A 1,153,433-nucleotide genomic window follows, 5' to 3' on the forward strand; every position below is an offset into this window, starting at 1 on the left:
ATCCTGACAGCAAAGATATCTGAAAATTGTTGTAAATCCAAGCATGCCATTAAACATACATTTGTGATAAACACTGTGAAACAGTTACAATTTTCCATTTTAGAAGTGTCAGAATAAATTATTTTTTCTTTTCTGCATTACAAAGTTCATGTTCTCAAACTACTACTTTGTAATCTGGTTCTGGAGTTAAATCAGAATCTAGTCACAGCGACAATCACACCACAAAAATTTTTAAAAACAATTTTAGCAAAGGATCTTAAGCAAATGTTTAGCTTGAAAAAATATTAGAAATCATCATTCTTTCCAAGAAGCTGCATGTAAAATAGTTTTAAGGAATATATTCTTGCAGACTGACTTCTGCCTCCTAAAGAAGATATGCACATATGGAATGATGTCTTATATAAATACCAGATTTGTGTGCACAGATGCAGCCGTGTGCATGTCTGCAAGCTCAGATCAGTCTCCAGCTTTCAAAAATTCAGCACTGGAAGCTGAGCACCTGATTGAACCTTTCCTATTTCTGCCCTGGAGGGCTTCATTTCAGCAGGGTTTTTTTCTAGACAGTTGTTCCTCAAATAGGTGTAGCGGTGCCCTAAGTGCCTCTTTGCTCAGGTACATTTCTTTCTTAGGAATAATTTCATGGATGCAATGTTTAGCTTGCCCAAGTGAATCACTGGTATTGCAAACTAACGCCTTGCTCTGAGGAAGTGGGGAATGGAATATTGTTTCTGGAACAGCTGCCAGCAACCCAGAGCCCAGAGGATTTGAAGGACTCTGAAAAGACTACCCACAAGCTATATTTTTATCCCAGTATGTGAAGACCACTTCCAGTTCACACTGCTACATATCCTGGTGCTTCTTGACCTCTTCCTTGTCAGCTCAGCTGTACTGGTTGATATGATTCAATGGATAGAGGGTTGGCTTGTCCATTCCCTTTAAGGTGGAAGAAAGAATGATTCCATGACTTACACCTGCATGGCAGGGTTTGTGATAAGGTATTCCCTGCACAGTCAGCTAAAGAAATTTCTTATTCTCCTATATCCTTTCATGCAGAAGAGCAAGACAAATCCACTTTATTTAGTTTTCTAGAAAAGAAGTTAATTATAAACCTTCTCCAGAAATAACATACTTTTGTCTAATGTTTTCCACATTTTTTCCCATTTTCCTTTACCCTTTCCTTTACACTTCTGCTGCTTCTCTGTTTCCTAAATCCTAAAGACCACACCATAACACAAAAGGTGATACAAATGTTCATACATCCATGATCAGCTGGTATATTTCTGATCTAAAAAATTTAGTAGTGATGCTACTAAATAAGAACAGAAAGTTGTATTAAAACAGATTCAGGCAAGTAAAGCCATGGGGCATTAAGGAAATTCAGTGGACAGGGATGGACCCTTGCAGCTGGATGAGCAGGATAAATGAGAACTAGCTTTAGTGAAAGCAAGACTAAGCAGCCTTCACCAAGGTAAAAATGTTTGGAATGCTGTATTTCAGCAATGCAAAGTCACAGAACAGATTATCCAGGAGTTTAACAACAATGAAATTAGCTTTAGAATCTCCAGAGATTTACAAACAACATTAAAATAAAAAAATAAATAAGTAAAATATATAAAATCACAGGTAGTGTATTTCTGCCTGCATATAAACAAGCAATATTATACTACTCATTTCTTAATTTAGAAGTTATGATTTATTTGTAAAATAAAGATAGAATCCATATTCATGGAAGTGGAAAGACTGCAATGCATATTATGAGAATTTGTTTATTTGTTTATTTAAATGGTGAAAAAAACAATCCATGTATATACATCCATTATGCATGTAAGACATAAATGTATATTTATAACTCAATATACCACATGCACCCAAAACATCTGAACTAAGCAGAATAGTCTTTGCTGGTCAACCCATCCTTCTTTGTGGGAAGATATTTTTAAGTATCAGATCCTATTGATTCTTCCTGTAATGGCATTTCAGGTAAACTAACTCAAAATTAAACCACAACAGCATCAACAAGGAAAATCTCCTAATGCCTCTGTTGTGGCCCATGTTAAATCTTTGTTGATCTGAAAACATATAAAAGACAAAAGCTGAGACCAACTTGCATTTCCATTGAGGAAGCCAAGAACTCTTGGGCAGTTTATCTTTACTCACACAGTTCTTTGCCTTCAAAAGCAGAGTACAGGTTGATTAAAATTTTTACAAAGCCCCCCCTTAGTTCTTTAGATATAAGTAATTACTCCAGAGCAGACTTAAGACTCACCAGTAGAACTGTGTATTAAAAAAAAAAAACCCAAAATGTCATTATTTGAGTTCAATGTACTTATTAAATAGAGAATTATGCTTTCCACATCTGTTAGTCCAGTGCCTTTCAATAGAACATCCAGCTGAAGTCTGGTAGAGAGAAATAGCTACCTTCACAAAATATGGTACTTAATTTCAGAAAAATAGTGATTCAAATATGGAGAAAAAAATTAACTGTCCATTTGTATGATTATTACCACAGCCCTTCAATGACAATAAACCAAGATTATCAGCAGAAGCTTGACTCTAGCCTTGAATTATTATTTTTTTAAAATTGTAATCAGATAAGATTTCCAATTTTCCCATCCCTTAATTTGAAACTTGATTTCTTACCTGTGAGGTGGCATTTCAAATTTTGTCTTTCACCTAGCTCACTAATGTTAGTAGGTTTAAAGTGCTTCAAAATAAAAAATTGATTGGAAAATGCGGGGTTTTTTGCATAGTCATTGTCCTTCTTATTTGCTAGACAATCTCATTGTGATAAGATCACATCTTCTCTTCAAACTTCTCAGGGACATGAGATCATATTTGTAAATGCTTTCAATTTCAATGTTGTAAAGCCAAGCCAAAGATACACAGATAAAGAATATGTGGAAGCGTAATAACACTTTCAAGGCACTGAACAACAGCAGGATAAGAGATATTAGAATATTAACAATTTTTCTTCAACCCAACAGGAATATTTTTTAAAGGAGCCATGTTCAAAAAACATACATCTTGAGGGCTTTTCTGGCTGAATTTCTAGTATTATCTTTTTTCTCACAAAAACTCTTAAAAAAAATATATTTTAGGACAAAAAAAGAGAATTGAGGACTGAAAACTGAGTAGTTTGTTTGACCCTACAGGAATCTTGCATTATTTTTCCAGAAAACCTGCTTTGCAAGAGGTTTTCACTTACTTCATTACATACATGGAAAGAGGCATCTTTTTTCTGAATTTCATTCATATCTGAAAACATCATTCCTAAGTTTCTAGCAAAATACCCTCTCCTCATCAAATTAGAGTCATAGTTGACATTACTTGTGTTTCCCCGGTTATTTGCCTAAAACAACAATTTGAAAACGATTGCAGAAAGATTGCAGCTGAAGATGTGTCCACAGAAGCCAGAAAAAACCATGAAAAAGCAGAAAGTGAAGCAAATCAAAATTAAGTAGTGTATGCAGGTTGCAGTCACAGTGAGTCTTTCAGTGCTAGACTGAAAAATAAGTATTAATATTAACATGGATATTGATGGAGATTTACAGGCAATTTCATTTTTTCTTTGCATAAAAATGGAGATTAGAACAAATCAAATAAAGGGAAGGGAGAATAGTCACAAAAGTAGGTTTACAGTTACTGCTGGTTTCCTCTCATAGGTTAAAGAAATCACTAGATGTGAAAATATTATGGTAAGAAGGACAGAGTTCAAGCATAATGGAAAAGAAAATGTAATCTCCCAAGAACTTTGGAACACAAGTTCTGAAAAGTAGTGCTGTTTAAATGTTTCACCACTGGTTTTCATTCCCAGTACTACAAAATTATAGCTAGAAATGTCCTTTATAAGTTTAAGTTAATGCTATTAATAAACTCACTGTACTTTCTTTTATATACTTTAAAAACCAACAGAAGGAAACATCTTGCTAATGAAGAAAATAAACTCATTATATATTTAAGCTTTTTCACACACACAGAAAAAATATTATTCTTTAAAATATATTTGGTTTTAAAAAGGAAAAAAAAAATCATGAATTTGAATCTGTCAGGCAAGAAATCATACACAGCCTTCAGGACTTAAAATGTTACCCAGTCTGGGGGTGCAGAGAGATCACCACCTCCCTTCTGAGGTGATCCATGTCACAAAGGCTGGAGCCATGCAGGCATCCTTGGATAGAGTCCAAACTCTCACAGAAAGCCCCTGAGGAACATTCACCCTGTTTAGGAAAAGTTATGTGTAGCATGGGATGCTCTCCAAGAAAGAGGCTTCATTTGGGATAAAAATTAAGTCTTTTTTATAACACAAGAGGGTGTAGAATGCACCGCTTTGAGCAGTCAATAGATGCTGCTAATTTTGATTTTTCGTCTGTAAGAGCCAACAGATGATTATGTTTTCCATTATTTCAGAGCAATTTGATTTTTCCAGACTATTTACCACTTGCTCAGACAATAAATTGTTGTTGCAGTTCCTTGTTTATGCACCCCTTGGTGGTATCTCAGGCCGCCTCTGGCACCTAGATTCCCACAGTTGTCATTCACACAGTTTCCAGATGTACTTTTCAAGGAAGTTTCTGATTTACAGAGCTACTTCCAGGCTCCAGCTTCCAAGTTGAGAAGCCTCTCTCTGTCACTATTTTTCAGGAGACCTTTTCCCCAATAATTTTATCTATTTAACCAGGTCACCTTATTGCTGCTCACACCAACATATTCCAGAGGGATTAAAGGGTTATCTTTGTGTCCTTTTCTGCTGTCATCACTACATAAGTAGTACATAAGTAGCCCTAGCAAGGTCTGATCCCCTAGGACAATCCAGAAAGACTAAGATATTTAAAAATATAAAAAATATTCAAAAATATTAAAAAATATTTAAAAATATTTTGAATTCAAGGTGCACAGATTAAGTAAAAGAAAATCCTTCCCTCATTGATTAAGCCGATATTAGAAAGTTACAAATTTTTCTTTTCCTTTCAGTAAAGGATTCAACCCTCAGCACTTGATACTAAATTTTCATGAATTTGGAAATCCCACTGAACCAAAGAATGGTCTATCAGATAAAATCTGTGTCAGCAAGTTTGAAGAATGAAACTTTTTTCTTTCTATAATCATCTCTGAGCGAGCAGATGCATGTTTGATGATTTGCAGACAAAATAAAAGACTAAGGAAATGGAGAAACAATTGGTCTAACCATGCAGTCATTTACCCAAGCAAGCTATTTCCATTTAAATCAAAAAGCATTGCTTACCTGAGCAAGTATTTACCACCTACATAACAACTTGCAAAAATGGAATAGAAGTCATCTCAGTAAAGTATTACTCCTGAGCAAAGGGAAAAGAGATGAATAATCTTTCAATGAGATAAGCAAAATTTTAACCAAATTTTATATTTGACAGTATATTAAATGTATCACAGAGCAATCCTCCTGAGGAATCAACATTTGAAATAATCTCTAGGCAACAGAGCACTTTCTCTCTGCTGTACTTATTGTAATGTCTGGTTTTTGAGTTGCAGTTTGTTTGTTTGGACAATTTAATTAAAGAGCTGAGTTTGAAACAAACTTTTCTCCATTGTGAATTCTGTCTAGGATACGCTTCCATCTAGTTTTCTTGCCTTGAAAAATCTATTTAGGAACATAGCTGGAATAAACATTTATATACTCTTTCAAGTTTATCTAAACATAGAGAGATTCACCTACTGAAGAGTGTCTAATGCTACATGAAAACCATTTGTGTTCAAACAGTGAGGTAAGGGGGTAATTATGGATTTTGGCAAGAATGGTGTTTCTTATTTAATAGAATTCCCACAACACTCAATTAATTAAGAGCTAGCTTGAGACAAAAGGTACTAACACTGAAAATATGGAACCATAGGAGTTTCAGACATAGGAACCTTATGATATACTAGCATCAAAGGATGAAAGCATATTCTTTTCCCTATCTTATTTTCAGGAGGTTCAGAAAACCTGAGGGCTGCTTCTGGCAATTCACCTGGATGCCCTTTTTCCCTTTTATCAGTTTCATTGGGTTTTAAAGAATGTACAATGGCCTGTGGTGGCGTAAGGTCACCCACGGAGCCTAAATCTGAGTCCAGCAGTGCACAGAACACACATACACAAGGCATCAGTCTCAGGAGGGACAGAAAATAACTCCTTCAGAATTTAGAAATAGAAAGGCAGATTGTGACATTGGCCTGCACTGGAGGGGGTATGAAATGCTATTTGCTTGTGGGAAAACACTCCAAGCCTTCCTGATTTCTATAGGAGTTCCCAGTTCCTTCTAGATGGTGTGCTTATAACCATGCCCTGTGATTTTAGTCAGCTCTTCCCTATATATCAAACCAACCATAACATCAAAGGGAAGCAAGAACAAAGAACAGCCTGAAGTGGTGTCACACACACAGGTGGCAACAGATCCCTTTTTGCCTTCCTCATTCCTGTGGGTATTCATCAGGGCCAGGAAAAATCTGTTGTTTCTCAGGTTCTACACGGTGTTTTTTTTAAAAAAAAACAAACCAAACCCTACCTACTTCAAAATAAACCACAGCAAACTAAGTCACCGTGAATTTTTTGCATCTGTTCGATACATAATAATGAAGTGCAGGCTCATGGAATTCCCTTATTTTGCCAAGTCATTAGTTACATTGGCAAAGATGATTTCAGGGAAAGGCAGTGGTGTTGGACTGAAAATTCTGTTTACTCTCTAGTTCTGGTAAAGTGTTTTATTATTACCAAAGTAAGTCCTTAAGCCTCAGATTTGTGGTGTTAGAAAATATACATGGACAAGTGGGTTGGAGGAGTGCCTGTTATTCCTTGGGAAAAGTAGGGTCTCGCTCCCACTGCAGAATGAAAGTGTTGAGAGGAAAATTAGGCAAATGTATAACACCATGGAATTTCATGTTAGCAAATTCAGGAGGTTTAAAAGTAAGCTGGCAAAAAGTAGGTACCTTAAACAGCTGTGCCTTGCTGGTGAAAGTTCTTGACTTCACTAATGGTGCTTCACATTCAGCAAATCAGTCATTTGTCATTTTGTGGAAAAAACAATCAGGCATTTTCACTCAGAACACCAAAGAGACACAACAAAAGAATTGATAAACAAAAAGTGAAAGCAAAGTGCAGAATGAGGAAACCATGCAGTAAGTTGGAGCTGCTACCATCTTTTTCAGAAAAATAGAGGTGGAATCCATTGAAAGACAGCTCTGAAGGGAAAAGAGGCTAAAATATTTGCAGGTGTCTAAAGATAACCTCCTCCAAGTACAGGAGTAGTCCATTCAAACTAGTAATATAAATAGTAGGCATTGTGAGTTGCCATTTGACCCGTAAATTAGTTCTAACAGAAGGGATCATAATTACCTTTGTATTAAGTAAATAACCAATCTAATCAAGGGAATGACAGAAATCTGGAGAGGAAAAATAAAATCTCTAAATCTAGAGAAAGAACAACTACTCCCATTCTACAAAATAAGAAATGTGGACTTGGGATAATGTTACACCCTGGTTCTTTTCTCTAGAATATTTCCCAAAGAAACAGAGCTAAACTCTTCCAGCAGTAACTCTCTTTTTCCCCAGTTTGCTCTCACTGCTGTGCTCTCCACCACCCCCATGCTCACACCTGAGATCCTGCACTCTTCCTGTGCTGTTGCTGTGACCATGGGTGCTCTCCCAGCTGCTTGTCCTGCCCCAGGATCATTGACCATCACTCCAGTGTTACACTGACACGTCTGCAGGTGAAGTGTGTCTCCTTATTGCAGAGCCCCTCTTGCACCCACCACTGTCCTCCTAAGGAAGTTGCATCAAACAAGTTATTTGCACCTTCAAACTAACTAAAATTGATGGTGTGCTCTTTCCAGTCCAAATATGATGAAATATTTCAGAGTAAGACTGATTTTCTATACAATCTCCTAGACATGTTGCCTTTTTTCAAATGCCTTCTGAAATGTTTGAGGTTTTTGGGTTTTGATTAATTGACTTTTTAGGTATCTGGTTTAACACTGACGGCTGAAACAAACTTTTTAGCACTGGACCCAGGATAGTCCAGGAGTTGTAAAAGACCTGCTGATACATTCTTTAATGGATTTTGTCACTTACATTTTTTTGCTATAGGATCTTACAAAAGCAGACTTAAATGAGCACAAGATAAAAACTTCTTATATGATGGCAATTACAATATTATTAATAAAATATTCCTATTTTTAAGTCCCAGGAAAAGTGCTATGCTCCCCCCATATATTCTATATATAGTACATGTTTAGATGAAATATATTTTATATTTCTATAGTTTCAGAATTAAAGCATGTCCTCCATCAGAGGGAATTCACTGTAAAGGAATTTATCAATCAAAACAAAAAGCCACACAAGAAGCCAGCCACAGAAGAACTGATGCAGTGTTTGGAGCTGTTGTCTTTAGATAACAGTAATTTATGTGGATTAAGATTTAAAGTTTGATTTTTAACAAAAACAATCTTGGAAGAAACTGTTTGAACTATTTAAAAAAAAATTCCCTATCACACATCTCAAGAGGGAAAGCAGCACAGAAATTCCTTAAGCTGGTTTACGCTGTGGGGAGGGAAGGGTCTAAGAAGTTAAAGACAGGAGAATAAGGTACTGTGACTCACAGACCTCTCATCCTCCAAAATCCTTATGTTTGATTCATTCAGATCCCTCTCATCAAGGGAGAAGATAGTGTTCCATACCATGAAAGCACTGAGACCAGTAATGGCATCCATTGTCCTAACCAAGCTATCGAGGCAGATGATGACAGCAGGAGCAGGAAGGGAACAGCACTGTACATAAACCACCCAGGACTAGCAGAGAAAAACAAATTATTGAGGGATTTGTTGCAAATCCTGTGCCCTGACTTTTCTCCCAGTAAGGAAAGGATGAAAGCTGGGATCTTGGAACTGGTTCTGATATTTACAGAAAGGGCAAGATGAGAGTTATGAGGGGAGAAACAAGGTGCTGCAGAAGTTCCATCAATGGAGGAACAAGCTCCAAGGAGTAGCAAGAAACAAAAAAAGCTATAAGAAGAAATGAAACTGTTCTGTGTATAGCATGATAGCTAGAGAGTTTAACAAAGTGTGGGAAGAATAAATGTTTTTCCCTAAAGCAGAAATGTCAGTGTATCCTCACTAGACCTAGCTGTGTGCCAAGAGCTTCAGCAGTTCCAAGAAAGTGCACAACAGTATACAGTCCATCATTTTAAATATAAGAAGGGATTTTCAATCACTGAGGCCCAATATTATAATCTGAAGGTCAGAAGATTAAAAGAAAAAAAAAAGAACATATGCTACTGCAGGCAAGAGGTCTGAAAAGGAAACACAGGGAGTGCAGAGTGAAAGGAACAGCGCTATATAGGTTGTTATGAATTTTCAGTATGAAAATACCAGTAAAGAAACGGCAAATTTATCTTGAGAAATTTTCTGTGGCAAAAGTTCTCTCCAAGGCAGCAAATAGAAGGAAAGTGTATTTGTTGTGAAAAAAAGTTTACAGCCTAAATATGAACACTGTATTGTGTCAAAAGCAAATATTGTACAAGTTATATGAGCTAACAGGAAAGACCACAGATAATTAATTTACTCTAGATATTAATAAAAGACTAAATATTCATGTATGCAAATGACTAATATTTAAAAACATGTTATTACCTGCTTAATTATCACAGATTAATCAATGATAATTAACAAGTGATTAATCAATGGTTCTCTAAAGAATTGAAAGAAAAGAAGTTCCTACCTGGAAACAAGAATGTAGATAAGCAAACTTCCCAGAAACAACCAAATGCATGGAGATGGTGTTTGGCAAGAAATGTAACTGAGCCCCAATGCACAGGCAAGTGTGAAGACTGACATCCTTGCAGAGACCTGTGGAGTGGAGAGGGCATGGCAGGGCTGAGACTGCACAGAACAATAGCAGTGGGTGGGTGAGAGCAGGGCAGTGGGGACACATCAACCAAAGCTTAGTGCATTTCAATATTAAACTCAATCTACATTGCCCAAATGGGTGTCAAGTGTGCTCAGTGGTACGGTACAGCGGTGACTATGACTCATTTCTCAAAAAAAGGCACAAAGTGATCCATTTCCAGGCAAATTTCTATTAAAAAAAAAAAATAAAAAAGTATTCAGGTTATGCCATAATATCTGCTGAAGCAGCAAAATGGCTTCAGATATTCAAAATAGGTGCAGGTGCACAATTGAACAGCTTTCCTTTGAGGTGATACAGATGGTGCTTGGCAAAAGCTCTGGCACAGTAGGCCAGGGGTCAGGCGAGGCCAGCTGTGAGCACACAGCAGCCCCAGGATGCAGGGGACACGTGCATGATGCAAACACCAGCAGGCAGGGAAAGCACTGAGTGTTGGAAAGGGGCAGCAGCTGACCAAAATTGCAATTGCTCTGGGGGAAACACACAGTCCTTAGGGGGCCACAGAGAGAAATCTGCAGCTGTGATGAAGGCACAGAGGACCCTAGGAGTTCCTGCCAAATCAACAGCAGCCAGCTTACACTGCCCCCCTCCCCTCCTCCTAACCAAAAGGAACAAACAAAACATGTTTCCTATGCAAAATACAAATCAGGAGGGGAAACCTGAGTGGATCAAAATCAGCCATCTCAGTGATGGCCATGGCAAACAAAACAAAGAAAAGATAATATTTTTACACGTCCAAGTGTCTTAATAATAAATTATTGTATGAATAGAACTGTCACCACTAAGGGCTGCATGAAGTGGCATTCAAGTTGCTATTCAGTGTACAAGGTTCACCTCAGGTGAACACTTAGGTGATGCACTGGCAAATGAAGCTGGATTAGAGATGCAGCCTGCTGACCTGCAGCACACAGTTTGGCAGCTGCTGATTCTTCTAAATGCCCCTTGCATCTGCAGAAGAGGGAGATTTTCTTCTTGCTTTCCCAGAAGGAAGCACGTGAGATGCTTAAAGGACTGCTCAGAGTGAAAGTCATAACTGACAAAACTCCCAATTACAAATTCACAAGCCAGCAATACAACTAAAAAATTTCTGCCTAAAAATATTGTATTGTAAAAAAACTTCTACTGCCTAAAAAATATTGTATTTGCTATATGCAGCTGAATCTGCACTCATAAGAGAGCAAGAGGGAATCACACACTTCAAAAACATTTTAGGAAAGAGAGGTCAGAGACGAAGCAAGATGAAAGGAAAAATAATCAGCAGATTTCCCAATACATCTGTAATTTTCCAGATATTTTGGGAGAGAGTAAAAATGTGCAGTGACATGGATTTGCCATGTAAAACTTGAGATTTGCCACAGCATCAATACTCAGTTCATGAAAATGCTTAGAACTTCAGGAGTTTGTGTATCCTGTGGTCTGATGAACATCGTTCTCTCTCCAGGCTCCTTACTTTTGGCTCCTGCTATTCTACACATTGTAGAAACAGCAAGGGCTGAAGGCAGAAATAACACTTTTACCTGTGCACTGCTGCAACAGTGACTTCAAAATACCTGGTGTGCTTTGGGGTAAAGGAAATCCCAGAACAAGTTACTTCTCTGTTAGACTCCTCTTGCAGAAAAGACTACTACAACTCTGTTTTTCTCATGTATAGAAGCTTAAAACATTTCAAAAGTCAGGAAATTTACAGAATTTGGATTCTGCTGTTGCATAATTACTTTTCAGAGTTTTCATCTCTACTGTATTTTAAACTTAACCCTTATGCTTCCTAGATTAAAGAAAATAAATTAACATGTCAGCCCTAAAGAAGATTTTGGAGCTTGTAAAATCCCATTAAATTAAACAGTCTTTTCCAATGTACATCACAGTATTAGTAACTACAAAAAGAAATATTAGTTGATATGCAATAGATTTAAAATCATTTCAGAGGCTATAAAGATTAGCATAATCTTTCACTACTGAGCAAATCCGTCATTGAGGGTAGCCTTAAAAATATCTTGTTGTGAATAAAAATGGGGAAAAAATGTGGTTTTTTAGTCAAAAAAATTTGTTTTGGAGGAGAATTTGCATTTTACTAAAAGAAAGGCATGGATTCATAATCAACATTCTCTGGGAAGATGGGGACGTTAACAGAGTAATTTTCATTTACAGCAGACAGACATAGGACATCAGGAGAAATATTTTCTAACAAGAAATGCTGAAATGCAAAAGCAAATCTGTAGCTTGGAAAAAAACCCACAGAGATAGGTTAGATAACCTTTTGTCGTAGAATAGACTAAGATAATCTCTTGAAGCAATTTTGAATCCTATGTTACTGTAATTCCCAGAAGAAATTCTGGGTTTGTTATATTTCCTTTCATTTAATAATTAATCTTTTAATAAGGCATTTCTTTTTATACATTTGGAGATTTTTCTCTGCTACTGATTAATGTTCCCTCTTTTTAGGTATATATTGAAATGGAGATTATATTAGAGTTGAAAATACATATTTTGTGACTTTTCATTATTTTTTACTGTCAAATTACAGATTTCTTCTAGGTTTGTGACATTTCTTTCTGAAAAGGCCTTGAATTTCTGAACAAAGTTTGCAAGTTGATCCACTTCTTATGACCTTTTACCTCCAAGGGCATTATTTATTACTGCCTAAATATATCTTCCACAAGTCAGTAGTACACACCTCAGGTTTTGTTTCAATTTTTGACAATTTAAATTATCACATGTTTACTGGGAAAGGGAGAAAAAATTACCTAATTGTCAACCAAATCCTAATCTGCAGCTGCACCTTTGTTAAACTGTGTAATAATATGGGTACAGATTATAGCTACTCATCTTTGAGTGCTTCTCAATTTCAGTATCCCAGTCATTCACTCAGAGAGTAAATTTATTTTAAGGAATTTATTTTAGTGATAAAAATGTATCTCTGGTCATAGAGCCTTGCAACTGCTGATCTGTGCTGTTGACATGTCACAACACCTTGCTGAGAACTGACACAGAATTACCAAGGCAATTTTGTCTTCCTTATTTTCTTTTTTTATGTAAAACTAGTAGAGACAGAGCAATCTCACTTGCAATAAAATTCTGGATAGGAGGATATAGCCACGAAATAAAAACTCTTTTGGAGTACTCTAAGTAAGATCTTGCCTCCAGAGGAAAAGAGAGAGCAAACACATCCTTGTGCAGAGAAGGATGACACCAAAACAACCAATTCAGCAAGAACAGCTGTTATCCAGAGTGAACAGCAGAGTCAACACACAGTCTAAATCCAAAGGAAACAAAATGTTAAAAGAAACAAAAGCGTTTGCAGAGCCAAGGCTATTTTTCAAGGCTGTGAAATAAAAAAATGGATTAATAGTAGCTTTACTACAAATCATACTTAATGCTTTATTCTTCCTTATATAGAATATTCTCTGGAATATGATGATCAAGAATTGAGTGAAGGATTATGTTGTCTGTAAATTATGCTGAAAGCCGAATTTAATGTGCTATGTTTGTATAAGATTCTGAGCAGTAGAATATTTAGCTTGCTCAGAGCTAGTACAACCACTTTTGGGGCAGGAACAGCTTCTGTGCTTGTCACAGGGGTTGGAGTAGCCATAAATAGTTGCCAAACCTTTAACAACATCTGAACCACATTCAAAAACCTGCTGGTCCCCAGCAATAGGGCCATGCTGGTTTCAACAGCCCAAGGATATTCAAGTTTTACAAATTCTCAAATGCTATTGCAATTAGCCTGGAGAAGAAGGGGGACATAAAAAGAAGCATTTCATGTAATACCTAAAATTATGATCACTTCAAACAATGTGTTACAGAATGGCAAATCCTTCAAGATTTGAACCTAATGAAATCAAAGATACATAGGCTTAAAACCACTGTTCACATTCAGTCAGCCATACAATTAACTTAGTTGGATATTTTTCATGTTGAATAGATTCTGCTCGTAAATGTCACCACAGGGATATTTGTTCACCGGAACGCGTGTTAGCAATTTCAAACCTTTGAGCAAAGATCCCCTGTTGTGGCACTTCTGCTGCCATCAGGATGTCAGTGGGTTTTGGGATTGCAGCTAAAATCCTGGGTGGAGGTGAAGATTCATTTTCCTGTTTTTAATAACTCAGAAAGGAAGGAAGAAAAGACAGACTGTCAGAAAGAAAGGGCTACTAGCTTTCTGCATCCAGCAATAAGTTATTCCTTAAACCAGTAGACATACCTCAGCAGAGTATACCAAAGTCCCTTAACTCAAGAATCTTTCATTTTGAAGCCAAACGACCCAGATATCACACCATAAATAGGAATTGTCATTCAATTAATAATAAGTATAAAGAAGCATAAGACTGTGTAACAGTTAACACAATGTTTGATTTGTCTGATTTATTCTTGCTGTTTTCTACTCAGTGTAGAATGATGAATGCTTTCTTTTCATTATTGTCTGCTTGAAGTTATGCTTCTAATTTTCTCTCTCAACAAAAGGTGAGAATTCATGTTTGGCACAATTGAATTATCAAAAAAAAATCAAACATGATTTTTAACTATAGATGAATGTATTATTCCTCTTTATCCCTACCTTCTTTCCTCCTGTGAGTCCTTGCCAGCCCTTCTCCCACAATGACAGCACCTTCTTCACATGAGCAAAATACAATAGAATGAGTTACAGCCTTTTTTTGTTTAGGGGCATTCAGTTACAGAAATACTTAAAACAGCTGTTTTAGATTTAGGGTTTCATCTACTGTGAAGTTTATGTATTAAAAATTCTAACATGAAAGAAAAGGGTGATGTTTGTTCTTTAAGTCTGTCTTTTTCAGTGATTTCACTGGATTACAAATTCTCTCACAAAGATGGTATTTTTTATTCAAGTGACCCAATAATTTGAAAATTGTCTAGTCTTACAAATAATTTTATTTCCTGCCTATGTGTCATTTCACAGGGCAAGCTTCATGTAGATTAGGTTAGTACAAAATCAGTTTCCAAATTCTTCAAGCCAGCCTAACTAATCTTTGATTAATCTAACTGATCTTTTGCTGAGCTTCGTGCAATGAATTCTCTGCATATACCAAGCCCCAGCAGTATTAGCACTGGCTTTGGGGCTGTACCTGTTCTTCAAATCATTGTGGCACTACTTCCAATTAAATTCACTGGACTGAAATCAAGATGGCATTTTGGGAAGTAGGTTTGGTTTTCTGTGCCTCAGAAACCAAGTGAGAAATTCTGAGAAGGGAAAACAAATGAATAGAATGCAGTGTGAGCAGCAGCAGTATTCATGATCTCCTCCTTCAGTTTTTCTCTTGGTGTTTCGGACTCCCACATAATCGCTCTTTGACTTCAACTTTCCTGCCAACTATCCCTGACCATGACATCTTTTATTTTATCAGTTCAGCCTCCAATTTTTGAAACAGAATACAATACTGGAGATGTAGCTTCAGTTTTAAAGGAAACAAGGGGAAATTATTCCAGCCTTCCTAAGACAACCTCAGCTACCCCTGTAAAAGGAAGCAGAGCTGTGATTTGTCTGCATAATGTCAGGGTGGCTTTGGTTCTGCTGAAAGCTACTTACAGGAGAGGTAACACTCTGTGACAGTGCCTCTTGACGTGGCTGCCAGCTTTGTGGGAGAGCTTGCCAGGGCTGGCTTGCAATAAAGCTGGAGGAAAGATGTCAAAAGTTTAGGGGGCATTTCCACTACAATTTCTTGAAAGGGAATCCTTTAGGCTTTTCCTTGATTTTCCTGCCACAGTTTTAGAAATTTTGAACTCCCTTTCTAAAAACCAGCAAAGAAGGGTTGAAAGTCCCCTATACATTTCCTAAGGTGCCCCATATGCAAATACCCTGATAATTCCATGTAGCCAATTATTGTCTGCCTCTAACATACACATATAATTAAAAAGTAGAAAATGAATGTTTATTACTAACTAAAAAAATATGCAGCAAGAATTCATTGCATCTTTCTAATTTCCATATCCATCCCAGCTGTTTTTCAATTACCCATGTCCACCATAATCTTGCTCACTCCCAGGCACAGAGTTACAGCATGAGTTACTCTTCCTTTCTGCTTGTAGGACAGATAGATGGCCAGAGAGTGACCCCAAAACACATGCTGCTGACAAGAGGCCCTTATTTAAGCATTTATGTTTTAAATTACACATCTTGCAAGAGGCACAAATACAAACAGCATTATGACTTCTAGAAATACGGATCTCAAGAAATTTCTTCCTATTCTTTCAGTGAAAGAAGTCTCTGGGGATATAATGGTCAGGTGCGTGGTTAAGAAACCAGAAGCAGCCATATAAATGGATGACAGCCACCTTGTCAGCATCTGTGATGTCCCACCCTTAAGGGGAATGGAACACTCAAGATTCATAGATGCTCAGGGTTGAAAGGAAGAACAGAAGTCTGAGAGTCCCAAATAACTCACAAAGTTTTGTTAGCAAATTTCACACTTGGCAAGGAAATTGGTATGTCAGTCCCTGATGTGCTATATAAGGGGCTTGGATACAGGGGGAGGGTAAAAGGGAAGAGTAAGTAAGAAAGAAAGACCTCCAGGGGGTTCTGGTGGTTTTGTTCCCTCCCTACAGCTCATGCTTACTTCTCAATCTCACTCCTGTGCCCGTGCTGTACTGTGTTGTGCTTATCTGTAGGAGCTAGAACAAGGGTGTTTGTCCCAGAAAAGTGCTGCCCTACCTCCCCACGGCTCCTTTCTCCAGCCAAATCCTGCTCTTTCTTACAGTGTGCTATTACCAACAATCCCTGGCTGCTGGTGCCAGCAATTCTTGTTTGGCTTCACAGCCAGCCAGCTGTTGCTGTTTGAGACATACACAAAAGTCTCTTATCTTCTGGGCTTCTACAACATCTTAACAAGACACATTGGTATTGAATACCAAAGAGAGTGATGATGCTACTGCAAGAATTGTCAATCTTGACTTTTCATATGATGTATCTTCCAGGAAGGTAATGTGTTTACATACACACTCCCACATTGTGAGCACACCATGCATGTAATGCAATCCTGGAATTTAACTGAGGTTATATGCCAGCTTTTTAGCAATGCACAGTATCACTATGAAAGCCATCTGTTAAAACTGTGGCAAGATTATAGGCAGTTAAACTGCTAAATGTTATTCGTCCGTCTTTTTTAGTCCCCTTCTGTTCGCTGAGACTCACTGGAGCGTGTGCAGGTGCTATAACTCCCTGAAATAGGAGGTACTGTAATCAGACTTCTATCAGGGAAGCACTATCACTGTGTCACTTCTCCTAAGAGTTTTCCTTAAGTCTCAGAAAATTGAGAATGATGCTACCTGGAGATTGCTTGACTCTTCAGCAGTGGCCAGCTCAGAATCTGAGAATGTACATGGCATTAATCCTTCCAAATGTGTGCTTGCTCTTGAGGTATGAAGAAAGGGTTTAGTCAGTAAAGAAGTACTGGTCAAAGACAAATCTGGACTGTTGGATATCAATTCTGCTCATCTCATCAACATTTTATTCATATGGGAGTTCTCTAGAAAGACTGATGTCATCTCCTTCAAGGAACTGGGAGATCATCTGCTAATTAATCAAGGTAGATCAACAAAACCAAACCTAGTTGGAAAGAAAGCAGCATTTTAAGAGGGAGTGCAACTCAAAACCAGAACATTGTGACTTTTCTTCTCTGTATTTCAAGGGGAAACTTCAAGAACTAGAGGATAAAAGTTATGCAGAGAAGTGGTGGCTTCAAGACTAAACTGAGTGATATCTCTAAAAGCCAAGGGCACTTATGGAAATTGTTGCACTCTTCTCACCTAAGAAACTTTAGGAGGTTTCATTTGTTACCCAAATAAATTATCCTTTCAAGAAATCATCACTCTGAAATACCCATGCTTCTGTTTGAACTCCTCTACAAGTTTTGTGAAACATTCTTAAAAAACTGAAACCTCATTCTCTTTTAAGGTATCAGCCAACCAAACTATGAGGGCTAACATAGAATTCAGGTTGTAGATAAGATAATAAATGCTACATCACCAGGACAGGCTGTAACATATAAAGCCCCACACTGTGAGTGCCATAATTAAAATTAGCACTTTTAACACTACTAGCACTTCATTTTTTTTTCCAAAAGCTCAGTGTTCATGACATCCAGAACTGAAGGTTAATGCAAGCCTGCACAAAATGCATTGAAACCTTAGTTTTTAATGCAGATTTAAAAAAAAAAAAAAAGGTTGCATGCATTCATCTTCCTTCCTTTTCTTCCTTTAACTATGTAAAGAAAACAAGAATAATGAGAAATAAAAACATGGCTTCTTATGCTAATTTCAGATTGCTTTAGCTACCTCTTCAGGCACTGCAAACACCAGCTTTGCTTCAGATGTAGTCTGCAGATTACTTTTTACAATTAGATCTTCAAACTGTTTGAAGAGAATTCCACTAGAAACAAACCAAAAAAAGGGAGGTTATATCTATATTTTATTTGAGTGCTGTAGTAAAGAGACTCCTACAAATGTGAGTCACCAAAACAAAAGAGCATTTTCCATCAAGGTCACAGGATTTTCTCACAGACCTTGCCAGTTGCTACAAACCCAAGGCCCTAACCCCTCCAATTTTAACACAAAGTCTCAATTTTACTTTTTGTGCATCCCATTGAAGTGAGTAATGCTTTTTAAAGTGGGAAGTAGATGCATAAATATTTACAGGAGTGTTGACTAACTCTGCAGAGGACAATTTGTCAGATAAGGAGAGAAGGAAGCAAGCACCCTTGGAGTCACATCTAGGCACAGAAAGCGGTGACATATTCTAGTAAACGCCTGAGAAACACAGTTTATATATAAAGTGACGCTTCCAAGTTTTATAGAATCCCTAAAAAAACACCAGACCTGTTTTCTGACCACACAAATAATAGGCTTAATATTTGCCTGAAAAGGAACATGTATGGAATCTGAAAGTAAGCACTAGAATGGAACAAATTGCATATGTAAAGGGATTGGTAGGGTCTGTTTCAGGGTCTGTTTTAGCCCACTAAACTCTGTGGAAGATACAGCAGAGGACACAGATTTCCTGACTCTGTACAAAGGTATTTCTTTATGTATGATGAGTCAGATGAATTCCAATTGTTTCCATGTGGCATTAAATTCTTATACATCCTAAAATTTTTGGATAAGAAAGTAGTTCAGGAATCCTGGACAACTTTAATGGTTAATGTTTGTGATGTCTATACATGTACCTCTCAAGGGCAAATTTTCTGCATGGTTCATTATTAATGGAAATTGCATGCCTAACTCCCTGTACACCATGCAGAAAATGTACTTCTTTACAACTATCCTGATACAAAAAGTAGGAAAATATTTATTTTCCTATTTTAAAATTATATTCAAAGTATCTCTGATAAGAAGCTAATAAATATGCAAAACAGCTGGAGAGAAAAATAAGCAAAAGTGGAAAGAGGTTCTAGCAACAATTTATTCTCAACACAATAAGATGATTTCCAATATCTTAATGTAAATAAAAGCATTCTTTAAGGCTGTATCTTCTTATACCTGCACAAGACAAAGTATATTTTATTTGTTTCTCCCTTAGTAATTATAGGAGGTTATAGAATGCATATTATGTTCTTAAAATTGCTATTATAGAAGCAGAGAAAAAAAAAAAAATTACAATCTTTTTTAAATGTTACTTAAACATGACAGAGCCCTTCTGGACAAAGAAAGGTTCAGAACCCCAGTAGTTTATTAAGTCTCAGTGTGAAGGGGTCTCCTATTTTAAAAATATTGACTCTTGGATTGGATAGGCTCTCCTCCCAAATTTTCAGTGTTTCTAAGTAGCACTGCTGAAGTCCAAACCAAACTTTCTCACAGCCTAATGTATGAATTTTCAGTCAAAAAACCTGTAGAATCATAGAATATCTCAAGTTGGAAGAGACCTGTAAGGGTCATGAAGTCCAACTCCCTGTTCCTTACAGGATCCCCTAAAACTAAATCATAAACTAAGAGTTTCACCCAGATGCTCTTGAGCTCTGACAGCTCAATACTGTGATGGCTTCCCTGTGGAGCCTGTAGTAAAATAAATGTGAGGTAAGTGTCGCGAGGTAAAAGAATGTGTCATTTTACCGACAGAAACTGCAATATCTCAGAACATCTATCACAATATTAAGCAGAACATCAAACATGTGGCCTGGGTAAAGAGTTGTTATTTGGAAATTAATAAAATATTGTTTACAATAAGAAATACACACAAATATGCCATGAAGAAAATCAGATAAACAGTAGAGGGCAGAAGAAAATTCCCCCCAAAATAATACTGTAGCAGAAACAAAGACTCAGAAAGTGGGATACTCCAGGACTAACTGGAAGCAAAACGTGGTTATGATTTGTTTATGGAGGATGGGCTGGGGGAATGACGTGGTAAAGCCCCTGTTGTTACGAAATAATCAGAAGAGGCAAAGCTAGAACAGATTCCTAACAGTTACTGCAGACCTACTGCCTACCTGATTCCCAAACTACTTCCAGACATTTTAGCATCACTAAAGGGTGATTCTAAGCATCACTAAAGGGTGATTAAAGCTTCTAAGCATGATTCTGTTAAGGGTTAATTAAGGAAACCCAGTGTCATCATAACACTCTCCTATGAAGTTTCCAGCTCTGATATGGCCAGGCTAAAACCAGGTGTTTTAGCAAAATCAGGGAGGAAAAGGGAAAAGGAAAATAACTTCCAGCTCTCATTAGGGTTTTGTCTAACAAAATCAAGTAGAAAGAAGTAAAAGTGTAGAAGTCATTGATCTGTTCTAAAACAGAACAAATCAGTCTTGCAATTAGCCAGATTTCTGGATGGTTTCTGGATGTTGTATAGTTGTATAAAGTTGTATAAACTACACAGTCTTGAAAAATCCAAACAAATCCTAGACTGGCTTTGTCTTCTTCCTCTCTGGACATCCAAACATTGAAATGATTTGCTTTCCCTTTGTAAGTGACTTCTGGTTATGGAATGCAAATGACAAAGTTTGGTCATAAATACCTCTAGTTTGGAACTCAGCACTACAAACCATCTTTACTTCCACAGAAGACAAAATTCATTCAAATTGTTAATTTTGACAAAACCCATATAGTCACTTTTCATCAGCTGTTTTTTTTTTTTTTTAGAGAAATATAATTCTGCTTGAGTCATCTCCTATGAAAGTACTAAGCAGAATGAAATTAAACAGCAGCTGTAACAAGTCATGCAAAATCTAATCTGCAAAAAGTTTAAGAATTCGATCTTCCCATTTCAATTTCTATTTCAAAAAGTAAGCACGGTGGTTGAATGATAAAGTAATCTGACTTTTGTGGTTTGATATGGAAAAGGTACACATATTTCCCTGTTTCCCTTGAGTGTTCCATATAACTAGCTGGGAAAGTAGGGAAAAAATTACTGAGAATTTATTATTTTATCCAATTTTTCTCTCTACCACCCTTTGTCCTTGTTTGAAGGAGTTAGAAGTAAGGTCTCTCTGTTACACAAATTGACTTTTTGGAACTGGAAGTTTTGGTTTTGGTTTTAGAGAGACACTGTAAATATTTATACCAGATTCTCTGCACAACCAGTCCCAATGGTTATCTAGAGCCTCCACTCAGATTAATACAGGCTACATACTGTATTTCTGGCTGTAAAAAAAGTTTAACGCATCAATATTTAAAACACTTCACAGCCAGCCCACATCTGTAGCTGTTTCCTTTTCTGACTGAATTTCCCATGTACATCCCCATCAACATCAGGACTTAAAGATTTTTTAAATCCACACCCCAGTTCTGACCACTGCTTGGTCTTTAACAGGAGCAAAGGAAAACACTCCTCCAAGGTGCAAGATGGAAAAGTAGCAGCAATTGCAGCACCCACCTTTTCCTGGATCTGGTTTCCCATTTCCCCACAAAATTCCAGTACCAACCTGGGGGTTTGGTGCATTTTTCCCCAGTCCCTGGCTCAGTTTCTATCCAGGTCTCTGGGGAGAAAGCTTTAGTGCTGTGCCATCTCTCAGAAACACATCACCTGGCACTTGACCCCCAAGGGCTTCCTCAGGCTCATCCCTGACACTGAGGCAAAGGGCTTAAACTCCACCTGAGGGGGAAGAGGATGATGACTCCAAAAAAACACCCACAGCCACAGAAATCAGCGTTCCTTCCTCTTCCTGACACTTAAGGCTCTGGAATCTCTGCTATTCTGTAAAATCTGTGTCTCAGCCTCAGCCTGAGCCCAGGGACACCTCTCAGAGCAGGTCCCAGCACTAACCCATGTCCCCAAGTGCCACATCCCAACAGAAACCCTTCCACAACACTATTCTATGAAAGAAAAAAATGTACTGGATTATGTACTACACCCATGGATGCATCACAACGCAGAGGAAATTTCTCTCCAATGGTATAATTTCAAAACTGTACTTGAATATTTTGTATAGCCCTTGTCCCTTTCACTAGAACTAAGAAGGAAACCACTGGGATGCAGGGAACTGAAAGTATTTTTCATTCAAATAGGTAAGAAAATTTACATCTTACTTAGGAAAAAACCCCTAAAAATCAATAAAATACAGTATCAGCTAGTGTAGGAGCAAACCAGATTAATTTTCTTTTAATAATCCCCTTTCTGCCATGTATCACACTCTAATTTTTAGGCAATTCTTACTAATGAGGAGCCCCTTCATATTTGTAGGGCTCCTAATTAAGAAACAATGCATACCTGGTTTAGAAATGCATAATTTGACCCAGTTTATTATTCTTAGCTTTGGAAAGTAATATTAGCACCAAAATCAACAGGAACTTTTTTCACTGAACACTAAGATTAGTTTCCTGACACGGAATTTTTAGATTACAATATTATTATTTATCAACTGTAGGGCTGGAATTTTAACACAACACATTCCTTCCACATGCTGAGATCCTTGGATGGGGAGCAGAGAAATTGTCAAGAAACATAAAAGAGCAACTTCATAGGAAAAAGTAATTAAATACTCAAAACCAGATGGTAGAGAAGCTGGTAAATCGAAATGACAGCTTGATTATGGACAAATGTATAGCAAAAGAAGAGAGCTTAGCAATTTCAGAGAAATTTCTGATTGTTTAAGTGTGAACCTCAATGAAATCATGTGGAAGGTGGATGATATATCAGTGCATCGTTCACTATGTATTGCTAAGCCTTTTTCAAGTGGGACAGACAGCAAATTCCAGTTATAAGATACAACAGCCACGTTCAGGACAAGTTTTAACAACACTCTTCCATAACAAAAGGTCCAGATAAAACAAAAATAAAAATACAGAGCCATCACTTCAAAAGGGAGGCTCTTCTTGAAACATTGTAGGAAAAAATCTACTTTTAATACAAGAGACAAGCAATTGAGTTGCACAGCCCAGTGTGAAATAATGATGCCTTATGCACCTAAGAATGCAAATTATTATTTAAAGCTAAAAGTACATTTCCATAGCAAATATTTCCTTCACCAAAAAAAACAACCCAAACTAAACAAGCAAACAAAACCCCCAAATAAGCAAGAAACCAAACCACAAAAAAAACAACACTAGTTTATATAGACTAGGAGTAGTATCACCAGAGAAGTGCAGAACTACTCAATTGCTCAATTGTGAACTGTTTATTGTATCCTATGTAATAAATGTTTCCCACTATTATTAGTTACTAAATTAAAATATCTCAAATGTAATTTTATTACTTTAACATGGGGAAAGTTTATCAGTCTTAACTTCTCAGTAGAAATTACATACTGCCCTGAGGTCAGTATATTTTAAGACAATGGATTTACTTCATTCCACTCTATGAGCACTTTCATGTCAATATTCATGCTTTCAAAAATTTGAAAAGTAGAAAGAAACAGAGTTATGTGTACATTGAAAGGCTAGATTTTCTTCAAGAAAAATCTGTATTTCCTACAACAAAAGGAAAAAAGTATTCCACATCTTGACTTATTAAAGTTATTCTTAAAATTGCAATCCAAGAAGATTTTGTTCTATTGCTGATTTAATGAGGCTTGTTTGGATTTGATAGAAAAGATTTATGGGCATCTCAGCTGGCCCACTAAGTGGACACAAGTGTGTGGCAATATCTTGAGTATCTGAGAAAGAGAAATGAATTTAGAAGCAAAGAGAGAATATGTACCCTAACAATTGTTTTGTAAATTCCTCAGTGGAGTGGTAGTCAACCCCTGCTTTGAGGACTGTCACAATTTCTTCAGCAATAAGAGAAAGAGAGATGAGAGGCACAGAAGGAGAGACAATAGCCACCTGAGCTACAGATCCCATTGAATACTGTTTTCAGAAAATAAATGAGATTCCAAGCCAGAGGATCACAAAATTCCCAGTGAAACTGAAAGGGGGCTTTTCTCCATTCAGTGGTAAACTAAAAAATTGTTCTGCTTAAACTGCTCTGTGCCACAATATCAAAGCTTCTACCCCACCACAATCAGCCAGGGTCATCCCATCCCCTGTGGGAAGATTCTGAGGTGAAAGACAGCATCAAGTAATGTGTGTTTTTCTTATAAATATTTAGTACTTCCACTTTAGCCTTAAATTCTTCCTCTATCGAGCTATTATGACCATACATCTATTATTTGTTTGCTCTAAGTGATATTTATTAAAATTCTGTATATTAATCTTAATACTCCTTGCCAGTTTGCAGGATTTTAATCAGTTTTCCAAGGTGCTCTGCTTCTGGTCAAATGAGAGTTTTCTCCAAACAGGGTCCCAAGGAGAACTTAGTAACAACTTGGTCATGCAGAAAAAGAGAACTTTCTGTCTCGTGATGACCCAAGCAGCAGAGTGAGATGAAGGGAAATAAGGGAAATGCTTAGGTTAATTTCACTAGGTAAAGTAGTATTTGTTTCCTACTGAGGCTGAAATGAATTTGAGCTGGTACATGGAAAAATCCAGGATCTGATAGTTCTTGATTTTCCTGTGTTGAAAATAAGGAGGAATTTAACTCATTTAAAAGTCCCATGGTCTGTGAAAAACAATAAACCTAGAAAAAACATGCTTTGAAAAGAAATTCATTTACTGCAAGTAATCTTCTGAAGGAAAAGTTCAAGTCACAATAAAGAAAGAAAATTTCCTACTAGGTCCCACAAAAATCTTTGCAAATTGTATGTTTTTTTTGTTCCCCCTTGAATTTCTAAAAAGCACAAAAACCCCATTATGCTTTCAGTTATGAAATTTAGACAATTAATTTGAAGAAATCCTTGTAAGTAAGGATAGGGTTATGCCACCAAGCAAGAAAACACAATAAGAATGGCTCTGCAGAACAAAACCTTTCATTCTGAAAATGTTATAAGCACATGGGTGCAGGAGGGTTCCTTAGACTAACTGTAGTCTGGTTTTGTGTATTAAAAAACCCATGAGGCAGTGAAGTGGGTAAACTGTATTCTCAATCTTGCATTGTGATTTAGTTTCATAAAGAAGAAATCCAGCTTTTATAATTCTGAGACCACTCTCTGAAGCTGCACAGAGCAGAGTGACTGTGGATGATCTGGGGGTTCACACAGGATCAAAAATAAAACAAACCAAGGTAAGCACACCCTAATGTTTCCAGACAGTCAGAATGTAGAAAAAGGTCTGCACAGTTTTAAGTACCTGAATGGTCTCAATGGTCTTAGAAACTTGGCTAAGTTTATATATCTATATATATATATATGCTTTTTTAAAATACAGATTCAGTTGGCTAAAATGGTTTTTACATTGCAAGTCCATATTGAATTTTAACCTAAGTGATATCTTTTGAAACACAGAAACATTCTGCCATTTCTTAATATTTAGGTAGAACATTAATTTACCCAGATATTTGTTTCCCTTACAGTCCAGAAGTACTTTCAGGACAGAGGTCTTAATAAGAACAAGTATGGCAACATCCTCCTCATCTTCTCTCAAAATTGTTAAATGCAAAAAACATCAAAATATTTCAATTTCAAGACACTTGGGTTTCAAGTTTCTTTTAATTCTCATTTTTTCATCAGCTACAGACTCCTGTGGACTAGCACAGCCATCAGGGAGTATAATCAGGTAATTCATCCTGCACAGTTGGTCTCAGAATGGTAACATTCTGCTGGTGAATGTCTGTAGGCACAGAACACAGGTCTCCAGCTCTACTACACCAAAAAAAAGTGTTACTTTATACTACTGATCCATACAGCCAGACAATGAGACTACAGAAACACTACAAAATGAAAATAAAGACTGAGTGCGAGCCATTTCATTGTCACATTTGGAAGTGAAAATTATGGTCTTTGAAGACAAACAAAACACTTCTATTGGCACAATTCAAAGTGTCAGACACTTGATTTCCATATGATATGACACAATAAAAATTGTAAATTTTCAGCCTTATGACTGTAACCAACAGTGAGTGACTAATGATAACACATTAACACCACAATTTCAACTAAACTGACTTTGTATGATAATTTATGTAGCTCAGATAAATGTGTTGGCTAATTGTAAATCAATTGTTGCATGGCATTAGTCAAAGACCTAATGCTCACTGGAACTTGCAAAGTTTTATCTGGGTCTCTTTCCAGAATACTGTCAAAAGGATTGTTAGAAGACCTTATGTATTTTTATTAAATTAGACTGTCTAACCTCTCAAAGTGGTGGAGCCCAATAGTCACAGGCTAGAGAGCTTAAAGAGACTCCTTCAACAGTATGAACTGCGAAACCTCACGCAGCAAACATTTCCCTAAAATCCCTGGAGGAAACAAGGCCAAAATATACTAGTGAGCATAGCTCTCATAAGGTCAGACCCCTGGGAACTCCTTTGTCCTTCTAATTTTATTATTGTTCTCAGTGCAAAAGAATAGTGAATGATGTACTTAACCTATCTCAACCTGCTGGATGTGATAACCTACACATAAACTTAGATCAAAAGTTATGCTTTTGTAAGTATTCGGCTGTGAAGGCCAGGAAATTCATGAACATGCTTTTCTCTCTTTTGAAGAGAAAACTGGACCTAGCAGCTACAGGAAAATATATTTGCTTAGCAGCTGTCCCAGATTGTTCTGGTGCCTCCACTTACAGAGTCTTTAGGGTCAACTTGAAACAACAGAGATTTTGGTCTTGGTCTGATGTATTTTGTTAACATCCTCAGAGTATGCTTGCAAAGAGGAGTCACAAAAGGAATGTTTCCCATCATCCCAGATTCCGAGGAGTCATTTAGTAAACTTCATTCCCATTCACAATCCGTCGTCACTTTTGGAAATGTATGTGAAACCATGATGGAAGACAAAGAGAATCCCTACTCCATCAGTTTAATCCTCGTTAAATAGCTGAAATTAAAATAATTATTTTTTAAAACAATAAACATGTATTTAATGATGTTATAGTGATAATTAGTTTTGATGTGATTAAGCATTTTCAAGCATCAAGCTATACTTGGAGTATGAATATTGGAAAAGTATCCGTTCTTGCCTTCTATTTTCCACACATAAAAGATGTTTTAACAGAACATAAGAACTGAACATAAAGTTTCATAGTTTTCTTCTCCGACTTACCTTTTATATAGTAAATAGTTATTGTATAGAGTTAAAGTGAAATATTGAAATTATTTAATTAACCTTTTTTGACCTCAGTAAAATGCAAAAGCTATAAATATGGAGCAAATCAAATTGAGTTCTGCTGTAGGCAAGCAACCAGCCTCCAGTGGATTGCCTGCTGCTCAGATAGCATTTGCTAATTTCAGTCTTTGTACTTCCACTGGAAAAACTGAGGGTACACACACAGTATAGCTGTGTTTAGTGATTTTCTGTAGTTTGGTGTTACAAAAATCATTCTGATTTAAAAAAAAATGAGACATAGTTTAATCCAATTAATTCAGGCACAGCTAAATTTCTGTTGTAAGTGAAAAGTTTCGGACAACTAAAATACAGAAGCATTTTTTTAATGACATTTTGTATGTGTTCCCACTTACCACTATTTCCATACACAGCCTCTAGCAAGAGATAATTTTCAGCTCATTCTAATCTTGTCATCTGACACTAAAAAAACTACTAACAAGCTACAACACCGTCCTGAGATTATTTTAAAAAAAAAATTCAGGACCCATAATTTAGAGCCATAAGAATCAAAAATCTGACTTTACATGTCATTATTTTAAAGTTAGTACCATCTTCTAACAGCTGAAGTATTAATGGCACTGAATGCACTTGCCAAAAATCGATTTTGTGATTGTCAGAGAATTTAAATTTGCTTTAACAAGTACAAGCACCTTGAAAACCTTTTTATAGTTTCTTCTGCTCCTCTGTCATAAATATGTTCTTTTATAACTCTTGCATCTCACTGCTTTATAAACTTGAATTTTGGATGCTAATCCATTAAATCTTCTATATTATAGTATTTTATGGGTGCAGGTAGTGTAACATTCACTTTTTTAATATTCTCAATTCTGTTTTTTCACCTAGGAGTAAACTCTGATTCGATTGTCCTATATCACAATGGCACATTAATAAAACTCTTTCCTGAGCTGTTATGTTTTAAAAGCATTAAAAACTATGCTGTGTTCACTTCTTAAAATGCCACGTTCATTAAACAACATATTAGCAGGTCTAGAACCACATTTCATAATAAATAAAAATAGAAAACTTATAAATGCTTGGATTCCATAGATTTCTGTGATTCACATTTCAATGGGATCACGAATGGCAATGTCCAGCTTCAAAAAAAAAAACAACAAACAAAACCAAAGGTTTATTTACATGCAAAATAATATAGCAATTACAGTAACAAACTCCTCTCACCTACTCTGAAACAGCAGTTTAACAGACTGACAGGTTGTTTTATTTTGCATAATTCCTTCTGGTTTACTTCTTTTCCAGTAGATTTCCACTAATTTTCTTCTGAAGACAGGTGAAGTCAGTTCCACAGTTTGAGCCAAAACCAAGTAGCAATGTCAGTCATTATTTATCTTAGTAGTCATAATGTCAGTGTTCATTTGTGATTTATTGTCTTAATACAAAAGATTCACACTCTTCAGGGTAAAAAATAAATCCTGGAATTTTCACTGACTTCATTCATGATGATTACACTTCTGAGATACAACAAATTTAAAGTGTTAGGCAAATATTTCAGAAGAGTAACTACATCAAAGCTAGTGAGCTAATTAAAAAAAAAAAAAAAAGTAAATAACTAAATCCTAATAAATGACCAATAGATATACAAAGCCATATTAACGCCACTAAAATTGAAAAATCAAAGACTTAAGAAATACCAGGATTCAGAATTGCCTATGCAACTTTAATTTGTCCTCGTTCTGCTGATACATTATAATGAAGTATTTAATTAAGATTAATGTCAAAGGTAACCACTAATTCCAAGTGGCCAATTTTCATTACACAGCTCTGCGTGTTCGTAGTCCAGTTCACACCGGCTTTAGGATGTCTGCAGTACTTCACATTTCTGCAGATAAGACTCTCTGGTATGAAGCTGAGAACTGAGAAAATGAGCATTAATATCAATTTATTAGCACCGTAAAAACATTTGGTCTGAGTGACTTACCTAACATCAGAGAGGAACTCTGAGGCATAGTGGAACATAATCCAATTCTCAGAGGTCTCATTTAGTTACTCAGAGGCTGTCTTTTCCTCTTCTTTCAGACCTCTGCCATATTGAATAAATATTTTCTGTTTTTCCTAGAGATTTTATCTATTGGTGTCTTCCTTCTCCCCAAACCTATGAATCACCTCTAGAGCCTCTTCTTGGACTGATGGAGCCCAAGGCTTTGTGTTATGTGGAGGAGGGATAGAACAGGACAACAGATGGACAAGGCACGGAGGAAAATGGAAGAGCTGCCAGGCGGTTTTGTTTCATCATATAAAAATTCAAAAGCAACATAAAGTTTGTATAACTAACAAGTTAATTTATTTGATTTTGACCATCTCCTAAATGTAAGGCTCTTACATATAGTAAATGTATGTATTTCCCTGAAATTTATGGAAGAGAATGAAGGAGAAAAATGTTATCACACTGATTTTTATGCAGATCAGCAGAAGGCATAAAGTCTTTTAAACCACCTGATATTTTTTCATTTGAGCTCATCACTTAGGGAGTGGTATAGAAAAATTACTGCTTCCTAGAGGAGACAGTAAGTTCATAAATATTTTATCATGTGTATGTTGATATTTATTCAGATATTAACTAAAAGCAGATTCATTATGAAAGTGAGATACAGTGTGTTTGAGGCCCTGCAAAACAATTTGGGTACTGACATTTCTTCCTTTTGTTTAAAGCCTAAAATTTTGTTTTTCTCATTGTTTGTCTCATCTACCAGTGTTACCTTTATCATTCCACTTTCCATTCCCCTGGCTTCTCAACTGTGTAAGTCGTGCTACTTAAATCTTGTTTTTTTCTTTCTATGCTTTATGTCTTCTTTTTTCTGATCTCATCTTTTTTACTGTTGGACTTTATTTTCAGATTTTTCATCACCACACAGTTTCCCTTTGTTACTTGTTTTCATGCTCCTCATCCTGTATGTCCCCAGTCCATTTTCTGGGCTCAAGGAATCCAAGTTCCTCCTTGAAGTTTTGCTCTCTTCAGATTTATTTTATCCTTCTTATTTCCCATATAATCTGCTGGTCCTAAATTCCTCACCTGGATGACCACAAACTCCTTCCATTCTGGGGTCTCACCATGTTCTCATCACTTTGGTTTTCCCTACTAACAACTTATCTTCCCTCAGACTTCAACCTCAGTGTTATGCCAGCCTTTTCCATCCATTCAACCTATAATTTTAAGTCCTAATTTTACCCTGACCTTCCATCACACCTGTACATTTTCTAGAACTAGTGTCCCAAAATAATTTGTCTGAATATATCTTACCTTCCTCCCTTGTGGATTTTTCCTCTGTTCTTTTTTTTTCTTTTTGTACCACATGACATCCTTTTGATTCTGCCTAGCGTCAGCAGATCAAAAGACGACACAAATCTCTGAAACCAAAGACCTGGATCTATTTCCAAATCCTTGGGAACTGTGGTGTCTCAGACTACATCTACTGGGAATTAACGAGAGCAGGGCTGCTTCCTGAGGAAAGGTGAGCCAGGAACAACACGAGGACAGAGGACTCAGCACCCACAGCCTGATCTCACAGTGCTGAAGCAAGGACAGACCCAGAGTTTATAGCAAAGCCCAGCCAGGAGTCCAGGCCATAAGGCAACATCACAGCACTGGAGCAGGCCAGAGATCACACAGCAAAGGCCAAGATTAGGATCAGGGGTCACAGCATCAAGCAATCAATTGAAATCTGGTTCAAAGGATTCCAAAATCAAATAGGAGTAGGACTAAGCTAGAGACATGCACTCTCCTAACACAGCTCAGCTTATACAGAGCTCCTGAGACCACAGGTGTGGGTGGAGACCCCAGGTGAATGGGACCATTATGGGTTAACAATGACCTCAGCATCCATGAAATGAAGAGCAAAAACTGGAGCACAAAATTTCTCATATTCTCTGGTTTCTTTGGTGTGATGCCCAGACACAGCATAGCAAGCCTTCAATAAGGATGACTGTGGCATCAGAGCTGGTTAGACACAGGTCAAGCACAGTCTGCTCTTTCTGCTCCTAATTGTTTTATCTAACACCACCTATCTGACAGAATTACAATATCATTCCCATCCATTGCTGGAAAGAGTACTGGTAATCCAGTATACAATATATAAATATAGAATATAGTATATAAACCCATAATATATGTAAGTATTTCACTGCTAGATCATCCAGTTCTTAGGAGACTGTTGAGCAGAGACAGAATACATAGAAATAATAAAGGCTGTAATCTTTAAAGTCAGTTGTGTGCATTTTTATATTTCCCTGAGGCTTATGCTGTGGGCCAATTTTCATAGAGACAACAAAAGAAATGCTCTTTTCAGAAAGGTCCTCTGAATTCTTAGTCTTGCTTTAAAAAGCATGGATGTGCTTGAACAAATATTTTAGTAGTCTTTAGTACAGGCAAACTGATGTATTTGTTCAATTCTATGAGTCTTACTCTGGATGACTTAAAATACTTTGACTTGTATTTGAAAACATTTTCAATATAGGATGCGCTAATGTGAAAATCTTGGTCTGAAAAAACTCAAATGCTGGATCTAAATGTCTGAAGGCTCCTTTATATTATCAGAACATGTGAGAAAATCATTGTACTGGTGTCAGTAATCGAAGCTGTTCTTCAGAAATGAAAACGGATGACATGATGTTCTACAGAAGGACCAGCTCCCTTCTCACTGAGCACTGAGTTTTTGAATACTTTTTTGTCACTTCAGCTGAGTGCAAGAGAGGTTTTGTGCAATGCATCACATAATCTCTGCATAAGTAATAAAAGGCAAAGAAATTCAAAATTACAAAATATTAGAAAAAAACCCAATTAGATAATTGGATAAATACATATTCCAAAGAGGTTAGCTGGGATGTATTCTAAACTATATGCTAATCTGTTCAACACATTTAAAACACAATGAGTGTCTATTTAATTCCATGCATGAATATGTTTTTATGGCCAACTGTAACATGCACCACCTGGAGAACATCCTGCATTGGAAGGATCATAGAATCAGAAAATCAGAGAATATGCTGAGTTGGAAGGGTACCATCAGGGTCATCGAATCCAACTCCTGACCCTGCACAGGACACTCCAAATGTCACACCAGGTGTCTGAGAGACTTGTTCAAATGCTTCTTGAGCTCTGTCAGGCTTGATGTTGTGACCACTGCCCTGGGGTTCCAGTGTCCAACCACCCTCTGGATTCCACAGTATGGCTAGAATATTTTAAAAATCATGCAGAAATAATGTTACAAAAGCTGTTAAAGTTGTATAACTTCCCATTTTTGTTTTTGTGGATAGGGAACGGACATTTCTTCAAGTAGCTGGTTCTTGGCTGAGGGTTAGAAGGTGTAGGAAAGCACACACTTCTGCTAATTATCAAACACTGAAGTGGGAGACCTAACTAGAATATATGGAGAATCATGTTAGCAGCACCATTTTTTCTGTGTCTTCATTCCACAAATTATATGGATGAGAGGTCAGGTAATGAATAAGATAATTCTGCTTCCACTCATCATTGGTAATTCTCTTCTGCAATTATATTCACCAACTCAAAATGTAGATTAGGTATTTTTCAATGAGAATGATACCAGTGAGGTTTGACCTTGGTTTACTTTGCATTGGCATTGCATTGACAGGGTTGTTTTATAGACTTTTTTCTTCTCCAAAAGTCTGCGAAATATCTCACATTTATAATTGCTTTATAAATGGGACTTCATCCCACACATATTTTATATGTAGTATTCACAGCATGCAATTCCTTTTACTTGCTTCATCTTACTAACTTAACACAGAACAAAATTTCACTGAATTCATAATATTGCTCTGGAACTGATACATTCTGTATATTTACACACCAATATGTTTTATGGAAATGAACACATTTCTTCTCTGGAGCATATTTTCAAACTTCAATTGCTCTTTACTAAAGCCAATTTTTTTTTTTTTTCAAACAGAAAAAAAAAGTGCAATGCGTTTCATGTCTATATATTTTTATTCACGCCAATATATTTTCACAGTTGGATAGATTTAACTAAATTAGTAGTTACAGTATTTGTTCAAAGCATTGCATTTTTGCTGGCATCTGGTAAGTAAATGTTATCTGGGTTTTCTTTATTTTTTAGTAATCAGCTTCCACCAAAGCCAAACCATTAAAAACAACAGCAACTTACCTCAACCACTCAAAATTTCTCACCCCAAAGAGCAACAAAAGCGAACAAAACCCCAACTCTTCTGCTGCAGCTGCTGAAAAACGGTAAGGGCAGTACAAAAGAGAAATGCCCAGATTCCAGTGATGAACTCTGGTGCTCTGATTTCCACATAGGCCAGGAATGGTGCACTAGGTGGGGAAATGCACTTTTGGTGATCCCTCCTGGATCTAGGAACCCTTCACATGAGGGAAGCCACTTTCAGGTGTGGCAGGGCAAACAGAAGCATTAAGCACTTATTAAAGACTACTGCAAGAGGATGCTATACAGCCAGAGATTTCTTCAAGGCTAGGGGCAGCTGCAGTGGGGTTTTCTTATATATATATTTTTTACTGAGCTGTGCAAATAAATCTCACTTTCCAAACTGCTGTTTTAAGTGCCTGAGTGATTAGCAGTTCTGCAGCTCAGGATAGAATCTGTCTCTAACTTCTGTCACTAGCAGCTTGCCTTCTCCTTATTTCCTGTGGGGCTTTTTTAGCTGGTTTTGGTAGTCTGCAACCATATTTTGATGACTTCTTCCCTACCCTCTAAATTTCAAAAAGAAATTACTTTAAAATATATATTATAGGACATAGTACAGAACAACTGTTTATAGAGCTGTTTCCCAGCTTGTAACACTGGAAATTTCTCTCTGCATAAATTGTGTATACATCTTCCACCTTTGATGTATTTGATAAAACCATACTATTTTTCCAAATAGATGTTTTCCTTGGGTTTCCCCTCCCTAATCACTGACCAATGATGCTATCAAGGAGCATCATTAAGAAAACATGATTATCCCTTCAGATTTTGCTTGTCTTTCAGGGCAAACTCTAGAGGTGGCTCCATTTAGAAAAGGTGAAGTTTAGCTGTTGTCTTGGGGTGATTTTATGATAAATTGGGGAACTTTTTATTTACCAATTCAGTGAGAGGAAATACCTGAGGACCCTTTCTGAATCATGTATTGGCATTAAATTATTTTGCTTTGTTTAGCATTAGGAAAATTTGTGCATAGGAATATTTGTACATGTCACCTTGGTGAAAACCAGGATAATGCAGAAGAAGATTTTTCTGGTTCTGATAAAATGCTTGCCTTCTGCATCTTACTTTCAGTGGTATCTCTTATTGGTATTTTAGGGTATTACTCTTTACTCTGTTCTGAAGTGTGTTTCCTGAAGAATCCCCATTGCTCTTTTGGTCTGGAAGCAATGAAACTTCTGGCCATGCTGCTCATGAGCTCCAGCTCCACAGACCAATTGCGAAGTTCTGTGTTAGGTTTAGATATCGGCTGCCACTGGATGTCACAAGAAGTGCTACTGTGCCTACAGAAACCATCAAATTAACACAGCTGAGCTAATCAGGAGAAGTATGACATCGTATCTGGCAGTTGTAATGACTTTAATTATACATTTTTCAGATATATATTTAATAAAAAAACCCAGGGACTTTTGTTTGGAACTTTTTTTTCTCTATCAACACATTGCTAGCTCATTTCAGACCCACCTGAACCAGAAAAGAACAGCAAGAACCGGTATTTTTGGTTATGTTCCTGACATGGGGAATGACATGATGTCCATGGCGCTGGATTCTAGGAAGAAAAGGTCAGTTGGTGTTTTTAAACACTCAGATCAGCTTTTCCAGGTGTACTAATAGGGAAAAGACTTGAAAACCCCACAATGTACAGACAGGCACTTCGTTCCTACACCTGCCAGAGGTGCCACCTTTCTACAGCTTTTAATCACTAAACTAGGAAGACTTTTACATCTTTCCTATAATGTTTCCTGGAACAAGACTACAACCAAAAGTATGTCTTGTCAAAAGTACAGAGCTATCAGCTGTCATAATTAATGCAAAAGCATTTCAGGATGGATTACAGTCCTGCCTTAGTGAAGGATTTGTGGAATTGGTTTTTTAATTCCCTCTGCCACCAACCAAAAAAACACCCCACCAACATTTGTTGACATTTATAGGGCTGCCTTAAAAATGATGACTTGATCCTTTTTGTAAGTCTTCTAAAATAATTTGATAATCATTCCCCATTCATTACTTCTGCACCTGCACTGAACCCTAAGAGAACAATTGTAAAAACCTTTGTCTGCTGTCTTTTTTTACTATGAATAAAAATTTAAAAAAACCCAGAGGACAAGTAAAGGAAATATCTATTAATGCATTAGAGACAAGACTACAAATGTTTCCCTGTCCTAGGGGACATTCCAAGTGCCACATCCTCTACAGTGTTAACCTCACTCTCCAAAGGCATGGAGATGGACGTGATGGTCCTTTGCTACCAAACCATACAAATGCTAGAACTTTAAAAGGTAATTCTTTAATTTGATTCTGTATTTTATGTGAACATCCTTTGGAGACTGGGAAAGCTCAGTATAAATCCTGATGCAGCTTCAACCGCTGCCAGGCATAATCATCGCTTGCTAATGAACAAAGTGGAGGATATGACTACAGAACGCATAACTTCTCCGATCCCACTCCTGTGCAAGCTCTTCAAGGTGAAGTTGACAACTGATTGCACCTCCTTGACAATCTGAGACCATGCCCCCTCCAGAGAAATGAGCTTTTAAAGAACTCCCCTCTCCTGTAGGTGACACTATTTCACTATTTATCTCCACAAAGCTCTTTGCTGTCAAAGGCTGGGACACCAAAGTGGAAATTCAGAGTTACTGTGGGAAACATGCTGCATGATGTTGGAGAGAAAACCTCAAGAGGAAAAAGATGGAACCAGAACTGGAGAAATATCTGGTCATAACAGGCACTTGGGTGCAGGGGAATCCTGCTTTCTATGGGATAAGGCAACAAAATTCCTCCTCAGGGTGTTTACAGACAGATCCGGCAGCTTCAAACCCAGGCATTGGGATTTCACTGAGAGGCTTGTGCAAAAGGTGGCGCATCCTGTGCTAAACACCGAGCTCACAAAGGTGGAGTGCCTGCCTGCCTCCTCGCACTTCTCATGACGCTCACAACACTGCTTTATCTGTCGGAAATAAGCCACTCCGGACCACGAGCTGAACCCTCCCCTAAAAACCCTCCAAAGGAAAAAAACTTTCTCCAAGCCACGCAGAGTCCGGAAAACACCGCGAAAAGTCCAGGAAGCTCTTTATTGCCATTGTTCGGGGGCCCAGCTCATCGCCGCCGCGGTGAAGGCACCTGCACGGGATTCGTTCCCACGGACACGCAGCCAGCCGTTTCATCCGCTGTTTTCGGGGAGGAAAAGCAGAGGGAGGAGAAGGGGTTTGATTTAAGCAAGGGCCGGCCGAAGGGGCCGTGTCCCCCGCATGAGCCCCCGGCCGAGCCCGCGTCCCGCGGCGCTCCCGCCCGGCGCTGCCGCCGCTTCAGCACCGGCCCTGGACAGCGCCCGGTCCCGCCCCGCCCCCGCCGCTTTCGCCGCCCATTGGCTGCGGCGCCGCCGCGCGGCCGCCGCTCCCCGCGATTGGCCCGGGTGGGCTGTCACTCAGCGGCGCGCGAGGCGGGCCTGGCCCCGGGGCTCGCCCCTTTGCTTTGTAACGCGGCTCTTCATTGGTCAGGCGGCCAACTCCGGGCAGCGGCTATTGGGCAGCGCCCCGCGCCAGTCACGCGCCGGCCTGAGGGGCCGGGCCGGGGATGAGGGGCGGGGCCTGGGCGACGGAGGCGTGGTCAAAGAGGCGGTGGGGGCGTGGCCTCGGCGCAGGGTGGGCCGGGGTGTGGCGGGCGGGCGGGGCCGTGGGCGGGGCCAGGCGCGGAAAGGGGCGGGGCGAGGGGCGGGGGCGGGGCCGGGCCAGGGGAGCCTGGCGAGCGGAGGTTGCCCTTGTGTCTCGCGCCGGGAAGCGGCTGGAGCGGAGCGGGAGCGGAGCGGGAGCGGGGTCCCTGCGCATCCTCCCCTCCCCGCCTCCGCCGCCCCGCGGTGGCACGGCACGGCACGGGACAGCCCGGCACAGGCGAGCGGAGAGACGGACGGACGGACAGACGGACGGGCACGCCGGCACGGGCAAGGGGAGCCAGCGGGGGCACCTGGCACCGCTCCGCGGTGGGAACCTGAACCTGCCCAGCAGCGTCGGAGCCAGCGGAGAGAGCTGCTCTTTCCTCCTCCTCCTCCTCCTCCTCCCTCCCCAATCCACCCCCGCGACCCTGGTCCTCCTCCTCCTCCTCCTCCTCCTCCTCCTCACCCCACTGGATACAGCGAGGGAGACACTGCGGCGGAGGCGGCGGCGGCGGCGGCTCCTGCGGGGGGAAGGAAGCGCCCGGAGAGCGGAGCGGCGGGAGGCTGCGGATCTGCGTGCCTGGCGCCCACCCAGCCCGAGGGGAGCCCCCAGGATGCGGCTGAAGCCCGGCGCGCTCCTGCGCTTCTACAGCCTCTGCGGGATCCTCGTACAAGGTACCGCCTCCTCCCCACCCCTGCCCCACGCGCGGGGAGGGAGGGACGCCGGGGGGGCACCGCCGCGGCCCGGGGCATCCCAGATTTCCACCCCCCTCCCACTCCTGACCCGCTCCCCCCCCTCGCCGTGCGCCCCCAGCCTCCCGCTCGGGTAGCGCTATCCAGCGCTGAAGCGCCGCACGGCTGTTAACCCTTCCTGCCCTTCCCTCGTCAGCCTCTTCCCGCCCTCCTTCGCCCTCCGCGCTTCTTCCTCCACCTGCCCCCCACTCCCCCGCAGCCGCCCCCCGACTCGCCGTCACCTCCTCGCCCGCCCGCCCGCCCGCCCGCCGCGAACGTGCCCCCGAAAGTGCGAGTGCAGCCGCAGCAGCGGCGTGTGCGCTGCAACAACATCCCGGGGAAACGTGCGGGCTCCAGCCGTGCCCCCCCGGCGGGGCCGGGAATGGGGGGGTGTCCGCGCCTCGCTGCGCCGCCGCCGGGAGAGCGTGTCTGTGTGTGAGGCATCAAATGTGCACGTAGGGTAATCGGATGAGCCGGGGGTTCAGCGGCGGATCCCTTCGCCATCCTGCTCCAGGCGGCTCATCCTGCAGCTAGTTTCCAGACTGGATGTATGCCCCTCTCCCTCCTCCCCGCCGCCGCTCCCCCTCGTTCCCGTTATCCGGCAAAGTGGGATGGAGCGGCCGCCGCGGCCGCCTGCGGGGGAGCTTCCCCCAGCCCTCCCCGCTCCAGCGGGAGCCGAGCCGCCAGCCGAGCCCACCGCGCTGCGCTGCCGCCGGGACTTTTCCCCCTCGCTGCCAGAGCGGCGGCGCGGCCCCCCGGCCACCCCGCCCGGCGGGGACCCCGCGGTGGCAGGCGGCGCTCGGGGAGCGGGCGGCGGCCCCGCGGCCCGGCGGCTGCGGAGGGGCCCGGGGAGCCACCCCGCTGCAACTCGCTGGCCGTCCCCGGTCCTCCGGGAGGATGCGGGGGGCCGGCGGGGCATCTCCCTTCCCTTCCCTCTCTCGGCGTGCGGGGTGTTTCGGTTTGGGAGGGAGAAGCGAAGAGTCGATTAAACTAAGTGGCCTTGTAGATTTTTTTTTTTTTTCCCTTTTATTTTATTTTTTTTTTTCCCCCGCTCGCCTCCGTCATGCCATTTCACGTCAAGTTTAATATATTTCGCGTTTCACATGGCTGCGTCATGTGTCGGGCGATCTCTCCGGAGGGAGCCGCGGCTGGCAGCCCGGAGCGGGGGCACGGGCAGCCGCCCGGGTTCCCGAAACGCGGGATCCTCACTCCCCGACACCCCAATTTCCCAAACCCCCCCCAGTGCCCCCGCTCCACCCCGCGGGGAAGTTCCCGGTCGAGGACGCGAGAAGGAATGGGAGGGGAAGGGAGTGCGCCGGGCAGGTGCGAAGGACGGGTCCGTCGGGCGGATTATTTGTATTCTTTGCCGATGTTTATGGGCTGCCCGGTACGTCACGGCACAAGGAGCTGCTGTGTTGGTGCTCTACACGATTATTTATGGGGGCATGTGCGGCGCGCTGCACCTGGGGGCTGGCTCCTCTCTGCCTTTTCCATTTCCCTGTGAATTGTCAATTCATTGCCCTGCAACGGAGCTGGGGGTGGGAAGCCTCTGGACTGACTTTCTGTCACCAATAAAATCGGGGTTGCTGCTGGAGGAGGAGGATTTGATCTTTCCTAAGATGCAATCAGCCGCATTCAGCGCGGCGCAGCTTTGAGAGTAAACCAGTGATTAAAAACAGTGATGTCTTTCACTGCAGTTTAGAGAGCGTGCCAGGCAGAATGTAACTCTGTGAACTGCATAAGGTACAAAACGTGTTGCAAGAAATGGGGTGTAGTGCAAATCTGATTGTGACTGTGTGAAAATAACCAGATTGGGCCTGTCCTTGCAGATGGGGAAAAGTGATGCTTAACACATTACCCGGCTTGCCCTCTGCGTGTGTAAAACATCTCCCCTCCCTTCAGTTTCCCATACAATTATTTTTGCAGCTCCCGATTAAAACTTCAATCGGAAATAGTTAGGCTCTCTGTGTACCACACTTCACCAGAGTGTTCTTTCTAGGAGATATAAAGAACCTGTAACACTCAGGCAGAAGTGAGAGGAAGTAATTTCTCTGACCCTCGTTTCTTAAGGTAAAGGAGAATGGAGGAGATGAATAAATATATTCTATAAGGCTGTCCTCAGTGGCAGCTGTATCCAAAAGAATATCAAATTCTTTTGGTCCACCTTAAAGTGCAACTTCATGAATGTTGTTTTTTCAGTCTCTGCCATTTATTTTGACAGAAGTAGCAGACACACCATTAGACACATTTCTTGCTGATATCTTAATAGCTGCATTTAAAAGCGGCTTTTCGTGTTGTCTTGATTTACATCCCCAAACTGTACTGTGAAGTGGCTCAATGGATTTATTAGATTCCTCCAGTTTTCTGTTTGTGGGCCATGGGAGATGCAGGTTTTTCTGTCAGATCTGATGGGAATAACATCTTTGTCCTGAGGATGCGAAGCACTTCTGAACTGTAATTACCAATGGTTTCTGTTGGTGAAACTCACACTAATTAAAGGTATGGTGTCACAGAGTCAAGCTGACATGTGTCCTGTATGAAAGTTTGGCTTTCTGGCAAGATCTGTGGAGAGTCTTGCTTAAGGAATCTGTCCTGAGTATTGATGAAGCATCAGCTGAGGGAAGAGGACATAGAATAATGCTTCTCAGCTTGTGCATGGAATAGCATTAGCAGCAAGCAGTCCCTTCAGAGAGGAGGCAAACAAGAAGTAAAAGAGCCCAGTGTCAACTGCTTGCTGTGAAAGGGGAGTGATGGAGGTGGGAGAGGGACTAATAACATGTGGAGCTGGGAAGCAGTTTGTCAGCTGAGTTCAGGGACGGTATTCGTCTGCTCTGCCCTCTCCAGCGTTTGCTGTGAAAAGTGTGGGATCTCTGGCCGCTGCTGTTGTTAACTTGTGCGCTGTAATGAGCCTGGAGTACTTAAATGATGTCCCAGGGGGTTAACCTGTTATTTATGTTTTCAGCCAGCCTCACATTTTTGGGTTAGTTAGTTTAGTTTTTGTTTTCATTCTGATTGTCTTTTGACTTCACGAATGTAGTCTTACACAAATTTTAACAGTTGTAGGGGGAGCATGTCTTTAGAATAACTCAAGTGCTTCATCTGAGCTGTTTTTATGCAATCTGACGAGTAAGCACGCTATTGTCAAGAGTCGCCACCTGAGAAACTGTAACAATAAAAATAGTTCTACTGGATTCATAGGATACAGACACATGTTCGGATTATCCTGGAATTGTAGCTGCTGTAGCCCCCTGCTGTGTGATAATGCAAATGGCATCTAATGCCTTAATGTGCTTGGCTCCGAGAAGGCACTGGATGCTGCCATGTGTGGGAGCAAACGATCCACTTCCAAGATTTTGCCAACACTGGGCAAATCTTCTCAGTGCGGTTGCTTCAGATGCTTCAAATGCTTGTAACCTGTCTACTAATGAAAATAATGTAGGGACTCTTTAATTTGTCAGGAACTGTGGTCACTGATGCAACAAATCAGCCAAGACAGGTAATTGCTCGCGGGCGAGACTCTTTTCGTTAGCCCAGATCTGTTGCAAGCAGAATAAAAAAAAACTGCAAACAAACCTGGGCAAACATGGATATGACTACTTATGAGATCCTCTAAGCTGATTTAAGATGAAGTTGTTGCACATTACTCAATATCTTGTGTATTTAGACTTTGTTTTGAATTTTCAGTTGGATTTCTGTTAGCAAAACCTTGGCAACCCAAGGCTGCCTGCACAGGGGTTGTCTTGACAGCTGAGTGTTCATATGCTAATACAGTGTACAGCGAGTCAAATGCATGTAGTTTTAATTCTGTAGGTACTGTGGGGGCATACACAATTACATAATGAAAGGAAGTAGTTGTTGCACAGTCTCTGTGTGGAATATTTTAGATGCAAGTTGAAACATAAAATTTTTCACTCTGCTTGATGGTGTCTGTCTTGGTATGACTTCCATCAATCAAGGCTTGGTAGGCTTATTACCTACTTAGTTCTCAGGCTAGTTCATATTTTATGAATTATTTTGCTTGATTTCTTCATGATTTCTCATTGATAGTCATCCTACAGCAGTTAAGGTTTAGAGCATGAAGTAACTGAACAATCCAGATTCCCACTGATGATATCCCACAACTTCCCTGTGGAGTACATGAGTAGGGATTACTCACTCAAATATTTATCACTCTTGCACTCAAAGTATTTATCAGGCTTCTACCATGAAATCAGCAGCAAATAGTTTTGAAGTTTGTCACCAAAGAAGTAATTCCACAGAAATGCTGATCAACAGAAGAACCTCTGTTGAAAAAAATTCTTGTCTACTTTCCTGTTAGTTTTGTTCCTCTTACTTTTTTAAAAAATGTTATTTCATAAACGTAGAATAGTCAATCTGCCTCTGCTTTTAAATTTACTTGTCAGTTGCAATTCCATGATAATGTACTGTAAATGTCTCTAAGTTATAGTTTATTATTATAGAAGCCTTAGTTCTCATAATTAGCTTTCTCATCCCTCTGGCCTCATCCTACTATTGACAAAATGTGCTGAATGAGATTACCCTTACTCTTTCCACCAAAGAATTATTCTCTTAATAGGAGTTATTCTTTTAATATTGCTATGTAAATTGAAGCTTGGATTTTGAGGTGATTTTTCTTTTTTCTTTTTTTTCCCCTTTTTTCTCTCTTTTGTGCATTACAAATGTTGATTAAGTGACTGGTAACAGCAGTCATAGATGGTGTGGACATCGACATCAGGTGCTTGCCTAAAGAACAGCTCTATAACCAACCAAAGTGTGGTTGACTGAGCTAGAACAGTGACTCCCTACCCATCTAACACTTAAAAATGTAGAAATAGGGGATTTTGTCCTCTTAATTCCTTATTCAAGAGAAAGAAGGATTACTTCAATTTTGTTTTAATTGAGTTGAACAGCAGGCAGAAACTCTCAAAAGTTAGGCCCTCTCAAGACAATGCAGGGTCTTCTGTAGAGAAAATGCCACTGACATGCTTTTTAAAGTACACATCCTAAAACAAATGCAAAATGGTAAAACTATTAGACACAGTTTAGTGTGTGTATCCTCTGGGATTGCATCGATATTAAGTATGATCTTAATGAGCATATCCCTTCTTCCCAAGGAGTTTTTGAGGTGTGTTTGAAAGGAAGAAAGGCAAATATCATGTTCCAGTGGCAAGGGATAAATTGTAAAATCATGATTTCTCTCAGGAATTTGCCCTTGAACAATTATTCTCCTCCATAATGAAAACATTTTGGAAAGAACTGAGTATTTTCAAAAAAGGTATCTTTGCAATTTATGTTAATGCATACTAAGATCAGGATGGGTGCTTTAAATATCAATGCATAAGACACTATCGTAATAGCATCCTGAGAGGGTTGAAAGAAGGAAAGAACATTTATTTCAGTGACAAAACACTGGGGGCTGTGTAGCTGTTCTTCCAGTACTCTCCTTTAATGCTGAAGTTTGGTGTGTAGGACTTTTTAGCATGTGGAACTTGGAACAGGCACAGAGGGTTTAGTGAACAATGTAGGTGGCCTACCTATTGTCCCATCTCTTCATCTGCAAGTGTGAAAAATAAAATCATACTTGCATCCTTTGCTATCCTTTTATTTGCAAAATAGAGATCTTGGGACCTTGGTAAGCCTTATTTAGGAATGCTTTTGCTGTCTTGACAAGTTTGGGATTTTTGAAGGACAGACTGTTTCCTCCCAACAGTGAGTTGAGTTGTGTTTACTGCTTTCTAGTTTGATCAAATGGCTCTTGGAAAGTGTGAGTGCTTTTATAACTTTTGCATTTCCAGTAGCAGCAAATAAATTTTAATATAGTTTTGCATTAGTATCAAGTCATGCATTTATCTTTTTTTTTCTGTTTTATAATATTCAATTTAGATTTATCCTTTTTTTTCTTAAATAGCTGATAAATATTATTAACTCTCCATAGGCAGCTGCTCTTCAGTTTCAGAAAAATAATTATAGTGTGTTCCTCAATTCAAACCCCTAAAGTTCTTTTGGAGCTGAGAATTTTGCTGTGTAAGTTTTGTTCATTTGGAGATTCATTCCTGAACTACAGCTTTTCCTTTGTTCTGTGAAGGGAGTTGGCAAGCTTCAGTTTTTTTAATAAAACAACACATATTCAGCATCATCACATATCCAGTATGGTGGTTGTTTAAATAGCTTTGATATTCCCTCTATCATCTATGTGTAACTAGTTTGTTGGGAAGGACAGTGCAGGGGATACTGTTTTCTTATGTTAGAGGTAAAAATATCCTGGTGATTTTTTAAACCTCATGTATACCACAGCATTAATCAAGCAATGGTTCTAGTCATGGTAATTCAATTAATAAACCTCAGGTGAAGGAACCAGGGTCTGCTGCTACATGCAGAATTAATCTGTGACCTCTTATGAAGGTGCAGTTACACCTTTATCATCAATAAATGATGCACTGCGTTATTGCTGCATCTTCTGGCAGAAGCTGAATAGGCAGCACAGCTGTACAGACCCACTGGAGTCTTAAAACTCTGTTTTTTCCCGAAGTTCAGCACTGGAGATTCAAGAACTGCCACTGACTGACAGCTCTGAAGAGAGTAAGACCAAATTACTTCACAGCAGCAGTTGTAGTAGGCACGGGCACTGTGGTATTTGCTGTCTGTTCCGATATTTATCCCAAACTGACCTACATCTGCTGGATTAACAGTGTAACTTGACCTGCTTTTATTCCTGCTATGCTATAAGGCAGGAAGGCTGTTCTGGTTAGTCCCTAACCAGGGGAAAAGCTGTACTAGTTGAAGCAGAAGCAATCAAATTTCTTTTAATTAAAAGATTGTAAAAAGTGTGTTCTAGCATCAAGTTCATTTTATATTTATTTATCCCTTTTCAAGTATTCAATTTTTTTTTTCCTTCCGTGAGTGTTAATATGTTTTTATATGGTTTAAATCTTGACATTCTAGTTGGTGCTTTATTGTGGTACACTGGAGAACAGTGAAGAATTCTCCACTGATTTGCAGTTTATATAGAGACTTCATTTGATAAATGAAAAAACTTATTTTCACTCTTGAATTTTTTTCAACTGAATGAGATTTTGTATGTCTTCAAATACACAAAAACATCGAATTGCAGCCATTTGCAAGTTGGAGAATAATTGCAGTGTCTAGAAATATTACTCATTAAACTGATTACTACTCAAGGATTAACAAAGTATCCCAAATCTGTGAAAGGTCATCAAATAATATACTGAAGTATTCCATTCATATGAATTCTTTTGTTAACAACTAAGATAATAGTAGTGAGAAGGAAAGAACTTCTTGTTTTTGGAGGAAACCTTAAACTAACATGCTGATTCTTGAATGGCATGTGAAGCATCTTCTTGGCATTGCAGTTCACTCATAACTTTACAATTTTTTAACTTTTCCATTGCAGGTTTCTAATAATGTTAATGATGTTCTTCAGGCTTGTATCATGTAGCCTTGTAACACTATGAAAAATAGTTGAGATTTGGATTGATATGGAGGAAGATAGAAGTGCCAAATGTTCAGTGATGATTGTGGTTAATGACAAATTATATGTGTGTAGTCAAAAGGGAATAATCCCTTCAATTTTAACTTAAAACCAATTGTAGCAAAAGTGGCAACCCCTAACACTGAGGTGCTTTTCAGAACTTAAATATCAGGTTGTACAATTGACAGGACATTGTATATTTAAAAAGTGTGTCTCATCTTTTGGTATAAAACCAAATTAGCAGTGAATTAGCTTTAAAGACTGTGTTTTCTCTAAAGGCTGGAGCCCTCAGTCTGACACTTAGGGCATATCCTGACTACTGCTCATATGAACACAGTCAAGATGGTGTGGTTTTGAACCACAGCCAGGGTATAAATAATTTAAGTATGGGTTAGAACCTTGACTGTTTGCTCATCTTCTTCAGAACTATTTGCCATTCTTATTATATGGATTTTTTTTTAATTTTTTTTTTGTCAAGCACGTGGCATATCTGTCCTCAGTAAATGTAAAGTTTGTGGTTTACAAACTTCTGATTAATGCTTCTTTTGGGTGTGCAAAATGCAAAATTCATACTGTTCTTAGACTGAATAAATCTCATTCACTCCCTAAAGAGTAGTCCAAAGCTCACATAATTTCAGTACTTTCCCCATAAAATAAGCCTGAATTTTAGAATTGGACCAGAATAAAATTAAAATGTTTTCAGCTTTCTAAGCCATCTTTGTTTTGCATATTATAAATCGTTGCTGCCTTGCTGCATTCTGAATGGTGAATTTGGGAGCCACTGGAAAAGCATATAATCAATAGAAATATATGGGCCATTTGTTTTTATTTATGATAGATAAAAAACCTCACTGCCTTGTAGACTTATTATTAATGGGACTTTCACATATGCTTAGCACATAAGATTAATGTAATTTCAAAATAGCTTGGAATATAACATTGGTTTAAGTGACTAGGCTTTTATATATTTTGTGGAAGCAATATCTGGGGGCGGGGGGAGGAGAAGTGGTTTTGAAAGCAATGGAATTGTGGAATTTCCCAAGCTGACTTTGAATTTTGAGAAAAAGAGATGCCAGATTTTGTACAGATTTGCTTTTTTATTTTAGAAAAAGAAGTGATACTTGTGTTCTACAAAAGGACTCTCTTCCTGATCCAATGGTAAATTGCAAAATGGAGTAACAGGAAATCTGGATAAAGAAGGCAGTGGAACATGTGCTATAAAGGACAGTCTTTGCTGTGATATCTGTGCCACAGGATTTGGGAGTGCAGATGCACTTAGTGTTCATTAGACTATTGCAAACTGAAATATACCATAAATCCCAACAGGAAAACAGATTCTAGTAGTCTTTATCATTTCAAGTAAACAAAGGAAATGTTTTTGTTTAGAATTAATATAGGCTTTTTTTTTTTCCCCTTTTAATTGGTTGTTAAAAACCTATCATCTGAACTTTTTTTAGAAAGTAAATATCTTCAGAAATAAATATCAAAATATGTGACTGGCTGGTCACAGATGAATGCAGAGTAATCTCCCTCTAGGCCTTGTCTGCCCAGGATACCTGCCAAGAAAAAAAACCCCACTTGTTTCTTTTTTTCCTTCTGTTTGCTGCCTCAAGGCTTATGGTGGGGAAGCAGCAGTAGCCCTGCTCTGTATGCATGAGGGATTTGCTTTCTTAAGATTGTGAGGATAAAGGCCTCAAATTTGGATCCTGTCTAATCTGTTTACATTGATGTGTCAATTCTGCAAGGCACGAGCTGTGCCAGGACAGCGCCTCAGTGGCCTCCATGGATGGCGCCGAGGATGTTGGTGGATGGAGGACAGGGCACGGGGACAGCTCATTTCTCTAGGAATAAAACATCCCTTCTGGAGGTAACACACAAGCCTTTGCTGTGAAAGACCAAGACATCTCTGAGGACCAGGCTGGAGCAAACCCCTGTACGACTGCAGGTTTGCAGGATGCAGTGGGACTTCTCAGCTGTCTCCTGCTGTGACTTCCACTTCTTCCTCTCCACAGCAAATGGAATGAAACAAGTCAAGATTTTAGGGGAAGTGCATTCTCTAGCAGCTGTGAGAGGACATCCTTCTTACTACTTTGTGGAGAAAATACCTGAGATGGATGTGATAGGAGGCTTAGAACTACTTTTCCATTTTTTTTATTATTTGTTTTTGTTTCATTTTTAATTATTAGTGCTGTCTTTCCACTACTTCTCTGCCTTCCTCAAGTGTGCACTAACAGAGGTGAGGAGGAGAACCAGTGGGAGTCAGTCCCTGGCACTGGAACCTGCCTTCTGCCAGGGACACCAGTTTCAAATGCTTTTTTACAGGGGTGGTCATAAAGCTCCAGTCTCTTTTGTCCATTCACCTGATTTTTTTTGCATCAGTAAAGCAAGGAAGACTTCCTACAGGCATAAGCAGGACAGGGCAAATATGAGAGCTGAAAATACTTCAAAAGTCACCATAGGAAATCTGGGAACTGAGATGAACTTACACAGACTGGTACAAATGTACTGCATGAGAGCATTTCAGCATAGCCCCATTTAATTTTCCTCATTCTGAGTTAAGAGAAATCAATTGTTTGACTTGAACATTTCATTCAAATGCAGCTAATGCACTTTGTAGGTGCAGTTAACTCCCATTTTCTCTATTATGCCGCAAGACAAGCCATTTCACTGCAGAATGCAGTGTACCCAGAATACTCAAAGTATCAATGTCACTTGTGCTGTTTCAATTAAGAGGCTTACAGAAAAGATCCAGTGAAATGTATGAGAAATTGGAGTTGACTTATGAATATCAATGTCATAACAGAAGATGTCTCCAGAAATACAGTTCCACTTCTATTATGTCCTCCTGAGCTGAGTGAGAACTTAGGAAATCTAGCATGTTTAAAAAAATGGAATAAGTGCTCTGCATGTGTAGCAATGTGCTTATTAAATTTAAACATTGGCAGCCGTGGTACTACAGCTTGGGTAAGAAGTTTGCATGGTAGGAGTAGGCAGCTTCTTAGGTGCTGCTCTTGCCTTCTGGTAAACTTCTGGATTGTCCCAATACACACCACTCATTCTCTAAAAGGGGAATTCTTCACATGAAAAACTTTCAGTCCAGAAATATCCAGAAATATCTACCTCATTTGTGAAAGGCTTCTGCTGCTTGCGGAACAGAAAAGTATCTGAGAAACAGCTGGCCAACAAGTTGTTTAAACACATTACTGAGGCTCTGGGGATGTCTATATTGTGAATATATATTTTGTATCTGGAACATGTGTATGTGCTATAAAGTGTCAGGTTATTGTACAGGGGAATCAATACAAGTACAATGTTTTGGGTAAATTAAGGAAATAGTTCCAAGAGTAGAATTAAGAAAAGATGAGCAATCCATCCAGTGCTTCTGGTGCTTCAGAACAAGATTTGTGTTATTGCAAGTCTCTGCCATTCTTGCATGTGAAAGTTGTTTTGGGTTTGTTTTTTTTTGGTTTTTTTTTTTTTCACAGTGTACTCTTGTACAGCATCTACATCAGATGCTTTAATAACTCCTGACAAACTTGTTAGTATTGTTTCCTGTGGCAGCGTGACAGATTTTATTGCAGAATACACACACATATGTGAATTTAGATTGCAAAAATAAATCAATGGATGATGATATTTGAAAACTTTTAAATAGAGAACTAGGTGGTGCTGTTCTTTCATCTTTGTTGCTTAGCTGAATTCTTAAGTATGGACTGAGAACACCAGCCTACTACTTCTCAAAAATGAATTTAGCTGTCTTAAATGTTAGAAGTTATTGTTTCAGATTTCATTGAGAGTTCTACTTTAACAGCTAATGATTGCAGAATACAACACTTTATACATTATGGAAAAGAACTTTTGCATTGAACAAATGGTGTAGCTTTATTCAGCATGGTGATAAACTTTTATTTACAGTTTGAATGACTTTGGAGTTAATTCAAATAACTTTTTTAGACTCTATTCTTGGTGTTATATTTAGGATTATTTGTTCTAATCAGTTTAGCTTGTTTGGATGTGTGAACATTTTTAATCCTTTTCCATTGTTGGTTTCTTAAACACTTTGGGACTAATTTGCTAACTTCACAATGAGATCATCAATAATTGCTGGAAGAAATTTGTTGTAATTCTGTAGTAGCAGTATATAAACCACAATTAATTAAACAAGAAAACCAATTTATTAAGTTTCATTCCATTTACAAAAAATATAAATTTTTAATCACTGTCTTGTCTCAATGCCATTAATGCTGCAATAAGAAATAGTGAAGCTAGATTATAATGCACTGCCTAGGATCAAGATAGATTTGTTTTATTAGTGTTTAATGTTGCAGCAGAATAATAAATGTCTAATTAGAATCCAACTCCAGTATGCAGCACTTCGGTAGAAAGTGCCTCTCATTGACCACTGCTTAAACTAAAACGTTGAAAGAACAGATGGAAGATAAAGAAATAAGGGGAAAATGTACTTCTGCACTGAAAAAGAAATGAAAATGTGCTCTGGCTAGGTCAGAGTTAGAAATGTGTCTGCTCTAAGTATGTAATTACTTATTACATAAAAAATAAGCTGCAGCTGTGTGGAGGAGTGTGAGAACACTTTTTCAGGGAATTTATTTCCCCTATTCCTTCTGAAGTGCTGCAAAACAGAGTGGAATCTGAAACAGAAAGTTTGGTTTGTACTTTATGCTTAATAATGCACAATCAAAAAATGCTTTTACTTGACACAAATGGGACATTTAGTCAAGTATCCAAATAATACCCATACAATTGCAAATCATACCTACCAACGTTAAAAGCATTGATTCATTTTATGTTGATTTTTGTGAGATTTTAATGTCACAGAAGTAGTTCCAATGTTTGGAAATCACCAAAAGATGTTTCAATTTATTTTTGGAAACAGGAATGAAACCCAAAACAGCTGCTATTCACAAAAAATTTTTAAAAAATCCCTTTTTATTGCTAACAAGCAAATATTCTTAGCTCTGAAGCAGGAGTCACATTTTATTATGCTCTGTGTGTTAATGGACTTTGTATAGTGTTTATACAAAGTGCATATAGTGTTTATACATAACTTTTATGGTTAAAAACTATTAATAAAAACTCACTGCCAGAATTACTTCAGTGCTTAGCACTTTCTTTATTGCAGAATTGCATCTCAGAGAGAGTGTTTCAATTTGCATGGGTTAGCAGACTATTTACTTTTAAAAGGGCTATGTTAATAGATTAAATGTTCTGAACTGTAATTGGGTAGAGGTGTGCAGAAGATTTCTGAATGACTATTATAAATTGAAAATTATCAAAACAGCTACCTTCAGAAGTTTCTACTTTCTCCCAGAGACCGTAGTTTGGCCTGTGGATTAGCACATACTAAAAATTACTGCAAGTACTTAATTTTTGCAGCATTTTCCTCTTTTTCTCAGGAAGTTTTGGACCCCTGAATCAAGTCCTTCTATGTGCAAGTGTCCTCCTAAAGAAATATTTGACTGGAAAGAGAGAGAATTTATTATAAGTAGTTACTTCTTTACAAGTGTTGTGATTCAAAACCACTAAAATTGATCATTTATGTACTGTGTTGGCGGTGGGCTGTCAATAAATAAATGAAGGACCACTTATAAGCCTTCCTGCACCAGCCCACTCCTTTCAAAGCAGCTCAGCATGGACATGTGAAGAAATGAGGTGTTAGAACCAGAGCTGCTGTTGTTTTACTGACTTTTCTGAGTTTTTCTAAGTTAGTTTTTCTAATTAGTTTAAATAGTTAAAGAATCTAATTTAAGCCCAGTGCACTGAAAATGTCCTGTGATTTCCACAATATTCTGCAACACTCCAAAATAACTTTTTAGAAAATGGATGCTGCTTGATCCTTAGATCTCAGGAAGAGAGAGGTGTATTATTATTTCAAAACAGAGGAAATATGATGAAAATTATCTTCATTTCTTTTGTTCTGTTTAGGTTCTGGGAAATACAGTGATTCCAAAAGCATGAAAGCTGTCCTTGCCCAAGGCAGGGAGGTTGGAAATAGATGATCTTTCAAGTCCCTTCCAACCCAGGCCATTCTCTCTTTCTATGATTCTGTGATCACAAAAGCTCAGATTTGCTTTCTTAGTGCTTTAAAATAATACTTTATGCTTCATTTGTTTTTCCCTCCTGCTGAGTATTACCACTATGGGGAGAGATCTGAATAAGGTACTGAGTTTTAGGTAACTTCTGCTTGAAATCATTTAGATTGGCACAGTAGGTTTTTTCCCTTGGCTTACATTGCAATGAATAATTCGTATGTGAAGTGCAAGATGACACCGTATATAAGGTTACTGTTCTAATCCAGGAAAATGCCACAATGTAAAGGAGCTGTAAAATACTTTGCATTTCTATTTGTGAGAAAATGATATATTTTTTCCAACATTCTTTGATTTAGGCTTTGTATTCTATTTTCAGGTTTTATTCTCTTTATATCTGGGAGTTGATCCCTCTTTCTCTGTCTGGGTTTTTACCTTTCTGTTCTGTTTTGTTTTTATGTCAGTGTGTTGCTATAAGTCCTGATATTTTAAATTCATTAAATCAGCTGAAGAATAATATTGAATAAACATGAAATTGTTGCCTGTTTTGGGCCAAAAGCATGAAGAACCTGTTGTCACCTGTTACCAGTGATTTTTTTTGTTTGTTTTTTGCTTGTTTTTTTTCCCCCCTTTTGTTTGGATTTGAGTAAGGATAATGGGGTAACACTAAGCATTAATGTCTGATTTAGTGAAAAAGAGATCTACACTCAATTTCCATGGTATCTGTGGAAGGGCTGGGAGAAGGGGGCAATAGAGAACTACCTTGTTTTTCATAACATTATCTCAACTTTTGCTGCTGCTGCACCACTTTTAAGTTTTTAGGTACTTTCTTTTGATATTTACAAGTACTTTCCCTTTGTTTTCATAATGTTTCAGTTGCCACAGTTATAGTAGCTGGTTATTTTCAAATATAGTCAAAGCAAGATGGGTTGGGTATGACTTTGGTTTGTTTCTTTTGCACACTTTTAGGCAACTCACACTTCAGAGCTCAGATGAAAACTAAATGGACCTGTACACAGAGAGAATTTTACCTGAAGTCTTTATTCCAAGTATGAAATCTAAAGGAAATAATTAATATTTAGAGGAAACACTGCTCACTCCTCTGTTTCCCTGCTAGTGGGATCTCAGAACCTTTGAATTTAACTTCTTAAAGTTAACACTAACTAAATTGAGCTCTAAGGCTACTCAGGCTCATGATAGTGATACAATTTTTTTTGAGAGTTGTTTCACAGTGTTTGTCATGATCAATTAATCTTGTAAATCTCTATCTGTGCATAACATTGCAAACAGAATTAAATTGAAATTGAGATAGTCAAGGAATTGTTTGTGTACATCTGTTTATATCAATACTGAAAATAAAGGATCAAGAAGATAGGGAAATTATTGCATGATATTTGATGAACCTAATTCAGTTAGTTAGCTGACTCTGTACAAATATTCCAAGTACCCAGGAAAGGAGTTTTTGGGGGTTTTTTTTGCCAGTCACCCTTCTGTCTCCCCACTTCTCTGAAGAATTTGAAGAAACTTTGCCAGCAACACTTAAAATATGAATAAAATTCCGAAGTCTAGCTCTTCTACCATGAAACCAGTTATTTAAAGTGAAGCAGGTTTTTTTGTGTTTTTTCATCTCTGTATTATTTGTAATTCTGTTAATTTTCATTGTGAAATGTATAAGTAATCGGTTTCAATGCTCAGATAATATCAAGGTGATATTGTTACTGTAACTTGTGTGTTCTCTATGACTTTTTGCAGTTGGAATTGCAAGCATGCCCATGTGTCTGCTCTGTACCTGCTTGTGAAAATTCAAAGGTGCAGTCACAGTATGTGAAAAGTCATTCAGTCCCATAATAAAGTGTTGGCATTTTTCTCAACTTGCTGAGTGCATAAGCTGTAAATTTTAAGTAATTGCCATGTAGAAGCCTCGTGCATATAACAGAACCATTTTATCTATGCCTATTTGTCAGCAGCTGCATCCCAGAATGGATTTGTTAAGTAAGTACCACTGTTCTGCAGTCTGCACTTCTACGTGCTTTTAAGTTGTCTGATGATCTCAGCAAATAAAAAAAATCTTCCCCCACCCCACCAAATAGTCTTCTGAGATGGTGTGAGAACTAAAATTTGTTCAGAAAAGTGATATAATGAATAAAGCTTTCAGCCTCCTAAAGTGTTGGCTAAATTTTTGATTATTGATTCATTAATTCTTTTGTCTCCTTGCTGGGTCTGCTGGCAAGTATCTTTCAACATTTTCATTTTTGGGGCTTTCTCATCACAAAATGCCATGACAGACAAAATATCAAGTTTGAGCTCTTCCTTCTGGTCTAACCCTTTTAGTTGAGTATGTCTTATTCCATATGAAGTACATCTTCTGAGCTTATGGTGAGGGGTTAAGGGGCTGAAAGTGGAGCTCTCCAAAGAAGTCCTTGAGCTGGAAACATCATGGGGCTGTGGCTGGTCTAATTAGCCTTGTGTAATTAATCTTCAGTACACTGGTTTCCCTTACTCTCCTCTTTGCAAACACAACCATCTAACTTTTTGTTAATACATGTCCCATTCTTCTCAGTGAGAGTTTTTAGTATCATCTCATCCTAGCAAAGTACTAAACCAGATCTAGTCATTAGTCTTGGTGTAGACTGCTAAAAATGCATGTTGAAATTCAGAGTTTTGAATGAGATGTAGTCCACTTAAAGATGCAACATCTACAGTGGTCATCAGAAATTCATGTGCAGAAGTTTGGAGAAAAGTCAGGTTGCATTTTCTGTTATTTAAGAAAAAATAGGAGGTATAGACACTGCATTTATTTAATATGTTCTAACTACAGTTTTAACTGTATTTGTATATAAACATTTAAATGAAGCTTAACTCTGTATAAACACACACACATAATATATGTATGCATGTATATAATGTCACTTTATTTGCACTGCATTCAAAGCTAATAAATGTCCATGCATGAGTTGGCTTCTGGTGAGAAAGTTGCCCAAAACTAAAGACAACTTAGATGCAATAATTGAAGTGTTCTGAAAGTGAAATGTGAAAACATCCCCTCCAAAATGTGTATTTTTGCTCTTTGTAAATAGAAGCTACGTCCAAAATGTGTACTAATTTAATTTTTTTTTTTAAGTGTTGATGTCAATGCAGCTGAGTTATGGAAGACCTGGTACTGGCTGGTTCAACAGAGTCAGAATTATGCTGTTCCAGGTCATTGTGGGTCATCTGGTTAATGCTGGATGTGAAAGGCCATGCCACATTCCAGCCTTTGTCCTACTTTCGTGAAACAGATGCTCTTCACTGAGGAGACATAATTAATTTCTATGAAATGGGTGGGTGTCCACTTGCCATTCCTTAAATGCATCAATTTCAGCTAGTTTTGGTTAAATTCTGTGCTGTTTGTAGCTGCAGTTCATATTTTGAGGCTGTGAATTTCTTAGACTCCAAGACAAGCTGAACAAATGGAAACGCAAACGCTCAATATAAATACTTGCAGTGCTTTTAAGCTTTTTGCTTATTTTGCAAGCTTTTCAGCTTATTAACCCTATAAAAAGTAATCTGAAATGGTAACAAATCTAAGTGTTAATGCAACCTTCTTTTTCACAAAAAGAACCTGAAATTTGCAACACCAAGTCACTCAAAAGACCTCAAGTTTCTCACTGAATGTGCTTTAATGAACATTTTCTTTCTTCATTTGAGGGTTTTTTGTTAAGCAGTAATTCTCCTGTAGAAGATTAGGCTATTTACTAGCAAGATTAAAAGGTAATACATCCAAAAAACATGATAGCATGAATTTCATTATGCATGTGACGTACATCCCTCGAATTTCCAGTGGCAGATGTGTTGCTTTTATTGTTGGCTTCCAGAGGCTGCAGCGAGGGGAGCTGCCACGCCTGATCTTCTGTAGGCACCAAATCACTGATCCTGGAGTTTCAGGGCTAATCTCCATCACCTCCAGGCCTGAGTGTGCACATTTAGGAGGGGGAAGCATCTAGGCAGGATTTGCAAGGCTGGGAGACACCAGGTGGAAGAGGCTGTAGATGGAATGAGGGCTTGGGTTGGTTTTCTCTCTCCTGGGCAGCACAAAGCAGCGTAGGGATGTTATGGTGAGCAGGAAATGGGGAAATTCAGGCAGTTCTGAAATGCTGGGTGGAAAGGAGAGGAATAGGACCAATACACAGTGATATGGCAGAAGGGAGAGAAACAGGACATGTGGTATGAGGCATGAAGGGTGGACTGCCTGCTGTAAAGTATAGGGAAATAACACAATTTCAGATGTGCACAAAATCCCTGCCACGTGTGAGTTCAGCCTCACTGCACAGTTCAGTCCTAATTTAATTGCAGCTTAAAATGTGTAAATATGTTCATTCCCATCATTCACCATAATAAGAATTAAGAAATTACATGCCTTGAACATGCTTGAGCCTCACATACTTTCTGTAATAAAATAAAATGCTTTTCAGGGTGAAACATTAAGTATTGATTTTTCATAAAAAATATTTTGCAAATTTATATTACCTCATTTCTCCACCTTTTATTTTTTTTTATATTTTTTTTCTCTCTGGGATCTCTTCAGTAATGATATTCGTGTTCCTGTGGTTGGTTCTTCCTGTGCCTGATTTCAGAACAGCTTGAGTGACTTCCTCAATTCAGTTTTTATATAGTGACAAGTATCTCATGCTTCTAATCCAAATGCTGTGTGCTTGACTAGCCTCAATCCAGAGGGTGAATATCCCTCTATGAACAAAGCCTATTCTAATAGCTTTCAGAATATATATCAGCACTGTTTGCTTATTCTAAGCTGCCACATGCTATAGTCCTTTTTATGAACCAAGAATTCATTTATAAATAAGATTAGGAATTTTTTGTTACTAATCCTTCCTTATTTTTAATGTCCACTGCTACTGGATTACTCTGCTTGTCGTATACAGGAACTGTAATATTTGGAGCTCACATTTTTGAGGTTTTTTTTGTTTGTTTGTTTGTTTATTTTTTAATTTTTTTTTCTTTGCTTCCAAGTCTTAAACCAGAAATTTAAAACAGGGGACTCTCCATAATGTGCAGAAGGAATGAATAGCTACTATTTCTCATTTCAGGCTGCTGTATCAGTCCAGTGTTTAAAGTTTAAAGTTTAAGTTTTCATTAAGTTTTTTTTGAGCTGTTAAATTGTGCTTTTTCCTACATTGACAGTCCTTCCCAAATCTATCATCACTAAATTTAATTAGCACGGTCCTACCTATGTGGTAATTGTTGCTCATGGGAATGTTAAATTAATTTTGTCCAAAGATCAGTCTAAGGCTGTCCAGAAATAAGCAGAAACTAGTAGAGTCTGATTTCATATATGAAATATTTATTGTCATAGGAAGATCTGAGAATATTTGATTTCAACCTTCTATTTGTGTGAAAAAATGATAGGTTTTTTTTAATGTGTCCAATGTGGTAGTTATTAAAGTAAAAATATTTGTCTTCTGATACAGAACTTGAAATTTGCTTTACTTTTTAATCAAAATTCCATGCATGTTACATTAAAAATAACTATCCACATGGAAATCATTTTCCTCTTTCAATGTTCCTTATATATTTGTTGCAAGACCTTACTTGTTAACTGTTCTTTTCCTCCTCCTTGTAACCATTAATTTATTCTTGCCTTGTTTCATTTTTGTGATTACATTTTTTGTAATGTTTTCAACAGGTTTAGGTGAAAATTGATCAAAGAGGTCTCTTGATGTAGCTGTCTATTCATTGAAGTCAGAAGCTTCTCAATAGGTTTTTGTGTTTCTGCCCATGGATCAAGATGGTTTTTCCAGACAAACTCTTGTGAAAGTGCTGACCATGAGTATTTGCTGCATTTCACTGTAGATGCTTCAAGTCTTCATTTTGTCTTTCTGAAATGAAAAGTTAGTTGTTTTTTCTTTTTTCTAGTTAATCAGAAATGTTTTTCTAGTTGTGCAGTCCAAGGTTATATATTCTGGCCTCTGATTTAGATATTTGACAAAGCAATATGTGAGATAATATGAAGTCTAGTTGATGCTTTGTGGCAGAAAAACACTAGAAAAGCAACAAAAAAATCCCACCTCAATCAGATTTCTGTATTCCCAATGCTGGTACTCTGTGTTCTTGAATGTGTATCTGGAGAGTTGAAAATGTATTAATTTCTAGTCATATCTGCTGGCAGACCACACTTTGACCAAGCAGTCAAAAGAGATTGAACTTGAAAAGGAAGCTTTCCTACAGGACTTGCAAAGTTCTTCTCTGGGTGGAAGTTACAATAGAAAAAAAAAACAGTTTGGGTTTTATTTTTACTCTTCAATTAATTATAAACGTGTACTTCTGCCTTTGAATAACATTTTTATATATGGCTTTTGCAGACCTGCAGAATTAGGACTTTGGAGTAGCATGTAAAGTTATTTCACAGTAGAATAAAGAAATCACTGCTTTATATAATGTGAATCTTTTTACTAAACCAACGCTCTTAACTTGATACATTATTTTGGCATTTCATTCATTTAACAAGACTTCATCAATTCTTAGTACATATGGTTTTGAAATTGATTCTTGACTATAGTTGTTTCGTGTAAAAAAGTTGACTGGTAAATTTATAAAAGCTTCTCATGACAGAAATTGCATTAATCTGGTGTGTATATGTGTGTGTGTTGTTAGGAATATGTGGTAAATTGAATGACACTTCATTTTCACTCTTCTTTAAAAGGAAAATACGTCTTTGAATCTCTTTACTCACAACAGTTTCATGCAATGTGACTGAGGCTGAAGTTATTTTGGCTTACATTTCTTCCCCTAAAACTTTAGAGCTGTTCATTAAGAGTAACTTTTAGAAAGCAGGTAATGGTCTTAAATAACTTAAATAACTCTAAAGTGCTATTGTATCTTCTGTAGCATACAGATATACTGTAGAAGTGTGTATACGTATGTAAATTCTCCTAGAATATTTTGCAGGCATGTTATTGAACTTTTAATTTAAGAGATATGCAGGAACAATCTTCTGTTTCTGCTTTGCTTAGTCATACTCCTGAAGTGCTTCCTCTGCAGAGCATATTACAGCAAATCTTTTGAAGTGTTTCATCAGAAGCTGCAGGTGCCTAAGACAAGTGAGACGCCCGAATAGCTGCCTTATGAAATCCACTCATCATGTGGTATTCACACAGATTCATGTTTGTTTACAAGTCAATTTCAAATTCAGTTCTTGCAGGAAGCACCAAGACAATGATTAAAGATTTATTTCCATCATAGTTACTGAAGAAAGGAAAACCAATAGGATCAGCTAAGTGATCTATTTCCACTACACTGTTTTCAAAGATTCACTTTACTGTTGGAGCAGATGAGGAAGCAATAGCTAAAAAAGGCTCAGAGCTGTCATTATTTGCTGTGTTTACCACAAAGGGCACATGCTAAAATCTTACCAAATCCAGATGCACATTTAAGAAGTCACTTAACTTGTTTGAATTATTAAACTGGGGATGACAAATTAAAGACTGATTCGTTGTTTATTTTCGTAGCGCCAGTTGCCAGAAAAATTGCTATCCTCCTACATTGTTTCCAAACATTTTTGCTTGGGAGAGTGACCAAATTTTTCATCATTTCTGACTTTGCCAGGATGCATTTGTTCTGTGACTTAAAGCTGTTAGATATGCTCTAAATACTCTGAAAATTACAGATCGCTTGGATGGCACTGTTAGTCAGCATCTTCAGCTGCCGTGTCTCCCAGGAGCTGTTTCAGGCTGATGGGTGGAGCACACAGCGATGCTCAGCTCTTGGGTTCTGAGGAATCCTGAGGGAGCAGGTTGCTCCATCTCTGTCCCTTGGATCCTCCACTTGCCCATGTGCAGCTGGGGTAGGGGGGCCGTGGTGGCACAGCTGCTTTTGGGGAGCTGAGGTGAAGGGGGGAGCAAACACGATGGTGCCTGCAGTAGAGGAAAGTGGAGGAGGATGTGGCAGTGGGATGGGATGAGGGTGAAAGGGAAGAGAAGCTGCAGCAGGCTGTGGTGAGGAGACAAAGGGTGTGTGGAATAGGAGGAGGAGGAGGAAGCAGTGGCCAGGGGCCCCTTTAGAGAAAAGCAGAAGAAATGACTCAGACACTGTGCTTAGGCCTGTGTGAGAGCCCTGTTCCATTGGCCTTTTCCTGCACTGCTGTTGTCTCATTAATGTTGTCTCCAGCATTAACGCCGTTCAAGCAAGAACACACACAAAAATGAGCATGTCTCCTTTGTCTCTTCTGATAGCATAACCAGAAAACCCCAGCATTGCTGGAAGTTTAATCCCTGAGTCTGGAGTTCAGGAGACAGCCAGCCTGCTGTTGTCCTGTGTATATGTGTGTGTGTGTCTGCACTCAGAGGATGTTCCAGGACACCGATGGCTTTGCTCCAAATTTAGGACATTTAAATTGTCTCTTTTCCTAGGCAGAACAGTTTTACAGCTGCCAACGTTTGCAAGCTTGACAGCATCATAGAATTTGTTTCATATGTGCATCAACTTCTAAAGTGTATCCTAACTAGAAATGCTGAAAGTTAATGTCTGTATGGCCTTCCTTTTCCTTTATTTTGAATTGTATTGCTTAGACTGTTCCACACATTGCAAAGGAAAAAGTAATTAGAAATATGGTTGAATTGAGACTTCGGCAGAGTGCCAAATATGATAGAGTTAAAAACAGTATTAAACATGTTTCAAATAGGGATATTGTTATAATTTGAAAGAATATAATATATAAAATAAACCATTATTATTGCTTTATCAATGTATGTATATAAATAAATTAAAATAATTGTATAAATATGCATTTATGTAAGATTCTGGGACCTTATGTTTTTCAAAACTGTGTAGTAAACACAGTCATCCTGAAAAAAACAGGTAGAATTTCTGTCTAGCTCTTTTCTCATCTTCATGCCTGGCTTTTGCATGAGCTAGGAATACCCTTTAGCTATCCATCCTTGGAGCCTGTCTGAAATTGTCACTTTTAAAAGTTAAAAAAAACTTAAACATCCAAAGACCAAAGCTAACACTTCTCCCTCTCCTTCCTTTTTTGCATGTCTTAGATCATTTAGGGTGAAAGTGAAAAACACAAGAAGTAGAAGACGGAGCAAGCTCCCATCAGTGATTTTTCCCTCATTTATCAGTCTGGTATTTGGGAGGGGACAGAGGGGAGCTTAATGTGTCCTTCTGTGAATGCAGCTTCCTCCTGGCTTATGAGACCTATTTTGCCAGTTTTATTTCTTCCTTTAGCTGCCTCCAAGTTTATGGCCCATCTGTTGGACATAAAAAAGCCAACAAGTTGTCTTGGGTAGCGAGAACTGCCTGATTCAGTGGCAATTTGAGGCAGAGCCGGCTGTTGGATAGGGAGGATGTTGTGTGCAAGGACTGGACATGTGCAGCATTGCAGAGGATTTTGTAATACAACAGGTGTTGGGGAGTAGCAAATTTGAGTGATTTGTGGCTGGAAAAAAAAGAAGGAGTGACAGATTCTGCTGAGAACTTGTTCTTTCTTGCCATGGTCAGTTGTCAGAATCTCTGAACCAGCCACATGCAGGCGTTCTTGGAAATGATTACTGTCTTGAAGGTCCTGCATAGAAATAATCAAAATTTTTTATTCAGTTTCAGGGCATCAGGACTCAGCAGGTTCATAAGTTTTATGAAGTCAAAAGCCTTTTGCCACCCCTCCCTGATGTAAGGAAATTATATGGATTACCTGGAATTCAGCTGCAGCCCCAAGGCCCTGTCCTTCCCCATGCTGGCCTTGCAGACAGGTGTTTTGATGGTGAAAGTGCTGATGCTCCTTCTGCTGCATCTGTTGTCAGCTCCATGTCCCAGCACATCATTGGGATGCAAGGCCTGGAGAGTTTTATTTATGAAACAAAATAAAATTATTGTGAAATAGCTCAATTTTAATATTGGTGCTTGCTTTGAAAACTCTAAAATAGGTTGGTTTTTTTATTTTTTTGTTTGTTTTACACAGTAAAATTGCTACAGCAGAGTAGTTTTATGTAAGAATACACTCCATATTTGTAAGGATAAATGTATTCAGCATATTGAGAATGAACAATATTAATTTGATAATATTCATTTGATAATGAACATTATTTGCTTTGTTGCTAGGCCACAGTGGTTGTAGACAATCTTTTTGGACATTAAACTTTTGTGGTTTGGGGTTTTATTAAGCTTTCAAGGTTTTCTGAGTCACCTTAAAAAGTGCTTGAACTTTCTAACAGTTGGTAAAATAAAATACAAAATAGAGATAAGTAAATTTAAGTTAGTGTAAATCTGGAACTTGGATGCCTGGGACCGAGAGGTCAGTATTTACATAACAAAAGAAATCACAGGTGCCTAAATAAATGCATCAAAATGTACTCTTACATTCCAGAATATGCACTAATTTCATGTAATTGTGTCTGAATTTGTAAATCTTGATTTGATGAAAAGTGGGAAAGAGCTATTTGCCTATTCATACAAAGGCAAGCTGAAGTTAGTACAGTGTGCAAAATTCATTGCTTTAGCCTGATGTGCTCATTTTATCTATAAGCTTGAGGCAAATTCTGTACTTCAAAACTTCCCTTATTTTCTTTTTTTTTTTATTTATTTGTTTTGGTTGCCTAATTAGTTTCACTCTTTTGGAGAATTTCTTCCCATAAAGCTGTAGTATTTAAGCAGATAAAAAACTATCAGGGACACTTTGCAGAGTCTTGAGTTTTCTAAGCAAACCAGTTTATTTAATCCACTTCCCCAAGTACTTAGATCTCTTACTTTTTGGGTTTTGGGGTTTTATTTGCTTGTTTGTTTGGGTTTTTGATTGTTTTTGTTGTTGGTTGTTTTTATTTTTGTTTTAGCACGTGGCTTTTACTGTTCTGTGCTATCTCTGGCTTCTCAGCAACACTGTGAAAATTTTTAAACTGCAACTTGCCAAAACAGAAGATCATGTTGATGGTGTAAGTGCAGAAGTGGTCTCCAATCTATACTTGCTACTGTCAAATTGGTGTCTGTAATGTATCAATTCACCTTTCCAGCTTTTGGTAATAAATTGACTGTGTGGCATTTTGAGTTGCTTTCTTGCATTTACTTCTGTTTTCAATATTCCATTTAATTACTTGGCTTAGACTAATACATGGTTTTGTTCTTACATCCAGAAAGTATAGTTTTACTTTAATTGTTATATCTGATTTCACATTAGTGTGCAGTATCCTAGCAACTTAATTCCATGGTAATTTTTCTTACTTCATTATTATTTCTGTGGCTTGACCAACCTTTTCTTTTCATTCTGTTGCAATGTAAATCTAAATATGGTTCTGTCTAATCTGCCATTTGTTTCTTCAGTAAAATGGGGAATATCCAGCTATAAGAAATGGAGTCTAGATTAGTCAAGTCTACTGAAAACTGATGCAATATGGATCTTCTTGCTGTGTTAATGGATTTCTATTCCTTATTGTTTATTCAGATGAGGTAAATGCAGCTTTTTGCCCTGACAGCTCTCTTGACCCTGAAAAGCTGTTTTTTAATCTTTGGTGCACACAGAGTTATGTTCTGCAGAAATTGCATTCACACTGGGGAGGTTGTCCTGACAAGTGTTTATATCTCCAAGGCTGTTAGTTTGGGAAACCAAATGGAAAGAACTCTTTATTTCTGCATTTACCTGATGTGGTAGCAAGTAGGTTTTGTTCATTTGGTATCTAAATAGGTTTCAATTGGACTATATTTTGGTGGGGGTTTTTGGATTGTTTTGGGTTTTTTCTGTGGTTTGTGGGGATTTTTATTATTTTTCTTTTAGATTTTTGCATGTTTGTAGTGATTGTATGTGTCTGCTATTAAAGTGACATATATATTATAATTTATATAGCATCACTTTTCTCCTGGTAGTCCCTTTATTAGAGCACATTTTGGGAAGAAATTTGTTTACATTTTGGGGCCTTGCAGTAGAAAGTAAACATCGTCCTGGATGTGAGATTAACATCAAGCTTGGGGAAAATAGGATTGGAGTGCTGTGCAGCTGGAATTATTTGAAAGTGTACTGGGCTGAGGAATTAAAGGACAGATGTTCTTCCATGTAAACTAATATGGATATATTAAATATGAGAGTAGTGTTGACATGAAATATATATAAAAAGAAAAAGTACACTGAGAAAAAATTTTGAACCTTTTCTGACATAACAAAGTTAAACACCAAAATAAATACAATTTGTCAAACCTATGCATAATACTTAGTTACTGAAGTGCTTGCTAATATGGAGATCAGCTTCACAAGTGTAGCTTGATTTATTGAATTTCACTCTTTGGCTGCAAGGAATTTGTAAATGACAAAGGGGACAAAGCTATTTCTGGGAACAGGGAGAATGTCTATGCTGCTTGATAATTTTTTGCTAAATAAAATTCAAAATACCTCTGGGGAAAAGAATGCCTTGTTAGAAAAAGCATGGCTGTGAATACCTGTTAGGTCAGCATACTTGTCCTAGAGGCTGTAAAGTCAGGAGACCCGAGAAGACTGGAGTTGTTGAGAATCCCTGTGGTCAGAAGTAGATGTACAGAGAATCCCAACAGGAGCATCTCCTGGCTCCTGCTGGGCATTGGGAGTCCTTGGGGAAAGCAGTAAAGCAGATTTAAATCTCATCTCACAAATCTGCTGTGGAAGGGATAAGCCATTGCTTCAGCTTGAACTCTGCAGTTCTCTGCTCTGCAAAATTAGACATTGCTGTAGTTTGCCTTCCCTATATCCCCACTTTCCTGAGATTCTGGATTTTTATCTTTGTGTATAATATTTACTCAGTAATTCATCTTTTCAGCTGATGGATTGAATGCTCGTGCCAGTTCATGAGCAAAGTAAAATTTGTTTTGATCTCCCCAATGGAAGATTCCTCACCAGTCCTTTCTCCTTATGCTTTCAGTACTAAGAGTATTAAGAAAATGTGTAGTTATTATTAGAATTCCCAGGAAGAGAAAGAAGAGTTTATCTGCATGGTAGATTAAGGATAGAAAATATTCAAATAAAAAAAAAATAGTAATCAGGATATTTAATGCATCTTAAGTTGTGGCTTTTACTAATGAAATTTAATGTTATGTATCAACATATTTTTCCAGGCATAAATGAAGAAAAATAGAGATCCAGTTTGTTTTAATCAATTTTTATTAATTCTGCCCTGAAGCTCTTCATGATTTCAGCATGGAACACAAACATGCAGAGCAGCAGACAGAGGGGAAATCTGTCTCATTAATCTCTTTTGGGCAGAGCTTGGTGGAGAGTCATTTAGGATGCAGACAGCTTTTATGGATAACATGCTGTCCATGTTTCCACCCAGGCCAGAAAGGCTTCTGTGTCCTGGTCCAAAAAGGTGCCAAGCTGTGAGTACAGAGACTGCAGTCAGGGAAGGTGTGAACAAAGTTTCCTGTCTTCAGCTTGGGAGGTGGGGGAAAAGGCCAAGGTCTCAGGATTTTCCTTCTATGAAAGGAGTTATTGATATTAAACCACATAACTGTGTCTTATCTGAGGCCTTCAGTACTGGTTTCAGGCTTCTTTCCTTCTAATTGATAGGAAATATTTGTAAAATTGTAAATAGCTGATTTTAAGTGGTTTTCTTTGTTTAAGTTTTGGTTTTCCAGTTTGAGATTAAATATTTTTCCTGGATTTGCTTTTAGGATTAAAAACTCCAACAATAATAAAGAAATAAAAATATTATGGGAAATGCCTTTAAAAAGGCAGGAAATCAACCCCACACAAACCTCCAAACCTGGAGGAGGTAGCAGTCAGTGTTTTAATGAATAGCAGATTTTAATGTGCAGCAGATGGGAAGAACATGATGTGCTGAATAGTTTGAGGCTTTTTAAGGCAGTTTGCTCAGAGTTATCTGCAACTAGAAATCTCCCAGTTTCATTTATCATATTATCATTATTTATTATATTTATTTATTTATTATTATATATTATTATTGATATAATATTTATCATTTATCATATTATTCATTTATTTAATCCCAGTGCATTTAGGATCTCTGCTCCTGAGAAAAGGGACATGGGATCTTGGGCAGAGAAAGGCTCTTCCCTGCCAGTTCACAGGAGCTGATAAATAATTGCTGATGTGATGGCACCATGTCCAGGAATTGCCAGCAGGGGAAGACAACCTCTCCTAGCTCCTGTGCCCTGAAGTTTCTGATTTCATAAAAGGTTAATCACCTTTGAGACATTTTGATAGTATTTAGCATTTTCTAGAAATCCATTAGAAAATAACCAGCTCTGTTTAGAATCAGTATTGAAGTGCAGCATATTACAGCTGTGGAAAATGAGGTGCTAGCCTGTCTCTCCAGTGTGGAATACAATTTATATTACATTTTATAAGTTGTAAGTTATTTTCTGAAAGAAGTTAATATATGATGTAGCTACAGAAAGTGTATGTACTGTAAGAGACCACAAAACTACTCCTGTTGTTACAGGGAGGTACAGATTGAAGATTTGTGTATTACTGTCTGTGCAGTCTGTATTCCTAATCTCTCTCAAAACAAGAAAGTTTTGCTTCATTGAGTGTTAAGTTGTATCTTTTTGGTAACTTCAGTGGCCATTTAATTTTTTTAATGTTTCACATTTTAGAATCTGAAAGGGCTAATCTTTGGAAGAGAACAGGGGAGAGGGAGGAAATCCCAGGAGAGATTTCCATGATTTTCCCGAGAGAACAGGATGGGGAAAATCCCAGCTGGACAGCTCCCTTTTAGTTTGGCTTGATAAAGTGGCTCTTAAGTATCTGCTGGTTTGTTTGTTTCCCTCCTCCTTTGCTACTGAGTTAATTTTTATTGACTTATGGGAGGAAAGAACCCTGAAGGAAATAACAGTACCTAGTTTGAGAGAGGGCAGCTGAGTTATAAAACACTGAGGATTTGCATGGAAATTTGCAAGGAATTTGCATTTTTTTTTTTTAAATATCTTCTGTGTTACCCTTGCATTTTGGCTTTGGAGACTGAGAGTTTGCTGTCATAATCAGTCTTTTTTCTTTGTAATGTGTCTGAGCTCTAAGTCACCATTGTAAACCCTATTAACTGCTACTCTTCCAAAAAGTTAATGTAAAGGAGGATTACAGCCATCATCTTTTGATGTTTCACTACATAATGTTATAGAAATTCTTGGCTGCCTGAGTTCCCTATGTGTCTTTCCTGCCAGATGAAAGTTATCAGGAAATTATGAGTATATTTTTGGTATAGTCTGCTGCATTCTCTTTGTGGGCAAGGAACTCAAGCCCAGATTGGCAGAACAACACTGGTGTAGGAAGGAAATACCTGAGGGATAATCTGTAGTAACTTTTCCAGGATTCTAGATATGAAGGAAAATCAGTGTGTACTAAATGAGCTTCCAAGACATCTCCTATTGTACAAGGACCACCACTTTCTTATCTCATCATCTCTTTTATGCCAAATGAGAGAACAGACCTCCCTGTCAGCCATCAGGGCCTCCTGGCAGGTGTCAGCTGTCTCAGATAAGTGCTTAAACCACAGGGCTTGGAGAATGCTGCTCCATGAATTCCCTCTCCAGAGCAGCAGGTTATGAAGTGTTAGCTACTCAATGTTACAATTCTGATAAGAGCATGAAGTAAAATAAATTACTTCACTTGCTAAAAAAGCTTAATATTCCCTTGGTGAGACAGGATGGAGTCAAACTTTTCTGTCTGAGCAGTGACTCTATACTTCACTATTCTTTGATCATTTAAACCACTGCACTTTTGGGATTCCATGCATCCCACTTAAATGGCAGTGGATCAGCAATACCCAGTTCCCTTCATCTTTCTGTGATGGTAATTTGAAATACAAAAAGGTTCCTCATTTTACAATTCCATTTCTAGTGAAGGCAAATCTTAGACCTGTTTATTTGACAGTGTTAGATTCTCAAGATAGATGCTTAAACCTCTGAGACCTGTGGAATGTAATGAAGTGTTTGCTGTCATCCAACTTGTCCAACTTGTATATTTTCCTCTAAGCTGCATCCTCAACTCTTAAATTGCTCTTTTCTCTGAATGCTCTATGCAAATTGGACCCTTCCTGTTGACTTGGACATGACACTTAAATAATTGCAGTGTAAATGCTGAGTAGTGTTACTCTGAAGTACCATAGTTACCTGACTCTATTAAAGATGGCTTTTGCAAGACTTAAGTTGTTAACAATTTTCTTTTGTTTGAGAAGTTCTTCATAATGTCTTCATAGTCTTCTCAAAATCATACATTCTTCAGATTTGTTTTTATATTTTTTTCCCCAGAAAAAGCTAATACCTGCCAAATGAAATGGTGTGATTACTCCTCACTGCTAGGGAAAATAATTGCCTCAGTTCAGTGCAAACCCCAGGTGATATTTGTACAGAGAGAAGCAACAAGAGAAAGTAGGACTTAAGATAATGGAAATTCTGAATAGCATTTGAAAATTCAGTCCACAGCTGTTATGTATTGGGAAAAATTAATTTTCCATAGAGCCTGCTGTAAGGATATAGGTCTTTTCTTCTGACCACCAAAGTGAATGTTCCAGGCTTGTGCTGCAGCCTGATTAACTCACTGGAATATGAATTTGCTTGTAGAGGTATTTTTAATAGTTGTTCACAGCCCAAAAATTACAAATTAAGTGAGATTTCTGTGAAATTTTTCATGGTTCAATACCTTCATTCTGTACAGGTTGAAAAGCACTGTTTGTCGTTTGTGGACTGTACAAGTCCACCATGGTTTGTGCACAGTGGAAGGACATTGAGCTGAAATCACTTAAACAAGGGAGAAAGAAGAGCTCATATGATTTTTCTTTGAGAGGAAGAAATTCCTATCCTTTGTAATTATTCTTTTTTTCTTATGAGGTTCTTGATTGCAAAAAACCCTTTCTCTAGCCAATGCATTTAAAGAAAGCAGTCAGTGGACTTCGGAAATAAACTCAGAGGGCTCATTCCAAGGATATTTTCATTATTGTCCTCTTTCTTATATTTCCAGCAATGAATATTTGTCAGTAAGTATGTTTCAGTACGTTGAAATAATTTAACTGACTGTTTTCTCAAGTCTTTTTTAGGTGTTGGTGACTTGGACTAACTTACTGATGTGGCTTTAGAATTATATTTATTTTGTAGTTCCATTTGATCTTGATGTATTCAGAACCCTCATAAACAATATCTTGGTGTCCCAGTTGGCTGATTAAAAATAAATATGAATGAATATTCTGTCACTCTTCTCATATCCTTAATTCATACAACATTCTAAAACCATTCACTTCCTAAATATTTTTTTTAATTAGTTGGAACTTGCAAATTGTGTGTTAAGTTTATGCAACAAAGTCTTTTATATTAGAAATGCTCTATAATTACATTTTTTCAGTCATGAAAAATGAATTAGTGCTGCATTTTATGTGATGACAAATTTTCCTGTTTGTTCTAATTTTACTGAATAGCATGCTGTAACTTCTTGGCACAGCCTAGAATAACTCTATTTAGCCATGAAAGTAGGAACTGTGCTTAGTACCAGAAAAGGCCAATATTGTGTGTAAACAATTAACTTACATGGAAGCAAAGCAAAAGTGCTGTGAGAAGGATGACAAGGGGAATTGGCTATCAGACCCCAGTTTGTCCAGGCAACTGGGACCAGTGAAAGTGCCTGGAATGGAGCTTCAGCAGGAGTGCTGGGCAAGTGCTGATATTTGCTCTTCTGGGAATGTTAGTTTATCCCTGTCTAACTTTGTTTTGATAGTGTGGGAGTAGGAGATGGAAGACATCAGAGCTTTTTTTCTGCCTTGCTGAAAAATCTGGTTAGAGACATAACCAAGCTCAGGTAATATTTTTTCCTTTGGGAAAGTGTTGTTTTTGTCTTGCCCATTCCAGATGAAAATGGAAAAGACCCGAGAGACAAATTCTCAAAAGAAAACGCACTTCTGGTCTGTCAAAACACTTTGTTTTGATAAGTGTGCTCTCCTGCTGTATTGTTTTTAACCTTTATTAAAGATTGGTAATCAGGTTGCCTGCTATTTGATGTAGTTGGCTCGCTAGCCATTGTTCTTCCTGACGCTTCCTTGGGTCTTGTGAAGTGTCAGATGGAACCAACCAACCATGCTCTTGTTGAACTCCAGAGAATTAGGAAACAAATAAACAAACAAACCAACCCACCAGCCTGGGTCCACCAAATTACCTCCATTTCACACAGATTTCTGAACTAGACCCAGCTAAAAAGTGAAAAGAAGGGTTTTAGACAGGAGAGAGACACAATAATGACTATTAATGTAATTCCTGAATTAGATTGCTCTTCTGGTGCTGCTTTCTAATGCTCAGGTTAATATCTAGTTATTTGCTTTCCTTTTTTGCCATGTGTGTGCTTTTTGCCATCGAGACACCCTGCTTCTTAGTAATACATATAAAAAGTTCAGAATGTTTTTTATGTTATAACTACTGTAATAAATGCATTGTTCAAATAGGACAGAATATTCCATGCCATTATTTGTAATGGCAGATGAATCTCTTGAGTCACTTAATTCAGAGTTTTTACTTGTCAACTGGAAGGCTTCCTCAGCTTTTAAATCTGAATGCTGTGTCAGACGTTCAAAAGCTTTCCAAAAGTCAATGTACATTGCATTCACTGTGCTTTCCTTATCTGCATAGACAGTCACTTTGTCACAGGGGGAAATTAGGTTGGTCGAGCATGATTTGCTTTTTGTAAATCCATGTTGACTGCTCCTGATTGACCTTTTTAAACATGTTTTGAAATGAATTGTGAGGATTTACAGTCTGTGGCTTATGTCTTTCTTGTTATCTCAGGTGGTTGCCTGATTTCCTTTTAAAACACAACAAACCCAAACCCCATAATGAATAATTTTGGCTTTGTTTAAAAGCCTTTGAAAATCTTTGTAAATTCCTTAGATGGAACATCATTAACCTTGTGCTGTTGTTCCTCACAGAACTGCATTATGTTTCCAGGCTTTTCTTCAAAAACCCACGTTGATTCTTCCAGTATAAATCACATTTATCCACACATTTTACTAACTCTGCTCTCTTTGTGTTCCTTGCTGTTTTGCCTAATGTAGTGATCAGGAGCATGGATCTGCAATTCTCTTAATAAACCATGGAAGCATTTAAAAAAAAAATAAAATTAGCCATTATTTTTTTAACAACTGTCATTTCCACTTTATAGATAGAAAGGTAATTTTAAATGTGATTTTATTGTGCAAGCTATGATATATTGCACAGTAATCAATACACTCTGCTAGATGGGTGGTTCCCTACCAACTTCAGCATTTGTGGGAGTGTCTTTGCTGTGTTTTTAAATTTTTTTAACTGAAAAATATAGTTTGGAGTGCCTTGAAGATCCATCCTCAGTGCCTGGTGCTGATCAAGACATTGATTTGTTCCCAGCTAAATATGATTCTTAAAAAGTAGTTTCCATCCTAATTTAGCAGCTTCAGGCTGTTCTATCAGGCTTAAAGTGAACTATGTGATCCAGTTATCCAATATTAGTGAGCAATGGAGGACAAAAAATGCTTTTGATAGGAAAGTTTATGATGTGCTGGCTTTTCACAGACCAGGAGAGGCTGTCAACACATCAGACAGCTCAAGCACTACAGAAGCAGAAATCTTCACAGTACAAAACTTATCACAGAATAATACAGCAGAGACAGTTTTGTAAATATACTAGCTAAAATAGCTGTCTCCATTATTCTAATGTGACCTCTCTCCTAATATATACAGTTTAAACTGAGGCTAAATGAATTGGATAAGTAGCCAAATGATGCAAGCAATTTGAAATTCTCTAAGTGTTGCAAAAAGCAGTCTCACTGCAATTAGGTGCCTGCCTTGCCTAAAGTAATACTCTTTTTTTTTTTTTTCAGTTTTAAATACTTTATTTTTTTTGCTTAAAAAGGATGCATGTTTCTAGCTGAGTTTAATGGTTTGTCACTTGGGAATTCGTGCTGCTCCAGCTGATGTGAATTCCTAGTCAGAATCTGAAGGTGTTTTTTCCACATAGAATGTAAGACTGGTTATGCCCTCAACAGTATAAGTAAAAAAAGATGGAAAAAGAAAGTAAGAGCAAGGTGAACATCTTTGGTGAAACTTCTCTGCAATATCATCCTAATCTCCAATAAATTATGATTAAGATAATACCTGTGTTACAGGTGATACTTCCTCTTTAATTAGGTGTTTGGTTCATGTTCAGTCATTTTATCTTCAATAGCTGACTTTAATCAGCAAACTTGATTACTTTGCTATTCATCTTTTCTTTGAGATAACTTAATAATGGACCATCCAGTTGCTGTCTTATGGCATTTAATTGAATATCTCCAATTTCAATTGTGCCAACCCTTGCAGAGCTCCACCAGTGACTCCTTGCTGTGAACTCTGGCCATGTGTTACCGCTCTGTTCCTTTGCCAGGTGTTTCCTCCTGCTGGATTTTACACCTGGTGGCAGCTTTGTTCTTTGAGCACCTGGGGAAGGGGCGTTTTCAAAAGCCTTTTGTATAAGTACACCCCTGTCCCCAGCTTTTTGACACCTTGGCAAGACCCCAATAGCTTTCTGAATTATCAGTCCCCATTCCAAAAGCCAGGAATGTCAAACCTTAATCCTTAAACCTCCTACCCCATTTTTAATAACACTTTCTATTAGTCTACTCAAAAAAATACATCAAAATCATGGAGATACAAGGATTTATTTGCCTCAATACTATCTGCAAAGATGAACTCTTTTGAGCTTCCTTTCAGCTGCATTTATTTATTTTTTTTTCTTTTAGTCAAGTGTTCTTGCACCTTGAAAATAAACCAAACAGGAATATTGTTAATAAAAAACTAAGAGAAGTAAGATTAATTCATCTACTTAATGGCTGTTGTGGTGTTTAAATGATGTCTTATTTCAATATTAATTCAACCCTGATGGACAGAAAGGTCCTTGTTTAAACAAATTCTAATTTGTGGCGAGTGGAATAAGCTAAAAAAAAAATCTGTCAGGACCCCAAGGACATTAATAACCCTTAATTGCCCTGACCAGCATCACTTGGCACTGGATCCACAGCCCCTGCCCCTGGAGCTCCATTTAAGCTCAGGCCAGGCAGCTGCTCCTGCCCTGAGTGTTTCCAGCTTTACTCCTGAGCATTGTTGGAATTTCCCTGCTTGGAAATTTTTTTCAGAAATACATTTTTTTCAGAAATTTAACTGACAGCATCTCATATGTATATCAGTTTCAAGGACCACTGTCAAGAGCTTCTCGTTTTGGTCTCTCATTTTTCTTCCTTTTGATGTCTGTATTTACAGCTTCTGTAGATAAATGGAAAGGCTCATGTGATATTCTCACACACACAGACAATTATATTCTAGGTTGTTCAGGTAACAAGCCATTGGACAAGAGGAAACAGCCTCAGGTTGCTCTAGGAGGGGGTTCAGATTGAATATCAGGAAAGCTTTTAACTGAAAGGTTGGTCAGAGATGGGAACAGACTGCCCAGGGAAGTGGGGGGGATCCTTGTCCCTGGAAATGTTCAGAAAATTGTTGATGTTATGGTTAGGGACAGTGATGGTTCACTGATGTACTTGGCAGTTTTAGGTTAATGGTCAGGCTGGATGATCTTTTTCCAACCTAAATGTTTATATGATAATTTTTTGTATTTTTGGTTTATTTATTTTTTGTAAATATCTTTGCATTGCACCTCTGAAGGGTTAGTGATTACACAGAAGGCTCTGGACATCACTGAGAGTCCCACCTGATGTGGGAAAAGCAGGGATGTGTTATCCATGGAGTCCTGTTAGCTGAACAGTGAGAGCAAGAGGTTCAACGCTGTCCCTTATTTAGAACAGGTGAGGAGAGGTTCTGATTCAGTCTGTGTGATGCCTCCAGGCCTCTTCTGATGGACTGTTTTCCTCCTCATAAACACACCTTAGAAAAGCTTAAAACAAAGTTTTTTAAGTTAACTTTAAGTTACTTAAAGCTCAGCACTAGTACTTTTGATCGTCTCTTAACATTTTTTTCTTAGGCAACGCTGTATAAATTGAGTTCTGTGTTCTGTGCATGATACTGGGTTGTGTGGTTAATTATATGGTGAATATTACGGGATGAGGTGAGATAGAATTTCCCTGCTCTTAAAACCAGCTGTAGGCAATTGGTTTTTAAACTAATGAATCCTGTATTTCAGCATGGATTACTGCTTTTGGTCTGACACTGTCCATGTGCTCAGTGGGCAGAGCTAATGATGTCAGAGGAAATAGGCTCATGGCTGCCTACAAAAACCCATTCCAGGCTGGTCTGTTTGAATTGTGTTGTAAAAGTTGACAGTGCATAGTGGGTCAAGAAAAACTTCCTGTATTTTGTAGTATTTATTAAAAAAAAAAAAGCTTGGGTTCTGTCATGATTGCTGCATGCTCAGAAAATGCTGGAAAGAATGTAAAGCTAAAAAAAAAAAAAAAAAAAGTTGCTGCTGTTTAATGCAGGTGTGCTGCTTTTAGCAGCTTGGATGCACAAACATATCTGTAATTGAATTAATGCGAAATTAAAGACATTGGAAGATAATTAAACTAAAAGATGATGATACTTTTTACCTTTTCCCTCTGTATTTTAGTTTTCAGCTTGGCAAGAGCAGTGCTGGCCTGCCTGTTGCTGCTGTTTGCAGCAGCTCCCTGCACAGGGAGGTTTCACAGGCAGCAACAGCAGCAAAGAAGTTTCTCTCCGAGAAATTTTTCCAGTGAATAATGCAGACCAGTCCTAAGTGAATGTCCAGGCTGAAGCTGGTTGCAAGCTAAAAATAACTTAATCTTTTGCTGTAAACTGAACAATCTGCTTATGTTGTTCTCGAAAGTAGTGAATCAGTCCAGGCTGCTGTAACCCTATAGTGGTGCTATTTTTTGGGTAGGTGCGTTCATAAATTAAGTTTTGTGTTTTAGGCTTGTTGATATTTTTGAAAATAAGAAATTTTGGAAAAGTGTCACAAAATTGCCACAAGAATGGACTACAACACTTTGTTTCAAAATTTTTTTCATCTGTTTGTCTGAAATCAAGGAGTAAATCAATCTGAGAATAAATGTAAAGCGAAACTATATGTATTAAAGCAATTATACAAAGAAATCAAATAAAAAACCACTGAAACTTTAAGTGAGGTCTGTTTCTACTTGTAAGAACTACTATGTCACATGAGTAGTTCTGCTTTTGAGTGCTTGGACACCTATTGCAATTCACATTGCTTTCTCACTGTGGCTCTGTCAAACTCCGAGTGGGATTATTTAAAATGGATTACTTAGAATAGCAGGGTACTTTTCATTTGTTTTCCTTCCACATGTAGTTGTCAGAGCTTCTCTTTGCATTGCAACCTCTGCTGCTCAGAGTTAATCTCTGCCAATTATTAAGGATTCAGCTGCCAGCAGGAGCTGAAGTTAAACTGGTGTTGCTCCCAGTCGTTCACCAGACTGGGGTTCGGCATTCTGACAAAAGGCCAGTGGAAGATTCAGAGAAATTCAGTAGAAAATATAAGTGACTTCATGCACTAAGATGTGAAGAACTCTCTCAATTTATTCTAGCATCACCTCCTTTTTACTATTAACTACATTCTTTTCTACTTCCTTAAAGTTGTAGAGAAATCTCTTCTCAAGCAAACTTACTTTTTTATTCAGTAGAGGCAGGGATTTTGAAAATACTGTATTATGCTGCCAAATAGTTTCTCTGGACAAACTCTTTAGGTTTTAGCCCTTATTTCAGCTAGTCAGTGAAGTATTTACAGCCAGTATTCAGTGATGCTGTATTTGTTTACATAACTTTTTTATGTGTGAACTATTTAATAGGACTTTGTTTGTTTGTTTGCTTCTCTGGGAATATTAAACTTCCCTCTTTAACGGGTGGGAAGTTCAGTACATGTGCAGTAAAACCTTGTAAAACTCATGCTTTGTTTCTGTAGTGTGAGCCACAGATGGTACTTACCTCAGACTGTCAAATGTGCTAATACTGTAATTTTATGTGCTGTGTAATTTTGATATGTATGTTTCTTGGAGGCTCATTTAAATGCATACTTGGATTTGATGCATGGTTCAGGGATTTATCATTATTTATATTTAAATAGAAAAGTTTAGAATCTGGCAGCTTTTCCTTCAAAGACAAATTATATTATGAAGTGATTTCATGTTTATGAGCCACTGTTTCTTGGCTGTCACTGTTGTGCTGTGGTATAAAATACTGCCTTTGAAGATTATTTGCTTTAATTGAACAGTTCTTCCCTTTCTCTTGAATAGTTGTTTGGCACTCTTTAAGCCTATCATTGCTGGTGGTTTCAGTGGTTTCTTTAATTTAAAGGTGCTTGGTTTAGATCTGTGTGTGCAAGCAGGATGACCAAATTTTCTGAGCATCAAATTCTGGGTGAGAAAATTTACTGCTGGTATAGATGCTTCAAGTCTTAAATGTGGAAAAATATGTTTCTTGTCTTGCATTAATTAGAAGAGTAAATGCCATCCAGATAAGTACAGAGTTAAAATAGAACATGAAAACTTGCAAACTGTTATGTATGGCTGCATTTCTTTTTTTCACTAAGTTCACAGACATAAGCATTTTTTTTTCCAAGTACAGTGGGGTTTTTTAAGGAACATTTTTAGTTGGTGATCCAACAGCAAGGCCAGAAAAAGTGTCTCTGTGATGGCATGGGTTCTGAGAATTTGCAGATTAAAGCTAATCATTCTGCTAGGTTATTTTGTGTCTGGATCCTTTCCACAGCCCAGAAGCCAGCAGTTGGAGTGTAGGTGGCACAGCAGCAGGAATGAACAAAATGGAATTACAGGGAGAGATGGAATTCCTTCCTTCAGTTCCTTACAGCGTCTCAGTTGATGTGGAGTTACAAAGTAATGGAGACAGAGGAGCTCATCTGAAAGGGGATTAGCTGCCAAGTCAGTACTTCTGAATTATGACAATGGCTCACATTTCACCTTATCATTTCATTTATTTCTGCCTTTGAAGATTTTTGAAGAAATACTTAATTTTTTGGTAGGGGCAGCTGACAGCTTTGAATTTCAAACATCGGCTAAAGGTGTGTTTCAGCACCTAATACTTGCAGTTAAATTAGGTTTTTATTTGGTCAGGCATAAGGAAAGACTTGGGCATGTTCTCCTCTGATTACTGGTTGGCATTTCTTTATTAGTTTGTTTTATTATTTCTACTTCTTTATTTAAACAATGCAGCTACATTAGAATTGTAAATACGCTGGAAAACATCCAGTTGCAGCAGATGTTTCTACTGTAATCTGTTTAATTACAAACAAAAAATAGTTTAATTGATTTTTAAATTTGGGAATTCTGAAGTTTAAATTGGCCTGGTCATAGTTATTTGCAAATACTTTGATTAAAAAAAAGAACCCACTAAAACTGGGAAATAAAGAGACAATTGGATATTTCATGTTTATTTTCACTGCTTTAATGAGACTAGTCAAGAGAGGATCTCCCTTCCTTCAGTTAGTCAGCAATTTCAGTTTATTTAATACTTGTAAGTAAAAAATTACTGCATTTAGTCATACTTAAAATGTCCTGCTCCTCAGGTATTGCAAGAGACTTAACTGCAAGTTAATGGACAGATGACATTAATTTGAGAAAATATTTTATACATACAATTTCTAATATGCTAGCACAGGATAGAATACTTCCAGTTGGAAGGTTCCTTTGGAGATTTCTAACCCATCCTCCTGCTTTCAAAGCAGCATCATCTGTAATGTCTGACCAGGTTACTCAGGCCTTGATCCAGTAGGAGCTTGAAAGCCTCCAAGGACTGAGATTGCACAGCCTTTCTGGGCAACCTGCATTGCTGCCTGCCTGCCATCCTGAGGAGGGAGATTCTCACTCTAGCCAGGTTGGGCCTCCTTCATTTCATCTTATTCCCACTGTCTCTTGTGTTCCCACCAGGCAGCACTGCTTGCTTTGGGCATCTGCCTGCTCTGGTGTGGGATCCTCCCTGGGCTGCAGGTGGATCTCTGCATCCTCATCATCCTCCCTGGGCTGCAGGTGGATCTCTGCATCCTCATCATCCTCCCTGGGCTGCAGGTGGATCTCTGCATCCCCATCATCCTCCCTGGGCTGCAGGTGGATCTCTGCATCCCCATCATCCTCCCTGGGCTGCAGGTGGATCTCTGCATCCTCATCATCCTCCCTGGGCTGCAGGTGGATCTCTGCATCCTCATCATCCTCCCTGGGCTGCAGGTGGATCTCTGCATCCCCATCATCCTCCCTGGGCTGCAGGTGGATCTCTGCATCCTCATCATCCTCCCTGGGCTGCAGGTGGATCTCTGCATCCCCATCATCCTCCCTGGGCTGCAGGTGGATCTCTGCATCCCCATCATCCTCCCTGGGCTGCAGGTGGATCTCTGCCATTCCCATTGTAATAAAAGGAATTGATTTGTGCTAACTAAATTGTAACTGTTATTAAAGTTATTATTAGAAGCAGCCAAAAGAATCAGTGTTACAAAGCAGATGTACCCCTTTACAGATGTTACATGTTAAAATTGAGGTACAGGATGTAGTTTGGAAGATGAGTGATGTCCCAAGATGAAAATGGCCTTGAGATGGACAAAATTAGAATGACTTTAGGCTTTGGGCCTAAAAATCAGTACATAGGAGACTAATGAGTAGCCTTACATAACACAATGCTTAGTACACATGTGCAAACCTGTAAGGTTATCCAAAGGACAAGGAGGAAGAGGAGAAGCCTTCACCAAAAGACCACCAAAAGAAGACTGAAGACCCCTTAACAATAAGTGAGGCATGTGCCATGAAGAAAAGACAGAAAAATCGGAAATAGGAGTAAACTTAAGGGAAACATTAATGAATATGTATAAGCATATAGTATAGAAGTTTATCTTGAAGTGCTTTGTTTTGTATGTGAGGCGGGGTGAGAAGCCCTCCCCCTACCTCAGTCGGTTTTGCTTATGCTTTAATCATAATTAATTACTGGCCAACTATATTCATATATATATATGAATATATTTACTAAATTGTACTCTTTTACTAAATTGTATTCTTTTTTATATTACATTGCTATTTAATATTTTTGTATCCAATTTATTAAAGTATCAATTAACTAGACTTAGTTGTCTGAAATTTGGAAGTCATTTATAACACCCATCATCCTCCCTGGGCTGCAGGGGCACAGCTGCCTCACCATGGTCACACCAGGGGCTGTGGGGGATCTCAGCTCTGGCACCTTGGGGTGCAGTCCTGTCCTGTCACTCCTTCCCTCGATATCTGAAGGGCTGTTCCTCACTGTCACTCCTCTCTCCCACTGCTGATTCTGTCGTGCAGGTTTCCCCCCCTCCTCAAATCTGTTGCCTCAGAGTTGCTGCCATTCCTGGCTGGCTCAGCCTTGCCCATGGTGGCTCTGTCCCACGTGTGGGAGAAGAAGCTTCTGGCATCTCCTCAGCAGCCACCCAAACCTTGCCATGCAAACCCAACCCTGGCAAGTATTTGCTTAGCTCTGGCCAGTTGTTTTCCAAAAGAGGGTAGCTTGATAGAACTGCTGGAATCATTTGTGAGGGTAGTGTTGCTAGGTCTGAATGTACATCAGGAAAGGCGGTGTGTTGTTTCTCCAAGCAACATTTGGTGGTTTTTGGGATTCTCTACCAGAGTTCTGTGAGGATAAGAACAAGAAAAAACTGCTGTGGCTGTAATAATGCAATTACACAAAAGAACCAATAAACAGTTTTGTGTAAAAGATTGTCACAGCCTCTGGACAGGAGCTGTACCTCCTGTGAGAGTGTCTGGTGCACACTGCTTATCAGAAAAGCAGCTGTTGTGTTGGAACTCCAGATGGGAATGCTTGAAGCTGTACCATGGAGGATGACCACAAGTAGGCTTCCTGTTTCCACAGCTGCTCCTTGGAAGTTCAGGTGGTGATAGGAAGGTGGGTTAAGGAGGATCTGGTGTTGCTCTGGTTCTCTGTTCCTTTTGCCCAGTGAGACAGCTCCATGATAGGACATCTGACTGTGCAGCAGCACTGTGGCCACATGTCTGCATCGTGGCCATGGCTCTCTGTGTTTATCAGCATTTTGGAAAACATCTGCTATTTCTAAAATGTTATGAAAAGTGATTTAAATAAGCTTTTTCAAGAAGCTATACTGCCCATTACAAAAAATAAAAAAATAAAAAAAAAGAGAGAAGAAATCATGACCAATGATTGTCTGGATTTCACACAAAATTGTTGAAGTTTATTTGTGTATTACCTCTTCTGAAAAGCAAAATTCTAACCTAAAATACAAGCAGTCAGATGGTGAGTGGTTATATTTCATACTGTTTCATTTTCAAACTCAGTGAAAAGTTTTATACCTGAAGAAGTTAAGTTTAGTGTGTGTGGATATATTTTTTTTCTTCATAGTGTTCTACCACTTTACACTTTTTTTAAATTGCTTTTTTCCCCACTCTTCCATATATGCAAAATTGAATTGCCTTCATTTCTCCACACAGGTTCTCTTAATGAAAATGATCTCTGAGGAGTTGGTGAGGCAAAAAATGGCAGGGACTTTAACTTGAAATCAGCAAGGTTACTTAGGAAAACAAGTGTGTTCATTGAAGTTTAAAGTAGTTTTTTAGTTCCCCTGCTTTTTCAGTGGAATTGGATGATTATCTTTCAGTATTATTGAATGGTGTGGGGATAAAGTATATTTCAAAGTATATTTCAGTCCCAGAGATGCATTTTGCATAAGTTGTTTGATGTTGGACAGTTGCTTTTGGTCACAGAGAGATAATTTGCTTTCTTTGACATAAATCCAGGAAAACATCTTTGCCACTTTTCTCAGCTCCTTCCCAGTGGGCATGTTTTCAACCTTTTTGTACTAGATGCCTGGTTCTGGGGTTTGATTTTAATTTTATTTTTAATTTGCTTCTGACAATTCTTAAAGTGGTGTCTTATTTTTTTGGCATGCCAAAACTGCTGAGAAATAACTTTTTAAGGAATAACAGGAGAAAAGGGCAAGAGACAAGTAGGTAAGGAGAATCCTACCTCATTGCAACACTCGTTCCAGATCTGGAAGTGTGTGGAAACGGCTGTGTTTTCCTGAAGGCTCTACCTCTGCTTTTGCTGCCAGCATCTGTGCATTTATGGCACTTGGATCTGTCAGCCTTCTTTATCAGGACTTCAGACCCCTGCCAGCAGGAAGGAAAAGGCTATGTGGAGTTAAATCCTCTGCTAGTTTGGAGTATTTAGTTCAGATGAGCCTGTGCGTGTCAGAGCTGCCCTGAAATCCTTTTGCCTGCTTGTGACCCGGGGTGCTCTGGGGAGCTGTCAGTGCCAGGCTGGGTGCCCAGTCCCTGCCTCTCCCTGGGGCTGGGGACAGCCTGGCCTGTCTGCCACCCAGGAATAGCACAGCACTTTGCACCTCAGACTTCTTCAACTTGGCGCTGGCATCGCCACAGAAAATTTGTTCCCATCCATGGAACAAGCTGCCAATGGTGAGAACTTCTGTGGAAGCCTGGGGAGAAGTGAAAAGCAGGAAAACAGTGAGCACTGCACTTCCAATATCACTTCGTTCTTACTGGGACAAATTTTAAATTTCGTAAAAATGCTGAAGAAATGAAGTCAAGGTTGAGCTGGTGACATCAGAGCCCAGGGCCTGCCGGTGGCCAGGGTTGCCCTGTGCTGGGCTCACAGCCACAGTGGTCATGGCTCAGGGATAGCTGGATTAAGGGAGGGCAGCACTGCCTGGTGGTGAAGGGAAAAATGTGGGATCCAGCCCTGAGATCCCCAAAAGGACAGGGAGAGCAGGAGATCCAGCTGCTGGAGCAGGGATTCCTCTGCAGCCCTCAGTGAAAGTGTGATGGGACAAATATTCCTGGCAGCCTGTGGACAGGACCAGAGCAGAGCAAACCCCTCTCTGCATCCATGGAGGGCCTCCTCAGGAATATTTTTATCCCAAAGGACTGCAGCCGGTGGGAGGGTCCCATGCTGGAGCAAAGGGAAAGTGTGAGGAAGAAGGAACAGGAAAGAGGAGCTGGGGACTGACCTTAAAATGCTGTCCAAGCTACTCATGGGGGTGGAGATACAGGAGCCAGGAATGAGGGAGCAGAGGTGAATGATGGGAAGGTGTTTAGTTTTGGCCTTTAGTGAGAAACACTGTTTAACTCTAGTTTATTTGGTAATAAATTAATTTCCCCCAGGAGCAGTACTTTTTGTTTGTCTGTTTAGTTTGTAAATGATCTCTCTGTCTTTATCTCGACCCATGGGCTTTTCCATCTTATCTCCTCCACTGGTGAGAAGGGGGAATGAGAGCAGCTGGGTGGGTGCCAGGCAGCTGGTCAAGGTCACACCACCAGGAAGTTAAAATCCATGTATGCTCTTGAGTGTATTTAGCACAAGGGTTTAATTTCAATTGCTTCCCCGTTAAAGCATTTTCAGAATTTGTGTGTTCAAATGTGGCATATCTATGAGATCAGCAAAATATAAGTGATGTTTCATTTAAAATTTTGGAAGAAGTTCTTGAACAATACATACTTCTTCAACTGAGGCATGGAAAAGGCCATTCAGTTCTAGGGTGCCATGCCAGTTAAAGTTTGTTCAATAGAAGCAGCTCCTGTGTTTTCATAGCTAATGCCAACGAGATAAATTAATATTTGGCAAATGGAGAGACCTTGATGTGGTAAATAGTAAGTTTCTGGAGAGGTTTGAAATAAATATTGTAATAAAAAATATGTTGAGAATCATCTTAGAGTGTCTCCATTTACAGAGAACAGATGGCATGGAGATTATTAATGGCATACAAAGCTTTTTACCTCTTGGTCATGAGTTTGAACTGCCATGAGGCTGGACATGATTGAAAGTTGTGGCCATCTGTCTAATGGCCTACATGAAATGAGTTAGTTGTCTAAATCCAGTTACTAAAGAACATCACCTTCATCACCATGCAGATATCACAAATAATATCAATTTCTGTCTTTAATCAATTTTCCTTTTGTGAAGGAAATAGCTTTTCAAGAACAACCAAATCTCCTATGGTTTGCAAATTTATTTTTGCCATAATGTAAATTTGCTTTGTTTTTCCACAGATATGTGACTGAATACATTAATTTAAAATATCCTGGTTTCAAGGAAATACGTTGATTGTGGGTTTGCTGTGTTGAAAGAGGTGTTTTATTTCTACTGGCAGCTGCCAAGAGTATTAATCTGACTCTGATCCCACAGTTATACCTCTGCAGTACCTTTGCTGTGCTCTCTCTCTCCACACAGATGAAATGTTCCAAAGGTTTTCAGGGTAATTTTATTAATTTTTGACTTAGCTTTCTGTCTGCCTAAAAATCAGAATGATTCTAGCAAACTCTCTACTTGGTTCACCTTGCAAAGCAAATGTTGCTGTTTTTCTTTAGAACGCTTGAAGGATGTCAAACAAATAAAACCTTTTTTTCTAAGCAGATGTTTGTAAGAAAGCCTGATATAAAAAGCTGAGCCTTTTGATTCTTTAGCTTTTAGATCACAGACTTAATTTGCAGACAGGAAAATTTCATAAATGGGAGAAAAAAAAAAATACTGCCTTGAGAAGAAAAGAAACAAAAAACCTTTGCACCCCTAACTGTTGCCTTTGATGTGCTTACTGTATGCACTGTTGAGAAGAATTTTTATACAGAGCTGGAAAATTTATTAGGATATTTGACATGATTTCATTATAAACAGCTTTTGGAAAGGCTTGAAATGCTGACTGCTTTCTTTTAGAGGATTATAAAAATACAACAGGTCATGCTGAGGATTCCTATGTTCTGTCTGGAATGCTAATAAGCCAGTGAAAGGAATCAATGGACTTCACTACTCATGTGCATCAGTCCTTGCATGTTTTTCCTGTTCTTTCAGTGACCAGCTCCTTAGTAGGTTACCATGTACTGAAGGAAAGAGAAGTTATAAGGGGACAGAGAGATTAATCTGGATCCACTTAGAATAAAAAACAGATGCTTTTATTTCACTGAAAATATTTGTGAGTACTTGTTTTACTTCTGTTACATTAATAAGTGAAAACCATAACTGAACTCAATAGATATAATCCCACATAATTTGTTCTTTTACAGTTTGATCCTAACTAACTTGTGCTTTTTCACTCTCATTAAGATTATTCTGTAAAATATGTGTAGTATACTTGTTTTGGCTCAATAATTTGATGCATCAATTGGCTTTGCATAGACAGAAGGAATTCTGAAATAACCAGACTTTCTGCACCCTCAGTGGCTTCCTTTATTTAGAGATTAACTTGTACTATATCCAGTGAAAGGGAGGCTTTTCTGGTGTGCTGGATAACACTTCAGATAATATTGTACATGCTGTAGCCATTCTGCATTGTGAAGAATGGGGGGAGAGCTGGGGATTAGCTTGCTTATATCACCAAAACTAAAACTGTTGCTGGACAAGGAACGGTGAAGCAAAAGGTAGTTGAGTGTTTCCTCCTGAAAAGTTGAAATGCCTGTTTCAAAGTTAACATTAGTCCAGGTAGGAAAGAACACTGATTACAACCTAGGGAGAGTGATAGCTTTTTGCAGTCTGAAACCCCTTTTCTCTATTTCTTCTTTTGTCATAAGTCAGTCAAAAAACCTCCAAAATCAGTGAAAGAGGAGTTTGCTGAAGTTATAAAGAAACCCTGCCAAAATGCTGTTAGTTCTATCTATCCACTGCTTCCTGTGAAACCATTCTGAATAGTCAAGATCATGGAGAGACAATATACTATTTATTTGTTCTTAGGTGATAGACTCAGTTGCTGCAGCACCCTGAAAGGGGAACAAAGGAAACAGTTGGTTTTTATACCGAATGAAAGCCTCTGATGTCACTGTCTTCTTTCTCTGTCATGATTCTCATGGTCACAGATGATGTTGGCAGATACTTTCCTAGTGGTTAATGTCCTTCAGGTTTTATGGAATTAACATGAGAGGGACATGGCTTGTGGGACATCCTCCTCTCAACTCCAGAAGCATCAGTGAAATTGCCACAAACAGGACACTTCTCCCCTGGTCCATAACAAAATAAACACTGTGTTTACTGCCTGGATCTAATATTCTAATATTGTTAGCACAATGATATTGTGCTATAATAAATATATATATAAATAATCTAATATTGTTAGCTTTAATGATCTGTTTGCAGATCAAGTCTAGATGCTTTTCAAGTGTTTGTTTTTAGTGGTTATTGATGAAGTTACTGGCTCTGTTAGGGACTTAGTGAAATTTTGGCATGTTATGTGGAAGTGGAACACTGAGGAAAGGCAAATCTTAAAGACTTCATTTGATTTTGAGCATGCTGGTGATAATGCCAGGGTTGTGGATTTGATCCCTGTATGGGCCATTCCCTTAACAGTTTGACTTGATGATCCCTGTGGGTCTTTTCCAACTCGGAATATTCTGCGATTTGTGGCAGGTGAGCCCGGGTGCGTGCGTTCGCTTTTCTTTGTTTACTCCTCCTGACTGGAATGGTGAAAGCAGAGTTTCCCTGTGATCACAGGCAGGATTTCTTTAAGCTGGCACTGACAAAGCTGTGTGTCAGTGAGAAGCAGCTGTTTGAGTTTGTGGGAAGAGAATATGTGTCATTATCTGGGAATGTTTTATGAGGCTTCTGAAGCGCCGTTGAGCAGTGCCAGTCAGTGCTTCAAACACACTGTAACTATATCTGCTCTTGGGAGTGAAATAACATGGGTTTCTTCTTGCAGATACAATACTGGCCATTAATATGCAAGCAAATACCCGATTATTATTTGTCCTGCTGTTTTTGATTCAGGCTCTCAGTGCTGGGACTGGAAACAAGCTCCGTGGTGTGAAAGGTCTCTGACATGCACACTGACTTTCCAAGGATCCTTCAGTCTAATAAATGTTAAACTTACTGCTTTTTGGTAATTTTCAGGGTGTTTGGAAATGAATTTTGCTACAGCATTTGAAATAATAGAGCTAATATCTTTGAAGATTCTTGACGTGTTGCTATTTCTTTTTCAGGTGACTTATAAAAGTATGCTGATAAAATTAATACAAACTAGGAACAATCTTCACAGGTAGCTGAAAAATACAATTGGGTTTTGACTGAGTCTTAGAGCTACTTAATTAGAAGTAATGCAAGTTAATATTTTACAATTCCATGTGAGCTGTGTCTACAGAATTATCAGCTTCTGTAAAAATTACTAACTAGGTGATGCAGAAAATGCAGGTTAGCTTAATAGAAACAACTAGTGGAGAAAAAAGAAACTGATGCAAAGCAAAAATACTTTGTCTTGCTCTAAAATGCACATGGAAAAGGTTTCCATGTATTCTGCCTAATTTCCAGTCTTGAGCTGAACTTGATGCATGTGGGCTTTTTTTCATGTTTTTTACTTTGTTCAGTGATTTCACTGATGTTAAAATTTTTTCCTCATGCCAGCAACAAATTTACTGGGTAACAGAACCAGCCTTGTGCTTCTCTAAGCATAGGACTAACTTTGTCCCTGTTAGAGGACTTTAGGCAAAGATAATTTTTAATTTTAAGTTCTACAAATAACTTTTAAAAAAATTTTAAAAACAGATATTTGATTTTTTTTCCCTTGATCAAGGAAAAGAACTCTAAGGCTAATAAGAATGTTTGTTGCTCCTCTGTCAGCCCTTGTCTTGGACAGAAATGCTGACCTGAGAGGATTTTCACGGTTTTAGATATTCTTTGCATAAATGCACAGCAAAATGTGGATTTTAGTTCCTGAAGAAAAGGTTGTTAATATCTTTTATTTAGAAAAGAAGCTGATATGGCAGTGGTAGTCATTACAACTCAATCCACTCTTCTATACAGGAATCCTAGTAACATTCCTCTGACTCATTAATTTTTTTCCCTGAAAGAGTAGTTTTGTGACAGAAGTTTGCCATGGTTTATTACCACACTAGCACAGAAGCTTTGGAGGGCATTTTGTATATTTTGGGTTGATCCTGGATAATGACTGAGGCATCTGTCACGGTGATTAAGCTTGCCAGACCTTCCTGCTAAAGTGTATTTGCTGTCTTGCTTTGCTGAGGACATGTACTTCTTGGGATTTTCCAAATTTTTTGAAATTTAAGATCAGATAGATAAATAACCTTGGAGCTGAGGCTCTGCTGGGTTTTCTGCAGCCCTTGCTGAATTAATGGGAACTTTGTTAATTTTGAATTCCATGGAAGCAGGTAGGGTGCTATTTGAGAAGGAACTGTGCTGTTTGGGAAGTACTCCCAAATGTGTCTGATGTTTTATTTTGAGTAGTGTGGAACATCATGTGCTGTAAGAATGCATTCAGGCTAGAGCCTTTCACAATTCATGATGCTGTTTATGGTCCCCAGGTAGATCCTTAAAGATTTTTATTTTAAAGCACAATTAAATAACATAATTTTCTTTCCTCTTGATGACTTTGATTCTTGTTAGAGGTGTGAAATGTAACGCTCTAAGAGATGTTTGATGTTAATCTGCACTCTTGATCACAGTATTTACAGCATTCCCAAACTATTTATAATGAGCAGATCTGTTTATCACATTCCAAAGTGATTTTTTCCTTACCAAAGAAGTTCTTGAGGTTTTGTTGGAATGATGAGTAAGGGAAGCACAGAGATAGTGAAGAGCATTAGGTTCTCTCTTACCAAATGTGTGTTAAGGTGCTGCCTCACGTATATAAAAGGTTGTTAAATTTGGCTTATCATGGTAGGTTTGGACCCATTTGTGTACTTACAGTATTTGAATCATCTTTTGGCTTCAGAAGAAGCAGAATATTAAATTTAGCAGTGAATATCTTCGGAAAGGTGGTAAACTTCAAATGATAAAAAGCTTTTTCTTTTTCTTTTTCTTTTTCTTTTTCTTTTTCTTTTTCTTTTTCTTTTTCTTTTTCTTTTTCTTTTTCTTTTTCTTTTTCTTTTTCTTTTTCTTTTTCTTTTTCTTTTTCTTTTTCTTTTTCTTTTTCTTTTTCTTTTTCTTTTTCTTTTTCTTTTTCTTTTTCTTTTTCTTTTTCTTTTTCTTTTTTTTCTTTTTCTTTTTTTTCTTTTTCTTTTTCCCTTTTTGTGACTACATTCTTTCTAAGCATAATGTCCTCTAATTTTGTGAAATTTTTAAGTAAAAGTCTAAAACCCACCACTACAAAGAAAGCATGAATGATGAGATAATTTCTTACTTCATTGACCTGAGGTGGTGTTCTTTCTTTTTAATTGGTTTGTCCTTTGTGATACTGCTTTTTTTCTGAATTAGTTCATAAACATAGTTGTGTTCATAGAATGCAGGTCTAACTCAGATGCTGAATGTTGTCTGATAAGCTGATTTTATTTCTTTAGTTGCTCTCATAGTACTTAGTTAAATGGATTTTTTTAATATATATTTTGAATCCCAAAATCGATTTAAGCCTCAAGACAAAAAATAAATAAAATTATATCATTGCAGCTTTCTAGTTTAGAGAACTCATGAGTGGTGATCTGATATAGTTCATCAATCTATAAAATATTACATTTGTTTAAATTTCATGTCACAGGATGGCATTGTGACAGAAGGTACACCTGTCTCTCTAGGCTGGTTCTGTGTAACTCCAGGATTTCCAGTTCCAGTCCCCTGAGGTGAAAACCTTTCCATGCCCATCCTGTTCCACACCTTGCAATGGACAGCAGACATCCTTAACTATCACCTTTGTGTGGCTGGTGTGTTTACCCACAGTGTTTTCCCCTGAAATGCCAATTTCAAATGGATTTCAAAGGATTTAAATCATGTTGGAATGGGAAAGGATTTATTTTCCCTGCTTCTGTTGTGCTCTCTCTTGGTATGGACGAAAAGGAAGTCACCATGTGCACACAGGGCCAAGAATTTACTGTTAGTCCTATAATATTTTTAACAGTATAAAAATCTAATAATGCAAACTACCTAATTAATACAGGAAAATCTCAAAAATAAATGCTGTCTTCATCTGTATCCATGTAACCAGCAGCCTGCACATATCAGAGAAGCAGCAGTGGATTTGGTTTTGGTGTGGTAAACAAATCTTCATCTCTCAGCCCTTCTAATGAGATTTATTTTGCAGTTTGTATCCTGCACTGATGGGCAGAGAGGATTGAGTGATTCTGGGTTAGGTTGAAGATTTATGAAAATAACAAATGATGGCTTGTGCCACTGCATGTAGCAGCAGCCTGAGAGCTGCAGCTCAGTGCAACAGCCAGAGAATGATGGAAATAAAAGTCATTCAGACACAAATTGGGTGGCTGCTCAGGTTCAGTCAGTACCCACAGAGCAGAAGCTGACTGAATTTCAGTGTGTGACTTACTAAGCAGATGCTATTTCATGGGAGCACACCTTGTTTGGATACTCTTGGGTCACTTTAGGGTGTTTCAGCTGAGATTTAGGTAAAAAAAAAAAAGTAAAAATTGTGTAAAGTGTTTTTCTATATTTTTTTGTCATGAAACTTAGAAGATTTATGGTATGATGGAGAAATACTGTTCTGTCAACTGTAGAGCCATATCAATATAAAAAAAGGACACATATATTTCTATTTTTCTTCTTTAAACCATCCAAAATATAATTGAAACCTGTGCCAATGTATATTTCTGTTTCTTTCTTGAAGGAGTTTTGTCACAATAGGTTTAAATTATTTGGGGTGTTGTGCCCTAAGCTTTTTAGTCATGTGAAATTAATCAAACTTTGTCTAATGAATCCCTTGACAGCTTTGGAAGCTACTTCTTCCAAGAGGGAATTAATGTAATAGTGGGATCTGAATCTTGGTGTACCTCCATTATTTAGAATTATTTACTAACCTTGTGGCAGGCCTTTCAAAAGCTTTGTGCTTCCTCTCAGTTGTGACCCAGGTGGATCTGAATTTCTCTTTGTAGCTTACCAGGTTATAAAGGAATTTTTGAAAAGCAATAGATCTTGCTAGTTGTTGAGTAAGTTTTTTAACTAATATAAAAGAAGTAAGAGGAATAATTGTTTAATTTCAGTTTGGGCCTTTTTTTCTTTTGAGTCTTGGGGATTTCTTCTTCCTATGGTGTCTTTTTGACTTTCAAAACCTGCATTTTATAGTATGACCATTCCCCAAAACCACTAATAACTCATGTGTGTTTATGTACAATAGTTGTGTTTTCAGCCAATGGTTAAAAAATAGAAAAAAACTTCAATTCTAGCAGTGGACAAAGAAGTATTAGTAAGAAAAGAAAAACAGGAACTACACAAATTCATTTCTATAGTTAGAATTAGAATTAGAAATAATTTTCAAAGGGAATAAAATGGTCTGAAACAGAGGAATCGAATGAGAGGAACAATGGTGTGAGATGGGGAGGAAAATAAAGATTTAAAATGTGTTGAATTATGTGTGCTTCAGAAGAACAATGTTCAGATGCACAGGATGCAGCTTCAATTTCTGGAGTAAAGAAATCATGCAAACTGAAACAGCAGGGACCAACAGAGGAAATGCTAGGGTTTTTGAGTTATAAAGAGTTTTCAAAACAAGGCTTGTGTATAAACTTTTCTTTAAGAGAAATATTGTTAAGAGTGGTATTATGCTGATTTTATTTTGAAGTTATTTTTATGAAGTTTTTTCTTTTATTATATTGAGCTAATATTTTTATTTTTGTGAAGCAGTGAGTTATTTTTATGAAGCAGTGAGACAGACATGCTTGCTGAGATCTAGACCTGGGAAAGAACGTATAGTGACCATTATCTACCCAGACACTGGCATCACACTCTGAACCTTGACACATCACAGGATCAGCCAGTGTGGATGCTGAATTTGCAAAGGAGGGCTGCCAAAGAATATTTAATATGTAATTATTAGCCACACTTGTTGAAGCCCAGGGGCACACTGGTTTTGTGGGCTGCTAGCCTGCAGCCACAGGTAAGGTGACAGAAAGTACTCAGGGTAGTTGAGAAATGCAGAGGAGCTTTGTTTACTCATCAGATAGCAGCACACTCTGTGTAATCTGCACTGAAAATCAGATCAGTGCTGCTGGCACCAGCCTGTCAGGCAAGTACAGAGAGCACTGCCAGAGCTGGTGCTTGGAGGCAGCTGGTGACTTGCTGCTTCATCTGAAATTTAAGTGAGTCACACCAAGGAAAGTGTTGAGCATGTAGTTCTGTAAAACAGCCTCTGATGATGGGCTGCAGCCTGCCGGAGAGCAGCTTCACAATAGCAGGTTCTGCATTGTTTTACTGAACTGAAAATGATAAAAAGCATCAATCAGTCCAATTGCATAAAGTTAGCTTTCACAGCAAAGACTGATTTCTTAAAATCTACGTATAAGATTTTAGACCATTTATTATTTAAATAATGGTTATAGACTTAGTTGGCAGAGGATGCTCACATGAAAGCAGAAGATTGTATTTGTCTGTGTTCTGTCTGATCAGACTTGTTGCTAATAATTGGAGATGGCAAATTTCAGTCTGAATAATTCAGTGAATAATGCTTCAAATGCCTCCCTGATGGGTTATTTGTTTCATTGACTGAAAATATAAATGTTGACTGAATCTGGTTAGCAAAAAATTCTAAGATGCTCTCCGTATAACAAACAATATACACCATCTTCTGATGATGGTTTGCTTAAGGCTTAAAGCCAGAGTTGAAGTAATGAATTTGTTTGTCTTAGCTGGAAAAGAGGTAATACTCTTCCTTTTTTATTTATATGATTAGGTCATAATAAAAAGATCACAGCTGAGATACTGGGTGGGGACTCTTCACAAATTAACCACGCTGCTCAATGTTAGATCTTGAATTATATCAAGAAATTCAAAGCAGAAAGAAAGGAAAGCTCATTTGATGTAATTAGTGAGTACTAGGGAATGCTCACTGAAAAAGTTACAGTAGTACTACACCTACAGAAAATGTCTGGAACAATTGCCAAGTTGCAGATGTTTTGCTGTGAAAGAAATGAGCCTAATGAGAGACTGTCTCAGCTGACTGAAACAAAGGAAACTTCCCAGCAGGTAGCAATTGAGGCAAATAACAGGGTTAAAATGTGAGAAGCGTGTAGTAAGGTTTGCTGGGTGAAATCAACCAGTGCAGTCTATTTCTGATTTCTCTGTTTTCAAATCTCAAGGTGGGATAGAAAAATATTTGGGCTTTGCTTATCACTAAGAGAAGTATTTTTATGGATACAGTGAAGCATTAAGTACTGAAAGTAGTTCCTAAATGTAAACAATTTGGAGTTCTTAGGTATCCCTTCTTTTCCGAATTGATGTGATCACGATATCAGCTAAATTATGAATAAAATGTTACTGAGTTGTCAAAAAAACACTATTATTCATTACTCCCACTTCTTTTTGGGGAGTCCATAAGTTTTTTCTTCTATTATATACTATTTTTCCCAGAGAACCTGCACATCAGGTTTGAAATAGTTGGGCTGACATGAGTCTTCAAGGCCATCCTTGAGTGTTTAAGGAAGAGATCTTGCTGGGCTTTCCTTTCAGCTAGCCATGTGTTTTGGAGCAGTTCTGTACTCCAATAAAAGAGCCTCTAAAACAGAAGGCAAGCAAACTGGCAAACTCTGTTTTCATATGGCTCAGAAAGAGTTACAGGGGTTTTTTTGATAGATCAGACAAAGATTTTTGGCCTGAACATTGTGTGGGTTTTTTTTTTTTTTCAGTTTAGGACAAATTGTTTTGTTTGTTGACAAGGACTAAGAAAGCAGCTATTTGGTGCACAAGGGTGCATTTTCTTGAGGACTTGTAAATATTAGCAAGCTACAGAAGCTGAAAGTTGTTTACTTTTTTGAATTTTTTATCTCATGTAGGGAAGTTTGTGGTTGAAGTAGCACATCAGTCTGCATTTCACTTGAGACAGGAGCTGATGCTGATTTACAGCTTAAACTTTCCATCCTGCTTTGAGTTCCCAAATACCAAAATACAGAAAACTTTGTAGCCTAGATCCAGAAGAACCTGTCTGGACTGAATCAGGCTTAAGGACCACATATCATTCTCCTTTCCAGCAGTCAGCACAGTAGCCCAAGTATTTATGATACTTCCCTTAATATCTCTATCTTTTGTGAATTTCTAGAGCCAGATGTGGGGGTTTACATAATTGGCTACCCTCATTTGATTGTTATTCTATGAACTTGCCTAGCCCCTAGTGTAATATTGAGCTTTCACTTATCTTTTGGCAAGGAGTACAGTGGGTTTATCTCCCATTGCAAGCAAACTGCTTCCTTTTGTTTTAAATTACAAATTCATTTTGATAAGTACTGGCTTACATATTACAGTGTACAGTGATACTTAACTGCTCTCTCTGTGCCACGGGTGACTATGGAGAGTTGTAGTCATGGCTTTTAAATGAATTAGCTGTTGCTGCATGATTTTGTCATTGCTGTTGTTCATGGAGTTTTTCCCAATATTTTTTTCCCCCCTGTATTCTTGTAGATAGGTGATCAGCACTTAACACAATGTTCAAGATACTGACAAACTGGGTTTTGACTATGGTCCAATGATGATTTCTGTTTTGTTTGGTTTTTCTAATAATCACTAGCATTTCATTTTTTGGGAAGGAAAAAAAAAAACCAAACCAAAACCAAAACAACAAAATATTGGCTTGCTTTTTATAGCATTATACAAAGAGCCTCATTCCTGAATGGAAATAGTCAACATAGCTTCTTCCAAAAGTGAAGACATGAAGTTTAGGATTTTTGCTATGTGTATCATGACTGGTACTTAAATTCGTGTACTGTCTCACTGGAAACCATAAAGTCTCATTAAGATATTTTGCAAGTCTTCATTTGCCCATTGTAATTACTATTCAAAGTAAGAGCAGCATGTCTTTGTCCCCCTTTTTCTAGATAATTTGTGTGTATTTTGTTTTACTGCTATCTATAAACTTTGCTTTTGGTTGAACTGAAAAACAAACTGGGACTGGAGTTGTCAAGATGGTAATTTGCAAACTATTTACAGCATGGGTCTCTGCCCTTGGTGTCAGATCAAACATACTCCCTTTTGTTTGTTAAAGTCCCTGAAGTTGTTCTTCCTGGTAGTTCCTGCTCAATATCAAGCTTTTTCTTTGTCCTTTACACTAAGTCAGCTCCATTTCCTGGCTGTTTGGAGCTCAAAACTTTCACCCTGGCTGTTCTTCAGGTGTGTGAGCAGCTCTCCATCAACACAAGCATCACAGCACTACTGTCAGCTGTAGATGAGTACAGTCCTTTTCCAGGGACTCCTGGATAAACATTCCAGTCTTGTTTCGAGTCATTACATCTTTATTCAGCTTCTGTGAAATTACATTGAAACCTCTGCCTTATATTCTGTTCCTTTCTCCTCAGGCACAGTCTCTTTTCTGGTTTGTTGTTTAGTTTTTTTTGTGTTTTTTTTTTTTTTCTTGGAGAAGTGTTGAAGTAGTAGGCATTATAGTAGGAGCCTGGTCTGTGTTTTATGAACTCTACTACACAGGTAAATGAAGTCATACAGAAAGCAGCAGCTGCTACTGAATGTAGTGCAAGCCCTTCTTTAATCATGTGCATAAATAAGAATGCTTACTCTAGTTATGGGAACTGAGATTCTAATTTTATCTCTGTTGTTCCATTAGGCTTTCAGGTGAAGTTAAGAAAAAAACCAAAGTATTTATGTTTTCTTTTTCTTCTAATTTATTTCCTAAGAGATTGTGATGTGAATTATGAACAGTAAGCAGGGTAGGAGATTGGTTTTATTTTCTTGCACTGTCTTCTTCTTGGGGGTTGGCTTTTTACATGATCTGAATGCTTAAATGTTATTAGGACTCCTGAAAGATGCCACATTCATTTGTAACAAAATTCAGCCATATATGAGCTGTATGTTGAACAGAGGAAGCAGCTGGGCTGAAGTGAGTCTGCACTGATGTTTGAACTCATGTTTGGTGGTGGGGTGCTCTGCATTTGGGTGAGGAAATGGGCTTGTTGTGCTCAGCTGAAGTGGGAAGAAGGGAACATAAAATAGAAGAGAGTAGGCCACTAGGAATTGAACCAAGAAGATTATTTGGGGGTGATAATCTTCATTAAGAGAGGCTGATGCAAAAGGTCTTGATCTGCTTGAAGAATCTGGAAGCAAATCCAGAATCCCTGAGTCTCAGACTTGGTCAGGTGTTGGCAAGTAGCCATGGCATCCACTAACAGCAAATACATGCCCGATTTCTCACTTGCTGGTTCACACAGCTGCTGGAGGTTATAATCTTTCCTCATTTAGGACTGTCAGCATTCATGTGACTTCTTCAATTTTAATTCACCCCCCATTCTCGCTGTATGTGTTATAATTGTCTTTAATTACATGTGCACGCACTGTCTTTCATTGGATTCTTACTCGGTTTAATGGGTGGTATTTGGAGAATGAGAGCTGTACAGTTAATGAAGCTGTTGTTTCTGGGGTTTCTGCTGTAGCTTGGTGAGGAAATAGTCATGTAGTGAATGAAACAGATGAATCAGGGAGAAGAAAACTAATGGTCTTCCAATGTGAATCATTCCAGAAGATCACTTTTCTCATGGCTTCCAATTCTGAAGCTGTTTAAACCAGTTTTTTCATAAAAAAGAGTTTTTCTAAAAAGCATTGCTCATAAAAGTGACTTTAATGCCTCATCCTTTTCATGGAAGGTGTCTTGGAGTGCTGTTCCAGACACACCAGCACAGGAAGGAGTTACCTCGCTGGACATCTGAAGGAAAGAAGTTCTTTGAACTCACAGCTGCAGGTGGTGCTGTGTTGTGCCAGGGATCACAATCTTAAACTTGTGGGATGCTGATGAAGCCATATTCTACTTCAAGAGGGAAAGGGCTTAAGAGATTTCTGAATCAGAATTGTGTGACTACTTTTGTTTTTTCCCTCCTATCAGTTTTGAGGGAAGTTTGAGAGAGTACCCCATCCTGCTCTAGGCTGGTTTGTCTCACTATCCTTGAGCTGTTTTTTCATATCAATCCAGTGGAAGGAAATGAGAAAAACACACCTGTTCACTACCCACTTTATTCAATAATAGAGGGTATTTGATGTCTTTGTGCTCCTTGAGAAAGAAATATGTCTACAAGAGAATGGCATGAAAGCTAAATGATGCATAGAATGACTCTTCTTGTCAGTGACAGCAGACTTAGGTATGAACTGCATTTGCATGATTAAAAACAGTTGTATTGATGTACTGAAAATAGATTTCTTGATAACCAACTTTGGCATTTTGTAGTAGTTGTGCTTTTCTGCCAAAATGCTACAAATGCACAAAGGTAGCTAGAACTCTTCCTTGGTTCTGTCCCTGGAAACAAAACTCTGATTTTCTGGAGCCCAGGTTCTCCAGGATAGATCCAACCCCTCTGGGGCTTTCTGGCTGTAGGACACTGGTTACCCTGGTGTGAAGTCATGCCATGCTAAGTGGGAACACAGTGCCCTTCCATCCATATCTGATATCATCCAAAGTGAATCGAGCTGTGACTTGGCTGATATCCCAGCATGAAATGTAAAATAAGAGTGGACTGTAAACTTCACATATTGTGAAATGATGTTGCCTTTAAACTAGGGAAAGTGATTTTTTCCTCACTTTTTATAAATCATTTTTTTAAAACAGTGTGTGGAAAAGTACCCTGTAACTAACCAAGCAGTTGTTAAATCTCCCTGAAATTGCCTTCTCAAAAGCCTTTTCTCTGGGAAATTTTTAATCACCAAACATTGTTAGAAATGGTAGCACATTTGTATTGATGCATGCTGAATATTCATAACTTACAAAAAAAGTTAAATCTAGGAGAAGGTTTGCTATGGATACAGAAAATAAGTTCTCTGTAGTGTTTTTATGTGGGGGATAGTTGGTGGTTGTGAGCTTACAGAAATTTTAATGGATCTTCTCCAATATTAACTGTGATGTTTTATTTTCCTAATCTTTGAAGAAAGTCATAGCAACATATATTACCTAATGAGATTTTCTTTGGTAAAAATAAATCAGAAATAAATGAAATGTTTTTAAAGTGCTGAGGATGCATTGATGAAGATGTATAAACTCAAGTGCTTAATTCAGAGAAAGATATTTTTTCAATAAATGATTTATAGGAATGCATTTAAGGATGAGGAGAATTCTAAGGTAATAGTTAATTTACTTTATGGTCTGAACTTTCAAGGTTTTCTTATATAATAGTCTTCTATTTTTAATAGCCTTTTAATCTGTTATGTGTAACACATGTAGGTGTAAGCCTTTTCAAGAAGTTTTTCTCTAAATTTGAGCTACAAAATTAAAATTTTGTTTATGGGTAGTTAGGCTTGATGATATGCCATTATTGTAAGAGGAACATGAACAGAATGTATACTTAATAATGATGCTGTATGCTTTTCTTTTCGATATAATTTAGAGAAGAAGTAAATAAACTCTCCCCTTGTAGGTGAAAAAATGGGGAGTTTTGCTTGCAAGTTTTCTTTTGAATTATTTTCAAATTCTCAGCTATTTCTAGCAAAGTTGTAACTTTATTTTAAGAATCATCATTCTCATGTTATTACCAGATGGACAATGGCACATGGAGAATAAAAGCAATAAAACAGAATGTGAATTTTAAAATATTTACACTAACTCCTATTGCTCAATTATTAAGTGGCCTAGAATTCTTGAGGATGACCTTTAGTTGAGTTTTTAACCAATTCTATTCAGTTTTCTTCTAATTAAATGAAGGACACTTAAAACCTGATATTTCAAAGTGTGAAAAAAAATCAAAGCTAACCTTTTACCTTGTTTTAGGCTTTTTTTTTTTATCATTAATGATTTTTGCTTTTCTCAAATTGCCTTCTGAATCACTGGGTTATTTCAAAGTGATAATACCATTGTGTATTGACAAACTGATTTCAACAGAGTTGGTGTTAACTTTGTTACAAGTTTGAGGAAAATGAATGGAGTAAAGGAAGGGGCTGTGCTATTTTGTGAAATGGAGTTTATTTTAAGGAAGGAGCTGTACTTTTGTTAGGATTTCCCTATTTTCCCCCCACAAACAGGGATATATGTCAAATATGTGCATGGCAAACATGGCTGTGCTCAAACTTGATGCCTTTGATGAGGAAAATGTCTGTATAAGGGAATTCTCAAGGATTGATTGAAATTTAGCTTTTTTTTTAGCACAGTTAGTCCATTCCAGTTGAGCTAACTGGAAGCTCTGGCCACAGTGACCTCGCTGTGTACCTGCAGGTCCCCTGTGAGGTTGGTGGCATGGGGTATCAGCAGTCCTGTGCTTGCACAAGCATTTCCAACTGGAGCTTTCAAACATCTGCACTAGCACAGCACTCTCTGATGCAGTTCCTGGGGAGATGGAAAGGGGTATGTGTGATTTTCCCCAGTCACACATGTATGTTAGGCTCTGTAATTTAATTTTTCTGCAAGGCTCTCCCAGAGAAAAAGTGCTTTGCATTTTTGCAGCTGTCAAAGGATGCTTCATCTGAAGGTGTGCTGATTTTCCAAACCATAGATATTTATGGGGAGAAAGCAAGTTTTATTACTTATTCTTCAACTCAGAATCATGTGGCAGCCTTTTTTGGTCTGTCATGTCTTTTTCAGGCTGAAAGGTCATAGTTATTTCTTCTACAGAAATAATTTGGTACCTTGTAAGTCTGAAATATATTTCCAGCTCAGCTGCTGGAAGAACAAACTCTTATTTAAGATGCATCTTTGGCTGGTTCAGATATTGAATATGAGAAGGGGAAAATTAGATTTAAGTCTTACCAATGTGTTTTAGCTTCAGCTGAAATCAACCATCATAAAAATATATTTGCCATTTATTTTACTTTCACACATCTTATTCAGGATATTACTCTGGATTCTGATCTAAGCTTTATCCACTGAACCAGATCCTTCTGTGATAAGACTGGATCTTTAGAGGTTGACTTGACCACAGGAGAAGTTTGGAAACAAGACTGTAATTAATTTTTTTTTTTCTGGAACTTAGTTGAATCTTGTTGCTTTACCACCTGTGAAAGTACAAATTTTCCACTCAGTACTTTTGCCTTCCTTGGCAAATTTTCTTTTTTCTGAGAGCAACAAGTGTTGTTCACACCCCTCTACAGGAGTGAGTGTCTAATAAGCAATGAAGTCCATAGCAATCAGTCTTTTCCCTGAAAAAAGACTGATTGCTGCTGTACTTACATGCAGGATTGCATTTGGATTTGTGATGTTTTAGGAGAAAAGAAGGTAAACATAGATATTATACTGCTTCTGCTTTTTGAGTAGGAAGTAAAGAGAAGGTAGGTCAAGGCAGTAAAGATGTTACCACATGTTGCACTTTAAATATCGGTGTAGTTGCTAGTGGGTTTATTGTTGGTTTTGTTTGGTTTGGTTTTTCAGTTGTTTTTGTTTTTTTCCCTGGAGTTTTAAAATGAAATTTAAGAAAGTATTTCTGAAAGTATTCTTTGCACCACTGTTGTTGTCAAGTTGCTTTCCAGTTCATTGTTTGCATTAGGACCAACAATTCATAAAAGTAAACTCTTTCCAATTTCAACATTTTCAAAGCCTCTGAATTGTCAGAAAATCAGATGAATGTGGCAGTCTAACAGGACAAAAAAGAGGTTAAGTTTCAATGCAAACTTCAGCTTTCTACTCTTCTGTATTGTATTAACATTTTAGTATCCAGGTATTTGAGAGAGGTTGAATGTTCAGCAGAGCCTGTAGCTCTGTAGCATGTGTTGAAGGTTGTATCTCTTCTCAGCCACTTCTTCCAGTGTAAAGATTGATTCTGGGAAGATTCATGTGCAAAACAAAATGTATTATAACATTAGGAATCAACTCCAAGGCTGGCTGGTAATTTTCAGTAATCAATCTGCTTTTAAAAATCAAACCGTAACATTTCTTCTATTAAAATTCTTTGGTTTTGTTACATTTTTGTCATGACTGTTATACTCTGGAATAATTTGAATGTTCAAAATTATTTTAGTGAATCTGCAATTGAACAAGTCAAATTTATCTCTTGTCCTGCAAACCAATTATAGTAAATTACAGTCATTCAGAACCTAAAAACTGTAATAACTCTGTCAGAATTATGAGCAAACTAATGGGTCATTTATTATCAGATAAGTTTGCTTTCATTGCAAATGAATATATACTTGGCTATTTTTCCTTCTAACTCAAGAATGGCTGTTAAACCAAAAAATCCTGAAAGATAGCCTGCTATATTGTGGTAATACAGTTCCACCTCATACTGTGCTAACAAAGATCTGTTAGATTGGAATAATACTTCACCACTAGCAGAACTGACCAAGTTAATTTTTATTTCAATGGAGCACTTGTTAACACTTTATAGTTTTCTGTCAGCCTGGATAATAGTACCAAGGGGGAAAAAATATGATCCAGTTTTACTGTTGCTAAAAAAGAGTATTTGTATTATAGACTCCTCTCACCTTTTAAAGTTGTCATCCTCACCAGAAAGGAGGGGATGTTTATGTTTAGTAACTTTGCAGGGTATATCTGTGGAGTGAACTGTCAACAGCAAAGCACTCCCCTAAAATTTGACAAATGAAACTATCATTGTGTTTGTGGATAAATTTAAAAATACATGTATTAATATGAGGTGTGAATGATTCATTGCTTTTTATACAGAAGTAGTAGTAATCACATGCAAATCTGGATGTGTGTTCTGTAACACTGGTTTGGTTTCTGTACAAAAAGCTAAAAGACAAATAATTTAGGTTCTGAGTAATGTTTTTATCCATGTTGCTTTCTGGGTTATGGACTTTGCTAGATGAATATTGGTCTGTTACTTGTTCTAATAGTCAAAAGTCTTAAATCTGTGATGCCTTCAGATACATTTCAGGGGAACCTGATGCTTCTTTGATCAATCTGTCTGATCTAATTTGAAATTTAGGTTTGAGCTTTGTGTTTAATTGTGTGCCTAGGAGGGGAAGAACATCAGTTGTCTATAGCTAGAGGCACTTTTGAGAAATGTTTTAATAGGGTAATTGATTGATGTGATCAACCAAGCCTAATCTATAAAATCTGAGGGAGAAGGAAGAGGCTTTTTTTAGTAAAGGATAGTTAACAGAAGGGTTCAGAAAGATCAGCCATCATGATTAATATCAGTAAGTGCCAGGAGAATTTCAGCCTCATTCTGCCAAGGAAATAGATTGCTGAAGGCTGTTACTTCTGCTGAACTTAATCCAAGGGTACTTCAGGCAGGATGACAGAATTTGGAGTTGTTAATAATTTTTAATTCAATTTATGAGACAGCAGGATACTAAGTAAAGGGTAGAGGAAGACATGAAGATGTAAGTAATCAAAATACCTTTTATTCTTCCAAATTATTGGAAGAAATAAAATATTTGGAAGCACCAAAATACTGGGTATGGAATAATATCCAAACAGTGCTTGAAACTAAGGTGTCTCACCATCACCTCACTTTGGTCTCAGATCAGATACAGAGGAAATGCAAAGCCTGGTTTATTATTAAATAGTAATTTTGGCATTGAGACATCCAGCTTGGGAATGTGGTGTGGTGCTGGACTTGGCAGTGCAAGATTAATGGTTGGGCTCCATCTTAAAGGCCTTTTCCATTGTAAAAATTCTGTGTATTGTTGATAAAAACTCCCTGAGACGCTGTCAGTTTGCCAGGGTGAGGGAGAGAAAAACACCTGCTAGGAAAAGCAAACTTTAAGAGATGCAAGGCCTGTGGTGAAAGGTGTGTGATGAAATGGTTGTATTTACCAGCTGGGCTCTCTCTGGTGCTGTCTCATCTGACCTGTTACCTTAGGCAGAGTGATTCTCTGGCACAGGTGCATTTGCAGCTCAGTTTTGCTCAAAGTTCTCTTTCTTTCCCCTTTTTATTTTTTTTTTATTTTTTATTTTTTTTTGCTGTTGTAGATTTCTTTTTTTTCCTATTCTCTTGCTCTTCAGTGCTAGGGCTCTTGAACAAGTGTAAGGTGTGTAAATGAATATATCTTTGATGTGCTCTGATTTGTGATTAGTAATTTTTGTCTTCCTTTTAGTTTTGTGTGACAAAATATGATATATTAGTGTCACATTGTGGTAAAGCTTTTTATATCAGTCTGTTTTTTTTTATCACATTGGTGTTTTTATTAACATCATCAGCTGTTAATGATGTCTGTGGAAAAAACAAATCAGAGTTTAGCTGTTACTAATAATTAAATATTGTTCATAAGGGCATCATGAAAACCCTATTACAGACCACTTCCCTAAGAGATTTTATTTTTGAAAGAAAAAATGAAATGGACAAAGTTTCAAAATAGGAAAGTTCAATCTCCAAATAAATATGAAACAGTGAAATTATCTGTGGTTAAATTCCTTCTTGCTGGTAAATGGATACATAAAATAGCTTGTTTTTACTCTTGAAATTATTTTGACTGTGACATTTAGATAACCCTGGAACTTTTTGTTGCAATGATGATAAAGCACTACCTTAGTCATCTTTTAGTCACTCCAGTAATTATGGACAATGTAAAAGAACAGGAATGTAAAGCCAAATGAAGGCTATTTGAAAAATTTGATATGAAATATTATGTATCTAATAATATAGATATATAATAATATATCTAATTACATATCTAACAATTTATTTAGCTTATAATGAAGGTACAAGGATGGTTTTGTTTTTTTTTCTTTTTGCTCTTTGTTTCTAGTCTTCGAGAGTTTATTTAATTCACTGAATAAACTACCTTAAAGCAGCATTTCTGGTTATTGACAGTTGCAGGTTTTGATTTTTGGGAATTAGTTTTCCTTCACAAAGAAAATAAATACTAAATGCTAAGCTCAGTTGCAAAATGGATCTTCAGTATCAGTGGCAAATCATTTATTGAAGAGTCTGTAAAAAACTTTGTCCTCATATGCAGTGTAAGCCATAGGAGAATATAAGCTTTGTTTCTTTTCCTGTCCTTTAAAGGAAGGCAGGTGGAATCTATTGCTAAAGACAGGTTTTTAAAATGATGAGTAGATAAAGTGACAAGAATTCTGCTAGCATAGGCACCACGGGCTAGAATGAAAATATATCAATACATTAAATAGGTGGTAGCAGGTGTAAAGAGAAAATTAGGCTTTAAAGGAAAGCAAGGACCCTTGCCAACTCAGACTCTTAGATTTTGCTGTTTAAAATTCTGCAAGCTTGTGTTATCTAATGATGAAAATGCTTAGTTGAAAGACAAAAGAACATGATGAAGATATAAGAAACAAAAATGCAAGAATTAATTTGGTAGGAAGAATTAAAATTATTATTAAGGGCATAAGGTTTTTTAATGGAAATTATTGCAAGTTTTTGAGAAGAACAAAAATATAAGTGTCCACATGGGATCAAAGTTGTGCATGTGTTTTTGTGTTTTAGTTAATTTAATTGCTGAATTCATTGTCCTTTATTATAATAAAGTTTATTTGGGAGTTTGCTTAAGGGTTCTACATAGTGTAACTATTTTCCTACTCTTATTATTACATTTATTTTCTTCTCTATATACATAAATAGCTAGATAAACATTAAATTGATCATTTTCTGTATGGGGAAGAAGCTATGATAATATTCCAAGCTAGAAGCTTGTGTGTAGCTACCTAAATTCGAAGTCCATGGACCAAACACTGGTGCTTAATGCCATCCCTGTCAGTGTTTGAGGCATTTGGAAAATGCCCTTAATGACGTATTTTAATCTTTGGTCACCCAGAAGTGGCCAGGCAGTTGGACTAGGAAATCCCCTCCAGCTAAATTACTCTTTTCTATTCTAGTTAACATTGTTATTATCTAACTCATAGGTCGAGAACAACATTATGAGCCTTGAATTAAGTTTAAAAACAGAAAGGGGATGCACAAAGATGCTGACATGCCTCAAAAAGCCTCAGGCTTGCTTAGTTTTCTTTCTTACGTCATTCACAGTATATTTATCAGTGATAATGTCATTGTAGTTGACTTAAAATGACAAACAAGGTCCCTACTGAACTGTTTTTTCACTCAGAACTGCTTGCAGAGTGTTATTGTAGCTAATGGTCACTTTTCCCTCAAGATGTCTTTTTTTCTGAAATCTAGAAATCCCTAATTGCAAATTTTCTGTGTAGTAAAGGCACACTTAAAAATGGAAGAGAAAATGGAAGACTCTCACTGATAGCAGATAAGAAATACAAATTTTGGTTTTTGTGATTTTAGTTTAAAATAGGAAGTGAACAAGTCCAAGATTTTATAGACAAAACTTACTTTAGAGCAGAAGTGTAGATCAAAATCTCTGTTAAGACCCACTGCAAACTACAAGTGGAATATTCTTTCTTTTATTAGTCTTTTCTGTTTGACTATAAGCTCTTTTACTTTTTCAGCAAGTCCCTTCTAATAATGTGGACCCATTAAATTTCATTAGACTTCTTGTACTCTTCTTTTTCAGAAGGATAATTTTACTTCATTTTTTTCCAGGTAAAGTAGCATTATACTGAAGTTATTTTGATGATGGAATAGTTTTATTTAGTCAAAGAATGTCTATTTTAAATATTCCCTTGCTGTTCTTGCGATTACTGAGAACTGTATGCAGCCTAGCAGTAATTGATTATTTCTTGTCTCATGTTGAAATAAGTATTACTCTTTTTGTGTGATTCAGTAATGAGTTGGGGCATTTTGCAGTCAAAGGCAAAAAGGAAAAGCTTTTCAGCAATGATTCTGTCGAGTTTTGTTTTTATTTTTTTTTTTTTTTTGGTAGTAATTTGCTGAAGTTTGGCAGAACTTCTGTATTTCAAGTTCCTGGCATCATTCCTACCCTTCTAGGTGTGTGCCATTGACTGGATAAATATTTCCAATAAAACTTGGTGTGTGGATAAATCTCTATGTAAAATATTTTCAGTTTATGATATGGTGCTAAGAGCTTCAAACTAACTTTCTTTGGTCAGATCTGCTATGAAGCAGAAGCACTGATGCACCTCAGATGGATACTTCAGTGAGAGTTGAAAGCAATTATGCAAGACATTAAGCTCTAGAATACACCAAAATGCTGATCATAACACTGTAGCAAGACTATATTCTGATTGCCACAATAAAAACAGCTTCTGTTAGGCAACCACAAAATATTTTTAGAGAAAAGAAAGATGCACATTTAAACAAAGCCAAAGTCCCAGGAGAGATTATGTGCATATTGGAAAGAAGATCTAATCTTTTTCCTTGAGAACAGTAGACATGGTGTTTTGCAATAAACAGGAACGCTAGTGTTTTAATGCTTTTCATAGTTGATTTGCAACAGTTTTAAAAAAAACTGTAGAAAAATAACATGATGACTGTGCTTTTTTTTTTTTTTTTTTTTTGTATGTTAATCTTGTTTAATTTTAAGAACTGAGGTATCATTTTGTAAACATGGAAAATACTGTATTCACTATTTGGGTTCTCCTCATCTGAACAGCTTTTTATTTTAAAGCTGGTCACCTACTCAAATAGCTTTTTATTTCTCTAGAAGATGGCAAAAGATTCAAGGACTCGTGGCAAAGTACACAAGTGGTGAGGAAGAGTGGCTGCTGCTAATTGGCTGCATGGAACAGTTTTAGTGAAAGATATTTCTGTGGAAAAGCTGATGCCTCCTCCTGTGAACATTTGGTTACCTGGATAAATGCCCGTTCTTTGCACTTAAGGCTGCAAAAACTGCAAATGTATTTAATTACCCACTGACAGCATCTAATGGCTGTGCTATTAGTGATTAGTGAGAAGTTGAAATTTTTTAGTGGGTTTTTTTAATGTTTTTTTGGCAGGGTTTTTGGGCCGGTGACTCACGTGCTGCGACTGCGTAGCTTTTCTTTGGTTTCTTTGGTTCAGATTCCTTGAGAAGTCTCTGGCATACACAAATTCAGTGCTGTTTGATTTTGCAGGTCCCCTTTCCACGTGTGTTTTTCACAGTTCAGTGTGATGTGACCTTTGGATTCCTGCACGTGCTGCTGCTGCCACTGTTTGGGTTTCTCCTAGGCTGATCTTGAATCTCAAGGATTCTGCATAGGTAGCAATTCTCTCTGGAGTATGAAGTGTGTGTTATTAGCCAACAAAGCATGTTTGTCTGCAAAGTCCTGACACTTTTGCACAGTCAGCTGTTTTATTTTTTCCTTTGACCTGTCTCTCCACTATGCCTCAAAAGACGAGGTTAGAGCACAAAGCTGCTGGGTAGCGCTGCCTTTGTGAAACTCGCTTTGTAAGTTTGTTTTTTCGCACTGTTTAGTTGCCTTTTGTGTTGGCTTGCTTTTAGATCAGTTTGGATGGGCCCAGAGCGTTGTTTGTAGCCTGCAAACCATTCCCATGGAGCACAAGTCCCGTGAGGAAGCTGCTCACATCATGTCAGCACAGCGTTGCTGTGTATTTACTGCCCCATGGAGGCAGGTCATTATCTGGGGCACTGCCTTTGCCAGGGGATTTTCAGGTCACAATTGTCTTGTGTGAGCCTGGATGTGATTACATGATAACCAGCTGCAGAACGACTCCTGCCAAGAAGCCTGTTTGAAAGAAAATCCAAATTTTGCTCAGAAGCAGCTGAGATATTTTGGTAGTTTTTTGAGGGCTACTCATGTGTTTTTATCTGGTGATTCAGGAGGTCTTGAGCTCAGGCCCCTCGTTTCCTTTAATCCATATACTTAATATAACTTCTGTACTCTGTCCTGAATTTCTGGTTGGTTTAACATGGGAATGAAAGGATTACAGGGAAAACATGCTGAAAATAAGGCTGTGTTAGCCTGACTCATAGTCTTCCTCCTCCTAAATTACTGTTTTTTTGCTCCAAAGCAACTCTTAGCATGTCATCTTACGTGAGAAACGAAGCCCACTCCTCTTACATTTTTAAGAGTTTACTAAATGATTATAAAGGATACAACATAAAGCAAAAGTAGCAGGCCTGGGTGCGTGGCAAAGCCAGTGGCACACCTACTTCTTCATTTGCCAGTCTTTTATACTCTTCTAGTTGTATTATTTCTTTAGATAACTTCATTGATTTTTTTTGAGCTTGCTGACCACAATTCTTGCTTCAGATCTCTGTTGTGTTGGTGTATTTGCAGGAATTGTCAGTCTAGGGTGGTCCTCATGATCTTCACTTTAGGCTTGGGACTTCTTTTGATCTTTGGTTTTATGCTTATGCTATTTTAAGCATAGTTTTGCCACTACAAGCATAATTTTATTATACAGTTGCAAAAACAAGCAAAATCTTGTGTCTTTTGGAAGCCTGCTTGCATCTCGTGTAAAGCTTTGCTTCCTCTTTTGTTTTACCATCAAATGATTACAAATTTTATTATACTTAAAGCAGTTTAAAGCTTCCACTCACTATTTGCAAACAGTTATAATTTTATAATTAAAACATATCGATTGTAGTGAAAGTTAAGTCCTACATAGCCATTTTTAACATCTTACATACAATCATGTCTCTTGTTCAGAGACCCATTTCTTACATTGCCATTGACCTGTCTTTAAGAGCAATTTTGAGGCTTGTTGTAACAAAAGGCAAAGCAAGTATAAACCCTATTTTGGTAGGGTTGTCAGCTCCTGTTGTGCTGCAAAACGGATGCTGCTTCAGCAGGCAGCTCTTCTGGAAGAAATGCCTTTAAAAATGGAAGTAAAATGAAGTGCTTGGAGTGAAAAAAACCACAAAAAAAACCCACAAAGCTCAATGCAGTTATGATGAGATTGCCTGAGAGCACTGGGAGCAAGCCAGGCGTAAAAATTAAATGCCTATCTGCTTTTTGTCTTGGAGAAATATCTTAAAAGCTGGTGTGCTAGAAATGACCAGAAAAATGATCCAGAACCTCGCTAGGTTGAGGAAAGAGCTGCTTTTCTGAATCTCTGTTAAGCTGTATCTTCTGTCATGCCTCAGCTGAAGTTCTGAATGAGTCAAGTGTGTGTGGCTTCCTTGGTTCTCAGCCTCCCACAAATGTTCCCTGCATTGTGCAGAACAGTGACTTCTTCAGAGAAACAGGATTTTCCAGGTGGCTTTGTACAGACCTCAAGCTGATATTATTTAGTTACATGTAAATCTAACTAGACAAAGAACTTGCAGTACTTCAGGGGCATCTATCAAGCTGGTTTTTATAAGCATTGCTTTAGTTTTGTAGATTCAAAGAAATCAATTGTTGCCTATCTATAATATACCTCAGAAAAATCATCTTGTTATATGGCTTTAATCATCTTGTTAAATGGCTTTCACTGTATGGGCAGGTGAACAGACTTTAAATTTCTTCTTGGTACAGAGCAAATGTAAACAAATTTCAGATTCTTGCGACTCTGTCTTTCACAAAGAATGATTCTGAATTCTTCTGTAGTCCTGTGCTTCTGTATGTGGTAACTTTGAGTTGCTCTTCTCTTCAATGAACTCTGCAGACAGTAGACAGCAAAGAGGGACATTGTAGCTAAGGAATTTCCACATCCAAAATGAATATAACTCAGATTTTCTGCCTAACACATATGCTGGGTATGAGTACTACCAGAGCATTTCAGGTTCCTAATTCTTAGTTGGGCTTTCGTTGTCCATGATGTGTGAGTTGGAATTGCCACTGAGATCATGGTGTGGGAATGTATCCAGATTACTTAAAAAATTGTACAAAGCATGTTCCACGCTGAAATACATGGTAATAGTTACCACAAAGGCTTTGTTTCAAGAGAAACTACAAAAAAAGAGGGAAAACAAACCCAAAAAACAACAAAACAATGAAGAAACAAACAAAAAAAAAAGGGTAAATTAGTTTGGTTTTTGGTTAGATTTTTTTTTGAGTTTTGATTTTTGTCTTGGTTTGGGAGTGTTGTTTTACTAGTGCTTTTTTAAAGTGTGAGGAGTTTTTTTATTTGGTGGTGTTTTTCTTTTATTTTCCCTTTGAAAGGCACACTTCAAATTTAATTCTTACTTTTCTAATGAGCTGTAGTTCATGAGGAAATTAGTGCAAGGATAACACCCCAGCATTGAAGGGATAGGGGGAAGACCCAATCTAAATAATAAAAAAAACCAACAAAACAACAACAAACCTTTTAATTGTTGAATATACTCTAAGATATTGTTATAACACCTTGCTTAAACATACTTGTGTTTACCTGAGAAGCATCAGATGTGGTCTGCTGTGAGATGTAGTGAATGCTTAAAGGTTGTTATCTTTAAAAAAGGGAGGAGGGAAGGAAGTAGTGTGATGGGGAGGGTTTTCATCTGCTCAGTCTGTGCAATAATTGCACCAGCACAGTGTGGTCCATGGTGTTCTGATTTAGTCTGAAGATCACTCCTAGGCAGCTGAGGAGGAAAGTGGACAAAGCCATAGTGAAGACCAGCTCTGACCAGAGATTAGGGCTGGTAAATGGAAATTCTGTCTCCAGTTTAGAAGCTTTTGTGAATATTGGATTTTATAAGCACATGAGGATTTGTAATAAAAATTAATTGTGAGAAGGCATCATCAGCTGCTTCTGTTGGTAATGGTGGGCCATAATATCTACCTGACTAAATGTATGAAAATTGCTTTATTCAGGGACTGCTTAGTATTGTAAAATGCCCACAAATGTGAACATGTGTAAGAATTTTCCTCACTCGCTTTGGTGACTGATGAGGAAATTTTTTCTTTTATTACTGTGTGAAATATGTGATAGTGGCTGTTAAGATACATCCAGTGCTCAGCATGAAACTTGAATTGGTCAATTGCACTGGAAAATTTTCCAAGACATTTTGAAGTTCTGACTCCATGAATTAGGGTACTAGAACACTGAAAACAGTCTAATTTTTTTTTTCTATTTCCTGAAAATAGGCAGAAGTCTAATGTATTTCCTTCACTAATTTTTTAATTTTAATTTTGTTTTTTGTTTTTTGTTTTTTTTTTTATTTTTAGCAAGATCAACAAGGTAAATTGTCTTTCTACAGTGGACTCAAACACTACCTTAGGTATTGAAAGGATTTTTGTGCTGTGTGGACAACTTTGATTCAGTAAGAAGCAAAAACAGCTGAAACATTTTTGAGTTAGAAAATCCAAAGCTCATTCTGAACAAAACAGGTCTAATGAACTGTCCATTTAGAATATTTTTGTAGTTTGCTTGGTTTTTGGTGATGGTGTGTTGTGGGTTTTTTTCTTTTTTTGGCTTTTTGGGGGAGGGAGGTTTCTTTCTTGTTTTCTGTTGTTTTCTTGTTTGATTGTTTTTGATTTTTTTTTACTTTGAATTATGCTACATTTTTCCAATTGTATGTAAGCTCTAGATTGTCTCTTCTGGCCAAACCAGACATTACAGTGAGCAAGGAGAAAGAAATAAAGACATAGGGATGCTCTCCTTTCTCTTTATCCTGCTGAAAAGTGAGCCTGGCAGTTTTTAAGTCATTTCCCAGCAGAATTAGACTGTTCTTGCTCCTATCCTTTCCCAGCCTTTATTTTTTCACCTTTCAGAATTTAGTACATTCTGAGGTTTTATTTTTCTGTTTCGATGATGAAGTAATCAAGTAAATTCTTTCACGTGAGTATTGTAGATGCTGACTAAAATTACTACTTTTTGAGAACTATTACACTGTTAAAACTAACAAATACTGGTATAGTGCTTGTAATTTTTACCTAGTATCAATCTCACAGGTTTTCAATTGAAAAGATTTAGACTTTTAGTATTCAACTTTTGAGAAGCTGCAAAAGACCCCAGAAGCACTGTAGTAAATGTGTGAGTAAACATGTGAAGGAATTCGAATATATGCTAATTAAATTCTCTTACTTTATATTCATGGAGAGGATTTGTCAACATTAATTAGTTCATTTGCAAGACAGTCATATTGGCAAATTATTCCTTTCTTTTTATAGAGTCAGATGTTAGAGTAAAAATAGATGGGGGAAACCTAAGACTGGAGCAGTATTTTAGTAGACCTGGTGTCAAGTCCTGGTTCTGTGCATTTACTGTCAGACCATAGCCCTGTATATTTTCCATGCTGTGCATTGTTTTGACAGTGACCTGATGATTGGAAAACTTCCCTTTTATTCCAAGTAAGAAGCTGAAAACAGAGGTTTAGTTCTGATAAGCTGGAAAACATGAGCAGCAGAGTTTCCTCATTCAGGACATGCTTTATGGAATATTTATACCAAATGCGTGGCATCAGATTAAGAAACCTTGGGTATAAGTTTATAATAAAATAGGAGGAAATTGTTTCTTAGCTCACAATTGTAAATCATTCATTGACTGCTGGAGGGAAAAGAACATGCCTCCTAATTTTGGGGTTTTTTTTCCCCCATCCCATGATGTTTTAAAAGTGGGATAAAGTTCTAGGGGAAAGAAGGAACAGTTTGCCTCTTCCTTCATTTAAGGCTTAGCAGATTTTTCCTTTAAATTCATTTGACATCCACTAACACGTGTGTGTTAGTACAGATGGTGATGCAATTTGACTTCTGCCTTTCACTGGGCCAGGAAAAAGTCTGCATGAAGCAGACTTTAAGCTTGCCTTGAGCTCCAGTGAGTGCATGGCTCTGATAACCTAAACCAACCTTTTCCAAGTCAGCTCTTGTACATTCCTGCCTTGCAGGAATTTGCAGTGGTCGTTTTTGGATTTGGGGCAGCAAACACTTGAGGGTAGGTCAATTCCCTTCCTTTCTCACCATCCTTACTGTTTTTTGTCTGGAAAACAGTGTTCTCAAATATGTTCCCTGCTCCATAAACTCAATATTGGCTAAATCACACAGGCACACGTAAAAGGAATGTTGTATTGCAGCTGTTTCTTCTTTCTCATTGCCTTTTTGGTGTAGTTATTTCAGATCAGAGGAAATGAGATTAGTTAAGCAATACTATGCTTTCATTATCAGATCTGTTTTAATTTTGAATATGATGGTCATTTATCAACATCCCTTTTTTCAATATTTAAACCATGTTTCATTTTTCTTTTCAGGCTTGCTGAGAGCCTAAAATTGGTTATAAACACTTACCAAAATATGCCCCAATTTTGAGACAAGGGGGAGATTAAGTGACTTGACCAAAGTCAGGCAAGTGTCTGTTAACAGCAAGTTCCTCTCTTGGACAGTATATGCCCTTTCTTCATTTAATGCATGTAAATACCAAGTTATAACTAGAGATGAGCTCAGAATACCAGGAAAGAAAACCCCCCATACAGAAAATGGAAGGTGTGTGCATTTCTGTGCTGTCAGTGCTTTAAAAGGAGGGATGAAAAGAGGCAATGCATGCTGAGATGGTGTTTTTAAGCACAGGTGAAAGGTGTAAAGGTTTTTCTCCTGATGAAGTGTGAGTGCTAGGTTTGATTTTCAGAGCTCAGACCTGCAAGACACAGTGACTTGTAGAGCCAGGGCTGTTGAGTGCCACCACTTAGAGCTGTTCAGGCTTGGGACAGCCTTGTCTTGCCTGGTACCCTGGGGTGGTTAAGTACAAAATATCAGCTTTTCTGTCCACTGCCCAGGCAGAAAATGAAGGTGGTCTGTAGCAGGTTACATAGCATCAGCAAAAGCAAGTTAAAAGCCAATTGAAAGAAATTTTCACCTTGACGTAGGTCAGAAGTAATGTGGGAAAAGAGAAGGAGCCAGAATGAGCAAGGGAAAAATGGATGGGCTGCCACTGGGCTCTCAGACTGAGGGGAGAGGTGCATGATGGAGCTTTGCTCTGCTTGGTGATTGGGCTCTGATAAATGTATAATTGGCCAAGTACCTATTTTTCTTTTGTTCTTTCCATCATTTTGGCCTGGATTGACATTCTTTATACAAAACTATTTTCTGTCATCTGCAGGCGTTCAGAGTGGACAGATCTGCTGGTCCTTTCTGGACTTCTAATTATAAAAGTATCTTATGTCAAAAGTAAATGTACATAAAACAAATTAAGGGCCCTCGGTGTGATTGAAGAGTGCACTGCTGATTATGGTAAGAGTTATTAAATGTGGATGTTTCAGCTAGGAAGCCTCCTGAAATGAGATCTGTTGTGGCTTTAGCGCTGCCATCTTCATGCACTCTAGTCCTGAACTCAGAAGGGTCACACAAGCATTCTCAAAATAAGTTTAGGTCACAAAGACCTAGAACATTCTACTGTCAGTGTATGTTTGGGGAGACTCAACCCCTCGTGTGCTGCTGGGAACTCCAGTGAACATCTCAAGTTCACTGCAGAGTTGCATCTCAAGGTTGCGCCACGCAGCCGCCGCTCTTCCCTGGACTGCTGTAGTCGAGTGCTCCCTGCCTGGGGATGTCTCCTGGAGCAGGGCTGGCTGACAGCTTGCACAGGGTCATCTCAGGTGGAGCTGAGAGAATCCAGGCCACGCTGCATGCCGAGTGTGGCTCTGCATTACCTGCCCATCAGCGTGCGACGGTGCCGCCCTTCCCGCGCAGAGCCCACGTCCACTCCTTCACTTAGCTCGAGCAGAGCTGTTTCATGTAGCTGTGACAGCTGAGCCATGTCTCCTTCCAAGAACTGAGGGAAATCCCAGAGTATATGCTATTTAGGGTTTAGTTGTTGTGTGCACGTTTGTTTGGCACCCTTTAATGTCAATGGGTGTTTTTCCTGCTCTCCGAAGGAAGAGCAGGACAAGCGCTTGTTGCTGCCTTGTATTATACCTGTAAATAAAATGATGTGTTTCCACATGGAAGTGTCAGCTTTCATGCTATATCTCTAATATACTCTGTTTTATCTTGTGGCCTTTCATGTGTTAGTGGTTTTACCTTGTGTTTTGTTTGTTTTGTTTAGGCTGTTTCTTTCAGGGGTTGTTTGTTTTGGTTGTTTTTGTTTTCTTTTTTTCTTTTTTTCTTTTTTTTTTTTTCTTTTGGTCTTTTTTAGGTCAGGTACAGATGATGTTTCACTCTCTTGGGTCCTTTACCATGAAATCTTTCAGCTGTAGCCAAAATGATTTTATGTAACTTTTGTAAAATGGCAAAATTGCTGTTAACTAAGGATTGCCATTAACTAAGGATGGGGAAACAAAAGGTTATGATGGGGCACTTTGGCCACAGGGATCTCAGAAGAGATACAAAAGCAGTTTGTAAAATGTGGATGCTCTGGGGAGGCTCAGAGAATCAGTCAAAAATGGCATTTAGATGATAGGAATGAATGACTGGGAAGCAGATTAAAGAGGGCAGAGAAGGAACTCATTATTTCCCCCTTGGTTGTTTCTGACAGAATGTGTTGGAAAATAATATCTCTTCCATAGGAAATCCTGCTTTTTAATTGTCACTCAAATTCGGGGCAGAATTTTACCACAGAAATAATACACCAACAATTTAGTTTTTGGTGTATTGAAGTTTTTTTGCCTAACTGATGTTGAATTATTCCCCTTTTGATTTTGAAAAAATCAAACTATCGTAGATTGAAGTATATGAAAATTCAAACAGAAAAAAAACCCCATGAAAATTCAAAAAGAAAAAAAAGAAAAGTTTTAGCAAAATGAGAAAACCCTAGTCAAGTGTTTTGAAATTTAGAAAATGTTTTCAAGCTGTACTTGAACAAAACCAATTTTGGTAAAAATACATTTTTGATGAAAAAGTATGTAACTTCCTCTTACTGTTTTTAAGTCCTGTGGGCTGTATCACGCACAGATGAAAATGAGGTAGTTGAAACTGTTATCAGACGCTTGTAGCTGGAATGCAGTTGGGAGGATGACACCCTGCTTCTGCCACAGTTCCATGTTGGTGCTGAGCATCAGAGTATCCATTTAAAAATGTACAGAAATGATTGCATGGCTCACAATAGACATCAGCTCCATGTTTTAAAGGACCTGACTTACAATGTTGAACTGGAATTTTCTTGTCACAGCAAGAGATTCAATGGATGACAATCAGGCTGCTTGTAGAGAAGTCCACAGAGTTAGAGCTTGTATTTATATTTGTCTGAAACAACTGGAGGTGAGGGAGTGCTTTTTTTGCCTAAGCAGCTTTTAAGGGATTAATGTAAGGAGATGTCCTGCAAAGCTGGCTGGAGAAACGACACAGAAGCAATCACTTCTATGTTTGTGTACTTTAGCGTGGAGTTTTACTGTCAACAAAAGCAGTAAAACAGACTTTGCAAATTTGTATAATCCCAGAAGAATGTACAGAAATTGTACAGTGCTGGTGATGCACTTAATGAAATAGGTGTATATGGAAATGAGAGGAGCAAGTTTTGCATACTTGCTGTAGATAAAGCAAAAAAATAAAAAAAATAAAAATCCAGGCAAGACCAAGAACTCCTGCCTCTTGTTTCAAAACAAGGTTGTTTGTAGTAAAAGATATCTTTAGGCAACAGTGAAGAAAAGTGCTTTAGAACTTTTCACAACAGTTCAAACTTTTATTTGTAGAGCCAAGCTTCAGAATGTATCTTGGGTTTTTTTTACATGTTTCTGTTGATACTGTTTGCCAAGATTCCTAACAGAATATATTGATGGTACTGTGTTGATCTGTCCCTTCCAATGTGGTTTCATTAATGTTTCTGTGCTTAAATTTTAGTATATATTTTTGTGAGCTGTCATTATAACTTGTAGTTTAAAGACAAGACATCTGCTCATGTATGTTTGGTGTGTGTGATTTCAGCCAGTGTAACAGCAATCCAGATACAAATGCAGAGAAATCAAAGTGCTCACAAGTACTGGCTTCCATGTAACTTTGCTGTAGGTATTGTATAAGCAAACAAATAACTTCAGATAATGTTTCTAAATGAGTGCTGGTTATGTCTTTTAGTCTTACTTAAGAGAAAAAATAGTCTGGTAGAGGCCCTGATTTGAGGGCACATGTCATTTTTTGAGTCATTACAAAGCACTTATGAAGTAGTGAGCCCTATCAAAAAAAGCATCAAATCCCAAAAGTTGAAATCTATTTCAAACATTGAAATGTACCATGAATTAGCATAGATTGTTTAATGTGATTCAGTTCCATATCAGGCTTTTTGGTGTGTTGTTTTTTTGGGGTGGGGAGTGGGTAATCATGGTAAATTGGTGTGTTCTGTAATTTGGATTTCTAGAGTTTGTACTGTGGATGAGGAGAGTAGTATTAAGGTGCTGAATGATGTTGGTTTATATTCTTCTCTAATTTCTCCTAACTTTAATAAGCTAATGTGTTCACCTAGAAAAAGGCAAGCTGCCAATCCTTACCAAGAACACAGTGATATAGTATTTGTAGTGTTTTTATCAATCTCATAAGATAGACAAAGGTCAAAAATACTGTTTTGCACTGGGAGTTATCTTTATTTATTATGTGGTAGGCAGCATTACAGTTCTGTTCTTTCAAGAAACTAATTTTAGTTTATATTTTATAGAGATCATATTCATTTCAGGAAAAAAAATACACCATTGGAAGAAAACACATTTATATAAATGCATGTAAAATAAGTGGTGTTTTACTGTGTTTTCTGATTAATTAACCAATTTTCCCCCTCTGAACCAGAATGTTACTAAATCCTTCCCAGAACACTCTTAAAACATTTACACTCGGTGTATTGTTCATTTATATAGCTTTTGTTCATTCATGGACAATCTCTTAAGATTTAAATGCTGTCAAATAATAAAAAACATTTTTGATCAGTTGATGATTTATAAATGAAGATAACATTTATTCCTGATTTTATTTAGATTGTATCAGACAACTTAGTAAGTTTTTCAATAGACAGCAATTATTTTGAAGTTAGAGTCTGTGGTTGTAGATTCCCTGAAGAAGAGGATGTATTAGTCTCTTCAACTGCTTCATTTTTCTGTTCAGAAATTCAATTTTCGAGAGCATGCTTTTCTGAAACATTCAGCTAATTCTGCAGAGATATTTTACTGATCATCCAAGTCCTCTTCCTAGTGGACTTTTTTCTTTTTCAATGTGAAAACTTCGATTCTGAGCAGGGGCTTAACCTTCCAACACAGGAGATGTTAAGTGATTCAGCCACAGTCTGACTTTTATTTTCTCAAGAGAAGTAAAACCCTTAGGTAAATAACAGGAATAGTAATAATATATTGGAAAGCCCAGTAATACTTTTGGGTTTTTCTGAACCTTAATATTTTGAATAGCCTGGACTCCAAACAGTTTTCATAGCCACTGTCATTTCACAGTTGTCTGTCTAGTCATTATGAAATTCATAATGAGTGTTTATTCAGTGTATGTAATTTTGCATACGAATACCTACAGTTTTTTCAGTGTGATCATCACAATTCTTAAGTAAATTGGACCTTTAATTGAAGTTCCTATTCAGTGCCAATGCTGTTCTTCCAAAGAGATGTGGAGGTAGAGGAGAAAAAAGGATAGTTTTAGCTATGGCTTGCAAGTAAATGCTTTTAGTTTATTAGCTTTCACTTATTTTGCTTGTTCCACAGCCACACCTGTATTACCACAATCATATTGAACGTGTAGAAAGCATTAATATTTTGTGTGGTTTGGTTTTCATCCTTTTAATTGCTTGTTTGAGTGCAAAATTGAGCAGGGCCATTGGATAGCAGTTTGGGTGTGACACATTTGTGGCCTTGTTGGTGATGCTGCTGAGGGCAATGCCCTGCCTGGGAAATGACTTTGGGTGACCCATGCAGGTGACTGGACTGTGGGAAGACAGGAGTAAATGTATTGTTTCTGCTTTACCTAAATTTCAGTATTCTATATTATTATTATTATTATTATTATTATTATTATTACTATTACCGCATTATTATGTCTAAAATGGTGAATATATCATAGCTGGATCCTCATCCTGGGGGAAAGGACACGCTCATCCTGGAAAATGTGATCTTTGCAGAATCTTTGGAAAGAAGATTGTACTTTTACAGTGATGTTTTTTTCTTTTGCTGCATTAGCAACTGGGCTTTCTGTTAACCACAGAAACCTTCAGATATTTTTCTCCTACTTTACTAGAATGTACTTGTCTGCTGGGAGGTTGAGGTTAACTTGATTTCTGACTTGAATTGAAAATCAATTCAACTACCCCTTAGTCATAATGCTATAAACTACATTTGAGAAGCTGATCTAGGGTTGAATTATATGTGAGTTTGTGCTGGGAATTGAGTCCTAGCTTCCTGAAATGGAAGTTTTCATACAATGACAGGCTTTTTTCCCCTTTTTTCTTTTAATAGCATCTGCCTTAATGAGAAGTAACTATAAATTAAGTTTTGCCAAAAGATGGAGGAAGTAGAATTTCCTGACTGTGCTTAGCTGCTGTTTGTGGGGTTTTAGTTGTTTTTTTGGTTTTGGTTGTGTGGGTTTTGTTTGCATGGATACAACATAATGCAATTTTTTATATATATGTGTGTGATACTTTTATGAGGGTCTTTTCCATACATGCTTGTGGTCAGGCTGCAGCTCATAAAGACAAATTCAGTAACCAAGCAGAAATACTAAATGGAAGAATAATACTTAGATGTCCATAATACAGACATTTTTAAAATAAAAATAGAGATTGTATTGGCAGACAACTGGTGTAATGACTTTCTGCTTTATTACCTGTTTTGGCTCAGTAATGTTGATTCTATCTCCATGCAATCTACTTGATTATCTTTGTAGGACATATAATAAACACAGAAAGCTATTTGCTGTGGAACTTCATAAGGGAACACTTGTGATGGTGGTATATAATACCACTTCAAATACTGTTTGCTGCATAAATCATGAGATATAGTCTCTTAAATATCATAGTAAGTAGAAAATGTAAGTGATTACAAAACTGCATTTTTATCATACATCAGAAAGTGATAAGTTCTAAAGAGACCAAATTTTAAGAATCTTATTGTGTAGAATGTGTTGTGAAATTTAAAAATTGTTTGTATGCAGTATCTTGGTTTGAGCCTTCTTGGTAGAACTGGAACAATTGGCAGTGTTGGGATTTTCTCAAGTTTACATGCTTTTAGAGGAGTTGTGTTAAATATCTCTTTTATTTTTCTTAATAAAAAAATTAATCTTACTCTTTTGTTTTTTTTTTTAAGAATGGTGTTCTCCTTTCTCCCAAACTGTAGAGCCTGCTAGGAATTGGAAGGAAGAAGGCAAACTAGCCAGAGCAACCTTCTTTTCTCTCATATGGTTCATATGAATTCTGATTCTTTTGTCCCAATTATCAGTGACAATCAGTGACAACAGCAGTCACATTAAATTACCTTTTGGAAAGTGGTGGGGGGTTTTTGTTAGTTTTCATTGGGGATTTTCCTAAAAAAAAAAAATGTAGGCCATATTTTATTTTATGGTTTTTTTTAGAAATATTAAAAAGAAATAATGAAAAATCCTCTTGAGCAAAATGTGCTGTTGTATCCTCTTAATTTCAGGAAAAAAGTTGGTGAAATTGGAGAAAGTGGGGAGAAGCTGGTAATACTATCAAGGTGTGGAGTAGCTGCCAATGAAGAGAGAAACCTCAACATTTTAATCTGAAGTGAATGAGGGATAGGACTAAAGTTTTTAAAGAAAAAAAATGATTTAAGTGGTAAGGCAAATGAACTGATTGGGAAATAATGTCTAGTACTAGGGACATCTGATGAAATGAGCAGAGATGTGTAAAACTGATGGGAAAAAAAAAAAAATATTTGTTTACACTCGTTTGTGACCTTCTGGGAGTTGCTGCCACAGGGTGTTTGTGGCAAATGGTACCAGTGTGTTCCAATTTGTGGGCAATGGGCACAGAGAGATGCCAAAATGCCTGGGCATATATATATATATATATATATATATATATATATATATATATATATATATATATATATATATGGGGGGATATAACTTCTAGTACACCACAAAATCAAAGATCCAGTCCAACTTGTGACAGCACCATGTTGTGAAGCACAACATGTGTTTACTGTGTTTACTTGGTTTTTGAACACTTCCAGGCAAGGAGTTGAGTATAAAAGACAGGAACCCTGGGTATGATTGATTGTTGGTGTGTTTGTCCTGGTGTCCCCCTCTGCTGACAGAACTGGGTGAGCTAAGCCATTGGCTTGATCCAAGAGAGGATTTTACAGGTAACAATGAACTCACAGCAGAACTCTGAGAATGAACCCCAGTTCTTCTGTCTATAATGATATACAGGAGGCTTTCCAGCAAGAGGCTGCATGTTCTGTCATTTTTAATATTAAGCTATCTCAGTCCTTGAGGGAAAATTGTTAATTTTTGGGGCAGAAGTCTCTGAAACAAACCAAACCTGCTATTTGTCTCTCCAGTGCGAGACTTTCTAAACCTCTTTCCTAATCCTGCTAGGTAAGATTGAGGAACATCCGATTGGGATTTTACAGTAGACATTATTGAAGTTTAAGTGTTGGGAAGTGAAATCATTTCTCCCTCTTTCCTCCTCCTCTTTTGAGTCTTTGATGTGTGAAAGTCTTGGAAAAACCTTGGAACCCTGTGAGCTTTTATTTACCAGTGCAGTAAACTAACCAGTGGGGGAAGACTGCTCTTCATAACCCTGAACTGCAGTCTTCTTGGAGTACATGACATTTCCTTCTTTTGGGTGGTTTGTTTTTATAGAGGTGTTGTGGTTTCACCCCAGGCAGCCACTTGCTTGCTCCTACACCAGTGGGATCAGGGAAAGAATCTGAAGGGTAAAAGCTGGAACACTCATGGGTTGAAATAAAAGCAGCTTAATGGGGAGAGCCTTACACACCAGCAAAACAAAACAAAGAATTGATTCCCTACTTCCCATGGCTGGGCAGGTGTTCAGCCACCTCCAGGAGAGCAGGATCCCATCACACATAACAATGATTTGGGCAGACAAATGCCATCACTCCAAATATCCCCCACTTCCTCCTCCTTTCCCCAGCTTATATACTGAGTGTGATGTCCTGTGGTCTGGAATAGCCCTTTGGGTCACCTCTCCTGTCCCCTCCCAGCCTCCCAACACCCCTAGGCCCCTGCCAGAGTGGCTGTACAAAAAGCAGAAAAGGCTGTGGCTCTGTGCAAGTCCTGCTCAGCAACAACAAAAAACATCTCTGTATTATCAGCCCTGTGTTCAGCACAAAATCAAAACACAGCCCCATACAGGCCACTGTGAGGAAATCCATCTCTACCCCAGCTGAAACCAGTGCATGAGGCCACCCCTTTTTATGGGCATTACAAGGACAACAGCCCCTTTTTTCTGTTCCATTGCCTGTCAGATTAATTTTGGATGTATTAAAGCAGAACTGTTAGTTCCTCCATCAAAGTGGAACCCAGGAGCTGCAGAAAAGGATAGAAAGAGTTCTTGCTGGGATGGATTAGCAGTAGGCTATTTATTGATTGATGCTTCCATGTGGTACCTTATTTAAGTTAAACTGCATCCATACTATTGTCTGCCAGTGTGGTGTTCAAGACAATGACTAAATTGAACCACTTGCAGATATGTGGTTTGAATTTATTAGCAGTATTTTACTTGAATATAAAAGGATCCCTGACTCAAATAGGCTTTGTTTGAGAAACTGTGTAACTGTTTTGTTTGTAGAACAGTACATCCTATTTGACTTTATTTCCTTTCAATGTCTTTTGAAAACCTTTTCAGGTGTTCAATAGGTACACAGCCAAATCCACAGCAGACAGAAGCAGTAGCTGAGTGCACTTATACTTGTTGTTGTGTTCAGTACATCAAATATAATGGGAACATAACAATATACTGTTGTATACAGTGATTTTTTTTTTTTTTCCAAGTCAGCCTCTTTAATAATAACTTTTAATGTTATGGTTTTCATAACTTAGAGTTTGCTGTACCATTCTTTTTATAAGTCTAGTGTTTGGTTCCCCTGTAATTTCAAGAATTTGAAATTGCATGCTGTGTGCTGGGTTTTTGTGGTGTTCCTTTTTTTTTTTAAACAAAACATTCTTGTGTGAACAAGTTGATGAAATTATGGATGTAGGTGTGATGTATTAGTGTTGTCCTTATTCGATTTAATGGCTTTTTCATATTCCAAATACTCTAATGTAAGTGATAAAGGAAGAAGATTATTTTTTTTTGCAAGAGGGGTTGATGATGCCAAGTGTGGCCTCCATCCTTCTATTGGGGCCATGAGCCATTGGGGAGCAGAAGTGACAGAGCTGTGGCAGGTGGCTGCCTGCATGGAGGCCACTGCAGGAATGGAGCCATAATGCCTATTCAGTCTTCACTTTTTCTTGTATCACATGGGCTCATTATTTAAGTCAAATGTGGTTCTTCAATGTTCTGTGTCAGGCACTGTCAGAATCTATTGTACATTAGTATAACACTTTGCTCACTTAGAAGCAGTTTGCTTTGGGGACTAGATTTTTTTTTTTTTTTTTAATTGCATTAAATCATTCTAGAACACTACCACTACAGCACTAATGTGAACATAGGCTTTCCATTGAATTTGATTTTGTATGACTTTTCCTTTCTGCTTCTTAATTCATGTTTCCTTTATGTTTCAGATGATATTTTTCATCATTTTGAGATTTTTAATTTTCTATGAATTGGTTCCATAACAGAGACATTCAAAAGTGTTTCTAATTCTCCTTCTTCAGAGCTACCAGAGGAGCCCTTAGATGTGAAGGAAACTCACAAATGCAAAGCTGTGTATTTCGGCCTGAATTTAAAGGCTTGGTTTCATGCAAAGTAGAGAAGATTGCTTAGATCCATTCCTCCATTAAGTATCCTCCAATATTTGACTCAAATTAAAGACCAAGATGTGTTTGTGTCACAGAGCAGGGGGTAATTTAGGCAGTTTGGGTGGGAAGTAACCTGCAAGTGCCAGAGATCCTAAAATGGCACTTGGAAGGGGATTTTTCTCTCTTTTCCAGGGGCATGCATTTCTAACTGTGTGTGAATTGTCAACTTCAAGGGAGTGGTCAATTACAGGCAGAAGTGCTTTGATCTTTTTAACTGGATGTTTTTCCTCTGAATGCCAAGGTTCTGAAGGTGAAGGGGAAAACTGTTTCTTTGTGTGATAAAGTAAATTCTATTAGTGTTGAGACCTTGGGTACGTAGTAAAGCCCTTAAGGCTGGATAGTGAAAAGAATGGACATGACTCTGAGAACTCAAACAAAAAAATACTGTTTGGCATTTTATAATTTTTAATCTAATCATGAAGTTAAACTGCTGGGAAAACTGAAAAATTGTCCAGCTATGGGAATCTTAAAATATTATGTTACTAATGCAGAAACATTTCACACTTGCTCAATGGATATTTTTTTGAGTCATGCAACCCTTAAGCCTGATTTTAGCGTGGCCTTCTTGATGCACTCCTGGCCAAGGTTGAGTCCATCAGCGAGGGTGGCAGCATCTCTAGGATAACATATTACAGAAAGGAGAGGTGAAAAAAGTCATGTTAAAAGTAAGCTTGATAATAAAATACTATGGAAATCACAGTTTCTAAATTAGCTGCTGTTATTACTCGAGGGAAACAAGAAACACCCTCATGGAGACATTATAGATAGTTGTCCAAAAACATCAACACAGTGTTTAACTCCTCTTACTGAATTTCAGAAGGGAAATGGAATCAAGAACAAGGGAGGAAAGATCAGTGTGTCATTGGAAATTCATGAGCAACACTATCTTGGAAAGTCATAAATTAAAAATAGGGAAGTTGCACAGCAGGATAATGAAGATGTTAATTTTGGAAAGGTTTCCATTTCAGGTGAGATTAAACATAATGGTGTGCACTATGACCTGGAAGAGAGGCAGCCAAGAAGGGTGTAACAGTAGCACTCAGCTATGAAGTACATGGACAAGAGGAACAAAGAAATTTTTTTCACAGAATAATATCTTAGCTTTAATAGAAATAAAATCTCAGGCAACTGGCTTAAATTTACAAGTGCCCATTCACATATTAAGCAATTATTTTGAACTTTACAGATTCAATACCAAACACAAACTCAGAAAGCTGTTACAGAAATTATAACACACATCTGCTTAATGACTCTTCATCCCAATTCCATGTGTGTAGCCCCTAGTACCTGAACTGCAAGTTGTGGGGGATAATGCAGAGCCCTCTGTCGCAAAAGAACCCTGTGTTTTGGTTTATTTCTTCTTTGGGCACCTGTTAAGACATGATTGAGAATGTGGAGCTTTGTTTTCAGCTGGTTGTATGTTCCTTATAGAGGAAATTATGCTACTTAAGAAGAATAACTGTTGCTCTGAATTCCCACTTCACCCATATTTTGACCACTTAGTATAGATTGGTAGCTATTCAAAAGCAAAATCTGCCCATTATTATACATTTGCAGTTTTTGTGGGACTGTGGTGCTTGAATTTTCTGTGCAGGAAAGCCAAGAAAGCTAAAGAAAAGTTATTAAACTCCTAAGTCAAAATAGTACATGAACAGCATCATTCAGTTGTAACCTGGTGAGCAGGACTGTCAGTCTTCAAAGTATGGCTTAATGAGCCTTAAAAAAAGTTGTTTTTCTTGTACAGATAAATCTTCAGTAGGTTTTATAGTTCTAAAGCATGCTGTACTAAAAAAGAAAAATTGAAAGTTTAATTTAGTAGGCAGAGAAAACAATCATTTGCACTAAGTTTGCCTCAAAAATGTGTCTGCCAGGTGAAAAAAGGTGGTTGGCTTCAATACTTGTTTAGTTGACTGATATACAGTTGAAGGTCCATATAATATAGTGTAAGATTAAATGGTCTGTCAATCTTAGTTTTCATAATTGCCTTTATTTACTTATTTTTATATAGCTTCTAGAGATCCTGAGAAGCCTCTTCCTGAATATAGAAGAATATATTTTCTTTGATCCTTTTATTCTTTATTTTGGTGATATGAGCATGTTTATAAAACCTAACATACGAAAATCTGAATAACATTTGCCCTACTAAATGATCAGAAAGAGCCTAATAGAATACAGGAACATTTTAAGGCTAGGAGTGGGGCATTAAGGATAAGTAGGTGGAATCCTTTTTAAAATGTTGTAGCATCTGTCTTATTAGCTTGGGTTGCTATTATAATAGTAAGAAATTAGAAATAGAAGTATGACTTTTTGAATTCTTGTAGCTCTGAGAGAAACTCTCTCAGTAAAGACCAAAATTTTTTTTTTTTTTTTTTTTGCAAATAGTTTAAAATGTATTTACCTTGTTGTAGAAGGGAGCTTATGCAACTCAGGATTCACAAGAATAAAATATAACTTGCAGCCAAGTTCTTAGAATGGAGGAAGGAATAAATAAAAGGATTAGAAAATTTAACTGATTTTCAAGGTCTTCAAAGTGGTGCATGGTCTTCCCAGTTTCGGATTTCATCTACAGCCCTTATGATAATGGCTGTGTTCTAATAAATCAAACCTGTACTTAATTGATTAAGTTTATTTTGTATTTTCAATATAATGAAAATCCTAATGATTGCACACCTACTGCTGGTAGCAGATGTGATATGCTAGACTATAGACAAATTTGTTGATGTTGTTCTTTTTGGTCTCTTAAGTTGAAAACTGGAAAATGGTGGAAAATTTAATAGGCTTATCAGAATGAAGGAATTATGTGACTGCATTTTGGTATGCATACAAATTATCACTTATCACTGATAAGACTTTGTAGGTATTTTTAATGTTCCTGCATTTCTGGAGATAGTGTTTTGTGTTTTTTGTAGTTGATAATTGGAATGTATAATGTATTCCTGTTTAAAAAAAAATGCAAAATTAATTCAGTTGAATTAGATAAACTAGCAGTTAGAATATGTGTTTTGAAATCTGTTTTATAAATTTTTAATGTGTTGTAATTTGTAAAAGGTGATCCATAAAGGTTTTTTCCAGATGATGCAAACAAAAATTATTCTTTCAAATTTAAATATTTAGCTTAGCAGAAATTGCATCATGGATAGTGGCAGAGGATTAAAACATTAGAGGTTAAAATCTGTCAGATTTTGTTAATCAACAGACTCATTTACTGAACCATGAAAACATGTTTATTTTCCATGACAGAATCGCTCATTAAAATTAACATTGTACATAAATAGCCGTGTCACACAAAGAGAACTGTAAAACGTTTGTTCAATATGTAGGGTTTTGTTCACAATTGCAGCATTCAGTCAAATATCATGTCACAATATAATTCCAAAATGTCTTGTATCCAATGAACATTCCCACTTGCTTACTAAAAGGCTGTAAAATGAGTTCTCTTTCATTATATATGCGTACACACATACTTACATACAATTTTCAGGGAAATAGAATGCAAAATGCTAGGCAGTATAGTAAATTAATACAAAATTTTCAATCACTATCTTTTGAAATCATATCAACTTGCTCTTATTCCCAAGATTCATAGGTATATAGAAATGCCAGTGGAACAGAATATATTTAATTTGGCAGTAAACAAGCTAATAATTAAAGATCATGTCCTCTAGTTTGCCAAGGGTAATTAAGACAATCCAGATAATACCAACTTCTTAAAAAAGAGGTGCCAAACAAAACAAACCACCAAACTAACCAAAGCAAAGGAAAAAAAATTAAAAATAGGGGAAGGGCAACAAAACCCAAAGCCTCTGGAAAAAACCAGAAACTAATCTCCAGAAAATACCTTATTCTGTGCTGCTCAGTATCTCCTTGAATGTTAATCAAGTGGGCCTCAAAAAACTGCTTTAGTAAAACTACTCATTTAATGTATTATGAAAATGAATAATTCTGTTTTTGGTTGTTGTTGGCTGGGTTGGGGGTTTTTTGTGGTGGTTTTTTTTTTGTGTTTTGTCAGACCTTGCACTTACCATTGCAGAGAATTCTGGAAACATTTGTTCATAACTCATCTTCATGGAGAAGATTGTTTTGTGATGGAGACTTTGGGCTACCAGGAGCTGATTTTGTTACCTAAGCACTTCACCCCTTGTCTCATGGGTGTTTCTGGTGTCCTCTCTGAAGTTCAGCTGTCTTGGTGCAGGGAGTCCCAGGTCACTTTCGGATGCTGATTCAAAATACCTTTTATTTTGTTGTTGGACAAACTGAAGAGGCAAAGAGCCCTCCAGTTTGGGAGCTCTGGGTGCTTCTTCTCTTTCTTTACAGAGGGTTGTGAGGCAAGCTGGAGAGATGTTTGGGAAAAGGTTAGAAGAGTGTGAGGCTCTGGGGGAGGGAGGTGAAGAAGGCATTTTGAGTGAGAGATGCCTGGGTAGGAGGTTATTCTTCAGGGCCTGTCTTTCTCATGTGTGTCTAATGGTGTATTGTCATTCTTCTGATAAATCCCTCAGTGTCTACATCCACCAGGACCATGTTTCCAATATTTCTGGAGCCAGGGGGGCTTCAATCATTCTTATTCATTGCTTCACTGAGTTGGAATTTCAAGTGCCAAATAATCTTGATTCAGATCAAGACTTCTCCAGAAGTTGTGAGGAAAGAAGTTTGTTCATAATGTAAAACTATATTTATTTTGGATTTTTTTTTTTTTTTTTTCTCATGGAAGGTGGCAAAATAGCACATTTCTTAAAAGTAAGCACCATGGTAATCGTGAAACTCATTCATCATTACTAATGTCAACATTACAGGTAGGAACCATGAAGCTGATATTAGAATAACTTTGATAATTCTTTTTGTTGAAAACTGCTGGGTTTTTCCCCATCTCAGAGATTAGATCGCTTTTAACTTTTAATTAATAAAAGGAAAACTGGCTCTTAAGACAAGTATTTAATAAAATCTATATGGATTTGCTTTACCATTATTGATATACATTGATATATTATTGATATATATATTCATATACATTGATATAATATATTATTATAACGTTATTATTATTTCAATTTCTGTTAATTGAATACAGTGGAGAGTTGAAAAGTGTCCATTGTAATTCCATGCTACTCGACTGTCAGGCACCACTGTAGAGATCTGATCACTTCCTCTTGGATTCCTTGGAGTTGGGTGTTTGAATCTTTCAGAACATCACATGCATGTAGTAAAAAATACATGAAAAGAATGCTTGGGAAATTTGAAAGGAACAGAAGGTGTGACTAATTGTCTGTGGGGAAGATGAGAGATTACAAAGTCCCATGACAAGAGAAATTAGGGGTGAATTTTCCTTTCCATACAAGGTGTGGTGAAGCAAGAGTCACCCAAGTGAACATCTTGGTGCTTCTTTCAAGCAAAACTACAGAAACCAAATGCATTATTTGTTAAAATATTAATCAGTAGAAATAATTTGGTATCAAAACGTGCCCGATTTTGGTGGCAATGAGCAATCAGTTGTGTTATCAACATAAATATATATGAGAAATTTGCACATGGGAGAAAATAACTTTTTCTTTACATGTTATGTGATTTTATAACAGTAAAACTATGGATGATCTTGAGTACCCAATTACATAATATTATTCTAGCCAACTTGTTAATGGATTTTGCTTCTCTAAGATTTTAAGCCCTACTGGCTAAACCAGTATAAAATAAACCAGTATATATTTCCTTTTGTTATAAAAGGAAATGTCATTCTTTTTCAGTACCACAAATATGGAAGAAGTAGCAAGAAGAGATTTCAAGGAGATGATTTTAAATTTCAAGAAAACCCCATAAGCCGACAACAACAAAAAATAACCAATGAAAAACAAGCCTAATCAAACAAACAAAAATCATGCAAACCACGACAACAAAAAATCCCATACAAGTAAAACCCACTATTTAAAAGTATTTCAGGTATTACAAACAAAAATTTTAAGTGATCAGTTAGTAGTCCAAACACAAAATATATTATTTTATTATCTTTCCAGACTCATTAAATAATTATTAATGTCTTTGTTTTAAGATAACAGTATTTGTGTGTTTTAGCAGAAAAACAGCAGAGAATTTATAAAACTCAAGTTCAGCTTTTATTCCTTAATTGTGCTATAAAATCAGTTTATGGCACGTTGTGATTTGAAGTGATAAGTAATGTTTGATTTCATTTAGAAAATTTTAGATGGCACTTTCTGTGTTAAAATTGCTTATTTTACACAGTTTTACTTCTGTGCTCTTGGAAGCACTGGTGTGTACTTATGGCTTGCAGGTCCCCTGTAGGAATTGAAAGTTTACCATTTTTCCCTCCCCATGTAAAACATAAAGGCATATTAGTTGCATAATTCATCATGGAACACTTTTTTATTTTTTAAATCTCAGGACTCTGAAGGAATGTGAATTTAGTTTTAGGCATGATGAGTCTTGGAATTATCTCTGTCATATCAGTATGTTAACGCAGTTAAACTTCTAATTTGAAAGCAAACAAATGTGTTTACTGAAGCTTGTTCTCACCTGTTGTAGTTACCAAAGTGGAAATACAAGGAATGCCTGCATGTTAAATGGCATTAAGACTTTGTGGTAATGATATTCATAGAGTTTAACTCTTGAGCATGGTGCTTTGCATGAGAGGCACGGCTGCTCAGAAGGTGTGTGCAACATTAGCTTTGCTCTCTCGCTGTTGCTGTACACTGTCTTTAACACAGGAAAAAAAGAAATAAACAGAGTAATCTGTGCAGCAGTAGACATGGCTAGAAATCTTTATCTGGAAAAGAAGGAAGAAGGAAAAAAAAAAAAAAAAGCTCAGCTCACCTCTTTGGGATGAGAAAAATTGCTTTCAGACTTGGAACCGTAGAGGGAAGTTTTTAGGGCCTTGGTATTTTTATAGTTCCTGAAAAGAATGATGAACAGCATCTAAGTTCAGTTATGTAGAAGTGTAACTTTGGACACAAAAAAGCCTGTGAAGGAGTATAACCTCTACCACTGAAAGCCAAATTGAAAGGAACATGAGAAAATGAAGTTAAGAAAAGAGAAGCAGAAATGTAGATTTGATCTAGTACATGTGAAAGTATTTCTGCATATTTTGATTCCATTCTTTTAATTTTCTTCAAATACCACTGAATTAAGCAAACGTGTACATAGCTGAATTTCTGCAGTTATTTTGAACATAAAATATTGACTTATTTGACAGAGATTTCATTATTCATAGAATTAAAACATGACATTTATTGTCTTTGAGTCGTACAGTATCTTAATAACTTACAGAAATATTAAACAGAAAATTATCAAATTTGAGACTAAAATATATTTTCAAAATACATTTTTGTAATTTAACTTGAAGTGGCTTGGACAATGAATTTCTGTTGGTCTACTTGAATTAATTTGTTGGTATTCAGTGATTCAGACCCATTCAGTCTTAAACTGGCTCTTCCCCTATGGCCTTTACTTCTAAGATTTCTCCTTTCAAGTAGTGGAAGGAAATGAGAATTGGAAAGGCAGTGATTAATTTATTGCTTTACTTCATGGTTGAGCTGTTGTGGATTATAGGAAGTTGGCATCAATGCTTGTTTTCCTGGAACTGTGGATGGTTACTAATTCAGATGATTCTTTACATTTTTTCTGTGTATATATGTATTGTCAGGGATTTTTTGACACAGATTTTCAAATTTGTCAGAATTTTCAATGAATTTGGCACAGAGCTAACAGTATTTCATGATCTTCCACTTGCAAAATTCCACCCTGATTTAGAGACTTCTTTTGAGAAAAAATACTGTCTGATTTTTAAATATACTTTACCTCTGTCCTTAGAATCTATGTAGATATTTTCAGACAAATATCCTTGTCTATAGCCCTTGCTTAAACAATAGGTAGAAAAAATGAAACCTCCTATCAGTAAATATATTTCTCTTTGTTAACTAACTCTCCATAAAGCAAATTTAAAAATCCAGGTGTTCTAGAAGCTTTCTACTGATAGTGATTGAGGGAATGAGATCTGTTCCAATGTATTTAGAATTCTCATTGTTGTAGAAACTCACCCCAAAGACCTAGATTTACTTTTCCCCTTTTATGTTTTGTTGGTTTTTTTTTTCCTTAAATTGTTTTCCCACATAGGAAAATCATTTGATAAAATGACATGTGAAGTCGCGTTCATGTTTCATTTTGGACTGAGTTTCCAGCCTCAACTAACCCTATAGCTTTTAATATGTTTGTGTTTCATCCAAAATAAAAAAAAAAAAAACAAACCAAAACAATCAAACAAAACAAAAGAACAAACCAAAAAGTCTCAAGAAAATCCCCAAGACTCAAACCCACCTGAATGAATGTCTTCCCTAGAACTCTTGAAATATCGTAAAAAATAATTATTAAATGTGATTCTAGAGGTGATTTATCAACTCATTATACCTTATTCAGTAACAATAAATAGAAGGAAAAGCTAATAAACATTTTCTTCACTAATGAAGTAGTAATTCACTGGGCTCTATGTTGAATAATGGACATATAATTTAAACATTTGCAAACTCAACATTAGCTTTGGAATATGAGATCAGCTGTGCTGTTCTTACGTGTGCAGGGTGGTGTAGCTTGCCTGCTCGGAGTTCAGCCCCTGACTGATTGTACTTCAGGCCTGAGTAATATGTCCAGAGTAATTGTTTTAAATTCATCTTACCCCTTCTGGACTGTATTTTGCCATTCAGTGAGGCAACCCATCCTGCCAAGCAGCCTTTCCACATGGGTATTTTAATGACCCCTTTCAGCACTTTGATGTGAAAATGCCCAGGATCTTAAGCTTAGGAAATGTGCTTACTCTTTTGTTATTTTTTTTGATACCTTTCACAATGAGTTTTTTTCTATTCCAAAATGAAGCCTGCAGAACCGGCTTCAGCCCTTTTTTCTTGGTTCAGCATGGCAGATACTTGAAGGTTATGTCAGGTTGCATTCTATCTGTGATAAATAAGCTCTTAGAAGTTTTCTGTTTGGATTTGGCACAGGAGACTTTCCAGCTGGACACGTGGATCATGCAGTATGGTTTTTGGACAGCATTTGTTGGGTTTGTCATGAGGATAAAGCTTTGAGTTCTTCCCCTGTGTGTGTGCTACTGGGAAAAAAAAAAAAAAAAGAGGAAAAAAAAATAAAAATTAGTTGATCTGAAAGTCTCTAGCCTAAAACCTAGCATCCCCAACCCCATAACAATTTCTCTAGACCAAAGGAAGTTGTACAGGAATAAACAAACCACGAGTAAAGGCATCTGGGAGAGAAGCCAGAAGCAGTGTAGCAGGTTCACACATTAAATCTAAGGTTTCTAAATCTCTCACGAGACTCTTGAAACTTTGCTGTTACTATTAAACTATTTTCTTTCTACAATAATAGCCTTTAAGAGTTTATTGAAAAATCTGGGGACACTGTGTTATATGGATCCAGATCAAGAGAGTTGTTTTATTTTTGAAGGCAGATTTTCTGTGGCAGAAATGAAATAAAACAATCAGCTGGGCTGCTTTTTGTGAGAGGCAGATGTGGGACAGGGAATAAACAAAATGTTTGGTCCAAGGAGTCACTGCAAATGCAGTGGAAGAAAAGGTAAAGTTTTTACAGTAATTATATGAGAGTGCAAGTAAGCATGGTGGTAGTGTCAAACAAGGTTGGAATAATTAAAATTGCAGAAGAAAATACTAAATTTTAGATTAGTATTAAATTTGCATGTAAGTGAAGGAAAAAAGGATGACATGCTGCTTGTAAGGGGTGAGTTTCAGGTGTGACAGGCAGTGGGGGGACAGAACTTCCCTGAGTAGAAGATTTTGCAATTCTCTTTCTCTAGTAGCTTCTGTTTATTTTTCTGGAAATTCTCTTGCTTGGGTTTTTTGGATGGAGATTTTATTTCAGCCTGTGCTCTTCTTGTAGAATTTTAATTCCTTTAGATTGAACATAGAGACTTGACAGCACATCAAGAAGAGCAAAAAAAAAATTGCCAATTAAATCTGTATTAGAACATCTCATACATTGCTATGGAAAATTCATAGGATATGCAGGAGTTATTGCCAAGTCATCATGTACAATCTGTGGTGGTTCTTATTGAAGATCTGTTTTTATTTATATTTACATGTCACCCATTAAGATCTTCCGTTTGTAAAGAGCTTAAAAGTAACCTGGCCACTGATGGGAACCCAAATTTAACAAGAGAAGGGTGGAGGAGGAGGAGGAGAAAGGGTTGTTACAGATACGTCAAGAATTTGGACAACAGAAAGGTGCAGAAATGCTTTAAATTGGAGAAAAAGGAGTAAAAGGTTAAGTGACAAACATAAAGACAAAACTACCTTTTTTACTAGTTAGCTCACCAAACTGTACATGAAGTAGAAAATTAACTCAGCAGAAAGGCAGGTTGGTTTTTTCTCTTCCTTTTCCATCTTGCTTTAAAATTAGGTTGGACCCATTTAGACATGTCTTCAAGAACTTATACATTGCTAAAATGTTTATATGCAAAACCATTCGAAAGAAGTGATCTCAAAATTTAAGCTTTTTTCTATTATTGGGGGAAAAAATCAAAGCATTTACCTGTTGAAGCTATTTATCTGTATAAAAAAATTATATAATTTGTTGTTTTTTTTTTTTTTATAGCTGTTGTGTTCTTGCATGAAAATGTTTGAAAAGGTGTGAACTTTATAAAATGAGAATCAAACACAAGCAGAAGAGCAGCCAGAATGTCTGAGCCTGCTGTGCTGTGGAAATGGTCAGCATGGAGATTTAGGATGGTCTATGTAAAAAAGGCATCAAACCAACAGCAGTGAAACCCAGGGCTGGCAGCAGAATGACATGAGCAAACAGGAGCAGTGTGATGTCTGTGAAGATTTTGCTAGATTAATAATAAATAGCTATACATAAATAATTACAGATTTTGACAGTTTCAATGACAAGTCATCCAAGGGAAAAGGAAAAAACAAAACTACATATTTGGAGTTGAAAAATGACAAGTTGGATATGACAGAGGGAAAGAGGTGGTTGGGAACAGAGACAGGCAGCTTGTCTAAATATGTAATGCTAAATACAGGTGATTATTTTATTTGAAATTAAAAACAAGCCTTTGATTCAGTTATTTTTAAATTGTTAGGCCTTCTCAGCTGCAAATTTTGCCAGGTGCTCAAAGCCATCAAGCACATAACTTACTACTTAAAAGTGACATTCCTAAGCATCAGTGGGTATCTTTCCACTAAAGAAATGCTGTTTAGTGTGCTGAAAAGCAAGTTTCCCTTTTTCCCTATGTAACTTAAGATAATTTGTGGAACTCTGTGATTCAGAAGCAACAAAAAAGAATTTAAAATATTGCCTTTTTCAAATTAATATATTGATTAATTGGGTAACTTGTATGTACTATGGATATATGTTTATATATATGTATTTATGGATATATCTTTATATATATGGATATATTTTTTTATGTGGAAATCTAGAGCTGAATGAAGAAATGCCCTTTTTATCTAGAAAACAATGCTTTTAAATATCACAGCATCACAGACTTTCCAGAGTTGGAAGGGACCCACAAGGATCACGGAGTCCAGCTCCTGGCCCTGCGCAGCACCATCCCCAAGAATCACATCCTGTGTCCAAGAGCATTGTCCAAGTGCTTCTGGAACTCTGTCAGGCTTGGTGCAGTGCCCACTTCCCTGGGGAGCCTGGGCATCTCACATAAATTTGTAAATATGACTTTGTTTCCCACTGTTTTACCTCAGCAATCTCACTCATCTCACTGAAGCTTCAAGTACCGTGAAAATCAATAGACAAAAATAGAAACCTATACTTAATGTTGATACATAACTCCTAAAAAAAAGAAAAATAAATAATAAATCTATGTACAGAACACTCCAAATATGTAAAACCCGCTCTGTTATTCCCTTGTTGGCCTGTGCCTGTTGGATAAATTGATCATTGTTTGAAAGTTGAGTGAATCACAGGAATCTGACAGGAGATGCAGTTGTGCAGCCCCAATGTCTGTGCTGTCTTCTCTATAATGCAAGGGGTGCCCAACTTTGCTGAGCCCAGTGTGAGTCTGACAAAAAAGGAGGAATATTTTATTGCTGTCTGGAAGATTATCATACCACCTCTTCTTGCAGAAGGTGATGGTAAGAATCCTCTTCCAAATTTATTTTTAAAGTTTTGTTTTTGTTTTTGTTTTTGTTTTTTTTAATCTTGGTATTGAAAAGCTAGAAGGTTTGTTAGGTCTATATTGAAATAAAGAGTATCTTACAAATACATACTTATAAACTTGAAAAAGGTAGCTTTTAGGTAATGATGGGTGAATTTGTTATCACAGTATGATGCAGTATTTCAGCATCTCATTATCTTAAGATGCTGCCCTCAGTTTTGATTGGCAGCAAGTATAAAGGTCTAATGTACTATTTGCAAGCTATTTATCTGTTGTAGTTTTTAGTAATGACTAGACAAAGCTCAGCTCAGATAAGCTTGTTTAGTTGTCATACATGTCAGGCCTCCAGTTAGCTGAGGATTGCTTAAAGAGGTTTGCTGTTCTACTTAGAGATGTGTCAAAAAATAAACTTGTGAAGATGATACTGCAAGTGCCACCACCCAGAAACTTTAATGTGTTTTATTTTTCTGTCTTGATTTGAAATGTTATATGGTAAACATTAAACTTAGGAAGAAAACCTGGGCTCCCTTTTAATCTTTGACTTTAAATGCTGTCAACTTTCAGAGAGCAAAACCCATTGAATCCCTGTGTGTGTTTTGGTGTGATGCAGATCTCCCCGTGGTTGTCACTAAACTAAAGGTTTTATTCAGTGATACAGAGATCTTTCAGCTATCAGATCTGGTGTGTTTTAAAGAGTGCCTCTGTAGCTCTGGGTGTGTGTGTTCATCTGGCTGTGTCTGAATATACATGAGCTCTTTTATATTTCTGTATTGTAGAGCGTGTTTCCAAACAGATTTGACAAAATATGTGAAAGCTTTGATCAATACCTTAATTTTATCATATATTTGATCTTTTGATAATTGCAATTGCTTTCTGGTATGCTCATATCCATATTGTATAATAGATGAAAGAAGCACATTGTATTTGGAAAAGAACACAAAAATAGCCTTGTATCTCTGAAGATTATTATGCAAAATATAAGGAGCTAATTATTCACAAAACTGTATTTCTTAATAGTTCCTATTGCTTTTAAGCAATTCTTGGAAGGAGTTTTGATGTTTAGAAAGTGAGTTGATGTAGCTCAAATGCAGAACCTTCAACTTGGAATGGATTTAGAACAGAAACCTGGAATAGAGTTAAGTTAGATGTTTATATTAGAGATTTGTGTCGGATTGTCCTGTAACCTTATAAAACCTAGGTGACCTGTCCACAGAATGAGTTAACTGAGTAAAGAGTTGACATTTTTTTGATTCTGTCATTAATCACTAGCTGCTTGTGGCATAAGCAGATGACCAAAATGAAGCTGGTTTGTCACGGCTCTGGCTTTAGCTCCTGGACGTTCACCTCAGCCCTGCTTGGGGAGGTTTGCTGCTTCTCAGGGCAGTCATTCCTGCTGATGCTGTGTTCCGTGGATTCTGAGCATCACATGACAGCAGTTCTACTGCCTGTACCAGGTTTCTTGCATGAGTGAAAGAAGCACTAGATCTGCAGTGCTGAATTCCTGTTGTTTACTCAAAATTCCGTGTTTAGGTTTTGGTAGAAAATACTTAGTTGTCGATGGAAAAATCCCATCCTTGCTACTTGCTGCCATAAAAATTAGTATTACAAGCAGATGAAATCAACAGCTAAATTGTGCTTGACCCAAGATGACATGCCAAGAGATATTACCCATTTTGGAAGAGCATTGGTGTGTGGAAGTTGTGTGAAGAATGTCACTGCTCAGCCTTTTGTGAAGGATATATGTTATCTAGGACAACTAAAATGATGTTCATTTGTCTTTAAATCATTAAAGTTTTCATTAAGCTTAATTGCACTGGAAATTTGAAGAGTCTGTACAAAGATAATTAGAAAAGAAATGTACCTCTTAACAATTTTTCGCAGTCTTATAAAGAACTTTTTTCAATTAGTTGAATGATTTCTTAAATATCTAATTGACTAGAAAGTTTTTGGGAATTAACCTCTGCCATTAATATGCAACTGTCACATCATTTTTCATATATAGACAGCTGAATGCTGGCTTTATGTGTAGACCTCAAGCCAAATTTTAGGTTTTCTACAGTGGAATTCCATATAACACAGCATTTTCTGTTTAAACTTTCACATAGATTGCAATGTGTTGAGTAGGTAACTTCTCTGTCTTGTGCACTGAGCAGTTGTTTACAGAACTGTTACAGAACTGCTTTTACAGTTTACAGAATGGTTTGCAGAACCATTGACAGAAGGTTCCCTAGTGCTTTAATGACTTCTTTAACTGCCACTATAAGTGAGGTTTAGGTTTACAGACTGCTACCTGGAAAAAAAACCCAAACCAAACCCAAGAAAATGTCTGGGTTTGACCTCAGTTACAGCAGAGAGGGAGTACTGTCAGCCTTGCTTTGGTTTTACTCATACTGACCTGGATTTTGAGCATAACAGTGTAGCTAGAAGATGGTTAGAAGCAAAAAACCCTAAAATCCAACACTTTAAGATGATGTGATTTTTTTATTTATTTTTTGAGATCAAAACTTGGTGTGTTGTTCTTTAACTTTGCATACATTTACTTTTGGATAAAAGTATCCATGTAAAACTTAAAGGGACTGTATTATTAGAACTAAATATGCATTTCTTTGCTGTTTCTTTTAAATGCTCAGTAATTACTAATAGTGACCTTTAAAAAATTATTTTCATTTCCTTTTAAGGAAATAGATGTATTTGGCTTAAGCTGTTTCAAGTATCCTTTAATTTGAAAGCTAATTGTAGATCTCTGGGACAGGAATTTATCATGATGGTAATAAGATTACCTGTGGATATGTGTATCTTCAGCGAAATTAGGCAAGTAGTGTTTACTTACACACAAGACACAGAGAGAATTGCTAGATGGTCCAAAAAAAAAACAACAAAGAGTTTTCAGAGAAGTCATGAAATGCACCTCTCTTCTCTGAAAAGTAACACAATTTTGTACTATCAAAATAGTTTTTAATCTTTTTCCTGTTATCCTACTTGCCAAAGAAGGAAAGAAATAAAATGAGTGATTTCTGTCATGTTGTGTCCCCTCTTCCCCCCAATTACAGTAAGCCACACAATAAATAAAAATTTTGATTAAGAAGACTGAAGTCGAGCCAAAAATTCTCTGGAATTTTTCCTTTCTGATAAGTGCTTTTGGAATTACAAGGCTTTTGTATGGTATTCCAAATAAAAAATGTGTGGAGAGTTAAAATTGTAATGTATAATTATCCCATACCATAGCAATGCAATTGCTGTTCCTGAATAGCAGTAGCAGGTAAATTTTCTTGATGATCTTTGAGTTTTCTGCCTATTTCCACCTGGCTACACTGAAGTTCAGATTTCATATACAGTCCCACATACATTGGAAAGTAACAAGTGAGTATAGAATTTAAAAAAAATAAATTTGAGGTGTAGTTTAGTTTTAAATTGAAGTGTGATTTGATTTAGTCAGGAGCAATCATGAAATAGCAATTGTTTTGTATATTAATATTATACAAGACAGTCTCAAGGTCACTTTAAGCATGTAAACCATTTTATTCACTATTTTTGACTAATGACTACAATTTGCTGTCACATTAATAGTCTGACACTGGGAAATCACAAAAGCATAACGTTGGAAAATAAAGTTGCTTAGAAGATTTTTCACTGCTGCACTCATGTAATTTGAAGGACTTAATAAAAGAATTTAGGGTTTTTTGTCTAAATTACGTTTCTGTTGAGCAGTTGATTTTAAAAGAGTGATTTTTATTTAAAACAATAAAAAAGTATCCTCTCTTAATGATATTGCATCAAGAAAAGCAGTATAACACCTATTAAAATCTCACAAACCTTTTCTTTGCTGGTGAATGACTTTTCCTTTGCCCTTATGGTATCTGGATGTAGAGCACACTTTGTGGTTTGGTTTCACAGTAGAAATTTGATGGATAACATTAAACCATGTGGTAATGGTGAATAAATATTTTAAATGCTATTTGCATTGATTTTCAATTGCTTGTTTAGGAAAATGCTTTGTCTCACTAGTGCTTTATACAGCTGCCATGAGTTTTTAGTGTCCTGAGGTTAGGAAAGCATTATCCTTGCAAACTTAGATGACAAATATTGCTACTTTGACATATAAACTGGAGGGGTCCACAACTGTGCTGGAACTGACAGCATTTGAAGGACTTTTTATGTATAGTACTAAACAAGTTATAAGGAGTAAATAGATGGTTTATGGGTGCCAGTTTAGTTACCTGATACATTTGGAAGTTCCATAGCTGTTGGGAGAAATTAATCCTCTCTCTATGAACAGGGCCAAGTTCTGTGCTCAACTGGATTACCTGTTAAAGTGAGATACTCGGGACTTTATTCCCTGCATTTTTAAAATTTGCTTAATAATTTAATTTCCAGGTGAGTTTCAGGTTGGATATTTGGAAACATTGCTTCACTGCAAGATTGCTTAAGGGTTGGAGCAGACTGCCAAGGGAGGTGGTGGAGTCACCATCCCATGAAGAGCTCAAAAAATGAGTGAATGCAGCACCTCATGATGTGGTTTAGTGGTCATGGTGGTATTCAGTTGAAGGCTGGACTTGATGGTCTTGGAGTTGTTTTTTTTTTTCCCAACCATAATGTTTCCATGATTTGCTCTTGGACCTTTAGCCATGCATTTTTTTCTTCAGTCTCTTCTTAAGCTGTTGGAATGGTGTGGAACCAATCTCACTCTAGACCTAATTTATGTACTTAGGTCTTAGAATTTGAGATGCATCATTATGAACCTCATTAAAGATTACTGCCCTGCAGGAGTATTCAAAATTTCTGTTATGAAAAAATGCTGTGTACTTTTTCATATGTTTACTACACTATTCCACTCAGCAGTTATGCTCTAGATAAATGTAAAATAAAAAGGAAACCTCTTTTCCTAAACCTTGCATGTGTAAGAGCCTACAGTGGCATCTAAGAGCTGCTGTGATATAAAAATTTTGTTAGGTTGTCCATAGTAAGACAGCCCAACCTATTCACAATATTTGCAAGTTTTTTTTCTGAAGAGTTTCTGCAAGAGAACCTTACAGGAGGATGTCAGGGGTGAAACAGGACCAGTTTTAACAGTCCCTCCCACACCACTGGAAATTCTTGTGGATCATGCAAAGCACCAAGTAATCCTACTTGGTCTGGGTGGCTTTGCACCTCACTGTGCAGTCTGGGTGCTGAAGAGAGATTTGTGAGAGGTGTGAGTGGCTCTTCATGCACTCGGATGTGGAAGTGTGTCACTTGTGTCACTAGGTGGATAGCTGGGATCCTTTGGGGCTTTGTGAGTGACATTTCTGAAGAGATAAATTTCAGAGTGCCTATGGGTATGGCGACACATTCCACTAATTGTGGAGTAGTTAGGTTTTTCAGATGTGCTCAGTTTCTAGCAACTTCCATTTTATTCCTTCCTTTGAAGTTTAATTCATTGGCAAATCTCCCAAATTTGAAGGCACAGCCTTTCCTGAAGCTAATGCAATTTTGCGTAACATGCAATAGGAAGATATTAGTGTTCTTGGTAAAGGTTTTACTGTTTATTTTTCTTCTATGTCTTGTAAACATTTAAGATCCCAGGCTTTTTTTAACACATGTAGCTTATGTGTATATACTGTTGAAGGAAAATCTGATTCTGATATTCATAATTGTTTTCCATTTGTGCTACTCATTAATAAATGCTGAATTCATTAAATCTCTAGAAGAACGTATAATTCTTAATACATACTTGGCATTACCTAAAGCATGGTGTGTTCACTATTCTGCTAAAGAGAGAATACAATAAAATAAATAAATGTGCTAGTCCAGAAAACTTGTCTAATTTTATCAGGCAAAACTTTGGGTCTTCCACTGGCTTCTCTGAAAACCTTGAAAGTGATTATGGAAGTCACAGAGGTTAATTACCTTTGTAACTGTGTTAAAATGTTGCTTTAGGTGATGTATTCTGAACTCAAAATCTTTATCCATTTTGGTTTTCAAAGATTTTGGAACTCCTCTTGTCAAAGCAGAACAGAATGGTGTCAGTGCTCCAGCTGAATGAGCTGCTTGGATTTTACACAGATGCAACTTCTAGAGAATCGTTGTTTTGTGGTCTGCTTTGCTGTGAAGCATTTCCATCCCCATCCTTTTTACTTAAAGATACTTTAATTCAAAAATCTCATGAACATGAAAGCTAATGTAATTTACAAATCAGCTCTGCCATGTTCTTCCTCCCACCAAATGTGCTTATCCCTTTCTCTTCTTTTTCCTAGGTGAGTAACTGAAGGTTAACAGAATTCCTGCTTGCCAACTATGCTTATTGCTTTTCTGTAGTACCTGGTGGGTAAGTAAGAAAGATACTGTTTATTATTTTGTTGGTTTTGTTTTGTTTTGTTTTTTTAAATGAGCACACAAGCAAAAATGAATAATTTATGATAACTCCTACAACAGCATTTTAATCCTCTTTGGCGTGTGCCACAATTGTCTGCTATATTAACATGCCATGAAAACATGCAAAAGATTTGAAAATATATTTTATATGGGGAATCTTGGCTTGGATTGGATACTGAGTTTCATGGAATTGTCTGACTGTTGTGTTCTGTTGTTTAAAATATGCTTATAGGGCAGGCTTGCAAACTTGGAATTGTAGATATGAAAATGGTTTGTGCAGGAACAAGTGTTCCATGAAAGACTAAACTTCACAGTCATACAAACTAATTCAGAAAATTATTTCACAGATTTAGATAATCGTTTTGGGCTTGTCTCTGCAAAACTTATGAATAAACGTGCTGTATTTTGAATTTAATTAATGTTCAGCATTATGCTTTGGAGTGATATTTCCTCTGCAAAAGTTATTAGGAAAAAAAATTTTGTCCATAGGTTAATATTCGACTTAGATATTTCTTAGTTGGGATTTGAATCATTTGGGTTTGTTATAACTGGAAAAAAAAAGTTGTTTGTTTTTTTTTTTTCTGGAAGACATTTAAACAAATTACAGCTTTTTCTGGATTTACTTCTTATCAACCACTGAGCGTATGATGGCAAAAACTGTCAGGAAAGACTTTTTCTGTAATCCCAGCCCTACTGGAATGCACTGTACATCATTACCAGCAACTCCAGGGGCAACAGTTGTTTGGAAATGTCTGTTACATCTGTCAGGAATTACAAATAATTGTAATTCCTGTAAACTGTACAAAAATACACTAAAACACTTCAAACTCATAAAAAACAGTTCTGACTTCACATAAATTGGTGTTTGTTTAAAAGGTAGTTAAAATACTTAGTTTGTGAGATTTAAAATTTGTCATGATAATTTAGTGGTTCTTTTCTGTCTGAAAGTGTGTTATCAATGTGGATGGTGAAATTGTCAAATGCTCAGTTGGTTCAAAGAAGGAAGGAAGAAGGAAGGAAATGTTTGAAATAAGCCTCAGACATGGTTCTAGATTGTCTAGGAAGCCTGATACGTGTCCTACCAATAATGCTTTTGGTAAAACTGAAAAAGGTTTATTCAGTTATAACTGTGCATTGATATTCAGGAATATGAAAGGAGCATGTTTCTAGGAAATGAGAATTTTGAGGAGGGGTTTTCAGCCTGGGAAACTTAGAAGTTTTTTTCAGAAATGCTGAGTGGTCCCATGTGATGTGTATAGAAGGATACATGAGTAGAGCACAGAAACATTTAAATATCATGAAATCAAAGCCTCAAGGCAGAAAATTTATATTAAAAAGGTAGTAAATGGGATAAATTCTGGATACCAGAGCCATTTTTTTATGGCTTTCTTATTTGAGCTCTACCATTTTTTGCCACAGCCATGACTTACTTGACTGCTAAACGTTTTATTTGAATGTTAAAAAACAACTTCTAAAAAAGGTGGAAGAAAGGTTATAGAGATATTTTGTGTCTGGTTGTATATTCTTAGGTAGCAGGTTGACTTTTCAAGAACTATTAAAACAGCCTTGAAATTTACATATCTTGTGGAAGCTCTAAGCGGTGTTCTCTGATTTGAAAACTTTGTGTTGTAAAACTTATGCTATCATATCTTAAACTGATCAGTTGAAATACAGAGAAGGCAGTGATAAGCTTCATGAAACGAATGGAAACCTTGATTTTGAGGGTCAGTAATTCATCCCATAGGAAAGTATCCAGTGGTTTTCATTATTATTTTCTTTATTTTACATTCAGTGCTTCCTTAATTAATATCTACAATGTATAGATTATGGATGGAACCAAAATTGATTCAAATATGACAGTAGTTTACAGGATTTAAAGGTATTTTTGAATAATTTCCATCTGCCTGGATATCTGAATCTACCAAATGAAGTAAGTGAAGTGTGATTTATTGTCTGTTCTCTTATCAGTTGTGTTGTTGGGAGTTAGTCACAGTTGCATGGACCTTATGAGCAAACTTAAATCAAGTTCACAAAAGGAAATATGAAGGCCATGGATTTATATCCTTAGGTTGGATTCTGTTTAGAGGCATAGCTTTGAATATGGTAGTCCTGGAATGAGAAAATTAATAAGGAACAAAAAACTTCCTTGTTCTGTGAGTAACTGCTAACATAAAAGCAGGACTTCAAAAAGCCTGGAATTTTTTTGTCAGCATTAATTAGGTTCTGGAGAAGCCTCTGATAGTATAAGTACAGATCCAAATATTGGTGACTTACAGCTCTTGAATATAGAATAGAATGTATTGATCTTACGTGCTGTATAGAAATAATGTGAATTGCATTTAATAAAGTTGAAAAGCTAAGCAAAATACAGTGAAACTTTAACATAGATATGTTAATAAACAGTATTAGGAGCAATCAATCACAAAATATCAATGCCATTTCCATTTTAAGTAGCTACTAAATGTGGATGGATACAGTATGTCATCTAGATACAGAATTTTGTACATAAGTTGTGTTTTAAAATACAAAGTAAGAAGTTTCTACAGGAAATATCTTCTGACATCTTGATTAATTACATCAGCTTTGCTTGCATACTGAAATCAGTTTTGTTATCTTTCTCTGAATGGGCTTGTGGTGTTACTAATTACAGCAGTGATGGATTTTTTAAGTATTTGAGACACTTTATTGCACTATTTAAAAAAGGAAAAAAGACAGTTTTAACTCCCATTTTTGTAGCCAGGTTGCTATTTCTTTCTGGCTTACATAAAGCTTGATGTGAACACTTCATTGGTTTGTAGATAAAACTCTTAGATCTTTGGTTCTATAAACCAGAGAATATCCATCATTCCACCCTACTGTTCTTCTCCCTCCTCCCTCAGACCTTTAGGCTTGGCTTGTGGTATTAATTGAACCATAAAATGCCTGAATATGAGAATAACTAATCACAACAGGAGCATCTTCCTAAATCTTCTGATGAGCAGATTTAAAATTCAGCTGACACAGGAGCAGGCACAGAACTTACTACCCAAACCCAGAGGCATTGCACTCATGATGACTTTTCTGCAGCTACAAAATCAAGGTGCAGCCAAACTGCACAATTCCTGAAGCACCTCAACAATTTGAGCAGCCAGGACTGTGTCTAATGAAAAAGGTGTGTTTCAAATACACCTTGATAAAGGATTTTCTCATCTGCAGGTAACTTTAATACTTCATTATTTGCCCCAATTTTAGATGGAATTTGAATTCAATAGGCTTTTGAATACTGTGACTGTGCCTTGTTTTATTCTGACTAAAGGTAAAAAGAAACTGAAGAAATAATATTTTGATAACTTGTTCTTTTCCTAGCTAGCTTTTTGGTGATATTTTTTTTTATGGGAGGGGGGAGGGGATGGGGTTTTTTTTTGTGTGTGTTGATTGGTTGGAGGGCTTTTTTCCCCCCCCCACCCTTTCAAACAAATGTGCATTGTTTGTTTAAAACAAAGATGTCCCCTCCCACTTTTGTTCCTAAGGCAAACAACTCCTTTAGAATGCCTGCATTGTACTTTAAAGTGAAATAATAGAAGTCTAATACTTCAGACTAGATAAGGTTTTTTTTTAATGTATATATGCAAGTGCTACTTGTGGAGCAGTTTTGAGATTACATTACAATTACAAACCAAATTTTTTATTCAATTGTATGTGCAAGTCCTGTGAAACAAAGATCAGTTCAAAGCTTCTCTGTTTTTATACGCTCTGCAAGAGACAATTTTGACACCAGTTATGTTTGGGTATCCCTAAATAAAAGTTGCTCTTTGGTTCTATTCTTAAATGCTTCTTTGCTAGTACAGGCAAATGCATTCAGAAGAGGGGTTTTATAGGGTGCTTAAAATCAGATTTTATTCCTTTCAATTGCTGCTTTGTACATTTAGCATGTTTTTTTTTGGTTTTGTTTTTTTTTGGTTTTTTTTGTTTATTATCTTGTTGAGTTTTGTGTATACACCAGATAGAATTTTGTAGCACTGGTGGACTAACAGACCTCAGATTTTGTAGCTTTCTGTTGAGAGGTGACAAATCAGCCTTTAACAGGGGCAGGTTTAAGCTGCATGGAGATGAGCTGTTTGTGTGGCATTCCTTATTTATGTGAAGTTGATTCTGTCTGGGGTCTCATGTGCCTGCTGTAGATAGCTGAGGGCAGTCGTGCTGGCCTGGGAGACATGGAACAGAACAGCTGAGTGCAGTGGGCTGAACTGAACAACAACCTGAATAAACAGTCAGACGGGAGGGCTGAATTTGGGGCGGTCACAAATGAACACACGTGTCAGCTGGTGGCCAAGATGTGAGTCTGGAGAGCTGGGACATGCAGAGTGGCAGCAGGAGGAATGGAAGGAAGGCTAGAGCATCAGCAGCTGGCTTAGGAACACTGGGGTGGATGTGACACAGCTGAGGGTCAAAGTGCACAGAGGGTGCAGAAGGAGAAACTTAAGCCAAGGGTGAGCTGCCCTCTGCAAAAAGGGGAATGAGGCAGCTTCACATACCTGAGGGGCTGGGAACACCTCCAAGGCTGATTCTGAGCATGGGATGATCTCCAGCTTGTCCCCAGGTGGGCCAGGCAGGGGCAAGAGCATGAGGAGTTGAAGTTTGAAGAGAAAACTACGGCTCGGTGTTTATAATAGCTCTGCTGAGAGAGTTCATGTTTGTTGGTGCAGCTTTGTGCACAAATATTTTTCCATCTCAAAGCTACCATGTAATGACAACGTGAATTAAGCAGGGTAATTACTAAGAGAAACTTCACCAAGGTTTGTCATGACTGCAGCATTTTTCTGTGCACCGAATGGGAGGTGTTGCTATGGGGCACAAGGTACTTTGTCTATGATCTGCAGCTTAATTGAACATCTTGTTGTGTTTTGGTTTGATTGCTTACAGCACAGAAAATATGCTACGTGACTTCTAATATAAATAAAATATATGATCCTTCCTTCAGCTTGCAAGATGCAGTGTAGGGCAAGTGTAAGATGATAAAAAGGAGCCAGGAAAGGGAATATGTACTGGTGCTATTCGTTGGGAAGGTGTGTTGGTAGAAGAACTCTTGATTTGATGTTCAAGAAATAAATAAGCAAAAACTCTTGAGGGTTTTTTTTATTTCAGAAGTTACACATATTTCAGATGACAGATGTTAACCTGGTCCCTATATTAGCTCCGGAAAAGCAGCAGAAAAATGAAGCTGCCACAGAATTTCTTGAATTGGAGTCGCTGCTTGTTCTTGCAGGTAACTCCAGTCCAGTTTGTGCTGTTTATCAGGATAGATTGAAAACTACTGATTGATGAACTTGCCAGAGTCTCTCTGGCTACCTGGATGCTCCTCTCCATGGTGGTTATACATGTTTTTTGCAGTGGAGACAGGTACAAAGCCAGACTGTCTGATTGATAAGGACTGTGCTAGTTAGGTGTCTGTTCAGTGATGGTGAACATATTCCTGAATCCATACCCTGAATCCATATTCCTGACTCCAGACCCTTCCTATTCTGTTTTAGCTTTCATCTAGTAAAACCCATTTATGCCTTCTCAACTGCCTCCCATACCTTAGTTTATATGCATTATGTTGGTGGCTTTGCTTGTTTTTGAGGGATTTTTTTTTTAAAAGGAAGTATAAATTAATCTCTTCTGCAAGGAATGAGAAAAAGACTTAATTTATTTCTGTCCAGAAATTTCACTCTCCTCTCTCTTTGTGTAATTAAAAAGATGTGAGGCCACCTAGGAAGATGGATCAGATAAAAAGTTTAGTAGTTTCCTTATTTGCATTGTGTGTGGAAACTTTGAGAAAAAAAATATCATTTTTTGGAAGTGCCAGGTGCTTCAACAGGAGTGAAAGAGGCTTTTCAGCAGTTCCAGGCAACCTGTGTGTATGTGGAAAGCTGAGATTTTAATGCTCTTCTGTGTCCCTCAGAAGAGGAGCCAACACATGATTTTCCCTAAATGCAAGATCAAGATCACGAGCAATGTGCTGTTAATGCTGGTGTGAAGTAGTTTTGTCTGTGTTTTTGGACAGAGACCGACCAAATCTAGTTTTAATTAGAAAAATTAGTTTTTCAAACTGCTACATTTTCCAAATAATAACAGCAGAAAGTTAGACTTGGAAAAAATTGTACTTTTTAATGAAAAAAATCATGCTTGATTCAATTCTCATGTTCTAGCAGCAGTAATTAAATTTTGCATGGAGTTTATCTTCCTGTCCTACTATACTCTAGATACAGTATCTGGAGTATTCTATATCTCTTGGCTTTTTAACATTATAACACTTAAATAATTTTTAATCTAAAAATTTTCCATTCCATTTTAAGTTGCTTACATTGGAATTTTTTTTGGATTTTTTTTTTCTTTTTCAGGCTTGTAACCACGAGCTAAATGCAGAAAACTATAAACAACTTAATTGTGTGTCATCCAGGTCCCTGATTTCTTACACATAATCTTTTTTAAAAGGCAGTTAGATATTGTCTTGTTCTAAGTAATTAAAATGTATCTAGTAAGCATGATTGTAAAACCTGAGTCAATGAGATGACCTTTAATTTATTGGCAAATCAATGACGTATTTCTGTTATGTAAGTTACTGTTTAGCTTTATAGAACTTCCAGGAAAAGAGAATAATGAAAATCACTATCCAATATTTCAAGGAAAGAGACCTGTGTGGGTTTTTTTTCTGTGATACAGGTCTGCTTGGGTTTGATGGTGGTTTTTAGCTTTTTATTTTTTTTTTTCAAATTTTTTTTTTACTTATTTTTATTTTTTTAGTACTTGTATGTGTCAGGTGGTTTTACTGACTCTTTTTGTCCCTACTAAATAACCTGGATGAATGGCATTGTTTCATGTACTGCTATTTTAGGGAAGTAATAACAGGTTTCAGATTGTGGTCTCTTGAATATAGTCCATTAAACAAAATGAAAACCAGGGCCGTTTTTGATAATATTATGTATGGTTTATTAATAAAATGTCACCACCTTATTTTGAATATATTCAGGAAAATCATCTTGAGCTCAGTCTGGTTGAATAAAAGCACTGACATAGCTTCAGATGCATTTACTGAACTGGATCAGCCTAATGAATTCCCAAGGTTCTGTGGGACCAATAGGCAAAAATCCGAGTGATTCTGTGTAGATCCAGTTTGTAATAAATTGCATTATTATATTTCATATGCTTGTAGTTCTTACTGGTTGGAGGAAGTTCTTTTGGAAGTGAATTATTATTACTCCTTCTTGTAAGGTAAATTATTCTAGATATTTCCTGGCTCTTCATTTAGACATGCACTATTTCATTTTTGTCTTTGAAATGACTGCACTTGATGCAGTGTTATAAATTTATATATTGCAATTATAGTTTCCTGTGACATGCAGCTTCTTAATCCAGTGTCTATATTCTATTTTCTCTGCACAAATTCTGACATGTGCTTTCCTAGCTTTTGAGTTCCTTCTTTTATGCTTTGTAACAATGCTCTTTCTACTATTTATTCATCATTGCTCCCATAGCAAATTTTCATTTTCCTTTCTCCTTTTCTATACATGGTCGCTTTATTTTTCCAGACTGCTTTGTAATTTCAGCAGACAGTGAGAAAAAGTAATTGAGACTTTGATCCTACAGTAAGCAGTCCTCTCATTCTTTGAGAGAAAATGTGACTCAGTACAGAATGAAGCTGTATAATACTACATTTATTTCATGGATTAAGTAGTGCTAAAATGTTAACTCTGCTAACACTAGAGATCATTTTTAAATTCTTAATTATTAACTTGCTTGGTCCTATGTCAACTGCTGTCATACCTCTATTTTTTTAAATCATTTCAGCTGCAACAATAATATTGGGACAGTTGGCAAGTCAAGTCTATCTTGAAATGTTTCTCACCACATTTTTGGGGCAGAGGTGATAATTTTCTGGTTTTGATTGTTCTATAATGTGAGACAAGTCTTGATTTTGGAGGTGTTCTGAATGGAAAAAGTTAGTCACAATGAGCTAAATAACTTTTCCTGATCAATGATTGTTTCCTTGAAAGCAGAATAAGGCAAATTCATAAAAAATTAGAACAGGAAGACATAGTTTTTATTTATGCAGTGCCCTATTGGCAGATTTGGTTGCGTAGTCAAAGCTTAATACATGGTTTTTACTACTCACTAGAAGCCAAGGCACACAGTTGCCAAGCTCAATCCATCTTAGGGTGCAGACTGATTATTTCCCTAGAAGTTAAACGTAGTTCTTTAAAATGTCTGGTGTAATCAGACATTACTGGTGATTAGCACCTTTGCAGCTGAACTAACAGGTGGTCTGAGTTTTGTTCCTCAAATCAGAGTGCAGCTCCTAGCAAGTCCAAATAACTTTGTGCTGAAGTGAGCAGACTTGGTAATGAGCATCTGGTGCAGTAAGTTTTCAATCATCCCAGCTCACCGTGCCAGAATTCATCTTTCTGTGCCCTCCGTCATCGATTGCGCTGGGCTTTTTGCTCATTGACTCACGGCGGTGTTGCAATAGAAAGTCTTGACTGGCTAAATGAAAACCCTTTTCAAAAAGGTAGTCATGGAATGAAAAGATGAAGAAAAGGGAAAAAAAAAAAATAAAAGAGAAGAGATAAACGAAGGGGAATCTGAGAAAGGGCAGAAATGCTGGTGTTAAACTCCAGATCAGTTTCAGAAAGGAGCAGAAATCAATACGAGCTTCAAGTACTTGGAAAACCTTTGCATCCCTCTCTGGTTTGTTTGCTCTGGACTAGCACAAAAGTGCCAAAGACAGAACAACTCTCCTCAAATCTCTAAAGATGACTGAATGGCAAGAAGGGTCCTCTTTCTCCCTCGTTTTACATATGTTTTCATCAGTCCCAGCCTGGAGTAATTTTTTTCTGTTTACATCTAGGACATAATGCCAGATTCACAGTCTCCTTAATCCCTTGACTCTACTTGTTTTTTGCAAACTTGGACCATGGATTTTTGCTAGTGCGCTATTTTTGTTACAACCACTGTTCTGTTAAACCCAATGGTTTCAGTAGAAAAATTCAATCTATCATTATTTTATTCTGGCTGCTGATGGAGAACTTTGAGAAATGCAAAACTGCATAGCAGAGGTTAAAAGCAGCCATGCTATTTCTCTGTAAAGCGACTTCCTCTACCAGCTTTGACAGGATTGTATTGTGCATTCACCTCACTTGGCATCCTAGAGATAAATGATACTTTTCCCTTGCCTTCCTTTTCTTTTAAATGAAGATTTATTCCACATATAAAGTCAGAGGAGGCTGATGCTTTCCATGCCATAGTGAGCTCTTTTAAGCAGATTATTCTCTTATGCTGTGATAATCTGTTTTGGATTAGATACTCAGTAAATAGTCTCTAATGCATCATACATTGGGCAATGTCATGTGTTCTTTCAGCAGTTTGGGTTTTCTGTTGTTGGTTGTTTTTTTTAAAAAAAAAAATGAAAATGGAGGTGTTTTTCTAATAATAATTGACTGTTTCTAAGATCATGAACATGCTCTATATAATCATGATCTGATTAAACCTTAAATTTGGTACAAATGCCTACTATAAATTTGCATATTCCTATAGCTCTGTATTCTGTTCTGAATTTACTGTCTGCTCTCACTGGAAAAATCTCAGTTTTCTGGGACATTCTTAGGAATTCTACTAGATTTGGAAATGTAAGGGAAACTAATATTCTTAAATCAGGCAATTACCAAATTCAGCCTGTCACTGATTGAAAAATCTTGAGGTATGGATTTTTTGCTTTCATTTTTATTTATGAACACGTCTGTAGTGCATATGTATTCATAATGAGTTATACAAAGCATATTCTTTTAAGGGGGCTCTTTAGTCTCTTCTTCACTCCTAATTTGGTGTTTTAACTTTACACTAGCATCCACTAAAACACCTCTTAAGCTCTTTGAGGTTGGTTTGGTTTTGTTTTTAGTAAATGAGAGAGAAGGCAGTTGAATGGTTTTGAAAATGCTGCATTGAAAAAATTTTAAAAAACTCCAAAAGTTCTAACTTTTTGTAACTTAAACATTGCAAAAAATCACAGTTGTACTTTCACTCCATTGCATGAAAGAATTGCTGTCCAGTGCATGAATGGACTTCTCAGTCTCTTAAAAAGTCGAGAAAACAATTTCTGAGTGGCTTCCTCCTGGAATTCTCCCTGCACCCAGGGAGATTGTTCAGCACACAGTGAATGCTGCAGTTTCTTCCAGGTGTCTTCATTTAACATCCAGCACAAAAAAAACCCAAAAAAAAACCAAAACCCCACCCCCCAAAAAAAACCCACCAAAAACCCACCAAAAATCCTCAAAACCCTAAAAAAACAGGAAAAGAAAACAACCAAAAAAACCCAAATAAAGAAGCAGTTGGACACATCCATCTGTAAGTAAACTTTTTATATACAAATTTATGGCTGAGACCTCTTAATGACTTCAGAATACATTTTGTTTTGAATGAATTGGTGCTGTTATGGTCTAAAAGTTTCATTATTTGCTGTGAGAAGACTTATATGTTGATGGCTACACACTGAACCTCTTTTTCACTAATTATCTGAAAGAAACTTGCTTCAAAGAGTGGTGATCCCTCTGATTTATAGATTCTAAATGCCTGGGGTGTCCTTAGGTGTCATGGTCAATATACCTCAGTGGCCTACGGTTCAGTTTTGTGAAAATAAAGGGGATGTTAGGACAGCCTGAGGCTGCTGACTCTCTCCTGAATAGGCTTTGTTGCAGTATTTGGCAGATAAAATGGTCTTGAAAAATTCCTCATAAAATGCCTGAAAGGATTCATCTGAAAATTGATCTGGACCCAAGACTTGCTTGTCCTCCCAAGGTGGGAAAAAAGCCAAATTATATATTGTTCTTTCAGAGTAACTTATTAAGGAACAGCAGAGCTTGGGTGTATGTGGGGAAATTAATTTTCAAGTGAGAAATTTCTCAAGAAATATTTTCCTCTGATGGCTACTGAATGTAGTTTTAAGCTCCTAAGATGTGCACTATTGTAAATAATTGTTCTTAAGGAAGAGAGGGTATGACTAAGAATTTTCAGTACTAAGGTGGCCGAGAGCCTTCTTTCTAAAAATAATAATGTTTTTTATTGAGCAATGAAACTTATTTCTATGCAGACAGTAGGCAGGATTTTATTTGCTCTTTTTATCCTTCTTGGAGATCCAGGTGTTCTTGGTGGTCTGTTTTGTTTTTTTTAGCACTCCACATTTCCATTAAGGAAAGCAAAGGAAAACTCCCAATCACCCTGTGCCCATGGCCAGTGTTTGAGGCACACAGTGCTTTAATAGCAGGAGAAAATTTGGCTGGGGGGTGTTTGCCTCTGGGAATGAAGGGCTCCAGAGGATTGTCAGGGAACACAGGGAGCAATAACTGGAGTTGTAGAGGGAGGTAGCTGGAAGACCACTCACCCTCCTGCTCAGCCAAGGTGTTTCTGCAGCTATTCCAGGTGAAGGAGTTTTATTCAGAAAAGCCCCTGGAATACTTGCAATTCCTGAATCATCTAAGGTTGGCCTCACTCTGGTAAGCCCTTGGGAAATCTAATTGCTAGCAGCTTCTTAGAGGTCAATATTATAGATTGCTTTTTACAGAAAGATCAAGGGAAAGATCAAGCTGTACTTCTTGTTTGAAGATGGGAGGGAGGAAGGACAGGTAGGAAAGGGCAGGGAGCTCAATAAGAGAATGTGATCTGTGCACTGGGGCACTGAAACAGCTTTTCATTGTAACCTTGTATTTGATTATGGTGCTTCAGAAGAAAAGCCCAGGGGTGAAAAACAGGATGGAATGATTAAGCACCAGCTCTGTTAAACAAATAATTTCCCATGGAGAAACTATTTTATTATGCAAACAATTTTATTTTTATTTTCTGCATCCAAACTGTATTTTCAAGCTCAGTCGCTATAGTTTTAATAAAAGCAATTTAGATCTTGTTAGTTTTTGAGGAAGGGACTCTACTATATAAGTTCTGGTGGCAAATAAAGGACATACATAGATGTATTGAACACTTTAAAAATTATAGTAGCAAAAATGAACTTAATCTGCTCCTTGTTATAAAATTATGAGAAATACCTTGTTCCATAAGTCAGACATGGACTTTGTGTCTTATTTTCCTTTGGTTTTTTTTTTTTTCATCTTTCCTGAGTTTTTCAGTCCATTTATTGTGGGAGTGCTTTAAGTAACCATATGGGTTGACACACAGTGTTGAGCAGTAGTGGCAAGCAGATAAATTGAGTGTGCAGCATAGATAAATAAGACCACAGGATAGTGTTTTTTAAAGTTACATTGTTAATGAGTGCCTTTACTTCTCCTTATCTGAGGCTGTATTAAAAGCTAAACCACGTAGAAAACTGAAGCTATGAAAGTGAAAATTATTCTGCTTTGCAGGATATGTTGGCTGATTAGTTATTTCAAGAATAAAATATTAGCAGATAAATATTTCAATTTATATGACCAAATGCCAAAGTAATCTTCTCAATCGAACAAGAAAAGCAGTTGTGATACCAAGAGCACAGACTCTGAGCTCTGCAGCATGATCAGGCAAGCTTTCAGCTGGATTTCAGTAGAATGCCTGAAGAATTCTAGAAAAAAAAAAGAGTTTCTAAACTGTTTTCTCTCTAGAAAAAAGTACTTGTAGAATCACTTGATAGAACATAGAGGAAGAGTCTCATGCTTCATTATGTGTGGGGTTTTTTAGCTTTTATGGTGAGCTAACAGAAGTTAATAGAGATTTAGTTCACATTTAGGGGGACAATTTAATATAAAGAGCCCTGTTTTATTATCCATATAAGAAAGCACTGGGCAACATAGCAATAGCACTGTAGTATCAAAATTCTGAAAGTGTGCTTTGTTATCATTAATAGTTTTGATTATCACTGCAGTTTTGAGATAACTGCAGTGCTAATCCTGGGCCTGAATTGCCACTGTCTGGCAATATCTGGTCCTTTATGCCTGATTCCTTTTTTTCCCCACAGTCCAGGCTTGGAATAATTCCTGGAGCCGCTTCTCAATTGCAGTGAGGAGGGGAGTGAGGGGCTGGGTACAGATCCACTGCTCTGGCATCACTGCCTGCCTGGTGCACTGGATTTTCCTCACAGCTCTGTCCCTCTACAGCTGCTCTGTGCTTGGGACTGAGCTCCTGAGGTGGGAAGGAGGATGGGAGAGGAGGGTGGGATGTGATGAATGGGGAAATGTGGTGTTGGAGAGGTGAGCAGTATGAAATGTTTTCAGTTTTACTTTCCAGTACGAGGTTTGGTCAAGACCTTACCTTCATCTTCTTTATGCTGTCCAGTGAAATTAGAGCCATACCAAGCCCCTTCTGAAATTCTTCAGGATTTTTCTTAATACTGAGATGTGCCATTCAGGTTTGTGAGCTACAACGAATTAAAGAATGTAAAGTATGATTGTTCAGTTTGCACCTACTTTGATTTGGGAAACGTAAGTCCTCAAGGAACTCATCACAAGCAAAAAAAGAAAAGGTGATAGGTTTAAAAGGGTTCACAGGACATGTCACCAGACAATACCACAGCTCATTGATTGATGCTTCATTAAAGCCTGAAAAGCAGAAATGTAATGGGGCAGCAAGAAGAAAAAGTACAGAAGACCATCATTGGTGTCCTTGGTCCCTGCAGAACCAGGACCCCATTAGGCAAATCAGAGCTCATTTCAGTGAGGACCAAACACAACTGCAGAGGTGAATCTGTTCTGCCAGAACCACAGGGGGATGAAGGCAGGAGACCTCTGTTTTTGTACAGTTGTAATTTCAAGGCTTCCCAGGATGTTTACTGTGCTTAGCTTTCACAGTTAGCAGTGTGCTGTCTTGCCATCCCAGGCTTGATAAAACCTTTACTTGAGCGAACATTTTTCTATTTGCCATTTTGTTCCAATTATCTTTGAACAACACATCTTAAATAATGCTTCTATGTAAGACAAATATTTTTCAGGTACAGTGATCTGTCAAAAAACGTTAGGATATTGTAGTGTAAATTTTACCACAGGTGTCTTACATCCTGGCTTAACTAGTTTAGCATTTATTGTGCTGTAATGATTTCCATTTTCTGCTTGTTCAAATAAGCTTTTGTATTTCATGCACCTAAGTTTTGACTGACACTGGATATTTACTCTAATATGCATTTTGATAAAGTATAGAGCAATTAGAAGGAAGATGACACTTATGAGGGAAGACAAGTAGTTTTCACTAGACAATATCATTTATCATGCTTTTATTAGAAAAAGATAGAAAAGCTGTGTACAGTTCTGGACTGAGGGCAGTGGAGTGTAGAACCGTGTGCCCCTGTCAAATTGATAGAGTAAAGATGTTGAGGGAGATAATGGAAACTTTCTATTCAGTGAGGAGTGGAATAAAGAAACCATTTCTAGTCATTCTTCAGCATTGATTGCCTTCGTGCTTCAGGCTTAGATCAGAATTTGCACATAATAAAGTTGAACAAATATGGAGATCCAGTTTGGGAAATGTAGTTAGATGAAGCTGATCCTTTGGTGTAGAGACATCAGGAAAATATTTAATATGGAAATTTAATGCAGGTGATAACTACAGTGGTGGAAATACAAAGGAAGAAGCTGCAGGCAGTAGCACTGATAAAATGTAAAACATTTAGTGTGTAGCGGAATAAATGGTCCGGTGCAAAACATATGGTTCATTATTTCTGGTTTGACCTTATTGCAAGGAAACAAAGCCCCAGAATAAACCTACACTTCAGCTGTAGCAGTTCATGGTGGTTCTTTACTTGGGTATGTCAGGATTCACTTCAGTTTTCTTCACACCTGGCTGTACCAGTCAGACAAACACTTGCATATTCTACACCTGCTCCTGCCTTGCCTCTGCAATCACTGTGGCAGCGATGGGTATGTTAAATTAATCACTTAGCAATTTTATTATGCAACCTTCTGAAGCTTTAGCATGCTATAACTTTACAGCAGTGTCATTATGGTTACCTGCTGGGGCATTTTATGTTCAGTTTTTATGATGCCTTGGCATTCATTATTTGTAGTTTAGGGTTGTCCTGAAGACTGGATTTTGCAAGGCTTTGTACGAGGAAATAGGAGCACAAAGACTTGGAGTCAGAACACCTGGAAGCAAATGACAGGAAAATAATCAATCAGAACATCTGCTGCTGTAACATGTACAAGAGTTTGCTGTTCCTGCATCACACTTAGATTATTTGCAAAATATTAAGTTTCTGTTAATTGACACTGGATTTATTAGCCTGGGGTCAGGAGTGTTCTTTACAATAGAAGTGGTGATTGCTGTAGTTGAGAAAAACTTAGAATTTCTGTGAGTCACACAGTGCAGACATTCATCACTTTGGGATGCATTCTTCTACAGAAAACAATATCTGTGAGTTGAAGTGTAAATAGAATAGAAAACCACCGTAGCATTATGAAAAATATTACCTTTTTTCACTAAAGGGTGGGGGGCTCGAAGCAAGATTAGAAGACAAAATTGCAGGTAGTGGGAAGAGAATTTTTCACCAAAACCTGTTTCTAAATGGAGAAGGTCGTAAATTAGAAAATTTAAAAAAAATAATAAAAAAGAGGAAATTTTCATCAGCAAGTGGTAATAGTCTAAGGATGCAATAAAAGTTGAATTATTCGTGTTTTGGTAATTCTTCTGAACTGTTGGGTTCTTTTAGTGGAAACAGCTCAGCTGGTTTTTTGTGATCTTTCTTTTCCTTTTGTGTCATTGTCCTCCTCTTACACATGAAAAGATTTTTTTTTTTTTAAATTGTAGGAGATATCAAAATTATCCATAATTCAGTTTGTTAGTATGTTCACTAATGGATCAATTTTTATGTTATTTTGTTCTACCCTGACATTGGAGGAAGTAAGATAGAGAGGTGGATGGTCAGAGGAGTTTCGTGAATGTCTTCTCTTCTTTAGCCTACTATTTAATGACAAAACACATCGGGTTAATCTGATTTTGACAGCACACTTCAAATGGTTGTTACCCATCAAAAGTTGCAATTTAAAGGGTCTATTTCCCTCATTTTAGGACCAGCTATTTTTATCCCTGGCTTCAAGTCATAATTGGCCTCTGTCTCACTTGTGTACCATTTTTTTCTGCATTTCTGCTCTTCAGCTTTGACACATTTTTTTTCATGTTTTCACATTTTGACTTTTAGGGTTTCTTCTCCAATTTTTAATTGAAAATTACAATGTTTCTAATAAGATTCAAGCTACTGTAAACAAGCAGTGTTTACAATGTAGCTTGTAAATGCAAATATCAGGAGAAAGGAATTTGCTATTAAAATTTCTGATTTTAGTAGGACTGGTTGTATTATGGTAGAAAATCCTGTTTCCTAGCATGCTTTCACTGTCTGGTTAATTATTCCCATCAATTAGTATTTTGTCATATGCTAGAGTATCTCTGTATACCTGTTTGTGGAATGAAAGAAATTAGTAGCCTAAATCTAATTAGTTCCTGTATCTAACATCTACTTGTGAAGAAATTATTTTAAGTGTGGAGCAATCACTGAGCATCAGAAGCCTTTTAAGCTTTATTATGGATCATGGCAATGGGACAAAGTATTTGTTGAAGATGTGATACAAATCCTAAACAAGTGGCAATATAGTAATGGGATCCAGTCTATTAGCCAGGAATATCTGTTATTTTTGCTTTATGAAATTATTTTTTTCTTAAATACCTTCTTGCATTTCAACCCTGTTTTTTTGCTTACCTGTTGCTTTAGTAGCAACACTTCTACACTAAAGGTTACTCTGCAGGAGATTCACGAGGTTAACCTTTATGTAGGCCTAATTTCTGGGAAAGGTATTAATCTCCCATTGAAAAAACAAAAACATTAACAAATAATACTTCATATTTCAGCTATTTTCATTGAATAACTTCCTTGGACGTTTCCATCAGCGATGGAAGTTGATATTATTGGAGTACTAATATATATTGAAGAGTAAAGTATAATAGAAAATGATGTTTTATGAGTTACTTAACCTAATTTTGATGTACTTGAGAGACAAAGAATCAACTTCCTGGAATTTTTCGGTGTGTAAGAGGGAAGGACTTTCAGTGAGCAACTGGGGGGACTTGGTTTTTTTTAATAGCCATTCAAGAATTAATTCAGGTGCTAACAGGAAGAGAAACAGCCAAAACCAGAAAACCAGAGGGAGAAATGGGAGGGAATACATAATACAGTTTTGTTCTTGTGGTAATATTAGCTTTTTCATCAGTTTAATGACTTTTATTGGCAGGCATAATGCATTGTGATAGTCTGAATACAGTGTGTCTGCTGCTTGTAATGACCATTACACCTGTCAAATTCTTAAATCCAAATCGGTAAACTAAATGAAAAGTCCTGTGCATAGGTATAAAGGAAAGTTATATAGGTATAAAAAATTTGCAATGTGGGAAAAGGAAGACAGACTTTCTGTTTTGTTTAGTTTTGCCCAGAGGAGGAGAGTACTCAGTTGTCAACAACAGATTCTGTAAGAGTTTTAACAACTTAATATTAACAGTGTTTTGCACTGCTAAAACATCTTCCCTTCCTTGATTTGAGGGAAGGTCACTGTGACAATCATTTTGTTCTCTGAGATTCCTGAACTTTATCTGTTTCTAAGAAATTGGTTGAAAAATGTATTTGTTGACCTCCAGTAACTAAGATGTCATTTGGCTTTTTCTTTTTGATTGTTTGTCTTATTTTGATGGTTTCTTTTTTTTTTAAACATCAGTTGTATTTTATTGGACTCTCATCTTCTACTTACCCTACCTTCTTTTATTGGACTTTTACTAGCCTGCCACTATCTTTATTGGATTATATTAGTTTTAGCCTGAATGTTTTGCTCTTGCTAAGGAAGCTGGGGAGATGGCATGGGGAGAGCAACATTTTCAGCAGGATGAAGAGATATGTCTCTTTCCTTGTGTGTTGGGCTCTCCTGGGGCAGTAGATCAAAGGGAAGCTGTTTATGTGAGCTTGGTAATTTCCTGACAAATAATGAGAAGTTAGCTCTCTGATGTTCAGCTGAGCACCTTGTAAAGTCCTGAGCTACTTGTGACATGCACAAGTCCCAAATGCTTCTTGCCACCAATCTTGCTGTGAGTTGAACTTCTCTTTCTGGGGGAACATGTCAGCATATTCCACTTAATTGTTATTTGGGAGTTAGACTAGCAGAATACTCCAGAAGACTTGAGCTGTTCCTTTACTAGTTTACATGGAGACTGATTACCTACAATTTGCTATTGCTTTTCTGTGTTTTTGGGCCTTGTATTGGCAGAGGTGACTGAGATAGGGCCCTCTTAAAATAACTGGGAAGATGCTGGTAGCAGTGTGAAATTGTGAGAGACATCTGAGTCGAGGTTTTTCTGTCCTTCATCTGAATTTGTTAACCTGCCAGAGCACCACAACTTCACTCTCTCCCTTCCCTTCTCCCCATTTTTCCAGCCCAGCACATGTGAATGCTCTTTTCTTGTGTTGTCAAGGAACGAGTGGCTTGAGAATGTTCTTTGCTGTAGGCAAATTGCTTTGTGTTTCTACTTGTTTAATATAGTACAGACATGTATTTAATGGCAGTTTTTAATGGGTTTGGGTAGCAGCACAAACTTCTGAAGCAGGGAAAGGGCAGACTCCTTTCAATGTGAGAAACTGATAGTCTGGATTTGAGGAGGGGGAAAAAGTGGCTTTCCTATCAGTGCTGTCGATCTGATGACATTTTCGGTGGGTAATGAGTGACAGTTGTTACCAGCTGATGGCTGTGTGGTGACCTGTGGGAAAGCAATTGCAATCATGTTTGGTTTCAGAGTCTACAGGTGCCTACACTGCAGAATAAACCAACAAAACTGACAGTAATTGGCATTGGTTTCAGCAGGCTCTGCGAAAGGTCAAGGACAATCCAGCATTCCAGGACATTGCTGGGGCAGTTTGGACCTGTTGTCTGAGAAAATTCCTGTGGTTTTCCCAAGCTCTAGTTGCACTGAGGATCAAGAGAGTTTTGTTTTCCAGGAATGTCAGTTCCACAATCTTCAGAAAGACTGTCTTTCCTTTTAAAAACAAAAGCAGTGGAAGGGAGGAAGGCAAAATTATAATCTCATTTTGAAAGTATTATTTCCTTCCTAGATATTGGAATTGTATCTTTCACTTTCCATTAAATGAAATAGGAAATTAGCTTCTAATAGTGATTCTGATTTCCATCTTAATTAGGAACAATGAGGAATAATAGCTGCTTTTGTGAACATGTGTGTATCTATGCATGTGTATATGTGCAAACACACGTGGGTTTTATGTGCAGCAATTAAGCTCAGCATATTGTGTGTAATTGGTGATTTACAACAGAAAGTGGCACAATTAATAACAATTAAATGCCAATAAATGCTTAATTGCACCTTATGGTCTATAATTGCTCAGTAGTTTCATTTTGTATTTACTGAAGATCCAGCTATCATGAAAACTTCTAAAATCCACCATGAGCCTGTGTATTTTGTGGATAGAAAGTGATTTTGGGGATTTTCTTTATTTCTCTTGGGTTGGAGGGCCCTTGCTTTGAGTTTCAGTTGTGAAAGATGATTTTATGATTATTTTGGTTAGAGACTAGTTTAGTGGTTTTTAGCCTCACCTTTGTTGTCTTGTTCTGTGATCATTTAAGAAGCGATAGCAGAAGTTTGCCATTTTCATATTGAAATGTAGCTATGTTGGAGTTGTGGCAAGGACACCTGGAAGAGACTCATCCAGTGTCTGATGCATCTTTCTGCCTTCAGATATTTTTATTCTTTGGAGAGAAAGACAGACAGTGGAAGGAGAAGTGAGGAATTTGCTCCTTTCCATTATAAACCAAAGAGTTTGAATGAATGATTATGTCAGGTTGGTTAACCCAACCTCTTGCAAGATGATAAAGCCTGGGATCTTGTCAGCTGAGACAATCATCCTCTTTTCCAGGTGTTTGGATTAGAGTTGATCCTGATGGTTGCAGCCCCCCTCTTTGTGCAAGGCAGTTATGGGTGCATTCCTTGCTCCCAGAATTTTACCTGACAAAATTCATGTGACATTTTAATAGCATCAGAAAAAACATATATTAATTAATTCATTATGCATTTATATTTTTCTCTTTAGTGTTGAGTACCACAAATATTTAATCAGCTAGTTGTAAGTACTCTTTAAATCAAAACTTGTGCCAACTCCTAGAAATTAAAACATACCTTCAGAAAAGAAAAAAAAAACCCAAAAAACAAACCACCATTGGAAATGTAAGTTATATCTGTCATAATGGTTATCTTTTTTTGATTTACCTTTCCTTCAAAATTTAGAATACCAGAGGTTACTGCTAAATTGGAAGGGCTTTCTTTAATCCTTCTATGTTTAAGAAATTAAGAATTGATCTGTCTTTCTACTGTCATGAATTATATTTGGTGCATTTTTTCATCTCATAAGTTGAAGATTTTAACTTGAACATTTAGGATTACAATTGAAGCAATAAAGACATTTTAGCACAGTCTGGATGCTTACTCAACTTCCAAGACCTGGTATGAATTTTATTTGTTGTTAGTTTAGACAATTTAGGATGAAAAAGGTGCATCCAGGTACTTCTCACAATTGAAGTACTCACTGAAGAAGTGTAAATAGTTATTGGCTGTCAATGCTATTAAACTGTTGATGAACCTAATTCAAGTGTTTCACATCAATGTTATCTCTCCCTTTGTCTTTCAGTGCTGAGCAACATATTTTCATTACTATGCATTTACATAGAACCAATAAATGTGTTTTAGAAGTATATTAATGCTGTGGTTTTGAAAGATATTTTAAGACTTTGCTCTTTCCTGTTATGAACAGCCTATAAACAAAACCAAAAAGGTGCATGATAGAGAAGTATTTTCTCTTGGTGTTATTACCTGTAAGAGATCTATTTTAAGATATTTGACCCTGGGGGACAAGTAGGAAAGGAGAAATGTATTGATGAATGAGGACAGAGATTTCTAGAAATGTAAAGCAATGCTCTCAAGGCAAAATAGGTAAGGCAAATGAAATATTTGGGAACTGCATTAAAAAATCATTGAAAGAAAACTACTTTGGATGCATGTCCAGTCTGGTTTGTGTGCAGAACTATGATAAAGAAACTCCACTTCAGGGCTTAAGAGGAGGTTTGGGAAGCTAGGATGGACTTCAGGGTTTGGATGGTGGAATAGAATCCATTCAATGGCAATTCATTCATTCAAAAACAGCATTTTGAGAAGGGAGTAAGTAAGACTTTGTTGAATTGTTTTAGTTAAAGTGATGCATTCTAAGTCTGTTCTAAGCCTGAATAGCTCACCCAACAAGAGAACCTAAGGCATGCTAATCTTTTATAGGGGCTGTTGGAGAAGAAAGCAGTATGATCATCCTTTGATTTCTACAGTTCAAATAACCGGGCTCTCATTCATCTGTGGATTAAAAAGGAGTAGTTTCTCACGTAGGTTCAGAGCAAGGCTGATGCATGACTGAGTTTGTGGTGAGAAGCCTTAACTGTGTATTACTGATAGGAAAAGTGAGTCTAAAGGTAACCCAAATTTGTTGCAGATCGTTTCTGATTGAATCTTCTGATTGATCTGATTGTGATTTCTGTCACAAAAGAAACAACACTCTTCTGACTACGAAGTGGAATCTTATAAACATATCATGGATCAGTAAAAGTAATACACAATATAATTTGTAAATATGTGCTCTAGCATCACATGTAAGGGATTAAAAGAGAGTATATCCTTGCCTAATCTTTGCCTTCTTTATTTTTGTCTTGAAAGTTAAAAAAAAATAAATTAATACTGCGGAACCTCTTTGCTCTAATAACCTTTTTTTTTTTTTTTTTTTTAAAGTTTTCTATGTTTCTGTGTTATTTTGCTCTTGAGTCTTTGCCAGGTTTTTTTCTTTGCCAATTTCTTTTCTTTCTGACCAGCTGATTTGATGCATAGCTTGTAATTCTGTATATTTCACTTGGGTTGGAGGAAACACAGGTGGAACTCATTTTACTGCTTGCATGAAGAGGCATTTTGATTCTTGTTATATTCCTTGAATCAGCTGTATGTTTTTCTCTGTTTGAATTTGATGCTACTTTTTACTATAATATTTATAGATGATCTGAGAAATCATTGATCAGTATCAATTTTCTTTCCTTTCTGGAGTGGATTCCACCTTCTCTGAATGTACCACAAAATCAATCTTTAAATTAAAAAGTCTTCTTGGTTTTCATTTTATGATGAGGAAAAGCTGACTTTGTCACAATTGAGACAGACCTGATGACATTGAAAACTTGATTATGGAGGATGTTTTCCCCCTTCTATTCACAGGGGAAAATGTTTTTATTGTGGAAAAAGTAGAACCTAAGTTTAAGACTAACAAGTTTATAGATTGGATGTGTTCTTAAACTGCTCTCTCCTATTATGTCAGAAATTAAGCATTCAGAGTTATGATGTTCAGAGTTATATTTTCATCTTTAGATGAAGGGATTTTGATTCAGTTGGAGCAGTCCTGCCTCTGTTACGAGTCACCCACTCTTTTGTGATCTCTGGAGGGAGGTAACCCTTGTTCAGCTGGTGCTAGAGCAGAAAAGAACAGGAGCTGCTGAACAGCCCAGTAGAGTTTTGAAGCAATTTAGTGTTTTAGTAGCTGGATATTTTTCCTGTGCTATGCTTTAGAAATTGGCTGCTACTTATTTTTGTTTTACACAAGTGGTTTGATTTACATGGGTCTAAGTGGTTTAGGGCTGGAGAGAAGAGTCAATACTGCCATTTCTCTGTTGGGCAGCATCCTGAGAGGAAAAGCCAGACTTCTGAAATCCATCGACTTTGTGTCCAAGGTTTTCCTTTTAATTTTATAAACCTATAAGCTTTATTTTTAATTTAGATGAAATGCTACATAAGAAATTTATGACAATTCCTTACCTTTTTTTATTCTGTTGTGTGAAATTTCAAGTTGATTTACAGCAAGAAAATAAATACAAGCTACAGGGGTTTATTAGGTTTCTTCATGCAGTATTTGAAAGAAAGTTTAGCAGCTCCTTGTGCTGTTTGTGCATCTGAATGCACACACGTGCAAATATATATAAAATATACATATTGTGTCCTACTGCCTAAATAGCTGGAAGGCTATAGAAGAAAGTATTTTTTGTAACCTCAAGTAAAAGATGTCTTTAGAACATATAAAGATGATTCCTTATATATTTTATTTATGCCCTTGACTGTAGCATTTTATGTGTAAGGCCCTAGATCATCTTCAGTGATATAAGATATATTGAAGGTTTAGGAATTAACTCTCCTCAAGCAGTGTGAATTAAACATGAAATGCACTGCAGATATTGCTAATTAGTCATTATTATTCTCAGATGTTACTGTCTTTTAACTATAGCAATGCTTTGAAAAATTGTGGTTTGCCCAGTACAGTGATCCATCACTTTTTATGTATCATCTTCTTTCATTGCAGTTTATTGTGACATGTTTACTGGGATGTCTTAGCGTTGATTGGTATCATGCCCTGCTTGAGAGATGATATATTTTATTGCACTGGAGATTTTTAGATTGGATGTTATAAAATATTAGCTTCTATTGAAATATTTCTTCTTTTAATTTCCATTTTTAATGTGAGTGCTTGATACTCTGAAGGCTAAAAACAGCTGTTTGCAGGAAAGGAAATTGCACTTTGGTTTATTTCAAGACACAGCCCTCTAACTTCTTGACATGACTGCAGTCACCCCTGCTGTGGATGTGGCTTTGGACCAGATAACTTCTGAATATCCATTCCACTTTAGTCCATCATCTTTTCCATGGCCAGAGAGCTGCCAAAATCCTTAGGGATTTTTAACTTGTAGACACTCATGTCAGTAAAAGTAAGGGCAAAAGCTGGCACAGAAATGCTTCATCTAGTCCAGGTCAGTGCTCAACTGCTCTCACTTTGAGGTATTTTCCAAGTTCTATGGAATAATTGTTTAATGAAGGAAATTTTCACACAGGAGAAATTCAGCCATTTCTTTTCTTTCATTCTTGGATATATTTGTCAGGATGCCCCAAATTTTGGGGAGGGATTGCTGTTTCACTGCTGTGATTTCTGTTTTATTTCTTGTTGTTTGTCATTTCATTTCTGTCATTGTGTATGGGACTCTCAGGAAAAGTTCAAAAGCATGAGCTAATGCCTGTCTTTTAGCATGCAACTTTTTTCCTTCCTGCTAATAATTTTTTAAGTTTGAAACACATTTCCTGCCCAAAATTTTAATTTATGCCGCTAAATCTTTTATGGTTGTTTTTGTTTAACTTGTTATCTGTATTTTATTTACAGAGTGGTTAATATAGCTGCTGTAATATGCTAGGCTGATTGAGAATATTTGAAATTTAAGATTTCCTTCATGGCCTGTTTTAAAATAAAAACTGTTGGAAGATATGACGGTCACTGCAATTTATTTTTGACAAATAATACTTATTATAATGAGCCTGGAGGTCATTGTGTGTGAGGTACAATGCTGTATAAATGTCTACTATTATTTTTTATTACTGAGTAATTTACAATTCCCTTGTCAGTCAGTGACCCATGTATGAACATTTCTGTGTACCAGTCAAAGCAGATCTTTTCTTTCACAGGAAAAAAAAAAATCCAGTCCTCATTGCCTTACAATATTCTTTGACAAAAGACATTATCATGAAATAATTGATTGTGCTGGAGAATTACAAATGTTGCAGCACCACCAAGGTCATCTAACCCTCAGCAATGTGGGTTACCCAACGATAAGAGTGCTTTGTTCAGAAATATTGCTATTGCAAAATGGTTTAATAGCAGCACAAAGAGGATGTTCGGAATTTGAAAAAGCCCTGTTTTGAGAGAAATGCTGCCCAGAAGCAAAATCCATCCTGACAGTGGTAATGGCTTAGTGGGACACTCTGGGTGATAAAAATGCTAATGACTAGAAGTCAAGTATCATATAGCAAGTCCATGCAGTTTGCACTATGATCTTTGCCTTTTGAAACAACTTGGATTTATGAAGAACTGAAGCTGTATACCAAGGTGTTCCAGCAGCAGAACACATGCTTAAGCCTTCTAAACCTCAAATATTTAAATCCAGTGTGTCAATGATTCTAATAATAGTCTGATGACACTTAAGAGGTCAGAATAACTTGGTTTAATTGGCAGGATTTCTGTCATTCCTGAGTAGATAATTTACCCTAAGTATATTGTAATAGCAATTCAAGCTGTGGCAGATTCAGCTCTCTTTCTATGGCAACAGAGAGCACAAGGATTGATTGTAGTTGTGTCATTAGAATGTAGAGATAAAAAGAAAATGTTATAACCAGACAAACTTTGTGTGGAAAGGCATGTGTCTCAGGAAGCCAGAGGACAGTCTCTCCAATTCATTTGTTTTTGTGTTCAAGAGACAACTTGTCTACATTCCATAAACATACACGCGCAAATTAATTTAGATTGGAAAGAATATCCTTCTGTCTAACTAATGCTGCTACTGCAATGAACGTCTCTGCTGGGATCCTGGTTAATGTAAAAATACATTAGCATCCAGAAATTTATGCTGATAGATGGTACTTTCATTCCACACTTTCTGCAGCAGGTGCTTCAGCAATTGTGAAATCAAGCATTTATACTTAGTATTTTTTGGGTCCTTATTTATGCCCTTAGGACTCCTATGCAGTGATCTTGTATCTGGCAGCTAATCGTTTTCATTGAGCATCTTTCAAAGCTGAGTTCTGAATTTTTTTCAGAGCACATATTTTTCACCTTTAAAGATCTGAGACCAGCTTTTTATTGGTATGTAATCTGCAGAATCTTTCCTGACAGAAATGATATCACTCTTTAGTCCTCATATAAGACAATACCTAAGTTTTCTGATGTTCCTTCACTCATTCAGTTTGGGATGTTGTGGGTTGTCTCTCGACCTGTGGAGGCCTTGCTGATTGAGTTTCTGCCCTGGTGGGTGTGGAGAAGACACAAGGGCTGAGTGGAACTTTAACTTCATGCTCCATTGGTTGTTGTGCTCACATGAAAACTTAAGGTAGCAGATCTCTTTGGGAATGGGATTTTTTTGTTTTGTTTTTCTTTTTGTTTTTTGTTCATTTATGGCATTGGTATTACTGTGCAAAAAAGAAACAAAACCAAAATATGTCAGATCAAGCCAATATATCAAGAAAATTACCAGGCTTTGAAGCTAAGGTGTAAACCACACATGTTTTAGCTCTTTCTCTGGTATAAATGACTTAGTTTTGTTTATAAAGGCAATTTAAAGAGTTGTCTCTTTTTGTAAGCAGTGCTAGAACCATCTTTAAAAAAAAAAACAGCCAAACACCAAAACCTTACTAGCTTGCAGGTTGAATTTCTGTTATGAGAGAACAGAAATAAAATAGTGTAAAAATATTTTTTTTAATTTTTATTTTTGAGTAAAAATAATGGGTTTAAGTGGCAAAAAGTAGTCTCAGGCTTGAGATGATTTCTGACAGAAGTAATGTTTGTAGTGCACAGCCAGGTAGCAATGGGGAATGGATGATCACACACGACCTCAGGATTACAGCAGTTATTGTTAGCAGGGTCTGAGACCACTCATTTTTCTGTTTTTGTCACTATCCATTCCCATTGTACAAGCCTTCATTCCTGCTGGTTTCCTACCTTGTTAGCTGTGGTTTGAAATTATGAATTTTTCTAAGTTAAATATTTTGATTAGCAGAATCTTGAAAACTGTGATTAGAAGTAAAGGTTATGAGTATTTGGTTCACTGGGTTTCTAGTAATATTTTTAAAAACTGCTGCTTACTGAACTACTGTGGCACATCTACTCACATCAAGCAGTTTCTAAAGGTTTTACAGGTGCTTATTTGAACAATTGAAATTCTGTGTTGGAGAGGGATTACACCAATTATTACCAATTTTGAAAACTAAAGGACAGAAGGGTCAAAAAACTCTGGTGTTTTAAGGACTCTGGTGTGATTAAGGACAGATCAAAGAATCATGGAATGATTTGGCTTGGAAGGGACCTTAAAGGTCATCTTGCTTTGACTCACCTGCCATGAGCAAGGACAGCTTCCACTGGACCAGATTATTCCAAGCCCCATCCAACCTGGCCTTGAACACTTCCAGGAATGGACCAGCCACATCTTTTCTGTGCAACTTCTCCAGAGCCTCACCACCCTCACAGCAAAAAAATTCCTCCTAGCATTTAATACAAACCTACTCTCTTTCAGTTTAAAGCCCTTTCTCCTTGTCCTGTCAATACATGCCCTTGCAAAAAGTCCCTCCCTAAACTCTCTTGTAGGTCCCATGAGATAATGGAAGGTGCTTTGAGGCTTCCCTGGAATATCTCTCCAGGTTGAACAGCTCCAAGTCTCTCATCTTCAGAGGAGATCAACTCCAGCTCTCTGATAAATTTAGGCTGTGATTGAATACTAGGCTGGTTTTATGCCTGAGAGAATAGGACAAGTGTTTTTATTCTCCTCAACAAAAACTGTTCACTAGTTGATACTATTTTGAGGTAACCTCTAATACTGTGCTGCCATCTTCACTATGGCATTTTAAAAGTCAGTCATTTCAGTCAGTTTTAGTTTCTCACTACCAAGAATGATTTAATGAGTTTTCTTTTTTTTCTGAATTTTTGGCACTGTGAAGCGTAGATGCAAAGAAATAAAAGTTCATAGATCATAGGAGATTTTTTTGTTTTGTTTGTTTTGTGGGTTTTTTGTTTGTTTTGTTTGTTTGTGTTTTTGGGGTTTTTTTGTTTGTTTTCTTTTCTATTTTGTTTTGTTTTGCTTGTTTTATTTTTTTTAATAAGCGTAACAGGAGTGAATACCAATTCAAAGACATCAGTGTGGTAATGTCAAAGGGTCACTGCTATGTGCTGATGACTGCAATGGTTACATTGCTTACGTATAATCAAATGTCAGATGATAACCTGAGTTTGTAATAAATGGCTGGAGTTTAGAAGTCATTTCACCAGCTGGAGCTGTGTAGTGTTTGAAGGATAAATTGCCATTTTTTGTTTCTTGTCATCTTTAATTTACTTTTCAAATGTTGTTTTCCCTCATATATCATTCTTGCATAGTTCTAGAGCTACTCAAATTGAATTCTCTTATTTCTCAAATTTTAATTACAATAGAAAACTGAGGATTTTCTTTTAGTTAATTATAACAAACCCTCTTGATATTACTTGAGGTTTATTTATTTTCTCTTGTTAGGTTCGGGCTTGCTCTTCTGGCTGTTCATCTTCCTCTAAATAATCATTAGTGTAGTTTCACCAAAATTATTATCTAACTTCTTGAATATATGTTCATCTTTACTTAGTTTAATTTTGGTCTTTTTTAGTTTGAGTTGAGGGCTCAGGTTTGAAGTCAGGGGTAGGGGTGGTCTACTCTGTTATCTCAAGGTTGATACAGGGGTTACTTTTTAACCTAATGGTGGAGAGTCTCACTCTCATTGTCATTTACCCTGGCAGGGTGAGATGCATTTCTGTCTGTTTTTATTAAACAGATGAATGGGTTTTGGTCAGCTGACTCTACAGGCAGTCCTGCATCCTTCCTCTTTGTAGGAAGGGGTGTAGGAGATTGTGGCCTTCAGTTTCCCTGTCAGAACTGCTGCCTGCAAAGCTGATCCCAAAGCTAGCTCAGCAGGGTATTACTCTGCACTTGTCATTTAATGCTGGAATTTCTGGTCTGTTTTCCAATATTAGGTAAGTTTTTGGATTTTGGTAGAGCTTTTGGTGCTGTCTGTCACAGGATCCTTCTGGCCACAATGCCCAGCTGGATAGCAGTTGGCTCATGGGTCAGGCACAAAGAGTTACAGGGTGACATCAGACTGGTGACCTGCCACCAGTGGGGCTCCCCAGGGCTCCATCCTCAGCCCTGTGCTCTGCAACATCTTCATAAACAACTTGGACACAGGTGCCAAAGGAATTGTAAGAAACTTTGCTGATAGTACTGGAGTGGGAAGACCTGTGAGACTCTAGAGGACAGGAATTCCTTGCAGAGAGACAACTCACATGGCTGGGCAGTCACCAGCCTTTTGAAGTTTAACAAGGGCAAGTGCTGGGTTCTGCACCTGAGAGAGGACAACCCTGGATGAGTGAATACCCTGGGGAATGAGAGGCTGGAGAGCAGTGGAAAGGGTCCTGGGGAGTCAGCAGTGCCCTGGCAGCCAGGAGGGACATCCCTGCCCTGGGGCCACCAGGCCCAGCATCACCAGGTGGGCAAGGGAGGGGATTGTCCTGCTCTGCACTGCACTGGGGAAGCCTCACCTCAGGTGCTGGGGGCAGTTTGGGGTTCCTCAGTATGAGGATATAAATCTTTTGGAGACTGTCCAAAGGACTGCAACAGAGATGGTGAAGGGTCTTGAGGGGAAGCCATGTGAGGAGCACCTGAGTTCACTTGGTCTGTTCATCCTGGAGGAGACTGGGGGGAGATCTCATTGCAGTTCCAGTTTCCTCATGAAGGGAAGAGGAGGGGCAGGCACTGATCTCTGCTCTGTGTGACTAGGGACAGGGCACATGAGAACAGCATGGGTCTGTGTCAGGAGAGGTCTAGGTTCCATGTTAGGAGAAGGGTTTTTATCCAGAGGGTGTCTGGAACAGGCTCCCCAGGGCAGTCAGTGGTCACAGCATCAGCCTGCCAGAGTTCAAGCAGCATTTGGGACAAAGCCCTCAGTGGTGTGGTGAGATTGTTGGGGTGTCCTGTGCAGAGCCAGGAGCTGGACTTCGATCCCTGTGGGTCCCTTCCAACTCAGGATATTCCATGATTATACAATGATGTTGAGCTTCTCTCTTCCCATTTTACAGATTTTTTTTTTCACATATCCGTATTATTTCCTGCTTGAATTTTTCTACAAAACCTTTACTTTTGGAAAGCCTTTCTCTGAATTGTTATTCTGTCATTTTTCTTTACCATGATTATAGATATATTTCTTTAAACATCGTGACCATGAGTAAGTTGAATCTTCATATTTGTTTTAACTTAGATGTTTAATCTTATTTAATTATCCCAAATATCATGGATCCTTTTTAAGACATTTCCTACTCTTGTTTTTCTGATGAGATAAAATTGCTAGAAGATAAATCTCTAGAGACTGTTCTTTTTAGTTACTATGTGTGTTGACTGATCATATATTATTTTCTTTATTGTTATTCATGACAGTGCTTGACACCAGTTACTGTGAACAGTAAGGGAGATAAGCCTATATTTTAAATGATGACCCAGTATAACATATGCCTTCATATGTAGTGATCCACTGGAGTGGAATTTCGTCCTCTAATATTCTATGATTACACAGCACTTCCCAGGGTGTTTTGCACTTTTTATCTGGAGAGTTCAGTGGGAATACAGCCATGCTCATTGCCCTCTCGCTAGAAAAGCTTTCAAGTGAAGATGGCTTTTCACAACTAACAGAAAGCAATATTGCTTTTGCCCTCAATATTGCTGAACCCCTGGCAAAGAATCAACACTTCTGAGAAGAGCTGCTGAACGTGCTTTATCTTCTGCCAGAAGAGGATGGGGAAGGGTAGAAACTTGTCCAGATTGATTGAAGCTCCTTAGAAATGACGTCCACATCAATAAGATTGGGAAGTCTCCTGCCAGATAGCAGGTGGTCAAAGTCCATGCCAAGCCATCCAGATGACCACATGGATCCACCTTTACCAATGCCAAGTCCGTGTGAGTTTTGTGGAATTAATCCTGTGTTTATTCTGCAGTTCTTAAGGGAGATCAGCCTTTGCTGAGTCAGACTCCAGGTTTCTGAATAACAGCCTTTGTGACCTCTGTCAGTCAGTTTCATATCAACACCTGTGGACTTTTGCCTTCCCATCCTCTGACTCCTCAATCTGCCACATCAGACTAAAGCTGTCCTTTATGGGGAAAAATACCTCTGAATCCACTTACTTAAACAGTGTTTCTTTTCTCCAGACACATTGGAACTACAAATAAATGCCTTTTCAGTAGCTGAAATCTGTTGCTATTGTGCAACAAAGCTTAAGTCTCTATTGTGACTTTGCTTTTCCCCTCATCTTTCTCTTCAAGCTGGAGGAAACCAGGTGAGTTTGCTCTTCTACTATCTAGTGATAGGCCACCATCCTTCCTTGTGGAGGACCAAAAGCTCCCACTGCAAACCTGTCACTTGGCCATTCACTTGTCATGCTTCACTAAGCTTGTGGTAAAAGGAGAAGTTACCAAAACACAATGTAGCTCCTAGCCTTGAGATTAATTCTTTTGCCCACAAAGTATTTTAGAGCAAGAAAACCTTTTTGAAATAGACTGCTGACAATTTTCTTTTCTTACTGGAGCTTATCTGTTCCTTTTGCAGAGACAGTGAAAGGTTTAAAAATGTTTGTAGACTGCCACAAGAAGTAGTGTTAAAAATGTTTCTCAAAACTTGAAAAGAACCTTAAAATACTCTCATTGAATAATATAAAGCTGAGAGTCACTTTTAGTACAGGCAGCTTTTCCAGAAGTGATAGTGTATCTGTTGTTGATGTTCTCTGTTATGTTAATGTGAAAACTATCAACTTGTCTTAAATTCTTCCTTTTCCTTAATAGAACTGAGAAAACAGTAACAAAAGGTATTGTTACATTCATATTCCTGTGTACCCTACCTAGAGGGCAGGAATTCATCCCAGAAAGAGAAGTAGTTTTTTGTAGGATGTTTACTCAGTAATTGATACTCTATTTTTAGAGACTGAAAAACATAACAAATACTAAAATTAAAAATAAAGAATGCAATTTTAAATCTAATTTAAATGCTAATCAGAATTACTTTTACTTTGGCAATATACTTAGTTTCAGTGAATGTGGATAAAGATGTGTAAGATCCATTCAAGGATTTTTTTTTTTTGGTTACATACATTAAAATAATAATCTCTTGAAGCAAAGATTAGTTTCTCAAATAAAATTCATATTATATGGATATAATAGCTTTCATCCCAAGCAAATTATCACTTGTCTAGAGAGGGGGAGAAGAAAATGAGACAAAAGAAAACCTGAGATGTAGGCAAAAATAGCATTTAGACCATTTTAGCTGATTAAGAGAATATGAGAACCTGTTTCCTGAGCTGAAATCTGCCATCAGTGAAATAAAACCCATGAACTACACATGAACTGGAGGTGCACCCCCAAAACTGTCAGATCACATATAACAGGTGCTTCCAGATACCTGGTTCTCAGGGAGCAGGGGGAAGTATTTATTCCAATTTTGCATGACAGAAGTCAGCATAGATCATCATTTAATTTAGAGCACAGTAGATAATGAAAACTTACTGATTCAGGAATCCTTAAGACTAGGAGGGAAATAAAGCATTTTTCTTTCTCCTCTGCAAGTATCACTCCAGACAGGTTCTGTTCCTGTGGTCTTGAAAAATGAATGTCTCTCATGTCTCCTTTCTTCTTTCTTCTGTCTCATGGTTTTGCTTATTTAACAAAAAAGAATCTGAACTTGCCAGTCCTTTTGCCTTGTTTTTGTTGCTTCAGCCTTGGATCCACTAAGTATTTTGCTCATTCCCAAGATATCTGTAGTTTGCACAAAGGGACAAGTTTTTCCTTTCTCAGTGTATTGATAAATGAAGCTTATGAAGAGAGGACATGATTCACTAGAAGAATGGGCCTTTGGATTCTGACAGAAATTAGCTTTCATCTTGAATTGTTTTTGGATTATGCTGCTGCTCCCAAGGAGTAATGTGGGAGCACTCAGAAAATGTTTGTGTAGTGTAGTCCAGTTAAGGACCTCAGCTCTTCAGCCAGTTTGGGTCCCTTTGTTCCATAAAAGCCTGAAAACAGCAGGAGTTGCTGTTGGGAGACACCCATCCAGATAAATGTCTGTTTGTAGAAAGCAAAATTCCCAGAAATGACTCCTACCCCAACCGTCCCTCAGTGCTGCTAGAAATGAAGTTGTGTTTTGCAGCTGTTGGAAGTCATTTTTGTGTGGAGCGAGGCTTACTGCAATGAAGTTCATCCATAATTTAAAATTTCTTGTCTTACTTCAGTCATAAAGTCAGAATCTAAAAGAAGTAGCCTTTGGGTTCGAATTAGTGAGCATGAAAAGGAAGAGAAATGAGTCAGCAAGTAACACTGGGATAACAGTAAAGCTTCCCTTTTTTACTCAAGTTGTAAATGTAGCTGTAACTTTTCACATTAAGTTGAAGTATAGCTGGGTTCTGTATTATTTAGATGCAGAATTTTAATTCCCCTAGCTCCAAAACAGCAACATGTGAAAGTCTGGTTATCTGTATTATAATTTGGTATCATGGACAGTTTTTAAGGAATAAAATATAATTGAGACAGGTTCTCTCATGCAACATGTATCAGTTGATGAAAATATTTTTTATGCATGAAAACTTTGTATGGTTCACAAAAAGGACTAATTTAGCTTTTTTTTCCTCATCCTGTGATTGACATACACTGAAAAAAAAAAATATTGTGGAGAGTTTTAGGGTTGGTTTTTCTCTAAATTTTATTGATTTTTATTTTATTTCAGAAAATAGCTAGTAGAATTTACCCTACCATATGAAACATTAAAGCTAGAAAAAATACCTAAGGGAAGAAAAAAGATATTTTTTTCCCATGTACTTTAATTATTGAATTTTGTACTCGATATACTGTCACATGATGAAATTTTTAGAATATAAAGTGGTGGAATGTTCATTATGTGGATGTTCATAAGCCTTTGTATAATAGACACATAATTTTCTCCATGCATCTATTTCTTCATGCATCTCAAGTCAGAGTTTCACATATTTTATATCAGGATAAATTGCCCAAAATAGTGATTTACAGCCTTTCCTAGCTATGATTTATTTCCCATAAATTTCATTTCAGGGGAATGATGTTCTGTAATGTGGCATTTAGTGTTATCTGAAAGTTGTGCTTTATTTGGGTTAGAGAAATAACATTTTCTGCATATGAACTTCCTTTTTTTTTTATTTTCTTTTTTTTTTTTTTTTTTTCTTTTGCAGTAGCTTAAGTGTTAAAGCCTGAAAGGATTTAGAAAGCTGCAGTGAATGTGTTAAGACTGTTAATGAAGCCTCTGAATCTAAGGACAAAATTAGCTCTCACACCCACACTGTGCAAAGTACAGCAACTGTCTGATAGAATTGCATCATGACTTTTACCTGGGGACACGGGTATTATATTCACCTGAAATGATGAAATTGGGAAGACAGATGTCCCCAACGGACACTTTAAGGAGTTTGTACCTACATAAATTGCTCAACAAAAATCCCTGAAATTTGAACATGAAACCTATGTAAAAATGCTTATTAAGTGTGAGCAGTGGATAATACATTCCATCACGCAATATCTGCTTTTAAGTGTGTACAGGAATATGCTTTTGATACAGAATAACCTGAGAAAGGAAGAGAACAAAAGCAACTTTAGACAGCAAGGACTTTGAGCTACTTAATTTTGTTGGAGGGAAGGATATAGATCAGCATATGAGATTGAGATTCATAAGAATCAAGCTCTGGAGAACAAAAAAGGGACAGCTTCTCATTTCCTCTATTTCAGTGAGTGGGAATGATGCCTGTGGCTGTAGTCATGGAGAAGGAGAATCTCCAAGATCTAGAATATCGTGTTCTTCTCACCTCTCAGCCCACACAAGTTCCTTCTTTCAGGTGTAGCAGAGACATCAGGCCCAGGAGATCTGTGAAAAACAAGAGCAGGAGAACTGTCATTCCCTTGAGAGCACATTGCTGGTCCTGTGTTGCTGACTCCATATATTTCTTTTTGGTTTTATACTTGTTATTTATATGAATTGTTTGTGCAAGATCATGACTGAATAGCACTTGGCACCATCCTGCAGTGTTGGCTTGGAATAGGATATAAGGAAGCACTACAGAAGGAAATAGAGCAGGGAGGAAAGGAAAGGATCAGATTCCCACAGAGAACACCAAAATCAAAATATTCTGGATGGAAGTCAGTGATGGAAAATATACAGATATTCCAGTGGATGTAGCTGGCAGTATAAAAGCACAAAGTGAAATTGCTAATTACGAGAGCAAAAAATTACAATTGCAATGTGTTTGTACCATATATTCTCTGCAGTAAGTGAAGTGCTCTCTCTTTTCATCCACTTTATCCAGAAATACAGGAAGTGATCTGCAGATCAGATGTTCACCAGAAACACAGTGGTGCTTGTTGTCCAGCAGAAGCTCACAGATAAGCAGAAGTTACAAACTCAGTTTTTCCCTTCTTTTAACACAAAACTTCTTAGAATGGGAGTCTTAAGCAGGCAGTAATTGAGAACATTAGTATAGATTAAAAAAAGGGATATTTGTAGGTACTTAATGAAACTAAATGACTAAGCTTGAAATCTTCAGCCTTCAAGAGTAAGTATAATTTCCTCATAATGGGCTACTGAGTGTGCTGGTGACAAGAAGGAAGCACTTGATAAAGAAGAATTTACATGTTTTTTCATGAAGTGCATTGACTCCAATAGCACAGCACTAAACATTCCTGTGACACACCTGCTCACATATCTGACTTCCACAGCACTGAAAAACCCACTGCCTACTTCCTCCTTGGAAAGGAAAACATGTTGCTTTTGATAAAACTAGATGTATTTCACATCCATTATTTTGTTAATTCTTATAGAGAGAGTCCTAGTATATCAAGATAATATCAGATCTTTGCTTTATTAAAGTGAATATTACTGAAACTATATAGCCCATCATGGTAAGACTGGAGTTTTATATCTCATTCTTGTGGTTCTTCTTAGAACCCTGTATAAAATTAAAATGTGTTTGGAGCTGCCAATTTTCAGTTATCAAAATTCTGGGTGATTTTGCATAATGTAATAATATGAGGACATCAACGTTTAGAAATTTATTTTGGAAGAATTTTAGAAATAAGGAACTTAAGGCACGTGAGAATAGTAAAACTCATATTCCTGAAAAAAGTTATAAATTATGACTGTTATCACTGCTTTTTAGATGTAGTATTTTAAAACATGACAATAAGGTGAAGTCAACTAAAAATCTTCAGAGATATATTTTATAGCTATGGGTTCAGGCATGTGCACACAAAATCCTAAACCAAATATAGGAGGTCAGTTGCCTGGGATACTGAAATCAATTTTAAGTAGCACTCTCTGAGAGGGCAAATTGAGAAAAAACATTTATGATTAGAAAATTAGTAAGGTAGAATCCTGTGAAATAATTCATAATTTACAGATAAAAACAAGAAATTGAATATCTTGAAAATGTCTTTAACTGCACATACAGTCACAGAAAAAAGTGCAAATTCCTTATTTACTATTTACTCAGCAATTGACATATATTATGACTTTTGATATTTACCTTTACAATTTCTGTCCTGAAGGCTGGATTTTGTTTATGTTTAAAATGGGTTAGTTTGGTCTTAACTCCATTTCTGTAGAACTACAGTATCCTGCAGCTTATTCTGAAATGCTGACAATGGTCATGCAGATTAATTTCCTAGATAAACCTACTTTTGCTTTCTCTGTAGAACCTGAGGCTGTGCTCCTTACCTTTTAGTCATCAGATCAGTGCTTGGAAAGGCAGTGTCTACTACAACACTGACTATTGTTTCTAAAATACGAGAAGCTATGGAAGAAATGTAAAATACCAGAAAAAAATCAGATTTATTAAAAAAAATTCTACACAAATTGCAAAGGATATGATACAGCTAATACATTGCATATAGCTGTCAATAAATAAATAGAGCTTACTGTTTTAGTTGATTCAAAAACCTACAAAACTTGAGGGAGGGGAACGTGGAAGAAGTCAGTGTCGTGATTTTGGATTTTTGCAAAAGTTTGGCTGTTGCTTTGCTAAGTCTGACTTGCAAAATTAATTCAAATTGGCTTGGATAAGAGCACTGTCATGTGGATTAAAAGCTGGCTGGAACACTACAAACAAAGGGTGTCTTGAGGGTACCACAGGGATCACTGCTAGAACCAGTCATTTTTAATGTCTTTATTAATGATCTGGGAGAGAGTGTTCAACAACACGCTAATAAAATTAACGTGTAATACCAAACTACGAGGAGATGGAAATACTTGGAAGTTCAGAAAATAAGAAAAATATTCAGGGTCCACAGAGAGATTAGAAACACTGCAGAAGTACCCCAGTGAGCTTCAGCTTCAAGGAAATGGAGTCCAATTAGATCTCACGAGGAGAATTTGGAAGATGGATAACATACTTAAAGAAACTTGGAAGCAGTTAGGTAGGGGGGAAAAGAAAAAGGCTGAAAGGAAGAGTGGTAATCAACAGCAAACCAAATATGCACAAGCTGTGGAAGAGGGTGGCAAAGGAGGGTGATGGCAGCTGGAGTGGCCCAGGAGCCCCTGGGGCCGTGGGTTGGGCTCTCAGCAGCTAAATTGGAAATTTTAAAGTTTCTTAGACAGGCAACTGGTAAATGCTGCAGTGGGGAACAGCCATAAAATGACAGATTAGTTGTTTATGTGGTTTCTTCCTAATTTCTTTGGATCTGACATATTCTGAAAGGGCACATTGCTTAAATATTGCAGATATTAAATATGAGCATTTGAGCTAATGCTGAATAGTGATGGAGCTAAATTATTATTCCTAAAGTACCAATGGTAAGTATTTGGCAGACTTTTCAAGTAATAAATGCAATCACAAATAAATAATGGAAAATACAATAGTATTGAATACCCTTGGGAGTGAAACTAATTTTGTGCATATAGAGCAGCAGCTAAACAATCTTCAGATCTCAAGAATTTGTCATTTCTGTGAGTGAAATATAAACACTTCTTACATCAGAATAATGCTGACTGAGTCATGATTACATGACATACTTAGTACTAATTTCTTGAAGAAATAGATTTGCTTTCTTGATATGTTATTAAGATCACCTCAACAACTAATGAACTGCTTTTGGAAATCTTCATTTGCAGTTTATAAATTTACAAGTCTTTAAAATTGTGTTGTAAAATTATCTCCTCCCATTTCAACTGTATTAGTGTGAACAGGGAGCTTTTTTTCTATTTTACTACATTCCTAAAATTTGTATTTAGAATTGGGCAAAATAACCTCGTATTTTGTAGGCTTAACTATCATATAAAAACATATCTCATAAAATATTAAATCTGCATTGATCTTTTAACTAATAATGTCTTCATTTGAGACCTTAATTTTTGTTTAAATGAAATTCTACTTTGTTTTCAGCTGGAATAGCTTTCACACACACTGACAATGTGCTTTGCTTGATGGAAGCAGGTGCTTCTTGCTGGTTATTTGCTTAGTCATGTTTAAGGAATGTTTTCCAGGCTGGTTGTTTTCTCTCACAGAACTCCACGAAAGTTTGGGCATTCTGGATTCTCCGTATTTGTAACCTTTTTAAAATCAGGGAATCAACCTATCTGTGTTAGGAATCTATCACATAAATGTTTTGAAAATACTCACGTTCTTATTTCTGCTTGAAATAATCTTCCTAACAAGTTGTAGAGTTGCTGTAAAAAGAATCTGTATAATTCTCTAGCAGAGTTCAGTCTGGTTTTCCAGCTTGCAGCAGCTGAGGAGATGCAAGATTTGTTGTAGAAAAGTGAGACACAGATAGCAGATCATGTTTTCCAGCTGTTTCTTCTTACATATCTGCTTCCAGTTGGCCCACACTTCTTGTTCTGGACATCACCAAACAGCCCACATTGTTGGAAAAACATTTGCATTGATTTTGAAGCTGTTCATTCAGGAAGAATGTTTGAAGCAGCAGTGATAGGCTGGGAAACCTTTACTGCCTTAATTGTTTGTGGAACTAAAGGGGAAATTGGAAAATTGACCTGTCTGAATTGTAAACATTTTTTTTTTTTCCATTTTAAATCAGTTTATGTAACAGGGTTATGCATGAGATATGACATCAAAAAGAGAGCATCTCTTGTAGCTCTGTTGCTTTATTGAGAAGGAGCTGGAAATGTCTCTGTAACCTCTGATGGGATCTGTATATGTACCATACATTGAGTCATTTTTGGGTACAAGGATGTAATTCCAAGGATTTTGTTACACATGCATTACTGTGAGTGGCTAACAGAACCTAGAGAAGAAAATGCTACAAAAAACCATTAGTACTAACTCATTTATCAGCTCTTTGTAAAATAACAGAAGTTTCCATCTTGTATAAAACCCTGAGAACAAAATTGTCACTCCATGGTGTTGGTTGTGGTTCCAGTAATCTGTTTAGTATTCCACTGAACCCTGGGGCTGTCTGAGTGCTCTCTATCAATAACAAAGGTTCAGTTGTTTTATTTGCTTAGCAGTTTGCGCCAGCTTTAGTCAGCACATTGAAATCTACATTTTGAGTGTTTTTTTGAAACATTTGTGAAATAGATTTTTGCCTTCTGTTGGTGATTAAGGTAACATGGTACAGTTCCAGACTGCAAGAAAATGCAGTGGGTTTTATTTGTGATTAAATAGATGCAAATCTGCATATATTTTTTTTTCCCCCATATTTTTTAACTTCAAACTGTGAGGATACTTGGTCTATGGGCATATTTATTCCACTGTAGTACCGGTATAAGCAAATAAAAAGCTGGGCATGAAATTAGATTTTGATCAGAAAATGGAGTTCTGGTTATGTATTTTTTATGTGCGCAGTAGTATTATAGATTTACAATATTTGAGGGGACAAATATATTATGCATCCTAATTTCCAAAGACTGAAGTATATCTTTGTCACACCTGTAAACATAAACAAATTGAGTTCATGAAGTGAAGTTTGTAAACAACTCAAACTTGCAAGGTGACTTTGCGAGTCCTTTACAAGTTTTTAATCTTTTAAAGACTTTAAAATATTAGCTATCTAATCCTTTCAAAAGCTCAGTGAGGAAAGCAGTGAGTACAGTCACACCACTGAGCTCCAGGCCGCCGGAGTGAGGTTCCCCCACAGCACCCAGGAACTAACTCTGGATTTAAGCCCTGATTCTGACTTGGTCTAGGTTCACTTTGGCTTGGCATGGTTTTGAGGAGATTGCCTGGTTCTGAAGCTTGCCTGACTCTGGATTCAAGCCTGTGCCCTGATTCTGAGTTGGTCTAGGTCCGCTTATGTTTTGAGGAGAATCATCCTCACGGATGCCAAAGACCTGGAGCATCCTCCAGAGAGCACCACAGGCTCTTCCTGCCCTGGAGCCTCATCCAGGCTTGATGTTACCCAGAGCAGATCAGAGACAGCCGGTGAAATCAAGTGTCATTATTCCTGTTCCAGTGGAGGGACTTCTTATCCAAATGTTTAAGCAAGGAAGCAATCATTAGAACGTTCTGCTTGTTAGCAGCAGTGATTGCTCTTTCCTGAAGACTGTGTACTGCTTATACTTACTGACATACTCTAGAAGTATGACCTGGTATTAATGAAAAGGCACTCAGCAGAATCAATTAACGCAGATGTTTGTTTGATGTATTATTGTTGCTCTTTGTTGTCCCATCAGTTATTTGTTGAACGTGCTTGATTAGCCTCTTCTCCTTTGTTTCCATTTACAGTGGTAAAATCCTCTGAAGAGTTTGTTTAAACCTTTCACTTTGGCACATAAAGCTAATAAAACTAAGAACATGCACTGTGCAAGATCTTTTCAGAAAACTCTCTGCAGTGCTGTAGTACAGAGCTGAACAAGGCAGGTTAAACCACCCGATTTTGCATTTAATTCATAAAAGAGTGTGCCAGACATTGGTGGTTGTCTGGAGAACTGGTGATAAAAACAGGATTATATTGCAACTGATGTGCCAGATAAAATAAAACATAGGAAGACCAAGACTGGCATCTCTAGAAGGGAATACAGATTACCTAGTTTATCACTGGAGAAGACACCATCTGTTTTCTCTTTTCCCTGCAAAGAGGTGGGAACATTGTACTTGTGGATTGGATTTTTATAGTTTTATATATGTGAATAGCTTTTTTTTTCCTTTTTTTTTTTTTTTTTTTAACATGAGGTAACATAAAGCCTCAAAAAGGAAAGAGGAAAAAAAAAAAAGACAATTGCTTTAGCTGAAATTGGTAATAGAGCACTGCTTTGATCATTTCTGTAATGTGAAGACTTGCACTGCAGGCACACAGGTGCCACAATGGTTTCGGATTTAGTGAATCTCAATGACTTATCCATTGTGTACAAGGTATGCTGTTGCTTTTAAGAAATTTTCATAGGTTTTTTCTGTTTGATAGCATTTGCTAGTCATTTCCTATGGTTGAAAGAACTGTGTAGAATAAAAGCACTTCATATTGTATCCTTTAATTGACTATAATCAACGATTTACCACACATTGTTTGAAAGGGACTATGTAATCTCAGCTAAGAATATTGCTTATAGAATGAAGCTCCTGCACAAATTGCTTTCTGAAACAAAAAAATGTAATCAGTTTTAAATATCTACAACAAATTTTATGAAATTATGTGATGTTGTGCTCACTGTATTACAACAGCACCTTATTTAAATGAGTGGGATATTTGAATGTTGATAACACCTCGTGGGGAATTTTATTACAGAGTAGTTGAGAACTTAGATGGTAAGTGGTATTTCAAAATAACCATTAAGATACTGTCAAAAAACAATGGCTGTGTTTGAAAAACAATCCAAGTTATCCACATGGATAACTTGTGGACAGCCCCATTATCCATAGGCAGCTCAGGCTATGGTTTATGTGGGATGGAAATTTTCTTTTTCAGTCTCCAGCCTGTGTATGTACCTCCTGGATGTTGCTGGGTGGGGACCAAGGGGCACCAGGCCTGTCCCACCATCCTTCCAGGTTCTGGAGGAGAGAGCTGTGCTGTTCCAGGTGGCTGCTCCCAGGGGTGAGCAAACAGCAGATGAACAAAATACTCCTTAAATACTCCTAGGTTTGAAATAATGAAGTGCAACAGGATTTAAGTTGGTGGAGAACCAGGGCAAGCCCAGCATTTTGTGTTTCATTCACTTTAGAGGGGTGTTGTATTCTTTTTTATGTGGGTAGGTAGTTGTAAAACAAAAGACTTAAAGAGAGTGGGTTTTTATTACATGTTAAGAGGAAATTCTTCACTGTGAGGGTGGTGAGGCACTGGAATAGGTTGCCCAGAGAAGTTGTGGATGCCCCATCCCTGAAGGTGTTCAGGCCAGGTTGGATGGAGCTCTGAGCAGCCTGGTCTAGAGGAAGATGTCCCTTCCTGGAGATGGATGATCTTTGAGGTCCCTTCCAGCCCAAACCATTCTATGATTTGTGTCCTGTTTGGATGATGGCTGCTCTCTAGCTCTTGGTAGTCAGTACCAGTGTAATTTTATAAGCAAGACACTGGAAATAAGAAGATGAGATACGTTTTTTTTTCCCTTCAGGTCTTTGTTTAATTGATTCCATTGGTCCTATCATGCCACAGCAGGCAGTTCCATAAATTTATGTCTGTTCCTCTCATGCATGTCTTTGAATAAGATAAATAATACTCTAAAGCCTAGATGGGAAATTATTCATTGCTCCTTGCCACCTCCAGCAGCCTTTGGTAGAAGTGTCATGTTGCCTTCCCCATCCACTGTATCACTCCTTGGTGCTGCATTCAATAACAACAGATTCACCAGTGACTTTTTCCTTCTGTCGTGTTCAGCAGCGGAACAATTAATGCTGACTTTTAAATCGTTACCATTTTGCATTTTCATTAGCAGCTGCTTTGACAGAGGGGATCAGTTCACAGCTCAGAGTGGCTGTGTCAGCCTGTCTGCAGCTCCCTGCAGGTACCACTGTAAACCAAACCCTGTGGCTGTTGTTGTCTCTGGCCTGCAGACTGGAGAAGTTGGGATTGGTGCTGCTAAGACTGTGCAATGGAGCTGTGAAGGAACTTAAACTAAAAAGGATAATTACTCAGGGCTTTTCTGCAGCTGCTTAATTGCTTTGTACAGCAGGTCATGACTGTGCTGCAGTAATAAATTGTAATGTTGTCCATGCCTTTTAAAATGTTATCTTTGCTTTTGCACGCGAGGAAATAACAAATAAGATGTTATTTGTAATATATAAGATGTATATTCCAGTTTGCAGGTAATCCAGCTCATTTAATTCTAGTTTTCATACATCACGTTTTAGTTGAATTTATCACTGCTACCAAAATCACCGCTTAGAAGGCAAAGTCTGACTAATTCTGACTAATCTTGACAATGGCACGAGCAATGCTTTTATTTGAATTTGGTTTTGTCGCCACAACTAACTTCTCAATTTTTTAAAACAATATTCATTCACGATTTTTAAAATTTATTTCTGCAGCTTATAGAATCAATCATCGATTCACAATAAACACTGTTTTCTTAGCACTGTTTTTTTTAAGATATTTGGAAACAGTTCACTAACAGACCGTTAAAAACAAAAACTAATAAAGTTCCATGCCACCCTTGACAGCATACTTTTAGCTGTAAAAAATTCACTATAATTTGAATTATTTTAATACATATTTTAGTATAGTCTTACAGACCACTTCTGTGATATTTCTCTTTTCTAAAAGGGAAATTATTCCTTTTATTTTAATAGAATTTTAACTATTTAACAAATGCTTTTTCAGATCTTATTATTGAACATTTGATTCAAAGCTTTTGCTTCAGTCTCAAAGTTAATAAAGTCCTGAAAGAACTGAATTTAAATGTGAAATGAAATTTCTTAATACAAGGCTGTTTAGTTTTCACTGAAGAACAAAACACTGGAAAACTAAAATATGCTGAGCTATCATCTGTAATTTAGAGCCAAATCTATCTCTAAATGTTGTCTTGTGGCATTTAATTGTCAGAGCTAATGCCTATGCATTTCCCATGGCAAACCATATCAGAAGAATCAACAGGGACTTCAGTCCAAGCATGCGGGAAGTGTTTCTGCTGAGAGGGGCAAAAATAGGGCTTTGTTTGTGTTTTGTTTGTGTGGGGTTTTGTTGGTTGGTTGGTTGGTTTTTTTTGTTGGTTGTTTTTTTTCTCTTTTTTTCATGTACATGTCATCACTCTTTTCTGTGCCATTAGTAATTTCAGGTCCTTAGTTAAATTTTTTCTGTTGTTGGGTTAGAATGAGCTTTTCCCATAGCAAGGGAATCTCAAACCTTTATTGGAGTGAAGACAATATATATGTATTTGATTAAAAAGAAGAAATAAAAATCCCCAAATTGAAATGCAAGCCTCTCCAAATGGATAAATTATTGCCTTGGGGTAAATGCGAGTTTCTTTGCCTAAATACTCAGCATTGTGTGGTAACAAATAATGATCATTTCTGCAGTTTGATAGCATGAGCAGGCTTATCACTGTAAATGTGTCACTGTCTTGTCTTTCTCCTGTACCTGTGCTAAGTCTTACCTCTCCCTTAAAAATTAAATTAGACAGAAACCCAAGTTACTTTTTTGGACTTCAAAGAAGCTCTGACTTTTCTTCTTGTCTCCTTAGTATCTAATGTTCAAATGTTTTAAGTTTGCATGTTTTCACTAGGCAAGTGAGGAAAAGCAAATTTAATATAAAACATGAGATTTTGTGTCCATTCTTGAAGTACTTAATGGATTTAGCAACTCTGCTTCAAATTGACTGCCCACTTTCCAGTGACTTCTGTATCAACTTTCTTTTCCCCTCAAAGGGCAAACAAACTTTTCCTTTCTCCCTTGGCGAACACTGAAGTGTTAGGTGCTTAGATTCAAACCCTTTTATTTATTGTTTATTTGTTGTTTTTTGGTTTTTTTCAGCCATTTTAATAAAAGTCATGTCTGTTTGAGGTCTCCTGCCCTGCTGCGGTCTCCAGGTTTTCCCAAAAGTTGGCAGATCTCCCTCTTGCCAAAGATAAGCTCATTTATGAAATGGATTTTTAATGTGCTTGCTTTGTCACAATTATTTTAGAAAAAGCTGTCTTTTTCTAAAGACAAGGTCTTTCTGAAGGGTGAGGGTCAAATCAAGTTGCTGCTCTGCAGGTAAAATCATCAGTTCATAATGCCTTAAACTTTGTTCAGTTGTAATGGTAGGAGCCCACAACTATGAAAGGAAACAACATTCTTTTTGTCCTCCTGTTGTTACTAAAACTTTCTGTTCCTGTATCTACTCACTACACTATTTCAGATGCTGAGTATAGGGTACTGTCTTCCTTCACACTGAGAAATAAACAATTAATTTTTTGCAGTTTGTATAGTGACTCTGTCACTGAGTAAGTGAATCTGAATTATTCATGTGCCAACTAGTGACATGAAGTGTGTTACAAGTTTTCCAAGTATATATAAAATATTTTTTCAAAGCTGTATTGTATTAATTTGCGGTGAAGGTAACAAATTCAATTTACCTCACTGAGAAAGCAAACCAGAAAGTTAATTCCATTTTCAGTTAGCATGTGAAATCAGCAGAATAATAAAACATAGAAAAGAGAAGCCAATCTGAAAACTTGATTCAAAACTAGAGAAAATACCTGAGGGAGCACAACTTCGGGGTCACACAGCTAGAGAAAGTATATATCTGATAAAATGTGTGGCATGTAATGGGGGAAAATAAAAATTGGGGGGAATCTTGGGCATGGCACTTGATGCCTGTGGGGTTGGGGTTGCAGTATTGGGGCACATGGAGAGGTGACAGAAGCCCAGCCCATCTGTGTGGCTGCTGGGGCTCGTGTGTGGTAGCCAAGGGATGCTGAAACAACACCTGACAGTCCTGGGCTGTGATCAACACAAGTCAGGGATTGAAGCTTGAGACAAAAATTGTCTTGTCCAGAGGAAATGCCAGTAATGCAGGTTTGGAGACCACTGGTGTAGATAAATGTTATTTCAAAAATTGGGTATAAACTCCATTGTTGCAGCTCAGAAATCCCCTTTTTCTCCTTAATAAAACCTTTTAGGGGTTTTAAAGACCCATCTCTTTCATCTCTTCCCACAGCTTTGTTGAGACTAGGATTTTTATTGTCTTAGTTTCTTGGACCAAGTGAAAGAAAGGGATAGTTAACAACGTGCAAGAGTGAAATGGACCTTCTGAACTAACAGAATTGATACTGTAACATACACTGAAGGTGGGAAAAAGGGAATCTCAGTGAAAACCAGGGAAAGTCTGACAAAGAATCAATGCATGTGCAAAGTGCTTCAAGGACTAAGTGGATCTGGATAGAGGGATCCATTTTTTCAGCTAAAGAACAGGACAGATTGATCCAGCTTCTGCTGTTGGGGATCTGCAAACAAATCTTTTGGAAGGCCTGTAAGGCCAGCTCTAAGAACAAATGATAATTTATATTCAAATTGTTTCTCCTTCAGATTTCTCTCTTGAGAAATTCTGGGGGGAAAAAAAATAATTTAAGCCATGCTAGGATCTCTTTTGTGATGATTAAAGAGAAATTCCCAGAGTAAAAAACCTCTGGTCAATATTTATAGCTGTAAGTGTGGTTTTACACTCATATCTAAGGAAATATTTGCTTTTGATAAGTGGACAGCAGGCTGTTAGGAGAGAGACTTATTTAATAAGCAGAAAGTTGGAAACATTCTAAAATGGAGAAAATAACTGCTTTTGTCATCAGTGAAATTGAAAATGTAAATTGTTGTAAGAAGTTCTTTATTTTTCTTTCTGTTTGTCACGTGTGAACCTGAAACTTTACAAATGTTGCAATTTTCCTGTCCTTGTAGGCAGGTAGATATTTAACAGAAGTAAGAAATTAAGCAGAACAAACTCATTCAATACCGGATTGAACGCTTTTGTGTCTGTCTCCTCTGCAGCAGCTGAAGTAAAACAAATGAAGTGTTTCTGGTCACACTCAGTTTGTCAAGCATAACAAACTTGTATTTCAAGTAAAATAAAGCTGGCACCAGAACACCATAAGCCAGGATGGTGCTTGTCTTGAGCTCCATGACATTAATTCTAGTCCAGAAGCATTGTCAGTTCACAGGTCCTTAAAATAACCTCTTTGCTTGTGTCCTTGACTAGATAAAACTGCATCTGCTTATTAGTTTCAGCACAGCAAAGCGAACAAAAGCTCAGCCAGAATTTGTTTTGGTGGTTAGCTGTGAAACACTTCTGCTGTATTCTGTCTTCTCCCCACCATGAGCACTGCTGGGAGCTGAGGCATCTTGATTGCAAAACTCCTGAAAAGGTATCAGAGGTCAGGTAGACCATCGCATCAATTTCAAGGGAATTAGAATTTAAGAGGTAATAATTTTTGTAACTGCACAGACCATTTATTTGTTTTGTCAGCGGCTCTATGAGGTGTACCAGGTATTTAAACCATCCTAGAAATTGAATGTGATTGACTTGACCTTATTCTACCCTGGTGGTTTAAGTAGAACTTTAGTTCTGTACCTTGACAGGCAGTGACTGATGGGACACACGAGCTTGTCTAAGTACAAGCAGTGTGTCCGTAATACTCAAGGCAAGGTAATTGGCATTTCCCTCTGTCTGCTCAGCCTTGTGGCTGCTGGGCCCAAAGATCCATCAGCACCAACACAGTTACGTGAATGCCTGGGATCCTTTCTGCCCAAAGTGGTTTTAGTCAGCATGCAAATAATGTAAATAAATGCCAGCGTGAACCGCTCAAGAAAAGAAGCCTCACCTTGCATTTTTTTCTGTTCATTTATTTTTATGCCTGTGTTTATGACATTACGTATCCATATCATACCATTCCTTTATTCTTTTTGATTTTGAATGCTTTAAATTTGGCAAGACAATTTTGTGCACAAATTGCAAAACCAGTATGACCTGAACTAATAAATTTTCCATGAGTTGGGCTCACTTTCTTATTTGGCTGTAAGAAATCTACTGAAAATATGCTTTTTTTTTAGTGTGTGTTGTGCTAAATGTAAGCCTTTGATCAGACAGTACATGAATAAGGAATGTTGTTTTTCTGAATTAAGTGGAAATGAGGCCTAAGGCAGCCTGCTGTTAGGACCATAAGTACTAAATAAAATATAAACTAGTTAAACTTTGCAACCTTCCAAGGACAGGCAAAATTTTATACTGAAAGAAATCTTATATAATGAATTAAGAGAATTGTCTTACATCATGTATAGTTACAGTTTTAAATACAAGATTGAAATTTAAAAATGCTACAGTCTTAGAATATTGTTTTTTATTTAAATCTACTTCCTCTCTATTAGCATTTTTTTTAACTATCACAATATTCTTTTACCCTTGCATTTTGCTCATCTTCAAATAAAAATGCTTTGTAGTTCTACTTGTATTTCCTTCTTGGTGGCCTAATAACATAAAAAAAAAATTAAAATTACTCAGTATTATTTGTCTTTCATTTTTTTTTCTTTTATTTCCTATGGCTTGCTACTCCAGCAAGTTGGAACACATATGTGTCTTGAAGATGTGATGACCAAAAAACAAATGCACAATTTAGCAATATTTTTTCACATTCTTGAAATAATTCTTGAAACTATCATGATTTTCAGCCTTTGTTGGTTATTAGGGAACCATTCAAAGTCTTTTCTTTGAATCCATCACCTCTGCATTCTTTACATTTTCTTAATATTCCTCTGCTGTTGGTTTTCTTCCTCCTCTTGGTCTTTATGTTTCAGTTTTATCACGTCTCAATATATCAGCTATATTGTGTGCATCTGTATTTTGGTCAAAAATGCTAAGATTTTTAAACCTTGTAAGTTAATTTCATGACAGTGACAAGAGTAGAACAACTATTCTGTACAGATCTCCACTCTCTCAAAACAGACAACACCATTTTGTTTTGATTTAATTTAATTTAATTCTGTTTTCCCAGGCATGGTTAGCTGGATACATGCTTTCAGTGTCTGTATAGGCTTACACAAAATGAGGTGTCACTGAAATCCCTTAAGACAAATCCTTCCCTGTTTCTTTGGCTACTCAGGTAGCTAGAAATATTCTGACCCACTCTTGGCTGCCTTTTTTCTCTGATGTGGTGTTATTGTATCTTGTCAGTTTTTCACTTAATGCATTTTAGGTGTAGTTTGTAATTTTTTACCAGTATTCTAGGTATGTTCATTCATTAAATAATTCATTATAAATATTTCATTCTTTGTACAAAATTTTCAAACTAATAAGTAGAAGCTGCGGCAGGTGGTCTGGTTCAAAACTGGGGATAATTGTCTGTGACTTTGTGTCCCATTTTTTTTTCTGTGCACTGTTTATATAGATTATTGCCCATTATGCATGTTATTTTAAAAGATCAGTAAATATGTGTAATACTTTCTTTTGCTGTATTATCAGTGGCATTTCATGGAAGCCATTTCTCATTTCATATTGGAGCTTTTAAGGTTTCGGCCTCCCATGAAAACATAGCCCATAATATTGTAACACGTATTAAGTTTAGTATTTTTCTAATGGCAGAGATGTTAAAAGGTTTTAATTTGCACAGAAGCTTTGCTTGCTTAATCTAATAATCCCACCTTAATAAAATATAAACCCATTTGAGACAGGGCTTCATCACTTAAAGTGAAATAAGATAGCTTAGGTATTGATTAATTTTCCTGTGTATTTGTCAATAATGCCATGAAACGAGTACAAATTATCTTACCATCTTTAGGTGTAACTGCCATTTATTATGTTCTCTGGAACTGCTATCACAGCTATTTTATTTTATTTATTTTATTTTATTTATTTTATTTTATTTTATTTTATTTTATTTTATTTTATTTTATTTTATTTTATTTTATTTTATTTTATTTTGTTTTGTTTTGTTTTGTTTTGTTTTGTTTTGTTTTGTTTTGTTTTATTTTATTTTATTTTATTTCAACATTATTACAGTCATGGGAGCTTTTCTGGAGTATAGAGAAAAACCACACCTGGTTGCAGGGGTGGTGACAGTGACAGGGCTGCCAGAACTTTCTGCCCAGGACCTCTCCTGCTGCTGCTCCTCTGTGGAGTTTGATACTCTGGTGACAGAACAGCATGGGGCAGGTGATGAAAAGACTGAAACCTCCACAGATTTGCATTAAAACCTGAAATACTGCCTTTATTCATTATTTTGATCATGTTCAAGCCAATACAAACCAATTTAAACCATTTAAACTGGTTAGAACAGTTGAATTTGGTAGAAACCTGTAAAAAACTGAATTTATCTGGTCAAAACTGGATTGAACTATTCAGAATTGGTTGGATGTGGTCTGAACTGGTTGGATCTGGTGAAAACCTGTAGAACTGGTTGGATCAGATCAAAACCATTTTGAATGGTTAGAACTGTATTGAATCGTTTTCAACCTGTCTGAAGCAGTCAGAAATGGTCAGATCTGATTCAAACTGGTTTCAACCAGTCAGAACCAGTTTTTTTTGGAGACTGAAGTGCTTTCATCCTGTTTAAACCAGTTTGAACTTGTTGACACTGGTCAGAACTGGTTGGATCCGCTTGAAACTGTTCAGTTTTTTGTTACTGATTCCATCAGGGAGGAGAGATGCAGTTCTTGGTGGCTGTTGCTAATTTGTGTCTCTTAAGGAAGGTGTTCTGGAGTGCAGCCATCAGCTCTTTCTTCTAATTCACTATTTTGTAAAGTCAAAAGTGTAAAGATGCAAATTAGGCTTCTGGGCAAGTTTATCTCATCTCAAGCCACAACTTTGCATGTTAACTATAATCTTTAAGGGCAGGATATATGTCAAGCACCCTGTGTTTGTGTGGCCTAAAGAAACACATTATATATGCAAAACCAGCATTTGTTCTTAATCTCATTAAGGTCTTAAGTCTACTCAGAGAACTGTTTGTCTTGGTATAATGATATTAATTCTTATATAGGCCAAATTATGCAACTATTCCAAGTCATTCGCAATAATGGGACAATCAGAACTGATAGAAGCAGACATTCAATATGTAGTCCTTTCTGTAGTGTTAACCTTACCTTTTGTAACAAGTTTTGGCGCTAAGATCGATGGTGATAATTCAGTAGAAAAGCAGTGTGGAGTTATGGGGAGTGCTCAGCACCTCACCATCTACACCAGAAATCACAGATTTTGATCATTCTTTCTTCTCTTGGTTGGGAAGAGTGGGATGTTGGCTTAGAGTGTTTCTTCCTCCACAGCTGGAGACTGGTTTGGTTTATTTTTATTGTTTGGCAAACACAGTTTATTAGTTTGATCTTTATTGACTTGTAAAACCATTCTTTTTTTTTTTTTGTTTCAGCTCACAAACCTGTGCTCCTTTAGTGACTATAACTGCCCATTTTTGATTTGTGTTTGTAGCCCTGGCAGCTTTGCCATCATCCTGTGCTCCCTCTCTCATGGCTTTTGCTGTCATCTGGTGTTTGGGAAACCTGTTCTTAAACTGGTTTTCTTCAAGGTGTGGTTCTCTGATATCATGAGTGTGGTGTCATTGTCACAAAATAATCACTGTACATCTTTTGTTCTAACATCATGAGAGGGACTGATCTATTTATGCCTCAACATATGTTACACATGAGGCAAAAGATGCCTTTAAAAAGTGTTGTGGCAACAACTATCCCCGGAGAGGCTTTGCCTTGCAGCCAGTCAGGGCAGAGGAAGCCTCTACGATTGCTGGTGGGGAAAATGCCCACCAAGAATGTCAGAATGCCCAGAGAATCAAGCTGTGAGAGGAACCTTAGCAGGGAGCCAGGCCAACGCTCCGTGGTTCGCAGCACACACGCTCTGCCCGCTAAGCCGATGCTGACAAAGAGCTGGGCTGTTACCGCTGAAGATGAATAGATCACGCGGACACAGGTCGAGGTGTGGTGAAAGAAAGAGCAGAGTTTATTTTGCCTCCCAGGGTTTATAGGTTTTTGACCACAGCCAGGGATTGGATGGTCAGTATAACACTTTCTCACTGCACTGGCCATGAGAGATGTCCATCACAAGACGTGTAACAGAAAGAATGTACACATATCTATGTTTACAGTTACTGTCCTGGGAAAGTCTTTAGAAAACCATGTTAGCAAGTTCAGAAGCTGAGTTTTCAGGGTGATACTGGGGTTCTTGTGGTAACAGATGTGGTTCCATCTGTTTCTTTCCCCCTCTCTCCTTTTCCTCTCCCACTCTAGTAGGAACCCTTACCCCTTTTTTTTTTTTTTTTCAATAAGCAGTTCTCAGATATAATATTTCCGTGTTTGTTCTTTATTTTCATCCAAAAAATCTAATCAAAAAGAATCCTTCCCTATCCTCACTTTTATAGTGGAACAGGACACACCAGTAACAATTCACTTGTCAACAATAATGATCTGTTAGAAGACACACATCCATAAAGTAACATAAAGCCCCAAAAATATTTTTGCCAACATTGCTCAAGCCATGCTGCTGTTAAAGGGAATGCACTTGAACCAAACCTTTAATATGAGCTCCCAAACATCTTCTCTGGTGTTTAGTGTGGCAGAGAAATAAAGCGCGAAGACGGAGAGTGCAAGAATATGGGAAAGACTCCTGACAGTCACAGGAAACTGTCAGCAAGAGGAAAGCAGGGCTGGAAGACTTTGCACTACAAAAGGTTTGAAGCTCTGAGATGGCTTTGAGATGCATTGATTTATAGGGAAACTATGAACAGTGAGAAGCTGAACTAGAACAGTGAGAAATGGCATGAAAAAATTTTTTTTTTTTTCTTAAAGTGGCAAGGGGATAATTTTGCGTGCGTGTGTTTATGTTTTGCTCTTTATCTAGGTCCATATATTCCTTTATGCAACTAGGTAAAACTGTACTGTGTTTCATAGCTATTGTGTTTTCTTTCACACAGAATCTAAAGTAGATGTGGAACAGAAGTTCTTGTGTATTATTAGAAATAAGGTCAACACTGGTCTTGGAGGCCTAAAACAGTTTTACTTTTGGGCTGCCTTCCTGTCAAATATTAATAGTCAGATGTCACAGCCAGGAAATTCGCCAAGAGGCTCAGGGATTGAACAGGGGGACAGCTTAATATAGTAATCTTGCACACTGTGAGACAGCTTTGGTGTTGGAGGCATTGTAGCTTCAGATGTTTTATCTTCAGACGAAATTATGAGTGTACATCCTGAACTAAGTAGCCTTGCTGGCAGCAGGGCATGCTGGTTTCTCAGAGCCCGGGAAGATGGCATCATGCTGAGGCCTGACCATTCCTGCAGAACTTGTGTGGGAGTTGAAAAATTGGCAGGAAGGTACACACACAGTGCCTGCAATCCACAGAAACTTCAGCAACTGTGTGTATGACATTGCACAGGAACAGCTCATCCATCTGCTCTTTCTGTTAAAAGGAGAAAAGGAAACAAAGGTCTTGTTTGGTTCTGCTCAGCGCTTCCAGCTTGTACAGGTTCAGCCAAAGGTGGCTGCAACAGTGCAGTTGAACTGTGTCTTCAACCAGCTCTGTGTAAGCTTGATTTGTGACCAAGGAGTCTTTAAACATGTTTGGGGTACTTGTTTTTGCTGAGGAATGTATTGGGTGCTGGTAACTTGATTTGTGAACTGCAGATTGAGGTGCAGCTTGAGCTGTGGGTGTGGGAGCCCAGGACAAAAGAGGGCACCAAGATGGGTGTCACCAGCCAGGTGGATGGACACTGGGAGAGCAGGAGGGGGAAACTCGGGAAGAAGAGTGAGACCTTGACATGCTTGGACTGTGAGGGGATAAAAGCCCAGGGGTTCCCTTGGCGTGTCGCCTCAGGGGAACCAGCTCAGGCTGTTCCTGTCTTACTGCAGCTTAATGGAATGAGATGTCTGAGACTCTGGGAAACCTGAGATCGAGCTGGTGAGGAAACCTGGCCGGACTGTGTGTGTGGGGAGTCCAGGGAACCTGCCAGGTCACTGGGGCCACCACTGTGAAGAGGCTTTGGTCACAGCAGTGAAAATCTGTGACATTGGGAGCGCGGTGTCGGAGAGTCTTGTGAATGGTCACACTGGGAAGTTTCCTTTACAGTTTCATTGTTGGTTTTGTTGTTTCTTTTTTCAAAAGCAGAAAGATTTTTAGCATTTTTCAATGTCTATGTAATCTGAAAGTTTTTCTAAAATCTGCTCCTACATCAAAATTTGAATTATGTGTGAATTATGTGAAGTGACTCACTTTGAACAGCCTGGCTTGTGGCAGTCCCTGTGGGACAGAACCACCAGTCATTATAGGTCACAGTGTGGAGACCTAACATTATAACTGTCTTTGCATGTAGAGTAATTATAACTAAGTCACAAGTAATGCTGGGAGTGTACTGGAATATTTTTCTGAGAAAACGACAAAACAATGTCTAAAGGATATGTAAGGAACCTTTGTTTTTACGTTTTGGTAAATTCTTCCACATTCTTTTTTTTTTTTCCTTCTTTTTTCAGAAAATTCAAAAAAAAAATCAGCGTTATTTTTTTTTTTTTTGTTCTCCCTCAGTATCTTTCAGGCAAAGGTTTTAAAGAGCATCACACATTTGTGTGGCAGAACCCATGACTGAAACTCAAATTTCCTGGCACATTTAGCATCTAATTAGTGGCCTTGGTTTCAAGTGGATGCATGTGGGTAGGTCAATACACATGTATTAAATTCTGTAGAGCAAAATAGAACTGAGCTGCATATTTACGTTTGTACTTGTAGGAGCAGGTTCCAAATTTGCTTTTATTTTTGTCAAATATTGTATAACAGCCACTGAGAAGAGGAGAAGCAATTGAATATGATTAACCTGTCATTGTGTTAATTATATACGGTGCAAGGTTGGGATGGCAGCAACAACTCATCAGTTTTGTTTCAAACACAAATCTTCCTGGCAAGTGAGGATTTAGTAAGTTTTAATTCCATCACACCATTCTGAGGTTAAGCTCTGTTGGAAGAACTTTATCCCTGAAAATTTTAGTCAAAGCTTAATCACTCGATTAACTTCCTGAAACTAGAGGATTGACCTCAAATCCTCATCCTTAATAAGAACTTTGCAGTAGATAAGATTCAGTAGAAAACACTTTTCTATCTCCAAAGGCTTTTCTTTACATTTTTTAATGAAACTAGAAGGATGCAGTTACCCTTCCATTATCAAATCAACCTTCACTGAAATTCAAACTTCATGTCTGGTACCACTGAAATTGAAGTCCACTTGTTATTTGACTTCTCAGACTTCTTACTTCTTCTCAATGTGAAAATATAATTAGTTGTTTTCCAGTTAATGCTGCCTACCTTGGTTCAGTTAAAGGGATGCAGCATCCACACTGCTCTTAGTCACCAGTTTCTTGTTGAGACTGAAACATTGATATAAAGGTTCTTGTGGTGCCCTGCAATATTCATCATGATAAGCATTCGGATGCTTTTTGTGGGGGAAAAAAAAAAACCAAAAAAAACTATCACCCACTTTCCAATTAATGTGTCAGAATAGATATTTGCATGTATTTTATATTGTTGTTTCCTCAGCTGAACTGATTCTGCAGGTTCAGATGAGGCTTTATTCAACTGGAGCTTTTTCAGTTTTGATGGCATGACTGGGGATGCTCCTTCAGATTGAGAATTGCAGAGCAGAATGCTGGAGTTCCTATGACAGTTTGGTAAACTATTACTTTGTTTACAAATAAAGCAGTAGGGTAGCTTGACTTGAGTTGCCAGTCAAGGAGTTTTGTAGTATTATGCAGATTTTCACTCTCCATTATCCTTGTTGGTTTTGGTTTGGTTTTTAGGTTTTTGTTCAGAATATTCTTGCTATTTTACTTGAAGTTAAAACTTATTCTTTCTTAGAAGTACTTAGTTTACAATTGGTTTTAAGTGCACTTATGTTCCCTTCTTTCCCTTCTCTATAAAACTTTTACTGAATCTTTCAGGTTTGATGATCTGTTACATCTAAAATGCAGAAGGGGAGAGCAGGATCTTCATTTCCTTATCCTTTGGCGTTACACTGGCAGCTTTTTCATGTCGCCCTTCACAATGTGGTGTAACATTTGGAATGATCAAAATCCCTAGCTGTTGGGTACTTGGATTCCACTTAATTACAGTGAGATTTGTATTCCTAAATCATGTAGTACAGATTGCCATATTCCCAGGCATTAACCCAAGGCAGTCAGCATACCTGAAGAAGCATCTACTGGGCAAGAAATTGGACTTTTTCCAGCCAATTACCAAATGCTAATTAGAAGATGAAGTAGGTCAAATGAGAATGAATAACTTCTTGTGCTCGTCTTTGCTTGAGTTCTTGGAGTGGGCTCACAGGCAAGGTTTGGGAGGTATCTCAGCTTCCACAGGCAGATGTTTTATGTGCCCTGGCTCATTTCACTACAGCTCTTCTACACCATGTGCTTCCTATCACTAGGGCTCGTCTAATTTTTGTGTGATTTATAATTCCTCCCAGGGTCTCTTAATTCACACTTCCTTTTGGTGTGGTACTGGTAATTCTATAGGTCATTCCTAAATGCCTCCCAAAAGTTGAGCCAGACCAGAACTGGTATGGGAAACCAAATCTGGAGCTGGTAGAAAATAATATCTAAACTTACAGGGTAGTAAGTGAGATAAGGAATACACTTCTATGGTTTGTGGGCTATGTACAGTTTTAGGAAAATCTTCTTGATACATCAAATGAATGATATTCAACAGAACAATTTGAAGTGTATAATCCTGAGGTTGCCATAGAATTTAGGGTATTTAAAACATTTTTATGTTTACAGGTGGTCTGGTTATACAAAAAAAGTTTGAATTTCACTTCTCTGTATTTATGGAGTGAAGGAGTGCAGGAGGTGTCAGAGTTCTGTAAACAACAGATGTTGTCTAAAAAGTATGATAAAAAATTAAAGTGCATTTTTAAGCTTTAGTTTAGATTTCAGTATCTGAGTTTTGTTTTCAGTGATATTAATGTTGTTTTCCACTTATTGCTGCCTATGTAATGCCATTTCAATGAATTACAGAATTTCTACAGTGTTCTCCCACTGCTATTTATGATAAATCTTTAAACTCCTCAGAGAGGCAAAGACGTGCCCCTCCCAGAAAGAACACAAAAATGTAGATTTTTTTCTTTTCCCCACTGCTGTTCTTAAATCCTCATCTTATGAATTCTTTTGGGAGTTGTGGTTTTGTTTGGGGTTTTTTTTTACATTTTAAATGTAGTGGTTCTAACAAATAGAATTTAAACTTCATCAACTTTATAGCAATATTAAAAAAGAATGGTTTTGAAGAGAAAATGAAGCAGACAAGAACACATTAAATTTCAAAAATGAGATAATTTGACTTTAATTTTTTTTAAGAGAAAGAATGACATCTGCTAGGTGCCTGGATCTGAGAAGAAATCTCCCCTTGAGACTTTCTTATATCTTCTGAAACTCCTTATTATGTCAATGTCACAGATGGAGCATCCTATTAGGCTACTTATACTGTAATTTTTATATTTTATCTATGAAGTGCAACTCTAAAGGAATCGTGGCAGGAGAAAGAAATGCACATCTTGAAATACAATGAGCTCATCAGTGAGTAAGCCTTTAATAAGATTAGAAATATGCATAAATATCTTCCTGAATAAAGTCCATGCTATATAGAATAATGCAAAAATCCTATTGAAATCCTTCCTGCATGGACAGTATGAGAATATTTTTTTTTATTTAGTGCTTGGCACTTTATTTCTTTGCTTGACTTGTTGAAATATCTCTGTTTTTTAATTTGAACACTTTTTAAAGGGTAACATTTTGGAACATTTTGTTGTGTTAAAGTAGGTGGGGAAATTACTCTTCCTACAAGTTCTGTCACAACAAAATTACAGGTTTTTTACATCTGGAAGTCTAAAAACAAGGACTGAAGCTTTCTGCTTTTATGATGAAAGGCAAATGAGTTGTTATTCTAATTATAAATTTAAAATATCAATAGAAGTACTCACTAAGCAGCAATAAACATCTCTCTTTAAATTTCCTGTTCTATCGATTCTATCTCGTATGATAACCCATTAAGTGATTACTGTTGATCAGCAGAATGAAGTGAGATTATATTTATTACTTTTCACTGACAGTTCTCATAATAGATTATTATGGTAAACGTGAAAGGCAGGAAAGAGTAATTGCTGCTTCATTTATGTTAATTATTCATTATTTTTAATATCAAACCCTTTTAAAACATATATATGGAATAAATTAAATCACCAGTTTATTGTTGTACAATTAAAATGCAATAATTGTTTGCTTGTTTGAGGCTTTGAAAGCAACTGGTTTTTTTTTTGTAATTTTACTTCCTACAGTTCTGCAGCTCTCACATTAAAGGATAATTTAACTTTTTCCTATGTCAGGAAACAAATACTAAGGATGATGGTGCAGCTGCTGTGCATAGGTGTAATTGTTGACCTTGCTGACACTTCAGTTTTGCACTGACAATCCCGGCTTAGAAGGTCGGAGTGCTAATTTCCAACAGAGACAGAGCATAAACTTACTCTGAGCTTTCCCAAGTACTTTATTAGCAGGCTGATTTGTGGAAGAGGCTCTGTTGCCTTGATGGATCCATTTTTCTGTTTTGCTCAGTCTATTTTATGTGCCATTGCTGTCGTTACAGTCTGCAGAGATCCTTATATTACCCTCACCTCTGTCACCTGAATGTCACCAGTCACATTGCCAGAGTAGCCTGTTTTCCAGGCACTGAACTATTGCAAAATATTGAAATATTTTCTTGGCTTTCTGTGTTTGGGTCAAATTCAAATGTCCTGCAACTGACAACAGGAAAACACATGACCAGGCCATAGTGAATTTAACTTGTGATTTCAGTGCTATGCACTCATCCTTGTCTGATGTATCGAAAATCATTTTGTGTACTGCAAATTACCATATTAATTAAGATATTTTAGAACTTAAACCAGTAGGTAGGTGTTCATTATCATCTGAACTATTTATGAAGCTTTTCACAGTGAGCACTAAAACTGTTTCTTATGTCTTTATCTTCCATTGGAACTAGATGATCTTTAATGTCCCCTTGAGTTACATGTAAAAGTGAAGCATAATTCCTGTATTTCACAGTGTAACTGGCGTGCCTGTACCTTTCTGACAAACAGAACAAACAAACAAAACCCTCACTTATGTTGAATTAGCACTTACCCCAGTAGCAGCCAAAGGTAAGTGTAGTTTTATGTCAGCTCTAGGAAATCCCTCTCTGTGTGAACAGCAGTACACAATGGGCTGTAATGGGAATTTTACAAATCCCTCCCTGCAGGGATTTACATTGTCAGTAGTCTCCCACATATAATGCACTATAATTGAAAGTCAGGTTTTTCTCCTCCTAATTATACAATAATATTGTTTTACATGTCATGTAAAAGTACATATTTTCATGGTTTGGGTAAATCTACTTTAAGCAAATCAGAAAGTGGTGGTAATTTTTTGTTTTGTTTTGTTGTTTTTTTTTTTGTTATTCTAAGTATGGTTTGTTACTTGCTAAACACTGTGTTTCATGCCACAAGATTGTTTCCCATAGCCCAGTGGCATTCTAGCTCAGGCAGAAACAGGTACAGCACTGAAACCAAAGCTGGCTGGACTGAAAAGAAAGGACTGTCACACAGCTAATTTTTAGTGAAGTGTGAATCAAGGTCTCTTACCATGCATTTATTTCTGGCAAAAATGGATATTTGAGAGCCACTGATGTAGTAATTCCATTTCTCAAATAGCCTGAAATACGTATACTCGCAGATGATAAAGGTGTCCAGAAAGATGGGTAAACCAAAACGAGAATTAAAATTGTAAGAAACGACTGTAGAGGTTAGAAACCTTGACATATTTGTGGTGATCACGAAGATTGAAATCTTGGCTTGATCTATCAAGGCAAAATAATCTTGCAATTTTAATAACATGTCCTGAAAATGGAATCACTGATGGGCCACGTGGCCCTTGTGGTTTGTCATCAGTAATTTCTGTACCAGGTTTTTCCTGCTGCTGAAACCCCAGGATAATGTGAAATTTCCTCAGCCTCCAAGGAGGAAGAAAATTTCAACAGAGCAACCTATCCACGCACCTCTGAGGACAAAATATTGGGAGCCAAGCACTGGGAAGTCATCCCCAGTAGGCTGTGGTGGTGTGGAAGCATTCAGGTTTGAGGGACACATGCTGGAACTGTCCGGGAGGGACACAAGCTGGGCAGATGTTCCACAGCTCTGGGCAAAAACCCTCTGTGAAATTTGTTTTTGCTGCAGCAGTTAGGACAGGTGATGTTGACATGATGTCATTTTAGTGTGAACCACCCCAAGGGCAGCTGAAAGGGGTTTGGGAGAAAAGGGACACAGAAGACCTGAGCAGGAATCTAAAGTTTTGATCTTGGCATTTTGCTGTAAGAATTGCTAATTTAAAAAAGGCCAGATCTTGGGTTTTTTCCTGGCTTGTCAATAAATGGTATGGATGACAATAAAGGAAAGAAAACTTCTCAGCTGAGTAGTTTACCCCTTCCTTTCTGGGTTACTCAGCACCTTGTAGTTCCATCAAATGTCTTATCCAATGAGGCAGGTTGTTACTGTTCTGCTGGATGTGGGCTTTGACACAGCTTTAATTATCTGATATACACGCTGAAGGCTGGCAGATGGAAACTGGGAAGGTAAATGTTGATTTTGTGGGTAACTGCCAAAGCAGTCACTGTCATAATATACCTATTTATCAATATCTACTTTTAAAAATCTTAAGAATTTGGGAAGGTGACAGAACAGGTTACAGGATGTTTCAGGAATGGAGTTCATTCAACTGCAGTCTATGAAAAATCCATACTCACCGTTTATCAAGGGAGGGGACAAAACATCCCTTTTGTAACAATTTTTCTGTGTATTCTGTGCTGCTGTCTGTATAAACTGCAGTTGTCTCCCCTGGCTTTAAGATTTTCTGAATTTTATTTAACTGAAAAAGACCTAGTGGCAGAAAGGAGATTGTATAAAACGACCTGGGAGTGTTTCTTGACTTTTAAGATGGGTTTTAACTTGTGTATCGAAATAGCCTGTTGAGTGGAGGTGTATATAAGTGTATTAATGAAATAACTTTGGAATTAGAAACATGCTAACAGAGGGCTGGAAGCTGCAAAGTTTGGTCTGTCATTCCTCATCTGCTTCCCTGGATTTCTGCAGAACTGTGTTGTTTACCCTTAAGAGAAACATTTCAGTTTTTGCACATAAACAGTCATATTTTATTCAGCAGTTTATTAGTCGGTATTACATTTTTAATTTGCTGGCTTTGCATATAATATTCATTTTAATGCAACACTCAAGGCAAAGAAAATACAACAGGGCTTTTTTAACCCTTAAGAGTTCAGTTCTATTGAATTTTAGATTCCAGTTTGTGATTCATGAAAGGGAGATCTTCCAAAAAGTCCTCGGTCAAAATGGATATTGCATCTGCTATAAATTTCCATAATACTTCTCCACAGGGACTTGTTTTTAGATTGCATTAGTCTCCTTTCAAAATAGGGAATCACAGAACCATAGATTCATTTGAGGTGGCAAAGACCTTTAAGATCACTGGGTCCAACCATTAACCCAGCATTGCCATGTTTGCCAATAAACCATGGCTGTAAGTGACACGTTTATTCATCTTTTAAATACCTTCAGGAATGGTATTTAGGACCTTAGGACTCCACCCTCTCCCTTGGCAGCCTCTTCCAATTCTTGATAACCTTTCTAGTGAAGAATTTTTTTCCTACAGATTAGAGGAATTCCTGATCTAAGTTTCCTCTGGCACAACTTGAGACCATTTAGTCTTGTTTGTTACCAAAGCCCCAGCCTATGATGAAAATAGGAGTGTTGAGCAGTGAAGCATGCAGTACAATCATTTCATATTGGGGGGAAAAAATACAAATTTTAACTCAGCTGCATATGACTTACAAAAGCAATATATCTGCTCTAAAATGTATTGTAGGATAATTGGATTCCAGGCATTAATTAGGTAAACTTTACCATAAAACAAAACAAAACAAAACAAAAGGTTAATAGCTCAGATAGAGGCTTATAAGATTTAAAAGATGAGTTGGCATATCTTGTGCATTTACCTCAAGATTTGTAGCCCAGTAAAGGAAACCCAGTATTTTTTCCCCAAAGTAAAAATAAAACAGAAGTTGTGGCAGGTTCTTAACAGTGTTTTTTTATAATCTTGGAAATAAGAGGATTGTGTTAAATTTTCTACAAAATCTACATTTCCTCGCAGGAAAGTTTTTAATTCACCAGAGAATATTTTATATAAACTCATTTAATGTAGGGATTACTTTAAGCACAACACAAAATGAAAATGCCATTCATATTTCTTAAACACTGAAGTATTACAGATTTTATTTTTAAAGTGGTATTAAACGCATGCTACAGGCAGAAGCAGCTTCTAAAATGCTGAAATACACAATCACAGGGGAAAAAAAAAATGCACACGTTTATTTTAATGTCCAAATCTTTCTTCCTTAATGCCAGGATTAGCCAAATTATATGTGAAGGAGACCTTTCCATATTTTTGCCCTCACAGTTTGCAGTTTTAGGGCCAGACTAATGTGGTGGCATGCCAGGCAGTCAGCAGGAAAACAGCAGATAATGGAAAAAAAACCTTGAAAACACCCACACTGTTGGGATGTGCAGCACAGCCCAGCATGAAAGCTGTCATATGGGCCCAGCTTATTAGTGCTGGCTCCGTTCCATGCCAGCAGGACCCAGGCTGGCTCCTGCTGGCTCATCCCCCTGTTCCCTCTGTGTTTTGGATCCAGAAGGAGCTTATTAGCTCAGGTGCACCGCCTTGCAGGGCCAGGTTTTGCCTGGGATCAAGTGGAGGCTAATAGGAGCCCGGAGCTCCCTGGAGCCGGCTGGAGCCTTGCCATGAGCAGCTGTGCCGCTGACCTGGCCCGGGCATCTGCTCAGGGCTCTGCCCGAGCATCCTCCTGCCCCGCGGCTGCCTCTGCTCGCTGCCAGCTCTGAGACCTCGGCTCCTGTGGGGCGCTCCATCCGCAGCCCACGTGAGCTGTCCGTGGGTGTTTCTGGGCTGAAGGTGTTCTAAAGAGTGACCCCGATGCCTGGAGAGGCTACCTGGAGCAGAGGCTGGACAGAGTTAAAGGAATAAAGTAGATATTTATTAAAAGGCCTTCAAAGGATACATCCTGGGCAGTACAGGAGCCAGGCCAAGGCTCCACCCAAGGTGGACACCCGGTCACGAGTGTTCACACTTTTATAAGTTTTGTTCCATTTATACATTGGGTTAATTGTCCAATTACAGCTTCAGGTTATGAAGTCCCATCCTCCCAGATTGCCCTCCTCAATTTGCTGTTTGTACTTTTTGGGCCTGAAGCTGCAATGCTGCCCTTGGTTCTCAGGCTGGAAAAGGATTGTTCTGTCTGACCAAACTGTGAGGAGAACTTGCTAACACTTTGTATGAAGTTCAGAGTTATACATTAATGCAGTACAGAATCTGGCAAATATGAAAGCTAAAACTTAAGCCATCAACCCCACCACTAAACCATCTCTGACTCTTTGGTGCCTTCCCCTTTCCCCGTGTTTGCCATTTGTAGCTTGGCTGGAGGGCAGTGAAGGTTGAGCTGGGATCAAGCAGGCACTGGTCAGCACCTAATTACCAGCTAGTTCATAATTACTGCAGGCATGTCTCCAGCTGGGAGCACTTGATGTTGCTTGACTATGACTATGTTTGAGGCATTTTGGAGGCTAAAATTCATGCCTGATCTGGATATTGCCGAGAGCTGTCTGCTCCAAACTGTTTTAAAATCAATAAAGTGAAGGTGTGTTCACATTCAATCTGCTGAATCATGCACAGTGTGTGAATTAATGTATCCACATATCTTTCTGTACATTTTACATTGTAGTAGTTTAATTATTTCAGGAAATCTGTGATTTATCTCAGTTAAATTAATAATCTTATCTTGCTCCCTTGGTAAACTGGTCAGCTCTCAGTTTTGGGTGTTAATAGAAGGGCAAATAACAATTTTACATTATTTCAGTAATGACAAGATGGGGAAACTGGATGTCTTCTACTCCTTCAATGATTTAAAATCTTCCTGTCATAACATTATGTATTATTTTTGGTATAAAATAATCATATTGTATAATATTATAGATGCTTAATAATTGCTAAAAGCAAGATAAGTTAGAGAAGAATAAAAAAAGCTTGTAATTATGTTAAGAATTAGTTTTGTTTTTCTTTTAAATCACTATGAAAATCATCTGGAACTTACTAGTTAAGAAGTACAAACAACCATTTTTACTCTGTTCCAGATACCATTTTTCTCTTGCCTTTAGGGAACATTAGCTTTAAGAGTGATTTGCTCATTTTTCTGAGAGTACCATGAGACATTAAACACAGGGCTGATCACAGCAGTTAACATTTATATTGGTGGTTTCTGTTGTCCTGCCAAGTCTTGCTGAATCCACAGGTGGCCTGAAAGTTTGGACAGTTTTCATTTTTTTTTTCCAAAAGCAATATTTTATACTAATGAATTCATAAAATAATGCCATTAAATATATTTTGTGATTTATTATCAGCATCCTGCTAATTATTTCTGTTTCCTCAAAAGATACTTACATTTTCAAAAAAAAGCATGTCTAAAAATAGACATGCCAAAAAAGTATATTGAGGGGACCCAAGTAATTTTTTTCCTTTGATATGGAGATTTACTTTGTACTAAGTGTTTGCCGTTTCTGGTCATAGCCATTAGATTCTTACAAGAGGAATCATCTATTTCAGAGAAAATGGTAAAAAACTGTCCCTTGTTTTTAAAATTAAATTTTATTATCCTAGACACCGGTACAACTCTCATTAGCAGATTTTCAAGCCAATTTGCCCATTTTTGTTTTGTGGAATCCTGTATGTCCTAGTTGTCATTATCAGTAATTTTGGAAAACAGTCCTTTGAAAAGGAGGGAGGAAAAAGCAATTTTATTTTAAAGTGTGACTCCTAGTAACATTTCTGAGGGTTTTTTTTATTCTCCTTTTCTTGATATCTTCTGATGTTATACACTTTATGTAATCTGAGTGCCTGTTGCTGCTTCATTCTCTTTTCCTTCCACCTTTCATTATCTAGACTACTTTTGTGAACATAAATTTCCCTCTCTGCAAAAGCAGTCATGTCAAAACACTTCCTACTAGCCACTGATCTATGGTGGGATTCTATTATAATCCAAGGGATTGCTCTTTTAAGAATCTCATTAAAGTCTGAACAAACAATGTGAAATGAAAAATCCTTCCCCAAGGCGCAGGGGCTGTAGACAATACTGCATTGCAAAGCTAGGTAGGTGAGATGATATTAGACAGGCGATAATGAAAATATCAGAAAGATTTCATAGCTAAAAATGTGTAACAATTAAGGTCAAGAAAGCGGCCCATATTCTGATTGAAAAACTTAAATATAATTCACAAATGAGAGAGCATAAACACAGAAAATCTTTCCTTATAAGGCATTGGTCAGAGGGGGTGTTTCTCATAGAGTTTTTGTACATCTACTCAAAACTTTACAGTGATCTTCAAAGATTCCCACCAAAAAGATACCAAAAGTTGGGTTTCAATATTATTTTTTAAGAAAAATAGTTCAAACAAAATATGTAGTTATACCAGCATGTTTGAAAGTTCACATTCTATACATATTAGTAATTAGTGTACTAGTACTAATTTTTCTGAGACACGGACATATTATAGGAGATCTTGCCAATCATTAATCTGTGGGTAACTTCTGTTAGTTTTTAAAATATTTGTATTTAAACACATAAAGACTGGTCTCTAGCTGAGTATTTAATAAAATTTTATCTGCAATCAGGGTTTAACTCAATTTGTCTTTCTGAATAGCTTTTCTTATGAGAGCTGAGCAGTTTGTTACTGTAGTTGTCTCCTGCAAAGGAAAGAAGAGCTTGAAAGCTCTTCTCCCTGGAAGGGCGATGGGATTAGCGGGATGCTCCAGAGGCAGCAGTGGAGGGGAAGTAGTATTTTCTAAAATAGACCCTTTGAAAATTGTTGTCTTCTCTTGGTACTGAGACTTTTAGCTGTGGGGCTCGTGGCAATTCCTGTGCTCTCCTGGGTGGCCAGAGTCTGGCACTGTTCAGAGCAGACTTGTGAGTTGTGCATTTTTTTTCTGTTTACATTTTTGGGTGGAAGGCTGAGTGGTTTTCTTTTTGATACAGAGCACATTACAAGTATTCATTGCCTCCATCCATGTACAATCTGCTCTTGTTTCTGTAGCTGTGTATTTGCCATGAAGACCCCAGGGGAAGGTAATCTAATGTTGCTGTCCTTAAATTAAAGCTTGAAAAAAGAGGTAGTTAATGTTAGAATTTATAGCTTTTGAATAGAGATACACACAACTTGCTTTTGTGTGCTTTGGTCAGTTAGGATTTTTATTTGGGGCGGGGTGCAGTTTGTCTCTGTATCCCACTAATGTGTAATTTCTGGATTTACTCTTAACACATTAACAAAGGGTTTATCAACAGAATTCATTCACCAGAAAAAGAGGAAGGTTCATCTGTTTGAGGATTACACACTGTCAATTAAGACAAATAGTTATTGGCTGGTGGGAAGCTTGTGAGCAAGTAATTACAAGAGATGTTCCCTGTTGAACCACCACATATAATCCATCAGATTTCACGTGATCTGGATTAGACTGATAAATTGAGTTGCATCCTTTGTACCTTTCTCCACTGAGGGCCTTTGCACTTTTAAAATTTTGTTTGCTTTTGCAGGTGAGGAAGAAAAAAAATCAAAAATCATTATGAACTGAGCTGAGAAAATTATGTGGAATCAAATTTCCTGCTTAACACCTGGTTGGAGGCTGGGCTGCCCATGTGTGGCTGGGAAATGCCATTTGCTCCCATCTCCTGTAGACCAGAGAATAATCAAAATGTGGTGATTGCCTCTTTCCAATTAATTATTTACCACGTAGCACAAGGCAGGCAGTCCAGGGAAGGCAATTCCAAGAGAGGGGCCATAGGTGGGTCAAACCAGACAGTGACTTGCTCAAAATCCCTGCCAAAGTGGTTTATTTTTGTCTGCTCTTCACAGAGAAAAGGTGAAAGTAGAGTTTTGAATCTGAACTGTGAAAACACAAGTTCTGGTACCACATATCAATTTAAAAATTCTATGTTTCACACAACCAAATACATTCAAATGATTTTTATATCTTTAAAATTAAAAAAAAAAAAAGAAATATTTGAGATACTAAAGACACACCAGTCAGAAAAGTCACTGAAAGTGCAAAATTATAAATTTTTTCTATGCTCAGACACAGTTTTGTCTATTCAGATAAAAATCACTGAACATATACAATTTGGACATAAGCATATCAACAAACATTGTCAATTCCATAGAAAAGGGAAGATATGATGGCATTAAATGCTTTAGCACAAAGGTGATTTCTTCAGTTTTCATTGGTGTAGCTATAAGGGGAAGTAGAAATGAATTTATGTGTGCATAAATAAATGTTGTGAAATAAATGGCTTAAATGTAAAAATATAAATATAATATAAATACAATATTAGAAATAATATTTTATATAAATATAAAAAACCCAGAATATAAAAAAAGCAGAGGACAAGAAAATCAAGTGACAGTAAATGGATACATCTGGGCCCTAATGGGTTTAAAGTAATTTACTTTTGTTTACTGTTGCGAGTTCTATGTGACTGTTGCCATACACATCTCACACCATGTAGGAGCACAACACACAGGAAAAGAAAATATATAATTATATGGTCAGGATAAGAAGAAGTCTTAGGCCAGACTGGAGCCCTTATATTTATTTATATTTTTTTTTCCTTTTTATTCAGTGTTTAGAGCTTTGGGGACAATATGGAGAAGAGAAACACAGGCAGAGACCTGTAGCACTCCTCTTGGCTTCAAAGGGCTGCTGTATTTTCCATAGATATGCTGGGTTTTGCTTTACTGAAGACAAAGTCAGCTCTGAGCTGAGCTTAAATTTCTCTGTGGTTCATTCTCTTCTTGCACTGACAGGAGTGGTGTGAATAGTGAAGATGGGCTTGATTCAGGGTATATTCACCCAAATTGCTGGGGCTGTTAATCTTTAATAGCCTAATAATAAAGTTTGAATTGTTTCTGACTACTAACTAGTCCTTCTGTGGTTTTGGTTTTTTTTTTTTTTTTTTTTTAATTTTATTTTATTTTTTCTTTTATTTTTTTTTCTCTTTTTTTGTTTTTTTTTTTAAAGGATAATTTTTTTACCTGGGCTGCTACAATGCCAAGTCAAACTGTGGTGTCTTGTTAGATGCAGATTTTTTTGCCTATGCCTTATTAGGAGCACATGAATAAGGACAAATACAGAATTCCCCTTATTCTACTAAGTCGATGCTTTTGTCAGAAATCTGTTTTAGGAACATTATTCTGAACTCTGTAGACCATATAATACTGGATTATTTGCAATGGTATACAAAATATCTGGATTTTTCTTAACAAGACAGAAATCCTGTAGGCTGGATCAGCGCGTCACCTTTGATTTAAAGGAGTGATTTTCTAAAAAGAAAACTTACAGAATGATCCATCTGTGTAGGCATATTTTGTGTGTAATAATGCAGTACAGTATCAATATATCTGATTTTTAGTGAGGATGAGCTGTACTTTGTGTTTAGGCCAGTCTATAAACATACATATATTTTCTAAGATGTCCTCTTTACTATGGGAAATTGGGTTGCATAAATGCAATGCAGTGGATCCACCAGCAAGCCAAACTGGAGCAGTTTGTGGCTCCAGGTTTGGGTTTGTTTATTTGGTTTTTTTTTTTTTTAAATTTCTGTTATTTTATTGCCTGGATAAACTGATGCAATTTGGTTCAGCTGTAGAAACACCCAGAACTAAAAGGTACCACACTTTGGATGACAGAAATGAGGTTTTTCATACCTCTGAGTGAGATTTAAGGCTTCATTACAATGTTTGCAGTGCTTTACCTGAGATTTTGGGAGCCTCAGCTGATTTTAGTTCTGCAGAAGCTGAAACCAGAGCCTGGTTACAGAGGAATCTGCCACACTGATGATTAAATTTAAGGCGCTCTGATACTGTCCTAGGATGCTGAACCACCCAGGCACTTTTCCCTCCCCATGTTTGGTTGAGTACATTAAAAGATAACCAAAAATGTTTTCCCAATGTGTGTTAGCAATAAAATATCTCCATTTACTGTAGGTATTTACATTTTAGAAGTATTTTATGTATCTCAGGCTACTTTTCTTCCCCTTCCCCCCACCCCAGAAGTTATATTGTAAAATGAATTTGGGTATGAGTATGTCATCAGTGTGGTGTTCAGTTTTTTTAATTAAAACCTTAGTTAGATCTCATTAGGCATCTTATATGTCATTAACTTATAAAGAAAATACTGCCTGTATTAAAATGTAATTTTTTTTAATGCATAACAACTAAAATTATTAATGATCTTTTTTTTTTTGATAGGCATTACTTTTTAAACATCTTTCTCTGTGGAAATCCACAGCAGCTGAAATAGCAGCACACTGTGTGAAGTACAATATCTATCAGAAATTACTGAGATGTACAACAACAACAATGACACAAACATTTGTGATAAAGCTCCACCATCTCTGCTTCAGCAAAGCAGGCAAACATCTGTACCCTGATTTCAGTGCATTTATCTAAATGTGTATGAGGGCAGAGTGCTTTGCACGTGGCTGGATAGGAATGCATTTAGGAAAAACAGATGAAACTTGGACTGCAGTTTGGTGGAAAATAGGTTGGTGGGGAAGTGTGCAGATAAGGAGGAAAATTTTTCTATTCCAGAGTGTTACCATCCATAGTTCACTCTGTGAGGTGTAAATTCAGTTCAGATTGAAGCTAACAGATACATAGATACAAAAAGATATAAACCCAGCTTCTTCCAGGCTGCATTCCATTAGTAACAAGTAAAATACAGAATATCCTGTCCTTTTTGTGTAACCTCTTGGATTGTTTCAAAATTTTTCACTGTTACTTTGGCCAGGCTCTGATCTGTACATCCTGCTGGAGATGTTTGTAACATGGGCACTGACTTCAGCAGTCCAAGTGACGTCTCCTGCCTCCTGTTTTGGGATAAAACATTGTTCCAGCCGCTCACTTGGAACCAGGAGATTGCTTCTGCAAAAACAGGCTATCAGCATTTATTAGCATGGCATTCTTCACAAGCCTAAGAGAAATGAAACATTTAAAAGGAGTGGAGCATGTTGGGTTGCTGTTTCCTGTTTCTTCTGACAGGGAGAGCATGCTTTTCTCTTTTACTTATATGTATCTATATCCATCTGTCTGTCTATCTATCTATCTATCTATCTATCTATCTATCTATCTATCTATCTATCTATCTATCCTTCCATGTATGTGTAGACCATGTAAAACTTAGTGTTTACAAATTCAGGTTTTCTTTTTGGTGGGTTTTCCTAACTGAGAATTGTTAGATTTTCACGTGTGAGCACTTGGAGGTTGACCGTGGTTTTGAAATTAACAGTGTGTAACTTTTGGAAAGGAAGCAAAGGGAGTTTATTGCCTTAATTACAGTGTAATGTTCATATTAAATATATTTATATTTTAAAATTCCAGTTTTAAGGAGATTTTAATAGAAGCTGGAGCTGATGAGGCAAAGCAATGCAAAAAGGCTGTTCCAGATGGCATTCATCCAGAGGGACACATTTGTGTATTGACAACGGTGGAAATATATGAAAAGAGAAATAAGCAGTGAGTATGAGATTGACAAAGAGAATCCGAGTGAGAATAGTCCAGGACTCAATCTGTTGTTGCAAGGGAAGGAGTAGCAGTATTCCCTACATGCTGTAATCTGATCCCAGGGAAAGATACTGAAAATAGTATTTCAGTCAAGCAGTAGGGGTGTGGAGAGTGAGTCAGCAGGACAGTCGTAGCTGAAATCCCAGAGTGGGAGAATGAAGTTTTGCAAAAATGGGAGAAAAGAGGGAAGATGAATTTATAGTGAGGGTCAGTCTTGAGGTGATGACAGAGAGATGAAGATCATTTTTATGGATTAAAAACCAAAAATACTCTATTTTGTGGAGCTTTAGATAGTCTCATGGATAATTTGCTGAGCCAGGGGTCTAATCTGGCATGATAGTGATTCTTCCTTGTGTCAGAGGATACTTTTCTTCAAGGGAACCTCTCTGTGAAGCAAAATGTTTACATTTGACTAACTGCATATAGTTCAAAAATTAATTGAAAGAAATCTAAAAAATACATTCAGTGTTTAAAGTCTTTCCCATTCCTTTTTGATGTTGTTTAAAGTGACACCACCAATTCTAGGAAATACCTTATAACTAGCTCAGGCAAAGGTTAGAACTAAATATTGTGTCAAGGAAAGCAGGCTTTTCAGTTAAAAGCAAATGCCAGCTGCTGCCTTTGATTTTAGAGAAGAGCTTTTCTTGCTAAATGCCTCATTATAGTGTTGTGTATCTGCTCCCCTTCCATTCAACGTTTGCTCAGGCTCCTTATTCTGAAGTTCCTTTAGAATTTATTATGTAGTTCATGTAGCCCAGTTCTATTTGGATATTTTGCTCCAGGTATTAATTTCTTCCTCATGTGCTTATTTTCCTCTGTTCTGTACAGAGTCTTCAGTGTCATGCCATAGGCACAGTGCACCAAGGGAGGCATTTTTTTCACCTCCCCAGATACCAGCCAAGCAAAGGCTCCCTGGGAGGACTCCTGGGAGCATGGAGAGCTTCATAAATTGCAGATTAATTAAGAATTGCCCTGCCTGGGAAAATAGATGTGCTGCCTTGTACTTCATAGCTTCCCCCTCGTATCCAGCAGGGCAGCATTCCTCATGCTGACTCTGCTGCCCAGAATATTGGCCCCTGCTTGGCTGACCAATTGTCCTTTGCAATTCAGATTGAAGGAGAACATGGAGATTTTGTAGCCACCTTCTGCAAGTAGTAGAGGATTTTGTTCTGCAGTGGAAAGCAGGTAGACTTTGTTGAAAATTTAAAAGAGTAAATGCAATGAATTAAAGTCTGCTGTGTGTAACTTGGAACTTAAAAAATGCCAGAGCTTCTTTTTACTCTGCCAGAAAGAGTAACAGTTATGTCCCTTATGAAGTTAAAGCAAGTCTGTTTTATAATGAAAATTGTTATGAGATGGTAGGGACATGGTTCAGTGGCTGTATCATTGCCATCTTATCAGCTTTCTGAACGTGCTATCCATCCATCAGCTGCTGATTCATTTTCCCATATTAAAACCACACGCGATGCAAAAAAGACACTGATACATTAAAAAAAAAAATCTGCTGGGAGAGTGCTTTTTTTCAATCAAAAAATGTTGGCTTTGTGTTATCCTAGTTTATTGTAGTATATATTATATGTATTCCTGGATTTTTTAGCATGTTTTCTTAGTACAAGAAAAATGAAATGCAACAAGATTTAGTTGCCAGAGTTCTTGCAGAGAATGAGCTGTTTGAGAAACCATTCTGAGCTGTAAGGCAAGGTGTGAACTTAAAGCACTGAGATTTTGAAGGGGGAATTTTTCAGGGGCACAAAGGGAAGGGAAGGTGCCCCTTCCCTGCTCTGCCACCAAAGGGCACTGGCTGAATGGTGTGGGAGGGTTTCAGGTGCTGCCCCAAGCCCCACACGGGCAGGGAAATTGTTTCGGCTCCACTTGGGAGTCCCAGGGCTGCTGCTGGAACAGACATGGGAAGGAAAAATGAGGCTAGGAAGTTCTATCCAGCATCAGTGGAGAAAAAACCCAAAGGAAAATATTTATGTTGATATTTGCTTAAACAGAGCTGTTTCTTAAGAGGAGGATGTCTTCAGTGTCATGGCATGTTGGATATGGCTTTCAGTTTACCCTGATGTAAGCTGCAGGGGGGAAATTATTATTACTTCATTGTACAGCCAAGATGGAGCTGCCCTCTGAAAAGAACCTGCTAATACAAGCTTGTAATTTCAATTTTTCACACATTTTTCATTGTGTTTCACTAAAAATCTAATCTACCCAATCGTTGCTTTAGGCTAATAGCCTGTAATACAGCATAGTGTCAAAAATGTCAAACTTAATGAAAAAAAAAAAAAAAAAAAAAAGGGAGGAATTGTAAATGAAACCACTTCTTTGAATACTTTTTTCCAGAAGATTTAGGTTTTGTGGAATATGTACTAATCAAATTTGAATTAAAAAGGGAAAGCTGTACAACCATGAGACTCTTCCATGGCTGAGGTATGTATTCAAGCTATAAATCTATTAAATGTGTTTCTGAGAAATCATTGATAGAAAAACTAGTAGAAGGTTTTATGCTATGCATGTCAGATATATTTTGCTGTATCCTTGTTGAGACTTCTACTTGACCTTTTTCAAACGAAAACCTGAAGTTTTCTGCCATCTGTTGGGCAAGGTGGTCGAATTCTTTGCCTTTAAAACACTTCAGCATTTCTGTTGGAAATTTAGAAAGAGAGAAGGAGTAGATCCTGCAGTATTCATGCTATTTAATTGCAATGAATAGTTTAATTACCTGACTCAGCCGTGTATGACAAACCCCTGAAATCTCTGAGGTGCCATAATGGTCCATGTGAGATGAAACACCTGCATGCCAATAGTTGGGTGGATTTGCATAACTCCCTTAAACAGGGAGGCCATGGAAAATCGGCAGCAGTGATTTAACAAGTCTTTGTGTTCATTGCTGTCCTTCCATCTCTCCCATTAATACTTGTTTTGTTTTTCTCCTTCATGCTACAGCAGTAATGCTGATGATGCAACCCCAGACAGTCATTTCTGTGTAATGGCTTTGGGCATGAAACGCTCGATTCGCACTCCTGAGCAGCTACCACGGGCTCTGCTCCCCAGGTTTGGATGGATGAGGCATCACAGAAATGAGGAATTTTCATAAAGTTAAGGGTGGAGGATGTAATGCACAGAGTAAAAAAGGAATAGACTAAACAAGCAGTGCAACTGAAAACGGGAGTAAGAACCTTTTGCTAAAGCTAAGAGATTTATTTGATTCAAGTCCTGCAGAAGAATAAGCAAGAGAGTAATATGAAAAAAAGAAAGAAAGTATTCTTAGTCTACCCTACCATATCTAGACTCTTCAAAACAAAACAAAACCAGGCTGTACAAAGTAATAAAGAATAACTTTTTATCTTCTGGACAAGGACTGTCTGGACTTATGGCAGCTTTCTCTTTAGTTATTTAGGTAGTAAATGCAGAAGAGATTATTATATGCCAATACATTAAATATTATACCTTTCAAAGCTTTCCAAAAGGTCAAGAATTATAGCATTGACAGTTCTGGTTTTTCTTTCATTTAGAATTTCACAACTTCCTCCCCTTTCCCCCTTCTGCATATGTGTTCAAGAGATTTTAAAACTTCCCTTTAAATCCTCTGTAATGTTCTTACCTAACACAATAAATGTCAGGTATCTTTGAAAAAGTTCTGAAAAACTTGTGTCACAAAATGAATTTTAGGCTAAGCAATTTGAATCTTTTTTTTTTCTTCATTTAATTGAAACTTCAGCAGAAAAAAAAAATCCATAAATAAAACCTAAATTTGCTGTTGCAATACACAAAATCATTTTACCTTGGTGAAAATTAGTCCATGTGCAGAGGAAAGAGCACCTGTCATTTTGCTTGTGGGTCAGAAATAAGGCATGGTGACTAAATGTGTGCTAGTTAAATATGTTACTGCCTTTGTGCCATTCTACTCCTATACCAATGTACTAGTTTGAAATCAAACCAGTGAGAGATCGCAAGTCAGAATTATAATTTAATAGGAAAATGATAAAAAGAATAAATGCAATAATATCAAAAACACTGACAGAGTCAGAATACAGCCTGGAACCCTGTTAGGGTGATGGTAGTCGTCCAGATGAGGTGGTCTTGTTGAAGCGTGATCCTCTGGAAGAAAGGGGGTCTGGTCTTCAGTTGAAAGTCCAGCAGTAGCTCCTGTCCTCTGGAAGTCCTGTAGGTAAGGGCTGTTGTGGTGTTCGAATTCTCAGCTTATATCCAGTATGGAATGCTTGGCTCCTCCCTCGGGGAGGAGCATCTCACAATGGGATGGTGAGTCATGAGATAAGGCCTTGATGAGCCATTAACAGAAAACAGTCCAGGAGGAAGTTATCTCTGAGTCATGCAGCAAGGCAGTGGTGGGCCCATTAACAGGGGACAATACAGGGGGAAGTTATCTATGAGTCATGGGGCAGGGCATTGATGGGCCCATTAACAGAAGGTAGCCCGGGGGGGGGGGGGGGGAGGCAGGGAGCACTGCCTCACCTGGTTTCAACAGTACATGAGGATGGTGATAGAATATACTGCAACCCAGGACATAATCCACCCCTTATTCTATTACCATCTACATAATTCCAAATCAGTACCTTCCTTAAACTCCACACACACACACACACATATATATATATATATACAATGGAACCTTACACACAGTTCTCACTTAAAATGAGGTCTCCTTGTGGCACACATCGGGTTTCCCCATCTTTCCGCATTACCCACCAAGTGCAACCAGGTCCTTGAGCGAAGACAATCCCACGGATAGGTTTGCTCTTGCCTGAGGTGGGATTAATCCAAACAGTCTTTCCTAACATACCTCTCATGTGTACCACAGGGACTTTATCTCCATCCACTGTGTGCAAGGGTTCAGACTGGGCAGGACCAGCTCGATTGATGGATCCTCTGGTGTTAACCATCCAGGTGGCCTTTGCTAAGTTCACTTCCCAATTTTTGAAGGTTCCTCTACCAAGTGCTTTTAGGGTAGTCTTGAGTAGTCCATTGCACCGTTCAACTTTCCCAGCAGCTGGTGCATGATAAGGGATATGATAGATCCATTCAATTCCATGTTCTCTGGCCCAAGTACTTACGAGGCTGTTCTTGAAATGCGTCCCGTTGTTTGACTCGATTCTCTCAGGGGTGCCATGTCTCCAAAGGACTTGCTTTTCCAGGCCCAAGATGGTGTTCCGGGCAGTAGCATGAGGCACAGGGTATGTCTCCAGCCATCCAGTGGTTGCTTCTACCATGGTCAACACGTAGCGCTTGCCTTGACGGGTTTGGGGAAGGGTGATGTAGTCAATTTGCCAGGCTTCCCCATACCTGTACTTGGACCATCTTCCACCGTATCACAGAGGCTTTACCCGCTTGGCCTGTTTGATTGCAGCGCAGGTCTCGCAGTTGTGGATAACCTGTGAGATGCTGTCCATAGTAAGGTCCACCCCTCGCTCACGAGCCCATCGGTACGTTGCATCTCGTCCCTGATGACCAGAGGCATCATGGGCCCAACGAGCTAAAAATAATTCTCCCTTGTGCTGCCAGTCCAGATCCACCTGTGATATTTTCACCTTGGCAGCTCGATCCACCTGCTCATTGTTACGGTGCTCTTCATTAGCCCGACTTTTGGGTACATGAGCATCCACGTGTCGAACCTTCACGATCAGCTTCTCCACCCGAGCGGCGATGTCCTGCCAAATCTCAGCAGCCCAGATGGGTTTCCCTCTGCGCTGCCAGTTGGCTTTTCTCCATCGATCCAGCCATCCCCACAGAGCATTAGCTACCATCCAGGAGTCAGTGTAGAGATAGAGCCTCGGCCACTTCTCTCTTTCAGCAATATCTAAAGCCAGCTGGACAGCTTTAAGTTCTGCGACCTGACTCGATCCACCCTCTCCCTCGGTAGCTTGTGCAACTCGTCGTGTGGGGCTCCATACAGCAGCTTTCCATTTCCGGTTAGTGCTTACAATTCGGCAGGAACCATCGGTGAAGAGGGCATATCGTCTTTCACTCTCCGGTAGCTCATTATATGGTGGGGCTTCCTCAGCACGTGTCACTTGCTCCTCTTCTTCAGAAGATAATCCAAAAGTCTCACCTTCAGGCCAGTTTGTTATAATTTCCAGAATCCCAGGGCGGTTCAGGTTTCTAATACGGGCACGCTGTGTAATGAGGGCAATCCATTTGCTCCAAGTAGCATCGGTGGCATGATGCGTGGAAGGAATCTTTCCCTTGAACATCCACCCCAGCACCGGCAGTCGGGGTGCCAGAAGCAGCTGCGCTTCAGTACCAGTGACCTCTGAGGCAGCTTGGACTCCTTCATAGGCGGCCAAAATTTCCTTCTCTGTTGGGGTGTAGTTGGCCTCGGATCCTCTGTAGCTTCGGCTCCAGAATCCCAGTGGTCGACCCCGAGTCTCACCAGGCACCTTCTGCCAAAGGCTCCAGGACAGACCATTGTTCCCGGCTGCAGAGTAGAGCACGTTTTTCACTTCTGGCCCCGTTCTGACTGGACCAAGGGCTACCGCATGAGCGATTTCCTGCTTGATCTGGGCGAAAGCTTGTTGTTGTTCAGGGCCCCAATGGAAATTGTTCTTCTTGCGGGTAACCAGGTAGAGAGGGCTCACAATCTGGCTATATTCAGGAATGTGCATTCTCCAAAAGCCTATGGCACCTAGGAAAGCTTGTGTTTCCTTCTTGTTGGTCGGTGGAGACATCGCAGTGATCTTATTGATGACTTCAGTGGGAATCTGACGCCGTCCATCTTGCCACTTTACCCCCAGGAACTGGATCTCCCGGGCAGGTCCCTTGACTTTGCTCCTCTTGATGGCAAAACCAGCCTTCAGGAGAATCTGGATGATCTTCTGTCCCTTCTCAAATACTTCTGCTGCCGTGTTCCCCCACACAATGATGTCATCAATGTACTGCAGGTGTTCTGGAGCCTCACCCTTTTCTAGCACAGTCTGGATCAGTCTATGGCAGATAGTAGGACTGTGCTTCCACCCCTGGGGCAATCGGTTCCAGGTATACTGCACACCCCTCCAGGTGAAGGCAAACTGAGGCCTGCACTCTGCTGCCAGAGGAATGGAGAAAAACGCATTTGCAATATCAATGGTCGCGTACCACTTTGCTGCCTTGGATTCTAGCTCATACTGAAGCTCCAGCATGTCTGGTATGGCTGCACTCAGTGGTGGCGTGACTTCATTCAGTCCACGGTAATCCACCGTCAGTCTCCATTCTCCACTGGACTTACGCACTGGCCATATGGGGCTGTTAAAGGGTGAACGAGCCTTGCTGACCACCCCTTGGCTCTCCAGCTCACGAATCATCGTATGGATGGGGACCACAGAGTCTCTGTCGGTGCGGTATTGCCGACGGTGCACTGTTGCTCTGGCAATTGGTACCTGTTGTTCTTCAACTCTCAGTAGTCCCACAGCAGAAGGGTTGTCTGAGAGACCAGGCAAGGTACTCAGTTGTCTGATGCCTTCTGTCTCTAGAGCAGCTATCCCAAAAGCCCAGCGATAACCTTTTGGGTCTTTGAAGTACCCGTTCCTGAGGTAATCTATGCCGAGGATGCATGGGGCCTCTGGACCAGTCACGATGGGGTGTTTCTGCCACTCATTCCCAGTTAAACTCACTTCAGCTTCCAGTACCGTGAGCTCCTGGGATCCCCCTGTCACCCCAGAAATAGAAATGGGTTCCGCTCCCACATACCTTGATGGCATTAGAGTGCATTGAGCGCCGGTATCAACCAAAGCCGTATATCTTTGTGGGTCAGATGTGCCAGGCCATCGGATCCACACTGTCCAATAGATCCGGTTGTCCCTCTCCTCTACCTGGCTAGAGGCAGGGACCCTCTAATCCTGGTCATGGTGCACGTTGCTCTCCTCCGGTGAATATGCTCTTGATGTCCCTTCAAGAGGATCACTCATATCATCATTTCTATACCTTCTGATGTTCTGGCCACGAGAGACCGGAGCGGCGCTGGCTCTAGATGAGCTCCTTGTGGTAGTTGTCCCTCTTTTTAGTTCACGTACCCGGGCTGCTAAGGAGGAGGTGGGTTTTCCATCCCACTTCCTCATGTCTTCTCCATGCTCCTGGAGAAAAAACCAGAGGTTACCTCGTGGAGTGTATCCTTTCTCCCTGGCTGGGGAATGCCTACTCCTAATAGCAGAGACTCTTGTTGGTTCTGGGGAGACGTGGTAAATTTCTTCCTTAAGTTCCTTTTTTAGTTTCTGATGGCCCTCTTCAATCAAGCTCCGGACTTGCTCAGCCAGCCTTGTTTCCACAGATGAGACATGGGTGCGAAACGGGGCAGTGACAGTGTCCTCGTAGATTCTTAGTTTATTGGCCAGGACACCCACCCTGTCCTCACCTTCCCTCCATTGCAGTGTTGCCAGGTAACGGGAGTACATCTCTGGTCCAAGCCGTGCAAATCTCAGCCACATCTGTGACGTGCACTGGACACCATCTGGGCTCTTAGGAAATCTCTCATCTTCTGTAAAAATGATCTCCAGCACAGCCAACTCCCTCAGGCATCGGATACCCTGTTCCATTGTGCTCCATTTTCCCTGGTGCACCTGGAGGTCTTCTTTGCAGAGGTATCTGTCCCTTACACTTGTCAGCAGTCGCCTCCAGAGGCTGAGAGTTTCTTGGGTTCTCCCAATCCCCTGGTCAATGACCACATCCCGGGACAGCGATCCCAGTTGCCTGGCCTCACTTCCATCCAGGATGGTGTCGTTTGCTGCAGCGTCCCAGATGCGGAGCAGCCAGGTTAGGATGGACTCGTTCGTCTGGCGGGTGAATTCCCTCCGCAGGTCACGCAGCTCACCTAGGGATAGAGAGCGAGTGATAATCTCTGGTTCTGTCTCCTCCGCTGCATGTGAAGGTCCTGCCTCACCCTCATCAGTCACTATGCGGACTGATTTGCTTTTTGATTTCTTTTTCTGAATGGGGGCAACTTCTACCGGTTTAGGCTGTTCTGGTTCGGTGACTGTTTGTGTGGAGGTGCTCATGGCCCTTTTGGTTTCTTTCTCCTCTGTGGTAGTCTGCGTAGACATGGACGCTGTTGTTTTGCTCTTGGTTCCTTTCTCCTCTGTGGCAGTCTGAGTGGACACGGATGCTGTTGCTTTGCTCTTGGTTTCTTTCTCCTCTGTGGCAGTCTGCGTAGACACGGACGCTGTGGCTTTGCTCTTGGTTCCTTTCTCCTCTGTGGCAGTCTGTGTGGTCATGGATGCTGTTGCTCTGCTCTTGGTTCTTTTCTCTTCCTCCTCAAGAAGACGCTGTACCACACCAAACAGTGCTTTGTTTCTAAGCATGGTGTACATGGTGCAGGCCATGCAGAGAAAACAAAACAGCAAGACTAGGCTGTCCTTGGCATCCAGAGAGAACTCAATATTTTTAAAAACTGCTGTGCCTGACCTGAAAGGCTGGAAGAAACCACTCTCCACTCTTCCCACCAAGGGCAGGGTGCGATTGCTGAGAAGGTCCCAGATGTAGCAGCCCAGACTAGGACAAGCAAACAAAATTGAGTATATATTCCGAATGGTATTCATTGCCTCACAGGTTATCATGCCATAAGCATAATAAACCAATAAAGCAATTCTCATACCATTCCCTGGTCTCAACAGGAGCAATACAACAGGCAAGTAGTTCCCCATGTGAGGGAAAATATAGAGAGCAAGATACAGTACCCATATAGACAAGCCAACCACCATGGTGGATAGGTTTCTGTTAATATGAAATTGCAATTCTGACTTTCTCTCAGGTTAATGCCCCACGTTGGGCGCCAAAATATGTACTAGTTTGAAATCAAACCAGTGAGAGATCGCAAGTCAGAATTATAATTTAATAGGAAAATGATAAAAAGAATAAATGCAATAATATCAAAAACACTGACAGAGTCAGAATACAGCCTGGAACCCTGTTAGGGTGATGGTAGTCGTCCAGATGAGGTGGTCTTGTTGAAGCGTGATCCTCTGGAAGAAAGGGGGTCTGGTCTTCAGTTGAAAGTCCAGCAGTAGCTCCTGTCCTCTGGAAGTCCTGTAGGTAAGGGCTGTTGTGGTGTTCGAATTCTCAGCTTATATCCAGTATGGAATGCTTGGCTCCTCCCTCGGGGAGGAGCATCTCACAATGGGATGGTGAGTCATGAGATAAGGCCTTGATGAGCCATTAACAGAAAACAGTCCAGGAGGAAGTTATCTCTGAGTCATGCAGCAAGGCAGTGGTGGGCCCATTAACAGGGGACAATACAGGGGGAAGTTATCTATGAGTCATGGGGCAGGGCATTGATGGGCCCATTAACAGAAGGTAGCCCGGGGGGGGGGGGGGGGAGGCAGGGAGCACTGCCTCACCTGGTTTCAACAGTACATGAGGATGGTGATAGAATATACTGCAACCCAGGACAACCAATAAATTGCAAAATGTGCTGTATCCCCAAATGCCCAAATCAGCATTCAGTGAAATTTAGTTACATTTGCCCTGTTGTTTTCATTTTTTTTTTGCCAAAAAGTAAAGGGTGGTATTTTGAAGAATAGAAATAAGTGAAAATGTTCAGTATGAAGATTCAAGCCATGGGAATAACAGTGTACAGACACCAGCAATGCCAGTATTCTCCACTGATGCCATTTCCAAATACACTTTGTTTTTATTTAACAAGGCCTGAAAATTACTATCTTCACTTTGCTTGGAAGCAATATCCAGGCTTTGGTCTGGAGCTTTGGTTTATGAGCTTACCTCCAACTCCCATCCCCATCATTAGTTCATCACTAACTGGGAGAGGTGTGAAAAAGGCAGTGATGAGGTTATTCTTAGCCATCTGCCCAAAGTGTCTCTTCCCTGGAAGCTCACATGTGCATGCACTGAGACACACACCACAGTGGCACTGTCCTTCTATAACAAGCTACTTAGGCACAACTGGATGAACAGGATTAAATGCATTTCTTTACAGACATTTATTCATGCTTATAGTTAGATGTAAACTCGTATCTTTGTGAATTTAATTCAGTACTACTGGATTTCCACAGTGAAAAGTTTTTGTTTGCTTTAAAATAGAGCTGGCTGCATTTTCTGTAAGTTTAGAAATGTTTTTATTTGGTTAAAGGGCATGCTCTTTAGGAGTTTTTTTGGGGGAGGGAATGTTGTTCCACAACAATGTTGCTTCATCATGTGAAGGTAACCCACCTTCTTAACCAACAGGCATTCTCCTGTTAAATAACTCAGTTTATGGTCAATAGCCTACCAAACAAATTGCCTGGTTTTCCATTTTAATGACAGATTTCCTTTAGCCTTTGCTAAAAAGGAAGGGGGTTGATGCAATGATTTCTACATCCTTCAGTCCATTAAAATGTTAACAGCATTACTCAGGTACCGCTTTCCAGCGTTACTTATGGTGGTATCAAAATGTTATATTCATGAAGAGCTGCTTAATAAATCCCTTTGACTCAGGTGAAGTCAGGGTGACTCAGCATCTGTGGCAAACTGGCTTTAAAATGTGCCTGGGGCTGTGTGTTTATGTATGGGATGTCAGAAGCCTAATCCATGCCAAATCCATGAATCATTACATGATGGTATTTTAACCCATTTTCTACTAATTAGTACATGAGCATTTTCACATGAAATGCATCTTTTAAGTGAAATCAATCTACTGGAGTCTATTATAGACTGTCAAAGGGAAAAAAAAAATAAAAAAAAAATTGGATACTGTGGGGTTTTTAGGTTGATGTTTTTGTTTGGTTGTTTTTTGGATTAATTTCTGTGGGTTTTTTTGAGAAATTGTGGTCTAAAATTAAGAGCCTCTTTCCTCTATAGTACTTTGTAGCAGGAATGGGAAAAAAACAATTGAAAGAACTGTGAGGTTCATGTTTTGACTGGGCCAAAACCTTCACGTTTTCTTAACAACAGAACAAAAAAACCTAGTGTGAATAAAAAGGAATTTGAACCTAAACCAAAATCTTAATATTATACTTTGAATGCTTGCCTTTTAAAACATAAATTTAAGACGATTCCAAAAAGAAGTTTTATTTTAAAAAGGTAGTTGTCGTTTTTCTTATGTTGGTTTAAAAAATTGATATGAAAGGTTAAAAGCAAAGAGTAACTTTCTGTCTGTAAAGGATAACTTAATTCTCATCAGAACTATCTTAGTCTCAGGAGGCAAATATAGTTATCATTGAATTCCTGTCTGTACAGTTCTTGACAAGTATTGATGCTCTTCAATTTATTCATAGTTCTTTCTAGTTCTTCATGGAATTTCTTTCAGGTATAATCAATGTATCCATGATCACACCATACACAAATCTGTTGCAATGTAGAAAAAAAGATGAAAGTAGAAATAACAAATTCTTTAATTTTTCCACAGCTGTGAACAGTGGTAACAGAACAATTAAACTGTGATAGCCATAGTGCATCCAACAAGAGAATCAATCAAAGGTTGATCAGCACCAATGTGTTTGTGTGTATATTGTCAGTGTTTCAATTGAAAAATAAAAATTTGTGTATGTGTGTGTATACATATATATATATATATATATATGCTTATACTATGGGGGCATTTTTGTGTTACAACCATTGTGCTGTTGGGAAGAACATCTGAAATTAATTTGGCAAGTGTGGAAGTATTTAAAAGCTGAGCTAAAAAAATAATTTTCCTTCTCAAATAAAAAAAAACCAACAACAAAACAACAGAAAAAAAAACAAGCAAAGAAAATTTGGTGTTATGTTTGTATAAAGTACTCATTAAGTTTCCTTTTAAATATGGACTCAAATGCAGCTTGAGAATGTCTTCAGTCATTTTTCTGAAATCACTACTGCAAAGACATAGATGTTTCCTACTGGTTCTTCTTTTGAAAAATATTTTTGAGTCAATTTCTTTCAGAAGGGTGGGATTTATTCTTAGATCTGAATTAAGTTTTGGGATGAAGAGAAGGAAAGTTGATTTTCTGCCTAAAGTACAAGATGCAGAATGGAGGTTCTGTTGGGGTTTTTTTATATTAACTTACATGATATGGTTTAACTTGATAGTCATGCCAACAAGATGCCATTTACAGCTGTTTAGAAGTCACTTTATGATACTAAAATCTTGGTACAGGACCACATAATTTCAAGAACAAAGGCTCATAAGTGTCATGGAGTATTCTTTTCACTATGTATGATGCATAGAATGTCCAGTTATAAAACTGTATGTATTACAAAGTATATGTAAGAAAGTACAAATTATAAATACACCCTTTTAATGTATGAGTGTCATGATGTGGGTCTGTTCTGGAGGATCAGAGTGATGATTTTTTTATTTGGTTCAGTGGTGATCACTGAGTGGGAGACTTGAGGTGAGGATAAGATGCTGCAAGGCCTTTGTGCATTTTGGGGTGCTGGAGACTTGGTTGAGGTGTTGTCACCCTTGGATCAATTGAGTTATTCTCCTGCAAAAGTGTTGGCAGAATATGAGTTTAGAGACAGGCTGAGATGTGTTAAATGAAATTGCAAGTAATTGTGCCACTACTTAAATCAATTATCAAATCCAATGGTTGTGAAATTCTGTTCTTCTATTGATTTCAGGGACTTTGGTGAGATACTATGTTCAAAATAACCTGGGAACAAAACCCCAACATATTCAGGTGCTTCTTACTATTAAGGATAAAATATTTTGTAACTTGAGGGATTAAGGCAAAAATTTCTTTATTTCTCTCAGGTCTTCACTTGTATCATCTAAGAGAGAAAGCATTATAAATTTATTATAACTGTGAAGAGGCATTAAATTAACCAGTAATTTCTCTCTTCTATTACAATCATTTATCTATTTCTTTCAGCTCTGTTTAAACCTTTAATTTCATTTTTGAATAAGTAAATAAACATAGTTTTTTAAGATTTTTAATTTTTTGGGTTCTTGATGTTGTGTTTAATGCACTGTATTTCAAGCCATTTTGAAAGGCTTGGGGTTTTTTAATTTTTATTTTTCCAACAGTGCTTTCAGAAATACATGTTACATGCCCAAATGCGCATAAGAAATGGATGAGAAATATTTTTACTTTTTAATGAGAATGGGCTGTGAAATATTTATAGTTAAAATTTTTATACCAGACATTCACAATGTGGGGTTATTTTTTTTTTTACTCTTCTCAAATATGTAATGCACTAATTTCTTGGTGTCAGGAATTATAAAAGACCAGGCATCATTACATTGTCAAAAATGGCAAACTACAGGCTTTGGGAAATCTTCAGTTCTAGGGAGAAGGATCTTCTTTACAAAGAACTGGAGCTTGTTCTGGGAAGAATGAGCCAATTGTTTCTTCCCTCCTGGACTTCCACTGTTCGATAGTTTGGGTGATATTCAGAAATTAGAGTCTGCATGTACAGCATTAGAAGTAGGGAAAGAAATGACAGTATAACAGCATTAGAAAGCCAGGGGGCTGTGTGGGGAGAAAATCTTAGATTAAGCGAAGAAACTCAGGATTTTTGCCGTATTCTCAATTTTATTCATTCACCTTCTCAAGTCTGGTATGTCACTGCTTCTCAGGTGTTCCTATTTATTTATATATTGTTTTATAAACATAAGGGCTAGGTGAAAGTTGCCTGAGAAGAAGATGAGATTTAAGCTGGCACAGAGAAAGCATAAGTAGTCTGTAAAGGATATTTACAATAAATAAACATTTTAGGTGCTCTAACATTATATATGTGTAAATAAAGTCTGTGTTTCTGTAGCACATCTATGAACCTGAATAGTCAGAACAGCATTGAATCATTCAGAGACTGAATTTTTTCCTTCATAACAATACCCTGTTTTGTATGAATTCTCATTCTCCCTGTGACCAATGCATGCACTGGTGATTCTTTTTTTGAGATTTAGCTGAGATAGAAAGGTATTGCTGAGATAGACAAAAATGAAAGGTGTTAGAAAAATATGTGGAATTTCAGGGTTATAGAACAGCCTCTCTAAACTCCAGGAAGATTAAAGTTGAAGAAGAAATACAAATCCTAATCAGGTTTCATCTCAATATTTCTTGTCTATGGTAGAAGTACTGAGAAACATTTCAAAACAATACTTTAGTCTTTTGGTTGCCCTCTAGTCTTCTAAAGATGAATCATGAACATTAGTGGCTCTTGCTAAAATTAAAGTATTGGTGCTATTTTGTTCAACAAAATATAGTTTGGACATTTTCTTCTGGTTGTAGATAGTTTAGAAATAGCATGTTCAGGCTCCATTCTTCCTGTACCCCAAGTTTGCTTGTAAAAAAGGGTACAGAGCAATTTTAAACAATGAACTCATAACATCTGTTGAACTTTTTTTTTTTTTTTTTACTGTCTTCTCTACCTCCTGTTTTCTTTTTTGTGTGTTTTTTTCTTTTCTTCCTGCATATCCTGGAGGTCAAGGTACATTAGTGTCTGCTAGGAAACATCAGAAGAAGATTTTTCCTGAATGCTTGTTGAGTCAGATTAAAGATTGTTTCTGTGGGGCTGCAGTAGCCTCAGGTCAGCTCCTCCTGATGAGATTTATAGGATGTTCTCCTGCATCTTCCCATTAAACCCGCTGTGCTGACATGGTGTCACAGACAGAATCAAATGGGGGTGTGTGAGAGCCACCACAGCTGGTTTTTGTCTGAAATTCACAATTCAGCTGACCCTGGGCTTCACTCCTACACACTCATGAGGTGTCTGGGCAGCATTGACAGAGCACTGCTCAGGCTGTGGCCATTGGGTTTATTTGGCAAGGAGTCACTTGCTCTGGCTCCTGGATGGAGCAGTTTTATCTTGTTTCAGCTGACAACTTTCTCTTGTGCTTGCATAATCAGAGTAATTAACTGGGTGCCTGCTTCAGAGTTTCAAGACTCTCTCTTGGAGTTCAGTTATTTTAAAATTTGAGAACTTGCAGAGGGACAAAATACCAGCAGAAAGCGTTGTGGTTACTGCTGTGCGTGCCACTTCAGTTGTCATCATCATCATCATCATCATCATCATCATCATCATCTGGTGGTATGTGGTCTCCAGGTTTTGTGAAAGCATTTTCCTGTGGGGTACTGAAGTCAGCACCACATGAACTGCAGCAAGAGATAATTCTAATGAAAGGGTGTACGATGATATGTCTAATTATGCCAGTAGTGCTGTCTGTAAGAGAACTCGTGAGAAATCTTGTCTTCTTTGTACAATTTTTTAATGTAATGGTTATTTCTAAAATGCAGTCTCATAGTTTTATAAATTGGGGATAGCCACTTGGTAGGATTAGCAGAGAGAATTTTTACATCAAAGGAGAAAAGTCTCCTCTTAGTAGCTATCTTCATAAAATGAAATTCAGTACTTGGACCATTCTAGTTTCAAACCACACCCACTATTGGTGGTTTGAACCCTATGGTTCAAATACCCTGATAAATAATTTTCTGTGGGGGTTTGCTGGTTATGGTTGTTGCTTTGGATTTTTTTTTAAGTGGGGGTATGTTTGTGTCTTTTGTGGGTGAAGATTTTTAATCTTATAAAATATGTCTTACGTCAGCTTTGCATAGGAAAGAAATTTTAACTGTAAGAAATCTGGGCTACACAGTAACCTGCAAGTCTTGACAGAATTAAATCAGCTGGCTGGCTGACATTCGTAGTGAGGATTAACATTTCTGTTTGCCATGAAATAATTATGTTACTTGCAGAAAAGGAATTTTACTGTTTGCATCTCAAAATGAAATACAGTACGTATTGTAGTGCTAAGCTGTGTTTATTTTTCATTCCGAAATTTAAGCATTTGTAACAGTTAAGCATCAAAACGTTTACGGAAGCTGCACATTCAGATCTTGTCTTTTCTCAGTAGGCTGGCATCAATGGCAAATCCCACAGATATCTGTCAAAATGAAACTTTCACAGGGACATGAGTCATTATCAGCCAAGAATCTTTATAGCCTTTGGATAGTTTGCAGTCATTTGGATCTGCAGTCTTAGTTCTGCATTTCTCAGTATCATACATATATTATTTAGCATATACCAAACAATCAGATCTCTATGTTAATTCTTTGCTCTCCCCAGCTTCTCATTTTCTCTGGAAACAAAGCATTGCAGGGAAAGTCTATGAGATAAAACAAAATAACTGTTTGGGAGAAGTGATGCCAGGTAAGGCCAAAAGTGTCTTCAGGCTAACAGTACTGATTAGCATTTTTAGAGTTTGATAGGTAATAGTTTAGCATTTTTTTTTAGTACAAATCCTCTGACTTAACATGACAGCCACATTATTAATTAACATAAATTGGAATGAGCGACTTCAACCAACTGCTAGATGCATAATTTATTAATTTATATACAGTATAAATAGTTCTGGGTGCATGCCAAAGGAATTAATAATCATAGGAATAATATCACGGAACATTCATATCAAGGAGACATGGTACTACTTTATTACAGTGTTTGAATTAATGTGAAAAATTAACATCCTCGCTCTATGCTATGTTTATTATAATTTAGAGAGAAACTGATAGTGTTACAGACCTGGAATTGGAAGACTGCAACTCTGGAAAACACACACAAATTTAAAGGCTGCCATTCACTTTGCAATTGTGGAATATGTGTAGTGGAAGGAAGCTTAACATTATGTTCTTTGGTTGGATGCTTGATGATTAAAAAAGAAAAAAAAAAACAAAACAAAACCAAACCAAAACCTGCTATGAATGGCCTGTATTTATACCTTATTGAGCATGTCTCGTAATTTTGTGAGTATTAGGGAAGAAAGTTAATATTTTTCCACACATGCTTAGCTGATAATTATGCTAATAATGTTTTTTATTTAACAGGGGGGAGATTAGCATATTTTTGTTGTGTTTTGCATTCTCTGATGTTTGAATCTGTGACACTTGAATATGCCAATGAGTTCTGGTTGTTAATTTCTGCTGTCCATATTTAAATAACTCACTTTTGAAGTACTTTGCCCATTTAATTATTCCTTCTTCTAATAGACTATATGTAGAAACAGGACATATTGAAGGCAGACATCACCTGGGCTTCTACTCTGTGTTTTGATACATTAAATCATTATTTTGCTCTCCTTTGATGGCACAAAATGACTTTTCACATTCTGATTTTGTCTGCTCTGCCTCTGGGCTCTCTAATACGGCCACACCAGAGGCCCCACAACAGAGTTGAGACCATATATTAAAGTTGTGTTTCTTCAGCATCAAAAATAATAGCAAATAAGGGCTTCCAGAGCAGTCCAAGGAGGTTATGAGCTATCTGTGGTCAGAACAAAGTCAGTATATGATAATAGATTGAAAATTTACTTTTCAAAAGTTAAGTGCATATTACTTTACCAGCTCTTACAAAATGGATGGGTGAGGTTTCTTCGGAGGAATGGACTTTGAAGTTTTTATATTGAGTTTCTAAGAAATTCCCATTGTGAGACATCTATGCAATCCTTTTTCTTTGTGAAAGACTTGAGAAGACCACCCTTATTAGGTAGATTTTCTTTTTCAAATGCCATTTCTTCTGTAGAGCATGACTTTTACCTTTTCTCCTATTATGCTGTGATTTTACTGTGCTTTTTAATAAATTTTAATTTCTCTCTATAGATGAATTACTTTTGTTTCAGCCATGTTTAGTGCTGTATTTTAACTGCATAATTTCCTTAGTATTAATTAAATCCTTGCGTGAAGTGTAATTGCAGCAATTTTATGTGAAGTTTGTGGGTTTCCAAGAATAACAAATAAAATCGCTTTTGTTGCTTGGCTGTCTCTTAAATTCCCTCAGACTGACAATATTACAATTCTTGTAAAGCACCAAAATCCTACAGTTTTAAGGAAAAATTTTTTTAAAAATATGGAATTTTTAATAAAGAATCTGGTGTTGGGTTTTTGGTTTTTTTTGCTTTTGTGTTTTTGTTTTCTGGTGCTGAAGCTGATAGAAACAAAGAGAGAGACAGAGGCATTCAAAAGGCAACAATTTATGGCTCAGCCAAGTCGGGAGCCAGGATAGAGCACAGGGTGATGCTCCTCTGCATGACTCACTCAAACCTAATTATTAAATCATCAACAGCTTTGCAATTAAAAAGACTGTTTGTTTAGTTAATCCTCATCCAGTAAGGAACAATGCTGAAAGATTGTAGAGTCCTTCTACCCTTCCTCTTGTGGTCGATTTGTTTGGCTTGTGCCTCCTGGTAATCTCAGAATCACAGAGGCTTGGAAGGGACTCGGAGCATCGTCTGCTCCAGCGTTTCTTGGCAAAATCACGGTCTAGACGCGTTGGCCCAGCCCCTTTTCCAGCTGGGTTCTCAGGCTTTGGCCTTGGGGAATCCAACATTTCCCTGGGGAGGTTTCTTGCAATAGCTGATTAGACTCTTTTTGAATAATTGGCCTCTTGTGCCCAGCTGGAATCTCCCCAGATGTAACTCGCAGCCATTAGCCTTCATCTTCTCCATCTTCTTCTCAGGCACTCTTTGAGCACGGTGCCAAGGCGTCCTCTAAGCCTTCTTGTCTCAAGGCCAATCAAACCCAGTTCACTCTCTCATATGCCAGGCTTCCCAGGCCTTTGCTCATCTTTGTGATTATGCTTTTATCTTTGTGATAATGGGATTTTATTATGATCAGGATAATGATTTTATTTTTGCTCTAGAACAATGGTGTTGACTGAGCCTTCAGCAAAATGGTGTAAGTGTTGTCCATGGCTTTATGTTGTATTGCAATTACTCATTTTGTTCTGATGAGAATTCTGAAGCTGTGAACATCAGGTTTATAAGTGAACATTGAAATCAGGTTTGTAATTTTCAAGGGAAAATGGAAATCTTTGCAGTACTACTTCAGTCTTCTTTAAAGATCAAAATCAAAATATTTAGTCCCATAGTTAAGCAGCTATGCTTTTGAAGTTAAAATTTCAAACTAAGTGCCAAGGGTCAAGAAAAATACCATTTGGGTAGGGAGCAAAACATTCTCAAAGTGCTTATAAAACAGAGTGTATTGTATATAGGGGAATATACTTTCAAGGAAAAAACAAACCGCAAAGAAACATAGTGATTGTTTCCCTCACTTTTTAATGGAGATACTTAATCATGAAATATGTTTTTTGAAATGTCTATAACATGTAAGATAGATTTTTTTATTAACACTCGTAGAAATAAGTATCATTGTGGGGTTTCTCTCTGGTTATTTTTTCAGTTGTAAAGAACTTGAAATTGTAACCTGAACTTTACCTCTTCTTCAGTATGTTCTGTGCTACTTTTAGACAGGTAATCACAGAAACAATTAGGATGTTGTCCTGAGGCTCCTGTGCTGCAGGTGCAACTGAGTGATTGCTGTTTTGTAATTACTGTATAATTCCAACCACACATATGCATCAGATAAATTGTACAGTGTACTTCAAATAAGTGAAAGCCCCTTTTCAAGCTCAAGTAAGTACTTAATAATTTAGGTTTCTCTGTTATTAAGCCTCAGATCTACTCTGTGGTATGTTATTTGGTTTGTGAAACTCGGAGCTAATGGAGAATTTGTCATGCAACTGGTTAAATTGTTGCAGAAAACTGTTGAATAACAGTGCTGATTAAAACATTGAAATTAAAATTCCTTGAAATATGCAAAAAAGCTTTAAATGATTACAGAGGCAATGCCAACTTTAGTATTTTTGTTTTTGAAGTCTTTGAAGTCTGACTTTGCAGAACAGATTGTGAATCCCTGGCCCATTACACACCTGCAGAGATTTTGGTGTTTTATTTCTCTTGGGTGAAACAGCAGAAGCCCAAACCATGTTAATCACTGTCAGAACCAGTTGTAGAAAATGCCAAAATGCAATGAACCAGGAACTTTATAATAAATATGACAATACAGTTTAAAGTGTTGTTTTGTTAGGCTTGCAATTTGTTGTAATTTATCACCTATGATAGTGCTGGAAGGGGAAAATATCTGGGACTTTGAAGTGATCCTTTCACTTGGAAGAAATGTTCCTGTACCTGTATGCTGTTTTAAAGATGAAGGAAGGAAAAAGGAAGTGCAGCTATAAGATATGTAACAAATGAATTTTAAATACATAAAATGAAATGCATTACAGTTGCCTGTTAATATCTACTTAACACATGGGTTCTGTTTGAGATGAGATAGATAAGTTGCATCTTGTTTCTAGAAAGGGGTCTATATTCTATTATCCTTTTAAACAAGCAGCAGCTTTACCATATGAAGACATTGGATTTTATATTACAGAAATGACATTACTAAAACCTGAAGAGAGGAATTGCTCTCAGCTACCTGAACAGAATCTTCTCTCTTTTGTAGTTTCAATACCTGTACTTCTCTATTAATGAATTGTTTTATCAAAAGTTACTTCTCAATATACTTTCTGAGCAAATTTCTAGAATAATTTTCAGAAGATTTTCTGGAAAAAAAAAAATTCTCCATTTCAGCTACCTTGACAGGGAGTGACAGTGTTGTTCTAGAACAGGATTGTTTTCTTTTACACTACCATACATACAAGTGCAGTTCTTATGCTCTGGTGAATTCCTGAGTTACTCAGGGGTTTACCCAGAGTTTTCTCAGGGCTAAGTTATCCAGGGGTAACAGATCTCTCTGAAACAGATTTAATTGAAAATACAGATGCACTATGTCTGATTCTAACAATTTAGATTCAGATTCTGATCTTTAAAATGCACGAGTTTATGCAGATGTTCAACTTAAAGCACAAGAGTAGGCAAGTTTACTCCACTGGAACTGTATCTGGTTGGGTGAAACTTTGCCAGAATAAATTTCTAACATCCTTTTTGCCATGCCTTTTCTATTGTCTGTTGGCCACACATTCCAAAGGTACTTTGTAGGCTGCTGTTGAAGGTTCTTGCTTTGTTCCTACAGGAAACTTTCACTGCTTCTGGTGTAGTCCTAGTGGAAGTGCTGACCACAGAAGAATTGCCTCTGACTATGTGTTTGTTTTTCCTCCTGCTGTGAGGAGGAAAAGCAGCTTCTTCCATCATTGTGCTCCTGCTGAATCCCTCTGATGCCTCTTGGCATCCTTGTAGCCCCTGACCTGCATCACTGGCAGCTTAAACACGAGGGTGTGGCATAATTTCAGAGGTACTTGTAGCTCCTGCTCTCAAATAAGGGATCAATTACATGTTGTTTTTAAATAATTTTTAGCAGGGAGTCCTGACACAAGAAGAAAAGGGTAAACATGTCTTAAGGAAGAGTGCACATGATCTCCCTGGGAGGGAATCAGAAAAAGGAAATCACCAAAAACCTACCCCTGAAATATATTATCAAGATGGATGATTTTCCTGGGTTTTTTTATTTGTTTTATTATTTTTTTTGCCTGAGAGAGTTTTCCCAATCAGTGGTAAATCAACTGATATTTTTCTCTGCAAAGCCAATAAAAAGATTTTTTTTTTTTTTTTTTAATTGTTAGAATTAATTTTTATTTGCCATTCTGGTCATTTCCACAGGTTATATCCCAAACAGAGGTTTGAAATGGATATAAATGATTTATTGCATCCTGAGTTGATATGTCCCTTGGAAGGGTTGTGGAAGTTCCCATATCTATCATACTTCCCAGTGGATCTGTATTAGTCATGTAGTAGAATCCATCACTCTTCAAAACCTTTCACGAGGAGCCATAATATTATTTATGATACTTAACAGAGTGTCTTGCTGGAACTCACCTGAAATCACTGGTACTTGATGACAGCATGGATAAGAGTTTGCACTAGGAACATTCTTGTCAACTCCAAATTCAGAAATTTAGGTAAAAAGCAATGTAGATTGAACAGTTGGCCTCATTTAACTACATTGAATATCTACAACATTTTCAGATATATCTCTATATTAAAATATTCCATTTGGGTTGCTCTGGCTCTGGCTTTTAATGCAAGAGATTGACAAGAAATTTGTCACACTCCATTCTTGAAAAAATTTTCTCCTTATGAGAGCCTAATGTTTTTGGGCTTGTTTCCCAAAATTTTCCTGATTTTTGAATGTTGCTAACATCAAAACTTTCTTCTCCAAGAATAATAGGAACAGTGCTGAATTTCTCTAGGTCAGTCCCTAGGAGAGCCAGTCTCTCTTCACATGGCTCAAGAAATTCCCCCTAAGGAAGTCCCTGCTGGTGATCTGACTCTGAGGCATGGGGCTTTTATCCAGTCCCCAACTTTTAGTGTCACCCATCATTATGACTTTTAGTAGTTTCCTTCCTTGATAAATAAGTGCTTTCTAAGCCTATAATTTGTGACCAAAAGTATCTGAACTTGGTCTGAACAGGCAAAGTTTTGATTTTAGGAAGCTTTCACATTCACAATCCTCTTCTCCATTTTCCTACTAGGGTGAGACCTACCCTTTCTTCATTCATGATCAGACTAGTGAAAGTAAATTGTATTGCTGTTGTTTCACTGGAAATCTTCGTCCTAGCAGAATAATAGGGTAGAGCATTCACTTATTACCTGAACATCTGTTTTGGTATGGCAGGTTCTTTGTGATTTCTCCTGAAAGCCAGAGAAGATTTTGCTGTGAAGTGGATCTCTGCTGAATGGATCTGAGTTGTAACAAGGTCTCAAGATAGTGACTTTAATCTGGTTCCCTGTTTGCTTCTTGTTATCTACTTTTATCTCCCATTTTGTCAGAGGTGTGATTTTTTTTTTCCTTTTTTTCAGTTACATCTGCTGCACCTGTGTGATAAGGTCTCTTATGTTTGTTTATCTTTTGATGAATGAGTTCTAAAAGTCTTTTGCTTGAAAGTCAAACAACAGTCTTGTTTGAAAGTGTCTTGTCTGAAATACCATTTTGGGATCCTGCTGTTCTCTTTGAATTTGGCTTTAAATGAACTCAGGAAAGGATTGAATTTCTATGTGAATGGCTGACTGACTTTTTACTTGCTTTTTCTGAACCTTTCACTGTTAAAATCCCTCACTTCAGGGGGGTTAAAAAAAGCTCTGTGTGATATGCTTATGAAGTATGCATGCAGTATAGGATTTACATGTTTAGAGAGTATATGTGTATGACAGAAAGCAGAAGCCTGCTAGGCTCTAGAACCAAGAAAATGAAAGGGGAAATGACCATAAGGTAATGGATTTATCCAATCTGGGCTCCTCTTCAGGATTCTCCCTCTTTTCAGAGGGCTCTCTCCTCATCATGGGCTGTAAAGGTGAAGCTGAATTGTAACTCTACAGCAGAAATCTATCTTTAAACCAGTGCAAGGAGCTCCTTGCCGTAAGATTTTGAAGATGCTGAAAAGTTTGTGTAAGCTAAAAAGGCAGCAGTTGAGTTAGAGATGAGGAAACACTCTCAGAGACATTAGACTAAAAGATACCAGCACAGCATATCCTTGAGTGACACCTTTCTGCAGAATAGCTGAAAATTCTGGGAAAGCTTAGAAATTTAAATTCTTATCCAAACAAAAGGCATTGTTTTCATTCTCAGGTGAATGAAACACATTCTCTCTGTGTACCTCTAGAAATCTGCAGTGATGGTGGGAGTGGTCATGCTTCATTTTCAATTATCAGTTTTAAACATATGACCGATTCCTACCATTATAAAGTCTAGCTTGTGTTCCCTACTCTCCAATAATAAATCAGTAACAATTGAAAAATGTAATTATTTACAGTGCAGTATGTAAAAATTGATTTAACTTAATTTATTCTGAGTGGATTAATACATGTGAAAGAATCACACAACTGAAGATCAATTTGAATGTATCCCTAAATGTATTTGCATCTTAATTCTGACTTTCTAATACAATATTCAAGTGATTATTAAAATACAATTTGTCATTTTATCCACATGTCTGGAACACTGTTAATGTTCAGGTTTCTCACCTGTGCTCGAGTCAGGGGTTATAAATCTGCTGTTGAGCTGTGACAGGACTATTGTGCCCTTCACAGGCCACTAGCTCCTGATAATCTCATTTTATCTTCGGTGCTTGTGTACGAGAAGGATGAAATAAATGTGGTGCTACTGAGTGATGCCATGGTTGTTGTGAAGGAGGTGTTGGTGCTCCAGCAGAAGGATGGGGAGCGCTCCTGTGGAAGGAGAGCTGAGATGGGAGGCTCTCCAGTTGCTTTTTCAGAGTTGATTGTTTCACTCAGGCTGTCTCCCTCTACTCCCAAAATGCTTCACATGCATGGCCCCTCTGATAAACTTCACAGCCTCTTTTGGAGACAGCCTGTGCACCTTTCCTGCAGTGATGATGGAGGAGTGTCTGCTCACGTTAGTCTGACGTTGTTTTTCTCCTTTCTCAGACGAGGGCAGGGCGCTGCAAGGAGCTGCAGCCCAGGCTTGGGTACAGAGAGGGCTCTTGAGTGAAGGTGAGAACAGCTTGTCAAAGTGTAGGCAAGGGCTTAAGGCAACTAAAGGTAAAAAATGCAGTTTACTTGGGTGGAAAACTGTATTTAGATTAGTTAGAGCATTATTCAAGAGAGCGGAGTTTTGATGTACTCAATTCTTTTTTTGTTCTCGCTAATCCTTTGCCAACATTTGTGTAACAAAAGTGGTGTTGGTGTAGATGAATTATAAGACCTGAGCACATGTCCACATAGACATTGAAACACTGGTGACAGGTCAAGTCTATCTAATCCTGTGGTTTTAAAGGAATATTTGACAGTTTATGGTAGGGATAATTTCATCTAGTTCTTGAGGAAAAAAATAAAAAATGAAAGCTATTCCTGTGGCTCTGGGATCAAAAAGAAGCAGGAGAGCGACCTCATATGCCCTCAGTCTAGAGGAAAAATAAAAAAACTTAGGGGAAAAAAAAAGCAATGAAGAAAAATAAAAAGTAATAGGGGTAAATGCAGACCAAAACCAAATTTTACCCATCAGTTCTGGGTAAAGCAGAAAGCTGAACAACATATGTAGGTTGTAAAATAGGTGATGTAAATATCTTTCAACCTTGAACTAAAAACAGAGCAAAGAAAAATCCCTATTCTGTAAATATTAAATGTTGAGTACATAATATATTAAACCTCTCAATCAGGGATTTTTTTTTTAATGTATTTTTCTCCCTTGCACCCCCTTGACACTATAATAATGAACAAGTTATTTAGTTAATGAAGAAAGCATCTTGTATTTAAAGATCTACATATTAATGTGACCTTCCTTTGTTCATAGCTGTTAATATTTATTGCCTTTTCTCATTGAGATTTTATTTGGTGTTCTGTGACAAACAAGAGTATGATTAGTGAAGCTGTAAAGTTCTCATGGTGGCTGCCTGTGTTCCCAAGATAGCAGCATTAGTGTCTGCAGAAGCAGTTAATGCTGTTTATCATTAGTGACAGAGGCTGGGAAGGGCCTTCTGTAGCTTTTATCTTTCACCTTGCCAACAGAAGTTGATGAGCTCTGTGATTTAAATGCAGAGGTAATATTGTAATATTGATACTCATTTCACATAGACAGGAGCACAGGTAAACTGATCTTGTTGATGGAGATTAATTAAAACCATGTTACTGAACAACTGGACAGGATACAAATTGATATACTTGGGAAAAAACACCCATCACCACTTCATCTGCTTTTCCTTTTGATTAAACTGATGTTTTCAGAATTCGTAAAAAAGACATACGGGTTAGGATTTTATACCTGTTTTTCCATCTATTTTGAGTTTAGAGTCTTGAGCTCTACATCTCACATCCACAATTTAGAATAAAAGAATTTTAGCAACTTGTTGCAATAGACTCTACTTTGGAAAATGGACAAAATGTCATGTGAAATTATGTGTCTTATGGGCCTTCATATTCAGAGCTCCTTTTGTACGTACATGTTTGTGTATCGTGAATTTCCTCTATTTCCAACTCCATAGAGAATGTTTCAGCATTTAGTTTGTCCAATATTTAAGTGTGCATATCTGGGAAAGACATGGCAAACACTGTTGTTGTGCCAAAGTCTCATCATACAATTCTTACAGAAAAAGCTGGTATTTCCTGAGCCTTGTATTTTACTCCTGAAATTCCATTTCCAAGCAAAGTAAGTTGGCTCTCTACGTTTTGTAGGATTTAATTTATAAAGAAAAACTTGTAATTAAAAAAAACCAACAAAACAACAAAAGACTTTGGATAACAAAAACTGTTGCATTATTTCTATACATGTTAATGTAGACTTTAAAACAATCCTCTAGCTGTTTCAAAAATGTTTATTTGGAGAGGAAAGTTCAAGAGGCAGTCTTTCAGGACTACTGCCCAAAGGAGGTACAGACTGCTAACTTTGCTGTGATCCTTATCTGTATCTTGGGAAGAGCAGGGGATTTTATTGGTGCCATAGTAATGTAAAAAGATAAAAGCTGATATATAGGTGATAAAGGGTGACACTATCCACGGGAAATGTTCTGAGCTGAGCTCCTTACCAAAGCATAAAACTGTATGAAGTACCTAGGCCTTTCCTATCAGCTCAGAGAAAAAAGTGCCAGGGTATGAGACCACTTTGGTACAAAGTACCTTTTTCTGGTGATAGTTATCCTTCCTTTTCTGGATGCAACTGCTTGAAGCATTGATGATTTACAAGTTTTTATAGTTTGGTGATTATAATAATCCAGAGTATGTCTAGTGTTCTTTTTCCTAATTATTTTAAACAGATTACAGATGAATTATTTAGCCACATAAATAATGTATAGTTGCCTATAAAATTTTTGTGTCTAGCTAGCTGTAGCTGCTTTGATGGTCAAGGTGAAAAGGAATGAAAGGGATCTGTGGGGTGGAGGATTTAGTGATATATGAAGCAGCAGCTACTTAAAAATGAAAATTACTATTAATGTTTCCTGACAGTTTACATTATTGCAGTATTTCTGAATTTGTGTGAAGGACAATGTTTAAGGACCAAATATTACATCTTTTTTATAGCAGCTCAGTTTCACTAGGCAAAGTATAACAAAACAGTATTGCAAAAGAGAGGCATGGGGTGAAACACACACCTAAATATGCTTGCTTATGCACTAGATTATTACAGATACTTTATATTCATTTGTTCTTGATTAAATGTTAATATTTTAAGAGTTTTTATTGTAAATGTCTGTTCTATGATGGCTTTCATAAGGTAGAAATCAGGCTGAGTGATCTAGGAGATCCCATGCCAGCTGCAGGAGCAATGCAACCTTTCCAGCTTGACATCCATAAATCAGAGTCTGATCTTTGCTTAGACAATAAAACTCTTTTTTGGGGGGGGAAAAAATAAAGAGTTTTCTGCTTTCTTCCTTTTGCTGGTAAACATTCTTGATTCTACACAGTCTTCCAAGTTTTACATTATTTGTGAGGGTAGCTTAGGCAAGAAGCAACAGTATATTTGCAGCAGCTCATTTCCACCAAGAATGTCACTTCCTTCACTCCTCTTGCAGTCAGTGGTGAAGAGGAAGCTTCTCCATTGAATTACTTAAAATATGTGAGTTATGCCATCACCTGGATATTGTCTGGGGTTGTTGTTGATTTTTTTTTTTCCTCTTTGGGGAAGACACCTCAGTTAACCTGTTACTGTATTCAAAACTTATAGCCAAGAAGGGAATGATGCTTATTTGTCTTAAATATGTTGGTAAAGCATGTAAGGCTGATAAAATGCATGTAAAACAAAGAGGGCATTTACAGTAATAGTGATATATTACTACAAAGGCAATCAGAAAAATTAAAAACTTTATATTCTAAGCTTTGAAACTTATCTGGAGGATTGCTGCCAGATGGCCACTCTGTTAAGGGAAGAAGTGATACCAACCTCACCTGAACTGATAGATTAAGTTGCAAAGAAGGTCTTAAAGTATTTGCAGATGAAAACTTTTGCTTTAATCTATTTTTGATGCAGGAGGAGCAGAATATCAAGGGAAAGCCTATTTTAATGATCATGTCACTAATATGAAATTGTCTAAATTTTAGATACAAGGGAACCCAATGTTACTAAGAGATGCTTTTACAGTGAGCACTTTGGCTCAGTCAGCTTTCCTATAGAAAATTCCCATCTGATTTTCATTTTGGTTCTTTTTGATTTCTGAGATTTTTTCCAATGTTCTTTTTTTTTTCCAAGCCATCATCTGTATTCCTTTTAATCTCTTTCCAGTGTTATTTCATGCTGTCTAATAAGCCAAAGATGAAATATTAAGGTTAAGAAAGTTCTATGCTGCTCTGCAGTTTGGTTTTTCACACTGAATCTTCCTCTAGACGGAAGGTGAGAGGAAAAAAATCTCGGTCACAGTTGTCTTTTTTTTGAGTACCCCCACTTGTGGGCTCATACTGTCATGAGTCCTGTACCTACAGCAGAAGTAATTTCTTTCCAAGTGGTAGAAGACCTTTGATCACCCCAGCCACTTCCTTCAGCTTGCATGAAAAGGCCAGTATTGATGGAGGATGTCCTGTTCTTTGTTTGATATAAAGAGGACTGGGGATTCCTAATGGCTAAGAATTAAAAGACCGTTGTGATAATTTGTTAAGCTTTGACTGGAAAATGAATTATTGGCATTTGCAAGTTGAGAAAATGGTTGAGTTGACTGAGGATAAATAAATGTAATAAATTTGCTGCATAACTCTAATAATAGCTAATATATCTAATAACTAATATAAAATACCCATCTGGAAGAAAAAATACCACGGTCTTATTACATTTTCTCACTAATGTTTTTCATTAAGCTGAAGATAAAAGTCTGCACCCATATGCCACAATACATTTAGCTGCCAAAGATTCCAGGTATTTTACCATCCAGAGCAGAGGCAAATGAAAAAGGTCATTATTCTCTGGTCTAATTTTTTTTTCCCCTATTGCAAAATGGAAACATTTGATTCTATCTCTGCCAGTGAACTGGATTAATAAGGGTAATTATTTCATAAAACATTTCCATGATCTGTGTATTTCACCTCCCTATTCCACACAAAGAAACCTTTCTTTCTTTCCTTGTTCCAACATAGGAAATCACCTGAGTTGTTACTGGTGGAGCACAGAAAAGGACTGCTAAACTTTGCTTAGTCATTTGACTGAAGTATTTATGGAAAAAAGTTAGTAATTTGGTTTTCATGTAGAACTCTATAATCATTTTATATTCCATTGTTGTAGCATGGATTTAAGGTCTTTAATTATATAAGCTTTTTTTGAATAAATTACTTCTACTCTAATCTAGTTTGATAGACTTTATGTGGTAGATGGGGGATTCACAGATAACAATTAGTCTAGGTAATGTCAGATTTAATGGTAAGAGGAATGGAATTCTTTAAGGTCAGTGCTAATGCCACATTAGTTATGCCTGAAATTGATACATAAGGGGAAAACACTGAGTTAAATGAAATTTTCGTGTCAGTTACCACCAGTAATAGATTGATTGTTGCTGATGCTCAGTGCAAGTAACAGTGAATACCAGAGAAGTCTGGCCTAAAATAATGTAACATCAGTTAATATTTCAGCATGCTGTATTTGTTTATTACTTGAGAACATCTTAAACCCTAACCCAAATATAAGCAAATTTTACTACAGCAAGGAGAAGGGAGGGACTTGATGCTTAAGCTTCTCAGATGTACATTTATTTGACTATTTTTAATACAATCAGGATTATAAATAATGGTTCAAAGACACATTTCTACATCATATGAGAAAAGCCATTACTCTGAAGGTGATACTTGCATTTTTATTTAAGCACTAGCCTACCCTTTCTCCACAAAGAAACCAAGATGTAGCTAAAGCTGCTTTGTTTGAAATGATCTCATTTCTTCTTCTGGCTTTGTCACATTGGCAGTACATTGTAGGAGGAAATTTCATCTTATTCATTTTTGTTTTATTTGTGAGCACCTCTGTCACTTTTCCTTTCTTGACGAGCTCTGAAGCTATGCTAGAGTCCATATAGCCTTTTTCTTTAATATAGATATATGGTGTTTTAGTGTACTTTCTACATCTCTGCTTTGCATGAGATGTTATTTATAACATCCTGCTGCTCCCTAGCTGTTTGAAGGAAGGCTGTGTTGAATCCTCCACCATCTAACCTGGAAGAGCTTGTGCTCGCTTCCCTGTGTGTTTGCTCAGGTCTCTGTGCTGTGGAGCAGATGGCAAAGCTCTTCTGTCCCAAGAAGCTGCTATTGTGATATAAATGATTTCCTAGCTAAAATACAGAAAGGTGCTGGTAAATAGAGGAGCATTTGTGGGCTGGAGTCTAAGGAAGTTTCTTTTTGGTCAGTTTTATCAAGACTTGGTTTTTGCTCGTGTTTTCATGGGAGCTGACTGTAGCACTTATTTAAGGAATTGGGGAAGAAGGAGGAAAGGAGCTGTCAATTTTTGTGAAGTTTTTAAACATAAATGGGAGAGGAAGATGATGTCTCAGTGAGAAAAATGCATTGTGTATGTGAATGTACAAAATTGCCAAATTGTTGGTGTTTATAGAAGGTTTTCCTCTTTAAGAGGAAGCTTTCTTCCATGTTGAACCAGTGTCTTACATTTTTTCTGCTAATTTTCCTCAGGATACTCTTGGAACAATGATGAACTTCATTTTTCTGTTAAGTAAACAATTTCCTTTGTGCACAGGATTAACAGAATGCCAATTAGAAAGAGTTCTTCAGTGGGAATCTTTTTTTTTTTCCCTCTGCATCTTTTGAACCTGTCATTGCCTAAACACAGCTGCTTTTTGATGTAAATACCTTTTGTTTAAAACGATTGTATAAAGCTGCCAGTCAGCAGCATTGTGATCAAAGAGTAAACCTGAGCTCTGGGTTTTATTCCTGTCATCTCTTTGAATGGCAGATATGAGTAGCTCCAACCAGTTGTGGATGCTGATTTTCATTTGAGAAATCTGCTTCAAAATCAAATACTTCTTAATTCGCTAAAAGTTACCATTTAGAGGAGGCTTTGTACTAGCACACATTAAATTAAATAAAATCAAGGTATAGTTGTATTTAATTTTGTTATATCATGTATTTGACTTTGTCATGTTAAGAAGCAAGAAGTTTTCAGAACCATCTGAGCCTCTTGAGGAAAAGAGACTGCAGAATTGGGTGTGAGATGAAGACTTAATAAATGACTGTAATCCTCTGGTCTGCATGGAGTATAACTCCTTTTAGGCATGAGACTATTTCGGGAATGCCTATAATTGATATACATATAACCAAAGCTGACTCGTTGGTTTGTATTTTGAAAGTGAAATAAATTTTTGGTACCATATGGTTCTTCAGAAGATGATACATTATTTGATGTTTTATCCAACTATTATTTTAATGCAGAATTATAGAATAATAGCAGTTGGATGAGGGAGACCTCAAGAAGTTTCCAGTTAAATCTCCTGCTCAAGGAGGGTTGGTTATGGGGTCAGACCAGGCTGCTCAGGGGTTTCTTCAGTCTGGACTTGAAAATTTCAGGCTGAAGGTTGTACAACCTCTTTGGGTAACCTGCTTCACTGTCTCACTGTCCTCAGAAGTGATTTTTTTTTTTTTTTTCCTCACTTCTAGATGGAATTCCTCAATTAAATTGATGCCTATGGAAACAAAAAACAGAACTCAGACATCATTTAAAAATCTCATATTGAAAGTGTTTCTATTTAATGTAGAAATGAAGAATGCAGGAATCAGTTCCGAGGATAAGTGGGGTTTGTTCAGGGTTTTTCTTTTTGCTGTGTGTGGTGGTTTGGGTTTTTTGTTTGTTTGTTTGGGGTTTTGGGGGGGTTTATTTGTTTTGTTTTGCTAGTTGTGTGTTTATATGGAAAGGCAATATTATACTATGATCTTCTAATGTTTGGCAAGACTACGGAGTACAAATATGTGGATGTAGTTTTCTGTTTGCTTAATGGAATGGCATTTTGGAACTGTTTCCTTAAGGTTCTTGATGACCTAAAAAACACCCTCTAAAACCATTTAGGAATGTCTTTCAATATATTTTATTTTGTATTGGTACAACTAAGAGCTTTAGTGATTCACTAGAGCTCATAGGCTGGTCCTGCCGTGTTAGAAGGTTTTGGTGCATGTGGCAGAAATTATTCATTTGAAGACAGTAAGCATTTCTGGGATCTCAGTACATTTTAGGATTCCTAGTGGAAATAAAATGGCAAGTGGAATTAAATGAGATTAAGCTATCAAAAAAAATTCCTTAGAAACTCATGAAAGAAATTTCTGTTTTTTGCTAAAAGGTGGGGGAAGAGTTTATTGTGATCATATTAGACAGAGCTTTTTGCTTTGTTTTGTTTTTCAATTCTTTGTGGCAATTTTTATTTGTTTTCTTATATTTTATTGTTTGGGAACATGTCTTTGATTGTGATTTAATATTTTAAGCAGAAGGCATTTCTTATATAATTAGAATTTGGGTCTTTACTGTGGGGTGCGAGGAGGTTGAAACAAATCCAGACTTGCATTTTTTTTTTCCTCTCCTAATAAAAGGGTCGTGATATATTTTGGGTGAAGCTAACAGCTATAATTCTCTGACATTAGTTCATTCATTTGAAGCCTAAACACCATCCCAGTTTTTCATGATGATCTATTAGCTGTCTATACTGTGTTTTATTTCAGTGTGTATTTTTTCTCAATTAGATTCAGATCATTTGATCTCGAATAATATTTATGGATCTGTGATACCTATTTCTGTCTGTTTTATGGAATGCATGTCTGAAGACTAACCAAAACAATTAAAACCACAGGAAAAATAAGTACTAGCAGTCCCTCTGAATTTGAATATAACTGTTGAAGGGAACCTCACATTTAGAAGTGTTGTCTTCAGGAGAGAAAAATGTCACAGCTTCTAAGTAAAAATAAGTGCATGCAGGTTGTGGGAAACAGAAAAATGGAAACTTCTACTGACAATGAAGGCTTTGATTTACAGATGTGTTTATATGTGATATATCAGTTTATTGGCTGAAAGACAGACGCAGTGCGGCAGAATTAGGCAAAGGTGATAGGTTATTAAGTAGAAACAAGTTTTGTGTTAACTGTCTGTTGGGCCAAAATGTTATATATTGCTGTGTGAAGAGGAAACCTGTGACTACCTTAAGCTGTGGCTGACTTGTTGCTCCTCTCCAAATCTCACCCCTTCAAGACTGATATCTTATCTGGCTTATTTGAGCAATAAATCATCTCAAATAGCACGATGGTCCCATCCCTTGTTATGTTCATCTCGACAGCAGATATTATATATTGCCAACAAAAAGCTGCTGCACCTCCCAAATATGCAGGATCCTACATACACCTGTTAGGGTGAAATCCCTATCCGAATGTAGAGGATGCTTAGGAAATACCAGGGGAAAACAGTCAGACTGGCGTCTGTTTACAAGCTCAGGCTCCTGGGATGCTGCACTTAGGATCTTCCTGAGATAGAGGAAATTTGTGTGCACCGTGGTCTTGGACAGATTTTTATGCCATGACCTTAAGTCAATTCTCTTATGGAATCTGTGCCTCTTGTTTGCCATCCAAAGCTGTGTGAATGACAATGACTTCCAGAGTTTGGCTACACATTGTGTAGAAAAAGGACTCGCTCCCACCCCCTATTACTTGCTGATTTCTCATAATGGCATCCAGTTTTGCACTGTGACCAATAGCAAGTTGCTTATTTACTCATTCAGTAGTAAAGATGATATACTCTGCCATATTCAACATTAAAAATGTTAATAAATAAATAAAAGACATAATGTTTAGCATGCCAGGCTTTGAAGTGAAAAGACCTTCATCATATGAAGGCTAAGTGTAAAGGAAGTATGCTTGATTATTTTTGAAAAACCAATTTATCTAGTTTAATATTATTATGCATTTTTTTTACTACACAATGGTGATCTCAGCAAAAAGTGTGATTAGCTCGAAGCTGACAGCCATTATTTATGTGAAAATCTGCTTGTATTCAAGAGTGGTATCATCTCTCATTGTTCCTGGGATAAGTGCTGCTTCAGCAAGACTCAGCAAATGAGAATTTCCACAATTTTGTAAAGTACCAAATGCCCATTGTAGTGGTTGTGCTTTGTTTCTGCTTGCTCTAACTGTTGAATTAAAGGAGGTTACATTTGGAACAGGATGAGATCTTTTTGTACCCCATCAGTTGCAGAGCTCCAGGTGACAGGTGGTAATTTCTGAAGCAAGAAAGAAAGATAGGAAGTTGTGTGCCTTTGATCCGTAATCTTTGCCTCCCTAACTGCTGCAGTCCTTGTTAGAGCCCTCCTGGTTTCAGATGTCTATAAAGCACCCATTTCTCACAGTAAAATCACAGCCTACCTTTCCCTGTCCAGCTGTGCCTGGACTGCAAGTCCTTATGTACTGTGCAAAACATATCCAGAAAGTCTAATTTTGGTTCAGGACAGCTTCTTTCTGAAGGATTTCATTAACTCAAAAACTCTTGCGAAGGCTAATCCATGTGCCAGGAAGACAAATTATTTTGGAGACAACATATCTTGGAAAAAGTAAGGGAAAACCAAGGAAACCTAAATCAATTTGTACTGACACCAATGCCTAAACAATGATCTCTTCTACATGAAGAAGCTGGAGAAATCAAAATACAGGAACATGGGGTAGTAGGATATCTAATATAAGTAGAATTAAGAGACACTTCCCATCTCATGATGTCTTAACTTTTTACAAGCTTTTCTTCAGTGTTTTCCCACGTCAGCTCTTCTTTCTCAAAACTCACAAAAATGTCCTTGAGAGGTAACTCTCCTTCTTTCACAAAGATTTGTGGACTTGGAGGTTTCTCCATCCTTATGCTTTCAATCTAACAAAGCAACTTATCAGTTTAATGTATAGCTAAGGAAAATGGTGCTGTCTTTCAAATCTGTGCCTGTCAGTTGTTTTCTGGAAAGAGGTGGCAGTGTCTTCCTGAGCAGATTGCATTCATTTTAAGAATTACAGGCATATGGTGAGCATCCCAACTGTTTTAGCATAACATATTTAAACCAAAAGTGTTGGTGCCTCATCATAGTCATATAGTTAGCTCACAGACTACATTCATAAAATTGTTATATTTCAGTATTCATAATGCTGCTACAATTTCCATATCCATTATCTTTCTATATAATGCAGTTTGCAAGAATCCTGTTTTCAATATCAGTGGAGAGGCTTTTAACATTTCTGATAAAAGTGTAAGTGTAATATGGTAGTATAGAGATTTATCTTCATGGAACTATGCAAGACAGTCAAAAGAAATCAACTGAACTAAGAGGAATACAGATTATTCTTCGTTTTCAAAGAGAGGGAAATTTCTAGACATTTACAAATGCCATTTTGGAGAGGGAGACAGTAAAATCATGGAGCTCTATTTGCTTTTATAGACTGGTTTTAGTAATATTTCTTAGGGGGATGTTTCTAGTTTGAACTAGGACTAGTGAAGCTTTCATTGCAGTATCACCCAGCCTGTGGCTGCTTCTCTGGAAGGGTTGGGAGGGTGAGAGCTCCCTACAGTCCTTTTATTGTGGACAGCAGAGGGCAAATCCCAGGCTGGTGTGGGCACAGCAAAGGGTGGTTGATTCCTGCAGTTCAGGCAGCTGAATTCCATCTCTAGTACCACTTCAGGCTGTCAGCAATTCATCTCAAGAACATTGCCTGTAAACATTTATTTTATTATTTTTTCATGTTGATGGTTGCAGCACAACACAGTCCCTCCCATCCTAATTCACTGCAGGAAAACAGAATATTTCAGCAAGTTACTCATTTGTAACAAATGTACACAGCAGATGCCGTGTGAATTTTCACAGAACAAAAAGAGGTTGTCATGTTTGTACGACTGTAGTATCTTGTAAATGACCTGTAGAAGCATGGGTTCAATTTTAGAAGTGTGTATCAATTTTAAATACCCCATTTCTTCTCTATGGAATAATGCAATAATTCTGTTCTACATTAATTACCTCTGGTTAGTAGTTTCTGTGTTGGCAACCTACAACCCACATTAGGATTAAAAAAAAACCAAAAAAACCCCCCAAAAAAACCAACAGGAAACAGGAAAGACTTTTGTAATTCTAAGTCTCGTAAAGAGTATGCAGACTTTGGTGGAGTCAAAATTCTGAGCTACAATATTTGGAGTTCTTTTAGGACAGGTGCCACCTCTGACTGATTGGTTGATTTAAAGGAGTCAGGTACAGGGATTCAGCACATAGAACAAATTGCAGTACTCTAGTGCTGGGACAGAGAAGAAAACTTAAAGACTGCCAAGATTTGCTGTGGAAACAAGTATCTAAAGGACCAGAGGGATGTTTTGTTTCATGACAGCTGCTTAGCAGAGAAGATGATTTCTCAAGGCATGTCTCATCATGTAAAGGGTGGTTGTTGAGTAGATATTTAGGCCCTGTAAAAATAAGCACAGTTAGTGCTAGGTATGTATCCAGAAGTGGATCACAGCGATATTGTACCTGAAAAACAGGCAGACTGTTTCATTTCTTGTTTCTGTGCCCCTTTGAAAAGCAAAACAGTGCACAAGTCTTAAATAAATTGAATCCAACATCACTGTCCATCCCCCTTTTTCTCCTTAAGTCCAGTTCATGTGAACTATTGATGTTCAGAAAGACCCTGCAGTTTTATGAGTTCAGACATTTGTAAAACCACTACAGAGTGCTTTAACTCACCCAGAACCTTCCAACAGTAATGCGAAGGCTATTTGAAACTTGGAACATCAGAACTGAAGTTCTGAATCAGGCTGTGGTTGCTTTCCCTCCTGCTTCATCACTGGGACATCAGCACTTCTTTGGTGACTGAGAGCAGAAGATACCAGCATCCTTCTGGAATTAGAGCAGTGCTGTTGAGCAGGGTGCTCTGAAATGCACAGTCTCCACTGGTCTCTCAGGGATGTGTTTAAGAGAAGGTTTTGTTGGTGGTACTTACCACATTAATATTCTATTCCTTTATTTTTTTCCAAAGGTATGACACCAAATCACTGGACTTCGTTCATTAGTGAGGGGGGCCTTTGAGCTGAATGGAAGAAATGAGGCAAAAATTGTTCCCAAAGGATTTCTAAATGGGAGAGGGTTTAGAAAAATAGCATTAAAGGATAAATTCATACCCCAGTGTCCTCAGCTGACCACAGTGCTGTGAATTAACAACATTCAATTAAGATGAACACAAACGATTGCTTACATTATTTCAAACTTCTCTTCTTTAGATCTCCATCATTGACATTTTGTAACATAGGGAAGTTTAAATAGAGTTTAGAATCAAAGTTTCTGTAAGTATATAAAGCTAGATCCTACAAGAATCCTTAGAGGCATACAGCCCTTCCTATCTGGAGTCCTGCTGCTCCCTCGGTGGCTCCATGGGACAGTAGCATATCTCCCATTCAGAACACAAGATATAGTGTCAAAAGATACAATGTCTTCCTTTATACCAAAGGCTGTATGATAATTAGCATGATTTATGTCACAGTTTAATTTGACCCTCTCAGCTGGTGGGGATAAAGCTTTATTCCATTACAGGAGGGAATTTTTGAAGTGAGACAGGATTATTAACCTTCTTATTACTGCTGTGCCAAGGGAGCCACCCTCCCCTGTCACCACGACTCCTTTTTCCATTTCTCCTTTTCCTTTTCTGCAATCCCAAGGAATCATCACCTTCAGCTTCCTCCTCTGTGTGCAGGAAGACAAAAAATCCTAAATCAATCAATCTGCAACCAAAAACCAAAACAAAATCAAGCCGAAACATTCAATGTGGACTCTGAGTGGGGAAGGAGGGAGAGAAAATGATAGTAAAGGGTAAGGATTAAAAAGGAATATTATAGAGGATTCTCCTGTTGAGTTACAAAATTCAGAGTAGGCCCTTGGGCTAAACTGAGCCCACACTTGACCAACAGTTTGTGCCTAAAGTCCTGACAGCACTTAAAAGTTACCAGGAATTTGGGGGGTGTCAGCCCAGGATCCATTGACATCAAAGGAAGGTAATGCCTCATTTATGGAATTTGATTACTTCTGCAAAGCATCTCCCATGTTGCTGTTCACAACTTCCACTTAGCTGGCCAAAATTCCTTCTGACATGCCAGTTTTAAGAAAATAGCTCTAAAATTCAGTTTATAAGTGGTAATCTCTTCTGGTCTTTCTTGGAAGACTGGTCCTAGCAGCTCATTTGAAAAGACCCTGAGACACAGATGGTGCTTTGAAACTGAGAGCAGAACTTTCAGATGAACTATTTAGTGTGATAGGAATTCATTTCATTATGTCAGAAAAATAAAACTTTGAAAAGAATACATTGCAAGAGGCATACTTATGAATCCACAAATTGATGAATTATTGATTATGCCTATCAATGTAGAAAACAAATTAAAGAGAAGGGGAAAAATATTTGGCAAGCGTTTTCATTCCAAGTGCATGATAATCATGGTGTAAATACTTAGAGAAAAGCTCAAATATTTTTAAAAGGCAAGACAGTCACACTGCTTCAGATCCATCTTTCTGGCAGTTGTTAAGACAGCTGCTATACATGAAAATGCATTTTGAAACGGTGCGTGGATATTTGACAGGAGAAAAGGCTTAATGTTAAAACACAGAATGCAAGACTATGGGAGTATAAAATTAATTAAAAGTGAGAAGAAGGTGGTTCTCTCTAAACAGGCATGCATGAGAACAAAATGTGTTTGCAGCTTTCAGTCCCCAAAGAGTTTGGTTATGGGAAGAGGCAGGCTATGAACATTTGAAAAGTGCACTCTGAAAGTGATTCAAGTGTTCAGTGCAGTGTGATGAGGCCCACTCAGGAATCAAATAATTCCAGAGGGAATCTACACCACTCCAAAGAAAAGTGGTAACCTCTTCTCATCTATTATTTGAAATAACTTCCCAAAGTTCCATCATCATAATTTTTTTTTTTTTTTAAACAAAGTATTTTAAATGAAATTTTTGTAATATATATTAATATATTATATATATTAATATATTTTTTTAATAATGACATAGCTTCATTTTAGTGCTATATGTTAACTGGAAATGTCATTTATAATTAATATATTTGGAACAAATCCTCCTTTTTGCAGTCAAAATGTGCTTTTAAATACATCCATTTGTCTTACAAAGTCTTTCAAAGCAATGTCAACTAAAGTGATTTGAAATCTTGTCAAAAAAGAAAATATCTTATTTTAGTCTGTATTTAATTTAATTATATTTACACGGAAGCTGCTAGAGCATATGATGGTTTTAAGAGTGGGAATTTTATAACACATCTGCAAATTATTATGCATAAAATCCATCTCTTAACTAATTAGCAGTCTCAACATGTTTCCTGAAGTATAAATGAATTATTAACTGTTGGCTCTGATGAGAAATTATTGAAAAGAGGGAATTATTTCTTTAGCCATTATGGATGAGGACCAGAAAAAAAGGGAAACTAATTATACATTTATACATTAATAAATAAATAAAAGGAAAAGTGTAGATCAATTTGATTTTCTTGATTTCCTGCTGTGGTTCCCAAAAGATGCATCCTACACCTGTTCCTTTGACAGTTCTGTCCAAAGAAAGGAAGGGTTTGACACAGAAATAAAATAAAAAATTCTGAGTTAATACCATAGAAATCAAACTAATTTTTACATATTTTCTCCTATAAAGCAAACTTTTTATAAAGGTTCTTTTTGGTCTTTTGGGTGCAAAGACTAATAATTTGACCCCTGCTACTTTTTTTGTCTGTATTTGGGAGAGGAAAATATGCAAAACCTCATAGCTTTGGATTTTGTCTTTATGGTTGTGCTGTGCAAGGCTGTGCTCCACATTTTGTGCTTTTTTGGTCAGGGGAGCATGTTTTTCTCAATGAAATGCTGAGCTCTGGCATAAAATTATAATTTTATTAAATACAGGAAATGAAGGGCCAGAGTGTGGCAGGGGAACAATGTCAGAACAAATTGTGGCATCACACTTTAGAGCTTGGTATCTCACCAGAGGTCACTGCTTGGGCTCAGCTCACCTCAAAATGCACACTGGCTTTGAAGTAACATCACTTGATGTCCTCACCTGTACCCAGCAGCTCTGATCACAAATCTCTTTGTCACTATATATTTGGTGAAACAATCAATCTGAATCCCTTGAGGGGTGATCTTTGGGAAGAAACAGTGTTCCACCACCAGTAAGGGGAGTTGTGGATGGGCTTCAGGGCAAAGAGAAGAATTCACCCTGTAAAAAGTATCCATGCTGAAAAATGCATTGCAGGAGAGAAAGATGTGTTAGGAGGCATAGTTTCAGCATTGTTAGAGTTTCAGATAATGAGTACTGGTATAAATGGCACTGCATATTTTAGTACCTTACCATTGTTCTTACTGAGCTTTCCTGATACTTCATATTGATTTGGTCATTTATTCTTACCCTCTTTAGTCTGCATCCTTATTTATCCTGCTTATCAGTACTGCTTTTATGTATGATTGGCTTTAAGAGGAAGCACTGCAAACAACTCAGTTCCTCTAAAGTAATTCTTAATTTATTATGAATCCTAAGAAATTCAAAGCCATGCATTTTTAACTCTTTTGTTACCTATGTATTTTCACATAATATGTGGGCTGTGTTCAATTTGCATTGACTTTGGATTGATTGAGGATGATAGGAAATCATCTTCCTTGAACTGGAGACTTGTAGAGAATTTCTTTCTATTTAATACTGAGATAACAAAAGTTTAGGGACATGTTGATATAAATCATAAAGTTGAATTTCCTTCTTGACTTGATAAAAGGACGTGCTTCATATTTTAGCAACTTTTTAAAGGTGCAAGAGGTCTCTAAAGAATAAAATAAAATGTAAGTCACTCTTATTTCTGATTAGTTCTCTCATAATCTATGTGAATCAGGAATAGTCATCTAATGTCACTTAAGCATCTATGCTTAATTAAGAACTTTATCTGAAATAGAAATGCAGTGTAGCTGTCAAAACAATCTTGCTGCTGATCTTAGCTTTGAAAAATAGGACTTTTTGGATTTAATTTTTTTTTGGTAATTTTCCTTTCTAATAAATCTAGGTAGTAGATGCAAAGCATTTTTATTTTTTCTCTTATATTAGTTAAAGACTTTCAATGCAGTATTTCAGTTTATAGTTTCTGGCAAAAATTTAGCTTCCTTTTATATAATTTATCCCATTATTAAATCCAGCAGCATCACACTGAGGTTGATACAATGCTGTGCACAGGACTGTGCTGCCCACAGTTGAACAAAATCAACAGAGTATCCACTTTGGCCTATGGCAATCCTTAATGTACACCCTCCAAAATCTGTACAAAAAGTACCACAGCTAGCAAAGTGGTTCTGTTGGTAGTCCTGTTATTCACCCGGACTACTTATTCAAAGAATGTAACCAAAATGGGGAAAAAAAGCAAAAAAAACCCAAAAAGCCATGTGTAATCCCCATTATTTTAGGGTATGTTTTCACATTTTTCTTCAAAGGCATTTCATTGAGTGCTTTGTCTTGGTGAGCTGAGGTGAAATGTTTGTAGAGCCATGGGAGCAGCGGGTGTTTGAGTAGCAGAGAAGAAGTGCACAGCATTTTGTGCATTTTGTCCATTCAAGAAATAATTTGGCTTTCAACCAAGTTGTGTGGGCTGTTTTTTGAGTTTTTATGACATTTGAAAATAAATCCTCAGCCTTAAGAATTTTTTAATTTGGTTTTTAGAGACAGAAGATAAACTGATGACAAGGAAATCGTATCTTGCTCCCTCACAACCTGATAAATGTTGTCATGTTTGGGAACTTCAGGACAAAATGTATTCTTCTTGTAGCTTTTAAGGTATTGGTATTTTTCCATAAGAGCTATAAACACCAAAAGACAAAATATCTTTTTGAATTCTCTTAGTTTCTAATGACTAAGGGGTTATAAAATATAAGTACACCCCCTGTTTAAATTGTTGAGATGAATCAGGAACTGTAATAATCTCTTAACAGGACTAGATAATAGTTATTTTTACATTAAGGACTTTTTGTTCAGTTGGTTTGTTTTTAATTCCATATTAGGAAAGAAAATTATGTAAAATCTGAAGTTTCTGATTATATTATTATATTATTCTGATCTGAATATAAAGAATCTTGTTTCTTTATATATTTTCATTTCAGATATTTGAATGCTTTCTACCTAGGGGAATTAATTACACTTTTTTTTGGCTTGTGCATGGCCAGCAGTTGGCAACTCTGTTCCTATTCAGTCTTTGTTACTGGAAACAATGCATAAATGAGGAAGATAAAAATTTGATTTCAAATCAGTATTTCTCAATGAATTTAAAAAAACCCAAAAAAACTAATCAACATGAAATGTACACTACACGTGATCATGTGGGAAATGGAAAAAAAATGTGTTTAAGGAAATCCTTCTCTTCCTGAGCTCTTTAGTTTGTCTTTGGCAGCCCATGCCTCTGTCTACAACCACTGCTGGATTGGTGAGGCTGGTTTCAATTTAGGACATTCAGGTGAAAGTGTGCTTCCCTGAGAATTTATTAATTTCAGCAGGAAAAATAAACCTACAGTAAAAGAAAATAATTAAGAAAAATAATTCTATTGGAAAAAAAAAAAAAAAAAGCAAAGCAAAACCAAGTACCAACAAAAAAAAATTGTGTATATTTTCAGAATTTCTTCTATGATAATTTTATGCAACAGCCACATTAAATTCAGGTAATTTTGTGGCTCGTGGATCTTTCCCATTTTAAGTGATGTAGTGAATTGGGACAGGTTTATGTGCTTTATCAGCACACTCTTTATCTTCAGTGGAAATTTATGATACAGCTGTTAAGCCTCAGACTCCTTGCAAATTTCCCTGTGAATAAAGGATTAGTTTTTGTGGTGGAAGTTATTCTATCCCAATACAAGCAAACCTTTATTCAGGGATTTTGTTTGTGTAGCCCTTCATAAAAGATGAAAAAATGTTTACAGTGAAATATTTTTGGATAATTTGCATTTTTTGTCTTCTCGAAAAGCTGTTAAGCTCCTGACTGGAGAGGCAGCACCCCCAAAGCAAAAGAAATTTTCTGATTATTGGTTTTTCTCAGTGCAACTTTTTTCAGGAATGGGGAAGGAATCAGCCTGCTGCAAGGAAGAAGTTGTTCTTTTGAACCAGTGCTTAATGTGACACTCTATCACACCATCTGTTTTATGAGCAGGAGCTCCAGTAGAGCAGATTGTCAAGGTACTGAGTGGTGGGGTTGTTCAGGGATGGGAAAAAAAAAAACCTGTTAAGTTTTGATCTCTTGGGGGCTAATCTTCAGATGCTGTGAAATCTGTTTATTCTTTTGACTTTAGTGGAGCTCTAAGGATATCTATCAGTTCAGGATCTTGTTCACTTCCCTGTCTGTATTTTGACCAAGTCAAGTGAGAAATAAATCCTTGCTGAAGAGGCAAGCAATTCCCTTTTACTCCTCTCTTGATTTGGATAAGATCTGGCACTTTGAAGAATTTATTAGATTTACAATGTCCTTTGGTTCTCTTTTTATGTATGGCAAAAAAGGCACCATTTCACCTCTGCTACTGTTTCTTTTGGGTTTTTTTTGTTATAAAGAATCTGTGTGTTATTACTTGATTAAATTTAACCTGAGATGAGTATTTTCCTGCCAGTGTATTCTGTTGTTCGACCAATGTTTGAAAACAGTAAAATCTTCATGTGACATCAAATTTAGGAAAGAGGAAATAGTGTATAAAGAATTGCTGAGACTCAAAGCCTGCTTTGCCAACAAATTATTCTTAACTGCAAGAGTCTTATAAAGAGATTTTCCACACTGCAAAATATATTCACGATTGAAATGATGTGGTTGGTCAGAGTCAAAAACTAACCTTTACTTTGAATGAAAATGCTTGAATATGAAATAATCTGCATTTTTAAGGGGAGTATATGGCACATGTTTATATATTCCCTCAGAAAAAAAAAAAAAAAAAGGAAAAAAATTATAGTGGGATTTTATTTTGGCAGCATTCATCTGAAAATTTTTCAGTTGCTTAAAAATAATTTAAATATAATTTAATTAAATTATAAATTATAATAATTAAATAAATAAATTAAAAATAATTTAAAAATAAAGTTGCTTAAAAATTTTCCAGTTGCTTAAAATAAGGTATCTAATACCACATAAGATGCTTTATAAGAGATGTGCCTGTAGTAGATCAACATGACACAACATCTTTGTGAGTCTTGAGACTGTCTGGTCACAAGATACTCCCGGGTCAGTTTTGTGGCACAGCACATTTGTGTTTGAGCAGCAGAACTGCACCCAGTAGGATTCTGGATTCTGGTTCCCTGTTGTTATTATTAGATTTCATTATAAAATGTTACTGTTATAAGTCATTGAATGAGGAGTAACACTTTGTGTAATCTCTGCAATTTAATTTCCAGAATATTAAATAGTAATTGTGTGTGTTTTTTAATGCTTTTGGCTTTTAACTTGTGTTCTAACATTCACTTTCTTGTAGTCTCAGAGTTGACTTTAAAAAGCCTTGGAAGCCTTTGGATTTCTTAGGAACCAGGGCTATGAAGGAAGTTGCTTTGATAAAAGAAAACACACATTAAAGAGTACTATCAGGACAGAAAGGGACAACAAACATTGTGTCAAACCTGGATGAGCTGATAGTGCTCCCTGTGATGTGGATGTCTCATCTGCAAAAAGAAAAAGAGGGATGAGCCCAAAGAAGTGTTCTTCTGCTATCAGACAGCATTTCCTCAGTATCTCTGTGAAGATACAGCTTTTCAAGAAATCACAGTCCACTTTATGAATTTTGAGTTTTGCAGGCAGTTTTCGTGCTGCCCTAAATGGCGTTGTTCAATCATTAATTGGCAGTGTGAAAACCAAACTATTGCACTTTCAAATGAGAGATATTTTCCCATCACTAATACTTTTGAAGTCCTAGAAACCATCATAAAGTTTCCTGGCAGGTTAGACATGTGAAAAGTGTCTATTTACATGGGAAGTGATACATCATGTACATTAGCTGTAGTGGAGCAAGAGGAACGAAGTAAAATTAAAAAACAGATAGCTGACTGTCAGAGCAGTTTCTCACCACATAGAAATCAGGGAGGTACATGAATCATAGCTGCCTGATGACATGTAATTGGTTCTGGACAAACATTTTGGAAGTAGTCATATTTTAAATATTGAGTGCTATCTGTCTCCTAGAGGAGAGGTTCTACTATGATCCAGCTGTTCCTTTCTCAGAGCTTGGTAATGTGTTATCACCCCTTTACAGGTAATACATTCTAAATCTGTTTTTCAGTTCCACAAAGCATCATTCTTATGAAACCTGACACTTTTTTCCCCCCAAACATTTTCTTCTAAAGGTATTGTTCTACTTCTAATAACTGTCATTTTTTTTTTTCTCATGTAAAATTAAAATACTCTTTTCCCTTTATATTATATTAAAATATTGATGAAATAGCATTCACTGGAAGCCTGACATTTCTTCTTGCAATAGTTTGAAGTTTTCATGTTTAGTCAAAACTTGCTGTGTCCTCCCCTGCTATTTTATTATTTTATTTTATTATTTTCAGAAGAAAGAAGGAAGACTTAAGTCTGGTTTAAAACAATGCTTTTCTGTAAATGCTTTATAAATTTTCTAATTTGTTTTAAGATAACCCAGGTAATACTTTTGCTTCATTGGTCATAAAGAAATGAATGTATTTATGTCTAGGTGCAAATGTGAGAGCCAGTATGTGTGTGCATGAGCAACAGGAATTTTGCCTACACTCTGTATCCTGGTATCCTCTGTTTTGCTGATTCTTCATTCATTATGTGCAGTCAAATAACAAGGGAAGTTAATTAACTAACTATCTGTGGAGAGTAATTATAACAATGAACAGGAAAAAGAAATGGAAAGGCATTTTTTTTCATTTTTTAATTACTGCTTTGCACCGTTTACCGTTCCTCTACTAAACATTTTTATTTTCTGTTTTAACTTCAAGTGTAATGTTTCTGCAGAAAATGTTTTTGGATTGCCTTATGTGTAGTGGTTATTATCCACCTGTCTCTTTCCTGCCTGAACAGGGAGATTCCAGAAATGTTTGACTCTAAAGATTTTTCTATGAAAGCCTTTATTCTTGCTAGTTACCCGGCCCAGCAGCTTTAATTTTCAAGTGTCTGTTGGAGACATCTTTTCTACTTTGGCTTGGCTTGGTCTGTCTTTATTTCCTGTGCTGGAATATTTTGTAGATTACATCAGACTACATCACAGAATCAATTAGGCTGGAATAAAGCTCATAGAGTCCCTCCCATGACTAAACCAAGGCTGAATGCCACATCCAGCCTTTCCTTAAACACCCCCTGGGACAGCAGCTCCAACACCTCCCTGGGCAGCCCATTCCAATATCTGATCACCTTTTCTGTGAAGAAATTATTCCCAGTGTCCAACCTAAACCTCCCCTGCCACAGCTGAGCATGATACCCTCTCATCCTGATTTTCTGAGAAATGATCAATTCTGCTTTTGGAAAGCATTTGAGTAGGAAACACAATAGATTCCTCATGTAGAATGAAGAAAATGAGGAGAATAAACTGAATTTCTGACACCTTCAGATATGATTCTGGAGGTTCACAGGCAAGCCTGGAGAAGTATGTAGGGAGCAGTAGATTGTCTGAGCATCAATCTCAGGAAGCCGCTGAGACAGACAAAGCAGCAAAGAGTATAAACCCAAGGGAGTGCCAGAGACTGTTCATCCCTTGATGATTTATATTTCAAAAATGAATATTCTGTCTCTGCTTGGCATCTTTAGTCAATTTAGTGCAAATAGCCCATGAACATGAGTATGCAAGACTGTATATATTTACATAAAGCCTTACAAAAATGTGCCCTGCTCCTTTTTTTTTCTTTTTTAATAATACAGTTTATGCCTTTAACAGAATAGAGAAAAAGGTTCTTTATGTATCTTTAATATGCCTTCCATTTTAATGTTGTTGCACTAACAAAAACTAGTAATCCTTCTTTCTGGAAAAATCGTAGGAAATCTATGCAAACCTTTCTTCTCTGTGTCTCTTTTTGGATCTTTCTGGTTTTTGTGCTAACAAACAGGGCCGTTTCTCAGCCTTGTGCTTCATTTTCATAAACTGATACTTTTGCCTTGATTATTAAGTTATTTTAAACTAATGTACCCTTATGATGAACAGGAAGTATCAATAATTCCTCGGTCACTTTGGTCTTGAGGCACTAGTGCCAGGACCTGGAGCCACAAACTGAGTGACTTTCTCCTGGCCTCAGCACCTCAGGTCCCCACGATGTGCTGTCACAACTGTGCTCTGAAAAATCATCTGTAGCACCCCACAGCAATGATTTAATAGGAATTATGCCTGAAAGAGGTCTTCCTGAGCATTATTGTTGTTTACAAAGAAGGTTGTGTTGAGAACTGAGGGAATCATCACAAGTGGAGATATAATTTAGGTGTGAGAGGCAAAGGCTTTTCTCCTGTCTGTTCCTCCTGTCTGGGGAAGGGTGGAGAGATGCTTCTCATAAAGTTTCTATTGTTTGTTTGTTTGTTTTTTCCCTCTGGACCAAGGTGATTGTTAGCCTGATATCAGTTCCATGATCTGATCTTTAGAGTTTATATCTCCCCTTCATACCACCAGCCTTTTCAGTGTTTATCCTCACACATGTGCACGCCCCACAACCCCTGGGGCTGACACCAGAAAATCCTCTTGTTGCTGAAGTTCAATTTCCAAAGAAAGAGCATCTCAGACTGCAAGGCCAGTAAAGTCCATCTCCCTCCTTCCTCAGGCTGCAGAAAGGCCATGAAAATGATAGGAAGGAAATATTGTCCCACAGCTCTGTCAGCTGTGACAAGGGAGGGCTTGTTGATGATTTGACAGGTCTTGGAGGAGCTGATAGATTTGATGCAGGTCAGTTCCCAGCTCAGGCTTCAAAGTTCTCCAGACACCAACACTGCTTGATGGAGGAGCCTGAAAGAATTCAGCTCAAAAAGAAATCAACCAGAACAACTTTTCAACCTAAAGGGGGGAAAAAAATAAAAATAAAAAAAAAGGTAAATATTGAGAGCGCTCTCTGGAACACTTTTCATTATTTCAGAAATATAAAGGAATGCTCCCCCTAATTCAGCTTCTGCTTTTCAAAGGCAATTCAAAATTATGCTACAATTTGGAGGATGGATTTATTAGGTAAATTGAAAAGTAAACATAAAGTTTAACATGCATTAAATGGGGAAAGGCTTTATCAGCTCCTTCAAAACTGAGGAAATATGTGTAAGTTTTGCCTGGGTAATTAATAATCATTATTTTTAGCCATTATGGAAAAGTGAATTTAAGGAAGTGGATACAGTGAATTTAAAATTGGGTCTCCAACAAAGCAAATGAATCAGCCTTTGTAGCCTAACCCTAGAATTCAGATTGTTACAATGCTACACAGAGGGAAGCTTTTGTGGAACACATTTTCTTTAAATTGTAATCCTATATGAACTCCCAGTAAACTGTAACGAGAGTAGATTCAGTCATCAATTATTTGGAAAAAATATGCCCTTTATTGGTTGTCTGCAGGTCATTATTTTGTCAAAATGAGCAGACATGAAGGAAAGGGTGTAATTTTGATGCCAGAATTCCAGTAGTGCTGCAGCCTGTCTTGCTGTGCATGGTTGTGAGCTGAAGAGGTTAACATGAAAAACAAATTACTGTGCTTTTCTGTAGTCTTCATTAGTGATGTACTTCACCAGAAAAAGAATGAGACAACAAGTGGGAATGGTACCAGCTTTGCAGGCTGAATTGGTATTCTGCTGTGCACAGTGCTTTTTACTCACTGGCAGGAAGAGGACTTGTTTTTTCCAATTTTTGGTGGTAAAGGGTCAGGAAACGTTATTAACTAAGGCAAGTGATTAGAAAGAATTAAATTGAAAACTTTTCTCTGCCCAACAGAAGTCAGCATGAAAACTTTCTTACTCTGCTTAAGAGTGATTTATCATTTCTTCCTCTGTCCCACCCCCACAATGATAAAACCCAGTGCCACATGCACAAAGGATCTAATTTGATCCTCAAAGTTGTTGTTTTTTATTCAGGTGGGAAAATGTTTCTTAAAGCATATTTTGAGGTGTTTCAAGTGTTTATATGTGTGAGAAGCCTTGCTCTAGCCCTTACAGTTTTTAAAGAATGGACTTACACAAGATATAGATATACAAGGAATGATGAAACAGATTTTTTCTGCCCTCTGTGTTGTCCAACTCAGAATTCTGAAGAGTGTTTTGGGATGTCAGTGTGGCAGTGGCTACAGAAGAATAGCAGCCTTGGCTTTCTTAATTCTGTGCTGTTTCTTTTCTGTCCTTGGCTTGCCAAGACTGGCACATAATTTTGTGCTTTCTGTCCTCCTGACAGTACTTGGTATCAGACATTTTCAAGCTTCCATTGTCCCAGATGCTCTTTAATAATGGTCTTATTAGAGAAAAACTCCAGGAAGTTTCATCATTTATTTCTCTCAGCAAATGTCAGTATTTTGTTCTTCTCTTTAAGGTGTAAAATGCACAGGTGATTTACACTGGCTTTTCCAGACTTTTCTGTTCTTGTATAATGAATGACAAGATTATTAAGGAATACTGAATTAATGCCAATGAAACCTGTTGAATTCTTTATATGACAGGTTGCACTGGGGTGCAAATTTCACCTTTACAAATTACAGTGTTTAGATTTCTCTGTTTTCTAGGAAAATACTTTTAATGGAATTACCTTTTCTCATTTAATTTCCGTGTTTCCATTCTTTGGGTCATGCAGGAAGGAAGGCTTTGCCTTTTCTTTCTCTTAGGAATTAGGTTAATTAGGTTCAGTGAGGTTGACAAGTAATAGCCAGATCAGCTCTTCTAAAATTTAGTACTGAAACAATTAATCTGTTTGCTTTTTTTAACTGACTACTCTCTCTACCTTTTAAAATTATTGTATTGGCCCCCACCACCCATACACATGCCCCAAATGCACATTTTACAAAATTAAAACATACAGTTAAGGAAGAAATAGTTAATTTTGTCAGTCTCAACACTTTCAAGAATATAAAATTATAAAGAACATTTGTGCTATCAAATAGGGCCTTTTTCAGTAACCATGGGAACTAGAACTGTGCAGTATTCCCCTTAATGCATTTGGGGGTGTCCACTATGGGCAAAGAATAGATAAATAATAATGTATATTTGTTCTTTTAGAATAGAACATATTGCTATTGTTTTTGTTCAGAAGAGTCCTCAAAACCTTAGCTTCCCTAGTGATTTTTCAAATCAAACTTTTCATTGATGAGATCCAAAATCAGAATTTTTAACAGGATTTTAGGGAGGAGTTTTATACCATGATGGGGGGGGAGTTTCAATTCATGATGAATACTTGTTTAGAAAAAGTAGCCAGTCCACTTTCTTTGGATTATAGGGGTGCTTTCTATCGAAGCATATTCCTGTAAAAACTTGTATGTACTTTCAAAACTTACATTTACAGATTACTGAAGATGCTGTTTCCTCATCAGTTTTCCTGTATAATTGTCCAGAACTTGAAACTTGAAGAGATGATTTATCAAAACCTGGTCAAAGAAACATTTTTACAGACTGTGTGCTGCATATGACTGTGTAAAACAAAAACATGGGTACACTCATTAGAAAATGAGATTTTACCAGCTCCTCTTTCAATGCATTTTTGTCACAGATCGGTTTTAAAAATTCAAAACTGTTTTGCTGCTTTGTCTGTTTATAAATACATTGCTATTAAGAATTCAAAGCTAAGGAACTTCATCTCCTAACTTCTCTTTTATCACCAAACACAAGCTACAGTGGATTCTGTACAAAGAAAGCTTTCCAAGCAGCCCACGTCACCTCCTGGGTGCCCAAGCTCACAGCAGATCTTACTGCTGCCACTGGAAATGGGAATTGTTTACTTGCTACTTGCACTTGGCTTTCACATTCAGTGGTGCTTACTAAGGGGTTCCTGAACACCTCAGAGGCACAAATATATAGAGATAAATAGAGAGGGGAGTTAGTTAATGCTAACTTCCATTTAAATTGTTTCCACCTGTTAAGATTAGAACCAAGCAGAGTCCTTCTGGAGTATTACATCTTGCAATTAAACTGTGAGATTTCTTAAGACTTGCAAATACAATTGATTTTCTTTTACTAGCACATATTAAGGACTTTTCTATTATATTGCATTTATTAATAAGCCATTTGATACATTTCTAATAAGAATTTGCCATCCTTCAGCCATAAGGTATCCTTGCTGTATTTAAACAAACTGCATTTAAATTGGGAAAGCACTACAACTTTCAGAAGCGAATGCTGAACCCAAATTTTCTCCATTTCCCCCTCTGTCTCTTGAGACTCTTGATGACTGTCCTCAGGCACTTAAGCCATTTTTCTTTCACTGTTCTGTCCTGTTTAAAGAAATAAATCACCTTGTACAGCCTATAGGCTACAGACATGCCATTTCAACTTGGGATTCTTTTTTTCTTATCCAACATTTTAGAATTCAATGGATTTATCTACTGGGTGCTTTCCCGAGGAAATTAAATTCTGGGAAGGCTTCCAGTTCTCGTCACCTTTTACTTGTGGTGGCTACCACTACTGAGAAGAAGGATAACATTACTAATTTTGTGCCAGTCTTGGCAAGCTTCCATTAGTTCTAATGTAGTCATGAGATTGTTGTGGATACATAAGCTGTTTTTTACTTCCCTTTGTAGTCTGTTGCTCTTTGAGTCTGTTTCCTTCCTCCCTTCCTTCTTTCTCCCTTTATGTCAGGTAAATTCAAATTATAGCTATTATGATATTCAAGCTGTGCTTTTCTGGTGACCATGTCTATTAAACAGTTTCATTCAAAGCCGCCACATAAAAATCTGTCCACGGTAAAATTCACACATTTCCCCATTATGGAAATATTTTTTTTTCAGATTACTTTATCCAAGGATGTGAAGATACTAGAGAGCTGACAGGTTTTCTTTGACACTCTAACTCTGTGATGCAAGTTTTCATTAATGAGGTGCAGATGTAAACAAAATCAGTCAAATTAAGTATTTGACTTATTGTATATTATTATAAGTATTCTTTCTCGACATACTCACTACAAACACTTTGTTCTTCAGGCATTCTTCTTTTCCAGAAGTTGTAGTACTTGTGAATTTAGTTTGATTCATAATGCCTGTATTCTCAACCCATATTTTTGATAATTAAAAAAAAAATAAAATACAATAGTGCCTTCCTTATATGCACTGTTTTTGTCATGTGAATTGTAGATATTATCAGACAGTGTGGAAGATACAGAGGAATGGGTTTTGTAATGAACTTGTAGAATTTCTTCAGTAAACCTGAATTTTGAATTCATATTTTTAATTCTAAAATACTGTAACTGGAATATACAGAACTAAATTTTGAGGCAGAGTTTTAGCCTGCCTCTTTTCCAGTGTGTTCTGCATGACTTCCACATCTTCTGCATAAGACTGAGGGACTTGAAAAAAAAATTCTTAGCCAATAATGTATCCATTTTTTTGTGACTTGAGAGCTCACAGGGACAGGTGTCATGCATGATTTCAAACAAATACAGACTTTTGGAGAAACTTAGCTAAAAAGATATAAATTCTTATTTTGAAGGAAAACCTAACAGATTTTGGAAAAAGCTTTCTGTATCTACTGCAACAAGATAATGCATCATGTTATTTTGGAGAATTTGGGAGCTTTTATGATTCAAAAATAATCGCATTTTGAGACACTGTTGTGCTGATCCATTTTCATATCTTTTTAAATCAGTTCAATGAATTGGATATGAACACTCTGTTCTACTATTGTGCAGAAATTGCAGTGTCAGGAAAGTTATCAGAGAGGTGGAGTCTGTGGTTAGAGGTTGGAGATTTTCTTCCAAAACCAGATCTGGATCACTGAGTTGATAAAAAAGCTGAAACACAAAATATTAAACTTACCCTAAAATTAAAGTAAAAATCTACTGTACTTTTATCTGCTTTGCTGAGAAATACAAGAAGAGATTTAAGGCTTCTGGATGAATGTGATTGCACTTTATCACCTGCTGGTCCTAAAGACAGGGTTCAATGGGTAATTAACACTTAGCAGTAACACAAAATGAGCTTTTGGAACTGTGTTTGGGGGGTAGGAGCTGAGTTAACACAGAAATGACAAACAAGTGGATTGCAGTTAGTTTTAAACTCTGACAATAAATTAATGTATTTTTAAATTTTCTCAAATATGCTTGAGCACGAGGTTCTCCCACTTACTAATAATATGTATGTAATAAGAATAAGGTAAATTAAACCTTTGTTTTTTTCCCCAGCTACTCCTCCAGGTCACTTTATTTTGATGTTACAATGGCTATAAATTTGCACAAAGCAAACTCTGTCTCTTTAGAGGTGTCAGCTCTTCACCTCATCTTACCAGAGAGCTTCTGTTTCACTCTTCAGACTCATCATCATGTCAAACACTCTCTTAATATCTAGAGATGTCTTCACTTCATACATCACCAAAACTTTTGCCCCACATGTATCACAGATCTGTAATGCCATACAGAAGAGACAAAAAAGCCGAAATAAATCCCAAAACAACAAAGATAATGTAGACAAACAGCGCATTTTTATGTTACTCCTTTTTTGTCAGGTGGCGAACAAGTCTGCAAAAATGAAATATAAATTGTTTTCTAAAGCTACAGTGTACAAAGAACATCCTGGAGATAATCTCATGAATAAAGGTGATTCATGTATATTTTTGTTACACCCTTAGGAAAATGCATTGCACAGGCATCCTTCTAGAAGGAAAAGTGCAGCACTGCTTAATGAGACTTTTGAATATACAGACACAGCATTAAAATAAAATAGAAAGACTGTTAGCATTCCTTGTTTTACTTCAGAGACAGAATAATGGTACACTTTAAACCATCATCAAACACACATTTTCTGCTTGGCAGCTGGAGATATCAGACTGTGTAGAGTTGGTGAGGTGCATTTGGGAGCGATTTGTCTGCATGTAGCAGCTTGACAGCCAAGGGGAATTTGTGGCTGGAGAAAAGAGGGAACTGGGGGACAAGACCAAAAGCCTGGTGAGCAGTCAGGCAGCAGGAGATGGAGAGGTTTCTCAGCAACTTAACAGATGGAAGATGCAAATGTGATGATAAAATTCTTACCCCATCAAGAGGTGGTGCAAAAAGAGTGGGTGAAGAGTGGGTTGCTGTCCCTGGAAGTTAAAAATAACCACACAAGCCAAGTGATGTAATTTTTTTAGACATTTCTAGTAACAAATGAAAACTATTAGCAGTCCAGAATCAAACTACTTGTGATTCTTTGTAGAACTGAATTATGCCATATAATTGTGTTTTGTTTTGCATATGTTTTTCAGCAAGAGTAAAGTGGATAGAAAAAAAAACTATTGTCCTGGCCAGCAGAGTAGATAATATCCTTGTTTTGAAAAATCCTCATTAAACCTAACTTACTTTCTCCTTAAGAGTCCTCTGGGTTCTTCAGTAACTCTCATATTTGTAAATTTTCTGCCCTTTGGGAGATATATAAAACCTTTTTCAGTGGACAGTTAGGGGAGAATGTTTCCTGTTCACTGTTCTCAGTCACAGCCAGGCAGAGTTATCTGAAATAATGTTCAGACTCTGGACAACTCCAGATTTTTGTCTGAAGTGGCAAATTACCTATCATTATAGATGCCTCTCTCTTAAAATAGTTGTGGGAATACTTTTAATTGTGGCATTACAAAAGCATTGGTTATAATGTGCAAGTTAAAGTGTGATTTTGGCACAGATTAAAGTTTGTCACTGACGTTACGCCGGAGTTGCTTTTGTTCTGTTTTTCCACACAGTGTAGCCACACTACATTAAGCAGTTCCTCACTTTGCAAATGGTACAAGGTAAGGATAAATCATATCTGTTCCAGCTTCTACAAAACTTGCATATTTGCACCCAGTGAAAATTGTTGATAGCTTCAGCAAACAGAGTTTAATACATTATTAATTTGCTGTAATTAACTGGCTACTAGCCAGTGATGAAAGCAAGAGATCAGATAGCTTACAATGTTAAAATTTTGCTTTATTTCAGTTAATAACTTGGGTAAACAAGCGTTTTAGACATCAGTTTAGAACTCAAAATATTTTCCTTGCTTTTTGGTGCTTCACAGCCTAACAGGAGATTCATAATGTTGCTTCTCTTCTCTAAAAAGTATAATAGCTCTTCTTGGCCCTGCTTTCTGTGTACTTCCTAAGTCTGATACGTAATAGTTTTCAGGTAATTACTCCCTGAAGGTGTAATCCTTTTCAAGACTAATGGGAAATACTGGAGTTGGATCAGTTAAATGGTCAAGTGTATCATCACATACTCTTAGTAATGTCTCTTGATTGGCACCAAAAATTGGTGCTGGCAAACAAAGTTCTAGAGATAGGGGACGAAATAAAACAGTATGGAATTGTGATTATCTGTTCTTGACTCTGAACTTCTTGTGTTCTTGTCTCTGAAGCAGGAGATCATTGCATTTATGTTATGATTTGTATTAGGATGTTTTCTGGAAGCTGCAGGGATGAAATTGAAGAAGTGCTTCAAAGAGTTCATAGCAGCAGAAATTAGATTTGTTTTTGGTGGGACAGAATAGAGACCTGTCCTTAGCATCTGAGGAACAGGAATATTCCCAAGCTTCACCTACAGTGGGTGACATGGGATTAGGACATGTGTGCCTTGCAACTGGCTGTCATCTCCTGTGCCAGGTGCCTCTGTCCCTTTCCCTAAGTAGATTTCAGCAGCAGAGTTCTCTAAGCTGCCTGCTATCCCTTGTAGCTCTTTCCACAGCTGCAGCAAGAGTAAGAGGTGTTCAATTGTCTTATTGTTCTTCCTCTTGTCATACCCTCTATATCAAATGTCTGGGGTAATGCCTGCCTGCCTTCCTTGGCTGCTAAAGAATCCCTCCTGTGGGAGATCTTGTTTTGATTATACAGTACCTTCTTAGAGCAAGCAGCATGCAAACTACCCCCCTCCACTTTCCCTAAAACCTGGAAGTTGTTAACAAGGTATTGCTCAGCAAGTCATCTCATCCATACATGTTACTGGAGGACAAAATATTCTCTGGAGTCTTCTTCCCATCGGTTTGTATTTCTACACGATTTCCTAAAAAGAAAATGAGACTTCAGTTGCAGAGGAAAAACCAAGCCAGATTTGATGCAGCCATGTCTGGGATTTTTTGTTTTAATTATGTGTTGTCATGGAAAAATGCACAGTCCTATTGATATTCAGGCATCCAAAATGCAAAATGAGCCCCACATTTCATCCCAATTATGCCAATTCTGTTTTCAGTACCCCTGTCTGAACCCTGTAATAGAGCTTTTGGAAATCCCAGGTCAAGCAGCCTGAAGAGAGCACAGCCATAATTGTGACAGCATTTTTGTGACCATGTCTTATGAGCCCTTTGCAGAGTGCCTGTAAGGAATGTCCCACCCTGGTCTATCAGGTATGGAGATCTGATGATGAGAGCACAAACCAAAGCTACACAGTATGCACACAATTCCAGTATTAGCAGATGGATTTCCCAACAAGATATTTGCCTTCCAAACTTCTGCCTATTTTGTCAAAATTAAAATTCATTTAATACCCAAATAATTACAATATGAGAATACTCTAGAAGTCTGAGCTTTTGCTTTAGCTTCAGATCGCTAAAGGAGTGACCTTGAAAGGAAATAAATCTGCCTAGTCTGTTCTCCTAAGTATTCCATAAATATGTGAAGGAATAAAAAGGCTGTCAGAGATACAAGATTCTACCAGCAGTATTAAATGCAGACAGAAAATCAGGAAGTAGGTTTTGCAGCTTTGGTTTTGATGCCTCCTTGGCTTTTTGAGGGAGTGAGGGGACTGGTTTTAACCTTGAGCTGTTCTGCAGGATGGTTCAGGGTTGGATTTTAGTGATGTTTCAATTCCTTTTGTTTAGTCTTGCACATTGCCTATATAAGTTATATATTTTTAATGGCTAATAGAGAGGTATTTGTAAGATTTAAATACTTTTTTTACTCTGATGTAGATTTTAAATGATTAACGCTACTTTAACTGTATCTCCTCATAATGGGATGAATGCAGAATGAGCAAGGACATGAATTTAAAGGTTATCATCTATGCTTCATTTACAAGGTAGATTAACTCTAACTAGACAAGATGCTTCTCAGTCAGAGCCATGAGCTCTGCTGATTCCTGCTGAGCAGATGAAGAAGATCTGGGTGTTCTGATCCTTCCTTTCCCACAGCTGACAGTTTCTTTTCCAGGAGTGGGGTTGAGGGAACAGTGACATTTCTGCTCCAGAGCCATGGTAGTATTAAAGTAAACCAAGGAACATTTCAGTTTTTATGTGAGACACTGAGTCATGGAACGTGATTCACAGTCCCTGCAGGATTTAGCTGCAACAAGGTAAGAAATTAAGTTCTGCATGCTCTTCATTTACTTTAAGTGCCTGACTGGGACAGGACAGTAACCTCTTCAGCTGCTGCAGCTTAATCAGGCACGAGTCATGAATCAGAGCCAGAGCTGCTCACCTGGAATTAGGGAAGTGGGGTTCATTTGCATCCTGGTTTAGTCACCAGCCTTCCTGTTTGACACCCTTGGGTGGACTTGCCCCAGATCCACAGTACCAAGTTGCTGGCTCAGGGAGCAGTAGCTCCCCCATGAAGAAAACTTGCTAGCCTGTCATCCCTGCCAGATTCCAGTCCTACAGGACAGAGGGATGCAACTTGTGCCAGCTTCAGTGGGCCAGGAGCAGGCACACAATGGGAATGGGACAGTCTCTGTATCCCATGGTTTAGAATGCTCTGGGTTCTCCTGGAGGGGCCTGTCTATCTTTCTGAGCTTTGTGGAAGATCAATCATGCAACCATTTACATTGAAAAAGACCTCTAAAATCACTGAGTCCAACCAGGACCCAGCACTGCCATGCTCACCTCTAATTCACATCCCCAGGCACCTCACCTACACATCTGTTAAATGCCTCCAGGGATGGTGATTCCACTCTTTTCAGTGCCTGATCACCCTCCAGGGAAGACATTTTTAATCCATACCTGACCTGAACATCCCCTAGGGCAGCTTGAGGCCATTTCCTCAATGACTAGGCCATTTTCAACTCTGACTTGGTTATTGACTGCCTGCCAGGGTTGAGTGAGACCAGTTTCAGAGAAGCAGTTCAATGGAGAAGCCTTAAAGAATGATCTTCTATCTATTGTAGAATGACTTTAGCCTACAAAGTGGTTTTCTTACTCTGTATGTGCATGCTGAGTGTGTCTGAAAGAGAGATTTGTTTAGAAATTGAATGTTTGGGGGTTGTTTGAAATTATTGCAATTGTATCATACAGAGACAATATGAAGACTGAAGTGCTGTAAATTTCACATCACATGGTTCTGAGGTTGGGTTTCTCCTCTGTATCATACAAACTTTTTTATTTTTTATTTTTTTGAGTGTGAGTAGATGGGTTCTTGACATGGCATTAAGGAAATGTCAAAGTAGACATCTATTCCTAGTCTATAAGTCATTATTTAACAACTTCAAAGGTTTGACAACTACAAAGAAATGAAGCACAAACACCTTGGTATTGATTTTGTCTTTTGCTTTGTATCTACTCCATTAAATTCTATTGGCATTGACAACTGCTGAACTCTTCTTCAAAATTCTGTGAGCTTTCAGTCTTTAAGGACAGCTTTATTTCATTTTCCACACCTTTTTCCTTCTAAAATCTGTCATTAAACTATTACTGCCATCTCAAGAAGAACTCTTTGAAATGAAAACTCTTTAAGTTTATCCTTCCCTTATGTCTCTGCTGCAAGATAATGCTATGGTAACATTATTGATGAGTTTAAGGGTGCTTGCTATCAATGGATTTTTGATATTAGATTTAGTTACCCAATGTAAGGACTAATCATCTGTCACAAAGGCCTGGTTTCATATAAAATAGATGATCTAAAGAATAGTTCCTTAAAAGAGATGTTTCCAACTGTATTCCAAAGTGAATAGAATAATACTAGCTGGGGAAAAAAAAAAACCAAAAACCTTATGCTGAACTAGAAATCATTACAGCAGTTTGTAGATTTCTATCTGGGATTATATTTTATTTTAAAATGAAGAATAAATAAATATCAGTAAGCACTATCAAAAATATCACCTCTCAGTGCCAGACAAACTACTAACTACTAAAACTGTAAACCACTGAAACTAAAACTACTGTAGGCCTTGTACACATTGCAAGTCACTTTGGATCTTCTCCACAATTTACAGTGTCTGAATCAATAGTCAGAGCTGTTTTTTTTCCTACTTAAGGCCCCACTGCATAAAATATCAGGGCTCTTTTGCACTGACCAACTTTTTATTTCGTAATATGAATTTCAAAGTACGTGACGCTCTTTGCTGTGGCTGGAGTCAGAGGATGTGAAATGTGCTAAATTGGTTTTGAGAGATTCTCTTGGGTGATGTTGCCTGTGCTGTGTCCTGAGAGAGGTGCTGGGAATAAATTGTCTGAAAAAACAGACAGAGGTTTTGCTTTGTGAATAGCTGGGCTGCTCACTCCAGAATAGAGTCTGGGATAAAAGTAACAAGCAGCATGAACGACCAGGGATGATTCAGTGCTCTGTGTCACTTCTAGACATGTTTTATGTTCAGTGCAGATGTCCCTTCAGGGAAGTCTACAAACAATTTTAATGTGGAGAAACTCAGAGATTGCTGCAAACTATTGATAAAACAAACATAAACTAGGGAGAGTCTGGAAGCTGTGGTTGTATTTTATTTCTTCTTGTTATAGGAAAAACTAGAGATGGTTTTGCACTAAGCATGTATCTCATAATATACATATTATTTCACAAACCTTGACCTCTGTAAACAGGAAACCCTATGACATTCTCATGGAGTTGTTCTCACACTGTCCACTTTTGGAATAAGGAATATGGTGCAGAACACGTAGGAAAACCAGAGATTTCTCAGTCTGAGAGGGAAAGAGAGATGTGATATATGTTAAGGCAAGCAAAAGTAATATTTTTTTCTTGGGGGAAGGGTAGGAAGAAAAGAAATAGCGGTAGGTGGTATTTGCAGATTATATTTTAACTGCCAAGTTCAAGAACTGTGTCTGATTTTAATTTTCCTAACCCTGGAGATACTTCAAATTGTCTTTCTCTAGTTTTGTGAATCCAGACCCTTACTGTCTTTGCTTCCATTTTTCACTTTTAATTTCATATCAACTGGAACATATTAGGAAGGGATAAGCCTTTGCTTAGGAAAGCTTAGGATGAGAAGAAAGAAATTAGAACTTTTAAACCTTAAGTTTGATCTGATCAAAAATTACAATTGAAGTTTTTTGATTTGGTTGCAGATGAAACAGTATTAAACAGAGACCTTCTTAGAGCTATAGTTTCAAAATGCCTTCCAAGTTTCTTTTGGGTCAAGATTTAAGTGCTCTTTATGAATTTTATCTGTTTATGTTAAGGACCAAAGTCGGAGTCGCCAAGGAAACACTGTAGAATGGTACAGTAAGCTGTGTTTTGAATTACAAAATAATTTTTAAGTGTGTTGTTTTTGTGATAGTAATATTTATGTACAATAGGAAGCACTTGAATTTCAGCCAAGCACTGACAGTATTTCAACACTCTCCTGCTGTAAGAAATGTAAGCATTAAAATTTCTGCTTGAGGTGAAGTTTTGGTGGCTGTGGATAAAAAAGCAATGTCTTTTTTTTAACTGTGTTTTACCTGCACTCCAGCCAGAATGAAGGAAAAAGTAATGGAATGAAGGCTATAATGCATCTTTTATATACCTATTTAAATAATTAAAACACTATGAATGAAAAAAAACCACAACACCTTATTTATCCACTTGTATGGAAATGACCATGATTTTCCAGTTCCTTGATCTTTTTCAGATAATAATCCATAAGGGCTCAACAGATTTCTTAGCAGACATTTCTGAGGGTAAAGTTGTACTGGATATTGTGGTGTCAAAAAGTCTTTGAAATGCTTCTAATAGTTTAGGACATAGAAATTCCTGTGTACATTTTATTGCATCAAATTGAGTAAAACAAATAGTTTTAAATCAAACTGAAGCCATTGGCTTATCTCAGATTTTTTAAATTTATTTCTGAAAACAGCAGCTAGCTAGCAGAATGAAGTTGCTGGTATTGGCAGCTGTATGGAGAGTGTAAATTATTTCAATTATTTTTTTTATTTTAGAGGAGAATCTGATAATATTTCCTTATTTTGTCTATTATTTTAATTATTGTTCAATTTAATAATTGATAAGGTGTCAAAATCTAATTTGGATATTGTCATGAAGTAGTAAGCAGTTCAATCATTCTGCCTAATTCTTGTGTTCTTTAAGAAGGTGCCATTTTTTGGACTTCTAGAAAGGAAGGAACTGTAAACTGAGAAGCAGAATTTTGTTTTTTCAGCTGTCAAATTAAAACCTACACTTCAAATCTCTTAGGCCAGATTCAGAATTTGAATCTGAATCTTGGTTGAAGGTCACCAAGTTCAAGTAAATCTAACACTGTCAGGTCTGCTACTAAACCTCATCCCGAAAAACATCACTTGAGTAATATCAGTGGGAAGGTACAAAGACAGAACTTTATGAAAGATGATAAATAAAATATCTAAAAATAACCTAAATCTGATTTTGTGTTTTCAGATACTTTAATTCAAACTAATCTGTAGGAATCAAACACTTTCTCCTCCCCAGATGAGAGTTATTTTCAAGTTGGTTGGCAGATTAAGGGCTGCTTGTTTTGGGAGGCAGGAAGGAAGAACCTAACACTAAGTTTTTAGGGAGGGGGGCTCGTTTAGCTTTGCTCCCAGTAGCTTGGCTAGAGAGACAGACACTTTTGTGTTCCTCTGCCTTGAGTTTCTGCTTTCTACTGAAACCTGAAACTCCTGCCTGCATCTCATCTGCTGGAAAGATGCAGGATTTACTTGCAAGCGATGAGCAACATGAAATTGGCTCTTAAAGCAATTTTGTTCTGGCATTTACTTTTTAGGGACCTGGGGGACAGATACTAATACATGTCACAGCGTTTGGAAAGTAGTTTGTTCGTTCACACACCACTTGATAGACTGCCTCATCAACAGGAACTTTTGCTGCTGTTTCTCTAATGAGAAACATCAGCTCTTCTTAGACCCAAAATCCAAACTTGCAGCAGGACTAGTTTCAGTTCCTTTAAAACGTGTAGCTTTGCACTTGCTTCTCTATCATACGATGTTCACAATCAAAGAAATGCTTTTTTTCAACTTAAACAATTTTATTCTAATTGCATATGAATATTTTCTGCTTATGGAGTCTGAAAGAATAGCATTAAATGTTACTGTGCTTTATTTTGGTATCATAATTTTGTTAAAATGGACTCAAATGCCTATAAGAATTACAAAGGAATAGTCCTAATTAAGCTGCTCAAAACATCAGTCCCAATTTTAACGTTCAAAAGCTTCCTTCAGTTTTCTAATAGAGAAGGCAACCTAATATCGTTACAGAAGAATCAATAAATCCAGGCTGGGGAGCTAAAGGGACATTCAGTTTCTGACTCAAGGGGCTTTGACAGTGAATGCCCTTCTAGGAGGTCCCACTTCACTAAATTGACAGAACTCTAGCACAAATTTCTCTGCAGGACAATCACACAACAGAGAAAATGTCCCTCAAGTACCCTTTTTCTAGTCATTTAAAGGTCAAAACTAACTCCTTTGGTTTCATTTGAAAGCCCACAGGTGTGGTAAGCAGCTTAGGCTGCAAAGCTAATGAGTGATAAAGTTGATTCTGCATGACAGAAGGAATACAGAGATTTCTCAAACAAGATTTAGTTCGTTATCTCTATTGCTAGCCCTGCTATTTTGACCTCAAGTAATTATGTGACAGCTGTCCAGATTTGCTAACAGATGTGTGGAAGAAAAGCAACTTCATGCACTTAAGGCTTGGCTGTTGAAACGAGGAGGGGCATATGGGGAGGATTAGGGAAAGAGATACCACTTTCTTTCTAGGTGTAAATAGGTGTCATACAGTTGTGCAATGCAGAAAGTCTTCCTCTCCTCCATCTGGATTTGTTTTCTGTCATAATTGGATGGCCACAGGACCACTCACCATGGTTTTGTTCTCAAGTTTTATCTTAAGGAAAAAAAAACACACCAAAAAACAACCAACCAGTAAGTAGGGAAAAAAAAGGGAAAGCATGAAGGAGAAGAGGAAATCTTTCTGTAAAAATGAAGTGAATCCTGCTCCTGACTCCCCTGGTGAGGCTGCTGGGACACCTGGGGACCTCACCTGTGCACTGTCATATGGGCTCAGAGCTTGGGGGCTGACCACTTCCACTCTGGCTGTCAGCAGAGCTGGGGGATTTTTAGGAGTCTGGGAACTGAAATTCCTCAGGGGCTGGATAGACACACTGCCAAAGGACCAGGGAGGATAACTGTCAGGAATGGCCCAACACTGTGTTTCATTTTGACAGATGAGTAACTTGGCTCAGTTGTGACGGGCCTGCGGGGTCTGGTGGGGAAAGTGTCTGGTGGAAAATTCATCACCAGTTCCAGCAGGGAGATAAATAGGTGGGGAGGGTCTCCACTTGTAGAAGTGGTAAATCTGCAAAGCCTGTCCTCTCTCTCTGGGTACAGGAGTGCTCTAGAGCCAGTCAGGAAAGTTAAGATCTCACTAAAATTCACTTAGTTACTGGTAGGCAGGAAGGGTACAATGAAATTTCACCAGGTAAGCACATTTACTTTTTAATCAGGGATTGTGACTGAAGAAATCTGTAAAAAACAGTCAAAGATAAAGGCAAAAAGAGGCAGAAGTTACTTGGTGAGTGGATGAAAACAGGAGAAAAGAACCAGAAGGAGAAGGATTCAGTGAGCATAAAGGAGAGCCAAGCTGCAGTTCAGGAGGCAGTCTGAGTCCTACCCTCTTGTCTTTTGTATTTGCCTAAAAAAATCCTTCTTTGTCCTTTAAAAGCTGTTAGCTTTGTTTTGTGGGTTTTTTCCAGAGTACCAGAGCCACTAAAATGGGGTGCCACACATTGAATACAGAAACTAATCTTTCTAGTAATTTTCCATTTTGTTAAGTGATTAACAGACTATGTTTTCCCAAGACGGTATTTTAAGTTAAATTTATTTGTATTTGAACATGGATTTTTTTTTGGTATTAAATCCTTTTGTTGGTGATGGTGATTGGACATTTGAGATCAGGAAACTGCAATACCACTGTCACTTTTTTCCTACTGGTGCCATTGTTTGTTTTTTTTTTTTGTTGCAATGCAATTTCATTGAGGGCACTTGTTTAGAATTGTGACCATCTCAGATGATCAATAACAAGAAGTAACGACTGGCCAAATTAACATATAGAAAATCACAATATTGTAAATACATTGAAGTATTCTTATCATGGGAGGTCTTTAAACGTAATAAAATTACTCAGGAGGCAACAGCCAAAAGCACCATAGTAAATTAAAATATAACATTAGCAAGAAAGTGTACCCCAGAGCTGTCTGTATGGAAAATCAAGGCCCACCAGAGCAACACTAACCACTTAAATTACTCCTCATATATCTCAAGCATTCAGATATGACAACCAAATTGTTTTCAGCACATTGTTTCTGAGTGTATAGATGCTTTAGCCTTAGCTGAGAAGTGGGAGGTTGAGAGGGAATCAACCTCTTTACAGCTGCCTTTACCAGGTGTGAAGGTTTGAGATCCATAATGCTGGGCTTTATTTTTTATATATATATATATATATATATATATATATGTATGTATGTATGTATATGTGTATATATGTATGTATGTATATGTGTATATATATGTATATTTCCTACTTTTTTGTATGCATTTTATTGGGGTTTGTTTATTTGGTGGGTTTTTTATTGTTTTACTTGTTGTTTTTTGTTGTTTTTTTTTATATTCTGATATATGATACAATTCTTCTTTGATTCTGAAAGAGAAACGTGAGAAACACCGTGGAAGAATTTGTTTCCTTATATTTAATTCATTTAATTCAAAAAGCTATAGTCTGCTGGAGATGTTCTGATGATGGGAGCATCAGAAATGCTTTAAGTGATGGCTGGGAATCTCATATGAAGCAGAACACGGTGGCCTAGCATTCTTATATTTGCACATAAATTAGATTTTTGTTGAAGATTGCAGTGTAAGTAGAATGATGTGAAAGATAAGAATGAGTGTCAGCTGAAGGCAAGAAAATTAATAACTCTTGGTCAAGATCATGGAATAACACAATTCTTTATATGCTACTCTAAAGCATAAAAAGTATGTGTGTATGTGTGCATAAAATGTTTCTGTGCACTATTTTATTAATGAGTATTGGAAATGGATTAAATGCCAGCACTTGGAAAAGCAAAAGTTTTGTTTTTACAGTGACATTAACAGTAGTATGGAAGAGGGATCAGTCAGCCTTTATAAAGATTTGTGTCTCTAGGCTGAGCTGCAGTATTCTTTCTGTTCTATTCCTGAATTAAGACAAAGGGAAGGTTTCAGCTTTTTTCACTTCCTCTCCTCCTTCCCTTACCATTGTTTGCATTGATGTACAGCATCCCTATTCAGGAAAATCCTATGTGCTCTCTGTGGTCATGACACTTGTTCCCAGATGATTCATTGGTGCCTTTTCTTGAAGAATATCTTCACATCTCTTATTTAGCAGCAATGGCCATCCTACATTGTCTCTCCAAAAAAATTCTGACTTCTGAGGTAAAACCAGCCATTTGTTGACCTCTCATTCTCAATTTCAAGGACTGCGATGCTGTCTAGAGCCAGGGTGATTAATTGAGGCAGACAGGATTGGACAGGAATATATATTTCCAGGGGAATGTGGGTTTGCTGGATAGCGAAGCTTTCATATTTTGAAGCGTGGGAATTAAAGCGAGCTCCGGAAGCAGCGAGGAAGCCAGAAGCAGAGCTCATCAACATGCTGCTCCTCAGGGGGAGCAGGGGTGGCCCTGCAGCTCTTGGCTGATGCCAGGACTGCCAACAAAGGCCATAATTGTGATGAGCTCCTTGATGGGATGAACTGTCCACCAACACCAGTGAACAAGCAGCTGCCACACAGGAAGGCTTTTAGGTAACTAACACCTGTGGCCCCATTTGAAATTACAATTAGCTGCATTGTTGGGAAGTGCTTCCCCAATCCAAAGGATATCTACTTCCTTTTTTTTGTCTACAATTGCTGACATGTGGTTATATAATGTAATTTTTCTGAAATTTATCAGTGCATGCTAATCATTTATTAGGTCTGCTTTTGAGGGATAAGAAACTTTTTTCTCTGGATGTTGAACTTGGGTTGGACTTTTTTTTCAGTGGCATCTGTGCATAGTGTGAATTGAGATGTACTTTTTGTTGTTAGCCTGTTTGAATCCTTTATTTTCTCAGGCCATGAAACATTAGCACTTGTGACAGAATTGTTTAATTTCAGAGTTAACACATTTAAAATATAATAATTATATACAGTGAGCTATAAGCAGGTTATAGGCTTTCTGTTTTTCTCACTGCAATATCTACAAAAGGAGGAAGGGAGGGAAGAGAGAAGCAGCATTTTCTCCCCTACAATGTGTACCCCTTAAATAAGGGCCAAAAATGAAGGTACAGAAGCTGAAAAGTCCACAATTTTGGCACTGAAGGGGAAACAGGTGGGTCTGAGAAACTGTAATGAGGGAGTTTCACAATTAGACCAATTGACTTAGCAATATGTTTGTTTGGTTTTGAGTTGTTGCTGGCATTTTTCCATTTGACGTTTAATGATTTGTTAAGATCCAAAAAATCTCCTAGCAAGTAAGCATCTCTCCAGGTGGTAAGATTCTCTTTTAGTGGAAGGAGAGCTTGGAGGTGCAGTAAAGCAGCTTCATAACCTGCTTGAATCGGTACCTGAAAGCAGCAGCTGATCTGAGATGAAGTCTGATCTCGTATTTCTTCATTAGCTTGTTAAATGAATTCAGAGCGAACTCAAAGTTGCCGTGCAATTTCGTGTGCATCCTTGGGTGAGGTGTGGCAGGCTCTGTACCTGGGCTCTGTACCTTGGAGCTCCTAAGGCTCCTAATGCAAGGAGCCATTGAATAAAGCAGAAGAAAACTCCTCACTCTGAAACTTCCTGAGATTCCAAAATTATTTTCTTTCCCCTCACTGGGACAAATGAAGCCTTTTCAAAATCATGTGTGTAAGCTTATGGGTGGGGATGTAGGTTCTGGTCTTGTTGTGAAGCAAGCAAATGAAGGAAATCCCCTGCTAGAGCTGTGAATTCGTACAGCAGAAATGGTAATAAGTGTTCACACAAGTTCCTGACTTAAAAACTGCTTGCTTGCTGACTAGATGTGGGTCTTCCCTTTTAAATTTGAACTTGTTAATCATTTGGAGATAGTAACAGATTAGTCTTTAGAATCTAATTAGAGGTATTAAATAAAATAATAAAATTGTTTTTCCAGTAGAAGTTCTACTTTAAAAAAAATGTGGCATTAATCCAAACTTAATAATGGTTGAGAAGTTCTTTAAAATGAAACTTTCATATTTTGAAGCAAATACAAAGCAGTTTTAGTGTTGTTTTTATCTCTGTGCTCTGTCTTTGGGGAAAGAAAGTAGAAAACAAACATGACAGTACCTTAATTCATTGTTTCAGTAAAAGATCAGATACATTCAAAATGCACATTTGTTTTCCTTCTTTGACTTCAGTCAGTGCAATAGGGGAAAAGACCAGCTTTCTGGTAGTAGATGAATGTTGCAAGTACATAATAAACCCAGATCTCTAAACACATCAGTCATGTGTCATCTGAAATGTGCATTGTGTCTCACATTGCAATTGCTTCCCCAATATTCATGAAATATTCATGCTGGATATATGCAGTACGTGCCACACGGATGGATGTGACATGAAGCAGCAACAATAATCAAGGCTTCAGTAGAAGGAGGCCAAAGCAGAAGCAGAGCAGCTTCCATTTCACCTTTGCATGAGGTATTAGGAATAAAAAGGGGTTAGAAATGGAGTGTGAAAAGCTTCCCTTCTTACACCTGTGTGCACACACAAATGCAGGTGCACAGAGGTGCCTGTGCACACCAGGGCTCTCTCTTCTCTATCAATCAAGTCAGTGAAGAGTTCAGTGTCTAGTAAGCTTTTTTTTTTTTTTTCCTTACTAAAAGGGGATGATGTGGCTCTCTAATCACGAAGCAATCTTGGTTATTAATGGTGAGTTTAGCTTCTTAAGCTCATGGAGCAATTGGATGTAAAAGAACATCCACACCTTAAGCCCACTGTTTGAATTACAACTCTCTTTTTCCTGTTCACTTAGTCTGTCCTGTTTATTTTGCTTGGAAGCTGAAAAGAGAAATGAGCCTGTGCTGTGTTTTGTCAGCACCCATAAATCCTCAGGAGAATGGAGTAATAAATTTCCTTTCATAGGTAGATGGTGGAGTTTGTTTTTATTTAAATTATTTTTATATAGCTTCATGCCTAGATGCTGGGCACATTTGGATGACCTGAAAGAATTTCCAGACATCAGGGTCTAGTCAGATTCTACAGACAAAGCCCAGGGGAGCTCAACTCAGCCCAGAGGGGTTGCAATCTTTGCAGGTGTTTTCAGTTGTAAATTTCTTGTTTTGTTTTAGAAAACCAGAAAATAAATCCTAACACTGAAAAAGGTCTCTGAGTCATGGCATTTTATTATCCATAGTGCTGTTGCCTGCCTTGAGTGTTCAAATATTTTCTCTGGTTTTATCAAGTGATCCAGGAACTAGAACTCTGAGCTACTTGTGAAGTACTTGAAATGATTACTTCCCATTTTTTAATCCCATTTGCAGCTAAAATAGTGAAATGGATAGGATTGGAAATGTCTCTAACAGTGACAGCTGATGGGCACAAAACATGACTGTGTTAAAAGAGACTTTGAAACCATCACGAGGACCTTCCAGAAGAAAAATGCAACAGTTATTAAAGCAAACTTTTATTGATGGCACTTTTGAATAGCAAATTGGTGGCCTTTTGAATAGCAGGTAACGTGGAGTGGGACACAAAGCTTTAGCTGTTTAGTTGTCTGCACTGTGCAGTCCTTATCCTCACAGCACAGTAACAGCTGAAAGTGTAGGTTTTTAACACAGTCTATAATCTAATCCCCAAATCCACATTTAATAGAAATTATTATAGATTTTACCTTGCAGCCATGAATAACAAAATAACAAGTAATAAAACACTTGCAAAGCATTACTGCAACAAGAGAATATTTTTTTTTTTTTCCCAAGAGGAGAGTGTTAGTATGACTTTTTCAGATTTATTTGGTTAACTCAGCCACTGATTTTTACTCCCACACTGGACAAGCAAAAGAGATGTTTGCTCATTCATACCACTGAATTCATAGTAAGGGGCTTCCTTCTGTGTGGAGAAAAGTTTTCTAAATGGTAAGAGCTTGCCAGTCTTTAACTGACTTAGAGAAGGCATTATTTTGAAAATTACAATGTCAATTTAACTGTGACAGTAACAGAGGCAGGTACCAGCAGTTTTCTTCTGATTATGTTAAAATCTCATCTATTATTTAGTTTGAAACTGACAGCATATATTAAGGCTTAATGAAGGCTTTCAGTAATTTAAAAGGATCAGATTTATCTTTGCAGATTTTGGGACGTTTCTGTCATTTATGAGCTCTCGGATTCTAACAAAAGCTAATCTTTGGAGGAGTTTCAGCCAAATTATTTTTACTTTTAAATAATTTTTACTTTGAATTTACTAAAAAAAAAAAAGAAGAAAAAACAGCTTTTTTGAAAATTACTACCTCTACTCTGGTTTAAAAAGAGACCAAAATGGTGGCATTTTTTTATATTTCCTCTTTTTTTCCTTTTTTTTTTTTTTAAGGAATATATTAAAATAACATTAAAAAGTAATAGAAAGTCATGAGCAAAAGTTGGAAGTTCAGACTGGTTTATGAAAATGAATCTTCCACATAGACTTTTCATAGTGCTCATTAAAACTGACTGAATTTAAATGAATATTTCTCCTGGAGTAAGGAGAATTTTTGAATTTCATACTTCTGAAGCATAGCTCAGAGGAAAGACACTTTCCATTTTATTTCTTAAGGTAACACTGGTTTTGTTTGCCTCGTTGGTTTGGGGTTTTTTTAGTGGGGTTTCAGTTTTTAAAGGAAAAGTTGTACAACTTTCCAGTGTTTGTGACTTGGCATGGCTCTGTCTTCCTCTGAAAATATCTGAAGCTTTTGGCTGATTTCAGTCAAATTTGACAGAGGGCTGCAGGTCCCCAAGGTAATTACGTTTATTTCGATTTCATAAAGACAGTCAGAAAAAAGAATGAGCTTTGAACTATAATAAATTTGCCTCCAGAACTTTTGTTCTTGTTTTGGGAGAGCAATTTTAAGGAAATAGGAAGTAATTATATTGGGAAAAGGAGTGAAATGTATAAGCATATGCAAAATTGATGAAAAATCTTTACACGATAAAGCGAAAATGAAAATCAAACAAAAGCCATAAAGTGCCAGGAAAGCAAGGGGGTTTTTTTCCCTTAATCTACTGCATTGCCTTATTTTAGAAGAGTGAAGGGAAAAGTTGGTGCAGCTGCCATAAAACATCATTAACTCATGAGAGAGATAAGAACTGAGATATAGAGAGGATGACTTTTTTATGAACTGCATTTCTAAACTAAGGCAGTACTTGACAGAAAAATAAATTCCGCTTTTGAAGAGTGTTATCTTTTTTCAAACACTCAGAATTCCATATTTTTTCTAATTGCATACTTTGTATGATGGCAGACATATGTATTAATCTTTAAAACTGAGCAAGAATTATGTTTCGTATTTAATTTTTGCTGTCAGCTGGGGAGAAAAGGAGCCACAAGTGGTTATGAATCTTTAAGTACTTTTTATAAATAAGCAATTTCGAGATTAATATCTGGGAAGAAGTGGAGCCTGCATTTATGTTGTACTTCTGCATATATTCCTGGCATTAGCACTTCTTCTTTCAAAGAACAACATGCAGCTGAATTTCAACCTTACAGACACTGATAAATCATCAGAATTGACCTTGCATGATGGGTTAAGAGTGTTATAATTAATGTGTGGCCATCATATTCTTTTTTTTTTTTTTTCCTCTTCCCCTTTCTGGTTTTTTTTAGGTTGTTTTTTTCTTTGTAAGCAAAGCTGAAATTCCTTGGGAGTTTGTGGAGTCTCAAACCTTGGAACAGTCAGAAGCCATCCAAACATGATCCTGAGCACTTAGTGTTGCTGTTTGAGGGAAGGGGTTGGACCAGATGACCTCCAAAGATCAAAGAAATTCTGTGATTTTGAAAAACTTATGTATTTTTTTCCTTCTCTTGTTTCATTTTTGCTATTAGACAATGAAAGAATCAACTATAAAATGCTTGAAATATTTGAGACTGGAAGGAGAAATAGTAGCAGCCAAGGGGAGCTGGAGCTTATGATGTGGGTCATAGAAGTCATTTGCTAAATCCTGCTGGCAGCAGGTATCTGGGATGGCAAGTAAATATGGGTTAAATATGCTGAAATATCTGTTGGGTGAATGCAGAAACAACGAGTTTCACTCTCCTGATAAGAAAATATGTAGGACAGACATTGCATTGATCAATTTTATCTTACTGTACATAGTAAAACTCCAAAAGTCTGTTTCATTTATTTTGTGAGATGGTTAATAATTGAGTTGAACTTCTTAATGCAAGGGCAGCCCCCTCCCCGAGCAGCCCCTCTCCCAGAAGTGGGGACATCAGCCACTGCTGCTCACAGGTAGCATTCACACCATGCCAAGCTCTCTTTCCCAAAGGCTCCCTGTGCCTTCTGGGGGATTAGGAGAAATAAAAAGGATATCATCATCTGGTAGGGACCAGTTAGTCCCTGCCAAAATTGCCTGTGGACAAGCTATTGCCTTCCTTATTCCAGGAGTGGAATAACTACTATTTCAAGAAAGTCCAAATTCTGACTATAATAAAGGAAAAATATTTTTAATTGTATTTTTTCCTAAGTGCATTAGTTATTTCAAATTATGCAGAACACTGGAAAACTAGCAATTTGTTAATGAAAGAAATAGGAAGTGAGCAGGCGCAGAAGCACAATTCTTATGAGACTCTGTGTTTAATTATTTTTAATTCATAAGCTAAGTGACAGATTTAGTTAAAATCCTGAGAAAATTCAATCTTTAATTACAGTGTGTCCTTTGAGCGGGGAAGGTGTTATAATATATCCTTCAAATAAAACAAAGAAGATAATTCCTTTTTTTTTTTTTTAATACAAATATCTGAAACCAGTCTTCATACAGGGATTGTTTATATAATATGACATTAAAAGGAATGAAAATTAACATATGCCAAGGCTACTTCAAGGTGGCAAGGCAAGCTCTGGCAGCCTAGGAAGCACTGATGAGGATTGCCTATGCAACCCTGATTTGTCCCCTGCAGGCAGGGACACTAATACAGGCTTTAATTACCTGCTCACAGACTGGTGTCACCTCACAACGTTTAACTTCTGCTGAGGACTGCAGGAGCTGCTCTTCAGAATTTCCTTCCAGCTTCACTATTCCCTTCCTGCATGTAATATTTACAGCACACAGTCCAGTCTTCACACAACACAGACGGAATTATTGATTTCCTCATGTGCCTTTTTTTTCCAAGTATTTCACCTTTTATATCTTACAACTAGATCCTCAAAGGGACAGAGGTATTTTGCCTAATTTGTAGGTGTCTGGCTCTCAGCTTAGCTTGTACAACCCCGACTTAAATTCCCTTTTCAGCGTACGGGCGCCTCAGGGTATTGCTGCTACAGGCTTTTCCACAGAGCAGGGAATCCTCAGCTTGGTTTAGGTGACAGGAACACTTGCACTGGTGCAGGCTCATCAGCACACATCCAGCTTCCTCTGCCATCCTTAGGTTCAGCTCCTGGTGCCCAGTGAGGGGTTGGGAGGGCAATCCATCGCTGCATAGGTTGACTATTGGTGTTTGTACGTGTAAGGGATGTGTCGGGTCGGAGCCCAGGTGTCTTTGGCTGCTCCTGGCTCACTGAGATATAACACATCCAGGGCTGATTGCCAGAAGTCTTTATTTGTATAACAGATTGCCCAGGGAGGTTGTGGATGCCTTGGCCTTGGCAATGTTCAAGACCAAATTGTGTAAGGGCTTGGGCAAGCTGGTCTGGTGAAAGGTGTCCCTGGCCATGACAGCGAGGGTTGGGACTAGATGATCTTTAAGGTCATCCTTAACATTCTATTATTCCATTTCTGCAGGAAAGGAGGGTGATTCTGACTTTTTTGTGGGGATGATAAAACCTCTGGTCCTCCTACTCACCCTTTACATGATGGCTCCTTGTTACACCCTCAGACTGCAGGATAACAAGGTTTACTTCTCACCTTTTACTGGATGAGCTTTCCTAATTGCACATACAGCCTTTCTGTAATAACCTTGTTGGTAATCACCAGATGATGTTGGAGTGGGAACCTTGCCAACACCTCCTGCCAGGTGCCACCAGAGCCCACTGCTAAACCTGAATGGGGTTGGGTGTCACTTGCAGCCTGGGATGGGGTAGGTGTGGTAGTTGAGGGACAGCAACAGAGCTGGAGGTGGGCTGGGGAGTAGGGTCTGGGAGATGCTTGGGGTCAAGCCTGATGGTTCTGGGACACCCCTGGGACACCCCTGGATCACAGGCCCAGGGCTGGGGACAGCACATCAGGCAGGGCAGTGCTCTCAGCAGCCGCAGCCCCATCCCACAGAAGCCATCTGGGCAAGCCAGGCAGGCCTGGGGATGGTAAGAACATCCAGCCCAGGGTCCTGATCATGTGCTGGGGCTGTGGGAACCAGGAGGGCCAAGGCTGGGTCAGGTTGGGGTCCAGCTCAGCAGGAGGCATGGCCAGGCATTGGCAGGATTGTGGCAACACAGCTCAGACAGGGATCTAGGATGAGAGGTTCAGCATAAAATGAGCTCCCAAGGGAATGGGGAACAGTCCCTGCTGAAGGTTTCTCCTCTCTTTCTTCACAAGGTCACCAGCTGTGCTTTGTGTTGGCTTTCAGTCCAGCTAGACAAAGCCCCATGAGGTGAGATGCACTTGGGTCCTGACAGCTTTTTTCCCTCTGAGGAGCTTCAAAGTGTCAGAAAGGAGAGGAGAGATCATGAACACCTCATTGCTTGCAGGGAAGCAAACCTGAGCTTTCCTGTTGCAAGAGAATTTTATATTTTATATATTTATATTATATATATTTATATTTTATATTTTTAATATTTATATATAAATATATTATATATTAGATTTATTTATTTATTATATTTTATTAATATACATGTCCATATGACAAATCCAGCTTTAAAACACCTCTGTGATTTGAAGCCATATTAATATTATTCTTAAATTGTGTAAGGCAAACACAGGCATGGGCAATGGATGTCCAGCAATTTAAAAGCATCAGTTGGGTGTTCATTTGGAAACTCCCAGCTTATGTGTAGAGGTTTATGTGCTGATAGCAGCATTCTCCTTGTTTGTGCTGTTGTGTCTGCAGATTATGTCCCAGGTGTCTCAAATTAATTGCCCCAGAATACAGAATGGACAATTAGTAGCCATGAGGAGGACTTTGATTTAATATTTTTTGATTGCAGTGTAGAGGTAGAATAGACTGCTGCATTCAGCCATAAGATTATTCTTCTATGGTTATTGCTTCTTTCCTCCTCACTGGACAGCTGTGAGCTCCCATATGGATGTGATGTGGATGGTAGAGGTTCAATCTTTCCCAGGTGATAGTTCTGCTGTAAATGGGCAGAATTCCATGCAGGGGATGGATGACTGGAGCAGCAGCTCTCAAGGCAGCTGAACCATGAGGTACAAAGGAACAAAATGCTGATGTTTAAGTCAATAACCACATGTTGTTTAAAAATAGTTGTTTTACATAACAGTAGGCAATGTCTTCTGTGTATAAAAGTTTCATTCACTGATATCCTTTTGGAGGGCAATTGTATAAAGAGACTTATGTACTTGAACATATATATAGAGAGAGACAGAGGCATATGAAGGAAAAGAAAGTTTCAAAGGTGCAAATGGAAGATTCACTCATCATCTAAGATTTACACTTACCCACCTGCATTTTACAGGCCAAAAACATAACTGCTGAGACCTACAGCTCTTTCAAGCACTGTCTGTAAAAGTCTGAGATGAAGTAAAAACAAGGATTTTCAGAGGGGTTAAAATGTTAATTGCATTACAATAAGAAGGGAGAGTGAGAGAAGTGGAAATGCCCTAGGTACGTATAACGAGTAAGTAATGGGAAAGACCAAAATGCATTAATATTAAACCTTCACTATATAACTCATCCTTATTGGACACAGCTGTCGATAAAATATGCCCTTACTCTTGACAAGTAGCTCCTGTGTTTTGCTTGTAGATTAGCTTGCAGCCCTGCTCTGTATTCTTTATCTTCATCACTGCACCAGTCCTTTAATTAGGCAGTGAAATCTTCTGCATAGTGATTAGGAAATCACAGTTAAGAAGGTGTTACAAAGAGAGGCTCTGGAAGCTGCTCAAAATAGCTTTCAGCTTTGGAAATTCCTCCATCTACTGTGGGAAGGAAATGCATGTAGGATCCAGAAGGGTGTGAAGACTAACCTTTGCTCAGTTGCTGAAGAAAATTGTTGGCCTTTAGTATAAATATATTATGCTTAATAAAAATTATCTTCCTGTGAGGAGCTAGCACTTGCTCACTCAGAAGTTAATAATCTTAGGAATTTTACTGAGGTTGCGTATGGGAATTAAAGATGCGTTGAACAGCTTCATGCTGATGAAGATTTTTTGATTTCAAGAGAAATTATCTGGCATTCTATCCAAATTTATTCAGAGCTTCAGCTGTTGGCACTTAAGTCAAATCTAGATTTGTTCTTCATAGCACTGCTTTTGGTAATGCAACCCACTGTTATTGGTTGGGCTCATTTCTTTGCTTTTGGAAACATTTGTACTTCAGCTCCTGGCAATTGGCTTGTGTTATCTTTCTAATTCCCCAGCCTAAATCATTGCCTGCTGCATATGAAAATTTACACATATATGGAGAAGCAGAGGAGGGGGATATAGAAAAAGTGCTGTCAAAAAAAAAAAAAAAGAAAAAAGCTTCATGCTCATGTTTTGAGAAAAAAGGCTTTCTAACATACCTGTGTGGAGGCAGAAGATGATGGAGATCATCTGTTGAGGGAGAGATTGATGTTGTTGCTATAAATATATGTGGAGAAAAGGAGGAAGCCACTTTTTTACAAGGCATCTCCTGTCTTGCTTTGTTTCATGTTCTTATATCTACATGTTCCCTGTCATTAGGAACACATAAATGTCTGCCTTTACACTTATTCCTATTCTGTGCCAGTATATCTTAAATTAGAAAACAGAATGCTAAAATGCATATTTAGCAGCAGAGAATTATGGGATTCTCTGGTTTAATCATATCTGGAATAAAGCATATACTTTACCACAAAAGATGTTCTAAATTCTGTCACATTAAATGGGGAATTTGGACAATACAGCGTCAAATTCAAGGAAGCAACATGCTGAGCAATAAAGTATAGCTCAGAGTCAGTGCATAAGACCAGTATTTCTGTGTTGAAGAGGAAAATATGAAAAAGAGGTGAGTGGAATAGGGAAAAAGGAAAATGGAGAAGGTTCTGATGTTTTTCTCCATTTCTGGTAAAAGTACCAACCTGAAGCCAGCCTTCCTTCCTTCCTTCCTTCCTTCCTTCCTTCCTTCCTTCCTTCCTTCCTTCCTTCCTTCCTTCCTTCCTTCCTTCCTTCCTTCCTTCCTTCCTTCCTTCCTTCCTTCCTTCCTTCCTTCCTTCCTTCCTTCCTTCCTTCCTTCCTTCCTTCCTTCCTTCCTTCCTTCCTTCCTTCCTTCCTTCCTTCCTTCCTTCCTTCCTTCCTTCCTTCCTTCCTTCCTTCCTTCCTTCCTTCCTTCCTTCCTTCCTTCCTTCCTTCCTTCCTTCCTTCCTTCCTTCCTTCCTTCCTTCCTTCCTTCCTTCCTTCCTTCCTTCCTTCCTTCCTTCCTTCCTTCCTTCCTTCCTTCCTTCCTTCCTTCCTTCCTTCCTTCCTTCCTTCCTTCCTTCCTTCCTTCCTTCCTTCCTTCCTTCCTTCCTTCCTTCCTTCCTTCCTTCCTTCCTTCCTTCCTTCCTTCCTTCCTTCCTTCCTTCCTTCCTTCCTTCCTTCCTTCCTTCCTTCCTTCCTTCCTTCCTTCCTTCCTTCCTTCCTTCCTTCCTTCCTTCCTTCCTCCCTCCCTCCCTCCCTCCCTCCCTCCCTCCCTCCCTCCCTCCCTCCCTCCCTCCCTCCCTCCCTCCATCCCTCCCTCCATCCCTCCATCCCTCCATCCCTCCATCCCTCCATCCCTTCCTCTTCCCTGCATTATTAGACCTACAGTACATAAGTTGCATTTGATCAGAAGTGCACATTTCTGTCATTTTCCAGAGAACATGCTGGTTTTTTTCTGAAAATACTACTAGTGAAATACGTAACAACATAGATACCAAAAGTTATGAACCAAAACTTTATATGTAGGCTTCTGAATAACAGTGATTATGTAATAACAAACTGCATCCTCCAGAAAATGGTGACTTCTGGTATTATTTGCATTTACTTAACATAGTGTGTGTTACAAAACTTCAAAAACTTTTGTCAAAAGGAACAAAAAAATCTGATTTTTGAAGCCAGAGCTCATAGAAGTCCTTTGACTTTTTCTGTAAAGTTGCACAATAACTTGTGGCAATTCTACCTTTTGTTTTTGTTAACCTCCTCACCAGGAATGTTAAACACCTGAAATATCTGGGCGTAGGGGCGTAAGTAATGTTCTGTTGTTTTACAGCTTGAAGACATAAGATGTTGGGATGTAATGGCTTGGCCAAGAACTGATTTTTCACACTTACATTTTAGGATGGTAACTTCTTTTTGAAAAGAGGAAAGTCAGTGCCAGACTGCCTCCAAGTTTGATTGCCTGTCTGGAGTCTGCTGCAGGATGTCTAGGGCAAACAAGGCAGAGTAATTCTGCATACACTTCATGACCACGCTCTTAAGTGTTTCCTTTGGAATAATGCATTAGTTGGATAACTTGGGAATATATTTTTGTGTTGCTGTTTTACATTAGAGAAACATTAGAAAACAAATGAAGGAATAATTCACGGCCATGTATGTTTCTTTGTTGAATTAATTTCACTTTCTCTCTGAGATTGAAAAGAAAAAAAACAGTGTTAGTGTAGCCTTTTAACAGTTAGATATATATAATATTAACAAAAAGGAAACTGTGAGATGTTCAATATTCTTGAAAAACCTTCCCTGTACTGTCATTGAATTAATGCACAAACAGATTTTCTTAGACATAACATTCACACTCACATATTCACAATTATGTTCTGGGGCTGTGTTTTTTTTCCACCTTTCCCATCAACATTGTTCCTCTTTGTCCCTCCTGCTGTTTTCTTTAGTAGTAGCTATGTGTGTGGGGTGAGGGTGAAAGAGGCTGATCTGCCTTTTAGGATGCACACTAGACCTCGATGACATTAGTCCAAATTTGATCACATTTCTAAGCCAGCCTAAGAAAACCATTTTTTGCTACTCATTCAGCTTGATAAAATTCAATCCTTCAAATATAATAAAACCACATTGTGTACAAGAGATCTTCCATGTAGAGGGTTCAGTTACATTGTCATACTCATCTGCAACAGTATTTTATTTTACAATTTATGCCTCTGTATGAACCATAACAAACGTCTCTTAATTAGGCTTTGCCAAGTTCAAATTTTCCCAATGACAGAAAAATAACTTCATTTGCACTCCAAAAAAGTACTAAACTGTAGCAGTCAGCTGCTCTGTTGAGTTATAAAAAACAATGTGAAAATGCTCTTTGGCTGTGTGGCCTCTGGCAAGCAACACTGGAAAATGGATTTGTAACTCAATGAATTAAGACTTTTTGCCTAAAGGCACAACTATTAGGTGTGCATTTTGCTTGCCTCTAAGGGTAGGTGCCCTGTCACTCTGCTCATTTCTTTGCTAATGGCTGTAGTGTACAACTTCAAGTTTACTTTTTGAAGTTTTGTTTCCAATAATTGTTGATTGTCCAGCGTTATTTGCCTGGTTTTATTCTTCCAGTTATTTAAGTAATGTCATTATAAGTCTTTCATCCCTCATTGTCTTGACAAAGTAAACGTAGCAGAAAAAAAGACATTTTTCTTAAAAAAAAATAGGGAAACTAATTAAAAATAAGCCATATTTTATTTTTTTTTTAAATTGCAATGTGCCAGTCACTGCTGTTTCTCATTGCTATATAGCTCTTCTAGATAAAAGATCCACATGGAGTAATCATTGGGCCAGAGTACATAGAGTTTCTAGCACTGCAGGATGCACTGAATGGCTTAATAGCTTCTGGAGAATGCTTAGGGGCACTTTCAATAGTGCCATTAAAAGAATTGTATGTTTAAAGCGAATTGCGCTCCACACATCAAATGATTTAACCCTGAGTTATTCCCACACTTTGAATGTAAGACTGTTTGGAAATCCTCAAGCTGGACAGTGGAGTTTTTTCCTGGATCAAGTAAAAAGCATTGGTGATAAAGCCACCAAAGTCATTGTGGAGGAATTATTTTCAATAGATGGTGAGAAAGATGTAAAAATTATGGTAAAGTGAAAGGGTGGTGAAGGAGAATGGATGATGGCATGACTATTCTTAGTCCTAGTTCATAGTCCTAGTGCATAGTGAACAAAATTTGCAGAATAAGTCACTAAAATGGCTTCCTGGTGGATTTAACTCCTTGTCCTAAATCTGGAGGTGAAGATGTTGCATAAATGAGGAGAATAGATAATTTATTTGCATATTTTTAGCAAAGTGGTTTTGACAATTAAGACTGGAACTAAGTGCAGCTGAAATTAAATATTCATGTACATTTAATGGCTTGATCATTATTGTTACAGAAATGATTTAACCCTTGGGACTTCAGGTATTTCTGGCATTTCCATTACCAGCCAACAGCATCACAATCAGCTTCCACTGCAAAATATTTGAGTGCCAGAGATAGGATTTGTTTGGTGCAGACATAAATATCTGGAAGTCACTTCCTGGGCTTTTTAGGTAGGTGGAGACTTCTCTGACCACTGAGATATAAAAATGTAAGCCTAAGTTCTTTTACTTCCTCCCTTCCCCTTCCCCCTCCCCAAAGGTACTGGTTCCCTATCAAGCACTGCAGAATGAATTCAGATATTTTGAATAATGCTCATTTTTCACAATAAACATAGAGCCTTAGCTGTACAGAGATACCTAATAAGCATTTGCTCCTGGAAAAGGCTTAGCTCCAATGGTTAATGGCAAAGCATCTCATGAGGCACCCTAAAACCTTTCTTTTTATTCTGTGTGTGGTTGATATATATATCCAAGTCATAGGCATATTAGACTTAGATTATCTTGAAAGCTTATTAGGGAGAATTTAATGTGATGTACGTGGTAGGGTCTAGTCCTAGTCCTACTAAATCACCCTAGGAACCATTTAGGGTTTGCTGGGGGAAAAGCAGTGCACTATTAGGTGGTAGATGTGTCTGTGCCATGCTGGAGGTTTTGTGCTGCCAGTTATTCTTTCTCAAACCTGGCAACTCCTGTTATAACCTCAAGTGATGCCTCCACAAGCAGTTTTCTGTCAACATGAGAACTAGAATGAAGAGATAAACAACTGAAACAAGTATTTGCTCCCAAAAGCCAACACATTTCTTAACAATTTTGCTCTACAAGCACACAAATCCAAATCAAAGTACTTGTGCAGATGTACTTACAAAAGGAGTATTTAAAGAAACTTGTATGTCTCTTGAGAAAAACAGACTTTTAACAGTGGTGAGAGAAGAAGGAGAGAGAATAAATTCACTGCACTACTTTTGTGTCCTGAATATAATTATAATTCATTAAAGTGCTCTCATGGTGTATCATGGTGGCATTAGGCATGAATCCCAAATATCAGTAAGTCTAAACTATAAAACCCACAGTCTGTGTTCACAAAGACACAATTCCACAATCAGGAGGAGGGAAAGGGAGAAAAGAGACAAGATTCATCATCCTGGTGGGATTCTTGGTGTGTCCTGCACAAGGCCAGGAGTTGGACTTCATTGTCCTCATGGGTCCCTTCAAACTCACTGTATTCTGTGATTCTATGTTTTGTAAAAGTCCGGGCCACTGCAAAGAAATAAAAACAGCTATTAAACTAAGAAGAAAATGGAGTTTTGTCCTAAAGGCAATATGTCCAAAGCTAACAATGGTAGAAAATTTATAGAGAAAATGAAAACATAATCTTTAACCAGCAGCCAGCAAGGGCAGTCCAGAAGAAGTTTAAACATATAAGGAGCAAAAGGAATCCTAATGATTTTTATTATAAATAGTAACCTGTTAAGAAGGATGTGGAAGAGATACAAGGAGTAGATAATGCATTTGCATTTGGGGGAGGAAGAAAAGCAGACAGCTAATGCAGTCACATTACGTAATGCTGAAATACTTAGTATTCTAGAAGGAAAGGGATGCTAATGACTGTGCAAGTAAAACCATATTGGGTATTGCTTCAAAGTGCCTTAAGACGAGATGGAGGTTGGTCACGCAGTCGTGGAGCCAGCATTTCTCCCTTTCCTTCATTACTGTGCTGCTTTGCTCTGTGGATTCAGCCTAAGATGATCTCCTGGTCTCTGGAAAGAAGCACACAGAAATATCTCTCTGTCTCTCTCTCCTGCTCACTCGTTTCATCCACCTCTGTGCGAGTTCATGCAGCTCCTCCAGCCCCAGCCCGAAGGAGCACCCTCTAATTGGCGATTAGCTTGCATCTATCAATCTTATTGTTAGGAGGATTGACAGTCCAGACAGATGTCCAAGCTTAGTCAATTAAAGTTCCAGTTGCATCCATTGCCAACCTTATGTCAGGTCAGTCCCTTCAAATGCAATTTGCAAGGCTTCAAGCAGAAGATTTTTACATAAGTTTCCAAAGCTGTTCTCTAAAAATGTTTGGGGTTTTTTTTACGGTTTTCCCTTAATTTTTTCTGAGTGTGGTTGGAATCTAATTTTAACTTTGTCTTCATTTTGTTCTGTGCTGGCCTCAGACTCATTATATTTTTACAGCATGAACTCATTTAAGTGTGCCAGGTTAATACTTCATGATTCAGTAGTAAATACCCATAGATGGCATTTCCAAAGGTATTATTACCTACTGCAGGTAAACAATTCCTTTTATTTATTTTTAAATTCAAATCCTTTATATGAATCCCACAAAAGAGATTAGTTTCTCATTGAAATAAATAAATCTCCAGCCAGATAAAATCTACTTGCAGTGTGACTATTAAGGTGGTGAGTAAATGCCTTTTGTACATAAGAAGGATTTCATTAACAAGTCAGAAAGGGCATTTTGACTTGTTTCCAACTTGGTGCAAGTCTTTTTCATTCTCACTGATCAACACTAAGACAAGCAAGAGATTTTTCTTCATAATGTTTCAGAAAGGCACAACAAAAAGATGTGTGCGTGTGTATATTTATTTTTTTTTTTTAATTACATTGGAAGTGAGGTGGGTGATGAAGTTAGTTCAGGTTTGTCTCCTGAAAAATTTTGAGTCATTTCAAAAACACTGGAATTATTTTGCAAAGGTTTTGTTCCAAGTGCCCTCATGAGCAGTCTATTGATGTCATTAGCCCTCTTTGTGAGCTGGAAGGAAGCTGTACCTCAAAAGAAGCTGAAAAGGATTAAAAATGCTAAAATAAAAAATAAGTAGAGATTAGAACACCAATGATTCTTTTTTCTTTATAGAATGCTGTAGTGCTACAATTATTGAAAGTAAAAGGTTCAGTATACCATTTCATAACTCTGGGGGAAGTGATCTAACAGGTATCTGAACTGAGAATAATCTTTCCATCCAGAGGCATTCAGATCACCATTTTAATCTTTCTTTCTTGTGTTCACTGTAGCACCATCACATTGTTCTATTTTCAGAAACTATAAAAAACCACATTTTGATTCAGTCTTTTTGCCTTCTTTTCTATTGCCCTTTCTTCATTTAAAGGGGCTGCATATAAACAGAGAGCCTGTGTATGTAAATTATTTTAAGGGTTTGAGTCCCTAAAGGAGGGAAAAGGACTCGAGAGAGATATTTAATTTCATCTTTATACTGTTAGCAGGTAGTTCAGCTGTATCTGTAAAGTAGTCACTGGCATGCCTGTGTTGGCTAATTGAAATGCTCGGTGTAAAATCCTCTGCACAATGTATTTGCAGGTATTTCATTTGCCATTATCACATTTCCTTGAAAATCCAGTTTCATTTCGTGTTGGTGTTCTAGTTTGGGTTTATGGGTATGTCTGCTTTTTCTTTTACATGATACAAGTGTTCTATTTTTGGAGACTCATTTTTCCTTAGACTGAACTGGAGCTCTAATTGGTTCCATAGCTCATATCTAGCAACATCTTTCAAAACTACCACAGAAGTTATGGCTATATCCTAAAATGCTGCATGCTGGACTTTAATCAAACTGAATTTTAAATGTATTAAAAATACAATATGCATCATGCCTTAGCCTATTTAACTTTTTAAGTCATATCAGTAATAATGTCTGGATGAGTTAAAAAGAAAAAAATCCCTTCCTTCTTGATATGAATGGGGTTTTTTTCTCATGAGAAGAAGGGATTTTTTTTTTTTCTTTTTGTTCTTCTCTTTCAAAATAACCTTGAAAATTTATAGGCTGAACAAGGCAGGGCATGCTTACTGACAGTGTTCAGGGTCAGAAATTGAAAACTCATTGTTTTATAGCATCCCAGGAGTTTACGTAGAAGTTTTATATCTTCCTTTATTCCAGGGCACACAAAGCTGCCTGAGTTTTCTGTAACAGAACAACAGCATCAGATTTTTGACATTTTTTTATCCTTGTGTACAACCAAAGCCTCAAAAGCAAAGGAGATTTTTTTGGATTAGCGTTTTAAAACACCATGAATTAGTTTACCTGGTAATTTCGTGCACGCGTGTGTTGCTTCTGACCTTTTCCCGCGATGTCTGCCATTTGCATGGACGTTGTTTGTGACAGGTTTTACCTGCCTAGGGACAGGGAAGAGGTTAAAAAAGCTCACTGGCATTTAAATAGGTTTGCTTGGGCACTGCAGTGGATATAGGGGGGAAGCTGGCCAAGCAAGGCAACAGCTTTGCCAAGTGGGCCAGTGACCAGCTGAGGGTTCATCCAGGGTGTTTTGACAAGAGGCGTTCTAACAAAACTGACAGCCAGGTTATTTGACAGGGACTGGACACCCACAGTTTGGGGAGGGAAGAATGCTGGACACAAGCAGAGGTGCTAAGAGAGCCTCCTGTCCTAGAAGAGAAGCCAGGATCTGCTCCAAAAATGAGGAGAGCAAGTACAATTAGTGATTTTGACCACATTTTGCACTGCAGTTGAGGGTAATGAGTGACACTGAGGAATAACTTGTAGATGTGATATGGTTTGACCACATCTGAGCTGTAGGGCTGAGTTAAGTATAACTGGAGTGAGAAAAGCTGAAAACTAGTCTCTTTAGCTTCAGTAGAGGCTGAGAAAATTTAGCTACAAACCCAGGGCTCTGATTTGTGGTGGGGTTTGTAAGTAAATGCAGGAGAGTCAAGAAAAGCTATTGCTGGGGTTTTTTGTTTTTGTTTTTGGGTTTTTTTCCCCTTTGATGCTGTGAGAAATTGAAAATTTTTTTTTGTTTGTTTATTTTGTTGTTTTGTTTTGGTGACATTCCAAGAGCATTTCTCCTTAAAAACTTTTCTGGAAATCCTGAAGTCAGAGACTGCATCTGATCTCTTTTCACACTGAGGAAGCTTAGCAATAACTGGATCCTGTCTGGGACACAGGCATAGCAGAACAGCCAGATTTGATCACAAGGAAGCTTTACTAGACCTGATGTCAGGCAGAGGCGGAATTAAGCTGCTTGTTTCGGCTCTGGAACAGAACGTTCCGAAACACAAGATTTAGGACTCGTCGATTCCCGACCCGAGTTGAGTCACTTATTTTATCCAGTTACACTCAGGGCATTCTGACTTCAAAAGGTTTATTGGCACAGCAGAGCAGCATGCTAATGTGGCTGCACTGCTTCCAGAACAGGACAGATCATTTCCAGCAGTGCTGTGTGGACCTGCTATTCTGGGACCTCTCTCTTGATCTTCCTTCCGTGCTCTAATTACGTAGCCACGAATTCATCTGCATCCTTCATTCCGAGAGGGGCTCTGTCATGCCACTAATTTAATAATATACACTGCTTCCTTATAATGTTGAAGGTGCTTCAATCAGTACTTCAGAATTTAGGTAACTGAAATTAGTTGCTGTAACTAGAAACCTGATATTTTTGAATGGCTTGGGGTTTGTTCAAGTTAGGGCTGGGAAGGAGAATGTGAGGTGCCAGTCAGGTTTCATTTCATCAGACTAGAACTGCAGGTGGTCAGACTGTTGATCCACAGGTGACAACATAAGGATCTAGGAATTTAGCTTCAGGCCCTGTATTTTGTGTTTCTCTGCATCACTTTTTTTGTCAATTATAAATGAGAACACAATGACGTAATTCACTGGAGTGTTAATGCCAAATTCAGGGATGCTTTTCAGTGACAGTGACAAGTAGCAAGGACAGCAAAGTGTCTAAGTAAATATATATTAACTTCTGAGCGCTGTCTGCTCTTGTAGAACAAGAGGGCACTTCCATTACATGAACTTGTGCTATAGCTGACACTATGTACAACTAAAGTTCAAGAGGGTTCCAGTCACCACTGACTGAGTGGTTAATGGCCACATGGTGAAGATAACATTAATTTCTCTCAAAGCAATCATCAGCTTAGACTTTAAGTATGTTTTTAGTTCAAGTGATGGAGAGTACATGTATCTGAAGCAAGGTCTAATTTCTTTTGTAAGCAAATTGAGTTTTTCTCCCTTTTTATTCCAAGATATCTTGCCACCAATGAAATCTTTCATTAAAAAAAAAAAAAAAAACACAAAAAACCTGGTGGAAGAGTGGAATTCTAAAGGATGGTGCCAAGATCATTTTGTCTCCTGTTATTTATACATTTTACACTGCACATATGATAGAGTTCACAACTAAAAAGTGAAGCATTTCACCTGTGATGAAAATCTGATAAGATTGAACTGTGAGCTTCTGGGTTTCTGTGACTTAGCTGGGTAAGAGCCAAAGGAAGAGCTTGTCTTGCATTTGTTTCTTCCTACTGTTCATAATGCCAGCTTCACAGATCCTCTAAGGAGAATTGTGTAAATGGAAAAATGTTAATGGTAGGGTGGTAAAACAGGCTCTTGTATCTGAAAATTGCTCACACCTTTTATAGTGGAGATTGCCAGACCTATAAGATCACATGAGTTTGAAACAAAGATTTATGATTGCACTCTTTTTAAAAGGACAGTATTTTGACAGGGAAATGTATTTTTTCATAGTAAACTCAGTACCTCTTCTGCATGGACGTTCTCATTTACTTTTGTTCCATGGTATTCACACAGACAGATAAAAGTCAAAAAAAGTTGGAGAGCTTCCTCTAAATGTGATTATGGATAGGTCCTTGAATCCCATTATTGTAGTTTTCTAGTTAATAGACATTTTTCAGCAAGCTTGTGTTGTGAATATTTGGTAGAAGTGGCGATTGCTGAATGTCTGTGATCACTTCTGCTTCAGCCCTGAAGAGGGCACAGTCTATGCCAGCTTCATTCCATAGCAGAGGAGGTTTGACTCCTTCAGAGTTCCTGGCCCTTTTCCAAACCATTGCACACCCTCTTGTTCGCTATATTCGTGCCCCATGGAAAGGGACTCTAGCCCTGCCAAAGGACTTGAGTTAGAGGGAGTGTTTAAGAGGTAAAGTTGTGAACGGAGTGTGAGGTTGCTTTGCAGCTGAATTAGTTCCCTGGTATTCAGTCTGCAGCCACACAAGTGCTGGTTTTGATACAAAGTCAGTGGTGGTACAGGGACAAGAAGAAGCAGGAACAGAAGCTCCTTTTGAAGAATTAGCTGGGGAAAGAGCAGTTTCAGCCATCACGCTGAAAGGGTTGTTAGTATAGTAATTAGTTTATTGTTAGTGTTTCCTTTTCTTCTGTCTTCTTAAAAGGGCTCTGAAACTGTTCTTGTTCTGTGGGCTGGTAATCTGGTACTGGTGGTTATCCCTGAATCCTCATTGTCCCCTGCCCAAAACACCTGCACACATTTCTAAGGTGTTTGGTGTCTTCCTAATTACTCAGCAGTTCTAGTGGTCCTCCTCCAGCACCTCCAGAAATCCAGCTTCATACCATAAGCTCCTGCTTTACCTTAGCATGTCCAGACCCTCTCAAGAAGCAAAAATTACCTTTGCTTCTGCTTCTTCTTCTCGTTTGCCTGCAGAATTTCAGCCTTTCCTGAAACCAGCTCTTGGTTATGCAAGTTCACCGTGCTCACTGCCTCAGCCTCTCACCTCAGCTAACAAGCTGGCATCCATTTACTCCTTAGACACCTGCAGCTTCCATTTGCTACATCCAGCACAGCTTGAAGCAGTTTGTTTTGCTATAAATTGGAGTTTATGACAACATACAATGCATTTGCAAATGTCACAATATTTAAATAACAAACTTCCATACTCGTAAATAACTGAATGAACTATAAGCAGTGGTAACAACAGGACTCCGTTTCTTCAGTCTTAATGATTTACATACGTCTTTGTAACTGAAATCTCTTTAAGAACCCATAAACTTTTGATTCATATCTTGGGTCTTAGATCAGGCCATATGGTTTTAGACAGCCTTCCAGACCACCCACCATCATCCATCTTAATCTCCTATTTATTTGTATTGTGACAACTTCAAATTACATTTTTCCTACTTTATTCTCAAAATTTACTTTGTTTCTACAACAATCTCTTTAGATAAAGTATTTGCAAAGAAACAGATGGTGGTCTTATTTTCTGTGCTGTGGAAGGACAGCAGTTCTCAGTTTAGTTCTCAGTGAGCAGAGTGAGATCCTTGTGCATTTAGAAGGGCATTTAGAAGGATAAATCAAGTACCAGAAGATAGTCCCTTTTCCATTAATCACTATAACACTAGCTATGTGTTATTTGTACAAAATGGCAGAGTTGTATATTGCCAGTTGATACCAAGCAAGAGTCAGTAAAGCCACACTGTTCCTACTGACCACTAATCTATTTTCAGGGAGAAAAAAATAAATAAGAAAAAAAGAAAAAAAAAAAAGAAAGAAAAAGAATATTTGTATTCAGGAAGCACCACTAAAACTATTCCATTTAAACTGAAAGAGGGCAGATTGGCTGTCAAAGACAAATTCTTTCCTGTGAGAGTGGTGAGGCTCTGGAGCAGGTTTTCCAGAGAAGCTGTGGATGCCCTATCCCTGGAAGTGTTCAAGGCCAGGCTGGATGAGGCTCTGAACAACCTGGTCTAATGGGAGCTGTCCCTGCCCATGGCAGGGGGTTGGCACTTGATGATTTTTAATGCCTCTTCCAAACCAGGCAATGCCATGATGATTTATGAATCTTCCATTTCCTATGCTGGGAGCACAAAGCATAAAATGACAGCGTACCATTGGGTAAAGCACCTTGTGGTGTGCAGTACCTTTACAGATGAGTGGGGTTGTTTCTGATATTTTCCATATCTTAAATTGCATCTAGGAGAATAAAGATCCCTCTGATTATGAAATATAACTCAATAAGAATGTTATTTCAGAAAGTCTGTTCTATAAGAGGAATATCTAAAGAATAGAGATACTTGATCTCTTTTTTTCCAGTCGAATCATTAGATGTTTATTCGTACTAAATATGTTGCAGGGTTTCTTTCTGTTCTTATTAATTGCTATTCCACATCTTAAGGTGATGTACTTTGTAATAAGTAGGACATGGTCTTCTTTTTTTTTTTTTTATTCTTGCTTACTTCGGAAGAATACCTCTCTTAATGATGACTCCCAAAGATGAAAAGACCTGATTCTCTTAATGTTTTACACATGTATAATGGTATATAAGAGCCTAAAATGTCTATTTAATTTATTTGTATTTGTTTTGGCAGATTTAGAAATCACACCAAGGACAGCTTATTAAGTAAAATGCAGTTCCCAAGTGTCTGAAACTTAAAAAGAAAAATTAGGAAAATGTCTTTGTTTTTAAAAAGAAATATTTAAAACCAGTTTAAAGTTAAGCATGAGATTCTGTGATGGTGAATGTGAAGTTCAGTAACTGCAGATGACAAAAATAATAACTGCTTTGCATAGTTATATGTGATGAGAGACATTGTAATAAATATCCCAGCACATTCAATAACAACAGTACTTGCTATTCTTGAAATAGCTACACCTTCTTTCTTCAAGGTGAGATTTAAGAACAGTGTAAATATGAGTTAGTGCAACAAAGAACTGCGCTTGCTAACCCAGATGTGTTTGTGTCAGTGCAAAGTCAGTAAGATTTTCTATTTAGTTTCAGTAAAGAACTTGAAAAGGAAGTTTTGCAAAATCATGGCTTATGGCTCTACCAGTTCTGACTACTGTAACATATCTGATGAGCACTGCAGCAATTGCTAAACATGATATTAAATTGAAATATATTCACCATGGTTTATTTCCTTCCTGTTTGCAGATCTTTTAGTTTGTTATATATGTGTCTTTTTTGATGTAATTCAAGACTGCTACAAGGCAACAGATGCATTTTAGAATAAACATCTGATTTTTGTGCTTATGTGCCCAAACCTTATTACTGAGTTTGGTTTTTCTGCTGAATGTGGCTAACAAAATTATGTGTTTGATTTTTTTCACGGTCAGAACTATTTCCTCAGACCAAATCCTTTTGTGCATGTCTAGTTTTATAGTAAAATTACTCTACAGTGCTCTGCTGCCCCTCTACCTGAGAATTTGTAGAATAAATCCTCTGATTATTTTTTTTTTTTTAAGTTAATTTATTTATGTAATTATGGACTCTATAGACTAATATAAACTGCTTCCAGTAATGGCTGGGTTAATTACTTCTAAGCATTTAGTTCAAATGTCCATGACAACATAAAGGAGTAAGAAAGGAAGATATAAAATAGCTTGGAATTTTATTTCATGTTTGTCTGCATGGCATTAATTACTCATCTAAATTCGTTGACAAGTTTTCTTTTATGTCTGACAGCAGAAATAAAACTCATCTCAGAATTGTGTATACTGCAGTGCTAGGTACCAGAGAGAGAGCTGCAGTCACAATCAGCACTTGAAGTCACCACAGTTCTGCTGCCTGTATTTAACTGCCTGTTATTTTAATTCACTTTATGAAAGCGCGTGTCAAATAACACTTAACGCAAAGTCCGGCAGTGACAAAGTGGCAGCATAATCACCTCGTTATAATATATGGTGTAGCTCGTGGCCCCAGGAGAAAAGGAACCAGTTAATTTGCTTAATGTATTTTTCTGACAAAAAGATCCGCAGGAGTTCCGCTGGAGAAACTTAGGAATGGTAAAAGGTGCTAAAAGATCACGGAAAATGAACTCGGCGCTCTTGGGATTCTGAAACCTTTGTCAGCTGGAAATATGATGATATTTACTGTAACATTTTATTTCTTGACCATCTTCTACATTTCTGGGACAAGACTGAACTTGATTTGCCAGTCAGTGGAAGTGCTGGAAAAGGAGGAAATGTTACCTCGAGATGTGTGTTTCTGCACCTTAAAAAAGAGGCATTGTATATTACCAAGAGAAGGTAGACAATTTACTTCATAAAGTAGAAAATTGAGTACATATTTGCTTATTTTATGCTACTTTATATTTATATAGATGGATGCATATATCCACAGCATTTATTAGTAAATGTATTATGTGTAGAAATAGGGAGAAAATAGAACATTTTAATGTATCAGTGGTTTTTTTATAAAATGTATTGATACATTAGTAGTTCATTACACAATATTTCTCAAAGTGTTTTACATCATTTTTTGCAGTCTTTTGCCTTTACCCACTGAGTTGTAGTTTTGAATATAATAATAAATTATCTTGTACTTATTTTGTTGAGTATGAAAATATAATTTATAATCTTCTGCCAATTAGCTTTTCTCCTTAGTTATATTTCGGAGGCATTCATTGCTGTTCTAAAATTCTATTAAGATAAGACAATACAGACCCTTGGACTTCTTTGCTTAATTTTCCTTGAGACAATCACACAGTGCTTCTCCCAGTAAGCCAGGAGGAGAGAGAATGTAAATTGTACATTCCAGTGCTTTTGATTTGAGCTGATTGGTATATTCTTTGCAAAAAAGCTGAGTAAGTTTTATTACAGTACAAACACGACCTTCAGGGAAAAGTTAAAGATAACTTTACCAAACTTCTTTCCCAAGCACTTACAAAGAAAATGTGAGAAATGACCGTGCTCAGCTCCTCAGGTAAGTAGCCCCTGATGGTTGGCTGGTACTGGCATGATCATTCGTACCAGACAATTGCTGTTATTAAATCTGGAACAAGAAGAACCATCTAATGAAACTGAAATGCCAGAATTAAGATGTTGTTGGTTAGCTTTTGTAGCTAATGTGGAGATTTTTGTGGTCGCACTGGTAGTTTCAAGTGGTTTAATGGGATCCTTTCTGGAGTTTTAGAGTTATAAGATCATGTGGTTAATTTATTTCGAACATGTTAATGTGATCTTTGTTCTTTTCACCTTTCACATGAGGAGACTCATTACTTTTCTCCAGGGATCCCATATGATAGACAAAATGTCAGAAATAATTAAAACTGATGATCGCCACAGACAGAGAAATGTTGAGTAGGAATTCAGTCTATCTGGCATCAAGAATTCCCCCTGGAAATTTGAAATTAAATTCTTCCCAGTTGAATTTAGAGGCTTTCTCCTCAGCCTCGTGGCTTCATCAGTTTGATAGTGTTGTGCTTCTTTGGCACCCTGATTTATTGGCGTGTGGGAAAGGGGTCAAACATTTTACAGCCTTGCATTGTTTAGGCTGTTTTTATAACCCCCTGGATAGAATGATTGCTCTTTGATAGGAGTGCCTCCAGTTTAAAATCCAGCACCCTGAAATTTGTTGTCACGGTCCCCAGGTCCCTTTGGCAATAAGAACTATGTTTCTCTGTGCTATAACTTTGAAATGGCTTTTATATACAAAAAAAAAAAAAAAAAGTTATTTAAAAATATAAATTTAGATTATTTGCAATTATGATTCATTGTATGTACTCCAGCAGTTTACCTTCATGAGAGTCTGGGCAGATTTTCATAACAGCCATATAAGCAATAAGGTTTCCTCTAATACTAAATAGTTACATCATAGCACTCCACATACACAAAACCTTGACTCTAGATTTTCTATTCAGAGTATGAAGGAATTATAATAAGATATTGTTTTCAAGTGGAATATGAACACGTGGCTCTTAGACTTTCCAAATCTTTCCCTGAAGTTGCTGATTCTGTTTCTTAGCACTGCTTGTAGCTGAGGTGAGCTGTGATTGCTAAGGGCAGCTTGATTAATAAAATAGACCAAAAATCCCCTATGAATTGTAGATGAGAGGCTCTGTCATTTTTGGGTGGATATGCTGAGCAAAGGCCAATCACACAGGTCAGGGGCTGCTTTCATTTGCACCTCTGAACTTTGAGGGATATATGCCACTTCATTTGGCCATGGGATAGGGAAGAAATGCAATTTGCAGCCAAGGTTTTCAGGACATCTGCTTGTCTGGCACATCTGTTTGCTTTATGCCAGGAACCACAGGGTGGGCAAGGAGTCATCCAGCTGTGGAACTAGGGGTGGGAAAACAAAAATATCACTTTCTGCTGATACTCTGAGGTAAATTGTGTCCCTCAAATTTTAAGTGCTGGATGGTGTAGTTAGTTGATTTGGAATTAATATTAGCAATATCAGCTGCATTCTTTAATGCATAGTTGTTTCAGGATCTCCATTTGTTTCTGTAAATTTTTAACCAATGTGAAAAGTTTAGGAAAAAGAACTAAGCATGATACTACTTAAATATTGGTTTTGAAAATAATGTTTACTTTAGCTTCTGAATCTCCCTTCTCAGGGAACAAAGTTAAGAAACCCTAAGTCCAAGTGAAATGGTTACAAATGCCCTTAATTCCAAATGCATGAGAATCTCTGAGCACCCATTTCTGTCTTTTTAAAATTCATTTCACCTGTTTCATATGAGACACATACAAACAAAGCTTGGAAGGTGGGGTATTTTGGAGACTGAATGATTACTGACTTGGTTGCTTGCATACTTAGACTTCTTATTTGTAATATATGCCATTTTTATTGAAGACTTATTAATACAAGTGAAGTGAGAGTTAAGAATGGTCCTTGCTTCACCTCGAGCTATCGGGGCTGCTTCCCTTTCCCAGTATTAGGGGTAGTGCTCGTTTATCTTGTGATGCTGAATCCCCATCTTTCACACTTGATGAATCCCTGCTTCAGGATAAATCTTGTGTCATGCTCCTTCGTCTTTCATAAATGAAACGCTGTTAATAAACCAAGTGCACACAGATTGCATGGCATTGCTAGTAATCTACCCTATGTATCTACCTGTGGGTTTAACTGATGTTACTTTTAATTTTGCTTATCAGATCTAACTTCTCTCCCTATCTTCCTGATGGCTGTGACTGCAGTGGAAATTGATTCCAGCTTTTAGGACCACTTTGTCATTAGGTTTGCGTTGCTATATTGAAAAGCCAGAGATAAAAGGGGCTGATGGACGAGGTGCAAGGATTAAAACTATTCCCTGTTTGTGTTTGTGTGTGAGGCAATAGATCTGCAAGATTGAGTTTATTTTCTCCTTGCTATTGTCAATGCTGTTCTGGAAGATGGAAATAGAACCACCTTCTTTCTCAGATTTTTTCTTCAGTGCATTTCCATTTGTGAGCTTGTTTACCAGTGCTAAAACTTTATGCCTTATTTTTTTGTTAACAAAAAGCAGAACTTTTTTGAAAAAGAATATTTATATCCACAGAGAACTATCAGAGAAATGTAAGAGAAAATGCAGGAAGAGTACATGAAGTTTTACACTCAACACGGAGATGAAGCGCCAAGATTGCAAAAAAATAAAAAAGAAAATTAATAAAAATTAAGCTTTGACTAGAGAATCTACAAAAGCATTAAGCATTACTGACAACCTAAATAGCAACTCCCACTTTCACCCACGCACAACTCTAAGCCAGCACTGGTTTATTCTTCTTCCATTTGGAAACCTAAAATTTTAGCTTGCTTCACCTTCAAGTAAATCTTTTGCCACTGCAGTGCTGAAGAATAGATTGTGGGATGTGGTTGAGTTCAGACCTTGAAAAGAAAACAAAATTGCTCAATTAGACCCTCCAGAGCAGGTTCATTTGTTGCAATGAATTACATTGGTCACTGGCTACCATTAGGGAAGGAACAAGGGATCACACGTTCAGAACAGGTCAGATTAAACCAGACAGAAAGGTTCATGGTGTCATAAACATTGCAGAGAGTGAAAAAAGACTTTGATAGCTGATAACTTAATTATCTGCCACTATCAGTTTGGAAGGGCTTTTAAACATGTCCAAAGTGTCTACCAAAATTTCCAGCAGGAGTGACAGCAGATTTTTAAGTAAGGATAAAAATGCAGCAGTCTTGCTGGAATAAGAGTCTGGCAGACTATGATGAATTACCTTATTAGAGTTGTTCGCATGACAAATGTACTTGATCAGTGTTTCTTCTTGGGAATAGTTGAGCTTGTCCAGAGGCAAAAGTTGAAAGGAAATGGAAGCTAACTAGTAATCCTACGTGTAATACATCAGAATTGCTAGCAACAGAAGCTGAGAAACCTAATCAATTACTGTGTATGTCAATAAGAAAACAATCTTCATGTCCCCCATAGTGTTCCTTCTTCCTTCATCTGTTTAGTATTATTGATAGAAATTTCACATACACATACTTTTATAATTGACTCAGAGGTCTACTTAAAGCAAAATGCTGGATAAATAACAAGATTTAGCCTTTTTCTCAGCTGCAGGAGCAGTCACAGCACTAACTCAGAGCACCGACCTTGTGCACAGAGCCTGACAGAGAAACTGAGACGGGGCACATCTGCCTGATGACAAATTACAGCTGACTGTGCTGCCCAGCTTCCCCAGAGAACCTGCAGCCCTGAGAGCCCTGGTGGTGAAGCCAGGCTGGGGGGCTGCAGGTGCCCAGGCTCTGGCAGCCAGAGCTGCCCCTGGCTGCACACAGCAGGATCCAGCTGACCAGAGCAGGGCACAGCTGAGCCCACAGCCAGGATTGGGAGGAAAAATGTCAGAAAGAGTCCTGAGAGCCCCAAGGGGAGAGCAGGAGGGGGTGATCCAGGTTCCCCCGCAGACCCCATGGAAAACCCCATGCTGCAGCAAGGGAAAAGTGTGAGGAGGGAGTGGCAGGGAGGAATTGTTGTGGACTGACCACAGCTCCCATTCCCCAGCCTTGCTCTTGTGGGGTAGGCAGAGGGTTTGGGATTGAAGAAGTGGAAGTGTTTTGTGGTTTTTGTCTTTGTTTCTTACCATCCAACTCCATTTTAACTGGAAATAAATTAAATTAATTTTCCCTGAGGGTTTTTTTTTTTTTTTTTTTTTTTTGTGGCAAAACAAACAAACAAACAAACAAAAACCCCAAAAAAAGCCCAAAAAACTGCACATCTTATTTTTCTCCCTGTCCTGTTTTGGACATCATCAACTGGGTGGGCATCTGACAGCCAGCTATGGTCACCTCACCACAGCTTCTCTGTGTTTTTTGTGTCTTGGTATAGCATCACATTCCAGGCCTATATCTAGCACACACATATTTCCTCTTATTATTTTCCAAGTGTTACTGCATTAGCATAAGGCATAGTGTGTAATCTAGAATCATATTCAGACTTTGTAGCTACCATTTCTTAAAGTGGCATAAGTTTTATAAATGAGACACTGTAGTTATCACTATTTTAATTTCTACATCATTTCAGAAGAAACTCATGGCATAGGACCTAATATGTGATTATTTACCCAGTCCATTAGAGCTATCCTAACCTGTAGTTTTACAATTTTCCTACCTTATAGTTTAAGGGTGAAAGTAGTGGAGATGCTACTCCAGAATTTAGAGTTTGTAATTAAGCTTTCCATCACTGATTTCTCTAAAGGTATAAATTAGGTTGTTACCCCAAATAACAGTTAAGAGCCTACATCTGGCCCATCTGGCTTTGAGAAACAAGGCTGCAATCCTGTCTGTCAGGACAAGAATCTGTGTAATAAATGTGTGAAGTTCAGATGGAAAAAAATACTAATATTTTGGTCAAATTAGATATTTTGAGCTGACCTTTTTTTTTTTTATTATTATTTTTATTTTTTTAAACTTGACATATGCATTTAAAACATTCTCTCAACTTTTTTGTTTGGCTAGTCCTTAAACAAATATCTGGTTCTGATATCTCCTAACACTTCTTACAAGATTGTGCCACAGTAAATTGATTAATACACTAATGGAATATTGCTCTATGTAATGGAAGTTAGCCTCAAGTAAAACTGAAGGTACATTTTTTGTGATGATTATATCTTTGATGTTTTGTTTTTTTTTTTCTTAATGTATTATTGCTATTTTTCTGAATTAGTCAGAATGCTGTTCCATGCAGCAGTGTGAATTTGGGACATTTTCATATGTTTCTAGTTATATATAATTATTAGTTTGTTCCAAAGCATGATTTGAAAATCAATCATGCATGCATGCATGCAAAAAAAAAAAAACAAAAACAAAACACCAAAGCTTTCACTGTACTTTATCTTGGCTTTAGAGGACAGATAAGTACATCTGCATCCAAGCTTTCAAAACTCCTCAGAAAATCATTTCATAAAGAAGAATTATTTCTGTTAATGCTTACATGGAAATTGTGGAAAATAGGAGTTTGTTGTTGCGTGTGCTTTGTAATACAGCGTACTTAAAGTGCTCAGCAAACTTTAGTGTCCTTGATTACATTAAAATAATAAAATTAATGGGAGATGTAGTCAGCTATTTTGAGAGTAACATTGATGATATAACACAGTTTTTCTCATTGTTTTGAGACAAATTGTTTTCTTTGAATTATTCCAGTGTTTCTGTGATTTAGAGGACAGAAGTGGGATGGTGTTTGGATAAAAAGACATTATTATTTTTATCCCCACAAATATCTGCCCAGACTTTGTATGAATATGATGCCTCTAAGAAAATTAGCACCTGTCACCTTTTTCAGGAAGTGAAAAACTATAGCTTTTACTAAGTTAGCTTGATTACTGAAAGAATCTCTCCACAACATTAAGGACTACTGTGGGAGCATAAGTAAAAAGTGTTTATTAAAGGATATTGTGTTTTTTCCTTATGGAGAGGGGGGAAAAAAAAGGCTAAAGGCTTATTGATCATCTTCTTTAGACTCACACAACATGCTTTGTCTTACTGCTTTTCCTCTTACTCTAGGTAGCTTTGTGAAGTGAGAAGTGGGTTCTTGCATTCTTTGTTTAGACAAAGACAGTTGCAGTAGCTATCATCTCTTCTGAGTACTTGCATACCCATAATAATTTAAAAATCTGTCTGAAAATTAAAATGCTCTGTAGTTTCTACACCAACATGTGGTTGGTGCTCTTTTTTGATCCACCTGTATCTCAGGCGACATTTGAGGTGGAAAACTAGATTGAAAGTTTGAAAAGGCATGTGGGAGTTCCTTGAAGTAGCTGAAGACACAGCAGCAGCATTTTACCCTGTTTAGGACTGATATTATATCTTAGTTGGGCTGTTATTTGTTATATGATATGTTAAAACATGTTATTTGGGTTGAATTCTATCAGAGTACAACAAAAACCAGAATTGTTAGTTTCCTGCAAGGTCTCCTATGTCTTTGTCCCAGGAAGACTTTTATAATTAATACATCTTCTCCTTTTTTTAGTTCTTGAATATCTTCCTGTCTCTTTATGAAGCTTTCTTTTTCATATGTTTATAAAATAACAACATATAAAATTCCCAGTACAGAGGAAATGCATACATTTAAAAGTAAACTAGAAAAAAATTTAATGAGTTGGTTTGGTGTGGGGTTTTGGTTTTTTTTTTTGTTTGTTTGTTTTTGTTTGTTTTTGTTTGTTTGATTAGTTTTTCTTTCTAGGTCTCGTTGTGCAGAATTATTTCTTTTATCCTTTATTTCAGATATTTATCTTACTGATATGTGTAGCATAAATTCAGTCATATGGTACTTCTGTCGAAATTTTGACAAAGCAGTTAAACAGAAGAGTGGGTAAAGCTGCAAATTAATTGAATGGATAGACTTGGGTCTAATGCTTCTTTAGCTGTCATTTGCTTGTTTTGTTCTGCTTAATTTAGCTGCTTTTCAGCTCATAAACTTCAAAGTCAACTCAAAGTCGAGCTCAAGGAGAATTCATATGATGCAAGCAGGCCTGATTAGCCTGAGAGCTGTGAGCAAGGCTTGGATCTGTGCAGTCTGCATAACTCTGGTGCAGATGTAAATATTTATTGTTTTGTAGTCTGTGTTTGAGCTCAAATAATTATAGTAAAAAATTGAGGAGGTTGATAAGATTGAATATGTAAAATCACTAGTTTTAAGATTTTAAATGTCATCGGTTTTAAGGGAAGGTAATTTAGTAGTTTGACTCCTTAGTAGTGATTACAACTTAAAATCATGAGTTTTTTCCATTACTGTGGATTATTTTATAATGTATTTTCCCAGCTGGGTTTTTAGAACAATGTATCTGTTTATTCAAGGCTACTCTTACACTCTGCTATTGTCATAAGATTGCTGTTGATTTCTAAATGGTCAGATATTTGTTGAACTCAGCTTGTTCCTGGATCATTGATCGTAATACCTGTAACTTTCAATTTACACCTCAGTTATAAAGCCCTGATCTCTTTAAATCATATGGAAATGAGCTCTAAACCTTTATGAAAATCTCCAGAGATGTTTTTTTTTTTTTCCATGTGCCATTCCCTGTTTCCTCAGTGTACATGTCAGTGCCATTTTGCTATCCCGCACTAAAGCAACTTTCCTCAGTTTCACACCTGAAAATACAGGGTATAATATTATACCTTTTTTTTTTCCCTTTTCTTTCTTTTTTTTTTTTTTTTTCCCTTTCTCTAATGTGTATCCCAGCTACTAAAACCTTCAGGTGTTTTGGTATTCCAGATGACAGCCATAAATCCCTGTATATGCCCTTAGAATCTGTTTCTCTTTTCCAAAGACCATTTTAGGTTTTCTCTCCCACCACATGAAAGAGACAGTGCTGGTGGCTGCAGTTGTGAAACAGAATAGAAGCAGAATAATGCACATAAATCCTAAGTTAAACACACTTTTGATTCTGCAGATTGATAAGGAGAGAAGAAAGGAACAAGTAGAGGGATGCAACAGAAAGAGTCTAGCTCTGGAGCTCCTCTTTTTCTGTCTTAGGCAAAATGAATTGGGAGGATTTTAGAACTGTGATTATATTGTCTGTAGTGGGATTTCCATGTGGCAAAGTCTTCCTTTCTCAGAACCTGCTTGGTTCTGATTTTTTTTTTTTTTTTTTTAGATCTTGAAATATTTTCAGGTTACAGCACTTTTGCATCCTTTTTCAAAGTGTTTCACAGTCTCTAAATAAAATACGTTAACATCTGAAGATCTGAATACTTTGTTGTTTAACAAAACCTAAGACTTGATATTCTTTCCAGAATATTCTATAATTCTTCAGGTGTAATGAAATCTTTACTTGAAGTTATGAGGGTGAGGCCAAGCAGTTTTTCTCTAGAATAAAATCTGATAGTCACTAGAAACCATTTACCATTGGGAATGTTACCATTCTTTTCCCCCTCCTCTCTAAGACCATCACTCAGCCCAACTGAGTCACAATTGACAAAGAAAACCTACAAAAATAGCTAAGTTAGTTATTAAAAAGATAATGAGCTCAAGAGAGGGAATGGGAAAAAAGTTGGTTTTAAAGAAAGCTCTGTTCCACAGGTTTCAATAACAAGGGGGGAAAAAAAAGTAAAAAGTTAATTTTGCTGTTCCATAGCTGTTCACTGAGAAAATCACTTAGATTGCCTAATGGATAAACAGAATTAGGTTAAAGGAAAGGTTGGGATCCTCTGCCAGCAAAGCTTTCTCCACTGAGAGTTATCACACTCTCTCTTGTGCAATTTCAAGCATTTCTATCACCAGAAACTAACCCAGACCTGTCTAAATGATCTAGTTAAAAAAAGTAAAGAGAAAACTGTTTTTCAAGTTTAAATGGTTTGAAGTTTAGAGTGGGGAGTGTCACCAAAGAAGTTTTGAGTCAGAGCATGGCTACACAAACAGAGCGTGAAGAAACTGCAGCATCTGGGGGGAGAAAGAAAGAAGCAGATCCAGATTTGTTGGTGCTGGAAAAAAATGTGCCCAACTTGTGCTTGCTGGATGTGTCAGTGATACTGGGCCAGGGCCAGTAAGAGATGTTGTACTGGAGGATTTTAAATTATCTGAAAACCTTTGTGCGTTGAAGACGTGGGTTTGCGTTCATTTTTGCTGTGTTGCTCATAAAAAGTTGAACTTAATTTCAAAGCTGAAATTTAAAATCATAAATATGGTAGCTGGTGGTTTTTGGCTGCAGATCTAAACTAAGAGATGTTTTGTTTCCTTTTTGTCATAAGGAAAACTTTGGTGAAAATTAAACAGTTCTGTAGTCCTGGTTGAGACTTTAATAATCCACACAAGTGTTAATAAACAGCAGCTTGTAGGAACAAACTTTCAGTTGTCCCAGGAATTCCATAGCTCAAGCAGCTGAAGGAACTTATAATTTCTTTGGTTTTGGCATCATTAAGGTGAAGTTACTTTGCTTAAAAGAATGCCATTTAAAGGTTAGATTGCTTGAAAACACATGTATTTACTGGTTTATGAACACTTTATAAACAGAAGGTGCCAGTACTACTTTAGACATTCCTTGAGTTTCAAGATATTGCTGACAAAAACTTACAGGACCTTTGTCATTATTGAAAAAGAGAGTGGAAAACAAAATGAAACCAAAGTATTTTTATAGTATCATTACACCAAAAACAAAACAAAAACAAACAAAAAGCCTCAAAAACAAGACAACAACCAAAAAACCCAAAAATCCAACCAAAACCTGCAGAGTAAGGTTTATAGAAGCCTTTGAATTTCTCCTTTCAAAAACAAAAAAGCGTATCTGCATGTACATTTGTTTCAGTGGTGCACACTGGGCAAAGTTTGAAGGTTAAAAAGCTGAATCATAATTATTGCAAGGTAAGTGCAAACATGGAACTTGGATTTTTACATGGCTTTTAACCTTCCTTGACTGAAAAGACAAGAATTTTTAATCATCTAAGAACAGAAAATGACAAAGCTGTGAAAGATCACAGCTCAAGAATCAAATCTCTTGGGTTGAATTAATACTAAGACCATTTACCACTAAACAGTCTAAACTGAATTTGTTGGTTGTAGGTAGTTCATTCTTTAATTTGCAAAATGTATGATTTGAACAATGCTATGAATTGTAAAAAAATAATTTCTAAAATAATTTCTCTTTTGTGTTCTAGGTAAGAGAATATCAGGTTTCTGACGTTATAATCAGACTACAGCAAGGTAACATATTTCAGATATCTGAAGCCTGATGGGACTGTAATTGTATGTGTGTGTGTGAACACCAGATTTCCTTCCATATGAAAAGTGTCTGAATCTATAAAATATTTGATTTCCAAAGGAGAAGAAGCCAACCTTAGCACATCTTTAACAAACCTTGAAAATATAATAGAAAAAAATATATATTCTGAGCTACTGTTCTGCTTTTCTTCCATGAAAACTATTTAATTCATGTTGTTACCATACTGGATGTATTTTGTATGTCTATATATTTACAAAGCAAGGCTAGGACAGCAGTATTGTCACTTTATGGAGTGATTTTAAAAAATTAAAAGGAAAAAAAAGAAGAAAAAATAGTTTGATGCAAATATTAACAAAGTATGGATTTGCACATGTTGTTCACAAACTCAAGATTAATGTCAAAAGATCCTGAAATATCATTGTGCCATAAGGATGCTTCATACTCATTTCTGCTTGTCAATAGCATTTATAGGCTGACATTTTGCTGAGAGGTGGGATTGGCACAGCTTGGCAGTGCTGCATAGACTGATGTTCTTAAGCATCCAAAGTATTTTTTATTTGATTATAAGTTAATATTGGATATGGACAACTCTAAGAACAAACAAAACAAGCTTGGTTTCCTTTTAATCAAGATTTATGGATATTACTTCTGTAAGAGTCTTGTATTTTAAACAGACAACTGAACCTCATTTATTTATTAACCTGTGATCATTGACACAAAATGCAATGGATTACAATAGCTTCAGCCAAGATCTGGTACTAGAATGTCTGTCATCTACAGCTTTCTAAGAGTCTCTTGGAAAATATAATTAAAATTGTTTCATGTCTTTCCCCTCACCAATAACCTGTGTTTTTGTGGTCCTTGATGTGGCTGTTTTCCAGCAAGAGTGAAGCCTAGCCTCTTGAAAACAACTGGAACATTTTAGACATCTTTGTTTCCCTGATTGCCTCCTGCCTTTAAAAATGCAACTTTAAAATGAGTGATAGTGCTGGAGTATCCTTAATAATGTTGTATTCACGTTTGAGCACTGATTTTTTTTTTGTTGCTGCCAGTGTCTGCACTGTTGGATACTGGGATACATAAAATCCTGCAGCTACACAAAGACAAGTAAACAACATAAATCCTTTACTGCTAGACAGAATGGTGTGATGAATCTAAATGGCTTTTTAAAGGTAAGGTCTGCCAAGGTGTCCAGAGATTTCAGGATTATTTTGCTAAATCACCCAGAGTTCTGTGAATAACTTTGGGATAGGAGGGCCTTTCCTTGTCCAGCTGCATTTTGAATGCCTTGTCAGTGGCACTGGATCAGCATAAGATTGATAGTTATTTGCTATAGTAACATCTGCTGTTCTGCAATGTACTTCCAGCAGATGCTCTTGATTTAAATGTAATACGTGTGTGTAATCTTGGAGCATGTTACCTTCAGCAGATGAATGGTACTAAAGTTGAGGTGCAGGTTTTGAAAGCATGGATTGTGTATCTCTGGTCAGATTGATACCTGTAAATTGTGCAGATCATCATTAAGTTTGATAAGGATGGCATCAGCAACACTTTCTGATTTATTCCTCAAACTGGCATACGGTATTCTGACTGTAGGGCAATTTGTGCTTTCATCTTTTCTTTTTTCTTCCTTTTGTCCCTTCCATGTCTCCCTGCCCCTAGTAGCCATCCTTTTTTTGTTCCTGGTGAATTCATGAAGCTGCATAGACACCAATTTGTCACTGTTTTTGCCTCTCATACCATATGAAGAGTTGTAATGAGAGAAATGTTAAGTGCTCAAATCTGTAACCTAATTGACTTTGCATGTATAGCATGCTGGCAAATGGTCTAGACTAAGATCATTTTAAGATAATCAGTGTTTCCTACTTTATTTAAATGCATGATAGTGCATATTTATTTAAGATAAAATGGGGATGATACCAGGCATTTCTGTAATAAAAAGAAACTTTTTCAGTAAAAAAATGACCCTTTTCCAGCAGAAACACTTCAATGAGAGCATTTTACAATGCAGTACTCTTAAATAAGTTTGCACAGCAGGCATCCCATATTTCTTGGTGTTAACAAGTCCACTTGGAAGTACCATTTCCTTTTTCCAAGGAGTCACTTGCTATTACTTGTATGCAAATCCTGTTTTCTGTCGCAGAGTTACAGCAATCAAGTGATTCTCACATAATGATGGCATCTGCTGAATGTTGTTAAAATTCTTCATACAAGTACAGACAAAAAAAAAAATAAAAAAAATTGGGTTGCTGTAGATGTTTCTTTGCAATGATGCTGGTTATTTCACCACTGAGCAACCTGAAGTTACTTTCCTATTTAAATTTTTTAAGTGACTGAAAATTTTTTAGCCAAAATAACGCTGCATGATTGTGTTTTACCCAAAGAGAATGCAACAAGTTGTGTAAGGCAATCCAGCAGTTCCTTTTCCTGTGTCTTTCTCCACCTTGAAGTCTTTGCTCAGTACATTTCCAATACCTGTTTTGACAATTTGATCTCTTCTAGGGCTCTGTGGGGAAGCAGAGAATTCTAGAATTTCTTTGACTGTTGGTAGCTCATTCCAGGCTTTATATATATATATATATATATATATATATATATATATATATGTTTCGCTGTTTTTTTTGTGGTTTTTTTGTTTGTTTGTTGTTTTTTTGTGTGGTTTTTTTTTTTTGTTTGGTCTGTTGCTGTTTTTTAGGGATTTTTTTTTGGGGGGGAGGGTGTTTTTTTCTTTTTTTTTTTGACAAATATTAACTCTGCTTCCATGTCAAGTAGATATTTATGTTATAAGATCTATCTTCTTGGGCTAAATAATTGACCATGTTGTGGTCTAACCCTGCCAGCAACTAAGCACCAAACAGGCATTCACTCCCTCCCTCCCTCCCTTCCTCCCTCCCTCCCTCCCTCCCTCCCTGGTGGAGGGAGAGAATCAAAAGTGTAAAAGTGAGAAAACTCGTGGGAGTTGAGATACAAAGAGTTTAATAATTGGAATTATATAATAATCATCATCAGATCATTCGTAAATTAAGGGGCAATAACAAAGACAGAGGAATGAAGCCCAGAGAAGTCAAGTGATGCAAACAAGAGCAGTTGTTCACCACCACCTGACTGGTGTTTTGGGCACATCCCCAGCCCAATTCCTGCACTGAGGGGCAGAAAAGGCCTTGGCTGTGTGCAAGCTCTGCCCAGCAGTGAGGAAAACATCCCTGCACCATCAGCACTGCTTCCAGCACAAATCCAAAACACAGCCCCACACTAGCTACTGTGAAGAAAATGAACTTTATTCCAGCCACAACCAGCACACCTATACCAAAGGAGATATTATCAAAGTTCTTAGGAGATCTATTTCTTTGGGTCCATTAAGATTAATAGAGGTTTTTGAGCAGGTTGATGAAATAGCATATTAATGCAGTATAATGTTATATAAAGCTACATGATGCTGAACCAAAACTACTCAGGATAATTTGTGACAAAAACTGTTATAATCCATTAGCCATAATTTCCAAGGCAATTTTCAGTCACTTTTAAGTTGTGACAACAGTGTGTGCTGTAAATTGTTATATGAATTGCAGAGATTCTTGTTTTTTTATATCATTTTTACATGCACCTATGCTATAAGCAGTGTTTTTATGGGTGAGGTTACATAAGGGAAACTTAGATTTTTGTCTCTCTACCTATTGTGAATTGAGGTATAGTGTCTTTGTGATAAAAATGGGTAGGAGTAATGGATAATCCCTCCTCTTAAGCTGCATCTATAGTTTAGGAAAAAGTCATTAAATATAAGACTTGAATTCACCAGCAAAATAAAATACCTTCAGTCTATAAGATTTCTTGCCAGTGCAGGGCTTAAATGAAATTTAGGAGTATAAGTAGATTTATGAGGTTAAAGGCACACTGAATTTCCCCTTCCTGTAAACTGTCTTTGCTGTGACTTAAGAGGGAGTTGTGCAGAAACACTAATATAAGATTAAATTGTTAAAGCACACACCTGTATTAAATATGGTATCACAGGAAAGATTATGTGGAAATTGTGGGGCTTCTTTTTGAAAACTTTTGTTTGCTACTTAATTTTTCAAAATTTAGTGTTTTGCATGATGGTTTCTGTGAAGATTTCTTAAATCAATCTCTAAATTAAGGTTTTCTTACAGGGGATGAACAATTGAAAAGAGCAAAGTTCTCTGTGATCTCATTTACAGTGAGGAAAAAAATAATTATATCCTTCAAAAGTGTATTTCACAGAATAGCTGGGGTTGGAAGGGACCAGTGGAGATCAGCCATCCCAAACCTCCTGCCAAGGCAGGGTAACCTCAAGCAGGTGACACAGGAACGTGTCCAGCTGGGGTTTTAATGTCTCCAGAAAGGGAGAATCCACACCCTCCCTGGGCAGCTGCTCCAGTGCTCTGCCACCCTCAGTGTAAAAAAGTTCTCCTCATGTTGAATGAAGCTTTTTGGTGTTTTGTTTTATGGCCATTGCTCCTCGCCCTGTTGCTGGGCACCACCAAAAGGACTTTGGCACCGTCCTCCTGGTGGGCAGTAATCTGGAATGGTTTGTCTGCTCCTCATATTCCTGGCAGGGTAACCCCAGATCCTTGCCCAGAATTCCTCCAAAAGCAATGCCTCATTGCATTGTCCTTGACACAGGAGACATTATTGTGTCACATTCTAGCTTTTAGTCAGAGACCATAAAATCCTAATGCATGTACACACAAATCAAAGGCAAAAGCTCATTTCTGTAGTGATCAAATTCTTCAGTAAAAAAGCTGGCAAAATTACTGTACTGTTGTGATAATAATTAAAGAAAAATATATCACTTTTCAAATTGTACAGTTTTAGTAGAAATAAAGCTAGAAAGCTAAATCAAAACTGTTTTCATATCAATCAAACACCAGTTAATTTTTAACGAGATTATTTAAGAAGAAACCTTCACAATTAAGCTGCTATTAGTGCATTAAAAAGTAAATGCAAATATGTTGCTTTCCAGATCATAGGGTTTCAAACCAAAAAGCAAATTCTAGTGGAATGCAGTCAACTAATTTTTCCTCATTTGAGTCATTCAACTTTTCATCAGTGCTCTTTTTGTTCCCCTTGATTTGACTATTCAAAAATTCCATTGCTGTCACCCAGTCATAATTTTTTTCCTTTTTCTTTTTTTTAAATTTTGTTTGAGAAAGTTGAGTGTTGTAAAGAGCAGTACCATGGTGTGGCTTGTCATGCCTGCTGGATGTTCCCACACTGGGATTGAGGACACAGATCTCTGATTGAACTGCTCCAGACAAACATGGAATGTGGGTGGGGATTTTTTTCGGGTTTAGATCAATACAAAATTATTTGTGAATGAATACAGAAAATATTTTAGCAATCTTGTCTAAGGGTGTTTTCCCATGCAATTATTGGATTGTGGGAGATGTGGAAGATGAGTTGGAAAATAAAATGACTTACAAACAAATAGGTGAATTAAATGCTCTAAGAGACTCAATCCATAACTTCTTAATGTTATATTTCAGTATCTAAATCTGCATACACAGAGCTTTTGTTCCAAAATATTCTTGTTATTTTTGTTTAAAAATTGGCCAAATATTTCAGTTATTGACCAGAAATATATCAGGCTCCAGGAAAACCTACCTATAATTCTTGTATTGTTAGATAAAAATCTGATGAGTTAATCAGTATTCCCACTTGGAGACGTAAAAGGGATTATTAATATTTTCTTTTCTTTTTCATTTTTTTTTTTTAATTCTCTTATATTCTTCTCTAAAAATCCCAGGAAGACTTTCTGCTGAGAACTCCTCTGTGAAATGTTGTTCATTCCTTCACTTTTCTTTGGAAAGGATTAATCTAAAAAGGGTTGAGTTCTGGCATAATAGGAAATATCAAGGAACTGAAACTTGGAAGGTGGCTGTTACTCCTTAAGATGAATAATATGCATTGGGAACTAATAGCAAATGTTCCAGATTATGGTGCAAAACTCCTCAAATAGTTCCACCCTCCAGTCACTTTTCTTCATTAGGTATTCTTTGTTGGTATTTGCAGAGCAGAATGATCCTGGCCCCATGCAGCTTCAGGACTGACAAAGGAGTGAATGGCAGCTCCTCAATGATTTTCACTTAATCACTCTAATTACCTCCCGCTCCATTGCAGTGGCAACGTCAAGCTTGTGAAGCAATCTCTTCAAGAAATATCCAGGTTTCTGTTGCAACAATTCATTTTAGCATTTACTTCAGCCCATTAAAGTAACTCCTCCAGGTCACAGGAGGTACCAGCCTGTTTTGATGTGCTCTGAATGGATGGAGCTGGGCACTGAGGAGCTTCCCTGAACTGCAGTCTAGTAGTGAGGACGGGATTAAAACCCTTGCTTTACAGGTCATGAGTCAGTGGGTCAGTGCAGGATCAGAGAATCACAGAACATCTCAAGTTCATGAAGATTATTCAGTCCAAGTCCCTGCTCCTCACTGGTGTCATCTTGTCTTCATGTCCCCTTATCCTGACAGAGGGTGTAAGTGAGGCAGTCTGGCACTGACCTGGCACACTTTAAATTCAACCACCACTAATTTACATCCACTTTTGTACATTGGACTTGCCCAGAGGTGATGAGGGAGGGTTTTCAGAGTCCGTGCTGTCTGTTCAGGTTTGGCCACCTTTTGTTTTCATGGATGCACACAGTGAAGCCTCACATGACAGGGGTTGGTTAATATGTCTGTAGATGTATTATCTATGTTTTATCTTTCCTCATATAACTCTACAACCTTAATTAGTATCTCCTGGTTCATAGACAGCTCATAGAATTTTTCTTGTCCTTTTTTGCTTCTGTGGCCCTCACTGTTCTTTCACGATTCTGGCAGATGTTTGTGTATTGCTCCCTTAAATCTGTCTTCCTCTGTCATTTTAATTTTGCTGTAATTCAATTTAGTGATAAGGGGTAGAAAGGAAGTAAATTTTTTGATAACAATGCAAACCATCAGAGGATGAAAGCTGGTCACAGTAAATGCAATTGCATAATTTGTGATATTCAGACAGGAGTTAGAAGATTAGTATATAAGCCTGTAATCAGAGATCCTTCTCTTTATCATTACCTGGCCTTATCTAGACATTTGGTTATTTTTAACACTTATTTTTGAAAATTGATTTTCTAGACGACTAAAAAAGCCTATGCCAGAAACCAAATTATTTGTTTTCTCCTAAGTGGTGTATTAGATCCACATTCATCCCCATTTGTAAAGTCTTTGCTTTGACCCATTTATTTTGATTCTCTTCTCAGCATGTTTTCACAGGCACATAAACAATTCAAGTAACAATAATATGTGTAAAGAAAGTACACCAAGATACCTCAGGTGCTCTATTTAGATAGAATATGCATCTAAATTGATTCAGGAGCAATATGCACTTTGGCAAAGTGCCATGACTTTCAGACTTATCTTGCAGGAAGAATCAGCAATGAGAAATAACCAAGAGAAAAAGAAGACAAAGGAGTCCAGGTTATCTTTTTATGCATGATGAATTTAAAAAAAAAACCAACAAACCATTCACTATTGTATAATTTTATTGGGAATGCAGAATGATGCAAACCACCATATCCTGTTAACCATCAGCGTTACTAATTCAGGCTCTTGGTGTGATGCCTTCTGTCCTCTGTGTTTGAGTCAGTGGTGGTCAGTTTGGACATGCAGATGCAGGGAAGTCTGCTTGGGAATATTCCCAAATAGGTGGTCATGCATCACGCTGGACCTCTCACTTCTGCCCTCAACCATCCCAGAATTTCCAGTTAGAAACTGAGGCTGCTGCCAGCCCCACAGTCATGAACTGGTGTCTGCAACCATCTTCTTCCAAGAGTGCTCAACACCCCACGGCGTGGGCAGCTCTCTGCCTTTCCTCACAGACCCCCAGATTCCCATTCCTTCTGTTCTTTACCTCCTTGGCTTCCTTGGGGTAGAGGATAAACCTCTGCCAGAACCTGGAGGATTTACCAAATCTGCCACTGTCTTTAAAGAGGGGGTGAGGCTTAGGGAGCAGTAGGAAACCTGAGAATAAAAACCTGTCAAAAGAATAATGTTCTTTTTAAAGAGCTCTCTGCACATGACAATGTGATAACTTGCTCTGTCATGCACATTTGTGGATATTATCTGTCACATTTGTTATACACCTTAAATTGCACAGAACGTTCTTGTTTCTCAAGGTGCTCTTTGAAATGCTAGCAATATTTTTAATTTAAAAGTTTTTGAGATAAAATATCATAGTTTAAGTACTGTATTAAATGATAATTTTCTTAGCTTTGCAAGTCTCCTTTAATTCAATATAAAATTATAAAGACTACTTTTTTTTTTTCCAGTGTAGTTCCACAAAAATTCGTGGTAGATTTTTTTGAATGCTGTTGCATCTCCCAAACATAAACATAAGTGTAGAAGGACAAAATCTCATTTTTTATTGATTGGCACAGCTTAAGTGAAGCTAGAGAATGAGTGGCAGCATGAGGTGTGGCCCAACCATTCTAACAAAGCAGTGAGGTTCCAGTGATCTGTGTAAAAATGGGTGGATTACTTCTCTTACTACACAGTCAGTATTGTTGATGTTTTAAAGCTTTATCTTAAAACAAAATTGGAAATAAAGGTACTTCAGTCACTGATCAGTAGACAAAAATAAAGCTCCATAATTTTTTTGTCTTCAAAATGAAGCATGTGAAGGATTCTTCTTATGCTTCATTTATTTTATTTTTTTTCTTTTTTTTGGGGGCAGGAGGTTTACTCTTACTGTATTTTACTCAGTGAACAGAGAGAGAAATGGTTACAATCTATAAAACTGCAGTATTCACTGGGAGGATATCTGTATCTTGAAGTGTTTCTCAGTTGAGATTATTACCTCTAATTTGTGATTTTTTTGCAATAGTTGTCAGCTACAAGATAATCATATATTAACAGGAAAACTAGGCTATAATTTCTGAGAAATTGTAAAGGATTTAGGTCATTCTTGTTTGCAGATATGTAATTCTGAAGAAATGAACTTAGAGATCCTACTTACTGGTGTTTGTCATTGAGTACCTCGTGTCTTAAGTGCATGCAGTGAGGCATTTTCTCCTCCCCTAAAGGAAAAGCCTGATAAAAAATGGAGTGGAGTTCATTAAACTTCTGTAATGAATTGTTTCTCTTGAAAACAAGAGAAAATTGATGTGTCCTGAATGCAAATTACATCTTACGTTTATAGAAACAAGCTTAGGTTCAATCAGAGGTTTCACTCGAGTAATTATTTTCATTTTTCAAGTTAGTGAAGACTTCATGGGTTGTTTTTGGTTGTTTTTTTTTTTTTAGTAGATACCTTTGTTTGGCTTTAACAGAGGTCAGCTGTCTTGTCATTCTGGTTTCCAGCCTAGCTTGCTGTTGATGCTTCTTTCCATGTGTGACCTAAGAGACCCTTCCGTTTCTGGAAATACTGAAGAAATCAATTCCTCACATGCAGAGCATTTAATGCATCACAAGTCCCAGCTTTGGGAGCAGAACTTTTGTTATTTATAAAAAAAATGAGTTTTATATTTTGCAACTTTTACTGCCATTTTTTTTTTTTTGGTTATGAAGTGCCCATGTGCACATGCAGAAGAACACACATATTCCCTATCCTGTATTTTATTGGCCAGACTCTGCTCCTTTTAACCCTGAAAAATGCTATTGTGTGAGAAGCTGGATACTCTGTCCTGCTCTGAATCATGCACGTACATTCAAGAACAATTTTTAATCACAACTGAATAATTTGCCTTTTTTATAGCATTCAGCTCTCATTCACTAGGTCATTTGTTTCTGTGTTAAGGCTGGCACCAGGCATTAGTGATAAAAGCAAGATGAAGGTGAGCAATAAAAGAAACAAAGGTGCACCTAGCTAAAGCAGCAACTTTGTTCTCTGGAACAACGATGTGACTTTGTAATAGCAGATTTAGCATGTCTGTTCAGTAGAACAAAGTGACTCCTGCAGTGAGAAGTGCTCTGATGGTCAGGACTGGTGTTTGCTCTTGAAGGCTCTTTGCTTTTCACTGTGGGGCTAAACTGCTTCTGGAAGTATCCAGGGTGGCTGAGCACCCTGTGAGTGCCTGCCTGCTTCTGGGGGATGGAGAAGGGAACAGGAGTCTGCTTAATGGGAATGTTTACTTCATTTTCTCAGTCAGACAGTGGAAGAAAGTGTTGGAGGTTGAGCTATTCAGACCTTGACAGGTTATATATCCCCTCAGCTCCCATTTAATTAACGGAAAAGAGCTCCCAACAATATTTTGGTTTGAGAACCTTCACAAGAGGAGGTGTCGGAAGCCGAGCCTATTATCCACCTTATCTCCTCTCTAATCTTCTGTCTCCTCTGCCCATCAAGCACAGATTCAGTGCCTCATCATTCCCTTTGGGGCATCCTTCTGACCCACAGGGTCTGCTTCCATCGTGCTATGGGTCAATCAGTCATGGATGGATTCCTGACTGCGCTGCAGGAGGTTAAAATGTTTCCCAGGGTTCAGTGGTGGGATGAGAGAGAGGAGGCAGGGGAAGTCTCAGGTAACATACATTAGTGCAGAATTTCACTCAAAGGAGTGTTTTAATTTAAATACTTCTATTAAGAGTTTAATAGAGTTGTAGCTTCTATCCCCACTGTGCTGACACATAGCTATTTTTCTCCCCCTGTCTCTTCACAGAGACACTGTTTACACTCCTTCTCATAAAATGCCTTTTTCCCTTGGATTAATAGAGATATACTTGAGTTGCTGTAAATCTCTTGTAAGAATTAAAATCATAATAGGAGATACTTTTGCTTTCAGAAACAAGCATGTGGAAGAATGATGCTTAAAAATGAAACAGAAATTACTAGGCTTCAAGGACAACTCTGTGAGGGCAAGCTCTATGCAAAATTATGTATACTAAAAGGAATAGAATGAAAACAGTAAAGACAGAGGTAAAGAGTAAACATTCCTCATGGCTGATTGAAGATAGAGTCAGTTATCTCTCATTGAAAAGTAGCCTGAAATTAAATTGAGCTTTGCTGTAGAATGGTAGGTGGGTCCTGTAGAAAACATGACATGGAAGTAACAGTGAGAAAGTATGGGAATGTAAAGGAAAATGCTGCCAGAGAAATATATGTTATAGGAAAGAAATAGAAAGAACCTAGTCAAGTGTCACAGAAACACTTAAACAATTCTGCAAATTAATATTTCCTGGTATGTTCATGTTTTCTCAGGACCAAATCTGAGATTCCTGTTGTGTTCAGAAAAAAACAGTTTTTATAGGCCCCCTGTACATAGCAATGACTTCTCTATTAAAGAAATAGTGATTGGATCCTCAGCTTCCCTTTCAAGCATTATCTGTCTGGAAGATCCCAAGCGTTCACTGGCAGTCTGGCTCAGATGGATCAGCAAATTTCTAAACACTTGTACATTCAGCTATTGTTTTACAACAATATATTTATAAATAAATAAAGTTTATTTTAGCTGTTGGATAATCTCATCCAAAAACATTATGCTTATACATACATCCATATAGTACTCTTCAAATGAAGTTGTGTGTGAGAGACTAGATTTGGTCCTGTTCCTGTAACCATTCTGAAGCAAGTGTGGAATTCAACTTCCAAGTGCCTTCCCTAGGGTGTCTAGCCAAATTCTGAACAATTATAAGACATAACAGATCAACATGGGGCATTTGAAGTCATTTTCTTCGTGTCTCTTTAATGTTTCAGTGTGATCAGGTAGATTATAGAGTTTGTCAGTCTTCTTCCTTGTTTGACACAGGTTGCCAAAGACATATCCTTAAGGAGAATATGTTTATGATATGGATTTGGTGAGTATTCATTCTACTGAGCCAGCAGAGAAATAGGAATTTCTCTGCTGGGAGAATTACAGGCATGCTGAGAAATGGGAATTACAGGCCAAAGTCCTCTTCTGCCACCAGGAGGGAAATGAGGGTTGCTCATTTTGAAACAGAGGAATAGTGGGGCAAATTGTTAAATAGACTTGGGTCTTACTTTTAAGCAGATTGTTAACACAGAGTCTGTGTAGAAGGAGCTGGGCATGCAGTTGTGAACAAAAGATGGAGTTTTTTTAAAGGTCTACAAGTGATGTTGAAGCACCAGGTTTCCTGCAGGTAGCCTGTGGTTGTAAGCACTTCCTACTTTTCTTCAAACTAAAACTTGCCTTTGTTTTCATTTTTTCTTTTTGTACCTCTCTGTAGTATTTGTTACCTCTTCACGAATTTTTTTCTTCTTTTTGACAATAGCATTTTGACTTGTAAAGAAGTTATGTGTGTATATCATGTGAGTGGCCATGTGAATATGAACAAAAATACCAATAACTCTTGCACTCCCTGTGCAAAGCCAAGCCCATGCAGTTAGCACTATAGCTCAGCTCCAGCTGGCTAAAATGTCTGTATTTATGTGAATTCATACTGCATGTTAGAGTTCCTATTTCCCAGCTTTATGCTGCATCTTTAATTAGTCCTAGCTCTCTTCAATCCATAAATTAAAGGCTGTCCTTTCTTCTCTCAACAGGAGCCCCGGTTACAAATTTCAGTAGCTGAATCCTGTTGCACTGTAAATCTACTTTAGGCAAATAGATTTTCGATTATTGACTGACCAAATAAGCTTATTTTGCTTCACTCCATTGTTTCACACACTGGCAGCATCATTAAATTGGAATTAGCTGGTAGCCTTGAGACTCCTACTGCTTAATTTGTAAATGTGACTTTCCTGTGGTATATTTTAACATAGCCTGGACAGTGTTTTTCATTCTTTATTTTTGCTGCCTCTTTTCTATATGGAGCCCCATGGCATGTTTTCCTTCCTTATCTTTCAGTATGACTGTAGCTCTGCAAAGTGGCCAAAGGGTAAGATCCTGTCCTCTCCACCAGGTTTTCAGTGATCTCCATGGAATTCCATGTATGATAAGGATATGTCTCACTCCTTTTACATAACCAGACCTGGAGTTCACTCTTGGAGAACACTTTGGGCATTGTAAAAGCATTTCCCTCTTCTTGAGGACAGATCAGAGGCTGCCTTTGCATATAAGGAGCTCTGTAGGTCCCCTACAGAATGCTGCAGTCTGGTGTCTTATGTGATCCATGGAGGGGGAAATCATTAACTCTTGCTCAATCTAAACTGATGCATAAAATAGCAAGAATTTCAGGGGTTTAAAATCTTTCTCCTCAGTGTTTGTATATATATATAAATATAGATGATAGATAGATAGATAGATAGACAGACAGATAGATAGATAGATAGACAGAGAAATAAAAGAAATGGAGTTCATGATGTCCCCAAGTATTTGGATTTCATTTTTTATTTACAGACTCTAACATTTTATATGCAAATGACTCATTATACTTTAGAAAGTGAATATATTAATTTGCTTAATTTCTTACCTTATTTAAATCTTTGGAAATGTCACCTGCCATTCAATCTACACGCCAGTTATGACAAAACAACAAATATTGCAGAGAGGCGAAGCATTAAATTTCTCCTAATCACAAGACAGGTATGACAGGTCTCAGTTTATGCACACAGACATTGCTGAGTGTGCTGAAAATACAGAGATATTTTTCTCCTTTCACACAATTTATTAGAAGAAAAACTTTGGTTTTTTGAAAAAACTGAATTTTTTTTTTACCTGTGTCATGGAAAACAAACACAGGGTTCTATAAATTTTCTGGTGAGACTGTAAACTAGATTTGAGGGGTTTTATATAAAGCAAAATAAAAATGAACTACAGAATATCTGGAAATTTTTTGGTTTGGAGTTTTTTAAGTGGATGCTTTGCTGTGGGATTTTAGAAATTTTGTGTCTGAAGTTTGATGTTCACTAAGAAGAAATAAATTCCTCCATGCCTTTATTACATTGTAAAATCCTGTATCCTTGTGTCTTTCCTGGGCATCCAGTGGGTAGCCTGTCAGCTCCATTACTGCAAGAAGGCTTAGCCCAGCAGTCATTAGCTATCCCTCATGCTTTGCTGTAGAATTCTGTTTAAAACCACTTGAATTCAGCATCTTCTCTGTAAGGAAACTGTATTTTAAATGTTAGTCCAGTATTTAGAGCTTTAACATCTAGATTTGGTTTAACCTGGTTTGAGACAGGGCAGATTATTCTATTCCAAAGCTTTACTTGCTATGGCACAAATCATTGCAGCCTTTCTAGGAATATTGTGAAACAAAATGACTTTTAATATTTTCAAATTAGTTTGCTTTCTTCTAATGCAAGTGATGCACAATTCTACTGTGATAATAGTGTTATTGTGATGGGTTCTTTACTCCACTGGAGGTTTGCAAATAGATACTTGTGGTGCTAAACCTCACTGCAATCTTCTGTTCAAGACCTTTGCATCACCAAATGTTTCCTGAGACTGGCAAAACCCAACATGAACTTGTATTTAGACTTCATACATGCACATAGAGATTTCTAACCACATGTAAAACACAGCTGCTGACTGAAACAATCTCAGATTTTTTGAGAAAGTGATTATAGGTTTGAGTGTTTTAGGCATTATTTTCTTTCTTGTACAACTTACTTATATCACTGAAAATATGAGAAGTTAAAATGACCTTGAGTAGAAAAAAAAATGCAATGTTTTTCTTAGTTAAATATGCATTTGAAAAAGTTTACTTCGAGAACTACTCCATGCTAAAGTAATGTCTACCTACATTAATAGTTTTATTATTAATGGCTTTGGACTATATTATATCATTTAATTGGTGTTTATAAATAGCTTCCTTCCCTGTGGTTATGAAATATAACATTTACCAAACTTCTTCTTTGATGGAATTTACATATGGCACATCATGATGATTAAAAGCCAGCCGTCTTTTCACAGCATGGCAAGAAATAGGATTTGATTTATCTTCGTTGCTCGCCTACCACTTGCTGTGACTGTACTTTTGAAATTTTAATATTCTCATTTCTCAAAAGGAGCTTGTTATGTAAAGTATTATGTAAATATCTTTTATGCTTTGTTTTTGCCTTTCTATGTAAAAAAAATAGAAATTTTAATGTGATGAGCAAACAAAGCATGAAGGTGGGAATGAAAAGTCTCAGCCAAAGAGACTTTGTGTCAAAAGAGGCAGATTTATTTATACTTTGAAATCTGAAATAATTTAAGTACAGTGTAATGTAAGCAGTGTTTTGAATCCCTTTCACATTATTGAGCTGTTGATCACTAATCAGTTGAAATGTGTCACTTCCAGATTCCCAATCCTTTTATAGGTTAGTATAGGTACAGTGTGGTTTTCCAAGACAACAGAGCGTGCAAACCTGTTGTGTGGGCAGCCAGATCCCTTTTCCTGCCCTCCTTCCTCATGCTCCCCTCTCACAAATGTCTCCCCAGCAGCAAATACGTGAGGTGCAGAGCTCAGGCAGTGATGGGATGATCATTAAGGGATGGAGAAGCAGCAGCTCCATCTGCATCTGCTACAGCAAAGCACATTTAAAAGAGCAGGGATTGTGTATTCCTGTTGCATCTGCTCAGATTTTAACACTCTCCCTTTTAATGTTGGCCTTCCCAACACAAGAGATTTGATCAAGGTGTTCTTCAAAATTCAGTGCCACGCTGGGAAAGTCTAGTAGAAACCTGCTGTCTGTCACCTTCTTATTCTTTTTAAGCAATTAAGCACCTGCTGATTCTCTGAGGTTACACCAGGATTTTTACTTTGATTTTTCTCCATATTTTAGCTCAGTTCTTTTTTTCTGTTGTTCGGTTCAGCAAGGGAGCTAAAACGACTTTGACTCTCCTCCTTTCCCCTTCTTGTGAGGCAGCCTGTGCCTACTAAACATCTGTTCCTTAGAAAAAATTAAAATAAGGATAAATTAAATGTACTCAGTGCTACGGTTTAGAAAACTGAATACAGAACTATGTACCCAATTCAAATGGAATGTTGTCTAAAACTGCACACAAGAGGGAGAATTAAGCAATGCCTGTACCAAAGGTTTGAAACAGGAGGCACACAGTGGGTGGTTCATATCAAATGCAACCCACAAATTGGATTTTTTGGGTTTTTTTGCAATGAGTGGGGGTTTTTTGGGGTTTTTTTGTTTGTTTTTTTTTTTGTATATATATTTCTGACAGTTTGAACTGGTGAAGGTGGAGAAATGCTGTCCTCTGCAAAAAACTGTCCTACTCTGATACACCATTAGAAAATAAGAGGAAGCAATCATATCCCTCTCCTAATTTTTAATATAATATTTCATATACTTGTCAGGGGTTTTTTGCCAATTTTTAGAAATTAGTATGTCAGAATGAGTAATTATCAGTACTAAAAATAACAGATAAAATCATCCCAGAAGTGGAGCCCTGCTGGGGCTGTAAAGCTGGTTAAGATGGGGTTTGTCTTGGAATGCTCTCAGGCCCTGCCCCATGAGATGCTGTACGTCCTTAAATCCTGTTGGATCTGAATGGTAAAAAGGATTAAATGTTCTGCAAGGCAGAGTAAATGACTTCCTGTCTCAGGAAGAATAAACGTATAAAACTAGTGCAAAATGTATTTTTCTTGCTCTGTGCATTGTTATAAATGCTATTTGTTGTGATAAACAATATATACAAATAGATTGTAACCGCATTACCTCAAGTGAAACTTGTTTGCTAGCTATAGAAGAAAAAAAAAATGAGGATTAGGTAGGACTCCTTGGGATTTAGTTTACAAACTGTAAACTGTAGCAAATCTCCATTTTAATAATTCTTGAAGAAAGCATGACACTCAAGAATTTCAAATTCAGAAGTTTCTCACTTGCTAGGTGGGTTTGCAGTAGTAAATTCATGCTGTTTCCAAAAAAAAAATCCAACATATTAAGCAACAGGCTGCTCTGTCTTGCATACTAAAGGCTTCCAATCTCAAACATGGTCATTTCAGACACTTTTTTTCCTATATCTTTTCAATTAAACAGTATAAACACTATAAAAGTCTGTAATTAAGCAAGAACTTATGAGCTGAACTATTTACTAATTAAACTAGTAAATAGATTGTCATTTATTGTCTTCAACACACACTTTCAAATCACAGCAAAGACTTCCAAGGTGTTAGTTGTGTGATGGTAAATTAAAAAACAAATAATTTTCTGTGTCCAAAGGATGTGCTATAATGGAAATAAAACAGTATGAATGACCTATGGTTGATCTTCTGTAGCCTTTAAAGAATATTGTAACAAATTAGAAAAGCCCTCCTTTTGTTTCCATTGTAGTTTTATAAGATGACTACTAGGATGCTGAACTGGAAAACATTGAATTTCTGCACAGGCATTTCAAAAGTTGTTACATAATCCTAACATTTAAGCTGGAATAAATATCTTTTTATTCCAATCATACATTCATTTTTTGTCGAAACATAAAAATGAGCTTATCTTTTCCTTGCAGAACAGAATAATTTGTGTTTACCATTACTGAGGAGGGCTGTAATTGTACGTGTGCAGATTAAGACACTGATGAAAAATGAAGGGTCTTTTCATTGCACATGCCAGGTAGGGCACAGACTGCACGAGAGTTCTGCTGCTGATCTCAGACATGCCCTGTTCCAACAGAGGATTTCTTCTTTCTGCAGAAAGAAAAAAAGGTGCTGCAGCGTGTCTGATAATTCTGTGCTTTGTAGGTGGGAAACAATGAAGTGTATGTGGTCTCACAGTGGCAGGAATAGCAACAAACAGATGGCTTTAGTTTACCCCTGCAGTGGCTACCCTGTGAGCTGAAGTGAGTTATATTTTGCATTGTTTTCATAAATCAGTTTCACTGCACTTATTCAGATGTGAGTGGGCTCAGAATAGCAGCAGCAAGAAGTGTATAAACAAATTTGAAATGAAAAACAAACAAACAATAAAAAACCAACCAAAGGACAACTGTCCCAGAGCTATAATTTCTAATTTTGGTTTGCTTAATGATTGTAAAGGTGTGGACAGTGCTTCTCAGGACATCTGTACAGTGCTGTTAAAATAAGAGCATTGCCTGGCTTAGTCATGGTGTGGATTCATGGCAGCCATCAGCTATCCTGATACTTGAATGTGTCCCTCAGGTGTAACAAAGTGTTTTTGTATCTCATCGTTTTGTTTTGGGATTGAAGCTTTGAGTGTTCTGACCTTACAGACATTTGGTTCAATCTGAGATGTTTAGCTAAAATGAAAACTGTTTATACTATGTCTCAGCTTACAGAAAAATGCATGCCAAAGAGAGTTTAGAATTGTTTAAAGAGTAGAGAGAGGAAGGAGAAAAAAATACTTACCCTGCTCTTGGAAGCATGTGAGACACAGGTAGTGTCTAGCAGCTATCTCAAAATTGAGATTATCTCTGGCAATTTGGTGTAAGAGTTTTGCATTGCAGTCTCAATAGTCATATGTGTTAAATGGTGACACACACTTCCTACACCTTCTGCTGTGCTCTGATGGGACATTTGCCATCCCCTTTCTCTCTGGGGCTGTGAAAGGCTCAGGCAGGAATGGAGGGAAGAGTGGGTTACAGTGAGCGTTCTGTGCCCTTACTAGGACAAGTATATTATAAATGCTTTATTTCCCCCTCTTGCTAGAGTTCCTTTGAGGCTGATATAACTTCTTGCTGCAACATGCTGTACACCTTATCCCATTTTCCACTGGTTTAAAGTCCCCCATTACATCCTAGCTGATATATTTTACAAATATTGTATTTTTGTTCTTTTTTATTTTTTTTTATGATCCAGATCTCAAGGTTGTTTCCTTTAATAACCAGTAATTGGTTACCAATTTTTTTTTTTTTTTTTCTACAGTCCTGGATGTTCTTTGTATTTTGTTCTGTCTGTACTTTGAAAGCCTCTGCTCTCATTGCATGTCTTCACTCCTCTCTCTGCATCTTTATGCTAGATTCATGAATAGCTTGCTGGATGAGGACTAACAACTAGCTACTGTTTTGCATTATTTCTGAAAATATTGCCAGCCATCAATAACAGTGGGGTTTACACCCCACCACTGTGCAAAGCTAAACCAAATCAAATCAAGTGGGAGTTACCTGGTAATTAGAGGGTTGTTATCACTGTTTATTATGCTAAAATGATGCTCTAGGTGAGCCTAAAACAAGCCTGACAAAACCTGTTATGTCCCTGTCCTGAGTCTTTGGACCCAGCAGTGGTGACAACTTTACTGGGCTACAGGTCTGCACAGCAGCTTCATGACTTGATGCCAATGTTGCCATTCAGTATTGCTGTTCACATTATTTCATCCTGAAATCACACAATTAGACTCTTTCCTTCTCTAATTTTTGATGTTGCTTTTCTATATTTAGAATTTCAGATTGTATTAGGATTGTTCCCATCCTATTCTGAGAACACTAGATAGCAAGTCAGCCTAGGAATATGTCTGCTGTGCCTTAAGTATTTGTGGGGCTTGTTTGGTTTTGTTTTACTTCAAACTGGTGTATTACAAGCTAAATCAAGGTAGGAATACCTTGAAAAGGTAGTCCCTCCATGGAACCTCAAAGAAATAATAATTGGAGGTTGCCTTCTCAGGTTGTTTCAGGTGCCTCAAGCTGTCAGTTGAGCCACAGCCCTTCTCCTTTCCCCCCTAAACAGGCCAAAAACTCCCCCTGTGGAAATGCTCTTAACAAGTTTGTCAAAAAATACCCAGACAAAAATCCTAAGCCCAGCCTTCACTAACACCGAGTTTAAGTTGCAGAATAGCATCATATTTCTCAGTGAAAATCAACATCAGGAAGAAATAAAAGGTCAATGGCAAAAAACAGAAAAAAACCCCAAAAACTAAACCAAAACACCTTTTCCAAAACAAAAACCAAAACAAACAAACAAAATGAACTTTATTCCTGTGCCACTTGAAGTTAGTAGGAAGTACCTGTGATCAATCCAGCCTCCTGTACAGGAGGGATTCCAGTCCAGCATCCCAGGGGGGAATTACAACATCTTGGCAAATCAGGATGTGATAAGAAACAGGATAAGATAAGAAACAAGATAAAGATAAGGAGAGGATGGGCCCTGGTGCTTTGTATGGTCACTACAAGAAGTTGTGTGCCCCTAAGAGAGATTTATCAGCTCTTCTTCAGAGCTGCTTTGTGTGTGTTGGGCCAAGGGCTGAGCCTGTTGTCATTGTAAGAGCTTTCTAGCAATTAATCTGTGCATTCTGGAGGTTTAATGCTTGGTAAGTGAAATTTCAGATTTACATGGATTATGTTCTTATGGGCAAGGAAGATGTAGAATGGGAAAAATACTTGGATAATTTATTTTATGTGGAGTGGGCTGGAAATGAAAGGTGACTGAGGGAGAAGTTATAACAGAGAGGACTATTAAAAGAAAGGAATATTAAAATAGTGAGTCCTTAAGAAAAAATAGTAGTGTTAGAATTAAACTTCATGGTTTACTTTAGGTGCTGAATGATGAGTTCTTGGTTATTTAGGAAATAGGTAAATGGGGAAAAAAACAGATAGAGAGTACTTCTTTTCAGATTAAAGTAAAACTGGTAAAAATTGTTGCTAGAGGTATTGTGGATGATCTAAATCTGGCTGTATTGGGAAAAAAATATAAACCAGATAGATAATGGAAAAGAAACCCAAACAACTCACCAGGAGTTTCCTGACAGAAAAAAACTGTCCTTTCTTCTGGGGAATCCTTAGACCTCAACTGTGTGAAAGCTACTAAAAGCTGTGCTATTCTTACAGTCCTCCCCTGCTTGTTGCTTGTGGGTATCAAAGACTGACAGCTCCTTCTTCACATGGGAAAAACTGAGATGCTGCCAGCCATTCTGAAAGGGGCCTGGGTATCTGTCCACCAGGAAGAGGGAAACACAGACCTTAAGATTTCCCATTCTCATTTTTTAACCTTTATTTATCCTCTCTTCCAAGATTTACTCTTTATTCCTTAGGCCCTAGTCCCTCTCCATAGAAGCCATGTTCACCTAAAGTCTCGTTTCTCATTTCAGCTTTCTGAGCATCCTTCCTTTTTTGCTGCCTGTGTCCAAATCCTAATTCATAACTGTATAAATAAGAGCTGTATCTTTGCAAATAACCTAATAAAAATTAGCTATGGTTTATTTAAATTTTATTTTATTGTGTGGAGCCCTTGCTTTAAGCGAAAAAAAAAAAAATAAAAAAAAAATCTGCAAAACATTTGTGAAGTAGGGCCAGCATTTTCCCCCAAACCTGAGAAGCCTTTCATCAAGACTTCCAGAGTATTTTCACAGGGGCTGAAATCTGTACAAGCAGGTTTTCAATCTTTGGCACCTGTTGCAAGATTTATGAAGTAGGTTTCCATTTCATTTTAGAAATCACTGCCAAAGGTAAGGCTTGGGTAGAAACTTTTTATTTTTTTTTTCTGAAGTAAGCTGGGACACATCAATGCATGTGGGTGAAGCAATTTATACTGCTAAACTTTTATCCAACAGCACTGAAAGGAGAAGAATATTGAGGCACACATTTTATTTTTGATTTTTCCATGGGCCTCCTTCATTTGGTAATTAGCTGAATCTATCTGCTGCAATCAATGAACTTGTTAAAGAATAATTATCCACATCGGTGTTAATGCACTTTGAGATGTGTGTTTGTTATAGGTGCCACAGTATTGATGTCTCTACTGTATTAAACACAGGAAAACTAAAAGCATGAACTAGCCTTTATTAATAGACAGTGTTTCAACTGTATTGAATTGGGATTTTGCTGACATTGTGAGAGCAGAACAATCCTCCATTTCAGTGATAAAGTAACAAGGCATCATTGTGTATTTGAGTGCTGACAGTTATTGTTTAGACAATTATTATTAGAGGAGTACATTATGTACTGTAGGAGTTAGCTTGTCAATTGCATCTGCAGCATATTACTTTTGCTTATTACTTATACCAAAAGTAAAGACAGAAGAAGAGGTAAATGTCAAGTCAGGAATTTTTTTTGAAATATAAATTGGTTTATAATTGGAGATATTTGCAGAGATTTTGTGTGTTCAGCTTAGGCACAAAGCTAATCTGGTTAACCCACTTCTGCAGATGATGTATGTGTACGATCAAATGATTGGCTCTAAATGAAAATACTAATCCATCTCATAAAAGGCCTAATTGTCTAAACAATAAACTTTTTTTATCTCCCTTTGCTGGCTGCCATTCACAGAATTCACAGTTAGGCATGGCTGCTTGCAGAGGTTGTGTGGAAAAAGTGAGAGGAAGGACACTGCTACCTGTATGGTTTTGTAAAGTGATTCTTCAGTGTTTGGTCTTCATGCAAAGCTTGTAGCAAACCAAGGTTTATAAATGTTGAAATGTCATAGCTGTTGAAAAGTTTGCTTCAAGCTTGACAAGTAATTTTGAGTCTTTTGTTTGTGAAATGAGGTGTTAATTAACATTTAAGGTAAATAGAAATATATAGAAAATATAGAAATAGAAAAATAGAAATATAAATAGAGGAAAGCACCTTTTCCAAACCAAGAAGAGGAACTAAACTTGTAGTATATGCTTGATTACCAATCTTTCATGTTTGAACCCGGAGTTGGGGCTGAGTAGAAATTGCTTGTGTTACCCTGTGACATTTCTGAGATCCTGGAGCTTACAGAGTCTGTTCTGTCACGCTAAGTGAGGCAGGCTGTCAGGCCATTAAAAGCAATTTCTTTGTGTAGCATTATTATTAATAATATCATTATTGATTTGTTTTATTTTGGGCTCTCTTTTTGCAAACACAGAGCTCTAAAAGCTCTTCATGACGTACCAGGTAAACTCACTGGAGGTGCTAAGCGTGTCTTTGTTGGTTGTGAAAGTTAAACATAATCTTTAATGACGGGGTTAGAATGTTGTCATGACTTTGTCTTGTAACTCACACTAGATTTAAATGACTTTTTTTCTAATAAGTCATGTCTATTGACAAAGATAGCTCTGAGCAATGGCTGTGATACCCTTTATATGGATTTAGATTACTAGGCATCAAGGCATCTGCTATCTGCTGGCTTATGCCATCCCCAGAGCTCTTTATGGAGATCCAGTACAAGGCCTAAAAATGTTGGGTCTTGGTGAGCAGCATACTTTACCAATTCAACTGAAATTTGGCTGAAATAGGGGTTTCCTCCCAACCTAAAAAACCAGGAAAATGTTTGGCTTAGTGCTTGAGCCACTGCTTCTATTTGGTTCCCCAGAGCTCTCTCTCTCTTTGCTTCTCTGCTTGGCAGCTGTTTTTCTGACTGGGTCAGTTTTGCCTCATTTCTGCAGCCTCTGCCTCCAGGTTCTTCTGGCCTGGTTGCCAACCTACACATCTTGGTGTAATTTCACACGTGACCACATCATCTCAACTTCTCTACATCCCTTCCTTTCCTCTTCTCTCTCCTGCCTTATTATGGCCACAGCAATTTTGAACAAAATTTGCCATAAATTCCATGGAGGGGATTTCTAATGTGTATGTCTCCACTGTCCTCTAATCATAGCAGGCTACGAGAAAAATGACTTTTTGTGTCATCATCTGTGCAAATATGTGGTTACTGCTTGTCCTTGCTGTGCTTGCTCCCTTAGTTCTGGATTCCCTGGGTTTATTGTGTGCCTGTCCATATGAACATCCTTGTTTGTACATCTGTTGGCACAATCAGGATACAGACCTGATCAGAACTGTGCAGAATGTAATCAGGTAGGCAGGTTTTTTTCTTTAGGCCATTTTTCTCAGCAAGATATTGAGTGAATAAGTAAGTCAATTATTTTTGTTTCCCTCAAAGTATTTTTCAGCTTTTCAAGTCTTTAACTATGTAAAAGAGAAATTGAGGGGATAAAGCCATGCTGATATTGAATGTCTTGCTCTCTGAGATTTTGATAGTACTGTACACAGAAGAGTGTTTTAATAAATCCAATCTCAGCTGGATTTCATGGTGGGTGGTGAAATAAAAAAACAAAAAACAACAAAACAACAAAACAAAACCCCACAAATATTTAACTTGCTTCTTATCTTGAAGAATTTCAAGGCCTATTAAGACAAAACTCAGCATTTACTTTTATTAGGCAGCAACTAAAACTGTATAGTGTTAAATGTTAAAAAAAAAAAGTAAGTTTTCAATAATTTTAAATTCTTTTTTTAATAAACACTCAAAGCCTGGTCTCATTGAGACATTTCTAATGGCTTGACCAATTGCTCTTATCAGTTCAATAAATATTTTTTACTCTCTGTCTCAAGTTATTTGCTACTCTTCAGTGCCCAACATCAGAACAGTGCAGCTCCAGATATGATTGATAGGAGCTGAAAATCGGTTTCAATGAGCTTCATCAATTTAAGGACACTGGTGTTGTGCTTGACAACACAGGAACATAAATTGACAGCTGTAATTTCAGCTGTAGACCATTCAGCTGATGAACAATGAAATCCTGCAGAAAGTTAGTTACTGGTTTATTTTTTTTATTTTTTTAATTTTTATTTCCAACTGGCTTTGCTTACAGATTTGAATATTATGGGAATAGAATATATTTCTCCATCTCTAATTCAGCAGAAGCAGAGCATAAAACAAGTTTCTGTTAGATTGACAGGTAAAGTTACCAGCTAAAATCATGATGTGGAAAGGCAGGAGACCTATGCAGTTCTAGCAGGGCTCATATCTGATTAAAGGTTTGGGTGTTTTGTTGGAGTTTTTGTTTTGGGTGTTCGTTTTTGTGGCTGTTTTTTGGTTTTTTTTGGGGGGTTGTCTGGTTATGGGTTTTTTTTTTATTTTTATTATTTTGGTTTTGTTGATATGTGTTGGTTTTTTTCATTTACTGTGACTCTTTCCACCTGGAATGTCAGGACAGAGACAGACCACCTGATTCTTACTTTTCTTACGAATTCTGTGCTAAGGCTTTGTCTGTAATGAATGGATAGATCTACACAGCTTTACAGATTACACTTGCTATTGAACATAAATATGAATATTGCATTGTAGATATGTCCAGAATGAAAATGACACTTAATGCAATGAACATAGATCATGCTGATATAGGCCTTCATATTTTATTAAAACCTTAGACAAATGGGCTTAATGAGTATTTCTTTTAAAATTATCAAAGTGTGCACTATTAAAACCAGGAAGTTCTTCTAGAGAGAATTCAATACTAAATTGGCTTTCATCAAAACTGTGCAAAAAAAAAAAAATCAATTATAGCAATCATATTATCTTTCAAGTATGTCCAATAAAATCAGTTAATGGATATAATTTATTCTTTATGGAATTACTCTTTAAATGTACTGGAAGGCACTTAAACACAGGAAACACTAAGGCAATTAAGATTTCACTTTGTATGAAATTCTCAGTTTATGAATGCATAAACAGCCTAAACTGGATTTTAGAGTTCAACCAAAGAAAGTGTTTTTTTCAGAACAAAAATCAAAAAAAACCCCACACAATCTGTAGCTACCACTTCCTTTGCTCGGTTAAATATCCTTAATTATTATATATTGCTTGAAGTAATAGATTTTGACCATTTTTCCCACTTGCACTCTTCTCAGTCTTCCTAACTTTTTCCTGAAATAATGCAGTAGAAGTGTATTTATCAAAGTATGTCAGCCACTAAATTACTTAAATCTTTTGCAGTTATTTCTCCTTTCTCTGCTCCACACTTCTCCTTCCAGGTAAATTGGGAATAAAGTGAAATTAGGTTTGTATTGAAAGCTAGGAAGAACCCTACATACTCTGCTTTTTTTTTTTGGGAGGGTGTTCAAACTGATTCTTGGCTTACACCACTTGAAATATTCTCTAGACAGAAGAACAGTTGTGGTAGGAAGCACACAAATTTAAGATGTAACATGAAGTGACTGCTCTTAGAATGTGATATTCTGTTGTGTGAACAATAAGGTCAGATAGCTGAAAGGCAAAGCTTCAGCAGGAAAAAAAAGGTATTGAAAACAGGGTAGGGGATATGGAGAAACAGTAGGGAAGAAGGTGGGAAATGAGACAAGCTCACCAGGCTGTAAGCAGGAGTACAGTGATGCAATGTCCATTTTAGCTTCCTGTTTTTATGTTCATGCTTAAAAACAGATGTATTCATAATTATAAACAAGTAATAATAAATGTCCTCAAGGAGTGAAGCCCAAACTTAATGAAAACATGACTTTTTTATGATTATTTTATACTCTGTTGACAATATATGCCTCACATGGTCCCTTATGCAAAAGGTAAAATGGCAAAGACACGCAGCAGAAATGCATTAGTTTAACTTTTTCATCCTTCTGCTGGAATGTATCACTGCTTCTGCTCAATTCCTGGGAGCTCTGCAGTTCATAGAGAGGCCTTGATACCTGTTCATACACAGAAGTTAGCCTGGAGATTTGCAAATCAAGATAGGCATTGACATTTCCAGCCTTAGAAAATTGCTGCTCCATGTCCATGTGAATAAATTTTGACCTACTTTCTAAGAACAAACTTAGTCCAATGAAGCAAGGTTTTTATTCATGAATACACTCCATCTCTGCTCAAGAAATCTGCCTATTTGGTTGAAATATGGGCTATTTAGTTGATATTTCAGCTTTCTTTCCCCATTTAGATCTATCACGTGCTGCTGCACAAATCATGTGAACCTCAAGGGACAGGGAGAGAAAAAAAACAAAACAGTAAATAAGTGGGGTTTTTTTTGTTTTTGTTTACTAATATCAAAGTATTTTTTAAATTTTCTCTATCCATGTTCTGCAATATGGATTACCTGTTGAAGACATTTATATTACCTTTCCAGACTGTTAAGCAACAAAAAAGTCATTGAAGAGAAGCTGGTAATCTGTCCCACAGTGGAGTATTGCTAACACACTGTCCTAGAATTAAATTTAATTAAAATAATTTAAATATGAAGGATATATAGTCTCAGTTATAGCTTTTGGGGTGTTTTTGTTTAGTTTTTTGTTTGTTTGGGGTTTGTTTTTTTGTTTTTCTTTGTTGTTGTTGTTGTTGGCTGGGGATTTTTTTAACTTTTAGAGGACCATAGCTTTTCTGGTGAAATGAGAGCAAAACATGTAAAATATATGATTGGATAAAGTGTAATTGTTCTTCTGTTTCAGTAAGCTGTATAAGGCCTTCATTTTTAGTATTTGCAGTAAAATATGCAATTAAACTGAAAGATGTTTACAGGGTCTCATGTAGTGTACAGATGGCATCTTTACCCCTATCTCTGTGCCTTGTCCTTTCAAGGATATGCCTCCAGACACGTTCCCTTCATAGAAACCAATTCATTTTTGGAAAGAGGTGGTCTTTAAAATTTAATTTTAATAAAATAAAACGGAGCTCTTGAGTACAAAATGTTTGCCAGAAACTAATTTTGTTCATTTTTCATTCAATTTTTTTTTCTTTTTCATTTTGTAGCCAGGCCTGTTTGTAAAGGCCAAGTAAACAATTGCTAACTGTGCATGATATATGAGTTGGATAGAATTACCATTCCTGCCTTGGCTGTGGAGTGTTTTGGCCCTGATCTTCCCATGAATTCCAAATAGATGGACAGCTATTTCCCCACAGTAGAAAATGAGCCTGGGGGAAAGTGAGGTCGAGTTACTTACAGTTCATTTCTGTGTCAGGGTTTCGTTTTTGGGTTTTCTTTTTTGCATGTGTGGCTTGGCAAAGTTGGGTTTGCTTTCTTTCTATTATCCTGGGATGATGTGGTAATAGATTTTAATGGTTTGGGACTCTAATATCCTAAATTAACTCTCTACTGTTTTTAGCAGCACTCAGGTGTCCAAATTTGACCTCAGTTAAATGAGGAAATAAGATACAACAGGAGAAGCAGGTAACCTCTCTATTTAATAGACAAATATTTACTAGTTAAAGCTCTTTCATCCTTAGAAGAAATAAGTTTTGGGCCATATTCTGGTCTGCTGCTGGCTGAAGTGAGAGAGACCAAAGGTGATGCCTTTCTAAAAGGGATTAAATCTTACCTGTAACATTTTGAGTTCATGGCTGCACAAGGTGCAAAGACACAATGGCAAAAAGGCTTCGAGTATCACAGACTTCTGGGACTGTGAGAACTTGTTGCAGCCAGTGATAAAATGCCAAAAGAGAAATGTTTGTCAAAGAAGGATCAGCAGATCTACAATGCTGAGATTTGGAGCAAGAATCTTATACCTACCAAATGTTTCACATGCCTGCTTGCCCCAGTAAAAGACCAAGAACCATATGTAGAAGGAAATACTAAAGGTGGAATTATCCAAGCCATCAACATAAGGAAGTAGGATCAAATAAGTGGTGAAATTATTTTATTTTATTTTTTATAAGCATGTTTCTTTTTCAGTTTCTGCCACAAACTCTCCTCAGCAATTCAGTTTTATTCACTGAACTGTGTTTCCATTTCTGAAAATGTCACTGGTGAATAAAATGAAGTTGCTCTCAGACATTTTTCTTGATACTGAATAGGTCTGTAATAATCAGTGTACTCTTAGAAAAGGGTTTAGCATGTAGCTTCTCTATTCTGGAAAAGTATTCTGTGACCTTGTTAGAGGTGGAGCTGCTGCTGATGTAGGAATCGACCCCATACACTATATATTCTTTTGCCCTTCTGAATAATTTAATTTTTCATTAAGCAGAGTTTGTTAAATCAACTTAACTTTTTATGTGAATTACAATAAAGTCCTATTTGAAGAAAATTAGCCACTTTATGCTGAAGGAAATTATGGTGCCAGGAGATGAAATAATAAATCCACAAACTCTACATGAATGCTTATGTTTGTTTGTGCAGAACCATAGCACTGCAAAACTATTGAAAAATTGCTTTGTTGGAGAACAAATTTCTCCCACTATGATTTTATGTATGTTATTGAATATAGTTATTGAGATGTAAAGGCAGAAACCCCCCCAGCCCAACCAGACAAACAGCACTAATAAATATATTCATCTTTTCTTCTTTTGGAACTGTTCTTCTCTTGGTTCTTAAAGAGAATGGGCTTCAGACTGAAAGGAAATTTAGCATCAAAAGCTGTGGACTGCTCAGGAACTTTTGGGGTTAATGTCCTTCATGGCTGGGATGAGTGGAAGACTTACTGTGGGCTTGGTCATTTTCTTTCTCTAGAGAATTAATGCACTAAAAATAAATTGCCCATGCCAGGAAATAGAGAGAATCTGGGATGGGCTTTAGTACAACTCATGTATCTGTGCTTATTTCTGTGCTTAATGCTGCTCTGAACTATCCCACAACCTTGGCATGATGTTTGCCTTTGTTACTGTTACTGTGTTTCACAAATTGAGATCATATTATAGGGTTGTGGTGCTTTTTTTTTTTTTGTTAATGCTTGTTTGGTTTGGTTTTATGTTTGTTGGGGGTTTATTTTGGTTTTTTTTGGGTTTTTGTTTGTTTTTTTTTTTTAAATGCATTATCAAATTATAGGATCTGGATTTTTTTTTTTTTTCCTTAGTCAAAATTTGTGCCAGGAAGCCTTTTACAATATAAATCTTTACAGACTTAGTGTTTCTACCATACATGTAATGTGTGGGCAGTTTTGCATTTGACATATTAAATTGAAAAATTGCTTTGGAGGAGAAAATTCACACAGAAAGACTTGTCAAAAAAGGATTGGAGTTTTGGTCTCTGTGGCTGCAGAACATGTCAGTACAGCAGGCATTTGTATATTTATGTTTGTGTTTTCAGCATAGGTTGTTTTAGTGCTTTGTTTTTTTTTTTAAACATGGCTGCCAAAATGTTATTTTGACACCCATGATGTTAGGCAGCAGAATTGAGTTTTCTGTACATTCTCTACATCTCTTCTCTGCTGTTCCCCTTCCTGCACAGCAGCTCTGGGATCAGTACCTGGCACACCCTAAAACAAAAAAGGTTTTAGGACCTCCTGCTGCTTCTTTCTTGACAGCCTTGAAGTAACAATTAGTTTATCCCAAAAAAGTGCCTTCTGAGAAGTGCAAACTGGACTGATTTTAAACTGAAACTATCTCTGATTCACTTAAGGAAGGAAGCAGCAGCAATCCTGGATGGAAGGAGGTGGAGGGAGAGATGAAATGAGGTTTATCTGCACCTCTCCTGTTTAAACTGACAAAATACAGAGGCAATGCAGGTGCAGATGGAGATCAAGTGCCCATTCCCTGGGAAATTCCTATTCACTGGTCTAAAGAATTATTTTTTTGGTCTCTGGTAAAATGCAGAGACTCCCATCAGACTCCTGTTTCTCATTATGTTTTCCTGAACTTTCTACCAAAAGAAGGCACCAAATTCAGGATCTGCTTCTGGGACAGAAGAGATTTCAGGTTGTTGTGCCACCCATCAGGTGGCTCTCTTCATTACTGGTCCATAGGATATTCTAAGTTGCATCCTCTTTCCTCATTCCTGTTCATATTCTGCTTTTCTCCATCCTCAGTTGGCTTACAGTGGTCTCTGTAAACAAAGAGAGAGGCAGAGGCTCTTATCAATTTCAAATCACTTATAAAATGTGGGTACAGCAGAGAAAAACTTCTGATGTTTGTCCAAGGCTTCATAAAATTACACCAGTGCATATAGATGTTTTAAGATCTCAGGCATGAGTTTTGTGGAGACAGAGAACCTGAGAGAATGCTGTGGTGTTCTGGGGGTGTTTTAAGCTGTAACACTTAATTTGTAGCTTTCATTGTTGCCAGCAAAAATGGTTATTTCTGTCGTTGACAATCAAATGTCAGCTCTAAAATAAAAAGAACCACTTCTAGGGAAGTTCTATCTGCCACATTTTATCTACAGTCCAGATATTGAAATAATAGGGCCATAATAGCTAGTTTGGGAGAGACTGAAAATGTGAGTAGTAGTGCTGTATATACAGAACAAGTGGGGTTTCTGGGGTTCTGTCTTCCCTTGTTTGTGTAGTGCCAGTATGTTTCGGTATCTTGGAAAATTTTCCTTCGAGAGCCTGAAAACAGAAGCACAAACATCTTCTGGGTGACTTGTTAGAGTTGTGTGATTCTTACAGTGTCTTCCTGTGAGAAATGATAAATGTGTTCAGGGGAGTTGAGTAAAGACGCACCTTTATCAACCACAGAGCTCTTCAAAACAAAACAAAAAATACACTGCAATAGTTTGCTGAAACCAGCTCCTAACTTTTTACTTCTGAGATGCAGATGTGTTCAAATACTGCCAGGGTGTGTGGACAGAAGTTGCTGGAAGAAAGAAGCAGCAGCTGCATGCTACCTACCTTCTGCTATCTCTGAAAGTTTAGTTTGACACACACGAAATGCCTTGACACACAGCTGGTTGGAGGAGGCATCTTTGTCTTGGCAAGCTGTCACCTATCACTTGGTTATCAGTGAAACCCCTGCATTCTGCTGCAGGTAAACATGTTTCAGTAAAGCAGCTCCTGCAGATGGGGGGAAATCTGAGGCGGAGAAGAGAATTCCGTGAATATCCACGCCTGTTCCTCTCCCAGGATGAATGTGTGATGACAGTCCAATGGGAATATCAAGTACAAGGGAGTGAAATATTGCTTGGGAAGAGGGTCTTTACTGCAGACTGTACATAAACAAATTTTTGACACCTTGTGGAGTTTCCATTTTCATCAGTCTGTTTTGTCATTATTTGAAAGATTCTTTGGAGCTGAGAGTTTATAGAGATTTTTGGGAGTTTTTTGGTTTTCAGTCATGCTTTACCAGGCAATCTGGAGGGGGAACACTATTTTTTTTTTTTCCCCAGACAGTTGTGAATCAGCAAATGTGACCTTACAGCAGAAAGAAATATTCTTCCTGCTAGAATCTCCTGTGAAGTTATTCAATTGTTTGCTACCTTTACTCTCAAATACAGTGGCCAAATTATGTATACACCATAAAGCTATTAGCTTGATTCATCCTTCTGACTGGTTGTTACAGGCTTTTGGAAAGAGCAGTATTTAAGCCCTTGGTAAATTGAAGCAGTCAGTGCATAATATTACTAGATGTGAGGGGTTAGATGTTTGTATCAGGAAGGCAAATCTAAGAAAGATCAACAATACAAAGTGAAGTTATTATCTTTTTTTGTATATAGAAGATTCATAGACTCTCTGAGACAAATATTTAAACCTGCCCAGCCTCTAGATTTTCTTTCTTTGCATACTAAGTATGAAAATGCAGATGTTATTATTATTATGATTACTATTATTATTATTATTATTATTATTATTATTATTATCATTATGCCATGTTTTCCAAAAAGGCCAGAGTTGGTCAATCACTGGAAGGCAGTGCTTGCAACTTCTGTCAAGATGTTGCCTGAAACCTGTGGATTTTTAAGTGATTCTCTGCTGGCTGAAATGTTTCCTTCCTTTTCTTGACATGATAGCAACAAAGGTCAAATGATGAGTTGGCGGTAACCATCTCTTCATGTACCATATGAAAAAACAAAATGCAGGTTTGTTTTTAATGAAGGCATGGTTGTCAACTCTGCCATGTCTCTTCTGTGCTTGTCCATCTAATTGCAAATTTGTTTTTACTTCAGGCTGTTGAAAAACACATCTTAGGTCTGAGGTTTATACATGGTAAGAAAAGAGAGAAGATAATACCCTCTAGAGAACCTGGCCATAAGGAATTTTTTACTAAATTTCATTGAGTTCCTTTCCTGTCTTTGTATGCAAAATAAATTAAAAAAAAATGTCAATGGGAGGATTATAAAAAAATACAACTGGAAGTATCCATATGAACAATGACAAATCTGTTAGCATTGCTAATGCAAATATATATGAGAGTGTAACAAATACCAGTAGCAGAGCATGGGGGAAGAATTATTCCAATTTGCTTTCTTATTCTCTTAAATAAAATTGATGCATTCGCTCTTATAATGCAGAGGTAAAATTTTATATTTTTTTTTGTTGTTTTTTTTTTTTCCTTGATGATTGTTTACTCCTTCTTTCTTAGAGACCTTGAAAAAATTAATATTTGATCACTTGCACTACTACCTGGGCCAGGTAGCTTGACCTTCTTAGTAAGTTATTAGTGGCATGTATTTTAGCAGTACTGCAATTTCTGTATATTTATTTTGGTGTCATGATGGACATGGTTTGATTCAAGGCCACCTCAAGTACCAAAAAATCAGTCATGAACTCCAGACAATGGAGTTATTTTTAATCATTTTATATTATTAAATTAATAATTATTAAATTATAAATAATTATTAAATTAATAAATTTTGATTTTTTTTTTTCCTTTTGTGTGTGTTTTTTTGTTTTGTTTTGGTTTTTTTTTTTTAATGGTTTGGTTTGAATTTTTTTTTTTTTTTTTTGTGGTTTTGGTGGTCTGTTTTTTTTTTTAATTAATCATTTCAGGAGTTTGTCTCTGGGCAACAATTGTAATGGATGTTCCTGGAGGAAAAGGGAAGAATTTTCTTAGGTTTGTAACTGGCATAAATAGTTAAAAGCAGTCATTTAGGTGAAGTTGAGGGGGCTGAGAGAATTTAAGATATTTGATAAGTTTCCTAAACTTCCAAATGTATTTAAATAAGTTGTTTTGATGCATATCAGTTGGAATTCCTTTTCATAGCTTGTCCTATGTTCTATTTAACAATTAAATTGTATTGAATGCATAATGAGGAAAAATTCCTGGACAGAAATAAATAAAAAGCCTCTTAATATAATCAAAAGTGAATTAGTCATATTAACAAGTTTGTTTTGTCCTAATTTAATCTGGGGAAATGGCTCTTCCTTCGGTGATCACCAAGCCTTGGTTTCCATTTTTCCAGTGCTATGTATTTTAGGAACTGCAATGTACAGGACATAGGTTGTGAGTGAAGAGGTGGAAAATGGAAAGCTTTTCTCCAGTACCGTGTAGGAAGGACCACACAGAAATATGTGCACATTATTGGTGTGAAATCCAAGGCCATCTCTGCCTTTCCAAGTGGTGCTAGAAGAAGGGGGCAGTTGATTGAAAGGGCTGGTGCTGAGGACCTGCTTTGTGCCTCTTTGAAAGCTTTCCTTGCGTGGACTGGAGCATCTGTCAGAACCTGGAGAGCACTACAGGTGTTCATGGAGTGCATCCAGTTCAGTTTCATCTCCAAGCAATCTATTTGTGCCTCTCAGGACTGCTGATAGATGTGAACCAAAGCAAGTGGGAACGATCAGATTTGTCCTAAGTGATCCCCATATAAACTAACACATTTGCACAGGGCTCACCCAGAGACAGGCAGGTGTGAAATTTGTTTCTAATCCAATTCTGTATTCAAATTACAAGCAGCTCCTTGCAAACAGGTGAATATCTGCTTGAATTTCTGCCTGAAGGAAGCAGGTTGCTAGCCAGAACACTTTCTCAGCCCATCTAGATAAAGACCAGTTCTAGAAGAATTGTACTAATCTTCTAGTGGTCAGTTAGCAGAGGAAGCTCAGAACAAAGGATGCAAGCCTGACTTTGCCCAAGTCAGCCATGAACTATTGTTGACTTGAGAGGCTTGTTCTGAGAGATGTGTTCTGCCCTTTCCCCATCTGCTGTGGTTTTGACTGCCAGGAAACTGTCCTGGTGCCTGACTGGCCCTATTTCAGATGTTCTGGGGGCTTTACTTTCACAGTCAATGGGATTATGGAACCATTCCTCCTGCCTGCTAAAATCTAAGATTTATCCTTCTCCTTGCATTTCTAAACTTTAAATAATTTGGATTTACGTGCCATTGTTTCTACCATTTTTTCATTTTGAGTTTTGGCTTTCTTTTTTCTCTCCCCTCTTTTTTTCCCTTCTCTGTTTATTATAATGAAGATTTTTTGGTAAGGAGAATATGCTGTGGTTTTGGGCTTGTTTCTTTGGGGTTTTTGTTTGGGTTTTTTTTGTGGTTTGTTCTGTTTTGGTTTTTTTACCCCTGGAATAAGTATCAAATCTCAAAGATAGTGTAACTAGACAAAGCCGAAGTGCTGCCCCTGTGCTCTGTGTCAGTTTTCATAGTGCAGGAATAGATGATTAGAGGGAAGAAGAGGCTTTTGGCTTTTTTATCACCTCCTATATTTTGCATCCAATTTTGGCTACCTCAAGATTTGTAGAAGCATCGAATGCATAATAATGGAGAAGAATCTGCTCCCAGTTTCCCTGTCCCAGAGGCAGAAACTCAGCTCAGGCAGGATTATTCCAAGTAATGTTTGACCCAGGGATCAGATGTAAGGGATACTTCTCAGGGCCTCAGTATGATGGGAAATTGTTTTCTCTGATTATAGGCCTCAGTCACTGATGTGTGACCTGACAGTATCATTGGATCAGGCTTCTTTTTGAGAGGAGATAATACTGGGGAAGTTTAAAATCAATTTTCTTCAGTGCATTACCCATAAATATTTAGGAATGATGGGCTTCCCTCCAATAACAACTTTAAATATGAGAATTTTCTGTGAGGAAAATGTAAAATTTGTATCTCTAAATGGACAGAGAACACAGGCACTTGTCAATCTGAGCATGCTTCAGGGAGGCTTTATATTCACATTTTGGGTCTACAGATTGGAGCAGCCTGCAGAAAGCCAGGCTCACTGGGTGGTGATATTAAACAGTGGAGCCTACAGGCACACTGATCTCCAGAGACAACTTGAAATCCAGAGGGAATACACCCATGTTAGCTGCATGACAGTGCCAGCAGGATCTCTGTCAGGAGAAATCTGAAACTTGGCAGATGTTTGTATCTGAAACACACCCCTAAGACATCAGAACGATTATTGTGTCAGAGCAAAGGTCTTTGCAGGACACAAAATATTCCTTTACCATACAGGTAGAGGTATTTCATGAAAGAGTAGCTAATTCAAGTGGGGTAAAGCTGCATTTTTTCATTTTGTAGGGAGGATGGCAGTGGAAATGGATGCTCTCTAGAATCATACTCCCCAGCTAAGAGCTGACCTTCCATGTGTTCTGGGGTGTGTGCTGCTGATGTGGTTCAGGACTCACTGTTGGTAATGTGGGGAATCAATGGAGACAGGTGCCAAACACTTTGATTGCATGTGCTGACTTCTACAAGTTAAAGGATTTCCATGCCTTGCAGGAGGAAAGGTGCTCTGGCAGAGAAGGTGAGTGTGTCAGCATAAGGATTTTACCCAGAATATGCTCAGCCTGGTTTCAGGACTTCAGGGTCCCCTGGGCCTTGCCCATTTGTTTTGTTGGTTTTTATTTTTCTTTTAGAGTCCCTTTTGTTCTCTCTGTGTACCCTGGGAATCTTAGATATCCCCAAGTTTAACTGAAGTTGTTCCCTCTGTGTGTCTCCAGGAACACTTTACAGAGTGTCTATTCAGTTTTTCTCCCTGGGAACCTGTTCTCCTCCATCTGTTGCCCCTGTGGTGGCTCGCTCACCCATCTGAGTGCTCTGGTCCCATGACAGTCCTTTTTTTGGTTTTGATACCATGACTAAAGGCTGGGAACTGTGCTGGCTTTAGCAGTGATGAAGAGATGCCCTGGCAGCAGCTGCCTCTTTCCTGGGGGTTCCTGCCACAGGGGATCGTGGTGGCTGATCCAGGTTGAGAGTCAGATTCACATCCCCTTCTGCTTCTCTTGTGACAATCGTGTTCCCCCAGGTTTTCTCTCTAAGGTGGCTGTGAGCAAGAAGACTTTGTCACACAAGAAATGGCTCAGGATCTGTATAAAACCTGAGTGCATTATCAGGAGGAGGTAAGCTAATGGAAGATGAGAATGCCTCTCGGTGAGCTCTCCGAGCATTGAAAAGGAACGCTATTCAGTTTATTTCTTTTCATGTGTTTTAAACATCTGTGAAGGCATAATGCTACTAGCAGGTATTAAAGTGCTATCAATAGCCAAAATTCAATTATTTAATCCCCTTTATGGAATTTGCAGTAATTTAGTTTAGAACTGTTGACTGGTTTCCAACAGTGACTGGGTTGTTACAATGTACCCATAAGTGTGCATTTTTTTTTTTGTTGATATATGAGCAAAATAGAAGCTCTTTAATAAAACAGTTCCACATGTTAGACCCTTTTAAAATTATTAGTTAGTTATTAGATGAAAAATGGTAGGAAAATGGCCAAACTGAGGTACAGGCAGAAGGTGATTCTGTTTGTTTGGTCCTGGTGTTCTGTCAGTATAGCAACATCTGCATTGCAAATGCAAGTGATTGAAGCAAAGTGTGCAGGTAATATCAATTACAATGGTATAGAGTAGAAGCTGATAGTGTGTGTTTATGCTTCTTTTATCTTTGGTTCAAAGGGTCGTACACTATCTCTGTAGCTGTGTCTTGCAGAGTTTTGAAATCTGTTTCAAATCCCATGGAAAGGGAGTCCTTTGAATTTATTTGAAAATGTTGTTATTTATTGTGACCGATACAGTGTTTTTTATCACTATCCAGAGCATAACTTCAAGAGAGTTCTGCCATAAAACTTATTTTTCAGTGTTTTGTGTTTTGAAATTATTTTGTTTTCTGCTATTTGATTTAAAACAAGATGAAATCATCCATGGCATTGCAATTAAATAATGAGACAGAGAAAGGATAAAGGCAAAACGAGGTAATCAACATATATAAACAGTTAATCATGCAGGTGTCTTATAGGCACCAACATGGAGGATTTCTGCTTTGGATGGCTGTGGCTCATAAAGATGGTTTGCAGTGTTGAATAGGTCTAAAATTGAGAATGTTGGATTCAGGTGAGTTACCCTCTGTAGTGCTTTAATCACAGCCAGCAACCAAATACCTCAAAAGCACTTGTTCTTCCCTCCCAGACAGCTGAGCCGTCCTGGTCATGCTCCCTTCCAGCTCCTTGTGCCATTTCTCACAGGCAAAGCATGGGAAACCAAAAAGTCCTTCACTTAGATTACTAACAACTAAAACACCAGCATATTATCAACATTACTCTTATTCTAATTTCAGAATGTAGCACTGTACCAGCTACTAGGATGAAAATTAACTCTAGCCCAGCTGAAACCAGGACACCCTACAGATGTTGCATGTGACTGCCAGGCACTGGGACATAGAGCTGTAACACAGATTCAGGAATAATGCCTAATTCCATAATGAGGGCTTTTGAAAATAAATTTGTGAGGTCAGTGAAGTCCTTAAATAAATCAGCAGAACATGGTAGAAATGTTCACAAGGAAAATAATTCTTTTTATGCGCCAGATAATAGCTACAGGTTTGTGTTTTCAAGCACAGGACTGTACAGGGAGCATAAGGATAAAGGTAAGTTTGTAGTGATCTCTTTCAATGCAATATGCAGGAGTCCTGATGGTGACAGGTAATATTTTACTCTTCAATTAGGAATGGTATTATAGTATACAAGAACTAGATTTTTCAGGCTACCTTGAGTCTGGCTTTTCCTCTTTTTGAATATTTTGCTTAGCAACCATTTCTTTATATGATTCTGTGGGGGCAATTTAATGTTTATGTAATGGTGGTGCCCATGGGCTTGATCCCAATCAAAGACTTGTTGTATTAACATGCACATGGACACAATTTCTTTGCTGTTAACTGTTTCTCAACTGGAGCTTCCCATTCAGTGTCATCATGTTAAAGCTCCAGGGAAAATATGTCACGTTACAGCTGCTTTTTAAATTAACAAAACTGCACTGTTACTTTTTATGGAGTATTATTTACATTCTATGGAAGAGACTTGGGATACACAAACTTCCCTGAAGGCGAAATAATAGTGTTGAAAATGAAAGCTCCCCATAAGGACAAGAAAATACTGTTTTGGCAGGATTGTATGGGGACAATTGTGATGAATATCAGTTTTAAAATATTTTTCTCCTATAAGATGGTTAACTGGGAGGTTATAGGATTCAGGTTTTCAATAAAGTGACAGTGTTGTTTTTTTCTCTTTGTCCACTTGGTACAGCATGAGATCAGTACAAAAAACAGACTGCTGCAAGTGGAGAGAAAATAAAAAAAGGTGTTGGAGCATTATCCACATTCAAAAGATAGAATTCTTTGCTTTTTGGATGTAATGTTTAGACCAAATCCCAGACTGAAGTTTTCAGTACTGATTCTTAGATAATTTCTTTTCAGTGGTCAAAGAGAAGAAACAAAAAATCATATCAAGCTTCAAAGATTTAATTTATGAAGAAAGATGAAGAGGCTGACTGAAAAAGAAGAGTATATTTTATGGCATTTTGAGTGAAATTTATGTATTTGTGGGGAGGATGGCTAAATGTTAAATGAATTCTCTATTCATGCAGAAAGAAAAAGGAGGGAAATCAAAAAATATTAGGAAAGGTTTAGAAAAAACTTGAGTGAAACATTTTTACACATAAAGCAATATGTATGAATTGTAAGCAAAATGTATGAAAAAAATACTGGAGAGTTTATTGAAGTGTAAAGCATTGATGGATTCTAAAGATGTTTAGTTACTGAGGATAAGAAGCTATAGAAGTGAAATAGTTGAATAGAAGTGAGGAAAGTATAAATAAGAAGCCAGGTTTGAGTTGTGTAGGGTTTTTTGTTTGTTTTTTCATCTTTTCTTGAAATTTAAGTATTTGAAGTAACGGAAATGTATTTTAAAGGAGATTATTCTGCTTTTCTCACTTTTAAAACCTCTTTTAAAGATGAAAGCCCAGGATTTGAACCTCTCATGCATTTAGAAACATGGTTCTTTGAACTTTACCTCTAAATCTTGATAACTACCATAAAATATTATGAGACAAAATATAATGCAATACAATTCAAAGAAGACTTAAATTAGCTAATTGTGTTCAGTGACTTGCAAGTGTTATGTGAATGGAGTCCAGTCAAAGTTTCCTGTATTGTAATAACATGTAGGTCCATTACACTGAAAACCTTAAAATGCAAAGAACAAAGCCACAAAATGCTTAAAAAAATATGCTGCAATCAAAACTGTGTTTAAGGAACGTACTGAAGTAGGAAGTGGTATTTTTATGTGAAATATTAGCACTGAACAAGACTTTTGTTGAAACGAGATACTTCAGTGCAATATTTCAATCATTTTGGCTTTTCTTGTTCCTCTTTTTGAGTGTAGCAACACTGATTTAAAAAATGTGATGTTTTCTTTTTCCAAGACCAACAGGGTAATGTAGTTTTCAGTTCATAGCCATGCACTTTGTTATCAGGACGTGCTGTTTGTATGGAGGGACTGGAATGGGGTGTGTCTGGACAGCAGAGCATGTTTGAGGTCAGATCTTGTGAAGAAACCCATTAAATTTCTCAACCTGCTGCCTGATTTGTGTCTTCCAGGGGCTTCTGTAATAAGGTGTTTTTATTCCTATGGAGAATTCCCCCATAACAATCCCATGGCTTTAGACTTTTGAAAGGTCCTCAGAATGTTTTGTCAGCTATTCAGATGTGCTGGAAGTCACTACTTAGACCAGCATCTTGTAGCCATGATGTTAATTTTGGACCAGACTTTACCTTTCCTGCACACAGTGTGGAGGTAATCCATCATCACGCTAAAGCCAGGGAAATTCAATCCATCACTGCTGGATTCTGATACAGGGCTGTAAGGGGGATGCAAGTCATCTTCCCAGTAGTAATCAAACAGCTGTGATACATGCCACTTTAAGCTTGTATCATCCCATAATAGATGGGTTTCTTCTACATGGGAGTCTGCTGCAAAATCTTCTGACAGATGGACTGTCTTGCAGAGGTTTCTTTTTGCAGAATTTAAGGCTGTGAACTAGTTATTGACAAATACTACATCATCAGTTCCAGCTGAAGACACAGACTAATAAGTAGAACATTGGCACTAATCCTTATTTAATCAGCCTTAAAATGGTAATTTCAAATTGATGAGGGCACAGGGAATAGATTTTATACTTTTAAAGTGCTTCTAAAAATACTAGGAATGTGTGTATACAACCCAAGGATGAAATTAAAGTGCATTCTGCATGTATGGTGAGTGAAGCATGCTAGAGAAAGCCGAGGTTAGAGTCATACTGGCACCAAAAATTTCTTGTTTTAAAAACAATGCATTCCTACTCTGGGTTCCAGAGGGTCTGAGGGAGCACTGTTGGCTTATTTCTGTTCTGTGGCATTTTTTTCTTTACTCAAGCCCTTTCAGAACCTGTTAAAGCACGCTAAATCATTAACAAACTTTAATATAAAAAGCCCCAAAACCGTAGCAAGCTAAAGCATCAGAACTCATTGATCTGAATTCAGTTATCTGTCTAATATAGCATCAGTATTGAGAATAATTTCCCAGTTGTCTTTACTGTATATTTAGAGAACCTGAGGCTGATAGCTAAACCTTTGATTTTTACCATGTAACACACTGATTTCTATAATGCTTTTATTTGTTTAATAGTGGTACTGGCTATTATTATTAAGTATGACCAAAAAGTATTCATATGAGAGCAGGAATAATTTGCAGCCACCTTGAGAGTTTCAGCACAAAGAAACAGTGCAGCAGGGGAAGATTGGCTGTTCAGGTGAAGTAATACAAATATTTAATAAGCCTTACTGAGTGCATTAGTCTGCAAACATCAATCTCAATCTATTTTGAAACTAAGGAAGGTGAGCCATGGAACATGTAGCAAGCATGCAAGTGCTTTGGTTGGTTTTTGGAGTTTACTAACTTGATTGTTTTTCAGATGTGACATTTATCTAAATACAGTTAATTAATCATCCAATGATGGAAAGTGGCTTTGTGGAAACTGAGACCAGGAATATTAACAGGCACCATATAAAAGGTTCCCACAAGCTATTTAAATATGATAGCTGTCACTGAATAAGCCTGAGCTATTGAGTGCAAGTATTCACCTAACTAGAGCAGGAAAACACACACTCTGGGCTGACTTGCTCTGGCAAGTGCTGGGGTCAGTTCATCCAGTGCTGAAGTCTGTGTCCCATAAAGAAGACTGCTCCTGGCACTTGCATTCTTTAATCTAGGCTAGAATGGCTGCTTACACTGCAGCACAGAGACATTCTGAGGCAAGGATGGAGAATGCAGTGTCTGGAAATTACCTCAGTATTTTCATGTGGAGGTACTTATATGGATAACAGATCATATTACTGTGGACAATATTTTGCTTGTTCTATCAGAAAATCAGACTAAAGCAGTAACTTTTGCAACCTTTACATTTAGCAGCAGTTCAAAATAAGGAATTAAGCCAAATAATTTGAAAAAAGCAGCAAAAAAATGTGGTTATGTTAATGAACTGAACCCTCTGTTTTCCTTTCAGTACTTGCTCAAAACCAGCAAGCAGAGTTAGAACATTTTCATAAAGCTTCTGGTAGTTGGTACAGAAAATCTGCTAGAGATCGTTCTGCACTCTAAAAATATATTTAAACTGTATCTTTTTGCTTCAGTGAAATAACCAGTAGATTTACTTGCATAGATTTTTATCTATTTGATAATCTCTTCATCCAGGAGTTCTGGTGTTACCTTACAGACACAATCACCAAAAGAAGAGGGAGTGCACCTGAACCTTATTTTCAAAAGATTATAGCAGGAATACTGGGAGATGTAGAAAGCCTAAAGCAATTGATGTGACACCTGGACTACTGAAGATAACCAAAGGAGATGGAGAGGAATGGGTTATGCCCTTTGGTAGGCACTAGAATTTTGAAGGCCTGTTATATGCTTATGATGTGCTTTTCTCCCCTTTCTTCTGAAAACACTTCAAACCTAACAAACATCCAGTATGCATATAAAAAACCAGAAACTAGGCACTTCTATTTTGAAAAACCTCTTGAGATGTACTGGATGTGACCACCTTTGGCAGTATCTTGTTGTGAGTGAAAACAGGTAAATGCTGGCCACAAACAAATACAAAACCCCTTTGTTGTTGTGAGTGTATATTTTGAAAAGATTTTAGAAGCACAGCCCTGGTGTAGCCATTTAGACCATCACCATCCACAGCAATTTCACTCTGCCTCCTGTCTCTGATGTCACCTCATGAGAGGATGCCTGAGGCACTGTGTAGAATTATCCTGCTTAGGGTATTGTCCTTGTTTTGTTGAAAACAGGAGTTTACACTTTGCAAATGCTTCCTAATCTTTGTGGCAAAAATTGATTGCATGTCCTTCCAAATACTAAATGTAGATCAAGTAGCTTATTGGAAGCAGAGGGAAAGGGTAAAGAAGTAAAAATGTGATACACCAACCTTTTTTTTACAGAATGTTACAACTTTAGCAGTAGTTCTGGTAGAACATAAGAAAAGCAGTGGCAAACAATTCTCAAAATATGTTTTAATGCATAACAAAAAACTGGGAGCAAACAGAAGATGATTTGTAAGAGCAGATTCAGACTTAAAGTGAAAGCAATTTAGGCAAAATATGCATTTTGAGTAAGCCTCTAGAACTAACAAATATAAACTAAGAAATACCTTTAGCGATAGTACAGTTAGGTAGGAGACACACAGTATTTCATATTCATAGGTTGGACTTCAGGAGTCCTGGAAATCACACTTTTCCGTACTGGAAAAAATCCAACAATTCAACAAGAGAGTGAACTATTTCTTCGTGGTTTTTTCCTGAAATATGTTGATTGATGAAAGCTAAGGCTTTACACTATATTATGCAATATTAACAGTTTTTATTTTCTAGGGACAGTTTTCATTAAAATTCTTCATCAGTTGGCATTGCATTTTTCCTAACACAGGTAATATAAAATAGTAACTAGAAGTATTGTACAATAACCAAAATAGAACAGTGCTTTTTCATAACTCTGTTTAAGCCAGAGGACCAGAATTTTAGTGAATTGGTGAGACACAGGAAAGTGTGGTAACTTGCTTTATTTTGATATGGTCTATCATGAGTTTCTATGAGCACTGTAGAGGTTGGTATTTTTCCATCTCCTGTCCAAGAAACTTGAAGTCACATGATATTGAACACTAAAAAAAGAGACCTTGTTACTTCATACCACACTTCAAGGTTGTTGTGAAGATTGATTTGTTTATAAGAGTCTCTAGTTCCAAGTATTTGTGTATTAAAAGGTTGGTTTGAGCTTAGAAAAAGGCAAATTAGCTTTTTATCAAAGGAAATATGCCAGAAACTGTAACAATTTTCTAACAGAAATGTAGACCTAGGCTTGGTCCTGATCCTACTTGATTGGGTTATTGTTTTTTTTTGGTCAATACCATCCAAGTAAAAACTGTTTCCAAAAGTAGGTTGCTAAAGGTCTGTGGTCCTCAGAGGACACATTCGAATTCAGTGAAAATTTTAAGATCTTGTGTTTTGCTTTTTTGAGAGCATCTTTGAGGTACTAAGTCGAGTAGAGTGGCAAAAAATATTTGGGGTTTGTATTTAAAAGAAAAACATTTTTGAGGTTTTATCCTTTGTTGTAACACCTTTTTGTATCCACTCCAAGTTGTGAAGTCAGTGGATGACTTTTTTTTGTGTGTCCAGGCACTAAAAAGACACTGTCTCTCTAATAAAAAAGACAGGAAAGCCTCTTCCAGAGTCTTTTGAGTTACTCTGACATGTCATTTATAAACATTAGGCCTTATTTAGTAGGTCTGAAAGTTCAAGCTTTTGAGAAAGCTTCCAAATTGCTTCCATGCCTAACTCATGAAAGGCTTCTTATAATCTGGAACAGATAAGACAGCTGCAAGAAGGGGAGCACAGTGCCTGCTAGCAAGGGGAAGGGTCTTATTCCAGATAATGTGGGAACTGCCAGAGATCTGGCTCTCCCTCAATCAGGAAATATCTCGATCAAGATAAGATTGTGATAGTCTCTGAGCCTGCCAGGGGAAGGCTACTGGCTCTCATTATTCATCTTTAGAAGGAATAACTTCCAAGAGCTGCAAATATTTCAGGTTAGCTATAAGGGACCAATAGTGTGCTCTTTTTAGTCTGCTTGCTGCAATTTCCCTGTTATCACTATGAAAGTCAGCAGTCAAATTAATTGAAAATTTCCATGTCTTCATAATGTCTTAAGAGGGAGCAAAGCAGTTGGAGAGGTTCTTTACCAACTTTGATGGGGGTGTGTTTACAATCTTTAAGGTAAATTCATAGAAACTACTTTTATCTTCAGTAGGAGTCCTTTAATATTAACAAAGTTTGTTCTTGCTTCCTCTAATCTCTAATTGTTTAGTTCAACTGTGTTTTGAGAATTCTCCTAGATAAAACTAGGAAGGGAGTCTGAAAAATACTAATGACTCCTGCTTATCCATACTGTAGATAGTTTAAATGTAGCTGAAAATATCAGCACAAAGTTTGAGTGGTAAATAAATCCACTTCTCCTAAGCACACTCGCTTCTAGCTCCTGTCTGATGAAGTAAAGTTTGGATAAAAGATGAAATGTAAGTGCAGGGATGGCTTGTTAGAAGCAGCATTCATTTCAGGTGTCAGTGTAACTAATATTCTAAAGCCTTCACTGTCATGTAAGACATGAATGTCTTCAGCTGATACGTTGGCTGTAATGGCATAAAGAGCTCTCAGTAATTAGAGGGAGTGAAACTTGAGAGTTCTGAAAAATGAATTTGTGTTATATAGAAACTCTTGTTTCATACTGAGATTTGTTTTCTGCACTGATGTGTTCCTGGTGCAAATGGTGAAAATAATAGTTGTTGATGGGGGAAAAAAAAGATTGGTTAATTTGTTTCACTGATGCTTAAAAGTTTACATCATCTTTCTCAGGAGCACCAACATAGTATCTATATAACCAGTCTTGAAAGAGTCTGACTGTCAATGCTGTGTTATTGAACAGATAATTGAAATATTAACTGGGACTATTTTTTTTTATTTTTTTTATTTTATTTTTTATCCAAGTTGCTCAGTATACTGGAAACCATCTAGGCAGGATCTCAAATAGGCAATATGGTTTTGCAGAATTCCCATTTAGAACTTTTAATTTTGTTTGGCAGGTCCTGCCCAAAATCTCCTCAAGCCCTCTGACACTTGGGCTGTTTATACCATTGCAACTGTATTAAGCTTGTGGAGGAAGTGGCAATAGCTGCACTGTAATTAAATCTGCATATAAAGTAAGAAAAGGTTGGAGAGGGGAGAGAGAAATTTTGGATGAGAATTCAAATGGAAAAAAGTTATTTTTAATATTTTCACTTCACTTATTTATACATTCTATGGGAAAAAAAGGAGGAAGGGGGAACCAACTTCTACAGCATGCTGTTTGATGAGCTGGTATTTCAGTGTTGGGTTCCCTTTCTGACCCTTTCCCTGGTCACACAGCAAATCCCTGACTACTACATGTTCCTGCAGACCTGCATACCAAATTGGTGATGACATTTTATCTGAATGATGGAAGCCAGGGGAAAAAAGAAAAATCATAGAGAAAACCGATGATTATGTCTGTCACACAACCACTGACTTTTCTTTCCCAGAGTCACAGTGCTGGGTTTTCTTTACACTTCTGAACTAGGGCAGCTTTCTGAGCTGCAAGGCTGAGGACTGGGATGAGCTGCCAGGTATTTGACAGCTCTTAAGGGAGAAAATGAGAACTGCAAAAGAGGAGGAGGAGGAAGATCCAGCTTCGCATGATCTATAAGTCCTTTGGAAATATAAGTTAAAAGTTTGGTGTTTTTGCTCCATACTGACTAATACCCAGTTTAGATTTCAGAAGATGAATATCCTCATTTTAAGATAATTTAGGAACATATGGAGAAACTTCAGGCATTGGAAATCTTGTGAGCAGGAGCCTATTGGTAACTTAGTGCTTACTTCTCACTGGCTGTTGCTCTTTCTTCTACAGGATGTGGAAAATGTGCATGGTGGAAATTACATTCCAAAGAGTTAATAAATAATATATAATAAATATATAAATATATAATAAATAATATATAAAACATTTATAAAGTGCCTGTTTTAATTAACTTTCTATATTTAAACTTAAACTAAAGCAAAACTTTCTTCATTTTAACAAAGGCAAAAATATAGTTGCATATTTATATTAGTCCTTGGCATTCTTATTAAGTCACTGCTTTGAAGGTCTAAAGAGCTATCACATCCATTTTCTTCATTAGTAATTTTTTGGTCTTTGTCTGTCTTAGCAATGTTTAGTGTATGTATATGAATAAATATGGTGTGTATATATTAATTTTGTATACATACAGGTTTAGGAAGTCCAAGTTTTAATGTGTAAATGGAAAAAAAAAATGGCAGACAAGAAAAATCAAGTACCAATAAAATCCACAAACCCCAACAGTGTCTCTACTGGGAGATGGATCTTAGTTTATTACATTGTAATAAACTGTAAATAACTGTAAACTCTTTTTCTCTGACCTCCTTTGAGAGTCAGGTTCGAGAAGGGACACTGTGTTCATCCATGTGGGATTACAGTCTTTCATAAAATCAGAAGTGTGAAGGATGCTCTTCAAAGCAGAACAGCAGAAAGACAAGAAAATGACATGTAGTTAACCAAAGGTACAGTAGTAAAAGGCTTGTTCTGAATGTTCCAGCTAGGAACATACCTTAAATCCAAAGGGTTCCTTTCCCCATCTCCCCTGAAACTCCTTTTTCGTGTTATCTCTGCCTCAATCCTCCATCTCTGCTCCTTAAGCTTCAGCATGGAAATCACTAAAAGGCTCTGGAAGCTTCAGGAGTGTAAGAGAATGAGACAAATGCAGTCATGGGCACAGAAAGAAATGATTTCTTGGGATTGTCTTATCCCATGTTCATTCTTTATTTTTTTAGAAGATGCAATAACTTACTTGTGTATTTGATAACAGTTTTATTACCTATAACTTAAACCTGACTATTTATTATTTTCAGTTATGTTATATTATTATGTTATATTAGAGATTGTGGTTGCTTTAATGAGGAATGCATTTCCTTTTCCCCAGATAAAAAAAGATGTTACATCTGTGTGTGCTTTTTTTATTAAGAACTTGTTGACAGTTAAAATTCAGAAAGTCTAAATCCAGATTTTTTTTTGATTTTTATCTTGTTCTCTGGGGAAAAAAAAATACTTTGCCTAGTTTTTTTATGTGCAGATCATCACTGCAAAACTTAGTTATCCTCCTGAAATGCAGCAGAAACAAATAAGACCTGTGTAGTCCACAAATGTTAAAACACTCATTTGCATCTTTTGAGAACAGCACAAAGATTACCAAAAATTGGGTAGGATGAGCTAAACTACAAAGAAAAAAATGGTTTCCATTTGTGTTTGAGAGTTACACTCCATCCTTTTTTTAATGCAACTTCTAACATGATCATTGCTTTTAGATAATTCCAGTTCTAAATTCATTAAATTTGTAAAAGTATAATGACTGTGAACAGGTAACCTGATAGTTATTTTTCTACTTATCTAACAGTAGTAGTTCAAAAGGAATAATCATAAAAGTTCTGTTTAATATAACTAGTTTGTGATTGTTTGTTGACCCACCTCTTCTGTATAATGATCATGGGAAAAGCCTTAACCTTTTTTTTTCCATCTATCTAGTTCCAGGAGAGGTGAGATTTTGCCAAATGAAAATCTTCTGTAGTGTAAAAAACACCCATATCTGATGTGTTACACGTATGTATAATATGTAGAGGTCTGGATACAAAGACAATAACAACAACATAAAGAAGATTACATAACAATAATGTAATGAGGATTTCAATGACTCTCCCTAAAAAAAATAAAAAATTATAAATCAAAAATTGCAAGCAGTTAGAACTGGAGATGAAAACTTAACTAGTCTGACTGCATGGAAAGTTTTAACTAGTCTGGAAAGTTCTTAAGAATGAATGGCAAATTGTGCTTTTCCATTAATTGGAAAATAAACATAATTGAAACAGCTGTTCCAGGAGGTGAATTTGCAATTTGTGATGCATGATGTCACCACTCAAAAAGAAAGTATCACTTTGAATCTTCTTTTTTGAATCATCTTCACCAGCCAAGTTCCCTGCTTGACATTCCTTGTTTACTTTGCTGACAGAGTATTTTGAGAGGGGAATGAAATGAGAAGGAGCAAATATCAATACAGAGATAAAGTGTTTGCTTCAATCTGTGGTCTGTAATAGCCACAACCCAAATTTTATATTCTTGAAATTAAAATTAAGATTTTCTCTAGTGGATAGATCTCTATTAATGGAAGAACAACAGAATATATTTCAACAACAAAAGTATCACAAAGGATTTTTAATCAGCTCGTATTAGAAGATCCTGGTAGTTCTCCAGTTTTAAAGCAAATTGAAAAGCACAAAACCAGCATTAAAAGTATGTTTGGTACCAAAAAGAAATCTGGCAAGAGAAATATGGCCCTGTATAAAGATTTTGAGCTTATTCAGTAAGTGGCCTATTATATAATTATTTTCAACAAGATCAAGCAAATTAATTGTGAAGTTATTAGAATTGCACATACTGTGGGTATAAAACAGGTACAATAACCATTATTAATATGCTGACTTACATCAAAACAAAAATGTGGCAAATTTAAAAGTTTCTAATTTTGACACATCAAAGCCTTTTCCTCCCCAGTAAGTGTTGTTTCCTGTTTTGCACTAATCAGCTCTTCCAGAGCATTTTAAAATTTATGATTCTTTCTTTTGAAAAAAGCTTAAAATAATAGTAGCCAGCAGATATTCATATAATTGCAAGAGTCAGTCATCTCATCATGTGTATCAAATGCATTTTGAACCCAGAACACTGTTTTGAAGTTTTAGATTTAATTCTCCTGTGTCCTTTTTCTTGCTGCAGTACTGCTGAACCCAGCTAATATATACAGGGTTCAGAATTTGTCTATTGTTGGATCCACAATGTGCTTAAAAACCAACAAAACTGTTTCAAATTAAAACTAATATTGAACATGTAATAACTTTTAGCAAGTTAATAGTTTATCAAAACTGCAGCAGATATTAATTACTAACCTGGCCTACTCTTCAATTTCAGCCCCAAAAAATGGAAAAATAGCTTGTGAATAGGGGAAAAAAACCAAAAAATCTGAAATTTCTTTCTAAATTTTAAAATTATGTGAAAGGGAAAAATAAAAATAAATGTTTTTTCTAGTCCATTTAATCTAGTTTTTTTTCATCTTTGTTTAGGGAAGTTTATATTTCTGCAGATTGCAAGGGCTGGCAGTGGTACTGGGGGTGGCACTGGGACTAGGAAACAAGCCTAGACAAACTTGTGGGCAAAGGAAAATTGATATTAATAAGAATAAATATATATAAAAAGAGTAAATTTAGAATCATCATACATACCCCTAATATTGTATCAGGAAAATGGAGATTTGTTAATAATTTATGGTTGTAACTTTTTTTTTTAAAAAAAAGACTTCTTCCTTTTTTCCATATTTTGGTTTTCTTAAAACAAAATGCATTTTATTAAATAAAATAATAATAGACAGTGGGTTTTATTAAATAAAATAATAATAGGCAGTGGTTATTTCTGAAATGGCAATTTTCATTACATGAAAATTAAATATATTCATTTAGCCTGATGATAAAGTGTCTGTACAGCACACTGCCCACAGGGAGACCAGCTGCCACATGAATTATCTGTCTCTCTTTGCCTCTTCTGGGGAAAGCCAAGCAAAGCTGTTCTCTGAGTGTTGGAGGAGTCTGAAAAGATTTTCTCTCCAGTTCAGTGAACAGTCCTCAATATTGAAATGGCCATCTCAGATAGAAGCAAAGATCTTGCAAAGTTTGGGGGAGTTTATGTAAATTTTTCCTGAAAATTATTTTCTTCAAATTGGGAATCCAGAGATCTGTGCCACTAGTACAGGGAGCAATAAAAATGCAATACAAACATTAAAAGCAAAAAGGATATTTTGTATTTCCTTCAGAAAGTGTCCCTCTTTCTTGAAGGAGATTATTTCCAAAGAAAAAGGGTTTTATGAACTTCCAAAATGCTGAAGACATAATCTGCTGTCCATCCAGTTACTGTCATGTAACAGTGGAAAATGGAAAAATATAACTATATAGGACTTAATTTAGTAAGCCTCAATACATATATATATATATATATAATGCATATATGTATGAAATAGCATAGTATGCTAGAGGAAGAACACAGAATTTTCCTATCCATTTCTATTTTGCCTATCCATTTGGATCTACAGCAAGCTGATTCACTTGTGTTTGCTGAATCCTATGACAATCCTGGAGACTTTCACTGCCTCCATTATAGAAAAGTTATTTTTCTTTAAGTTAGTGATGTAATGTAATGTGGTTTGAATGGGTGCTTGTTTTTAAAGCAAACTGGGAATGCATGAGCCAGAAGATTCATAACTGTTTGACAAAAAGCTTAGAGGTCTTCAAAATAGTGCCCAGAATGCCATGAAAGCAGGCAAGGCACAAAAATTGTAGTATCTGACTGTGGCTGAGGAGAAAAGAATCATTGTTTGTATTCTGTTTGAAAGCAGCTGCCTCACTGGTCATTACAAATATAGAATAGAATATAGAAAATCAGCTCCTGTCTAACCAGGGTGTGTGTTAGACCTCTCTTCCATGGATATAAAAATTTGTCAGAGGAAGGAGATGTAGCAAGAAAAAAAAAGTTTCTATAGGAATACAGTTAGTTTCTCCAAAGAAAACTTGTTTAAATCCTTAGTGAATTGGAACCCTCTGGCAAATTGTACTTGGATGTTTTTTCTGGAGAAGGGTAGAGTCATAATTCAATTTGGAAGGAGCTCCCAAAGGCCATGAAGTCCAAGTGCCTGCTCCCAGTGTCTCACCAGCTCAGGTTGCTCAGGTTCAGTTTGGTGACCAGCTCTGATGATCATTCCAGTATGACAATGTCATATACTGGGAGACTTAAAGAGTATTTTCATGTGGTATCACACAGGGAAACAGGCTCACTTAGCTGCATTTAGAATTCTCTAGGTGTAAAAAAATAGCCCATGCTGTTGTTACACAGCAAATAATAAAATATGGAAGTCAGTTCTCTTTCTTCTTTAATTCGGTGAAGAGGAGCTTGGACGGATTTTGTATTTCTTCTTTTTAATTTTGCACATTTGACTTGTTTTAATTACATTTCTGATAAATTTCATTCTATCAGTTTGTTGGTGGAACATAGTTTGTATTCTAGAACGATCACCTACAGGCATGTGGGAGATTTTTTTTTTTTAATATTCTTCCACCTCAGTGTGGGATGTAAGAGCATTACAATGTGTTCTGTTTTAGATCACAGGAGCAGTAAATTGCTTTTAAGTTCATGCTGGACACTAGTTTGTTTTTTAACTTTAAAAATGCTTACTTTATGTGCTTAAGAAAATCAGAAAATACTTCCTGTGAAATCATGTAAATCATGATCTGTGTCTGATGATTTTTTATTTTCTCATTATTTTTACCTATTCATTAAAATCACCAGCTGGGTAGTTTCTTTAATTTACTTCTGAATCTCTTCAGAAAGCTCTTCTAACAGTAATACTTCACCTCATGCATATATAAAACCAGCTGCTGACCAGAGAGCAGCTTATGGCTGACAGAGTGTCAGCCTTATGTGCAACACCTGCCTCAGCTTTTTATTTGCTGTAAACAACAAGGTGAGAAATAAGCACACTATGGAGCAATTGAAACGCAAAAGGAATTCTAATGCAGTGCCAATGTGGATAAATCAGTTTGGAAAAAAATAAAAAATAAAAACCAAAGGTGCAAAGAAAGTCAGTAAGAATAAAAGGAATGCTTTGTGTGTTCTCCACCTGTGTTTTCCACTGTAATGGCAAAGACAGTTTACTACATCTTTTAATCCTGATATATAGATAGAAGATTAATTAAAACTCATTTTTCCTACCACAAATGTTACTGGTATTTGGTGCAAGTCTGTGTTGGTATTATTTGAGTTTTTTTCCATACATGGATATTCCTGAATCACAAAAAGAAAGGGTTGGATGTGGCTTAAGTGTTTATTTGTCTTAACCCTCTACATAAACATGGAACCTCTATATTGGTTGTCAAGAACATTCAGTAAGAGAGATTGTGCAGTGGGTTGAGATCATCTCTTTGATTGCTTTAGTTCTTTTATAAATGGATTTTCCTTCTCATGTCTTCCAGACAATCAAAAGGAAATCTTTCATTGTAAACTGAGACCATCTCTTCGTGTCCTCCAACAGAGAAAGGGCAAAGAGCTGAACAACTGTTCTCACAACTATTTGTGTATTAGGAACCTTGGAGTCCAAGAAGCAAACATTTTATGAGACACACACACACACAAAAGTGTTTCCCTTTTCCTGAAAATCATACATTTTGGCACATGTGTGATTTGAAAGCTTTTTCCTATGTAGCCTTACATTTGAGTTTAGATTGTGTTATGTGTTCTTCAAGGAATACCATGTGGAATAAATATCTGCTCTGTGTTGGTCAAAAGATGACAAAATTAAAGGGTTTTGTACATGTTTTGCTGCACGTGATAGTGGACAGTCAGCAACACACGAATAAAGAATATTTAAGGCTGACTCCTTCCTTCAGAATCCAGATCAGATTCAGAAATTTTGTCATGATGGGTGCAAATGCCAGCCTATTGAATTTGAAATTTCTTCTTTGAAGAAATGCTGTTTGCTACTTCAGTATGCTCATTTCCAAACTTTAACTGCCTGATTAAAGGTGTGCTCTGTGTGTGCAGCGTGGATGTGTATCCACAGATGTCTTATCTATTTTTTCTGTCACCAATTTCAATTATTGTAGTTCTTTTCTTTTTCTTCTGTCTGCAATGCATTTTGTCTGAATATACTTATTTGGAGGCAGTGCTGGGGGTTGTTATTTTGCTATATACAGATGCCACTTCTGTGTGAAACTAATTATAGTAAAATTCCTAGTTCTAGCACCCTCCTTAGACAAATACAATTTCTTACAAACATTCTCCTCATCCGTACGTGTACCTTATGTGCCATTGAGCCAGATTTCTCTTTAGAATTCATTTCCATATCAGAATCATCATTCAGGCTTTCAGTATAATGGGGACACCCCCAAAATCAGTGATGGATTGCTAGCCAGAAGGTAGCATGCCCCATCCAGCTGTTGCATATCTAAGCAGTTAAAATTAGCTCCTGTCTAGCCATTTTGGCAGGGGTATGGAATTAACAGAGCAAGTTCAGACTCTTTCTGGGTCCCTGGTAGAACTTCCCATCTTGTGACAGAATTGCAGACTGTCACTGATGCTTACATTTCTGTTTGTATCACTGGGGAGGCCGTGTTAGAGTACAGATTATTAATTTAAGAACTTTATTTATACGTAATCCAATTAGCTGTTGTTTCTTTCTGAAACCTCAAATAAACATGATTAGAGAGGCATTTAAGAAAGGTTGTAAGATTTCTTAATGCCTCTGCTCAGGTATAAAAACTCTGTTCAGCATGAAAACTATCTTATTTCTGACAAAAATCAGGTATTTCACATTTTATTGTTACTATTCATTTTTCCACTAAAACATTTTGTGTATGTATGAGCTTAATTGTTCTGAGGACACAGAAACCCACGAAGAACTTGAGAAGCACAGGGCTTCCAGAACTTTCACTGATTTTGTTTCTTCATGTCATTTGTATTATCTCCAGATATTTGCTAATCAAAGTTCTCAAATAGTCTGTGAGGGCCTAAAAAGCTCTTAGGATTTTTTTGTGTGGCAGTCATTATTTCAAGGATAAGAAATACACAATGGCAAAAAAAAAAAATTACAAAATACACTCAGTAAGGCCTTTTCATTTTGCTGTCAGGTCAATTAGAATATTTTGCATGCCGCTTCATATTTTAGCAAAGCATGTCTTGATATTTCTTCTGTAAAATGTTATAAATCAGTCTTAGTACTTTTAGCTCCAAATCTAACAGGTTTTAGTGTATATTTCACTAATGAGTTGTCAAAATCTGGCACCTGCTTTTCTTCTATTAGATCACATGCTTTTTATAAACTTCAAGTAACCCTTGATTTACTTGGACCTGGAGTAACCAGGAAGTTTTCTGATTACTTCAGAGTCCCTGCTGATCATCAGGCTGTGTTTTCCCTTTCCTTGTAGGGATTTGCTGTTTTGTTAGGGTGACACAGTAATGAGATAACATTTTCACTTTTAACCATATAGGGTGTGTTCTTACATAATCCACACGCACACATCCTGTGCAAAGTGATTTACTGTTGAATTATTGCTGTGTTTAGAAACACCAATACTGGGGGAAAAAAAATAAATAAAAAGGTAAAAAGAAAAGTAGACTAACATTTTCAGCATTACATTTCTGCTTTCTGTCAATGTAAATGAAAACTTCACAGGGATTTCATGTTTTTTCTTTAATTTAATCTATTCATCAGTTTTATTGAAAGCAATATAAAGTGACAATTAATTCTGTGATATTTGACTAATATGTAACTCAGCTGTCATGCACCCACACAGATTCTTTAGGGTGTTCAGCTGTCATGTGTAATTTATAGTACAGTTTTGTTGCATGAGAGAGGCAAATTTAAAGCTGAGTATATTTATTTTTCTTTCTCTGAATGGAGGGAAAGGATCTGATAACAGTCTTTTTAAAACTGGATTTTCATATATTTGCTTTGATATATCCAATAATATTGACCTTGGACTTCTATAACAACAAAAAAAGATTAAAAAATTGAACAGAAAAAGGATTCTTGCAAAAACATTCTCTGAGATGCCTGTTACATGGCTGCTGTTGGGAAGAAGAGGTCAGAAACAGCAGAAGAGATCAGATTATATCAAAGTAACAATTTACCCAATGAAATAATGATATACACAGTCATTCATGTCATTCACTGGTAGTTGTATCTCTTAGCAGGTTTTCCCAGGTGTCCCCTCCTATACTTGGTACTCAAAATATTGACTTAAAGAGTATAATTTATGATCAAAGGAAATTAATCTCAGTGGAATAAATCAAATATGTCACCCATGAAGGCTAATCATCTTTCATTTTCTCAGCTATTGTTCCATCCTAGATTTCTTTCTTCTCATACTTGTGAAGTAACAGATGCTACCTCTATGGTAAAATAAACATTTCAGTACTTTTAAACATATTAATGTTGCATAAAGAGAACTGATAGCAGAATTTTTAAAACTACTTTACTCTTACCAGCCAGTATTATTTATATTTTTTTCTTTCTTTTTTACTTTCTAGACAACTTTTCAGCACAAATAAACCAGGGTCTCAAAATAATGTATTTCAAGTTTTCTCAGTACCTCATTCCTCTGTTGGGATTTTAACAATTTATCCAACCTCAAGAACAATGTCTGTAGAAGTAGCAGGAGTAGCAAACCCTTTATTTGGATGTGGTGATTTATCAGCTGACTCGCTGGTGCACATGGCAATGAAATCATACCAAAAGAAATTTAAAAAAAAAAATATTAAAAATTGTCTTTCATCCATTAATTCCAAACTTTCTGTTGCTCTATGAGTCAGATGTAGGTTATCAAACATCTTCATTATCAAATATCTTCATTATCAAACATCTTCATTATCAAACATTTTAAATATACTGTGGTTGCCTCATTCCTACATGAAACTTTTCCTTTCCTGCAGAAAATCTTTATGATTATGAAAATCTCCCTCCAGAACTTACAAGGACCTGTGAAAGATCTTTGATTAATGCTTTTTGGAACTTTTAGTGCTTCTTTTCTTTCAGTAAATGCTGTGCAATCTTTAATTGCCTGCCTGATGCTTTTTTGGTAAACAATTCAAAGCACTTTCATTATAGCCTGGCTATCTGAAGATGACAATTTTAAAATGGTATAATTGTCTCATAAAGCCTCAAAGCTGTAATGATTCTTTCTGTTAAATTACCTAAAATATATGAACACCAGTGTCATGTGTGAAACTATGTCAACACAAAGGAACATTTTCTCCTGAGACGTGTTGTTTTCAAACCTTTGGAGGAAGAAAAGCAACTTTGTCCTTTGACTGATACACTCTTTGTTCTTAATAAACTATTACACCACCAGGGCAGTTTTACATTGCATAATTTGTACCAACTAGAGAGAGCTAAATTAGTGAAAAATATAAATAATTGAATGATGAACTAACAAACTCCATTCTACCTGTCTTTGAAATCATTCCTGATAAGCAAGACTGGGAAGAAGTGATGGTACTATCCCAGTTTTAGAGAAATTAAATATACATCATTAATTGAATATGGCATTTTTTTTCCACTTGATTATCCCCAATGTAAAGGGAAAAAATACAGGGTATTTTTGACAGCATTGTAATATTGAGTTGATATTCATGTTACATTTTAGGAAGGCAATTTAATATCTTCCCATTGAAAGGATGGATTTCTGTGGGATTTCCAGGATAGATTGTGGCAGAAGTTTTTTACTGATGTTCAATGTTAAAATGAGATTTCAGTTTGCATCTTTGTTTATGCAGTTATTTTTTACTTTTTGTACATTTATAATTTATTTGTAATTCATAGTCTGCATTCACTCAAAAGTGTCTCCTGTCTACTGTGCTTTCAAGTATGCTTAGCTTGGGTGATCCTCACTTAAAACTTGTCCATTCTTGCAGATAAAAATCAGTGAAGGAGAAATTTTTATGACTTCTGATTTGGTGCCACTAACTACAGGCTGAGGAAACCTTTCCATTCTCTTGATTTATGTCTCAAAAATTGTTTACATATTTTGTATACAGTGGAATAATTACAGCAGGTTTCAACTCAGAATATCTTCACACATGTTAATTAGGACAATTATTTTACTGTAGTATGATTACTCAGACCTTTATGTGTCTGTTAAATGAAAGGCAAAGATGTGATATTTTTTGTGAAATTAAAATATTTGCGGTGATTTCCAATAATATTTTTGATCAGGACTTAATTATACGATCAGATTGTTTTGACATGAAGCATCTTGCTAGATACTTGAAAGATTAATATGGATGTGAGCAAGCAATTTATACAGCTGCTAGGAACTGAGTGACTTACTGTGTTAACAAGTGTGATAAAAAATTAATTTGGAGAGGAGGCAAAGATGTGTTTGAGGAGGAGATCCTTAGCTTGCTTTCAATACCTCAGCATCGTGTTCTGCCACACTATAGAACAGGTAAATAAGAGCACAATGAGATCTTATTGGAAAATAACTGCTTCATTAGAAGTAAAAGTATTTAGAATTTTCTCCCTAATTTCCTGCTACATTGAACCTGTGATTTCTGAGTAGAATTTCCATATGTGGAACAAAAACCCACAACCCAGTAAAAGGTGTAAAGATTGTTAATTTACCTCTATTCAAGTCTTGCCCATAACTTCATCGTTACCAATTTGATTGCTATTGGGAAAAATAATTCTTTTTGCCTTCCAAATATTTTTCAAGTCCATGCAGTGCTTTTTCCTGCAAGTTCCTGGGGTGAAATGTTACAGATTAGGTTTACAGGCTTTTTATGAATTTCTTGTATGCCTATGGCTGTATATTGCCAATATATCTCTTAAACTAGAAAGCTTCTGTTTGGTTAGTTTAGGCTGTTAATGCGAAATTGGTTTTTAACTAACTTTGAATTTGACAAAGATTCATTGGGAAACAAAGATTTCCATTTGAAAAATTGGAAAAGCCACTTGGTCTCTAAGGATGTGCAAGTGTTTAACAGAGGTAATGTGAGAAAGTACCTGAGGCACTGAAGAACTTGAATTATTTTAAGTGCAGGTGAACTCTCAGAACCACAAGAAATATTCATCCAACAAATGTGCAGTAACATTAAAAACAGTTCCACCGTGCTTTTTATGGCCACAGATGCATAGAAATTAAATTTTTAGCAAACTCTTAGTCACTTCAGGTTGCTTGCTAATAAGTAGAGTATTCATTTGAAGGTAAGGGAATGATAGCAAGCTTCATTACTTCTGAATTTCTTTTGAAATCTGATGTATGATAAAGGGTCTGAAGTGCATATCTGCCTTAGCATAATTTCTTTGTTCTTCACAAGTAAGCTTGTCAGCATCCTGATTCCTCACTTCATTTAAGTTATGATTTTTTTTATTAAATTATAGATACAAATCATTCCAGTGCATTGTTATGTGAGCTAGCAGAGGCAATTATTGGAGCAATGGCTAGAACAAAGACTGAGAGAACTGTTTTTCTCAACAAATAAATTGAATTGGCTGAGAAAATTCGTTTCCCCAAAACATACAACCTGTGCTTTTCAGTTATATTCTGGCTTTCTATAAGAAAAAAAAACATAAACCCTATCTGTTACTGGTTTTCTGGTTTGACATAAGATTTTCTTGTTTTGTCTTTTTTAAATTTCTTCGTAGAGTACATCCTTGTTTTTCACAACACATTCTTTTCTTTGTAAAGAAGGAATAAAGTTGCAGAGACCAAATAGATGGATTGAGTTAAACCACTGATGTTTGGCACTTGATCGCTTAATACTCAGACTGAATTGTAGAGTTGTTTTCCTCTTTGATGGACAAGAGTGGTAGTGTTCTAATTTCAAACAGATACAATCTTTAGTTTTATTTCCTTGATATTTGAAAAGCAGCTGGCTTAATAGATATCATCACAACAGCATGTTTCAAGTGCTTTGAAAATTTTGTGTTTCTCTGGAAAATTTATTTCTTCCTCAAGTTTTACTCCACTAAGCATTAAGTTTTTAAGTTATACTTTAAGTGTATATCTATTTTATACTATAACTTAAATTTGAAAAGACTTTTTTTTTTCATTAGTTGGCATAGACCTGGGAGTTAAGGTGAATGCAGAATGTGTCATCAATAGCAAAGGAGTTTATGGGAACCATATTTCTTGAAGAGCACTGCTGGCAAAAATAAGTGGTGCTTTCTCTTGTGGATTCTATTGAAATGCCTAAATAATTTTCTGCACTTTTGAAATAACTGCCAAAATCACAAATAGACAAGTTTAGACTGTGTCTGTGATAACAGCAAAATTAAAGATTAGGTATTGGCTCAAAAGTCTTTTAATTGTGTGTTTTTAAGGATGTTTTGGAAAGCTTCTGGTACTTCTGTTCTGAACATTAGATAGGAAATGCACACTTGATTAAAAATAAATGTCAGTCATATTCAGTACTCTCTAATGGAAAACACCTATAATATTCTATCAGAGGGAAAATTTTTAATCCAATTTGCTTGCACTTGAAACTAGGATATAGGTTGTGCTTTTGTTGTAGAATATAATACAGGATTTGTCAAGTGTCACAAAGTCTGCATTTCCATGTTTTGGAAGGTTTCAGAGTTACTTTTATTGGTTTCTTGTCCTGAATTCAATTTCAGGAAAATTAAGAATACATTTTATGCATAATTATTTTATAGAGAACAATTAAAGAAGAGGCAGGCAGAATGTGCTTGCTGTGATTTCATGGCAGCTGGTAAAGAGAGTTCCTAACCTTTTAGATTTAGATTTTTACTAAGATATAACAAATGCTGTATTGCTTAAGCTACAATTACGGGATTTTTTTCTGTAATTGTTATACTGATGATGAATTTGTAAAACTTTTGACAGTAATAATGGTTATGAGTAATCAGTCATTTTTGTAATGAGAGACTCTAGAGAAATAGTGCTTCTCAAAATTGGAAATCCACAACACCAAAGATTTGGTGGCACTGTCAGTGCCTTTAGCATTTACCCTCATCTGCCAAAACCCTTTCACTTCTAATGTTCCAGCATTCAGCTGAAAATCAGAATGGATAGATGAGAAAAAAAAAAAAACAAAAAAAACCAAAACCAAAGAATTAATAGCAATTCAATTCAATTAAATCAGCAACTTTTAGGAAATTATTATAGAGACAAAGAATGATTCTAGACAGTAGAGACACTTTTTATATCCCAATATCGGCTGTTTTTGTTTGCATGTTAAACCTGGCTAGATAATTTATTTCAGGGAGAATCTACAAAAAATCATTCAAGTTTGTAACACAGCCTCACCACTTGAATTTCTTTATAAATGAAGTATTTAAAGTTCCTTTGCAAAGAATCATTGTAAATTTTTTAGGCTTAATGCCATCTTTCAAAAGTCTATAATACAAAACCAAGATGTTTAAAAATTAGAAGTAATGGTAAAAGAAAAAGGCCAAGTATTTTGAAGGAAAAGCTCCAAGTAAAATGTTTTTGACCGTCTCTGAGTGTGTTTTTTCTTTGAAATGTGATTTCTCTAAAATCAGCCCATTTATTTCTTTTAATTTGAGCTGCGCTTTATTAAAGACTGTGCCTCAGTTGTTTCTGACTCCTTTTTTTCTGTCCCAGTATCTTCAGCGGGGTATTTAGACCACGCTGGTTTTCAGTAAATGAGGTTGACATGACTTTTGGTGTGTCCCTTTCCCTGCCCAAGAGAGCTGAAGCAGTGCCACCTTGTACCACTTTGTCCTTCCCCAGTTGCCCCACTGCTGTGGTTCTGCCCTTTTGTGTGCAGACCTGCAGGTCTGGGAGGGTGAAGCTGGAAAGAAGCAAGCTGTGCCTCAGGATTTCACTCCACTGAACACGTTCTGTTCCCTTCTCTGCAATGCCTCCCAAATTTAAGCAGTCCTCAGAGCTGCTGTTGGTTCCCTGCTGTTGCTTCCTTGCTCCTGCTCTCCCCAGGTGTTGTGTTGGAATTGGAGTCTGCACAAGGAGCTGCATATAATTCATGGCTGGGGGGAGATGGGGATCAGGAGTGATAATCCTTGAAGTCATTGGATGACTTGAATAATGTCACTCTGGTGGCTGCATCAAATGTAAGCCAAAGGAAAAATAACTAAAGAAACAGGGACTGTATTATGGTCTTAAATTGCACCAGGAAAGGTTTAGGTTAGATATTAAGAAAGAATTCTTCACTGGAAGAGTGTTTGGGCACTGGAATCGTCTGCCCAGGGAGGTGGTGGAGTCACTGTCCCTGGATGTGTTTAAAAAAAAAAGAAAGACTGGATGTGGCACTCGGTGCTCTGGTTTACTTGATGAGATTTTAGGTCATAGGATGGATTTGATGGTCCCACAGGTTTTTTCCAACCTTGTTGATTCTGTGATTCTTTTGTAGGGACGGGATTTTGCAGGGATATGCCTAATCCGAGTTTTGTCTATCAAAGCATGCTTGGACTTTACTGTGCTCAGAAACTGCTGGTGTGATAGCTGTAATGATATATATTTTTCAGGGCATTAGCTTTCCATCTGTCCCTTAGTGAAACTCGTGCAGGAAGGCACTGCAGAAGCCAGGCAGTGAGGAGCAGCAGAGTTAGTGGGTTCAGAAGGCCACCCTTGAGTCGGATAAGGAAAAATATAGGTAGATATTGCATGCTAAGGACTTGACAGAAATGAAATAGAGCACAGCTCCATTCTCTTTCCTATTTCTCCGTTACTCTGGAACAAAAATAAACTATATAGTCTTAATTTCTTGATCCCTGTTGAATTTATTGAATTTATTTATCCTATATAACAAAACTTTTATCTTTTTTTTTTTTTTTTTCCCATGGGGTGAAGCCCTATTTCTACAAGCTTACCCTGAAGATGATTATTGTTAAATTTCTATGTTGATTTGTTCATCCTTTTCCAATATTTTTTTTTTTTTTCTATGAGAACTTAAGCTTTTAAACTGCATTGTATTTATTTAATGTAATATTACATACTCCTTGAACTTTTACGTTAGAAGTACCAGAGATTCTATCAATGCTCCTTCTCAGGTCACATACAATTCTATGGAGTTTTTATTCAGAGTGCTGCCACAATAATGAAAATTAGGATTGTTGTTAAAAGCACTGGAATATGAAAAAAAATAATTATGAGGATGCAATGCACAATATCAGTTTCTTTACACTAAAGTCCCGATTTGCAAATGTGAGTGAAAGATTGACTTTACGTTTCCAGAGATGATTAGCTGCCAGCTCTAATCAAATTGAGAAGTAATTAGCAAATCAAAACTTGATTAGCTCTTTGCCTGATTTACTAAAATTACAGTTTATGCAGTTTAAATGATGGGGGAGGGGAAATTCTTTTCTCTGCATGCATGCCACTGCTCTGTACCAGGGGAGCAGGAGAGGGGGTCACTGCTTGTAGTGCTCAGCTGTCACTTCCCCAGCACCAGTACTGGAGTGAAAGTGATGCTGGAGAACCAAAGACCTCATCCCTTTCCATCTGTGGAAAAACATGTTGTGGGCAGATGTTTAAAGTTTTTTGGGATACAGGTGACCCAGATAACCTGAATTTACGTTGCCAGTCTTCTTCTTCCTTCGTGAAGTGTGTCAGTGTTCTTACACAGTTGTTAAAATGTGAAACCTGTGCATGTGATTCTGCAATAAGTTATCTAACTGATGCATGTGCTGTAACAATAGACAAGGTTGAAAGTGGCAACAACTCATCTGACAACTCATCTGAAACTGAAAATTCAGTTTTCATCTCTGTTGCCTACTGGCTGTGGGACATTTGCCTTTGCTTAATTTCTGTTTTTCCTCTCCATAGAGCAGGTATCATGCATTTTGTTCTTTCACCTTGTTGAACTTTGAGTTTCTGATTGAAAAATAAATAACCCAAATGTAATCAAAAATGCTCTAATAGGCGCCCCTCTAGCTAGGCATAAATCAAATACAAAAGACTATATTTTTATCTTCATTAGACCAAAACTATATCTGGTTTTTAAAGTATGTGGTTTGTTAGAGTCTTCCTTGTCTGTTTTCTCCTTCAGATTACATGGCTGTAATGCTCTGTGCAGTTACATTGGGATCAAGACACGTTTTAATGCATCTTTTATACTCGAGTCTTATTTGTTACTGAAGTAACTGCAGTGGAGAGCTTCTCAGAATTAATTTAATGGCAGAATTAGCAGGCAGGCTGTAATCCCATTGAAGCACCTAAAATCTGCACTTTTTGGAGGTAGCTTTATTGAAAAGCAAGAGGTTTAAAACAAATTCAGAATAGAATGTAAGATACTATTTATTTTTTTTCCCCTGGAACTGCCGTACCAGTATCTTAAAAATAAAAAGTACAATTTAATTAAACAGAAGACTAGAGAGATAAGCCTAGTGATATTACAGTACAGAGTATTGCAGAACTGCTGATAGAGAGCCCAATTCTGCTCTTAAATGCTAGGTATGAAGCACTAATTAAAGCAATTGAATCTTCGTTGTATTTGTATATCTGAAAACTAAATGTATTTCTCATACAGTCTAAATTTCAGAGTATGTTCCAGCAAAGTTGAAGAAAAAAATGGATGTTCTTTTAATTTTTTTTCTTTTTTTCCCTTTATTTTTTAGGGCACTTTATTTTCAGACATGGGTTGTTTATATAGCAATTTAATATATTGAGTATTTTTGCCTCAGGCTGCAAGGTTGTGGCATGGCAGCTGATCTATTTCTCTTTTGGATTAAGTATTTAATCCATAAAATTTTCCTTACTCTAGGGGACTTCAGTAGCTTTAAACATTACTCTTGGGCTTTCCAGCCTGTATAGACTATTAAATGAACTGTTGTGTATTTTTTATCAAAAGCTTTATTTACTTTTTCTTGAACTCTCAGGAGCTGCTCTGCACTTACTTTCCCCGACTCCTATCCTCCTGTAGACTCAACCTGCTGTTAGGTACATTTTGTCTTTTCCTGCATCTGCTGATAAGGAAACCTTTTCCCCATTGGGCTGAGGAGTGGCCCCACCATCAGCTGGCAGGAATTGTCACAGAATGTCACCTCCAGTCCAGCTGTGGCACACACTGAAGCTGTGGCACACACTGTGGCACACACAATTTCTTTATCTTCAGCTGAAATGTGCTGTTGGAAGAGGCAGATCTCAAGAGGAGCAGGAGTGGCAGGAATCCTTGACAAGCAAAGCTGATGGTTGATAGCTCTGTGAATGGGATTTATACGATGTGTGCTGAGATAGGGGAGGGATTAAGCTGATCTCTCTGATGTCCCATCCAATTCTCAATTCAGGTGCCTGATAGCTAGAACTTCAAGCTGAGAGAATTTGTACACTTAGAAGGAGAAAATTTCACTTAATAATTTTCAGATTAAGTTCTTAAGGAAATATGCAGAAAAAAAAAATCCAAGAAAACCACACCTTTTTATGTAAAGGCAATGGATCTGTTGCAATTCTGTTGCTGTCAAGGCTGATTTTAGTTACAGAAAACTGAGTTCTCATTTTAAAAGGTTTGGAGTTTGTTTTTTGTGCTTGGAAGTGTTGTGATGGGAGACAGCAACATTGGATAAAAATATGTATTTGTCAAAGAATAGAAGATATTGTTTTGACAATGTGAATGAGGAATATGTAACTGAAACTAATTTTCAAAACTGTTTGCTATTGTTTTGTATCAGTTAGGGTTTTATTTCCTTACATTTCCAGCTGCTCACAGCTCTTGCTCTGAATTATATTGTTTGCACTCATTGTTTCACTGATAGAATTTTACTTCTTTTTTTTAATAAAAAGAATAGTTTAGCTAAATTGTTTTTTTTAAAAAAAATAAAAGGATTGTCAGTAAAGCTTTGGAATTAATCTCAAGTTTTTTTTTTCCAGGCAGTAGGTTTGTGGGATGGGACAGAGATCTAAAAGGCATTAAGAGATCTAAGGAGTATTTTTGTCTCATGGCTGGTTTGGTTCAGGATGTTTGTATCATAGAAAGTTGCAATCTTTCAGGCTAATTTTTGGCATTGCTTTCATATATAAGTTGCTTTTTTGAGTGGAATTACTGTGCTTTTCATTAAATTTGTACTGGCACAAGTAGCTTTCTTCAGAGCAGCCCATGTGGTGCTGTGCTTGGCATTTGTGGCTAAACCAGTGCTGGTAACACAGCAATGTTTCGGTGTTGCTGAGTAGAGCCAAACTTTGGTTTTGTCCAGGCACAGAGAGACTGGAAGGCTGGGAATGGGCAGGAGGCTGGGAGGAAACACAGGACAGCAGGGCCTGGCTCACCAAGGGGATGTCCCATCCCATCTTGTGGTGTGCTCAGACACAGAAGCTCAGGGCAGGAGGAAGAAGGGACATTGAGGGTTAAGGTGTTTGTTTTCCTAAGCAGCCATTAATGTGCTCAGAGTCTCTGCTTGCCTGGGAGGTGGTGAGCATCTCCCTCCCAATGGCAAGCAGGGGATTTTGCTGTACTTGCACACTCTGTTGTTCCCATTTTCTTCCACTGTCTCATTGCATGAGTCTTTCTACCTTCCTTCTGTTTTCTCCCCAGCACAAAGAGTGCAGTGAGCAGGAGGCAGGGTGAGTATTTGTCTGCTGGTCAGGGTCAGGATCCTGCAGAAATGATGGAGGTGAGAGAAGTTGCTCTCAGTTGAAAGGAGGTACTCACAGGCCTCAAGGGGAAATCCCTGGGAAGTTCCAGGTCCTTTCCAGAGTCTCCCACTTCTTTTGATTCGAGTTATGTTATCAAGTTACGTTATCAATATCTACTTCACAGTGTAAACTTGAGTTTCTCTTCAGAAAACCAACCATAGTCAGTTCCAGCTGTGGCTGCAGCCATGGAATTGTTCTTGCAGAGAAGGTCTGATCTGTTCTTGCTGGCCCTCGGGCAGCTCCTGCTACAGCAGTGCTGTGACAATTCTCTGGCACCTTTTCCCTGGCTGTTCTATGGTTTCAGTGGGAATTCTCTGTGAAATAAGATGACTCTTTGTTAAACAATCCAGGGTTTGGAAATGCCAAACTCCCGTTCATAAGTATTGCATTAAAAGACTAAGTGTAATGGCATCCCAGATTTTCAATATGAGCAGTAGTTGAGCAGGTAGATAAAAGTCTGAGAGATTTTAACCTTACAAACATTGTGTCTCAACAGATGTGATGCTGCTTCATGTTGTGTATTGCCGTAATTAAGAAGCATTCAGAGGCTGTTTCTCTTTCAGAGATTTCAGACATGTTCTTGTGATTCAGATTTTAGTGAAGATCATAACCTGTACTCCAATAGCACAATTAAGGTAATTGACAAAGGCAAAACTAGTTTGCAAAGTTAATTAGATTTTTCCATCTCCTCACTTTCAATTAAGCTTGTTGGTCTGATGCATTTCTTCCTGTTTAATTGCCTTTTCTTTTTTTTTTTTTTTACACAGTATACAGGTTGTAGTAGTCAGGTAAATAGTGGTTATTGAAATAATTGTGAAGCTGAACTATTTTTTCCAAGTTGTGATTGTCCTCCTCCGTTTGAGCCAGCAATTTCATAATTAATATTTACTTCATTTATGTAGCAGTTTTGATTTGCACTTTGAAGTAAATTAGGTTTTTTGTTGTGTGGGAATTTTGTTTTATTTTATTTTTTTTTCCAGAGAACAAGAACCCTACAGTATTGCAGAACCAGATATAGCACATTAAAACAACTATAATTACAGCAGATGAAATATTAAGAGACTACAAATCCTTTAAACTGTTCATGGATTAGGTTAGAAATTATTGCAGTGCTGAATGTTAAACCTGACAGTGTCAGAAAAATATTTATGGCCTGGGTAACACAGCAGTATTAAAAGTTGGATTGCTGCCCTGCAGATCATACACTTCTGTCAAACACTTTTCATGGGCAACTATGTTAGGATTCAGCTGAATAATTCACTCCTTTCAGAATATATAGTGGTTTGCAACACCATTGATAAATTTATTCTTTTGATTGCCATGTAGGTGAAAGGAGGACAAATACAGCTAAAGCAAGATTAGATGCCGATCACGGCTAGTGTTCATAAAGCGTGTATAAATACATATTTTAAAACCAAAATGTTTGTTCAATGTGTGTATACAAGCATCTGTCCAGTCCCTGCAATCATGAGACACCAGAATCCCTTGGTTCAGTTAAGTACCTTCCAGAGAGCGAAAAGTAAAAATTCCTGGTTCTCTTGAACATGAAGACATTTGTGCATTTTAGTGAAAATCTGTGGTTTGACAAGTTTGAGAACAGAAACAGCAGCTCATAAGGCAATATTCTCCACCGTGCTCTTCCCTCCTGTATCTTACACCTCAGGAGCCTGGACTGAGCTTCCCAAGGTGCTGACACACCTCCACCCAAGGGTCACTGGGCAGGGGTGCTGTGCCTGCAGCTGTCCTGGCTGTGCCAGGACATTTTGTTGACATTTTGTTGCTGCAAAATGCACTCCTGTCAGCTTCATTCCACAGGAGCCTGTGGGTTGTGATCCTTGTCACGCCACAGGACACGAGGTGGCTCTCTGCTGATGGTCTGGGGTTCTCACAAGGGGTGTGAGCTGCAGCTGGGCAAATTAATTCTTGTCATACCATTGTGTGGCTTAAGATCCTAATGGAAAGCAGAGCTGTATGTTCATGGTTCATCACTATTTTATTTTATTTTTTTAAAGGAACCTGGATTTCTGTTGTTTCATTTCTAAACCCTACCAGTGCAACTCCCTAAAAATTTACAGATTACTGTTTGCAACATTGGTCCAGGAGTCAGGACATGTGGAATTTAATAATCTTGTAGGTGAAAGTCCCTTGATTTTCGAGTAATGTGCCCACCATTCCATTGTCTGAATCTGAATAGTTTCTGAGTCTAATCTTACCTGACAAAAAATTATTTGCTTCTTTGAGACCAGTCCTTTGCTACAGGTGATGTAAGAACGTATAAGGGCAGATAATTTTGCTCTTTATAGGCATTTGCAGTGAAACATAAATGTTCAAAGTAATTGAGAGTTGGCTAGGCAGCTAGATTTGTATTTCAGGTGTTGTTCAGTAAAATCTAAAGGTCTGGATTGCTTCTTCATTCAGCAGAGAACTCAAGTGACTGCATAAGACTCTAGGAAGGTTGATGGTTTTTATATCTGTGTGTTTCCCTAGATAAAATGGATGAAAACAGAAAGCTTGGTATTTTCCTTACTGATTTATGCAGAGATTTTTCTCAGTGACAATGTTAACATCCATGATGATCCAGTAGGCAATTGTCTTGCCTAATTATGTTTGAAATATGTCTTGACATGTCAAAAATATTTAGCTTTCATCTTATTCAGCTTTTTGAAGGACTGTGATCTTCCCACCAGGAGGATGTGCTGGTCACATTAGAAGGATCAAGGACAGTGGTTTTGGAAAACAATTGGGAAGTGTATGGTCTGCAAGGCTTTCAGTTTATAGGATTTTTTATTTCCAACAAATAGGTTTGGCTTTCCATGCCAGAAGGCTAATAGAGAGTCCTCAGAGAATTAAATGTACCAATAGGAGGAGCTGGGACACTTTGGAAATTTTTTCAGGCTTTTGAACTCCTCTTCGACAGTGATGATAGATCAGAAGTGTTGATCTGTGGCATGCAGGAGGGAATGTGGTTCTTAAATGGAACATTTTGTGGAGTAAGAACCGAATCTGTTTTATTTTGGAGTATGTGAAGGTGAGAGGGCACATCTCCTACCCATAACACAAGTCAGTGTGCATTCCTTTCTGCAAATATTATCAGCTGTATCTATTGCACAGCTTTTTTATTGAAGCTGAATTAGTCATACCATATATCTGTGCTGTTCAGATGGCTGGTTTTGTTTTCTTTATAGTGCTGATTAGATGATAAGTTGAAACTCCATAAAGATCAGCAAGATGAAAACCATTATTTCTCAAGCAATCCCTATAAACGTAGGAATGCAGGGATTCTGAATGCTCAAACTGAGATGGTTTAGGTGCAGGTAATGCACTGGTAGAACAGGCTCTTTCTTTTGAGGGCACAATAAATGGACTGTGCTTCTGGGTCCTGCAGAAGAGACCATTCAAGAGATTCCAAACAGAATATTCTCTTCCTGTTGTCGAGATACCAATGGGTTTACCTCACATAAAAAGGTTTATCAGTGTGTGATCCATTGACTGCTTTTCCTCAGAGTTTACCTGGCAGACACTGCTGCTTTTTTATGGGCTGAGGGAAGGAACACCAGCTTCTACACATTCCTCTGGTGGTTTAGTTTATTAGGGAAATGATGCATTTAACACCCCTACAAACAAATCGGCTGTGTCATGGGATATTAACTTTCTCTTGCCTGAATTAATGAAATCTGTTTGAGGATTTTATTTTATTTTTTTTTTGCCCAACCTCAAGTGCCTTAAATAGAAGGTTATTTTCTGGCAGAAGAAAATGCAGTTCACAGACGCAATAAACTGCAAGGTCTAGTGACTGAACCACAAAATATTAAAGCTAAAATGATGTTGAATGTTAATACAAAATTCTTCTCTGTGGAGTAATTCCATGGCAATCAGGCAGCCATGTCAATATTTTGTTTCTCTGTACAGCAGTTTTAGAAGAACCTGACTTGAAAAAAGAAGGCCTGGAGGGAGGGGGAAATAAGGCAGGAGGGGATAAATCTGTCAATTTTTAGGCAGACAAATGCAAATATCCAGAAAACAAAGTGTAAATTTTGGGTTTAACATTACCTTCTGCACCAGCCACTGCCCAGGGAACCAGTGTAGGAGGGAGTTGGCTTCTTGCACTTCTCATTGATATTCCTGGGTGATTCTCATGCTTGTAGGTCAAGTAAAAGGTCACTCAGCCAAAGCAGAAGAGAAGATGCCTGCCAGCCTCAGGTTAGTAGTGCCTCTGGAGGTTTATATGTCAGCCACTTGGATTTCACTGTATACCTTTATTAAATACTAGAGCTTCTATGTAGTCATTCAGGAATTAATGAAAACTGTGTAAACGCTTATAAATATTCCAGGTATATCATAGTTTTGATGTATGTGACTGAGAAGGTGTCTGAGATTTGAACTCCAGGAATTCTGTAAATCTTTGCCTCTTTCTCAAGAGCTAAACCAGAAATGCTTGTTTAAATATCAGTCTGAAACTTGCTAACCAAATTTCTCTGGAAAACAAAACTACAACAGCAACAAAAAATCAACACCAAAAAAAATGCAAAAAAATCACACACACAAAATAAAAATAAATTAATTTCTGACCTAAGTATAAAGTATGCAATATCAGCAAAGCCACATCTTTGACTTTCTGTTTTGTTGCTGCCATATTGTGCTCTTAACACTGCTGGGAAATAGATGGAGCAGTCAGCTGCCAGCAGAAATCTCCAAAGGATCACTTATGTTTGCTTCCTCAGCTGCTGCCAGTGTGGCATTTCCCAGTTTGCCTCTACAGGAAAAGGTTCAGAAAGGGTGTGAGAAGAGCTGGTGTTAACAATGACTTGTTTGGGTTCTATTCTGTTGAAAATCAAGCCTCCATCTTTTATATTTAAAAGCTTCTGCATTAAAAACAGAGAAAACATACAACAACATGGCCAAAAAAGCCAGGCTTTTAATAAGCATTTGAGAGATTTAAGAATAGCCTCCACTATTGTAAAAATACAATGAATTTTTAACTAACCTTTTCATGAGCACTGTTATTCATGAGTTATTTTAACAAACTTGGAAATAAATTTGAAAATCTCTGTTAATGTTGTGTTTATGAGTAAACTCAAAGTGATTTTTCTTTTCTTTAGTAACGTTAGGAGCTCTGAATACTGAGTGAATGGAGGAAAAAAAGGAACAAGAAAATAATGGAAGTAGAGGAAAGCTAAAGGCTGTGTTCTAATGTACCATTGCAAAGTTTAGGTTTTGGTTCTTCCACTACAGAATGAAAACATTAGTATCAGTGGAGAGATTTCCCTCAAGTATTCCTGTAATGATATTTGCTGTCCTTGGGAGGTACAGACTTATATGGGAAATAGGAAAAAGAATTATAGCTGTTATGATAGAACTGCTTAAGGTGATGAGGAGGACTATCTTTGCCTTTGCTTCTTTTCTAGTGCTTTCAGTCCTTTATGGAATTTCAATCTCTATGTGTTAGCTTTGTGATCAGGATTTTTTCCCCTCATTCTGGGTTCAACACAGGAGGAAAACAAAAAAAAAAAGAAAATCCATTTTATCTGACAATTATTGATACCATATTAAAAGGAGGAAGCATTATAAAGTAGTACACAATTTTGGGTTGCCTACAAAGCCCCCACCTCTCGGCTTTTAAAAATCCACCTTCAATTTCATTTGTGAAAGAAGGTTTTAGGTATCTGTTTTTTCTGTTCTCTTGATTAAAAAATCTTTAAGCCTGCCTTTTCAGATATACAGGATTTGAGAATCAATTAGATTATTGTCCTCGTTAATGAGTAACATAATTTCAGTATAGATGAATAAGTTTTATATATGTTTCTATGAAACATATACCATTCATATATGCTGTAATATTATATATATTATGAACTTATATATTATATATTATTATATATTTTATGAACTTATTTCTTGTATCAGCTCAGATTATGCTAATCACAGTAAAAAAAAAAGATACATTTATGATTCGTTAAGAAAGAAGATATAGATTGTACAGAAGATAGACTTACCTCAGTTTTTCAATTACTTGGATTCATTTCAGGGTTTTTTTTTTTTATTCTTTTAACAGCAATGCTTGTTTTCTGTGGTTTATGTGTTAATTTGATCCTAGTTTTGCTACCATATTCATAAAACAACATTTGTTTCGAATTTTTGTTCGCCATGACTCTTATCCCCATCGATACCAAGAGCCTTATATTATATTTTGACCTCTTATTAGTATTCTTACCATACTAAATCGAAGAGTATTTCCTCAATAATTGATAAGATAAAAAATGTAGTGTTCTGCAACTATCCCATTTTTCCTCATTTGGCTCCCTTATAAAGATGCTGTGCAGCCATCTTCCTAAGCAGAGAGCACATTCCTTGCCTAAGGCCAAAACAATTATCTGCCATCATAAAGAAGTTAAACCAGTGTGGACGGGGGGGAGAAAAGGCTTGAAGTGCTACTTATAAATTCTAGCAGCAAATCTGCAGGAAAGTGAAAAGAATCCATAAGGGTACCTCTTGAAAGCAAAGCCATGTCCCATTTGGCATAAAAAGCTCTGGGCTGCAGAGTTAGGACAAGCTGAAAGGGTAAGTGTGCTGCAAGGTCTTTGCATGTTTGCTGTTTTAAATGACTTGAGGAATAGTTTGGCTGAAGATAGACGTGTTTTTAGATCTCTCTGTCTACTCAGACTTATAAAAGGGTAGCACTGCCAATGAGAAATTGTGTCTTGATATATTATGAGGGGGTATTTTGGCTTATGAATCAATTTGTCCTTTTCTGGTTTAAGTTGCTGCTTTATTTTTGTTTCTTTTTCAGTTACAGCATTTGAAATAATGCCTTTGTCACTGCTATGAGATTTAGGCTTGTATCTTAATGAGCAGCACTTTGTGAAGCAGCAGAGTTACCAAAAATACAGTGTTGCTTTCAACCATATGATTGCAGAAACAGAGGCCTTAAGAGACATTTGTGTTCTTGCACAATTTGCCTGCTTTCCTTTAAGCCATGTATAAGCATGCTAATCAACTTTTTTTTGGGGGGGAGGGAAGGATATTTCTCAGGACTCCATTAATTTTGGTGTCACATAACTGATCTCATGGATAAACTGCTTGTTTATGGATGCTGAATGTCTAAATAATCAAGAGACCAGAATATAAAATACATGAAAAAGAACTTCTTTTTTTTTTTTCTTCCTTGGGATAGAAATTTCTCGTAGGAGCATAAATATTAACTGTTAAATACACTGTCAGCTAGACATAGCTTTTAAGTGAAAGTATTTAAGAATCATTTTGCTACAGAAGAATGCTGATTTTGTAAAACTCTCCTTTTCCACCTTCCTGCCCTCCCCTGCCTCTTTCTGATACAGATGTGCCTAATATTTTGATATAGCTTTTCTTTTTAAAAAAGTGATTATGAAATATAAGTCATGCTCTAGCTGTTTCTCAGACTGGCTGTATTTTTATTGAGATCAAGAAAGTTGTTTCCACAGTCAGGATTTTAGTTAATTTACATTAATATTTTCCATTTATTCACTACGTAAGTGATAAGACTGTGCTGTACTACTTGATCTATAAACACAAAAAGTTAATAGATGGTCTGTGTCTTGCAGGAATGCAGGAATAGAAAAGGTAACTATAAAGGGGAAAAAAAAAAAAAAGGGAAAAGATCAAACAGAGAAATAGAGTCAGTAAGATGGTGTTGAAGTCCTGTTTGGCACAGTGGGCTGCAGGTTGAGCGCTGTAAGAGCCTTTGTTGTGATCCTGGCAGTGTGAGGAAGGTGGATTTAAGGGGCTGCCAACACTTGAGGTTTGTAGATTTGCCCTTTCGATTAAAATGGGCTTTGGAAGCTTCCAGCTTTGGTTGAGAAGCAGAAATTGGTATCAATGTTCAGGTAGAGAATGGGCAGGACAAGAAGGCTGAGAAAATGAAGAAAGCTTACATTTAGGCAATAAAGGAAATTATGTAAATGTCTTTTAAAATGCATTGATGCACAGGTGAGATTCCTTGGGGCTCTACATAGCTGTAGTGGGGTTTAGAATGTGAGAGTGTGATGATTCCCTGAGGTGATCCAGAGGATTCACACTGGAGCAGCCACTGCTAATGGGATACTGCAGTATTTGTCTGCACTGATAAATCTTTTCTCTGGTGGTAGCCACATCTGGAACCAAGATTTGAACCAAGGAAAACTGCACTTGCTTAGGCCAAAACAAGGAATGCAGCCATGCAGAAGATAGGATGAGCTTTCTTTTTTTTTTTTTTTCTTTTTATTATTTTATTTATTTATTTATTTATTTTATTTATTTATTTCTATTTTTCATTTCCTTTTCTTTTTCACTCTCTCTAAAAAGATTAGAAGGCCTATATTTCAGAGATACTATGCAAGAAGCATCTGTGGACCAAAATGATGAAGGACTTACCAGAGAGTATAATAAATGTAGTGATTTAAGTCAAGTTTAGAAGGCTGAGATGCAGATAATTATTACTATAGAAAGTATTCATGAAAGAGATGTTAAAAGGGGGGGGAGAGGTGTGTAGAGGAAGGGATAGTACAGAATTAAAAGCTTCAGTTGAGCTGTAATATATCTGAAATTCATGCTAGACATCCATAACAAAAGGCCAGAGGAAGAGGCTAATGAGATTTTAATTTGGACATGGTAGAACAGAACAAGAATAAAGAGGTAGATTGGTGAGACAGGTGGTTAAAGCTGCTACATTCACTCGTGTTAGATGAGTTTGTGGGTGGGATAATGCACAGGAGACCTCTGTTAAGTACAGGAGAATCTCACAGAGCTGGGGGGAAATGAGAAGGCTCTGGATTAAAATCACTATAAAAAACCCAAATAATTGAACACAGAAATGAAGCAGTGAAAAACCAAGGGGTGACAAAAGTTTTTGTTTGTTTGTTTGTTTTTAAAACCTGAAATTTATGTTAGCTAGACTTCAAAAACTTGGAGCAAATGGAATTAAAACAAAATGGGAAGAAGTAGTAATTGATTAAGTAGTCCAGATCTTTTGAAATTATTCTTTAATTTTTTTTTAAGGACAAAAGGGAAATTTGAGGAGAGAGAGACCTTGTAGTTACATACTTTATTTTTTTTTTTTTTTTTTTGTCTGTGAAGACCACAGATAGAAAATAGCTTTTTTCAGAGGGAGGAATTGGAGTTCTTCAGTGGCCCTCTGAATTCAAGATAAATGTGTAAGGAATGAAGGCACTGACAAGCAAGTATTTTCTGTGGGATTGGGCGTGAGTTTCATGTTTTTAAAGTAATAAATACTTGGGGTTTGTTTGATTTAGGAAACAAAAGTATTATTCTGAATTTAATATTTATATACCTATAATAAATTTCCATAATTATTTTTATTAGCATCTTATTTTATACACAGTCTCTAAGTGCTGTAGAGAATCTTGCTGATATAATGAAAGGATTTCTCTAAGTAACATGGCTATGACTAATAAGAAATTAGCTTTTTTCCTGTTACACTCTTTTAAATAACCTCTTAAAATTCAATTGCACAAAGCTTTGCCAATTTATGTGTAGGCCTATATGATATCTAACAGCTTATAAATATAAAGCAAACATTAAAAAAGTTTTCTCTTTTTTTTTTTTTTATTCACTCTTTAATGGGCTTCATAAAACCCATCAATAAAGTCCAGAATTCTTTTTACAAAGTATTCCTTAAGGTTCAGCTGTGAATTCATTACTCACTACTCTGAAAGCTCTTAAAATTTCATAATTGCAAGTCTTTACATTGGAGCAACAGACATTTATGTATATATATATCTGTATATAACTATATGCACATATGTAGTTTTCTGAATGTATAAAAAGTCTGTCATGTTCAAAAGACAAAGACTGCAAAGAAAAATATCAGATTTTCAGCCTAATACTTTCCTCCCAAATGTGAATGTTTCAGCATTGTCACCTGGAATACATCAGATATTAAAAAGTGAGAATTTTAGAAGACAAAGATGAAATAGGGAATAAATGTAAGATGTCTGTTGTTCTCATCTGTCAGGAAAAATGTAATTTGAAGTATGACAGTGATTGAATTTTTAATATGCACTTAATTCAATAAATTGTGTTAATGTGTCCAAAATGCATGTCAGACAAGGCAACAGGTATGATTATATCAAATTTGGTTACAATAAATATTTCCCACCACCCTAATAAAACTGGCATTATGTAAACCTGGTTCTTCTGCAACTGCTGCTTCTAGAACTGAAAATGCCTTTTCACATTACTGCATCTGGCATTGTTTACCTGAGATTTTGACAGCAATTTTACATCAGAGTTTCTGGGGCAGATTTGCTGGTTTTAAAGTCATTGTTTGGCTTAATCTGCTAATAGTAAATGTTTGTGAAAATATTATTCCTATAAAGTGGTCAAAATGTGTGTCTAAAGCATTATCACTGTCTCCTTTTCTAGAGCTGGTGTTTTGTTCTCCAGCTATTTCAGCAGTTTAGGGCAATCATTACCATATTATCAGGTCACCAAGATTTCTGTTTTTATAGTTGTTTTTTCTTTTCCTTTTTTTTTTTCAATTTATCCATTTGAATTTCATGTGTGGGCATGAAAATTACTACATCATCTACTGCTGTCTTGAGGCGAGTCATCATTTGCTGATGATGTCCAGTTGTTCAGTACTGGAGCTGGAAATGTCAGTTTTTCCTTCCATCAGTGCAAACCCGATTTTTTATTAATAATCACAGTGTGATTAAGACACAACATTAATTTAAATGCCTTTTCCAATTTTGTTCACTTAGCAGGGGGAGAGCAGTCTCACACACAGACCAGTGCTGAATGCCAGTGCTGTTCCCTTGGCTTTCTCTCTCACTGCACTTGCAGAGGGAGGCTGAGTGTTTGCCCAATTCTTTTGCCCCTCGTTATGTTTTCCTCTGTCAGTGGAAGAATCTGATCTGCTCCAAGAAAATTATTTTCCCCAACTTAGAGGAGGAAAACAAAGAGCTATGATTCATTCCTCCAGGGGTTCGTTAAAATGCATTTTATATGACTGAGGTGGTTAAATATTCCTGTTTCAGTTAGTGGAAGTTCATACCGGCTTTGGAAACTTTCAGGTAATAAAATTTTTTTTAGTCTGAAAAATTCTTCTTTAGTTCGAGTATGAAGTTCTAAGTCTTTTATTGCAAGCACAGTGCTCCTGAAGGGAATTTGTTAGAGCTCAAGGCTGCTGAAGAATGCAAAACTCCTTTTGTTTGGTGGGCAAATAAAAGGTGAGGATCGTGTGTGACCCCTCAGCCCAAGCCTGGCCAGGACCCCATATCCTGGCTGCCATAAAGTAAACAAAAAAAACCACCCAAAAAACCCCTACTCGTTATTTTAAGCTTGCTATGAGGAGTTAGTTTGCAGGAGAAAACAAAATTAATGCCCAAACTAGGTTTTATAGCTTCCCTCAAGCTTCTGAAGTGTTTGCATGTAGATGAGAGTGGGATATACGTTTTCAGCAGTCAGCTCCCTGTCACTCATAAATATTTTTTTTTCCTCAGGGTATCCTCAATCAGTGGATCTTTTTATTGAAAAGTTTGCCTTGGATGTCTGAGCAGGAATGTCAGGCTTACTCAGAAAAATCTGATGTTGGTTGATTTTGATGTCAGAAGGAAAAAGCAAAGTTATCTGTAGATGCTCTCAACAAGTCCATCTGATAGTTTTGAATTCAGAGTTCCTGAGCTGGATGGATTTTATTTTGTGAAATGTAATTGGGTTTCCTGGTGTCAGCCGTGGATGGTAGTGCCATTGCAAATTAGGGTTTCAATTTCCTTGACTAAGATTATGAGAATATCAGTAGTTAACTCTGTTTTGGTTTTTTTGGGTCTGTTTTTGGGATTTTTTTAACGCTTAACAGAAATATATTTTTAAAAAAGTATTAATTGCAAACTTATTTAGGTCATGATGATAATAGTATTCTCAGGAATATCTTAAACTATCAAGTGTCTAGAGCTGTTATATGAGTAGTCAATTTACTGAGGAAAAAATCAGATAAAAATTCACAGTATACCATGAGATTGCAATCTTTGTTAAATCCTGTGGTTATTCTGTGCAAATATTTGTCAAAGCTTTTGTATTATTAAAATCTTCTTTGAATCTAAGTGTCTTTCAGGAAAAAAAAAAAATTATCAATTTTATGCTCTATGTAAGAATCCATTGCCAGAAGCCATTTAAATGGCTTTTGACTAACTCTGAGCTTTGTATGCATTTTATACTCAGTGAAATTCTGCTGGCTTGCTGCTGGTGGTGTTCCAGAAGTAGAAGTGGAGAAAAATCTCTTTTTTGGTCGGACCTGCAAGAACAAGAATCAGTAACAACAAAATTTTTTGGTGTCCAGGCACTGGTTGTTGAAAAATATATCATGTAGCTCATTACTAGATCTCATAAAGGTTTGATTTAATGAAATAATTAGAGGTTTGTGTACAAGATGGTGCCAAGGGGCAGGAGTACTGTGCAGGCACAAATGGAGAGCACTGAAGAAAAGGCTTGATTCCAGAAGACTGGAATCTCTTAGGCAAGAGACACTGGGAAGAGTTGAGCAAGGAGCCGAAATCAGAAGCATAATTCTGTGACATCTTGGATAACAAAACAGACAGCCTAACTATGATATTAAGATGAGAATTTGTTGTGATTTGAATTGATTTCATGCACCTGGAAGGAGGCTTTGCCCTCAAGGGAGAGACACATTTCTATATTGAAATGTGGTGCAGGGAGGGTGTAGATATTGCCATTAGAATAAGGTCATTCTTTCTGGTTTCCTCATGTCAGTGAGAGGCAAAGCAAAGAGTAGAATTAATTTTCTGAGCCCTGCTGTCTTTATGGAGCAGACTGGTGTCACATCTCTATCCACTGATCAGATGGATTTTCACTTTGCACTGTGCATCAGTGTTGAAAAATTAAAAAGTGATTTTGGACTCTTTCGTTGTCAGTCTCTGGCTTCACGTGAAACCTTTTCAGGCTTTAACTGTGAAAAGAAATATTAGACAACTATGGCATCACCATCTCCTATTACTTCCTAGTATGGGATTTATTCAATAGTGACTAACTTATGTAAACTTCTGCTACCTTATATTTATGTTATATTTTCAAATGCCTCCTCTTTACATTGTATGAGAAAGCAAAGCAAATAAGTAATTTGATTTGTTACCTTCAATTTGTGCATCAGTGTCTTTTGCCTCATTTCCAGTAATGAATATTTTTGGGTCTTGTCCTAATTTTACCATTGCCTAATTCTACATTCCAAAAAATACACACTGTGGCTTCCCCATTCAGAATTTTTCAGGTGGAACTATGACAGATTACTTATTATTTGTTCTACAGAAAAGAAATCCTCCTACCATAGCCTCTTCCTTTGGTAATTTTTACCCAAGGAAATATCTTTCTAAGCCATTAATTTGCTTGCTGTCCCTTTATTATTAGAGAAGTTTCACTGGGGCCTGGCTGTTAAGGCTCTGATATTTTTCCAGTTTTAGTAATTCTTAGTTCCATTTATCTTTCTTCCTGACAAAAGATTTATAGTTTGGCTATAGATAGACCCTTGCACCAGCTCTGCCTGGTGTGGAGTTAATTTTCTTCCTAGCAGCCTTTGTGGTGCTGTGCCTTGGATTTGTGACCGAAACAGATTGTTGGTTCCTACTGAGCAGTGCCTGGTTTGCAGTTTTTTCACTTTTCTCCAATTCATTTGGAGTTTGGTCGGTTCATTTATTTTTCTTTCCTAAAATTTCTTTATCTCAACTCACCTTTTTTGTTGTTTTTTTGTTTTGGTTTGGTTTTTTGGGGTTTTTTTGTATGTTTGTTTTTGTTTTCTTCCTTTTGTCCATCCTTTTCTCTCCCCCATCCTGCTGGGGAAGAGTGAGCTGGGTGGAGGCTTAGGTGCTGTTTGGGGTCAACCCATCTCACCATTCTTCAGACACCAGGTATAAAAGATAATTATGGTGTCAGAATCTGGAAAATCCATCCATTTTTCTTTTCCTTGGAGAACAGTTTATCCTGCAATCATATTTAAGAACAAAGCATATCTTTGGTTATTCAGTGGTGTCCTTCATCTTACTCGTTAAGGTGGCTAATACATTTGCCTTGTATTATGGTCATTTGTTTGAATAAATGTCATCATTATACTGATTAATGTCCTGCCTTTCATAAAACCCATAAAATTTCCTGTCTAAAATCCCAGTGTCCTATCTTCAGTGATGCAGAGCTACTATTTTTCATATTTAACACACCGAAAATCAGTTTGGGAAAAGGACTAAAGGAATGGAACAAACTTTATAAAAATTGTTTTATTCTTTCTTAGGAGACATTGAAATAAGGCCAAAACACCATGCAAGAATCTAGGCAGCTGCTCAAACCTGGGCAACAGGGGTGTTTTCCCCTTCCTGCATGGTGGAATCATGATGGAGCACCCACAAACTCCCTGGAGGTGGAAGTGCCTGCTGTGGCTGAGCAGAGATTTCAGCACACCTGAGCTAGGTGCAGAATCTGAGCTGCAGATTCAGGCACAGAGTGATGGATGTGAAGTTGGCATGTAGTTGTTCATGCCCCATTCTGCTGTCTGTGATATTATTCTCCACAGAGCATATTTGACAAGAGACATAAAGTCTAATGTGTCATTTCAATCCAGCTCTCTGGCCCTTCTGCACTAAAAGCAGCTCTGGAGTTTAGTGTCAGTAGGACCAAGAGTACCATTACCAAGCAAGAGAGGAGTATAAAACAACTGCAAACCTGGCTTTGAAATGCTTATAAAAAGGGGCTAAACTGTTTATATCTCTTTATACAACCATGTATTGTCAGAGCATCTGGATGACGTGATAGGTTATGACAGTTTCAGCAAACAAAATTTTCCTTGATCAATTTGTTGTTTTCTGCAGAGGTTAAGATTTTAATATTTTCTGTCTTTTTTCAAGGACTTCTACTAAGGACTGAGCCCTGAGTCCTTTGTATCTCATGCCCTACTTTCTAGTGTCCAAATATATAAATGAAGAGCGAGTTTTAGATGACATCTGAACTGTTCTAACTTCGGTGGATACTTACTGGTCTGAAGTTCTCTATGATTCTTTGTTCTTAACCAGTCCTTTGAGCTTTTGTTTGCTTCTGTAGCACAGTGGGACAACTGGGTCTCATGACTTACAGATGGCAGCAGCAAATGGTTTTCCTGCTTCAGGGAATGGCTGCTGCCCATTTCTCCTGGGTCAGCTGCTAAGTCCGATGGCTCGGACACGGTCTTCTCTCAGCAGCTTCTCCCCTTTGCACACCCATCACACCCCTCTGCAACATTTCCATGCTGTTATCTTTGAAAATGCTAATCAGCCTCCACCTGGCTGGGGCTTTCCACCTCTAAATTAACCCTTTCTCTGTGCTTTGCTCATGTCCCCACTGCTGTTTTAAGGCTGATGGTTCTTACACTACAATTTCTTTCCTCATTGCTTCTCCATAATGTGTCTCTCCTATAATGTGTGCCTACATTTTTCTGATTGAATTGTAACTCTGCTCTTTCCGATGGGGATATATAACAAAATGATGGAATTGGGTACTCATTGTGATTATAGCCACTAAATTATTTTGCTTTTTTCTTTCATGAAAAGCTTTCCAATCAAGAATATGGTTTCATGAATATTGCTGACTGTAGTTATTCTGAGAATAATAAATTTTCCACCTGTTTATTGAAACAGAACTAGATCCTTGTTTGCTCCCTTAAGAATGGTGAAGATGTATTTTAGATCATACGGTTTTTAGGAAGCAAGAATAACTTAAAATTTCCAAACATTAGAGTCTGAAAATTAATAGTCCTATGATGGATTTCTTTTCCTGAGTAGGTAACCTGTCAGTGTCTTTGTTAGTGGTCCTTAATTAGTGCCACTCACTTATACCTGTTAATTGTTTTTTAAATGCCTGTCAGTGAGTGTGTATGCACTATTTTCCTCAGATTCAACAGCTTTGCATATTCTGTTTTTGGTACCTAATATCTTTGTTATTTTTTATATATTTTATTTATAATTATATATATATTATTTTATTTAAAATATTCTGTATTTTTTATATCTTTCTTTGCAATCAGTTCAGTGTAGTTGACAAATTCAGGATGCCACTTTTTACATCTTGCATTGAGTTTTGTCTCATAAAAATTAGTTGGCTGAGTGCAGATATTAAATAATTCCTCATAATATCATAAATAATTACTGCTGCATATGGGGACCATTTAGGGATGTTCATACATGAAATAGTGATTTTCATAAAAGTGTATCATAAATAAATAATTGCATAATAGCAAGTCCATATGAAGAAGTATCCATCACAGTCAGTGTTATTACAGGGTTGGGTTCATGCAAGTGACAGAAGTGCATTACAAATGCTGATCAAGATGGGAAATAAACTAATAGGAAAGCACAAAGCTGAGTGTCACTGCAAGAATATTTATGTGAGCTTTTGATTGAATCTTGCCCACTAAGTGCTGCAGGTGAAGTGAGAGGAGCTTCCACCTGCAAAGTTATGGTGATACTTAATGAATACATTGGTGTTTTAGTCACTGGAGGTCCAGTCAATTTCAGTGTGTTAATCTTCTTTATAAAGCAGAACTTCCAGGTGTCTCCATGTTCTATGCCTTGCACAGCAGTCACTGAAATGCTATTAAAGAAATGCAAAATATTCAAGGGTAGTGTTAAGTACATTTTTAATTTCTTAGACTTTTTTTTTTTCTATGCATAATTTTTTTTCCTTCTTGTGGAGAGTTAAAATATCAGATTTGGCAAATTATGTTTTTCTAAGTGCAATAGCTTATTTTAGCCACTTTAAAGTTAGAAAGATCCATCATACAACACATTCTGTGCTATGAATAATATTTGTAAATAGAAAGCATTCTTCAACCTGCTGCCACTGTAAGTGGTAGAGCTGTCTTCAGCTTCCAGCAAATCTGATTTTTGTCAGGCAGGATTAAAGGAATAGCCCTTTGTCTCCTGTTGTAACCATTTTATTCCCTGTGCATATCTGATGGACATATGCAAGCAGCCTGACAACAGATTTGTTATCTACAGGCCAGCAGAAAAATTAAATAATACAAATAGGAGTCTAAGGAGGAGCAAGTGTACAATGAAAAACTGACAATATCTTAATAAAAGAGCTGAAGAAAAGGGGGAGCCCTTTGATAATTTTGGCCTTTGCTGGCCTACATTTTCTTTTTTTGATAGAACAAATATTTGAATTAAAAATCCATATTAAATGTTTTGTATTTCTTGAAAAAGGTGTACTTTTTGCTTACCTCCTTATGTACTATTTAGAAAAATCTTAAGTGTTACTAATGCATTTATTTGGGCTTGCTGTACAGGGAAGTAAGTATGACCAACAAAATGGGGATGTGCTTATATTCAATTGTTGTTAATCCTGGGACTAGTGACATTTATCTGGTCTCTGATCTGTGTAGATCTTTTCAAGGAGGTGCTTCCTTTGCCTCCTAACTTGACAGGAGCCTAATCTGTCCTTAGTGTTTTGTGCTTGTGGTGATCATTGCACAATTTTGTTACATTATTTCTTAGCTAATATAATATTTTTTTCCAAATACTAGCTGGTTAAAGCACTCTTACAGGAAACAATTTGTTATGTAAGAACATCTACAAAGGTAAAAACTGTTTCCTGAGTTTTTCCTAATTTCTACTCAACATTTCTTTTCCATGCCTAAAAAAAAAAGAAAACAAGATAGTTCATGAAGAGATGTAAAAGAATTTCAATAAAGAAATGGCAGATTAGTATCAAAGATGAACTTGTGTCTGTTGCTTTTCATAATTTTGTAGTAGCATCCTAGCTAAGCAAAGGCATGCTGGCTGTGGTTTTTACGCTTAATACATGGGTTGGGTTAAAACTGACTTTGAAAATATGGAAACACCACCACTTACATTTGTATTTATTATTTTTGCACAATTTCTCAGAAGTTTTAAGAATGTCACAACCCCTCTTCAATAAGTTAATTTGTACAACATGTCCAAATTACCTCAATAACACACAGAAAAGGTCATATTTGAACACATGATTGGTGTTTTCATGCTTTGATACTGCCCTGGCTTCCTCTGATAAGAGTTGAAGACATTGTCAGGAAGCTGAGTAAAAATGGTGTGGAAAATTATTTCATGTTGTTCAGACCTCTGTTTTCTACCTTGCTCTTCCTTGTTCTTCCCAAGAAGAATAAAGAGAAAACACTGAGAGTGACTCAGGAGAGGCTCAGACTTCTCAGAAACATGGTTAGGAGGTGAGCTGCTGGAGCCTGAAAGGATCTTCCAGACATTGTTCAATCTAACCTGAGTCCAGGATTTAATCAAGGGTTTTTATTAACTCTCATTTGTTTGTTCACTCTTGGATGTGAATGCTACTGAGTCAGGGTTTTTTTGGTATTTTTCCCCTAGTCCATTTACCAGAATATCCTCAGCCATATTTATCCTGCTTATACTCTCTCTCCTCTTGTGTTCTTCTCTGCTTTGCTTTATAACAATCCTGATGTTTTCCACTCCTCTTTTTCTCAGAAACACCCTTCTCATTGCCCTGGTCAATATATTCTATATATTCTGCTCCTTTCTTGTAAAGAAACATGTGCCAAGGGCCTACAGAACTTTCTTGATGACGTGGCTCTCGTGCAATGTTAACAGTTCTTAACAGGGATTAACAGTTCTGTGGACAGGGATTTTATGTCCTGATGTTTTTATAGTGCTCAGTGTAGTAAGATTTGTAGCCACAGTGAGATCTTTACCCTCTGCTGTTTCGCACGTGGAAATGAGCATCCAAATTCCAGTTTACAGTCCAGACATTTGTTGCTGTTTTAAACAAAACTGTCTTTAATTGCAGATAAATAATAATATAATAATAATAAAAATAATAATAAAATAATAAAAATAATAAAAATAAAATAATAATACAATTAATAGTAAAATAATAATAAATAATAAAATTATAATAAGATAATAATTAATAACTAAATAATAATTAGATAATAATTAAATAATAATAAAAGAAGTTGCAGCCTGTTTTAACCAACCACTTCAGCTGTGTGCATGAATTTCTTGCACTTTGATGTGGAGACCCTGTGACAAGCATTTTTGCAAGTTCTTTCTTCTTTCCTGTAAATTGGTATTGAATGGTGGAGTCCTCAGAGCCTTAAAAAATAAAATAAAATAATAAAACCCCCCTTGAATTTAGTGTCAAAATCCCATTTGAAGAAATATCTATGTCACCTCCCCATAAGCACGAGTTTTAAGAGATCCTTTAATAGACCGAGACAGATTCTTCTAAAGGGCACTTTGGACAGGAAGCCTAAACTGAGACTCAGTTTTTCCACTAACTAAGCCATCTTTGGTTTTGGTATTTTGGGGGTTTGTTTCTTTGCTTTGTTTTGTGTTTTGAAAGGCAGGCATCTCGCTGAGGTGACCGAGTTTGAGCGGCACAAACGCACAACGCTCCCCTTCCCACATCTTTCCATCCTGCTCGCCCAGAAGGTTCCTGGTGAGCCTGGCCCCTCATTCCAGAGCAGCCAGAGTTCCATTGGATGGGGATGAGTAAGGAGCAGGACAAGGGTGAAGCACGACCAGAAAGACACACGGGGTGTGCTCGGTGCTGGGAGCCTGTCTTTGCACCCAGCAGTGCAGTTCCCCAATCTGCAAAGAAAATGAGCAGATTCATCTTGCATCGATCTCTACAGTCAGGAGACTTTTCTGTCAGGTTCCAATATATTCCAGGTGCTTAATCAATAGCAGTGTTAAGCTGCCACCCATAACCATTTCCAGGGATATTTTTCTTTGCTTTCCTGACTTACTCACACAGTTCCATATATGTCTTAGTGGATTAAAAATTGGAGGAATACATGTGTAGATGTTTTTGATGAATAGGATCTTTAGTAGAAATTTAATAACCTCAAACGTAAAATATTGATCTTGTTCTTGCTCTTATAAATTCCTTTAACACTACATGTTTTTATGGGCTTTTTTGGGGGTTTGTTTGGTTGGTTTGGGGTTTTTTGTTTGCTTTTTTGTTGTTTTTTGTTTGGTTGGTTTTTGGTGGTTTTTTTTTGTTTTTGTTTGGTTGGGTTTTTTTTTTGTTTGCTTGTTTTGAGGAGTTTTTTTTAGTTGCAATTACATAGGAAGACAAAACACAGTCTTGCTACCTATGATCTAACATGTGGCTTGATGCAAAGCACATTTTGCAGCCCTGAAGGTCAGGAACTTGAATGTTATTTATTAGGGAGAGAGAGCATATCAGGAGAGCATATTTTTAGAGAGAAATGGAACAACAGGGAGAGAATTCATGGCATTTTCAATACTCTATACCTTGTTAAGTGGCTGTGGAAATTAAGTACATTGATGAATTTTAGTAAAAGCATTGGCAGAAACATAAAGAAATACTTGAGTAGTCTGTGTCACATATTGTTGATGATGAGCATAATCTCCTGTAAAACTGATAATAAAAGGCACTGCTTAGTGATGCTGTGTTCTGGGCTGCTGCTGCTCCTGATGGGGCATGAGAAGGGTCTCTGGGTGATTCTGAGGTGGCCTGGCTGGATCAGTCAGCCTTTGAAACAGTGGAGACTACATTCTGCTGTGACAGAATAGCAGAGTTTTTGCCATTGCAGCAGAGGGAGTAGGTAAACTCTGCTGGAGTTTGCTTTGTTTGTTATTTACTACACCATGGAATGTAACTGTTTTGGGCCTTTGTAGCTGTAGAGCTTTCCTGGCCAAGTCTTACCATCTTTCTAGCAGAATTCTCCCCTACCAATGCCCAAAATGGATTCTTAGCACCCTTTTATACTTTGGCTACTCTGAGGAACAGTTTGATGGCAAAGGCCCTGCAAGACTGTTCAGTCTCTTGGATCTTCAGATTTGCAAACTCTTGGGTCTGAGATGCCTCAGTGTTTGCTTAGTACCATAAATCACTCTTAACATAAACCAGTTTGCAATTTTGTGTAAAATGAATAAGCAATTTAAAAGTTCTAACCATGGAGAACATAGTTACAATTTAATGGAGCAAATACTGTTCTTATCTCTTTCTAATCTACTGAAACTGTGTATCATCTATCTAATAACCTGTTTGCAATTCAAGAGAAAAGGCTGCTTCTTATAAAAATTCTTAATTTGCCGCCAGAGGGGGGAAGATTCCTTTTTTACACAACCCCACTTGAGTCTCTGTGACTATTCAAATATTAATTCCATCAAGAATAATATCTCTAAATCCAAATGTAATTCAGGAATGGCTGTAGTTTTGTTTTTCCCCTCTAAGTGTTCACAAATCATGACAATTAGGAAATATTAGAAGAACTCTAATTGTATTCAAAGATATTCCTTTTCTACTGTGATCAAAAGTCCTATTAGTGCTTCAATGTACCCGATGTATAATTTATTAATAAAGTACCCAAGGTGAAGTTGAGGAGAGTTAAAGATGAGTTCATGGCATGTAAAATGGAGTGTCTCCAAGAAACTGAGATTCTCGAGTTCCTCTTGCACCCTGTCCCAGTGTTCAGCTGCCCTCCTGAAGAAAGTTTTCCGTCTGCTGCAAGAACAGCCCATGATAATGACATTTTCTGAGGTGAGGGTTGCCTGGAGCACCCAGCTCCTCTCTCACACAAGGATTCCATGGTAGCACATGTGTTTATGGAAGAGAACCAGCCAGCAGTGATGGTTCCAATGCCCTCAGCCAGTGAGCAGAATCCATGCCCTGGGTTACTGTGCCAGGCTTGAAGCTGGCACATCTGCAGTCAGACTTAGTGCAGGAGAGAAATAATGCTTAGATTTTAAAAGGGGTTATAAAACCCAGGTGAGAATTAATGGCTGGCAGTGTTTTCTGATGAGCCACAGCACAGCCTGGATATTCTACCACACCCTGCTGGCTGCACACTGATTATTTTTTGCATCCCTCACATCCTTAAGAACAGCAAGAATAAAAACACTGAGCTAGTCCCACTTTACTGATCCACTCTTATTTCCTGGTCCCTTTTTTTCTTCATTAATGGTAAATTGATGTTACTTTTTTTTCCATGTCTACAAACTGATTTAATAAAAGATTTTTCCCCTACCTACAGATTAGAGGAAGTTCCTCTTGCATTGTAACTGGAACTTCATTGGAGTCACAAAACAGTGTAAATTGGAATAGAACTCTGAGTCATTTGGTCTAATTCCTGGTCAAAACATTTTAAGTTATGCAGCTATTGTCAGAGATATATGAAACTAAATACTAAAAATAAGTGTATGTATATTTTTCTTCTACATTTGACATAAAAATAATTTATGATCCCTAGAATGAAATGAAATAACAAATGCTATAATAAAAAAATGTTTTGACCAAGCTCCTGAATTTCAGTCCCGTGACTGGAGTGAACAAAGCTCTGAATCAGGTATCTGCTGAAAAACGTCTTTTTTATAGATCTGTTAATAATTCTGAAGGTCACTCTTAAGCCTAAATAGATGGGATAACCATTAATCTGTTAGAACTAAACCTATCATTACTGCTTTCAACAGGAAGAGGGGGGTTGGATTTTAGATATTTTGTTTTTATTGTAGATAACTGCTTTAATTCTCAAGTGAAAAAAATTGAAGGAACTGTTTCAGAAAAGCTCTTGGTTTAGTTTTCTAATTTTGTTATGTTTCTGTAGTTGAGTTGAAAATTCCTCAGGAAGAAGCTGAGTTTCTGTGGTTTTGCTTCTGGTTTTGTTTGGTGGGAGGTTTTTTTGTTTGCTTGTTTGTTTTTTACTATATGAACTCTGAATACAGATATAACTTATAGAGTACAGAAAGTGCAGACAGAGTAACTCAGGCCCATTGTGCCGATGTGGCTGCAGATGACAACTTCTGAAAGCCTTGGGGGCATGGGAGAATATTGAATCTAACTTGAAATGCATTTACTCAGGCCCTTGGTTATGGGGGCTCTGCAAACTGTTTGTAGTCGGTGCTGCTGCTGTCACTTGTTTGTGAGAGCAGACAGTGCCAGAGGTTGAGGAAGCACATGGCCTCGCTCTCAGGGTGAGCAGCTCTCTCCTGGCTGCTCTGGGCAGTAATTGGAGAGAAAGCAGCGCTGTGCCCGCTCTGAGCAGCCTCACTGACACAGCCCAGTGGCGTCTCAGGAGTCAGGGATTTTCAGCTTTCACTCCCCAGTGATGAATGCCTCACCAGTGGTGATGAGGGAAGAATCCATAATGCAGCCACCTGGATTTCAGGTGTGGGTCAGCTGCCAGTGGCAGTTCTTTGCAGGCTGCCCTTGGAATCACTGCACTGCAAAGGATGAAAAATTCTCATAACGAAGCATGGCAGGGACTTTTCCTACTTTATTGTCTTTGTGCTGTTTCACTCACCATTTCCTTTAGGAGTGGTGTTTGCCATTTTTGGGAATGTGCACTTCCAGGGCTCAGTGGTTTCGAGCAATATTGTTAAACTGCATTTGCTATTTTAATTTGAGTGTGTATATTCATGCAAATAGGTGCCTAAAAGTGATGAGGATTTGACATCATTTTTTTTTTGGATAAAACTCTGAAGTTCTCCAATTGTTTATGACTAAGTACAAGACGATAATAACTTTTCTTGTCTTTGTAAGAGACTTACTGTGAAGTATGAGATGAGATGTGTCGTCTGGACTCATTATCTTTTCTGCTCAATATGTGGTCAAAAAAGGACAGTAAATTTTGTAGAATTTTGTGACTTTCCACATTTGTGTCCTTCCTTCCTTCCACTTTACCTCCTTTTTACAGGTTTTTCCTGAATAAATAGCTCTTATTCACATTTTCTAAAGTTTTACTTTATTGAACTGTTTTAGCACAGAGGAAGATGTAAAAATATTAAAGCAGGAAGTAATGCATACATATTACACTGCCAGTGCCAAATACATTTTAAAAAATGGAAACAAACCCAATTCCATACTGAATTAACCCATGGATTTTTCTTGGTGGTGGCCTGCAGATTAAAAGGTAACACAGCTGAGCTAACAGTTTATATGTATGGGTTGAAGAAAATGCTATTAGTAGTAGTTCATGCTGGACTTGGGGCAGAGGGATTATATTTTGTACCCTGAAGCGTGAGATTTAATTACTCTTACAATCATTGTCTTTGCTTACAAAGCTGCCACTGTTGTTTATCATCAGAAAATTATCCAACCCTTTTAAAAAACAGCTTTAGTGTTTGTCTCAATGAACTTTCACAGCAGTACCTCCATAAATTAATTAAACACTGCCTTGGAAATTGGCTCCTTTTTGCAGTTGAAAGTTTACCATGATTTCATAGAAGCAGATTTTTCACACTCAGGGTATAAAGTTCAAAAGAAATTGGATAGTTTAACTATGCCCTTCATTATTTCATTGTACTTTTTCCCAGTTGATAAACTAATTGACCAATTACATGCATTAAGTGGACTTCATCCTCCCATACCCCCCCTTCCCCTCACCTTCTTTTTGGTCCAGTTCAGTCCAAATGTGCAAAAAGTCTATAAATTATAGTAGTCTTGTGATCTCTCTTAAGTTGCTATATAACAGATACCATATTTATGATCTGTCAAAAATATGTTCTTCTAAAGCTAAAACTTTAAAGTTAACCTTCAATCAAATTCAGCAAATTCACTCAGTTAATTAACATCATCTTAAACATTTCCTGTTGGTGGATGCTGAAAGTTTCAAGTTCTGTGCTATTTTTGTTTGTTTTTCTCGTGTTAGTGTCAATTTCTATTTTTGAGACAAGATTTTGATTATATCTGAGAGTTATTCAGTATTCCTGATATTAACTGTAATGCATTTTATAAATGTTTTTCAGATTAAAGATGTGAGGAGAGCTTAGTATGTGTTTTTTGTGAGAGTGAAGTACATCACAGTTATAGTTAAGTACAGTGAAAGAATTTAGATGCTGATTAAATTCAAAAAGAGAACTGAAGCCACAACAGAAATGCAAAGAAATGTGTTTCAGCTACATTAGTTCCTTCATTAAATTCTCCACATAGTTTGAAATGTGCTGGCATAAAAGGGGAGGGGGAGTCACAAGTGCTTGGGGGTTGGACAGAGGAAAGGAACATTCACTCAGATTTATGGTCACTTAATCCAAAATGGTCCCAATGTAAAAAGGCTTAATGTTAAAGAAATGTATGATGTCAAGATGATTATCTTCTGGTATTTAATGTTCCTTATTACTGTTATACTTTTATGTCTTTAATGTCTTCTCCAGTGCTTTGAGCTTCATGTTTTTAAATTACCTGGGATTATTGTTAATATAGATTTTCATGGAATTTTGATGACTGTGCACTCACCGTGGCACTAAGCTTGAAGAGGACCTTCATCTGTCTTTTTTACATATAATTAAATATGTGTAAAAGACCCTGTGTTCCTCTAAAGCAGGTGCTTTAACCCTCCCCAAAAACTAGCATAACAAAGAGTTTTCTGTGTTTGAATGAGCTGCACAGCTTTTAGAAGCTTAATTCCCTGATAGAACTGCATGCCACTTCTCAGTAAATGCATTCCTGGGTTTTAGGGTGGAAGTGTGAAATGGCATGTGGCACTTTGGGGAGTGAAATCATGGCATTGACAGCCAGTGACCACCTTCCTGGAGGTTCCCTTTTAGCTTCACTGCTTTCCAGCATAACTGATGTGAGCAGCAGCTCAAGCACATGTGATACCTGTCAAGAGACAGAGAGTCCTGTGGCTGCTTGCTCTGTTTCCTAGAGATTCCATTTCATTATGGTTTTTTTTCTATCAGCTTTGTGGGGTGGCTGTTTGCTGTGACAGGGCTGGTTGTCTGACGATCCCCAGGTCTTATTGTGTGAGTCATCACTTTGTCTGGGCAGCAAGTCTTTGAAGAAGAAATTTGGTTTATTTGTCGTGAATATTCTCTCTGATAACATTTCTCGGTTGATTTATTTTATCAGTAGTCTATAATGTGCAATAATCATCCATCTTGGCCACTAAGTATATAATAATATGTGCATGTGAATACTGATAATTGCAGCATTACAGGATGCTGAAAAATGTAATTTCACCTAGCCAAGGTTGATATCAGATTATATGGGTTATTCTAGGGCTACTTCCTTTTTTCCATTTATTTTCCCTAAATCACTGTTATTTTTCTTTCAGTAATCTAATGGTGTAATTATTTCTTGATTCATAGCTTACTAAAGTCAATAGAAATATCCCTGTCACATTCTGTGAGTATTAGACTATTTCAGCCTGAATTTGCTTCTTACATGCATACTTTTCATTGAAATACTTTTTCATTTCTTCATGCTGCACAGGCCAATTTTTTTTTTTTTTTCCTTCTTACCCTTTCTCTTTGAATGGCAGAATCCAGTTGTGATTGAAAACCACATAAAATCAATTGAAAGATTGGTTGTTTTCTTTTGCTTGGAAAACAAAACAAAAAGGAATAGAAAACTTCCATCGTTAAAGGAAACAAAACGTTAGAATTGCAGAAGGAAAACCTGTGTTAACTAGAAAGGTTAGTTTTCAAGAAATAAATGTATATATTCATATGATTCATTGCAGAGGGATTTTTTTCATGGCTTCCAACAAATTTTCTGATCAGCTGTCATTGAGATGTACTTTATCCGTATGTTACATGTTCCAGCTTAGGCAGAGGAATACTTGGTACTGAAAATATCTCTGGAATTGTTTGCCATAAGATGAAATATGGAAGGTCATGCAATGTTGCCTCTTTGCAAATGATATTTCTGTTCCTATTTACAGTACTAGAAATGCAGAATAATAAAAAGAAAAGAAATACTGAGTCTGATACGGATTTAGCACTTGTATGTTTATCATAAGTTGTTTCAGAGACCAAATATTTATACTTGTGTTACTTTGTGGTTGACAGCTTCTCACAGAACTGATACCAGCATTTTACCTTGAGTGACACTTTTTTGTCAGCATTCTTTTCGTTTCTTTGAAGACAATTTAATTTGAAATTGCAGTTTTAAACAATATTCAGCTTAGAGTACTTGGTTCTCAGTGTTGTTTGGTAGACAATGTGCAGACTGGAGAAGCTGTTTTGTTTTTCTTCCTGAAAGTATTGTTATGAACTGAAACTTGTCAAAATAATGGTTAAGCAAAGAAAATGCCATGGTAATATCTCTTTTTTTGTACTTCAATAGTGGGTTAAAGCAGAGAAGGAAGGTAGAATAAAATAGTCTTCAGCTAATGTTTGTATAGGTTTCATAAATTGTATTTTAAAGAATCATCGTCTCAAGTTATTCTTTTTATCCTAGAGCTACTTTTTTTCTTACTGGGAATCAGTACTAAAATACATGAGAACACATTTTACTTTTATTGTGCTGCAGTGTAACCAAGTATTTTTGTGTTTTTTTGTAATGATATGAGGGGAGAAATTAGAAATGTTTATCTTTCATGCGTTAACAGGCAGGGTGTCCAGTTGCTGTGTCTGTCTTGACCCATTCCCTGATTTCAGAACAATATCATCAAACTTTAGTTTCTGTCAATCTGTTCTTGGGCAGACCTGATGCACATATTTAGAATGCCAGTGTTTGGTGTTCACCTCATTATTATTTGCCTGTTTTCAGAACATCACTTACCAGTTGTACTAAAGTGGTCCTCAAAAACTAAACTGAATGGACAAAAGAGTATTTCCAAAAGTGTATTTTTAGCTGTAAAGATTCCTGGTTAACTAGAAAGATGTAAGCCTGGGGTTTGCCTGAACGACTCAGTCTTATTCTCATCCTTTAAAAAGCAAACAAAACAAGTCAACAAAACTTTAAACTGTAAATTTCTGGTGTATGCAGAACAAGTTATGGCACTACAGTATTTGCTTTGCCTTTTCTACTCTTATACGTCAAATTTGGTCATGTATTTCAAAAAGTTCAATTTTACAACACTTAATAAATTATTCAGTCATTCTGACTAAACTTGGAGCCAGCCACTATTTTTGTTTTCCAGTGGTATTGGCTGTAATAATTTGATAATCTGATTCTGCTCTTTTTATGATTTCCCAATTATAATCATGTGCTTAAATTATAAAATAGTAAAAACAATACGACAATTTGCTGAAGGAAATCTTAATAAATATGAATGGAAATATCAGAAGGTATCACCTTTTCTGGTGGTAAAGCATTTTTTTCCATTTAAATGATATATTGGTTTTGTGACAAGACAGCATTTGTTTCATTTTTAAAGTAATGATGGAATGGGAAAATTAGCTTTTGGCATGGTAAAAGAATAACAGAAACATCTCTGAAACACATCTGGACAAAATAATGTTGTAAAAGTTCATTTCTTGACACTCTTGGAGCTCATCGATCCAAAATATTGTTTTCCTTTATTTAAATAATTCTAACATACAGATTATTTGCCACTCTTTAGTTGTAAATCTAATAATATGATTGAAATTGCTCGATAATCTTCTGTCTCAAGCTTTTCTTAATTTCTGATTCATTGTGTCTAATATTAAACCCAGCTGTTGATGCTTTTGAACAAACTGATTTCTGAATTAACTCTGCATTGTGTTCTATAATAACACCACTTCTGAATTATCATGGGCTGCTCCCAATTTACTTTTAGATAATTAAAGGCTGTCTTTATTTCTATCCAAGTTGCCTGTTTTATTTCCCAGAACACAAGGATGTGATTTCATTCATGCTGCTCTAGGGGGTCTGAAGCTGATAATCATTTTTCTACATCTGCCCCCATCAGTGTCATCTTCCAATATCTGATGCTCCAGCACTTTTCCTTGGCTTTGCTCATTAGCATTCATGGAGTTGGTGCTATGTTGTGCTAGTCTGCCACCAGCCATTCCCTCTTGTTTTCCTGAGAAGTCTTTAGAGGACCTGTGAAATAGTCTCATTCCTAGAGTACATTCCTCTTCTTTTTATTACCTTCTGGTCACATAAACTCTTCCTTTCAAAATTAGTGTTACCTTAAAATCATGCATTACATAAGTATTTAGATAGATTGTGTATTAATTAATATGAGCATCATTGGGCTCTTTGGAGTGTGTCTCATGTATGGTGCCTGTACTAATTACTAAATTAAATTTAAGGACTTTAAAATTAAGATCTCAATATAATATATTTTGGATAACTGATTCACGTGTTTCTCATATATGCAAATAAAAAATTATATCTTCTTCTTACTTTTAAAAAGAATCAGTAAAGCCAACCAAACAGAAGAAAAATCTCCAAACAAGATGGATTTCAAATAAAAATACTGACCTGTGACATATTTCAGTATGGTCATACATAATATTTTGCTTCTTTCTTTCATCAAAACACATTATTGTTAAATACAATAGGAAGAGTCACAAACATTTATAAAAAGGAAAAATGTAAAGGATTTAGAGTAAAACCCCCATGACAATTTAAAAGAATTATCTTGTTTATCCCCACGAAGGTTCATTTCAGGACATTCTAGGCTCTTAATAACTTTTTTTTAAAATTAGTATTGACCTCAATTTATGAGAGTTGTATATATTTCCCCTTGGCAAGAGCAAGAATTTTAATCTGATCCTACAGCTTTTTCCCTTGCTGACGTAAAATTCTTCTCCATTTGTTAATTGAGATCTTTGTGGACTGTTTTTTTGGGGTTTTTTTTTTCCCTTTTTTTATTCTTTTGAGGGATTCTTGTGGTAGTTTCCAGTGTAGTATCAACCTGAGTGATGGAGCTGGCAAATAATGACCCTCACTTTACTAATCAATAGGATTAATAAAACAGTGAAAATTAGGTGTCCAAGCTGTACCTATTGGCTTGAAAACACAGTGGCAAAATCTTTCATGTTAGTGTTGCCTTCACAGAGCAACTGCTTTCACCTACTTGATTTTGAAGGTTGGCTCAATGATCTCAGAGGTGTTTTCCATCCTAAATGGTTTTGTGATTTCACATAGCTGTGTGTGAGTAGGCTAAACCTTTGCACTACTTGCCAGTGGGTTTTCTGTTTACTTCCTTCCTTTTCATATAGGACTTTCCTCTATTATCCCTCAAGAGGCATCACTGTTAGGATGCTGTGTGAAATTTTCAGACAAGTGCTGAGGCCCACTTAACAAAAACATGCGTCTTATTTATGATGTGTCAAATTACTGTTCTGAGAGTAGACCTTTTAGGTTGCATTCAGCCTTTAATTTGACTGAATTTAAATAGCATAAAACGCCTTTTAGTTGGAACTTGGCTTGCATATTACATCTCTCATTTCAATGAAAAACATTCAGATGCAAATACAGTTTGTTTGGACTGAGTACAAATGCCACTATCATGACTGATGAAGGCTTTTGATCACACATCTACAAACTGAAACCTTAAAAAGGAAGAGGCTATTTGGACTGGCATCTGCAGTGCCATGAATTATTTAGTTCCCATTATTCATAAATCTCTTTGAAAAGAAGGCGTATGAGGTTTTTATGGAGGAGTAGTCATAGTTGTGTTTCCAGTTTCTATTTATGCTGTGACTGACTGCAAACTTCTTCTCAACTGCAAGGATTGTGCTGAGTGGGAAAGAGTTGTGTGGCTGAAATGATCAGGAATGGCCCTGAAAAGCACCTTTAGTTTCCTGGGATAACAGTGGGGATGTTCTGCTGTTCCTGTCTGTTTTGGTGGGCTCCAAGAGGTGTGCAAGGCAGGAACATGCCCATAATATTTGGTGAGCTCTGCACTTAGCTGTTAAGGACCTGCTTGACTCTTGCAGGGCACTTGTTAACAGCCAGAGATTGTTCTGTACTCATTCCCTGAACTACAAATGTCTTTGGGCTGTGCCCTGACAGCCAGGCAAAAATAGAAGCACTGCCCTCCTTTTTGGGTTCTTTTGCTCGGTATCTTTTATTGTGCAACATTTCTGCTACAAAAGGGTGGCATCCCAGAATATCTCCTCCCTTTCCAGCAATGATGGAAGCTAAATATTGTATATAAACGCTATTCTGCTCTAAAGGGAGTCTGTGTGCTTGTTTAGCTCAGCATAACTGTGTAATAATGTTGTCTAGAAAGGTGCATGCTGGCAGAGATGTCAAGGGAGAATTAGAAATACCCAGTTAGACTGGTTTGGTGTCAGGGGGAGTGAGGGATATGGGGTGAGTGTGTGTATCTGTTTTTGGGATTTGCTGTTTGTTTTTCAGTGGGATTTCAGCCTGCATTACTGAGGAATACCTTGAGTAGTGATTTTCCTGGAATATGTCCTTCCAGGGCGTTACAAAACTCACACTGGGAGTCAGAGTACTGTGAAGACTCAACATGCAGCTGCTATGTAGTTCAGAAATGCACAGAGTTCACAAATCATTTCTTCACCATAATACATCCATCATTGTAAGAGTAGTAAGAATAGTTTAATTCCTAAGTCTTAATTAAGAGGATTACCTGAAGAATCACGTAATTTTCTCTAAATAATCACTCAGACTAGACTTAGTCTTTAATTTCCTAAAATGGCATTTTTTCTGATATTATTCAAAAGTTTGTATAAAGTATTCCATTCTATCACCTTTCCACATAATCATTTTTTATTTTCAGTTGACTGTACACATTTTTTTATCTCCCTGTTTTCTTTTTTAATTCTTCTTGTTGGCTTTGAAGAACTGGTTTAGTTTTGTCACCTCTAATTTTCAACTTAGTTTAGTATATTAACTCACCACCCATCCTAGACTCAGTTTTTAAAGATCCTGTGCTAAAAAAAAAGCCAAAATCCTTTGATCTTTTCTTTTTTCATCCCACCAGAGCAGCAGAACTTGCAGAATGTTGTTTTTCTGCCTTTATTTATTTGTAGCAGTCACTCAGAAGTTATTTTTTGGTGCTGCATCTACAGTGGTCCAGGGACCATTATTGATGTGTCTGTTTGCCAGCTGCTTGTGCTGAGTACACTTTCACTGCACACCCTGCTAAGGATCTTCTCTAATAAGTCCTTTTTGATGACTCTCTGGCAAAACTGAGCTGTCCATGAAACATATCTGGTCTGGTTTTGAGCTGTGTGCATCTGCTGTAAACATAGAACAGTTCTTAAATCATTCTTGCCTACAAACAATTTCAGTACGGTGGCAGCATAATTCAAGGAGGGATAGGAATGTGTTTAATGCTCAGAGCAAATAAAAATGGGGTTATTTCTATATTAAAAATATAATATTTGGAAAAAAATTAGCTTTTTTTTTTTTTTAATTTAGTGCTATTTTTTTTTCTGTCTGAAAAAATTAATGTCTGTTTTATGAGTTTTTGTAATCTGAATACACAGGTATATGCTTGTAGATTCTGGCATTCATTCCTCCATCTCATTGTAATTATTGGTTTGTGCTTCTTTATATAAAAGAGTGTGGGGGTGGGCATGAAACCTTAAATCTGGAATTGTGAATTACTTTGATTTGTGAATTTTCAGCTGTATTTTTCATAACTGTGAGAAAATTTTAGAATAGCTGACTAACTATTAGTTTGTATATTCAATGCACATAATACACATATATATTTAAAACTTTAGGATAAGAGTAGAACTAACAGGAAATGAAATACTGTTGGTTTTGGTTTTTATTATGAGTAGTTGATTACTAAGTTAATGCCTGTAGTCACATGAAATTTCAGATAAAATGTAAAATGGTGTCAGGTCAAAAAGATCAATAGTAAGGATGAAATTTATCTCTGGACTGTGAATTTCTATAAAAATAACTTACATGTCTCATCCAATCTAGAAAAGTCCTGCTTAGTAAGTCTTGCCAAAGCAGCATTAATAAGCATCAAAATTGATACTGGCTGTCAAAATGATGTTGTATTATGACTTTTCTGTTTCTAGTATTGGAGTCTTTTCTTGTAAAGCCACATACACAGAAACAGATAGTAGTTATTCTTATTTTTTGCATGGTTATGAGTAGCAGATGATAAATTGCAGTCAAATATTTGAACTTCAGGTACGTCATGCAGTCTTAATGGGGTTTTTTTAACATTTTACCATTGTTTCTTGAACTGTTAGGAAAAAGTAGAAAACAACAGCAGTAAATCATATTAAAAAACATAAGAGTTTTGTTTTTTCTTTCTTTTTTAATGTTACTTCACTAATAGTGTTAGAATGCAATAGACTATAGAATGTAATATCTTTTCCTACCGTGTTTCTGAGGAAAAATTACAAAGTGTGTGTTTGAAACAGAATCATTTGACTGTGGTTAGTTCTATTTTAGGGTAAGGGGTTGTTTTTGGGTTTTTTTTTGTATTTTGTGGTCTTAATACAATATTTGGTTTGCTAATGGATCTGAAATTCCAATTCTTCAGTTGTAGAAGTACCTAGATTTAAGTCATAGATGTCCATTTAAACCTAAGAAAATCCAATTGTTTGAGCTCTGCACTGAGTTTATTATGGTATTTTTTACATCAATCCTGTCAGTTATCTAAGTTTGTCTCTTAATATCTGGGAAATGGATAATATTTGGGGATTAAAAGAGAAATCTTATTTTTCTGTTTAAGGTTTTAATTGTCTGCCCTTTAAGAGATGTTCCACATGCTTCAAGCATTTCCCCAGTGGTCCTTAATATTAACATAGATTAACCTAATTATGAAAGCATTTCATACAGGTGATCTGTGTGCTTGTGATGTAGCACTTCTTACACAGGGATACCAAGGGCTATAATTTAAAATAAATAATTTAAATATAATTTAAAATAAATAGGGAAAGTAGCCATACAATAAACACCTTTTGATAACCTTCTTAGAGCTTCCCTTAGATGATTCAGTTGTAAGCAGAGGTAATATAAGGAGAATTCCAGTTTGTCTGCCTGCATTGCTCCTTGCTCTGGTGTTTTTGTTTTGTTGTTTGTTTCTTTGTGGTTTTTTGTTCTGTTTTTATTTCATGTAGGTTGCATAGGAGCTTTTTTTCTTTTTTAAATACAAGAACCCTTAAGCTTTTGTGGGTTATCAGACTTGTGGTTTGTTCCCAGGAAGGAATGTGTGTGATCACAGTAGACCCAGGAATTTTCTATTTGCAATAATGTAGGATTGCACATACTTTATCAGAAACCAAACAATGCAGAAGACATGAATGTCACAGGTTGCTCTTGGATTGACTAAAATGGACAAGGTGTTTTTTGGGGTGTTTTGCATGTATTGATCTGCAGATGTGAAAAGAAACTAAAGCTCTATGCTGACAGGTGCTTGAGCCCAGTCACAGTTACCTGATGACAGACAATTAAGTATTTTGTTAAGTGTTTCCAAGGAGGATCTTTTGCTTTCTCTTTGTTCCGGGGACCTGACAAAAACAGAGAGGCTGGACAAGTTTGTGTGTATGCACATTCTGTATGACTAACAATTTTGATAGCTTTTTTGAGGGGATGAATGAATATCAAAGCTTTTCAAATATTTAAGTTTTGAAATAACTGTGAAAGAGATCTGAGAGCAGAACTGAGGACTTGTATCTCTGCCTGGCACAACCCTGCTTGCAGCAGTGCTTAATTCTACTGCTCCAGAGTTGTCTTTATACATACTTCTTAAAACATTCTGCTACCTTGGTAAAATGAAATACAGAAATTGTATTTACTCTTCTTCATTAAATAAATTACTGATTCACAAGTGAAATTTCTCTGATGTTTTATGGAAACCCAGATTATGATAAAATTGCTTAGCTGTAACTTGCATTTCTTGTAGATGTTATATGTCCACCTGTATTAAAACATGCATAAAGTTGGCATTTTAGGATGGGGAAATAGTCTTATCTCAATATTTTTAAGAGGACACTTTAGGGCACGAGAACATTAATATTCTATTTTCACTATCCTGTAATGTTCTGTGTTATGTGATTCCAGCTGCTAATGTGGATCAGCTACAGCTGGAATCCTGAATGTTAGTGATGTTTAGGTTATAAGATTCTTCTGCTGATCTCCATCATGCCAGTCATAATGAGTATTGAGAACAAAATTACTACATTTATACCCTACTTTTCAGAAAGAAAATGGAGCTGCCTGTTTTTCAATATTTTATGATTAGTATTGTATAATAAATGTTGTTGCATGTTTTAAATTTTAAGTTTTAAGAATGTTTTAAGTTTCAAAAATGAGGAAGGCAATAAAATACAAGTTGGAAAACTTAAATTAAGTAAGTTTAGATTATTTTTAAGCATACAAGAGGAATAATAAATCTTCAGGTTTGCAAAGATCTGTATTAAAGAATTATGCATTCTGTAATTTGAACTCCTGGAAGGTATGAGAAGGGTGAAGGAATTGCACCAGACTCCTACATACAATGGTTAATTTATATATCAGCAAAACAATTTACTTTTGAGAAGGACAACTGTGCCCTAAAAGAGGTGACCTGGAGAGCTTTTGAAGTCCCCATCATCAAAGGTTTTAGCAATATATTAGGCAATCTGTTATGAGGGGCCCAAAGATAACTCATGATGCTTCAGACCCACAAGATGCAGTGTCTGACATCCTCACAATCCTCTCAATTTGCATTTTTGTCCCTTTTTTAGTCCTATCTTCAAGACTATTTGATGTTTCTGAGGGAAATTACCTGATGTCATTTTGGGAACTTGTTTTGTAGGTACAAAGGTGCAGAGATAGAACACAGAATTAACAGAACTAAAGAAGGTCTTGTGTTTGAATTCCATTTAGTTACATTTGTATGACTGCAGAGATTTTTAATGGTTATATAAATAAAGAGAGGAGAGCTTATCTAGGAATATATGAATTCTGATTATATCTGCAAATGCCACTATCTGGTATTTTAGGAATGTCCATGGGAAGAATGTGCAGAACTTATGTACAAAAATGATATTCACTATAAAATGCAAAGGCATAGCAGTAAAGGAAATCGAGGGAAAGAGCGAAAAATCAGAAGCAAAGAAATTTACCTATGCCAATGGATCCAGTTTGTTGTTTTGGGTTTTTTTTTAAACTGCATCCAAAGCTAAAGGAACTCCCAAGATCCCACATTTTTGTGTCATCTGTTGGCTACTCTTCAAGTCTAAGCAGCAATGTCTTCCTGAATTCAGGAGGCTCAAATTCCCACCATGAATTTCAGGTGATGGTGGTGGCTTGTCTCTCCTTCAGTGACTTTTGGTAAATTCTGGTTTTCTAAAGGAGGGTGGGAAGGATTCTGCACTGCAGCACATGTGGGTATCTTTGTTTGAATGTGTCTCTAGACTGTGACAGCATAATAATTTGCATTATTTTCTGGAGGAAATGATCCTGCTAAGGCCTTCTGTCACACAGAGGAGCTTTTCCAGTCAGAGATTCAGAGCTGGCATTTAGGTGACCTAAATGATCAGTGATAATCCGTCAGTTTAGCCAAAGGGAAAAAATGCAGTTGTTGTCATCATCATCATCCCAAGATTAAAAAGAAAATTCTAAATGTAGGCAGCGCAAAAATAAGTTTGGAAATCTGAATTATATGTTGGATGTGTTAGGGAGCAGGGCTGTGTGGTTGTTGTTGTTTGTTTTCTCCAACTTTGTGGGGTGGGGGATGTTTATTTATGCTGCTTCTCTGATCATTTTTCATAGTCCATGATCCTAAAAGATTTGAAGGCTGGAGTAAAAATGCAGATGAATAAATGTGTCCATACAACTGGTGATGTGTTAATTTTTTATTGAAGATGAGAGGACCTCCAAAATTGCTGGAACTGTAGGTTGCTGTATTTGGGAGAAAATCAATGCAGTGCACTTTATGAATGTGACTTTCACCTTGTTTTTTGTTTTTTGTTGTTTTTTTTTCTTGAATAGACTATTTAGTCATTATAAAATTTAAATATTTTACTGTTTGTTCCTCTATCTGCAATCTTAGTGCATCCAGTAGGTGAAATGAGAACAAGACTGACCTCAAACCTTTCACTTTCCTTTTTCTTTCCCCTTATTATTTGAAATAAAAGGTTAGGTTAGCTGGATATCTGGGGGAAATGCTTTTTCCCTTTTTTTTTTATTTTTATTGAGCTATTGAAGTAATTGGACGGATGTGGTTTTCTCCAAAGACAAAAGACAAAACTCCAAATCGAATAATAAATCACATGTAAGAGAAAAATAAAATAAAAGCTATATCAAATCTGTCTAAAAGTGTCTACAAAATTGAACAGTGTAGAGACGGCTGAGTGTGGAGAAAATATTGAACAACTTGTAGCCACCATTTATCAAAGAATGTAATTTAACAATTGTTGGCATACAAAAAGCAAGAAGTCAGAAAGATGTATCACAGAAAATAAAGCACAATATATTATTGATATTTGAGAGCAAGAGTATATTAGGGGTTTTGAAATTTGAATCTAGGTTTTTACATTCAGGCAATGATTTTTAAAAAGATTATTTCAGCGGCATGGCTACGGCAGGATTGCTTTTCTGATTTAAAAATGCCCTAAAAACATCAGTTGTGTGAAATTCAGCTGCACCTGGCACAGTTTTCCTCCCCTTTCCGGATCTCTCGTAGTGGGACTCCCCTGAGATCGCTGACCTTGGGTTCTTGCTGTGCTGTGATACCCTCACTCACAGACCTTCCCCTGCTGGCCAACCCTTTTGTTTTACATATGCTGTGACCACAAGAGCCTTCAGAAAATACAATACTGTTTAACCTTGCTAGAGAAAATAGAAGAGATTTATTTCTCAGCCTTACCTAGAAATCTAGTAGCTCTGTCATGCCTTTCAACTTGACTTCTGAAAATATGGTCTTTCTTCCCACTTTGTCTTTCTTCTCTGGTCTTTAAAACTTTTCCTTAAGTTCCAAAAAGGTTACTGTTCACCCTTTTCTGTAGTATGCCTTCCTGTCCAGAATAATTTTCCTAAAAAAGACAAGACAGGGCTGCTAAAGAAAAATGTCCTTATAAATGTTCTTATTTTACAGATATCCCTGAATACTTGAAGATACCTCGTCATTCCTTTTTATCCATTCACTAATTGGCTTCTTAATTTAGACAAAGAAAATAAGCCAGCCATATACAGCAAATTTCAGATTTTAGGTTGCATTGTGCCAAAATTTTTTTACTGGCCAGTCATAAACCATTTTATTTGTATTGCAGAAATTTCAAATCAGTGTCCTTAAATCGTAGTGGATACATCTAATACTTCAAGGTGAGGTAGGCTCACTGCCTTGAAGAGTTTCTTTCTTTTGTCAGCAAGCAAGGAAGTCTAGGTGGGAAAAAAGAGAATGTGTTATGTGAAATGTGGATAAATCAACTGACTTGCTGAAGATTTAAAGTAGAAGTGGATTTTTTGACTGTAATGTTGTTTGTTGAACCCACAGTCTTCTGTCACTGACATCAGTGGCATAAAAAGCTGAGTTTTCCCATATCTGATGCTCCAACCAAAATCTCAGCTTCTCTCTGCTAAATTTCAGTCTTGATGGTGCTCATTCAAAACATTTGTCTATGCTTGTCTTCTATGGCTTTTCATGTAATAATAAGAGGTGGGTAAAATTTTTCAAACATAATGGATATAGGTTGAAAATTGTCTTCTCTTTACAGAGTGACAAGGAGATTAAAGAGGGAAGAGAGGAAAATTCTTTCAGCTTCAAAAAACAAGAAAAACTTACCTCAATGGTAACAATGAAAGGGAATTTTCCCTCATACTAAGTATCACAAAGATGGAAAGAGCTGCAGCTAGTTGCCTTCTGTAGGAAGAAACATATTTTGAAAGACCATTTCCAGCTAATTTGGCTGTTGTGTAGTTTGAACTTTATGAATTGACTTGTAATTGGACCATGCTGTCAATGGGAAGACTTACAAGTATTGAACATGACATTTTTAAGAAGGCTACTGTCATCTAGTCCTCTATTAGTGGATTTGCAGAGAGTTATAATTGGCGTAACAAGCCTAGTAACCTGTCCTACTTCCAATTATAATGTACAACCTCATTTATATCTGTTCTTTATTTACTGATAGGTAATAATTCTCTGTCGAGTGCACATGCTTCAAAATAAAGCTGTCTCATCATGGAATATGTGGGTTCTTTTAATATACATGCATATATGTGCCCATACACATAAATTATATCATTTAAATATGCATATAACTGTGTGTGTATATATTCTGAAGAGTTCAAGTACATACATTTTCTTAATATATGTATTTGTATATATATATATACACACACACATGTATTTTTATTGTGTTTAATTAAGTACAAAAGTCTCCTGTTGCTTTTAAATTTCTGGTGGGGGCAGGGAGATAGTTTTTTCTCCAGACCTGTGTTAAGTTTATGTAGTTATTCTGGCTAGAAGTGATAAAACATTCATGTAGATGTAATTCTCGGGACTGGGAAAAAAAAAAAGGGGAAGAGTAAGAAAATGAACAGGTTGATGAACTCAGTGCATTCATTAACAACTTAGATTTGCATGAAGGAGAAACTGTTCACATCTTACAAAATTAGAATGGCATCATTAATTTTGTTTACTACACAAGCAATTTTTAGCGCGTGTAGGATTTGCGGGCAGTTTGCAGGTGAATACGTCTTGTTGAACAGCCCTGTGGAAAGAACTCTGCAGAAGCATCTGCACTCCTTGTACCTCCCCAAAGCAGAGTTTTTATTTTCACTGCAAGCAGAATATTGACAAGTCACAATGGTGAACCTGGAAGTAAAAGAGGGATCAATGGAGAAAATTAAAATTAAAAAAAAAAAAAAAAAAATACAAACCCTAGGAAAATGGTATTTTGATGCATTCATAAAGCTAAAAGTGTCAGGTTTTCAACAATTTGAATAAATTGTAAATAAATACATGGCAACTTGGTCTTCACTGCTATGCACTCCTTGCTTGTTTTAGTGAAGACTGACTGGAGAGACACCAAAAGGAAAAAAACCAACCAAACAAACCTTTTAGATATGAACAAGAGAAGCAAAGACACCACAAAAGGGTTTGGTCTCAAGTGTAGCAGCCTTTGAATTGTTAATGTAGTTCTGCCCTACAAGATGGGCCAGCAGAAGAGGAATTACATATTTTGGGTTTTTTTTTGTCGTGAAGATGCTCTTGAATGAACACCTTCTCAGAATGTACTTGAGAATTTAGAGAGGTGTGGATAGCATCTTTTTGAGTAATTCAATTCCATTAACAAAGTGATTCCATTCTAACTTTGGGTTCTGAGTAATATTTTATTTCAGCAGCATTATCCCTGAGCCTCAGAGAACAGAAAACAATGGTTCTGTTCATTTTGGTGATGAGGTGGTTGTTAGTGAAACATTTTAAACTGCAGTCTTTGTTTTTGTTACCCTGTTGGGTGTGAAGAACTACCAGCATGAGACTACGTGGATTCAGGATACTCAAGGAGGGCTGTAGTGTCTGTCCCTGTTTCTCTGTGTTTGAACATTGCTCACTGTTGGTTGAAATATCATCTGTTCCTTCTGGTTTGCTTGCTCCATTAGGGTGCAAGAAAGATCTGAAGATATAGGCTTCAGTGAAGAAAAATAGCGATCGTGTAGCAGATTATAAATTATTGGGTATCTGCAGATTAACTGGTGTTTATTTGCATCAGCTTCACAGAAGAAGGATGTTTCAAGAAATAGGAGCAAGGGGATAACATAAGATTTAGGTTCTTTAGAACTTACCTTTGCCAAGGCAAATTGTGCTTTAAGTTTTAGAATTCACTGATGTGTGTGCATGTGTTCTCACCTACTTGTGACTAATGATCTGTGATTTCTCTGCACACCTCACCGTGCTTTTTTGAGTGAGTATTCTGGTGTGTTTTCCAGCTTCTCCACATAGAGTTTCTGACATAGATCTGAACTCTCTCACAGCACAGCAGTGTCTCTAATAAATAAGTCAAATAATCTTAGAAACGGTGTTCGATAGCTTTGAATCGATAGTGATGAAATTTCTCTGTGTTCTTGCTTGCTCAAACTTCTGTCTAATCTATCTTTGTTCTCTTCTTCTTGTGCAATCTTTTCCTTGCTTCCAGTGGCTGCTACAAAGAACAAAGCTAGAGGTGAGTTTCTGCCTGCGCCCTTCAATTTGCATTGCATGGTTCTGCAGCCCACGCATTTTCTCCCAAGGTTGTTTCTGCTTCTCCAAACAAAGAAAAAATTTCTTTAGGTCCTACAGTATGATAGATTAGTTCTTTACAATTTTGTAATTGCACCTAAGTGCGTTGTTTATCAATCAGCACTGCTCATGCTGTATTTTGCTAATTGCTTTAATTCGGGAAGTTTTTAGGAAAAAGATAAAACTAAGTGGTTTGCAGTTAGATTTCTGACTTGCATTATTGTAATGTAGGGATATTGATGGCATTTTAATCGAAATGAAGATATTGCATAAAAATGCTCATAAATATGTAAATGTAATTTATATTTTTTATCTCTAGTCATAGTCATAAATATCTGAACAGAGAACAATGAACTCCTAAGTGTCTCCTAAGCATTCCCTGTCTTTTCACACTAGTATAAATGATCATCACTGTTCCTGATAGCATACCAATATATAGAAAGGCATACTATGATATCTGCAGAGATTTATGGCTGCAGAGCAGCAAGGTGATTGCCACAAATCAGTGTGACAAAGAAGTAAACCTTTCAGAACTAATCATGTAAGGTCAGCGGTGCTGTAAACCATTTCCTGAATTTCAACGAAGCAGTGATGTAGCAAATGTAGCCTAAGGGGTGTATTTTGACTTACAGATGCACATAAATCGATGCATACATGTTTGTATATACAGATGCATGTGCATTTATATGTATGAACATGTATTTTCATGGAAAATAATAAAAATATGTATTTTGCTTTCACTTTTATATTATTTATGGTAGATAAATTTGAGTTGTCTGATAATTAAACATCAGATTTTAAAGCAAAAATCTGTGCTAGTTTAGGTGTATTTTGGAAGTCAAAGATTCACAATGTTTGCAAAGTTAAATTCCATACATTGCTTAGCTTGAGGTTGTAGAACAATAATAGTAATAAAGAAAACACAGCCAGTTGAGGGTGTTTATGTATTACAATAATTAAACCAATAATTAAAATACAGCTCAGGTTTGTTTTTTGTTTTTTGGTTTTTTTTAATCCTTGCATGGCTTTTTGTAAGATCTTTTTCTCAGAAACTTTGCATGCATTGGGTGACATGAATGAGGGGAGCGAACAAAGTCAAGTTCATCTATTTGCCTATGCATGCTTTGAAAGTTGCTTTACTCCTTTCTGTACTGTTATGTATTCAGCTGTGATGCTGTGTAACAGCAGTCAAGACTTTGAGACCTCCATAATTAATGAAAAAAAAAGCCCAAACCAAAACAACATCCGCAGAAAGCGACTTTTCAGCACAAATAAACACAATCTCATCAGTATTCAGTGATTAGTTGATACTCTCACATATTGCCGTTCAAACAGAAACTGCCCAGGAGGCACAGGAATTGTAGGATGAGTCAGAATTACTCAGGGGTGCCACTCTGTGAGCATTAACACACCCTTATTTCAGAAGTGCACATGCATATTGAACGCACAGCTGAAACTCGATATGCTGAACGAGGTTTGACACCGTGATCTGCGTTATCTTTGGAGAGCTCTTGCTCGGCTGCACAGCGCCTTCAAGAAGTCCTCAGCTTTTCCTTTGGAGCTGAACAGCCCTGTGATGAAAGCACCCAATATCCTCAAGGAATTCAGTCCTGCAATAGTTCTGTCTTTTACCAAAAGCATAGGACCTATTTTATAATCTCCTGTGGTGGAAGACGTGAAGTAGATGATGCCTTACTGCTTTTCTCATTACTCTGTCTAAGCAGTAAAGGTCTGCTCTCCTTTTCAAGTCTAACACTTAACTGGCAAACAGTTTTCTAATATGGCACTGGAAACATCAATTCACAACTGAGAGAATTCTCAGGAGGAGCTTCTCTTTTGGCACTTAGAGTGTGAAATCCAGCAGTCCTTCATGTCTTTGCTCTTATGTATGGTTCTTCATCTTTCCTTTCTGAAAGTCTGGAATTTGTGCTGCCATTTTCAGCAAGGCACAGTTGACTTCATGCCTGCCCTAAGATCTGAGGGTTCCAGAGCACATTATTAAGTGATATTCTGTGGGATCATCTGTCTTTTGTTTGTGCATTGTTAGCATGGGAAAACTCCTGCTGGTCTCCACTTCCCTCCCCCTCCTTGTGGGATTGTCTGTGAGCTGAACACCAGAGCCTGCGCTCTCCAACATTGCATTCAATGCTATTTCCTGAAGTATTTTCTCAGTCTTTGTAGAAGACTGCTTGTATTAAGTGCTGTAAAGCAGCTGTTGAACTCTCTGCTTTAGCCTTGCTTTGAGGCACTTGGAATCAATTTAGGTTGAAAGGTCATCTGGTCTGCAGGTCATTTGGGCTGAGCTACCACGTAAGTAAAACCCACTTAAATCTGTTTGCTCACAGCCTTCCAGATAAAATTGAAGTATCTCAAGGATCTCACAGCTCCAGGATAGATTTGCACTATGATTGCTTGATTTTACCATGGTTTTCTTTCTTAGACTTTTGATTACCTGGAACAAGCTGCATCAAGCTTTTTGTGGTCTCCAGAGAGGGCAAATACTTGGATTTTTCACAGAAGGACAGGTCCACCTTTGGATCCCTGGGCAGATGCTGCCTCAGGATGCTTATGGGCAGAATACTTGAGACATTTCCAAGAAGTCTAGTTCAGAAGGGTTTGAAAGGGTGGTGGGCAAAGTGAAACATAAAAATGGTCATTTATGGCACTTAATTTGATGAAGCAGAAACTGAAGATGCCACCCGAAAAACCTCAGATTATCAGAGGCTTTTTCAGTGCATGACTATTTTAAAGACTGTTTCTTAATGCACCAGATGAGATTTGTTTAACTTCATCTCTATAAATGAATATTTCCTCCAGCAGAGCATCTGTTTGAAGACTGTTTGACCTCTTAAGAAGTGCTATTGTGACAATTTTGTGACAATATTGTTTCAGATAATCTTCTGGCAGCAGTTAACAATGGTTTCCAGCCTTAATGGTTTTACCAGATCTGCTAATGATGTGTCAATTTTCTGCCAGCAAGTGGAAGAGAGGGCCAAATATCTTCATTCAAATGTGATTAGTTGAGGAATGGAGTTCTGAGCTTCTCATTTTCTCTTCTTTGATACACTCAGGGTCATCTGCTATTAAAAAGTTATAGCCAGAGCTGTCCCAAACATCCTGTAGTTAGGCAATTGGTTTTTAACTCTTCAAAGTATAAACTGGAGTTTCTGATAATTTTGGTTGCGGGGTTTGTTGGTTTTTTCTTCGTCTGATGGCACTTTTTGTTGCTGATACTTTTTTGTTTGTTTGGTTTTGGTTGGGAATACTGAGGATGACTATAGCAACTTCTTAAAAAGTAAAAAAAAAAAAGAATATGAAGGCCAACTTCTATTGCAGGAGGGGAAAGCAAGCCCTCCAGAAAGATCTCTTATCATCTGCTTGTTGAGAAGTACAACTGTTCCTAAGACTCCTGTGGCCCATAGATTAGAAATGGTGACATTTCCAAGAAGATCCCTAAGTCCCCAAGAAGAGACTTTTTGCAGAGGGGAAGATGTGATTGCTTTAATATTGCAGGATTCATACAATCTCTATAAAAACCTGTTGGATTGGTAGCTATTTCTGCTGTGCTTCTTTCCCCCATTTTAGCTGTGTATGAAGCTTTATTTTTTTATTTTTTTTCTCAAGGGAAATGCCATTTGTATCATAGTGCCACTGCTTCTCATAGGAAAGGACTGCTGTAGTACCCACACAATGCTATATTCTCTCTCAAAAACTGTCATAAAAGCTGTACTTCTGGTGGTTCTAGGGGATGTCCTTTTAATGGGAGATACCGTCAAACTTTTTTCTATTTTAGTATTACAGTTTTAAGTACTATACATGCCTTGAACTCTATCTCACTTGCCTCACAATTTGAAATAACAGGACTATTTTTCTGTAGCCTGTTGGATATCCAGGGGATTTTTCAAGTTGTGTCTTTTTCTGGACTTTTATTTCATCTGTATCCTAAAGAAACTCTATTTTTGTGAATCATGGGAAAACAATTTTTTTCTTCCGGTCATTTCTTCTACAAATGCAGAAGTATATTGTTTCTGCCTTACTTTAAAAAGAGGAGACTGATTCTCCTTCAGAAACATAAGATTAAATTTAGCTTTAACAATGCTACTTAAGGCTTACAATCTCAGCCTGTAATATAAATCATCATAGCAGCTGATGCACTGTCTAAAAGCATCTTATCCAGGAGGCAAAGATCATCCTGGACTTTATTCACTTGATTTATTTTGTTTGTTCTCATTATGTCAATGAAATTGGTATCAGCTTGTTTGAAGCTTAAGTCAGGAGGGATCATGTGAAGAGTGTTGTACCAACATACTCTGTTATTGCCTGGATAGCTGTGCAATTACTCACAAAGTTATCTTTTAGTTAACAATCAATTTTTTTACTCAGGACTTCACCAGACCTTCATCCCTGGTCATGTTCTACCCAGCCATCTCTTTGTTTTTCTTACAGCATATGATAAAGTTTACTGTGTATATTCTTCATATTTATAAATATATAGGTAAAGAATGAGTTTCATTCATACCAGATTTTTGACTGAAAACCATACAAACCAGGAGAAATTGTGTTGGCCAGAACTTGCCAACACAGTTGCAAGACCCACAGGGTCTAAACCTACCAGTAGAAGTCCTCTCTTCAGTACCTGTAATTAGCCAAGCACATTTCTCATTCAGAAAATTATCATAGAATTAAGTCAGTAACACAGCAGCTGTCTATGTAAGGAGCAGGATGAAATAAATGTACATAAAGGAGACCCAAACACTACTATTTGTCTTATTTGCATTATCTTCATAAAGTTCTCAGCTATTCAGTTATTGACATCAGGCAGACATTAGCTTTGCTGTTGCTTTTTTATTTTTTTCTTATTGAGGAATAGATAACTCAGTGCATCATCTGTAAAAATGACACTCTGCAACATATTATGGCAAAAGTTGTGAACAAGTGGAAGTGTATAGATGCTGAAAGTGTGAATCCAATACAGAGCCTAGGGAAACTCCATAAATCAGTAGTTTGGAAGAGCATTTATTTATGGTTATAAGCTTTCACCCCTGAGACATGTAGAAATAAAAACCTGTCATATTCCACCTCTACTACAAGGTCATTACAAAAAGCTTGCCAAGACTGTTGTAGTAGCATAGCGGGATCTGAAGCCCGATTGAAATTTTTCAGATATTCTAGTGCCATTGAAGTAGAGGAGCTCTGCTTTGTAAAATCTTATGATGTTTTTATTCAAAATACACTTTCGACTTCTAAAGGTAGAATTTTCATATGTCACTTTAAGGTATAAAAAGCACCTTTAGTATTTGTAAGTGATTGTACTTTCAGAGAGAGTAACAAAGCCAGTGTAGCCTTAATAACCATTCCTTTACTGCTTTGGTATTTCCTCCCCTGTAGTTTAGTCACTGCTTCCAGTATCTAAAGCCTGTGCTTTCCTCCAAGGATTAAACTCTGTCCACTGGTTGAACTTGTGAGGCTGAAACATGTGGATTTCAGTTTTCCTTCATGATTTCTCATGGATGTTAAGGGTCAGAGTTTTCTCATATTCAGCATTTCTGATGAGGAAGAAAGTGGTGATGTAGAACCAGATTTCATGCTTGTCTGTGAAGACAGTCCACAGAGAAACAAAAAGCCAGAAAAGTCTGGAAGTGAAAAAGTTTTCAAAAGACCATGTTAAGAGTGTGGAAGGACTGTGAAGCTTTAAATTTAAAATTGTGTTGGGTCTTGTTGAGTTTTTTTAGATATCCTCTCAAATGCAAAAGTTCCCATAAGATCCAGACAGTAGATTGTTTCACAGTTTAGTTTTCCACTAGATAATGTGAGACTTTATAATTATGTCTCAAAAAACCATGCATATCTACATAAGTATATTATATATATATATATATATATATATATATATATATATATATATATATATATGTGTCATTTTTCCTAAGAGTTTTTGGAGAAAAAGCAGCTGCCTGAGTTCTAGGGGATTTTTTAGAAAACTCACAAAATATGTTCCTGTCCTTTCTTTTTCTTCCTTACAAACTCCACCTGTGATCCTCAAGGGGAATAGCTGGAATCATAATGACGATAATAATTCTTAACAGAGTTGCTGACTGCCCTTTACTCTTTGTAATTATACTTGGGAAATACTTGTCCCTAACACCTGTAAGATCTTGCTAATATTGAGAGAGCTGAGATTTCACATGATGTCATGTGTGCAGTTGAAATGCTCACCATTGTAGTTCCTTCCAGAATTCTTCTGCCATTCAAGGTCCCGAGTCCAGCTACACAATAAGGAGACCAAAAAAACATGAATCAATTTTTCATTTTTTCAGATAGAGCACCACTGGAAGGTGCAGTTTGACAAGCCTATGTGTCCTCATTGATGCATCCTATTCTGTTTTCAAGAACAGATGCAAAAAACTCACAATTAACAGTTGTGATCCTATAGCACACTCACTGAAGTTGCAGGTTATTATGGAATAGACCTGCTCTAACTGCACAGAAATAGCAAAGGAAGGTACAAAGCCCCCCTGAAATGAGATCTGTAGTGACAGGTTATGACTGTCCACATGTCCTTTTTATTTGAGAGGCATCTACACTGAGACAATGTGTCAGTCATTTATTGCCTAAATGTGTTTTTAGCCAGTGCAGAAGAATTTGGGATGGAATAAGGACAGTGTTTGTTTTCCTGCTTGTGAAGTGTAACACAGCTGTGGGAGAGGGCCTCCAGGGAGGATGTTCCATTCTGAGGTGGACCTGGTTATCACTGACTAAAGCATTTTGTCAGTTCTTATTCCCCAACTTTCAGATAGGCCACTCTTCCCTCCAAAATGCTTAATACAAATTCTGGGGTTTTTTTCTATTTTTTTCTCTTTTATCCCCCCCTCCCCAGTTTGTCTGTGCACATTTAGGTGTTAAGAATGTGAGACTGTCAAAAGTAGTGTATTAGGAGAGCTTGCCATACTTGAGTAGAACTCTGCTGGAAATGTGGTTGCTTTATTTGCTATTTGAATGGATGTACTGCTGTAAACCTGGCCATGGTTTGGAGCACTGAGCCCTTATGACTCTCTGCAAAGAATTTCCAAAGGCAGAGCGTTGCATTTCACACACATATTGCTGTGTGCTGGCTCAGTTAATTTGTCAGGTTCCAGTCAGACAAAACACTTTGCTTCAGAGTCTAGAGTGTTGATTTAGGCACAATCAAAAGGATATAGTGAGTTCCCAAGATGTGTTCATCATATTTTCTACGTCCTGTGGAATTGTTGGGTATGAGTGGCTAATCTCTGGCAGCTGGATGGAGCTGCTGCTCTGAGGCAGATTGTCAACTTCTTTCTCCTAAATATCTAAATTTCTCAACTTCTATTGAACTTCGTTGGTTTTTTTTTTTTTTTAAATTTCTTATAAAGAAAAGGGGATTGATAATAATACTTAAATATAAGAGAAGAGATAACAGTGTACAGGTTAAACCCATGGTCACTGATTTTTATTTTTCAGAAGATGTAGATTTACTTTTTAAAAATACAGGCTTTTCTTTCAGGCTTAGTTTTGTTCCACTGTGCTTTTATAACAATAGGAGTGTAAAAAGTGCTTTAAGTATAAGATTTTTTTATTTTTTTCCCTCAAATGTTCTTTTGAAAACCAGAGGGCTTATAATGACTCTCCACATTAGGTCAGATCTCAAGATTTGTTCCTTAAATCTCTGTACAAGATCAGATCTTCAGAGAATTTATTTTACTTTAGTGGTCAGTGAAACACACAGCGTTTAAATGGCTGAGGATTCACCATCACTGCTGCCATTTGTGGTTTTATGTTAATTCTAACTTGGTTTCTTGCTTGAAGCATAGAGGCCTAAATCAGATAAGACTTTTTCATTTGTGCTATTATAGTTTCACAGGGATCTCTAGTTCTCTGTAAGTAAGCAGCAAGCCCAGCATTCCTCTGGGATTCTTTCAAGGGCTAATAGGTTCAAGGTCTTCCTCACATTTTAATTATAGGCTGCATATAGAGGAAAAGTAGCAGAAAACACTTGAGCAGAGTACTTTGGAGGGATTTTTGTTCCTGTGCTGTTCATACACTGCTATTTAAAAAATTCTTGTGTGATTAGAGATGGCCATGGGATGATTTATGTTGATCTGTTGGCCACAAGATCTAATGGATCATTAGAGATAAAGGAGAGAGAAATTCTCAGTGTATGTTTACCATGCACCTTAAATTGTTGATTCTGAATTAACACCCTCAGTCACTACTCACCCCCTTGCAGAACACCCAACTCCTCCTCTGTTAAGCTGATTAAGTGAAGTTCATCTCTTATAAAAACTAGCTGGCAACATCACATTGTCTTTATGCAGCTTCTCAGCTCATCTAAAAGAACCAGAGCTCCGTCTGGAGTGTCCCAAATAATTGCAGATTTCAGAAGGAACCTCTGCCATTTATGTTTTGGGAGCTGTTACTGGCTCCCAGGAAGCTAAAGAGATGAAGAGTCTGTTCCTGATCTACACAGACTGCTGCAACTCAAAGTATGTTAGTATCAGCACCCCAGGAAAGAAAAAAATCTCAGGTTTTCCTTTTTAGGATCCAGATTCCGTGAAACTATGATTCTATGAAATCAGATCTGGAAGCTAAATAGGTTAACTAATAGATTAATAACGTATGCTAATTTAAAAAAACAAAAAACAAAAACAAAACAAAAAAAAAACCCAAACAATACAAAAAACAAGCAACCAAAAAAGAACCAAGAAAAAACCCAAACAAACCAAAAAAAACCCTCACCCAAAATGCTGTAAATATGTTTTCATTTGTTGTTTCAGCATTCTGTTCATGGGCTCCCTGGAGACCTACTAGCTAAAAGTCATGACTCCAACTTAGTCTTCATAGTTTGAAGAATATGATACAAATCTTTAAAATGCTGTAACTTGACAAAAATCATTCAAAGGGAAATGAGCAGGAGAATTAAGGAGTTTGAAATAAAATTGGGTGTAGCTGTCAGGAGGGAGGGAAACATTGGAAAGAGGCCATGGGAAGGAGTAGTGCAGTCAGCCTTTGCAGCAGCCAGCAGTGGAGGTTCTTCCTAGGCTTCACAGGTCCCCATGTGTCTTATAGAAGTCACTGTCAGTTTGCCAAAATCTGGTTTAAAAGGTGCAAGGGAAGATAAGACTATTAACTCCTGATTTATATTAGTACCTGTGCACATAGAGTGCATCCAGCTGCTTTCCCACAGACTCACCCTTCTTTTGTTAACTGGCACTGAGGATACTGCAGCCCTTTTTCTTTTGTGAAGGGTAACTCTCCCTTTTTCTAACAGTTATTTCTATATGCATACATTATATGTGCTGTGTGTGGTGTATCAAGAGAAAAAGGATTTATTTTAGTTGATGTAAAAACAATTCTACATAACTTAAGTTTTTCAAAGTAGATTTTTTTTGCTTTTTGTGTGGTTTCCCTTTTCATTCAAGTGGAAATCCCTTGGTTTCATTACTTAATTTCCTTTGGAAGTAGCTGTTTCCATTTGTTTTGGGGAGCAGTATTTATCTTGTTTATTCATCACTGATTTCTGGAAATGTAAAATGTGTCAGCTAATGCTTTCCAAATAGAAGCTCAGAAATGTAGGGAGAATATCAATCCCTGCATTAATGTCCATTTGCATTTTAGGAATTTACAAGTGTGTAACACTAATGAGCTAATAATTCAGTGTTCTTTACAGATAATGTTATGTACAGAAATGAATAGAATGAATGGGCTTCCCTACCGTGGTTGGGCTTCTCTCACAGAATTTAATTTTTGTAATGATTATCGTAATGGACTACCCATCCCACTCCAACAATAAATATTCCCCAAAAGGCAGACTGGCAGAACCAACATAGTAGAATTTCCCTGATCTTTGGCTTTTCCTCTCATCCAAAACTCAGGAGGAAAAGTGGGCCTTGGAGCTCTGTTGGGATAAGTTTCTGGGGTTTGGGACGCCAGCAGTGAGCAAGGTCCAGTATTTCTCCCTAATATCTGACCTAAACCTACTCTCTTTTTATTGGAAGCCATTCCCTCTTGTCCTGTCTGTACATGCTCTTGTAAATAGTCTTCCTTTATTCATCTGCCATCTTGATCTGATCTAAATATCTTCCAAAATATATCCAGTCATTTGTGTAGGTTAGTGATGACTATTTTAATAACTTAACATTTTTAAAAAATAAATTCTACTTTCTTTAGTGCTTCTGTGAAGAGCAAAGTGTTATTTCCTGTGACAATTACTTTAAATAAGATATCATATCAGTGATTTTGGCTGAAAAGCTGCCAGTCTTACCTGAAAAATGTTAACATGTTTCCCAAAAGATGTGAATTTGGTTGAGTTCTTGAAGTACAGTATTCAATCCCACTGGCTGTTTTTAAAATGCAGATTGTTCATAGTGTTCAGGAACATGAACAGCTGTGAGAGGTATTCTTGATCATCAAGACCAATCTCTATAGGTTATGACATTGTTCTTCCTCTGCTTTCATTCTTCTCAAAAGCTGTGGACTTTTGTTTGTGGATTTGTTGGGTTTTGGTTGGTGTTGGTTGGTTTGGTTTTGGTTTGTCTTCTCCTCAGCTGGTTATTTCCTTAGGGAAACTCTGAACCCTTCCCTTACAATTGACAGGTGTACTCTTTTAATTTCCAGAATCAGGATATTCACATAACTTTTTCTTTTGTCAAGATTATCTTTAATTATAAACATCTTCTCCCATGTAATTTGTTATCTCTGTGAATAACACACACAACTATAATTTCTTCTCCCACTCTTTGTTTTGGTAGGCAGATATTTTTCAGTCTCTTCTATTTCCAGGATGATATTTTTCCAGTGTGTCAGGGTGTCAATTGGCTGCTGTTGACTGAAGTGAGCAGAAAAGTCTCCAGTCTTTTACCTGGGATTCACCTCATCTTTTCTTTCCAGCCTTCCTACATCTCCCAGAAATACTTCAGTTGTCTTATAACTGCTTCCCTTGAAGCTGCTCCATATTGGTCATTCATACTCATCCAGTGATAAATTAGAAAATGTGTCTTCTTCCTGCTCAGTAGTTCTCAGCTAATGAGATTCCAGGGTACAGCTGAAGTTTCAATTTTTAATCCCCAAGTGCATGGGCATTTTTTCTCATTTCTATTACTGCAGTCCTAAAGGTTGTCCAGCACTCTCTGTGAGATGCATCAGCCTTCTTCTGTATGAATGATACTTTCAGATTTCATCTCTTCCTGGTCATTTGCAGGGAACAAATTCACTTATCCTTCCCAGTCTATACAAGGTGACTTGGTGGTGGATTTGTTAACTGGGGTTTTTTGGTCAAGACACTGATATTTATATATATTTATATAGCAAGTGTAATGCTGCTTAGTGGTGGTAAAAAGGCAAGCAGTGAGACACAAAAAAATAAAATTTTAAAAAAAATCTAATCTCATATAAATTATACATAAACTTCATAGATAATAATTTCCTGATAATTGGATTTTTTTTGCATTTTTCTTGCCATAATTTTCTGCTGATCATTTTTTCAAGAACTTTTTAGTCGTGTTCTTACTTCATCTGTATCCTAAGTACATAAAATAACTGTGGTCTGTACCAGCAGAATTGTATTTGGCCTAACTGTGTATTCTTACAAGACTTTATTGTACATTTCCTGGTTTTTGCACCATTTTGCATTTAATTCTTGAAGTGTCTTCCAGAGCTCTTCCAGAGCATTCCAATCTGCTAGAGATACTATAAATCCTATTCCATAATTCCTGTTTTCCTCTTTTCTTGTTGGTCACCCTCTCTAGCATATCAGTATTGATGTCATTGATGGACTTTAAAATTATTATATGTTTTTCTCTTTCTTATTTTCTTTTTTGTTTTGTTTTTATTTTTTTTTTCCTTTTTCCCAGGCATTCATGGCAATATTTCACATTATAAAAACTTTCCCTTGGGAATTCTTGGTATTCAGACACGCTCCTTGTTTTTGCAGTGATCCATGACAGCCAGGAAATTATTTTTTTTTATTATTTTTTTTTTTCCTTCTCTTTGAATATGTGCAGCATCACTTGCTTCTCCTGTAGAGGCACAACTTGTTACTCTGTCAGCAGCTTGGTGTGGTGTCATGGGGAGCTCAACACCTGTTCCAGTGACCAGCAGAAATTAACATTTTCTGTGTCAGGTCATCCACTTGGCTTGTCAGAGTGCGAGATTATGGCACTCTGAAAAGCTCTACTGGCTTGAAAACAAAAGTTTACGAATTTATGGGACAAAGTTGCAAAAGTATAAAGCATAATATAGTTTTGAGTTGCAGTATAAATGTAACAGAGTCTATCTGCCTCCCTCATTGCCAATAAAGGAATCTGTTATGGTCTTGGGATAGGGTTTCTCCTGATTAGACTGGCTTTGAGACGCTTTCTCTGTGCTTGGGGAAGAAAAGAGGCCTTTTAATGTCAGAATTTCACTAGTTGGATGTTTCTTTGCTAATATCTCAAGTTACTTCCTAGGAAAACAGATTCTGTATCTTCCTAGTTTATTGTTTGGGTTTTTTTTGCTTGTTTGGTTGGTTGGTTTGTTGTTTTTTTTCATGAGAAAGGGCTGTTCAAACCCTTTCCCTGGATTCTGGTCAAAGCCTGTTGCAGAAAAGAAGGCAAAACAATAATTTGGTATACTTGAGGCCTGTGTAAAGGGTGATGGCAGGAAGGAACTCCTGAAAGGAGGAAGAAGGCACTGAATTAAGTGGGGAAGGATTTTTAATTAAATGCTTACAGATATTTTTCATATCAATTAAGCCAAACCATACTTCTAGAGCCCAGCATCCTTAGTGATGTGAATTTCAAAATCTTTTCTGCTATGCCATCCCCTGGCCTCCTGCTGCCAAGGATTTTTTGTGGGCTTTCTTTCCATTTTCAGCATTCTGTCACTTGTGTCATTCAGGTATTAAGGCTAAAGAGTTCCTTGTAATGGAACTTGCTGGGCTGTTCATGGCAGATTATTTTACAAAGACATTGTTTCCCTGTTTCTCTCTGCTTTGTTTCCTTGAGCACGCCATGTGAGCTTCTATTAGACCCAAATTGTGTATCCTGGGGGAGCATAATAGAAAAACACAGAACACCATTCAGTCTGAAACATTTTGCAGCCATGCTCAAGGTGTGTGTGGGAGAAGTGGGGACCCTTAGAGGAGGAGCTGCTGTGCTGGAGGAGAGGTTGGGGTTGGTGACAGGAGGATGCCAAGAAAAGGACAGACAAGGCTTCTCAGCCAGTGGCTTGTGTTTGAAATTAGCCATTTGGACTTAAAACCTGTTGAGTTTTGTGTTTCAGCCGTTGCTGTTCCCTTGTCTACAGTATGGCAGTGATTAGGCTTGGTGTGGCTGTTGGATGCATTGCAGTGTGAAGTCAGATTGTAGCACCAAAGTTCACTAAAATAAGCTTGTTTTCTCTCTAAATCGAAGAAACCAAGCAGATTTTTTTTTTTTTTGGATCTTGAACTCTGTGAGCCTCCAAAATGCACAGATGCTGCCTTAGATACCTTTAGATTCATTCTTGAACAGAAGAGACTGGCAGCTGAGACATACTTGGGCAGCCCAGGAAGCTTAGAAAATTGATATGAAACAGAAGCTGAAGAGAAGCAGCACCTCCAACTTATTTTATTTTCCATTGATTTAAATTTTCTATCAAAAAGTAATGATCACAGTGTTTTCTAGTGGGGATTGACGTCTATTTTTCTAAGAATAAAGGGCAAAAATGACATTTGGATTCCAGAAGAAATGTCATTTAGCTGTGTCAAAGAAAGTATCTGGGACTCTAATGACCTACTTTCCTGTTAAGTCTCTAGGCCATTGCTGAAGTTAGGAGCATAGGGAAAATACATTTCATCTTCAAAGACTTCAAGATGAGGTTTATAACTTTCTTAAGGAGAAAAAAAAAAAAAAAAATGAATCCTCTCTCCTGAATTGAGACAGATAAAGTTTCAGCCCAAGATGGATATTTTCCCTGAAGATTTGAAAATTCAACCACCTGCTTTAAATGAGAAGTTAGAAAAAATGCACTGTGTTAAACCAGTGTATTCAGTCTGAAAAGAAGGTAAAAATTATATACTTTTACTTCTCTGTAGGTCTAAATAAATAGAAAAGGTTTTGGATAACACAAATAGCACAAGAACTGAAAAATACATTCATATATTCATGGGTCCTAAGGGTACTGACAGATGAAATGGCTAAGTCATTATATTTTAGAAGTTATGGCAAGGTGGTGACGTTCCCACTGGCTGCAAAAAAGGAAATAATAACCCTCATTTTTAGGAAATAAAGGAAAGACCTATTAGGCTTTAATCTGAAAGAGGGTAGTTGTAGATTAGATGTTAGGAGGAAATCCTTTACTGTCAGAAAGTGTGAATGTTCCATCCCTGGAAGTGTTCAGGCCCAGGTTGGATGGGGCTGTGATCAGCCTGGTCTGGTGGAAGGTGTCCTACCTGTGGCAGAACCAGATGATCCTTAAGGTCCCTTCCAACCCAAAACACTTATGGTACGATTCTGTCATATTTTAATTAGAATCAGAACTGCTTTTGAGTATTTGGGAGAAAGTTACACTTTGTATTTTCCTGACATATCATATGAAGGCAGGTTGAGTATCAAGTGTTTTTCACCATATTTTTAGCTGGATCTGAGAGTTTCAAAAACACTTCCCCACAGACTTTCATCCCTCTGTTTTAGGAAATAATAAAGTGCTCACAGCCACGAGTCCACACATATCAGGTAACCAAGCAGGCTCCCAGTGACTCTGAGGGTGGGGAGTTCAGATTGGTTTCCTCTGGAACGAGCCAGATGACAGACTGCTGTCTCCTTCTGCACTTCCAATTTGGGTGGGAAAACCTGTGCTGGGTTTTGACTGTGCCTGCTCACATATCCCTGCTCTCACTGCAGGCTGTGGAGCTCAGTGAGGCGACCAGGGAGAGATGCTAGCTTAGGTGTTGGATCAGAAATAGCACAGCTAGGGCACAGCTGTGCACCAAGGCAGTCTAGGCACATGGATAGAAGTGGAGCAGATGGCTTCTGGATCTCACTGCCTTGGATATGGGAAGAGCTGTAGCATTGTGCCTCATTGGGCCACACTTCCCTACTATTTCAGATTCTTTGGAGCCTTTATTATAAATGAACCTGTTCTGAAACCATGAAACCATCCTCATTTACAAAGAAGCAAATTTTTTTTTTTTTTCTTTTGTAAAGTTAACTATTCATGATGGAGGAAATAATCAAACCATGCTAGATCTTGAATTCTCAAACGCCTTTTTTTGTTCATTAAGTTTAGTGCATCATTTCAATCAGTACTTCGAAGCTTTATGTAGTTGCATCACTTGAGGAAGGGATATGTGGTGAGGGGAAGCAGGTGAGAAGAAAAAGTAATGGAAGAAGGTGGAGAAGACAATAATTTTATCTGACTTTTTCAGTATATTCATTTTTGTGTTAAGGGCAATTACTCTTCACAAAATGTTGGACCTGAAAAAAAGGAAAAAGGAAAAAAAGTGATATTTTTTTGCCTCCCACTTATTCAATGGCTCTCAAGCCCTCCTGTACATGAACTCCAGCACCTTAGCATAGTTGTGTTGGAGCTTCCTGCATAATTCATCATAAAAGAACACGAGGCATTCAGCAGTCAGTGCTCATTCAGAGATGTTCTGCATTACTAGCAGCACTGGTAAATATGCCTGCTCCATACATAATTTATGGTTCTCAGCAGAGATAGTTTTATGCTTCATAATAGGCTGGCTTTGATCCCTTAAAATTTGTTTGTTCAACTTAGGGGTTGGGTGCAAAACAAAGACTTTAAAATCTCTTTCTTGCGTTGCTTATTTCAACTGTTGTCATTTCCCCATCCCGTTAACAAGGTTGAAATTGTTTCTGACCCACTTTTGGGGAAATGAGCCTTCCTATAATGGATTTTGTGTGTTAGACTTTTTATTAGCCAATTCCCTCCACACACAACTTGAAGTAGAATGAAAATTGGTTTAGAAACCTTAGTATAGTCTATTCTGTGCTTCTGCTTAAAGAATTTATTGTTATTTCTTGTGACCTGTAGGAGGAAAATGTAGATAGACCTTGTGTTCTGTGAATCCCTTTTAATGCTGTGATACAGCTAGAGACTATATATAAATGTGTAAATGAATGTGTTGGAGCTCATTGAGATGATTCCACCCTTCAAATTCAGTAAGCTCTTAAGGTTAAAAAAAAACAACCCTAAAATGGCAGTTTTAAATGTTTCCATTTCCAGCAATATTTCAAAACAAAATAGCAACCTACTATGCATTTCTGAAAGAAAATTCTCATTGTTTCTCTCTGCATTTTAAAGACTGTAAAGTTTGGGGTTTTTTTAAAAACAGAATATCATTAGAATTGATGCATTTCTGTGACATGTATCAATTTGTCATTTAAGCATTTTCTGATGGAGTTTGTTCTTTCTCCTGCTTGATGCAGTTTTCCTTGTCCTGTTCTCTGTTTTGTTAGTTTGGTTTTTTTTTCTCAGTGATTGCTATACTTTAACCTATTATCATTCTTTGTTTTTAAAAGCCTTGTTCACACCCAAGCTATTTCAGCTATAAAATTTCAGAATTGCTAAGTGGTTTTCATTTCCTCAGCAAGCAGTAAGACCTGCCCTTTGGAAATTGGGTCCCTTTTATATATGTCAACTTAGGCATGTTAAAGACTGATTAGAAGTTGCTTGTCACTGTTTAGAGTTCTTGTCATAAGCTTTATTTCTCCAGTTTCCTGAGGTTTCAGTCCTTTGCAGGTAGTCTGCCCAAAGGAATGATTTAAATATTCTCTCTGTCTGCATTTCAATTTGGTTTTTCTGTTTTTCTCCCTACTATTATATATTATGACCCTTGCAGCATCAGATTCCAGTTGTGTGTAGTGTCATCTGCAAGGCATAACAACATTCTAGTTCTTCCTTCTCTTCTGCTGTTACACTTTATTGTTCTAAATACTGGGTTTTTTTTTTTACATAATGTGAATTCTTGGCTATTTTTAATGATATTAAATGAAACCTACATATACACCATAAATTCCAGATGGAGAATGGGGTAGAACAAGCTTTCTTACCATCCATTTGACTTTCCTTCTGTACTCATGAATCTGTGTGTGATCACACACCAGCAGAGTTTTCTTCTGTCTTTTTAAGAGTGTGTTTGCTTAGAGAATGGGCACAGCTTTTCTACCTCATCTTCAATAGCACAGTCACACTAGAAAAACTACCTTCTCTTTTTACCTCCATTTGATATTTTAATGCTTTTGTCCAGGTCATCTGTAAGTATAGGAAGGAGAACAAATAAGAAATTTACTTTCTTGTCTGACTTTCTTGTCTGGCAGAGCTAGCAAATGCTGCTTGTAGCAGTGAGCTTCTCATTGTATAACTGTGTTGGAACAGATGCTGTGAGGTGTCGTGATATATTTCATTAAATGACTACAGTTCCTGTAATTTTGGAGCAAAAAAATTTGATTTAATCTCTCTCCTTCAACAATAGCTGTGTTTGCATTTATTCATGCAGGGTGTGCTGCACGGGCTCCGAGGGCTTTCCGCAAGCCCTGGGTTCACTGCACATTTTGTTGCAGTCTATTGGAACAGAACTTCCCATATCCAAACAAATGTGATATTGCTTTGGGGAGAGAGAGGGGTTGCTGGCTTTGTTGATTTTTCTGGGGGGTTTGTTTTTCTTTTCCTTCTTCCCCATGATGCTGGCCTTCTGTATATGAAGCCTGAAGCAAGAGTATTTGTAACATCAGTAGTTAGAGCAGTCAAAAGCAAGTGGATTTTCTGTATCACTAGCTCTCAAATACAGACTGGGATAGAACTTTTGGACTTTTCTTGCCCTTTTACCAGCATCTTACTGCATTTCATGTGGCTTTTGGAAAAGAAAAATCAGACTGCAGCAACATTACAACATGCAATTGTTTCTTTCACGTTTTTATTTGTGTCTGAAAAAGAAAGTTCTTGCCTCTTGCTGCTCTGTGACAAGTTTCATATTGTTTGGTGTTACATTTGTTTTCTTAATTGAAACTCTAGATCTCAGAATTGCTGGATTTTCCTCTCCCCCACCCCCCAAATGGCGCTGCATAAAAAATTTGAAATACTTATGCGAATCAAAAATCATAATTTTAGTGGTTGATTTTGTCACATTATTTTCATCCATTCTTGGAGCAAATTCATTCACTTTAAAGATTTTTTTTTTTTTATAATATTTTTGAATGGAGTTGTTCTACCTGTTTTAAAGTAAAGTGAGTAAAAAGAAATACTCCTTATGGTCGGATGCAGATCTGTAATAACTGTATATAAATGAAAGTACTGAAAACATAAGGAGATTCAGAGAGTCTAGTTTTTTGGGTTTTTTATTCCCCTCTTATCCCAACACAAAGCCATTAAAAGCTATTTTTACAAAGGACATCTTCTAAGTATGTATTTGTAGAAAAGAAGATTTCTATGCATGGGGAATGAGATGCTCTAGCTACAGTAAATTTATTTTTTTTTTAAACAATTGCCCAGAAGCAGTGTAAATACATTAGAGTCTTTCAGCAAAACAGACACTGTAATGTTGGCTTGTTTGGAGATCACAACAGTTACCTTGGGTTTTTTTTCCCCCATGAAAACATAAAGCCAGTGTTATATTTAACTAAAAGCCAACCAATTATTTTTGGCCTTCTAAATATGTAAACTTCCATTTTGAAATGTTATTGTAAGTTGTTTCTGTAAGTGAGCTTAGTGTAATATTTAAGAGAACTCTGGTCGAGTTTTGACTCCTCTTTTTATCCTACTGCATTGTTATTCAGTTTGCATATTTCTTGTGCACAAGAAATCGCAGATATGTCATTCAGTAATGATTTTCTCTCTTACAAGCTGATTTCAGAGGAGTTCTCCCCAGTCCTCATGACCTGGGTTGCACTGATTCAGCTGTTTGCCACCCAGCCTGGGACAGCTGAATCCCGATCGTGTCGCGGATTCGGTTCAGGGTCTGGCCAGCCTGACAGCCGAGGTGGTGCAGCAGCACACAGGGTGGGGGAGCAGAGTTTGGCAAGGGAAATAAACATCTAGAGGAAAGCAGCAGAGATAGTCTAGACTCTGCTGCCACTGGCAGAGGAAGGTAGACTTACCCATCCACATCTCTCATACAGGAGGAGCGTGCTTGACAAAAGGCTTCAAGGCAACTGCTTCCCATGGCAGAAAGTATGAATTCTAAATGGGACCATGTCTAAATTAGACATGATTTAATTATATGTCAAATTAATTGAGAAGATCAACTTTTCTTTTATGCCCCTGATTGTTTTTTTTTTAGATGTGGTTTATTTTACAGCAGGCTGCACTTTAAACTTTTGACTCATTGGCATTACTGTGCTGATAAATCCATTTTCATCATTCTGGGAGAACTGAAGAATGGAAAGTCCAACAAATGCTATAAGAAAGATTTATAAGTGCATGTAATAGCCTGTAATTCTCTGGTGCTAAGGAGAACTCGCTCAGGCTTTTTATACAGTGCATGATAGTAAAAGATGTCTTCACTGCTATCATTCTTTCTGTTCCTTTGATTCTCAGAGTCGAGCAGAAGGAGCAACATCTAAAAGTGAGTAAAACAGCACTTGAAAGCTAGGCTTTTACTAAGGGTTTGGAAAGAATTTGTTATGGATTTTCTGTACCTTCTCGAAGTGGGGGATACATAACTATTGAAATTAAGATTAAAAAAGCAATATAATGATGTTGCAGAGGACAGTGATCTCTATTCCAAAACTGCCTGGCCCAAAGGAGAGATATGGAAGATACACACTGGTGATAGAATTTAACTTACCTCAGTTATTTAGTTGACAGGATTTTTTTTCTTCTGGTTCTGTGTAAGAAACTCAGGAAGATCAGTAAAAGTGATGGTTACACCGTGAATTGGGGTATAGTGTGGAGGTAGCTGTGCTTGCTCTAGGTCAGAAATGGAGAAAGAGTCTAAATTAACCCTTCTAGGACTTGTCCTGTGGCCACTTTGCACTGCCTGTTTTGAAGAGAAAGCACTAAGCTCTGGACTACAGTGCTGAAAAGAAAAAAAAAAAGAGTCCAAGTGTGACAGATGCCTCGAGCCTGAGTACTGACTGAGAAGGGATTTGGATCATGGGCAAAGTCACCTTTTCTGCTGTTTCGTGTGCTCTGTGCTCAGAGATGCAGAACTTTGTGCAATATCTTTTTAAGCTGTATGGCTTCATCACAGAAAATCCCCACTGCATCATCAGCTCCCCTTTCCAAATAAAACAGTTTTCAAATCTTTATAAGATTTATCTTATCTTTATACCTTATACTTAATATATCTTTATATCTCTATACTTAATCTTAGCTAAGTACTCCACAACAAAAGCAGTGGCTGCAAAGGCGTCTGCATCTACAAACACGTAGATGTGTGTGGGTATAAAATTTGCAGTAACAGTGTTAATAAAGCACATTGTGTTCCAAGCACTTGCTTGTTGCTTTGTCAGTGTTCATAAACAAGTGCACGGTCTTGAGAACACAGAAATCTCGATACTCAAAACAAAGGCACTTGGTGAGAGGGATCAGTTCTCTTGCCTTCCTCTCATATATGGTGTTTCAAGCAGGGATTCTGATAGCTCTGTGGAAGAATGCCAAGAATGAGATGCATTGTGCAAACTGAAAGGAAAAAAAAAATAAAAATTAGTTGATTGTAAGCAGGCAACAAGATATAGAAATATGCATGTTGCATTTTCTTCTCTGCAGGTTTAAAAAAACTAACAAAGACCAGCTTGGGGAGGAGGGTGGAAATAAATTAAAGACTTGTTTTACTCAAATATAGGACAGGCTGTGATTGAAAGTTCCTAAAATTATTATGTTCATTCTGACAACCTAAACTCAAGAGCTGTTATATGTTATGTACTGTCAAAATTTACCTTAAAATTCCTGAGTTCAGAAACTCCCATTTAACTTACATTACTCCCCTTTGAAACACATTAATTCACTGTAATGCTCTTTCATTTCTTCACCTGAGAAATGCACTCTGCTGTCTGGAAAAAGTCTTGTTATCTCAATCTGTTCAACAGATGTTAGTCATTGTGTCTCCTCCTCCCCTCTCCTGCCCTCCCCTGATATGCAAATATGGTCTTTGACATTTATATTTCCCTAATGGGGAAAATGTATTTCCCCGTTTAGGGTAGGTGTTGTAGCTGCTTAAAAAAAAAATAAATAAATTCTCTATATCAAAGCTAGCACATCAGTTTCGTAAATTTTATCAGGCATCCTCCTCTGCCGTGTAATTAATTCTTTACTGAGTGGGAGATTTATGTTTTGTAAGCCCCTACGTTTTAAAAATGAATTTGTAGTGTACTTTACAGCATTTTAATTCGTGCTTGCTCTGTTTGCTTTTTCTTCTTATGGATAAACCCGTCACCACTCAATGCTAATGTAATTTACCCTGGCTAGAGCAGGCTGCAGGGGGAAGCCCACAAACACCACATGCATCTGTGGAGCTCACAAACACACAGCCATCCAGTATGAGACTAAACTGGGAAATCCTTCTTTCCCCTGCATTTCCAAATTGCATGGCAGCGTTTTTGTGAGTTTTTTGGAGCATTTCATCCCTTGGGGTGATGAGGAGATGGCAGAGCTGTGGCTGTCCCATATGTTCCTGCCCTGGGTGTTGCTGCTGCTAACTCCACACTCCTCAGAGAGGGGCTGCTCATCCTCTCTGGCTGGTTTTTTTTTCCTTCCTGCACCCCATTGCAGCACATTTTGGTGAATTCTGGAGTTAATTCCAGCCTGGGCAGGTGAGTGTGGTTGTGATTCAGGAAATAACCCTGCATGGATGTGCCAGCTGAGTTTTCAGGCTTGTCCCAGAGATCTGTGTCAGGCAGCCAGCAAACCCTCAGCTGCACTGCACCTTTTTATATCTGCTGTATGAGCTGGGAGTCACCTCATCCAGGCTGTAAAGATAGCAAGTTATCACTCCTGCCTGCTGGCCCTGACAAAATAATCCTGAAAAATAGCATTTTTGTACCAATTTATTATGTAAAATGCAGGAGGTGAGGTAATGGCAGTGTGACCAGAACAGAATCTTTTGTCTACCCTGCAAATCTGACCACAAGAGACATTTTCTCAAGCACAAAAAGCGTTTTTTTCCCTCTTTTTTGGAAGACAACATTATGTTAGGTAGCAAATAACTTGTATAATAACTCAGTAAATTATAAAATAAAAGGCTTAGACTGAAATATTCTTACATCCAAGTAAGGAATCTAGTCAGCCATAGTGACATTGATTCACTGACCTAGAAAATTACTTTAATGCACATATCAATTTACTTGCTGATTTCTTACATTTCAGTGGATTTAAAAAAATATATTTTGTGAAACTGTTTTTGCTGAGAGCCCTCATGGATCACGTATAAAATTCACTAAAATTTTCTATACTAAATCAATAAAAGAGTTATTTTAGCCTCTTAGGTTAACCTTTTTTTATTTTTATTTTTTTTTTAAATTGAACTTAGCTGTACAGATATGAGAGTATTTCTATGGAGCTGATTAATTTGATTCTTTGCCTTTTGAATACAGTTAATTTAACTGTGATTCTCATTCTAGATCTGTAAGGGATTCTCTGTGCAAGAGGACATAGCTAAATATGATTTTAAGGAAGACAAAAAAATTTAATAAGAAAAATTCAGTTTTCTAATTGAAAGTAATTGATGAATAAAGGTATTCTGTCAGCCTGTTGGACAGAATTTAGGCTTTTAAAAAAAGACAAAGACTTCAGCCCAAATGGCACTGGAGCTAATGCTGGTACTACTTATGGAAATTCAGAAGTCACTTCTGAGTTCCTGGTTCTGCCACTGGCCTCACACAGGTGCCCCTGAAGTCCTGTCCTGTCCCTTTTTGTACTTTCTGAGGAGTCGGGATTTAATCAGCTCATGAGAGAGGAATAATGAATGCCTACATCTAAAAATATGTTAAATGAATGCATAAAGTAAAGAAATATGGAAAATGTTGTGGTTTTTTTGCTGCTCCCTATTGTTAAACCAAATTATTACCTTTTAAGAGCAGTAAGGGCAAGAGTTTCAGGCAAATATGATATTTGGGTTGAAGCTTTTATTTTCATAGACAACTGGAAATGACAGACTCTGTGTTGAATTTTCACAAATAAAAGGGATCCAAAGGTCACAATAAAAAAAGAAACACGTTCTAGAATAAGAACTTAGAGATTTTGAATAAGAGACTGTTCCTACCACCCACTGCTAAAGTGAGGTCAAGTGATAAAAAAATAAGGTTTCAAAAAGCAGTTTTTGAGGACAGCTAGAGAAATCAGGAATATAATTTCCTTTAAATTACCATAGAATCATAGAAACACAGAATAGTCTGGGTTCAAAGGGACCTGAAGGTTCATCCAGTTCCAACCCCCTGCCATGGGCAGGGATGCTTTTCACTGGTCCAGATTGCTCAAAGCCCCACCCAGCCTGGCCTTGAACACTTCCAGGGACAGGGCATCCACAGCCTCTCTGGGCAAGCTGTGACATATTTGAAATTAAATATTTTAAAATTGAAATTCTTCATGTCCTAAATCCCCTTAACAGTTTCCATTGTCACAGTCTGTGCAATCTGCTGGGGGCACGATGCTGAATTGCTTTTAGGCATTTCTAAATTTATATTGGCAGGGAAATAGAAGACCAAAATATGAATGTGTCTTTCTAATTTATACCTGTGTATTAAGCTAAGGTTTAATTGCACAACAGGGGAAGTTTAGGGAATGTTTTAAAGAACCCAGGTTTGTGTTTAGCTACACGTGAGGAGCATGACATTTGTAAATAAACCCTCTCAGAGAGGACTGGAAAAAAAAATACAATCATTATCCAGCACCACGCTCAGCGAAGCCACAGCAGTTTTTTTCCTGTCTCTGCTGCTGCATGGCACACATCCAGATATCTGCTGTACTAACATTTGCTCCTGGGAGGAGATGAAGAAAAAAGGGTCCATAAGGTTTCCATTGGCCTAGACAACTGAAACATCTGCTAGATTCATGAGCAGCTTGCTGGCCTAAGTCAGCAGGGAGAACTGCTGCAGATCAGCACTGCCATATCAATGGATATTTCATAGGCCACAGGGAGGAAAAAAAGAAAGTCAGGAGAGTAAGTGATTTTATTTCAAAGTACACCGAAGTCTAATGCAGTTTTGCATGGAGTGATATCTAAATTGCACAAAATTAGAGCCACATCTACAACTGATCTGCATGCAGGACTCATTAGGGAAACATGAAAGAATAGCAGGATCCAATCCTAATCTTTTAATAGGAACAATTCACCTGGTTCCCAGATGAAATTTGGCAAAAAGCAATCACCTGAGAAAATATTCTCTTCACTTAGAAGGCTGCAGAGGAAGAAGCCTCCTCTGTCTTTCTGAAACACAAATGGAGTTGTTGGAAGGGAAGGGCCATTCTTTGTTGGGACACACAGCAGAGGGAAAGAGCAAGTGTTGAAGCAACAAGGGGAGAGGCCAGAGTGGAAAACACATCCTTGTTTGGTGTAAACTGCCTTTCTTTTCTGTAGGTCAAGCCTGGCTTCTGATGCCTTAAAGTAGTCTGGCCTAAATAATTTTGTTGTTTACAGTTTGGTGCCACTTAGGCTCAAAAAGGCTGCTAGAATTGTATAAAGCAGTTTTTTCTCCAAACCAGTTCCTGGCCTTATTTGATTGGTGTAAATCAAAAGAAGGGAAAACAACCCATCAAGTACAAAGTCAGTTTTAAAACTGTTGTTTTGTACTTGAACTTTCATGAGCTTAAACAGAGCTGTGATCTCCTCTGCACAAGAAAAAGCGTCAAAGATCAAAGAAGGTAGATATCGACAGGGTGGGTGAAATCATCAGTAGCGAAAACTTTCTGAAATATACAGGTGATCACAAGTGGAAAACACTTTATTAATCATTCTGACTTTTCCTTTGTGAGAATCAGAATTGCTTTCTTCAGGGAGCATTCCCAGCTGGGCAGGATGCTTTTAGGTATTGATCAACACAAGGTCATTAAGGGAAGTGCCTGTTCAGATCAAACCATTTGCACACACCACATTCCCACCTTTAAGACAGCGTTTCTTTGGTGTGCTAAAACACAACTGTTTGCAATAGTTTTTATATTTATGAAAGGGATGTTTTTCAAAAATATGTTTAGCTTGTCCATATTTTGTTCCATTGACAGAATTCAAAGATCTGACTCCTGTATATTGATCCCCATTTGCTGCTAGGGTAGTTTTATCAGCAGTATTTACAGCTGCAGTGTATTTCACTGAAAAGCACCAATGATGAAGTAATCAGAACAGAAAAGTCTCTGATCAAAATCTGCTTTTTCCACCTTTGGTTTTTTTTTTTTTCCCTTTCATTTACCTTTGAGGATTACCTGAAGCAAACTGAGCAGTGAAAGTATTGGTAGTCCAGGTAATAAAGATTTATTTAGTGTACCGGTGCAAAGACAGGTGATTCTTATTCACACTTGTTTCCAAATCAGAGGTGGTAAAATCAGTGCTTAAATGTGCTGTTCTAGTCTAATTAAAATACACTGAAATAAAAATAAGTTAAATTCACAGAAACAAGCTGGGGTTCATTAGCAATTTTATCACTGCTCTTCATTCCCCTCTCCTGTGTGGGCATATATGTTTAAACATGCACAAGACATGTGTTTAGCTCTATTTTATTTTATTTTATTTTTTAACAAGAATAAAGCTACTGTGTGGGCAAACAGTAAGGCAAACCTAGAACAGTTTTAGTTTTCACTTTTGCTCAGCTGTTCAATACAGTGAAAAGTTCAGGCTTCTATTTAAACACAGGATGTTCCATTTGGGGAATGATCTCTTGCCAAGCATGTTTATAACTAAATAAGCAGTTGATAAATAAACTGAATAACAATTCAGTTATGGTGCATTTTGAGGGGGGTTCTGAATGCTTTTTGAGATCACAAACATTCAAACAGCAATACTTGGAGCTGACTTGTGTGGCTGCCTCTTCTCTGTCTTTTAACTTCTCGTTGAATGGCATTTCAGAAGTTGGTGAAACAAAGTTAAAAGTGGAAGGGTTTTAAACCTTGGTTGTGTTCTGCTCAGATAGAAATAGTGGTCAAACAGAGAACAAAGATAAATAGCTATACAATAAGAAGATCCTTGCCAGGTGGGTTACCTGCACATTGGACTTCAAGTACCAAAATTTGTCTTTAAGGATGAAGGAAGGAAGGAAAGTGTATTCCTGGAGAGATGCAAGTATATTTTCTTTCATGGAACTCAATAGCTGGAAAGCCTAAAGAAGAATTTTTTTCCAGTAGATTTGAAATTTTTCACAAATGAGAGAAAGGAAGTCATGAAAGTCATGTAGCAAAATGAGGAATCAAATCTATTGATACAACTTTTCTTCTTTGTATAATTATCTTTCAGTGGAATGATTGATTTGAAAAAGTGAAAAACCAAAGTATTTTGATTTTTCCTGAAGAAAAATTGCTTTCTTTTAATACTGTGTGAAAAGTTAGTGTTTTTAATTATATCAGTCCATCTTCTAGTTAAAATTTTCTTAATTACTTTGGAATTTCTAGTAATGTCCATCTTTACACAGTATTTATTTTCAGTAAAAGTATTATTTTTCAAAATATTTCCCCCAGTATTAATGTTAAGTAATAATAATGTTTAATAATAATTAATGTTATATATGACCAGAGTATTTAAAACCAGGATTAAAATAGAGGAAAATTGTGGGAAAGGTTGTGGTTGGCCTTCTGAATAACTGGGAGATTAGCAAAGGTACCTTTGCTATATATCACAGATTAGGAATTGAAATATGGTGACAATGAGACCCAGATCCTCAAAGAAATTAAAGTTTCCAATTCCTCACTGTTCATGTTAGAACTGGATGCTGTCTTGCTTTTATAGAAAAAGGACTTTTCAATTTGTTAAGGCACAAAGAATTGAGAATAATACTTTAAAGTGACAAGCGACACAAAACTCTGAGCCATATTTACAACTATGAGAACCAGAAAATTCATCAGTTTGTTACAACTTTTTTGGGAAGATGAGGTTCACTTCAATTATGTTTGGATTTGTAACTTCCTCAGGAATTCAGAGTGGTGGAAGAAAATGCCTTTCAATAAATAATAACTGAATAAAATCACTGGGCACTCTTCTCCATTCACAAGCAAGTAATACCATGGTGATAGCCTGAAAAGAGTAAAAAATAGTCACTTATGCAAGGTTCCTAGGAAACAGCACTGTTTGTACCTCCTTTTTATTTTTTTTTATTTTTTTTCTTTTTCCCTATTGTCTCTCTCATACTTTTTCCTGTTTATCTTTGTGGAATAATTTTACTTCAATATGTTTTGTTTTTTTTTCCAATTTATATATGCAATATCTTTAACTGTAATATAGTCCAAAAAAATTGTATTTTGAGTTAGCTGTTGGTTTGGGAAGATACACCTGAAACACATGGAGTGAAGGAAGGAAGAAGAGGCTTCTTCCTTTTGTATTTTTGCTGTCAGACATAAATTCCATAGTCTGAAATCAGAGGCTGTGCTGGTGCACTCTTGTCCTTGCCTTTGCATTATTTTAGTATTGCTGAAACATTTAAAAAGGCTCAGTGACCTTGAATGCACAGTCTGGGGTTAACAGTTATCCTCTGCATTATTTCTTCTCTCTCTCCTAAACCTGTCATTCTTGTAGTAAGTTTCTGCAGTATTGTCATTAATTCCAGTGTTCTCTGCAAGAGTTTTTGTTACTGGAGTATGTAACAGTTATTAGAGGACACAATTTGGTTTGGTTGGTTTGTTTCCTTTTTTTAAATTAAGTTTCTTCAGTGAGCAAACTATTTACAGGATATTCTCTCTGGGAATAAACTCAAAAAGTATTTACCATCCAGATATGGGACTAAATTACTGCTATTTAAAACAGCAAGTTCAAAAAGGTGAATCCAATCATGGACTCTGTGTATCAAATACTGCTCAGGAAATATTTTTCTTCTTTAAAAATGCTGTGCAAATGCAGTTTAACATGCAGGCACATTGCTGTATTTTCTTTTAGAATAAAGCAAAGCAGGTCATAAATAATAATAATAACAACTTATATAAAATTAATTATTTATATAATATATAAAAATAAATAATAAATAAATAAGAAAAAAGCAAGAGTTAAACTGTCCTTTTTAATCTGTCATTGATATTTTTACCACACTCTTAAGACTTAATTAATTAAAAAATTAAAAATTTTTAAAAATAGTAGAGGCAACAACTTGTGTAGCTTCTTCCTTCAGAATTTCCTTCTATCCTAACCTCCAATCTGCTAGCCATGCTGACAAAACAGAGAAGCAGATTCATTCCCATTGCAAAGTCAGAGGAAGCCCACAGTGGCACAGTAATGCAGATCTCTGTTTGTGCCTGCTGAAATGCAGCTCACAATATCATTGCTCTTTAAATTAGGTAAAGACAAGCTAATAACACTTCGTCTCCTTGGAGAGATGTTTGCATTATTTCATATATAAATTAAGTGAGAAAGCCAGGAAAGTGATTCAGTTTATTAGATATTTCATCATAATGGCTTTTTTTTTTTTTCCTAATGTTTTAGTTTCTTTACTAAGAAAGAAGGCCAGAATTTATATAGTCTCCCTACAGATGCCAGCTGCTATTTGAAGTAGTAAGCTGCTTGCCCTCTCACCCAAATATTTGCTTTGTTTTTAGGGTCTGGTTCTGTTAAAACCAATATTCAAAATCAGACTGTTTTGAAAAATAATTTGCTCAAGTTTGTTTGGTTTTTGTTTATTTCCTTTGCTAAACCTTAGCATTTTGATGGGCTCTGGTTTTGGTTGACACCATGCTTCGGAGGTATCAAATAAAAAGCCCATGGCTTTGTGGTTCCATGCAAGACTGAAAATGATAAATCTCTGCTACAGAACTGTTGACCCTACTTTTTCCCCTCTTACATGCTGATAAACTTAATTTATCTTGTGGGGATGATGGTCAGCCAGGCTCTCAAATGTAGAGCCAGTGTGGCAAAACATTGATAATTCACTGTTGTCCCTCTCAGCTCCTTTCCAGACCATCCCCTCTACCCAAAACCATTTATTTTTGTGGTTTTCTGATACTCAGTGACAGTAGTAGGGAAAGCTTGCTGCACTGATACTATGAAATGCTCTTAATTGGTGACATAACTGTTTACTTTACAAAAAGAGACCTTTGCAGAAACAAAAGTAAAGAGAAGATTATGTTTTCTCAGTGCTTACGGCCACCCAATCACATTTATAATTAGCCTGGTAAATTGATTAGAATGTATCACCTAAGCATCAAGTGGAAGTGTTGAACTCATTAAAGAGCTTACATTGTAATTGCAAAAAGTAAAAAAAAAAAAAAAAAAAAAAAAATCACCCCCCCCAACAAAACAAAAACCAAAAGCAAAGCCACAAAATCAAGCAAAAAACCTAACCCAAACATAAGCAAAAAACCATGAGATGAGCTCACATGATGAATGATTACAAACTGGACCAAATAATGATAATTATTCTACACAGACTTGTTACATACTGAGATAAAAATCACTGTTATATGTAAAAACAGTTTAGCCATGATTTCTGGGTGGGAAAAAGAAGAAAATAAAAGTCTTTCTTGACAGGAAACAGCTTGTGGCTAATGAGATATGAGCCTTGGTCCTCCACAAAGCATTGCAGGAACAAACTGTGGTAGAATATTCTTAACCATAGCTCCATCTAGTCCAAAAAGTTGAAATAATGTTGCTAACAAAGCTTCTAAACTGAGGAGAGGGGCTGGGATACTACATGATGGCAATGATGTCTTGATGCAGCCGCCTTTCTTCAGTAACATCATTGCTTGTTGTAATTTACCTTTGCATAACCTTGTAATGTTTTCCTTTTCAGATGCAAGGGAGTTAATAATGTGGCCCATCAGTATTATTTTTTCCTTTTTTAACTCTTGATTAGTGTACTCCATACAGTCAGTAAAATAATTTGTCCTCCCTCTAGATTTGATTTTGGAACAGAATGTAATTTTATGTATTGTAGTGGATACATATATATACACACATGTGTGTGTGTGTGTGTTTGACTGTGTTTGACTGACTTGACCTGCTGGTGGAGGTTAGAAATGTCATTTATTCCCAGCCTTTTGTTGGGAGGAAAGCAAGTAGGCTGAACGGGTAGCCCTGTCTGTAGGATGGTCAGCATCTGAGTCATAATCATTATCTCAATTATACCTGTCAATCACCTCAGTTAATAGGAAAGTAGGAAATAAATTGTACTGAACTTACCTAAATGTGTTCAGTGCAGTGAAATATAGGGATGTATAAACAGGAGCTACAGGAGGAGGACTGGAAGGATGTCTGAGGAAAAATGCCAGCCCCATGGTGAGCCTTCAGTCACACCTGGGTCTGACCCTGGTCCTTTTAAGGGACTCTTGTAAGTGTGCAAACAAGAATACCAAAAACTGGCAGAGAAGTGGCATCACCTTTGTATTTCTGCCTTCTGTGACTGCAGGGCTTCCAGGTCTGGGCTGCACACTTCTGAAAGGACACATGGCAGAGGGCACAGAGAAGAGCCACAGACTAATTAAAGGATTAGAAAAATGTGATTTCTGCAGATAGACTTAGGAGCTCAATTTATTTAGATTATCAAAAAGAAGGTTAACGGGTGATATGATCACAGTCTCTAAGTGCCTACAAGAGAAATTTGATAAGAGAGGGCTCTTCAGAGCAGGGGAAAAGGTACAAGAGGCAGTGGAAGCTGGGTGCTACAGTGAGACAAATTCAGAGCAGGAGTAAATTTTGTGGTTTTGTTTGAACAATGATGACTGTTGCTCTCCGAAATAAGTTACTGAAGAGGCCACTAAACTTCCCATTACTGGACTTGTTAAGTGAAGGTGGAATGCTTTTGTTAGAGGACATTAACAGAAATGAGGCCTCTCCCACAAAATATTGTCAGACCCTCAAGAACCAGAAGGAATCTTTAGTGGCATAAACCATTTATTTGGCACTTCTACTGCAGTGTAAATGATTCAGGTCCTGATGCTTTCTTTAGTGTTCACCTGTTTCATATAGGGCTTTACAACCTTCTCCCATTCTCCAGCCCTACTTCAGTATCCCAAGTTAGATGCAAACAGTAAAATAAATCCCGTAAGCTTTTCTTTGTCTTAGTTTTCCCATCACTTGCTAATAATTTTTGCCTTCATTCAGAGGTGTGCAGTACCCATTCATTTGGACTTGCTTTTTTCTTTGTCCTGCAAAGGCTCCCTTCTCTCTACTCAGGCTGCTTTCCATATTAAATCTTCTCTCATTTTCCCCGTACCTTTTCTCCAGTCCAAACTTCCCCTGAAGCTCTGTGCGTCTTCCCCAGAACCTTAAAGATTCTCTGTTGGCAAGAGATGAGTGTTTTTGTCTTATTTTTATATTCTAAATTAATTCTTGTTTCCAAATCATCAGCAGCCACTAGGGTGGCCAGAGGAAAGAAAATTCTTCTGACCTATTCAGGTTATAGTTTCCATTTATATGGTTGATCAGAATAGTTTAGTTCCTTACCAGAGATGAGTCTGTAACTTGGCAATCCTTAATAAATGATGGAGTGCATGTACACTGACACCTTCATGATAAGAGCTGTAATATCAGACACAGAATACAGGGTAATTATGGGGAGATCTCCTAGACTGTGATAATCAGGTCCTAAATCATTACAGCAGGTTCTTTATTAAACTACCACCCATTCCAGTGCTTTAATGGAAGTGCCAGATTTCACTGTGCCAATCCCTGGCACTAGGTTCTGGCTAATGCTTCTTGTAGGCAAAAAGTTTTCCAGCCCACATAGGCTCCCATTCACAGATCATACTTTAGAAGGTTATTTCTTTGGTAAGCGCCTTGTAATTTTGTGGAAGTAATAACAGGCTGTGTGCATTTTTCTGTATTTAAAAAATTCTAATTTAAATGATAAGCAATTTATGCAGTATCTTGAGGTTCCTTGACACATTGGAATTGAAAGAGGAGAAATGGAAGGAAATGACAAATCTTTTCTGGTTTTCTTCTATTTTTTTTATTTCTATCCTTGTTTATGATTTTTGTCTCATCATATATTTCTCAATGTGTGGTTTTCAAGAAGCAGGGTTTGATTAATGAAGTGTCAGATGCAGAGGATGTCATGAGAATTTTGGCATTTATTATTTGCAGCATTTAAATTAGCTATGGTATTTTTAGTATTCCTTCTTTTTAATTTACTATATCTGTTATCCTGTTGATAGTAAATACCCTCTTAGAGTAAATACCAGTTCATGGTAAATCTTGATCTTTAGACAGCTGTAGTTGATATTTATAGAAAAATTATACCAGTTATTCAGCTCTGCAATTTGGTGAAAATTTATTTATTTCACTGATGTGGGTGATTTTGTTCCATGTCTAAGGCCATTGGGATTATTTTACATAGGGAAATCAAAATCTGGCTAGAAATATGTTTTGACAATATCAGGAGGTCAAATAGAATTTCAGCTTTTAACCTTTTATTTAATACTTCCTTACTCTGGTCATCTGCAAACCTGTATTCTAGAGAATAGATTTTCATATTATGCTTTTGTATAGAAGACATGCCTCGGTTTAACTTAGTTGGGAACAAGTCTGATGAGAGCCACTAAAATAGGATGTTTCTCTGAAGGTTTTATGCTGGATTTGTGATTCTGTGTTGTATCATTAATGGATATTGTATATATTATTTCCTTGATGTGCTTGTGACATGTCTGTGAGCTCGTTCCCTCCTGTAGGACTGTAGAGAGGTTTTTAATTTCTGACACATCCCACTTTAGTGTCAATCTTGGCATTATACTTCTTATGCAAGCACCTCTACTTACTCTTCAGTGCTTCTTTTAATAGAACCTGTATAAAAGGAGGAGAAGAAAGAAGCTTATATTTCATTTGGAGTATTAGGTTTTCTTTCTTTTGCAGTGTACCCTTAAATATAATATATCTCCCAGATGATAATCATATGTTCAGTGATGTGTCTTGCTTATTGTTGAAGATTTTTTTTCTTTCCCCACCCATGTTAAAAAACACTTCCATGTTTTTTCTGTACTCCCCTCTTGCAGTCCTGTTTGTCAGAATGTGTTGTGCTGTTTGACAAGGGGTGTGCTATCCTCACACTACGTAAACACTGTAGCCTTCCTGTGCCTCTGGAAATGCCTCTGACTCGAGAACCTGACTGCTGCTGCTCCTGCATTCTGTAGAGGCATTTGGAAACCTTCCCAGTGACTTTTCAGCAAGCACTTAATGTGATTCATAATGCTCTGGGATAGAATCACAGATGTGAAAGCGACCTACTACATCATCCCTTCCATTTTCATATGAGATCAGGTTATATTCCCCCAACAGCACATGCATCAAGTGTTAGATTCACACTACGTTTGCTCTCCAACAACTTTCCAAGCCTGACACAGAAAGCATCACCCTGAGAGGCTTTTAAAATGTATAAAAAAGAAACAAGGAGTCAAGGTTGCCCCATCCCTCTGTGCTAAAAACTCTGTGGATTTTTATGTTCTGCTTTCAGTGATGTTTTCAGCAATGGTTTAACTGCATTGCCTGTGCTGAGTTGTCTTTGATATGTTTGAGGAGACAAAACTGCAGAGTATTTCTTTGGAACAAAATAGTATGACTTACAGAGGGGGGAAAAAGAGAGGGAAAACACTTATTTCTGAATTCATCTAGCTGTTTCTCAGATACAGGGAATAGATTATAAATGTAGTTTTTAAAAATTTATTGTACTACCTTTCTTTGGTCAGACTAGATCACTTTGAATTCCGGGTCTATCATTTGTGGGAAGCTACTGCAATAAACTCAATCCTTCCATTTAATTATTTTCTTTTTTTTTTTCTCTTATTCTTTTCCTTTCTGCATCCCTTCCCTCCCTCCTCAGGCAGCCAAGGGCAGTTCCCACTCACACAGAACGTCACAGTTGTTGAAGGGGGAACAGCAAATTTGACCTGCAGGGTCGATCAAAATGATAACACCTCCCTCCAGTGGTCAAATCCAGCTCAACAGACACTGTACTTCGATGACAAAAAAGGTAAGTTGTTTCTGAACTCAAGCTTCTGCACTGGTTTTTAGAAGAAATAAATGTTTAAAACCATTTCTCTTTAATATTCTGATGTGAATGTATTTCCAATATATTTTAGAAATAGATGTCTTCCATTAAAAAAAATTATTATTATCATTATTAGTATTATTAGTATTAGTATTATTATTAGTATTAGTATTATTAGTATTATTAGTATTATTATGATTATTATTAATAATAATAATAATAATAATAATTTTATTTGTTTGTTTGTTTATTTATTTATTTACTGGTGTGCATTGAAATTCTGTCTTGCCCATTATATTATATTTAAATTATTAAATAAAAATAATAGGATTTGAAAGAAAGGCGCATTGTAAAATAATTTGGAAAACATTGCTGCAAAAACATCTTGGAAGAGCATTTATGAGTGGAAAGAGAAGCAGTGGCCCATAAAACCTGTGACTCGTTTTTATTAGTGAGTATGCCTAAACATAAATTCTGTATATTTTTACATTTAAATACGTAATCCCACAGTTTGCCACTAGTGTACAGCAGTCTGGTTGTTGCTGCAATGCACAGTTGCTGTGGTAGCTGTTCTTAACAGCTAATAAAAATGCTTGGATTTTGTGTCCTGATTTTTCCAATGTTTACATGCACAGATATTTTACATTTTAGTTAAATTAGAGAAGAAAAAAAGGACCAGAAAATATCCATTCCTTACAAAGACGTGGACATTATTTTACAGTGGTACATATTTATAGACATCATTTTGAACTGAATAAGCATTGCATTTTACATAATAGAGCATTAACATAAAGATTGCAGTAGATTCTGTAAAGAAATTAAAATGAGGAGTAATAAATTCATTACTTGGCTTTAAAAAATGTAAAAGCTTTGGTGTTGATTTCAGTGGTACAAAAGTTCAACAGTTATACTTAATTCTGGTGCTTGAATTTCTTTTGAAAGGTGCTACATACTCTAGAACATATTTTAACAAGTGCAGTTATTACTCTGCTCAAAATTAAAGAACTGCTGTCCAAATGCTTTGCTGAATGATTACAAGAGTTTAAAACACCTTGTAGGCTTTGTGGATCTGTGCACTTCAATAAAAGAGAATCTAAAACCTATCATTTTATACCTGCAGAAGCTGCAATCAAAATATGTTTTTTTTCCTATTAATATAATAGCTGAATAGAATCTCTTGATGGTGTTGAAGTGGTTCCTTTCTCTTTTATCTAATTTCCTGTAGCGTGTAATCATTTGATTTGCAATTTCTTTGAAATCATAAGTACCTTTTGAATGTAGGATTGAAGATGAGAGGTTTATGAGGTGCAAACTTTCCAGCTGTCAGTCCTGTGCTGTCACCTTTGCCCGCATGCACCCCTTTATTTCAGCTGTAATCATTAGTGATTTGGGGTGGGTAAGTAATGTCTGCAAAACTAAAAGCAGAGAGACCTTGTCTGTTGATACATCAATACTCAGAAAATCTATATCTTTTATAGAATAAATGGCATTTTAAAGGATGCTGAGAAAGACGTGTGAGGACTGCAAATACATTAATTTCAGCATTGTAGCCATTTTGGTGTGAATTGAATTTTCTGTGTGCTTTAGCAAAATCTCTACTTTTACAATAAATAATTGAAGATTGTATTACCCTTTAATGTAATTAATTAAAGCAACAGAATCTGAATTGCATGCAGAGTAGTAAGTACTAGAAGCAATTTATATTCCCCACAGGAAATAAGTGTGTAAATTTAAGGGACCGCAGTCTTTATTGAACTTTTAGCTTGTCCCAAGACTTGAAGGAGTATTTGATGATTAATTTTATGGAGGAATTACTCTGCATCTATTACACATGAAAATGTCTTCATGTGGTGAAGGAAAACTTTGCATCCTTTAGCTGGAGATATTAACTCTTATGTTAGCAGCAGTTTGCACTCTGTGTGATATTTCCAGTCTCAAGTACACTGAGGGGAATGAGCAGTACATCCAATTCCTGCATGGAAAGTGTTCTGCCACTTCTGAAAGTGAAGTTACAGCTTTCACTGGCAATTTTTCCTGTTTGTATATGTATGGCTTCCTATAAGTAAAAAAGATATTTCCTTTGCATGCTTTTGATGCTTGCATTATTGGGCCAAAGTGGAGAGAGAGATATTTATTAGTGGTTTTGTCAGGAAATGATGGCAAGTGAAACTTTAAAGGCTTCCCCTTTTTTTCTCTCCTCGTTTCCCACTTCTCCCAGCCAGGCATACAATTTGGCTATAAAAAAGCAGATTTCTGCTAGAACCAGTTATTGCATTTAATTTATTGACAGCAGTGCCTCTGCCAGAGTCTATTCAAACCTGTCTCTTATTGTTAGCCAAAACCAACCTCCAGGTCTTACTTATCCTTCCAACACCATGGGCATTGCTTTTAAATGGCTGTGTTTCTCAATCCCTGAAAATTAATGGAAGCTTGAGTAGCTATAGAGTTATGTCCTGTGTAGGAAACAGAAGTTGGACCAGCAGCAAGACCAGCAGCCTTTTATATCCATCAGAGCTGAGTAAATCTGGGTGTTGCCATGTTCAGAAATAAATAAATCAAATTTTCCTACTTTGAACTTTAATTCCCCTCAACAGGTTATTTTCTATTTATGCGAATGGTATGTGTAAGAGTGAGAATGCATTTCTTTCATTGAAACAAATTCAAGAAACCTTTATTTTTTTTGATAGCTATATGTTTTAATAATTATGAGAGAGTCAGATAGTGAAATGAAGGAAAACATGTAAGTGTCAAAAGAGGACTGAGAGTCCAGCAGAATATGAGGGAGGTGAGAGCTGTTGATATATATAATAATTAAGGTTAGAAAAGGCCTTTAAGATCATCAAGTCCAACCACTGACCTTAGGACCACCACCATATGGCAGGACATGTGCCAAAAATAGAGGAAATTGTCCATGCAGTGCAAAGCTCTCCCCTGCTGCATTCTCCTTGGTGTGTCCCCTTCTGTTCTCATGCTTCTTTCTCAAGCAAGTTGGTTCCCCTGTCTTGCAAAGCCATTTTCTGACCAAAATAGAACTTCTTATGAAAAAGGAAAAAAGAATCAGTCACCTGGAAGAGATGTGCCCTTCAAATTCCAGTGCCTTTCCACAAGGGGTTAATTATTAGTCTCCAGTTTATTAAAAAATGATGATATATATGTAATGAAAATCACATTAATGTAATTTTGCATTCTTCTGAGCTGTGATGCAATCATTGACATTGAAGTTAGGAGTCAGCCTTCCTTTTCTGTTCTAGATATTCCAAAGTACAGAAGGGCAATGAGCCAGACACACTAATACCAAAACCACATTATTAAAATTACTCTTTGTCTTTCCCTCACATACTGCTTTGGCCACCTCTTTCTAAGGCCAGGTTTTTCTCAATTAGGAGGATTGTGTGGCTGGTAAAGAACACTTCCACCCCCCAACCTTCATATCAGTTTAATATTTATTTATTATTTATGAAGGAGACAAGAACTATTTTTAACTTGGGACATTTCTGGCACTTGGCCTATACAGCCTTAAAATGATATAGACAAAAAAATCAGGAGAGCCTTGTTTCAGAAAAGGTAACACTGAATTTAGAGAATGTGAAAACACAATTCAGAGCTTTTTTCTAGGTCTTCATCACTTGCAGTACATCTACTTTGTTTTTGTTGTAAATGTAGGCCTAAAATAGGTTTGATTCATTGTGGTGATGGGAATATGGAGGAGAAAGAAGTCTTATTCTCCTACAGGAAATTAAGTTATAGCTTTATTATTTTATTATCTAACCAAGGTGGAACTGTTGCTTCCCTTCAAAGCTTTCTTTGACAGTCTAAAATATATTAAGATCCAAAATAACTTTGTCTTCATTATTACTCTAACACAGAGTAGCTAAAATGTATGAAAATAGAAATGTTTGATCTGGTGGACTTGGTCTCACTGATGACCTGTCTCCTTGCTGTCCTTTTTGGCACTTCTGTCTTTTTCTGGTTCTTCTACCTCAGAGATTCAAGAGCAATGTGTATAAATTATATTTTTAATTCTTTCTCTTTCATTTAAAACATTAAATCTTTACCAGACAGTAAAAAATACTGTACTGAATAAGTGGATACATGCTTCTAAATGTTAATAAGCTTAACAACCTTACCTTGGTCTCCCACCCCTTGCTCTCCCAAGAGAATTTTAAAGATTGTGTCTTCCCGAAAATAGGAATTCACAACTCACCCTAAGGAAACTCAGATTCTCTGGAAACAAATGCAAATTGTGTGCTGCACTTGAAATGAGTCTTTCCCTACACAATTTTCAATTAAAATGAATAATTGCCATAGAAACCTCTGTATCACTTTATGCACCCAAGTACCTATAATTGCATAGCTGCCTTTGGAAGAAGCACAATGTGCAACAGTGTAGAACTGGCAGATATTATTTTAAATTAATATAGGTTATTTTAGTTTATCTTCCCTGGTGCCACTTCTTAAGGATTTTGAGAGGGCAATAAATGCAGAGAGACATAAATATGAATGCAGAGCTATAAGAAAAAGGTCATAGCATGGAAACACAGAGATATTTGATAAAGAGAAGACTGAAAAGAACCTTTATGCAACTTAGTATAGCAGCCATCTTCTCATATTCCCATTCAGCAGGGAATATAGATAAATATGGAGCAGGATATTGAGTTATAAAGGAGGAGTGTACAACTGAACAATGGCTGTGGATATCAAAGGTGTTTAATCTCCTCAGTATAAATTTGTGTAATCGGGCTATCAAAAGGAAGAGAATCTGGACCTGGTGTGTACATACCTAACAGTTCTGCTCAGTCAGGCAAGTGCAAGTGTAAAATACCAGCTCTCCACCTTAACAGGGAGGTTTGCAGGTCTGCTGATGGTAAAACAAGAGTGTGTTGACACTGACCATGATAAGTTTGCCGCAAACCGACGCAGATTTTGATGAGACATGTGCCTGATGCTAATCATAGGTTGGTACATGTCCCCTATGCTTTTATCAAGTAATAGCACTTTCATGTCTTACTGAAAAATTAGAAAGGATCTTCCAGCCTCAGAATTATTCATCCCTCAGCAGCAGAATATGTTTCTTTAGATGACCTTTGATTTTTCACGTGTAAGAGTGCTTGGCATTTACGTAGCTCCCTATAATCTCGAAGGCTTTCAGAGATAGCGGTGCACGAGGCACGGGCTGGGAGAGGGCACTGCTCTTGCAAAGCTCTCCAGAGCTTCCCTGATAGGCACAGTGCCTCGGGTGGGGACTTGTTTGGGGACAGCAGCAGCCCAGGAGGTTCAGCATTTGCTCCCTCTCAGGGGTGGCAATATCGAGTTGGAGTGAGTTTAGAGAGTTTAGGCCATGTCTCTAATCAAACCATCGCGGCTCTTGGGATGGCCAGCTGTGCTATCAGCTCCATGAAAACAACTCCTGACCTTTTTCTTTCTCAATAGAAAGATATGTAGAGGGAGACTGAAATTCACTGTGTGCAAGGCACGGGATTTTAATTCCAGTGTCTTGTGTGTCAGTTTAGAAGGATTCATTAGTGCAGAGAATTTTTTTGCTCTAACACTAAAACGGTGATTGATTTGCCATCCAAAAGGCTGGTCCTTTCAGGTAGGAAAATCCTGTCTTTTTGATGTTACGGATACAGAACTCCATCTCAGTTAGCTGTATTTATCCTTTGACTTGTTTTGTGGCAGTCAGGCTTCGGCTATTGAATTTACGTATAAACCAAATCTACACCGTTCTCTGGTGATTCGGCCTCGGATTCTAATCTGCATAAACAAGCAGAGGTACTTGTGAGTTACAAAAATAATTTGAGGATATTTCTGACTGGGGAGAAATGGTGAACTTCCCTCTTGTCAACATGTAATGATTCTAGTAAGCAGTTGAATTTAAGATGTAGGTGAGCGTGTAGACGAAAGGAATAAGCTTGTATAAAACATGAGTCAGAGAACCAAGGAAAATAATTTCTTTTTGCTGTAGAAAGTAGAACATACACGGTTTAAATTATTTATGCAAGACAGGGAGGCAGACAAGCTGTATTGTTGGGAGGACGGAGAGCATTAGCATTTAGGTAATGTGAAATCGAGTAGCAGTGATGAATGGACTTACGTCTCCACCTTCACATGCTCTGTTTCCTGTTACATAATTGAGTGGAGATGGTATCAGACAGGAGATGATGACCAAGCTTAACCCCATCCTAGGGTACACATATAAATTAGAGATTCACTGTTACCTAGGGTTTAATAGACCCTTTCAAGCAGAGAATACCTTGTAGTCGAGCTATGAAGTAGCATGAGAACCAATGGGAAAAATGCAAGAAAACTATACAGATAATTATTGAAGGATTATTTTACAGCCAGGTAAGTTTGGGAGAAGTTATACAGAAGGACAGGATTTTATTTTATCTTCTTTTTTTTCTCCCTGACCTGAATAGCAATAGTTTCTAAATGCTTTATAATATTTAGGAAGCTTCTAGCATTTAACAAAAACTTGTATGAGGTAGAAATATGATTTTCATGAGCTTTCCATAAAGATCTTTTGGAGCAGTCCTTCCAAGGTATGTAGTTGAGTTCATTTTTCTGTCAGTCAGATGTGTTGATTTCACAAATCTGCCAGACAAATATCAGTAGCTGTCTGGCCAGCTCTTATCTTTCCTGGAGACCCACAGTATGACATACAGGGACAGATAACCTGGGTTAAGTTATTCAGCTGCAATTTTGTTCCTTACTAATGGGTTCTTGCTCTCACTCACTCCCCTGAAAGGGGGTGGGGGAGAAAATCAGAAGGGCAAACCAAGAAAAATTTACAGATCAAGGTTAAGGGAGTTTAATAAGTGAAGGAAATAGGAATAAAAATTTCCAGGTAATGGAAAGGCAGTCACTCACTCTATCCCATCAACAGTGTGATGCACCAGCCAGTCTCCAAGCAATCCCTCTTTAAGGAAAACAACTCCCAAGGTTTTTATTTTTGTATTTTATAAAATATTCCATGGTCAGATTGGGCCAGCAGTCCTGGCTGTGTACCTTCCCAGCCTCTTGGCCACCCCCAGCCTTCTCACTGTGGGTGAAGAGTGAGAAACAGAGAAGGCCTTGACACTGCTCAGCATTATTCATTGCACTGATTTGTTTTTCACACTGTTTAGGTCACAAACCTAAAACACAGCACCATACGGGCTGCTATGAAGAGCATTCATTCCATCCCTACCAAACCCAGTACAGCTTCCCTCTGGGTCATGGGTAGGAAACAAGCTTAAATCATTTTGGATGGTAGTTCCTTATTGCTCCAGGGAAGGAAAGAAGCTGTCTTAGAGCTTTTGGGATCAAGTGTCTCACTTTAACCTTAAACCCCGTGGTTTCAAAACAGGTTGCCACTTTGGAAACCTGGAGTGCTTGTGTTCATGCATCTTTAGAAAAGATAACATGATAAAAGGGACCAGGAGTCTGTTAAAATATCTTGACAGTTATTGCCTGCATGAATATGAAAAGTACATTTTAAAAATGTATTACAATGCATTAGAATATTATTTCATTGCAATAAATTAGTAGAACTACTCCCACTTACAGAATTTATTTTTCCATTTCTTAGCAGAATTAAGGGAGTAAATGGCCGTATTGTAGAGATGGTTAGAAAGTGTAGGAGTTTGCATTATATTGTGCTGAAGTGTGGGTATATGCAGAAATTGAGTTTACCAGCACTTAAGCTAAATGGAGAATGAAGCTGATACATTGGAATATGATGAATTGAAGCAGTAGTTGTGATGACACTGCTAAGATTACTCTGTAATGAAGTTTCATGATACTCAGGCTGCTGGCTATTTTTGTTTTAAATGGCAAAGAATCTTTTACAAGTGAGAATTCTTTTTTTTTTGGGAGGTGGGGGCGGCAAAGTTGAAAAGAGGTGCAAAGAGAAATCTCGTGTATCTGCCCTCTCTGCCCCAGTTGTTTACGTGGGTGAGCCAGACTTCCTGGGATTTCTGAAGAGAATGGGGCTGTTACATTAAATTCTGAACCCACTGGGGTTTTTTCAGACAACTCTTAGAGCAAATGATAGCGAGGGACGATTTGAGTGCAGAGAAGGACGAGACACTCGCGATGGGGAGCGGTAGACCAGGAGCAGTGGAGCTCAGCGTTGCGCATCGTAAGAAACGTGAAGGTAGGCAGAAAAAAGGCATTTTGTTATTAATCAGGAACAAAGTGAGCAGCATTCCTTAGGGAAGGTGAAGGTTATTTTGTTGGAGGAACTAGGTGAGAGGCAAGAGTGCTGATTGTTATATCACAGTGTATTCAGTACAGCAGAGTCATAGGAATGAGAGTCACCAGACAGGCCAGAACCTGAATGTTTGGTCATATAAGTGATTGTTAAACCCAAGAAAACTCAACAGAGAGCAGAAAGAACTGACTTTCCTAAGGATAACTGATATTTGCAGCTCTTGTGAAAATTATGCTTCTCTGAGGAAAACTGCAGCATTGGAAAATGTCAAAGTGCAAATATTTAGAAAGAGCGTATCAGTATATAAATTAATAGCATTAGGATAAAAGCGTAAGAATATTTACGATTAAAAGGGAAAGACAATCATGGAACATTCACATATTCCCCAGACACAAATGTGTGATGTTGGATAAAGGAATAAGAAAAAATCCACACCACAAGCGTAGACATGACTTTGCATCTGGAGGACAAAACTCTTCCAAGGGCAAAGCAGAAACCCCTGAAAACATGACAGTATCTGCGTGGCACAGTGCCATGAGGAGACATCTGAGCTAGCTGAGATCTTGCAGACAGGTCTGTCCAGATTCCACAGGGTTTCTCCGAGAAAATTAGATCAGCTGAAAAGAACATTTTTTAGGATGGCTTACAGACATGGATGTAGCTTAACACATTTAAAATTTAAGATTCTGCGCCACTCTGGGTAGTGGTGCTGGAAGCAGTCAATCAAAAGCTGACTTTGAAACAGGAACTGAAATGAAATGCAATATAATCTCAGCAACCCTACACTAACAGCAGGTGGTACAGCCACTGCCATTCCAGCTGCTTTTAGAAGGGTTAACGTGGAGATTAACTATCAGTCAGTAAATGCTGGAGGAATAAAAACACAGCAGGTCAAGGAGAAATGTAGTTCAGAAGAGCGATTCAACAACATATTTTTAGGGAATTACCCAAGTGGATGGAAAAGAACTCCAAAGGATATGACTGAAGGACATTGACTGCCAGGTAGGAAAATAGTAATGGAAAAGGAAAAGCCTCTCCTATCAGCCTGATTCAGAATTCCCACTCTGCCTTGCCTAGGCTTGAGACAACTGGATTGATTCCAAACCCGCCCCAGAACCCGGTTTGATAACAGAGTTGTACCTGTGGGCTCCAGACCTGTGCCCTCTGAAATTACAGCCTCTCTGAGGAGCTGGAGGCTTGCCAGACTGTGGATACATTTCCATCTTGCTCAAGCAAATAGGGTAGAGACGTCCCAGAGATGTTCTGTCCCCACAACGTCGAATTAGCGGGGTTTGGGAGTCTGTTGGCTCGGGGAGATAAATCCTCTCCGAGTTAGAGCTGGCTGGAACACAGTGAGGATGAACATCTCTGTAGCAGGCTTGCTAGCAAGGCACACTTAGCAAGGGTCTCTTTTCACTGGGTGTGTTAAATATATGTATAATATCCCCGCAGAAACAAATTTGTAAAAGGTATGTACTAGATCTAGGTGAAATTTTTGAATGCCTCCTGTGTATTAGATTCACACCTGATCACATAAATAGAAATTCTGCTGTATTGCCAAAAATAGAGTACCATATTTAAATTTACATCAGCAGTGGGAAATGAATGAAAGACAATTTTTACCAAATCTAACATCAGATGATAGGAAGCCAATTCAAATCCAGATGAGTAGCTTACAGGAGGATCCCAGTATTAAGGTCAGGCAAACTGAGGATTTAATATATCCAAAGATTTAAATAAAGGCAATAAATGTGTGCTTTCCCAGTGCCTGGATGTGCCTAAAAATAATACTGCTTTCAATTTCTGAGGTGGAAGCATGGGATCTACCATTATTAGAAGTGCTCATCTTTCCTCTCCCTTTCTGGTAGAAACTTATTTAAGGAACATGATTGTTTCAGCACAGAAATTGTAACAAATCATTGTGTCCTGGATCTTTAAGGATCTGTGTGCAGAAAAGTAATTGCTGATGAGCTGCTGATATGGGGTGAAAATCCTCAATACCTCAGTGAGAGACTCTGCGATGTTCTGCTGTGAGCCAAAGAAAATAACTTTAAATTTAACTGAAACGAGAACTGAATCAACCTGAATGAGATTACTTTCAGAGGCATGTTCTCTGGGTAAAAGGAGCTTGAGGAAACTCAAAGAAAACCAAAAGGCAATTGTGTAAAGGAGAAGAGGAAAAAAACAAACCAACAAACCAGTAGCACAGAGAGTTTAATCTCATGGTAACAGACATAAAAAATAAAATAATTAAAATTCCTGTAACAGTTAATCTACAGTAACTAACAGGTGATTATTGATATTCATATACTCATTGTCAAATATCAGTAAGTTTTCCGTATGCTGTTTAGATAATATAAAATAATTAGAAAACTGGGTAGAAAAATTAGGCTTCTGATATCTAATATAAAACCAAGATGTAAGATAAGTGGATAGACAGTAACAGAAGCAATTTTTGAAAGAAAAAATGCAGCTGAAAATTTCCATTGTGGAGTCTGAAATGGTAAAAAGCATTTCTTGTATGTGACAGTTGTATTAAGTTTGGAGCAGCATCCCAAGTGCCTTCTAATTCACTGAGATACATCCAAAGTGTTGGAACAACCATTATCTTTCCCTTCCTTGAACCTCAGCTTAGCTTTGGAAGCAAAGGCCCATTGATCAATCTGATCAAACATTTTAAGTGTAACCTGTCATAAGCTATTATTATTTTATTTCTATCTGTAGCTCTATTGTCCAGCAGCAGCCTGAGAGAATAATAATGCCATGCAATTACACTGACAGCTCAAGAGTATGTTAGATGGAAGCAAAGCAACTTAAATAGAATTTCTCATTATCTAAAATAGCATTTAGAAGCAAAAAATACAAAACCATCTTGCTAGATGGTTCTTCCCATAAGAGTTACCTGGTCATGACTTAGTTTATTCCAGGAAACAAAACAAAAGCTTAGTTTATAAAATGTACAATACAATGTACAGCCTTAGCACATGTGTATTTATTTATTTTTCTTTGTACAGGACATGTTTCCTCTCCTGGCATTCTTCAGATTTTTTCAGAAGATTTTTTTTTTCCTAAAAATAAAGCAGGTGTCATTTGTGTCTTCCACAAGTTAAATTATCAGGAGTCTCAGTGCAAGTCTCATTCTATTTTAATACCATGGTTGTGGTGCTTATTAGGAGAGAGGTGAAAACTTGTCTGCATTGAACTATGTTCAGAAAATGCACCAAACTTGATCAGACTTACATGATATGGGTGCAGAGAATTAGTACTTATATTAAATGTAAATAATAAAATAAGAGCAGGCAAGATTCATTCAAAGGAAGAAAAATTCCCAGTGACTTGCAAATCGATTCATAGCATGTGATTGTCAGCAGAGTACCCTGAAATCCTTCTTGCCTCAGTTACAGAGACAGTAAGCTGTGTCAGCCACTCCAGCAGCAGAAAAGAAACTGTGGCACTGTTTACACTGGAATCAAACAGTTTTGGGTTTGCGTGCTGTTTGAGCAATTGAGTGGTGAGCAAGCTTTAAAAATGTTATTATGTTATTAAAAATACATATGAATAATTCAATCTCTTAATTGTCAAAGGTTGCTAAGGAGGATCAGAACAGTCACATTCCATTTCTTTTAACAGCATGATAGAAAGTTTTTGTACACAATTAATGCAATGCTTATCTGAAAATGAGAGATATGGTCTGAGAAGTAAAGAATTGCCTCTGTTGAGTTGAACCATGGGGAATTTCTGGAAGATTTACAATTGTATTGGCTCATTGCTTAATCGGATGGCAGAAAGATGTTCTCAGTATGTATTCCTTTCTTTAATGAAAGAGATGATTAACCCGTGCCAAATGCTATCTTTAAAGACTTTTTTTTGTTTTTCCTCCAGCTACCTAGCAAAATTATATGTAATCCATCTACAGATGCACAGTATGTTCTGCTGATGTAGTTGATAAGAGACATTTTTGATAATTTTTAATTCTTGAAGGATAAATGTTTATCTCAGTCACATCTTGTGAGAAAAGTAGAAGAGACATGAAGGACTCTGTACAGCTGAGCTCTTGGCTGGTCTAGTAGCAGCAGTTTCAAATGCTCCTGTCTCCAGTTGTCTGCCCTGCCCCACTGCCAGATGTTATTTAATGGCATTGTGAAAGCAGCAGCAGAAGGGAATTTGCTCTTTGCCAGCTCGTTTCTATCTGATTTTGTTCCTTTGTTCTGATTCTGTTATGGGAGTGGTAATTGCTAGTGCTGGGAATAGAATCCAAGGCTGTTTCTTAAACCACCATTACTAATTCCATCAAAGCACTTACGCCACAACTCAGACTGCTACAGAACAGCTCTGCTCTGCAATCCTCTGCTCTGCCTGGGGAACTCTCCTGACAGTTATGATCCACTGGAAAAGTAGAAATGTCAACTTAAAAAGTCAGACTTGTATCTGCATTAGTCAGAGCTTTCTTAGCAACTGACTCACATGCGGAATTTTCTCTCTGTGCAGATAAGCCAGGATTCTGAATGGGTATTTTTTTCTGACCTGTTGAAGGCTTCAGTTTCCCCTTATTAGCATAAAAACATTTTCTTATCATTTTCTTCCTCAGTGCCTTGATGCTGCCTGGTCAATGTTTTGAATTTTAAATGGCTGTTTCCCTGTGCAGGAGCATCTGTTGGGGTGGGCTGGGTGGTGGGGCAAGGAAAGGGAAGGGCTTGATCCTTTTTTTGTTTATTCCAAGTGTTCCAGCTTCATACTGGAATTATTCTTGCACTCATTCTTGGTGGGAAGAGCTAAGGCAAGTAGGAGCCTGGAAATCATGGAAGATGCTGTTCCTCTCAGTCAGGAGGCTGAGCACCACCTGAGGTGTTCTTGTTAAAATACCTGTGTCAGCCTCTATTCATTAGTTCTTGGTGAAATGCTTGAGAAACCTGGTGGGTACCAGCTCCTTCTATCTGACAAGGATCCTTCCTGCGTGTTTTCCAGATAAATTGGTTGCTCAGCCCTTACAGCAAGAAATTGTTCTAAACAAAGTACCAAGGCTTCACGTGAATGACACCTGCCTGATCTTTCATTCTGAATTAACTTCTGGAAAAGACTATGAAAAGACAAGGCTTTTGACAATGAAGGACAGAAAGTATTTGAAGGAAAGCATGAGACCACTGTATCCACACTTTCTGTGGCATCCTTAGTCATCAAGACACCCTTGTTGGTCTTTCATAGCTGTGGATTGATGCTTAGCAAGCTTCTTTGCTGAAGCTTTTGAGTGTTAATAAGGGAAACTTCATGTCTCTTTTAAAGCTATTCTCCTTCAGAACTTAACTGCAGTTAAGTTAAGAGATCTGGACTTGCTGTTTTGCAGGAAATATCACCATTTTAGTATTCTTTTCTTCAAAATGCAGCATTAAGTATCAAACTTGATCAGGAGAGAGGAGAGGCATTGCCTGATGTAAACACAGTTATCTTTTAAAAATCATTTTAAAATGTTTATTTCAGTCCAGCTTTATAGGTATGGAATGTAAACTTGTTCTGAAATGAAAATCTCAATCTATTATCTATTATAAACCCTGTGTTCAACACAAAAACAAAACACAGCCTTATTCCAGCCACTATTAAGAAAGATAATTCCACCACAGCCAAAACCAGCACACCTTTCTAGCATCATAATTATTTTTTTTTTAATAGAAAGTAGTTTTAGAAGAAAGTTTTAAAATAGGAAGTAGAAAATAAGTCATTACCACATCAATTAATTAGTGATTTTTTCAATGGATAAGATGTCTTTGTCAGTGTGGGCTTTTTGTTAGTTTTGTGTGAAACACATCAGCCTGTCTGCACAGATCACTGATAAAGCACCATTCCTTTAATTGGCTCTGCTCAAGAGCCTGCAATTGAAAACAAAATGTAATGTAGGGTTTGGCTTTATTGCCTCTCCTGCCTGTAACAAGTGTGGTACATTGGAACCATGGAGAGATCCACTTCACAAATCAGGCTCATACATGTAAGGTTTGACCTAAAACTGAATTTCAGTCTCTTGGGAAATAGGAGTGAGGGATAAACCTTGACACTCCAGAGCAAACACCACCAGCACAAACTCCTTCTTAGGATGACTGTTGCCCACAAGTATTACCTTACTGTCAGAACAAACATCCCTTTCTCACAGAGGGGAGATCAGGAGCTGTGAGCTCATTCCCTGCTCCATCACAGACCCTCTCAGGGCTAAGGCACCTGTGGGTGCCTGGCTGCAGGAAGTGAAGGGGCAGCATTGCAAGGTAACCTGCTGCTAAATAGCTTTATTTCATGTTGTGGAAAGCTCAACTAGAAGGATAACTGCATATTCTGGTTTCTTTTTTGTGTCAGTTTCTGGTGGGATTTGTTCCTAGGAGAAGCAGAAGCAGAAAAGATGTCTCCTGCTTTCTCTCTGGGGCATCCTGAGGGTTTTTATGCTAATTTTCAGAACGTGAGCAGCCTCAGTGGGGACAGAAGAAAGGCATATTTACAGGTCCTTTAAACATTTTTTGTCTTCCTTGCTTATTAATAATTGTGCACACCCATCTTCTAAGATAGGAGGGGAAAAAAGCAAGATGAGTCTTTGTTTTGATGCCCTGCTCTTTTGCTGAACTCTTCAACTCCCAAGGAAATGAAAACTATGATATGAAACAAGTCGTGGTTTTGTGTAAAATAACCCACTTCTGTAGTGAGTTAGACTTTTAAAATCCAGCTGGGTTTGAGTGTTGAAGTTATCAAGGACGTGCATACTTTTACCCATTCATAGATGAAAGTGTGCTAAGCAGAAAGAGGTGTTTTACCCACTGTTGCCAGCTGCATCCTTGCTTTATTACTCACATTATTCTCTATCTGACTGTATTGCACTTAAGGTGATGTAAGAAAAGTTTGTTTTGTTTTTTTTTCCAAACCCATTTCTCCCTGTTCTGTCTTTGCTCCTGGAGCCAGAGTTCATCATCCTGGGATGGCGCAGGGCCACATCAGCACACAATGCAGAGGCTCCCGACGACAGCTGTAAACGCTTTCCTATCATGTTATGTTTGAACCACTTCTTTTGAGAGCCTATAGAGGAATTCAGAAAAGTTAATGCAACTCAGGTCAGCTTGTGCTATTTCCAAGGTTTTTAAGCCTGGATGAGCTTGGACTCATCCTCCAGATCGATGTGTCCTAAAGTCTATATCATTGCTTTTTCAAAAATGAGAGGATTTACTGTCCAAAAAATGTCAGCCTTACTGCTGAAGGCTTTAAGAGGTGCAGTTCATCCGTGTTTAACAAAATCTGCTGGCAATGATGATGTCAAATTGTAATGAGGTAAGTTAAGGGGTCTGTGCAATCTATCCATGCACTGCAGCTTCCTGAGAGGATGGTTTTCACAATGGTCAGTAATAAGCTCACTTTGCTGAAAAAAACCCCAAACCTCACACCCTTATTAATATAGATTTTCTCTTTCAGATTGTGATAGAATCTCTCCTTTTCTCCTAAGACAGTCAAACAGCCTACATCTGTGTTTATGCTTTCAGACATGGGAGAGAATGGCAAAGGAAAAGATCAAATGACAGCGATATGTAAATTTCCTGATTCATTTTATGTGCTTTGTATCAATTTTGAAGAAACACATTCCAGCAGTCATATTTTGTAGCAAATTCCTTTCCTTCTTTTATCTACAACAATAAATGGGGTTTCTTTTACGTCAAACTGATCAAGGCACAGTGGATCAGAATTGTCCTTCAAGTTGTTACAGAGGCGATAAGGATTAATTTCTTATTTTAAAATGTGCAAATTACTCTCCTTGTCTGAGAGCAGTATGTCACCCAACCCTCTCCCCATTACCAGGGTTTAACTTATGATAAAAAGGGCCTTGCATCTCACTGTACAGGCATGACATGAAGGAGACCCATTAGTAAAGATTTAATAGGCCTGGGATAGAGGGTAATAGAAATTGAATTGATGTAATTTATGTGGTACTGAAGACAATACGATCTGAGAATCTTCAGAGGTTTTCCTTTCCTCAGTGGCTAGAAATGATCAGGTATTTTCAAGTCATGTTCCTGCAAGGGGTGTACTGTCAGTGTGGTTTTTCTCAGACTTGTTCTGGAATTTTGTGAGTGTGCATTTAATCTGAAGTGCTGGAAGAAAAAACATTTTTAGCTGGTGTTCCTAGAGAGTTGTACCATATGATTACGCCATCATTTAACTCACATCTTCTTCTTCCAAATGCTCCCTCATTCATGTGTTGTCCAGTTCCAATCTGTTTTAAAGTAAGTATGAGTATCAAATATCTATAAATTCACAGGTATTAGGATAATGGAAAAACATGGTCTAAATATATTCTTCCACTGCAAGAAAGGCAGGTAGAATTTTTTTTTTTTTCTTCTCCACTTGAAGAGGCAGAGACTGACCAGGCAGCTGAGAGAAGAGAATGAGGCAGCTCTAGACCAGGAGGGTATGTCCCAATTCTTTCTTATACAGCAGGAAAAGATGGAGAAAAAAACTGAGAATTTGTGTAAAAGGGGCAAAGTAATATAAGCAGGACAGATGTGAATTCTTGGGGTTTCATATTTCTGAGGCTCTTTGCTGAAGAATTGACCAAGACAACCACAAAGAGCTATTTCTTTAAAAACCTTGTGTTTTCAAGAAATTAAAATATAATCTATCATTCCCAGCAGCTAATAGGCAGGTTTTGTCTGTGACAGACCAAATAATGACACAGAGCAGCAGATACAACTCTGTCCTCTGCAGTGATTTTAACTTGGTTATGTAACTGCAATTTTAAATGTAGAGAAGTTCTGCAGCAGGCTGCTCAAGTCTATAATACACAAATATGAAAATGCTCTTTTTACTGGAGCTCTGCTGGAACCTTATTCATCTGCTGTTGAAGAGAATATAAACAAGTGCTCCCTGCAAGACAGTGTTTGTTTCCAAGATAAAGAAGAGTTTAACGTCTTGACTTTCGTTCTGAAATTTTAAGCAGTTTCAGGGCAGACTAGGAAAAAAGGATCCATTAAATATCCATGTTAATGATATAAACTGTCTCTGAAAGTAAAATGGATATTTTGACAATGTAAGGCGGAGAATTCTTTTAAAAAAGAAGTAAAAAGTTAAAAGAATGTGTAAGTAATGAGGATTTCACCCACTGCTAAAAATTCCTTGGGGATAAAAAAGGAAATCAGAACCATTGAACAGACTAACTCACTATTTTATGCTTAAAAACAACTAAAACCTACCTTAGCCATGTCACTAATACCAGATTGAGATTGAATACCAGGCTTCAGACATGGCTTTTTGGTATGCCCTACACAAGAAACAGGTAGATATTTTTAATTTTTATTATTATTTTCTTTTTTAATTAGCATAGGAGGTGGGAACTTAAAAGCATTAAATGAATTATGGGAAACTTAGCTTCTCAGCTGAGGATATTATCTTTTGTGAGATTAAAATAACAAACCAAATCTGATAGTTTGCTTTGGATCTCTGCCACACTTGGCTGTGATCTCATGTTTCATGGGACAGACTTTTATTTGATCATTGCACAAATGGGAGCCTTGTGATAGTTTTTAGGAGGATGATGATGATGATAATGTTGGAGATTTACTAGGAAGAATTTTGAAAGCCTATAGGGCTCACCAATTTAAAACCCAATTTGGTTTTCAATGATTATTCCAGAATAAAGGTGCTGGAAGTTGAGCATTTTGGATGAGATTTACATTCCTGGGACCCTGACTGTGACCCTTCCTACAGCATTTACAAGGTGCAATTTTAGTTAAATAGAAAGCTTTTAAAATACTTTAGAATCTGTGAACACCTATTTTTGTCTGAATTTTTTTTTCCCCTATAAAATTCGAGACGGTGATACAAAAGATGTACAGCTACATTGGGCAAATTGAAGGGCCTCACTCTCACTGCAGACAGACCCACTTCACTATTCACCACCAAGACCTTCTATAAGAAAAGAATTCCTGGCATTTAGCTATACTTTAAATGGTGCTTGACATCAGGAATTGAGTTTTGCTTCCTAATCCTAAAACAAATGGACTCCCAGATGATAATTACTTGCCCCAGGCACTGAGTTTCAAAGATAGGAGGAAGAGCCAGGAGTCCCTGCCTTGTAAGTACCCTGTTTCACAAGGTATGCTCCCAAATACTTGTCAAATATTAGTTTATGGAAGTAATTGATATAACAATAGCAGTGCATTGTTTTTGATTGATGAATCATATTTGTTTATATGCTAGACCTAGGAATTACTTATAAAGTTTGTGTATTAAGGCCCTCTTTTTCACAGGCAGTTTAACACAGCATGTCAGTCCTTTTGTCTTTTGAGGTAATGACTTGAATCTTATTCTCTAAGTGTCATCCAGAGAATAATTATCTTTGTGTAACTATTCAAAAACAGAGTTTGGTTGATTTCTTTTAACTTGACAGCCATGTTTCTTTGGTTCAATAAATGTTATCAGGCATTCTTTGGCTGCTCCTATTGCATCAACTTTAATTAGTTTTTGATTGCTGTTAATTTCACAGCTTTTTCTCCTTAATAAATTGCATCAAAAATGCTTGAGTTTTTTGTTACATCAAGTTTAATTAGTTTTGTGTTTTGCTTACTCTATTTTGCTTGCTCTTTTTAAAGAAACTCCCCCACAGCCTCTCCCACTGAATATACCTGACTCACTGATTCTGATGTTGATGATTAAAGGAGATTTTAGAACCTCTGAACACTGAACCTGCCTCTCTCCAGAACTCTCATGGTGAGAACTCAGATGAGAGCTCTGCTGTCTCACCAGGTTGTTCTGGTGGCTGTGGTGTGTCACAGAAAGGTCACCAAAGGGCTCTGCAGTGACATTCTCACAGCATGCCAGCAAGCAGAACCCTTGGGTTCCTGATCTCAGCAAACTCATGCTGTAAACTTCCAGTTGTTGATTCTAAACAGCTCAGAAGGAAAGCAATGCCATCAAGATGAAGCACGCAAGTGAACTGCTTCACTAACTTGTGCCACTGATAGGTTTGTGCTATAACCCTTTAATTACCATCAGGTGCTTTTGGAAGACCAGGTTTGGTGGGACCAAGAGGATATTTCATGAGAACTATCAACTCCCATCCTAACATTCCAGTCTTAAGGAATTTAAGTTCAAATGCTCAGACTTGGAATTAGACTCTTGTCACTCTCTAGTTTTTCTAACTCATCACTTTATGGATAAAGTTTAGTTCTCACCAAGCTCAAACTCATTTTAAAGATTGTCTTTTTAATCCCACATCATCTGGAAGTCTCTGTACTCCTCGTTGCTCTCTTCATTTTTGCCCAGTTTCACTGAAGATTTCTGTAGGACTCGAGATTTTAAGTAGTGAGTGTCCAAATGGTCCTCAAAAAATATCAGGAGGTCAGATTTCAGTACTCTGCTTCTTTAGGCTGCTTTCTGCAGAAGAAGGTGGGGATTTCAAAGAGAAAAGGGAGTCAGAAGCCATATCTGGGAAGAAAAATGGGGAATGAAGAAGGAACAGAGATGCCTTCAAAGGAGATCAGAAGAACATCTGAAAAAGCACTATCAGAAAGGAAAAAAACCCTCATCTTAAATCACTTTAGGTATCAGTATCAGAGTGACTTCTCAGTAAGACACTGTGAGGACAAAAACTGGCTGAGGGGAAACTGATAATTACAGAAAAATTATTTGTATGCCTAAAGTACTGGGTTAGGAGTCATGAAATGTGGTGTTGAGATCTCTTTCAATCACAGTTTTCTTAACTAGCCTTTGGTAAATAAGATGGACTATCATCCATCTTAGGATGGATGGAAGTATTCATGTCTAAACTTTTTTAGTTTTAATGAAGACAGTAGGAATGTTTAGCCTTATATTTGCAGCATTTTTCTGCCTCAAACGTGAATAAGCATTAAAATTAATCCTATTTTGATGATTTAATATTCAATGCCATCTTCCATCTAAAAGTTTCTAAATTTGCATTTCTAATTACACAGGAAATATCCTTGACCAGCAGATAAAAGACTTTGAAGGCTTTGATAGCTTCTTTAAGAAAAATATTGTCGGTTTTCAGTAACAAGTGCTCTTTGCATCTGTCCCATATAAAACTGTGGTCTAGAGAAAATGAATGTGCAGGATTTTTCAGAAGTGTTTTCTTGGGGATGGGGATTTGACAGAGAGTGAGGAACCCTTGCCTCTCTGGTGAGGGTTTTGTTTTGTCAGATAAGCACTTTTCAAAATATGGCCAATCAGTCTCTTTCAGCTTCTGTATTTAGGAGGATTTAAATGTTCCTTCTTTCTCTGCTTTGCCTCATATACTCACTACACCTTTCAGGGCAGGGTAACTTCTCTGTTAGAGTGAACTATCTCTGTTCACTCTGAATTAAAGATGTGGGTTTAGGTATTGTGTAACCACCAGAGCAAGTAGTAATTGTTCTCCTTGCAGCTGCCTCTGAGACTTCTCTGTGTTATTCAAGTGGAAAGTGTGTAAATATATGGGGTAACCAAATGTGATAGTGGTGAGATAAGCAAATGTGATAATACAGGTTATCTTCCATATGAAGGTTCTTTCAGAGTTTCTATTGTTTCAGAGAGGATAGCTTCTTTATTTCACATATGAGGCTTTACAAGTAAGCTTTTCTCCTTGTGCATTTATGAGTTTCTATCTCAGTCTTTCCCTTAGCAACATCACGTATAAAATTATCGCCAGTGTTTAAATTGCGGACTTATTCTGAACAATGCCAACAATGCCAACAATACTTAAATTGTAGAACTGGAATTTTGGAAGTCATACTATTACCATAAAACTTAGTTGGCCTTTCTAGCATCCAGAGTCCAAGAGCCTTTTGTTACAGGCTTCTGCTAGAAATGAATGGGTTGTTCACAGGAGCTTCCAGTATATGTCTTGAAACACTCCTAGGAATCAAGTCAGGGAGTTATCAGATGTGTGGGACTGACCTCACTGTGGGACTGAAAGCAGTGTAGGTTTTTCCTGAGTTATCTGTGTGAGAAAATTCACAGTAGATCTGTAAATAAAAGAATAAAAATAAATATTTTTTTAAAAAATAATATAAAAAATAAATTCTTTTTTAAAAAAGATATTCTGTGTTTAAAGTTCCTTCTCAGAATTCTAATTCCAGGCTTCTGGCTCCTAATGTGTCCTGATGCCACAGAGGAATTGCTTAATGATGGTTTCTCTATCACAACCTTCTTGAAATGTGATCACTTTCCATCAGTGAGGTTTCCAGGCTCAGCCATGGCTCTTTTCATTTAATTTCCAGTGCTTTCCCCTCCTGTGTTAAATGAGCTCAATTGCCCTGTGACCAGACTCAGCATGCTGTCTTTTCCTCAGAAGTCTTTTGGCTGTGTCACAGAAATTCTCTTTTGTTAATGAAAATGAGTAAATAATTTGTAGCAATTTTAATGCAGCAGTTTGATAAAGTTGTTAATTGAAATGCTTCCTGTAATTTTGCAGCAGATGTTAAAGGTCACAGCTGCTTCCATATCACAGATTTTTCCTCTTTAAATATATATAGGATCAGGTTCAATATTTGCTTTTCCAAAGGCACTGTAGATCTGGCTATAAGGAAATATTTTCCCAAGGTAAAAAGAAATTTTCAGGTCACATGCAAGTAAGGTGGTTATAGGCTAACCTGCTGTTTGTTGGAAACAAATCAAGCAGTGGCTGAATGTTGAAGGTGTATTTTTCTATATTTGGAGATTATTTTTTATGGTGCTTTGCAAAATAAAAATAAAAATTAATAAAAAACCCAACGAAAACCATTAAAACCAAAACAAAAAAACCCAAAACACAACAACGAAAAAATCCAAACAGGGTAAAAAGTGGAAAGGCAGTGGTCTAGAGAGTTTTCTTTTTTGTCTTACTTGCAAGCTGTACATGTTTTCATAACGTGCTTAGAAAAACAAAACAGCATTCTTAAATTCTTAATTCTTAATATTGTCATCCCTGAAATTCCAAACCATAGCTTAAAATCCTAGCTCTTTGAGACTTTTGAATTCTAAAATTAAAAATCTGGAATTTTGGTGTTGTCAGGCCATCACCAGGTTTAAAAGCTTTCGCACGAAATTTGCACTGAGCACTCAATTCCAACAATGCATCATTAAGTAAGGATAAAAGGCAGGAGGAGTGATGCTTATTTTATAATTTCAAATGTACTTTTGAAAGAGCTCTTTAGTAGTTGGTTTCCTAGGCAGGTTTTTTTCCCTCTCATGCTTTTGAGATGGGTAATAACTTGAGATAAGAAATGCTCAAAGGAGCTGTAAACACTGTGGCAAAAGTATTAAGACAAACAAAGATGTGCTTATTTTCCTGAAGGCTCTTTCTGGTGGTTATCGTGGCATCCTTTCTTCCTTTGGCCAGTCATAATGTGTGGACTTTATTTTTCCCCCTCCACTTCTAAGGTTTGGCATTATATACAATTTCTTGTACAAACAGGATCAGAAAGACTTTCCTGGTTTTTATTTGTAATGGAAAGTTTATCCTTTTTTATTACTTTCACTATTGACTCTTGGTGTGTTCTTGCCTCTACAAATACTGCTGAAATAACTGTTGTCATCCATTCTGTGATGTGTTTTGGCTGGACAGGTGCTTTAGGGTCAAATGATAGCTCATTCAGTCAAAACTGTGGTAGCAGCAATTGCCAGCCTCAGGCCAGCTCCTGAAGTTCACATTTTCAGGGTTACAATCCGTGGATTGCTTGCAGTTCTGAAACTTCCACCAAAGTGTTACTCTTTGTTAATTTTATATATAAATATATACATATATTCATATATATATATATATATATATTCATATATATATATATATACATATATATATACACACATATACATACATGTATATACATATATATACACACATATTCATATATATACACATACATATATATATGCATATATATATACGTACATAAACATATATATACATACATACACATATACATGCATACATACATACATATATATATATACACACACACATATATCTATATAAACCTTGCTAAAGAGCTCTAGTGATACCCTTCCATCCATGCTCTAAACCAGAGGTTTACCCCTGATGTTTTCAGCTGCTGTTTATAGGATTAATTAATTAATTCAAGAAAATTAATCCATAGATGACAATTCCACAAACTCAAATATATGTTGTGTGGCTGCTTCATATGCTGAAATTCCCTTCTTCATCAGAATATACTATTTTAAAAATTATTTTATAGTGCATTTGTTTTAATATTATAAATAATGTCAATATTTTCAATACAATTTCCAAAATCAAGTTGATTTTTTATTTTTTTTTTTTAGAAAATGAGGAGGCCCAAATGACCCTGTAGGTACTGCAATTTTTTTTAGTCAAATTCTAATATTAAATAATATTTTGAATAGTTCATCAGGTAGTTCCAAAGGAAGTTGTATCCACTAAAATCAATAGGATTGCACGTTAATACTCTAACCCTGAGAACTTAGTTGATAAAATCCTGGCCCATTTTCTATTGCATTTCTTGAATTCTGAATTTCCCTAAATTGTCAGCTCAGATGAGGACAGAATGCAGTCAAGTGTATGCAATTTTTGCCTCTGAACTTCTTTTTTTAGAAGTGTCAAAATGAACTTCATCTTATCCTCTTATCCATTTCCCCTTGCAAAACACTCATTCAGATTTTTTACCAACAGTGTAAAGATGATAAAGCTCTGCTTGTCTACTGAATGAGTCACTGTTCTATTTTTCCACTAAGTCATATAAACAGGGTAATATTTTTATATTCATTAATATTTTAATAAAAGCTTCATAATTACATGGACCTTTTTCTTTTCTTACAATATGCATTTCCTTAAGATTTTTACTGACGCTTACTCAAGTAGATAAAAGAAAGTAATATAAGTCACAAAGAATATTTGAGAAGTTTACAACTCAGATTTTAATTTGTTGTCATAATATTGCTTAGCTTTACTGAATGTTTTTTACAGTTTGTTCCACCTTTATTATTTTTTCATAAATGTGGTTACTGTTGTCATGTTCAAGATTAACATGCACTAAAAGTAGGTATTTAACATTGGCATAAGACCTGCTGTGAGGTTCTGAAGGATTTTGTGACTCAGTTATCATCCTGGGGTAGGGCTTTTCTTAGAACTTTAATATTTCAAGTTTATGTGCCCATTTTAATGTTCTTACAGTGATAATAAGATATCATCCATATAAGTAAGTGTTTGCATGATGTTCTTAGAAAACCTGGCACAGCTGGCTTGGACCTTCCTCTGCCATTAAATGTCTTTTAAAACATCTGCTTTCCAGCTGACTGACATTAAAAGGGAAGACTTTTCCATAGGCTTTTCCAAAGCTTCATTCTTTCTACTCTCTGAACAGTCCTAATGTACTTCAGTTGAAAATATGGATCCCTGAAGCACTCTGGAACAATGACTTTAATTATTGTGATGAATTTAAAAAATTTTATGTTAAGCATTAATAAAACTGTGTGACTCATTATGACTTTAAAATATAGCAGCCAGTGTCATAATGGATATTTTTGCTTCTAGATACAGATAAAATAGTAATATTTTATATTGTTTCCTCCATTATTTTAGTACTCTGCCCCTTTATTTATCCTTTTTACAGAAATTACATATGCTTTTAACATCTGGGTCTCCAAAACTTGGATGGACTTACATGTTGACAGAAAAAAAAAAAAAATCCAGTTGGATCATGCATGAATCTAGGTATTCTATCTTCTTAAACAGCCTGGAATTAATTGCAAATGCAAAAAGTACTCCCTTCTCTCCTTTTCAGAAACAGGTCTATCAGTATCTTAACCCTTTTTATCTAGTTCTCAAAGCCCCAGAATCACAGAATGGGTCAGGGTGGAAGGGGCCACAGTGGCTCATCTGGTCCAATGTCCCTGTTCAAGCAGGGTCATCCCAGAGCACACAGGATTGTGTCCAGAGAATCCTTGAATGTCTCCAGTGAGGGAGACTGGCTAACAGGAGAGTGAAAAATAATTTATTCTACATCAGCAAGACACTGGTTCCTCTTTAAGCTACTTCTAAAATGTATGTCTCAAATCTTTGAGGCATAATTTTAGAATAGCTGGCATCCACAACAAAATTTGGCAAACTCTGTGCCGGCTCAAGGACAAATTGAAAGCATTTTTATTGGTTTTTCTTCCACAATCAGATTGTAATTTTCAAGAACAAAAGGCTGCTAGCCCCCCTCCATTCCATGAAGAGGCACAATCCCTGTGACATTATCCAAGTGCTCTTTGAAGGGCCCTGCAGCCACCTGAGCTCTGCCTGCCTGGAGTTAGAGAGACAGGATTTGTATCTGCAAACCCTCTTGGGAAGAACAGGTGAGGCACTTGCCAGTAGGTGTTAAACCAAGGGTTTAGTCACCTTTTATGGGGAAATACAGATAGATAGATAGGTAGATAGATAGATAGATGATAGATGATAGATAGATAGATAGATAGATAGATAGATAGATAGATAGATAGATATAGATAGATAGATAGATAGATAGATAGATAGATAGATAGATAGATAGATAGATATAGATAGATGATAGATAGATAGATAGATAGATAGATAGATAGATAGATAGATAGATAGATGATAGATAGATAGATAGATAGATAGATAGATTAATTGATTGATGGGTATGTTGAAAGAGAGCAGGGCTCTGCGTGGGAGAGTATCTGAAGTAGAAGGTATTTGTGTAAAATTACCTTTTCATTGTCTCAGAGAAGTAATCTCCTAAATAGTAGCCAACTGCAATGGTAATTTATTAACAGCTTAGCTGGTGAGCTCTCCTCATCTAAGTGAAAAGAATCATTATAAAAGAGCACGTGACTTTCATTACTTTAGAGGCAAACCTGCAGTAGCTATCTTGATTTTTGTAAAGGCTAAGGAGAAAGTGATGAGTCCAAATACTCACATTTTTTTTCCTTGTAACAATTTTTAATAGCAAAAATAGGAGCCAGGGTTGTTATGAATACACAGAAGGCACATGCCCATACTTTGCAACTCTTAGTGCAATAAAACCATGCTGTTATACAGATTATGGGACAGTAGCAGGTCTTCCATAGATTTTGCATCAGTGGAGTGTTATGAATTCCTGGGTCTTGGATAATACCTAGGAAAAGGTTTTAAGTTGAGGACCAAGCATCCAAATGACTTCTTGAAGGGAAGCTATGAAAGTTATTGTAAGGTTCTGCATATCAATCCCCATGGTATTCCCCAGGAAATCATCTGTTCATTTAGAGTACTTGTATGAAAGGAGATTTCTCACATAGGAATTAAATTTAGGGAAAATGAAAAGAATTCATTCTTTCTTTCCCTGCCTTTCGGAGCGTGTCGTACAGAAGAATGTGGAGATGCTAACATATGCATCAAATGTCACCTCTGTTTCAATTCTCCCATCAGCTTAATGCATAATACTTATCATTAGGTAAACCATTAGGGAAAGGGTTGAATGTATGGGGATGGACCTTTTCTTTCATTTGGCAGCAGGAAGCATGAATGCTCGATGCCCAAGTGTGTCATTCATCTGACAGCTTTTGCTGACATGCAGTGAATCAAGGCTGGCTCATCACAAAACAATTCTAGAGGACAGCAGTTCATTCAATGTTCTGTGATTCCAGTGTTTTCTTTAATCACATCTGAGGGTGCCTCTCTTTGCTGGTGTTTCTTTTGGTTTGTTTTTTTGGGGGGTTTTGTTTGGTTGGTTGTTTCTGGTTTTTTTTTATAGATTAGGCAGCTGCACATTTCATCTGAGACAGTCTTATTCTCAGCTCCACCTTATTTATGTGGGTTATACTGTTGGTTTGGTGATGTCCTACTGTATGAGCCTTAGGCACAAGGAAAAGATATTGAGCAGGGGTTTTTTTGATGATCTTAGGTCATATGTGGTGTTACATCTTCACAGAACATTTAGTTTGGAAAAGAGCTCCAGGATCATCAAGTCCAAGTTTGACCAGTCACCACCTTCTCAACCAGGCCACGGCACTGGGTGCCACGTCCAGTCATTTCTTGAACACCTCCAGGGATGGTGACTCAGCTTGGGGAGCCTGAAGACCACAAAAAAAATGACATTTGGGTATTCATAAAATATAATGAATCTGTTTCTTCACTGAAGGCTGTCTACTTCAAGGTTTTTCCTTTTTTTGGAAATGGATTCCTAGTGTTTTATTCAATTTAATTTTGGATTTTACCCACGCAACATCATCTGGTGTTTTTCTACAGAGATATTCTTTTGCCAAACTACTTTTTTTTTTTTATTTTTTATTTAGGAAACCTTCTATTCTTACTTAGGCTAAAGATGTAAGTTCATCCTATAAAAAGGCCCTCATTTTAGCTACGGTTAGCTAAAACAAGGAACTGACTTATAGCTAGAGTGAAAGAAATGTTATCACCTTGTCATTTCGTACAATCCCAGTGTCATCAGCCAGAAGTGCATCCATTATCACATATCATGTCTTGTATGTTGGGTATTTAACAGAACAGACCAAAGGATCAGCTGAAAATGCATCACCGAGCTCCTGGATGCTTATACATTTGAGGATACCAGAAATATGATAAAAGAATGACTAAGAATATGATAAAAGAATGACTAAGTGTGAATTTTCATTCCAATGGAGGACATTTAATTTATTTCTGAATAAATTGTGCCTGATTGACTCTATCAAAAAAATCCTTATATTATTTTTTTATATGGAATTATTATTTATATGATTTTTTCATATATAAGGATTTTATAAATCCTTATATGATTTTTTATATGGAACATCTCAGGGATTGTGTTGAGATGCAGGATTTTATTTTCATACACTCAATATCTTCCAGTAAATTGAAGGTCTCATTAATTAGTAAGAGTTTTATAAATATTAAAAAAGAAAGAAAAAAAAAAAAGCTGGCACTTTTTTCTATGGCTTTGTTACAGAGAATGCTTTTTCTCTTATTTTTAATGTACTAAAACTTTATGAAGAAGCAAAAAGAACAATTTGACAGAACATGCTGTTTTCATGGCATAATATAATTGCATAACAGTCACAGAACAGGAAGAAGTAATTAGATTACTAGTATAAGTATCATCAGGAATAGGAAACTTGTCAATTTTCATAACATTTTGAGAGTAACTGAAAAGACTGAAGAAAATTATTGAGTGTAAGAGAGAACTGGGACTTTGCCTCCCACAGTTATTTTGCACTCTAATGGAACTATGGATTCATAGCATTAGCAAAATAATTATCATTAGAAAAGGAGGTAAGAGTTGAGAACTTTCAGTCAAAAAATAAAAGAAAATGGTTCAATAAACTGATTAGTAAACTAATTTTTTTTCATATTTGCTATATTAAATATGGATTGTAGAATTGTACCTCTGAGATGGTGCTATTAAAAAAAATCAGAACAAAGCTACTTTATTTATAAGTATGAAATCAGAGCCAGACAGAAGTGAATTATTTGCCAATGAATATTCTACTAATGGGGTCAGTTTCATGGACACATTTTTTTTATGCGTAAAAACAGACAGTTTAGAACAGAAATATGTTTGCAGGGGGAAGGAGGGGCTGGGAAAGAAAAAACCTCAACAAAACCCAAACAGATGGGAGAAAAAGTGGAGTGAATGAAGATTCCTTTAAATACCTGCCATGAAATTTTTTGCTCCTGTTCTTGTTACCAGTCAGGAAATTGTTGGCTTTTGCAAATTCTGAAAATGATGTGAGTTTAGGAAACAAATTTTTTTAAGGAATCTGAAGGTCTAAAGAGGAAATTGAGGAATAACACAGGCCTACCAGACAGATGTTCTCAAATAGAGGAGGAGACTGGGCATCCTCCCTTGCTGTGCAGTCACTGTGGCTGTATCTCCTGCAGGCAGCATTGCCCTGAATTCATTGCTTCATCTCCTTTCCCACAAGAAATTTGATTGGCATCTGAAATACTCCACTTTAAATTGTAGATAGTTAGTTGCTAGAGTGTTTTAATTGTTAAAGAGTATTTCCATGGGTTTGTATTTTCAACATAATTATTGAAATAAAGGAAATTAAGAATGTGGAAATATGGGAGAAGGAGACAGGGAATCTGTGCCATTACAGGTTATGTGCTTTTCAAATGTCTTTAATGCAAGTGTCCCAGAAAACATGCCATTATTCACTATTTAGTTGCCTTTGTGCTACCTTTTCTCCTAATGTGATCTAGTGAGATCAAATAGCAGTTTGCAATGTATTTAAACTGTGTGAAAGCCATGGCCATCATCTTGGCCACCACCATTTTGCAAACCTTGCAATGATTATTAAAAGGAAAGGCTAACATAATAGTTGTGTAATTAAACTGAAAGCACACTTAAGTAATCACTTTGTTGCTAAAAATAAAAAAAAAAATAATTAAAAAAGCCCAGATTATGGCTGAGTCCTCCCTCTAAACTCAGACACCCTCCTTAGAATGAATGCTGGCTTAGCTTCTACTCTGTACTTCAGCACACTGCAACAATAAAGAGACGTGAAAGTAGATAAAGGCAAAACAAAAGGAATAAAAGAAATGGAAGATGATAATAAAGAGGCAGAATAAAAACCAGACTTGCAAAACTCTGTAAAACAAAGCGCATTTATGAAGCACAGTGACAGAAGAAAGGAAAAGAGGATGAAAACATAAAGCAGGAAAATAGCGTGTGGAAAGGAGGCTTGAAACAACTGGAATCATCATAAAATTTTTAAGGCTAGATTTATCAAATCTAAAATGGCGTGCCAGCTACAGAGAGCAAAGTAAAAGAAGAGGCATTATTATTCAAGGAGAAAGTACCTCAAAAGCTTTTGAGCAGCATAAATTGCATTGGAATAGAACAGGACTACTCTAAGATTATTGATGAAGGATTTTATGTCACTAACTTCCTATTCAATGAAAGTAATATAGTCTAGTATACCCTTGAGATGTGTTTTGAAGAATATTTTTTGCAAAATCAGTGCTACCAATACTTAATGTGAACTAGGCAAGTCATGATTTTAACTTCAAGGAAAAAAAAAAAAAAGAAAGTTGTTTTGAGCACACCTACAAGTACTTGAGGGTTTTTTATGTATTTATATATCCATCTTAGAGATTGCATGTCTACTGTGCCTTGGAGTTTGAAAGATAATGTCATGTTTATGATGGTTTTTCTCCTAAGCACTGTCTTCCTCAGTGGCCCAGAACATTTGCATCATGCAGGTCTTCATCTTAGAGAAAAACTTGGCAGATGTTGCAAATATTCTTGATCTATCAGGTAATTTAATGATAATTCATTAAAACTATGTCCTTATCTTAACCTCAATAAAGAGGCTGCAGTCCTCTCAGTGTGCTTTTCCCTTCCATTTGGCTCAAAAAAAGGAGAACAAAATCTCAGCAGTTAAATGAAGAGCTATGTAGGCTTCCATAAATATAATTTCTAAGTAAGAGTGTCCTGTCTCTGCTTCTCTGTGAGTCAGGCCACCTTAGGATACAAAAGGGAAAATCCTGCACAAAGCCACCTGCCATGGGGCTAATATGCCCAAGGATCTGCTGCTGCTTGAGCTGCGAGTCCTTGAGGGTTTGTGTTATGCTGAAATTGTCCTGTTGGGAGCAGGAGGTGAGCGAAGGTGTCCCCCCCAGTCAAACTGTGACATGCTCGGACCAAAGGCTACCTCAGGCAGGAATTGCCTGGTAATTGATTGCAGCAGGGCTGCCTGCTGATTAAGATGCTTCTTGATGTGAATAATAGTGACAGATTGTCTTTGACTGAAAGAGTGTTTCGTTGTAAATTTAGTTTAGTGTCAATTTTAGAGGGCTCTCACTGATCTTAGTCTTCCAGCAGGTCACAGAATAACAGAAAATGCTGAGTTGGAAGGGACCCACCAGGGTCATGGAGTCCAACTCCTGGCCTTGCACAGGAAACCCCAAAAAACCCCACACCATGTGCCTGAGTCCAAGTGCTCCCTGAAATCAGACAGGCTGATGCTGTGACCACATCCCTTGTTCAACCACCTTTACCTGACATGCAACATAAACATCCCCTGACTCAGCTCCATGCAGATTCCTGTCACTGGTCACAGAGTGAAGAGATCAGTGCCTGCCCCTCTGCTTCCCTTCATGAGGGTGTTGAAGACAGCAATGAGCTCTCCCCTCAATCTCCTCTTCACCAGGCTGAACAGACCAAGTGACCTCAGCCACTCCTCTTAAGGCTTCCCTTCCACTCCCCTCACCATCCTCGTGGCCTCCTTTGGACACTCTCCAATGGCTTCATGTCTTTTTTGTATTGTGGCACCCCAAGCTGCCCCCAGCACTGGAGGTGAGGCCCCCCCAGCCCAGAGCAGAGCAGGACAATCCCCTCCCTTGCCTGGCTGGTGATGCTGGGCCTGGTGCCCCCAGGACAGGGATGCCCCTCCTGGCTCCAGGGCACTGCTGACTGAGATCCAATTTATCATCAACCAGGACCCCCAGGGCCCTTTCCATGGCACTGCTCTCCAGCCTCTCATTCCCCAGGCTATACACACAACAAGGATTGTCCTGTCCCAGGTGCACAGTCCAGCACTCTGTAAATCTCCATACAGTTGGTGAACAGCCATCTCTGAATCACCCATCTCTGATTTATCAAAGTCTCTCTGCCCTCGAGGGAGTTGACAGCTCCTTCCAATTTGGAATTGTTGGCAAACTTAGTATTCCTGTGAGTCCTGCATCCAGGACATTAATGAAGATGTTGAAGAGAACTCGGCCTGAGCCCTGTAGAGCCCCCCTTGAGCCCAGATCCAGTAGTGTGGAGTGAAAAGGGAAAAGAGCAGTGGTTCTAGCACTGTTACAGCGGGTAACTTGCCTATGCCTGGCAGAACTTCTGTAAAATACAACCATGTCTGAGCTGCAGAGTAGTAGCAATCAGCTCTGTCTGCTCATGTCAGGTCAATATGGGCCCTGTCTGCTATTTCACAGAGCAGTTTTCTTTCCCCTTTGAAAGGTAATTAAGCTTATCTGTGATGTATATTCTCTGTGCCAAACGATCCTTTATGGCACATTGGTTCAGGTGGTCTGATTAGCAAAAACATCACCTTGAAGTGAAAAATGGAAAATAATTTCTGCTTTATCTTTCTGTTTATAGACAGAAGAGTCACTTTTTATTCTGTGGGGTAAAAACTTATTTGAAGAACTATTCCCAATATGATTTTGCTGAGATAACGAGCATAAGAAAACTACTTAAATCTAAAATAAATATTGCAATAGATGGATGATAGAGACTGATCAAATATTTAGGCAATTAATGGTCCTGTAAATCATTACTGTGAATTCTGATGCACTCTTGCTAGTCCTACTGGACAATTATAATCTACTTTGTAATGGCATAGTACAGTATCTGAAGAATAAAAGGTTTCCTTAACTTGAAGGTTACACATAATTAGTTACAAGAATAAAACTGTTCTCTGTCTTGTGGGGTTTTTCCAGCAATCAATGTGCCACTAAAATCAGATTCAACTCAGTAAATATGAAAAACTTGGAAATTTCCCACAGTGAATTACAACATTGCTGTGTTAGTGAGACAAAAGCCTTGCAAAGAGCCTTGAAAAATACCTGCATGTCAGTCAGGAGACAGAGACACCAGCTGAGATGTGCAACCAAGAGCAGGCCCGTGCAGAAATGCCAGCACAGGTTCTTGGTGTGGTATAACCACATCACTGTGCTTGCATTGCTGTTGCTGAATTCAGCTGGTGCAGCTGGCCTGATATCTGATCCCTCTGCACCCTGCCATTAGTGGCATGCTGGGTCTGAGATTGCTCTTGTGGTACTGCATTTTTCACTGCAGAACCAGCTTTGGTGAGGACTGTACCACTGTTCCTTCTTATATCTAATGCTTTCTTTGTGGCACCTTAGTTTGAGGCTGTTCCGAAGGTCTTTAACTCAAGCCATAACCACCAAGCAGGACGTTTGTATGTAGAAACACATTTTTGTTGTGTATTACATCCTGTTTCCCCTTCACTTCTGCCTACAGCTTAGCCTGGCTATCTCTTTCAGTCCATCCCTGTGCTGTGGCACTCTGCTGTGTCCAGTGACATTCCGCATTTACAGTGTGTGTTGTTCCTGTGTAACATCCACAGGACACCCTGAGATGCTGCCTGCTTTAGCCAGGTACCAAAGACAGGCCACAGTAATAAACTGCTTCCCTCTCATCACATCAGACATTTCAGGTGCCAGGTATGCCCAAACCAAGGAGGAAACTCTTCTCTGGGACTGTGCATATGCAAGATGTTGCTCTGTGGCCGAGGGGCAGAGAATGGCTGGTCCAGAGGGCTGCTCTGGTTCAACAGCACCATGCAAATCTGTGGCAATTGCAGTTCATAGTTATATTCAGGCACAGGCCATGGAAAAATGGAATACTGTTGTCTAGATTTTCCCCAGGGGGCTCCAGGCTGTGGAAACTGCTCCCAGTTTTTATTAGAAAAAATACAAATCTACCAGTCCTTAAAATATCCTAAATTGTGAGGGGTTACATATTATTATTTGTTGGGGAATTTTGTTTGATTTTTTTTATCGTTTTTTTAACCTGTGAGGTAATAAGTTATAGAGTTCTGAAGTAGTTGTGGTGCTGTGATGATTTTATTTTTCCTGCTTTGAGTCTGGTGTTGCTAATTTACTTGATTTTAAACATATTCTCAGATTATTTGATTGGCAATAAATTAATTTTTTTTCCACAGGTCAAGCCTGTTTTGCCCATGATGGCAATTTCTGAGTCATTTCTCCCTGCCCTTATCCTGACCCATGAGCCTTATGTTATATATTCTCATCCCAGGAATAAAATGTCACCTTTTTTTTTTTTTTTTAATTTTATTTTATTATTATAACAAGAAATAAGCTTTAGCTTATTTCGTTTTCTTTAGCTTCTTCCTCTTTTTTATATCTATGGACTCAGTATCTATTGGGCTGCTAGTAAACACCATCTGCTTTTCTGAAATAGGAGTAGAAGGTAAAACCCAGGTTTATCAAGGACTTAAGAGACTGGTATAAACTCTGAGATAAGAGTGTACAGTTCCTGCCTCCTAGGCATTTTGTTCATGTCTCATTTTTCTCAAAGCCTTTCAGGCCAGTTTAGAGCTATTTTCTTCCCAGTGCCAGTTTTATTTACATGTTGCATGTGGCTGTGAGGGTAATTTCCATTTGATATTGTAAGAGTTGTTAATGTTACTTTAGCAAAGCATTTAAAATTTTGAGCTAGAGGCCTAACTGATACAATGTCATCTGAGAATCTGTTTATGATGAGCAGTGTGTTAGAACAGGAATTACATCTGAGTAGTTCTGACTTCATTGTTATTTTGGTCAAAATCACATTCTTTCATAGTCAGAATAAAGCTACCTTGACAGGAGGCTGACATCAGGGTGTAAAGAGCATCGTGCTTTCAGGCTATCTTGCAACATTTTTAGGCTGCCCTTGAAACCACAGGTTTGTTTAAATTGTTTAAATTGAATTTGTTTAAATTTCATTGTTGCTAAGTTTCACTATGGAGTGTGGCACAGAGAGAAAAGTAGAAAAGAAGTAAACTGCTTTGTGGCTGTATGTTTAAATGATAGTGCATCATGTTACTGCTTTAAACACAGGAGACTGAACTGTGTTATCAGAAGGCTTTTTGTTATACTGTTAAAAATAACAAGAAGTATCTATTTTCTGAAAAAGAAATGCAGACAAAATAAGGACAGATCTTCATGTTAAAAAGCAGAAGTCTCTCTATTAAATTTCTGGGGATGTGCTTTAAGAGCTGCTGCTCTCTTAAGAAGGTTAATGACTATGCTGCAGTAGGAAGAAGCAGTTTAGCTAATGCACACTTCAGTAAATTAAAATCCCCTCCATTGCACTCAGGTGTTTTATTCACATATTTTCCTCTTGCCTTGTCCCAAGAAAGACAAGATGGCTGAAACTTGGGCAGATTCCTGCACCTGAAATAACAATAAAAACCTCTGTTGTCACCAGAAACATGTGAGTGGAATGCAGGAGAAAGGGCTGGAGGAGGAGTTACCTGCTGCCAAGTTCAGTGTCTAGACAGGTTTTCTACATTACTGAAGTAATAAGACATGATGGGGTGTGCATTTCGGAGCTTTGGGGGTTTTCAGGTACATGATGCCAGAGAGAAATAACTTCAGCAGCTGCAATAATGTGCCTGTAGCACAGCGGTGCACACTGACACATGTCTCATTAAAATATATATAACTGCATTGTGATGCAGGTGTAGTACAGGAAAGAGAGGGGAGTTCTTTGATTGTCCTTCACTTCGTGAATTGTTCTGCTTAGGTTGGCCAGTGTTTAGTGCTAAAGCACAGTCTTAAAGCAAAATGATTTGTTGGAGGTTGTAAAATAAAAGCATTATCAGCCAAAATCACTGAATTAAGGGGGAGGAGGATGCACTGGTTTGTAGTCAGTGAGGAGACTGGAATTGAGTCCATCTCAAGTGCCACAGTAGCAAGCTCATGGACATAAAGCAGTGGGACTTAAAAGTGTTCTCAAATGCCAGTTCAGTTCAGCTGTTCCAGACAAACACTTTATTCCTGTTCTTGTTGCTGCCGCCCCAGCACTCAGCAACCAGGAGATGAACAGAGCTGTTAACACTCAGCCAATTTGTGTTTCTGTGTCAATAAAGGAACTTTTTCCTGTTCACTCTGGAATGAGAGCTGCATCTCCACCTCACTTGGTTACCTTGCCTTTTCCCTAATAACACTTTACAGCAAATGATGGAAGGAGAAGCCACTGTGACTGCATGGGGTTAGAAATCATGGGCTCAGTGAGGTAAAAGTGACACCAGACAGGGTCAAACCACAAACCAGGAGCCAAAGTAGAAGCAGAGCATGTGTTTCTCAGCGGCACATTTGGTGCTTTGGAGAGGAGCATGTTTCCTCCCTGGGAAACAGACTGCTCACTCTTCAGGACTGTGCCTCTCAGTGTTAGTTTCTATATGAGAGGTGGAGTGAATCAGGAGTTAAAGGTCCTGTGGAGTTGCTTTTCAAAGAGAAAATATCTCTTGCAAGTCCTCAAGGTGTACAGTGCTAGTGTAGGTCTGAGAAGCCCCTCCAGTGAAAGGAATGGACAGTGTGGCTTTATATGGTCCCTTCTTCAATTGTATGATGTTCTTGAGTAATAAAGAAGAGTTATTTGAGTTTCACTGGCATTGCTTCCTTGTGTGGGAAAATTTTGCAAATGCTGTCTCCTACATTTTTAATAACAGAGACTTACTTGCCCCTTGAGTTATTCTGCAGAACTCTGAAAGATACTTGGTTCATCTCAGAGTATTTTCTGTGAGCTGTTTCTTACAAAGTAAATGGGGCAATACCCAGAAAAGTCACTTTTTTCACTAGCACTTCACTGTGTAGATCGTTCCTTGTTTCTCTCTTTGTACTTTTGCCTGCCTTACAAGATTTATGTGCTAAAATTAAATGGTGCTGCTTCAGTGTTGTGCTCTACAGAGACCTGTGTCACTTACCATTTTTAGTAGTTAGGAGCTGATGTGGCAGGATGCATTTAGGCTTTGCTTTCTGAAAAAAAAAAACAAAACAAAACTTTAGGTTTTTATTTTCTAAAAATATAATTGTTTGATAATATTCAGTTGTTCACCATAATGGGTTGAATATGGGTCAATAATGAGCTATGCAAAACTTGATTTTGTTTTCAACTAAGTTGGACAATTGTCCAGAAGCTGATATCTAGTAAATTACTAGGGCGTTGCAGTATCAGCAAACAGAATTACTAAACATTAATTTGAAAAAGCAATGATAGCTTAAAAAAAAAAAAAAAGTTATATCAAAAGTTTGTGGGGGGTCACAAAGGTAATGCAGAAAAAGGCAATAACAAATAAGCCACCCCTAGATCCATCAATACATTTTTCAGAGTGCAAACTGAATGCCTAGGACTGTCCCTGTGTCTGTTCTGTCAGTCTCCAACCTCCTTTTATTAGTCTTAGATAGAAGATAAACAACAAGACTGACAGCTTTGTGTCCTTTGGCATTTTTGTGTCACCATCACAGAGTAAGAGGGTATTATGTCATCACTCAAGCCTGTCAGGTTTAGTTTAGTCTGCTGTTTGTCTTAACGATTGTTTTCCTCATTTTTTTCCCCTCAGCTGATACACACACCCTGTATAGATTGTATGTTGTTGATGTTACCAGCAATCTATTGTTCAGAGGAGAGGTGTTTTTAACTTCAACCATGGAAATGTCACCTTTTTTTTTTTTTCCTGTACACCAAAATAGAAATTAGAAAAAGAAGCATCTTCTGCACTCTATCAGTTCTGGTCTGTGCAGAACTTTTTCACAACTCACATATTCAACATTATTTGTATTAATATTACAAGCAACAAGGACTCTTAGATTTTTATTTCTTAAGGCTTTGTTTAGGAAAGTTCATTATGTATAACTGTTGTGGAATCTCTGTAGGTTTCAGCACTGTACATTGATAAATAGTGCCCAGTACCTACCTTTAATTGTATCATGTATGGATGAAATAAAAGAGAATCTTAGCTGTGGTTTGTCTTTTGAAAACAGACAAGTGTGTGTCATGGGTGATTGAAGAGTCAACACCTGGCTTTTGTTAATGACTGTGTGGTATGTGGAAATTACTGTTTTTCATCACAAGGGAAGCCATAGGCTGCTTCTACAAAAAAAAACAAAAAAAAAAGCAGAGGTACCTATGGGAAGTATCCCAGATGCCTCAGATTACACATTCAAGCTCTCTGAGAAATGCCTGGAAAGAGCAAGAAAAATTAGGAGCAGACTACTCTAAAGATACTCTAAAGATAGCAAGCTGAAGAGGAAGACATCTAAACTAAACATTATGAAGTCCAAATGAGGGGGAATAAAACCTGGACAATCAACTTCAACCTAAAGGATTCTGCTCAGTGCTTCTTGGGACTCTCCACTTTTCTCTAAAAACCCCTGACACCAGCCAGGTCAGATCTTGCTCACGCTGAAACGAAGACACAAAGAGGCTGCTCAGTCTGGCAGGTAGCCAGATAGCTGGATCAGTCAGTGTTAAGGGATGGGAAGGGACAAATTTTGAGTTGTCACAGTCCCTAATGCAAGGCAGTAATAAGACCTTTTGTCCACCAGTCTTCCCAGAGAATGTTGTAACCATCTGGGCTTTGTACTTTCTTAATGGATTTTGCTCACTCCTTTACCTACCGAAGCTGTGCCACTGCAAATATTCACAGTAGGAAGCAGAACAGAAACTGAGCTAGCAGGCAGGAAACACACAAAAAAAATTTAAATCTTTCCTTCAATTAGTATGTATTTATATTTATATGTGTAATGTCTGTATTCACATAAAGTAGGACAGTTTCAAAGGAGACTTGAAATGACAGATGCCCCAATTTCCAGCAGAGATGTGCAAATAGATCAAGTGAGGTGGAAATTCTGGAATCTGCCCCTTCTGAGCAGGGCTGTCTAACCAGAGACATACTCTTGTGGGTCTCAGTATATAGGCAGGTTTGGGACAATCATGGTTTGCCGGAGGAGATCCAGCAAGTCATTCTGGGAATATCTGCTGGGTGAGCTCCTAGATAAAATCAGTTGAACAGCTCTCTCTTTGGGAGTTGCCCTGATGCAGAAACAGGATCTATCCTGCACCCCCAATCCAGTTAAATGACCCAGGAGAATTCAGGCAGTTGCCTGGAGGCATTTGTGCCTTCTGAGAGACTTGAGCTCAGCAACTCAGCTAGGTGCTTGTCATTGCATAATTGAAGAATTTCAGCAGTGCCCAAAGGTTTTCCTTAGGCGAAAGGATTCATGTTTCTGATATTTGCTGTAGGGTTTTTTTTGTGTTAAGTTCATCCCCAGCTAGAGCTAGGTGCCATTCCTTAATAAATTGCCAGAAATATCAGAGACCAAATAATGGTTCAGAGTGCCAGTGAGCCTCCTAGGTATTGTTGTAGTGGCTTTTTGACACGTCTGCCTCTGCTGTCAAATTTATTCCAGTAGAGATCACCTTACAAGATGATACTTGATTTACATTACCTGATTTGTTCTGTAATGGAGGAGATCAGAGTCGAGTCCTTGATTTCATTTTCACTGGGAACAATATAACTTTAATTTTAAAATGGATGATCAGTGCCTACATTCAGAGAAGTTGGCTACCGCAATCCCCATTGTGGAGCAGTGTAATCATCATTCTCATCCTACTTCGTCTGTTGCAGTCAGAAATGTTTCATCTTGGCTCATTTGTAGCTGTCTGTCTTGGACCTAGATAGACACACCTGGGCCAGATCCTCAAGTAGCCCCACAGTCTTTCCCCCTCCCTTTCCTTTCCTCTGAATTTAAGAAGTCTCCAAGGAATCTTATCCTCTAAAGTGATATTGGGGGAGACAAAGGCATTTTTTCCCCCCTTTTTTGGTTTTAATCCACTTTTTGTTTTATGTCTGCTGTCAGAATTAGGAAGAAAGATTTGCATATGAGGATAAAATTTTGTCTTCATGCTCTGGAGATCAACCTGGTTGCAGACTCTTCTAATTATTGGTGTAAAGCTCATGATCGAGATTTTACAGTAGGAAGCTCCCCATGGTCTCCTATACAACTTTAGAGTACCTTTGAGTTAGTGTTAATCCATATTGTTTCGATTACCCTTCACCTGGCTGTGAAGTTAAATCTGCTGCTACTCTTAAATTTATAGGATTGTAGTTTTCTGTGCAAAACCAGTTTGATAATATTTTATTTTATATTTTATTATTTTATTTTATTTTATTTTATTTTATTTTATTTTATTTTATTTTATTTTATTTTATTTTATTTTATTTTATTTTATTTTATTTTTTTATTATTTCATTTCATTTCATTTTGTTTCATTTTTTGGTGGCAGTGGTGGTGGATTGTTTTATTCTAATCTACCACTGTTTGGTGATACTTTCAAGGATTCAGCTAGACAAAATTTAATCTGCAAAGGAAGTTTAAAATTTAGGAGACACTAGAGAAATCTCTGAGCATTTTTCTACAAAGTTATTGTTCTTGTTTTGTTATTTTTTTATTTTTTTTTAATTCAGCTTTTTAAGCAAGAGTTTAGTAAGTTCTGTATGATTTAATCTCTCTTTTCCTGATCTCAGAATGAACCTCTTGGAAATTAAAGGAATACATTATGATTATCAAGCATAGAGGGTTCAACAATGTGTTCAACAAGTCAGCATTTGAAGATCTAAGTTTCCAGAGGTTCCAATACTGAATGGTGGTTGTGATTTCTGTCCATGGTGCTGTAATTCAATATTGATGCAGAAGTTTTCTTGGGAGGCCCAAGTTTGTGCTATCCCACAAGTGGAAAAAGCAGCTCAGACCAAACAACAACCCCATGGAACAGGATCCTGGAGCATGTGAGAGCTCAGCTGTGTGCACTCAGACAAATATCAGGGTCCCTTTTCTTCACCTTCTCACTTTGTATTGTTCCATCTGGAAAGATTTTCACTGACTCAGTAAAATGGTTTTTTTGAATTATTTTTTATTCTTGGAAAAGACATGTCTGTGGGAGGGCCTACCCAGAGCAGCACTCAATTCCAGAGGCAATCACATTAATCTGTCATTTTCCCTGTACCAGGTAAGACTTATTTGTATGGATGGATAGTCTTCAGTTTTCTTTATTACAGTTCAGCAGAGCACTCTGCAGGGTATCAGTTTTTAATTCTATGAAAGCAATTTCAAAGCCAAAAAGGTGGAGAGTAATGCCTGAGAACTTTCTGTTTGTTTGTTTTATTTTTCTGTTGTATAATGTAGTATTATGAAACAGATAAAAGCAGTATGAATCAGAGAATCCTCAGATGGCTGTGGCTGGGAGGAACCTCTGGAGATCACACAACCCATCTGTCCTGCTCAAGCTGGATCAACCAGGGCAGGTTGCCCCCAGACCCTGTTCAGTCAGATTTTGAGGATGTGAAACTGGAGACTTTACACCTTGGTGGGATCCTGTGCAGTAAAATACAGTACCACAGTTCTTTCTGTGATTAAGCTCTGAGTTTGTGGAGGACCATCTCTAGTGCTGGAGCAGAAGAGTGTGAGGAGCCCTCCTACTGGGGAGGGAGCAGCAGCACAAACACTGAGTGATGAACTGACCACAGCCCCCATTCTGTGTCCCTCTGCATTGCTGGGAAAGAGTTCATACTGGGAGTAAAACTGGGAGTAAAATTAAGCCTGGGAAGTAGGAAGGTTTGAAAGATAGGTGTTTTAATATTTGATTTTATTTCTCATTATGCTACTCAGATTTGATTGGTAATAAATTAATTTTGCCAAGTAAAGTCTGTTTTGCCCATGACAGGAACTGCTGAGTAATCTCTCCCTGTCCTTATCCTGACCCATGAACCTCTCATTTCTATTTTCTCTCCTCTGTCCAGCTGAGGAGGGGAGTGATAGAGCAGCTTTGGTGAGCACTCAGCTCAACCTACCAAAATGTCTGATGTTGCAGTCCCTTGCCTTTATGGCCCTACTCCAGTATGACCCTGGCTCTGCTCTTCTGGGTGAGCCCAGAACTGGGCAGAACACTTCAAGTGTGATCTCTCCAGGGCTGAGGAAACTGCAGGGATCATCTTCTTGGACCTGCTGGCAACACTTTTCCTAATACATCTTAGGATGCTGATAAGTGTAAAGTAATTTACGTTTACAATTGTTGCATTTTTGAACTTCTGCTACAGGAAAGATAAAATGTGCTTGGGAGTTTATATTTGGAAATATAAAGTAATAAGTTAATTTGATGTACTCTTCCCTTTTAAAGAGCTGCTGATCAGTATTCCTGATGTATTTTGTATATGTAATTGGTTTAGCCCATTCTTTATTTTTTTTTTACCAGTGGCTTCATTCTTATAGAGAACCTGTATAGCACACAGAGGAAATAAAATCATTTACTACAGAAAATAGGAAAAATGTTACTAATAGAGATGCCAACAGTTTTCTATAAATTAAAGATAGATGAGGAGAAGAGGAAGAGGCTAGATGGATTAAAAAGTGGAGTAATGGACAGCTTATTCCAAAGATTGGCAAGACCCACCTATGTGTGCAATCAAGAAAGATTTCAAAGAAAAGGAACGATGATGAAGAGTAAGGGAATGAAAAAATGAGGAAAGAATGGCATCAGTGAGGCAGGAAAAATATTTTCTGTTTGAAAATAAATGTGTATTGAGTATACTAAAGGCTGTGACAGGGGAAAATAATTAAATACAAAATTTTAATTTAGTTTTTGTTAGATAATTAGAAATATTAAAAAAATAAAAAATAGCCACAAAAATCAATCACTACTGGAATTACTGGAAGAACTCCTTGCATTTTTTAATTATTAATTTCTTCCTTTCATGTGACAAACATGATGTGCAAAATCTATCATAGGTAGTAAACTGAAGACAGATTAGTTATGGTGGTTTCTTAGTGAGTCTTCAAACTGTACCAGTTAAGCAAAGTGCAGTGTGAGAACAATAATAATCACTAATTGTTGTAAGTGTGAAGAGATAATAGCATTCTCTAGCTGTAAATGGTTGTTACCCTCTATATTTCTTTTTTCAAATTAATGTCTTTTGTCCTTCACCTCTTGCTACAATTTGAACTGCAAAAGAAACAGCAAGAAGGAACCAACAACCATTCTTTCCCAACTCAAAAAAAAAAAAAAAAAAAAAAGGAAATGCCTTCAATAAATGTTTAATTGAAAATGTCAGGATGCATTCAGCTGCTTTTTGTCTAGACATACATGTTAAGCACAGACATGTTTCTTCTGGCATACTCAAATATATCTGGTGTATGTGAATGGCCCAAAAATATCAGATCTTGGGGATAAATAGTACCAATGGTAGAAGGACTCCACACATCTATTGCTGTTAGTATTTACTGCTAGTTAAATAATGCATTTATTCACAGTAGACTTTTTATTCTGTGTATCTGTCAGCCCTTGGTATGCCATCATATGTCAGGTGTTTGCTTTTATTTATTTCCTAAATAATATTCTGCAGTACTTGGTGAATATGTCTGACCACCATCATGGAGTCCAAATATCTTATTGTTGCACTTGTGTCACCACATTCTTGTGGTGCATAGCTGCAAAAGAAGTGCATTTACACAAAGTTAATTTAGCCTAGAAAAGTTAATTTTTATCTTCCTCTCTTTTGTTTTGGGGTTTTTTTGCTGGTTTTTTTTTCCCCATTGACTATAGAGACTGGCAGCCTCTTCTTCAGAGGGACTCAAATCCACATCCTCTATGAGGGAGAAAAATGCTTAGGAAAAACTAAAGAAGATTAATCTTTGGGAATATCTACCAAAGGGCTTTTGTTGGCACTTCAGGATTGGTCACATTTCTGAATTTTGTGATATGCAGATTCTTTACCCCAAAAACATCTAGAATTACGAGATCCCAGAATGTTTCACATTGGAAAGGGCCTCTGGAGGTCACATAGTCCAGCTTGGTTCTCTGACTGTTAGAGCAGCTTTTTATGAAAATTAGAGGTCTAGGTCTTCTGCTAGTTATTTTTTCTTTTGAGTTTGGATTAACTTCAGGATTCTCTGCTTCCTCATGCTAAACAATCCCAAGTCTCTTAGCCTCAACTTGTAGGAGAGAGGCTTTAATCCTTTCATTATGTTTCTGACACTATTTCTCACTAACAGGTTCCTTCATGGCACATCTGCATCTGGAAAACTAAGACAAATCCCACGAAAGAGGGAGCATCTGTGTACTTGTGGTGGGGAGACAGATTGTCTGCTGCTCAACTGCATGAGAGACATCATAAAACTTTAAGGGCTCTATCATAAAAGATGCTGCAGCCATCAAAGAGCTTTCTGAGAATCCTCCCTGGAATTGCACTAGACTCATCCTGGATCTGTCTTGATACTTTGTTCCATATTTCAATTCCCTCCATAGTGGGATGTGCGAGTCATCTCTAGCAGCACTAATATCTTCAGTATTGATGTATACATTAGGTTTGGACTCTTCATTGGTACTGGGATCAATTGCTAGGTTGACTGCAGATACATTCATCAATTGTTGATGATTTCTTGGCTGTTTTGTCCAGGTTCTGTAATGTTTTCAAGGCAGTGACCTGTTCTTAATTGGCCTCTGGAGGAAGCTAACTTTCTCCGCTGGCTGCAGCAGGAGTTTAGGGAGTCTGACTGCTTAATGTAGTTAGGAAGAATGAGTATTCCTGTGTTGGCATCTGTAGCCAACATAGCCATCTGCTACAGGAAAGATGATGTTCATTTCTGTATCTACGTGATCAAGAAGTGCAGGAAGAACAGGGGCATCTTATAGCTGTTCTCAGGTAGAGAAAAATCTCTTTTAGAACATGAAAAAGTGAGAAAGTCTCTCCATGCTCTGCTGAAATAATATGTTTGAACAGGGCAGCACTCTTTAGAAATTAGAAGACTCTGACTTTCCAAGGAATATGAAGCAGTACCATATACATGACTCTACCATGAGTAACACTCAATCATGGCACTGAAAACACTTCCAGTGTCATGGGATCATTAAGCTTAGCTGGTGAAGGGGTAGAACTGCAATGTCACCATCCACCAGGTCAGGGAAACACAACTCTCCAGCTTCCTCGAGGCACGGTCAGCTGCAGACACACACACAAAATGTGTTGCTTTTGGGCAGGCCTGGGTGGAACCTGGTTGTGCTGCAGTGCTAAAAGTGTAAAATCTGAGTTATTCTGTGTTCCCTGTCCTTTAGGACACCTTTCATTCAGAGCTGACTGAAGCCAGTGCATGAAGGTCACCAGCAGCGACTGCAAAGAGCAGTCCCTTGACAAGGAAAAAGAATATTGTACAACTGATGTTCTTTAAAATACACAGATGGCCTTGGTAGAGCTCTGTGCTGTTTGGCCAGGCAGTTTTTAATACCTGCATGAGTTTAACTCTGCCTTGGTGAGGAATCTTTAAGTGCTGCTAACACAGTGATTAGTATCAACATAAATAGCATGAGGAAAAATTACCTGATCTTTGCAGAGGAAAAACTTAGAAATCTGTGTAACTTTGTTTTGGTTTGCAGGAGGATTAGTATTTCTTTCTTCTACTTCAACAATGTCATTATCTAACATTTCTTACTCGCAGTGAAGTCCCATTTAACCTACATAAAACACAGTGTTTTGTCTTTTCAGTATAACCCTCAATATTGCCGAAAAAAAAAAAATCTAATTTCTGTTAGTCTTTCCTTAGGTACAAGTGAACTTATTACAGCTCTCCATTGCATTATTTTCATTTTTTTAGTATTATTTTTGTGGCAGTAGTCCATCAGTAGACCTTCAGAAATTATCTTCCCAGCTGAGAGACTGTTTCTGTCTGTAATTTACAATATATGGCACAGTGTGATGTATGCTATTTTGGAATGTTGTAACATTTTCCTTTACCATAATTGCAAGGATCAGTACAACCCAGAATAGGATTCATCTTTTTAGAGTGGTGCTGCATTTGAACATATAGTTAAATAATTTCCTCTATAATCCTCAGGGCTCCTTTCCTGCATTAGTGTTTTCAAAACATTCATCTCCAACTTGGTACATAAGACTAACAATTACTTTTATCTATTGAATCTCATTTATTTTAATTCTGTCCATCTCTAACCTTGCCAGATCATTTTGCAATGTTAATTTTTGCAGCTGTATATTTGAGAAGTATGATTTAAAAATATTTTCTAGGCTACTGTGCTGTGGCAAGTGTCCAGTTGCATTAGGATAATAGGAAATCTTGTAATTCCCTGTTGAACGAGGAACCAGATGAACAGACCTTGTAAGACAATGTTTCATCCTGACTAATGAGATTTTTGTTTTATTTTTTGGAGTTACGGTTAAATATTATTTCAACACAGTAAAACAGTAAAGCATCTTCATAGTTCAAAGACTGTACCTTTTGTGAAGATTTGAAACTTAAATTTCTTACAGGAAAGAGAGTCAGGCCTCAGACCTTCTCAGACAATAAATATCATCCTTATGACAGGAAGAAAATAAGTTCACTGCTTCTTTAATGCAAGAAGCAGGCATGATAAACATCCTGGAAGGCAAGATTTTTCTCTCTTTTTACATGTTTCTTGAGTGCTCTGAAAAACAGAGAGGCCAATACAGAACGTGGCTGTGAGAGAAAAGGTAGCTCAGTGCAGAAAATCTGCCATGCAGGAAAGTTTTCTTCATTCCATCCATGAAGGGCATGTAGTGATCCTGGCCTTCATTTGTCACTTGGCAACAGTTGGTGAAACCTCAGCTTAGCAGCTGCGTCCAAGATCATAACTCATTGTAAGTCACCTTAAACTCTTTTCATTTTATACAGATTGCAGGATTGCTTCACTGAAGAAATTACCTTTCTGTTTGGGTTTTCCTCATAAGCATCTAAGGCTGTAAGCCCTGATAAATAATAAAAAAGGTTGTACAGACAGGTTCTGAGTCCCCAGGGCTTCGGCCTTTTCAAGGCAAGCGCAGAGTAGGTGCCTCTCTTAGTGAGGCTGTCCTGATGAAGGGAGCTTGCTGCATGTCTTTGGCAGATGCATTATGCAACATGCAAAAATTCTGAAAAACTTAAAAATGAGGAAGCAGCTTGCTGCTGAAGATTGTTCTCTAAATCAGCTAATCAGATGTCCCTGTGAATGTGTGTCTCTGCTGAAAATGATCTAGTATTTTCTTATTAGACTGCAGACCACAGCATAAAGATGGCCAGATGATTAGAGGTGGGAGAAGCATATTTTTGTTTACCCCCATTGTTTCTTCCTTTTGATCGTCAAATACTTTAGAAATGCACTGGAAAGAAAATAAAACCTACCTCCAAGGATTGTTATGTAGTTCTTCCATTTCTAAACCCTTAGTATATTTTATGAAGCTCAGTGATGCCCCAAATTTATTAAGTACATGAATGGGTTTAAAAATTCAGTGATATTGGAGTATTCTGAGCAACCAAGTGACTGAAAACTGTAAAAGACACTGTTTGGAATGTCTGTTTGAACTCATCTGTGTTACTAACCACTAATTACTAATGGGGGAAAAGCCATCAAGCACCTGCAAATTGGTCAGACTGTTCCACAGCCAATTAGCCAAAGATCCCTGAACACTATTGAGACCTTCAGTTTCTGTGACTTCCACTGATTTTACTTATAAATGATGCCACCTTTAAAGGACATCAATGGTACTTATATCAGCCAAATTTATAGATTGCATTGAAATTCCCAATTCTTTTCCCCTCTATATTAGCATTACCTATGAAAGTAGGCTCAGTTTGAGGACTTCTGTCTCAGGGGAAGACGTGGTAGTTCCACAAATGCAGTTCTGTGGACAGGTAAGAATTGCCTTCACTGAGAGGTAAAAATGGCCTCAGCACATACAAAAGTAGAAATAGAAAACATGGGATTAGTAAATATTCACACTGCCACCCTTGTGTACTTGAATGAAAGTAATCAACTTGCATGACTGGAAATGAAAGAGGAAGGAAATGGATTTTCTTTCCACATGAAAAACAGCTGAGAAGTTTTAAAATCTTAGGAATTCAGATACCATGCAAGTATGGACTAGATGGGTTAGGCATGAATAGAATAACTGTGTATCAGTCCTTCTTTTCAAGGAAATGTGAATGTTTTGAAAAGAAATATGAATGTTTAGAAGGCTCAGAATAACAATACTAGTTTGGTTTGTTCCATTTTTTCCCATTATTTCTCTTTCTTCTTGCTCTGCTGGTGGTGATTGATGCACAACTATAAGCAAATTCTGTAGATCATCCTATGGGAACCTTGGTCTATTGAATTTATTAGGAGCAAAGAAAAAGGGTCTTCTCAAGTATATCCAGAAACACAACATAAATCCCTTTACATCTATTTCAGATTATGGTACTGCATTCAGAAAGTTGGAATCTGAAAATCAGAGGGATTGTTTCAGTTTCATAAGTATTATGATTCTGGGAGTTTAGTGTGACCTGTAGAGTATCAGAAATCCTTCTGGTTCCAACTACTGGTTATGTTATTCCCATGACAGAAGGAAGAGCTCCAACATAAGGATGAAAATGTTGTTGAGTGAATCCCAGGATGGCAGCACATGTCAAGTTAGTATTCTCAAAATATCAGCAAATCACTCCAGAGAATTCGGGGATTTTGTTGGGGTTTTTTTTCTCCCATTCTTCAAATATATGACTCAAAATTCAAAAAAGATGTGGTCATTTTAGATGAAAATGACATTAGAGATGCTGCTATGTGGCTACTATGTCTAACAGGTCCAACTGCCTATTCTTCACAGTATGAAATGTGGATTTTTTTTCCATTTTGGCAAATTAAAAAAGTTCTTTCGTCTCTCTGTTACAATTCCTGTTGCAGGATTTCTGTATGATAATATATAATCATTATATTAGTATTTTTTTTTCAAAAAATAAAGTACAGTTTTGTTTGATTGTGAACAGGGAGACCAGTTTATTGTGATGGTCATCAGTCTCAAGGATTATTAATTAATGCAGCTGAAGTACATGGCTGTATCTCTTATTTATAATTACCTCAACTCCACAAATTATCAAGGTTGCTTGTTTCTGTGTCAGAGAACATTCTGAAAGGAAATCTTTTCCACAGGAAAAGAGAATGACAGGTAAAATAAATGAAGTGTGTCTGCTTAGGAACAAGTGTTTTATGCATAATTATTTCATGCCTTGCAAATTAACTACATCATATATGCCTGGGAATTATAGAAAACTGAGGTAATGTACCTAGGGCATATTGGAATTTACTATGTAATTATATTTCTTGTTGCATTTTATATTTTTCAAATGGCTGGCAACATGAGAATCCAGCAAAGTGATGCTAGGGCTGGTATTTTCTGTATCTGCTTTTGGCATATGTGTATTTCCCAGAAGTCAAATAAATATTCTGGGTTTTCACCCTTTCTCTAGCCTCCCTATAGGTATGCAAACTATGGACAGGGTAATGATTCAGCAATGTAGGTTAAAATCCCCAGGAAGAGGCCAGAAGGGTCTGTTTGGCTTCTAACAAAGTGAAATGTTAAAGGCAAGGAGTTTCTAAAGAAGGCTCTGAAAGAGCAGTGTTCTGCTTTTTTTGTGTTCAACTGCTAATTAAATGTGATGGAACATTTTCTATTTTACTTTATGGAACTTAAATTGAACTGCTGTGGTGGAGCTGCTAGCCACTGGTACCTTTCAGGAGCTGCCTTCTGTCCAGGCTCCATGGGCTGCTTTGCTCCATCAGGCAGGTTTGGCAAGGTTTTCTGCCAAGAGCAGGACCCTGCTCCACTCACACACAATGCCTGGGTACCAGGAGTTGCTGGAGTTACCCCTGGTTCCTCCAGTGTAGCTGTTGTTTCCATCACCCTTTTAAGCAAAATTGCACCTAAGACAGAAAATGGAAACAAACCAGTTCTGGCATCCATCACAGCTATCAATTTCATGAAGAGAAACTGGTACATTTGTAAGCAGATGAGGATATAGAAACAGTTATGGGAATACAATTTGAAAATAAGATTCTAAAAGGTCTCTGTGTAAGTGCTCACCTTGTCTAAGCCATAGCAGTGAAATTTGGTTTGCCTGTCATCTGTAGACAGAAAACTTACAAATAATCAGGTTTGAAAATGATGGAAGAGTTAATTGTTTTTAGACCCAGCACTTAGAAAAATGCTTCTGACAAACAGCTTTCCTGCAAAGGAGTATCATGTTGGTGCTATTTGCAGCATTTATTGCAAAGGCTGTGTTGGTATTTCTATTACAAAACTTTCTTGCAGTTTTTTCAATAAAAATCCATTCTGTAGCAAAACATGGAATATCTGATCTCATCTCTTGACCAGTGGTTGTTTTTACCAGCTTTCCACAAAATTGACTGAGCTGAAATTTTTATATTTTACAAAGGTTAGAAAAGGTGTGGAGAGGAGGAGGTTGAGGGAGGGGAGCAATAGGAATGTGGTTGATGGAAATGGTTTGTATTTCAATTGTAGGATCAAAATGATGTGCTGTTGGCATCATCTGTAGGCCAGTTGTGCTGTAGTGGAATTCTGTTCTTCTTAGGGCAAGAAATTCTGCACATTGTCCCATCTGTAGGAAAACATTTCAATAGATTCATAAATCTATCACAAGGCAATTATAACTGAAAATTATAACAAATACTATGTAAGATGATATGGTGCATTATTCTTTAAATAGTTTCAGATTAAGTGGAGGAAAATATCACCACTTCCAAATTATGGAGTGCTGAAAGGCTTTTTGGTTTTGGTTGTTTTGTTTTGTTGGTTTTCTATTTTTTTTTTTTGCTGTTGCCAAATTATATATATCGGTGTGGTGGTGATCAAACCATTTAGAAGGACTTGAACAATTTTTTAAACCTTTTTTTTTTTGGAAGGTCAGTAATATGAAATAAACTATCATTTTTATATCTGCTCATTTGCATCTGACTAGAATTGACAAGCTGAGAAAGGAATTCTGAGTCCCCATCTACTTGCTCAAAACAGCTTCACTGTTTTGAGGAGTTTTGGCTGCCAAAGCCACAGTGATCAGCTTTGCTGCTCTTAGGGGTTGGTAGACTCTTGCTTTTTTCTTTTCCTGAGCTCATTTTTCTCAGCTCTTCTTTCAGCTTTGCATTGGTGGCATCTGGTTCGCTTGCTTCTTTACTTTAAGGTTGCTCCTATTTTCATCATTATATGGATTAGATATTAGAAACTGAAGAATTGTGGTTTTCTCCTTGTTGTGGCTGGCCAGACATCTCAGTTCTGACATTGCACACAGCCTCAGTCCCTTTGATGTGCCTAGAAGAAATCCCTGGTGTGCCTGTGTGTTAGGCCTGCTTAAGCTCTACCTTTCAGTCCACAGACCCCGCAGAAGAAGCTGAGCTTTAGCTGGGCCTACCCTGAAATAATCAGCAAATTCAGCTGAAATTTTCTGGTGAGAACAAGCCTAAATGGCAGCCTTAGAAGAAGATAAATTCAAGTGACTTTTTTTTTTTTTGCTGAATCTTCACTGTGTCTTCTTATTTTGTTGTAAATCTACCTGGATCGACTTGGACAGCAATGGGGCAGAAACATCTAGGTTTAGCAGCAAAAGAACCACAGTAAAACTTTTTATTCATTTTTATCATTGAAAGAGATGTACTAGACAAATCTAAGAGTCTTTGGAGACTTTAGAAAGAGGTGAGAGAGAGCATTAGGGACTTGAACACCTTCGTTCTTCTCACAAAGCAAGTGTAATTGTATCGATAAATATCACAGTCCCATTTTACTTTTGATTTTCAGAGGCTTGCTGGAAAAATAGGCTCACTGAAGTTTCACACACTATCAGGCCAGACATTTCAATCTAGAGGTATACAGCTGAACTTCCTGAGTTTTAGAGACTTTTTTATTGTTTGCTTAGGAGAATTGCAGTGTTTGCTCACTTATGATATTGTTATTTCTATGCTGTGGAAAGGTATGGATAATATATGCAGATTCCTGAAGCAACTTTGCTGCAGAATAATAGAATGTTTGTGAGTGTTTTTTCAGTTTTCCAATAAAAAATGGGTGTTAATCTAAGTATAGGTTATAAAATTAAATTTTAAATCATTATCTAAAGTGACATTTTGAATTTAGGTGACTCTACATGCTCCTTCTCCCTCATTGCTTTCATGCAAACAGAAGATATTGTACTTTTATTCATAATCAAAAAAGGAAAGCCACTATACCAAATTACCTCAAACTGTTACATGTACTACATAGGCATGAAAAAGTGGAACTTTTAGTCTATTAGTAACAAGAAATAATTATTTAGAGAATTTTAGAAACCTGATATTGCAGTTCAGTATTAGTAGTAATGGACATGAGAAAAATCTGAAGGCAAACTATGCGGGGCTAGATGTGGGATTCTCAGCATCTGTAAATATGTGAAAAGCAGGCTGGTTTTGGGAAGGATTTATTTTAGGCAATAAAAAAATCTCTGAAGGGGCAGAAATCAAAGTCATTGTTGGGATTTTTAGAGGAAGGCCGGAGGTAAGTCAAGTCCTGTAGTTTCTTGGTTTATATATGTTACAAATCACTCAATACACCTCTCAAAAACTTGCTCAGCTTTATTCCACAGAGATAACAAGCTGCTCTGCGTGGGCAGCCGTGTCCACACCCCTGTGGAGCCTCCTGTGGAGCCTCCTGTACCACTCCCCACGCTTTGTTCAGGCGCTGGATCCAACCCTAAGGTGGATTCCTTTTGTTTTTCAGCTCTGAGGGACAACAGAATCGAGCTGGTGCGAGCGTCGTGGCACGAGCTGAGCATCAGCGTCAGCGATGTGTCCCTGTCGGACGAGGGGCAGTACACCTGCTCTTTATTCACCATGCCTGTCAAAACTTCCAAGGCTTTCCTCACCGTCCTCGGTAAGCACAAACAGCAGAAAGCACCAACCCAGCAGAAAGAAGAGGGTGTTAAACTCCTCAGGCTCTGGCAAATTATGATAAGAATGAACTTTTCTAAGGTTTGGCAGAAGATAAATGTAAATGTCTGATCTAGTTTCCCCTCATGTTTATTGTTTCGTATTGCTGTGCTGAGAAATAGCATTCCTCTTCCTGTTTGCACCGTGGCAGGATAATGAGTTAGGGAGCACACAAGGACCACGGAACGAGTGCTCCAGAAAATGGACATAACCTCTACATCCCGAGCACCTCCAGAGCAAAGAAGGTGCATGTGTTCATCTCCTGACAATCTATTGGGTAGGGCAAAGGGGAGAAAATCAGAAAGCATGAAATCAAAACGGGCTTTAGAGCTTTATCATTTTTCCTTAGCTGTGCATTTTTTTTTTTTTTTTGGCTCATTCTGCTTTTTTTTTTTTTTTTTTTTTTTTTGGGTCTATAAAGTTTTAAATTTTCACTGGGTTTGCTGCTTCTTTTATGCTTTATCCTCTAAGTGCTCTGCTGTTTTCCCCAAAGGTTATAGATACACATAGAAAAGCAATAGATTCTAAGAGATGCCCAGGAAATAAAGTTTCTGCTCGAAGCTTTATATGATTCTATGAATGTCAGTAGCCCAATCAGCCAAAATTGCTATAGTTCATTGAAACACACCTGCGAACCTAAGAGGTTATATGATTTTAGAGATTGATTTTTATTCTCTTTCCCTTTTGTTTTGTCCCTGAACATGACTCTTTCTTTCTGTTTTATTTTTATATGTGGATGGGCAGACAGTTGAATTTAATAGGACTAATGTAAGATATTCTCTGTGGCAGTAATATTCACATTAATCCAGCCAGGGAATTGGTTTTGTGCTTAGGATATGAAATACATCTCTCTTTCAGTCCCTGTGAGACTATTTTACAAAAATCTTCACAAGTTTGCCATTAAGGACAAAAAGTACCCACTCAAAGCAGAATATTCTGGAATAGCAGCCGCCTGTGCTTAATCTTCTTTCTGTGGAGAGGCATTTTCATGATCTAAACAATTGAGGAGGGTACCAGCTCAACCTTTTAAATGGCAGAAAGACATAGAAGGGTGCTACAAAGACAAGAAAACCCCCAAATACCCAGCCAATGTTTATTAACAAAAGTAACTTGATCTTTAATGGTCCTTTAAGCTTTACCTTTGTTTTAGGGGAGGTTTTCATAAAGTTTTCCCAACATCATTTACTTACCTTCCCAGAGAGAAAGCTGCACAGTTTAAGATTCCTGCTTTTTTTTTTTTTTTTTTTCATTTTGCATATGTAATTTCCTACTTCAAGGTAACATTTTAAACTCTTAAAACATTTTCTGCTGGAGAAGGAGATCTTCTCTGCTGAAATGTATTACATCTTTTCATCAGATAAACTATCATTTTATGTACTATTAATCTCTTTATTGGCTGCTCTGCTTTTGATTAGAAAATTCAAGTGTTAAGGTATTGTAATAGACACCATTTTCTGTCCTGAGAGAGAGAAGTAGATTTACTAAAGAGCTGTACTATGCAACAGGTGATGCTGCTTTGCATTTATGTACATAATCTGTCATTTTGGAAAAGAGATGTAGAAAAACTGAATTATTAATACAGGGCACAGGATCATTTACTGTGACTGAGCCCTTTATCTTGCCACAAATGTGAATGCACCAGAGCACTGTAGCTGCAAATTATAACTGACATTTATTGAGATTTTTAAATTACTGTCATCAGTATTACTTTAAAATAAGTTATTCTCATGTCTTCATAAGTTAAACGCATTTGTGCACGTAGTGATCAAAACTTTCCCAATTTTTTCATGGTTTTTTTTAATTATTTCTTATTTTCTTGTTATTATTTAATTATTTATTGTTTATTATTTTTTTAATTATTTTTAAATTATATTTTTTAAAAATCTTCCATGGTTCTTTGAAAAACAACCATTTCCAAATTGAATATTATATGTGTGGTATGTCGGGGAACTGTGATTATACCTCTTGGTGTTTTGGTTTTGCTTCCTCTGAAGATAAAATGACTCCAGTATTTATTTTCACCTTTCCTTTTCCCTGGATTTTGTATTAAAGTCTTCATTAATTAGGTGTAAATATCTGTTCTGAACTTAGGTCAGTTCAGCTTTTTGTTGCCAGTTTAATTTTCACAGCTGTGCTTCTAATGCGCTTTGTCATCCTGCTTGCTGTGCTGAGCAGTTTAAATATTGTGACAAGTCAGACTAGACCTGCATGCAAAAATACACAGAGATAAGGTATTTATTAAACTGCAATCTGTTTCTCTTGGAAAATTAGGTGCTTTCTTTATTTATTTAGAATCAACTACCGTTCAGATTGATGGTTAATTTACAATAGGAGAAAGGTTTAACTGACGAGGCACGAGGAATTAATTATCCTGTTTCCAGAATTCAGAGCATATGAAGAAGTGAACTTTAAGTTGGTCGTGCATTCATGGCAGCAGCTGACACTATCAGACACATTTTGCTTGTTTGCTTGTTAGGTGTTCCTGAGAAGCCACAAATTACTGGATTTACCTCACCAGTTATGGAGGGAGAGAGGATGCAGCTCACTTGCAAGACATCTGGTAGTAAGCCAGCAGCTGATATCAGATGGTTCAAGAATGACAAAGAAGTTAAAGGTATTTAAAAGGATTTTGGTGTCATTTGGTCCAATTGTCAAACCTATACATTCTATAGAATTATTATTTTTTTTTTTAATCTGTGTTTGTAAAGCTGTTCCTATTGGGTCATGAAATGAGTAGGGGATAGATGAAGAATTTATTGTAATTTGTAGTGGTCATATAACCATGTAATTTGTAGTGGTCATATAACCATCTTTTTATTGTTACTTCAAATGTTAAAAACTGATGTTTTGGATTGCTCAGAACTCTGTGCAGCACAATAAACTCAGCTGTGAGGCTTCATAGGGCAATGTTTTCTGGATTATTATCACAGTCAGACCACTCATCCCTGACATTTTCCATTTCTCTTGTGCCATTCCAGCATGGGGTATGTATGATTTAGTTGAGTCCCAGATTTAGGTTATACTCCCCTAAAAAATGTGACCAGGTGAGGCAGAACCATCTGGAGGAGACAGGAGAAGGCACTTCCCAGAGGAGATCTATGGAGCCTGCTCTGGTGAGGAAGAGTCAGGATGTAGCAAATGAGGGAATCTCCAGCTGAGGCAAGGATGCTGACAGTCTGGAGCAGGAGGAGGGAAAGGATGGGCTTTAAAGGGGATCAGGAAAACTTCACAGGGGCTGAGGGGAGTTGGAAAAAATCTGCTGTAACTGAAAAGCCATGGAGTGACTGAAACCAAAGCTGACAGCAAGGATTTGCCTTCAAGGATGCAGCGAGCTAGGAAAGAGCTGCATATAAAAAGCTGTTTATTTCCTTTCCATCTTCTCTTTCACATTGCTTGGAACTTAGTTTTTTGCTCCATATTCTTAAAAATGCTGGAATGGTTTTTACTCCCCATTGGTGAATGAGTGAAGAGAGCTTCCTGATGCAGAAGGCTGTCAAGCCAGTGGAGGTGCCCATTATAAAGCAGATGGATAAAAAGCATAAGGTATTGGTATTTATTCATGTCGCCTCTATTCATTCTGCTGTAAGGCCAGATGAATAAATGATTCAAAATCCACCTTTTCCGTGTGGCTTTAAAAAACAAAAACAAACGAAGAAAACACCCTTCATTTATCTGATTTGTCTCATATTTTGGATTTCATTAGCTCAAGAAACTGCCTCAAGCAAAGTTACAGAGTTAATTACTGAACCATTTATCTTCCTTTACTGTTTTCTACCATAGTTCAATGTGCAAAAGCAGAGCTGTGGTATAAAACTGGTAAATAATGGAGATTGCAGATGATTGCCTAAGGAATCCTGTCCATTCCACAGTTGTCCTTATATTTCTAATGGAAATGAGAATAGTATTGAAAGGAGCGAGCATTTTAGACTGGAATAATTTGAAATGTGTAACAAGGATAGAAAATGAGGAAACAGAAACTAATTCTTTTCAGAAGTGGGAACTTTGAGGAAATTGATTAAAGAAATGCAGCATCTAATCACATGTAAGTAAAAAGAATTAAACAGCACAGCTAACAAACATGGCAGAGCATAGACTGTGTCCTCCAGAAAAGATGGCAGGATGAATACACATGCTCAAGGCATGTAAATAACTCCAAACCATGTCAATACTATAAGGGAAATACTGGTACAGTTGGCCTAACAGCAAGGCAACACATATTTGAAAAGATCTTAGTTTAAAAATTAAGCTTTAAAATCTGATGCAATTACCTTTGCTTTTCCTTCAGCTGACGTGTAATTGAAGCCAGCAAGCAATTTGGTCATTTAACTTTAACTAATTTCTTCTTCTCAAGAGTTTCCAAAGGGATTTAAAAAAAAACACAAACAGCAAAACAGGGTGGGGAAACAAAGGAGTGTGAGAGGAGTATGAAAAAGAACAGTAAAGGGGAAAAAATACCCCGACAACCAGAAATAGGAGGAAAGTACTGAGCACATTCATTTCAGTTCAGTTTTCTACGTCTTCTGAAGAGCACATTGCCATTTCTCAAAGGTTAGAAATAAAATAACCTAACCAGTCTGCAGTGGCATCAGCAGAAGTTACATTAGCTTTGTGCAGTGTAAAAGGTGAAATGATAAATCTGAGAAAATAGATATGAAATTATATGCTAATGCAGCTGACATTAAAGGTTAGAAGTTCGTCTGTCTAGCACCAGTAAATCCAATTGTGTTATACTGTATTATACATGGTGCAAACGAATATAAATGATGCACTGAGATCAGAGTCTCACCAAAGGGGAAAAAGCCACTCTAAAATTGTAGCTCCATTGCTATTATTCAAAAAAGGAATCATCATCTGGTAAAGGAATGGTGTTTGATAAAGTAAGTGTTAGTAATGAGAGAGACTGAATGTGAAGCACTGGGTGCCACACCTTTTACTTTAGTGTTCTGTCACTCAGATGTGCACCAACTCAACAAAGGGATCTGCAGTTTAGCATTCTGGTGACATTTCTGGAAGATTATTAAGAACAAAAGTACTGGAGAAGCTAAATGAAAATTTTTCATTCTGAAATTACGTATTTTTTTTTTAAAAAAAAAAAATTGTTACATACTCTTTCAACAAAATTATATAAAGAATTTCTTTTTAGGCTTCAGGAATATTTTGAATGGATTTTCTCCTTTTTCCTTTTCAAGGTAGATTGGATTTTAAAACTAAATAGTTCAATTTTTATGTCAACAAGTTAAGGTGCTTTGATTAAGTTTTAGAGAGGCACTGATCATTTTATCTTGATAAACCTCTAAAGCAAAGATGAAGGTTTTTTTTAGATAATAGGGCCATTTTGTATCACAACTTGAGTTTAAATGTAAATAACAATTATATCTGCCATGTAAAACCAGAAAAAAAATGTGTTTTTAAAGGATTAGTATTTGTGTTCCAGGTATGTGCTTTTATAAATAGCTTGCAATTAGCAATGGATGATGGACATTCCATCATGTCCATTTCCTATTTTCCCTATCAAACATCTATACTTATGAGATATAATCCTGTTTTAGTTGATACAGACATATCTGTATGTGCACCTCTCTGAAAGTCATGGAAGTGGGCTCAAAGCTGATCCCCAGGTCATTTGGCCCAACATCTATTCCAAGGTTAAATCAAGTGTCTAAAGGTCTTCTCCAATTCAGCTTTGAAAAGTCTCCCAGATTCCATGGACAGAGATTCCATGGAAACATTTCTGTCTGGGCTAGATTTTTCAGCATTCTAAAGCCTTCTTTGTGGGTTGTTTTCATTATTTGTAGATACTTCATGATACATAATCTGAATTTTTCTTGGTGTAATTATATTTATATTTTTATTATTGCCCATTTATATTTTTGCCCATCGATTTTGCTCTACACCTCTGAGGGGCTTTTTTTTTCCCTCTCTGGCCATAATTTATGTACTTTAAGACAACAGTTTGATCTGGTTTCAGTCTTCTCTTCCTCTGGCTAGGTATTATAAACTTTCTTAAGTTGTCCTTGTACAGCTCCACTGACCACTGTGTTTTTCACAGGTTTATGGTACTTTTTCTCTCCAGAAAGCCCAAAACTGGGCCAGGCATGCTCAGTGCAGCTGTGCTCGTGCCAAAGAGAGGAGGATCACTCCCCTCGACTTTCTGGCTGTGCTTTTACTAACACAAGGCAGTGGGTTTTAGTTTTCAGCCCTGCAAGGGCACGCTGTTGAATGTTCAACACATCCTACAACCCCTAGGTCCTCCTCTGTAAAGCTGTATCCCTCCAGCCTGTTCCATTACAGTGCTTCCCACACAAAATGCTTGTGTAAAGGATTTCTTTTCAACCTTTTCTTCAGGGGAATATTTAGGAGAGAGAGGAGCAGCAAGAAGACAAAGGAAACTAGGCTAAAGCTGACATATTTAAAAATTCTGTCAAATAGCCTGAGTGATGGTGTGTACCCAGTGTCTGATCTCCACCATTCTTACATCCAGTGGGGTTTGCACTCAATTAGCAGATATTACAATCACACCTTCATTTTGCCATGAAGAAACATCTGAGAAAATGCAGCTGATAGGGAGGACAAGGTAAAAATTTCTGTTGGTGAGGCTGCCGACACAATATTATCACTGCCCTTTCTGCAGGGGAAGTTAATTCTAAGAGCTGAACTCTTTCACACAATAGATACCTAGAGAGAGACTTCTAAACATCAATTTAGGAAATTAACTGCTTTTGTTTTTCTAAAGGATTAAGAATCCACAACCTGTCGATAAAATTAAAGTTGTTGATGTTTTCAGGAGTCTTCTGTCCCCCACCTGAAGTCAGTGAGCAAAGGGATGTGCACATTACATATAAGCAGAATGTTACCTCTATAGATGCTTATTATTAAATTTGGAAACCTAACTCTGGGAGCAGAATCACATGTGTTTGCTTTAAATATTAGTGAAGCCATTTGTTGTTTGATTGTAATAACTTTGCTTTAGCTCTGGTCAATATTTCTCTCACCTACTAATCCCTAAATATTAATAGTGACCATGGCAGAAATTGAAATCTTTTAAAGCTTAGCAGCAAACAGGAAGAAAAAAATCTTGTATGCAAGAAATAAATTTCTTTTAGGGGAAAAATGGAAACTGTGTAAGTACATGGTGTCCTTGTCTGTCTGGAGACAATGATAAAGACCACCTCTCTGATGTCAGAGGTATTTTTAATCTAAAAAGATGTAGCTTAAGCCATTGAAGATTTGCTTTCTAAAATTGATATTTCATGGAAATTTTATTTAGGTCATTCTGTTCTCTAATGGGATTTAGTATAATTTGTAAAACTGAAACCTCTCACTTTTTTTAGGGCACAGAGGACATATGAAATCTCAGTGTAATTTAATATATATGTTTAAGTATTTATAGATGTCTTTTCAAGCTTTCATTGCAATAAATCAATATAACAAGCTTACTATTTTTCTGAAATAAACTAAAATCAATAAGTATCACAAGTAGTTAGGAACCAAGTAAAACAATTCTAAAGTATGTGTAAGAAGATCTTATGTTCCAATTAATACATTCAAGTATTTTTAAACAAATACTCAGTCTTTTGGATCTTCATTTATGATCTAGCATGTATTTCTTACAACAAAATGTTCTGAATGTGAATCTTAACCTTGAGCTGATACTTCTTAAGGGTAGCTGAAAGCCCCCTCCACTGCAATGTCTATGCTGAAAACTCTCATATTTATAACTGGATCTGCACAGAAGTATCAGGTCAATTTAAAATGATATAAAACAGTGAGTGGAAGTTCTCTGCAGTAATCTTATTTCTGGTTTTCTTAGGACTTCTCTATATATGTCAGTAAATGCTGTGATGTGCTCTGTTTACAGTTGTTTGTTGCCACTGATACCTGGGTTTAGTTTTATTAGCAAATTAGCATAATTCTAACCAAACCACAGAATAAGCAGTGAGTAAAGTAAGCACAGGATTAATCTGACTGTGTGCACATGGCTTCAGTAATATCCACATATTGCATTACTGTGAGAGGCTGTAAGAATGAACTTGGGAGATCTAATCTTTCACTAAATATTCACTGTGAATATGTAAGGTAATGAGGGTGGGACAAAATCACAGTCATTTTCTGATGACCTACAGAAAAATTTTATATTAAATATAGACCTAAACATGCAAGAGGTAATAATGAATGGAATTTCTGTTTGAATGCAGTACCATAGAACCAAATTTAAAATTTTCTCTTTCAATATGTATCTCCTAATTTGAAATGGGGAAACTGAGGAATAACTACAGTCTAATTACTTTTATATTAAAGAGACCAGATATGAAAAACGTGTTTTTTACACCAACTGTGATAGAAAATTCAGCTGTCTAATGCTGGACTGTTTTTTTTCCAAAAATATTGGGAAGATAGCTAACTGTTTATTCTCTCTTTCAGATGTTAAGTATTTAAAAGAAGAAGATGCAACTCGTAAAACATTCACAGTCAGCAGCACGCTGGATTTCCTAGCAGATCGCAGTGATGATGGTGCAGTTGTAAGTTGCAGAGTAGATCATGAGTCCCTAAACTCTACACCTCAGATAGCAATGCAGGTTCTAGAAATACACTGTAAGTAATACACATTCTACATGCTTGCTTTTATAGTTTTGTTTTGTTTCAGAGTGTCTGTGGGAGCAAAAGTCTCTGGTATTGTGCAGATAGATATCACCTTTCTTTTAGCCAGCTCCTGTGGTTTGTGTTTGGCTGGTTGGGTGTGGTTTTTATTTTATTTTTACAGGAGTGACTCAAAAAATCTCAATGAAAGCTTTACCATTGAGAGCACTGTGGGACTGAGTTATTGGTTTTCTTTGAGAAATAGTGGAGAGAAAATGCATTTGTCTTTTTTTGATTATCATTGAAGCAATGTAAATGCATTATTAAACATCAAGAGCATCCTAATTCACTGTTTTCCTTGAAAGTTTCTAGGAACTTGAAACAAGGGTATAAATAAGCAAAGTTTGTAGAAGAATGCCTCAATAATGCTGAATGCTGCTAATGAGAATCAGTTAATAGTTTGTTAATAGTACAAACTCGGGAAGAAAAGCTCTTTAGGATTTATTTTTAGGCCTGGCCTAAAAGCTGTTAGTCAAGCTAATCCAAACTTCAGTTGTATTGCATCTTTATATATTGGTTATTTTTTTCTTTCAAATTTCTGATGTTTTCCATGGTGCATTGTTTCAAAGTTGAATGAATCTGGTTTTCTATGTGTGTCCTACTCTGAAGTCAGGTTGTCTTTTGAGTCACTTAAAAAATGTGAGACACACAAGAGAACACCTTTTCACCATCAGCTGACATTTTCATATTCACTTGTATTATATCCACCATTTTTCAGGGTCCAGCTGTTTGTTTTTCTGGAGAACACTTGTACATCTCATTGCCTGGCTAGCAACCACAGGCATCTGCAAAATGTCAGACCAGGGGAAAGGAAAAGGCCTTTCAAGAATCTCTTTCTAGATCAGGTGCAATTGACCTGTTATAAACCAGAAAAGGCTGTTCCTGAAGCAGGCAAGCATTCAGTGACTGCAACCAGTTCCTGAGGAACCTTGTCAAGGACTGCTGCCATATGTAACTTGTTTCTAAACAGGGATATTTGTATAAGCATCTAAGACTTGCAGCACATGTAAAATGCAGGAATGGCGAAAGCACTCTGTGCACGGAAGATGAGAACTTTGTTAAAAATGCCATCTGCAAAAAAGTCTGAAAATGAAGAGAATGTGGATTAGCATATGTGCTAAAAATGTTTTCTGAAACATTCTAGCCATCATTAAACTGAGGGAGATCAGGGCCTTTCTTCACCAAATGGCTATTCAACACCTCTCCTGATATATTCAAATGCATCTGTTCTGGAGACGTGAATCCTTAACAACCTTCTTTCCTTGAATTCTAAATTGCACAGCCATCAGCCACTGAACTTGCCCATGCCTTCACTTCCAAATTATTTGCTCTTTCTTCAGTGCCTTGCTCAAGATGTTGGCACCACAGGAGATGAACCAAATTGAATGGAACAGTAGATACAGAAATTGGACAGCTAAAAAAGGTTTAGAATGGCTGCAATGTAATTTAGTGTAATGTGGTTGGAAATAAAGGCAGGGCTCTGGTTTGCATGAGCATCATAAGGCAAATAAGCCTTTTTATGGCCTCTTGTATATGAAAGTTCCTGAATATTTGTTGTTTCCTCCCAGTCTGCACCCTTGCAGCAAGGCACTACCTTGCTAAATAGCAGTGAGGTGCATCTTCCTGTATGCTTGTTTCTCCAAGTTTTGAACAAGACCCTTCTCCCTCTTCTCTGGCCTCCCTGAAGGTCTCTGACAAGGTCAGACTGCACTGGGCATTTCCATTGCTGCTGTTCTTTATGTTAGTGCCCCCTCAGACTGCCAGCTTATCAAAAGCCATAATGCACAAGTAATTGTTCTCTATCATTCCTGCTTGCTCCATTAATTTTCCACCAATCAATTTAATACTCTCCAGCACTGGTATAGAGTCGTTATACATGGAAAGAGAAGTGATAAATGTGCCAAAAGAAGCTGAAGTTTGGGGCAGAGAGTGGAAGTACCATTTAAAGCTATGGAGAAAGAAGTATTCTATTATTGGTGACAAAAAGGCTAAGAGCTGTCTTTTGTTGCCCTTGTCCTTGCCACCTCCATTCCATGGTCAGCATACTCAGAAGTCTTAGTGCTGGTCAAATTTTGAAAGGAAACTTAATAAAAAGAGAAGATTCAAGGAACTGATGATGTGGTTCATCAGAGAGCCTTAAAGGAAAAAGAGGAAAGAAATAATTCACTGGAGCAATCCCAAATACTCCAAATGGAGTATATTAGGCTGGAACTGGGCTCCTTGACTTTATTCTCCTTGTTACTCACCGTTGTTGTGGATATTAATGCAGTCACCAGAAGCTGCTTTTTTTTCCATCAGTCCATCCATAAGATTTCAAACATTTAAAAGACATCCAGTTTGTATTGAAAGGAATCATGCTCATGGGACCCTGTAGAAGCTGATCCAGCATATATCCTCAATGCCACCTTGCAGCAGGGCAAAAATAGTGCTGGTAAAATTGATGGGTTATGGGACCTCAAGGTCAGGAGAATTTGTTAATCTGACAACCTGTGTGCTCCAAAATCACAACCAAGTTAGTGTGGCCTTGCCACATGCTCTTAATGTCCCAGAGATCTATAAAATTAGCAGACAACTGTGAGAGAATGGTAAGCAAGTCTCTTAAAAAATTCTTCAAAATAAAGAATCTTTTGTTCTTCAAAAAGAATAGCACAGGTGAGCATTAGTTTGGCAAAGAATGAATGTACAAAGATGAGGCATCACTCACTAGGACTGCATTTCAGTTTTAAACACCTTCTTAAAATCTGGAAAGTTTTCTCTGTGGTACATGGATGCTCCTCATAAATTATCAGTGTATCATCACTAGTTAGAAGAAAAGGGCAATAAGAACATTTCTGTCCTCTATAATTATAGTTTGAAAGTTGAAAAGCCTCCTTTGTTTCAAGCAACTGGCCCCTGACAATGGACAAAACATTTGTGGCTCCATCGAAAGAAACAAACAAACAAACCAAAAAGCAAAGAAAAGTAAAAGAGAACAGTAGGAATTACAGGGTTGTGTTTGCATCCAGTGGATGATAGGTAGAGAAAAAGGAAAGCAAAATAATGGAATGAAATGACAGGTTTTGATATATGCCTAGTGAAAGGTAGAATAAAATTAAATCTGCCTTAGATGCTGGGGCTGTATGAAACAGATATTTGTAATTAGTCCATGGAGAGATGTAGATAGAAGTGCTTATGAGTCTACACAGCTGCTTTTATCATCAACTTTAGTAGGAAGTAAACCTAACAAAATGAAAGCCATCATATATAGAATATGTTTATTCCCTCTTCTTCCCCTTACACAAATCTTAAGTTTTATTATTGAGATAGAGAAATCAAATAAGCTTTCCCAGTAGTGCTGCAGTATATGAAATGAAGCTGAGGACTAAACTTTTACACTCAAAGTATTTTTATTTTCTATTATTCATATTTATATGTATGTGATAGAAATTGTGCCTAAATCCTTCTGCTGCTCTTTTCTTTCGTTCTTATAGTTCAGTTTGGTAGTTGAGATTACCTATATTATTATTTTGAATGAGTCTGTGGCCAATCCTTGTTTTTTTTGCAGGGCTTCACAGATTAATTTTTCAAACTGGAAATATTAAAATAATAGGGGAAAGCATAACATACCCCCACTCCAGACTACAGGATAATTAGCTCCTCCAATCTTTTGATTTATTTCTCTGCAATTTATGTCATGTCTCACTTGTGCTTAATCCTGTTCATCTGTATGTTGTGCTCTGTGCACTGCAGGGCAGCCCAATTGCCCAAGTCTTTCTGCTGTGCTGAAAGGTTTGGCTGTAATTTAGTTTCTGCTTGGCCAGCAGAGGTTTGTGGTAGCATGACACTGCTTGCTGAGTTTATTTTTCCTCTGACCCTTACTGTCAATAGCAAACCTAAAATAGACTTGTATCCCCCCCGGCTTTGCTCTGAAGTTTGCTTGTCAGCCTAGCTGCCACTGATTATTAGGAAACACTTCTTGTAAGTGATAAATACAAATCTCAAAGGGATGTTTAATTTCATTGTTTACTTCTGTGCTCAGACTAAACAAAGAATGCATTCTTTGTTCCTGTATTGAAGAATCATGGGTACAGTGCTTCAATTTTGAAAGCTTCTCAGTACAATGTTTAAGAGATTGTCTAAGTCCTTACCCTCCTGAAAAGACATTTTGAGGGCATGTACGGCTTCTGGTCCATATCTGGGAAGTCATTGAATTCTTCTTGTCCCTCCTCAGTGTCACAGACATGTTGTGATTCCCAAAAGTGGCATCTTCTCTTCCTTCCAGGACTTTTCTGAGCAGAAACCAGCCAACATTTTGCTTCGTACTGAACGGAGTGCCATAAAATTACCCAGTGGTAATTACCTTACCTCAGTGAAGATCCTCTGACTACAGTAAATTACCCAGCAGACCTCAGTAAAAATTAATTGTGTAAATCTACCCCAGGGGCTGCTTTTGAAGCCTTAAAGTGAAATCAAATCATTTGAACTTCAAACCCAATCATCGTGCTTCTAAAATGGCAGCTGCGATGTGATCCGTGCTAATGGACTCAGTGAGATTTTGCTCAAAAGCTGACCACGCTCCCAAATGACAGCACTAATAAGCTAAATATGTGTTATGTAAAGAAGTGTCTGGAGAGGCAATTTTGAGTAAATTCTGTATTGGCAGACACAGATGTGCATGAATTGTCAGCCTGACAAATCTATAGCCGTCAGCTAACTTGTTTCCACAGGCTATTCCAACATGTTTGCGTGAGAGGCACACTTCTTCTTTTGTGGGCTGTTATTAGATTCTTTTGCAATGAACATCTGGACTTGACTTTCAAATTAGGCAGCTATTCCATGAGAATGTTGGAATCATTGTCCTGGAAATAAAGGTATTGATTTTGCGTTAAGTAAACAAAGCCCTGAGAGTGCAGCAGGCTGCAGATCGGATCAGCCACGCGCTCGTGTAGAACACGGCGTGTCTGTGTGTGCTCGAGTGTCTGACAACACTGTGCCCCTCTCACTCCTGCTCTACCAACAAATGGAGGCTTCCCTGATGGCAAGAGGGTTCCAGAATTTCTGCTGGTGTAAGCAGAGTAATTTCATCAAAGAGCTACGTTTCCTGATGCTCGCTAGGAGGGTTTAGCTCATGTTTTCTGCTTGGGTGCTTTAAAGTTTTTTGTCAGAGCAGAGTTTTTAATATACACATTCTGAACAAAAATGAGTAAAAATGTGTGTCAATATATAAAAATGTATTAAATATAGTATATAATGTACCATACTTTCATATTAAAGCATTCTCAAAAAAAAGGCAAGAAAAGGGTCATGCACAGTTGGGTGCTAGACTGTGAGGGTGATGAATATCTAAAAGACTCAGAGCTGCCCGTCAGAACAGCATATAGAGACAAAAACCTTGAGTCTTAATGTTCAGTTCTAATGAATTAGCCCCATGTTAAATATGTTAGTGGCTCTTTAAGGTGTCTGTCTCTACCCAGATTTGCTGACTTTTTATAGCTCAGAAAAGGCAGAGGTGTGCCCGTGCAAGAGCGCCCAGAATGGGACACTCCTTAGGAGAGAGAAGGAAAAATTTTCCCTGCTGCCTGCATATGGTCCTTCTGTACTGTAAATGAGTAAAATATGTGTCACTTTCTTTAAGCTGTGTGGCCATTTGTCTTTTTGAAGCTGATTCTAATTTTCTCTTCATGTGCTCCTTTCTTTTTACTTACTTTAGTTGTTTCCCTCAATTTTGTGCTTAAAAAAACCTCTCTGCTTTTGACCTTTGGCATATCTCTTTTTCTCATTTGCTTTGAAGTTTCTACTTTAATTTTTTTTTCCTTTTTTTTCTGACTTATGGTATATTTCCCAGAACTATCCCAGACTTAAGTGGCACCTCTGCTTTAGGAGCAAGGGCATATCTCCATTGTTTTTGGAATTAGCTTTTACTCTCTAGGAAGAGAATATGTTTTTCTGAAGTGAAAAAAATATGAGAGTTAGAAGGAATTTCCTTCACTGGTGCTGTTCTCTTTGATTTCTGATCAGTCTAACAGAGTTGTTGGTCATTCTCATTTGCTTGTGACCATCTTTTCATTACACTGTGTGACACCCTGACAGACACACTGGCTAGAAGTAAAATCTGGTAACATTTGGTGTGAGTACACACTGCCACAGTCTTTGCACAGGCAATCTGGCAAGAGATGCATCCCCAAAGTCAGAAAATGCTTTGCTAACTAGGATAAGGTGTCATAGTGTAGCCTTACAATTTTTCTCTGATTTTTTTTTTTTTTTTAACTGCCCCAAAATACTAGGTGAACTCAAACAAATAGCCTGTGTATTGAGTCAGGAGGGAAAATAGTTTCAATTCTTGTGAGAATTGAAACTTGCTTTGATGTTGCCAAGAGAGAAAATGTCTGTGTAATGATAACTTCAATCAATGAGTTTAACCACACAATTCTCCTATAACTTCTGATACAGTGACAAGACCTGGATTTTCCCAGGGCATAATTCCCTTGAGTCAATAAAAAAAAAGAATTCACCTGAGATTTGCACAACCAGAGCCTTGCAGTTCTCTATTTCAGTGTAGCACGATTTGCTCTCTGCCTATAACCATTTTATCATGGTACAATTTGAGTGGTTTGGATCTCTGATACCTCAGAGACCTCTGGAACTTGTGGAAGGAGGCCAATATTTGAAACTTGGTCTTATTGATTAAAGCCACCTTTTGTTCCAGCTTAAGAAGTGAGAGGGGGCTGTGTTTTCTGCCTGATGTACAGACAGGACCTTGGTCTCTCACAAAGCCTCTGCCTCTGATCACAATCTCTGTAAGCCTGAGCAAGCAGGGATGTCCCTCCCTTCAGTGAAAACCTGTGAGCTGTTCAGGTCCTGTAGAAACTCATCAGGAAAAGCTGGATGTTTTCATAAATGGCTCCCTGAGCCTGAAAGGGAGGCACTGTCTCTTCCACCAGTGCTCCCATCCTGTAGAGATCAACTCTCTGAGCGCTGTTCCTGCTTTTCTTGTTCATTGAAGATCTTCTGCTGGGTTGCTGTGACCTTGACAAGGAGAGAATTCCAGTTTCTTCCAGCTGACTCTCTCTTACATAAGTTTATTCTTTTTATACATCCAGGTTCCCATCCAAGACTCACCCATGTTGCAATACTCAACCAACCCAAACAGGTTTGGGTTCTGTTTTATTTTTTGCTCCTGAATTCACCCTGTGAATGTTAATACAGAAAATAAATATATCTCAACTTTGAGGACCAGCTTTCCATTCTATCTCTCGTAAAGGTGGGATGTTTCTACACTTACCAGTGCAAGATGCAGATAAAAACAGTAATAACAAGAATGCAATTTAAAAGATACAGTTTTAGCACTCTACATCTCTTCACATTGAATGAAAATTAAGTAATAAGTTACTTATATAGCTCAATAATTATGTAAGCACTGTGTTAATTAGTGCAGTTATTTTTTTAAGCTTTTCATACTGTTGAATGCTTGAAACAAGTGAAATTTAAAGGATAGTTACTGTAAATAGTAAAGGGTTCTATCTGTGAACAGGAAAGTTCACTGTTACAATTTACATGTTTAAATGAGATCAATTAGGTTAATGATGGATGAAAATAAGAAATCCATCATTTAAATGCAAAATAATTCATAAACTTGTAAGTCCATTTACTGCCAAACTTTCATCTTTCAAAGAGGATATCCAGTTCAAAGGGTTAATGTACAATCCTGACCTTTACCATCTGGAGGTTTATGTTCAAATACGGTTTACAAGTGAAATATAATCTAATTTACTTCTCTCTAAAATCTTGTGTAGAAAATCTACTTGCCTACTCTGCATAAAAACTTCGAAATCTGATGTGGGCAGGGTATTCCACATGTGACTAGGAGAGGGCTCCAGAAGGTTTCAAATGAAGTTTGGGAGGGAGGGTTTAATAATATAAAAGTAGGAAAGACTAGCAAGCAGGTGAGACAGTCTGGAGGAAAAGATAACAAAAGATAAAAAATGTAGAGATCATTATTAGAATCTCCCAAGGAAGAGAAGCTTGCCATTCACGAGGGTGGGATGTATATTTTCAAGAAGCGAGTCAAATTTTCATTTCCTGATGCTACTGCTTAGGGTTTTTTTTACATAGGCTAAACTTTTACAGCGTCCAATATCTGATATGAATGTTAGAGAAATGACTGAAAAGATATTTGGGCATGCTGATCATCCAGAGCTCTCGTTTAACTCCTTCAACAGTTATGGATGTGCTACAGTTCTTAAACCATATTCAAGATAAATTAAGTCAGACACAACAGAACAATGAAGGCTTTAAACAAAAGAATCTGAGAAAGCAGAAGATGAAGTTACTCCAAAGGTCGTGCTCTCTCTCAAAGTTTGGCATTTCTTTATAACGTGGTTTAGGCAGAAGACTTTTCTTTGTCTTTTTTTTTCCTTCTCTTAACAGCAAAAGTGAGAAAACATAAGTGAGCTGGAGAGAGAACAGTGTAAAAGGCAGTGGAGATGCTAAATGGAACAGATTGTTTACTCTGAAGAAGTGGCATGGCAAAAATAATTAAACAAGATGAAAGTTGTAGAACTAAGCTTCACCGCTTGCATTCGCTGGAGAAAACAGAAGTGATTTGCAAAGAAAATATTGTTTCTACCATATCATTCATGTGTGTGTGGGACTTAATGCATAATTCAGAAAGCAGTGACCCGTTCTGCAAAGCCCTGTGAAGGGGAGTGTCTGTTCTCTGGTGCTGTGTCCATGGAGTGTCACACACTCAGAACTGGGGTGACAGTGCCACTCTGTCCTCCACTTAGGTCAGCAGGGGCTACTGTTGTGCTCACGTGTTTCTCTGCCTGTTTTACCGCCAAGCACAAAGTAAGGATGATCAACAGACGTGACAAAGGTGGGGTGAGGCTGTAAACATTTGAAATGGAGCAGGGGGAAACTGTGGAGCATTGGTGTTGTACTTCCAGCTTCTTTTTCACCCTCCCGAAACCCCAAGGCACACGTTGTGTACTACCACATTTGACTCCCTTCATTGTGTTCTAGCGACTGTGGTGAAGGAGCCTGGCATGAGCAGCAGGTGAGGTGCTGAGACACATCCAATGGATATCTTTAACAAAATACCACATAATCAATGCCCACAGAATGAGAAACCTAAATGGGTTCCTGCCAGGTTGGTGCTTGAATTCAGGCATTCATGTAATATAAGTGTCAGGAGGGAATATTTGACTGATCAATCTTTCTTTTCCCCCACACTGGCATCCACTTTCTTGTTTTGCATCCAGGAGAGTGTTTTTAACAAGCTGTTACTACTCTTTCCTACAACAAACATAATTTTAAAATAAACTAGATGAGATTAAGGATGACACAAAAGTCATCAAAGAGTCTCAGGTAACAAAGGGACCATATGCTGTTTCTGATCCCGCTTAAGCAGTTTTAAAGGGATATAAAAAGAAGACATTGGAATATCCACGTGAATATGGTACCAAGTATTCACTTCTATCAAACCTAAGTGTTTAAGTACTATCATAAAGCCTAATTTCCCACATTTGTTGAACCCTTTTACTGAAATGAAACACCCATGGCACAATTGCTTGAACTACATTGACTCACCCACAAATATTACTAATTAAATATTTTTTTCAGATACATAATATTGATTTCTTTTTTCTCTTATCCATTTAAGCAATGAGTTATTCATTCTTTTCTGAAGAAAAGCATCTGACTTACTGTATCTGCCAGGCTACTTTGGTGAAGTTACCAAGGCAGACTTGCACCTAAGTGTTTATTCAAGGTAGTGCACAGACAGAAGCCATGCTGCTTGCCATTTACAGAATGAGCCAAATTTTGGGAAATGCTGATTCACAGCTGTAGGATGCACAGCTGGTAAATGTAAAAGCTATTAAAAATGGTGAGCACATGCACAGAGCTGATTAAAGTGCTCCTCTCTCCTCTTTCTCATCTCATTTGGGATATCCAATCTGATATTTATTTTGGGGCATACTGGAGTGGTTTGTCCTTGGAATTTACTTTTGAAGTGTCTTCTTTCCTAAACTTACTTTCTTACATATTTTAGAAATAGGAAAAAAAATATATATACATATATATATATATAGGACTACAGAATTTTCAATGAGTTTTGTAATTGCTATCCATGTATGAAAACTATAATCTCATTTGTTCTGAAGAAAAAAAAAAGTTCCTGAAACTGTCCTATGCCTACTCCAGTGCTAATTAATTTAGAAAGTAGATACATCATCATTTTCAGAGGTATCTGCTTATTTTATCTTTGCATCTGGAAATGATGGAAAGGTTCCAAGGAAATAAGAGAGGAAAAAGCGCGATGAAAAATGTAGAAGGCTGTGACATAAATAGATTTCACAAACACTCATTTTGAAAAAAAACAGACAAAAATGGGTAAAAAATAAATGAATTAGTCTCTCAGGAAAAACTTTTAAAATCTTATCATCTGGCAGCCATTTATTACCAGGTGGCAATAATCTTTTATTATCGGACTGTTGGATTTTTATAACATTTTTTAAAATGATAGCACCAGAACTGTTGTTGTTCGCTGCCACAGTAAAATATCTGAGAAATTTATGAAAGCTTTTCAATATTCAGGAGGGTTTGTGGTAATAAAATAAAACCATGAAGTAAAGACATGCTGTTGGTAGCTCATAATTTAGCTAAACCTGTGAGAAGAAAAATGTGCTGTAATGAACCAGTTATAGTAATTTGCACTCTGGTACAAAGAAGAAATGGTGTTTTGTGTTCAAAGAAAAAATAAACAACAAAGTAAATATATTTATTAAAAATGGCAGAGTAAATCTGAGTATTACAGATCCAGGCAGGAGGTGCTGCTGCAAAGATTAAGTGATTAATTCAGAACTTGGAATAGTCTGGAGCAGTCATTAGGTAACAGGAGGAAGGTGGGGGTTATTCTTTTCCTTGCCAGATGATCTGGCAGCCAAGACACCGAAGTTACACCACAGAAAATGTCTGTGTGTTTTATCTGAGTGTATTCTGAACTGGCAAGTAATTAATAAGACATGTTCCCTGTGTTGCTTAGGGTCCAGGAAGGTAAAACCTGGCATCCAGGGGATGCTCACTGATCACAGTGGGAAGTGGGAAGAGTTTTCTTCCTGAATGGATCATTTATCATATTCCATGCTGGTGGATCCAATGCTCAGCTAGGCTCTTAAAGACTTTTCTTACTAGCAGTACTTTTCAGGCTTTTTAAGTCATTGAGTGTAGGAGAAAATTTCTAGTGACAAAAGGTAATTAAAACCATCCTAAAAGATTAAATAAGGAGGTAGTATTGATGCTTTCAGCAGGAAGATTTTAAGTAACATTTGTAGCACATCCTGATGTATTGTGAGCGCTTGCTTCCCCTGACAAACCCAGCCAGTGAAGTGTTTGCCCCTCCCTGGATCTTTCCTTTTATTGTTAACAAAATTTGCACTCAAACTGCAAGTCCAGCAAGGATCACAGGTTTCATTACAACAAACTCAGCTTCTTGCTGCATCTGGAGAGACGTTCATAGCACAAATAAAGAGAGAGAATCACTTTCAAAGGAAAGATGCATCAGAAGCGAAGTATTTCAGCAGAGGCCTAGGGTCAAACGATGCTAATGAGCTGCTTTCAGTTATTTATAACACAATTAGGGACAGGATTGTGTCTGCCCTGGTTTTGAGACAAGGCACCTGACAATTTGGCTGCATGGAAACTAATCAGTTAGGAGAGCCTGGTTTTGGAGTTTTAATATATTTGTTGTAGTGATATATATGGTGTAGAGCTGTAAGTTTTTGTGCATCACATGTGAATGTTTGACCAGCTGTGCTTCCCTTTTTTTTTCTGCCATTTTCACGTGGCTTAGCTCTTTTTACTACTTTGAATTTTCATGACGAAGTAGGGCATTGTGAAGGAAAAGAGAAAAGAAGTAGAGAATCCCTGGTGCTTTAAGGAAAGGTTTAGGCTGCATATATCACACCAATGTGTGCCATGCATACAGGAAAGAGCCTGACCAATGGATTTTTCCTTTGGAGCCCCAAAGACTCATAAACTAAAATAATGCAAAATATTTATCTTTCTCTATGCACCTTGTATATATTGAACATTATATGTTACTGTCACCAAATGGGACTTTTTTCTATGCCAGGTCTTTTAATATTCTATGAACCAGAAAAAAAAAGTGCTTTCTTTGGTAAAGGAAAAACAGAGGAAGTCAAGAGAAATGTGGCTTCAGCCTGAAAGTATCACTTATTTCCTTAAAATTCTGTTATCCAGTCTACCCAAAACTAAAAGTTTAGACCAATACTACTTTATGAATTGATTATTACCTAAACAGTAAATAACCTTTTTGCTTTTAAATAGTAATTACTGGATTGCTTTGATCATGAGAAAATCATGCTGAACATGTACAAAGAGAGGAACCAAACATTTGGCAAAGTTACTGTACAGCATGTGAAACCTTAAATGGTTAATACTACAGGAGATTTTAATTGAAATGTGGTAGAACCCAAATCTTTTGTGATTCCATTTTACTTTGGGAAGTCAGAATCACAGACTTCATGCCATTAATGAGTTTAAAAAGCCAAAGGCTTGAAGGGACTTTGCACTTTATATGAAATAATAGTGTGAAAACATAATTGCCCCAGTTACCAATTTGGATAAGATTTGCTTAAGTTTGTGTTGGTATTAGTAAAATATCTAATATCTGCTTATGGCACTGTGTTTACATTTACTTATTTTTAAAAGATAATTATTTAAACATTCAAAAATATTGCTATCTTTAACATATAAGAAGGCTGCTCTGAGGCCACAGCTCAAAAAGTACTTTAAAAAAAAAAAATTTTAATTTTTTTGCCTGTATAGCCCAAGAATGGATATATACTAAAAGTATTCAATGCTAAGGATTGACACATTCCTAGGAAATAGGCGAGGATTTTTAAAGTTTTATGACTTTTTCTTTTTGTGAATATCCTAATCTGGCTGTAGAAAACTTTCTTAATGGTAAAATGAAGGGAATACTCCATGTTATGTTGGCAGTGATTGTAAATAGAGACAATTTGCACCATATTGAATTGCTTGAGGAATTCTATCTCATGATATGCATTGGGCTAAGTATTTTCTAATACCCGGGGTATTTTTAGTGTGTCAGAATATCCTGATTTATCCAGAGTAGGAAATAGGTAAGAAAAAAAAAACTTTTCAGATTCAAAGTGAAATCTTAGTTCAAAATCTGGCTGGAAGTGAGACCTCAGCATTCCTGGCTGACCTCATAACTGATCTTGATGGATTGATTGCCACTCCTCACAAAAATCAAATTATGTCTAAGTGAGGGAGTTTAGAAGTGGCTTCCTGAGACATGGAGGTAGAGCAGGCCTCTAAAATGTAGACTGCTGAAGTACAGGACCCTTGGGATTGTAATTCTATCCTTGTAGGGGAAAAGAAAGAGGTTTCCTTGTTCTGTTCTGCTGTCTGAAGATTCAGCCACACTGAAAGATATTTGTGGTGCTAAGTTTAAACTTCATAGTATGTTATTGCATTTATTTATTTTTTAAAAAAATCTATAATTCAGCAGAAAATTTGCATATTAGGAGCCCTGACTTGGATCTCTACATCTGATGCAATATTGATAAATTTCTGCAGAGGAGAACCACTAAGATTTTTTTTTTCTGTTAATCCTTCTTTCACTGGAATGCCAATGAAGGTATTCATTGTCTAGTGACAATATCTAGTGGCAAGAAGTTTATATTAAACCTAAAGTAAAACATATATCAAAATTACCTGGAGGAAAGACTGCTGCATGTTTCTTTGCATAGATGCATTTTCAGCATTTGGAATTCTAATGATCATGAATACTCCTATTCCTGAAAAGTCTACTGCTTCCAATCATTGTTTCTTGAAAATGTCAATGAAATAGATGTGCTCCACCCACCCTAACATCTGCCCAAGAAGAAAGGTCTTATTTTCTGTTTCTGGGATTGTAATTACATTCACAGGAGATGATTACATTAGAGAGGGAATATTTGATAAAATAGTGTGTTCCTATCATAACCTCATGATAACGCTACCCCTCTGTCTCACAAAATGATTTTTCATGTGCTTATTATTCCTACACACCTGTTGCTGATTAATGGCCTAGGATGCAAAGGGTTATACTTTCATTTAGTGACTCAGCCAGAGCTGTGAGCTCCATGAAAGGTTTTGCTGATGGGACCAAGGACTTCTAAAGATACATGTGAAAAATAGGCCAAATTACACTTTTGCTATCTTGGCACTAAGAAACTAGTAAAGATTAATTGCCTGATTCTGTTGTTGGCCTGTTTGACAATCTTAGCAAGTTTGTTTATTTTTATGAATTCAGTTTTCCATTTTCACACTGTGTTTGTCGAGGGTTTGCACATGAAGTATAACATAACTTACCATGAGAGATTTTTCCAGCAGCTTTCATGTGATCACTTTACATGAGTAAATTTATGTGTAGGAATTTAATCCTGCATGTAACCTTATAAAGGCTTGGTGATAAAATAATATAAATATACACTGAAGTCCATTTTACTTCAAGCCATGTAAAAACATCAAGTGCATTCTGAAAGCAAACACACACACACACCTTTAAGCATAGGAGATCTGATTAAGAGCAAAGGTCTAGTGACTGACAAGAACCACCTTTATTTTGAAAATAGCTTCAAAGAGATTAAATCAATCAATAATGCTCCACAAGGTGTGAATGTTGCCATTACTTGCTGCTTAAAGTACAACAAAAGTCAAGTGTTGAAGTGTTTAATTTCTTCATGTATCAGGTCAGATTTTTTTTACTGGTGTAAGCTGGTATCAGTTTTCCACATACGTTTACAGATTTTTTGTGTTGCTGAAGATGACATGGCCTGATCAAAAATAGATAAATCTTCCCAAAGCCTTGGAATGGGTTTCCTGGGCTTGTGAGATGAGATGAACCCAAATCCTAGAAAGATGGATGAAGCAGAATCACTCAGTGAAACTTTTGTCTTCGGTCTGCTGAATCATGAAAGGTTATACATAAAATAACCCCATGCCATAATTCTTACCTGTGGCTGGTATGCCCAGAAACAAACAAGCAGATTCTGTGCTCATAGAGGGTAAAAGATGTATAAAAACATGTTTGAACCTCAATTCAGATTGGTGCTAGCAATCAATTGCAGCTCATAAATACCTCATTACTCAAACTAGAGTCTAAAGGGCCAAAGAAGCTCTTGCTGCTGGAGATGGATGTAACTAAAAAACTCACTGGGTACTGAAAGCAGTGTGTTTTACTGAGAGAACTTGCTGTGGTGCTTATACCCATATAAACCAGTGTTTTTTTAAATAGGATTGGACTTTCCCAAAGCTTATTCTTTTTGGAACTCTTATCTCCTCCACAATACTCTCAGAACTCAGGATTAGGACGTATTTGTAGATATTGTAAAGAAACTGTAGCCATCACTCCATTATTCAGAAGAATTCTGCTTTGAATACTGATTCATGATATTTTATTGTAATGAAATTGCTGGGATAAACACTAAAAAATATGTGAATTATTAAAGTTCTGGTAAGTTCAACTGGTACACATTGGTATATTATTACTGGCTTTAGAGAAGGAGGAAAATATCTGACCTGCAATAAAATCCTTGACTGTACTCCTTCTGTTTGTTTAGGCTATAGGAGATTTTTTTTTTTACATATCTACATTACTTATAGCAAAGTGATGAACATATCTGAAAACAAATCAGCCTCTTAAATAAACAGTATTACAATTCTTGATTTCCTTTCTTTAGGCTGTTTCCTTATGTTGGTGTTTGCTGGAGATCACATGATGTTCCAGTTGTTATGATTTATGCCTTTAATTGTGACAGATCAAAACTCAAAGTATTGATAGAGTACATTTATACTTTTCAAATTCTTCTAAAATGAGCAGGAGCTAGTATTTGGTAATAGCATTTTGTGTTCTGGGAAAGTACCAATCATCAGGGTTCTATAATCTTTGTTAAAACAAGATATTTAGGTTAGTTTTGATTCAATTCAATTATTCTGAAGATTGTTTCACACTTGAAGTATTAATGTGAATGTGAAGATAGAGGTCAGGTTTATCTTAAAAGTTTTCCCTTTTTAAGTGTGCATTTTAGTTCTGGAGAGAAATAAAGCATGGCCTAAAAATAAAAAAATGAAAGAGTAATGCTGAGAATAAAGCACTCAAAATAGAATATCTAGTTTTTGAAAAAGAATCATTAATAAAATGCAAATATTTTCTGTTGTTAGCTTCCCTAAAAATTATATATTGAATTAAACCCTGTGTTTCCTGCTTTAGAGAAGCCAGTAGTTACTGTTTAAGTCAATTAGCAGGGAAAACCAATAGGGAATATATTTCCTATACCACTTTGTTGTGCCTTAGACAGTGAAACATAAATGTAAGATCTTTCTTATTCTGTGTTAGTAAATTCTGTTTGGAAGTGCATGAAGAACAGAGAGATGCCTGCTGTATTAAAGTAGGAATGGGAACTTCAAGTTGGGGGAAACAGCACTGCATTGATCCATGCAAATTAAAGCTTAATTGTCTGGAATCCTCCCTTCAATTTTATTTGGGTCATTTACAGTATTGCATGAAATGGTGATAAATTTTTTAAGTATTTAAGCCAGAAATAATAGCTAGATGGGCCTTTAATTTCTTCCTTCACCTGTGGCTGTCAGGATTACTTCCATCAAAGTTTTGCTCTTTTTCATATTTCTCTGGAAACCTCTTGATCTCATTGCATTAGTTGTCTCCCTCCCTCAGTTAAATTCTTCATGTATTCCTGTCTGATAGTAATTTGCTCCTCTGGTTCAATGTATAGTCAAGAGAGTAATTTATTCATCTTCAACAGCACCACTGAAATCACAGAAGTACTTGATGCCCTGATTTATTAAGGCACTTGAGGTCAGTGCCTTAAGCATGTGCTAAAAATGAAGCAAATGCCAGCCTGGCCTCCAAAGGATTAGTCACCTGCATAATGGTTTGCAGGGTCCTTAAACATATGAACCTGTGGAACAGATTTGCTGCTGGTGTAAGGTTAGTGCAGCTGTTCTGGAAAGCTGAATGATGCTGAAAATACTTCCAGTGGAATTGCAGAGAGTGCACCAAGCCTTTCCCTTTTCTCATCTTGTGCCATGTTGTTACTCTGCGGTGTGTAAAGATAGAAAAGCAAAAGTTAGAAAAATATTTCCACAATTCTAATTGTTCAGGTGCTATTTAGGGTTCAACAGGACTATTGGCATTTCAATAAGAAGCTATGTTGTAGAGTGTATTTTTTTTTAATTATTGTTATTATTTTGTGGGGTGATATTGCCATGCTCCATCACATTTGTTTGATAACAGGACATCTTTGATGTCACTGCTAAGGAAGACAGCAACTGCAAATTGAATGAGACAAGACTTAGGTACCCTAGATTTGCAGGATAAAGTGGTTTGTATTAGGAAACTAGAGAGAATGAAACCATGAGGAAAAATAGCAATGTATCTACTCAATCTGATTTTTTTTTTTTCAGTGTAACAATGAACTTTTTTTTTCCCTCTTCCTAAGGAAAAAATGTGTTGCATTCCTTTGTTTATCATCTTTTTTTGTTCCTCATAAACGTGCCCCTCTAAGTCATATGTTGACTATGTAAATATATTCTTGCAAGCCAGGTGGCAAAATTTTTTAAAAGTTTAAGATCTACTTCAAATGCTCTATTCAACATGAATTCACAGTAGCTGTGTTGTGTGTCTTTTTGCTTTTAAAACTATAAAACTAATCCAATCACATTGGACAGATTGCAGATTCTTCTGTAGTGCTTTTTGCAGATATTTGAAACATTCTCTTTGCAAATTCTGTTTAAGATTGTTATGGTTTAGGGGCAACTTTACTGCATTTCAGAAATAATATCCTGTAAAATGTCTGTAACAAGGTATTTTATCTGAAAGCTCGTTGTAGCTTTCTTATTATGAGTTTCAAGCTTCTGCAACAACAAAAGGGTTCTTATTCAAATGTACACCATTGCATTCATTCCTCTAATAGCAGCATTCCATCATATCAGCCTAAAAATAGGCAAACAATTGCATGGAGTACTTGTTATTCATTCTCAATTTTTTTTTTTATTTTTTTTTTTGTTTGATATCAGACTTTTGGATAGTCATATGGAGTATTTGCATCAAATACAGAAATAAAAAATTGTTTTCTCTTAGTATACACATGCTTTCTGTCTGTGTCTCCTGGGGATATAAAAAGTTACTGTTTTAGTTACATTGGTCATTTTTATTGCCTTCCTGAAGACAATGGAAATTGCACAAGGCTCCATATGAAACTGTCTCCAAGTGTAAATTAAATCTGTGCTTTAGTCTGTTGTAAATAGAGAAGAATGTACTCTTAGATAATAAATCTTTTTTGTGTATATCAACAAGTTGTCTATTTTTTTCTTCCTAGATACACCTTTAGTTAAAATCATTTCTTCCAATTCATGGCCTGAAGAAGGACAATCTATAATTTTGACTTGTGAATCCAAAGGAAAACCAGTGTAAGTGATTTAACAAGTAATATGTTTTTTGTTATTTTACTTATTCTGCTGTGACTGCAATCCTCAGCTGCAGAAATCTGCTGGCTTTGTCTCCTCCTGGGGTGTAAAGTACTCTCTGCTATAGAAAACCCCTTGAAGCCTGTCTTCATTAAGTGTCTATAGAAGATTGGTCTTTTACTTTGTCATCTATTTTAGTTTTCAGGAAGAATTCCAGCTGTGAGATTTTTTTTTTTTTTCCAGTCAGGTATATCAACCTGAAAGGTGTGCAAGTTTAATCTGTCTCTGTGTACATCATTGGATTGATAGAGGAGAAAACATCTCATGAAAATCTTCCCACATCAGCCAGCCTCAGAAAAAATGTATTGAACTTTGGCTGCCATTTACAGGGGAATTTGAAGTTTAATTATGTGTGCAAGTTGGCTGCCTGTTTCTACCAAGATTTGGAAGGGTGTAGCCTGCCTTAAGATTATAAATTGTTTTCCTTGTGAATTAACTTCTTTTCTATAAATAAATATCTTTAAAGACAAATCTGCAGAGGGTAACCACCCTTGCACAGAATTTACTACTTAAAAAGACTTGACTCTTGAAAACAGTAACTGCTCAGAAGAGCTGTTATATATTTACACATAAATACATATATAAATAATCCAATTGCTTAATATTAAGTTATTATGAACCAAGTTTCTTAAATATTGACCTGCTCAAAAGATCAATATATAGTGTAGTGATGATACACAGATTTAGGATGGTCTTGAAGATGGTAATGGAATAATATTTTGAATCTAGTATCTAGAAAAGGTGCAAATTGCATGACAAAAATCATGTCACTTATGGTTGAATTTCTCCCTGGTGTAACTTTAGTGGCTTCATGGAATTGCTTTATGTAGGAGTCTGAAGTCACATTTAGGTCAGGTGAGGCATTTAAGTCCAAAATTTCTATTTTGAAAAGCTCTTCTGAGTTATGCCTGGCATAATTTAAACTCCATAGGTACTTTTCTTTTTTATGTTATGTGCCTGCATCATTTTAAAGCAACTCCTCCATCCAGATCTTGGCTGGGTCAGCACCTAGATCATGCTTCTTCCTTGCTTGAGACCAAAACACTGGAAGTCCATCTAATTAGTCTGACCTGATGGTCAATTGAATTGGTCTTCTGTGTACCTGTGTACCTCTGATGTGTGTGTTTCTGAGAAAAATACTTTTTACAACACGAAAATCCATTGTGAGCCATCTCTTGCTTTTATACCGTACCTGAAGGAGAAGGAATTATCCTTTTATCTGATAACCCCTGAGCATTCCCCTGTGTATGAAGAGGTAGAGTCTGTTTCCCCCTTATTTTCAAAATCTGCTGAAGATGTGCAAGTGCTTAATTTTAGGAAAGAGGTCAGCACTGATTGCCCTGAGTTCACCATTTTCTGGGGGAAATATTTAGCATTTTCCTTATCTCAGTATTTTCCTCAGGACATGACAGGTGACAGCTACATGTGAAGTGCTCTCTTTGGCTAATACACTCGAGGCATTCTAGCCCCACTCAGCTCCTCACTCAACAGCAGGATCAGGGAAAGAATCAGAGGAGTAAAAGTGAGGTACCTTGACATACACAATATTTTCTATTTGGTACTCATTATATTATGGACATACTTTATACCATTAGGAGAAACTGGTTAAAGCTTAGTCATTAAAAGAGAGCTTCAGTTAAGGTGTGCACTGATTTGTTTATTTATTTAAAGCTGTGTTCTATCCTTAAAAGATTCAAATGCAAAACTTACGTGTGGTTTTGAAAGGAAAAAAAAACAAAAACCAAAACAACAATCTTCACATTACAGAATTATCAAGAAGGGACCTGGATGTGGTAGCCTTTGGGGCACAAGTATTTCCCCATAAATATATTTGCCAATAAATGAATAAATGCACCTCTAATTGTCCAGGCTACAGGCACTGCCAACATCAGCTGCTCTGTATTGCTTCATTAGGTCAGTCTTGGATGGCACAGGGCCAGTAATAAATAGTAATAAATAGTAATAAATAGGCATCCTCCTGGGAGCAGTTTGCAGTGGCCTAGCGTGAGGAGCAGGAATGTCATGCTCCCAGCCTGCACTGTGAGTACTCTGGCTGGGGGAGAGGAACTGGAGAGCTCCACAGAGCCCAGATGTGTCAGTGTCACAAGGTGAGTGATGAGCTGTGGGCTTCACGGAGAGCTCAGGGCCAGCCATGCTCCATCACGGCCGTTTCCACGCTTTGGGTTAATTTCTGTACGCTTTATGTCACGGGTACAACAGTCTCTCCTGTTTCCTGCAGGCAGCAATCAGTGAGCACTTACTTGGAGGTGCGTTTCTCTTGCATCCCAGAGCTGTTTTCACAAGCTTCAAAATGACATTTGAGATGAAAACTGAGAAAGGGTGAAGCTAGGTGGTGGCTGTGGTGACATCGACAATACTGATAGCTGCTGCTGAGTAATTCCTTCCCAAAATGGAAAAAGCAGGATGAGACTAGAATGTGCTTACACCATCTTACAGCTCATCACCAAGCCCTTCCTGGAAGGGATTCTGTCTCTCAAACCATGTGCATCATCGTTTCCCTGATTCTGTGTTTACAGTCCTGTGGAAAAGCCTTGCAGTCCTGTAGCAGGAGATGGGAGGGAAGGCTTGCTGAAACCAACACCTCTGGGAATTCAGCTGCACTCTGCATCTCCTGCTGAAACAGCATCCTCCAGAGATACAGCAGAGATACAGCAGAGGGACAAAGAACAGCTACAAACAGCTGTACTAGGGGTTACATCTAGGGCCCTGCTGAGGGCTCATTTAAGGTAATAATTTAGGGTAAAAGATTTCTCTTGGCCAGTCATTAGCCATGACTTTGGACAGAGAGAAAAAATGTCCTCAGACCCTTGGATGTGAGCAGCATCAGCTGTCACAGCGTGTGAGATGGGCTGGGATTATCCCAGGCTCTGAGGTTTCCAGTTGCTGTGGATGGGTCCATCTCACCCCACATTCTTGGTCTTGGAACAGAGATCCCAATGTTGGAACAGGGATGCTGAGAGTGGGCTAAGGGGGAGAAGCTGGGGGAGTGGGAGAGGGGTGAAAAGGAAGATGGAAAAATGGTTCAGCGAGGCAACAGGAGAGGGTGTAAGACAGACTGCACTAATTCTGTAACTGCTGTTTTGCCTCTCTGCTCATCACTGGGAGGATGAGGATGGCTCTGGCTCCCTGTGCTGATTTCTGTCACTTCAAGGCAGGAGCTGAAAATGACTTTCTTGTGGGTAACCACTGTGGTGCTGCTGTGGAAGTGGGACAATACCAATAAAAAGAGCAGGCCAGGCTTCCTGCCTGTTCTGTGATGGCTTTGCAGAGGAAGGACATGTGGATCTGATGATGTTCTGACCCAATTGTGCAGCTCTTCAGGCACCAGCACTAAGAAACAGCAGCAGAAGGCTGGTGTTTGGAATATTGTATGAATAAATCTATGACATTTTCAATTAAAATTTTCTGTCGATGCAAAGGAAAAATGTAAATATATTCATCAGCTTACTGCAGAAACATGACTCACTCTAGGTGTATACCCAGTTATGTGTATTATTTTAAGGGACCTCAAGACATAGCATTTGTGAGGATTTTGTCCAAATGCCCAGTTGGTAGAACAAATTGAAGAGTTTTCTTTTGGGAAACTTTGAATTGGTGTATTTGTGTTACATTAGTCTTTCCTTTTGCAAGACTCAGTCACTGATTTCTTCCCCCTACTGACAATTTTGGTAATGTTGATGTCCAGGGTTGTTGTATTTTGTTTGTTTTGGTTTGTTTTTTTTTTTCTGGGTAAAAGTGTATTTAGCCATTTCTCTGCATAACTGAGGTCAAGACACTGTACTTGGTATCACTATTCAACAGCATTCCCTTTTTGGAGGTACTGTTGTGCAGTTTCAAACCAAATTGAATCTCTTATCTTTTCAATTCTTAGCACTGTTTACTTTTCCAGTTCTTTTGGCTGGATCTCTGGGCAGTTGTCAGTCTGTAACATTTTCATCAATGAGCTTGCCTAATATATCTGTAAGGTGGTGTTGAATCTTCTTAATTTATTTCTTCTTTTAGCATAATATATAGTTTTACCAAGATTTTGTTTATTTTCCCAAGAAGGAAATGTAATTAAACTTCAGAAATCATAGACATCCTTTTTATGTAATGTCTAGACTTTTCTGAAGTCATATTGCCTGACAGTATTTTAAAATAAACACGAGGTAGATGTAAAAAAATACAGAAAGTGAAGAACAAAATGGTCATTTAGAGTTATCTGTGCTTACAAAAACTTTTAAAAGCCGATGTTTTCTTGTTGCAAGATGTAACTTCTATACACTGTTGTATCTTAACAATATAGTCTCGTGACTCAAAACTGCCCCAAAAGTAAGTTCAAAACCTGACCCATAATGAAAGAAAGGTTCAATATTTAATATTCTTAGTACTCTCATCAAAGCATGCATGAAGTATGTGGGGTTTTTATGTCAGTGTCATTTCAGGAGAAAGGGCGTCAAAATATAATGGAATAATTAGGGCACAGGAAACAAAGAGAGGGTTAGCTGTCTCCTGTGTGCTTTAGAGAAATGTCTTTCCATTCCATGCAGCTCAGGGGAATCATAGTGCAGTTGGTTGACTAATATAAAGTGAATATTTGGCCTTGTTTGAGATAAATAGGGAAGATTTTTATTTCAGAAAACTTGCATAGGTATCCCTCATTAGAATAACATGATTTGTGAGCTCATGAGAGTTATAGAGAAAAGCACAACCAAAACCAAACACTAATATGTACAGAGTAGTATAAAGTATGAACAAATAAACATTTTACTGTGAGAAATAGTGTTCACTTTTAATAATGAGTGCCTACCAAGGAGCCAGGCTTGGGCTATAAAGTCATTGTAAATGATGTTGGTGGTGACTCCACACTGTGTCCTCTCTTTTCTAGCATCTGTTTGAAGAAGACTCCCTTGAGTGAGACAAACATTTTGCAAAGGCTGCTGGCAACAAATACTAATGGTAACAGGAACCACACACCACTCAGAGAGAGAGAGGCTGATTCATTTGAGAAGGACCTGACAGGGCTCTAGGTGAGACAGAGGAAAGCCAGTGAAGGGAGTTAAGCAGAGACTGGACTCAAGCTGGCTCTGCTCTTTGCCACAGCTTCCAGGTTCTTCTCAGCTTAGATGTTGTGTTTTATATCCTTGAGGACATTCCCTGCCTCCCATGAGGAGCCTTTTGTCCCACTCCTCCAGGCCACAGAAGCCCCTCTGAACAGTGGCCTCCCCTCAGGTGTGTCAGTACAGCCAGGTGTTAATGAACACATTCCACCATCTCCTCCAGGTCTTTGGTATTAAAGAGTTAAACAGGACCCAGGACAGACTCCTGAAGAAATCTGCTTTTAACTGTCCCCTGGGTGGAGTGTTCCTTCAGCTCCATCAATGGCACAGGCAGTTTTTCACCCAAGGAATGGTGCAAGCCTCCAGGTGACAGTGACATCACAGCCTAGATGCAATGAATGGCGTTGGAGACAGCCACCAAAGGCGTGCCAGAGTCAGAGTACACAACATTCACTGTCTCCTTCACCTACAGATCCTGCCATTTCTGCAGAGTTTTCACATGTTTGGTAGTTGAAAAAAATATGGAAACATTTATCTCATGAATCATTCTGTCACAGGCTTAAGGATGAAAGGTAAAGAAAAGAGCAGAAAATATCTTCCTTCCTCTGAATACTTGCTTTAGTTCAAACTAATTCAAAGTGGAAAGACATCTGAACCTAAGGAAGGCATTTTGAGAAATACTAGGAGGGACACATTTGAATTTCCTGATTTTCTCTGTATGATGAGAAATATAATCATGATTTTCTTCCTGAAAACTCTGGCAGGACATAACCTTTGAAGAGGTTGACTCCTTCAGTAGAACACTAATTAGGAATGGTAGGTATGAATGATCTGTATGTCTTATTTGATTCATACCCTCAGAAGAAATAATTAGAGTTCCTTCATACTGTTCATACCTTTTTTTTTCTTTTTCTATTTTTTTTTTTTTAAATTTCCCATAGTATCTGAGAACTTAGCAAATATTTAAATGTTTACTTTTACCACACCTTTATTTGATTAGATTATTCCCTTGCCTCAAATTTACAGCTGGGAACTGAAGCAGCAAAAAGTCTGAAGTTCTAAACTGACAAATAAGTGGTGTATATTTCATGTCTAACATTGATCACAGCCCCTGTTTTCCCAAGAGTATTTTGCAGTGACACAGCATCTCCCTTTCAGGAGACAGCTCATCCTTGGTTTGAGTTGTGACAGTGCCTTCTTAGCACGCCTACAAACCTGTGCTCAAGAGTGAAATCAGAATCCAGGGCAGAAAATTACAGAAACCCACTTGACATTCAGCCATTAATGCTGTGGTGTAAGCAGTTTGCCAATATTGCTTTGAAACTGCATCCTAATGGCAGGTTTAGCCTCTGAGTCATTATTCTAATGGCCAGCCTTTTGTCCAGGGACAATTTTTTCTGTCCTCCTTTGATATGATGCACTTCCTGGCTTCTCTGGTGGATAAGGTGGAGGTTCTGTAAGAAATGATCTCATTTTCTACATAGATTTAATTCACTGCAATCTGGATTTGTGTCATGAGTACCTAGGAGCCTAGAAAGGAATGCTGGTATCAATTCTGCCTATATGAATAATCATAATGAATCTGGAAAAGCATCCATGTTTCTGTGCTTATAAATCACTGTTCAGAATCAATCCACAGCTCAAACTGGAAGCTCAGGCAGCATCAATAAATATTAATGATTTGGAAAATTGGATGGATTTTTCCATATCCATGATGAAATACTACCCTGGCAAAATATGAATGTGGCATCAAAGTATTTCTCCCTTAAGCTTCATATGCATTTGTACATAAGAGATCCTGACTTGTAAGAGTCTCTGGTTTCTCTGGAAAAGACCATCTACAAGTAAAATCAAAAAAAGTGGGGGTGAAAAAAAAAAGAGGGGGGGAATTTAGGTACTGAGGTTTCACTGCTTTATGTTTAGATCTTTGTCTCAGCAGAAAGGTGGATGTTTTTGAACAAAAATGCTGTGCATTTAACTAACCAGGAGCCCCCCTGGTTCTCTTTGCCTTGATCCCAGAGCTGGCATTAGCTGAAATATCTTTATCTGATTTATGCCTTCTGAATGCTCTGGGTTTACAGTGAGGTTTCCAGGGACACATGTCACACACAGCTTTGGGCAAGGTTCTGTAAATATATGCTTGAATAAATGCCTACAAGCGGACAGGGTATTGTATCTGTGCATACAGACTGGGAGAAGGGGAAGAAACCCTCCTCAGGGTCCTCAGGCCTGTGCTCCTTGTCACTGGGAACAGCTCTCAGGATAGCTCAAGCTCTCCTATTCCTGTCTTTTGTCTTGCTCTCTGTCCCTTCCAAGTTGTCTTTCTTTGAATTTGGCTTGTTCAGCAGTTAGATAGAGCCTGTCTTCTGAAAATACCACTGGTATCTCTGTCCTGCCTGTCTCTTTGCCCTTGTTATAGTTTCTTGAAATGTTCTTACTTTGTCTTTTTTTTTTAAGCATTGATTTTTCATCTCTGTATCTTTATCCCATTTAGGCTGTCTGTATGGTTTTTGCTGTTTGGAGAAGTGTAAGCTTCTATTTCACCACAAGGAACTTACTCTGAGTGATGGTTATGGTTAACTCAAACCCTGTTAATTTGATCTAATGTGATATGTCCCATCTCAGCTGATGTTAATCACTCTGTCTCCTGTGGTTATTGTCAAACACAGAGAAATGTTGACCAATTTTGGAATTATTTTAATTTTGAAGGAGTTCATGCTAATGATATCTCCTGCCTAGATTTAGTGCACATCTATTATGTTATGTTTAATGAGTGCTCATTTTCAGGAAAATGTTCTAAAATCTTATGAAGAATATCATATGAATTGTAGGGAAAAAAAGCTGCCTGGTGAAACTTTCCAGATAGGTAGTTTGTCTTTGCAGGTAAAAGCCAATTATTTTAAAGGATTGTGTAAATATTCAACTTAAGGCTTTCTATACCAATATTTCACTGACATTACACCTCCACTGTAGAATTATGCCATGATATTGTAGATAACATATTATGAAGCAGGTAGAATTTTTGCTGAGATACAGTATGTATATTCAGTAGATTAAATTTCAGTTTGTATTAAACATCCTGTCCTTCTGGGAGCTTGTACCTTCTTTTCCAGCTGGGATATTCTACACTTTTTTGTAATTTTTTTTCTTTTCCCCAGTATTTTGCAGAAAGCAGGGAAATTGGTGTTAGAAAAAGTGTGACACAAAAAGAAGCAGGTGGGAGCATTAGTGGCTGTCTGAAAATTACACTTTACAATAAAACCTCCTGCAGTGCTTAAGAACTTCCCCTTTAGTGTTCTGTAAAATGATCACATTGCCTAATAGGCTCAATTCAATAATTGCTTTTCCTCTTTTTTAAGCATCCCTTTTTTGCAGTGTTTACTCATAAAAGTGCAGAAAGTACAGTATGAAAAACAACTGCACGCAGCATTTTTAGTACTCATTAAATCCATTTTGCATGTGTATGGCCTTTGAAATAATTCTTTTCCTTGCTCTCAGGTGGAAACACATGCTGAAATAAAAAAGGCCTGTGGAATAGAATAATAGATAAAATTGAAATACAGAGGTAATTCTAAGTACGAGACTGCAAGTTAGAATATGAGAAGGAAGTTTTGGGAGAGGATCTGATGTTTGGCCTTTTAGATACTTCAATTTCTGTAGACAAGTGTTTAGCTACAGTTACACATAAAATTATGGAGTTTTTGAATCAAACTCTGGCAGTAGAACACAAAAAGGCACATTAGTTTAACTTTTTCAGTGTAAATCATGCTGATTATACTGATTACGTTTCACAATTCAGGAATGTGTGTAGCAGATGTTAAGTGGGACACCCAGTGTCACAGGGGAGCACCAGCTCATTGAATATCTGCATTTTTACCCCACATTTACAGCAGCAGAGCACCCTCAGAACACGAATGTGCTGTAAGCTAGCAGGGTAAAGCACCATCCTTCTAGAGGAGCTTAACTCTGCTCTTTGATCAGCATAACCTCAGGAAAAAATGAGATGACAAGATAAATGGGGTTGTGGTTCTGGCAGGCATGACAGTAAAGAGGCAAGAGAAGTAATAGATTGTGTTAATTTATTAGTAGTGCAACAAATTATCCCTTCTTTGGCTTAGGTAGTCGTTGACTTTGCATTGCAAGGAAGATCTTGGAGAATTCTTTGACTGGTTAAAAATGAAATTGCCATGTCCATATTATCCCAAAACTTACATTATTTAGGAGCTAAGGAAAGATTGAGTATGAGATTTGCAGTCTTGCACAGGAGACTGCTGCTCCAGAGTATTTTCCTCCAGGGGCTGTGGGACAACTCCTGCTCCTGCACCTGGCTCACCTCTTCCCATTGCTTTGGTTTATTCCTGCTTAGGAGAACTGGATTGGTCACTTTTAAGATGGAATTGTAGAGATTTACCGAGGATGAAGAAGTGCTGGTGGGATGGATTGTGTTATCCCTGCGGTGGGAGGGGCTGTGGGTATCTCTGGGGGATGAGGGCAGGGACAGATCTGTTTTTCCACTTACTGTTGCTTTTTGATTATGATTTTTTGTTGGGTTGGTTGGTTTGTTTGTGGGGGTTTTGTTTGGGTTTTTTTGGTTTTTTTTGTTTTTTTTTTTTACTTTCTAATGCTCTCAAATATCCCTAACCTACCTTTCTACCTCGTACATACAATTTCTAGAATCTTCCAAAGGGTGTCACAGACTGAGGGAGCTCTCAGCACCATCTTCATTCAGCTCATTCTTTAAAAAGTATTTATTTGCTGTTTGCACCTAGAGGCAAAAAATAAAGTCTGGGCAATTATATGGTAATCAACATCAAAAAGAGGAACTACATAAAAATGAAGAATCTTGTTAAGAAGGAGTTGTAAGGGGCAACCAAGAGAATTAAAACTTTCCAGGCAGCCTGAGGACTATGCTAGAAAAATAAGAGCTTAGAACCACAGGGTCAATACATATCACCTAGCAGAATCCCTTGAGAAGAAGAAGTTGGTGAGGCTAAACAGAACAGAAATCAAAGTAATAAAAAGGGCAAAGCTATAATTTGAAAAGCTGAAGTTGTTTTCCAAAGGAAAGAGAAGATTCTTAGATCTTGGCAGATTAAATATAAAAATTCAGTAAGCCAAACCACCAAAAAAAAAAAAAAAAAAAAAGTGTGTTTAAGGAATAACTAGAAAAGAAACTTGAAAATAAAAGTTATTTTTTTGATTAAATAATGGAAAGTTTCTCAGTACATTTTTACGAACGGAAGTCAGCAGGAGCAGAAGAATGTCCATGTCTATAGAACTGACATCTGAGCTTCTCAAACACTGAAATTTGTAAAAAGGATCAGAATTACCAGACATCTAAATAAAGGCAAAATTTCATGGGGTTGGAATTCCTTTTGCAGAGGGAAAAGCCCATTTTATAAACATTTTGTAAACAATCCTTGAAAGGCAGAAGGAATAGACCTTGTGGTGGCCTATTTGATATAGAAAGGGAACATTAGAGATGTTTCCAAAATTGTAAATGGTACAGAGGTAGTTGTTAAGGACTGCCAGTTCATTATCTCTAAAATAGAAATGTTTAAGAGTGAGTTAAACTGACAAGAACCAGCTTTGTTGCCAAGCAAAGACATAATTTTTCATAAAATGACTGGTAAACGCTGGGAATTTGTTGTCAATAGATATGACAGATAGTGAAAATTCGCAGTAGTTCAAGGCAAAACTGCCTAAGTTCTAGAAACAGCAAGTCCTTAAGGTTTACAGAGTATTTTTAAACTGCTTGGTAGCAGAGATGCCTGAGATCTGTGCTTGGCCTGTTCCCTAGACATCTGCTTATCCCTGGTGTTGGAGTTAAGGGACTGGGCTAGCTGAACTTTTTGTCTGACTCAGTGCAGCTGTTCTTTCACTGCTCAGCATTGAACACGGGCTGCTGTGGCTTGCTGGGACTGGATGTTAATGCAGCTGGATCCCTTGGAGAGCTTGAGGGTATCTTCTTTACAGTACTAAAATTATTACCATGAAGGTACTAATGAATAATCTTCTGTATGCGAAGTTTGTGTGAGCTAAAGCACTTGTCTCTGTCTGGAGATAATAACACATCTGGGAAAAGAAAACAAACTTCCTTAAGTAAATAATGTTTATCTCTTTTGCCCTTTATTGTACAACCATTTCAGAAGTTATTTTTAGATGCTAAAGAAATTGACACAAACCATGGTATAGAACTTAGCTCTGAAATACAAATGCTTGTAGGTTCACAGTGTATTCTTGTTAGGATATTGTTATATTACCTTGAAAGCACGAAACATTATTCATTTTGATTCAATACAGTGCACTTCAGCATCAGCTTTTCTTTACACTGGTGAAAAAAATAACTGAGGTACAAAAATTTTATAGTGTATTTTAATTCCTTTGGTGCTCCTATAAACTGTTGTATATAGCAACAGATATTTACTTGCTGAAAAGGCAAAATTCAACAGAAGATCTTAGAAATGTCATTGCTGTGGCTAGTTAGGAATGGTTTCTTCTCTGGTGAAAAGAGGATATTTTGCTTCATCTCCCAAACTTCCTGACGTTCTTACATGCATTGAAAGTCAAGAAGTGCGTACCTTGGTTAATGAGGGTTGGTACTGAAGCCCTTGCTTGTCATCCGAGATGCAGCACTGGTGCTTTTATCAGCTCCCTGGGTGTTGTCACTGCACCTCAAGCGCAGGAAGGAATTTTAGTTTAATGAGGCTTCTCTTTGACTGTGTCTTACATCAGCAGCAAATGATTTCAAACAAGTAGTATTTGGACAAGCAAATAACTGTGAATGAGATTTTCAACTGTTTACTTAATGGAAGAAGTGGAAATGAATCAGCCGCTCTTCATTTTCCTCTTTGATTCTGGTGCCAGCAAGCATTTGACCTTAACTCAGAAAACGCAGCTGGCGTTTCTTAGATGGGATTTCTCAGCTTATTGTAATAACAAAGTTTCTGCTGAATGTTGGGACACAGTGAAGGCAAATTCAAAACAATGCAAATTAGGTGTGTGAACATCCATCAGTGTGGCAGCCTGAAATATCTAAGCAGTTGAAAATCAGGACTTGTCAAAGAGGAAAAAAACCCCTCATAATAATATTTGCTCATTAATTCCATGATATACCCTTCAGACCTCAACTGGCATTGAGGATATGACCAACAGACATAATGAAAAAGGAACTGAAAATGTGGTGTGACAGCAGTTCCTGCCTGCTTCTTGTTTTTTGCAGTCCCAACCATTATCTCTATGTGGCACTTCAGCATAACCTATGTAAACCAGGCTATCTTAATGAAATATACCTTCCTTAATCCTGTAGCATGAAAATGTAAAGCATATAAAATCAGTGGTGCTGAAGCTCTTTCTGCTATTTTTTCTCTTTTATTCCTGATAAATCAGTATTTTCCTCAGTGCCTGCTCCTCTGGCTGGGGATGCAGCGTGTTTGTAAGCTGGTGTGAGGAGACAGGGTGTTAGAAACGGGTCTGAAGATGTGCCAGATGAGAAGATGTTATTTTCCTCTCTTCTATGACATACACAGTAACTAAGGTGTGCACATCCTATCATTATGCTTTGCTGCAGCTTTCCAATCCCCAGCAGTACTTCATTAACATTAAGAACATAGTTCCTGGTTAATCCCAGTAATTTGCAGCAGCCATTCTGATGCATCCACTTGAGCACCATATTATCTTAATACTGCTGACATTTGCATGTGTTTGAAATACATTTTTTTCCAGATACTGTTCATTTAATCCATGGCAGTTTCCATCATCCTTTGTTCTTATAGTCATGCTTTACTTACAACTGATGAAAAAGAATAATCTCCTAATTTCTCAATAGCTCTTAAAGGTTAAGAAGGAATCAACAAGGTGTAAATAGCAGCATAGGAAGCCCAAAGATTTAGCTGTTTGAATACTGACTACACAATTAGAAACATATAGAGCTGGAATTACAGTGAAACCAGGCCATTAAGATTTCAATATTTAATCAACAATTTTTCATGTGAATAAAATTATTACATGACATTTATCATTTCAGCTGTACTCTGACAGGAAAGAGAAAACCTTTGGGAGCAGCGGTAAAATATTTAAGGAAGGTGTGACAATTATTCTTTATATTCACTTATCTGTATATAGTTTCTCCCCTCTTTCCTTCCCTGCTCTTATCTGAGAGTGTCGGTCTTAGCTTATGAGAGTGAAAGGAAAGGGATTTGTCTCTGTAATTTGCACATCAATATGTGGCACCAATCCCAGGCAGAGCAGGGGAAGGACGTGTATAATCGACGTGCTCCGGTGCTGATCCAAAGTACTTTCGGCTCCAAAATTTTAAAGAGGTTTTCAAGGCATCATTGTTTTTCTGTGGGTGGACCTCGCTTTTTTCCCTGTGTGAGACTGCCTGGCCATCAGTTTGCTGCTTGGCTCTGCTGGATTTCCATCCTCTGGATGAGGGGGCAGCTGCAGAGCTCTGCTGCTGCTGCCTTCCCCTGCTGCAGCAGTAAGGGAGATGCACCTGCTAGAGGTCTCTATCCCCTTGCTTTCTTGCACAGCCTCCTAAAAACAAGGCTGTCACTTTTCTTTAATTACTGATATGTCATTAGGTGTGTCTTATCCATTGCCTGTGAGAGCTCCTGAAGGGCTGCAGGGCAGATAACACCTTGTGCATCCCCCTGAACAGGTGAGCGTTCTGCAATCTGCCCATATCAGGCCTTCAGTACAAGAATTCTGAGACAAAACCAGCGTCCCTGCTGCTTTATAGGAATTGGAAAACTCCTTATCTGATCTGTGGCCAAGTGCAGGCCAACCTGCAGAGGTTTCTTGTGAAGTGTTGCCTACTGCTTTGTCCTTGAGCTATTGCCAGTTAGCTCACAGTGGCCATGGCTCCTGCAAGGTCTCTGTTCCCCAGAAAGTGAGGCAGGATTTATGACATAAGATTGTTTAATGTGGTTTGAGTCTTTTTGTTTGCTTGTTTTTTTGTTGGTTTTTTTTTCCTCTCTTTCCTGCTGCTGTACTGGCCTGCCCCTCTCCTTGTGCCTTTTTAGCCTCAGGAATCTTTTTGAAAGACATGCTTTACTTCTGTGGAGGACTTTTTTTTTTTTTTTTTCCTGGTTAAAATTTAAAAGGAATATAAATTATTTATAAACTGGTGGCATAAAATGAACAGTATAGCCATACATGCCAATTTTTTTTAAAGACATGGTTTTAAAGCAGACTTCTTATTAAAGCTGTTCATAAATTGTAGAGGTTATAGTGTTTCCTCTGAACTTGAGATGGTTTGAGCCTCAGACTTTGAAATACATATAAAAAGTGTGGTTATTAGCTGGCTACTAAAAGTGTTCCAAAATACTTGGCATTTTGATTTGAACTACTAAAAATGCATTAAAATGTCCAGGTTTTTTCCAGATTTATTTTGAAAAAAAAAATTAAGTCAGTGGCTATTCCCTGACATGATGGTGTATTTAAAGTAGAGGATCACCTATCTTCTTTATAGTATACATAAGTTAAGGAGTTATCTTCAGTTCTATTTGCTCCTAAGTGGTGGCCTGGCCTTGAAAATTTGGAAATATGGCAACCTCTTCCTCCTCCATTTTTTGGATTCTAGATTCATAAGTGATGGGAGGCATAAATTAATTAGTTCAGTAACTTTTGCCTTTCATGGACACCACTGCTTGCCTGGTGAAGAAATGTCTTGAGAAGTAACAGAGGAGTAGAAATGCCCCATCTATTATTTTGGAAGTTGGTCAGATTCAGAGAAAGTGAAACAATGGAGAGGGGAAGAAATGAGACACCAGAGGTTTGAAAGCAGGTGTAGTATATGACAAATGTGGGAGAGATTTGTGTGAAGTGGGGTGCCAGAAGGACAGGTTATAGAATGGCAATTCCCTCACAAACTTTTGTTGGGTTTGTTTTGTTGTTTGTTTTTTTCTTTTTAGACAATCTTTTTGTCCATTTCTAGCCTCCCTGCTGCTTACAATAGTAGAATACAAGGGGTATTTCTGATGCAATTCAGGGATAAGTTGTCTTCTGATTTCACATAAGTTCTCTTGTTGATCTGTCTCGTGACTATGAGAAAGCCATTCCCTAAAATGCTGTTCACAGCAGGGCTTTTATACTGCTCTGAGAAGATTGTGAATAATACTGGAATTAGGTAAGAAGCTTCACACACACACACACACACACACACACACATATATATATACATATATATATGGATTAGGTACTTCTCAGAATATTAGTCTGATATTTCCTTGCCTTCTTGAAAATTAATAACAAGTGAAATGTTGTGGGGATTTTTTTTTGGGGGGGTGGGGAGGAGGAACATGATATGCACAAAGGGAAAAACTAGAGGTAAGTAGTTTCAAAGATGTTACTAATTTATTGGCTTGATGATCAATTGAGAAAATCTCTCCAGACAGAGAGCAGCAGCATTGCAGAGTTGTGTTAAAGGTGGAAAGCCTTAGGTCAAAGGGTGTCCTAGACCCTAAGGGTACTAAAGGATAAAAGGAAATGGATTATCAGCCTGATGAGAGGAAACACAAAAAAAAATAAAATAAAATAATTAATGCAGAAACAGAGCAGTCAATTTCCCACAGGCAAAGTTTTTAGACCTGAAAGGAACCTTAATATGAGGTGCAAGGAAATGTTGGAGTGTAGATAGGAGGAAATATGAGCATGAAAAATTACTCTTTTACCCTCTAACAAGATATACTTTGCATCTTTGGGTAGAAGAATAAGTATCTTTGCTTTGAAAAGACTCTTGATTCACTTTAATCAGTTGCTGTCACAGTCTGCTGAGGGATAAGGACTTCCAGCTGCAAATTTAGTCTATCATATCAGCATGGTTAGCGCCTGTAATCCAGCCAGGGTGGGAGGACTGCCAGATTTATCCAGAGCAAGATGCAGGCAGGGAAGTCTGTCACCTCAGTGTAGATGTGATGAGCAAAGCAAAGGCTTTCTCTATCTTGGACAAAAGGTAAGGAATGAAGGGCATTTGGTTTTTAGCTGGCTTGGTTTTTTTTGTTTGCTTTCTTGCTTTCCTTTTCCTCATTTTCTTTTTTTTTTTATTTTTAATGTTCTCTTTTTTTCCCCTGTAAATGATTGTTAGCACCATTTGAGATCCTTTTTACATCTTTATTATTTATGCACCTTTTTCAAAAACATAATATGCTGCAGCTCTCTTCAGCACTTTTTGTTGTTCCTGTTGTCTTCATAGCTGTAAATTCTTGTCAATCTTTTGTGATATAAAAAGTTGAAATCAATATTTAGTTGACACCTCACTTTTTAACATATTTTTGGTAATTTAATTTTTCACCATTTAAAAAGTATTATTATAGAACATTATAAATAGTTTTAGGCTACGGTTTGTCTGCTGAGATGCTTAAAAGAGAAAAGCAGAGGCAAATAAAATAATAGTCAACTCAGATGTTCAAAGCTTCCTTCTTAAAAAAATAAGAGAACTTTGTGAAAGCTGCTTTGGATATTCTTTACTAATTCTTCTGGGGAGAAAAAGACTCTGTGAAGGTTACTCAGGTTTTGCAGAAATAGAAAATCACAGAGAGTTCTTATCTCATAAAATAAAATCTATCCATCCAAGCCTTTTATGAAAGGTTAGACACTGTGGATATTGATGTTTTTGATAGATGAAATGCTCCCAAACCAGCTCATCCCAATATGAGTCCTCAGACTGAGACTTCATATAAACAAGAGGTTCCCCCAGGGTTTAGACTTTCAAGTGGATGATTAACTGGCAAAGCTAAAAATCCAGTTTCTTGATACAAAGGAACTATATGTTTCAAATTAATGAAGCAATCATTCCCTTAGATGACTTTTAACATTGCACCAGGTTTTCAACAAGAAACACTGATAAATCTTGTGATGCATTTTCCATTACTCATTTGAACATATCCACTAGATTATGAACTAGTTTTTTATGGACTTCAGAGAATACCAGTTCTCTTTGGAGAACTAAAAGGTATTTTTGGAGAGGGATCTACTCAAAATAATGAATTTTGTTTTTTCTTGTTAGTCTTCCTCAAATTCTTCATCTTCCATCTTTATTTATACCCACATTGGCTACAAAATTTTGACAGGATGCTTCGAGACCCAGTTGGATGATAACATCCCCATTGAGACTGGACACGTAAAAAGGTTCCCTTGGGGTATTTTTGTTGTTTGTTTTGGTTGGTCAGGGCTTTTTTCTGAGTGTGATCTTATGGAAATGAAAAGGTTATTCTGTGCTATTATAATGGGTCAGTAAGTTGTCCAAGTGTTGTTCATTAAGGACCCCATGAAGAACGCTTTGTACGTGACCTTTCTATACACAAAAATTAGAAAAGGGCAATAAAAATGCATACAGCCAAGAAGTTTCAAGTTAAAATGGTTTGCAATGCTTAAATTCACTCTGTTCAAAAAGAAAACATAATGCAATAGATATATGTATAATATTTAAATGAAGGGTAAGTTAACTGTTATAATTATATATTAGTTAACTGTTATAATTATATACAAAGATCTCACTAGAGAGGAGAATTACAGGAACGCACTGAAACATTCCTGTACGTGGGTTAAGGGTGGAGAAAGGGACAGAAAATTGCCAATCTCATCTTAAAATACTCCTGTGTAATTTCAAAGGCCTCAGCTAAAAAAAATATAAAATAATGCAGACAAAATATAATTGTTGACTTTCATGTTATGTCAACACTTGTTAAAAAGTAAGGCAGTGCCAAAGCATGTGGTTTTAAATTTATTTTTTTCCCAATGTATTTCAGTTTGCCTTTACATTTCTCTCTGATTTGTTTTGAAAGTTTCTCTACTCTCAAGACTAGAAAATAGTTTTGCTGTATTTACCATTTCCTTTTTCAGTTGTTTGTAAGAAAAGTACCACAATATAAAACATGAATTGTTGTGGAACTTCACTCCAGTGTTTTATACCTTCATTTTAATCCCATTTTGTTCTGACAGGAAAGGAATAGCAAATTTTGTTGGTTCTATGTCAGGTTTTGAGGCTAACATGAAGACAGTTAACAAACTCAAATTTCCATACTAAAAACCAGTGCATTTTTCTAAGACTTTCACTGAATGCTCAAATGGAAGGTAGTGTTTGTACAAGCGTCCCCGTTTGTTCTGGTTCAGGAATCGAGAGAGTTATGGCAATTCATTAGTATTAAAAAAACCCCAAAAAACAACAAAAACTCACTGAAATTCTGCAATGTTGGAGATGTATGCAATAGAGAAAATATGCAATATTAGGAATGTACATATTTGTCAGGTGTTTTAGCATGTCAAACCTAAGCATCCCTTTCAAAATGTTGGGTAGGAACAAGAATCTCTGTCTGGGTCTGCACATGTGGACAGGCTTCAGTGGGATAAATGTGTGGGGAATGCACACTTGTCTATGTCTTGTGACAGAGAAAGCAAGGTGTTCCAGTCTTTCAGCTTTGGACACTGAAGGTGCAAAGGCGATTATGAAAGAATAGCCAATGTTCTCTAAAGTCAGGATTCCTTTGCCCCTTTTTTTGTGTAGTTTTTTTCCCTGCTGATAATCTCAGAAGACATCAAATTCTAACAAACAGAGAAAAAGAGGGAGAGACAGGCCTGCTAAGTGCTGGGCTGTTATAACAGGAAGGAGTGTTACCCTGTCCTGCAATATTAATTGCCACTTCTAGGAGAGCAGTGAAAGACAGATAAAAGTAAACACCATTTTGCATGGCAGGTCGGGAACTTCCAGAACTCATTGCTGCAGGAGGTTGGGTTGACAGACAAGCATAAGCAGATTCCAAAAGATATTTTTATAGGCACCAGGTCTAAATAATGAGAAGATACAAAAGAGAAGGAGAGATGTGGCCTGCAGCACCCCTGACAGGATGGCTGTGGTTGCTGGCAGAGTGCAGGAGGAATGGAGAGCAGGAAATGGATGTACTCCCATGCTTTCCTGAAAGAGCCATCCCACTGTTGCTGACCACAGCAGTGTCATGGCCTGGGTGCAGGGGCACCTCTCACGTTCTTAGCTCACTTCTGCCTAATGTGAATTGCTTAGACCAAGAATGTCAGAGCTCCCCAGCAGTGCAGGCAGAAATTACCTCTGTGCCCGTGACAGAGTTGCTGCTTTAGGCACCACTGTGCCCGGGAGCGGTGAGTGGAGGGAAAGCTGTGCCCGGCCACCAAGATGTGTTCCTGTGGTCCTGCTGCCCAGGAATTGCTCTGCTGCTGCCACAAATACAGCACAGGATGGCTGAATATTCACTCTTGATCAGCAGCTTCCCCAGCACCCAGAGAATGCAGATTTGCCTCTCGCTAAGCCCTGGCTTTTCTGCCACACATCATTTTGCAACCACAGCTAAGTGCTCTGTGTAAGACTAGAGTTGGTGTATTACAATGTGACAGAGCTCCCTGAATAATTTATATCTACAGCTCCATTTCATACTTATTTGTTATCCTATAGGTTTCCCCCTAGGATATGCCATCTAGTTTCAATTTAAAACCTAAGTTCCATAAATTACCGCTGCACAGAAGTTGCTTTAACACGCCGTTTATGCAGGTAATGGTGCACATTTGTAGCAGAAGTGTTTCAGAGTCCCCACTCCTGGGATTACAGATCCACAGTAAGCTGGGAAATGGGAAACAATGCAGAGTTGGCCGGAAAATTGAACAAATCCACCTGAACGTATCGCGGCAAATCACACCTTAATGCTGGGAACTCTGTAGGGCGATGTTTCTACACCAGCATGGACATCTGGATTCCCTGCTTGCATAAAACAGAAAGTGTGTACATATTGTGTACCATGTGTGTGTGCATACCAGTTCATGAAAATGAATTTAGGAAGAGGATTAAGACATATTTATGGTAAGGCATAAATAAGGCCCATCACATCACCAGTTCTTAATCCTTGCTTTTATTCTCTGAGCATATGATTTTCTGGGAGAAATCAAGGCTTCGGAGAATAGCCAGTCTAAGTACTAAGTTTGACAACATTTCAACAGGGTATCATCCAAAATATTACTAAAATGTATGTAAATCTATTAAATTTCAGAATAAATATTTTTCTTCGAGGACTAATTTGAATTTTGTAGAACCAAGTGCATTTCAGAAAGATTCCCTCTGTTTACATGTGTTGTCTAACTCAAAAGAAAATCATGACATTACAGCCATCAGAACTATTTTTCTGTTTATGAAGTCACAGTCGAGCTAAATGCTTTTCCTTAAGTATTTAGGTTTAATTCTTTTTCTTAGCACTTATTATATCTAATAGGCTTTAAACACCTGCTTCAAATTAGTGAAATGAAGTGTTTCTTGAGTACTGCTGGTGACTAACCTGGCAACTGCTGATTTTATAACAGTGTATTATATTTTGGTTTATTACTGAGTCATACAACTGGCATCTTTGGTTAGAGATTGATATGTGGCTTATACTGCACAAAGCTACAAGCAAGGTAGCTTTGAATGCCCAGGCTGTGAATATCCTGCTGAAGTGACTGGTGTGGAAGGGCCTGAGATGCTGTCTGCTCACAGACAAGATTCAGTAAACCAATCTTTCATTCCCAGTTACAGGCCTGTCTTTTTGGTGATTTCCCTCACGTAAATTTGAAAGTATATCTTGTTACACGCAAGTAAAGGCTGTGTGTCAGTAATAAATACATCCTGCTGACTGTTAGGCAGGGCTCATGGACTGTGTTGCTTCTTGAGAGTCTCTGGGAAGGAGTCAGGGGTGCCTTGCCAGTGGGGAGGTGTATGTGAACCTTCAGGACTGACAGTTCCCTTCTCTGTGGTGCCCTTACCTTGCCTAGGGGCTGATCACTGCCAGGGCATTGCCTTTGGCATGTTTGATGTGAGTGCATCAGGCAAAAGAGGAAAGGTTTCACAAGTGAAGAAAATCCAGGATTTCAAGTTGAATCTTACATTGCTTGTGATAACATGTGGAACAAGGAATTATTTAAGGGAAGGATGAAGAAAAGGTGGAAAAAGGGGTGGGCTGTGACACAATGCAGCAAGAGAAACAAGTTTAGGTTGTATGTGGCACATGCTACTTTGGGACTGATATGCATACTCAGCGCGTTCAAGTTTACTTGTGAATATGAATGGCCTAGGTAATTGAAGAATACATTTACAAAACACTTACACCCATATCATCCTATCTGCACTTACCTTGCCAAGCATCTGTGGGCCCTGGAACCTCATGAGAACAATTTTTTGAAATTTAGGAAAGATCTTGTCCTGTTATAGTACTGTTCTGCTTCCTTTTTTTATTTATCTTCTTTCTTATTTTTCTGCTTGTTCTTTCACGTTCTTTAGAGGTTCACATCCAGGATGGTAAGGTTGTAACTGTGACAATTCATTAGATCCAGTAATTGAAGTATTCTTGGGATGGCAGGTGACTGTTCATGGGTAGCTGATGCTGCTGTTCCTGATGTAGATGTTGCATATACGTGTTTCACATGTCTAAATGAATGCCTTGCTTTGATCCAACAGGCCAGAACCAGTACTGTGGACAAAGGATGGTGGAGAACTCCCAGATCCAGAGAGAATGGTTGTCAATGGCAGGGTTCTAAGCATCAGCTTCCTAAACAAAACAGACAATGGCACATACCGATGTGAAGCAAAAAATCCCATTGGCCGAAACAGCACAGAGTATGTCCTGATAGTGCATGGTGAGTGTGCTCTCCTTAGTGCATTCTATGCATATTTAACAGGTCCAGCTGATACTAGCAGGTGCTTATGGTCATTGTGGAAAGAATAGCAAGAAAATTTGGAAGTGTAATTGCATTTTTATCGATGCTGTCGCCTAGCTGAGGGGAGTGTGTTGTCTTTCCTTTAATGGCATGCTTCTCTTCTTACAGTTTAAACAAAATAACTTCTGCTCTGAACTTTTTGCTAAGTAAGCACCTGTAAAAATGTTTGGCACTGCGTGGGTACTGTTTCATAAATGCTTGCCTCAGGCCCAGCTATTCAGATAAAGCTGGTTACAAAAGGATATATGAAGAGAAATATCAGACAGGTGCGTGCTTGAGGTTTTCTGCTTGGCTTTTTGTAGACCACTGAAGACAGGACATTGGATGCTTCACACAAGTTACAGCCTGCTACTGAGAAAATTCAGCTCATACAAGTTACCTGGTATCACCTGGCCCTTCGTTACAGTCAGACTTCAGAACTCTGTCATGTCCAAAATGCATCATACTGCTTCCAATAAAATGGAAAAATAGGAAGGCTCACATTAAATTACAGCTGGTTTTTTTTTTTTTTCCTCTAATAAATTAGGCAACAATATGTGTCATGTAAAAAAACTGGTGCTGTCTACATCAATCATGAAATAGATTGATACAACCCAGCTGTAGGGGAAACTGTAATATAAAATTAGCATTTGCCTTTAATACAGCCTGGCAATTTGGATCTAGGAGTCTCAAAACATGGTGTTCTCTTATCACAGGTAATTCCTGGAAGGTTACGATTTCCATAATTTGAATTTTAATATAAGAGAATATAGAGGCAGAACCTCCACTTTAGTTCATGGTGGTACTTTTTTCCTCTATTTGTTTTTAAATGCAATTTCTTATAACTATGACAAAATAAAATGAAAAGATCTAATGCAAATTTTAGTCTTTAAATAGACAAGAGAATTATGTAGATTTTATTTGCTCATGATGAGCTCAGTTACAACAAGTATACATTTCCTTGGTTGTTGTAAGGTGTCAGAAACATTTTTCACTGCAGGTTTACCTGCCTCTAGGTATTTGGCATAAAACTTCTAGTAAGTGCTGCTTTCAGGAATGAGATATTTATTGGCACTGTTGATGAAATGTCATTTATAAAAAGAAACACTTAGGTTCCTTTTCATTTTTCTTCAAGTTCACCATTAGTTTATGTAGGATTAGTGACACAAATAAGGAGCTCTTTGCACGAGGAACACGGAGCCTGTACTGCTGCGTGAGTATTTCTGTGTTAAAGACAAACAGCAAAACTAAACCCTCTAACCTCTATTTATATTGGCTGCCATGAGAAGAGGAAAAGAAAGAATGTCTTTTGCATCCCAGAGGCGGTGGTGTGGTGCTTGTTGGCTGCAGGCACAAAGTGCTCTGCCTTTGATGAGGTAACGGCTTCTGCACTTACCATATGTTGAAACTTCTGTCATTTGTGTTTTCTGCCCAATTTATTTATGTGATTATTTCTGAAAATATGGCCTTTTATAATGGGGGATCTTTTTCCATCAGTGGTGACTCTGCAATAGAACTCTATCAAAGAACAGTTCACCAGACCCGTTCTTGCACAGTGGTGTGTCCTCTGTTGATCTGATTATCTTGCATCAACTTTCTGGCAGTCTGTAAAATCATTCATTATCAGGGAGGCATTCTATTATATTTGGCAGCACATTAGGCATGTTATCAGGTTTAGCTTGCTCACCGCTGACCTTTTCTGTTATGAGTACCCGAGTTTTCCTAATTGCATTTCTGCGATTCCAGCGCTGGAGCTAGAGAAGGTAAATGTCAGGTGCTTTCCAGATTTCTGAAACAATCAGAGTTATGTGACAGAGCATGAGATGATGTTTAGTACTTAACAGCTTACTGGGGTTCAGAGTTGTAAGGTTTATTTTAAGTACAAAGGGGACTGACACAATTATTTTATCAAGTGTAGCACAATCAGTTGTATAGATAAATTTAAGCAGCCTTACCCCTTCTTTAGCTCATTACATTCATGAATGTCTCTAGTGAACCATAATCCTCCTAAAATTATACAATATTTTTTCTCTCTCTCTCTCTGGGGGGCTAGAAAACCTACTTTTTATCATTTTCTGAGATGCATTCTTCTCTTGAATAGAGGATGTATTATTTTCTTATCTTCCTAAATATATCTGGAAGCATCCTTTGATTCCTCATCCCTTCCCCTGTGCTTAACGTTTTGATGTAATTTTTTGTCCTACTCTTTTGTTAGAGCTCATTAATCATATGACTTCTTACCTTGAATATCAGGTTTCTAAGACAAGGTACATGCCAGATTTCCCACACAAGCTTGTGTGATGAAACAGGGGCATCAGTGGAAGGTATCCTCTGCAGAGGCAGGGAAGGGCAATATGATTCACAGCTTTCATTTTCTTATATGTACTGTGATTTTCATACATTTTATTCCTTTCTTTTTTCATTTCAATAAATTTTTATCTCTTTCTGTGTGTTAATGGTGTAAGAGCTTCATCTGGCTTCTCTCCTTTTTTCTTTTTTTTATTTTTTTTTTGTCCCCCTAAGAAATCCAAATCTCAGTAATACTCAATCTACTAATTCTCTCAATTTTTTAAGTTATCATCCTAACTTAGAGAAGATTTAGGCAGCTTTAGTGTAGAGAGAATGTTGACTAAAAATGGAAAATATAATTTATCACAATTAGAGATTAGGTGTTAGCAAAGTATTTATATATATTAATTATACAAACCAAGCAAAGAGTATCTCATGCCTTTAACTGGACCTATCTAAACACAAAATTTATACAGAAGAGTAGTATTTTTTCCACTGTGAGTGGTGATAATGAGGTAATACTGTTTTGTTATTAAGTGATGGCAGAGAAAATAAATATTGCTGAAAGCAGATAAATGGAAATCTGTCCAACACAATTAGTATCTGACAACATAAAAATTATTTTTAGATTTTTTTTTGTATAATTAAAGAGACGAGACTTCAGAGAAATTTAATCTATTTGAATAAAGTTAAAGGCTTGAGTATTAAATATACTCATGCTGCTTTGCTGAATCAATGTGACTGCTAATTTCATTTTTCTTAACATTTATTGTTAATAATAAATGTCAAAAAAGTACTCTGTGAAGCAGGAAGGTGGGTACAAAGTCAGAGTTTATAGGCAGAAGCACAAAGGCAAGACATGTCATTTGCTCAAACATTTGTTTCATGCAGTAACAAAGGCACAGGCTTTAATGCCCGTAGCTGTTGTCATTTCTGTATTCTAATTGGCAAGCTTAGTGCTTTAGAAGTGCACATTCTGGCTAGATATATTACACCCTTTCTTTGGTAATGGGCCCCAGGCAATTTTCACTCTCTTCCAATTTATTAAGAATTTTTGTTTACCTTTGTCCAAATACTAGTCATTAATCACCAGAAAACAGAGCAAACTGTCAAACTCACGTTGCTCAACCCAAAAACATAGACTCTGCTCGCCGAGCTCTGGTAATGACTGCAGTGATTTAGCTGGAGATGGGGAAGGAGGTGTTCCATCATAATCAGCCTGAGGACACGGCTGCTGTGTTTGGAGGAGCAGTTCACAACCCCGGGGTGTCACTGCCAGGGTCTCAGTTCAGCACTGCCTTGGAGTGAGTGACACGAGTCCACATCCTTGGGAAACCCTTAATGGAAACAGCAGTGCTTGGTAATTTGCAGCCCTATTTGAAACAGAGCGCCTTGGTGAGACATCCTGATATGCCAATCTACAGCCAGGCATTAAATTAATTGAAATAGTCAGAGCTATAATGTGTTGTGCAGCAATTATCTAGAAGAGCAGTATGGAAATGAACGTGAATCAGCAGCTGTGGATGGTCAAGGCAGTTCTTACTGCCCAAATTTTAACTAAGAAAGCATTTGAGCCAGTTATTTAGGATCTCTGGGGAATAAAAAGTGGCATGATATATTCCTTTGTTTTTAGCCTCTCAATTTTGTATTTTTTTTCTCCTTGGGCAAGCTTTTTTTTTTACAAATAAAGGCAACTGAAAGACTGAGTTACAACCTCATTTGTATTTTGAAATGTGCTTTCAAAAACAAGGTCTCCTACAATGTGTAAGCCCAGAAGTCCCCCTGCACCTTTCCTAACTATAGAATTATTTATATTCCACCTGCTTGTCCAGTCCCAGTTCAAAACATTTGTCATCTTAGCTTCCACAGTAACCTGTGGCAACAAGGTTCTGAATTTAGTTATGTGCTTTGAGGGAAAAGTATTCTCTTTTGTTTGTGTAAGCCTGGTGCTTGATCTCTTCACTTTCCAACTTTACAAGCTATTTGGCCTCTTTTGCTGTTTGTGCTGCAAGTTTGCATTTAAAATTGTATTTGCTTTTTCCTTCAACGGATTCTCAAGTATTTCCACATTGGTCTCTACTTCTCACTAATTGTGATCTTAAACTCTGCAATTTCTTGAATTCTCTCCCATGAAGACCATTCTCCTTCTTTCATGGTCTTTTTTTGCCCCCTTTCTCCTTTGTTTTTTGATCTAGCTCTAAATCTCTGTGACTGACCACTCTCCATATCTGGACCAGCACTATACCAAATCTGCACCAGACACCTTAGTTCATTAAATTCTCCCTCTAAATATATTTGTAGAGATTCATCTTCTATGTCTGACAATAATTCCAGCACCATGCACTTGTACATCTGTATAAGTTTTTGTTGCTTTTTTTTTTTAATTGGTGGAAACTCTGTGGAATCCAAAACACGTGAAATTAAACAAAGTCCTCTACCTCTATCTATTACAGATTATTTTGTCTTTGTCAGTTCATTTGCCCACAATCAGATTTTTTTTTTTTACATTTCATTTCTGTTTTGATGCCCTCATAGGGGGCCTTCTCTTTCCCTTATTTCTCTAACTCACTTGCATATCTCTCCATAAAAGTAGAAACTGAATAGAGCAGAAAATTGAAAAAAAACCTCAGGAGGCGAGGATATATTCTGCTTTCTTTCAAAATTAAGCTTAATGAATAGGCAATAGATCTTTCAGTTGGCACATATTTATACTACAGACCTCTGGTAAGTCTTGTGCAGTATTTTTGGACACCTTGTCTGTATAAACTTATAACAAAAACCACATAAAAAATTTGGGAAAGAAAGGCAGCAGCATCCTTGTGGAGCAACACGCTTATCACTAATCTTGGCTGCTCTGTGTTTTGGTGTTAAGATCCTACAAGTTGAGGTTACTGGACTTTTCTAAAAGTTTCTTCCTTTAAAGTTTTCTGAGTTGAAATATCTCATTTACACACACACCTCAGAGAAAAGGCTCTCTTTGCCTATGGGAGCATCCTGCTTTTATGTGAACAAAGCTCTGGCTTTGCGGAAAGAGAATTGAGCAGAGCCGTGGTGTGATGTAACAATAATAACATTTGCAATAATGGGTGGGTTTGGTAAAAAAAAACCCCAACATTGCCCTTACAGCAATCAAGGCATACCAAGAGTATGAGACTCAGAAGACTTCTTAGGACTTAATTAGAAATTCACTGTGTGTGACTACGTGTGCCTTTTAGTTTCGAGATTTTTTTGTATCTTTGTTTGAATTAAAGAAAAAAGAAGTCTCAGTACTGAGTCCTTAAAACAAAGGTGAAAAGTTTTTCCTATTCCCATTTTATATGAAGTAAAAATAAATTAAAAAGTACAGAAGATAACTTGCAGAAAAAAAGGAGCCTGGGCTTTCAGTTGGAAAACAAATAAATAAAAGCCTGCTCCTGGGTACTTGCACAGTCTCAAAAGCCTTCCTTCCCCCCAAGCCATCTTCTTCAAAGCATAACCCTTCCAGTTGTGTTGAGATACTCTAATTTTACATCAGTATTGTAAAATGACATTAAGGCATTAAATCATTACCACGACATGAAAGCTGACTTCTCCAGGCGACTTTTGGTTGGGTTACAAGAGGTGGTCCAGACTTTAAAGCACAATGCAGATGAGTTTCCTGCAGTCTGACGAATTAAGAAATTGTGGAATAGAGCTTTTGTCATTGGGCTGAAGAAGAATAGTGTTTAGTTGACATTTTCAGGTATGAGAAGTCTGTCAAGAAACTTGTGGTGGAGTTGTTGGCTTAATTTTATGGATGAATTGTCCAGCTATTATCCCTGAACACTCTCAAGGCAGCTACTTTGAAATTGCTTTTTGTTGATAAATACTTGAATAGTGGGGTGTATAGCTGAGCTGTATGAACTGATCTTTCTTCATTTATGGTGACTTTAGAAAAATAAGATACAAATTTCTTTTCCAGGTAAGCTTGAAAGTATTTTGGAAAGGTCAAGAAAATAACATTCCAAACCACACTAACATTTTTGGGGAATATGTTTGTCATTTTTACATTAAATTACTGTTTGTCATTAAATAAAACTTTTTAAATGAAGTGATTCTATTATATAACATATGAAAGGTTGTTGCTTGTTTTTTTTTTTAAATTTCATACTGGAGTAATCATTGGAATTGAATGCAGAGTACTTCAGAAGCAGGAAATCTGTCCTTAAGCCCTTTCACAATGGAACAATAACAATATATACAATATATCAATATAACCTTTAACAATATAGTGTAATATGTAAAGCTCCTTCCTATTTGAATACATATTGTATGTGTTGGTTTCAGACAATGTCTTTAATAGGGCATAACTCTTGAAAATATTTGGTTTTCTTTGTGCACGTGTTATTGGCTGATATGATAGTTCTAATGGGATTTCTGAGAAGGGATTTCTGATTCTGTGGATGTACCAAATATGTCACTCTTGCTTTTCTGACTGTTTTAACCGACCTTCAGTACTGCTGAGTTATCACTGATCTGCTGTAGTAGCAAAGACTGCTCTCTGATTTTTCACCCTTTGCTATTGCTTATAACCCCAAAATTTCCTGAACTTTACTTCAACTCACCCATTTTTTTTTAGATGCCATCTTGTAAAATTACCATGTTTATGAACATTATATGCAATCTTCCTGAAGGAAGTATTAACTCAATAATTTCGCTTGAGACTGATGATAAAATTATAATCTAACAGTTGTTAATGATCTTCTCTTTCCATCTAGATCATTTATTATTCAGGAAACTCAAACCATAAAGACAATATTAAAGTGACTTAGTGATTTTTCTTAATTTTAATTCTTAAAAATGGAAGCCTTTCCTGCACCATGAGGTGGTGGAATGCAGATTAAGGGTGTCCTGTCTTTCTCATATGGAGCTTCCATAACTCTCCTTTCTTCTGAGAATAGGTTTCTCAGTGTTTCACTCCATGCAGGAAAGAAAATAAAACATTATCTAAGTGATACTGCTTAAAATGACCACTGGTCATTGCAGGTGATAGATCAGAGCTGTGCTTTGCTCCAGCTGAGACTGAGAATCCTCTTGGAGATAGATGTAAATGCCTTGGAGGTTGAGAGGGGTAGAGAAAATATTCTGCAGACGATATTTATTCATCTCTGTTAGAGAGCTTTGAGAACTTGTGTATCTGAGGCCTCTGATCACATATGAAGATTAGCATGGAGGCTCAGAGAGAAGTAGATAATTATCTTATCTAAAACCATTAATATTTCCAACATCCATACTTTTATAGTAATAATTCTTAGTACTGATTATTCTACTTTTTCTCTTTAAGACTTTAGTTATTAATGACTTGGCAAATGTTCCTGGAGTTTATCTTAGTCTGCATTTATGTGTTATATAAAGGAGAAATATTCAAAAACATATTTCTTACAGTACTTTATTAGCATTTTTCTTAAAGCAAATAAGGTATTTTTCCACTTTTTAGTGTTTTGTTTTTAGTTTTCTTTGTAGTATTCTTTCAAATAAAAAACAGAACAAACTGGCAAGAATTTGAAGATTTGCCAAACAAAATTTTAAAATCTTTCTAACATTGCTCTTCACAGCATAGATTCAATCTAAATTTGTGTTGGAACCTAACATGTCTTTATCCCTTCCTCCAAAATGGAATTCTCTATGCTGCAATCACAAGCTATTTTTTCTAGCTCTTACTGCTTGAATTCTTGATGCAATATAATAAAATTCTCTTAGCTTTGTAATTAAAGTCACTTTTTTTTTTTTTTTTTTTTTTCTGAATTCTATCTATTTCTGCATTGGATCTTACTCTGACTCGCTATGTCTTAATGGGAATCACTTTGCTTTGTCTCAGAGATTCCAGAGAGTTTTGGCTCATGGCATCATTCTGTCTCTGATTCCCATGGGGAGGGGAGCAGACAGAAAAAATAACCAGGAGGCCACTAAGGGTGTATCCCAAAACAATCCTCATGTGCAAGGAGCAAAAAAAAAACAAAGCTAAAACCCATTAAAACCATTGCTACCAAAGCTGATGAAGCTTGAAATCTGCCATGAGAGGATGTCCCACAATGCCCTGACTTCTTTCACCAGGCTGTGGTTCCTTGGCAAGCACTGAGAAAGTTCTAACCCTGTGTGAAGGAACTTTCCTGGCAGGTGCTTGGGAAGAGGTCTCCAGATGTGGGGTGTAAGCTGGGGTGTCATTTGTGACAGTGATCTCAACAATTTTCAGTCAGGACCCTTTGCCTTCCCTTCCCTGGTATCCACACTGTTTGGTTACTCCCCTGAAGAAAAAGTAAAAATGTTTCTCTTGGTTACCTCATGCCTGAGGAGTGTTTATCTTTCAGCTGAGACTGCCCTTATTAATCCTCATGGCAAGTGTAGAAACAAAGCAAAGGAGAGGAGGAAGGACAGAAGAAAGTTTGGCAGGAAAAAACTCGAGGAGTGGGCAAAGTGTTTATTCTTCAGATATTACTGTGGGTCTTAAAGTGGATTTCTTTTCCCCCCAGTGGTTTTGTAGTTTACATTTTCTGCAGGTTTCCCTCGATTGGTGGGAAGCAGGGAGGAGTGAGGGATGCTGACATGTAGAAGTACTTGATGGAGGAGAGCTCTGAATGGCTTTCATCATCATCATCATCATGGCTTTCAGAGCAGGAACTGAAATCTCTTGGCCCTGCTTTGTCTATTTGTTTAAAATAAATTAGCAGATATGATCAAGCATTCTTTATAAAAAAAACCCCTGTGATTTCCACTGGTGATCCATCCTGCTTGATGGCATAATAGTTAAGGTACTAAATATCTGCCAGCCTGCAGGGAAACTGGGTAATTTTAACAAAATTAAGTCTTGACAATATTGCATGGATCCCACCATTCACAGTCATGTGTTACACAAAGCCAAAGAGTCGTGGCAGGAACTCAACTACATGTATAGAATTCTTTTCAGGACAAAAGAAACCCCAAAAAACAGAGCATAAAAGATTGACAGCTGGAAAGACAGGGTCTTATTTTCTCAGGTGTTGTGTTTTGGTGACAGGAATATGAGAATTAAGTGTATTAGTCAGAGACAATGCAATAAGTGCAAAAATCTATGTTTTAAGCTGCACAGTGCCAGCCACTTTCCCAAGGTGATTTTCAATAAGATACAGCAGTGCCACTGTGATAAAGTGTTTCAGATTAGTGTTGGACCCTTTGATTTTACTTTGAAATAAACTTACATAAAATAGATGATGGTCCCTGTTATCCCTCTTTACTAACCTTGGAATTATTGCCATGAATTTGGAGTTGTTTAAGCAACTTCAGTGATTTGCCCTGAAATTCTCAGAGAAATTAAAGAAGCAACTGTAGTAAAATAGAGATCAGCAATCTGTTTACCTCCACTTAGTTTCAACACATGTGCCCATAATAAAGAAATTTTGGAAAATTCTCTTTATCTTCTTTCTTCTCAGTGCAATTCTGGCTGGCTTTTTGAAATATTTTTGTGTATGTGCAGAAGGAGTCAAGTGTCATTCTGAGAAAGCTGTCATCTTTGTTCAAGGCTGCTGGTGTCTGAATTTGTATTGTGCATTAGCTTTTCCTTATAGGTTTTCAAGGGCCAGCTGCCAGTACTTTATTTCATTTAATTTTGAATACTCCTATTTTACGACTTGGAAAAACAAGGAAATATGGCTTGTCTGCTTACTTAAAAAGAATAAAAATGAACATCACAGCCTTAATGTGATTTTTAAGCAGTGGCAATGGGCCTAGAACACCATATTAATAGTGATAGAATGGTGTGCTTCTGGGGAGAATTGTGCTGGTTTTATTCATGCAAGATGTTTGGTGGCTTTTGTGGTAACATTTTGTCCTGAATGCAGTGAAATTTGCACTGCAGGTATAAAGACAACTGCTTTTTTAAATGCAATTTTGAGAGGTTTTGTTTTCTTTTGAGGTTTTGATTTTTTGAGGGTTTTTTAGCATTAAAATGAGCCTCAGGAGATCTGTTCTGAACTCCCCTGTCAGGCTCAGAAGTCTGTAAAACATAAGACATTCCACTTAATTCTTCTGTGTTCATTTCCCCAGCTGTGAAATGGGAATAATACTTTCTCTTATTTTCTAAAGTTTGGTCTCTACTGCCCAAAAAATGGTCTTACAGATCTTCAAGGCAGAGGTCCATTCTTTACTGTTTCTGATTCTTTTTCTCAGCCCTGCAAATTTTACTTAGTTTCTTTCAGATGAGTTGCACAAGATTCAGTGCAGTGTTTGTAGCTACTCTAATGGGAAAGGTGAGCTTTTCTACAGCACAGATTGACTCCTTTAAAACAATAAAATAAACTCCTTTAAAACAATATTGACTCCTTTAAAACAATATTTTTAAATACTATTTACGATTATCCATTACTACTGTTGAATTGGAAAGGACTTTTTTAACTGCTGGCAAAACTTGTGCTAAGTTTGGGAAAAAAAATTAGGTCTTACAGTACTTCTGGAGTAAAATGAAGTATGTATCATGTTTATGTAACTCCAGAATATTGAAGCTTAATCTTTCTGTTGAATACTTGATTTGATTTGTCCTTAGAGATAAATCTTGCACTCACAACCATTAATAAAGTAAAACTTAGAGGGCTTTGAAAACAGATTCTTCAGTAGGAAATATTTTCCTACTTGAGAATTGCAATTTTTCTTTCACTAAAGTGATTTTCAATACCTAATTACCTGGTTAAGTTATTATTTTGTAAAATTTATCCTTTTTAGGAGGTCTGTGTGTGTCCCATGGTTTTAGCACAGGTAGAAATTAAGAAATAAGTCATTACAGCCTATTAGCTTCTTACAGTCCAAATGCTAAAGATAATACAATTATCCCCACCAAAACTGAGCAGCAGTAGGTAAATAAATTGTGAGACACTACATTATGTCACCTTTTATTCTTCTGCTTCACTGGGAGCAGGGAGAGGGAGCTCTTTGAATGGCTGGGCTGGTGACAAACAACGAGTCTGACGGACGGTGAAATGGGAGCGTGTTCCAGCATCTCCAGACCTTCATTGCAAACTTCTCTCTCTGTTCCAAGGGAGCTGCAGTCAGAGTGCTTTTGCTGATAGCAGATTCAGTGGAGTGCTGTGGGGAGCAGAACCATCCCTAAAGTAAGCACTGGGGGCTCCAAAGGGCAGACCCGACATTTTGAGAGCCATGAGCCACCAGTGCAATGCTGAAATGTTCATGTCAGCTGCTTTCCTGTGAAATGCTTGATTCAGGTTTGCAGGGGTCCCTCTGTGCAGCTCCACCAACTGGGAGTGCAGCAGACTGCTCTAGCCTCCAGGTGACAAAACCAAATTTGTGGCAACATCTGGTGCTGTGCAGAAAGGACGTGTCTTAATATCCATTAAAAAAAATACAAACAAAAAAAAACCCCTTTCTTTCCTGTGTTTATTGTTACTATTAGAATTTTTTGCAAGAACCTATGAGCATTATAAAGCACATAGTCCCATTGCCTACTAAATCCTAAATTCTGATCTGTGCAAGTGAAGGATGGGTACTGCCTCTGATCAGCATATTCTGCTTGTTGGGGTGCCCACAGACGGTGGCAGATGTGGGTTTTACCTAAATACCCTAAATACCTCCTGCCTTCATGGCCCAGGGCCCCAGATCTCTGCTGAGAGCTGGCCTGGATCTGGGCAGATGCACCCTGAGGGAGGAGAGAAATCACAGACAGTCACTGCTCTCAGCCCTGCAAGCTTAGCCTCCCTTGCCGTGTCTTCCCACCACATTGAGGTACTTCCATCCCACTGCTGCTTCCTTCTCAGCTGCCTGAGATCCACAGCTGCTTGTTTTCTGGCAGCTCTCACATCTGACCTGCCTTTACCTGTGGAAAATCAGCCTTTCACACACCTCTGGTCTTTGTGAGTCCTGCTGTTGCTCTGGTACACAAAATAAATGAGATATTCACTACAGGAGCTCTTTCTAGACAATTTAGGGCAGCTAACTTCTTCTTCATATTTCAGTGTCAAATGAGATGGCATAATCAGAAATAACTTGCTACTACACCTTGTTTTTTTCATATTCATCACATTTTTTATTTTGTCATAAGCAATTCTGGTCAGAGCATGTGTTGTAAAATGTGCCACACTGTGATATCAGGCCTTCATTTTAAGTGATGTGGGATGACACTATACTGCCAACACTAAATATTAATATTTGTTCTTTTGAGTTATATTTTTAACTTTCTAAGGACAGAATTTGGGCCAGGGATGTGCACATTCCAAGTTTTTGCTTGGCTCACTGAGAACAGAAGGAAACAGGAGTTTTTTGCTGTAATTGTTCATACTTCATCCTCATTCATTTGCTACTAAAACCTATTGCTTTTAAAACAGGGGAAAAAACCTGAAAACAAACCACAAATGAACCAGCAAGCTATAAAACCTTCTGTAGGAAGAGAAAGCTATTGTTCTTTCCAGTTCCTAGTTTCCAGTCATTTTAATCCAACAGTATGTCTTGCAATATGAACTCATCCACTAGAAGACTTTATTGGTATAACTAAAGATACAGATCTACATGAAGCTTCTGTTAAAAGGGTTTGGATATTTTTAATGGCATCTGATTTGCTAGCAAAAATGTCAAGCACATAATTGCCATTTCAGAGTTTCATAAATCTGAATCAATTAGTAAAAAGAACCCCTTGACCTCGTGTCCATGAGCATTCATGATCATTCAGTCTAAGTGCTAAGGAGCTATTGGCACATGATGTTCAAGCTGAGCGATCCTTTTGTTCAATCCCATTTTCTTGGTGCAAGGTAAATGCAGCTCCCTTTGAATTTAAAACCTTGCTAAATTATTTAGTGCTACATACCACAGACTGATTAAATTTTTCACAGAGTACTGAGATTGTTTCCCAGGTAGGTCATCACTCAGTTCGGTTTACCACTTAAAATTTCTTTCATTCTCAGTCAAAATACAGCAAGGACCATCCATCATTATCACTCTGTCCTTTAATTTTTCTGTCAGCTTTTGTCAGGCTTGAAACAAAAGCCTTTACATTTTTATCAACTGCAGCTATTGTTGTCTGATTTGTGCTCAGTCATGTCAAAATATCAGTTATGTTTTTACCAAAAAAGTCAAATATTTTCAATAGGTCAGATCTATCTTTCACATAAGCCCGCTAAACCAAACAGAACCATTTCTCATTTCTTTGGAAATGGAGAGTAAAAATGCTCAGGGCCAAATTGGCAGGGAGAGTAAATTACCCAGGCTCTCTGCACTTAAATGGATGGATGTCTTCTGCCTTAGCAAGGAGAAGACGGCATCAATTCAAGAAAGAAGGAGAAGCAAACAGGAGATTCTGGGCGGGTGGGGCTCGACACTGCTCTGCCACTCCAAAGCAGTTTGTGTCTCTGCCTCTGCTAAAGAGCAGCTTCCACTCCAAGCCCAGTTTTCCTCTTCCTCTTTTTCCACCATCCACTGGGAATCAGCCCTCAGGTTTCCTGCTGGCTGCTCTCCCCAGGTCCTGCTTGAGGCATGTTAACAGGCAGCAGCAGCACGAGGAACACCTTTCCAGAACCTTCCTCCGTCCCCTCTCTGCAGCACCGAGCTCTGGCAGCATCTCAGGTCCTCCCTGAAATGAGGGCTCTTGGCTGAGCGTTTTCAGCTCAGCTCAAACCTCCCTGTGCCCCTGGAGAGGGCTCAGGAGCCCATCCCTCCTACTGAACGTCCAGTTCAAGCCTCACCTGCGTAACCTCTGGAACAGAAGTGACAAAGAGTCAGTCCATGGGAGTCCCTTGGCATGAAGGTCAACCCATTTCCTATTTCCAACAGCTTTTATGGAAACAATTAGTTCTCCATGAGTTGTTTGCATTTCAAAGCTAGCTAGATGATGAAGTTAATACCAGCTTAATTGCATTATTGGATTTTTGACTGAATATCTGTCTGTCAACAAACATCCAGTTTAAAAGTGAGGTTTCAAAATTAATGGAGGCAGTTATTGCTTGACTTCTAGATCCCCTGAGCATGGCTTTTCTATCTTCTTTGGTTCCCCATCTGCAAAATATAGCTATTTTCTGCTTCACAGGAGGCTAAGGATTAATACCTTAGTATTATTGAAATAGCAATCTGGTGCAGCGATTTGGGTATGGCTACTTGAATTAAAAAGTTCTGCTCTGCAAGGTCGCTTGGTCATAATGATCCTTGGTATTTAGTGGCATGAGAGGCATAAACAAAAATTCATTTTCAGCTGAACATTGTGTACAACTAGATTCAGAAAGTGCAAGACAAGGAAGTGGAATTTAGTTTCACTCCAGCACAGATTTCTTGGGCAGAAATCTGCAAATCCATTCTGTTAAGATCCTCCCTGACAGAAAGCTCAAGAGGACAAATCTACGTAGTCCCTTTGATAGCATGTTCTGAGCAGCTGCCAGCAGGGAGCTCTGGATGACAGCGTGTGCCTCGCTAGTGAAATAAGATAGGTTTGATTTCATTAAAAAAAAATGACCAAAAGTCCTGCAGGACTAGAAGAAGCAGGTCGAATTGTAACTCCCTTTTCTGGCATGAAATGGAGCAGCATATCTTCTATGAAGCACAGTGACCCATAAGGCTTAAACAGAAGTCTTTGCTGTTAAATATCATTTTTTTATCTGTGGTCCATGTGATTTTGGGCAACTCCAAACCCATTTACCTCCTACACCTGCACTGCATGATGAGAGACTGAGGAGCACTGGACATTACTTCTAGTTTATTTCTTGAGCTGCATATTCTGTGTTCTCTAATGCAAAACCCTTTTCAAGGCAATGTTTTCATGAGAATCCATAAATCTTGGAAGAGCTGATAGGAGCCTTTCTGTCAGACTCAGCACCATACACACAAGTCTTTTCCATGTGGGGATCATTTCAGAATGCTGTGTTTGCATCTGGGCTGTCCAGAGTAGGATTTAAGGATGAGCTATGGTCCAGGCATTCCAAAAAGTGTTGTCTGCAGAGCTCTGAGCTGTTTGGTACTTTGCACGTTCCTATGGCAGGCTCATGTTGTTAATGAAGTAATTCCACTGGGCAGAGCCTCAAACCTAAGCTGGTTTTTAACATTTTGAAGATTGCCTGGGCAATGTGAGGCTCCTCAGGCTGCTGATTCCTGGTTTCTCTCTCATTCTGGGGTCTTTAGGAGCAAATCCTTGTAATGCTGTGAGCGAAGCAATCGAATGCAATCGTTTGCATGGTGAATTTCACCTCACTCTGGAAAGAAAGAAACTGAGTGCTATTCCTTGTTCTTGCATCCTTTTTGAGAATATGTTTTTCTTTGAGGCTTCTGCCAGGTTTCCATTTTGATGCTTGGCATCAGAGTTTATGATTTCCATCAGGAAACTAATTTCTGCACAAGTTTTCATTATTCTTAATCTGATGAGATCACTTCTGTATTAAAACACTGACATATCCTAGTGCATGTTAGCTAGAATGCTTCCTAGGTAGCCTTTCATTTAAAATAAGAAATCTTGTTTGAAATGCTTCAATCAGAAGAGAAACCAGAAAGTTCTAAGTTCACCAGTGACTCATGTAAGCTATTATTTGGTAAAATAGGTAAACAGCTTGCTTGCAGATTGGATAGCACTGTCAAAAAACCGTAACTTGTCACTCCAGTCTTAAGTAATTGGTATTTAAGAAAGATAATGAATGGAACCATGAGTCACACTAATTAGTTTTACGTACAAGAGTGATGTATAAAGCTTCCCTAATAAACAAGGTTTTGCTCTCCTTATGAAGTAGGTGGTTTTTTTTTTTCTCTTTGATTTAATTTTTAACAGATACTTATCAGGAAAGGAGTTTCCCTTTATGAGAAGAAATTGCATAGATCAGTCCATGTGACATGTATCTTTTTAACATGTTAATTTAGTTTTAATTCTTGTTATACCCAGTTCTATTTCATTATTGTGGTACTCACACTCCAGGTAATATTATCATTATTCCTGGTGATTAATATGGCTACAACTGTGAGGGTTCTTAAAGCCTGTTCTAATTTTTCTGTCTTGAGGATATTTTATACTGGGAATTAGATTAAATATCAGTGTTCATTAGATTAAAAATCAGTGTACAGATGAAAGATGGGTCTTACACTGTTTTCTGATGACTTCAGAGGTAGAACATCACACAAGTATAGATTCCAGAGAGTATAGTGGTTTTTTTTATCAAAACCAGAGGAATACAGAAAATAGTATTTAACTGGCAAGGAGACTTTTGAGCTTTGAAAATTATCCCTCGTCCAGCATGGAAATAAGGTAAGCATGCTACCTTGAAGCCATAAGAGAGTAATTAAACAATGCTGAACTCAAGGACCCAGTGTCTGAAGTGTGTTCTGTAAGGCCCAATACTGAAAAGCTCTGAGCAACTTGGGCTTCCATTGATTCCAGTCAGAACTGATGGTACCCAGGGACCAATTGCATTTCTTTCCACAGCAAGGGAAGACAGATTGTGGGTCAGATTTTTGCTCTTTCACCACACTGAAGAGCACCCTTCAGAAATATTTTGAGTGAGATCAGTATGGAATGGGTTACTCACCATCAACTGCTGAGAAACGAGTCCTTCCCTTTCAAGCCTGCAATAAAAATAATCTGAAAAATGCTGAAAATCAGGTGCTTTTTATGTCTTCTCAGAAGTGATTTTCTCCAGTTCTCTTCAGAGCTTTTGTCTGTTTGTTCTTTAAAACCTGCAATCACGTTATAAGCGAAGTCCCATTGGTCTTTATTGCTTTTGGAAATGTTAACAAAGTATTTTCTGTGTGTACATCTGGTTGTGTTCTGCTCTGTACTGGTGCATTCTGCACCAGGTGCTGTTGGTTCCCCTGCAGAGAAGCAGTCAAGCTCCTAATCCTGGCATACCTGCACTTGCTTGAGCAAAACCTGATAGTTTGTTTTTTTTTTTTTATAGGATGCTGTCATCATTTTTGGTATGATTTTTTTTTCTGATTTGCATGTATGCTTTTTTATCAGTAATATTATTATAATTTCTGATTTTTAGTTTGAAGGTGTTATAAAAAAATGCTGATGTGTACTAACAAACAAATTGTAAGCATTAAGGATGACTGAAAGATGACTGTTCCTGCTGATTAGGGCAAAGATTTTGAAATATACTCTGCTCTGGATCTTAGCAGACAACTGTGTCTTAAGCAAATGTGTGGGAAGAAGAAAAGCAATCCGGAAAAAGCAGCTCTTATAGTTAGTAGCATTTTCTCCCCTTTTTCCCTTCATTGAGTCTGTCTAAAAGTGGGTGTTTTAACATACAGCCATTTCTCGTTAACATGTGTGTGTTTATTTTAGCATGATGGTGTTTTTTTTCATCTCCCACTCTGACACAGCATGTTTCATCTGTATCTGGTTTCTACTACGTGAGACATTTAAAATGGCTCAGCCAAGAAATGCATTCTTGTCACTTAAACTGTCACTCTCTCTGTTCTGTGGAAATGTGGTCATTTTAACAGAGTTTTAAATTCTGTGTACTCAAAGATATACAAATTGAGAGTGATAAATGTCAAGAATTTAAAGGTACTCCGTTGTACCTGTAATAATTTATGTTAATCACGTTTTAATTTAGCCATTTTCAACATGCTTGTATTTACAAATTAAACCACTGTTACGGTTCTCCTTTGTTTGCATGATATGATTTTGTTTTGTTTTGTTTTGTTTTTTTTCCACTCACCAGATGTTTTGAGCACTTTGCTTCCCACTACTGTCATCCCCTCCCTTACCACTGCAACAGTCACAACCAATGTAGCCTTAACAGCCAGCACAACCACATCGGCAACAGCCACCAGCATCAGAGGTACAGTATCCTTCTTTGTTATGGCCTGGGAAGAGCATGACAAACAGGGAATTAGAGCTTTGATTTGGATTTCTTTTTTTTTTTTTTTTTTTTTTTTTTTTTTTCTCTTTTAACAAGGATAGAAATTGCTAAAGTACAAACCTTTCAGTTCAGTATATATTTAACAGACTAATCCACAGGGTGATCCGTGGGTTAAGAAAGATTTTGTATGACCTTGAATGTTGTCATTGCTCTAGAAGAGTGTATGTGAACTTTGACAGGATGCTTAAATTATTTGTATACATTTGCATTTAATTTTTTAAGGTTAGTAAATTAACTTCAATGTAAAATGCAAGCAAGTTATTTTTAAATAAACATGACCTTTTAAGACTGGTTATTTTGGGTGCTACCATTTAAAACAGGCTAGGTGTCTCAGTACTGGAATTTCTGTTGATGAAATCTTGCTTGATAACAAGGAGGCATTGCATTGCATCACCCTTGTTAGCTTTTTACAGTTTAAGGCATTCCTAATTTAGGAGTGTTGTTATCTCACCAGAGCTAGAGTAAATGAGCTAAAAGTTCTCTCTCCCCTCTCTGACCCCCATCTGTTGGGGATTTTTCTGCTGTAGTTTTTCAAATGTTTCTAGTAATGCTTCATTTCTTTATGAGCAAAATATCAAGGTTATTTTACTCTTTTATTCAGTGGCTGATCAGATAACTGTTAAATAGGGAAGATGTGTGCAGAAGGTTTTGTAGATTATAATCTTCTGGGTAGCTACAAATCTCTCGTGGTAAATGAAATGGCAGAAGGTTCCTATGTGGTCTCTTGAAAGCTTTCAATGCAAAAGAAGAGAGGAAATATTCTTTTGCCTTCTGCAAGTATTGACATGGTGAGGTGCAGTTAGGCCAGCAAAGTTAAGAAAGTTAAAAAAGTTATTCTTTTTTCCAGAAAGAAAAGAAAATCTTTTCTTTCTGGAAGTGTTGTTATTAGTCAGTTGTAGTGAGCTGCCTGACTTGGAAGAATAAAGATTGTGATAGTATCAGAACACCTAAATTCTTCCTCCACAGGGCATAGATATTTTAATAATGTGGCCTTCAAGTGATAAACTGACCTCAAACCTAAAATTACAGGTTTTAATCTTTAATATTACTTTTCATGTGAAATTGCTATTATTTTAATGAGAGGAATTATATTTAAAGAGAGGAAGTGTTGTAGTAGTCCTTTTCCTTCAGAAGGAGAAAAAGGCCATAGAAACAGCCCATTTCATGGGTCTAAGAGGTTGCAAGAGGAACATTTCCTGAAAAGGAACAGAATGACAGGAATTACCATGTCTTTATAAAGAGTGGTTTGTGTAAGTTCCAGAGGGTTTCACGTCCTGGAAGGACGATGCTCTTGGTGTGCTGTGCTGAAGTTTGCTGCCCTTCATGAATTGTTTTCTTCTGCTGGTTGTGTGGTCATAACCATGTCATTGTTATGATTGTACTGATGTTTTTAATGCCTTGTCTCACCTCCTAAGTGTGGTTTAGGGCCTCATTTTCTTTCCTGTGGAGTGTTCATTTTCACTGTTCATGTGTCCAGCACCAACAGAAAGGTCTGAAACGGCAGAACTCTCTTCTAAGTTTCAGCTCTTACACGTGGGCTAGTGCATGTAATCTGCTGCTACACTTACAGAGATGCTGCTTTAATCGAAAGTAAAAGAAGGAAAATTGGGTGATCAGTTGCTGGAACATGATGAGCACTTGCTTTTCCCAGAAAGAAAGAGGTGAATGCAGCAAAATGGCTGAAAAGATGAGACTTCAACCTCAAAGAAGTGGTAGATAGAGCCTGTTGAGGAGATAATCGAAGGGATAAAATGAGTGTGGGAAGTCTGTTCCCTCAAAACCTTGTATTGAAAGGAAAATAATAGTTTATCCCACTGCAGAGAAAAAATAGGGCACATGTAATAAACTAATGAAGTTGACTTTTTAACAGTCTGAGATATCACACATCACTAAAGCATGTAAACAAGAGGTTACTGTAAGCATAAATCATGGAAGATATCAATGTGGAAGAAGCAGGAAAACAGACATAAAACCGGGTGCAAAATGAAATGAGCAAGTTGTGAGAAATTTAACAAAACAAGAGTGTTTAGAAATAAACTAGATGAATAACACAAAAAAAGAAATTAATCATGAATAATGAGGACAAGGCTGAAGTAATTGGTGTTTTAGCCAACAGTGGAAGACAACTGGAGTGCTTCTTCTAATGGGGGGTAGGGGGGAATGTCACAGTGAAAAATGGCCACAAATGGAGACAGATCAAAGAACAAGGACAGAAAACTTACAGATATGCTCTGCAAAGAAGCCAAAAGCACCAGCTTGCTTGGTTTTGTTTTCAAAACAGAAGTCAATATGACTGATGAAGAGTTATTTTCCAAGTTCAGTGGGGAAAATGATTCCCTGAATTAGTGGTAAATACATTTAGCGGAGAAAATTTGAAAATGCATGGGAGACAGTGACTTCAGATATTCAGATATTTAAGTTCTATGACTTCCTTCATCCTGACTGTCTTTCAAAGTGCTTGATTCCCATGCCAGAGGGAAGTGGGCAAGGTGCATCTCCTTGGGTCTCCTCATCCCCTATCTTTCTTGGGCCCATAAACAAATAATGTTCACAGACTTTCAGTGCCTGCTTGTGGAGTTCTGCCATCCTGAAATACAAGACTAAACCTCATCTTCAATGTCAGAGCACCCACCCCACAAAGGTAAAAATGACATAAGAACCACTTCAGAGATCAGACTTTTCAGCGCTATCTGTTGCTAGCTGAGCAAAAAGTACCACAGAAATGTATTTTCCTTTATTTTCCTTTGACAGCCTCTGCTTCGTATTACAATAAGATTTTTGCCATGAAACAATATATAAGGACATTAAGTTGAGAAACTATCCATATATTCTCAAATATAAAAACTTGGTTTTGTTTTTGTTTTTTTTTTTCTTTGTCATGCTTTGTTGGACCATGCCTTAAAGAAACACGTTTTCCCCAGATCATAGGGTAGTGTGTGCTATTTAGTAATATCTTTGAACTGGGCTCCCTATAGCTGGTATAATAAACTTTCTAGACACATTTCACTAATTTTGTTCTAAAATTGGTGCTCAATATTTAAGAATCTCCTCAGGTAAGTTTTAGAAGACGTTCCTCTGTTCTGCATGACTTTAACCTAGTCCACTTTGAGTATGTGCTGATTCACATCCAGTCACAGGAAATGTCTTTAAAGACACGAGACACAGGGTATAAAAAGCCAATGGAAGCTGTGAATTCAAGGCATTTTGCATTCTGGTTATTGTACCTCCTCATTACCAAAAGCCTTAATTCATGGGAAAAAAAAAAATTCTCCAAAAGCTGTCAGTTAATTCTGGAACCATGTGATTCATTGCTGTCCTAATTTGCCTGGCATTTAGTAAACAACATGAAAAAGGCTACTGATCCAGTTGGATGACAGCATGATAATTCATAAACTTTCTGTTTAGTCAAACTTCTCACTTTCTCAGACAAACGTATGCTTGTTTTTGTGCTCAGTCCTTCAGGAATTAATTATTCTTTTACTGGTACATTACCTACTAACTCAAAAAACCCCAAACATAATTTGCTGCCAGTGAGGAATATTGCCCTTTATATATTTGTCAAGGGTATCTTAAAGCCTAATAACCGTGATGAAGAATGTACGACAAAATGAGAATAAAATGTATGAGAGGAAACAAATCTGGAGGACTGCTGAAAGAATAATTATACACTGTATGAGTAGATGTCTTTCTATCAGATGTATGTAGTGCTATTTGCAAAAGCTGTGCATGGATCCATGCAATTTTTCCCCTTTATGACTGGGAAGAGGTACAACAGGATAGTGGGTTTATCCCAACAGTGAAACAAGGGATGCTTCCATTGGAGAAATTCTTTGTTAGCGTAAAGTTAATTTAGGTGGTGCTGTGCCAATCTGTCCAAGTCCTGTAGGTGGAGAGGGAGTGTGATTAACAGTCTAGGAGAAGCCACCTCAAGTCAGAACAGCTCTGTGTTTCTGGATTTACAGAGGGAAAAACTTGTTCATGCAAATGTACATAAAATTCCCATGGGCTGTCATTATGTTAATCACCCTACACACACACACACACATGAACAGAACATTTTTTTTTTTTTTGTTTAAATCCTATTTCTATCAAGGAACAGAAAAAAGTTAAATAGGTTATAAAACTTGTTTATTTTGACTTATGGCTGAAGACTGAAATCTCACCTCCACCAGCACCACCCAAACAGGTGTAAATGCAGCAATGCCAGAACATCCCAATCTCAAAAGACAGATCCATTCACTTCAATCCCACGTATCAGAGTGATTCAGGCTCAGCTGACTCACTTGGATGATGACTGTACCAGAATGTTCAAAGCTTTATATAGCAGCGCCTAAAAACATCTCCAGAAGTTGTTGTGTGCAGCACAGACATGATGCTGCTCCCAGGCAGCTGCTGGGGAGATCAAGAGTTTATTTGTCAGGGTGACCACAAGGACAAAAAATGCACACATTTATATATCAGTGAAATCACTGCCTTTTTTATCACCCACTTTGATTTTATTGGGTTTGGCCCTGGGATAAAATAAATATTTCTTAAAGGAAATCTGTGGAGCTAAATTTAGGAGTTTACAGTGGCATAAGGGGTTTGAGGATGTAATCATTTTGAAAACTATTGTGACTTCAACTGCGAATATTTCTATTTAACAGCATAAATGACAACCATCCTATCTAAAAAAATGATGTTACTTTCTTTTTTTTTTTCCCTAGTTTTACCTTGATGTCTCTATTAAAATTCCAAAAGCCCCAAAACCCAACCCCACTGGAGTAACTGTGTCATTATAGGCAGCTTAAATGCAGAAACTGCTTGGGCAGTACTTGTAGTCCTCACACTTTTTCCTATCAAAAAATGCTAAACATTACCAGTTCTTTCCTTGTGATTTTATTTTTCTTTCCCATAATCTGATTAATATAACTTGGCAAGCTGAGATATTGACAAAGAAAGAAACAGCAAGGCAAGGAAAAGCTATAGAGTATGTGAGGGGCAAAGGAGGTAAGGGTAGACTTACACTTTGAATATAGTTGTGTGTGCTTAGTTGCACTCAGCTCTGATAATAAAAATAATCATTGTCTGACGTTAAAAGCAGTTTCCTATGACAGCCAGCTAAAAGCCAGTTCATTTATATGCTACTTTATAGCTGTAGCAGTAACATAAAATCTAATTTGTGGCTGGCTTTATTCAAACTGTGTAGGAAAATCAGAACTTTCTAGGTTTTATTTATTCTTTCTCCCTACTTTTACACTAGTCTCCTACTGGCTTACCCAAGGTCTAGATTTGTCAGAAGGCCAAACAATTTGAGATTCAAACAACACTGCCTTAGATTTTTATTTTTTTTTCCATTAGACATTCAAGTCTTCATCATCCATCTTTCAAGAGCTGCCATCTCTTGATTTTATACTGATTTCTTTCATTACCATTATTTTTATGACCTACTTGCTCCTCAGCTGTATAGATGGTGTGTTAAAAAATCATGATAAACCTATGTTAGACCATGATGAGATCTCAAACTTATTTTCCAGGCCTCTTTTCCAAAACCTCTAAACAGAGGCCTTGGTCAGAGCTGTTACCCAAGTGAAACATCCACAAGCTACAGCTGAATAATAGCTGGAAAACCTTCCCTAGCATCTCCAACCAGCTGGTAGACCAAACTTGGGGTTTTTTTACATCAAAATACACCTGTTGTGAGCAGGACTTGGAGCTTTTTAAGTTCTACACCAATATTTTCATGAGGCTTACTTGTCCACAGTGCCCATTTTAGGGGTTACACAGTACTTGTTCCTTTTCTGAAGCACCATTTAATTAGGGTTTCATTCCACTAGTCAGGCTTGGTGGTGCAATTAGTGCTGCGAATTCTCAAAGCTCACAGGTTTAAGATCAACAGAGGAGATTGTAGCATCTGTTCTAACTCAAAGAGCTCTTTGGTTTTCAGGTCTGATAGATACAGAGCCAGGAAAACCTTCTTATAACATAATCTGAAAAGAAAAAATAAAAGGAAAAATTTAACCCCTCCCTTCAACACCCCTCCCCCCAAAAAACCAACACAAAACAAACAATAACAAACAAACAAACTATCTCAATCAGTTTCATACTTTATTGACTGGATTCCTACAAATTTCTAGGTCCCCATAGAATTAAAATAATGGCAAACAATAAGTGTTCACATGTGTGGTGAACACAGACCAAAACCACGCCAGCCCAAATCAAGAGGCTGGACTACAAACATAGTATGAAAATAACTTCTTTTTTTTTTTTTTTTTTTTAGTTAAGAATTTTGGGTATTGTTGCATCCACACAAGATTTATTTCTGTGTCTCAGGCAACAGGGCAGTAAGTAGCATCAGAATGTGGTTATGGAAGGAGAAAATTCTTCATGCAGTGTGAAAATAAATATAAAACTGCAGTATCGCTACATGCTAAAAAATGGAAATGGAAATATCCTGATGTCTGTTGTGAGCAGACCAAAATCAGACCCAAATGCTTCTGTGTGAAATTTCCAGTTCTCAGATACTTTTAAAAGATGTTTTATAGTTGTAATATCAATCCAAGAATAATCCTCAAGGCAACATGCACATCACTAATGAAGTCTATCCACCAAAACAAATTCTGGCGACATGACCCACGTGAGGCTTATTACTTCCATTGCCATGAAAAGTGCTCGTGCTTTGCAATTTCTGCCTTTACTAAGAACTAAGGCAGAGACCTGTGCCATTTATAAAAGGGCAATTTTATCTGCTTAACAGCCATTATGATGTAAGATGAAGACTGTCGTCATTATTACACATTATTTGGTCATATTATGCATCAAATGAGGCTGTTGCATTCTGGAACAAATAAAGATAGATTTCATGACCAGAATAGTTTGCCAAGTAAATGAATATCATAAATGAGACACAGATTAAACTACAGGCATGCTGAACACATGAAAGGAAATATCATAATATCATATATTAGGAACCTGCTTTTTGTGTCTGGGACAAATATTTCTAGTGCTAACAAATCCATCCAGCTGTCAGCTTGCAGTAATGAAGTAGGCAACTTAAAAAGTACACAATGATTCCCAGCCTTGATGGATTATCACTTAACCCAAAATGCAACACTGTGCAGATAAGTATCACAATTGGTTGATGGTCTGATAAAGATTCCATTATATAGCTGAGCTCCAGAGAGGCTTCAGCAATGCGTCAGGAATTCAAACATTCCCAGCCTAAGCTCTGATCACACTGGGGCTCTTTGGGCTTTTTCTTTTTTTTTTTTCTTTTTTTTTTTTTTTCCTACTGCATATGAATTATGCAGTCTGACAGTCTCTATTGTAAACTGGCAGTGCAAGAGGTTTTCCAAATTAAGAGTCCCTTCTGCTGGAAGCATTTTTACTGCCTTCCAGGAGCTCAGAGTTCAGCCTCAGAGCGAAGGTGTTGGCTCTGTTCCTGCTCAGCCTCCACGTGCAGCTAGCAAGGAAGCACAGGCACTTCCAGAAAGGTCCCTGGGAAGGAGGGCTGAAGTCATCAGTGTCACCACCTCTGTGTCAAGTGCAGCACCAGAGTCAGTGTGTGCTGATGTCACACTGACCATTTCCATCTGATCTCTGCTTGGGTGCTGACCTCAAGTTAGTGGTTTTCAACGTTCAGGTGTAAACAAGATATTACTCGTACTAACTTCCTGCTCTGTTCAGGCTTAAAATGTGATTTTCAAAATAGTAACTTTTTAAAAAAGTAGGTTTTTGTACCTCCTGCTTTAAAAGCAAGAATTCTACTGATTTCAAGCGATTTTGGTGACCTAGTATTGGCATCTCTGCAAGCAGTTTGGTTAAATGGGTTTCTCCCATCTCACTCACAGGTAGCTCTGAAGTGGATGTGTCTGGATTTTCTCTGTATCTGGACAGGCTACTCTTAGTGTATTGTCAGTTCTGCCCCATAAACTTGACAGTGGCCTGCAGATATCCAATGTATTTCCTCTACAGAAAAACAGGCTGAACTTCCCTTTCTTCCAAGTAAAATTTTACATATAGATAAGCTCATTAATTTTCAGTGGGACTGTGGTATTTGGTGTGTTATTCCCAGGTACAATCTGTGATCTGCTCAGTCCAGAGGGTCCTGCTGGGTCAGTTAGCCTAAATTCATGTATAGTTTCCAATCTCATAGATTTATAATGAAACACAGAAACCTTTATTTTATTAAAGAGCCTCCACCAAAACATATGTAGTCTTAATTTAGGACTTAAGGAAACAGAGAACCCACAATTCCCCTCGGTGTTTCTCTTCAGCACTTAGTTATCCTCACTGTTGCAAACTTGAGCCTTACTTCTCACTTAAATGTCTTTGAGGTTCACAACAATAGATTCTTAAAGGCTTCACATTCCATATGCATTTTCTTCTCAAAAGCGAATATTTATTGTAAACATAAAAAACATATGCTTTAAATAAAAAAAAACATGCTTTGAAATTGATTCTTGAATTTCATTTGAAAGGGTTGAATCTATGATCTTTAGGATCTGATTAAGGCTTTGATTTGGTTTGTTTTAAAGGTGTTGTCAAGCATATTTTAATGATGAGTTTTAAGGGCAAAATTTTGGGTTTCTTACAGCAGGGAGAAAGATCAAGCAAATGGTTGCTGTTGAATGTCCTTCACTGTTGCTGTGTTTATATGGGATCACAAAGCTTAGTTTTACTTTATTTAGAGTGTTTAAGGCACTTTAAAGGCACTTCCAGCAAAAACTGATACTTTATTTTTTTTATATATTTATTACTAGGTAAGGCAGATTTTGGCAAGTTCTGTGCTGTCAGGGTATTGATGAAGTGCTTCACTGTTAGAAGCAAAAAGCAAAAGTATACAACTAAATATTGTTATAGCTAACAACAAGGACATCTAAAGCAACTGTTCCAGTGCCATGTGGGATGTTTAAAAAAAAAGACTGAAGTGGTGCCAAGTTCTAAAAACAAGTAAAGGAAAGAAAAAAGAGAGAAAATTGCTTATAGTTTCAAATGTATTGCTAACACCTTTAATAAAAAATGCATGTCTTTCTCACTAACCAGTGAACTCAAGTCATCAGCTGTGCCTTTGAAGCTGAAAAGATTACTCTCTCTGCCCTTCGTTTCTCTGACATTCCACTTGAAACACAGTTAATAACTTCCAGTGTGAGCCTCACAAAATGCAGAATTGATACTAATTATATTAAGTTTTTTGGATGAAAGATGACCTTGGTGAAACTTGAAGCTATAGCATTCTCCAGAACAAAAAAAAAAAAATAAAAAAAAAATAAAATAAAATAAAAGCAAAATCTACAGAGGGTGACTTTGGAGATTATTTAACTCGACCTATTAATTTTTGCATGTGAAGTTATTCAGACTGTGAATACAGAAAAGGGTATTCTTAAGGTATTTTTTTTTTTTTTTGGCATTTTTCAGAGCACTGAAATAACCTGCTGAATCACACCCCTGGTTTTTTGGGTTTGTTTTTTCCTGTGTTATTCATTTGGGATGTCTTTTCTGTGTCAGACTCAGCGAGTGCACTGTGGAGAGCAGGGCTTGGAGGGGCTGACACGTGTGTGTGTGTGTGTCAGCAGTCAGCAAAGACAAACAAAAATCAAATACCAGTGTTTTAAAAGATTTGAAAGATGAGCTTCAAACACACCTTTAAAGGAAAGGGGTGGAAGAGAAGTCTGCTTTGAAGTCCACGGTCTCGTAATCACAGCTGAGTTCATTTTTTTGTCGCTGCAAAATTGAGAAAAGGAGAGAATTACAAACTCATCTACTCTGAGATATACAGGGTGGAAAACCTTATACAGTAACACTTGACTCACTGTTTGGCTGACTATAAAAGACCGAACAGGGAAGCAGGACTGGAATTGACTGAAAAAATGAAATTCAGAACCAACACAAGGAAGTACTTTTCACTCAAAAAGAAATACAATTTTTCAATAGCCTACTGAGCCAAGTTTGGAATTGGAGGCACTGGGGTCATTAAAGAAGAAGGGAGATATTATTCTGGAAGAACTGTGTTAACCAGGATGACTTGCAATGGGCTGAATGGCCTTTTCCTTCTCCCCAAATTTATGTTCTTTTTGAAAAACTTTGATTACAAGTCATCCTGCTGTGATTTAGATAGCATGAATTTGAAAAGAATGTATCAAATCTTTTCAATCAAGATGCTTGGGTTTCTTTCCAGTCTGAATTCTTGCAAACCTGTAATAGAAAACCATCAGTCAAGGGAAAGAAGTATCAGGAGTAGCAATTTACCTTAATGTACAATTTCCTTTTCTAGCGTAAAGGGTAAGAGACAAGGATCCCAGACAACAAAGGCCAGAATATAAATCCTTATGAGAATATATCAAAAAAAAAAAAAAAAAAAAATAAAGGAGAAGAAAAAGAAAAAAATAAAACCCCCAGACTGACAATTTGAGGAAGACATTTCATTTTTTTTGTATGCTCCTTTTCTTGTGGCTAACAAGTCTCTACTGTATATGCATCAGGTCACGAAGTGCATTCAGCACCCAACAGAGAAGAGAAAAGTTTCATTTTAATGAATTCAAAGTGCTGTAATGGACTTTAGCATTGACTTTGGACCAGGTCCCTGGACATACTTGACAGAAGCTGGCTTTTAAAACTATATTAATTTGTTAGAGAATGGGAATGTCACAGAAAATGAATATGTAAAGCTTTTTTTTTGTTTGTCTGTTGTTTTGGTTTTTTTTTGTTTTGCATTGTGCAGTTTTCTGTGCAGAAGAACATTTCTGATGTCTAGGTTTGACTTTCACTCAATTACTGTATCCAGTGCAGGAATCCACTGTGTTGCTGGGCTGAATTGCAAATACTGGGCACACTTTGAGACTCTTTGGCACAATTACTGCCATCAGTCCTGAGCTCGTTTATCGCCTACAAAGCACTTTTGTTACTGTGAGTGCTGGGTTGCTACTGTGTGTGTGGACATCCTTATGTCAGACTGCTGTAGTGGGGTTTTGGGGTAAACTCTGTGGTTTTGAAAACAATAGCAGCCCTGGGTTGTTTAAGTTTTTAAGGGTTGCCTAATTCCAGAGCCCTGTCCCTCCAGTTCATCTCAGAAGCATCTGTTCCCAATATTCCTGGAGTTGGTAATGTTAAGAAGAAATTAGTCCTTTATTGCATTCAGGTTGGTTCTCCTCCTCCACAAGACCTTGTGCCAAGCAATTTGTGAGTGGTTTTATAGTTTCTCAGTCCCTATGGGATCTGTTGTTGTTGTTGTTGTTATTGTAGGTCCCTGTATTACAGCATGACTGGGGAGAAGTGTGTTAATTGTTTTCGTCTGATGAAAATCTTCACCTTTTTACTTCCCGGTGCTTTTGAGTAGTATTCACTAATTCTTACCAAATCATTTCTGTGGAAAAATTTACTTCAAATTACTACTGTGACACTCAGAGATTTCAGTCTTGTTTTCCCATGCAGAATGTGTTTTATATTTATTAAGAAATGTGAGTGGACTGTAGGATTTCTGCATAATTCAGATATATCAGATAATTCTGATAACATTCAGAGGAACAATTCATACACAACAGAACTTCACAGTAGTGTGGGCTTGTCTTCAACCCTGCAATAAAATAGATGGCTTGCAGTATGAAACATCTTGCTTCTGTTATATTTGCAGTGTTATGGAGGAATTAAGAACATCAGGAAAGTTCAAGGGCAGGAAACTTTTTCTTCTGGTTTTCTGGTTTGTTTTGATTTTATATAGACAATGCCTGCATGCACTTGTATATAACAACAGAAAAAATAATTCTCATAATAGGAACAACACATGGGTCAGTCTAAAACACATTTTCAAATGTGTCTGTTTTATTAAAAAAGTGATGAACTGTTAAGCTACTTTCTGAAGACAGAACATAAGGAGCAGATTCAAGGGCTTTGGAAGTTAATGCTGCTCAAATATATTCAGAGAGGATTTTTAATTTTTTTTTTTTTTTTTATTACTGACTTTTTTTTTTTTTTGTGTTGTCTTTTTTTATAGGTTTCTAAACCTATTAGTAACTGTTCTGGTTTCTGGACAGAACAACTTTCAAAATCCTACCATATTAAACCGTTTTTTGAAGAAGTCTTTTCATCTATGGTTGGTTGATACACAGCAGCATTTGATTTTAATTCAGTATTCAAACACAATCATATACTACACTTTTGTCTCTCAATGTAAATGAAATTAAACATACTCAACATCTAGTATTTAAACAGAGATCATATCAATCAGTCTTCATTCATTTTGGGGTCATCTGATTTATGTTTTGTAGGATTGGACATGTCTTAAACCTTTCTCTGTTGGCTACAGAATGAGGCTGGTAATTCTTCATGCTTTCACCAACTTTAGTACCCAGGGTAAACTCTTAATGAGTATTTAAAGCCACAAGTGTCTAAAACTCAATGGGTCTGTCACTGGCCAAACAGATGGTTGAGGAAGGCAATAGGAAAAAACAAAGCTGGATAAAAGAAAATTAGTGGCTTCTTCAGTGCATTGTAACCTCTTCAATTTCCCTATTGTTGCCCATTTCAACCTCATATTTTTCTATCACAGTTTTTTCTTATTATCATTCAATTTTTATTTATCTCACTTTTGCTATTGATTAACTAATTTTAAAAAGGAATTTACTCAGGGTAATACTGTGGATATGGCATGTTTAAATTGCCTTCTTCATTCAGAGTCAGAATTGGCATTAATCCATTGAATTCAACTCTGGGCTTCTCTAATCTGGAGAAAAAGAGGCTGATCCTGAGGAGGGAAAGTGGAGAGGGAAGTGCTGATCTCTTCCTTGGATCCAGTGACAGGAATGGTTTGGAACTGCACCAGGACAGATTCAGACTTGACATAAGGAAACATTTCTTCACCAAGAGACTGGTCAAGCACTGAAACAGCCTTCCTGGAGAGGGAGGTGGTAAATGCCCCATCCCTGTCAGTGTTCAGGAGGCTTTGGACAATGCCATCAATAAAGATCTTTGAGTGTCAGGCCTGAAGCAGTCAGGCTGTTGAGCTGGATGATCACTGTGGGTCCCTTTCACCGGTGGCTTTTCTGTTCTCTTCTGTTCTGTTCCATTGTATTCTATTCATCCCTAGCATTTATATCATGGCAGCCACAGCAGATGCCTAATGTTGCGCTGGAACTCGCAAACCACCAGTTGAGAGAGGTTCCTGAAAAGATCTAAGCTTTACATTTAATATCACACGTGAAAATTTAGGTCATCTTCCCTTCCAAATAAATCATAATCAAAGGATCCAAGTTATGGAATAGTATAATTTTTTAAAAGGCACACAAACGTTTAGAAGAGTTACAGTCATACATTTCCCCATCTGTTGCTGGATCCCTTCAACAAATGGCTTTTTAACTCTTGAAAAAGCTATTTTAATTCTCTTTGTAAGGGTTAGAAGAGGGTCTTTTGTACTGTGTTCAAAAGACCAGTGTTGGAAAAGGGCAGTTATTTTAGCCATATTGCAATATTAAAAGTATGTTAAAAGGATGGCTTCTGAAAAAGGGAAAAAGGAAAATGGCAGTCAAATAATCTCAGAGTCTTGGTCAGTTGAGAGTTCCAAGAATCCTCTTCATTAGTCCTGAACATCAACTAAAACCTAACTTCAGATATCAGATCTAGGTCAAAAATTACCATGGATGAGTTATTTATTAGCAGAAGTTGTAAATGGAATTTTTCAAATGGAATGGACGCTTTTTCTCCTCAAAAAGCACCTGCTGTTTATTTAACTTTTAATGAATTGACCTATGTCAATAAACTTATTATTTCCATCAACATGTTATATCTTAAGATCTCAGTTTTATCTGCTGATATTTCATGAGCATTAATTATTGCATTTTGCACTTCCTGTAATGAAAGAAAAATACAGCTAAAAACCTAAAAAATGGACGCATGTAGGACTGAAAAAAGTGGGTTTTTAAGACTGTAAGGCCGTAAGTCCCACAAAACACGTGGTGCCCACTCAGTGTTGCAATCCTGACTGCATTCCACAGCTTTTCTTTCAGCAATCAAAAGGAAAATGATGTATCAGCAGCAGAGCTGTGCTGCATTGGCAGCACCCCTTACATACATAGCAGGGCAAGAGCATGGCAAAGAATGGCACCTGCAATCCAGCAGTGTTATTCTGCCTGAACTCTACAGATGGCTCAATTTTGTCAGGCCTTATTTAAATTTAAGGACTTTTCTGTCATCTTTACATGATGCTCAACAGACATTATGATTGCACATTAATTGAATTAGTTTGTGACCATATAAAAATGCAAAGTATTTTTAACATTAATGCTTTTCTAGGTGCTATCCCATGACCTGATCTCTTGTCTTCTGGACAAGGAACAGTGAAATATATTTATTTGATACCTCCAGATACCGCCCTGTTCCTGCAAACCCAACCACTTTGCACTGTATCAGCAATCCCATGGAAATCAGGGAAGCTACATCTGGTTTTTAATTCAAATGCATGTGTGTCTATGGGACATGGGGACCCTACTTGACATTAGGGGTAAACCTCATTCTTTGAACTTTACTTAAGAGAGTTTATTTGGAAGGTTGTGTAGAAGGCACCATGGCATAATCGTGCCCAAACATTCCATTAATTTAACTTTTTTTTTTTTTTTTTCCACTTAGTGCATACTGAGACAAGCAGAGCAAAAATGAGGGGTTTTGGTTTGTTCTTTTTTCTTGGCACCCAGTCTGTGCTATTATAGATAAATAATTTTCATGATAAGCTTAAAGCATTTATATTGTTATGCACTTATCAAGCATTTACTCTATTTTCTCATTTTATGTAGCACTTCACAACTTTGATAAGGTGTGAATATTAAGATAAGACCCAATTGCTGTCTGAAGTGTCCACAGAACCTGCTTCAAAGAAAGAAAAAGTAATCAGACTTCAAATTTTTACTCATTTTCCAAATATATATCTGAATATCTGCAATACCATAGCAGATAATGCTAAATATTACTGCTCCTAGAGAGAAGTTGTGCAACTATATTTTTAAGACAGAAATTTAAAACAAAATAAAACAATTTACTCATATGCTGAACATTCCCCTTTCCTATTCCACAGATTTTTTATTTATTTTTTTAAGTAATGAGAGTATTTAGCAGAAAGGCATGGTCACCTTGCAGTTCATGTAAGATTTGAAATCCCTTCTATGATTAAATTAGGAAAGGTTCATAATTTTCAGTGCCATGGTATCTATAGAAGTCTAGCAGAGATTATGTGTATTTTTCCTTCACATCCTAAGGGGGATAATCTCCCCTTATTCCTCCTACCCAGCTGAGCTGTTTTCACAAGCCACTTGTAAAATAACTCGAGATACTCCAGGACTATGAAGAGCACAAAAATCTTTCATTTGGTACCTGAAGTGGTATTAATTATTTCACTACCAGGAAACAAGTGATAGAGCCCTCCAGTGTCATTGTCACTGCCACCTGACCCCGCAGCACTCTTGCCTTTTCCTGGAGAGAAAGATTCCCAAAGAGAAATCATTGCTTTGTTACTTCATAAATAAAATTTGTCACACTTTAGGGGTGCACCTTGAGGGTGTGCCTTCCATGCTTTGGAATATACTGCACCTCTGCTTTGGAAATGTTGCACGGAGTTCTGCTCATCCAGCAGCAGAAAAAATAAAAAAATGGTGATAGAAATGAGGGAGAAAAAATAAAGTGAGAAGGATGGCTGATCTTTGAAAATGGTGTCTGAGCTAAGAGAGATTAAACACACTAGCACTCTTCACCTTGGAAAAGAGATAGCTGGAGAGAGAGGTGGCAGCAGTTAAATTAAATTAGAAATGACATGAAAAACGTGAATTATGTGAATACAGTCACCAATGCAGAAAGTTTCTAGACTCTGGAGTCAAAAAATGGGTGAGTGAGCAAGGGAAACTTTATGTATTTCATTTTTCATTTTGGTTGTAAATTAAATTGGACTAGATGGTGGTGTTTTCCCATCTAGTACAGGCATTCTCAGATTTTTCTGTACAGAAAAAAGAAATTACAAATGTCCTATTTGTCATAATTTAAATTGAGAAAAACATAACAATGTGAAATCATAGCTTTAATATTAAAACAAATAAAATTCATCAAAAGTGGTCTTTCTAAATGTTGACTAACTGTGGACTACAAGGCCATTTTTTTTTCAATGTTCTAAAAAGTAAATTAAAATATATTAATTTAATAATCACAGATAAATATATTAAAAAATGCAAGATGACTAAATCACAATCATAATATATCTCCACATTCATCCAATCTAGTTAAAATAAATCTTGTAAAAGTGTAAGCTTTTATTAAAGCATCTTTGGTGTACAGACAATTTAAATATGCTGCTATCCATGGCATACCACAGCAAGCATAGGTAAAAATCATTTGATACAGATCTTAAAAAAAGAGACCAAGTCAGTGATCATTACACAAACAACACTTTCAAACACCACTGTGTCCTTTTTCTCATTTACTCACCCTTCAGAAATTCGTAGTGACTTAGGATATTTTTAAAAGAGGCTTCTGCCATTTTTGGCAAAGTGAGGTTTTTAACAGGGAGAGACAAGAAAAGAGGGAGAGATGCTGGAGAAACATCTTCATGCAACATGTGAACATTTTTGTCATCCTGCCCACTGTGTCTCTAGCACTACCTGGAAAATGTGGTCTCAGTACATTGTTTGGAACTCTAAAACCATTTCTCTCCCAGTTGTCTGGTAAAACTAAAAATAAAACAGCTGCAGTCTCAGTTGGAGGCTGTCTTGTTATCCACCAGTAAAGCTAGGTTGTTTAAGTAGTCCGTAATATTTTGAAAGATTATTTTTACTAAGTTACATTTATTTGCCTGTGTAAAATTTAAAGGCTAGGACATGGCTAGGATTGAAAAATAGCGAATGCTGGGACTTCTTGTCACAGAAAATAATTTCTCAAAGGTGCCATGGTGTATTTTAATTAGGCCTCAGCCCTGAAAACATTGAAGTACACAGGCAACTGATTATGCATGTAGTCATAAAAGTCTTTTGTGCTTTCCTAAAGGATGTTTTTGAATAAGGTATGTTTTCTTTGGCTGCTACAGAATTTGCAAGTTTTTCCCCTAAATTTAAGATTATATTTGTAAACTAAATAAAAGTCTAATGGTTGTGAAGGAGACAAAGATGCTTGAGAGTGAAGATTAATCCCCCCATTATTGCCATAAATAATAGTGATGTAACACATCTTAACAAAATTAATGACTAATTTGGACTCTTTATTGCCAAGTCACTCAGTTTCAAAGACATTATAAAATCATGAAACCAAGTTATGAATTTTCCTCCTTCCCAATAATGCAAATAAAAATTACAGATGAAAAAGGCATTTACTCATCCTACAATATAACTCACTTTATCAGGGAAAAAAAAAAAAGATACCATCTGATGAGAATGCTCATCACTTGTGAGTCTTATTGCTATAAAGGAAAAAATAATTTCTCTCTATGGCCAGCTACTGTGTGAGTTCAGTGGTAAAATGATTATCAAACTATTTGGCAATTGCACTGGTGGTATGTGCAAAGAAATACTGCCTGGGTGGCTCAAGGTTGTAATAGCAATAATGGCTCCACAATTAACAAAAGTGATAGGGGAAACCCAAAGAACATCTGTTACAATAATGGTAGGAATAAGGAACATAAAGCAGAGAGAGGGATAATACAAATTCAGATTTTATAGCCAGAGATAAAAATACAGAAAATTGTGAGATGATTAAATCACAACTGTTACAACCCTTCTACCTTAATCTGACATAGTTAACCTAAATCTTCTAGCAGTACAATTTACTGCTAAAATCTTCCTGATGTGCAAACCATGTAAACATGCTGCTGTGGAGGTCACAGTTCATTTGCCACAGCAAACACAGGTAAAATTTTGGGTACAGTTTTTACAGAATCAGATTAAGTTGGTGAATATTAGACAAATCTAAATTTAAGCCTCGTACCAGTGAAGGAAGATTTATAGGATCTCGATGAAGGAAGATTTATATGATCAAGAACATTGTGAATAATTTATACATATGCATTGTTTTTCCTGCCAAAAAAACCCTGCATTTTTCAATATTCAGAAGTTACAAAATCCATGAATGGAGCCATAAAACCAAGAATTTTATATGGTGGGTGTCATGGGGTAGCTTTACCTTTAAGACAGCTTGGAGGGAGAAGAAGCTGAAGCTGCTGGTGGCTGATGGGAGTTTTTCCTCCTGACCAAAGGAAACTATTAATACTGTGGGTTTTGATTTTGGGTTTTGTTTTCCTTTGGAAAAATATGCTGTGTCATTAGAGACTTTTTATTGGTCTTTTTTTTTCTCTGGTGATACACATAAGATTCAAGCTGCTTTTCGTGTTCAGGAAGGTGAGGGAGCACATATGAAGCTGTGCTCTGGGTCTTTGGACAGAGAAAGGAGAAACAGCCAGGAATCTCTGCTGGAGACCAGCAATACTGCTGCTGTGGTTCCTTCCTCTGAGCAGAGTGTCATTTCTGATTCTGCATTTCCTGAAAGGCCTGGTGTGCAGCTCTAGCTGCCAAGAGGATACACATCCCAGTCTGTCACACCTCTCCCTCTGGAGCTGAGGCAGGAGAAAGCACAGCCAGTCATGAACCAGAAACGCTGACTTTTAGCCCAGAAAATCTAAAAGTGTGTGGATTTTTTTTTTTTTTGTCAATACTCATCCATTTCTGAGTGAGAGAAAAATGACAGGAAACAACTAGAGAAGTGTCAATGGGTAGAAGCTCCTGATTTGTGGAAACATTTTCATCCAAGTTATTTGTTTTTACATACCCTGAATAGGCTTTTAGCCCCTACACATCAGTGAAGGCTGCTAAGGAACAGTGGCTTAGAGTGCTCAAGCCCTGTGAGTCTTACCAAGTAATTCCCTGTATAAAATATCCCATGTATAAAATTGTGCACATTACACTGAATATATGAAGGGAATATTGAGGATTGGATAGTTTTGGTGAAGAAAGTATTGAGTTGACTCTGGGCCCATCCATTAAATGTGTCCCAGTTGTATCTCCTGGTGCTAAAGCAAAAACAAAAGTGGTACCTCAGTTTAACGCAGTGCTACAGCTGTACTGATACACAGGGTGCTTGAGGCATGTCAAAGGATCTATAACAAACATTTATCAGCACTTCCCCTCCACTGGGTGATGCAGAGAAGGCTCTGCCCCTGTGTGTATTCAGGCAATTGAACTGAGCACACACTCTCAAAGGCACGCTTTTGTTTGCCATAGGGATGTTAAAGTTTCGGTTCAGCAGAGTCTCTTGCCTGCTTCAGGCAGAAATTGGATTCCTGGCTTGGTCCCAGCAACTTGAAAAGAGTCTGATGCCTATACAAATAAACATAATGGCAGTCTTAATCATTAGGAATTATGTTATTTTTCTGTTTCTCCAGTAATGTTTCATAATGAATCAAAATGAGCTAGATGACTCGCTATCACTTTGAATGCTAATTAAATGGAGACCTTCAGCAGTTTCTGACCACTTCTAATGCTTCTAATTTCTGTTTGTTTATATTTCTGTTTATCACTGAGGCTTGTGTTGTAGAAAACCCCAGAATAACAGAAGAATCTTAATTCCTTGCTTTTTCTTTCCTTGTTTTTAGAAGCAAAGCTCCCAAATCTACAGTAAACTCTTCCTTCTCAGACATCAGTGCAACTCAGACTATGCCAACAGGGTTTTTTATCTCCCTGAAGTAGGGATTCAGAATATTAAGAAGTTTGGAGTAGGATTTACAAGGATTTTACCTGCCTAGTTGCCCCATCATTTTCTCACTTCTTTGCTTCAGTTTTGCTTCAGTGGACAGAAACTGAAATGTTTTAAAACAAAATAAATTTAGCAACAGCAAAGCAACCAACTAATTGGGTAAAAAAGAGAATAAAGAAAGGGAAAGCATCCTAAAATATGTATTGTTTGCCTGCCTGGTTTTTGCTAATAATGCAACCGTGACTAGAGCATTGACTGGTATTCTGCCTTGAAATCTGGTTTTGCTGGTTGAAGTTCCTTGCTGACCTAACAGGGGCTGAGTTCGACCATTGGACCTGCTCCCATCCTCAATCTTCTCAGAGAAGATGTTGTTCCAAGTTTCAGCACCCCCTCATTGATAATGCTAAATACTTGGGCACACACAGGGAATCCAAAGCAGAGCCTCTGTTCTTCCTTGTATTTTATTCCTTTGTTGTTATTCTTTTGCCTTTAAATGCATTAAGGACAGAAAGGAGCACTAATGGAATCCAGGGAAAGATATATCTTTTATTTCCAATCACTGTTTAAAGAATCCCTCCTAGTTTATTTGAAATGGTGGGCAAAGGGACAGCATTTGGAGGAAGCAAGCACAAGGCCAGTTTATAACACAAATTCTAATTTTCCCAAATGGTAAAGAGAGCTGTATATGTTAAATAAAACTGGTACTGGCATGCTGACTTCAATTCATTAAAGGATCAATCTCAGGAACCCCTGAAAATTTGTTTTACCTTTCCCCAACTCTGCCAAATAGAACAAATGTACCCAGTACCTTTTCTTGGTCCTGGTTGGTTTCACCCACAAAGGTACAGTAAGTCTGCTGAATTTTAGTGAGTTCTGTCACATAGGAAGCACAAAAAGTCATGGCTACATCACTGTGATTCAACAATATTCATGAACTAAAGTGAAGAAAAATGGACAGAAAGATATTTGAGTTCTTAAGGAAGACTTTTTCCCCCCCCGCTTTCACAGCCTTTCCAGTCTCTTCCGTTTCTTTAAAATCTCTTAAAGTATTTTGTTTATGTTTTTGTATAAAAATTTTAATAAGCACAAAATGCTGGGAAGAAAACATTGCTTTGCTTTTTTCCAAAATTTCCACAAGCGCTGTAACATTTATTTTGTTTTAATTGATATTTCAAGTTTGTTTAAAATGTTTCACAAGGTGTAACATATTGAAATGAGTCATCCAGTTGTCAGTGTGCTCTTGGAATAAAAGGTTCCTGTACGATGTAGGTGTAAAAACACTCTTAAAATGTTAGCAGTAGAATAACTCTCCCTAAACAAGTTGAAAATGGTTTGACTTTTTTTTTTTATTTGAAAGAACAGTTCAACTCACCATCAATTACACTCAGAGCTCATTATGTTTGTGCTGTTATAATTATCAGTCCTTTTATGTCTTGGGCCTTTCTTGTAGCTCCTTGGAAGAATATTTTGGTTTTGATGCGCAGCTGCTTGTTTCACACAGGTCCTGCCTCAAAAAGCCAGATCTGATATCAAATGCTGTTGTCAGTTACAAAAAGCAATCACAGCCACCATTTTTTATGTTTCCTCAGAAGGCACATATGAGACATTTCAAAGTCTTGTACTGGAGTGCTTCACAACACTTTTTTCTCTTTAAGCAACCCACTGAACGTGTACTTTTGTAGTGTCAGGTATCCCCTACACACTGTTGCTCCTTTAAAGGACGATACTCTGGAGTTCTTTTAGTCCTCCAGTAACCCTGTCCATCCTGTTGGCACACAAAGAGGTAGAATAATTTAAAGTCAGATTCTGAGAACTGATAATTAAGAGGAGGGATTTTATCTGTCGCTTCCCTCAGTATTTGTTTCTCTGTGCGAATCTATGGACTAAACAATTATTATTTCTTTTAATTTTCTTTTTTGTGTCAGCATTTTCAACAAGGATTTCTGCAACAGGTGATTATAAAGCTTGTCTTCAAAAAAAAAAATTTTAAAAAATCGTGCACACAAAGGTGTTCTGCCAAAATATGTGATTTGAAATGATCAATATGATCTTTCCTGAAGTTCTGCTGCTGAGACCTGGGGGTTTACCAGCACGAGATGGTTCTTTCCCACCAGGCTGGAGACAATTCAAGAGTTTGTTCTCTGCTCCAACAAGAGATTCAAGATTACAAATCCGGTTCAAGAAGCCTTCTCAGTGGGCCTGTGTTTATATACATGCCAGGCCACCTCATAAATGTGTGCATGAGAAAACACCTGCTCGTTACCTTGGTGTAACGGGGTTTGTATTCTCCATACCAAGAAACATCTCTGAGCACTTCACACTTTGAAGGTCCCAGAAGCAGTTTGGCTTGGGAGAAAACCATCTCTGTCAGCCAGCTGCTCTTAGTGGTAGTTTTAAGTTGTTTTAAATATTTAAAAGCTTGAAAGGTATATTGAGTCAGATGGGACATGACTGCATCCTTAGATGCTGAAAGTAAAACAAGCATGCAGCTCAGACAATGTTAAACTGTTCAGGGCTAAGCCTCTGATAAGGGACTCAGTCATGATAGTATTTGTTTAAAGGGTTGGCCTGTGTAGTTCCTTTTGGATGTGAAGGAAAACTAGACTATTTGTTTTGTTTGGGCAAGGTTTTTGGGATGTGTTTTTTTTGTTTTTCTCCAGCATATTTCAGAAAAAGGGAAGTCAACTTCTTTTTGTTGCATCTGTTCTGTGAAATGACAGACATCTCTTCAGGCAAAAAAATCTTGCTGTAATTTGACTCTCAGTAGACAGGTAAATACAGCTTGAAAAACAGATGTTTCAAAGGACAAATTTAAGCAACACTACACAATGTGATTTAAATTTAACTGTGCATCTTGGCTTCTACAGATTTCCTATTAGTAACTGGAAGATAAATTCTGTGGAAAATCAGTGCTTAAAGAAAACTTTCCAAGGTTTCACATACACTGCTTTCTTCTGTGCTCTCATAAAAATGTTAAGATGTTTATAGTGTAGAAAAGTAGTCAATTAACTACAAATTCCTGACATAAGATGCTAAAAGGGAATTGTTTAAATTAAATAGTGGTGAATGCAAATCAGTGATATGCCCTATCAACTAAATGTACATGTGCTTAAAATATTGTGTTTTAAATCAACAGCTGTGACAGAAATGCACACGACTGAAGGGATGTAGGGTGGAGAGAGAGGGAGGCTTTTCACTGAATGCATTCTCCTGAATGCACAGCGAGGCATCAAGCTAATCATACCAGAAAGGAGAGGAGCATATTAGTGATGTGCTCCACATATGGTACCTTCAAGTACAGAGTTCCTCGTTCCACTTCATTCACAGGTGAGCTGTTGTTAAGGAGACACTCTGCTGCCTGTAGCTGATATTTTTGTTAAGAGCTCTGGAACATTTTGATCATGGGCAGGACTAAGTCATGCCATTTCTGGTCAGTGTGCACTTGCTCACGCACAAAAGGGGGATGAGATAGGAGATGTGTCACTGCATCCATCTTCTGAGTCATTTTCCCAGGAGGAATTTCCCTCCCTGGGTGCAACCAGTCAAAAGAGGAGAAAGCCAAGGAGTCTGATATTCAGTGCCTGATGCTAGGCAGCCAGCTAGAGAAGGGGAGGTCAGTGCTCTATGAGGCATTTCAAAGTGGTCTTTGGGTACAGTGACTCCTGTGTTTATCCAGTGCCCCAAGGCAGTTCCACTCCAAAGGGGTGTGTTTCTTTTTAACAAAGTCACAAAGCCCTGCTTCTCCCAAAAAATCACTGTTCCCTTCTGGGTACTTCATTTCTGTCTCTTAGTGCCAAGGTGGTCATGGCCTTGACATGTAATTTTGTTGTGGTGGTTCCCTCACTATTTCAGGGGGTTTCACCCTCTTTTATACATGGAGGAATTGTATTTATTTTAATGTTCTTTGTTAACTTCTACATTCGTAGTGAAGCAATGATTCTGTTCCCCTTCGTGTTGCATCTTGAATACAATAACTATGGTTAGGACATTTGGGTTTGAATTCAGTGTTTTCAAGTGTGTATTTAACAGTCTAGAGGTAAAACAAATTGCTTGGGCCCTCAGGCAAGCTAGGGCTAGAGACACTCACTTTGTGAATTTAAAACAACTTTTTGGGGCAGGCAGGTCCGCAGAAGTAAAAAAAGGCCTCTAGGCATGTGCAGTACAGCATATCAGTTATCCAAGGATGTATTTTCAGGGGTGCATTTATCTTGGTGTCCTTTAAATGGCTCAAGCCACTCTTCTGTGAACACTCTTCATGACTTTGCTGCTCAAATTTGCCTTAAGATGTACTAAAGATACTTAAAGGTTCATTTGGTTCTCATCTCAAGTTCGCATTCACGTTGAACAGAAAAACAAATTGCCGGAGGTCTCATGGAGCCTACTTTTGTGGGACAAAGAAAAAGTTCTTCACTTCCAGAGCAATAGCAGAAAGTAACAGAAACAAAATAATAAGGCAGTAACAGGATTTGTGGAGATGCTTGTGACATTGGTGAAGTCATTTTAAGTGACAGCTTTGCTGAAGCTGTATTAGCATCTTTCAGGGAAAGGTAACAGAGGAAAAGGATGGTGAGAGAGCTGTGGAAGGCAGGAGACACAGAAAACTGTGTGTAAGCACACTCCTAGACAGAGCTGGGACACAATATCATTACCAGATGTGCTGAGAAATTTTCCTCTCCTTGAAGTCAAGTTATGTCACCAGAGAGGAAGAGATATGGGAAGGTGGAAGGAAAAGAGAGATGGCTGATGCTCTCCAGAATGTTTTCCCTACAGGAGACTCAGGGGCAGAGAGAAATTTCAGAATTTTTGCAGCAGGATTTTTATCTCCTCAGGCTTGGGGAGAAGATCTGGACCATGCATTTAGTTGTCAGAGTGTTAGATGAGGGCTTCCATGTGGTAGTTCCATCGGAGCCCCCGCTGTGTTTGGGGTCTGCAGTGTACTTTGAAAAACTCCTGCTCACTGTTATTACATGGAGATAAGATTCAGTATATTTTTATCTACAAAACGTTTTGTGCATTGAATATCAACTCTGACAGGCAGACAAGCAATTTGTGTGGTTCCTGGTTCTTACTCCCTGCTATTACAGAGGAACACCACCATCCAGAGTTCTACTTGCATGACAATTTCTCTACTGAGTGGAGAGATACAAGATATTTCAAATTAGTTGACCTTGCTATAAATAAACCTAGCTATACCTGAGGAAAACAGAATTACACTAGTTTTGTCAAGCTGGCCATAAAACTGAAATCCTGACTGAAAATACTGCAATTGCCACAGAATGTTGAAATGTCAGCTCATTTCTTTGCAAATCTAACCTCTCAGTAATTGTAAACATAATTTGATGGAAAGTCCATTGGAACGATTTGCTGATCTTTGACATTCTCATTATGTATAATGCTTTGTAAAACATTCTCTGAAATAATCTAGTGTATAATTTACAGGTTGGTTTGTGGTTTTTTCCCTAGAATTCTGAGACCCTCTTTGTGAGATTAAAAACAGATTATTTTGAGAAAAAAAATTGTGGCAGGAAGACAAGGCTCTTCATATCACATAGAGTTTTCCTCTACTAACATATATCTTCTTTCTGTGGTATAATTTCTAAGGCTTTATGTGAACTCCTGCTCCCTGATTCATGTGTATCCATCACTAGAAGGGAGGAGAAAAGTAATGGTGGAGCCTTTTGAATTTTTTCAGTATGGCTATGATTGTGATGGCAGCAATACAAGACAACACAGAAAGAACAGCACAACCTGAAGCAATAGCAGGATCGTGGCATCCTCCTGGGTGCTGGTTTGTTATTAACAATTCATTTTAAGATGCAGAAAACTGTAAAACCTTTTTTTTATTATTTGTTTGTGGCTTGTTTGTTTTGGTTTTGGGTTTTTTTTTTTTGCATGTACTCTTCATTTAAGTGGCTTGTGGCCCATTTCCTAGAATTGTGGAATGATAAAAGTTTTTACAAACCTCTGGAGATCAGCTGGTCCAAGCCTAGCTTAGAGCAGGGCCATGATGCATCAGGTTGCTCAGGGCCTTGTTCAGGTGAATTTTTTCATATATCCATGCATGGAAAACCCAGAGCATTTCTGGGTAACTTCTTCCTGTGTTTAACCATCCTTGTGGTGAATTTCTTGACAGCCAGTTTGAACTTTTTATGCCCCAGCTGGTGTCCATTGCTTCCCTTCTTTGCACACCTCTAACAAAATCCTGGCTCCATCATCTCTTCTCCTTCCCCTTCAGTAGAAGACAGCAGGAGTGTTTCCTCTTTTAACTTTCTCTTCTTCAGCATGGAATTAATTCTCCCAGAATCTCCTCATTCATTGTGTGAAATATATTGCATTATGGCTTCTACCTCTAGAGCCATGGTAGGTTTTAGAATAATATTGGTTTATGAAGATTATCCATGAAGATTTAACCATGTGGAAGCGATGAAAGGCACAATGATCCCTATAAATACCAAATTTGTTCTTGTTAATATCTAACTTAGTCTAACTTGGCACAATAGTTACTTATTAAGAGAAGCCTCTCTACTTGTACACACATTATTCTAAAAAATTAATGTTTCATGGCACTTTTTTTGTGACTGCTGTGGTTGCTTTTGTTGCTCAGTGGTGACAAAAATGGTAAGATTACCTTATTGTTCCCTGAAACTTTGACCACCAGGTGCAGGTTTGATTGCTTCATGTAATTTTAAAGTTCCAAACTGTGTTGTTGTATTTGATTAGCATAAAAATAAAGCATTTAATATTTAATTGCTCCCCTGTGATTTTAGGTAACTTTGTGTAACTAAATATAAAGACGTTTTAATCATAATTTTCAAAGTTTAATTGTAATGCATAAATTATTAGCACTTGTGGGAAAGTAGACATTACTGGAATGAAAAAGAAGACTGAAGCCAGGAGAGTATAGCTGTTCACTTTTTAAACATTAATTCTATTCTTGTATCAGCTGACATGCATCTTCAATGATTCTATTATAAAAATGGAACATGCTTTGCTATTAAATTCAAGGCTGTTTATGAACCCAAGGGTTCATGTTGACCTGTTTAACAATGTTTAACAGCATCCCTAATACTTCTCTGCTTGTTTCCATAATCTGGAAGTAGAGTCATCCTATTTCTGGCTTATTCCCATATTTCTGTTTATTTTTATCTTCATCAATTACCTGGTGTGAATTACTTCCAGTGGCTTAACTGCATAAAGCTGTCTTGTGCAGTCTCACCTCTGAGAAATAAAAGCATCTAGCTTTTAATTTCTTCATTATGCAAATTCATAATAATAGATATTCAGTTTCTGTTTATAGAAAATAAAAAAGATAGATAGATAGATAGATAGATAGATAGATAGATAGATAGATAGATAGATAGATAATCTCCAGGTAGACAGGTAGACAAATATCTCCAGCAAAAAGCTTAGTAAAAATTAAACCCACAGAAGTCCATTTCAAATGCTTCAAAATACTATTACATAGATTATTGTGTGTAAAGGCAGGTGAAGTGCCTGCCTTACCCGTGCTACTGTGATATGTAAAATCATTCTTTTATAATTGCTTCTGTGAGTTAAGGTAAGACATTGTTCCTACTCCTCACTTTATTTCAGAGGAACCGGGCCTCGGATAAAGAGAACACTTTGCCAAAGAGCACGTCAAGGCATTTGTTGAATGGCAAGGATTTAAATCTGATTTTCCATGCTTTTCCCCTGGAAAAACCTTGCTCTCAAAGGGTGCCACCAGCATGATGTCCTGCAGGAGCACCTGCCCAGCCTCTGGGCCATGGGTGTTGCTGTGAGCAGACCAAGCGCAGCAAGCGCAAGGTTTCACGATTTCGCTCAGCCGTGAGATACACAAAAACCCCTTTCCATCTTAAGTATCAGAATGGGTATTGGAGGAACAGGCCCCATGCTGCCTCCTTGGCCCAGGTGACAGGAGCAGGGCTTTGATGAGAGGCTGCTCCCAGCGAGGGGCACTCTGTGATTATGCTCTGCCCAGCGCCGCGGGCTCGCTGCTGCCGCTGGCACTGGACCCAGACGTGCTGGTGTCAGAGAGAAGCTGTCGCAGTGGGCTCTGAATTCATGAATCTCACCTCCACAGGAGGAGGAGCAGCCTGCTAAAGCTTTCCAGAAGGCAAGGAAGGCTAAAAACACTGCTTCTCACAGCTCAAGGATTCCTAGCTGTTTCTTTAACTTGCCTGTGTCTCCTTGTAAGCTGGAGCTGGGATCTAGCAGCCCAGTTCCAAATCAGCAAAAGCACTAAATCATGTCTTAACTCTCACTTGTTGCATGCTTATATGTTTTACTGAATTAAAGGCTGTAACTCCCTTGAAATATCCACACTTGGCTTCACAGCTCTCAGAAGCAATCTCTTGTTTTTCAGCTGAATGCAGTGTCTACTGCTTACATGTTGTGAATGGTGTTGTTAGAGATGTTGGTTAGATAGTCAGATCCAAAATTTCGCTGACTAGCAAAAGTTTCTGCATCAAAGAGGGTGTCATCATGTGTTTGAAGGGCATCTTTACTTTCAATTGGTTTCAGCTTTCAGAATACTTCAGAGAGAAATATCACGTCCCTTACGTGGCTGTAATGTAAAGGCAACAGACTTATTAGGAAGGAAGGGGAAAAGGAAAGAAGAAAAGTTGCTCAGCAGTAGCATTTGAAAAAGTTGTGTTAATTCCAGATTTGTTTAGAACATTGTTTTCTACTTTCACAATTTGTCTTCTTGACTTCCTAAAGGGAGGACTAAGTTTTTAGAGGTCTTTTAAAAGGAAATGCCATTTAATGAACCACTTCAGTTAAGTAAGAGTGGATGCTAAGTGATTCAGGCTAATGAGACAATTTAAGGTGAAGGGTTTATATGGCAAATCTCATGCAGTTAGTAATAAGAATAAGAACTGAGTAGGGAAAGAAAGGAAAAGTTGTTGGAGTGATCACAAAGGAGATGAGAAGAATATTTCTAGATTTTTCTTAGTCTCATAATGCTTACAAGAACATTTTTGCAGACACATGTCTAGGTGGAAACAAATTTTAACTACTGCAGTACAAAGATGCTGTCCTTTTAAGAGCTGCAGAAAAGCAAGGATGTTTTGCTCAGCTTTAGAGCAAGAATTTACAAGGTCAAAACTCTCCTTTGATTTAGAGTGTCCTGGTACACTTTCTGGGCAGAATGAATGTGCAATAGGAACCATGACAATTTAATAGGCTAGACCAGAAATATTCATCCTTTGACTAGGAAATGATATTTGCCTTGTTTTTTTTTAAATAAGCCTTCTATACTCAATTTTGAATTAATTTTGTTGTTGATCTGTGAGCTATAAAGCTGAAGGAGCTGTAAATCATAAGAAAAGCCCTTCAAGCCACAATTAGCTGCTCTGTGAATATCCTCAGGAAATTTTTCCCCAACCTTTCTTTCTTACCATAACTTTTTGAAAGACCTTCAGTAATGTACTAAATTTTAACTGTCCACATGTTGCAGCCACCACTGCAAGGAGAGTTGTATAGTAAATTGTGAAACAGCGATACTGTTGTCTTTTTTTCCTTGAAATTTGTGTTATTTTATTTTTGAGGTTTTTGGTTGGGATTTTTGTTAAATGGAAGGCCCTGAACTACTGATTTTTATTTTTTTTTTTCTTTCTGCCGATGGTATATAATTTTAAACTATTGGCATATTTTCACATTAAAAAATTCTGATTTTTAATGTAGAACACTACTGATACTTATTTCCCCAGTGTTTGACTTTCTACAGCTTTCCAGCATCTGGAGCAAGCTCAGGCTGCTGTTAGGTTGGGCCTGCCATCTTCAAACAGTGTGAGCACAATCAGCATTTAGTAAAATAAACATGGCCCCATTATTTCTTAATGCCTTGCTTAACAACTTTAAGATTAGACCACATCTCCCGTGCTCCCAGTAGGCAGCACTTTAACAGTGAGTAATATTTCTGTCTGCCGTAGTCAAGTAATCCCAAATGTAAGTAATTTACAGGCTGGCATTAGGGACTGTTACAAGAGACATATTGTAATATGTCACTGAAAATCAGCCTGCCTCTGCACGTTTGATCAACAGCCAGATGGAGGCTTTTATCACATTTATTTAATCTGAAATATACATAGTAATTACAGTGGACCTCTGGTTTCTGGGTCCTCGTCGCTGTCTCAGGAGAAGGTAGGAAATGAATCTGTCAGTTTGCAAACTGGTGGGGATGTGACCCCCTTGGTAGAATCTGGGTGTGGAACAGCTAGTGGTGCTGACAGTGGAGATTGTGCTGCTGGAAATTAATGCATGTTGCCAAGTTGAGAAAAAAAAAAAAAAAAAGAAAAAAAGCCCATACACCAAAGGCTGTGTAACTTTATTTTTTTATGAATACAGAAAGCCTTTAGGAGAGCAAAGACCAACGTTATTCTTAGCAAACCCATTACCAATCGATGGCTTTAAGAGCAAACAATCTCTTACTAATAGCTGGATGGTATTTAACTTAAAGGCATCTGAAAACAACAGGCTTAATGTTCCCAGAGGAGAATTTCGTTAAGATATTGAATTCCATCAAGCATGTCATTATTAAAAGGGGAAAATATTGTTATTTCCATTAGTGCAGGGTTGGCATAAAGAATGGATAGCATTCAATTAAACCACAAGAAGAAATTCAAACAAATGGAATGTAGATTTATCTCTTGGACAGGAACTTCACAAATGGCTGTTGCCATTGTCACAAAGAATTTAATAAGATTTTGTGCCCTAATTAGAGCAGCTGTAGAAGATGCCTCACATATTAAGGGTGCTGCTGACCTTATCAATAATTTACCTGTTGCTCTGTGCATTACAGCAGGCTATCTCTGCTAATGTCTCTCATATCTCTCTTTTTGAGATGAGCTGGATCTGCCAACCTCCTCTTTTGGATCAGTTACTACCCTAACCACAAGAATGCCTGGCTGATATGGAGATACACTGACAGATAAAATATACTATCAACTGCCAAAGAGGCTCTTGTATTACAGTTACTCATACTGAGTAGTCCCATGACAGACTAAATTGCTGTTCAGCCTGAATAAAGTGTCAGATTCTGGCTGTAAGTGGCTGGTTTACCGAGGTGTTTTGATGTCATTATAGGCTTATAATTACTCTAATCTGATTTGGTAAGAAAAAAATTAGCATGACAAGCATAAAGAATTCATTTGAACAATAGGTTTTCTTCCACCACAGAACTAAGTTTTAATTAGAGCTGTTCTTCAATTAAATTAAATCTGCCCTTCTTGGTTTTAAAACTCTCATGAACATGTTCAGTACAATGTACCTTGTACAACTGTGAGTCTGCTGCTGCCTCTCTGATCCTTACCCATCCTTACCTGTTCTCAATTAACTTTATGTGTCTGAATCTGCCTTACTGCTGACAAAACCTTCTCCTCCCCAGCTTCTGCCATCAGGAACAGCTTTGTCTTTGTCTCTCTCTCTACTGATCCTCCCCATCCATTTGTTTCAAGGTGTTTCTTGACAGAAAGTGTGTCTTTCTCCCACTGCTTGCTCGTGGTGGTATTATTTGAGCTATGCAGGGATACTGATTAGGCCTGAGAAGCAATCAGTGAGGGAATTCATGTAACTGATAGCATGGTAAAAAAAAAGCCATAGTGGAAATATTTATGCCACTTTCCAGTGGGCTTAAGCTCTTGGGGCTTCCTTCTGTTAGCAGAGGGAGCTTTGAGCGATCCCTTTAATGCCTTGAGTGATCACTCTCTCAGCGATCTCCCTGTAATTCCTAATGTGTATTACGGTGATAATGAGTTGCTTTCTCCTGAAATGTGAATGCTGAGGCTGCCAGAGACCATCAGAGTGTGGCCCCAGCCCCTGTGATGGCAGCCAGCAGCAGATGCCCACGCTCAGCCGACTCTACGGAGCGCGGGCGCCACGCTCCCTTCCCACACAGTCCTGCCCATGTTTTCTCCAGCCAGTCAAAGTCTGTGGGAAGCAACCAAAAGCCACAGATTAAAGGTTCTCTGAGAAAGGGAGAAGAAACTGTCATCTCCAGGTTCTGTACTAATGAGAGAATGGTTTAATATTTATATAGATAATTAACTTCTGGTGACAGGAAAAGGAGCTGTGTGCACGCTAACTCCATCTGGTCTCTGGCCTTTTTGACAATGAAAACCAAGAGCAGGGATCTTCCTGTATTAATTGATGGAAAGTCATCAAAAGAATGATGGCAACTTCTGAAATGTGTTTTTTTCTCCCAAAGTAGGAAGTCATGATTTTCATTTTTCAAGGCAGAGATAGGTTCTTCTTCTTTTCTTTTTTTTTTTTTTTTTTTTTTAAGTATCTAATGGATGTTTCCAAATTTCAGCCTTTTTATGTTGCAGTGAAGGCATTGAGCATTCTGGAACTTCACAAGAAAATGAAAATTAAAATGCTGGAACAGTTGACTCATTCAACTTAACAGGGAAATTCTCATGTCATCTGTGCCAGTTGTCTCCCTCCTGTTTCAGTAGACAGAAGTTATAGCTGGATGGGCAAATATTACTTCAAACCCAGAATTGACTTAATTATCCTCTACAGAAAATAAGATGAAGGAAGAACGTTGCAGATTTCAGTTATTTTTTTTTTTTCCTAAGTCAAAGTCTGAAGCAATTAATGAGTTTATTGACAGCCAAAAATATAATGTTGTCAATAAGAAAAGTGTTTTATGTGCCCTAATTAGAGAAACTGTTCCCTTCAGGAAACTGGATCTTTTAAAGCAGCATTAAGGAAAAAAAAAAGAAGAGAAAGAGAAAAAAATCTGACTAGAAAAAAAAAGTGTCAGGCACATTTACACAGGGACAAAATATGGAACAAGGCTCTAAGGCCCCTGAAAAATATTGTTAAACTTTTCATCTTAATGTTGTAGTTATAGAGCTCTCTTCTAAGTACTTAAAAAAAAATGCATTTACAAAATAAATAGGTATGGGTAGTGCTTTTATTCACTTTGACAAGGGCTACCTACTCACAAATACATATCAGGAGACATTTGCATTTTTCTCTCTGCTGAAAGAAGTCTTGGCTTCATGAGAACAACACCAGCTCTTAGAAAGGAGCTGTAGTTTCAGCTGCTGAAATATTAGCGTGGGACTTTTATCTTTCTGTGATGTAGGCTCTTCTTAATAGGAATGTATATAAAATTCAGTGCTGTGAAAAGAAAAAAAACACTTAGAGGCAAAATGGGCCAAATGTGCTACTGCAGTAGCGCAGGAAGAAAAGGCTATCAATTCTTTTGAAGGTTTAGAAGTATTTTTTTCTGCCTGTCTTCGCTATGGTTGATGATGTTCTACTATTAAAATAGCAGTTTATATGTGCTGTATATTAGTGCACTGTTTTGTTCTTCTTTGCTTCAGGCACTGAAGGATAAAGCAGCTTGTCACATATTTTAAGTTCGGAATCAGTTAATAACAAAACGTATTTTCAACGAATTTCACAACCAGCCCCTTTGGGCAGCAACTCTTTGCAATTTAAATGAAGGTGCAGAAAGTTTCTTTTCCCTCTTAACAATAGTTTCACAAGTTTGGCATACATGTATTTTAGTGGTTTAGTAGTACATTACAAAAAGAGATTAAAAACACCTGTTTCAGCCTTCCAGGCCATGCAAGAGAAATTGGACTCTGGGGTGCCCAAATTAAGATGCTAAAATGGGTAAATTCTACTTCCCAGAATTTATCACAGAGAGCACTACTGTCACTTTTCCTAAGGCAAATACCTTGTCAGCTATCACTTCACTCTAACCTTCTATCTGTATTGTGGGACAATTCACACTTTAGTCTTTTTTCCTGCTGATGTAAAACCAGATCTTTGAAGCTCTGTTTTGAGGTTTTGGTTTTGAGGTTTTTGGATTGGGGGTCTTTTAGCTTGTTTGTTTTGATTTTTTTCTAAGTTTTACTTTTTTTTTTCCCCCAAACTTGCATTGGTGGGACAATTGAATATTTTATGAACCCCATGGCTAAATCCCGGTGATGACATTAGTCTGAATATATTTCAAACCCCAGGTCTGTGCCATAAGCTGCAGAAAGAAATCTTCTTTGGTTTCCATGAGATTGTGCCTCGTGGCTCTTTAAGTGAATTATAGAAATTCTGCAGTGTGAGCTGAGATGAGAAAGAAGAGAAGCATGAAGGGTAGGCTTTGTGGAAAGAAGAAAAAGGTGAGGAGGCAAGGGCTCAGAGGTTATAAATGCCACCTCAAACGGGATCTGTGCCACCCGACACCAAAGTATTTGCAATGGAGAGAAACCTCTAATGAAAAATTGATTATTGGACAGAGATTTTGACTTAAGCTTTTGTCTCCGTTAGGGCTTTTATAAAAACATCCTTCCTACACATTCTCTGGTATCTAATAAGCTCTGAGCCTCTGCTGCAACCTGTCCTCTCAGGTTAGTTATAAGAAAACAAGACTCTTAAGTTCTTTACTGTCTCTCAAAACTTGTTGCAGTGGAACCATGGTTCATAAGTAATTTGAACAGAGTGAAAGAGAATAATTACACAAGCTCTCATCTCCTTGGGAAATTACGCTAACATGAAGAAAAAATTCACTGGGGAATATTTCTAATGTAATTTACATTCACTGATGGACTTCAGAAATCCTCACATTACTCTCTCCCCAAAGCTGTTGCAGTTTGGTCTCTGCTGGTTAGGACACTTCAGAACAGTGCAGGTTTAGATATCTCATGATTTGAGGGTCCTTGCTAGATTTTCTCCAGAAATCTGCAGTCTCCCATCACTCATTTTCACAGTCACCTGCACCTGTTTCTACAGCCTTTCATATAAGACATATATATATATATATATAATTTTCTGTACCTCTTGGGTTCTCCCACCCTAAAAATGCACATTGCCTGACTGATCTGAGCAAAACCCTTAAAAACAATAGCTTTTGCAAAAATATGAAATATTGGTGAGTTGTACTGGGAGTTATAATAAATCCTTGAATACAGGGAAAGAATCTGGAGTCATTTGAAGAGATTTTTCTGCCATATAAATTTCAGAGCCATGCCCCAGGATCCCTTATTGGAGCAAGTCTTCTTTGCACTTGATTATTCATGAAATCAGTAAAAGTGACTGTAGGCTGGTGGTTTCAGTACTTCTGTGGGGAATGGGACAGCCCTTTCTTTTCCCAGCCTTAAGGAACAGTAATTTATGAATAATACATATACTTAATAACTCTTCATTTTTTGAATTCTATTGAAGCTCCACAGCAAATTAGGATATTTCCAATTTTTCATATAGTAGAAATGGTCAAAACAAATTATTATTTTGGATGCCTTAAAACCAAGGTCATCTCAGAGTGATTTTTTAAAAACTTCAGCGTATGAGCCAAAAATACATATTGATAAAGTTCTGCAAAAGAGAGGGTTACTTGAGCACATATTCCCCAAAATGTGCCATTTCAGCGTTCACAAATGTGCTTGTTTTGCCTTTGCTCAGGAAAGGGTTATCTGACCCTTTCCTGCAGCCTGCTCAGTCAAGTCAACTCTGCATAAATTAGAACAAAACTTCTGCATGAAGAAACTGAAATTCGGTGAATAATTAACATACACTTTATGCAAAAGCATGAAAAACTATTCCAAAATTTCTCTGCTTAACTAAAGTGTGAATTCATATTAAAATATTCTGCAGTGAAACTTTGTCAGCAGGTCATAAAAAGCACATATCTACTTATTTATTAGCCCTAGGGTTTATCTGATGTGTTTCATCTCTTAAAAAAATGAGGCGCTTTTTTCCCTCTTAGTCATTTTAAGAGTGATATTTAATTTAAATGTGTGTTATTTAATTTAAGTGTATTGACAGTCTGTGAACAAACAGTAACAGGGAAATCCCAAGAGTTGAAAATGGGTACATTTTCACAGCATTGGCAATTAGTATTTTGAAGAAGCTTTTTAAATTTAGGGAAAAAAAAGAGCAAATAAAAGAGAATTATAAGGTTTTGTGTCGTTATGTTTTTTAAGATTTTCTTAGTTTCATCAAAGGGTGAAAGAAGCAAGAAAAAGAACTGATCTCTGAAGATCTCTGAAGATGCAAAATTATAATTCCACTGTTTTAATTAAAAAATTAAAATCTAATTTTTTATTATTTTTTTTAATGGAAACAGCTGAATTATAAGTTTTTCTTGCACAGTTGCATACCTAAGATTTCATTTGCTGGAGTTGTGTGTATGGTAGGGTAGGATTCACTTGGTAAAATCCATGAAGCTTAAAATGTGAATCTCAAAATAATCTGAATAGTATTCTGCTTTTTGTGGAGTGGTCAGTGGTTTCAGGAACTTTAATGACAGTTACTAGTACTTGTGCCCAAAACACTTGAATGATTATGCATGTTCACTGTGTACTTCATTAAAATACAAAAAAGCATAGTTTCCAAATCCCTGTATTTCTATCTTTCAGATATTGCTTGGGCACATTTTGAAATAGTAATTATTTATACCACGATAGAAAGCCCCAGATCTATAATTCATTTGGGCTTGGATTATTTAATGAAAGGCAAAAGTATAGTGCATTACTCTGTATGCATAATGTAGAGCATGTTTATATTTAATGCTAGCATTATTTTTCTATGAGGAGACTATTCATGAGATATGTTTCCTGGTCAGAATATTGTTTATGTTCTACAGATTTCCATTTTGAGATGGAAAAAGGCTTGTTTCCCAAGAAAATGTTGGCCACTTTTAAGAATCTTTATTTCCTGTGCTTCCATCTTTTCCTTTCTCCTTCCTTTCCTTTTTCCTTTTTAACAAAGGAATTGTTCTCTGATAATAAAATGATAATAGGTCATATATAATTTATTTTTTTTTGGACAAACTTCTCTATCAATACCAACAAATATAATGTGGCTTTGATAGCAAGGTTGAGATTAGAGAAAAAAATATGCTGCTACTTTTGCATTCCAGTGAATACCTACATTAATTTTAATGTTTAAAAAACTCAGCCTATAGCAGTATTAGAAACTCATTAATAGGTGGAAACCTTGTATTTAGGCTGGCTTTGGGTCACTTCGTGAAGCCACATCAGGTTTGACAGAGGAGTAGTGAGTCACTCACTCTGTGTCGGAAATCACCAGAGGATAAAAACACAGAGACGTGTTTATCTCGGTGTATTGTGAGGATTTTTATCTGAAATGTTTATTAAAGCTCACAGAGGACATGCGTTGTAAGTCTGGGTATTGAGCTGAGGCTGTGCACTTCAATCAGCTTTGCAAAAATGCCTGTAGATAAAGTTCTGCGCTAACCCTCCTCTGGATTATGCTCTGCATCAGGAAGTATATTATCCCTTAAAAGATCTCCTTTTATTCTTCAGTGTTACTGGCAGCATACCAACAGGAGCCAGTTTTTAGTGGGAAAACACATCCATGCTGCTCCTGTCCCAGTGCTGCCAAAGAGCATCTCCTGCAGGTCACACACAGGGCTTGGGGACACGGGTGGTCCTCAGAGTCCAAATGGCTCCTACCCTTTTGCTGCAGGGAGGAGCTTTACTCAACATTGCCACAGGCACCACAAAAGGAGGAATTTTCTATATGGCTCAAGCAGGCTGACATTCCTGCAGCAAGCTGTCACCTTCCATCTTCTCAAGCCAGCAGCCACCTCCTCCTTGCTCTGCTCGGAAAGCAAAGCCCCTACAAGGCCAGGGAGAAGAAGGCTGAGTGCTCCAATCTCTTGCTTTGGGAAGGCAGTGCTTCAGCACTCTTGCTTTCCCCTGTGAGTCTGCTGGTGCACAGGATTTGGGGTCAGATTTAATGACCAAAACGGAGCCTGTGTCCTGCTGGACAGGTGATGTGAACTCAGTGTGGTGCCACCACCAGCAGCACCATGCCAGGAGGAAGTGGAGGTGGAAGAGGATGCAGGAGGCTTTATAAGATGTTTCTAGATTTTTTGAGGTCAAATACCCATTATTTGCCATCATGCCCACAGAAGTGCTATGACCAGCTTCCCCAAAGTTCTCGTGAGTCTTCCTCAGCCAGAAGAGAAAGGTGTGGGAGCTCGGAAGGCCAGCAATAAGTGACAAAGTGTTAAGAGCAGAACTGAATCTGTACCCATGGCCACACCACTCTGTGCTCCAGCAAGCCTGAAAATGGAGTTGCAGAATGCTTCACAGTTTGCAAAAGGAAGGGAAAACAGGATTATTTTCTTTTATCCATGGAACATTGCATTTATATACGTGTGCATTTATAGATCTTGGAATCAGAGAATGGCTTGAGTTGGATGGGATCTTAAAGATCATCTAGTTCCATGGGCAGGGACACCTTCCACTAGGCCAGGTTGCTCAGAGTTCCATCCATCCTGGTCTTGAACACTTCCAGAAATGGGTCAGCCACACCTTCTCTGGGCAACCTGTGCCAGGGCCTCACCGCCCCCACAGTGAAAAATTTCTTCTAAAGTCTACTCTAAACCTACTCTTAGTCTGAAGCTATTTCCCCTTGTCCTATCACTACTTACCCTTGTAAATAATCTCCATCTTTCTTGCAGGTTCCCTTCAGGTACTGGAAGGCCACAATTAGGTCACCCAAAGGCCATGTCTTCTCTAGGCTGAACAATCCCAATCCTCTCAGCCTTTCCTCATAGGAGAGGTGCCCCAGTCCTCACATCAACTTGTGGATTCTGGATTCACTCCAGCAGATACATGTCCTTCCTGTGCTGGAAACCCCAGAACTGGATGCATCTGTCCAGATGGGGTCTCAGAGGAGTGGCTCAGAGGGACAGAATCCCCTCCCTTGGCTGCTGCCCACGGTGCTTTTGATGCAGCCCAGGAAGCATTTGGCCTTCTGGGCTGCAAGAGCACAAGGTTAGCTCACGTCCAGCCTCTCACCCACCAGCACCCCCAAGTCTTTCTCAGCCTGACTGCTCTGGATCTGTTCATCCCCCCACCAGGACTGAGAGCAGGATTTGCCCTGCCCTGGGTGCAGCACCAGCACTTGGCCTTGTCACACCTCATGAGACTCCCACACCAGATGTATCCATACATCTTGCTGCCATATAGCAATCCTGGCCAGCAGAATGTCATTGCGCTATTACGGAATCACACCTCCTCAGCATTATCAGAGGCCTTTCTGTCATCTTCACAGACTTTCCCTCTTTTCTGTGCAAATATTTTTCCTGCCTTTCCCTTTTGCAAAGCAAAGAAGTTGTTTGCAAACTATTTGAAGAATATAAACGGTTTCTACAAGGGAATTGCCCTTGAAGCGGTGAGAGTGGAATGATTGCAGCATACAGTACATGCTAATAACATCTTCAGAGAATTACTATTACTTCATAGCAGAGGCGTTTTCATTATAATAGGATCCATGTCATGATCCTCAGATTAAAATTTTACCTTCTTCTGTATTTATCTGTTGAGTCAACAGTCACAGGTTACTGGCTGGTTGTTAAAAGCTCTGGAGAATTACACACCCCAAAGTAGTGCCATTTCCCGTGATTGTTTCTTTGCAAATTCTGTGATGCACTGGGCTACAGAGCAGGCAGATGACCAGCACAGAACACTTGAATCCGACACTATTCCCAGTGCTCTGCACAGAGCTGGAAAAAGGAACCTGCTGATTCACTCTGCCATTAGCAAACGTGCAGATGACACCAAGTTGGGAGGGGGTGTTGATCTGTTGGAGGGTAGGAGGGCTCTGCAGAGGGACCTGGACAGGCTGGATCGATGGGCTGGATACAACAGCATGGGGTTTAACAACACCAAAGTGCAAGCTGTGCCAGAGGAGGTTTGAGTTGGACACTGGGAAGAAGTTAGTCACAGAAAGAGTGATTTAGCATTGGGATGGGCTGGTCAGGGAGATGGTGGAGTCACCATCCCTGGAGGTGTTTAAAAGCGACTGGATGTGGCACTCAGTGCCATGGACCAGTTACAAGGTGGTGTTACTTCTTTGGTTGGGCTTGATGATCTCAAAGGTCTTTTCCATCCCAGCTGACTCTGTGATTCTGTGATATCTATTACAGCTTGCTCACACTGGGCGTTAATCGAGCGTTTGTAGTGAATTCAGAAACTGATGCCTGTGTCTGAATGATGAGTTTCAGGTTGCCTGATACCTTTATCTGACCAAATCCATGCAGACTCAGCTATGTGCAGAGGAACTTGGCATGGCTGCACTTTATCTGCCTTTTTATTTCTGGTGCAAGAGGGTAGGACTGAGAGGAAGAGAACATATAAGGGTTCCCCACTGAGAATCAATTCTATAAATTATGTATTATGCAGACAGTATTCTGCTGATGCTATCCGATCCCCAATTCTCACTTCCTTGTTTTTCCTTCAATAAATAGCTATGGCCAGGTTTTCAGTTGTAAAATGACGAGGACAAAGCTAGAAACCTTTTCCATTTAATAACCTCTGCCAAAGAAGAATAAGGTAATATTTTTCATAACTGTGATGTCCTCAGGGTTTTAACAATCTGGGAATACAAGCAGCACTGTGTTGTTGATAAGATACTGGGAGTAAAAGTGGGAATAACCATGCTGAATATTAAAGAAGGAAATGCCTGTTTTCAGGATGATCAGTATAAAACTTGGTATTGTGAATTTTCCTGTCATTTTTTTTCTCTGTCTAGGACCACTTTTTGCTCTTTTGTCTCTCCCTCTAGATCCAAATGCTTTGGCTGGACAGACTGGACCTGATCACGCTCTTATAGGAGGAATAGTGGCTGTAGTTGTCTTTGTAACACTATGTTCTATAATTCTCCTTGGTCGATACCTGGCAAGACATAAAGGTAGGACACGTTTAGTGGAAGTTCAGTCACTCTTAGGAGCAAGGCATGATTTCACCTGGGAGTGCCATTCCCTTTCACCTTTCCCCCTCTGCTAAATGATTGGAACAAAAAATAGTTCTCAGTGCAGTGAGAATGTGAATTTTAACCAATTTTCCAGTGGGCTAAGGCAAAGGACATGGGGTTAGTGCCTGCCCAAGGTCACCTTATAAGTCAGTGATTTAGAGAGACCAAGGGGTAAGATTGCCCCTTGGTTTTGGCTCTTAACTCCTGATACTTGATTACATGTTCTCATAGTTTTAACTAGCATATCAACTCAGCAGAATACATATGCATTGAGTGAACAAGATTTTTCATTTCAATGGATTATGCTAATATTATAAGATAATATATGTCTAAAAGATAATGCTAGAAACCAGTGGTGAGTTTTCACATCAGTTTATCAATGATCCCACTGGAATAAGGAGTTCATTCCTGAGGCTAGCTTTACTTTATTCTGTGGTTTTGCCTTAGTAATCCTGGTCCCTTCTTTTTCAGTCCCCATTTTCAGTCCCCTCTGCCACTAAAGATAACAGGAATGGAGTGACACTGATTTTTGGCTTCTCTGTGATTTGATTTTGACCTTCTTAGTTCCAAAAACATGCCTTGAGATTTAACCTCTGTACAGCTTGTAGGTCTATTGCTAAAACTCAGTTGAGTCTCCTTCCATAACCCTTCCAAAAAAAAAAAAAAAAAAACAGAAAGGATGAGTGCTGTTATTAATTCAGTAACTCTCATTTTAGATAGGATAATCATATATGTAGCAAACATAAATTGATAAAAAAAATATTCTCAATTTTTTTTTCGATTTTCAATTTTTTTGCACTACCTGGGAGAAAATCAGATTTTTTTTTTAAGGAGACAGTGAAAGTGTGTCTCTTTTGTTTTACTTTCATGAATGAACAGTTGTACATTTTATGCCAGCATAAATAATGATTTTTCACAAAAAGAAATTTGACTATGGTACACATTTCTTTGTTTTCATTCATGTCCAAAGCATAAAAATAGCTGTGATAGCATTATATGAGTTGGTTCAGTTAATAAAACTGCCTCAATTTTGTAATTCTTGTATCTACTATGATACAATTCTGTAAAATTAAAACATAGATATGATCTAGAAAAAACAGAAATACAAATGACCAGTGGACATTTTTTTTAAAAAAAGGCATGTTTATGAATATCTGTATTCAAAATTGCTTTGTTTTTGATGGATAGCTATTTCATGAAATAACCAAGATTTTATCACTCATTCTGTAATTGAAAAATAAATTGCATATTACTTCAGTTAGATAAAGGGGAGTTTTATTAAAATATTTCCTTAATTTGTTATGGATATACTAGAGTTTGTATATATATTAACAGTATAAATATCAGTGTAAATATTTCTTAACGAATTAGAAGGTTGGGCACAACTTTACTATGCGTACTAAAAACTGTGTAAAAATATTTTCCATTCTTTATAAAATGGAAGTACATTGCTTGAAATGTACTACCTATAATGCAGTGTGAAAAACCAACCCTAATCTTTCTCCTTTTTTTTTTTCTTTTCTCTTGTACTGATTCCTACAGGAACATATTTAACAAATGAAGCAAAAGGAGCTGAAGATGCACCTGATGCCGACACAGCCATTATCAATGCAGAAGGCAGCCAAGTCAATGCAGAGGAGAAAAAAGAGTACTTCATTTAGATGCAGAGCTAGAATCTTGGAGTTTTACTTATCAGGCTGACTGCTGGAGAAAACTGGCTATCATTTCTCAGAATTCATTTCTGCCATCTTCTGCTATCTTTATTAACTCGCATACCTGCTATAAGTAGCCAGTTTATGCCAACAATCAGCTGTTGACATCATCATTCTATAATTACAGTATCATGCGTAAAACAGGACATTTCTTATTGCCTAAAAATCATATCCACTGCTCTCTTAACATACAGTGCTTGAATATACAGCCTTAACAATGTTAATCATCATCTTAATCCAAGTTTTCTACATATTTAAGTGTTATTGCAGCTTTCTTTTCCAGTTTTGTTTTATCATGTCCCTACTAGTATGTCATAGAACAAAATTCGTAACAAGTACTATTAGGTGAGGTCCTAATTTACTTACAGAAAATGTTAAGTCTAAGATTAGAGGTTTACAAAGAATCTTTTATACCTGTCTATCTATAATTCAAAAAGCAACTTGTTTTTGAAGCATATGCCCTTGGAAACACAAATTGAAATCTGTTTAGTATAGTTTCCTGTATGTTTGGATTTGGTGGGAAAAAAAAGATGAGTCCAGTGAATTTTTTGTTTTGTTTGGCTTTGTTTTGTTATGGTTTAAATGGTACCTTGATAACAGTGCCATGTTTCCGTGGTGAAAACATGCTGAATAGCTATACAGAGTCTGCAAAGTTAGGTAATAGAGCTTCTTTCGAAACAATTTGTCCTGCCCTTTTACTGGCTTTTGGGATCATAAAGATTAGAGAACTTTCTGAGTAATTTATGTTTTTATAATTTATTTGCTAAACATGAACTCACCTGCCTACTCAAATTTGATGTGTTCATGGGGCACAATGGCAAGGCATTTTAGTATCTGTATATAGTGCATATAATAAATTCAATTAAACATTATTTGATACATATTCAACTTTTTTGGCAGTAGCTAAGTCAGTCACCAGTATGCATTTTCTAATGTCCATTATATCCCTTTAGATATGACTCAAAATCAATATTCTGAGTAGATAACATGTGTGAGTATTTTTTTGTCTGTATGTCCTAGCACTGTTCAGCAGCAAACTTTTCTAGTTCTTGTTAATTTTTTCTTTGTTATACAATGGAAGCACAATGTTATATGGAAAGGTAGTTTTAAGCTAACAACCAGTGCACAGCCTCAGGTTTTAAATTACAACCACATTTGATTACTATCCTTAAAAAGTACTATTGAGTTGCTAAAATTCTCAATTTTTAATTTGGCAGTTCCAGAGCTGCTTCTCTATGTTGGTTTGCCAAAAAAAAAAAAAAAACCCTTTAAAAAAAAAAATAAAAAGGAAAAAAAAAAAAAAAAAGAAAAAATAGAAGTGTTAAAACAAAAGATATATGTTTTGTGTATACAGTAAATGGACTAATTCTTTATATTAAATTCCTGTCTATGCATTTTGTGAGGTACAAACTTATGTCACCGTGAATGATAGAGAATTCCTGCCATGCTTTTAGCTCCACAGTGAAGGTCTCTGTTTGGATTATTTCTGAATTTTTTTTTTTTGTGTAATTGACAGCTGAAAAATCACATGCTCTTAAATATGACAACAAAACACTGTAAGCCCATTGGCTTATTTCCTCTTCCAATGAAAAGAAAAGGTTGCCATAACAGGTCTTGGGAATGATTCTACACTGGAGAATGCAAGTTAGTCTAGTTGGAGCTCGCTTAGCTCCTGTGTTTTGCACCTTTGACAAAGAAGTATTTCTCTCTGGTTGATGTATTTGTGAAGCATAAAAGCATGATGGTCTGCTGTAAAGGACTTTCTCCTGGGATTTTATTTTTGTGTGGGGAAGGGAGAATTTGGAATACGACATCATGTGGTATGGTAAAATGGAAGATAAAGGTGCTGTGACAGATTATTTATCAGAAGAATATAAACCTTTTAAGGACAATATTAGAGTATTTTAATTGTTTTTGTTGAAGCATTTATCTTGTTAATTTCTAAGAAAAAAGGGTGACGTCAATCAAAGCAGCACTTTTTTTCAAAATATACAGACATAAATAATATGATGTGGTTGAGTGTTAACATAATAAATCATATACAGTATGACATTTTAAAGAAATAAGTCTGCATTGATGTGATTGCATGCTTGTTTTTACAGTTCACTCCATACCCATCTGTGGAAAAATGCAATAATATGTTAATATAATATGGTAGTTTGAGAGAACCAGGTAGGTGCTACTAGACACATTGAAAACTAGTATAGGTTTACAAGATATTCATGTCTTTCAAAACATAAACATGTAAAAGGCTGGCAAAGGAAGTCGATCAGTTTAATACCAAAAATATGGGTTCTTGTCACAGCAGTAAGTTACATTAGCTATAGTACAGTATCAGAGTTTCATTTCAGGACCTGGGGCCCACTTCAAATAAGCTTTTAAGTACATAGTCAGCTTCAGGCGTCAGAGAAGTTCCCTTGGAGTATAAGGCACTGTTCACATGCTTAAAAACAAAGTGCTTCCCTGGATGAGGGCCTTATTTGCTCAAGTGGAATTCCCCACCAGCGTGGTGTTTGCGCCTTCCTTCATCCTTCCTAACTCCAGCCCACTTGAATATAGGGTTGTTACTTGAACCATTACCCAGCCAAGGTCAGGCAGGACCTCCAAAAGCAGGATTGGCCTTGTGGTAACCATTTCAAACCATATTCTCCAGTGGCACAGAAACAGCATTTCAACTTGGCAAAAAAAAAAAAAAAAAAAAAACAGATTTAAATTGTCCTGTTAAAACAGGTTTGGTTTTGGTTTTTTTGTTTTTTTGGTTTTTTTTTTCATTGGCTTTCAATTAAAACTCCTCACATGTGCTCATTTTTAACCCATTTGATCTTCCATTGTCTTGCACCTGGTGATGTCCCTTGCAGCTGTGCACAGCAGGTGTGAAAAGCCCCACACAGAGCGTTCTACCTGGATAGCACTTTGCAGGCTTATCTGGTCTTCACGGGTTCAAATTACTACACGGGGTATAAAGAGGCATCCCTCTTTCCTGTAAGCAGAATCATGGCTCAACACTAATGATATTCAGTAGGCTAAAAGCCAGTTGTGCATTTGTTTTTGCCCAAGTTCCCATTCTGGAAAAAGGATTAAACAAAAAAAGACAAAGTTTTTAATGATGGTGTGAGGCACCCAGCGAGTGTGTAAAACAGAGGCTCAGAATGGGAACCACCTTCACTAAAATGTATGTGACAGCCTCTCCCTCACTCACTTGCAGAGTAGTTTTCTCCAGACCAGGTAGCTAGTTTCTGCCAGTGTACTGTTTACAGTGTCGACTGCTGATTATTTTTAAACTTTTTGATGTAGACTTTTTTTTTTTTATTATTTTCTTTCAATGCTTCAAGAACATTCTCATGATTTGAACGAGAAAGCGGTGCATCAGAAGACAAGGGGTGCATCATCCCACTCTTTTAGTGTCATCTGACAAACCAAGAGACAGTTTAAGGAACCTGATGTTTAACTTGAGGCTCAGAGTTTAAGCTAGAACATCTCAAAAAGTTTCTTAAGGATGGTTCTTCTTGCACTGAGACTCCCTCTCTAAAGGAACACATGAAGAAAACCAACTTTTCTAAGTGAGACATGAAAGTTAACATCTTGTGTGTTTTCATTGCAGTATAATATATATATAAATATATATATATATAGCTATTTCAATGAAAAGAAAGGACAGAATCATCTGTAATTATGTAATTCATGATTGTAACAGCACTGAAGTTACCATGTACGCACATGTACAGTAGCTCTCTCAACAGTTACAGTGTAGTTACATGTAATTCCCTGTAACATAGCAGTTCTAGTGTAATTTAGTGCCACTTATTGTAAAGTGTTACCAAAAGGAAAATGGACTTCTTACCTTTAGAATTCCATTTGAATTAAAGGTAAGTTTATTAAATTAGCACCATTGAATCTGATATTGCGTTTCTTGATTAAGGAGGTGATTTAAAACTTTAATGTTCACGCTGCAGCTTCCCCCACCGCTTACCCAGACTCCTCCAAATGTCTAATCTCTACACTCCTAGGAACTGGTAATCTGTGATGAACATACCAAAAATCCCAGCTACTCCAACTGTAATTGAACAAGCTGTCTAATAAAGAAAAACAGCACCAACAACAAAAAAAAAAAAAAAAGAAAAGATGAGTAATGCTTTTTATTAAGTGGCACAAAGTACACACTAAAAACTATGCAAAAATATAGGTAAATACAGTGTACTTACATGTAAGTATCTTGTACTTGCTGTGTATGGATATTGGAAAACCATGTAATTATAATATGCATTTTGATTATTTCAAGCAGGGGGTGACCCCTAACAGTCACAAGGGAAAAGTGGAAGGTCCATCTACAATTGGTGGATATCCTAATGCAATATGTGTAATTCCTCTACTTGCAATGAAAACTGATTTATAAAAAGAAAAAATGCTTATACTGCTCCTCATTCTCACCAGCTTTGCTTTCCATTTCTTGGAACACCATTAAATACCACTGAAACACCTTTAGGCAAAGTAAGACACTGACTCCTCTAATGGCTTTGCTGCCAGCACTCTGACTGTCTGGCAACACTGTTCTGTAATCTTATTTCTGGCTCAACAGCACAAGTTTCATCTTTTTTTCTGTCCTCAAGGGAGCCTAGTATGTTAAGATGCTGAAATATGCTGCCATATGCCCTGGTATTTTTAGCATGAACAACAGAGAAAAAGAGAGAGAGAGAGAGAGAGAGCTGCATTCTTCTGACCCCTATTTTGCAGAATCACCTCACCTGGAATTTCCACTACTTGCTCAGTAACGCCAGGTAATCTTAAATTGTAAGTACAAAATGCTTCCATTACAGTACAGAGGATGCCTTTAATGATAAAGCTAACGTTTTTTGTAAACATGAAGTTTTGTATTATAGATCTTTTTACTTCTTGACACTTTTCCATCGTGCCCTTCCAGAAGAAATGCACCGAAAGACAGATAACGTAGAATAGCAGAAGAAGACAATAATTTTTTTTGTAAGCCTTCTTGTGCTTGCCATTGCTATCACCCTCCTTTGTGTCCTGTGTAACAGGCAAATAAATGTATTTAGCAACTGCCATTAGCATCATTCTACACCATACTATTCCTAGAATATGACATCTACCTCTTAGTCTAAATACTAGTTGTGAGATATTTGTATACATTTTAAATACTATTGAATCTTTGCTTTTGTCTTGAAATGAAATCACTTTATTATTATTATTATTATTTTCTTTCAAAAAAAGGTAAAAAGTGTTGCCTGGGTTCATAATTCTTGCCCTGTTCTTATTCATTTTGGTATAGTTTTAGCTTTCTAACAGGGCATAAGGACACAGCCTCAGCTGGTATAAATCAGCTTCACTCTGTTGCCTTAAATGTGGGACAATTTACGCTGGCTGGGGATTCATCCCAAACAGCTAAAAAATAAACTGCTATAACACATCAATATTTAGTCAGCTCTAGATAATGATTCACAATCCAACTGCAACACAGTTCTTCCTAGTAAGGCATGCACGTATGAAGAGAAACTTTAAGAAGCACATGCAAGCTTTTGAATTAAATATGCAATATCAACACTGTTGAGATATCCTGACTTGTCTCTTACTTATTTAAACATAATATCGCCAGGGCATGTTTACATTAAAAACACTCAATGCATGGGGAGCAGAGAAGGACTATTGCAAACAGCAGGAGAAAATTAAATTGATGGAGAAGCCTTTGATGTCAACAGAACAGAGTATAAACTCTTTTGAGAGTAGGACTTCCTACAGGGTTTTTCAGGGTGGACCTAAAGCCTCTAAAAAGCATGAAAGTTGTTTACTTGGCATGAAGAGAGGCTAGCACAGTTCCTTCTTGCTATCGAGGAATCTTACCCAGCACTCTGCACTTCTTTTAACTCAGGAGAAAATAAGGGTACAAACATGGTTGAACAGCACACTTGTGTATCACTCCACATCCTCAGGATGCTCCAAGCCTCGTGCGCTTCCAGCAGCCCTCAAGGGAATTCTTCCAGCATCTAGGAATCATCCTGTTGCCGAGCTGTGTTCGTTTTCTTCAGCAATGTTTAATGTACTCACAACCAAACAGAAGGTGTGAAGCCAATTTGAATGAGTCTGCAGTTCTAGGGGCTTCCAGAGCCTTTCAGTAGATGGGGGGGAAAAAAATTTAAAAAAAAAAAAAAAAAGAATTCTTCGTGGCTTCTGTGTTTACTGTAGGTCTGCCCTCCACATTCTGTGTCTTCAGTCATTTATTCTCTGCTGGGCTAAAAGCAACAGTCTAATTGGAAAGGAGGAAGGAAAATATCTCCTCTAAAAGGAGCAGTCTGTGCTACTATTAAAGAAAAGTTCAAGGGTTTTTGTTTCTTCCCTTTTTTTTAAGATTTCAGGTGCAGAGCCAAGCCTGTTGGGGTCAGCACTTTAGCACTTTCCCTGTGTTCAGGGTCAAGCCAGCAGTGTTTCATGTGTGGGCTCTGATCTCATGTTTCAGCACAAACTACAGACAGCCTTAGCCTGCCCTTATGCATAGTGCTGAAAATCACCAATGCTATTTTCTTCTAAACATAATAATTTCTCAGTCTTGTTCCAAAATGAAATACTGAAGGGTTTTTATAATAGGTGTAAAGGGAAGGAGTTTAGAGTAATAGCTTGTAAAGGAGATTGTAAGGATGATCATCAACTCTTTATGTTGTTTATAAAGAGGAGGATAGTCTTTAATTGCTGGGCTGATTTCTTTATCATTTCCTCTTTTTCTCCTTTCTATGCATATTGATTAATGTTAGTAAATACGCATTTGCACGTGCTGTCCTTTTCCAGCAAATGCAGATTTGCTTATACCACTATATAGCTTTCATAGAAATATGCAAATATAACCTACAGTCATCTGCTTCTGCCAAAACAGTGAGCCAAGAGAGTGAACTCGTGGATTACTGGGTTCATATATGTCCTGTTTCCATCAAAACTGAGTACAGTACGCCTATTGATTTCACAAGAACAAGGCTCGAGTCCTTAATGCGCATGTTTGAGTTGCTATTTAGCTCTTTTTCAAAAGAATTATAAAGCAATCCTTGTGCATCCTTTACATTTAGCCTGGATATTTTATAACTACAAAACGCCTTCAGTTCAGCAGGCAGTTTCCTAGAATAAATAATAAGACATAATTTGTGAAAGGACTATAACAACTTATTCTATTCATGGTCAGTGTAAGTGTATTCTCCTAGGAACTCTGGTGTACTTTTCTCTTGCACTGGCAATTTATGGCCCTGAGAAGGATATATTTGAATGGTGCAGAAATACAACCACTAACCTGTGAAAAAAATAAATAAAAAATAATCCATGGGAATTAAACATATTGCACTGATGATAAGACACATCAATTTCATTTTATTTCCTCATCAATAACTTTAAGCAGACAAAATGCATATTGTAATGTTGGGTACATGACACTTGCATGTTGCTATGCCTATATACTTACAAAGTATTCAATGTGTACTTGGTGGCGCTTAAAAATGTCATGTACAATTCTTCTAAACATTCTTACAGGGTTCCCATTTGCACTTCATCTTTCAGAAAAGTCTTGTCAGAAAATTGTCTGATGAATATTATTGAAAAAAAAAATAAAATTTCAATTTTAGTTATCTGTTGGACATTTCTGAATTGTCTATTCATTTTATATCTCACCTGTTGCTTGCCAGTTTGGCAGTGGAGTTGATTTAGACCAGTGGCTGAACACAGACTGTTCACTGAGCAGATTTTGCTTTTTCCAGTAGTTGCAATAATATTCTTCCTGAAATATTAATTCTGAGATTTAAAACAGTAATCCAAGGAAATAGTGTGTGAGACAGAATTGCAAATTCTATTCTTTGATTTGATGTTTATATTCTATTTATTGTGTATTGCTTTATAGTTTCTTCTGACTGACAAAGTAACAACTGTCGGATGCTGTCCTCACTGTAGGGAAAATTCATCTTTATGAAGAGGTCAAGTAATGAAAAGCATTTAAGCCTGTGGGACTTAAATGGTGGATTAGCCCTCTTGAAGGAGCTGTGGAATTCATGCCAGGTTTTCTGCACCACTTTGAGTTGATGATGTAAAGGGCAAGAAGGTCACCAGTCTCAAAGGGAGAGGGACAAATGTCAGAGGGAAGAGGAAATTCTGAGTGTGTCTGTGTTTATGAAAAAGAAACCAGTCCCAGATTGGTACCCCCGTGTGGAGGATTTACAGTGCTCTTGCACATCTCAGTTTTCCTGTGACCTAAACTAAGCCTGCATTTGACAAATGTAGGGTCCCGTTGGATTCAGTGGATTTATTCTTATCTTTATTGCTTCTTTTCACTAAACCAAAATATGTCCTCTTCACCTATTTTTTAAAGTGCAATAAAAAGCTTTTCAAATATAGCAGCAATACAGATTTTCACATTTTTCTCAGGCACATGTCCATGATTTTTTGGGCTAAGCATGCTGAAAGCCTACAGTGTACCCGAGCAAAAAGTCACAGTCCAGAAAATGACACAGTCCAGCAAATGATGCAATGCACCCCTGGATTAATAGTTTTCTGCATTCAAACTGTAATTTTAGTATTGCCCTGGCTTCTGTCACCAGCCAAAAAATTACCCAGAGGTAATTTTTGCTCTGGGTAAGCCCTGGCCGAGGGCAGATTCTTACAGTTTCACTCCAAGCTGGTATGTCCCTCACATGGTTCCCTTAAAAAAAGTCCTAAATCAGTAAATGCTGCTAACATTTTTCTCTTTTTTCATCAACAACCAACAAAATCCCAGCCCTCTTTCCCACTTTCTGTAGTAATAAACAACAAGACTCCCTTTTTCTATGGGTTTTTGGGTTGATTTGGTTTGTGTTTGGAATGGTTGTTTTTTAGTTTTGAATTTTGTGGGGTTCTGATTTTATGTCTGTTTTCAAAAGGGAAAACAAACAGGCTTTCTTTTAATCTATAAAGACTGCCTGAAATTACACTGAATACTGAGCATAATTTCATTGAATGCAGGGTCTCTGTACCAGCCTGTCATGGCATCATGCACATTAAACACTGATGTGTAAGAGGGGCTCCTTGCCCCTTTTAACAGTCAGGCACCTGCATGAAGATACACAGAGTTTTTCGACAGTAATTTTACAGAGGAACACTTGGCCCAGCCCTTTTGGTAAGTGTAAGGTAAAGGTAAGTGCAATTAGTGAAATTCAGAGATAATTAAGTGGGGATAATGAAGATGAGTCCTTGCTTGACAAAGAGTCATAGTGTGTTGCCTTCTGGTCCTGCTCCAAGCACTTGGCAACATCCTGAGCCATGGGAGGGCACTTTTGATTATCTCTGGGCTCCTTGCTTGCCCCAGCTCTTCCTCCTGCTGAGTTTGCAGCAATAGCTTCTCTGCTGCTCAGGGCTAAGAGGCTGGGGCCTTATTGATTCTGCAAGCTGCACACAGGAAGAAAAGAAGACAAGAGAGTGTTTTTAAGCAAGCCGGAAAGATTTTTTAGAAAGAGGCCTCTCCTTTATTCTGTGGTAACTTACAGGAAATTAGCACTGATGTCAGCTGGTGAGGATAGCAACCATCCCTGCTTGGAGTGTTGAGGGGGAGGACATCCTCCGGGCCGTGCCAGCTGGGTGGAGGGAAGAGGGAGCAGAGACAGGAGGAAAACTGCACGTGCCAGGAACATGGGAAACAGGTTTGTCCCTCCCTAGGTGTAGGACCAAAGGGGGAGCCTGCTGCTTTTCTTTTCAACCTGTATTCATGGCTGGAGGTGCAAAAAGAAACTGATCCAACCAGGAGATTCGCAAAGCCGCTGAACAGCAAGAGACATCTCAAATGCTGGTGCCATCACCTGGCAAGCAAGCAGTGCTTCCCACTTCAAGGGCTTTGAGTTGATTGAACATAGGGAGAGGTGGGAATTTATAAAAGACAAAGAGAAGAAGAAGAGAGAAGAAAATCAGAATCTGAACCTTGACAGATAAGGTTGGGCAGAAAGTGCAAGCAACAGAAAAGAAAATAATACCATTTGCAAGGGCTTTTAGTTCTGTATTATGGCACTAGCCAGCTCTGTCTCAGGACAAATAAAATATTTTATATAATTTTGTAATTTTTCCAGTGCATTTTCTTTTTTTCTGGAGCATCTAATGGTAGAGACAAAAAGCACATATACCATGATGTGGTCCAGTTAAAGTACATCATTATGTTGCACTCACTCACATAGGATGAGATTACCCTCCAGAACAGCAGTAAGCAACATGACTAAGAGCTGTCTTATCTATTTCCTCATCCACACCCCATGAACGAATGTATGTGCAGTGAAGTGCTGTGGTTTAGTTTTTTATCTATTTTCATATTCCCCCCATGTTTATGTAAGAACTTTATATTTTTAAAAGCACTTTGTACTTGAAGATGAAACCAATGCAGTTTGTGATCGTTCCTTCTTCCTGTGAGATTCAATGCTCCAGTTTTAGCAAATTCTCCCTGTAAAGCCTTCAGCAGGATAGAGGAATAATTTCCTTGATGATGGTGTATATTTATGATCTCTAGCAAGACTTTTAACTATACTCAAATCCAGCCTTTAAAGTAAAGCCCAAGACCTTGGAATTAATTCCTCAAAGCTGATGTAAGAAACAGGCTGAGCTTATTTATTAAGGAGAAGATGCATCCAAGTTTTCCATGCCTTTGAGCATTCATGAGGACATTCTTCATGGCCAGCCGTCCTGCACGGCTCTAACCCACCTGAGAGGTGACACAGATGAATTACTGCCACCAGCTTCACATTAATTTATTGCCTGAAGGTAGTAACAAGTCACAGCAGCTGGAGAGGAGGGTAGCAATCCTCCTGTTGGGAGTGTAGCAGCGTCTCTGTGTCAGTTTGGGGCTGTTTTTTGGGATTCCCTGGGAGCAGACTGGCTCCTAAATTTTATTTATCTGGACACAGTTGAGGCTGGTGCCCTCTTCATGCAGGTAGCACAGGATTTCAGTGCCTCTGACCAAGCCTTGTCTGCACAGGGAAGTTAAAGGTGAGGTATAAGAGGGTTAATCCCATGGGACTGAGCAGTTTTGATTACTGAAATATGAATGCAAGGTCTTTTTCTGGTGCTGCATGAAATTAGTGGTGGGCTCTCAGTTAGGGGGTTTATTTTTCAAGTGGATGAGCTCATAAACAACAGGCACAGCTGCACAGAAATGTGCACACACACAAGCACAACACTTCCTACAATTTCCTATACCTTTTTCTTGCCCTAGTAGACAATTTCTACATTCTGTGCTACTCCAAGTTCATGATTTTGTAACCACCATAGTCTCTTAGGACACAGCTTCCTCTTTTTCCTGTTTGTTTTGTACCTGCACAGCTGCTAGTGATGCTTTGTGTGGCACACAAACAAGATCTAAGTTTAGTCATTGGTCAACAAGTTTGGCTGTAAGTTTTTCAGCAGGAAGCATATTGAAGCTTTCTAAGGGAAGCCATAATATATAAAAAGCGGATGGTGGTGAAGCCATTTGGGTTTTGCCTTTTCTCTTTTACATGTTCTCTGTAATTCTTTGCACATATATTTATATTTCTGACACTTATTGGATAAGTAGCTAGTTTTCCCAGTAATTTTCCATGGCCTTTCCTAAGGAGAAAGACAAAACAAATTCCAGAGCTCCAAGCCCTGGGAGGCAGAAGAAGTTCCCAGGTTCTCCCTGGGAGCCAAGGCTGAGAACAACTCTTTGAGATACATTCTCATGGACAAAGGACAACCAGTGCTGAAGGGGGGCTCCAGAGAATGGGCTTGACCTGGGGAGAATTGCATCATCACTTGTCCTCCTAATTGGTGCTTTTTATCAGTCATACTAATTTTCCAAAACCTATAAAATGCACTCATCCTTGTAGGGGTGGCTTTTGTGGACATCTTTCCATAACTGCCCCTGAAGGCCTTCAAATAAAGATCCGCTCTTATATTACCTCCTTACTAAAATTATCTCATCATTTTTCATGATTTAATTTCATTGCTTCATTTCCAGGTTGGGAAAAAGGCAACAGTGGAAAATATTATGGATTTTCCCACAATATCAACACACTGAAGTGGGAGGGAGATTCAGCATCAGTTCCTGAAGGTGCTGGTGGCTGAAGCAAGGACGTGAAGGAGGCTGATGTGTGGCTGGTTTTGGCTGTGCTGCAGTTTGGCAGTGTGTGTGTCAGCAAAAGCACCAGATCAGGGCATTATGTGACCACCAAATCACACATTTCTCTCTGCCAACACCACTCTTTATTTCCTTCAAAATGGGAGGGAAATATCAAAGATTTTTTCAATGCCCCTGTGGCATTGAATCTGCACTTTCATTCAGGAAATGAATCATGATCATGGTGTCCTTTTGTAGGGCAAAACCAGACAAAATGGTATTTCCCTTTAATGCTCAAAGCTAGCAAATACAGAACTTGTAAGGACTAGGAATAGGGGGAAGAGAATTATATAGGCTGTGTGGGGTGCAGAAGAACAAGAAGTACAACAGAAGTGAGAAAAAGAAAGGTGTTGGCAGAAGGAAATGCTGCAATACCTCTCCCAGCACTGAAACTCTCACAGTTAAATTGTGAATGTGAGGTTCACAGTTAAAGGAGGGGGGGCACAGCTAAAGATTCAGATACAACTGCAAAAACTGCTAAGGGTTCAGGGAGGGAACAAAAGAAATTTCAAAGCAATGCCAGAGAGAGAAAAAGGGCTCTGGAAGGAGACGATGGCAGACTGAGGGAGTGTCACTTTGACACTGCTGAGATGCCCTAAGTCCCCAGAGCTGGGACTGAGGAGGAATCACATCAGATTCCCAACAGAAAGGACTTCCACTGTCACTCACAGGCAGCCTTGGAGCTGATCAAAGGGTACTGCTAAAACCCACACTGAACTCAGGAGCCCAAGAGAGAGCAGATTGCCTGCAGGCAACACCTTGAGCATAAAATCTGTAGGAGACAAGGTAAAAGGGAATAGCTTGAGGTTCCTGTAGCCAGCAGAAGCCCTCTCCCCATAACTAATGGGAAATGACAACGTGGTCTAAGGCATTCCCTACTCTTTTGGGGTAAAAGTATACCAGCAGCTTCAACTGGAACAGGAGTATTTGATATAAATATTTACATCTGCATAACTTCTCTCTCAGAGCTGTACTGGAGACATAAGAAAGGCAGCAGCAGCTGCTTCAGGCCAAAGCTCTGCTCCAGCTATCACAAGCAAGTGGCAAGTGCAGTCACAGCCCTCGTCACCAACTCCCACCCACCTCCTCGGGTGCTGGCAGGAAAGAATGACAGACAGTAACTCTCTGACAATGGCAGTGGCATTCTCACTCTTTCACGGCTAAAAGGAGCTCTAAAACCCCTCTGTTAAATTCATACTGAAAGGGGCTAAACCTTGATGCACTATTAATATGCTCAAGAGACAAAACTTGGAAATCTCTCACCTCCTTATATACCCCGGGCAGGAATTTCCTTGGCAGAAATAATCTCCTTTGTAACCAGCCAATGAAATTTGTTACAATTAACCAAAAGAAAGGAGTGAAGACCATTGTCAGAGTTTTATGAGCTGCAGAGTTCATTGTACAAGCCATGAAATTCTCTTGCAAATGGAAATGAAGTACTCTGTAGAAACAGGGATCATTATATAAGAAGATAAAGGAAAGCCCTTGCTGCCCTATATCCCTAACGAGCCGGCTAATTTATGGTTTTAGTTTTTCTAATGACCAACAGTAATTTGGCAGACATCACCTATGTATGGGACAAGGTGAAACTGAGAACCACAGAAATAAGGCTGAGTTATACCAAAGCTAGTTCAGTTTAAAATCCTCCTAACTCCCTCAGACCTCGGTGAAATTACTCCTGGTTCATTTGGATGTACTTAAGCACAGAACCCAATTATTGTTTTTGCAGAGTGTTGAGTGCAGTGTCATGCTGGGGCAAGGAATGAAGAAAGGTTTATTTCAGCCTTTTTTTTCCCTTTCCTCATTGCTTTTTCTTTTTCTTTTTTTTCCCCCATTTGAATGACCTCTTATGCCAAAGTTCTCATTAGGCAGCATCAGAGATGTCCAAAGAAACTGCATGAAGTGTTACAGTACTGACTCAGACCTCATCCAGCCTCTGTAAAAATCAGTAGCATGTTAATGCACTGACCTCTCCCAAGAAGCAGGGACAGCTCTACAGCTTGTTTCTAAGCTGATGCATAGAAATTGGAGTGGGAGGATATTGGGAAGGATCAGTGTCTGGCACAGCCATATACTGGCAGTGAATTGCCCATGTATCAGATGCAAGAAAATATGCAATTACAGCTGGACAGGAAAAAAAAAATCTGAAAATAACGGAGGGACTCAGTATTTACTTCTTTGTTTGTTTTCTCTGAAAGCCTATATATTTACTAGAAGTCATGGGAAAGCAGGGTGGGTTTTTTTTGTGAAGGGCTACAGGGGGATTTGTCAAATCTAACAAGGGAAAACCATGAGCAGCTATTCCTAAGAAGTTGTTTTGTGAGTGGGCCTGCAGGGAAAGGCCTGGGAATTAAATTCACTGGGCACAGCTGCTTTCAGTATCAGTGCTAAGCTGCAAGAAATGCAAATGACTGATTTCTAAAGAAGCAGAGCCCCCAGTAGAGTGTGACTAACCCACATCCCCTTGCTCCTTGCTGGCCAAACACTCTCTCCAGTGCTCAGCTTGCTGTGAAAATCCAGCCCCTTTGCTGGTACAGAGCTGGCACCAAGAACCAGATAAAGTTTTCTGGATTTTTTTATGGGGCTGATCCAGCAGTTTCATCTGGCTGGTACAGGATTACAGCAGCATTTCCTCAGTGGAGAGCTGGGCTTTAAACCAAAAGCAGAAGTGTCTCTGTAAGACTGCTGTGTGAAAAGTCCCTTTGCAAATCATTTCTCACCAGAAGACTTGCCTTTTCCCTTGAACTGATAAAAAATACTAACAAAATTTTTCAAAATATTATCGAGGTGATCCCTTAATTTCTTGAGATTGCCTGTTCTTCCCTACATTTATTTGTACCAGGTAATATTCTTTAGGAAAGTTCTGAGAATCATAAGGGAAAAAAAAGAAAAAAGAAAAAAAAAGCAGTGAAGAAAAAGGGTAGGAAATAAGAGTATAAACAGCATTCAAAGCTCTGCTTTATTTGTTTTTTAAACACAGTCTGGAAGTACCTGGGTTTTTTAATGCCTTCTACTGTAATGAATTAGAAAGTTGAAACGTGTCTTGCAAAACAGAATTTCAGATGGTACTTGATCTGAGTGAGGCCAAGGATTGCCTCTCTTACAGTGTGCCTATGCCTCTTGTTAACCTAAACTCCAATAACAACGTGGCTAAAGAATACAGATCTGCACCTGATCTGATCTCAAAATATATTTGAGGTATATATGTACTTATATCTCTAAATATATTTATTCAAACCCCTTTTGTATCTGACTATCTCTGTCAGTACAAATCTATTATGTTGCCAACATATTTGGGTCAGGAGGAGTTATTTTGAGGGCTGTTCTCTTCCCCAAATCCCTTTAGCTGATAGGAGCAAAATCAATATCAGGTTACCTAGGTTTTCCTGCCTTTTGAGCATGTCTCGTATCCATTCCATGTTTTCCATGTATGAAATGAAGTTAATATTTAAGTCACATTTTTAAAACCCTTCGAAGATTGTCATGTTAAAAATTAGCCTTTGCCTCTTGCTAATATATTAGTTTAACATGTATTAGAAATCCCATTAGATTTGCACTTGTGTGGTCTCAGGGGAGCAAATGTCTGTGACAGCCACCGATGTAGAAAGAAACTGAATTCAGCAGCATCTCCTGGATTTGCTAATAAACCCAGCTCAGGTGCCTGTCAGAGCTGGAATGGCAGGAGCAGTTCTGGAAATAAGCAGGCATCTCTGGATGCTGACGCTGCAGGAGCGCGTTCTCCACAGGACAGCGCGGCTCCCGCGGCAGCGCCTTCCACCTCTTCAGCAACGCAGAGCAAAACAACCTGGGGAGCAGATGGGCTGTGTGACAGTCAGATGTGTGGGAAACTCCACTCAAGAGAATAGGAGGTTGTAATTAAGGTTTTGCTTTAGTGCAGGAGTTCTAATGGCATAGATGGGTTTTTTTCCTGGTATTTGTTTCAAACAGAAATCAGTAACTTACGGGGAACTGACAGCAGTGACAAGAATTGAAGAGACAAAACCTACTTGAGACTTCCTTCCAACTTTTGCTGCTTCTATAAAAATGTTTGCACAGTCTGTGTACAGCATAATTCCACCCTCTTTGTCCATTCAAGAAAGATTAATTATTGTGTGAGGTAATTAATAACAATAATATTAATGATTTAAAGATATTATCTGATAGTAAGGTACAACCTGGTTGCATAAAGTACAACTTCCTGTACAGAAAAATGTCTCTGTTTTTTGACTTTAGTACTAGAGCACTGTTCTGTGCTTTATTTAAAAATAGGAAAAATATTGTTTTCTATTCTGTGTTCTCATATGGACTAAACAACTTATTAGAAAACATGGGATTATAACAATACATCCTTAGCTATTGCTAAGTTAGAAACCCTGCATCAACACTTCTATCACACTCTAAAAACTTGAAAAGTAGTGCTTCAGCCTGTGTGGTTGGTTCAAAAGATTGGAAATGCAAAGTTTACAAAAGTGTGTGACAATGATATATTTGCCAGCAGCAAATTAGTCCAAGTGAGTTGTAAAGCTTGCTCTGACATATATAATTCTTAGCAGGTTTCAAACTGTCTCCTCCAGGCTGTGATTAATTTCATTAGATATTCCTAAAGTTAAGAAAAAAAGGAAGAGTAATAAGGTAGTCTGTCAATCACAAGTTCTAAAACAAGAAAATATATCTCAGATTAAGTAATCTTTCCATTCTGTGGAATTGATTCTCATCTCACTGACATGTAAATGGTTCTGCTGCACTCATAACCCACACATTTAAGCAGATGAAGATTTAATTTTAGCACCAAGCACTGATGTCTGATGTGTTTATCGCAAAAAGTCTCCAAAATGGAGATTATGCAACAAAGTGTTTTAAATTTACCTGTCCCCAAATAGTGCAAAATTCCATATAAATAATAAAATTGTGTGCCCATAGGAAAATGCCATTGCATAATCAATATGGAAAACTATTCATATTGTGCAATAAAGAGTATTTATGCCATAGCAGAAAGATGTAAACAGTAATTTAAAGCTAGAATTATACTTTTTTAGGGTCAAGTTATGAAGCAAATTTTTACATTCATCACAAAGATATCACAATGACAGAAGTTTCGTGGGAAGGCATTTTGCAGCCTGAGCACCTAACAATAGGAATCATCATTAAGGTGGCTCGTGGCTAATGACAACATGCCTTTTGTTAATTCTTGATGATAAAATATTACTTTTTTTTTTCTCTGGTGATTCCATCACTGACTTGAATTCCCAAAAGAAGCTTCATCTAATGACATCAGTGTTATTTTTTTAAACAAAAGGGACACAATTTCTCTTCTCTGGTTCACTGTCTCCCACACACATTTTTTGCTCATCACTTTCCACCAGGGCTGATTTTCTTCTCTGCTCAGGACACACAGCTTTGGTTTTGCCCTGGTGATGTCTGGCACCTGGCTATCAGTGGAATCAGTTGTGGCCATTTCACTGACTCTTTAGTGGGTGTGGGAGGAGAGAGGAAAGCAGATTGCCTATTTCTTACCTCTGTCCCCAGCCCGCTCCTGCTCAAATGCTGCTCCCCAAGGTTTCCAGCCCCCACTCATGAACAGCAGCGTGGAAATGAGTACCAATGACCTTTATCCAGCACAGCATCCAAATTTTCTAGGAGATTGCTGCTTTTAGTCTCCCAAGACACCTGTGATAAAGAGTGGATAATGATTTCATGTCACAGGGAGGAATCTGAGAACAAAGAGGTGGATTGGTAAAGGGACTTAAGGATCGAAATTGTGTGCTTTGACACCTAACCTTTAGTTCCTCTCTGCCACAGCAGAGTCCAGAGCTCTGTTTTAAGTTTGTGTGGATGCCCAGGGCATTGTTCAGGGTGTCTAGGATGTAGTTCCATAGCCCACAGAAAAGGGATACATTTAAAATAGTTGTGGAGAGCTGGATGGCATGAGATGATCACAAAAGGGATATTTCTGAACTTCCACATCTTTTGACCCATATCCGAGGTAGCTGAGTGTATCACAAATCAGATACTCTTTTGGGCTCAGTACTGGAACATGTTACCTGAACTTTTTCCAAAAAAACAGCTCGAACAGCAGACTTACCAGAAAGGGTAATGGGGTTGTGTGGTCCCTGGTGTCAGTGTTTTCAGCTCTGGCATGAGTGCTCTTCTGTAAAGTGATATGGCTGCAGAGACACCCACGTTTGCTTCAGGGCTTGTTTGTCACCACTGCAACTCTCAGAAGAGTAAGATCACAACTTTACTGGGTCAATGATGATGAGAATAACTCTTAAGGCTAACAGCTAGGGACCTAACCCATTCTTCTGCAAAGTCAAGTCACCTAAAAAGAGGAAGAGCACATTCCTCCTCCTTGCTAGCACAGCTTTGTTTCAGCTCTGTGGTAGAAGATGCAGGCTGGAATTACCCCAGGCAGAATGGCCTTCTCCAAGATCTTTTCTGAAGCAAAATTAGATCTTTTTCACAGTAAGTGCTTTCTTTACCCATTTAGACTTATGTAAATCGTGAAAACACTGTTGCTGCTGCTTTCTGTCTGATTTCTGAGACCAGATGAGGTGTGGCAATTGTTCTTCACCACATTAAAATCTACAAAGGACAAGGTCATCCATTCTCTTGCCATCAGATGACTCAGTTGTGAATAGTTTAAGGATGACCAGGGTGTTTCTCACATGGGAAACACACCAGCCAACCCAAGAGGGAGTTTTATACACCCAGCTGAGGCAAACTGCAATTTTCCACTTGGCACTGCTTGGGACTTGCCACATCAACTTGGGGACAAGCTCAGGAAAGGGGCTCCACTTTGTACATCCATTTTCACCCCCACTCAGGCCCTTCTCATCACAGCAGAGGCTTTTCAGTCACCCATGGATGCTGGCACATGGGTAACAGCACAAACTAATTCTTTTAATTTCTGTACAGGCCTACAGTACAGTGGAAAAACAAGAGCTAATGGAAATGCTAGAGCAGACAAATGGGAGTTGGGCTTTTTGCCACTTCCTCACTCTAATTCCTCCCATGCCTCTCACTCCTGCTTTGCAATAACCCCTGCTACTCCCATCACATGTATCTTGATCAGAATCTGTCAGTCATGGTTTCAGGGTGCCAGATGTGATGTTATGTTATGCCAAGTGTGGCCTGAACTGAGTGCTAGCGTGACTCACTATCAAACCATTTTCTCCTGTGAGACAAACAAGATTTAATAAATATGTAAAAAGAAAAAAAAGAAAAAAAATCCCAAGGAAAATAAAAGGGGGGAGGGGGGTGGTGATTTTAGACATGACTGTTTTTTATGTTGGTTGGGTGTGTTGGCTTAGCTCCTATGCAAGTTAGAAAGAAGTATATTTACTAGCCTTTGTTTTTACACAAGTTAACAGTGAGAGGCCTGTAATAATATGAGTGGAAAATAGCCTGAAATGAAGACTTTTTTTATTGTAAAAGCACATGGATTTTTGGGGTTGTCTGGAGCAATTTCACAGAAACAAGAGAAGATTAAAGGAGGTAATGACATGTTTGTAATTTCATTCCTAAGGCTCATGGTGTCCTTGCCTCTGTATAGCTTACAGCCTGGAGATAAATCAAGGGCTTCAATTTCCAAATCTGTCATAGAAGCTTCACAAATAAAAATGCTGACAAAAAATATCTGCTTTTAAATGGCTACTTGCAAGCACTGACAACTAGCAGTCTATAGATCTTTCACCTTACAGGGAAGAGAAGCAGTGTGTATTGCCAGGAAAAATGAAGAGCAGAAATGCACTGCTCCTAAAGTTAAAGTAATCTAAAAGTATGACAATAATAAACCATTTACAGTCATGTTTTGAATGCTAGATGAAAATAGATTTCAGGTGGTATATTAACAAAGTCTCACAGCTGCCTGGTGTGGAAAAAGAATGGATGTGGCACTGGAATAAGAAGTAGAGAGGCCACGTGGATAAGAGGAATTCCTTCCCAGCTGCAATGGCTGTTGCACATGTTCTCCTCTGTGCCCACAGAACACTTGTAAGTGACTGGGGAAGAGCAGGAAACAGGCAATGTGAAAACCAGTGAAGATTATTCTGGTTAATGCTGAATAATTTGCTGTATCTGTTAGCTGCAGGCTCTAGCTTTTGCAGGGTATGAATTCCAATTATAAATCAGAGCTGGAGCCGTTGATAGCAAGAGGCAAACTAGGCCAGGTTACCTTGCTGAGACTCGGGGTGATGGAGCTGAGGAGTGCTTCTCCTGGAGCACTGCAGAGTCCCTGACCCCACAGAGATTCCCCACACAGGAATTGGTGTCTGCTGCTCACACCTTTGGTCTGTGGGACTCAATTCTGTAAACAAAATTTCCACGTTGTGTTTTTGAATACCCCCCCAAACTCTTGCTGATTTTGGAAACAGAATAGGATGAGTCAGCCCCCATGCTGTGGCTCCCTGACATGTTGGACCTGCTTCAGCCTAAAACCAGAGGAGAATTTGGCATGCAGGCTGTGCGGGGCTCTGGTCTGAGGGCAAGATCTGAGCTCCTGTGGCAGCATAACTGCACCTACCCACCCTCTCCTCCCAGGAGAGTGCTTCTTTACCCTCTGCTAACATGTACCTGTTTGTATTTGCTGTCTTTCAGTCAACTTCTCTCTTTAAGGCTTCAGCCTGGTAAATTCTGAAAAGAGATGTCCAGCAGTTTCCATATCCAGGGGGTGGAATGGATGAAACATGCTTTAGGCAGTTGAAGCGCCTTATGTAAATTTATTTAATGCATAAGCATGTCATCCTTATGTTGTGTGGCCCCCAGGACTTGCTGAGGGCAGGCTCTGTGGTAGCTGCAATCCCTGTTCCTGTCCTGGTAGTGCTCCTGTCCTGCCTAAGGGGCAAAGCTGGCCTGCAGGTGGTTTGTAAGGCACAAAAAGAGAACATGCCAAGGAAACTTGTGTCCAGTGTAGCCCTACAAGTGAGAAAGGATAAGATATGAATGATAAAATATAGTGTTTTCTAGCTAAAATAAGGATTTTTTATTTTTTTTTTTAAATGCATGAGAACTGTCTGTGGGACATATCAGCTTTGTAGGGCAGGGAACTTTGCACATCACTCTGCCATCCATCAGTGGGGATACAGCATCTGCTCAAGACAGGGATTGCCTTCATCACTACAGCCTTTGTCAGCTGGTGGGGTACAGAGTGAGTCTGGAGAAGGTGGGTGCTCTCATTTTGCTCTTCACAATTTATGTTTCAAGGTCAGCTGAGCCCTGTGAACCTCACTGCTCTAATTTTGCTTCTGGTTTTATGGCAGCTGTAAAGAGAAGGGTTAGAAAAAGATTTTACTTCAAGTTGAGGACTTGCCACCTCAAAGCCACCAAGAGACAAGGCTCAGTAAGTAGCTACCACTGAGGTTTTTATTTCAGGGAAAGTTTTAGAAAAGGAATACTTTAATCTGTTGGTCTGGAGAGTCATCTGCGAACAAGGGCAAAAAGGGTTAGTATTTTCAGGACGTTATACGTTCAAAGAGCTGCGAGCAGTGCTAATGCACAGCCATTAACAAATTGATCTTCAGCCCCTGTGCAGGGTGAAGTAGGAACATTTTACAGCCGGGGAGACTGAGACAAAGCATCTTGCTCCAGGCTGCCCAGCAACAGAACTGGCTTTAGAAGTCAGCATCTCCTGCCTCCCCGTGTCATTCCCCCAGACAGCACTGCCAAGCAGCAAAAAGCTGAATCAGAGGCACTTTTCTGTGAGGCTTAAAGAGCATGACCATGAAATAAATATTTAACAGTTAAAGGAAAAGGCAGTCCAAACATTGCTGCTGCATTTTGAGTGCCGGGGTCTGCAGAGCAAAATCATTGATTGTTTGGTAAAACTAGCACTGAAGACATTAAGTACTATTATCAATATCAAATCATTGCCCATTTGGTAATCACTGGACTATGTGTTTGATAAAAGAATGTTTGAGAACAGCTAGGGTGTTATTATATATAATTGCTCTTTACAATGACTGGATATCTCTGGTGAAAATGAATCAGTGATCTCCGCTGTAGCAGAATCTATTAAATAATTGGAGAGCATGGCTGGTATCTTTGATGTTGAAAGGAAGAAATTCAACAAGCAGTCCTGTCAGGCTTTCTAACACAGCAGAAAAAAAGGGCTGCAGGCAGGAACATACTGACACTACAGGTCAGTGAAGGTTTATGGATTTGTGTGCCTTAGAAAGGAGGCAGAACCTACTGTACAGGACTGTTGAACCATTAGATACCTCAGGGTGTCAGAGTATTGTTGTGTAGCCTTCTAAAAATATAAATGGTAGGGCCAGACATCAAAAGTCTCTCCCCTGCCCGTGTTTTATGAGAATATCATGTGTCCTGAGGAGATGTCAGAACAGTGCTTCAACTGTTTTGCCATTTGACAGTGGCACATTATCCTTAGAAGATTCATTTTCACATTTATTAACCCGCCTCTGCCTCACAGACTCACATCTCTCCATCAAAGAGGTGCCTGTTTGTCTTTGAATTAATAGCTTACATGTATGTAGTGGCCTTCATTGTAAAATAAAAAAAAGCATTCAGCTCCCTCTGCCAAATGTAAAACAGCTGGCAGGTACTTAGTACATCACCCTGGGAGGAGAGCTGGATGAAGAAAGCACAGAAAAAGTCCTTATTCTTTTCTAACAAGAGGTACCCAGGGACATTTAATGTGACCATGGGACCAGCTTTTACTGCCTCCTCTGACAAAACTGCATACAATGCACCTCATGATGCACTCTTTGTCTGCAAGGCTGAAGGAGGGAAAGGGATCAAGGGGCTTTGAGGATCAAATTATACCTCTCTAATGTTCATAGCAGCATTTGTGCTGGCATTAGGCCACAGAAGGGATATTTGGCGAAGCAGTTGACAAGATCAGGTTGGTTTGTCATTTCCTCTCTTAAGATGTGCAGTAAAAGAGAGCTGAGCACCCCAGGTGCAGTCAGTAAATGCTTCTGCAATGCACTGGGGGTAGCTGGTGCAGGATGTTGGGATGGTGTCAGGGGCCTGCCCCACTGTGGGTGGCCCATTCCTCCCCACACCTCATTCCTCCCACCCGAGGACTCAGCCAAGTTGAAGGAAACTGGCTGGGAGGAAGCACAAAAGGCTCTGTGGTGACTTCTCAGTCTCTGGGGCAGAAAGCCAGCCTCCCTGTGATGCTGACCTGTGCCCAGGGCCAGTGGTGACACAGTGAGAAATGTGGTGGCGCCAGGGTTTGTGAGAGATTGGAGAGCTGCAGAAACCTTGTCGTTTTTAAATCCCTTTATCAATCCCAAAGCTGCGTGGCACAGGCTTGGGCACAGGCAATAAAATGGGGTCACCATTGGGCAGACATCCAAATCCTCTGACCTGCAGGCTGTCTGTGGAGCTGCTGCCTCAATGTGGCATTGAAAATCCTCTGGACAGCATTATGCAGATCTATTATACAGCATTTTTCAGTATCTCTCAAGGAGTCCACATTATTATCGTTCCATGTCTCACACCTTTTACCCGTTTGTTTCAAAAGTCATAAATACATAGCAAATGTTGAGTGGAAATTTTTCAGTAATAAGGTTCTAGATTTGTTATCTTATTCAAAAGGTTTTCACCTTTAGTGAGACACATCTCCTGTACAATATGATGATTTCAGTTTAATCTTTTTTTTTTTACTTCACTTTATGTTGAACTGTGGGAAAGGTCTAGACTATAGATTTATAATATATAAGTTAATACCTTTTCAAAAGTCTCAAACCAAGTTGGTTTGCTGTGAAACCATTTTTCTCATAACAATTTCTTCTCTTCCTTGTCCACCTTTTTCAACCTTAAGCAAATTAAATAAAGAATTCATACACAGATCAAAGAGAATGTTACAGAGTAATGTCCCTAACTTACTTTCTCTTTCAGAATCAGTAACTTTTCATCTCAGATGTAGTCTTGATTAGCTGTTTTTCTTGCCTCTGTGCTGTGCTACAGTATTTCTATTAAAATATCTTTGCAGCTTCACAACTCCCCAAGTTGAAGCCGAAGCCTCCTTGCTGTAGAAGTGAAGCTTTGCTGGGAGTACATGACTAAAAAGAGCAGATGAGTACAGGAAAGCAAGATAATCACAAGGCTATATCAAACTTCAGACATTTATCCATGCTTTGGACCCTTCATAGGGCATCTTTTACAGCTGTTGGATTCTGTAGGAAAAGGCTAACAGGTTTGTGTTTTTGGACCAGCTTCCAAGACCTCCCGGTGTTCTCACACTTGAGGTTTTCTGGAGCACACCCAGCCACAACAGGGCTGATAATCTGTGTTAGACTGTGGCTGTAGATAAATTTGGGATTCAGCGCTTGCAGCTCTTGAGGGTCAGGGCTTTAAATCTCCTGTGAGTCTGAGCTGAACACAGAGCCAGAAACTGGCCTGGGCATGCTCAGCCTGTCTGGCAATGGGCTGCTGGGACACGGTAATGCCCAGTTGCTTTGGGGCATCCCTGCTCCCTGCTGTGCACAGCACTCCAGCTACTCTCTCTCTCTCTCTCAAACAGCATGCCCCAATTATATTTCTATTTTTTATCTTTACCTCTGCTGTCTCTTCCAAGTGAAAGAAATGATGGCCTGCATTTTTTAATTTGTACTTAGACGTGTATTTTCCCTTTGATGCCAAACAATGGATTCTTTCCTGTCAGTTCCAATTTATGAAAACCAAAAACCAGATTTTGATTCCTCTTTGGCCTGTGCCACCCCAGTGCCATGCAATCCTCACCTCTCTGGCATGGGGTCCTGCCAGGATTAGGTCTCCCTTCCCTCTGGGAGGCACTGAGTTAAGAAGAGGACAGAAGAAAAGGAGCACCACAGACCTCTGCCATTCCCCCAGCAGGATATTTTGGGAGTCACTTGCACTGAGCCTGAGGGTCTCACGTTGTGGTGATAAGACTGCAGTGCTCAAAAGCTGCTCTTGCTCCCATTCCCCAGCTACAAAAGCAGACCAAGGCCCTCTTGATACCTTGGCTGATGGAGAAAATAAGCCTGTGTAAAATAGCTTTTCTCTCCTTGGCTTAGAAGATCACTAAGCAAAAATTATTTTAATAATTTCTTAGAGGTACCTTTTCTAAAAGCTGGTGCTTTCCGTAATTCAGATGTGCTTTTTATCTCATCAGCACTTCAGTACAAAGACCATCAATGTTTTAAATTGGCTCATTTTATGTTTATGAAGGCTTTCTATATTTTAAAAAAAGTCAATTAGAAAGCTCACTGGTATATACTGCTACTTCAAAAGGAGTAGAGCAAGATGTATGTTTTAGATGGTCAGGACTCCTGGAGTGAGTTGGATTTAATATTTTGACAGGATGAATTTCCATTAAATCCATATAATTATCATGAAAAAAAGGTTTTTCTCCTTTATTAAAAAGCTTAACATTCTATCACATTTAACATGAAGGTGGATTTTTTTTTTTCTGATGACATCCATGTTATATTTAGACTATTGAATGTGTAGTCCTTGCTACTCTACTGATGTAATATTAGTGTGCACCCTCAATTTATCAGAGAGCATCTTGGTTTCTGAAATCTCAGTTCACTTGCCTCATTTAGATGCTTTTCTGTTGGAGTTTCATGATTATCATTTGTACTTTTTCAGCCCACTGTATAATTTTAAGGACTTAATGTGAAAAATCATAATTAAAACGCACCCGATTTTTTTTTTTAAATGTTAGCTTATAAAAATTGAAATTAATTAAAATAGATTCGCAGCTCTGCCATTTCATTTCCTGCAAATGGGCAGCACCAGCTGACCTTGATGCACATTCCAAATGTCAGGTAGCCTGCTTTTATGTCAGGGATGCAGTCCATTGGTGTGGAAAACATGGAAGTGCAATAATATGTGCTCAGCTGGCTCCTAGTTCATGGCCAGAGTAATGCTGGCTCTGCCACAAAGCTCCTGTGAATTAACCAGTCAGGGTGGGAAGAGCTTGGCCCTTTGGGATGATTTAAGATAAAGAAAAGTAGAAAGGCGACTTTAGGCCCCAAGCAATTTAGAATCTGATTTTAGAAGACTATGATACACAGGATAAGAGTAAAATTGTAAGATAGGGTGTGATACTGACAGCATTTAGAGCACTACTGTCAATCTCAGTGAAATGTAGGTTATATGGAGGGATTTGAAGGTAGAAAATGAGAGTGCTTTGCTGACAAGGGAGAAGGGTGTTTTTTTAAGTAAAAGAACTTTGCTTTGAAGAGGACAGCAAGTTTAGAAGAGGAATAGACAGAAAAAAGGAAGATGTCTGAATGGTGGTATTATGATGATGCTAATATCTGTAATGTTTAAGAAATAATGAGCTTAATGGCATATTTGAAATTTCTTTTGGCAAGTATTGCAGGGAAACTGAACAATACACTTTTAATGGTTAGAAGTTGCTAAATCCTACTCTCTGCCTCAGAGTTTCCTTTAATGTGTTACAGAATCAGCTATTGCCCTGAATGTTTAGACAACATTTGTTCATTATTTTTCCTATTTAAGAAGAGAATGACTAAGGAAAAACTCAAGACATTTTGGAAATTATTTTAGACTTGTATTTTCAAAACAGTTACACACAGGACTGCATAAAAGTGCTGTGTGCTTACTCATCTACATCATCAAATAACTGTACTTGCTTGATTTTTTTGATTAGATTTAAATTCTCTCAGGGTGGACCCCTAAACTGAGTAATGAAAGACAGAAAGCTACATTTGTATAATATTTTTGTATCAGAACACTGAGCAGCTATTCACTTGCTTCTTTACTTAAAAAGACCCTTCCTTCCTCAGGTGCACTCATCACCCACAGTGATGCAGAAAACAGAAATAGGGTGAGCTAGAAGTATTTTTAACCTGGTTAAGCTGGACAGGGAACCCTGAAGAGTGAGAGAAGGGTGGGATTCTGGAGAGTCAGCTTTAGAAGCCACAGTCAGTCCTAGGCAGCTGCACAGACTCTTTGTCTTGTTGTACTTTTATAGTACGTGATGCCTGGCCCTCTCTCCATTTGTTCAGAGAAAAACTGATTTTCTCTGCTGCTTTGTCTCCTCCAGCTCAAGTTTTATGCATTTGGGTGTGGATTCATGCTACAAAACCCCGATGAAATGTTTTCAGCTGGGAGGCACTTCAGAAAGCCAAGAGTGAGTTAAGAGGGAACAACAGAAGCATGGGATCTGTGGGACTTGAGGATTCAAAATCATGTTGAGGATTTGCTTTTGTGAACCAGAGCTGTCCCTGCAAACCTGCTTGGCTCCTTCTGCTACACTGGTGCAATGAAAAGAGCAGCAAAACTTTGGCTTCACCAGTTAAATGTGGTGTTCTGTGCTTGGGAGACAGGCATTACGTCCTAATGGCATAAAGCAGCCAGAATTATCACTTCTTCAGCTGCTCCTGGTCTGGCTTAGGGGACTGCAGAGTGAGCCCAGGCAGTGGGAAACCTCTTAGGAGTACAAATAATTAAATCAAGGCTGCTTCCTGCCTGACAAGTGTAGTGGCCAGTGTGGAACAAATGGCTGGCACAAAACCCCTCAATTCCACCCAGGCACTGCCCCTTTAGGGGAAAATAGGATGTAAACATGGGACAATGAGAGGATCCTGTTGATTCTGTAGGGATACAGTTCTGTAGGGATAAAGTTCTTCTCTCAAAATACTATCAAGCCAAAAAGCAGGAGCTCAGCTAGTTTTGAAGACTCACATTTCACAGTGTTGAAAGCAAAAAAACACGTTGCAGCTTTCTTACAGTGATTTCTATGAATGTGTCTCACTGATTACTCTGATTTAATAGCAGCCTGGTGCTCAGTGCTTCAATCCACCTGTGCACAGGTGTGCAAATGCTGAGTTTTTACTCAGCCTTCAGCTGTTTATTTCTTACTCCTTGTGATTTGATACTGAAAAGATCAATCTGCTTCATTCATTTCTACATTTCAGAAGATCTCCATTTCTGAGCACGGTTGTTTTAGATATGGGGGCAGTTTTATGCAGGAATAAGCTAAGCTTGAAGAGCAGTCAAAAGGTTTTAATTTTGCCTCCAGATTGAATGCAACACAGCAGAAGAAAAAATTTCTGTGTAGAACTTCCCCCTTTTGGGTGACATTTTTTTAAGTGGGTTGATATTCTTTCCTAGTTTTAAATGGCTTTAAATGTGTCATCCTAGTTTTGCCTCTGAATGTGAGGCGAAATCTACTCTGACCTTGAAACCACAAAAAGCATTGTCTTTAAGAATTTATTTTTATTTCAATGTATCAGTTATTTATTTGTATAAATATACATATAATGTCTTCCTGCATGTTGCCTTTCTAATCTGTAAATTTTCCTCTTTCCTTTCTCTTCTTTGATTCAAATTAATTTTATTCTTCTGAGACGAAGTTCTCCTCTTGGAGAATGCTGACTTTGTAGTTCTCTCCTAATAAATTTGCCTTGCTACCTGAGTAGTCTTCACCTATCTCTGCAAGGGATGCTGAGTCTCAGCAATGACACTAATTTCTAATATTCCCTTTTTCTCACAAAGAAAATGAGAGCTAAACCAAACAAATAACTGATATGCCTGAGAACTAAGCATATTCTGTCCTCAACTCTGAGTTTATAATCTAGAACTCTGTGGTGGGTGCACAGGCAGGGTTACTTTCTTCCAAGTTGCACAGGTGTGCATTTTATAGCCACCTAAAATTGCCATGCAGGATACCCAGCTGGCTTTCTCTAGCAAATGGAAACCTCAGAGGATGTGATCAGCCCTCCTGTGACACATGGAGCAAAAGTGGTTATTTGCATGCAAAACACCTAATTCCATTTCCCAAAAACTTTAATTCACAGCTCTGGACTAAGGTTGCTCTTTAATAAGCATCTACTGGAAGAGGTGTGGAGGAGGTGGAGGGTATCACTTCCTATTCTCTAGTAATTTAGAATGTACTATCTTCTGCCTGAGGGATTGAAAATGGATGCTTACCTTTTATCTTAATGCTACTTTGGTAACTGCTCTCCCTTTCTATTTCATTTTCAAACACCTCCAAAATCCTTTGGGACAGGGGGAAAAATAAAAAAAGCCTTGTCACTCAATGTGAAAATGTTTCCTGGAAGTGGAAGAAGTGAGGCTTGTAGTCAGCAGCTGTTTGCTCTTTGAGGTGTATAGAACTCTTCTGAGAAATTACTGAAAGAGACTAATTATTCATCATCTTCCTCTCCCTCTGCTAAGGAGCACAGATGGGCTTCCCCTTTCTCACACGTGAGTTCATCCCTGAACTGACAGAAGACTGCTTATTTGTAGCTTCTTCCCCTTGACTCCAAGTTTTGGGGTTATCTGGAAAAGGTGGCGTGGAAGCCTTTAAAGGTTTTAGCCACTGGCCCAATGCCTCTCTTACTCTCAGCCCCCACCTCCTTTTTTAGTAAAGAAAATGGAGATTAATGCTTTAGACGATTTTTCAAGGCTGAATTTCATGACTACAGTTTTTGGGTTTTTTATGTTCAATTGGCTCGTCAAGGCTTTCTCTTTCCTAGTAATTAGTTTATTTACATTTTTATATTTCATGCTTTGAAAGATATATCTGACCTCACACTGATTTCTTCTGCCCTATAAAGATTGTTCCTCTGTGTAACACAACGTTTTTTTTGTTGTTCTTGAGGCTTCAGATATTCATGATGTTTTGAGGATTGCATTTTAAGTGCACAAAAGACCTATAGTAAGCCAGGTGTGAAGTCTTAATAAAAAAATATATTCCCTTTTAAACTCCTTCTTGAAGTTTGGCTAGGTTTATTTTATTGGAATTAAAGGAGGAACAGAGATTTATTGAGTAAATGTGCTGTTAAGCTCCTGCAGCTTAAGAATATATCTGATGTTTACTGTGTTGACCAGTTTGTTCTGGCAGCTGTAATTCCCTGGTCAGAAGGTATTTTGGCTTTACCCTCTGTGGAATAAGCGAGGGCAGAAAGGCTTACTCCTTGAGTATGGTCAGTAAATATCAATTAAAATTATTCTTGAAGATTTTTGACATTTGTTTTACACCCTTGACAATCAGATGGACATGAAAGACTATAATAGCTCCTGAGCAGCTGTTAAATTCCATTGCAGTGATGATCTGTGAACTAAACAGAAGTTGACTGATAGACTGTAGCTCGATTTGGAGCCATCATGGGCCATTGGGTCAAAAATGGTCGGTTAAGAAGGAGCCTAAGTACAAATTCATAACTCCTTGAAAGGAAAATTAGACCACCTCGGGCCTATTTGGATTGTTTCAAAACTTTAAGTGCTTTTCAGAGCGTAAAGCCTTAGAAATGGTATCTGTAAAGCACCAAGCACATCTACAATGAACATCTACAATTATCATTCACCCTGGTGGCGTATGAGTGTGCGCATTGCATCTGCAGCTCTCAGAGGGGCTGCTCTCACCCCCAGGGCTGTGGGGTATCCCCAGCTCATGTCCAGACTGCATGAGCAGATTAGCCAAATCTGTACTGAGGTGGTCCTTGGACCTGGGATTCCTCTGGGTCCCCAAGACTGCTTTGCTGCAAAATAGTTTGTGTGGCTTTCTCAGTCTGAAACATCTCCTTTCACATCCAATTTTAGCAGTCTGGAAAACTGGTTTTCTTTGTCATGAACCTTCTCACTAATAAATAACTGTGTAGAGAAGAGAATCCAAGCCCTGTGGAATGCCATTTTTATCACCTCTGGAGTGAGCTCCATCCCTGGATGTACTTGGGTAGCATATAGCTGAAATACCCAAACCAGATAGGAAGAGCCAGTCTGGATGATCAGGGTCCAGTGCCCAAGCTTGTTTCCTGGTCCTTTTTTGGGGAATGACAGAGCCACAGCTGCGTGTCTCTCTGTGCCACCCCCCTGCCTACACAGTAACAGCAATAAAGTTCTATTCAGAAGTCTGCATTACTGTAGGATTTTTGTTTGTTTCTCTACATTACTGAGTAGAGCACTTGGTGAGTGTCTGCTGTCATACACTCTCCACACCTGGCCTATTGCATTTGGAGCCAGCTAATGAAATTCCCATTCAGGGCCCTCTTGGGAAGGTGTAGGAAGGAAACAGCTGGCTGTGACAGACAGTGCTTTGTGTGCTTCTGAAAGGTGCTAAGCATTACAGAAGAGCAAGGATTGTATAAGGGAAAAAAACAACACAAAAAAAAAAAATTAAAAAAAGAAATAGATCACAAATAGGATGCTTTGCTAAATGAAGATGGCAAAAGGAGTTTTTGCCTTTGGCTATTGCAATATTCCTTTAGATACATGTACCAACATGTACATGTTGCCTGTGTAAGCCTCTTGGAAAATTGGCAGCAGGGCTCTGTGGCAGGTCTCACCGCTGTAAAACCAGGAACCCCATGCCTGTGCAGCTGCTGCAGACCTAAAGGATAGAAGGATAGTAGTGTGTACCTATGTGTCAGATTATTCCCCACCCCGACAAAATTAGGGAATTCCATTTTTTGCCCTGTTACCTGTCATTTTTGTCTAGCCTGGGATCAGAAGTGTGCATGTGAGGGCAGTGAAGAGGTTCTGCTGACCTGCGGCAGGTGTAGCTTAAATTACTTCAGCTGTCTTTGATGCAAATTCTCAAATTAGTCTTTGTTCCCCTCTGCTACATGTGGTTTGTAGTGGCTGTAGAGAATGCACTTTCCATGCTTAACTGTACTTTGGAAAAGGAATAGCTTGTTCAAGGCTGGAAGAATTGTCCAAAAGATCAGAGTTATTTATTCCTAAGTAAATTACTGTGAATTAGAAGGAAATAAGTCAGTAAGATTAATAGCCTTAATTACCCACTCTAATTAATAACCACAGGAAAGTTTTCCCTCGCTACTTGCACAAAATTTCTTTAAAAGTACAGAAGATGTCCCCATAAGGCTAATTGGTTACGAGTTTATGCATCTAGAGTTGCTCATCCTTGGACCTATAATGAGGTTGCATCTGTGTGTTGAAAAGTGGAGCAAGCACTTCCTTTTTTTAGTAGAACCACATAAAGCTGATGAATGGTGAGTGATTTGCTTCTGAAAAATATCCTGAAGTATGACAACTGACAAACAAAACTTTCTCTTCTCGAGTCCTGTGGAGAAATCTGAGAGGCAATGAATGCATGCTTTTGTTCATGACAATGTATTAAAAAAGGAAGCTGCTGAATACCAAGAACAATTTTCTCCTGAAGACATACAGAGAAAGCTGACAAATGCCAAATGGATTCTTCTGTTATAATGAGATGAGGAGAAAGATAACAGCTACAGCATAGATGGTTTGCCCTATGCTTATTAAAATTTATAGAGGAGAAACTAATTGTTCACTTGCAGAGACTCAGTCAATGGGCCAAAGATATTTGCATGATTATGAATATTCTTGAGTGTGTGGTGTTAGTACACACTCCTTGGTTAGGCTAAGGATCTTGCCTGGCTGTTTGCTTGCCAAAAGAAGGGGTGCAAATGTTTTTGCTCTTGGTCATGCAGAGGTGTTCCAGGAGCCTTTTTACTAACAGCTACTACTTGCTGCTTGGCTGAGTTAGAGCAGTATAAAAGGACAATAATGCTAAGGGGTTACAAGCCTGAGTTAGAGCAAATCAGCTGATTTATCCTGGGTTTATGCAGCACTGTTTAACCAATACTGTTCGGATAGTTTGACAGGTGTGGAGGGGGATGGAAAAAGATTTTCCAGAAATGGTTAGAATTGCTCATTGCTGTGGGTTTGACAATGAAAAATCCTCCACGAATCTCCGGTATTAAAGTCACTGCAGTCTATAGCACGGATGTGTCAGATGAGAAACAAGGATTGCTGAAGATGAAAGGGAAGGATAGGAAGTTGAGTCCTGCCTGTAGTGCCCCTTCATCCCTTGGAGCAGACTAGATTTGACTTCTCTGGTCCACAGTAGATCTGTGGCTTCAGGGAAGGCATTAAGTGATTTAAGAGTTAAGGCTTATCTCTTTCTGGGTAGCATTTAGTTCTTTACTCTGGGGTTTCTGCTAGAAGCCTTTTAGTTTTTGGATGCTCGTGGCTTGTTTGGGACTATGAGGGAGGATATTGTTTTTACTTTGCTCACTTTTTATTTGGTATTGTGGGAAGGGGCTCGTTGTCACCAGTGTGGATTTTGGAGGGAGGGTGGTTTCACCACAGTGAGCAGCAAGTGGGACATGGTGCCAGGGGGGCAGAGCAAGAGGTGGCCAGAGGAAGAAAGCAGAATAAAGACAAGGATATTCATTCAGGGAGCAGAAAAAGAGTAGTGACAGCAGCCTAGCCCAAGAGAATGTAGAGTGCAGAAGAAGTCAAAAAATTTTTTTTTGCTAACCAGTCTCTCACTGGCAGATCTGAGCTGTTAGAAGCAGTGCTTGCTCTGATAAAACATTCTGTTAGCACTTGCTGTTAAGGAGAAGCTTTCATACCTCAAAACTGTTAACTGAGGATAGGAGCACTGCACCATTTAAGCTCTTTCAGGCAGAGAAAAGACTTTTTTTTTTTTTAAATTTATCTCTTGACAAATTTATGATACTATTATTTTTTGTTTGAGTTAAAGCAAATAGAGAATGCTTGGAACATTCCATAGTTCAGCTACATTTTCCAGGTCATTTCCAAATCAGTCAAGACATGCATAAGACTTTAGGAATGACAAGGAGAGTGGGAAATGCCATAAAATTTTCTTCTAAAAGCAAAGGTGAATTTTGTCTCTTGGTCCCCATTCTTGGCTTGTTAACTCAGACTAATAATTCTCCAGAATAAAGGCTCTCCACCATCATCTTTGATCCAGGGCTTGTATCCTCCATGTTTCAGATAGCCAATCATGCTGTGCAGCCAGGAAAGGGATGTGTCTTGTGTTGTGGCTCAGCTGTCTGATCACATAGCAGTGTCTACTATTCAGATGCAAAATCTGCAAGAACAATAGCTATAATAGTGTTTGATCACAATTTGGTCATAAAATATGGATTGCATAGCTAAAGTAGATCACAGCTCTGCTTTTCAGGCTGAGACTCAGCTGCTCTTAAATGCACAGTTGCTTGACATAAGTAGTTGCATTTCTTTTTCTTCCTTGTCAAAAATGAGATCATTTTTATAAGGGACAGCCCATCCCCTCCTCCCCCATCTCAACACCAACTTTTAAGTCCCCCTAATGTGGATTTTGGGGAAGTCCTGCAATGTGACACTGTCTGCTCCAGTCACCATTCTGCCCTCCTAATGAAATCTTTTGGCTGTGCCACAGGGAAACTCCTGAGGGGGCTTGTTACTGGTGCCAGCTCCCTCTGATGCTCTGAGCTAGGGAGGAGAGGGATTTGTGTCCTTCACTGGGAGGTGAAGATGGCCTGGTGTCACTGCACTGCCCTGGCCTGTTCAGAGCAGCTGTAGCCCTTGGAGGCTCCAAGATCATGTTTGTCACGTGCAAGAGCCGTATTCAAACAGACACTTCCCCCTCTAGGACAAGTTCTGGACTGTACTTTCAGCCTCTTCTGTCCTACCACTTTTTGGCTGCAGCACGACAGCCCTGAGTCACAAGCCTAAGAATGTACACCAGGGTGGCTTCTTGTAAGAAGAAAATCAGCAGGCAGCCTCCCATCCTGCAAAATCATGTGCCTCTCTCACAGTCCCCAGGGGCATCATCTTTTCCTAAAAGCATCTGTTTCACTTCTTGTTTCTCTTTCATAGGTACTGGAGAGGGTATTTCTGTGTAGAGTTCTTATGCATAATTCAATTTCCAGTGTTGGTTTAGAAGCTGAAGGCAAGAGGGTTACTTTTTCTTTGCCCCACCTGCAAAATGAATTTAAATTTCCTCTAGAAGAAACTACATCCACAGGATTGGGGTCACTCTTGCTTTATTATTCTCCCATCCATGTCTCTGCAAGAGCACATATGGAGAGCTGCATTAGGAGAAGCCTGTAATCCAAGTCCCATCATGGAAATCGTCAGCGAGTCAGTCTCATTCTAGGCAGCTCCTGGTATTTGGCCATTTATTTCCTTTATTCTTCCCCCTGAAATAACACATAATGGATGCACCTGTCCAGTCATGCAGAGAAAATGAGGGCACTGCTTGTAAGTTAAGTAATGATTCTCTCGCCCTAAATGTTTCCCCCAGCGCTTTGGTCCCCAGCATGTAGTGGTACATATTTTTTTTTTTTGTCTCTCTCTTTTAAAGCAAGACTCAATTTAATTCTCTCTGAAGTGTCAACTGCTGTGATTGCTTTATTACACAATCCTATGCCACTCATAGCTTATCAGACTTTAAATTACCATATAAATCTACATAGTTTGACAATACAAGAAACATCTAATCTCATTTTCAAAGTTAGATAAGAAACAATCAACACTTTAGAATGAAAGTGATACCCCTAAGGTAGAAAACAGCAACCTAACAAAATTATCTACACTAATCATCATTAACTATAATAATACTTGCAAAACAAAAAGCACTGGTATAATTAATTGCAACACCTAGCGGGCAGAAAGGACCAGACAAAACCCAAAATCCTTGGATTACATGTTATTTGCTGATTCTACAACACTGTAATATGATGGTTTCCTAATTATATATGTTAATGCTGCTGAAGTTTTAGCAGAATTTTTGTAGTGTACTGCATGTATTATAATGTAGTAGGCACAGCACAAGCTCTGTGAATTTGAACTCCCTAAGTGGAGGGGAAAAAAAAAAAAAAAAAACCAAGACAGCAACGAGGCTTGGCTGAAAATCTGCCTACAATTACCTCGTGGTCAGCGAAAAGCAAGCCTGCTGCAAGACCTGGGAGTAATGCTTAATTAATATGTGGGAGGAAGATGGTTTGGAAGAAACTTTTGCCCGCCTTGGGAGGGGAGCTTTGGCAGGAGCTGAACAGGGAATATTGTACCAAAGAAACAAATCAGGAAGCCTTGTTTTGAATTTTATTAGTTGCTTGAAAGCAAGCTCTCCAAAGCCCCATTACTGGGAAAGGAATGGGCCTGCATGCCTGGGTGAGAAAGGGAGCAGAGATAAACAGGCCTGAGGCGAGAGCAGCCGAGATGCCATACACTAAACATGACCTGGGCTGCGGGCACTTGGAGCTTAGAAGGGGGGTCTCTGAGGACTGGGAGGCACATGGACCACAGGAGTGGTTGCCTAGTGAAACCTGACCTCCTGCCATCCCAGCAGGGCCACACAGGTACAGCTTCTGTGGCACCACCTGCCCAGTGGCGTCGGTTTTCCACCACCTTAAGCGCTCGCTCTTGGCCGTGGTGCCTGGGGAGCATTTCTGGCTGCTTTTCTATTAACTCCTGCTCTGAACACAGCCAGGAGATTGCTCTGCTTCCTCAGCTGGGGTTTGTCCATCTCGGTTCTAATTCTGATTCAGCGCGTGTCTCGGCCTGCAAACCTCTCTTCTGTTAAAAGGACTGTTCAGCTGTGTGAATAACAATTGGCACGGGTGATTGAAACCTAAAATAATGTGGCTTGGCCCAATACATATGAAATGAAATATAAGTAAGCTGCAAGGGATGAGACTTCTGTGGTAGTGCTGCCCATCAACTGGATGGATGCCTTTGGGCTAGAAAAGACCATCTTCACCTGCATGTAGCTTCTGTTTTTAGGAGTCATACAAAAGGTTTCTAAGACCTGCATCTGCTTTAGCATGATTAATGTGTGTGACTGCATTTTAAAGTTTCAGATGGTCTATATTTTGCCAAGAAAGGAGAAGGGCGCTGTTTTTCTCTACCTAAGTTAAAGATGAGAGCCTGACTGAGAAGCTGCAAAGCCCTATGATAAAAGGAATAAACCTGCTAGGTTTACTCAGGGGAAATATCTGAATTCTGTGGCTGATGCTCCAGACAAGATCAGCTTATGGTCAGATGTCTGCCTCTTGAGCCCTGGGAGCTGAATCTGCAGCAGGTTGCTCTGGGGGCTGATTGCTCCCAGTTAATGGGAGGGGAACTGGAAATGGGAATGCCAGGTTCTCCTGCTTCAGGCTTGGCTGATTAGAGTGACTGTGCTACACAAAATCAACTTGCTCTTTCCCCCTTTTCCCAGCTCTGCCTCCCAGAGCTGCACGTGGGGCATGAAATGCCAGCCAGCCACGGCGCACAGAGGGAGAGGGAGGGAAGGGAAGGAATGGCCAGTCGTGCCTGACAGAAGCTGTCAGCTCTCTGCTCTCCTCCACTGGCACCTGCAAAGCCTGTGGGCAAACACTGCTCCCTGCCCTGCTGGCTGCTGTCAGGGAAGGTGGAGAGATCCCTCTGCCAGCCCCTCTCCCAAAGCCTGTGTGGGGCTGGGGCTTTTGCCAGGCCCTGGTGCTGCCTCTATTTGTACAAAAATCATCACCAGCCAGTTCTGGAAAAGTATTCATAGGGTGGCACGGTCAAACCTCCCAAGGTAATTGGGGAAAAACATGATTGTCACAGCACTGAGGTAAAGTTGGTGACTCTAAACTCATTTGTCTCTACTACTTTGAGTTGTGCTGGTTCGTCCAGGCAGATGAGCTCATTCCGATGTTGATAGTGTCCAGCTTTCAAATTACTAGGCTTGGAGACAGTTGGAAAGGACAGGTACTTACAGTAGGGAACACTTAAAATCAGTTTTAATTGCAAGAACTTAGAATCTATACTCTGCATTTTAGCCATTTGTTTTGTCTGTGGCTTCCCAGCACTTCTAAATCTGTTTCCTTTTGATAGGATGTATTTCACAAAGACAAGCATAGTTACCCTAAAATCTCATAGAGATGAATTCTAAGAAGTTTTTAGCTGTACTTTTTCTTTTCTATTTTTTTTTTTTAAATGAGACTGTCTCCCTTCCCCCCACCCCTCCACCCCCCTGCCTTATTGTTCCCTTTTCTCCCCCCTCTATCCTTATAATGGAAATTCTTTGTATAAATTTGCTGTTTTACAAAAGTAATTCTGGCTGACTACATCCATTTTTTCACTTGTAATTATGCACTGTGTTTGAAAATGCAAACCTACTATAAAGCGAACAGGAAGCTGGGCACTTTTTACTTTGATGCTAGTTCTGCTTTTCGGAAAACTTGCAGAACATGAGCTCAATCTGTCTAGCATGCAAAATTCAGTGTGATATGTGTATAAATTTGTGTAACATTTCTACTGAAACCTAGCAGAACTTATGAACTGCAAACTGGTCAGCCCGGTCTTACCTCTAAATATCAATGTTGATTAAATATTCCGAGGTGAAAAGTAAAAGGCAGGTATAGAGGGATGTCTACTAGAAATAATAAGTTATTAAATTGATGGTTTCAACAGAATAAAGTGGGATAAGTTCCTGTTTTGAAATAAGTATGTGGCATGTCTGCTACTTGGCATCTGATGAATGTTTCATTTCCATCTCTCTGGTCATCATGAATCATTTGATTTTGTTGTTGTTGCTGTTGTTGGGTTGTTGCTTTTTGTCCCCCTTTCTGACTAGCTCAGATGACCAGCCTTGGAATTCAAGAGAGGAGGAAAATCAAGGATATGTATTGCTCTAGTTACTTCTATTCTGTATTGTGACAGATTTTCTTTCTGGTGTTCATTTTCTTTCTGACACCTTATGAGATTACTGCAACTTATTTTTAGCCTGGGAAATTGAATGAAAAGTTGAGGCCACTGTGTGAAGTAGTCCTGCTTTTTCCCTGATAGTAGGTGGAAGAGGCACTTGCTATGATGTAAATAATGTAAGTTGCCTCTACTGCTCAGCCACTTTTCAGCTTGTTGGTCCCCAGGCTTTGCTGCTGACTGGAGTTATTTTCTTTCAGGTGCAGAAGTTTCCTAATGTCCTTGTTAAACTTCCCGAGTTTTCCTGTTGGCCAGACCCCTTGTTACCCAGCTCATGGGTGAGAATATTTAACACTTCCACACTTTCCACTTCCACTTTAAGAATTCCACACAGATCAAAGAATGGCAGAAGGGTCCTTGCAAGCTGGCTCTGAAAGCAAGCCCATGAAGAACCTTTCTGAAAAAAAACCCAGCTGCTCACTCTGGTTATACCTGAGCAAAGAAACTGTCCCATTACTTGAGCCTATTTTACTGCTTAGGCAGGGAAAATTGTTGTGTTTCATATGAAGCACAACTTAAAACCCCAAAGCATTCCAGCCCCAATTTCAACAAGATTTTTCTCCTCCTCTGAGCTTTATGGGTCTGAATAAGTAATTCTTTAATTTTCTTTCCCCACAATTCCTTCTGTACCTTTCCTTCTTCTTCCCTTATTGTTGTTGTTTTTTTGCTTTCTATTTGAGATCAGTGCATGGAGTACCTTGTTCTGAGCTGCTCAGCTGAAGTGAGACCAAAGTAATTTTATATCAGCATTTTTCTGCATGATCAGGGAAGATGGCTGGGTTGCCCTGTTAAGGTGTTCTGGCTGTTCTGAGTTACCAAAGAATTTGTTAGGGGTCACTGACACTCTGGGCACAAACCAGGGCTGATCCCAAAAACACTCAGCAAGGAAGGGAGAGCAAATGAAAGAAATATCTCAGGTTAGGTTGATAGAGGTGCTCATCACTCTCTTGGTGTTTGTTTTTGTTTGGTTTTTTTTCCCTTATTAGTTCATTCTATTTTAGAAAGGTCTCTTAAATACCTAAAATGAATGTAACTGTGGCATAATTCATATTCAATTTAGGCATTAACAACAACAAAAAAATTTAACTTTTGATATTTTTTTGTTTCTCTGAGGATTCTTTTCTTTGTTTAGATTTTTTTCTGGATTTTCTGGTTTGGTTTTTTTTCTTTTTTTTTTTCCCTCCAGGTTCTAGGACTTCATTTCACCTCTTTTAAACCTAAAATTGTAACTTTCAGAATCATAACAATACATTTAATTGCAGATTTTTTCCCACAAACTGAGATTACCAACCTGAATTATAATTACAAGAGTAGTGAACCTCCAGAATGTCTGTATAATCAAGAATAAATTTCAATCTACAGATGATTTTTTTCTGCCTTGCCATAGAAATTTTTATATGGAGTTGAGCTTGGATATTTTTCATTATAGAGTGTAACATAATATACAGTATGGAAAATTATATTTTGACAGGTTTATATTTTTGGTGGAATTATAGGTTAGGGAACTCCTGTTTCTAGGCTCTTCATCCAACTGCAATTAATACCAGGTACAATGTTTTTTTTTTTCTTTTTTTCCCTGCAGTATATGCTGCTTTAACTATAATTCATTTTCAGATTGACTTTCATTCTGCAGTTTTTTCTAATTGCACAGAGATGTTTCAGATTAGTGCATGCATGCTCACATTTAACCAAGTTCTGACTATCTCCGGTATGATCAAAGCAGGTGGGATTTTGCTTGTGGAATTCTGTGCCTGATTTAATTAAAAGCTTCACAATGCAAATAATCCTGCTACTGGTGTTCCATAGGTTTGGGTTTTTTTTTTTCTCTGAGGGTATTCTGATTATTGATATTATACTGTTAAAAAAGATACAATTTCATTTTGATGTTGGAAAAAACTTGTTCTCTCTTTCTTTTTTTTGCAATCAGTGTATCTTTTTTTTTTTTTTTCTTTATAAACTGTTAGGCATGTGGTTGGTCTTTCAGCACATCTCTTTTTCTCTCTGACTTCACGGAATCATAGAAGGGCTTGGGTTGGAAGGGACCTCCAAGCAAAGTGCCAGCGATGGAGGTCTCGCATTGACTCCAGCCAGCTGTGACTTATTGATTGTTTTTAAAGATTATCTGCCATGGCTGTGCAAAAAAGCAAAAATGTTTTTATGCTTCTACCCTAACCTCTGTTTCTAGAGGTTGAGGGACAAACCCTTGCTATTGTTAGCCTGGCTCATGTTTGGGTTTGGCTTGCTGTTCTGAGGGCTGAATGGAAACGGCAAAGTGGTCTCATTCCTCCGCAGAAGAAAACTCCTGGCTAATATTTTGCAGCTTGCAGGTCTTTCAGGTGAGACACTGCCAGGCTTTTCTGTCACTGTTAATGCAGCTGGAGAGTTCTTTCCCAGCTTGGAAAGGTGAATGGAAATTCAAGCATATGTCTCTACTGATTAGGGAGATTCTGCCTGCTGAAAATACCAATTTTTTCTTGTTTTACCTGGAGAGATGACAACTGCCATGTTTGCTCTTGGACCTGATTTTGGGTAATAAGGCTTCATGCCTTTTTTTTTACCTGAAGGTTAAATGTTAATGTGCTCTATATGGGACTGTACCTTGAAGTCATTTGTAAGCTGAATACGAGCTCCAAACCTATTGCTTATTTTGAATCGCTCTGCCCACATCTAAAGACTTATCAAGAATTGTGTCAACTATTTTGATGTTAAGGTTTAAGCTAGGCCCCTAAGATTTGACTTAATGCAATTTTAGGCCTCCCTTTGTATTAAAAGTAACAAAGAAGAGGAAGATCTCAAAGGACCCGTGACATGACAAACAATATCAGTTTTTCTGGAGCCATTATCATTTCTCATGTCACTGTAAACAAATAAGGAGCCTTTAATCCAAGGACAAACATCATGTAACACTTTTATCTGTCATCTCAATATACATTTTCATATTTAAAAGTATCACTCAGCATTAGCATCCTAAAAATCTTGTCAAAAAGTCATCAGGGCATACATTAACTGGCTGTGAAGACTCAATGCTTTAAGTTTAGTTAATATTTCTAATTGTAGTTGATTTCTCTTGTCTTGTTGCTGTAAGGGAGATCTCCCTGTACAGGTGACTTTTATAACAGCATTTGTTACATATACAACAGATAAAAACTTCTTTGATACAAAATAACATGAATTTGAGACAGAAATCTTAATCATAAATTGAACAAATGAGAAAAAATGTGATTTTTTTGAGCAGAGATTAAACTCACTACTGCATCTAACATTTGTTTCCCCTTATTGTGCAAATAAGCATAAGAGAATTGTTTACTTTTTTCAAAATAAGGCAAAGATACATGTTTGGTAATCTCTTAAATTATTTTTGGCATGTCAGTAATGACCTCAGATTCACAGCTTGTTGAAGGATATAGTGCTCCCTTATACTAAATAATAACCTTGGTCAAGAAATCCAAGAACACATCTGTCCATCTCAGCTCGAGAGAACAGTGATGGAATTGATCTTGAGCAAAAAATAACAGCATTTTAGGAGCAGCCTGAACTCCTGCATGACTAAGAAGGTCCAGAAGTCACGGTGATTTAGACAATTCTCTGAATCATTGCTCGTCCTGCTCATTTGGAGGGGGTAAGAATTTACTGTTACCCTAGTGAACTAAATTGCAAACTTTTTTCCCAGCTCTTGTTTGCTCAGCTGCTTTCATCAGTGAGTTGGAGGAAGGATGCAAAGGGGACAGTCAGCAAGTACTCTTTTCTCTTCTAAAACATGCTGATAAGCCAGGTAGCTTGAGGTTGATTTCCCTTGTGTGACTGTACAACCTGAGACAGAATTGAGTCTGACTAAAGCTGTTCTCAAGAACAGAAATTATTTACTCTGCTTTTTCCAAAAACAAGCAGAGCTGAAAATGCACAGTGGATTATCCTTTTCCTACTGATTTTGTTTGTTGGGTTCTGAGGTTTTTTTTGCCTCAGTTAAAGAGAAAACTCCCTTCTGCATCTATACACTGATGCTTAGCCTCTAAGAAATTGAATATAAAGATATCCATCATAGTACTTTCAACATTTTCAAGTCACTGCTTCAACATGCAAATTCCTGTCCACTGCATGATTGCAGCTGGTGTTTGTGTTTTTGGACCTCAGTGTGCAGACAACATCCACTGTCACACAAACCACTTTGTATCAGTGGAGTCATTTTTAGCCTAAATGCTTATAGTTAGTAAAAAGGAAGGTAAAAAGAGTCCTGGACCACAGGTGCACTCCACCAGTTTATTTTTCTTGCTTTTAAAAAAGGTCAATTTTGTCGCTTCCTACTGTGGGGTTTTTTGTTGCTTTTTCTTTTTTTTTTTTTTTTGGGTTTTTTTGTTGTTTCTGTTTTTTTTTTAATGTTGTGCCATTTAGTTTGCTCCCACTCAGTCTCCTAACTGTTATCTTTTTCCTCCAGTAATAATTTTGTTAAAACCAGAAAAAAAAATGTGGAATAAGGAGCAGTCTTTGACACTCTGAAGAATTTTCATGATCTGTTGGCATTCTTCATTTCCTTCTTCCAAGTGTCACCCTTTTTTCTTCAAATGCCTTATTTCCCACCCATGTTTTCCCCTTCTTCTCACTCAGTTTATCCTTTGATCTTTATCTCGCAGATCTCCGCGCTCTTTCCACTCACGGTCCTTCCCCAATGTCGTAAATCTCTTTTTTCACCTTTTCTTTCCCTGGGGATTTTCCTCTTTGCAGGTGTGCTGCCCTTTTCCCACTCGAATGATGACCTGAGGTGCGGATCTGCAGGCAGCAGCCCCCACAAGGAGCTGTGTGAGGGCTCAGGGGTGAAGGGAGAAGGGGAGCAGGGACCTGCAGGGCTCTCTGCAGCTCCCTCACATCTCGAGTGGAGCATCACTTCAGCAGCTGAAGTGGGAAGGAAGAGTTGCTTGGTTCATCCCACATCTTCTATTTCCTTCCCATACCCCTTCTTTTCTCTTCCCAGCCAGCAGGAGTAGGTATTCATGCCCCTGAAGCAGAAAAGGGTGTGTGGGCAGAGGAAAGAAATTTTTTCTTCAACTTGATTCCCCGTTGTAATATTTAGGCTCTTGATATGTTTTTTCTGTACTAATCAGTGTGCAATTCTTGGAGAGAGGGGGAAGGACTGTGAAAACATTATTTTTTACTTCCCTTGGGTGGGGTTTGTCCTCTATTGGTCTTATAAAGTAATATGAATGTATGGTGCAACATGAGGAATAACACTTCAGACAAACACAAAAATTATTTCCCTTTGTTAGATTCTTGGCTGAGGAGAATGAGCCACTCTTTCATTTATGCTACGTGCCTCCAGCTGCACAGGAAAGGAACCTGTGCTGTATAAATTCTGCACAAAGATAAAGGTCCTCACTCTTCAAGAGCCTTTATGATTGCTTAAAAATGGTTTGGCATGCTGGAAAAAAAAAAAAAGGCAACAAAAAACAAGCCCAACACCCAAAGCAGCAAAAGATTAAATACTTTTGAAGGGAATGATGGAATGTAAAATGAAGGAAAATAAGAGTTAAGTTTTGCTTGTTGCCAAACTGTGCAGTATGTAGATATTGTAAGTATCTGAAACAGGGAGATTTGTGTTCCCTGCTCTCCCTATCCCTGGAGAACCAGTGGAGAACTTCTCTAGTTAGAAGTAAAGTAGAAGTTAAACTAAATGCCAATTCTAATTAACCACTGAGAGTTTTTCTGTTGGCTTTCATGGTAGCAGAATGTCACTCCATGTGCTTCATCACAGGAGCAGACCTTCCAGAGCTCTGGAGACAAGCAGGGGGAAGAGAGATTATATGGGAGAGAAAAAGACCACACAGTTTCTAGTCAAGGTCAGGAACCATCCTTTGGGGGCTTGCCCAGCACAGAGTGCCATCAGATATTCCCAGCTCCATCACTTCAGGAAATTCCCTGCTGGGAAATCAGGGAGGATTTAGCCTCTTCCAGGTGTTATTTTTTCAGCATCCTCATATATGTAAGAGTAGCATCCCTATGCTAGGCAAGGCAGACTCTGTTTTAAAGCTGTCAGCACCTTTAAAAATAAAACAAGTTTTCCCTGGGAGTGTTTTGCCAAGGGAGGTGTTTTGCAGAACAGTGATGAATTGGGTCATGATGGTGGGGGGTCAGGCATCTCACCTGGGACCAAGATCTGTGGTGTGAGACAGCGAGAGGGGATGGATCTCACCTCTCTCCTACTGAATCCTGAGTGGGGTTGTTTGAAACTGAAAACCCATGAAACAAAAAGTATAATTTGCTATAGCTGTATGCACCACTTCAAGCACTGCACAGTGAAAGAGAGACAGCAGCAGAGCCAAGCACCAGATCTGCTAAAATACAGCCTGGTGCAGAAATCTGTGCCCTTTGGTTGACTCAGACTGCACTCCAATAAATCAAACCTGGCACTTTTTTGTAACAGTTGCATTTTGCTTTGGGAAGGATGAGTTCTTTACCTCTTTTAAAACATTCTGTAGAGTGTGATCCTTTGAGGGAAGGAGAGTAAGGGCATCATGCAAACCTCAGTCCTGAGGCTGAGAGTAATGACACTGAATAAATCCTAGACTCCTTAAAACGATAAATGGATGTGAGAATGCTTGGCCTGAAATTACATGCCTAAATGTATGATCCCACCTCTGTGAAAATGGAGGTAGCTAGCTGAATGAAATGTCCTGTCTCCTACCATTTATTTTTCCTGCCTCAAAAATAGGCTGATACAGAAGAGCCACACACGTGGTGTCCATTTCTGTTATTTCTGTGACAAAAGACCTGATGAAATACAGAAAGAAACAAGATGGGGGGCATGGTCTTTGTGTTCTACAAATTGCATCTCTCTTGTACCTCTTCTGTTCAATAACTGGACCTAGAACCATCTGCTCTCTGTATCTGAGCAGTTTTAGTATTTTTAGTCACACTCGATAACAAAAATGTGAAATAAAGAACCTACTGAAGGCTGAGTAAGCCAAACCCTGTTCTCACCACTTTAAGAAACAGAAGCATTCACCAAGGTTTTTCTTGAATTATGTGGAGCAAACTTCATGTGCAACCTTGCGAATTTTCTATTTCTGTTTCCAGAGTTTCCACGTTCAAATTCTCAAAACTGTCATAGGAAAGGTTTGCCCTTGTATGAACTTAGCATAGAACACTTCTAAACTCTGGAAAGAAATGCTGTCAGAAAGCACCCTCTTGCCTTTCATTTTCAGTTTTTCCTTTGTGTTTCATGGGCATGGGTCGCAGCACTCGTTGAATGAAAAAGGGCTGCAATTTGAATTGTTCCCAGTGGTGCCTGAGACGGCTGCTGGCTTCAGAAGCAAGAGCACAAAGCTCTGAATGAAGTCTTCTCACTGCAAGCTCCTGACTTGTCAACAACTGGTGAAGTGAGAGAGAGAGAAAATAACATTTATATTTTCTCCCTAATTTAATGAGAAATAAAAAGACAAGAAGAGGGAGAGCTTGGTTAATTTTCCATTCAGCATTGACTTCAATGCTTTTACAAGGACAAGCTAAGAACGGCAGGAAGCTGTAGAGGGTAATAAATCTAGAGCTGCTTGGGTAGCTGAGAGAGGATTCTGTGGTGCTGAGTTCTGGAGTATAATCCTGTAATTCAGTGGCTTCAGCCCAGTGAGTGCCACACTGCTTTCCAAGAAGCTCATTTATGATCCCAAACAGCTCCTTGCTGTCAGTTCCTATTTGCATCTTCTCCTCACCTCTCTCTTTTTCCCTTTTTCTGCTATCTCCCCTGTCACATTTCATCTTAATTCTGATTTCTTGTCATCTTTTCTTGAGTTGTTTCAACTTTTTTTTTTCTTTTATCACCCACAATTTCCATCATAGAGGGGCTAACAAAGCAAACCACCTTTAGCACCAGCGCCGTCCCCAGCTCAGAGCTTTTCTCTGAGCACAGTGAGCACAGGTTCTTTGTGTACTTGCTATTTCTCATAAGCCTCAGTTTTTCAGCTAAACCAGGACCTCTGCTGCCTTCTCACATCAAGCTTCCAACAGGAGACTCTCAGGTATGGAATTGTCATAGGAGTCAATGGAGCCCCACAGCCAGAAAATGTTCTGGCACTGACACAACTGGTTTGTGCTAAAGAGTGGATGTAGGCTATTTCTGTCTGATATTTCTTGATCTCCTTTTTCTGTTTAAGACTCTTGCATTCTTGAAGCAGTCAGATTAATCTCTTTGCCATCTACAGTTTCTTGAGACTAGAAACTCTTTGCAAATTGATTTTAATCTGAGCGTCTCTGGGTTATTATTTGGCTTCATCTTCTATATAAAAAAGGAATAATTTGTGGTTGGTGTTTTTCTGAGCCTGCAGCTTGAACAGGTGTGTGCCATTGCTGTCTAATTTCCTGCTAGTTTTACACTGTTCCTCTTGAGCAAATTCCATTTCCATCCCCACATTAGTCATGTGTAGTCTTATCACAGTGAAACTTTCCCTTGGTTTGGTCAGTGACCCAGCCATCTAATTCTCCTTGGCAATCCTGTCACTCACTGTTTCAACAAGAAGGCCCTTTCAGATAATACATTCTTCTGTCAGAATTTTCCAGTGTTTTCCCACCACGTCTCACTCGGTGGCTTCACGGATTTTCACATTATCTCATCCCAGCCCAGCTGTCAGCACCTTTGCAGTCCTGCTGATCTTTCATGTCTCTGCATTCCAGGAAACGTTCTGTGCCATGAGATACAACGAGGAGCAGCAGCAGCAGAAGATTGGAGTTGTTTTTTGGGGTTTTTTTTTTCTGCTAGAGACATACCCAGTGCAGTACTGCTGTGGGAGCTGATGGGCAGGAGGCACAGTCTCTGATCCTGATGGTCCTTTTGCTCTGGTAGGAATGAGCAGTGAAGAGTTAGTTACAAGGAGTGGAGATTCTTAGGAGTGCACCATTTTCAGGATCTCTTCCCCAAAAACTTGTATTTCAGTAGTGGGAGGGTAAGAAATTTTCCAGTAGTTAGCCCCATCATGGAGTCATCTTGTATAGCTGACGTGTAACTGAGAGAATAATCAGAATACGTTTAATTTCCATTGAACAAAATATTTTGTTACAGTCCAATGGGATTTTTTGGTTTTGTTCAAGTACTTCTGAAGGTTTTTGGAATTATATTGTTTCAAGTAAATTTTGTGCACAGATTAGTACAATATGCTTTTAGGAACGTTGTGTATTTGCAGGTAAACTGAAAGGGTCATCTTTGTATGACATTTAGGGAAGGAGGTACTTGGAAAGAGTTTCATGCTGATGTTACTGAGTGTATATTCTCTTCACCTTTAAAAAAAATGTGAGAAATTTGTCCCAAACCTTTAAATTCAGTAATTCTTTAAAAACATGAACTCGGTATCTGCTTTTGTAGGAAAGTTACTCCTTCTTGTGTAGAGAGCCACCTGTTCAGTTTTTTTCTTTTGGGTAAAAATTATTTTGGATATATGCTTTGAGATGTCTCCCAAGTGTATTGAGACAATCTCCAGGGGAGGGTGGAGGAAATGTAGAATATTTAGAAGCCATGAATGCAGAATTTCAAACAAGAAAATGTGGTGAGGGATTTAGTAGATTGGTTTGTATGGTGTATGTTACTATTTTTTTTCCATTCCTTGTAAATCTGACTTAGTTTTGTTTGCCAGATCTCTTGATAGCCAGTAGTGATATGCTCTGGGTGGCCCTGTCTTAGGATTCTGCATATGAATAGCTATAAAAAAAACAACCAAACAAAATCAAAACCAAACACTTGGGCATTGTTTAAGGGGTAAGAAAAAAAATATTCTCCCATTTAGGCAGTATCTCTGTGACTGCATGAAATATTCAGGACTGTGTGGTAATTACCACAGGGTAGACTACAGTAGATTTTAGTCAAATAATAAGAACTTTCTTTGATTATAAGTTATTTCTGGCAATAAACTTTCCCTTTTGCCTTTGTAAGAAACAAAAAATCATTCTGTGGCCAATATGGTCAATGTTTGAAAAATTCTACTTTTTTTTTTACTTTTTTTTTTCCATTAGTATTATTTTATTGAAGTGTTTTATTCTCAGCTAGTAAATGTCAGTAGAAGTGGAAAGCCTCATCATAAATAGACCATGACCTAAATCAGTCCAGCAAATCCTGTCTTACTCATATCTGACAATCATACTAATTGGAACTGCAACAAAAAAAATATAGCTTTTTAAAAAGTATTTCCATCACATTTTTTCAGGGTAGCAAAAGCAAATATTGTGACTTACTAAATTCTTTGAATGGGCAGGGAAATTACTTCAAATCATAGATTATAGGCTTTAAAGGGATTTCAGAATGCCCTGAGGGAAGACAGTGCAGAAAATGACAGGACAAAGTTAGTCTGCATTTCCTGAAAAATATTCCTCTTGCTTTTTCTTATAAAATTCTGGTGATGTGAAGTGAATTTCTCTGGCTCCATTTTCAACCTGTTGTTTCCTGTTTTTTCCTATGTGGACACTGAGGATAAATTATTCCTTCTCTCTCTGCAAAAGCCTGTAATTTACTTGAAGACTTTTTTCAGTTAGCAACCCCAATTTGTTCAGCCTTTCCTCGTAGGTTATGAGTCTTAGACCTCTGATCCTCAGGAATCTCTGCAAGCAGCCCACACTTTTTTTGTTGGGCAGTAGCCAAAGCTGAATCCATTGCTCCAGCCAGACTGGTGAGAGCTGGGGAAGACAGGAGCAGTGCAGTTTATGCTGTTGTCTCTGATCCTGCTTCTATGTCCACCTTTCTTTTGCTAGAGAATGACATTGTTGATTCATGTTCCTTCTGTGATCCACTGTAATACCACATATTTGTCTGGCTTTTCGTAGGTTGCTCTCCAGGCTGAGCTTGTGCAATCTTTTTGTTTTATTCTTTTTTTTTTTTTTGAACAGCAGCTCTCTGTGTAGAAAGACATTCTCAAGGGGGACAAAAAAGGCCCTCACATATATACACATGTAAAATAATTTCTTGGTGTTTCTGTAACTTCCCTGTAAGCAGCACAGTCAGTGCATGATTTAGCAGTCTCCCTCTCACAGAAATGTCAGAAGACCTGTTCTATCACCAGATAAAGACACTGGGGTAGATTTGGTAAGAATTGCTCTCCCCAGTTTTTCTTGTCCTTGTTTCCTTGTTAGGTCTTAGAAGTTGTTTGATTGTACTGTTTTCAGGCAGTAGGTTAAGGTGACTGATGTATAATTTCTACCATTTTTCTTTTCCATCTGCAAAATACATTTTATATTTGATCTCTTCTAGTTTTCTAGAGTCATGCCATTTCCCAGAGATCCTAAAAGAACAGCCATTAATGGGAAAGTTCTTCCAACTTTAAGATGTTTTAAATTCCCCAAAATGAACTTTATCAGGCTCATGAAATCTGAGTGCAAATCATAAGTCTCTCTGAGCTGTTTATTCCCTTTTCTAGCTTTTTGCTGCCAACTTCAATTGTGCATCATTTTTCCAGTGAAGAATGACAGCCAAGAAGGCATGCAGTACTTCAGCTCTGTGTGCATTTTTTCACTGTAAAAAAGGCAATATTTTTGGTTTCTTTTAACCTCATGTTAGCATATTCTAAGATGATTTCTTGTTACTTTTTACATTTGTTGCTAGTGAGCTGAGCTTCACATTCCCCCTATGTATTACAGCTCTCCTTTTATTACCATCCTTAGTAATCTTATGTAGCTTCCTCTAAAATGAAGTCAATGAAGAGCTTTTGATTTACACAACAGGGGTCTAATTAAATTTTCCGTACCTCCTTTATACTGGGTTGGTTTGGTTTTGTGCTTTTGTTATAATTTCTTTAAGGAATTGTTAGCTCTCCAGAGTTTCTTGTGGCTTATCTCATCCCTGTGAGTGTATGATCTACCAGTTTTCTGAGTATTTTACCCTTCTTTATCAAATTTACTACACTAATTTTTTTTGTCACTCTCAAAACTAATGTTTCTAAGAACAGTTAATTTTTCAATTTTCAGTCCCAAATTACTCTCTATTTATCTGCTTTTTTTTTTTTTTTCTTGCTGGATAGAGTTGTATTTAAATCACTCAACTTTTCTCCATGTTCAGTTAAAAAAAATCAAGAATTTTTAAAAGTAACTTTAAGAAATGTACTGATCTCCCTTAATACTCAGCAGCTCACAGGATTCAGTGTCAAGCTGCTTATACAGTTTCTGCAGGCTTTGATAAATTCCTTGTGTCTGGAAGAATACCAAAGACCTGCAGCAAAATATGGTCTGTGGCCTTAAGGGTTTGACAACATGTTGCCAAGCAGAGATCCTATGAGATGCTTTAAACAATTATATCTTTTTTCTTTTTCCCATTCTAGCACAGACATCTAATATGCTGTTCTTACTTCTCTTCTGTGTATTTTTGTCATGTCAGAGAATCCCAGAACGGTTTTGAAGGGACCCTAAAGGTTATTTACTTCCAACCCTCTTGCTGTGGCCAGAGACAAGTCTCACTTGAGCAGTACTTTCAAAGCTCCATCCAGCCTGGCCTAGGAACATTTCCAGGGATGGGGTATCCACAGCTTCTCTGGGAAAACTGTCCCCGTGCCTCACCACCCTTTTGGGAAAGAATTTCTTCCTGCTATGTAATCTAAAACTACCCTCTTTAGCTTAAGGCCATCCCCCCCCTTGTCCAATCCCTGCCTGCCCTTGGGAAAAGTTCCTCTCCAGCTGTCAATCCTCTTTAAGCACTGGGAGGCTCTGGTGAGGTCTCCATGGAGCCTTCTCCAGGCTGGGCAGCCCCAGCTCCCCCAGGCTGTTTTCACACAGAGCAGCTCCAGTCCTCAGGACAGTTTTGTGTCCACCACAGCAGCTCCACGTCTTTTCTGTGGTGAGGATCCCAGAGCTACACTGCAGGTGGGGACCCATGGAAGAGCAGAGGGGAAAAATCCCCTCCCTCATGTGCTGGCCACACTGTTTGGGGTGCAGCCCAGGATGTTTTTGGCTTTCTGGGCTGTGAGCACACACTGCCAGCTCATGGTGAAGTCCTCACCAACCAGCACCCCCAGCCAGGGCTGCTCTCAATCCACCCTCCTCCCAGCCTGTGGGGAAAAACTTCATATCACTGATTAATTTAAAAAGAGTAAGTAACACAGTAACTTCTCTAAATCTATGCAGTCCCAAAGACCATTTCCAGATGCATTTCCCACATATATTTTTCTAAGACAAAATCCTTTTTCTTTCTTGATTTTCTCATGTACACATATGTACCATCATAAGAGTCTTCAGCAGAAACAGGTCAGTGATGAGGACAGAAGTAATAAATCTCTTTATTTCTGGATTTTATGGAAGCAACACCTTTTAAAGCACTTTTTGTTTTTCTCTTGACTTCTTTCATGTTATGTTGCTGACTGATTTAGGCAATGGAGCACAGTGGTCAATTGAATCTCCCAAAATCTAATATTAAAAGATAGAAGGGAAGGACCTTTGTGTCAGCAGAATAAACTGAGAAGTGTTCAGGAAGAACCAGTAATCCTCTCTGAGAAAAGCAGAAAAATGTGTTTGTCTTTTACTATTTTCTTCCAATGATTGTTACTGACTTTGATTCATTAATGCTACTGCTTTTTTTTTTTTTTCCTAATGAGGATGATGTCTGTTCTAGATACTTTTGGTTTGAATGGTAAAAATGTTTGGTAGAGACACATTTCTACATTAATAAAGATCTCTTATTAAAGAATATTTTTTTGCCTTGTACAAAGAGAACTTAACTTTTCTCAAGTAAAAATAAATTTGAGATAAGAATGAAAATAATAAACAATTCTGTAGCAATAGGAAAAAGCCGATTTTTACTTTATTCACAGTTTCAACCCCTTACTGAAATTTTCCCACAGTGTTTCCCTTCCAAATGCACTGCTAGTGTAATGCAGTTGGAAGGGTCTGGTGTGGTCCTCACATTTTGTGGGCAGAATTTTTGTAATTGCAATTTTCAGATGAATCCATTGTAGCCAGCAGAGATATTAGGACATATCATAGAACTATAGGAAATTCTGAGTTGGATGGGACGAATCAGGATTGTGTCCATTCCGTGGTCCTGCACAGGACACTCCAAGAGTCACACCCTGTGCCCGAGAGCATTGTCCAAACACTTCTTGAGCTCTGTCAGGCTGGTGCTGTGGCCAGTGCCCTGGGGAGCCTGTTCAGTGGCATTGAGAGTGCTTCTTATGTTAATATTATTTTATAATTTTATATTATAATATTATTTTAATATTGAATTATTGAATTACTATTATTTCTATGTAGACAAAACAAATCCAAGAAACTCAGCACACAAAAGCCTTCAATTTCTCTGATTAGCCTTGCATCAAAAGCAGTGTTTCATCTCCATTCATCCATTTCAGGCTGAAGAGTCTTTCATATACACTTCCTATTGTGCCATTGTGCATGGGTAAGTGCCTACATTTCTGTTTATATTGTAAAGATATTAGAAGGATATTAACTTGTTGCACTTTTGCATTTTTCATAGAATTTGCTCACAGGGCTACTACTTTGTTTTGTTTTTTTGGTTGTTGTTGTTGTCCTTATTGTCTTTATGGTTAGTCATGTCATCAGATAAATGGGTATTGTGGAATGAATGGCTTCATTTGTCACTTACTTTCTTGCAGAGCAGGGTCCAGGTTTGGTTCCTATTTATTGTTGATGCATAAAATGTGATATTATTTTAAAATAATAGCAATGATTGCTGTGATTCCTCTTTGATGAAAAGAGAGGTGTGAAATAGGCTAGGACATGAAGAACTTCTTTTCTGACACGTCAGGGCTGCAGCATACAGAAGTTTCATACTAACAAAAAGTTCCTAGCAGATAATTTCTGCCTGTGACCCTGGTGCAGAGTGCAGGCACATTGTGTCACTTTTTCAAATCCATGTACATCAGCAGGGAGTAAGAGAGCATTTGGTGACTTTCCTGGGAGACTCCATCCTGATGGAGTTCATCTTCCAGTTTATAAACCTGATATTGAAGGGGTTTTTAGACAGGCCTTCTAAGTCCTTTAAAACAGGAAGCTATATTGGGAGGATGGGATCTACATCCCTCCAATCCAAAAACCAGGAAAACATCATATTTGATGTTTGAGTACTCTTGGTCCCTGCAGTCAGTAATTCCTGACTGCATGAATGAGGAGTAGCCATTTCTAAACAAATATGATTGGTTATTAATTTCAATTTTTAATATGTACTTTGCCTATGGTGCAAAGACATCCTATTTATGCACATCTGTGCACGGCAACAAGGAATGCCTGGCCATGGGAGCTCTTGGAGAGGTTGTGCCTTGGGGAAGACTAATTCTCACCAAACCTCTCTGAGACATCCCCAGGCAGGGTGAGGCTCCACAGTGTCCCACAAACAATTAATTCTGGGTGACCCTGGGCTGTGAAAGGAAGGTTTCTTTCTGTACATTCCTCAGCAGAGCCCTGCTTCCCTTTTGGGTGGTTGACCCTGCCCTGGGAAGGGACAGGTGACAGCTTCAAAGGCTTTGCTGCTGTGTTTCTGTGAGCGCAGAGCCTGCGGTTGTGACCCCTTTGCACGAAGGGAGTGCAGCAGGGGTTGGTGCCTTTCCCTGCTCCTCTGCCTTCCTACAGCTGGGCCCCAGGACACCTCCTCGAGGGCCACTCATGCTCTGGGCTCCAGGATTTGCTCCCAGCACTGTTGTCTGAGCGCAGAGGTGCTGTGTTTGTGTGTGCCAAGGAATTACAGTTATGCATTACAGCAGATGCTTTATGGTAGTTCTGTAATTAGCACTCTGCGCTATTATGCCAGAGGCACAGATTTGATCTCCTGCTCTCTGAGCTGGCAGGGGATGGGAGCACTGCTTAGGCAGTGTGCTAAACCTCAGATGGGCAGGGAAAAGGAATGTTTTTCCATTGCTCAGCAGTGGCCCTTACAGCTAATGGTGATGGTGTTTTGTGCTCTTATGCCTTTCATTTAAGGATCTCCAAGTGCTCTGCAGGCATTAAGCAAGACATTCTGCTCCCCAGTGGAGCAGCCAGAGTGGGGAATTGGGGGCATTTCTCCATCAGTTACCTCTGGGCCATAACACAGCAGCTGTCCAGCAAGGCACAGCAGAATCAGTCAATATTTTAGGATGGACAGTAAGTAATACAGCCTTCAATTAAAACCACAGGGAAAATTGAGGCAGGAAGAGTGCAGTGTAACTCACACTTAGCCAGAGCATTTGGTCCAGTGTATCTATTTTAAGGGGAAATTGCTGGGTTTCTTAATCCAAACACACGTCTTCCATCAGCAGCAGCCCCTCCCAGCCCCTGACACGATGATGGGTCTTTGGCTTAGTGATTCAGTGAGAAAAATGCCATTCCCTTCCTGTTCAGAGGCCCACAGACTGGCAGTGGGAATTTCAGAAGAGCCAGAGAAACTATCTGACACTCCACCACTCAGAAATCAAGACTTGCATCAGCAAATATGGATTAAGACCCTTGTGCTGCAGCCATCTCATCAAGCTTCCAGCTCCATTTAGCAGCTCCTCACAGGACTCAGTTTGCATTTTGCTGAATTTTTGTTGGCTTCCTCTACTCTTTCCTTCACGCTGTTTAGGCCTGTAATATACTTCTTATGCTCAGCTTAGAAGTTTTTTCAACTCAGATGCTCAGCAGTGCTCATTTGGTAAATTTAGAAAAGTCCAAGATGTTCATTAAATTTGCTGAGCTAAAAGATCTGTGGAAGGGTTTCTGATTTACCCTTTCTGTCATTTATCACCCTCTTCTCTCATCTGTTATATGCCTGTCTTCATTTCTCTCCTTGCTTCTATTTCTTGCATAGATTATTTTATTGTGATTAGTTATACTCTTGTGCTTTAACCATAGGTCAAAAATAATTATCTAATTCTCTTTGATTTTATCTGGGATCAATGCAGCAACATACATTTTATACCTGCCATGTAAAACAGATTTTCTGCTGGCTGTGTGGATGTAGCCATTCATGTTGCACTGTTTTGTGATTCAGGACTTCTAGGCTTTTTTTTTTATTATTATTATTTTTTAATGTAACACTTGGATGTATGTCTTCACTTTTGTGTTGTTACTGTGTGGTTACAAGCGCCAGTGTTGACTCTTTGTTGATCTCTGCTGATCAACAAGTGCAGCAGCTGCAAGCAGGTTGATATTTCCATCTCAAATGCTTGAAATCCAATACAAACTGTAGATTAAAAAAGCCACTGTATTATCATTTATTTAGCTAAGTTGTTGGCCACTTCTCCAGAAACAATCAGCAATCAGAGGACATTGCAGAATTTGTGTCTGGGACCTCTGAATTCTAAATGACAAATGTAGTCATTCAGCACAGCACACCAGAATCATTTTACCACTGGCTACCACCAAATTTTCCTCCAGTGTGTCTAAAGCCTGGTGAGGTGATCCAAATTGTGCATGCTTGATTTGTTTTGATTATAATATGGACTAATACCGGGCTTGCTGTTTTCTGAAATAGCCTTGTTGTCTTCAATGCAAAGTGATGATGCTGTAGCATTTCCTTTCTTTGGTGTCTCGCTTGCTAGCACTGTGGTCTGGTGAAAACAGAACACAGATGCTTTCTTTGCACATGGATGATTTGGGAATAACTCCATTGGAACCTCATGTCAGTTGTAGATCAGCAATTGTACCAACAGCTGAAGTGCCTCTGCCAGGTTCCTCTGCAGGGAAAAAAAAAAAAAAAAAAAGACACTGTGACACTTTAACCTTTGCTTTCTGTAGGTTTCCAGTCATCTGGTGAAATCAGAGCTATTACTGTGTCTCTTTCCACCTCTTCTGCATGTTGTCATGAATTGCATTTCTCAGGCAGAGAACTTGACATTGTAAAATCATAATACCAATATATTTTTACTCTGTAGCTCTTCTCTCAGCAATATTGGTACAATTGCCTGACAAAGTTTTCCTGCCATACTTTCAAGAAAATGTCTACACATCCCTCTGAAGGCAGCCAGCTTTCATTCTCTTGTCTACTTTCTCATGATATTTTTCCCACAAAGGCACACCAAGGTCTGAAAGTGCTGCTTGAGATACTGTGATACAAAATATGCAGAAGACTGTGGCTATCCCATTAATTCTTCCTGCTACTTCCAATTGAAAAGTGACAACCTAATAAATACAAAATCTACTACATGTTTATCCATCTCACACATTCATGGTGTTCCCCGTGTAATGGAAACAAAGTGTCTGATCTCAGAGCACCTTTTTCCTTCCTTCATCACATCATAGTGGTTAGCAGACTGCACAGGGCTGTACTTAAATGTTACATATAGATAAAACCTTACAATAGAAAGGCCTTGTAACATACAGTTCCTTGCTATTCTAAGTTAGCCTCCTAAGTTCCCATGAGAAAAAATTATAAGAATGAGAATCAGTTTGCATAACAGCCTATTCTTATGAGGAGACAGTTTTTGCACCTGTAAAAATTAGAAGTCTATCCCATGAGAATCCCTAAAGAAAAAATGTTAACTATCTAAAAAAAAGAGAAGTTGGATAGAGAGGTACACTAACCATTACCAACCATTGAAGTGAGTTTCAATAGATTGCTGGCCAATTACATTTGTACATGGTTCTGATATTCCCATAAACATGAGCTATGTGAATAAAGATTTGGCTATTCTGCATGAAGAAACAAGTGTTCTGGCCGTCTCTGTTGTGACATTTAAGTACTTTATCTAATGGTCACATGTTTTTACATACCACTCAAATACCTCTGCACAGAGAACACCTAGGAAAGTTTGAATGTTGTCTTGTTTCCATGGATGGTGGATCACTTCCATGAGAATGTTTTTACTGTTATTGAATCTTTATCAGTCCAGGAAAATTGCTGACATTTCCTTTGGTGCCTCTTGTGGTTCTGTTGAAAGGGATAAATAAGAGCAGTAACTTTTGGGAGCAAGCTGTCCCCTCTTGTGCTGTGCTATAAGGTTCTGCTCCAGCTTTGCAGGGTCTTGGCACTGAGGCACAACATTTGTGGAGGCTGATGGGGCGGGCTTGGTGAGCAGCAGCTCATCCACCACCAACAGGGACCTGACCTGCAGGTGGGCTGGCACCTTGCTCTCACTCTTGTTCTAGAGATCAAGGAGACATTTAGGATTTCTGGATCCTATGTATAGATACTGAAGGCTGCCATGGTCCCTGGTGTGCGCAAATGATTGCTTGGCAACACTTTGATAATGTCAATATATTGATCTAAATATTGATCAGGGCTCTGGTGGGTTCCTCTGTGTGAAAGTGGGCCATGCTCCACAGTGAGAAACTGAACTATTTTGTTACAGAGTGTGATTTCTGTATAAATATATGTGAGTTTCATGTTCCTCTGGTGCTACCTTTGACATGCTGCACAGAAGACTATTGCAAATATTGCTGACTTGTAATGAAATACCTTCTTTCCCTCGGGCAGCGTCACAAGCTAGATAAGTAAGGGTTAAACAGCATAAATACAGTCTTATCCCTTCTTTCAAGTTACCCATGTATTTGATTTCTTTCGTGTTATTCTCTCAGTTCCTTCCATGTTTATTTATATCTGGCTTAGAAGCCAGAGCTTCAGTGTTCTGGGCACTGCACAAATACAGAACAAAGGCAGAATCCCCGTGACAGAGGCTTTGCTTTTATTTCATCTGTTTGTTGCAGCCTCTCAAGGAAACGTTGCCTTTTGACAACTAAAGACAAAGTGTGTGTGCACCTGGAAATTAAATGGAAACTTGCATTCCTCCCACCCCCTATTTCAGCCTTCACAAAAGTAATTTGCTTTAACTTTGGCTATAAAGAGTACAAACTTTCTTGGCATTTTTCAAATTCAATTACACGAGATATTTCATTCTCTTGTTTGCTTTTAGAAGGAAATAATTAGGAGACATTTCTGTTTTCCACATGGATCTTAGTATTCTGCAAAGAAGATGACATTATACCTGGGTAAACAGCAAAGTGATTATCAAAACAAAGTCAAATAAAACAAAGAAGACTTTTCTTTGCTTTCAGAAACTCCTGGTACTCTGCAGCAGCATTTCATGTGTAACTGAATCTTTTCTTCTCAGATTATTTTCTGTTGTTGTACATGTGGCTAAATATAGAATAATCGAAGTAGTTTTAAGAGTAGTAATTTATTTACAATAATTTTGTTTGCCTTAATTCCCTTGTGATTGCATTGGGTTGAATTTGTGCTACAGCAGCCTGCATGCAGAAAAATAGCTTTAATGATTTTTTGTTATGAAGCTTTATTTTACAGCATGCTTTGCTCTTTGGAATTTGGCAATGACCGTTCCTCCTCTTCCTAAGGTCAGAGAGATTTGAGCCTCAACTAGTTATTTAGAGAGATCTGATAAAGAAATTTCGTCTCTGTGGGTGCTGGCCAGTGATGAACAGAACCCTAGGTTTCAATAGAGACTAATCTTAACTCAGGAGGGAGAATTCGGGAGGGGAAAAGCAATCTGCTCTTCGGTGACAGATCGCTGACAATTTGCTTCCAGTGGCCACCTCTCTCTTCCTGCCTAAACTGTCAGAGTGCCATGGAAGAAAAAGCCCTTTGTGCCTGTCTGCAGAAAGTGCCTGTCATCACCATTATGAATGGTATTTTACATAGGGCTTGTAAAGATCAGCAATTACTTCATCCTTCCTGCCTCTTCTTTGTGCCGGTTTCTCTTCGTGCTGCACCCAGCTGAGGTTCGGCCCAAAGCACATCTGCTTCCCTGCTGAGAAAGTACCTCTGAGAGTTTGCCTTGTACTCCAGCTCCTTCTTTCCACTCATCTTCCCAAATCTGCAGGGGGGAACAGCTTTCCCTTCTCTCCCAGTGGGCTGGGAGCAAGATTTGTACCTCTGGTTTTGACTTAGAGCCCTAACTCAGGCTGAGGTGCAGTGGTAGCTGCTGCCCGTGGCTGCTTCAAGCCCCAGCAATTCCTGCTGGGATGGGAGAGATGACAGAAGTGACAATGGGTGCATTTGGGGAGGGCAAAGGGATGGAAAAGGATGGGTGTGTTAAGGGATGTGTGTGTGAATAGGCATAAAAGTTGGATGGTACCCAAAGTGATGTGAAGGAGATTGAAAATCGTGATTTCAAAATCATGGGGGTTTTTTTCCTGGATTAAGAGGAAAATAAAATTATTCTTAGAGTGGAAAACTCTAAAAAAAAATTGAACTTTCAAAAGTTTTTTAGGCTAGATGTTACACTGTACCTGTCTGAGTGGGGCCAGTGCCTCATGAAAACTAAATCTCAGGTCCTTGTCTACTTTGGCTCAAATTTGGGCTTAAACTACATCCTCTCTTCAGGCACTAAAGTCTCATCACTAGCCAGTGTGTTTAAGAGTTTAATTGGAGGGGTTGCCGTGGCGTGTAGATGTAGCTGGAGCTCAATTAAGGTACCTGCAGGGAAAAGGTGAGCTCTAGAATGAGCAAATTTCTCTGGTGGGGTGTCCTGGCAGCGCTGGAAAACCAAATATTGATGAATCCAGTCCAAAATGAAGGGGCATGGGGCATGGTTTGGTTTAAAACCACAACAGGGTTTTGTTTCAGATCAAATTGTCCGCAAAGTCCTTCTTTCTTCCTTCCATCTTGAAATAGAAAATATAAAACTTTGACATAATAAAGATTTTCCTGTATAAAGTATCTGGGTTAGGCAAGACACTTTGATTTCCATTGAATAGATTTGTCACAGTAAAATTCCCATTCCCTGCTAGTCAGTGAGTCAGACAAATGAGGTGAATAGGGGTGAGTCAGGGGTTTTATGACACAGCAGTGAGTGAAGATTGATGTGATGAAGGTACCTCTGGTGTGGGTGAAATGGGTGTTGAAATGACTTTGTGTAGACAAAACTTGTTCTGAGAGGGATGTCTGTCCAAGAGACACCAGGAATGGATTTTTATCTGAGAAAGGACAGTCCTTGTGCACAGCCAGGGAAGATTTTGACTGCTCAGTCACGTTTTTCAGCAACTCCTTCCCACATTTACTTTAAACCTTGTGAATTTTAAGATAATGTCTTTTCTTGTTTTCAATAAATCATTTAATTTGTGGATATTTTTTTAAATTTTAATCAAAAGATATCCAGTGTATTTACAGTTAGTTGGTGAAGATCCTCTTATTTACATGAACAAATTTTTCCCAGGTTCTTTGTATTACAAAGTATTAAAAGCTCAGATTATCATATGAATTTAATGAAAATCTTAAAAATTTGAAAGCAGCACATTGCAAACCCAGAGGATAGGAAATCCTTTTATTGCACCTTTGGGTGCAATTCCTACAGATAAGAAAAGTGGGATCTTATCAGTCAGGCTGTTTACCTATGAAAATAAGGGTTTTACTGATGCTTCAGGTTTTTCTGCTATTGTTGTAAATGGGTTTTGTATTATTTTTCCCGTATTTAAATTTCATCTCTTTATGCTTTCTGTACTGTATTCAGTCTGTGGTATTTATCTCATTTCCTTTTTAATTATTTGAACAATTGTCCTGCTAAATATTCTTCTTGTTGTTTTAATTTCTTTGGAATTGTTTAATGTCGGTGTCCATGCTCTTTACTGGTTGTTTCCAAGGAGATAATTAGTTTCAGTCTCCCACAAATTTTCTGAATTTTTCTTACTAATTTGTAATGCAAACATAATTATTTTTAAAGTGTTTCATGAGACTACTTACTTTTTTTTTTTAATTTGCAAAATAAATTACTGTTCATATTTATAAAGTGCCTTGACAACCTCTCTGAAGTAAGAGTGAATATATCGTGGAATCTGGAGGAGGAAAGAGGTATCTTAAACACTCTCAGAACTGGTAAATTTGTTTGCTAGAGTGCAACATCAAAACAAAGTTCACTGTGTAGTGTTTTAAATAGAGAGAGGGATTTTAGAGCGGCTAAAAATACAATTTGAATGTACTTTGCACATGAGGAAATTGTGGTGACACTCCTCAGCGTCAGAAAACAAAAAAAAAAAAGTTTTTGTTTTCTATTCAATGTAGAATGGATTGACAAGCCCTGGTTGTGGTACAGGTGCTGCTGGGTTGTGTCAGTGCCCTCTGAGACACAGCCTGAGGGCACACCTGTACTGCCACAAGTGGCATCTACACAAGGGAACCCCAGAGATCCAAGAGATGGGGATTGCTGTGTGTGCTGTCCAGTGCCAGGAGCAGAGCAGCTTTGTCCCCTGGGGATGGTGCCTGGAGCAATAATCGATGGTCACTGGGCTGAGCTGGCGTGTCCAGCCTGGCTTGTGCCACCTGGGGACACAAGCAGGTGACACCTCCAAGGTCTTCACACCACACCTTGCTGGGGAATGGCCACAGGGGAAGGGTGTGAAGGTCCTTCAGAGCCCTGCAGAGGGTCAGGAACTCAGTCTCTGCTGGAAAGGATTTCATCCCTTGCCGTTTCTCAATGCTTGGCATTTCCAGCACCTACAGTTCCCTCCCAAAGCAAGAAACATGGGATTTCCTCAGGGAATATCAACTCTAGGTCTATTGCAAGGTGCAGAATCTTCACTACCAGCCAGCAAGTGATAAACCTAAATGTCTTTGATTCCGTGTGGGTTTGGGTTTGCTTGCTTGTCGGGTTGTTTTGGTTTTTTTTTAATGGACTCCATGATTCTGGGCAAAGTAGTGAGCTCACTATCCTGAGGTTTTAAGTCTGCAAAACTTAGATGACTAATAACAGACTTCCTGAAGCTTGGGGGATTATTTTTTTTTAGGAAAGTATGACTATTTAATGTTGTATCGTACCAACTTATAAGTTCTTACTGTTTATTGCAGTAACACCAGGTCTCATGATATTTCATATTCCTTTTTCTTGTAATATCACAGACTCATGGCTGTATGAAAATTTCAACTTTAGCTGAAATAAGTTCCTAGCTCTTCTGATTGTCAGGAAAGAAAAACCTTTAAGAGGAAGAACTCCCTGAAGACTAAAAGGAAAAGTAGGACAGAAATGATGAAGACCCAAACCCTGTTCCTTCTTGAAATTAGCAATATGTTGTGAGTCTAAGCTATGGTGTGTGTGTGTGTCGGGTCTGGCAGCATTACTAACATGAACAGCAAGGTGGGACTGTAAATGTTAAGTATGTGCAGCCAGGCTGATAATTAGAGAGTTCTCAGCAATTTGTCTTCAATTCAGAGGAAACTTTTCTTGATCAGAGAGTGTAACTGACCAAAGTTCCAGGAAAGGGAGGCAACATAAAGGACATTTTTCCCCCCTTACTCTTCCTCCACATTTCTATCCCCTTGGCATATTGCATCAGAGATGTTAAGCACAATGTTTTCTCTCCTTTTTTTTTATGCAACTTTTCATTCTTACTAGCAATTAGAAATTAATAAGCTTAGTTTACTTATTACCTTGCCTTCATACTTAAATTTTTCAATATGCTGAGAATTATTTTAAAACTGTATGTATGTCACCTCTGCAAACTTGCAAACAGGAAAAAAAAGTGCACCTTTACTGTGGATGCCAAAGAAGTAATGCAGTAATGCTGGTTTCAGAACATTACTTTTTTCTTTCCTTTTTCCTCCCCTGTCCTCTGTCTGGACTAGATCTCACATGTTTTAGACCATAACTCATAAAAATACCTCTATCCTTGTAGTCCACTGGCCCACTAGTATTTTCCTGGTCATGCTGTCAACATGATTGGAAAAATGGAGCAAATAACATCCTGATATTTAACAAAATAATGTTAAAAAAATTATAATCTTCTGCACACATCATTAAAAAGAAAAGGAGCATAATGCCTTTGCAGCGTTGCCTTTAAAACATATTAAATTAAAGGCACAAGTCCCTGTGTGGAATAAATTGAACATGTACCATTGAAATCAATGGAGCTACACAGATTTAAAGCAATTTGGTATCTGGCCCTCTCTTGGAAATGCTAGATTAAGCTGGAAAGACACGTACTCGAAAAAGCACACTTTTCACTTGGGAATCTATAATGATCCTAAAAAAGCTGAAATACTCCCCAAAAAGTGATTTGCACAAACTCCAACCAACTCTGCTTTATATCTCTGCACTGCTTTTACCTGGAAAGATATACTTCAAGCAGTTCTCAAAATGACTGAAGCAAATCTGACAATTTATCATAATTGAAAGTGTCTTAGGAAAATGTCTTGGAGGCTCAATTTCCTGCTGAGAAAGGGAATGTCACTGTTGTCACTGACCTGTGGCTGTAAGAGGCACATGATCAAGACTTATTAATTACAACATTAAATGCCAAATATATGAGACACCACAGACATTTTATTGGATGTGGGAACTAATCAACTTGCTACTGAAGTAATTCAATTCCATGCAGGTTTATTATTCAAGCACTTTAAAGCTCAAGGAATGACAGCTGATATATATGGAGGAAAACTGAGAGAGACAGCAATAGTTCCTTTTAATTGTATTTATTGTATTGGATAAAAAGTGATATACAGCTTTCCTTTCTAGTCTTGAAGTGATTTGTCTCATGCTTAATTATCACTTAACTATCAATGGCCAGGATGGAGAAAGAACAGCTGTGCTGAAAGCCACAGAGTTCAGTGAGTGGGTTGCAAGGCACAGGTGCCCCACCAGCTCTAGCTTACCCAGCTACAATTTTCCTACCATTTTCCAGGGTTTCAGCAGAGCAAGGAAGGAGGTGAGGTGTGCCCTCAGTGCCATTAGAGGCAGCAGCTGCCCATCCCCATGCTGAGCACTAAATGTTTAATTTAGCTCCCGGCGCTCTGGAAAAAGCGAGTGTGTGCTTTTGCCTCCTTGCACGCGGAGAAATTCCTGCAGCCAAACCTGCATTGGGCTATCCAGGGATCAGTGCTGTGTGCTGATGGGACCAGTCAGCCTGGCAAGCTGGAGCCCTCTTGTCAGCTGAAACAGTGTTTTCCACAGGCTTTGTTTGCTTGTGAAGCGTGTGGGATTTGGGTAGGCACACAAAAGGAAAACCTGCTCAATTACATACCTCTGCAAGTACAAAGATCTCTTGTTTGTGAAGCACAGATGACCATCTCAGCAGGACAGCATTCTTGGGGGAAGATTTTTATTTCTCTTTTCCTCCCCATGGAAATGTATTACATGGCATACGTGAGAAACTTTGCAACTAAGTGAAAATGGAAAGATGCTCGTGTTCTGGAAGGATGAACTAGATGGAGTCCTCACACATGATGCATCTCCTTCAAATGGGAATAATATGGCTTTATAATAGGCTAAACCAGACAAACTGATTCTTCCCCAGTCCTCAGGGACTGAATGGTTACGATTTGAATTCATTAAAAACATTTCTTATTTGTACTTTAAGTTTGAAAGCAAGATATGTCCTTGGCTCAGGAAAGAAACTTAGCAGGAGAACGTGCATTTACTTAGCCTCCAAGGCTGAAATGTTATGCAAAATTTGTTTTGTGCTTTGCTTTCGATTTTGAAATGCAGACTTCATTTCTGTTTACCCTAAGTTCAGTCATTCATGATCATATTGATACAAGTACTAAAGCTGTGAAAATAGAGCCAGTTTGGGGTATTTTTAATGTAACTTGAAAATACCCTGTTGTTTTTCTATTTAACATGGTAGTAGAAGGACTGAATTTTTGTTTAAGGGTTATTTCGATTTGGGTTTTTTGTTTGTTTGTTTTTGTTTTTTTGGTTGGTTGGGAACATTTTGTTTATTGGGTTTTTTGTTTGCTGTTTTGTTTTGGTCTATATTTTTGTTTTCTTTTTAATGCAGTAGCAAGTCCAGAGAGGCCAATAAATCAAAAATTCCTGTGTTTGGTGTTTTTTTTCCTTATATTATAGCTACTCATCTCTATTAATATAGAATGTCCAGTTGTTTGCTGTCTGAAGATCTTTCTAAAACACAATAATTATGGTATTTGTAAATTTATTTTCATGCTTTTCATACTGGTTTGAATATAACACCTCTTTGAAAAATTTATAATCCCCTTTGTGTTTAAAATGGGTTACCAAATTATCCCTTGTGTTAGTACCTGAAGCCTTACCTGTAGATCAGGTAGGAGTTGGGAAAGAAGACAAATATTCACAGCAGCATTCAGGGCTGCACAAAATCCTTGTGGCAGTTAAGTCATATGCTTACACAGATTAGCAGTGTTAAAAATAAACTAGAGAATAATAAGCAAATTATTTTTAAACTTCTTTTTGCAGGTGATTTAACCATGGGAAATAAGGAGGAAGAGCTAGCATAATTAGATAAGAATTTCACTTGTAGTTAACAGTGATAAAAGCAGTGATACCAGCTAAATTTCGAGTTGGAATTTTAGGCAGGGCGCTATCAAGGGGAAGTGTACCCACAGGGATCTTTCTGCTACACATTCCTAATGGAGCTTGGCTAAGGCAAGGCAGTGGATGTCATCTTCGTGCCGTGCCTCCTGGCCAGAACCAGCAATAAAAATACACAACAGATTTAATGCAGCTTGGCTGTCCTGTGACCAGAGAGTTGGCCACAGGCAGGGGAAAAAAAAGTACACTGAAATTCTTCAGCCTTGGTCTTCAGGCTTTTCTCACCGTAGTCTTATACAGGGGACATAAGCTGGGCTGAAAGTGACCCACTGAACATATGGAAATGCAGAATAGGATAATGGTGAGAGCATGAGCACTCCCAGAAATGTAAGCAGTCTTGCACTGAAATAGAATTAAAAAATGCATTTGTTAACTTAATACATTGTTCTTAAGGATATGATTATCTACTCCCTGAGTGTTTTCTATATGACAGTGTCACAACTTGGTCTTTTTGAAGAGAATTGGAAGGCAAAAAATTCTGGCCCCGCTCTGAAATATTTAACCAAGGAAGAGATCTTGATGATATTGCAATGGAGCAGTGCTGCTGTAGCCATGAATGGGTGAAGCTGATTACAGAAAAATTTAATAGCTGAAGAAATCTAGCAATAAACCCTTTAGATTCCAGCCATCAGCATCTAATGGGTAAACTACAAATGAATTTGAATGAAAAAGACAGACCTTAGTCATCCATCCAAGGAGTACAATCCAAAGTCCCTCTCTAACACCAAAATCAGAACAACCGTGCAGACTTCTCTTTAATAGAGTGTTAGTTTCTTTTTAAATGGAAATGAGGTTATTTCTGATTTATGCTGGTGATGTTTTAAGCAGGTTGGTGCCCATTTGCTTACCTGGTTTACAAGAGGTGTATTCTTCCTCTGGGCCAAATGTTGAACTCCCTGTAAAACAAAGGTTATGGCACTAACACAAGCGATTTCCTTGAGGCCAAATTCTACCCACAGCTTCTTGAATGCAAATCACTGGCATTACACACGGGTAACTGAAATCTGAATTTACCCTTGAGTGCTCAGTTCAGTCAAAATTATTTTGCAGCTTCCGTGCTGATGGCTAAGAAATCATCCAACCCCAGTAGTATAGCTACCTTTTATTCAAAATTCCCTTCACAAATATATATCATAAGGATTGCTTATAAATATACATGCTTTTGTTGAAAATTGCTGTTGAAATTCATTGCTTTGCATATTACAGGTATAGTGAAAGAAATATCTGAAAGCTCATAATTAAACATTCCTTTAGTTCAGACAATGCAAAGTGAGCTAAATTTTAAGATGCTATATACAAGATGCCATTTCCAAATTGTTTTCAGCTATTCTTCACACAAATTTGATTGGTTTAGGGCAGAGCTGTGCTAGTTAACATTCCTGGTCATCCTCATCACTGCCAATGCATTGTCATGTGCTTCAGATCAAATCCTGCCTTGCTCTGAGCACAAATAATTCAACTCCCCACTGTAAATCTTTTCTAATTAGGTTATTTTTGTCTTTTAATCTCTTACTCTGAGAGCCATTAATGATTTTGAGCTGAGACGTGTATAATCTGTAACAATTTAGCTTATCTGGCTTTTTAAGACCATTTATTTTGCTTTTAATCTTTAACAACCCTGTTTGGATTTAAGACTATGTGCACTAAATGACAAAAGTAGGAATGGTTTTGGCATCATTTTTCAATTCCTAACCTGGTGCTGAGGCCTGCAGCTGCAAAGTTTATGATGCCATCCATTAATGAATTAAAAAAAAAAATAAATCAACTCCAAGCCAAGAAAAAAGGTTGGAATCTTAGATGATAATGGTGTGTTATATGTTCACTACTTGTTCTGCTGCTGTAGCAAATATCAAACTTGGTGGTTTTCTCTTGCCTATTTGAACTGATAGCTTTAGCCTAACTTTCCATGATGAAATGATGTGGATCATTAGAATTTTCTTTTAATCTAACCTTTCAGAGATCCTTATGGACTTCAGGCTAAATCAGCCAAACTGTTATTAGTGTACCTTTTTTGATTAGGAATGCAGAAATTTGTTTTAGTGGAAAACAAAAATAAATTACCTCAGTAATATATAAGAATATGATCACTACACTGGGCAGTAATTGGAAATCAGAGTAGAAAGACCAAGGATTTAATTTTCATGATCCTACCACACTAGGTTGCTAGATGCTCCTCTATAATATGAAATATGGATATGGCAGTCAAATAGAGTTTAAAAGCCCTGGACATATGTTTTAAAGGGATGGCTAGAAGTTTTTTCCAATGCATTATAAGTTCTCCTCTAGTGCATGTCTGGGATGTTACTGTGCCACAAACAGTTTTGATTAATTAGCATTGGTGTTAAGATGGAATGTTTAGCAAGTCTCGATGAATACCTCAACTATGGAGGGCCCTTCACTAAAATGAGCTGTAGAAGTATTTCCAGAGCTGTATCAGAATCAGTCAACCTGGGATTTTTTTTTTATGGAAGGCTTGGTTGAATCTAAGTGGAGGCATTTTTTTTTTGTTGCAGTGGAATGCAACAGGTGAAAAGAAGTTTCAGATGTGTTTGGTTTATTTGACCTTCCCACCACTTCTTCCTTGCACAGTCAGACAGACTCATGCCCACTTTAAGAGCCATGAAGGGTGCCAGCTCACATGAAACAGCACTTAGACATGTCTTCAATCCCACCAGGTCTCAAGTCAAGCCTGGGAAGGATGAGCAGTTTCCAGCTGCAGTTGCCCCCTGACTTCCTGGAAAGGATAATTTCACACACCAGTCAAATAGAATGGACAAATGTAGAGCAACCTGAGAAAAGCAACATAAGATATGACATAATGAGTTGCTCATGCCCATCTGTGGGGAATCCCATTGATTCCATTGGTTTCTGACTGATCTAGTTATCTTTGAAAATCCTAAATAAGTAGGGAAAAAACAATGCTTTGAAAGTAAACACATACATATACTTACTCTCTATCCAAAACCAGATTTAATGGTAAAAGGAAAGCTTTTCCTTAAAAAAGTAATTTATTTTTTTCTTTTGGTATGGAAAGTCTGCCAAGTGTTAACATGGACTAAATTCCTGTTGCTGGCAATTCCACAATGGCCTTGAACTAATTGGGATTGAGTAGTGCAGGATGTTTGACAATGCCAGGCATAGGGGTGTGGTGTGCTCCTTCCTTATCCTACAGCTCCTGGCAAGGCAAGCTGAATTGACACTGACCAAGGAGTGGGAAATTATGTTAAAGTGGCTTTCTGGGCCAGGAAAGACTTGGAGAAAATAGGTTTGTGGGAGGATAAATGGATCTGTCCATTACCCTGCTGCTTTGTTCTCAATGATTATCACAAAACACAAATTGCTTTTCATCCCAAATCCATGTTATTGAAGGCTTTCACGGGATCGATTCCTTCAAATGCCAGATCTTGCTGGAGTTGTAAGGTGAGAGAAAAGAAAAAAAAAAGAGGCAGAAAGCTTTTTGGATTTGGGGTTTTGTTGGGTTTTTTTTTTGTTTTTTAACTTTATCAACAGGGAGGCTGAGATGATAATTCTGGTTCATTGGGATGCAGAGACAGAGCACACGTGCACATAACCCCACCTGAGTGCACCAGCACTGGAGAGCTGCCTTGAACCTAGAGGAAGACAAGGATATGTTCTTTGTGCTCAACAGTTCAGAGAAAATGAGCTGTGCTGGTGACAACAACTGATTTTCAGCCCTTTCAGCACCTCTGCAGGCTCCAGCAGGGGATGATGCTTCCACTGTCACCACACAGGCTACGCTTTCTCTCTCCCTCTCCATCCAGTTTTGTTTGCCTGTGTGGCAGAGACTTTTCTGAGGACTGAAGCCCTCTTATAAATGGCAGCTTTTCCTCTGCTTGAAATCTAAGAAGGAGCTTAACTGCTGCCTTCTGTGCCCAGCCTCTTAACAAAGAAAACAAGTCTTATTCTGAAAACCTCCTTTTTTTGCTGGAAGGTCCACACACATTAAAATCCTCTGATTTAATAATGTCTTTGGTCAGAGCTTAGTGTCTAAATTTGCTGGAAATAAGCAGAAAGGCCCTTCTTTAAAATGGGAAGAAAGGTGGCTTAAGAAATAGACCTTAATATTCAAGAGTCCTTTTTTATTAACTTCACATTTGAGGCAAAAAAATCTTATGACTTATGTCAGGATCTTTTGTTCACATAATGAATTTTTCAAGGTATTAAAAATAATTTGTGCAATGTGATGACTATTAAGCTAGTAGGTGAGGATGGGAGTAGAATATAATTTCAATTAATATCCCATCTGAAATAAAAAGAACATTCTTAAAGATTAAAAAAAAAAAGAAAGAAATCTTTACTGATGCAGAAAAGAGCCTCTACTTTGTTGGAAACTAAGCCACACAACATGGCAATAACAGCTCCACAGGAGGAGTGGGAAGCATGTTGGAGATCACTCTTTACATTTAACACTTCAAAAAATGAACCTCGGTGAAGACAACAGGCAGCCATGCTCCTCATGCACACTCATAATATATGTGTGAGGATATATATACACACACACACACACCTCACTCCTCCTCATCTTGCTAATTTCTGTGGGTGTTATGATTACAGACCAGGAGGAGATTAAACCCCAGAGCACAGCCACACGGTGGCTCTAAGCAAGTTTACTTTGGAAGTGTTAAATGGGTGATCTCCAATATATGCAAATTAAAAGCTTCTGGGAGTACTGTGCATGCAATGAAAAGAAAATATAGCCTTCTGCAGATGGAAAAAGCTATCTTATTAGGAATTAATAACTGTCTCAAGTCCTAGGGAAATAAGAGAAAATGGTGCATCTATTTCTCACTACAGCAAAATGTAATTAACATGAAGGTCAGAGGGCAAGGACATAGCATGCAATTAAGTCCTCCTCAATCTTGTGCTACACAGGTAAACACAATATAAGTTTAATAATGAACAAATCCTCTGGTATCTAGCACACAGTTTTAGAGCTCTCATTTACATGAACTCTGTGGGGAGCCTTGTTTTTTGCTATAGCATATTTTGCAGTTCTATACAGAAAATTTAGGAGGACTCTAAGGACATTTCCCTCACATCTTTCTTGAGGTTTCCTCTGATCCCCCTACCACTGAGGCAATGCTGTAGCTCATTTTTCTGCATGTTACTTGAGATTTTGTGCTACTGCAGATAAGGCAAAGCTGTAAGAAGTCTGCTGCTTACATGTGAAAGCTATGCTTTGAAGTGATAGTGTAATGAATACCTACGTTAGTTACTGCTGGATGCATCCTTTACCTTGCAGATGTCAAGCTACTTCAGGACAAAATTTTTTTATTTATTTTTTTTCTGGGACCAGGACACTTGCTGGAGGATATGGTATTCATTACATGCCTGTTCACAAATGCAGAGTGGGAATGGATTCAGCTCTGACTGTGCTTCGAGCCAGAGGTTGGAGCAGATGACCTCCCAAGGTCACTTCCAACCTGAATTAATCTATAAGCCTAAGATTTGCATGCAGATAGTTTTTTACAGTTCTTTTAGGGAAGAAAAATATTTCTGCTAAATATTGGATTTCACCTGCAGTATATTCAAGTTCTCAGAATGGGTCTTTTTTTTTTTTATTCGTGCCCCTCTGCCCCCACTTTACTCTCTCTTGTCTCATTTTCTGCCAAGAGCTTCCAGACTTGCCCTTGATTTCTGCCTCATAGCAAATCTGAGGCCCACTTCCCTTTTGGTTTCTAAACTCTCTTTCCTCCATGGCTGTGAGCCAGGGAGTAAAGTATGAAATGCTGTAAACCGTGACACAGAGACCCAGCCCCTCGCAGGCACGGAAATGGGATGCAGCATTATGAAACAGCACCAGCAGAAGGGACTGCTTTATTTGTGAGCTTACCTTTCTGGGCAGCATCAAATAAGAGTTATAGAAAGGGGCTCTCTGGAAGCATCAGGAAACAAATCAAAAGGGCAAATACATACATCAAATCATCCTCTAACCCCTCATGTCAGACTCTCCCAACCTTATGCTGTAACTGGATGGCAAGGTAGAACCTAATCTGAAAACTGAGTAGTCAGATTAAGGAGGTGTGCAAAACTGACCTGGTTCATCTTTTCTGCCACTAGTGGAGAAGGCCCTTGCCATAAATGCTACAGGATTTTGTTTTTTCCCTTGGATGGGACTCCTTGGGACAAGAGAAGAGAATACAGAAGGGTCAATGCTCTCCTCCCCAGACAATCTATGAAAATCACTACCTGAAAAAGAAAGGGGGGAGGGATAAAAAATGAAACAGGGACAAGTACATGGATTGATTAGAAAATTAGTGCAGATAATATGATTTTTCTCAAAATAGCTCCGGTTTTTGAGCTCTCAACTTGTGACCTTGAAGTAACGGTAGGTGATCATTTTGAAAATTGGGGGAATTCCTGTTCAGTCTAAATCCTCCTGAGATGAGAATAAAAGCCTCTGCAGAAAACAATTTTGGTCTCAATTAAGATGGAAACACAGGGAGAAGAAGAAGAAAGCCATTTTTGTCTCTTTTGAAAAAGACAAGCCTGAAATTCGGGTAGTAGGTCCTATTCTGCCAGGTGTACGGGTTGTGAGGCAGCAGAATAAGTGCCAGTGTGTGATATGAGCTTACTCCCCCCACACTCCCTTTTTCCAGATGATCAGATGTGAACTGAATTCCATGCACTCAGCTGCTAAAAAAGGTGGGGTTTTCTTTCCCAGGCAGTCATACTATTTTGCTGCTTCAAAGCGAGAAGAAATGAAGCGCCAACGTAGCAGCCAGCAAGGAGCAGTGCAGAGGGTCAGCTGGGGTTACCTTTTGAGAAAAGGCCACAGCAACCCTGTGGAACACATCCACCTCTGCCCTGGCCCCATCCTCACAGCCTTGCACCTGCCTTGGATCTTGGGGGGCTTTTCTTCTGCTTTGTTGGTGGCCAAAAGGGGCCAGTGCTGGAGGTCACCTCCTCTCCTGTGCAGGGTGTGCCCTGGCTGGCTCCTTTCACCAGCAAGGCTGCAGGAGCTGCCAGAGGGGCACAGCAGCTCAGAGAATACAGCCCCAAATGAGGCAACAGCTCTGAAAAACCTCCCTTTCTTCTTTAACTTTCAAACTCATTTACTCTTTCCATACATGTCAAAACATGTCAGATATTTCGAGCGCGATCTCTTGAGAACATGCTAATTCATGACTTCCTTAAATTTCCAGCTCTTTTTATTGAATGATTGTGGTATATTTTACCCTCATCTTTTGCTCACTTGCTTTCTCTGGTATAAGTTGAGGTTATGTTTGTTTTCAGGGGTATGACTATATTTTGCCTGAGAGAAAATGGGTGGTTAGTTTGAAATATCTGTTATTCTGCGCATCCCCCTTTCCTCCCAGAGAAAAATAGGGAGGTAGAAGATGATGGTACTGCAGAGCTTGCATTAGCAGGGGTAAGAGTACAGGTACTCTTGGTTTACTGAATACTGCATACAGGAAGGATAAAAAAACCCCACATGAATCATAAGTAATTTACAAACAGAATCGGAGTAAAATTATAATGAGTTTGAGCAATCCTAGAGAAGCTAGCACAGATGGATTCAGTATTTTAAAATTAATGTGAGAAAATGTTTTCTTGAACTTGTGGATTTGGTGGGGAGAATGAGATGCTTTAATATTAATAATGCCCACGTAGCTCCACAGAACAAATGGTGATAGGGGAAATAACCTTACCAATACTCAGTAGTGCATATAATGAGACTGATATTTACAGTTCTTTAGACCTATATTAATTTTCTAGAGGAAACTTTGTCCTTTTTTTTCCTTTTCTGTTGGTATTTATAATTTAATACAATCACTAAGAGCAGAATAAGACTTCTGCACATATGTTTTTCTTGTGAATCTCCTAGCTGAAGAATGATGGAGATAACCTGACCAAGTTTTTAATTTTTGAGTGTAATCAAAGCTCAGTTTCAGTCATTTTGCTTATAAAATGAACACTGATATTAGGGAATGTATTTTCTTCATTATGGTTCAGACATCATTCTGAGATAGCTGTACAGAAGTGTACTGCACTTCTTATCTGAACGTGGTGACTCAGAAAAGGCATTAATAATAACTGAGCAGTTTTCTTATACTGACCGAGGGACTTGTGCCTGCTTGTTTTATCAGAAAGGGAAAAAAAGAAATAAAAATAAAACCCCTGCATGTAAGTGGTAGGAATTTTCCCTGAGCAAAAACTACAGGTTGCAGTCCAAATGAGACTATTTCAATGCACATCGGTTTCATTTTCTGAAGTTTCTGTATTTTGATAGCACTTATGGGAGTGGCTTTAATTTGAGGCTTAAAATTACAGCTTTAGGAGAGCAAGCTGCTGCTTGTCAGTGGTTGCTGAGCTCTTAAGCATTTGTTAAGGCTCTGCTCTGTTACCTACCTGAAATCTTGGAAGTTGCTAGTGTTTATCTCAAGTCCCAGTGAATAGCTGGGAGGATTTTATGCAGCGGAGAGCAGCTGCGATCATAGGAACTTTTATTTCACATCAGGGCTTTCACCCATGACAGCCATCCTCCACCCTGCCACTGGACAAAGGTCTTGCTAATGATGCTCCTATCCAGGGTGCTGAAGGCTTTGGGCACTCTGCACAACTGCAGGTTGGCAAGGACATGACACTATTAACCAAAGCTGTCTCTCACATCTCAACTGACCTCAATACCAGAGTGGAACTTGCTCCCTTCAGGCGCTGATCAGCTCTCTTTAAGGGTGTGGGAATGCAGGGTTTCTTGTGGCACAATTCACAAAACGCCTTACCCAGTACAGAGAAATTGAGGAAAACTGCACAGAATGCTAGATTTAAGACAAAGAAGTGCTTTGTCCCTTAAGTACTTTTTTTAAAATCTATATGCTTGTTAGTATGTGCATGTATGTAATATATCTTTCCATGTATAGATATTTCTGGCAGACACATATATATATATATATATATGTACAACTAGTTCATGCAAATCTCGGCAAAAGATATTAAAAATGGCTGTTTATAAATATAAATAGCTGAAGCAGACATTTGCTTTACCATTACTCCACCTACTGGTATTGTGCTAAACTGACTGAGGTCTCAGAGCTTACTCAATAGAATGAAAGAAATACATGTAGCCCTGGGGCATAAGCACCGAGTGATTAATTAAACAGCAATTTTGGAGAATGATGGTTTTAAGGAACAAATCATGATTCATTTTGGATAGCTGGAGGTTACACTGCACCTTTCTATCCATAAATCCGTATCAGTAGTTTCTTTGCCATTAAAATATCTAAAACTTAATTTAAGAAGAGTCAATATTATAACACATGTATCTGACAGTATATTTATAACAGAAATGTGTGCACATATACTATTTGAATAATGGTGTAGAATTACCCTAGAACAGTAAAATATCAAAATTAAGTCTTCCAGAAGCCGCAGCAATGTGAGTAAATAGAGTATGACAGTGTCTGAAACATTGCAGCAGGGAAAACAAACACTGTCACAAATGGACAATGAGCAGCTACGTGGGGCTGAAGTTTACAGGAGATGATTTTTCATCACAGTGTAGTTGCTGGAGGAGCCTGAGCTCCAGGGTGTGTTTCAGACAGCCCATGGAAGCTGTCAGCTCTGAGTGTCACATGGCCTCTGTTCAAGGGCAGAGGCTGCTTGTGACGTCCCAATGAAGTCAGGTGAATCAAACACAACTGGAGGGCCAGGCTGGGCTCTGAAGCAGAATAGAAAATGCGGCAGCATTTTGCATTCAGAGAGTCTGTAGCTTCAAGGTATCCTTGTGCTTGCCTGGCTTTTCATTCTTTCCACCTTCCCTGCATTAAAGTAATGCATCCTTTGGCTGGAGCTATCATAAAGAGCCCTCCCATACAGTGAGAGCTCTGGGAACCTCCTTCATCAGCACATTTCCTGGACAAGCTTATCTGGTTTCTAATATTAAAAAAAAATTTAAAAAAACAAACAAAAAACACTGTTCTTTGGCAACCCTGCCTGTATTACATGTGCTCATCAAAAAATGTACATCATAGGTATGCTCATGACCACTGCCCTCATTTGCTCTATGTCAGTTACCATTTTGATAGTCACATTTTCTTAATAGGTGCTAACAAATTGGCTTATTTTAGCAAATTTTGTAGCAGTATAACTATGCAAACCAGATTTTTTTTCATTTCCGTGGCATAAACTCCTGCAAAAGCCTGGTAATGAAACTTTTCCTCTGTTTTTGTAGTTGAAAGGGTGATGAGGGCACAGCCACCTTTTACTCTGCTGTACCTCCTGACAGCAGCCCTAAAAGAATCTTTTAAACCTGGTTTTAAGGATTATTTGCTTTCCTTTTCTGCAGAGGACTGCATGCATGCAGGAGGAAAGCAAACCCTGACCCCTCCTCCAAAGGACCTGGAATCCATGACAGATTTGCAGTGCAAGGTGTGGCCAGGTGGTTCATCAAAACCAAACCTCTCAGCTGAGCCTAAATCAAGGCTGAGGGGGAGAGGATATTCTCCCTGCTGGGGCTCTGTGTGCATTGGCATTCTGAATACTGATTAGCAGGAGAGGAATGTGGGTATCCGGAGCAAATGGAAGGCACACTGTGCTCTGCACAGGTTCTCACCCATACGACAAATCCCCAGGGCACTGGAACGTGCTTCGGTGATGTATTCTCCTCCTCTTCCCAACTTCTCCCACATTTACTTTAGTTAGCTTGTCTGGAGCCTTGGAACTGGCACTCAGTTACCCCAGAGAGCTGCCCATGGGTGTTATGAAGAGAGAGACCCGAGGAGAGAGGTGTGCAGTGACTCCTTTGGAGTGGGAAAATGTATATCCATCGCCCCGGGAGGAAGGCTGAGCCTCAGGCAGGGAGCAGTGCTTTGGGAGATGTCATTGCAGGAGGGAGCAGGAAGGGCTAATGAGGTGAGTTTGCTCCTGCTGCACACTGCAGAGGTGCTGATGCTCAGCACTGCAGAGGTGAAGAGGCACAGGTCTGAGTGGTCATCCAAGGGATTTGCAATCAGCTCCCACGTGAGCAAAGCCGCGGCCGGAGAGCTCGCACCTGTGGATTCCTGATGGAAAAAACACTCTTGGCTGAGCATGGTCTAAAGTGAGATCTTTTTCTGCAGGGCACAGAAATGTTGTGCTCTGAACACAAGAGGATCAACGCAGCTGGTTGCTAGCATCTTGATTAGGGATGGATGAACTAGTTTGGATAAAACAGCAACTGGTCTGACTGCACACGGATCTCCAGCTGAGCCTGAATTTGGAAGGGTCAAAGCAATACAAAGCTTATATTATTATTTTCATTCTTACATGTTGTCATTTATCTGTAGTCCCTGGCTGCAGCAACACAGCTGACAGACAGTGGAAGGATGGCACATTTCTTGGCTGACTGGAAAGAAAGAGGTCACTTGGTATCCCTATCACCAGACATGTTTCTAAATGAGATATGTTTTTCCTCTGAACCCAAGCACACATAAAAAAAAAAGGCAAACATTTGCCCATTTCTACTGTATTCAACCTGTAGCATTTAAGAGAGAAGTGCATATCCCTGATAGGTTTTCTTCTGAAGTGTCTGTGAATTTTCTGTAGAGGAGGTTGTTCAGGGCTGGAACACTGAAAATTTCCATGTGGATCCTTGTCAATGCATTCTCAACATGCTCAGAAGGCACAGAGCACTTTGCATGTCCCTGCCAGGGGGAGGTGGAGCTTCTTGCTCAGTCATGTAAAGGACATCTTGGCGATGCTCAGTGCTCTGGCTTTGTGGGGGCACCGTGCAAATGTTTGGATTCTGATTTAAAGTGAGCAGCCACCTGGCAGTTGTGCTGGAACATGTGTTTTCTGAAAGTGCATCTCAATATTTTGCACAATAAGATACTAGTTTTGTCCAAAAACTAGTATACAGACCTTGTCCCTTAAAATACAGCAATATATAAAGTTTGGTATTGTTATTGAATATACACACATAGGCCTTTTTTCAGAGTCTTTCAGTATTTTCAGAGTATTTTTTAATTTCATGAAGATGGAATGTAGGAAATCCTGTTCTGTAGCCCTTCATGGTTAGTCTTTGGAGAGCTATATTTTACAGTGAAAGCTGCTATTTAACATACATAATAAGATTTTTTTTTCCCCTTTAATTGCACAGAAGGGATTGTTTCCAGTAAATTAAAATTTCTTTGACACCAATTATTTGGCAATATGGAGATGTAGTATTTTGCTTTCATTTAATTTCCTCTAAATTAATCTAATGATGATTAGATTTAAATAATAAAAATAATGAGTTGTTTCCCTCTCTAAATTACTTTTTTGTCATGTGTGTTTCCCTTTGTATTGAACTTGGTGACTTATTTGCTTTTAGTAGTTTTGAAATATTCTGACACTAATTGCATTTTGAAATATAACCTTCCAACTATGTTGCTTCTGTTTTTCACTCATTTCAGATTGGTTTAGAAGCATTGACTTCTTATTTTATTGCTGAATATTGAAGCTGAGAGCCACGTTACATATATCAGTGTGCTTTCTTTTCCATCTTTAGCTTTGTTAATTAAATTCTGTATTCTCTATATTGCTCATGATTTGTAATGTTTGTTGCCAAATCCCAGGCACTGCAATGTGAAATCTATTCGATATAAATATTTTATTTGTCCAAATGTTTTTTAAAAGTAGTTCAACCATAATCTCTAGCATTTTCTTTCCTTGCAGTGTACTAAACAACCATTACATTATCTAAAAAAATCAAAGGGAAATATTCTGACTACTCCATGCAAAAATAAAAGATGAAGTGTATATTTCAACTGCTGCTAGTAAAAATATAGAGAGATGAGTTATTAAGGTTTCTGGTCTATATGTGACAGAAATATAGCAGATTACACAGCGTAAAGCAGCCCAACAGATGAGACCACTGCTCCTTCTGGCTGAGCACTGGGTATGGGACAGAGCCCAGCACTAAGAGTGGTAGGGAGTTGCAAATAACGTTTCATTCTTCACTTGTAATGTATTTAATGCACAGGGGAAAGTGTTAATATGTTTCAGGTTCCATGCCTTGTAGCCTAAAGCCATAAACACATAACAGTGGGTCAGACAGAAAGTCCATCTGATGCTGCAGTCTGACCCTGTGGGAGCCTGTGAGTGAATGTTTAGGGAAGAGTGAAAACAGAGTAAAGATGGGGCATGTTTCCATTCACTATTTCTGCTGGTCTCGAACTTTTTTTCAGTCAGCAAAGTCTATATGCCAAGTCTGTTTCCTCCTGCTTAGCAGCTGTCAGTGGATTTCTCTCCTAGCATTGGTCTCTTCTTGACCCCAGATTTTGCATCCCACAGCATGTGTGAGGAGTCTGTCTCCTGCTACCTTGATTTCATGCCCCTAGTTCTGATTCTAATAAGAAAAAATTAAACAGTTCATTTCTAGCCATTCTTTTCTTACCAACAATGCTACTGTAAATTTTTCCCATATCCTCTCTCAGTCTCTTAATTTCCATGGCAGAGATCCTTAGCTTAATTGTGCCCTATACAAAAGCTGTCCTACACCTTTGATTTTCCATAGATTTTTTTTTTTCTCTCTGCATATTTCATATTCCTGTGTTTTTTCAGAGATTAAGGAATAGCCAACATTCAAGATACGGACGTACCATGGGTTTATACAATGGAATAATGGAGTTCTCCACTTCATTCTCTCTCCATTTTGAAATAGTTTCTAACTATGATTTGTCTTTTTCGACTACTATTGAGCCCTGAGCAGGCATTTTCAGGGCATTGTCTATCACAATTGAAAGATCACACTCTGAAGCTGCAACGCTCAGCTCAGCAGCCATCACTTTAAATGTGGAGTTGAGATTATTTTTCTTCTGTCTGACTAACTGTACTTTTACCTATATTGAACAGCATCTGACATTTTATTGCTCAGCCTTTTCTCAGCTCAGTCTCATAATATCCTTCTGCAATTTTTCATGAGTCTTGTCCTTCCTACTTTAATAACTCAGTATCGTCAGCAAACTTTGTCAGTTCACCACTGGCCCCCTTTGGGAGGCTATATTTATGGCCATATAAAACAGCAGGGGTCCCAGGGAAATTTCACTGATGATTTTCTTTCACTGCTTGAGACCAAGTCATATTACATCTTCTTCATCCCATTGTTGAGCCTATTATCAAGCCAGGAATTCTTCCCTTGCATGTGTCCATCTGGTTCTCAAAAAAAATTTTTGAAAGACTTGTTTGAAAAAAATTTTGAAAGGCTAAATAGGTTATATATGATCTTTATCTAGATTTCTGCTGAACTCCAACAAAAAGAACCCCAAAAGGTCTTTAAGGCACTGCCTCTTTGAAAATGCACATTGCCTTTTTCCAAGATCATGTTTGTTCAAGTTCCTATTCTCCCTTTTATTAAGGGGCTTACTAATTGGATATGTGCAGGCATCAGACTTCCATTTTATTCCTCTGACATATTTTCCTTGACTTAATTTCATTTTATTTTCTAATGACACCTGATTTTTATCTTCACATATTAGCACAGTTTTATAACAATTTATAATCCACTGTTTGTCTGCTTCATCCCCAGGTTCCTTTGAAACTCCTGAGTGGACACCATCTGGTCCAGGTGAGTCCCTACTGTTCACGTTGTCCATTTGTGTCTTGACTTTTTCTGCAATGATTTCAATTTCATATGGACCCTCTGACAAGTCTCACAGTCAAAAGGACTTGAACATGGTGGTCTGGGGTGTTTTCCAGATTAGCAACGGTGTTAAAAATTAATTTGGCTTCTCTGCTATGTTTGCACCTTCGTTGAGTGTACTTTTTTTTGCCTTACCATTAATTGGTCATACAGTCATTTTGCTCATTTCATGTCCCTGCTGGAGGAAGGATTTATTATTAGATTTTATTGCATGCTTATATTGAGTCTGTCACTTTGATTTGTGTGAGTATATGTGGTTTCATTAGTAGGGCTCAGCCTGTGCGAAGGGAGTCTTATCTCAAACCCTGCTGCCTTTCTGCCCTTTCAGAGGTGTTCCTTAAGAGGGTTTCTGTCTTCCAGAAAACCACATGTATTTGCTGGGGTGTTCAGTTTCTTTGAAATGCAGTTTCCACAACTGTTGAGTAACCTGTGACAAAGTCTGCACAAGCAGATTCTTTCCTCAGGTATGTAGAGCTGTATAACTGGTGTTTATGTAATTTTCCAAATTAATCCAGTTGTAGTGGAGCTAGTGAGAAGTATCTAGAATTCTAAGCAGGTGGTTTCTTGTTAATTTGAATCAGTATATAAACAAGCTTTAAATGAAAAGGAATATGGAGATCATTCAGCGAGGGAGACCCACAGAGACTTCTATGATTGCTGTAAACATGAGGGATTCCAGATGGGGTTCCCCACAGGAGCTAATGTATGGAAACCTGAACATTGTGCAGGTTCTGTAAGAATTCAGTGGAGTGAAGATGCTATTTTTTTCCTCTGTTGCTTACACATCTCATTGCAACTTAAAAAAAAAAAAAAGATGAAAAGAGGATAAATGTTGTCAAGGTTAAATTCCTGTCTTGTCACAACTGAAAAATTATTGAACACCCCTGGCAGCTCCACAGAATATCTTTTTCCTAAGGTATGCAATGTGTAATGAGGTCATACTGTGGGCAGCCTTTCCCTCTGTTTTGGGAGGCTTTTTCCAATTGGAATTTCACGTTATATTGTCAGCTATAAAAATTATTCCTGACTTCTCAGGAATGCAGATGAGATTGTTGTTGGTTTTGATTCCAGGAGAATAGGGAAGAAGGATGAAAAGCAGTCCTGGAGTCCAAGGTTATGGGAACAAAGGTTTAGGAAAGGCTCTTGTGTAGGGCATGGGCTAAGAGAAAAATGAAATGGAAAGGAAGATTGTCCTATCCCCTCTGGGGAAAGAGAGACAGAGAACTGGGCCAAGAGTCCTGAAAGCAGCACTGCTAATTAGGAAAGGGATGAGAGTGGATGTGGTAACAGCACCCAACCCATGTTATCTACAGCCATCTCTCAGAAAATCACTTCAAAGAGGAGCTGGTTATTCAGATTTCTTAGTCCTCAAATCAAATTATTGAGTCTTGCCTAATCTGAATGGAAAAATCTGAAATCCAGAGTGTTCCTTTCAATTCAGACACAAATTCTCCCACAATCACAACCTGAGATTTGCTTAGTTTGTTCATTTACTTGATTTGTTCTCTTAGAATAAAGATACTTTACAAGACTGAGCAGGGATATTACTCAATGAGAAGCGAATACATACAATAGCATCAATTACTCATTTTTGGATATGTCCATTATTGAGCACCTAAGTATGAAAAAAATCTTGACTGTGGCATGAGGATGAGCAGGTCTGCCCTGTAAACAAAAGTCACTTTTAAAAGCAGACTTAATTGTCTTATTTTTTGGCGTGCGGTAAGTTGGATTCCCATGTTGAATATTATCAATGGTTGCTGTGTTCCCTCTTCAACATGGGAGAAGGATAAAGACCATTAATGCAGCTCTCAGCTGAGGAATATTTAAGTGCCACGATGCTTAATTTTTATCTCCAGTTTGATTTTGTGGAGTTTTTAGTGTGTAGTTGATACCATAAGTGTAATGAGTTTTGTTAATGGAACTTTAGAGACTTTAATTAGTCCTAACCACATCAAAAATAATTCCTACCAGGGCATTTTTTCCTTCTCTCTGAAGAAAAGCTAAGCAGCATTAGTATCAAGCTTGGAAATTAGCATGAAAAAAAGACCTAAAAATCACAGGTATTTGTTGCTTAAGGTTGCAAGGTTATTAATTTCTCCCTCCCAAGTATCTGTGACAAAGATCACTCCTGGGTTTCTCCATCTGCATCATTATTATTTAGAAGCCTAAATAGTGGAAGTGCTAAGAAATAGGACAGAGTATTCCCCTAGAGTAAAAAAACCACAAAAACACAGGGGAGAAAACTGGGGATACCTTGGGTAATGACACCCCCAAGTATTGCTACAGGCTTGGGAAGGATGCCCACTGGAAAAGGACGTGTGGGTGCTGGTCACAGCGACTGCGCTGAGCCAGGTGTGCCCGGGAGGCCAAGGAGGCCAATGGCATCCTGGCCTGGAGCAGCAATAGCGTGGCCAGAGGAGCAGGGCAGGGATTGTCCCTCGGTTCTCGGCACTGGTGAGGCCACACTTCAAGTTCTTTCTTCAGTTTTGGGCCCTTCATTCTGAGAAAGGCATTGAGGTGCTGGAGCAAGTCCAGGGAAGGGAACAGAGCTGGGGAAGGGTCTGGAGCACAAGTCTGATGAGATGCTGAAGGTTCTGGGGGTGTTAGTGATAGACCCAATCTCTACAGACTCTACAAGTCCCTGAAAGGAGGATGTGGTGTGGTGGGGGTTGATCTCTCCTCCCAGGTAACAAGGATGAGAAGAAATGGCCTCGAGTTGCACTAGGGAAGGTTTTTATTAGCCATTAGGGAAAGAAAATTCTTCACAGAAAGGGTGGTCAGGCATTGGAACAGGCTGCCCAAGGAAGTGGTTGAGTCATGAACCTAGAAGTGTTCAAGAAATGATTGAGCATGGCACTTGGGGACATGTTTTAGTGGCAACTTGGCAGTGCAAGCTGAATAATTGTACTTGATGATCTCAAAGGTTTTTTACAAGCATAATGATTCTATGATTTCTGAAAGTTTAAATGAGGTAAAATGAGGGAAGCAAGACAAGCAGAGACAAGCAAAATCATTCTCAAGGCAGTCAGAGAAGTGCCCATTAGTTAAGTGCTAACATGGAACAAGATACAGCATTTCATTGATTTTATTTTTTTTTATTGGTGAAAGGAAGCCTAGTGTATGTGTGTAAACTACATTTCTGCAGGTTAATCTTGGGGACATATATTTTTAAGGCACATAATTAATGGGAGCATCTATGAACTGTAAAATCAGAAGAAATAGAGATATTTCATAGAGAATAATTCTCACTCCTCTGCTATTCACAAGATAAGAGTTGAAATTCAGCTTGGAGAGAGACCCAGGGGAGTAACGTGCCTTGGAACTTTATGTGCAGGAGCAAGAACAAGTCCCATTTCAATGGCAAGTCCTCTTGCAAGGTTATGTTAAAGAATGAGGTCATTCCACATTTATCCAAGTTAACAGAGCACTCCAAAAGCTCCTGAAGAATATGAAGTATAAGATTAATTAAAATACCAGGGAGAGGTGCTTCTGTCTGGAAGACGAATAGTACAACTTCTGCAGGGGCAGCAGCAGGCAGGCTGTCAGTTTTCTACTTGGAGTTTTCTCTGAATTTTACAACTTCCTTTATAAATAACAGAGGTAACTGCAAAAGAGGAACAGTGCAATAGCACCAACAGTTGCCTGCCTACAATGCTGTGTTTGCATACATTGAAGACACCTACTTACCCTGCTGCTGGTAATGTGTTGATTTGTAGTTTAAGCTGGCATTAGGCACCCATTGGATTTCATGCGTAGATAATGAGGAATTCAGAGAATTGGCAGCTCGCAGAGATAACACCACAGTTCCTCTGCAAAGGGCTCTCTGTTGGCACTGCAGCTTGGCAAGCAGCGCTGCTTTGATGGAGAAGGGCTGCACAGCTGAAGCATGGCCCCAGGTCTCTTGCTCCCATGCCTGGCAGGGTGCACACGCTTTTGGGATGACCTGCAGCAATGAAAATCAAGTTCTGAGGCTTCACTGGCAGTGCTGGCTCCGTGCTTAAAAGTGGGCTCCTGCCCAGTCTCTTGGTATCCTTCAGAGGAAGCTGCTTACTGACTCCTCCAGCAAAAAAAGGCAAATTTAATGCTCATGCTAGTCTAAATTTTTTGGAGACGTGGCAGAGGAAAAGGGGTGGGAGAGAGAGAAAGTTCTCATGTCACCTTCACGCAGACTGTTGATAAGGAAGGACTGATAGACTAATCATAGCCAAGAAGCCTCGCTGGTCTCTTCTGGAGGATGAGTTGATTAAAACCTTGTGTAATTACATTTCACCTTAAATTCTCTCTCTCCTTCTAATTTTTTTACATCTTCGGTGTCAAATTAGAGTTAGAAATTGCTCCTTTTCATACAGGATCAAAACAGTGGCTTGTCTTGTTCTGAACTTTCCTGAATTAAATCTTACTAGGACTAGTGTACCTGGTGTATGAGGCCTGTGAATACTGCTGCTCATAACATACTAGAATCTTATTTTAAGAAAACTAAAGCCAAGGGATTCACTTGCTTCCAAATGTTGGGTTTCCATTGAATAAAGGATTAAAAATTGTTTTGTAGGCTCTTTTCCTTTTCTTTGTTTTTGCTGTCCTCTTTCCTCTTCTAAAAGGATCACTGGACATGGTTGGATTAACCCCAAAATATTGCTATTCCTTTTCATGTGGAAATTGCACACACAATCGTTGAGCAATAATCTTCTAAGCTTCCTCTAAGTGAGGTGTGGATGAGAATTGCTGTGGTGATTGGAGTACGATTAGAGAACGCCGTGTTCCTTGTCAGTTGCGAAGAGAAGGATAAGAGATTGGAGTGTCTAGACTTGAGCTGAGGAAAAGACACTACATTTCTACATGTCTAGAAAATCATCTTCAGCCTAAAGGGCTCTTATAAAATGGAAGGAGAAGGACCTTTTATACAGACAGATAGTGGTTTTCATGGTTTTAAACTGACAGAGGGCAGGTTTAGATTAGATGTTGGGAGGAAATTCTTTACTAAGAGGTGGTGAGGCCCTAGCACAGGTTGCCGAGAGAAGTTGTGGCTGCTCCATCCCTGGAAGTGTTCAAGGCCGGGTTGGATGAGGTCCTGAGCAACCTGGTGTAGTGGAAGGTGATCCTGCCCATGGCAGGGGGATTGGCACTGGATGATCTTTGTCGTCCTTTCCAACCCAAACTGTTTTGCGATTCTGTGAGCGTAGATTTAAAAAAATGGATTGGGGTATAGCTGCTTTTGCTCAGCACTGATTTCAGCTCATATCTCACACATTTGGCTGGGAAATGAATCCAAGAGATTTGTTTTGCTAATCTTAAAAACAGTATTTCAAACCACTGCTGTCATCTCTGAAAACAGGACATACATATTTATGACAGAAATAAGCACTGTCTGATTAATGGCATGCCTAATGCTAAAGGGGACGTGTCCATGACTTTGTATGGGCTCCTCCCTCCTAAAAAGCTCCTTCTCTTCGTGAACAAATAAATAAGTCCCCATCTGTGTAAACTGTATTATAAGGCAATTAATGGTGTTGTACCACTGAGGTCATCCATCAGCCTATGAGCTTCTCAAAAATTTAACATATTGATCCTTCTTTGTTCCATTTTCCTCTACATCCAATATCTTTCGCACAGTTGCTAATTATTTATTTTGGTAAAAACACAAATGCTCCAGTGATCATTGCCAACAGTTCAGCACTAATGAGCAGCTCTCTTGTAACGAACAAACACTGTGTGCATCCAATATGAGAAGTCAAATTGGTAAGGAAAAAGCTTTAAGCGATGTTGTGTTGCTGTGGTAGATAATAGCGAGGAGTAAAATCTTATCTTTGCAATTATTAAAAAGTATCCATCATCCTGAGAACTGGAAACTTAATGGACTATAAATATTATCACTACTGTAACTATTATTATTGTTATTGGGGCAGCAATCTTTTGTTCATGGTGAAATAATGGCAGTGGAGAAGCACTAACACTGCAGCAGGTACTTTTTGGCTGAACAGAGACTAAGGAAAGCTTTTATTTTATCTTAAAATGCAGTTCAAGGTAGCCTATAATTCTAACACATTTTTATTTCTGTCAGATATATCAGTCAAGTCAGAACTCTGTAGCAAATCTTTGAGATGTGAGTAGAAATTTGTAAATTTCTAGAAAGTTAATTAATTTAGCAGAGGAGAGATTCTGAGAGCAAATGGTTTATTCAGCTGCATAGGAACATTCCTCTTCAGGGTCTGCACTAGAAGTCAAGACCCCTTTTTATCACCTGTTCTGACCACCCACATATCCTTTCACTTCAATGTTTTAACACTTTATATAAAAAGAGGGTCCTGAGATAGGAATTCTTCTATGTGTTTTGTGTTATATATGAATTATTATATATTGTGGCTTGAACCTAGACTTCGTCCTTTCAGCAGGAATATCAGAAGAATTGCATTCCTTGCTTCCTTGTTTTCATAGAAATTTCAAGAATGAATCTTTTTGAAATACATTAGCCAATTAATTTGAAAGGTTGTCACACAACCTGCACATCTTCATTTTGAGACCTCTAGCATTCCTGTATCTGCCATGAAGAATGCACTGGAGCTAGGTGCATGAATTCCAGCAGCTGTCTCGTCCATGCTGGGACCACTCGTCTTCTCCTGTCTCCAAGGACTTCATTAGGGCTTTTAACAGTAATATTGTGTTCACAGTTGATGAACAGGCAATCTCTGACCTCATCTTCAACTGACTCATTATTTTCATGGCTGTGATTCCCAAATGTTTAAACTGCCTCCTGCAATACACATATCTGGGTATTACTCTGAATTTTTGGCTGACTTAAATATAGACTAATGGATGACTATTGTTTAACCAAAAGCTACATTTCACTCTTTAATACTCTGCTGCATCTCATTGTTACCCATTAATCCTTCTGTGCTCTGCAGATTCTAGTGTTTATGCCCTTGTCCAATAATTAGCATGGATGCTTATAATATTTTAAAAGTGTAGCTATTTAATTTCCTATGGTAATGTAGGAATCCTGTATCTCTGCACACCACTTTATTTCTTCAAAGATTTCAGAGCTGGGTGTAACAGAGAGCTTCAAAACATAGATCTGAAGTAGAGGTGAGCTCTCTTCCCAGAAGAATTTCTATTTATTATTAATTCAAATATTCCCTATGTTTGTGTTTTACAAGAATGTGGCTACTGAGAGATGCCCCCTCAGCCCTGTTCACTGATGAAGATGACATATGAGTCATTCTTCAAATCTTAGTGAAAGAAGAGATTGAGATATGTCTGGTTTGGGTTTTTATTTGGCAACTTCATCCACTATTGAGATTCTTTCTGGGTGAATTTTTATGTATTCTACATTTCAAAAGTATTTGTCTAATTGGGTTTTCAATTATTTGTTTTGCATCATTTTTGTTTCTAAACAAGTGCTAATTTCAGTTAAATTAGACTGAATGTTTCGTGATTAGGCATTTCATTAGTACATAAATCTTACAACATCCCAGCTTTTTGTTCAGATTATCTTATTTCATACAAATGCATGGCGAATGACAACTCTGAATTTAGTCCCACTTTTTATGAATGTCACAATGCAAAAATCTTTCCCAGTTATGGTCTTTTCCTCAGCCTGGATGCTAGTGAGTGTGTCTTGTAGTGATTAACGATGCTGTAGCTGTCCTGCAGAGAGCTTCCCTCTTGCCTGCTGCCTGACCAGTGCCAGCAGCCACCTGTAGCCACTGGAAAAGCTGCAGTGTGTTCAGATAAGTAACATTTCAGCCCCTCTGTGTGCTTTAGCTGCTGTATTCAGAGCTCCCCTGCTTTCATTTATTAGCTGTGGTGTAATGGATGTGTTCACAGGGGCACCCCTCACCCCTGCCTGCTCACAAGCCCACAGGAGCAGCAGCTGCCTGTTCAGGGTGTGAATGCATTGCTGAAGGTCTTGGTGGAGAAAACAGAAAGTTTTAAACTTTAAAAAAATTACAGGGATTGTAGGAAATGGCTTTGCAGATTTGTGCTGATAATGGGCAGCTTCTTTGTTGCAAACAGCATTTCCAGAAATGGTGCAGACAGGACTTTTAAATGAGCTGATTTCCCTCCCCACCCCACACTACCAAAGACTCATTCCCTAACCTCTATGAAAGCAGTGGGTTTACAGAGTTTGGGATAAAGGATTCTTGTTCATTCTGCTGATTTACTGTGTGGCAGAAGTGACTCTCAGCCCCTCCCTGAATATCCTCAATGCTCCAGTACATCCTTTACCCACATAATCTCTCTGGGTCTTGGGCATCATTGTGGTTCAGCTGGCACTCAGCCATGCTCATACAGGGAATGAAGGCAGAGAAATCAGAATGTTCCTTGTAAACAATGAATTATAAATGGTTTGGGGTGGGTGCTGATCTTGTCATTTCCATCTGCTGTCATGAATGTCAAGGTGAATATATTTACATTGTAGTGAATGGATGTTGTAATTCAGACAGAAATGAAATTTGAGAATTATTTGGGACAGGAGAGATGGTGCTTACCCCATTTACATCAATGCACTTTAGAGAGGTCACTGGGGAAGCCCTAACATAAAGAGCTCCTCAGACCAGGCTTGGGTTTGTGTTGCAAGTTCTACAATGTCAGATAACATAAACAATGTGTTTAGGCACAAAAAGTAGTTTTTATGATCCAAGCAGCCTTTTTTCCACGTTCTTTTTGAACAACTTCTTGAATTTTCTAAGACTATTTAATAGACTCTGTTAGGTTTTGTTAAATTGGTGTTTTAATAATTTGAATTGATTAGAGCTTAACATCAGCTTGTTGAAGTTGTTGCTGTGGAGCAATTGGTATGAAGAGGAATTCTTGCTCACCTTAGGCAAGGAGAAGGCATATAGGTTTTGGATCCAGCCCAAACCCATCACCTATTAATAGCTCAGATACAGACATTGGTATCTAAAACATATGTTGAAGTAAGAAAGCAGACTTAAAAGTTTTTAGATGAAGCAAAGAGACAAAAAATCTGTCTCGGGTCCTTTGTCATGTTTTAGTCCATTGAGGCTTTTTAACCAAAACAGCTCCTATATTCTGTTCAGCTCCAGTTTAAAATAACCCTGAAGCGAGAGCTTTGTGAGGAGAAGATGTCCCTTTGCCAAAGACAGTTCCTGCTGAGGAGCAGTCTGGCTCACTTCCTCCAGTAACTTCTGTGGGCACACAGAAATGGAAGCGTTCCCTTGAGTCTGGATGGGGTGGAGGACAGCAAGTGTTCACCTTCCCACCCCTGCCAGCCCTCCACATCCTTACCCACCCCACATGGAGATGGAAGCTCTCTCAGGGCTCATTTAACTGAGCAGATAAGAGGGTTGATTCTCACTGATTAAGGCACTGGTTTTTTTTAAGGCTTTCATTCTCAGCCTCCTACCTTTACTGTAACATTTTCTGTCTTTTCAGAGTTTCAAGCATTAAAAAGAAGCTTATTTTTGTCTGTGCTGGGTCGAGGACTGTGGAAGACCCTGCCTGAATGCAGAAACTTCCCTTGTGCCTGAAATATCCCTGTTGGATAGGCACATTGTCCAGTCTCTCCTCTGTGTTATGGAGGGAAGGCTGCCCTTGAGAGCAGCTGTACCTGTGTGGCACTTCTCCTGTTTTCTGCTCGTCTGCTGCTGTGGGCTGCAGCATCACCTCACTCTGGCTTGTCCTGTGATGGCTCACAATCACAGGATCATGGAAAATCCTGAGCTGGAAGGGACCCATGGGAATCATCAAAGTCCAGCAGCTGGGATCCCTCTCAGGAGGATGGGGTTAGCTTGAGCTGCAGGAGGTGCTGTGAGCTTGGGGCACAGCCTGGGGTGTAATAGGAGGGAGAGGGGATATCCTGGCAGGAAGTGTAAAGTGAGGTAGGAAAAAGAGAAGAAGACAGCAAAGATCTTCTCTTTTCCTTCTTGCACAGCTACACAGAGCTGGGGGTGAGCACTGCCAGTGATGGTGTAACGTGCTGCAGCCAGTGGTGCCCAAGCAAAAGAAGCTGGGAAACCTCTTTCCAAGCCTCTTCGTCTTTGTAGAAAAATTTCAATTCTGTTTCAGCCTGAACAAATTCAATTCTCTATTTCCCATCTCCTTGAGGAGAGTCAATTACAGGCTGTTCTGGGAAAAAAAAAAAAAAAAAAATCACACTACACTCTTCGTGGTGAGGCTGTTCCAATTTTCAGAAAACACTGCAAGCTTTCTTAGACCACAGAGAAAAAGAGAATGATGTGTACAGCCTATTTGTTAGGCATTCCATGATAGAAAAGAGATAAAAGTTTTGGTCCCTGCTTCACATATTGTCACTGCATTTCCAAGTACTTTAAATAGATTAAAAAACAAATGTTCAGGATGAGTCAGTGTTTTGTAGTCAGGATAATTGATCTTGAAATTCTGAACCCCATAGTTTACAGGGTTAATTGTTGATGTGTCAAGAGCTGCTGAGATTTCTTTTCATGTTGATATCTTGGGCTTGTCTTTAAGTCAGTAAGACTGTAAGAGATACAGGGCTAGGGCAAAGGCACAAGAATTCTTTGAAAAATGTTTTCTGAGGAACTTCCTAAGGCTCAGCACCAACAGTGCTCTGTTAGTTTTGCAGTATTTTTTCTTTTTGTAATACTTCTTTCTGTAATACTTTTTGCTGTTTTCCTTCCAAAAAGATTATTTTCACTTTTTTTTTTTTTCCTTTGGCTTGGATTATTTTTTCCCATAAAAATATTTAGCTGTGCTTGGCAGAGTATGAGCCTAACTTGGAAACTCTTTTAAGATGCATGACTTTTTCTACTGCCTGTGTAGGAAGCTTGGGGGGATTAGGGTTTCACCTCATCAAATTGCAGATTACTACAGTATCTAGATCTGTGCTAGTTTTCTAGATCCCACTTATCATCAGGGGAGAGAAACGTCAGTGTAAGAAGTTATTTGACTCATTCTAAGTGACAGAAACTGGATCAGAGGAGCCACTGCCTGGAAGTGAATGCTTCTCTGTGCTGAGTGTGAATATTCCATGACCATATAAACCTGTATCAGGGTGCTCTCCACTGCCAAATATCTGCTTCCAGTCAGGGGGAAGGGGAGAGGGCATAATTACCAGTCTGATAAGAACCTCAGCCTTGCACAGGAGCACTCACCAGCTTTTATCAGGAAAGGCAACAGCTCCCCCAGGTACAGGAACTCTTCAGAAACCAGCAGCCAGGAGGGGCTGCCTCTTGCAGAGTAAAGTGCTGTTATCACCAGTCCTCTGGGCAGCCTCTTCACTGCACCCAGTGGAGCTCAGGAGGCCCCTAACTTTTATCTGCCTGTGTCTGTGCAAGACAACAGCTCTCTCTGAGTTTCTGCATGTGTTCCTCTCCTCCTCAAAATGCAACGCTCCTGGAAAAGTTCAATATTTTGTTTGTTTTTTTTAAAGTATATGTATCCAGTGTCTCTCCACTTGGTGTGTGCTGAGCAAAGTAGAGGTCTGAAAGAGTTGAAGTTGCAGGTGTTTTAGGTCCTGGTCTGACTTAAAGTCCTGCTGTGCTCTCAAGTGCAGACTGAGGTTTGGTTGTAAAAGGCTGAGTTCTGTCTGTGTCTGGGCTGAGGACACACAGAGGGTGTGTTTGAGGTTCTCTGGACATCTCATCAGCCTTGCATTGCACATCCTGAGCAAGATTTAAAAAGCCACCGTGCTGGCTGGTACCATGCAAAGGTATTAATTAGGATCCCAAAACCCAAGGGGCTAAAACAGGCACTCTGACTAATGAACTTTTCTGGTTCCAATAGGATTTTCCATTCTGTTTCCAGCTACAGAGCCTGCAGTGCCAGCACAGCTGTGTGTGACCTTCCCACAGTAAGTGGCAAAGGGGAACAAGCCACAAAAACTCCAGGAGCATTCAAATGTTGCTTCCAGAGCTCCAGAAAGCACAGAATGTTGTGTAACCAGCCATGCAGTTTTTGGGCAAGTGTTTCCAGCGTTGGGGCCAAAGTGCTGACTGTGAGAATGATCTTAGAGAATTCAAAACAGGAAAGAGAGATGCACCACAGCCTAAACTCATCTTTGCTTGAGACTGGGGTGAATGGTAGAGTAGCCTAAGAATCTGCACTCACACAGGGAAAGAGAGAAATGGAATCCTACTGAGTGGCAAATTTAAAAGTATATCAAGAGGAGCAAAAAAAAAATTAAAATGGACTAAAGCCTCCCTAGAGACACATGCTATAAATCATAGAGTCCTTTTGATAGCATCAGTTCAATAACTACAACAACAAAGAAGATTATTTTTTAATAACTTGTCCTCCAACTAGACCAGTACCATGTAAAATCAAGAGAATGACTGACAGACAAAACTACCTTGCAAGAGAGACAGAGCTGCTTTTTAATAATGCAAGCTCAAATTATAAATCATTTCATGGTCTTTGCCCAAAGAAATCCCATGTCACAGGCCTCACTGAGAGTAGCCTGTGGCTCAACACCTATGCTGCCAACACAGCTGCTCAGATGCAAGGTTTCCCTTTCTTTGTGTGTGCAATTTCACCATCATTTTTCCCTCTGTCACTTTAATTGTTTGGAGACCTGATTCCAGATCAGATAGCCCTCATGGGAAAATACAGAGAAGTGGTGCTGCTACTGCATGGAAGGAAATCATGGGAGTTCCTTGCAGGAATTGTTCTTCTTCTTTAGGATCCCTTTAAAAGTTTATCAGATTGCCTTTGAGCATTACCTGTATCCTTTGGGGGAAATAAACGTGTGAGAAAGTAACATTAGCCTCATATATCATTCAGGTCAGGACAGTCACAACCTCTGAGCTTGACAGTTCTGAGCTTGATAATTCCTCCATCCATCCACCCCCTGTCCCATTGCCAAAGGACACTGAGATTCTTTATGCCCTTTGTGCATTCTCCATGGTCTGGGGACACTGCATAAGCTGTGTTTTCCCTCCACCCACCGTGGATATTCTGCACTTGTTTACTGTCCATGACAGCACTACCCACAGAGGAACCTCCTGCATCCTCTCTTCTTTCAGAAATCCAGCTTCTGAGGGGCTCACATTCACTCTTCTTCCTTTTGGTTCCTCCTTAAAATGCTGTCTGAGGTGCAGAGGCAGTCCCTCCTGCAAGCCTGCTGCATGATTTGGGGAAAGCAAGGATGGGGGAGCATTTCCTTGAGTACCATTGCTGGGAAGACAGCAGCATCTGTCAACTGTGATGTGCTTGAACAAGGATATATGATGGCACATGACTACCAGGTGAAGACTTGACAGTAAAAACAGCTGACTATATATATATATATATATATGTATTACATATAATATATATAATACAGCTGATAATAGGACAAGGCAGATAATAAATGAGCAATTTTACACACCTCAAGCCTTAACAAATCTAGATGATATCATAAAACATGAGTGATACCTTAAAAATAATACTTTGGGGTTTGGTTTTTTTTTTTGTTTTTTCTCTTTGCTCTTTATTTCTGTGCTGTTAGTTTGCATGATAATCACGTTTTGTTCTTGTTCTCAAAAATGTGTAGGCTGGAAATTTGTTTTAAAGAGGAAAGAAGGTACATATATTCATATATTCTGGTACTGAGGACTACTTGGAGGAATAAAAACAGGACCAACCAAAAGGAACAGAACTATCAGGACTCCATGAGACAATCAAGCTTCCAGGATTGTCAGTCTTGACTGAGTTCCCTCAATTTACATTTCTGGAACCTTTTGCTGTCTGAGTGAAAGTGCTGCCCAACAGTAAAATAAGAATGACATTTTTTTTAGTTAGCAAGTGTTTGAAATAGCATGTCACTAACAAAATCTTTCCTACCACTCTCAGCCAGTCCCTTTCTCCTTGCTCTACTTAATGAGCTTGAGACTTACATAAGCATGTAGTCGGTTCCCTTTCATAAGATGGGGATGCCATGATGAGTAGAAGCACATTTTCTGCCATGACAAACTTTGATCCAGATTTCACTGTACTTCACAGATTAAATTGTCTATTTTCTGTCCTTAGTTGAGGACTGCAGTTGTTTGATTTCCTAAGTGTTGGTTTATCCAGCAATATTTAAACCCTCTTGGTGCACAACTGTGTGAAAATGAGAATACTGTTATGCAACTAAAGGGTTTAAGGAAATTTAAAACCGAGAAACATGTTGAATATTCAAAATGAACAGTTTTTCCTCCCGAGGGTGTCTTTGGCGTTTCTGTTTCTGTAAAATATAGTCCCCGCAGAAAACCCCAAAAATTAAATGCCACTTTGGAAATTTAGAGCTGTTGCTTGACTTGAATAGGGGAAAAAAAAAAAAAAAGATATAGTGAGGTGCTGTATTTGCTCAGCCAGCACATGTTTCTGAGATGTTTCTGGTGGGTAATAGTTTGTTAGTGGGATGATGTATGTTCCCTTGTGGAGGCAACAGTGCACTGTCATTTCTGCAGTATGTCCAGAGAATTTTTGCCAACCATACTGTTTTCCTGAACAGAGCAGAGCTACCCATTCCACTCTGACAGGGCAGGATGTGCTGATACAAATCACAGCGTGGTTCCTGAGCTCTGGTGGATCTCATAAAATGAGAGGATAGTCCGCTGTAATTAAATTGTGGAGCGGTCCCTACAGAAAAACATACTTCCCTTAAGGTATAATATGCTTTTAATAAAAAGGATAGATCTCAATGCATCCTATTCCCTCCCAGCTGCTTGGTGGTGTTTAGGTATTCAGGATGTTAAATCAAACCCTTGCAATAGCAAAATTGGAAGTCTGAGATGTCGTATTTCTTTTTGATGAGGAACTAATTGTACCGTATCACTGACATGCTGAAAAAACGTCGCTGAAAGATCAAGTTCCAACATCAGTAAGCACCTTTTGGAGTCACACAATTTCAGCTTGGAGAAGAGGACCTGTTTGTGATCAGCCTGTTGTGCCAGGTAGTAATTTTCAAAACTACAGCCAGAAATCTATTGAGATAACAATTGGAAATACATTGGTCTTTTCAGGTCTAATTGCTTCACTTATTAATTTTTAATTTTAATATGCAATCTACAGAATTGTTGAAGACAACTGATATAAAATAGTTCTTATAAAGCAACCTGGTTAATTAAAAGTTGTAGAAATCCTACAAACAGCCCAGCCAATATCTATCACCATCAGAGGCCTTAATTTCATGAAAAAAAAAGCCCTCCAGTGAAATTCCAGTGGTGTCTGGCTAAGAGGACTCTTTAATTTACTTGTCTCCTTTGGGAGTTTTAATAATGAATGCCACTCTATCACCCAGAAATGTTGATTTGTGCACATGTGACTGCACACACACACACACACTTGAGAAAGCTCCACACAAGGAAGGACCTGGCCTTTGCCACCTGGAAACAACACATGGAATTATGCACTTAAGTATGGCCCTTCTTTCTTGTATAAAGACCCAAACTAAAGTCATGTGTGCAGCTGGAAAGGAATTTTCCATCTTGACTGTTTGGTAGGTTGTATTTTTTGTTTTATTCTTCCCCAGCAGGGCAGAGCAAAAGGCTGATTCACTCTTATCTAACTTGTCTGAATTGTAAACTGCATCAGGATGCTTCCCTCTGGCTTCCTAGAAGGTCATGTTTCAGGAACAGCACTGACTCATCTTCAGGTGGCTGCCCAGAGTGCCAATTCATTATGGAATCACAAAACTGAGGGCAGGATGGGGGCTGCCTATTTCCAGTTTTGTAGCCACTTTCTCTGCCTTTCTCATGGACTGCACTTTCTGAGCATTGCCAGTTGGAATAGGAAGGTGGACAGTTAGGAAGAACAACCCAGTATATCTCTCTCTATATATATCTATATGCTTCTATATCATTGCTGCAGTGTCTGAGGAGTTCCTCTTCCCTAACACAGTTAACATCACAAAACTTTAGTGTGGAACATCGTTTTTACCTTCATTTTACTGTCTGGAGCTGAGAACCAGGCAGTGCCTATGTGCAGATGGACAGATTTCTGTAAGGGCTGCATTTTATGCAGAAATGTTGTGTTTAGAGTACTTATGTGGGAAATCCAGCCTGAAGAGACTGACTTTTCACAAATCTAGCTCTCCTGGGAGTGCCATAAAGGCAGGACTTGGGAAGCTGGGCTGAGACAGGAGCATGGGCTTTGTTGTTCTGCAGCAGGTGATACAGGGTGTACCTCAAAGTAAAAGATTCAGAATTCAGGGGAAGATTTTGAGAAAACAGTAATCTGACATTACCACCCAGCAAGGACTGGTCTCTGAGAAGTCTCTTTGAGGGTGTGCTCTGTGCCCAGGGAACTGCACCAGAATTTCTCCATTTGAGCATCACTGAGTGAAGTGTATAAACTGGTCCTGTTGCTGTGCTGAGAAGCAGGGGTAACTCTGCTTCAATCTATTTTAAATGAGGTTAAAAATAGGCTGACCAAAATAAAAAATGAATTGGGAGTGTGTCATGATGGACTACCTTCCACTTAGCTTCCTGCCAGGGTTCCTTGAGGCAAGGGTTGAAGAAGTGGGTGCTTTTACTTCATCGCGGCTGTTGGGTTGTTTTTTGTGGTTTCAAACAGGAATCCACACAGCCTTAAAGACAGAGCTGTAGTGCCAATCAGTGCAGATCAAAAATACCACAAACAGCAAAAGGACAAACCAAATTAGACACTGAGACAAATCCAGCAGAGCTCATTCTGAGGAATGGTTTGTGAATATTCATCCTGGCTTTGCCCTTTCTGTCCCTGGTTTTCCAGCTGACTGTAAGGACTGTGCTCCAGCACTCCAGGGCCACTGAGCAATGCACTATTTCTGCACTGTTATCCAAGGGACATTGTTCCATCAGGACTTGTGGTCTAAAGAATGGATTTTTTTGGTGGGGAAAAATGGGTGAGGGACAAGCTGCTGATGATTGATAAGCATAATTGAGCTGGGGGATTATTATTTACTTTACACCATGACCAGAACCACAGAATATGTCTGTTACCAAGATGTTATCTCTCAGTTGAGAGAAAAAGCTGTGTTTTAATAAAGAAATATTGAGCTCAGTCTCATCCTGCTTCTCAAAATATACTCATAGGCTTGCCACAATATTCTGTGTGTTTGATTAGTTGCTTTCAATCTGCTTAATTTATTATGGATTTTATTTTCTTTAATTGTGTGGGGACCTAACTTTGCAGACATGCTGATATGAATTCATAAACCTTGAGGATTAAATCCCTACTGATGCTGAGTCTCTGAAGTTGCAGCAGCCTTTATTCTTCTCCTGTATTGTTGTGCAGTGATCCCCTGTGCTGATAAACCACTTCCAAAACTCATTGCAGCCATGTCTGTGTTTTAATTGTAGGTGAAATGATCCTTGCCTGCAGTTTGTTAAACACTTTGACATCCTTTTGATTTAAAGGTGTTATAAAAATGTAAGATCATTATGTGGCTTTAGATTCCCAAACATCTCCTATAAGTATTTGAATATTGATAAACTCATGGCTTGAAAGTGCTGCGATTGCAACTTCAGAAATTTCTTCTGTTCCAGTTTGTTTAACCAAAGCTTGTTTAACATTAAATATTTAGCAAATTTCTTTCTTCAGATCAGCATACTCATTAATAACTTAAAATATAAACTATCATGCATTAGAGATGCAAATCAGACTTTTTATTCAAACTGGATCCTCAGTCTCCTACACATAGTTATGATAAATAGCACCTTCTGCAGTGAGTCACAGCACTGCTTCTGTCAGAAATTACTCCCTGAGCAAGAAGCAAGACAGAATAAGGCAGCAGTCTGGCTGTATCTATGGCTAGTGCTGACTGCCTGTCACAACACACCTTTAAACTTTTGGCCTCTGTTTCCCAGTTACCAGGCTCTGGGAATGTCCTATATTTAACTCACTTCAGGGTGTCTTTACCTGGGAACAGTAAAAAAAAACCTTTTTTTATTAAGGGTTTTTTTGGCAGCTTGATCAGTGGCATGTTCACCAAAATATTGCTCCAAAAAGGTATTTCCATTCTGGGAATGCTGGAAGCTGAGGACCAGCCTGGTTCAAGCTGTAGTTTTATAGTGAGAGGAAATGCCAGTGGAATATGTAAATATCTGGGGGAAGAGGACTTGATGGCACTGGCAGAGTGCATATGGGTACATCTAACACAAAACTGTCTTAATCACAGTCAGAGACCCTTGGGCATTCAGAGAAGATTCCAGCCTCACATGGAAATTGTGAAGGGTCATGGTGAAATGAAATCAAAAACTACACAGTTTTTCCTCTGGGTGAAGCATTTGTAATAGGTTTTTGCAAAGGGCTCCCAAAGGATTGTGAAGGATTGGTAAAGACTACAGGAGCTGTTCAACCCTTGGGGGACTTAGATATTGATGAAAATACAGATAGACACCAAATGGTGTTGACTTTGAAATAGGCTACTATTTTGTATAAACAAAGTAGATCCTGAAGACAGTAAGTAATTTCATCCAAGCCTATTAAATAAAAATCGATTGATCTTTCTAGGGAAACAGGAATTGCAAAGAGAGACATTTAATACAACCTGCCAATTCAATTTGGCAAGGAGGAAACTGAGGCAATGCATTACACAGTTCAAAAATGAGCGAACTCCTGGTCTCAGACTGGGGGCATTTGTTGTTTGTCTTACTGAGCCCTATCGAAATTATGAGTTTTCTAACCACACCACTTCTGGATTTCACAAATATTCTGCTCCTCTGCCTTCAGCAGAGCCTCTCTGCTTCTATGCACTGCCAACAGGCCAATGGTGAACACTCAACAGTTTCCTACATTACATAACTCAAAAAGAAAAAAAAGTAGCTTCACGCTGACTACATTTTGTTAACATGAAACAATTATTCTTAAGGATTTTTAGCAAGAATTACCTTAAAAGACTAACATTACTTGAGTATGTGGTTATTTCATTCTGAAAATGATGTGTATTTTAATATTTGTTTTGGTTGTGGCTCTGCTCTTTCACAGAATCCTTATTTGCAGAGAAGAATTTCATCAGCTTTAGCCAATGCTGCATCATTTTCCTATTATACCTTGAGTTTAAGTTTGTATGGTCCAGGCTGTAAGACTAGGAGACAGAGGAAGGCTCAGACAAGGAAGGAAAATATTAGAAGGGCATGGATTGTGACAGATTCTAACCAGGATTTTCATTCAGATGTATTTTCTGGTAATTGGCAGTCTTAGTTTGACTCTGGCATGATACTGGAAAATAGCACCCTCTAAATTCTGAAAACTCTTCAGCCTGCAACATGGTGGCTTGATTTATACCTGAGCTCTTTGTTTTAAGCTATATGGGTCTCATCTGATTATCTTCCTTGTCCTAGGTTTCATACCAGTGTTATTTATTAAAACAGAAAGGCTCTGAGCATTGTCCTTCAGCTTTCAGAGCATTTGGCTAAATGGCTATCACACTACAGGCTGCCTTTTCTTTCAAGCTATTTGTATTGCATCTGAGTATAGAAATTGTTTAGTGCACTACAGCCATGTGAAAACTGTTGTTTCCCTTAATTCTTTATTTTCCTTTCATCCTAACTGATTACCACCTCCGTCAGAATTTATCAGCACTGCTCTGTGCACTGGACTGTGTGACCTAAATTTTATGACCTTGAGTCCAAATCTAATTCTCTGGTACAAACTCATATTTCTTTGTTGATCTTTTAAAGACATTTTCTTCATTAGCATGGCAGGAAAGCATGTGGAAGCCAAGCGAAACAATATGCAATTTTGCACTGCACTCAAATTCCTTGCTGCAGTGCACTCAACTAACCTTCTATTAAAATTGTATTTTCCCCCCATATCCTTGCTTCCACTTTTGCCAACAAATAATCTGTCAGTGCTAAGGAGTTATTTATTTTGTTCATCTTTGATTATTCCTCTTGCCTACCAGCCTTCAATTTGTCCATTTTTCTATGGCTACTCAAGTAATCACAGTGCCATCAAAACCTATCCAGGACTTGAAAAATACCAGCAACTGTGTTTCTACTGCAAGGATATCTTTATTTAAAATTACAATATTAACTAGGAATTTTATACAATAACAAAATAAATCTAACTCCCAGTTGTGCAGAAATCATACAAGTGATTGTAAGTGGCAGCATTTTTTGTCCCCCACAAGAATTCTTCAAGAATTTAGATTTTTTTTTTTTTATAAATATGAAACTAAGGACCTCTCCCAGGCATTTATATATCCATTCTTAGGCAAAACAATGTGTTTGTATGTAGCTGTCAATGCAATTTTATTTGACCATGTCACATCCTGGTAGACACACAAATGCTTATGGGTCACTTGCAAAGCTGTATAACAAATATCCCTCCTGAAGCAGCCAGGATCACCAACAGCTTAAGATAAAATGTAAGATGTTTTTTAGCATCACAATATCTCCACATCCAGTCGTGAGAAATAGCATTTGTACTTCAATTTATGCAGAAAAATCACCCCAGTAAAATTTGGAAATAACCCAAAAAAGAATGAAGGGCATCTGAAGGGTTTTACTGCGATGCATGGGGTAAACTCAGGCTGATGGGATTCCATTTTCACTGCTAGGAGAATTTACTGGTGGTATTTAAATCTGATGTCAGTGTCACACCACCTTCAAAAACACTGAATTGGGAAAAAAAATGTTGCTTCCCAATCTTGTGTTCATCTCTAAGGTATTGTCTGGAAAATGGCACAATTTAAAGGAACGAAACACAGGTGAGGTTTATGCCCCCATTCATATATGGAGAGCACTTTACTTCTCTGTGGTAGATACAGTATATATTGAATAACTGGAAAAAAATATTAGTATTAGAGCTATTTGGGGGAGAGGAAATTTGGGATGGTGAAAATACCTGATGTTTAGACATTTCCATGCTTTTGTTACAAAGAATTGGTCCTCTATAAGGTAATGTGGTAATTTTCTAGAAGAGTACAAGTTAGAAAGTTATGGAAGCCTAAAGCACAGGCCCCCATTTCCCCCCTTTTGTTTGCTGCCATTAAAATATGTGCAGTTTTATGAGCTTCAGATAAACTTTTCACTTTTCACAGTTTATTCAGCAGATGATAACGCACTTGATTAGGTACTTAACCTCCTGTTAAATTCATTGACTCTTGCTGAGTTAAGGAGGGTTGACTTGTGTGCATGCTGAACTGGATACCTTTGTTTTGTGTTTTTGTTATTTTTAGTTATTTTTACTAAATAATTTCCGCATCCCTAAGTTTCCTGCTGTCAGTCAAGAGTGACAGAAGCTCCTGCCACGTTCTTGGCCAAAATTGGCCTGTGAGGCCCCAGCTCCCATCAAGTCTCTCATCTAGAAATGTCCCTCCAGCATCTTGCCAGCAGCAGCATCCCAGGCAGGCTGCATGACCCTGCAGTGGTCAAATGCAAGTACTGATTTAGCTGACACACGCTGGGTTATGAAACCCAAGATCCACAGCATCGTGTCAGCCTCAAGAATGCAAATACCTCCATTTTGAAATAATTGCCTACAGAAGCCTTCAAAGCATAAATAATAACGAGACAATGCGCAGTGTTTGCTATGGCAACATGAGTTCAAAATCCAGCAGTGCAGTAATGATGCCTCTGAAGAGAAAAATGTGGAATTGCTCTGGAAGGGAAGTGTCTCAGCACTGCTTAGGAGTTGATCCAGACCTCCCCTGGGTCCCACAGTTGCACCTTAAACAAGGTTATTTGTATGTGAGCGGCTCCTTGCCTAATTCAGAATATTGCTAAAGACTATAAATGAAGTTTGTTTGGGTTTTTCCTAGCGTGAGAGCCATAGGTCTGCAGTACATGCTTTGGAACACAGCAGGAAAGACAGATTTTGGGATAAAGTGGATACTGTGGTACAGTATTGGAGGATTACACATAGTGAGGAGAAACCAAGTGTCACAGTCTTATCCACAATGAAATGTAGGTAACTGTCCCCCGAGTAAAATATTTGAAACAACTCAGTTTTGTTTTGGTGGAAACTGGTTGGTTGAGTTTGAGAACCTAGAACTGAACTGATTTGTGTTCAGTTTGGACAAGCAGGGTACCAGAGCTTAGGGCTGAGCTGTGAAGTTGATCACAAAGAAGACAAACCCTTGGTTGTGTTTTCTTTTCTGTTCAGATGTGGAAAGAAAGCATTTAGATGCCTCTATATAATATTCAGTCCGAGTGTTGCATTCCCAAGAGGAACCATTTGCAAATGTTTTTATAAGCTTGGGTAGAAATCAAAGGCCAAAAGCACATCAGAAGCTTCTGATGTATCTTTCATACCTTCTAGCACCACAGTGTCTTGAACTACAATAAAACATAATTTCAAACATCAGATCAGGACTTTGCTCTGCAAAAGGAAGAGTTGAACAAGTCAGGTTGCTCTGATAGCTGAATGATCACAACCTCACTCGTGTTGACTAGCGTGGCATTTCAGCAAGATTTGAGAAAGTATTGTCAGAGCCCATCTGCTTCCACAGCTAGTGTGGTTCACGTGTTGACTGCAATTAAAGAAGCAGAGCTGTCCTCTCCTATTAGATGCTTTACATACTCTCAGCTCAGTCACTGAAATGGGCCCAAATATGCACCAGGTGAACAGTGTTTGCATCATTTCTCCCAAGCATCCACACAGCAAGAACTGCTGGAAAAAAAACAACAAAAACAAAGCAGCTCCTGCTGGCTGTTTACCAATGTAAATTAATAACAGATGTTCTAACAAAGTTATGGCATGCTGTCTGGATAGTTAGAGCAACAATCAGCCATTAGTGCTGTCAAAACAGATCTGGAGAAGTGGATAAAAGCCCATGATTTCTGTGAAGGTTTGATGATTTGACAGGAGTTGAAAGTGTCACCTAGATCCTGGAGCCCATCATCACAGTTCTTTGTGACAAAGGAATGCTTAAAGTTCTGGGGACATTATGGAATGGTTTTTATGTCACTGAAAGTCACCAGCCCTGGGTTGCCAGCCCAGTAACAGCAGTAGATACTTCAGAGTGCTTAAACACTGAGATATTGTAGCTTTAATTGTTTTTTTTCTCTGGGGACACACACACACACACAGGGAAGGAAAAGATATTCATTTCTTGCAAGGAGCTGCGTGTTCAATTCCAGATGCAAGATCTGTTCCCATGAGGAAACCCAGAAAATTAAGATTTATGGTGGATCCTGTAATTCTAGGTGTATAATATGGCAGGGACAGAGAGACACACAGGTGGGGGGTAACAGCACACCTGATAAAACTTTAGAAGGCAAATCCTTGCAATTTACCCCCCACCTGTGAAGTCCTCAAGTGCAAGGATTTGAAAATGTGTGCTTGAGAAGATATTAGTGGGTGTTCTGGTATAAATCAGAGGGGTATTAAATATGCTGGTGTATGAGATTACCAGCTGAAAATTGAAGACAGTAAAATGTGATTCCCCCATGTGGATGAAGCTGTGCAAAACTAGGTATTCATTACTGTCAGCGCTGGCAGAGGAATACCTAACAATACCCAGCAATTTCAAATAGTGAAAGAATCTGCTCAGCTGCTTGTGATATTATCAGTGCTCAGAAGTCTGCCCCTCTGGGGAGGATGTCAATCAACTCATTATCATTAAAAAAAGGACTAGAGAGAAAAGTTTGAAATGTGGATTCTGCCACTCTGAATTTACTGTGTGTTTGACATTGGCTTTGTTCATTAAAAACAGTTCATCTCCTTTTGTTGGAGCCGATTTATTTTTGAAACTGTTGCAAATATCTTGTTTCCTACAGAGATACATAGTTTATTGCAATAGATGTAATATTTTTGGGGATGCTTTTTCTTTATGCCTGTTGGCTAATTACCTTAAATAAACTCCAAAATTTACAACATTTTAAGGAGATAATGACTGTTTTTGAAATGGGTTATCTGAAGCACAGTTCGGAGATGTGACTTTTGGTCAAAAATATCGTGGGGAGAAGGAGGCTTTACCAGAGGGAAGAAATCAGAATATGTGGTATACCCAAGAATATGTGTATGTTTCATGGAAGCTTTGTTTGATAAACTTTCAAGAGGAGCTATAAAACTCCAAGATTAGGATACTTCTGAATGTGATAGCTGAGATCAAAGGGAAAATCATAATGTTATATATACAAAAGCACTTCTATCTCTGGAATACATTACTCAGTCATGGTAAGCAACCCACTTTAGATTCCATGATTACTTGAAAAACACTTTGTGGCTTACACAGAGCAGACATAGCACTTGAGATGTGCTGTCATTTGTATATTGTAGGCAACAAGCTTGGAATTGCATAAAAATCTTGCACCTATTACATAGGAAATCAGCTAGGAGGCTTAACAGTAGAGATTGCATTAAGATGTCAAAGGAAACCCTGCTCAAGGATCTTTCAAGGGTTTTAGTTTAAACTTTGCAAAATAGAGTTCTGAGACACAGAAGATAATGTGTGTTCTGCTGGGTTAATGACCTTGGTCAGGGACAGGAGGCACTACAAAGTCCTTAATTTACATCCTCACAGCACTTGTCACAGCAGAAGATAATAAAAAGTACAGAGAGAGCTCCCATTTGTGTCTTTCTCCATATGAACAAATATTTGGAGAATTAAAAGTAATGACTAGGAAAAAAAAATAGATTTTTTTTTTTTTTCAGTGGCAATTGTAATAGTGAGTGTTTAGTGATTTAAACACACTAAATAGACATTTTTTAGGACATGGTGATGCCACTTTTGAAGTCCATGTCTATATAATTACCTATGCAAGAGAAGAGAGTCGGAGGAAAAAACACCTCATTTTGTATAGCCAATGTTCAGGCAAAGCTATAAACTGATGGAGAAGTATCATAAGGAGAGCAATCAATCATCTATTTTTACTTTTTATAAAGTGCTTTACAGGCTTTAAAAATGATTATCATTAAATACTGGAAAATCTGTATTAATAAATTATAAAAATATAAAAATCTGTATTAATAAATTTTATCTCTCCATGGGCCTTCTGGTTAGTGTTAATAGACATTATTTTTGTTGTGTTTTGTTTTGTTTGATGGTTTGGTGGATTTTTCCCCTTGCAATAGTACAATCTCATAACCTTGTTTGAGAGATCATTATCTTGATCCATTTTACCAGAAGTATTTATTCACTGATTTCTGATTATTCATTTAAAGACGTGTTGACTGCTCCTTGTGAATGGAAAGTTCAGTTTGTCGCTCTTCTTTTCTGTCTTCTGGGTTCTACCAACAAATTTCTCTCATGGTTTCATGCTTCAGTGGTAACTTGTGATGGGTTTGGAGCTGCTTGCTAAGAAGGATGAGGTAGATCTGAAGCAAGATCTGGAGCTCTTCAGAAATAATGTATTAGTTCAGTGAGGAGAGTAGTACCTTTTCTGCTTGATAAGAAAGTGTAACCTTGGCTTTTCTTCATAGGAGGCACTGTAATGGTCCAGGACTCTGAAATTCTTCCCTGTATGGAACTGGCACATCCATTTTCAGTCTGGTGATTTCTTCTCTTGTCCTCAACACTGAGAGGCTTTCTCAGTAGAAATCAGTCTGCTTTTTTACTGCATGCCCTGTCTCTTACTACTTTTTCATTTATAAAATTATGAGTATTCACTAGTATTTTTAAGACCAAATTCTGCACGAATAATTCCTTGTTTGCACTGTGCATCAATTTTAACCCCAGAGTGGTAAAATGTAAGCTGCTGTTCATTTCTCCTCCTGGCAGGTGTAGTAAGAGGTGCCCATAGTCATGCTACATGTGGCAATTCTTTGTTTCTTTTCATTCTTTCCTTAACCTTGATTACTGTTATCTCTTTCACCATTTGCTGGATCCAGTTTTCTTTCTCTTTGCCCTTTATTTTTTTCCCTGTCCTTTTCCAGCTTCTCATCCTGAAAGTTGTGTATGGAAATTCCCTTTCTCCTTTGTTTGCTCTCCTTCAGCACTACCTTGCTATCACTATTTCACATTCCTGTCCAGAAATGTGCCTCCTATATCTTAGTCCAGAGGCAAAGAGTGAATCATGCCAGAATCTCTGCCTATAAATCTTTGGTGTATTTGAGTACCAGTGACATCTCCAGACTCGACAAATTCTATTCCATGAGGTCCATTAAGGAAAAGTTCACAGAGGAGCAGGAGGTTTCTGATTGTGTGTGTTATTGTGCTCCAGAAGATCGTGTTTCTGTGCTGAATCATGGACTTAAGAGCAGTGAACTCTTTTTAGACATTGCCAGAGGGTCAAGACATCTAAGGCAAGTGTCTGTGTCATGTTATTTCTTCTCATACACTCCAACTGAATTAGCAGCACTGTGCAGCAGGTAGCAAAATTCCTGAGATTCTGCATCTCTGTCTTTAGGCAGTGCTTGTGTGGATAAGCTGTGACTTATTTTCTACAGAGGGCTACTTTTATATTGTTTAAGTGTCGTGTATTTTCAAAAGGTGGCTTTTTTTTTCCCCCATCCATTTTTAAATCCCTTGGAAGCTGCAAAGTAAACTATGTGAGATAAAACAGCCCATTGCAATGGAAAAAAAAATTCTTTTAGATTAAAAACAACCTTCTGTTTTTGAGACTGGAAGGAAAAAAAATCGTGGAGAGGGGGTTGTCCCCATTGGGGAGTGGGTGTTGGGGCTTTATAGCTATTTTCTCATATTGCACTCTGAAGCCAACTATCATCCTTCAAACCATGATTTTATGCCTTGATTTTAGCCTGGGGAATGGTATGATCCTTGTGTTTTGAGCTATTTCCCCTGTTTGCAGTGCTGAGGTTGCATAGACTGCTGTTTTCAAAGAGTTTTGTATTTATGAGGCTAAGCAGAGACAAAAAGGATTCTTTGGCAGGTGTCTCACTGCAAACTGCACAGGTACTGAAACCCCAGCACTGTGGATGGTGGAAGTTTATGTAATCAGTGTGTTGCAAGTTTGAAAGCTGCTGGGTTTGCATGATACAGAGAGAACTTTTCAAAGCCCCTGAGCACTGAACTAGCTCAGCTCCCCCAGCTGCTGAGAGCCCTTTTCCATTCACTTGAAGCAGTGCTCAGCCAATGCAGAGTGCCTTTCAAGGCATCATCCATTCCAAATTCACCACCCATTTCACAGCTCCAGAACATCTCCTTTTCCCTTTTCTTTCCTTGATTTTGTACATTGTGTTGTGTATTTATCTTCTTTGTTGTCTTATTTAATAAAGTTGTTCAGGGTTAGCACCTTACTTGATTGTGGCTGGAGTCAGTTTCTCTGCACCTGAGGAATTTCTAGTCTGATTTATTTTACTTCACCATCTACTTTGCATTTGCTGGTTTGGAGGGATATTTTTTGGGTTTTTTTGAGGTGTTTTCTGTGGAGAAAATTCAGTACTAATATATCATTGCTACTCTGTTTTATGTTTGTTCCTGACTTGCTGGTTTTTATTGAACAGCTATCTCTAAAGACATAAAATCTTTTAAGGTTTGTCTCAGATGTCTCAGGTGTCTCAGAATTTAAAATTAGACAAATTATTTCCATATAATTTCTTTTTTATTTTTTTTTGTATGCACAAAGATACAAAACCCTTTGTGGCAGATTGAGGATAACGAGATCTCATAGAAGTGTCTGCATGTAATATGGCAGCAAATTACTTTGATTTATTGCAGTTTAATTGTATAGAAAGCCAATGAATTGATATGTCATACACTGAAAGTAATACAATTTAACTACAACAATTATGCAGCTAAGTAGAATTAGAACTTGATTGCTAGTCTATAATAATCTCTCATAACAGAAAAATCTCTTATTTATCCTTTTTTAAGCAATAATGAAAGTTAAAATGTTTTCTTCACACTTTAAGGAGGGAAGGCAGAAGAGGAAAAATGAAAGGAAGATAGAGATTTGAACTCAATAAATCTATTTTTATCCAGTGCTGTTTACATTCTCTGTTTACATGGACAGACAAAACAAAACCTAACAAAACCACAAAAGAAAAAATCCCCAAAGCCAACCATAAATCCTCAAAAAAACCAAACAAAATCCAAACAAAAAAAATATCCAAACAAAAGATCCCTCCTAAGAAAACCCAAAAATGAAAAATTGGGTATTTTTCCCAATATTCTAGTTGAAGCCGAAGATCCAACCAAATCCAAAAACCTCAGCTGTAATCTAAATGGATAATTCACCTTCTGTGCCATTCTAATACAAAGCTATGCTTAATAGGTACTGACAGTTCCCCTAACCCATGCTGAAGAATCAAGAGTGTTTTGCTGTAAAAGAAGTGTTGTGCAAAGCCTGTTGCCATTTTGCTTAAAACTACAGGTTATTTGCACCAGAGGAAAAAATGCAATACAACATGTTATATCAGGGACAGATTTTTTTCCAAGGTATATTGCCAAGTTTCAGCAGCAATCAAGCTTGCTCTTTATTGGCAAGTCTGTGTTTTATGTACTGACTTTAGAAGGGAATGAACCTCAGGAAAAGCACCAGGGCTAAAGCAAGAGACTGATGGACAGGAGGCCATGAGGACCTTTATCTCACTGTGACATCAAATTCTTTGTGACTTCTGACGCCTCTGAAGCTAATTTCTGATTTGTGGTGTGCTGCTGTGCTGAGGCAAAACAGGTTGCAATTATTCACAGCTACTCCACAAAATCCTCATTTAACAGTTTTTGAAAGGTGTAGGGTCCCTGCTGATGTGTCACATACATCCCACAGCACCAATTTTTAGGCTATTTCTGTGATTTGTGCAGTCCCCCTGCAGGCCTGGATGCTGCAGGATCAAGGGGAGAAGGGGCTGGGTGGGATGCAGTGGAATGCAGTGTCCTTGATTACACATCTTTTGTTGCACAGCAATGGGTTTCACCCTCCACCTCTGGTAGGATAACAGGGAGGAAGGTTTTTTCTTGAGGCAGTGGACACAGAGAGGCACCCAGGTTGTTTCTTGCCACAACCCACAAATGCAAGGGTCCAGCATCTTTCTCAGTATCAGCAAAATGAACACAAGAGGTGCCTTTTGCCAGCAGATTCCCACTGAGCCAGTGGAGTAGGAAGGAAGCAATTAACTGACATGTACTCCCAGTAATAGCTGCTCTAGGCAGCACATTAAGCAGTACATTAATTGATGTATTAATTGATTTATAAACACCAGCTTCCTGATTAGCTTGATTATTGCTATTGTACTGGGATGAGGAGGATGGTGGGGGTCTCAGTAAGCCTTAGTGGCAGTGTAATTAAACATTTCTTTTGTCACACTCTCTGTGACATTCACTAGAACAGCACATGAACGATGCATTTTTCTCTGCTTGAGTAACACACTGGATTCATTTCAGAAAACTTCACAACGCACAGGGTTGCTTAAGGGTTTTCTGAACTGTGACTTATCTAAAAAAGAAGATGTTTTAGTGAAATGAACAATGAAAAGATGTAGGGATCTGGGAGGCAGAGAAGGGCTAAGAACCAGATGTTTAACTGTAATAAAATGTGCAAGGAAAGTTGTTCTGCTCACTGACACACCTGGACCTTAGAATGTCCTGGTGAGGGGCTTTCCAGATCCCTTTTTTGAGATGAACATCAAGCTTCAGCTGGTGACAAGGAACAAAATTATGGCTTTGTGCAGATAGATTCTGCTTTTGCTTACAGTGCAGCTGCCGCCCTTCCATGCTCTGGGTATTTCCACTGGCAACAGGCAAAGGGAAAACCAAGAGAAACTGATATCCCTGATCAATCCCTTCTCTGATGCTGGGCTCAGGGACAGATGTGAGAGTGTAAATTGCACCCTTCAAAGGCCTCAGGAGAGAGTATGTGTGAGACAATACAGCTAAATACTTCTTTTCAGCAGGGGCTGTACCTCAAAGTTTGGGCTAAATTCTGCTCTTTCTCTGCAGCATCCTTTGCTCACCTTCCCTCTGCAGCCTCTTCCTCACTATCTATCTCTGCAGCCTGCTCCTCTCTTCCCAGTGGGTCAGCAGGAGCTGTGAGTCATTCCACATCTCATACTAAACTCAGAACAATATTTAATCCCTTGACATCCCCCTCAAGTTGTTAATGGACTCTGTTCCTTCTCCTTTTGCCCTCTCATCACGGTGGGGGCAGAGAAGCATCTCTGGGGTCTGTCAGCACTTTGCTCAGAGAGTTGATTGGGCATTGCCTCGGTGTCAGCAGCAGGCATTAGCACAGAATCCTGGGTGTAGGGAGCATTCTGCTCCAGCTTTGAAGGGATGCAGAGCTGCAGTTTAAAACACAGATGCTGCCCAGTGTGTAGATGGGGTGTCATGCAATCAGTGGTAAGTGGGTGACTAGGGAAATCTGAAAAAAAAATGGTATATGTACATCCCTCTGCCCCCCATACCACTTCAAGCATCCCATTGATTCCTTCTGAGGTGAAAGGGGTTGTCATTGCCTGAAACTCGACGATGAAAAGAAGCTGCAGTGGAAACAGAATAATAATATGAAAAAAAGTCTTTATTCCAAGATTTTTCTTTGCTTATCTTCTCAATTAGATGTCTTACACTAATTTTCAGCAGTTCAAGATATGGGTGAGCTCCGTGGAAATGAAGTTCCAGTGATCATGCTCTGTATTTTTATGAGCCAGGTGTATTGCCTGTACCAGGGAGGTTTCATTCTCATAGACATTGGCATATTCCTCCCCCATGGAAAAAATGCTTGGGGGCAGCTTAGTGTGCAGGGCATGAAACTGCTGCAGCTGGACTTAATCTTTCCAAGTTTCTAGATTGTATTAATATTTGGGCACTGTAGGAAGCTACCAAGTCTAATTGTTCGCTGGGAAATGCTGCAGACATTTGTAATCTTGGTACAAAAACAGTGAAAATAATATCTTAGACTTAATGAGGAGAGTGGAAAGCAACTAGGAGCAAAAGTCCCATTCATTTCAGTGGAATTTGTGCTGCTGAAATCTCTTAGAAGTTCTTGAAAATCCTTTTCTAGCTTAACTAAAAATATTGAAAGATGAGACATTAGGCATGTTTCTATGCAAAATAACTCTGCAGAGTCTATCTTTCCACGTTTATTGCAGCTGACACTGAGTAGTCTTTTGTTGCTTGGGTGGTTGGCACTGTCTGAATAATTTGGGGCAAGAAGTAAAATAACTTGAGTAATGTTTATCATTTATTTACTTTCATAGAATCTGTCCCCATAGGACTGCAAATGATGTAAGAGTCTGCTTCTTCTGTTCCAGCAACACCACTGGGAGTCCACTGGTGGAAGAGGGTTCCTGGATACAGAGGGAATGTGGTTGGAAATCAAGGTTCACAGGCTAATGCCAGGGTTCAGCTTGAAATGGAAGCACAGGGATGACTCTGCTCTGTTTGCCATTTTGCTCACCTGCAAACCTGGGCTATTTTTCCTGCATGCTTCGTATTTCTGTTTCCACATTAGTAAGAAAGCAATAGTTCCAGCAGCACAATCATCCGGGCCCTCGGTAAATGCTCCGTGACCCCTGATATTACAAATGAATAAGACACAGAACAAACTGTGTGTAGCTCAATACCTTACACAAGGCATCCTGTCTCTAGACAGTTCAGTTCTATCTCTGTTCTTGTTGAGACAGTTCTTCTGGCTCATTCTATTTTTACAAGAGTCCTTCCCTGTAATAAATGGTAACTGTCCTCCAACTGCTCACAATGATTGTGGTAGAAAATAAGTTTATTCTTTAAAAATGCCCAGAAGATAATATTAAGTTTAATCCTCTCATATTGTACCACTTGATTGTTTTTGTCCTGAATTCTCCAGAGGTACTAAATTCTGGCTTTTCAATACGACTAGAAAGGTTTTTGTTGTGTTAATACTAATCATCTGTTAATACATTGACCAACAGTGTCACTTTAGAGTGGCAGCTTTCCTGACTGTGGGCATACATGGAAAACCTGATCTGAACCTAGGGGCAGGTGTGTGGATTAGCTGTTACTGCATGGATATCACATAAGTATTGCTGAGCAATGTTCATTTATGGCTCTAAAACTGAGTGATTAATGTATCACTCAGATTAATGAGTCTGTATTCTGTATTCTGTTACCTTAGGACAAACATGCCTGAAGGGGTGCCCTTTAATATGTTGGTTGTTTATGTATTGCTGCTAATCTGCACTTGCCATACAGGGAGGCAGCTCTGTTCAATCCAGAGAACTGCTGGAATAACTCAGGGTCTTCTGAATTTGATGCTACAGTAATCACAACACCAGCTTTAACCTGCTTAGCAAGCGATCCCATCTGAGGCAACATGTGGATTCCTTACCTTCCTCACCTTGTGGGGTGAGAATGAGCAGATAAAAGATTGTCAGGGATTTAGGGATGATGGAAATGGGGTGTCTCAGATGGTTCTGGAAAAGTGTAATACATTTCTCCTGTGCTACTGGGAATTAGCACCAGTGGCACTCACTGGCATCCAGTCTGTAAGCCCACCTGAGCCACAGAACAGTGACTGTGATTTTGGTGAGTCAAAGGGGGGGACAGGGTTTGTTGTTGGGGTCCAGTTTCCACCAAGATCTCTGTTCCTGGTAGTGCTCCTTATAGGTTTTCTGGAATTCTGGCCCTTCTGGCATTCTTTCCTGGTGTGTGGCAGAACAGTTTCTTACCTGAAGCTGTCCTTAATAAACAGCAACGCTGTTGGTATGTCAGGGGAATAAAGTATAGCGGTGATTCTTCAGCTCACCAGACACATTAATATGTTTTCTGATTATTAATTCAGTTTGCTGTAATACCAGCAGTCTCCTCTTGTGACAGCAGTCAGAGGCAAAAGCTCTGACTGTAATTACAATTGAAATTGTAAATGAGCTCCTCTAGACTAAATGGGCATTAGATCAGGTACCCTTTGAGAGGTAAACAGCAAAGACTGAAGGGCCTGATTGATGTCTTATCTGGTTTTGTCTCATTTTGCTCTCTCTAAATCACTGCCATTGTTACGCACAGATTTTCCCAGTCATGGAAGGATTTGAAAGCAGGAACATTCTTGAGGGTTCATTGGTATGATGAAAAGTGCAGAAGCATATGCTGGTGAGTTAAGTTTTCATTCTCTTGGCTAGTGATGCAGTATTGGAGACTGTAAAAATGTCAGTTTAGGACATATAGCTCCAAATAATTACTCTTCTGGAAGTCTGGATAAAGCAATATAATGAAATTACTGCTAATACAGTGAATTATGGTTTAGATTAATGTTCACAGGCAATGTCTGTTGGATTTTTTTTCTTATTTTTTTCCTTCATTGTTTGTTTTTTTCTTGTTTCCCCTGTAAGCAAGGCATTTTGATTTCAGGTTTAAAAATCTCTAATAGCTTTCTTTTTAAGGTCTGCTAAACTAACAGTATGAGGTAACTACCATTGATCTTAGCTTGATTTATGGTCTATAGATGACCAAGCAAAGACTTGAAAAACTGCTTTGCACTAAAGAATAGCTATAAACCCCACTTTTCCATCAGAATGAATTTTGTTAGTCTGAAGATTCTGGTATAAAAAACCTTGGTATCATGCTCACAGATAATAAATTATCTGCAACCTTTCCCAGCCTGCAATCAATATGTTATTCGCTATTTATTTCCCAATTTTAATCAAAACCAGAGAAAGAAAACTCAGAAAAGTCAACCCAGGACAAAACTGATGATAACAATGACATTTATTGACATTTCTGAGGCACAAGGAGATTTAAATGAAGTTAAAAAACCTCTCAGCAAATGACAAGGGGTCTAATGAAAACCCAGTGAACACAATAAAATATGCACCGTCAGCTGCGTGCAGGTCAAAGATGGAATTTACATAAAAGTAAGAAAACTTTGCTTTTGTGGCACTTTATCCTGCTGCTAGACAGCTCCTTGGTTGCTGCAAATCACAGCAATAACACTGCACTGGCCAGGCCACACAGCCTTACTTCTGATTATGTAAAAGAGAAGGAAACCGAAAGGAAGGGTTGAGGGGCAGAGACAATCCAGCAGCTGAAACTCAAAGACCTTCAGGCACTCTCCTATTTGTTTATGACATATATATTTAACTGGATTTCTATTTGCTAACAGAGCCCTTTATTTACAGCTCTGATTCTGGGGGACATGTGCATTTTAGCATCCTACGTGCTTGGCCTTTGCATTTGTGGCTTGTTTTATAATGTTCCACCAGACCCTCTGTAGGTACAGCTGGTACCAAGCCTACTTTCAACCAAGAGGAATTTTATTTCCCCAGTCTCACCAGAGACATTGCTTTTGACATTACTCTGCTGAAACCCTCAAAATGTCTGAAATGTTCCTTCCTGTGTTCCTGTGTCTGTTTTGGAGACACAGCCTTGGAGGCAAGGCCTGCAAACATCTGCAATCTAAAGCACTTGTTGGATTGCTGTTTCAATTATTTTTGAGACAAATTTCATGCTGCTATTAAAAAAAATCCTATGGCTGAAGACAGAATCAGGCAGTATGAGGAGAAGATGGTGAATGTTTTTTTGCTTGTCTATGTGAAAGCAGACAAGGTAACAGCTGATTCATGGGTTTTCTGGGCTGATGATGTAGAAGAGAATACATGAGAGTAACTTTGCAGCACTTTCAGAGGTTTGAGAGACCATTTTCAGAGAGCAGGCTTGTGAGCAAGATATACACTGGACATTTGCACAACTTAGGTTTCAGTTTCCAGACTCCTCAGAGCAGGTTATCTGCTCTCCTGGTGCCTGAAGGTCTTAATTCTGGAACACCAGCAGTAATTGAGCACTGTGGAGGGGTGGAGAAATCTTCTTGGTAACATCTTATATGAGGGCCTGCCACACAACCATGGGACATGCTTGAGGGAAGCTGCAGGAGAGTCCAAAACTTCAAGCAGCATTAAAATGTTGGTACCAGGTAGGATTGAATTTGCAATCACATTTAAATACCCCCAGATTGTACATCATCAGGCCCTGTGAAAAATTGCATTGAATATATTCAAGTATGGCACAATAACAACTTTCATGTTACAATCCCTCCAGACTGTTCTGAAACAGAGCTGTAAGTCAAATAAGAAGTTTTTTTTTAAAAAAATTATGGGAGTAGCTTCCATTTTCATAGCCCTATCATGGATGATCAGAGAGATTCAGGTTTCACTTAGAAGTGCAGTGGTGTTTAGAAATGAGGTACTACAATTGCAGACCTGGATTTCATGCTGCTACACACTAAATAACAACAGCTAAAATAAAAACAGGTCCTTGTCTGATCTTTAAATTCAAAGTGACACAAAGAAATAGAGACAATACTATGATGTTATATTTGTAGCTGGTGCAAAAAGATGTTCAGTCGACTTTTTGAACATTGGATACATACAACCACTCTATCTTGTTTATCAGTCTTTGTAGGTGCTATACTGAGTCTTATTATGTTAGTATCAGTCCTGTATGAATATGCAAAATGAAATATGTGTAATTATTCCTTTGTACACAGAGCAGAAAAAATTTACAATCAAGCGAAATTGTCATTTTACCTTTTTTTTCTGGGCTGATTTTATCCTTTCCAGGGTATGGTTTTGATATTCTTCCATACAAATGAAATGAGCTGATGTAATTTAAATGACAGCTTCTGGAGGGATATCTCCATTTATTTAGTTCTGCTTTTTTTCACTCTTTCCTATTGTATAGCTGATGACTTGCTTTTAAAGCTGCTACTTTGTATGAATTGTGTAAATACTTTTAGTGTTCCATGCATCTGCTGAAATATTTTTACACTTAGGCAGCTCAGAGTGTTAGCTTTTCCTTCAGGTCAGGCTTTTGCATTTGTTTCTGCTACTTCGTGCTCTCCTGCGATCTCTTTCTGTCCTGATAAGGAGGAAATGGCAATCAAATAAAATTTAGATTGATTTTATATTTATACTTCTCATCCTACATCATACAGCCTGTCAAGAGGGGAGCTGTAGTAGAGCTGCTGCTGTACCTACTAAAATCATTACACCACAGATCCGTTGTGCTGTTTTACGAGCCCATAATCTGCTTCCGTACGAGGCAACCAGATTAGTGCCTCATAAAAATGGCAGAAGCACCACTATTACTGTTCTACAAGTTTTTATGCTTTGCTGAATTTTATCATTATTATTGTTATTTTACTGTTAGTGTGGCCTAGTGAAGCTCTGGTTGCAAGAGAGAATACTTTATCTTAAAAGAAAGCCCAACCCAGTAGTTTGAGAGAAGTGTGACCCCCTTGGACAGAAGAGGGTGTTTTATCCGTGGGTTTGGGATAGGATTCCTGCCCAACCTGCAAGTCACATCCATGATGCTGTTCAGTGGGATAAGGTGGTTTGTGAGGCCAAATAAATTTGCAGCTCTGAGTTTTGAAGTGGGGTGAAATAGCTGACATCAAAATCGTTGAGGTGATAAAAGGGAGATAATGCACCTCCTCATCTAGCTATTCAAATATCTAGAGCAGTATTTGAATACTAAACTTCTATAGTTCTCATAAAGCCCCCTTCTTGCTTGACAAGTAAATTTATTGGCACATACCAGCAGTTTCAAAACTGCAACTTGTTTTTCAGTATCTGTGTTTCTAGGTAACAGTCATGACAACAGAAGACTGAACTTGTGACAAAAGGGGGGAATTTTCCTCTAGTTGGGGGAAAGCAAGCAGAATTATACCCATTTGGTCTATGGAAATTCTCTAAGAAACTGAGGGAGTTTTACCTGTTTACTTGCATATGTATTTTATCGCTCTGAGAAAGTCACCCACAGTCTTTGTTTTCCCCTAAGTGTGCCCTCAACTTTAGAAAAACAGGATGAGCACAAGGACAAAGCTCCAGAAGTTTTAATGAGAATTCCTGCAGATGCAGAAGGATAGAAATTACGTCCCATGTGCCAGGGGAGGGAGAGAAACCCTTGGGATGAGAGGGCAGGCAATTTATCTGTCCCTACAGCTTTTGAGGCAGAAAGGACACCTTAGAGGGTCAGAGAACTGTGGGTTCTGGAGGGCAGCCAGACAGGGGGAGAGCTGAAACACGAGCATCGTGGGGGCAGGTGGTGATGCCCATGTCCCTGGCTCTGGGCACTTGGTCTTTGCCAGGACCTGGGATAGCCCCAGTCAATCCTTCTTGCCACCCTGCTGAGTCAAAATCAAAGAAATGCCTTTCTTTGTAGCTTTGTTGCTAACTGATGGCAACCTTCTAGATATCTTCTGGTGCTGCTGTTTCTGAGTACCTCACCTTTTAAAGTTCATTTTTCTTCTGTTCCATCTGGTGCTATATATTGAGTATAAATTATAATTGCAAACACAAATAAGGGTATTTATCTTGACATCACTTTAAGTGTATTTTAGCAGAGTGACTCCAGAGTGCCCATTCAGCAAAATGCATCCTTTCAGGTGGGATCATTTGCTTTTCCTGAGCCTGTCAGACAGAAGACTATTTCAGCTTTTGTCTCAATAACTCAAGGCTCTCTTAATTTAAATTTATTAGAATCCAGGGAAGGTGCCCTGCTGCAGTATAACCTTGGATGTCTTACAGGTTTTTCAGCTGCAGGATAGGGGCAATGCCCTGAGTAGATACAAATTTAACTAGACATGAGAAATTGCAAAATCCTTTTTTTTTATCACCAGTTTTCAAGTCCCTTGATTCGACCATCAGAATAAATTTTCTATGATCTCATAACTTCAAAAGCTCTCCTCTCTCCCTTCTTCCCCCATCTGTTTAACCAATAACCTATTCTCACAAACACTGAAAATCACATTATGAGCAAAGTTGTCTTGATGGGTCTGGAATGTACTGTGGATCCATGCTGAATTAAGTTATATGTGTGTTGAGACTAGGCAGTTTTTACTAGAGTAAAAACTGGCTACTTTTTTCTTTTTTTTCTTAGAGATAGGCTTTCTAAAAAACTCTTTTTTTAAAAATAAGGATAATAAAAATGGATTTGGGGCCAACTAAGAAAAATGGACCTGATTTGTACAGCTGAAATTGAGAAGGTTTTTATTCCAAAATATTACTAATCATCAAGGAATATGGAAGCAAGACTTTTCCCACCATTCGTTAGTAATACTGACAGGTCAGAATTGTAATTTTGGAGACTTTTTTATATTGTTCCCCTAAATAATTTGAGGTGATGTTGCCAATAATCTCTCTCTTAGTGAATCCACACAGAGAATCCAAGATCTGAATCCACTTGTAGGAGATGAGGTCAATGTGGTGGTGTCAGAGATGGTGATTATCATGAAGGATACCAAGTTCTCCATGTTTTAGGAATGGAAGGAGACAATGAATTATTTAATTTTTTTTTTAAGATGTTGGACTGAAGCTGCATTTAAAGAATGTATTTTTGGTAGGCAAACAATTGTGTCAACCAACTTACTTCACTTCTACAGCATGCTAGGGAAGAAGCACTAAATCCCTTGTGTCTTGACATTGGGAAGCCTTCTGATCCTGTCTCTCCCAATATCCTCAAAAGTAAGGAAAGCAGAGTCTGCAGAGATCTGTGACAGCATGTGTGTGTGTAAAATTGTTTGAAATTTCTACACAGAAGGCAATTATCAGCTTTCCTATCAAAAGGGTGGTGTTGGAGCTGCCCTGTGCTGCTTGTTGTTCATTAATGATCCCCACCCTCAAGGTGTGGGCAAGTTGAGAGGGAGAGATCTGCAGGCACTGGGCAGTGAGAGCAGAATTCGAAATGATCTTTGCAACCCAGGGAGTATGAGCTGCAATGGAAGAGGGGGAAGTGCATGATCCTTCACGTAGGCAAGCTGAGTCAACTCCATAAATAAAGTATGAGGAGCAGCTGGCTGGGAAGCTGTTATACAGAAAAGGGTCAGGGGTTGTGCTGAACCACGAGCAAATACGTCTGAGTCATGAGTTAAAAATGTCACACTGCTGTGGTGAATCCAAATACCATACTGGGAGGCAGCAGGGCGCTTGAGGGACTGTTTCCACTCTGCTCAACTTTGATAAAGATTCCTGGGCCTCAGGGCTAAAGGGTTATACTGAATTCGGGGCACTTGCTTAAAGAAAGATCTGGATCAGATGGAGGCTTTTTAACAGGAAGCTCCAAGAATGATTGGATTCCTAGAAACTCGTCTGAGATCAGAGACCAAATTGAAATTGTATAGCCAAAATAAAAAAGGAAGATGGAGGGAGCACATGGTAATTTTTAAAACTAAAGAAGTTTCTGGAATGAAGGAAAAATGGATCTCTTCTCCCTGCTTTTGGGCTAAAACTCCCAGTCTGTAGTGGACTACAGCCATATCAGAGTAAGCACAATTTATTGGAGGATGCAGAAATACAAGGAGGACTCTGTGAAGGGGAAGTGTTCAGGAGTTTATTTGCTGTAAATAAGGATTAGGAATTGTTTGGATTATCAGGCAAAAGGTAGCATAATGCCACTGGAAATCAAGTAAAAAGGTGGGATGCGTAATCTCCATCTCTCCCAGGTGTATAAAAGTTTCAGATAGAGATCTGCTGATGTGTAGAATATGAATATTGGCAATTTGGAATGTGACAGAAAGGAGAATGTGACAAGGACAACCCATTAGGTTAAATTAACATGAAAAACTAGAAAAATAAAGGGCAGATTATTTACAGAGGAAGAAGAAACTCAGCTAAGGAAGGAATATAGCTTTATTGCAAACATGAAAGGTTTATGTGGCAACTTGCTTTGAACGTCTCCCTGTTTCAAAAGACAAGGAATTAGTGTTCTGCTTTTGGAGTTTTAGGAGCTTAAAGACACTCAGGAGGGACTAGACCTGTCTCTGGCAACTTTTAGATCCTGTTTAAAAAACAACATTATGGATGTTGACACTTACTACAAGTGCACCTTTGTTCTGCTTTGTAGATGTCCCCTGAGGGGAAGGCCAGTCCCGGTGGGCAGAAATGGAGGACCAGGCAAATGTCATCTTTAGTTTATATCCCACTCAAAACTCATGATCTGTGTCTGGGCTTGCAGTAGAGCAAATACCAAAGTCAGGAGGTGAAAACAAAACCTCAGGTTAAACTGTCAAAGCAAAACAGCAAAATACGAAGGATAAACAAAACCCAAGAAACTCAGAAAGCAAAACTGTATCTGACTTATGCAACAAAATGTTTCTGACTCCTTGGCTGACTGGAGAGAAGAGAGGTTAAAAATAAAGGTTGGGAGGAGAGATGGAAGAGGGAACGGGGAATACACTTTCTGTATCCATCATGGACCTTGGCTGGGATGGTGAGTAAGAGAATTTGGGCTGTGGCTGCAGCAAGGAGCTCTCTCCTTCTCTTGTGAGATTTCTTCATTGCCATCTGTCTTTTGTAAGGGGAAGGCACTCTCTTTCACTATTCAGCTATTGATTATCCAAGTATCAGCTTGGCAATGTGCCACTGTTCTGTGTCCCATGCTGCTGTTTCCACGGTTCAGAGAAAACAAAAAATCACTGTCACGCCAGGTAAGGATGGGTAAAAACAAAAATAAAACAGATGGAGCCATCAGCCTGTGCTTTTCATGGAGATCAGGTCTGACCCAACTAGAATCCTCACTCCTGAACAAATTTTAATTCAGCCATATCGCAGTGTAGGTTTTGGGATGGGTTGTTCTTTCTCTACTTAGATATTTTAAAGAGATATTTTAAAGTGCCTGGACACTGCACATACCTATAAAGATTATGTTCTTGCTATAGTCTCCTATAGTCTCCTAAAATAATGGCTGAATTCTAAGCAAGTAGGACAGAGAAAGGAAAAGGGGAAAGAGAAAAGAGAACTTGTCACTTTCTTGAGATGAAGATGACATTTGTCTAAAAACTATAAAATCATAGAATGGTTTGGGTGGAGGGGACCATAAATATCATCTATTTCCAAACTCTCCTGCCATGGGTAGGGGCACCTTCCCCTAGCCAGGTTGCTCAGAGCTTCATCCAACCTGTCCTTGAGCACTTCCAGGGATGGAGTATCCACAGATCTTTTGGGCAACCTGTTCCAGTGCTTCACCCCCCTCACAGTAAAGAATTTATTTCCAACAGCTAATCTAAACCTTCATGGTGGTGAAAGAGGTCCCTCCCCATATTTCTTGTAGGCTTCCTTAAGGCACTGGCAGGCCACAATGGATTCTTCCTTCCAGAGATGCTGAGCTGTTGACCACAACTTTGGGTGCAACCATACAGCCAATTCCTTCTCTGCTGGGTGGTCCATTCATCAAATCCAAGCCTCCACAGCTTATAGACAAATGTGTCATGTAGGGCACTGCCAAATGCTTTGCACAAGGTAAATGACACCTCTTGTTCTTCATTTGCCCACCTTTTTTAGGCCACTAAATTTGGCAGGTATGATTTTCCCCCAGTGAAACCGTGTTGGCAACTGCCAATCACTTCCTTATTTTCCATGTGCCTTAGCATAGCTTCCAGAGTGATATCAATCTACCATTAATCTTCTCACACTGAGCAAAGGCTGTGTGAAAAGTGGGAGCTCTTCAGCTCCTTCATTATCTCTTTAGCCACGTGTCTTCAGAGAAACTTCAGTGTTTTCCTGACCCAAACATAGCAGTGAGATAACCTCACTTCTTATTAGCGCTGACAGAGGTACCTTGTCTCCATAGACCCCCCTCAGTTGCCTCTTCTTTTAGCATTGTACATCACAGAGTCCTTGCATGAGCATCCCAAGGATGTGCAGCAGCCAGATTTCAACTGTGTCCTTTAAGGCTTTTCAATCTTTCATATGGCTCCCCCCAACCTTTGGAGATGATGTATTATCCAATTCCTCGCATTAAGAATTTACCATTCCTTGGGATGCCATGCTGGCATCCATCCCCTGTGATGCTCAAAAGGACAGCAGTATTTCATAGCTTTAGTCACTGTAAGAGTAACCTAGTTTCACACAATTTTAAATTGGAGTGAGCTTTAAAAATTATTTGGACTCACCTCCTGACCTGAATATTCACATTCTTATCACATTAATCCATTTTGATATAACAATGTCATAACAGATTTGGGGAAGACTCAGGCAAGTGTCTTTTCAGCTTAAGTAAGTCTGGGGAATTCTTTCTTCATAAGACCTAAAGCACATTAAGTCACACAGTGCAGGAATTGGGCAATGCAGCTCTGGGTGCTTAAAACAAAAGATTTAGCATTGAAAAAGCACTGGACAGAGTGGAAAAGATGGGCTTTGAAAACCGTCTATACCACCCATTGAAGACAAGAAAAGGATATTCAAGTCTCTATTATTGTGATAATGGTGTCTCTAGTGATAAAATCAAGATTATTTATCCACTCAACTAAAAAATCCTAAGAAATAAAATGTGTCAGGGAGGTACAGCAAAATAATGGAGTGCAAATAAAGGATAAGTATAATAACCTAATCTTGGCTTCTTTTTTTTTTTTTTTTTTTTAACCAATATCCTGCCATTTAATTACGCAGTGTCAGTGTTCTTCACTGCCATACCAGTAATTTTGTTTTCTTTTGGGGCATTGTACTTTCTGTGGCTTATTGTAGACTGCATTCTGCCATCCATGTCACTACTGTATAACTCACATTCTGCCCTCCCAGTTACAGCAGGAATATAAAGGAAGTGAGAGACTAATCAGAGTGAGCACAAAAGGAGACAGAATGTGTCCCTGAATGCTTAAACTCATCAAGAGAAGGCCTGCTGCCTTTTCTATTTTGAATGCGCGGTTGGTGCCCGATACCAAATACTTCTCTTTTGGTAGTGAGGTCTGTGGTTGCCTGCACAGAAAGCATTATGATCCAAGCACTAATTCCTATTCCCTGTTCTATTCTACTAAAAGTTGTCAGTGCTTGCATGCACCCATTGAAGTGGTTTAATCCTACTGCCTTTCTGACACCTGAATAAAACCAGGCTCCCTGCGTGGCTTAAGGGGCTGAGCAGATGTTTCCAGGAGGCAGGAATGAAAACAGGAATATTCAGGTCAATGGCATTGCAGAGACAGTAGTCAAGGGCCATGAAAGACATGAGGTGTAGCAGCAAGTTAAAGTGAAAGGTCTCTGGCAGGCCTACCAAATGTATATATATATAAATATAAAGAGGTGAACAAGGGTGTTTCCATATGTTACACATAACTCTACATATATTTGCACATGCAAAAGGAGGAGCGAGCTTTCTCTTGGACCTAGCTATAAAAACACCAACATACCACAAAAAGGTGACTTCACCAGAGACCAGGAGAAAGGATATATGCAATGGTCTCTTAGGCACTTGCAGTGCTCTGAAATTTAGCAGGATCAGACACAGGGAAGCCAGAAAAACCCCAGTAAAGGAAGAAGTTAAGGTAGAGATAAAACATTTGATTATTTTTCCAAGCAAAAAAAGACTGGAAATGCTTCTCTAAAGATGGTATTCACTTCATGATCAAAGATGTTGGGATAGATTTTGAACATATTTTTTTTCATTTCAAGACCTAGCAATAAAGGAAGAGAATATTAAAGCCATTAGTTATGCACCACATCTTAATATCAGTGGTAGAATTTCAGCTGTCATAAAGCCACAACATCAGAAAATGAAGATCATGGCAACAAAGACATATCTACAGATCTAGGTAAGTAAAATAAAACAGGCTGTATCAAGACATGCTTCACAAACAGCAGTGATGGTTCAGCCTGAGGTCCCAGCTTTTAAGAATAATTCTCATAAACTAGACAAACACAGAAAATGTAAAAGTGCAGAAAGGTGTAGTCCCACGTAGAAATGCAATTTTTCCAGTTTCAGATGTCTCCCACCTGCACTGTACTTTGGCAGGGGCAAAAGGAGCAGTTGTAATATCAGTGTACTTGATAAGTGCCTTCTGCTTTGTTGTCTTCTGGGGTTATGTGCCAAGGACAACTCATCTTTCTTTGTGAGATAGCTGTGTTCCTGTGTTCAGAGATGTCATTTTTATGCTTCATGTTAAAAATTACCATTTTCCAGGAGCAGCTCAAGAGCTCTTCCTGAGTTTCTGGGAAGAAAAGTTCTATTTTCCTCATCCTGATCAGATATCTTCCTGCATCTTTCCCTTGGCTCCTACGGGCCTTCACACAAATAACTGAGCAGAAGTGAGGTCCTTGTGCCTTCCCCAGGCCCTTTTCAACCTCCAGAGAAATGTCAGCCACAGTCTGGAGTGATTCAGTGACATCCTCTCTTCTGTCCCCCCGATAACCCGAGCCCCCTAGAGAAGTTTTCTTCTTCTCTGCACTCTTGGCCCTCCTGTGGGATCGCTCTGATGTGAGACTCTTGAGCTACGTTCCCTGAAATGCTTTCTCTTCAAATGATTTCTCAGAAAATAATTTAGGACTTGCTTCCTTTCCAGGGAAATCTGAAAAAATTGTGTTTTCTCTACCAGGCTGGGCTGGCAGGGGAATAATTTCCCTGTTTTCTGGCAGGCTCACCAAGAGCCAGAGGACCTCTACTGCCCACAGGCTGCTCATGAAAAAGGGTTTTTTCTAGCCTGGGAGGAAAGAATGGTAAGGGACAAAAACAATGTTGAATTCTCAAGTTTTGGATAGTAATATTGCAGATTATTGTGAGCTAAAATCAGCAAAAGCTATTATCTCACCACTTTTTGGGGCATACTACTCCTACTATGACAGACATACAAGTCCATCATCCTTCTCTATTTCAAATGGATGGCAGTGAAAAATCAGGAAAACTGTGTCATTCCCTGTACCCCTAAATCATGCTGCACAACCACTGTGGTGTCCTCAGCAAGGTCATGAATAGCTGCAGAATATATTGGTTTTTCCCTGTTTGTTGTGGAGTGTTTGTACTGCTTCCTCCTCTAATGCAAGCCTTCAGTGAAATACCTAGATTTATTAAGAAACATATTAGCAGATTGTAGATGCTCAAACAGCACTCTTCTCTCCCAAACTCCTAATATAATTTGTTTATATGGAAATTAATGGCCATAACAATACCATAGCCATAATAATATTCTAGCCATCACACTGTTAAAAAGTGGGTAAATCAGTACCAGATACACTGTTGAGATCTTGTAGGGCCTCTCTGATTTGAGCAGACTCTTGGTAAATTTTCATAAATGCCCTTGAATCTGGATGTTGCAAATTAACAAGCAAATTTTCTAATTTTAATGTACTTTTAACCTCTGCTGCTAATAGTCACCTCAGCTTGCAGAGATGATTCACTACACTGTACATAGCAATCAGAAACATTAACTTTGCTAGTATCAGTCTGACTCAAGATACATTAAAATATCATTTCAGAAAGCTAAAAATATATTAAATTTGATCTGTGCATGTTCTCAAATCTTGGAGTCTTCATGGTACTACTCAGATATCTCTTTTGTGGGCCCAAAAATGAGAGAAGCAAAGAATAAAATTGCCCTTGATATTGCAATTCCAGAAATGTGGAGAGCTTGGGCATGAAATAAATAACCTCACTTGCATCTTCTGAAAATGAATTATGTTTTTAAGGATGTAAAGGTGGTGTTGTACACCACTTTTGACCAGCCAGCACAGAGATTCAGTGAGATGTTCCCACTTGAGACAGGTGCTTACATAACTGAGTAAAATTAACAGCTTTCCTGTTTATGTAGTCATAGAGAAAAAAAAAATCTCATTAGGATATGGGTCCTATCTCAGACTGCACTGCACTTCAGGAAGCTGTTTCCTTCTGACTTTGTACAGGAAAATGGAAGTACTGGCCTTGCTTAGAGTGCATGCAGAGGCACCAAGGTGACACACTGAGGGTCTTTGCTACCTCATGATCAAAGGAACAAAAGGAGCAAGTCGCACACAAATGCTGTAATGATGGTGTCATGAGGCAGTGGTGGTTTGCTTCTGAAGGGGAAGGAAACAAATGAAAATAATTCTTAACTGGTAAATGTGACCTCAGTTGAACTTTTCAAAAGTAGGAAAAAACATAAGTGATGTTTCAAGCCTTTTCCTTCTTTTTTTTTTTCCCCCTTTTTTAAAAATCTTTTTGAAAGGAAACCATGTACCAGTTATAATCCCTTAAGATAGCAAAATTCTCTAAAATAAATTGTCAGGAAAAATCAAAGAATGAGTCAGGGATGTAGGAAAAGCTATGCCATATCCAATAAATAATGAGTGATTCTTTAGCATGTTGCCAAAGGCAGCCAGGATCTGGTCTTTACACAAAGCACTGGGAGCCTTGGTGTGCGTGTTAGGTAAACAGGCTGGAAGAAATGAGGAGGGAAAAGTAAAACCAAGGTAATTTTTAGCATCTTCTTTTGGTTATAGATTATTTTTCGTCATCTGCTATTTGATCAGCTGCTGGGAGTGCTCAGACCTTCTAGCAGATATTCACATGGATGGAGGAAATGCCCCAGATGGGGGAGGAAGGAGCTGAGAGCGGTGGCAGCACAAAGATGACTCGCCTATAAACAAGGCACAGGTAGCAAGGAAAACTGCTTGGCTCAAATTACTGCTCAAATTAAAAATATAAAAATGTTGGGAGCAATCCCACCAGACCTCTCATTTTTTTCCTTGCAGCTCAGAGTTTTCTGGAGTTTTACAGTTGTTTTTTGTTACCCTGTTACTTTCAGGTGTCCCACCTTTAGCAGGCCAGCTGTTTTTCTGTGTGCTACATCTGACAATGCAGAGCTCCTGTAGCTGTCTTGTGTAACAATGAGCGACCTGGTCTCTGCTTCTTCCAAAACAGAGACATGGTTTGAAATACAAAATTTTCACACACCACCCCCACCCCATCCTCTCTCTTGAAAAAGGACTCAAGTGGCAGCCCTGGAAAAACATGTGGGCTGAAAGCAGACAGAATCACAGAACTAATTGGGAAAGACCTTTGAGATCATCAAGTCCATTGCATCCTTGCAATTTTTTCTCTCTTTCCCCATCACACATCAGCTTGTGTCTGCTGTATTTGCCAGGCACCCTGAGGAGACTCTTTGGAGGCTGCTGGTGGGCTACAGCATCACCACAGAGCTTTGTGCACAGCCAAGACCTGGTAGAAATCCCTGTTGGTGCTGTCCCTAAAAAGCAAAGCTTAATGTCACCACTGGATGCCCTTCTGGCTACCAAGATAAAACTGCTGATGTTAAGCCCAGCTTAAGCAGGGTAACATGAGGGGTGTATACCACAAGGCATTTGGTGCAAAAAGATAATTATTTAAATGACTGAATGCTCTGCTGTGCACCAGAACCAAGACATATCTAAAGCTTGGCCTTTAAGTTTTCTATGTGCTCACCTATCACAGGAATAGAGTTGATTTGGGATGGGTACCAGCAGAGTTTCTGTGGTTGCTGTGTTCCAGGAGTGTAGTGGGCCATTGCAGAACAGAACAAGTCAGAAATGGAGTATTTGTGGCAGGCTGCAGGGCTGGCAGGCTGCTGGGTGGGTGGGTGGGTGGGTGAAGTGCCTGGCAAATATAAATCGTGAGGTGGGAGTGAATGTTCCCATCTGATGATAGACACATCTAAATTGGGACTCTAATTAGCTAAAAATATTAGTTCTTTTAGCACAATAAAAAAGTAGATGGGCTGGTAAAAGAGAAAAGAGGAGGATTAATGGAACACATTCCTATGAGTCAGTGGCAATATTCAGCTAGGTATAGAGGATTGGTTTTGGTTTGGTTATTTTTTCCTTGATGAGATAGCAGAAAGCCTTTCCTCATCTGATTTTCTTGGAAAAAGCAGACCTTCCCAGGTTAGGAAAACAGATTATTGTTAAAGTTAGAAAAAATAGAAAAATGAATGAAGATATCAATACGGTTATATTTGCCTAAATAGTTCCATTTCAGAATATATATTTTGCTTAGAGTCTCATAATTTAGTGCTGATTTTCCAGGCAAGCAAGAGTATATGATCCTGTTCTGTCTCAGTGCTGCTTCCACTTATTTCTGAAATTGTTACCCAGTTCAGCCAAGAATTAGATGGATTAGAGGATCTCAGAGATGAAAGTCCTATTTTGTGAAAACTCATTCGGGAGAAAAACTGGAGTCATTACTTGTGTGGAGGAAAATTTACAGCACAGGGTCAGTAGCTGGCTGGCCTGATGGCCTCTCCTCAAAGTAAATCCAGGGCTTAGGAGAAGTGCTAAGGCTGACTTTGCAGAGAAGGAAAATAATAAGGCCCTGTTAACACAGGGAGTTGGGGTTCAGGTCATATGCAGAAATAGGAGTATGCTGGTTACAGAGGGATATTGAAACCTGTCTCCAGAAAGATCTGCTCAACATAAAGTTAGCTGTGTCTTCCTTTGCTTTTCAGCCCAGATGGTAAAGCCAGTTCCCACATGGAGATAAAATTATATTTCTGTTCCTTTTTTAATTTTTTTTTTTAATTTTTGTTTTAATGGTGTTAGTCCTACTTTACCATGGATTCTGTGGTGGTGAATTGAGGTCTGAACTTCAGAACAATTCCTTCAATTCCCTGTGGAGTGCTTTCCATCTCCAGTGTTTGTGCACCACACTGTGGTGGTGTCATACAAACAATACAACATTAAACCTGTGAAGGAGTCTCAGCAGTAGACAATTAGTTTATAAGCATGAAGTTTTTCAATAAATTTATTTCCTATCCACCAAAGTTCCCCTTTAATATCCCCTCCTGATTCTCTACGTCAGTTTTCTGATATTGGACTGGACTTCCCTGATATTAGCTCTTTCTTAAGTGAACAGAGGGATTTTCTGGTGCATCTCATTCATGTCTTGAGTGCCTGGGAGCAGGGAAAGTGAAAATCCTGAAGGCAGGTGGGTGCAGGGTGGTGGCAGGTTGTGTTTTCTCTCACCTGCTCGGCTCCATGAGCTGCTCTCACGTCTCTGTAGCTGCTGCTGAGCCCTGGCCCAGGGCAGGACCTGCTCTGCCAGAGCCTTGCAGGGACAGCCTGATGAGCTGCTCCTTCAGCCATCATGTGCAGAGAGAAACAGGGAGAGGAGCTGTGAAAAGCCAACAAACCCAGCAAAGCCAGGGCTGGCTGCAGCTGTGTACAAAAGAGGACGGCAGGAATTTCCCTGCCCTATTAGACCACTGGTCCGTCACGTCCCGCGTCCAGCCTCGAATCCCAGCCAACGCCAGCTGCTCCAGAGCGTGGAACAAGGCACAGGGCAGCAGGCAGCCATGCTGGCAGGAGCTGTGACATTAATACTCACTTGTCTAACTCTTTTCTGCTTCTCCTCTTGGAGGCTCGGCTCAATAATTTAATTTCAGCACATTCTTTTCTCCTAACTTTGCCTCAAAAAAGGGTTTGCTTCTCCTACCGTAATACCAGTCTCCCAGTCATCTTTGCTAAGCAGCTGAAGGATTCAGTGTGTTCTCTTAATAGTAGTTTAATTCTGTAGGTATTGATAGAGGGGGGAATTTATCTGCAGTTAAATCTGCTCTTTGGCTGTGTGTAGTAACTTCTCAGGCAGGTCATGTACTCCATTCCACTGCTATCTCCTGCTCCTCTGTATATTTTTCTGCATTTTGCATTATCATTTGTTAAGTACATTCCAACCTGCAATTTATCTTAGTCAGCGGTTTTAGCCCCTTTGTGTCTCTCTGCACACCCAGGGAATTTAGAAATAAATCACTGCTCTTACTGGTTGTTTTTAATGAAAAAAAATATTTAAGAGAAAGTCAAGAGGGGCTTGGTCAATATTATCTGGACTCTCCTGTGCAATAAAACATTTTCCATATGCTTACCCAAGTGATAGGAGAATCCTGATTTAATTCCATTTTCTCTACTTGCTATTTTTAATTTTTAATATGTATGTTTTTCATTGAATTCAAGCTCTGGTGGTTAAATTTCATGTGTTGGAGGTAATGCAGGCACTAGTCAAAATTATTTTTCTACTACTTATGCATTGATTTTTGTTGGCAGGATTTTTACATAAAAAGAATCTTTCTGAAATATTTGGTGGGTTGGATAATGATAAAATAACCTAAGAAAACAAGAAACTGAATACAGCACAGCTTTGTTAGGCAGGGCTGCTTAGATATTTAAAGACAGAGCCTGTTTTTAATAAGATGTTTCCTACATTACATTGTTTTGCTGGGGTGGAAACTGCATTAATGTAAGACAAACATGTCTCTTCTTTAAAGCCTGTCAAAAAATAGGGTTCTTTGAAATGAGGAGAGGGATTTGCATAAAGATCTAGGTCTCCCTCCTGCACCATTGAAACAAGTGAAAGTCTTTGTGCATCCAAGTCTGATCTCAGGGTGGTGGGGGGTAGAAGGATCCTGCTCCCAGTGCAGTGAATTCCCTTGCTAGGCTTGCCTGCCTTCTCTCATTATTAGTGGAAGGTGTAATTGGGTTCCTTTGGCGCTCAGGGTAAGCGTTCCTGCCCCTGTGCTCCTCTGGATCAGCACCAGAGCACTTGGGGCTGCCAGGGCTGTGTCCCACCCATGGCCCTGATGTCCCCTGGCTGCTGTGTGGGGTGGTGGGGCACCTCTCTCCTCACCACACACATCCCACAGCCTCAGCTGACAGTGTTTAGGGGCAGAGGCTGCTTGCCCATCAATTTGTCTGCTGCTCTCAGCAGGGCGAGTCCTCCCAGCGCTGGGAGTCACTGAGCGCTCAGGTAATAATGCGGAATAAATGATCACGGAGTAAAAAATTGTTGTGAGGATTGTGCAAAATTGATTCAAATGGGAGGCAATTGTCACAACTTGTTTCAAAAACAAAAGCAGGGCTTTCAACAGAGCTGTGGCTGTAGTGCTTCATTATCACAATCAAGTTTCTGTCAAGAACTAAGAAAGGCTGGGAGCTCATGGGGACCCCTCTTGATAAAGAAGGAACATTCACTTTTCGTTTGTGAGATTTGTCTACAGGTTTAACAAATTATAAATAATTGCTGAAATTAAAAATGATTGAATAATGCATTCAAGGGACAGTTTTCATATTAGCAAACTGGTCTGCTGTACATTCAGAGGAATTTTCTGCCGTGTTATTTTGCAGCAGGGATCAGAAATATTCATTTCCTCACAGTAAGATGCATCTAACAGTTTCCTTAATTTGGAGACAATTAAGACTGGAATGTGGAGGGACTATTGTGGTGGAGTGACTCATGCCATACTTATTAGGGAACAATATGATTATTTTACCTTCTGAAGCAAAACTAAATCTCCAAACTGCTTATTTTTAAATAACTGCAGACCATATATTAATAGGGATAATCGGATTCAAGAGATTTTTCTGTTACTGAACCAACAAAAAGCTGACACATCTATTTGCTGTGCCTGAAAAAAAAATGAAGAAAAAACCTTACAGTCTAGAGAAAATGACCTAAGTTTATAAGTACAACTAATCTTTTTTATTTGTGTAAATACTTTTGGGGTGTGTTTTTAGGTTTCGAAGCATTGGTAGATGAAGTTATTTCAGCTGAGGCAGTGGGCAGAACTTTGCAGATTGTGCTTCCTTATCACTTCATCAAAAATACAATCCTGATATGTACAGACAAATTCTGAAAGAAGGTAGCTGTTATCCTGCCAATGTGCCTACCCTGACATATTTGTTATGTGGTGTAAATGTGAATTTATAGTAAGTACACTGCTACCTCTGCCACCAGCTGGCTGGACATCCTCTCCTTGAACTTGTTCCCTCTTAAGACAGACACAAGACTTTCAAATGGTCATCTTTCTGCCTTATCAATCTAAAAATCATCATTATATAAATATTTTGCCAGAAAGCCCACTTGTTCAGAAGTATGTCAAAAGATGCTTTTCGGGGTTTGTAGATTTATTGGTGTAAACCAAATTTCAAATAAAATTGTTCATGTGGGCTTTCAGGATAAGAAAAATTTACTAATAAAACTTCTCATGACACAAACAGATTTTGGACAGAATTAAGAAGCCACTGAAATAGGAGATGCCAGCAAAAATAGGGTTGAAATTTGGTATGGGATTGCCTTTGTGGCTTTCTTCCCCCTTCACTGAACTTCAAGTGTAGTGAGATAAGGGAGATGAAGAGAGATGGGGATAACTGAGTGGTGATCAGAATCCAAATTTACTGTGGGCTACATAAGCTTATACACCATTCTAGGAAGGCTGGTAATTTTTTACTACAATGGTTGGGTTAAACATCATTCAAACATGCAAACATACAAATTTACACAAACTCTTGCAATCTTCAAAGCTCTGTTTGTTCTTGCCAAGGCATCTTGATTATCCAACCTCTTATGCTAATCAGGTCCAAAGTACTTTCTGACTTTATAGTAGGAAGAGCCTAGAGGGAGAGAAGAGGTGAAGTGTGGACAGAGGTAGAGCTTTATAGGGATGTGAGGTGGGAGAGTATGAGCTGGACAGTGAGAGGGAGAGCATGGGAAAAGGGCTGTGGCCTTGCTGTAGCTACAGCAAGAAAAAAAAGATGAACTTGTCCTGCAGGCAGGGAGAGAAGAGGAGCAGTGAAAGTGGGACAAGGAGTTGTGGCCATTTCATAATGAAGAACAGGCTTAGCAGTAGGAACAGTGATGAATTATCAGCTGTACAACCTAGAGACAGAGAGGGCTGCTAGGCAGAGGAGGCTGTGCAGAGATAGCTACAGGGGAAGGAAGATGGAGAGATAATTACAGAGAAGTAAATCACAAAGCAATATGTCTGTATAAAGAATTTAAGTAGGAATTCAGTAAAGAATAAGATTTTTAAAATACGTTTCCAGATATATTTCAGGTCGGGTAGAATTACTTTAGATATTTGCTGTATTTTAAGGATGAATGAGGAAGTTCCTTGCACCATCCTTCTGAGGGAGGAGTGTTATGACATTTGCTAGGAAGCACAAGGAATTTTAGAAGATAGCTTGCCTGTTTGCAGTCAAGGTCTCAGGAGAATCTGAAAGGTTTTAAGGCATCAGTACAGTAGCCAGTAGCACGCTGTTTGAATTCTCTTAAATTCAAGAATCATTTTTTGCAGATGTAATGGTTGGACACTGAACAGGTTTTGCAAGTGTGTCCTACAGCAGTCACACCATTTAAAAATCAGCTCCTCACCAAAAAGTCTTCTTTTATCCTGAGATTTTTTGTCTTTTTTTTTAAATTTTTTTTCTTCAGATTTATTAAAATAAAAGAATAAAAGCAAAAAGCATCCATTTTGCCCAGTGACTTTAGGTGATAACACTATCATTAGAGATTATTGATACATATGCAAAACCACATACTACCAGAAGTGGGATGGATACCTGGTAAAAAGTAAATTCAGCATGATCTCACAAAAGTCATCTGAACTAATAAGCTCTGAATACAACTGGATTTATTAGAATTGGGGATATTTTGAAATCACAGGAGAGTTGTCCACCACTTTTAAAAACCACATCAGCAAAAGACCTTCATAGAACAACAGCAACAGTAAGCTCCAAAGTTGAAGGAGCTTTGGAATAACTTCACTTACACTTCCTTTTTACTTGTCTAGCTGTGCTGATCACTGCCATCCTAAATGTAGAAGATTTTAGGAAAAGCAATTTTCTTATCCAATTTCTCAGGGGAAAAAAAGAAAGGCACAAGAAAAATACTAACATTCAAAAACTAAAAATGTAGGGAGCTCATGACTCTGTTTGCATCCAGCTGTGAGCCATTACTCACATGAGAAGTCTCACTGATTGCAGCAGGTCTATTTGTGGATGCTGGAGCTTACACCTGGGAGCAGAGGCAGCGAAGGCACAGGAATCAGGGACCAGCTTGGAGAGGCAGCCTAGAGCAGGAAAAGGCTGTTCTGACAGTGTTGGAGGAAGTGGAGGATGTGCTCCTACAGACTCAGGCTCTGGTGGCACCAATTTCCACAAGGTTTGAGGACAGCTTGTGCTTTACTGCCCTGGAGCCTCTGTACCTCCTCACCGGCCCAGAGGCAACAGGAGAAATAAGCAAGGGATTGTGAGAGGGTTATTTGGGTTTTGTGTAAGAACAGAACAGAAGGGAGAACAGCAGAAGATGAAGGTGAAATTCCCAAACTGGTCTTTCTTCTTCCCCTCAGTGATCTGGTTCTTCCACCAGCAACCCTCTGCCCCTTCCTTACTTTTTTCACTCTCCTCCACGCACACCCCCAAACTCTCCCTTTCCACATCACCTGCAAATCCCTCTCCTTTATCCATTAACACTACACCTCTCTTGGCTCACCTGTAGTCCTTTCTGCCACATGGAGAGACTCAAATTTTTTTGCATTCCTGATGCACAAATATCATTTTTCTGGCTCCTTTTGCCCTTCCTGGGCCTCCAAGCACTGCCCTTCACCACAAGCCACGCACCTATCAGCAGGTGACTCCTTCAAATCTGGCCTGTCGCTTCTGCTGCGGAATTGAATTTACGTGAAGGATCTTTGGAAGGGCACCAATGAATTTGTAGCTGAGAAGCCTTGGGCTTTCTCATCTATAAAAGAAGCTGAGGGAAGAATCAGATTTGAAATCCAGCTTTTAGTGATTCACATGCGAAATAAGTTTTACAGAAATGTCTTAAGTGGGGTATGGAATAAAACTCGGAGATCTCAGCTAATAGCTCAAAGCCAAGAGAATAAGGCATGATGTATTAAATCCCCTTGCTAAAATCTACTTACCTATCTAATTACAGAGATGTCTCATCAGGATGCTGACACACAATATAGGAACTACTCCTCAAAAATTTTTTATCATGGATGAAATTTATTGTGAGTTCTTTGGAGAAGAAATGTGACAGATGAAAAGGAATAAAAATGCCCTTTACCCTTGTTACATTTCTTCCCTTGGATTTAGGGCTTGGGGTGGGTCTGCTTTTGCTAAATATGCAGAGAATAGTGGGCAGCTACAGGAATGCCAGCTGTTAAATGGCTGTGGAAAACTGGAAGGATAACTGGCCTAAGGTTATTCTCTTTGACTTTATTTTTTTTTCACATTGCTACCCCTAATATTTCTTAAACAGCATTTTTTGCCCGATATAGAATATAGCTGAAAAGATCAAAAAGTGGTGTACAACCAAATACAATTGGAAGTTTTTCCCAGTTTCAAAGTGTACCTGGGAAACCAACATCCTTTTCTAGGAAAATATCTTCATTCAATACAATATTTACACAAATATCAAAGTCGATGATAAAATAAATACTTACATGGATCAGAGACCAAGATCATCATAAGCACCTAATTCAAATCAGTTTTTTTGTCTCTAAATGCTCAAAATATATCTGCAGGGAATATGGACATTTTGAGATAGCTGTCACTTCATGTAAATAATGTCATTTTTAAAGCATTTTTTCATATCATCTGAATTGTTCTTGTTTTTACCTGGAATTTGTTTTTCCATCTACAAAGGCAGAGATGATCCATGCTTCAGTTCTCTTGTTTAATGGCTATTTTGGCATTCAAGTCACTTGAGCTCAGCACTCTGTCCCAGCTGTAGAAATTTTCTGTTCTTTCAGGTGAGTGAATAGTCACCAGGATGAGTGCATCTCTGTATTCATATTTGTTTTTGTAAGAGTAAGGTACCTGGAGAGCCCTTCAGAAAGCATTGAATAGCTCATTGAAGGTCTAGGTTATTAAAAGTGTGCCTACAGAACCCAGTCCTGATGAGGATTGAGCTCTGATCATCTGTGTTGCAATCAATAAAGAAATGTTTCTTCACTGTCTTGCCTTAGTGGCCAAATCCATTGTATGACAAAGCAAATCTGCATGAGCTCTTCTTACACAAAAGATGGCAGATGATGGCAAACATGCTATTCTTTTTTTATTTTCCCTTACTATCAGGCTAAAAAGTAACATCCTCTCAGGATTCCTTCCTCCCTCCCTTTTCCAGACCCAGTCACCAGCTATTTATTCAATACAAACTGAACTATTTCTAGCACTGAAAGTGAGCCCCTCTGATCACTCCTGAGTACCTGTCACTCACTGCTAGAACACCTTCCCTGAAGCTAGAGAATATAGGTTCAAACAGTCTTAAATGGCATTCCCCCTATTTCTGTTTATAAACTTGAAAATGTCTGCAGACCCACCAGGCTGTGCATCTGCTGAGCCCAGCAATCCCAGAATGTGTCAGATTTAATCTGTGTGGTATCCAGCATGTCTAAGACATGCTGAACTCAGTGCACATTTGCTCTAAGTTGATCCTGAATCTGCAGTGGCATTTGTCTGGCACTTTGGGCCATCCAGACTCATTGTTCAGATGTTCAAAATCCTCAGGTTCCGCCGGGTGGAAAAATAATTTCTCTGAAAAAAAAAAAAAGCTTGAGCAATTTGACTCAAAAGGAAAATTATTCTGGGCATGCCAAAAGCCTCACTTTGCAAGGAGTTAAATGTATGTAAGACTGATGTGGTGGACTTTGGCAGAGAAAAAACAGTTATTAAATACAGAGCAGCCATTACCACAGCCTCAATCTTGTGACAAACAGCAGATCTGAACACTTGTAATTCCAAGATGAGGGAAAGAGTCTTATCCAAGAGGGGTACCTCTCTGAAGCTCATTACAATGCACCTGCAAAGTCTTGGAAAAGCATAAATGTGTGTTTTGGGAGGCTTAGGTGACTCCTTCAGCAAACTGAGGTTGGTGAAAATCATTTATTTAAGCCAATTTCTTCCAACATCCTGCAAGTTCTCCTTACCCTGGGCAAGGGATTGCAGTACACAGCAAAGAATCTAAAGTTTGGGAAATTCAGCCTAAGGCTGGAATTTATGGTCTTACAGGTGGCTGAGCTGATCTTGTGCCTTTCATCCAAAAGGAAGTCAGCTCACTAATTCCTCCTTCATACAGAACTTTGATATCTGTCAGATGTTTTTTGGAAGTAGTGTTCCACCTTTCACCTTTTGGTAGAAGAGGACTTCGATAGAGCTCACAAAATGTCTTGTGCAGCTCTGCTCTGAGCTTCACAGTCTATGAACAGCAAGCAAAAATGACTTCTTTTAATGGAGGTTCACACCAAAAGACAATGAGGAACTCAGTTATTCCAGTAATGGAGATAAGTATTGCAGACAAAACTGGAAGGATTATTATCTAAACTAGATAAAATATTTCAGACAATGTGTTAGGATTCTTGAGTACAATATCTTTAAATTTTATATATTATGTGTTGATCACAGCTGATGGCAAATGTATGTATTGGCTGAACTGGCTCCCTCAGAAAAGCTGAATGTTTCTACAAAATTGTTGCATGCAGTTGGGTACACCATGCAAATATGAGTAATCCTATATGTGCCCTCACATGCCAGATGGGGCTTTTCACATCTAAAAAGGGTTGTGTTCAAGTCAGACGTAAATAAGACTTTCTATTGTTTTAGATTCCCTAGTCTAACTAAGAATAATGAATATGGTATTGGATATCAAGCATTAAAATTTGTTATTTAAAATATGATACATGATATTTCCAGCGAAACTTATCCTGATGAGGGAAAAAATTACCAAGAGATGATAAAAACTGTAAGTTACACATGAATTACCTGGAGAATGAAACTTCCTTCTATTGTATATAACTTTTATAAAGATAGTGGTCCCATTGAAGATTTCATATTGCTAGCTCTAAAATACAGCTGCTTGCACAAGCTTATGTTAATATAAAAATGTTGGAAGGGGAGTTAATTCACTCCTTTATAATGGTGAATTTATTGAGCTATGATAATAATTTCTGTGGATTATATATTTATTGGGGGGGAAAATTGTGCTCTGGATGGCTGCTCATTGGGCTGAGAGGGATCTGGGTTTATTCATTCTGGCTGTTCTCCCAGAAATAGATGGTTGACCTAGAAGATATTCAGATCCAAGGTTTTTTTGGACAGAAACCCATTTCAAGCTGCAGGCCTTACTGGTGCCCTAGTTTGGTGAGAGGGAAGCCTTGACCAGTTGCCCAAAGTGTGACGCTCCTTGCCATGGGTATAGGCTGTGTCCTGGCAGTGCATGGGGGGCAGAGGAGCACAGCCTGCCCAAGTCTACCCTGCAGAACAGATTTGCTCTTTGACTCAGAGCAGCTGCTCCCCCAATTCCTTGTCATTTTCCCTCTTTTTTTATCATTCATTCCATTTCATTGGTCTTGACGTGGCAGCGAGTACAAGAGCACCGGTAAAATGCCCACAGCAGATTCAGTCTCGTCAGAGTCTTCAAGGCATCACTCTTACACAGATAAGTTAATAATCTATTAACTTAATAATAAATATAAACTTAATGATAAATAATGACCTTAACAACCTCAGAGAACTCGTGACAAGGCACTGCAAATTTGTCACCAAAATATCTCACCCAAGGTACCTTCTTGACTGTGGTTTAGTTTACCAACTATTTAGCAGCACGAATGTGCTGTGTCTCTCAGATTTCCTCCAGTTTGAGGGCTCTCCTCATGTAAAAGATAGTCAAAGCCTTTTCCATTCCACATAGCTCAAAAGCTCCTCTTCCTCTCAATTTTCTTGCTGAAATTACCTTTGAGACGATACTTTACCCCTCACTCCTATTAAATTATTATACAGCAGGAGCTATTTCTTAAGGAGGGTGAAGTCTGTGGCTTTGCAGCACTATTTTTTTCAGTTATTTATTCTTTTTTTGAGTAAATATTTGGAGTCCCTTGATTTGGTTCTTTGTTAGACATTATGCTACACATGTGGGCTCTGGCAAGTTGAGGGCCGTGGGAGCAATTCTGATCTGAAACAGCCTTCTGGTAAACACAAAAAATGAGTGTATACCAATTTCAGAACCTCTCTATCTCGAATTACCAAAACAAACAGCTTTGAAATTGGAAATGTGTTTACCCTGGCCCTTCAGTCTGGCAGAGCAACCCTGGCCCCATGGAATGGTAACTATGCATTTGAAACATCACAGGCACTATAAAGGTTTGGAGACCAAACATGGATAAAGCTGTGAGCATTCTGGATTGAAATACATAAGGAAAAGAGGAAAGAGCTGTCTGGATTCACAAGATAATGTGAGACCCTTCTGTTGCATGGGGTTAGCCACAAAGCTCCTCATTTTTCAGTGCAAACACTGTTACTTCAACAGTCTGGAATTCTTTAATTTAGTGTAGTAACACTAATTATTTCTAAGAAGCATTGCAAACATTGTAATGGGAGCCATAGTATGATTTTGTCTGTACTCTCTGTTTATTGGCAATAAAATAAGTAACAGGATTTGATTTGAACCCTACCATTATCAATCTTGGAACTTTTTGACAAAAACTAATCTGCCATGCTTTATAATTTAAATTATTAAAATGTAAGTTAGAGTTGACAAGTTTGCAAATTAAGTATGCACAGGGAAAAAAATCAGGGAAAAAAATCCTGGCCACTGACTTTAATGACCAAATAGTTTTATTAGATCTTCTGAAAAGATTATGGAAATTAGTAATAATCTGAAATAGGTTACGTTAAGAATTTTTGTGCATAATTAAAACACATGTGCTTGGCATAAATTTTAAATGTTGTGTGGTTGTCAGGGCTGACAACTATTTTACAGCCATAATGGGCCAGAGACGACTGAAAATAATTTGCCTGTGGACTAAGTGCTTAAACATATTGTAGCTAAATTCAGTGCATTTATGGAGATCCTAAGAAACAGGTAATTAGTGCATTGCAATTTTATTTCCAACATCAACCAGTAATAGGAGTCTGTGAGCCAACTTCACAGATGGCATAGTCAACTTTAACTCCATTTATTTCATTGTGATGTCCTCATTTAGTCCCCCAGTTATTTCAGAATCAAACAATATTTCGGAATCAAGTCTATCATCTAATGTTTTTCCTTGATGATCCTGAACCTTTCTAGCCAGTGTAGTCCCACAGATTTGTAGTCATAGTCTGGATTGCATTCAAGGTGCAGCTGGGAGCTGGTCCTATTTCTCTGCAGACACATTTAGGCACAGCAGAAAATTACAGTCCTCCCCAAAGTTGTGTGTATCTTACACAGTGGAGAAGCTCAGTGTGGAAAAGCAGGTGTAGCTGTGACGCAGCAGACACAACTCTCACATCCTTGTGTTTGCCTTTGCTCTGGCTCCAGGCTCATCCCATGGGCTGAGCTGAAGCGTGTAAGCAGAGCTCACAATCCTTTCGTTTATTTTAATCCAGAAGGAGCAGTTTGTGCACACTGAGTCTGCTTTGGTATGCAGACCAGGGCACGGTGAAGAGCAGCTGCCAAAATTTTATTACTGGCCTGAACCAAAATGCTATTGTAAGACATTCTGTAAAATATATTCAAAATCACTCCGAGCCTGGAGAGCAGTTTGGACGATTTCACCTTTCAGCAGACTGTTTTCAAGGCAGAATCTGCAGCCTAACTTCTATGCATGAGAGGTAACCAGTGACACAGTTCTGGAATTCCTTCAAAAATGCTCCCATTATTTTCCCTCTTTTTTTGTTTTACAACGTCCAGCCATGCCTCCCTTTAGAGAAAGAAAGATGTACTGATTTGAGGTTTTTCTTTTTTTTAGTACTGTCAAAAAAAGACTAAGGTATGAACATAATTTAGCCCAAAAATCCAGGTCAGTGAAGGAAAGAAAAGCAGTCAATCTTCCAAAGACATGATAATGCTATGGAAGAAATATTAGATAGAAGAGAAAATGCGAACTATTCAGGGCTTCTTTACCTAAGATTTTACAGTACAGAGAAATCAATGGAATACAGGATTTTTGTGTTTGTGGTGATATCCAAGCTGCAATAACCGTGTAAGTCTGCTGAGATGAGTTTGTAAGAAAAGCTTAGCTAGTCCTTGTCTTTGAATTAGTTGCAGAGTTAATGGACAAGTCTTCACACACCTCGTACAAACACTTCAGCCTGATACATTCCAAATCTCTGAAAGGCTTTACTTTGTTGCAGCCAATGAGCACTTTAATAAAATATTGCCTCGTGCTTTTTCATTGAACCAGTTTTGAGTGCTTTGGTGACTTTTAAGGAGCACCATCCTGTTTGATGCAGTGAAGAGCTGAATTTAATCATGTTCAAATGGTGTCAAGTCCTCAACTCAGGGCTTTCAGGTGAATAACATGTGAAAAACTTTCACTGGCAACTCCAACATTCCTCCTTACATGTTCTAGCATGACAGCACAACAGCTCCCCTCACTAATGAAAGTAGGTGCCCCATTTGAACATACACTGCCAAATCAAGCCTAACATTCCCAATAGCTGTCAGACTTCTGGGATATTTTTTCAACTCCTTGAAAAAGCTCCTAGCAGTGCTTCTAGAAGAAAGCTAGAGAAACCAGTTCTTCAACTGTAGAAAAGTTTCCATGCATGCAGAATGCAAAACCACTCTATCAGCTCTATGGTAACAATAAATTTACAAATCTCATAACTTGTAAGGGAAAAATATTTGTATACAGTTGCTTGACAGTCAATTTGAGTTGATATATCATTTGGCACCTCGTGAAATCCTTTTCACCATTATATTATGTGAAACTACAGTCCCATCAAATATTATCTGCTTTTTCTTGGTCACTGCAATGTACATCATTCATATAATTTTAATCATACATTGCATTTTATTTTCTTATGTACAGGTATGTCTTTGTGTATGTATCCTATGCATTTTATATCTACATCCACATACATATGTGTGTGTGTAAAAGTATCTATACATAGAAAGAGAGAGAATCTGTGTCTGTGTCTGTGTGTACAGAATGAATGGACCTCAAATTAATGTTTCATGGCGTGGCTGCTGTTCTTTCTGGCACGAGGGATGATCATGTAACACATTTGCCAAGATGCTGTGGAATAATTTCTCTGCAGGTTCTATGAAATGCTTCCCTGTATTAAACCTCTTTGTGAGTGTATTCTTACAAACCAAACAGGCTGAAGAACACTATAAATAAGACATGGCTTTCACATACTGTATTAATTTTATTCCTTGCAGTGAACCATCCTTGGGTTCTTTTTTAATTTTGATGATGTTTTGGTCTTTCTGTTCACGATTACAATATAGCTACTTCTAACAAAATTTGAAGTAAGTTTTGGACTTATTTCATATACTTAAGAAGGTGAGACCCTGGCTACATTCTCCAAGGGCTTTTTACCTTTTATAATTTTCTGCAGCATCATCAGTCACAGATGAGGTGAACCTTGCACTGCAGTGCCAGGCCTGCAGGCAGCTGTTAAGGATTTCTGCTGCTGTGACTACATGCAGAACTTTTCATCACTGGGTATCTTCCTGACTGCAAATTGGTAATTTTAGTTTCATTTCTCTACTTGAATTCTATTGCTTTACAGGTTTGTTTTCTGGGAGTGCCACACTGGCTTATAATTCTCTCTTTGAGACATGAGCTCTGTCACAGCTGAGCACGTACAGCATCCCTTGTGGTGTGTGAGACATAGAATGGTCACTCCTGCTTTAAACTTAGCTAAAATAAATCCTCTGTGGCTTTGTGCCTCTGTTTAGTTTCTTTGCAGAGAAATAGCATTGAGGGGAAAACTGCAGACCATGACTGCAAACTACCATAAAACCTGTAATAAAGCAAAATGAACTTAAATATTTCAGGCTTACATATGACCAAGCTATAGGAGTCCTCATCCATTATCCTTATAATTCTACCTGCTAATGAGTTCTGTGACTTGCTCCTGGACCAAAATGTGGCTTATCAACGTTAATGAACCTTTATCGCTTTTCCCTTAAAAAGTTTGTGATCTGAGCCTTTGGGCTGGAGGAGAGTTGCTAAAACAGATGCTTTATAAAGAGCTGTTAGTCTTGAGCAGCCAAAGGTTTGACAACCTAAGGGGTTACTGAGGCCATTTGCCGGTATCATTTCACATTCCTTAGGCATCTCCTTCAGGGAAAAGGAAAGATATGATACCCAGCCTGGTTTTCTCACAAACCTGTGAGACATTATGGAAAAATATTTATTTTATTACAGGTCAAAACAGGACACTTTATCTAAATGTTTTTTTAGAAATTATTTTTACACTATTACATCTCAAGGCCAGCAAATATATCAGTATAAGAACATGAACGGTAGTTGACATAAAAATGCCTGCATCTGTGTTTCTTAGACAAGCTACCTAATCAGTTTAAGGAGTTATTTATTCAAACACTTACTCAGAAGCTGAAAAAATTTCAAGCTTGGAGATGCATTATTCTATGAATTGAATTTAAAACTGCAGCTGACTTCACACTGAGGTATAGGTCCTGGTTTAAAGAATGAGAGGCAGACTATACTTTTTTCCTGACATTTTTGATTGGATTAATGTTGGGTACAAATAAAACTATTCTGTATCTCTGAACACAGACATTTTTCAGAAGGACAAAAATGCATGCTGTTTAAATATTAGATATCCATGTCAAATGTTCCTTTTGTACATATTCTCTCAGTATATTGGCATTACCCAGGTTGAACTTACTGCATTTCTACTTGAGGAATCTGAAAACAATTATTTGCCAGCTTCGGATTTTTAGCATTGATAGTTTTGTCACGTCATTCATTACAACCTTCTGCTTCTCTTTGGGAAGCATTACTCCACTGGAAAGGAGCAATAGGATTTCATGACAGCAGCACGTTAGCCAAGACAATCGATTACAATTGTAATTTCTCACAGATGTTTTAACCCGGTGGGTTTAAATTGATATCCAAGTAAGTTTTAAGAGACTTCACGGAACGGATGTGCATCGCCACTCTACATAGGGTTGTCTTCCTGACAGTACCACGCATTTTCTGTGAGGAAGCACCATATGGCTTCAGCTCAGATGAGACAGCACCACTGTGTACCAGATGAATTTCTCTCAAGCTGAACAGCAAAACTATAATGCGCCACACTAAAGTGCATATGTGAGGAAAGCAAGAGTGTTATAAACACAGGTGACAGCCTGGCAGGCTTTTCTGGAGGCATCACCTGTCCTCTCAAGATGATGCAGGATGAATAAATATTGGCTGCATACATTCTTCATCCTTCCTTAGGCCTGCTGGTGTTTGTGCTGCTTATGTGCTTGGGTTCTTTGGTAATACAATTAATAATGTTAGAGAGGTTTTGACCTCTAAAGACCTCTGCAGTAAATTACATTCCTTTATTCCAGAGGCTGCCTCTAAATCTGTGGGAAATGCATGTATTATAGAGGAGGTTTCTTAAAAGTTGTGTTCCCCACTGGGCTGTCATAGCAGCTGACATATGGCCTCATGTTATGTGTAAAAGCTAGCACTTCACTAAACCCACTCCAACTCACATGAAATCTGTTAACAACTGGATTAAATAAGAAAGCTCACAGAGAAATTCAAGTACAGGCATTTTTCTAGGGGTCATGGAGAGATTTGGGTTTTGCTAATGTTACTCAGTAAGTTGCTCATGCCTTGGCTTTTGCAAACTGATGCCTTGCCACTTTTCACCAAAATTCATGGTGTTTGATATTTTCTTGAAATATCTGTGGAAATTTTTGTCAAAGTGGGTTATGATGTCATGCTTCCACTGGGGAAGTAAAATTTGAGAGAAGGAAGAAAATGGGTTTCTTATATGAGACAACTTTTCTTTTTAAAATGTAAATACCAAGGTCACTAGAGGCAAGTTTTACACATTTCTTTTGAGCCTAGATGGTGACACTTTTGCAATGGGATGGGTGTCCAGGTGAAACATCCCTGCCTTTACAAAAATATCTCAAGATTTTCTTGAGAAAAATCCTGTTGTCTGTTGATTGGTTTTGACTACTGATGTCTTTTTTCCCCCCTCATTTTTTAACGTACACTAGAAGTGTTTGTTTAGTTGCTGTTTTTGTTGTTTGTTTTGTTTTTTTTAAATCCTATATCAACTGTGATTTCTCAACTGCTAGGACAACATTTTCCAGTAGACTGAACTTAAAATTTTACAACTGGAGGTGAAAGCTGATCCAGTACCCAGGCTGTCAACTACCCAGTCCCAACACAACACACTGTCAGACAACTCTAATTTATGCAACCTTTGTGAGGAACGATGGAAAAATATCACTCTGACACATCTGCTACCATCATTCTCCTTCATCACTGCTATCACCTGGGAAAACATAATCCAGATCTTCATTGCTCCCACCTTCTGCACAGAACTGGTGCTAGTTCCATTTGTGGAGCAGGGAGAGATGGAGAAAAAAATCCTAAAAGTAGTGAGACTGGGTGCTTTCCCATTCTTTGCTGGAGTATTTTTTGAGAAAATGGTGTCATTATCTAGTATGTTAGAGAAGAAGTATAACTTAAAATTGTTAACAATAGCACATTGAAAATTAAGGTACTGAAGACCTGACCTTGACAGGTGTGAGACAGTTGTCCTACAGGTCTGGCCAAGTTCATCTGTTCTCTGCTGAACCTCCTAATATGGTCAAGAATCTTTTAATTTTTCTTGTTCCCCTGCAGTCCCTGAAGCAAAAGAACCTCAGTGCTCTTCTGAACAGCTCAATCATAAGAAGGCTTAGGCAGTATGGAAAGAAAAACAGATCTGGTAACACAGAAAAAAGTGTTTTATGCCCTTAGTGAATGCTGGTTATTCACCTCAAACACTGTGCAGTTTTCATGCTATCTGTTAAAAAAAACAGCTGTAGAAAAAACTAATTTCATTGGGGAATAAACAAAAGTCACACACAGAGTAAAGTAGAATTGCAAGATAAAATTTAGTAAAAAATTATAAATGTTTGGGGTTTTTTTTATCATAGTGTTGAACTGACCTTGATTTTCATTGTCACAGGCTGAATAAACAGAGAGATATGAAAGAGAGTGGAAGCAAGTATAAAAAGATACAGGCAGTTCTCCATTTAAATGACATATTGTTGTCTTCTGCTTATAGTAGCATAAATTCCTATGAAGAATCTCTGGCTTCATGCTTCATGAGAGGAAAAAATTTTGTGCCTTTATTCAAAATATTTGATATACAGAAAACAAAAACAGATCACTGATTTGGTCCATGACATGATTGTTTTACTCTAGGCATTATTATACTAATTATTCTAACACCTTTGAAGTGCCTCATTCAGGTTAACTGGTTTTGTTTTAATTGCACAGAATAATCTTAGCAAGAATGTCTTAATCATCTTTTAATGTCAAAAATGAAGTACAGATAATGACTTCATGTATAGCAATGAGGCTTTGTGATATCAGGATGTATATTTTCCTTTTCTTCTACTCTGTTAGTTGGAGGTCAACACTAGCAGACACTAAATTTGAAGTTGTGTCTTCAGTCCTGAAAATAACATTAAACAATATTTTCTTTTTCAAAAAATAAGACCACTAATTCAAAGCACTGTCTGCCTCAGTTGTTACAAGAAAAGAGCAGAATTATCTGTCACAATAATTCCCACACAAACAACAGTGAGGAGCCAGAACTCTTCCTGTTGGTGCATATTTCTATGGCCATCCTCTGTGAAATGTTTCATGCTCCAAGATAAACGTCAGGCAAGCACAGTGACTAATAACTGCATGTTTTTTGACATTTTTTGATTTATTTGGTATCATTCTGAAAAGTGTTATACAGTGCTCTGTTTTGGGGTTTCGTCACAAGCTTGGAGTTTGCTCATTTGGCTTTTCTTTTTCTAAGATTTTTTTTTTTTTTCTTATGCAGCTTCTTTTAATTGATTTCCAAAAAGATAAATGTTTATACTGGATATCTGAAGTGATGAGATGGCTTCAGTATTTATGCATTGATTGCCATGACAATTGTAGAAATTGATCATAAGGTCTGTAAATTACGAGATTATATTGGTGGTACTCATTTCCTCTGGCTTTTAGAGTCGTGAAGATGAGTAAATTTCTCCACTGACTTCCAAATAACAATATCTGAGAAGTAACAGTCCCAGCAAGCAACAGTGGTCATGAAGGTGGTGCTCCCCTGGTCTTCCAAGCTGACAAAATTTTCTGCCTGATATTTGTTTACCCATGCACTCATGGGTGAATGAAATACCTTTTAAATTATGGAGTTTTCTTATTGACAGTGCATAGGGGTTGCCTCATACATTTACAACTAACGTGTCTGGTAGTTATTACAAAAAAAAGCTCTGTAATCTGCTCTATTAGGCCAAATATTGCCTAGTCAAATTGGTTAATTTGCAGCTTTCACTGTGGACAAAGTGAATCATTTAAAGAGAGCTTACATGGGCTGACCAAATAATCTGTATAAAATAATTACTGCACAGATTTCTTTCATCAGTTTCCCATTCCTGCTGCCCCTCTCCTTCCAGTTCCTTGAGGTTCATTCTTCCATTTCTGTTTTCCTTACATTCATTTGTGGCTTTGTCTACCAGTCTCTCTTCTCCTTTGCATCTCCCAGGTTTCCTCCAAGGAGAGTCTTCCTATGTTTAACCATCATTTTTCCAAGGCACACGCTCTCTACGTCTACGCAAGAAACAGAAAAGCATAATTTACCATCACTCTCCCTGCAGGCTATATGAGTTCCATTTTCACATTGTCATTTATGTTTTAAAACCCCTCAGATTCTTCTCCACTCAGGTCTGCTTCCTTTTAGGGTCCCTAGCAGAGCAGAAGGATGTGATTATTCAAGGAACAGAAATTCAGGTTAAAAGTGGAGATAAACACAAAATATTTCTGTTGAGGGCCAAGAAAATATAGAGGAGAGAAAATCAAAGCAGGGAGTCAGGCTGAGGAGGAAAACACCAAGAACCAACCAAAAAGCCATAAATGGTCAGGTTGAGAGGTTTGAGAATTCCCTGCATCATGCCTGTGCCTGCATTCCCAGATTGTTCCTACCACATACATCCCATCTGGAACTGGAGCTTGTTCTCACCAGCACCTTTAACTTTTTTTCACACCAACCTTTCATGAGAAATATACTTTTTGTACTTCCTCATCCATGATGCAGTAAAAAGCAACTGGCAAATAAACCTTGCCACGTAGTCCAAACTGTTTTCCAGTAAAGCATTTTTAAACTACAAAGGGTTAAAATATCTTATTTGTACACCACTGTCCCAAACAGTGCCACTATTTGCCTTTCTTTTTTACGTATATTCCTTCTTTTTATTCCCCTGCCTTATTTAGGTTTCCAGTCCTATTCAAGGTGAAACACACTCCTAACTGGGAAGCTGATGAGAACAGACATTTAGGTGACATGACTATATAGGAGAAAACAGCTGTAGCAGGTAGGAAAAATAAAGTGTAATATAATGCCAAAAAATGGATTTTATTCACACAGTTTAAAACACAATGAAATCAGTTTCATATGGTGATTTTTCTATTTTTCTATAAAATAGAAAAATCACCCATAACTACCATTATGTTTTACAGTGTTTTTCAGTTTTGTTTTTTTTTTTTTTACTTTTGTGAGGGGGGATTGCAATCTTCTTCTGACCATCTAAAAGTATTTCCATTCTACTCTTGTTCACCTTAAATACATTTCACTGTTCAGGCCTTTCACTAGCTCAGTAAAACGTTTCAGATCTGAACTCTATCACTCCATGGACTGAACTTTGCAATTTAAAACTAATGTGCTGTTGCACTGTCTACAGGCACTCCTAATGGACAACTTTAACATTGTTTAGATGCCAAGTAATTTGTTACAACCTGAATTTCCTCTCCTACTTAATGGCTGGAAGTTAAACATTTGCCATCAAAACCAGTGGTCTGTTGAACATTGATCCATGTGAGAACAGTGAACCTATGTCTCTGCAAATTTGTAAGTCATCTAGGAGGCAAAGCAAAGCTGACCTCGTAATGTCAAATCCCATTTAGAGCTGGTGAATAGGTTGGAAAGAAGGTACTTGATATCTTTTGAGCAGTATTAAAAATGCACTACCGTGCAGCAGGATGAAAGCCTCAGCAAATTAATATAGGGAGTCTGGCCTTTCCAAACAATTTATAGTTGAATTTTGTCTTTTAGGAGGAATGGGATGCAATTAATAAGCGTTGTGACTTCAGTAAACAGTTTCTGAGCACACAGGCTTCCAGATAAGTGTTAGAAGCTGTAGCTTTGCCCTTCTTTGTGCACCATTTTATTTTAAATTGTCTTTCCTTAGAAACCATTAGTAATTGCACTTTATAACTTCACTCAAAAGTGGTAATGCACATCACTTAGCTAAAGCATTCATCTGGAGTTGAAATATATATCCAAATGCATTTAACTAAGACATGGAGTTTTCATTTAGTCTATATTTTACTTAAATCCTTCTTAGTCACTGGCTACAGGCCACAGGAGCACCTAGGCATAGAGTCCTGAGGCTGGGGCTGAGGCCCCACTCAAGACTAGTGTTTCCATTTCCCTTCCAGGTGTCTGTGTTGTCCTCACTTGATAAATTGACTCTCCTGGACATCAGCTATTAAATTTCTGGAGCTTCCAGACTTGCACCTTTAAGATCTGACTCACCCAGCTTCCAATTTGCTGCATAATTTACTGGATAGGTATCCACTTTATTTGGCTAAACTAGCAGGCATTGTTGCCGTTTAACATTAATTTCTTGCATAATGGGAGTTAAAATTTTAAGGGCTTATTTTTTTAAAAAGAAAAAGCTTAAGAACAGAAAATTAAAATGTTTAGGTAGTAAGGTTTTTGCCTGTAGGTCTTGCAAAGGCTCTGAGCAGATGCCAGAAAGATCTTCATCCACTCTCTTTCCAGAGTGTCACTGCACTGTTTTAAACACATACATACTGGCAACACCCAGGGCAGGATTTGAAATGGAAATCAAAACTTCTTTTGAAGGGCTGCAGAAATTTATCAGAATTGTCAGAGACCAGTGAAGAGGATGGTTGCTGGATATTAAAACAAGATGTGACTCCTCTGGTTGTGTGTGCTAATATATTTATGAATTTGGGCAGGAAGATGATCGGACACTTCATCTGTGCCTAATGCAATTTCATGCAGATTCTCACCAGTTGTGACCTCTTTGCGTTGCTCCAGAATGTTATGCCTGAAATAGCTTGCCCTCTTCATCCCAGGATTTTTTATTAGGCTTCTGCTGTGGCCAAAACCTACAAAATCTAACTATGCAGCCTGTGGAGTGCAATGCTTTCTGAGGAATTTAAGTGGAGCCAAAAACCAGGCTCCAATTAGACAGCTTGCTACATTCTCACCATGGAGAGGAGACAGCATGTAAACTACCCATATGCATTAATTATAATCTCCTCCCCTGCTTTCCATTTTTCAGCTTGCCAACTCTCTCTCTCCCCAAAATGAATGCTCCTGCCCTTCCTTTGTGACTAAGATTAGGAGGTTTTGCCCTCTGAAATTAAAAGGAGATGGGCACAGCCAAAACAGGCTAGTCTGTGGGGACCCAGTCAGGCTGGTGTGGGGGGGTTTTGTTGGGTTTTTTTTTTTTGTTTGTTTGTTTGTTTGTTTTTTTCACTAAGTCATCAGTATTTAAGGGTGACAGTGGGGAACAATTAGTGTTTTCATAAAACTTAGACCTAGGGCTGAGAGGAGAGTAGGAAGCAATATATCTGTGGTGAGTAAGCCTCAAGAGCCATAATTTCCCTGTTTGTTTCAGTTCAGATGAGTGCCATCCTGTTGTTTGTTTTATAAACTGTTTAATAAACTGTAATGTTTATTAACAGTAATCCATTAAGATCATCTCCTTTGAGACCTTTCCTGTACAGTCAGTGCTCTGCACTTCAACGAGGAGCCCAGTTTTATTTTCCTCTTGTTTCTTGTTCTGCACCAATTCAGTAACTTTAATGAATTTATCTGAACTTTTATACCATGTTGCATGGAGAAAGAGATCTTAAAGCTGTTTGGACAACCTCTGCCAGCTTCAGATGTGTCATACAGAAAAATAATGAAGTCTAAAATATGTGTATGTGAGCCCCATCGTCTGAAATTGTAACAGCTCAATTTCCTTGCTAGGATGTGGGAAAATTAGCTGTGCTATGTCATGTGGTGGATCGAGGTGGGAGGTAGGACAGGTGGTCATAACAACTGCAAAGGTTTTATTACAGAAGGCTCTGCTCATTTTTAATAAAATTGTCCTTGAAACCCAGCTAGCCAGAAATTAATAGGAAGCTTGCAATGATATTTTTTTTTTCCTCAGGAAAGCGCTCTGAAATTTCACATAGTGAAAATCACTTATCAGTGCATCTAAACCAAGTTTTATTTTAAAATACAGTTTTTAATTAAAGTTTGCAATTCTGAGCCTGCTGCTAGCACCTGATATCTTGCTAAAAGGTCACAGCACTGGTGGCATTAATGGCATGAGAACCTGATATAGGAGATTATGAATGTTCAAATTGCGTTTCAGCGCAGGTTTATCATTAGGACACGCCGCAGCCATTCCTGGCTGAGGGCAGGCTTACTGATGGAAGTGAGGTGCTTGTTCTTTGGCATGGCTGTTTTCACAGGAGCCAGGCCTTTTCCTGGGGTGGCTGTGAGCAGGAAAGGGACAAATGCTTGTCCGTGGTGTCAGCTCCCTCCTTTGAGGAGGTGTTGCCCCAGCAGTGGTGTGGTGGGCAGGGTGGGGATGGAGACTGGCTCATGCTCTAACCTCTGGAGATAAATTACAGGGACAAAAACACCACCTCCCCGCCCCAGCCTTGTGAGCTGTCCTCACCTAGAACAGGAGCTGCTTCATGTGGCTCCTGTCCCTCACTCTCCTCATGACAAAAGTGACTTTGCCTGAACTGGATTGGTTCCAGTTGTATCTTGAGATGTAAACAGAAGATCCTTGAGCTGCTTTACTGCAGCTGACAGCGATAAAGGGGGACTGTGGAGCTTTGGGTGCTTGCCAGAGGACACAGGAGATGCAGCTTTTCTCAGAGTAGCGTTGCACAGAGCTAAAGAGAAGAAAATTTAATTTGGAAGATGTGAAAGAACCTCACAAAGTGAGGCAGGGTAGATGTTTTTTGTTGGGGGGTGCTGGCATTGCTGCATTCCAAGCTCCTGAGGCAGCCCAGTGTCACAACTCCTGCCTCTGGAGCGTGTCCGAAGTGAAGCACAATGATGAACTTTGCACAGCAACGTGAGTAACTTTGGGCTGCCTGAGCCAGCAACCTGAAGCTGCTGCTGTGCAGGGCAGGCAAAGGACAAGGCTTGAAAATGCTCCAGTTTGGCATGGAGGAGGATGCTAAGGAGGCCTTAGAGCCAGTGTTCTCCAGCAGTAAGCACGAGACTAACCATCCACAAACAACCCCAAGGATAGATTGGGCACAGCCTTATCACTCTGCTCATAACTCTGAATTACTATTGCTTTAAAAATATATTGGTCTAGTGAAAGCTGAAATTAAGTGGAACATATTGCCACTGCCCTCAGGGATCTGGCATGGAACCATCACTTGAAAGCAGAAATGATCATTTGCAAACAGAACAGAAACCAGAGTTCTGAGAGTCAGAGGCACTCACTTCAGAACATCTGCCAGATGAGCCATGGCATAAGCTGCAGCGTCAGATATGTGTGTTGGGCTGTTGGGTTTTGTTGCTATTTTCTTTTAAAATTGCTTTTTGGTCTCATATAAAGCCATGAATCCTTGCCAAAGACAGTGCTGAGGGTGAGGATCCAGATGAAGTAATTATGTCTAGCACAGGTCTCTGAGAGAATATATTTCCAAACTTGTGTTATCAATATGAAAGCTAGTCAGCAAGAGTCAGCTAGTCATTTTTCTAAGAAGTACAAAGGTGGTCAAATGCTTCAGAAAATAAACAAATAAATAAAATGGCACCTTTAGAAGGTTTTCATTAAGGAATGCAAAATCTGAGCCATGGCTTCAGCCATATTGAGGAAAACACCATGCCAGAAAATACTACCTGCAATAGCTAAAAGTAGCTATAGAGCAGTATTTTAAAAATAGTCTCCTGGTTTACAAGAAACTGCTTGTTATAAACCATTATTCTTGCTTTTATGAAGTATCCTTTCCTAAAAAGATAAATCAAATGAACTTTCTAATTTGAAGCCTTGGGAACTGCAACACTTTCCAAAGAAGTCTATGGAAATTGGTGGTGACAAACAGAGGCCTCAGGTAGGTCACAGCGATATCAAAAAGGGACTTTTGTCATTGCAGAGAAATTCTTGCTCAGGCAGAAGAGGTTATGCCAGTGTAAGGTAAAACGGGAGGGAAGCAAAGGTCTTTGTGCCCAAGACAGTTTTATATGGGTAATAACCTCCCCTTGATGAGCTGGCTGAGCCTGGGGACGTGATTCATCTGGTGCTAATGAGCTTTCTGCTGCCTCCAAACAGGTGAGACAACACAGGGTGTCTCAGAGATTAGCTGACTACAGTTAGGAACTTGCTGGAGACTTCTTATTATGCTGACTGCTATTAGGGCTGTGTTTGGTTGAGAAAGGTGAGTGGAGAGGAAAACTGCTATTCAAAGAAGATCTTTGTTCAGAGGTCTGTGTTAGAGGTTCAAGGCCAAGCAATAGATCTTAGAAACTGAATGAGTTTCTCAACACAGCTTTTGTCTTGCTCAGCAGCCAGGAAAACAACCTAAGGATAATGGCTTTTGAGAAAGGTAAAGACTAAATAACTTTCGGTTTTCTCATTAAAACCTTTTCATTATTTAAAAAGATATTCGCTTAAGACAGCAAGCTGTTTTGTATTTCAGACTTCCTCTGAACTTGGGCCTCTGAAAAGTTTATGCTGTTGAGCAGACTGAGCAAAAAAAAAATGGAAGGAACTGCTTGCTTGAGGTAACAAAGAACATCCAGGAATTAAATCCAGCCTGCATTATTCCCCCACCTTGCAGGCAGCCTGAGGATGCTGATTTGGCCAGTACCAGGCTACTCTGTATTAGTGAGTGACACACAGGCTTTATACTTATGAAAAAAAGTACAGTCACTGATAAGAGTCTCGATATGCCTTGTCCTTTTAACAACAAAGTTAAGCAGTGGAGGAGGCTTTGCATGTAAATGAGGCTCTCTTCAGGTTTCAAATCTAATCAAAGTGGAATTCAACTTTCTTCTAAAGGATATGCAAACTAGTTGGTCAAACATCCTTCAGCCCCTAAGTTTATCACCGGCCTGACGTCAGTCTGGAAATCCCAACTTTCTTAAGAGATGATAAATGTTATCTGCCAATCTCTTCCACTGAATAAACTCTGTTTGATCTGCATTAATCACACTTGGCAGAAGCTGTTCAAGCCTGCTAGCAGCAATCCTGGTGAACAGCTTGGCATCATTGCTTAATAATGAAGTGGAACAGTATGAAAAAAAAAAACATGAAGGAGCCTCCTTTTCATTGCCACCCCAAAGTTAATGAAACACACATTAAAATGTATGGTTTGAAATATTCAATAGATCTGAAACTGTCTTCTTGTAATCATATTATTGCTCTCAAGGGCAAAACATATCCCTTTCTTTTTCACTTTTCTGCTAAAATGCTATGTGTCAGAAGTGCACAGAAAGAGAAAAACCAGATACTTCTGTAATTTTTAATACTTTTTACAATTTTAATAAACGAGCGTTCGATGTCTGGAATTAATCTTCACAAATTTTGCCCAAGAATATTTGAGTCGTTATCGCTTTCTCTCCAACTTGATCAAATACAGTTCAGAGCTCAGCAATTCCTCCCATTTTCCTTAGTAAGGAGAGAGGGCCCAGGACAGGTCTGAGCATCACTTCAGCCCAGCAAACCCTGTCTTGGGGTTGGGTCTCAGGACATTTAAGCAGTGACTGGAACACATGCTGAGAACTTCCACAAAAATTCTCTGTCTGGCTGCAGGTTCAAATCCAGAAAATGCTTCAAAACCTTTCTCAGTGACTTCATTTGGGTGTGTGGCTGCACTAAACTCAGTGGGACTGTTGACATGAGGAAAGTCTAGCACAGAAATAAGGAATTGATAGAAACACCTATTAGAGTACCCAGGCAGAGTGAGAAATGTGCTCCTGGGGGGTTACATAGCACCTGCCTTGGTTTTGAATAAATGTGAAGAGGAGTAATAAATGGAGTCAGTAGAGAGGGAAGTACAGAAAGTGGAGTCACAGCACTGAAAAATGAGATGGAAGAGGAAAGTGCAGAGGAGACAAAGTGAAAACAGTGAAAATAATTAGTTTGTTGTGGCTAGACTGGGAAAATAATGTTTATTAAGAAGGGAAAGATCTTCTCCAAAATCTCCTGTACAGTTTCTGGCTATGCAGGGCCCGCTCAGCAAAGACTTGCAGTGCTCTGCTGAGGAATCTCTCTTGTAAAAAAAGAACATTGGCAAAACTAGCATGATTGACAAAGGAAAAAACACCAATTAATTTTTCCCCCTAGAAAAGATAGTAGACTTCTCCAGAGACACTAAAGGTATTTCCATGTTAGGAGTGTGCAGGGATGTAAGGATAACGTGGCTGATCTTCTTTATAAATGTTCATTCATCTGAGCTTAAGCCTTGAATTTTTGAGACTAAAAGACAATTTAAACACAGGTTTTTGGAGCATTATCATAATTTTGTGATCCTCTGGGCCTTTTCCTCAACTTTTATTTCTGAAGGTCAGAGTTACTTTAAAACATATTAATAAGCAAAAAAAGTCATATTCCATCCTAGCATTCTAACAGATTCCGTGAATCCATCCTATTAAAACATAAACTTCTTCCGCTAGCCTATAATATACACTACTATTGGGGTTTTTTTTCTAATTAAAAAGTGTGTAATTTGAATCCTGAGAGACACACATGCTTGGAAATCAATGTAGTGTGATAGACTGGCATTTAAGAAAACAAAAAGAAACAGCTAAGGAAGTTAAAACCGCTGGAGGCTGATGGGAGTTTTTCTCACGGCCAACAACTGGCCATTTCTAAGAATTGACAGCAGTTTTGACCATTAAAAAGTGAAGCCAACCTGTGAACACCACCTTAAGATGTAAAGCCAGAGTTCTCTTGTTCTCTCTGTTTCCTGGCTGTGAAAGGTAACAGAGCTCCGGCTGGCCTCCCGTTCCCTGCCCAGCCCATGGGGCCCGGGTGAGGGCTGGGCTGGGCCCAGCGGCTCCCGGCCGGGAGACAGGGCCTGCGGGGCTTTCCCCGGGCTCTGGCCGGGCCAGGCCGGTCCCTGGCTCGGCTGCAGGTTTTGCTGTGACTGAATTCACCAAAGATTGCCGAGTAAAGAAAGGAAAAAAAGCTCTTGACCTGCAGCAGGCTGAGACAGGGACCACACTCTCCAGAGCAGCCATGAAGAATCTTCCATCGCAGACAGCTCCAGCCGCTGCTCCGTCAGAGATCACAGAACCATCTACAAAGCCTGGGCAAGATTTCAACCCTTTCATTACCCAGATGAGACTTGCAGATTAATCCTTTTATCCAGAAAGAGAAAAAGAGAGTAATCAACATGTAAAGAGACTTTATAAACTATCAAGAGACAGTAAAGAATTAAACTTCAGAAAAGGTAGAGAGTAAGGAGATGCTTTATAAGCTGAACTATTTTTCTGTTAAAGCTATGGAGATGGACAATAGTGTCCTGAAAAAACTCCTTTAATTCATGACAGAGTATATTGGGAGGAATGGAGTGTTCAAAGTGTGGATTTTGAGCAAAAGGTGGAGTAATTGTGATACAGTGAGGTGCTGAAACAGAAGGGGAGAAGTAATAGTTGAAGATTTGGGTCTGCTTGAGGCAAAGAGAAAACTTCTGGTTTCCAGGGAAGCTCACAGAAACAGATGAAGAGAACTTTTGCCTTTGAATAACTCATCCTTAAAAATGACATCCCTAGACTCGTTGACCCATACACACTTCAGAGTGATGTGAAATGGGAGGAGTGAACTGATGGCAGAATTTCCAGGCAGCTGGCATCAGAAAAATAAAAAGCTATAACAGAAATAGTTTTCTCGTGAAAAACTCCATAGATTAGCAGAAGAAGACTTCTGTTTCTCTACAAAGGCTGATGAAAAGATTCTAGCAGGAACTGGGGACTGTTTTAAACACCAAAGTTCCAAAGTTTTTTGTCTCTATGTTGTCATGTGAACAAGGAAATGGTTGGGTAGTGGGGGATAAAGGAGTTTTTCTGGAAGTTTATTCTGGTGTTCTTATTCTTGTAGTTTTGTTAATAAATTTTCTTTATTCCTTTTAAATTTTAAGCCTGTTTTGCTCTTGTTCTAATCCGTATCTCACAGCAAGAAATAAGTAAATTTCCTAGTAATTTCTTAGTTACTGCTTTAAAACCATGACATGTAGTAACATTGTAGTTAGAGTAACAATGAACCTCCCTCTTTTTTTTCAGGGATTTATTGCATTGCACAAAAGTTTATTACAGAAGGGAAAGACTTAGAATTAATAAAAAAATTAAGATATGAGTGTATAAACATACATTTAGATAAGACATTAGCATGATGTAAGACTTTTTTTCTGAAGTTTGTATAAGACAAGGAAATCAAGGAGTTAATTAAGTTGATCATGTTCTGGAAGATATATCTAAATACTTCAGTTTAGTGCTGGCCACAGAAGCTACTTTCATTCCTAAAACAAACAAGTTAATTACTGAAGTATCACTTGGATACTTGAACTTTCATATTAGACACTTGGAAGTCTGTGAAAATATTTAATTAATTAGTATTGGGCCAAAATATTCCCTATTAATGGTAACATGTGTTTTCTTTCTTGCAAACACCTGCACTGATGCCTCATTAATTTATAGGGATTTGCTACATATTCATCTCCCTGGAAATACACTTTTGGCTATGCCCACAAATAACTTACATTTTTAATTCTATTTCATTAAAGAATTGCAGTATCCATATGGCAATATATATGTAATGCATACTATATTAATTCAAATTACTCTCCCCTCTCTAAGAAACTGTCAGTTTAATGAGACATCACAAATAAAGTGCAATCTGAAAAAAAAATCTCTCACCTATAATTGCTCAAAGCATGCATTCTCTCTCCAAGCTTCATTTTCACTGCATGTGTAATGTTTTTAAAGTGGTGTTGAATGTAATGCAGAGTAATTTTACTCTGAACACTCTTCACTTCCTGGCTCAAGTTTCCTTCTTGATATAAGAGGTAAAAGTTGAAATTGCTTCTAGACATGTAGGGAAAGCACTAGAATACAGATTAAATTCTTTACAAGGTTTTGATAAGTCAGGAGTCCACTATCTCAGAAGCAGTTAGGCTAATCAACAATGAGGCAATGTTAATTAATTCATGTGCTTGCACTGGGGCATCCTTTTGCAAGCTTATGTATAAATACATGTGTACATATATATAAATATATGAAGATACTGAGGTCACATTCTTTTGTCTCTGTTATTCAAAGGAGCATTTTCTAAAGCCTATACTAAAAACTGAATCTGACCACAGGAAGAATATAATAAAAGCAAAGAATGTATATGACAAGAAAGAAATGGATGAAAGATCTATCAAAGAAGTATGGACCCAGAATAAGGGCCAGTACAGAAGTAAAACATTATGGATAAAATTTTCAAAAGTATTTTATTCCCACGTTCCAAAATGGGAGGCTACACTGAATTGAATTTTACATCCATCTCCTGGAATATCTGCTCTCAGTCAAATTTTAAACCCAGAAGTCTAAAAGCAACTATTGCCCAAGTGCATTTTTGTTAGGAACTTTTGTATCTAAATGTAGGTGGTGAGACAAAGAGTAGTTTATAATGGCATGATATATACAAATTGGTAACCACAGTGTCTCAATCTTATTTTTTTTTAATGTTTTTTGGGTGTTGTGTAAATGGCAAGGTTCCTGCACTTTCAGTTCTCCTAAAACAACTCTATGGTTGGAAAAGGATAATTTATGAGGAGCGGTGTCATTTTGGAAACAGGCAGCTTTTAGTATCAATCTGAATTTTTCACATAAAGGGTAAAAATTGTATTGAGTAATATAGAACACAGAAGACCTTTTCAAAGGTTAATGTAAATAGCAGGAAACCATTTACACCTTTCTTTTTTATTATTATTTTGTTTATTAGGATTAAAGGACTTATTGCTGTTCTGAAGTGAAACTTCAGGACCCTGGGGAAGGAAAAAATCTTTGCTTAGGAATTTGGGTCCTGCTTATAGACACCTGCTCTATGGTGTAAAAACCTGAGGATATTGCTACATAGGATGCTTAAGAACTTGGAAGATGATTGGCAAGTTGGAAATCTTTCCTTGCTTCAGCATAGGTTTTATTAGCCAGGTATTTATACCTTAAAGAAAATGGTTATTATTTATGAATAAATTCACTTAGAAAATCAAAATTAACATGGTAAGTACTCTGCTGTCTTTCTTCCAAAGCCATCTTGTCATTTCAGGATAGCCAGGACTGTGAAGGACCTGGATATTAGGAGGTGATCTCAGGATAATGAACAATGAATGTATGTGCATGCTGACTAGATGGACTTGATCAAGATGCTATAAATATCATTGTCAAGGAGATGTAAAAGTGGTGGAAACACTCTTCCAAAGATGGCTCATCAGGATTCCTTCTGAGCACATTTTTTGGCCTCATTTTCTGCTGTAATCTTTGGTGTGGACAACCAAATCATTCCCCAGACTTTAACTTCACAACAACAGGCAGCTGGAATGCTGAGGTAAAGGTATTTATCTTTCCAAGGGAATGAACCAGTCATTGCCAATGAGAACTCAAGGGCTACCAGTCTGGATTTTCCTCCTGTATGGATTTGACACCCTGGGTAACCTGCCAGGTCTCTCTCCTCACCTCTTTTTCTTTTTCTCAACTCTCAAGTTTGCTGTTGGTGTTCTCTGGTGCTTGTTAAAATCCTGTCAGTCCTGGTGAGCACAGTTGTGTTTTTACTGTAAACTTATCTAGAACTTCTGACAGAACTTGAAGTGTAAACAAGTAAACAAACAAACAAATAAGTCTGGTCAGAGTGATGGCAGATTCATACTTGAAGCTGACAGTGGCTCAATTCTTTCCAAATAAATGCCAGCTTTCTTTGAGCAAAATCACATTAGAGTAGATAAAATGACATGAGAACCTTTAAAAAAACCAAGCACAGCATAAAAATGCATTGTCACTTAAAAATCCCAATTAAAAACTAAATCGAAACAGACATAGTATACTTGAAGTGTTGGATCACACATGCTGCAGATAAAATTAAGAAAGCATCACCTGACTTGTGGAACAGAAAAGAAACCTTGTTTGAATGTAAACAAATGAATCTGACAAGATTATTTTTGGCCTGTTTTTAAAGAAAGAGAAATGCAGACAGCTGACTACAGCAAATGCATTCAGAAGCAATGGCTAGAATCATTGCTCTTGATAATTAGAAACAGTTGCAATTTTTTTTTAATGTCAAAATATATAATGACAAACACCCAGGAGTAATATTTCCTTTTCTTTGACATATGGGAAATTTTTAAACTTTTATTTTAACAGTGAGAGTTACACTGTGGAATCCAGAATTTGGAAGAACATGGATTTGAACATGTTCAAGTACAGTTTTAATATTTTTTTTGATACAAGTAGCCAAGATTCTTTCACCTCTTGGTTTAACCCTCACATATGGTCACGGGTCCTCCTTGCAATTATTTCATATTGTTATTACTTAGGGAGAAAAAAAAAAGCATCAAAATGTAAATGTGTCAGAATTCTGATGATGAATACAGGGACCTCTTTTGGCAGTGTTATAGCTTTGTAAAAATGCTTGCCAAAAAGATGTGATAGGATTGATCCTCTCTCCAGGGAGAGAAAGAGTGATGACACGCAGAAAGACAACATGAAAACACCAAGGTCAGTAAAGAAGGAGTGGAGCCTCAGGTGGAAGGAGAATGAGGAGATGCCATAATGGGGATGAAAGCTCTTTTGGTAGGGCCATGGAGATGGACAATAGTGCACTGAAATATCTCCTTTAATTCATGAGAAAGTATGGGAGGATGAAGTGTTCAAACTGTAGGTGTGAGCAGAGGCATCCCCTGATGAAGCCAAGCAGATGTTGGAGTAGCTGTGATCCCGTGAGAAGCTTGAACACAGAGAGAGAGATGAGAGTGATGAAGACCCTTTGGCCCCCAGGGAGAAAATAAAAAAATCTCTGTTCCCAGAGATGATCACAGAGACAGATGAAGAGAACCTTTGCCTTTGAACTAGTTCATCCTTAAAATAATACCCCATGAGTTCATGGCCCATGGACACACCTGTAACAGGGCTGTAAAAATGGGAAGAATTTCATGATGCAGAACTTTTCCTGGGCAGTTGTTATTCATGGAAAGGAAAAGCCATGAAAAAGTGTTTCTTATGGAGAAGTCTCCATGGCATGACAAAAGAAAACTCCTCTCCCTATGAGAACTGATGAAAGACCATTGTATAGCTGGTAACTGATTAAACATCCCAGGCTTTGTCTCTGCGTGGTCAGTTGGGAAAGGAAAGAAGTTGGGTAGGGGGTGAGAAAGTGATCTGAGGGCTTTATTTGGATGCTTCTTATTCTTGTAGTCCTGCTAATAAAGTTTCTTTATACCTTTTATACCTGTTTTGCCCTTCTCCTGATGCATATCTCACAGCAAGAAATGAGTAAGTGCACTGGTGATTTTAGCCAGTGCTAAATCCACCACATTGTTTGGTACATTGGCCAGGAAATGAAAAATTGGCGAGTCTAATTTTTCTACATTGCCACATCACATCTCTCAGTCAACACAGATTCCTTTTAAGAGCCTTGGCTACTATTTCTTCAGGGAGTCAATTTGATTGCTCTTAGGCTTAGGAGCCCACACAGCTGATCTTCCTCTGATTTTACTCATGGGATTTTCAAACACTTCCCAGATTTCTGGAGATAAACTAGACAGATATATGTAAGCTGATTTGATTATTTGTTATGACAAGGTTAATTTGATTATTATGGCTTTGAGGTTTTCATATCCAACTCTGTCATCATTTATCTTGGCAGGTGATGCTTTTTTTCCTAAGAATTTCAAAAATAGAACCAGTCCAGGGGTAACTGTATGTTTGACTTCCCACACTGTTTATTCCAAGGTATCTCACTTAGGTGTCTGACCACCAGCAATCTCCTTTATTCCTGTGCTTTTCGTCCCTTGCTGTGAAGATGGGTTTATGAATTAAGCCCCTCGCCATAATCAGCTTAACAACTCTGAATTTAAGTTACTGTTTGCAGTTGCTGTTGTTTCTCCGGGCTGACAGAGTTAATGGCGGCCTTCATAAAACACATCAGGTTTTTTTTCCTGTAGACAAAATAACTGCAAGGAAAAAAACAGTGAAGCTAAGAATAAAATGATTAAACGAGCATCTTTAAACAAGGTGTGATACATAGCAGGTAATAGCTGTGAAACAATTGAGACCTTGTTTGACAAAAACACATTCCTGCTTTGTCTTCAGATACATGTCCTGCTGTGAGCTCATGGCTAATTGTTTAAAGTATTTCCCTCCAGCCTCTTCCTTTATTTTTTTTTTATTTTTATTCTTTCTATATTCACGACCAGTAAGAGCTACTGCTTCACACTGGTACAAGCAGTAAAGTCTGAACAAGAAGCAGACTGTTCCATTCCTTGTAGTCCTTCTTAAAGTCCTTGTCCTATAGCAAAGGACATAGAGAAGTTTCATCTTTAACTGAGTATGTGGAAAAGAGAACCAAATTTTCCGTGATGTAATTGCACCTGAGCTTTTTAATAGAGACAATGAAAGGAGCATACATTTGTTATTGACTGGGGAAGGAAAGCTAAATGCTCTGCCATCTGGGGATTTTATTGAGCAGCACTTTGAAATATTCTAAAATGAAAGTGAGCAGCCTGATCCATGTGTTGGCAAAGGAGAGAATGATTTGAATTAAATTTTCTACTCTGGGTTCTAAGACAGTATTGGTCATCATAACCTTGGAGGTAAAAGAGGTGTAATTGCTTTCCTGCAATTACAGGTGGAGTTCATATAGGAATAGCTCCTAAAAAAAGGTGAGGGAGGTATCCACCAACAGCCAACTATTGCAAGCCAAATTATCTGCCCAAAGAAACAGATAAAACCCTGTTGACACTAGAGGAGTTTTATCCATTTAACAATAGCAAAGATCTGCCTTCTCACTGAGGTTTGTTGTCGTACACATTCTGCCCCGGGGTCATTCTGTAATTACTATAGAAAATAGTGTACTTACTTGATAACTTCTTCCAGCAGAAAAGCAATTAGCCTGCCAAGTGACTTGATGTTCCTAAGAAGGTACTGGAGTTTTGGAGGCTGGAGGTTTCAGCAGAAATAAGTGGAAGTGAAAGAGGGAAAAAGTCTGGCTGGCAGAGCACACAGGAGAGGTCTGGCTAGGGAGATAGAGATGGCCACTTCAGGAATTACAGTTCCCAACAAAAAACTCAAAGCTTTGATGCAATACCAAACTCAGAAAAACACTTTGCTGCCAGCTAATGGTACAGGGTCCTTGCAATAGGGAGAAAAACAACTGGAGATTTTGCCTGAACAATTTTCTCAGGCTATTCTAGGCTGGTGAGCAGTAGCCACCTTCAACAAAATCAGTTGTCATATCTTTCTGATCCAAAATATTATTGGTGCAAAAAGGAAAGAGATCCTTCTGTACAGAGGCATTATTACCTCCTGAATATCATTACTAATGTGTAAAATGGTGCTTGACCAGTGCTTCAGCCAAAGTTTGCTGGATTAGGATGGTGCTGGTGAAATCTCAGTTTATTGGGCACAAAGGCAGAGATGGAAATGTTCGTGGATATCTCAGATTGTTGCAGTATTGTTATCAAAATAGCACAAAGTGTTATTATTTTGTTATGGAAATCAAGACAATTTCTCTCAAACAGAAAATAGATGCAACACATGATGGAGTGTGCAACGTCTGAAAAAACTGCTTAGGCGGTTGGGAATTGAAGAATAAATTAAAGTGCAGCAACCCTAAAGAATAATAACCATTTTTTGACTCTATTAGAGGGGAAAATGATTTTGCAAAGTGTGATTTACCTGGTTCCATAGAGCAGGCTGAATTGCAAGCCTCTGTTGCATTTTCTTTTCTCTTTATAACTCTCAAAAAACAATTTCAAATCAATATGATGTGGAATATTGGAATGTCAGTATCTATTGAAAATAAACTGTTTTATGCTGATCTGATCTAATTAAAATCAATGCAGATATCTTTAGAAAAATGTTTTCTTTTGGGGATGAAGCCATATAGGGTTATTGGGTAAATAAAATGCTCCCAATTGTCTGCTTTTTTAGAGAAAATGTTTATGTGATTGAATCTCTGTTTATTGATAGCTAATGTTCCTTTTTATTCCATGCAAACTAGAATAAAAATGAAAATACTTATAATTCACACTAAAATTTATTTTAAGAGATGGGACTACATGTAAATAAAGATGTAAAACAATTTTTTTCAGACTGAATATTACTGGCACAAGTCAGAACAAATAGAATATTAAGTCCACATATAACTAAAAACTTTATGTTTTTAGATGCAGGAGAAATACTAAGATTGCATTTCCCTATCTACTTTCAAAGAATGAAAACAGAACACCAGCCAGTTAACAACACAAACTCAATTTAAAATCCCAGTCAAGTTCCTAGAAGGCTCCTGCCAGCCTGATTTGGGTTTTGTAGGTCACTGTAAATTTAAAAGAAAGCAAATCTGTGTGATGCAATGCCTCCGAGGAGATGAGGATCCAGAGTAGATCTAAAAAAAGGAGGGTTATTTTTTTTCTTCAAACTGGAATGCACATTATCTAAATTCATAAATTCTTCTTGAAGTCTTCACTTTTTACCGTAAAAAGAAGGAAGGAGGTGGGAAACAGTTACAGGTTTATATTTTTTAAGAGAAACTTTTAAAATCAGTTTTCACTTTCATTTTAAAAGGAGAAATATACTTTCGGTGTTCAAGAAAGTAAATTCTGGTTCCATTTAAGTGGCCATCAAGCTCTGCAGTGACAATGACCCCAGTAAGAGCAGTTTCAAGACAGAATTCACTCCATGGAGCAGCTCAGAGGATGTGTGACAGCAGGAGTTCTCACTGCTCCTCAGAGACTGCAGCTGGTGGGAGGCTTCCTGAGGGAGCAAGAGAAACAGGAGCAAAACAAATGCAGGATGTCTCATAAGCACCAATGATTTTATCCTTTCCTGTTTTCCAGCTTTTGTTAGAGCAAAACAGCAGATTCGTGTGTAGGGATCCTACAGATCTCACCTAAAAGGGTGAAATCTCCAAGGTAAGGAAAACACAGGTCAAGTTTTATAATAGACACACATTTTTGAGTGTGTATCACTTCTCTTATCAGATGTAAGAACAAATGGAATGAGCTAGTTAAGTTCTGCTGCAAGCCTGTCATTGCTGCAAACTGGGAGTAAGAGCTGTAGCCAGCAGAGTTCAGTCTGCAAGTATTTGACATCCATATGCAATGTCAAATAATTTTCTAGGGCCAGATAGTCATGAATAAAAGTTCACAGATTAATTCCACAGTTTTCTCTGCTACAGTTTTTAATGAGTTCTCTCACTTAGATAGAGATTTACATAAGGCAGCCTGTTAAAAATTAAATTGAGATGCTCCCACCATGAATCTGAGCATGCTGTAACATCAAACTCTGCTAGGGCAAAGTAAACTTTTAGAGATTTTTTTTTTAGCAACATTTAATTTGTGCATTGGTTTTGGAATGCAATTTAATGACAGTTTTATGATCTTGTCCAGGTTCTTTAGATACCTAAAAGAAAACATTGTTTTCAGCCTACATCCCGCTGTAATGACTTGTACATGTATTTGTCCCACATATTGCCCTCAGCCCCTTCACTCCAGTATTAAACTTTAAATAGTGAAGCTTGTACAAGGTAGGCTGTGTGCATTCACAGGGAAAAAAAATGTTTAAGGCAATTAAGTCAGCTAATTGTGAGAGCACAAGTTAGAGTAATGCTTGTCCTCTCACTATAGAAAGCTGTACCCAAGAGGAAAATGTCACAGGATTATCAGAGGTGACTCCTGATACGAGGTGGCTTGCCTACATTTGTTATTTCCAGCTGTGGAAGTTTCACTAACTGCCCCTCTTGTAAATCACTGTGCTTGCTTTGATGCTTCTCCTGCTTTTGATTGTATTTACAGCAGCTTTTCTTCTCTCATTCCACATGCACTCCCAAATTATCCATCCTGGCAGTTGTTTGCAGTGAGCCAGCATCACAGTTTTAATGAGCTGGTTTGTGGAAATGTTGTTTGGTTTGTTTTTTCCTCTGAAGACATATCAGGCATTGCAGACCTCTAATTAGTGGTACTTATAGTTAAAGTTCAATAGTCAAGTCTTTTGAGGCATTAAGAGATTATATTCTTTAATAGCTCTGAAATTAATGAAAAGCATACTTTTTGCTTCTCATTTCTCAGCTTTACTGATATCAGGATATAATTTGGTGTCATGGATTGTGTGCATTATGTCTTCAAGAGGCTATACTGGTGCATTGGCATGTCACCAGAACAGGGAGAAAGCTCCTGTCTATCAAAGAACAATGAAACACAAAAAATTGTGTGAATCAAAATGAATGTGTGTGTGTGTTTGTTTCTGTAAGGGAGAACTTCTACTTTTTTATCCTTGTCTATGATCTTGCAATAGATCAAGTTGTCCCTTCTCTTTCATTTGACTGACAGCAGAGCCAACACTCGCTGAAACTTTCTTTTCATTCCTCACGTTTCCTTTCACCTTTTTTTTTAACTTCATTTTTCTCTCTTCCTCTCCAGAGATCCATCACAGCAGAATGCAGCTCCCAAGTGTAATCTTTGATTTGTTTGGCAGTGTATGTCTAAATCAAAGAGAAGGGGCAGAAAGTATCCTGACTGATGTGCAACCTTATAATGATTTTCTTCCATAATCCCTCACAGAGTGTCATTCAAAGAAAAGCTAAATAATTACTTTAAAACAAGACCTCAGAGTTTCATGATGAAGTTCTGCATGTCAAAAGCTCATTCTGTATCTCAGTTGCAAGAAATAGTCTATCTTGTCAAACAGTCAGTCAATTAAAGAAAAAACAAACAACCAAACAAGTCAAAATATAAAACAAGAAGGATCCAAAAACTTGAAATATTCCCTAACAAATCAGTGATCCCAGCTAGTTGGAGGAGTCATAAAAATTGATCCCAGATACCCCAAATATCCCTTTCTATGATTAATGTGTTAGACCAAAAGTCAATGAATACTGCCTTGAGTTACTTTCCCACCAAATTAAGGGTATTGAGTTGTCAATACACCTCAGGCTTTACAGATCTTATCAGATGTAGCTAAAATCTGCAGTGTAAGAGCATTTTTTTTCTACCATAGTGTTCAACTGAAGAGCGATTTCAAGTGTTTGTTGTCAACATCAAAAGCATTCAGCAAATTTTAAACCTTTTTTAATGGAGTTGCTTATGTTTTGTAATTAAGGAGTATATTTATTTATCTGTAAGGTTTGCAGTTCTACTTCCAACACATCTCTTTACCAGCTGTATCCCTTTGCTTGCCCTATTGCAGCATATTTTGGCACATTTAAAGAAGAACCCCTCAACCCTTGAGTGCAGCTCTCCCAGGTTTTAAGCCAGTGTAAAGGAAACATCCCAGCACATCTGCACGAGCTACACTCCTGTGCTAAACTTGTGCCAGAAGAAAAGGTGTCAACATCTGTATTTCTTCAAAGGTGAATTCATTTGCTCTCTCTCTCAAGTTCTTCACAATTTTTTTTATATACTTTTGGCTTTGGTCATGTGCCGTGCTGGACACACTCAAGTGCCATATGAGAGGAACACTTGCAAGCTACAGCCTGGGCCATCAATCCCCAAATGCCCATTTTAGTCTGGAGACCCCCTTGGCACCCAAACTTTTATCTCCTAAGCTGTCTGAGTTCTGTGAATACCCAGCAGCACAGCCAGGCCATCGTGCCTGAGCTAATGGCAACAATTTCATGCCCTAAGATAATTTTCTACGCTTTGAGAAGTTTGTTCTGCTGGGCACATTCAGTGTATTGCCTTTGCAATTACAGCAGTGATGGGCACTTCAAACCTGTAACCAGAGGAAATTATATCAGTCTCTAATTTTTGAACAACTTAATAACTTGTCTCCCATCTGAGGAATGAAAGACTTCTTTTCCTAAATATCACCTTCTACTGCTTTCCTACAAGATAGTCATCCTCATGAATAATTAGAATCACACTTGTCCTCATGTCCCCTTTACTGTCTGTTTGGCCCTCTGAATCTCAGATATTTTTTTTAGTATGGTGGCAATGAAGTATTTCTTTGCCTCAGACAAGTGAACATCTCTCTGCACAGAACATCACACAGGAAGGGCAAAGCTATGAACTCAAACTTCTTCTGACCAAGGAAGATCAAGAACTGTACTTCTATCCTCAGGTACTTTTATCTTGGCATAATTGTAGGGCAGCAATAATAAGTCACATTGTTATCCTATTGTCCTAAAACCCAGTCAAGCCTCCCCAAAAATTCACTCTGTGTCCACATGAAGGAATGCATTTCCTATTTAGATTATGTAGATGACAACCCTGAGTCAACATTTCAAATGCACATTTATTTTGGGAGCACCTGTGCTGTTTGGGGCGCTGTGAGTCTCTCTGTTATTTGGGAGTCTCATTTCCTTTGTTCACTTAGGAGAGACTTTTGGCCCCAAGCTGAATTTATGAACACAGAATTTGGCACTAGGTTCCTCTGGTTTTCTATTTGCCCACATTGTCTGTAAATGCAATGAGAAACCCAGATTGCTGAACTATGGACATGGCCATCATTTCTGCCAGACTTCACTGTGCTGTATTAAATAATTATGCAAGCATGAAAAAAATAGCTATAGAGACAATGATGAAAGACCTCAAAGTACCAAAGGAATGAAAGTTGATTTCATTATCTTTTCTATTAAAATATTCAGAAATATTCTGGAGTACTCTATGGAATCATTAAAATACATGCTTATTTTATGTCCATATACCATTTAAAATTATATAATAATATAATTATCAGTTATTCTTTTTATTTTTTTCGTGGTGTGTATATGTGAGCTAGACTTTGCTGTTATTAGTAATTCAGCTGGTGTGTAAAATTATACAAGACTGAATAAAAATAGAATCCAGCTTGTAATGCTTTTTGTATTCAAATCATCCCAAAGCATTATATAGAATATGTTGTTGTAAGGTATCATTAAAGACCTCCCATTAACTAGGAAAAGCTTTTTGATGGCTTCAAAGATAAATGAGAAGTTTCTTAACATAAGACTAAAAAGAAAAAGCACTCTCAAACAAATTTATCCTACAGAGAAAAAGCTGGGGAGAGAACTGACTTTTGTCCTCTCTTAGTCAATAGATACTATTAAATCTCTAAAATCATATTAAACAATATTTTAGGAAACTGACTTAAATCCACAAGGGGAATAAAAAGGAATGAAGGCAGATATTTATTCTGAAATTTCATACTATTGCAACTGTATTTCAGAAGCTGATGACACACCATGAGCATGTTATTATTCATTTTGGTCAGACAGCAAGGGTTAAGGTAGGAATATCATCCCAGGCATTAGCCATTAATCTGGGTATCTCATTGCTTCACTAAGGCTTAGGTTATACAGATAATAACTCCAGGCCATATTCTGACACCTTTATTCATGCTGAATGGCATCTGAGGCAGCATCAGGTCCCACAAAAATCAGAGGGTTATTTACAGGGAAATGCATTTGTCAATGTAGCAGAATATTGTCCTTTGGCAACATCTGCAGATGGAATTGTGCTGTAAAACATTACTGCACCAGCCAGAGCAGGGTGTCATAATGGCTTTGTATACAAATTTAAAGCAGATTCTGAGATAGTGGCTCCTGATAATGTCATTTTTCTCTCTCTTTCAATGCGTGATTCCTTGCCACAGAGGTGCAATGACAGTACAACACTAACATTTTATCAAAGAATGACAGTCAAACCACGGATAGGAGTTATCAAAGTTATAACACTGAGACATGTTTGGGACTCAAAGTCAGGAATAAATTTACTGTGTTGATCTTAAAAACTGTTTTAGTTCAATGTAGAGTGCTTCGTGATTCTGTGCCTTCTTTTCGTAGTTGTATGGTTTTATTGCTATATTCTGCAAACAAAATCACAGACAATTCTTTTAAAACATACTTTAAACTACTTTTGGAAGTAAATTAGACTCTTTTGCAGCCATTTCAGTCTACTTGAGTCTATGTGATAGCCATAATATTCGAAAATATGATTGTAAGGCTTCTAACTGTAATATTTGCAAATGGTGAGTCCCACTTTAATAACCTCAAAGAACTGCACTTACAAGAAACCGATTTTTGGGGAAATTAAAATAGCAGAGAAAATAAATGGCAAAAATTATCAATGGAAAACCTGCATTTCAAGAGACAACAGAAATAGCATTTTATTTGATTTAGTCAGATATCCAGTTTCAGCACGATGATAGTAGTTTGTGTAATCAAAATCCCTCACACCAACAGCTAACAGAAAATAACCAGATGTTATTGTGTACTTCCTGATAGGACAAAAATGAATGCACACCAAGTACTCTTGCCAGCAGATGATCAACTTTGACTTCAAGAACAGGAGCTCCAGGGGAACCTTGGGCCTGACTTTAGGCATCTCTGCCATTTGTGGTGTTACATCTGTGTCTTCAGCAAGATTCCTGAGGGAGAGACAGGTGCCTGTGTATGCGAGAACATCCCAGGATGTCTTATAAAGTACTGAGGTAAATGAAGTAGAACAATCCCTCCACTGCTGGCTGTGTCTTTCCGAGGTTTCCAGCGCTGCAAACACCATGGGGAGGAGCTGATCAGATGTTGATGGGAGCTGCTCTGCTCCCCCAGGCAATAGTTGGTTCTGTAGTGCTGCACAGCATGTTATCAAGCTTCCAAGGTTAGAACCAACGTTGTCACTTTTGTTAACACAGGACAAAAAGCTTGCATGAGCTGGGAAAACCCTTCTGGAGCCTTTCCAACATTTCTGACCCCAGGGGTCAGACCTCTTGCTTGAGAGTGTTGAACCCTGTTAAGATGTGTGGACTCCTGATGAGAGCTCTCTGGACAGGAGCTCACAGCCCAAAAAGTGAGGTATTTGAACTGCCCCCAGCTCCTTTTCAGGAGCTCCCAGTCCATGTCTGGAGTAAAGATGGGTTCATGCTTTGAGGAGAGGTGTAGTGGGCATGGGGATTTATCAAGTGTGCTGAGGAGAGTCATCAGGCACTGAAACACCCCAGAGGACACCTCCCATCCACTCACTTGAATTTTGATAAGGTGTTTCAGGAGCCTTTCTTTTTCCCATCCTGAGAACTTCTGCACCACTTCATTTATCAGTCATGGACAAAACAGTTGTGGCCATAAAACGTGATCTCATTCACACCCTCCTCCATCAGACAGTTCACCCAGCAGAACCTTTCCTGATTCACCTCCCTGGTTTTCTCATTCTCATCACCTGTGAAGGGGATTTTAAGGGAAACTATTAGATGATCCTCAGAATGTTTATGTGCTCCTTTGCTGTGCTGATATCATGCTGTCAGCCTCTGTCACAGTCTTTCGCTGTTACCCAACAACTGCTGTCTCCTCTGAAGGTCTTTTGTGTTTTCTGTCTCTACTGCTGCCTTCTTTTCCTTGTCTCCCCTTAGAAACTGCTCATTTAGCATATGAAAATGAGATTTTAAAACTTGTCTGGCTGTGAATCTTTCTCATGGAATAACACTGAATTGTCCATTACATGAAGGTGACTGGCTCTCTTGTCCCACTCTGTACCATCTGCTGCTGCTGTCACTTTGCCAAGTTTCTGCAGAGCAAATAAAAGTTAGAGTTTTTCCACCCAGCAATGGAAAAGCCTTACCCTGCCCCTCAAAAGAAAGGGAAAATCGCCTCTCCTTTATCCCAAATATGCGAATCCACATCAAAAATTGTTCCAAAGGAGACACAAGAAGTTTTGAAAATGTTGTGTTACATCACAGAATGATGACAACATCCAAAAATGTGAAGAGTTGTGCAGCTTTAAGATTAGCTGAAACTAAAGGCAGAACTTTTAATTAGAATCTAGATAGTGAAAACAGCACAGCTACTGAAGCCAGAGCTAAAATCAGCTCTTAGACAACTATTTTGTAAGAAGCTCCTATCAACTTTCAGCAGAAACATTTGCACAGATCCAGCTCTGAAACTCAGCCTGGATTTGCAGGAAGTCATGTTTGATTTTGATGCTGGCATCATTATCAGTTAGAACTGATATAATTTCTGTCATTCCATGCTATGAGGGGAATGGATATCATCAGCAGCATGTTAGGATGGTTAAAGATATGAAAAGTTTTAAGTACAATTACCTTACAATATGATCAGATTACACTATTGGGTATTATACTACTTCATGCCATGCACAGTGCCACAGATGGAAATTTTAATTTTTACTGTTGATAAATTATTACTTTATTACTTCCTTAAAGTTTTTCATTCTCCTTATGGGAGAGTTCCAGTGAAACAAATGTGAAGTGAACGAAGTTGAAATGTGCAGTGTGGGTGGTGAAAAAGCCAGGTTGATCACTTTGTTCTGGGTTTAGTGGTTGTAGACAATTCTCTTCAATTTATTAAATGTTAAGAGCGTACATTAAAATAATTGAGACCTCATAAGTGCAAGGAACAAAAGATAGGACTTCCTTTGGTAGACACAGAGGTACAAATATTAATGCTTAATATAGGTAAAGTAATAAATTGTCTGCTAAACAAATCTGACTGCATTGGGAGCCTGAGCCTTTACAGGAATTGATACTAAAGCCAAATTAATTTGTTTTCTCTTCATAATGTGAGTAATAGGAGAGAAAAGCAAATTGACCACTTCTATTGTGGGTTATTAATTAAATTCTGTGTCTTAAGACATTGTCCCACCACAAAAGGAAGTATTTTCAAATAAATGAGTAGCCTGTAAGTATATACATATATATATACTTTAATAACATTGACTTAGATACATTCCTGCCTAGTACTATGTGCCTGTGCTTTTAAAATTTAAGGCCATGTTTCTAGTTAATCCTCTTTAACACAGTTGAAATTTCTAAAACATTTGCTCTGAGATTCTGCATTAAAGTTTAGTAGCTGAACTTTTGTCTGGCAATCAAAGAACCACTGCATCACATTGATTGCTGCTGCCAAGTACCTCTCAGTCCTTAGGACTGAGCAATTTTCTTGAGGAATTGGAGCTAACTAGGGCCAGTACCAGCTCACCTCTGTCTCAGTCTCTGCCTGTTTGTAAAAGAAACTTCTCCAATGGCTTGAAGTCTTTGATCTGCAGACTGCTTCTCACAGAAAGCAATAATTTAAGGGTTAATCTGCCTTATCTATTGCCTCTCTTTAAGATGATCTCCAAATTCAGCTCACAGATCTAAGACTTCTCTGACTGCAAGGCTATTCCACAATCTTAACCCTACTTTGCCCCCTTTATTCTTCCAACAGATCCACAGTGATTTGATTACAGGACTTTTTAATAGGACCATCACCATCCTGAGTACAGTCCTATGTGACTTTGTAAATACCTGTGATCTTTGACTAAGGATATGAGAAGTGCCTGCTCTCATCAGAGCAGAAGAGTTTATGCACTTCAAAATCTGGTCACTTTTATGCTACAACACCTTCCCCAATCCAACACATCCTCTCTCCCATAAGATCCTTCCAAGTTAAGGGGATTCTGGGCAAAATAACTTGCTACAGCAGGACTTGCTCCTCTGGCCATTGATGTGAGAGAGCAGAGTGGCTACAAGGAGAAGTCATATTCTGTACAATGCAGAGGCCAATTTAATCTTATGAGGTGCAGGCATCAACCTTAAGATGCCATGTTGAAACCAATAATAAAAATTTAGTCAACAGAAGAAACAAACATATTTATGAAGTCTTGCCCCCATTGAAATCAATGGCAAAGCTTCTATTAACTTTAGAGTAGTCACTTTCCAAATTCTGTAAAGTACAGATAAATGGGGCCTGAGAAATAGCTGCACCACCCAGACACAAAAGGCCAGCTGCTCCTTTCCCCCTTAAGGGCAGTTTCTTGGATCCATCAGCCCCTGCCAACAACCTTCCAATTTGTGCTTAAGATCACAGGTAACATCACAAATGATGTTGTGTGTTCCTTCTGCTAAAACTGTCTGCTTTCGAGCTGCCTGAACAGCTTGAACCACCCTAGGACAGAATAAAGCAAATGCTCCCAAAGGTACCCCCCAGCCTCCAGTGATGAGGTGAAATTGGGATTGATCCCTTCCATACACATCACCATCACTGAATATTTTTCTTGCTGTCCTTTGAGGCCAAGCCTCATAGCTCATGGGGTAAAGATGTTTGCAAGCAGCACAGGATCACCCCAGCTGAACCCCTGTTCTTTAGCAGTGCTGTGAATAGTACTTCTGCTGGAGTTTTGTTTGGTTGGTTTGTTTGTATGTTTTCTTTTTCTTTGTGGCTTTTTATTTTTAAATATCGTATATGTGCTTGATCTCTTCTCCTCTTAAATAAATAGCAATGGCTCTTGGGAAGTCAAGAGGGAGAACAAACAAAGTTTGTTAGCACTAAAGCCTTTATTTTTGTCATCCTGTCAGCTCTACTACATGACAGGAGATAAGGTTTAGATGAAACAGCAGGACTGATCCTACATCAAAATAAGGAATGAACCCTTCTGCTTAAAACTGTGCTTATATGAATACAGCCATTGAATGGTAAGTGGATCTTTAAAGCCGAAAGCTTAAAAATAAGACTTCAGGTATTTAAAAATACCCACACACATATGAGCCTTTCTAAGAATTTGACACTTTGTTCCTACTGCGTTGTTGGTGACAACTGGATGGCCGACCAAGCGCTCCAAGCACAAACATCCCAAACAGCAAATCCATAAATAACTGCATCAAACAGTGCAGAGAGGGCTTGGGAGTTCTCTTCTCTGCAGACATCTCTAGTAGTTTAAAAACAAACAAACAAAAACCCAAAAATACATCCCCTATATGCTATGGAGAAGAAAAGAAGGATACATAAGGCAGTGAAAATTCATTACAAGTATCTCAGTGAAATTTTGTAAGACCTTTTTGGCCATGGGTGCCGATTGCTCAGTGCTGTGACTTTCCTTAGAAACTTCTTGTTGCATTTGGCTTGTTTGTGTATTTAGTGCAACACATTTCCATACAAAACTTCTATTTTTTTTTTGTTGGTTGAGTCCTTTTTCAAAAGTATCTAGCATGGCAGTAAAACAATAGATGTGGTGTTTATAGTAAGCTCTACAATGAGAAAAAATATAAGAATTTTGATCAAGGGGATGGCTCAAGTGATAAGAAGCCATTGTTCCCATAATATCCAGTGTAGGGTTTAATGTCTTTTTCTCAGTTCTTAATCTCTGAACACAAAAACAAAGAGGACCTAGGTGATCAACTCTGGTTTTCATATCACAGAAAAGAGGCTGGTTTTATCTGTAGGAGCTCTGCAAGGTTTGTCCCTGTTATCCTGAAAGCCAACACGTGTCACTATTGCCATACCTGCACTGTGATTATTCAGATTATTCAGTCACATGCAGTCATTGCCACAGTGCTGCATGAAAGTGGGAATGGATTTGGGTTGGAGTTGTACAGACAGGATACAGGCAGTGGATGGAGAAGACAAGAGAGGGGTGGGAAAGCCATGTCACGTTCCAGCCAAAAATGCTTGGGATGACATAAAACCATGCATACAAACACAAAAAACACCCCCACACACACACACCCCAAAAAATAAGAAGGACACTAGAAGGAGCAGAGTCAGGTGAAAGTTGGATTAATTGAAAGGTTCCAAAAAATTATAAGATATTGTGCCATTGTTAAAATTTCCATTCTCATCTCTGCTTTTTTTCCCTGTTGCACTAGACTGGTCACTGACTGACAATGTGATTAGGCTTTTGGTCTTTTGATTTCACAGCAGAAAATGCAAAGTTATTTCAGTGCTTCTCATTTCCCAACTCTCTCGCTTCATATCTTCACAAGTTTAGGATTTTTTTGCCTCCTTCCCTTCTTTATCATAACTTTCCTCATTAACTATATTTTGCATACTGCAGTTCTCTGCTCCATTGATGTGCAATCTGCAATAATATACAATTAGGTGACCTTTTACTCCTTTTTTTGGCAGTAAGATATCTCAGGATGATTTTTGTCTACTGTCACTGCAAGCATCCATGTTTGTTAAGATATTTCTTTTGTAACAATTAGAAGAAGTAACTGAAATCAGACTCAAAATGAAGATGTTAAATACAACTGGGTCTTTTGCATTCCTTTTAGTTTTATCCATCCTTTTACTGTGGTTCAAGAGACTGTGCTTCACAAATATATGATTCTGTATATCAAAATTATTTAAACTTCAAGCTGGAAAAAAGAAATAAGGTAGGAAGAAATTAACTAAAATGAGAATTCATCTCTTTTTCCAAAAGATTATTTTATATACAACTCCCAGCAATTCGTCACTGTGTCGCATTCTACTTTCATGTCTTTATAGGATTATTACTTAACTTTTTTATTGAAATTTTTGATACAGAATAAAGACAAGTAAGGCCCAGGGGACAAAGCATTTGATTTATGTATGTTTCTCTTGTGTGTGACAATAAACAAACAAAAAAAAAAAGCAAATACATTTCTTCTCCACCAGATGTATGAAAGTAAACACAGAGGAAGAAGTTTCAAAGGAGAACAGCATTAATGGCAAGTTAAACATAACCAAACAATCAAAGGAATCTCTGGTGCAGTATTTCTTTAACAAGAATAGTGAAGAACTTGCTACAAGGAAAAAACCACCCAAATTGTTGTCACAGTGAAATGATGACAGAGCCTGCAGAGCATGCTAAAAGGAGCAAACTAAATATGGTAATTAGACTTTTTGCTTGTCAGTGCAGCCTCTGAAGACTTAAGCAGGCTGAGCTAAAATATCAGACTAGAGGAGAAATTACCTGCAACAGCTATGATGGTGGTATGTCATTGGAACATGTTCAGGATTTAAGGTTTTGTGGGGTTTCCCTGTTTTTTACAGCAGCCCAAGGAGTTTATCTCTGTTCCCCACTGCCATTGCCACTATTTTGGGACATTCTGGCTCTGTGAATTGTGGTAGTGTGGTTTGCTGTCCAAGAGTGGCACACACAAGCACAGCTCCCCATGCTGAGGACTGACATGTGAAAATGTCACCATGTCACTGCTGCTTCCAGCTGGTGGCCAGAGCAAACAGCTCATTGCACACCTTTAAACAAGAGGACAGGGTTTTACTGTCCATACCATACCATAAGGCCAGGCATCTGCAATTCTGCCCAAACTTATATCCCACTGGAATAATTCCCCTGGCATGGTTAGAGAGGTGACACCAAGTTTCTCAGTTATGTTTCCAGTTTAATGATCAAATCAAGGAGCCATTGTAACTTGCACCAACATATCTAAACCGGATCTTGTAAATTCATTTATTCTAAGAGTCACTTCCCACTTTCTGGTCATGGTGATTATGCCACAGAGGCAGATGTCCTCTGTTTGGAGAGTGAATCCCAAAGTGTTTAGTGGCAGCATTGATGTTCACCCTGGGCAATACACAGGTGTCCTAAAACTGCTTGGAATGAATCCTGGTAGAAGTAATTTCTGCCATGAATTGCAAGAACGCTGAAAACATCCCTCCAATTTGCCAGGTTCCTTGCTGCCAAGAGGATTTCTTATGTCAAGTACTCGTTCTGCACTCTGGCACGTCACTGTGAGCAGCTGATGTTTCTGCAGCAGCCTCAGAGCTGTGACAGGGTGACTCCCACAGTACTGAACCTTGGGCCCAAGTGATTCAGCCACAGAGAGGTACTGGTGCTCCTGCTCTGTACTTGCAGAGAATTTACGTGACCAAGTACCTGTTAAGTATGTTTCTCCCTCTACTGTCCCTGATACTCTTTCTCACTCGGATATATTAATAATGGAGTTCTGTCCTGTTGAGGGACCTTTTCTCTCATTAGTTCTCTGGGATGCCCCAGCATGGTATCAGCATGGTATCAGCAGCTTTTCACCATTTCACCATTAGCAGCTGTTGCACCCTCCTTCTTTGGAAGTCCTGGGAATGCAGCCCCATGGGCTCCTCTCATCCCTCCTGCCAAGCCTGCTCAGGTCTCTCAGACATCCTTCTCTGGGTAGTAAAAATCAAGTGGAGTCAAATCTCTATAGGAAAATATTGGCCCTGCTTTATATTTCATGAGGTCTTTTTATTCCTTCATACATATGTGTCTCTTCCAACTCCTCACCCAACCACTTCTTTTTTTATCCTTTCCCTTCTGTAATTGTAGTGCCCCACAGTGCTCTTCTTCCTCAACACAGACTTTTACACACGTGTCTTCACTTCATGCGATTCTCTCAGGTCATATCAACCTATGAAAATAGCTCCCATTCCTTTCCAACTCTCAGGCAGCAGAAGCTTCTGCCAGAGAGATCTGAAGAACTTTCCCCCTTGACTTTAAACTGGTTTTGCATGTCTTGTTTTCAGCGAAGAACTTGGACAAGAAGACGAAAACAAGAAGTGTTAACATTAAGACACTTTACTACTGTGGTACTGGTCACAGAAATCCTGAGATTAGTCCTCAGACCAAGTCACTATTTTACTGTTTAGAAAACAAAAGTAAAGTATGGATGAATGTAGCTATCCATCAAAGCATAGTTAAGTATAAACTAAAGGCCACAATTATAGCAGGGTGAATTGCTTTTCTATCTCATCACATCTGTCACACTCAAGAAGTTCATGAATTCTGAAGAAGTCTTCTCATTTAAAATAGAGGATATATCTCCTACATACTGAGATATTATTTTTAAGAGCTTACATGGGAACTGCTGTACATCTCCAATGAAAATAAAAAATCAAATATCACACACTTCAAAAGAATGACTTTTGGAATTAAACAAATCTGAAAAATTAAATAAAAGGCATTTTTATAAGATCAAGGTATGTGGTCATGCCCCCTGTTGCTTTCCTTGGGGATTACAGTAATGCACCAGTCAGGTCTGCTTCTACAAATTTGCAACTGCTGCTTCTGATTTGTTCTGCCTTGATATAATCAATCTGAATTCATGGTCTCACCCTGTGCTGCCACACAGATGACTCGTGGGAAACAGAGCAAAATGCAACAGATTCTGCCCCAGTGCTAATGGCTGTGACATGGTGTCTCCACTACAAGGTCAGTTAGTTAAGAGCTGAGTGCCTCTGACCTTCCTCTTGCTTGTAAATTTAATTGCTTTGGTTGTTAGCTAATGTCCTGAAGAAAAAATAATGGAAAGGATATAACCAGCTGATTTATATTTATTTATTCTGTATTTGAATGTTTTACCTATTAAGAAAGCCATTGCCTGGAATTGTGAGTGCTGCCCAAACACGAGTATTTGCAGTGCTGACACACCAGATTAGCTGAGTGCAATATTGCATTTTCAGCAGATTGTCTATGCATGTCCTAATTCAAGAATACACCAAACATTGTTGTCCTGACTGCCCATATATTTGGATGCTACTTATGTTTACACTTAAGCATGCTGTCCAGTGATGGGATGAGTTCCTAAAAACCTCCCTTATAAACAAAGCAGACACTGAGAGGCTTTAAAATTCAAATTATGGGATTCACACGGATTCGGTTGCACTGGTGTGAAACTGTGTGGTTATGCATACTTTTTCTGCCTCATATGCAGACAGGCAGGAGGGCAAGGGAAGCACTTGAGACTGTGATTTTTAAACAGTTGGATTCAATCTTTGGGGTTTATTTCCTTTATATTACAAAAAAAATAAAAAAAAAATAAAATAAAATAAAATAAAATAAAATAAAATAAAATAAAATAAAATAAAATAAAATAAAATAAAATAAAATAAAATAAAATAGCAGAAGACTGTGCTTCTCCCTTCCCAATTTATTCAGTCACTTGCAGTGAAGCCAAGCACTAAGATAGGTCTGGCCTGAAAATTGAACAATGAGATGATTTAAGTGCAACAGGAGATGGTCCAGAACTGTGCATTGGCTTTGTTTGCAAAATTTTTCTGTTGTGATGTTCACTTTGTTGAATAGTCTCGTACCTAGGCAGGAATGCTCCTGGCATGACAGTCCCTGAGGTCAAGTTCCCAGAAACCTCTTCCAGACACTTTTTGCAAGTTTGACTAAATGAAAATGTCGGTCACTCTAGTGACGCTGTCAGAAAAAAAAAGTCACTCCTGAGACACCCCAGTAGATAGGAACTTTGTTAATTAGCAGTGGGAAATGGGACTAAGAACAATTTTCTTTTCACAGGGAAGGCATTAGGTTTTTGTTTTTTACTTGGATATTAAAGCCATAAAGCCTTGATATGTTAATTTGTTGGATCTGAATGTGTTTAGGCTCCGTGATGAAGCTGTTTTGACATTGGATGATGGGGATGTTTTGATAGTGCATTTCTGAGGTTGTGCTGTTTTGACACAAAAGGCTTTGACAAGATATTTGTAAGGTCACTGTGACCTACTGCTGCTGTTATGTGGAAGTGATGGAAATGTAAATGCACTGATGTCTAATCAATGGAATGGAGCACTGTGGGATATATGTAAATTGAGATGTAAATCAGCTAGTTTGGGTTATAAATGAGCATGTTAGAAAAATGCTTTATGGGAGCTTTCTTGGCCATCTTGGTTTCCAGTCCTGTGGGTAGAGGAGGTTTTAACTTTGAAAACCTCATGAGGCTTTGTGGTGGCCTTCCAGTACTTAACAGGGCCCTCCAGGAAAAATGGGGAAGGGTGACTTATCAGGAAAAGGGGTAGCAGGTTTAAATTAAAATAGGTAAATTTAGATAAGACATTATAAAGTATTTTTTTTTACTGTGAGGGTGGCCAAAGATGTTGTGGCTGCTCCATCCCTGGAAGTGTTCAAAAGCAGGTGGGATGGGGCTTTGAGGAACCTGTTCTAGTAGAAGGTGCCCCTACCCATGGGCTAGAGGAGGGCTAGAACTGAATGCTCTCTAAGGACCCCTCTAACCCAAAACTGTCTTTGATTCTATGTTAGTAAGAAAGAAATGTTTGGCTTTTCATAGCTGGCCCTTTATGATTAGGACAGAAAAAAAATGTAAATTTTTATTTCTATTTTTATTTCTATTTTTATTTCTATTTTTATTTCTATTTTTATTTCTATTTTTATTTCCATTTAAGAAAACTTGTGACTGTAATAACCTAATAACAAATTTGAACTGAAAAAAGCAACCAACTTTAACTGGGCCTTGCATAATCTCAGCTTAATTTCTGGCCAGCCCCCAGTGGGCAAACTGCTGGTTTAGTGATGTAGAATCCACATCACAAAATCCATTTTCCCTCTGACAGAAAAGAGGCTTCTGTCATTTCTGCTCCTGAGATGACACCTGGATGAAGCAGGCAGAGCCAGCAGTGCAAACAGCTGGGCTGACAAAGCAGAGGGAGGCAATGAGGCAAGCCCTGGTGAAAGGATGCTGCCCTGGGCTGTGGGATGCTTGTGGCTGTCTTTTCTTTTACTGTTTTGTGCCAGGCCAGACAACGGTTGGAGAATTAACCAGGGGCTGCCACACAAATAGAGCAGCCTGTTGTATTGTGTGTTATGGAATTTAGTGTACTAACAGGAGATGGATCAATATCATAGCAGGAGAGGTAAGGAATCCAAGAATAGTCACAGAAGGTGAAAAGAGAGAAGAGGCCAGAAGAAAGGTTCCCCCTATCCTTCAGAAATAATATTATTCCTATTATTTTTTTTTCTTTTCAATTTGGTCTGTGTGCCTGTATATATTTGGGATTTGCTGGAGGGCTTTTGCCAGTTTTTGTTTGTTTTGGTTTGGTTTTTTTTTTAATTTCTGTAATCTTGTGTCTGTTTATTACTCTAAAGCCTGCCAGAGTTTGATGTCAGTGCATTGCTGCCCGAAGAGCTTGTACTGGCCTCTATTTCCAATCCTGTACAATCTCACTTTAATCACCATGGCAGTCAGCTCAGAAGTGCCTGTAGGTGGAAAACATCACTGTAACATGATGCAGTTGATTTTACTTCTGCATGGCCTTGAGACAGGCCACACTGGCCCATGGAATGTGTGTGGCAATTCCTCTGTCTCCGTACCAATTCACGCACTTGGAGACACAAATTTGCCCTTTCTGAAAACGGTTTTAGAAAATGCACAATAAGCCACCAGTTTTAGAAGATAAGAGCAAATATTAAGCAGATTGCAAACAAGGCAGCCTGACAGAGAAACTTAAGATAACCCATTAAGCAAACACGTCATTCCTTGCTCCCTTCTCTGCCCTTTCACCAATCTTATCACTTCCATCAATCTTCAATCACTCTCATCATCTCTTTCCAGCCTCTGCAACCTGCAAAGAGTTTAAAAAGCCCTGCACTGGCTTTGTGGTTTCATTTCTCTTCTCTTTGCTCCCAGCAACACAAATAAGTGATTTCACAACCATTGGGAAGGGAGAGCAGAGGGAAAAAAGATTTAACCTACCTCATCTAATCAGAAGCTCCTAACAGATGGAGGAAAACCGCTCCCTGAGCCCAACAAGGAACAGAGCCAGGGCTCTTCCCTCATCACCAACTGCTGCCAGCTAAACATCTGAATTTCCTCTCTTCTGGAAGCTTACAAAAGCTCTTATCCAAGAAATGGCACTTCATTCTCTCCTCTTCCCTCCCTCATGCCATCTTCCTTGTCCCACAGCACATGGCATTACACCCTTCCAGACAGATGAGTTTCAACATTGTGACAATGTCTGAGTCACCATTTTCCACCCACTGTCAAATCCACTGAAAAAAGAAAAACACCCAAAAAAATCAAACCAAAACAAACCCCACAGAAAAAAAAAAAAGAAAAAAAAAGAAAACCAGCAAAAATTGTTAACACTTCCTGTTTCTACACATCCTCTCAAGGATTTTTTTGTCCCAAAGGTTCAGACCACCACTGAGAACCACATTTTCTGAAATATCATGAAGAACCACATTTTATGTCAGGAGGGTAAAATTCAAGTGTCTCTCTGGTAAAAGGTAACATCTATTAGCCAGCCTCTTGCATTTTTGTGGCCTTGCCTTTCCTTTTTGGAGCAGGAATTTCATCCTGCACCTGACTAACCTCCAAAGTGAAGCTGGTACCTTGATCCCTGTCAGAGCACCAACTTTAGTTGCCAAAATTAAATTGCCCATCACACCAATTACTCATTTCCAGCTATGTGCTGTGTCTGGGCTGAGGGGAAGATGTACATGCTAGCATATTTCAAAGTCCAGCTCCTGCCTGGTCATCCAGATGGGAAACACAGCCTGTACTCCTTGGCTCCCTTCCTGTAAAGCATCACTGTGTGCTGAGGATGGGGCTGCTGGATTGCCCAAACGAGGGGCTAGGAGTGGTCAGCCCCAAAGGCTGGAAAGGCTGCAGTGCTCCCCGTGTTGGATGCACCTTTACAAGTCATAGTGAGGAAGGGTTTGTAGACAATGGAAGCAAATGCCATCAGTATTCAGTCCCAGGGAGGTCAGTGAGTTAACTCATGTGACACCTTAAACATAAAAACCAGCTTTACCTTCTGACCAGGTAGGATCTCGGGGCCTATGTTGCAAAAGATCTGCCCAATGCAATCCACCTGCTGAAGCTAATCAGAATGACTCTTGATAAAAATTTCAGGTACAACTTGCTCCATGAGACAGAGGGTCAGTATTTTGCGTTTCATCTTCATTAGAGGAAGGAGACCCCCTTTGAATACAAGTTACAGGAAGAAGAACCCCTTGAATATGAGGTAAATGATCAGCTAGGCCCTAAAGACTTTCTGAGGAGGGGACCAGAAGCAATGGGTGTAAAATCATGGAAATTCACCAAGTTTTAGTTTTGCAATTATTTGAGTGTGACAACATTGACACAATGCTCCTGTTCAAATGCTGTACCAGAGACTCCTCCTGGGCTCTCCCATGTTCAGTTCGGAGACTCATACACAAAATTCTTCTAAGTTTCACCTATGTTTTCTCCAGAGATCTAATGTGCATGCAGCTATACACACATGCATCTGCACCTCTCACTGAAAAGGAATCTAAGAGTAGGAACCAAACAAGTAGCTTCTCCTAAAGTTTTAGAAGGCACAAGAACAATACTATAATTACTCTCCTAATATCCACTATGATATAAATTATTCTATGGCTTTTATTCCAACCTTCATTGGCAAATAATTCCTTTATTTCTGTGCATAGCCAGTGTATTTGTCATATTCATTAAAGTGAATAAGACACTGATTTTGTTCCATAAAGATTTTGTTATGTCTAGTAGTACAAATATCTAGGTTGGTGTTACAAGTGCACTTCGTCACCTTCTGCAGAAAAACAGGTTCACTTTTTGTAGCTGATTTATTTTTCCTGCAGAATATACCTTGGCAAGAAATCTGTTTTGTGAGTAATGAAATGTGACTTTCAAAAGTAGTAAGTGGACACAAATTGAAATATAAAACATTCTTTTTAAACAAAAGAAAAAGAAAGTCAATTTGGGTTTTTTTTTTTCCCACTGTGAGAGTGTTTGAACGCTGTCACAGGTTGCCAAGAGAGGCTATTCAGTCTCTGCCATTGGAGATATTCAAACCCCAGCTGGGCATGGCCCTGAGCAAAGTGTGACACTGCTTTGAGCAGAGGGTTGGACTTGACAATTTCCAGAGATGCCTTCCAGCCTCAGCTACTCTGAGAATTTAAATAGTTGTGTTTCCTGTACAGTCACAAAAGGGTAGTTTCTTTTTAGGTAGTTGCATAAATTCCTCCCATTGTCAGATTCAATAGCATCAGTCATCTCCCTGTTGTTGTGATTGCTGAAGCTTATCAGAAATAAGAGGGATAATTCTGAGGTGATTTCTGCCTTTCCAGGAGAGAGGGCTGAAATAAAGATTAGGTATGAAGCTGTTGGAAATTATGGATGCTGAGTTAGAGGAAACAGAGTACACCATCTATAAGTGAAATTTACTTACAGTCTTTCATGTTAATAGTTCTTCTTAATGTTTAAAGACACTTCATCCTTTGAATGCAAAAAATCTTCCTGGTAAATTAGAAATAGGGAGAGTCACTGCACTAAATGATTGAGACAAAATAGCCAAAATGAAGAGTCATGTTCCTCAAAACTACATCCTCATCTGACACTCTACAAAGGGATGAAACCAAAAAGAGAGTATAAAATGTTCTTGGATCAAAAGCATAACTCCTGTGTCAAATGTGTTCAATAAGCCATTGAAAGATAATATGATAAACTGTGAAGGTTAATTACTAATGAAAAAATAAACACAAAAAAAGAGGGGAATAGAAAGGGGAACTCTGGAGTTTGTAATTACTGAATGCAGCTTGCTTAGGGGATTATTGCCACACATCTGCTTTGTGACAAGTACAGTAAAATTAGTTATGGATCATCAAAGAGACTCCTAACATTTAACAAAATGAGACCAAAAGTGCCTTTTTTCCTCAGGTTCAGACATCTGGGAAAACATTAATCAAACATACAGATTCAGTGGGAGGAAAAATTTGGAAAACAGCAATGTTGAAAAAGACTGAGTGGATAATATTGGCAGAAATTAGATGTGAATCTGCAATGCAGCATCACAGCAAAACAGCCATTTTTGCATTTTATTTTATTTTTATTTTTTCAGTCTGCCTATGAAGAACCATCATACTCCTGTTCAGGAAGGAACAATAATGCTGTTCTTTTCAAGAGTGGTGAAATGGAAAAACTTGGTTGATTCTGCAAGGTTTTTAATGTTTCCTGCTAAATGCCCTTGGGTCCCTCTGATGCAGAGGGGAGCTGGCCCTTAGAACACAGAGTATGGGGCTGGACAACCCCTCACCTTGATGCTGCAGAGCAGATGGAAAAGAAATCAAAGAAATGCAATGCTGAGGGGACTGGCTTACAAGAGGAGATTAAAACTTGTCTGATTACATCTGTGCCTGGTGGGAGGCAGTGAGGATCTTCCTAAGAACTAGACAGAAAAACAACGTTCTATGATACTGGCCACTGCATAAGAGCTGATTCCTCATTTGGGGAAGAGAGTTGGCTCTCCTTTCTCTAGTGTGTAGAGGAAATCTCTGGAGCAGAGATTTCATCTTGGTTTCAATCTAATTTGCTTTTAGCTTACCTTGAACACTTCTTCTTAACCTAACTTAAACTGGCAAATTTTAGAGTCTGTTTTTTTGGGGTTTTTTTTTTTAAATCTATTTATTCAATTCATTAATATTTCTAGTGAGTAGCAGATGGTATCAAACAATAAACAGCTACAGTTGCAAAATATGGGAGAAGAGTCACTGTGCAAATGGGTATAAGGAAGAGCAAGGGAATATTGCACAAAAAGGGACAGTTGGCTTTAAATATCAGCAGAAACAGATTCTCTCAGGCCTGCCTACATGACCTGCTTGGTTTGCACAAAAGTGTGACCCCTTTAGCAGTTGCATATTCAGTACTGCACTATATCTGTCTCAGTGCACTTGCTTCCACCTCCCCACCCACTCTGATCTATTTTTTGTGTGTAGGCTATAAGCATTGTGATTTTTTTTTTTTTCCTTTCTTTGGTGTGCTATGAATCCTCCTCTCTGCAACCACAATTCTGGGATAAAATTCACGCATATCCATTCCTAGACCTGCCCATCTGACAGTTTGGTGGTTTTGCAAGCTATTTTGAATAAAAAGGGTCCAGTATTGCACTGCTGGCCTCTACCAGTGCATGTCAGGCCGGGAGGAAGGGATGTACTCGACTTCTTGCCATCTGCTGGCCTCGGCTCTGCAATTCAGAGCTCAGAGTCAGATCAGCCTGGGTAAGAACTCTGGCCCTGTACCTTCTCACAATCACGGTGGGATGATTAGCAGGAGCACAAGATGCACTGCTGGCTGCTAAGCCAGAGCTGCTTCCTTAAGTGGAGCAGCTAGCAGCGCTCCCACCACCCTGAGCACATTAACAGAGATGACTGAGTCTTTATCCTGGGAGACTCTGCTGACTCTCTCCTACCTATTTCTAAATAATAAAAATCACAAGCAGGAGCTATTTAACTATTACCTAAACTAGTGGAGGATGGTGGAAGGTTTTGGAAGCTGAGGGCAGGTGACATGGCACTGCAAGTAGGCTCCCAGCTGCTGGGCAGTACCTGCCCTTCTCACATAATTGCATCCCATCTTTTGAACAGCTAAGAGAGCAGAGAAATGGAGAGAAACTCCTGCCTCAAAATCACATTTTCCCTGGAAACTTAATCACTTAATCAGAGAAGACTCTTGTGGTCTATATGGAGGATGATAAAAAATTCAGAGCTATATGATTTCCCCTCCTTTTCTTTTTATTTTATTTTTTGTGTGCAGCATTTTCTTGTGCATTTCATCACACTATAGTACATTATTTTTTAAGGAGTTCACAGTCTGTTTTGTGAATGTGCAGGAGTATTGAAAAAAGACCTTTTAAAGTGGGGGAATACTGCTTTCATTTTGTGTGATGTTGCTATGTTCCCACTGTTATCCCATTTTGTTTTAATATTAGCCTATTGGACCATGAAAAAATCTAAAGTATGAGAAATGTACTTTTTCTTTTATGTAGCTGGTATTATGAGCCTCATAAAAAACGTATCTCAGGTGAATAAACAAAATATTTATTTTTGCAAAATAGAATTAGGAAGATATAACTATTTAGAAGATATAACTGCTTCAACTGTGCAAAATTACACAGGTTGCAACCATTGTGCTGTTCCATATCCAGGGGCAGAAATGAGGCTGGGTTTGCCAAAGATCTGTGCACAAAGGCAGTGGGCTGAGCCACCCTGTCCTTCAGCAGGTTTCAGTCTTCCACCAGCTCTGCATTTTCCCAAAGTTTCTGCATTTTTGAAACCTCCTGCTCTTTGTCAAATTTGGCCGCAATGCTGCTGTCAGTTCAAAGATTGTGGAAAGGGAAGGAGGAAGGACAGACATGAAGGTGGAAAGAAAATTTCCTTCTATGATCCTCTCCAAAGGAAACCACTGAAGGTAAGAAAGGATCACAGAAACCATAACAATGCAATATTTCAAAATGATCAATTCACAAAGAAAAGAGCTTTTTTTTTTTTTTTTCTTTATGCCTCCTATTGCCATGAACTCTTCTCCTTCTCACCTTGGATTTGCTGTCCAAGACTGTTCATGTCTCACCTCTCAAGGACAGGCACAAAGGACACAGGTGAGATAACTGTCAGAACACCAGGGGTTAATGATGCCCAGAGCCTCCTGCCTCACTGCTTCCTAAGTCTGTGCATTTCTTATGCAGAGCTGATTTGCAGCTGCACTGCTAAGTTTTATCCTGGGAAAAAGCCTCAAAAATATGTTTCTGCTACAGCAATTCTGCCCTTTGTAATTGGGGAAGAAAATGCCTATGAAATATGCCATAGAGCTCCATGGTGCTGAATTCTGAAATGTATTTCATTGCATACCATGAAAGCTGGAACTTCAAAACCCATTGATTAAAATGAGAGCATTACTGTACTCCGCTAATTAGGATATAGTACTTAACACTATTCTTAGTTTGAACTGTGCACAGTAAGTACACATCTATTAATAGTTTTTTTGGGGGGTAGGGAGACAGTGTTTATCTATTTTCTTTTTAATTTTTTTTTAATTTAATTGCATGAAAAGGCAGGAGCCAGCAGTCACATTTTAAGTATGCTCTGGTAAGAGAAGATTTCCTGCTGAGAGAAGCCAAACAAGTGGAAGGAGAAAATATGTGTCAGATGGCAGAAGGGGGGAACAGACCAGTTGATAGCTGAGATACAGTGAGCTACTACATTCTCACAATCTTTTTTAACCAGTATTTCTGGGTTTGAACAGGGAGAATACTTACCCTTTTGAACATTTAGGGGAAAGGGTTATCATCATGCATGAAATAAAATAGGGCTTGTGCAAATCCAAACACCCATTTGATAGAGTGGGAGCAGGAAATTTTAGATGCACACAACAAGCAGCAAGTCTAAGTAGTGTTTTCTCTGCCACAGTCACAGAGGAAAGGTTCAAACTTCAAACAGCTACAAGCCTCCAGCAGACACGTGGAAAAAGAGGTCCTGGAGGTGTGTCAAAATATCTAATATTTGCTACATCTATTAGAAACATAAAGCTGAAAGTTAGAAAAGTGAAAGGGAAAAATAGTCACAAGCCCAGCTCAGTTTCTCAGTACTAACAAGCAACCCATGCAAAGTGCTGACAGGTTTTGCACCAGTGGTGTAAAAAGATCCATGCTGGGCTCTCACTTGAGTGCAGAAGAGCAGAAAAACCCCTCACTGACCCCTCAGCAAATCAGCCACCTGAAGAGAGCCTGGCAGGCACATCTCCTCACCCAGCAGCCTGAACCTCCACCTTTTCCCCTCCGTGGTGGCTGTCCCACTGCAGGCAGGCGATGTCCTCGTGCCAAAGCAAGGTCACACTAAGGGGGGGTGTCACCAAGGTGACCCCTGGCTTGTGTTTCCCCCAGCCAAGGGCTCGTCCCAGCATTCCAGAGGGAGCAGCTCCTGGTGGGGAGACACAGGCAGGAGCTGCCTGCACCCCAGCTGCACCCAAGGAATACAGCATGCTTTCACTTAATGCTCTCTGGATCTGCCATGGTTCCAAAAGGGGCACAGAATATAATTTCCTCTCAGCAGTTAAGGCAGGCTGAGATTTGTGCTGAGTGAGTGCAGGTCATCCAAATGTGCAGAGACCAAAATGGAAAGAATGTGAAGGGAGCCCCTGCTCCCCGGTGCAAACAAGTTCCCAATCCTTCTAGGTTCTACCTGAGAAAGGATTTAGGATGTTGAGCCTCAATTTTTTCAGTTTCCTCTCCATCATGTGTGGGTGTTTACCAAAGCACCAGGTTGGTTACATAATTTTTCATATTATTCTCACAGGCTGTCCAATGTCTGAAGTCAGTCTTTAATTGAAGTTTCTATTTGCATGCTTCACAACCCTTAAAATATTCTGCTTGGAATGTCAGATGAGGTTAATTGAGGACCCTCTTGATGATGGTAATATTGTAATTTGAAGTTGGAGAATCCAATATTCAAGGAGGATTCTGTAAGATTTATTTTTTCTCTTTAGGTTTTATCTTTGTATTGAGAATTAGTTTGCAGTTTAAATTCAAAACGATTTTCAATAAAGTGAAATTCATAATATTCTAATGAACTCTAGAAATTATTCTATTCCTAGAAACAGGATAATAGCATTGCATTTAAATATTACTATTTGGATTCTACCACATTGGAGACTGCATTATACCGTTTTTTGGCTGGTATGATTTGAGGAATTTTTATTTCCTTTTGTCTGTGTGCGAGAAACTATTCCTCAAGTTTGGCTGAGATCTGCTGTAATTACTGTTCTGGGCTGTTGCCTCCCTATGCCTGGAGTTGTATATTACTTTTGGAAAACTAAGTGTATAAGTAGTTCTTTACCTAACAATAATGTTGTTTAGGAATAGCTTGTTTTAGATATTCCTCACCATTTTTTAGCAGACAGGACATTCCATGAGGAAAGGTGTTTGCCCCAGTTTAGAATACAGAGCAGCATGATTACAACCTCAGTGAAAGGTACCTTTGTCTCAATTCTCTAATTGAGGCATCCACTCAGACCTGTAAATGCAAATTTTATCACTCAAAAGTTATGGAAACTGGTTTTTTTTTCCCTTAAGCATATCTTGGCATCCATTTTTCTGTAATCATAATAAGCGCAGGTCCTATTGAAGCATTTTTATTTTCTGTTGGCAATATTTCACATGTTCACACTGGATACAGTTATACAAATTCTGTAACAAAGAGAAGAAAAGGTACACCATATAAATCTAAATTTATAAGGATAATCCTTATCCTATTTCAAACTAAAAATTACAATGATTTCAGAGAATGTGTGTAACCACTTTTAGTCCAGAGTTTTGTGGGATCATTTAAAGCCTGATGCAAAGGGTAGTTTAGCCAGTGCTTTAAAGAAGTCACCACTAACTTAATATCAATGTATTCACTTCAGAGTTTCAAAATCCTGTGGTATAATTCTTGATCAATTGATTTATTTTGGAAGGGAAACTGAATATTTGTTTCCTAGCACATCATACTCTGTTTCCATAGAACTGAAATGGAATTTGGATACAGCTGCGATATTCTTTCACTGGGCCATTTGACAGTGTCTAAAAATCAGTATTTCAGGCACTACTCTACACAGATTTGTTATTTCAAGTTCTGTGTCTGATCCCTCAGAAACAAAAAGAGGCAGACTTTTACCTCCATATGGAGTCAATGGCTGTATTCTAAGGGTCATCTGCAGGGGATTGTTTCAAAACACCAATTTCATGCTCACATTCGTATCAGTTCTTGAACCGATGTTCACGTTCATATCAATTTCATACAGTATGGCTTTTCTTTGCTCTGTTGGACTGTTCAACAAGCTATCTTTCTTTGGTTTTTAACTTAATATTCTGGCCTTTCAGTTTTACTCCTCTGCACACCTGGATTTGAGTCATGCGCTGAGAAGAAATGAGAAAATATTTTATTGTAGCAGCATCCAGAAAGAGTTCTCCTGCTGCCCAGCCATTCCTGTTGTTTCTGTGCAGAGGATACTAATTATCTAGTATGTGAAATTACAATGGCAGAAAATAGTGAACATCTCAAACAGAGAAGTAATTACAATGTAAGACAAATTATATGGTTCTGTCTGTTTTTAAAAAATGTTGTGAAAAGTTTGGTTTTTGTTTTATTTCTTTCCTTTTCTCCTAAAAAGCTCTGTGCTCACCTCTGTTTCACCGCACTGGGAACAGCAGGCTGGGAATGCTCAGATCCCCATGGGCCACAGTGCTGCTGGTATTAAGTACAGATCACTCTGGAACATGTCTAGCCAGCAGCAAGAGGAGCTGTGCTGAGGGGCAGGTGTCCATATGGATCCCTCTGCTCTTTATGCATATGCAGGGCATTTCCCTGCAGATTTTCCAGCTGCTTCTTATCCTTTTCCCCTCAGATGGGGACTTACATTTGTCTTCCTCTGCTGGCCCTCTCCCTAAGGTGTTACAGCAGAGGGAGGTGATTTGTCCATGGGTTATTAGAGCAGACACCACATACACTAGGAATTCCCAGTGCATAAATAATGTCCTTGCTAATTAATTTATTTTCGTTTGAGCCTCTCGTCCCGTTCTGTTACTGGCACTTGTGATTATTAGAACAGAAAGCCCAAGTCCTTTCCCAGTCCTTTGTCAGATGGCTGCCTCTTGTGTTAACTAGTGGGCTGCTCTGTACACCAACCTTGGAATGAAAATTAGCTGCTCTGCAGAAAGGCAACAGCAGGGGAAGAATAGAAATTATGGAGTTTGAAACTCCACAAAAATTTAAAATAAAAAAATGTTGCTGTCATGGTAAACCTGGAGATTAACAAGGAAGTCATAAAAACACCAAACAAAGGTGTCCCCTTGTCCTTGGCCAGGCCCTTCCCAGCCAGGCCTGAGCAGTCAGAAGACAAGACTTCCACTCTGAGATGGGATATAGAAACAGGACACTAAGGATATAGAAACAGGACTCTAAGGAATGGTGATGCTTGTCTGACCACTGTTATCACTGCTAGCGACTGCCAATATGTGCATTTCCAGTAGCTACAAGAAAAGCAGCTAGATCTGTTCTGGCAGGTGTTCCAAGCACAGTAGCAGAGCCCTGTCCGGGTGAGAAAGACAAAAGTAAATGTTTATCAAAGAGCTCTGATTGCTAGAGAATTGTCCCCCCCAGCTCCTAATGGAAAGTTACATTTTGCAGAACAATCTATAGATTCTATCTCACAGCTGTCACAGTGAAATTACCTTCAGAGAAGTGAGCCAAGAGTCTGCTAGGAGTCACAGAATGTGCAAATGTCCTGAATCCAAGTGCCTCAGTGGCACAGTTATATCTCATCTTCATTAAAAGGGATACAGTGAGGAAAGACTTCACATCATTCTTTTAGATAACATGAAAACCACATCAATTCAGGGCCGTCACATTCTTATTCTACCCAAAGGTAATTTATTTCCTAGCCATAAGCAGAGCTGCTATTTCCTTTTCTGCATCCTCAGAAGTATGCACTTTGTTTCCTGCTCAACAGAAACTCTGAGTGAAAGCAAATATATAAACTACCTTTGCCTCTGTAAAGTAACTATGCAAAGTTCCTGACTTACAGTTCAGAAGCCTGAGAAAAAATGCTCTTTGTTTTATATTTGGGGTTTGGGTTTTGTTTGTTTGTTTGTTTTCTGAACAGTGTCTATGCTGAGAGCTACGGAAATAATCAACAAACCGAAGAGACGAGCAACAATAGCCACTACAGGGAAGTTCAGAAAAATCTAACTGATGAAAAAGTTTAGCAAACAGCCTGGAGAAAATACAAGGGTTTTTTCCTCTTTATTTTCCTGTGAGTGATAAGCAGAATGATGCAAAAATATGTGAATTAGCAGTTTTGTTTTCTCAGCTGCTGGACACATGCAAGAAGTAAAAATGGCTTAAAATAAGGGTGAAAATGTAGACTGTGTAGTCGAAAGCATTTTTTAACAGTGAAAACAGTTAGGGAAGTAAAAGCAAAAACCGTAGCTATTGAATGCAAAAATGCACACAAACTAAAATTCCATACAAAACCCTGAAGAATGTGTATTCAGAAGCCACAAGTCTCAGCTTTAAATTTTTCATCTAAAAACAGAAGATTTTTTTTTCCACTTATCCAGGAATGTATGGGTTAAACTGGCATTCACTGTACCACATACTCTAAAAGAGTTTCCCAAATAAGAAAGATATATATATATATATGTGCTCTATATAATGTATGTTCCTGAAAAGTCCAGATCTGGAGAAGGACACTTTTATTTGGTGGTCAGATGTGAAAGAACAATTCCTCTTCTTGGTTTAAGACCAAAACTGCAACATTTAAAGTTGTTTTATTAAGCCGTGGAGACAGAGAGTAGACTGTGGACTAAGGCAATGGCTGAGGTTGCTGTATCTTAATGAAGAGCTGTCAGTACCAAGTTGTTACTCAATTTTTTGCTGCTTTGGGCAGAATATTCAAAAGATAGACAACTTCTGACAAGCAGTAATCCTTTTCTTATACCCCAAGTATTTGGATGCTTCAGGACATTTATCACAGCTGCCAAAACTGGATTCACAACCTGTGGGTTTCAAAAGGAGAGCGAGATTTTGCCTGTTCTTGCTTTGGGAAAAGGGGAAAATATTCTCATTCCTTCTTCTCTTTCTTTGCCTGCATCTTTTTCACCGACTTTTGGCTGGACTCAGCTCAATGATAAACCATCCACAGGAGCAGCCAGGGCTCCTTGTGGCTCTTTCCTAGTGAGGAAGCTGTGCTGAAGCCACACCTCCTGTAAAATGCACTCAGCATTTTACATACTGAGCTTCCCTATCAGCCTCCCACATCTCAGCCATTCCGTGCTGGGAAATGACAGACAGGGCTGCAGAGTGATGGGGGGAGGAGGGGAGAGGAGACAGTGCTTCGTTTAATTATCCCACTTCAGCCTGATTGCTGCAGTGTTATCTTAAAAGTGAAAAGATTTGGAAACTAGATTTCTGGTAATTAGCATTGAGAATATTGTAATGCCAGCACCCGGCCTCTTTCACCGAGGATTTACTTCTCTGGGATGAAATTGCCAGGCTCTCACATCCTCTGATCTCCTCAGAGAACCAGCTCTCACACGTGCTGGCAGACAGCATCTCTGGGCTCAGGATCAGAGGCAGGTAGCAAAGAGGGGACTCTGTCTGTCGGGTCTGGGGAAGATCCATCTCCTCGTTCAGGAGGGAGCCCGCGCTGCCAGTGCTACACCAGAGTGTTTGCAGGCACTGCTGTCACCACATCCTGATGTGAAACTGCTGCCATTTACTGCCCTGGCTGAGGCTGGAGTCCAGCACACATAATAAGAGAGGAGCTTTAAGCAAGTAATCAGAGTGAAGGGAGTGTGAGTGTCAGATATTGATGATACAGCGTGCCCAGTCTGCAGCTGCACTACTGGGGGAAACCAAAAGAAAGTATCACAAAAGCAGCAGGCATCACAGATTGCCTTTCATTCTTTCCTGGACAAAAGGTATATTTAGGTAATAATTCACAAAGAATTAGGCTGTATGAACCTTCCTGAGGAACTATGCTTGTAACACAGGCAATGGTAAAATACTAGCAAAAACTGCAGCACACTCAGGCAGCAGACACTGTCTGAGACAGAGCAGAACAAACCATTTGGATCCCCAAAATGACTGCTCACATGAGACCACAACCTCCTGATCACTCCCTAGGTTTGTACCCATTTTGGGGGATATTTTGGAATGTATCTTGGCACAAGCAAGCATGTGCATCAAAACCAAGGAGTTTGCCAAAGAGAAATAGAGGAAACTTGCTACCCACCAGCTGTGATCCTGGCCAGGAGCTTGGGCAATAGCACATAAACACCTGTTTTCATTTGCTGAGTGGTGCTGTGGCACAGGGGTGAGCGGTGACATGAAGCTTTTCATCTGGCCATGATCTGCTTTCAAAGCTCTGTAAACAGCTCTTAGCTGAAAATATCATGTAACTTTTTTTTTTTTTTTCCCCTTTTGTTGCATGCAGTTCATCCTCAGAGGAAGAAGAGCCCCTGTGCTCATCTGGGCTTGGGAACAGCAGCTCCCTTGAACACAGCAGGCATTCAACCTGAAGCTGAGCAGGTTCAGGCACCGAGCCACGAAGCTGTAAGTGTGCAGGCTTGCCTTGCATAAAGAGGGAATTGTGAGTTGTTAGCTGAGGGAGATAGCTGCTGGTTGGAAATAAGAGAAAATGCATTAATAGAAATTCAATTTAAGTTAAGAAAAAAAAAAATAGGAGACCAGCCTAGTTAATTTCATAAGGATCCATGAGTGAAAAAGTAAGACCTTTAGTTAGGAAATAATTGCACACTTATGACCTGAGGCAACAGTCAGAACTTGCTAAAAAAATGGCATATGTCATTATATTTAATAATGCTTAATTTTAGAATCATAAATATTTGAGATTGGAAAGGCCCATCAAGTCACTTAAGTCCCCCTCCTTAGCAATGCAAGACTGTTCCCTGTTGCACATATGCTGGTATGTTTTCTACAGACTATTAGAACCCATTGTCAGGAGGATTTGCCTTAAATTCTGCAGTTTTCTCTTTCTTAATTTCATTCCATTACTCCCTGATATACCTGCTTGTTTCCTGCTAAGTAATTCCTTTCCTTCCCTAGTGTGTGTGTGTGTCAGTCAAACATTTGTAGATGGTTGGAATGCCTCTCCTTAGTTATCACTTAGCCAAACTAGACATATTTATTTAGTTCTTTTAATCTTCCTCATAGGTAAATCCCTCCAGTCCCTTAATTATTTTGTTGCTCTTTTCTGAACTCTCTCTTTCCAAACCCTTCTTGTAGTCATATTAAATGCAGTATCCTAGTTCTTGTCATCCAGAACCATGGAAAAATCAGGGTGCTGTTGCATGTCTGTTGCATTGTGATGTGTCTGACCCACGATAATATTTTTCCTCCTGATCTATCATGCTGAGCACCATGCAAAGCTGTAGAGGTCAAGACAACCTCTGTTTTTAAAACTCTGCCCTGCAGCTATTCCTTACGGTGCTGTCAGCAGGGAAGACATTTTGTCTTCTAAACCCTTACTTCTGATAGTTTTTCCCATCGGAAAACTATCTGGGCCAGGGGCAGCACCCAGGGACCTGCCCTGCCTGGGGGAACTTATAACTGGATCTTATAACTAAGTATCAGAAACAAAGGCACACACTCTGTGTTCCGGACTCCAACATTTTATTCTTATTCTTAATTTTCTATGTTTTAAGTACTACTATGTCTTCATCTTTTTCATCTTTTACCTCTTCTTCCTAATATTCCTATTCTTATTCTTCATAATTTTTTGGTTTCTGGAGGGGCTTATGCCGGTTTTATTGGGGGGGTGGGGGGAGCGGTTTCCTACTACTACTTCCTAAACCTAACTTTTTTTAGAATTGTGGTGTTGCAGTCCAGCAGGCCGCTGTCGTGTCCTGGGAGCAACACCTCCTGTCTGTGTCCATTCCTCATGGCCAAAGTGCCACAGGATCAGCACGGAGTCCTATCCAGAGGAGAGGAGGTGGCCTTGGAGTCCAGCAGGGAGGAGCTGGAGCCAGTGTCCCTGCAAAGGGCCGAGAGCCGTGTGGCTGTGGCCCTTGGAGAGCCGGTGCAGGGGCGCCGGGCAGGCCGCGGGGCAGCCGCCATCTGCAGCCCGGCGCTGCTGGCAGCGGGCGCTAATCCTGCAGCTGTGCCGCCAGGCAGGGGCAGCGGAACAGCCCCCGCAGCCCCCGCAGTGCCCGCAGCCCCCGCAGCGCCCGCAGCGCCCGCCTCAAGAGCGAGCGGCCTTTCCTGGGGGGAAGCGGCTGCACAGGAGAAGAGACAACTTCCATTGTGGCTTGGGCTGCCAGAGCGCCAGGCCCGGCCCAGAGTTTCTCTTGCGGGCACAGCTCGGGTTCCTGGCACTCCACCCAAGCTTCTCGAGGGACAGGCAGCAGGATTCCCTCTCCGGCTAAATCCACCAGTCTCTGCTGCCTGGGCTCTTCTCCTTCCTCATGCAGCTCCAGGACGCTCACCTCATCCCAGTCATCGTCCTCCCGCTGCCAGGGCTTGTGATGGCTGCACAGGATGTCACAGTATTCCCTGCTGTCCTGCGCCAGCTCTCCATCACTATCATCGTCCCAGCTGGACCTGGAGGATTTTCTCTTCGCTTTGCCTCCAGTCAACTCCAGGCCATCCTGGGGCAGCTCTTGCTTTTGGCAAGCTTCCCAGTCCAACAGTGCCCGGCGGCTCGTGCCTTCTCCTGGGGACAGCCGCTGCTCAGGAGATTCTTCCCAATCTGAGAAATCCTGACAGTAATCACTGTCTGCCTGCCACGGCTCCTGCCCCCTGCACTCATCCCAGTCGGAGACAACTGGGGAGGGCTCTTTCTCCGTGCCCTCATCCCAGTCCCGGAAATGCCAGGAGCTCCCCCATACTTGGACCGGCTCAAGGCCTTCATCCCCCTCAGAGAGCTCCTGGCAGCTATGGGCTTCTCCTGGGGACAGCTGTGGCTCAGTGCAAGCTTCCCCTGGAGTCCCTTGCTGGAACTTGTCCATGTCTCCTCCGTAGAGCTCTGGCTCTTCCTCAGCACAGGACTCCACGGCTCCTCTCCTCCCTCTGCTTGCCCTCTCAGCCTCCTCCTGCTGCTCCCTCAAGGCCTGGGCTCTCTGTGAGCCGGGCCAGGGCCTGGGGGGCTGGGAGTTGGGATTCGCCTTCTCCTCCTCTGTGCCTGCAGTCCTCTGGCGCACACAGCTACCTGGACACAGCCACTGTTCTGGGACTGACCCGGGCCCCACAAGCCCTTTATATACCCCCCAGCCGGGGCAGGGCTCTGCCATGTCACAATGGACTTTGGGCACCACAAGGTCCCGCGTCACCGCGGGCCCTGACGCACCATGCCTGTGTCACAATGGCCAACCCGGCACCCCGTGCCTGTGTCACAATGGGCACCCCAGCACCCCGTGCCTGTGTCACAAAGGCCACCCTGGCACCCCTTCAACTGCCCAAGGCACCGGGAGCGGCCTGGAGCAGCCCCGGCCTTGGGGGATTGCTGCCCCTTCTTCTGAGCCGCTCCTTCAAATGATCAGGAGTGGCTGGGGCCAAGTGAAGGTGCAAAAGGAGACCGTGTGTGTCTTTGTTTGAAAGACAGGGGCCTGCTAAGGGAGGCAGGAGGCTCCTTTGCAATGGAAAATGTAAACCCCCTCCCTCCCAATTATTATCCCTTTGAATGGCACTCTCTGGCAAAGATAGGAGGACAGGAAGAACAGTTTGTGCTGCTTTTGCATGAATTGCTATTTGGTGAGCAGGGAAGAAGCCCCCCATGGAAATGATTTTACTGAGAGGAGCTGCTAAGCGAGAACTGCCTCTGTGCCAAGCAAAATCCAAGAGCTGGCTAGCTGTGGGAACTGACTACCTATTAAAGCATTTAAAAAGCTGCATCCACCTCTGTGAGATTGACATTTTGCAGACAGGCAAGCCTGGGAAATCTCTCTCTTGCTTCCACCTTTGAGGAGGTACCCAGCTGCCGGTCGGGCCGGGCCCCGCTGCACTGCGGCCTTGCAGTAGTGCTGACAGTGGCCACAACAATCCTTAAAGCTTCAGGGTCCCCTGACACCCGGGCAACCGAGGAGGAAATTAAAGGAGCGGGTTGGCTGGAGTTCCCAAAACCAACTAGAACAGGAAAATCAAGTAGGGATGAGGCCCATAAAGCCTGCACAGCACAGGAGCAAAGTGCAAAGACCAGGACTAGGAGCAGACACAGCAATATCTAGGGGAGGTGTGAGGGCGCAGTCTGAGGCCATGGGTCCAGACACAGACTGGGGTTAGAAAGATGCAAAATACTGTGATGAATTGCAATCAATCGGGGGAGAGACACAGGAAGATTCTAGAAACATAACTTTCAGTAAGGTGACTTGATGAACGTATGAATTGCCATCAAGCCTTTGGCAAGTGCTTCCCAAGGCTTGAACTCAAAACCTGCTGCTTCAGGGCTGAAGTCTTTCTGGCCCTGTGTCCCAGAAAGGCTGACTCGCACAGGCTCGGCCTGGCGGGGCCGGGCCGGCCCCAGCAGTGACCGGGTGGGGACGGGAGGCTGCGGGACCCCGGCTGAGGCTGGGCCAACCATGGCTGCTCACACCTTGCCGGGCCTAAGCCGTGCCCTGCTGCCGGCCCCCGCTGAGCTGGAGTCCGCTGGGCTCCGGGAGGAGCTCCGGGTGGGTCCAGGCCCCTCGGCCACGGCCCGTGCGGCACACGGTGATTGAAAGAAATTGGCCAGGAGACAAGACTCCTGTTTGATGCCTTTGTTAGGTTTCAACTCTTGGGGTGGGGGGCCTGAGGGGCTGCTTGCATCACAGCTGTTCCCACACTGTCAGCTCCAAGGAGGAGGCACAATTCAGCTTTACAGCACACACTGCAGAGCTGGAGCTTCCATCCTCATGACAGTAGCCAGGAGGCCTGTTCTAGTTTGTTGTCTAGGGGGTCAGTCCTTTCCAGTCCTCTTAGGTCATGGTGATGCAGGAAGATGGTTTCTAAGCAGGCTTAGGTGATGCAGGGAGATGATCTTTATCATAGCTTGCTAGATTATGTTTCCTTGTCCTTTTATTCTTCTGTTAGCTCATTGTTTTGGTGTCTTGCATGCTTTAGTTTGCGTATTACTCAGTTGCACAGCTTCCTGGGAGTTTCTTTGTTCTAGCGTGGCACAGCTTCTATGGGAGCAGCTTTGTTACATAGTAGCAGGGAAGTAAGGGAAAGGGTACAGGAATGTCTCATAAGAACCTTTAAAACACTTCAAAAACTGGTAAGTAATTAACATTACTAATAACCATCAGAGTAAACAAGGGGTACAAGGTTTACAAAGGGGATAAGAATATTAACTGTACATAACTAAACACAGTATTTTAACCAGGGTGGATTTCTGGAGAGATTTTATTCATGACAGTAATGGCAGCTCGGCCCTGAGGGGAAGGGATGGCAGAGAGGCTTTGCTTCACAAACCCCGGGGCAGCCGATGCCGGTGCCCCAGCAGGACTCAGGGACTGAGCAGAGCTGGGCCGGCAAGAGGGATCGGCAGGCGGAGCCTGCTCGGCTACAGCGTAGCCAAAACCCCGAGAAGCTCTCATAAGCAGAGATTGACACTGTTTGGAAAGTGTATTCTCGGTTATTAAACAAAAATATCACTAGTTGAGGATGAGGTCCCAAGATAAGCCCACGGCCCACTCAACAAGTCAGATAACTTGAAACAATCAATGACTTTTACAGACTTGACATGGCTGGGTGATCCTCAGGAGTTTGGCTCCATCGAAGACCCTGACTCTTAGTCCCTATCCCTTTTTATAAGTTTGGTATCAGTTGGATCAGTTCATTTTGGATTCTTCATTTGATTGGTTAAATCTGGGCTCTCCTATTGGTCCATATCACAGAGCGTTGTACACCGATTATTTCTCTATAAGTCCTTTTCATTGCTGGGATTCTCCTCCAATCAGTGCATTACATCTTCCTTAGTATTTAATTTCCAGAAAGTTCCCAAATGGTTCTGTCCATACCTTCCTCTACTGGCTAAAACCCCTCATGACAACATTCCAGTACTATGCCCGCATAACTTATATAAAATGTATTAACTTAATTAAACATGAACTAATAACTTTCAAAAGAAGATATTAGAATAGTCTAACAAAGCAGCAGGAGCGGGGCAGCAGCTGCCCAGCTCCCAGCAGGGCAGGGAGAGGCCAGCTCTGGATCCTGGCTGTAATATATGTTGGTATAAGTTGTGTTTTATTGTATATGTATAAAACCAGGTATAAAGCATTTTCCATGTATCAAACACAAACCAAATGACTTGGGATGGCAAAACTGAAGGGAGGGAGGGCATATTCAAGAAAGAAGGAACGGTTTTTAAACTTGATTCAGAAAGATGAATAGGTAAGTGTAATGTGTAAATTAGTGTATATTTAATAAAAATATACACTGTTAAGAAAAGTTAAGGAAAAAAAAAAAATAGGAGACCAGCCTAGTTAATTTCATAAGGATCCATGAGTGAAAAAGTAAGACCTTTAGTTAGGAAATAATTGCACACTTATGACCTGAGGCAACAGTCAGAACTTGCTAAAAAAATGGCATATGTCATTATATTTAATAATGCTTAATTTTAGAATCATAAATATTTGAGATTGGAAAGGCCCATCAAGTCACTTAAGTCCCCCTCCTTAGCAATGCAAGACTGTTCCCTGTTGCACATATGCTGGTATGTTTTCTACAGACTATTAGAACCCATTGTCAGGAGGATTTGCCTTAAATTCTGCAGTTTTCTCTTTCTTAATTTCATTCCATTACTCCCTGATATACCAGCTTGTTTCCTGCTAAGTAATTCCTTTCCTTCCCTAGTGTGTGTGTGTGTCAGTCAAACATTTGTAGATGGTTGGAATGCCTCTCCTTAGTTATCACTTAGCCAAACTCGACATATTTATTTAGTTCTTTTAATCTTCCTCATAGGTAAATCCCTCCAGTCCCTTAATTATTTTGTTGCTCTTTTCTGAACTCTCTCTTTCCAAACCCTTCTTGTAGTCATATTAAATGCAGTATCCTAGTTCTTGTCATCCAGAACCATGGAAAAATCAGGGTGCTGTTGCATGTCTGTTGCATTGTGATGTGTCTGACCCACGATAATATTTTTCCTCCTGATCTATCATGCTGAGCACCATGCAAGGCTGTAGAGAGGTCAAGACAACCTCTGTTTTTAAAACTCTGCCCTGCAGCTATTCCTTACGGTGCTGTCAGCAGGGAAGACATTTTGTCTTCTAAACCCTTACTTCTGATAGCTTTTCCCATCTGAAGATGCTGTAACTTGAGCCTTCTCCTGCATTGAGCAATAACTTCACTTACACGTCTCTCTCTCTGTGCTTCTTTAGTGTCCTCTGCCCTGTGTGTTTCAGAGAAGATTAGTAAGAATGACAGAACAGGCAGAGCAAGAACAAAAAGCCCCAAAATGTAGCTTACTACACAAAAAGCTTTGTCTCCTGGGTTTATCATCCCACAGATTAGCCCAGGATGAGGAAAAGGCTCTAGGGAGACACTGTGCTGAAAATTCAAGAATGAAGTCTGAAGTAAGGTGACAGAGTAGTATAGAAATAACTTAGAGGGGCAAGCTGACAGGGGAGATGAAACAGGAAAGATAGTGAATGCATTATCTCCCTGGCCAGCACCTAGCAGCAGATTCTGTTCTTGAATAATTGGTGCTACTTTGATTGCTTTGGAGAGCTCTGTTTTGACTTTTCCTTGTCAGTTTTGATATTTCCATTTATACTAAAACACTTTCTTCTTCCTCAGACCTTGGTTCCACGGAGCTGAAAGGTGGGCCTTCCATGCAGACTCTGCTTTCCTGACAGGTCCTCTTCCCTTGCCACAAGGTCCCCAAACAGTGACATCCATCTCTTTAGTCTAACTGCAGAAAATTTAGGGGGTTTAGGATAACCTTGTTGATGCCCAGGGTTAGAAAGAGCCTAGTCAGCATCCATTCTCTTGGGACCTTACCTGGTTAAATGAAACTAAATATTAAATAAAATACATTAAATAGTAAGTCAATATTGCCCAAGAAGCACTAGATTAAAATAATAATCAGTTGTATCGTTGTTCAAGCCAAGGGATTTTGTAGTGTTTGCTTTATCCTTATCTTTTACACTTTTCATTTTGTCTTGTAAAATCATGGCAATTGACAGAGCTGCACAGGAATGCAAAAAGTGAATGTGAAAATCTGCAAATGTAAAGGCATATATGTAAATATTCCAACGAAGGAATGAGTGTCTACATAAAAGACAACATATATCTTCTTTTCTGGAAGTTCTCATCTGGTTTGCTTTTGTTGTGGTTTTTTTTTCCTTGAAAATAATGAAATTGTTGTGTCTCATACTTTTAAAACATCTATTCATATGACAGTTGCTATGATATTTGTTACAATTAATGGGAAATACCTTTTTTTTAAGTTTATTTTTCATGTAGCTGCCAATGATCTCTGTTGTATGCCTACATCTGATAAGTCATCATCAGAGTAACTGTCTGAAATCATTCCATGGGAGGAAACCGACCCTTGAGAGAAACTTATTTCAAACAATAGATGACAAACACGAACAAGGAACATTTACATCTTTAATACAATTGTTTCCAACCCAGCCATCAATTTTTTATGCATCCAGCCCCACACAAAAGCGTGCCTTGTGTGCATGCTCAGATGAATAACGAGTGCCCGAAGCTGACAGGATTCGTGGAAGCCGTCACCAGCCTGTGGAAATCATGGTGCTTAAACAAGGGCTCCTGAAGAGCTCCCCTTGCCAAAACACTTTACAGTTGCATGTGTACCAGCAGTAGCCACACTGCCACAGAGGCAAGGAGAGCAGGGTACAGTGAGACCAAGCTTTTCCAGCATGGGCTTGGCCCTGCTTGGCAGAACAAGCCCAGGAGGTTTCCCCTCCTGCTCTTCCTGGGTGCTACAGGAACCTAGATAAAGCTGAAAAGTGAAGTCCTGAGACAAATTCAGATGATGGATACTGAAAGCTTTTGCCTTTCTGAGATTTATCTAATATGTCAGGCAGTCAGCATGACACAGAAAGAAGGGTGTTTATGCAGCATTTTTCCCAACTTACATCATTTTCTCAGCCTATGTCTAAAACACTCTGACACTTTAAGTTGTTTCTTCTCTCCTTAAAAAGGTTTTGTGACATTTTTTGGAAAAAAAGGAAGTATGCAAAACATGCAGAGATTAAACTCCAGTCTCCAAATCTCCATATTTTATATTTTTGTTTTGGTAGCTGAAAAAATGAAGGCTATTGGCTTTTGGATTATGTAAACTGACACAGTACATTTTGTTTCATTTTCTTCAGAGTGCATTCATCAACTTACCCATAAACTATTGATTGCAGGGGGTTGAAGCTGTCTGCAAGTGCTGGCTGATTTTAGAAAAGATTTTATTTGCAATTCTGCCTCAAAAGCAAGGTGTTGCTGTTACTTATAACAGAAAGTATGTGGTGTTGAAGACATGCAGGTGCCTGTGGGAGAGGGGCTTGCACTCCAATGCCCAAATTTGTGTCTTTATGCACAGTATTTGTGAAAACATGAGAAACTCATTGCACTTGAGTCATCCCTCTGAGGCAAATTGCCTTCAAAGCTTTGTTTTCCCTGCTACATCTGCTGTACCGCTTGCTCTCTCTGTTTTCCACACATCTATATCTACAAGGGATTTCCCAGGCAGGAGCATGTAGTTCTGTGCCAAACCCTTGTTCTGTGCACAAACAGCAAAGATAATGTTTCGGGGATGGATCACACGCTGAGCTCGCTCTCAGCACATCCAGCAAACACAGCCTGGAAGCCTCAGCCTGGGCCAGCAGTGCCACAGGACACAACCACAGAAACCCTGAGCGCCTCAGAGCTGCCTGGCCCGTGGCCACAGCAGAGACCTGACACCTCTGAGGGGACCAGAGCTGCAGCAGAGCCTTCACACAGCTCAAAACCTCAGACTGCTGGGGAAACCTGCAAAGACTTTGATAGAAACTGGACGAAGCCTCCTCAGACAAAAGGCTGTTCCTGAGAGATCCACTGGCACCTCATGGATTTTGGTGCAAGGGATTGGTCCCACCCTATCATTTCCTTGGTTTAGGGTCGCAGGCGGCGCATGCACAGGTAGAAGTTTTAATTTTCGCTCTGATCCGGGGTCCTTGAGCACCAGGTGGCCCGACAGCCGTGCCATGAGCTGGCAGAGCTGCTCCCTGCTCCGGTTTGATGTGTTTGCTTGTTCAGCCGGCCCTTGTGTCCTCCTCAGCTGTGAGAGGCAGGAGCGCAGAGCGGCTCCACGGGGGTTTTTACATCCCGCACCCGATGCTGCGGCTGCGGCTCCCGGGGACGGGCGCTGCTGCCTCGCTTCTCCCGATGGGCCGAAGGATGCTCACACTGCAGCTCTCAAACAGCTTCCTAATGTTTCAAACAGGCTTTTAAAGGCTGACATGTTTCCCCGTTCCGGTTTTGCTGCCCTGCGGCTCCTCGGAGCGGCGGGCGCCGGCAGTGCCGCCCGGCCGGGCGGGAGCGCTGGGTTGACCCACGTTTCCCAGCAGAGTGCCAAAAAAAGGGACAGAGCCCATTAGTCCTGACCACTGGATTAGCAAACTGCTTATGCGGAGAAGCATCTGTGGGTTTTGCTGTCTCTCTGCGGCGTGGTTCTGTGCTACACGTCTTGCACTTTCTCTCTCCGGAGCATACGATTTGATTTTATTTTCTGCGTCTTAATTTGTCACACCCCCGTCTCACTTTTTAAGGAAAGGATTTCTCAAAACCAGAGTGGTCTAGGGTGATTAATGAAACTCACATATTCTTCATAAACACATATTTCAGAATTTAGTAACACCACCTTGCTTCTTGTGCTCCTATTTTAGGGCGTCAGTGTTCGCACCACAAAAGACAGCATCAGTCCCTTCCTCAGATTTTGTAGCCGGTCTGCCCTGCACTGGAGATCCCTGGAGATGTCATTACTGAAGTGATGAGACATTCTGGTTTAAGTGCTAATGGTCTCTGCAGAGCACAGAGTTGGGAATTAAGCATGCATCTTACGAACAGTAGTGCAGAACAGCATCAATAAATGACTATTCTCCTCCTTAATGTTTACTTTTCCATTCAGGGGGACTAGAAGCAGCTACTGCCGGGCCAGAACTCCTGATTTTAAAATCCTGCTCGGGCCTGGATTGGTGCTGCTGAATTCCATTGTGCCTCTGGGAAAAGGACACAATATTAGCACTTATCATTGAGCTGTCGTGCTGACCAGGTACTGCCCAGGAAGTTCTTTGAGTGTAGAAGAGCTATATGGGAAGAAAGGATTATGGCTGTAATGGAACAGGGCTTTGGTAATGATTCTTGGCTAAAGGTAAGACTACCAGCCCTGTCCAGTGAAACCCTGGGTAGTTTACCAATTGTCTCAGATGGAGAATTATTCTATTTTTCATATTATTTCTTCCACTGCAAATACCTGTGTTTTTTCTACCAGTATATGGCAAGTAAATGTGTGTGTGTGTGTGCTCTGCAGCAGGTTCTACAATTTGGGTTTTTCCTTTGGTTTGGATCACACATTAAAACACAGAGGAGTAATCTGACAGCAAGGTAAGCTTTGTGTTGAGGTTAGCACTAATATATAGCAAGTACTCCTTGTGCTTAAAACACAGCTATGGTAGCTGAATTATTGTCCCTGTGCAGTTTTCACAGTTATTACTTGGTAGGTTGCCTCTTCAGTGTCAAATTAGAAGTCATTCGGCCAGAACCATTGCAGTGCTGCCTCTTGAGGTTTGTAGGTCCACATACTCGAAGTATATTACATATTTTTCTGAACAGTTGTGCTTTCACAGGGGTCTGTATTAGAACAGCATGAAATCTGCTGCTGTTTACACGGGTTTCATCTAAACCTCACTGGTGGGTTCGCTTTGTGCAGTGTCAGCAGCACTGAGACTCAAACTCTGTTTCAGACAAACTTGAAACTTAAAAGAAAACTTGGACTCAGCTGCCTGAATCTCTTCCAGTATCCTTCTCCTTTCCATTCTTTTCTTGAAGGGCAAATATGCTTTTTGCTTTCTGATACTGTGTGGACACCAAGCAGCTTTTTTTCATACTTTTCAAGAGCCATTTCATTTTGCAGTTTTGTTTGCACACATCCATGTCACACACTTGCTGGGGTGTACAGAAAGCAGGATGGGAAGCAAGTTTAAATTGAGTTCACCTTTTTTATTTTTTTTTAAATATTTCTGGCCGTGGAGGATGAGTTTTCTGTGTTCAAGTGTTTGTTAAAATGCCATTTGTAGAGACCATGAAGAAGAGGAAAGAATAGGAGGGTTGATGAAAGCATTCAAGGAACCAGCTGCCTTATTCAGGTGAAGAGGAATTTCAGGAAAGAAATGCTTAACATTGTACTGGGCATAAAGTTAGAAAGTCTTTCTCTGTCCCTTAGTAATTAATAATTGGACTGGCTGGGGAGGCAGAGAAGTGCTGTGGTCCTCATTTCACTGTTAAGGGATCTACAGCTGCAAAAAATGGATGCAGATATGAGAGAGATATCTAACCATTTTAAATTTGTGTAGAAAAATGATAAAAGAGCTAGGCACCAAGTTAAATGTGGAATTAAGCAAAATAGTGATGAATTTTCTTTTCTACAGGTGCTTCTGCTTGTGCTGATTTTATTTGATCTCACACATTTTTTTAAAAATAGTTTTTAATAAATAATACAAGTGGTGTCTTGTCCTTTACACTTGACTGAAAAGCAGCCTTATTTTTCATGTAGAGCTTTTGCCTGAAAATTGTCACTACAATGTCTTCTGGCAAATGAGAGAGAGATTTGGGGATGGTAAAAGACAAATCTGTGTATGGATTAAAACAGAGAAGATTTCCAGCCTCCCCATAGGGCTCTTAATCTTAAACAGTAAAAGCCAGATGAGATTAAAAGGAATTATATAGCAAATAGAGTTAATTCTTTTATCTAATACAAAAGGATGGGAAAATTTTAGACACAGATAAATAGTTTAGTTAAAATGATTAAAAATAAGCATTTTATTTATACATATATATGTTTTATTTTCTACAATGCATGTTAAGATGGAGTCTCCCGGGAACCTCTTAAAGTTCAAGATTCAAAGTAAAAAACTGACTGAAAATCCAGCTTTGATCATGGTTATTAAAACAGATAACAAGAACTGAATTGGTCCTTGTAGTTGTCTGTGTAAGAAGATGAACTGTCATAAACTGGAGAAAATATGATAACATTTCCTTCTGCTGCAGCTTGTATTTGCAAAGCATTATAGACAAGTGGGTTCAACGTGACCAAGATCCACTAAAATACTTACATTATATGTTAGGTGTAATTTTTTTGTGTGAAATCATGATAGATTGTAACAATCTAGAGAGAATCCTTATACCCCCTTTTCCATGAAAAGGACAGGCATAAATGTGGCAGTTGCTTTGTCAGACATGAGATTTTACAAACGCAGCATCTCCTCTAATTTCATTCTCTATACAACCACAGCCACACACATGCAGGTACACACATCACACTTTCCTTCAAAGGGCCTTTCTTCAGTCCTGCCCAACATTTTCCTTCTATATATTTCAATGTATTTGTTTAATTTTGCTGCCAGCAAGTAATACTACTTCTGGATGATACACAAATCTATCCAGAGTAGGGATGGAGTTGTACTGTCTAAAAGGGAGTTGTGATGGATGAGACTGATGAATATGGAATGAGACTCTTGAGACAATCCTTTAAGAGCTTCTCTTTGGGTACACCCACACACCAGTGCATCAAGCAGAAAGAAGAGTGTCCATGGAGCATCATTCTGCTGTTGGAGCTTGAAGTGCTGGGCAGGGAAAGCGGAGTTTCCTCAAGCCCCAGTTCAGATTCAGCAGGGATTACAGGAGGCTGGGCACTCTCTCCAAAAGACACGTCCTCAGTGGGACCGTGTGGCTGCAGCTACACCTCTGAAACCTGCCCAGAGACATTTTCATATACAACATATGATGTGCTGGCCCAAATCTTGGAAGTTTTACCAAGCATCTGCTCAGGCTTCCCAACAGGGAAGTCGTGCTTACACGGGAAGGTGCTGGGCAGAGTCCGCTGTGAGATTAATGAGGGTAAGTGGAGGTTTAACAGAAATGACAAAAAGAAGTATCAAATGAAATCTTCTCCAGGTCTCTCCTGTCTGCAGAGTGTAGCTCAAATCCCTCAGCCACATAAGAAACAAATATAAATTCTTTCTAGGTCATTTTATTGTTGAAGATTAACTTGAGATCAGAGACTCGCATCATGCTGTGCCCATGCCTCTGTATTTTGCAATATAGTTATTGGTACAGATTTTTGAGGACTAAATTGTCAAAATAGCTCTGTAGTTTTGTGAAATCTAATAATTTTGTACAGATTACAGTACCTCTGTGTTTGAAATGGATTTTTAAATTCCTATTGCTGAGACTGCATCTTTAGTTGTTCCCTGATTGTTTGTAGATATTGTGAATGCCTTTGGATCATGCCAGAGTGATAATGACTTTGTGCATGGAAATGGATTTGCAGCTGGATTTCCAGGAGAGCCTTCCACACAGGGTAATAGCTCACATATTGAAATGTGCTCACCAAAGAGGTGTTAGGGAAGCAGTAAAGAGCAGTAAAGAGAACCCAGAAATGGGGATTAGAAACAAGAGCAGGTAAAATGAATCTAATCTCTCACAGAAGTTCTGGTAAAAATCAAACCCCATTGTTTTCATCGTTAATTATATGCCAGGGTCTGCAGCCATTGCTGAAGGTACCCATTACCTTGTTCCCAGTGCAATTCCATATATTACAGTGTGTGTCAAAGAAACATGGACAATTGTTCTTCCCAGGCTAAGATGCTGCTTAACACAAGTGTGAGAAATGTTGAGCCTTTATTGATTAGGATTCTGAGTTCTTTCAGCCTAAGCAGAAATAGCCAATATGCTGAAAGGCAGCAGTAGATTTTATTTGCAAAAAGAACAGCGTGAAAGGATCTGTGCTGCAGAGATGTCTTGTTTTTGTTACTGTTGCTGTGGAGCTGAAAGCCCATCTGTCCTTCTTATTATGTTAAATTCATTCTGGAGTCACTTAACTGAAGTATCCTTAACCTAGTGCTTCTGCAAACTAGTACATCCAGAAAGAAAACAGTTATTAAAACAAACATCTCATTATCATCAGCCTAATGCAGTACCATTGTGAGTAATCAATGAGGTCTCTGGCAATCGTGAGAATTATACAATATAATCGAGTTATTTATAAAAAAATTGCTGAAGAGTTCATGACTTTCCTCAGTTAAACATTTTTTTCTTTCTTTTGTACAGCTTGCTGGTCTTGCTCTGGGTTTTCAACACATTATATTTTCTTTTTATCCTGTCATAACTTTAGAATAGAAATCTATTAAGGTAAGCACAGGTTTATAAAAGATCATGAAGTCACATAACAGAATCACTTTGTGTTCCTTAAGCTTTAAAAACATCACTTGAGGTAAGAATTTTATGCTATCTTCCAAAATGAAATAGAGGCAGAAAAGATACAGCACAAAATTTTTTTATGTGTTGCTTCCACCTCATGCTGACAGTTTATATTTTGCCCCTTTTGCTTTAGTCTCTTAGCCAGCCATGCAGTAAAATGGGTTTGAATCCCCTGCACACTCATTACAGAGAGCATGTAAGAGTCAGGGAAATGCTGAAGCCTCAGCTCTGAGTAAATAAATATAGGAATAAGAAGCCTCCAGGAGATACAATAAAGGCATACAAATGTCTTTGCTTTGCAAGCCTGTGCCACCCTCCCCATTTTTCCCTTCTCTTCCACTGCTCTTTACCCACAGACAGAAGTCCTGGCAGAAAGTGGTGGTTCCTCTTCTCAGATATTTCCACCTTAGCTTAAATTGGTGATGAGGGTGGTGTAAAAAAGCCCTTGCAGATTTTATCCAAAAATGAATGAAAGAATATTCATGTTCTTAGTTTCCAGAGTGATCTCTACCAGGGGGGTGTTGGTAATCATCTGGAAGTAGTAAAGTTATTAACCACATCAAACACTGGGTGTTTGCCCACTCCTACCTGGAAAGGGAAGGGATGTACATTCAGCTGTGATCTTGCCCTCTAGATTGTTTGACAGTCTAGAAGAACACAAATGCACTGGATATCTTTACATTTGTCACAAATATTTTCTTCTGTCCATCAGATGCTCTGGCAAATATTTGGACCCCCAAAATAAGATGGTCGTGAAAATTCAGCCCAGGTTTGCATCAGCACAACTCAGTTGTGAGACCATTGATATCAGGGGTTATATTTTTTAGGAAACAATAGGCTTGTCTCTTTTTCTGTGGGCACAAGATTTGCAGTGCTGTGCTCTGGTTCAAGATTGAGAGGTTAGAAGACACACAAGCCACCAGTGTGAAAATGGAAGGAATCAAATTCAGAGATCCTATTCTGTGCCAAGAAAAATGTCCAGACAGTAGCAGCTGAAGCTTGTGTGTTTATCAGGAAGCTGAATCTGTAGGTGAGCTGACTCTGAGCTGCACAGAAGTTGGGGAGCTTTTCTGTTGACTGACAGCAATGAGCTGAGGACACCTCAGAAGTCAGGTGGGAAGAAAACTGCTCTCTGCAGGCTCACTGGTCCTGACACTACTAAGAGAGCACTAAGAGAGCACACGTGTGTCTGTGGGAGGAGGATGGGAGGGTTAAAACATGGTCATGACTGCTATAAAACAGAAGTCAGACCCAGAGTCCCCCAGGTCTCCACCCAGCCTGAGAGGCTTGCAGGAGATGCTGCCTTGCACCTTTTTTAACACACGGGGGTGATAATGGAGGAAGGGTCTTGCCAGCTCTTTTCCCCCTCATTTGAAAAGCTGTACTGCTGTGTTTCATTTTACTTAGTGCAAAAGTGGCAGAAGGAGGGAGGCAGAAGAAAAGCATCTATATCAGACACAACAGAAGGAAATATGGGAGGAGGGTGGGGAGGTGGGCTGGTGGTGTCTGGTTTATGGCCCTTCTGTGCCATCTGAATGGTACAAAAGGCTAAAAAACAGCCTGAGCATCTGTGTTACTCTCTGCACCACTATGGTAATGAAAATCCACAAATGCTTAAAGGAATAAACAACATTCCAAGTTTCCTGAGGTTATATAAAAGAAATATTTATTCTATCTGAAAAAGACTATGCAGAGAAGTATTGGAGTTTAAGAAAAAAAAAAAGTCATAATGTGTTCACAATGTGAGGGAGAAGAGCAGCACAGCAAGCAACCTTAACTAGGCTGTTTCCAAACTTTTGACTGCCTAACCATGCAGCCTTAATGCTCTGTTACCATATTTGTCATGCACACAGAATTATATAGATATATATAATACCAACTGTCTGGCTAGATATAGATATCTTATTTTTATTGGAATTTTATCCTCAGCCTCCTCTCTGCTTCTCTTTTCACAGTTTTTCTTAAGCAGAATGTGAAACTAATACTTTCAAATTTCAGCTGCACTTTTGAACTCGTGATATTTGAAAGCAATTTTTTTCTCATCACAACCTGAAACTGATATGTTGTTACACAGGAAATGTTGCACATCTCAAAACTCTCCACTCACAGAAGAGGCAGAATGTATCCTTTTGAAGGTGTGGGATGCATGTGAAAAAGTATCAAGATTACTCGGCTCCTTGGAAATTATCACTGCAACTCTTCTCTGCCTCTCTTTTTTCTTTCCACAAGTGCCAAAATTGTCTCCTAAAAATGCTTAAAATTCATCTTCTGTCATGTAGATGCTGGAGTTTATTTTGAAATGCAAGCTTGTCTGAGAAAGCTGTATTATGCACGGGTTTATGATACATAAAAGTATCAACATAAAGTAAATCCAAACTCAGGTCCACATTTAGATCTAAGAAAGGAATTAGTAAAGCACTTAAATGATCCCCCAAGGTTAAATCCTACCTGCCCAATGAAAGCCAGTGACACTGGAGCCCTCCAAGGTCTGTGATGACCAAAGGATCTTAGCACCCAAGTAGTCTCAAAGATTTAGGTACCTAAATCTGAAATCTATAGACGGACAATTTCTTCCTATTTTATTACAAAGGAATTTGATTTTGGTGGCAAAGAGAAGGGACAGAAAATGAAGCGTCCTCTTGCCTAGCGAGGTCCATGTCTTGAAAATGTGGCAGTTAAACAATCTTCAAAGCAAGGAGACTCCTGATCCAAAAGGAATATCAGGAGAGAGATTGCTTTTTGTCACTTCTGAGCAGGATCAGATGCACGATAGGAACACCAGGGAAATTTCTGGTGAACATCCAAGTATCTTTATCCTTTTGGATGCCAGCGAGGTTAAGAAAGGGTTTTGTGGTTTTGGATTGAATGACTAAATCTCACATAAAACCTACCCAGGATATCTAACTGCTTCTGCTGAATTGATTTTGGTTCCTACTGTTTTTTCCTGATTACTTTTACATATATATATATATTTATTCCTTACACGTATGCATTTTAACCCATAACTGCTGCTGTGTTATGTGGCAAATCCAATTTTGATAAAGGTGAGACCAAACTCCTAATTTCTCTTCAGTCCTAGAGTTCTGTAACTCTGGATAGGAAACATTTGTCATGCATAGAAGTGTTGATTCCATCTCCAGTAATCACCCACCCATCTAATCCATCATACTCGATCAGATTATATGTAAATCTGATTATCTCACATAAGAATGTAAAGGGGTTTCTTACTCCCTTTGGTAAACACATCAGTCCAATAAGCTGGACATTAACAGAAGGAAGCTTTGCACTTTATGGGGGAGAATCAATAATCCTAAGGATATGCTGATTATAAGTGCTCACAACCACCAGGAAGGCTGTAGGCAGTTTATGAGAGAAATTCTTCATCTCTTAAACTGGTCAGACTTGCAGATTTGCTTGGTTAGCTGATCATGCTTTCTTCAGCAGACCTATCTGCTTAATGCAACAGCTCAATAACGCAGCATTAATTATAATTAGCAAATTGCTTGTACACCTACAGCTCTATCATATTGTTGCTGTAGCCAGGGTTAGGAAATTGTCTGAAGAAAATAAATTTGAAGCAACTCAAGCACAGGTAAATAGCCTGTTATTATCCATGAACCATTGTCATTATGGTCATTTCTGAAAAATCATGTGTTTCCCATGGTTCATTAAATCTGTTTTACTGCCTGGATAAATGAGCTACTTTGAGGTGTCAGCAACAACCCCAAGCAGGAGGCTTTATTCTGCTGAGAAAGATGGCAATCAGCAGCAAGAAAGGCAATCCTGAAAACATCTTATACAAAATTCATGGGTTTATTAATTCATAATGTTAAATGGTTTTGGCAGCTAACTAGTCACAGAATTTCATCAAAATGTGCACTTATAAATAAAGGGAAAGCAATAGCTTTTCTTCAGCAACTTTGCTCTGATACTTTTAGTCCTTCAGGTTAAAAAAAAAGAAAAAGTAACAGTCTCAATATGGAAATTTTCTATTTCAGCAAACCAGATTATCAGAAAATACCTTCAAAATGGCCAGTGTGAGGCTTCCACCAAGATTTATCAACAAATGAGGCAGAAAACACCCACATTATGGAACCAGAAAAAGGTAAGAAAGGAGAAGAGGAGGAGACAATGTGCCCATTCCAGCCAGGGATTTGTTCTGCCCACAAACAGATTTTATAGCAGGCCAGGCTGGTTAACATGACTTTAGTTCCTCAGCAGGCACTTACACGGTGGCACATGGAATTTATTTCATGTGAAAACATTGCTGTGAAGAGGGAGAGCAGAAACAAAGGCTGACACTGGTGCCTGTTCTGTGGTTTGAAGAGGAACACCCTAGAAACAAGAGAGGAAGGGGAATTACACCTTCCATTAGAGCATCCAAACAAGCCAGACTCACAGCTCCTGGAGGGAAGGGCAGGACAGGTGCTGGGAGAGGAAGAAAGCAGGGAAGAGTCTGAAAGAGTGGGTACTGGAGAATTTCTGAAGGGAGCAAGAGCAGGGCAGATGTACAGCAAGCCTCAGAAATGGCAGAAATTGGCCTTGAGGACTCCAAAGAAAAGTCAGGGGAGGGAACACTTTATCTCAAACACAGAAACACTGAAAGTTGCTAAAAATTTGAAAGATAGCCTGGAGAAAAGGACTCATCCTTCTCAAGAGGGACATTTGTTTTTCAATCAGCTTTTCATGCGATTTATTCCTCACATTTTAGGCTCTGAATTTTTCTTGCTTAGCCTGCTATCTTGCTTTATTGTGTGTGATGTGTTCTGAATTTTTTCCCCCCCAAATGAATTCTAATTTAAAAAGCTATAAAAATATTAACTTCAGATCAATGGGAAAGGTTTGGTTTTTATTTCAAGGCCCTCCTGGTGCAGGTTTTGTGAGCAGGTAACTCTACACCACCAGTTGTAGCTGTCAGTACTGACAAACCCCACAAAAGTAGAGGATAGGTAAAGAATAATGTTGAATTACTCTAGGAGGGCTGAACAGGGATAAGGAGAGGAAGCTGTTTCCCCCTTCTTCTCTCTAAAATCTGCAAGCAGATATGTGCTTATAAACAGACATGTAGCTAAGTGATACTGCCTAGCCTCTTGCATCTTTCACAGACAAAAATCCAGCTGGCCTTGGACATGTGCATGCAGTAGAAAACTGATGATGAGGAGACAAGGAATCAGTTGCTACAAATCAATGAATGACAGCCCTAAAAGCTGTCTGTGACTTTCTTGAAGGTGTGCAGTGAAAAGATTCCTGTTGATGTGTATCCACATTACATGGTGGCCTTTTGTACCCTCCCCAGCAAAGCAGAAACCTCCCTGTGACCCAACCCTGCCTATGGGGCAGCCTGTCCTCCAAACCAGCCACACTCAGGATATTGAACACACCATTTTTTTCCCCCCAGTGCAACAGGGTACATGTGGAATATTAGATTGGTTTCCAGCCACCTGCCAGAATCTGATGGCAGGAAATTTGCACGGCTCTGGCTGTGGCCAAGTGATAGATAGTAAGTGAGAGGTGCCTTTGTTGGAATTATCACTATCAGATTTTCTAATGCAGCCCCCTTGTAATGAGATCATGCACATTGCTCAAGCTTCAATCAGAACTTCTACTGAAGGAACAAGCCTGAATAATAATAAAAGCGGAAAGCATTTTAAGTAAATAGAATTTCCCAGATACTGCATAATGGTGTTTGTTATTGCTATCTTTTATGAGCCTCAAGAAATATTTTGTATAAGAATGATTTCCTTCAATATAAGCTGTTATCATGGAGGTCTCCTATGTCAATTCTTATTTAAAATATATTTCCTTACAGTCCCAACATTATGAAAGCATAAATTAATGCGACCTCTTTGCTTCCATTTCATGTTCTTATAAAACGTGCTGCGTTGTACAAAGGTAGCCTAACCCACTCCAAATAATAAGATCCATTTTGGCTGTAAAAATTTATTCTATGTACATCTTCCTGAGCCTCTGAAAAGCCAAGGTCTTTCAGTGAGGACTGCAGGGAGTGTTTTTTTCCTAAGCTTGAGTGCTAAGACGCTTGGAGCCGATATCCCGCTCCGCTCTCCTGATGGAAAACCTCCACGAGCCTCAGCAAGCTGCTCCTCTTGAAGAGTTTGTGGGCGCACAACCAGGGATCCTGACAGAGCAGGCAGGCAGTGCAACAACAGCACCCCAGCAACTGCAGAAGGGAGGGCAGACTAATTTCAGGAGCTACAGTAATACATTATTTCCCTCTTGCCTAAAGCTTGCCATTGGCAAAAGGACAAAGCCAAAACAAACTCCTACAGTGTGCACATTCCTGCTTAACATTTCCCTGTTAATGCCATTTTCCTGTTTTGCACAGTTTGCTTTTTGTTTTAGTATGTATTTATTATTGCTGGCAGCAGATAAAAATGATTTCATTATTTCATTACATGAAGTTCTGACCACTGGATCTCCATACTCTGTTTTCTGTTAGTGTAAAAGAGATGTATGATTTCAAAATTTCTTCCTTAAGTAGTTAAAATCTTGTTTACAGGCAAAGTGGAAACATGCCTTATACATAAAGTCAAAATTTATCATTAGTACAATTGAAATCCTAAGCGCCTCATCCAAGAATTGTTTTTATTCCATATAAAATTGTTATGGAAAGAGAAATACTAAGTCTGTGCAGAAAATATTCAGTAATAAAATAATAATGCAGTTAATTTTTTACATGTGCACTTAGTTTCTACCTTTTTTCATTACGTTCTGCTCACCCTTCTGGTGTTCCTCTTACCCCTTGGGTTGGGGGTTTCTTTCTCATGGAGTGTTGTTGTCAGCACCCAAAGTCCTTTGCCAGGAGGAATACAATGTTCACTTTGAAGTATTCTTCATTCTCTGTCTTGGATTCTTTTGGGGGGTCACTTCTATATGTCTGCTAACATGATTTTACAGCCAGGCTTTATTTCATTAATCTGCACCTTTGAGTTCCAGCCATTTTTAAAGGTGGATTTGCATGTGCTGGATACTCTTTGTTTGCTTGCTTATCCTAAAAAGCTGAGAAGACCAGCTCCAGGTCTGCATTCCTTTAGCTGTGGGGCCTTTGGTGTCAAGTCTGACTTCCATATTTCATAACCTCAAGCCTCTACCCCTCCACTGAACTCTGTGTCTCTCTTATCCACGCTCACCAGTACTGGTGAAACCACGGTGGCACCACAGAAAGATGAACGAAAGTTAAAAAATCAGCCAGAAAGTCCTAAAGAGTTGGAGAAACTGCTGTCACAACCCAAAACAACTGAAAAAAGGCTGCAGGCAGGTCAAGAAAAGTTCAGACAGAGAAAGTCCTGACACTTTGCAGATTCAGTGCAAAGTTTATGGTCACAGCAATACAGTATTGCAGATAAATATAATGACAGCATGTTCTTACACAATATCTTGTCACTTTTCTTAGAGACATGAAGCAGATTTACCTTCTTTATGTTTTTATTGTAAAACATGAATTTCACTCCCCAAATAATTCTACAGTTCTTATACTTTGTTTTGTGATCTTCAGGAAAATGACAATGATAACGAAATAGTTGTATAATGTAACATGCACAGCTTGGTGAAGTGTATCATAAGGGACAAGGTGCTAAATTTCCTGGTTGTCACCTTTCCAGACAGTGTTTCTCACTATTTTAACTTCCAGCATTTTTAATTCTATGATCCAATATGGCTCAAAACAAACTTAGAAGATGTAACATGTAAAGAAATTAAAGAAGCTGATAGGGGCTGAGCCTTGTATAAGCAAAGGCAACAACTGGTGAGACTATTCTGTACACTTTACTTTAAAAATCAGAAAATGCTCAGAGCCCATCACTGGATTATCCAGCACATGTCCACCACAATTAGATTTAATGAAAATTCATACTTTTATTTCCTAAAGAATGGCATTTGAAATCATGGTATCTATATGAATCCATTGGTTTAATCTGTTTCCTCTTTCTTCTAGAAAGTTTTTGGACTATTTTCCATACTTTGTCTATTTCAAAACAAGGCAACTCATCCCAGAAGCTACTGATTTCTTACTGAGGAAACATGGGTTCAATCCTTATAAAACACAAGAAAATCACCTCAAATACAAGAAAAATCCAGACACAACTCTGCATCTCTCTGGTCTTTGCTGGGCTGCTTCTCAGGGAACAGCTTGCTGGCCAGGTAATGGATTGCTGGGCAGAGTTTTTGGTGCTAATCATGGTAACAACCCTTATCCAAAAAAAATGTACCAGGAAAGACAGTGCAAAGCCATGAAGTAGCTGGTGGATTTTTCAGTCATAAGGTATGCCTTCTGTTTCCTTGGGTTTTTTGCTTCCATCTAATTTCCACTAATTTTTTTTAATTATCAGATTCCATATTGAAAAGTACTTCTGTTCTCTGTGGCAGATGCACAGATATCTTACCATCAAATACTGTATTGGTAATCTGTTCTGAGTGAAGAAAACCAGTTCTTACTCTGTTGTTTCTTTTCTACTTCAACAAGTTCTAGATAGGCAGGCAGGGGGAAAGGACAATACTGCAAGATGCTGCCAACATGTACAGTGAGCAGCAGCTTCTGTTCTGATAAATTTATGATTATCCACTCCATTTATCTCAATGAGAAGTGAACTTTTAAATTTGCATGGCCCATTAGGACCTCAAGTGAGCAAGGCATTTAAGCATGTGCTTAAATCCATCTGTATTCAGGAAACCAATTAAGTACATGCTTAATTTTAATGATGGATCCTGTGCTGAGGGCTATAAAGCTAAACTGCCTTTAAACTTGGACAAAGTCCCCTTTCTCTTTATTTCGAAAGAAAACAAGGAAGTTCAATGCAAGAGGTGGTTTTAGTGCAAAACAAGGCTTTTCAATGTCAGCTGTCAGGAATGGAAACAGTGAGGATGAGCTGTAATAACTTTAACCTGGAACAAGTAGGATTAATTCACAGAAGCTAGCTCTGCCTAATGAGTCAGGGCAGTTCTGAGTGGCAACACCAGGCTTCTGCCTCTTCTCTGACTACAGAGGCAGCCTGGGGAGACCAGCACAACTAAGAGTGGAGCCAGCAGTCGTTCTGTATTTGTGCTACCAGGCCTAGAATTCCACATCCTCCCACAGGAGACACTATAAAAGTACAAAGCAAATTAGCTAATGAAACATTTCTTCTCCTGTGCATTCTCATCTGCAGCTTTAATCATTCCATTAACAGTGTCATAGATGCCTTCATTTTGTTTCCTGAGCGCTGCTATCAACAGGACCGACCAAAGCTATGAGATATGTATGCTGCCTATTGATGTCACAATTAAAGGTTTCTGAGGAAACAGTGCTGCAACATAGTTCACTAATTGCTCATCATTGAATTGACTATGACATTTCATAATACATTCTATTTCACCCTCTTCACCAAACTACGCAGGGCAGCTAAGTACTTTGAAAGCTTTGAGGAGGTATTTCTATTTATGAGGGCAAAGGCAATATGTAGACATCCCTTTATAAAGTAGATCTGAATCAGCATTAAAAAAACCTGTTAGAAGTAAAGCAGCAGCTTATTAAAAAGGACTTTAGTGACAGATGATTTTAGCAAAGCCACCAATATTTGAAATTACTGGGAAGTACCCAGCAACACCACAAAATTACATGAGGAGACAAATACCACAGCCTATCTCTGCGGGTGAGAGAAGTAGCAGGCCAAGGCTGGCCTATCCCTGAAGGACTAATTTTGAGCTGTATTAACTGCTTAATCCATGGAGTTCAGTTTAACACCATTAGAAAAAGCAGAGGACACGTTTAACAAGTGAACAGACAAAAAAAAATACCTCAAAGCTCCAGCTCAGCTTGTACTACTCAATATAGCTGTTAAAGCAACACTGGCCTGGGGCACATGAAAAGTGGTAGAACAAGAAGATAAAGAGGTCAGCAACATATTTACAGATACTAACATTATATTTCTGGAAAGTATTTTGTGTTCCCTTAACAAATATACACATTGGCAAAAAGGTAAAGATTAATTTCAGAGCAGTGCATTGATGGGTTGATTTTTTTTTTTTAGGAGACAACTACAGTAAGAAGGACATTTTTAGTAGCACTTGTGCCCAAAATTCTGCAGCATGTGGATGTGCAATGGCAGGAAAATTCATCCTTACTTTGCCCCTCCCCTGCCTCTTTGTTAACTTTTCCATTTGGTACTCAGATTCCCTCTCATTTTCCCAACCACCAAGTAAATTGATCCAGACCTACATGCATGCTTTACTCTCCTCACAAGTGTTTCATGTCCTTGGCAGCAAGAGCTTGTGATGGCAGCCAGTGTGAGACCCTGTGTGCACTGGGGTCTTCAATTATCCCCCAGGAACCAGGAGAGCTCTCACAATTCCTTTTTTTTTTTTTTTTTTCCAGTCTTCAAGATTTTGCTGGATTTGCAACGTGGCAATTATTCCCAGGGAAATGTAAGAGATCTCTCATGTTCCCCTTGGTGAGAGATAGTTAAATATTTGCTGGGTCACAGGAAGCAAATGTGTTGCATTTCTCTTAAATTAACCCAAGGTGAAGAGAGCCAGAAAAGAAAGAGAAGGTCCCTCATTTCCAAGGGTGTTTATCCAATGTTGGCTTATTCCAAAGCAGAGAAAACACTGCTTCAGTCCTGGGAGCAGCTCCCACTTTCCTGTCTGTTGGGTGACTGCCCACACAACAAGGCTGCTGTGTGAAAAGGGGGCCCACCTCATCCTTTGGCCACCTTTTAAAAGAAGACAACCTGTTGCCTCTGTATACTCTACATGTCCTCCAAAAACCCACGGATCAGTCCTCATTTGGAGGGAGGTTTTGTTTCTAGGCCCCAGCTGTCATGAGCTTTACTTTGAACCTTTGAGAGATGCAGCAACCCTTTATATACCTACAGAGATGTGAGAAAGTTGCCAGTGGGGTTTGGGCAGGGCCAGAATTAGGATGCTAATCGGTGGGTTTGCTCCAGGGGATCAGGATGTGGGCTTGGATAATGTCCCTAAGCTTGCACGCAGGCAGGAGTTGTGTGACAGAGTTCTCATCAGCATTTCTCACTGCAGGAGCCCTCAGCCTTTGCCACAGAATCCCAGCTTTTTTCTTTATGCCTTTTATATGTTTCTGAAAGCATCCTAAAAACATATGCTTTTAATCTCCTTTGAGTCATCAAAGAGTTTAAAACAACACTCCTGAGAGCCTGGGGACAGAAGTGATGCTGTGCCACCATGAAATCTGACATTTTGCTAAGGTACCACATGAGTCAGTGTTTTACTGCAGATTTAATTATTTTTGCTGCTATCAGAAGTCTGAAGGCATTAACTTTTCAGAGCCCATTCTATAGTGAGGCTGGATATGGCTGATCTTGCTCCGCATTCTTCCCTGCAAAGGAGGAATAATACATTGGTGGTGGGGGGGATAGGAAAACCAAAGCTGTGTCACTGAGCCTAGGAAAAAAGGAGAGACCACAGAAAGCAGAAATATCTTTCTACCAATCCTATTTGGGTTTTGGTGAGAGGGACAATAGCTTGACAAGCAGAGGAGAAAATGCTCCCTAGCATCTGCTGTGACTGTGGGATAGTGAGAACACAGGAAAACCTTGTGTATCCTTTCCCTCTGCCCTGTGTGTCCACACCCATTCAGCACTCAGATTCTGTTGCAGCCCTGTCTTCACTGCATGCACTTTGTTCCTTTGATCCTGGTGGACTTCTGTTCTTTCAATGACTTTTTTTCCTTGGATAATAAAAAGCCCATATGTTTCTACGAGTCAGATTTTATGCATACCACTTCAGGACAGGGGCTAAATAATATCTTCAACATGAAAAGGAAAGTTTGATCCTGATAAAGTCATCCAGTGGACAAATGACCTCAGAGATGTGCCCAGGAACGTGCTGGATCTGCAGCCATTGGAAAGTGTGTGGGTGCCATGGGCTGCTATTAAATTGTGCTGCTGTGTTAAACTGCACTGGTGTTCACCACCTGTAGAGCTGCTCCGAGGTCAGGATGGAAGAATCAGGGCAATAATTAGACATTCTGGTTTTTCAATTAGAAACCACACAGTAATGAAAAGCTTTTTAGAAGATTGCATACTGTATTATTGGGTTGGGTTTTTTAATTGGCTCTTGAAATGAATTCTGCTTAAGCGACTAACTGGACAGTCACTATTCAGCTTGGGAAGTGCAAACAGGCTGGGGTAACCAAAGCAAAAAGGACTGAATTCATTTTCATATTAATAAGAGAGTTCATCCTAGAGAGAAAAGGTTAATTTGCTTTTCAGTGAGTTTATGGAGAAAGTGCTTGTGGTCAGGGTGATAATTTATAGCTAAATCACACGTTTAAAGGCAAAAGTGATTACAGAAAAGCTAGGAACAGCATTTTCAGTGTTATGCAATGGAACTGTCAACAATGTTTTCTGTGCTTTCTTCTTCCCCACGCACAAGGATTTGAGAAAGAAGCCAGCACAACAGCACTGTTATATGTGGCCTTATTTTTCCTCTGCACATCAGATATCCTAACAAATGCAGAAGCAGAGACAGTGTTGCCTCTCCCAGCTTTAATGCTGCTCATATTTATGGTAGTTCTCCTCAAATACACACGGCTTTTGCTGGGCTTGGCTTCTCCACAAAGTTGCTGTCTGTAGGTACTGAATTTTTAATTTATTTCTTGTTTTTGTGAATTTTTAGACATGCAAGTAAAACAATTTATATATAGCATGGTGACTTGACGTAGATAAAATTGTTTCAAATATGGGCTGGAGTTTCTTTCTTTAATTTTAGCCAAGAAGAATCTGTGATATTTAAGAACTGAGTATGAGATGGGCTAACTTGTTTCTTTGATGTGTCTAGGTTTAGGAGTTGAAATTCTGGATCATCACCTCCAAGGGTAAATATGAATAACAATGGTAACTGTGCTGATGATTTAAGAAGTGATGTAAAAAGTATGACTTGAGGAGCAGTGACAGCAGCTTGTCCATCCTACCTTTGATGCTTTATTAAAGGCTTAAGCAAACATACAAACCTAGACAAGCTCAGCAAACAATTACCCAGCAAAGCCTGACTTCTGGAATTTTTTTAATAAAAGTTGCTAAAACAGCACCTTTAGAACTGTGGGGTTTGCTACACCTGATGTAGTTTGCATTGCAATGGAATGGAAAGTCAGGGAAACATCCAAAAGGCCACACTTTAAATTTGTGCCCCTTCTTGTGTGAGAGTTTGAATTTGCAGGGTTCAAACTACTTGGAAGGAAACTTTTTGTTGTAGCTGTTCTGTGTTATCCTGGTCCATGGCTGAGGCTCATGGGCTGCTTCTCTCTGGTCTCTGCCCCTGTGTGGGAGGTCAGAGCATGGTTCCACTGCTCCATCTCATTGGCTTAACCTTTCTCCCCCATCTCTTAGCTCTGCCACCGTGCTGGATAGATCATTCTCCTGGTCACATCTTCCACAGCTTTCATCTCTCCTACTGTCCAACACCACTGCCAGGTTCTGGCATTCCCTGCAGTCCGAGAATTTGGCATCTGCATATTTTCCTGAGGGCTCCATCTGTGAGGTTATCTGAGTCTGGTTATATGGGAATGCTTCAGAATCAAACCACTTTAAACTCATCTTGCAGTACAGAAACATCCCTGATGCTCCTGAAGAAATGAGAAAGAGGAAAGAAAGCAGATATGCACTTTATAAACACTCTTGGATGATATGTACAAAAGTGCATACAGGGATTTTCACAGGCTATAAAAAAGAGAGTTCAAACTGACCAAGAAATAGATAAAACCAGTAATCTTCAGGATGCTATCTGCAGTAAAGATTATGTATTGCAGATTACAATCTATGCTAAAAAGGGTATCTTCTTTGCTATGGCAAAAGAACAGTTGAACCTTCCACATTTCCAAGCTCACATGTGGGCACGATAAAATCTTAACAACATGCCATTAAATATGCCTTTACAACATCTATTCTGCCTTGGCTAGATATATCTGTGAATCCTCCCTTTGCACTGCAGATTAAATAAACTCCCTGGACAGCTGAGAAGAATTAAAGTATGACCTGATAGTTTCTCTGCTTGACAATAATATTGTCTGTCAGTTTGTGCTGTATCCAAGATACTGTTCTCTGGTCCATGCTCAGAAAACAGATATTGATGGGTTTAGCTGATTAGCATCTCTGTATCATTTGGCCTTTCAGTCTCAAAATGCATTTTACAAAATGTTGCAGCAAGTGCTTTCTAGACTATGCACAGTGGTGCTCAATGCAAATATTTCCATGTTTTCCCTAGCTAAAGCCTTGAAACTTTTTTCAGTCTTAAACAGCAGCGCTGTCAAGTTTGGCCACTGGAGCCCAACATTTTGACTGAGACAGGGTTTCCACCCTGTAAGAAGATGTGGGAAGATTGTTTGGCCATTCCAAGCCTCTCTTACAGGACAGAACATCAGCTTCTAGCTGGTCTAAATGCAGATATGCTGATACCCCAGTAATTTTGGGTAAGGCATCTGGACAAGGGGTAACACAGGGAAGGAACTCTCTGGTACATGCTTTGAGGCATATTGACGCTTCTTAAAGATAACCATGGTCTTATCTGTCACACAAGAGGAATACCCAAACTTTAGTTTAGTGTTCATCAAGTTGGGACAAGGGAGAGGCTGTGAGTGCCCCTTTGGAAAAGGGTCAGAGGAAAGCTGGACACATGACTGCTCATGGGCTACAGCCTGCTCCCTGCCCTGAGATGCCTCTAAGAAAATGTTTGCTCACTCATTGTTTGTTTAATAAAATCTTCAGACCATTCATTTATTTAAGCTTTACATCAAAATTACCCGGAATTGCTTTAAACAACAATATTTTGTCCATAAGTGAAAGGAGAAGGTAACTGTGATGTGTCCCACAGGGACCATCACTCACCTCCAAGGCTGGTGAGGAAAGAGAGGGGATGCAGATTTGGGGAACCCAAGCAGCTTCTGAGGAGAGACCACAGATGGATTTAACATCCATTATCTTTCTTATCGTAAACAGATGGCCCAATCCCAACAGTAAGGGAGTGCATCAGTTTTCAGAATTAGGATCTGCGTGCCAAAAAAAAATTCACACTTCCCATAAAAAGGAAAACAGTGACAGCATCCTCAGAGATTTCCCCTCCTCACCCAGCCTGTGGAAAATGGATGGAAATTATAGGAAATAGGCAGCAGGAACAGTTCATCTCCCTCCAGCCCCCTGGATCTAGCAGAGCCAAAAAGCTGAGCATCACCCACTGATAACAACTCAGACTGGATCTACAGGAGCTGAGGATGAAAAGCACAGCCAGGAAAAGCCCAGGTCCTGCACTAAACACAGGGCAGCTGGGGAATGATTTGGGCACTGCTGAGACCCCTCCCAACACCAGCACTTGGCCCCAGACCCCCAGAGAGGCCCAGGGCAGAGGGTGAGAGAGGAGGCAGCTGTGGTGTTCTGGCTCCTGCTTGTTTTCAGTTTATGGCCCAGATGTACTGTCCCAGCTCCCTGGAGCCTGCTGTGCTGTGCAGGTGGAACCTGGATGGACAGCAGGGAAAAGAGGATAAAGTAGGCACAAAGTGTGTGGTGGCCATAACACAGATGATGAAATACAATCATGCTTGCATAAGAATGGTGCATGTTCCAGTAGGTATAACAATGAATTAAGGCTGCAATGAATATACATAAATTCTCTTCTTTTTAATGTTTTTGGGGTTTTTTAATATTTTAATTTCATTAACTTCTGATGGCTTGGGAGCCATTCTTATACACTTCCAAATGCCATAAAGTCATTTATGCACCACTGGAAATTATTTTAGATATTCAGGCCCATGATATTACAAACTGCAAGTTGATGACCAAACCATAGCTTTGGAATCAAATTTAAATTGGCCATTTTAGCACAAAGCTACACAGTTTTGTTATGGCAAATGCATAGAGGAGTTATTCTCCATTGTAAAGCAAATTGTATTTTGTTTATCTAGTGTTTAAATGTCCAGTGTTAAAGGAATACAAAAAAAAAAACAAAACAAGAAGAATGCAGAGGTAACAAACTAAGCAACATCACACAGCATTTCCCTCCAGTATGATGATTTTAAAGCAGTTTTTTCATCCATTTTCAGACACGTCCTAGCCTTCCACTGCAAACTGTTCATATTTGAATTCATCTTTCTTAGCTATGGCTAATTAACACTGGAGACAGTATTGCAGATGAGGTCTAAGTAGTACCCTGTAAAACAGCATGAACTCTCCCTCATCCTTACTGAAAGTAACTTGTCAGAGGCATTTTTCTATTGCCATTGCCTTTTGACAGCACTGGCCAGTCTCAGTTGTCCCATGGCCAACACCCTCAGATCCTTCTCAGCATCAGTCATCCCTAGCAAATGATCTCTCACTGTAGAGCAAGAAAGTGATAATAGTCCCCAAGCCCAAGCCCATTTACCTTCTCTACTATAAAATTTCATTCCACTTCTATTACTTTTCCCCCTGAGGTAGTGCAGTTCTCCCTCCCATGACAGCCTTATGCTCTTTACACCAGTGACTCCTCATGGTGCCAACAGCAAGTTTTGTTTGGGCCCTTTTTGGTCACTCACATGCCAATGCCCCTGAAATAAATATTGAAATAAATATTGAAATCAATATTAAAGTAAATATTAAAAAAATAAAATTAAATTAAACCAGACCTGGTCTCTATTGCACTGCTTTATTAACAGCCACAAAACCAGAGTCCATTCCTTTAACAAGGATGTTGAACAAGAAAAGGGCTTAGCCAAGTACAGACATCCCAGACATCCCTACAAGGGCCCCCTGGCCATTTCAGATCCTTCTGGGATCCAACCCTTACAGATCCAACCAGGGCAACATCACCAGTGCTGGGGGTGGACCCAGCAGCATCAACCCCACCTGGCTGCCAAGAGCAGGGCCAACCCCCTTGGGAGCAGTCAGAGAAGGAAACAGAGGCAGGGCATAGGTCCTCCAGGGGGTGAACACATCAGCTTTTCATTGTGATCATCTCCAACTCATCTTGCCACTGGCTTGAAATGCCCACGTGCAGGTGAAGCATCTTCATCCTCCAGCTCTCTCCCTGGTCATGTAATGCACACACTTTAATCTGAAGGAAGCCCAAGTAAGTGAAACTCTTCTGGCCTTGACTTTTATTCTGAGCACCCCATGCAGGTTTTCTGAAAAAGGACTGTTATAAAGATTTTCCAGAGAAATTGGGGTCACCTGCTGCAGTGAACTGAACATAATTGGAAGTACTGTAGATATCCTCTGTTTGGAAATGCATTGCGTGTGGATATGGCTGGTTCAGTTTTATACGTGTTTCTGGCTTGGCATGCTATTTTTAAGAGCTGTAAATGGAGCAGGTCCTGCCCCCCTCCTTCCTCCCTCTCCTCCTACTCACTGATTTCTCATCTTAAATTAAATTGGGTACAAACACTGTGACAAATAATTTTCTCTCTACATTATAAGAAGATAGGCATAGACAGAAGTTCAGAAACATACAGCATGGAGCATCTTTACAAGATAAGATCAGCACTGTGGCTTTCTGTCACAGGGTTTGCCTTTAAAAATTGTAATCATCAGCTTAGAATGTTTATCGTCCTGTGAGAGGGATACTCTTACCACTGCCTATGAAGAGAGATATCTGTGATAAAAGATTGTCTTTATGTTTATCAGAACCTTTTAATTGCCCACAGCAGGCAATCCTTGAGGATCTACACTGTGGTCCTTACAAGCATTTACACCAAGAAAGAAAGATGTCACTATCATTTGAGATGTACATGGTAAAGAGGAGGCATCTCCTTCAGTCTGAATTTAAAAGTGGAACCAAAAGGCTGCTGTCTTCCCCAGTTTCCTGTGTCCTCACAGGAGAGAGGAGCTAGAAAGCAAATATCCCTGCCCTGCTGGCTTTTGCTGTTTTCTGCTTTTTGCACTACTGAGGCAAGTCCAGCAGTCTTGGTTTGTTGGATCAGGAGACTGATAACTGCAGAGCAGGCACCCCTCTTGTCTCCCCCAGCCTTTCAGGAGTGTCAGCCCCAAAACAATCTGCAGAAGCTGACAGTTCCAACTTACTGATTTAGCCCAAACTCAAGTCTTTCTAACTTGTGCCAGATATTGCCTGTTTTGCAGAGCCAGATGCCAGCTGGAAATGGGATGTCCCAAACTCCACAAGTAAACGCTCTCCTTGTGCCATTTTGTACAGAAAAAAAGCACTTTGAGGTGCAGAGAGTGCTCCAGGTGTCTTTAGAGCACAGGTTGAGGTGATTTGGTATCATTATTGCTATAAATCAGACCTTCCAAGCAGCTGCCATTTCTTTATAGCCCTCCCCTGAATCCTTGACACTTTTTCTTCCATTTATCAGAGGTCTCAGGACTATTGCCATGCTTGGTCCAAGTGGTCAAGAAAAAAATTCAGGGTCTTACAGTCCATTTCATCATGGAGAAGAAATTGATTAGGGCATCAGATAATTTGGAGATAACTGTGCACCTTCTCAAGGAAAAGCAAAGTCCCCTTTTCTACCACTTTATGAGATCTGAAAAACATACACCCAAGTCTCCTTTCTGAAAGTGCCTCCCAGGGCCTTTCTTTGGGCCAGACTCACTTTGCCCACCTGGGCAGTGCTGGTTCAATAACCACTGCCTGCCTGTGATGTCTGTGTGCCACCCAAGCAGCCCAGCTCTCCACAGAATTGAAATGTAAGTCCACTGTTCTGGCCACTGGGCCTCCAGTTGCATACATCTCTGGACTGAACAGGGCTGAGGCTCCTTCCTGGCCTGTGGAGACAACCATAAATTCAGCTGCCTGCTCTAAGGTGCTCCAGAACATCTTGCAGCCAAGGACAATGATTTTTCCCACCATTTTGACCCAATCTGCAGCAACGTCCATGGTGAATTTCTCCAAAGCCACATGGCAAGGGAACGGCAATCCCTGGCTCTGTAACTTTCAGCCAGCTTCCATGACACAATTTAGCACCTGGGCTGTTTGCTTCCTAAAAAATGTAGGCTGATTTTGGAAGCAGGGACATCCTTCTTGATCTAAACTATTTCTTTGCCGTTTTCCTGAGGAATAACTGAACAATTTGAATCCAGTATAAAAGGTTCTTGCTGAGGTCCCATTTCAAAAGCTGCAAGAGTGTTCTTATTTCTTTGCTGCTTCTCACACACACTGCTCATGTATCCACCATCTACTCACCCCTCAGAGCTTGGCAGCTTTTATAACATTCAGCCCAGCAAAATACAGATGGTGGCACATCCCTGCAAGCTTCATCTAACACAGGCAACTTTAAGGGCACCTTCTTCAGGAAAAGCAGATTTTTTGCTCAAGAAATAGAAAATGAAAGGGTCCAGATACCAAGGGTTATGAATCTAGCAATAACATAGCTCTGCTGATAATGACAATGTTTTGAATAATTTTTATTTGAATAGATCTGCCTGCATTACCAATATCTATGGTGTTGCTTGGTAACTATTTCTTGATACCAGGAGACTGAAAAACGCTTTCTCAAAACTAAATTACAATTCTGATATTAAATTTCACATTTTAGCAGTTCCAGTCTGTCCTCTGTATGGCTGTCTAGCCACAGCAATATTCCTGGTAACATTTTTTTATATTATCCACCTTTTTATTTTTATTTTTTTTTAAACTTTCTTTCCTTTCCAAAAGGTGCCAAGTAAGGTTACAAGTAAATATTTCATAGTCCTTCCTTGGAAATATGTTGGTATTTTAAAAAGAGTCAGTAAAATTGTAAAGTGAGAGTACAGGTGATCTCAGACTCAAGTTGCATAATTCAGGACGAGTTTCAAAATTCAAGTAGAAAGCAATTCTAAATTATCAGTGGAAGGAAATAAAATTACCACATAAAGTAGTAAAGCAAATTATATTAAAGTGCTGCATGGAAAATAGGTGAATATGTTTAAATATTAGTCACATTTCTCTCTGTTTATTTTGCTAGTGGTGCAGTGCCAGCATTCACTTATTTTCCAAAAACTGCATTGTGTGGTCATGAAGATAAAGGAAAATAATAATAATAATAGTAGCCATAATAATAATAAAAATTGTAGTACTGTTGATAGGATCATAAATCAATAATGGATAAAACACCACAATTCTAAATTGCATGTTTATATTTACCTCAGAAAATAAGTTAATTAAAAAGAGAAGGAACAAACCCCGCTATGCTGCAGTTTTAAAAGTGTATCTGCTGATTTCCTCACATTGCAAATTTTAGTTACAAAGTCATTCCTTCACAATTTTTTGCAGATTAACAAATTCACTTCTGCCTTCTCTGCTAAGGAGGACAGCACTACAGAAGGTGGTAGGATGCTTGTAAATGCCAGGGTTTTGTTGATTTGTGGATGCTTCTGTGACTAAAGGAATGGAGCAGTTGTGTGAGACGACCCCTAATATCTCTTTTGCTCCCTGACAATGCCAGATTGTGCAGGGAGCTGTGCCTGAAAATTAAATTCCCACCTCCCCAAATGTATGCACAGTGACTTTCTGCAACATGATTTTCACAACAAGTGCCCACACTTTGTTCATTTGCTTTCTCAATGGCCTCCTTTGACTGAAGGCTTGAAACTGTCGGTTCAGAGCTGTAGAAGGTCAGAAGAAAGCAAGTAAAATTTGTTTAACAGCTATTGGTAGTAGCAAAATTTTAGTTGATATGTGGCTAAGAGGTTACATCAATTATATCCCGTAATTCTTACAAAAGAAGATAGATCCTTAAGATCACTTTAGAACACCCTTTCTCTGGCTTTTGGAAACAGCAAGACCTGCATGAGGTAGATGATTGAGGAGTTCTGCTTCCTGCAAAAGTCCTCAGCCACTGAATGCACTTCCTAAGAAATCCTCCTCAATTACAGCAAACTAGACAATTAGGAGAGCTTTTCTGTCAGAGCTGTAAAATGTAGAAATGCAGGACACCTCTAGAAAAATTGCAACCTAAAGCTTCCCCCAGTTCATTGCCAGGTGGAACTGACTTCTGACATTTTAAAAGAAGAAATGGAATGTTTGTTTGTCCCCAGGGCCCAACTGTGTCTTAGGTGCCACTTTCCTGTGGAGGCCATGGAACCTTCAGCACTGGAAATCTGAAGGAAAAAGAAAAAGTAGATTAGACAGAGCTATCTGGAATGACATCTGCAGGCAAGCTTGCTGTAAGATGAAGGAACCCAAAAGTCCTGTGTCTAATGTCCTCTGTCATTAGATTTCTAATATTATTAATATCATCTAGTAATAATTACACTAAAAATTGTCTTTTTTATGACAAATATGGGAAGAATTTAATCCAAGACCAGCTATCTTCCAGAAGGAATATTCTGGAAGAATATTTGGGCTCAAGAAGAGACTCACGAGGAGATTTTTGGTCTGTGCTACAGAAAAGGTCAAGGCTTATGGCTGCTGCAATGATCCCCAATACTTCCAGATTCACAGATTATATCACAGCAGCTCTTTATTCATTGTTTAACTCCAGAGATACTTAATATTGCCCAGAACCCATGGGAGCAGCACATCTTCACGCCATCCCCTCTCACCCAGAAATAAGGCATCTGTGATTCTTCAACTGGCTGGGCTGTGGTTTGTTCAACCACACAGGAAATTACTGAGAAAATAAGATGTCTCAGGTGTAGCCTTCAAGGTACTACCACCCCAAAATACTAAAAGAATTATGAACTCCATGCCAAGAAACAATGGTCGAGGAATTGTGAGTTCTCTTCTTTCGCTTGGGGTTGGGGGGGTAAACTTCTAGGGGTCATATCAACATTTTTTTGTTAAAACCACAAAGTTCTCCTGAGGTTGTATAACTCAGTCTGGTAGAGTTTTTCAAGCAGAATTATCCTAGAGTGAGCCATGCTGCTGAAAATTCAAAAACTAAATTCTCTTTTATTCTGAGGGGGAAAAGGGCATATTGTTGGGTGGCTTGGTGTTTAATAGGTGTGATAAGCTAAGAACTCAATAATCCTCCCAGGTTCTGGAAATTTGACATCTCAAGGCCTCAGTCCTTGCACAACCAGAAATTATTGTTGTTACTTTGGTGATCTTTTACAATTAGACGTTTTCTTCCTGGTTTTTTATGCTTTTGATCACTAATATTGCACTGTTTATTTCTCCACTTTTATTATTGCCAAGGCTAAAATAATATGTGGGAGAGAAATGTGCTCAAAGACAGACTCTAGTTTTATTCCTCTGCTCACACTGCAAAATACAGCTCACAACAAATCTGCAAGCAAATCTGGATTCGTGACTTATGTGGGCCATTAATATTTAATGCATGCAGTATCTACTCTTTTGCAGGTTTGTCCATATTCTATTCTAATGTCCTGTAAACAGTCTCCAGGTAATTTCTGACATCTCTGGAGCAAGAAACCGCTATGTATACAAAATTCAAACTGTGCCAGAGATGAGAAATGATGGCAGAAATAAGTGTTAGAGCCCTTTGATCCCCCTTCCTCTCTGCAGCAATAAATATATTCAGAAAGGCAGCGCTGTAGATTTATAAATGTTAGCACTCTGAGTGAAGTCAAACTAATTTACTCTATGAACTTCTCTGACATTATGAAAACTTTACAAAGAGATCATTGCATGTGAAGTATTAAAATACTACAATTTTAACTTAAAAACCCCACTCAACAGACATTCAAGGTCCCTTCTGTATGTCTGCTGTGTTTTGAAGTGTTTTAAGAATAAGTGGGAACACCATAAATACAGCAAAATAAATTATGCCTCTTGAAGTTTAGGAATAACACCGACATAAAATAAAACTGTATGAATCCATTTTTCATGGATTGAGGCTGTGGCAGCTAGGGAGAGGAAGAGTAGAAGGGGATCGTTCTGAATGAAGGGATGGTGATGAGGAGGAGAGAGGTGACACTGGAAATGTCTACCACGGTGACAGAGGGGTGGAGCCTTGTCCCTCTGGTGACAAGCTCATGCACCATTTGTCCTGGGGGAAAATTAATTGACTGGGTAAATTCAGGAGTGAAGAAGTTGCAGATTTGAGAGTGGTGAGTATACAGGCATCTCACCATCAGTGCTGGGCCACTTTCAAGGCTTTTGGCTTGAAGCTGCAGCGCTTGGCTCCAGTGGGGAAGGCAGGCACTGAGCACCACTGCCTGCAGAGCCACGGCAGCCCAGGCAGGAGAACCAGCTGCACTTACAGCTCCAGACCTTTCCCTCTGCTGATAGATGGAAAAAAGGGAGAATCTCCAAAGGAGACAGAGCCCAGAGGCTGGATCTGAGCGGGGGCTCGTGTCTGTCAGGAAGGAGGATAAACAATGGCTGGGGGAGTACTTTCCCCCCATGTGAAGCTCTCTGCAGGCAACAGTTGTAGGCACCACTAGGAAATCACTTAATTAGCCCAGAGCAGTGCTCTACATCTTCTGGGCTGTGACAGAGCCGTAGGAGCTTTGCTCTCTTCCCTAGGGTGATGCCCCATAGATTTTAAAATCCTGTTGTGCCCTTGGTTCTCATCTGAGAAGGTCTCAGCAGCCACCTGGGACTGAGCTAAAGGTCACACAAGACATCTCCATTTTCTGGTGTTTGCCTGGAGGACCCGACCTCTTCCATGTGCTGATCAGATGATGGCTCCCACCACTTTCCAGTCCTAAGGGAAGTAATTGAGTGCAATCCTAACCAGCACTGACTGCATCCCTGCTTTGTACAGCTAGCAAAGGTGGATATCCAAATTTCAGCACCCAGGTTAGGCTGCTGAGATTTAGCTTGGATACTTTTCTTCACAGCACCATCTAGTGCTACTAATGGAACCCACAATCTTCTTTGTCCTTGCCTTCTCTCACATAAATACACAAAAACACAGAAATTCTAAAATAAACACAGAATGGACCCCAGTCCTTTCAAAAAAACAACCCCCCAAAAAAACCCCAACCAAACAAACAAAAACCACAAACAAAAAAATACTGAAGTGTTTTTTTTTCTCCAAGAAAAAAATGAGAGAAAAAAAAAATCACAGCATTAGATATGCAGTGACTTACACTCTACAAACAAGGCTGGTGAAGTTGTTACAAAAACCTCAACAAAGCGGGAAGCTAAACTAAACTAAAGCATAAAATGAAAGAAAATGCTGCTTCTTTAAGTGTCCTTTTTCTAGTCTAAGAAACTCAGAAACTTTTTCTAACCTCTAACCTTCTGTTCAACATTGTTAAAACACGGTTAACTTCACTAAATTATGAATGCCAAAGATAAAGATTTTCTTTGCCAAAAGCTGAACAACCTCCATCAATTACAGTGTGAGTCCTTGCAGGGAACTTTCCTCCTTGATGATCATTGCTACAAGAGAAAAAAACCCACAACCTCTCCCCCAAAATTTGATTTGTCCTTTGCTGTGGTAAATGAAAAAAAAAGGGGGGGAAGGGAGTCAAAATAGGGAAAAAAAAAAAGGGAAAAGATATAAAGGACAAAAGGGAAAGGGGAAAAGAATAAAGGGAAAATACAAGAAAAGAGGAGGGAAAGGGGGAAAAGAGAAAAACTGGAAAAGGAAGAAGACAAGGAAAGGGAAAGTGAGAAAAAGTAAATACAGCCAAGGAAGAAAACTTTATTTTCTTAAATCCTGATTATAACAATTTAACTTTTTCAGCCATCCTGAAAATTGCCAAAATATGGAGAGGGAAAGCAGCCAGACTTTTGCCCAGGAGTTTTTCACATGATCACTTTGGGCTGCTACAATAAATTCCTACGGAGTCTTCCAGAGATCACAGTGGGAAGCAGCTGGAAAAAGCTGCAGTGAATACCAGAGCTCTGCATTGATGGGAGTTGGATGTGCAAGTGCTCTCCCTCCACTAAACAATGGCCAGTCGAGTCTCACCTTCATTTATTGCAACTTTGTAATTTAACCTTGACAGCTTGTAAATTTTCAGGACACTATTCTTAAAAGCAATTCTGTCGTGTTATGCTTTCAAATCACTGGTTTCATGGCTGGACTTTATGGGGAAAGGTGCATGTTTTAAATAGCTTTTGTGTAAAATCCCTGCAGGCTATGCCAAAGGCAAACTAATGACCACTGGTGGAGCTGCAAATGGAATTGGATAATATATTGATACCAGCAGTAAACAGTATTCGATTCTAACAGCAACTAGTATAGAATAACATGTCTAATTTAATTTATGAACCTAATTTAAACATTGGAGAGACTTGACACAGAAAAACTAGTCGCTGTGTTGTTCCTGCACTTTTATTTTCTGCCCATCAGAGAAGGGGAAGGATGTTACAGCAGCTGATGTTAATTTGTTAATCTGTTTATGCTGCTGGTATTCCTTGCCTGCTCATGGCCCTTTTGCAAGTTATTCTAGCTGCTCTTAATCCTGACTCAAAGAAATAATTGATTTTCTTGTTATGATTTATTATCATTGATCAGAGTGCAAATAACACATTTTTGCTTTTGGCACGTTGTACAGCCATAGCCAAAGTTACCAACCATTTTCTATTTCTCTCTGCAGGGAAGAACTATAGCTCCAGAAGAGCAAATGTTCTTTCTTAGTGAGCAGCTTTGCCCACACAAGTAAATCACAGAGGTAAATTCACGTGCACAAGACCGTGCCACCTGGGACCAGGATGATTGTGTACAGCTCAGCTCAAAAATTTCTAATTCTCTTTTTCCTTAAGACACATTTTTAAAGATTTTCAAACTATTTAGATTAGTAATTTAGAAAGCTGGGGGTCTGAGCCTGCCTGAACTGCAATTCTAGTATAATTTTGGAAGAGAGTAAGGGGTCTTTACTCTGAACAAACAAAAAACTCTTTTTTTTCTGGGGTATTTGAATGATGACCTTATGAAGTGTATTGAAATGAGTGTTCTCCAAGGTTTTGGTTTTTTACCAAATAAAATAACCATTAACAACTTCTATCTATCTCATTTTCAGGTCTAATAGCCTGTCTTGCTTTACATACTTTACCTTTGCTAAATAAATCACTATATAGTTGTAAAACACAGTTAAATGGGAAGATTTCACTCTGGTAACCACTGAAAGAGAATGTACCATAAAACATAAATATATTCACTAGAAGGTAACTTTTACTGACTAATAAGGAAAATATCTCTGGCTTTCACTGGGAGAATAATATTAATGCTTTTTTTAATACTGCTTTGTGCTGCTTGAGTGTGGCTTTTGCTTGGCTTTAGTTATCAAACTTCACCAAGAACTCTCCATCCTGTACAAAATTGGGAGCCCCCAGTCACTGAGAGTGAAAGGGAGGAGGTGTTTGACCTTCTGTGATGCCAAAGAAGGGATCAGTCAGGTTTTCAGCAGCAGTACCTTCCTCCAGGTGATTTGTTGGTATTGTGGGTGCGGGTCAAAATGATGTCAATAAAGAAAGAAACACTGCAGAACCATCAAACCCTGTATCAGCTGCACCCCCTGGCATTTTTGGTGGGCAATATTTTTCTCAGTGGGGCTCTTCTGTGTGTGCTTGGATATCTGCAAAGCCCAGCACAGCAATGCCAGGGGGTTCCTGAGCTTTAGCAAAGAAGCTTTTAACAAAGCATTTGCAGCTAAAGGTAGGTTTGCTAAAATCAGAAAAAGATGACCAGCACATTGATGACTGTCTGGTTTTAACAACAGCAGGATCTGGCATAACAACAGGAATTCTCCTGCAATGCTTCATTTATAGGATCAAAAACAACCAAATAAAAAAACCCAAACAAACTTAGACTGGGGAAATCACTCTATAGCTCTTCTATTTCTGTTTCCCAAATTCATCATTCATTATTCCCATTCTGAAAACTGGAATTTGTAACATTAAGAGCCTTTTTCCCTTCACAAATCTACACTGGGATATTGAGAATCCAGCTACTGATTCATGTACACTATTTGAGACAACGCTTAAAACCACAGGTATTTCAGGCTTAGTAGCAAAAAAAATAAAAATAAAAAAGTTTACTCTGAATCACCAATAGCTGAAAGCAGAAATTATTTTTCTCATGCAGAGAAAAAACAGATTTGGAGTGGAAACTTTTTTGACAAGTATGACTCTAACAGTATTTGAAGTAGATGAGATATTGATTTCCCAAAATAAATAAATAAATAAATAAATAAATAAATTCAAATTCCCAACCATTTTAAACTTCAAAACTATCTGCAAAGTTAACAGTGTCACACTTAGAAAACTGATAACAGAAAAAAAAAAAAAAAGTCCTTTCTATACAATTACCATGAAAAAGGATTTCTCTCACTCTTCCTTTCTGAGGACAACAGCATGCATGGCTGGAGAAAAAGTGCACAACCTCAGGAGTGGTTCCTGGACTTTGTGGTCCAGGTCAGATCAATCTGATTATCAAAGATATTAAAAAATCAGCATTCAGTGTCCAGACTGGTTACTATAACAGCAACAACAGCAAAAACAAATCCCAGCCCTCCAGCAAGTGTCACTCAGGCTGGAGTTTCAGCCCCTTCTCTGGGCTGTTCCTGGGACTGAGCGCTGTTAATTCGGTAGCATACACTTGAGGAGAGCAATAAGGAGATGTTTTCAGACTGACAGCAGGGCTGAGCAGTGCTGCACACTCCGTGTTCTCCAACTGTGAATCAGTTCCAGCCCACAAACCACAGAGGTGTGTTCAAGCCCTACGCTGGTGCCCTTTACCTTTCAGCTGCATTTTGTGCCTCATACCGAGCTCCATGTTCTCAGGCTGGAAAGCTCAAGAGGAGCTGTTGGCAGCTAGCTGCCCTGGCTCGTGGCAGCAGCATCTTTATTAGCATTTTTATGACTCCTAGGTAGGATCCCATGCAGAGTTTGTGTGCAGTAACTCTGCTTGCAGCTAAGCAGTGCTTTGGAATCAGGAGCAGCACGGATTTGGAACCCATGAGCCAGCAGCCCTGTGGGTCACAGCTGCCCTCAGCTCTGCAGGGCTCAGTGCTGCTTCACACCTGCCCCCAAGGGCTCTGCAAACTCCAGGCACATCTCCAGCTGTGCAGAAATGTCTCCATACACCTGCCAGGTTTCAAAACAGAGCTCAGGGTTGAGATGGAAAAAAGAGGAAGAGAGAGAGAGAAAATGAAATTGCCTACAGTGCTCAGTAATCAGAGAGGGACATACCGTGTAGGGGAGGAAAGGCTAAATTAGCTCTCCCAGGTTTATTTCATTAAAGGACTGCAGAAGTATTCCAGCTGCAGCAGCAACAGGAACCAGAAGGCTCTGCATGGGCAGGATTTGGTAGCAGGGGAGCTGCAGGGGCAGGTGAGAAGCTGCCAAAAGCTTCCTCCATGTCCAGCAGAGCCTATCCCTGGTGGCTCTGAACACGGACGTGCTGCTGGCCAAGGCTGTGCCCAGCAGGAACGGTGGGAACACCTCTGAAATAACAGATTTAAGAAGAAAAAGTTGTTGCACAGATGTAATTGTGGCCAGAGAAGGGCAGGATGAGAACGTGCAAGGGGAACAGCTCTGCAGACACCCAGGACAGTGCAGGAGGGACAGCAAGTGCTGGTCTAGCTCACAACTGGTCAAAGATGAGACTTGATGATCTTAGAGGATTCTTCCAACTTAAATTATTCTTTACTACCTAAACTTAGTTTTATTTAGTGAACTGAACATAATATACCATGAAAAAGGAAGCAGTTCTGAATCTTAAAAACGCAATTTCTTCTAAATTAAAAGCTTAGCCACAAAAAGTATGTCACCAAATGACAGGCAAGTATTATAAAAAAGGTATATCTGTGTGCAAATATAGTGCAGGTCATGTGGAAAGACAAAAGTGAATCAAATAAAAGCTATTAAAAAATAAACTGCCCCTGCAGTTCTTCTGGGGAGGGGGTGGATGAGGAGCTGGAGGAAGAGAATTAAAACGTGAAGCACTTTTAAACCCCTCCTTGTGGCCTGGAGTTGACTCTGGCAGCTGTTCTGGGTGTGTGGGATTGATTTCCCCACCCTAGCAGGCCATTAGGGATGGAGCAGAGCTGCTCTCTGACACGCTCAGGGCTGGGAACTGTGAGCAGCCATTTGAAATGTTGCTGCAGCTTTGCAAACCACCTGCTGCAAGGCTGAGCCCTTCTGCCTCTGCTCGGGGCAGACTTTGGGATTTAGCCTTTCAATAGAGTACCAGTCGGGTTTTTTGTATCCAGGGGCTTGTTTAAATTGCGTCTGATAAAAATGACCAAAAAAAAATATAAAAAATTTACATTCATGAACTTGGGAAACAAAGTTGATAAGTGGGAGCTTAATAGTTCCTACAGAGCCCTGTGAAGGCTCTGTGGACAAGAAAAATCCAGAGTTCACAATTACATGCTTAAAAATCAATAAATTTAAGTGATGAATCATGCCCTTAGAATATAAAAGCTTTCTGTTGACATTTTTTCCCTTCAGCTCCAAAAATTGAAGTCTCTGTATCTCAGTTACTGAAATGTGGTCTTCTCAGAAATACATTTTCTCAAAAGGAGAGCTAAGGCAGGAAAACATCTCAGGTATTCTTCTTCAATAATCTCTCATGAAAAACTACAATTTTTCTGTCATTGACTCACTACAAAGCAACTCGGGAACTTATTGTGGCCAGCAAGCCTCAAGGATAAGTAGATATTAAATTGCAAAATATGAAACAGAAATGAAAAAGGGAAAATATCCATCCAAAACATATCAGAGGGCCCTGGCCACCATAGCAGGGCTACTGTGTGACAGGCTGTGTTTTTCAGGGAGTCTGCTGGTAAATGGTCTCTGCACAGAGATTATATAAAGTACAACTGGAAGCAGGACAATGAACAGTATGGGGATTTCTTCTTCTTACATCAGAACTGGAGGAATGTAAAAAAGGAGAAATCTGACACTTTTTGGTTTGTTAAGTTTCTGCTTCCTTGAAGAGCTGGAATCTGTCTCTCTGGCTTGTTACCTACATCTTGCTACAATGCACAACATTTTAATTATGTGGTCCCTCTGCGAGCTCTGATGCATTTCAAAAGGTTTTGTACCTTTGAAAAGCTGGTGCTGAGCATCTTCACATCCACTAGATGTCACTCAATAGTCATCATTTTCAGCACTGACATAAACACACACACACAAATAAAAAAAGCAATATTTCTTTTTTCAGATGCAAAACAATGTTCTTTAAAAAAATATTTCTGTCCCTGTTTAAAGTTAATATGTGGTGTCTGAAAGGTTTGCATCATCACTTCAAAATTTAAAACTGGAATATGATTCCATTACAAGCCCTGGTTGCCACCTGGAAGTTACATATTGCTTTAATATAGTTCTTTGAAAGGAAATATATATATATATATATATATATATATATATATAATACAATATATTTATTATAATATATAATATTACATATGATATATACTATATATTTATAATATTATAATATATACAATATTAAATCTATATTATATATCTAATATATAATAGATATAATTTGGAGGGTGATGGACTGGATGTTAATGGCTAATTGTGCCTCTGGACCCATGACCATACTGTTCAACATTTTGATCTGTATGTTGCCTAATTAAATTTATCCTCAGTGATATTTTCTAGCTTATATGTTCATGCCCAGTGGGGTTTTGCCTTTAGGAGTTGTTTTGAATCTGTACCCCCCAAAACAGCCAGGATGGAGTTTCTCTTACTCTGCTTACAGTGGTGGGTTTCTACCTGGACATTCTCTAGCTCCCAATTCCAGCCATTTGTTCTTGGATGCTTTCAGAACTGTAATCACATCCCAATGCAGCTGGCTTTTCTTCAGGAACTAAACAAAGAAAATATTTCCCTAGCCCTCAAACAATTTCTTTGTCTTTTTCCATCCTCTCTCAAGCTTCCCAGAGACAGAGGAGGACCAGGGGGTCCCAGAAGGATCCATTGGACGTGGATGCCCAGAGGGGGCACTCAGGGAAAGTCAGGAAAGATCTTGGCAAATCTCACTGATGAGTGCAACTTTGGGGAGTAAAACATGTCAGGATGCCCAGGGTGGGCAACAAAGGAAAATTAAAATAGGGTTTTGAATATAGGGGTGATGATCCCAAAATACCTCTGATGGGTCCTTTGGGAGAATGTTGAGATGGTTTGCACATTCTCCCAGAGCTAGTTAAGGATGTGGACATCAGAGGGGACATTGAGGTGTTGGTTTGGGAAAGAATTGGTCAAAACAGAGGGTGGAGAAATATCACAAAGGCAAACAGCAGCAGGAGGCAGTGTGGTAAGGAAAGAACAGAGAGGACTGGGAACTTCTGTGCCTTATCTTCAAAATCTGCAGTCCAACACAGGGCCAGCTGCAAGACTTCTGTACTCCTGTCTTCCAGGAGAGAGAAATCAGGGAGGTATTGTCCCCACACCCCCACCCCTCCCCAGGCCATTAGGGCGGCAGGGTGGAGGATTTGGGTTTGTCTGCTTGCTATTCAGGACTTAAGGGGGTTCCTCTTAGTGAGGAGAGCCAAGGCCAGGTGTGAGAGCTCACAGTGGGAGCAGAGGCTGGAGAGGGGGCAGAGTGGGCCCTCCCAGGAACTGGTCAGAAAGGCATCTCAGGTATAGAAAAAGACATGAAAGAAGGGATGAGGAAAAGATAAGTGTTCAGGCAAGGATAATGGTACCTGACAGAAAAAAGCACCCTGAGCCCAAAGGGAAGGGGGCAGCCACCAGGACAGCAATTGGGAAGGAATCAATGTGCAATTTGTAAAAAAGAACATTAGAAATGGATTGTCAGGGGTGACAGGATCTGCTGTTGTACCCAGGCCCACCCCACTGGAGCCCTCGCTGGACTGAGAAGGGTGTCCTGGCGGACACGAGAACTTCTCTGTCTGACTGGAATTTTGTGCCAAAGGGGGAAAAATTGTTCAGGTGTTCTTTTGCTCATGGGGAGGATGAGCAGGTGCATTGATTCAAGCACTGTTGGTGAATGTGTGTGTGGATGGGAATTAGCACTGTGTGTGTTATATCCATAGACATATGGATATATAAACATGTACCTCTGCCCACTCCCTTCAAACACGTTGTACAGGGATGGGAGAGGCCAGGAGGAATGAGACACGAGCAGTCACTTGCCCTGTGCCCACTGAGTTGTTTTGTGGAACACTATTCATCACTTTTGGGTTTCCTTAAACCCAGTCTTAAACCCAGTTTAAGATCCTGTGCTGACCCTGTGCAGCAAAACTCAAGGGCCACCGTGAGCCTGGTGAGTTCTCTGGCTTGCTCAGGTCCTGCTGCTGAGGAGCCAACTCCTGGAGAAGAAGGTGGGACCAGGCTGGGAGGGAAGCTGTGAGAGAGATTGCTTCTTATCCTTGCCCCTGACACCCTGGTTCTGGTGTGCTGCAGGCTGCTCTCTGGTGGTGTGCTTTTAGTAAGTGTAAGATTTGTTGCACAAATGGTTTGTTCTGTTTTCCCCTTCTGATCTTGGTTTCTTCCAAGTTGTATCCTCCCCCTACTGCCATCAATCATTGTAGCCCAACCCCTTTTTCCAGCGCCTTCCCTGTCAGTCATTGTGACCCCACCTCTTTATCCCCGTCAGTCTTACTTAGCACCAACCCTTTGTTCTAGAACCCTCCCTGTCAATCACACTGTATTTGACATTCCATTGGATTTTGTTAACTGTTCCTGTCCCCCAAGCTTTCCCATTGGTTTATGTATTGTAGGTTCCGCCTTAAACTCCTCCCCTAAGGCTTCCCTATTGGTTCATGATTTGCATCCTCCCCTTACTCCTCCCCCATATATAAGATGTTGCGTAGCCTACGGCTTCTGTCTTTTGTTCCTGGCTCTTTTGGAGGTTAAAGCCATCTTCAAAACCCATACAAAAGGCCTCCCTTCATTCTTTCCTCCACACTGTGCCTGACCAGCCCACAGTGCCGTAGAGCTTTGCTCTGAGCCTCACCTGGGCTCATCCTGCTCCCGAGGTGTGTCCCACTCCCGACGTGGGGCAGAGGGAGAGCGCGCTGCTCCGGCACTGCATCGCTGCTCCCCCTCGAGAGCTCCAGCTACTGAACCTCAGGGGATGCCTGAGGACATCTGGGGCTACTTGAGGTCATTTGGGCTTACCTGAGGTCACTGAGGTCCCTGGTGCACACCCTCACCTTGGGGACATCAGTGTCACCCCCAGACCTGTGGTGGTAACACCCTCTTTTTCTCTCTGTCACTCCCCACTCTATCTCTTCCCCCAGTTCTTTCCCATTTTTCTTCCTCTTGCTTTGTCTTTTCTAGCCCTCTTCAGTAGGGCTTTTATTTATTTATATATTTTTTTATTTTATTAATTTTTATTTTATTTATTTTTATTATTTTTATTTTTTGTTTTGGTTCTCAATAAACAGTTCTCAGATACAGTGTTTGTCTCAGCTTGCTTAATTTCATTGCTGACCATCCACTACTGCAAGAACTCACAGCTCCCTGCAGTAGAACACAATGCTTGAGGTCATTTTGGGGTTACTTGAGGTCATAGGGGTAATTTGAGGTCATTTGAGACATTTTTAATTGATCTGGAGTTACTTGAGGTCATTTGAGGCCCTGATCAGGGTTCCTTGAGGTCATTTGGGGTTCCTTGAGGTCATTTGGGGTTACTTGAGGTCATTTGAGGCCCTGATGTGGTTACTTTGGGTCACAGACGTTACTTGAGGTCATTGGAGCATTTTTTCATGATCCACGGGTTACTTGAGGTCATTTGAGACTTTTTTAATTGATCTGGGGTTACTTGAGGTCATTTGTATCTTTTTTAGTTGATCCAGGGGTTACTTGAGGTTATTTGAGGCCCTGATCAGGGTCAGTTTGGGTCACAGAGGGTACTTGAGGTTGAGTCTTATTCAAATCAAGTTGCAGGACTCCCCTGTCTCCCTTTTGGACATAAAGCTCTGGTGTGTGTGGATTTTTCTGACACACCTGTATTGACAGCTCACCTGTTCCCCCAGAAATCTCTGAGGAAGCCATAAAACTTTATCATCCCTCACCCTAACCACCAGCAGCAGTGGCATTTCCAAATACGTGCTGCAAAGCCTTGAAACAAATTCTGCTCAGCTCCATAACACTCAGAGCAAGGAACATGAAAAAATATTTGTTTACCATTCCCTGCAAATTACTCCTGACATGCAACTTAAACAACATAACGAAAGGAAAATGCATGGGAGGTAGAGAATTAAATAATTTTTTTTCAGCCTCTGTTATTCCCTTTTTATTTTGTCACCAGAGTTTTAACACACAAAGGATGCTGTTTGGCTAATCTATCAGAGGGTGCTAACAAGGGAAATTACTAATGGGCCTTTTGATGGCAAAGGAAAACAGATGCTGAAGAGAGCTGGGTGCGTTGTTGCCACTGCTGTTTATGGTGCAGCTTGATCATCTTTCCTCAGGGACAAAATAAGCTCAAAAAGGGCCCAAAATAAGAACTGTGGAGATTTTAAAAATGCAGCTGCTGTTCCTGAGGCTGTCTCTCACTTGCTATCAGGGAGTGGCAAGTTCCCAGCACCAGGCCTTACCTTTAGTGACTGGACCTGACAAACCCCCACAAATAAGAGTATTTCCAACTCTGCTCGAGCAGCTTTTGTGATTACAGGCTCTCTGACATGCTACAATCCCAGCTACCAAGGGCCAACACTTGGAAAAAAATAAAAGGAGAGGAAGATAAAGGAAGAAATACACAATACACTGGGAAAATAGGGGGGGAAAAATATGGGGCATGTGGATGAGAAGAAAAAGCAGGGATTCAGGTCTCATAGTCTGGCAGTGACTGGAATTTTGCTGAAGCCAATGGAGATGTTGGTGGCACGTGGGTTCATTTTTGGCTACCCAGAGCAGTAAGAACACCATGGTTCAAGAGAAGGATGTTGTCTCCAGTTGTGCTGTATTTTTGATGTGAGATCTTGCTGTCCTCTGGCACTCTCCAGAAACACTTGTCCCATGGACATGAAGGTGGAATGATGGATTAAAAACCTCAAGCTTTCCTTACCTTGGTTACAATTTAAATGAATTCTCAGCACTCCAGTATTACTCCATTAATTTTATCCACACACCAGCTATTTACCCACATTAATATCACCACAGTTGTTCAGCTTATTTTGACTGGAATAATCCACGTTCACCTTTGTCCACCTTGAGCCCGTGGGCTGAACTGAAGCATTTTTTTTGTTTTGGAAGACTTAAAGCAGTAGCCCCCATGGAAGTACAGCCTGAGGCCACAGGATACAACAACTGGAACTGCACATCATTTTAATCCAAAGCACAAAACTGCTCTTCTTATCAGGCAAAGCTATTTACTCCAGTGGAATTGGAAGGAAACAGGTGGGAGCTGCAATGTTTCATAGCTTTGTTTAAATGAGGCTTATTTTAAGTCACCTGGAGACTCCGAGCAAAACAGAGTTTGCACAAACAAGTGCAGAAATGGTTTCTCCTCCACAGAGTTATTACAGTACAGTAGACACACAGTCAAGAAGCACAAGGATAAACATTCTAAATTGGCCCAAGTCAATGAGCCATTTGATAGATTTCTGACTTCCACTTCAGCGCTTTATCTGTCCCACACTGATAGGAAATGAGTGTTGAGGGCAATCTTACTGCTCTTTGAAATAATGGAGATTTGCTTTTCCAGTAGTTAAATCAATGCAGAATCTATTTTCTGAACAGCAGTTGGCGTTTCATCTGGCTTACCTGGCTGATGGATTTGATCAGATACATCCATTGTCCTGGGAAAGATGTAGAACACATCTCAGCGTGGTGAGGGAAGTTACTGCACTTACAAAAGAAGTGAGCATGTAGCAAGGAAAGAGTAAAAATCAATGGCTTGACTTTGCTGCAATTCCTCTGTCACTGCACTGCAATGCTGGGAAGAACAGTCAACAACGTGGAAGTCAACATGTAAAAACAATTGTCAAATGAGCCCAAGTCTGAGATGAAGGAAATAACTGAGTGAAAGCTCTTTCCAGTGAAGCAGATGTTAATTGTGTTCATCAGTCCAGCAAATGAAAGGGGAAATTAAGTGAACTCCTGACCAATGGCTCTTTGAAGAATTTCTTACTTCCAGTCTCATCCACTCTGCCTGCTCCAGGTGCCTGAGCTCAAGTGGCACATTGGGTGCAGGCTCTGAGTCTTTAATATGGGCACCACTTTTTGGACCTGCAGAAGTTTTTCACCACTTCTCTGCAGGATTTGAGATAAGAGGAATGCAATCCAGCACTAAGCCATAAGCCACCTGTCTCCTGAAATTAATGCCTGGTAGCTGCCCTGAGAACAGAGGGAGTGCTGCAGGAGCTGGGGCCAGCACAATTTAGGGAGTCTCTGGGCTGGTGCTGAAGGAAATAACTCAACCTCTTATCTGTCTCTGTTCAAAGTGGAGGCAGTCCAGGGGAGACACACAGCTAATTTAGCAAGTGTAGAGAGAGGCTGAGGGTTTTTGGCATACCCCATTCCTCAGATTCCATTATCTTTTTCTTCAAAAAAAAACATTTCCCCTCAGCAAAATCCTTCTATTTTTTCTGGTGTGTTGTCCCCTTACAAAGATTTAATTTCTTTTTAATTTCTTTTTTTTCTCTTATTTCCTATTTATCCTTAATCTTTGCTGCATTAAGGACTTTATAATCTTATGTTCAGCACAGATGTGAAGACGTTCAAATTGATAATAAGAGAGTCTGAAACCAAGTCATCAGTGACTGTCACAAGGCTTCTCTCGAGACAAGACTCAGCTACCACCACCTGGGGACCCTGGAGGCTCACACCTGAACTCCACCAGGATGTTCCCTGTGCAGGGGATGAGTCCCAGACATCCCAGCCCTCCTGGACAGGTAACACCACCAGGAACACACAGGCAAGCTCTTCACAGGCCCAGGCACCAGAGGGGGAAGACACTTCACAAAATAATTGCAGATGAGATATCTCAGGACACCCTTCTTTCCCACCTCCTTTGGAGCAGTGTGGCACAAATAAGTATTTGACAGAGAAAAGCATCTCTGACCAGGGAGATCTCCTAATCTTTGCTTATCTTACATAGCTATTTCTAATCTTAAAGGCTGTAATGGCAAAACATCAAATTTCCCACTGTTTTTAGAGAAGTCAGAGAGGAAAAAAATAAATCATAAGATTCAAACATACAACTGTTCCTAAAAGCTTTACAGGAAAGACATCAGCCTCTAAATTAACTCAAAACCTACAACAACTACACGAAAGGGATTAGAATAATATGAAAACCTGTATTGTCTTCTTGAGAACTGCAATATTGATTAGAAAGGAGATGCTGTCAAAAGGACTGCCCTGTTAAAGGTAAGTCTTTCTTTTAAAAGGCAAAAGGTTGGTGAAAATCAAAGCAGCTTTTAAGGAGCACCCTGAAACTCTTGCACTGCTGAGCTTTGTACAAGGGCAACAGAGATCCATGCAATAGAGAGTGCTTGATGCTAGCTAAAGTATTCAAAGGACAGTTTTAAAATTTAGATTTACAGATGATTTCATTAGTTGCTCACTGAGCAAGGCATACAGTGGATATTGAAAGTCTATCTGTGCTTGAACTCCAAAAGAAAATCTCTTAATCCCTCTTTTGGTTAGGCAAATGTGTATCTTTTCCATACTCTGCATCTTTGCAGCAATAAGTGGCAAGGGTAATTAAGTAGTAGTTAGGAATCTGCTGAGAGTTGCATGTCCTTAATGTGCTTTAAGGAAATTCCAGCATTACAGATGCATGGCATTCCTCTTACTTGATAATTGCATTTTAAAGTTGGGCACTTTAATTATGCTAATATGCATGGGATTATATTTTAAATTTAGTACCTTATTTTATGTTCCAAGTGCTATAAGTTCTTGCCCCTAGATTAGCAAAATTTTATGGAAATCTGAACTGTAACATCCCATAGCTTTGTCCTCATAGTCTAATTAAATGCTGACATTGTTTAAATGAGTTAAATCGAGTATGTTGGTTTTGTGTGTGTTTTGCTAACTCAAAGCAAATTTAAATTAAGAGCCTTTACGAGAGTTCCATATTCCTTCTGGCATGTTGCATTATCATATCATAATAGATGCAATTTAGAAGATTATATCACTCCCTAATTCATTCTCCCAGTTGTTTAGGAGACAAATTTGGGACCATCAATTTGAATGTTTTGTCGCCTGTCTCAGCTACGGAAGCAACTGAGTAACTCTCAGTGAGTTTAAAATCTGAACACAGGCAGCTGCTGTGGTGGGGCCTGTGTTTCCAGAATGGACAGGTGACCCAAATTCCAATCCCATTCCTGAAACACCTGTCCTAAGAAACAGCAAGCCCCCTTTTCAGCATAGAGGTGCTTCACATTTTCTAGAAAATCACAGTACCCTCAGTTTTCTCAAGTCTGGCAGCCAAAATGATTAGCTGTTTCAAAAGCTTAGGCTAAAAAGTATTTAAAAGTGAAATTCTTAGAACTGATTATCCTTCTTAAAATGGCTTACATGCTCACAAACACTGGCTCTAGGCTGTACTCTGCTATCTGCATTTAAAATCTGTCTATAACCTACGGATGAGAAATAAATTGGGACAATCCGTTACGTCCTGTCTGTTTTAATTCTGCAATTGTATCAAAACAGATGGACTGAACGAATGTGACTTGGCAACAGGAGCGTGGCACCACTTCAGTGGATCAGGAACCTTCAAAGGGGAGAGGAAGGGAAGGAGAAGGGGAAGTTACTCTTCCATATTAATGTAAGAAAAGCAATATACCATAATTCTGTAGTAGCTTTAATCATACTAAAAAAAAAAAATTATTAATCCCTCTGGGTAGGAAGGAGTTGGAAGAAAGTAAATGAAAGCAGAGAAAAGTGGCTAGAAAGGGAGGACAATGAAAAACGAGAACACTGAATAGAAAAAAAACCCCACCCATTTAGGTGATTGATGAATTCAAATACAATACAAAGAAAAAGTACAATAAAGCCATCCTGGGTGAAAGTAGATTTTGAGGTTTCAGGCTCTTTTTTAACAAACTGATCATCAGCTCTGAAGATTAGCATATGGAAGGCTGTACCTCATTTGAAGCCACTGCATGTCCACAAGAGGGAGGTTTAACCAAATGAAGCCAAATCAACTGCTGGCATCAAGTTACTGCCTGAATTCAACTATCACCTCTTAATTTCTTTTCATTCTGATTGACCTCATCCATGTTACTGGAACAAAAAACACTAAGAGGAAAAAATGAAATTTACCTCAAATTTTTCACGTTTTTGCAAATTTACCTTTGCATTTAGAGTATATTTCCCATTCTTCACAGTAACAAAAACCTCCAGTGCCAGAACATGGCTCTCTTAGTAGCTTCCTGCTACCATCTAGCATTTAATTGCAGTGGGGAGAATGCAGAACTAGGAATGATTCTGCATCTCCATCACAAGGGTTTGTCACCAAAAAACCTTAAGGAGGAGACTGAGAACAGGAACCATAAAGCTATATTGCTTTTCCTTGCCACAATTAAAAACTGAAAGTAAAGTTAGGATGCATCTAGAGAGAGAGAGAGCTGGTTTTTGTCTTGTAGCTGACATCCCAGAAAGGCAGGGAATGTTTCTCCTAGCACAGAACAGAGCCACTTCCCTTCTGCCTGTTCTCAATAGTGAGATACCAGCATTCTGTCTCCTGAAAGAGCTGACTCCTTGTTCCCAGTGCAATAAACCAGTCTGGACAGTCAAAGAGACTTGCACAAAGTGGATTCAGAAGTAATTAGTCCTAGTAATCATCTTTTGCCTTTTAGCCTTTTCCCACTGGCAGCAGCCAGTTCAAACCTAGACCAACCTAGATTGAACAAACATTTATCATTCATGAATTCTAAGCAGGGACAAAGTGGAACAGATTAAAATGCCCAAATCACATTTAATTCCAATGTTGCCTGGCTTCTGAGTACCCAATGAACATCTTTAACCAGAATGTGATGGTAAACAAATGCAAATGGTGTGCTAGAAATATCTGCTTCCTAAATCCCTGGGAGAATGCAGTCTGGACCTCACTGGCTGCCATTTGTGCAGCAGGTCTAAGCTTCCAGTCACTTTTTGGGTCACTTTATCCCTGTGGATACAGAGATCACACTTCCAGATCTTAATGGCTGAAACATTTTTATTTTTTTTCTGTTTCAATGCTGCACTTCTCCTCACACGGGGCACCACTTGTAACTTTCTTTTCTGTTTCAATTTTGCTTGCTTTTTTCACACTTGGATTTCTCTCTGAAAGAGCTGAGCTCTTTCAGAATACTCTTTCACAGGGAGTTCTGTTTATTTCAGTTCTCTGGGTCAGGAAGAAAACTCTAAAGTCCATTAGGATCTTGTTTCTTGTGTTTATTAGGATGTTATCACAGGCTTGGCAGGCTTTTCCAGACTTTCTGCACAAGTTTAATTCATTATTACTTGGCTCACTTTGGCTCTGATGGCACAAAATGGCTCTGAACTACGTAGTTCTTTTGTCTTTATACTTATTTTTATCTAATTAACAATAGACACGTAAATTATTTTTTTTAATGACTTAATGGCTTAACACCTGTGTGTTGCACTGCAACATTTTCTATCTAATCACCTACTACAACCCAAAAACTTCCAGAAGAAGAAAATGAAGAAGAAAGAAGAAGGAAAAGAGACAACACCTTAAATCTTCCATCTTGTCTTCTGTTTTCTAAACTAGTTTAAACTCTAACTTTTTTACTTAGTGACTTAAGAAGACTTTCTAATTTACACACTCACACCTTTAGCTTTTCTATTTAACAGTTTTTTTCATGTAACACTATGAAAACATGTCTATAAATTTCATGTTATATGAAATTTAGTGTTCTCTTGGATCTCAGAGCTAGGCATCAGAGACAAAGGCACACACTCTGTGTCTCTCCAGCAAATGCAAGGGGTGCAATGCTTGTCAGGGCTAGAAAAACTTTCTCTGCTTTCATTCTCTTTCATGTCCACACCAGGACCACTTGTTTTGTGTCCTTCTGTGGTCGAGATGAAATTGCATTTTATTTCAGACTCCATAAGTGATGAAATTGTCTGGTGTTCTATGTCTGTGTCTGTACCAACATTCATACAATCTTGCCTAATGCAGCTATTAAATTAAAAGATCCTACTGGTTCTAATTGGTCTTCCTGAGTCAAAGTGTTTATCCATCCCACTTTAGGTAAAACTCCATAAAGGGTCTATTTATAAATGTTGCCAACGTGGTTAATGCTTTTGACCTTTGATGGGGAGCAATTCTAATAGTTGTGCAGCACAGCAGCAACATTTTTTGTTACCGTTCTGGATGTTCCTGTTCGGGAACAGTCTGATGGCCTCTATTTCCCTCTCTCTTTCTCTGTTTTTTAAAGTCTGCCAGATAAAAGGCTTTATTTGCTCAGAGTGCAGACCAGCTGAGTTTAGCAGAAGCTCATGAGCAGTAATCCACAGAACAGTTCACATACCAGATTCTGAGAATGCACCCCATCAAAACACACTGTCCTCGTGACAGGTATTTTTAACAATTGGAGACAAAATGGACACAAGGGGAGGACAAGCACATGTGTCCTGGGGTAAAGTACCTGCAGTTACATCTCTCTCATATGACTAATGAAATTACCTCCTGGATTCTGACTTAGGGCAGCTGAGGGGAAATTAAGGAAGGCCAAATTAAAATGCTTAAATGGGGCGATTGCTTAAATTGTAAGCTAGGAGTGGGTCTACATTAAACAAAAGACAACACAAATTTTGAAGATTTTATTAAATTATCCCATTATTTTTTCATCAGCCAGTGTATTTATTTTCATTCACTGCTTCAGAAGTGCCCTAGCTAGGTTTTGTTAATGTGTGGTGCACACGTGATTTCAGAAGGGCAAGAGGCAAGAGTGACACACTCTGATCAACACAATGCTGGAGTTCTTGTGTGTCTGGGAGGAGAAAAAGCCTTGGATAGCAGAGGGGAAGCATTTGGCTGGGTAAAACCAGAGTTTAAGTCCCTCTCATGTAGGTGAGTGCAAGGGAATTGTGCTACAAAATAAATGGGCATGAGGGGATAGAGGGATTCCTCATCATCAGTACAGCACAGAGCATTTGCTTCCCATGTCCTGCAGTAACAAGAAAACTGAGTTCCTGGTTTCCTACTTTCCTGAAACTTTGGTTCAAGTCTTTCTCTGTTTTAGCTGTATTGGAATTAGATTTAAACCTTTACTTTGAATTACAGAGGGGAAAAATGATGATGAAAGAAATGTTGGCAATCACCCTTTTTTGAGCTGCTGGAGTGAAACAGGCTATGCCTTTCTAATTGTTTGAGTTTGCATTAAAAAAAAACCAACAAAACAGGATTCCCAACATGCTTTCAGGTCTGGGAGAAGGCCAGAGTCAGGAGTACCATGCCAACCCCATATCATCACTTAGTGGCAATCTGCCACAGCAGAAACTGCACTTGAAAACTGTTTGGTTACCCCAGCAGTACATATCTTCTTGCTGGAAGGAGGCTCATCTACTGTACTGAACATTTAGGAGAGTGTAACACCTCTAACCCTGGTATTTTTTCTAAGTGGGAGGATGGCAAAAAGATAAAAATTATTTTTTCTGTGTAATATCCTTCCTAGATTGCCCCTGGGATCCTGGAGATAAGAGCAAGAGAATAGCACTGTGTTTACCCTTTACAGACAAGTGGACCAAAGCATGCCTAAAGCAAGGACTACATCCCAGAGAGGCACTGAAGATGCCACTTTTGCAGTTCCAGATGTGCAGTTTAAATGCTCAAGGAGTAGGAGGATACCACAAGCATTTTCATGCTCTGTGGAGTGATGTTTCCTCCTGCCTTGGGAGCACTGTCTCAGGAGCACCCTTTGCTGGTGTTTCAGTCCAGACCAGGAGTGTCACACACACACACAGTGGTCTCCAGGTGACTCTGTCCCAAAGGATGAGGATGAGCCTCTGGTGCTCTCCAGTGCTGATGGGCTCCCTGCACACAGCCCAAGACTGGTGCCAGCCCACAGGGTCACCCTGTGTGGCTGCTGGCTCCTCTGCACCGACAGTTTTGCTCTACAAACCCACTCCTCTGGGGCTGCACTTTGTTGGGAGACCCTAAAACACAACTGCACAGCACCTAGAGGGCTTTCCCTGTTAAATGCAAGCCTTCAGAAGGGATGGAGGCCAAACCTCTTGCAATCCTGCACTGCCTGTGATCCCCAGCCCAGTTCACAGCTGCCTCCCTAGGGAAGGGCTTAGCCACAAGCACTCCTCTCCTGAACTGCTGGTGCTTTGAGGAGCCATTCCCTGAATATTCAGGAAATATTCCCTGAGTGGGCAGCCAGGAGAATTATGTGGTAGCCAAGTGCTAAAGACATTTCCCTGAGGAGAGACTCTGCTCACAGCCTGGAGGTGACTTGTGATGCACCACACAACAGGAGATGCTGGCCCCCTTGGCTTTAGGGACAAAACCCGAGATTCCCCAGCACTGGCATCCCCAGACCACCTGCCTGAGATGCTGCTGAGGCAGCACAGCCTGGGACTCCAGTGGATGTAAATCCATGAGCAGAGGCTACACCTGGGCCGTGTTTCCTGCAGTCACCAAATGCTCAGCTGGACTTTCCTGCCTGACCTGCTCCTGCTGTCTGAGCAGGATGTTCCTTCGGGGCATGGCCCTCCCCCTGTGTACTGTGCAGGCACTTTGAGCACCTGCATGAAGTTCCTTCAAATTCCACTCCTGGAGTTGCAGCTCCCTAAAATTTAAGTGCAGCAATACTGAGCAGAACTACTCTCAAACTCACTGGTGGATCTGGGCCAACACCACAGGTCCGGTGAAAGAACCAAAGCCAGGACTGAACTCAGTCAAAATGTGCAAAGCAAATGCCTAAATTATATTCTCATATACACAAGTCACAGACCAAGGGAAGTGCAGTAGAAACACATTGCCTTCCTTTCATTTGCACAGAACAACCAGAAGGAAAAGGTATTTTTAAAATGCCAGACTAGAATTTGGTTGTTGTTGTTGTTGTTGATCTCCACCACGCTGACAGCCTTTAATTCAGTGTGAATTTGAGTCAATAAGAGGCTGTGTGTGGCAGCAAAGGAGCCCAGATCCTTTGGGATCGTTATTCCTGGGGCACTGCTTGCAATATATGGTCTCCAAGGACACTCCTGTCTGATGTCTGAGCCTCCTTCAGGTGGGAATTGCAGCCCAGGAATTTCATTACACCTTCATCTGTAAGGTCACAGACAACAGAGTGACTTAGTCCACATGCCTCAGTAATGGGATGAAGAGAATGGTGGAAAAAGGAGTAATTGACAGCATTTCTTCACACTGCTAGCCAGACAACATCTGTTCAAATTAGATTTTGTGAATTTGATGCTGTCTGAACAGCAGGTCTGGTCCATAAGCCACCAATAACTCTTTTTCCTTCCCTCACCCTTTTATAATGAAATAATCAGCTCTAAAACAGATTCCTTGGAAAGAGATATGTGCAAATGGATTTTTTTTATGCCAAACAGAGCTTTACTAACCCCAGTAAAATCAACATGAGTATAAGGGATTGCTTGTTAAAAGGTGGAATCTCTATATTCTGCTCTTCTAAGAACTGAAATATTTTAAAGACAAACATATTTCTTATTCATCTTTTCTCCCTGGCGACAAGTTGCTATTGGACACCTTATTTAATAGTTTCACAGGCACTTCCTGCAAAGAAGACTGAGAAAATTTATCTCATCTGAAAATGGATTTTCTTTGAGTGGGAAAATCCATGGATGCAGCTCACTTGGCATGAGGATTATAATTCTGAGACAAGCTTAAACAGCCACATCCATCCAAGCAGGTTTGGGTTGGGGTCTTTTCACCAGAATGCTAAGAAACAGAAAGGGAAAAGGTATCCCACAGTTTAAGCTTCCTTGAATTGTAATTCTTCATCTTTCTTTCTCACTGAAGAAAGGAAAATCAAAGCAAGAGGAATGTCTCTATTTAATTTTACTACTAAAATTCACAAAATGCAACTTTCTGTGTCCCTTGCAGAAGACTTCCTGCAGACAAAATGAAGATCTTATGCAGGAGTATATGAATCAGAAGTGCTGGCACATTTATTTAAGCACTGTAAAACACACTGTGTTCACAGCCATATAAAAGAACAATTATACCAGGCCAGATCTAAGATCCATCTGCTCAGCCTGCAGTTTCTGAGAGCAGCAAGTAGGAGATATCTACAGAAAATGCACAGGGACACTTCCTCTGTACTGTCTTTAGACAATAGGGTAATTAAAATCATTCATGATCTCCATCAGATGCTGCTAACAAGATTAAATTAAAGTGTGACCTGGCCTTTGGCATCCCACAAGCAGAAAAATAAATCCAAAATTAGTCATTTTTCACCCTGATTTATTTGGTCACATCTAAAACAATTTCAACAGATGAGATTATCTACAGATTTTTTTTCTTAGCTAGTAATTACACTTCTAACAAAGTAAATTATTTCTTTCATGGTCAGCTACAAGTTAGAAAGTTTCTGAGACATTTGTAATCTTAGATCAACTTCTGAGGACAAGGAGAATTTCTTTTAGCACTTTAACAGGAATTATTTTCCCTTCTAGGCTAACCCAGAACAGCAAATCAATAGCACAAAGATCACGTTATGCCTCCTTTTGCTGCAGAACAACAAGCTCTAGATGCTTTGAATTCCATAAATGGCTCATTACATTAATAAAGAAGTCACATATTGTCTGACTCTCCAATCACTGTGCCTTTAGGATTTTTCTCCCTTAATGAAGTACAGTGGTTCTTGAAGCTATTGGTTGGAAGTTTGTTTGTTTTATGGAAAAAAAAAAACAAAACAACAAAAATTTACATATGATTTCATATATATGGCATCTTTCTCATGTTAGGATTGAAAATACTCCCCCACCACTGCTGATGAGGGTTCTCAGCTTTTTAAAATGCCATTCAGTTTTTTGGTTTTTACACGAAGCACGGAATGCCATATAACAATAAAAATTAAGCTGCTTACAGGAAATGTACACTAATCCATCCTCAGTCAAGATAGCAAATGAAAACTGGGATTCGTCAAATTCTGCTGATAAAAGAGGCTCACTGCATGCAGGACACATTTATGTAACACTCTGGCAACACATTACTATACAGTCTTCCTTTTGGTTGGAAAATCTGTCTCTGCCTCTTTGATTCCATGAGGCATAAACATGAACAAAAGTAGCTGCATGTGCTGACTTAGAAGCTCACTGAACAGGAGGGACACTTCCAAGACCTTTTTGGCTGGCAATCAAGGTTTCTGTGCTAAAACCCATTCAAAAGGAGGATGCCTAACCAAGCTCATAATTAAAAGGACAATCTAATAATTAAAATTATAAGGCAATAATAATTGAAAGCAGGCTGACCTCTCCTGCTGGCCACTATGCCAGCAACACCCCAGAAGAAGAGGTGTGTGCTTTAAGGACATTCCAGAAGTGTAGGCATGAAGTCCACCTACAGCCAAAGAATGTGGCCACAGCAAGGATAACAGCTGCAGAGGAGGTGAAAACCCAAAAAGGGAGTGGCAGAGCCTTCATTTGGAAATGTGCAGAGAGGGGGAAGCTCCCCTGCTCCCACACTGGAGTCAGTGAGGGAAGAGAAAGCTGGATCACCCTGGAGCCAAAGGGTCTGGGCAAAAACACTTGGCTATTCCAGCTGCAGCTGCTTGGGGGGCACAGAGGTGCTGCCCCTGCAGTTCTGCACAGCTTTAGCTGGTTATCAGGAAGAAATAGAGGAGCTGGACACCATGCTCTCTGTCTATTCTCTCCCTTTCCCTGCTTTTCTGCATTCTTCTATCCTTCCCTCCCTCTCCTGCTCCTCCAAGTTTTATTTTTTGGCTCTGCCTGCAATACACCGAGATTATTTTTCATTCAGCTGCACTGAAAAAGGCAGGATATTTGTAATGTCAGCCTCAGGTGGGGATGAAAGAGTAAATGAAGCTGGAGGCCATCTGCACCACAACCTGAGAATTTCTATCATGGATCCTATTGTTAGGAACAGTAAGAGAAATTCCTTTTGCTCTTAATGAAAAGGAGGGAAAAAAGAAGCTGGAGGTATATTACACTTCAAATCTGCAGCCAGTAGACTAGGAAAAAGAGATATTTTAGTAAAACTATAGAGAATAAACAAAAATGGGGCTTGCTGCTCCATCAGTCATGGAAAATCAAGCCCCAGTCTTTTTTTATGCTTATCTATGCCTGACAGAGGTGTGTGTATATATATATATATATAAGGAATATAGATAGATAGATAGATATAGATATAGATATAGATGATATAGATATAGATAGATATATGGCCATTGCTTTGGAATTGCAGGACAGGGACACAGATTTGATGAGATGGGAGAAAACTAGGGCCTTGTCTTACATCCCTAGGTTGTGACAAAGCCATTCCTGGAGCTGCAGCAGGGACCTGACTGCCTTGTGGTGCCCAGATAAATCAGATTTGGCAACACCTGGCCCAACTGACTTCCAGAAAAAAAGCAGTAAAACACAGCCAGTATGTTAAGAACAATGAAATAAGGCATTTTTAGACTGGTATGATAAATACCCCCTGGCACATTACATTGGTTTAGCTGTATTAGCAAAAAAAAAAATATAAAAACCAGCACCTTTAGCAGACTGACAGCCTAATCCATACCCAAGCTCCTTGGAAATTCCTCTAAACCAAATTATACACTTGGTAAACAGTACATTTTATTGCATTGGCAGAGGAAATGTGCCACTATACTGGCTATTGAACTACAGAAAGATTTCCATGCATTTTCTTCCCAGTGACACACGCTGTACCTTACAAATGTACTTGCAAAACACAAGAAGCAAGCAGATGTAGAGAGCACAAGTCATATATTTAATTGGAAATTTGTGGTGGCTTTTCTTTTTATATTGCTCAAACAAACTTTAGATAGCAGCTAAATATTCACAGGTAAGCCCTAACCTGAAATGCTGTCTGATTTTAAAATTAAGTGATGCTATAAATTCATATCTCAGAGTGTTTTTAAGAAGTACATCTTGTTTTCTGTGCTTTCAATATAAAGGAGGAGCTGTAAATCTCAATTCTCATGACATTAATTTCAAGTGGCTCTTGCTGGGAGACAAATCTTCCAAACCCTCCTGACTACATGTAACATTTTCCCCATTTCCTTCTTTACTGACTCTGACAAGTTTTATGTGGTGACAGAATAACGCCAGAGACACCGTGGCACTATGCCATGTGCTAAAAGGGTGCACATGGTCTCTCACAACACTTGAGCACAGCACCTGTAGGCTTTGGGGATGTAAAAGCTCCAGAGCAATGCATTTCATCTGAGGTGAGAAAATTTAAATTCTGGAAGGTGGAAGCCAGCAAGGAAACTGAAATTTTGAATCCAGATTCCTTAAATGTGGCACAGTTAAATATGGACTGTGCAGATACCCAAACTGCAGGCTCAGAGGGAGATTTTTACCATTTTCACATCATTTCTCTATTAATTAGTGGGGAAACAGAAGAAAAAAAAAGAAAGTTATCTTTACAAAAATAAAAGCCACTTTCACTTGATAAAAATTTTAATGACCTCCCGAGAATTCTCCAGATTATTTCCTTCTTGCCCCAAGTTTTGATGTCACAAAAATGTTCAGTAATCTAGTATCATTCAAATATTTTTCTATTTATTTCTGTATTACTGTATTTATTATTTATACTGTATTTCTATTTATTTCTGTATTACTGCTACAAAAGACGTAGCATAAGCAGAACAATAAGCAAAAATAACTCTGCTGCACAATTTAATACCAGTTTCTTACAGAAATGCAATTATTATATATTATAGAGGGAGGAATATTAATATATTAATATTAAATAAATATTTATTGTTTATCGTTTATACATATTTATAAATTATAAAATATTTTAATGTATTAAAAGAACTGCAAAGAACTCACAGTGTCTCTCTGCCTCAGGTTCAGTTCTGACCCTGGAACCCCTGAGTGTGACTCCTTCCAAGGCACTGTGAAGTCCTCAGGTTCACCACCCTTACCCTGGCATTACAACAGCTCTTAACCCCAGTGTATTCACAAAGAGAGAGTTATAGATTTCATTTTCTATTTAAATTTCTATTAATTCTGTCTAAAAGTTCTATCAGTTACAGAACTGAAGGTCTCTCAGCAGTGCTCTTGCCAGCTAAAAGCCAGAAAAGTCTGTGCCAAGGCTTGGTTCACGCAGATGAGTGCATTAGGAAAGAGAAAAGTTCACTAAAGAATGTTGTGGCAAGGTACAAAAGGCTACAGAAATGTCCTTGGGGTTTCTGATGACAAATGCAAAGGCTCTGCTGTTGAAGCATTAGGCCAGAAATCAAGATCTGAGATGGGTTTTAAGCTCACTCAGACTCCTTCCTGATTTTGTATTTTCCTGCTTTTTTTCTGCCATGCTGCCCATCCCTGTCCCCCGATGAGGAAAACAGACTTGCAACTTCCCTTTGGTGTCTCCAAATTGGTTTTTTCTTTCAGAAGTGCTTTATGGAGAGGGCATTTTGTGCTCAGCACATCTCCTCACATGTGTTTCACCAAGTGTGTTTGCATGATGTGAGCTATCGAATTACAGGCCAAACTCTCTTTTAAGAGAGTCCTTGACACCAAAGCTTGTAACTGACCCCTTGGGGAGTAAGAAGTGGAAAGTTACCTAAAGTAGTGCTTCTGAAGCTGCAAAATACCTCCCAGTCCACTGATTATACAGGTGACTCTCGCCCCACATGGAAAACATGCTACAGAAATGGGAAAAAATGTGAAGTCACATCCCTAAAGAGGAAGGGAGGGAAAACAGGTTACTTTCCTTAGAGAAACTAAAATGTTAGATTAGTTAAAAATCATATAGAGTTTTGTTCCAGCTCTTTAAAAATCTTTGAGAGGAAGAGTTGTTACTTTTCACTTCGGCAATATCGCATAAAGATAACTTCCAGCTTTTCTTTGCCATTGAACTATTTACCAAGTTTAATCTGAGTTGACATAGTACTTAGTTGCTCTGAGAGCAGCAATTTTAAGAGGTAAATCCACCATTTCTGTGTAATTCAGTTTCCACTGTTCCATTTCCACATCAGCAGTAGACACATTGACCTAAAAGTGAATTAACTTCTCTATCAGTAATCCTGAAGCAAAGCTCATCAATCACTGGGACACAGGACAAAGGAAAGCTACTCACTCATGTCTGGCTATTTTTCTGTGAGGTACAGCTCTAATATAGATTTCAAGTTTGATGGAGGAATTACAAGGTGTTATGGTCTGAGTTAGACCAGAGATAAAATTATATTGGTTTATTTGAGGTTTCACTCTCAAAGCTTCTGTCAACCAAGTCCATCACAAAAGGCAGCATCTTATCCATGCAAATTAAGAATATCCAGACCAGGGGAATATTCTAGAAGATAAGGAAGCCACTGTTTGCATGTCTCTAGTTAGTGGAAGTTAAGCACAAGAAAGTACAATTTTTAAATTACGTAGCAACCTGTTGATAAGTAGGGAAACCTTTTTGCAGGTATAAACCAACAAACTGTTTTTCTGGAATATGAAAGCATTGGAGACACACAACAAGGAGTTTAAACAAAGCAAACCATCATGCTAAGGAATTTTTAAATTTTAAAAGAAAATGTGAATAGTAATTGAGGTAGATAAATTCAATAAAGTTGATTTAAACCAATGAGATCAATGTATTCAGAAGGAACAGGGCATTGTGCTTGTTTATTTACTGTAGTGACTTCAGAAAATAGAGCATCTCTGATGATGCCAGTTGCAAATGACATCAGCAGAAGGATTTGCAGCAGGGTGGTGACATTTCAAAATCTGAGCATCCCCACCTTTAAGATATTAATTACAAAGACTACTCAAGGTCTATGTGACTCTTTCCTTACTCTGGTACCAGTGAAAGGCAGCACTGTCTCAGCTAGAAGATTCGCTAGCTAGGACCTGAAAGCCTTGTGCTGAGGGTTTTTTTGTTTTCACAGGAGTTAAAACATTTCTTTCCACTTTTCGGTATTCAGCTCAGAGTTGAGAGAAGTTTCCTGGGGAAGAAATGTAATTTATGGCATGCTTCTTATTACTTTATGCTGAAAAGGTGCTAGAAGGGAGGCTGAGATGATTTCCCAAGTCGATGGCTGTTGGTGTGAGGCTGCCTCAGGTTTTATAGCTGTGTGTAGGGAAAAGCTGCTTAGAGCCTTGTCCAGGAGGTGGCAGGAGAAGTTAACCAAAATTTCAGTGGTCCCTTCCTGCCAAGCTCTAATTCACAGAACCATTACGAGCTAAGAGTTACCATAAGGAAAGGTGACAAAATCTGGTTACTGGAACACAGAAAAGCCTCTCGCTGAATATTTCTTCCTTGAATCTGATATCTGTGCCTGTGTAATTTGTCCAGTTATAAACACACTACATTTTAAAGGGGAATACAATTTGCAGCAGCATTCCAGCACTGTAATTAATATCTGGAGTACAATTTCATTTTTATCCCTATTTCATTTCTGCTCCATTCTACAGAAAGAACTTTTGCAATACTCAATTTACCCAGAAGGCAAAAATTTAAAGGAATCCAGTGGTAATAAAGAAAAAAAATTAAAATAAAAAGAAAAATCAGTGACCCAACTGAGAACAATCCATCACTGATGTTCACACTTTGTAACTGGAACATTGGAATACCAAGTATTTTTATTGAGAAACCTCATTAGTACTTTTATATTTAGACATATTGCAGCAGCAAGGGAGCCCAGGCCACAACAACAGATTTGGTACAGAAAAAGTCATTCCCCAATTTGAGTTAAAAACAAAGAGTTATGAAAAAATCAGCCTCTGCCCATACTTCCTAGAATCTGTGCTTTGTTCACCCTCTTTTAATTATTTATTATATTAAACTCTGTTTGTCACTCAGTACATTTTCCTTTTCTTTCACAACCACTGTGCATGGGAAAAAGGATCAGTCTCTTGGGAATTTTATATTGGGTAGTTAAAATGAATCAAGTTTTCTGACTTTGTAGCAATTTTTAAACGGTAATCACTTTTTTTGCTCCAATAGAACAAAAACTAAATTTAGAGAAATTATTCAAATTTAGGCAAAATACCAGTCCTGAGGAAAAAAAAAAAATCACAGGAAAATGTCATTTATAAGTTGGTAACCCATGCAAATAGACAGCCTGACATAAGAATGCTTAATATTATTATTTATTCAGATATTTTAGTGATGATTTTTTTGTTTCTAGAAGCACAACCACTGTGGTATGCAAGTAGTAGCAGAAGAAGCATGAAGCAAACAAGTTCTCTTTTGTTATATGCAGCACAGAAATGCTGCCCCCAAAGTGCAGTGAGCAGTTTAGGAAGCCAGAAGAGTTAGGAAATATCAAGCCCTTATGATAGCAGAGCAAACCATGCCACAGGAAGCCTGTGACAGAGCTCTACTGCAGATTCCTGTGTGCCCTTTTCAGAGAAAACTTGTTAGATGGAGGTCTCTTAGCAATTAGAAACTTTTGCCCAAGCTGAATGATGAAGAATTAGCCTGCACAACGTTTTCTCAAACACTCCTCTCACCTTTTCAGTTCAGGAAAAATAAATGGAAATAAAATAAAGGTGTTTTCTTCAGAAACATGAGCTTTTGTAGGGAAGTTATCAGGATTTCTCTGGGTGCTCTGGGCTCTCCCTCCAGTGTAGTTTACTGAATTTGAATGGAGTGCTGTCACCTCTGTCACTGCAGGACAGACATAAGGTGACACACAGTGCTGGAGACCTCACCAATGCAAGTCACAGCAGGGCCAGCTTTCCCCACAAAACCACAGAAAGCTGGGAGGCGAGATGCAGCTTGGAAACACCGTGGCAGCAGTGGGAACAACAGCCCTGAAACCAGATTTCATCTCCTTCAATATCAACAATCCATCCTGGGACACCGGAATGCTGGGTCAAGGTCTCTTTTGTACATCCATGGGCAGAAGCACTGGGTGTGATGAGGTCACAAGAGCAGGAGACACAACTTTCACCAAAGCTGAGCATCCAGGTGTATTCCCCATTCTTCAGCTCTGGGAGTGCTTCTCAGCCAGAGGGAAAACCCAGTGCTGGGCACCTGTGAGAGGGGAAAAAGCAGAGGTAGGGAAGCCAGAGATGGAGGCAAGGCTGGCATCCAGAGCAGAAGTTGTAACTTTCTTTCCCCATCACAGCCCCGCTTCAGATCATCAGATGTTCCCCAGCATTTTATTGCATCATTGGTGCTTTGCTTCTAATCACATGGATTTAATTCTCTCATTACCACTCCTCTGCCTGATGAGTGCTGCTCTGAAGCCCTGGGAGTGCCAGATCCGCAGTGCACGGAGATGTGTTTGCCATTTACTGCGTGATCACAGCGCAGGACCTCGATCCCAGCCAAAGGCAAAGCCATCACTTCTGTAACATTTAAGATCTTGGGTTTTTCCCTTTCATTAATTTGCTAATGATCCTTAGGAAGATAGAAAGACAAGAGCTCAGCCTCATACTGCTTTGGTCCCCTAATGACACTGGTACACTAAATTCAGTTCCAAAGGGAAGGGAGTTCATGAAGTATTCATTTTTTCCAAAAATAGAATAAATGTGTTGTCCTTGCAGTATTTTCTCTATTTGCATCAGAACTGAATGCACTAAAGGGTAAACTGCTTTGCCTTGCCATTAACTTTAAAAGCATGCAATTTCAGTACTCCACCAGAGCAGAGAGGCTATAAATTAATCTGTGTTCAGCAGAGGAGTGATGGCCACATCTGAAGTTCCCCCAGCTCCTGTGTCCACGAGAGACCTCTCTGCAGCTGCTCCTTGGATGGGTACAGAACAAACCATATCAGCCCCAGCTAATTGTCCTGTCAGAGAAGGGAATTTTGTGTCTGGATGTTGGGAAGACACAATGGTGTCCTGAGTCACCTTCTCATTGGGAATGAGAGCTGAGTGGCAGGTCCAAAATGGTGTATTTAAAAAATATAAACAAAAAAAACCCAACCAAATCACTTAAAAGAGTTCTCAGTGATCCGTTTTCTAAATGGAAGGGAAAGGGGGAGGTTGCAGGGAGCCTGTGTGGATGTGGTGCAGGTAGGCAGTAGTTATCTACAGAAACCTGAATAAGGGGGGACAGTGTCCTTAGTTTGGAACCTGACCACCCCAGCAAGGACTTCAAATGCAGGAAGATACAGGTGGAGCTAAGAAACAGTCGGGTGGCAGAGGGGGAAAGGTTCAAAATACAAAGTGCAAAACTTCAAAATTCCTCCAAATGACAAGCACAGGATGTCGTGTTTGGGCAAGGAGAGGCAGGTCCACAAAACAGGGTGGGACTGGTCAGGAAGCAACTTTGGTGAAGATAACCTGGGGTTAGAGCAGGTTGCTTAATAAAACAAAACAACTCCCCAAACAAAACAAACAAACAAACCCTGAGATACAGAAACAGCAAGTCTAAGAGTCTCATACAGAAATTTTTCCAATTTATTCTGAACTGACAAGGCCTGTGCTAAAATATGTAGTTTTCAACATCTTCCTTAAAAAATAATAGAGATCAATTAGAGTTTTGACAATTATTACAGGCAGAGAAAAAAATGACTTATGAAGGAAGATCAACACTTTTCCTTACTTCTCTTATGAGAAGTGTATTAAGTTTATTAAGTGTATTAAGTCTTTGGATGCAGAATGGTTTTAGCAATGTTATTTTGCCAATTTGAGGCATTCAAGGAAACAGAAAAGTGTGGATCCCTTATGCTAGATCAGAAACATGTTAGACATCTAAGATAATATCGGTAAATTTTGTTACAAACTTCCCTCATCACCTCAGAGACAATAGTTAAAATTCTATCATTAAAAGGCATTAGCTTCCTCTATGCAGAGTGAAGAGCAAATGTAAGTAATAAAATATTCAAAATCATTTGAGCATAATGGAAAGTTATCTTTGGACTTTCACTAAGGAAACAACACTTTAGGTTAAGATCATGCAGGTTTAGAAACATTTTTGAAATGGACCTCAGGGTTAGCATGGACCTCAAAGAAAACCTGATTTAAAAACCGATCCTGAATAGAGCAACCACAAGTTTATATTATAATAGATCATAGAATCAAAATTCAAATCAAGATTTCAAAAAGGCAAATCTAAAAAGTTAGGGAATTCACCTGGATTGAAAGCTCAAACAGGTAAATGAGAATTTAACCAAGTGCACCTTGAGGAAGGGGACCACTGATGTTGCCCCAGCCTTGTGTTAACACAGGACCAAATGTAATTACCACCAAAATGTGAAAAGGATTAGGACAGCAGAAATAAGGATACAGCTCTCAAGATCAGCAAGGAAACTAATCACTAGGGAGACCTTCAAGTGAGGGAAAAACACAAGAATTTCTGGAAGTGGAGTCAGAACTTACGAAGCAAATTGCTAGAAAAAACAAATGGTTCAGTAGCCACACAAGGGGAAAAGTGTGAAAAAGAAGTTTCTTTATCATGTAGTGGAGGGGAAAGCTTAAGACAAAAATTAACCCACTGATATTCTAAAGCAAGACTAATATTTTGCCTCCATTCTCAATGAAGTAATTTTGAATGCAGAATGCAGGATGAGTAGCCAGCAAGATGAGGAGTCGTTCCATGTCATAGAGAAGCAAACTGCCAAAGATTGCCATGCAACACATTCCCATCAGAAGGCTTGGATCCCTTCTTTCTAAATGCTGAGAGATTTTATGTTAGAAAAGCCAGATCCTATAGAAAGGGCTTGAGAGGTGGAACTCTGTGCTTTAAAAGATGTCAGATTAAGGCAGCTAAAGCAAAACAAGGGCCAGTAATACCTGTCCATAAAACAGGCAGTAATACTCAAGAGCTGTGAAAAAGTCTTGGAGGAGATAATTAGAAACAGGGATAAAAACAGGGAAAAGGGAGAAAATGCAGCATGTGTTCACCAAAGTTATTCTTGATAAGCAACTTCTACTTTATTAAGATATCAGTTTGACCAGAAAAGGAGCTGTTTTAAGCCAAAATATGCTCAGCCTTTTGGATCTGGTCTAACACGCACAAAATGTATAAAATTCATTGTCAAATGCAAAAAAGGTTTGGAACACTTGAGGACTGACGTAAGTGAAATGGAAGAGAAAACTAAATCAAAGATCATTCACTTAGCATTTGATAAGAATATTTCCTGCAAATTCACACTCAGGAATCAAAATAGACCAAGACAGAGGGAGCCCTAGAGAATGATGAATCCACCAGTGATGTATCGCTGTGAAAGGACAAATATGACATCTCAGAATCCGTTTCCCACAGAAATAAGAAAATACAAAACATTGTTAAGCTCTTTCTTACAGATATCAAAAACCCAAACCATGAGTAAGTTAACCCAAAATAAAACATGGCTGTAAACCTCTTGGACCACGAGCTCTATAATCAGGAAATCTGTAGGATAGATTCACTAGGCCTACTAAGATGGAATTGTTGCTGCCCATCCTGATGAAGTAGAACCACCAGAGAAATAGGAAACACATTTAGGGTAAGGAACAGCATCACCCAATAAGCTTTAGGAGACCAGCAATTAATTATGGCAAGAAACTTGAAAAAGGTCAAAACGCAAGGAAAGTGATATTCTAAAGCAGGTGTTTATCAAAAGCACTCAGGACAAGAAATCACAGCAGTATGGTTCATAAAAGAGATAAATGACATGAATGCCCATGGCAGGAAACAATAAATGGATTTCCTTGGATAGGTGCTCTTTTAGGGCACACCCTCCAGATTGCAATAAGAACCTGTGTCCTTTTCTACTAAGAACAGCCAGCATAGTTGTGAAAGGTTCTCTGAACGAATCCAACTTTTGTAGGCTAATTTTGATTTGGGAGTTGGGTCAATCTTCTGTTCAGAGTTGTTTTTCTTCTCCATCTTAAATACGATTCACTTATTGCTAACATGTGCTGTGTCTGAGTAGCAGGAGGAAACAGTTCTGCCTCTGAAGCACAGGATAAAAAAAATACAGCTGGCTTGTGTATACACTTGAAAAAAAAAATGTTCTTGCTGTTTTTCTCCTTTAGAAGTGTTGGGCAGCTTGTACTTTTAATGCCATATCATTCTTTGAAGGCAGATTCTGATATCTGTGCCAGGAGAAGAAATAACTTTCATCTTTTAAAAGAATTAGTTGCTGGTGTAAGAGGTCATTACAACATTTTCCTGTGAATCATGAGGTGGATGATACAGCCAATAGTTTAACAAGGCCTTGCATCCCACTATTGCCATGGGACTCTCAAGAATGCACACTGAAAAACCCAAATGCAAAGTATTTGTGACTGCACTCCACACAATTGCTATTGTGAAAAAAAATAGTAAAATTCCAGAGAGAGATAGAAATGCTTATCAGATTAGCAAGAGTGATACACAAAAATAAATGGACTGGAGAGAACAATTTTTTTTTTTAATTTTGTTTTTATTTAAATAACTGGATATGATCAAAAATATTTATATCACTTTATGTTTGTAGCCTGCAATGTCAGTGGAGCTGTCTTGGGCCCCAGGAGCTATTAGAAGGTTTAGCTATTCATGTAAACATCCAACTACATTGTCCTATTCACTGTACAATTTCCCCTCTAGTCAAAAATTCTGAGGTACACCACATTATTCAAGCAATAATCTACAGGAGAAGACAAAGTCCAGCTCAGGGCTGAATCTGTGGCAAAAAAAATACTTGTGAGGCACAAGGTCAAAGGACTGTTATTTCACATTTGGGAGGAAACATAACTGAGATGTAGGAATCAAGGAACCATCAAACAAATAATAAGTACCAAAGATAATATGTATCAAACATGATTTTTTTATTTTTTTTTTAATAAAACAAATATACAAACAACACTCATCCCCTCACACCTCATGTTTATTTGTGTTCTCACAGGCCTGGATACCGATTGACTTCACCAGGAGCTCTCACTGTTCTTTGCCAACACCCCCACAAATAAACCTGTGTTTGTGACATTTTCACAGGGGCCTGGAATCCCTTAGTCCTAAATGTTAAGGAGGTGACCAAAACCACCCAGTCTGCCCTGCAAAAATCTCAGAAATGTGGCCATGGGTGTGCTGTAAGAGAATCCTGGATAGGAGCTGGAGGCAAGGTGGGCCCATCCTTCTCTCTTCTGATAATGTGTACATGTATCAAGAGTCAAACTACACTAAATCACCATATCTTTTTCTTGGCAAAATGATTTGCATGTCAACCATAAAAAAAATTTAAAAAATCACAATCTCTTTCACCACAGTGAAAAAGAGGAGTATCAGCTGATCTTCCTCTGTCATTAAAAAAATGATCTTTTAATCTAATTTCAAATTTGTCTTCTCCTTTCAAGATGACTTTTTAATGTTGATAATATTTCCATCACTTCAGGTGTTTTTTAAAGTAATTCTCTTTCTTAAAATAAAAAATTATCAAATTACTAAATATCCTACCATACCATGGCAAATCTCTAAACATTTTTAGCAAGTAGTTGACAATTTTTAGAGTTCTGGAGCAGATTGTCACCCAGAGAGGACACTTTCCAGATTTGCAAACCTTCTTTTTTCTAATTTTTGTTCATAACAGTAAAGGTTTTATTTTAGGGGCTTTGATAAATTCTCCAAAGAAATAAGTTTTTGAAGGCTAATGTGTAAGTTATGAAGCATTGATCTTTCTTCCCTTGTGTTTCTGCTCAGGTAGGCAAGAAGATGAGAAAACAGTGATTCTAACCCAGGGCACGCTTTATCTGGAGAAAAATGAAATCTGAAAAATGGAATTTTTCCATATATGGAATTATGAATCCATGGCCAGCTCCCAGTTTCATCCTCTTTGCAAGCACCATTCTCACGCTGGTGCAAAGTACTGAGGCACAGCTACTCCTAGGCAGAGCATCACAAGGTTTGCTGACTGATATTTCCATCAATTCTCACTTCAATACAGATGCCTCACTGAATAAAATTTTCATTTTGTCTAGAACTATGGCAACCTGGGCAGCTGCCAGAAGGCAGCTTTGGTTGACAACTCCTAAGAGTGATTCTCAGGCAAAACAATTAGTGGTAACTGCTCTTTTCCAGGGAGGCAGACTTCTTGGCAAATTGCACAGCTAAGTCAGAGAATTCAGACGAGGAGCAATCCAGCCTGCTTTGCCAAAGGAAGGAATGCAGGTTTTTATAGCATGGAAGGAGGAATTCTTTTGGTTTCTCACTGTAGCTCCAAATAGCAAAGCTGCCTGTGGCAAGGAGGGCACTCGGTGGTGGCAGGACAGGCACTAGCAGGGCTATCTAGGGTGCCTCAACATCAGCCCTGAAGCTTTCCTGGGGATGAATTAGCCCAGCAGTGACAGATTTGTTCCTTCCAGGCCCGGAGGTGCCCACCAAGGCACACCAGCTCACAGCTGGGTGATGTATCCCCGCACATCATCCCCTGCCAGAAAGGTCAAGCCCATCCTTCAGGGGATGAGAGCCCACCACAGCTCCCACCAGAGCAAGTGCTGCTACCACAAGCTCTGAACCACCTTGGACTCCCACCCAAAGCCTTTCCAACACCTCCCCTCTCTCTCTCCTCTGCCCTTTCTGGCTCTCACTCCTCCAGTGCTGCCAGGCAGCGCCAGCCGCAACTGGGGAAGCTGCTTTACTCATTACCAGCACAGTAGCAATTGCAGGTGAAACCCTTCCAAAAAATTGCTTAAATCATGCCTGGAGAGTGGCTGAAATTGCTTGTGAATTGCTGAGCTTAAACCCAGGCTTTCCTTACTTCCCTGTGCTTGATTTGCAAATTGCTTTTTGGTCTGACTTTCCCCTCCTCTCGTGTCCCCTGCACACACATCAGCAATTTCCAGCTTTTTCCATGAGCAAGCACTGAGAGGCACTGCCCATTTGTAAGCACCTCCCTGTTCTACATCTAACTCAGTGGCCTTGCTGAAGACACCTGTGTGTTACATTTTTATTTTTTTTTTAATATGTTTGTTGCCTTTTTAAACATTACAAACCTACAGTCTGCTTGTTGGTATCTTTTATTAAATACCTCTCTAGAAACAGTTTACAAGTGCAGCCCAAACTTACAGGCTGGTTTAAACAAGCTGTGAGGCAAAACAATTAAGAGGATTCTGTCCCCAGAGTGCTTGCAGTGTAATTCATGTACAAACAGTGTTGAGCAAGGATTCAGAAATCTAATGCTGTTTAATAGGACCTGCACACACAGAGAAAACTTTTTTCCATTCAAATTATCCTTTTTAAACAAGAGCAATTTTTGGTTTCCCTTCCTATATCTTTTAATTTTATCATTTGCATAATTCTGCTTCCAAAATGCCCATAACAGCTAACAATATCATTTGCTCTCTATTTGTTTTTGCTTCCTGCTGTTGAATGAACAACCCATGTTTACAGATTAGCAGCAGTTGTAAAGTGCCCTGACTTTCTCTCCCATTTCACAGTTATGAGTGAGAAGCACATTATATTGGTCGCTCTGGCATTTTTGGAGTAGCTCAGGCATTCACAGTGCAAACCACTGTTATTCATACTGTTATAATTCCTCTGCAGTTAAGTCATTACTAGCAATCAGAGCAGGCTTGTAGTACAATTCCTTTTTTGGGAATGTCATGTGAGATGCCCAGAGCAATATGAAAAAAAATAAAGGCCAACTTGTCTGGCTGTGGAGGGATTTATAGCAGGCCCACTGGCAGAGATCTGCTGGGAAGTATTAAGAGCTCCTGCTTAGCTGATCATATAAACACCCAAGCCAGCAGGTGCACTGCATTTGTACACTATCTTTTTCCTTCAGGTGCAGTATTAAAAATCCTGTCATCACAGCATGTTTATAGAAACGTGAATTATAGTGGCCTACTCCTGCAGATGGTTGGGCTGAGGTTTTTCTCTAGGTAAATGTGAAATTCATTTAAAATCACTTAAATATTTTTGTTCTGCTCTTTAACAAATGGCAATATTGCTGAGAAAAAATTTACTTCAGACATGTTCCTTTCAATAAGAAAGAAGCCTCTCTTGGAGCAGAAATATCTGATTAGTAGTTACTGAAGACAACATCTGAGGGTGTTTATTTCCAAACAGCTGCTCTCAAACCAGATTCCCTCCTTCCCAAAATATGGACATCTCACCCAAATGTGAAAATTTGGATAAGTCACTCTAAATTTGACTCAATCCTATAACTTATCTTGTTTGCAAATATCCATGTTATTTTAATGTGCGAAACATTTGATCAGATTAAAATATGATCTACTTCATATTAATCATACCCTAGGGAAAGCCAAGACTGAAGTTAATGAATGAAATTATTTGTGTTTAAAGATGCAGTAATAATTAAATTATTAGGAACAACTTAAAACTTACCATTTTACTTGAGAAAAACCCACCCACCCCATGTTAATGCAACCATCTGCTTGGACAGTCAAAGAATTACAGTCAGGAAATGGATAAATTAATGTTTTATATGTAATTTTAGCTTAGCTCTCCATCTCAAGTGCTCAAGTACAGAGACTTTAATTGCACAACCACATTCTTTCCTGTTCTCCCCAGCAGCCCTATGTAATACATAACTATTTTCTACTGTAATGCTTGATGAGTCACTACTGTAGAAGGAACTGAGTATGTTTGGGAGCATGTGTATTTAATGGAACTATAATCAAAAAATTCTCTCTTCCTGTAGTCTCCTTTTATGGAATTCAGAATAACAAAACAGAACAAAAGCTTAGGAGAGGGAGGAAGGATGATCTCAAAGGTACAGTGTCATCCTCACCCTTCAAGACTTGAATTCAATCTCAAACCCAGTCTGTTCAGCCACTGCACTGCTATAACCTGGGTTAAGGCACTTCAGGAGAAGTTTTGCAGCATGGATTCTTCCTTTCTGCTTTTGAACAAGTGGGAGGGCTGCTAAGAAAAGCCCCACTTCAGAAAATCATTACCTGTTACTAAATGAAGATTCTCCTTTGGTAACAGAAATAGCCCCACTTCTTGCATATTTTCTGCTTTGAGTTGCCATCACCTCTCTTGCCCTCATACTAGCTATTTTCTGAACCCCACTGACAGAAAACCAATCAGCAAGAGAGAGGAACACATTTCTATCAGTTTAGAGGGTACCTGAACTCACCAGGGCATGAGATGAATCCCAGTACCAGCCCAAGGGAAGTGGGGAGATGATTTGCACAAAGCAGCAAGTTACCAGGTGGCCAAATTTGGTACCTTGTTTTGACTCTCCAAGCCTCACAGCACCTCCTGTGAGCATTCATTACTTCATGGGGACCTTCTGAGGGTAATCATGCCATGGGGTACAATGCACTTGCTACAAATACAAGAGCCCTACATTGTCGCTGGACAAATTGTTTTACTGCACTGGTATGCCTTGTTCTGCAGAGGGAGAGTTTGTACATGAACCCATCATCTTGGTCAGCTTATTGTGACATTGCTGCTGTTCTGTCTCCATGTTGTTTTCCATCATTTTCAGAAGATTTAGCATTTATGAGAAGCAAGGGGCTTGAACATGTACCACTGCTCAGGGTTTAATTTTCAGAGATAAGCACTTCTTTCCAAGGAATTTGGAACAAGGAAAGTCTGTGTCAAATCATATGTGTTGCTCTGGAGACCTCTTCACCTAGCACCACCTCCCCCAGAAAAACTCATCCTGGCTTCTAGGATTTGTGTTGCAGCAAAGCAGACACCCTCCTCGTGTTCCCTAACCTCATATGTTATGCTGACTCTCCCATCTGGGATCTGCTCACCAGCTGCTCCTGGTGCAGGAGGGCTCCAAGGAGGAGGCACAGGGCTCTGTGCCATGGCCATGGCAAGGGCTGCACCACAGCCTGGCCTTCCTCATAGCCAGTGATGGGATCCACTTCCCCAGCTCCAGTGCAGCTGGGAGCGCCCCAGTGTGCTCCAGCACATGGGGCATCAGCTGCAGAGGGGAAAAGCAGCTGAGGTCTCAGCAAAGACTACAGGAAAGCAGACAGAAATAACCCAACACACTCCAGTGTGAGTCCCAGAGCCAGTGCCAGGCCAAGGAGGGAAGCTGGTGACAGTGGAAGCCTGGAACAAGGGCCCTTACCCAAGGCATTTGCTGGTGTGAGGACAGTGCTGTGTGTCCCCAGCCTGTTCCTCTCCCACAGACCTTGTAAGACAAGTCAGGCCAGCAGGGTTCAGTGACCTGGTAGTCATGCTGTATCTTTAACCAGCTGTCTCTAGATCACATCAGCTAGAAATTGTCTGACCTGACCTTTCCCTGGCAGAAAAGGACCTGGAAGTGCTGGTCACCAGTGCCTGACCATGAGCCAGAGGGTGCCCAGGTGGCCAAGGAGGCCAGTGGCATCCTGGCCAGTATCATGAACAGCGTGGCCAGCAGGAGCAGGGCAGGGATTGTCCCTCTGTGCTCAGCACTGGTGAGGCCACACTTCAAGCCCTGTGTTCAGTTTTGGACCCCTCACTACAAGAAAGGTGCTGGTGTGAGTCCAGAGAAGGGAACAGAGCTGGGGAAGGATCTGGAGCACAGAGGAGTGGCTGAGGGTGCTTAGCCTGGAGAAAAGAAGGTTCAGGCCTGGAAGTGTTCAAAAACAGTGTGGATGTGACACCTGAGGACATGAGTTAGTGCTGGACTTGGCCATGTAAGGCTCACAGTTGGACTCAATGATCTTAAAGGTTTTTTCCAACCTAAACGGCTTTGTGGTTCTTTATTACTGGCAAGAGAGAAAAAGGTGAAGCATCTGTGAGAGGAGAATGAGGATTTTAAGGGATGTAATTGCAGAATCTGCACAGAAAAGGTGTATTTTGCAAGGTTAGAAAGAGCTGAATTCATGTTGGTCTAAAGATAAAGGAAGAATTGAGCATGGCTTTCCTCACAGCTGAAGGAATGCAGAATAAGACAGGAAAGGTTTCTTTCAGAGCAAAAAAGACCAAAATTTTTATCATCTCTAAGACAAAGTGATCACTGAGTCCAGCCAACAGGAGTGATTCCTAGGCCTTCTTGTCAGGAGGCAAGGAGTAAGAATGGATGAATCAGGGACAGTACCTTTTCTACTAGTCAGTGACTAGAACTGAATTCCTTTGGTGGACTATTTTGTTCATTGCGCTAGTTCAGGTGAGTTTTTCTCTAATTTTCCAATAACTTTCAGTCATCATCACCTCACCCTGTGCCTGAAGCATGCACTATACAAGTCCTAAGTGGATGATTACAGAAATTTCTCTGTTTGAGAGGGATTTTTGCCTTTCATTCAATATATCAAGTTTATGTAATGAAGTGACAAGTGCTAACATTCTGCCCACATGCTGCTTTTAAGCATTTAAAAATAATTTCTTATGTTTCAGCAAAAACTCTGGTTTTACTCAGGTAAAGCAAAGTAATGATGCTAAAATAAAATCAAAAGAAGAAAGACCACAAAAAATGAAGAATAAGGACAGGAATACTATTTTTAGTCTGAAAAATTTTAGTTTTGTCCCCAAGCATGATATGTGCAAATTTAATTCCATGAATTGGGATGCCAAGGCCTTTACTGCAGAGTGGCACCCGTGGAGAGCTTTACAAGTGCACAGCCTCTCTGCTCTGCTGGCTGTGCCATCATTACCAATTAGCAGTGGAGAGGAGTCCAGCAACCTTCCAGGCAGGGAGCAAATGGGTGGTGGGGGAACAGCTCTACCCTGGAAGGTTCCAGAGTTGGCTGGGAGCTCAGCCTCCACAACTGCTGCAAGCTGTCTTCCCTCTCACTGGAGCTGCACCATGGTCCCCAGGCTTTCATTAGTTATTTTCCAGTTTAATGGTGAAAGCATGAGGCTGGTGGTGGTGGCTGAGTGTGGACAGAGTCTCTGTAATCTTCCCCTTGGAGCTCGGCTGAGCTTCCTCTCCCAACCCAAATGAGCCTCGGCGTTGCACAACTTGGGGTCTCCTGAGGAGAAATCACAGATCATGCCAAACTGCAGACAGTATAATGGCAAGGTGGGGAAATACTAATTAGGTGTCAGATGGAGACCACCAGCCTTATTTAACTGTGAGGTCAAGCTGACTGAAACCTTGTCTCCAAATTAGATATAGACAAACTCTTTTGTGAGCAACATTTCTGATAAAATCTCCTTTTCCTTCTGTTTGCACACAGGAAGCAGACGAAAACTCTCAGAAATGTGCTCTTAGTTGTTCCTTGAACCGATTTTTTTTGTGATCAGAGAGGCATGACTAAGGGCTAGGCTGTCTGGTTTTCTTTGTCCTGTCAGCCCCTCCAAAACATGATCAGATCCAAAAGTTAATTCATGCCTTCTCTGTCTTTCTAAACTCAAAGGAAAAAGGTATTTGGATCCATTTGCATCCATCCAGACAACACAGGGCATTTTGATCTTAACTCCTTGGCAGGAGTAGATTGCACTGTGAGCAAGCTGGGCTTAGAGACACACTCTGTACCAACATTTATAGCCCAGGAAAAAGCCTGTCAAGGCCTCCTCATTCCTGATGGTGTCTTGGGCATAGCCCTACTGGTCCAATGCTGTGCTCCTCCATTCTGACCACAGCCTTTGTCCAAATAAAATAAAAATTATATAAAAAAAATCGGTTCTCTGAAGGAGTTTGCTTCCAGCAGTGACAGAACCTCTTCTGCAGCAACCGTGGGGATGTTTCTGGCTAAACACAACAGAGCTACCTCATGTAATGTAGCCATAAAGATCCCAACAGAGCTAACATCCAATTAGAGGCCCTGGATGCCCAAAGAAAAATGCTTCTTTGGATAATGGAAGTGACAAGGGGGCTGCACAGGGCCATAAAGCTGAAAAGTCAAACAAGTAGAATATTGTTTTCTTCTTCCCTCTCTTTTTTAAAGACTTTCTCTCAAGAGGACAGGAAACCAATTTAATTCCAATGATATAATACTGCCTAAACTGGCCGTGGTTCAGCTCCTTGTAGTGACAGCACTGTAAAGCTATGCCCTTTTTTTGAGCTAAGCTTGTCTGACTTCAGCTTTCACTTCAAAAAATGTTGACTGGTTCAAAAGGGAAAAAAAAAAGTAAATTATATTTTACAAGTTCACTAATGACCTAATTCTGAACTATAATAAATGAAAGAATCAGAGAAGGAGCATTTATATTAACCTCTGAGAACCAGGTAAAGGAAGATTTCTCTTTCAAAACATATATAAAACCTTCACACCAAAAAAGACAAGAAAATGAATGTATCAGTAAATTTTGAGACCACAGGGGCCTTAAAAGATCCTTTCCTTCCAGAAGAATGAACACATCCTTAAGCTGTCTTTCTGTCATAAGTCCAAATGCTATTCAATTCAAAATTTTAAAAGTTACCAAATAGTCTGACTTAGAGTGTGTGTGTCTGGCATTTGAAAAATGGGACAAATCTCATAACAGACACAAGTAATTACGTTCCTCATGAAATTGCCACAGGAGGAGAGGAAAACTTAAGGCTACTTTGCAGATCATTTGAACAAATGAATTTTCATCCAGACACAATTATTGTTTTTTCCCAATGCATCACAGGGAATAAACAGAGGTTGTTTGCTTTGCTGTGTGGAGGAATAAGGGCTCTCAGTTTTGATGTGTTTCCCTTGACTTAGCTTCTTTTCAATTTCAACCAGTCACTGTAAATTGCATCTTTGACGGAGAATCAATTTTACATTCACCAAATGGTAAGGAAACGGGGTTTTTCTTTTTCATAATTATAAGTTTCCAACATATTTGTTAGTACATGTTGGGAAACTGTCACATGTTCCTCCAAAGAGGAAGAAAAGTTCCTCAGCTGACACCAAAACAAAGGTGTGGTATCTGCTTGTCATTTTAGAGTTGTAATTAAAAAAAAAAAAAAAAAAAGTATTTAAATTCATGGAATTGAACTTAATTCCACTTATTTAAGTTCATGGAATTAGAATTGCAGACAGGTTAGGAAATGTGCTTTGCTCTCTGCTAAGATACTTCATGTCAGATTCAACACTGAAAAGAGTGCATTAAAAAGAGAGAGATCTCTGATTTATTCTTGTGTTTGCAGCCTGTAGAGGAGCAATATTATACCCCAGACTACATCCCTTGCTTTCTAGAGCAGCTGTTCTCATGGACACAAAACCAGAGGAACTAGTTGGAACTTTTTCCCCAGATGAAAAACAAACCAGAGAAAAATGGTGTAAAATTCTGCCTTTTTATTTCTTTCACCTTTTGTTTAGAAAATGAAAAAAAAGTTACGAACCTCTAATTTCGTCACTAATATTTTTCTGTGGTGAACAAGTGGAAGCTTTCTGTGAAATGAAAAACAGGGAAAAAAACTGTCACCAGCCATCTGAAAATTTATTGCCAGCTATTTATCAGCTTTTGCCATGGCACATGCATCCTCTTTGATTTAGAAACCCCCTCCTGACAGAATGGTAACTCAACATCTCTTTGGGTGACCCGAATCCCCCCAGCTACCGCACACCATATTTTACATTGCTTAAGTTCACCAGATTTCCATGCACCACTTCCCCGAGTCAATGCAGAAGGATTCTTGGGGCTGGTCTTAGGACAGTGGCATTTGGGGGAATCTCAGTTATGCAGGGCATTCACAAATGTATGTAGTGCCACTCACTGCCTGCCACAAAGGGCCTATTTTTTGAACTGTCAAAGAAACACTTGTGGCATCGCGGAAACCAGAGAAAAGCTGTCAATTCTATTATTAAATTGACATTCCACACATGCTACTTTGAGATGATAGTCCATAATAAAGTTGCCCTATTTCTTTGCCCTCTATTCATGTCACTACCTAAAGTTTTCTCTTGCATCTTCCCCAGACACTGAGTGATAGAGCCTCAGACATGTAAGCTCAACAAGAGGTCGTCATTGTGGAGCGGTGACAGATGTTTACAACACCTGAAAAACATGAGGGGGTGAAGGTCCTAAAGCACCCTTGGTACTCCAGGCTATCACAATGCACGGAGCAAGGACAGTGACATCTCCCAGGGTATTGTCAATCAAGGAGTGCTGAAACAAAGGGGGACAACAGGGACCATTGTAATCCCATTGGAGGGAAGAGGGGGGAAGAAAAGCATAACAAGGCTTTGTCCTGGGCTTCAGAACACAGACCCATCTGTGTGTTTCTCTAGCTGCTGCAAGCTAACAGGATAACACGGGTTGAGCTGACCCTGATGGGAATTGATACAAATTGGATGCTAATTCCATTGTGTCCAGCCCTCCAGTGAGGCCACAAGGCTTCCCCAAAGAGAAAGGAGCTCCCACTTTCCACGCTTGTTTGTTTTTAGACTTGTCTAGAAAGATATGGGTTGCAGGAGCCTGGGTTTCCCAGGTAAGCTGTGCCACCCTGCTTCCTGCTGGGAAGCTTCTGTGGAAATGAGAGGACAACAGAGTCTCTCACCCTCAGGGGTGTCTGATTTAGTAAGGGCCTGTGATTGACAGCTGTTAAGAGGAATGACAAGATATTTTACATCTGTTTGGTGTCCTGACTGTCACCCATTCCTTCCCACACTGGCTATTGTCATTCTTCCTATATCCAGGAATCCTACTGCTGCCAATGCAAATGTCAGACCACTGTGGAGCTATAGTGCCACGCAGCATACATTACACAAGAAGTGAGAAGTGGATCAGGGTCATTGCATTGGGAATGCAACGAGTCCAAAGTATGTTCACTACCCCAGACCTAACATTTTGGACCAATAATTGGACCACCAGCTACTCAGTTGTGTATATCAAATCAGAGAATAAATCCAACACACATGGAGTTTTCTCTACTTTTTTTTTTTTCCTTTTCCTTGCGATTTATTTATTATTTACTCTGCAGCAAACCTTAAGTCTTCCTCCAGTGATGATGAATGAATAATGCAGCATATCCACAGTGCTTATTATGCACAGAAAACTCATATTTCTCCACTCCTATAGCATTCACAGGGGCTTTGGATTTCCATGGTTTTTATATTCACAACAAATTTGCTAACTGTTAAGCAGCACTTTTGGTATCCTGACAGAAACAGTATATTAATATGAAGAAAACCATACACTCATTTTGGAGAAACCACTAATTTTATCATGAATTGAAGTACCACTGATGATGACAGACAAAACTGAAGTACATCCTGCAAGGATGTTTTGTCCAGTTAATGAAGACAATGGGTTTTGCTCTAAATCTGGCCCAACAAACACAAGTAAAGAAAAGAAATAAAGCTCACAATGCAAAACCATGAACAACCTGCCCAATGAAGTCTATCTAAACTAGAAGGGATGTTTAACTGATTAAAATAAACAACAGTTATACTGAATCCATTCTGTCTTTATCACTCTCCAACCCACTCCAAGAGGAAATACTGTGTAAATTATGGGCTCTGCAGCATGCCTGGAGCATTAGCAAACCTGGGCCTTGGAGCAGTGGTGGCAAGTGAATTACAGAGTGAAGGATCCTTCACAGGATTTCAGTCAGCTTCAAGTGCATCATCACCCTTCAGCTAAAAATATCTCAAGCTATTTTAAGCAAATCTAAATTCAGCCCACCAGTGTTTCCCCAGGAGGGGTAAACTACAGAGCACCTGTGTGCTACGTTCTTGGTGCAGAATTCTAAAGCATGAGAAATACAGCACTTCCAAATTGTCCTTGCACCACAGGCATTGTCAAATTTCCAGCCTGAAATGGTCTGGATAACACCTCCAAGATCTTACTGGCCTTTTCAACCCAAGGAGTGATGGCAATATTGTTTATTTCAGGAGTTAACAACTGAATTGCTCAGATCAAAGCCTCTGGGATTCTGCATTCATGTTAGTCTGCTATGGAAGACTGACATGGACTAATCAAATGAGATACAGCCTCATTTCTGAAAGGGTGTGCCTGGTGATGAAAAGGGATGTGACAATCTTTAGCTGACAATCTTTCAATTGTGACAATAGACAATCTTTCAATCATGGCTGAAATATAGCATCTTCAAAGGAGAAACTCAATTCAGGTGACAAACCCTGTGGATCAGGTGCTATGTATCTACCAGTCAGCAGAAAAAGGGACTTCTCTACTCATTTCTATCTCTTTAACTCCTTCTGACTGATACTCTTCATGAAGGAAAGAAGAATAGAGAAATGTTTGTCTTTCTTTTCCCTATGGTTTGTATTTCTAGTTCTCCTATCTTTTCTCTCTTATCCTGTGCCTCTGGGACAGATGGTGAAAACAAAGCCCTTGAGCAGTGAACACTCTGCAGGTCACTTGGTCCACACATCATTGATGGAACTGCTACTGAAGACCCATTTCTTGCAAGTGACTAAAAACTTGGCATCCAGGCTTTAACTGCTGATTGGAACTCCATTCCATTATTAAATCAGAAATAATCAAAAAGTTCAATGTAGCTTCCAGCTGACCTGCAGCCCAGTCAGGTCTCAGCATAAACAGTGCAGTACAGCCTAACAATCTTAATATGTTCTCACTGCTGCACCTACTAAATAAACTAAAGGAGAAGATGAGTTCTTCTGAACATACTTATAAAACATAATGATAGTGAGACAAGGCAGTTTTTGCATTTTGCTCTCTAAACCTTGAGGTCCACAAAGAAAGCTTTGGCTCTGGATTTATTCCTCCAGCATGCAGCTTTATTTTTCCCGTAGAACATTGCTGTTGGCACAACAGAAGAACAGGAGGCTGGCAAAGTGGCATGAAACAAACAGCCCAGACCTTTCCCAAGCTGTTCCTGCTCCTACTGCATAACTGAGAGTTTAATAAAATGTGCTACCAAGATGCAAACATCTTGCACCCATTCAAGCATTTTCTTTATTAACTTAAGTGATAAACCTGCCCATTCAATGCACATGTTCAACTACAAGCAATCTCAACCATCTGAGCCAAAATCTAATATAAAAAGACAAAGTGATTTTCAGACAATGGTAATAACATTCAGCATACTCTTTCCCCAGTTCAAACACAAGGAGATGGAGCAAGATTCCTACAATCTGCTGGCTCACAAGAGAGAAGAAACTATTGTGTGGATTTGAACTCTAGTGTGTTGCCTTTAAGCATTTGGTGGTACTCACTACTGCTTAAGAAGATATTTAGAATTCCAACATGAAAGGTCTGTTTCATATTTTAAGCCCAATAAATCTCGATCACAGCTCTCAATTGAGACAGCAGTCTGGCAAAACTACACGGACAGCAGACACTGTACTGTGGCTCTTTCTCCCCACTCAGCCTCTCCCTCCCCCACCTCCCTCAAATTGAAGTTTATTGTTGCCAGAAAAAACAAGAAACAGCATATCTGAAACTTAATCTTCCTTAAATTTGCAGAGCAAGCCTACAGAGAAGATTAACCATATAAGCAGGGCATACTTTCTTATTTCTCTTGGGATATGCATCATGCTTTTCCCCCCACCCAGCTCTTTCTGTTGTTATTGATCACTGAGTTTCACCCCTCAGCCAGGCCAATCTTGGCAAAGTTAGTAGTCCTTTGTGGGGATTGTTTTCTTCTTTTTTAATACACCTTAGCTGTGAAAATAAAAACCTGTTTGATGCAGCTACTGCTGGAGAGAAATTGTTGAGAGATGAATATACTGGTAGAAGACAGCAAATTATTTTATGCCTAATTAAAATACACTGATTACAGTTCAGTCACCAAGGGTGTTAGGAAGCACACCTTTTTAGTATAATTCAGAAATGTATCTAACTACAGCTTTCATCTGGCCCAAGAAGCAGACAGCTTTCTGTCCCTCTCCTTGCCCACTAACACTCATCTGGTGAGGATTCTGGACAGATATCTGAAGGGTAGAGTGGTTTTGACTGGTGTTACTCTTTTTTGAGACCAAAACCTGCTCAGGCAAGATCTGGAGCCTGATGAAGCTTGTGAAACCCTCAGGTAGCCTCAGAGGGTGTTGGGAAATAGGTAGGTTTGTGGAGTCGATTCAATGTTACTGATGGAGCACTTGATGCTCTTCCTGGTGATGATCACTTACAACTGAAACAGGGAGGGTGTGAGAATACCCTGTGAGGTACTGAGGTTCCTGTGCTCTCACTGGAGGAGCATTCCTCACAAGAGATCCCAGTGCAAGTACAATCAAAATGTGGCAGCAGAGTTTGCCAGCAGATTGATGAAGTTGTTCCGTTTCTAACAGAAAGTTAGCATTTAGTTAGGCAGGACAAAATTGCAAAGACTTTGAATACAAAGACATATAAAATGTAAGTGAAAATGAGTTTGCTTGCATAGATTCACTGCTGCTTATGTGAGAAAACAGAGCATTGAACATCTCACTATCATCACAGGGAGAGGATACAGATTTGCATCACTTAACTCCTAAATCAACCCTTTAACTTTCCTCTGACTGAGACCATTTTTCCGTGGAAGTTCTGGTTTCAATACCCTCAGAAATTAATTATCTATCAGAGATAAGTTATTGCTACAACAAGGGACTAAACTAAAAGCAGTAACATCTTGTGTAAGCATGTGTAGGGCCAAACAATTTTAATTTTGGCAGAAAAAAAAAATGGCACACTTTGAATTACCGCTTTGAATTTTGGCTCTGCTATACCCTACTCACATGGCATATGTGAGAACACGTGTGGGTCCAAGAGAACAGGAAGAAAAGAAAACCTAAATCCAAGTAAGTTTCATCCAGCTTGTGCTCCAAACTTCCTGCAGATCTGGATGCAGAACTTCAGCTTTACTTGCATGACTGATTTAACAGTATGTGAGGAAAAACTCATGCTATCCATGATTTTGGCAATTTTATAAGGCGAGCTATTTGTGCTCAGAGGATAATCACAGGGGCAGGTTAGAAAGGCTGCTGGGAATGTTAAGGGAAGGCCCCTGTTCTGGAAAAGGGCTCATTCTTTAGTTGGTGCTTATTTCACACTGAAGCCAACGTGCTGAAGAGCAGATCCCATAGCAGAGGAGAGCTGAGCAAGCGGCTTCACCCAGAGGTGATTCCCAGGATAAATACAGACACAAAAGTGGGAATGCTCAGAAGTACTTGGAACTAAAGAGGAACTAGGTGATACCAAGGTCTTGGGCTCTACACCTGGACCATTCCAGTGTCATCAAGGGCTTTGGAGAGAGTTCAGCTCACCATCTGAAGGTTAGTTTTGTAACACACGAGGGAGTTACACATAGGAGTCACTCTGTATGCAGAGTATGAAGAGGTGGTCTGTTTTCCACCTGGCCTGATTTCTCATGTTATCAAGTATCCTGGAAAGAGAGACTTGGAAGAAGGTGCAGAGCAGATTAATTACCTATCAATTAGGTAAAAATCCCAAACCAGATCACAGTGACCATTTTTCTTCCAGCTGATGACTGAAAGAACTTTTCCAGCTTGTTTTGGGCACTGGGTTTTGGTTCTGATTTGTTTTCTACTTGAATATGTTGTCCTCAAAGTTTTAGTACCACACACAAGAACTTCCAGCCCTTCCATTTTTTTTTGGCAAATGCCACTTCAGCCCAAGAAAAGTGTGACATCTGCTGAATTCACTGTCTTTGCTCATCCTTATCACAATTGGATGCAATTTTTATAATAAAAGTACTGCAAGGCCACATTTCAGTGGCAGAGCCTATTTTTTTCCATGAGAATTATTTAAATCAGATAATGTCAGTGGGATTTTCCTTTTCTCTTAATGGCAGTAGAGAATGAAGGAAGAATATGGAAATCATAGGTTTTTTACCATTAATAGTTTTCATGGAAATATTCTATCGCCTACAGGCTGTGGTTTGCAAAACAATTTTTCTTTTAAGACATCTAATAAGAAGAAGGGGGCACTCCTCTTAGCAAAATTAAAGAACACCAAAGAACTTTTATTTCTGATCAGCAGCATTCAGAAGTCACTCAGATTACATTCTTTATAAAGCTGTTACAGTACCACAGGCCAGATTAAAGGGAATTTTCTAAAACCTAATTCTCTTTAGATCTAAATCTGTCTTTAGATGACCTTCCTGATTTAATCCAGATCATGAGCATGCTCAACACTCTTTTCTATATATTTGGTTGAAGCCAGTGAAATGGAATGCAGTATCAGAGCTGCCCTTATTTGTAATTTGTCTGGGAGGTGTTCCTATAGATGATAAGCACAGCTCTCCCTTTCTTTTTGTTATGCTTTTATGAAAGGCTCATCTAGCTTATTGATATCCTGAATAGGTGTTCCATTATAAAGGACATGGTGTTTTTGCTATTGTAATATTGTGGATTTTTTTTTTTCTGCGAAAGGTATCAAGTTTTTGAACTTAAAACTACTAAGAGGGGGAAAAAAAAATGAGAAAACTCCAAGAATTAAAAATAAAGAGAAACAGCTCTTTCTCTGGGATATTTTTCTCTTTTTTTACTAGAATCATTCTATATTTAGATGCTATTGGTCCAAACACAGTCTTTATTTCTAGACTTATATCGCTTTAATTTTAAGTTCCTTATCCTCTATATCTGAGAGTCAAATAAGCAAGACTCAGAGAAATACAATATTTAGATGTGAAAAAACATACTGTTATGCTGCTGTAGTGCTTCCACATTGAGTTTTGCTTACTTCCAGAATCTAGATCTTGCAGGTTGAAAGTTCCTCAGAAAAAAAAATGTTATATATATAAAACATATATATGTATAATTATATCCCTTAATTCAGCCTTGTGGCAACAAAGTGGGCATTTCAAAATGCATGGAAGAAACAGGACTTTAAAAAAAGGCATGTACCAAATAAAAGCAGAATCCTGCATGTGATGCCCTTAGATTTCTATCTTTTAGAAATGCACTGTTTACAGATTAGTTACTGGTATGATTTTTTTTCCCACAACCTGACATTACAGAATTAAGCTTTCCCACAGGAAGACCAAGGGTGATCCACAAGATCCACAAAACCCACAGGCCCAGAAGAAGGTGCTGAAAGGTTTTGTCCCAAGTACAACCCAAACTAGGAATGGCCATGGCAACAAAGAGAAGGAGAGGACTTGGCAGGGCAGTTAAATGCTTAATGCTCCCTAATGCATTCAAACATTTGATCATAGCTGTTTTCCCCAGACTGCACACCATTTTCTGTCATTACAATAATTGGGTGTATTTCTGTTGGACTAAGGGAATGCCTTCTGTTTAAGCTTCTGTTTAAATGATTGTTGGAAGTGCAATTGTCAGCCAACAGACCACAGCACTAAAGCCAGTGTTCGCTGAGCACTGCATTTGAACTCTGTTAGGAACTATTTGGGCAAGACTAGCTTTTTAATACACATTTTAGCCTGGGTAATTTTCAGAAAAGCAGTCCATGATGTTGTTGACTATGAAAGGCAAAGGAAAATTTTCCAATGAAGACCAATTTTGCAACCAGAGGGCTGCAGCACCCTATTAATTCTGAGTGCCCAGGATCCCTCGGGTATGGCTTATAGGAAAAGATTGATGGTGTCCACCTGGGAAACCCAGTGATATTCCTTATATAATTTCAAATATTGTGTTCAGCTCAGATGTGAAATATATCCATGGCAGACAGATGACCAAATATAAGAATAAATGTCTCAACCCACAATGATATATACAATATTTCCACATACATCCAGTGCTGACGTAAATGGGAATAAGGGTATATCTTCAAGTCATTGTTCATGAAGCACACATTGTACAAGAGAAAAACAAGTGTATTACTGATGCCAGGAGTTCTCTGACCCAACCTTCAGATTTGAACATCCAGCCTGCCTTGACACTATAAACATGCTTGGGGAAGGCAGCAGCTGTGTCTAAATAACTGCAATTTGCTACAACATTAGAAGATAGAAAATATTAAAAGCTCTTCAGAAAACATCCCTAGTATTATGTCATTAAAATTGTTTATCAGTTAGTGAGTCAAGAAATTAGACCACTAAAAAGATGGCTGTGGTGGAGGACCAGAGAAACTAAATCTATTACTGAAATCCAGGAAGGAACCAGAAAATATGCATTGTCCTAGCTCGAGACCTTGCTTTCTCTCTCTCCTTTCAACTTGCAATTTACTTCCCAGCTGAAGAATCATCTTCTTTCCCAGCAGATCTATAACCTTGTCCCAGTGTCTGCCCTTATTCTTTGCCTCCTCACATGCCTGTTGCATTTTTTTTTCTGTCTTTAGCTTGTATCCACTGCTGGCTGTGCTACACACCAAAGGTTGAGTTTGCTGGGTGGGTTTGGCCCAAAGTGAGGGATGGAGTGAGTCCTTCCTCTAAAAACGCTCATGGCACAGCCAAGGACTTTCTGTACTCGGTGCAATAATGCAGGTAGTCACACTTTTTCAGCCAAAGCACTTTTCTGCAAAAGAAGGGAAAGGCCTCTCCTAAAATGGATCCTTTTGGAGACAGGTTTTGTTCCAGTTTGTCTCTTTTGTATATAGGTAAAGGAGCCCAAAATATTTCAGTTTTGTTCCTAAAAGACAAGGTTTTAGGGTGGCATTTCAAATGATTGGAAAATAAAGCTGGACTTGTCGGTCCTCAGCTGCTCTAGCTGAACCTCTCGGTTGATATTTGCAAATAAAGCATTTCGTAAGTTTTCTTGTTGCATTTTCTTGCCATTTTTCTAACCAATCCCAGTTCTAAGAGCTATGCCTTTGGGCTGAGGACTCAAATTACCTTCTGGAGACAGTGAGCCCAAGAAGACCAGATTGTCTCAGAGGCTGGTCAAAGATCTTTGCTTTCTCATAGACCCCTCCTTGCCTCAGCTTGCTGCTCCTCCAAAGCCAGCTCTTACTAGTTCTGCTTCAGAGCAAGCATGCAGACAGAATATCAAAAGAGGCTTTCAGCAGCCTGCTCTGAGCCTTGGTTTCCACATAGATGGGAAGAAGACATTCAGCTCTTTATTTCACACGACTGAGGGACTCGGGCCGCGTTGCCTTGAAGAACCGCTTCAAGTACCGGGAGTTGTTGAAATTATCCAAGGCTTTTTAGCTGCTAAAATATTCCCTCCCATATGCTGAGTGTCCACTTTGAAAACCTTGCTCATTCTTTCCTGCATCTGGCATAGATTTCCAGGGGGGTGGGGTGGGCTCTGCGGTCGGCGTGAGACGCGCCCGGCTTCGCAGCTGCTGCTTCCTTCCTCTGACAACGCAAAAAATATCTTCAAGGAGGGAATCCCGTTTAACATGCAAGTGCTGATACCAAGGATGCTTCAGCTTCTCATCCTCTCTGTGACAGGGTCCTGAAGCAAATTGTGCAGCTAAAATTAACCCACAGGCCGCCCTCCTACAGGCTTCACCCCTTCTCTTAACTTCTGTCGCCGCTGAGCTCAGCGTAAACACCATAAAATTAAAATGTAGTTCAATAACTTGTAGTAAGCAATTCTCATTGGTGAGCTTCATCCCCTTTCAGATTTTATTTTTTTCCAGACAGCTTTGATTTTTACACATCCATTTACATTCAGTTGACATGTGCCAAGTATAATTTCAGTCACAGATTATTTTTCTCTGCTTTTGATAGTATTTCTGCGTACTGGCAAAACTGGCTGCAGAGAATGTTTTGCAACAGGGTAAAGAAATTATACAGGGGTCAGGGTATTGTCCATACATATAATGGAAACACTGGATGTTATGATCTAAACAGAAGGGACAGAGGCAGTACAGATGTTAAAGTTTAATCAGAGTTTCTTAGAGAGTTTATGTAGCTAAAACTTATACCCAGCATGAGGACACTTATATGTAGCAGACCTCAGCCTTGTTATGTTCTGTGTGGAAAGGGATTTGCTTAATTAGAATATAAACAAGATGCAGATTGCATTTAGCTGCAGGTGGGCAAGCACTTTTAAGAACATCAACCACAGCCATATTGTGCCCAGAGGGGGGATTTTTTTTCCTATACCTTTCCCTAGCTCTTCAACAGTGACATTATTGGGTGATAACAAGTCACCACTCTTTAGGGCATCTGTGGAAAATGATGTGTGGGGTTTCTTTGTGTAGGCAGAGAGAAACATGGTTTAGCAGGACCCTCTGTGTATCAGAGTTGGAAGGAACCCTCAAGGACCATCAAGTCCAACTCATAAGTGACTGGCTCAAACAGGGATTGAACCCCCAGTCCTGGTGTTATTAACACCATGCTCTAACCAGCTCAGCCAAGCTCAGGGTCACATAATCATATCCCAGAGCAGGGTACAGACAACTCATTTTTGATCCTCCTAAAAATTTCACTGAGATGCTGCTGACCTTAGCCAAAATATACCAATGAGATGAAAAAAGAAGAGAAATTAAGTGTATTCCATCCATGGGCTAAGAGACGGCAGTGCAGTGTCTCCAGTCCATGCAGAGTGAGGATTACCCTGAGCTTAAGGGAGAAAACTGATGGAATGGGTCAGGTTTAGCTGGGGGTGTGGACTCTGCTCAGCCAGACTTAAGCTAGATCTCCCTGTCAAGATCAGTCCCACAGCCAAGACACTTCTGTGGGCATGTCAACACAGCCACAGAGCAGCAGCTGATCTGGGCATTTCAGGAAGGGGCTCAGAGAGAAGCGGTGAGCACTGTGGGGCTGAGTGGGGAAGCAGGGGTTGCAGAGCAGTATTCTTGGCTCCTATTTAACCCAATTTCTTCCCTGCCCATTCCTCTGCACAGCTGAAAGCATCAGCCACAGGCAGGTCTGACATCTGTCCCAGGACACAGCAGGGAGCAGCAGAGCTTTTCCTTGCTCGCGCTCCCGCAGCCCAGCTGGGCCCAGCTGGCCCTGCACACTCACAGGACTGGGAAAAAAGATGAATTACTGTCACTTGGACTACCTGAATTCAGCACTGAGGGTCTGAGTCCTTTACAGGAGTTTTGCCTTTAGAACAGTTTTCTCTGCCTGTTATTTCTCAGCAAGAACATTTTTGATCCAACTGCTAGTCCAGCTTATTTTACATGGGGCTGTAATTTTCAGAGCTTTTCAACCAGTGCTTGTTATCTACTTAGATAGGAATGCCTGTTTGTCTTTTTCAAACAATGTAAAAACTATGCAAGCAAGTGGATTTTAGTCCAAATCCAAAAAGCTGGTACAGAAGATGCATAAATCTTAAGCTACCCCTATGCAACAAGCAGTCAATCTTCATTACTTCTATTGGCTTTGTGATATTTGCACCTGAATTTTAGCCAGGGGAAGTGTTACCATGGTTGACCAATTTTTAAGTGAGGAGTGACCATCTCCAGGAAAAAAAAAAAACTTTTAAAAAAATTTTTAATATAGCAATGATCAAATGCATTCAGGGCAAGGAATTATTATCTGCCTGTGAATTGCTCTGAAGGGATTTCAGTGAGTCCTGGATGACTGAAGATAAATGTATTAATTTCTCTGTTTGCCTCTAACTGGGAAGATTATCTGTGGATAATTTCTGCAAAGGTTTTCCTTCCTCGGCCCTTCCCAAGCTGTTTATTCTTGGTCATATGGAATCTACCTCCCACTATTGTGAACCTGGAGCAGTTTGATTTAGCAGCTGCTAATTACTGTGTGCAGCTTCCTTATACCTAAATAGAATTAAAATGTTATTAATTATGCTTATTCTCAGTTATAGTGTAGTCAGCTCTCATTCAATAGCAGAGTTTAACTCAATCTTCACAGAGTAGGATAAATGCACTAAGAGGAGGATTAAGGATGGCTGAGTGTTTGTGGCTTTGGTGTTTTGGTTTATTTGGGGTTTTTTTGTTGGCTTTTCTTTTTTTTTTTTTCTTTTTGATTGGTGCTTGTTTGTCTCATTTGCTTGGTGTTTTTCTAAGATATTCAGGTACTGAAATCAAAAGTGAAAAATATATTCCTCCCTTCTATGTTCCTCTTCCTAACAAAAGTCAGACCATTTAAGGGGGAGAAGTAGTAAACAAGGAATATTTCTTGCTGATGGGTCAGCCCCAGTTTTATGTAGGCTGAAAAGTAGATTGTAATCCTGTGAAACAGCAGCATACTTTTGTTCCTCCCTCCCTGCCCCCATCCTGAAAACACACATGGTTTGACAAAATGCCACTAGAACGTGCTTGAAAACAGTGATCTCATTGTGAAGGCTGAAAACTTAGGGCTCAGTATAGCTGGATGATTGAGAAGCACAACATGCTCAACAGATGTAAAAACTGTATAATTCATGACTTTCTCAAGTGGGGAATGAGCTTCCACAGCCAGTTACTAAACCACTGCAAGAGGTGTAAAATATCCAGCGATTTCCTACGCGAGTGCACCAACTATTTCAGATATGCACACACTACTTGTGAGTCTTGGCTAGTGGTCACTGGGGTTGTTTCTCTCTGCTCTGTTCCGTGCTTGTTTTGGGGTATTTTAATAAGAGAGGAGAGACTCAGCATTTTATCCTTCGTTTCCCTATTAAATGGCAGGAAGGTGGGGGGAAGGGGACAAGCAAACAAAACTCCAAGCAACTTAAGTCCAGAGAAAACTTAAAAGGAGATTAAAAACCTCGGACTTCCCACTTGTCCTAGTGAGCTGGCAGGAAAGCCAGTTTAATCCAACTGGGTTTGTTGCTCCCTTGGGTCTGCAATCCTGCACAGACCTCCCTGGCAGGCTCTGTAATTTTGGAAAGTTAGCTGAGGCTCGCACGATCCCTTTTCATTTCTTTTTTTTTTCCCAAAGAGTTTCCATCCCTTGGTTTCTTCTGAACCTCAGAACCCAAAGCAATTAATTTCTGAAACTTTCCTTAAAATTTCCATATTTTCTTCCTTTAAGCAGCTCTCTGCTACTGCACATAGTTTCTGCAGGGCCTCACAGGGGAAGGCTGCTGAAATTTCTCGCTTCCAGATCCAGCAGGCAGCTGGAAGGCATTTTACCTTTCCATGCTACAGGTTAGAACCATGTCAAGGCCGCTTCTAAATCGTGCCCAGAGGACTTCTTTCTCCCTAAGGATTGTCATTCCTGTCCTGGCTGCACCTTCTTCAGGTCCAGACATATTCCCCCAAATAGGAACAGCCGTCCCCACCCTTCTAAAGCTACCTTTTTTCAATACTCTCAATGGAACTATGTTCCAGAAAATAAATTATTTTCCAAATATTATTCCAAATAATAAATTATTTAAAGAAAAATAAATTAGTGCGTGGGTACAATCCTGGGTGTCAGATTGCCAGCATCTGGTCAGAAAATAGGGAATTAGCCTGGGAAACAGGAGAGAAAAAAATAAATATCAACCTTGGCCCATCAGCTGTGCCCCAAAATATGTAAGTCTTGAAAGAAAACCTCTTTACAAGAAGAACATGAATGAGACAGAATTATGGCATGCCCACCACCTCCCAGAGTTTTGAAGAAGTCTTCCCAAATTAACATGCCTCTTTAATTTAGACTGCAAAGAGCCTTCTCAGCAGCTCCCCAGCCTTCACAGCTGCTGGCAGGTAAAAGAGGATGGAGCAGGAGATAAGAGTAGAAGAGTGAATATTCCTTTTGGGAATATGCAGCCCCTGAAAGCAGAGACTGATTTAGAGATTTTCTTTGGCACCTGTCAGAGGTTATTGTGATGCTCGTGTGGCTGTCCCCTAGCATTAGTTTATCACTGCTGCCATGCAGTAGTACAGTACATTTGGGTACAGTATTTTCATGTGAAACTTCACTTTAAAAGACTTGTAGCTTCCCCTCCCTCTTTGCTTTTTTTGGGCAAAAATTTCTCATACTCACTGAATGCCCAAAGTGCATTATTATTTCTGGCCACGTCTGAAGACACCCACGTGTAAAAAATCATAGGTAGTCCAGCTGTTACATATGGTTAAATTCTTTATTGAGATGGAATAAATCATCTCCCCTTCTCTCTCTTTTTCTAAGGCTTCAGATTTGGCAGGTACCTACTACTGAATGCTGAACTCATGCCTTGTCCCAGTCGAAGAATCTTCATTTCACATGACACAGGAATAGCATGTCAGGTGTAGTGAAATTTAACCATACAATTAGTTTTCCTTTTTTTACTTGGACTTCATGGAAACAGAGAAAGGTGCATGACTCCAAGGAGGCACTGGGTCACGATAGACAAATAGTCTCTGGCATAGAAAATCTTTCTGTCCCTGTCCTAGGAGAATGGGGGGTTTTCCCTCCTCCTCCAAATAATCTTTCTGCTGCAGTTAAAAACACTTTTTCCTTCCTCCAGCTCAAGTAACAGTCACACATTCATTCACAGAATGAACAAGTACCAAAAAATCCCCAAAAATCAGTGAAGATTCTTATCTTTAGGTCAATGTTACAGAACTGTAAATATAGACAACCTCCCTGCCAACTTTTCAGGCATGAACATGCCTCATTGCTATAGGTGATGGTTTGGTGAGGTGAAGTATCAGATAAAAAGGTTGCAGAGCCTTGGCTTTCCTGCAGACTTCATAAGTTAAGCTGACTAGTTTGTCATTTGGAGAAATGTGGGCAAAAACTAAATGCACGTTTTGTCCCAAGTTTGAATTGGTATTTTAGATAATTTAAAAAAATAAAAAGGAAATTTAAAAGATTTATTTTTCAAAAGATTCCTACCTGAATTCAGCATGTCAATCCATATTCTGCATGTCTAATTATTGTATTCCACGACCAGGGACACCCATCTGAAAACTGCCAATTTTAACAAGGCTTCTCCACTTTGTCAGACAAACAATGACCTATATCCTAAAACCTCTGACCTTTATAAACACATTTTTATTGTCACAAGTGACATGAAATACTAAGACTGCAAGACACTATTACTTAGTGGTGATTGTATGAGAAAACTTGTATTATGTACACGTAGCTGTCCAAAATTATAAAAACTCTTCACAACTTTCCTGCTTCAGGAAGGACAGAAAGCCCAGAAAGAAAATACTTTAAAGCACAACTTAATTTAGCTGACAATCAAAGTGTATTTTTGCAGTGCCTTACTACTGAACAGTGACAACATGTGCACTCATATGTGGCAAGTCCACTGCTGAGGAAGCCATTGTGATTTTTTTGTTCATTTCAGTGCTTCTACAGTTGAGATGGCTTACACAGCCCAATCACAGCTTACCCACCTCAAAGTGGTACACCTTGAAGTGTAAGACACACGAAGGAGGTGTTTATTTTCACCCCCAGGTTGACTGTGAGAAACCCCTTGAGTTGAAGTTTGGACAAAACCCAACTGCTCTGATGTCAGTGGAGTTTGTCCACTCCATTGTGGGCAAAGCCATCGACTCCAGTGGAGCCAAACACAACCTGTGACTATTCCATTAAAGGAAAGACACACAAAGCTAGCCCTTTGCTGCACATTCAGTGTTAAGAAAACCACCATTGCCAGAATTTGCTTATCACCAGTGTGATCTCCTGAGCTTGTCTCAAGAACAGGTCATATCTTTTTAATTAAGTAAAAAACCGTAGTGGTTGATGTTATTGTGCATTTTCACTCATGTTCCCCCCTCCTCAGGAGAGTTTCAGGTATAAATAGGAAGACAGATCATCCATCTCCAAGGAAACCAGGGGGAAAAGTCAGTGCTGAAGGGCATATTCACATGGATAGAATCATGCTGGGGTTGGTGCTTCACGCTGAAGCTGTTGCATTTTCTGACTGTGTTACCTGGGCACTGGCTCTGCCCTGTGACAACAGCAAGGGTTAAACCTCCCAGTACAGGTGCTCCAAGTCACGTCTGGAGGACTGTCTTCTCTCCCAAACAGGCAGAAAAGCAGGGTTGAGAACACAGGAAGGAATTCTAGGAGACAAAATCTTACTCTGAACTTGCGATTTGGCAGTTTTGCTGTGGTCTGAAGCTTAGCAGCCTGTGAAATTATCTTGGAGTTGCTGCTACAGTCCAAACAGGCAGGACTGCCAATGTTACTGGGGTCCCTGCTGCAGAGAGGACAATGGTAGGGGTGATGTTTCCATTCAGGGTCACTCATCCCCTCCTCAGCCATCTCAGGTCCTCACCAAAATCCATTCACTTTCAAGGAACCCTGAAAAACAACTTTACCTGCTAACTTTTACCTCTTGTTAAGAGGAAAACGGTGGGGAAACAAGGTAAATCATAAAACTGCTAGAAGAGATCTGTCTTCTTGCTGGTTACTTATGTTTGGGGATCTGGCATAATCTGAAAGGCTTTGCCATTATTTATATTTTTCCTGTATTTATAATCATCTGTATAAGTATCTGGTGTTTGAGGATAGGCACTTTAAAAGCAAAACTAAACATTGGATCAGACCCTATTCCCAAATATTCTAAATAACAAAGTCCTTCTGAAAGCATATTGTGACCTTGCTTGGCATTGCTGCAGCATGATTGCCCTCTGCTCTCTCACGAGGAGAGGTGAAAGTTGGATACTTTAGTCAAAATAAGCAGCCTGGCTTGCTTAAAGACCTACTAAAAGTAAAGACTACTTAAAGACTTACTAAAGTAAACCCAAAATAATGAACTAACTTTGATTGTTAAATAAACATCTTTGAGATTGTTAATTTAACACATCTGGTAACACGAAATGACCTATTCTGAGTCGGTCAAGCATCCATGTATACAAGTAATCCTTATAAGCACAAAAGAAGCCATTCCACATTCTTATTTTCCCATTTGTCTTCTGATTTGAATAATTTTAACCAAAAAGTGTCACTGAACCTACAGCACTTTAAGTAGGTGATTGAAGAGGAAATCAGCATAAAGGACAATTGAAGAGTAAATCCTTCTAGATTAAGGATGAGGGAATAATTGCTGGAGTCTGCAGAATACTTCCATTGTATGGGAAAACCCAAAACAAGTCGGTAACCTTTATTCCTAGAACTATTCAAATTCACAGCACCCATTCACTGCCCTGCACTGCTGGGGAATTGCACTGCTGGTGTCCAGGTCTGGCAAGAAGGCAAGAGCTGCTATAAAGGAGCTCCTGCACTCAGGGGAACTCTTGTCTACTGAAAAAGTCATCCAAAACCACAACTGCATGGTGTTGGCCTCCTGTTTGAAAAAAAAAAGTTAAAATTCTCAAACCCTGTGAGTGTACCTAACCCAAATTTCCTAAAGTGCTTAAATTGACTGAATATATATTACTAATTATATATATTACTAATTCTTCTGGACTGAGAGCAACTCAGATAGATATGACTGTTTAAGTTTGTCTTAAAATATTCTAGAGATGAAATTTGTTGAAAGACAATTAAAGAAATGTGTGTGCAAAGTTTGGGTGAAAAATAAAAACTACAGGGCTCCTACTTGTCAAGAAACAATATATCAGATTATGGCAAATCCAATTATTGTAAGGTCTTTGTATACAGTAATATTACATATTACACTATTGGTCTCACTCTCAGCTTCCTGTACTTGTAATTTGGGGGCATTATAGAGCTATGAATTCCTCATATAATTTTTAGCTGTCCACAACTTCTGGCCTCTGCAACTCTCAGCAATCAAAACTAATCCTGAATTGAGAAAATCAGTTGGTGATATATCAGTGTGGTTCAAAAACACTTTGGGGGATAATATCTTTTTAAAATATGTACCAAAATACACATGCACACAATGTATACCCATCCCAAATGAATCTTTAAACACACATTCATTGATTAAAAAAATCCAAACATCAATTTCTCTACTTCCTTTGTATATACATACTTATATATATATTATAAACAAAGGCAACATTTAACTTTCAGTCTGCTGTAAATCTTGACATTACTTTTACAGAATATTAAAGTGACAGTAAATTCTTTTCTTTATAATAGCATAAAGTAAGCCTTTCTTCCCTGAAACTCTAAATTTCATGTGACCTTGTAAATCCCATATTAATTTGTTAGATTTGTGGCCTGGAAAAATATGAATGGTTTCCAGAAAAACCCATTCTTCTCTTGAATTGTTGTAATGAGCTTTGCTAGTCTCAAACTCCGAATCATCACCCTTTTAAATGAATAGTATTTCAATGCAGCTAAGGAAGAACCTGTTCCCAAAATGCAAGTGGATACTATATCCTGAGGCCTTCCAGATACTCTTTCCAATATTAATAAATATTCCCCCAAAAGTATTTAAACAAAAAATAAAAAGAAAAAAGAAAAAGAAAAAAAAAAAGAAGAAAAAAAAAAGAATCATTGCAAAAGTCTTTTTCACTTATGCAGTGGAAGTGATACAGAGAAAAATTCTGCAGCTCTTTCAGACAGATGTCTGGTTTGCCACAAAGCATCAAACTTTAGATCTAGACAAAGCAGTTTTTTGTCACTAATACCAATGTGGTATTAGGTGAGGGAAAGATTGCTCATTTGTTCAAGATGGCACTGTCAGTCCCCAGAACCGTCTTTCTGCCTGTGTGGTGACAGTGATTCAGGGAAGAAAAGAGAAGGAATTGTTTGATGAACCTAACAAGAACTGGCTGCTAGTGTAAAATAAAAAAAATAAAGGTGGCTCTATTAAACAAGTCTTGTGAGTTATTCCAGGTGCTTCAGCCCAGAAATCACACCACTTACAAGGGAAGCATTATCATTGAAATATTAATATTTTACTGTATTTTATCAATATTTTACACATCTTTGAATAACAAGCAATGACACTCAAGGATATCAATATCAATCCAGCAACCAGGAGCTAACCCAGTAAAGGCAGAACCACCTCCTGCCTTTTGCTTCCTGCTCTGCAGCTACAATTTTTCAGAGTTCCCATCAAACCCATCTAAAACAAGCAGCTGGTCCTCTGTGATCCCAGGGAAGGTTAATGACTCGCTTTAAACTGTGGTAATTGATAAGCATGCTTTTCATTTAAAGGAAAACAAGTATTTTCTTCATATTTCCAGGACACAGGGAATGCCTAGAGCCAAATCTCCTACATAAATTACTGGGAATACACAGCTAGGCCTGTTTCTATTGAATTTCCTCATCCTGAGTAGTTCCCATATATTGTAAAATATGAGTCAACATGAGCAAAGGTGGCAAAGACTGGCTCCGAGGGCTGGGTTAATCCCTGCAGTAGCAGGGCTGAAATCCAAATTTATAGTAGAATTTGGTCAGACAGCAGAGTAATTAACTCTGGTATCCCCACACAACACCTGCACCACAGAGGATGGCTGAGCACTGCACAGACAACTCCCTCAGCAGGAGGCTGCACGTTCTTTACTCTGGTCCAGGCTGACAAGAGCCATGGAACGAGATCTCAAGCCCTTCTTGGTTTCCTCAATTATTTTACTGCTCTGTTTCGGGGGAACTGTGAGAAGAACAGTGATTCAAGGATGTTTCTGGAATTCTGCAGTAACTTGGCTCAGAGTTACCCACAGGTGCCAGGTTGAGATCATCACACTGAAGAGAAACAATTGGCCAGAATCAAACCCAAGCAGAAGGAGTGATGTTTGCAAAAGAAAGAAAATTCCCTTTCTGGGAAGCAGTTGCTGCAGAGCTGTATCCAGTGGTTGAGGGTGTGCACCAAGAGATGCTGGAGGACAGACCACAAGTTCCTGCATGCCTGTCTGACAGACAGCACTGCCTGTAAGAGTGGTGGTAGGTCAGAGAGTCCATCAGCTCCTCACCAGCAGTGATCTGACTCCAATTACATCAACTCTTGTCTTTCCATACAAGATTACAGATGTGGAATTTAGCAGAATAAGTAACCTCAAAACAAACCAGCAAAACCTGAGATTGTCTCCAAGAGTCCTGAAGTATAAGTCTTCCTTTTTGTGACAGACTTCAAGGTTAGGCCTGGGTGCACCTGTGCACTCAAGATTTTCACTCTGTTCTCATTTGCTATCAGCAGCTCTATTTGGCACTGCCAGCACTTGAACAGAGGTGTTTCATCTTTGCCAGGTTCAGGACAAAATTCCACACAATCCATTGGCAGCTGAATCCCTGCTGACACCAGCCCTAAGGCACTGACACTTTGGTGGGTCTGTGCAGACACAGTCAGATCCCAAAACACAAGCAATCAGGTAAGTAAATACCTCAGCAACTTTTCTAAGGAAAGAGATGGTAACACAACTTCATAAAATTGGGTAACAGAGGTCATCTGGCTCATTTCTAGCTGGGGAGAGCATCAGGAGCTTCCATGGTGAAGACAAGACAATGCACAGAACAGGATTTGCAGCTACAGGTGCTTGGCTGTCAGGCTGAATTACGTTGTTTTTGTTAAACACCAAGTAGTTGCCATGAAGAATTTCAAGTCCATAACAGGTGGCAGCAGGAACCTGGGACTCCAGTGTTAAATTTGTTGCATACTCACTTTCTGAGATTTAAGAGCACAAAGGAGCCACTAAAGAAAGTCAGGCTGGCCTGGCAGAGCTGTCAATGCTGTAGGCAGTAAAGGTGCATGGATGGCTGTATAACATGTGTGAAATTATAAAATAATATGCAGTCTTAACATAGGTTTTTCTCCCACCCTAAAGCACAGGCCTTGGGAAGAAAAGAATGCACGTCAACCACATATTCTAGGAAAGAACTTCCTTGGGATCCCAAGAGTTTTTGTTTGTAAATTTGAAATATCCCGTTCCCAGTGGATTGCTTTAATAAGAACAAAATAACAAAAAGCAAGGACTCCAAGCCCACACTTAAAGGACCTTAACAGTCAACTGACAGAATCAATATGAAAATCTTATACAAAATTAATTAGAAAGAATCAGCCATGCACTAATTTGGTTTCTTTTCCCCATAATAGCCAAGCTAATGAGAAGGCACTTATCTAGAGAGCAAGTGGGGGACTGACTGATGTAAAAATAAACAGCTCCTATTGTCACCAAACACCATTTTGAGGTGCCTGTGCAGTTGCTTTATAGTAGAGCTCAGCTCTGTGTTGCCACTTCAGAGAGGCATTTTTTATGTGTTTTTCTCCATATTGCTCTCTGGAAATCTCAGTGTGGCACCTTTCCTCAACACCTGACCCCTCAGAGGAAGGAACATTTTGGACATTTAGCTGTTGTTTCAGTTCCCTTGCTTGCACAGCGAGGAGGGAGGCAGGAGGAGGAGGTGGCTGCTGAGCTTGGTTCTGATTCACAGGGTGGCACGAGGGCCTGTGAGTTCCTAATGCTCTTAGTGATAACTCTCACTTCAAATGGGGTTTTAAAGTGCCTGGGAAAGGCTGTGGTCACATTTAAACCCTTTTCCTGGCCAAAGGCCTCTACCACCATGTGTGCCCCACTCCAGCAGGCTATGTCTGCAGTTACATTAAATCAGCACTAAATTTGCCTGCTTTGCTTATTTTTGAGCCTCATCCTACTCCCCAAGGAGAACTGTGCAGGCAAAACACAGAGGGAGCAATGGGGGCAAATCCAGAATCAAACCAGAAACGCTGGTGCTCAGACACCATGCAGGAACTGAGGCCACAGCACAGGATAACTCTGGTTTTTTGCCATAATCTGCAATTTTTCAGCAGGAAATTGTGTCTTGGCTGTAGCTTTACCACAGGACATCACACGGTTTTTATGGCTGGGTCTCACAGCTTTTCAGCACAGCCTTTTCCACCAGGCAAGGAGCTACAGCAGTTTCTGTAGGACAGCCTGAACCCTTCCAGGATCATGCTCATCCTTGAGCTCACCTGTGCTCCAGGGTGGACAGGAGCACTCTTTTTAGTGTTCTTTCCCTCAGCTTCCAGAGCCATCACTTGTCCTGGCAGCACCTGGATGTGCAGGGCAGCATTTGTTGGGCTCTGCAGGATCCCAGCCAGGCTGTTGCCTCAGTACATCACCATGGCACCAGACAAATGGCTTTCAGGGAACAGCACCTAGAAGCTGGCATGCATGTCAGCTCAAACATTTTGACACTGGCCATTAGTGTGGGTTCAGACTGAAAGAATTCCAATTTTTCCATAAAAAGGAAATCCTGAAAATAATTAGTCTGGCCCCAAATTAATTATCCATTTGCTTCAAACAGGGCCCACTTTTGCTGAGCTGTGGCTACTTTTTCAATCAGAGACAGGCTAACAAAGGCCAGAAGGAAAAAAGAAATCGTGGATCTGTATTTTGGGCAAACAAATGGAGTGCTTTAGTCAAGAAATGCTATACAACCCACCCACCCCCAAAAAGGCCTGAAATTTATCTCTGCTAAACGCTTTTATTTGGACAAATGACCATTTTCTAGGAGAGGGTCAGCCATCAGCTGTGCTGGCATGAGGCAGGACCATATTCATGGGACCCACTGCCCAAAAATAATTGCTACATTGGTACCCAGCACTGAAATAAGCAAAGAGCAGAAAATCAAATGTGACAAATAGCAAAAGAGGAAACACTAGGTCAAGTAAATCTGCTAAAAACACTCAGATTCAAGCAGCCTGTGTCCTGGGTCAGGCAAATCACAGTTTAAATTTCTAACTCAGGAAAGGACTCAAGGTGCTGGATATTTAAGCCTTTATGCAAAAAGGCTTTGATTTCTGACTTGGGTAGTGATTTCTTTTGCACTGGAAGGGTTTGAAACAGCAAACCAGATTATGGAAAGGAAATAATGCACCAGCAACATTCCCAGGTACTCGTGTCCCCTGGGACACTCCAAGAACAGGTATTTCCAAAGGCCCATAGAGGTAACACAAAACACTGCACAGGCGACTTGTACAGATGTCTTTTAAAAAAAAAATCTACCAGACTGTAGGGAAAAGGATGGTTTCACTTCTCAAGGTGCCTGTCTTCATTAATCAGCCTCCCAGAACTGCTGCCATCTCCACAGGCTACACATCCAACAGCTACACCCTCAGCATCACGTCCGTGGGCCTAGACCCACTGACTCTAGAGTTTAATGCAAAGCATGCTTTCAGCATATTTTTGTGATCCTGCAGAAAAGTTGCCTGCCTTCTGTTCTTAAAACAAATGGGATTGTTCCATATTTCCAGAATATTGGGTATTTATTTCATAGCAGTGCCGTATTACAGTGATGTATGTTTACAATAAAAAATGCTGAAGTGATGTATTTCCTAATTACATTCTCAAAGAATTCACATCCAATGCTAGCATCTGAACCACCTCCCAAAAGTAATAATAGGGATCCTCTCCACTGGCCTGGGAGGGAAAATAAGCCCACAAATCATAAAAAATTATATTTAAAATTCTTTCTAGAGGGTAAAGTGCCCTCTTAGGTGGCTCTTGAATAAATGGAAAGGAGCCCACAGGATTCCTGTCATTAATTTTGACAGGGTTTGGATCTGTCCCTATTGTTTCATTAAAAACTGGAAATAAGTCTTGTCTACTCAGATAATTTGAACCATACTGTAGCTATGCAAGTATAATTCACTGCAGTCCGAGCCTCCTATGGGGATAGAGGCATAAATTCATATTATGTGAAAGGGACATAATCCATAACTGCATCCACAAGATGGCTCTGGCCAGAACAACATTTATTGATCAGAAAACCACCTGCCTTCCCCCTTCCCAACCCAGTCACGCACATGGCACAGCAGCTGTTCATCAGGGGCCTTCTTTCCCACACTCCTCTGATTTGTGCCTATCACCCATGAGCATGCACACAGAGCTCTCCAGCTCCCATTTGCAAGGTCTCTGCACTAATCCAGAAAGCCAGGACATAAAAAAAAAAAAAAAAAGAATTAAAAAAAAAAATGAAAAGTTAAAAAAAAGGCTGCTATTAAATAAGTGAGTAAAAAAAAAAAAAAGGCAAGCAGCCAAAATATTTTACACAGACTTGAACTGCTGATGCTACTTCTGGATATGGCCTGCGAGCCTCACAGTGGGTATCTCTGACAGGTTCCTTAAAAGTAAGGCAGTGCATGAGTGCTTAACAGAAGGATGCATTTTAAAATTAAAAAAAAAAAAAAAAAAAACCCAAACATTGGAAAAATAGCTTGGTCTGTTGCCTTCTGATCTGATATTCAAAAGTTGTCTGGACAGAGTCCTGAGCAGCCAAGTCCAGGTGATGCTGTTTGAGCAGGAAGGTTGAACAAGGTGACATTCAGGGGTCCTTTCTAATGTCAGGTTCTGTGAAAAAGTGACTTAGTCCAAGTCCATATGGATCTTTAGAGCCAACTCTAATATTCTGAACAAAAGCATTAACTGGGCATGTATAGTGATTATTTCCAAATCACTGTTGCCTTTTCTCTCCCCCACTAAAATTCAAAGTTGCCTCCTATAAGCTTTAAAGATTGTTTTGAAATAACTATCCAAAAATATACACATGTTGTGCATAGTCCTACAGAGCTTGCAGCAAAGCAAATTATAGTCTGGGGTGGATGAAGGAAGCTGAATCAAAACATATCTCTGTACAAAATGCTTGTGGCTTAGCAAAAGTGGTCTTTTTCTCTCCTCTCATGGTTAAAATATATTGTGTTATGAGCCAGTGTCATGCTATGAAGAACAGAGGAAAAACCATACTGGTCTTTTAAGCAGAGAGTTTTGGGACCCAAACTAATCCACAGAAAATTTCAAATACCTTTGAAATGGAAGTGTCTCTTCAGCTGTCTGACAATGGCCTCATAATAAATCTTTCCATGCTCATAACATTATATTGTGCATAGCATTCTGCATTTTAACAGCGTTCAGAGACCGGGAGAGGAGAAAACATCTCTCAATTCTGACCAGAGCCCATCCCAAGCAAAATTAAAAGGTCAAGTTTTACTCTCAAACCAGCCAAAAAACAGGTGCAGCTGCAGGTTGTGTTGGTTCAGAACACAACCAGATTATCTCAGGTACAGATATTTGAATAGCACAGAGTTCAATGCAGGCCAAAACTCACTGGTGCTTTAACCTGACCCTGCCAAACCTGATCTGTGGGGCTTCCAATGCCCTGGACCCCCCAGTGCCCTGACTACATTGTGATCAGCCCCCAGAAGGGTTTTTTTTAATCCCTTATATTTATATATATATATTAAATATATCATATTTAAGTTCTAAACTTGGCCTCTCTGGTTCATCACCCAGACATGAAAGACTGTGTCATTCAGTAAGAGAAAGGCTGAGCAATCCATACTGGTATTAGCAATTTCTGCTATGAAAATGGCCTGGATACTATTAAGTTTCCAGATAACTTCCATAAAACAATCTATATCATCAAATGCAGCTGGATGCACAAGCAAACATCAATAATTTTTGTATTGTGCACCAAACTGGAAATAATTTGTTGGCCCAGAGAGTCAGGTGTGCCACAAGGCTCTTGGCTGATCCCCCTCCTACAGAAAGGTCACATTTTGTCAGGTTCCTCACAAGGAGCCCCTGGACAACTTAATTAAAGCATTTGCACAAATCATATGGCCTTAACTTCTGTTTTGGCACCTCAGCTCCTTGCATTCCTAGTGTTGAATAGCTGGCTGAGATTTTCTCTCCATTTCATATTAAGGGTGCCAGAATACAGCTGTAGAAGGAGAGAATATACAGTCTGCTTATTTTTAATAGGCAGATATTGCTCCAAGTACAGTCCATCATGGATTTCTGTAGTACTGCATTTGCATGTCCTCAAAACAAGGAATTTTTCTAAAGTAAATAAATAAATACCAAATCCTTTACTTCTCTGGTACAGTCTACTTGGACCAAAATCCACCTTCTCTCAACAATCTTTGTGTTTTGCTTTAGATTTTCAAGCCTTAATAGCAAAAAAAAAAAAAAAAAGTATCTTTTAGCACAATTAAAAGAAGCCAAACCAAAATGACCACAGCTCAGCTTTAAGACTGAGGCCTAAAAATTTCAGGAGTTTCAATATTCAGCATGGCTTTCTCTAGGTAAACATGGCTGGGGAGGTGGAACTGCAGTTCTTTTTTGTTTGTTTGCTTTTTAATTGGTGCAACAGTAGAGCAGATAGATGAGCAAAATCTTTCTCAGAGCATCTCGTGTCTCGTGCTACACTACATGGTGTGCCCACTTCAGAGGCAGCCAACTGCTTTTAATCATCCCAGTAGGAGACCATCTTATTCCTAGCAGAAAAGCTTCAGGGAAAAATATAAAGGCAAAGAATAATTTAAAAAATGATAAAAACTCCAAGCTGCCAAAGGCACCATAATCCAGATAAAGTTTTACAGTGGGGTCCATCTATTCATGCACTGAATGCTGTCTTGTGGGAGTCAGTTTGTGCAGGGAAGACAAGGGTCACCTCAGAGTACTTGCCAGGATCTCCAGAGAATGTCTTTGCTCGCTTTGGGCTGTGCAGGAGCAGCTGCTGATGGGTTTGTCTGAGAGGTGTCTCTGCACTACCACCATGAAACAGGCTGCTTTGGGCCAAACTACGAGTCAAAGGCATTTAGCCCACAGCTAAATCCAAGAACACACGTATAAAAATAAATATATTTATAAATTTATTATCCATAAATACACAATCTCTCAAAATCTCCTGCATTGGGAGGGACTGTACTGCCCCAGCTCTGGCCACAGTCAGCTCCCTGCCTCCCCTCATTCCCATCTCTGTGGAGCAGGAGTTGATTTCTCATCCTGAAATGGTGCTTAGGATACATCCTGAGGGCAGGGGAGGGCCAGGCCAAAGCAAAGGAGTGTCACTGGGACAGCGGTGACCCTCAACAATAACTTTAGCATTTTTTAAGCTCCTCTGATTTATGCCAGAGGCTTGGTTTGCCTTTGAAGAGGATGGCTTTAAAGTTCCCTCCAGCCTTCCATTAAGCAATTAAACCACATCTTCTGTTCTCTAAATCTGTTGGATGTTTTAAACAGATTTATTTCTCCAAAAGGAGTCACTGAAGGTGAAATGATTTCCCATCCTGGAAAGTATTATCTCCCTAGAGTACCTACACAAGCTCCAGTGTCATTTTCTACACTCTGATCCTGCAGTACTCTTGCTGAAACATCTGAGGCCCAAATTTATGCTGGAACATGTGCAATGGGAGACAAAATTTGGCTCCCCAAGTGTGAAATAGCTCAGTTGTCTACTGACTCTACATCAGAAGAAAAAAAAATATCATCGGCTTCTTGGAAAGGATTCATTTTCAAAACTTAAAGTAATAAGGAGGTGAGGAGAGAGAAAAAAAAGAAAATAAACTATTTTTCACAGCCAATATCCATTTATAATGTTCTGTTGGAAACACTGACATGTGATAAACTTCTTTTCCCTCACAATAAAGCAAAATATTTCCCCGCTATCTTGAATTTCTCTTTCCTTTCATCCACCTAGCTAATGTTTATAAAGCAGTTGTCAATACAATCAGGCATAATTACAATTTACAGGAGCAATGCTCATCACACCATCTGAATTCAGGTACCTCTGAGAGCCAGCAGGAGCTAAGTTCTGCACTTGACTGGAGCAGCAGCAGCTTTTATGCTTACTTTCACTCCATGTTTGAAAAGAAAGCAGACTTGGCCTCCCAATCCTCTGATAGAAATGAAAGCAGAGATCATTCAAGGAGATTTGAATCTCCAGTGAAACCAGAAGTGTTTTTGGGGACCCCTCAGGGCTGACAAGGAGAGGCTGCTCCTGCTGCACATTCCCAGCCAGGCAGCCTGGGGAAAGGCAGCTCTCCTAAAGGTCCAGCCAAACCTGCACCACAAAACCCCTGCTGACAACCCCAGGCAGCGCTTCCAGGCTCAGTGACATTTTCCTGGCTCGGGAACGTGAGCATAGATGGTGTTTGAAGAGAGAAAATCACCCATGGTGTTCGTCTGAGGCAGAAAATGGCTTGTTGTGGAAGGTGGGAGCAGCAGGACTCATCCCTCTGTCCCACCACCGTGTCCCAGCGGCCAGCACAGAGCCTGATTCCATCCTGCAGGACCACGCCAGCTCCCAGCCCTGCCTCTGCTCATCCCTCCAGCCACACATTCCTCCCTCCCACCATAAACACGGAGAGCAAAGCCCGGGGATTTGGCTGAGCAGAGCTCTGAGTGGAGGGGATAAAGCTGTAGGACCCGATACCCCGCTACATGAAAGCAAAAGATGCCAAAGTCTTAAAGTACTTTGGCAGAAAGCTAGCTCTGTATAACTAAGAATGCAAGCTCTGTGGTTACTTTAATCCCTGGAATAGCTCTGCAGATTTCTGAGTAATATTGCACAGGGCAAGTTTGGCTGTATTTTCTTAATATATATCTTTAAATTACTTGCTGGTGTAGAGCCCTCTTTTTTCTTTATATAAGCTTTCTTCTAAAACATACAGGAGAAGTGAGAAAAAGTAAGGATCTGTCTGAAAACAACCTCTACTACAGAAAATTTGAATCCTGGTAGAGAAATTAGTTCCAGTAGCTGCCCAAGCTGCCATGCAGCCCCATCTAGAAAGGATTCATCAGCTGCCTCAAGGAGTTTTTCAAGGAAAGAAGCATTCAAAATGTTTTTATTAGTTTTATTGCTATTTTTATTGTCATTAATTGATTGTGAAGCTGTCAGAGCTGCACCAACCTGTTTCTGTATTATTGTCACTCTTCTGTCTTCAGAGAAATAATGTCAGGACCGAGATGGAGTAGAAAGTGGAATTGGAGTTGCATGAATGGTACAGATGAGTCGGAGTCATTACAGGGTATTTCAGAAATATTCTCTCTCCCCCCCTCTTTATTCAAACACAGGCTTAGCATCTGAAAACAAAACTTTAGTTTAACAGAGAAAAGAGAGAGAAATATTTTATGATTTCCATATGTTTTGGTACCTTTAAAATAGAGGCATGGTAATACTTACATAGTATTAAGCTTCAAACAGCTGGTACTGTGTTTGTTACTACAATCATCTCTCTAATTATAGTGGAATGTGACAAAAATAAAATAAAAAAAAAGTAAAAAAGGGGTTTGCTTTGACAGCTCTGCACTCAGGGCTCCCAAAAGGCCACCAATTAGCACCTGGAAAAAGGAAGGAACTTATAAAAACTAATGACTGCTCAGCAATGGGATATAGGCTTATTTTTGTTATAAAAGCACTTTTTTCCCCTACAATAAATCTAACCTCCTTTAGCTGCAACAACTTTATTTAGGTCACATTCTTGATATATAAACAAAATTAAAGATCTTTTTGTCAGTCAACACTTCTCTTCTGTTTTCTCAATTATATCCCCTTGTTTCTATAAACATGCAAAACCTGTCATGAACCTAAAAGTGAGCTCCTGATGATGAATGGAGAATATTCTGATTTCCATAAGCTCACGATCAGTCTGAAGGGCTTTAGCCTGTGTAAATTTGAACAAAATGATCCACATCCCACAGCATTCAGGGAACAGGTTTGCAATGCACTTATCCAACATCTAACCAGCAGTGAAGGCTTCTCTCAGACTCACTGACACCTCTCTTGCTTAAGGAAATCTATATATATACACTAAATAACATATACAGTAACATATACAATGTCATTTAAGGCAGGATGAAAAATCTTAACACACAGAATGAGATGTAGAATATGGTCCACTAAGGAAGTCAGTTATCCCAGTGGTGCAAGGTTTAATCCAGCTGCACAGAGGTAAATGGGTATTTTTTCCTTCACTCCAGTGCAGTTGGATTTGGCCTAAATTACTTTCTCTGTAATGAAAAGGGCTTTTTTTGCCTCTGCTGCATTTCTTTTCCTTCTCTGTAGCTTCCATATCTTGTCTTTTCCACCACTCTGCTGTTGACATTTAAAAATAAAATTACATTTCCAATGTACAAGCACAATAGTATGTGAATTCAAAACTCATTTAAGTGAAGGTAAATAAAGCTTTTCAAATGTTTTTGGTGCTTGGTTTTGGTGCTTGTCTGAGTCATTTCCACAGTACTTGGTAATTCAATTTTCTGTTTTGAAATTGCACAGAATGTTTTTCCATGGACAAGACTTGCCTAGGAAGTTCAAAGAAAGCTAAGATTGAACAGGCATTTTTTATTTTCAAATCCCTGCATTGAGGTTATTTGTGCCCAGGAGCTCTGCTCAATGGCAGCTGCACAATGAGAGCCTCAGCTGGAGGAAGGGTTTTGCTGGTATTGCCATTTCAAAGTGAGATGGTTCCAGCAAGAACCACTTATCTGTGAACACACATGGCATACAAGGAATTTTGGCCTCACAGCCAAAAGACTCCTTTTAATTTAGCATTTACAAACACAGCTCTGGATGGGAGAAGTTCCTCTTTTTTGGTTGGGGGGTTGTTTGGTTGTTCAGTGGCTTAATCCTACTTTACTTAAGAGCAACAATCCTGATTCAGCCCAGGACTTGTGTCTAAATACAATCACTTATATAAGCTGTAAAACTGCCCCAAGTTTAGATGATGGGCTGAAAAAGCTGTGAATTTGTAGAAGAAAAAAACACTTAGAGTTTATACTCCAATATATGTGGAAAAAATGTATAAGGAGTAACCAAATTGACATGTCAATAAGATTTTTCTGCTAACATTTTTTTTTAGTTAAGGCTCCCATTTTCCACTGAACTTCCTTCCCCATTTTGTCTAGATATGATAAAGCCCACACACCTTTGAATGCCTTGTAATGAAAATCAAAATATTAGCCTCTTGAATGTGTACAGGGTTTTTTCAGTTCTTTCAATATTCATATTGAAAGAGAGAATGTATACAAGAGATGAGAATGTAATCTTGAATGCCTGCTACAATTTAGAATATGCTATAAAAGTTCCATCAGTTAGATTGTCTCATTGGCCCATCAGATATTAGCATAGAACAGATGTTCAATTGCTCCGTTTTTCTTCATGGCATACCTTTGGTCACCAAAATTTTTGTATTTATATCTGCAATTATAGCAGATATGGAAGACATTTCCTGAGAGAAGTCACAGAAGTTTAAAACAGTATTAATTTTTAAAGGCTCACTATTTTCTTGCCATTGCACATAATAGGCATTTGGAGAATACATCCTTGAAACTGCTCTAATACGTATTTCCTATTATTTCAAACACTGCAACAGGCATTCAGAAAGCTCTGCAAGAATCTCAAAGCTTATCAAGATGTGTTCCTACACTATAACGTTCTTCCCAGTTTCTGCTGTGAGGTTGAAGTCTGTGGTTTTGGAAGTCCAGCTTGTGAGAGCTGTTAATTAACCTTTCCATTAAGTGTTTCACTGAACAGACTGAAATTACCCTCAAAAACTAACATTGCACCCTCCCACACTCTTCTGCTTCTCTCCTGCTCCCTGTGCTGCTGCCACAGTGATTCACAAAAAATATGAGTTTTGTGGGACACAGGAGTTAAAACCCTTTCCTTTATCAAAAGATGCCTTGGTCTTATTAAGGCTTTGATTGCAAAGGAAGCTTCTGAAGTTGATATTCACAATATGTATAATTTTAATATAAAAGTGTAAACAGAAAGGCAAACTCTTAACAACTATAGGGCAAACTTGCCACTTGGGAAGCCCCTATTTCCACTCAGGTCCTGAGGCTTAACCAGTTGCCCCTTGTCCCTGCCTGGTTGCCCCCAGGGATGAGCTGTGTGCTCAGCCTGCCATACCCACTGAGCCAGGCACGTCAGCTCAGCTGTGCTTATCTCCCAACAAACATTAACACAGAGAAATGCACCATCCCAACAATGCAATCCCAACCTTTTCTGGCCTTCAAACCCAGCCCTGGTGCAAGACCTGACTGTCCAGCATGAACAAAATGCAAGGTGCAAAAAGACAGATATGCAAAGGGTATTTTTCCCTCTTTTCAAACGTGTAGGACTGTATATTTCCACTGAACCTCCTGGAGACAGGCTGATACATCAGAGATTTCCATGCAACTACTTAAATCATGGTTTCCACTTGTTTCACACAGATGGAGCTACCAGCAAAAAAAAAGTTAAAAAACCCAAAAAACAACACCACAGAAAACATGTCAGAGAGGGAACCTGGTCTGCTGGCCTTCTCTAATAGTGCTGCAGCCAGTCAAAAGTGGTTCAAATAGGATCTTTCCAGGAAAAAGAAAAAAAAAAATAGAAATGACAGAGGGTTTGAATACATTCTGTGATACTTTTGCCAGAAAAGGCTGACATCTCAAAGAACACTTGCAAGGGGATGTGGTGATCCACACCCGACTGCGATGGCACCACGAGACTGAGCTGCTCCTTCCCCAGCAGCAGAGCTGTGCACAGGCACCACCTCTCCTGGTGCTGCAGGTCCAGCTCAGGGAAGTTATCCCACACAGCAAGCTTTCTTCTCACTTCAAAAGCCACACAACTCCCATTCTTTCCCCTGTTGAGTTCACCCCCCTGCATACACGCTCAGTTTTTGACTGACGTAAAAAATTTCATTTTTAAGGCCATATCTGAGACCACGCCATGCACCTCTACTGGCATAATGAGTTGGTTATAATAGCACAGATTTATCCTGCAGTGTTAGAGGGACCATGTTAAAAAAATAAAGTCTCAGAGCAAACCAGGGAGAGCTGTAAAGGCAGGTACTGGCAAAGCACACAGCTTTACTGAATGACCAGTTTCACAGTAAGTTACATCATTATCCACTTCACCTCCTGCTCAACAGCTTTCCCCTGCCTTGTTTCCCAGCTTGAATTCTTTAGATGAGATCAGCTGTTCATATCCAGTTCATAAACAACTGGAGAGGTTTACTCTACTGTGAATGAAACTTTGTTTGTGTCACTCAGGACAATTAGCTCAATCTTAATTCCTCTGTTAAGGACAGAAAAGTAGCCTGCTGTAATAGTGCACCACAAAAGCTAAGTACATATACAGGTATCCTGGAAGCAGTTGGTAAATATGAGAGCCTGTACATAGTCTTTAAGGGCAGGTTTACAGTTTAAATCACTGAACCTTACAAGGAAAATGAAGACAAAACCTCTATAGGTATATTCAGTCCAAAGCCATTTCCTTTCACTGTGATCACACAGCTACTTTTCACGTTAAGTTCGGTGCCAGCAAAAATGCTACTGCCTTCAATAATAATTAGAGAGGTGGCAGCAAGGGTTTTCTAATTAAAGCAGATTTAACTTTTGTATGTTAATTACTCTCAGTTAGTATCAATCAAGTAAAGGAATAATGGGGTCGTTTCGCATTTAAATCACAGAAGCTTCAAGCATAAACTGCCTTAGAGGAAATTAGCTTGTAATTTAACAGTGTTATTAATAATTGCTTGTAAATGGTAACAGCCAAGCTGTTGCACAGGCTGTGCCTAGTGGTTACAATTATAACCATCCACACAAAAACCGACAGAGGTAAATTCTAAATAATCCCTTCTCAGGATTTCAATCTGCTCACTTTGTTTACATCTCCTGCCTTCCTAATTAGCCCTATCCATCTCGGCCTGTCAGCAAGGCATTAGTTTGGCAGGGCAGTGTGCTGTGCTGTCTCACCACACCATCCCTCCCCTGCTCACCTGCCTCCTGACAGCAGGGGGACCTCCCTGTTCTCCCAGCTGGAAATTTCTCCAGAGTAGAGCTGCTTTTAACACAGTTAAACACAGTTAACACAGAGTGACACTCTGCTCATACCACAGCCCAAAATCTGCCACAGCACTCTGAGAAATAATTAACATTATTGTCCACTGACACATTTAAACTTGGTTTTTTTGCCCATGAAGTCTCTATTAATGGTCTAAACACAAAATCAAGCAACTGGTACATGTTGTCCACAGGAAAAAAAAATATATAATAGATACCTATCTTCATAAAGAGCTTAAAGCCTTATGTTTTGTGTAGTGTTTCCTGAAGGGGTGACCAGAATGTGCATGCATCTCACAATTAGAGTATGAGAAAGCAGATCAAAATTGATATCAAAATCAATTGATATTCAACTGAGCTATAATTTGACTCAAAGATTCTGGCAGCAGGAGATGCTGTGCTGTCTTATTCCAAGAAGCACACTTTTTATTGTGCATCCACCAAAATAAAAGACTGCAAGTCTTAAAGAGCTCAAGTCAAATGCAATTGTCTCTAAAAATTGCCCAGAGGAAAAAGATTTTTTTTAAAAAAAAAAAGTGGGTGTGGAGAACCTCTAATCCAGGAGACTGCATGATTCCCTCAGTAAAGAAACTAAATACATACGTAGAACAAAACAGGTGACACATCATGCCATGCCTCTAAGCTTCCTCCTACTTAACAATCTCAGGCAACTTTTTTTTTTTCAAGTTTTACTGAATGAGCAGGAGAGTTACTGCAAAGCCAAGTAACATCACCAACTTCAGCAACAGAAACACATAAAATATAAGACCCACTTATCAGCTTTAGATTATTTCAGTGCTCTTGACAGCCTACAGAACCTACAGAAAACAAAAAGGCCATTTTACTGGTGAAAAATAGATGAAACTTGAGTTGTAACCTTTTTTCAGGAACAGTCAGGTGAAATATTGCTATCTCTTCCTTCAACTTGGTTAGCAGTCAGCTCAACTGTGTATTTTTATGTAATTATCCTGACCTTTAATAAAAAATTAACCTTTTCCTTCTATTATAATACACTGATCATAAAGCACAATTTCATTTCTGCCCTGGAACTGAAGTCTCCTTGAATAATGCTCATTCAGTAAACCAATACATATAAAACCAGAGCAGCATCCATCACTCTATGTTTCCCAGCCACTCTTTCCTCCTTCCAGACATTATATCAGGGTGCTAAGAAGTCTGTCCATATTCAACTGTGTACTGAGAAAGGCAACACCTGTTAACAGTGCTCTGATGTGCACAAAACAGCCAAAATCAAGGGTGGCACTGCTTTTTTGTGGGGTTTTTTTTGTTGTTGTTGTTGTTAATTTTTTGTGTTTTTTTAATAAGTTTTTGGTATTAAAGCGTTTCCATAATAGGACAGAAAGAAGAAAGTGGAGGAATTGTTTTGCTGAACTTCTGGGAAGATTTCATAGACAGCTTCCCCTTGGTGAGTCAGTTTATAAGCTGAGGGGAAAAAACATAATCTGAAAACTGCTTTCTTGTACCCATTTGAACTTTTGGGAGCCATGACTGGGGTAGGACTACAGAGACAAGCACATGTGGCTGAGGAGCAGCACTGACAGAGCTGCACTCCTGCACAGCTCCTGGCACTTTGCAGGGGTTCTGTAAACCCTCTGTGTCTTTCTCAGAGGCTGAGCACGGTTTGTAGCAGACACAAATTGCATTTGGATCCCACAACACTTTCTCTACCATTTGCTTTTGGACAGTCTCACATTTTTCTCTCCTTAAAATGTCCCACATATCATTTGAGAGCTCAGTAAGCTGCTCTCTCTTAAGCCACTTTTTCTCTGAGGTTTATTTCAGGTCCTCTCCTTCCTCGAGCCTGTGGTGCTCCTCTCAGGGAGGGACAGGGAATGCTACAGATGCACCTGCTCAGAAATCACAGCAAGGCACTTGCAGCTTCCCATATGGGAATTAATCCCTTAAACCTCCAGACAGCAGAAAAACACATGAAAATGTACGGCTTTGAGAGACCAGGCCAGCCTCCCCTGACTGAGAGCAATTTATTTTATTTATAATTTAAAAAGATAGCGCTGGGTAGCAAAGGAATATAGGTAAAAGTGAATATTTGGCTTTTTTTTTTTTTTTTTTCCCCCATACTTTGAAAGAAGGAAGTGTAGAAAGCAGATAATCCTGCAGCAGCATCCTGCTGGGCTGGCTGGATGCTGCTCCCTCCCTCACTCACACTGCTCAGTGTGGGAGGTGACAGGGATGTGATCCACAGCAATGGCACATCTGTCCTGAGGAGTCAGCAGGATGCTGGGGATGATTTTCTGCCTTTTGGCCACTTTCAGGCTCCTTAAAGTCAGCGTGAAGTGAGTGTGAATGAGCATAACCAGTGCTGAGTGGGGACATTTCACAGCCACTTGCTGCAGGTGCAAAGAACTGTGCAAAGTGCAGAGGGGGAGCACAACACACCCCTCACAGCATCCTGCTGAGGCTGTGAATAGTGCACGAGGAAATAATCCCTTGGTGAGAGTGAGTTTTGGTGCATTTAAACCTAAATCTTTTTACTCTTTCCAACAGGAGTGTACTTCCCACATTAATGAGTGACATGAGTTGGATTTGGCCCCTATTCTTTATGTTCCACCCTTTCTAGGCTCCCTGTGATAATATTGCCAATACATCTCTGATTTCTTGGGTTTCACATTGAAGTTAGGATCCTGGACCCCAAAATGGGTGGGGGGGGGAAACCCCAAAACAACTGAAACATCTCCAGGCCTTTACCTTTCTCCCCCAGTAGCCAAATAATGACAACTGCAGCAGCATAGTCCCATTTTACCTTGATCCAAAGTTGGATGTAGAGCTGGGTCTTCTGAGCTGTTTTGGAGGACAAGTGTCTGATGAACCATTCCTAAAATTGTTTTCAATTTGTGCTTTTGTACAACACATCCAGTAACCACAGAATAGCGAGAGTGCAATTCGATTCTTGTGCACTGCAAGGGCTCAGATGGCTTAATGATAATAGTTCACAGTTCACAAATGTCTTATTCTCTTAGGTTTAGCTTAGTTCAAGAACATTCTGTCTACAGATAGACAGTTAAATTATTTAGGGGGGAAAAATACCATATGGATAAACACCGAGATGACAGTGTCAGCCACAGGAGATGGAAATGATACAGGGCTGTCAATTCAGAGCAGAAAAATACACCTGCCAACGGCTTCATAGTATTAGCACCCTCAAAACTCATGATGGAAAGGACAAAAGCTTTATTGTTAACTGTCTTAGCCCACGTTGCTGATGTTAATATCGAAAGACCCCAAGCAACAAACCAACATACGCCACCCCAGCACTAAATGGAAAAAAAGGCAGATATCAGGAAGGCATAGCAGTCACAAACTTCACATTGACAGCAAAGAATTGCACTCTTCATGTAAATACACTGGCAAGTGCGTAAGATTTGAGTTTTAGACCACTTTGGAAACTCGTTTATGGTTCCTGAAGATGCCCAGCTTGGTGCAAGCAGAAGGAATGGCCACTCTTACGAAGACTAACAACAAAAGCTCCAGCAGCAAGATGCACGAGCTCCCAGCGGTGGATCCAGCTCTCACAGACTGAATCCTTGTGGGAAGGACTGCTTGAAAAAGCAGCACTAGTGTTGGTATCCCTGAGGAGCCACTAGTGTTGGACATGAAGAAACAATCTCACCCCTGCTGGGAGGGTTTCAGTCACAGCTCCTGGTGTCCTTCCTAAAAAGTTCTGCTTCCAGCCCTTTTCCTTCGGCTGCAGTTGTTAATGATGGGCCATAAATTAACCCAGATTATTAAAGCAAAATGTCCTGGCAGGTACTGGGAGAGATTGCTGCTGCCCCTGCCATGGGGGGGACAGTCACAAAGCACTGTCAATGTGACATGTTGTGACTGTCAGCTGGAGAGCCACCGCCTCATGCCAAAGCCAAGGGTCTCACTGAGGCCCAGCAAAAGCAGTACATGATTCAGTGAATAATTCTCTCTGAAAAGCCCTTGAGTATGGCTAAATAATGACCTTGTTTACCTCACTTAGCCCCAAGTTCTCCAAGTAAGAGCTGGCCATGAAGAGTTCTTGCGCTCTCCGATATCCAGCCGGGACAACGTGTCCTGTCTTTGTTTTCAGCCATCAGGCTTGTGTCAAACACACCCTGACAGCTGCAAAATTTTTTGGTGAAAACAATAATTCCACTTTTCCTTTCCATCTGCCTGCAGATGGTTTAAATCTGACCCATCAAACAGCAAAAGGAAAAAAAAAAAAAAAAAAAGGAAAAATAATATTCCAGCTGAAATGAAATTATAATGATTACTTGATTTCATATAAAGAAAATACGAAATCTCAGGTCTAAGATTTGCATAGGAGTCTTTGTAATGGTGAATTAAAATGTGCACAGGAGAACTGGAGGTTTTATCAGTTGATCTGGGTTCCCTAGACTTCCTCTCAGACCTCTGCAAACTAGCAAGAAAACAGCAGAGGGAAAAATAATCAGCAATTTCTGTCATGGATGGCAGCTGCATCTTCTCCTTCACTAGGGAGAACCTTTGCTAAGAACCACAGAAACACAGCTCAAAATAGTAGAAGGGAATTTCTGACGGCACAGATCTGTAGCTTGGGGAACCCACCCAGTTTCAATGTTAAGTTTCTCCACGTTTCAAATCCAAATTAAAAAAAATTGGTATGATTTTCAGTTTGTTATCAATTCCCTGCACCACAAATGCTGTTTTTCAAGCACCCACAGTGAATGATGAGTTTGTTCATGAGGAACATCAAGGTTTTGCTGATCAGACACTGTCCAACTGGTCCCAGTGCCTGTTTGACAGGACCAGTACACACTGCAAAGCATCACAGACACAAAGCAACTAAAATTCCTTCCTGCCCAGGGATCTGGGGATGAATGAAATGCCAAGTCTTGTGCTGGTCTCACCACAACGTACAGGCATTGGATGGAAGAGGAAAGAGAGAAGTTCAGTGTGGGAGTGTTTCTGCCTCTGCCTCTCTGGCTCACCCAAACCTGGCACAAGTAGGGTATTCTGGTCTTTTGGTGTCCACTTTCCTGCAGAAAGCCACTGTTTCTCCCTCACAGATGAGAACAGAGCACCTGGCCACATATGAGCCACAAAGCAAGTAACTTTTTTTGAGCCATGGGCTTTAACAGTGATTTCAAAGACTCTACTGCATCACCCAGACTGGTGGCAATTTCTGGTCGTTTCCAGGTGAAACTAGAGGTGGAATATATGCAGTCACTGGAAGATTTTATGTGGGGTAAGAGCTGAGGAAACAAGAGTTCACTTGTAAACTCTGTAAACCAGGAGAACTTAGCATTAAAGAATTGCAAATTGCTACAGATTGCCAGTGTGTCCATCCTCAGGGTGATGGGGACACAGGTAAGGTGACATTACAACACAGGTCAGGTGATGATCAGGTTGAGTACTAGATCTCATAAAGATCTCCTCAAGGATGTTCACAGAGAAAAGTCAATGACAGCAAGACAAAGGAGATTTCCTGGGAGCGAGGGGAATGAGCAGCAGCAAATCTGATGCACTTAAGCTATTTCCCTGGACAGAGTAAAAGAGACTTTCCCTGAGGGAGCCAAAAGGTCTCCTGAGCTGCTGCACTTCCACTTTGTCCTTCACCCAGCTCCTGCCAAACACTTCCACTTGCTGTGACTGAAACCACCAAGCAAACAGAAGCAGCCTGCACTTGTTCTTTCACCTTGGGGCACCTGCACATCCAAATGTCCCAGCTGATGGGCAGGAGAAACTCAGTGTGCACACAGAAATGTGACAGAGAGCTGCTGCCCCATGGGCCTGGACATCCACACTGCCAGACAGCCAGGAGCTTGGAACACTGCCCTTAAAGCAGTGGGACTGGAAAACACGAGCAAGGAAAGAGGTGGAAAAAAATCAGTGAAAACAACAGGTGGCTAAGTCACACCAAATATCCTGCAGAACTTGGAAGTGGTACAGTTACTACGCATAGAGGATGAATTACTCTCTGGAAGGGTGTCTAAAGAGCAGCAAAATGCTCAATTTAAAAAAAAAGAAAAAAAAAGTTAAGAGTTTCAGTGATTTTATTTCTTCCTTCTCACTGCACTTCTCCCTAAGCCTGACATGTAGGCTTCAACTCTGGCTAAATAAAGACTAAACTGAGGTTGCTGAAGTGTCGTCCTCTCCTAAGCAACAGATTGAGCTGAGGAAACTGAGCCCTGTGCCCTGGTGACTAATGCTGCTGTCACGCAGCACTGCCCAAGGACAGCCCTGCTCTCCCACTGCCCCTCCTGAAGGGCCAAGTTCATCCAGACCCAGCCCTGGCCCAGCTCCAGTGAGAAGGGATTGCTGTGTCCTGCACTCAGATGCTCCGTGGAAAGCAGTTCCACTGTTCACCAGGAGGTTCTTGACAGGATTTCAGGCAGATTTCAAGGGAATCGCTCCGGCCCATCCAACCTCCTCCCTCTCTGTCCTGTGGGAATCACAGATTTTCTTGGAACAGACACAGATGCTTAAAAAAAAAAAAAGACAGGATGATGGAAGAAAACATTACACAAAGCCTCCTCACGTGAGCAATGAGTACACCCCACAGCTGTCAGCTTTGTTTTGCATATTTTACATATTTACATACACAAGATATTTCCAAACATCCTTGTGTTTATTTAAAACTCCATCAGAAACATGTCTGGTAAAACAGATCCAGTGCAAATATATTTATTGGATGACAGTTCCCTGCATTGTTTTTAAAATGCATTAAGGGGTCCAAGGCTCAAAAAAAATAATAAAAGAAAAGAAAAAAGAAAGGAAAAAAGTCACAGTTTTCCAAATGAGGAAGAGCTAACTCTGTAATCCCTCAGCATTCACCTTACAGCAAAGGCCCTCAGCCAAACAGTCTGCAAATGAATGAAGCAACACTTCTAAAAGAAGGACAGCTGCTACATTAGAGAAAGGGCTTTTTCTGCTCACATGTCACACATGCCAGTTGCTTACGGGTGGGTGGTGGGGGTGGGCTGGAATGGGAATAAATCCTTCGAGGGAAAGGCTGAATAGCCCTCCTCAGATGGAGCAGAGAAGTTAAAAAAATACGAGTTCAAGATCAGAAAGAGGGTGTGGGTGCAGGTGAGTGCCTCCTCCTCAGCCCAAATCCTATCCTATCATACAAACAGGCAGGGACAGCCACTCATCTCCAGGGAGCATAAAAGAAATGATTACCTTTTCCCGTCCAGAAAAGGTCAGATCAGCACCTGAGGAAGCGCTTTACCACAAACTTTTCTGCTTTTTCTCTGTACAGCACCTTTCTCTCCCAGCCCATCCAGCCAGGCAGGGGCCTGGGCAGCACCACTTGGACTCTGAGGGCGCAACACAACTGGGAAATCCTGGGAAAGAGCAGAGGGATGACTTCCCACATCCTTCCCCAGTTAGAAAACCGAGGGGGTAACCGAGGAGGGATCTTGGGCTGGCTGCTGCTCCACTTTACCTTGTCAAGCTGCCTTGTCAGGTGGAGCAGGGGTCTGTCCCTCACAGCCGAGGGATCAAATTCTCCATAAAAGCAAACCACAAAAGCAAATTAGCTTCTCCACAAAAGAAAAGGGTGCAGAGTGAGCAGGGGTGGTTGTGCAGTTTGTGGCATTCCCATTCAGCATGGGCCCTGCTGCTCACAAGACAGACAGGGCAGTGCAGGAAATATACACCAGCAAGCAGGGGAGATTTATCCAGACTGCCCAAAACCCCAGAAGGGCTTTACTGATGGCATTCTACAGAAGCCTCCTCATTGGCTTCTACACAGATGCCAAAAAATAAGTGCATACCTTTTACATTGGCCATTTGAGAGAGACCAGGGAGTTTCCCACTGAGAAACTGGCTTCCTTAAAGCTGAATTTTCTCTTTATCCTTCTCCATCAGAAAAGAATAGAGTGCTATTCTTAAGAGGGAACAGATTTTTTGGTTTTGGCCAGAGATAGAAATCTTTGTTGCTATATTTGGCTTCCAATGCAGGACTCTCTGCTAGCTGGTGGGAGGAGGAAATTAGAGCTGGTGTTATTCATAACTAAATGGGCACGAAAAACAAACCACCCCCCTTTGAACCTCGGTGCTACTATGGGCATTCACATAACAAATCATTTTCAAAGCCTGTGATACCTCTGTACATGCAACAGCCGACATCAAAACTTTATTACCCACTCATTTTCCCATAGTGATAAACTGTTGCAGATGTACAGTTATTGTCAAGGCAAACACATTGGTGCTGTTCCTGGTGTTGGTTTGTTGGGGTTTTTTTGTTTGGTTTTTTTTTTATTTATCTTTTTTAATATAATTTCTTTCTTGTCTTCAAAGAAAGCAAAAGTGATATTTTGGAGGAGAGACAGTTACTGGAAGGCTGTGGCATCCAGCCCTCCTCCTCCTCCTCCTCCTCCCAGCAACCCCAAAAAAGAAATCAGCTAAATTACTCGGCATCCCAGCCCAACGCACAGCTCAGCCGTGAGGAATTCTCACCAGATGTCTCGGTCCCCACCCGGCCTCCCACGTCACGCAGCCAGCATAACCCCTCCGAGCCTGAGGTCCTGCCAGCATGGCCCCACCATGCCTGGGATGTCATGGAATGTCACCATGCCAGGCTGGTGACACCCCTGTCCCACCAGGACACCCAGACCACGCTCGCCTGCCCCTCCAGCTCAAAGGAGCCCAGTCCCACTCCTCTCCTCTCCTTTTTTGTGACCTTTGTCCTTTGTGACACCAGGTGGGACTGAGCAGCCCTGAGGGCACCCAGGCTCCAAGGGAGAGTCCCCTGCACCCATCTGGGACCCATTTCCCAGCTGATAACACCCAAACCAAGGTTTATCCTGAGGTAACTGGTAAGATTCTCCGCGGATGTTAAATACACTAAAACCAAGAGAGTGCCAGTGACTGACATTAATGGAGGAGGTGGATCATCGTGAATAAAATCAGTCACAAAATAATGTGTCACATCCCCTGCTTTCATATCTTGATGCAGTGAGAGCATAGAAATAACCCTTGTGAGTACCTGGAAAGCCAGGTGTGGGGCAATGCAGCTGGAGACCTGGCAAGAGCAGAAGATACAGGGAGAATAAAAAGCACTTCATGTATCTCCTTCCCCACCTTAACACACTCCTGCTTCCTAAAGTACATTTCTCTCTGGGTGGTTGTCTTAAAGCAAAGGGGTTCCATGCCTCTTCTCCCTGACTAAACCAAAGGTGCACACCTCACTTCAAAGAAAGACATTTTCTGCAACGTTTATGCTGTATTTTCCTTCCAAATTCCTAAGTCCTCCCATTATTCTGGTATTTTTTTGATAGCTGCCACATCCCACTCTAGATCATTCACCATGAAGCATTATTTGCTTATTTTCCAGCAGTCCACATGTCATCTTCATCTCCACTCTTTGATATTGCTCGTGTCCCAGGCGCTCTCAATCCCATTCTCTCCCACAGAAAGATTTCTGAGCCCTCTCTCTTCCTCCCCTGGAGTTTTTGTCTGCCAGCTCTCCCCATCTCTTCCTCACAGCCTGAGTCAGGAGAACACCGTGACTCTGCACACAGTGCCCTGCTCGCTGTCTGGTCCGGGAAGCAGGGCCTGGAGCAGGACGTATGGGAAAAATCCTGCTCATCTCCCGATGCTCTGAAACAGACTACATCCCATATGGTCAGGATCTTCAGAGGATTTTGCAACTAAATTCTTAACAGCTCCCTGCTGATTGCGTGCAAGTGGCAATTTTTCAAAAGCTGAGTGCTTGGCCAAAGCTTGGAGGTTTTTTTTTTCCCCCCCACTGCTGGAGCAGTAAATGATGTATCTGTGACCAAAACACCAAACCCTCAGCCCTCCAGCCAGAACACAGACATGCAAACATTTCTTAATTAAACAGTTGTAAAATAATTTTAGCAAAGGCAGTTACCTCCTTAGCGGGACTTACTGAACTTTGCCAAAAAAAATCAATTTGAGGTAAATAAATTGCATGGAAAATCTCTGCCTGATGACTGTCAAAACTGCCAGGAAACAATAAAATTAAAAAGGGGTCTTACTAAGAAGTCTCAGGTTGTGATTCCACTAGGTCTGATTGTAAAATAGTGCTAATGTGATTTTTTTAAAAAAAAGATGTTAAGAATAAAAGAGGACATTGTAGCATAAGCACTTGACAGTGTCTGAGAAGGCAAGCCTGTGCCTTCACGAGATCTCTGCTTGAATCCCCTTCAATGCAAGGCTTTCAATCTGTTTAATTTTAGTACAGAGCCAGTTTAGAACACTTGTTTTACAACATTTTCAACAGAAGATAAATCCTTGGCTCTAAAAATTCATCTCATGCAAAGAATAGAAACTCAGGATACAGAAATTTACAAAGAGATTTATGAGCTCTTCAGTTGCATAAGAATAAAAAGAAGGAATTAGCTAATTGTTGAAAAATACAGACCAAACTGAAAATGCTACATAAAAAATATAACAATAAAATTCACATTAAATTATTTATTCAGTAATAAACAGTGACACTTTTCTTTATACAAAGCCCCCACCCCCAACCCCCCCATCAGTTTTGATCAGAGGGGCAAACATTTCAATGGAGTTTTGAGGGAAGCAAGGTGGGAAAACAGGTGGGGGGAAGAGAGAGACCCTGATTTGACTGATGGTTTTAAGCAACAGCTACAAAGAGCGAGCAGGCAAAGTGCAGCACAGTTCTGCAGATATTTCACTCCATTACTGTAAACCTCAAACTCCTATAAACACTGGTTGTCTATAGGTACCAAATACCTGAGCCTCAGCTCACCAGGACCAAGGCTGGACCAGCCCCCACTGGACTGCAATTCAAGGCTGGTCCCAACCATCCCAATGCCACTGAAGGTTTCCAAGGCCACAAAGCTGATTTATGTTGGAGGCTCGAGCCTTTGAGCAGGTGCATGAAATAACTGGAGTGTTTTTAATGACCCCCTCCCCATCCCTAAACTTTCTTTATTGGGAGCTGAAAACATAAAAGTGGTGCATTTTCCCAGGGAACTCCAGCCCAGCTTCCAGGGGTCCCACTGTGGTGGCATGGAGACTGCAGAGCAAGGACTGGGAGAGGGTCAGGGGCACTGAGCAGACCAAGGGCAGCTAAAGCACGGCTTTCCAAGGACATCTACAGCTCCCCTCAGCAACCAGTTCGCCCCATAAATATAAACCTGCTAACACAGCCTAAATTCAGTGTATTGAGCAGTGGCTGCCCAACCATGGGCATACAGTTCTGGAGAGGATCATCTCTGCTCTCAGTCCCACCAGCTCAACCTTTCTAGGGCCACTCCTGCCCCTCCTGCATTTTGAACCTTACTTTTTAAAGGGGCATCTTCCTGCACCACAACTCTCAGATTGTGCCCATAGGGCTAATATGTAAAAGCAGTATTTATTTTTAAATACTTTCCCGCTTTACATGAGATTTTAGTTCCAAACAACATGCATCATCTTTTTTTAAAAACCCACACACAAACAATACTTATCATCCAAATACCCTTTAGAAGCTCAAAGGCTGACATACAAAAACCAAGAATTCCACTTGAAAAATATATATATTTCTAAGTTGTTTATAAGGAAATATATGTGTTGCTGGCCCATTGATATGGAGCAAAAGCTTGTACCTGAAATTAATTAACCATATTATAGGCTTGTCTGCTGAAAGGCAATATATTGCACCTCTCTACATAACCGCTGATTTCATGATCATCTTTACAGATACAAATCAGGTGATTTGAAAGGGGTTTTTTAATGTGTTTTTGTTGTGTTCATTTTTTTTTTACAAGTAGGGAAAAAAAACCACTCCTGAGTTAACAGAGAATGCAATAAAATGCCTACATTTTCCATCTCAGATGGGATTTGATGAAGTCATTCACTTCATTTCCAAAGGACATGCATTTGAGGCACGAGAATGGAACCAGGCACAGCTACATGTGAATGTGTACAAATACATTTGTAGAGAAATATATCCATACACATTGAAGAATTGTGGGAGTGGGACAGCAAGACATGTGTAACAGCCTGGAAGCAGAAAGGCTGGGTGAGTCAAGGAAATCCTAAGGGCAGGTTGGGGAAATGTGACATTCCCCTCCCTCTCTGAACGCTGTGATGAGAGATCTGTTCTCAGAAGTCTTTTGATGGAAGTGTGGGTGATTGAGACAAAATGCCATTCACTGAGGACCACCTGAACTTGTGTGTCTGGTGAGGGAAGGAATCAGAACAGAGTCCATTTTACTACTGCCAATTATTCATCTCTCCAGAAATTCCAGAAATCCGATCTCCAGGGCAGTCAGCGGCTGCACTATTCCATCTTCTTCTTGGGATGGAAATGGGCTATTGGAAAAAACTGGCATCTGCCTCTCAAAAACTGGTAGACAACTTGAACTCTCCCAGTCTTCAAATGAAGACATAAAAATTGATTGAAGATTTCTCAACAGTAACAGGAATAAAATAAAATCCTGGAACACTTTAAGGAGGTCAGTATTTTGAGTTTCTTGAAATAAAACAATCATTTCCCTATGTTCTCCCAGAAACAGTGACGGAGTACAACATGTTTTATAAGCCCTCTCAAAATGAATCATCCATTTTCTTGGGACAGCATCAGAACACACCACACATAAAAAGAATGAAACAACTCCTTCAGTAACGCATTAAGACACAACTTATCTGTGACCTGATTTCAAGGGCCTTTTTTATTTTCCCCTATCTGCAGAAACACGAGCAGTCTCAACCTTTCTGCTCCTTCTCGCTGCCATCCATTCCCCACCACTGCAGGCTCCCCTCCTCTTCCAAGAGCAAAACCATGGCAGCATCTGCTTCTCATAAGCACTTCTGTGCGTGTGTGTAAGTGTGCGTGTATGGGAAAGGGGGAGAGAAGGAAATCTGCTGAATTTAACTTAAAAGTTTGTCACAGGGAAGGGTGGGGTTGTTTTTTTCCCCTTTTCCATCCCTCAAGTTGTAGAACACAGAAGTAGGGCTACTGCTACGCACTTAGGCTTTTCCTTTCTCACTCGGTAGCACAAGGGACAATTAGTGACTGAGGGGGGAAGAAGAATTTATTTCGCTTTCAAAGTTGAGGGACTTGAGCATCAATGGCTACAGACAACAGCAGGTTTTTATTGGCACTTGTCACCCAGAGTTTGCAGAGGTTCTGCCAGCTCAGTCCCAGGTTCAGCAGCGGAAACTGGGTGCAGAACAGTAGTCCTGGAGGTGGAAGAGCCAGCAGCTTCCCCACTTCTTCATCCCCACTAACCAACAACTCAGTGATACAATCCAGAAAGAAATTCCAGTGCAAACTGTGGGCCTGTTTCGTTCCTGTCCTGCTTTTCCTTTGACATCTATAGGGAACCAGAGGAGGTTCCCTCATAGTATGAGCTTGTGAAGGGGAAGGCAGTGAGCAGACTGCTTTTGCTGGGCTTTAAACTATTTCAGGAAGTCAAACACACCTCAAAAAGAAATGCTGCCCAAAATTCTTTTGCTAGCCCTGCCACCCAAACTCTCCATCCCTGAAGTTCAAAGAGGACACACTGTCTCTTTCATTTCAACCTTTGCCATGTCCAGGGAAAAAGAACAAAAAAAAAAAAAAAAACCCACAAACAAACAAAAAATATAAAACAAACACTTAGATTTTTTTTTTTTCCTCACAGTATTTCTAATACTGTCAACATTCCTAAGTCAGAATTCTTTTCCTTGAGATATTTCTTGAACTACACTGTCTTGGTAAGAAAGTGAACTGTGGCAGCTGGTACTCCATTCCCTCCCATACAGTTTTTCTACTGCATTATGAATTTATTGACAAATTGAGGAGCTAGCTCCACCAGAGCAGCAATAATATAGAGAACTGTCATGAGAGCATAATTTATTGAGAGAAAGAAATACTGATGGACTACAAAGATGAGGAAAAAAACCCCACCACATTTAATTCATCATCCCAACACAGAGACTACAACCTTACTACTTTAAAGCAATATTTAAGCATAGTCCATTCAGCATTTATACGCTGTCTCAAACTCCAAATCAGCAAGGTAGAAACTTAAGTGTCTTGCCAAACTGTGATATAATCCTAATGCCTCCAGTGCCAGCATGTCAAGCCCTCTCCCTTGACAAGGAAGAATGCTCAACACCTCATAGGATCAAGTTCAAAAAGCCTGGAGGGAAGCAGCAGTGCAGGGAACCTCGGAGTGGCATGCACTTCCCAACACCCCCCCGCCCCTTTCACACACAGATCCATGTGGTCTCCACCTGACCAAATTACATTTACAATGCTCAGTGCCTTAAAATTGAACTCTTTCTTATCTCAGCCATGTGTTTATATCTTGGTTTTTCCACTCAGATGGTGTGTCTTTCAAACAGGGATGTCTGAGAGCAGTGGTGATAGAAATATAATGCTTTGTGAGAGCCTTGGAAAATATTACAGAGGGACCCTGGGTGCACAGAGCAGAAAGGGAACATCTCCAAGCAACAGCCAGGACCGAGCAGCCCTGATCCTGGGCTCCCCTCAATCCCATCTAAGCTCATGCTGACACTGGCTGGAGTCCCCAAGGGCTGGGCATGGAGACTGACCCAGCTCCAGCCCACTGTGACCCCGCGGCCCTTACCCAGGATTTGTCCACGCTCACCTTGGCTCCAACCAAAGCCTTTATTACACAAGTCAGAGCCAAGGCCCAGGCCAGGGGGGTTTCCCAAGCAGAGGGCTGTGGTTCCACGTGGCCAGGCTGCCTTTCCCTGGCCAGGCCTCGGCGTGCAGGCTCAGCACCTGCGGCTGCTCAGGGACCGCAGCTGCGGTCCCGCGGCACAGCCCCGGCTAGGCAAACACATCCTGGAGACAAGTGTAGTGCTTCCCTTGAGCTGCTCAGCACACACAGCAGGCTGGTGGAAAACCTTTTGTTTCCACGAGACACACCTTTTTACACAAACCTGGATGTTTGGTTTTTTTTTCCCTGAATTTTGATGTTGTAAGTTACCACCTTGAAATGGCTTAGCTGAAAGTCCTGCCTGTAGGATGGTACTGATATTTATGAGGGCCTGCAACATAACCCACAGGGAACTGTGTTCAACAGCCTCAGTGGATCATAGATGAGGCCCATATTAGTGTCTGATTTAAGAGTGTTTGGTCCATTTTGAAAGAAGGGATGGGTTGGGAATGCAGTTGCTGTAACCTCAAGCTTTGCTCTATGCTAAAGGTGTTTGTGAGCTTCTGACAATCAGCACAGCACAAAGCCACCTTCAGAAGCAAGAAAAACAAGACCACTTTTACTACAACCTAACACCAGGAAAAAATATTTGGCTGAAACTTCAGGTGCGAATTATACTTGCTTAAGCTAGAACAAAAGGACAAAAAACATCAGAATCTAGTAATGTGGAAACAAAGGAGTTTAGCTCTTTAAAAAGAAAGGAAAGATAGACATTTGAGGTAACAAACAAAAAAACCCAAAATGCACAAATACATCACAGACATCTAAAAATAGCATTTTATACATTTTTGCCAGTGCTTCTCTGAGAGCAAGTTCTTTAAACAGAACTTAACAATTTTACAATTTTTTTTAAAAAAATATGTCATCCTAAAATAGCCCATCAATCCTTACCCAAACTTTCTGTATTTCTACAAAAATAGATGCACAAAGAGCTACAAAATACTGTATTCCTGAAAGAAGGCGCACTGTAGTCAAGGGAGAGTCTTTTTTTCCTGACTATTGAGACTGTTCATAAAAATATCAAGCTGAACAAAACGAAACACTGTTAAAGGAGCAGAAAGGAGTTAGGTTGCCCAGCTGCAGCAGGCTCAGATGAGGAAAGAAAGAAAAGTTAGGTTTCTGGTTTTGTTTCCAACACTGTGGGACCCATAAATGGCCTTACAAATAAAAGGCTCAATAGCAAAACCAGAATAGTTGGCTCTTCATCTTCATGTGTGTCCTTTGCTCCATGCAGAAGGAGTCAACCACTGCTGTGTCACCCGCCCTGCTCTGCCAACTCCAGCTCTAGCTGTTCTTAATTTCTCTGCACCTCAGAACCAAGCAGTTTCCTTGCTCTTGTCCTGATGCTGTAGACCTACATTTCAAAAGAGAAGAGGAAAATAATTAGTATTAATAAACATTTGTTGAGTTAATAAATTCGATGTTTTTTCTTCCCCCTCCACAAGCAACTGAAGTAAAGATAAACAAGTTTTGATTGAATAAATAAATATTAAAAAAAAAAGAAGAAAAAAAAACACCCCACAACAGTTTAAAGGACTTGTTAGCAATAGGGTTACTGCTCCAAACTTTTTGGTTTATGAGGGGTAAAATTAAACCATATTGAAGTTTGATTCTGGTTCAAGTGTTTCAGAAATGGTGATAAAGTTCCTGTATGTTCTTCCTTGGTTTGAGCTAATGTGGAGCATGACATGGAGTGAAAAAACCCTCCATAAACTCTGCATCAATCACCCAGTATGCAGCAAGTAGTATTTCCAGACAGGGTCCAGCCACAGACACCATCTCCTCTAGAACATGCCTGGGACACCTCAGGATTTCACAGTTTCTGTGGCATTTCACCTCGCAGAGGAGAGAGGGAAAACGTTCCTGCAGCAGGCAAAAAAACCCCAAACCATTTCACCTACAGAGTGCAAGATTTTCAGCCAAGAACGACTAGTGCTTCCACATGGGAAAAATTAATGGTTTTCAGCTTGCATTTGTTATGAGTTCCTCTAATATTTTCCTTTGTAAAAAAGTGAGGACTATCTAATAAATGTGGTGCGATGTTGTGGCTTTAGCATTACAGACTTGGAACCTGCATTTTAATCTGGGATTTCTCCACTTCAGAGGGATCCAATCTCTAGATTCACACCTAACGGGGCATAAACCTCAAATCCAGACAATAGAAGGGCAGGGGCAGATTAAATTTCCCAAAGAATGTATTTCTTGCTCATTTATAGGGAAAGTAAAGGACAGAGATGAAGGCACATATTTGCAGAGCTAGTAAGGCACTCAAGTCTCAATGATTTAAAAACGTGTCCTTTGAAGTTTTGAGGCAAGTAAATCACATTTCATGAAATGAAGGTACATTTCCCACTACAAATCATCATTCCTGCTATACAATCTACCAAGGCATCTGACTTGTTAAGAATTCAGGGTTACTTTCACCACTGATGTAAATAGGTGCAACTCCAGACCTCAGTGATGGTGTAACCACCAGAGCTCCGTGTTCATTTGATGTTCAACCTGTGAAAATTGACATATCCATGTGCTAGGCATGGATCTCATTTCCAAATCCAATCACACAGTGAATACGAAGGAAGACCCGTAAGTTTTCAAAAAGCCTAACAGGCATAGAGGATTCAGATCTGACAACTATCTCCTTGCTTTAAGGTTATGAACAGTTAAATATTTAATGATGATCAGCATTTCAGAGCTGAGCTGCAAAGCAATTAGCACTCACATAAAAGATGAGAGCATATGGCTCTGTCCATGTGAGAATTCCCAAGCAGGGTGAAAACACTTATGTGTCCAGCAGTGAAGAGACAGGGAAAACAGAACCCATGGGTGTGGTGTAGCAAACCTTGTTTAGTGCTTTCTGCTCCATTTCACATGCACTTCTACCTGTTTCTTCAGGATGGAAAAACTGGGATATCCCTCAGCTAGAGCATGCCTATAAAAACACATTCAGAGGCTCTTTACTCAATGAAGATGTCTCCTTGTTGCTTAAGAGCTATTTGTTTCCCTGACAGCATCATACACAGACAGTCATAATGAACTGCTGTGAGATCCCTTCAAAGCTCCCTCAAAGTCAGTGATGACAATTTGGGGCTATTTTTCCTCTGCTGCTTGCAATTTTTTTAAACAAGGATAACCCCCACCCCCCCCACCCCCAAAAAAAAGGGAGTCAGACAGCAGAAGCCTTTCAGAGCATAAAGGAGTCATTTAAGTTCACCAGCAGAGCACTAAAGGACACCAGAAGCAATGGAAACCTGTAAGAAGAGAAACAGGTTATATTGCTCCTGGCAGCTTAAAAAATATGACACACACACACATGTTTAAGAGCTCTTCCACCTGACAGCAGGGAATAACTAGCTGAACAGGCACCTTCCTAGGCAGGTGTCTTTTGCAAGACACAAATAATTGTAACAAGGAGAACTACGGACTCTAATCAGCAAGAGAAAACAATTCAAAAAACCAAAGTTGTCCTATTTACAGAACTGAACATGGAACATTTTCCATGCCTTTTCCTCATTATATTCCTATCTCCTTCATGGCAAGGCCATCTGCAGTCCTAATACAGAATCCAAGGCCTGCTACTCATCCAGAGCTTCCACGTGCAGTGCAAGTGCTGCAGTGCTTTCCTTTTAGCAAGGAAATCCTCACTTGCACTGTATGACCCAGCACTGCCACTCCAGCAAAATTCCCCTTCCCTGGGACACCAATATTAGAGCTCAGTGCCACACAAACGTTATGCAGGTTCTGTGGGGGGGCTTTTGTGGCAAATTTGTGGGGGGTGTGTGAACAAACATACAGAAAGGATCAGATTGGCCCCTCAAGCTCCAAACTCAATGTATCACACTGACACACAGGCATTTCCAAAAGGGGATTTTCCACAGTAAACCAGGACTGAAGGATGTTGGTTAATTCTTAGTTGGTTAACCCTAAATTTGAAGCTATTCACCTCAGGATAAAGAATGTGCACCTCAGTTTTAACAGATCTACAGCCGTCACTCATGCCAAAGTCCTGCTTTGCTTTTAGTGTGCTGGGGCTGCAGGAAGCCTCCTCCAGCACATCTGTCTGTCAGCAGGACAGGATATCTTCCCAGGCTCTGCAGCAGCAAGGCAAGCTGCTCTGCTCTCCTCCCCAGGGGCTGCCAGCACAGCTGGATCCCACTGCTCACCTGAAGGGCCTGGTGTGCAGGGCACCTCCCTCCCTGATCCCAAGGGAAGCACTGATGGCTGTAACCACCAGCAACACTGCAAGACAGAAATTTGCCTTCCCATCCCATGATTTTAAGTGCTGGATGTGGCTTGTGCATCCTCAGTGTAAGCAGTGCTGACACTGGGTTACAGCTGAGCTGCAGGCCACGCTGGGGACAGCCTGACCTCGCTTTGCTTGGCACCAGCAGGGCAAGGAACTGAGGCCTAAATCCAAACAATCTGTGCTTATTCCAATGTGTTTGTATCAATGGTTGACATGAAATGTACTCCTCTATTAAGCACTGTAGCTTTTGGAAGGACACTACACACCAGCAGACAAAACTTAGCAGCTTTAAATAGCTCTTGATGCAGACCAGCATTTTACCTAATCCCACTTGTACCGATACAGAAGCGTCTAAAAGGGTTAATTTGCAGTCTACAACGTGAGGATTAAGCCACATTTAATGGCAATCAGGTAGCTAAATCCTTCTTCATCCCCTAGAACAGGACCATGTAAATCCAAACAGATGTGCAAGAGAGATCAATAGTTTGTCAGCTCTGCAAAGGGCACGGTGCTGAGGTCCCACACTCCAAGAAACACAAATTCCCAAACTGCACCGTGCATGCAGTGGGAACCTCCTCCCAACCTGTGAAGTGATTCAGCATCATCCATTCCTGAGATGGATTATTTGGTTTGGCATGGCAGGGATTCAATAATGTAGCTGGAAGAGGGTAAGATTACAGCCAGCCTGCCCTGATCCCAACACCGTCATTCCACATAATTCAGCGTGAGGAATTTTGCAAATGTTCCTGTAATTCCATGTGACAGTAGCACAAGAAATGTGACCCATGGTAAGAAAAGGGGGAATCAGTTTGTAAGTCAAGGATTCCAAAAGGCAGCGTCCAGGTATAGACCAAATGAACTTTTTTAACATAAAAACCACCTGAATTTCATGAAATCTGATATATTGACAGCTCCACAGGTTATTTTCTCCAGGGATATATCAGCAAACACTTCCAGAACTGACATTCTTGTCACTATGGCCTTACCCTACTCTGGAGAAAGCACTTTATGTCACTAAAAGCCAGCTCAGTTTTTCCAGGCCCTTGAGTCTGTAGCCTCTCTGCTGAGACAGCTGTTTGACACTAGAGTTAAATGTAATGAAATGCTGTGTGATGTGGAGATTTGTCCAGTATAACCTGCTTTCCCTGGGACTGCCCATGAAGCAAGTGCTGGATGTGACTCCACGTGGTACTTGAGCAGCCCCCTCCTCTCCCCACACCTTCCCTGGGATGTGCACACAAAACCCTGAGGCAATTCAGCTCCCTCTTCTCTCCAGGCCTGGAGTGCCTGTAACCAAAGCATTTGTCTCAACTGCACAAGCTGCAGGAAAGGCTAACAGGGAGCTCAGCCTTCCCTGCCCTTCCCACCTTGGAAAGCACATGTGAGATGAGTGTGCAGGGGAAGAGAGAAAATAATTGTAATGTCACAGGTTTCTGTGTTCTTGCTGTGCTTTATTGCCTGCACCCCTGTTTCAAAAACTGGGGCTGCCTAACAGGGCACTGCTGTTGTGTTTCAGTATGTGACTCTTTTGAATAGTCTCAAACTAGAGAGACACTGGTCTGCTGAGATTTTCTGTTTCTTCAAACCAGTCACACATTTCCCCTCTTTCTTCTTCCCCACAGGAACTCTTAGACTAAAACCCACACAAATCAAGCATGGGTCAGAAGTTAACAGTTCAGATCTTTTCCACTGCCTCCCACGCTGAGCAACCAAAAAACATGCAAGGATCCTGACAAAATTAGCACCCAACTGTACCCCTCCACAGGGATTTTCATAAGGAGCAGGCAGCACCAAGCCAAAGCTGTGTTTGTTCTCTAGGGCAGTGCTATTACCCAGTCCTTTTTTTAAGTACTTGCTCTTAAAGAGAAAAACAACTCACAGTCTAGGCTGGACTTGTACCTGAGCCAGGCAGTAGTTTCCCCTGACTAACAATTCCTCACACAGTTCTCTGTTCCATCCCCAAAAGGTTACCCAAATACAAGGCCCTGCAGGTGGACTGCTGGGGCTGGGTCCAGGAGGGCTTGTCCCTTACACCAGGGGCAGTCACAGTCTGCTCCTGCCTCAGACAAAGCAGCTCACTCCCCTTATGGAGCTTGTCACACAGGAAAATCTCAAGATCCCAGTCAGTTTATCATTTTGTACCCAGAAGTGTAAAATATAATTATTCTTGTATTGCTGGTTTAGCTGGAAATGTTATTTATATATATAAATTGTCCAGTGTTAAGAATCCTGATAAGCTTTCTCTTAGTGTTATTGACATCAAGACAGCAAGTGGCATAGTATTTAGAGGAGATTACTGATTCCCAGTTGCTTTAAAGGGAACAGACAGAGCTTTCTAATAGGTTCAGAGTATTTAATCTTTAAGAAACAGCCTTTCTTCCCTCACCCGCTCTTTATTCCCCTGCTCACTTAGGAAGGCAAAGAAGTGCTTCCACCACGCATTGAACCAGTCAGAGAGAGCTATCAGAAAGGGAGAAAAATAGTTACTTTAAGGAAAAGGGAGCAAAGATACAAAGCCAGTGTTTTCTTAAACAGGTAACACACTGTCTTTACAAAGTACTAATCTTCAAGGATTGCTGCTGGTGAGATAAATATCAGACTGAAAAAGGAGCCCTCAGTGGGGCCTATGAGCTCCAGGATGGATGCACTGGGAACTGTCAAGAAACTTCAGATCCTGAAGGCTGCCAGACTGCTTCTGATACAGAGACAAGACTGCCACTCAAAGCTCACAGACACAGATGGAGTTCATGGTCTGCAGTTCAGACCCTGCAGTGAAGTGGATTTAATCCACACACCTCTGCCTAAACCCTACAGAAAGATGTTTAGTTTGATGGCAAGCACAGCTCAATCAGCACCTCTATTCTCCATGTGCTATCTGGATGCTACACAGGAAGGAAATGCTGAGCTGCTCCACCTCAAGATGCAGTCCTCATGTACTCCAAGTTATTAGTTTATTGGAGCTGTATATTGGTGGATGCACATATGAACGAGCTGAACAAGCTGAGAACTTCCCCATGGAAGCATAATTGCATAATTAATATTTTCCCACAAGACTTAAACAAAAAGAAACAACACAGATCATGTCACAACTCATCTGTCTTGATGGGACCAAGGCAGATAAAGGCAGGGAGAGCTGCCCTGACAGCAATTACAGGAGGGATTCCCACATTTGGATGCTGCAGGGAGTTCACATCTCTGCTCAAATAAGTCACAGAAAACAAGCAACCAAAAAAAACCCCAAACAAACACCCCAAAAAAACAAACAAAAATAATAAAACAAAAAAAAACCCTAAAAAACCTCAAAAAACCCCCAAAAAAATCCTCCAAAAAACCCCCAAAATAAAAAAAACACCAAAGAAACCCCAAGAAAACCCAAAGACCTCCAAAAAAACCCCAGAACAAAAAAACAAAGAAAAACAAAACAAAAAAACCCCGAAAAAACCCAAAAAACACAAAACCCACAAAAACCCCAAAACAACAAACAGAAAAAAACCAAAAACACACCAAAAAAACACAAAAAAAAACAAAGATAGCCCCCCCAAAAACACCCAAAGAATTAAAAAAAACCAAAAACCTCAAAAAAACCCAGAAAAAACCAAAAACACACCAAAAAAAACCCCCAAAAAATCAAAGAAAGCCCAAAAAAACCCAAAATAAACCCCAAAAAACAAACAAAAAAAAAAAACCAAAAAAACACACAAAAAACCCCAAAACCCCCCCAAAAATAAAAATAAAACCTAAAAAAACTTCCAAAAAACCCCAAATGAAAGCATCTCACCTGTATCAAAGCCAAAAGTCGGCACGATGTCCACCGTTCCGTGGAAGGCTCCGGCCCAGGCTGAGGTAGCGCCGCTGCCCGCGGCGGGGTCGGCCTTGCCGCCTTGCTGCGGGCCGGGGATCCGGGCCGCACGCAGCGAGGGCACCAGCAGCGAGCCGTAGCGGGGGTCCCGGGGCTGCCCGGGGTGCTGGGGGTGCACATGGGGGTGGTGCACGTACACCTCGTGCATGTGTGCGTACGAGGGGCTCACCTGAGACGCTAAGGGGTAGTGCCAGGGCTCGGAGGCGGCGGGGGCGGCCGGGCCGGCGCTCTGGTGGAGGCCGTGTCCCGGCCAGCCGCTGGCGTCTGCTGCCGGGAAGGTGCCTGGTGCGGTGACGGGGAAATCGGGGTGCACTCCGCTCAAGCAGGGAGGAGGAGGAGGAGGCTGGTAAGAGCTGGTCCAAAACGAGGTTGGGAATCCGCTCCTTTGGCTTGAAATTGCTGAGCTTTCTGGTGGGGAGGGAAAAAGCGAAGTATGAGCGAAGCTGAACCACGCGTTTCGTGACGAAAACCCCGCGACGATTTGCCACTCTCTGAAGTTTGTAACCCTGAAATCAAGCTTCCTCAGTAAGTAGGGAATCACAGCACATTTGAGGCAGGAGGATTGTCTACTCCAATTTCCCTGCTCCAGAGGGGTCACCTGGAGCAGATGTCCAGGACCATGTCCAGTCAGATTTTATGTGAGCTCCAGACTCCACAGCCTCTCCAAAAAATCCCCCAAAACAACAACCGACCTAAAAAACTCAACAAAACAAAAAGTTTTCTTGTGTTCAGATGGAATTTCCTGTTTTCTAATCTCTCTGCCTATTGCCTCCTGCTCTGTCAGCGAGCATTGCCAAAGGGAGCCTGGCTCCCCCATCTTCATTCCCTCCCATCAGGATTTTATATACATTAGATTTCCCCCCACCCCAAGAAGATTTTTCTTCTTCAGGCTGTAGAGTCAGAGCCCTCTGAGGATCTTGGTACAGAAATTGTGAGGAGAGGCTAACTCCTGCCCAGACTAGAGCACATCAGTCAGAAAGGTTGCAAATGCTTCTGAGGAAAGAGAACCAGCTCACACTGCAGAACAGGAAACATTTGGCTAGAAGAATCCCTGATTTTCTCAAACTAATTGCATGCTTTGATGGGATAAAGGTTGTATCTAACACAGCTTATGCAAGTCCTTTATAGAATAAATTATGATGCCCTCTACCCAACAGGATCATACAAGCAAGAACCATCTATGTAGCTCAACAAGGTTTTTGTCAGAACTAAAAGCTGCTTCTTTCAGCTAGGGCTCAGCTCACATTTAAATGGATTCCAATACCTCTACATTATGAAATCACATTCTAAAAATTCCTCTTTTGAAGGAGCAGTTAGTGTTTTTGATGTGTAGCAAAGTCTTGGCTTCTCCATTCTCACAAACCTCTTGCCAGCTCATGCTAGAAAGTACTGCTTCATGCAATATGTCTCAGCTCCAACAGCATTTTTTTTTGGTCAAAGATGGAAACATAAAAATACAGAACTTCACCTCTGATGAAAGAACGGTCATAAAAATAGCCTATGGAGAAATAAAGCCAGGGAAGTTTAATATTTGATGAGGCCAGGAATCCTCTGTTCCTCATAACTTTTGTAAAAGTGCTTTTTTTTTTCTTTAAATCACCTTTTGTTTTGCTTTGTTTAATAAGCAGCTGGAATGAGACTTGGGTGAAGACACCATGGAGAATGAACAGATTCTTCAAACACTCCTGCCTCTGAACTTTGCTTATACAAAAATATTTTTGAAGCAAAAAAACTTGAAAGTATTTTCTGACTGTGTCATGCTTGTGGCTCTGTTTTAAAATGCATTAAAATCACAGAAATTTTTCCATACATCAATTGGCTTTGATTTAGGCAGTTTATTGAGTCTGATTAACTTCCGATATTGGAAGCAAACTTTGCAAACATACCATGGACAAACGTTGTGGATGCTTTGTGCCAAAATGCTTCAGAGGCTGCAAACTTATCTGGCAAATGCTTCCCAACATGGTTTTCTTCAAAAGCTTGGGTAGTTCTTAGCAATGGATTTCTATTGCAATTCATGCTTGAAGACTGGAGAGAGCTTCAAGCATATTACAGAAGCCTCAGCACTCCCCCAAAATTGGTATTATTCCTTGTTTGTAAACCATTCCTTGTAATAAGGGATTACACTAAGGTGGAGAACGTGTATGGCTTGTGCTGTTGGCAGCAGGGCTGACACGAAAATAAAAAAAAAGCCAAACTTCATGTCCAGTCTGTTGTTTTTCACACTACTTAACAGAGGAGCACAGCTTGACAATGCTCTGCCAGTATTCTGGAAAATTAACCTCTGTAATTGAGTTTTTGAAAACTATCTGGCTGTTATCTGCACGGAAAAGCCCTAAATCCAAAGCGCTGCACTTCAAAAAGGCACAGAAAAACCACAAAGTATCCGCAGGACAGCTTCAGTAACAGGAGAGAGCACTTTAAACCACTCAATCTGCCAGCCTGAATTCATCCCAGATTGCATAACAGCTTGGCTTTGCCAGTCATGCAGGAGGTCTAGGCCACGGAAAACCTTTGGCCATCTCCGTTTTTCAAACCTGTGCAGGTTTCACAAAGCCATCGCTGCTGCCTGACACTGTCAGGGGCCAGCCCGTGACACCACCCTCGCTGGAAAGGTCAGTCCTGTCACTGGACATGCAGGTTCCATCCAGGTTATACAAACATGCAGGAGAATTCCACCCACCCCAAGCACTCAGGGATATCTGGCCTCTGTGGAACAGGGAGAAACAGCCACTTCTACACTGCCCTTGGGAAAGAAAAAAAAATAAAAATAATAATAATTAAAAAAAAATACCTCTGTGCTTCCATGGCCTTTCAGGAGGCCAGGAGTTTTTTTTAACAAAAACTGTCTGCCAATAAAGATGCTACAGTTACCACAATTTCCTACCCTAAGTACAGGGAGGCAGGGACAAGGCAACATCCCAGAGACCACGGAGTTGTGGCTGGTGCAAATGCCATGGTGGCCAACCCAAGTGTTCACAACACACACTGAAAACACACCAGAAGTGCACACGCTGGGAAGGAGATAATGCATGGATCTTTCTGTACTACAACATCAGCTCTCACTTAAGGCAAGAGGGAAGAAAAGTAAGCTAGAAAAACAACCCAACGCTTTCATCAAGGAAAAAACATGTTGATAAAAATACCATTAAAGTAATATTAGTGTCCAGGTATCATCAGCACCTGCAAAAGATTTCAGGCAGCTACCCATAAAATTGAATATTCACATTACTCAAGCCTGTTGTAGGTAATTCTATTTTATAAAAAAAATCAGCTTCAAAATAATTTTAGCCTAACTTGATCAGTAGTTTCAACAGAAAAATGATGAAAACAGGGTTTTTTCAGAACAGTAAGTTCTAATTTTTATATGTAAGTAAACTTCCTCCTCAAAACAAACTAAAAAAATCCCCTGCAATATCACCTTAATGACAAAATCAGAGTTTGTGTTTTCATCAGAACACCTTATAAAAAAAAAAGGAAGCAAATAATGAAAAAAAAAATTAAAAAAAGTCAAAAACATTGCTAATCTCTCCGATAAAGGAGAAAATGAAGTGAGCTGGGGAGCCAGTTCATGCTCACACACTTTACATTGGAACCAGTTCCTCCCAAAACAGCTATTGCAAAAAGCTTTTTTTCTTCCTAAAGTATCTCCAAGTAACTAAGTAATTGACAGCAATTCTGACTACCCAGGGTTATTTATGGAAGAACTTCAAGTTAATCATGCTTTAACTTCTTTAGGTAATGGGATACAAACTCACATTCATGTGCTGTAGCCAAGCATCTTTGATACTGTGCATAAACCACAAGACCAAGATGTCAGCGTTGGTCCTTCCCCATTGTATTCAAACAGGAATATCTCAGAAACCCATTTGGGCCTGATAAAGCTCATGTCAGCTTCTTTCCTCTGGAGCAGCACATGCCCTCAGCTCCCCAAGCCTCTCCAGGGATTTCCACACCTCCTCAGCAGGTGCAGGGACGGCACAGGGTGGATCTCCTTACTTTATTCCTAGAAGACGTTCAGGACACACCAACCTCCATTCCCCACTGAGGGCAGGGGGCACACGGGGTCAGGAGGCAGCGTGGCTGGAGAACCCTCACACCAGGCCACCCATGTCCCCTGCAGAGCCCTCTGGGGACGGCTGTGAAACCACAGAGGAGGGACAGGGAAAAACAACAGGGTACGTCTGAGGCCAAAGGGAAGACACACGACCCCACCCACGGAACATCCCCAAGCTCGCTGAAGAGGGCTTGCTGTGGGCATGGGGTCTCTCTGGGGACCGCCTTGATCCCATTGCTAAAACATTTATAGCCTGTCTGGGCCATTTATAAACGCTCCAGTCTCCTTTTTAGTAAGAATAGGTTCAATCCTGCTCTCAGTCGAGTCAACAGAAAATTTCCCATTAATGTTAATGGTCCCAGCTCAAGCCATAAATTCCTCTAGCTCCCCAGCCACTTGTGCTGACCTTTGCTTAAACTTCCTCGGATTTGTCATCATCCTTCTGGAAAGCAAGTCCTTCTGTGCTATTTTTCTCTTCACAGTTGCTTTTCAAATATCCCATCTCTCTTTAGTATCTGTGGCTTTCATCAATGCCTCCACACTGCTGATTGGGAACACCACTGCTCCTGCTCAGATCCCACCAGCACCTCTCTCACCAGCCCAGTGTAAGGCCACTGCTCATCATGCTTAGGTTGCACCCCTCTGCCAGTCCACATAAGGATGTGATCAGAAACAATGCAGCTGTGGGGATCTTAAAAAACACCCAGACTGCCACATCCAGCAAAATGGAAAAAGCATCTTACTGCCACGCTTTTTCCAATTTGGAAGTCTTGTCTGTAAGGGCTACCGAGTGTCTCTGGCAAAGATCTGCTCTTTGTCACACCAATGCATGAAAGGTATATAGGCATAACAAGGGGTAAGTGTTAGGAGAGTGAGGAAATGGCTTGCAGAACCTACCACATTTCTTCTCCCTGCATGGAGGCAGGGCAATGTCATGCCCATTTTACACTCAGCAAGCCGTAACATCGTCTGTACCTCTCCCACAAGCAAAGCTGCAATGGAAAACAGCACATGGCTGCAGCCACAGGAGCCAGGGCTTGCTCCCCAGCCTATTCCATCCTGTGCTGGCTCCTCCCTGCCTGGAAAGCAGCCGTGGACAAATCCTGATCACCTGGCAAAGTCACTGAGAAGGCTGCATAGGTTTCCTTCACGTCCAAGGCCAGCACCCCAAACAGCTTTGCTCTGGCCTCTCAGGCCAAGTTTCACACTTGGAGCTAATAAAAAAAAGCCTCCAACCTCGCAGCAGACGTTTGTGAAGCCACGTTGAGGTCTGCCCCCTCCCACCCAGCCCCTGGCAGAGACAGGATATGGCAGGAGCGGGAGACCCCTGCTCCTTCCATGCCTTTGGCTGCTCTCTCCCCCTTTAACACCTCAGATCACTCAACCCAAGAAGCTCCTCAGTCCTTGGAGATTCTAGGGGGATTTTTCCACTTCCACAGAGAAGTGGAATTTCAGCTGCAATGCAATGTGTGTTACTGCAATGCAGCCCGAGTCAGCCACGCCACGGAGAGCGAGCTCCTGCCCCCTCTTACCTCTCCACAGAGGATTCAGCCCTGCCTTGCTCTTGGAAAGGGCAGTCTCTGAATTGAAGCTACTGGCTTGGCTCAAAGCTCTCGAGAAGTGTTCATCCACCACTGAACCAATGTCTCCCTGGAAGTAAGTGAACAGGACACAGCGAGAGTTCAGGTACTCCATCTCGGCAGGCTGGTCTTTCTCATCCTCCTCCTGCTTGCTGGGAAGGGTCACTTCCAGAGACTCCTGCATCTTGTTGTACACAGCTAACTTCTTCTGGGATTAGAAACAAAACAAACAAGAGATGTATCAGTGATGGCACTCAGTGGAAGCTCAACACATGGTTTCCTTAACAAAAAAAAATAGCTGACTACACTGAATAATGTAATATTCACTTTGTTATTAAATTTGGACTTCCAGGATACTTCACACTGGCATTTCACAAAGAAGAGAATTCCAGTGCCCACTTAAGAGTCTCCATTCCTCTCACACAGATGGACCTGCTTCTCAGGCATGTTTCACAACCACAATTTATCAACACCAGCTTTCACTCCATACTTTCAAAAGAAAGCAGACAGGCTCTAACAGCTCCCTCCTGATTCCCACCTGGAGAGAATATTCCATCAATAAAGGCTACAGAGGTCAAGCCCAGCTCTGTGGAAGGGTGGCCAGATACACAGCATCTGCACTTCACACATCCAGCTGGGCAAGCACCAGGTTTCTCCGGGCACACTCCTCCAACTGAGCTTTCAGGGCCCTCTGGATTCCCCACACTTACTGCTGAAGCTGTGAAGGTGGGAGAGTTTCCTGCTTCCTGGAAAATTTTCTACTCTATTATGCAACTCCACAAAATGCATAAGTTTTCACTCACTGACGACAGAATATTTATCACAGAAGTTATACCATGGGGTCATGACTGGGACTTGGTCAGGGGTTTGAGAGCTTAGTTTTTTGGTTGGTTTGGGGTGGTTTGTTGCTGTTTTGAGGTTGTGGTGGGAAGGGTTTCTTTTCCTTTTCCATTTTTTTCTTTTTTTTAACACCAGCTTTTGGAAAATAAGGTAAAAAAATTTAAGTCATAAAAAATTAAACATGTGATCTGGGGGAAGAGGGGGATTAACAAGTCCACAAACACATGCAGAAAAATCCACCCCAAACCAAAAACACAGAGAAGCATACAAAAAAGTAAAACCCTCACAAGCCATCTGTGAATGGCTATTTCAGAATCTTCCCTCTCTCTCTCTCAAATCAAACCTAAATGTCAAAATAAATGTGTGTGAAGATCCATTTTGCATGGAACATATTTTTCAGATGTTCCACTTTACAACTGTTTTCACAGAAAAAAAAAAAACCTCTCCCCACAACAGTCAAGCTGCAGGAATCCTAGCTTTTAGCTAGCCAGCCATTTCCACAGCTGACTTTACACACAAGCACTTTCAGGAACCCAAAAACAACTACAGTCCATATGCAGAAGTATTTCATAGCATTCCTACAGAATTACAGTTTGACTTATCTTTAATGGTTTGCTTGGCAATACTCTAGCACCATCAGAATCTCTTTAAGTTTATGGCTTTTTTTACCCTTTTTCCAAAGTAGTTCTAGAGAAAAAGTTAAACAACTACACAGTCTATAAAGTTTCATTTTTACAATAAATATGCTTGTACGATTTTAAAATAATCAAAAGTCGTTTTCTGACCTTGTGTACCATCACTATATTTAAATTCGGTGCTTTCTAAATTCACACAATCCGATACAAATTTCTCTCACTGCAGTACAAAATAAATGCTCCGGGGCAAAGTCGTAATTATGAACGGTTATTTTAAAAAAATAACTGCAAGGAAGAGCTATTGGCAAGTGGAATTAAAACCAATTCTACTTAAGGCTCACAGCAACTTAAGCAACGTATCTGACATTCCAGTGGGTAAGCTGATAAATGTAAAACAGCTCAGTGATACCATTAATTCAGATGCTGTTGCACAAAATGCAGTGAGGGACGTATGTAATTTTGTTTCAGCTGGGGATATCCAGGCAAAGGCCTGGAATTCCAGTAAATCTGTGCTGCACAAAGCAAGTTATACCTTGTTATAACTTGTGGCTCAGTTTAGCACAATATTGCTTAGACTTATGGGAGCACCACTGGGATTCACTAATAAACAAACAAAAATACAGAAATGGCAAAATAAAGCAGTTTTACTAGAAACTAGAATTGCTAAAATGAAACAGTCTGAGGCTGTAAAGATATTTTTGCAAAATGCGGGATTTGGGGTAACCTGCACTGTTTTTGGAAGTGCTTAGTGCCTTCTGTAAACAAACAAACGTCTCAGGGAAGTTCTCCTAATATTTGCTACTAAAAATACTAGTAAATAAAAATACTAATAAATGCTTCCTAGGACATCACTCAATGCTAGCTTCATGGTTTTGCCTGAGTAATCACAGACCCCTGAGACTTCAGAAAGACAGAAACAGTCACAGGGCAAGGGGCTGGGGAGGGTGCTTTTCTCATTTTTGGTTTTGGCTGGGCTTTGTTTTTTACCTAGAGACAAAGCATGAAAGAGATCCCCTACAGAAATCTAAACAGGTCTAAACACCTTGAACAGAGGCAGCACAGGGTAAAAGCTGCCTCCCATCCCTGCAGGTGCTTGCAGTGATGCTGCAGTTATGCAAATGCAGACACGAGCACGCAATTACAGACAGACACACAGCGCTAATACAGCCCCTGGCTTGACTTGGTGATCAGGAAGGAAGTCTTTCAATGTTCCTATACAGGGACTGGAGCTCAGGAAATTAAAACTTATCTCCAGAGTCGCTTCTCTGCGCAGGAATGTTCCCCCTTCCACAGCTTAAGAATCTAATTCTTTTTCCATTTCAACTCTCTTCCCTCCCCTCCAGTCCACGGGCAGTCATTACAAGATGCTCTGAGCATTTGCTCCTTTCGAAATCACCAAATCTGACCTTTTTTTTAATGTAAAAAACCCAGATAATAGGATTGATGGACAAGAACAAGGCCCTGTGTGTGGATTGAAGTTATTTAAGTGCAAAGTTGTGGTTTGCAGTGAGTTATTTGCAAAGGATAAGAGTTCTAAATTAAAAGGTTTTTCGAAACAGCAAGCCCGTAATCAGACACAGATCTAATTAATTTGCATTTCAGGAAGATATTATCAGCCTGTAATTACAAAACTCTTTAAATCAGACACTACAGTGAGAGAAAGTGACTCAAGTTTTCCTTGTATGCAATGCATATACATCCTTTGATAAGGTGAGGGGTTTTTTTCTCCCAACTCACCTAAAATACCCTGTTTGCACAAAAATTCCCTAATTTTTGTTCTGACCTTAACAGTAACCTTCTCACAGTATTTTTGACTGCAGTTGCATGAGTGGAAAACTATGCAAGATCATCAGCTGCTAAATGAATTTGTCCCACAATCATGGGGTGTGAGGGAACAAAACCAAAAAACCCCCACAAACACTGGGTAGGTTTATGGCAACTAATCTCAGCTAGTCCAGTTTCACTTGTACTTTTTCATTTGAACAGTTCTGGTACATATTTAAACAGCCAACTGCATCTGTAATTATTTTGTAAAGAGTATGTTCTGACCAAACACGGTGTTATCTCTTGTCAGTGTTCAGTACTTGAATATATTCATTAAATATATTTTAATATATTCATTTAATATATTCATTAAATACAGCTTTCCCTTCCTTACACTAAAGACTGATATTAAGCAGCTTCTGAAAAACAGAAGCAACACCTAAAATCTTCTCTTGGCCAAGACACAGAATACAGAATTTAAATTCAGAATACAGAATTTAAGTAGAAAACAGGGAAATTCGATGTCTATATCCTTTAGATAACAGACCCTAGTTCATGGTTGAAATGGTTTCACAATCTCTGGGTGAGTAGAGCTGTACAGCCCAGGCTGAATTCAGCTTTGTCGTGGTTTTAGCTACCCCATGACAAGCTTCAACCAATATTATATTATTTTTATTTCATACATTCACAAACAGGTAATTCCAAGAAAATTTAAACCCTTCAAATCATACAACAAAAGGAAACTGAAGATCAATACCGTATCACTACTGCTATGGGAATATTAAGAATAAAGTTTATTCTGAACAATCATTATCCTGTCTTCCTGAGCACTTTTACACCAAGAAAACATTTAGTCCAAAATCTCGCACAAAACCCTCACCTTGAAGATTCCTGCTGTTTTCTGACATAGCCTACCCAGAACCAGGCAAAACAGTTCTCATGCAGCGAAATGTTGGCCACATTAAAGCCTGTGGCAAAAGTCCAACTGACTTCAAGGGTCCTGGGTCTCACCCAGAGTGTCTGGTAAAAATGTCAGAGCATTCCTCTTCGCAAATCGAAAAGAAATTCACTGCCAGCAGAAACCAGTTAGTAGCCAGCAAAACAACAACAACAGCAAAAACAAAACAAAAAATAAACAAAAAAAATCACACCAAAACAAAGAAAAAAAAACAAACCATACTTAGATAACAGAAAAGGTTTTACTTTAGCCAAGTTTGAATCAAAAATTCAGGCCAGCTCTTACTTTTCATATAAACTGGTTGCCTTTTCCTACAATTTATTATCTCCATACATGCCACCATACAGCATATGGTCCTTTATGCTCCCAAGCAACAAAGTCTGGTGTGCCTGTGGCCACCTGTTACAGATTTTCCATTAGAAAAAGAACAGGAACCAAAAATAAAGAATAACTACGCTGAGGAAACACTATATGACCCTATCCTGAGAAAAAGGCTGTCATTTGACATAAGCTTCTGAGAAGGAATTCCAGCAACAAACTCGAGGCAAATCCTCAGACAGTCCTCCATTTGTGGAGCTGCCTGCCAAGCAGGCTCCTATTGATAACACAGAAAGTATTCAAGGAAGAAGACGGTTCCAAGCAATCAGGGCACTCAGTGCTGGGCCTGAAAGATGTATTTATGGCACTGCCCTGAAAACATGAAACAGTAGCTTCTACCCACACAAATGAGCAAGGTGAGCGCTTGTTTTCAGCTGAGCCACTGGATTTATAGAGGTAGAACCTGGAGGTGTTGCTATGCTCTGCTGATGGAGGGACGTGGTGGAAAAAATAATGAATTTACACACCTTTTGCTGTACATGTAAACAGAAATGTACCCTTAAAGGTCTAATTTTATGTAGCTAGGGAAAGATAAAACAGAATTTGGTCCAGTCAGAATGAAAGAGTAAAGTGAGCCAAACTTTTTAAACCAGTGATGTCTCGTATGATTGAACCGAAAAAAATCAACCAACAAAACTTCACACACAAGGGCAAGATGTGACACAGGTTTTACATCCTGTAAATCTGAGAGGAGATGAGTTATACAGGTTATATAGCTTCCAGAGAAGTTAGCAGAGCAAACAGCAAAGGAAGAGCCTTGAAAAAGAATGTGAACTGCAAAAATTGAATGTGAAGCCACGCTCTGCTGTTACCTACCATCAGACGCTGCAGACTGCCACGCAGCATAAGCAGTAATAATAAGCCCATCCTCAAAAGCTGGGGGCACATGATGCACAGAATTTCACCAAAAAAACAAGTTACAGTGTGTGAATTGAGGTTTAGAAACAGCCAGCTGACACAGCATCAAATGTGACCTGTCCTTGTCTGCAAATCTGTCAGTTTGGAATGAAGAACCGAGCTAGTGACCTAAATTGCTAATGAAGACAAGGCCTTATCTGGACAAAGTCAGTCTACAGCACTGCCAGCAGAAAGTCTGACTTGAGCATATCACAACTCCTTATGCAAGACTTGATTTAGCAAGGACGGTGTTGGCTTAGACGTTGGCTTGCCTCTACATACCATGGAGAAATTCCAAAACTACCATTTACTGTAACTTCCCATTCCTAAGGCCTTTAGCTGGTGTGCCAGTGAGCCAGGGTGAGTCCTACCTGAGCCTCAGCCCTGCAGCTTGCTGTGCCCAGGCTGATGTGACGTGACGAGCCGTCCCCACGTGCCGGGAAAACAACGGGATTCTGCTCCAGTAACTTACGCGTTTCCAACGCCGCTCTGAATTCCCTTGCACCCATCCCTCACCCAACCCCTAGGAAAGCCAAAGCTCGCTACTGCATCTGCACAGCCCTTCAGCAAAGTGGACAGCAAAGAGCATTTTCATTTTGCCAGTCTGCAGGGTTTCACCCTCACGCCTGCACAGCTCCCCACCAGACTCAAACACGCTCGTATCCTGACACCGGCACGCACTCGCTCCGTCTTCTTGTGATGGAGTATGGTAATCCCGATTTATCCGTAAAATTAGGGCCACACCCCATTTTCATCAGCTCATTCTGGCACCATACGAGCATGTATATACCCATGTTTCGCTTGCTTCCCTCCAGCAAGCACCCTGGACTTGAGCAATCTCAAAGATCTAAGGTGCTAAGCCTCCACTCCCATTAACATTCAAGAGGAATTCAGGCTCCAGTCCATTTAGAGCTTTAAAAAAAAAAAAAAGAAAAAATAAAATCTCATCTAAATTAACTTGCCAGCAAGTCCTTTCCTGGCTAAGGACGAGTGAAAGCTACGTTTCCAGAAACTCTGCCTTTCTGTGCATGGCAAAAATCAACTCCGTGCTGATTTTAAAGGAGGAAAAAAAATACGGACACAGAAATACGGGAATAACTTTAGTGTGGGGAAACTTTAAAAAGGCATGATGGACCACCCCCTAAAGCTACAGCACTTCTGCACAACCCAGGTGCACACTAGTCCACCATTTAAAAGCAGTCTGAAACTTCCCATTAAAAGAAGAAAAAAAAGGAGGCAATCATTTGAACTGCCCCTGACCCACAGAAACGCGACACGCTCTGCAGAGAGATCCCAGGGTCCAGAACTTGAGCCTGCGATGGCAGCTCCACAACTAAAGAGCTGCTTGGCTCTTTAAAGCACACAGAACTGATTTCCAAAGCTGGCATAACCAATTAAACACTTGAGATGGCTTTGCTACAAATACCTGTGGAGATACGCAGGCTTTAGTTAAGAGTAACACGCCTGTGTCTCCTTGCCCTGAGAAGAGCAGGAAAACCAGCAGCAGCACAGCGTGGAAGAGCTTTCTGTCTCAGAAAACAAACTGAAAGACACCAGCATAGTACAACACCACTGAAAAATGCCTTGGTGGAGTCCACAGATATTTTAAGGGTGAGCTCCATTTTATCATGTCCAATGCGGAGACTTATTTTTAAGATATCCCACTAATTCATCTTCCCTCACTGTTATTTTTAAACCACGGCTTTAATTCCAGCAAAGAGGAACATTCTTTAAAATGGTCATCATCCTCACAAAGAGTGCAGGAGAGTTTTACATGTTGAACACATGTGTAAGAACCAAAAACCTGGCAACAGATTCTTCATCTTTTTTTGTTACATTCTCTACCAGTTGATTAAGCATCTCTGACAGGACAATTCAGAAGGAACGGACACTTGCAAAATGTCACTCGTTACCCAAATAAATCTTGATGCATGAGGAGTTCATTCTATATTTACTTTTTTTTTTTTTTTTTTTAATTTAGAAAACATTGGATTCTGAGAAAATACATAAACCACTCTAAAGTTAGCAGCTGTTAGAAGTAGAGGGTGCAACACTTTCTTCAGCAACGACAGCTCGGCTTTTCAGTCTGGCATCCAAACAGCTTGTGAAGACCCTCCAGCTCCAAGTGTGTCAGGAAAACCAGGGCAACCAGGATTAACTGAATTAAATCAAACTGTCAATAACACGTAGAATAGCCATGTTTAGAAAGCTTTTAGGTGGGAATGTGATATACAGTGCCAGCCAAGCCTCAAGAGCTGTACTGGCTCATCAGAGCTATCTACGTTTCTTGCCTTGCTTTTCTACCTTTACTTGTTAAACACCATAACCCACGAGAAATCAGTTTCCTTAAAATAAACTTGAAAGAAACTTCAGTGCTCATTAGGGCACCCCTAGAACATTTTATATATGGCCCTGCTTTTGGATGAGGAAGAAATTTTATACTTATGCTTAAAAATAAAAAGCACTTGCACGTGACACAGTCATTTAATAGATTTCTCCCATACTAAGCGTTCTACAGATCTGGAAGAAAAATACAGACAACCACTTCCAGAGTTAAATGTCAGAAAGCTCAGCAGAGTTTCAATTGCAGTTTTCTACTTCTAGGTCTCTCGGTCAGAGAATCAGGCTGTTAGTGATTATTTATTAATTTTCCCCCCAGATCACACAGGCTATGAACTGGAAACCCAGATATCCAAATAAAAAACTTCACAAGAAAATCACTGCACAGACAGAAGCTTCTGCTAGATGTGACCCAGATTAGCAAAGAAATAACAGCAAAGGCACTCTGCAAGAGACAGAACTCACAAGTTTTCCAGAGCTCGCGTTCAGAGTGAACAACATGAGCAACCTGGACGAGTTCACTGGGATATCGTTACTGTAAGCGAGCTCTCTGTCTCAATAAAGGAAAAAATCAGCAGTACACGATAGGAATTTTAATGTTTTAGCCCATACTCGTGTCTCCCAGGCAAGTTGATACTAGGGGTCACTTCCCATGTACGGAGAAAACAATCTTCATGGATAATAATGATAAAACCTTATGGAATGCAGCAACAACCAAAAAATGTATTCTCAGATGACTACATTAGGGCCAAGTCAATATTAGTCCCACTTCACCCACGCACTGCATAGTCTAAAAATGCTGTCAGCCCGATAAGAATTTCCTGATTCACTTAAAAAAAAAAAAAAAAAAAAAAAAAAAAAATACATCTGATCACCAAATTCAGCTGGAAACTCGCCGCAGACGATCTTGCAGGAGCGCCGGGGTGAGCGGCGCGGTCCCGTTCCGCCCGTGTGCGCTCCCGCGGGCTCGGGGCGAGCACGGCCGGCAGAAGGGGGACAGCAGCAAGGAAATAACTTTTTCCTCCTGCCCCGCGCCAGCCGAGCGAGCCAACATTCCGCCAGATGCAAGAATCTGGGGGAAAAAAAATCATTTCTTCTTGTCAGGAAGGCTCTTACCAGGCTCCGTGGCTCCGGGGCACCCTCAGCAGCTCCCCGCATCTCCAAATCAGGCCGGGGGCTGCGGAGCGCATCGCTGGCTGGCCGGGGCGGAGGTCTCCGCCCAGGGCACCCAGCGATGCGCCATGCTCCCGCCGAGGCGGGGAGGCTCCCCGAAAAGCCCCCGCGCCTCCCGGCCCTCGGCACCGCGGCCCCTCGCCCTGCGCTCCCCGCGGCTCACCTGCGCGCAGCCGGGCGCGGCCGCATAGCGGGGCGCCCCGCACGCCGCCGGGGCGGGCTGCTGCATGGCCGCGTCCGAGCAGCTCATGGCCGCGGCCGCCCCGCGCCACCGCCGTCTCCCCCTTCCTCTTCTCCCCCCTTCTGCCGCTGCTCCCCGGCGCGGGGCGGCCGCGGCCAGGCGCCGCTCGGCCCCGGCTGCCGGCGCATCTTCGGCGGCCGCCGCGCCCCGCGCCCGCACTTATAGCGCGGCGGGGCTGAGCGGAGCGCCCCGGCGGCCGCGGCGGCGGCGGCAGCGCCGCGGGGCGGGGACGGCACCGCTCAGCCCCGCCCGCCCGCCCGCTCTGCGGGAGCGCAGCACCTGCCCTGCCCTGCCCTGCCCTGCCCTGCCCTGCCCTGCCCTGCCCTGCCCAGCGCAGCACCTGCCCTGCCCTGCCCTGCCCTGCCCTGCCCAGCAGTGCCGTGCCGTGCCGTGCCCTCCCCTGCCTTGCCCTGCCCTCCCCTCCCCTCCCCTGCCCTGCCCAGCAGTGCCGTGCCGTGCCGTGCCCTGCCCTGCCCTGCCCAGCAGTGCCGTGCCCTGCCCTGCCCTGCCCAGCCCAGCGCAGCACCTGCCCTGCTCTACTCTGCTCTGCCCAGCCCAGCCCTCCCCTGCCCTGCCCTGCCCTGCCCATCCCAGCCCTGCCCATCCCAGCCCTGCCCTGCCCTGCCCTGCCCAGCCCATCCCATCCCATCCCATCCCATCCCATCCCATCCCATCCCATCCCATCCCATCCCATCCCATCCCATCCCATCCCAGCCCTGCCCTGCCCTGCCCTGCCCATCCCATCCCATCCCATCCCATCCCATCCCATCCCATCCCATCCCATCCCATCCCATCCCATCCCTGCCCATCCCTGCCCATCCCTGCCCATCCCATCCCATCCCATCCCATCCCATCCCTGCCCATCCCTGCCCATCCCTGCCCATCCCATCCCATCCCATCCCAGCCCAGCCCAGCCCAGCCCAGCCCAGCCCAGCCCAGCCCTGCCCATCCCTGCCCATCCCAGCCCGCCCGCAGCAGCCGGGCACTCCCCGTCGTCACCCAGAAATGCCACGGAGAGCTTCTTCCTTTGGAGCAGCGAGGGATCCCTGGAGTAGGTGTCACCTGGATCGGCCACGCTTCAGCTGCCCCGGGATTCATCCTGGAGATTCCCTTCAGCTGCCCAGGGATTCATCCTGGAAATTCATCTGGAAGGAAGGAGGGACCTATGTGTTCCATAGGAGGATGGCTGCATATTGGATGCAGGCTGAACCAGACTGGAGTTCTCTCTTCCCTCCCCACGTTTGGTCCACAATGTGTTAAAAATAAATAGATGGATAGATAGATAGATGTAGGTAGGTAGATAGGTAGGTAGATAGATAGATAGATAGATAGATAGATAGATAGATAGATAGATAGATAGATAGATAAAAAGTGTACTTCTCAACTTGAAAAATATATAGAAAACTCGGACCTGGCTGTAATGCCTTCAGTTGTTCTCAGCTATATTCCCAGCCTACCTCTGTGTGCACATTTCCTGTGTGCCCTGCTGCAGTGCCACGCTTGGAGGCTTTCAATACTATTCCTCACATGGAAAAGACTATGCCTTGTTAGCTTTATCCCAGCCTTTGAGCCTGGGAAGGATTTACACTTGTATGCTCTTGTATTCTTCTCATCAGGTCTAAAGTGGATTATTTGAAGTTTCTTTTTCACAACATTTGTTTTGAAGTTTACCTACATTTAACAGCAGCCAGAAATTGAAGCCTTTCATCAAAAAGTCTAAATTTATATTCTCTCCCTCTCTTTGTGTATGCGTACACACAAACACACAGGCACACCCCCTTGGCCAGAACAGTTAGATGAATACACAAGGTTAAAATAGCACTGTCTGACCCCAGTAGGATTCCCTGTTTGTAGAAAGCATTTCTCCAAAACATTCAACTGCAATACTTTGAACAAAGATCCAATTTCCTGCAGACAGATTTAGTTTCTTTTTTGTTGTTTTTTTTTTAAGTTTTGTGCCTGCAGATTTTAAGGTAGCTATATGCTTTTTAACCAGCACTCTGATAGCCTGTTCTTGTTGCATTTTGTAGATCTGCGTGCAAGGATCCACATGGATCCACCTTTGCAGTCACTGTGGGCTTTCTGCAAAGGTACAATGCACTTGTAGATACTTAATGCATGGGCTCCTGACTTGTTTCTCTGTCGAAACAGAGAATCCAGGTGCTGATTGCTATCTGCAAATCTCTGCTTGATCCCTATTAATTTCAGAAACCTCTTTCCCCTCATTTCCCGCTGCAGCAAGCCTAAGGCAGGACATCATCGCTAAGGCGGGAGCCGGAGGCCATGGGCTGGAGATGCCCAGCACCACCTTCTGAAGCTGGCTGTTCCTGGCCAGGATCCTGCTCCTGACCTGCAGGGTTTCACCACAAGCACATGGCCAGGCTGCCTGCAGGCGTTCCTCTCACCGCCCTGTCTCCTGGCACACGGCCCCCTCGCCTCTGGACGACTGGCTGCTCTCCACCCTCGCGGATCCTCCCCGGGAAGCCACAGAGGATTGTGAAAGATCTTTCCTGGTTTAGGGAAGATGTTGTTTAGCACGGTTCTGTCTGAGGTAAAACGCTTTCACGTGCAGAGAGAACAAGGCCTGGTGTCAGTTTATAGACAACGATGCCTGAAAAAGCCGGAACAAAGCCCTCCTACGCTTAATAACAGCAAGGAAACAAGCCTGTAAAATCACAAATAGAAACGAATTCTTTCAATACCAATTGATCATTTTTAGGAGAAAATCCAGTATCAGTCCTTAAAGCAGAACAGACCGAAATAGAAAATGATTTATCGTTTATTATGTTAATGTGACACATTGAAGTGGGAGTACATTAGTGATCATTTTTCACCCAAGTACATGAGGCATTTGGAAGAGATTTATAAATGCACTAACACAGAGATCACTGTTTCCACAAAATGCTGAAATGCTCCAATATTCAGTTAGCACACAATTCCTATGACCGGATCCTGATGGAATTCCTATCAGATGCCTTCGGGCATGGTACAGTGGCATGATGCATCATGTCAGAAAGCAGATCAGAACCATTATCATCAGGCAGATGTTTGACACGATGCATCATGTTACTCAGCCAGTGGCACACTGCCATTGCTCAAAAGGATTTTGACATGATACAGTGTGCCAATGCTGCAGCACAAAACCAGCACGGTCCAAAAATAGGGACAAATTCACCTCTGGCATGAGCAGAAGTAACTGCAGTGACTTCATTAGATTTGCATCTGCTTATGTTAACAGTGAGTTTGGCTCGTAATCTTGAATTTATATAAAAAGAGTGGTAGGTGGCTGCATTTTCAGGTATTTTCTACTCCCAGCATTCAAGCATCATGAGACAGCTGGGGTGAAACCTCCACCTTTCTCAGCTCCTTCCCCTCCACCCCACAAGAAGCAGCATCAGATTTCCATTTTTAACAGTGTAACAATACCTCAGAGTACACAGCGGGCCACTCTTTTCAGAATCTTGGGAGGTTGTGAGGTTGGGAATTTCACAAGCAATAGGAATTTACAGAAAGGGAAGGGAGAGGATCTCTGCTTTCTGCCTCCATTATCAACAGTAGCTGCAAGTGCTAGGTGCACAGCAGCAGCAAAATAAATTTTGAGTGGCAATTAAACAGTAAAAGAATGACATGAAAGAGCAACCAGGATGAAATGTGAGATCTGATAAGATCTGGAGACTTCTTAAAAGGCATTGTAATTTCTTGTTGTCCCCTTTCATCGCTTAGGGATGAAAAGCACAGCTTGCTAATGCAGATGCATAACACTGACAAAAGGAGAGGAGGGGAACCAGCTAAGGTATGACTGGTGTGAGATCTTCTTTACAGAAAAGAAACATCCCAGCTTTCTGCCTCAGTCTGTTTCTTTGGTGAGGAAAAGAACTGACTGCTTCTATTTTAAATAAAGTTCATTCATGTTTGCTGTGTGTTCCAGCTTCTTTAATCCATCAGGGTACAACTGATTCTTGGACCAGCTGAACTTCGGTGATGCTGAGAGTAACCAGAAGGAATGAAGACGAGAAAATCCTCAGAAAGCGCTCGGTAAATACCACCACCAAACAGGACTTGGTTCAGCTGCTACGTGGGTTGTAACATCAAGGGAAAATGGCTTGTCTGATACACTGGAGATCTGAAGGAGAGAGGAAGAGCATAGCAACGTGGCAAAGCAATCTGCACAGGCTCTTCAAGCATTCATCTACTTGCCTGCTCCCAGATGAGCTTTACTGTTGGATTTAGAGGTGCTCACACCTTCCACAGATCAGAAAAGTTATCTAGAGGACTAAATAAATCCTGGAAACTGTTGCAAGCATCTCAAACCTTTTGAACAATACAAGCAAGAAGTAAGGGTCTTTCCCCTGCTCTTCTCACTGCTATACAATAATTCCCAACTATTTCTTTGAGGAGACAGCTCTGTACAGTGAGCAGTCCCCCAAAGATTACACCCACCAAAACAACCACTCCACTGCTCTATCCTGCCCCCCATCCTTGTTTCACCCTCTGGTGGCATTCTGTAAGTATTTAAATCATTGGAAACCACACCCTAGCTAGCTGTGGCTAGCATTTACAGGCAAAGCCCCTTGGCTTTGTTGTTATGGCCTGCCCAACAGCCAAAAATGTGACATGTTAGTTCTTCCTCAAGGAGACCAAATTGGAAGTTACACACGGCATCCCAAGGAAATACACACTAGGCATTACTTATGCCTTATGTATAAAGGAATAGGAAGGTTAAAAACAATGTTTGTTCACAACTAGCTGGGGATACTCTGATGAGATGGACAATGAGTATTTTATTATTTTTTTTTTGAGAAGTCAGTTTTGATGAAACAGCTTATTTTTTTTTAATATTTTTTTTTGTGTGGAACAATCAATCCTATAAAAAAGCACTCTGTAAAGCAAGTTAAGTTTCTGGTGAAATCCGCCATCACACAAATTTCTGAAGGTTTCACACCAAACTGCTTTTTACTGGGTGGCCCAGCTGGGAAGTTTATCTTGACCTCAGGACTCAGGGGGCACTAGGCAGGTTCCAGTAAAACCACAGTGCCATCACCACTGAGATCTACACTTCCAGCTGATTCCAGCAAGTCCCAGAAGAGCAGGAGGCAACAGAGAGCTCAGAAGCTCCCAGGCTGAGCTCTGTCTTTCCTCATTCCCCAGGGAGGAAGCACAAGCTGGAGGCAGGCACTTGTTTTCATTTGTGAAGGAAAAGAAGGGAAACAGCCTGCCCCAAACACTTGAGGAGGGGGAGAAAGATGAGAGTTATCTCCATTCTGGGGGACAAAGCTTCTCTCTGTACAAACATATATTGCTCCCATTTGAAACAATACAGAAATTGAAGGGTTGATTGTTTAAAGGAAAGTGTGCCATTCATTTTGATTCTATTTTAATTCACACAGCACCTTGTGAATACAGGAAACATTTTCCTCATACTTGTAGCCATATACCCTCACCACCCCATTGGAATAGGAGGCAGCAGCTCATGTGTGGCAAATACATTACCAAGAGATTTTATCATCTCTTGATTCAAAAGGCAGCAAAGCACTGGCCAAAGTTATGGTCATGAGATGCACTGTAATCCTCCATAGGATGTGAGGATCTGGACACCTCTCTGGTCATCTCCTTCATATTTGGTAATAAAACCAAAGCTGCAGAGCAAATTACAGCAAATATCTTTCTTCAAACCACTAACAGCTTTCACATTTCATGCCTGTAATCTTCAGCAAATAGATCAAGGACTGTTATTCATTTTAATGCCTGAATGCATTATATTTATTCTTGTTATAATATGTTCTGTTACCACAGAAAATGTTTGGCTCCCAAAGAAAAAGAGGGAATTGTGTCAAAAGTCCAAATTCTTCCTTGAAATGCAAACATTTTTAATGGCTTTAATGGAAGATATGCATAGGAATCCCAGGGCACAATCTGGCACTAAAATCCTCCATCTAAACTGGATTTTTTCACCATGTCTTTTTCATAATCTATTATTAAGCATGTTTCCATCCCAGCAGTTGAAATCTGGGGCCCTGTTGCATCTGAGAGGGAAGTGCAAAGCAACTGGGAAGTAACTGTAAAGGAGAAGCAGAAAACTGATTGAAATCCTCATGTGCTGGATGATGCTCTTCTCCTCCATCCTTCTCCCAACAGGAAAAAAAAAAAAAAATAAAATTTGGGATCACTTTGGGGTGATCCAAAACTTCTAGCTGGAACAGCAGCAGCAAATGACCCAGTGCAGGGCAGCACCAGTGCTGTTCACAGTCACCCCAAGGGTTTCTTTGGTCCCTAACTGGCCACAGATTGAGCACAGATTCCGTCCCTGCTTTCCTTAAGAAGCTCCCAGGCTGCAGCAAAAGTGGTGAATGTGGAGTGATTGAGGATGAAGCCCAGCATCTCCTGGCTGCTGAAAAGCCTGGAACTGGTTTTCCTGTTCTGTAGCCCTGGCTCTGACACGGTCCTGTTGTCAGTGTAGCCACTCACAGAATATCCCAGCAAATCCTCCAGGCTTTGGCACAGCCCCTGTGACTGTGAGATGATGTGTATGGACACTTTTTGGATGGATTAGCCAGAATATGATACAGAATGTCTGCCAGGTTTATGCATCTATGTCTAAATGAGGACAAAGACAGGACAGAGACACCAGAACAAACCAAGACTAATGCAGTGAAATAATGATCCCTTTGATCTTGGACTAATTCTTAGCTTGAAAAATACCTTGCAGTCTTATAATCTTACTCCCCTCTGCTCAAGCAATGCTTAAATGTCCTACAGCCATCCCTGCTGGCACAGCTAACATCCCTGCCCATCTTGCATTCCAACACTGCAATCTTCAGGAGAGCAGGAGTGATTTTGCATTCCTGCTTCACCCTCAGACCGATATCACACTCCAGCAGCTTGTCACCAAACACTGAAAGTTCATCTTTCCAAGTAACTTCTCACGAAACAAAGGAATTGCTGTACAGTGTCCAGTTGAGCTGCATTCACTTTACTTCCTCCTCCTTTTCCTTTGCTTGACATAAATGCTTTCAATAATCTTTCAGCTAATAGCACTCCTTATGGTTTACTGGGTGTGAATAGTGACTACAGGAACATTTGAGGAACGCTCTGGTTTGCAGAAACAGGGCAGTGTGAACCCTTTCTTTGGCTCACAGGACAGAAAGCATTTACTGCAAGGAACACTGCCATGTTTTTAATACCACATACCATTTCCCAGCTCTAAATAAATATATGTTAAATGGAAGTGAAAAGTTGTTTTGCTGCAGTTTAATAAATGCCTTTAAAAATTTAACAGTTGCTTGGGTTTTTTTGGTGTGGTTTTTTCACTCCTTTTGCTGAGCATGTATATTAGAGTAATAATATAATTTCCTTCTATTCTATATTGTTATGATAATTGAGACTGTCAGCATTTCCCAGTTTCTTTTCATATTGCTCTTGTGATTTCCTTATCATAGGCTTTTCATTAGCTTTTCTTTGCTCATCAAAAGAATTTGTGTATTTGGTGAAGGAAATAGCTAGAAAAATACTTCTAGAGTATTACCAGTCTCTTGGTAAATAAAATACAGCCATCAATAACAATTATCCAGCTCTTCTCTTTTCTGTGACATTGTTCCTTTCCCATCACAGTGGGAAAGGAAGTAATTAATTCCTAGTGAAATAGTATGTGGCAGAATAAAATGTGTAAAATATTTATATATGATTGCACTAATTCTCACAATGACCATGGTGAGCTATCACCACTTTTTCCTCTTAGAGCTGGAGGTACAGAAGCTGTGGGCTTAATCAGCTCAAATCATGGCCAGAACTTTTGTCATTCAGGCATGGGCTTCAGTCATGCAACTTGTTTAGCTTCTTGTAGGGAGTAAGATTCATTGTCATGATTATTTCCTTCTCCAGGGGTACCACTTTGCTTAGGATGTGATTGCCTTAACACAATAAAGGAGGTCTTTAAGTGAGCAAAACCAACACCCTGAAACTGGAAAAAGGAACTTAGAAAGGAAGATATTGCTCACAGTGATGATCTGTCACTTCCCAGAAAGCCAAAGGAGATGAGAAATGCGGGAGAATTTGGCTTGCAAAAAAGCCAGAACAAACTATCAAATAGAGATAATATTCCCAAAGTCAGGAATAAGAGAGCTGAAGACTGAGCTCCGTCTTCTTTTTCCATAATGGAATTTTCTCACCAGTTCAACAGTCCCTACCCACACACACATTAACTCTAACATCGAGAAGAAACGCTCTGCCCATTCTGCAGTGAGTGGGGTCTGGAGGAGATGGGTCCAATGCAACAGTACTCAGTGTTTTACTTCATTAGTGTAAACTTTTGTAAAAATAAATAAATAAATAAATAAATAAATTATTTATTTATTTATTTATTAAACACTTTCTTCTAAACTCCTCTTTCATATTCCAAGATGAGATAGAGAATTACCACCTCTGGAAAGGTACATTTGAACCAAAATAACAAATGGGCTAAGAGCTCTGGAACAGCCTCTGTAGCTCAGTATAAATAAAATATGTAATTCTCCAAGTGTATCAGTATCAGAGTTCACATAAACACCATCAGTTTTTGGTGAGTTTGAGGGTTTTGGCTTGTTTCTTAAGCTTGCAGCAATAGAGAAATAGGAAGTGGTTAACAACATTAAAAATAAACCCAGACATTTGAATGGCATGCTGTAGTTTAAGTGGTATCATTACAATTTTGGTAAACCTTACTGGGGAGTCTCTCTGCAGCCTCAATTCCCTCCGTTTAAAGAAGTACTAATTGCCTTCCAAATTAGAGAAGGCTGCACCACTGGTGAATCATAGCATGGCTTTCATTGGAAGGGTCCTGGAAGATCTCCTATTCCCACCCCTCTGTCACAGGAGGGACGCTCCCTCTAGACCAGGCTGCTCAAGGCCCCGTCCAGCCTGGCCCTGAACACTGCATTGTTCTTTTACTGGAAGCAGTTTATTCTTTACAGGCCTCTCCCAGAGGTACCAAATACCAACTCTTTTTGCTTCCTATCCCAGCCCAAACGAGGGAGCAGCAAAGAGAAGCTGCTCACCTGCTCATGAAGCTCTTGCTGAGAGGAGCCATGTGAGAAGGATACACACCTGCAGTGGAGGAGAATTACCTTCCCCAGGACAGGGAGCACAGAAACACCCCTCCAAAAGCATTTTCCTTGGAGGGAGAATAGGAGCCTGTTTGTCTCCTGGGGTCCAGGTGTGCTCCTGTAAGTCAGGGCTAGAGGTGGCAAAGTCCTTCCACTCTAACTAAAGGCAGCTATTTCTTCCACTAATGGCATCTGCATATTCCCAATCAGGGAATGCTTTAATAAGCTGCTGCATCTGAGAGAGGTGGGCTGCAGGGTCCTAATTAAATAGTGACTGACATATCACTTTTCAAACTAAACATCCAGCTGGGATGCTCAGTGTAGCACACTTGGTTTGTAAACAGCAGCACAGAACAGCCCCTGTGCACTTTCTGCCGTGAAACACTGCAGAGGCTCCCTGAGCCCTTGTAACAAACCATCTAATGATTCTCAGGAGGAGGAAACAAGGCTGATTTGTGACTCTCTTCAAGAGGCTGAGCCAGTTAAGCAAGACTTCTTAATTGCCTGCCCTTTATTATTTAATGCATATGTTAAAAAAAAAAATAAATAAAAATCCTTAGGGCCAGATCCCAAAAAGGTATTGAGGTATCCAAGCCAGGCAGAAGCCAGCTTTCAATTATGAACAGTGATACTAAAAACTTCTGCTCAGCTGCTGCCCAGCTCAGAAGGCTCTTAAACATAAGTAGGTACCTATTTCAATTTTAAAGTTCTCCAGGTGCCCAGCACTCAGCTCCTGCAGATGCCAAGAAACACTTCATTCCTGACAGTGCTCAGGAAGCTCGTGCCAGCCCAGTGCTGAACCTCTTGAGAGCCAGGAGAAGCCCAAGAGGTTCCAGTCCCAAAGAACGTTCTCCTGGAGGACAGAAAGGTCTGAAAGCCTGCCTGTTTCTCCTGAATGGGTTATAGATAATGTCAGCCTAGTTAAAAGTGGCCAGCAGACAGGCCTGCTCGAAGACATGTCACAGATCCAGCAGGTATGTGAAGGAAAGCAAAGCAGCAGAGAGGCAATCCCAATGTTCTCAGGAATATTCAGAGCTACAACTTATTCAGAACAAATGAGCCAGGTACCCACAGCAAGGCAAGAAAGGTGTTTTTAAAGCACTGCAGCTTCTCTCTTCAGGCTGAACTGTGGGAAAATTGATCCTTTAAATGAGGTGCACTGAAGTCAGACTAACACTTGAAGTTCATCGGCTGTGGGGTCTGAAAACGGTGGGGCAGCCTCTGCAGCCTTGGCCCACTCAGGCTCCTGCCAGGAACGTGGAGAGAGAGACAGCAATGACAACAGGAATGAGCACTTTGTCTTCTCACATATCCTATCAGTGGTTCTACATACAGATCATTTGAAAAAATCTCGCTTCCCCAAAGAACGGCATTCATGCCGTGCAGTTTAGATATCACCATCTCGAAAAAAAGTTTGCTGTTCTCTTTTGTTGCACATAATCTTATTCTCTTTGATATCTGCTCAAGAGGGATGTGGCTCGCTCAGGAGAGCCTTTGGGACTGTGTTGCTCATGCAACAACATCTAATAAGATTTATTGCTTTATTTCCTTGCTTTGCTGTAAATTCAGGTACTGCATTAATGGAACAATGAGATAGACCCTTGACTTGGTAAATACAGAGTCAGAAGGAAAAAAGGGCTTATGTAAGAGCCTACATAAACAAGATGGTTCAGAATTCAGGCAGCTGCTCCATTCTTGATTCCTTTCATTGTGCCTGAGGATGGACAGACGTCAGCCAGCCAGAACTCTTACATGCATTTTTTCATTCTGTGAAGTTTGGGCATAGCAGAAACAATGGCAAAGATGAAATGGTACTGTTAACTTTTCATCTTCTGAAACACTTTAAATCACTTCATGTGGCATTGCACTCCTAAGAGATTTGGTTACTTTTAAAATTAATACTGTGTAAGGAAAAAAAAAAGTCTCTTATATTTATAAGAGAATAATTTATAAGAGTATAATTTGCAGTATTTATAAAGGTAATTTGTTTGTTCTCAGAATATTTAACCTTGGTAAAGATATTCCCCTTTTTGTGAATAGCATCTATAGAGGTAAACAATACAAAAATCATTCTTAGGGTCCAGGAGATGTTTTGTTCTATGTCCCACTTGTTGTTATGGCCAGTGCCTGGACATGGCTCCAGGATAATGGAAATGCTAATGCTTAGAAGCAAATCCTGTTTGGCATGAAGTTTCTGCCTCCTCAGAGTGAGGGGAGAGCTCCCATAGCTCCAGAATGAAGGGGACATAAATCTCTACAGAAGACAGACCCTTCTGCAGATAAAAAAGTGAAAGGCTCCACCAGTGCCCTTGCAAATGCCAATAATGGTTCCATCAGATATGAGAAATGGTTTTCTCAAAAACATTCACAGAGACAAGTATAGCTATTTTAGTAATTCAACCAACTCTTTCCCTTCCCACCTTTGCCTTTTTAAAGGGAATATAAACATCACCCTGCACAGCTGAAAGTTGCTCAGATCTTACTGTTATTTTTATATTTCTGTATACAAGGAATAGAAATGATGTTCTATGAATGCTAGTGCTAACTTCAGTAATTTATATTTTTAATTTGCTAAAGAGAATGATGTTGTTGCACTCATTCATGGTTTCCTCTCAAAAAAAAAAAAAAAAAAAAAAAAAAAGAAATCTGAGTGCACATAATGAATTTTAAATTAGCCAAATCAGGAAGTTAATCCATTGCATATAGTCAAGCACCAACACACACCAACATATCACTTACCAATTGTCTCACTATTTTTTTGGCTTCTGAAATGTCCAAATGACACCTTGAGTAGGTTTTTATTGACTTTCTCTACTTACAGCACCCTTAGAACACCGTTAGAATTAAAATTTGTTGAGAGCAGTGAGCATATTTCATAGAGAATTGCCAAGCTGGAAACCACAAAGCTTCTGGATAGAGATTCCCACTTCAGAGGAAGTAAGAGTACAAAATATCACAAGAGGAAAACATCTTGTCCAAGGGAAAACATCAATTTTTAAGAGAAGTGAGTGTTTGGGAATGCTGCTCTGCTCGTTCTGCAGAGTATTAGGGACAGCAGAGCTCACTGTAATTATGTAATTAATGCCCTGACTGGGCACTGGAAGGGGAAAAGGACACTTGGTGCTCTGAGACCACCAAGCAGGACTTAAAACTCACTCCAATTACCCTGTGGTTACTGCCCTTGGGTCAAATAAGCAGAGTGAGTGATCACTGTGTTGGCTGGGACTCAGAAACATGGACAGTTCAGTCAGACAGTGAAGAGGGGCACCAGGGAGAGGAGATGGCTGCAGCATACACAACCTTTCCATGCTGACGTGGGGGGACCATGTGAAATGCAGCAGGATTCCTGTTTCTGGCAGTCCAGAGCTGTGGTTTGGTACTGCAATACACTTTTGGATGATTTTGGTCTCAAAACAATATGATATTTTCAAGAGGGTTTTGTGATTTGTTGCTTGTTCCCTGACCCGTGTTTAATTCCATGGATTATGGTAGCCAACCTGATGAGGGACTTGGGATGCTCTGAATTATTCATCACAAATAAAACTGATATAGACCTGTCTAAAAATCATGCTAATTCAAGCTTTTACCTCTCTGTTTCACAAGGCTCCTATTTTAAATACAGCTCAGGTACACTGTGCAATTGCATATGCCAGTTGTGCATCTCCTAGGCAGCAAGATCTAGTCCACACAAGTAAAAAGATTAATTTAATTTTGTAAAATGAATGTAAAAATATTTCATTTCAGTCTCTCAGGAGCCTTTCCTGGTGTGATGTCTTCTAAAACAAATGGAGAGCTTTAAACAATTGGTTTTAAGATTGATCCTATCTGATTTTTTGTTAGAATACTGAGGGCTTCTGAGCCTTTGGATTCATTCTGGTTTGAGCTTTATTTGGGTTAAATCATTTGGAAAACAATTTTCTGATGTTTTCTCTGTAACTGTGAGAACCAAATTTCATTTGCATTTTAAATGAAAAGTAAAGAATGTAAAAAAACCAATAATCATGTGACTCAAAGAATAGATGTGTAAGTCAAAGAAATATAATGAGATTTGACACAAGAATAAATTTTTTTGGAAAAACTGGTGGAAGCAGATTTTATTTTCTTAATGTTTGAGGTTCATATTTGGCATTAGACACTCAGGCTCTTTGAATGAATGAGAATGCATAGCCCTGCTTGAATTATTATATTTATATTTATTTCTATTATTCCATTTCTAAACCAAGGGTTGAGCTATAAAGTCCCTTTTGCATAACATGCAAGATACAAGCTTAGCTTTGTCTCAATCTCAATGCCACCTGATTTCAAAAACAGAACCAAACTCACCAGTGGATTTCTCAAAAAACTCCTGGGATACACTGAACCTCTGAAAGTGGCATCCAGCAGCACAGAAATACAGTCCAGGCTTGAGGTAAGAGTGAATTAATAGAGTAACACATGGAAAACTTCAGGATCAGAGAGGTGAAAAATGCACTTTATGAGATCAACCTGCAGTTTCTTACATGACTACTGCTTCCACCTCCAGGATCAGGTTCTGGTTTGAACACCCTATTAGTGAACACCACAGAGCATCCCTGGCTGGAGAAGTCTTTTTTCCTAGCAAGGCTGGTGGTGCTAAGCAGCTGCTCAGCCTTTCCAGCAGGCTGGAAAAGGAACATGATGCCTGTGAGGATACTGGTTTTTGTGGGACAAACTTCATAATCCTGAGGTTCATGGGACAATTCATTAGTAAACCAGCCTGCATTTAGCATGGTTTTCAAAAAAAGCAAACAAGGAGCTTTAATAAAAAGCCATTTTTGTTTCTTAAGGAGGAAAAATAAATACTGTGTGTGCCAATTAAGGTTTCTGGACCACAGTCGTGCAACCTGCTGCTTAAATCAATAATACCCCCAAAAGCAAACATACATTAAAAAAATAATTAACCTCCAGGCTGCAAAATTTTAACAAAAATAGATCTTAAATAGATAAAGGGTTCCAAAACCCATGAAATTTAATTGTATTTATATTTCCTTTTTCGTCCTATAGCCTTACCTCAATATTTTCATTATCATTGCACCAGCAGTTCCATATTGTTATTCAAAGTAAATATTTCACAACTCAGGCTAGCCATGAATAATTTTGTTTCTAGGATGAAAACCCAAAACCTGGGCTATTTTAAGTGGGTTGTATGACCACTGCTCCTCAAGAGAAATAGAAATACCACTCCTCACTTTGGTTCAGGGTCATACTGAATATGCCTTTCCATGCTTGATGAGAGGAAGTTGCTCATCATGGGAGGAGAAATTCAGATGGTGACCTTAAACCCTAGAGTTCAGCAGGGCTGTGGAGTAATTGATCCTGACTCCTCCGTCTCCCAAGGCAAACCTGCATTTTTCTGGGAGCACAGGAACTACAAGAAACACAGAAAGGGGAACTGGTTAAGTATTCCTCTCTGAACAGCTACAGGAAACACCTGAAAATTGTCTGATTTCAGTCTTGATAAGACAGCCTGAATTGCAGGGGGAGGCAGAATTTGAAAATGAGTCTGTGTCTTCTTTGACATAGGTAGATAAAGTCAGTTTGGTTGAAAAAGGTCTGAATGCCTGATGGATCCCATCAAATGTGATCATAAAAAAGTCTCTTAAATATTGAATCTATGAGTAAGTTTTATTGTACATGGCAACAATTTTTTATTTTTTTTAAGAGGACACCTCTGTAACCACCCTGGGCCTTAATCAGTTGTCAGTACCATTCATGCAAGATTAAGAAGGCCTACTGAGGATAAGAGCAGGTGCTGAAGAAAATATTTTATCTGATTAAAAGTGAGTGATAAGGACATGCCAAATTGCTGGGGAGTAGTTGCCACAGGACAGTCAGTGATATGATATCAATCAGGGGTGCAGCAGAGAAATCCACAATGATGACTTAGTGATGGAAAGCCCAGAAAAAACGCCAAGTCTCTGCTAGGCATCTATAACGTGGATTTATAAGTCCAAAATGAAATGCAAACTACCCAAGTTAGCTGAACTTTATTCAATCATGCCTTCTGTCTACTTACCTACTTTTCTTTTAAGCATATTAATCTATCATTTTCATATTAATTCTGTAACTGGAAGCAAGGTTTCCTTTGAATGATGATTTCATTAGGATATGTTCTGCCAGACGACAATGCCTCCAGAGTTAGGTACTACATTAATTCTGTCATTTCTTTTACCTTCTATTTTTATTTCACACAAATTCTGGAAAAAAAACAAAAGTCAACCTACATGCTGATAAGGAGAGGATGCTATTTTCATGTATTTGGCATAATTTAGATGAAAGTTGAACCTTCAAATAACACAGAGTTCACAAAGTAGGACTGCTTACCACACTAACTGAATGAGGCTGTAACTTATCAGAAAATTATTACAAAAGGCAAGAATTACATTATTTAAAGGCAGAGCCAAGTAAGCCCTCACTACCTTTAGGAGCTCTTGGAAATGTCAACTCTTTCAAAATACCCTTTGGTGTAAGCTCTACGTGTTCCTTACCATGACCCAGTCATTCCTGCAATTATATTAAACAGCTCTCTCCATACGAGAAAAACCATGAGAGAAAGCTCATGATAAATCATGGAGTCACCAGAAAACTATGTAATAGCATCAAACTCAGTTTATCTGCCCTGGTGTAGGATCCTCCCATCTGAAAGGGGATGGAAGAGGACACACTCAGTATGAGGACTGAGAACTCAAAGCATACTGGTGCATTTATGCTGCCCCAGCATGAAGAGGCACATGCTGTCCAAAACCAAAAGTGAATTAGAGCCTACTTGTGTCTCTATTCCAGGAAAGAAATTCTGCCAGTTCAGTCAGAGCAAGAATATCTGGATAATTTTCATGTAGGGACCATTTGGACCCTGCCAACAGAGCCTGTGGAATAAAATGTAGTGCACTAATCTATTTCTTCCTGCCCTACAGCCTTTTGCCCACCAGGAATCCTGGGAAAAAGGAAAAAGAGGGAATACAACAGGCAATTAATCACATTTCTCAATCCTTTTAGGCTTTCACCAGCACCATCTGCTGTCACAAGTCTCCTCCAGAGAAGAGGGTTCTGACCACCAGGCTAAAGCACCAACCATCAGGATACCGCAGTGCTCAGCTAAACCCAGCTGTCCAAAAGAAACATCTCACATTCCTTCATCAAGGACACTGAAGGCAGCTCTATACAGAAAAATGATTGGTCTTATTCAGAAGAAAAATGAGCTTGCTTTTAAATTTTATTGCCTATGTTATATTAGCTGCAATTTGAAGTAGGAAACAGAGATGACGGAATAACTAAAATTTATCGAGAACAGGTAAAGCATTTGTGGTTTTCCTAGTTTTAGCAAGAATAACTTAGGTACTCCTCACCCAGACTCCCATTCTGAGCTGTGCCAGAGAATGATCAATAGCTTCTCATCTCTGCAAGGACAAAGTGATGATTTTTTTCTAAGCACACAAGGTATTGAGACATTAAACACATGGAACTGCATCACCCCCTCTGCAACTCCGCATCAGCCTCTGCATCATCCCTGGGTAAGTGACAGACTCAACTCAAATCAGTCCCCAAAGGAGGGGAATTTTCTGTTCAGTGGGTAGGATTTTGTGGATGACACAGTTCAAGATTTTCACCCTGCAATACATGGAAGCCCTTTCATTATACTAAAAATGTGAAGTTTTACTGGGCTACAGGGACTCTTTCTGTCTTTGTGCCATGAAATCTCCAGGGGAGGTTTCACCCTGCTGTGCTGCTTCTTTTGATGTACGGACATGGAGCAGGACCCAGTAACTTGTGGAGAACCCTAGTGAATAGCCTCACACCAACACACCAACAAAGTGTTCAGAAAGCTTCTGGAGGAATCACTGAACCCTCCTCACCTGCTTAAACACTGCAGGAACAGGCCCCAGCTATTTGGTTTTTTTCCTGTGTTGTTACATCAAGATTTTTTGCTAGCTAGGGGCAGTTTTTAGATTCTTCTGCTCTTCCCTCTCTGAATCCAGACCACTGATCAAGCATGGAAGGTGAAGAGTCACCTATGAAATCATCATTCAGTGCTATTCCTCAAACTTGCAGAAACAGAACTTGTATTTCTTTATATTTTTCATGTGCTTAGGCAAAATAAGATAAGTTTATAAGACTAGTGCCATAAGTAATAAATGTATAAGAAGTAACTATATAATAACTTCAAATCAGCATCTGATGTGTCTTCTCATTTTTTAGGGCATTACACTGAGTGCAATATGAAAAACAAAGTCTATGAAAAAGTCAGACACCTCATTAATAAGAATATTTTGTCAAGACTTGGTGACCAAACACTGATAGGAAAAAAAACCTATTAAAATCCTTTTCCAGCACTCCAGTGGAGTCAGCAATCACAGACAGTTCCCATCAGAAGATTTTTTTAGAGTTTTAGTTGTTTAGAGGTTAGAACTAGTATTTATTTGGTGAGGCAGAGGTCAGGTAAAGGTAAATACTGAGGTGTGAGAATGAGAGATGGAACACCTTGAGTAACTTTTGTCTTTTTTACTCTAATCACATGAGAACACTGGGATAAAGTCCTCAGCACAGATGGGAACACATCAGCATGCTGATGATAAATGGCAGAGAGAGTCAAAGAGGGGAAAAGAAAAGCCAGTGAGAAATACAAAGCAAGGGAGGTGAGACAGTGCTCAGCAAAACCCTGACTGTGCCAAACCCTTCCAGGCAGTTTGAAGGGGATCAGTGTTGGTTTCTTTAAGCCCTGTCTCAGGATGAAAACAACCTTCTGCTTAAAAAGACTGAAAGTTTTAAATTCAGTCATTGCAAGACAGCAGAATGAGTAAGAGTGCTGTCATACCCCCATAACTTGGTAAAAAAGAACACCCTGCCAAAAACCTGTGCCATGTGGAAGAGTCCTGACCACTGGAAACACTAAATTTGCAGAGCTCCACAAGAAAATTTTAGAAATGTTGAATGTTTAAAACCAAGACAGCTGATGTGAGGTTCTTTAAACAGCTTCAGCACAAGAGACTGCAGTCTTGACTCCCTTGAGAGGAGAGGAGAAATGGTTGCTTGTAGGATGGAGCTACTCACATCCTATGGTAGGTGGCTAAAGTAGATTAGATATAATTGAACACTGCTGGGATACAAAGATACAGGTACAAATTGAAAATGCCAAACTTCTATAAGTTTCAAAATAAACCCTCTTTCATTCAAAGTCCTCAGCCTTAGCACAGGTAGAAAAACAGCCTCAAAGTTTCATTCAATACAGCATTTCTCTAAGAACCAAAAAAGGCACTAAATTGGTGCAGGTCTACAAATTGCTGCATTAAGTCTGCTATACACAACCCACGCACAATAACATAAGGGTAATGTAAAAACATGCATTAGGGATGAAGATCCCTCTCTCCCCCTATGAAAGGATGAGCTGAGAGCCGATGGTGGGTGAGTACTGATAGCAAAGCAAACACTTCACTGTCTGTGGGTGAACATTTCATGCATGCTCTTCATTATAAAGCCCACTAAAAACTTGAAGCTGCTTTCCTGAAGGAGCTGTTGTGTAACTCTGACATCTGGGGTTTTCAACTGCTGCCCTGTTTGAACTGGTTATGGAACACATTAAACCCAGAAGGCTCCACTTCAGCTGTTTACAAACCTTCCCCACTCCTCCAGCAGCCCATCTTTTTCACCAGGCTCCAGTTGAGTGCTGGGACTGGAGGCTCAGGCCTGGCTTTGTTAGATAAACCACACCATGGACTGCAGCAGGAAGCAGGCCCTGGTGAAAACATCACATTTTCAAGAGTCCGGCAGAACCAAGACTAGTTTTCTTCAGAAGTTTAATGTGCTACTATAGCTTTGGAACCACCCAAACAAGCTGCTCTGGCCATGAAAGTGATCTTTGATTCCACATTTATGTGGAACTATGCAAGCCTATAACTTATATAACTTGCCTGGTTACATACACCATCCATTCTTTTGTTTGTGTTTCATTGTTATAATCAGGAACCAGGCAGCAGGTCCACGCCAATAGCACCACTAAAAAATTCAAATGAATAAATCAAAACAAATCAAACCTTCTTTTCTGTTCACAGCTCATAAGCACACTTTGAATTTGTTGCTCAAAATAGCTATGCATTTATCTGTGCAGTTCTCCACGTGCACACAAGGTGCTCACAGCAACTCCATGCAAATATCAGAAATTCAGAATTCCTATGAGGGGAACGGGCTGTCACAAAATGTTTTGGAAGCTGAGATTGTTGGGATTCAAAGAGCAACCAGATAACTTTGTGAAGGAAAATCACAGCAAGTTGCTATTAAACCCAAAGACTTTGAGAACGCTGAATTCTAAATCACTGAAACCTTTGGAAAAGTGCTAGAAAAGTATTATAATTGTTCCCTCTGCTTATCATCTACCTTAAGCAGCAAGGTGAGGGCTGGAAAGAGGTGACTGGATGAAACCTATGACTGGCCATACCATTTTCTGTCCCACCTCCACCTTTCTTGTGTTTCAGTGTCCTATGACAGGGAAGTATCACTCTGCTTTTCTTATTTTTCATGTTTTTTGCAGATATCTGCTATGCTAAAAGGCAAACTATTGACATATATTTATGGTAGAAATTCCCTTTTATAAAATATTCAAAAAGCTTGCTTATCTCCATGTAACCATGGTATTTAAGCTGAATTTTTCCATTCCAGACTCGCCATGGGAGTTTGTGATAACAAAGAGTATCGATAGGCTCAAAAAGCAGCTGCACACAATCTTGGACAACAGATCCATAAATGGATAATAAAAGGAACAGGCAGGAATGTTCCCTTGATATCCCTAAACTCAAAAGTTTTGACTCTGGGACAGCAGGAAGGGAATGAATCTCAGGATGTGAGCAGACTTATGTCAAAAGCCATGTCGGACTTTATGTTCAAAACCCTCATGGGCAGTGTTATTTGTTTCTTCTGATGAGGTCTACAAGACTCCATGAAGTGTAGAGTGGGAACCCAAAATGGGTAATACAATGGATTATCCAAGACAAAGGAGGAATAGTACATAAAAACCATCACTATTCTTTACAAAATTGAAAACTATGTTTTATATTTCTAAAAACAGTTAATACCTGTGAATAGCTACCGATGTATAATCATCTCATTAACTAAGACATAATACTAGTCATACTACAGGCAGGAAATTATCCAAATTGCATAGAAATTTATGAGCACATGGATAACATTGTGGCTTTTACAGAATTGGTGACACTTGGACCTGAGACTTTATTTACCCTAAACAAAAAAGGCTCGACTGCAGCTTAAGTAACTCTACTCAGACTTATTTAAGTAGGTCGGGTGGTAAGAGCTGTGTAGCTACAGTGGCATGGATCTCAGCTGGAGAGGAACCAAACCTCCCTGGCAGCTGCACTCACTTCTGTGCAGCAGCAGCTATTTTCCTAGAGGGACCCAGCAATTAGTCAAAAGCTAATTCGGGAGAAGCTACGTGAGCAGCAGTAACACCGTGAAAGCTGCAGCGTGCTGTTTGGTACTGTGTTACTCCTTACTTTCCTGGTGCTGGGTAAGAGGACACTTGGAACCAAACAACTCTGCCAGACAAAAATCTACATGGCCTACCAACACATTTATGGACAAAGAAGATTAATTAAAATTTGCCTGCAGATTTCAGATTTTTTATAGCTCCCAATGAAGCCCAGACTATTTTGAGTCATTAACCATTAATTTTCCAGTCTCTCACAGTTTCTGCTTTGCCCATCAGCTCATCTCTGCAACTCCACTGGACCTGACTCTGATTTTGCTTCTGTCCCTTTGAAGCAATGGAGCTGCTCCAGCACAAAGTCAGAGCAAAGCCAGAATCGTGTGCTTCTCACTGCAGCGCCTACATGCTGACAGGATGTTATGAAACCAAAATACCTTTGCAAAATGGCACACAGCACATTTCTTGGTACATGGAATATGTTCTACAATAAGCTAATTGTTGATAAAAGCCTCCATCATGTTGCTAATTTTATCTGTAGAAAAGCCACTGAGAAGAATGACAATCCTGACAGGTAGATTCTTGAGTGATGTGAAGTACTGAAGTATGTACAGGATGATGTGCTTTTATTACCTAAGCACTAATGGCAATTTCAGAAGAGGAATTCAGGTAAAGTAGCACATAAGAGGAGATCAGTCAGAAGAGCAATAAGTCATAAGTCAGGCAAGTGACTAACACTGGCAGGAATATAACATGTCAGCTGGCTGTGGTTTTAAAGTTAGGTATTATATTTACTGCATAAAACAAAGAAGATATTAAAGGATTTGGCAGAACAAAAAGCATTTAAATCCACAAGATCAAAGTCTATCACGTTATCACTCTGTTTTACAGAATCCAGGAGATGTAAGGAAACTTCTAAAAAGTCAAGCAGAACATCAACTGCAGATTCAACTCAGCTCAAGAATCTTGACACACACAAGGTGTGTGTGCCTTACCTACCTGAGGACAGTGACAGGAGCTGTCCGTGGGGAAGAGAGCACAATTTTCTGCCTTGCCTGACATATCACAGGCTGTGTTCTCATACAGCTGATCATAACTTAGCCAATGATAACCTAACCATAAGAAAACATTTCTTTAGAGAAATTAAATGTTCCCTTCAACAACAGAACTCCTCATCAAAATGCAGCTCTGCTGCTGGTTCCGTGTATCAGGAAGAAGTCTTGCAAAGTGCTGGATTCAGTCAGTCTGTAAGCACACTCTGTAAGCACGCCTCGATTTTTGCCTTTGGGAAGCACCACAAAATTCTTCTCAGTCATTTCACAGCTGGTTTTTCCAATGCATAAAAACTCTGCTGTCTTCTGGGAGCCCAAGAAGCACAGCTGCCTTTTTACATGGGGAGGAAGGAGTATAAAGTAACCAATACCTCTCACATGCAGCCCTCCACGGACTGGCTTTTGCCAACACAGGGCCACTTAGGGCCCAAAGTGCCTTCTTTGATGAGGTATGTCCATGCCTGGCGAGCACAGCCAGCCAGTCCTGATTCACTGTGGATTTTCTCAGGGCACACAATGATTCCAGGGGTCTGCTGGAGCATGCCTGGCTTGTCAGTAAAGCAGAGATTTGGTTCACATGCACAGCTCACCTGCTCTCTGCCTGTGCAAACAGCACCTGAAAAGAAGCTGGCAAGAGGCTGCTTTGACTCCAGCCTGAGGCCTCCTAGAGCACAGGTCCTGTAAATACTTGTGTGTTTAATGCTCTCCAGAGCTAAGACGTTTAGTGCTGCCCTGCCATGGGCATTTGCTTGGCCACCACACATTTCCAAACACTTCCAAACAGCTAAATGCAGCTCAGGGCTTGGGGTCATCCTCCCTGTAGGATCCAGGACATAGTGACAAAGCATTCATGCCCTGTCCTCTATCCTCTACTCTCTGCTCTACTTGCTAAGCATCAGTGTTTTTACCAAATTGAAATCCTCCAAGCACAAAATTAAAATGACACACTTTAAACAATGTGTGGCATTTTCCTATTCACTTTCACAAATCCAAGCATTATCGTCATTTTTTTTATACAGTCAAAACTAATTCCAACCAAAGCAACAGATTTCAGTCGATCCAAACCCAGAATGTTACAAAAAAGTTTATAATTCACAGAGATTAGCCAGAAGCATTTTCCCTCCTCCTCTTTCCTTACCTCTGCCCCTGCTCAGGTTAGGAAGCAGGGAGTTCCATTGCTGCAGGCAGTCTGGTCTGTAAAAGAGTGGTACATGGTAAAGAAGACACAGGAGCATAACAAATATAGATTTCTAGAAACATGCTGGAAGATAGATTTCTTTCCCTGAGTTTATTTTGGGACAAACAGTGAGAGCCTTCAAGCAAACAGAAGAAACCTTCTTCAGTGAAACTGTAAATGCCATTTCCCACATGGATTGCATACAAATCGTGAGAGAAGTTCTCATTGCCATCACTGCAATCTTATCTCAAACATTCATTTATTGTACTGCTTGCTTAGCAAGTCAGTCTTCACACTTTGCAAATAAAATGCTTTTATGTAGGAATGGATGGTGGTGAATTAGCTGGTGAATTTAAGAGAGCCAAAACCTGTGCAGTGAGCACTGAAAAGCAGTTTTCAGGTGATATGAGCCCTCAGCCAGGGCCACAAGGAGTCATGATGGAAGAGGCAGCTCCCAGAGCACTCACTGTGGTGCAGGTCTGGAGCCTGCAGGGTGCCAGGTGACATGGGGCACGATGATTTTGGCAAGTGTCATCCAGTATGTAATAACTGATGGTTGTACAGGCATTAATGAGAAAGTTTGTAACCACTTAAAGGAAATGGCAGTTATGAATTTTAGCCAGCTAATAAACCATGCCAGAAACCCTAAGTACTTGAGAAAATCATAAAAACTTCCAAAATGGAAGCATAGCACATATTATATAGAGATTTCATTAAAGTACCTGGCACAGATAATCATGCCTTTATATGTAAAAACATATTTTTCTGTTAATGACAGAGAGAATGAAGCTCAGGGAAGCTTTATGGGTATAATTACTATTGCTAGATTGATCATTTTCAAAAATAACTGAATTGTCCACAGCAAACAGGCCCCCCTAGCAGAAAAAAAATGAAAGGTTAATGCTAAGTTAGAAGATAAAATTTCACTAGAAAAGGATATGTAGCTCTACTTGCCTGGCAAAAACTGTAGGATGTACATGTGGACTGCACCACTGATAGCTCTGCCTTTTCATGGCTGCTGTGGTGGGAAGAGGTGCTCTTGAAAAGTAGAGTGTCATCAGGTGGGATGACAGTGGGAGAAAAGGTATGGTCCACCCTTCTTTCAAGATTGCAGTACATTAATTGAGGGATGAGCAACTCAGTAATGATGTATAAAAAGAGTGAAGATTGATGATCCTTTCAAGGACAGGCCATGCAAGCAATGACTGAGAGTGATTTTCATCTGAGAGCTCTTTACATGCTTACATGAATTAAATTATTCTCTTTCTGGGATGTTGCCATCCAGAAATCCTCACAGCTGGCGACTTCAGTGGAGTTTAAAAAATATCCAGACCCCTTTATCTGCACAGAGGTACCTATTTGGGGTCAAATCCCATGTGGGACATCAGAAAGGTAGCACAGGGAAATGTCTCACAGTTGTGTGTACTGGGACTGTGTGGACAGAGAAAGTCATGGTTCAAAGCTGGTGTTTATTAAAGCTTCTATAATTAGAGAATACAGATGTTTTCTTTATGTGCATAATGTAAACTCTACATTGTGTAAATGCAGTAACAGTGAAGTGAAAGTTTCCAGCACATAATTTTTCTATGCGACTAATCTGAACTATTTTAAGTATTATTTTCAAAAAACACCTATAAAGATAACTCAGCAAACTGTCTACAGTGAAAGCTGATTGACTGTGGTGCAGAGTATCTCACTCTTTTCATGCTGAAAAGATGAAAACATTATAGGTTTACTATAAAAGCACTGCATAAGTGCTAGGAAGCCACCCGTATAATTTGTTTTTGTAACTCAGCGTGTTGACAGAGAATTCTTGATCTTAAAGGATATGATTAATTGTGGGCTGAGGGGATGTTTCCTTGGTTTTATTGGTCCTGCAGAACACATTGGAGGAGGTTTGGTCCCATAACTTCACTGAGCTCCTGAGCAGAGGCAGCTTGCATCCGAGCTGCTCAAACTGGTTGTGCTCTTACAGATGGGCTATAAGGGCTCAGCCCAAGGATCAGAGGGAGGCAGGAGGAGAACAGGACAGTCTGACCCAGCTGCAGATGAAGCTGGTAACATAAACTTCTGTCTCATGCTGGACTATTCCTGCCTTGGTATGATTTGAGCTTACAAAAGACGGACCACGGCTGCCTGCAGGCAGCAAGGCGTGGCGCAGAGGTGTGCCTGAGATTATCTGTCAGTGTAGCAGCCCTGGCACTGCGGTGGAGACATCACAGTGCAGAGACCCTGGCTGCTCAGCAGGGTGATTTAATATGCAAGGGCTCTGTGCTCCTGTCACTGTCAAGGAGGCACACCCGACCCATTCCTCTTAAACTTCGCCTGTTTGGTATTAATGGGTTTCACTGCTTGAGGTATTTTAATTGTGTTCTATTGCCAAAGGCTTTGTAATACCTTGATGATGTTTTATGTAGAAGCAGAAGTTTCTGCTTGCTTGAAGACTGAGATGACACCCTGAGTAATTGCACAGCTTAGGAAGATGGTATTTGAGCATATGCCTGACAATTTCACATTCGCATTTGATAACCTCATAATTTATATGAATAATCTAAAACCACAACAGAAATGCCCCAGTGGCTCTGATGCATTTATTTTTAAAGGCAATTACCATACAGGCTTCCTGACACTCCCAGCAATCTAGCCAGCTTTTGATACCAATTAACTGGATGCTGATAAAGAATAAAGCAGCTCGATGTGGCTGGTCTCTCCTGAGTTGTCCTTTAATGGCTCTGTTCTGCTCCGTGACATTCCCATCGAAGCACGGACACTTTGTGGCAGTATTTGGGCAGGTGACAATTCCAAATCATCTATTCTGCTTTATTTTAAGGCAGACAGCACCCCAATCCAGGTCACAGGGTTGTCCCACTAACAGTTTGAAAGATGGGGATGAGATCTGTGCCACGGCAGTGGAAGCAAATTGGGAAGCTGGCTGCCTAACATTTTGTCCCAAAAATTATGCAACAAAAGCACAGTTCCTAATGAAGGAATATATTCAAAAATATAATCTAGAGTATATTTTCCTGTCTTTTTTTCTTTATTTTTTTGGGGGGGAGGGTGAAAGGTTGTTCTGTAACAATGCCATCTTAAAGTCTGAAGCAGAAGATAAACCGTGAATAAAGTTAAGTGGAAAATATTATTTATATTTTTATATTATTATAGATCTTATAGATTAATGAAGAGGCTTTAATTCTCCCTGCTAGCACTATTGAGTAAAATACACATTTCCCTCACATATGACATGGTCACAGCTATGCATCTGAGCAGCATTCCTGTTCAGATGAAGACTTCATCCAGTCCTGATAAAACTGCTGTTAATTCATGCAACACAAATACTGCTCTCGTTGAAACCCATCTCATATGCTCATTATATTTATAATATATGTACAAAGCCAACCACAAAAGCCAAAGGAATGCTGTATGGCAAGCTTGAAATTTTATTATTTACAGAGATTCTGCCACTATGTAATTTCAGTTTTCACCTCTCTATGGTTTTTTCAGACTTCTATGTGAAGATATACACAGATAAGATGCTCAGATAGTGAAAAACCAAATGTCTGGCCCAAGAAAGAGCTAAAATAATTTATACCACCTCAAGATTTGATCCAGGTTTTTGTTGTTCAAAAGCTTCTTGTTTCTCTCTGAAGCCAGCATTCAGAGCTTGCAGTGTTACCATGTGCTGTTTAAAGATAGTCTGGTTGCCAGAAACAAGGACGGATGTCTGCGTGAAAGAAATAAGCAGCAGGAGCAGAGGAACCTTTAACCCGCAAGGGTTCGTAATTTTCAGGAAAATGTACTTAGTAATTAAAAACAAATGGAAATATATGATGAAAAACATGTATTAACAGAACTGTCTTTTTAGAAATAAAATGTTTTTTTGGGTTTTTTGGTCCCCACTATTTATCAGCAATTTCAAACAAAAATTACTTAATTAAAACATTATTTAGATGAACAAATCAACATGGAAATAGATGACAAAGCTGAGATAAAAACATATGATTGCTTAGTGAAGAGTAAGTGTCCAAAATACAGAACAAGCCACAAGATAAAAACTGATGTGATATTACTAATTGACATTTGTGGAGCCTATTATTCTATATACAGCTAAATATGACTTCAATTTTCTATTCCTTCCACCATTCAAACACTGTATTACACTAGTGTGCATTTCCCTTTTTGTTGGCACCAAAAACCCCAAATACCATTAAAACACACAAATGAGTCAAAGCTCCCACGGAGTTTTACTACGTCAATACATTTTAAAGGATTCTCTTTAGTTTTGCATTTTAAATAAAATTGATGTTTCTCTCTGCTTAGAGACTGGGATGACTTTTCACTCCCAAAACTTCTTACCTTTGTTCGAATTGTTCCACCAGTATTAATCCTTCCTCTCTGGTTTTCAACTATTCAGGATCTTATTAGCAGATTAAAAATGATGATGATTTTTAAGCAGTTGTGAAAACCATGGCATACATTTTCCTTTGTCTTTTCTAACTTGATATGGATGTTGCTCCTCATGAATAAGATATTGTGAAAGCTGTGAATTATCCTTTACTGAATCCCACAGCCCTCTTGGTAAAGAGGGATCTGAAACAAAGTCCACTTCTAAACAGTTATTCTAGTCCTTGGATGAACAGATAATTTTTGCTAAAGGGAAGCAGGGCAACAAAAGGTAAGAAGGAATTTTCAAAAAAATACATTTAGTAATCAAAAAAAATTAATGCTACTTGATGCAAAGTGGCCATCATCCAGTACAGCCACAATAAGCTTCAGTAAGCTTCCATTTACTGACCAGAATTTTAAGGTCTGTCTATAGCAAGGAAATGTAACATATCTTAAAATATATTTTACAAGGCAAGTGCATCAGATATATCGATACATATAGATATAGATATAGATATAGATAGATAGATAGATAGATAGATAGATAGATAGATATTTGATGCATTTACATATATATATATATATATATATATATATCTTCTCATGCCACATGTTTTACTGTATTACAGAACTAGAGAAGGGGGAGAAATGCTCTTTGAAAAGAAATAGTTACTGCTGGTCATACACAAAAGACTGTACATACTACTAGTTAGAAACCATTAAAATATGTAATTAGGACCAACTTCAGTAATGCTTCCACAGGCTTAAGTTTGCAGAATTGTCCCAATAAAAAAATATTTTTCCATATGTGAGCAATCCTTTGAATTTCAATAGTCTATAAACCCCCCCTTACCTTGCCAAAGCATGAAAAAAGGAAAGAGAACTGCATTCCATCTCCTGTTTTGATTTATTAGTGGTTTATTTGACATTTCTTGTCAGATAAATGGCCTTCAGCAACATACACAACAGTTAAACAAATGTCAAGTAAAATCAGATAATTCTGCCATAGGTCCTTAGCTTTCAGTTGTGTCCTTGGCTGAAAAATTTTTCCATGTAACTTGAAAAGCAATAGTGTGGTCTTATTAGTCCTACTAAAAACCTGAAGATAATTTCCTCCTGATAACAAGGATTTTATCTGTATTTTCATAGATACAAATATTCACTGTAAATTCTGGTTTAGGGGTACACAAAGCCCAGTCTAATGCCGTTTGAAATCTGCAGACATAATGAAGTGCAAAACCAGATAATTCAACATTCCAAAAACTGTATAAATTATTTTTTAAAAATGCTGTGTTCTTTTATATTTCTTATAGAATAAGTCTATTTATTTTATTTAAAATTTAATTTAAAGCAGAAAAACATACATTAAGCTCTAACATTAACAAAATGTATTATAATTCTCAAAACATAACTTGGATTAAACATCTTGAGCAGTTCATGTTTGTGTAATAGGCCAAACCCCAGCATCAATGGGAAAGTCATTAAGTAGACTGGAAATTTATTTAAGGGATACTTTTGAGGTTTTGGCAGCAGCTGCCTCACTTGCAGGTGTAAAGAACATTCCTTCAAAGCAATTATTTCAATATCCATCTCATACAACTTTGTGAGCTAATTGGTAAATTAGTTCAGCAAGACTCACTTTTCTTTCTTACTCTAAAATCTGTAGTAAGAGGTTGTCAGCTTAAAAAATTGACAAATACTGTTAACCACAATATATCTGTTTACTGATCACATATAATGTTTCCTCTGGTGTAGAAGCACAGCAAGAAAGTTCAATTCAAGAACACTTCTTAAAGTTTTCGAAATTTAATGTTATTTTTCAATGTTTTCTCTACATTTTCACGGAATCCACTTTTGAATGAATGTGTAATTGGGTGGAAACTAAGTCCAGCTAATGCTCTTTCAGCGGTTAATGCTCTTATTGGTAAATCTCAATGGCCATTCACAATTGTCTAATAATGATAGAATGATAAAAAATGGTAGAAGGCATCTATTGTATTTCATAATTTCTTAAAAAATATTTATATTTCCCAATGAATATTTCTATTAAGAAATACAAGCTTTGTACTCACTTGCAATTGACATCTTTAATGGCTGCAAGAGAGAGGTAATCTACTTCCTCACAGAGAAATGACCAAATCAGAGCAAATGCAAGGCAAGTTTAGAACTATCATTTGATTTTAGTCTTCCTGACTGATTAGACTCATAAATGAAAACATCACTTGAGTTGCATCTTTGCAGCCTTTATTGCAATGCAATAAATGTTGCTTGAGTCACAGCTGAGACACTGCAGTGTGGAGACACCATGTTCATAAATTTCCTGTACCAAATCCCAAAACTCCAGAAACTGAAAGAATCAGACTAAAGATGGCCAGAAGAGCATTTTGCTTTGGGAGCTACAGGACAGTACAAGCTTCATCTGGAGACACAAAGATGCTTGGCCTTTGATCCAATCTTAATTTTCCTGAGAACCAAAACTATCTGCCTAGCTTTTCGGGCAGGATCCACCAATAAAATGCCCAGTGGATGAAATTGCTGTCAAGAATGCATATCTACAAGGTCACCAATTTTGACATAATCACATACCAGAGGAGAACATTTCAGCCAGGAACTTGGCCAGCATTATCCTGGCCGATTGCAGAGCTGGAAACGCTTTAAACCAAGGTCACTGCCAGCCCTCTCCAAGCCACAGCCCTCATCAGTGACATTTCCATGCCACAAACAGCTTCAAAAATAAAACAGCTACCACACAACACATCTCTGTGCCCCTTCCCCAGCACACAGGGTCTGCCCCTTCCCCACAGGAGAGCTGGCTCCCACGGCAGTGAAGCCACCTTCACCTCCTGTTTGGTAGCACATCCCCCTCGTACCACCCCCACCCTGGCACGCCCCAAACACATCCAATGTGCAAACTCCGGCAGATTTGTTAAAATTAACAGCCTGGGGGCTGGAGGAATGTAAACTCAAGCCTCCTCTCTCGGATGTAGATCGCTGATAACCCTCCCAGAGCTCGAACAAACAAACAAACGCAAGAAATGCCAACCATGTGTCATGGAGTTACTTCTTCACGTAACCATGGCAAAGTGTGGGCAGCCAAGCAAAACCGTGAGCATTTGGAATGGTTTAAAATATTCTTATTGTCATGAGGGAGGCCAACACATGGCCAAAACCCAAAGAGGGTTTAGAACAACCATGCACTAGGGACCAAACTGGGGTTGGTGTTTCTCTTTGCATTGGACCTTTTCAGAAAATGTCAGTCTGAGAGAATTCAAAATTATGTTTTGTATTTACACAACTCCTTTCCCTTTATCCCCCAGGATCTAAATCTCTGAGCACCCACGACCATGATATCAAAGTGAATGGGAGAGAGTGCAGGTCCCTCTGTCCCTTCTTTAAACTTTAAAAAGCCATCAGGGGCAGCCTGCTGGCTCCCTGGGCACTTCTGCACAGCTAAGGCAAAGGTGAAACATTTAGGAAAATGTTCCTCTGAAGATTTTGATGGCTAGCAGCTATTACTGTTAGGAAGTGTAATGGTAAACTAACATTTAGTGTAATGTAACTGCACATTTTTATGGCTTCTTGAAAACCTCTTAGTAGCTCATCTGAGCCATGATTTTTCCATACTATTTCTATTTTAATAACAGCGTCTCCACACCAGCTGACAACTTTCGCATGTTTTATTTTTCCCCTCTGTGCTGCAACATGACCAAGGTTATTGCAAACTGCCATTCTCTTCCTATTTTATTTTTTACATCCATCTTATCTAATATTACTCATCTGTTACAGCTGCGAAGCCACATCACTAAAGCAGGCAGCTACGCGACTGTGCAGCACAGCAGAAAGAAATTTATGGACACAAGGGTTCTTTGGAATTTTTTTATTTATTTTTTTTTTTGGACAGGAAGATGAGTAAAGCAGAGACACAGGTGCCTGCTGCCACTTGAGAAAATTGTGGCCTTTCTCTGGGCTCTGTTGAGTCACTCTGCATGGCAGGACTCACGGACATTTGGCTGTGTGGGCCCTGCTCAGCAGCATTATGAGGAGGGAAAATGGCTGAATGGCATCCATATGGCTGACAGCTTGCCGTGACGAGCAGCCAGCTAAACAATTTGTCAGCAGAGGAGGGCAAAAAATGCATTCTGAATATAACTCTTGCAACATATTCATTTAGGAGGAGTAGGTAGTTATCCAACATGATGTACGTTCATCTGGTGCAGAATAGCTACCAATAAAGCCCATTGTTTTCTGTGTGTGCAATACCAGAATAGTTTGAGGGGTTTGTCATCATGGTAAGACCTACAGCCAGAAATTGGAAACATTGTGATGTGACCTACAGGCTGCTGAGCTGTTGGTAGAAAATCAGTAGATTGCATGTAGAGAATAAAGTCACTGGAGTGAAAATACTGAATACAAAATAGGATTCTATAATTTTGTACCATTTATGTCTTTCAAAAGATTGTTTCCATATTGTATAATGAGCCCTTGTGTGCACAGCATGTTTATATAACTCCGTATCAGCCTTGATGCCTCAGATGTCTGCATACATCAAAAATCTTAGTTTAAGATTATACCTGCCCTGCCTTCTCACTTATAAACACACAAAGTCCACCTGAAAATGTTACCAGCCTTTATTTCCTCAGTCTCAGTCAGTACCTGACATGTCTTCCTCTCAATTATCTTTGAGCAAACTGGAGATATGCAAAACACTTAAAGTAACACTGGCCAGCCTCCTCTCTATTTCTTTTCTCCCTCCATTCCAAAATCCCTTTGCCTTAAACATTATTTATGAGGGAAAAAAAGGTGGAATTCTTCAGTGATGTCTGTGATATGGAAGTAGTAATAGCACCTATGGGAGCAATATAATCTTTATTATTTTATCAACTCTGAGCTAGAGGGTGACCAACAATAACAATCTCTCTCAAAAAAAAAAAAGACAGAAATAAATTGAGAAGTTATAGAAGAAGTAAAAGTGATATATTCATTCTTCTATCTTCTTTCCTTCATGGAATGCTATCCTTCTATTTATTACTCCTATCCCTTAATTATAATAGAACAGGAACCTGCAAATTAGAGTGCTTGACAGAGTGAGTTATACTTTCTCCTCTCCATACAACACTCTGCATTAAGGACCTCTCATTTCTGCTGCAATAGCTTTCCAACTCACAGTATTTTTTAAAAGGCCTGACTTTCATAGTGGATATTTTTGATGCAAAATTTTACACACACGAGTAATTGCAGACATAGTTGCAACTGTGTAACTAGTGCTAGGTGAACAAATTTCAGTGATCTGATCCAAAGGCTGCTATTATCCAGCTCATTAGTATTCTCAAGGATATGTCAGATAACTCCAAGAGTAGCCACAAAGAAAATCAAGTTTTGCTATCAATGTACTTGTCACCATGCATGATGGTGAGGGAGTTGCAGAGGCACTGATTAAATCTGAATTTATGCAGGATTTTCTTTTAGTCCAAATCATAACAGGGGCACAAAAGTACAGGTACAGAAGAAGTATCACAGAATGGTGATCCTTAATCAAAGTGGCCTTTTACTGGATTCTCTCTTGTAGCTTCTCCTCTTTTGTACTGAGAAAAAGTACAGAAAAATTATGCAAAAAGTAATTTTGATTTAAAAAAAAAAGCATTTTCTAATGCTAATTTCAGACTCAGCATTAGAAGAAGAATTAGGTTTTTAAGTCAGCCTCTGAATAACAGATGAAATCAAGGCAAAAAGTTATCTAGACTCAAATGAGAAGAATAGTTACTGTTACAGATGTTGTATAAAAATATCCCTTCAGTAATAATGGATAAGCTTTAGAAGCAGTGGAAGAGTGGTTTAGGCATATATTCATGGTTATTAAAAATAAATATTTAGCTTCTTGATTCATTTGTCATGTTCTTATTCTTTTAGTCTTCATTCTCTCTCCTCATACAGCTTATTAAAGACAACAAAATCAGTTACTGCTCAGTCTTCAAAAACCAAAATTCAAATCCAGTAAAACTCATAAGTGAAAGTCTAGACCTACTAAAAAAGTTGCTGTGTAATTCTGCACATGCACACTTCCATGTTTTACACAAGGACCCAGACCAGTCTGTTGTTTTCAGACATTACATATGAAAGAAGAGTCTTAATAAATTACTTAATGCAGCATCTAATTGCTACTAAATGTCCAAGTTTTATACAAGGGTTATTTCACCTCCTTGCATGTTCTCTCAGTACTTGGGTTCTCACTGTTTTGTGCTGTGTATTCTGTTCATCCATTAAATAAATGTGACTTTTAGAAGACAAGGATCTCTTCTTTTTCTGAAGTGCAGGGGTTTTAAAACACAGAACATGTGTTATTCATCAGCAGTAGTAGAAAAGAATATTTGAAATTCTCCCCTTTTATTTGTCTGTAAGACAACACATGTAAACTTCTTCTGTGTTTTGCAGCACTTAGATATGCAACAGCAAAAATGTTTTTGGAGTTAGTCACTACTTAACAAATGGCAGATATTAATTCCAAATACTTTAAGAGCATCACACAGCCATAAATAGATTATGCACAAATATCTGTGACCACAATAAATTCCCTAGGAAAGTTCTGAAACAGCATTAAGCACCGTGGGAACAAGAGGGTACAGGTGATTCTGACTGAGATCACAAGAAACAAGGAGCTGTGTGTGGCACTTGTTAAGAGCACTCAGTGCCCAAATGCATAGAAATATTTGTCTTCAGTGGAGCAGTTTAGTGTGGATTCTTCCCAGCAGTGCACAAGCAAAAGAGCCTGCTTGCTAAGCTGAATTTATCATCCTCATCCTCAACTACAACAAGCCAATAGAACAGAAATAATCTTGGACTTCCCCCGTACCTTTAGGCAGCTGCCCTCACCTCAGATTTAGTTGAAAAATCAAAACAACGAAGGTATCGGGCAAGGCTGGTAGGTGCTTGCTTGTGGACCTTCACAAAAATACATATAAATTTCCCACAATAACTAGACAACTATCAAACTCAAAATGCCACAGGTATCAATGACCCAGAAGGATCTCTTCAGTGGCCTACATGAATGATAACACTTCAGGTACTGGGATTTTTATTTTTTTTTTTCTTTTTAAAAGAAAAAGTTTTGAAGGAATGCAAAACGTTATTTTAAAAAGGCAGCATGCACCTCAAAAGACATGTTCTTCCAGTCTGGAAGTTTCCACAATGGATCAATTCAAATTTGTTTTTATTGTGAGATGGATTCTGAGTGTCTAAACATAAGGAAAAAATTTATAATAGACAACATTTTTTTTTTTTTTACCCTCTGAGATCTCCTTTCACAGGAGTAGTCAGGCAGTGGAAGTACAGATTCATTTCTATGGAGGCTGAAGACCTGCAGCTCTTTATAGGAGAAGGAAATTTAACATCCCTATATAAGGAAAGTCAGGGCTGCTTATGCTTTGTTATCAATGAAAGGCACCTTGTAAGGCAATTCTTCTGTTGCTCTACTGCTATCATTTTGCTGGAAGACTTATTAAATCAAAATTGAACCTGAAGTGTCTCGACAATCTGTGAAACCACAGAGACTGTTCTATTTCCACAAGTGCTCTGAGAGCCTTCTGGAAAACCAAGCTAAATGTTTAAATCACTAATGTTAGTCTGAATTAATTTGTTAACCTGTTTAATTGAGTTAGGCTGCTTTCATGCCCACAGTTATACACTGAGCATCAGGGAAACTTTTCTATGCTGCCTACAGCATAGTTAAAGAAAAAAAATCACATAAGACTGAGGCACAAGGTTGTTTTATAGTTGTTTTTTTCCTCCTCATCCCTCCTCCACACCCTCCTTCCTTCTTGAAGCACAATAGGCCATCAGTTCAGAGCAACTTATTCTTTTGCTATATGAACCTCTGGTCCCATGTGAGAATGCAAAATAATAGGAAAAGGAACAATAAAAATTAATCTCCTGGTTATAGTACACAAGGGGGAAGTTTGCACTTGGAGATGCTTCCCTAGCCCTCTTTTCATCTCTGCTCCTGCCGTGGTGCACAAAGCCCTGAAAACCAAGTAAATTTGTGCGTAAATCAGAAGCAAGGAGGCCTGACCCCGTAAAGATTTGTGGTTCAATCGAAAAGCCAGCTGATAATGATCCAGGTAATCCCCAAATCCCTGTCCTCCTCCCCACCAGTGTCCCCAACAACTCACTCTTACCGGCCTGTCGTGCTCTTTGGCCACTGACAAGAAACTCGTGGCCACATGGTCAGTTTATTTACCCAGGTCTGAGCTGGCCTGGCCTAGAAACAATTCATTTTGACCCAGATTAGCAGGTGGCTCTGGGGACCACAGAGCCCCAGGATTGTGAGAGCAGCACGAGGGAGGAAGCAGCAATGCATGGCCTCTTCTTTCCAGGAACAGCCCATGTTTTTCTTGAGGTTGAGCTAAGCCAGAAACAGCAAATATTGTAAAAAATATTGTAAACATGTAAAAATTTGTTAACATCAACAATAGGCTGAAAACATGAGGTAGGAGACTCAGACATGATCAGAGAATATGCTGAGTGGGAGGAGACCCACAAGGATCATCAGCAAGTCCAACTCTTGGCCCTGCACAGGACACCCCAAGGGTGACACCATGAGCCTGAGAGCACTGTCCAAACACTTGATGAACTCCATGAGTCTTGGTGCTGTGACCACTGCCCTGGAGAGCCTGTTCAGTGCCCAACCACCCTCTGGGTGAGGAGCCTTTTCCCTATATCCAACCTAAACCTGCCCTGACACCTTCAGGCCAATCCCTTGGGTCCTGTCCCTGGTCACACAGGGCAGAGATCAGTGCCTGCCCCGTCTCTTCCCCTCAAGAAGAAGCTGGAACTGCAGTGAGGTCTCCCCTCAGTCTCTTCCAGGCTGAGAACAACAAGTAACCTCAGCCACTCCTGACACAGCTTCCCCTCAAGGCCCTTCACCATCAGGAATGCAGAGGTTTCATCAGGCTAACAATGTTTAGTGGAAAAAAAAAAAAAAAAAAAAAAGATGATTCTGCTGTCCCAGGACAAGAAAACCAGACTACAGACTGAAACTGCACATCACTGCTAGCTGGAATTACTTTTTAAATAAACCTAACAAGATAGGAATTTCTTGGTACTTAACTGTTTGAATCAGAACATTAAGAACTGAGTATTTCTTGCTGCATGAAAAGGAAGTTTCTATCATCAAGAAATGCAAAAAACACCCTTGAAAAACCAACTGCGAACTTTTAAACACTGACTTTTAAAGACCAATAGATTTTGATTTCCCAAATCATAATAATACCACCAAGTGACCAACTTCCCTCAAGAAAGGGAGCAGAAACAAGACCTAATTTCTGAATGGCCAGAGGTAGAAGCACCAAGCACATGAAAAGCCTAAATCTGGAATACTGTCACTTTGACAGATAACAGAAAAACCCACATTCATTAAGACTGAAAGCAAGGGCATGGAATTTCATCAAAAACAGGAAAGAAATTAATTTTTGGTCAATAAGCATTTCTAAACTAGCTGGAGCAGTTTCTGGAGCAGTTAATTTCTTGGTTACTGAAAACATAACATGTTTTTATTTTCAGCAGATGTTGTTTAGTTTTTTAGAATCTCACTATTTTGAAATTCAAGGAAAAACAGCAACCTGGCTTCCAAAACTCTTAGACAAGACCCATTGTCATGAAATTTGTGATTCTTTAGCTTTGACTTTTCACTTCTGACTTTTGAATCAACAGAATACAACAGATCAATATTTAAAGAGCTCCTCTGCAAAGGCAGACCGCAGACATTCTTACAGTATTTACCTTTAATGAAAGACAATGTTCTCAGTGAAATTTATTGATTCCAATTATTGAATTTATGAGTAGTTGAGTCTTTAGGAAAAACACTCAAATCACAAAACTTATGAACAAAGCTGAAAAGGACACTTACAGATTGGAGGGGATACTTGGTTTTATAAGTACAAATTTAAAAAAATTAAATTTTTTAGAAAAATTTCATGTACAAATTGACACCGTCAGAGTTTTAACATCATCACAATCAAATCACAATGGGGAGACTGAACCAATTACAAAGGCTCTCTATCCCAAAAGTTGGGCACTACTGGATATTGTGTTTTTATCATTTATTAGAGAAAACTGGTCCCTGAAACTATTTCCAGAACACCTGCATTTGCATATGAAATTCAGATTTATTTCAAACTAACCTGAACATCCCCGAAAGCATTCTTCCTATGAGTTCTACAAGCTGTCACACTTTCTTTTTAAATTACACCTCATAGAGACAATATTTTAATTATCCTGAATCCAGCTGTTTGGAATGGGGAAAGGAAAATGCTTTTGCCACTTCAAAATACTGGAAAACCTCCTTGTAAGCCCCATATATTCCTAAATTCCCAGTCACTGTTGTAGACAGTCCATAAAAATGTCTTGCCTGAATGAAACCCTCAGCGCCAAAGCTCTCTAAACCAGAGATGATCTTAAGAGCCTTCACTGCTGAAATCCAGGTGGTTTTGTTTTGTTTTCTTTCTTCTAGAAACAATATTTTTTTCCCCATCACAGAATGTGATAAAATATATTCTAATTCAAAAAGATACACAGCTTCTTCTTCCTTTATTTCACAGCATAAAATAAACATACTGCTTTCTTTTTGCTAAAAGATAAAAAAGAACCATATAAAATAAATATAACTTCTTTAGAGTGGACAAGATAATCTTTTCTTAAACTTCAGCTATGTTAGCAACCTCTGTCAAGAGACGGTCAAATTGATTTCCAGGGGTCAAAGGCTGTGTTTGAGATGTGCAGGTAAATTTGTAATAAAGTCTGTGCACGATTGACAAAGCACCTTCAACAGAGCCCACTAATCACTGTCAGCTGAATGTAAACTGAAATACATTGCTGCACTTCCAAAATCGTTTGAACCAACACTTGCCAGCATTTTATCCACCAGAATACACCAAGAAAAGCTTTTAAAAATGTAGAAATGCCAAGAGATGCAAGAGCCACCAGAGGGAGCGTCTCCAGCTCCATAAATGTGATCCAACCCCACAAAGTCTGGCCAGGAGCTTGACACACTTGAACATTATCATACTTTAATGCACAAAGTTGCAGGGTTCAAAGGGCAATCCAGGCTTCACTCTGACCTTTGTTTATACAATCTAAAGGGTCTGAGAAATAAGATTTCATTTATTCTTTCCTTTCCTGTAAAAACAGATAGCACCTTCCATTATGTATTTATCCGTTCCTAATACAAATCATCAAATTTTTAGAAACAGTGCCACAACAAATGGTGTTTATATATCAAAAAAAGCTATAAACAGCTGAGATTGCCATGGCAACACCTTGGCTCCCCAATTTACATAAATCCTGGGTAACATTCTGATAAATCCCAAAAGAAGAATTTCAAAGGTAGCAAAGGTAGGACTCTCTGCCAAAAGAGATCTTGGGACAGCTGTGCACAAGGAACAACTGGAATTATTACTACTCATGCCTGTCCCACTGGTGAAGTGAAGCCATTTAATCTCTGCTGAAGGCACCATTGGTTGACATTTATGACATTACAGCAAAGATGTTAAATGCTGCAATTAGATTTTACGCTGTTTATAATTCTTGTGCATTGCTTTCATCTTCTGTTCTAATTCTCACACCCGGAGCTTCATTTTATTTTTAAAGACAGGGCCATCATTGGCATTTTCACAAATGTTTCAGCCACTCAAGTTCTCCTCTGGAAAAGCCCTAAACCAAAGATTTTATTATTCTTTCTGCCTTCCACAAAACCTCCATATGTTCCAGACAGTAATTCCAAAAGGAGGGTTCAGGGTTTGCTGCTCTAGCTAAAACACGAGCCTGATTTTCTACTTTCCAGAATTTTGATTTTGTTACTATATATGATGTCACACACACACACTCCTTTAATTTTAACAACAGTCATACACTCAGCACAATGGGTGTACAAAAGAACAGAGATCAAGCTTAAAAATTATATAGGAAATCAGATGGTACCTGCACATAAGATGAAGAGAACATAGGATTATGGAGCAATATATAAAAAGCTTATTAATACATGGTTTCTCCACTCAATGAATAAATTGGAAGGAACAGACCAATGTATGTTAAGTTTCTGTCAAGATCATGAAGAAGATAGTAAAAAATAATCCCTTACCTGTAATAAAAATGAGAGCAATAAAGATACAGAGTGTGAAAGCTCTAAGATCAGAGATTTATACCTGAGAACAGCGATAAAACCAGGCACTGCAATTTAATTATGAAAGGGAAACATCTTGGGCAACAAATTTATAGTGAGGTTCTAGCACATAATTTAAGATACAATATTTTGTATCCCATAGAATTATCTCTACTCACCATAAATCAATAGAGGATGAAGTTCATGTAAGACCCAGCAAAGCTAATCAGAAAGCTACCACTGCCTTCCTGGGCTTACAAACCAAGTCCTTAACTCAGTCCTTAAATATAGCCAATAGTCCTTAACTATTTCTTTTAGATTCAGAGGAACAGAAACATCTGCACCTTTTTTCCCCCCAACATATTCTCAAATAGTAAAGGACTGCATGCAAGAGAACTGCTGGCTTCTTTCCTTTTCAAAAGGTCTGATTAGAGAAAAGAACTATAACATAAAAATCAAGGACACCTCACAAAACCACAAAATATGCTGGGAAATGCAGAGTTTGGGCTGGTATTTTTTTCTAGATTTTAGAAATGCTGTTTCTTTTTCCTGAAGCTTTCACTCTGACCCTTAGCTTTTTATTCCATGAACAGCATAATTAAGAAGTGTTGGATTTCAGAATTCTGCATAAAAGTTTGGATTCACATTCACTCCTTTTGGACTTCTTCAAGGTGATATTAGGGACTCAAATTATAATTACATATGTGCTGAAGGAAATATAAGGCTTTCTGGAAAACTTTTAAGAATGCAAAAGCCTGATGCTGCTCCCTGTTGACTCAGAGGAAAAATTCTATCAGCTTTCATTGTGTCTTTGAAATCAGACCTAAAATGAAGAATAATTTGTTCCTGTAGTACTGATGATTTCCAGCACCTTAAAACCAAGTCAAACAAAATAACTATCAATTTTAATTAAACCTATCTAAGCAAAGCATTGATGGCAAATGGCTAACAAATCTTACCTTAATAAAGTGGGTATATATTAACAGTTTCTGATTTTTCTACCTTTCCTGGCACATAACCCAGCCTGACAGAGCTTAAGTACTTCATGCAGTCAGACTGGATTTGAGCATATGCTTAAGCAGCATGTTGACACGGGCCTTGGGGATCTCTAAACAGGATTTATTGTGGAACAATACATTTATTTCACTTCTGCTGAGAAAAGATTTGTCTGTCGTGGAACACACTTCATTATGATCCAGGAGAGGCTTTGGACGGTGCTCTGGTTGCTGTCCCTCCATCCACATCCCTGCTGGATTTCCATCTTATTAAGTTTCCACTTTAAACTCTTCCCTAATCCAGTTTAAAGTAATGTAGTGTGAATGGACAGCAAACGGGTGAGTTCAGCACTCAGTGAGGTGGGGAAAGCGGAGCAGCTGTGCAGAATTCAGCTGCATCACAACAGACTCCTTTTTAGCTACTTTTTATATTCTCTAATTATTCCTTACACTGTCATTCTAATTATCCAGCTACATATCCACAGTGATAAGTACTTATAATCATAGAGCTTAATTAAAACATACCTGTTCTGGTAAAAACACCTCCAGGAAAAAAAAGGGAAAGAAAGCCTTGAGTGTAAAGGAAGTTCACTTTATATCTGCTACTAGATCCTCTCTCTGCTTTTTGCACCCTAACAGCAGAGTTTACATAGGTGCTCTGCAAGTTTGTGTTTGTACTCAATCACCATGAAAAATAATACTGCTATTTTCCTAAAAAAAAAATACTGATTCCAAATTTTACTGACATTTTCTTTAGTCACATTTTTTTGTACATAATCAGTCAACAACTGGTGAAGCCAAGCAATTCAGTAGCAGTATTTTAGAGTTTCTTTGCACAAGTTACACACAGATCGTGCAGGGAAGACAAGCTTGGGCTCTCCAAAGCACTCAGGCTGATAAACATCTTTATACCGTGGCTGGCCTTTCAGAACAAATATATTTTTGCTCTCCACATATGGATGGAGTCCAGGAAAGATGACTAAAGGAAAGGAGCATCTCTCCTATGAAGAGAGGCTGTGAGAGCTGGGACTGTTCAGGCTGCAGAAGGCTCAAGGGGGATATTATCAATATGTATAAATGAGGTGATGGAGGCAGACACCTCTCAGTAGCACAAATTGAAGTACAGCAAATTCCACTTAAACAGAAGTAAGAAACACTTTGCATTGCAAGGATGGTAGACATAGCATAGCCTCAGCTTTCTCTCTCTTCCACACCACCTAATAAAAGCTGGATGTCTGCATGGCTTAGCATCCATCCCTTCAAAAGTGTATAATGGTTCCTTTAAATTCTGTGTTGAACTTTCTTTCCTTGTGACTTTTTGCTTTCTCTGTGTCCAGGCAGCTCTTATTCCTGACACATTCTCGGCAATGTCTCATTCTGAAAATCTAATTAGCAATTCAGATAATACAGGAGAAAGGTAGCTGCTATGTCATTATTTTTATCAGTTGATGGGGTTCTCTACAGACCCTGAGGATGCATCTTAAAGCTGCAGAATACAACAAAAACTTACTGTTAATCTAAGAGAAAAGAAAGGTTGTGTTTCCAGGAACCAGTGCAGTATGGTTTTTATGCAATTTACCTTGTTACACCAATTTCCAAACTGCATTTTTCCTCCTCATCATTGCATTCATCTGTGCCTTTTCTACTTTAATTATTCAAATTCAGAACTGACTTAGAAACCCCTCAAAAAGCAAGAGTCATTTAGTACACTAGCAGGAACATTACAGGTTAAATTATGAATATGTATCCTTATAATTTGTTTCATTGCACATGCAGGCATGCACAGATTTTAAGCGCTATTATAAGACACTAGGAATTTAAATGAAATATTAATTAGAAAGCAATTACAGGGTTTAGCAGCAGAGAGGTCTGGACAAGAGGTTGCAATAGGAGCTGTTCCTGAGGCACAGGAGAAAAGGAGACTGAGGGTGCCATCTGTTGGTCACTTTAAATTGGACATCGCTAATGGGGGTTTGTGGTCTCCTACACTGGAGGTAACTCCAGAAAGTTCTCACTTGGGGTGAGACTTGAGGGTCTTAATCATGATCCTCACTGTCCTCAGGCCAGGAGTGTGTGCAGAGCACAGCAGAGCCACAGCAGCCCAGCACAGACAGGGAATTGCAGCTCTGCTCCAACACACACAGCTGACCTCACACAACATCCCAAAGTAATTTTCATGCAATGGAAAAGGTCAAGTGGCAGCCAGGTCGTTAAGGTTCCACTCTGAATGGCCATGGTAGCACCCATGGAAATGTCTGTGTTTTGCTGTTTGCTTCACACACTGATTTTATGCCTCCCTCTTCACACATCCCATTACCTCCTGTGCTCTGTCTGTATTCATTTCCACACACTGAAAATCATGTTGGTTCTTGGGTTTGCTGACCAGATTCTCAATCACAGTTTTGGCCTTTTCACCTTATCAAGCAGGTGTTTTCTTTGTAATGAAGTAGAGGGGATTTAGGGAAATGGAATTGGGCTGTCATGAGGCTGCCACAGCAAAATCCCATTCCAAATAGATGTTTTTAATCTTTGCATGGGAGAAAGGTGTGAGGAGCTTGGCCAGGAAAGGAGCATTCAAACCCAGCCATCCATAGAGGCTGTTGGCACATTGTCAGAAGCATCATGTCTCACAGAAAGACAACCACAATCTGATGGCATTTCAGAATTAAATACAAAAAAGCCCATTTGGTTGGCCATGAAAGCGTAAGTCATGTCTATGTCCAGATGTGGACAATTTCAGTACACAGCTCAGGAAACCATGAGGAGTAGTGGTGTAGTCTGCACTTTCCACGCACTCTCTGAGCACTGTGCACTTGTGGGTGTCTTCTGGAGACTTTGGTCAGACAAAGTTCATGGTACATGTACTCCCATGGTACAACTGGTCAGCACAAAGTGCTTGGCTACTGGCTGCTGGTTCACCGTGCTCTGTAGTCTCTTAAATCCAGAAAGAGATTCATGGAATTGCATCTTATGGTTCTCCAGCTGTGGTGCCAGCTCACAGGAGACAGCACTGACTGGGCTCTTTAGCCTAAAGTTCTGCACCCTCTGCTGTTTTCCCCACTCCCCAGGACTGAGTTCATTGCCCACTGCCAGCTGAGGATGCAGTAACCTCTTGGCAAAGACTTACTGACAGTGTCCACCAGACAACAGCACATTTAAGATGGAGAGAAACATCTCCTGAGGTGAGGGACCTTCCCAGATGAGCTGCCCAAGCCTCAGAAGTGTTTCTCCAGGCAGCACATCTGTTTTCCCAGCGCCAAGCCCAGCATCAGAAGGTTGTTGAGTAGCACCACAGTGCCCTTTGTAAAGATGCAGGAAGCATCAACAAAACAACAAAAGGAAGAACAGAAAAAAAAAAAACAGAAAAAAAATTTGGGTTGCATGGGCACACTACCCATAAGCACACACATAATTACGGACAAACATTATTTCTCTGTCACATAGGAATTAAAAGATTAAAGAGCTAATGAATATGCTGGCAGAAAGCATGAGCAGTAATAGGCTTAGGTAGGATGCTGGGCAACAGCATGATATGAGGACTGAGTGAGGCTTTTTTACAGATTTAATGTCAAGGACATCACTTTTGAAATGCATTTACATATTTGGATTTACCATTGGTCTATGTTCTCTTTTTCCATCCATTGCCAATCTTAAAGCCAAGACACTGACCACAGGTATAGACAGGGAGGAGGGTGGAAGGGTGGTGATTAGTAAGGGAAAAAACCAGATATTTACAGGTATGAATTTCATTTCCATCCACAAACAAATAAACACAACAAACAAACAAAAACAACAACCAAAAAACACCACACCACCTTATTTCTCCTTAAGTACAGTAACTTTTCAGTGACTATTAGCATGCTTGTCTACATGAAATGAAGTCCTAGCAGGGAGAGGGGGAGGAAACCACTCTATTAATCTAAAATATCACTGTTTTGAATTCTCAACTCAAAATACTTACAGCAGTCTCTTGCACAAGAAATTGTCAGTGCACTGTATTGTGGCAAAGTGCAGGAGAGCACAGCAGTATGTTACACTCCAGAACAGCTTTTGGTAAAATCATCCAAGTATATAAAGGACTGGAAAAGCATTTTCATCATTTCACCAAATTCATTTTGTTCTCCATAAGAATCTGACTTCTTACATTTTCCATAGCAAATGTTACTAAGCATTTCTTTTTTTTTCTTTCTTCCATTTATTTAAATAAGGAGTAGCATAAATTGAAGAGGGTGGGGGGCAAGACAGGGAAGGAAAGAAGCTTTAGGCAATTGAATTTTCCAAAGTGTTTGGAGAGATAATTGGAAAATGGATTGAAAATGCTGCCAATCACCTTAATAGATGCAAAAAGCACAGGAGATACTCCTGGGGGATACCAGGAAAGAACTTCATTCTATTTGTTTCCATTGAAAAGAAATTTCAGGCTACACCAAAATTTCATTAAACTCTATTAGACTCCATATCTGCTCCCAATCATACTGCTAATTATTACAATCATTATTATATTTTAGACCACAGGAAAACATTAAAATTTAATCAGAAACACACTCCGAATGAAAACACTTTAAGAATTTTGTAGCATGAAAATTTACTTGATGTGGAGACAATCACAGCAGCCAAAAAAAGAAAAAAGAAAAAACAAGTGGTAAAGGAGATTGGCTGTATTATTTCACTCTTTCTTTACAATTTTCCCCTCAGATCCAAAATGTAAAACTGTTTCAAGTCTTTGGTCTTCATTTCTTCACTTTTCCAGGGTCTAGAGGACACTTTTCACGGACTACAGAACCACTGTTTTTTCAAGCATCTCTGCATATACTGAAACCAGGGCTATGAGATTCAAAAAGTGTTACAGATACTACCACAATGTTTTGAATTTAATAAGAATCATGGAAATTTTTACAGGTTTTTCTTTTCCTTTTAAGCTTTACACATAGAAAAAAAAAATTGAAATAAGAAAAACAAGTGTGTTAAGCACCCACATAAAATGATTAACACAATCTATCTTTTACCAGTTCACTTCTTTTGCAACACAGTTTACCTTCACTTAATATTTGGAACTCACCATCTTATACATTTGGGTTAGTCTTCTCTGGCTAAGTATCAAAAAGAAGAAATAAACACCACAAAGAAATAGACCTTCCAACCTAATTGGTATGTTTTTCAAAACAAATATTATCGAAAGCAGAGAAGGAAATGGATAATATGCTGATCACATCCAGCTGAAACTGTAGGAATTGAATCCAGTGAAGTGGAAGCAGAGCAACTTGCATAGAGTAACTGTTAATTTTCAGAAGAGCAGGTGGCTCACTATGCATGTACAAGAGTGCTGACTTAAAAGATAGTTTTCTCTAAGCCCTGCTGACAGTTAGCACAAGCCACATTTGTCAGTGAAAGCAAACCATGGCACACCCTGCTCTTTATTCAGCTCCTGTAATCCTGTCTCAAGCCTTTGGTGCGCATCAAGAAGAGGAGGGCATTTATACGCCAGACTAGAACATTGAACAGGATAACGTTGTACTGAGCTGTCATTCTTCATATGCAGAAATGAAACACGAGATTTACTACTGCCATCCTCAGTGACCTAGAGTAGAGCAGCCCCAACAGCGGGTGGTTGAGCTGTTTTGATTTCGCTCTTATCTAATAAACTCACATAAACCCCATTTTTCACATCTAAATCTTCAATACTAGTGCTGAGTAAAATTGTGGAGCAAAACAGGGTTCCAGTGTTTGAGCACTGAAAATGCCTGGGCAGAGATGTTATCCAGGATGACAGGAGTTAGTGAGGATCACACAAAACCCTGGCAAGTGCCAGGCCGTGTGTTTGTTGTCTGACAATCAGCACACAAACCAACTGCAGGCTAACACATTTCTGAGCTCAGGCAGAAGCTGTTTGGCTGCCACAGAACAAAAAGGCAGCAGCACACATATGTACAAAGAGACCCATAGAATCCGGTCCCCCCTCTCCAAAGGCAGTTTGAATGCCATCAGCTTGGTTTAATTTTTAATTAGATTTTACTGTAACAAATACCATAGATTGTGCTACAGCTTGCATACATGAGTACTGCTGCCAAGACTGCTAATAAAATATTATGTCTTTTCACGATTTAGATAATCACAAATCTGCCCTTTTCTTTCAGCCAAAACCCATTCTTAAAATTCAGAATGAAAGGTTGTTTTAAGTTGATGAAATAGGCAAGATAATTGCAGAAACAGCTCATTTCTCTCAGAGATGATAAAAAGGATACAATGGCCATCCCTCATCCACAAAATCCTATTTATTATTGCTTAGGACACTTGCACAAATTCTGGAACGCAGCTTTATGATGCCATTTCTTTTTACCATGCTGTTACATCCTCTTTCACACAGTGTTTTGAAACACATTCATGTTAGACCCTTTTGTCTTCTACATAGAATATTTATGGAAGATTTTTACTGCAAGTCATAAATTAATTAATAATGATAGACTGTAATACCAAGAGCCAAAAAACAGCCCCCATAAAATACTACCTTCTCAAAGAAGTTAATGACACTCCTTTAGACAAGATATCACCTATCAGAGATGATATTTCTATCCTGAAAGAGATTGCTTAGAGTACCTATGGGGTTATTTTTACGTATTCAGAATTTTTAGCATGATGATACACTACATAAAGGACATCTGAATAAAATAAGGAACTAATTTGGATGTGTTATTACCCAGTCATGAAACTGGACCTCATGTCTTCATGGCAAGGAGAAACTTTGCTTCTGATGCATTAAAATAATTTTGCATGGTGATTTTCTGAAGCTGCCATTTTTCAAATGTCATACAGATCCTTTATAGAAGGGCAGTGGTTTCCAGATAATAATAGCTGCTTTCGTGTCTTTCCTTTGAAATACATCTTAGTTGCCCACTAAATGCTGAAGTGTTATACTTCTCTTTCAGATAACTGTTTAGGATACTTACATTCAATTGCAAACTATCATATATTAATTGCTTGATGCAACTTATATCAGTATTAAGAATATTTTATATGTTGATGTAGAAGGGTTTTTTGTAATATAAGTTTTAAATGCAAGATGACATCACAGTACAAAACGCCAATGAACTGGTTAAACTGAGAGCTACATCAGTATAAAAAAATGTTTCTTTCATTGAGTTAATTAAACAGAGGGGTTGATTTGAGGATTTGGGGTGGGTTTGTTGGATTTAAATTGTCAGTGCTTTGCTGAGGTGATTAAAAACTTTTATAACCACTTTTGGGGTTTATGAATGTCTACTTGGATCTGCTTTCCTTCAGTGGGATGGAAAACACGAGAGAGTTGGGATTGTTCAGCCTGGAGATGCGAAGGCTCCACTGGCAGCCTTCCAGTGGCTAAAGGGGGCCTGAAATAAAGCTGGAGAAGGAGTTTTCCCAAGGGCATGCAGCGATAGGACAAGGGGAATGGCACTGAGCTGGAAGAGGGAAGGTTTAAATTAGATATCAGGAAGAAATTCTTTGCTGGGAGGTTGGTGGGGCACTGGCATTGGTTGCTCAGACAAGCTGTAGAGCCCCATCCCTGGAAGTGTTCAGGTCAGGTTGGATGGGGTTTTGAGCAACCTGATCTAATGGAAGACGCTCCTGCCCATGGAAAAGAAGTTGGAGTGAGATGATCTTTAGGGTCTCTTCCAACCCAAATCATTCTATGACTCTAGATCCAAAAAACAAGTTAAAAAATGTGTGAGATTCACTGCTTTTAAATTAGGTGTAGAACTACTAAATTTAATTTGCCTGGTTTTTTCATCTAGAGAAAAATTTCAAAAAATAAAATATTCACAAAAGAAACCCTCACAATTTTCCAGATGTACTCATTTAGAGGACAAGATTCTCTTCCAGCTTCCACCAATCTAAATTAGAACAACCGAAATTAAACCAAATGGCAGTATTGTAACAGAAGCATAAATGAAAAAGGCTGTTAATTTTATTGCCACAGCCTTCAGAAAACTGGAGACAATACAAGAAACACAGAATGTGTGAAAAGGCCTGCATAATACTTCATCTCCCCGCCTGCCCAGGGTGCAATCTCAGCAGTGCTCTGAGTGAGCTGTGCATCATCTATTACTGCAGCACTTGAGAAAATCCACACATCTCAAATCACGCAATAACCCAGATGCCAGTGATTAACAGAGGTAACTGTTTTATCCAGATCTCTGCCAGCATGAAAATGTGCACTCGTCTAGGAAAGCTAACTCTGGGCAAACAACTCTATTTCAAGCTGGATGGAGGCAGCACAAGGGTTAAGAAAAACTTTACCAGCCGTGTTGTGTTGGAGCAATCACTGTAATGCCAGTGCTCTGGGCAATGACAATCTGTTAGGTCTTTTCTAAACCCAGTACAAGCATTTGTAATGCAAATGTTAGCACGCTGAATATATCACACTGTTCCTACACCCATTGATACCAGCAAGGGGAGGAATCATGTGGCCCCATCATCCCTCCGAAGCAGCTTGTTCCCTTTAGCTCTTCTTTACTTCCCTGTGTTTTCTCTAGCCTAGTTCTAAATGTCTTTAAGGCAGTGTGTGTTGTTCAGGACTAGTTATAGCATGTTAACCTATTTTCTCCCCTTTCATGTGGTTTTTAACCTGGTTTTGTTGAGCTGTGTTTGTGGTACCCTGAGTTCAGCACTCTATGAACAACCCTCCTGTTGAAAAATTGGGAACAGGAATAAAGGCCAAGAGTTGTGAGAAAATTATGGCTCGATTTCCTTGGAATCTGGGAAAGTACTTAGAAAAACTGGGAAACTGGCTCTTCAACTGAGAAAAGTTCAAAGATAAAGAAGAATAAATAGTCTAAAGGAAAATTATTATAATTTGATACTGTCATTCAGTTTGCTACACAAACTATACAGATAAATAACACACATTGAGCCTTTTGGGTGCATCACCAACTCATTTGCTCTGGCTCACAACCATTTTTTGTTTAGAAGCCACCATAAGTATTTTACCACAAAAGTGTTAAACACTTGCAAAACCAATTTAAGCCTAGCAAAGCTTATTTTTCTGACTGACTTTTCATGGATGTGCTAGAAACAGGCCCCAAGTTTGTTGAGGGACCTGTAGAAACAGTTGGAGTTACATAAGAATATTTACTTTTTTCCTGACAAAATCACTCCACTTACAGCTTACCATGCAAATGAACAGGAAGGTTTTTTCCAGTTTCCCCTTGCCCTTGGTTAAAATAAAGAAATTCACCTCTCAAGAATAAAAGCGAATCCAGCTACTTATCTTGGAAGAAATTAGCAGAGACAAATATATGACAAAGTGTATTAGTCATATTCAACTGTTTAAGTCAGTTTAACCCAGAAAACTAAAATTTCAACTTATTTCTCCTTTCCTTTAAATGCATATTTGACAATTAGGGTTGCCATGACGTGTGTGAGCTGAACAAAACATGAGAAAAAGGCGCTAAGTGGTCGGCACAGAGGGTGAGTGTCCATATATCTAAAATGTCTACAAAAACCTCACAGAGAGGGCTAGAAAATACCCTACAGACGAGAAATGTGGGAACTGATCTTGCCTAATCCCAGTGTTCAGCAGCAGAAGAAATTCCAGTTCCAAGCGGTGTATTTGCAAAGCATCAGGAACTCACAATCCCCTTGAATTAGTACAGACTCATTGGACCAACCATTGCATAAATAAAAAGTAAAACAGAAAGGAAAAGCAGAGTTTTACCTGACACACTAATTAAAATTTTACTGCTATCCCTATGTATTTACTAGTTTAAGAAATCACTGCTTCTAAACACAAAGACAGAAAGTGTGAAGACCTATGAACACATTTTCAGCAGTATCTGGCACCAGAGCTATTCACAAAATCTGAAATATTTAATGGTGAAGGCTAAAGTTAAATTGACATAACCTTCACACAAGAACATAAGTAAAGCAGGAAGAAGTTTTATTTTCAAAGCAGGAATAAGAAACTATTTGCCATTATACCATAGGACTGAAGAGCTATTTGTGATGACACAGTAAATTAACAACTTAAAGACATAAGTCTTGTTTGACTGAACATCCCTTGTCCCTGAAATACACTCATGCACCTAATCAGGTGATTATTATGAAAATCCAACACTACATGTGAAAGTTTTCAATGATTAAATGAAGCACTATTTCTCAAATTCTCTCACTGACAATCAAGGACATTCCTGGTTCTATTCAAAGTGATCCCCAAGCATGCAAGTCACTAAGGATCAGTGTTCTTCATCTACCTGGCTGCATATACTGAAAACAAAATGAAAAACAGCCATTGAAGAATATAGGTTAGGCAGGACTTTGTACTTTATAGAGTAAAATAATTGAACTCATCAAAAACTACCTTAGAGGAAAAGAAATTTTAGAATGGATAGCATGTAATAACTTTCCTTATTGCATTTCTAAATGTATAGAACAATGCCATGTTGAATGGAAACAAACAAATTATTAATACTTTAAAACAACAAGGGTCACATCTCTTCCTCAAAGTATTTATTTAACATTATAATAATTTCTTAGGGAAAAAAAAAACCAAAGAAAATACAATTCTATTTAGCATATCAATGAAAATAGAAGGGAAGTCCTACTGAAGGACTAACTCTCCTTAATGCCCTTATTCTCCCTTCATTATGCCACTGATGCCCCATGACAGCAACATTAATTTGACATGGATGAGTTATGACCCACAGTGTCTTGCACAACTCTCAGGAAGCCTAAGGCAGGGTTTTTTCTGCTTTGGGTATTGGGGCCAGAAGGACCATGCAGAAAACCAGTAAAATAGAAGGAGCAATTAAGCTACAGGTTGTTTTGCTGTAAGCAGTTAACCAGCTGTGCCTAATAAATTATTTGATTACACAACATCTTATAGCTTTGACATCGATTTGTAACCGAGCAGAAAGCTAACATTCAGTGGCTTTGTATATTTTCTGGTGTGATTATAACTTTAATTCCTCCTGGCACTCGTTAGTGCACCCTGGCAATCCAAAGCACTGTTGGGTTTTCAATACCAATGGTCAGCATGCTCAGAGCACCTCAAAAACGTGGACTAAAATACAACAATCTTGAGAAGGAAGTGGGAAAAGATTGATATTACTATTTGCTGCTGAAAAACAAGGCCACTCTTACCCAGATGGGGGAAACTGAGGCACGTACACATTGTATGTGTGTATATTTACAAGGGACACACAAAACACAACTCAATAGAGTTATCCGAGAAATTCCTGAACTAGAAGCCTGATTTATTAGTTTTTAATAGACAGAACACCATGCTAATGTACACAGCTTGTTTGTGGCACTTGCACTACCTTCCTTAGGAACTCTCAATTATCTCTAAATGCAGTGCTCCCTGCTTGGGAGCTGTAACTATGGACTTCACATTCCCAGTCCCACACTAACCCCGTGCTACTCTGCATCCTCACAAAAGAAAGGGAAATTTGCTCTGTGCAAAGTCCTACACAAAACTGAATTTAAAGAAATCACTGCAAAACTGCCCTCACAACCACTACAAGTCTGAAGAGTTTCCCCTGCATGGTGACAATCATTTCCTAAAAATTGCTGGCATATGAATCCTCTTCATCTCCTCATGTGGCCACAAAGAGCTGTGGACGCTGTCACTGTTCTCTAGCTGAATGTCCCAGCCCTCCAGCGAGGACTCACAAATTGTCAAGATGACTCAGAGGACCATCACACATCACATATAACAAAGCAGTGAATTAAGCACACCTCCAAAAAAATTCAGACAGCAATTCATAAACTATTAAATGGAAGATTATAATAACAAATAGATGAACTCAGTCCTCCATGGATAATACATGTACAAAAATGCTAATCTTTGAGGCTAAATTATTCACAACGAATGAGTCAATCAGCCCTATTCCCTCATAGACCACTATTTCCGGGAGCTATTTATAAGTGAGACAAAATTGATGTGCTTGTATCATCTCTTTCTCTACAAGAGGAAAGTGCATGATAATCCTCTTTTTATTCCCTTTATTAAGGCATTCCATGAATGTGAATGGCAACAAAAACCACAAGAACCATGTGTAACTGATGCTGCAGTGACAGCTAAACCATAAGTTAGTGAATTTGGCCAACATTACAAATTTCCTTGGTTCTGATTGGGCACTTAATAATGAAATACCTCATTTATTAAGGGATGTATTCAGCAGAACTCTGAACAAAACAGCCCATGACAGAATGCTGTCACTGTCTTGTAAAATACCTGGTATACAGGGACTATTCTTTAAACCAAAATACCCAATTTCCAGGAGCAGTTACAATCAGAAATCACAGCTGCAAAAAAAAATAAAGCAAATCACACATATTTCTCCTCCCTGACTTCCCAGACAGCTGAATTTCCCCCAGCCACAAGACCCCTCCTAGTTGGAGGGACTTAGATCTCCAGGACTGCAGAGAAAATAATGCAAGTCCCAATAAAATGACTTTTCTGCAGAAAGAAGGATCAACCCCTTGAGTGCAGGTTTAGAGCAACTTAAAGGGACTGGGACATCAGAACCCTCTGTGGTCCATGTTCTCCCTCTGAAATAGGACCAAGTCCATGTAACTGTCACACACACATTTTTGGAAATTACAGCTCTATCAGAATCAAGGAGTAAGTGAACTTAATGATGATATTTTATAAGCAAACAGTTGCCACACTACCCATTTCAAAGGAAAAGAGAGCCAACCACAGAAAGACGCATTTCCAGAACCAATTTAAAGGTTAAGCCAGACAAGTTCCCTGAATCAGGATCTAATGAGATTCCAAGGCTCAGCTCAGGAGACTCGATGCTGTACTTGAGGCTGCCCACCCCTCTTCCGTCAGTGACAGCCAAGCCTCCCAGAAGGATACTGACACTTCCATGGATCCTGGCTACCTCATTTACCAACCAAACATCCCAATTAACTTCTATGGGGATTATGCATCGGATTCTTGCTGAAATTAATGTGCCCAAATGTCTTTCCTGTCTTTGTAGGATTGAATCCTCATTTACATGTGGCTGAGTGCCTCTCCCCAGCCCTGGAAATGGCATATGTTTTATCCTAGCTGTATAAACTGATGATGGCATTAAAGGGTTAAGAAAGGAACTGTTGAGCATGATGTAAAAATACAGTTTGAGCTAATCAAAAATAAATTAAATGCCTTTTTAAACAATGAAAACAACATTAGTTTAATTTTTTTTTTAAAACACTGATGCTCACACAGAAAACAAAGAGAGCATAGATTCAACTAAAATCAAATGAGATTCAAAATTGCTTCCAGTGTTGGTGCTGAAAACAAAGCATGCACAAGGGTCTACTACACTGCTCTCTTGCAAGACATAAACCAGGTCTGCAATAAACTGCTTGATACTGTCTTGCTGGTCATAAAGCTACAAAAAAAAAAAAAAAAAAAAAGGAAAAGTGGGATATGCCATTTTTTATAACACTTTAGGGTCCAATGCAATATAAAATATATCTTTCCAGCAGTGTATGCTTTTGGAGCAGATTGTAGTGACTTTGAGGTTTATATACACTTTTGTCAGAGTGCAACTGAACATATTTTTTGTTGGATTGGGCCATAGGCAGTTATAGCTGTACCCAAAGGACCGTGTAAGTGACAAGCATTCTGAACCCCTGGGAAAATATAAATCATTACCAACAAGACCAAGATAAGAGCTCCTTGAACTGACATTTCCAGTTTTAAGAGATAGCTTTCTATTCCCTTCATATTTAAAAGAGATGTTAACTTTCCTAAATATATTAAAATTACTTTATCTTCACAGGGATGCAAGAATACCACCAGAATGCCACTCAACAAATGTAACCCCAAAAGACCATCTCTATAGATCATTTCTTTGACCACATTGCCATTTTCATTGCCTCCTTCCAGGAGGCTCCTTTGGTTGTTCACCACAAACTGTTCAGGTGTCTTCAAGGCTTTCCCTGACCTTTCCCAAACTCCACATCCTCACAGACCACACTGACTCCTTCAATTCTTATCAAGTTTTGTTATTAATTTTGTTTCTAACAAACATCCTTTGTCTTCTCCTTACTGATGTTTATTTTCTAAAGCTTAACTTCTTTTTACCTTGACACCTATACAGAGGCAATATGTGAGGTACATAAACTAATTTCTGCTTTCTTTGCACTGCCCAGTTTGTTGACATTCACATACTATTTCTTACTATTTTGGGACAATATATCTCTAGGGGATGATATATTTTTCCCCCCACATTATACAGCATTCCAAACCCAAAGCAGCCATGTTCCTAGATAGCAATGTCAAACACATAATGAACAGCAATAACCTTAAGCTGGATTTTCTAGGTTTTCAAGGCATTATTTTAGAACAACTACCTGTAGTGTCTTTTACTTAAAAAAAAAAAAATTTGCTCACATGTTCTCAAATCTGAACCTGTATAACCCAAACCTTTATGTGTTAAATTTTGATGTGTAGTGGACCTAAGCTAAATTAAATATAGAAACTTGGCCACTAACACAGCACTTTTCCTGAGCAAAATACACTGTATTTTTTTTCTAAGAGACACATAGGCAGTACAAACAAGAATTACATTATCAAAAAGGTCTTCTCTTAGGATCCTAAGACCTTCTCTTAGGATCAACAGATCTGGGTTACAGGCAAATTATTTGAAAACAAGTTGCTGAGGCAATATTCCATCAAAATGACTACTATCAGCCATAAACATATGGGACCCTCTAACTACCCAGGGTAATAAGTCTTGTATATTATTGCTGGGAATTCCTCCAAAGCCCAAATCATTTTTAGTTTGTGAAGCTCCCTAATTTATTTTCCATGGTTGGGAGGAACCTACTGCTAAACTAAAAATACAGTTTTACCCCCCATTATCTCTGCACATAAAAAGTCACAGAGCTTTGGGCTAGAATTAACATGAGATAGGCTATTATGACTGCAAGAACATTTAGCAGTCCCTGTTGACTTTGCAGTTTGTAATAATAAATATCCTCCCCATAATATCTTACTCCATTTTTTCTGAACTTGATGCCTTGAGGAAGTCTTGAAGCTGGTGATAAAATGCTAACAGTGTTTACCTATTTTGTTGCTAGCCTGGATTTCCTTTTCTCCCTGGGAAAAGTCATTTAAAGAAATGATATTTGCAAGCAAAAGCTCTTAAAAGTATAACCTCTGATTTCATGAATGCCCTACAGAAATAGGATGTCCTACTGCACTTGATTACTGAAGCAAAACTGACTCTGCTTGTATAAAGTAATGTCACTTTTTTATAGTGAAGCATTTGCTCTTCCACAAAGGAAAAACCTTGTAATCAGACGTGAAGGTTATAAAAGATGCAGTCTGCAAGACAAAAGTGTCCTATTAGCACCAATCAAGGTGATAATTAAGACCAGATTTCTGTAAGGAGGGGTAGGCTTTTAGGGGGCTCCACAAGGTACTGAACTTCATGCACATAATAAACAGTTCAAAGTATTCTTACTTTATTAAGAAGATGCTGAAAGTGACTAAAAGCAAGGTTTACTCTTGCATACATAATTATCTTGCTTTGTTAGGCTAACTCTGTACAACAGGAAAAACTTCCCTACCCTCACATATATTAAGGATGAGTGATTTTGGCAGGATTTTTTGTTGTTGGGAATTTTTTTAGGTGTGGGGGTATTCTGGGTTGGGGTTTTTTGCCCCCAGAATTGTTCATAAAATACATTTAGGAGAAAAAAATTGAGATGGAAACAATATCCTTTATACGTTCAAGGCTTCAGTTCACTTAAACCTTTTCAGCAAACTAAGGTAGCGCTTCACATTTCAGGCACTACAGTTTTCCTTCAACTCATTCTTGCTGGTTTTTACTTATTCATAGGTCTGTCAAGCAAATTCAGCAGAGTATCAAGCAAAACATGCACAGCACAAATACCTTCTCCCATAAAAAGACAATCTGAATCTCCATAGATGTCAAGTACTCACAAGAACAAATTAAATCAATCAATTAATACACCCAAATGTGTATTTCCCTCTACCCCTTGCACCTTCTCTGATGTAAGGCTTAGAAGAGTAGCAGTCTATTGGCAATTGATTATTTTTAGGCAGGGAAAGCAAAAAACAATTAAGTTATGAAAAATGCCAACAACACACTCTTCTTCACATACATGCCCAGTTCAACTTAAATTGTGAACAGATGGAAAGCAAGACATTCTCGTATATTTCAGATTCACACATCCCTCAGTATTTTTCTAGATCAATAAAAATACACTTTTTAAAAATTTAAATGTTTAGAATTATAAGCTATTTCCAAACAGGTCTTTAGCTTACTGACTTGTTTCCCTTGCCACCTTATTGACTGTGGCATTATTCTGACTGAACAGCAATTCACTATGGTCATTATTTGTAGCTGGATAATTTTCTCTTATGAAATCTATTTCAATAATTTTACTTTCAGCATTTATTAAGGTTTTTTCATACCTGTGTATTTGCCAGATGTGACTCCTACAAATGTGGTATTTCTCAGCTCCCACAAGCTTTCCACAAACGTTGCTGGAAAGTTGTCTAACAGCAAGATGAAGGTGAGATATGCTGTATAAAACACGGTTTTTACACTTGCACAAATAAATAAGTGATTTATTTTTTAACAAAGCAGGCAAATGAATCTGAACTTGTGTGAACCCTCTAGAACTGCAGCACTGGAGGAAACTTCCACTGTCTTAGAGCCACAGCATTTACCCAACTGCTGCTCTTCACCTTCTCTGTCCTCTTTCCTAGAGCTGTCTTCATTTATTGCTACCATTTCCAGCTCCTTACTCTTCAAATATTCACACCCCAGTTTTGTGCTGGCCACCACCCCTCACCTGCTCTTTTCTGCTTCACCACCTTCTGTTCTGGCCAGATTTTGTGCCTCTGTATTTCCATGCCTTCCCCACCATGGAGAGCACCCTCATGTTGTCAGGTGTCATTACAAATGAACACAATTACAGGTAGCAGGATGACACACACACCCAAACCTCAGCAGAGACACACATTTAACACCACCACAATTAACATTCCCCTGGAGCAACTTCAGATCCAGATGCTGGGATGAACTGCAGCCTGAGCTCCATTAGGGTCTGGAATTTTCTCCCTGTTTTTTTCCTTTCTGCCCCTCTCCTAGCTCAGCCCAGCTTCACATGACAAGGTATAAACTCATGGAGCCTTTAGCACAATCTCACAAACTCTTACACAAGTTAGTAGCTTGATTCCAATGGAGCTCCTCCAGGATAAGGTAAAGCATTGCAGAATTTGGAAAGTAGCCACTTGCTGAGGCACCAAAGACACTTCTCATAACTTTATTTCACATGTAAAGTGCTGTGCATTTCATACAGCAATACATTTATACAGTATTTGATCACTTATCTTTCTCAGGCCTCTGTAATTTTCAAGTTAGCTGCTTCATTCTTCATTACACACAGCCTCATTTAATTTCCTTATATCTGCAGAGCAGGAATTAGGCCCAGAATAGATCAAACAGTGCTGAATGTGGGTCATTATCCACAAAGCATCCCAAGACAGTCTGCCTTACTTGTCAGTGGAAGTTCACTTGAGATGTTTTACTCACACTAGAAAAGGAGATAGGGAAGACTGGCAACCTTCATTAGACCAGAAATCTTAAAAAGATTTAAAGCATAACCTCAAGAGCTTCTTCAAGACTCACACATCTAAAACCTCACTTCTCCTTTTTTCCTAAGAACATGGTCAGGAAAGGATTTTTTTTTTTTTTTTTTTAATCAGACACTTTATCTACTATGCTATAGAACAGTACATGAAAGCACCAATTTTTAAGGGCCTCTTCAGAGCAATCATTTTATCTGAACACCTGAACGTGTTTAGATTTGAACAGAATGAACTTCATCACCTGGTTTAAATTAACTATGTGCTTAAATACTCCAGTGCACCAATGCTAGAATAGCTTATCTATATCTCTAAAAACAAACCCTCCCTCCTGTCTTTTTCTAAGTACAATTCTGGAGTACTGAACACTAGCTTTAATCTGTCTTTGTTATCCATTCATTTTTCATACTTTGGCTTGAAGGTTTTTATTTTCAAATTAATACAGGATATTGTATCATCCTTCTAAACCAATTTTTGTGTCCCAGTTCCACTCTAAATCCAACAAACTGGAAACACACAGTCCCTGCTTTGGTAGTGATATTTGCATACAGTCATTAAGGACAGGTTATTTATTCCATCTGATGGATTTTTAAAGTTTGTCTGTAGCATAAGGAACTAAGGTAATTTTTTTACATTTTGATTGGTGATTAGATCCTGCGCCAAGTCAAAATCTAAAAGAAACACTGATATTTAAGCATTATTAATTTAAAAGATAAAGTTGAGGGCTTCTCTTATCACTACTATTAATACATACAATAGCATTCAACCATTCAGGCTTACAACACAGAAAAGTAAGTATTGGCAAGCAATAGCTCAGACATACTGTATTTATTGCAGTCATGAAGCTTATTATGGACATCTTTGTTTATCTCATCAGTTAAACATTCATGAAGAAATATTATGGAAAAATGCATTTCTGGTCTCATAGCTAATTAGCACAATTTAAGAGTACCCCGTAGTTAAGCTGTCCAGCCTCCCTCTCAAGGAAAGTGGGGATCTGAATCTAAATTACAAGTGCTCTCCTCCCCCTCATCTGTGCATTTTCAAACCCAGGATTTCAGTCTTGCTTACTAACCCGTGTCTGAGTGGTCTGACCTAAAAAATAGTACAGACGTGCAGGAATAAACTTCTAAAGTGTATTTCATTTAACTTGCCTCAGAGAGAACCACCAAATTTCCACAGTATCTAGTCATCACACATGGTCTGGATTTCAGCCTAGAGCAATCAGCGAAAAATAGCAAAAGGGACACATGCAAAACAATGAAAACTTGCTATTTACAACAAAATCGGTGTTTTCAGAAAATCGAGGAATACTGAGAGCAAGCACATAGTCTGTACTTTCCCATGTCCACATACATCCTTACACTGCTATTACAATATTCTAATAGATTGTTTCTCCATGCAAGGTTATAAAAGCGTGGTTTATTAGGGTACTGCAACCATAAACTTACAATTGTTTCTCAGGGTGAATTTATATCTAGCCATCAAAATGCATTACTACATTCTAGTCGCTTTTTTTCCTCTCACATTAACATAATCATCCCCAACACCTCCAAGTAAGTGAAGTTACATCTAGCTGGTATATCTATGGTTATATCTATTCAAACCTACAGCTCTGTTTTAATAAAGGTCCTCTTTTTATTTTCTAAGGGCATGATGCATATGTAGGTAGTCACCAACGATGAAACCACAGCTACGTTATAAACTAGCTTATTAAATATTAAGGATTGTAATTACATATTGAAACATAAGAGAATTATTATTCATTTTTTCCATATTCTTGTGCACAGCGGTGCTTGTGACCCTCAGACAAAGGCATATCCAAGAAAACTAATGTGAGATCAGTTCTCCAGACTCAGCAATGGCTTGGGGTGAGAGCCCAGAGCCGGGATGCTCCTGAACAGAAAATCCCGAACCCCACGGTTCACCTGTCACGGACAGGCAGCGACCCCACTGCCTGATTGTGTGTTTCATTGGGACCTGTGCCCAAATGCCCCCAGATGCCACCGCACCAGGTTTCCTTACAAAAGCTCGCTGAATTCCCACAGCATCTGTGTACACATGATCTGGATTCCAGCCAGTGAAAAATAGCTAAAGGGACACATGAAAAACAGCGAGAACTTGCTACTTCCAGCGAGACCGGTGTTTTCAGAAAAACAAGCCGAAGAGCACCACGCTGCCGAATTAACTTTTGGTATGTTTTCACTTTACTCTTTAACAATTACACGCGCAAGAAGAGAACGCAAACCCCCGAGCGGGGCAGGGAGCGGGGACATCACCGCCCTGTCCCGGCTGCGGGCTGGCCCCCATATTGGTCGGGCCGGGGCCGCAGCGCCTCTCCCGCGGCTCGGGGCGGCCGAACGAGGGCGGCCGGGCAGAAAAACCCCGCAGAGAGGAGGAGAAGCGGCGGCCGCAGCCGCTGTGCCGGGCCAGCGGCGGGCCGAGCCCCGCAGGGTGGGCGGGCGCAGCGCGGAGCCCCGGCCCGGCCCCTGCCCGCCCCTCAGCGCCGAGAGGCGGAGCCGGGCGGGCGATCGCGGCCCGGCCGCTTCCTGGTCACCGGAGCAGGAGGCGACAGGAGCCCGCCGAGGCGGCTGCGGGGGTCCGGCTGCCGCCATGGCCTCGCTCTTCAAGAAGAAGACCGTGGACGGTGAGTGGGCCCCCGGGGAGGCCCCGCCGGCGGCGGCCGCCCCCAGCCCTCGCACGGCCCCGGGCGCTGGGCTGGTCCCGCCGGGGCTCCGGGGCAGCGGGAGCCCGGCGGGGGTCGCGGCCTCGGGCCCCGCGTCCCGGCGGAGCGGGAGCTCGCAGGGAGAGGAGCGGAGAGGAGCAGGAGGCCCCGGCCCGCCCGCCGTGACTCACCGGCGGCGCTCGGGGGCAGCCCCCGGGCCGGGCCGGCCCTGGCACGGCGGGGCGAGGGATCCCCCGAGCACCGGGACGGGTGGGAGCCGGGCCCGGCCGTCCCGGGCCGCGGGTGAGGGACGAGGAGGAGCAGCATCTCTCGCTGGCAGCGAGGGAAAGCACCGAGGCCCTTCAGGAGTTGCGGGGCCCAGGGAGAGCCGGGACGCGAGCGGTGCCGCTGTGAGGGAGCCGCGTCCAGGCTGCGGGAGCCGCACCGCCCGGCCCCGGGCTCCGCGCGGCTGTGAAAACAACTTGGTCTTGGTTCTCTGTAGCCAGTCTGGCATCAAAACGCTTAAACTTCGGCAGGAGTAGCGATCCTCCAAGTAAAGCCCCCGAAAGATGCCTGTAGGTGCCAGCAGGCCGCTGGGAGATGCTCAGCTGTCCGCATTGTGGTGCCCCAGGGTGGGCGAGGCCAGGGTTCGGCTCTCTGGCATGTTGGGTGCCCCACGTTCAGTCTGGTGGGTCGGCGTTTGAAAAGGGCTCGCAGAAAATGACGCTGCTCATCAACCAATTGTGTGTCACCGGAGGGGAACACGCACAATGTCCCACCTGGCTCTTCCCATTTTAGATGCGGCACCTGAGAAGGGAAAAAGGGATTTTAAAGGCATTAAGCTTCCATGACCAAGGAAGGATTGCAGGAGCCAGGGCAAGCCCTGCTCTTGCCCAGCCTGTTTTAAGGAATGCTTCCTCCTTGTCCTGGTGTGTGTGTGACATCAGTGTGACACACAGGAGTGGCTATTGCCATGAGACTATCTCAGCTAACCTGTAGTATTCTGTCTGCTCTAGTAACTGGGAATTTCCCTCGCTTATCAGAGAGAAACAAGAACCAAGTTCTCATCTTGGCCTTCACTTCTAAAAACAAATGAAACTGTCTGTAACTGCAGATAGTTGTTTTCAGTTTATTGCTATCCTTAGTTTAAGCCACTATGGGGGATCAGAAATAAGCAATGTGCTCACCCTTATTGTCTCCTAACTAATGTTCTTGTTTGCTATCACCTTGAAGCTCCTCCCTCTCAAGCTTACTATACTAAGGATTTCTTTTAAATAGTGTAGATAGAAAAACCAGTCTTGTACGTAGCTATTAAGCTTTTTCTTTCAATTTCACCAAGTGCAGCTGTGGCAAGTAATATACATTTATCTACCTTCAAAATTACTTGCCCGTAGCATTTTCAGAATGATTTTCTCTGCTGCTTTGCCAGTGTGAAGAATGCAGTTATATTCCATGCCATCTTCCAGTTCTTAGTTATTGTCCACTGAAAAGGATGCTTTTTGTGTAGTACTCACAGCAGTAGTAGCATTGTAAAAACAGGTGTCATTTTCACACTGCTAAATCTCCAGCAAGGTTGGAAGAGGAAGTGTATATTCTGTCTTCAAGATGCCACTAAAGGTTTGGGATTTTTTTCTGATTCAAATCTCTTAACATAGAAATGATTTCAGCAATGGATGTTCTACTGTATTTCTGGCTTTGAGAATGAAGAATGCTTCTTGCTGTTTGTAGAAAAATTGCCTCAAACCTTAAAAAGTGAAAAGGGTGGCCTGCAATTCTAGAATTTATCCTTCATGAGCTCTAAAGAAAGTTTATGTGACAGTCTGCTCCTTTCAAACTCCCACCCAAAGTGCAGACATGGAATAGGTGAATCTCTCCTCGATAATACCTGCTTCCCTCTGTGAAGGTCAGAGGATGCTGAGTCACATGGAGACATCCTGCTCCGCCTTTGCCCAGGTGAATCACACCCAAACAAGTGCTGTAAATCCTATCAAAAGTTAGTTGCAACTAGCATGATTGATGCCTAGACTTGTAAATAATACTTGCTTTAATAAGAGAATGTTAGCAGTATATAATTTCTAATAGTACAGTGCACAAAACTCTATGAAGGATAATAGGAGGACTTCAACTGACAGTGTTCAAGCTTTGCTGACATCAGTAGACTGAAATTTGTTGTGAAGGCCTCCACTTTCCTACCTTACTATTCTTAAGCATGTCCTAATTGGAAAGTTTCAAACACTGTTGTTTTATAGACTGACTTGAAGAAGGGCTACACAGATGGGGAGAAAAAGAAGAGCAGGATCCAGGACTTGCACCTGGGATTATTTTCACTGTTTTTTGGAGCTGGGAACTCCTCACCTTCTCTGAGATCTCATAAATCAAGGCTCCTTCAGCTGTCCTACCTGTTGCAGTTAGGTCTGGCTGGGGGAAAAGCAGTGGGATGGCAGTGACTGTGATATTGCTGAGTCGGTGGTGGACTTGCAGGAAAGTGTGTGTACAGATGTATTACTGTGGGCTTGAGGGTCTTGCTATGGTTATGGTGCAAAGTAACATCCTAGGCAAAACAGCTTTTTTATCTTTAACAGGATATAGCCCACACTGCTGATGTGGTACACACCAAATTGTATTCTGCTAATATTTTCTGTATCTGAAACGCTGTCCTCTCCCTCTGAACAAAGGGAGGTGTCAAACATGCTGCATGTCTGCAGGGTGCTTAGCAGATGTTCATGGAGTATTGAAAATCTTTGCCCAGCTATCAATGTTTTCTTTCCAGATATAATAAAGGAGCAAAATCGAGAGTTAAGAGGTACACAGAGGGCTATAAGCAGAGATAGAGCAGCACTTGAAAAACAGGAAAAACAACTGGTAAGTATGACAGGGAACTTTATTTTGCTCTTTAAAACACACACATGCGATGGAAAACTTGTAAGGTTTTAAAGATACAAATCAATGCATAATAATGGAATACTTAAGAAAGTTGTTTTCCCCTTTTTATTTCTCAGTTATTAAAATTATGTTGGAAAGTATTTACTGTCTAAAAATGTTTCTCAGCCTTTGACATAGGAAAAATCCTGAAATGATGTGTTTAGATAAAATAACCACGTTGAGTTTTCCCTAAAATTCCCAGCATTCTGTGTCATTCAGAAGGTTTTTTTCTAAAAGGTTTGTAAATCAGTGGTCTTGTGGTGGAAAAATTAAAAGAAGTGCTATATATGTTACCATGACTGTCCAGTGGGAGAGAGTACTTGAAAAACCACAGGATATCATGAGTACTCCACAGAGCTGTTATTTTCATTCATGTAGAACTTGCCTAAAATTAGCTAATAATAGTAGAGCTGTTTGCCTAAATTAAGATGTATTCAGAACTTACTGTGTATGAGCTTTCCAGTACTCAGTGGCTGAATGCTGCACCTGTGTGGCACTCTAAGAGGAGAAATGGATGTGCCAGATGGTGGGGTTTGATGCATGAAGAATGCTCAGAATGTGGGAAAAGCTGTGCAAATCCAGCCCGTTCCAGCAGCTATTGAGGTGGTGGTTCGTGGCAGCAGGTTGCATGAATACCAAGAGCTGGGAATAATAAACTAAAAGATCAGAGAAACTGTTTCTGAAAGCCTTGGACATATAAGATATAGTAGGTTGCTCATAAATAAGGCATTTTTCCAGTATGAAATATTTCAAATATGGAAATAACCTTAATTTTAGTGAATATTCAGGCTGAAGTGTTGATTACTTACCACACTAAGTGGTTTTCAGAAATGTTGGATTTCTGAGGAGAGGAAGAAAGGAGCAGTGAAATATGTCTTTGAAAAAGTTTAAATTTGCTGCTGGAGTGAGAGTAGCAATGGATAATAAATATTAATTTTCAGTGTCAGATCAGGTGAAGAAGGATCAGGGGCTTATCAGTCAATCTCAAAACATTTCATTATGTGCTTTCTCTAGAAAGACCTTTTCTTTTTTCCCTTAATTTAAAGGTACTTCTCTGAGAAAACCCAGTTATATTAATTCTGTGGATAAAAATACCTTAATGTATGCAGACAGTTCTGTTTTAGTTCAGTAACCTGATATAGCTATATGAATTTGGATTTTTTTTTTTTCCCAGAAGAATATAATTGACTTCAGTAAGCTTGCCCCAGACCTCTTAAAAGCAGATAATGTACCTCAAATTTACCTAAATTCTTTTTAATTAAGATTAAAATCATCTGTATATAGGGTTTGTTTTCTGCAGGTGGATTATCTGCAGCGATTTAGCAATGGTTTGTATTTTGCTTTGAAAAAATCAGGTTATAAATGCTATGTGGGTCTTCTAACTCATTGAGAAAAATCCCTATTTTCAAGCATTTGCTGTTAAAACTATGGGGTGCAGACTAATTCCTCCAACCTTCACAAAACTTTAGATACAAAAAAAAAAAAAAAAAGGAAATAATATTCTGGTGATGTTATAGGAATTTTTGTGGCTTCTGTGAACTACTTTCAAAGAACACAGCTTTACATCTATTTCAGGCCTCTAACATTTGAACAGTCTCATGCTGCTTCGTTGCCACTCTGTACCTTCTTGGATTAAAAATAGTGTGTATGACACACCCTTTAGAAATTATGAATCTGCAGAGGAGATTTTGTGCCAGAGCCATCTCTGTAATAAACTTAACTATGAACTTTTCTGGTAGTCAGGGTAATGCAGTGGGACAGTTTACACCTGCCTGTAAAGGTGACTGTTCTGCATGTCCTGGTGACTAGAATTCAGCTTTTCACAGCTTCTTAGGAGTGCAGTTTTCTGGATTAGCAGTGCACATAAAGGAAAACAACTGCATACCTGTAGCAGGCATATTCTGAAAAATCCAGGAGAAAGCTGGTCTTTAAAAGCTGCTTTTACTTAATGGTAAAAATCAAAATGGACAAATGGACATCTACAGAAAACTGAGCCACTGTGGCAGGACCGCCTTAAAAAGGCTTTGAAGGAGAAAGTAGTTGCAAAGTTTACATTACCAAGTCACAAATCAGAAGACATGCTTTGAAGAATCCCAGCTGACAAGATTATTTGTGCCAGGCTTTTTCCTGGTACCTCTGGGCTAAACAGATTGTTATTTCTCTTTGAATTGACAGATTGAGGTTTGGCTTTGGTTTTCTAAGATGGAAGTGTCTTTCTTACAGCATAAGCACATGTTAAATTATGCTATTTTTATTATGATTTAAGTCCAGCTAAATGATAAGGGTGAAGAGACTATAATTATTGATCATCTAAGTTTATCTACTTCTTCCTCCAAAAGGCTGTAAGGCTCTCTAGAGGCTGAAAAAGTGTTGAAAAGAACTCTCCATTTCTTACATGAGTGATGTCGTTTGATTGCAAGAAATCAAAGTTGATCAGGGTCATGGCATCAGTAGTTGATATCACAATTCCTGCACTTTCTGGGTTTTTTTTTTTGAAGTGTGGCTGCCTGTCCAGATGTGGGATAGAATGTGCACATAGAAGTTAATGTGAAATAATGCAGAAATTGAAGTCTTTGGGGGAACTGTGTGCTACCACACTATAATTCAGTTTTACTGAGTTTTTTCCTTGTGGTCAGATCATACCAGCATGACATTGATTCTGCTGAACAGCCTTGTTAAAAAAAAAGCAAGGAGCTATTTATAGAACTTCAAATGTCTTAAAAGATTCAAGAGGATAATTTACTTTTGAGTTTAATTATTAGCATTAAGGCTTAATTATAGTTTTGCGTGAATGGAAATTCTGTGGAATCAATCTCACACCTTTTTTCACAGGAACTGGAAATCAAGAAAATGGCTAAGACTGGTAACAAAGAGGCCTGCAAAGTGCTGGCAAAGCAGCTGGTGCAGCTGAGGAAGCAGAAGAATCGGACCTATGCTGTGAGCTCCAAAGTCACTTCCATGTCCACTCAAACCAAGGTCATGAACTCACAGATGAAGATGGCAGGAGCTATGTCAGCTACAGCAAAAGTAAGGCACCACAGGATCTTCTATATTGAAATGCAGCATTTGGTTGCAAAAATTTTGTTATTTTGTGTAATTGCAGGGCTAAAACTCACTGTACAGGGGTGGTGAGGATAAAGTAGCGAAAAATAATTTGGGTTATAAATATAAAAAAATATTATTATATTTTTGCTTGGTCAATCTACTCACATAGCACCTATGTACTTTCTTGGGCTAGACATCTGTCAAATGTTTACATGATAAAAACAAACTAATGCCAGTGAATGAACTCTTAGTACATAGAAAACCCCAAACACTGCTGCTACAGTGCCTTGCCTGTATTTATTGTCACAGGCAGTTTTTCCTGGGAAAAAATGGGGCATGATTCATCTAGAAATCAAGGCAGTGTGTCACAATAGCTTTATGGCTTTTGGAAAATGTAGGTTATTGCTTTGGATCTAAAGTTCCTAAAAAAATCTAATCTGGAGTCCACTGGCATTCTGTCTGTGCTCTCTCAGGAAGGAGTATTACATTAAGTTTTCTCCCAAATCTCATCTCATAAAAGAGTGAAAAATCTCAGTTTTCCAAGTTAGGTGTGAACTTTCCCCTATTTCCTTGTATTGATAAAGAGGGATTTGGCTTTTGGCAAGGAGGGCTGTTCAGCTCAAGGTGCAGGAAGCAGAATTAGTATGCATCACTGTAGACCAAGCTGAGCTTTGATCCCAGTCCAAGTTAAATCCAGTTAAACACAGCAGTGTAACTCGGTGCAGAAAAGAATTACCACAAAGGCTTGGTGGTCAGGTGCCTTTTACACACAGCATGAGGGCGGATTCCAGCCAGCCAGTGATACAGAGTTGTGGCTGTGCAGCAGATTTACAAACTGGATTTGTCTGACTGATCATCTTCAACACCTTTCTCAGTATTCTAACAACAGTGCTCATGTGAACAAGTTGGTCTTGCTTTTTAATTGTTACATGGGTGACTCGTTTATATCTGTGATAGATCTTGGAATAATTTTTTCCAAACCAGAGTGTCAAGGGAGTAGTTATAAAGATTAGGTCAGTAGGAAAAAATTCCAAAAACATTTTTAAAAAAATTACCCAGCATTCAGAAAAATTATGTTTTTTTGAAACACAACAGGTACTTGTATGTACAATTTGTGTAAAATTATTGGAGAGAAAGGTCTTAAATTCTTTTGATCACTCTTAAAGTGAATATTTTGCCTTATCAACACAGGAAACTTAAAGAATTGTTAATCTCATAAAAAACCGTTGGTGAAAAATGTGTAAAATCAGTTGCCTTAACAAATATGTGAATGCAAGGCTTTCAAAGTACTTTCAGTATACTTCTTAGCATATATGTTGCTAATTTTGAACGTAGTAAAATCCAGTTGCCTGTTTATTTTAGTCATGCATCTGACCCTTATTTTCTGAAGATATGTCAGTTTAATCTGATAGACTATCTATCTATCTATCTGTCTATCTGTCTATCTGTCTGTCTGTCTATCTATCTATCATTTAATCTATCAGTATAGATTTCTCTATCAGTGCAGATACTTTTGATGTCCATTTATACCAACACCTTGCATGTCCAGAACAACTTCTTAAATTCAAACAATGTGACCATGAGCACAGTCTTTGAAATTCAAGGAACATTATTATCATAATACATTATCACTTTGTACAAACTCAGACACGAAGGCAGAAGACCTTCTGTGAAGCCTGTAGTGGCTTGATACCATCTCTTTAAATTAACCAAGTCTTTTATCTTCTCAAAGATGCTTAAATTTTACATTTGAATAGCTCATGTCTATATTTAGATTCTGATATCCCACAGGAACTTGCTTTTTAGGAAGGAGGGAAGTACCAGAGCAGTGCCCACAAAGGCAATGCTGCACCTCTGTAATAAAATGGATTAAGTTTATTTCACTGTCACTGCAAGATCTCCACCCATTAAACAGGTGCCCCCCAAACAAGTACTTCCTCAACACTTAGACATTTTTTTTTCAGAGAAATGTAATTTTTCCATGAATTGTGACATCAAGAAACAATTTAAGGCCTGTCATCCAGTGGTGGTTCAAATAAACGATCCTTTCTGAATAAGAACCTGCAGCCATTTACTTCTTTAATATATGTAGCCTTCAAGTTAGGAAATGTTCTCCATTCTTTTCATTCAAATCAGTCAGACTTTTCCTAATGCAGGGCCAGGGGAGGATCATGGTGCAAGAAGTATACACACCTTTAAAAGTCTGTCTATTAGGACACTGGATAGCAATATTTCTTTCAAAGTGCAGGCTGTACTATTGATCTATCACTTATCTACAGTTCTCATGGGATGTAAAGAGACAAGGAAAGTGAAATTTGGATTAAAGCATTTTTCTTAATGAATGCACTGATATTTACTAAAGTCTCATTGTATGATTTAAGAGTTTTTTCCATATTAATAGACAATGCAAGCGGTTAATAAGAAAATGGATCCACAAAAGACACTACAAACTATGCAGAATTTCCAGAAGGAAAACATGAAGATGGAAATGACTGAAGAAATGAGTAAGTTCTGCACTGCAGGGCACAGCTGGCTGCTCCTGGCAGGGGAGAACCAGCCTCAAAACACTAATGTTTGAACTTTATTCCTATAGCTAATGAGACTGACAGCAAAAATAGAGAGCAAACAAAAACAATGTATGTCTGAGCAGGAAAGCTGAGCCTTAGACTTTTAGAAGCTCTAAAAGAATCCATGCCTTTCCATCTTCTGCAAAACATTCATTGTATTTTTAGAAGGAACATTCTGAGGGGGGAGAGGGTTTGAGACCTATTTAAGGCCTTGATAGTATAACTGGTAGGGGGACTTGAAAAATTGCCTTATTTTAGATACTGATAATCTCAGCTTCCTGCACATGGTGGCACAGACATGGTTCTGTCTCCTTTTTCTTAAATTAAGCCACAAACAACTTTTTGGGGGAGGCAGCAAGTTTCTTGTTCCTGAGTGCACTGGCTAATTCTTTGTGCTGCTCACAGTCTTCTCTCCATCCCAATTCCTGCCCCTTTGTTGGTGATATTAAGTAGCATGGACTCAAACCAGTGCTGTTGACCAAGTTGGAAACACCTCAACTGCGCACAAGTTATCTGAGTTAACAACTTCGCAACGTACTCAGAGGAAGAAGAGAGGAAGGGATTTTTATGTATCTATTGGTGTTTTGCAGAAATGTTAAAATCTAATGTGGGGGGAGATACAACAACTGAACTCTTTTGGTGGAACTAAACATTTTTACAAAAAGAGCCATGCCTTAGCCTGTTGTTGCCCTGGCTGTGCTCACAGGCTTTGCAAGGCAGAGCTAAGAGAGCCTCTCTAACACCCAGGTGCCTTCTAGTGGCATCTTACACCGTGGTATTACTGCTGTGTTCTGGGAGGGTAAAAAGATGGTGCTAGGTCATGTTAGTCACCTTTTTGCTTAATGCAGGCTGGACTTTGTTTTCTTTCTTCAAAGTTAATGATACGCTGGATGATATTTTTGATGCTTCTGATGAAGAGGAAGAAAGCCAAGATATTGTTAATCAAGTGCTTGATGAGATTGGGATTGAAATCTCTGGCAAGGTATGGCTACTTTTGTACGGTTCATGTGCTTTTTGCCCTGCATTCCATTTTTTAAAAAACCATTCATTGTAAAAGTCAGCTTGTCAAAACCTGCATTATTCTGACTGAAGAGAACTTCTTTCTCCTTCCAGATGGCCAAAGCTCCCTCAGCTGCCAGAGGTTTGCCATCTGCATCGGCATCGACCGCCACCACCATATCGGATGAGGAGATCGAGCGCCAGCTCAAAGCCTTGGGCGTGGATTAACTGATCCAGTTCAGAGTGCCTGCTGTGTGCTCAGCCCTAGACACATGTACAAAGTGCAAATACTCTTTCAATGCAACTGATTCCTAGGAAAACCCTGAAGTCTCAGAAATGACAGCTTGGAGATCAATTTGCAGAGAAAAGTACATCTTTTTTTTTCATCCACTGCATGGAGTCTTTTTGACTCTGGACCAACCAGGGGTATAGCTCTAACAGTAAATTTACTTACACCTGATCCAGATCTGTCCTTTGGATTCAGTTTTCTTCCGTCTCAGTTCCTGATCTGTCTCTAGAACTGGCTATTCTGTGGCTGGTCATGCCGCTTCTTAGGACAGCACCTATGTAATATTTATCATTTTTACAAAACTATCATTATAGAAACATTCTTATTCTTTCATCTCTTAGCACAAATGAAACTTTGCCTTGGCTGTTAGTTGGAAACTATTTTTTCCATGAGAAATAGCTTTGAAAGTCTAGCTAATTTAGGCAGAAAGAAAAAGCATTTTATGCATTTCTTTGAAATTCCTTCTGAGCTGATGAAATAATAGCTTGTTATTCTTCTTACCAGAAGGGAAGGATACACTTGTAGTGCAGTTAATTTTTATGGAAGAGGAGTTACATTTATTAGTGAACTTTGTTGCATGAAAGGCACTGATTGAACTCTATCGTACTGTAACATAGCTGGTTTCAACAGAATTGCTGTGCCTTTATGTATATAAATCTTGTACCTTTGTGATTTTCTTTCAGAATGAGTCTTTGAAAGGTGAGTAAACTTAATTATTAAGATGGTTTCACAAAATGCTTTGGTGAGACCTCTCTGTACACTTGATGGGACTCAGTGCTGGAGAGATGCACTCATTCAGAAATGCAATTTGTGCACTTGCAAAAAGGACACTTGCCTGAAGCAACATTTGTATATATTTTACAGTATTTCTTAATGGAAGATAACTGCATAATATTGTATTGTTTGCTGAGATGCAACTGATCACATTGATAAACTAAATCTAAATATTAGTTTTGAGAACAATTTTGGATCATAAATGATAACTACTTGTCTAAACACTATAATAAAAGCGTTCTGGTTCTGTGAAGGTTTTTCTATGGTCTCTGAACTGCATCAACACAACTCTAGCTTTAAATGGAATATGCGTTGTGCTAAGGAATAAGAACTGTTGATACTTGAAATAGTCAAAATGAGAATGCAGTTCCCAGTTATTACTTCCTAGATGGTGTGATATTCCTCAGCCCTGACTCTGCTGGAGATATTTACCCCTCAGTGTTGATTTAGTGGTGCTGCTCATTTGAAAAGAAGTAACGGTCATCTTGGCTTTAAAAACAGAAAAGCAAAATACCTCCCAACTGCAAAACCAGGAAAACTGGGGGGGAACAAACCTCATAAAGAGACTTTGCTGCTAGACAAAGCATAGCAGAAACCTCAGTGAATCTACTGTTGTTGCACCATCTACTGTTTAGGACTGAAGTCAGCAAAGAGAATTCATAGGAGAGCCTTCCTCAGGTTTTAGGCCTAGAATTGCAGGTATTCTTTCTCTTTCTTAGAAATAATGGACAAACTGAATCTGTCAGGTAGTGAGTAGGAATGTGTAAGTTAATATATTGCATATATCCAATATGGGGTGATTTTTTTTTACAAGTTATTTTGTAAAAATCTAATAAAAGGCTTTTTATTCCACAATGACTTTGTCCTCTGTAGGGTTAGTCTTACACATCTGTCTCTTACTGGGCTTTCTTTGTGAGCTCTGATAAATATTCCTTTGACTTGAGCTATAAAGCAGCGTAATATTTATCATAGTTGCTTGTGGGCCTTTGACTCAATATTCAGTAAAGACTTGTTTGTTTGCATTCCCTTGTCTGGAGCCTCATGCCCAAGTAGTACTCTGTGGTATTGAAAGAGAAATCATAATGTGAACACAGGGATAGAATGGCAGTGGTTCATTGTGGTTTGGTTGAACACCAAGGCTTATGTCCTTTCTGAATGAGGTGTGCAGTTGATCCTTTTAATAACTGTCAAAATTGGGAATAATTCCATAATGAGTTCTTTCCTCTGGGCCTTTGAGGAACAGGAAGAAAGGTATTGCTTTTTGGTGCCATTAGGACTGCTGAACTAGGGCTGGTGCCAGTATCAATCCCGTGGTTGGTTACAAGTTACCTTTTCAATCCTGCAGCTGTACCCTGTGTAAAAATCTTTCTTTGCAGAGAAGTGCTGTAGTTTTGCAGGCATGTCTGCAATTATGGTAATTATGTTGGATCAGTCTAAAAATGCTGCACCCCCTACTTAATTCCTTTTAAATCACATTGAGTGATTTAAAAGTCCTTTACCCTCCTTTATCCTTGCTAGCACCTAAATAGGAGCTGGATCTGAGTCTCCAGCTGGGGTCAATGACATAGCTGTGCACACACCTAAAAATGGCTCCACCCATACTCCTCGAGTGCCCAGAAGCAATTCCCAGGGGAGCACTGAGAACACGATGAGTGTAGATGATGCTTCCTCCCCTAACACTCTTCCAACCTCTATTTTTAACATAAAATACATCCAGAGTCATGTGCAAGTTCTACACACACCAGCTTTAAGTGGCTTTCTCATCTGAGAACTCCTCCATACAAAGGAGCTTCAGGCACCCACATGTTTTGTTTTTTTTTCTCAATCATGTTAAAAAAACACCCCTTTTTTGTTTTAAGTTTTCCATCTTCCCATATTTACTCCTAGTTCTTATATTAGGCAGGAAGGTGAGCAGCCTGCCTCCTTCAGCCTTTTAGTTCAGTTCATAATTGAGCAGACTCTATAGCAGTTGATGCACACACATTAAGTCTGGCAGAGATCTCTGATCAGGCTGTGCTTTGTTGGTTGTGTCCCTCACATGAGGGCACAGCACATCACAGGCTCTTCAGAGACAGCTGAACCTCAGATTTATACCTTGTGATGATACCTTGTTTTGATCTCTAGTTTGGTTGTAACACCCTGCCTAAAACTACCATGGGGAAAGGAGAGCAAGAAATCAACTCCACAAATATCTTTAAGAATAACAGTACAGCTCAGCTTGGCTGAATAGCCAAATAAATTCCTACAGGTTTATAGAGCTGCTCCTTGGAAATCCTGCCTTATGTGCAGTTTTTTCTCCCCCCCACCATCCCCCATCAACAGTAATTGATGGTAATTAAGTTGTTCTTACAGAAAAAAAAAAAGAATTACCACTTTCTGTAAGTAATGGCTCCAGCTGCAGCAGTTGATTTCATCCAGCTTTTCTTCTTTAAATAATTCTAATTTGTTTGTATTTCTGTGGTGGTTGGTAGGTGTGTTTAAATGGTGGCTGCTTCCCTCAGCCTTTTGTCATTCCTTTGAAACATGATTTTGTTCTGTGTCACTTTTCATTTCATTTTACTCTGTTGCTGCAGTTAGCTTTCACTTGTGAGACTTTTGAGGGGCAAGAGACCACCACGTTACAGTGAAGCTGCTTTGAAACAAAGTGTTAGGGAATTCTAAAATTACTTCAGGATGACACACAGCTAAAATGAGTAAAGTATTACCAAAACAAAATTTCAAACCATTGCCTGGAGTGCCAAAAGTATAGGGATACTTTACTGGATGAGGGGGTTGGGATGTGCAGGCTGATAGCAAGACTAGGAACCCTTTCATGATTAAGAAAATAATTTGGAATATAAATAAAGTTTTTATATATCAGATAGTAATTTCAACATACATAACATTTGACCACATCACATGAAAGGTTCACCAATGCATGCCACCACCTTTGCTGAGTGCTGATCCTCTCAGCTGAACTTTTTTTGTAAAGCTCATGACTTGCTGATAACTTGTGGATAAAAGTATGTACCTTGGTCTCTGCTGTAGTGGGTCAGCTGTGCTAGTGATGAGAGCAGCCTGAAGGGAGTACATGGCCACAGTTTCTCCCTTTGAGTAATTAAATTGAAGTTATCTTCTCAGTTAAGGGCTTTGAGTGCTGCATTCATCCATAAAAAGGTGGGTTTTTTTAGAAATCCAGGAGCCTGATCTCCATTGCTGAATACACTTACGGTCGCTGTAATAAGTATCAGAGATAATTTAATGTACACCAGAGAGTGAGCACTTAACTTGTACATGCTGCTCCTAAGTGGTCGTGAACATTAAACTCCTTTGGCTTTCTGTGGGCCTATTATAGAGACATTTTCTAAATCATCAGGTTTGTTTTATGGAAAAATAAAATGTATCTGGCCAGTGCTACTTGCGTGTACTCACTTAATTTCAGTCCTGGGAAAACAGTCAAAATACTTATATGGTAATGGACTAATTCCCATAACAATGAGCAGGGCTGATGAGATGGCTGGATAATCTATCCCTGGTGAGTACTACAGTCATTAATTCAGTTTTCTCAGTGCCTGCCTGATGGGTGGAGCTCTGGCATTGGTACCCTACCCCCTCAATTGTCTCTAGGCTAGAGGATGACAAATAAGGGATTATTTTCAATTAGTGGGGTATAATAGAGAGGGAATGTGCAGTGCAATAAATTCTTCTTTCATATACTTTTTAGCTTAACACACCATCTCTGGTGTAAGTATGTCCACACATGGTTTTAATCAGAAGAAAGTACAACACAGAGAAAGACCAATGTAATAAAACCCCTGATAATTATTTTTCTTCCCCTCAGGCCACAAGGTCTTTAGGTCAGATAAATGGTATCCCTGCTTTTATAGCTAAGCCTACCCAAACCAAACTTTGAGGCACATAACAAATTAGCAAGAATTACCTTTGACAGCACCCATTATCCAAGCCACTTCTATTTGACACCAGTTCAAGGCAGTCAAATGTTGGGCTGGGACAGAGCACCGAGGTAGGAGCAGCTCTGTCCTGGTGAGCTCACAGTGCCTTAATGACAGCAAAATCCTTCCTACAGCTGCTGACACCAAGCTTTGCAACCTTTCTGAACGTACAACACACGTACATTTAGTCATTAACTGGTACCACAGAGGCAGGAAAGGCACAGCACAGGGAAGCTGCAGCTGCCTGTGAAATTTGGGAAGCGTTCCCAGTCGAACAATGTGTGATGGGTTCCTTGCAGAGACCTCCAGCTCTTTAAACAGACACTACAGGATTTAGTTTCCAACCTTTTACATTAAAATTGAGTCTTCCACAAACACTACATCTGAAGCTGGTAGCTTGAAGGAGGAGTGAGTGGTTTACTGATTTTTTCTCTTTATTTATTGTTTTTTAACAACACAGTATTTACAGTATTTACAAGAAGCAAAACAGAAATCCACACCTGTACGTGGAAAAGCTTCACCGGCATTCATGGTGCTCCTTGATAATAGAACTGAAGGCATTCTGGTGTAAACTGGTCTTCACTCTTTTTTCCCTTTGTCTTCTGTTGCAAAACCAAACTCTCACGACCTCTTTCTCAAGATTGAGCCCCTCAGCCATCCTCATAATTTCCTGAGAAGAGGGCTTGCTTTGTTCTCCAAAGTGCCTCTCTAGGGCTTCTTTGGCAGCGATGCTGGATACAGGAGTAAAATTTCACCTTTAAAAACTTTTTAACATTAAAACATTCAGGCTTTCACCACTAGTTCAAGAGAAAGATCAAACAGCACTGAAGGCAGTGACTTGGTTTGTTTCATCTTTCTCTATGTAAAGGAAACCCAAAGCACTAAAAATACTCTGTTAGTTCTCTGTTGACAAGAGCGGTGTGACATCATACAGAATTTCAGCATGGGGTGATTAAAAGGCAAAAATGGCATCAAGTTCAGTGCAATTTCGATGTTAATTATAAGATATTTGTGTGCTTCTTGGCATTATCTAGGAGACACAGCTACTAACTAGCTGTAAGTGGGGTGACAGGGTTTGGAACAAGCCTGACCACTCATCTGCCCCAGCAAATGCACATCAGTAGTGTTACCTGGTTGTATCAAATTATTTGGGTTTACAGAGAGGAAGAGCTCCATCACTTAGATTTGGGAAACACTGTGTTTTGTATCTCACAAATTATAGAGACAGCACTAGAGCATTCCTAGAAATCACAGAGATTATTGCCAGCTGTTTTAGCTATCACCGCATTTTCCAAATGTCTGCCCTCATCTGTTCCTCAGTGTCAGCAGCTGACCAGAGTGGTTCACTAAACAGAATAATTTAATACTGTTATTTTTTTCCTTATTTTCTGATAGAATTTGCTTCCAATTTCTGTTACATATTCTACAAAAAACATTGTGACAAGCTTGTGCCACCGGGAGGCATCCAGAAACTTCAGCAGTAGCTGTAATTTCTTTGGACACGAGAGGGCACTTCATGCATTATTCTGGAAGTGAGGTGCAGGTATTTGCTACAGAAATACAGTATCTGCTTAAGTTCTAGTTGTTTCATCTCTTGGTCTTTCATTTACAGGTCAGTTTTTTCAATATTTGCTAATGTTTAACAAAACTGGCTAATTAATAGCATGGTGTTCTGCACATGCAGAAGTATAAAAACATCATTACTTTTGACTCACAACTTCTTAGGTTTTGAGTAATGTATGAAGTCTAATATTTTCCACAAATTCAAATTTAGAGGCTTTTGCTGTGGTCTAACTTAATTTTGTTCATGGGACTTTTCTTATACCATTAGTTTGTCTTCAAATATTCATTAAGAGTGGCTGAGAGAAAGGCTACAGAGTTCAGATAAAGCCCATCTCCCTGATTAGTTTCAGGTCTTTAAACTGAGGTGCTGTATGCCTTCAAAGGGGTAATTAATATTTTCTTACTACACAGGATTTTGTCCTCAATTTTTTCTCAATTATCCATGCTCTTGACAACCTGTCCTGTTTGTGAATCCCACTGCAGCGGGGTTAGATGTAAAAATGCTTTATATAAGGAGTGGTTTTATCAATCAGTGTTAAAAAGCAAAACCCACAGTGTTGGAGGAACAAATTCTAGTGGGCTCCTCTGGCCAGGGGCTCAGAGATGCTCTGAGCTCTCCTGCAGGCCATGCTCCATGAAATGGGGAAGGTCTTGGCACCGCCACTTGAGTCCTCACTGGCCTGTAGAGAAGCTGGGAGGAGAAATTGGCCTCTCAAGAGTAAAGCTTCATCTCCTGTGAGGTGCTGACGTGAGCTATGAAGCATTTTCTGTCCCAAAGTCACTCCTAATTGAGAAGCATCCCTTCAGAGGAACCTTTATTTAGAATCTGGGATATCCAAAGGAGAAGGAAATACTCCACACTCTCATTTTGCCTTTTTGATAATTTTTTTTATAGTATATTTTGCCAGCCTACTTAATTTCCACATGGAACTGAGACTTGAGAAGTGGTCACTTGAGATGTTGGCCACCAGAGTTGTGAGAAACAAGAAAAGGAACTTTCCAGAACAACTCTGTTTTCTCCCTTTAATTTATTAAAGTGTTTCTTTGGAACCTCAAACAATTTAGTGACAGGGAGACAGCAGGACATACAAAAGCTTTCTCTCAAACTTCCTAGATCTCTGTTCTCTGCCAAATTTATCTGGGTTTTTTTATTGTATCCAAATCTATATGTTTATTTATTACACCAAAATTATGCAATTTATTTTGGAATAATGTAGAATCTCCCAAAATTAAAATGAAGATGCTCTGATACCTTACTCACTATATAGATGGAATAAATTTTGACAGAATTAGAATAAAATATATTTACATATGAAAGTGTGTGGTTGAAGAAATGGGGAAGAAATAGTATCTTTGGAATGAATTTGGGGTCTGGAGGGTTATGCTGGTTTTTTTTCACTACAGAGTTTCTAACTATTGAAACTTTTCAAAGCACAAGATGTAGATATTCATTGAGAGAATTTGACAGAAGTAAAAGCATCATCTTAGCCAAAATAGTTTCTAACCTGTAATGACCTAAATATTCATTACCTTATGGTGGTTCTGCGCTTCCTCTTCCGTTCATTCACTCCAACTTTTTCATTGTACAAAGCTGTATTAAAAAAACAAGAAGAAGCCAATCAACAAAAGCTGGCAGTTACATTCCACAGGGACTGGAAAACAAGAAAAATCATTACCAGAAAAATAGTCACTGCCTTTGAAGGAAGAAGAAAGCACAAGAGAAGAGTGGTGCAGAATAAAAGGAGCATCACACACAGGATCTTTCCGTTGTTGGGATGGTTGGTCATTGTTTTACCTCCAAGTGTAAATGGTTATAGGCAGAAATTGTTAGAAGCAAAAGTCCTTTGCTTGTGAAAAATCCTTGTACACTGCTAAATGGAACTGATTTGCTGGGAGGGAACTAGAAAAAAAAAATCTTTCAGCAGTCCAAGAGATGTTTCTGCTATTCTGTACATTCCATGCATTTCAATTTTCCCCTCCATGCTCTTACAAAAAAAAGATAACTATACTTTAATGCAAGCACACCTCTGCATTTAAAGCCAGCAAAACAAAATCTTTAGTTTGCAGAAGACATATAAATAGCCCTAAAATATTTATATGGGATTCTGCTTGAAGTGCAAAACAATACTTAGAGGACTTCAGTTCTCTACCTCCCACTTGTTCAGCTTCCTCCAGCCACTTGGACAGGATGGATTTCAGTTTGCAGGCGTTCTTGAAGCTCAGCTGCAAGTTCTCAAACCGGCAAATCGTCGTCTGGCTGAACTCAGAGCCGTGCACAGCAGCCAGCGCTTCTCCAACGTTGGTTTGTGTATAACCTGCCAAAAAACAAAGAGGAAAAAGCAGCTTTGGAGGAGGGTTACTCTCCTTGAGATGCTCAGCCCTTCTCTACTGGCTCTTTTGGACAGTGTGTGCTGCAGCACCTTTGGGATGAGCTTCCTGAGAGGTCTCTGTGGCCAGCTGAGCTCAGCTCAGAGCCCTTCTCAGTCTCCTGGTGCTTTCTGTGGAGTGTGACACTGATTTAGTGGAGTTTCACACTCCAGGATTAGGGATCTGAGAAGGATCCAGACACCCCATGTCTTTCTGTAGATGGTACAAGAGCAATCAATTAGTCCCTAGCGGTGCTGCTGGTCTCCTGATATTTGTTGCAACAGCTAAGGTGAAGTCATCAGAGACATGCTGTAGTTTCCATGCAGTCTCTGACTTTGCATCAAGAGCCTCCTGTTCATTTCTCTGAATGTGGATCTGCTGTGGCTGGGGGACTGGATCATCATCCTCCTTTTCTGCTTTGGTGCCAGGAGAAGGTGGGATCTCTTTAAGCACTCAGTGTCCCATGAGGCACCTTTTAACTTCCTTTTTGACTGCATTAACCCTGTGTCTCTCAGGCCCACAACTCTGTTTTGTCTTGTAAAGCTCAAACTGAGATTATGTTTCCTGTACATATTGAATTTCTCCCATTCTACAGGCTCCATGTCATTTGATTGCACCAAAGGAAATTTTGGTCCCTCCAAAATTCAGGATGAAGATGCAGTGATTAACTATGTTTGGCCTAGAAAACGCTTTCCATCGCTGTGGCTGACATCAGATACAGGATATACAGGAAAATTGGCCAGTTTGCAAATGTTTTTTAAACCCTAATTTATTTTATTTCAGTTCAGACCGCAAATGGAACATACTGGCTTTCTAGCTATTGAGATAGCGCACACATACACCAAATAACCTTACAGTTTTTTTAGATTTATAAAATAAAAGGATTCCCTATAATTCTGATGCAATGCTTTAAGTGATAATGCCAAGAATGACAGGGCCCAGCCCACCTTTGTCCTCAGCAGTTATCTCACAGAAACAAAGATATCAATTGCTTCCCAGCTGTGTTGTGGCACAAAAAAATAAATCAGGAAGAGAAGCTTCCTACTGGTGTGAAGGATTTCCCATGGAAGTTCCTCAGTGTATACTGAAATGACCACACACCATCAGGTGAACACTCCATGGGGAAGGGGATGGGTATGAGAAGTTAGAGCACGTCCTGCCCTAAATTGCAGATAATTTGGAGCTGTGCAAAATATTGCACCTGACACTGAATGTGAATTATTGAACAGCAAAAACTTTCTCTGCATTTAACACAAATAATTTAAGGGCAGGAAAGGTTAAAGTCCCTCTCTGCAAACTAAAAGCTGAAGTGCAATAATTCCATTTAAACCTTCTAGGAATGGAGAAAGTTTTGCAGGGCAAGGCAGGATTAAGAGTTATGATCAGACAACGGCCGAGGCCAGACCATAAAACACTCAGAAATAATTGGGCTTTCACTGGAATCTTTCAGCCTTCTGTCCATGGACATAAAGCACGTACCCAGCTTGATTCTCCGCAGCTTAAACTCGTTGGCAAATTTCTCCAGCTCCCTGATTTCGGGGGAGTCCATGTCCACAGGCTCCTCCACAGACTTGCTTTTCCTGCGGAACTCCTGCTTGAAGTCGGTGGCAGAGGCGTCGTCCGTGAGCAGGGGCTGGGGCACGGGCGCGAAGCCGTGGCCCAGGGCACAGGGGCTGGCACTCAGCGCGTGCTCGGGGAACTTGTACAGGCAGGGGGTCAGACCACCTGGGCAAGGCCAAAGAGAGAGCTCATTGCAGCCATTCTCTGCTGCCACGCACACAAACCTCCCCTGGCCACCTCAGAACCTATGTCTGTAATATTAATTATACAACAGGCATCCAGGATTTCCCAGGATATATCTTCTCTTTCTTGTCCCAGCCCCTTTCACCAGCCACAGCCATCCTATTACTTAGTAAACTGTGAAGCACTTAAAGAGGAGGTAAATGGTGTAAACTTGCACAAATGAAAATCCATGCTCTAAGCTGGAATTAAGTGGCACAACAAGATAGATGCATCTGTGTGGTTTTGAGTCACTTAAAATTTGCCAGCCTCTGTTTTCTGGTACAAAGAATATTTCCATCTAGATGTCATTTGATGCTCCGACAAGATACTATCTTGGCTTAACTGCAGCGTAAAATTTCTTTCAGGAAAGTACACAAGTAAGAGCACAAAGGAAAAAAAAACAGGAAACCAGAACTCATTTGGAATGATCCTTCAAAAAAGAAATTGCTCAAGGACAAAACAGAACTAACTTTCACTACCTTTTGTTCAGAAATGTCAGACTTAACAAGGTGATTCAGTTATGAGTGAAGGCTGGTTTTCCCGTAGATATTGTACATAGAGCTGAAAAGTCTCTGACCTGAGGGAGGCATGGGGGGAATTACTGGAGAAACATTAACACTCCTCAGTGTATCTGGAGCAGCCAGTAAATTCCAGGTTCTCAGGTCATCCTTCCCAATTTTCTAAACTACACAAAACTGCATAGAGGAACTCAGAACTTCATTAACCTCCCTCTGCTTCCTCCATTTATTAGGGTTAGTTTTTTCTTCACCACCCCAGTTATTCCCATCAGTGTTGGAGGTTCTAACCCCATGAAATTATTTTATACACTTCACACAGGATAACCACCAAAAAAAAATTCTCAAAAAACAATGAAAAATACTTTAGAAGAGGGGGACTTGCTTTGCAAGGTGCTGACACCATTTACCACGTTGGGGTGGGGCATGCTGCACGTCTGTAAGATGCGAGTCTGGGAGAGACTTGCTGAGAGCATCTCTGGAGTTGCAGGCTTGATGCCTAAGAAAATAAAGAAAAGAAGATGAAAATAAGAAAATAAAGGAGAAGAATAAAAATGTGTTGATTTTGTAATTAAAGAAAATTATTTTCTAAGCAATGTAATTTATTGTTGCTTATTAACTTTCCCCAGGGACCTGGACAATGCCAGGAATGTTTGCAAAAGACACAGAAATGCACAATGAAATAGGAGCATTTGGAAATTTACACACCATGATGGAAGTTTATACTCTGTCCCTATGCAGATATATTAGTCTATGCTGATTTACTCTAGTATTTCCTTAATTCTTATTATTATTAATTCTGAGTGAGATTTTGGATTATTTCCAAGTCCCATTTATTTCCTGGGAGTTAAGTTAATTTGGTTCATGTCATTATCTCATTGACTGCTACTTAAACTTACACAGAAAAAAAGTGCCTCAGTCTTACTGAGCCTGGGACAGGGAAGAATGAGCAGGATGCATTCATGAGTGTAAAAATCCATGATGACATGGCTGATCTGCCTGCTGAATTTAGCTCTTTAGCCCTTCATTATGCCATAATTTTATTTTATAGCTTCAGCCAGGGCTGATCATACTGCTCTGGTGCTGGTCGTACACAGGTGCATTGGGTATGTCACTTCTGGTCCCTCAAAAAGTGATAATTACCAGGAGAAGTGGCCAAATGGGAGTAAAAAGAGCAGAACTTTCCCAGCCTTGTAGGGAGACATAAAATACAGAGTGATTCCACAAGAGATGCAGAGGTTTGGGAAACTCTGGGCACTGGCCTCCAATTTCCTAACCCTTTCTCTAGCACCTTCAACCCAAATCCCGTCTTCTTTAAAGGGCTGTCTTGGATTGGTCCCTCTAAAGGAAAGCTGGCTAAAATCCAGGTGCTGAGAGCTCACCCAGCTGAGGGTTAACCTCTTACCTGCCATCACCCCGTAGGTGGAAGGCTGATTCCCATAGTGGCAGGAGGGCACGGAGTAGTGAAGGCCTGGCCAAGGGCGTCCCGGCGTCGTCGCGGCAAAGCCAACGCGCGAGCACGCACGAGTCGGGAGCAAAGAGAAAACACATGGCACTCGTAAGAACTCAAGATTCAAGACACAGCCTTTGAGCTCGAGGCAGGCAGTGCCTTCTGCACAGCTGTAGCTTCTTCTGTGGGTATTTAACACAGGATCACAGCCACCAAGTTAACAGGGGCATGTCAGGGAGAGCTGGCACCAGAAATAGCGGGACATCCTCTGAGGCAGGACTAGGAATTGTCATGCTGCCTCTTGATGAGTTGCTTTTGTTATAATCTGTGGGCATAAGCCAGTTTCCACAAACTGCTGAGCTGGGGAAGCTTTGTGCTCCTAAGGAGGAGACCTGTTCCTCTCCTCACACAACTTCCACAGGCTGATTCATTCAATCTCACACAAAAACTGGTTCTGTGCTCTCAGGAAATTGCCTCCACTGTCGAGCAAATCCTGCAGTCAATGAAGGCCTTCCAAAGGCAGCAGTTTGGGACTTTTGCTTTGATGTGTCAAAAAAAAAAAATCACGATTTCTTGAGTGCCAAGCAACAAAAAGCATTTCAGAGTGCTTTGGCAAGGTGGTAGAGAAACAAGATGGTAAATTCTGGATTATTCTAAAAAGTCAGGGCTAAATAAACATTTTCCATCACCAGCACCAACAAACGCACTGTTAATTTATCTCTGGTGTTTTCACTGTGGTATTTCAGGTCTGTGCTCAGTAATAGCCAGTGCCTGAAGGATGAGACCATTTTTTGCTGAATGCAATATAGAAATATGACTGTTTCTCATGTATAAGTAGGAATAAAAATGCATGTATTGCCCCCTCTAAAAACTGAAATAAAACAGAATATTAAAAACTAATGTTCATGAGCATCCAGATATGTAAAAACACATTTTAAAGAACACATTCCTGTTGTTCAAAGCAGTCTATTTAATTAAGGATTGGAATCTGTGGGTTTTGCAACAGTAATCATAACAGTAAAGCGTCCTATTGAAATACACTTGTACAGATATAAAATCTACTGAGACAAACATGCTTATACTAATGTAGATGCAGTGAAAATAAAGATTGTGTTAATAACTGTAATGCATGTGGAGCAATTTAACTTTTCTGTTAAGATCTGAGTCCTTACTGGTTGCATTTTTCCACTATTTCATAATCCACATACTATAACTTTTATGCATGTGTGCTGGTTTTGCTTTAATTGATATTTGGTGAGGAGGGAAGAAGCCACCCACAGAAATGGTTTTTCTGATTTCATGCCACAGCATGAAAATACAATTTTTGACTTGCTAATAATGATTTAAAATTAAATAGTGAGGATGATGCTATGTAAATGAAATAATAGAGGTTAAAGTGTTGAGGATGCTGCAGAGCAGCAGCTGAATGACACAACACAGTATTTGAACAGAAGTATTTTCACCTTTCTTTTGATAAAGAATTGTTACATCCATTTTTAAAACTTTTGACATTTAAATTAAGTTGTTATTCAAAATCCTTCCAGCATTACATGGTACACAAATTCTCCTCACATGTGCTCAGCAGAGTGGCGCTTTTTATGTGTACAATTCCTTAATCTACGTATGAAATTTGTAAATCTTGACTCATTATAGTTACCACCCTCCGTCTCTGCTTTCCCAGGGTCGTTTTTTCACAGGATCATCTTCTGGATGTGACCCTGCAATCAAAATTTCCACTGACTGCAGTGGCATTTATCCTTGGGTGGCAGATAGCAAACACCAAAACCTAAACCTGTAGCAGGCGAGCAGATGCTCTGGGCCAGCCCTCATCGTGTGCTTTCCATCACAAGTCAGATGAATCTAGAAAATACTGCTGTGATACAGATACATAAATATGACCTCATACAAAATTTAAATTCTCTTATTCCCTGCCACTATTGCTAACCCACAGCTCAATTAGGATGTTTTGAGCTTCTTGCTTAGTGTATAGGATGATCCTGTTTTCTGTTACCGATAATCAGTTTTCATTACTTGCGTGCTTTTTCTTTTCATTAAAATGCTTTATTACCTGCTCATTTTTAGGAAAAATCTGGTTTCTTGTTAAGACCCCAAATAAAATTCTAATGTTAATGCAATTTCAAATAAATCAACTATTTCTTTTTCTGTTCCTGAAGGTATTCTATCAACAAGTCCTGTATTCCAGAATCCCACCTCTGCAGAATTAAGGCTGCAAGAAAACTCTCTCTGGCTCAGATATTCAGTGATAAAGTAGTCCTAGTATTTAAATGCATCTAATTGTATTACATACACATGCAAGACTCAAAAATATTGAAAAGGTTTCTACTACCCATTTTGAACATCCCACTTAAACTTTAGGCTTGATTCAGTTTGCAGTATGCCTTGAAAAGCAATGTTTTTCCTTCTTTAAAACAAGTTATATTTACACCTGAGGTCTTTTAAACATATTTCCTATTTAAGGTAATTTATAATATTTTAAATTATGGCTGCATAATAAACAAATTTTCATTAATTTACATGACAGTGGTTATACCAACAATGACAGTGTTTGAACCTAAATTGGCTGCATATTTGAGTCTAATCTTATAACAAACTTAGAGAAAACCACGTATTTAGCTAAAACACGAACATTTGTGATTTTCCTGATTCACTCATATGCAGAGTTTTGTGAAATTGCTTCTACTTTAGCATAGACCCAATCATACATAACACTGATACTGAACACTTTAAATACCGAGCACTTGATGAACTCGTTTATCACCCAAAAATTACAAATGAGAGCAAGAGTATTTTCAAAAAGTACCTGTAGACACAACATTGGTGGCATGGTTGGAGACCTGCAGGCACTCTGCAGCGCTGTGATGCATTATCAGAGGCAGAGAGTGAGAAGAGTCAGAATTCAAGGGCACAAAGGTGTCTGAGGAAGCAAAGGCTTGGCAGCTCATACCCTCCAAGAGGCAAGAGAGCTGCCTGTCCCCTGTTCTACCAGAGCAGATCCTGCAGGATTAATGGCACCTCAAACTCTATTCCAGGATTTTACCTGGATATACACACAGAGGAGAGCTCCAGAGCACAAGAGAGGTCGTGTGCAGGTATTTATACCACTAGGAAATCCCTTTATCCATTTTAATGTCCTTTTCCCAGCATTATTGCTACCCTGCTACAGAGCCTCCCTCCTTCCCACACAAACACAATACGTGTCCAATTAATGGGGGGGTAAGGAGGGAAGAAGAGGGAAACCAGAGACATGATTTGACAGGTATTTTAAATTAGGTCTTTTGTGGAGGACAATGACCAGAAAAAAAAATAAAAGTATCGTCTCCAAAGTCGGTGGCAACAGACAAGTGAGTTTAATACTAAGTAAGTTTCCACAGTTAACACCTGCCTCCAAAATCTCATCCAGGCAATTGTCTGGAAGGCAACCTGTCTGAGAGCTCAAACAGTCAATAGTCAAGAACCTATAGCAAAATAATCTGAATTAAGCTAATTCCCAGCAGTTGCACAGTGATCATTTGTCTTGACCTGTAGCAGTATAAGTCAGAGATGTGTAATATGAAGCAGCTGTAGCCAGAAGGATGTTTTTGAACAGATAGCCTTCCATAAGCATGGTGTCCTAAATGTTTATCTAAGATGAGCTCTTGACAGGGCATGGTTCATATTCCAAACTGGTTTAAGTGTCTGAACCAGAATTTTGACAACACAAACTTCAGACACATGAGATGGGAGCAATCATATTTGTTATTGCACTGTTTTTCATGTGTTACTGCAGAAAAGTGATATTGCAACGAGCCATTCTGCAGAACCCTTTATATTATCTTTAAGTGTGTTTTGGAAAAGGCTGTGTCTAAGATTGTGAAGCAATTTCAGAATGGCAAACTGCACATGTGCTTTAACAGTGGTTATCTACTACTTATACAGGCATTTTCAGATTGCAAAACATACAAAAAACATCAAAATAATTATTGTAATGTTATGGAAGATACTGTCATCAAATGGACTCCCATATGCATTACTTTGGGCTTGGCTCAATGTATCTTAATGTCTGTGGATTCATATTCAAAAATTATTTATTTTCACCTCCTTTTCTCCCTCAGCAAGGGACATGATAAATCTAACAGGGGCTCCCCTCCACATACCAGAGTTTTGAAGCCATGGGAGAAAAAGAATAACTTCACACCCCTGTTTTTGACAATTCTTTTTTTCTCAAATCTCAACAGGCATCACTGTAGATAGTGATTCAATAAGCAGAAAATTTGCAGTTTCACTGTAAACTCATGTCTAGACCAAAGAAGCTGTAGCCTGTCCCCAAGTACAAGATGGAGCTCCAGATTTCCATTTCTTCCCCAAAAATGGAAGGAGAAGCTTAGGAGAAGTAAGGAGAAGCTTACCCAGCTTTGCCCAGGTGCTCAGGCTTTCCAGACCCGTGGAGTTCATTAGAGGGGTGCTTGTGGGTTTGTGGATGTTGGTCACCCTCAGGAGCTGGGACTGATTTGGACAGGGAAAATCGAGTCACAAGGTGCTGAACTTCCCTTCAGAGTGAAGCATGAATGTGTTCTGTGATACCATTCCAGACCCCATCTCAAATGAATTTTTTCATGCCCTGGCTATTATTCATTATTGTGTTTCAGAGTACTGAATTAAAAACTTCCCGTTTTGCATGTTTGTGCTTTATCACCTAATTCTTGCTAACAACTTCACTATTTTTCATTTTGATTACGACCAAGTTGCTGTAGTTGCATTCAGTTTCAACTAAAGGCTATTTTGCATAATTTTTGAGGATCCTGGAAAGCTGGATTATTACAAATACTAGGTATTGGAAAAATTTCAAGTTCATCAGAGCTCATTTCTAATTTCTAATAGCACCTCTCATAAAGCTTTGCTACCACCCTCCGTGGATAGCCTGCTAAGGCTGCAGATTGCCTGACATAAAGTTACCCCATGGCTCCACAATTTGTAATTTCTTGGTCAGTTTTAAGACTTTGCTTCACAGCACACAGTTCAGCTGAAGGCTTCTGGCAGGAATTTTGGGCCACTGACTGAAAGAGGTCATTCCTTCTCTACACTTACAAGTGCTCTCAAAAGTTCAGTGGGAGTTTTCTGCCCTGAAACCCAGACCCCATTCTCCATTTGGAGTGTGGTATGATGCTGGTGAATGTCACAGTGAATCCCACCTGCTTCCAGATGAACCCTCAGTCCAACTGGCCTTTTGGGGGGCAATAACTTCTATAAGGAGGATGGGGGAAAAAGATTTTAATGACTGAAGCTTTTTTACACTGTCCTTTATTGGATAATTCTGAGCTTACCTTAATGTCTTTCCTGAGGTCGATTCCAATCCTTATTCCATGTCAGCAGGCTGATTCTTTGCCCCATAAATCTCTTCTGACTGAATACCAAAATAATGAAGAAAGCTATCAAAAACAAACTGAGGGTTTTTAAGACAGCATTAAACTGTCTTAGTTTCCAAAAGATCCCTTCACATGGTTTTTTCATCTCAGAAACAGCATCTAACTGTAAGATCTCAGGTCTGGCCATGAGATAGGCAGGGAAACACCATCATTTTCCTCCACAGGAGCACAGCATTTCTGTTCCCAAGAGATGATTCCATGCTGGTCAACAATGGAATTCCCAGCCTCACCTTTGCCAACAGCCACAAAATTACAAAGAAAATCTGGCACAGTGCAAATGTTGGCAGCATCATTGATTCATTCATTCCTTTTCCCTGGTCTCCAAGCCCTTTTGTAGATAAATTGACAACTGTAAGGCTTGTTCAAATACAAAGCTTGCAGAGATGGAAGTCTCTACAAGCCAAATCACTATGATAGTCCTGAAGCTGAAATATATCCCACTGGAACAGTCACTCACACATTTACACTCTGGGGAGGAGTGTATGTGTGTATCTATCTATTTATAGATATCCCAAAAATGCATCTCAGAGAACCTGTGGTTCTTTGGGAAGTGAGCTTTATTTTTGCCTTTGTCTCTTTTTGCCCCCAATAACACTGCAATTTTCATCCTGCCACCCCACACACTTTTGTACAATGCACTCGTGTGTAAATATTTGTGTCACGTTTCTTTATATTCTGAATACTGAAATTCCCAGGTTTGAATTCTATCATAATTTCATGGTTATTTTTCACTGGGTTAGGTAAAAACTGTAAAACTTCTACAAAGATCTGCACATTTTTGAATGTTTACCAAATTCTTCCCCTCGTTTTTCCTGTCCAAAAAGTCCTTGAACTGGAATGACCATGCTCATGTTGTTGAAATCCCCACAAGGCAGAGGAATATCAGGGATCCTTGCTTTACTTCCTACACTGTAAATGAAAAAAGACATCTCTAAGTGCACAGCACTGTGCACGGGGAAAAATAAATAAATCTTCTTTCTCAGGTAAGACACAAATTGACTCACAAACTGTCAGTGTATGCCACAGATAGTTTCATTCGCAGCTGATGGGGGGGAGGGAGGGCAGATTAAACATTTTCAAGGAAGACACTTTCCCAGGGAGCAGCACAATGCAATTTGCTTTTAAAAACCTATAGAAAGCGTATCCAGTCTTGCTGCCAAAGTCTGGCTCACTGGAGTCTGAGTAAAACACATGTGCAATTGCATTAGAGCAAACAAAAGCCCTAAAGCCTGATTTAGACCGAGTGGGACTACTTGATAAAGACCAAAAAGAACGTAAGATTACTTGTTTCTCCGAGCCACCTGTCCTTAGCTTTAGATCAGCTCTGCAGAAAGGAGCCCCCTGAACGTGCAGCACAGACATGATCTGTGATCTGCAGGGAAAGGTGGTGTTCCCACGGCTCTCAAACAACAACCTCAGCCAGGGCAGCAGCTCCCATCAGAAAATATGGTTAAACTTACCTCTCAGAGCCACAACCTGAAACAACAGACACGAATTCCACTGCTTGTCTCCATGCTCCCAGTCAGACTGGTGGTCCTCAAAATGATCCACATTGCAAATTACTGCTGGAGACCCTGACACTTCACAGAAGTCATCCAAGCTCATTCCAGCCTTATTCCAGTGAAAAATAGGGTAGGATCATTACTGAAAACAGTTATGACTGGGACCAGGCAGGGGACCTATATCAGGAATGAGTTTAGCCAAGTATGTGGAAAAAAAATCAACTTACACTCAACAGCTTTAAAGCATTTACAAAATATTACTACTGACAGTGATTTCACATTTGTTAAAAGCCCAGGTTTAAAACTCACATGTATCACAACTGACTCATTTTCAGTTTTTTCAGGACGATGTAACAACTTCAGTGGCAAAAAACCTTTTTCCCCCATGGTTTCCTTTGGAAAATCAGAACATTTCCACAGAGAGAAAGAAATTTATATACCCAGTTATGAATTTAAATCCATATGATGCTATTTCTACAAACCCAGCTTTTCAGGGAGTGCTTTTATTCTTCTCCAAATGACTTTTTTCAATTTTTCTTCTGTCATTTCAGAACAGGGATCTGTAACCCCAGGAAGTTTTCATCATGCTACAGTAGCCAAACTATTAATTCTTTCCCAGTTTTGTTTTTCAAGGCACAAGACAAATATTGCTTTCACAAAGCTTTGGTAAATATTCCTGTACACAGAATGCAGCACAAGTGATACTTTGAATCTTGATACTTTAAATTTCCCTTCACATAACATAAAATGGAGCAAAATATGCATCCCCTCCTTCTGAGTTTATACTTTCATTAGCAGAAAGCTTTTTCCCCAAATGCTATTAATCAACAAGTCTCATTTATTTAGAAAGCAAAAGAGGCGGGGTTAAAAAAAAAGGAAATAAGGAAAAAAAAGGGGGGTTAAAAAAAAAGGAAATTTCCACATGTGAAATGGCACAGAAATGCCCCTTCAGACATACCCTGAGACAACACAACGATGGAAAGAAGAGAAAAATTGAATGAGAGTAGAAGGGCAAAAAAGTAAAGGTAATGACTAGGACTTAAGGGAGATAGCTTGCCAGGGTAAAGCTGCTAAGCCAGATTGCTGAGGTGACAAATCTGGCCCTAAAAATGCCTTGGAACCACCCAGGTCAGCCATTTGAATATCTACCACATTAATACTGAAATTCATCAGCATTACCCTAAAAACACATCATCTATCGCTGCATATCTGCATAAATGTGTCCTTTTGCTACTAAAGCTGGCAAGAAAAGTTTCAGTCAGAAAAGCCAGAATCTAACCAGCAGTACAAACCAGTACTGCTAGCCCCCTGCCCACAGTGCAAAAATCTCCTGAACACAACTTTTTCTTGGAAACTGGGCTTACAGAATCAAGCAACTGAATTAAAAAAGGACAGTGAACACCCCTCCCAGATATTTTTCATGCAAGCATGAAATGCTTCATGTCCCCAAAAGCAAAATTTCTTTTTAGTTCCCAGTCAGGGCATTGAATTTCAGGGTTTCAGATACTTGTAGAGCTCAAAAATCCTGAAAGGTTCACAGTACATTTAGAGGTTCAAGCATATTTCCATGGCTGTTTACCACAGTAAGATGCCTTTGGCATTACAGCCTGTGCCACCTTTGAACAGCTTGCACCTCCTGCTTTTTCCTGGGAAAAAGAACTGCATGATTTCAGGGTTGGTCCAGCCCTTGGTGGGTCACAGAGAATTTTCTGCTACAGCAGGACAATCCTCATGAGCATCTCCATGCCTCATATGTAGCCTCATCTCCAGCTCTTAAAAATTAACTTAATTTAAAGGAATAACCAAGAAAGTTTCCTAGCCCAGGCACTTCCCAAAAGCTGCCAGTGACTTTCCATGATTCACAGGCAGAGGTGAGTGTGGGCCTCACATGCCCAAAGCCTCTCCAGGGAAGTGTCAGGGTCACGTAGTAGGCAAGGTTCTGTGAGACTGATTAATACTTTTGCCCATTTTTCAATTTTATTGGAAGTTTGGGACAAGAATGTGGTAAAATTCACAGGAAATGTACTGAATAGTGAGGATGCTCTTTTTTTTTTCCTCCCTCTTCTTCTCCCCCTAGAATAAAAATCAGCCTCTGCTGTGCTCCTCTGCTTCCCTTCTGTTCCATGCCTCCTGTCCCTACCAGTCCCTTGTCATGTGCCACAGCAAAGAGAAACTGGACTACACATTCCCAATTACATCTGGATATCTGACCAGCAGAACTGATGAACACTTTTCAGCTCTAAAATTTTTCCAAAACTAATAGCAAAATCTTCAGTTTCAACAGTTTTGGCAAAAAATCAAATCAACAAATTCAAATGGAAACTTTCAGCCTTGTTAAAAAGTAATTCTGAATTTCAAAACCTGTATCCAAGTTCTCTCCTAATGCTCTGGGTGAGCTTTCATAATTTTCTTTTTCTTTACTACCTGAGATTATTTTAGAAAAAAATATCCAAATTTTTTGATCTGCAGCATTGTGAGCACTGTATGAGGTAAATCATGCAAACAGAATAAACTCTGAGAGGAAAACTTTCCAGACAAACTGCAGCTTTAAACATCTACTCTTTTGGAATTAATTCAGATTTGTGATCATTTATACAATGTTACTTAATGAGATTAAAGTAGTAAGGGTACAAGATAAAAAGGAAATCTGTGGATTTTTTTAAATTCAATTGAATCTTCTGAGGTCTGGATTTTAATTTTTTTTAAACAACTTTAAGACTTCAGGTGACAACCTATGCAGATACATTTTGCTCTTTTTTACCAAGACAATTATAATGTTCATACTTCAACCTGTACCAACCTGTAAATTTACTTACATTCCTCTAGGTTGAATACAATGAAGATGAACAATCAAATTGAAAAAAAAAAACCAACCAAACACAAAACAATCCCCAAAAGACTGAAATTCATTCAAAATATTGGAGTCAGACTTTGATATCTTTGCTGAGCAGTGAATTAAGCATGAAACATTCTCACAACACTTCAGAAAAGTTACTCAGTAAAAGTACAAGATGTGGGCTAAGTAGGACTTTTCTGATTTGCTAAAATGATTAGTGATGAGAACTCAATTATTGCTGTATTCATGGAGACAAGTGATAGAGTAACACCACTTTCTCTCATTATCAGTGCAAAATAAAGGTCATCAGCTGGTTACAAAGATCAAAACCTAAAGGACATCACTATATGAGCTCCCAGAAAATCCTGGTCATCTATATTCATCCCTGAACTTTGCCTGCATACACTGCAGGGATGAATATTACTGTCTTAGACAGACAAACAGCAGCAGCCCAGCACGGTCAGCAGTTTTGTGTTTCATTACCAAACAAAACATCTTGCCAGCAAAGTGATTTCATTAGCATATTCAAACCGCTGGCTGGCTCAGTCTGAAGGTCATTTAAAATTCCTTGAAATATGAGATAAAATTTTAATTCTTAAATCTCACATAACATTTAAAATGCATTATTCTTTAGGAAAGTGTCTCATAACTCCCACTGAAAATTTAATCCACACAACTTGATTAATCATCACCAAGCAGTGTTAAAACTGAAAAGTGCAACCTCTCAGCAGAAGAGTAATCATCATGGTAGAGGGTGGTTTTTTGCCCTTCAGTGTTCACATCACCTAAAGATCTCATTTTTGTCCCTAAAAGTTGTTGCTTGAATATTTTGGGTGAGAAAACCCTGTGTTAAGTGGCTTGCCAAGAGAATATGAAACCAGAGGCCAGCCTGGGGAGAGCAGCCAGACCTATTGATGACATTTTGATCAGATCTTCACCTGTAAAACCACACAGCTTTTAAATATATTCCTGTGCCGTGGGTAAAAGTGTGAAACCTCTCACTAGGTTGAGATAAGAACTCAGAAATTCCACTTGCACTTTCTGGGGTGTGTCCACAGGAAAAGGAACATGTGAGTCCAGCCCTGAGAATTCAGAAGCCACTGTCCAAGATCTGAGCTGATTCCATGCAAGTTGACAGCTGAAAGAGCATTGTTTTCTTTCAAATAGAAATGAGAATGGGGACTGGGGACAGGGGGCTTTCTGGTTTTTTTTGAAGGTGAGAAGTAAAATTACATCATTTGTATACTCATGCCTCTTAAAATGTTTGCAAGGGTGTAGAAGAATTACTTACTCTTTAAAAACATTCAGATGTTTTCATTTCTGCCCAAGGCAGAAATTTTAATGCTGCCCTGCAGAACTGTGTCTACAGCCCTTTCACAACATCACTGCTCTGCTAAGTCCTTTTGAAGAGCCCAACCACACAGACACCACAGTAAGAGGGAGGAACTGCAGGGCTTTGAAATTTCCTTTTAAATCCCAGTGCTGCACTTGAATCTGACAGCATGTACATTTAACATGTGGCTGAAAGCTTATCTCCATCAGCAAATGTTCTGACCTGAAGAAGCAGAAGTTTATAAAAACCACCACGCCATTTTCCAGGTGTTAAAACAAAAAAAAGCACAACTGAAATTCATACATGGGAGGAGGAAAGCAGAAGAGGGGGAGCCCTCCTGTTCTTTACATAGGCTGACTCCAGGGAAATTAAATTCTAGGTTTAACTCAACAGCATTTAGACCTTTGAAATCTTCTTCTCGTGCAGGGAGAGCAGGAGTAGCTGTGGGTCGGGAGCCTGACTCTCAGCATGGCTCAGTCAGGGTGACCTCCTGCTTTGTACCACACTTGAAGCTGCCCTGCAATGGCAGTGGTGCAGGAGGAAGGTCACCACATCAGGAAGAGGCACAGTGGGCCAATTTCCATCTGCTCCAGGGCTGCTGGCCAGCCTGCCAGGCCACAGGCAGCCAGGGAGCGCAGCAGGAGACACGGCCACCCAGGAACCCTGACAGTTCACACGTGAGCTGCATCAGCCACAGAACTCCATGGGAATTCCCTTTTGGAGGGGGATTTTTTTCACTTCCAGAGCAGTCAAACACTCCCCAGCTTGTTCCTCAGTGCCTGAAGTAGCCCCTCCAGGAATGGATGTTTCCAGGCCATACCCTTTCCCTTCACTTTCCAGATCATGAGCATCTCAGGACTGCACAGCATCTCAGGAGTTGGGCTTTTAATGAGGTCTCTGTTAGGATATTCTTGCAAAAGCTGCTTTAATTCAGGGGACTCCCAGAGTACAGAGAACAGCACACAAAATCCAGGGATTTTAAACATGATTTTTCTCTGTGCACTCCTTCCTGTGTGGGCAAGGATTTCACCAGAGTGAAATTCTGCCACCTGTCATTGCAGCCTCCCCTGGCAGGGGAAGGGAAAAGAACATAAACTGACCACCACTCCCTACACCTTTTACACCATTTACCAGGACATTGCAGTGGATGAGGGGGAAAAAAATTAGTTTTTACAAGGAAAACAACTTGCTGTAACATAGGACTTAACATGAATAACATTCTTTGTAAGTCACTGTCAAACTACAGGGTTGTATTTTACAAGAAAAATAATCATCCATGTGTGATGCTGAACAACAAGCCAGCAACACAAAGGATTCTGTGCAGACTAAAAAAGTGTTATACTAAAAAGTATATATATACATATATATTAATACTAAAAAAGTGTTTCCTAACCACACACCTGGACTAAAGCTGTGAAGATGCAGATATAAAAGGAACCCTCATCCACATAACACTGCCTAAGGAAGAATTCCAAGAGAATTCCCCTTCCCATTCACCCTGTGATCAGTATGAATGAGTGTTCTCAGAAGCAAAGGGGAAGCAAGCACAGGGACATGATTTGTAAATAGCATCTCTGAGTTCACTATGGTCTCAAGGGCTCTGCTGATTATGGTGATCCCATCACTGCACTATAAAATGTATGTACAGGTGTGGGCTTCAACAGACCCCAGCAAACTTCAGCAAATAATAAATCCAAAATGAAAAAAAAGCAAAATAAATGGCCACTTTGCCAAAGCTTCCTGTGACACGATCCATCATAAACCATAAGAAAAACCTGAAGCCAAACACCTGTATAAAACATGTTACCCTGGAAAATGTGATTCATCTGAGTGCATCTTCCCAAAGCTCCTTGGATGATCGAACAAAAGTGGAAACTTTTCCCTTTTCTGTCATTATCTTATTAACTCTCTTTGTTGTTTTCTCCTCTTTTCAGACATTGCTTTCCCCCTAACTTGGAACTGGCTATAATTCCCTTTTCCAAACTCCCTCCAGCTACTCAGTTGACTCAACCACACAGTACAAAAATCACTTGCATTGGAGGATAGCATCTTCTTGTTGTTGCCCAGTAAAAATTAAAACTGCAGGTTGAACAAAAATCTACAGCATATTAAATAAAAGGTTGGCATATCTGAAACAAGGTCTGAGTCAGCACCATTTTTTCAGAGATTAGGCATAGTCTAACCTGCTTATTTTTAACTAGAAGTGAGTTTGGGTGGTGCATTATTGTATCTTCATGGGAAATAAGAAAGTAACAAAAAACCCAGCACATCCCCCGTCATAAAACTGTAGTAAACGAAAAAAACACCACCACTGTCTCTGCCACTTAGAATTTGGCAGAAGCAGATCAGAGTAATACTCTCATATTCTAATTATTTGTATTTTATGCTAGTTCTAAAAAATATAAGTGGAATTTTTCCAGAACTTTCCTTTGGATTTTCTCAGACTGACTAAATATCTATTTTCCCTGCAGGAGAGAGGCTTTCTTACATTGAATAGACACCAACTTTCCAATTCCAGTCCTGCTGGAGCTGTTTAAAATACCTGCACCACCTGACTGCTCCTTTGCAGAGAGCACGCAGGTGTTTGCCTCCCAAACACAGAGGAAAAAGGAACATGAAATCAGATCTCCCTTCTCTATTTCACTACACTCAGAGCATGGTGACTCTTTTAAATGCCTGGGGGAAAAAAGCAAACCCAAAACATTTGATTGTTTTAACGTCCCCATGCTGATATAATTCACAGCTATTGGCATTTATTCTGTTTTACAATTTTCATGCAGATCATCAGCCGAGCAACCTGAATGATGAAATCATGCCTTAATTAATTTCTACTTCTGCCCTTTCACGTTCTATACAAGCCTGAAAGAAATTTTCTTTCAGTCCCCAAAAAGATTTAACAGAGATTAACAATGTTAATTCTCTTTAACAAAGATAGCTAAGAAATAAGGAGTTACAGAAAAGAACAATCATTTTTAGCAATGCCTATAACTTCCCATCTCCACACAGCAAACACATACCTGAAAAGAAGATTTCCACAAAGCCATCTCTTACTCTCTTTCTTAATCCAACACTCAGCCTCATCTTCATGTTTGCAAAACATAACCACTTGTTCTTTTTTCCCCTCAAACTGTTGAAATCCTGTCCATATCACCTACAGAATATCCTTCTAAATGAATAGCAAGATGTATCCCCAATAGCAAGCCATTTTTCAAGAGGCAACAAACTTTATATAGAGAATAAATAAATTTATAAAATGAATACTTCATATCTAAAGAGAGAACTAATTGATATTACTAAGTGCCTCCACCTGTCAGAGGATTTTATTAATAGCTTTGCTTTAAATAATCATTCTGGGGTAAAGATTGCTTATTTAATTTTCACTGTTTGGTCAATGGTTAAAAATTACATAAATCGCCAAATTATCACACTGGGTTGTGTTTGTTTCAAAAATATCCCTTTGTAATGGAAGATACCAGAGTGATATTAGAAAGGAGTATTAGGAATTAATATTAGAAAGGAGTTTTATGCTGACACAAAACTATTTTTCACAGAAAAGGGAGGCAAGGCACCATTTTAATGTGAGTTTGGATTTAAACACATCAAAAATGCAGAGAGAATTTCCATGTTCTTACATTAAATTGCATGATAAAAATAAGGCTACTAATCTAAAAGGGGTTGTGGCAGCTACCTTTGCTCCTACTGCCAGCTCCCAAAAGGAGATTTCTGCAAGATCAGAATTTTTCTATGATGGAAAATCATCATTTAAACACAGGAAATCCATGGGGGAAAGGGCAAAATTTGCTACATATATTTGTTTTCATGCAAATGGATAAATGTGCTTTACAGCTTTGCTTTGGACAGAGGGATAGAGCTGATTGTGTGCTTATATTACACTTACAGCTGAAACACAGAATCTGTTCAATATCTGAGCAGCCTCCTAGAAACAGAGATGCTTTTAGCTCTATGAAAGGACACTCTAACTAAAAACTCTCACAGTTTTCATAAATATTAGCAATTTTGAGTAAAGTTGAAGAAACAAAAATATTAGAAAAAAAATAGCATAGTGGAAGTCATCAAATAAAAATCCTGGGACACATTTTGGTCACAGCAGTAAACAGAGAATGTGAGAAGCACACCCTGGTACCAGGGTGTGTTAGGTCAGGATAATTGGTACAGATTATAAATATCCATTTGTTATGCAAGGTTTCTTACTGTTCTTCTGCCAGTGCAAATTAAATCTGGGTTAATATTTGAAGTAATAGTTTTTCACTACTGTGAAGAGGAAAGTACTGTTAAAACCTTCTGTTTTGAAAGCTTTCCACTTTTTTGTGTTCTCTGGTAGTGAGAGCTACAGCTTGAAATTCAACAGCTCAAAACATGCTTCAAAAATGAGCAAGAGCTGAGGTTATCTAAGTGTAATCTTTGAATAAACTTCACTGGGGAATAAAATTTATTCATGCAGCATACAAAACTTTCTTTGCAACTGCTTCAACAGAGTGATCACAAAATTAAATTTACTTAGGACCCATTTAGTTTTAGATTTCTAATGTAAACCACACATTAACTTAAACTCCCTCTTAGGTCCTTAGAAACACTCTTCCCCACATTAAATTTTTAAAGTTTTTTGTTATTAATGAAATAGTTAATAAAACAGGATGATGATTAACACCATCACGGTGGTCAATGAAAAAAAAAATGCTCAAATACTTCAGTGTGATGATCACCTCTAGAAAAAAGTGTGGACCTAGGAACACACGTGACAGACAAGCTTTCATATCAAATAACTAGGAAAAAAAATAGTGATTTGGGGTTAGATGAAATAAAATGAAAGGTTAATAAAAGTAATTGCTTAGATTTTTTTCTTACTAATTGAAAGATAAAAGAGCTACAAATCTATTTCAAAATTCATCTTTCATAAAATGAGGTAGCTGGCAGCATTCAGTATGTCTTGAATTGCAGATTTTACAACACACTGCATTCTGTCTAAAGAAAAAAATTAGCATAAAAATGAATCAGTTGTTATGAAAACACCAATTAAAAAAAGGCTGTGTGCTTATGCACACACACAAACTTCTGCATTGCACTCTTTCCATAGCACTGGCTTGAATTTTTGGCACATCAGAAATCAGAAGTAAGGGTTCTTTCTCTGTGTCAGAGGGCATTTTGCACCTCCATTCAAACTAAAGCAGAGTGAATAAATGAATGCTGTCATACTCAATCCAATGTCCAACTCCATGTAGGTTTCACCTTGCTTTTCTATGGAGGCCCAGAAAAATTTCCCCACAGAAATTTTAGGTAATCATTTGCACCATTATTCCTTTCATTTAAGAACAACAGGGGATTAAACAATTCAGCAATGTTTCAGTGCTTAAATTCAATCAGATACTATAAAACTAAATTATAGGTCTGTTTCATTACCTTCTCATTTAATTGTATGTCAGCTTCAGGCAGAAGCAACAAATTCTTTGTGCTGTGCCAGCACCCAGTGACCCCACAACCTGAGGAATTGGTACCCAAGGGTTGGTAGAAGCTCCTCTTCAGAGCTGAGGTCATGATACATGAAATAATGAGTGGTAGTCAGAAATGGAGGCTGAGATCACCCAGCTGGGGATCTCCTGCTTTAGCAAGTGTTCCACACCTCTTCTTTCCCAGCATCACACACAAGCTGCTCTGTCTGAATACCTCTCCTTCATCATATATAGGTCGAGTTCTTAGAAAATAGAGCTTTAGTTGTAATTAGTTAGGTTGTTCACAGAGGTGCCTCATCTGCATTTGGCAAAGGAAAGAATGATTTGCATTCCCTCCCACCCTTAAATACAGGTGAAAGTGCACGACACCCTCCTTAAAAAAAAAAAAAGTCCTGTCTGCAGGATAGCTTTTCTGATGTATTAATAAGTCAGCTTGTGCTGTTTACCAAGATTTAATAGTTACAGGCAAATCAAAGCCTTTTTCTGCTCTATCCTAGGCACACACCTTACCTGCAAAGTCAAAACTCAGAAAGTGAGTACCTCAAAACTGAGGATGCCTTCACCTAATCACTACAAAATAAACATGTTCTAGGAAAGACACAAACATGCATGCTCCTCTCTGTTAATTCTTTATAGGTTTGCCCTCTTTTTGTCCTGTCTTCTCCAGCCTGCTCCTTTCTTATATTCCCATATTTCTGTCTCATTATCACTGCTCATCACCTTCACGAAGATATTAATAAATATGGATTATTGCATGCTTTTAACATGCAGAGGTTTGGGGATTTTTATTATTGTGGAGAAAATCACTGTCTTTTCAGTGTTATTTCATTGACCAAGCACAGGCCAGTTTCCATAGGTACATTAAAAGATATCCCTCCTTATTCCAAATTTTGAACATGGAGAAAAATAGATACAATTGAAAAGATGTTTTTTTTGTTTGGTGGGGCTTTTTAAAGATGATCAAAGCAATTTTCCCTTGCTCTTCTCTTATAAAAGTGGAACTGGTGAAAGTGTATATAAATATTCATCTGAGACTCCCTCTAAGCATAAAAAATTTGATCCTGAGGTGTCAAAGCCAGGCAACTCCAGAATAGCAAACATAACAAAGGCTAGGGCAGTCTCAACAACAGGTTATAGCTCAATACATTTTTTGAATGAACAGACATTCAAAAGTCTTCACAAAAAGAAAAAAGACATTCAAATGCCTTTAAAGAAACAGCTAAAAGCCAAGGAATCACCTACCCTGTATCCAGTGCCCACACACCCCAACAGGGAAGGTTGGGAGAGAAGTAGAAAACAATTCTTTCATGAACTGGAGGGAGAGAGGGGAAAAAAGGAAAAACCAAACTAAAAATAATGAAAATTAGAAAAAAAATAAAATTAGAAAAATATATTAAAAAAACCCCAAAAACAGAGGGAACCTTCTGTGCTCCCTGTCCTTATACCCATACAGAAAAGAGAAGTAGGCCCCCCCTTGCAGAACTGTCCCATGAGCCCATACCCACAATCCAAGTGAATCCACCTGAAAATTAATTCTGTGCTACTTAGGATGGAAAGAGAGGCATGGAAAATGGGATGGAGCAGGACCAGAGAGCACAGACTTCATGGCCACTTCATAAAACCACTCTGCTGTGTCAAGTCCCCATCAAGCACCTGCCCTGAAGGTCCTCACGGTGACATTTGGGTTTTGCCTTTTCCCTTTTACATGTTCTCTGTATCCTTTGCACATATATTTATAGCTCTGTCACTTATTGGATAAGTAGCTAGTTTTCCCAGTAATTTTCCATGGCCTTTCCTAAGGAGAAAGACAAAACAAATTCCAGAGCTCCAAGCCCTGGGAGGCAGAAGAAGTTCCCAGGGAGGTAGAAGAAGTTCCCAGGTTCTTCCTGGGAGCCAAGGCTGAGAACAACTCTTTGAGATACATTCTCATGGACAAAGGACAACCAGTGCTGAAGGGGGGCTCCAGAGAATGGGCTTGACCTGGGGAGAATTGCATCATCACTTGTCCTTTTAACTCCTGTTTTTTAATCAATTATGCTAATTTCCTAAAACCTATAAAAATGTACTCACTCCTGGGGGCGTGAGGTTTTGTGGACATCTTTCCACAGCTGCTCCTGAAGGCCTTCATTAAAAATCCCATTTCATATTACCTCCTTACTAAAATTATCCCAGGTTTCATTTCCAGGCTGGGAAAAAGGCAACACTCCAGCCTGACATTTGGAAAGTCTCCCCTTCCCTGCGGCTGCCACAGGGATGTCTCAGACCTTGCCTATGCCCAGCTCCCCTTCCCAAATGATCAAATGGCTGCTCAAGCAGCAGATGGCACACACTCCACAGGGTTTTACATCAGTGACTGCCAGGAGACAGCTGGCAATCCTTGTGCTGTGCCAAAGTCCGTGTTATGCAGAAGACAATGAGATTAGCTCCTGAGGCAGGCTGGCAGTGGCCAGCGCAGAGCTGTCACACACCCCACGCCTTTTGGAGCAGGGAACATCTCCTCACCCCTCTGGCACTATTTACCTCTGAATTTGAACATGGGTATAAAGCTTTCAATGCCACGTGGTGCAGGAAATCTTCAGGACAGCAGAGGTGCTGTAGGCAGAGGGAGCTGCTGGAGCAGGGACAGGTGTGAGGACAGGGGCTGCAGCAGCACTATAAATGTGACAACTTGCAAATCACCACAGTTTGGGTTTGGGACAGTAATAACATGGGCTCTTAGGTGGTCACACCTAATTCCAGGAGGAAATCCAGAGCACCTCTCTCTGCCTGCCACCTTAGTCATGCTCTGGAGGGTGATATGTTGGAAAATTGAAAAATGAAGAAGAAAGGCATCCTCCTCGGACAAAATAAACCTTGTGTATCATAAGATTTCTTTGCATGCTGACTTCAACTCTGGGCACAAAAAAAACCTGCTCGTTTCATCCTGACCAGCTTTTGAAATGCATTTCTGGATGAGCTCTCCCAAGCTGCCTTGGGCAAATTGAAAACCTGGAGTTTTAATGGGCTTGTCGAATTCAGGTCTTTCAGGTCCCTTTGAAAAAACAATTGTTAAAGAGGCTAAAAGAACCTCCAATAAACCAGAACTGAGCCTTGGCACTTTATAAAATTTAAGGGTTGCTCTTTGGATTTGCATAATCTGCAAATAAACCAGCAGCAAACCCACACAAATTATACTTGAGAAAAACAAGTTTAGTCCTACTCAAAACAAATTTCTGAGACAGAAAAAAAAGAAAAAAAAGAAAAAAAAAAGGAAAGAAAATGAAACCGTTTAATCAGAGGAAATACTCCTGTAGTTTTGCAGTTCATTTGTGCTTCCATGGAAGGTGGAAAACAAGTTATAGCTGCTCTTGCCAGCAGGGAGCAGCTCCAGCAAAGCATTATCCCGGTTTCCCAGCAGGATGAGGCTGCTGCAGCTGCATTTGGTGTGTGCACATCTGCTGGCACACCCAGAGTTCTGTCCCAGTGGCAAGGATTATTCCAGGTTGGGCTACACAGAATGCAAGCAGCTGAGCCCCGAGCTCTGCAGGGGAGAAGGAGCAATGAGAGCTCTGCCCATCAGAGCCGGCAGCTCACAAGGATTTACAAGAATTGATTTGTTCCAACAAATGAACCGTCCAACAGCAGGCAGAAACAAACAAACAGCTAACTGAAAACCACCCCAAATCCTACAATACCAAAAAATAAACCCCAAAAACACCATTGTAAGAAAGATACAAAGCCAGAGGAGCAGAGCTTGGTTTCAGTCCTCTGGCTAGTCTGGGGTCGGTACCTCAAGGTGGAGAAAAGTACAAAAAACCAGCCTAGTTGTTAAAATCAGAGTAAAGAATAGGGGGGCAGGGGGAACCAAACCAGCTTGTGGCCAAAGTGAGATTAATTTTCCATTTATTTCCAAGGCTGATTTGTTTCACTTAACTTCAGAGATCTACAGTGAAGATGCCAGCAGCTGGGCCTGGCGCCTCAGACTCTCTTTATAATCAATAATGAGAAATAAGTACTTGAGGGCCCAATTGTCTGATCCATTTTTAGACTACATTCTTTTTCCCCCCCAGATGAGTTGAATTGGAACAAAAAAGTGCTTATTTTCTCTGTTGGGAGCAAAACAAATCCAGAACAACCAGGTCAGACATAACAGGCCTATATACATATTTTCTCACTGAAAGTTCCCTCCTCGGAGCTCTGAAAAGCCATTACCATTTCTTTGAACAATTAACATCACTGGTTGAGAGGCAACCCAGCCACATGCTCATCAAATGCCCCTCCATCTCACCAGAATTAAAAAAGCATCTTCAGAAAGGTACTCCAAAGAATAAAACTTTTTTCCAACACTCTCAAGCCATTTTCATCACCACCCACCCACAATACTTTTACACCTCTCACACACTGGTTTAAAATATGAATGATTCCTAGCAAACCAGAAAAGCTTCATGCTTTAATTGCAATAAAAATCCATTTTAATTATGTGACCACCTGTTGAGAGAATAAGTTAACTGATGAGAACTGTATAAGCCAAGAACAATAAATCAAGCTGACTGATTGAGTAAAGCTGAAAGAATTAGCCTCTAAGTATTTTATTTAATCCTTCGATAGAAGCATCTCATGTACATATCAATAGTGAAAATTGTGAGAGAACAACAGGAAGAACTTAATTTTCTCAAGGGTTAAACTCTCAGGCTTAGATTATGTTCTGAATATAAAGGGTTCAATACTCCAAAATCTTAAAGATTGCTGGTTTCAAAGCTGTATTTATTTGATGTCTTGCAGAACTAAGTCATAATTGCTCTTAGATGAGCATACAGGTCACTGAGAAGAAAAGTTTCTTCATTCACGATGTTTCGTTAAATACATTAATTTCTATCTCAGCATAAGATGATAAACCTGTGGGAATAGTTTAATCCATCTCAGTTAATCACACCAAAATTACAACCCTTTTTCTATTCATGTTTCGAGGCAGTATTTATTTTAATCACAGTAGCACCTAGCACACATGGCCCCTCATGTGCTGACATTGTGAACACTCATATTTTGAAGAGAGTGCTTAAAGAATCTTTAGCTTTATTACTTAAAGAATCATGCTTTAGAGGCAGCCAAGTCATGGAAGGGTCAGTGAACCATTCAAAAGGATTCTCATATTGAAAAGTCAAGGGCAAGGAGACAGTGATACACCACTTGGTGTACAGTTTTGACTTTCTAAGAGCAGTAGGACACCTGTTACAAATGTGAACAAACACTGCTCAGCACTGATTTATTATTCTGTAGACAAACAGAAAAAGTATTTTAAACACTGAATAAATGTTAACAATGCCTGAAAGGAGGGCATTATATCCCTACAGTGATCACTGTCACAGAATCCCAGAATCACTAAGGTTGGAAAAGGCCTCCGAGGTCATTGAGCTCAGCCTCTGGCAGATCACCACCACATCAACCAGCCCACAGCACTAGGTGAGATTTCCTCTTGTTCCTTCAGCCCTTCTAGGGCTGGCAAATTTGTCACCTCCCTGGGCCATTCATTCCAGTATTTAACATCCCTTTTAATGAAAATATTATTCCTTCTATCCAGCCTGAGCTTCCCCTGGCACAGATTTGGGCTGTGTCCCTAGCCTGTCTGTCCTAAGTCACTGCAGTATTGCTTCCAAACTTGGAGACTGTGCAAGCAGAAAAAAACAGCCCAGGCCAGGTGTCCTGTAAGGGGGGATGTGTTTTGAACTCCAACTCCAGCAGCTGCAGTGCCACACTGCTAAGTTCATGTGCTGAATCAATATCTTAATTTAAGGGTCAGTACTAATGTTCAGGACAGCTGGACACTGCTCTTGATTCCATTTCCACACTAAGCTCTTCACACCTCCATCTTCTATGATATCTTACCAGGCAGGACTGAAAACAGAGTTTTCATGTTTTTATGCACAGTGAAAATAAACCCATGAGACCACAAACCTGTGACCACCTCAGTTGTTTCTGTATTTACCTTCATTATTCTCTAATATTCTTCTCATGCATGGCATCCATATTAATACAATCTGTCCTCCCTCCACGGATGCTTCATCTGATGTTCAGTCATTGATTTTCATATTTGTCCACCTGGAAAGACATCAAAAAAGAGAAACCACTGTACTTCAAGCAGCTGTTTAGTGACCTCATCAGTTCAAGGTTCAGTAAGCCAGGATCGAGTCTAAATAAATTCCAGTTGATTCCATCCTGGCTAGATAATGACACTTCCCAGTTCTCTTCCAGAATATAAAACATGGGGACAGCAAGGATTGACTCTAAATTGTGTGACTGTACATGAAAACTTCCTAAGCTTCTGCTCCTTGGACTGCTCCTGCAGATGGATAACTATCTTTATGATTTCAAAGGGCATGACTAGCTGAACAAACTGGGTTTTTTTCCAAGGAAATCCAGTCAGTTTTCTTGCTACTACCTCTCAGATGGATAGTGATTTCTAGTTATGGATCAGGAAAGCATGGCATGCTGCTAGGCACAGAAGGAAATAATAACCAGAGCTCAGATACTTAGGAAATCCACAGCTTCCCAGGGTTTAACAAGGAACATCATCTGTGCTATTTTTACCACTGTGATCCTCAGGTTTTCCCTGCTGAGGATTTCCTTAGATTTGAAAGTTCCTGAACCTTGGCTAATTTCCCCAACCCTTTCCCTAAGGGAGATCTCTTTTACTTTTGCTTTGTGATCTCTTCCCAACTACAGAGTTAGAAACCATCATCCTTTCTGAGCATTGAAAACAGATCTCTGGCAGAAATTACTCTCCTGGAAATTAAGTAATATAATTTGAAAAATAGTACCAGAAGGGTGCATATTGTAGTAGCAACAACTGATTATTGCAAACCCTAAGAACATTTTCTGAATCTCAGTGATTTGGGAAAGTAACCAGCTCATGAAGAAAAGAATTAAAATTCCAGAGAGCTGCATCTGCATCTAGAATGCTTTAGAGAATCAGAAAATGAATGCTCCTAACAAATAACCAGGTCTGGGAACAGGGAACTTAGTTACAAAACAATGCTCACTAGTTACGGATAAAAAACTGGATAAAACATAGGGAAATGCCCAAGAGGACACACAGAGCAATGTGTGTTCCTTCCAACAAGCACCTCAGTTCCAGCTGTTCAGGGAATGAGCTGGCTATTCTCTGCTAGCCAAGAAATCAGGCCTTGTGGCACACCAGCAAGATATGGTCAGTCAAATCTCTCCCTCTATTTCTCTCCAGTTGCAGACATCAGGCCAAAATTTTACCCTGCTGCTCTGCATGGTTAAACAGGGAGAGGGCTCCAGCCCAGTGCACTGAAATGTTTTTGAGCCTGTAGTTCATGGACTGCTGCTGGTTCACAAAACAACAGAAGGTGGACTGTGAAATGCTTGCTACATCAGCCCCTGCTCCAAATGCACATTCTCATACACAGAAGCAAAGAAAAAAGCAAAAGTGGGAATAAATAAGGCTAAGAGAATGTTCCAGCTTTCTGCTTAATATTTTCTTTGTTAAAAGCAAATGCTGTGGCAAAGCTGCAATCACAGGAGTTTTCCAGAAGGTAAGCAAGCCCACAGATTGAAAAACAGCTACAAAACCAAGAGAAAGGAGAGGACACTGTTCCCCTTAAAAGATGTCTTGTAGGCCCCTGGGCTTCAGGGCTGTCAAGTCTCTAAAAAACTGCTTTCTCTTCAGGAAAATAGTAAAGGAAAAAGTGTAGAAGTAACCTTCTCTTGAATTGTGTGCTAGCCTGCACTCACACACCCCTGTTTGTGATATGCAGAAGTAGAGCCTGTGCTGTTGCCACTGAAACCCATAAATGTTATTCTCAATTAATTCAGAATCTGGACTTTATAAAATTAATTTGTGTACAAATCAAAAAATATGACTCAAGCACTGATTGAAACTGACAGATTGTTTTTCTCCCTCAGCTCAATCCCTGTAAGAACAAGTTGTTCCAACTAATTTCCTGACAGGCAGGTATCCAGATCACAAACAAAACTCAAAATTAAATTAACACTGGCATTCTCACCAAAAAAATCTCGGTAGAGATCCAAAGAGCAGAGCAAGTTTGCAGGCCATCCTAAATACAGTCCAATATGAATACAGAGTCCCAAAATATGAAAATAGGATATTCAAGGGAAAAAGCAAAATATTTACTATATCTGCCTGTGTGTTCCATACTCCTCTAAAAGCTTCTGGTTCCAAAGCACCACTCACTGCCTTTAGTGGCAGCAGCTGGAGGGGGGCTGGTGGTTTTTAGGACTTTCTTTATACTCTCTGGAAGGGATTTTAACTGTGTGTCTGGTCATCAGTTGCTCAGTTTCTGAAAGGAAACCTTTATTCCTGAAAAGATCTAAGATCCCTGGATGAAGAGCTGTTTGAAAACTCTTCTTTTCTTCAGAAAACATAAAAAAGAAACATATTTTAATTTTTTCAGTCATTTCTGGTGGGACACTTACCTATTCCTTTTTTATTTCCATCATTCATATTTAATTACAATTAATAAGCAATGTAAGGCAAACAAGGGGAAAACACCTGATGTAACCCACAGATGGGATCATTCAATGCTACTGAAATGTGCAGGAACAGGAAAACTGACATGGGATGAACTCTTGGAGGGCTTTTATGAAAAGGCTGAAGTACTCCTCCTCCTCTCCCCAACACACAGAACCCAAAACACAAGTCAACAGGAGCATCTGTTCTCTACACTCCAGAATGCTGAAATCTGTCACAGGAAGAGCCCAGGGTACTTTAACTGTCAAAATGGCTCTTCTCTGTTATTTATAAAGTAGCACAAGTGAGGATTTTGAAAACAGAGGGTGAGATATATCCCAAACTCTATATTTAGATATATAAGAACATAAACTTCAGGTCATAGATTCAAAAACATCAGAAAGGTTGAATTGGTGGTTTCCAAAGACATATTTAGATGTATAAGATATATGTTTAGATATATAAGAACATAAACTTCAGGTTATAGATTCAAAAACATCAGAAAGGTTAAACTGGTGATTTCCAAAGATGTTGTGCTCATGCAGGAAGTGTTTTCACGCAGGACAGCTGAAGCCTGGACTTTGAAAAGATGCAAATCCTCTACATCTCTAGGAAGAAGATGAACATACAAGGCCAGCAGGTCCCCTTGAAGAAGAGGCCCCTCTGTGTGTCCCTCAGGAGCTCAGCTCCTGTCCTTTTCCTTCCCTGGGCCTCTGCTGATTGCCCAGCAAGCAGGCAGCACCCAGAGGAGGTGAATCCAACCCACACTCAGCACCGTGTTTCCGAGTTGCTGCAGCTTCACACCACTGGAATTCACCAGAAGTGGATTTTTACACTGCCTTCCCCCATTTTATCTGCAGAGGCACAGCAATCTGGCTCTGAAAAGTCCATCAGTGACACTCCCATACTTGTTTGCCTCAACTTCTCTGTTCATTATTTTCATGAAAGCACCGTCCTAGCACTTCGCATCCTTTCAAGGGAGCTGTTAACTTCAGCAGGGAAAACTTCCCACTCTTCAAGTCTACAGGTCCAAAAATCTGTCTACATTTTCTGTTTGCTGCAGATGAAATGCTCTTTGCTGTACCTCAGAACATGGGCAGCGATGGGGAAACGAAGCAAAGCAGTAAACACATTTCCTACCTTCACTGTTATGCAAGGCAACGCTCCTAAATATTCAAGTTCAATACTGAAATGATTTCCTTTTGAATGAAAGTCACTCAAATATATACATATATATATGCACACACACACACATATAGACATATCAAGGAAGTCATATAGAAAATGTTAGGTAAATTATGTCTCTAGCTTGGTTTGTTGTGTTTGTTGGTTTTGTTTTTTGTTTTTTTTCCCCAGTGGTCACTGATATCTGATGTATTTTCTTTAATTTCCAAACTCCATCAATTAAAAAGAATAAAGCCACATCTTTTTAAGCAGTGGTTGGGCTGGTTTTTGCCTTTATCTTGTTATAACTGGATATATCAAGATAGAAGCCACTGTAATACTGAGAATGTGTGCAGACTTTAAAGAGCCATGTTCTGGGTATGCTGACTGCTGAGGATGTTTAGCACTACACTAGCTGCCTCTTTTTTTGCCTACCATGTCCTACCAGGAAATTCCCTATAAACAGAGATAATGTTGCAGACAAGTTTGTAACAGCTGATGACAAAAAATAAGTCTGTAAAATACCTTGTAATTATCTTTAAGTAAAGAAAAATATACTATACAGCCATAGAATAAACCCTGATTTAATACCAGCAACTGAAATTATGACCAGCTTCAGCAACAGGCGTCTGCCTGCCGTCATCTTCTGTGTGGGATGCAATAAAAAAAGCAATAAATAAAATTACCTCCTCCATTTTAGAGTCTTAGAACTCCAGATTTCAAAAATGTGCTTCCTCACTCCCTGAGAGCAGGAATACAAGGGATTGTATTCCACTGCCATCTTCATGGGCAGATTCTCCTGGCTGTCTTCCCTCTCCCTTGGAGGCACCCTGGCCAACAGGGCCCTTTAGGCAGGGCAGTCCCAAGCCCTGGGCCCTGTCCTCAGTCCCCCACAGGTACAAAAAGGAGACAGGAGAGCAGCCCAGGGTGGTTCTTCAGCTGAAGGAGCTGAAGCTCTTCAACTTCAGGCAGAGAGCACCCATCAAAGCCAGGCTGGATGGGGCTCTGAGCAACCTGCTCTAAAGAAAGGTGCCCTTGAGCACATCAGGTGGATTGAAAAGAGATGGCCTGTAATGTCCCTTCTAACCCAAAGCACTCTGTGATTTTATGATCTGCACCACCTTGGTCATGTTGGCATGATGGAGGAATGATAGAGGCAGTTTCAAGGACGGGATTCTCATTTAATTCTCTGGTTAAGCCATTCTCACTGAATTTCTGGACACTCCAGGTGAGTAAATAGGAATTATTTCCGTGTTACAGTTTGCTTCTACAATTTTGGCTAGTGGTAGACACATCTTTGAATTTGGAGCGTTTTTTTTTCTAGAAATGTCCAGGGTTGAGCTGGACTGCCACACTTCAAGTACAGGTGTGATTTCTCCAGTGGAAAATGGTGTTTCCCTGATGCCTAAGCGTGCCTGCCACTCTAGAGGAAAAATACCCACTGTCAATCATGGCCTTTGATTTACAAGTGCAGGCTCCTTCTCTCTAATGGATCTGAATTAACACATTAGAATTCTCCCCCACTTCCCCACACCAAAATAAAAGTAGCTGAAAATTCCAAACAAAAAAAAAAATAACAAAACATTCTTCTACTTGTACTTTATGGTAATATCATACTTTGTGTTGAAATCAACTCTACCAAATCACATATATAAGGAACTTAGCTCCAGATATAAATGGTATGGGCGATGAAAAAAACTATATATATATTTAGTAAGGAAAAATCTCTGTATTGCTGATCACCCTGTCTTGTGATGGCACCTTACTGGCAGCAAGGAAAAGTGTGTAGGTGTTCCCCTGACAAAAACCCAACCACAAACCCAAACACAACACCCACACCAAAATCATATCTGTTTGTCCTGCAGCACTGGATTCTATGAGATGACTCCATGCTTTGCCAAAGAGTATTTATTCCCTTGCACTGCCTTTCAAAAAATTAATTGAATAACCCTCAGGTTTCAAGGGCTTCAATCAAGGTATGCCTAACCACTTTCCTTTCTGGTCCAAATCCTCTCTTTTGCAAACGTCATTGTCAAAGCCTCCGCCTCATTTTTGTGCACTAGACAGCACATCCAAAAAGTGCCATCAAGCCCTACTGAAACCTGGAATCCAAACCACATCAAATTTAGTGAACTGACTGCATCAGTCAATATATGATGCCCAATACCTGTTTCCCAGGCTGTTAATGTTCATGTGCTTGGACAGAAACAGCTTTGTCCAGATTGTGGCCATTACCTTCTGCAGAGATCTCCTCCATTATTTCACTCACCTCCCAAACACATGGTGGTTTTCTATTTCCAGTGAGCTCTTTATGCCTAGATAAGCTGTGGCCCTCTCCTGTTCATCACAGAGCATGCAGTAAAATAACAAATGCTCAGGATGGAGGCATGACAAAACAGAATATTTTCCTTTACCTTCCTAAACTTGGCTGTGGTCTCAGAGCCTGCACTGAAGCAGGTTCACTGTCTACCTTGAAGTGACAGCAAATGTTCTCCATAAGCCACAAACCCTTTCCTAACCCTCTCCAGACATTTCCTAGGAGGTAACAAAACATTTCACTTGAGAGCTGCTGTGGACTTTTATACATCACAGCTCTCAAGACAACTAGCCACTTTGCATTTTGTGGATTACAGTGGAAACAGTTAGCAAACACAGCTAGAAAGTGTTATTTTAAATCCCTGACAGGATAAATAGATGCAAAAAAGAAAAAGGTGGAAGGTCCAATAGCAGTGATATTTTTATCTCAACTCTTCCCATGGTTGTTAGGACACTGACCAACTCTGTGGACAAAGTGGAGATTGTCAGAAGCTGAGAATGGAAGTTAATTCCTGTAAGAAGCAGGAGACCATAGCATTCATTAGGTCACTGATATTTGACCAAATAAAGGTCAGCTGTCACAGCCAAGGCCAGAGTGGGAAGTCATCTACACATTCCCATTTGTCTGTGAGAAGGATAACCTTGTCCTTAAACAAACAAGTTATTTCTTTAGAGGATACAACTGAAACTAAATGAGCTTTTGTCGTGGAATTGAGAATTGAAGATGACTGAAGGCTTCAAAATCAGTTAAATAGCAGTGGTTTTAGAGAAATAACAAAAAGAACATGCTGCTTGTACATCTGTAAGCGCTTCCCTAAACTGCAGACCTGATTATAGGTCTGTAAAATGGTCCATAAAATAAGGCACAAATAACAGCTTCTGTCTCTCTGGACATTGCTGTGAATAACAGCAGCAGCAGGCTGGGATCAGCTCATAACCATTCTGATCCTTGCATTAGCAAGGTCATCCATGCTATTGCTTCCTCCCCTGCTTCTCTGCTGCAAATCTACTCAGCTAGTCCCTATTTAGTTAAATCCAAGGTGGATTACACATTAAATGTAATCTTAGAAAAAAGATGCTAACATAATGTTATTAGAATATATTATATATGCAAATATAATATATTAGGATTATATATTATATGTAATAATCCTAAAATAATCCTCCACAAGGTATTAGCACACTGCTTTAAACTACCCAAATTCTTAGTAATTATTAGCCAACTAATCCACACTTTGCTGGGTATGTAAATGGTGGGCAATGCACATTTCTTAGTTCCTCTTAGATTCCTTAGATCCTCTTCCCATACTTTAAACCATTACTAGAAACACACTGATTTTGAAATGTGAAAACTTTCTTTTACATCTGCAGATTCAAATGTAACACAACACACTTTTAATTGTCTGTTCTGTGGGAAACCCACATGGACATTGGGAAATACATTTTTGATTGGATTTTTTTCCAGTTTTTGGTAGAGCTAAGAGTCAGAATTTTATCCCACTGGGAGAGGAATTTTGAGTAGTGTGATCCTACTGGACCATATGGAACTCCATGTCCATGCTATGGTTCCCACACAGCATAGGAAAAAGGGATCAGATCAATCCATCCAGCATTAAACTGCTACTTTTTAAAGCCAAAATGCCCCTCTTGGAATGATGGCTCATATTCTATATATAAATATACATATTTGATTAATAGTTGACTGGTGTGGATCATTTCACAGCATGAAAAGTCAAAGCTCTTACAGAATTTCTGCTTAAAATTGTGAATAAAACCTTCATCTTCTCTTAATATACATTGATCTACAAAATTACAGCATGCCTAAAACAGCTATGCACAATCAAAATAACGTAGCTAATTTCTTAGAATATTTCTTGATTTTCTCCTGTTAATTTACTAGGGGAATATAAAACTTTCAAAACACTTGCTTCTGCAACCATTTCAACACCCTATTTATAGGGTTAAACAGAAAAATAAACTTGACATTTGTACACCTTCATAAGTTGCACAGCATTCTGGCTACTACTATTTTGATTTAATTACTCCTATTTATGCTGCAAACCACCAACAGTGAAAATTATGAATCACATAATTGATTCTAAAATTCAGAATTGGCTCAAATTCAGGTATACAAGCTAACCATTTATTTGTGTATTCAGATTAGTAAAAAAAGCAACAAAATCAAAACCAAAAAAAGCCCCAACTGATCCCCTTTTCTCTTGAATTTTGAAGTGATTGCAAATCAACCCAGATTCCAGCAGTAAATCATTTTTGTGTACTGTGTTCCTGTCACCATACAGACAATAGCTGAAAGAGGCACCATGCAAAGAATTTTCTCAGACTGACAGTATTTTTTTAAGCCTGGGTTTTCTCAAGAATAAAAGCCAGTATCAAACTGAATGTTTACATTGTAATATCATATACAGTCCTGCACATTAAAATTGGAGGTCTGGATTTCACGTGAGATACACATCATGGTAGACACTAATCAAAATGCCGGGGGAAAAAAAATAAATCAAAATGTCCATGTGTTTCCAGGACAGTTCAAATTCTTGAAAAATTCTTGTCTTGCTAGCACTTGGCCTTGCTAACAATATCTGCTAAATTAATTTCTACACAGGCAGACAAATTTTTTTTGCCTTCTCTAATGCATATTTCTCCTTTAATGTGCTGCTACTGGTGAGTAGCTGTCACTGTTCTCTTGCATTGGGGCTCCTGTCTCAGTCCAGTCATGCTGACAGTGGGGTTTTTACACACAGATTTTGAAAATGTTATTGAATTATTTGGCCAGGGATGTTTTTGGGCTTCAAATACCCTGTCAAACATCTTAAGTAAGCTGAGTGACACCTAAACATCATTTTCTCATGCACATGCAGTAAGAATTATTCTTACTGACTTATGCTGTAGATGATAAGAGTTCTGTCACCTCAACCTCACTTCTTTTTGCTACACAGAGGCTTTAAAACACACATTCTTAGTAAGATGCTAAATTTGCTGTATGTTGCATGTTTCTCTATACTTAAGCCATGTTCTATCTTTGACAAGAATATTCTAAAGAGCTTTGCTCAAGACTTAAATACTCTAAACAGCAGAAATGTGAGATTTTTGCTGAGTACCTTCTCCCTCCTAAATGTCAAATACAACATAAAGTGTGCTGGGAGGGGAAGACTGAGAAGGAGGAAAATAATTATGCTGTGCAGCTTGGAAGGCTGCTACATGTCACAGCTAAGGATTTTTTAGACCCATGAGAAAAGTTGCTGAGCCCTGTACTCTCAGATAATTTTGTGAGATGTGTATTCCTGTGTGCTGTACTGCTGCATGGTCTTCTGATATCTGTAGAGTTGAGGCATTGTGAAATATTCTCGTGGGCAAGGGCAGAGTTTCCTGCGCTGAAAAGCCAATTTCCTTGCTAATTCAGTAGGCCTTTGTGATCTTCCAGAAAGCCAGAAAAAAGAAAAGACTGCAAACATGCAACAGGTCTGGGGCACCATTAGAGAAAACGAAGGATGGACAGACAGCAGCAGAAGGAAGGATGGAATGGCCAATACTGTGCTGCACCCCTAAAAAATTAGAAGGTTGTATTCTATTTCATTGTCTCCCAGAGGAGAAGCTCCATTCACTCCCACACATACACAGAGGACTCTGCAGTTCAAGCTCTAGTTTTGCCAGGGGAGAAACCCCAAAGTAAGGGCTGCCTCCTGTCTGTTCCTATCAACATTTGAAACCACAAATCACTGAGTTCAGTACATTTTTCTTGTGCTAGAAATGTGGCCATGTCAGTCTGCCCAGCCTGCATGCAGCACACATAAATGCTATCCTGACATGTTTCCTCTCTTTATTAAATGTAAGGACTACAATTTACACCTGTGGCAGGAGATACAGGAAAGCCCTAAGGCTGGAAAATGGGTAAACTGAACGATATCAAAAAGTTTACAGCCCAATTTCCAAAAGATTTCTAAAGGCCAAAAGGTTCAAATGGACTGCATGAGGAACCATCACTTGTTTTTAAGTAGTGATTAGAACAAGAAGGCAACTTCTCCCATTGATGTCAGTGCACAGAAAGTAATGCTGTCATGTAGAAAGAAGTCTCATCATTCATCCTTGTAGAGCACCAAGCCAGAGAAAGTTTTCCCTGTTCAAGTCTGTGGTCCTCCTGCATAAAACAGCACTGTGCTAATTATATCTTTTGAAGAGAAATAGAGAGAGAAAACCTTCAGCCTCTAACCACACAGATCCTCCTTCAACATTTCTAATATACTGAGTAAAAAAAAATAGGACCCCCAAAAGACCATAAGTTTATAAACAGCACAAATTGCATTTTGTCACAGATTAAGAGATTGGAGATTATAAAGTCACATTTGCTCGAGAAAACAGGGTCATTATCATGGAATTTTGATCATGAAGATAAACATTGGCACAGTCCTGATGTTTTTGCATGGTCCAAATCCTGATCATCTCCATTCACACCCAAAGCCTCCTAAGTAAGTTAGACTCCTTGCAAATCTTAGCAAGAATGAATCCTCTCAGAAGATATTAAAAAGACCAGTTCTCATGAGAGCTGGTGTTCAAATGGCAAAATGAATGCCTTCACAAGTTGAAAGACAAAGAGAAGAGCATCACTGAATGCCCAGGCTCATATGCTCCCATTGGACACAAATCTTCCCGATGGCACTCCCTCTCCAAATATGTAAGAACCAGACATGAAAGAGAGGATGGTTCTGTAAAAGACAGGAAGGTGACACATAACTTTGTCGGGGTAGGAAGACAGATTCTGCTTTCCTTCACTCTGAGAAGGGGCTGGGATGACTTTGCAACCCATCCTGAAGATTTCCTCTCACTCCCATCCTGAAGTGCAGCACCACAGTCCCAGACCAGCTGTAACCACTGTGCCAGCACAGAAAAAGGGTAGAAATACTCGAGAAAAGCTCCTTCAGAGTTCAAGAATCTGTGCTTGTGAACTCTTCACACTCGAGGAGCTGCTGCCTCTTGAGGGAAGGCAATTACACACTTTCTCACCTGGCAGTCTTCAGAATGAGCTGATATTTAGGCAGGCAGCACTGGCATGCACTGGGCAGGAGAGATAATTAGAGTCAGTTCCCACAAAGGGAAGGCTGCAGACAAGAAAGTTCCAGTGTGGAGCATTGTCAGGGCAGCCACCTCAGCTCCTTAAAGCTGACCCTCTACAGCAAGTCACCTCTTGTTCACCACTGCCTTGAGCTGTTCGGGTGATTTTCTGTCCTTGGCAGGCAGATTTATTTCTTTTCAGAGCTGATCTTTTACCAAACTCCTCTGTATTCACTGCAGGCTGTCTTTCTCTGATTCACTGACAGAATCACCTGCAGGTGACATCTTCATGCTGCACTCTTATGCCAAATTCTGTTCCTGTGATGATATGATAGTTATTTATGCTTAATGCACAGGTTTAAGTTGTGTCCTTTATCCACAAATCCATGCCCACATGCAGCCAGCAAATTATCAGGATATTTCCTTTGCAAAGAACCTTGATCTCAATTAAGATCATCGGTAAGAAAAGACTGGGGAAACAAACTATGAAGAAAACAATCAAAAACCCACACCAAATAATGCCACATAAAAAGGAAACAGCCAATAGAGTTTCCCCTTCCAAAAAAAGAAAAAATAATTCAAAGATGAACCTAGGTAACTTTATAATGGAATTAGCCTTAAATGGGCTTCATAAATAATAGTTCTCCACACAAATCCATACTATTCACAGCCTACCATTCCCAGCCCTCTTGCCTCCTAGTCTGTGATTCTGCTTCCCATTTTCTTACTGATAGATGCTCCAAGAAAAACTATTCATCAACAAAAGTAAGTTTCACTTAGCAACAGTTTCCAGGTGAGATTTGCCATCCAAACCCACTGCAGAGGCATTTCTTCGACTGAAACAAAGGAACATCGAACCTATTAAAACGCTTAATACAAAATCTGTTCAAAATACAACAATCTTTCTCTGTCCTAGCAACTACCACTCTCTTAGAAAAATTACTTACTGGGAAGACAAGCAGGAAAGTAATTTTGCATCGCAGAAGGCAAGAGAATATATTTACTGGACAGCATTTGTCAGACAACCTGGGAAAAAAAATACAGCTGTATGAGGAATCTGCAGCTCAGACAGGAAGATTCAGCTAAGCCTTGAAACAGGAGCACACAATGCTAAAAAGTTCCCAGAGGATCCTAAACTACCTGAGTGCTTCCCAGAATTCCCACACAAACACAGGAGAAATGTTTAAAATGGCAGAATGGAAGAAGGAAAGGGAAACAAACCCATGGGCACTGATGGAAACAGCTAGAGGGGGAAATGGTGAATTCAAGACCAAAGGGCTGGCAATAAGAACCAAAGATCTTTACATAATAATATGAGACAGGTGTGTGGGATGCAGGGTGCCTTTTTAACCCTACCAACCAGCTTTTGCATTTTTTTATCCTCTGCTCAAACAAATGTAAACATCCTAAGCTCCAGCACTGTAAAATTACAGCATGCATGACAAAAGATGGAGTAATAATCGTTGCATGCAAATATATTCAGGTAAATCTGACTGAATGCCAAGGAAAGATTTTGTGGTTGTTTCTAAAAACAGTTGTAACAATGGAAAAACATCACTGCAATGACCACAGCAGAGCTCATGCAATCATGAGAACCTCCTTACACCACTGTTCATGGTTAGAGTAGCACTGAAAGCGAAATTAATGGCTATGATGGCCATTACTGCTGTTCATCCAGCCTTGCCCTGCTGCAGGACTCCATTTATTTACACCAGACACAAAAAAAGGATTGGGATTACACAAAAACCTGGGTAATGCTGAAAACAATCTCATGACATTTATAGACTTTTCAGAGTATTTCTGTCCATGAAAAACACAAAAGACAGCTTTCTTTTAATTGCAAGTTCTTTTTGTTGATTTTTCTTTTTGCCATTTGTTTCAGTTTTGCTTTAATTTAGACAATAACCTGATTCTTTTTATTTTTTTTTTAAAACAGCAGTATAAGGAAGTTTTCTTTGACAAGCTCCAATTATATGCTTGGTAAGAGTTCTTCACAGTAGCACTTGAAATTCACTTTCATTCAAGACAAAAATGTCAAATTCATTTAATCACTGAAATAAGAAGTTCTTCTGTCTCTAGTTATTCTTTAATGAAATACTCCTACACTCCAGGTAGTTATCACAGAGAAGTAGAAATGTAGGAAAAAGATATTTTGGTGTAACACAGATGAAAATTTCAAATCAATATTAGTTTATGTCTTCTACCTGCAAGAGTATCTTTAGCCAACCTGGGGAAAAAAATTGCTACTTTCAACTTGGCTGCCATGGTAACATGAAATGGTCCAATTTATTGCAGTTATCACAAATGCTATTAATCCTGGGGATAACAATGGGTGGCAATGAGCCGTACTGAGGAGGATTATTTTCTTTTAAGTTTTGCTAAGGAATTTTGGGAGAAGTAGAATAACCAGTACTGAAGATGATGGCTGAATAAGGACATTGAAAAAATGAGTTAAAACTGAAGAGCTAAGCAATTTTTTTGTTCATATTCCTATTCTGAATAGCATCAATCACTGAAAAGTTGAGGCACAAGTCTGCTTGCTTTTGGTAGGGAGTAGCAAGTTGAGACTTCAGTAGGTTTTTTTGCTGCTTTAGTACAGTTGGAAACAATTTTCTGCATCTGTAAGTCTGGTTTCAAGCATAGTTTTACTTCCCATGAGAAAAAAATGAGACCTGTAGCTGTTCTGTCTTTTCTTTTTCCTCTTAAACTTTTAAAGAAAGAACATGCTGGTTTACATACCCTCTCCCACCATACCAGGGAACTTGACCACATGTCTTGGGATGAGAACCACAAATCATTCTGGTGGAAAGTTCTGTAGAGATCACCCAGTCCAACCTTCAGGGCAAGACAAACTTCAAAGTCAAGCCAAATGGCTCAGAGTTTCATCCATTTGACTTTTCAATACAGATATGGAGGTTAAAAAGACTCCCTGGGCATCTGCTGCAGTATTAGACTTCTCTGGCAGCAAATCCACCCCCCTTTCTCTTATTTTCCATTGGAATTTGCCTTTTCATGACTTGTGGCTGTTGTCCCTTGTCCTTTTGCTGTGCCCTGCCAAGGGGAGCTCACATCACCATCTCCCCAGTGCCTCAGGTACTTGGGGACAGCGACCAGAACCTCCCCAAATCCTTCCTTCTCTAGGATCATTAAATCCAGCATCAGGACCCTGAAGGCACTAACAGGCCTCACAGAGCTCTCACAAGTAATTGCTGATCAGTACCAGGCTGAGATATTTTACTTATCTAAGCACAAAATTAAGAAACACTTCACCATAACTATATATATATATATATATATATATATATATATATATATATATAACCATAGAGTGTTTCTATGCTATGAGAGGGAAGTGTCATCATAAGGAAATGAATGCAAGACAATTCTGCAGCACAATCATTGTGAAAGCACAATCATTATTAGGAGCCAAGACTTGTACTGTGCTCGGTACAGATTGCAGGAAACATTTTATACCTTCTGCTGATATGATAGTCCAGAGTAATAGAAATACATAAAACAAAATTTGTAAGATCAGCTGAGGCACTTGGTAGGTGGACCCTAAAAAAGACCTCCTGATGCCCAGGGACTGAGCTCTCCTCTGAGCAAGGCTTTCAGGTCTGCAAAATTTACTGAGAGAGCTACTAATTTCCAGGTGTGTGACCACGGTGGAAGGTTTTCCAGTCAGCCCTTAGGGTTCATTGTCTCACTCCACACTTCTACAGCCTCATTTCTGCCTCAATTAACAGTTTGTTAGAAGCTGTTCCACCTCCTATTTCACAATATGTTTGTACCTTTGATGTGCAACCCACAGGGAACCTCCTTATCTTAAAACCCCTGGTTGTAGAAATATTTTTTGTTGCTTTTTTTTTTCCCCTTCTTTGCTTGTCTACAAGCAAATCGCCTTTTTCCTCACAGGTATGACAAGTGAACAACACAAATATAGGCAGCAGTATGTAATTTAAGAAAGGCATCTCAAAAAAAAAAAGGGAAATATTTTCAAATTAATTCTTTAGTCTTCTTCTGTGGATGACTGAAGTGTAAGATCAGTCACTAATTAAACATAAGAAGCTTCTGAAGTGTAATATGCATGGATTTCTACAGAATTATGCAGAGTTGATATGTGTTGTTTACTAAAAAAAAAAAATCACACTTATTAATGTATTTGGATATAAGGCTAATTGTACACTGGCAAAGGGTAAATCTCACTTTGCAAGTGATTTTGTAGGGCCTTGGAACCCCTGCCCCTGGAAATGAGTGCAAAGAAAATGCCTTTTGCTAACAAAAAACATTTGAGCAGAAGTCCTACTGAAGCAATTCAAAGCATCCTACTGTTTGGAAAAGGATATTCTTGTGTTAATTCTTTGGAATAGTGAGCAACTATACCCATGACAAAACCAAACATTATCCTGGAAAAATAAATCACAAACATGAAACTTCACAAAGTCAGCACGAGAAAAACAAAAGATTCCTCTGGGCTATATTTTAACTTCTCATTAAACAGGAGATTTTTTTTTATTATTATTATTTTTTTGACAAATTAAGTTCCACAATTCCAATGCAAATAGAAATTTGTAGGGGGCAGGCAGCTGGAATTAAAAGATTTAAAAAAGGTTTTTAATACAGGTGATTTTCTTTTTGCAAATCCATATTATTAACAGAAGATTTCACAAAGGTTAATTGTTGCCATCAAAAGGTGATAATTAGACACTTCTCACAGTTCAGCTTACTTAGAGAAATACATCTCTATTCAGGAATATAATCAATCATATTCTCAAGATAAAAGGGAACTTCCCAGCATGCACATTTACAGGAGAACATCTATCACTCAAACCTCCCAGAGAATTAATGATAGAAGCATTTCCACTATCCTCATATTACTTAATACTAGAGATTACTTCAAATGGCAGGAAATCCTCATTAACATTTATTTTTTACCTAACTTGAATCAGAGCATTTTTTTTCCAGCCACCTGGAATAAAAGGAAGCCAAGAAATAAAGGGGTGGGCAGCAGCTTCCTCTCACCCTCAATATCCATGGTGAATGGAAAGGAATGTTAAATTAGGAGACACTGAAGAAGTTTGGATTAGAAATGCCAGAACAACAAATACTAGAATATCTGATCTAAAAGAGATTAGGGAATTTTCTTCAGAGTTGGACAGCAGTAGTTCAAATGTACTTGAAGAAGAAGGCAGTCAACTTCAATATTCCTCACTATCCTTTATTGAATACATCATAAAACTTGATCTTCTGGTGAAGATTTCTTAACTAATTAAGCCATTTGATAAACATAATCCTAAATTATTGGGCAGTTTTAGTTTACCTAGAGCCCATGTTTTTTTGCTGATAAGACTGGTAGCTGAAAAAGTTCCAGGCTTGAACTACAACATTTATAAAGATGCACAGAAAAATAAATCAAATACAAAGACACCTTGTTTTATCATTACATTGTGTACGACTCCTTATTCTTCTATAGCTGACAGATCAAATCATTGAGGCTGGTGCTATCTATATCATATTTCTTTCCAAAGATGAATTTTTGGGGTAAGGAGGGTTTTTCCCTCCTTGCCTTGGGTGGTGTGGGGGTTATTTTTTACAGGAGTCAGCCATTTCAGAAAGAAAAGCAGAATAAAAGAGTTCCAGGTCTTTCAGAAAGGATAACACATTCCCTTATTTAAAACCTCTCATATCTACTTTAAAGGCACTAAAGCATGGGTAAAAAGAGCGTGTCCCTGATGTTGGAAACACATAATTTTATCTGTTCAGACCTGGCAAGTTAAATGACTTTCAAAACTCTGGGGTCATGAGTAGTCAGCAGAGACCATGGCAAAAGCAGCTCATTTCCAGGAGCCATCAGCAGCATTAGACAAGCTGGAGCTCTCTGGGGAAGCTGAAGGCTGACCTTTCTGCATCCATCACTCTCCTGCAGTGCAGAGAGCAGGACCACAAGGGATGGGCAGGAATTTCTCTGCTTCCCTCACAGATGCATAAAGAGGTGCAGGAACACAAATGCCATTTCACGTCTGTGAGCAGCCAGACGCTTCTGAACCCCCAAAAGGTGAGGAAATGAGGGTGTATAACAAAAGGCAAGATGGGTGGCAAAGCAGAGAGATGGAGAAGGACTTTAGCCCTGTCCCCAGTGAGACAGAGCATGGCTCAGGTGGATGAGTAAGGAGGCAGCTGGGTGGGACACAAGGTGGGATGGATTTCACCCAGTTTGGGATGTTCCTCTGTGGATTGACCCAGCCCTCATTCAGAGGGGACTGCTAGAATGCAGTCCCCTTGTTACATTTTAAATGCCATCTGTGGGAGGTCAGACAAAGCCTCCATTGTAAATGCCTCCATTTGGTTGTGTGGTCCTTCTGGAGCCTTTTGTGGAGAATGGGCAGAGAGCTAAGAGTCAAAATTGGGATTCATACTCAGCATGAGACCCCCAGAACTGGGAGGTTTTGGTTATTTTTCAGACAGCCTTCATTAAATAATGTTCTCCAGTCTGAACAGTGTTTCAGAAAAGATTCCACTTTTTGTGGGAGGGAAGTAGTAAATCAACATATTAAAGAAACATATATAATGTGTGGGAAAATAATATTTCTTCTTAATAAATTTTCAGCCCCTCTCCTTTTTTTTTTGGGCCTAAACCATTCATTGATAATCTGAACAAACTTAGTATTTTGTTCCTGGATATATATTTTTGTCAGCAAGTCCTTAAAAATTTAAAAATGTGTATTCAATAAACTAATCTGGTTTTCCTTGCAGAACACCTGCAATGCTTCATTTCTTTGTTGGACAGTGTTTAACTCCATCTACAAACCCTGTAAGGAGTGAAGGAATTGCCCCAAGGGTTACAAAATTATGCAGGTGAGATTAATTTAGTAATTTATCTTCACATTGGTGGGTTCATATCCAGCCAAAAGACTAATAAGTAATAAAATCTTTACAAATGCCTAGAGTTACATTAAATTTGTTTTATTCCTAAGAAATAATATATCTTTTGACATTTTGTTATCAAACATCGATCCCAAAAATTATTCAGACAAATGTCTTCAATGTGTTCAAGTTCACAATCTAACCCAGAGCTTTAAGTGAAAAAAGGCCAGTATATTAGGATTATTTGGATATACATAAAACTGTAAAGCTGTTTTCCATATGAAATTTTCCAGACTTGAATACCCTCTCCCTTCTCCTGAGGTTTCAAATAAATCATTAACTATGCAGTGCTTAAGTTGTACAGAGCAAGAAGATACCAATGACTTTCATAAAAACACCATTTCCCCCTCCACTAATCAATACAAGTCTCCATCAAGTGCACTACATTCTCCATTAAGCAATTATTCTGCACATTGTACATTCACTCCTTCAAGGGTTCCCTAACCTTCGTGTACTTCAATAGAGTCAAACTGGCTTTAAATGGCTAAATACATTGTTCCCAGAGAACTGAAGCTCATCCTGATGATCCAGTGTGCTGAGATTATTGAGCAGCAGAACTGAGCAGCTCACCCTGCATCATTCCTTTAATTTATGTGCTGGGAATTGGACATGAACCAATTGCAAATTTCCATGCAACCTGGCTAATTGCCAGTACTCTTGAGGCTCATGGAATAATTTCCTTATAAAGAGCATTAGAAGCAAAATCTACTGCATGTGCTTCAGGGTAGGTTTTCCTTCTGCCCCAGGCCTGCATATTTGTTTTCTCAACATTGCTCAAGTTTTGCTTGTTTTCATGCAACAATTTCTAGAGTTTCCACGTGCATGACACAAAGCTTTATTGGTGTTTGTAACATCACAGATCGCTTTAGGCTTTACAAAGCTTTCTTCATTAATTTTTTCTTCCACATCTACTCTTTTTCCTTTATTTTACTACTCAAAATTTGACAAGCAGCTTGAAAGTTTCAAGGATTGGAGGCCCTTTTTTTGTGTGTGAGCATGAAACAAAGCATGTTAGTGGACTGAAAATGCTATATGTACAGTAATTTCAATTTTTGTAATATTGAAATATTTATCTATAAAGTTTGTTATAACATGCAAAAACTCTTTAACAATCTCTTCAAAGGCCTTCAGTGCTCTCTTCTTGTTGCAGCTAAAAATACCCAAAGATGTGATGCACATTTAATTTGCCCTTTAGTGAAGCAAGAAATTCAGGCTAGAAAATCCACCTGCATAAGCACAGCTGCCTGTTGCACCTTGGAGCCAATTTGCTAAGCTGGTAGTGGGGAAATGCTCTTCCAGCTAATGGGATGTACAAGGAAACACCATTTTTTCAGACCAGGATTGGCTCCCCTAATGCCAAAGGGTTTAAAGAAGAGGTGGGGAGGAGAAGGAAAACTTGAAGCGACACAAAATTATGATAAAGGAAATGTCTGAAGCTCTGAGAGGATCATATTGGGTGTCATTGCAGCAATTTAAAAAGGTACTGCTCACAAGTCTTTTTAATCTCCCCATTGCAGGGGGTTCCAAAAGAACTCCACGTGGCTTCATTCAGAACCTGATGGGCTCACTGGGACCTGAACCACCCCTCTGACCTCGAGCTGTCCCAGACTTGCCTTCCCATAGTCCCTGCAGGATTCATGGCAGGTATCAGGCTTGTTCAATGGCTACACTAAATCTGTCAATCTGAGTTTATCTCTTCCCATTAAGAGCAAATGGGTCTAAGACACACCCCATCCTCAAGAACTGAAGTAGGCCTAAAGAACTAATAGGAGTAAGAATGAAATCTGAGTTCCGTACTTCCCTACATTCCCTCTCCCCTTCTCATTAGGCATTTATGCCATTCCAGTTATTTCAGACAGGGGCATCTGGTGGCCTTCTAACTATCAAGAAAAGGAATGAAACAGCTGAGGTTGTCAAGAGAACAGTAAGAGACCAGTAATGAGCTGATATTCGGGCAGTGCATCGTGAAGGATTTGCCCCATGACAGGCTTCTTGGTACCAAAGCTGTCAATTGTTCAAGACAAATTCTTCCAGACCAAAGATGGACATGATTTATCTTGATATTCAGTTATGTTCTATTTTAATCCTTCTGAAAACAAGAATATTCAAGAACATAGACTATGCAGGAAAGTTTTTCTGTTTTATCTGCCATCTCTCTCTTCACAGTGTTCTGGCAGGGCTATTTGCACTCTCATATACATTACTTTTCCTTTTTGGTACTACAAGTAGCAAAACCACTTCTAGACTAATAATATAGTCCAGTCTGCTATTCCTTATTTAGTTTCATAAAATACATCTTGTGCGTCATTTATTTTATAATAATCTGTTTCGTTTATGCGAGAATGCTTCATTGAGATTCAACACAAGTGGCTCAACAAAGCTTCAAGCACACATTGGCATTCACAAGGCTATAATTTTATCTCAGTCTTCCTTTCAATTAAATGCTATTGGCAAAAGTCCAAGGTACAGATCCACAGATCAATAAGAGCCAGGTCCTGTTTGCTTCACTCTCCAGCAGACACTACCTAATGGAGTTCATGGAGTTATTTAAGCAAGAGCACTGGATGTTAATCAGCTATAAGGTATAGAGCCAAGACATGCCCCTGCCCCAGTCTTTAGTCACATTATAGGTCTTTATTGCATCAATGGGGACTGCAGCAGCCATCAGAAAATTGTTTGCCTAAACCATTTCATCAGAGTCCCATTATAAAATACAGCAGCCTTCAGCCATAAGTTATAAAAGGCACCTAAAAATCATAAACATTTTTGGCAAAATAACCAAATGGTACCATACATATAATTTTGCATCCTAAATCAATAACCTGTCATGCTTTACTTTTCATTTGCAAAACTGACTTCAATTTTGCAGAAGAAGAAAACAGTCTTTGCAGCAAGTTTCAGTTCAGAAAAGGACTTTCAAATACTAAACACGAGGTTTGGTTTGCTGGTTTTTATTTGACTCAGCAGCTTCTTAAGGTTTAGGGTGTGCTCAAGCCCTGTAGGAGTCAATAAAGCATAAACTGAGTACACTCTAGTGAAGCTAGGATGGATGCATCCATGTCAGAAACAGTTTAACTGTTCTCTCATGTATAAAAAGTCACCTTCCTAGTCACTCTTTTCTTTGCTGAAGAAAGATGGTTTTCTATCACAGATAATTATTCAGCTAATAATAAGGAATTACTTAGTACAGGTTGCCAATTTCAATACAAGAAGCCTTGTACTGCTGGACCATCCATCACCTTAAACTCTTTAAACCCTGGATTTTTCTGCAGCCACTGCCACCTCTTTGCATGTGCCATTGCTATAAAGAATTTGCCGTCAAGAAGAACAAATTGCCTCTTTGATTAATGCTTTATTGACTCGTTTGTTCAAGAGGCCTTTCCTTCCCTAACGAGGATTATTCATAGGCTTTCCTTCCCTAACGAGGGAGGTTATTCATGGGTTTCCAGCTGTCTCTTCAGCAGTTACGGGAACTACTGTCCTTGGCCACTGAGAAATATTAAAATAATAAAGCTTTGGCATCTACTTTTTGAAGAGAGGTTTACATTTAACAGTGAACCAGAAATATGCTGTCAAGGCCTGAGTGAATGCTGGGCTCTTCAGAGTTTCATTTAATCCTAGACTAAAATCACTTGCTCTTTAAACAGTTTTTCTCATGCTTCTCTCTTGTAGAGGTAGAAAATTAGTTCCTGGACTTCCTGAACACATTCTGTGCAATAATCAATACACTGCCATATAATTATTTTTGTGCTATCTTTCTCTACAAGTGATTGTTTTCAAAAAATACCCAAGTTTTCTAAAGACTTAGTTTGCAGCAACCTTTTGATTTTAAACAGAGTCTCAGTGGAATGTAGAAGGAAAAATGTTGAGTTTCCAGTCTCCTCTTGCAGGTCTCCTCCGTTTGTGGGTGCAGGAAGTGGATAATGCAAAGGTGGGGGAGGAGGGCAGATTAAGAAAATAATTTTTTGAACACTATATATTTTGGCTTTAAAAAAAAGTAATTCTTGACGTGGTCCCAGTTTTATTCTCCACTGCTGAAATGATGCTCTCAGGAAGCAGCAACTTCCTCTGCCCTGTTTCATACAGAACAGAGATCTCTGGAGTTTTTCTTTGCAAGTGACTGAACAATTATCAACACCTAAAAGGCAGCCCTGTCATCAGTTGCTACAGAGCCTCACTTGCAAGCTGTTGGATTTCACTTGTAAAGTCCTTTTCACTACAAAGCCCATTTGGGATTAGGAAGTTAAATCTCACAGAACAACACGATGTGGTATCGGCTCTACTGATAAAACAACTTTGTGATTGCTTAAAAGCCATTCCCTTCTCCACTTTTATGTACTTATCAACTCCCCTGGGTATTTGTAGCCACTAAGTTTCATTTTACATAGAAATAAAATTCCTCTGAATGTCATTGTCAAAACTCCAGATATTTTCCTACTGCATCTACTCGAAGATGTTTGCGTAGATCTGTGATCTTCTCAGGAGGAAATAACTATATTTGTGTTACAGAACAGAACTCATTTACAGTTTAGAATATGTGCAGCATGCAAAAGATTTAAAATTGGTCCATGGGAACATAAGACCCACAAGCTGACAATAAGATTTTCTGAAGACTATACTGCTGAGCACGGAAATACACAAATTCATGAGTAGAATTGTTCTCAGTATTCATAATTAATATTTTTCCTCCTTTTCCTGACCTGATTCAATTGCAATCTCAGCATTACTCTTCCTGGTTTAAGTACACACACTGAGACATAGGAGTGGATATAGATATTTTTATCCCTGTTTCTGATCCATTTATCACACCTGTGATAAAAGAAATCTTTTCCACTTCAGCTTCTAGCTTGGTCCTCTTGCCAGAATTGCCTGCACTTACTAACTGCCCTCACTAGCTTACTTACTACAGTCCCAGTGACTCCAGACTCCCCAGGGAGGTAGGCAAAATCCAGTGGTGGCAGCAGCACCAGCAGGGAACAAAGGTACAGTAGGTGATGCTCATCTTCAAAGACTAAGGAAAAAAAAAAAGGAAAAAAAGGCACAAAACCTACTTTTTGGACTGCTGCCTACTCCAGCCAGCCTTAGCCAAACCACAAATACCTCAGCTATTTCAGACACCCAATCTCTTCCAGTTTCTTGCCTTTTCAATGAGCCAATGCACAATGCAGCACAACAGCAAGTAACAGAATGGGATTGTCAGCATAAGGGAAATTAAACCTCGGAAAGAGTTCATTTATTAAGTTAGAGAAAAATATTATTTAAGGTTTGAATATGTTAAGAACAATGAATTGCTGTTTTTAACCAACGTTTTGGCAAGGGAAAAACAAAACAAATTCTGTCCCAGAGCTCAGCCAGTCTCTCAGCAGAGGTGTCTGTTCTCACCAGGCAGAGCCTGTTTTCCCTTTTGGTGCAGAACCCACTCAGCAGCACCACACATCTGCTGCAGGGGAGCAGTCCTGCTGCTGCAGCAAATCTCAGGCCAATGGATTTCTGATCCCAACTGAAAGTTCAATGTCCCTTTGCATAACTTTTTTTAAAATTCTTTGTTTCTTTTTTCTCTTGATTCTGCTGCTGTGCTTCTTCTGCACTTCTCTTCACTCCTGGATTTCTCAGCTTCTCTGAGCTGAGCTCCTTGGGGATGTTCCCTCATGGGGAGTCCCCTTATTTCAGTTTTCCAGGTCAGGACAAAAAATCCAAAACCTGTTAGGATCTTGTTTCTCGTGTTTATTAGGATGTTATCACAAAACTTGGCAAGTCTCTCCAGACTTTCTGCACAAGTTCAATTCACCACAACCTGGCTCATTTTGATCTGATGGTACAGAATGGCCTTGTGGCTCACTTTGGGCTTTGAAGGCACAAAATTGCCCTGAATTATGCAGTTCTTTTATCTTTATACTTATTCTTATCCAATTAACAATAGACATGTATATTATTTTTCTTAATTACCCAACACCTGTGTGCTGCACTGTGGCATTTTCTATCCAATCACTTACTATTACCCAAAAACCTCTAGAGGAAGAACATGAAGAAGAAAGAAGAAGGAAAAGAAACAACATTCTAAATCCTCCATCTTATCTTCTGCTTTCTAAACTATTTTAAACTCAAAACTAGCTTTTTCACCCAGTGACTTAAGAAAACTCTCTAATCTACACACTCACACTTTCAGCTTTTCTACCAAACAGTAGTTTTCATGTTATATGAAATTCAGTATTCTTCTGGATCTCAGAGCTAGGTATCAGAAACAAGTGCACACACTCTGTGTTTTAGACTCCAACACCTTTTTTCCATGTTTCCATGCTAAAGATATCTACTGAGGGCAGTGAAATACTTCGGGGGCTAAGCTGAACAAAACCTGATAGGTCTCTCTCAGACAGCAAGCCTTCTGCACGTGGTGAGCAGACTTTTAAAAGGAATCACCTGGCCTACACTCGGTGCTGTGCAGCTTTTCTCACCTCCACTGCTGCCAGCCACTAGGTGGGAATGTTCACCCTGCAGACTCCTGGAGAGACAGAAGCAGCCCTGGCTGGAGTCCCGCATTCCAATAAATCCTCCCCTTGCTTAAAGATGTGCAGCCACGCTGAAAACCAGAAATGAATTTGTTTCCTTTCAGATAAACGATTTTATGTATTTCTAACTAATCTCACTTTTATGCTAAGCACAGAGGAGCATTGTCACAGCATCTCACATGCTTTTGCGATTGATTTTTCCTTGGACCTGTAAACTATTCCAAAGCAACTCCACCCACCAGAAATCAATTTCCTTCAGTGGAAGCTTCACAGGGCAGATGCATGTTGCATCACTACCATTCAAAGCTGATATAGGAGCATTTCCCTTTGTTCCTCTGATATTGAAGCTAAGAGATGAGCTAGGAAACAATGGGGATTTTATCCTCCCAGTAAATTCAGGGTTTACAATTTGTTCATAAAACGTTACATTGAAGTTACCATGAAAAGCATACAGAAGAGGTCAGAGAAATCATGCACTGAATTTAATGGAGACAGAATATTCCTCTATGCATCCAAATCCCTCTGTGCACTGAAGAGCTTACAAGCAAATGTGACAGAAAAAAAAGAGGACAGCACAAAATTCATATGCTCCAAGAATTGCTGAGAATGAAAATGAACATGGAAATATTCTGAGAACAAGAATGAAAAATTAAAGCTCTTTTTCTACTCCCATCTATTTAATCACAGTATTTTTCTGATATTACAACTTCCCTTCATCTTATACCTGTTTTGTGAAGTTGAAGAAAAGAGATAACTGCTGTAGTTGGTCACAATTTTCTTTTTTTCCCTTCTTTTCCCCCTGAGGAGCTGAGGAACAGGGAACAAAAGAAGATAAAACTATTTCTTATTCTGAAGCAGAAACAATTTAAATGAGGGTTTCTTACACAGACCAAGGGAGAAAAGAGAAAGCTAAAGAACCTGGTTAAGCTATTTTAGGGAGGTCCCTCATAGCAGATTTATCCAGGGTTAGACCTACACCTGACAGAGCAGAAACAGGACACAGAATCTCTCACCACACTGCAGAGTTTTATTCCTTCCCACAAAGTCAGCAGGAGAATCCCCCTTGCTCTGTGTGTTCAACTAATTAAATGTTTAGAGGTTGAATGGGGAAAATCTCCAAATCTCCAAACAGCACGAGTGAAAAACAGAACTTATCTGAGCCACACCCACTCCAGAGAAGAAATCTTCAAACCACTGCTGTGAAATTAAGTGACAAACACTTGTGTTCAGTCAGATCTCTCACTGGCAGCTATTTAGACCCTTGTGCAAACATGTGCCACATCCTCATGCATGTTTGCCTGCATTGGGGTGTGGAAGAGCCCTAGGTACAAATCCCCATTAAACAATCCACTATATTGGCTACAATCATCACCTTGTAAAACAAAATCAATCCCTAACCAGGCAGGAAGTTTGCTCAAACAGCAAACTTCACTCTTGGTTGTAAGTCTTGGATAGATTTGCATGAGTTGCTGCAATTACTTTGGAAAAATAGGGGAATAATTCATTTTACATAGATAATTCATCAGAGAAGACAGCCACTGAAAGCAGGGGAAAATTGCAACACACAACATAATTTTAGAGTTTTATTTCACCACTAAAGCAATCTATTTTAAGAGTGGTTAAGATAATTTGAATTGCAGATAAATAGAACTTCAGGTCTTGGATTTTTTTCCTGTGTGGACCAACCAAAATTTCAAAGGTCAAACTGTAGAATAATACAAAGCAAGGGAAGTTAATGGACCTACTTATACCAGGACATAATTCAGTGTATTTGTGGGGTTTTTCCACACATTTCCTCTCTGTGCATTATTAGATTATGGCTACCCTGGTACCCTTGAAGGATTCCTAACTCCTTGTCAGAGTCATGAGTTGCCCTTGACTGTACTGCTTGCTGAACCCTCTGATAAGCTCTCAGTAATATTTTCATGGAAAATTGTATCACACCTTATGAAAAGGAAATAACTCATTCCTTTTCTTCCATACATCTTCATTCCATTTCCCTTAAATAGCTGCAGAATGGCAGAAAGGTCTGGGCAATGTCCAGTGAGACAGCCTGGCAGCTGAGCCTGAAACTGCTCTCCACTCACATGGAACAGGAATTATTCATGTAAGCACTCCTCGCGTATTCATGGGTTGTGTTGCACGTACCACTTCACAGAAGCAGCCCTGCTAGCTAACACCAAATCTAAATATTCTCAAAAAGACATCTTGGCCATCTGATCTTAGAACTGTAGAATGGTTTGGGTCAGGAGAGACATTAAAGATCATCCAGTTCCACCCCCCCTGGCATGGGCAGGGACAATTCCCACCAGAGCAGGTTTCTCAAAGCCCCATCCAACCTGGCCGTGGACACTTCCAGGGATGAGGCAACCACAGCTTCTCTGGGCCAACACAGACCTTCATGATTTTATGGAAGAACAAGTAGAAAGCCCTGGAAAGAAGGACCTCTCCTCTTCCTGGGCACTGCCAGGCTGGAAGCAGCTCTAACCAAAGGCCACAAGCCAGCACTGTGCCCTGGAGAAAAGATGCCCAGCAGCATCCTCAGGTGTTACGAGAGGAGTGCAGCCAGCAGGCTGAGGGACAAACTGCTGCAAACATTGACAGAGTTCATCAGGGACTGGAGCTCTTGCCCTGAAGGAGAAGCTGAGGCACTGGGGGTTGTTCAATCTGGAGAAGAGTTGGTTTCAGGGGAATCTTGAAGAAACTTAACAATGCTCAAAGGTGTCAGGGAGGTGGAGCCAAACTTTCCACTGCAGGGTATGGCAGGAGGACAAGAGAGGAAAGAGTGAGCTGAAACATGGGAGGCTCAGGGGAGCTACAAGGAGAAATTTTTTCAGAGGAAGTCCCAATGGAGCAGTTTGCTCAGAACAATTGTAAAGATTTTCAACACCTGAAGAAGAGCCCAGAGCAACGTGCTCTGACCTCATGACTGATTGTGGTTTGAGCAAGAAGTCAAACTGGACACCTCCACATGTCCCTTGCAGCTTGAATGATCCTGTCATGGTATCAACTCACAGCTTGGACATTTTTCTCAGTCTTTCCTTTAATATTAAAAGTTATCTTTTACACTGGTTGTGATGAAAACCCAGATAATATAATGGGAGTTTTCCTGTCTCAGAGGAGCAAAAGGATTATGGCTCGTTACAAGCCATAATTTTTAAGATGATGGAATTTTTCCAAAAACTGCTAACAAATAATGGGAACCATAAAGGGACAAAAATACATTTGAACACCAAGCAGCTGTAAGCCAACTATATATATATATATATATATGGATAGTTTAATCAAACTGCCAAAGTGTTAAGAGAGATGCTAAGAGTTAGTGATGCAAAAAAAATCCATAATTACTTGCTAGACATAGATTAAAGAAAAGTTAAGAATTCTGGAAGTCCTTTGTAAAATTAAGATAAAAGATTTGAATGCATATGTTGTCAAGTATCTATTTAAAGTGTTAGTTTCATCTCTAAGATAGTTCTGGTAATGATTTAAGTAGGAAGGAACTGGGTTCTTGCAAAGCCAATCTGGTTAAAGCTTCAGGGTTTGGCATGATGATTTCTTTTTTATTAAAATGCATATGAATTTTCACTTACTAAAAAAGTGGATCTACTAAAATGAGGATCATAAAGTTATTTTGACATTACTTTTGTGAAACATGAATAAAATTACTAAAATTATTCGGGATTTTGACAGGAGATTTGAGAGACTTATGATCCCAGCAATGTGGCCAATATAACAAATGAACTATTTTTTTGGTTTAATAATGGAAATACACTACAAATAAAGCATAACAGTTGCACAAAAAAAGATATAGTTTTACACTCTAATTAAGTCACCTTATTCTGCCAAGCAAAGTAACACACGTTAACAATCTTACTGCCTCCTTCATATTCCAAGTATAAATTAAACTTCCAGCAAGCAAGAATATTACCCAGACATCTTGGATTCCTCCTGCAACTTTAACAATTTTAGTGTGACAGAATAAAAAAAAACACCAAAAAAACCCCCAAAGACAACCAAAAAACAACTTCAAAATGAAAAGCCAAGCAATGTATCAAAGACTAAGTTTTGTTTCTAGGATCAGCCCCAGCAAGGAAATTTGCTCCAAGATACCTAGTTTGTCTGAGGCCAAGAAATGCATGGCTTGTGATGGGTATTTTTCAGTTTGAAAATGCAGTTGGGGGTTGTATTCTCAGTAATATAGTTCTGTCTGAGGAATACTTCCGAGTGCAATAACCTCTTGTGTCCCACTAGATCATTGCAAATGCTAAAATAAAGGAACATTCCCTTAATGGAAAATGCTACAGTCTAAGATTTCATCTAGTTTCTGAAATAATGCTAACAAAATAATTGGCCACCCAGACTTTTGTAGTTTGTCCAGCAGGGTAACTTTCCAGAGAGAGATCTTATCATTCTCTCCTCTTGGTACATTTTTTTAAATATTTTACTTCTTAAGATTATTAATTGCTTTTAATTGACTACCATCAGATCCCCATTTGATCAGCACCTTCACTGTTTATTTTCCTAGAATAATTCATCTCCCTAGATGAGAGGGCATGAGGCATTGTTAGCCATTTCTTCCCCTATCCTGGCTCTTATCTCTACACACTGGATTCAGTTGTGAGCAATGTGAAACAAAGACAAAACCTGACATCAAAAGTTTTTAAGTCAAGTCCCTACCAAGGCCAAGTTTACATCCTGAAACATGAGATTTTCTCCAGAAATAGAGATATAAAGTAAAAAAGAGGGAAATGCCCCCAGTCTCCAGTTTCTGGATCCCAGTCCCAGGTACCTGAATGGTTCAGAAGCCTCAAGAAGAGGCATTGCAAGGTGTCTGTGTGGAGCCTCAAGCCCTTTAAAGCAGCCTGTGTCATTTATTTCTTTCTTAATGAAACAGTCCTTCAGAGAGGGATTAAATCTCTTAATATCTCACCTGATATCTAAACCCCTTTTTTTTATTTTCAACATCAGTTTTTATCAGCAAACTTTAGAATATTGGAAATTCTCCACGTAGTCACAGTTTTTTTCTTTCCCCACAGGAATTGTAGGAAGTTTGTTTGATGAAACTTTAGTTTTTCCCTCGAGCTTCAGGGTATCAGATATGTAATGTGCAATGCCTTGCCTTCATTAAAGCCTCAAGGTGACCCTAAATTAAAATTCAAAGCAAACATTGTCATGGGATATATACAGAATGAGCTGAATAAATGCTGACAAATTACAGGACAAAAAGTGAATAAAATGTCACTTGTCAGTGTCAGCCCTATGTCACTGATGCTGTTTAGAGAACAGACCTGACTGAAACATTAGGCTAATTAAGGGACTGAGATGATGACTCAGATAAGAAATATTTATTATTTTTAACCAAATCAATTAAGGAGAAGGTTTGCTGCAATTCACCCCTAAGAGATCTACACAAAAACTGCTTTTAAAATTATACTGAGGCCACTAAACCAGCAACACTAAGGCATTCCAAGCTGTGGTATGTTCTGCTCTTCATTCATGCCACTGTGTGCTGGCTGGGGCCACCCCTTCCTCAAAGCCACAGAACATTAAAAAGTTTCTATCACTTTCTGTGGAAAACCTTTTCACTCAGATTTATCTCCTACTTTTTAAGTAACTCTTAAATGTCTACTTCAGGTGTTGATCTAAGTTCAAAGACACTCTGTAATTTTGTACTCTCCTCTTTTCACTATAAACCACATTATCTGCCACCTCACTCTGGCCCTTTCTCCACTATAAAAAAAAGTTTGTGCCTTCCCTGCCATCTCTGGATCTCCCCAGAGTCAAGCTGCCAAAGACTAGACCGTACTATGTCATGAGGAAAACTTGTTCAAATAATTATGTTGGTTTTATAAATCATATAATTCTTAAATATAATATATCAAACGGAAAATCAAGTGGAATACTTTGAATTTACCTCCAGCACTGCAGGACAATCCTTAGTACTGCTGCCAGAGCAGAAGACATACAAATTTTGATGGAGGATTACAATCTAAACCACATTCCATGAGGAATAAACACAGTATTTTTGTTATTGCAACTTTCCAGGTGCTCAGTCTCATCATTCACAAACTAAAATTCTGCTGTTAAATTAGTTTATTTTCAATTAGATTATTTTCAAAAATAACTACCAGGACAAGTTCTCCAAGGAAAACAAACCCATTCCTGTTTGAGAAGATATTCCTGCTTACAAGAACTGCAGTACCTCTTTCAGCTATACAAGTAAAAGTAGCAACATTCAGCTGATGATTTTTTTAAAATCTCAGTTTCATATATCAGATTATGTTTGTTTTCATCTTTTTTTTTTTTATTCCTTGGTTAAAGGAATGGGCTGAGATAAGCAGTCTAATGGTACAAAATATTTACACAATATATACATAAATCTCCATGGTATTTATGTATTTCTATAATGAGCACCTATGAGCCAGTGACTCAACACCAAGGCTTTTGTCCATGGGCAGGAGGGATCTGGCCTAAAGTCCCTCAGCAGCTTGATTTAGATGAGGAATAAAGGACATGGAAATCTCAAGCTGAAGGCTGGAATGTAGGACAAGACTGGAGTCCCTTTTCCTCATTCTTCCCCAGCAAAAAGAAAACAACAGTGCCAACAACTCAGGCAACCCCTCTTGGGCTGATGTGAAACAGGGAGCTGTGAGAGGTGGGAGCCCTGGTCTCAGAGATGTGATTGTCAGGTAGCTCAAGTGTCTGCACCCTTCAATGGCTGGCTGCTTTTCTAGCCTCCATGTGTTTTAGTGTTGCCACAGGGAAGAAATTCACATTGGGAAACCTGTGAGGTTGGGAGGAACAGAAGGTGGAGACATCACCACCACCTCCTCTGGAGCGACCTCCTCCTGCACTGCAGAGGCTGACCCAGGAATTCAGTCACTTCAAGGGATTTTCTTCCTGCTGGAAGCATAGGACTCTATTATCAAGTTCAGGAAAACACAAATGGATTTGGGGAGGCAGAAGCCTGTCAGAAACTCAATGCCAGAGGTGGGGATCCTACTCCAGGAAAAAACAGGGAATGCAATAAGGCACGGGAACTTTCCTCAAGGAAAGTTTGGTGAGCGATATTTTAAGGAGTTTGGAGGGCCTGGCCAGCAGCAGTTTACCTGCTGGTGCCATGTGCTGCTTCTCTAACACTTCTGATCACTCAAGCTGCTTTTTCTCATGCTGCTGCCACACAAGAGTCTGTGCGAGCACCTGGCACAGAGCAGAGCCCTCTGCTCGTAGAAGATGCTACATCTATGATCAGACTGCACTGCAAATTACTCTGACCTCCAAAGAGAATGTGTCCAAACACATTCACATTAACAGATGTCCTGTGAACTGCTTCCTTGCCTCCTCCATCCTGGTTGTGTCCAGGCAGGTACATGGAGACTGCAGATTGTGCTTTGTCTCTGAATATCTCTGAATGCTTTGAAATACCCCAGAAGTAAAGGCAGCCACACTTTACCTGCCATGATGACAGACTCCTGTTGTATTTACACTCAGCCTCTCTCTCCATCTTCAGATTCCAGTGAGGGGAAATTGTAAATACACTTTTCTACTGAGCCAGTGCAGTACATTTTACCTGTGGTTTTAATCCACAAATTTTACTCCACTGTTAAATGTTCAAACCACACTCAGATTTGGTTGTATGTGCTTGGAAATGTTATTTTTTCTCCTCCTGTCTCCTTCTCCCAAGAGGTAACTGAACACAAGACAAATAACAACAGTATTTTTTATGTCTTTCAGTGGCAGATACACAGACAAACCCTACCCTGTGCTATAAACACAATGGAAATTAGAAGGTCATGTGTTCCACATTGCAATAATGCAGAGAGACCTCTTGTCTTCACAGGAATTTGATGTTCTGAAATGGATTTTAAGTGTAAGGTCTTGATTCATTAAACCTGTGACATTGCTCTCAAAGGAAAAAAACCACTTATTTAATTATAGCCCAGTCCTGTTTGCTTGCTATTACTGTGCTGAAAGAGTAATTGGGGGGTTTTCTACTCCTGGTCTGCATGGGCTTCTTGAGTAAAATAACATTATAAACCCTATTAAAGCTGACTAACAGCTCCATTAAAAAGAAGCTAAGGATCCTACTTCAAATTATGCAGGGTGAATTAATTAGTTGGGCTGACAAGTAGCTGCAAGAAGGAAACCAGCCCAAATCAGCTGCAAGTACATCTGCTGGGCTGCTGTGACCTTCCTGCCTCTGGCAGCAAGTCCTACACCAGGTACCACTGGCCTGGGATGGCAAATAGAAGAGGCTAATTTCTGCTTTTGGGGTAGACCCAGTGATCAAACACACATCAATGCCCCCTGAAAGGAACTTTCCTCAAGAAATTCACACAAATCAGACTTCCACTGTGATAAGTGCATTGGAAGGGTTTGCTGCTTTTTTTTTTTTTTTTTTTTTTTTTTTAGTAACTGGAAGAAATAAAAAACCTCAAAACTCATCAGCTGTCCCTATAAGTTTCCAGGGAAGGGATTCTAATTGTAATGTCAAATACCAACAGATTAGTTCTGCACTGCAGACAAAGTCTGTAGTAGAGGAGAAAGCCAGGAATTGACTCAATCCATGCTTCAAAGTACCACACTCTCCCACCTGCAATCTTTCCCTCTATTTTCTATTGCATGGCCTGTTTTGGCATAGACCCTTCTCTGTAATCACAAACTACATCCCAAAATAACCAACATTTGCACCACACTCAACAGTCTAACTCTGAAGCTTCATCTGTTGCTTTTTGCTTCCTAGGATTTAAAAACAAACAAAAAATAAAAAGGCAACCTGTTGGAAGTTCTCCTCCTCTGAACATACTGCATGTTTTTTTCTGTTTATGGTGCTTGCAAAATATTTTGGCCCAGCTTAGAGTAGCTTAGAGACCTCTACATTCCAAAATAGTAAATCTTCCTTGTGAAAGTTTTTTTTCTCTCTACTCTCCTTGGGTAAAGAAAAAAGACTGACTACTTCTCTGAGTTCAGTAGTTTAAGGAGTTATTTTCTAGGGAAGTGTAAAGGTATTTTGTGTGTGTGTGTCTTAATAGAATGCACACAGCTTTTACTATGAAAGCTCATGGGCTTTTTTGGAGCAATTCTTGCATGATTACCAAGAACTGAAATGTGGATAATGCAGAAAAACCCCTTTCTTGTTAGAGACTGAAATCTATTAAATTTCAATTTTCCATGCATTCTGGTTTAAGCAACTTGTACCACAGGGAACCAAACGTGTTTGGCTTGGCACTTCAGCACCAGAAGCTGCAGAACAGATAAGGAAGAGAGCCAGAGGAAAAATCTGTTTGCAAACACACATAAAACACTGACTCCTTTCAAGATCAGGTAGGAATCTGTGTTACTAAATACACATTTCATCTTTGTCACAGTCACTCATCTCAAGAGACGTTTTTGAACCACAGCCAGAGCTGTGTAACAATAGAATAATTTGTAGCTCCAAGGAATAAAGAGCTGATAATGGAAGCTGTTGACAACCTCTGCCCCCATCGTGGTATTCTTGCATCTTTATGCTCACTTGTTGCACTTTTAATCACATCACTTGAAAGGACTCACATAAAACCTGTGCTCTGTTAATCATCTCTCACTTCCAAACAGAAAAGAAGCTCCATGGCCACCAGCAGTGTAAAACACCTCAGATTTTACCATAAAACTTTTTGTGTAATTGACCATCTCTGAGGAATTGGACATGTGCAGGCACAGCATCAGAATGAAATATGTCTTTATTTTACCTATCTTTTTTTCCTCTTACACCATTAAGTCTTCTGATGCTATTATTAAAAAAAAAAAAATAAGATGACTAGCTTATTTGATATTAATAAACATAAAAATTTTCCAGCATAAAGTTGGAATAAACAGTATCCATGTATTTTAATGCAGCCATAGACCCCATTTCACCTTGTCATGGGACCTCTTCTTAAAAGAATTATATTGAAAACCTACAGAAAAACACATAATTATTCAGTTAGACAATACTGTATTTTCAAAACAGATTTATGTTTCAGACAGTTCCTAACGAAACACAAGCAGAAATACAAACAAATCTTAATGCAGGCACCTGAATATGGACATTATACACATACACCAGCAGCATTGCAGGCTACTGGTGGATGAGTAGTGAATTTAACTACTTCATTTGTCTTCTGTGGGAGCACAGTGAACATCCTGTGGGTTAGGATATTTGGATAACCTCATGCCCAAAGCCTTTCAGCTCAATGATTTGAGGAGAATAATGTGCTACTGGAGACATGTGTTGCAAAGTGTCCATTTATCAAACAACAGGCAGTCTGTCAGAGTATTTCTGTTCCTCTCATGGCAGAGCTGCAGGTAATTTGCAGAGGGAGCTGCCAGTAGAAGGAAAACACACAATTAGGTCAGAACTTTAAGGCAGGGCAGAGGCTAACAAACACAGCACTCACACTTTAGTAAGGTACTAACAGAAGCTACAAAAATCTATCAAGAGGAAATAACCTACTTGATGAAAACTCCCATGAATAAGTGAAAGAGATACTCTCTTCTGGACAGGGCTAGAGAGAGAATTGTTTTCCAGAAATGCTATTAATTTAGTGACAAGCAGTGGTGCTACTGAAAATATCCTCTTTACAGGAAGCTCATAGAGACTCAGCAGGGCATTTTTTGAGGGCACTAAAATGAATGCCATGACTAGACATGTTCTCCAGTGATTTACATGCATTAATTCATGAAATTATTTCATTGTAATCCTGTTGTATATGCAGTTAAGGCTTTTTATTTTTTTGAATCGTCGCATCGCTTGCCACAAATGGAGACTCCAAGAGACATTAAAATGCTCCAAAACTGACCAAAACTTGCATTCTTACTGATAGCAGGCAAATTTGCTTCCTCTTTCACATGAAATGAAAACATGAAGTCACATGAAATATAATTGGCTGAAAACATTAGAGTTCCATTTAAGATGAGGCAATTATTTGAGCTCTGATGTATTTCACAATACAAAGCCAGAAATATGCTATGTGTACTATTAAAGTATCTTTAATTCATCTCCAACAAAGCAAAATATTTTTTCTTATACCTCTATGGTGGGTTTTTGTTAATTCATGGAAAACACCACCATTAAAACATTGAAAGAATTAAAATGGACAAGTTTCAAATACGTCTCTGTATTTCTGCTAAGGAAAAGTAACACAAAAACCTCTTTCACTGGTCATCATTAAAGGCTGGCAGTTTGCTTAGTGTGGTGATCTAATATAAAATCATTTTAGTTACAGGTCACAAGTCAGAACTACCACCCCACACATACATAAAAAGAAAAGCTGGTAGAAAGACAAAAATATTCTTAGAAAAATACCTTGTGTTTAAGTAGTCAAAGTTTTCAGAGCAACTAACTTGGAGAAATTCTAGTTTTAGTAGTTAAATTAGTTCAAAACATCTGTAACATCATATAAAACCAATGAGATTATGCTTTTTCTTTTATCAGGATAATCACCCAAGAACTGACATAAATTCAGCTAAATAATGACACTAAGCAGGATCTTCACTTTTTTTTCCCTAAGGTGTGTTCCTCTATTCATATTAATGAACAAGATCCAGTAACCCTGCCCTTTATTCCTTGAGTCAGACACCTCATGAGACACTTCTGAGTTTTGCTCATGTAAAGATCAATACCTATAACTCCAGTCCTGATCACCATTTTTGCAGTGGTTTTCTGACTGCATCCTGAAAAATCAGGATGGTACATTTTATTTGCTGTTCCCAAGGAAGAAGTTATTCAAGAGAGTCACCATTAAAAAAAATAAAAAATTGTTTTCTACCCCCACAAAAGGGATTATCTTGTTTATGGATTTAAGTAGGTTTTTTGAAGTGTTTGCACAGAAATTGTTACACCAAGATAGCAAATAATGTTTCATTTCTATAAGTTTCTACTACTTATTCTGGCATTTAAGTTTCCAGAACTGGCATTCTCTGTAGTGACCAATTTAGGAATAAAGAAGGTGCAAGAAAATGTGGTTAAACCTTTCCACTTTGGAGAATGATTGAATTTTTCCAAAGCAAGCCCTGGATTCCAACATCACTTCTGGATTAACTCTTTTGTAATTTCTATGGTGTTACACAGGGCCTTTGCACAGCCTATGGGACAAATGCAGAAATAAAAAGTTTGGGAGTTGGGTAGCCACCCAAAGCTAACTGGATATGAGTGGAACTGTTACCTTCCCAGGTGGAGATGATAGGCCATGGATGGTTTTGGAATTGCTGTAATCACTGCAATTTTTTGTTCACACTGTATTCTCAGCTGGGCTGTTTGCTAGCAATCTTTTATCATTTTCAATATACAGAGCCTCCTTTAGTTAAAAACAATTCTGGTATTTTACAAAAAAAGATAAGAGCCTCAAATCAGCAAGTGCCAAATCTGTGGTTTAGAGATAAATTAGACATTCATGTTTGCTTAGAAAGGAGGTGAGTTTTAGTTTGTTTTCCTCCCACAAGCTGACTTTGAAGAGTTAAAACAATGTATTTTAACCCTTAAGAGCCACAACCACGAGGCCAAGGTCTTGACCATATTAGAATGTAAGACATAAATGATAAACACTGTGAGAGCAGCCAGGCATGAGGGAAAGAGCTGAAACATAAATCTCCTTTAAATTTCCAGGTCACAGAAGGTATTCAGGTGGAGTAGCAAAGGGAGGCCAAGGGAGACAGATTGCACATCAAAAGACTCTGTTATACCACATAATTTCACACAGCTAGGACTGGCAAGGAAGAGTTGTATATTAGCCTGTCCTACAGAGCAAAAATGTGAGAGACTGAAGTCTTACTACCCTGGCCACTCACACTGATTTTCCTCTCTGCTCTGAGCCAGAAGAATGTCCTGAATGGTCAAGTTTGATTTAAATGGGAGGAAAGAGATAATTACCCTGCCCAGCAAGACCTGGACAGCTCAGTTTTAATATCTTCAAAAGAAGTGCCATGTAACAGAGTTACATCCTTCTGCTGTGAGGAGAATCAAGCTGTTTAAGCCATGGGAAAAATCAACTTCCAATATCATTGCCTAGAGAGCGACAGTCCAAAGTAGAAAACAATTACATAGAACACCAGAAAAGTAAAAAGACTATCAAGTGTGCAAAAGTGGAAGGATTATCTCTCCATTTTCATAATTCTATAGCATTTGAAATAAGTACATCACAGGTTGGCTTTCCATTAAGAAGCTTGCTTACGCTTTTGTGTTTTAGCAAAGTAAAAACCACAACTGGCTACAGATTTTAGTATAAATTAAAACATACAACATGGGGAAAAGAAGTTGTAAATACTCCAAAAATACTATGGCTTCCAACATAATTTACAGCAATAAAATACCACCTTTAAAGTGTTACTGTCATCGAGGCATCTCAATAAAAATATTCATAGTAGGCTTAACAGTAGGACACTGTTAAAAAAATAAAATAAAATTGATTCAGAGACTAATTTATTTTGTTCAGAATGAAATATATCCCGGGGTGCTGTTTGTCTTGCACTATGTGACCTGTGGAAACTTTTTGGCATTTCTTAAACACCTCCTGCCCAGCAGCACCGATTTCCTCTTGGACTTGCATGGAGAGGGGAGTCAATAGAAATCCAGCCTGCTTGTCAGTGAGGGAATTTATTGGCTGGATGCCTTGGAGAGAAGCCAAGATGAGCCCTGAATTTCCACTTAACTCAAAGATGCTGGCACCTGTGCACTGACTGTCCAGGAGCAGGAGCACAAGGGAGCACAGAGGCACCAGAGATGTGTGAACATGCTCTGCTCCTGCTTTGCTTTGTTGGTTTGCTGCTTACCTGGCAACAGCAGAAGCACAGAGGGTTCATTCCAACAGATATTTACCTGAACATTCTAAAACACATCCCTGCCTCTCCCAGCAGAAAACAGAGCATCATGATAGAGAAAAGAAATAAATAAAAACAATGCAAAAGAATTGCTGTCAAGAAGGCCTCTCATTAAATGCTCTGTTTGGAGGCAGTTCTCCTAATTATAAGGCCTATGTATGAGCAATATTGCCTTTAAACATTTATTTCTGTCTGCTGTTTTTATTCTTTCTAGTTTATCTAGTTTCTAGTTTATCTAGTCCCAAAAGAAATGCAAGCATGATTCAAGTTTCATGAAGTGACCAGTCAAGCAATGTCTGCAGACCCCATGCAGGGGGTTGACAGGAGAAGCTCTGGTACAAGCTAGTGTGTTAAAAATCCCCAGAGAACCCCAACAAAAGGAGTACCTCCCCAAAGACTCTCATTTGGAGGCTGTTTCCTCATTTCTGGTGTTCAGGCTTGTCCTTGGTGACAGAGGCAGAGCACTGACACTGTCTGAGCACTGACAACTGCATTTCCCAGTGCACAGCCCTGCTCCCCTCATTACTGCGAGAGCACAGCCATGCCACGAGCCATCCTCCATCACCTCCTGCTATAAAGACATTATCTGCCTGCAATTACATTACTAATTCAAGGCAAAGCAGGTGGTAGCTTGGAAGTTAATGAGAACGGAGCGCAAGCAATGTTTTGTTTTCAGATTAAGAATCCCCTAGAGAAATGACAACTTTGTAAAATCGCTTGCAAAGCCAGGCTCTGAGGCAGCAGCAGCAGCCCAAAACCTGAGCAGAGTTATAGTACCTTTGCTGGGATTATTCCCACAGAGCATGAGTTCAAACAGCAATCAAATAATCTAAAGATAAATGTGAGGGGAGTCTTCATACATCAAATAAAAATGAGATCCTGGGAAGTAATACCTGCTAAATAAGTTTTACAAGATGAAAATGAGGAAGGGACCTTAGTCCTACAGCAGCTATACCTAAGTTTTTTCCCATTAATACTTTGGTTTGTTGTGCCTTTCACAAGGTCATCCTCTCAATGCTCTCATTTCTTTCTTGCTGGGCTTTAAAAAGTTCATTTTTGTAGACCTTTTGTATCTGCTGGTTACACAGAAAACTTTTGAGCCTTCATCAGAAGTTGTTTCTCAAGATGGTATCAAACTACCCTAGATATCAAAAGCAGTTTTAAAAGACAGAAGTTACACTGTAGCTTTTCACTGTGAGACCAAATATGTTATTGGACTAAGTATGTAATTTTTTATACCTGCATGACCCAAGAAACTCCAGAATTAATACATCTCTCACTTCATTTCTATTGACTTCAGAATAATTACATCACTATTAGAGTCTGTCCCAAAATCCCAAAACCAAAACCCAACCAAAACTCAGAATTTTGGGTTCTCAGTTTTTTAAGGATTGAGCCTTCCTGCCAAGAAAAAAATCCACTGCTGGCATGTGTATAAAAATCAGACACAGCAAAAGAAATGAACCTCAGTTTAACAGAAAAACGACTTAAAAACAAAACCACACCACACATGAAATTAATCCTGGAGACTAGCTCAAGTTATTCCAAGATTATTTACTTTTTCTGCAGCTTTTGTTCCTTGTGCTTATCTTGTGGGTTATTTATTATTCAGGGTAGGAGGGAGATAAATTAACCTCTATTCTGAGAAGGGCTTTGATTGCAATGAGGTACAAATTAATGAAATAACTGACTTATTGCAAGTCAATATCAACATTATTACAACAAACTTCCATCTCAAGAAATAAAACTAGGTAAAATGTTTTCAGAGAGGAAATATAGATAGGCAGAAAACAGCTGTTCAAAGATGCTATATTAAAGTAAAATCTTACTTCTTGGACAGTGTTAAAATAGCTACAATAAATCACAGGTGATAAAGACCTCAGTTTTACAGCTCTTTGGAAAAATGGTTTCTCTGTAAGAATAACACAATGACATCCTTCATTCACCCTAAAATGACCTAGAATCCACGAGGTGCCTATTGAATTAGAGCTTTCTGTAATGCTTCCCCAGAACTTCAGCCACGTGCTCCTTCCTCTTGCTCCTGGCTAAAAACAATTCTATTCTGGCAACATGGATGGATCCTGCCCACAGGTTTGTGTTTTAAATTGGAGCCCATAGTAAAACTTGTATTAACCCATTTTCAAAGTCAAACTAACATGCATGAAACAGAATCTTGCCTTTAGATGCTGAAGCACTTGCTACCTGCAGGGAGAATCCCATCTGCAGATCCTACTGCTGCATTTGGACCTGTAGCAGAGAGTTTCACACAAGACACAAAGTTAACATAAAGACTAATACTGAGTAAAAATATGATAATAAAACAAAAAAAAAAAAAAAAGTCTGAGAATGCACTGTAATTTTGGTTGGCTTTAAAATATGGTATAATTATTACTCTGCAGCTAAACACAACTACTGCTTTGTTCTCAGCGCAAGAAGATCCCCATATTTAGAACAGCCAGTTCTTGTGTGCTGCTGTCAGCTGACCTGATCAAACGTGATATTAAATATCCTATTTATGTGCCAAGGAAAGGAGAGTAGCAGACCTTTCATAGTCCAGGGCTTTAGACACTATGAAATAAGGCAGAAGTGGCTGCAGTGAAAGGCTGTGATAGAGAATACCCTGTGTCAGCAGAAACAGAAATTTCAAAGAAGTCCCACTGCCGTTCCCAAGGTCTGCATGCATTTAAGCTTGGCACAAGGTTCCAGCATTTTCCCTGGATGAGATGCAGACGTGTTCTACATGTGGATGTTGTTCACACCCCTCCCCAGCTGCTTACTGCTCCTGATCTTTTATGAAGAAACAATTTGTGCCCTTAGGACACCTCCTGTTGGTTACAGCTCAGAAACACAGCAATATCCACTTCTCCAAGACTCTTCCCTCAAAACAACAAAAGACAACTATGATACACAGAACCAGAAAATTTGTTCTTTCTGATGCCTACAACTCCAGAACAAACCAGTACAACCACAGTTACATTCAGCAAACCTGTGGGCTACATACAAGACCCCACAATTACTAATCTTCGAGGTTGGAAAGGTATCAAGGTACCATCATCAAGGCAAGCAGGCTCCTGAAGATGTCAGTGGAGGACAGGTTCAGTTCTACACCCCAGCACTTGAGTTCCTTGACTCCCTTTGCTTCCTTATCTCAACCCTGTGATCCATGCCTGGCCCTGCAAGGTCCTGTTATGCTGATAAAGGGAACACAGTACCACAGAAAGCTCCTAGAGTTTGCTCCTTCCTGTTTTACTGTCTATCTTTTTCTCTCACTGTTCATTTATTCCATGACTCACATTATCTTCAGATTTAAATAGGCATGGAGAGCAGAAGGCCTTTATCTTACACAAATTACATCCTTTATCTCACACTGTGAGATGTCACAGAGCACATTAAACACACACAGCAGCACCCAACCCCAAAAAGAGATGAACACTCTCTAATCTTCCAATCTAATCAGACTTAAACAGCAAAACAACAACTTCTCATGAAATCTAACAGTACAATCTCTCTGTTTTACTCACAAAATGCCACCAAATTCCGAGGCAGTACTCTGCACTTCAGATTTTGAAGCTCAAGACCCAAAATAACTTTGCTCCAAAGCCTCTTTGAAAAAAGTCTTTCTGTTCTGTAAGTCAAAACAGACTCTCAGAAGATGCAGCAAACTTCATGTTAAGCCTTCTAGAGAAGGAGATTTAACTGTTACATTCTTGTCCCAGCAACTTCAGCTATGTGGTCTGCTTGCCACAGACCTTGTGTTGTGCCTTTATCCTACGGACTGCTCTCTCAGACACCAAATGGAACAGGCTGCAGAGTACACAGAATAGAATCTATTCCATCTGCATTGACAAAATGCTATCCTAGTTTAAAAATAGGAACTAAGTGTCAGCAAGTCAAAATGGGGACCTAATGATGAGAAGAGAAGCAGCCACCTGAACAAAACCTGCTCAGGACTTGCTGATTGTTCACACCACTGTTCAATTCCCCCAGAATCAGACTCTGCTCTGAGTCAGGGACAATTTGGGAAGGTGTAGCTCTCTCCTGGCACTCACATGCACTAAATCAGAGAAGGGATGACTTCAAAGGACTGCAAAAAGTGAAAAGTTAGAGTAGTTGGGCGTTAACTGTTCCTTGTGAATCCTTAGGAAACAGAGTCCTGACAGATATTTCCCACAGCACTTTTGGAGACCCTCTCACTTTGAGCCTACCCCAACATGAACAGGCTTCAGCTCTATTCCCAGTTCAAGTGATAAAATCTTTCCAATACCTCAGTATGACAGCTCAACTTAGATCTCAAAGCCCCCTTTGCTGTACACTTTAGGTCACATTTCAAACATTATAATCCCAGTTTCCAATGGCTGGAGTAATGGTTTTGGCAGTTTGATCAATGAGGAGGCGACAGGGTGTTTAAGACAACCAGCTCTCTGTTCCACCCTTTTTCACCCTTTTAGAGTGTACTGCAAAAATATGACAAAAAATTTACTGCTGTAACTTGAAAGCAGGTGGCTGATTATTATGTGAAGCAGGTCTGGAAAGTAATTCAGTTGAAGTCCCACACTATCCAAAAATATCAAATATCCCATTTGTTCCACAAAAGGAAAGCATTTTTAATTTCAACAGTACCAATCAAATTACATCCTTCATGGATTTACTTTATGTTCACACTTCTAATTAGCCAGAAATACTACTTTTTTTTTTAATAAAATCACCATTATGCAAATAAAAGATGACACTCTGTCATAGCCTTGCATTGACTTCAACAAATCCTCAAAGGTACATCATTATAATTTCAAGCATATTTTGAAGATTTCTCACTTTCTGAACTCATTCCTTTCCAGTTAATCAGTAAAAAAAGCAGTCTCAAGAACATGATGAAATGAAGTTTAACAAAAAAAACCCACTCATAATAACAACATCATTCATTAAAATCTCCAGGTTAAAAACATTCTAAGACCTAATGTTTATTATTTTTGCCACTTGAAACTGCCAAGAGGCAATTAAATCCTAAATTATTTCCTGTCTCTTCAGTAATCAAGGAGCCCTGATTTCTGCTGATCCCACAAGACACATCATACATGTGGACAATTAGGAGTGTCATTAATCACACTGCTGCTGGCAGAGACTGGGTAGCTCTCTGGGAGTGGGGATATTTTTCTGAGCTGCAAATATCCCTGCACGTTTTGGAGCAGTTCCTTGGGCATTTAATGACATATCTTTAGTATTACAGGAAATTCAATTGTCATAATCAGGCTACTCTATTCAAAATTGTTCACAGACAACAACCACTATTCATCTTGTGAAGGAAATACAAAAAGGACCAAGAGGACAGTCCTTTGACATATTACCTGCTACAGGGAGAGCCACAAAAGGAAATTGAGTCTCTTAAAAAGAGAAGAAAAAGATCATCTGATGAAAAGTGCAGCTCATATGCTTAACAAATTAGAAACTTGATAGATTAAATTTAGCCTATGCTGTCATTGATTTTCCTACAAGAATGAATATGGCAAGGTGCATGTTGTCAAATTTCCCCTGATATGGCTCAAGATGAAAAAGCCCATTCTGACAGAAAAAAATCCTGTGCGTAATGTAGGGGTCTGGTTCACAGGGCAAAGCTACTCAAGGCAAACTAACACCACTAATGACTGCTGTCAGGGTTATTTACATGCTGAAATTCTCTTATTTTGTTCCAAAAAAGCTTTTATTAAAAGCTAAATTTCATCACACAAGCATGAGAAAATGACCAACTGGTCTCTGGTGGCACAGAGGTGGCCAAGTCTCACCAGTTTTCACACACTGATGTTCTGTATGAGCTGCAGGGAGAATGTCTTTAGAAAGCAATTCCTCCTGAGCCCATGTAAATGTAAAGAGCACAAAAAACTGCACTCTGAGAGCACATTCAGAACACAGCTAATCAAAACCTCAACACACATTGCTGTCATGAAAACGAGACAGGCCAAACAGCAAACCATCTTGCACAGCCAGTTGCTTAAAGAAGATATAAATTACAGAGCATATGCTGCTTTTCAAACAGCTCCCCAGCACTTCAATGCAGCTGCTCCTCCATCATACAGAGAAACAGAACAGCAATTATTTCCAGTGATGCAGGCCCACCATCTGAAGTTATTGGATACACTTTGGCTTCCATTTATCTGAAAACAGATTCATTTGTACAAGCACCATTTTCATTATTTTGTCACAATCAGACTGACTTAGTGCTTCCTGGACACAAAAAAAAAAAAAAAAAAAAAAAAAAGGCAAAATCCCTCCTTTCTCCTTTATCATCAAACCAAAAACTTACAGTATCATAAGCCTGGCCTGAAGGCCTCACACCTTGGAATCAGAGCCTGGAGGATAAACATCAGCTAGCAGGAAATAGTAACCACAATGGTCAGGGAAGCCTTATCTTTACACAGAGCCCTTTTCACCTGGCAGAGGGAGAAGGAAATATATTCCTCAGCCTTTTCGTGGTCAGGATAAAGCCAAGTGCATAAGCCATCCCACACAGTGGCACAGTCTGTTAGCAAGTTTAAGATTTATCTCAGGACCTTCAATGGCAACTGTGTGAGAGCCTAAAGCCTTCATGGCAAAGATAAAATGGTCATTGGCTTTTGTATATGGGCTCAGTTTTATATATTGATTTCCATTTAAATCAATCTTCTTTGATGAAATTTATTGTTCATTTGAAGTGTGACATGGCCTTAAAATGAGCCAGCATTTCATATATTCCCAATTATTTTTAAGCATACAAATTGATAATTTCCAATTATTTTTAAGCATACAAATTGATAAAAATGAATACACAGTCTTAAAACAATCTCTATCATTGCACTATCCTAAACCTAAAGGTAAATAAGTTGGATTCCTCTCTGCCTCAACCCTGCATTTTTTAAACACCCTTCCCTAAACAGGAGCAGGTGATAGCACCCAAATTTCATTTGTGTAAACCATAATTGTTTCACTCCTGCCAGAGATCACTTAACTTAGACTTTAACTGCACATGTATCCAGATCTGTTTGCTAGGAATGAATTTTCATATTGCATCTCAGAAACAAATATTTCAGCATTTATCTCAAACTGTGTGCCAATCACACTCAGAGCTAAGCTGTGCCATCAAGTTATGTCAGTCATATGAGATCTGAGCTCACAATTTCTGATAACCATCCCTGAGAATTTAATCTCTCTCTCTCTCTCTCCATAGCACTTCTCCAGTTCCACTGAAAAAGCAGGCCTGTCTAAAATGATGGTACAAGTGGAAAATATATTTCTTATTCTTCCTCTTCATGACACTGTTCTTTTCCCAGACATGAGGAATTAGAGGCTTGGTGGCTGCCTCTATCCTCTTTGGAACTAGCCCCTTCCACAGTAAAAAAGCCAGAACTGAGGGTTTCAGCTGGCTGCTATCTGTCACTGTCCTGCATCACTGCACTGATAAATTGACTTTTATGACTATTTGAGACCTTCACAGCAGCTGGGGGGAAAAAAAAAATCCCTTTTGTTTACTGTATGATTTATATTCCAAATGAAGACAAAAAATATGGGAAGCTTCTAGGGAAAGCAAGATGCCAAATAAAAGAAGAGTCTGGTATAAAATAAACACTTATTTGCTCTGCTTAACAAATTTTAAAAGAAATACTATTCCTTCACATATAAAAGGTTTCAGAATTGGCTAAAAATTGGCCAGACTTTGTAAGATTAATCTTATTTTCATTGATATTTCACTAATGCTTAGTGTGTTTAGGAGGAGGATTAACCTGTAGCCTCACCCATCAGATCAGCATCAGATTTCAGAGAGCCTCTCTGTAAACATATTAAAGGTTTTTGATTTGATCTAAATGAGAAATAAGTAAAAATCAATGTAATTTAAGGTATCATAAAAGCAAATGGAGCAAATATGATCAATGAGCTGACAATCCCCAGAAAAGCATCAGTGATTTATAGGAAAACACAGTTACAGAAAAGTTGAGCAGCCCTTTTCTTCCCTTGAGTACAAAACATCCTCCATGTCTGCCAAGCCCAGTGCTCTAACTGGGTTCTTTTAAAACTTTCTACACAAGGAGGGTTTAAGGCTGAACCCCAAATGTACCAATTTGTAGATATTTAATGCTACATTTTGATTTGGTGTAATACATCAACCTGCTGTAACCACAATAAAAGCACAGCAAAAATTACACCATACAGTTCAACCAATGTAAATCAATATAAGCCAATTGTCATTGCCAGCCTTTGTATCATCACAACACTGGACTTCTTTTCTTTGCCAGTTAGTTTTCATTCACTGTTATTGAGCTGAGCCAAGTATAGACTGCCTCCATGCTGGTCTGGGTGGATCTTTCAATCAACTTGGGCAAAAACATTTGCACAATCAGTTGAGCCACTCAAAGGATGCAGCTGGTTCATCTAAAAAGCCACCTTCTGGTGCTCTTTCTTTTGGGGTAAGTTCAGTGTAGATTGGGTTGGATGTTTTTACTGGTTGATTGCTTGGTTTGGAGTTTTGGGGGTTTTGGTTTGGGGTGGGTTTTCGGCACTTTTTTGAGGGTGGTTTGGATTTTTTTCTGGACCAGCTGTGGTCAGTCACACTCTCTGTTCCTCCCTGTGCACATCGCCCTTGCACATCTCTGAACCTTCTTGCACTGCAGGGGATTATTGAGTGGTTACTGTGCTGCCTCTGCACCCCTTAACCCTGATTCTTCTCACTTCCTCCTTCCTCTGCTCCATCACCCCTTTCCCTCCATTCACATCCTTCCTTCTCACTGACCTTTCCACCTGGATTTGCTCCTGAACATCCTGCAGGGCAGAAGAGAGCCCAGCCCCACATGGCCTGCACAGTCCTCAGCCAGGCACTGCTCAGCTGTTGGCAGATACACCAGAATCACTTTAAAACCCTCTCAGATACCCAGTAAAACACAGCCAACCTTATAAGCAGCCAGCCCAGGGTGACTGGGTGAAAAGTACCGAGTGTGAACTGCTGCCCTCAATCCCCAGCATCACCTCAGCCCTACGCCTCAACCAGCCTTTCACACATTGTGATGCACTCCCAAACTTCAATTTTCTCCCTGTCAGAATGTCATCACGAGTTTAGCTGGTCTAATCTTGGCCTACAGACACTGCAATTCTTTAAAAATTATGCTAGCAGATAGGCTACCTGTCAGACCATATCCTGATTTTAAGACATCTGCAAAATAGTTACATAACAACATATTACAGAAATTAAATCTTTTACTAAATAACTGCAATAGCATCATGCCTCTGATCAGTCACATCACACTGAGCTGTGTTTTCATGGTAAAAATTAAACAACATTCTGGCTAACTCGCTTTAAACTGACATTTTAAAATGGAAAGAAGGAATAAGAGCACTCCAAGGCAGTTCAAGAACCCTACTTCAGATAATCCACAGCTAGGCTGCCACATACAGCAAAATCTGTCAGGCAAATTTTCCCCAGATTTAGGCCAGTGACGTTTGTCTGATATTTCTACTCAGGAGACACACAGTGGACAATCTGTGTCAATTTGCCTGTGAGACACTAGGAAATGTTGAATCTCATATTTTAAGAATTAAGTACCAGGTTAAACTCATAGCAAGTTCTTGAGGCTGAGAAGATGGAAGCTTCCTTGCAAGGAAGTTGAATTTTTTACTCACTACCCATTAGGGGAAGAATGAAAACATTACTAATATTGCAACCTGAGCTTCACACTTCACACAAACCTGAGCTTTGTTTGTCCCCCTGCAAACACAGTGGATTATTTCACGTGCTGGCTCCTCGTGATCCAAGTGCCAAAGCTGCACAGTGGTGGTCACTGAATGCTCAGCATTGCTGCTTTCCAAGAGTTATTTACCTTGTTGTTTAGGAAACAGAAATCACATCCCACAGAACTAACCTTTATTATCTCCCTCTGACAATGTTTGCCAGCACAGCCAACGGCTTTTATAACAACTTTTACCTCTGTGCTGTATTTATCCCACACAGCACCTCACAGCCTCTGGTCTTACAGCTGCACAAGCTCCTTGAAGCTGTCACATTTCCCTTATTTTTGTACTTCTGCATTTTTGTACATGACTTTGATGTCTTTTCCTCATAACTACCACACACTGCTGTTTCTCCAGCTCTTTAATAAAAAACTCCTTACCTGGACACCATGTGAATATATTAAAAGTGCAGAGCTTTCAGCTCATTTAGTGTGACTAAAAATATCTAAACTTGTAAACTTTAATTCCTTGAACTAAAATACTCTCTTCCAAAACACCTGTATACTGAATTTCATGGAAATCACAACAGTATCCTTAAAAAAAAATAACTTCTCTATGAGAACTTTTTTACAAAAGCAACTTTTTGAGTGAGCCCAAATAATCAGAATGCATTAAGAAATTCCACCAATATGTTATAAACCATGAAGACCATCACAACAATTTTTCAATTCTTTTTGCAAGATGTAGTACAGCAGCTATTTAGAAAACTTTTGAATCATACTAAATCAAAGAAGAACTAATAACAAATTCAGTGAATGCTCATGGATGTCAGGAGTAGCCAGCAAGATTGAAGGATAAAAACATAAAATAAAAATTTGAAGCAGTCTTGCCACAGAAATGCCTTTTCCAGTACATTGCTTCTTAAATTCAAAGTTCATTCCTTCAGCTTAAATTATGCCATATTTTTTTTCTATTTTACTGTATATATTATCATATCATACCATGATCACTTTTGAGAATGCCACTTATTTAAAGAGCTTTGTAAGACTTGCTGTGTTTATATTGCTCAATGTATAATCAATATGAACATTGCCATCTCCTACAGCAGATGGAAAGTGCAGTTCTTAAATTATAGATTAGTAAGAGTTTGGGTTTACCTAAAAGAGCCAGGGAGAAAGGTATGGATTAAAATTCAGGTAAAATTACATAAAAAATAACTTAGTGACAAATCAGACATTTGGTGACATCAGCATTCCATGATTTGATATATATTAAGCTGAATTTGTATCTCAGGAAGATTTGGGCTATAAGAAATAATTGTGGGGTTTGAATCTTTTCCCGTTTTCTGCTGCGTCTTCCCAGGGCAGACAGAAACCCCACAAAAATAGTAATTTCTACAAAATGGTAACTCTTACATAGTACCCCATTAAACTACTTGTAATGTGTGTGGATAAACAGACACCAAAGTGCACCAGTGGAAATTTAATCTAGCTAATCTTACAAAATATGGCAGAATAAAACAATAGATAATGGGTATGCCCTATCTACAGTGCACATGAAGTACTGGGAAGTTGCAGGCAAAGATCAAATAAAACCACACCTAAAGCATTCTAACTTGAATTCAGCAAACCAGAGTTTGCTGGTTTTTCATCAGGAAGAAAATAATTTCTATTTCCTCCTGGTAAAGGTCAAAATTTTAATTCAAATTTGAGAATAGTTAGTTTTGAAATACTGAAACTTCCAGTCAAAACAAAACCCATGGCTTTTAATTCACCATTCTTTAAATAACTAGCCACAATGCACATAAAACTTGAATAAGTAAGATATTGCAGAGCTGATCCAGTGCTTATGAAGCATTATGAATTCCAGGGTGGGAGTTTTTTCCCGCTTTGGTTGAAACACATAAAATCTCCAAAATACCTGCCCTGTGGAAACAAAACAGCATGTGAGAGGGTCAGAAAGCAAAAGAAGGATCTGGAAAGGGCTTGTGGTATTGATTATGGAAAGCTAAATGTGCTCATGGAGCAGTTCTCTAGGGACTGTTGCTACACCCCTCGGGCAAGATCTGTCACAGCTCCAGGCCAGGAGTAGGAGGAAACAAAGTGGGAAGAGGTACACACACAGATAGTCCAAAACCCATGATATTTTCTTATTTGTTAATGCAACATCTCTACTAATTCTCTCTTGCACCTGTAGGAGCTGTATTATTCACTAATGAACTGGAGGAATCACCGGTTGGCACTGCCATGAAAAACCCTTGGGCGTTGAGCCTCAAACCTGAGCACCTGGGAAAGATTCAGCAAGGAAATAACCCTGCTATTTCTACTTCAAACAGCAAATAAAGATGCTTTGTGTCTCATTTCAAGACCATAATTTCCAAGCCAAAACCCAAGAAACCACTACCAATTTTGTGAACTAGCTCTCTTATAAATAATGGCATCACCAACAAATGTGAACATAATACACCTCCTAATGCAACACATCCCCTCATTTTGGATGGGAGCATCACAGCAAGAAGGGGACAGGACCATTCTGTGGCACTGAGAGTACTGCAGACATCTTTCCTCATTTTGCTTTTCTTTTGGGAAATTTTCTGTATGAGTACAGACTAGTGCTTTTTCCCACACACTGATGTCACTGAGATGCAAATGGACCACTGGGAATATAGTTACATGCACAGATGATTTCTCAGGCTTTTGTATTCTTCATGGGAAACAACTCCTTCACAATCATTTTCTTGGCACAAATAGTCATGTAATAATAGACATGAGCAAATCTCTTTTCAGCTCAACAAATCTCCATGCAAACAAATTTTTCCCATTTCAGAAAAATCCTCCATGTTTTAATATTATGTGCCAGAGTAACATGACAACTACCTACTCTTAACTAAGACATAATTTGACTCTTTGGATCTTCTTTGGAAAGGTTTAGAAAGTTTTCCCTTGTCAAACTAGGTGGAAGGGGAAGGGAGTGGGAAGAAGGCAGTGGAAGTCTGAGAAAACAACTTAGCTGTAGGAATGTCTCAGAATATGTCCATCAATGGATTAAAATCTATCTGTATGTGTTAGGGGGATAAGAAAAATATTCCACACTGTTCACTTGATTTAAACTTAGGCTGGCAGTGATTAAAATAGAATTTTTCCCATTATTATCCAGACAGTTCTATTTCTTAACTTTACATTGATAGAATAGTTTCAGATGGATAAATTACAACTGAAGGGAAGAGAAGATTGAACTATAGCTGCCAGAAGTTAGCTTTCAACTTATTTTGCTGGGGTTACAATATTTTTCAGTAGGTGACAGTTGGAGACAAAAGATAGAAACAAGTCATACAGTCAGTCTTGGCTTCTTGAAAGATAAAAATAAACCCTGGATTACCTTTTCCTTAATAAAGACACCAGCAATAAAAACAAAGAAAAAAAATTCCAATTAGAAAGTCTTGTGATTTTTGAGTCAGTGTCATGTGGTATTACACTCTAGGCTTTACAACAAACTGGTGTGAATTAGTAGTTTAAAGAAATATGTGTAATTAAGCAGTAAATTATTCATACAGCCATGAACAGCTGCTCTGTAGGATCCAAGACATGATCCATGATATTTATAGAACTATTATGCCTAGTTCTGTTTAAACAACTGGTAAACACTTCAAGTGAAATAATTATTAGAAAGCCAAAAATAAAATAAAAAAGGAGCAATGTTGGAATCCCAGCTTAAGCCTCTCTCAAAATAGGATGGGCTCATTCACCTACATTCTTGAAAATATTAGCAAGAGTTTGCTGGTTTAGTTTTGGACAACAGCTACAAAGATATTGCTAAATAAGAATGGGGCTTTTTTTAACTTCTAGATCAGAACAGAGAAAATAAAGGAGGAGTAATTCACCTCATAAGCAGCATTAAAATCAGGACACAAAAAGGTGTTGATGAATGAAGTTTGCAATAGCTTTGGCAGCTGTATTTTGCCTTCATTCTATAAAGATTACTTTCTCAGAGATAAGTTAATAACATAACACGTTATATCTCTATCTTCCAACCTAAAGACAGGAAAGCTTCCAAGCTATCACTGTCTTACTCAAGTTTTCTTCCTTTTGACAAAGTATTCATAGCTGAAACACAATTTTAGTGTGTTTAGAAATACTATCTAAGTTATTTGCTTTGTAATATTGGCCAAACTGATTTCTAGATTTTACCTCATATATATTTGCCTTTAGATTACAAAAATGGCATCTGGTTTTGAATGGCATTCAGTTTTTAATGTGGAAATAGATAACTAGTTGACTTCTTTTCATAGGGAAGAAGTAATTTTTTTAATTAAGTAGTCCAAAGATATTTATGGAAAAGGTTATTATTTCCGTTTTTCAGTTTCATTTTTATTTTTTAAATGAAAATGTGAACTGTTAGACATCAAAACAAGGGTTCAGCCATAGAGGATATTCTGATAATGTAACACTGCATGGAGGGGAAAAAGTGAAGAGAGTCACAGAAATTGTCTTTTAAAACTGTTTTCAAAATGGTTATTGAGTAATGTGATACTTTGAAATAGAAAATTATTATAAACCATTAAAATCATGACATTTTCATAAAAATCTTAGTACCTTTACAATAATATATTTATAATAACTGCCTGAGATGTGACTGTATAAAGCTGATGTTTATTCTTGCAGAACTGTCCCAAATGTCACTACAAAAATGTTAATGTTAAGTAAACTAGAATAATTTAAATGTATCAGAGCTCACTGCTGTACCACTTGGAGTTCACAGACCAGATGTCATAAATAGAAACAGAACCCTGGGTAATCCTTTACATAACACACCTATTTATTTGTCCTAAGCTTGTTTGTTGTTCTGCTACATCTTACACCAAATTAATCTTTTTTTCCACTGCTATGAGGATAGTAGCATTGGCATTGATGAAGAGACTAAAGCCCCCATGAAATAATCCTGCCCACTCTTGTTTCCAGATTTCTTTCTCCTACAGTAAATTCCTGTTTTCAGTCTTTCAGTTTCCTGAATGCTGTCATTTATTTTCATTTGATAAACCAGTCCAAAGCTTATTCACGTGCAAAGCTAAATCAGACACTGTTGAATAAATTCTGATTTATGCCCAGATTTTACCATCTCTGATCACAACGAGCACCATACATCTAAAATTATTTCCATGGGTGGCAACATAAGCCAAGGGGCAGAATAGGGTCTTTAGAGATTATCAGTGCACTTAGTTTCTATCAGAAATATGAAGTGTATTGATTCTTTTTTAGCCATATTTTGAACACTTGGAGCCAGGTTTATGCTAAATGTGTATGAGCACAAACTCAGGCTGGAGCAGATTTGATACAAAATCATTTTCAGCACAAACATTTCCAGGAAAGCAGCATAGCCTCCATTGTGGGAGAAAATCATCTCTGTAAAGGCATGTGCAATATTTACCAGCTGAAAGTGATCTCAAAATAGCAGAAAAGTATTTGCTTGACAACAGAAACAGCCAGCACACAATGCAAAAGGTACAACCCAGAAAGGTCTCTCCCAAATCCTAAGGGAATACACACTGAGGACTCCTGAAAGGAAACCTGTATCCTCAACCATCTTTACAGAAGTAGAAAAAGGAACATTTGTTTCTCAATCATCTCTTGGGCATCCTTTCTTTATCAGAAGAAGCTACAGCTGGGTTAAGAATGAGATGAGCCAGTGTGCTCTGTACACACCCAATCAATCTCTGCCTGCTCTTGTGTCATTTGCCACCAGACACAGAAGGGGAGATTTCCCTACTAAACAGGATTTCAAGCAGTATTGGTGTTACCCATCTATGCAAAATCCAGCTGGAGACACGGGAGCAAGAGCAACACGTTCACCACACTGACCAAAAATAAAACTGTCAGGTCATCACTTTTCTTATTCCATTTGTACTCCCTTCTCCTCACTCCCCTGTGTGGGATGTGTGATTAAGCAGCAGAAAACATGGGGTTTGGGCCCAAACATTTTCTTCTCATATCAGACAGAGACCAGCCACTGAGATGTTACAAAAAGCAAAGCAATGTAATGTAGTTCCCAATGAAGTCTTCTCTGAAGCTATAAAACATCCTCAGCCTAAATCCCCCCATGGTCTGTGCCTCTACTCTCCAGAGACAGGTCCCTTTTTAGGAATATGGGCACATCAGTGGCTCAGCTGGAATCAAAATACATAAAACAACCCAAAATTCAAACAGATCACTTGAATCAAACAGAGGAGCACGAGGCTTGATTTTACTTTCATCCCTTATTTGCTGCTACTTATACAGTTTTTCCTTAAATATTTGAGATTATCTAAGACAAATCTCCTGATAGACTTCATCAAGGTCTGAAAGGTGGCCCAGATTGTAATAGTATTTTAAAAAAATTGGAATGCAAGAAGTGCTAATAGAGGAGGAAATATTTTAATCTCATGAGCTGGATTACCATTAGGATTCCCAAAAGCTTGGCAATTAGATGTTTAACACGATCATCTGTGAAGTCTTTTTTGCTATCTCATATTTAGGAAGCTGAGCTGAACTGGAGCAGTTCTAACCTTGGATCTCCCCAGACAATTTCTTTCACCAAGTTTAGTTAGGAGCCACTGCAAGAGCACTCCCCCTCTGTCTCCTCGTGCAGGCAGGGGAAGGTCAGTGCTTGGCTTCCTTCAGGAGACTCTGGTGAGAACAGAGTTCAAGCTAACATCTCACTCCACACATCTGCAAAGTGGTTTATGAGCCTGAAAACCAAACTAAAAAGCAGCTTGCTAACTGTGAAATAAAATTTGGAAGGACTTCCCTAGCCTGCAATAATCTGTGTATTTATAATGCATTATAAATTTATAAATTTAATTTTATAAATTTAATTATACAAAATTATATTAATTATTATATAATAGTATATATTATTGTATTAATATTATATTAATTATATATATATTATGTTAATTATATATTTAATTATATAGAAATTATAAATTTATAAATGTAACTTTGGGGTCTTGCCATTCAAGAATCTTGCACAGTAGAAATGCAAAGTTTCTGTGGAAATAAGGTATCTGACACAATGGAGAAAAAGTTTGATGTTAATTGCTTCAATAACCTCCAAATTCTTCTCTTCCTTTTCATTAGAGCTACATCTAACACATGGGCTGGCCTGAATGTTTGCTGATTATGACTCAAAAGGCAAAACAAAAGAAATTAAGATTATGGAAGCCATAATACTGTTGTCTTGGGATAACTACTCTAATTAATCCACCACCTGTACAAAATCTTCTGTCCTTTTCCCTTCATTATATTTAGCTTTACTCTGCTTCTATAAAGCTTGGCATGTTAAGTAACCACAGAATCAGATATCAGCTGCTCTGACTGCACCCTAGGGTGTAAAGACCTCAAAAAGTATTTAAACTGGCATTATTTTTTTTCCTCCAGCCTTTTTGTAAATATTTCTGAGTCAATGTAAGGGTAGCACTGAGAAACAAAAGGAGGGGCAGAACTGTCTGAACACAGAATTCCAGCAATTCATACCAGGGGTAGGCAGTTCCAAGAGCTCCTGTAAGACTGCAGGGCCACATCCCCAGCTTTCACAAGCACAAAGCCACTGGCTACTCACACAATCTTTTATTTGTGTGCTTCTCTTCCATTGTGACATTTTAGGCACATCTGCTCTGATATGTTCGGGGTGAAAGTTTTTCATACAAAACCACTGACATCTAAGGGTCTGAATTTTTGTGTGCATTTTAGTGACATTTTCAAGAACCTCTAATATTAAAAGCCAGAAGTTAGACCTAACTTCAAGGTAGGCATTGGCCTGGTAGTGAAGTTTAATTATCCACCTGTTGAAGGCCCAGTAGCTGACTTCTTACTTGGCCATGTTTAAAAAAAACAAGAACTTCTTGGGCTGCAGGAAATTCTTCTGTTTAAATTTAAAATAAAAAAAAAAAAATAAAAAAGGGAAATAACAGAATTATCAGGTTGGATATCAGGAAAAGGTTCTTCACCCAGAGGGTGGCTGGGCACTGGAACAGGCTCCCCAGGGCAGTGGTCACAGCACTGACAAGAGTCCAAGAAGTTGTTAGGACAATGCTCTCAGGCACATGACGTGACTCCTTCAGTGTCCTGTGCAAACAGCCAAAGAAAAGGTATCTGCCCCATTTTGTGGGGTTCTGAGCCTAACAAGGACTTAGAACAGGACAGCATTGGGTGGCCACCCAACACCCAAAGCTGCCCTCATCATTTGTGCCTGTGAGCTGGAGCTGTGAAAGAAACCAGTATTACAGGGGATTATTATAAATACCAAAATAATACCTGAAATAAGGAAAGATGTATGCTCTCAGCCCAGCTCCAAAGAGAGATAAAGTCACTGCAAAGATTAAATAATCATCTCCCTAAGGTTTGGCCTTTTTCTCTACAGGCTTTCAGTTAATTCAGGTGAAAGAAAATTCCTGCTAAGCCATGCCTCACTACACTGCTCCCTGAGGAGTTGCTAAGCAGTGAAAGGACACCCAAACAAGGCAGCAGTTCTTGATAAACATCACTTATTAATCAATGTTTCCTATACCAAATAATGTATCATTTAAAGAGATAGCAATTAAGGATCTCAGTGAATAAGTGAAACTTAACCCATCACAGCTTGTACCTGGAAATACGTCTAATTACAATGTGTGTAACAAACCAACTTGTTTTGTATCCCTGCACTTTTGGATTTCACTGCACTCAAAGCACAAGGAATAAACGCAGATTTTGTATTAGAGGGTTCTTCTGAGCAACAGTGACCCTGCTTTACCTTGCACATGAAAAACAAGTTGCTACAGGATTAGTCCGCAGTTCTGGTCAGAGCATCCTGGCAGCAGCTGATGCTTCCCTGCAACATCAGTGCTATTACTTAATGGTTTCAAAACTACCAGAAGAATCTTAAGACCATTAAGATGATGACTACTCACATTTATGAAGATGAATATCTGACAGGACTTAAAGGTATTTAAGTCACTAGCTACTTCAATACTGAGCTCATTGCTGTTGCAATTTTAAGGCCTGTGAAACTACTTCTAGAGATGAAAGGATTGTGGCACAGTACTCAAATAGCTTTGATTCAAAGGGTTTGTTTCAAGAAAAGTGTGAGCAGCACAGCAGGTAAAGTATGGTACAAAATCAGCCCGGGATGTCAAGTGAATTTCACAGTAATGAAATGAATTGGGCATGCTGGCAGCTGGAAGCAGGAAAGATATGCATCAGTATGTTAATTGTGAGAGTCTGTCAATGACTTCATCAAGTTTAATCTGTTTAATTGCCACTCTCCATAGCCTCTGTGACAAGACCACCCCATCTGTCTGGAATTATCAGACACATCCTCTCCCTCCTCAGTGGGTGCAGCTTGATCAGACAAGCAGCAACTGGCATGGAGAGCTTGGGCTTATTTAAGCGACAGATTCCAAGAAAAGAGGCAAGTAATTTTCGAGGAGACAAACAAAAAACACTGACTGAGCTTTGAATGTGCACAGAAGTGCAGGAAAGCCAAATTACCAGGTAGAGCTGTAATGAGCAGACAGTAAAACAACTGCACAATTAGGCTACATAATTGTACTGAGGCTGGCTGGGACAAAGCTAACATTGCTCATAGCAGCCTGCAGGATGCTGTGCTTTGGATTTAGGTCTAAACCCATGCCAGTGTCCTGGCTATTGCTCAGCAGCACAGCAGGAGGGGGGGTTGAGGTTGGATTTTGCCCTTCCACTCTGTCCCCAGGGATGCAAGAAGTCAGAAGAGGACACAACCAGGAGAGCTGGCCTGAACTGACCAAAGGGATGTCCCACACCACATACCAATGTGCTCAGCAAGTACAGCTCAGGGAAAGGAGAGAGAGAGGAACATTTGTGGCTGTGACACTTTTCTTCCCAAGCAGTCACTACACGTGATAAGGCACAGCTTACCAGCAGCTGCCTGGACACCCACCTGCTGATGGGAAACCATGAATGAACTCCTTGCTTCAATTTGCTTGCACACAGCTTTGTTCCAGTTACCAAACTCTCTTCACCTTGACACACAAGTTTCCCTCTCATAGCTCCCTATCCTGCTGTGGGGAATGAGCAAGCTACTGGCTGGGAGCTTGGCTGCTAGGTGGGGTCTACCTAACACATTAATTTAGTAATAAAAATAGAAATAAGCTTGAGTTCCACTATCAAGAGATTGGCACCTTCTGGCTGCAGTGCCCACTAAATCCCTACTTTTTTTTTTCCTGCTAAATTCTCATTTAGATAAGCAGAAAGCACAACAGCAGCAATGCCAATGCAAGTATGTACAGCCTGTAATTATAAATACCATGAGAGGATACATGGTCTTCACAAACAATATGAAGTACTGGTTTAAAAGAATTTGGATTCAAAAGTGTGCAGATCCACACTGTCACAACATTTTTAACTTGTACATTGAGAAAGAGCTAGAAACAAACTTAGAACAGGAACTTACAGAAGGCTCTGGTTGCAGATTCTCAAGATCAAAACCAAGATTAGCTCCAAAATCTGAACATTTCTAACCCAGAGAGGCACAGCAGTGCCACCTCCAAGCCCCTGTCTGGCTGTCCCTGTAGCTGTGTGTCCTACATGCTGGGTTTTTCCATCATGAGGTGCCCACTTACAGGGCTACAGGACAAGGTTAACTGTCTGTGTGGCTTGTCAGAAGAGATGGATCACAAAAATCAATTTTTTTTTGTAGTGGATAGAGAAGGGCTCAGTCCCTCAGGATCTTCTGTGTAATTCCACAAGCTGCAATGAGGTGATTTGAGGGGTTTTTTTTTGAGGGAAATAGTTGAAAGAGCAGCTTTATGAAGTAGGAAGCTAATCAAATACACATTTGTAATAGGATAAAGGATTACAGAAAGTCTAGATATGAATAAGGCTCAGTTGCAAGCAATCACACTGATTAATCAAACTGGTGACGAACCTGAACTAAAAATACTGCGTTTTCTCAACAAAACCAGCAGTATGATTGGATTCACACAGAACTGAGAACTTCTTCCTCTTTTCCTAGTGTGGGGAGGCAAGCAGCCCCCTTGCCATGTGCACCATCACCTATATGAGCAGCCCCAGCACAGTGCAGCCCTTTACCCTCACAGCCATCCCACTGGGGCCAGCACCATTCCTTGCTGTGGATGTGCAGGACCTGCAGGGAACACCCATTTCCCTCCCTGGCTGCACCCCAAGATCAGAGAGGGCTGGCCCTGCTTAGGGTCCCCACAGAAAGCATTCTCCCCCACAGCTTGTGCCTGAGCTGAGACAGCCCCCCTAAAAAAAGGTTAGAACTGAGAACAAGATCAAGGCCACCCCCTGCCTGTTGGGGACCACAGTCCAACACCTGGGCATTCCCCAGTGGCAGAGACATCCATCCATGCATCCTGTCAGCAGGAGGCTCCATGTCTGGAGAGCTGGCACAAGCCAACATTATAATAAAAAGATAGTCTGAATTCCCAGTGTGAGAAATATTTTGATCAGCTTAAGACACCTGAGTTAGAAAGGTTTCCTCAAGGGCACAAGGATCACAAGCCCCAAAAGCTGGCTGTCCTGAAGTAGTGGTATAAAACCAGAAGTACTCTCTACCACTCCACATTACTGTCAGAGTCATCGTGAAAAACCCTGAATGAATTTAATTCACTGCTATTTTAACAAAAAAATAGCTAAAATCTTCACCTACACTCTGTCTTCATTCACAGCACCTGCCCATCAAACAGGCAAAAGGATGTGTGATCTTACCAGAAGTGACAGCAACTTTTCAACCAGATGCCCATCACATCTTGAGGAAATTAATCAAAGCAACAATTATAGACATTAACATCTCATTAATGATCAATAATCAAGGAGTCATTTTCAGTATAGATATGTTCAGTCTCATTGATTTTTCTCTTTTCATGTTGCACAATACATTTAAGAACAAATCCATTTGCACAAACCCAATTACATTTTCTAATGCCTGCACTGAAGTAGAAACAGGAGTCAAAAAAATAAATTTAAGTGAGAGAAGAGCTCAGTACCAGTGAAATCAGCACCTTGTTTTTCCTCTTGCTGTAACCAAGATTACAGTGGAACATCGAGAAACTTCAGAGGAAGCTACATTAAGAAACTGACTTTGAAATCTTTGCTCAACTTGATGCCTAAAGAGAAAGAAAGGTTAACAGCTGTCTTACTGATAGATGACTAAAAGCTACTGTAATTAGAGTGGCTGAGCAGCAGGTAAGATTTTTTTTTTTTGTATGAAATATTTGCTGCTTTGTTGGCAACATTTTCACAGAAGTTATTCACTTCCACACAGAATTATTCCATCTTCATAAACAACTTCTTTTTTAAAATTAAAATAATGAAAAAAAGTATCTCTTGTCTTAAATCAATTAAGAACCTACCTTCATAATCCTCATTACATATCCATTTTACTTTGGAATTGTTAAAATTCCTCCCTCCTTAGATATTATCCTACCAGTCACAAATTCATGACAAATTCATGACCACCTATAATAACAGATTTCTCACTAGGTTCAAAGTATTTTCTTCAGTACCCAGTAAATGGACAAGAAAATAAAACAGGATAAAAGACACATTTCTGAAATAGCCTGTAATATCCCTCCCTCTCTTCCATGAATACCCATTTTTCTTGATTTACTGAATTCCATGGCTTAAAGATAGGTGTGAAAGAGCTCTACTGGGTTTTTAAATTACTTTTGGCTAAACCAAGCACATTCCTTGCATGCAGTAAAAAACACAGAGCAGCCCCATTCCTGGCATGAGCCAGCACAACACACTGCAAAGATGTCTCAAGCGAGGCAGGAAATGAAGAGCTGAAAATTGTTCCACGTTTTCTAAGTTCACTGCAAAGTTTTAGTCCCCCTTTCTACACTTTTACAATGAAGACCACAAATATCAACAAATTTCTGCCTGTGCTTTTATGAAAATGCAAAACTACATTTCATTTCATTTCTTGATATAAGCTGCTTCATTCTCTGAAGAAAGATACTGCTATATTCACAATGATTAAGCTAAAATGGTTAGGAAGGATGACACCAAGCGCTGCTGTCTAAACCTGCAAGAGTCACCTTTGGTTCTCATTCCAGTCAGTGGAGAAAAATGGGAATTCACAGGGCGTGAGTCATCTTGTCCCTGCACCCACCAGGTCTGAACCAGGTCAGACAAAACATGACCTACAAGCATCCGTGTCTTTCCCCTGGCTGTGAAGTGTCTCAGCTGGCTGGAGCTGAAATGAAGGCACAAATGTTGTACAAATATAATGGTGGAGGGATGTGAATCCTGCCCGCCGTGCCCGGAGCACAGCGCAAGGTGTGACCGCCACCCCGGCGCTCTTCACACGAAGCTCTCCCTGAACTGCTCCTCTTGTGGTCCAGATCTCTCAGCCCAGGTGATTAACACCACGTGAATAATAGGTATGTCTGTTTGGCAGCCAGACTGAGAGGATGAGAAAGAAAAATTACATTTAGATTGTTCCAACAAATGTTAAAAACCCACCGGGAGAAAGCTTCATGTACTTTTTCCCAGCAAAGTGGAAAAACCTCATGCTGGATCTGAGACTACTCTTCAGAAACATTTCTGTATAAATGGGTGGAATAACAGAAAGGGAAAAGAGAATAAAAGGAGAGTATATTTCCAACATTATAGGAGCTGGGGAGACCTTTTGCTAGCCACAATTAACTTTGCCCAATAACTTTTTTTTTCTTCTTCTTAAATATGTTATCACAGAGGCCTTTTCACCATTTCTGATTCCATCTCAGGGCCAGCTGGCAATGGCTCTGCTGGACATGGGGGAAGTTTTGGCAGCTTCTCACAGAAGCCACCCCTGTAGCCCCCCACTACCAACACCATGCAAACCCAATGCACTGTGAAACTCAGAAGCACCTACAGATGCCCTAAATAATGTTATCTGTTTAAACTGAGCATTTTAACCCCCTGCTTTCTTCTATGTATGTAGTAGATTATGAACACACATCAGAGTCAGATCACCTCCATCTGAAGCTACAGGAAGGTAGCTCTTTCTCTTCAAGCATTGGACTTCACTGTCAAACTGACTCAAAAATCATTCACAGCAGTCAGGACTGAGCAGGACTGCTCAAGTATTGCAGCTTTCTTCTTTAAAGATAACCAACCCACTTTTCCACAATAGCCAAACAGCTTTAAAAAAAACCCAAACAAACCAGGAAACAGGAAAACCACAAAGCTCTTTCAAAGGTGTTTCTGAAGAGTGAATGTTGGGTGCTGCAGGCTCATTTTCCAAGTCTGTAAAATGCAGAGAGTGGACTGGTACCTATTTTCACCAGAAGTTGTTTAAAATGCTGAAGGAAAATGTCCTTTGTCTGCAAATCACACCTATACTACTGTGCAAGAATAATTGTAGGGATCCTGCTCTGTACAGTAAGTCATGATGAAACCAAAGCTTTGCAAGTTTCCTCTCCCCTCCATCAACTCCTCCTGACTAGATTCAGCAACAATGAATGAATGAATGAATGAATGAATCTCACAGGCAGGATTATAAACTTCTGTCAGAGGGTGCAACACTGCAGCCTTGCTGGAAGTCCTGTGAAGAGGAGCAATTTGTTCTTGCACCAGAAATCATCCATGAAGTTTCACAGCCCCTAAGCATCCAAAACTGCAGCTTGATTTAATGGATGGGAGAGTACATGGATACATAGTTTTGGATTAAAAAGAAACCAAACAAAAGAATTATGTTTGACTTACTAGCCATGAAAACAGAGGCACCAGAAAATAGGCAGTGATTTGAAAGCGCTGGCTGCTCAGCTGAGTAAACAGATCACAGATGTAACAACAGTACTTGAGATGCCCTGTCACTGCAAAAAGGAAGCAAAAGGGCACGTACCCATCTGTCTGCCTACTTCTAGATCAGCAACCAAAATTGAGATGAGATGATGGAGATGGAGCATTTGGACAGAACAAGGTGCATTTGGGTCAATGCTGTCTGCCTCCCAGATTCTGAGAAGACTTCTGAAGGAGCTTTCAAAGCCCCTTTTGAAACATGCCACCTTATTTCTGGTTATTTCAGAAGTTGTGGAAGCCATTTGAGACAGAAAACAATCACAAATATGCAGTTATTTTGTCTGCAGGGGATTATTTGCTCTTCATGTCAGTGGAACACTGTGTGGATGGGAATGCTGATAGTAAATTTGATTTTATCCTATGAATTTCCCACTGCATAAAGCTACAGAAATTGACATGTTTCAGAGTCTTACCCCCATGTTGTAGCAACTGCCTAAAGTTTAAAAGAAAAAAAAGGGTGTGATTTGTAGCTAACAAATTTTGAACAGCAGAATGAAAGTGACAGGAGGAATGCCTACAGGATACCTATTTAAAGGAGTTTTTAAAAAACTTGTCTTTCATCACATTAAGACAGCACTTGCAGAGGTATTACCCCTCTTCATTTGCCTACAATATTGCCTTGTTACAAATTCCAATGAGCAGTCATGTTATAAAACTTCTCTCAGTCAAAGGAAGGTGGAAAAAAAGAAAGATTGAAGCAAAATAGTTGGAGCCATTAAAACCTTCATACCTAGGAGACTAATTTTAATCCCTGACTTCAAAAATTATAGGGTAACATTTTCAACAAGTAGATGTTTTGGTGGTGCTGTAAGTACTGTAGATCAAGAGTTTCCTTCTACAGCCACATCCTGTCTAAAAATTGCACAGTAGAGGGGCAGAATGCTGGCAGGCACAAGACAGAGTTCACCCTGCAACAGAGCTGCCTCTTCAGGAAACAAAGTTAAAAACCCTTTAATGGTGAGCAAGAGTTCTACTGTATGTCAGAAATACGGTAAAAACCCCCAAAAGGCTGGGGCTGTGGTGTACAGCAAAATAAACAGCTAAAGGCAGGGCACTGCAGCACCTGGGCAAGGCTGAGTGCAGAAGGCAGAGCAGCAGAGAGCACTGGCACCCAGAGCACAGAGTGCAGGACTGAGGCAGCAGGACAGAGGAAAGGATGCTGACAAGGCTACCAGAAGTTGTAATTACTGTGATTACAGCAATTACAAGTGAGGAATTCCAGAGCTCATAGCACTGGTCACACTTTCTTACACAGCTTCAGTTCTGCTGCACGTCCCCACCTGTACAGCTGAAATCACAGCAATGATTTCTTTTACCTGGCTGTTGTGGGGATAAATGTGTTTATCAAGAGGTCCAGATTCAACCACCAAGGAAGCAGCTGTGCTGGAGGAGAAGGAGAAGCCTGTGCTTCTCCCCTCAGCATCCAGTGTAGCTCAGGGTTTCTGTGCTGTACCATTCCTCCCTTACCAGCAAATACTGCTCAGCCTCACTGAACTCCCTAATTAACAGAGGAGCTGCCCACTCCATGAAAGCCTTTGGTTGCTAAGGGACAGCTTCATTCATTCACACTGAAGATGACCTGACACCAGGATCAGCAGAATTTCTGTTCAGCCTTTGCAGTTTTTGGATGGATGAGCCACTGGATGCAGTGAGGCTGCTGAGGGATGGAGCAGCCACAGCAAAACTCTTTTGTGCAGAAATTGCTGCAGCTAGGGGTTCCCTTCAAGCATTGAACTTGATATCTGCTTTAAAGGTGCATAATTCTCCGTGCTTCAGGCACAGAAAGATCAAGTTTTGGGGACTTTATTCAAGGTTTTCAAATTAGTGGAGTTTTTCTTATCCTGATATTTCTGCCTCTCCATTTCCCCTTATGTAAAATGGGAAGGCATCACTTCACCTTGAAAATATCTACACTGGTGGTAGCAAAGCTTGTAAAATGCCACAAATAAAAGCATTACCAAAAACCATTTTTGTAACAAGTATTTCCTATTCAGATGAGGATTTGAATAATCTATGTGAACAACACAGAGGGCCACCTTAAAGAATAAAATCTAAAACTAATATTAACTTGCTTTAAATGTCATCTATCTTACAAGTTTCATGAGTCATAAATCCATGGAAGAAATATATGACCTCATAATTAAGAGCAATTGTAAAGTACATACACACAAGAGAGCTTGTATAGGGTAATTTTTGAAGAGAGAGATTAAATACAAATTTATTCCATTAAGAAGCTGGGAAAAGGTTTGGGAGCAGTTGTTTAAAATAAATAAGAATTAAGATATTACTGGACTAGTGGGAGATATAAAGAAAAAAGTATTCTCTAGATGTGTTTTTTTGCTGTGGTGTTGAAATCTAAAAAAAAAAAAAAAAAAAAAAAAGGCATTTCCCCTTTCTTATCTCTGTTGAAGACAAGATCACAGGCTAAATGTGTGACTCCTGGAAACCATCACAGCATCTCCCACATGGTGCAGTTAATCCCCTTTTTCAGCAGTGTGTTCTCACAGAATGGCTCAGGTTGGGAGGAGCCCCCGTGGCTCATCTGCTCCAGCCTCCCTGCCCAAGCAGGGCCATCCCAGAGCACACAGGATTGTGCCCAGATGGTTCTGGAATATCTCCAGTGAGGAAAACTCCACAGTGTCTTCCATCAGTCTGTTCCAGTGCTCAGACAATGCGCATTTAAAAACTTCTTCGTGTTAAGGTGCACAGGTTTCTGCCCATTGCCTCTCCTCTTATTAGCTTTAACTTTGTTTCCATGACAGCTCATTAGTTGCTTTGGAAATCTCAGATACAAACCAGATGTTTAACTCTTTCTAAATTTCATGGGGAAGCATAATTCCCACACGGCTGCCATCCACGTGCTGCCCATGGTGAGGCTAAAAATATTTTATTTAACTTCTACTTTCAAAACATGCTAATGACATAATGAAGTGAGAGAGAGAGAATGGAGAAAAATACTTCAGTGCATGATATTTTACACATGAGAAAGGCTAAGAAAATATCACAGTGCAGGGAACTGCTGCAAATATTTCAGTGAATTGAATTACACAGGTATTGCAGAGCAGGGGTGCAGTCCATTTCAAATCCTTTGATGCAGTGATCCCTAGTCCCAAAGCCAAATGGTCATAACCACATTGCTAACCAAAACTGAAAAATTTAATTTTAAATATAAGGAAACATTAAAAATACTCATTTTTATCAAAACTAAATGCAATGTTAAAACAGATATACAATTGTTATGTGAACTTTTTACTTTCTCTTTAAAGTATGGATGATATTTATTTTTCCACAGCATTTGCTTTTCATTGGCCATGGCTTAGAATTACATTAATTAAAACTATAAGCCACCCTCTTTTATGAGCAGGAGGATGCAGAGTTGCTAGGAAACAGAAAGTTATGATCCCATTGTAAACTTTCCTGACAGCTAGAGGAAATACTTCATTAGAAATCCAGCTGGGGCATTTAGGGAACAGAATAAAAGAGACAATGGAAGTGGGAGTCTTTTCCATATTTAGTTCCTCTAAATTAATAGGACATTTTGTGTAGGCAAATTCCTGCATCTTATGCTAAAAAAAAAAATATCTTTGAAGAAAACCTATTGAGAAATACTGAACAGGAAAGAGCTTCCTCCCTGACTTACCCCTCCAATCAACCAAAAGCCACTTAACACCCCACACAAAGTCATAACTGCAGTATTTGCAAACTAATAGCAGGTCTCTAGCTGGAAATTGGTGAGTTTAGCAGCTGAAAGGAGCTGAAGAGGTTCAGAACAGGTGTGCAACCACGGGATTGTGTGACCAGACTTAGAAATGGCATTTCTCACTTCTCTACGAGGCAACCAGAAGGAGGGATTAATATGGAATTAAGGATTTATGGGAGCTCATCTTCAACATTACACCCTTTAACCAGTGATGTTTGGCTTGAACTAATACAGAAAGGTGCAGACACCTATGAAAGACCCCTTTATTAAGGAAATGGTGTTATGCCAACGTGAGAGTTCAGGAGCCATGCTGTGCAAACAGAAACTACACCTATATACACACTCATCTTCATATGTATGGACTGGGACATGATTCTAAACCAAGGACACCGAGTGTAGGTCTCCTAAAGCAGATTTCATATCTACAAAAACCTCTCTCCAAATGGGCTGCTTCTAAAGAGTTCAGCTGGTTCTTTCTGCATTGAAATTACTTTTGCTCATTTAGGCAAGTGAAGCAAACAGAAATACCTCACACTGGGGGTAAAACACACGGGATGGAGAATATGTGCTCTCATATCCAACCTGGGACACCTAAAGGTAAATCATAATTCAACCCTTACCAGACCTCTGTAACCACTGAACCTGCTCACTACAGGAGTAGGTGTTCACTTGAGGTTTACTGACGCATCAGTGAGAAAAAAAAACCACCCTCCCCTACTTCCTATCTTACATGCTGTGTGTTTGGGTTTTTCCCACACCCACAGAAGAAGGAAGTCCTCCCAGAGACAAAATCATTCTCGCCTCATTATCAGTCCATCTGTGAAAGATCTGGTTTCTAATCTCAAATCAGCTGCTGCCGCTGCAGAAGACCACAGCACGCTGAAGGCACCCAAGAGGTTTTGGTTTTTGCATTCTTTTCCCTGTAGGAGGCACAGCTCCTTCAACATGCTACTTTCCCTTCCTTCAGCTTGGAGTTTCAATTAAAGAAAGCCTCACAGGAAGGCAAGGAAGCTGAAACTTAGTGTAGGATAAATCTAGGTACCTTCCCCAGGGTGTCCAAGAGCAGCCAAGCCCAGCCCAGGGCACTCCTGAGCCATGGAAATTCCACAAGGATGTAGCTCAGCTGTGTCAGCTGGATGTTGGTGGCAGTGAAGGGGGAGTTTATTCCATTCCACTCCATTCCATTCCATTCCATTCCATTCCATTCCATTCCATTCCATTCCATTCCATTCCATTCTCTCCAGCTACAACCTTGCCACCAGCCCTTCTATTTTCACCCGCCCTGCAACCTAGCCATCAAATATCGTAGGAAATCAACGTGATTTTCAAGTGCAAAGTGATAAACAACCAAAAGGCAACACAGAGATATTCCTCCTTTATAATCCATTTCACACATAAGGATCAAAATTCACACCCACTGAGGGTGGATCATGAGTCAGGCAGAACACACTCAACACCAGCAATGGGGACAGCAAACACCAGCAGCACAGCTGGGTGAGAGGCCATCACCACCCCAAGCAGGCTGCATGGATGTTCACTGCAGGACACTTGGATTCCAAGAAATACCTACAAAAAGCATGCCATTCAATGTTTTCCTCAGTGCCTTCCTCCACAACACTCATTATTTAACTCGGCACAATGTGACATTAGACAAAAAAGTGCCCAGCACTTCCCACATCCATTGTGACTTGGTTAAAACCATGGTTAGCAAAGCAGAGTGGGTGAAGAATAACAACTGAAACACAAAGGCTGCATCTGGATTCCTTCCAAGGTTTGTCCTAAAGCAACTTTCATATTTACAGATGTGTACAGAAAATCTCTAGTCTGGGCTCCAAATATTTTTAATAACAGAAGTGCATTACTCTAGAAACTTTACAGGAAAGAGCTAGTTTTCAGTAAGTCTAAAAGTACTGTTTCTGCATGCAGTCTTTGCCTTGCTTTTGTTCTCAGATCACCACTGCTATAACAACTCCATTAGCATTCTTTACAAAACCTGCTAACGATTCAGTCAGTGTCTATGTACACTTTGCAGTACTGATCTGACAGAAAGCTGGAATCTCAGACATGGCTATAATAAACATTCATCTTGGAGGACAGGATGTTTTCTCAATACCTTTGTTGCACACTATTGACTGCACAGAAATCCAACACTGCCAAGTAAAATCTGTCATTTCAAAGGCTATATGATGCTTTGCAGAAGAGGCTTGGCAAAGCTCCCCCCTGTTCCACAAGAAAATTCCCAAGCTCCTGAAGTTTGTCAAGATTCAGCTGATGCACAGGTCCCCTCACAGCTGAAGCATCAGATGAGGTAGGGTGAGCAGGCAAAAAGCCAATTTAAGTGAAGCTTGATGACGACAGAGCAAAGATTTATATTTGGAGCACTGTATGCAAAATATATTTAGGGTAGGTCTGCAGAGCCTGAAGTCACAAAAACACCATGTCTAAAGCCTAGGACTGAAATAAATAAAAAGCTGAAAGGAGTGTTCTAGCCCATATACAATATTTTTAAAAAATCACTTTTTCATAGTTTTACATCTGTGATGATTTTTGCAGACAGACAGCACTAACAAGGAGGTGAAAAGAGACAAAGGGGAAAGCTGAACATAGACTTGCTCTGCATTTGAACAGTGGCTCCCCATTTATCAAGACCATGTGGAGGATGTTCAGTCTTTCAGCAGCAGGAAAGCAGAAGTTTGTATCTGCAGGGATTTACATGCCAGGTAAATCTGCAGGGAATCACAGGCCTGACACAGAGGATTCACCTTCCCCATTCCCATCCATCCCACTGGGAGGGCTGCAATTCCCCAGGGCTGCTCTCCTGGAAAGGATGGGGAGTCCAGCATCCTCTAAAGACACCTGCTGCTAAAATTAGGGGCAAGGCAGCAACTCAAAGGCCATGGAACAACATCCAAGAGCTGCTGCTGTTCCTTCTGACTCAGGGCACGCAGCCACTGTTTCATTTAGCACATTTAGCTCTCTGCTCTTCCAATAAATGTAAAAATCCTCAGGAAAAATAAATCCTCTAATTGCTACTTGCTGATCAAGATGTTGTGTGAAAACTATTTAACCTTTTAAAACTAAGGAAAAAAAAAAAAAAAAAAAAAAAAGACAAAAAGAAGCCCAGCTCTCATAAAAATGGAAAAAGTGGAACAAGAGGATTCTTGCTGTACTAAGTCCTCTGTTAACCTGTGATTTCTGAGCATGAACAGTGGAAGTGAGATTTCCATTGATTATCCCTTGTGGTGCAGGGAACTAAATTGATGGCCTTTTCTTAAAGCATCACTGTTTGGGTTCCAAATATTAAGTCATTCCTCTGAGCAATAGAAAAATCCCTGCTGAGAAGGAAAGATTTTGGAAGAAATTATCTTATATTTAGTTCTGAATCACTGTCTGTAGCCAAGTAAAATCAGGGCAGAGATATTTGCAGGTACTGTAACTTAATATTTACTTTGAATAAAATCCCAGGAGCTATTCTGGGATATTGACACAGGGGAAACTGAAAAACACTCTTTTAGGTGGTTTATTTTAATGTGAATCCAGTCTAACTTGCTAGTCCACGTATGGCAGGGCTGTTTTGCTCATAATCCAAAAGATCCTCCAGAGAAACCTCCTGCAGGATTTCAACTAACAAAGCTTCATTCTAGAGTTATAAACAGCTTCTGGATGGCTGAAGAGAGCATGAACCAAGGGCACACCACTGACAGAAACATCCAGGTCACATCCATTTCTGTTGTCCATTTAGATTTGCTTCAGGCTTAAGGTCTAAAAAAGGCCAGCTTTTCCCTTCTCTACATGCATGCTCCAACCCTCCAAGACTAAATAACTTATCAATTTTCAGGGCTACATTAACTGCTGATTAGTTGGGTGCTAAGTTAATTAAGCTTGTCTCCTTTTCATTATCAGATATGGCCCAGTACTCCATTTACTCATTAAGCAGAATGCCAGGGTCATTAGAAGTATTCTGAGTGCAGTTTTCCATAGGCAGAGGATAAACAACAACCTTGTATCTTTGCTAAATGTCTAGCCATTCCTAAAAAAAAACCCAAACACAAAATCCCCAAACTGGGACATGATGTGGCAGCTACCTCAGGTGGTAGAGCAGGGATGGATATTGTTCTGGTTTCAGGTGGGGTAGAGTTAATTTCTTTTTATTAGCTGGTACAGCTGTGTGTTTTGGATTCAGAGTGGTATTAATAGCACACTGATGTCTGGGGGGTTTGCCAAATTACCTTTATCCTAAGCCAGAGAGAATTTTTTTCCCTTGTCTCACGCTTTGCCACTGAGGATTTGCGCAAAAGAAAACTGGGAGGGAGAATAGCCAGGTGACCCAATGGTCAAAGGAATATTCTACATCATAAAACATCATAAACTGGGGGGAGTTACCCAGAAGAGTGGCCACTCTGTGTTCAGGAAGGAGGTTCTAGTCAGTAGAATCAGTCAGCACAAGGTGAGCAGTTGCATTGTGCATCATTTTTTTTTATTCCCCCTCTTTTTTTCCTTCTTTGTCCTCCAGATCAATTACAACAGTCAAGAATATTCAAGTTTCTCAGTAAAAAAAGCTGTATGAGAAAGAGTCAAGCAGGACAGGGAGAGTAAAGAGGATGAAGAAGCAGGACCATCAGAAGGGTGACTTTTAGGGCCATCATCCAGGCCATAGTCAGAGCCAGAAGAGGAGACAGAAGAGATAACCATGACTTGATCCCTGTCCCTGAATGAACTGCAGGAGATATGGAAAGATTTCAGGTTTTGTCCATGTAAACTGAGACAGTGGAGCCAAGAGTGTGGAATTAGAGGGTAAGGAAGCCATCTGGGATTACTTGCTAAGGAACCAAACTTTGGCAAAACAACGGAGAAAAAACCACAAGACCTTTGTCTCTGGATGTGACTCTTAACAAGTGTGAGGGTAAGGTGTCCTAATAAAGAAGATATTCCATGTCACTCAGGCAAATGGACTGCAACAGAGAAAGGCATTTAATACCTGAGGGAATCAGCCATGAGAGAAATTATATATTGTGGAACCAGGACTTCCTCCACAGAGAGCTTTTTTATATATGATGCAATTTGAAAGCATCTTTTTCTGTCCTTTCCCATGGTCCATACTGAAAATAAATCCATCTGGATGGATCAAATTAAGTCTAAGTGAAATTAAGTTTTCTGTAAAGCAAACAACAAATGTGACTCTTGGGTAAAAGAAAAGGGTACCAGAGGTTTAATAGAAGCTGGGATCCACTGTGAGCTAAAATGGCAGAGGAAGCAAGGAAGTATTTGGGAGACAAATCAAGATCTGTGAGCAAGATACTAATTTTTAACTTCTGTTTGCATCTCCATTATCTGTAAAGTAATAAAATAATGAAAATTCATGGACTTGTGAAACTATGGTTAGCAGGGGTTTCATACACTGGCGTGGGTGTCTAGCTAAGAATTTTGCTGCTTGCCAAGGCTGGTGTTGAAGGAAACTTGTTGTAATGATTTTACCTATTTAAAGGCATATTAAATAAGTAACAGAATAAACAAATAACTATGGCTGAGGGTTGAAAAGTGTGAGAGTGAATGCAAGTTATTTGTGCAGTTGCAGCATTCCCATAGTGGAACTGTAGATTTGTCTATACTTTCCTTGTTGCATTTCAACATCTTGCAACCAAAACTGTTTAAGTTTAAAGAAAAAAGTATCTTTTCCAAATATATGGAAGTTGGATGAGAGAAATCTGAGTTACCACACCTGATAGTTTTCAGAGATGATCTATATTTCAGCAATACACTTATACACTTTTCAGTGTAATTTCAGTTGAAAGCATTACCAAGACAAAAGCAGATTGAAAATTGATTCAAGACCTTCTCTGCACTTGAATTCATTTTTCTTATTGTCAGAGCCAGTCTATTCATATAATGGTGATATGCAGAGAATTTAACCTGAATTTTAGGCCAACAAAGATTATAGTTTTAGGTTACAAGCTTACACAGGTGCTCTATCTGGTTGCTGTTATTACATTTTTGTGATTTATAGGTACAGTCTCTCCTCATGAATTACAGAGGCAAAGTGACACCCAGTTTATGATTTCTGTAATTTTTTTTTCTGTTATCTCACTGTAAAACATCTCTCCTATAAAAGAACACCAGAAATAATTTACAAAAAAATATAAAAAATAAAAGACACAAATTCAGGGTTGGGCTTGAGATGCATTGGATATAAAGAGCAAGTTCATCCCAGCATCGGGCTGAGCTATAATTCTGTGTTCCTGTGTGAGCTGTGAAGCACACAGAGGGCAATTCAGGACACCCCAGGAGTACAGCTCTCTCCATGGACCACACAGAGAGCTGCAGCTCTCCATTCCAGCCTTCTAATTTAGTTAGAGGTGGACTCCAAGGCATTCACGCCATCCAAGTGATAAAATGAGGTCATTTACATCTGTCTGCTGTTCACCTAATGTTCACCTAGGAGGCTTGAAGAGCAAAACCCAGTCCTGGCACAAAGAGAGGGAATGTTAATTGAGGTCACTAAGACAGGATTTTGCTTGCTGCAGGGCTGCCTTCCACTCCACGAGCACAGGGACATCATATTGCTCAGCTCAGAAAATCCTTATCTCCTGCCTTCTAGTTAAATGCTCTTCCACCCACCTCTTCCCATAATCAAGCAGTCTGTCTTCTTTTGCTTCCTCCAAGTTTGTGAAAATGGTCTGAGAAGGGTGTGAAAGGGAAGCTGAAGGTCTAAAGCTATTTTGACTTATCTCATTATACTTAGGAAAGTTTTTGCACAAGCTGTGCTCCCCAAATACCAGACTTATCTGACTTTGTACATAACTAACAGAAACAGCAGCTTCTACCTGACACCTCCATCATACCTCACCTGACAGCTTAGATGACACTAACATTTATTTCTTTCAGGCCCCAGAATAGAAAGAAAGAAATAGAAAGGAGAGAAAAAAAAAAAAAAAAACGAATAAGGGAATTTGGATTACAGGATTATCATTATCATTCTTCTTATTATTATCATTATTATTTAAGTCTCACAGTGCTTGCAGCATTTCACCCTGGTTTTGTAGCTTCATTGAAAATGCAGAAGAGCATGGACAAAAGTCCCCTATAATTTAGCAGGAAATGAAAGTCTGATGCTTATGCCTTGTGACTCAGATAGGAAGATGTGCATTTCACCATATACTGAACTAGCAGGATGACAATAGATATGGATTAAAGCTCAACCTGTAGAGTTTAACCTAAAGATTGGATTGCACTGGCTGTGTACCTGAAGGACAGAATTATGGTAATAAAGGGCTTTAAATCTATCTTCCAAATTCTAGAAACTACAGGCAACTATTCCATATTAGATGAAGGTACTTACTTTAGAATGCAAAGATAATTATTTAGCAAGATGCCTGGCTTAAGGACAGGGCTTTCATGCTGTAACAATTTTAAGACAACACAAGACATCCTGTAGAAGGTGAGCCAGGACTGGAAGCCCCTGACAAGCCAGGAGCCACCTGACAAGTGTCTACAGTTATTCAAGGCAGGGAGGTCATTGTGTTATTTGATTCAAATATCTACAATTAAATAAGAAAGGTATCAAGATGTGAGCATGAAGCAAGGTATTTTCATTCTCAATAGTCACCTTTATTTTAAAAGCAGGTATCAACCACGCTTGTGACTGCCCAAAGCACCTGCATACTACAGAATTATTTCTGCTCTCTGGAGGTGAGACTCGCTTCAGTCTGTTTCACTCTTATCCCAAACACTACACTGTCAAGGTAGGGCAGCCAAAGAGGACATTGAAATGTCATTCAAAGCATTTCTGTCAAAGGTTAAGGCTATGTATTTATTTATTTTATACCAAAGTCACTGTCACCATCAGTTTACCACGGAAGAAAGGTAGGACTTTAATTAAGAGAGCAGAAGCTTCTCAGGTAATGCCTGCATTGTCACCTCTGAAGTATCACTGGAAGCACCAGGCTTCTCTCACCAAGGATGGGACTATCCCAAACCACTTCACATCCCATTAAAGCAATATAGAGGAATCTGTAATTGTCTCTAACTCCAGATGACTCAGCACCAAGTTGGGGCTTTTTTGTTTCTATGAAAATCACTATCAAATCAGAGCATCTGTGTCCATGCCAACTGGACTTCCATAACCAGACTGTCAAAAAGCTGGCATTTTTTGTTCTGAGAGTTGAAAGATTTATATCCTGCCCCCACCCCCAACAGTGAGCTCTTTGCAAAAATACCAGATGAGTCCCTTAATATCTACCTTTTTTCAACTTCACTAAAAGATTTCTGGTACTATCCAACTTGCACTTTATGAAAAAAAAACAAACAACAAAAAACCCCTGAGAAGAAACCACCTGACTTCACCCAGCAATTGCTATATAAAGACCTGGCATTAGCAACATCCACAAGACATATGATGTCCAATCCTGAGGGAAAAAGCAAGGGAACTGAAGAACTTGAAGGTGGCTGTTTTTAGCAGCATGACAGCATGGACAAAGCTGTGGGTCTGACCAGGTCCTAAGATAGCAACAGAGCACTAATGTGCTCGTTTTAAGCACGGCTGGCAAGATTCAGTACCAGCCTGGATGTGAGGGAGGAAAGGGGAGAAAAGATGACAGCAAAACAAAGTATTACACAAGGACAAAGCATTAATAGGTCAGATCCAGGTGGGAATGCAGCTTCTGGGCTTCCACCAGCCCACAATAGCATCCTGATTCTGGGGGATACACACCTGGCACACTCAAGATATGATGCTGAACACAAGTGGGGCTTGATTCAGCACTTGCCTCAAGCACAGGCATTCCCCAAGGCTCACAGGGAAAGATGCAGCCAGCCAGAGTTTTGGAATAACCTCCATTCTGCACAAGTTCTTTCTGAACTGAGCAAATGAAGCAAACCCACTGCACTTTCCCTAGAAGCTACAGAAAGTCAGTTCAATTACTTGTATGAACACATCTGGGGGGCTGGGGGGACAAATACACCCCAGCACCCTCAGCCTCCTCATCAGGAGCAGCAGGGAAGCATTTGAGTATCAGGAATTGTAAACAATCTTCAGATTTCAAGGACAAAAGTGGCTGAGGGATATACAAGATCAACAATCTCTCCACTCCGCAGGTAAAACAAGACAAAATGAAATCAATAACTTCAGAATCCTTAAAAAGAATACAGCACATAGTTTTTCAACTATCATTTCAAAGATTACACACTTGAATGAAGTGCTGTCCAAGCTAAAGTGGGCAGCACAAGTTGCAGAGCTACATCAGGAAGATTAACTGAGGTAGATTAACTGAGTTTGTAAATGAAGTAGCTGCTCTAAGTTTAGCACACATCCCATACCACCATAATTGTAAAAACAACATTTTTTTAAGTCCTGAGTCAAGGAATTGATAAGAGCCTGCACATCACAATTGAAGCAGCATTACCAGAAAAATGCACACCTGTACCTCCTCCCTTCCTGTGGTGAAAATATATCTCATCAAGTGTCCTTAACAGGAATCAACAGATCAATTAATATATCAATTAACTGGGAAGAAGAGTGCACAACCCTGCAGCAACCCAACCTTTATTCACGTTGTGCTGCCTTACAGAGAAAGGCAACGATCACCCACCCTAAGTTAAAACAGATTTGTTTTCTGATAGATCATAAAGCTGACTCAAAACACTTCATGAACCTGTGGTTTTATTAAAATAAAATAAAATCTGTGTTAAGGCTGAAGGTGAATAGCAAAGGTTTGGCAGGCTCGATGCTGAACTGGATAAGGATCCAGGATGGATCGGGGATGGAACTGGGAATGGGGGAAAACCCGGACTGGATTTCAGCTGGGATATAGAATGGTGGAAAACCCGGACTGGATTTCAGCTGGGATATGGACCAGTGGAAAACACGGACGGGATTTTGGCTGGAATACGGAATGATAGAAAACCGGGACTGGATTCTGGCTGGGATATGGAATGGTGGAAAATCCGGACTGGATTTCGCCTGGGATATAGACTGGTGGAAAACTCGGACTGGATTCTGGCTGGGAATGGAATGGTGGAAAACCCGGACTGGATTCTGGCTGGGATATAGAAGGGGGAAAACCCCAGACTGGATTTTTGCTGGGAATGGAATGATGGAAAACCTGGACTGGATTTTTGCTGGGATATGGAATAGTGGAAAACCCAGACTGGAGTTTGGCTGGGATGCAGAAGGGGGAAAACACGGACTGGATTTTGTCTTGGATATAGAATGGGGGAAAATTCTCCCAGTAAATTAAATTCAGTTTTCTTGTTCTAAGCATTCACCTTTTCAAGGGCAAAGACTTAAAGAAATATCAAAGGATCAGGGCTGGGGTACAGAACAGCAAAAAGCCCAGACTGGATCTTCAGCTTGCACGATGGATAGATGTTGCAGAGATACAGAGAACAAGATTAGGTTTGCTTAAGCAAACAGAAAGAAAATACAGGGAGCTGAAAATTTAAAGGTTTCCTGAAGATACACAGTCCTTCACAGGAATGTCTGAGCATGGTGAGAAGGAGAAAGAAGCACCACATGGACATAAATTAACCCCCAGTTTCACTGTCTCAGGAAGAAGGACAGCAGTGTGTGCCTCAGTCTGAGGATAAGCAAGAATAAAATGAATGGCCATTTGGGGACTGCAAATATATTTGAGTTACATTTTTGTCTCAGACAGGATACTGAAGGTTCTCCTTGTCCAGTTTTATTGTGAGGAAGATGCCCTCCTTCACCACACTGCACTACCAGAGAAATAAAATCTGAGCAAGTCAAAGCTCCAGGTCAGGGGAAGGATGATGGGCAATGCCCTTTTTCTACATGCACACTCCACTGGGAGCCCAGCAACAAAGCTTGTAATTCCAGGGGTTTTCAACCCACCCACAGCTCCCTAGAAATAAAGGGACATGACCAGGCATGGTCTCAAGGTCAGCTTTTTCTATTGTTGAGCATGGCTCACAACACAAGCGAGTTTCTCTCTGTATTTATTCCCTGTTATGTAAATTTTTCCTCTGCTCCTGGTTCACAGTCCCAGGATATCCTGGCAAGGAAACACACACACACAGGGCTGCACTTTGAGATCATTTAAATAAAAGAGAATTATAATGAAGAGCGGAGGAAGGGAGAAGAGGAATTTTCAGAATGTTTAGTTTAAACATACTCATGGTTAAAACCTCCCACTGAGGTTTTCTCGCTTTAGCATTCACCTTTTCAATGACATAAAGACTCAAGGAAACACCAGAGGCAGCCAGTGAGCCCTTTAAATGATACTGAATCGGGAAACATGACCACAACGTGAACCACTTCAACATGGACATCCATCTCTGGCAATTTTTACTTACCTGAAGCAAATGCTCCATAAACCTGTTCTCTGAACAGAGTACAGCCATCAAATATTTTCTTCTGAGGATAAAAGGGGAAGATGCCTCTCTAACAGTTTTTTCTTGCTTATTCTTCTAACAATTATTTTTTTTTAGGAGAAGAGTTCCAAAAGTGTCTTTTCAGTGATGTTGCATCTGTCTCATGCCTAAAATTTTATTTGCAATGAGATTCTCATATTGATATCAATGGGAAAAATCTCAGAGCGGTCCTATATGAATCTTAAGCAACAAAATTGCAGAGCAACCTTCACAGCAGCAGTAACTCAGCAATTTTAACCTAGAAAATAAAAATTACTCTACCAAGTAGCCTCTGTCCCAAATAGGATCCCAATATAAGCTGAGGAGAGGTATTTTCAGCAGGTGTAGGCCTCTCCTGCATGCCATGCACAGAGCAGGCTAAAATAGCCCAGCAAGAATGGAAGGTGGAGAAATTGCCCTATGAAGACCTGTGCAAAACCAAAAATGCAGTGCAGCCTCCATAAGAAAGGGATCAGTGGCTCCACAGAACTAGAACATTCTCCTTCAGCCCTCCCATATCTTCCAGCAGGTTGCCACTGAAGCTCAGAAAGCCACTAACTGTCCTGAATGTCTCATTTTGATAGAGCTGGAAGGATCTTGATAAAGAACACATCATCTTTAATCTGATTTTGGAGAAAAAAAATAAAATTCAGACTTCCCACTAAAGGAGCAGAAGTGCTGCTGAAAAACATTGCTTTGTACCATCCACTGACATACGATGGAACTTGACTTCTGATATTTCTATTTTCCATGAATCAAAAGAGTATTTCCCTGGAATTAGAAGTGTGAAATGGCATCTGAAGAGAAAATAGTGCTTTTACCAATCAGTGACATTTCCCTCTCTCCCCAATGTATCAACCTAACCTGAACTGATGTTTTCTAAAATATCAACTATATGCTTTCATAATAGTTAAATGTCTTGGGGTTTAACTTGAGCTAGTGAAATAAAATTTACTCAAGGATGGTAAATTAAACTGGGCATGCAATATTTGAACAGGAAATTAGAGTGTGCAGCTATATTTTTTTTTAAAAAAAATGCAATGATTAGATAAATGTACACCTTCCTGTCTTTCTTTAGTGAACCCATACCCTATGTTCCTAGAAAATACGACAGCCAGGACAGTTTCAGGTCAGAATATATATCTGCTCTCATCATTACACTCCCTCCTGTCTCTGACACCTTGGATAATGCAGCAGCCCACACAGATGCATTTCCTGAGCAAAGTTACTTTAAGGGTATCTTTTTAGAGCTGAACCCAAATCATTGGCTGAACCCAGCACCTATACATTTCTAACCATTTGCTGATAAAAATATGCACACAGGCTCAATACTGAGGCAGGGAGATGTGATATAATGTAAAGAGAAAACTCATAGGAATGAAAAATAGTTTTGTGCTCAAGGACAAAGCTTGCCCTGGTAAAATGTTTTGTGCATGTGAAGTCTCTCAACCTGAAACATGACCAAGTCCAGCTGACTTGATGCCACAAAACACAAGTTCAGCATGCAGGTCACTCCTTTGACCCCAGCACTCAAAGTTGTTTTTTATAAATAGCTATGAAGTTCAGAATGTCAGGTAAAAGCAAAACTTTAGTTATGGAGGAAAAAAGATTTATAAAGTTATTTATCCTGACTGTGATATTTCCACCCTAAACCAAAAAACAACAGAACTTTTACTAGGAAATCATCCAGAATAAACCAGAGCCCTACAGGTCAGTTTAAAACAACAATCCTTAGCAAAAGAACCTACTCTCTATGTACAGACCAGACTAAAAATTACCTAAAATTTCTGTAAGCATATTCTTTAAATTAAAAACTTAATACAAGGAAAACTTCCAATCTAAGAAGTTTCTTGAATCAGAAAACTTCTGTTTTCAAGGGCATGAAGAAACAAAACTGAAAGATTAATCTTCTGCAGTAGAAAATTAGGCTTGAACATATCAGTGCTTTCATGCTGCTGAAAAAAAGATTCTTTAAATTTTCATTGATTTTTGACACCTTATAAAAGTGTTAATGATGCTACAGGAAAAAAATTATTCAGTGACTATGGCAAGCAAAATTCACTTTTGAGAAAAAAAAAGAAACTACTTTATTCCCTGTTTTTTTTACTTCATACCCATAATTTGCATAAAAGATTGCTAAATGCACCATCTGGGAAGGACACACAATGTGAAGGAAGAGAGATTGAAGATACATCAGCTACTTGTGTGTGGTCAGGGTGACTTGCAGAAACAGGGCTGAGAACTTGCTGAGCTTCATGCTACAGAAACTCTGTCAATGTCCTGTAAGTCCCAGGGAAGCTAGTAACTTATTTTTCCTTTGGAAATGGAAAATTTTTCCATTTTCCTGTGGTCCAGGAGCTTTCACAATTGGCTTCCCTTCCCTCAGGGCAGGATTCTCTTCTGCTGGTGGGAGTCATATGTATAATTAGAATTGTTTGCAGACATGCCAGGCACATTTCCAAGAAGCTGGAAAGTTAACATTAAAGCAGACTTCTTAGTTTCCCCTGCTTTTTTCCTGTCACAAAGACATTGCAGGAAAGCTGCCAACCCCTTCACCAGAACAATGCACTTCCAATATATAGAAACCTTCCTATTTGTATATTTTTTTGCACTGTACACATTTTTATCAGAGATTCTATGCCACAGAATAACATTAAATCACAATTTTCAGAATATTCAATACCTTGAAGGTACAGCTTATTTCACCACAGAATGACAGCTTCACTTATGGGATCTATAATCATACAAAACCAGCACAGAGCCCTGACACGAGGCATTTTGTGCAAAAGGGAAGTAACTTTCCCTGGAACACAGAAAAAAAGAAAAGCTTGGGGTTTCCCCACATCTGTTTCTAAAATGATGATCTGTAGAGACTTTCTAAACAGAGCAGGGTGATAAACACAACTGTTACTTGGGCATTTAGCAAAGGGATTATGTGAGTGAGCATAGTCCAGTGGTTACATACCCCAAAAGCCAATAGGGATAGGATCACACTACGAATTTTGGCAGTTTCTCCCCTCTCCTGAATTGCCCTGTCACATGTTCTACCTAGTAAAGAAGTGCCACTTCTAAAAACCTACAGCATCACACCAGGAGAACACAGAGAAATAATTAGATGCCAGTGCAAGGGCAAAAAGGCAAGAAAGAACCGCAATGTTTCAGGTAAATTAAGATGACAGGATGCTGCAGAGTTCAATGAACAGTCTGTTCAAATGCTATAGCACAAAAAGAAAATCAAAACTTTTTAAGCATCAGAAAAGAAAAATAGCATAGTTTTTCCCCCCTTTGCCCAGCTTTCACCAAGCAGATAAAATTCAGCCTGCTCTTCCACCTTGCTCTGAGAGTCTGAGGTAGTTTCTAGGTCAGATACTGAAACTGATGTTTCCAAAATAGCTACATGACCATTCTTTCAAGCATCCTCAAGCACATCTCAGTGCACAACCATGTAAACATATCCTTAGAAGCAGGTACAGACTCAGTCCTATATCCAAGAGAAAAACAGTGGCAGTGAGGAAGATTAGACAAAGCCACTTGGAAAAGAGAAGGAAAATACAGAGGAGAAGGATGAGGGAGATGTCTCAGAACACAGTGCAGTGGCAAAATTACCACCTGGGGAAAGGACAAGCAAGAAAACAGGATCAAAACTCAGCTGGCAGGCAAAAACTGAACGATCCTACCTTGTCAGGAAACAGGGAGCAGTATGGATCAGAAATGCGATGTGATAGAATTGGAAATTAAGGAAAAAAGGCACTGCTATGGGGAAAGTTAGGCAGGATGAACAGAATCCTATGCATGAGGAGAAGCAGTGGACATAGGAGAAGCCTCTTCCCTTCTAGCTCCCATTTTTCCCTTTCCACCCTTTCCTTTTTTTCCTACTGCTGCTCTTTTTTTTTTCCTCTGAGCTACCTAAACCCAGAAGTTATATACACATCCTCTCTGGCCTCCCCTAATTGAGCCTTGCTCAGTTCTGGTTGTCACAATTTAGATGAAAAGCATGTCTTGTGTTTGAAGTGGACAGATTCAAGCTCAGCCATGTAGAAATGCAGCAGCACAGCACAGTCTGTCCTGGAATGTGAGACTTGAAGAAAGGAGAAGAAAAATATCCTCTGTATTGTTCCTATTGTACCAAGACTTTCCCAAGGTCTCAGACCCAGTGCTGAATCATTTCAAAATACAGCACAATTTCTGGAGACAGCCCTCTTCATATGCACTGCCATATTATACAGCATTCACCATCTCCAAACAGCTGTCCTAACACAAAGTCATTTGTCAGTCAGGTCTGCAACTCCCCAAATTCCTGTAGAGAGCTTGGAATGTCTCATCAGTATTTTGCCCACCAGTATTTTAGATACAATGATTTGTTACACACTTTGGTTTAGTTAAATTGGAAATGCTTTTATTGCTGTCATGAAAAAAAAAAGACCACAGACACTGGAGTCAGGAAAAGCTGAAACAATGCCTTAAGAACCTGTAACTCTGCCAGTGGAACAAGTAATTGAAGCAACAGAAACTATTTACAAACACTCACTTTATACAGAGAGTATTAAATTTGTACTTGGTACTCTGGAAAGTACTTATAACTTGCAAATGAAACTCAATTTTTGTAATGCAATGAGTTAGAAGAGCCAGCAACCTGGTAATTCTGTAGAGGTTAAATGGTTAACAGGGCTTCTCTCAACAGATCAGTGCAATGATGGGATCTCAATATCAATTTTTTGTAATCATGAAGCAGTCACTCAAAGGTCCGGGGAACTGACTGCTATCAGCTCAGCTAAACAAGATATTGTGAAATGGCATCTTTTAAGCTTGTTTTTACTTAAACAGAGGAGAATTATACACTAAATCAGGTCAAGTGTAAGGGGTCCCTGCCCTCACTGCCTGTTGCCATTACCAGCCAACATTTATGATTAAAGAGCACCAAGCCAGGGCATGGCTGTGCCCATTTTTCTACTGAGCAAGTACTGCTGCCATTTGGAACAGAGATCTTCTGAAAAAGTGGTGTTGGTTTTTTTGCATCATATAATCCTTGACAGCCTCTCCCTCACCACCACAAATTCCTTCAGCTTTTAGTTTCCACAGCTTCCCATGGCAGGAGTCACACAGCTCAGTGGGCACCATCACAGTGCCACTCAAGCACCTCTTCTCTCTGCATTATTCTGAGAAGGACTTGAGGGTTTTCAATGCTTCTCAAGAGTCAGACCATGCTTTCAGCTGAAAGGCTTTTTCTAAAGTTCTCTTTTCTACTGATGCTACAATGAATTTACACAGCAAGAGCAATATCTTTAAGAACTATATCCATAGTTCTTAAAGGCACAGTCACTGCTGCTGCAGCAATGGGTCTAACAAAAACCTTCAGGGAACAAATTTCCATGTGTCTCCATTCTGATTTTCAGCCTTAGGAGGAGCATAACCTCCCCAACAACCTCAGCCCAAATCTTTTCACCTCAGGCAAGTGCAGATCCATGTGGCACAGCAAGTAATGACATTATTTATGCAGGAGCCACATCACACACAATAGCAACACTTGCTACTCAGCAATACCAGGGGAAAGATTTCTGGGGCTGGAGCTCTTCTCCTCTAGATCTAGAGGAAACACTATATCAAGTGTGAATTCATTTCCTTGGCTTAATGGTGTTGGTCTTTTCTTCCCAAGATGTTAAGTACTCACCAGTTACAACTCTTCTGCTTTAGGCATAAAAAATTTTAAAAAAATAAAAAATAAGGTTTTCCTGTGTTTATTAGAGGGAGAGATGGGGTGCTAAAATAAGAGAACAAATATTAGGTGATATTTGCATTCCTGTGAGGAGTCTTGGCATCTTAGTCAAGCAACTGGAGCACTTTACAGGCATAATGCTTCCATGGATTACAGGCATAATACTTCCAAGGATTTAAAAAATTCTGTGAACCATATACTACAGGCAACATAACTGAACTATTTCAACTCAGTAAAGCCAGAACATGCATAGTGTGTTCATCAGCTCTGAGAGTTATCCACCCCTTATCCATTTTCTGGAATAAATTACATAAGTAAATATTTCCATGCTCCTCTGATACACCTCTACTATAACTTAGAAAAAGCTAAAAATACTAACTCTAGTGAAAACCTGCTTTTGAACAGGTTATGAAGGTTTCTGAATATTTGAAGATGCAGAAGCCATGTGTTTTATAGTGATCTTGCTTTTTCTGGAGGAGGGTGTGAGGTAGAAACCCACTCTTGCTCTCAGGAGCTCTGCAGAGCAGGGAGTGCTTGCTCAGCCCCCAGAACTGACTCATGCTGTGCCATGGCCATGACTCTGCCCGAGGAGAGTGAACACCAGTGCCCAGGAAGATCACCCCATCCTTGCCTTCTGTTCAAACCATGGCTGAACACCTTCTGAGGGGCAGCTCTCAACAGCCCCTGCCCTTTTTTTCCAGGGGTACCACGGCCCAGAGCCCCTGCCCTTCCCCACAGATGACAGAGCCCTACCACCCATGGGAGCCAGCACCAACATGCCTAAGAAGGGCTCCTCCACCACTCCAGAACTACCATTTAATGGTCAGCCAGCCTCTCTCCAAGCAAAGACATGAACTGATCAGCAAATTTAGCCCTGTGGCTGAAGCAAACCCCTCTTAGCCAACTCCAGTTATCAGAGTCAGGCTGTTCTCAGCTTCCAAAAACAAACCTCGTGTTGATGGTGCAAAAAGCCAGACAGTGCTGAAATACCTTTCACAATGCTCTCCACTAAGCAGTAATAAAGCACAAGCAATTGTAAACAGATGTTCAGTCTTAAAGCAGCTTTCAGCTGCAGTATATAAACACAGCTTATGCTAAAGAAATGTCTTCAGTGAATTTTGTTAACAACAGCTCGTCATGAGAAGCCAGTATGTTTATGCAGCAGCATTACAGATTGTTAGTGTGGCTTTATGGGTAGAAGTAGGTCAAATGGATTTATACAGCAGCCCTGACAATATAGTTGTTATTAATATAGTGGTAGTTAAGTTTATCACCAAACAATGTGTTCTTATCTCATTTTCTCAGTACTCCAGAGCAAAGTCCACGATACGATGCACATATTATGTACACACCAGAGCAGCAGACAGCTGTGTTATTAAAGGCACTGCACCACCAAGAACACTGCTTTCTAAGCAGTTATGAATCAGGAAGTAAAACATTAAAAGTGATTTCTTTTGTGTGGACATAAAGAGAAGCTTTAATAGAATTAGATACTTCATTTGGTTGTTGTTATGCCACACAAGTGTTCATGTGCTATTAAGTAATTTGGCTGATTAACTCTTTTGTGTACAAAAGAGGAACAAAGCTGATAGAAACCCAAAGACAAATGCCATTACCATCTCATTAAACAGCATCAGAAACAAAGAAACTGTGTTTTGTTTTGCAACAGTTGTGTAAACAAACCTGATTCTTACCTACTCAGAATATAAAAGCAAAACATCAACTCAAGTCCTGTAATTGCCATTGAAAAATTCAGAGGGTTTTGGGAGGACTTTTATTCTCTTCTATACACTATTGACTTTTATTCTCTTCTGTAAAATATTGACTTTTATTCTCTTCTGTAAAATATTGACTTTTTTTGTTTGAAGCTAAAAAACTACGCT

General features: G+C 38.9%; 5 protein-coding genes and 5 long non-coding RNA genes across 14 annotated transcripts; 5 read left to right on the forward strand and 5 right to left on the reverse strand.

Annotated features, from left to right (window-relative positions):
- Positions 1–1,755: 1,755 nt before the first annotated feature.
- Positions 1,756–7,250, reverse strand: LOC147654428 (uncharacterized). Its single transcript, XR_015283984.1, has 3 exons — positions 6,940–7,250; positions 5,243–5,315; positions 1,756–4,217 (listed from the first exon to the last, which is right to left on the reverse strand). It is a non-coding gene; the product is annotated as an uncharacterized LOC147654428 (long non-coding RNA).
- Positions 7,251–37,344: 30,094 nt separating this feature from the next.
- CADM2 (cell adhesion molecule 2) lies at positions 37,345–616,681 on the forward strand. Of its 3 annotated transcripts, XM_086883565.1 has the most exons (11): positions 37,392–37,950; positions 418,862–418,888; positions 452,808–452,957; positions 505,216–505,368; positions 507,901–508,038; positions 513,846–514,016; positions 532,472–532,562; positions 554,130–554,308; positions 572,281–572,400; positions 612,718–612,843; positions 614,449–616,681. In XM_086883565.1, the coding sequence occupies exons 1-11, from the start codon at positions 37,890–37,892 to the stop codon at positions 614,565–614,567; spliced, it is 1,335 nt and encodes a 444-aa protein (XP_086739691.1). In that variant the 5' UTR covers positions 37,392–37,889; the 3' UTR covers positions 614,568–616,681. The 3 variants fall into 3 exon arrangements, with proteins under 3 accessions (XP_086739690.1, XP_086739692.1, XP_086739691.1); XM_086883564.1 differs by lacking the exon at positions 418,862–418,888 and having other exon boundaries at positions 37,345–37,950; XM_086883566.1 differs by lacking the exons at positions 418,862–418,888; positions 572,281–572,400 and having other exon boundaries at positions 37,351–37,950; positions 614,449–615,490.
- On the reverse strand, positions 202,466–220,472 carry LOC147654429 (uncharacterized). Its single transcript, XM_086879446.1, has 3 exons — positions 220,308–220,472; positions 219,091–219,916; positions 202,466–202,738 (listed from the first exon to the last, which is right to left on the reverse strand). Exons 2-3 carry the CDS (start codon positions 219,745–219,747, stop codon positions 202,466–202,468), a joined length of 930 nt encoding a protein of 309 aa, XP_086735572.1. The 5' UTR covers positions 219,748–219,916; positions 220,308–220,472.
- Positions 538,116–546,307, forward strand: LOC147654430 (uncharacterized). The gene is made up of 4 exons (XR_015285215.1): positions 538,116–538,251; positions 538,444–538,495; positions 545,706–545,763; positions 546,265–546,307. It is a non-coding gene; the product is annotated as an uncharacterized LOC147654430 (long non-coding RNA).
- Positions 616,682–835,550: 218,869 nt separating the features above from the next.
- On the forward strand, positions 835,551–837,576 carry LOC111941482 (uncharacterized). Its single transcript, XR_002870046.2, has 3 exons — positions 835,551–835,735; positions 836,925–837,124; positions 837,330–837,576. It is a non-coding gene; the product is annotated as an uncharacterized LOC111941482 (long non-coding RNA).
- Positions 837,577–935,514: 97,938 nt separating this feature from the next.
- VGLL3 (vestigial like family member 3) lies at positions 935,515–962,879 on the reverse strand. 2 transcript variants are annotated; one of them, XM_086883567.1, is made up of 4 exons: positions 962,625–962,879; positions 953,429–953,684; positions 947,759–948,247; positions 935,515–941,091 (listed from the first exon to the last, which is right to left on the reverse strand). In XM_086883567.1, exons 1-4 carry the CDS (start codon positions 962,709–962,711, stop codon positions 941,048–941,050), a joined length of 876 nt encoding a protein of 291 aa, XP_086739693.1. In that variant the 5' UTR covers positions 962,712–962,879; the 3' UTR covers positions 935,515–941,047. The 2 variants fall into 2 exon arrangements, with proteins under 2 accessions (XP_086739693.1, XP_086739694.1); XM_086883568.1 differs by having other exon boundaries at positions 953,429–953,681; positions 962,625–962,756.
- Positions 962,880–963,029: 150 nt separating this feature from the next.
- LOC147654431 (uncharacterized) lies at positions 963,030–966,107 on the forward strand. The gene is made up of 3 exons (XR_015285216.1): positions 963,030–963,753; positions 964,733–964,792; positions 964,941–966,107. It is a non-coding gene; the product is annotated as an uncharacterized LOC147654431 (long non-coding RNA).
- Positions 966,108–1,020,677: 54,570 nt separating this feature from the next.
- On the forward strand, positions 1,020,678–1,034,692 carry CHMP2B (charged multivesicular body protein 2B). Its single transcript, XM_086883569.1, has 6 exons — positions 1,020,678–1,023,223; positions 1,026,012–1,026,103; positions 1,028,996–1,029,190; positions 1,031,610–1,031,712; positions 1,032,651–1,032,757; positions 1,032,889–1,034,692. Exons 1-6 carry the CDS (start codon positions 1,022,680–1,022,682, stop codon positions 1,033,000–1,033,002), a joined length of 1,155 nt encoding a protein of 384 aa, XP_086739695.1. The 5' UTR covers positions 1,020,678–1,022,679; the 3' UTR covers positions 1,033,003–1,034,692.
- A 3,514-nt stretch (positions 1,034,693–1,038,206) lies between these two features.
- POU1F1 (POU class 1 homeobox 1) lies at positions 1,038,207–1,048,409 on the reverse strand. Its single transcript, XM_023944641.2, has 7 exons — positions 1,048,268–1,048,409; positions 1,045,402–1,045,551; positions 1,044,382–1,044,495; positions 1,043,179–1,043,424; positions 1,041,483–1,041,647; positions 1,040,863–1,040,923; positions 1,038,207–1,038,500 (listed from the first exon to the last, which is right to left on the reverse strand). The coding sequence occupies exons 1-7, from the start codon at positions 1,048,407–1,048,409 to the stop codon at positions 1,038,287–1,038,289; spliced, it is 1,092 nt and encodes a 363-aa protein (XP_023800409.2). The 3' UTR covers positions 1,038,207–1,038,286.
- A 27,240-nt stretch (positions 1,048,410–1,075,649) lies between these two features.
- Positions 1,075,650–1,080,344, reverse strand: LOC111941503 (uncharacterized). 2 transcript variants are annotated; one of them, XR_002870066.2, is made up of 4 exons: positions 1,080,163–1,080,344; positions 1,079,970–1,080,048; positions 1,079,698–1,079,858; positions 1,075,650–1,079,340 (listed from the first exon to the last, which is right to left on the reverse strand). It is a non-coding gene; the product is annotated as an uncharacterized LOC111941503 (long non-coding RNA). The 2 variants fall into 2 exon arrangements; XR_015285217.1 differs by having other exon boundaries at positions 1,076,894–1,079,340; positions 1,079,751–1,079,858; positions 1,080,163–1,080,282.
- Between the last annotated feature and the right edge of the window lie 73,089 nt (positions 1,080,345–1,153,433).

This window comes from Cyanistes caeruleus, chromosome 3 (assembly GCF_971803275.1).
Source record: "Cyanistes caeruleus chromosome 3, bCyaCae1.hap1.1, whole genome shotgun sequence".
NCBI classification, from domain to species: domain Eukaryota; kingdom Metazoa; phylum Chordata; class Aves; order Passeriformes; family Paridae; genus Cyanistes; species Cyanistes caeruleus.

Bases quoted from the DNA above. Each gene is read 5' to 3' on its own strand.
- CADM2 (XM_086883565.1), top strand. From the start codon at position 37,890: ATGCGGCTGAAGCCCGGCGCGCTCCTGCGCTTCTACAGCCTCTGCGGG. The intron at 505,369-507,900 runs GTAAGCACAAAC...TTTGCTTGTTAG, and splicing joins GGCTTTCCTCACCGTCCTCG to GTGTTCCTGAGAAGCCACAA. The intron at 532,563-554,129 runs GTAAGTGATTTA...TTGATCCAACAG, and splicing joins GAATCCAAAGGAAAACCAGT to GCCAGAACCAGTACTGTGGA.
- LOC147654429 (XM_086879446.1), bottom strand. From the start codon at position 219,747: ATGGCCTGCACCATGTACACCATGCTTAGAAACAAAGCACTGTTTGGT. The intron at 202,739-219,090 runs GTCATTGACCAG...GTCACTCTTTAG, and splicing joins GATCGCTGTCCCGGGATGTG to AACACCTTCAGCCCAGAAAC.
- VGLL3 (XM_086883567.1), bottom strand. From the start codon at position 962,711: ATGAGCTGCTCGGACGCGGCCATGCAGCAGCCCGCCCCGGCGGCGTGC. The intron at 948,248-953,428 runs GTAAGAGGGGGC...CCTCCCCACCAG, and splicing joins GCTGAATCCTCTGTGGAGAG to AAAGCTCAGCAATTTCAAGC. The intron at 941,092-947,758 runs GTGAGATGCTTT...TTTGAAATGTAG, and splicing joins GACTTTTGGCTTTGATACAG to GTCTACAGCATCAGGACAAG.
- CHMP2B (XM_086883569.1), top strand. From the start codon at position 1,022,680: ATGAAAAACAGCGAGAACTTGCTACTTCCAGCGAGACCGGTGTTTTCA. The intron at 1,023,224-1,026,011 runs GTGAGTGGGCCC...TTTTCTTTCCAG, and splicing joins CAAGAAGAAGACCGTGGACG to ATATAATAAAGGAGCAAAAT. The intron at 1,029,191-1,031,609 runs GTAAGGCACCAC...CCATATTAATAG, and splicing joins CTATGTCAGCTACAGCAAAA to ACAATGCAAGCGGTTAATAA.
- POU1F1 (XM_023944641.2), bottom strand. From the start codon at position 1,048,409: ATGAGCTGCCAAGCCTTTGCTTCCTCAGACACCTTTGTGCCCTTGAAT. The intron at 1,040,924-1,041,482 runs GTAGAGAACTGA...TTTTTAATACAG, and splicing joins GGAAGCTGAACAAGTGGGAG to CTTTGTACAATGAAAAAGTT. The intron at 1,038,501-1,040,862 runs GTAATGAATATT...TCCTGTATCCAG, and splicing joins AAGCGCAGAACCACCATAAG to CATCGCTGCCAAAGAAGCCC.